This window comes from Pleurodeles waltl, chromosome 8 (genome assembly GCF_031143425.1).
Source record: "Pleurodeles waltl isolate 20211129_DDA chromosome 8, aPleWal1.hap1.20221129, whole genome shotgun sequence".
Taxonomy (NCBI): Eukaryota; Metazoa; Chordata; class Amphibia; order Caudata; family Salamandridae; genus Pleurodeles; species Pleurodeles waltl.
The window spans coordinates 259,328,662-260,465,989 of record NC_090447.1 but is presented as its reverse complement, the minus strand read 5'-3'; the positions used below and the strand labels follow the sequence as shown (position 1 = coordinate 260,465,989).

The window sequence follows — 1,137,328 nt, the reverse complement described above, 5'->3', positions numbered from 1 at the left end:
GTAGTCTACCGCCAGGGTCAGAATGACCCCCTGTGTGTCTTTGTTTCTCCTTGTTGAATTTGCATCTAAGTGTGAGGCCCCAGAAAGCTCCCAGGGAGGACACTCAAACAAAAGGAAGCTTGATGGCCCCTTAACTTAGGCCTTTATTTTGGACCCAGCTAGAATTTAAAATAACAAAGCCTCCTCCCCACACCTGCACATTGCTGCTGGTAAAAAAAGCAGAGAATGTGCATATACTGCTGAATGTGTCCCATTGTCTGCAAATTTCACCAGGATGAGTTCAGGATATTTCAATGGGGCCCAACTTATTGGCAGGGTGTACGGCGGCCACCCTGCAAAAATAGTCGGTGGATGTTGTCTGCCCGCGTTTACCCCCGACTTGTGCCCTGGGTTGATGTGGTTCACCTTCCAAATGTCCTTTCCAGGCCGCTTCCCAGACACAGCTGCTGTGTAGTGATACATATCACAGCAAGATAGTCTCTAGCCTGGGACATCCACAACAAAAGAATAAAGAGATGTGAGGTTTTGCATCTGACTAACATCAGCCCAACTGAAAGTGTGATCAAGTAGAACAAAAGCTTGAGCCTCACCTAAGGGGTCAACTTCACCTTGGCCAATAGAATATGCATTTCCACCCCTTACCTCTATTACATAGCGAAGGGTAATGCCTAAGGAAGTCTAATTAGCAGCCCATTGCTAACAAAGTCTTCATTGAATTTCAGTGTCTGGAGTTGCCCCCTCTCCCACAGGAATGCAGGCAATATGCTTCCACTAGCAAAAAAATAAATACAAAAAACCAAGGGGTTTTGGGTAATGATGGCACTGCTGGACTCCACCCACCAAGTTCACAAAGCCTTAGAAAAACAACTCCAGTGCCAACATTTCATGAACTACTGTAATAATAAATGTTACAAATTTGTGGAGATTTCAAAAAAGAAAAACATGATAACACTTTTGAATTAAACAACAATTAAAATTTATTGTGTGAAAATATCAATAGGAGAATAATTTCATTACTTGTTCATTTTCATTATACAAGTTTGTATATTTACATACGTAACTTTTCTCCCTAAACTGTGTTGCAATTTTATTGATATAGCACAGCCAAACAATTTCAACTTTCAGTAGACACTTTCCACTCATATCAAGTGCAATAATTGCTTTCTTTAATGTTCTACAGCCAACACATGCTTCGCAGCTTAAAGTGAACTACTGCTTCTTCAGGGCTTGATCAAGTCTTCTCACAAGCAAATATGTCAGGAATATCCTTCCAAAATCTGCAAAAGTTCTCTTTTAGTGCCACATCACATTAATCCTTCCTAAAGAAGACAATTATAAAAATACTCTTTATTCAACTTAAGAGAATCCATTGCTTTTTAAAAGCTTTATTCACCAATGATCTTAAAGATCCAGAAGTCACCAATTCATGATCCTGAATTTCAATATCAGGTTAAATGCCCTCCTCTCTTTATTAACTAATAATTAATTCTATTGATTCTCCCAATCTCCACGACATGTTCATCATCCTGTCAGTCACTCGTGGTCACACATTCGCAATTTCTTTTCTATGCCTTATTGAATAGGGGCTTTCAGGCAATTCTGTTGGAGTTACTTATAAGTATAAGTTATACCACAACAATAACAATTTCCCAACTTTTTCCCTTAATTACTACTGCTGTACCTCATTTCCATACACCTGATGAGACCTTAGTTTCCTATTTAAGGACTGAAACACTCTCAAGTACCAAACAAAGAAGGAACATTTGAAATTACAACATGAAATAATTTGAGAACCCCATGTGGTTGTTCATTACCATACATCAGCCAGAACTTACGTATTGATTTTTGTATTGTCCATGTTATGGCTATGGCAGTGGGTACACGTTGCACTGTTTCACCTTGTATCTGTCTCTTTATGTGTACCCTGTTGAAATTTGCAAATATAAATATTTTTCACCAATAATTACAGTGGTATGTTGTGATGATATGTCATCTATTGCACAATCATACTTAGCTTCATACTCGTATATATTTTTAAGCAAATGATACCAATGAGAATCATTGTTGCCTAAAGATTGCTCCATACCGTGGTTCCCATTGGTGTAGGTGTTGCTGTTTTAGCTTGATAAGACTGGAATAAAGGCCAAGCGCTGGCAAAGCCAATAGGTCTCGACAATGCAAGAACTATTGGCTTTGTCAAAGTCAATGTGTTTTTGTCTTGCATAGCAGCATGGCTGCTGTTTAGCATGGCTGAAAGTGAAAGAAAAAGTGATATGGTGCAGCCAGCACTGGCCGAATTATTGCACTTTTTTGCCTGGCAGGTGGGACGGGGCAAGCAAAATAACACCAGGACTGGGCAAGCAACACAACACAGGCTGGTGGTTAGAAGGTAAATAAAAGCTATGATGTGGCCGGCAATGACAGTGCCATAGCAATTTGTTTTGTTATGTTGGGTGGGGGGCAAATGCTGCAAAATGAGTGCGGAACAACACAGAAAATTGGTGGGATTGAAGAAGTCAACACAACAGGAAGGAAGAATCAGACAGGGGAGAAATAGAGCCACCTTTCAGATATAACCACCACAATCCTTGTATACTAGTAGCCAAGTGTTCTGTGTAGTATTGTCACCGCACTAACATTTTCACATATATACCCATTTATCACAGAAATCACAATGATACAGAGCTGGAAGGGGTGGGGGCAGGTACATGTGGGCACAAAGCAGACCATATTTCCACAAAAGAAGACATCCCATTGAGAGACCAACACATTGTTTTCTTCCTAAATCAATTTCAAGCCTGCCTTCCCTTTAAGTATTGTTTGATCACCATTTAGTCTGACAGCAGAGATTTGCTTTTGCTTACAATGAAACCAAGAGGACTGCAAACGTAACTCAAATCACACAAACAGAAGTGCAAATACACATCCTGTTATTGCTGTGGTATCCTAAACACTGAAAAACATGTAGATTTAAGGGGTTCCCAAGAAGGGAACTGCCAGCAGCTGCCAGATAAAATCACACTTCCATAATCCTGTTATTGTTCTAAGTATATGTTGAAAGAAGTGACCTAGAAGAAACAGAAAAGGCAGAGGAGTGGGAGGAAAAAGCAACATGAATGGGGAGTAGATGGGAGGGAAAAGAAGAAACATGGACAGGGATGCGGGAGACAGCCTGAAAACATAAACACCCATAATGAGTGCTTGAATACAAAAAAATAGCTTCAAAATCAGGAGCAGTGAAAGGACACAAGTACTTGGTCCATGCTCCAGAGAAGGGCCAAACAAAAGAAGAGGGCATGATGGGTGCATGCCTTGACAAACAAGCATGAAGCAAATGAGAACGGTGCTGAAGCTAACCAATGGTAAGCTATGGGCGGGCTCTAAGCCCACTGTATGTAAACAAAATGTCTTAAAGGGACAGTGCATGTGCAGTTTAGCTGAGACCTAAAAAACAAGCATTTGCAATGCAATGGGTCCTACATTACGTCGAGTTAGAGCTATTAGCGTTGTAAACTCCTAACCGGACTTTTCTTGCCGCATTAAATGAAAACAAAAAATGAGAGCGATCATGCTGTGTAAAACACAGCACGATCACGCTGCGATATAACGAGAAAAAGTAGTCCAAAAACCATAAGGAAAACATGGAGCCTCAAATGTTTCCAGTAGTTTACCAGTGCTCTCGAGCAGGGCTAAACACCGGAAAAGGCATGACGTATGCATGCCTTTCATAAATTAAAACAAGCGGATTTTAAAAGGCAAACCCACAAACCAATGAAAGTGACTGACCTAACTTGGGCGTGGTTAAAATACCCCTAAAGAGAGATTAGAAGAGGGATGGAGCGCTTTGCGCTCGCCCCTAAAAAGGCATTTCCCACACTATTTACTGAAGGAAATGCTCTGACAGCAACACCCAGAATGTAAGACCTTTCAATTTCACTGTGTCAATCGAAGTCACCTGTTCCTACCATGCTTTCTTTCTAAACTTGTAAAATGTAACTTAAATATGTCATATTCATGCCGTACTCTTCACTATAAAAACACCACTAGTTTCATTTGTAGGATAGTCATGTGCAGAAGAGACCTGTCTTCCTGAAACCTAGCAAAAATAGTCTTACGTAATAAATTAAATGTATCAAGATTGTTTTTCAAAACTAATCACGCTGCATCCTTCAGACACTCTTTGATGAAAATGGTGATCGCCGACTTAGCAGTTGCTTCTCTGAAACAGTGCCTTTAACTTGAGGTTTGCGATTCTATAAAAAGTAAATATTTTTCGATGGCTTCCAGTTTGTTGTCCAGATAATGGTCCTGCCAAGATTGGACTCTTACAAAGTTCTCCTGCAGGGCATTTCCAATAATTAAGTGGCACCATTAAGGCCCTTATTACGAGTTGCCTAGTACTTTGAGCACAGTAAAACCGCAAGTGATTTTATAGTTGTCCTGCAGTAAATCCACTCAATACTGTGCAACTCCAAGATATGAATCATAAAATGGGGAATTACTGGTGGGACAGATTTTTCTAATCCTAATTTCACAGGCAGTTTACAATTACATTGGGTTTAGCACATATATTTATCACCTGCTCTGAGCAGGTGTTAAATGTATTCAGAGGGCCCCTGGGTAGGTAGTGGGTGAGGGAGGCGTGTGGATGAAGTAGGGCAGGGAAGGTGAAGGTGTTTTCTGGCAGGAAGAGTATTGCATTAGGGAGCATTGCATGATCACCTGTCAGAATAAAAACGTGGGTAGCGGCTTGGCTGCTGCTGCAGACAAAGCCTCCTGCAAATGTATTAGTGTGCAGCAAAATTAGGTCTAGTTCTTCCACACCTGAAAAAAACTGGTGTTGGATAACCTACCCACTTGAAATAAGGTGGGACAAAATTCCATGAGGTAATTCCCCTCTGCCTTACTCGTAGTTAGGTTCTAACAGTAGTCCAGCACACAGCAGCACCTTGCCTCTTAGGCCATATCACCTTGGTCCTCATTACCCTAGACTGCTTTCTAACAGAAACATGATGTACTCTAAAACAGCTTGTTTACCTTATGACTGTGTCCACCAGAAAAAAAACATACCTTGTTTTCTCAGGAGGAGTCCAAGCTTTTTATTGGAACAATGAGTTTAGATAGGAAACCCTTCCATTGAAGACATGAAATAGCTATTAGTAATGCAGCAGGTACAGGGGCGTCATAGCCAGTGGAATGAGTGGGCACACCGCGCCTCAAGTATGGCTGTCTTTTACTACCCAACCAGGAGGAAGAAGAGAGCATTTACCATACTTGCTTTAGAGCCAATGTAATCCTTGTTAGCCTACTGACTCAAGAGGCTCTGAACTGAAAGACTGTCTTTCTCAGACAGTGTGCACAAAATACAGGACTTCTCCTTGAAATGTCTTGTGTCTCTTTTCTTCCCAAACACTGAAACACTTTGAATTCTTTGCTCTTCAAGCTGTACCACAGAGGCATGATTAACACCTAGCTGCCGTCAATGTCAGACCTACCCCAGTTAAAGCAACAGTGATTTGTGCATGAGCCACAATGAAAAGCTTTTTCTCCAGCCTTGCTTTCCATTCTTTCTTGCCGAGGGCCAACCCTACCATGTTCAAGTTCATCTCCCCCTAGCTATCTGTGTATTCTTACCTTTTAATTGCTCAATTTACACCTCATACATCTTTGCCAATGAGACCTTCCTGTTATTAGGTTGAGCCTGCAGCAGCACAAGCGCTGCATGAGCTCTTGCAAGGGATATTATTTACAATAAAGGGCTTGAAGCCCACCCATTGCTCACTATTCAATGTGTTCACAGTCACTCTTCTTTGCTGCCTCCCAATTGGACAGCAAATGCCAGGCATCAATTTTTTTCTTTGAAACATGGACCAAACACAGATTAATTCAACTTACTTAGTGCCTGGCTGCTGCTCACGCTGTGATTGAGTACTATTTCTTCTTCCACTCTCACTCCTACTTGTATGTGGTTCTTCTTTCATCTCCCACCCATCCCTTCTCCATTGTGCTGCCCCCTATTGTGCTCTCTTCCCCTACAACTACACCTCCACCATTTTGCTTTATTTATATCCCCTCATCCTGCTGTCTGTTATTGCTGCTCCCTACCCCTCCTTTGTACCTATCTCGTGTTCCATTCCCCTCCTGGTGTTGATCCTGATACCCTCCTGCTCCGTACTGCCCTTGTGTTGCATTCCCCTCCTCCTGCTGTCCATTGTTGCTGCTTCTTTACTGCTTCCCCACATCTCCCTCGTGGCTTGCCCCCCAATGCTTTTTTCTATCACATTGCACAGCAGTATGTGCTGCTGTGCAACATGGCTTAAAAAAAGTGCTATGTTGTGGCCAGTGCTGTCCGTGTCATTGCACTTTTTCCTTGACTTTAGGCCATGTTGTGCAGCAGGTTGTGCTGTTGTCCATAATGTCTAAAAACATTGACAAAGCCAATAGATCTCACATCGAAATGACCCATTGACTATGCCAATGTTTGTTAGCCCAAGAGTTCATCATACCACTCCACCTTATATTCTTCTTTAGTATTCTATTGGTCTCATAATTAAAGCCTAAATGCAAGAACTCTAAACCAGATTGTATTAGACTATTACATGCCTTCTGTTCTGACTGCATGATTGAAGATATTCAGTGCACTTTTATAGTCGTCATTCAAGCACTCCCATTTGCACTCCTAACTGATTTTGAAAAAACACCTGGACAGAATTATAGAAGATTTAGCAGAAAGTTAGCTCTTCACTCATAAAGCATGCTTTCTGTGATTTGGTGTAAATCTGTTCTGCTGTTTTTGTGAAATTAAGCTTCAGAAATAGAGATATCTGAACATTTGCCTCCCCGGATTCCCGCGGATCTCCTGCTATAGTGCTAATTGAAAAATAGATCATTCTTATTGACTGAGAGGGTGTATTATTTCCAGTGACCTCTTTGGTACCTCATGGCCGGTAACAGACAGGCGGTACTGAGCAATCTGATTGGTTGGTAGCAACAGCAACAGAAAAATTTGGGCCACTATTACAGGATGGAGGACTCAGTCCCCATATTGTGAAGTTAAGAAAAAAATAGCCATATTGGGGCATGGTTAGGGATACCCTTACCCCTTTGTCCTTGTGGGGGAGGGTTTTAGCTAAAATTAAACTGAGGATAGGTTATTGCTGCCGAAAGAAGCATCATTGGTGGCTAAAATCTGAAAAGTGAGTCCAAAGGGTCTGGGAAGAAAAAGTGCATCATGAATGCCTTATCACTGAGCACACCATCCTCTAGAAATGGTAGGTCACCTCCTCCAAGAGTTTGAGGTGGATGCTTTCTTCACATGAGTATCACTAACAGGCCCTGGTAATTATTTGTAGGGTGTGGCTTTAACTTCCACAAAAATTGGCAAGCCAGATTGAGGCCCTTACAGTTTTTTCAGAGGCCTGCTCCCACATTTGAGAAATGGGAGCGCGCCCTTCCATAGTGGGCTTTCACCCTTTTGTATCCGAATGAACGGAGCATGGAAGCTGATTCTTTTTCAGTATAGTGCAAAGTCTACTGTGTAGCATTCTACCCTTCTTGCAAAAGTGAATGGGACCCTCATCAGGACTGTTAATCACTATATAAATAGAATTGCAGAACAATATAATGCCATTGGTATTGCCAAATATTTAATCCGTAAATTATAGATGTCGTTTTTCAAGTTAAGGTAACCACTAAAGGTGCAGCCTCTAGCTGGCTTGTGATCATTCATTTTTTCAAAACCAGGGCAGGAGATTTCCACCTTTGAATACCTCTGCATCAACTATACAGGTTCAGACAACTTTGTCAGGCAAGACCCACTATAGAAGGCGGCAGGGGGAAGGTAGTCCTGTTTAGCAAAATAAAACCTATTGAGACTGGGTGAACTGATCATGTTCCTCAGCACTTATGCCCCATCACCTGCAAAGTGTTTTGTCTAAAGGATGATGACACAGAGATCACAGCTTTTTGGGGAGCAAGCAAAAATTCTGTGAGATTGTGCAGCTGGGAAACGGCAAGCTTCACAAAAATTGTTGCTAATTTAGAAACACCTCCTAACAACATCCTCTGTTACCAGCAGATGCAAGATTACAAGATCTGTGATAGATATGTGGATCTGTGGTGTTTCACCCAGAGACTGGATTTGCTAAGATATGAGGGATCACAGAGGAAGTGGAAGGAGGAATTACTGAGTCCCCTGATAGCCCATTCCCACTCTGAACAACAGATTGCTGCCCCATTCACCCCTACCATCTACCATGTGGCAGTGCTGCAGGAAGGATCACATTGAATTTCTATATGAGCCTTGTATCCTTATCCTCCATTCACAGTCTAGGTCTTCTCCTTCCTGCATCTCTCCTGATACATTTCCACTCTCTTGGAAAACTTCTTCGCCCCCATCTTCTGCACAGGAAGAGACATGGGATCCCCATCAAAACAAGAAGGACGGTCACCCTCTCACTCATCAGCAGCAAACTTGACTATGGCAAAGCACTTTATTCCAGCATCACAAAAACATTTCAAACAAGACTTCAAAGAATACAGAATGCAGCAGCCAGACACATTCTGGACATCCTCACATCTTCGCCTACCTGAGAAACCGGCACTGGCTCCCCATCAACAAACGCATTACCTTCAAACTCCTGACACACGCATACAAGGCCCTGCACAACAGACCAGCCTACCTCAACCATCACCTATCATTCTATGCCCCCTCCAGACAACTCCGCTCTGCTCAACTGGCCCTCACTGCCACACCTTGAATCAGCAAGAACACAGCTGGAGGTAGATCCTTCTCCTACCTCACCACGCATACCCCGGAACAGCGCCCACTCCAACTCAGACAGTCCCTCTCATTGAATCAGTTCAAGAAGGACCTCAAGACCTGGCTCTTCGGCTGATCAGCGCCCCCTCACCAGCACTTTGAGACACCATGGGTGAGAAGTTCTGCAATACAAATAATTGATTGATGGATTGTGACATAAAAAATAGGTGTAACAAACTGAGAAACTGGGTCAATACTGCCCTCTGAATGTTTATTTACTGTAATCAACATTAACCCTATTGGTGCATGTGTTGGCCAATGGATGACACACGCACACCCTCCCTGTTGCCGGCCACGACCATTGGCCGATGACAGGAAGGAGTTTAAAAATCCTCTGGTGCTTTGCACTTGAGGATTTTTTAAAAATGTAAAACCCCTCGGGAGACAGGCAAGAGCTTACGTGTCTCCCCCCGGCAACCCACCCACCCCGCTATGACATCAGCATGCCTCGAGGCATGCTGACGTCACAGTTTGTTTTTCCCACCGGAGCAGGAACTAGCAGGTAAGGCCGCTTTCTCCTTCGGTGGGGAAAATGGGCCCAAAAGGGGCTTCCTATCATTCAGGAAGGTCTCGTTTAAAAGGGGAGATTCTCCCCTTTCAAACAAGGCTTTCCTGAAAGTGTTTCATGGCTGTGGATCGCAGCCACCACTAGACAACAGGGATATCATCTGGGGGGGGGGGTCCGTTCCTTTGAAAACCAGCAGACCGCCCCCTACCTGGGGACATTTAAAAAAAATTAAAGTTGGTTTACGTTTGGGTTGGCAACCCGGGGTTACAAACATTTTAAAAGTAAAAAAAAAAACAATGAAGTGACGGGGGGGACATTTTAGAAAATGGGCCGAGCCCGGTGGGGGCACGATCGGTTTACAAATTAAAAAAAAGAAAACCACAGTGGGTCAGTATATATTATAGAGAGAGAGACTCTAGAGGGAGAGAAATCTCTCTCACATATATAATATATATATATATATATATTTATATATATATATATATATATACTTTATATACATATCTTTGTATATATGTGTATATATGTATGTATATATATTTATTTATTATTATATATGTATAGCAGGATCACTTTTGTCAATGCATGTGTGGTTTCCCTGGGGCCTATCGCAGCCACACACACATATAAGAGGGATCTCTTTACATATACATAAGGAGAGAGAGAGAGAGAGAGGGACACTCTCTCCCTTTGTATATGTGTAGGTTTTTATATATCTTCAAAGCAATGCACATACTCCAACTGATGTGTTTCGACCATAGCTTTTAGACAGCATTAAAAATGTCAATAGAAGGAAGGTGGAAGGAAGTTTTTGGCTCCCCTCAGATTCTAGAATTTTGCATTGCTGAACTTTTTTGCCAAATTTTGAAGTTTGCAAAGGATTCAGGGTGACAGAACCTGGTGTGAGCCCCACAGATCACCCCATTCTGGATTTCCCTAGGTGTCTAGTTTAAAAATAATGTATAGGTTTTCTAGGTTTCTGAGGTGCCAGCTGAGCTAGAGGCCAAAACGTAAAGCTAGGCACTTTGAAAAAAAGCATCAGTTTTCATTGGAAAAATGCGATCTGTCCACATTGTGTTTTGGGGTGCATTTCCTGTTGCGGGCACTAGGCCTACCAACACAAGTGATGGACCATTTTTATCGGGAGCCTTGGGGGAATGCTGGGTGGAAGGAAACTTGTGGCTCCTCTCAGATTCCAGAACTTTCTGTCACCGAAATGTGAGGAGAAAGTGTTTTTTTGTGCCAAATAATGAGTTTTGCAAAAGATTCTGGGTAACAAAACCTGGTGAGAGCCCCACAAGTCACCCCATCTTGGATTCCCCTAGGTGTCTAGTTTTAGAAAATGCACAGGTTTGGTAGGTTTCCCTAGGTGCCGGCTAAGCTGGAGGCCAAAATCTACAGCTAGGCACTTTGCAAAAAGCACATCAGATTTTAATGTAAAAATGTGATGTGTCCATGTTGCGTTTCCTGTTGCAAGCATTAGGCCTACCCATGCAAGTGAGGTACCATTTGTATTGGGAGACTTGGGGGAACACAGAATCATAAAACAAGTGTTATTACCCCTTGTCTTTCTCTTCATTTTTTCCTTCAAAATGAAAGACAGTGTTTAAAAAAGATGTCTAATTGAGAAATGCCCTGTAATTCACATGCTAGTATGGGCACCCCATAATTCAGAGATGTTCAAATACCCACTGCTTCTCAACACCTTATCTTGTGCCCATTTTGGAAATACAAAGGTTTTCTTGATACCTATTTTTCACTCTTTATATTTCAGCAAATTAATTGCTGTATACCCAGTATAGAATTAAAACCCATTGCAAGGTGCAGCACATTTATTGGCTCTGGATACCCAGGGTTCTTCATGAACCTACAAGCCCTATATATCCAGCAACCAGAAGAGTCCTGCAGATGTAACAGTATATTGCTTTAAAAAATCTGACATGGCAGGAAAAAGTTACAAAGTAAAACATTGAGAAAAAGGCTGTTTTTTTCACCTCAATTTCAATACTTTTTTATTTCAGCTGTTTTCTGTAGGAAAACTTTGTATGATCTACTCAAATTACCCCTTGCTGAATTCAGATTTTGTCTACATTTTAGAAATGTTTAGGTTTCTGGGATCCAGCTTTGGTTTTACACCCATGTCTGTCCCTAAGTGGAAGGAGGCTCAAAGCACAAAAATACTAAAAATGGGGTATGTCCCAGTAAAATGCCAAAAGTGTGTTGAAAAATGGGGTTTTCTGATTCAAGTCTGCCTGTTCCTGAAAGCTGGGAAGATGGTGATTTTACACTGCAAACCCTTTGTTGATGACATTTACAGGGAAACAACCACAAGCCTACTCCTGCAGCCCGTTTTTCCAATTTGTTTGAAAAAAATGAGATTTTTGCTGTATTTTGGCTAATCCCTAGGATCCCTAGGATGTTGGAAACAAAGGACGCAAATTTGGCTTGGGTTGCTTACGTTGACAAAAAGTTATGAGGGCCTAAGCGCGAACTGGCCCAAACAGCCAAAAAAAGGTACCTGAGGGGGAAAAGGTCTGGCAGCGAAGGGGTTAAAGTATAACTAAGGCCACTTTGAGTTGGGAATGATGTTGCGTTCTTTACAAAGGAGAGTTTTATATATATATATATATATATATATATATATATATATATATATATATATATATATATATATATCTTCAACTGAAAGGTCCACAAAAAACGGCGCGCTTTGTTACATGTCAGTGCCAGCATCAGGGAAGGACCTATTCCCATTAATCTTTCTGCCAATTTAACACTCAAGTTAAGGATGCCGCACTCACAGGATTCCGTCAATCCTCTTTTATTCAGTAAGAAAAACCCCACCAACTAACACCAACGCGTTTCGACCTTCCCGGTCTTGATCACGGTAAATCATTAATCCATTCCATGCACTACTTATACTCTTCCACTAAGCCATGCCTTTATGTGGCTTTCTGGGGTATGTAGTTTTTTACACAATATATATTGTGCTAAACAACCCACCATTAACATAGATATTCCCCATAAGTGCTACTATTGTGACAAAAAGAAATTTTTATATACTAAAAATACAAATACATCAATCTGATATCTCAGGGCAGACAAACAGAGAGAATAAACAAGCTCATAACTACTACAATACCTACTATGCTCATCATTATTATTTGTAATGATGTTCCACTGTCATTGCTTTTTCAACTTTAAATTTTACATTTACTCTTGATCAAAATCTTGACCTGTCCATCCTCATTTCACCATGGGGATACTTCTCCCTATTTTTGCCAACCTCAAATTGTTACAAATTATTTTAATTCTTGATTTGTACAGTGACAGTGAAATCTTATTCCTATTTTACATTCAAAATCAGAGATGACAATATAACTCCGCATCGTAATTAATCCCATATGGCATCTTCGTTTTTAATTTGATAATATATTTAGACTCCAACCGTCTCAGTCTCTGAACCCTATCACCCCCACGTTCGTGTTTTTGTATTGTTGCAATACCATAGTATTTCATGGACAACCAATTCAAATCCGAATAAGTTTTCAAATGTTTAGTTATGGCATATGTGGTATCCTCATTTTGTACTGCCCTTATGTGTTTCTAAAATGTGCTTTTTTAGGGGGCATATGATACTACCCACACATTTGAGACCACATCGACATTCCAAGACATATACAACCAAAGAAGTTTCACATGTAACTCTCTCTTTGATCACTACTTCTCTACCTCTAAAGTCTCCTACAGACTTTGTATCAGCCAATTTTGCATGCTTCACATTTTCTACAGCAAAAGAAACCCTTATTCCCCACTGATAACCAATTTGGAGTTTTGGGCATCTCAGAATGACTTTTTACTAACATATCTTTTAGGGATGGTACTTTACGATATGTGATTGAAGGGCAAGTTGCCACCCGTTGTCCAATATCATTATCTTTTTGAATCAGGTGCCAATATTTCTTCAATATTTTTACAATTTGTTGATTTTCTTTGCTATAATGCAATATTCGGGATCAGCACATCGTCTCACTGTACCATATGAGCAGGTGATGCACGTATTTATGGGAGGCTCATAAATTATTGAATATAAAAGGGTGCACCACTAATGAAAGTGCTCGTCAATCCCAAGGAGACAAAATAGCCCAAATGAACCATTTGCAATTCCTCATATGTCATGATTAGTAATCATAAATCATAATAATGCTTGGTACGAAGTACAGTGCTTCTCCCTGGCATTCAATTGCACAACTTGGCTATCTCCCGATTAACAAAGGCTCCAAATCCGGAATCAAGAACACCAGGACCTGTAGGTGTCACAATAATTCGAATCACTTTCTAGTAGTGGCTACAAAGTGTAAGAAAGATACAGTCTTACAAGCCACACAGGATCCTATGGATAAATAGAAATTGAATCAAAGAAAACCCCACCAAATGATCACAACTCTACACACTTTATAGGTGATATTAGAACTCCCATTAAGCATAGGTGGATCAGTTTTAGAGAAATATGGAAGAAAGATAAGCTAAACGTATTCAGAGAGCTGAATCAGTCTTTGAAATCACCAGTAACACTCAAAACCAGGGGCAACCGCCAACAAGTGCAGGAACGGTTCCGAAAAATAATGTCAAAATTTTGTTTTTGCAATTAGAAAGTCTTATGAAAAAAGAAATTTCGAAAAGCTGGGAAATAATGACATTGCAAAAATATATACAAGTAGGGAGAGTCCCCAGAGGACTGAGGATCTTTATTTTACTAAATCATTCAGACATAAGTCCTGAAATGCTTGAAGAATGGGGCAGAAACACTATGGAATGTTCAAAACGTATGATGGAGATTCTAATTAAATATGCCAAACATGACATTGAAAAACTAAGACAGAATATTAAAGAACTCGAAGAACAAATAGGGGTGTCAGATCAAGAAGCGGAAAAGGAAAAATGCAAAAAAACTATGAATACTTTCCTTGACAAATATGAAAATCAAATAGACTAAGAAAACAGAAACAAGTGGATCGGAAACAGATCTGAGTGAAGGTGAAGGTACAAGTAAAAATATAAGAAAAATTACTTTTTTAGACAAAATGAAACTGGTATACCTGGATCAAACAACACTGAGGAACAGAGGAAGGGGAGGAAGAGGCAGAGGCCAGGGGTGGCGAGACCATACCGGAGGAGGAAGACGAGGAGGGGTAAAAGGAAAAGATTACATGCTACGCAGTCGGAAAGAACAATGAACTTACAATCGGCAGTTGGGCAATCTGAAAATCTGATTGTCAATCTCTCAAAGTATGAATTAAACAAAGTAGAAACAGCAGTTTTATCAAAGGGTTTAAGTTTTTGCCCGGAGAAACATCAGGACTTTGTCCAAACAAGAATTGACCTATATAAGTTTGTAAGAAAATTGAAACTGGCGAAATACTTTTCTAAACTAGGTTCTACTGTGACATCAGAAGGAGGAATATTTGGAATTTAGATCTAAATATTGAACAAAGTACCAACTTAAAAACCATTTATGACTTGACCCACAATTTAAGAGATGAAGAGCTGACTGAACCACAAATACTGGCCACATTGGGCATTGGAACAGATTTAAGCGTCAGAACGAAATGTTTACCTAAATCCAAATTTTGCCCATCTCTCTCCCCAGGAAATAAAATTGATATATTTCATGATTTGGTAGTGGGTGATCTAGAGAAATTACAATCTTCTCATAAACAAGATGAGGAGACTCTGACAAAAGATCAAAGAGAAGCGTTGAGAGGTTTGATGGATAACCAAACAATAGTGATTAAACCTGCGGACAAGGGTGGTACTATTGTAATTTGGAACAAGGATGACTACGTAGAGGAAGCACTGAGACAATTGAACAGGAATGCAAATTACTGTAAATTGATGCAAAATCCCATCAATGACCTAATATGGGATCTGAATGAAAGATTAGAAAAATGGTACTCAGAAGGATTGATCAATCATGATGAAAAACTATATATGATGAATAACAATCCAATCATGCCAACAATATGTTTCTTGCCAAAGATCCATAAAACCTTATATAAACCTCCTGGTAGGCCTATTATATCAAGTTGTGGTTCACTATATGAAGGTATTTCGAACTATATAGACTATTATTTGGCCCCAATGGTAAAAGGATTGAATTCATACATACAAGATGCTGGAGACTTTCTAAGAGCATTGGATGGTGTATGTTAGAAATGGGGTCTTTGGTTGACAGTCAGGTTACCCCCTGTTCAAGCAAGGACCCACACTCTAGTCAGGGTAAAAGAGAATCACCCTCAGCTAACCCCTGCTTACCCCCTTGGTAGCTTGGCAGAGCAGTAGGCTTAACCTCAGAGTGCTAGGTGTAAAGTATTTGTACCAACACACACAGTAACTTAATGAAAACACTACAAAATGACACAACACCAGTTTAGAAAAAATAGGAAATATTTATCTAAACAAAACAAGACCAAAACGACAAAAATCCAACATACACAAGTCAAGTTATGATTTTTTAAAGGTTTAAAATAAAAAGAGTCTTTAGGTAGTTGTAACAACACACTAGCGCTGCTAGCGTGTAAATGTACCTGGTTTGCGTCAAAAATAACCCCGCACGGGCGGTGTGCGTCGAAAGTAACCCTGCACGGCTGTGTGCGTCGAAAACAACTCGGCACGGCGGTGCGTGTTGAAAAAGCCAGCCACACGACGATCCGAAAGTCCCGCGGCGCAGGGTGCGATCTCTCAGCCTCCGTCAGCGATGCTGCGCGTCGTTTCTCCTGCCCCGGGCGTCGGTTTTTCGGTCGCGTTTCCTGCGGCGTCGTTTCTCAGCTGCGGAACCGGCGTCGCGTCGTTTTCTCAGCCGCGATCGGATTCGCGTCGATCTTTTCTCCGCACGGCGCTCGGTGTGTGTATTTTTGTCCTTAGGCTGCCAGCCTCTCCTTTCAGGGTCCCAGGAACTGGAAGGGCACCACAGAGCAGAGTAGGGGTCTCTCCAGAGACTCCAGGTGCTGGCAGGAAGAAGTCTTTGCTATCCCTGAGACTTCAACAACAGGAGGCAAGCTCTACATCAAGCCCTTGGAGATTTCTTCTTCAAGATGGAAGGCACACAAAGTCCAGTCTTTGCCCTCTTACTCTGGCAGAAGCAGCACTGCAGGAAAGCTCCACAAAGCACAGTCACAGGCAGGGCAGCACTTTTTCCTCAGCTATCAGCTCTTCTCCAGGCAGAGGTTCCTCTTGGTTCCAGAAGTGTTTCTAAAGTTTGTAAGTTTGGGTGCCCTTCGTATACCCATTTTAGTCTTTGAAGTCACCTTTCTTCAAAGGGGACTCACACCTTCTTGTGAAATCCTGCCTTGCCCAGGCAAGGCCTCAGACACACACCAGGGGGTTGGAGACAGCATTGTCAGAGGCAGACACAGTCCTTTCAGATGAGAGTGACCACTCCACCCCTCCCTCCTAGCAGAGATGGCTAATCAGGAAATGCAGATCACACCCCAGCTCCCTTTGTGTCACTGTCTGGTGTGAGGTGAAAAACAACCCAGCTGTCAAACTGACCCAGACAGGGAATCCACAAACAAGGCAGAGTCACCGAATGGTTTAAGCAAGAAAATGTTCACTTTCTAAAAGTGGCATTTCCAAACGCACAATCTCAAAATCAACTTTACTAAAAGATGTATTTTTAAATTGTGAGTTTAGGGATCCCAAACTCCACATGTCCATCTACTCTCTAGGGGAATCTACACTTTAATCATATTTAAAGGTAGCCCCCATATTATCCTATGAGAGAGAGACAGACCTTGCAACAGTGAAAACGAAATTGGCAGTATTTCACTGTCAGGACATATAAACCACATTACTATATGTCCTACCTTATCCATACACTGCACCCTGCCCTTGGGGCTACCTAGGGCCTACCTTAGGGGTGCCTTACATGTAAGGAAGGGGAAGGTTTAGGCCTGGCAAGTGGGTACACTTGCCAAGTCGAATTTACAGTGTAAAAATACACATACAGACACTGCAGTGGCAGGTCTGAGACATGATTACAGAGCTACTTATGTGGGTGGCACAACCAGTGCTGCAGGCCCACTAGTAGCATTTGATTTACAGGCCCTGGCACCTCTAGTGCACCTTACTAGGGACTTACTAGTAATTCAAATATGCCAATCATGGATAAACCACTTACATACAATTTAAACAGGAGAGCATATGCACTTTAGCACTGGTTAGCAGTGGTAAAGTGCTCAGAGTTGAAAAGCCAACAGCAACAGGTCCGAAAAAAATAGGAGGCAGGAGGCAAAAAAGACTGGGGATGACCCTGCATAAGCAAAAGTCCAACACGACCCCCTACCAGCCTAAAGCCAGGGGAGAACAATCAATACCTTGATGTACTTCCCTGATTGGGGCGATAGAACAGGGACCCAGGCCCACAACAGCAGGGGCATGTTCCAGTTCTACGCCTTCCTGACTCCAGTTGGATCCCTCTGTCCATACTCTCAGGGTCCACTAAGCTAACCCAGGGGGAACCCTTCTCCACATCTACAGACACCATCTGTGTAACACCTAACTTTACTTTGCTCACAGATGTATTGCAATGGGCAGATAGTACCACCAGGGCCAACACAGTGGTGTTGCCCACTCCACCCCCGGGGTGTGAATCTCGTCCTCCCCCCCCCAGGGGCAACTCTGTCCACCAGGACAGCAAGCCACAGTGGCCCCAGACAACTGTCAGGGATGAGAGCCCGACCTCAGGCCTCTCTAACCACTGTGACTGTGGGGAGTGGGGGGCGGTAGCCCCAGGTGCCTGGCACTCTTTGACCACTCCCTCTTCCACCAGGTCAGGGATGGCAACCTGACCCTGGTCCTCCCCTCTGGGGCTCTGTACCCTCCCTGCAGAAGCGCACCCCCAGAGTTAAAAACTGTCAGGGTGCTTGTAGAAGCAGTCCTGCACAATTCTTCCATCAGTGCAGGGATGTTAACCTGCAACTGATCCTCCAACCTGGGGTCTGTACCTTCAGGTTGGACCAGGGCCAGGGGTGAGGCTTCCCTCCCCCTGCCCTCTCTTCTGGGGTCCTGAACCACCCAACTAGGAGTGGCCCCCCCAGAAGACAACATGGTAGGGGCACTGTTAGCAGTAGCCCCTTCCTCCAGGTCAGGGGGGACACCCTTAACCTGGCCTCCCAATCCAGGGTCTGTACCCACAGACTGGATCACTGCCTGGCAAACCAGGGCTTCCTGGGGGGCATACCTACCCCCCACCAGGTCAGAGTTTACCCTCTGAACCTGGTCATCCAACCCAGGGTCACCACCCTGCGGTTGAACCACTGCCTGGCACACCAGGACTTCCAGGGGGGCACACTTACCCCCCTCAAGGGACACACTGTCCCGAAGGGCCACACAAGAGTCTGGCTGGCGCAGGTCTCCTGACCTCTGCCCATCTGACAGAGTCTGGATTCCCCCCAGCCCAGAAATGGTCTCACCAAGGTCATTCATGGGGGGCTCTGCTCTCAGAGCTGACCCCTGACCCTCCAGGTTCTCCACTGGGGTCCGCAACCCCCTCTCAACCCTCTGTCTGGACTTCTGCACCCCCTCACTAGGAGTGGTACTGCCAGACACCAGAACTGGTGGGATGCTGGCTACAGCCGCCCCCCCAAGTCCTCCTGACACTGTGGGGTCTCTCTCAACAGATGGCCCTATGGTACAGGCTAGGCTCCCCTCCTTGTGTTCCCGCAGGGAACCCTCCTGGACCTGGGACCGGATCTCGGGCACCTTGGGCCTCAACCCATCCCCATTCCCTCTCCTCTGAGACCGGACATGGGGTCCCTCACCCATCCCACTACACTGGGACCTACCTGGGACACTACAATCCTTCCCTACCTCACCTGGTTGGGAACTACCTAGACCACTCCTCTCAGGAGCACCCCCAAATGCCTCTTCAGACTCTCTGGTACTCACCCAGAAGTCTGCCTCCATTGTAAGCTCCCTGGGGTCAGAGAACTCACACTCCACCTGGTGTTGGCATAGCTCTGGAAAATAAGGACTAGACATATGCTCTCCAGCAATTACATCATTCAGCCCCTCACATGAATTAACCAAAGTACCCTTCACCCAACCATCCAGTGACTCTGCTTTGACAAAGCACCCCACATCACCCTCCTGAGACTGGTGAGACAGTACCTGACTGTCCCTGACACTCAACCCACACTCTTCTGGGATGTCTTCACACTCCATAACCAGGACTTCTACCTGGGGGGAACCCCTCTCCCTGTCACTCTCAACTAGAGTCAGTAGAGTGTCCCTCCCACCAGTAGGAATATGACTCCCCATGCCAGTTCCCCAATCCACCTCAGGGACCCTGTGCATCACTGGAGCTACCTCATACCCCTGAACCTCCTGGCGTGTGTTAACTCCCTCCTTCAAGTAGGGCACCACCTCTCTGGGCATGTGCACTTCTGCAGCATCACTGGATATACAATTGTTGCTGCCACCATTCCAGCTGGACTCAGCCCTCATGACTTCCAGCTCTTTCAATTTAAGCTCGTAAGCATAAATCATTTTTTTAATCTCTAAGTTCCTCCTCCTTTCTTCCAACTCCCAACTGAGCTTTTTCATCTCCCATTGGTACTCCCTCTCTGCCTGTCTGTCCTGTAACTCTTCAGGAGTCAGACCCTCGGGTGCCACCCTGCCATCCCTCCTGGGGACCCTCCCCCCAGGCGTAACAGGTTCCTCCACTACACCACTGTGTATCCTCTGCACTTCCCCACCCATATTCTCCTCCTCTGTGTGCCCTCCAGCCTTCTTGATTGTCACCCAAGCCCTCTGTGCCTGTTGCAGCTCCCCCTCCCTGGTGGAGCTCTCAGTGGGACAGTCAAGATCTTTAAGGAGCTGTTTCAATTGAGCAACTGGGTACTCCTTCAGTTTCTCCATTTCAAACACAGCTCCAGCTGTTGCATCTCCAGATTGAGACATGATGGTCACAAGTGCAAAGTTCCAAAGGCAGAAAAAAATAATTTCCCAATGAAGTAAAAAGAATCAGTCAAGGGATCAGCAAAATCATGGAAGTAGAATAAAAAGAGTCCTTAAGAGAAAAATCAAAAGATCACCAAACAAGTAGTATGTGGTCACGTAGTGGTCTGAGATCAAAACAGTAGTGTACACTTAATTACTGTATGTCAAGTACAAATACAAGTCCAATCCCGTCGCTGCTTCCAATGTTAGAAATGGGGTCTTTGGTTGACAGTCAGGTTACCCCCTGTTCAAGCAAGGACCCACACTCTAGTCAGGGTAAAAGAGAATCACCCTCAGCTAACCCCTGCTTACCCCCTTGGTAGCTTGGCAGAGCAGTAGGCTTAACCTCAGAGTGCTAGGTGTAAAGTATTTGTACCAACACACACAGTAACTTAATGAAAACACTACAAAATGACACAACACCAGTTTAGAAAAAATAGGAAATATTTATCTAAACAAAACAAGACCAAAACGACAAAAATCCAACATACACAAGTCAAGTTATGATTTTTTAAAGGTTTAAAATAAAAAGAGTCTTTAGGTAGTTGTAACAACACACTAGCGCTGCTAGCGTGTAAATGTACCTGGTTTGCGTCAAAAATAACCCCGCACGGGCGGTGTGCGTCGAAAGTAACCCTGCACGGCTGTGTGCGTCGAAAACAACTCGGCACGGCGGTGCGTGTTGAAAAAGCCAGCCACACGACGATCCGAAAGTCCCGCGGCGCAGGGTGCGATCTCTCAGCCTCCGTCAGCGATGCTGCGCGTCGTTTCTCCTGCCCCGGGCGTCGGTTTTTCGGTCGCGTTTCCTGCGGCGTCGTTTCTCAGCTGCGGAACCGGCGTCGCGTCGTTTTCTCAGCCGCGATCGGATTTGCGTCGATCTTTTCTCCGCACGGCGCTCGGTGCGTGTATTTTTGTCCTTAGGCTGCCAGCCTCTCCTTTCAGGGTCCCAGGAACTGGAAGGGCACCACAGAGCAGAGTAGGGGTCTCTCCAGAGACTCCAGGTGCTGGCAGGAAGAAGTCTTTGCTATCCCTGAGACTTCAACAACAGGAGGCAAGCTCTACATCAAGCCCTTGGAGATTTCTTCTTCAAGATGGAAGGCACACAAAGTCCAGTCTTTGCCCTCTTACTCTGGCAGAAGCAGCACTGCAGGAAAGCTCCACAAAGCACAGTCACAGGCAGGGCAGCACTTTTTCCTCAGCTATCAGCTCTTCTCCAGGCAGAGGTTCCTCTTGGTTCCAGAAGTGTTTCTAAAGTTTGTAAGTTTGGGTGCCCTTCTTATACCCATTTTAGTCTTTGAAGTCACCTTTCTTCAAAGGGGACTCACACCTTCTTGTGAAATCCTGCCTTGCCCAGGCAAGGCCTCAGACACACACCAGGGGGTTGGAGACAGCATTGTCAGAGGCAGGCACAGTCCTTTCAGATGAGAGTGACCACTCCACCCCTCCCTCCTAGCAGAGATGGCTAATCAGGAAATGCAGATCACACCCCAGCTCCCTTTGTGTCACTGTCTGGTGTGAGGTGAAAAACAACCCAGCTGTCAAACTGACCCAGACAGGGAATCCACAAACAAGGCAGAGTCACAGAATGGTTTAAGCAAGAAAATGTTCACTTTCTAAAAGTGGCATTTCCAAACGCACAATCTCAAAATCAACTTTACTAAAAGATGTATTTTTAAATTGTGAGTTCAGGGATCCCAAACTCCACATGTCCATCTACTCTCTAGGGGAATCTACACTTTAATCATATTTAAAGGTAGCCCCCATATTATCCTATGAGAGAGAGACAGACCTTGCAACAGTGAAAACGAAATTGGCAGTATTTCACTGTCAGGACATATAAACCACATTACTATATGTCCTACCTTATCCATACACTGCACCCTGCCCTTGGGGCTACCTAGGGCCTACCTTAGGGGTGCCTTACATGTAAGGAAGGGGAAGGTTTAGGCCTGGCAAGTGGGTACACTTGCCAAGTCGAATTTACAGTGTAAAAATACACATACAGACACTGCAGTGGCAGGTCTGAGACATGATTACAGAGCTACTTATGTGGGTGGCACAACCAGTGCTGCAGGCCCACTAGTAGCATTTGATTTACAGGCCCTGGCACCTCTAGTGCACCTTACTAGGGACTTACTAGTAATTCAAATATGCCAATCATGGATAAACCACTTACATACAATTTAAACAGGAGAGCATATGCACTTTAGCACTGGTTAGCAGTGGTAAAGTGCTCAGAGTTGAAAAGCCAACAGCAACAGGTCCGAAAAAAATAGGAGGCAGGAGGCAAAAAAGACTGGGGATGACCCTGCATAAGCAAAAGTCCAACAGTGTAGTATGGCAGTTTGATTATTTGTTGGTTACAATAGATGTTGTGTCATTGTACACCTCCATTTCACATCAGGTGGGGATAAATGCAGTGAAATTTTTCTTGTGGCAAAAAAGTATTCATTTTCTGAAACATTCTGAGATGGTATTGGAGATGATAGAACTATGGGGGTCATTCCTACCCTGGCGGTCATAGACCGCCAGTGTAGGTGACGGAGGAAGCACCGCCAACAGGCTGGCGGTGCTTCCGGGGGCATTCTGACCACGTCGGTAAAGCCGCGGTCAGAAACGGTAAACCGGCGGTGTCCCGCCGGTTTCCCGCTGCCCCAGGGAATCCTCCACGGCGGCGCTGCTTGCAGCGCCGCCATGGGGATTCCGACCCCCTTACCGCCATCCTGTTCCTGGCGGTTTTCACTGCCAGGAACAGGATGGCAGTAACGGGTGTCGTGGGGCCCCCTAACAGGGCCCCATAAAGATTTTCAGTGTCTGCTTTGCAGACACTGAAAATCGCGACGGGTGCCACTGCACCCGTCGCACCCCTTCGACTCCACCGGCTCCATTCGGAGCCGGCATCCTCGTGGAAGGGGGTTTCCCGCTGGGTGGGCGGGCGGCCTTCTGGCGGTCGCCTGCCAGCCCAGCGGGAAACTCAGAATGACCGCCGCGGTCTTTTGACCGTGGTACGGTCTTCTGGCGGTTCCCGCTTGGCGGGCGGCGACCGCCGCCCACCAATCTAGGAATCACCCCCTATGTCTCAATAACAATATTTTTTTGTTCAATCATCAGATCTACAAACAAATCTGTGGGACAGCGATGGGAATGACCTTTTCCCCGAGCTATGCGAATCTCACGATGGGGTGGTGAGAGAGATGCATAGCTTGGGGTCAAGAGAATGATAGATACATGGATAAAGTGATCATGTGGCTTCGTTACATAGATGGCTTGTTTTTGATTTGGCACGGAACTGTGAAAGAATTTAAGGAATTTTTTAGCATATTGAATAATAATGATGTAGGACTACAGTTTACACATAAACAAGTAATAGCTCGATTGAATTTTTAGATGTACAAGTGTATATTGTAGAAGGAGTATTACAAACTACACTACACAGGAAACCCACAGCAACTGATAGTATTCTACATGGCACTAGTTTTCACCCTAGATCTTTGATTAGAAGTATCCCTTATGGTGAATGTATTCGTATCAAAAAGAACTGTTCAGATGAGCAGGACACAAATGAGAAATTCAGTGAGACCAGACAGAGGTTCATGAATAGGGGATACACATTGAAATCAATCAAGCAGAGAGAAATGAAGGCAAGGGAAAAAACCTGTGATCAGGTGTTGGCTAAGAAAAGAAATGTATTAGAACAGTCAGAATGTGAAAAGAATGAGATTAGATTAATCTTGGATTATAGCAAAGAAAATCAATAAATTGTAAAAATATTGAAGAAATATTGGCACCTGATTCAAAAAGATAATGATATTGGACAACGGGTGGAAACTTGCCCCTCAATCACATATCCGAAAGTACCATCCCTAAAAGATATGTTAGTAAAAAGTAATTTTGAGATGCCCAAAACTCCAAATTGGTTATCGGTGGGGAATAAGGGTTTATTTTGCTGTAGAAAATGTAAAGCATGCAAAATTGGCTGTGATAAAAAGTCTGTAACAGACTTTAGAGGTAGAGAAGTAGTGATCAAAGAGAGAATTACATGTGAAACATCTTTCGTTGTATATGTCTTGGAAATTCAATGTGGTCTCAAATATGTGGGTAGTACCATATGCCCCCTAAAAAAGCGCATTTTAGAACACATAAGGGCAGTACAAAATGAGGATACCACATATGGCATAACTAAACATTTGAAAACTCATTCAGACTTGAATTGGTTGTCCATGAAATACTATGGTATTGCAACAATACAAAAACACGAACGTGGGGGTGATAGGGTTCAGAGACTGAGACGGTTTAATTATCAAATTAAAAAAGAAGATGCCATATGGGATTAATTACAATGAGGAGTTATATCGTCATCTCTGATTTTGAATGTAAAATAGGAATAAGATTTCATTGTCACTGTACAAATCAACAATTAAAATATTTTGTAAAAATTTGAGGTTGGCAAAAATAGGGAGAAGTATCTCTATGGTGAAATGAGGATGGACAGGTCAAGATTTTGATCAAGAGTAAATGTAAAATTTAAAGTTGAAAAAGCAATTACAGTGGAACATCTTTACAAATAATAATGATGAGCATAGTAGGTATTGTAGTAGTTATGATCTTGTTTATTCTCTCTGTTTGTCTGCACTGAAATATCAGGTTGATGTATTTGTATTTTTTAGTATATACAAAAAAAAACATTTGTCACATTAGTAGCACTTATGGGGAATATCTATGTTAATGGTGGGTTATTTAGCACGATATATTTTGTAAAAAACTACACATCCCAGAATGCCCCCATAAAGGCATGGCTTAGTGGAAGAGTATAAGTAGTGCATGGAATGGATTAATGATTTACCGTGATCAAGACCGGGAAGGTCGAAACGCGTTGGTGTTAGTTGGTGGGGTTTTTCTTACTGAATAAAAGAGGATTGACAGAATCCTGTGAGTGCGGTTTCCTTAACTTGAGTGTTAAATTAGCAGAAATATTTATATATATATATATATATAGATATAGATATAGATATAGATACATATATGTTTTATGTGTGCTGTCCTTACACAACTTGCACTTTTCACATTTTCACATTTGAAAAACCCTTGTTGCTCTTTCAACCAGGGGACCGGCCCTGTCAGGTTGCCAAAGTTAACAATATACCAGTAGATTCTTTACTGATTTGCTCTTTCTGTACTTGACCAAAGGATGTGCGATCACAAGTCTGCCTATGAGTGGGTCTGCCTGTAGTACTACTGAGAGAGCGTAGTTTAAATAATACATATATTAAAATGAAATGCTTATATCAATGCTTAACGATGCTGCATAGAAAACGACAATATTAGTGATTTTGCTTAAACGTGCATTTGAATTATGACCACGATGTGTGTGGCCACCAATGTATACGCGAACTAATAACTAATAATAATGAATAAAATTGTTCATGCTATGGTTAATCAAGTTTATATTAACGTTTAAGATATTGCATTCATATTGAAAATCTTATAGGCCTTAAGTTAGCGTGAGCTGTGGGTTTTAGCTGCCTAGCTCTCATATTAAAAGCATTTTTCAGTTTTTCAGTGTGCTGACTCGCAAAGGGCCATGACCCTGCAAATGTTCTTTTTCTTCAACTTGGAAGATATATGTATCTTTATAATTCGGTTCTCAACCGCCTATTTGGTACCTTAGTTAAAGTTTTGTATACAAAGTTCAAACAAATGTAGATTAATGTAATGTACAAGGACGTTTAGACCATGGACAATGGAACTGCTGACCCGAGAATACGTGCCAAGGTATGAAGTAGCCCCCGGATGTGCCACCTCCGAAGACGTCAATTATGAAGACCTATCAAAATGTTATAAATTAATGTGGGGTGACAATTAGAATTACCTAATGCTTAATTTGATAGGTTAAAGATAGAGGGATATAGTAAATGTCCAATAGAATTTTGGGGGAAGGTATTATGAAAAAGGGATAAAAACCCATGTCACAGAAGGGTCGTTAGAACTAGGTAGGGAATGCTATTGATTTTATCCAGAAACTCTGTCACTCTGTTTGGTGACTTTGAGACTTATTAAAACCATCTTCACCCATAGACTACCCCTTTACGCTTCTCCTCCTTACAAGGGAAGTGTCCCCTGTCCCATAGTTGAGTTTAGACTTATGGCGTTTTGACTGATGTCCTGAAGACGAAGACTGATCCTGTGTGCTGACCTAATCCTTGGAGGGTAATTAAAACAATGCAATTTGTAATTTGTCTGTTTGCTTTTCCTTTCTAGGTACCAACTGCTCATTTTGATAGAGACCATAGCTAGATGTTTTCCAAATTGGTGTTCTAAAGTCTTTTGCATGAAGCCCAACACGCTAATGCTAATCAGTGGTTAGGACAGGAGTTCACTTCGACTGACGCAAATAGACAAATGACTGACATTACGCTATGCTGAATTGACATGTATGTGACATTTGCCGTATTCTGATCTATGTTTACGCAGTGTTATGTGTCAATGTTTGTGATTCTTGCATTAATGAAATCTTACCACAGTTGCCATATCGTGACTATGCTATTATGCTTCTTGTTTTTGAGATTAACTCTTTTGCTCGTAGATTGTAATCAATAGGGAATAAAATTCATATAATTCTATTAAAGGTGTGGTTATTCATGGCTGAAAGGTCATATTTGCGTCGACAAATTGATAAATGTCTTTATCCAAAGTAAAGTGCATTGTGGTGGTAAATATTGATGAAATTATTGATATATTGCTTGACAGATTGATCAGTTATCTCGTCCTACGGTGTCTCTCCACTGGATCACAAGATTCATTGACCTAAAACGAGTCCTAATGTGTAATAAATTAACATAAAAGGACGCGTTATCAGTTCTGGTAGCAGAGCGACGGTTTTGGCCCTTGGGGGCCCTAGGACGGAGAATCATTGTTTAATTTGTTTTTCTGTGATAATGCAAATTGGAGGTATGATGGGTTTCTAAGTTCACCATGACTTTCCCGGGATCTCGGAGCCTGCCTAAGTGAGTTGGGGATGTTCTCGGAGCCCTAATGTGAAAGGTTTAGGGTTTTTGCGCTTGCTTAGCTTACGCCCTTTTTGCTGGTGATTGGGAAATTTGTGTGTATTTACGTGTATTTAGGTCAAGTAAATGTTGTTTTAGTGGGAGTGGGTGAACTCTGTAGTATGAAAGTAGGGAAGTCGGCGTACTTCATATGAGTGTGGCCCTTGGTGCTCAAAATTATCCACGTGGTTGGTTGTTTATGTACGGACCCGTCGTAGTCTAAGACTCCGGAGTATGTTGACAAGTGTAGGAGACACTTGAATTTATGTCGTAATCTGTGTGGTTTAATAGGTCAATCAGGCGTGGTTGACAAGTCAAGTTTGAGTCGAAAACGTATGTGTGAAAACTTCGATGGAGATTTGGCAAATTCTAAAGTGCACTAGGACGTGCCATTGACAAGTCGAGAGTAGAATTTGCGGGTCGAATTCTGCTTGCGTATGCGGGAGCTGATAAGGAGAAAGTAGCGGCTGAGGCTTCAAGTGTAATCTCTGTAAAGTTCTGAAGCGAATGTGCTACCCTTCCTGTAGTAAACCGGCAGATTTGTGTTGTCATTTAAGGTGCTCGCAATAATTTGCATTAGCTTGTGTGGATTCAGTGAGGAGCGGACGAGCCGCAAGACTTTGTCAGCTACAGAGTGTGTGAGTGTGATGTCAGTGGTGCCACGCTGAGATAGGTCAGTTGTCGAGAGGGGTCGCACATGGATTGGCTGCCGTCCGTGAGAGGCAATAGGTTGAGAAAGGTGGGTGAAGAGTGTCCTGGGAACTAAGTCACTTCTGATTAAAATACAAATAAGAGAAAATTGCAAAAAATGAATTTTGTCAAGGCATTTAAGAGTGCTCTGAAAGGAGACGCATACATTGTAGCAATTGATGGGGAGCCTACACCACCCGAGGGTACTCCTGCTTATATATTCATGGAGGAGAATGGTGTCGCGCCATGTTTATGGATGAAACAGTGGCGCAAATTGACAGAAAAGGAGGGATGTTTAGCATTCCCAGAACATGGGACGTTCAATACGAGGGTACTCGAAAATTTGAGGTGGATGTTAAGTGTGCAGAAACCACCTCCGAGGCCAGCTCAGTATGATGCTTTAGCGGTTTGGGATCTAATGGCTCTTAAACAGAGGCAAGAAAAGTATCAGAGAAGACTGAGAAGGGCAGAAAAATCTTATGCAGAGGCTAGATGGGATAACGAGAGTAAAATGTGGAGAAGGGGAATTGTTGAAGGAATAAAATTCTTCCCAGCGATAGCACAGGGAGAAGAAACACAGGGGAAAAAAGCCTCCTGTAAAACACATAAAGATTCGAACAAATCTAAAGAGAATAAAAGACCCTGGGAAGAGGAAGATGATTGAGACGATGAGGACAGATTATTACACGATCGCCCGCCACCTTATGCGGTGAGCGATAGCGCTCCAAGCACTAGCATGGATCCTGGGAACCAGACGCAGGAGAAGGGAGTCGCTGATACGGTACAGACTAGTGATACGACTTTGATACAGAATGGTGTCAGTGTACCCACTGCACCAGACATACCGATACAGTTGCAACCTCCACCGCAGATACAGAGAATCTACCCAAACATTCCAGTACTTGAGACTACTACAAATCTGATAGTGCCGCCAGACCCGATATATACGAAATCAAAGTTAGTGCAAATTGAGTCAACTCCGAAATTGCTGTCCCAGCAGCAGCCACAATTGATACCAGGGTACAACCCAGTAGCTGGTCCACCATTAGTGCCTGTCCCGGGTACTTTGGAACACACCTATGGAGTTACTGCTCCGCGGAGTTTGGGACCAGGTCAGACACCTGCTGCCATATCATTGCCAATTACTGTCGGTCCACCAGTGTCATTGTATGCTCAAGGCAAAACTGGTGTATGTGATAAGGGAGTAATGACCCAAGATATGATAAGAGGAGGGTCTATGGGAACACCCCAGATAATGGCCCGGGAGAACAAGCAGTTGAAAAGCCAAGGTCTTTAATAGACCTTAGCCCAGTGGGAGCACCCATAGAAGCAATGCGTCAATCAGGGCTAGGGGTTTTAACTCCACAGACGATGAGTACGAACACCTCACAATCGCCGATGATACATGCAGGGAACATCTCACTGCAGGGTTTTACAGTCCAACAGCTAAACGAATGGCTAGAAAAGACTTATACTTCACAAAAGGCTGCAGTGACTACAGTCGAACCAGAAAAGGAAAGGCAACATAAGTACATAAACTTTGTAAGGTTAGGGGCAGAAGCTGCTGAATTAGTGGAAGGTATGATGGGAGTAAATAGATTGGAGTCATACACAGAAGCAGAATTAAGATTCCTATGCCCCAAGAATACCAAAGAAGTAGGCAAGGTGCATCAGAGATTAGCGAACCTGGCAGATAAATACAATATTGATATCGGAAACACTAAACATCTGAAAAGAAGTTACAGATTAGATTTTGACTCCAAAGATTTTGAGCACATGAGGTCTGTGGGAATGAAGGCACATTGAAAAGAATTGTTGCAAAGAGCGCAAATTTGGGGTGCACTGGAAAAATGGGAAGGCAGATGGGCAAAGAAAAGATATAAGGGAAAGGGTGACAGTCCAGGGTCAAATCAAGCCAAAGCCTCACCCGATGTGGAATCAGTAAAAATATTACCCATGAGAGAAACAGCTGGTGGTGTCTTAGTTCATGTACCCTGGTCCAAGGGAGACATCCTCTCCTTTACTAATGATTATCCCAGGTTGAGGGAGAAACCGATCGAGTGGTACCAACAGACAGACAGGTTTGTGAAACTTGCAAAGTGTCTTTGGAAAGACTTGAATACCTTGTTTGAGATCATTGTTCAGCCTGATTTGTGGCTCGAATGCAAAAGAAGGGTAGATTGGCCAACGAAGGAGCCGGAAAGGGATAAGGTGACCGGGGCACCCTCTGAAGAGGTGATGAAGTACTATCATAAGGTGATTGAGTTTTTGAAACAAAAGGTGTCGCCGAAGGTGACTGATTGGCAGAAGAGTGACCGGACCTCACAAGAGGTTAAGGAATCAATACATGCTTACTATGAGAGATTGTTAAAAGCATTCAAACATTACAGTGGTACTAAGACTATTGAACCGAAGGACATGAACCATCTTGTGTTTAGGTTCGTTGAAGGGCTGAGACCAGAAGTTAGCCAGATGATTAAGAATCATTTGATTTGTTGGCAAGCGAAGCCGATTAATGAAGTGTTGCAGTATGCGAAAAACTGTAGTGATGAGATTGAGCTGAAACAGAAAAAGCTGAAAGAAAAAGTGATGGTGATGCAGATAAGGGCTGCACAGGCAGGAATACAGGGAAATGGAGTTCAACAGATGATACAGCAACAACCGCAAATTAATGGTGTGTTTCAGACACAGCCGAGAGGTCGAGGCCGAGGGTTTGTGAATCGCGGTCCAGACTTGAATACTGTTGTGGTTCAAAATGACGTACAAGGTGCGAAAAAGATGTCACCATGTCACGCGTGTGGGGGCGTGGGGCACTGGAAACGGGAGTGCCTGAATACGGTGCAGGATTGTGTTGTTCAGCAAAGCGCTAATGTTGGTACATTGCAAAATGTAAGAGGCCCAAAGCTGAGACATCAAAACCCAAATTTTCAGAACAACATGGTACAAATGCAAGGGGTACAGCCCATTCAGCAGATGTAAATGCCGTGTTTTCAGCCAGCGCAAATGCAACCAGTACAACAGCAGATTTCCATGGTACCTAGACAGCAAATGCAATTACCAATAGCTCCGATGGGAAAGCAACAGGTATTGCTTCATCAACAGGTCCCAGGCCAGGTAATGAGTCAAAATAATACAGTACAACAGTTCCCATTACGAGGTGAAAATGGCATGAATGGAGAGTGGTCAGATGATAGCTCAGACAGCGAAGAGTGCAGGCCTGCAGCATCCTTAGAGGTGGATCAGAGGGGTCCATATGTGGAAGGAAAGGTGATGGGCTACAAAGTCTCATTTCTGGTTGATACCGGAGCTACACGCTCTACAGTCAGGAGTGCAGAGGTTCCAAAATTACCACTTTCAGGGTGTACCATAAGGGTAGTCGGAGTATCAAACCAATATCTGACAAACCCGATTACAGATCCAGTACAGGTTGAGATCGGCAACTTTCAGGGGCTACATAGGTTTTTAGTCTGCGATTCAAGTCCAGTATCCCTACTGGGAAGGGACTTACTGTGCAAGACAAAATGTTTGATTACCTGTGCAATGACGGAATCGAAGTGCAGACAATAGTGACGATGAGGGAGATGAAGGTCAGTTTTCAGAGGAAGAGACAGGGACGGCTAATGAGGATTATCCTTTAATTACCCTGTTCCCGATGCTTACCATGATTGATCTACCTGTCGAGTTACAGGGTACGGTAACAGAGAAAGTGTGGGATCTGACAGGAAAAGAAGTAGGGCTAATAAAAGGTGTGGAACCAGTTAAATTCCAGGTAAAGCCGAATGCAGTGTTTCCTCAGGTGCCACAATATCATATGCACAAGATGTCCTTATCGAAGTGTCACAGATAATTACAGATTTTCTGAGACAGGGAGTCTTGAAAAAGGTTTTGAGCAGTCCGTGTAACTCTCCCATAATGGGTTTGAAGAAGCCTTGTGGAAAGGTTCGAATTGTGCAGGATTTAAGAAAAATAAACGAGATTGTGGTAAAATGTTGCCCCATAATGCCCACTCCAGCAGTAATCATGTTTCAGGTTCCATGTGATGCTGAGTGGTTCACCGTTATAGACCTGTCACAAGCTTTCTTTTCAATACCTCTTCATGAGGACAGTCAATTTTGGTTCAGTTTCAAATTCCTGGATAAGGTGTACAGTTGGTGCAGAATTCCTCAAGGGTTTTCTGAATCACCGTCCATCTTCAACCAGATATTGAAAAAGGATTTGGAGTCTTTGGTACTGCCTTTCAATTCGACTCTAGTGCAGTACATCAATGATTTGCTGATTGCATCCAAAACTAGGGACAACTGTAAATACGATACCATTGCATTACTGAATCATTTGGGAAAGAATGGGCACAAGGTGTCACCTAAGAAGCTGCAATACTGTCAGAAAGAGGTGAAATACCTAGGGCATCTAATCGAAAAAGGGTCCAGGAGAATATCAAAATAAAGGATAACAGCCATTTTGCAAATGAACCCTCCAACGACAAAAAGAGATGTCAGGATGTTTCTGGGAATGGTGGGCTACTGTCGCCAGTGGATACCCAACTTCTCGATCATCTCAAAACCTTTGATAAAACTGACAGGCAAAGAGATCAAGGATGAGCCATATACCATAGCTTTGTCCAAAGAAGAGCTTGAGTCATTTATGGAATTGAGAGAGTGCATGTGCAGGGCACCAGCATTAGGTATGCCTGATTGTACGAAGCCTTTTCTACTGTTTTGTCATGAACGTGATGCTTGTTCTTTGTCTGTGTTGACACAGGTCCATGGAGGCGCAAATCGCCCTGTAGAATATTTTTCAGCTACCTTGGACCCCGTCGCAGCAGCCTTACCGGGTTGTTTGCGCGCAGTTGCAGCAGTTGGTCAGAGCCTTATGCAGTGTGAAGGCATAGTCATGGGATATCCCCTAACAGTAATGGTTCCGCATTCAGTTGAAATTTTGTTGACTCGAACCAAAACTCAGCACATGACAAATGCTCGTCTTACCAAATATGAGACAATCATACTGGGGTCACAGAATGTCTCACTAAAACGATGTACTGTATTGAACCCAGCAACTTTACTTCCTGTTGAAAATACTGAAATTAACAATGAGGAAGAATTTGAACATTACTGTCTTGAGGTAACAGAATTGTGTACCAAACCTCGACCAGATATTCAGGATACACAGCTAAAAGAAAATGACTGTATCATGTTTGTCGATGGGTCCTGTTTAAGAGATTATGTTGGAACACTGAGAGCTGGTTATGCGGTATGTACTGTAGCCGGTATCATTGAAGCTTCCTGGCTCGAGAGAGTGTTTTCTGCACAAGTGGCAGAATTAATTGCCCTTACTAAGGCATGCCACGCAGCTGTGAATTTGAGAGTCACTATCTATACTGACAGCAGATATGGATTTGGAATTGTACATGATTTCGGCTAACTATGGTCACAGAGAGGTTTCATGACCTCTTCTGGCTCTCCGGTGAAGAATGGTGAACAAATAAAGGATTTGCTACATGCAATTCAGTTACCTCTTGAAATTGGCGTGGTGAAATGCAATGCTCATGTTAAGTCGCAAGACTTTGTGTCCATGGAAAACGGTTATGCAGATCAAGTCGCAAGGTTTTGCGCATTAAACTGTATATCGTTCAAGGAGCAGTGGGAATTGTTACCACAAACTGAAAATGACACATGTTTGAACCTTGCATTAAGGGTGGTTGATACCCTAGATGAGTTAAAAACATTACAAGGTTGTGCAAGCAACGAGGAAAAACGTTCCTGGCAGAGAATGCAATGTGTACAGAGGGCTGATGATTTGTGGGTCTCAGAGGAAGGAAAATTAGTCTTGCCAAACAGTCTTCTGTCTCAGTTTGCCAGACTGTACCACGGACAGGCTCACCTTGGGAGGGGTGCAATGATCAGGTCATTTAAAATCGACTGGTTCAACCCAAAATTCAGACATGCTGCCGAGGTTATCTGTCACAGGTGCATCATCTGTCAACAGATGAATGCTGGAAAAGGGACAGTGGTAACTTTGAGCCACATTGGGAGAGCTGGTGGTCCGTTCAGCAAAATGCAAATGGACTTCATTGAAATGCCTGTTTGTGGAGGATTGAAGTACGTGTTGGTGATTGTGTGTGTTTTCAGTCACTGGATTGAAGCCTACCCCACACGTAGAAATGACAGTCTCACAGTTGCAAAGCTGCTACTTAGGAAACTAACACCAAGGTTCGGGTTTCCGGTCTCTATAGAGTCAGATAGGGGCAGACACTTCGACAATGAGGTGATTAAACTCTTGTGTGCCGCACTTGACATCGAACAAAAGCTGCACTGTAGCTACTGCCCTGAAGCATCAGGACTAGTAGAGCAAATGAACGGTACTTTGAAATCGAGAATGGCAAAAATGTGCGCAGCTACCAATATGAAATGGCCAGATGCATTGCCCTTAGTACTGATGTCAATGAGAAACACCCCTGACAAGAAAACAGGACTATCCCCCCATGAAATCCTCATGGGAAGAGCTATGAGGTTGCCAGCAGTACCTGCAAATGCTCTAGTGAATATCACAGATGATATGGTGTTGGACTACTGCAAAGGTTTGGCTGATGTCATTCGCTCTTTCTCTCACCAGGTAGAAGCTAACACATTGCCACCAATTGGAGATCCAGGCCACACCCTACAAGCCAGTGACTGGGTGGTTGTCAAGAAGCACGTGAGAAAATCGTGTCTGGAGCCACGCTGGAAAGGGCCGTATCAAGTAATCTTGACAACTACTACTGCCATGAAGTGTGCAGGAGTTCCAAACTGGATACATGCCAGTCACACAAAAAAGGTAACATGTCCTGTTGAAGAGGAACTTGAAGTTTGCGGCACAACAGCTCCAGGAAGAGAAGTCTCAGGGCCAGAAAACAGTCAAGAAGGAACTGCCTCGTCCCTCAAACAGTGAATGAGTTCGAGAGAGGTGACAGAGTGCCTATCTCAGTAGAGGCAGCAGAAGAACTAAATCAAGGAGAGGTTCTCCCAGAAGTAGACAGATACGGGTTAGAACTTGAACCCGGTGCAGAAGAAGAAGAAGAAGAAGAAGAAGGAGAAATAGTAGAAGGAGGTCAGAGTGTGTCAGAATCTCCTGAGCCACCTGCAGGTCCATCAAGTGAAAACACCATATCACAAGAGGAGGGTGCTGTCCAGCGTCCTGAAAAGACACATCGAAAGAAGACACATAAGGGTGATAACTGGCCAGAGAAACGACTCTTAAGGATAAGAGACATACCAAATGAAACAATAACAGAGGAGACCGATACATCCCGAGTGGAAGACCTAAGTGAAGGAGAACAGCAAGGTGAACGAAGGCTGAAAAGAAAGAGAGTCGCAAACAGAAGATATACAGGTCCTGAATGGGCGTATGCTACAACATCTGAATGGCAACAAGAATTCCTAGCATTCTGTTTTGACCGAGAAGTACCAGGCCAGTACTACGGTACCTGAACTAATCCAAAGGAAAGACTTGGTTAAGATCGAAAATATGAAAACTGATAAAAGAGACTTTATAAATTACCGAATGTGACATTAAAACCGGATTGACTTTGAGAAACCTGATTATGACAAGCTGCTAACCTGATTTGACAAAAGGGGTCCTGGAGTGAGTGAAGACGCTGTAAATACACGCAAATAGCAAGAGAAAATTCTAAATCATCCTCAAGTTAATTGTCAGTCTACTATCTGATTCTATACAGACATGGCTTATAATAGAGGTAGGAACAAGGGGAGTAAGGTGTGTGGTTGGCTGGGTCTTATAATAGGTATTGTGTGTGCAATAATAATTGTGGGAATGATTGTGGGAATGCCATGGACAGAGAAAGAGACTATTAACGCTACTTCAAAACCTGAAACTACAACACTAACACCGTGGGAAAGATTTGAGCAGGATGCAAGACACTTGCTTGAGGGAACTAATTCAAAGGGGGAACTTTCTACTAATGTCTTCTATCGCTTGCTAAATGAGTATGTGGAGACCATGGATGCGAAAGACTGTTATGTGTGCACTAAGATTCCTTCATCTGTGCAAGAAGGGGTTACTTACCATAGCCTTCCTTTAACATACAGGATTAGCTGTAGTTTGCTACTAACCAGATTCTATAATCAAGAGCAGTTTTATTCAAATTTGGATGTTGTGTTTTCCTTTGTGCCTGTGATTGAATTCTTGAACAAACTAGCTAAGGAACATGATATAAAAATAGTTAGAGGATTCTTTAAGCCGACACTTACATTTGGAACTGCTTATGCACATCGCTATAATTTGACTTGCTTGCTATCACCTGTAGAGAAAAGTTTTTTAGATCACACTGATGATAGACACAAAGCATTGAAAGAGAGATTAGAAAAAGGGTTAGAGAAACGCACATATGCAAATGATTATGCTTACACTGCAATCAAAACACAAGGCAAGCTAGCTATAGATGCATTACAAGTAGGTAGGCTTTGTATATATAGGCCAAAATCCGAGCAGGACAATTTATTTGTGGGAACGAGTGAATGCAGACATATTTTTGTTTCAGAGTAAGTGGACATTTATGTTGAATGGACAGGATCCAGCGATCCCTGGGATCTATTACATCTATGGGCTTAATGCTTATTACCGTCTCCCTAAGGGATGGAATGGGACATGTTATTTGGGAATAGTTTTCCTAAAGATTTACCAGATTGATGAATTAAAACAAATACCTAAAACGACAGAATTACAACATGCTAGACAAAAACGAGAATCAGTGGCTGCTGTCATTGGTGACATATTTGGAGCTATCATCCCTTCAGTGGGGGTTATCTTGAATTCTATGAAGATTCAAAAGTTGTCTACTATCGTGGATAACATGCTGACAAATTTCACAGGGGCTATACTCCTGATGGATACTGAACTTGCTGCTGAAAGAGCTATCACTCTTCAAAATCGGCTTGCTTTAGACATTCTTTTAGCAAAGAGTGGAGGGGTCTGCAAGATGCTCAACGAGTGTCATTGTTGCTTGTTCATTCCGGATAATAGTAAAAAGATTAGAGGTATGCTTACTAACCTAACTAGAGATAGTGCAGATGTGAAGGATTTGAAGGAACCTGGAGTGTGGGAGAAATTTGGAAAAGGAATTGCGAGAGTAGGGAGCTGGTTTACCAACATTTGGAATGGGGTGCTTGCAAATATACTAATGGGTCTATTAATTGTTCTAGCCTGTCTATTAGAATTATGGGCGGCATGCAAAATCAGTGATAAAATCAAGAGAAATTGGACTAAAAGAACCAGAAGAAATGAAGAAAGTGAGAGAGAAAATGTTCAATGAAATCTGGGAAAAGTCACATAAAGGGCAAGATGTTGAAATGCGCATTATGCGCAAGGTGAAAAATTAAAATTGAAAGGTCAAAGGGAAAGGTTTGTGTGATGACGAGCGTCATCAGAAGAGGGACTGAGAGAGCGTAGTTTAAATAATACATATATTAAAATGAAATGCTTATATCAATGCTTAACGATGCTGCATAGAAAACGACAATAATAGTGATTTTGCTTAAACATGTATTTGAATTATGACCACGATGTGTGTGGCCACCAATGTATACGCGAACTAATAACTAATAATAATGAATAAAATTGTTCATGCTATGGTTAATCAAGTTTATATTAACGTTTACGATTTTGCATTTATATTGAAAATCTTATAGACCTTAAGTTAGCATGAGCTGTGGGTTTTAGCTGCCTAGCTCTCATATTAAAAGCATCTTTCTGTTTTTCAGTGTGCTGACTCGCAAAGGGCCATGACCCTGCAAATGTTCTTTTTCTTCAACTTGGAAGATGAATGTATCTTTATAATTCCGTTCTCAACCGCCTATTTGGTGCCTTAGTTAAAGTTTTGTATACAAAGTTGAAACAAATGTAGATTAATGTAATGTACAAGGACGTTTAAACCATGGACAATGGAACTGCTGACCCGAGAAGATGTGCCAAGGTATGAAGTAACCCCCGGATGTGCCACCTCCGAAGACGTCAATTATGAAGACCACTCAAAATGTTATGAATTAATGTGGGGTGACAATTAGAATTACCTAATGCTTAATTTGATAGGTTAAAGATAGTGGGGTATAGTAAATGCCCAATAGAATTTTGGGGGAAGGTATTACGAAAAAGGGATAAAAACCCATGTCACAGAAGGGTCGTTAGAACTAGGTAGGGAATGCTATTGATTTTATCCAGAAACTCTGTCACTCTGTTAGGTGACTTTGAGACTTATTAAAACCATCTTCATCCATAGACTGCCCCTTTACGCTTCTCCTCCTTACGAGGGAAGTGTCCCCTGTCCCATAGTCGAGTTTAGACTGATGGCGTTTTGACTGATGTCCTGAAGACGAAGACTGATCCTGTGTGCTGACCTAATCCTTGGAGGGTAATTATGACAATCCAATTTGTAATTTGTCTGTTTGCTTTTCCTTTCTAGGTACCAACTGCTCACTTTGATAGAGACCATAGCTAGATGTTTTCCAAATTGGTGTTCTAAACTCTTTTGCATGAAGCCCAACATGCTAATGCTAATCAGTGGTTAGGACAGGAGTTCACTTTGACTGACGCAAATAGGCAAATGACTGACATTACGCTATGCTGAATTGACATGTATGTGACATTTGCCGTATTCTGATCTATGTTTACGCCGTGTTTTGTGTTGATGTTTGTGATTCTTGCATTAATGAAATCTTACCACAGTTGCCATATCGTGACTATGCTATTATGTTTCTTGTTTTTGAGATTAACTCTTTTGCTTGTAGATTGTAATCAATAGGGAATAAAATTCATATAATTCTATTAAAGGTGTGGTTATTCATGGCTGAAAGGTCATGTTTGCGTCGACAAATTGATAAATGTCTTTATCCAAAGTAAAGTGCATTGTGTTGGTAAATATTGATGACATTATTGATATATTGCTTGACATATTGATCAGTTATCTCATCCTACGGTGTCTCTCCACTGGGTCACAAGATTAATTGGCCTAAAACGAGTCCTAATGTGTAATAAATTAACATAAAAGGACGTGTTAGCACTACCTCTGTATCAAATGCCAGTGCTTGGAAAGCATGTGTTTGATTTTGACGGATTCACAATTAAAGTTGGCAGTAAGGTGCATATCATGGGATGATTCTGTTTTTTTATCTAATAAACTTGCTCTTGTTCAACTTTCTACTTTCTCATTAGCAGACCTCAAGACTTCCTCAGGGTATCCCCTGGACCTGAATCTGGTAATCATTTTAGACTGTTATACAGCAAAATCCTGTTCTGCACTACAATAGCTTCTCACATGCAGTATTTCAACAAATGGAATGCTCCATTTCAGGTTCTTAAGGTGATGACCTTTCGCATGCAGAATGCTATTACCTGCAGTTTCTTTTCCTTATAAACTCATCAGTTTTGGATACCCCCTCGACTCTTACATGCACAGCCAAGAATTCCAATTCCCTTACATCTGCTCTAAATGTGAATTCCACACCCAAATCATTCCCCGAGATATGGTTCAAGAAATCTCCTAGTTTGCTAAAAGACTCATCCCAAATAGCAAACAAATCATCACTATATCTGGTCCACAAGACTATATGGTTAGTCAAATTCAAATTTTTGGCTGTCCAAACATGATGTGCCTCCCAGCAACCCCTGGAAATTCCAGCATAGCTGGGAGTGAAGCAGCTTCCCATGGCAGTTCCATTTATGCCATTTATCCAAGAAAAGAAAAAAGTTATTTTGAAGGCAGAAATGCAGCATTTCTAATGGCTTCATAGAGTGTTCATAAAGGTTTTTCCCTAAAGAAGTACCTGCTTGCCAGAAGACCCAACTCATGGTTGGTACACAAGTAAAGGGACACCACATAAATTGTTACCAAAATGTAACTGGACTGCCATGGGATGATCTCTAGCTGGGTGATAAAATTGGTACTGTCCCTACAATATGACAGCAGATTTAAAATATATGGGGGTAAAGAGTAGTCAAGATATTTAGAAGTATTTTCTAATAGACATCTATTTAAAGAAATAATAGGCCTCCCAAGGGTTTATTCCCTGTCATTATGTATCTTAAGCAGTAAATAGAAGGAGGGTGCCACAGGTTTATCTATGTGCAAGAATTGTTACTCCTCAGTACTGAGAAGGCCCCTCTCATGCCAGTCACCCAATAGCGTTTGGTACCTGCCAATAGTTTTCGATATATGGTGGTGGAAGACATCTCATAACTTCCTGACAGTTCTGTCTATTTGCCTCCTGTATTTATCTTTGGACAGCCCAACGGACCACATTCCCACCTTTATCAGATGGCTTTATGACAAAGGATTTATCTTTGTTCAGGAAGTTTAAGGCTTCCTTTTGGCCTGGAGTTAAATTATTTGCAAAATGATTCCTACTAGTGTGCCAAATCTTCATGAGTTCAAATACCACTACTTCATGAAAACTGTCTATGGCATCATGTGGGGTGGTAGTGTTACATTTAGATTTTGGCTTAAAGTCATTCATGCTAGGCCTATCTGTTTCCAATCCTAATTTGCACAAGAGTTCTCTTTCAGATACCCTATTGGTACCACCCTCTTTCAAATCAGTCAAGACTGCAAGGCCTTCTTTGCCTTGACTACGTAAATTGTGAAATGTGGGGTCACAATTTACAATATTCGTGATATTAAACAAAACATTGCACTTATTTGCTCACTGCTCAAACAATGTCAACAATTTAAGTTTTCATACAAATAAAAATAAATCTGTACATGTCCTTGAATAATCCAGATTAGCCACAAGGCAGAATGAGAGACCTAGTTCTAACAAGACTGTTCATCAGGGGTTGAAACATGCTGGCACAAATTAAACTGTTAAATGGTCCTCATCCATCATTTGTTTCTCCTTGTCTGCGGTGCGCTTCTTCCATGTGGCATAGTATCCTTGCTTGTTTTATCCGCTCCTGCGGATTTTCCCACTTTTTCACAGGTTTCTCGTTTTTGGTTTGGGGGGTCTTTACCAGGACCCTTGATTCACCTGTAAAAAATGGTCTTCCTCTAGGTTACTAAAATGTACAATGTTAGTATTGGATGTGCCCTGTTGTTCGTCCAGTCCGAGAAGTTGTCTGAACTCGATGCAGATGTCATTAATTCTTTTTGTCTCATTGCAGCCAGCTGTCTATTTTCCTGTTGTACTGCATCATACCTCTTTCCAAAAGTAAGAATACACCCATTAGCGTAGTCCAATTTATGTCACAAAAACTTCAGTTTCTTTTTAAGTTTAATTTTTGGCTCATATTTAGTGATTCGCTTCTCTATGTCGTGAAGAAAGGTTTTGATTCAATCTTGTGACTGAAGTTTATCAAGAAATTCCCGCAACTTTTTAATTTTCTCGCAGATTTGAGCCAACTCGAGTTTTGCATATGTGGCCAAAAGCTCCATCGTGGTTATACACATGGTCACCATTAACTGCGACCAATTATCCAGCAGTTTTGGTTGAGGGGTTCTGATACATAGGTATAATCAAAATCCTTAAACCCTGTGGGACCCTTCTCATCGCTATTTAGTTTATTAAAGACAGTACCTCCCAACATCGATTCACTTCTTTCTTGCACAATCTTTCATAAGGTGACAAGTGCTGTTTTAACGTCTTCTCCGTCTCAGCTCTGTCGCCCGATATAGCCCCCAAATTGCTTGATAATTCCCCTTGTCATTGACAGGTTTCTGTGCCACCTCAAGTTGTTTGTTAATCTTGTGTCTGTCATGTTATCACAAAAATGATATATCCCTTAGTGCAACAAAATATCATACACGTATCCCGTGCTTCCCATGCCATAATCTGTCAATGGTGTACACCCCTGCCGCTTTCCACAAACAGAGTTCAATGTCTTCAGGCAGGAGTTAGTGAGCAGCTATGTGTCCAACGATACACTGTACCCCGATGCTCGACCTGCCACTCACCTGGCTCTCTTCAGGGTATCAGCATGAAACAAGCAGCGACAGAGACTGCATTCATTTAATCCATCGCCTTTGGCAAACCACCATAACCACCCAAGCCTGCACTACATGCCTCCATTGGCTGTGCAAGGGGGGGATGCAAACACCTTCATCAAGGTTTATAGATAACGTCTTACAGTGGAAATGCAGAGAAAAAACACTTTTTGCCTACACCATGTGCAAAATATTTAAGATGATTAGCAGTTAATAGAAGGGGAGCTTCTATATGAGCACCTGCTTTGTTTATATCTGCAAATGCTTCCCATTTAGGTTTAATTTCTGTGAAATAAACATCATGCCAGAATAAAACCTGCCCTGCGTGTTCATCAAAGAAGAAGTCACCATTTTCTACAGGATGTCTACCCAACTGAAGAACCTCCAACTGGCTAATTAGTAAGTGCTACCTCTTTGGCTATATGTATAGGGCATCTCCTACACAGCAGCTGCTTAAAGGATGCTGAAGTAATGTCTCCAGTGATGTTGTGTGTCATTAACTTTGCCATTGCGATTGTTACCCAAGCGTCTTCATCAGATAATGTTACAGGGTGGAACCACATTGAAAACACACTTGGATGATCTGTGCTTTACTGAAGCAATTGCTTCTGTTTTTTTTCTGATGCAAGTTGACCGCCGGGGAGCTTCAAGGATTGTGGGGTGGGGCCAAATGACCACCTCCTCTTTAAAAGAAACATACAGTCCATGGTTCTCCCTTTTTATTGCTACTGAGTGTGCTAAGGTGCCAAATTACCTACGAGCTCTGCCCATTTGACCTCACCCCTTCCACGTTAGTAGTTTGCAATTTTCCAGGCTGATGGGCAATGTGCTTTATTTACAACTGCACATTGAAAAACGATCTGAAATTCTTGAAGAAGGTAAATGCATGGTTGATTTACTGGAGTTATTGGAGCACAATCACTTTTGTAGTAACTGTCCAAGATGAGTTGGTTCTTTCCTGTCGAATCCTGATCTGACAGCAGAGTCCACTATTCTCTCCTGTAATTGCTGCTGAGTGTGCAAAGGGGCCAAATCACATACAAGCTCTGCCAGTTTGGCCCTGCCCATTTCAGTTAGTAGTATGTAACAGGGTCACACTATTTTCCAGGCTGATGGACAGTGTGTTTTATTTACAATTACATGTTGAAAAATTATCTTTAATCCTTGATGGATGAATTGTTGATTTATTGGACCACAATCTCTTCTGTAGTGACTGTCCAAGACAACTGGGTTCTTTATGTCATCTCCTGGTCTGAGAGCAGAGGCCACAGTTCTCCCTTTTATTTGCTGCTGAGTATGCAAATTGGGGATCTCACCTACAAGTTCTGCCCACTGGGGCCTGCCCCTTCCACATTAGTAGCAAGCAACAGTGCTGACTCTGGGTGGGCTGGCCACAGGACAGGGCCATGGCCATGTCCTGTTGCCAACTCCCTGCTTTGCACAGACAAAGGCCTTGCGCAGTGTGGGGATGGCTGCCTGTAAGGGTTGTCCAAAGGGCTTGGCCACTTTGGCCGTGCATGGCGAGGGGTTGACTTTACATTTGGTAATTAAATATTGCTTTACATTAAAAACCCCTATAAATTCATTATAAAAACAAAAGTCAAAGTAACATTGTAGTTAGGTGTGATAAAAAGATGTGTTTGGTTTAAGAAAAAAACCTTAGGCATTCACTGAAAGAACCAAACGTTAAAGCAACTTTAGAGTTAAGTAACTATGTCAGTTACATGATTGAAGTTTTGAACTAAAAAACACACAGACATTCATCAGTTATATTTGTCACAGCTAACTATAACTTGCACCCACTCCATGCACTGCTTATGACTTCACATATTTCATCACTCAAAACATTTTCTATGACATCACTGGTGACATGCCAAATGTAAAAATATTAATGCTGCCACTGACATATTACCCTAACTACAAGGTTACTTTAACCTTTGGTTTTCTTAGTGAATATTGTGAGAATTTGGGTTGTTGATTGACTGGGGTGCGAGCCCTCGTCAAGCAGCAACCACAATTCTTGTCAGGGTAAGGCACAAGCAAACCCCAAATCAGCCTGTGCTCACCGTTGGATAGCTTGGCACAGAGCAGCCAGGCTTAACTTGAAGGCAATGTGTAAACTATTTGTTCAACATTTCAAACAGTAAAACAGTGAAAACACCACAAAAAAGATTGCACACCAAGTTAGAAAAACAGAACATCATGTAATAAATAAAACAAGACCAATGTGGTAAAAAAACAGTAAGTAAAACTTGAGTTGTGAATTCGTAAAAAATAAGATGTAAACCAGCGCTTCAAAACAAGAAGTATCAAACAAGGATATCTGGTTGCATCAGACAGGGACAAATTAAAAAATTCAGGCCAACCGCAATGGAGCGCAGGACAGCTGCGAGGACCTAGGCAGGCCCACCGAACCAACGTCCCTTAAATCCTGGTTGCCGAGGTTGGAGTGAATCTGAAACTAAGATGCATTGTTCAGCTGCTGTGATGCATCGGTTCTGAGATGCAGAGAGGCTGCGGTGTGAGATTGTGGTACATCGACATCAAGGATCCTGTCGACGGGACTTGTGTTGTGAAAATTGGTGTCGAGAATGCATGGCACAGTCAAGACAATGCATTAATTTGAATCCATGTAGTGGCAGCAATGTGGTGGTTCAGGATCGTCTTCAAGGCTGTCATTGATAAGGGATGTGAGGAGCTTGCACCAGGGAAAGAGTCATGCAGTGGTGGTTCCAAAGGCAATGTGTCAGTCCTAAGATGCACCAATGTGAGTTCCACCCCACGCAGTAGTGGTGATGCACCGGCTTTACTCAACCCAACAGTGATAATGCATCAGTTCTGCTCCTGTGGCAGAAGATGCATCAGTGGCAGTGGAGCAAACACCCTAGGCCCACTTCTAAAGGTCTAGGACTGCGGTGGCACTACTTGGCAGGGCAGACTCACAGATGGCAGAGTCCTGGTGCAGAAGTAGGGTGGTTGGAAGTCTTTTATGTCCCTGAGACTTCAGATCAGAAGGCCAGTCAACTAGCCCTTGGCGCGACTCTGGGTTTTGGGGTGAAAAGATGCAGGTCCAGTCCTTCTCGTTCCCAGGCAAGAGGGCAGCTGTCACAGGTCAGCACAGCAAAGCAGCAGTCCAGCAGTGTGGTAGGTATTCAGCAGCACAGTAGTCCTTCCTCCTATCAGAGTATCCAAAGTTCCAAATGTATACTGAAGTGGTGGTGTCAGAGGTCCATTATTATACCCAGTTAGGCCTTTGAATAGGGAGGGACTTCAAAGACATGCTTTGGAAGTGCCCAGAATTCCTGCCCTTCCTGCCCTGGTTCTAGACTTAGTACAGGAGGTTAAGCAGCCTTTTGGGTATGGGCAAGAAACAGCCTACTCAAGTATAAGTGAGGTTGTGCTCAGCTCCTCCCTACCATCCAGTCCAAGGTGGCCCATCAAGGCCCATCAGGTCACACTTACGCTCCCATTGTGGGTGGCTGCCCCCCAACCCACGCATGTGAGCCGAGACAGGCAACATGCACCGAATGACAAAAGTAATAAAATGCCAACTTTCTAAAAGTAGAATTTTCAGAATTGCAATTTAAAATCAGACTGTACCATACATTGTGATTTTAAACTGTGATTCCAGAGACACCAAACTTGGAAAATCTATCCCTTCCCAAGTGGAAGTTATACTTATAAAAGGTTAAAAGGCACCTTCATTAGCGAGTTAGGTATTGCAGCAGTGAAAAACAAATTTAAGGGTTTTTCACTATCAGGACACTTAAGACCTAAAAGTACATATCCAAATTTATAAATATACTGTGCCATGCCCTTGGGCTCCATAGGGTCTACAATGGCAGGCCTGAGATACTTAAGTGGGTGGCACAGTCAGTGCTGCAGGCCCCTAGTAGTAGCATTTCATTTACCAGCCCTGGGCATATGTAGAGCACTTTACTATGGGCTTATAAGTAAATTAATATGCCACTTGGGGATAAAGCAATGTTACCATGTTTTAGGGAAAGAGCATAAGCAATTTAACACTGGTTAGCAGTGAGAAAGTGTTCAGAATCCTAAAGTCAGCAAAAACTGGAGGTTTGAAAGCAACAATTTAGTGGGAAACCACATTAAGGATGCCAGATCTAACAATGTATATAACCAGTTAAGCATGTCAGTAAGACATGTTACGTACATATGTTTTTGACTACTCCTACCTGCTATTATTCTTGAGGGATAGCAGTATTTATTCTAAACATTTTTCAGCAAGACAGTTTCGTATAAATTAGAATTGGGATTATACTGTTGAATGTATTTAGAAAATAAATATTTGCTTGATATAGAAATGTCCTACCAGTACATAATAAGTGTGATCCGAAATTGACATTTCAGACAGAGGTGTCTACAGGGAGAAATGTGTATTTAGATGTGGGTGTGCACTGGAGAAGAGATGTGTTTGCACATATGTTTGTTTATAGACACAAGTATACAAACATAGGCCTTCATTATGACACCGCTGCCCGCCAACCCCATCCCGCCATCCTGCCGCCTGTGCGGCCTGAACCTCGCCGGCCCTATTATGGCTTCCCCGCTGGGCTGGCAGGCGGAAAGAGAGTTTCCACCTGCTGGCTCAGCGGGGAAAAGGGTCTAAAAATTGCAGCGGGCTCCTAATTGAACCGGCGGCAAAGTGGCAGTGCAGCAGGTACAGCAGCACCCGTCGTGCAGTCCACTGCCCCTAATTCGGGCAGTGGAATGCTCGATGGGGCTGTACATGGGGGTCCCTGCACTGCCCATGCCAAGTGCATGGGCAGTGCAGGGGCTCCCGAAGCCCCATAACGCCAGCCTTTCCATGGTGGTGTTTACCACCGTGGACAGGCTGACGGATGGGGACTCGTAATCCCCAGGGCAGCGCTACCCTGGTGGATTACAACCACCGGGACCACCAGGCTGCAGGCTGGTGGCAGCCTGGCAGTGTCGGCTGTTTGACTGTGGCGACTTCGCCATGGTCATAATGTTGCGGTCGGACCACTGTTTGGCTGCGGTCCAACCGTGACCCTGGTGGTCTAGTGACCGCCAGGGTCATAATGACCCCCATAATGTTTTAATTACTACAAAACTCGGCATGGACCTGGCTTACTCTTTGTAAAGTTTCAATTGAAATATGGGTATATAATGTAAACCGTAGGTCTACTAGTAGATAATATATGTAGTGAAGGACTGAAGATTTTAAGCCCTGGTTTCTAATAGTTTGAAATGTACATAGTGGGAGACTGAGTTGTTTATGGAGATACCTATGTGAAGAATTAAGTATATATACATGAGGTGTTATGTAGTAAGACTGAAACACATCTTTGGATTCGAATAAATAGGTTATTTGCAAACAAGCATGATTAATAACTAATATGTCAACCATTTTGAAATCACTTGTAGGAAAATACATATTAATGTAAACACATCAAATAGTGAAGATTTCTTTCGGGGTTCTCAGATAGTGCTTTCACAGTAGGCGATTTCTCCTTTTCAATACAAGATCTCAAATGTGCACATGTGAGAAAATGGGTTGTTGGTTGACTGGAGTGTGAGCCCTGGTCAAGCAATAAACAATATCCCTTGTAGGGTGAACCACAAAATGTTACTACATTACCCTGTACTGAACGCTGGGTAGCTTGGCACAAAAAGAAGTCAGCCTTAACTTAGAGGCAATGTGTGAAGTAACTATACAGCACCCAAATAGTAACACAGTGAAAACACAGCTCAATAAAGATCTATAACCAAATTATAAGAATAGAGTAAATTTTAATAAATTATTTTACACTAAAATGACAAAAATCCAATCAGTAGAACCAGAGTAATGAATTTTTAAAGTTGAATTTTCAAAATAGCACCTAAAAGAGAAAAGCGCCAAACATGGGCATCTGCTTACGGTAGACTGGGGCGATGACAATTGCAATGGAGTGAGGTTCAAGCACACAAAGTGGATTGGTGTAGGTTAGCAAAAAGTAACTGAGAAGGTAGAAGATCAGCGGGGCAAGTCTGTAAAAGTGTCCAAAAAGGGAGCATCATCGTTGGATAGCCGTGGAGAGGAGCAGCAGTGAAGATTTTTACCTTCGGGCTTAATTGTCAAGAAAGAAGATGAAAATCTCCAATAGGATGAAGCAGAATGCTGTAGCCGAAGACAATTCCAAATGGGCGGATACTCTTTTGGCAAAGGGCCGCTAAAACAGACAAACTATAAAAGGCTGGCTCTCTATGTAGTGTACAAAACTAGGCACACTGTGCAGAGTCCGGGCAACCACACGTTAGTTTACAGAGGTAAAAACTAGATCACCTAATGCTCTAATTATTATGGTAGCTTGGTGAAGCAGTTAGGCCAGTCTTGAAGACGTGCAAATCATTTGTTGTACTCACAATATTCATAAAGCAAGACTAACACTCAAAGGAATAATTCAAGACCAGTTTACACAAATACTCAAGATTTTTATAAAGATCTAAAGCCCAAGATCATCAAAATCAGGTAAATGCTTTTTAACTTATGATCTTTCAAAGTCTAGCAAAAATAGTCTTTCTGTGCGAGATTATGGAATCAATGGGAGAAAACTTTAAAAATTATATGTAAAATCAGGCAATGCATTTACCAATGTCTACTTTTGCATTTAGGTCAAGGTTGTCAAGAAGTCCTGTGGGCCAATTTGAGGAGATTGGGTGGTTCCTGGTTTTGGCAGGAAGTGCTGCTGAAAAGTTCTTGGAGCTGGTGCAGGACCACTGCGTGGGGACCACTTTGAAAAGCAATTCACAGGTGGAATTCAAGGTGAGTCTGGCGGGTCCCCTTGGAGTGTTAGAGTCACAAGGGGTGCAGGACCCTTAGAGCACAGCTGGTTCTCCACTGCTGGCTCCAGGGAGGCAGGGTGCAGAGCAGATAGATGAGCCAAGAGCTGTGTGAAAATCTTGGAAGTAGGGGGTAGGTCATTTTGAGGGTCACTTGCAGGTCAGCAAGGCCACTCTGGTGGGTGGTTCTGGTGTTTTCTGAAGTCCCTCGACTGGGGCTTCATCCTGGTCCTTTTGGAGCCCAGAGTGGACTTTCTTCTTGGTGTCTGACATTGAGTGACCAGTACTGCAGGCTATTGCACGATTCAGCCACTGGAGGTTGCAGTGCCACCATACTTTTCACACTTTCAGTATTTGTCCTTTTGGTCCATTGGGTGAAATTTGGTCCAGCTGTGGTGTACTGTTCCTTGGTCAGCTGCCGGCCAGTGAACTGGACTTCACTGGTCTTTGTTGCAAAAGTGATGCCTTCACTCTGGAGGGAGATCTTCAGAAATTTTCAGAAGAGTGGAGGTCCTCTGGTTTTTTTTAGAGTCTGTCCGATGTCCGAGCAACCCATCAGTGGCGATTGTCGAGTCCTGAGTGTAGCAGGCTGGGTTTGCCACCTTTTTTTGTAAAGCAGGAGTGCAGTTCTCAAGCCCTGGGTCTTCTTTGTTGCTGGCCTTCTTGGATCCTTGGAATCTGATCTGTAGGTTGAGGGGTGGCAACTAAACACTGCATTTAGGGGGTATTTGGGGGAGTGCCTAATAGAGACCAATGAGTCATCTACTTTAGGGGGGGTACAACCACTATGTAACCTCTACCTGTTGGCAGAGGTCACTTCTCTGTCCCTTATCGATTATTTTCCTACCATGCAAGATGGAGAAAAATGAAATGGAGAGGTCACTTCGCATGCAACACCTATGGGACAGTGCAAGCTGGGGGTGACCACTCCTCCTGTCCTTTGTGCATTTTGATGCTGTTGCTCCTGCCAAAAATAGGGGTTTGCAATGTGGGCAGCCAACTGCTGCTAGCAGCAGATGCGGGGATCGCGTTTCAAGGGTGGTAAGCCCTTTGAAGCTCTTAGGCAGGGCTGTACACTTTGCTGGGGAGGAGGTGTAACACCTCTACCCAGGAAGGTCTTTGTTCTCTGGGCCCAGAGAGCACAGGCTCTCACCCCAGTTGCCAGAATCCTGCCTGGATGTGGCAGGCTGGTTGTGACAAGCCAGCAACCATGCCAGGGTAGTTAGCTTTTGCAGGGAGCTCCTCTAAGGTGACCCCTGAGTACATTTTGCAATAAATCCAATACTGGTATCAGTTTGGATTTATCAATCTGAGTTGTTTAATAGCAAACAACCCAGGGTGCAGAGTGGCCATTATGTAGCTGTGAAACTTGTTTGACCAGTGTTCAGCACATGCTTTTAAAATGGCTGCTCTATTCACTTACTATGCCCCAGGTTTGGCAGGGATACAGTGGGGGCATATTGTCCATGCATCTATGTCCACACATGCATTATAGTGCACCCTGCCTTAGAGCTGGACGTTCTGCCAAAGGGGAGACTAACCTACACTGTATGCATTGTGTTTTGGTCAGGGCACAAAGGCTGTGTGCCATGTCAGTTTTGCTATTCAGGATTGTACCAGGACACTCAGCCTGCAATGGCAGTGCTTGGTGCACTTGGATGCATGGTCCCTGAGGTTGGCACAGTCTGTGCTCCTGCCCTCAGGAGCTTACCCTTAGTGCCTCATGCCCTAAGTATCTTAGTACCATTTACTAGAGACTTATAGGGACGCCTAAAGGTGTTTCCAATTGTGCCAATGCATTACAACTGTTTCGGGAAATAGATCTGGCCCAGGGAACCTGGCTAGCAGGGTCCCTGGGCACTAACAACTAAGAAACCACATCAAATACCAGGCAAAATGTGGGGGCTAACCATGTCAAAAGAGGCACTTTCCTACAGTCATGTGAACCAGGATACAGGCTGCAGGCACCAAATTGGACCCGAAAATGCCAACTATCTAAAAGTGGGATTTTTGGAATTGTGACATTACCATTAAAAAGGGTTTTAAATCATAACCCATTTGAGAGCAAACTTGAAATTCCTTTCCACTTTCATTAAAATGTTATCACTTATTAAATGTAATAAGGTAACCCAATGTTATCCTATGGGAGAGGTAGGCCTTGTAGTGGTGAAAATGTAGTTAAGGCTTTTTCACTACCAGGACATTTAAAAGTACTTGTCCAACCTTCTGAATACACTGCACCCTGCCCTATGGACTGTTTAGAGCATACACAAGGGTTTAAATATATTCTAAAAAGGAAGGTTTGGGCCAAAACCTTTTGCGAGATTGGTATGGCAGTTAAAATTGTACAGAGGTTGAAATCACAACCCTGAGACATAATTAAAAGTGCTACCTTAGTGAGTGGCACAATCAGTGCTGCAGGCCCACTGCTAGCATTTAATTTACAGGCCCTGGGTACACGCACTAACATTTTAAGAGGGACTTAAAATTAAATTAAATGTTCGAAATGGGGTGTATGCCAATTGTACCATGTTCAAAGCCGAGAGCACAAGCATATTAGCGCTGGTTAGCAGCTGTACAGTGCACAGCATCCTAAACCTAACAAAAATACATTTGGCAAAACAGGAGGGGTGAAGGCAAAATGTTTGGGGTGGCCCTACAGAGAAGACCAGGTCCAAACTAATGCATGCCGCTCCCTACCCACCACCCTGTTTCTCTGTCTCTGTCTCTCTCTCTCTCTCTCCCCCTCGCTGTCTCTCTGCCTTTGTCTTTCTCTCTCTCTTTCCATGTCTCGCACCCACACATTAGTCTCTTTGAGTCTTGGTAGCTTGAGGCTGCACACTGTTGCTCTCTCACCCCTCCCTTAGTCTCTTGTGTCCAAACTGCACGTTGGAGGCTGGACACAACACATATTAGAAACATGCATTGGTAAAGTGTAGGAATCTGCTTCTTTTCTGCATTTTCACCCCCATTTGTTTGGACTAATGCTGTTGGTGTGTGGACTCTGTACACTGGGACCTTGCTAACCAGGCCCAGGTCATGCACTCTAACCCCTAACAACTTGTCAAATTAGTTACAATTTCTAATTCTACTATGTGGTACCCCATGCACCCATGGCCTGTATGTTAAGTGTCACTAATGGACTGCATTACTTATTTGCCACCACAGAAGTGACCATGTAAAACATGACTCTAGGCCTGACATTTCGACCTGTCAATCTCAACCCTAAAGCCAGGCCTAAACTTGCCTTTTAAATAGTAGTAAGTAATCTCTAAAGTAGGCCTTACCAGCCATAAGGCAGGGAGAATATTGTTTAAAAGTAGGGTATATGTATTTGATGTTTCTACAGGTCCTTAGAGAACCCAAACCCCTTTTCACTGTAGCAAGGCTGGTTGTGCCATGGAAACTTTGGGTTGATGTATTGGCCTTAATAAAGGTAACTGCAGATGATTGGCACTAGCTATAAAAATACTTTAAAAACTCATTTTTATAGTTAAACAAAATCCAACTTAATGTCAAAGTCACATTTTGTCTAGCTATTTGAGAAATAATGGCTTTAAAAAGTCACTGTTTTCCTACCTCAAGCCTTTGGTAGTTTTATCAAAGTTAATCCTCAACTAACTATCTCCTTGTAGCTTGCCTGCAGCTCCCCTACAAGGAAGCGTGAATGTCTCCGGGGAAAGAGTGGAAGGTGTGACCTCCTCATAGCAGAATGATCTGGGGAGTGTGCCCACTAACTGTACAAGCTTCAAAGGGGCATCACCTGTCACAGGCAGATATAGCTGTCATCTATGCCTGCCAGCCAATTGTTCAGGTAGTCAGAATGGCAACAGCCTCAGTGGGGATTCCCCTGTTTCAGAATTGGTTTTCAAGGGGAGTTTCTTACTTCGCTAGACACATCTCATTGGTGTGCCTAGAGCTCTGCCCACAGGAAGAAGGATTCTTCCATGATGGAATTTGTTAGAGCATGGCACTGTGGAATTGTTAGAGCCAAGCCCCTAGTAAATGTCAAAGTGGGTAGAGATGCTACCAGAAACTTTTTCTCTATTGGTCACAGAATCTCCCCAACCTACACATTAATGCTAAACATAAATATGGCACACCTAAATAACTTATTCAGAACACATCTATATCTGTGGAAGGCAGAAGAAGGACTGCACCAGCTTTTGAACCTGTGGAGAGAAATCTCAAGGGCTGGCCCTGCTCACACTTGTGCCCAGGAACTAGAAGTGGACTCCAAAGGTCAGTTGGATGACCTCCTGTTCAATTACAGGGCCATAAAATCTGCAAGAAGCTTACTTTCCAGGAGCTTAGCTGATGAGTTCCAACTGGATTTGCCCTACATCCTGCTGGTGGCTTTTGGAAGACTGAGCCCTAACCCCCAAGTGGTGCCAACAAGGTCCTAGACCCTTGGCTAGTTTTAGAGTGACTTTCTAGAAGCCTAAATCCTGAAAGACTGGATACTTTTTCAGGACTTTTTCATTAGAGAACCAGTGGAGACTGGGGGTTAATGCCACAGCCACAGCAGCCAACGCCAATTCACTGGTCGAATTCAAATTGATGGTTTCCCTTTTAAAAGGATTTTGACTACTAAAAATGTTTCTAAGTCTGAAAGTAGAGAAGCACCAACAAGGCCGAAGTTACACAGCATCCAACCGCTGACAAGTCTTTCCTGATACAGATTCCAGACTTCGCCTGCTCAATGCTTTCCTACTGTTAATGATGACATCTCCAAGTTTTACCACTGGAGTCGAGGCTAACACCGAGGACCCACACTTCACCTGGCTGCGTCAGCAAGCCCTCCTTCAGATCCAGCCCGCAGCCCAACCAAAAAACAACCTGTCACAAGGTAAACTTTCCACCAGGAAACACCTGGTCCCTGTTTCTGGCCTGTTATAGCTCACAGTTGTAGTTAAGTTTTGACTTGGACCCTGTCTGGCACATCCATATATCTGCAATTGGTACTTTGTGGTACTTTGTGGTTTTAGGTGCGTTTTTACTTACAACTTTAAAAAAAATCATATCTCTGGTTCCCCAGATCAGAGTTTTGTTATTTTGATGTCTATTTGTTCATTAAATGTTACCCTGCTTTTATAAATTGGAGTGGGATTTTTATTGTTGTTTGATTTGTACTTTTGTGGGTGGGTGTTTATACCGGGCCACAATCAAGAGTTCTGAAGTTGAGGCTCAAAGATGTACAAGGGCTTTACAGTGCCTGTCAATGTGTCATATAGGCGTTTAGGTTACATACTCATCCAATCCCTGGTGCCTCTGCAGAGCACACAGAGCAATGGTGATGTGCCATTGCAATTGTGAGTATATGTGAAAGAGTGTGATGGAGGTACAAACTTGACAAAATGTTGACAGAGACAAAGTAAAAGAAAATGAAGTACTTATAGGTCAATGTGTGTGAGGAGCGGTGAAGTGAAGGAGATGTGTGTCCAAAGGGAGGCAGTGAAAAGAAGTGCGAAAGAGGAAATACATGGGTTGTGAGAAATGTTGATGGAAGATTTCAGAAAGACGTATGCCGAAAAGCGCATAAGTATTTCACAGGGAGGTAGCAGAGGATTGCAGAGGAGAACCTGAGGGATGAAGGATTTGTCTGCATTCAATAAGAGCTCACAGAAAGGCACTCAAATACAAGTCAGGGGTCACGTTGTGTGAAGGACATGATTCTAGTTTACATGTTTTAAACCAGGCTCTTTATTACATATCCCAGCCTCCTGGAAAAGGGTCATGGTTACTCTCTGTTGGCCCTGCACCTTTAGAGACTACAACTTTTTTCATCCCACTTAAATCTCCTGGTAATAGGAGAAAAACAATTTACACACTAACAAATTAAAGCAGGTTAAAGATGTGATTACTCGTCTTTGAGAATTGCTGTGTCATACTGATTGAACGTAGCTGTCAAAATGCCACGTCATGTATGATTCCTTAAATAAGTCCTGTTTTGTAGACAACTGCACTTTTTCTGAGGCCCTTAGGTTTGTGTTTCCTATTTTATGTCTGGAGAGAAACGTTCCAGCATACAAACTACTGTTAGTTCAGGGCACAAGTCGGGGGTAAACACAATTAGACTGCATCTATACACTATTTTCAGAGGGTAGACACTGTCCATGCTGCCAAGAAGTTGAGACCCACTGAAATATGCTTAACTTGTCCCGGTGTAATTTCCTGACACCAGGACATGGTCAGCAGCTGTCTGCTTTCCATTCCCAGCAGCAACATGTAGGCGGGAGGTGGATTTTTTATTTTCACCTCCAGCTGGCCCAGAGATAAAGGCTGAAGTTAAGGAGCCATCAGGCCTCCTTTCGTTCCAATCTGATACTGGCTGGGCATGGTCTGGAGCCCTACACTTAGATGCACATGCAATGGAGGAGAAACAAAGGCAAACAGCTTGTAATTATTTCACAAGTACTTAAGAGAGCCAAGCTTTTAACTTTGTTCATTCCCTCTGTATAATAAATATGCATGCACTGTGAGAATGTCAGATGTGTTGGTCTGTCCCTGTATTTCCACAAATAACAATTTAAATACCATTATTTTTTTTCTTTTATAGCCCTTCTCATCCCGATGCATGGTATCATAGCTCTATACGTAACATGCACATCATACATTGACAATGAATCACATAAGTGTGTAAATCAATGTACAAGATGTAGTAAATAAGACAGTGAGGACTACAAGGGGTATTATTATTAGTATCATTATTATTCCCCCAGATTTACAGGGCACAAAGATCTCTGAAGCAGGTGCCTCAACCCCATAATATATTTTAAAATGCGAATTTTGCAACCAATTAAGCAGAACACATCTACTGACATTTTTCTCCTTGTTGCAAATTTCTTTTTTGCAGAGTTAAAAAAAAACAACATGTATTAGTTGAAGCCCAAATTTTGAGTCTGGGTTGCGCTCCTTTTTTGCACAACCCTGTTGCAAAATCTAAATTGTTAAATCTCGTTTGGGGCTTAAATAAACCTATATTAGACCTGCTAAACATATGTAAGAAGTCTTAATATCTGATGTCACATCTTGTGATCTTACTTTTTGTGAGGTCACTTACTGTGATGCTATGTGTAACGTCATGCGCCGTGACGTCATGCACTGTGGTGTCACGCACCATAATGCATCTTGCGTACTGCCTAACTTGGTATGTCCCCCCACTTTTGGTACGTGTACCCTGTGTTAATTGAAAAGCCAGGACTGTCTGAAGCTGTCACCCACACCGTGGGGCCTCTCGACAGCAATGAGTGTTCGTATATATTTGATCATTACTTGGGATATATACTTTGATATACAGGTTAGAAAATAGCTGGTCTGACGTATACAATCTTGCTGTTAACACGAAACAATTACAAAACACAGCTGTTCACTGACTAGTGTAAAGTATGTATGTTTAAACAACATTTTCACGTAAATCTGTTGACTTCTCCGAAAAACAAAATCAGTGATATTTGCAGTAATACTAGCAGAGTTCTAGTACACTTCATCGACCTGATTGTTCTGTCACGTGCACAGGAAGGACAAAGTGCACATACTGCCCGGGGATGTTACTAAGCAACAACATTCAAGTGCAGGGAGAACAAGCTATGCCAAGACATGAGTGTATCCGTGGAAAAATCAACAAATAATACAATGTGCTGCATTGGAGTGTGATATCATTGGATTTTCTGTATAATTACGTGCTTCCTTTGCATTCCCATATATTTTTTCAACATGGAACAAACGCCGTTGTTGCTGCTGGAATTGATTTTGAAAATGCCTGTTTTAGTCATGGTGATAGAGCAGGTAGTAGTGAGCAAGAGTTACTTTTGACTCAATGTAAACGCTGAACTGGATGCCTCACTTGAGAACACACCCCTTTACAACGACGTACTTCGCAAGCAGCTTTCACACCCCCATGAGTAAGCTACATTTTTTTGCTTGGTTTCATTTTCCTTGTGGTTCTGTAAGTTTCCTTTCATGTAAATGGCAAGTACTGGGGCGTAACTGAGTGGTCTGAAGCTTAAAGACATCAATTCGGAAGTAATGTTACTGCACATACTGCAATTATTGGGAGAGTGATAAGCATCCAGGAGAGGTCTGCAGTTTTGTGGGGCAATAATCGTTAATTCGTGCTATTTATTGCATCTGATTAACTCTGAACGTTTGGTGCGATAAATAAAGCACCCTTTTCCAGGCGACAGTAATCAGGGCCTAAGTAGCACAGGCAAAGCTGTATAACGCCACATGGAGCCCGGCCACAGGAAATTATGTTACATATCACTCCCTTAAAGGGAAAGTTGTAATGAGAATAAGTCCCTTTTCCCTCAAGTTAGATGGATTTATTCAGGCAGTTACCCTGTGATAGGTGCTGCCAGACCAGCAGCAACAGCAACTGTCCCAAATAAAACACATTAGGAACAGTCGCTACTTCCATGCAGATATAACCAATGGCCATATTTTAAACTACATTGTGATGTACAATATTTACCTATAGGTTAGTTGTTGGTATATATAGGTTTAAAATTACTTCCTATCCAAATCCCAAGTGAATACAAATATACTTGATGTAAGAAATTGGGTTACTGGTTGGAAGGGGGTGAACCCCAACCACACTTCTTGTTAGGGTGAAGTCAAAAGCAAGCCCTAAATGAATCTGAGATCAACCCTCTAGTAGCTTGTATAGAGTAGTCAGGCTTAACTTAGAGGCAATGTATAAAGTATTTAGGCAGCACTTCAAACAGTAATAAAGTGAAACACAACACAAGACAAATCTCACACTAATTTAGAAAAATAGAGTAAAAGATAATAAATAATTTAACACAAACAATCCAATCAGTAGAACCGGAGATATGCAATTTTAAAGATTCAAGTGAAAATAGAGCCTAAGTGCACAAAGCACCAACTGTGGTTATCTGGTCGCACTGGACCAGGACAAAGTCGCAAATTTACACTGACCGCTATGAAGCATGGGCTGGCCATAGGGAGTTAGTTAGGTCCACTTCCCAAGAGTACCTTAAATCCTGATTGCGGAGCGTTGCACAGTCTCACTTCGAGAATGCATCATGCAGCAGCGATTTCTAGGAGCTGCAAAGCTATAATGCGAGGTCCTCCATCGTAGTTGAGGATGCTGTTGACGAGGGGCTTGTGATGCAAAGTCCTGCATCGTGCACCGGCTAGTTCCAAAGAAGCTGTGAGGCTTTATATGCAGAATCCTGTGTTATCACTGAGGATGGCATAATTGAGGGGCTTGTAATGCAAATGCCTGAGTTGGGGATGTGTTGTACAGCAGCGTTTCCAGGAAAGCTGTGAGTGGTGATGCAAATTCTCACGCAGGAGATAAACCACACAATGGTACTGATGCGTAGTTTGCAGAGATAATGTTTCTTGCAGTTGCTCTGATGGAGAGTTTCTGGTGAGCAAAGCATCATGCTACAGTTCTTATATCTTGGTTCTGCTAGGGCCACAGTTAGGCTCATAGAGCACCTTCATGTCCACTTCCAAAGGTGTAGGACTAGAGTGTCACCACTTGGGAGGACAGGAGTCACAGCTGGCAGAGTCCAGATGCTGGGTTCAAGGTGGTTCCGTCCCCGAGGCTCTGGTCAGAAGGTCAGTCAACTAGCCCTTGGAGTCACTCTGGTAGTCCTGGGTTCAGGAGTAGGTGCAGTCCTTCACTCAGGAAATAGGGTAGCAGGCAGCAGGACAGCAAGGCAGCAGAGTGGCAGTCCTCCTGAGTTTTCCCTGGGGCAAAATGTATACTGAAGAGTTTTATCTCAGGGTCCAATATTTATATCTGATGCCCACTTTGAAGTAGAGGAAGCTTCCAGAGTTTGCACCCACCTTGAATGTCAGACATCCCTTTCCTCCCTGTCCTGACCCCTGGTTCTCTGGGGTAAAAAAAAAACTACTGTAAAATATTTTCATGAGAGTGCTCATGCAGGGCCTTTGTGATGTTCATGTGTAGTAGGTGACAACTCCCCCCCCCCCCAATAACTCAGAGCGGCCAATCCTGCCAATACCTATCTTCCCTATGTCTCACTGTCTGGGAGCAATACATAAAGATAAAGTAGCAGCTACACCTAGTCATGTGACCCAGTAACCAGTCACAGACACCAAATGGTTAGGACAAGAAAATGTCAACTTTCTAAAAGTGCCATTTTTAGAACTGTGACTAAAAATAGGCCTCACAGTATTGAAAAATGAATGTAAATGTTTTCACATGTAAAACTTAAAAGTACAGATCCAACTGCACCCTCCCATATGGGCTGTTTAGGGCCTACCCTAGAGGTAACTTATATGTATTAAAAAGTAAGGTTTAGACCTGGCAAGAGGTTTACCTTACCATGCCAAAATGGTAACTTATATCTGCAAACAAAGGCTGTAATGACAGAATAGAGACATAGTGTAGGGCTACTTAAGTGGGTGTCACAATGAGTGCCACTAGAAGCACTCAATTTAAAGGCCTACAAACATGTAGTAATACTTTACTAGGGACCTACATGTAAATTAAATAGGCCAATTGGATCTAAGCCAATTTTATCATGTATAAAGGTGCCGGAGTGGGGATTCCTGAATTTGAAATCTTGGGTTTAATTATGAAATAACCCTCGCCATTGGTCATATCAACGCTTGTTAGTCGATAAGGAGAGGAGATAAGGAGCTACAATTTACATTAGTTACCAGAACAGTGAAGAACAGTGAAGACGTCCCAGGAAACAACAAGGAGAATTAAAATAAGTTTAACAGTATTTATTTAACACATGGTTCAAAGCAGATCATTAATATATTAAGTAATCACATTTTAGTACTCATTATGCAAATTCAAATCATTTAATAGTCAATATTTCAAAATAAGGTAAAATAGAACATTTGTAAGAATTACAAACAAAACACAGAATATGCAGCAAGTGTGGTCTGTAAAGGAAAATACCTAGTCTAAACTAAGGAATGTTGGACATAAATGGCCTATTTTAAGCAAAGCAGGATAAGGTGTCAGCTTCAGAAGACCAGAAGGCTTCCTGTGAGAGGATAGAAATGCATCGGCATAAAACCTTAGCACTGAGGCAATGGAAATGAGCAGAGCCTAGAAAGATAGTCTCAGATCGAAGTCAGCAAACATCTCTCAAGTCAGCCCTACCCTAATCTAGGAACACACACTAGAATAATTCAACACAACTCTGAAACATTGCATCCCATCCCTACTTTCAGGGAACCAATCATTCTCCTCCAAAGGCTGGGAGCAGGTAAATGTCTCAGTTTTCTTTGACATTCCTCTCTCCTTTGAGGTCTCCAACTTCTCACACTTGTTCCTTCACCAGACTCACTGGTTTGCATCTGTGGTGGTTCTGCAATGTCCTCCCTTTCACGTCTCAGATCTTCCTTAACTGGAAATTATTTCACTCCACTCTGTGAGATTTCAGGAATGTGGTTGGATGAAGAGCTCTGATGGATGACACCCCCTCTGGCCCTTCCTACAGGCACAGGGCACAGAAGGTTGCAGTCCTGATTCAAACCTCACTTTATCAAGTGGGAATATCACTCTCTGGTATGGGAGGGATGAATCCAGTTAGGTAGTCCACCATACTTAATGGCAGTGCTGGAGATCAGGATCACCTGGGAAGGCCTTTTCCACCTTGGCCCTAAACAAGATTTTTGGATGTGCTTTGTTTACTAAGACCCAGTCACCAGGGCTAAAGTCATGACACTGCTCTTGGCTCGGGATGGAAGTAGCAGCTCCAACCTGGGGAGAAACAGAACATACTACATGAGCCAGTCAAGAATCACGTCATCTGTGATATTTAGAATTGCATTCACAGGCACAGCAGGAAGTTGCATGGCACATCCAATGAGCGTTTTATGTGGTGGCAATCCTGTTCTTCAAAGTCCCATCAATACTAAGGGAAAAGCAAGTGGATGCACATTATTTGGCTATCCAAGATTTCATTGTCCCAATGAGTTGCTCAACTAATCTGGAAGACTGTAGTTAGCAACTACAGTGGAATCTCTACTCCACTTGCAATGCCACACACAGCATTCTAAGGATGTCTTTATTAAATTGCTTCCCCTCGGTCTGACTCCAGATAAATCGCACATCTGAACCTTGGTATGAGTTCTCACAATAGCAGTTTGGCTACAGTGAGACTGTTGTTTCCTCATAATAGGTAGGCTTCCATCTATCAAATGAAAAATGCACACTAGACCAGGATATATCGTAGCCCGTTACAGACAGGTGTCTTCATAAAATCCAATTCCATTCTGTTAAACGGTCCCCTGATCTACCTATGCGGCTCGTGGTTACAGAGGTTCTGCTCCCTACATTCATTTGCTGACAGATCGCACATATCTGGCACAATTTTTCAGCTAAAATTATAAATCAGAGATGAAACCAATTCGGCATTAGCAATCTCTCCATAGTATCCCTTCCCATGTCTGCAGGAGGACCATGAAAATGGCTTGTCATGAGGAAAAAAAGGCTATCAGGTAACATTGGTCTCTACTTAGCTGAGACCCAAATCTATTTTCTATTCTTAACACATCCACCTCTGACCCATCCTTTTGCTCTGCCTCTGACACTTCTCCCTGCAATCTTGTGACTTCTACCCAAGTATCAGCTACATACAACAGCATTGAAAAATGTGTTTACTCAGATCCATCAGATTTATTTGCATACTCTCCATTAAATATGCATGCCATAGTTGCACAATGCTGATAAACTTCATCTGTATATTTGTTTCCAATAGTTATGTAGTCATTTCCACTCCTGAGAACTATGCAGTTCACAACTGCAATTTCATGTTGCAACTGTAAAGATTCCAACAGTCTCATCACATATTCTCCATTCTGGATAGAAGATCCAAACAAAGTAATGAATCCTCTATGCACCATAACTTTACAAAGACATGGACCACATTAAAGCTATAATGACTATCAGTAGATATTGTTACCAGCAATTCGCCTGAAAGATAACAAGCCCTGGTAAGGTCAGACATTTCTGTCATTTGAACAGAGTTAACACCTCAAAGCCAGGAGTCTTCCACCACTTCCTGAAATGTATAGACAGCATAAGCTGCTCTCAGATTTCCCTCATTTTCTCCTAGACATGAGCTGTCAACTAATATTACCTGGTCAGGCTCATCAAAGGGTTCATCTTTGGTAACAGGTTTTGTCTTGGTGCATAACTCTGTGACATCAGTAAACCTCTTCCCTATCAGTTTCATTTTCAGGTTCTTACTTTTTCGCAGGAGTGAAATGGCCACAATAAAGTTCCCCACTTCCCTACCGGGCAAGCAGGCTACAATGTACAGTCCAACCTGACCCATTAGGATGAAGGGACAAGGCTTCAAGGGTGCCTACCAGACTGCCACCTGACAACTTTGAGGTTGACTGCTCAGCTTCTATGAATAAATAACACAATTTTGTGCTCCCCTCAAACATATGAGTTTTAGTGTAGCGTGACCCCTTACTTGATTACTTATTGTCCCTTTCTCCTTAATGAAATGATAGTGTCTTTCAGACTGGTAGGTTCTATATCTATAGGACAGAATGTAGAAATGTTACCTTGTTGAAGACACATTTATGTATATTGTACCATATAGGACTAGTAACCCTGTTCTTTCTTGCACCTACCAATGTGGTTACTAGTCTGATGTTCGTTAATTCCTGTACTGTACTGCAAACAACAATTCCAGTTAAACCACATAAAGAGAAGTTTTATGATTCAAATGTTTGTATGATTTAGTCAGTTATAGACTCTTATCTGATCTATGTATAAGTTCACCAAACCTTATTGAAGTAATAGTACGTATTATTTGTTTTCAGGTTAACCCACAAGTTCAAGTGAAATAAACGTCCACGCAACAGTTCCCAGATTTTCATCAGATAAGTATTTTGCTCTCTTAAGTGCAATACCCAACACAAGTAGATTGCTGCTTACGGTTTGTTCATCTTTTGTCTTGCAGGTAGTCGAGGAGTCCAGGATACACAACGTGAAGAAAGACGAGGGCTGATTGACCCAAGGCCAAAGGATGAAAACCGCTGTATTCTGGAAGGCAGAGATCCCTGAACGCCGGGGCCATGGAGAACTGGAGAACATCACCGAAGTAGATGCCAACAAGGAAATAGACAAAGAGGATGCCAACATGGACACAGACAGGTACGTAATCTAGGAGATCCTGACACGGACGCCAGCAGGTAAGTAAAAGGGGAGATGCAAATGTGGATGCAAATAGGGAACAGGAGCAACAGAGCAGGTGAGTACGTGAATGACTGTCTCAGAATGATGAGCTGCCATTCATGGTGCAGTGCATAGCCTTAAAGGCTACGCAATCTGTTTTTTTAAAGCGCAATGGGGACACTGCACATGCAGTGTGCCCAACACAAGACCCTTTGACCCCTGTCTCAAAGGAATACACATCACACCACAGGAGAGCCATTAACAGTCAAATGACCCTGCACACTGTCAGAAAATTAAATATGGTGTAGGTAGAACAAGTGGAATTTTTAGAATAGTAATTTAAAATGAAACTCGACTATTAAAGAGAATTTTAAAAGGGGATAGCGCAATTGGGACACTGCACATGCAGCGTGCCCAACACGAGACCCTTTGTCCCCTGTCTCAAAGGAATACACATCACACCACAGGAGAGCCATTAACAGTCAAATGACCCTGCAAACTGTCAGAAAATTAAATATGGTGTAGGTAGAACAAGTGGAATTTTTAGAATAGTAATTTAAAATGAAACTCTACTATTAAAGAGAATTTTAAAATACAGTTCTAATGAGTGAGAGTATTAGAGTAATAAAAAGGAAGGTTTAGGTCTGGCTAAAGGTTATTTTTCCAGGTCAAAATGGCAGTTTTAAAAATTGCACTTCTGCCTGAAATGGTAGGCCTGAGACATCTTGTTTAAGAGTCACTTTAATTGGTGGCACAATGAGTGTTGCAGCCCCCTTGTATTTAATTTAAAAGCTGTGGGTACATGTAGTACCACTTATTAAGGACTTGCAAGTTAAATAAATGGACCGATCAGGTGTATAGCAATTTTACCATGTTTAGGAGGGAGAGTACCAGCACTTTAGCACTGGTTAGCAAGAGTAAAGTATGAAGAGTCCTAAACGCCAAGTAAAAGGGGTTCAACAAAGTAAGGCAAAAACCTAGGTTGACCCTGCAGAAAGGACCTGGTGCAATATTCATATTTTGGAAGTTATGAGTTTAAATTCCAAAAAGACTGACTTAGCCTTCCGTTCTCAAGCAGTTAGCAACTTGAGTATTAAAAAGGATACAATAGTACATGTTATTTGCAATGCTTAGAAACAGCAAAACTGTGATGTATATCATTCCATAAAAAATTGAATATTCAAAGATTAATCTATGCATTTATAGGTCATCGTGTATTTATTATGCAAAATGTACGTCTGCCAGGAAATTAAGCATAAAAGAGATATGGGTATTACTTACAAAGACGTATACGCATAGCTGTTTGTATTTGGTACTCATCAAGTTGCTATCGGAATGATGTGCAAATTCAAGGGCATAATTTGTGACACATTTTTGAAAGTGACCTGATACAATACATTTGTGCCACATTATGTTTACTCAGTTCTCTTAAGTGGCCTGCTTGTGTGTGATTGCTTTATACAAATAAATATATAGATGCACTTAAAACTGTGAAAGCTTTTTTTTAATTTGAAATTTTTTGAAGGAACCAACCATACTCTCTGCTTATAAAAACGAGCAATGATTTAGAAATGACTAAAAGTGACAACGGTTACCCACATTTAAAATTTGATGTTTTTACCATAAAGATTTTGTGAACGGGCGAGCCCGATCACAATCTCCGCGCCAGCCGATATAGACGTGTTGGACCTATCCGACACGTCATTTCCGCGTTCCCACGTTGCCGTGGGAACGCCCTCGGAGGACGGCTGGCGTCCTAGTGTTGCCGCGGCAACCCAGGAGGGTTTCCGGGCCGCGGCAACAACGCGGCGGGAAGTTCCCGATTTAAAGGAACGGAAGGACGGACAAAGGAGGGAGAAGGAGAAGGAACAAGGGGGAATTCGGACGGAAGACGAGAGGGAGACCAGGCCATCGAGGAGTGAGGAGAAGACAGAGAGGATTATCCAGGACTCTACACCGAAGGAAAGCCCCAGCTCCAGCCACGACCCAGGAGGGTCGTGGCTTGCTAAGGTACGGTCCTTGTGGGACACAAAAGGGAAGATTATGGCTGAGAGGGCACTGGGGAAGGGGGCAAAGAGGGAGTGAGGAGAGGATTGGAAGGGAGTTCAGGGAGCACAAGTAAAAACACAAGAGTCACATAAAGTGCACTATAGAGAGTTTATTCACTTTGCCCTAACTCACAACCATCACCACCCCACCTGTGTTACCTCTTCCCCTTTAGTTAAAGAAACCATAAAAATATATTTAATACCCCACTTACCTTAGCGTTTTCCTTTTTCCCACGGTATCACACCATTGGAGGCCACAGACAGACAGGGAGAACACCCACCTGAAAGAAGAAGAGAGGAGAAAAATCAAGAAGAAGAATAGAAGACAACGCCATAAGAACTGAAACCATAGGAGAGAAAACTAAAAAGAGACAATTAGAGACAATCCCATAAAACTTAAATAAATCACTTACCTGACCATCACAATTACTCTCTGTGGGTTTTTTATACCGTTCGTCCTGCCACAGATTTAAAGTTATTTAAAGAGTTGTTTGATGTTAAAGTGTTCGTTTCTCCCTGCTGTCGCCATCAACTGTTAAGTGTCTGGCTGAGCATGTCAGCTGTGTTGATTGCTATGCCTAGTGAGGACAGATTTCTTTTTCTAGGTGCCAGTCTCCTGAGCGTGTACAAATCAGCAAAATTCCTATGTTCACCCTATCTATGGACTACCTTTGATCTCCGGGACCGCCAGCATACTCACCCAGGCAGTTTCTCCACATTCTTACAGGACGAACTGGACCTGGATGGTGCCTGTTTGCATAATTGTTCGGTAGATTAACTAAACCAGCCTACAGGCAACTCTGGAGTTTCACAGCAGCTATTTAATTCTCAGATCACCTCAGATCTCTTCTACATGGTCATCTTCTTACTTTTACTCCTTCATCTCCCAGGAACCAACACCATTGGAAATTGGTTTTAGAAGCAACTTTGCACTCATAACACTGTTCATGTCCCGAGGATAACCCCACAACTGTCTTAAGTTTGAAACATTGCTGACACTTTGTGGCATAAAGACTCTTAAAAAAGCAATATGGCCACCAAGGAGCTTTGCACTTTTAATTTTTTTCACAATAATCTTATATGCTTCATTCAAATAAGTTCTGTAAAACCATTGCAAGCCTGTTTATTGCTATATTTTAATCTAATCAGTCACTGCCGGGCTTTCTTCTGTTTCTTTTTCTCACCTACACTATGATCACTTACCCTATTGAACACTGAGACACTGTTTTTTTACATACTTTAGTAATTACTGTTTAAGAAAAGATTCTCCTTCTAAAGTAATTTTTATTGCACATACAGTCTCTTGGTATAATAATTGTGTATTCCTTGATTGTTGTGAGATGGGATCCATGTCTAGCTAACTTAAATTCAATTATTACCTTCATTGATAATGGTTAGCATAGTGTTGCTATAACATAGGATACCCTTGTCCTCCTTAAGTCTACAGGTCACCCCTGTGGTTACGTGTTTCAAGCATCAAAGCAAGAAAATGCTTCATTTCCACAAGATAAGCTATAAATGAGTTAATGACAGGCTTCCTTCTTCAGTAAAGAGGGTGACAGATGATCCCCTCATGTTGTGTTAGCTGTCACAAGGAATATGTTACCTGAGTGCCTGAGAGTGAAAAGTTCAGCATGGGGCCACATTACAAATATAACATAGAATATAGTGCACACATGAACAGCTTCAACCAGGAGTCTCCAATTATTAATAAAACAGCATCTTTGAGCCTTCCTCAATCTCAGGCTAAGGGAGGGGGCTTATCCTCTCTAAAATATTTGGGAAGGTTGCATCCTCCACATCTACCCTCAACTTGTGCTGTGTGCATGTCAAATTCCACCTATGTTCTGTGCTTTTTGAAGAGTTTCAGGCCTTTGCAGCTTCTCCAACTTCACCTTCAGAAGTAGCAGCTGTTGAAACACTCAAAGTCCAAGCTAGATGATGAGACTCCCAGTATACCTTCTGAAGCAGTGAAAGTTTCAGAAGCACTCTCATACATTTTGGGTCTGGAATTTGGGAAAACCATCTGGTACATCTATAATCTTCATTTTAAGTTGAGCATATTTAATTGTCAGTAATTTCATCTCAGAATAAATTCAATGTTGCACAGTGCATTTTTGCAACAGGGCAAAAGTATTACCACATTACAATTTAATGAATAAAATGATAACCTGGGGTATAAGAGTTTGCACATCTGGAGCCAGATTTACTAACATTTGACACAGCTCAATGCACTAAGACAACTGCGCTGTGCTGCATCAAATCGAGAGGACAGGAATGCAACATATCTAAAAAGATATGGCACATTTCTTCTCTCTCACTGCATTGAAGCACTATGTTCTGCCTAGCTGCAATGCAGGCACCCTTGCGTCATGGTGCAAAGGTGCCCATGTTGCAGACAGGATTTATTTTATGCAGGAAGGTGTTTCTTCCTACACAAAAACTATCCTTAAACGTGCTTTCCTATTTCTAAGTGTGCTACAGAATGCAGCACATCTAGAAGGAGGAAACAACAAGGAGAAATATAAGTATATTAGGAAGGGGTACAATTTTGACTCATTTCCAGGGTTACTACTCTTATAAGTAAGAGAATGCACCAAAAAGCATGGGTGGAGGCTAGGGAAAACTCACTGTCCACCCAACAACTTCCCTGTGCAGATTAATGCAAAGCAGTGACTTTCTCTGCCTTGTGTTGCTCCAATTACCAAACAAGGCAGGGCCACGCAAAGTGGCTTTGTATGGCTGATAAATCTGGTTTAAGGATTGCGTGACTCAAGAGTGGACCATCCTTTAGTAAATCTGTCCCCTCATGACTGCACATTTTCCTTCTTTCCTACCTATTTTCCAGTCACAAATCTCACCATGTAATATCTGATGAAATATGTATGATGAAATATATCAGAAATGTGCAAGTTATGATCAACTGAAATTTTGCTTGGATGCAAAAATAAATTTGCACCAAGTTTAACATTAACAACCAACTTGGAATGAGTTTCAAACTGTCACGTGTGGTGTGGTGGAACTGTTTGATGTAGTTTCATCTTCAGGATTTTTGGGGACCTGGCCAAGACATATTTAGAAATCCACTGTTCTGAACAATTTTGAATTTTACTACCCATTTTGTGCTAATTGAGTCTACCATTATGCCTAAATATAAAAACTATATTAAAGCTTTAGTAGCTGAATATATATCTTCCCTGGGACCCCAAAAGTATTAGGATTACAATGAAGAGGGGCATAAGTCTAGATAGAGAAATAGAGAAAGGTGATAGATAAAGAGAGAGCGAAGTTATCTTCCAAGGGGAGGTTGAGGCTTTCAAGCTGGGGGCCCTGGGCAATTGCCCACTTTCCCAAGCCCTAACACATCTCTGGTTTGATTATGCTTTACATCTGAGTGAGACTTGTATGATAGTCTGTGAGTGTTTCATCTTTCAAAGTGTTCCTGCTGGGATAGTGAGAATGTCTCAAAAAGGCTGTTGTTGTAAGACCTGGAACTCATAATTCCATCCATTTTGTGCAACCTATCTGCTTTATTCCTGTAACCTTATCAATGAAAACCAGAACAAATTGTGTTGTGCTCTAGTTGGGGTGATATGATAGACAGTGGCAGCTTGAGAATGTTGAATCTGTTTTTTTTTCATTGTAGTGTTTATTAGAAATCGACCTTTCGCTAACATACGCTTGTTTCCATTTTGAATGTGACATTGCAACACACCAGTTGGTCACTGCCCCTGTTGCTTCCCTTGCTATAATGAAGAATTGTGAGCTTTTACATTGAAAGACTAAAGCTTTCCTAGTCACACCAAATGCAATGTGCCTAACCAAGGACAGATTGGTTGCTCCAGACTGCAGTACATCCTTTGTATCAACTCATGTTACCTGAATAGACTGAGAATGTCTTATTGTAATTATATTATGAGAGAATCTTCAAATGTGTTCTGTAGTACAAAGTTTCCTCTTGCTTGTTCCTCATTAGTGTACATCTTGGGAGCCACGTCCTTGTCTAGTGAATGTATGAAATCCTTTGTCTAAAATTGGATAAAATGCCTTGCAATTTGATTGTTCTCAACAACCTATTTTCCCTACCTCAGAAGGTGAGTGTATGCTAGATTTCCTTTTGAACTTTATTGAGTTCTCTGTACTTATGGTTTCTGCATTGTTATAATACCTGATTGACGGCCCATCTTATGTATTCTGCCTTATAATTTTTAAGCAAATGTTTAAACTTTAACCAGTGTCTGTCAGTCTTATGGGGACTGCTACAGCTTTATTCTATTGTGTAAGATCTACAAAAGAAAGACAGGTCCAGTCGTGGAGCATCAAAGTTCATATAGGGACTAAACCGCACATGATCTGAGCCATTGACGTGCATTGGGCAGGTAAAAAGGTGAGAGAACTGTGCGCTGCCAAGAAGAACAATAACATTCATACTGTATAGTTGACAAGCATGTGCATGCAATGATTGGTTTTGTGAACACTTAGAACTGCAGACTGACTGTTGTTGGTGTTGCCTGCTGCCACATGCAAACACAAAGTGCAGTAGTGTAGAGTAGTGTGGAGTGTCATAGAATGATGTTAAAGGAAAATGAGATGCATTTAAAAAACAAAAATTGAAAAAAGGTTTTCTCTTCCTTTCACAAAGGGGAAGGGGTCCCTTTGGGACCCCTTCCGTTAGCACCAGTTTGAAACTGGTGCTATCTGTGATTGTTTTGCGACCGCATTCGCGGTCACAAAACAATCATAGATGGGACTGAAACTCGCAATTAGGAAGGGAACACCTCAGCTGAAGTGGTGATCTTGCCTACTGGTTCTGGAGTGGGCTCCATGCTCATTTGTCTTTGCTGGGGAGTGCAAGGTCACAGTCTTTGAAGTGGGGAGCTTGCCCAGTGGTTCTGGGGGGCTCCATGCCAATTTTTCTTTGCTGGGGAGTGCAAGGGCAGTCTTTGAAGTGGGAAATTTGTCCACTGGTTCTGGAGGGGGTTCCATGTCCATTTATATTTTCTGGGGAGTGCAAGGCAACAGTCTCTCAAGTGGGGAACTTGGTCCATTTGTCTCTGGTGGGTAGCCTACATGCCCTCTGCTGGAGGTGAGGGCTGCTGTGCCTCTGCTGATGAGGTATTAACCTGGCTGTCTCCGTTAGAGGTGAGGGCTGCTGTGCCCCTGCTGGTAGAGGTGTTACCCTGGCTGCCTCTGCTAGAGGTGAGGGCTGCTGTGCCTCCGCAGGAGGTGAGGGCTCCTTGCCCACTGCTGGTGGAGGTGTCACCATGGCTGCCTTTGCTGGAGGTGTGGGCTGCTGTGCCTCTGCTGGTGGAGGTGTTAACCTGGCTGCCTATGCTAGAGGTGAGGGCTGCTGTGCCTCTGCTAGAGTTGAGGGCTCCTTGCCCACTGCTGGTGGAGGGGGCCTGTTGCTTCTCCTTGGTGGTGGAGTGAGAACCTTCCCTTTCTTGGGTAGTGGAGTGAGATCCTTTTGTTTCTAGCCTCCAGGACTAGGAGGTGCCTCCACTGTCTCCATCTCATGCCCTTTGCTCTTCACCACACGTAGTCCTCCATTTCTGAGATGGAGGTGTACTCACAGTAGGAGTGGCAGCTGTCACACTTTGGGGCCCCTTTGTGCCAGAAGCTGTTGATCTGACGGGAGCAGTGGCAGACTGTTTGGCTGAGATGCTAGCCTGGGTCATTGGGACCTTACTCTTATGGGCAGGATGGGGGTGGAGGGAGAGGGAAGAGTTCAAGATGGACAAGGAACAGCTTCTTAGGGACGTTGGGGCGGAATGTGGGAGGAGGGATGGGAGTGGAGGTTGAGGGAGTGGTTGTCGGAGGTGTACATCTGATGAACGTGGGTGCAGGTGCATGGACAGTGTGCGTGTGTGAGGTGGATGGCTGTTGGGAATCTGAGTGTGTGCATTTGTGACTCTCAGGGGCGGGAGAGGACAATGGGGATGCATGATGGATGTGGTGGAGGTGTCTGCAAGTGACGTGTGTGTGCTGCTTGATGTAGTGATGGTGTTGGTGGCTGTTGATGCAGTGCATGCAGGTGTGAGTGCAGATGTGACTGTGAGGGTGGAGGAGGGGGAGACAGTGGAGGCAGTGGACGTGGTTGTGTGTGCAACTGTCTGTTGTTTGTGTGAGTGCTTGTGACCTGAAGTGTGCTGTTTGTGTTTGAGTGTGCTACTCTTGTCTGATGCATTGTGTGCATGCCTGTCTCTATGTGTGCATGGGAAGGGTTGGAGTTGAAGAGACTGGGAAGTGGTAGTTGGAGGAGGGACGGTAGGACTAGGGACACTGGCTGCCATCAGAGAGGAGGCCAAAGCCTGCAATGATCTCTGTAGCGCTGCCAGCCCACTGTGGATGCCCTCCAGGTATGCATTGCATTGCTTCATCTGGGATGCCATCCCCTGGATGGCATTCACAATGGTTGACTGCCCTACAGAGATGTATCACAGAAGGTCAATAGCCTCTTCACTGAGGGCAGCAGGGCTGACTGGGGCAGGGCCTGAGATACCTGGGATGAAGGAGATGCCCACCCTCCTGGGTGAGCGGGCACAGGCAACTCAGTGGAGCGGCTACAGGCAGGGCGGTGCTGGTACGGGAGTGGCGGCTGTACCTGTAGCTGGTGTGGTTCCAGAGGTGTCCGCCACCACCAGGGAGCTTTCATCGGAGGTGGAATCAGAGTCAGTGTTGTCATCCCCTGTCTCTGCCATGGTGCTCCCTCGCCCTCTGTCCCACTGGTCCCCTCGGCGTCTGTGGACTCTGCCTCCTGGGCCCTGTGGGATGCAGCTCCCTCAGTCGCCGGTGCTCCTGCTCCTCTGCCAGATGATGCTAATGCACACATGGACAGGATGACAGAAGAAAATGGGGGAGAGAGAGAAAGGGAGCACTGAGTCAATCACAGCACCATCACCACAAATGGCATACACAGTACCATCACACACAGGGATCGGGATTGAGCACTATGCATCGCACTGGCATTCAATTGGCTAGGTACCACAGCAAGATGAGCGCCAACCACCACCAACTGCATCCCTCTTGCACCCACTAAGCCCTGTCTGACATGGAATGCCACCTAGCTAGATTACAAGATTATGCTATATACCCATTTACCTTGAGCTGGACCACGCATCAAAGTCTGAGCTGGCATTAAGGGGTACCCACTAACTGAAACCCACCACCAGGATCCCATGCCAGCCAACATAAATGGTTGTCACGCTCACTGTACTCACCCCCTTGTGGCTGCTGTGCTTCCCTCAAGCGTGGATCCAACTCTGGGTAGGCCACCACCAGTATGCGGGCCATCAGGGGGTCAGGTTCCGACGGGCACCTGTCCCTCATTGGGAGGCAATCCCCACTGGGCCTCTGCGGTCCTCCGGGCCAGCGTCTCAGGTCCTCCCACCTTTTCCTGCAGTGGGTGCTCCGCCTGCTATAGATCCCCAGGGTCCATACTTCCTTGGCGATGGCACATCACAGTCCCTTCTTCTGATGGGCGCTGACCTGCAGAGGTAATACAGACAAGAGGACACCATTAACCATACAATACTGCCAGTCACACATATGGCCCAAAAATTGCATTCCCAACTCCATTAGCACATAGAGCCTGCATGTACACTACCACCAGACATACTCCACACCTTGTCACATGCATCGTCCCCATGGAGTACTCACCAGTTGGTCTGGAGGCCCTTGCAGCTGTCCATACAGGGGTAGGACCCCATCCACCAGGTGCTCTAACTCCTCCGAAGTAAAGGCAGGGGCCTTTTCCCCAGTCACACAGGCCATGGCAGGATCCAGACACAGGTCACAGCAGCACTCACAGTGTATGTGTTGTCCTGTGGAAAGTCAGGAATCAAGTGAGGTTATAGATGGAAAATGGTGGTCTCGTCCGTCACCATCGCCGGTGATCATCATTGGCTGCTGTACTCCATACAGCCCCATGTTAGCCAATGAGGAATAGGATGGCGGTGCAAGACCACCTTCCGCCATGACAACCAACGCCGGCGGAGCTACATCACTTCCACTTGTCCATACAGGACAGGCCGTTGCCATTTCATGGTGGTGGACAGCTATCAGAAATTGTAAACTGCGTCATTTCTGTGAATTGTACATACATTGCCATTTACATTGTCTGATTATATACATGCTCAGTTGAGCTGGGATGTTGGTTCCATAGTTCAGTTTGCGACACCCTTCTCACTCTTGTGTCCCTTAGATACCTATCCCTGCGGAGGAATAGGAGGAGGCAAGCCCCCGTGTACAGAGCCCTTGTGGACTTGGCTACACTGGAAGAGAGGCATATTATACTGACCTATATACTGGACAGGGCCACAATCACAGAGCTGTGTACTCAATTGGAGCCTGATCTGATATCAGCTATCCTTCATCCCACTGGGATGCCCCCTCTTGTGCAAGTTTAATCAGTGCTCCATTTCCTGGCAACTGGTTCTTTCCAAGTGACAGTGTGCTTGGCAGCAGGAATGTCACAGCCAATGTTCTCAATAGTGCTGGCAAGGGTTTTGTCTGCATTGCTCAAACACATCTGCAGCTACATCGCTTTCTCCCATGTTGAAGATTTGGCCAATGTGAAGGCTGGATTTTATGCAATGGGACATATACCAAAAAGTATTGGGGCAATTGACAGAACACATATTGCATTTGTCCCCCGCTCCCTTGGCACAATGAACAGGTGTGCAGGAACAGGAAGAGTTTCCACTCATTCAGTGTGCAAATGGTGGGCCTCCCACATCACTGATAAGTATCCTGAGTCGGTGCATGACGCCTTCGTCATGAGGAATAGCAGCATCCCAAATGTGATGGCACAACTACAGAGGCATAGGGTGTGGCTAATAGGTGAGCCTGAGTCCCCACCAAAAATATATCAGTGTATGCCTTCTGGAGTCATCCCCCATACCATTATGTAAGGCTTATGTTTGCCCCTCAATTCTTGCAGGTGCCTCTAGCTACCCAAACCTGTTGTGGCTCCTGACCATTGTGAGGAATGCCAGAACAGGGGCTGAGAATCGGTATAATGATGTACATGGGCGAACCAGGTGAATCATAGAACATACCTTCGGCCTCCAGAAGGTCAGGTTCAGATGCCTGCATCTGGCAGGTGAATCCCTGTGGTACTCCCCTAAGAAGGTCTGCCAGATAGTTGGAGTATGCTGCATGTTGCACAACCTGGCCCTCAGACGACATGTGCCTTATCTGCAGGAGGAGGAGATTGGAAATGCCCCTGTGGCAGCAGTGGACTCTGAGGACAGTGAGAATGAGGAGGCAGAGGATGAGGATGTTGACAACAGAACATCAGTAATACAACAGTACTTCCAATGACACACAGGTAAGACAGTATACTGATCACTCATATAACAATTTATGTTTTCAGTGTGGCTGTGGCAGGATGGCAGTCACTTCCTTTGCATCTCAAATGACTGTCATCTGTGCCTTGTCTATTTGCAGATGTTGGTGTTATTACAACTGTGCACAGATGTGATGACTACAGACAGCTACAGCTCATAATTTTTATACTATACCAAAGTTCATGTCAATTGCACAAGATGTAACTGTAAACATAATTGCACATTTTCATCACATAAAGCACTATAACTCAAGTTGTGTTCAAGGGTGTTTATTGTAGTGCAACTAATAGTAGTTGTAGGTAAATGGAATGGGGTGATGGTAGAAGTAAGTCCAGGGAATTGGTCCAGTCTGTATGAGTGGGACACAAGGAGGACATTCAGGAGGGTCTCATTTGCTGGTGGTGGTCTTGTTCTTGGCAAGTGTCTCTGGCAGCTTTCTGGGTTGCAGGGAATGTTTGCGGGTGGTTCACCTTCTCTAGGGGGGGTGCTGGTGGCCTATGGGTTCTGTGGCAGAGCCTCCTGTCCACTAGCTGCAGCAGATGTGGACAGCTGTCCAGTTGAGTGGCTAGTGGAAGGGGCCCGTTGGTTTGCTGTATATTCCCTCATGATGTTGGCCATATCAGCCAGCACCCCTGCTATGGAGACCATGGTGAGGTTGAGGGCCTGTAAATCTTCCCTGATCTCCTGATGGTGTTCCTCCTGCAGCCGCTAGTTCTCCTGCATGTTGTTCAGAATCTGGCCCATCTTGTCCTGGGATTGTTGGAAAGCCCCCAGGACATTAGTTAGTGCATCCTGGAGAGTCGGTTCCCTGGGCCAGTCCTCCCCCCGCGCACAGCGGTGGTCCTTTGAGTGTACCCGTCCCCCTGTGCCTGTGTCCCCTGAAGGGTGTGCCCACTGACCCCAGGACCCTAATTGTCTTTGCTGTAAGGTGTGGTCTGGGGTCCCTGTTCAGGTGGGCACACTGCTGATTGAAGTGTCCTGAGGACAGAGGTGTGGGGACGTTGGGTGGGTGCTGTGGTGTTGGATACTGAGGGGGAACTGGGAGTGGGCTGGGGTAGCCGACTGACCAGTGGTCCCTTATGGGCCAGGTTGTTTATCAAGTTCCAGAAGTCCAGCGTTACTGTGATCAGAGGGGACATCTTCTGTTGGGGGATTGGATAGTCGTGGCACCTCCTTGCCGCTGGGATTGGCTGGGCCACCTGTGGGGATGTAAGTGATGTATTATGCTTCATGTCTGTGACATATTGTACATCCTTAGGTTCCCCTGTATTGTTGCTGTTGCCCTGCCACCTTTGTATGTGTATGGTGATGTATTGTGGGATTGTTAGTTCTCCATGTTGTGCATGCTTTGGTGATGGGTGTACATGCAGGGCTGGGAGGGCTGTACATGCATTGGTCTGGCATGCAGATGATCACATGTGTAGGTGTACTGTGTGGGATGGAGTGGAGTGATGGGAGTCAGGCTGAGGGGGTGAAATGGCATGCATGTATGTGGTGTGATAAGTAGTCAATATTGACTCACCAGTGTCCAGTCCTCCAGCTACTCCAGAGAGTCTCTCAGGATGCAGTATTGCCAAGACTTGCTCCTCCCATGCAGTCAGCTGTGGGGGAGGAGGTGGGGGTCCACCGCCAGTCCTCTGGATGGCGAGCTAGTGCCTTGATGCCACAGAGCGCACCTCCCCCCGTAGGTTGTTCCACCTTTTCCTGATGTTGTCCCTTGTTCTTGGATGCTGTCCCATGGAGTTCACCCTGTCCACGATTCTCTGCCAGAGCTCCATCTTCCGGGCAATGGATATTTGCTGTACCTATGCCCCAAACAGCTGTGGCTCTATCCTGACTATTTCCTCCACCATGACTGTAACTCTTTATTTGTGAAACAGGGGTCCCTTAGTGAGGACATGTGTGTGGTGTGTGTTGTGGAGAGGGTGTTCAGTAATGTGGTGGGATGTGGGATGTGGGGTATGTGACTGATGAATGAGTGGTTGTGGTGTGTGTGTGCAGGTATGTCTGTGATGTTGATGGCTAGCTCTTGCAGTCTTTTGGTGTTGACAAAGGGTTGCGGGTAATGTGGGTGTGTGTTTTATAGTACTGTGTGTGTGTGGGTGTGGTGTGTGTATCAGTGTCAGGTGTGTGATTTTCGTTTTGGCCAAGGCTGTGTTGTTTTGTATTTGGGTGGGCATTCTGACCACGCCGGTGTGTACCGCCAGTGGTTTACAAACGTTGAATGTCCACCGTGTTGATTCATGGGTCATAATGTAGTGGCCATTGTTTTTCTGGCGTAACGGTATGAGTGTTCGTACTGACACTTTAACACTGACCTTTGGACTGGCGGATAGGTGTTTGTGGCAGTATTCTGTCTGTTTAGTAAGTGTGTGTCATAATAGGGCAAACAGATGTTCGCCTCCGCGGTGGTATGTTGGCAGCCATCACCGCGGCGGTAAGTGGGATTTACCGCCAATGTCGTAAAGAGGGCCATAGTACCTTAATCACAGCTCGATCAGCCAGTAAAACCAATTAAAGAAGAGATATAATGAAGCTAATGTATGATAAGAAACGGCCGGGCTTAAAATCTTCTCTGTGAACAATACCCCTTGCAAGCGCAGCACTAATGCTGTGCAGGTGAGACCTAAAGAAATGTGCTAAATTATTGTAAGTTGATATGGCCTAGTTGCTGGAGCAGCCGTATTTCTAATTAGGGAACCAGGGACCAGATGTACAAACGTTTGTGTTTGGGATTACCAAATAGTTACATTTTGCGATTCGCTATTTGGCAATCACAAACACATATGTATAGAAGTGTGTTTCACAAGTTTTGCGATTCCCAGTGGGTCGCAAATAAACCTCACTCATTAATATTCATTAAAGTGAATCCTTTTTTTAATTTGTCTGCCATTGTCATTTATTTTTTGCTTTTCTGTGCCTGTCCCTCCCAAGTGTTATGGCAATTGAGAAGGGTCCACTTTTTCCACACATTCGGCAGTGATATTATGATTGGTATCACAAATATGGCTGCCATTATTCACTCCTCAGGGCCATTTTGAGTCTGCCCTTTGTTTTTAATACAGTGTATATCTGAGGTATTATGTTCACCTTCTCGCTACATATGACATTTTGAACATTGGGGTTGACGGTGTCTTATTTATTTTACCATCGGCCACCATGGACTGCGTATTACTTTGCTCATTACACTTTTTACGTTTCCCATCTTAGTTAGATGGGCCGTTCAATATGGCCGCCGTTTGTTCTCTTCCCCTATTATGAACCTTGAGTCCTTCCTCACTGTTTGATGTAGTTTACGTCGTCACAGCATTTTTAAACATCATGCTGCACACAGCTTCTACATTTATCACACAAGTCTGATCCAATTCATGTCTTGCATGAGATATGTACTGTTGTACTTTATTTTGTTTTACTTTGGAAGCACCCCTTTATTTCAATGGTTACTATACGTGTACTATTATTTGATGTATTTTAGGCTTATAATGGCCATCACTACTACTTTAGATAGCGTTTCTGATTGGCGATGTGGTACCCACATATCACCGTTATCAAACACATTTTTGAGAGGGAATTTCATACGATTTCCGTTGGTTTGAAGTGAGAGCCTCTTACATGGATCTTTTTACCGCCACTTGCCATTACCCATCTCACTCCAGTTAACTGTTTTACCTTCAGGTTTAGATGCAGCATGGCCAATCTTCCCCCGAAGAAATGCTTTACCTTTGAACTACGCTTATGTGATTTCAGACAGTTTACGCATTGTCCAGGAACTCACTTACTGTCTCAATCTGTGGCTCTTTTGTGATGTCTCTGCTTTACTCTGGTGTTTTCCACATATGTGCTCTGGTTCATCTGTCATGTGCACACTGTTTTCTTGGGCCCATAGGATCACGCATCTTTTGTTTTCTGCTTGATCATTGTGCGGTATATCTCTTGATAATCTCAGGCACACATCTCATGCTGCATGTGCATACTTGCTGATGTTTCCATTGCAGTACTGCAAGGTGTTAAGATTTGGCATTACTTGGCAGTCCCTGTTTTCAAATAGTATTATTTGCATTACAGGTACAACCGGGCCAATCTTTTAATTTGGTGCTCAAATTGGCTGAATATTGTCACTACATAGGAGTAGGATGTGGTTTGGTATAATACATTTTTAGTTTTTACCTTGATAACTATGTACTTACAAGGGTTATTGTACATACATTTGCAGCCTTGAAAAAGTCCATGAGTCAAAACACATGTTGGCTGCTGCTCTATGAAGACTTTGACAACACCCATTCATACTTCTGTGAGTAAACCAACACTTCAAAGCAGGAAACATTATACACCACTTCCTGTACTGGTCTTTAGGCCGGCTTGTTTTTACACACAGTGGCAGGATGATTCGTACCCTAGAAGAACCGGACTACTATTACTATAGGACATTACAGGAATTATTTGTGATAATACTTAACATGTAAGGCTTCTGTTTGATGTGCGAGCTCTTCAGCATTGTCAGTGACTGTTTGCAGTGTGTTGTACACATTTTTTGCCTTGCACTCTCTGTCTCTGAAGGTTGTACTTGTATTGCATTTTTCTAACATTCTGTGTAAAATGTTCTATCATGTCTAGGTTTGAAGACAATACAGATACATTACTAGAAGAATTATTTAAAACCACTACTAAAACCACATCCAATGAGAGGTCAGACATGAATCAACCAATCAATCAGGGATTTGTAAAGCGCACTACTCACCAGTGAGGGTCTCAAGGCGCTGAGGAGGGGAGGGGAGAGAAGGTGAGAGGGGCTGGTGCTGCTACTGCTCGAACAGCCAGGTCTTGAGAAGGTTCCTGAAGGTAAGGAGGTCTTTGGTCTGGCGCAGGTGGAAAGAGTGTTCTATGTTTTGGCGGCGAGGTGCGAGAATGATCTACCGCTGGTTGTAGTTCTGCAGACAAGTGGGACGGTTGCGAGGGCGAGGTTGGTGGAGATGCCAGGTCGGGGTGTAGAAGGAGAGTCGCCTGTTGAGGTATTCTGGTCTGGTGTTGTGCAGTGCTTTGTGAGCATGGGTGAGGGGTTTGGAGGTGATTCTCTTGCTAACTGGGAACCAGTGCAGGTTTTTCAGGTGGTCTGTGATGTGGCAGTGGCGGGGGATGTCCAGGATGAGGCATGTGGAGGCATTCTGGATGCGTTGCAGCCTCTTCTGGAGTTTGGCTGTGGTTCCTGTGAAGAGGGCATTGCCGTAGTCCAGTTTGCTGCTTACGAGGGCTTGGGTGACTGTTCTTCTGGTTTCAGTGGGTATCTATTTGTAGATCTTTCGAAGCATGCAGAGGGTGTTTCTCTCTCATTTTCTCTCAGTGAAATCCATGTACATGATAATTCCAGTTCATGGTAATTCCTGGATAATTCATGAAATACACTCTACAGTGTTTCTAGTGTGGATTACTGTGATGTTGATTTGATGTTAGTTAATGCCAACTATCTGTTTAGTTTTTCATATTTTAAAGTGTGGTTTCATTACAGGCAAATCTGAGTCCAGACTCTTGTATCTGAATACTCCTGATTGCCTGGTTCCTGAATCCAGAACCAAAATCTAGATTCTTTGAGCCTAGCAGTGCCTAGAGTAGAGAAATCCAAATGTGCAGAAGTCCTGGTATTTCTCTTTTTTTATCTCATCCCAACCCCCTTCTCCTTGGAAACTCCTAGGGTTTAGTGTCCTTCATTGCTGCCCTGTTAGTTTTCATTGGGATTCCAGAATTATTGTTGCATCATTTGAACTACCTGGAGTTCAGGTGAGTGGCTTGCAATAACAGAAGTGGGGACTCCTTCAATACAACAGAAGCTCCTTTGACTGCCCATATCAATCCTTTTTTGTAGAATTGGAGAGATACCAGGAAGGTAAAAGATCGAATCCTATGAAACAGGATATGGGCCAAAAAGGCTAGGAGGGGGAAATCAAAGTGTAAGGGTAGAACACACAACAAGAGAAGGGTTGGGCAACCAGAAGCGATAAGAGGCAATAGGGAGAGACAGGTCACGTGTGCTCCAATGTTACTGTCAATTTGTCTAACCATGTATTGAATGAAAGTGAAATTAAAATTCTTAGCAAAGCCTTGGGTTTTTATCCCACTTCCTTACCAGACTTTGTGGGTTTACAAATTGAATTTTTTAAATGTGTCTGGAGACTGAAGCTGAAAAGATTTTTTCACAACAGAAACTCAGCACAAGCCATGTCCACTGTGGAAACACTGAAATGTGACATGACCATCAAGGATGTAAAGGACATTCCAGTATTACTGTCTTTGGAGGACATACAAGGTGACTCCCCTTCTATGGTACAAATCTTAGAGGATCTTGACATTAGTCCAAACTTGAATGCAGATAGTGGTCTGAAAACATCCTGCAGATTTACTCCTACATTACCGCCAGCCAATGCAATCAATCTATTCTACCAAGTAGTGACACAAGACCTTTATGAGTTAGAGATCTCCTATACTAAGGGATCCAAACACATACAATGACATACTATTACTAAGCAGGAGTGAATAGCACTACATGAACTTGGCAACAAACACTAATTTCATAATCTAAGGGGCCATTAAAGGCGGCAACATTGTAGTGATGAATAGAGAAATTACAACAGCGAAATAGAAACGCAACTCTGAGATAACAAGGCATATCAAAAATGTACATGTAGTCCTGTGATTGACACTACAAGATAATAGATCATAGACTTAACTATTGGAGGGACCATTGATTGATATCTGAAACAGAACACTGTTAAATTTACAATCCTAGACCAAGAATGCCTTGCATTTACATTTTGCCCAAGATTAAAAAATGGGGGAAGGTTTCCCTACAGTGGGACAATTATTTCTGGCACTGGGTCTCCGGCAGAGAGGATATCATAATACATTGATTTATTTCCGCAACCGCTGGTTTGCAAATTACCATCTTACATTTGGGGCACAAAAAAACTACTTAGCAATATCTCAGATTTTGAATGGACAGAAGGTAATAAACTATTTACACTGGCTAATAATTCGCTGTTTACTTGCATTTCCAAGGACGAAGGGATTCTAGCTATTCATCATTTCTTAGAGACATGAGAGACACAAGATGCTACTCCCTATGAATACATGGAAATGCTATTGGACCTGATCACCCTACCCCTGGACAATAATATTTGTACACATAATAGAATTTGGTATCGCCAAACACAGGAGGTGGTGATGGGGGCTACATTTTCACCTTCTTTTGCCAACCTCTGCTTGGAATGGTTTCAAAAGAGACATGTTTGGTCAGACTGCCCCATGGGACTTACAGAACACATTTTTATATTGGGGTGTTACACTGATGATGTTCTACTGTTTGGGTCTGGTAAAAGGGATGAATTGAAAACATTCGTACAGCACCTTAACAACAATCCCCATAACATCTCATTCTCATTTCAAGACAGCTCTAGCAGAGTTGATTTTTTGGACTTGGTACATAGACGGTTAAACTATTTGTTCTGAATTATTTAGAAAAACAACAGTGTGCAATGCTATTCTACATGCTACAAGTGCACACCTTAGCTCACAAATTAAGACCATACCCTATGATGAAATGACCAGGATCAGATGCAACTGTAGTGCCAACTCAAAGTTTTTGATGGAGTTACGAAATATGGAAAATAGATTCAGAACCAGAGAGTACACTGAGAGGCTATTGGTAGCTGGTAGAAATAAGATCATTAACACAAAACAACAAACTTTACTGGCTCATAAAAAGAAGAACAAGTACAAAAAGTATGATAGACTCACTCTGATCACATCACATAGTCCACTCAACTACAATCTCAATAGAATTCTGGACAGACTTTGGCATCATTTGGATGGGATTCTAAAAGGCATGATTTCTAACAAACCAACAATTACATACAACAGAGATAAAACACTTAAGGATATACTGTGTGTTACTTTTCAGCAACCTTTAACTCGTATATGGCTACCTCTACCTCCAAAGGGTTTTAAAAAATATTCTTGCTGTAGTGTCTGCCATCTGGCTATAGATAACATTTCCTGTTTTCAATACAATACTGGTAGGCACTATGAAATTTATAGATGTATCAATTGTAACACAAGGTTTGTTGTGTACTCTATCATTTGTTTATGTAATTGTATATACATTGGGAGCACCATTAGTCCCCTAAAAGAATAGATCTAAGAGCACATGCGTGCCATTAGAAAGAATGAGAAGACCTACCCTCTAGCTGTACATTTTAACACAAAACCTCATCAGTGTGAAATTATTGATATTGAGTTTCATGGAATTGACACTATGGAACCCTTGCAACGTAGAGGCAACAGGGTCCTAGCACTAAGGCAACTCGAAAGCAAATGGTAATTTGTTTACAAGTTGGTGATTTGGGTCTCAACATGGATAAAGAACTGCATGTATTCTTGTTATACTGATCAACTGAAATTGACTATTGATTGTGCTCTGCTTCCTTCCATTGTGTACAGTTGTCATCTGTACTGCATTTTTTATATCCTGGATTACCTACAGGTTGTACTACATTTGTTGATACTTGACATATTCTCTCATTATTGGTCTGTTTTGAGAGAGTGGACTGTATTCAGGATCCAGACATCCTTAAATATTATTTGTACATCTGGGTATTATTACTAACATACCTCAAATTCTGTACAATTTTGCCCCTCTTTACACTGAGTTTATTTCAATTTGAACTATGATCTAGTGTACACGTATTAATATCACACCTTCTGTGCACACAATGGGGCTTATGTGGCTCAGGATCTACATATTCCTGCCATCCTGTGCTTACCCATTAACTATGATCTGCATAACATGCTTTGACTAATTGTTATATTCTCTATGAGGTCTACGTTGGTGTTGGCTAGCCACTTTTCTATCTTCTTATGTCTCTTACTTGTAGGTATTATTCACCTGGCCTAGATGTCCCTAATCATACATTTTGAATAAGACATAATTACGGTACAGAGGATCCTTCTTTTAAGTTGGCTGAAGTTTACATTTTGTATGTGTTTTTCTGTGTCTTTCCCCCCCCGAGTGTCATGGCAATTGAGGCGGATCGACCTTTTCCACACATTGGTAAAATGTTAAGATTGATAACACAAATATGGCCTCCATTATTTACTCCTCGGGCCCATGTTGAGTCCGCCCTTTCTTTTGAATACAGTGTGCAGGTGAGGCATTCTGTTCATTTTCTTGTTACTTATGAAATTTGGAACATTGGGGTTGACGGTGTCTTATTTATTTGACTATTGGCCAGCATGGACTGAGTATTACTTTGCTCATTACACTTTTTACAATCCCCATCTTGTTTTGTTGGGCCATTTAATATGGCCCTCATTTGTTGTCTTTTCTTGTTCCATACCTTGAGTCCTTCCTCACTGTTTGATGTAGTTTACATTATCGCAACATTGTTAAACAACACGCTGCACACAGCTTCATCCATTATCACACAAGTCTGATCCAATTCTTGTACTGCATGAGGTATGTACCATCATACTTTATTTTGTTTTACTTTGGCATCACCCCCTTATTTCAGTGGTTACAATATGTCTACTATTATTCAATGTATTTTAGGCTTAAAATGGACATTGCTACTACTTTAGCATAGCTTTTCTCTTTTACAATGCAGTACCAGATATCACCGTTATCAAACACCTTTTTGAGAGGGAATTTCATATGATTTCAGCTGGTTTACGGTAAGCACCCCATACTTGCAGCTTTTATCGCCACTTGCAATTACACATCTCACATCATTTAACTGTTTTACCTTCAGGTTTAGGTCCTTCTCTCAATGATATCCGTAATCTTTGAGCTACGCTCATCTGATTTCTGTCAGCTTATGCATTGTCCAGGTACTCACCGGCCATCTCAATGTGTGGCTCTTTTGGGATGTCTCTATTTTACTCTTGAGTTTTCCACATTTGTGCTCTGGGTCACCCACTATGTGCACACTGTTTTCTATGGGCCTTAGGATTGCGCACCTTCTGTTTCCTGCTTGATCACTGTGTGGTATATCTCTTGGGTGCACGTTACAAGCTGCATTGGCATGATTCCTGATGTTTCCATTACAGTACTGCAAGGTGTTAAGGTTTGACATAACCTGGTATGTCCCTGTTTTAATGCGGTATTATTTGCATTACAACCCAGCCACACTTTTTATTTGGTGGCCTAATTGCCTGCATATTATCATTACATAGGTGTAGGATGTAGTTTGGTATAATGCATTTTTAGTATTTACTTTTGTTACATAACATTGATAACTATGTACTTACAAGGGTTATTGTACATATGTTTGCAGCCGTGGGATGAAACACATGTCGGCTGCTGCTCTATGAGAACCTTGACAACACCTCTTCAAAGTTCTGTGAATAAATAAACACTTCAAAGCAAGAAACATTATTGTATGGCTTAGGACTCATTATATACCATTTCAGTGTGCTACGGGATCTTTTGACACAAATTTTCATGAGATTGGTTGCAATTTGCGACCGATTGGGAATGGCAAAAATCACAGGCATTGTGGCCTGCTGAGGTCACCAGACCAAAGTGATTGCTTCTAAAGAAAGCATTTTTTTTTTTTTAAATGCAGCCTGTTTTCCTGAAAGGAAAACAGGATGCTTTTCAAAAATATAAATTAAAAGGTTTATTTTCTTTTTTTTAAAGTAGGCGGTGGTCCTATGGACCACTGCCTGCTCTTAAACAATTTTATTGCATCCATTCTTAAATGAGAAGGGGTTCCTTGGGGACCCATTCCGATTTGCGAGTGGGTTGCCACCTTCTTTCAAGCAGTTGGTAAAATGCAAATGTTTTGTGACCGTATTTCGGTTGCAAAACATTCACACATACCAGTGTGATTCGATATTAGAAGGGAAACCCCAAAACACGCCCCTTCCTAATAGCCAATCGCAAACTCTATTTGCGATTTGGTAATAGGTTACTGAATCATAAACAGGGCCTCTGTACAATAGAAAAAGCTTTTTTAGCTGTTGCAAACTACCTGATTCTGCGAATCAGACCATTTGCGACTGCTAAAATGTTTTGTACATCTGGCCCCAAATGAGAACTAAGGGCCTGATTTTAATCTTGATGGTGCTATCTCCAGCTCACCGAGGCATTCATCCCAAGTACTCCATAAAGCTGACTGTGTTTCACCTGCCGTATTTAGATCTATGGCTGTGCAGCTGCCAACAGCATCGACGGAGTGAACTCTGTCGCTCCAGCTGTATCCAGCATCCGATGTGCCGGACTCCAGTGCTACCAATTAGCACTCTGTCTCCGTCATGACCGCATGATTTCACCAACCATATTTAGATAACACAGTTGTGCGGGTGCTGCATCAGCGGCAGGTCCACGATAGCGGGAATCCATTGCGGAACCCTTTAAGCTTTGTATCATGGCTGTGGCTATCAGTTGAATGCTAGCAGCCCACACCTGATGTATATTGAACAATTATGAACACCTGCAAAACGAACTATAAAACACACACAATTTCAGACCCTGATCCTTTGCTAGTCCACTGCAGAGCACCATTTTCCAGAAGAAATTTCCACACAGGAGCCAGTTTTCCTGTTTTAATCTTCCTCTGTGCATTTTGTTACTATTACTTTTTTTTATTTTTCTTGAACTTTGGTTGAAGTAGCTTATTTTTTACTCATTCACTGTGGCAGGGAGGAGAAATACACATTTCACGGAGGGAGAATTGTCAGTCATGGCGGATAAAATTATTAAAGTAGGCCCACACTTGTTTGGAGCACAAGTACAAAATACTACAATTTCTTTGAAAAGGCAAATGTGGAACAGAATAGTCAGAGAGTAAATGCTTTAGCTAACAATCTGAGCACACAGGAGGACATTAGAAAGAGGGGGAATTACCTGCATTGTAGAGTCTGTTCCCTGTCTTCCAAGCATCACCTGATGGACCAGAGGACTAGTGGCTGTTCTCCCAGCCCCCGATTATAACTCTTTCCCTGGGAGAAGAAGATCTTGGAGATCCTCCATCCTGAAGGCTCGACAGGAATCCCTAGTAGAGAGGAGAGTGGCAGGTTACACCTATGTATGTCTCACTAATAACAAATTATGTCCTTGCCCTTAACTTAGCTGTTCAGGATGTTTTGAGAAACATAATAAAACATATATTTTGGAATTTCACTTTCAAAAGTATCTTGTGGTGTCTAAATTAGAAGCATTGTGGTTGTTACAAACTATTTAACAATAACCAATATGTATTGTCATATTGTGTGTTGTCCCCCATCCCTTGCATTTGCCTTGTCCTCTGCTGTATCTCTGCCTCTCTGTGCCTCTGCTTACTTCCAAACTCCATCCATCTGCACATGAAGTTATAGTGCCTGTGAGTGGTATATTAACCTAATCACTCTATACAAATATGTGTGTTTAATATTCACTATATTAATTCATATAGGTAGGTGTTACCCACTCTTTTTTACAAGTATTAATAATATTGTTTACAAATGACTACAAATACCATGATGCCCTGCTTTTGTCTCTGGAAAACAATAGTGCAATGTGATGTAGCTCAACCTCCCTTTCCATCCACACATTGTAAAAAGTCAAAGATTTAGGTAGTGGACATTCAACATTTCATATCCAGTATGTTGTCACCTTCTTGTCAGTACATTTAATTGATCTCCTTGCTTGCATAAATCATAGTTTGTCAATTGAAAGGTTTCCAACCATGTTCTGTGGCATGCTGATTATAAGTAGTATTGAGGCACGCATTTCTTTTGAGTGTTCTTATGATAACCAATGCCATTAAATAAAATAGGTTGTACCATAGTGGTCTTTTTAGGCTGCCAGACCTTGAATTGGCATAGCTCTCAATTCTCCTCTTTACTATGTTAAGGTGCATTCCTGGTACATGGAATGTACACTAGCTATTTTACATTTCAGGACATCTCTCCATCATTTGTACTGAAGTGTGCCTCTGTGTGCATTACCCTTCATGAGTTAGTAGTGAAAAATCACCCAAAGGCATCAACATCCCATTAATTAAATGTTTTCTTCTTTAGGTTGCACCAGCTATGGCTGGATACAGATTTAAGATGCAATACTGACCTTTAACGTCTTTTCATTTTGTAAATTATAAATAACACAAAGGGCCAGTGCACCACTGTCTGCGACTGAATACACCTCCACTCCAGGCGTCAAGCCTTCAGTGAGGATACCACTCCTGCATGTCTGGATGATGAGGGTATGCCTGGTCCATCTGGTCTGTCTGGGCAGACAGTCCCAGTGAGTCTCACTCAGCCCCGCCTACACCTCTCACACCAGCAGCTACAACTATGCCTCTACTTCCTATGTCCAGAGGTTCACAACTCCTATCTTCTGCACCCCAGACCTTGCTACTGGTGAGCAACCACCAGCTCCAGTTGTGCCGGGACCCAGTGGGATGGGCCACACTGCCTCAAGGGCACAGGGTAGATGGGGTAGGCATAATGGGAGGGAATCAGTGGGCCAGGAAAGTGAGGCCACAGACATCATTGTTACACAGACCACCATTTACCAAGTCTTGGGAGCAATACAGCAGCCCCAAGATGTGATGGGCTAGGTCTTAATATGGACCCGGGACCATAAGCAGGTACAGAGGGAGCACATTCAAGCGCTACAGAATCACAACTCAAATTTGTGCTCCTTGACTGGGGTGATGTTTATCATTTACCATCACATGTGCAGGGAATATCCTCTACCATCTACCCCTGTCTGTAGTCCTCCTTCATCAGGACACAATACACCTTCTACAACCATAGACCTGCCACAAAAGGAAAGTGTTCCACCCACCCCAGTCCATGCCCCTGCCCCCTCCCCCCAGGAGGAGACACTCATCCGTACCACAAGGAGAGCATGGCAGGACCTCCACCACCACTTCTAAGAGACAATTAGCCCAGTTTCCTAAAGAGTGTGTCTATCATTTACTCTTTGGACTATTCCATGGACACATTTACCTCTTCTGTGGAAGGATGTATTTTGGACATTGGACTCCAAACAATTTCTTCTCAACAAATATAGTTGCATCCAGCATGATGGATCTTTTTTCCTGTTCATCTACATTCTGGTTGTACATCTATTGCACTCATCTTTCTGTTAAAAATAAATGCACATGAAGCAACGAGAAAGACGTGTTGTATTAATGGTAGTAATTCCTTTTTAGTGTCTTCTGAACACCCTCATTTATTAAATTTGTCAAACAATATGATACTGAAACAAATACGTGATACCAACTTGGTAAAAAAAGATGGAAACTAAACAATGAAATCTGAATGTTATGGTGTCATGAATTTTTAGGTAACAAGTTTGTGACACAATCAAATATGCTTTTCACAAACCATGCAGAAGCCAAACAGTTTGTGCCATTCAGAAGTTGACATTCTAGAACCTTCACACCATGAAAGAAAGTGAATATTACAATACATCTAATTAAATTATTAAACTATTTTTGATGCATGCCTCAGCTAGAGCCAGGCATCTTGCCCTCACCATCAGAATCCTACATCAATAACACCAATAGTCTACATCATGGCAGTAACAGAATTTGAGGCCACATGACCATTACAGGACACTGTGGCAGTATCTGGTGCAGTGACACAACCACCATTCAGTGGTGTGCTAAAAAAGGTTTTTCAACTATGAGGAGACTCACCTACAGCTTCCTACATTTAACACTAATTGAAGATTTAGCCAATGTGAAGGAAGACGGGTTGACATAGACATGTAGTTAGAGAAAGTTAAGCAGCACATATTGCCTTGATGGCAATATCCCACAGTAAACAGGTCTGATACAATTTCAAGAACTTCCATTCAATCACAGTGCAACTTGTCTCAGTACAAGATTTGTCCATCCCAAGTGGATGTCTGTCCCAGGATCAACCCATGTTCCCTTTGTTGTACTTCCCAACAGCAACATATCACTGCAACTGTCACAACTTTGAAATGTCCAAATGAAGATTACATTTTGAAGGACCCTGAAACAGAAAAGCAAGGGAAAATGTATGATTTCACATTTACAACTTGACTCAAGTGATAAGTTAGGAGGACTCATATCCTTAGCACAGGCAAAGTTAATCTATGTCAGTAAACAGAGTAGTCAATGTAGGGGAACTCTGATCCACAAACATCTTTGCCGTGGACTTTCCTGAACTAACCATTCCTTCACACATTACCAATGAAGACTGATATGTTCCTTACGTCACAAGTTGTTCTGACATTGGATGTCACAATATATAAGGGTACACCTATACTCAGGTGAATAAGTGGTCAATGAAATATTGATGTGAGTCAGTTCCTTCCTCTTCACCATTGCCATCTTCACTGGGCATTTCGACATCCTCACCTGGTGGCTCTTCACTGTCTAGATCCTCTGCAATGATTGGAAAGTTCCATTGCAGGGCGATGTTGTGCAGCATGCAGCAGGCAACCATGATCTGGCACATCTTATCAGGTCAGTAGAGGAGGACTCCACCGGCCGTGTCCAGACACCTGAATCTGGCCTTCAGGAGCCCAAACTCCCACTCCATTGGCCTCTGTATTCATCCATGGCCTTCATTGAAGCGGATTTTCCCTGGCGTTGTTGGATTCCTCAGCAATCCCAACAATCATGTTTGATTAGGATTCACAGAGTCTCCAAAATGGAAGTAATAAATTGACAGATAAAAATCATATCAGGCCATTGTACAATCCTAAACTAGGATTAAAGAAAATTATTCTCAAGTCATAATGCACTTACCAACAAGCCAGGCCCTGTCAGGTCCAAGTTGTGACATTTGCAGGGCCATCGTGCTGTTCTGTAGTACAACTGAATCATGTGTTGACCCTGGAAAGTGGACACACACATCTGAGATGTATACATTCTGCAAGCAGACAGCTTGCACATTGATGGAAGGGAAGGTCTTCTGATTGTGCTAGACCTGTTCCCTGGTATGTGGTGGCACAAAAGCAATATGTGTGCCATCTATTGCTCCAACCACATGTGGTAGCCCACCCATATCATAAAACTATCCCATCACATCAGAAGGGTCCTGACCTGTTGGAAACTAGATGAAGTTGTTGATGTGCCTTATCATTGAAGCAAGGACATCTTGCAGCTTACCACTGAAAGCTGACTGTGACATGCCTCCAGATACTGCCATAGCGCATTGAAAAGGGCCAGTGGTCACAAAATAAAGTACTGCTATGAGTTTCACTATTGGTGTTATTGCTGTTGGGTTCCAATTGTGAGGCACGAGATCAGGCTCCAGCTGCTAACACAAATCCAGTATAGTTTTCCTAATCTAATCTGCTTGATTATATCTCTTCTCTCCATGGTGGGAAGGTCTGAAAAAAGTCTGAGGAGTTAGGGACGCCCTCTTCTACCCATCCCTAGGTTCATATGTCTTAATGTAAGGAAAAGTCAATACAAATTGTCACACAATACGTTCACATTCAACACACATCTCATTTCTAGGTTAGATGAGTGATCCTTTTGGGTCATATACGTTACCATAATATTTAAACATGTTTACTACTGCAAATAACATATTCTTTTAAACGTCTTCTGGCACTTTATACAAATACTGCATGAATAATACATTTGAAATGTATTATTTGCACATTATTTTTATTGTTTTTTTTATAACTGTCAATAAAAGTGTTACATACACCCCAGCACTATTGATGTTAAACACAGTAAGAGTTCACTGTGTTATGTGTCATATCTTGCCAAAAACAGTGTTGTACATATGTGAGATATACATAGAAAGTAGCCACAATTTTGAGTGCTGGTGACACACAAACAATCTGAAAATACACAGCTACATGTCCCGAAATGGTGTCTGCCTGATCTTGCCATCAGGACATCAGCTATCCGACAGCTGTCAGTGGAAGTTGGCCACATAGTGGGTGGAACACTCCACAACAGACACCGCCATAGGCCAACGTGTATGACACCTACGCACAAAAGCCAATGTCTGTATCCATCTCTGTTGCGAAGCACATACACTGTATACTTATACGATGTGTATTGAGCTCACTTGCCTCATAAGACTGCAGCCAACAAGACCTGCTCATTTTTTGCTGCCATTAGAGACTTCTGGGAGCCAGGATACAGGCAAAGCAGGTGAAAGGCCAATGCCTTCTCCCCTGAAGAGTTGGATCTCCTTACAAGGGAGGTTCCATCCCTGTACATCCAGCTGTGTGGGACCCCAGACAAACAGGTACATGTTTGAATGGAAAAGGTATTGCTAAAGTATCTTGTTCCCTCTTTGTCCACAGACTAGTTGGCCCCATTTTGTTCATGAGTGAAGTGCTGTTATTGGAGTGTGGTGAACTGAATGATTTAGATGGGTGCAGGATGTTGTTTGACCATGGTAGAAATGTATGTGCATTCAAATTAAATTTCACCTAAAAGAATTAGATGAGTTTTCAGTGCATGTTACTCACTATTCTAGGTTTAATTAGACAAACTGCAGGCTCCTTATTATTAGAAATGTAAAATCCAACTAGTACCTCTAAAGTTATGGAGTTGTCTGATGCTGGCTCAGTTACATTAATGTATAGCCCACATTTTGGAATAGGAGTATCTTTGTGTTTTATAAATGTCACAGTGCCACATATGGAGAAAGGTATTTTCTGTGCTGCCAGTCTAAATGAGCCAGGCTCTCAATCAGCCATACAAGTATGTTCTATTACAACACACACTTGTTCATACATCACCCAAACCCATACTCTCACATGGCAGGCCTTCCATACTGCCCTTAATAACTCTATGTGGTACAAACCATACTATCTGACTCTTAAAAGATTAGGCATGAAGAAAATGTAGCTGTGTGTGTGGTTATGTGCAAATAATGTACAGATGTTTAGCCTTTAGTAGCTCACAATCAGGTGGACTAATCTGGAGTGGGTCTCACTACATGACAAAATCTCCTATCACTTGCATAGAGGATGTTTGTTTCTTTGATTGGTAACATAAGAAGAAAGTGTTGTGGCTAATCCACAGATCACTGCAAATCAGTGTGTCTTTGGAACTTTGAAACCTTTGTAGGTAATCTGTACTGACTGTTCTGGGAATTCATGTGAGAGATGCAACAAAATTGTATCACTGCACTACAGACAAACAAAATCACTCAACATCTTTTGTTGTGTTTTTTTCTCATCCATACAGGTCAGAGCCCATCAGAAAGGGAAATTTTAGAAGACCACTGTGAAGAAGGTATGAATCCCGGTGTTCTTTAAGTGCCGCAACCTGCATTGTAGGAAGACTTGTTAGGACCTCTGACACTGGACCAGGAAGTCAGCAGAAGTCCAGGTTGGCAAGCCTCCAAATGAGGCAAGCATAGCCTTACCCCCCTATTGGCCCACATCCTTGCAGTGGCGTACCCGGAGTTTGATGGGCAGTTTAGGGCCCAAAAGCAGCATCAAGGGGAGGAGTTATTGCCCGTAGCTAATCTTGTTTTTTAGCCTTTTTTATTTACAGCAATGTTGTTTGTCATAAAAATGAAGGATGACACATCCATCACAGACAAGGATTTCTGGAGGTGTACGTTTTTCAGACAGTGTCTGATGATGTGTTTGGTGCATCACTAGATTCACTATCACAAGCCAGATACTGTTTTGAGCAGACGCGTGGCTGCACGCCAAAAGAGGGGTACCTGCATTTTCTCCATGTTATGAGGAACATTTAGGCCAAACATGACCCAACTGAGGATTGGGTAAAGTCTGATGCTCCATTACAAATGGGAGTAAGTAAGATAGGCCCTATTCCACCTGGTATGGCATTGTAAGCACTTATGAAACAGTTCATATTTCAGAATTACATTAGTACAATGAAAATATGATCATGAGCATCTGCACTAAAACGACTGGAAGCATGTGTTCAATTGTACCGTTCCATATCTGAAATATATTTGAAAAATGTTTCAATAGCAAAATTCATTTAATTTCATGTAGACAGTAGCAGAATGTCATGAAGCCTCAGTTCTTCTCAAATGTGTATGTAAGCCAGTCTGTCTCAACCAACATGAATTTTCATATCACAAAGTTTTGATTGAACAGACAGGAATGTGTCCACATTAATGACAGAGTTACATTTAGGTGTTCTTAGTTTTGTCCAGATGAGAAAGAAAAGATGGTGAGCAAAGTGTTACTTGAAAGGACAATTGCAGAAGGAAGGTTCCATCTCATTGATGTTTGAGTATCCCATCTTGATGAGTCAATATCAGGCCCAACACATGTCTCTTTTAGATATGTGGAAAAGTTTTTTCTCTGTACTGAACTGGTTTAGGAATGTATACCTCTGTATTTACTAATGTTATCAAAGCCATTTGTCATTCGGAGTGGATAAGAGACAAAAGACGTGCATGATGTGGGAGCTAGTATTGGGAATTTTTAGACTGTAAACAAATGGTTTGTGGAATTCTTCTCTAAAGACATGAGATTCTGATGATTAAGAAGCCAAGTATGAGTACCTTGAAGCTAGTTTAATATGTAAACTTGGCAAATGTTTTGTGAGCAAAGTTCATGTTCTAATCTATTTATCCAGAGACCCTCAAACTGTTGTATCTGTCTTTACAGCATCATCAGGGCATGGCATAGGTGAAAGCAGCGAAGAAGCTGGACACTGTGGTCCTGGTGCAGACACCACTGACACCGAAGGACTCAGTCCCACAGATGACCGTTCCCTGGTAGACGTGGACCCTACTGCTACAGTTCTACCTTCACTGTTGTCCGCCACTCATGTTTCCATCTCCTCCCTCCCTCTTGCTCCTCGCTTGGCTGTAGCTACTCCCCTAAAACGGGGCACCTCCCCTTTGCCCCAGTCTGCCAGGCTGCACTTAATGAGGAGGCTATTGATCTATTGTGGACGATTTTAGTAGACCAGATTTCACTACTACATTTCATCCAGGGACTTAGTGGTCAGATGCTAGCTTACCTGGATGGCATTCACAGTGCGATGTCTGGCCCACAGGGGTAATTCCAAGGTCTGGCCTCCTCCTTGACCACAGTCTCTCACCCATCCTAACTTCATGCCCCAGCTCCTAATCCTTCCACATCTCAAATCCCTCTTTCCAGCTCTTACCAGAGCACATGCACACCTTTACATGCACCCACACAAACACACACAAGCAGCACATCCTCACATAAACACAAACACAGTAAGAAACACAGACACACATTCACACATGCAGACACGACACACTCCACTATCACCACAACAACACCCACACATACAACATCAACTCCAACACACACATCCACACTTACCACCAGCACATCTGCAGATGCCACACCCACCTTGACACAGATATTCATACTCAACACCAACACACACACAGACACCACACCTACCACGTCACAAACATCCACACCCACCACCACCACACCCACAAATCACACCCACCATGACACACACATGCACCAGCCAATCCATGGGCACCACAGCCACACATAGCACCTCCACAGTAGACACATTCGCACACAGACACACACACATGCTATACACAAACACCTACCCTCACCCACACAAAACAAACCAAAATATACACCCCCACCATCAACAGACACATGCATAACAGACACTGCCACTCCATCTGCCTCCCAAGCCCAAATCACTCCCAAAACTGTTTCCCCAAAGAGGACATATAGTTTGCCTAGGCCCTGACTCCTTCCTCATCCCAGTCTATCCCACCCGAATGTCTACGTACACCTTCCATACCCAAACCCACGCCCTCCATACCCCAACCCACCCCTTCCACACCCCAACCAACTCCTTCTGAACCCAAACCCACCCCTTACACATTCCAAACCATCCCTTCCAAATCCAAACCTACCCGTCATAAATCCAAACCCACCCCTGTAGGAGGCTGGCTCTATATACAGTAGTGTGCAAAACCAGGCACACTGTACAGATATTCCAGGCAACCAGATGTAGGCTTACAGAGGTAGAAACTAGACCACCTAATGCTCTAATTTTTATGGCAGCTTGGTTGAGCCGTCAGGCCAATCTTGGAGAAGGCAAAGCATTTGTTGTACTCACAGTATCAATAAAGCAATAAAGCAAGACACTCACTCAAAGGAAAAACTTGAGACCAATTTACAAAAATACTTCAGGTTCTTATAAGATGTTAAAGACCAAGATCGTCAACACTGGGTAAGTACTTTTTAAGTTATTTTTCAAAGCCTAAAAAATGTAAATACTTATAAAATCAAGCAATGCGTTTACCAGTATTTCCTTTTGCATTTAGGTTAAAGTCGACAAGAAGTCCTGTGGGCCAGCCGGAGGAGTTTAGGCAGTTTTTAGCTTTGGTGGGAACAGCTGCTGAAACGTTCTTGGAGCTGGTGCAGGAACACTGGAAAAGCAATGCACAGGCAGACTTCAAGGTGAGTCTGGTAGGCCCTCTTGTAGTGTAGAGGTTACAAGGGGTGGGGGACCTTTAGAGCACAGCTAGTTCTCTGGTGCAGGGCCCAAGGAGCTTTGGTGCAGAGCAGGTAGATGAGCCAAGAGCTGTGCGCAAATTTGCCCTTGGAAGCAGGAGGTAGGCCACTTTGAGGGTCGCTTGAAGGTCAGCATGGCCACTATGGTGGGTGGTTGTGGTGGTTTCTGAAGTTCCTTGACAGGGTCTTCCATTTGGTCCTTTTGGGTTTCCAATGTTGGGGGTCCAGTGCCCCTGGATATTGCATGGTTCAGCCACTGGAGGTCACAGTGCCACCAAACTTGGCACACTTCCAAGGTTTGCCCTCTGGGTTTGTCAGGTGAAATTTGGTCTGTCTCCAACATCCGGTTCTTTGGTCAGCAGCTGGTCAGTGACCTGGATTTCCATGACCTTTGGGTCTTTTGTTGCAAAGAGTGATGCATTCACTCTGGAAGGAGATCTTCAGCAATTTTCAGAAGAGTGGAGGTCCTCTGTTTTTTTTAGGATCTGTCCAATGTCTGAGCAGCTTCTCAGCAGCAATTGCCGAGTCCTGGAAGCAGCAGGCAGGGTTTGGTGCCTTTTTCTTTGTGCAGCAGGAATGCCTTGGGTATTCTTTATTGCTGGTCTACTTGTGTCCTTGGAATATGACCTGCAGGCCTAGGGGTTCCCACTAAACATTGCACTTAGTGGGTGTTTAGGGGAATATCTAGTAGTGACCAATGGTTCATCTACCTTTTAGTTGCTACACTCACTACGTGACCACTTCCTGTGCGCCGAGGTCACTTCCTTATCCCTGAAAGGCTATTTTCCTACCATGCAGGATGGAGGAGAGTGAAATGGAGAGGTCGCCTTACATGAAACACCTGGTGCAAGCTAAGGGAGGCAACTCCTCCTGTCCTTTGTGCATTTTCCTGCCATTGCTCCCACCAAAAGTGGGGGTTTGCAATGAGGGCAGCCATCTGCTGCTAGCAGTAGGGCTAGGGTATGAGTTTCAAGGGTGATAAACTCTTTGAAGCTCATAGGCAGGGCTGTGCACATTCCTGGGAGAGGAGGTGTTACACCTCTGCCCAGGAAGGGCTTTGTTCTATAGACCCAGAGAGACTCTCACCCCAGGGTTCCAGAATATTGTCTGGCGGTGGCAGGTTGGTTGTGACCAGCCAGCAACCATGTCAGGGTAGTTAGCTTTTGCAGGGTGCACCTCTAAGGTGACCCCTGTGTACATTTTACAATTAATCCAATATAGGTACCAGTATGGATTTCTCATTCTGAGTTGTTTGATACCAAACAACCAAGGGACCAGAGTGGCCATCATATAGCTGTGAAACTCATACCGACCAGTCTCTAGTATCTGCTTGTAAAATGGCTGCTCTGTTCACATACTATGTCCCAGGTTTGGCAGGGACACAGTAGGGGAATATTGCTCATGCATCTGTGCCCACACATGCAGTATAGTGCATCCTAGCGTAGGGCTAGAAAGCCAGCCAGAGAGGTGGCTTACGTATATTGCATGCAGTGTACAGTGGATAGGGCACACAGGCTTTGTGCCATGTCAGTTTTGCAATTTAGGATTGCACCAGGACACTCAGCCTGCAGTGGCAGTGCTGGGTGTACTTGGATGCATGGTCCCTGAGGGTGGCATAAGATGTGCTGCTGCCCTCAGGGGCTTTTCCTTAGTACTTCATGCCCGGGGTACCTTAGTACCATTTACTAGGGACTTATGGGGCACCCTGAAGGTGTTTCCAATTGTGACAATGCATCACAACAGTTTTGGGAAAAAGATCTGGCCCATGGAACCTGGTTAGCAGGGGCCCTGGGCACTAACAACTTTGAAACCGCATCAAATACCCAGCAAAAGAGGCACTTTCCTACACTACACCCCAACGAAAGAGGATGAAACTACCCTTTCCATACTGAGTCTTCATCATCTAAGTGGAAGAACCTGGAATGGCCACCTGCATTAGCATGGGCAGTTCTGGGTCTGTGTTCCACTTGAAAGTCTATTCCCTGTAGGGATATAGACCACCTAAGCAACTTGGTGTTTTCGCCTTTTATTTGTTGCAACTATCTGAGAGGGCTGAGAAGCAAAACAGGTATGGCCTCAGCTTCTTCAATGCCCAGACCACAGCAAAGACTTCCATCTCCATGGCACTACATTTTTGTTTCCTAGGGAGTAGTCTTCCGTGTATAAAAGCAACAGTCTGGTCATGTCCCTCATCATTTTTCTGGCCTCAGACCACTCTGATCCTCGGTTCTAAGGCATCTGTTTTGACAGAAAACTGCCTGGAGTAGTATGGAGCTTGTAGGACTGGAGCAGAGCACATCACATTCTTCAGAGTGTCAAAGTCACTTCACAAATCCTTCACAAATCTCCTTTAATACCCAGTCGAGCCAAGGAATGCCCTAACCTGAGTCTGGGTTGTGGGAGCTATCCATGCCAGAATGGTCTGGATCTTGAGTTGGAGGGGTTGGACTTGCCCTCCACCTACCAGACAGCTCACATAAACAACTTTACCCTGCCCTACCTGGCACTTACTGGCCTTGATAGCGAGGCCTGCCTTTTGCAAACATCAAGGACCTTCCCTTGGTGTGTCTGGTGAACCTACCAGGTGGAGCTGTAGACAGTTATGTCATCGAAATAAGCTGCACTAAAGGATTCCATCCCAGCAAGAACTTGGTTCCCACAGGTGCATTCTTCAATCTAAAAGAAATAACAGTAAACTGATAATGCCCACTTGGAGTGGAAAATGCAGACCTCTATTTTGCTCCTGGGGTCAGGCCAATCTGCCAGTACCCTGATGTCAAATCAAAAGTACTCAGATATCTGGCTGCCCCTAATCTGTCAATGAGCTCATCAGCTCTTCGAATTGGGTGTGCATCTGTCTTGGTTACTGAGTTGAGGCCACTGTAATACACACAGAACCTCATTTCCTTTTTATCTCCTTCAGAGTGATGTTTGGAGACTAAAACTACAGGGCTTGGGGGCTCTCTGAAGGGACTTATAGGGGCAAATAAAGGTGTTTCCAACTGTGCCAATGCATCACAAAAGTTTTGGGAAAGTGATCTGGTCCAGGGAACCTCATTAGCAGGGTCCCTGGGCACTAACAACTTTGAAACCACATCAAATACCAGGCAAAAGGTGGGGTCTAACCATGTCAAAAGAGGCACTTTCCTACAACACCTCCCCAATCCAAACCCATACCACCCAGATTCAAACCCACCCGTCTTAAACCCAAGGACCCCCCTCCAGTAAGATCATTGAGGTGCCTACTATCTGCCCCATTGAGTCCCCTTCCAGAGGAGGTTTACTCCGGCAGTGCATATGGGAGGCACGTTAAGGGCTTGCAACCCATACTGAGGAGTCATGGCCTGGTATTTTTTATTTTTTTTCACAACATTTATTATTACATATGAGAGAGACGCGCTCAATAGTTGGCACGATGCGCGAAAGCCGGCCAAGCTTTCAATAGTTATGTAAAACATGAAATTCAGGCAGCGGACTCCGTTGAAGAGAATATTCCTACTTTATTGGTGCAGTAAACAAACAAAACAACACGTTTCGACTAAGCAGTCTTCTTCACGGTTTAAAAGTCCTTTCTTTCTGTTGTTATTTATACATTCAAGATTAGTGAGCTTTTACAATGCATTCTGGATATGCAGTACATTGTTTTTTTCAAAACACAAAACTATTCTCTTTATACCTATTCATAATAATGACATGATCTATAATATAACAGATTTCTTGTATATGCCTCAATGCATTTAACTGATAAATTCTCCACATTTTTTTACAAGAAAGGAACATCTCATTAAAATAATAAGTCTATTCTTAAATATAAATCATCAATTTACTTGAAGATGGTAAGTCAGTTTCTACAAAATTATTGTAAACTTCAATATTAAGTGTCGACATTTAATTAATTACACTGTGACCAATTTGAAAAACAACAAATTCTTTTTTATATTATTATTGTTCAATTTCAGTATTTTTGATAATCACTAAAATGACATTACACTCAACCTTGGTGTTCAAAACAATCAAAGATGTACAAAAGTTCCTCGTCATTGTTCATCCCAAACGGTATCTTGGGGCCAGATGTAGGAACAATAGGTTTTGCGACTCGGAAATTGCGACTCCGAGCGACTCGCAATTTCCGAGTCGCAAAACCTAATGCAGAAAGGTGTCTCAGACACCTTCTGCGAGTCGCTATGGGGTCGCAAAGACCCACCTCATTAATATTAATTAGCAACTATGGGCACTCAGAGGGATGGAGGCCTGCTGGGAACAGCAGACCTCCATGTCCGTGACTGCTTTTTAAATAAAGCAGTTTTTTTTTTCCCAAGTGTAGCCCGTTTTCCTTAAAGGAAAACGAGCTGCACTTAGAAAAAAACCCGAAACCTTTAGTTTCGGTATTTTTTCAGGGCAGGTAGTGGTCCCTTGGACCACTGCCTGCTCTGAAAAAATATATTTGGGTCCACTCACAAAGGGGAAGGGGTCCCATGGGGACCCCTTCCAGTTTGCGAGTGGGTTACCATCCACTTCAAGTGGATGGTAACTGCGACTCCATTTGCGACCGCGTATGCGGTCGCAAATGGAATTGCATACCACTGCGAGTCGCAAATAGGAAGGGAACACCCCTTCCTATTTGCGAGTCGGAAATGTATTTTGCGAGTCGGTTCCGACTCGCAAAATGCATTTCTGCATAGCAAACACACATTTGCGACTCGCAAACGGCGATTTTCGCTGTTTGCGACTCGCAAATGGTTTGCTACATCTGGCCCTTGGTTCTTAATTTGATAATGTACCTAGATTCTAATTGTCTAAGTTTACTGATCCTGTCACCGCCTCTTTCGTGTTCTGGAATATGGTCCAAGCAAAAATACCTTAAGGTTTTCCAGTCATTGTTTCCATTCATTTTTAGATGTTTGGTAACAGCATAAGATAAATCATTATGTTTAATGGCTCTGATATGTTCTAAAATTCTCTTTTTAAGCATGCAAATTGTACTACCCACATATTTAGCGCCACAATGGCATTCTATTACATATACAGCGAATTTAGTATTGCAGGTTATTCTATGCTTGATATGTATATCAGTGCTATTAGGCATTTTCACCAATTTCATTGACTTGCCAATTTTACAAGCTTTATAATTATTGCATTTGATGAAACCTTGTTGTTGCTTTGCTAACCAAGATTGTTGGCTTTTCAAGGATAAATGGCTTTTCACTATATGATCTTTAATTGACAGGGCCTTTTGATATGTAATCATTGGTCCTAAGCCTATCTTGGGTCCTAAATCTGGATCCCTACATATCACAAGCCAACGTTTACATAATATATTCCTTATCAATCCACTTTCCTTGCTATAGGTCATTATCATCTTTACCCTGTTTTCATCAAATGACTTCTCTTTTTTGAATTGCTGTGAAACTAACAGCTCATCTCTATTAACAGTTTTCATTCTTTCTAAATTCTTCATCAACATTTTATGGTTATACCCTCTGTTTCTGAACTTTGTTATAGTTTCCTTATATTTCAATTGTACTTCCTTCTCACTGGAACAATTTCTCCGCATTCTTAATAGTTCACCATATGGAATGCTTTAATGAAAGGTTTGGGATGAAAACTTTTCCCATGCAGTATGCTATTTGTTGCTGTTTCCTTACGAAAAACTGTTATTTCTAATTTATCATTTTCAACATAAATTGTAATATCCAAAAAATCAATCGAAGTTGTGCTCATATTACATGTGAATTGTAATCCTATGTTATTTTTATTTCAGTTTAAAAAGTGTGTCTTAAATTCCACCTGCGAGCCATGCCAAATAATGAACAAATCATCAATAAAATGTACCCATAAGGCAATTTTGTCCAAATACCTGTCATTTATCTTTCCCCATGCTAGTTCCCTCTCCCACCAGCCCATTACTAGGTTGGCATAATTCAGAGAAAGGGAAATCCCCATTGCTGTCCCACATATTTGCTGATAAATCTTATGATTAAATATAAAGATGTTATTTTTCAAACACATGTCTATCATGGACAGTAACATTTTTGAATGCTCCAGTTCAGCAATATTTCTTTGCAATATTTCTTTGCCTTAAAAAGTATTCACATGCCTTTAAACCAATGTCGTGATTAATAGATGTATACAAGGAGATTATATCAATAGTGACCAACAAATATTCATCACCCCAGTTTACATTTGTCAAACTTTTTAGCAAATCTCCTGAATCCTTTATATATGAACTCAATGTCATTACGATAGGTGGCAAATAAAAGTCTACATAATCAGATAATCTTTCATAGAGTGAGTCGCATGCAGAGACAATTGGCCTGCATGGTGGATTGGTTAACGACTTGGGAATTTTGGGTAAGAAATAAATTGCGGGTAAAGTTGGATTTTCCTTCTCTAAATACTTATATTCATCCAAATTAAGCAATTGCTGTTGATACCAGTCATCCAATTTAGAATGTAGTTGGTGAATCATCCGATTTATAGGATTATGACTGAGTTTCTTGTAGCTTGACTCATCCTTCAATTGTCTATATGCTTCCGAAATATAACTTTGTGTATTTAATATCACAATATTTCCACCCTTATCTGCTGGCTTAATTATTATTATATTATTGTTATTCATCAAGTTTTGTATTGCCAACCGCTCATTTTTTGTTACGTTCTCTCGTGATCCATGATGTCTTCTCTATTGTAATTTCTCTATGTCTCCTAATACAAGTTCCGAAAATGTGTCAATTTTATTACCAGGTGATAGAACCGGGCAAAATTTGGATCTTTCTTTGAAATGACTGAATTTATGTTTATTAATATCCACATTTAATTCCTGTAGTACTTCCATTTCTGTATAGTCTTTGTCTGATAGATTATGATATAAATCAAACATAGATTTTAAGTCAGAAATTTGATCAATTTGTAAGTCCAAATTTCTCGGTTCATTTATTGCTCGATCATCTTTATTGCAATTAATATATATAATATTTTTATTTTGCTAATACCTTTGTCCTGGCCTTACTTTTTGATTATTACTAATTGTTTGCTGATGATGTTATTTCTGCTAATGTGTATGCCATGCACTTACTCTCATTTGTGACAGTGATAAGCACAGGTTGTGCATTTTAGTTATGTTTTTTTCAATGCATACATTATTGTTGTACATTTCTGATGGACATTTTCATTTGGTGCAAGCATTCATCATGTTTGTGAGAAAGTCATCCTTTTGGACCGAATCACCCACAAATTCTTTGATTGACACTAGTGGTTACTGACTCTGACTGTGACCTGGGCACTGCTAACCAGTCCCAGGGCCAGTGCTCTGTTTAAAAGGTATATGCAAATCAGGAATGATTATAATTGGCTCTAGCAACCTGCTTATAAGTCCCTAGTATATAGGAGGGCATGTAGGTTTAGGGACCCTATTGGAGTTAGGACACCCATGGTTACATTGTCGTGATATGTTGTATCATTTTAAAGGCAGGCCTGACATGCTGGCTGTTTTTAAAATGAAATTAACCCTAAATTCCACTTTAGAAATAAAAGTGCTTCCAAAGTCTTAAACTATGTTATCGTTTACATATAAGTCACCGTTAAGGTCTGCCCTACATGCCCCAAGGGTTGGGTGCAGCATAAATATAAGCAAGGACATAATAAAAGTTGCTTTATAAGCCCTGGTGAGGGAAAACTGCCAAATTCATTTCCCCCCTTGGTACATTAGCTCCATAGACTAGCATTGGGAGACCTTATTTACAAATTCTCATTTCAGCTAGGAAAGAGCTAAATATGTTATTTTTGGTATCAAATTACTAGGTGGAATAAATCCAACAACTGGCCAATGCTGGATTTAGTATAACTAGTCCAGTGAAAGATTACAAAATCAGCCCTGTATTGCTCTTTCCTGATTGGCCAGCCAAACTACCTTATTGAGGGTTGAGGCGGCCTGGGCGAAACAAAGGAAGCATCTGGTGGGAGGAGAACTGCTGTAGCAGAAGGCAGTGCAGGAAGGGGGTAGGGTAGTCAAATTTGTTTTCAAAGGAGGGAATGCCACCTGGGACAGAAACCAGACCTCCCTCATTACCTGCTCCCCAGCCAGATGGGAGCCCTAATAATTAGATTAGGAGAGGGGCTGGAAGGGGGTGTGTTATGAATACTTATCCACACCAGTGGGTCGGCTCAGCCAGATGTAACCTCCAAGGAGAGATATTTTCCATCTTTGATTTTCAAGAAAGTGGCTTTGTGGGATTGATTTTTACCACACTTCACAGTAAGTGGTCACCCCAGATTCTGGTACCCTGCACCCCATTGGTCAGGGGTGCCCCCTGCTTACCAACCCAGGAGCAATGATACATATGGAGGAGCTGCCCAGAAACCCATATCCCTGCTGGATGAAAAGACTGAAGAAGAAGGATGCCCTGCTGAACCCTTGGTCTGCACCTAAAAGACTGCACCCACAAGGACTGCACCAGTTGCACACTGTGGGCTTCACCACAATAAGGACTTTGCCTTGCTTCTAAAGATCCAGGAGTGGGCGCTCTCTGTAGGCAACATGTATAAAGGAACTATACAGAGTCCCCTGCATGAAGTCCTGCAAGAAGAGTCAAGCTGGCCACCGTCCAGTGGCCTTTTGAGGATTCTGACCAGGTGCATTTTTAGAATTGTAGGCCCAACTCACAAGAAGCAACTTAAAACTTCTGGAACTTTGGACCAAGTTTGTGGACACTGCAAGACCCCACAAAGAACTTCTGGAAGAAGATCCAGAAGTTTGGAGACGTTTGGAGCAACTTTAAAAAAAAGCTCCATAAGGTGACAACACTTCGACGAGAGTCAAGCCGGTGACGTCGAACCACGACCTGGCCTGAATTTCAGGTTTGTCTCGCTGAAGTTCCAGAGGTTTTCCTAGATGACGAGACTTCCATAAGTTGGCTGGGACTTTGCACTGAGCCAAGCTGACAACATCACATGACAAGCCAGCCTGAAGAGGAGCTTTGATCGTTGACAAGAGAAAAAGCTCCAGAAAAAAGTCTAACGGTATAATTTTGACCAATGCGTACCACTCAGTGTATTTGACTTGGGATCCGTTGTGGTCAGGCTCAAACTTTGACTTCGCCTAGTCAAACAAGACTAGATGTCTGTGGTTGGCACTTTTTGCTTTTATGCACTAAAAAGTACATTATCACACCTAGGGCCAGATGTAGCAAAGGTTTTTACCCATTCTGTGTCTATGGGAAAAAGTGTTCGTACATATGGCCCCTAATCCTTAAAAATTCATATCCCCGGGGTCCTACCTTGGATTTCTGTCATTTTGGTGTAATTTTAAAGTTAAAAATATTTCCTTTTTTATAAATTGGTGTTGGATCTTTATTGTGTATTTTACTAATTTTCTGTTTTGTTGATAATAAATGCTTTACACACCTGTCTCTTAAGTTATGCTTAACTGCTCATGGGCCAAACTAAGAATGGTTGAGCAGAGATTAATGTACTGAGACATTGACTGAACCTAGTGTGGGATTGTGGCCTACTACTAAGTGTAGGCACCTACCTGCCCTTACTGATTATCCACTTTCCAACACTTTTGGTGAGCAGTAGTGGGATCCAGTACTTGTGTTCTACATCACACTACACTGCTTAAGTGAAGCAAATTAAAAATCCTGTTAAATTGTCCTAGTGCAAAAATTTGATTTGATTTTAAATTTGGGCTAATTTCAATTAATTAATATTTAGATTTTTCTAAATTCCTGACTCAAATTTTGCAATTTATTTTTTTGTGTGATCCAAAACTAATATCATCAGGCTTGAGCTGGCTAGCCTACCTCCTCTTAATGTAGTTCATTTTAGGAACTTGTGTAAGGACAGGGGATTACCAGCAGCTACTAATCTTAGGAAGGTCGAGCTGGTTAAGTCCTTAGAGCTTGGGCAGAAGCCCATCCGGAAGGCACAGAGGAAGCTCCAGAGGGAGAAAAGAGGGAGGATGACACTTCCAACCACACAGGGGAAGAAGAACCTGTTTACTTCAGTGATGGGGAGGGAGTGGGTTCATCCATCCACAAAGTGACGAGGACCTGGCTACAGCTGGTTGGCAGAGAGGCTCCACCTCAGGAGAAGCAAACCTGTTCCCCAGGGAGAGAGAGTTTGAGACCCAGCTAGCCTATATAGCTTTAGATGCAGAGACGTCGGCCCTGGAAAAGAAGAAGTGGGCAAGAGAAGAACAGAGAGATGCTGGCAGTGAAGTAGAGTTTGAGATAGTGGGTTTGACCTCAGACTACCCAAGGGGATTATCCCTAAGTACCAGGAGGGAGATGACATAGACAAGTGGTTGATAGCCTTTGAGAAGAGTCCTCAGTATTAGGGTTGGTTCACTTCTGTGGGAACTGATCCCAGTATTTGGGAGGGATAGGTTCCTGACCCAGGGGAGGATGAGGCAGAGTCCTATCCACATATGAGGAGATGTCTCATCATGATATTTGGTTTGACCCCAGAGCAGTATAGGATGAAGTTTAGGGACACCCAGAAAGTCAATACCCAGTCAATGGTTGACTTTGTAGATACCTCAGTTAAGGCACTAGAGGACTAGATACAGGGTAACTAAGTAAGTACTTATGAGGGGCTATACAATTCAATCATGGATAATCATGGAAGAGCACACCTTGAATAATTGTACTTTTTTATTGTGTGTTGTGTTTTACTTTTTACTGTTTTGATATTAAATGCTTCACACAACTGTCACCTAAGCTAAGCCTAACTGCTCATGGGCCAACCTACCAAGGGTTAATTTACTGAGACCTTGACTAGACCTACTGTAAGATTGTGGCCTATTATTCAGTGTAGGTACCTACCTGCCCTTACTAATAATACACTTTCCAACAATGTTACTGGACACTTACACCAAAATTATATGTGTTTCTGATACTGTGGCTGCAGAATAAAGTTTGTTTATTTTGACATGATGTGTCATTAATATGCACATATGCATCACACAAGGAACATAAAACTTTACAGTTAAATTGCATCTAATGTTTGTCATAAATTGCACAAACCAATGGGACATGTGACCTTCATACATCTCTGACATCTTTGCAGTTTAGAGATGAGATTTGTTGTACATTCTGTGTACTCCCAACTGTAGGATTTTGTAGTACAATTGCTACATTATCATGGATCTGAGTAGGTCTTAATGGGTATGCGGGTTATGTATATGATATTGTAGTTTAGGGAAAATTATTGCACATACCCATATGGACACATTTCTATTTGTGATTGCTGTTATTTATTGTGTAGGTGTCCATTGCCATGAAGGCAGTTAGCACTAGGCTAGTGGGTGTCACTGATATCTTGAGGTGTGTTTTTAACCATTTTGTAACTACAACATTACACACATATGCATTGCACATCATTGTACTATTGCTTTGGAGTATTTTTTTAAACAAGCACAAGTCAAGTGCTAATGTACCCCAACAATTCCATGGATGACATGTAATACAGTGACTTACCTTATGTTCTGGCTATGACAGGGTTGGTTTTCATCTTGACGCGGGAACAGCAGCAATGGCAGGACTTTTATGACTGGGGTCATGACAGCAGGAAATGTAAAAACTCTAAGAAAGGTGAGTTTCATCCTTTAGTCCCTCCCAACCTACCAACTCAGTTGTGGAGATTTAGCCGCCACAGTTGCATCAGCTGGAAGGCACTTCATGATTGGCTTGACAGTGAAAGTGGCTGGTGTCCTGCCGCCATCCATTTTTGACTACAGAACCTTTGATACAGGTGGAGACTCATGGCTGTGATGGTGGTTCATCAGCTGTCTTTTGTCTATGTACCCATCAAAATCTAAATAGAGTGTGCATACCATCTAGTAAGTGGATGGAAATCCAATGCAAATCGACGATGGGACCAATACTGCCAAGATCTAAATCAGGTTCTAAGCTAATGCTATATAAACGCTGAAAAAGAAGTAAAAGAAAACAATGAACCTTGAAGAGTAAACATTTGTTGCAAAAGTGACACCTAACAATTGAATTTAAATTTTTTGCATCAATAAAAATGCTTGGTCATTGGGCTTTATGTTTTTGCAAACAGAAAATTAGGAACATAGTTAAAGAACTGGTAATTCTCATAAAGAATACCACAGTTATGGACAAACAACATGACGAGGCAGCTATGGAGCAAAAGGAATGTTGGTTTGGAGAGGGGGAGGCATAACCATCAGAAAGAGGAGGCAGTGTTACTGGTGAAAACATCACTGATCAGTTTGAATTACTGAGTTTAGTTCTTGAGGCCATATTTCTGTTGCTATCTTCAAATCAGGCGTCCGCCTATGGAGTGCTGTCAATTTCTAATAAGACTAACCTGCAAAATAGTGTCCACTTTTAGGGCCACCCTTAGGGACTTGTGACGAGATCTGGAGGCTATGTGTGAAGTGTTGTGTCCAGCTCTGGGGTGCACCGCTATTGTGTGGTGTTACATTCTGGGCGACACCTCTATCACTTGACTCTGATTCGCAGCACTGTATTCATGAAAATAAATTCACCAAAATTCCAGGCTAAATGAAAGTGAAATCACAGACCTTTTGACCCCCCAGTAACATAATAGGATTGACCACTTGTCCCACATTAGCGCATCAGGAATGACCATTTTACAGCTGGTGAACAAAGGGAAGGGAAGGAGTGGAAACTACTGAAAGTAAACCATGCTCAAACAAACATGTTTACTTTCTGTACCTTCTGCTGCCTTCATTAAGCCTGATCCTTGATATAGCAACAGGAATCACAGGGGTACAAAGGAACTATCCAGGGGTAGATCATGCTACTCCTAATTGATGCCCATGACTTCATCTGGCTGTTGCAAGGCCTTCTATCACATAGGGTTTGCAGCTTGTGTATCTTCACCTGCGTGCTCTGTTCTAAAACCTAATGAGATTAGCCTCTCAATCACTTACTAGACTATGGTGCAGTCATCAAAAATAGGCTACCGTAGTGGGTGAATATGCTGGCTGAAGAGAACTTTGCATATTTATGAAATTATGGCACAGTGCAGCAAGTCATCTTGCTGCGTTGCACCATGTGGAAAGGGCAGGAATGCTTCATATTTAAGGCAATATGGTGCCTTCCTGCCTTTTCCTCTTTGCTGGTGCACTTTAGGAGGCCTAGCACTACTGCACGCACCCTTGCACCATGGTGCAAGAGTGCCTGTATTGCATGCAGGATGATTGTTTTGTGTATGAAGGGGCACCTTCCTGCATAAAAGCAATTCCAGGAGGCATATTCCTCTATCTATGGGTGCTGCACAATGCAACACACATAGAAAAGGGAGTAATGAGAAGGAAGAAAGGAAATTCTCCTTGTTATTCCTAAGGTTTTTAGCGCATTCCCAGGTTTATACGTTCTTGTAAATCTGGGAATGCATCAAAATTGATTGGGACTTGCGTGGTAACACCCACCACAACACCCCTGGAATGCATACCCAGAGCAGAGTAGCGCAATGCAGTGATTTGTTCTACTTTGCTGTACCTCAGATTTATGACTCCACGCAGAGCCAATCAAAGTGGCTTTGCAGTGTGCATGTAACACATTGTGTGGTGCAAACACGATGCAAACCTCTTATAAACATGCCCTTTTAGTTTTCTAGCCCAATTGAAGGAAAAGTAAATATAATAATGCATGTCTTTATTGTTTACGTCTAGCTTTAGACTGTTTTAGCAATGCTTATGTCATCAATAAAAGAAGAGTAGAAAGAGAGGCACCTTGGGTGATCTCCCATTCATTTGGGTCAGCCGCTTCAGCACTTTCCTGAAGAAAGAAGAAAGTGTCATTCACATTTTGGATGAGGCCAGAAGAGTATTTCAGTCACACTGTTGGCGCCTAGCTAAAAGGTGATGAGAGGAATGCTTGAAATTTGTCTAACTACTGGCAATCTCTGGGGGTAGCATTCCAGCTCATAATGCTTCTGCCCCTTATGCCTCCTCAGTTTGGATACAGCCATGTTCAAATCAGTTTTGACTTTGCTCGGGAGAGGACCTAGTCTGGTAGTTCTGGTCCATTGCCCTGACCAAGGTCCCACCCTCCCACTATGAAAATTACTACATAGACACCAGTCATTTTTAAAGCCTTTGCAGGATGCCATCTTAAGGTGGTTTGCATCAAGGTGACGGAGTGATCACTCAAAACGATCTATATTTTTAATTTTCAAAAAGAAAATCCTGCAGCGATATTTTCTTTTTGAAAATAAAAATAAAATACCCCCCTTGCCATGGGAATAATCTCCAATTGTGAGGGGGGGGTCATTGTTAGTTTTTTACTGCCCATTACTGCTAGGGTTTGTCTGGAGGTGATTGACAGTAAAAAATGACTATAAATTTGCTCATCTAAATTAGGTGGGTAGACCAATTCTTTAATAGCCCTCATTCTGCCAGGCAGTCAGAGAAACTTGCCTATGGCAGAGATGGAGTAGTCACTGCCATGACCAACTATGGTTCACTTGCATGTTAGATCAGGAGGGCAAAACATCATCTTGGCTGTAAGGATACTTTGTCACCATTGTGACACAGTATCCTTACCACCAAGATATAAATCAGGCCCTTAGTCCTTTTTACGGAGCTCAAAATCCTCCAGCAGGGCAAACCTGAAGCTTCTTCTGTTAAAGCGCTGCCAAAATTGGACACCTTTGGTGCGAGGTCCCACTTACACTCCAGAGATCTTGAAATTCTAAAAATTTCGAAGTCCCAGTTTTGCAGATATTCTTTAGCAGCTCATCCTGGTATCTTCATAAGCTCAAACGTCTTTATGATGAGAGTGTGGAGGCCAGATCTCCCTCCAGCAGAGGCCATAAGCAGGGCCCATTCCAGGTCCAGTTGCTACTATTCAGCTGGTCAATCTTGCAGATTTTTGTGTCCTTGTAGCCAAACAGGACATCAACAAACAATATCTCATTCCTGGGTATAAGTAGGAATCAGTCCAGGCCTTCAGGTCTCCACACAAGACAAAAACAACAGGTCCAGTCTTCTTCTGTTCTTCCACAAGTCCATATGTGTTCTGATGAGCTGTGTGTGTGAGATGCTACTTTTGTCTCATTCACTAGCCAGTGGATAATACTGACTCCTGGACACTCCCTAATCAATGAGAAAAATGTTCCCAGGGACAACACTTCCCGCTTTGCTGCACATTTTGTTTGCCTTACTGCAACCTATAAAACAGCGCACTAGTCAGAGTAAAATCCAACATAGAACCACAATCCTACACTTGGAGCATTTTGGAGCCCTATTCAGGGGTATGTTTAGGCAAATGGGCAGTCCCCTCCTCTTTAACTCCATCAAACTGGTTCTGGGACTAGTTACCCCTCTTACCGGGTTGATGTCAAGCTGACCACAGTTCACTCAGGGAAGAAATTATTCTGTTCCAAAGGTCTCCTTTTACATTTAGGTGTGAATAGACATGCCTCTTCCTGGTCCCTTTCAAGTTGTGAAGTTCCTAAACCTCCCCAAATTCCTATCCTGAGCTAATAGGAGTCACATACCTCACATGCTGGTCTTCCTGCTAAAAACCCAAAGCCAATGTTTCTGCTCTTGAAGCAGCTTTCACGCCTAATCAAGGGGAAGCAATGACAGGAGCTAGCTGCTGGAAGGCTAGTGCTAATTAGCCTACGGGTGGTTGAGGCAGACAAAATCTAACTTTTTAAAAGTTACTTTACTAAATATTTATCAGTTGTCCATATTCACCAGTGAAAATGTGGTTGAATTATTCTTGTAGCATATCCCAAACCCAAATTAGTAGAAATAATATTTTCTATATTTTTACTTATTATTTTTATTTATTTGTTTATATGATAATTTAGATGTTGCACCAAAACTACTTTAGCATCTAAATAAGATTTGTATGAATAAATGTTTTCTACATGAATGTGTATGGGTAAAAGTTCTCTACACTGTTACTGATGTTGCAACAATGGTGACGTGCACCTCAATATGCTGTCAACCAAAGGTAATTTTATACTGGTGCACACGTTTAACACCCATTGTGACAGCTTACTACAACATGCTCTCTTTGGCCAGAGTGATTTTGTACCCAAATATGATGCCAAATTACTGCTGACATCACACCAAGCTTGATTATTTATCTAAATATGTTTGTACACCTAATTGTGATTTTTGCTCCCAAGGCCCTCAGTACCAATGACCTGATGTTAGGACTAATATTTATCACACCTGATGAAACCTGACACCGTATAGTCGGAATTCATCGGATGCAATGAGTAGCACCCAATTATGAGTTTGTCACCGATAATAGGGTGAACATAGGGATTCCAGTGCTTTCTGCACCACAATTGGCATGCCCAGTAATTAGTGGGCATTTTTTCCCTGATACATTTCAGCAGGTTTGATCTATTGAAATGTAGCCATGAAAATTCTGGGAGTGCTACTTTATCTGGGAAACTCAGAAGTCTGTAATATGCAGTAAAAAATATCCAGGCTCTTGTAACACAGCTTAAATTGCTTTTTGCACCTCAACGTACCATCACATTCTGGTTCAATTTTGAACAGATTTGGTATCTCTACTTCTAAAAGTGCCCTTTCACCTGTGTTTATGTTGCACCAAGTGTAACATTGCAGCTAACTGTGATTTTTTGCCTACATTTTTCTTTGCATTTGAAATGTTTCCGCACTTTTGTGGATGTTGCACAACAGTCGTTTCACACCAAAATTTGAATTTGTATCTAAATGGGATTTTGCACTTAAATTTGTTTTGGGCAGAAATTAGATCTTTCCTTAGTCCTACAAGTACTGTGACTGATAACTGTGATTTTTGTACTGAATGTTTGCTATGGCATTTTGATGTTGGAGGTAATGTTGCCCTGATATGAAATACCACTGCTCTGCTTACTTTTCATCAAGGGCACCTAAAAGTGCAATTCAGTATTCTATCATTTACACTATACTGATGCACATCTTTAATATATATAAAGTGTCAACTACATGATCTGTCTGTATCTGAGGCAACCTCCACAACTTTATATTGCAGCATTTCCATAATGAATGTGCTTGTCAAGAACAATAGTCTACATGCCTTTTGTTTTTTTCTTACTATGGCCACCACACGAAAAACAATAAGACACTATTAGCAGATCAGATGCATGGATGTGTATTACAACTTCTCAGAAATCCCATCTCCACTGATATCAAAACTACTTTGAAATACCACAAATGTCAAGTCATCAGGACCAACCTGGAAACCTTAATTTGGGACTGCCATTGTCTGAGAATGGGCTATATTAAAAATGGCCTACTCTTCTTTACTGATGATATACCCTCTTTGACTGATACACAATGTTTTTTCATCTTAGTCTCAAATAACATAAAAATCAGTCGCTAAGAAAGTTGATTATCTCCTGTTACCATAATCACAAATGTGGACCACACATTAAACTATATTATGGGAAGGTCATTGTTAGACTTGCCATCCTTAGGATGGTCTTACCCCAGACTTTTTGCCTTTGACCTCCAGGTTCTGCTGTATCTTTGTGCTGGCCTTAGGACTCTGAGCACTTTACCACTGCTAACCAATGCTAAAGTGCATGTGCTTCTCCCCTAAACATGTAGCATTGGTGTATCCATAATAGGCATATTTCATTTACTTGTAAGTCCCTTGTAAACTGATATACCATATACCCAGGGACTGTAAATTAAACACCACTAGTAGGCCTGCAGGACCAATGGTGCCACCTACCTAAAAAAGCCCTGTAAACATGTCACAGGCCTGCTATTACAGACCCTGTATGAGCAGTTTCACTGCCACTTCGACTTGGCATTTAAAACCTCTTTTTCCTCAAGCCTTAAAGTTCTCTTTATTACATATATGTCATCCCAAAGGTAGGCTCTAGGTAGCCCACAGGGCAGTGTGCTATGTAAGTAAAAGGCAAGACATGTGCTTTTAAGTATTACATGTCCTAGTAAGGAAAAACTCCCAAAGCCATTTTTCATTATTGTGAGGCCTATTCCTCTCAAAGCCAGCATTGGGAATTCCTTAATCAATCAATCAATCAATCAATCACTGCATTTGTAAAGCGCGCTACATACCCGCAAGGGTCTCAAGGCGCTGAGGAGGGGGGGTGCTATTGGTCGAAGAGCCAGGTCTTGAGGAGTCTTCTGAAGGCCAGCAGGTCCTGGGTCTGTCGTAGGATGGTGGGGAGAGTGTTCCAGGTCTTGGCAGCGAGGTAGGAGAAGGATCTGCCGCTGTCGGTGGTTTTTCGGATGCGGGGGACTGTGGCAAGGGCGAGGTTGGCTGAGCGTAGGCTTCGGGTGGGGGTGTGGAAGCTGAGTCGGTTGTTGAGGTAGGTGGGTCCGGTGTTGTGCAGTGCTTTGTGTGCGTGGATCAGGAGCTTGAAGGTGATCCTTTTGTTGATGGGGAGCCAGTGCAGGCCTCTCAGGTGGAGTGTGATGTGGCTGCGGCGAGGGACATCGAGGATGAGTCGGGCCGAGGCGTTCTGGATGCGTTGGAGTCGTCTCAGGAGCTTGTTTGTAGTTCCTGAGTAGAGGGCGTTCCCGTAGTCGAGTCTGTTGGTGATGAGGGCCTGGGTAACGGTTTTTCTCGTGTCGAGGGGGATCCATTTGAAGATCCTGCGGAGCATACGGAGGGTGTTGAAGCAGGACGCGGAGACGGCGTTGACTTGCCTGGTCATGGAAAGAGTGGAGTCGAGGATGACCCCCAGGTTGCGTGCGTGGTCCGTGGGTTCCGGGGCTGTGCCTAGTGACGTGGGCCACCAAGAGTCGTCCCAGGCTGATGGGGTGGGTCCGAGAATGAGGACCTCCGTCTTGTCTGAGTTCAGCTTCAGTCTGCTGTCCTTCATCCAGTCGGCTATGGCCTTCATTCCTCGGTGGAGGTTAGCTTTGGCGGTGTCGGGATCTTTGGTGAGGGATGTGATCAGCTGGGTGTCATCGGCGTAGGGGATGATGTTGAGGTTGTGTTGTCGTGCGACGTGGGCGAGGGGGGCCATGTAGATATTGAACAGTGTCGGGCTGAGGGAGGATCCCTGTGGGACGCCGCAGATGATCTCAGTGGTTTTGGAGCGGAAGGGTGGGAGGCGGACGCTCTGGGTTCTGCCGGAGAGGAAGGATGTGGTCCAGGCCAGGGCCTTCTCTTGGATACCGGCGTCATGGAGGCGTGCTGATAGGGTGCGGTGGCAGACCATGTCAAAGGCTGCTGATAGGTCCAGGAGTATGAGGGCAGCTGTTTCTCCTTTGTCCATCAGGGTCCTGATGTCATCAGTGGCGGCGATGAGGGCGGTCTCGGTGCTGTGGTTACTGCGAAAACCAGATTGGGACGGGTCCAGGATGTTGTTGACTTCGAGGTAGCGGGTCAGCTGTTTGTTGACAATCTTCTCGGTCACTTTTGCCGGGAAAGGGAGCAGGGAGATGGGACGGAAGTTCTTGAGGTCCTTGGGGTCCGCCTTGGGCTTCTTCAGAAGGGCGTTGATCTCGGCGTGCTTCCAGCTTTCTTGGAAGGTTGCTGTCTCGAAGGAACAGTTGATTGTTTTCCGGAGGTGGGGCGCGATGGCTGCGCTGGCTTTGTTGAAGACGTGGTGAGGGCAGGGGTCCGATGGGGATCCGGAGTGGATGGAGTTCATGGTTTTGATGGTGTCTTCGTCGCTGACGCTGGACCAGACGGTCAGGCGACTGGTGCGAGTGGTAGTCGCAGGGGTGGTGGACTCGGTGGTGGGTGAGGGGGGGTCGGGGTTGAAGCTGTTGTGGATGTCGGTGATCTTGCGGTGGAAGAAGGTGGCCAGGGAGTCGCACAGGTCTTGAGATGGCGGGATGTCGTAGGTGATGGAGCTGGGGTTGGAGAGTTCTTTCACGATGCTGAAGAGCTCTTTGGTGTTGTGTGCGTTGTTGTCTAGGCGGTACTTGAAGGCGGTACTTGAAGGCGGTCTTCTTGGCGGTCCTGATGAGTTGGTGATATCTGCGGGTGGCGCTCTTGAGGGCTGTGTGGTTGTCTGGTGTTCGGTCGTGGAGCCATTTCTTCTCCAACTTCCAACAGGTTTGCTTGGAGATCCGGAGGTCCTCAGTGAACCAGGCGGCTTTCTTGTTGGTGTGGTTGGTTGTAAAGGTCTTGAGAGGGGCGAGGGTGTTGGCGCAGTCGTTGATCCACTGTGTGAGGTTGGTCGCGGCAGTGTCTGGGTCGGTGGGGTCGGTGGGTGGTCTCAGGGCGAGGGCGGTAGTCAGTTGGTCCCCGGTGACCTTGCCCCAGCAGCGGCGTGGTAGCTGTTGGGTGCGGTGGTGTGTGGTGGGTTTTCTGAAGGTGAAGTGGACGCATCTGTGGTCAGTCCAGTGTGGTTCGGTGGTGTGGTTGAAGGAGACGTGGGGGCTTGCGGAGAAGATGGGGTCAAGCGTGTGTCCAGCGGCGTGAGTGGGTGTCGTTACTAGCTGTTTGAGTCCGAGGTTGGCGAGGTTGTCGATCAGGGCGGTGGAGTTGGTGTCGTTGTTGTTCTCGAGGTGGAAGTTCAGGTCCCCGAGGAGGATGTAGTCCGTGGATGCGAGGGCGTGGGTGCTGATGAGGTCAGCGATGGTGTCACTGAACTGTGGGCGGGGTCCGGGAGGTCTGTAGATGAGAGTTCCTCTGAGGGTGGTGTTGGGGTCGGTGTGGATCTGGAAGTGCATGTGACGGCGGTGGTGAGGGTGTCATCGGTGTTCGTTGAGATTTTGATGGAGTCTTTGTGGATGATGGCGATTCCTCCTCCCACTCCGTTGGTGCGGTCTCTGCGGGAGATCTTGTAGCCCTGTGGGATGGCTATGGCAATGTCTGGTGCTGAGGTGGCGTTCAGCCAGGTCTCCGTCAGGAAGGCAACGTCAGGGGCAGTGGAGTCTAGGAGGTCCCAAAGTTCGATGGCGTGCTTGCGAGCGGAGCGGGTGTTGAGGAGGATGCAGCGGAGGTGGTTGGGTTCTCTGGCTGGTGGTGTGGAGGGTTGGATGCTGGTGAATCTGCAGTTCCGGCAGGTGAAAGGCCCCTGGGTGCGTTTCGGGGTGGCCCGGTAGCAGGGGTGGTCTCGTCTGGTGTTGAGTGCGTGGAGGGTGCTTGCGTCGTAGTGCAGTCTGGCGTTGCGGGGGGGGTGCGGGTTCCCGGGGTTCTGGTGCTGTGTGCAGTCCAGGCGCGGACGGGCGCAGACGGGCTTGCCTTAGGCGCGCCTTCGGCACGCCAGCGGCGCGCGCGCTTCGCGCCCTCCATATGAGGGCAGAGGGAGGGAGGAGCAGCTGGGAGGTGGGAGCGGGGCGGCCAATGGGAGTGAAGGGGGCGGGGCAGCAGGGGCTCAGCAGCAAGGGAAAAACCCAGGGAACAACCCAGGGGAAAAACCGGGGAAAAAACGGCGGGAAAAGACGGCGGGAGAGGGACAACAGAGCACAGGGGTACAGAAAGCAAAACACAGGGGCACAGAATGGAAAAAAGCAAGTGGCACAGAAGCTCAAGCTCAGGGGACTAGAAAAAAGGGAGCAAGTAGTCAGGCGGCAAAAGTGGCAACGGAGGTTCAACCCACAGGGGGTTGCGTGGCAGATGGGGGGAGCGACCTGCCTGGTGACAGGGTAATATGTTTTTGAGTTGCAATTCCTGATCAGAAAGGAGTGGCTATATCATGTTTTATATTAATGGAATGGTAATGATAAATCATCTTTAATGGTAAAGTCATATTTATTCTTACTATTTTAGAAATGCCACTTTTAGAAATTGGGCATTTCTTTGCTCTTGCTGCTCTATGTGACTTGCAGCCTGTCTCTACTACAAGTCTGGGGTAGGTGACAGCTACACTTTGTGCATTTTCCTCAGACGGCCACCAACACAGTAGGGATTTGCACAGGTCCCTTGCAATATTTTCATGGTGTTTTCATTGTGTTAATGTGTGTGGGTGTTTAACAAATACTTTACACATTGCCTCTTACATTAAGCCTGGCTGCTCCGTGCCAATCTACCATAGGGTGGGAACAGGTTAATTTAGGGTGTATATCTGACTTACCCTGACTAGGACTGTGGTCCCTACTTGGACAGAGTGCATGCCTCTGCCAGCTAGAGACCCAGTTTCTAACAGTCATGATCCAATCCTCAGATATCAACCTCCTTATCTCTACCACATTGTTTGATACCCTAAATGCCCTAAAAGGTTATACAGTGGCTAAAGACGTAACATGTATCCCAGGCCTACCACCCCTGACTGAGATTCCACAAGCAACATGACCAGGCAGAACAACCCTAGTATTGAAGGTAGTCTACACCATAACCTGGAGCAAAGGTACCCCTACACTGACAGAGATGTAAATATATTCAGAGATCAAAGTCACTAATCCCCTTGTAGCCAACACTGCCCATCAGAGTAGCCTTTTCCTTGGTCAACCCACCTCCCATCCTTCTCAATTACACCAAATTCACAAAACACAAATTGACTGATATGACTACATATAGACATGATTTAGATGAAATGTGTGATTCTTCCCCATAGACATCATTACATCCACTTACTACTGAGCACAATATTTTTGCTTCTCCCCAAAATCAACAGCTTGCCACCAAACTAAAGCTAGATCACCTAAATTAAAAGCTACAAAGTCTGCAAACCACACTGTTCATCTCTCTATGCCACCACACGTTTCCCCAAAGGACTATTCTTCAAAATCCCTTCTACAGACATTACATCTAATCCACTTCACACACCTGAATAGTCAGTGATCACTGATACCACAATCTTACTACCACAATCTCTGGAGCTAGACATCCTGAACAAAAATGAAGAACACTTTTCCCAAGCAATCACAAAAGAACGTTCTCCTCTAAAGCCAATGCCCCATCTTATGAACATCACATCTAGCTCTCATGCATTGTAGGTTTGAAAAATCTAATGTACCTGTTGTATCTGCCTCATACAAGACTTCACCTATGGAAAAGGGTCAGTCTGGAAAGAAAATAGACCCAGGCACCAGAATATAATTGCCGCTATTAGCATAGCAGAGAGCCAAAAATTAGCCAATTTTTGCAAATATGGTCTGTTTTGAACTTGTAAAGACACGTAGAGGTGTTTTGTGAGGCATGTGGGAAAAATGTATTTGTGCTTGCTGCAGGGAATGTTTGTGGTAATATCAGGTATCATCAACAGTAAAAACCTACCCAAAATCAAAACAAGCATTTGAAATGCAATTGGTCCTGCATTTGCCCGATTTAGAGCTATTAGTGTTGTAAACTACTATTGGGACTTTTCTTGCCACACAAACTGAAAATAAAAACAGTTGACATAAGCAAGCTGATTCAAAGCACACAAAAGGTAAAAGAAGTTTGCTCGCAGTCAAAGCTATCAGCTAACGTCTAATTATCCTTGTAACAGGGTCGGTCCCCAAGGCGGTAACAAAACCGCAATAAGGAGGGACAAACCTAAAGCAGTTACCAACGAAAAGAAAGGATTTTTGAAGGGCAAGCCCACGAACGAATGATAGTGATGGGTGTGTGGTGGACATGGTTAAAAGCCGAGATACATACCAACACATCGGAAAAGCAGCTCTTGCGCACTGCTATGCTCGACCTAAAAACTGCCCCACCCTGATGTTTTTTTAGATCAGTTCATTAGGCACTGCCTGTTTGCAGAAGAGGTCAATCCGACCCAGACTGCAAACTGAATAACTCAATAAATCCCCACTTATTCCAATGTCTCCCTGTGAAGATTACAAGCACAGCAACTCAGTCTCTGATCTCATCACCTTGTACAGCCTCCCTGGCAGCAAAATGGGATTTTTTCATTATTGTCTTGATTGTAGCACTGTTCAACTCACCTCCTCATATGAATGGATTGTTCGTGACAATTTCAATTAATCAGGGAAAACTATAAAGCCACCAACACATCCTTCATTAAATCCTGCCTATCAGACACTTTCCCTACCACAAGGTCTCCACCCTCTACATAATCTTCTTAAAGAAACATCATATGATTATTTAAAACCCCCTCAAACTGGGGAGGTCAGAACACTCCTTCATTCCTTCTCAAAAGCCTTACTTTAATAAACCCTCCTATACTAAGCAAGAAAAGGAAATGGTAAAATAAAACGACCTCAAAAATATTGCCACCAACATTAGCAAAGTAAACAGGTCTGGCTTTAACATTTTTAAGCAAGGAAGCATGGGCTTACACTAATATGCTTGGACTATTTGCAATGTGATCTATGCAACCTGCCCCTTTCTGTGCCTTCCATGGCTGCACCTTATGTTTTTTATTCTCACCTTTGTAGTGCTGCATTGCTCCACGAGCTTGTGGAATGAAAACCAGAACACAGACATGGGAAACACGAAATCACACGTCTGGTGCAGCCCAAATGCATTGCCTAACGCTGCACATGTAGTGGTCGGCGTCTCCTTTGTTACTGCGGCATTTCACAGAACGATGCGTCAATTTCAATTGTTTTATGTTCATATTTCTAGTTTTGCTCTGGCACAAAAATGTTTATAAAATATGCACTGGAGCAAAGGTGTTTGTTCCATTCAGTAACATGTACAGATCAAAAGGATGTAAGAGAGAATGTAACACGTTTTAGCAACAGTTAAAAAGAGACGCTTAAATTTGCATGTCGCTTGAACGAGTCAGAGCACCTTTCTGTAAAATTATTCTGTTGCATTGGTATGCAGGTGAGTGCCATTGTACATGAAATAGAGTTCCTTCACTGATTCATAGTCACTGAAACTAGTTTTGCCAGTTCTGAAATGCACTATGTACACGTCATGTGCCGCCTATTCTCGGAAAGCAAACAGTTTCTCATCTTACATGCTTGTGGCTGTAATTATGTGACCTTAACTTATAAACCACAGTTTATTATTGCTGAGCGAAAATATTTTCAGGAATAAACCAATATGTTGTCATGAAAAGGCATGTGGTTGATAATATCTATCTATCTATCTATCTATCTATCTATCTATCTATCTATCTATCTATCTATCTATCTATCTATCTACTAGAAGCTATGTTGCCTAGTTATTGTGATGTGGAAAGTGACGAAGGACTGTGGGTGTGCACTTTAAAGGTGAGGTGGAAGAGGTGAACAAATATCCCAATAGAAGGCGAAACGCTTCATCTGTGTTATCTATCTATCTATCTATCTATCTATCTATCTATCTATCTATCTATCTATCTATCTATCTATCTATCTATCTATCTATCTATCTCTCTATCTGTATAACTACATATATGTATTTATATATATGCTATTATTGTACCTGGTATAAGTGATATAAAAAGATATGAGCAGTAGAAAGAGAAGGCATGTATAGATTACAATGGTGTTCTGTAGACTAAAGTGGCATACAATGGAGTGACATACAGCAGACTAGTGTGGAGTGGAGTGGTGTAGAGTGAAATGTTGCACAGTGGAATGGTATAAACTGGAGTGGAGAATGCTGGAGGTTGTAGAGTGCAGTGGTGTAGAGTGGAATAGCATAAGGTGGACTGTTGAAGAGTGGAGTGGGGTAGAGTAGAGTGGTGTAGGGTGTACAGGTGTACAGTGTGATAGTGCAAAGGGCAGTGTGGTAGAGTGGAATGGTGCATAGTGGAGTGGCATGCAGTGAAACAGCATAGAGGTTAGTGGCATTCTGTGGAGTGCCACAGAGTGGGGTGTCATACAGTGAAGTAGCATACTGTGGAGTTGTTTAGAGTGGATTAATGTTGAGTGGAGTGGCATTCAGTTGGATAACATAGAGTGAAGAGGCATACGGTTGAGTGGTGTACAGTGGAATGGTATGGACTGTAGTAGCATAATGTGGAGTGGCACACAGTGGAGTAGTGGAGACTGGAATGGCAAAGAGTGGCATAGAGTGCAGTGATGTAGAGTGGAAAGTATAGAGTGGTGTGTTGCAGAGTGGAGTGGGGTAGATTGGATTGGGGTACAATGTAGGGGTATACAGTGTAATTGTGTGCAGTAGGGAGGCACAGAGTGGATTGGCATGGGGTGCAGTAGTGAAGAGTCTAGTGGTGCAGAGTGGAGTAGCAGACAGTTGAATAGTGTAGAGTGCAGTGGTGTAGAGTGGAATAGCATAGAGAGTAGTGGGTCCATTGAAGTGGTGTAGAGTGGAGTGGCATACTGTGGAATAGCATTGAATGGAGTGTCGTAGAGTGAAGTGTTGTACAGTGAAATACTGTAGAATGGAGTAGCATGAGCTAGAGTAGGGTAGATGGGAGTGGTGTAGACTGAAGTGGTGTATAGTGTAATAGCATACAGTGGAGTGCTGTATAGTGGAGTGGCGTACAGTGGAGTGAAATAGAGTGGAGTGGTGTATAGTGGAATAGCATACAATGGGGTGGCATAGACTGGAGTAGTGTGGCATAGAGCAGAATAGAATAGAGTGGAATAGTGTAGAGTGGAGTTGCATACAGTCCACTAGTGCAGAGTAGAGTAGCTAAGAGTGGAGTGGCACAGTGTAGAGTTGCATACAGTGGCATAGCTTAGAGTGGAGTGACATACAATGTAGTTGCATACTGTAGAGGGCCAAAGACTTGAGTGACGTGGAGAGGAGTGGCATACAGTGGAAAATTATACAGTGGAGTGCTGTAAAGTTGAGTAGCGTAGAATGGGGTTACCATAGAGTTGAGTGGCATTCAGTGGAGCAGTGTAGAGTAGAGTGGTGTAAAGTGGAATAGAGTTGCGTGTAGTGGCGTACAGTGGAGTGGCATAGAGTGGAGTATGTTAGAATGGAATAGCCTACAATTGAGTAGTGTAGATTGAAGTGGTGTACAGTGGAATAGCATAAAGTGGAGTGGTTTCGAGTGGAGTGGCGTGTGGTACATGGAGTGGAGTAGCATGGAACAGCAAATTGTTTAGTGGCATAGAGTAGAGTGGTATATAGTGGTGAGCCACAGAGTGGAACAACATAGAACGGAGTGGTGTGGAGTGAAGTTGCGTAGAGCAGAATGGGGTAGAGCGGAGTGGCATATAGTGGAGTGACATACAGTGGAGTTGTGCAGAGTGTAAAAGCATATAGTGTAGTGGTATAGAGTTGAGTGTAGTACTTGAAACAGACATGGTGTTAAAGTGGGTGAACTAATGTAGAAGTAATGTGGAAGGAATATAGATCATGAGGTGTGAATGGAAATTTTGGGTAGTAGTAAATAGGTTAAGTAGTGTTAAAGCTTCAAGTGTTAAATACTTGGGTATATATTGTGCCACGTATACTGTAGGAACTTAGGTGTATACTTCGTGTTCTGGGTTGGGGCTTTAGATATAGATCGGTATTAGGATGTATTGTTGTTCCCTAAAACCTTATTAAAGTGGTAATAGGTAGAGAAATGTATTTATATGTTTATACATACTTTTACAGCACTTTACTGAGAACCACATTTTTTATTTCAAAAGGTTTTAGGCAAGTTAGCTATTATAGCCCCGGGGACCCCATCCCCTGGGGCCTGCCTTAATTATGAGAGGGTGCTACAATGCCCACGCCGAGCACCCACCAGGCAGCAAATAGTAGGCCACAGTGGGAAGCCAAACAGCCTCATGACCCAATTCGGCTGCCCGCATTCTGCAGGAGGTAGCATTGCTCCCTCTCAGATTGAGCAGCTTTTGTTTAGCATGTTCCCCCTGGGTGGTAGCAATATCTGTTCCAATCAGGAGTACACATAGGGAAACAGAAGTCTGCTCCCATCCGACAGGAGCAAGTTCTGTAGGCAGAGAAGGCATGTTTGCTCCCCCAGACAGAGACTTAAAAATGCTCCCAGCAGGTGGGAGCAAACATAGGTTTCCCTGCTCACTGTAGTGTGGGAAGGGAAACTTCTCTGTCCCGAGGAGTACGAGAGGCCTTTAGAGGCTCAGGGAGAGGGTTCAGCCACAGGTGATAGGGACCCTATTAAGGAATGGGGAGTGGGCCATGTTGCCCCCTCCTTCATTTAAATATCAGCCCTGGTGTATGGTGCAAGTTCACAAATCCTTCATGAATTTGTAGCAAAATTAAAAACAAATATTTTTGGCCCAGACCCAGATGCCACCACCAGACTAAGGGGGCCAGGGTATCCCTACTCTGTCCCTTTATGTCTTTTTGGGGGTTTTTCCTTAGGGCTCAGAACAGAGTCTCAAGTTCTACCATGCCTGCTGCGACTTATTGGTTGATGTGGTGGCAGCCAATCAGATCTCAGCATGAGATTTGTCAGCTCTGTGGATCCTTTGTGACGTGATATATGTCAGTTTGTGAGCATTAATTGCTTTAAAAACTACTGAACAGATTTACACCAGATCACAAAATCACAAAAAAACTCTCTCTCTGGACCAAGATGTAGCTTTCGGCCAAGTTTGGTGTAAACCACTTGAGTGATTTGGGCTGTAGCTGTCTCTAAATTTCCAATCGATAAATGAATGGGGAAAACACATCTTTGGACCCTCCCCCCCCGCTTGATGGACCCCCCTAAAACTTTCCATGTACAAACTAGTCAAAAAGTAGCACAATTTTTAAAAGTTTTGTGGAGGAGATTCTTCAAGTGTTGCCAAAGTTATTAGCAACACAAAAAAGGCATTTCCTATGGAAACACAGTCCTAAGTATAGCTACCTAGTGACGACCACCACTGGTTAATATATGTAATACATATATGTGTGTGTGCTTGTGTGTGCGTGCATGCATGTGTCTGTGTGTGTATAGATAGCTACATATAGGTATATAAATATATGGATTTTCAGATGTCCATTTCCATCCTACAGCTAGCAGGAACCCTAACGTCACTCCAGGGATTGTGAACTCACCACTCATTTTTTGTAACTTAATTTTAACAAAATAGATAGATAGATAGATAGACAGATAGATAGATAGATAGATAGATAGATAGATAGATAGATAGATAGATAGATAGATAGATAGATAGATAGATAGATAGATAGATAGATAGATATTGTTTTATAAATGGTTACGGAAACGTTATAGTTAGGCTCACATTTTACTCAAATCCAAATCCACAAAGCCAGTGAAATTCAGCAGTTACAGTTACCTCAGCTAACTATAACTTAAGCCTCCGCAATGTACTGCATATGGCCTCACATATTACATCAGTCATGACATGGTCAGTAACATCATTAATGACATCTCAAATGGCATTACTGATGACATCATCCAGTTAGTGTGAGGGTTTTCTAAATGTTTTGAGTGTTCAGCATATATACCAGGGTACTACAAAAGTTAAAATACTATACGTTCTGTACTATTAATGAGTGATACTCTTTCTAACATATATTATGTGAGTGGGCCTGTTACTGTGTGTCTCTATGTGTGAGTGAATGTCTGAGTGCCTGTATGGCTGTGTACATAGGTGTATGAGTACCTGTATGGGTGTATAAGTAGGTATGTGAGTAGCTGTGTGGTGAGTGAGGGTCTGTGTGACTAACTATATTGGTGAGTGAGCAAGTGAGTGAGTTGGTGTGTCAGTGGATGTATGTGAGAGTGAGTGGCTGTATGGATGGGTGAGTAGGTGTGTGAGTGACTGTATGGGTTAGTGAGTGGGTATCTGAATGGCTGTATGAGTGGATGACTGGCTATGTGAGTGGCTGAATGGGTGTGTGAGTGGCTGTGTGAGTGCCTGTATTGTAGAGTAAGTGTTTGTGTGAATGGGTGAATGAGCGGATGTGTGAGTGCTGTTATGGATGTGTGAATGGGTATGTAAGTGGTTGTGTGGGTGTGTGAATAAGGTGTGATTGATTGTATGGGTGAGTGAGTGGCTGTGCTGAGAGGCTGCATGGGTGAGTGTGTGGATGTGGGAGTGGATTTATCGGTGAGACAATGGGTGCATAAGCAGCTGTATGTCTGACTGTGTGGCTTTGTGAGTGGTTTTATGGGTAAGTGGCTGGTTGTATGAGTAGCTGTATGGGTGAGTGAGTGGTTGTGGGAGTGTCTGTATGAGTGAGTGGGGGAGTGAGTATCTCTATGGATGAGTGAGCGGTTGTGTAAGTATTTGTATGGGTCTGTGAATGTGTACAGGAGTGTTCTGTGGGTGGGTGATTGTATGTATGAGAGGTTTTATAGGAGTGTGAGTGGGTGTGTCAGTGCCTCTGTGGATGATGTCATCAGTGATGTTATTTGAGACGTTATCAGCGATGTCATCAGTGATGTCACTCACCATATCATGAGTGATGTGATATTTGAGGTCATAAGCAGTGCATTGCGGGGTTATAAGCTATATTTAGCTGAAGTAACTATAACTGCTGCATTTCACTAGTTTTGTATGAGTAAAATGAAGCCTAACAATAACGACCCTGTAGCCTTTGTTTTTTCCTTTGAATTGCTACGTTTTTTAAATTCTGTTTCCTAACCATAAACTCCCTGTAACCCTTTTTTCATGGAATTTCTACGTTTTGTTTAATGTTGTTTCCTAACTATAGCATCCCTGTAACCTTTGAAGTTTTAAGTGAATTCCTACGTTTTTTTTTACTTCTTTCCTAACTGTAACCTCTGACCTTTGACAGTGACTGTGTGAGTGAGTGCATAAGTGTCTCAGTAGATCTGTGAGTGGGTGTCAGAGTGTCTGAATGGAGCTGTGAGTGAGTGCATGAGTTTTTTAGTAGGTCGGTGAGTGGGTACATGAGTCTCTGAGTGTGTTTGTGAGTGAGTGCATACATTTCTGAGTGGTTCTGTGAGTGTGTACATGAGTCTCTGAGTAGGTGTGTGAGTGGGTGCGTGAACCTGAGTGGGTCTGTGAATGGGTGCATGAATGTCTGAGAGGGTCTGTGAGTGGGTGTTAATGTCTAATTGGGTCTATGAGTGGGTGCATGAGTGTATTAGTTGGTCTGTGTTTGAGTATGAGTCTCTGAGTGGATCTGCGAGTGGGTGCATAAGTGCTTGAGTGAGAGTCTGAGCATGTCTGTGAGTGGGTGTGTAAGTGTCTATGTGGGTGTCTCAGTAGCTGCATGAGCGACTCATCCACAAAGGAACCTCACATGCCAGTCCACAGTTTTGCACAAAATGTCTACCCAACTGAAGTACTTTCTACTGGTTAGTTAGTAAGTGCTACCTCGTTGGGCAAATGCCCAGTGTGTAATCTATGCTACAGCTGCATAATGGACCACAAGGAAATGTCTCCAGTAACCTTGTGTGCATTTGGCAATGTGATTGTTCCTCATGTGTCATTCTCTAGAATTCTGTAATAGCATGAATCCTTCTATAAAGAGGCCAATGAGACTACAAAAAAGTAAATCTCCACCAAACCAGTGTCCTTCCTCTTGAAGGATGACGAAAGTGCTTCTTTGTTTGATGGGGATATCCTCATATTCCTCAGCATCAAGAATGCATCACCAACATCGGCGGGTAATGCAATGGAAGTCCCTTTAGTAACCTGTCAATCATGCTGGCAAATGGTGGGAAGACCTTTGCACACTACTAAAGTGTATGGAGGGGGCCAAGCTTTCAGCTGATTTTCACATTTGCATACTCATAGCAATTTAAAAGGAGAACCATGGTCTCTGCTTTCAACAGGAGAGGACAAGAAAGAACCCACTCATCACGGTCACATACAGATTACGCTCTAATTAATGAAAGATGCATTCACCTCCACGAAGGATTTCAGATCATTTTTCAATATAGAATCACTAAATAAACATACTTGCTTTGCCTTCACCAAGTCCAGGAGTTCGGATCATCTGTCCTTTCTAGAAGTGGAGCTTCAACTGGGGCACCTGCTACACTTACATTTGAAAGTGCTTCCTGCTGAGGTTTAATTTCTAGCAGAATGGCCAGAACGGAAGGTCATCTGCTTGATTATCTAAAAGAGTCCACCCTTTTGCACAAAATGTCACCCAACTGGAGTAGCTTCTACTGGTTAGTTGGTAAGTGATACCTTGTTGGGTAACTGGTCAGAGTCCAGGTGGGGGGCTGTGCAGCCCTCCTCCCCTGGACGATTTTGGCCCCAGGGACCCCATCCCCTGGGGCTTACTATAATTCAGTGGAGGAGGGGAGCCATGTGATCACCCTCCCTGGGCTGATTTGAGGCCCGGGGACCCCATCCCCAGGGCCACTCAGACTCTCACACACCCACTCACAGACCCACTGCTAGTCAATGGGGGAGGTGGGCCACACAGCCACCCTCCCTGGGCAGATTTCGGCCCCAGGGACCACATCCCCCAGGGCCTTGGCATATGTCATGGGTGCCCCCCCGGAGGACCCAGTATGAAATAGGACCACAAGGGGAGCCTCAAGGCTACCACAGTCCCAGCCGGCTCCCCACCTCCTCCAGGGGCCAGCATTTCTCTTGCACACAGGAAGCTGCTAAACATGCAGCTCTCTGTGTGCATGAGCAATCGTTTCATCTCTTTCCCTGCCCGTATCTCTGTCAAACAGCTCTCACTTGCAGAAAGCAGAGATCTCATCTGTCTTCCCTGCATGCAAATAAGTGTGCAGAAAAAACAGATGAAAACATTGCTCGTGCAAGCTGGGAGTTCCTATTAAAAGTAGCTCCCTGCTTGGGGGAGCAATGCCGGCTCCCACAGGATGTACAGAGCCACCTAGGACTGTGGGGGCCTTGAGGCTCCCCCATACTCCTGACACTCTCTCTCTCTCCCTCTCTTTCTTCTATCCAATAATGGGATGGGAGAGTGAGAGAGAGAGAGTTTGTCATTGCAATGGTTTCTCCATGCAATAACTTCAAGAATTAGACTAGCAAGACGTTTTGTACGAATGTTATAGTTGCCTTTAGATGCAGAGCAGAACATAGTCACTTCTGTCCTAATGGTTAAGGTCTTGTGCTGTCACTGAGTAGGCTGAAGGTTCAAATCCTAGTATCACTTGGTAGTGTGTTTGTTTATTAACTGGTGTTTTGACTGTTAAATCTTCCTAGTGATGGAACATTCACATTTGTTATCAATCACATCTGTGGGTTGGCTGTCATAGGTATGTTTAGAAGCAGTACAGTAGGGAGTCACCTATGGCCTAAAGGTTAAGGCCTTAGACATTCACACTGAAAGTTGAGGTTTCTACTCCAGGTGTGCCTGTGGCTATTTTCCTTCTTCAATTTCTTTTAAACTTCAAAGGGTTAAGGTTCATACTGATGGGTGATGTCACTCTTTTTAAGTGACAAATACATTTTTCTTTTCAATTTGTTCAGAAATATCTCATTCTAAGTATATCACTCCTGAAAGCCTAAAAAACTCTCTATCTCACTCTCTTTCAATCTCTTTTTCCCACTCACACACCCACTCAGACCCTTATGTACCCAATCACAGTTGCACTCAGACCCTCACGCACCCACTCACATTCTCGGACAGCCACTCACAGACCCACTGAAACCCTTACGCACCCACTTACAGACCCACACAGACACTGATGCACCTACTCACAGACCCACTCAGACTCTCACACACCCACTCACAGACCCACTGAAACCCTCATGTACCAACTCACAGACTCAATAAGACACTGACGCACCCACTCTGATACCCAGTCTCATACTCTCACATCCAGATACACTCTGTCCCACCTATTCTCACACCCAGGTGACAGGCCGCAGCCTACTCCTGCTACACATGGACAAAGGCCATGACCAGTGTGGGATTAGGTGATAGGGGATGTTGGCCACAGCATCTGGCCGCAAATCAGGGTCTGTGGCTAACCTTTGCTACGTACGGCCGAGGGCCATGCACAGTGCGGGGTTTCGTGGTGATAGTGGTTGGTCGCACGGCCTGGCCACAGGCCAAGCCCTGCAGCCAACCACTGCTGCACATGGCCAAAGGCCGTGCATGGTGGCGGTAGTTGGATTAACGTATAGTAATGTAAATTACTTTAAGCTAAAAAAACATAGAAATTCACAGAAAAAAACAAAGGTTACAGAGACGTTATAGTTAGAAAATAGAACTTAAAAAACCACAGAGACCACTTCCACCTCGCCATTTACTGCTAATTACAGCACACATGATAATACCATTGATAATATCAATGTAATATTTGCATTAAAGTTTTTGACGGAACGACTGTGCATGGCAGGAGCACGAGTTATAGTTACCATAGGGCACAAGTTACAGTTACTTGAGATAGCTTTAACTGTAACAGGTGAATTTCTTTGGTTTTGTAAGTTTAAAATGTGAGCCTAACTATAACTTCCCTCTAGCCTTTAGTTTTTAAAGTGAATATATATATATATATATATATATATATATATATATATATATATATATATATATATATATTTGTTCGTACACCAAGTAAACAATCCAAGGCACTTCTCATGGTGAGAATATCGTGTTCATTGCAATGGCAACACATTTCGACTTTACAGCCTTTCTCAATTGTAGGTTCTATCATCTTTAGAAAATAAGTAGTGCAACCAATCAACAACATAAAAGGGACATAATTGACAGACTATGTCGTAACGAACCAAACAATGACATTGAAGGTGTTGTAAAATGAAAATAAATTCATATTGTGGTCTGAACAAAATTACATTATACAAATGAAACCATATTGTAAACAATAATATAAACACCCCTCTTAATGTTATGAATTGACCCATTCACTGCAGTGATGCTCAACTCACCCTTTATGTTTATTTGAACACAGTGGCATGCCAGTATTTGACGAGAAAGAGCCATCTTCCTACAGCGGTATTGTGTTCTGAACAAGATTATAGTGTGCAAATAAAATCATAGTAAAACTAATCATTTAAGATTTAAGAGCGCCGCTTAATTCACTTAATTACCTCATTCACTGGTGTGATGCATGGCTAACTCTACATTTGTACGAACATATTGGCATGCTAGCAATCGCCCAGTGGGGTCCATCTTCCTACTGCGGTATGATGTACGCAGGGCCTGTCCCAGGGCATATTGTCGTACATGTGCATCACAACTGGCACAGAAGCGCTTTTATACTCAAGTGGGTAATCTGAGTATAGTGCTGTTTCTTAATAATATCACCAGGCATAATCCTGGGTGAGAGATTCCTCTACTCGATACACTGATAGTACATAGTCAAATACCGTAATTGAGCCCAAGTGGGCCATGGATTATATTGCATCGATTTCCTGATGTTGTGACATAGAAAATCGGTCGTAGAGCATGCGTCCTGTAATTATTGCGCTGCAGGTTATGGTGGCATAACAGTGTATTATAGGTGACTACAGTAAAGCCCAAATGGGCAATAGTTTCCAAATGGCAATGCCATTTAGGGCTCCACATGCATATGATGTTAGGAATTCTTACGGGCAATATGTCAAAACGTATATAAACAGTGAGTATGCAAAAAAAAACAAAAAAAAACATTTTAACAAAAAATGCAAGAATTTATTGGTAGAAGAAATCCACATAATAATGGGTTTAATAACCCATGCACATCCCTATGTGGAATATGGCACATAAGAAAAACGCTTTCAGCATATTAAAAGATATGAAACTTCATCCATGATGTCATAGAACCTGTCATGAGTGATGTCATATCTGAGGTCATAAACCTTGTGTGGAGAGAACATAAGATATAATTAGTACTGCTGTTATACCTGGCATTCTTGGCATGGTTCCCCACTGACTTCTTGGCTTCTGACCGCCTGTTTTTCTGACTTTGTTTTTGCTGGCTTTAAAATTCTTGACATTTTACTACTGCTGACCAGTGCTAAAGTGCATGTGCTCTTTCCCTAAAAAATGGCAATATTGGCCTATCCACAATTGGCCCTAGAAAAGTGCACTACATGTGCCCAGGGCCTGTAAACAAAATGCTACTAGTGGACCTGAAGCACTGGTTGTGCCACTCACATTAGTAGGCCTTTAAACATGTCTCAGGCCTACCATTGCAGAGCCTGTGTGCAGTTTTAAAACTGCCATGTCGATCTGGCAAGCTAACCCACTTGCGAGGCCCAAATCTTCCTCTTTTTTACATAAGTCAACACTGATTTAGGCCCTGGACAGCCCCAAGGGCAGGGTGCTTTGTATTTAAAAGACTGGGCGTGTACATTTAAGTTTTACATGTCCAGGAAGTGAAAACAAAAAACTTTTCACTACTGCAAGGCCTATCTCTTTCATAGGTTATAACTGGGATTGCCTCATTACAGTTAATAAGTGTCATTTCCAATTAGGGCCAGATAGATATTTTGAGTTTGGTGTGTCTGGACTTTAAAGTGCAAGTCTGAAAATGTCACTTTAACCATTATGTACCTCTGGCTGGCTCTGAATAAACGTCTGGGTGGGTGACAGCGGAGCTCTTGTGCTTTCCCTCCAGGCAGCCCCACACAAAGGGAATTTAAGTGTGCCTGATGGGCCATCCAGATGCTGATGGGCCATTATCATTTCAGTGGGTCATCCTGGGCAGGATGGGAGGGAGGAACTGACACTTCCACCTGAATAGACAGGGTCCTGGGCCCTCACAAAGGGCTGCATAAAATCCTGTAGTGTGTCTGGAGCCAGGAAAGGAAGGTCAGGGACCTTTTCTGCACTTGAAATGCTTCTCTTGAAAGTCTCTCTCACTTCAAAGGCACACCTGCGTGCATATAAGTACTGGACCCCAGACCCCACCAAGTCAGTACACTTCTGGACCTGAGGACATTCTGCCAGGAATATGGACTGCTGTGCTCCTGAACAGATTACACTCTTCTGGAACTCTGTTGGACTTTATTTGACTCCTTCTTTAGTGTGTCTGTCCTGCTGCCTGCTCCCTTCTTGCGTGGAAGTGAAAAGGACTAGACCTGCATCTCTACATCCCCAGAACCAAAGTGATTCCAAGGGTTTGCTGGCTTACCATCTGTTCTGAAGTCTCAGGAGCACCAAAGATTTCACTCAACTCTGTTACAGCTTTTTTGACCCTGCCAATTGTGAGTCCTACCATCCCAAGTGGTGCCAATTCAGTCCTGGGCCCTTAAGTTAAGCCTGCCTATTCTGTTCCACATTACCAGATGGTGAGCACAGTTTAATTTATAGTGTGTATATTACTTTGCCTGACTAGGATTGTGGTCCCTACTTGGACGGGGTGCATACTTCTGCCAACTAGAGACCCAATTTCTAACAGCTGTTAACTCTAACTGGTGAATTTCTGTGGTGCCCTAAGGTACCTATAACTCACGCCCCTGCCAGGTATAGTTTTCTCATAAATAATTTTACTGCAAATGTTGCAGTGATATTATCAATGATATCATATCAAGATGTCAAGCATGATGTAATATGTAGGGTAATTAGTGCATGGCAAGGACGTAAGTTAAAGTTACCTTACGGCAAGAGTTGTATTTCCTTCAGGTAAATATAATTTACTGCCGAATTTCAATGGTTTCGAGCATTTAAAATCTGAACCTAAATGTAATGTCTGGTAACCTGTTTTTTCTAATGAATTTCTAAGATATTTTTTAAATTCTGTATTCTAACTATAATCTCCCTGTAACCTTTAGGGTGCTTTTAAAGTTAAGTAATATTTAATTCCTTACGTAATTTCAACCCCTGCTGGGCACAGCCTTTGGCCATTCGTAGCGATCTGTTGGAAACAGACACCCAACCGCTCGCACGTGCAAAGGCCTTGCATGGGAAGGGGCTTGACCCCAAGGCCTGGCCTGTGGCCAACACCCCGCTGGCAATCAACCTCCCGCTGCATTAAGACATATTACCAAGGCGCTGCTCTGGTGCAAAATGGCACAACTCCATTTGCACAATGTACGCAACTTGTGTAATATTGATAATGCAGATGATATTTGCAACGCAGGGAATGTTTCACAAACTGACTTTCACATTATATGTTGTGTTTCCCAATGAAGGTGAAGAGTCATGCAGAAAATCGGGTAGGGGCTTCTGGTTTTTCAAATCCAGGGGTTGAAGTGTGCAGGATGGAGGGGCACAAAATGCCCCTATTTTTTTTAATTTGTTTTGAGAAACCATTCCCCTACTCTTTATAAAAAGACAACCGTCATGGGAAGGCTATTTCTGATAGTTTAAGTTTTTCAGCTGAAATGTAATTCAGTAGTCTCCTGTGCTGTGACACCAAAGTTGGGTAGACAGCTAAAACAGCATTCCTGCCAGGGTGCCTGCTTGCCTGAAAGAAATGGAGATGTGTGCTACAAGTTAATTGGCAAATGTAACGGATGCTTGGAAGCCGGTACTGGCTTTAATTTAGCAAATCACTGGAAGCTTTGTGATGACAAAGATTTATTCTTTTTGAGTGGTAGTGCAACGAGTTATCAACTGAGTTGTGAAGTGCATGCTTTTAATTGTAATTGTATTTATATAGTGCTTACTTCCCTTAAGGAAGTGTTGAAGGGACAGTTATGTAAACAAATTGCACTATGGATAGTATTACAAAAATCTATATTTTGAAAGCATAATTGTATCTAAAAACATTTTGCGCATTTTGTAGCAGTCTATCTTATATTGTGTGTGATGCACTTTTGAAATAATGACTTGCCTGCTCAGAGGTCTATGAATGAAAAGTCTCCTTGTACAGTCATTGTGAATTTTGCAGATTTCAGAATAAAGTATCTGATACTCACCAAGGTCATTCAAAAGAAGACATTCCAGCTACCTGAGAAAGTTCAGGTCCGAGTATTCTCAGACATGTCTGTAGCATCAGCACGTAGATGGAGGGAATTTATTGGACTGATGGGGCAATTTAGGGCAGCTGGAGCTCTGGACTCAATAGCTCAACAATCAAAGTTAAAAGTATTATTTAAAGGACAAAGTTTCATGTGTTCGTCTCCTGAAGAAGCCCAGGGTCTCGTAAAGCAGGTGCAGGCCTGATGAGAATCCAAAGAATGATTTGAATATTGTTGATGTAAGGAACTAATGGGCCAACCGTCTGTTGAAGGTGGTTGAGGCCTGACAAGGCAATGTTAAAAAGTATATGAATATCTTCAATGTTTATTTGGAAATGTTTTTGTAGTTTGATTAAATAACTAGGACATGCTATGCTTAGTACAGATATAAGGAATAGCAGGGGGAGGGTTTATTTGTCCTCTCCTACGGAAGCATGTCTGTGTGCTATATCAGGGCACCTGAGATAGGAATGGATGCTAGGGGGTAAGGTGGGTAATTCCCCCTTCAAATGTAGGTGGGCAGTGGGGGTAGTGATGGTGGCAATGGTGGTAGGGGGTGTTCTTGTGAGGTTAATTATTGTTGTGAATGAGCAGATATACTGCCAGGTGCTTAGCCATATAACAAGTGGGAAAGGTTTTTTTGTGTGGTGGGAATGGTGGGGTTGGGGATGCTTTCTAAGTTTTATTCATGCTGTGCTATTTGGAAGGACTAAGCTATATATAGAGTAAGTAAAATGCCTTAACTATTATGGTCGGGTACAAGATGAAGTTACCCCCTTTAAGGGATTTGTTTCACTTAACAATGGGGAAGAGATTTTAATTTTATCCAGGATCTTAAATGTAATACCTAAAAGAGAACAAAAAGCAGCAAAAGCCTAAAACTGCTTCAGCTCTTGATTCTATGAAACAAGACCTAAATCTGGTCAATCCGTGGTGCATGGACTATCCAGACCGGGCTCAAGTCACATGTTTTTCTGGTTGTTATAATACAGCCTCCTAACTAGACTTTTTTTTGAATTCACAATTTTTTAAGTGGGTTAGGGCAGGTATAATGGCTAATGCTTTTTCGGATAATTCAGTAGCATGCATTACGCTGGAGTTGGAAGGACTGAGTGCCCCAAGACTAAGGTGGTAGGTCAATAGGACTGTCTTGGCAAATGAGGTATAGCTAGACACAATGCAAAGTTTTATTCAAGAGTTTTTTAAATCAGTCAAGGTACTGCTTCATCCTTTGCGGTATGGACATTTTTTAGGGCCTCATTTTGGGGGCAAGGGATTGCATTTAAATCAGAACAGAATAGGCTTCAGAAAGCCTAAATATGTGAACTATAGGCAACATTTGATAAAGTGTAAGATGCGCTAGCCAGGGCAAGGGTAGGCACAATAACTAGGTTAAAAGAGCAGTTTGATCAGGCTGAGCAGAAATTTAAAGACTTTTTTTGTTTTGGTAGAGATCACTAATGTGAGAACTTTCCAGCAAAAACAGTATGAGGAGAGTCAGCTGGTCGGCAAGTTGTTAGCTTGGTCAACATGCCTGAAGGAAAATGCATCACGTATTATAGAAATCAAAGACCCAGGCTCAAATGTTGAGCAGACATGCGATCATAACATTGCACAGATTTTATTTTTACAGCATTAGAAGGATATTTATGAGAACATTAAGACAATTACTAGATCAAGTTTCAAATAATTTTATGGATCAATTCAGCTCCCATGCCTGACAGGATCACAGATAGAGATATTGGAGAAGGCTGCTTCTCCTTGAGAGGCTGCTCTTGCATTGCAAAAGATGCCCAATGCAAAGAATAATGGCAGTGATGGGATTCCGACGGAAGTCTATAAAATGTTTCAGAAAGAACTGCTCCCTCTTCTGGAATAATTATTTAACAAAGTAAAAGGGGGCTTGACGGTTCATCTACCTTTAAAGGTAGCTTTTTTTAAAAGGATAGATCATCTTTGGGCATGTGAGACTTTGGCAGTGCTTCTCAGGAATCAGTCACACCTAGTTAGGGACTTCACTTTTTATATTTATTTTTCTCAAGGTGTCTCAACATAAATATCAGATGAAGATGAATGCTTGTTCTTTTTTCTTCTTTCTTCTAGGTTCCAAGGAGGAGGTCTGTTTGCCGTTCCCTTGAGAGAAGCACATTAAGTAATAATGAGTATTTGGTTCTCCTTCTTAGTTTAATACCATCACCAGAAACGCCATGAATGTGCACTGAAAGCTCAAAGGGTTGGATAGGGGGAGGAAGAAAAGTTTGTTTCCCTTTTAGGTCTCGGAGGAAAAAATATATATAAATAAATGTTCATGCTGCCCCAATAGGGTAGAGTGGCTAATGCTCAGCCCTTCCCTGACATGCAATACTGAGCCCCACCTTCCAGCTCGTGATTTTTTCTCTTTGTTAGACCGTCTGGAGCAGTCGGACAGCCACCTGCATCTTCCCCATGCCCCACATTCGGCCACACCCCTGACGGAGCCACGCTCCTCCTGAATGATTGTGGGAAGATGCAGCTCGATGGCAAATGGCCTCCTGAGTCATCTCCTGGTCTGCTTCAGGTCGCTTCCCTTCCTTCATCTCCTGCTCTGGGTTACAGTGAAGGAGGCAGTTCCCACCGTCTTCTTCAGCTCCAGCCAGCCGTCAAAGACACCAGAGTGTCTGTTCCTCCTCTGGTCGCTCAGGACTGTTCTCACCTGTCTCAGCCTCTTGTTGCCACTGCGAAAACCCCATCTCCAAGTCCAGGCCCTTTTTTCTTTCTTCTTGATACTTGGGTCAGCACCCAGGAGTTATCCTCTAGCAGCTTATGCCCTTCAGAATGCAGACTTTCCTTACAGGGATGGTATTCGTCCTGCAGGTGAGAAGAGCGACGTATTGAGATCTCATTCTCACCGCGATCGGGCAGCTGCTGACAGAGCACTAAATCATATCGCCAAATCAGCCTCCTCAATGCAGATTACAGGTTATTTCCTAAGATTTGGGCATGATGCATAGTTGGGGTAGGGCAGACGTTGGTGCACAGTTATCAGAATGGGTTTCTACCAAAAAGAGAGGAATGCTGTTGACTACTCATTTCTTGGTGCAGGCAATAGATTTTTTTTCCTTGGCACCAAGAAAAAGCTACAATAGTAATGCTTGATGCCAAAAAGGCATCCAATCTCATCAACTGGGATGCCTTGTTTTTTTGCACTGGATAAGTTCCAGCTAACTTGGGGAGATGCTCAAAAAGTTCTATCTAGGGGCAGAGGCATGAATAATAATTAAGGGAAAAGTAGCCTGTACAGTACTGATTAGGCGCAGCCAATGTCACCTATACTGTTTCCATTGTTTATCCAACCATTAGCAACTAGAATACATAATGCTGATGGTATTGCCCCTCTTTTGCAAGGGATATCTAAACTTAAAATGTTTGCAGATTATATTGTCTTGTATTTAAAAGCAGATACAGCAAATATTGAGGAAGCATTAAGTATTATTCAAGATCATGCAAAGCTTGGTGGATACAAGGTTAACCAAGGTAAAACGGAGACTTTGGTGGTCATTGTGAACATAGCGGGAAACACCGTCGACCGCCGTGGCAACAATGAACAGAAGACTACCATTGATGGTGAACTGAAACCCGCCATATAATGATGCCAAAAACAGAAACCTCCAAAAATTCTGCTACCTCCAGCCACCACCAGGGCCCTTGATGGCGGAAAGGCTTCACACCCCACCCCGCCACCGCCAAGCACACAAATCCCCCACCCTCCAAATAATGATACACAAATCACTGCGGCAGATAGTGGCTGTCGAACGACCATTGGCCGTACGGACCGCCAAGGCAAGGAAGAGGACCCAACAGCAAGAAATGTACATATTGGCAAGTTTGAAACCCACACACCTGACACACATCCACAACACTATAAAACACTTACATACACACCCCACAATCCTTTGCATCACCAATAGGACAACTGAGATTGACAACACAACATGCATACATACATTGAACGCAACATCACATAAAACACACACCCAACCACACAACAGCACCTTCACCAATATTAATACAACACACCACCCACAACACACCATGGCACCCCTAAGCACCCTCGCTTCACAGATAGGGAGCTAAGAACAATGGTGGACGAAATCCTGAAGGTCGACCCACAAATCTTCGGGGTCCAGCACACACCCATCGCCAGGAAGATGGAGTTATGGCAGACTATAGTAATCAAGGTCAATGCAGTAGGAAACCATCCACGCACGAGGGACAACATCTATCTTATGGGGAATGTTAGCAAAGGCATAAAAGTCTGACTTGATAGCAGGGAGATCAGCCCTTTGGGGAAACTTTACATATGTCTGCAGGTGTTGAGCAAATGCATCCAGGAATTTGGACAGGATGAGGCTAAACATTGGCTGTGAGAACCCTGCACCCATGCCCACTGTCACCTGAAATGAGCCCATAGCAAATGAATAGAGTACAGAGAGCACTTGCACTTCAGTAGGGATGGCATGCTGATTCCAATAAGAGGGTCTCAGTACAGGATCCAGTAATGCACATAGGTCATGGATTGTTGTACAATTGAGTCTGTGGGTGAAAATGATGTGACGTTCCACCACGGTTTCCAAATCAACAAGAGGTCTGCACACAGATGAGGGCCTCCCTCACCAAATGAGTCTGTACCTATGGGGATGAGAGAACACATATGAGGGACACACATACACATGCAAAACATGTCCTTAGAATCTGATCTACAGGTCTAGGGGTGCCCACTAAATACTGCATTTAGTGGGTGTTTAGTTAAGTGCCTACTAGTGGCCAATGGGTCATCTACCTTAAGGTGGCTACACCCACTATGTGACCACTTCCTGTGGGTAGAGGTTACTTCGCTACCCCTAATAGGCTATTTTCCTACCAGGCAAGATGGAGGAAAATTAAATGGAGAGGTCACCTCCCATGCAACACCTTAAGGATGGTGCAAGCTGCAAATGACCACTCCTCCTGTCCTTTGTGCATTTTCCCACCGTTGCTGCTGCCAAAAGTGGGGGTTTGCAACAGAGGTGGCTATTTGCTGCTAGCAGTAGGGCTGGGTGGTCGGGATTCAAGGGTGGTGAGCCCTTTGAAGCTCTTAGGCAGGGCTGTGCAGATTCCTGAGGGAGGAGGTGTAACACCTATGCCCAGGAAGGGCTTTGTTCTCTGGACCCAGAGAGCACAGGCTCTCACCCCAGGGTTCCCGAATCCTGTCTGGTGGTGGCAGGCTGGTTGTGACTGGCCAGCAACCATGCCAGGGTAGTTAGATTTTGTAGGGGGCACCTCTAAGGTGACTCCTGAGTATATTTTGCAATAAATACAATACGCCTATCAGTTTGGATTTATCATTCTGATTTGTGTGATACCAAACAACCCAGGGTACAGAGTAGCCATCATGTAGTTGTGAAACCCCCACTGATCAGTGTCCTGCAGTTGCATGTGACATGACTGCTCTGTTCGCTTGCTATTTCTAAGGTTTGGCAGGGACACACTGGGGCATATTGCTCATGTATCTATGCCCACACATGCCGTATAGGACACCCTGCCTTAGGGCTGGAAGGCCTGCCAGAGGGGTGGCATATCTATATTCCATGCAGTGTGCAATGGACAGGGCACCAGGCTGTGTGCCATATCAGTTCTGCAATTTAGGATTGCATCAGGACATTCAGCCTGCAATAGCAGTGCTAGGTGCACTTTGATGCATTGTCCCTGAGGGTGGCACAAGATGTGCTGCTGGCCTCAGGGGCCTACCCTTAGCATCTCATGCCCTGGGTACCTTAGTACTATTTACTATGACTTATAGGAGCACCTAAATGGGTTTCCAGTTGTGCTAATGCATCACAACAGTTTTGGGAATAGATCTGGCCCACGAAACCTGGTTAGCAGATGCCCTGGGCACTAACAACTTTAAAACCACATCAAATTCCAGGCAAAAAGTGGGGGCTAACCATGTCAGAAGAGGCATTTTCCTACACTACACAGCTCAAATGAAAGAGGATGAGACTACCCTTTCACAGTGAGGCTTCATCATCTAACTGGAAGAAACTTGAAAGGCCATCTACATCGTTACGGGCAGTCCCAGGTCTGTGTTCCACTTGAAAGTCCATTCCCTGTAGGGAAATAGACCACTTAAGCAGCCTGAAGTTTTCACCTTACACTTATTGCAACCATCTGAGAGGCCTGTAGTTTGCTTGAACAATGAAATAAGAGGCAAACAGGTATGACCTCAGCTTCTTCAAGGCCCAGACCACAGCAAAGGCTTCACTCTCTATGCACTTCATTTTTTTTAGCTAGGGAGTATTCTTCTGCTTATAAAAGCAACAGACTGGTCACGTCCTCCATCATTTTTCTGGTCTGGGACCACTCCTACCCCCAGTTTTGAAGCATCTGTTTCGACAATAAGCTGTCTGGAGTAGTATGGAGCTTGTAGGACTGGAGCAGAACACATTGCATTCTTCAGAGTACCAAAGGAATTTTGACAACTCACTATCCAGTTTACCTTTTTGGGCCTCTTCTTGGAGGTCAGTTCTGTGACGGGACTACTATGGTGCTATAATCCGTCACAAATCTCCTATAATACTCAGTGAAGGCAAGGAATTCCCTGACCTGAGTCAGGGCCTTCCTTGGCTTGACTGGGTAGTATAGGAGCTTCCCAAGCTAGAAGGGCCTGGATCTTTGGTTGGAAGGTATGGACTTGGCCTCCACCTACCAACCAAGTGGCCAAAGTAAACAACTTTACCCTACCCTTTCTGGCACTTACTGGCTGTGATAGTGAGGCCTGCCGTTTGCAGAGCCTCAAGGACCTTTTCTAGGTGGATCCTGCCAGGTGAAGCTGTAGACAGCTATGTCATCCAAATAAGCTGTACTAAAGGATTCCAGACCATCAAGGAATTGGTTCACCATCCTTTGGAAGGTGGCATGTACATTCTTCAATCCAAAAGGCATAACAGTGAACTGATAATGCTCACTTGGAGCAGAAAATGTAGACCTCTCTTTTGCTCCTGGCGTCAGGCCAGTCTGCTAGTACCAGATGTCAAATCAAAAGTACTCAGATATCTGTCTGCCCCTAGTCGGTCACTGAGCTCATCCATCAGCTCTTGGGATTGGGTGTGCATCTGTCTTGGTTGCTGAGTTAAGGCCCCTGCAATCCACACAAAACCTTATTTCCTTTTACTTTCCTTTGGAGTGAGGTTGGGGAATAAAATTACTGGGCTATCCCGGTGGTTCTCTGGGTGTTCAATGGCATCCACATCCAACATTTTCTTGACTTCTGTGTGGATGCTCTCCCTGACATACTCTGACTGTATGTAAATGTTGTTTTTGACAGGCAAGCTGTCACCAGTGTCCATATCATGGGAACATCAATCAGTCTTTCCAGGGGTCAGGGAGAAGAACACAGCATACTGGTTGAGGACTTGCCTGAAATCAGCCTGCTGTTGTTTTGTGAGGGTGTCTGACAAGGCCACTCCATCCACATAACCATCTTGTGGGTTTCTGGAGAGGAGATCAGGGAGAGGCTCACTCTCTTCTTCCTGTCCCTCATCTGTAACCACGAACCTGGTTGCATCAGCTCTGTCATAGTAGGGTTTTAGGTGGTTGACATGAATAATTCTCTTGGGGTTGTTGCCACTGCCTAAATCAACCAAGTAGGTGACTTCCCCTTTCTTTTCAAGAACTGGATAGGGCCAGGCCACTTGCCTCGGAGAACATTTGGAGTTATAGGCGCCAACACCCAAACATTCTAGTTGGAACTCCACCATACAGTTTTTTGGTCATACTAGTGCTTTTGTAGCTCCTGGCTGGCTTGAAGGTTTTGGCTTACTTTCTCCATGTACTCTGTCATTCTTGAAAGTAGGCCAAGTACCTAGTCCACTATGTCCTGCTTGGGCTCTTTGAGAGGTTTCTTGCAGCCTTCCCTTACAAGACTCTGTGGTCCCCTAACAGAATGCCCAAACAAAAGTTCAAATGGAGAGAATCCTACTCCATTTTGTGGCATTTCCCTGTAGGCAAAAAGCAGACATGGAAGTAAGACAACCCATCTCCTAAGTTATTCGAGGAGTCCTCCAATCATGCCTTTGGGGTCTGGTTAAATCTTTCAAGGAACCCATTTGGTTGTGGATGGTATTGTGAACGTGTAAGTCACTCTACACTCATTAGTACAGACATTAAGTTTGACCCTCTATCTGATACAATGTCCTTAGGGTACCACACCCTGGTACAAATACCCAGGAGGGCTTTTGCTGCTGCAGAAGCAGTGATGGTCCAAGTGGTATAGCCTCAGGATATCTAGTGGCATGATACACTACCACTAGTATGCATCTTGGTCCTGATGCTGTTTGAGGGTCAAGGCAGACAACAATATCAACCCCTACACTTTCAATGTGTACCCCAACACAGGCAGTGGAATTAAGGGGGCCTTTAAGTGGTCATCTGCTTTGTCACTGGCTTGGCAGGTGACATAGGTTTGGCAAACGCCCCTCACTTTCTGTGACGTTCCAGGGCAGTAAAAATGGTTTACTGGTCGGCTTGAGATTAATTTTGGGCCTGATGCTCAGCTAAGGGAATGTCATGGGCTAGAGTGAGGAGAAACTCTCTGAACTGTTGAAGTACTGAGGAAGCTCAGATTTTAGTGATACAAATCTAGAGTTAATATGTACTCATTTAATAGACTAATGTGTGGTTTTAATTATTATTAATGATCATATTAACAAATCAGGTGTTTTTGGAATGGCCACCATATTTTAGGCTAACTTAAGCTAATGGAGTTATTTTTCATGATTCTGTCTATGTAAGAAAAGAGTGTGCTTCATAACCAATAAATGTGGTAACAGTGACATCTGCAGGTCTAAAGCACCCACCTGGTTGCACAAGACTTGAGTTCTCTGACCTCACTGAACAGGAGTCAATCCTCCCAATGAAGCTTTTGGGTACCACTGACACTACCCTTCTCTTCCTGTGCAGCTTGCTGCCTCAGGTCCTCAAGATGGGACAGGTTCTCTGTCCCTGGCACAGATCCACCCTAGAGGGTCCCCCTGGGCCCAAGAGTTCTGGTTGGTAAGGCCCAGGCTCTAAGACTCTGTTCCCTGTGGGAATAACATGTCATCTTCCTGGGAATGGGGGTTCTGACTTGGGATATGTTTTGAAGCTTGTTCCCCAGTCCTCCTAACTTTTCTCTTTGGGAGGTTGGTCCACTTTTTCAGGATCCATCTCTTCTTTTTCTCTCTCCCGTTTGCACTGCGCCCCATTCTTAACACAGGCCCATTCTGGGATTTCAAGCATGGCTGCATGGGTCTTCAGTTCTACTTCAGCACAGTGGGAATGCTCCAGGTCATTTCCAAGCAGACAATCTACTGGGATGGATATGGACACAACTACTTCTTTTTCACCTACTAACCCCCATGCAAATGTTACCATAGCCATGGGATGGAACTTTGTCTCATTGTCAGCATTGGTGACAGGATGGGACTTCCCTATTATGAAAAGATGGGAGTGGGTCAAGTACTGGGTCACCATGGTAACACCAGCTCCTGTGTGCCTCAGGGCTTCTACTTTTTTCCCATTAATCTAAGGGTGCTGGCTGTATTTTTTCATAGTACTTGGCCAGGCAGCACGGGATAATTCTACTACTCCCTATGTGACTATTGTTGCCTCTGTGTTTTCACAGACAAGGTCAGGCCACAACTGTGATTTCATCTGGAGATTAGCAGTTGCATTTACTGCAGGTTGACTGGAGGCATTTTTCTTGTCTTACAGCTAGGATCTCCAGTTTGGTGCCCACTATTCTTGCAATCATAGCACCAAGCCTTGTTGGGATGAAAGGTCTTTTTCCTTCATACCCACCGCCTAGTCTGTGAAGAGTCTCTGGGCCCACCTTCCTGTGAAGGTTTTTAGGGACCTTGAGAAGACTCATTATTTTTGCTTTGGCTTCCATCTTTTCCTTGGGGGGCTTTTTGGCCTCTTTCTTTTGGTCTCCCCCACTAGTGATAGTTTTGGTCACTCTAGTCCAGTCCCAATGGTCTGCCTTCTTCCCCAACTCTAGAGGAGAAAGTGAACCTAGGTCTACCAGGTAGTGATGTAGCTTCTCATTGTAACAGTTACTTAGCAGATTCCCTTTCATGAATAAGTTACAAAGCCCATCATAATCTTGTACCTTATTACCAGCTAACCAACCACCCAGCATTGTTACTGAATAGTCCACAAACTCTACCCAAGATTGGCACTGGATGTTCAAGCCTTCCTGAAATATATACGGTACTTTTCAGTTGTAAATCCAAATCCCTCAATCAGGGTACCCTTCATGAAGTCATAGGATTTAGAATCTGCCTCAATCAGTGTCATGAGCCTACCCCTGCACTTTCCTGAGTATAATTCCCACAACAGAGGTCCCCAATGTTTCTTTTCAATTTCCCAAGCAATGCAGGCTCTTTCAAAAGCAGAAAACCACTTTACTATATCATCACCTTCTGATAAGGGAGGGACAACTCCTTCTGGAAGTTTGAGGTTGAAGGGTCTTTCTTTTCACACTTGTATGCTGCCACCAGAGATGGGTCCTAGGCCCAACTTTTCTTTTTTGCTTCAAGCTCCAAAAGCCATGTCTCAAGGGCCAGTCTTTTGGTTAACCTGGCTAATCAGGTCTTCTTCCGTGGGTGCACTAATGCTCAGGGAAGACAAGCTACCCTCATTGTGATTTTCCACAGTGTTCTCTTCTCCATCAGAGACCTCATCATTTATTTCTTCTATTGAGTTAGTTTTTGTTATGCTCAGCTACCAGGAATCTAAGCTTGTCAAGCTTGCTTTCCAGTAAGAATTTTGTACAGCTTGCAGAGCTTCCAAAACTGGGCATAGTTATACACCATCTAAGGGGCCAGGTCGAGCTCCTGGCTCTGATTGTCTGCATCTGGCATGTTTATGCTACTAAAGTTGGGACCTTTTTACAAATTTGGAGCCCCTTTTTGGATAAGGTCAACTCAAGTAAAGGCTTTTACTCTAACTCTTGTTGTAGAGACCTAACCAGGGCACTAGCAGCTAGTTTAAGAATTTTGCAAAAAATCTTAGCCGTTTGAAAAATATGCAATTAATCTAAAGGCAATTTGGAGAGTTATTCAATACCAAAATGGTATCAGCAAATGCAAAGTCTTTAACCCACCAGTGAGATACCAAATGTAGGGGGCTGGCTCTCTTTGTAGTGTGCAAAACCTGGTACACTGTGCAGAGAGTCCAAGCAACCACACATTAGTTTTCAGACGTGATAACTAGACCACCTAAAGCTCTAATTTTTGTGGCAGCTTGGTTGAGCAGTTAGGCCAATCTTGGAGAAGTGCATAGCATTTGCTTTACTCATAGTATAAATAAAGCAAGACATACGCTCAAAGGAATAACTTGAGACATCAAAGTTTAGAAAATGTCTTGTTTCTGTGTGTAACTAAGCACCATAGGAATCAATGGGAGAAAACTTTAAAAATGCATATTAAATTAGGCAATGCGTTTACCAATGCCTCCTTTCACATATAGGTCGAGGTAATCAAGAAGTCCTTTGGACCAGCCGGAGCAGCTCCAGCAGTTCCTGGTTTTGGTGGGAGGAGCTGCTGTAAAGTCCTTAGAGCGTGTGAAGGACCACTGTGGGGGACTACTTGGAAAAGCAATGCACAGGTGTGCTTCAAGGTGAGTCCGGTGGGTCAATTTGGAGTACAGAGGTCGAAAGGGGTGTGGGACCCCTAGAACACAAGTGGTTCTCCAGTGCAGGGCCTAGGGAGACCGGGTGCAGAGCAGCTAAATGAGCCAAGAGCTGTGTGCAAAGGTGCCCTCGGAAGCAGGAGGTAGGTGAGTTTGAGCTTCACTTGCTAATCAGAAAGGCCACTCTGGTGAGTGGTTCTGGTGGTTTCTGAAGTCGCTCTACTGGGGCTTCCTCTTGGTCCTTTTGGAGTCTGGAGTGGACTTTCCTTCTTGGTGTCTCATGTTGAGTGTCCAGTACCTGGGGCTATTGCACGGTTCAGCCACTGGAGATCACAGTGCCACCAATCTTGGCACACTGGCAGGGTTTGTCCTCCGGGTCTATTGGGTAAAGTTTTGTCTGGCTGCATCATCTGGTTTTATGGCCAACAGCCAGATGGTGAACCAGACTTCACTGGTCTTTTGGCTTTTGTTGTAAAAGAGCGATGCCTTCACTCTGGAGTGAGATATTCGGTGAGTGTCAGAAGACAGGAGTTCCTCTGGGGATTTTTAGAGTCCGTCCAATGACCAAGAAACCTCTCAGCGGTGATTGTCAAGTACTGGGTGCAGCTAAGAAGAAAGTGCCATTTTGGCAATTTATCTCTAAATCCATCTCTTATTTTTTCCTACTGTTTTCATGCATTTATGCCCTCTTCTAATGCTATGACACTTTTATCATTGAAAACAAGTGAGTTGTAGTGTTTGCTTTTCTGTACTGGGCTTTCCTAAAGTACTTTCAAACCTATTTTCATTGCACTTAGGCATTTTGTATTAATTCGGTAACACCCCTGCTTTATATGTGCAAATATGTCCTATAGTTTCATTTATTGGCTACGTAGTTAGATTACAAGAGTACTTTCCACTGAGCTCTTTGCAGCCTCAAGTCTCTACTACGAATCCTGCCATACTTGACCATCCTTCATCGCACAAAGTCGAGAACACGGTTACTGTTATGTTGGCAAGCAGTGGATGAGATCTCCCATTCTGGGTGTTAAACTAGTTTAATTGGCAAAGTTTCATTGCATCAAACTCCAACTCAATACATGGGGCTCCTCAACTCTGCTCATTACTCATCTGCCCTCCTAAATATAAACAGGTACAGTTACTGGTTAGCCTGAAAGAGCACGTCTTAACAGCTAGTGCTGAAGAGAACCAGTATTAACTTCTACTCAATAATTTATGCAGGCTTATTATGCTGATGGGAGTATGCGATCACAGTTTCCCAAATTATTTATCTTCGATCTATATAATTGTTTTGTTAACCATACATCAATGCATAGCAGCCCCAGCCAATGTTGCCCTCTCCCTTTCGTCATTGTTTTTGTAGGCCATTTTGTGCAGAGCAGCATTTTACAGTCTTGATCATTAAAGCGCCACATGCCTTATGTAAATAAGTCTAAAAGAGGCAGCATGACCAAATGTTCTAGTCATCTAACCTATATATTAGATCGCTATTAATTCCAGGTTCTCGTTTGCTTCGTTGGGCTTTGTAGCTCGAGTCTCTAGGCACGTCGAGCGAGGGGTCCACGGCTGCCCCTCTTGCTGGAAGAGATTTAGTAGGTATTATTAAGATGAAGAATAAAGGCTTGACTAATGCTTTTAAAGCATTTTGGATGATGTGAAAAAACCTCCACCTGAATTGGATAAAAGTCTATCTTTAAAACTAACTGGGGTGTGCTTCAAATCAATGTCATGATGGCTGTCATCCAGCCCCCTTTGTGGAGCATTTTACTGCTACCTCTACAGACTGGATGGAGAGGAAGGGGTTAGTAATGCATACATTGAGTGTGAGTGGTAAGAGGTGGCAAGAAAAGAGCTGTACTCTGGGTGCTGCTCATCTAGAAATGCAGCATGTAATGGGTAGAATGATCTTCTGGATGTATGTGTATATGGGTGTGTTTGCGTGTATGTGTGTGTATATGTATTTATATACGGCTTTTAAATAATCTGCTTTTAAATTATCTATTAAGTAGACTGTTTCTGCAGTTTGGAGATGACTAAGTTTGTCTAACTGTTATTTTTATGATCCTCACTTCAGGGGCTGAACTGTCTGTCTTCGCTGTCTACTTCATCTTTGTTCCTGCTCGGCTCGGCCGCTGCCGTCTTACAGCTTTACCACTTGTGGCCTGCAGCCTTCTTTGGTTGGCAGCCTCTGCTGTCTCACGGCTGTAGTTTGCTGTTGTCCCGCAGCTACGGTTTTGCTCTCCTCTGCAGTCTTCGCTGCCCGCACCTTCCCGCGGTTTCCAGCTGCTTGTGGTCCAGCCCATCTTGCGGCACCGCGACTTCCAGGCCCGGGGGTAGTCGTGGGTCGTGCAAGAACCTGGGACAAGGATTTCTTGATACAGGGGGCCCGGCGATCGGCGGGAGAAAGGAACCGCGCCTCGCTCCACATCAGTGCCGCAGCCCCAGGCCTCTGCTTAGACCAAAAAGGAGTCGGCGGCTAGAACCAGCCAGCAAGCCAGCAATTAGAGGAGTAGAAGAAGATCCTCTCCCCCTGTAATCAGCGACTACAGTGAGAAAACACCCAGCTAAAGCCGGAAGAAAAAGCAGGGGCGCTGTCAGGAATCCCCAAGGTGCCTCCTGCGTTATCTGTCAGCATCCCCAGGGATTAGGGTTAAATCATATCTCTGTTCTTGGTTAAACCTTCATGTTTCTAAGTAAACATGATGTGCTGTGTTACACAATTGGTTTTATCAATGCTTGTTTTAACAATGCTTGTTTGCTAATGTGAGCAGGTGTAGACATGTGCTTCTAATTGGGTGTGTTGACTCATCCAATTGTGGAAACTAAACTGCTTTCCCGATTGGCTATAAATAGCAGAGTGAAGCATGCCTCCCTGCTTGACTTTGTTATGCTTCCTGATCTCAGCATCTGATTTGGCAGTCCAGCCCCGGCTGCCATCCTCGTATTCAGGACTTTGAGGGAATTATTTTCTTCGTTCCTGTACTAGCTGAGTGTACCAGCACTCTGGAAAAGACTGCAGATGTGACTAGTATTCTCCAAGGAGTTTGTTTTATGAGCGCCGCGCTTTCCTAGAAAAGCTGGTGTATTTCAGACTTTGTATTTTGGCAAACTGATTATCTTGAAGAGAAAAATGCATTTCTGAACATTCTACATTATTATTGTAGTTACATGCCTAAATGTACTTCAGGAAATCTGCTTGAGCTAAAGTACTACAAAAAGTGACAGTGCAAATTTAAAAGAGCATTTACATGACTTTTCTTTCTCTAATAGCATAACTCTTGGATTTAAATTGTGTCATTCATGCCTGTGTTTCAGATTTGAGGAATTTACTTTTGAAGGGTTTTTCACACACTCAGTGAAACCAAACCAAACTGTGCCACCATAACTGTTTAAACCCAAAGTGGAAATTTGTATTTCTTGGATTGTTTTTGTTCCTTTTAGTTTAACCCTATGCATGCAGGAAAGTTATATGTGATATAATTAATGCCCTTGTTTGTCTTTCTTGTGCATGATAAGTGCAACCACAGTTCTAATTGTAGTGTGCAACAGTGAATCTCTGTGAAGCCAGCCCTAGTGTTGCAGTACTTATTGTTATGGTACTCAGTTTGGGTTTTTGGTAATGCAGCGTTAGTAAGTGTGCCAACAGTTATTATTATCCAAGAAAAGTGCTGGAGCATCCCAGTGTTCTTCTACCACTCCCGTGCCCATCTCAGAAAGAGAGATTGAGTTTCAAGGAAGTTGAGTGCACTAATTCTACTGTCACTCTGTCAACAACGACCTACCCCCGAAGATACAGGGTGCCTGGCTGGACCGGCAAGACGTGGCAGTGTTTTGTCTCTTTCTCTTCCACTCCCCCTTTCCATTTGGGACACCTGCTGGGGTTTCTGTGTCCACCAGGAAGTGCTGAGAGGTATTCCAGGAGGTCGGGGGGACATACCATCGCCCCTGCAGACATCCTGATTTTCAGGTGAGTGGCCCCGTCTCAACATAAAGCCAAGCCACAACATACAGGGCTGCTGGGCGATGGATTCATCAATGGGTACTTTCAAAGGTTTAGCACAGGCTTTACCAGCTGATCAGGATGCTCCATCTTCATTAGGTTTAACTAGGGCCCTAGCCGGATTACAGAAGGAAGTTCTTTCCTTAAAACAAGAGAACCTGGAGTTGCACACTGAACTACAGCGGTACAAACCACAAGACACCCCCTGGGGAGGAGTCAAACAAAAACAAAGATCTCCAGTACTACAGGCCCCTTGGTTTGACCCATCTAATCATGTTCCTAGACCTGATTTAGGCCCAACGGCTTTTACCACACAACCCATGCCCTGTTCCCTTAGCTCCTTCAAAAGGGTTTTTTGGAGATGGTGCCAAGTTCAACATTTCTCTTAACCAGTGCCAGCTACAGTTTTTGTGTTGGGCAGCTGCATTCCCCAACGATGCTGCAAAGGTAGCTTTTATTATTTCTTATTTGGGAGGCAATACAGCTAATTGGTCTATTCCGTTGGTGGAGCGCAATGACCCTATACTGTATGATTTCAACCGGTTCAAGGAAGCCTTGCGGAAACTGTTCGCCAAACATCTCTTCGTGCAAGCCAATGACAATGAGTTGCTGAATTTGCGCAAGGGAAACAAGGATCTATATCACCTCTTTCAATCAGTTGGTGGCAGACACTGAGTGGCCCGAGGAGAAGAGGACTTCCCTCTTCTATCGTGGCCTTTGGGATGATCTCAGGGTTGTTCTAGCCCAAACTGTGGAACCTCCTACGGAGTGTTTCGAGTTCATTGACCTCGTGGTACGATTGGATCACAGCTTGAGAGAACACACGCTTAGTGGTGCTTAAAACTGAGAAAAAGGAGTCCACCATTCACACTCATGATACACCTGATCCCATGCAAACTAGCAGAGTGCGGGCCACTATCTAAGGAAGAGAAAGACCGTAGGAAAAAATTGAAACTGTTTTTATACTGCAGTAAGGCAGGGCACTTTGCTCGGAAATGTCCTAACAAGCCTACTGCTCCAGAGAAAGCCATCGGAACGGAAAAAGGGCCTGAATTCTCTCTTCCTGACCAAGCGGAAAACTAACTGGCTCGATAACTTCTGAGACCACTTTATCAAGCGCTTATTTCAATATGGTCTCACATCTTCTGGCTAATACCACCAGTGCAGTACCTCGATATCGAACTCTTATTGTGACGTTAGTGTTGTCCCTTCAGGTTTGTAAGGTTATTCCCGTATTGTTTGACTCTAAGGCTACCGGAAACTTTTTAGACTTGGGTTTGGCTAAAACCCTAAATATTACGACTCTCATAAAAGATGTCCCTGAACCAGTCAGAGCTGTGGATGCTTCAGAATTGTCCTCCGGGCTTATCGTTTATCAAACAACACCCTTGTCCATGCTTTGTGCAAACAACCATACAGAACAAATTCAGTTTGACCTCATGGATACCCCAGTACAGTATTTGGAGCTATTTTGGGGATACCCTGGCTTCAGTTACACAATCCCAAAATTGACTGGGCAGCAAGGACAGTGACATTAGACTCTAAACATTGCTGGCACTCCTGTTACCAAGACAAACCATTACTAGTGACACCCTTGCATTGTGGGTCCACATATAGTATGGCTATCAAGCCGGACAACCCCCAGGCCATTCCTGCACCGTATAAAGACTTCCATGATGTCTTTCGTGAACAGAAGGCCACCCATCTTCCGCCACATAGGTCATACGACTGTCGTATAGACTTGATTCCGGGGCAATGTTACCATGTAGTAGGGTGTATGCTCTTCCTGAGCCTGAGAATCGATACCTGTGAGACTACCTCGATGATCTAATGGCTAAGGGTTTAATTCGTCATTCAACGTCACCAGTATCGTCGCCTTTGTTCTTCGTGCCTGAGAAGAATCACGAGCTGCGCGCTTGTATAGGTTATCGCGCAGTAAACAAAGTGACCATAAAAAATCGGTATCCACTTCCATTGATCCCTTTACTTTTAGGTCAGGTACGTCAGTCGACCATTTATACTTAACTCGACCTCCGGGGCGCCTACCACTTGATCCAAATGATGAGAGGGGATAAGAGGAAGACGGCGTTCCGAACTAAATTCGGACTCCTCGAGTACACAGTGATGCCCTTTGGGTTGTGTAAAGCTCCTGCAGCGTTTCAATTTTTCATCAGTGAAGTGCTGCAGGAGTTTCTGGATATCTGTGAAGTGGTATACATAGACGACATTTTGATCTATTCGTCTTCCACTGAGGAACATATAGGGTATGTAAGAACGGTTTTACAACAGCTTCGTGAGCATCATCTCTTCGCCAAGCAGGAAAAATGTGTTTTTCACACTGCAACTGTAGAATTCCTGGGATATGTGATCACTCCCAAACGAATTTCCATGGATAGGTCCAAGTTCAGGCCTTCCTGGATTGGGTAGCCCCAAGATCCATCAAGGAAGTGCAACAGTTTTTGGGCTTTGCAAAATTTTATCGGAGATTTATACCCCACTTTTCTACTGTGGTATCTCCCATAACTCGTCTCCTACGAAAGGGGGGTAAATTCCTCTGGGATGCCGAAGCGGAGAAAGCCTTCCTACATCTTAAAAACACATTCACTGAAGCACCCATTCTCCATCATCCCGACCCGGCTCAGCCATTTTCATGGAAGCAGACGCTTTCCAAATGGCAGTGGGTGATGACTTATCCCAACGAGATCCTGAGTCTGGGCATTTCCATCCAGTAGCTTACTTCTCAAAGAAGTTGCTACCCGCAGAGCAAAATTACACTGTGGCGGAGCAGGAACTTCTGGCCATCAAGCTTGCCTTTCAGGAATGGCGTCACCACTTAATAAGAGCTAGACACATCGTAACTATTTACACAGATCACCGTAATTTCAGTTTTTTCAAGCAACCAAGGCCCTGGCACCTCGTCAATTACACTGGCTTCCATTCTTTAACAGGTTTGACTTCGTAATCACCTATAGGCCCGGTACTACACAACAAAAGGTGGACACGTTGTCTAGGATGGGTTTCTCCTCTGATGTTGCGCAGGTCAGAAGCATTATACCCCCAGATAAAATTGTGGCTGTGTGCACTTCCCAAGAGTTCCTTAAGAAAATACGGGTAGCCCAACACAAGGTACCCTGCTCAACTGATGTGTATGAAAAAGAGGGTTTGCTATAACATGCTGATCAGTTGTACGTCCCTACCAAAGAATTATGGGATACAGTGTTACATTGGGGGCATGATTCTGCCCTCGCAGGTCACCCAGGTGAGAAACAGATGTTAGATCTCTGTCAAAGATGGTTTTCGGGGCCCACACTTGTGCAGGATGTCAGAAGCTACGTCCAGACTTGTTCCACCTGTGTTCGGGCTAAAACCCACATACTCCAGCCACAGGACTGTTACTTCCCATGCCAATTCTGGTGGCCCAATAGCATACCATAAGTATGGATTTTATTACTGATCTCCCAGCTTCCAATGGATTCACTGTCATATGGGTGGTTGTAGATTACCTATCTTAAATGGCTCATTTTGTTCCATTAAAATGCCTCCCTATGGCTTCCAAGCTCTCTGATTTGTTTGTCCAACACATTTTACGGATTCGTGGGTTGCCCACCACAATTGTTTCCGATCGTGGCCCCAATTTATATCACGGTTTTGGCGTAGCTTCGGTTCCTCTGTCGGTATGGACGTCCGCTTGTCCTCTGCATATCATCCACAAACGGATGGGCAGATGGAACGTGGTAACTAATCCCTTGAGCAAATCCTAAGATGTTACTTTGACACATGGTCTACTGAGTGGGATAAGGCTTTACCTCTTGTTGAATTTGTATATAACAACAGTGTCCACATGGCTACAGGAGTATCCCCTTTTTACTGTCTGTTTGGTATGCACCCAAGAATGCTACCTATAACTGGGTCGCAAACATCCACAAGAGTCCCATCAGTACAGAAACACCATAAAGAGTTACAGGAGATTCAAAAACAAGTACAACACCATTTAAAACTCTACCAAGCTCAAGTAAAATAAACAAGCAGACAAAAGAAGGAGACCTGCTCCCTCTTATCAGACAGGAGATCAGGTGTGGCTCTCATCAAAAAATCGCCATCTTGCAGGCTCCAGAAAATTAAATCCTCAATTTCTAGTCCCCTTTCCTAATCCAAAATCATCAATCCTGTGGTAGTAGAACTGACATTGCCAGATGATTTCAAGGTACACCCCGTGTTTCATGTGTCATTACTCTATCCCTATTCCCCTGATACCCGCAATGCCCCACCACCTCCTCCGGTAAAAGTACACGGGCAATGGGAATTTGAAGTGGCCAAAATTCTTGACTTCAGGTGCATCAGTGGTGTTCTACACTATTTATTGGCTGGGAACCGGCGTCCACAGTTCATGCTCCACGTCTTACTGAAAAATTCCATCTCCTGCACCCTTCCAAGCCCCGCTCTTTGAGAGGGTCCTTGGTGAAGAGGACTGTCAGGAATCCCCAAGGTGCCTCCTACGTTATCTGTCAGCATCCCCAGGGATCAGGGTTAAATCATATCTCTGTTCTTGGATAAGCCTTCATGTTTCTGAGTAAACATAATGTGCTGTGTTACACAATTGGTTTTATCAATGCTTGTTTTACCAGTGCTTGTTTGCTAATGTGAGCAGGTGTAGACATGTGCTTCTAATTGGGTGTGGTGTAGACATGTGCTTCTAATTGGGTGTGGTGGCTCTTTCACATGTGGAAACTCAACTGCTTTCCTGATTGGCTATAAAGCAGAGTGAAGCATGCCTCCCTGCTTGGCTTTGTTTTGCATCCTGATCTCAGCATCTGATTTGGCAGTCCAGCCCCTGCTGTCATCCTCGTATTCAGCACTTTTGAGGCAATTCTTTTCTTCGTTCCTGTACCAGCTGACACCAGGCATTCCTCCAGCACTCTGGAAAAGACTGCAGATGTGACTAGAATTCTCCAGGGAGTTTGTTCTTTGAGATCCCCGCTTTCCTAGAACAGCTGGTGTATTTCAGACCTCGTATTTTGGCAGAGTACTTATCTCGAAGAGACAAATGCATTTCTGAACATTCTACAATATTATTGTAGTTAGTTGCCTAAATGTGCTTCAGGAAACCTGCTTGAGCTCAAGTACTACAAAAAGTGACAGTACAATTTTAAAAGAGTATTTACATGACTTTTACTTCTCTGATAGCATAACTCTTGGATTTAAATTGTGTCATTCATGCCTGTGTTTCAGGTTTGAGGAATTTGCTTTCAAAGGGGTTTTCACACACATAGTGAAACCAAACCAAACTGTGCCACCCTAACTGTTTAAACCCAGAGTGGACATTTGTATTTTTTGGATTGTATTTGTTCCTTTTAGTTTAACCCTATGCATGCAGGAAAGTTATATGTGATATAATTAATGCCCTTGTTTGTCTTTCTTGTGCATGATAAGTGCAACCACAGTTCTAACTGTAGTGTGCAACAGTGAATCTCTGTGAAGCCAGCCCTAGTGTTGCAGTACTTATTGTTATGGTACTCAGTTTGGGTTTTTGGTAATGCAGCGTTAGTAAGTGTGCCAACAGTTATTATTATCCAAGAAAAGTGCTGGAGCATCCTGGTGTTCTTCTACCACTCCCGTGCCCATCTCAGAAAGAGAGATTGAGTTTCAAGGAAGTTGAGTGCACTAATTCTACTGTCACTCTGTCAGCAGCAACCTGTCCCTCGAAGATACAGGGTGCCTGGCTGGACCTGCAAGATGTGGCAGTGTTTTGTCTCTTTCTCTTCCACTCCCCCTTTCCTTTTGAGACACCTGCCAGGGTTTCTGTGTCCACCAGGAAGTGCCGAGAGGTGTTCCAGGAGGTCGGGGGTATACCATCACCCCTGCAGACATTCTGCTTTTGAGGTGAGTGGCCCCGTCTCGACAGGCACGAGGTGTGAGCACTGGAGCCCATCCTGCAGTCGCCGACGATTGACAGCCAAAGCCCCCACTGTCAGGGAGCCCAGTGAACCCAAGGTGGGAGCACAGGAGAGGGAAGGAAAGGTCAGAGCTGAGCAGTGGTGGGGCAACGGTGATGCGGCGAGTTCGACAGTGACTTTTGAAAACCCAGAGACCAAGCCCTGCCTAACGAGATGTGGTGAGTTCCTGGCTTTCTCCATCTCCATCCTTCAGTATCCATCACCGCTTGTTACAGCACATTCCTCCCTGTTATTCACCAGTTCTTTGCCTTGCCATGCCCACCTTCCCTTTGGGTCAGGACCTGGGAAAGATCTCCGGCAAGCCCTGGGAAATTGAAGAGACTTAAACATCGACAAGCAGGTTGTCTGCCTATGAGTACAGCCTTACAAAGGCCGAACTTGTCTGTGTGGACACCCAGTCCTATGGACCCATGGACTCACGCACCAGGGGAAGGGTTCCTGCATAATCCTCCAGCCCCTGCCATCCTTGTCACCCGCAAATTCCAATCTGGCACCATTAGGATCTGCAGGCGCAGGCAAGGCCTCTAGCATCACCACCACTATTTGGGACAGCTGAAAGTCCAGCACCCGTGACCAACGTCCAACGCCAACAACCTCACCAACTCAGTGGCCGAGACTGGTTGAGACCACGGCCTTGGCCTCGATATAGGGAATAAGGCACAAAATTAGGAAAAACCACAGCCGCAAGCAGCAACGAGTAGAAGTGGGTAGCGTGCTCGTGTTCCCTCCCACTCTCCCAAAGGCGGGTGTGGTGGCGCTCAACCCACTCCAGCATACATCCAGTGCATCCCACACAGTTTGATCAAGTGGCTTCCTTTCTGGTCATGTGTCCTGCATTCCACTAGGCGCATTGCGCACTGCGGGTACTGCAGTATCAATCGGAATGAAGCACCAAGAAGGAGGGGTAAATGAAACAAGCACTATGGCAGGCCAGCAACTAGTAGACGAGAACAAAACTCCAATGGACACCAATTACTTTACAAGAGCAAGACTCGGGGCAGGTGAAGGAGATGAGGAGGGTGACTCCATCATTCTTCTGGATAACCGCGCTTCACAGGCCCCAGCTACCATGCTATGCCTGACACTGGAGCACATCACAGTGCCAAGGCTAACACAAACTGAGTACAAACGAGAATATAGACAGGAGCTGGAGCAAGAGCTGGACTCCACAAGAGGCATTACAAGCTTTGGTATGGGCTCCTCAATAAACGAAGAACTGGCTGTATTTGGCAGGATGAGTGCTGGAACAGCCTCAACTGTAAAAACAATGACAAAGACAACAACAAGAAATGTGCCCTGTGGGGGAACCAAAAGAAGCAATTTGTACCCGGTGAGTCCCGAGTACGAGCTGGAGGAATCAGGTCCAGCATCCATTAGATGGATAGTCAATTTGGAACCAGGGAAAACGATGATGGAATCTCCAAGTGGGAACAACCGAGTAATAGTGGTCGAGACTCACCAGCAGCCTCAACCACAAATCGAGGTGGTTCAAGCAAATGAATCCACAGACAAGGGACGAGCTTGCTCCACCCTGCTACATGGCTTAATGAAAGCCTCACAAAAATGGCCAACCATATTAGAGCAAGATGATTGGCCACTGCGAGAAATATCCATGGGAGCACTAAGTACTGAGGAAGGGACCAAAAAGCCCAAGGAGGAAAAGCCACTCCAGAACAACACCCACAAGGACAGGGGAGATGTGCTTAGACCAGAGTTCATCAAAGAGGCCATCAATGCCTCCCTCTTAGCCGCCGTAAAAGCTTTAACTTGGCAGTCACACACAATGGAGATCCACCTAGAGTTAACCCACATGCTAGCCTAACGCATATTAACTATAGATAGCAAACTTAACTAATTGTGTGGGAAACTAGTCAACTGGGTCCATAGCTGGAGAGGGGATAAGTGGGCCACGGGGTAACGAAATGAAGAAATAATAGATAAACTGGCGACCCTCCTAGATCGATTTAGCAGCATTGTCCAGCACTGAAAAACAGCTGTAGGAAACTGTAAAACAAATCTGGTATGGGAGCAGTGGACATCCAGCAGGAGACTGTTGCCTTCGATTTATCCTCCGAAGAATGCCCAACAGTGCCCACAAAATGGGACGAGGGAAGTGGGGTGTCGAAATCAGATAGTATGCAACATAAAGAGGAACCCCTAGAACTGCAGCCTTCTGTAGTAAACAGTATAGAAGAGCAAGTCCCTGACGTAAACCACAAATCATTGTGCGAGCATGATCTTCGGGCCAAGCAGCAACCACAATTAACAAGACGGCAGAAAAAGAAGCTGAAAATAAACAGTCGCAAAGCAAAAAAATAAAAATCACAGACACAGAGGATTTTGGGAATCCTCATCAGCCATCTGGGCAGATCGAGTCCTATACAATTTTCCGGCAGAGGCCACACTCAAATGTGACACACGAAACCTGTGTCCAGGAACAGACTGGTAGAGCAATCGACCAGGCTGGAACAGGTAAGGTAAAGTTTTACAAGGGAATAAAAAATGAATAAATGCTCTACCACAGGGCCGATTGAATACAAAGCAGCCACGGATTCAACACTCTCCAATGGCAATGAGCATGAAATAGTAATGGATAATTTAACTCTGAAAGGAGAACAAGCAGCCTCATTGACTGATGAGACAGAGGTTGAGATGGCCCTAGAACAACTGGCCACGGTGGTGGGAGGCACGGCCGTCATAGAAGGGACAGTCAACAAGAAACAGCTTCCCTCAACCAGTCAGCCAGCCCCAGTCGATAGGAGCATCACATGGGATAAGGAAACAGAAATTCCCTCATAAATTAACAATGACGCTCCCAAACAGTATGAAGCATACAATAGAAAGGTCACGATGAGTCCCGCAACTCGATACCAATTCCTGGAACCACTCACACAATGTCTCAGTAACCAACCGAATTGAATGGAACAGGAAGGGAGACAGGAGGTCATAGACAGCAAATACTCACACACACCGTCCAATCAGAACACCCCATCATAAATAATTCAGAGATAGAGCAGGTGTACCAGAGGTCTTCAAATTCAAATAGTATAAATTGGAAGGAAATCGCCTACAATAATATTCTCCCCACTATTCGCATCACAGGGCTCCTGGAATATACTAAACATGTCAAACATCCTGAGATTATTGCATCATATACCATCATTACTGATTCTCACATCAGGGGACCTCCTAACAGTAAACTTTAATGAATACCCATGGATCTGCCCAGGAGAATCTACATTAACATCACAGGCCAACCAGGCCTTGGTTGATAAAATCTTCGAATACGAGTGACTCCAGAATGGGGCATTAAAATTAGCAAACCAAGAAAGGAGCGCTATCCACAAGTGCTGACCAGTGAAATTCAAGCCATACGCCCGATTAAAAAAAACATTCAGCACCTTGAGAGGCCCTCCGGCGGTAGAACCATTGTTAATAAACAAGAAGATCTCCATACAGCCAATAAAGCACGCTGGTAAGCCCCAACTGGAGAGCGTAAGAACGGACTTTTGTATCTCGGGAAGGTCGACCTGGGATTGGCTCCCTACAGCTTTGAACATCAGTGAAAAATGTGTCTTTAACTATCTTGGTCCCCCACCAAGCAACATAGAAAATACAATTAAGGTCATCAGTTGGAATGTGGCGGGGCTAGCCTCTCTCATTGCTAGCCCCAATATTGAGGACTTCCTAAAAAACGCAGATATTCTCTGCTTCCAGGAAACCTGGATGAAAGAACCACAAACCAGTGCAGGTTTCACAACCACTCATATCCCCACAAAAAAAAAAAAAATTGTTTGGAAGACACATGGGCAGTATCGCATCATATGTCAATTTAGAACGAGCAGTGAAATCAGTCCCGTGGGAGAAATCAACCAACGAGGTCCATGTAATAACCACATAGGGCTTTGCCTTGACTAAAAAAGCAACACAAATTGGAATCATAAATGTATACATAAATCCTAACCGAGAAACTAAACAGACAAAACTTAATTCAATCCTGTCTACACCAAAGGAATATGCATATGAGTACCCCGATCATTAACTTCTAATTGCAGGTGATTTCAACATTCGACAACTTGGGCAGGCCGCAAGTCTCCCTGGAGATTCTTTGAGATCTGCCCTGGAGTCCTTTTTTACAGAACACCAACTGAGATCATCACATGTTAAGACGACGAGGCAGGGCCCATCTATTCCAACATTTAAAAATATCTCTATATTAGATGATATCTTTCCGAGTCCGGCGCTATGGCATAGATGCCTAAATTATGAAGTGATCCAAAGATCTGAGAGTGATCACAACCCTGTTACAATAGAAATCACCTTGGAAGCAACAGGTCTTCCATCCTACATAGCTAGTGGCCAGCAATCCGTAACTAACCTTTGTCCATTGACAAAGAGAATCAAATGGAGTGAGAAGGATAAGGAAAAATATGAGCTTTGGAAGAAGGCTCATGGTCCTCCAACTTTAGAAGGAGAGATTAGCAATACTGGTAAACAGTGGGCACATATGATAAAAACCTTATGTTCCTCGTTAAGCGGCCCAGCTCAACAAGGGCTCATAGACACCAACAGACAAAAGGTATGGCTGCCCAATTCAACAAGGGAATACGTTCAGAGCAAACAAAAATGCAGGCAGCTAGAAAAAAGATACAGATGGAACAAATCCCCATCAGTGGATACCCTCAGGAGACAGGCGAAGAAAGATCTTAAGGGGAAGGAATGGAAACAGAAGCAGAAGGAGATTGAAGAACACTGGATCCACCTACAAGCTTTGTTGCCCCCTAACAAAAGTAGAGAGTTCTGGAATTACATAAATGCCCTAGAACATGGGCCAGCAAGTAAGGCTAACGCAATAGCAGCCAGTGTCTGGGAAAAACACATGGGCTCCCTTTATGTAGATCCAGGACGCATTGAAATCCAGGGTACTATGAGGAGGCAACTCGATCTTGAAGGTCTAGAAAACACTATATTAACGGTCACAGCCAAGTCGACTAAAATTATCCTAAATAGTATTAGGCGGGACGGAGCTCAAGGCCCAAATGGTCTATCCGTGAGCATATTTAAGGATGACCAAAACTTTTGAGCATCCCCCTTGACCACCCTTTTTAACAACTGCCTACGTCAATCAGATGTCCCTGAACCCTGGAAATGCTCACTATTGCATCCCATTTTTAAAAAAGGTGTCTTTACCCTCCCGGAAAATTACAGGTTAATAGCCCTATTGGATGTGGACAGCAAGGCCTATGCAAGGGTCCTGCTTCGGGATTTGGAACATTGGATTACAGAAAATAACATTATACCAATGTACCAAACAGGATTTAGGCCATGCTCATCCACCCTAGACAATGTGCTGGCTCTCGACTATTTTGGCCAGAAACCAGCTACTCAACCACTGTTTGCATGCTTCATCGACTATAGTGCGGCTTTTGATGGCGTAGTATGCCACATACTCTGGAAGAAGTTGGCCTCCTGGGGGATACCAGGGAATTTACTGGCGGCAATAACAGCACTCCTCTCTGACACATGGGTGAGAGTAAAGGTTTCGAACACGCATGTGACCAAAATAATATATACTAACAAAGGCCTAAAACAAGGCTGTGTCATTGCTCACACCCTTTTCAATCTTTATACGGCCGACCTTGGTGAGGAACTACTCAGAGGAAATACATTTCCCCTGAAGCTGGAAAAGACGGTGCTTCCAATAATCCAATATGCCGATGATCTAGTCCTGCTTGCCCAGGCTCAATTGGCCTTGAAAAGGGGCTTGGCCTTCCTGCATGAATACAATGAAAAAAACGCTCTGAAGGTTCATGCAGTGAAAACCAAGGTATTAGTGTTCGGGTGCCAGTCGCAGAAATATCCAAGAGCATGGAAGCTTGGTGCTTTATGAATAGACACAGAGGAAAAATACCAGTAGCTTGTTGTATGGCTATCTAATGCCGGTAAAATGGTACACCAGGCAACAGCACTAAGGACAAAGGCAGAGAGAACCGCCTACGCTTTAGCTAAACTCTATCTCCAGCTCCAAGCCCCTATATCCAAATCAATTAGGAGAGTTATAAAAGCTAAACTTCTACCCACTATTACCTATGGCCATTTAGCATACTCTGGCAGGATAACAAAAACTCTAGAGAAATGTCAAATGAGAGCATACAAAAGGATTTTGAATTTCCCTAAATCCACCAGACATGCAGGGATACATCTAGAATTTAACATAAGTATGGATATAAATTGTAAAATGGACATAAATAAGTTGTTTCATGCTGTCTCCAGGGCCAATACCGACAGTTTGAGGGGTTTGCTGAAAGTAATCTTTGAAGACGTTTCCAGCAGCTGGGCCATCTATATGTATTGCAAGATGTAGGTATGTTACTTTTTTAAAGATCACCTACACGTCATTTAGCATTCAATAACCATAACCAAGTTTGGTGATTTGAGTCCACTCTAGTTTAAGAGAACTTTAGGTAATGGCACGATGATAGATCGCAAAGTGTAATTTTAGCTTGGTTACTGTTTTATCATATTTTCTACTATGGTGCTCCTTGCAAAGATTTTAAATAATCATCCAAATAAAGATTATTCATTCATTCATTCAACTGTTATTTTTCCCTAAGATATGACATGGGCTACTGAAATTTGACTAAACAGTGTGGTACAGAGAGACAAAATTTGCGACATGTTGTACTAGTAAGTACAGATCATGCAACATGTTCCATCCTTTGAACTCTTTCGCGTTTCTTTTTTTTAAATACATACATTCGTATAAGAGGGGAGTCACACTCTTTTAAACGTGCATGGTTTTCTAGCCCAAGAAAACTATACACGTGGGATATATGTTAAAAAATGCAATTCACTAACAGTTAACACATTTATCTTGAATGGAGGCACAGAACAGAAAACATTTGCTGCTCTGAGCAAAAAAAGAATCCTTCACGTGTACCCTTCTGTTTGGTACATCCTAGATATGTTTGAATTCAGGTTTACCCTGTATAGATGCTTCATGGTCTGTGAAAGCATCCTATTTCCGCTAAGCCCGAGAAAACAGTATAGTTGCTTTGTAATAAGCACATGCTTCACCAAGAGCAACTTAAGGATTCAAAACATTAGATGTTACTTAGGAGATGGATCCCCCTTGCGATAACTGCCATTTTGAGAAGTTGTTCGTGATGTCAATATTAATTTGTGTTAACCAAACATTTTACAGTAAAAGTCCTATCAGTGAGGCATGTTTGCAATATACTGGCAAGATGTCGCCTTTTTAAATGTATGAGTATCACCATTGAAGTTGAGAGGAGACAAATTAACTCATAATTTTGTCTGTTTGACATCTTCCTCGGTTAGAGATTTTAATACTTTTTCAAATATTTAAACTAGAAACATTTTTTATAATCTGGAAAGATTTCTGCTGTGGTGAATTATGTATGTGGCAAGTGAAGTAAATGTATTTTTGTAATGACTTTCATTTTCAAGTTCCCGTCATAAGGACCTTAAGCAAGTGTTGCAGTACACAAGTGTGTGTGTCTGTATGCGTGCGCACCCACACACACACACATGCGTGCAAAGTGAGAGTCTGAACATTCTTACCAGCAGAAAGCCCCCCTCAATATTGCCTTTTCAGGGCTATTCAGTATGGATATAAACTCTAAACCTAGATGTTACTACTCAGTATGACCCGGTCACAGTGGTATCCTACTGGCTAAAGGCCTGGTAGTTTACCATTTTCGCCAGATTGTTTTGTATTTATGTGCCCAGCCTCTACCTTCAAGATCTTTTTTCTTAAGACATACACAAGACCATATTTTGTTGCAGTAGGTGGCACGCTGGTACCCGAGGCAGTTTACATCTCCACAAGCATCCCCAAAGCCTAAATGGCAGAATTATTTGACATATTTTTACAGTCAGCAGTGGATTTTATGGACTTAAATTGGGGTACTGGCAAGGGATCTCTAATTCTCTTCTTGAAGTGCAGAGATCCTCATATGCTTTTTATCTCTATGCCTACCCACTCCTCCCTGCAGTATCACCAACCCTGTCTTCACCAAGATATGATGTGCTCACTGCCCTGCTTTTCCCCAGTATTCACTGAATGTGCCCACCTAAAATAGTGCACCTATAATGTAATGCGGCCTGCTGTTATTTACTGTGCATTTTGTGGAAAAACTGTACTTTTTCACTAGGAAAATTTATGGGTGTCTCCTTTTCTCTGGAGTCACCGTGTTATTTACCTGTTGTTAGACTTTTCATCCTTGGCGTGGTCTCCCTTAGCTTTTTGCCTCTGTTTCCCAGGTTATTGATGTGTGCAAGTGCTCCTTTACAAAAAGTGTATGTAATTGGCTTATCCATGACTGGCATATTTGATTTATTGGTAAGACCCTAGTACAGTGCACTAGAGGTACCCATGGTCTGTAAATCAAATGCTACTAGTGGGCCTGCAGCACTGGTTGTGCCACCCACATAAGCAGCTCTCTAATCATGTCTCAGACCTCCCACTGCAGTGTCTGTGTGTGCAGTTTTAACTTGAAATTTGACTTGGCACGTGTACCCACTTACATGTCAGACACCCCTAAGGTAGGCTCCAGGTAGCCCCAAGGGCAGGGTGCAGTGTATGGTTAAGGTAGGATATATAGTAATGTGTTTTATATGTCCTGACAGTGAAATATTGCTAAATTCATTTTTCACCGTTGCAAGGCCTGTCCCTCTCATAGGTTAACATGGGGGCTACCTTTAAATCTGATTAAAGTGTAAATTCTCTTTGGGAGCGGATGGACATGTGGAGTTTGGAGTCTCTGAGCTCACAATTTAAAATTCCATCTTTTAGTAAAGTTGATTTTAAGATTGTGTGTTTGAAAATGCCACTTTTAGAAAGTGAGCATTTTCTTTCTTATACCATTTCTGTGACTCTGTCTGTTTGTGGATTCCCTGTCTGGGTCAATTTGACAGTTGGGCTGGTTGCACCTCATACTAGACAGTGGCACAAAGGGAGCTGGGGTGTAGTGTACATTTCCTAATGAGCCATCTGTGTTAGGAGGGAGGGGAGAAGTGGTCACTCACACCTGGAAGGGCTGTGCTTGCCCTCACACAATGCAGTCTCCAACCCCCGGGTGATTGTCTGGGGCCTGGCCTGAGCAAGGCAGGATTTCACATTCAAGAGAGACTCTGCTTTGAAGTAGGCCTACTTCAAAGGAGAAATTGGGTATAAGAAGGGCACCCAAAACCACAGACTTTAGAACACTTCTGGAAATCAAGAGGAACCTCTGCCTGGAGAAGAGCTGAGGAAGAAGATTTTTGGAAACAGAATAGCCCTCATCTGAGTGAAATCCTAACACTTTGGTATATGGTCACTGTGAAAAATTATATGCAGCTGCGCGCTAGTGATTTGACAAATGAAATAATGCAGACTTTAGGTTTCTGCGCAGTGAAATTGAGTGCAAACACTGATGTACATGTAAATCAAGAACAAGGGAAGAAAAGAGTGCCCCTAGCTAGGATCATACACTGGATCTGGTACTTGCAAGACAGGGCTAGAGTACCACAGGTAAAAGAGTCACTAGTGAAATTGTGTGCACCATTTGAATTCGTGTCCACTGAAGATAAAATGCATGTTTGTTTTACTAATGATTCATTGACTGAAATGTTATTTTCTGGCACAGGAGAAGGAACAGCGTTGTACAATGTGTGTCAGATTTTAAAGCAAGAGCTACGTGAGATGTGTCATTTTTACACTGATTTTTGGTTCATTGCCAATGGTTTAGCTGTTTCGTTTTCCACATGGCTTGCACCTAACTGGTTCAATTCCCTTGCAGATGTTAATGAGAAAAATTCAGAGAGAGAAGTGTACACCCAGAATTATGCCTTAGTGGGGATGGCTAAGTGGGTACACCAGGAATGTGAACAGCTGGGAGAAAAAGCCACTTACAGGTGGGCAGAGATGAGAGAGATGCACATTCCCCTAGATTTGATAAAAACTGTGCAGCACACACGAGCGCAATCTGTCATGCAAGCAGTCACAGAGCAGTTGGGGAGAGGAAAGTTACTAGAACAGAAATGGCAAATTGATCAGGTTTTAGGGAGAGTGATTGCTGCAAATTACCAAGGAGAAATCGAAATTATGCTGATACCTAGAAAAGAATCTGATTCATTCATACAAATTGGAGACAGAATGGCCCAAATTTTCAAAAATGCAGTGAATGGAGGTTTGGTAAAGAATGAGTCTGCCCCAGCCCTTCTGACAGTGCAAGAAAAGGGAAGCTGTGGTGCAGCAGATAAAAACCTCAGTGCTGAGATGTGGGTTAAAGCCCTAAGTGACCCTCCAGAATCTGCAGAAATTATAATAAAGGGCCCCAAAAACGTCCTGCTGATTATAAAACAGGGAAAGAAAGAGGAAGGGTACATTTCAAATGACAAATGTTATTTGCAAGAAAAGTCATACTTTTTCCTTTTGCAGATCCTACCACGTTTCGCCACTGTCCCTGAGTGTGCTGTGTGGTCCCCCTTCGGGTGTGTGCGTGTGGGGTCGGGGAAGGGACCGAACCCCCAACCTGAACCTGGCTGAGTAAAGTGCCAGCACCATGGATCCATTTTGCACAAATGGCGCCTTCAGTTCAAGTTCAACTTGTTTGATTACATTCTTCCACTGGAACTAAGCTGTGTTTTTTCGTGTGGAACTCTGACTTTCACTTACCTTCCAGCAAACCTTTCAGGTGGACCGTGCACCTTTACATGAGTAGAACTCATGCCACATTAAATTGCTATTCTAGAAACACTGTTGAATTAGAGACACTATAATCTCATTCAGAGTATAAAAGTTTCAGTCTTTTCTGTGTAGATGTATATGGTGTGAAAGGTTATGGCATCTATATGTTAATCTACTTCCATTGCTTTACAGGGATTGCTTTGATCATTCAAATCTGACTTGCTGATAATGTTTTTTTTTTGAGCTGATGTTTTTTTTTTTTTTAAACAAGAGATATGTGAAACAAAAATTCATTGGTCAAAGGGTGGAATGTCCTGCTATTTGATTAAGTTTGACCAATGACTTTGTGTTTCACCACTGCGCATATTAGTTGCTCAATGTTCACCAGTAGCACATTATATGTTTTGTTCAGCCTAGCCGCCTATTGGCTTTGATATGGCATTAGCCATTACTTTCTGTATTCAATTTAGCCGCCTATTGGCTTTGACACTGCATTAGCCCTTACATTCTGTATTTTGCCTATTGGCTTTGACATGCTGTATTCAGTTTAGCTGCCTATGGGCTTTGACATGATATTAGACATTGCATTTTGTATTCAGCTCAGCTGTCTATTGGCTTTGACATGATATTAGACCTTACATTTTGTATTCAGCTCAGCTGCCTATTAGCTTTGACAAGACATTAGACATTGCATTTGATATTTAGGTCAGCTGCCTATTGCCTTTAACGTGGAGTTAGACATTGCAGTTGAGAATCCAAGCTGTATTTTTCCAAGCTGTGTTTTTGCACAAGATGAACCAAGCTGTTTTCTTCTCACAGTAGACTAGACCTGATAAGAGAGGGTACATTGGGTGTTTTTCCATCCTGCTCAAGCTTGGGAAGAGGAGCAGTCTAGGAGATCTGGCCAATCTCCAAAGGCTTGCGAGGTTTTCCCGAGTCTGGGAGGAGGGGGCACACCTTTGTAACGGATGTCTCAGGGCTTCGGAGAATTAGATTAGAATCTGCCTGACTTCGGACTGGAACTTGGCGCCAGTTGCCAGTATCCCGTGTGGGTAGATTATCTCTTTCTCGCAGTTGACCAGGAGTCATCGACTTGCAGACCCCAGAAAGATGAAGCTGTAAATAGTTTCTCACACGGTGAAGTATTTGTTTTGCTTTGCATTCAATATCTTATAAATATAACCTGCTGTGTATATTGCAAACTGTGATATATTTTGTTTTCATTAACGTGTGCTTGAAATCTATTAATTCGTCTCTCACGAACTTGTGGTTTTAGAAGAATTAACAACAATAAAAGTCTTCTTTGAACTCAGAAGTGCATTCTTGATATGTTCTGTAAGCTCTGAAAATGAGATAAGAAGGAAAGCAGAACATTGTGCGGCTGGATTTCCGACGCAAACACCGCTGGGTGTGTAAAAACAATGCAAGGCCTGCCCGGACCCGAGAGTGCTGACCGGATCGACGCATTGCTGTCCTGCGGAGAGAAGAAATGACGCACCCCAACCTGACGATAGGAGAAACAACGCAAGGTCTCGCTCATGAATGAAATCAACACATCACAAGCCCTTTTTGACACACTCACCCGTGCGGGGTTATTTTTGACACCCAAGGTACTTTTTCACGGTAACAGTGTTAGTGCATGTTTTAAACTACATAAAGACTCTTTTTGCTTTTTAATTGATAACTTGACTTGTGTATTGTGGATTTTTGTCAGTTTGGTCTTGTTTTGTTTAGATAAATATTCTCTATTTTTCTAAACCTGTGTTGTGTCATTTTGTAGTGTTTTCATTAAGTTACTGTGTGTGTTGGTACAAACACTTTACACCTAGCACTCTGAAGTTAAACCTACTGCCCGTGCCAAGCTACCAAGGAGGTAAGCAGTAGTTAGCTGAGGGTGATTCTCTTTTACCCTGACTAGAGTGAGGGTCCTCGCTTGAACAGGGGGTAACCTGACTGTCAACCAAAGACCCCATTTCTAACACCTGTCTTTACCAGATCTCCTTATCCCGGTTGGATGTGGGCATTGGTTCACCATATAGTGTGGGCATCATGTTGGCACACTGTGGTTGACCTAGTTCATTGGTGTATTTCTTGATTTACATTTGCGTAGTCACAAGGCCGTTCTTTGGGTTCTCCTCTTATTCTCCCTCCTTGAAGTCCAGCATATCTGAGCCCAGAGAAGGCTGTTTGTTCAAACACTTCTTCTTCTGAGGACTGTAGGCAAGCAGTAGCTGTCCACCAGAGCACTATCTAGGCTCCCTTTTTAGGGTCAAGACTGCAATACCATACATAACACGTGCGTCTCCCTTGGAAGACACTAGTTACCGAAGGGGCTTGGAGCCTGCCCATTGCTTACCATTTGTCCTACTTCAGCAGGACTCTTCTTTGCAACTGTCTTAATTGGACAGTGCAGCAGAAACGCCACTTTGGAGGCTTGCTGTGGAGCAAGGACCAAGCCCAAATTTATTTTATTTAATCAGCCCCATGTGCTGTTCCGGATGAGATTCAGGTACAATTGCCCCCTGCCCCTACTACCTCTGCCTGCTGCTCCCTCCACAGCCTTTTTTAATTCCTGTTTGTTGCTTCCCGTCACCTTCGTTCCTCTTTTTTTTCAGAGAGGCATTTGACACAGCTTTAGCGCACACAGACAATGGCTTCCACGTGCCCAGTCATTTGTGCCTTGCATAAACTTGCAACAGAGCTGTGTCAGTTTCACTTTAAAGTCCATGCTTACTCGTCAAACATGAACCAGATGTAGAATTGGTTCCACTATAGTGCTTGTTTTCTGTACAGTCTTCATGGAAGCTTGCTTTCTTAAAAGAAGAAATGCACAGAGGAGTCAACTTCTCATGTCCTGGTGAAAATCACTTTTTACAGTCTGATGAGGTAAATATTTGAAATGTTTTCTGTGATGTTTTAATTACTTACCCTACTAAAGAACCTAGAAAGGGCGAAGTGTTTGAAATCTAGCTTTCAGGGAGGGCCTTTAAGGGTCAGTTTAGCCAAGTATTTTATTTCCTGTACTTTTATTGATAAACATTTTCAGTTGTTTAGAAACTGCTGGAACCCCTTTCAGCATCCGAAGGTGCAGATAAAGATCAATAGTTGAACTGCTCTGTTATACAGGTTCAGAGTCCGTTTTCATTGTTTACCTCGGCCCAAGGTCATGCTCTTTGGTGAACGTTGAAATGCCATGCATCTGGCAGCCAGACCAGTGTGTTTCTTTTCAGGACACCTTTGCATTAGCCACAGGGTCATTAGTACCACAAACAAAACTGTCTGAGTATATGTATTTGTATTTGTTACAATGTTTAAGCAATGCATGTTGATAATAGGGCCGTATTTACAATATGTACAATGGAACCCTCAATATATTGCTGCCTCTACAACCTCTCCATCACTTTTAACTCTTGTGAGCTTTAAAGATGGGAACAGGTAATGCCTACCGTGAAAGCTCAACCCTATTTATTGGAATTTTGTAAATGTTTAAAGACATTAAATCAGATTGATCAGTACCCTTCTGCTAGCCAAATGCTGCTTGCGCTGTGATTCAGGTACCATTTCTGTGCTATGACGCGGTCAACGCTGGCCCTGTCATAGCTCTTTTTAGGTCGAGCACGCAAGCACTCTGACATTTTGTAATCCATTTGTGAGCTTTTAACCACACCTATCACTCGGTTATGAGCTTGCCTTTCAAAAATCCTTTGCTATCATTGGTAAATGCTCTACGTTTGTCGCTCCATGGGGCAGTTTTATTACCACCTCAGCCATCAATCCCGTTACATGGATAATTGCACATTTGCCGATATGTTTGACTGTCAGCAAACTTTTGTGTCTCTCCTTCACGCTCACTCTAATAGCGGCCGTGGAGCTTTGAATTGGCTCGCTAATGTCCAGTTAGGAATTTACAACACTAATAGCTCTAACTCAAGCAAACGCAAGACCCATTGTATTGCAAATGCTTGTTCTTTATGCAGTGTTTGATGTTGGCATTTTCCTTGTGCTTTTTGCTATAACGAGGCATGAACCAAGGACTGGGTGCTTGCGCCATAGTTTGGCACGATGCACAGGTTGGATTTCTCTTTGGTTCTCCGCTCACTCAATTGGGTTTGGTCCTTGCATAATACTCAAGGATTTCCCCAGTTGGTCTATTTTGGGTGTGGCCTCTCCCTCATGAGGTGTTGGGGTTGATCCTGACTTTTTGTTTGGGCGACTGTCCCACCCCATTTATTTTTAGCCTCTGGGTCTTAGGGGTTGTCTGCACAATCCCACCCCCCCTTAATTTGCATTTTCTGTCAAAAGAATTGCCTGTTTGGTCAAGGCTGGCATCCTTATCTCTTTTGCTTGTTATTTGTCCTCCAGTGGGTGGGACCCTCTTACTCCCTGTTGGATCTGGGCAATATTGTAGCTGGTTATGTAATCCTTGGTGTAGTTTCGTACCTTTCTCCCTTGATTTTGTATTGATTTTTTAGCGCTCTGTGCTTTGTGCCCAACCTTTGTTGCTCATTGTTGGGGTTCTTTGGTAGTCAACTTTGGAGCTCCTACATAGTGGTGGTTCTTCACAGGCACACCCGGGGGAAGAGTTTATTGGGGGGTTTTTAGATATTCAGCAGAGTGTCCATCTCCAGGGTATAGACACTACTCATTTTGTAAGGACTTGGACAAGAAAGTAGTCTTGGAGTTATGGAATAACCAGTAAGTAATGGAAGCATTATGCACCAAACATTAAACCTATACAGTTGCATTTACACAGGGAAGCACAACAAACCTAAATTACTTCCACATTAAATATTTTAAAACATGATACACGTCTATTGTGAAAACAGCCATACAAAATGAACTCACTGAAACATTTTAAGAATGGGGTTTCATATACATGGAGTACACAAATATCTAGATATGTCTACACAAACCCTCTCTGAACACTTTCACTGTACCTTCTATACAATCAGAAGTTACCCAAGTGGTTAATCGTTTTTTTCAGAAGCAATCTATGACGCATCAGATTCTGTTATTTACAGGTGCATATTTAGCTGGAAAACTGTATTTGGCCATCATCCAAATTTCAGGTTCCAACCTACAACGTACAAAGTCCAGTGTGTTTGTGGTTTTGGATCACAAGCATATACGGTTTTGTTGATTGGACTATGCTGTCAAACTGAAAAAATATCATGATTTATTTGTTAGCTAACATAGATAGAAGATCAACAGGAATAGGGAAGACCACAGTGGAGTTTTTCTCTGCAGCTATTGTAGAGAGCGTCTGCAAATAGCGTAGCTGCAAGGCAGCCGGAGACTCTGACATGACTACGGCTGCTTCCTTCAGTGCCCGAGAAGCATTCATCTCACCTTCTGCTGCTATAACCTAAACAGAGGCAAGAAAGCACAACAGTCAGTGAAGGTAATAAGTAGTTCTTGCTTTAGAAAAAGAACTAGACCAAATAGTTATGTAATGTGGCTAAACTATATTGCTAATCTAAACATGATCATTTTTTATTTACATGCTTACGGTTTTATATAGCACCAACGTTGTTAGAGCAATTCACAATCATTATCATCGGGTAGCAACGTCGGAAATATATGTTTTTTCCCTTAAATGCTGAGGCTTTTTCACCCCCAGTGCTGAGCCCTTTGTTAGGTCTGGCGTATGCCAAGACCTTTTGATTTTACTAAAATTATATGTATAGTATACTTACTTAAAGGGGCTTTCACCCACCTCTCTTAATCAATTGGTCTGTTGTGTGTCATTCACATTTTGCTTCTGCCCCCTACAGCACACAGCATGGGGAAAAGAGTCATCCTACTTAAGCCACTGTTTAAATTCACTTTGAGTGACTGGATTTTGCTCTTTAAGAATGAACACATGGGCACACAAGATAGTTTCCTTCAGGGCCAGTGTTTTTGTTTTTACTTTTTAATTACTTTAGTTTTGTGTATATGTTTAGAGTCTGGGATAAATGCTGGACCTTTCTACCAGATCAAAGCGCAGGTCAAATTCCACACTTTATCAGTTCCCTTCTCCTGACAATGATGTAGTAAATTACTTTAGAAGTGTTCTTTTTTATCTGTTTGCTGGTATTTCACAGCGTAACAGACTATGTCCATTTGAAACTGTTAATATTATATATGTGATTTCATAAGCAGGCAATTCTTTGGAACATGTTATTCTGGACTCAATTTCAACAATGGTTCTTTAATAAACATTGCCAAGGAGGAAAATTAGCCTTTATTGTGTTTAATTTGATGCACTTGTAACAAGTTTTAAAACATATTTCATTCCTTCTTTCCTTCTTTCTTTCTTTTGTTCTTTCTTTCAATTTCGATCCTTCTTTCTTTGTACTTCTTTCTTTCCCGCTTTTATGCGTTCTTTCATTTTTTCTTGCTTTGTTTCCTTCTTCCTTGCTTTCTATACTTCTTCTCTACCCTCTTTTTCGTTTTTCTTTCTTTCCTTCATTCTTTCACTCTCTCAATTCCTCTTTCTTTCAATCTTTCCTTCCTTCTTTCTTTCTCATCTTCCTTGCATTTTTTCATTTCTTTCTTTCTTTCGCTCATTTTTCCTTTCCTTCTTTCTTTACATATTTCATTTTTTCTTTCCAGCTTTTCTTCTTTCTTTCCTTTTTTCCTTCCTGCGTACTTACTTTCTTTTTCTTTAATTCATTGTTTCATTCTTTCTTTCTTCTTACTCTCCATCCTTCTTTCCTTCTTTCTTTGTACTTCTTGCTTTCCCTCTTTCATGCGTTCTATTATTCTTGCTTAATTACGGTTTTTTGTGTACTTTACTTCTCAACCTTCTTTTTTCTTTTTTCTTTCTTTCCCATTTTAATTCTTCTTTCTTTCTCTCTTTTGTTCTTTCTTTCCTTCCTTCTCTTGCCCTTTTTCCTTTTTTCTTTACATCTTTCATTTTTTCTTCCCATCCTTCCTTCTTCCCTTCCTTTTTCCTTCCCAACTTCTTTCTTTCTTTCTTTCTTTCTTTCTTTCTTTCTTTCTTTCTTTCTTTCTTTCTTTCTTTCTTTCTTTCTTTCTTTCTTTCTCCAATACTCTGGCATCCAGTGGCAGAATGCTTAGCTTTTTTTAGATCTGTGTTAGGCAAGACCTTTAAATGTAACTAAAATGATGTATATGGCATAGTTACATATAGGGTTTTTAAGCCACACTTCAACCATTTGTCTGTGGTTGTGCCATTAACATTTTTCTCCAGCCACCTGAAGCAGGCATCAGGGTGCAATGCACCAGCCCACTTGGAATGTGTGCCTTTTTTTAGAACAAAAAACATATTTGCCTTTAGACATTATTTTTTAGATTGATGAAAATCGAGCAACTTCTGAGACAATAACATTTTGCCATTACAAAATAAAACAAGAATTGAGAAAAAGCTAATGGACAACCCTGACCTATTGGCTTTGCCAATGCTTGTTTGATGTTTGGAGCACTTCACACATAGGCCTTCATAGCTTTTTTCCTAAAAAGGTATCCAGGCTCAATGTGCACCTTTTTTTTCAAACAGCTTTGGGATTCAAAAGTACCCAGAGTTTGTGAATTCCCCTAGCAGAAACTGAGAAAATAGTCCAAATACAACTATATATTTTTTTTTGGTGGGAGGGAGAGGAATGCTGTGCATAAAAGTATATATTTTTCTTTAAATGACATCAACAAACGGTTTGCATGCTAGGATCACAATGTTCCCAGCTTTCAGGAACAAGCAAAGTTATTTCAAAAAAACATTTTCTTTAAAACAGATGTTGTACTTTTCTAAGATGTAGTCCATGTTCCTCTTTTTGTGGTTTCAACATTCTTGCAGTTTATGGTGGAAAAAGGTGTGAAACCCATGGGTGATACCGGAAAGCTATACATTTTTGAAAACTAGACAACATGTGTTTAGATCCCCTAATGTTCTCCCGAATAAACAAATTTTTAAATAAAATAATAATGAAAATAAGTTTAAAAAAATAGCAAATCATGACAACGTTTTTCTCTATAATTTTTTTGTCACCTTATCTTATTTACAAAACAATATACCCTTACAGAAGTCAGGCTCTTATGGTCTCAAAGATGTGTTGAGTATCAGTAATAGCTGGCTGCGCAGGTCCGTGTTCAAACAAACTATTCTTAAACATCCGGTGCTCACTCCCACCATTTTGACTGCCACAAAACTCTTTTTACAATCTACCCTTGGAGGAATGCAACCAATATCACGAATTTTTTTCTTTCAAACTATTATAGGGCATTCCTTATAGCAATCACCAGTGTATGGTCAATCTGTCTTGTCCCACATATCACTGTCCATCATACTCCAAAGAAAAAGGCTGTCTGGGTATTTAAGGTGCAATCTTTATTTCCAATTCTTCACTAAAGCAGACCCAGCCAACATGCTTCATCTCTTATCAGAGACTTCTTCGGGGCCCAAAAAACTTTCAGCCAAAATGTAGATGTCCCACTTTTACATTTTTTCTATAGTTATTTTTTTTTTTTTACATTAAAACATGTTCCATGTATCATGGTGCAAGGGTGCCTGCATTGCAGAGATGATTGTTTTTGTGCAGGAAGAGACACCTCATGAGAGGTATTTTCCTTTTTCTGCATTCTGCAGCACACATTGGAAAAAGGAAAACACGAGGAGAAATAAAGGTATTCATTCTCGTTGCGTCACCTTTACTCCTCCCCTGGGGAGGAGTAGGCTTTTCACACATCCCCAGTTGTACAAAACCTTGCAAATCTGGGAATATATCAAATGCCATGGGTGTTACTTGAGAACACCCATCGTAACACCTATGGCACAGCTTCCTGTCCAGGGTGAGACAATTCAGCAACTTGCACTGCATTGCCTCAGTCCACATTTCCAAGACCTTGAAAAGGCATGCAGGGTGGCTTTACTGGGCCTTGTAAATATGACCATGGAGTGTGCACCACCGGTGACGTTTTGGCAGGTGCACTGGGGCTTGTATATAACCCCTTGAGTTTAGGAACAGTGGTTGTTTGATTCTACATATCTGAGTTTGGAGTTACGCATACTATCATGTTTCAGAGGGAATTTTGCAAAATGTGTTCTTTCGTGCACATTGGCTTACATTTGGAAGCCCAAACTGCAGAGAAATCCAATTGATAATAACAAATATTCTACTATTCTGTGATTTCACGTCTCCTAAAAACATTCTGACTACAGCAATGGATCACTGTAGATTCCTTAATATTCTCCCAGATAAAATAATTTTTGAAATAAAATAATAATGAAAATAAGCAGAAAAAAATAGTAATTCGTGATGTTTTCCTCTATCATTTTTTGTCACTTTGGCTTAGCTACAAAACAATTTACCATTATACCATTACATCAGTCAGACCCTTCTGGTCTTAAAGCTTTTTCATTGCGTTCTGACCATGCAGCAATTCATATGTTAAAATATAATGACTGAAACAAGGGTGTGAAGGAAACCAATGTATTTCTGAAATGTACACATTAGCTTACATTTGGAAGCAAAAAACGCAGAGAAATCCAATTGGCAATAACAAATGTTCTACTATCCTGTGTTTCCACAATGTCTTCTAATACAAATGGTACCCCACTTGTGTGGCTAGGCCAGTGCCTTGTAGAGAACACACCACAATCCTCGACCTGGAGGCATCACTTTCCAACCCAGCAAAATCAAATTATTGTTTTTTTGTTTGCCTTTTTTTTTACAATGTGTTGTAGTTGCAGAATTTGGCCCAAGCCCAACCGCCACCCAAATAAACCTATCAAAACCAGACATTTTTGAAACCTAAACACTCTTGGAAAATCCAGATTGGTTTGTGTTGCAGGGAGCCATGCAAACTTAAACTTCACCAAAAATCACACATTGTCTTCACATTTCTGTGATGAAAGCTTCTGGAATCTAATTAAGTATCCATGAAATTCCCTCCACCCAGCATTCCCAGACCTATCCCAATAAAAAATGCTACCCCACTTAAACGGCTGGTCGCTACAGGAATGGATCTAACAGGGAAAATCTTATTGATTACCATAGTCTGCATTAACATTTGTTCTATTGTTACGTCAGAGTGATGTGCACACTGGCTGTACATCAAAAAACAAATATATCAGATTTGGGGTGCAAAGGAAGTTTTTCCCTCGTGCCTCTACATTGATTATGAAAAAGAAAATGCTCCTGCTTTTTAAAACAGAAGTAGGGTCTTGTCAGGTAGAGAGGATGACCTATTGGCTTCTTCCACACTATGAAGGTGGTGTAGAGGATTTCAATGGGTAAAGACAAACAAGAAGGTTAAGGTACTAAGGCCCAGATTTAAGAAAAGTTAGCGCCACCTTTGCGCCATTATTTTAATGCAAAAGCGGCGATAACTCACTGCCATATTTAGATGTTGTTGCTAGAGCAGTCTAGCAAAAAAAAATCAGACTTAGGCCCTCATTACAACATTGGCGGTAAACCCCGCTTACTGCCGTGCAGAAGACCGCCAACACACCGCCGCGGCCGCGGAATTCCGCTACAGCTATTATGACCCACAGTTCTATATCCACCAAAATCTAGACACCCACACAAGTCCGCCACACCAAAGGTCAGTGATAAACTGGCGAAAACAAAACCGACACCGTCATGCCAACAGAAATACGCCCACACTATCACGACCCACGAATCCACGCAGCGGTCTTTCAACCGCGGTATTCCATTGGCGGTACACATCGCTGCACTCAAAATACACACACATTTACAAAACACTACCACATTGGACAATTCCAAATACACACACCTGATACACATACACACACCACTCCCACACACCCAATACAATATAAAACACACACCCACATCACCCACAAACCCTTACGACAACAAATCCCGAATGAAAGTCAGAGAGAGACAGCACCAGCAGGAACAACAGCATCCACAGGCACACAACACCATCACCCAGAGAACTTCCATCCACCTCACACAACACCCCAATACATATCAGCACACTTATCACCCCACACTCCACCCCACACATCACCTACACCACCCCATTGCACGGCAAAGACACCCCAGGTTCTCGGAGGAGGAGCTCAGGGTCATGGTGGAGGAAATCATCCGGGTAGAGCCACAGCTATTCGGATCACAGGTGCAGCACACCTCCATTGCAAGGAAGATGGAGCTATGGCAAAGAATAGTGGACAGGGTCAACGCAGTGGGACAGCACCCAAGAAATCGGGAGGACATCAGGAAGAGGTGGAACGACCTACGGGGGAAGGTGCGTTCCGTGGTCTCAAGACAGCACCTGGCGGTTCAGCGGACTGGCGGCAGACCCCCACCTCCTCCCCACAACTAACAACATGGGAGGAGCAGGTCTTGGCGATTCTGCATCCTGAGGGCCTCGCAGGAGTAGGTGGAGGAATGGACTCTGGTAAGACAAATCTTAACTATTACATTCCCCACCCTACCTGCATGCCAGCACATACCCCCACCCTCACCCTCACCCCAGCACTCCAACTCCTCACAAATGTCCCAACATCATTACCCACACATCCCAACACCAAGCCCTGCATGCAACAACAAAGCATGGGTACCCATCGCTAAAGCATGCCCACTGCACATACCCATACACCCCCCTAAACCATCATCACACGAGGTCCCACACAAGAATGCAAGCACTGGGGTACACGGTCACCCTCCCATTGCACACCATGACACACACAGATGTAATAACCATCCTTTTATACCCCTGCAGGACCCCTACCCAACGTCACCGGACAGGAGGGTCCACACATGTTCACACCACCAACAGAAGAGGCCCACAGTGATGACAGCACCTCTGTCCAACTGGATCTAGATGACCAGCCCGGCCCATAGGGACCCTCTGGACAGTCGGTTCCCCTGACACAGTCACAGGCCACTACAGAGCTTCCCCCCCTGGAAACACCAGCACAGCACCCACCAAGCGGGCCCATACCTCCGTCCCCAGAACACGTCAATCAGCTGTGTGTCCACCACTACAGGGAACCCAGGCTAACCCACCACCCCAACAACAACAGGGACCTGGGGGCAGTGGTAGTGGAGGCCCAGGAACACAGGGGAACTGGGAGGGCTGCTGTGCGACAGGGGGCGGACAGGCCGAGGGAATCCACTCTCCACGAGGCCCTCTCCTCCATCATGGGAGCCTACCACCACTCCCAGGAGACGATGGCAACGGTACTGGCCAAGTTTCAGGAGACCCAGCGCCTGCAGGAGGAACAGTATATGGGCTTCAGGGAGGAACTCAGAACCATCAACTCCACCCTGGGCACCATCGTAGGGGTGCTGAAGGAAGGGACACTGTGGCACTACAAGGGCCCATGACACTAGCCTGGACGATGAACTGCCCACCACCTCCGCCGGCACTAGCGGACAGGACGCCCTGCGACAGGACCACCACACCAGCACCCCACCCCCTGCAGAGGGAGAACCACCTCACAAACGGTCCCTGAGATCCAGGAACAAGACAGAGAACGATGCCAAGACCCCCGCCAAGAAATGAGACCACCCTGAATGTCATCCTACTGTCCCACTTTGTCACCCTATCCATACTTAAACTGCCCCAGCTCCACTTCCTATGCCCCATTGGACAATGCACCTGTGAGACTAATAGACTAGACTCTGCCATGGACATTCCTCCACCGTCACCCCCACACCATTTCACTACCCCCTCCAATATTGAGCACTTAAATAAACACACTTAAAACACAAAACAATCTGGAGTCGGTCTGTGATTTCGAAATAGTGTATTAGCAATTACAGTGGCAAAATGTTCATTCAAATGTAATGTCAACATACCTATGTCACACAGCTCTAGTCCATGAGGAATCAAAGCAGATGTCACACAGTGGGACCCACATCTGTGAAATCGTAAGAGAAAGTGACAACTCAGTGACCATACACTGGGTGAAAACGACAGACAGTAGAGAGGCAGTACTGTTTAAGTACATGTAGTAGGCAGGTCTGTCCTCTTACCTGTGTCTCACTGGAAATATTGCTGGATCACTGAGTCCCTGTTGTTCATGTCTTCTTCCTCCTCTTCCTCGTCTTCACTGTCCACAGGCTCCACTGCTGCCACAACACCTCCATCTGGACCATCCTCCTGCAGAAAAGGCACCTGTCGGCGCAAAGCCAAGTTGTGAAGCATACAGCAGGCCACGATGATCTGGCAGACCTTCTTTGGTGAGTAGAATAGGGATCCACCTGTCATATGGAGGCACCAGAACCTGGCCTTCAGGAGGCCGAAGGTCCACTTGATCACCCTCCTTGTTCACCCATGGGCCTCATTGTAGCGTTCCTCTGCCCTTGTCCTGGGATTTCTCACTGAGGTCAGTAGCCATGACAGGTTGGGGTAACCAGAGTCAACTGCAATTGACGAGGGACAACTGTAAGACATGCACTAACCTGTAGGGATTTCCCCAGACCCAAACAACCATTCCCACTGACTAGCTTCCAGGTGCTCACCTAATAGCCACACACGGTGCCTCTGGAGTTGACCCATCACATAAGGGATGCTGCTATTGCGCAGGATGTAGGCGTCATGCACTGAGCCAGGGAACATGGCATTCACATGGGAGATGTACTGGTCTGCCAAACATACCATCTGTATATTCATCGAATGATAACTCTTCCGGTTTCTGTACACCTGTTCACTCCTGTGGGGGGGCGACCAAAGCCACATGGGTCCCATCAATGGCACCTATGATGTTGGGGATATGTCTCAGGGCATAGAAATCACCTTTCACTGTAGGCAAATCCTCCACCTAAGGGAAAACGATGTAGCTCCGCATGTGTTTATAGAAGGGCAGACAACACTCTGGACAACACGTTGGAAAACATAGGCTAGGACATCCCTGATGCTATGGCCCCTGTTGTTTGAAATGACCCACTTGCAAGGAAATGGAGCACTGACAGCACCTGCACTTGAGGGGGGATTCCTGTGGGATGGCGGATAGCTGACATCAGGTCTGGCTCCAACTGGGTACACAGTTCCTGGATTGTGCAACGGTCAAGCCTGTATGTGATAATCACATGTCTTTCCTGCATTGTCGACAGGTCCACCAACTGTCGGTACACCGGAGGATGCCGCCATCTCCTCACATGTCCCAGCGGACGGTGCCTATGAAGGACAACAGCGAGCACAGAGTCAAACAACTCAGAGGTACTTACCCACAGTTTACACAGAAAACCATTCATACTCAAAAAGTGGCCTGTATGTGTGGTGAGTCTAGGCCTAGGTATGTGTGACGCAGTTGAAAATGAAGCCAAGTGGGCCCCTGAAATGGCGGCTGTCTGACCTGTAAAGTGGGACAATGGGATGTGAGGTAATTGCGCTGGCGTTGTAGACTGTCGCAGTAGGCGGTTGAAGACGGCGGCACAATGCTGCATTGGTTAACATTGGACCCTATGGGTCCCAGGAGCCAATGACGATGTACGCCGGCAGTGACGGTACGCACCGCCGTGGACGTGACTGCCATTTTCTGTCTGTTCAACACTCGATACCTGATCTTCGACAGGAGAGTACCTACACTGCAAGTGCTGCTGTGACTTCGGTCCGGAAGAGACAATGGCTCGAGTGTCTGGGGAAAGGGCCCCTGCCTTCCCATCGGAGGAGTTGGAGAAACTTGTGGATGGGGTCCTCCCCCAGTACACGCTACTCTATGGTCCTCCAGACAAACAGGTAAGTACACTGGGAGAATGATGTATGGGCTATGCCTGTGTGGAGAGGGCTGGATGTAAGAAGGAAGGGGGGAGAGTGTGGCGTGCATGAAACAACGGTGAATGCATGTGCCACATGGCAAGGGTAGGGATGGGGGCCAATCACTTTGACGGTGCAGTTGGTAATAACTTTCTCTTCCCCCTGTACAATTCATGTAGGTCAGCGCCCACCAGAAAAAGGATATTTGGCGTGCCATCGCCTAGGATGTCCGGACCCTGGGGGTCTACCACAGACGGAGCGCCCACTGCCAGAAAAGATGGGAGGACATTCGCCGCTGGAGCAAGACCCCCCTGATGTTCAGGATCCTGGCGGTGACCTACCCGGAGTTGGATGGGCGCTTGAGGGCATCACAGCAGCAACAAGCGGGTGAGTACACTCTCATTCTGCTGACTTTGCACGCAGTGGAGGGGTTTTGGTGGGGGAGGTGGGCTGTGGGTTTCCCTAGGCCAGGGCGAGTTCCACAGGCAAGGTTCCTCTGTAAGGCAGGCCATGTGGCACCCCACCTCTGTAGAGTGCCAAGTAAACCTAGTCATACCCCTGTGTCATCTATGTGTGCAGATGTCATCCATAGCCTTGTAGGCCATTTCACAGGAATTGAACAGTGGAGCCCAAGAGCGTGGCGTAGTGCAGGGGACTTCTGTGTCTTTCGTGTTCGCCAACGGTAGCGGTAATGCATGCACTCAACATGTCTTTCTTCTGTCGCCCCCCCCCCCCCCTTTGTGTGGTCTCCCTGTTCTTTTGTGCATTAGCATCATCAGGCGGAGGAGCAGTGGCACCGGAGCACCAGGGGGCTGCATCCCACATGGCCATGGAGGGCCACACTACGGACTCGGAGTTCACCAGTGGGACGGAGGGTCAGGGGAGCTCCACGGCGGGGACAGGAGCTGAGACCAGTGACACAGACTCGTCCTCTGATGGGAGCTCCCTTGTGGTGGCGGCAACATCTGTGCCACCCCCATCTACAGGTACAGCCCCCACCCCTCTTTCCAGCACCGCCCTCCCAGCAGCCCCTCAGCCTTCGTCCCGTGCCCGCTCACCCGGGAGGGTGGGCATCACCTTCGCCCCAGGCACCTCAGGCCCTGCCCCAGTCACCCCTGCTGCCCTCAGTGAGGAGGCCATTGACCTCCTCAGGTCCCTCACTGTTGGGCAGTCTACCATTTTGAATGCCATCCAGGGTGTAGAAAGGCAGTTGCAACAAACAAATGCATTCCTGGAGGGCATTCATTCTGGTCAGGTGGCCCTTCAGCGAGCTTTTCAGACTCTGGCCTCAGCACTGATGGCAGCCATTGTCCCTGTCTCTAGCCTCCCCCCTCCAACTTCCTCCATCCAGACCCAATCCCCTCTACCCCAGCCTATCCCAAGCACACCTACAGACCATCATGCACACACGTCAGCACACAAGGGAAGCTCAGGCAAACATAAGCACCACACATCCCACAGGCACTCACGCAAGCATCACACACATGCAGACACACCAACATCCACTACCTCCACTGTGTGCCCCTCCTCCTCATCTCCCTCCTCCCTACCTGTCTCGTCTATACTCACACCTGCATGCACTACCTCTACAGCCACTACGTCCCTCTCCAGCACACCCACCACCACACCCCGCTAACATGCGGTCACCACCCCCACTACCATTCACACATCCCCTGTGTCCTCTCCCAGTGTGTCTGTGTCGCCCCCTCCCAAGATACACAAACGCAGGCACACACCCAGCCAACAGCCATCCACCTCACGACAGCCTCCAGCGCATGCACCTTCACCCAAAGTCATCAAACGAACACCTCCTACAACCACCACCTCTTCCTCCACTCCCAAAGCCCCTCCAGCTACCCGTCCCAGTGTGTCCAAAAAACTTTTCCTGTCCAACCTTGACCTCTTTCCCACATCTCCCCCATCCCATCCGTCTCCTAGGTCCCGAACTAGCACCTCAGCCACAACATCTCCGGGACCAGTGGTGCCTGTAGTCACCGGAATCTGGAGTGCACCAGCCACCAGGGCAGCCATTGTGGTACGGAGCCACAGCACAGACAGTCCCCCACCTGTGAAGCATCAGAAGTTGGCCAGTGCCCAGCGGGAGAGGGGGAAGACTCCATCCACCAAAGCCCCTCCCAGGGGTCCCGGTGGGAGTGTGGAGTCAGCTGTGACACCTTCCAAGGTGGGGAAGGGCCACAAGAAACCTAGCAAGTCTGGGAAGAGCAGCACGGCGGAGAAGACCGCCATCATCCCCGCTGCCCAGGAGGCCACCGCCATTATACCTGCTGCCCAGGAGGCCACCTCCAGCACCAGCCCAGCTGCCCAGGACTGCCCAGCCCAGCTGCCCAGGACAGGACCGCCAGCACAAGCCCAGCTGCCCAGGAGGCCACCGCCAGCACAAGCCCAGCTGCCCAGGAGGCCACTGCCAGCACAAGCCCAGCTGCCTAGGAGGCCACCTCCAGCACAAGCCCAGCTGCCCAGGAGGCCACCACCAGCACAAGCCCAGCTGCCCAGGAGGCCACCGCCAGCGCCAGCCCAGCTGCCCAGAAGGCCACCGCCAGTACAAGCCCAGCTGCCCAGGAAGCCACTACCAGAACAAGCCGAGCTGCCCAGGAGGCCACCGCCAGCACCAGCCCAGCTGCCCAGGAGGCCACCGCCAGCACCAGCCCCGCTGGGCCATGAAGGACCGCCAGCAAAAGCCATGCTGGGCCATGAAGGACCGCCAGCATAAGCCCCGCTGGGCCATGAAGGACCGCCAGCAAAAGCCCTGCTGGGCCATGAAGGACCGCCAGCAAAAGCCCCGCTGGGCCATGAAGGACCGCCAGCAGCTGAGTCCCTGCAATGGAGACCGCCGCCTCAAGCACTGCTGAACAGGGCACCGCCGTCTCAAGCACCACTGGCCCATGAGCGGCAAGGGCACTGACGCTACTGAGTCCGTCACGGGGTGAATGAAGCACTCTGGGCACCGTGCCCCCTCCAGAACCAGTGGAGAGATCCATCCACTACCTCTGTCCTTAGCAGGATGAAGCACTCTGGGCACCATGCCCCCTCAGAACCAGTGGAGAGATCCATCCACTACCTCTGTCCTTAGCAGGATGAAGCACTCTGGGCACCATGCCCCCTCCAGAACCAGTGGAGAAAGGCATCCACTTGAGAGACTGTGGCTTTGCACTCCCCAGGATGGAACAGTGGGCAACCCACCCACTGTAGAGACTTGAGAGACTGTGGCTTTGCACTCCCCAGGATGGAACAGTGGGCAAGACACCCACTGTATAGACTTGAGAGACTGTGGCTTTGCACTCCCCAGGATGGAACAGTGGGCAAGACACCCACTGTATAGACTTGAGAGACTGTGGCTTTGCACTCCCCAGGATGTAACAGTGGGCAAGCCACCCACTGTAGAGACTTGAGAGACTGTGGCTTTGCACTCCCCAGGATGGAACAGTGGGCATGTGGCCCCATTGTGGATTTTGCGTTGTGCACTCAAACGGCTGAGGTGCACTCACTCCCCCCCCCCCCTTGAGGTGCCAGTTAAGTTGCTCTCTGATGCCCCTGCAGTGTTCTCTCCGTCATGGTCGGGGATCTTGTGTGGGCCTCGCCCATACCGTGTGGTCCCAGTGTGCCACTGACTTAATTAGAGTATTACCTGGACTACTATGCTTGGTATATATTTTGTACATGGTGTATATATATATATATATTTCTGCCTACTTGCTTTTAATATATTACAATGGTTACACTCATTTTCTATTGTCTTTGCATTCTTCCAGGTGGTTTGGGGTGTGACTGTGATGTATTGATATGCATTAGTGTGTGTGTTGTAGTGGGTGGGGTTGGGGGTGTTGCGTGCTGCGTGTGAGTGTTACTCTCTTTTCCCTCCCCCCTCCCCTGTGTCGTAGGTGCAGTACTCACCCTGGAAGACTATCGCAGGTAGAATTTGGAGTTCCGGGTCCATGGTGTCCTCATTCCTCGTGGGGTGTGTAGAGGTGAGCGTTTTCCCTTTTGGAATTCCTGTTTCCGCCGTGTTTTTATCCGCGGTGAATCCGCCCCGGAAAAGGTGGCAGATTGGCCTGTCATAATAGCGTGGGCTGTACATTGTCCTCCGCCTGTCTGTTGGCGGTGACCGCCGCGCTGTTTGTTTGTACCTCCGTGGTGGTCGGCGTGTTAAAGTGGCTGTCTTTGTTGGCGGTTTCCGCCACGGTCCTAATTGCAAATTTTTTACCGCAGGCCTGTTGGCGGTCTTACCACTGCTTTAACACCGTCCGCCTGGGTTGTAATGTCCACCTTAGTGTCACTTTTGGGAGTGCCACCTCGCCTTGCGTCGTTTTATGACAATGAAATGCAAGGTAGGTGTTCACTCCCACAAAATGACGCTAGTCCACTAGCGCCATATTTACAAGCCAATGGAGAAACGGCGCACGTATCGGTCCGGGTCTAAAAAATTACTTTAAGTCCAATTACCGTTAAAAAGAGGCCCAGCCCCTACCATGTAAGGGAAACACACAGAAGGAACATTGGCAAGGAACTGGACAACATGGACCTGTTACTGCTACAGTTTGGCACCATGAGAAGACAACAGCGACGACTGCAAGTCTCACCAGCACCAGCACCACCACCTCAACCACCACCACAGCAGCCACAAAGGCAGAGCAAAAGGTGGGAGATAATATTTCGCCTGCGTGCATCCATCCTTTGCCTCAGGGAAGAAGAGGTGATCAAACTCTACCATCTGAAGCAGGAGTCCATTGTACGCTTGCTCCACCACATTGCGCCTGACATCACAGCAATAGTGGAAAGTCACACTACCATACCACTCATGACCAGACTCCTGGCTGTCCTACACATCCTGGACAAGTGAGTGGTATTTCCCAACCATCCATTTCTGCCTTCCTTACTATGGTCCTGGATGACATCATCCACCTCACACCCCACCACATCTGGTTCCCCAACACCCAGCAACTGCAGCAGGAGGCCAAGCAAGGATTCTGTCAAATTGCTGGCTTCCTACATGTGCTGGATGCAAGGGACTGCACCCATGCCCAACTTGTCCCTCCTGCTGCAACAGAACACCTCTACATGAACTGCAAACATACTCACTCTATCAATGTACAGGCCATTGTGGACCACCATGGAATTCTCCAACATCCCAGCAAAATATCCCAGCAGCGTCCATGATGCTTACATCTTCAGGCACTCAACTATCAACCAACGAATCCAGGATGGACAATATGGCAATGGCCTACGCGTAGGTAAGCCAGCATACAAATCATAACACAGACAACACACCAAACTTGTAGGACAAACAATACATACACCACACTAAACACACATGGACAGGGAAACACAGATGTTTCGACAACAACACATATGCCACATGCCATACTACACCGCATTCAATGCACATCACCTTCACATATGCCCATATGTACAAGTTCCTGGCTCCACCTGACTGACACTTTACATTACGGAGAGATGGAGCTGTGCCCCTTTTGCATACAAAGGCTGGGCCCAAACCACTACATGTGACCACAGGTTGACAAAATTACAGATCCTTCACACATAAGCTTACCAAGGAATAGCTCAGCTATGTGAATTGCATCAGCCATGCCACTGTCAAACAATTCACATATTGGCACTGCCCCACATTTACCATGCTGTAGAAACTTCAGGTAACACCGATATCAATTGCCACCTGAGTGGTGTCATCACCATCTACATATCACCAAACATACCAGATATACTCATTGTGTTCACCTTTCCCTTGTGTGGAGCATATTTCAGCACACATTGAAATACAACATCGCCATCAATGAAAGATCATGTGCAGGACTAGATGCCTCACAGCACACCAACAATCATACCCATAAATCCCACATCTCCTCACCATGATACTAGGGTACCAACAGTGGACTGTGACAGCTGAACTACCGACAATGTACTGGGAGAGGCCAGAAATGCATATGAATGAGGAGACATGGGACTTAGCAGGGCTAGACTGGTGATGCACGGCAGTACAGAAAAGTGCATCATACCCTGTCCTGTCCCAACGGTGTCTGAAAACTCCTGCATACATCACAATACATCCCATACAACTGTGCCACACTGTGCGTATGAAACTCATGTGCATACATATGCCAGCCAGCAATTGGCAACAACACTTTGTGCAAGGAAGGTATTTCAAGGGCAAAGGGGTGGGATTCACATGCAACACACAGGGCACAACACCTGATACATGGCACACAACATACAAAATAGGCACAAATTTCAATAAAAACACTCTTTTGCAGGTCTAAAGTGAATGTTTTAAGGGCCACATGTCAGAAAAGTGGCACAGAATCTAAAGCAGTGCCACTTTATTTGCGCCCCTTAGTGCCCCTCTACTGCCACCATGTGTGCACTGTGTTCAATATACGGCACACCATGGCGCAGAGTAAATAAAATAGTGTTAAGATAATGGATGCCATTGATGGACTGTTTAGGATTAGTGTCAAAGTTTTGGTGCAAATCCTGCACAGTACATAGGGGCCCATTTAAAGCAATTGTTAGCCCCCTTCTAACGCCTGCTGTGTGCAGAAGTCAAACGTATCTACTAAAATTGACACATTGGAACCTCTTAGATTTCTCTGAGCCATTTTTGCATTCGCCCTAATGGGGGAACGCTCCCCTTGCATACATGATACCTGGCACAGGAATAATGTGGCGCAAAGGTTCACTAAGGCCCTCATTACAACCCTGGCGGTTGGTGATAAAGCAGCGGTAATACCGACAACAAGACAGCAGTAAAAAAAAAAATGAATTATGACCATGGTGGAAACCGCCAACACAGACAGCCACTTTAACACACAGACCGCCAAGGAGGTAGCAACAAGCACTGCGGTGGTAACGCCAACAGCCAGGCAGAAGACAAGGTTCAGCCCACTGTATTACAAGAGGCCTATCCGCCACCTTTTCTGTGGCTGTACCATCGACAACAAAGCACGGCAGAAACAGAACACAGAAGTCAAAGGACTCACCTCTGGAGACTCAGGGTACAACCACGACACCATGGAGCCCGAACTGCAGATCTTCCCCATGCTGGTCTAACTCCTCCTACACCAGGAATACCAATGCCAGTGACGACGACCACGGTGAGTACTGCCGCCTAGCACAAATAGGAGTGGGGAGGAAAAAGAGAGTCACACACACATGCAACACCCCCACCCCCAACACCATACACACAAACAGATGCAGTAACATTACATATTCACCCCCTACACCTCAGGAATAATGAAAGGACAAAAGGAAGTGATTAAAATGAGTGTAACAAGATTCAAATCCCGAAAAACGTCCTCTAAATTCAAAACAGTATTTACAGATATACAAATGGAGGGACACTTCCCAGTACATAATGTCCGTGGGCCACAGAGCCTCATCACATAGGCCAAGGCCCCATCTTACTCCTGCATCAACACGGAGAGAACACTGCTGGGGCATCAGGTCAAAACTACACAGGCACCTCAGGGGGAAGGGGGAATGGGGGCGCACCTCAGCCGGAAACTGGTACGATGCCACTTCTCCTGGAGGGGGCAACATGCCCACTGCTTGGTCCTGGGGAGTGCAAGGCTACAGTATCTCTAGTGGGTGGTTTGCCCACTGCTTGGTCCTGGGGAGTGCAAAGCCACAGTCTCTCTAGTGGGTGGTTTGCCCACTGCTTGGTCCTGGGGAGTGCAAAGCCACAGTCTCTCTAGTGGGTGGTTTGCCTACTGCTTGGTCCTGGGGAGTGCAAAGCCACAGTCTCTCTAGTGGGTAGTTTTCCCACTGGTTCTGGAGGGGTCCTTGTGCCCAGTGTTCTTCATCCTGGCAAGGGTGCAGTGAGTAGATGCCTTCTTCCACTGGTTCTGGAGGAGGCCTTGGGCCCAATGTGCTTCATCCTGGCAAGGAGGGGGTGAGTGGATGCCTTCTTCCACTGTTTCTGGAGGGGGCTTTGTGCCAGTGCGCTTCATCCTGGCAAGGATGCGGTGAGTGGATGCCTTCTTCCACTGGTTCTGGAGGGGGCCTTTAGCCCACTGTGCTTCATCTTGGCAAGGATGCGGTGAGTGGATGCCTTCTTCCACTGGTTCTGGAGGGGGCTGAGTGCCCAGTGTGCTTCATCCTGGCAAGGTTGCAGTGAGTGGATGCCTTCTTCCACTGGTTCTGGAGGGGGCCTTGTTCCCATTGTGCTTCATCCTGACAAGGATGCGGTGAGTGGATGCCTTCTTCCACTGGTTCTGGAGGGGGCCTTGTGCTCCGTGATGCAGATCTTTTGGAGTGCAAGGTTACAGTCTTTCACCTGGGTGTTACACCCACAGGAGTTGCAGGTGATAGGACGCACTACAGCCCATGGGGGCAGGACTACACACTGCCCGCCGGCGGTGACGGCTACTCAGTGGTGGCAGTGGCGGTGCTGGTGTCGGGGATGCCAGTGGTGGGGGAGCCTCCTGCCCGTCCCCTGCAGCCTCGGACGGCTGCCCACTGGGGCTGCTGGTGGTGCTAGCAGTGGTGGTGGGAGGCTCCTGCCCGTCCCCTGCAGCCTCGGACGGCTGCCCACTGGGGCTGCTGCTGCTGGCAGTGGTGCTGGTGGCGGTGCTGATGGTGGTGCAGGAGGTGGTGCTGATGGTGATGCAGGTGGCGGTGCTGGCAGTGGTGCTGGTGTCAGTGCAGCCAGTGGTGTGGGGAGGCTCTCACCCCTGGCGGATGAAGCGCCATGGTTGGTTTTGTGGGCTCAGATTCTGTCACAGCACCAGGCCTCCTGTCCCTCCTGCCTGCAGAGGCAGGCCCTTTACCCTTTCCCTTGCCGTGAGGTGGTGCCTCCTTGCCCTTGGCGTGTGGTGGTGCCTCCTAGCCCTTGCCTTATGGCGGTGCGTGCTTGCCCTTGCCATCTGGTGGTGCCACCTTGCCCTTCCCCTTGTAAGCTGGTGGTGCCTCCTTGCCCTTCCCCTTGTCAGCTGGTGCAGGCACACTGCCAGTGCTGATGGGTGTCTCCTTGGAGCCTCTCACACCTGCAGTAGTTGCCGAAGCTACAGTGGCCGTGGACTGGGTGGCTGAGGTGCTGGCCTGGGTTCTGCCCACCCTGGCCCGACATGAAGGATGGGTGGGGATGGGTAGGGAAGAGGTCAACGGCGGAGAGGAAAAGCTTCTTAGGTACACTGGGGTGGGAAGAGAGCAAACGTTTGGGAGTGGAGGAAGAGGGAGTGGTTGTTAGAGGTGTCTGTCTGCTGTGTTTGGGTTCAGGTGCATGAGCTGGATACTGTTGTGAGTGGATGACTGTTGGGTGTCTGAGTGTTTGCGTTTGTGTACTTTGGGAGGAGGGGGCACAGACACAGTGCAAGAGGACACAGGGGACGTGTGCATGGATTGGGGGGTGGTGACTGCCAGTGAGGGGCGTGTAGTGATAGGTGTGATGGTGATGGAGGCAGTGGGTGTGGATGTGGTGCATGCAGGTGTGAGTGGAGATGCTACTGGGAGGGAGGTGGACAACGAGGAGGAGGGGGACACAGTGGAGGCAGTGGATGTTGTTATGTCAGCATCTGGATGGCTTTTGTGTGAGTGCCTGTGGGATGATGTGTGGTGCTTGTGTTTGCCTGAGCCACTCCTGGGTGTTGTCTTGGGTGAATGCTGGTCTGATTGTGTGCTTGGGATAGGTTGGGGTTCAGGGGCCTGGGGCTGGGCAGAGGAAGTTGGAGGGGGGAGGCTAGAGACAGGAACAATGTCTGCCATCAGGGAGGAGGCCAGAGCCTGGTATGATCTCTGTTGGGCCCGCCACACCAGAGTGAAGGCCCTCCAAGAATGCATTTGTATGTTGCAAATGCCGTGCCAGGCCCTTGATGGCATTCACTATGGTTGACTGCCCAACAGAGATGGATCACAAGAGGTCAATAGCCTCCTCACTCAGGGCAGCAGGGCTAATTGGGGCAGTGCCTGAGTTGCCTGGGGAAAAGGAGATACCCACCCTCCTGGGTGAGTGGGCACGGGAAACTCGCTGAGGGGCTGCTGGGAGGGTGGTGCTGGTACAGCGGGTGGTGACTGTACCTGTATTTGGGATGGCCACAGAGCTGTCCGCCACCACTAGGGGTCTTCCATCGGAGGAGGTATCACTTTCAGAACTGTGCCCTCCTGTCTCTGCCATGGTGCTCCCCTCGGTCCCACTGGTGCCCTCACCGTCGTTGGATTTAGCCTCATTGGCCCTGTGGGATGCAGCTCCCTCCGGTGCCTCTGCTCCTCCACCAGATGATGCTAATGCACAGGACAGGGTGAAAAAACTAAAAGGGGGGGAAGAGACAGAGGATTTACTTGGTCAATGGCAGCAACAACACCACAGTTGGTGCACAAGACACACAGGGGACAGCCCTACGCACTAGGAAATGCACTACCAGTCACAATGTTAGTCACCAGACCATGTACAGTAATACCTTATGACAGTTGCAGCATACCTGAGACCCACAGAGCCCTGCCCAGTAGGGGATGCACGCTAGCTTGTTTGGAGGTGGAGTTCATCAGCCCCTGCCCAACATGGAACCTACCCTGCAATGTCCATCCTGACCTCGGGGCACCAACAGGTGCACATCCCACACCCAGAGTCCACCCCACCACATGCAAGTAGTAAATTGGGAAACGTACTCACTCCCTTGTGGCTTCTGTGATGCCCTCAAGCGCCCATCCAGCTCTGGATAGGCCACCGCCAGTATGCGGAACATCAGGGGGGTCAGGGTTCGACGGGCACCCCTTCCTCGTTTGGGAGGCCATCCCTAGCTGGGCCTCCACCATCTTCCTTGCCCAACGTCTCAGGTCCTCCCACCATTTGCGACAGTGGGTGCTCTGCCTGCCTTAGACCTCCAGGGCCTGCACGTCCTTGGCGATGGCAAGTCCTATACTCTTCTTCTAATGGGCGCTGCCCTGCAGAGAAATAAACATAGAAAAAGGCATCAGTCGTACCATCTGTCCTGTCACACTCATGTCCCACCATAGTCCTCCCATCCCCTTACGCACAGACATTGCCCACCATATAAGCAGCACGCTGCCCAGGACCCCTCAACCATGCCCCCTTACACGAGGCCGTCACATACAGCACTCCATGCATTCATGCCCTATGCATCGTGCTCATAGTTTACTCACCTGTTGGTCTGGAGGCCCATACAGCATTCGGTACTGGGGTAGGACCCCATCCAGTAGTCTCTCCAACTCCGCAGTGGTGGAGGCAGGTGCCCTTTCCCCAGACACACGAGCCATGGTCAGTTCCAGACACAGGTCACAGCAGCATTTGCAGTGTTGGTCCTCCCCTGTTGAAGGTCAGGTAGCAAGTGAGTCAACAGATAGAAAATGGCAGTCACGTCCGCAGCGGTGCGTACCATCAGCGCTGGCGTACATCACCATTGGCTACTGTAACCCATAGGGCCCAATGTTAACTAATGAGGAGTTGCACAGTGGTACTCGACTGCCTCCTGTAACGGCACACAACGTCAGCGGCATTACCTCATTTCCACCTTTCCATCCACACAGGACAGGTGGACGCCATTTAAGGGGGGGGCAGGCCATGGCAACTAACCGAGTCACAGAACACATAGGCACATTTAGGGGCTAAACATCAACATACTGTTTCTGTCACAACATGCAATGTACATTTAGGAAATGTTGAAAACTGACCTGATGCCCCCTAGATTACAACCGCTGTGGATGAATAGGAGATGGAGGCATCACTCCGTGTACAGGCTCCTGGTGGACTTGGCAACAATGGAGGACAAGCATATTATCCTCACCTACAGACTTGATAGGGCCACAATCCAAGAGCTGTGTGCCCAATTGGAGCCAGACCATCACCCCACTGGGATCCCCCCTCTTGTGCAAGTCCTATCTGTGCTCCATTTCTTGGCAACTGGCTCCTTCCCAGTGGCAGTGGGCTTTGCAGCAGGAATGTCACAGCCAATGTTCTCAAACGTGCTGACCAGAGTGTTGTCTACCCTGATGAAACACATTCGCAGCTACACCGCTTTCCCCCAGGTGGAAGATTTGGCCACAGTGAAAGCTGATTTCTATGCAATGGGACAAATCCCCAACGTAATTGGGGCAATAGATGGTACACATATTGCCTTTGTCCTCCCCGGAGAAATGAACTCTATGAATGTTCCCGATAGTGTGCCTGGCCGACCAGTACATCTCCCATGTGAATGCAAAGAATCATGGGTCTGTGCATGATGCCTTTATCCTGAGGAATAGCAGCATCCCATATGTGATGGCTCAACTCCAGAGGCACCGGGTGTGGCTAATAGGTGAGCCCATGGTCCCCACCCAGTGGATGTTGGTATATGGGTATGGCGTTGGCCCTAAGGGTTAGTGTCTGGCTAACTGGTATCCCTCAATATTTGCAGGTGGCTCTGGTTACCCCAACCTCTCTTGGCTACTTACCCCAGTGAGGAATGCCAGGACAAGGGCAGAGGAACCTTACAATGAGGCACATGGGCAAACAAGAAGATGCCATGACTTGCTCCTCCCATATTGTTGGTTGTGGGGGAGAAGGTGGGGGTCCACTGCCAGTCCTCTGTACTGCTGTCTGGTGTCTTGCTGCAATGGAACGCACATGCCCCCTTTGGTTATTCCACCTCTTCTTGATGTCATCCCTTGTTCTTGGGTGCTGTCCCACAGCGTCGACCCTGTCCACAATTCTCCACCATAGCTCCATCTTCCTAGCGATGGATGTCTGCTGCACCTGTGATCCGAATTGCTGTGGCTCTACCCAGATAATTTCCTCCACCATGACCCTGAGCTCCTCCTCTGAGAACATGGGGTGTCTTTGTGGTGCCATGGGTGTAGTGTGAGTGGTGTGTGTCAGGGTGTGTGGGGTGATGTGTTGGGGTGTGTGCTGTGAGGTGCGTGGATGGTGTATGGGTGATGGTGTTCTGTGGCTCTGGTTGTGTGGGTGGTCTTGCTATATCTCTCTCTAGTGGCAATTTTTGTTAGTTGTGAAGGGATGTGGGTAATGTGTGTGTGTGTTTTATAGTGTTGTGGGTGTGGTGTGTGTATGTGTGTCAGGTGTGTGTTATTCAAATTGACCAATGTACTGTTATCTTGTTCGGTTGTGTGACTTTTGAGCGCGGCGGTATGTACCGCCCATGGTTTACCAAGGTTGAATGTCCGCCGCAGTGATTCGTGGGTCACAGTGCTGTGGGCGTAGTTCTGTTGGCGTGACACTGTGGGTTTTGATACCACCAGTTTATCACTGACCTTTGGGCTGGTGGACTTGTGTGTGTGTCTGTATAATGACGGATTGCTATGTGTGTGTCATAATATGGGTAGCGGTATACCGCCGCAGTATGTTGGCGGCAGTCGGTATGGCAGTAAGAGGGACTTACCCCCAATGTCATAATGAGGGCCTAAGTATTGCACTGCATGCGTAGTGCCACTGTGTAAACATGGCACTGTGATTTTGGCCTTGTTGGGCCACAATAGCGTCAATCAAATTGAGGCTTATGTGGTGCTAGGTCCTCCTAAATTAGAAATACAGGGTCAAATATAGACAACACAACACAAATTTGTGATGGGTGAACTGTCAGACCAGAATTTAAATAACAATCACCAGGCAACTAGCGGCAGCACTGGACCCTTGACGAATGTGTGACTACAGGGTGGTGCTCCCACCCGGCTCTGATGTTAACATTGACTTGTGAAACTCGAATTCTGAGTGTGCTGACAAATGACAGAGTATCTTGTTGCACGAATTAACTAGCCTCCTGACAAAAGGACAGGTAGGGCTTTTTCTTATAATACAGGGACAGGGCGAAGGTCCTGACAAAGGCCGTATGACACTAGCTGGCATTAGAAACAGGCCAAAATATGTTGACCCTCTTCAAAGATTGGGGTATACAGGTTATTAACTCCTAAAACACCACCAATTATATTTTAATCCTGTCCAGGCTGTGTCAGTTTTATATGTATATTGTTTCTGTTGTTCGTCTTCAGTCCCTGTGCCATAACTGTTGGTGTTGTCTATTGTGCTTATATGTTCCCCCACCCTTACTGCTCCACTCCAAAGGGGATTCATTTGTTTGGAGTGTGTTAGCAGGGCACTATGGTGAAGCATGCCACAATTTGTGGGTGAGGGACGTTTTTTCCAAATTTTGGTTTATCTTTGAATCAGTCGGTTTTGTACTTGACTATATTCCTTATCCTTTTTGTGGGATAACGTTGGTTAAGGGTGGTCGGACAGGAATTCCCTCTCACCCCTTTTATAGCGTGATGAAGTGTCCCCAATTACCAGGCCTAATCATTCCCTTTTCCTACTTATAAGATACCCCTAAGGTATGCCCTTGGTAGCCCCATGGGCAGGGTGCAGTGTATGGTTAAGGTAGGACATATACTATAGTGTTTTATATGTCCTGACAGTGAAATACTGCCAAATTTGGTTTTCACTGTTGCAAGGCCTATATCTCTCATAGGTTAACCTGGGGGCTGCTTTTAAACATGATTAAAGCGTAGATTCCCTTTGGGAGCAGATAGACATGTGGATTTTGGGACCTCTGAACTCACAATTTAAAAATACATCTTTTAGTAAAGTTGGTATTGAGACTGTGTGTTTGAAAATGCCACTTTTAGAAAGTGGGCACTTCTTGCTTGAACCATTTTTGTGACTCTGCCTGTTTGTGGATTCTCTGTCTGGGTTAGTTTGACAGTTGGGCTGTTTGCCCCTCTCTCCAGAGAGTGACACAAAGGTGGCTGGGGTGTAGTCTGCATATTCTGACGAGCCATCTGTGCTAGGAGAGAGGGGAGGAGTGGTCACTCGCACCTGAAAGGGCTGTGCCTGCCCTCACACAATGCAGATTCCAACCCCCCTGGTGTGTGTCTGAGGCCTTGTCTGGGCAAGGCAGGATTTCACAAACAAGTGAGACTTTCCTTTTGAAGTAAGCCTACTTCAAAGGCCAAAATGGGTATAAGACGATCACCCAAAAACCACAGACTTTAGACACTTGTTGGGGTAGACACTCTACCTCACAGACACTTCTGAGGTAGACACTCTACCTGACAAGACACTTCCTGGAGAAGAAACTAGAACCAGAACCTGCATCCTGCCAAGAAGAACTGCCTGGCTGCCCAAGGACTCACCAGTCTGCTTTCTGTGATGGACTGCTGCCTTGCTGTTGCCCTGCTGCCTTGCTGCTCTCTGGCTATGGTGAAGAAGTGCTCTCCAAGGGCTTGGATAGAGCTTGCCTCCTGTTCCCTGAAGTCTCAAGACCAAAAAGACTTCATCTCTACAAGAAGGACTCCTTGTGTGGTGAAATTTGATGCACAGCCTGCCAGAAACTACGCACAGCATGCACTGCAGTGAAAATTTCACTGCACACCGAACCAGGATGACGCAGCCCAACTCCGCATTGAGAAAATCGATGCAGCACCAGCGTCGCAACAGGAAATTCAATGCACGGCACACTGGATCAACGCACAGCCGAGCCGGAACAACGCAGTCTGACTTCCAGATGGGAATCGACGCAGCGCCTGCCGTGCGGTACAAATTTTGACGCAACGCCCACCGAATCGACGCAGCTCCGGTGACTTCGCATTGTCCCCGGGGTGTCTGAAAACCCCACAACCCAAAGAGGATCCACAACCGAGTGCCGGAAATCGGCGCACAGCCGTCCCTGCATGAAAACTAAACGAAGCTTTGCCGTGTGCGGCCCGAGAAATTGACGCACACCCCTTTGTTTCCACGCATCTCCTCCTCTGCGGTTCTTGGCGGAGATTTTTCACTCAAAACAGGTACTTTGTGCTTGAAAGATACTTTGTTTGCTTTTAAAAGACTTAAGACACTTAGGGGGTCAGCCGGGGTCGGCGGGAGCACCGCCAACAGGCTGGCGGTGCCCCGCAGGGCATTCTGACCGCGGCGGTTTGGCCGCGGTCAGAACAGGAAAACCGGCGGTCTCCCGCCGGTTTTCCGCTGCCCTCAGGGATCCTCCATGGTGGCGCAGCTTGCTGCGCGGCCATGGGGATTCCGACACCCCATACCGCCATCCTGTTCCTGGCGGTTCGCCCGCCAGGAACAGGATGGTGGTATGGGGTGTCGTGGGGCCCCCGTAAGAGGGCCCCACAAAGAATTTCAGTGTCTGCTTAGCAGACACTGAAATTTGCGACGGGTGCAACTGCACCCGTCGCACCTTCCCACTCCGCCGGCTCCATTCGGAGCCGGCTTCCTCGTGGGAAGGGGTTTCCCGCTGGGCTGGCGGGCGGCCTTCTGGCAGTCGCCCGCCAGCCCAGCGGGAAAGCCAGAATGGCCTCCGCGGTCTTTCGACCGCGGAGCGGCCATATGGCGGTTCCCGCCAGGCGGGCGGCTACCGCCGCCCGCCACCCTCAGAATGAGGCCCTTAGGGCCTGATTACAACTTTGGAGGAGGTGTTAATCCGTCCCAAATGTGACGGATATACCATCAGCCGTATTACGAGTTCCACAGGTTATATTGGACTCGTAATACGGCTGGTGGTATATCCGCCACTTTTGGGACGGAGTAACACCTTCCTCCAAAGTTGTAATCAGGCCCTTTATGTCACTTTTACAGTGATATCTGAACATATACTTATTGCATTTTAATTGTTTTGACCTGCATTTATCCAGATATATATTATGTATTTTTCTAAACACTTTGTGGTGTATTTTTGTGGTGCTATATGGTGTTATTGTATGATTTATTGCACAAATACTTTACACATTGCCTTCTAAGTTAAGCCTGACTGATCAGTGCCAAGCTACCAGAGGGTGGACACAGGATAATTTGGATTGTGTGTGACTTACCCTGACTAGAGTGAGGGTCCTTGCTTGGACAGGGGGTAACCTGACTGCCAACCAAAAACCCCATTTCTAACAGGGCGGGTGGGATTTAGGATTTTTTGTTTTGTTTTGGGGGTGTTGGGGGGTTATGTATAGGGCTCTATGTTTAAATATATATATTTAAAAAAATATATATATATATATATTTGTTTAGGCAATAGGTTTAGTTGGTCTATGTGTAGCTTTAGTTCATGTTGTCCTACTCGTCTATTGTGCCCTAAGGTGGTTGGGGGTACAATATTTATTTTGTGGCATTACATGTATAAGATATGTTTAGATTAGGATAGATAGCTGTATGGACAAGTTAAGTTGAGTTAATATAGGTTAGCTTAGTGTAGGTTAGTGTCTAGTTTAGGTTTTTAGTAGGTAGTGTTTTTTAGTATTAATAAATCATGTTAGTTTTTTACAATATGGTGTCCATGATGATTAACTGTCTGGGTGTTATCGTGTCTGCACTGGCCAGGTTAGACAAATGCCTTTGGGTATGCATTCACTATTGATTTAAATGTGACTATGTGACTATGTGTATCCCCTATGACCAAGGACCTGTCTGCTTGCCAGCAGTATGATATCAGCTACTCAAAACACTTTGCAGCGCAGTTCCTGACACTCGGATTGTGTATAGATACAAATTCTTAGACAGATAATGATGCAACATCAATTGTTAGTGCTAAGGCCTGTAACAATCATTCTTGAAAAGCTTAGCATATTGCACTCCACCTCATATGGGGAATGGATACTGGCACACTTATGGCTGCCCCTCACAGTCTTACATATTACTTATTTTGTTGGTCACATCAATGTTGTACTGTTACAATCATCAGGGAAATTGCCAGACACTTGTGTTCTGAACCACAAATGCCATATGTCAACTTGCATGGATACCTGTTTAATACATGTTTGAAGACTCAAGAAAGTCGGTTGTAGTCCACAATGCTATCAGTAACCTTAATCATGTTTGAGTCCTAGTGTGTGCCTTTGTGTCTAACAGAAAGCCACACATGCCTTTTGGTTTTGTAGTCATTGGCATAGTTTCACACAATGCATACATTTGTAACAGTTGATGGATCACTAAAAAAAAGAACACATGATTATGGTGATTTATCTACATGTGCAAGTTTTGTTTCCAATGATGTACAATGTACAGTTCACTGACCCCATGAGAGATGCCAAGCCATTGAATGTCCAGTCAAAGTCCAAGGGTGAGGGGCTTGTCACGAAACATGTGTAAGAGAGGTGAGCATTAGTGAGGAGGTGTCCAAACTGACAATAGGTAGGGATTGAGACAATGATAGCCCATGCATGATAGGTCAACAGTGGTAGAGTGAAGACGGCATGTTGTCAGCTGTCACAACACTGGCATGATCTTAAGCACAGAACTAGAGAGATACTGTCCATGAGCCACAGACTGTAGCTACCGGGCGGTTTTTCATGTGAAAGATGTTCCTTCCACATCTTCATCCTCTGATTTGTGTGGTACCTCATGTGCCATTGGTGGTGCTGTTGTTGAAGTTGAGGAGGGCACACATACATCCGGGGGTAGACATGTGGAATCAAAGGTCCGGGAAATGACATTTGTGGGAATGCAAATGACATCTCTGCAGCAAAGAAGAACTAATGGTTTCGCTACATCACTGTGGTAGGCAGCCATGTTTTCACTGAGAGAGGCCAGATCCCGCTGCATGGACTCCAGGGTATTTTTTATAGCCCTTAGCCTGTTATCAATCTTGCTGCTGGCACTGTGGGAGGGCAGTTGTTCGAGCCTCTGCCTCATGACAGCAGCTAAGTCGGCCAGGGAGTGCTGGAGTCCATGAAGCAGAGAGGGTCTGCTTCTGATGGCAGCAGAGCTGTCCTTATTCTAACTGAGGCACCTCTGCATCCCCTCTAGGACACCTACCACTGTCTTCTGAAAGGTAATGTCTGGGTCCTCAGAGTCCAGGGCAGTGGCAAGACTGGTCGGTGCTGTGTGTTGGTAGTTGGGTGGTTCACGTGGAGACCCTGCAATGCTGTGTGTCATCCCTGTGACTGGAGATGGTGTCTGGAAGGAACCCAGGACATCCTGGAGAGTGTCAGTAGTGATGATCGGCAGCTGGTCATCCATATCAACTGTAAAATCCAGGACAAGCAGGTCTGCAGGAGGTAAGGCATCATCTTCTGCAATGGGATAGTGAAACGTCAATTCTTGCCTGCAGTGACTGTTGACTTGGGTCATCATTTACTTTCTACTGGTGGCTCAGTGACATGGTACTGACCACCACATCAAGGCACACATTTATTGACCCCTAATGGCACACTGTGCCACATGGGCATAATTTCTGCACAATCTGCCAGTCCACAGTTCTCAGTATGTTACACCCACCTTGATTGTTTAATCATGGTCTTCTACATATGTACCCCATTCATTGACTTGACTGTGTTACATATGCATGCTATGGGCGTTACCCCAGATTTGTGCTCACACCACAAGTGGAGATGAACAGAAAAACTTGGAATTTGGTTTTAGAGATATTTGAGTAAGTAACTGACTCCTCTGCCACCCTATGTTTGTTGTTGGAGTGATGGAAGAGAGTGAGATGTCCACATGCATCCTCCTAGCCACTTTGAGTGGTATGACCAGCATCCTGCACTGCCCATTGTGAGATTCAACCATCTCGTGTGTATGTGTGCAAACAGGATTTTCTCCCTTCTTGCAGGGCAACACTCATCTGTGCATCTCAGGTTTCCTTGTTGCACAGCTGCAAGGATGGCTGCATTGCTGGACTGAGTGTTGTTTTGCTGGAAGGTAGACCTTCTTCTTTGCACACAAACACAAGATGGTTCCTCGTTATGTTGTGTGGTGCAGGATGCAGAACACATGACTCAAAGTGGCTAGGGGGATGCATGGGAAATCCCACCCTCTTCCATCACTCTGACAACACACGTGGGGTGGGATGCAGACCTGATGCATTTTGAGGGTTGTTGATGTGTGGAAGCATCATGTTGGGACACCGCATCAGGGGTGGCATTGAAGTTGTGGTACTAAGGACTGACATTGTTGTAATCCTATTGTGGACTACTTCCAAAGTGTGTTGCAATCATTGTCAATCATTGTAAGTGGCAGACAGCATTCCTGTTAGTAGATTTAGCAGGATGCGTTCCTTCTTGCACATGTGTATTTGGACCTGCAAGAGGGACAACCCTTCATCATGCAGATTGTTTGGCGAACTTGATATTGTCCATCATATCTTTAGGCATTACCAAGGTTAGTAGAGGGATGCATTGACTCTCTGTGACAAGTACACATACCTGCACATTTGAATTGATATTGCAAGCAGAGCAAGCTGAGCTGTTGCACTGAGAGTTTCTTCAAAAATTGGTAATTATGTGCCAGTATATCCAGACGCAGACATCATAGTGCTCTACCCAAGCATATTATTTTTGTGACTTCTACTCCAGTGGTGGATACTGATAGGTCATACTGAACATGCCAAGGTGAGTCACCTTGCATACCTTATCCTGGCATATTTTCCATGTGCCCCTCTAACACCTGACACTGCATGTAGTAGCCATCCATGTGTATATTTGTCATCTTCCCATGCAACACATGTGTGACCCACCCATCTTCTGGTGCCTTTAAAAAGATATGCACATCTGGATTTGGTTAAGTGTAGTCCAAGAACTCAAGGTGGTGTGGGAGTGACAAGTGGGTGTGTGACAAGTTTGTATTTCTACATACTATAGTTGTTTATTGTGTATTGCATTGTGCATTACACATAGGGCAAACTTCCAATGTATCTGGTGCATCGATCCCACACAACCATTTTCCTTGCAGGCCCCTTGCCCCAGAAAACCAACACCATGAAAGCACATTATTTACATTACTGGTCACCATGGTGGACATTCCCGCAGTAGTCTGAGTCTTGTCATTACAGAGCTGCTTTCCTGCATTGGCACCATAAATGATGGCACTGGTGCAGCAAAGCACACAGAGGTCCATTGCTTACAATGTTGTGTCACTTTGACATCTACCTTTGGCAGGCCTCACACATGAGGTAATCAGATAGCACAGTGCAACCTTTATGGATTGTCAGCCCCATTAGTTCTTCCCTCCATGCGTAAGGGATACTTCCTTGCATACATCATATCTGGCATCGGCATATTGTGGTGGAAGGATGTACAAAGTGGATCTATGCATGCATTGTGTGACTATGTTAATGTAGCACAAGGGGAATGGGCAGCTTGAATCAACATGGGCATCAATTGGTATGATGCTAATGTTGCATTATGGTCTTGTAAAATCAGGCCCCTAGTGCAACAATGAGACCACTTGTAGCTGTTGTTATGGATGCAAGTGTGTCCCTTTGAGCACAACACCAACCATTCCCACTACATAGGCAACCTTGCTACATGGTGAAATGGAAGCTACTTGTACAGCAGCACAGATGATGATCACAGACATGCCCCATATGTTGGATATGTTCACTTTCTTGCCCATTCCCAATGGTGCATGGAGGTGTGTGGCAGTTCTTGTTGGGCCACCCTGTGCAACAAACATAATACGTTGCCCACTGAGTGTTACATATGGGTAGGTGGATCAGTGGCAACAGTGAAGGGATTGCTGTGAGGGTTAAGAAATGGTCGGTATTTAGGGGGGAAGGGGTGCAAACATTTGAAGTGTTTGGCCATTATGTGTCCCCAAGTGGCCCTTTTGCATGCATTCAGTGTGTCCTATGTGCCTTCCCCTTCTGCCATTTTTTACTTTCCAGATTGTCCCCCACTGCAACTTACTGTGCATTTGTGGTAGGTCTTGGAAGTCTGCGCTGTCCTGTTCTGAGATTCCGGTGACCAGCTCATCCAGGATGACCGCTGCCACCATCTCCTCCAGGTCCTTTCCACCTCCCTTCTGCAGTGCTGCCTTTCGCTTCCTGGCCAGTTTCTCTTGAGTTCTGCACTTGCAATTGTGCCAGCGCTTCTTACAATCAGTGACAGTCCTCTTCACTTCTGCCACACTGTTGGCTTTATCTACCATTGCCTGCCATATAGGACCTCATTACGATTTCAGCGCACGGAAAAGCCCATCTGCCGAAATCCACTGAGGTTGACGCCATTGTGTCTACCTCCTCGCCGAGCCCAGAAACTCAGTTTTCACCCACTGGCCTAGCAGGAGACGGCCTACGGCATTGTCTTCGGCTCATAATAGAGCCGGTGGAAATGTTGTAGTGCATAAGGTGCACCAGCACCCATTGCAATGTTCACTATCTGCAAAGCAGACAGTGAACATTGCAACGGTGCTGGCCAGGGTGGCCCATGTGCTGCCCATGTCAATTGCACCTCCACCAGAGAAGTGGGTCATAATCCCCAGGGCAGCGCTGTTTGCAGCACTGCCCTGCGGATTAGGACCGCCACAATTGCCAGGCCACCGGGAAAACTAATCCTGGAGGTGCTGGCAGTCCGACCGCAGCACTACTGGTCATAGTGTGACGCTCAGACTGCCGCATTGGCCGCCACCGTGAGTCTGGCAGTCAGTAGGTTGCTAGACTTGTAATGAGGCCCATAGCCTCCTTCATATCTATTGGCAACTTGGAGGTGACAAGGAGCTGGTGTTGGTGCTCCGTCACCTCTCTGACTAATATGTTATTCTCCTCCTCACTGAAACAACACTTCCTCTTTCTTTTCCCCTCCTCCTGTGATGTTGTTTGTCCATCCTGGCTTGTACTGGGCTGATTGGGGTCTCTCTGGGGTTTCTCCTGGCCTGCAGTGTCCAACTTGGGGCCTTGTGGCTTGTTTAGCCACCTCGCAGACTTTTTTTAATGCTAATGCTGCAAAAAGGGCGCTAATCCAATGCCACTTTTGCAGTGTTAGGGTCTTCCTTTACACTAACCTTTCCTTTGCATCATGGTGTGTAGATTTTTAAATACGACACACAGATGGTGGAAGGGAATGTCATTAAGCGGTGGCATTTCTTTTTTTACGCACAACTGCGCTAGCACAGTTGTGCATCATTTTTCTTAAATCTGGGCCTAAGGATACATGAACTATAAAGTATAGAAACCTCCATAGTGACAAAAATGTATGCAAAAATCCACAAATGACAATAAGTTAAATCATCTGGATATACATAAATCAGCAGTATGTAAGATCCAGGTGTCCACAGATAAATTTTAAGGAATTGCCCCATCCCCACCTTTCAAGAGCTGCCCCTAAGAAAGGAAACTTTCTGTCTCCCTCTAGCTCACCTCTGTCTGTTTCTACATCTTAGCCTCATTCTACCTACACCTACCTCTTAATCTGTCCTTTTTTGCCCAGTGTCATCTTAAGAATTTTCAGGGCTCCCGGAAAGACCTTTCAGTTGGTATTGTGCAAGCCCCATTTCAAGTTTGTTTTGCATGATGTGGGCTTCAAATAGAGACAATTGGTAATAAAAGTCAAAGCTGTTGCTAACAGGGTGGGCAAAATATTTATTGGCCAGATCCCTAAACATAATTAACAGAACGTTGTGTGTCCGGGGTACAGAATCAGATACTATGGTAGCTTAGGCCACACTTTAAAAGTGCTTTAGGGATAGAAAGAAAGTGGTGCACAAAGCTAGTGAAAGAGAGTTCCCAAAATATTTTTGCATTGCCACAGAACAATAGGTAAAATGTTTTTTTGCCTGAATGCCAGAGGCTTGAGAAGAAAGGAATATGACCTGTGAAGGAGATGATGGCCACCAAGGTGTTAAATTTTTCAGCCAGATATGTGGAGATAGCCATGTAGAGTTTTGTTAGTGATACAAGCCCTTTTATATTGTGTTCTAGTTCTACTTTTAAAGGAAAACCACTGAAGTAAAGAAAGCACCAGAGTTGTGTGGTCAGATTGTTTTATATACAGGGGGAAAAAAGCTATCATATGTGTCACACTTCTGAGCGGGTGTTATACCTGGCATCTTTTGCCATGGTTTCCCCTGAGTTTTTGCTTTCTGACCTCCTGTTCTGACTTTGTGCTAAACTTCGTTTTTTCTGGCTTTAGGACTCTGCGCACTTTACCACTGCTGTCCAGTGCTAAAGTGCATGCGCTCTGTATCTAAAACATGGTAACATTGGCTTCTCCATGATTGGCATAATTAATTTACTAGTAAGTCCCTAGTAAAGTGCACTATGCGTGCCCAACGCCTGTAGGTCAAATGCTACTAGTGGGCCTGCAGCACTAGTTGTGCCACCTGCTATGGTAGCCTTTCAAACATGTCTTCGGCCTGCCATTGCAGAGCCTGTGTGTGCAGTTTAAACTGCCATTTCAACTTGGCAAGGGTACCCACTTGCCAGGCCCAAATCTGTATTTTTATTACATGTATGTCACTCCTAAGGTAGGCCCAGGTTAGCCACAAGGGCAGGGTGCAGTGTATTTAAAAGGTTAGTGTGAGAAAGAAGCCTCTTTCTAGCCTTGTTACCCCCACTTTTGGCCTGTTTGTGAGTAAATGTCAGGGTGTTTTCACTGTCTCACTGGGATCCTGCTAGCCAGGGCCCAGTGGTCATAGTGAAAACCCTATGTTTTCAGTATGTTTGTTATGTGTCACTGGGACCCTGCTAGCCAGGACCCCAGTGCTCATAAGTTTGTGGCCTATATGTATGTGTTCCCTGTGTGATGCCTAACTATCTCACTGAGGCTCTGCTAACCAGAACATCAGTGGTTCTGCTCTCTCTTTACAAATTGTCACTAACAGGCTAGTGACCAATTTCACCAATTCACATTGGCATACTGGAACACCCTTATAATTCCCTAGTATATGGTACTAAGGTACCCAGGGTATTGGGGTTCCAGGAGATCCCTATGGGCTGCAGCATTTCTTTTGCCACCCATAGGGAGCTCTGACAATTCTTACACAGGCCTGCCACTGCAGCCTGAGTGAAATAACGTCCACGTTATTTCACAGCAATTTACCACTGCACTTAAGTAACTTATAAGTCACCTATATGTCTAACCTTCACCTGGTGAAGGTTGGGTGCTAAGTTACTTAGTGTGTGGGCACCCTGGCACTAGCCAAGGTGCCCCCACATCGTTCAGGGCAAATTCCCCGGACTTTGTGAGTGCGGGGACACCATTTCACGCGTGCACTATACATAGGCTACTACCTATGTATAGCATCACAATGGTAACTCCGAACATAGCCATGTAACATGTCTAAGATCATGGAATTGTCACCCCAATGCCATTCTGGCATTGGGGAGACAATTCCATGATCCCCCGAGTCTCTAGCACAGACCTGGGTACTGCCAAACTGCCTTTCCCGGGGTTTCACTGCAGCTGCTGCTGCTGCCAACCCCTCAGACAGGTTTCTGCCCTCCTGGGGTCCAGCCAGGCCTGGCCCAGGAAGGCAGAACAAAGGACTTCCTCATAGAGAGGGTGTTACATCCTCTCCCTTTGGAAAAAGGTGTCAGGGCTGGGGAGGAGTAGCCTCCCCCAGCCTCTGGAAATGCTTTGATGGGCACAGATGGTGCCCATCTCTGCATAAGCCAGTTTACACCGGTTCATGGATCCCCCAGCCCTGCTCTGGCGCAAAACTGGACAAAGGAAAGGGGAGTGACCACTCCCCTGACCTGCACTTCCCAGGGGAGGTGCCCAGAGCTCCTCCAGTGTGCTCCAGACCTCTGCCATCTTGGAAACAGAGGTGTTGCTGGCACACTGGACTGCTCTGAGAGGCCAGTGCCATCAGGTGACATCAGAGACTCTTTCTGATAGGCTCTTACCTGTGTTACTAGCCTATCCTCCTTCCTAGGTAGCCAAACCTCCTTTTCTGGCTATTTAGGGTCTCTGCTTTGGAGAATTCTTTAGATAACGAATGCAAGTGCTCATCCGAGTTCCTCTGCATCTCTCTCTTCACCTTCTGCCAAAGGATAGACCGCTCAGGACGCCTGCAAAACCGCAACAAAGTAGCAAAGACGACTACTGCAACCTTGTATCGCTTATCCTGCCGCCTTCTCGACTGTTTCCTGGTGATACACGCTCTGGGGGTAGCCTGCCTCCTTTCTGCACCAGGAGCTCTGAAGGAATCTCCCATGGGACGACGGAATCTTCCCCCTGCAACCGCAGGCAACAAAAGACTGCATCACCGGTCCTCTGGGTCCCCTCTCAGCACGACGAGCGTGGTCCCTGGAACTCAGCAACTCTGTCCAAGTGACTCCCACAGTCCAGTGACTCTTCAGTCCAAGTTTGGTGGATGTAAGTCCTTGCCTCCCCACGCTAGACTGCATTGCTAGGTACCGCGTGATTTGCAGCTGCTCCGGCTCCTGTGCAGTCTTCCAGGATTTCCTTTGTGCACAGCCAAGCCTGGGTCCCCGATACTGTAACCTGCAGTGCACAACCTTCTGAGTTGTCCTCCGGCGTCGTGGGACTCCCTTTTGTGGCTTCGGGTGGACTCTGGTTCACTCCTCTTCCAAGTGCCTGTTCCGGTACTTCTGCGGGTGCTTCCTGCTTCTGTCAGGGCTCCCTGACTTGCTGGGCACCCCCTCTGTCTCCTCATCCAAGTGGCCACAGCCTGGTCCCTCCTGGGCCACAGCAGCATCCAAAAACCCTAACCACGACCCTTGCAGCTAGCAAGGATTGTTTGCGGTCTTTCTGTGTGGGAACACCTCTGCAAGCTTCTTCACGACGTGGAACATCCATCCTCCAAAGGGGAAGTTTCTAGCCCTCTTCGTTCTTGCAGAATCCACAGCTTCTACCATCCGGTGGCAGCTTCTTTGCACCCTCAGCTGGCATTTCCTGGGCATCTGCCCACTCTCGACATTGTCGCGACTCTTGGACTTGGTCCCCTTGTTCCACAGGTACTCTAGTCCAGAAATCCACTTTGGGTGCTTTGCTGGTGTTGGTTTTCCTTGCAGAAACCCCCTATCACGACTTCTGTGCTCTCTGGGGGTTATAGGTGCACTTTACACCTACTTTTCAGGGTCTTGGGGTGGGCTATTTTTCTAACCCTCACTGTTTTTTTTACAGTCCCAGCGACCCTCTACAAGCTCACATAGGTTTGGGGTCCATTCCTGGTTCGCATTCCACTTTTGGAGTATATGGTTTGTGTTGCCCCTATACCTATGTGCTCCTATTGCAATCTACTGTAACTTTACATTGCTTGCATTACTTCCTTTTGCTATTACTGCATATTTTTGGTTTTGTGTACATATATCTTGTGTATATTTGGCATCCTCATACTGAGGGTACTCACTGAGATACGTTTGGCATATTGTCATCAAAATAAAGTACCTTTATTTTTAGTATATCTGTGTATTGTGTTTTCTTATGATATTGTGCATATGACACCAGTGGTATAGTAGTAGCTTTGCATGTCTCCCAGTTCAGCCTAAGCTGCTCTGCTATAGCTACCTTCTATCAGCCTAAGCTGCTAGAAACACCTCTTCTACACTAATAAGGGATAACTGGACCTGGTACAGAATGTAAGTACCCCTTGGTACCCACTACAAGCCAGGCCAGCCTCCTACATTCGTTGTGCAGCGGTGGGATAAGTACTTGTAACTACTTACCATTTTGTCATTTTGTACTTCTCATAAGAGAATAATATACAAAACAAGTTCAGTGTATGTACACCTAACCAAAAAGTTTTGCTTTTCTTCTCTTCCACTATCTGTTAAGTGCTGAAAAGTACTCCTAAACTTTCAAAAAGTTTCTAAAAAGTTGAAAACGTTTTTTTTCTGTTTCCTTAAAAAGTCCTGAAACTTTTTCTCTCTTTTATTTCTCCCTAAACCTTTTTCTATCATGTCTGATGTAGGAACTCCTCTTAATTTGGTCAATACAGCTTATGACCACCTTAACTTTAAGGGCCTAAAGAGTCTCTGCATTGATAGAGGTTTAGTGGTAGGAAAGAATCCCTCTAGAGAATTATTGTCTAACATGCTTATTGAAAATGATAAGACCTTAGCTGGCACTTCAATTGAGAAGTTAGGAGATAGCTCACATTCTGACTCAGGGGAGCCCCAAAGGGTGCCCTTCCTAATCTGCCCCTTAGCAGACCACCTAGCATAGCTGGTAGTAATGGAAGCTCCCATCACAGTAGGGATGTTTTTGTTCCTGGAGGCCAGATTGTTAGAGTGCCAACTGTTAGGGACAGGTCTCCCTCTGTTCATTCACATCATTCTTCTGTGTCAAAGCATTCCCAACCCACCCACCCTGATGACAGAATGTTAGAAAGGGAACTCAATAGATTGAGAGTGGAAGAGTCCAGGCTGAAGCTTAAACAGCAACAGCTGGCTCTACACAGGGAATCCCTAGACTTAGAAAAAGAGAGACAGAGGTTGGGGTTTGGACCCCATGGTGGCAGCAGCAGTATTCCTGATAGTAATCCTGTTAAAGAGCATGATTCTAGGAATCTGCATAAGATAGTTCCCCCTTACAAGGAGGGGGATGACATTAACAAGTGGTTTGCTGCACTTGAGAGGGCCTGTATGGTACAGGGGGACCCTCAAAGGCAGTGGGGTGCTATCCTATGGCTATCTTTCAGTGGAAAGGGTAGGGATAGGCTCCTTACTGTAAAGAAAAGTGATGCCAATAATTTTACAGTTTTAAAGAATGCACTTTTGGATGGATTTGGCTTAACCACTGAACAATACAGGATTACGTTCAGAGAAAACAGAAAAGAGTCTTCACAAGACTGGGTAGACTTTGTTGACCATTCAGTGAAGGCCTTGGAGGGGTGGTTACATGGCAGTAACGTTTCTGACTATGAAAGCCTGTATAATCTGATCCTGAGAGAGCATATTCTGAATAACTGCGTGTCTGATTTGTTACACCAATATCTAGTGGACTCAGATCTGACCTCTCCCCAAGAATTGGGAAAGAAGGCAGACAAATGGGTCAGAACAAGAGTGAACAGAAAAGTTCATACAGGGGGTGACAAGGATGGCAAGAAGAAAGATGGTGAGAAATCTCAGGATAAGCATGGGGATAAGGGTAAAACCAAAGATCCTTCTTCCAATCCTAAACACTCTTCAGGGGGTGGGGATAAAACAAATTCTTCCTCTTCTTCACAACCTACACACATTAAAAAGCCTTGGTGCTTTGTGTGTAAAAATAAAGGCCAGGGGATAAGTCCTGTCCAGGTAAACCCCCTAAGCCTACCACCACTAATACATCAAGCTCTAGTGCCCCTAGCAGTAGTGGTAATAGTGGTGGGACTGCTGGCAACAGTCAAGATAAGGGTGTAGTTGGGTTCACTTATGGGTCCATCATAGAAACTGGGGTAGTCAGTCCCAAGACAGTTTCTGTCACACCTAGTGGCATTGGCCTTGCCACACTGGCTGCTTGTCCCCTTACAATGGATAAGTACAGGCAGACAGTTTCAATAAATGGTGTTGAGGCTCAGGCCTACAGGGACACCGGTGCCAGTATCACTTTGGTGACTGAAAACCTGGTGGCCCCTGAACAACACATCATTGGACAACAGTACAAGATAATTGATGTCCATAACTCCACTAAGTTTCGTCCCTTAGCTATAGTTCAGCTTAGTTGGGGTGGAGTTACTGGCCCTAAGCAGGTGGTAGTGTCACCTAGCTTACCTGTAGACTGTCTCTTAGGTAATGACCTAGAGGCCTCAGGTTGGGCTGATGTAGAGTTTTATACCCATGCAGCCATGCTGGGTATCCCTGAGGAATTGTTCCCTCTCATTTCTACTGAAATGAAAAAGCAAAGGAGAGAAGGCCTGAAAACTCAGGATCACTCTCCAACAACAGGTAAAAAGGGTATCACAGTATCCCCTAACCACCCTGCCATTCAGGATACCATTCCTGTGTTGGGAGAAACCTCTCCTGGGGTGGCACCTGTTCCAAGGGAATCATCAGCTGGCATAGCTGTACTCCCTGAGGTGGAAGTACCTCTCTGTGGGATAACTAATATTGGTGAGAAACCCATCATTGTTGTTAACATGGAGCATCCCTCCAACCCTCCCAGAGAAACTTTAGTGCAGAAACCCTGCACTGCCTCACAACACTTAGGACAGCAACCCTGCCCTAGAGTGGAGCTCATAGGACTGCATCCCCGCACTGCTCCAAATCAAGAGAAACAGCATCCCTGTTCTCTCTTCCAGCCATATGGACAACGTTTTTGCCCAGTTATGGCTTTACTGAGACAGCATCCCTGTCTGGCATTCTCATCACTAGAAATAGGTCCAGTGGACAATTCCCACTGTTCTAAACTAAAACTTACTGATAGAAACTCTGAAAATATATCTTCACGTTGTTGCTTAGCTAAAAAACTTCAAACAGGGTGGTTTACATCCCCACAGGGAGGTAACCATATAGTGGATGATAAAGGGAGTAACCAGTCTATTGCAGAGCTACTCTCTACTTATCACCACTTAGACAATAAAGTCTCAACTGGCCAAGGTTAGCCTTATTGTCCTTCATTTGGGGGGGGTGGGGGTTGTGTGAGAAAGTAGCCTCTTTCAACCTTGTTACCCCCACTTTTGGCCTGTTTGTGAGTAAATGTCAGGGTGTTTTCACTGTCTCATTGGGATCCTGCTAGCCAGGGCCCAGTGCTCATAGTGAAAACCCTATGTTTTCAGTATGTTTGTTATGTGTCACTGGGACCCTGCTAGCCAGGACCCCAGTGCTCATAAATTTGTGGCCTATATGCATGTGTTCCCTGTGTGATGCCTAACTGTCTCACTGAGGCTCTGCTTACCAGAACCTCAGTGGTTATGCTCTCTCTTTACAAATTGTCACTAACAGGCTAGTGACCAATTTCACCAATTCACATTGACATACTGGAACACCCTTATACTTCCCTAGTATATGGTACTAAGGTACCCAGGGTATTGGGGTTCCAGGAGATCCCTATGGGCTGCAGCATTTCTTTTGCCACCCATAGGGATCTCTGACAATTCCTACACAGGCCTGCCACTGCAGCTTGAGTGAAATAACGTCCACGTTATTTCACAGCCATTTACCACTGCACTTAAGTAACTTATAAGTCACCTATATGTCTAACCTTCACCTGGTGAAGGTTGGGTGCTAAGTTACTTAGTGTGTGGGCACCCTGGCACTAGCCAAGGTGCCCCCACATCGTTCAGGGCAAATTCCCCGGACTTTGTGAGTGCGGGGACACCACTTCACGCTTGCACTATACATAGGTCACTACCTATGTATAGCGTCACAATGGTAACTCCGAACATGGCCATGTAACATGTCTAAGATCATGGAATTGTCACCCCAATGCCATTCTGGCATTGGGGAGACAATTCCATGATCCCCCGAGTCTCTAGCACAGACCCGGGAACTGCCAAACTGCCTTTCCTGGGGTTTCACTGCAACTGCTGCTGCTGCCAACCCATCAGACAGGTTTCTGCCCTTCTGGGGTCCAGCCCGGCCTGGCCCAGGAAGGCAGAACAAAGGACTTCCTCAGGGAGAGGGTATTACACCCTCTCCCTTTGGAAAAAGGTGTCAGGGCTGGGGAGGAGTAGCCTCCCCCAGCCTCTGGAAATGCTTTGATGGGCACAGGTGGTGCCCATCTCTGCATAAGCCAGTCTACACCGGTTCAGGGATCCCCCAGCCCTGCTCTGGCGCGAAACTGGACCAAGGAAAGGGGAGTGACCACTCCCCTGACCTGCACCTCCCAGGGGAGGTGTCCAGAGCTCCTCCATTGTGCTCCAGACCTCTGTCATCTTGGAAACAGAGGTGTTGCTGGCACACTGGACTGTTCTGAGTGGCCAGTGCCATCAGGTGACGTCAGAGACTCTTTCTGATAGGCTCTTACCTGTGTTACTAGCCTATCCTCCTTCCTAGGTAGCCAAACCTCCTTTTCTGGCTATTTAGGGTCTCTGCTTTGGGGAATTCTATAGATGACGAATGCAAGTGCTCATCCGAGTACCTCTGCATCTCTCTCTTCACCTTCTGCCAAAGGATCGACCGCTGACTGCTCAGGACGCCTGCAAAACCGCAACAAAGTAGCAAAGACGACTACTGCAATCTTGTACCGCTTATCCTGCCGCCTTCTCGACTGTTTCCTGGTGGTGCATGCTCTGGGGGTAGCCTGCCTCCTTTCTGCACCAGGAGCTGTGAAGAAATCTCCTGTGGGACGATGGAATCTTCCCCCTGCAACCGCAGGCAACAAAAGACTGCATCACCAGTCCTCTGGGTCCCCTCTCAGCATGATGAGCGTGGCCCCTGGAACTCAGCAACTCTGTCCAAGTGACTCCCACAGTCCAGTGACTCTTCAGTCCAAGTTTGGTGGAGGTAAGTCCTTGCCTCCCCATGCTAGACTGCATTGCTGGGTACCATGTGATTTGCAGCTGCTCCGGCTCCTGTGCACTCTTCCAGGATTTCCTTTTTGCACAGCCAAGCCTGGGTCCCCGACACTGTAACCTGCAGTGCACAACCTTCTGAGTTGTCCTCCGGCGTCGTGGGACTCCCTTTTGTGTCTTCGGGTGGACTCCGGTTCACTCCTCTTCCAAGTGCCTGTTCCGGTACTTCTGCGGGTGCTGCTTGCTTCTGTGAGGGCTCCCTGACTTGCTGGGCGCCCCCTCTGTCTGCCTCCTCCAAGTGGCGACAGCCTGGTCCTTCCTGGGCCACAGCAGCATCCAAAAACCCTAACCACGACCCTTGCAGCTAGCAAGGCTTGTTTACGATCTTTCTGCGTGAGGACACCTCTGCAAGCTTTTTCACAACGTGGGACATCAATTCTCCAAAGGGGAAGTTTCTAGCCCTCTTCGTTCTTGCAGAATCTACAGCTTCTACCATCCGGTGGCAGCTTCTTTGCACCCTCAGCTGGCATTTCCTGGGCATCTGCCCACTCTCGACATTGTCGCGACTCTTGGACTTGGTCCCCTTGTTCCACAGGTACTCTAGTCTGGAAATCCACTTTGGTTGCTTTGCTGGTAGAAACAACTCTTTCACACTAATAAGGGATAACTGGACCTGGTACAGAGTGTAAGTACCCCTTGGTACCCACTACAAGCCAGGCCAGCCTCCTACAGTTAGAACTGTACTTTTAAGTTTAACATGTTCAGGTAGTGAAAAACTCTTAATTTTATTTCACTATTGCAAGGACTTTCTCTCCCATAGGCTAACTTTGGGGTTACTGTGGAACATCTTCTAAGTGTAATTTCCGGTCGGAAAAATATAGAAAAATTAAGGTTGGTGTCTCTTGACTCACAATTTAAAAATACATCTTTTAGCAAATTTGGGTTTTAAATTGCAGGCCTGGAAATGCCACTTTTAGAAAGATGGCATTTTCTTGCTTTAACAATTCTGTGCCTTAGACTGTCTCTGAATACGTCTGGGTTTAGGTGACAGCTTCATTTGTGTATTCTCTCCAGACAGACACAAACAGGAAGGGCTGGGCATGACAGGAGATACATCTACATTTCAACTGCGTACTGATAGTCGTCCTGGACAGGGAGAGGGAAGGGAGAGGCAGTACACACATCTGAATAGGGTGTGTCCTACCCTACTGGTAGTCTGGAGCTGGGGCTGGGTTGTAAGGGTACCTTGTGCACTTCAGAGAATTCTTTAGAAGTTACCCCTACATCAAAGGCCATTTTGGGTATAAGTATTGGGCCTCTGACACCATATACTCAAAGCACTTCTGGACTGAGGACATTCTACCAGGAAGAGGGACTGCTGTGCTGCCACTTTGATGTTTGCTCTGCTGGGTTGGCCTGCTGCCTGCTACTTCTTGCCTGAGAGTGAGAGGACTGGATCTAACTTTCTACATCCTGCAATCTAAAGTTTCTCCAAGGGCTTGACCGAGCTTGCCTCTTGTTTGTGAAGTCACAGCGATATCAAAGACTTCACCTGCATTTTGCTACCAGCACCTGGACTCCTCTGCTGTGAATCCTGCTCCGGCAAGTGGTGCCAAATCCAGTCCTGGGCCCTTGTACGGGAGTGCGGTGCTGCAGCACAAGAACTGATGCAACAACACCACTGTGTCACTTGGAACCGAAGCATCCCACAGTAGAAACACCACTTTGCTGCTGCCTGCACCGAAGCCACGGACATCGCTCGATGACAGCAACAACAGCACAATGACCCCAACTCACAATCCAGCTTGGCCGACACAGCACTGGCGCATCAGAACCAGTACTCATTTCTTTGGACATTGACCCATCAACGGCGTTGCCTGATGAGGAAATGACACATGGCCTAAAGGCAGAACGCATCCCCTCCACTGGATCAACGCATCGTCACCAAGTATCAACTCAACAAAGGTACTGTCAGTGGGTCTGCAGGTCTCTCCTACCTGGCCGGCACTCCTTTGCAATCGCACTGCACTTTTGAATTTGGCCCGGTTTAGCGCAACCAGATAGTTTCGGTAGGAGCTATTGTCTTCTAAGCACTGCATTTTTATTTAATCTTTGCAAATTCGTAGTGACTTGTGCATGTTGGATTTTGTCGTTTTGGTCTTGTTTGACTCAGATAAATATTGTCTATTTTTCTAAACTGCTGTGACGTCCGTTAGTAGTGTTTTCAAAATGTAATTGTGTGTGCGCTCAAATACTTTACACCTTGCCTCTTTAGTTTAGCCTAACTGTTGTGTGCCAAGCTAAAAGAGGGTAATCACAGGTAAACTTTTAATGTGTATCTTACTTGCTTCGACTAGGATGGTGGTCCCTACTTGGCCAGAGTGCAAACATCTGCCAACTAGAGACCCAATTTCTAACAACGGGCCTAGGAGGATTCTTGATAATCCTGTGAGGAGTGGACTACAATATTCACATCTAGACAGAACAGGGGGTTGTACTAAGATCTTCTAATCTTTGCTTGAGAGATACTGTCTGATATCCCCTAGCAATTTGAATTAAAATCATCCATTTTTCGCCCTGGTGTTGATATAGGACTGGATGTTAAATATGTTGTCAAGAGTAACCTGCAGCGAATTTGCACTGACATAAATATTGGGGTTGCAGTCTGGAATGTTCCACGAATCAAGTTACAATTGTATAAGTAGAGTAAACTTTGTGAGAGAAATTAGCAATAGCTCAGCTTTCTGGGGATGTAGTTTCAGGTATTGAGCATTCATCCATTTTTAATAGCATCCAATGTCGTATAGAGGAGAAAAAAATATTTAGGAGATGAAATCATGAGATATAACTGTGTGTTGTCTTCACAATGATGGCATAAGATCCCGGAGTTGTTAAGGATGACAGCCAATGGCACCATACATAGATTAAACAGAGTGTGGGCAAAATTGAACCTTGGGGACACCTTGATGTAAAAACCAGACTAGAAGTAACATTTCCAATTTAAACTGCGTGTAACCAGTTAGATAGTTAGGAAGTTAACTAATTTAAAACTACACTTTCAATAGTCCTATGTTTTTTAAGACGTTGATCAAAACGGAGTGGTTGGCATTATCAGAGACGGTGGAAAGATCTAAGATAAATATTAAAACTAATCTGCATATCTTCATGTGAGGTACTACGTTGAACCTGAATCTAGAAGAGGTTAAGTCGAAATTAATTTAAACCGGGTCGCACTGGTAATAGTGGTTGTAATGTTTTGTATGCCTTATTGCCACTGATCAACAGTGAGCATGAATTGTATTCTGTCTCTAGGACTTTGCTTTGTTTGTTTCCACCAGCTGTGACCTAGTTGTTCTATAGAAAATTAACTATGAAATAATATTTAAGCTAAAGTGATTGAAGAATTGTTGCGAGTTTAAAATTCCACCAATGCAAACATTAAATTAAAAAGTTATGTTCCTGCCTTTTTTATAAGAGATTGTTGCAGCCCTGTGGATGTTTGAGTGGATGAATGTGAGAATGAGTCAGCATTTAGATGGATGAGTGCATGAATGGATGAACGAATGAGCACGTTCCGGTGTCCATGGATCAATAATAGGAAGATAATTATATGGGTATACATGAGTGACTGAGTCTATGGATGGATGAATGAGTGATTGCATAGGTAGACTGCTGGATGAGACGGTGAGTGAGCGCTTGGATGAATGCCCACGTCTTACAGGGTACATCCTCAAACAGCAGTAATGATAACTTCATAAAATACCCCCAATTATCACCAATATGCCACTAAAAACTAGTACGCCAATAATGGGTATCATTGTGTCAAAAGTGTCTGTAATGTGAGTTAACATCAATGCGCTAGTGCAACCACTGTGCATTAGTGTGTTAATGATGCCATTAATATGTTGTGGATTGCCACCATTTTACGTGGGCAGATGTGCTGCATTATTCAGTGACTGTTGGTGCATGTTCACCTTTGATGAGCCCTCAATGTTCTTAAATTTATGGTACGATTGCACCATCACCATGTAATGCATAGTACATGGTCATATTTGCCCCACTACTGAGCAATCCTCAGTGCATGTTCAAATTTGCCACACTCCTCAATACTCTGTGATGCAGGAGCACATCTATAGTATCACTATCATAGTATACATCATCAGATTTGAAATCTGAAGTTTGCACAATCTCTTAGATACTATAACAGCCTGACAAGATTCTCTATCAAGATGCATTATAGTACTTGCTGCATTACTCATTGATCAGAAAATGCATGTTCACATTTGCACCATCACTAAGTAACTCTCATTGAATGTTCAGGCTTGCACCACTACTCACTAATCCTCAGAACATACGCAGGTTTGGAGCATGACTCAGTAATACTGTGTGTGCTGGTATTTGCAGCATCTCTCAAATAGAACTATCACACAGTTATCTTGATCCCATGCCCCCATTTGTAATCAATCAAGGATTTATAGAGTGCACTAATCACCCGTTAGGGTCTCAAGGCGCTGGGGGGAGAGCTACTGGTCGTAGAGGCTTCCTGAATGTCAAGAGGTCTTGGGTCTGGCGTAGGTGGAGCGGTAGGGAGTTCCAGGTCTTGGCGGCTAGGTGAGAGAAGGATCTTCCTCCGGCAGTGGTGCGGCGGATGCAGGGGATGGAGGTGAGGGCGAGACTGTGGGAGCGAAGATTGCAGGTGGGGGTGTGGAAGGTGAGTCTCTCGTTGAGGTAGGCTGGGCCTGTGTCCTGGAGGGCCTTGTGTGCGTGGATGAGGAGTCTGAGGGTGATCCTCTTTGATACTGGTAGCCAGTGAAGGTCTCTAAGGTGGGGGGAAATGTGTTTGCCGCATGGGATGTCCAGAATGAGGCGGGCGGATGCGTTCTGGATTCTTTGCAGCTTTGTTAGGAGTTTGGTTGTTATTCCTGCATTTAGGGCATTTCCGTAGTCCAATCGGCTGCTGACCAGGGCGTGGGTGACAGTTTTCCTGGTTTCGACGGGAATCCACTTGAAGAGTTTGCAGAGCATACGGAGAGTGTTGTAGCAGGAAGAGGAGATGGCATTGACCTGCTGAGTCATGCTGAGTGTGGAGTCCAAGATGAAGCCTAGGTTGCATGCGTGGTGGGTGAGGGCGCGGTTCCTAGGAAGGTGGGCCACCAGGAGTCATTCCAAGTTGAGGGGTTGGTGCCAAAGATGAGGATTTCTGTCTTGTCTGTGTTTAACTTGAGGTGGCTTGATTCCATCCAGCTGGCGTTTGCGTGAAATCCGTTGTGGAGGTTGTTCTTTGCAGTTGTAGGGTTTTTTGTGAGGGAGAGGATGAGCTGAGTGTCGTCTGCGTAGGAAACCATGTTGATGTGGTGGGTTCATGCGATGTTGGCGAGGGGGGCCATGTAAACGTTGAAGAGCGTGGGGCTGAGCGAAGATCCTTGGGGAACGCCACAGATGATTCTGGAGGCTTCTGACAGGAATGGTGGGAGGCGGACTCTCTGAGTTCTGCCTGAGAGAAATGACAAGATCCAGTTGAGTGCCTTGTCGCGGATTCCAGCGTTGTGGAGGCGTGTGCGGAGAGTGTGATGACATACCGTGTCGAAAGCTGCAGAGAGTTCCAGGAGGATGAGTGCTGCTGTTTCTCCTTCATCGAGCATGGTCCTAATGTCGTCTGTAGCATCAATGAGTGCAGTCTCAGTGCTGTGGTTTGCATTGTCACTCAGTTATAATGCTCATACACTACACTCCTCAAGCATTGCTTCTCTGCCCTCCCATTCCTTGCCTTAGAAATGCTAAAATTCTTAGAAGAATCATGTTTTTACTTTTTAGGAGACATACGTCTCGTAGCTGCTGGAACAGTAGGTATAAGCTCAGAGAAAGTCATGAAGCTATCTCCTACGAGACCTAAAGAGATCTGATGAGATTCCTGATTACAGGCGTTTTGTTGTCTCATAATGCTAATCTGTCTAAATATGTTTGATTATCGTGCATAATTTTCCACAAATTGTTGGTGCTTACTATTTACATTTATTGGCTAGTGTGTAGATTTCTTGTAAAATATGTTTAGTTGAGCCCCTTCACACATGTCTAGAGTAACCCATAGATGTGTGAAGCGAGCCTAAGATGTGCTGCAGTTCTGCAGCCTCTGGAAGATTACTGTGAAGATGTCTGTGGCTAATTTTTCTTTAGTCCAGTTAACGCATGCAGGAACAGGATGGGGTGGGGTTTATGGAAGTCTTTATGACCTTGGATTGGCTCAATGGGTGCTCTTGTTGAAGTTGTGAGTTGAAGTAAGGTCTGCAGATGGGGACAGGCACAGTCCTAGATAAAATCACATGAGGTTCTCAGATCAATGTAGCAATCACACCCAGTATTTTCCTGATATTGGCTTTAAGAAGCACATTTCTCTCAATTCATAGTGGGTTGTAGGCAGTGGCCAACGATGAAACACTATTATTTGAAAAGACTGATAGGTGGTCACAATGAGAAACCTTTTGGATGAGGAAAAATCCACAAGACGCACCATGTCTGCCAGAATGGAAGCTTTATTTCATCATTTTTGGATTGCTGAAGAGTCGCAGATGGTTTTTGTTGAAAGACATTTCCTTTAAAGTTATAATATGTCTGGACTGCACATATTGCTCTCCATCAGTACTCATAACGATTGAAGAATCTCCACATTTTAATTTCAGTAGATAATAACACTAAGAGACCCACATAGTACTTCCCCTAGTGCTAACTACTGCAGATTATTTGTTGTTTGCCTCTCCCCTTCCTCAGTTTCTATTTCCAGGAAATGAGCACTGCAAGGGGATATCCACAAAAGCATTTACTTTGACTGATAAATATGCACAGAACACCTGGGCCGGCAAGGTACCATAAAGGTGTTTCTCCTCACAGGTGCTGAATATCTCCTGCAGAGAGCCTTTGTACTTTTATTTTGCTGTAGATGTGATCAGAGTATCTTTGAAGAAAGAATAGTAACTAGGCCTGTTGTATTCTCAAAGGACTCTTGGATAGGAAGTGTATTATGTAACTCCTGTTAACAACCTAGTTAGCCTTTGTTTCTAAATAACGGAAGGTCCCTTTTAACGCCTGCTCTCGAGCAGGCGTTAAAAGTGCCGTAACAAAATGGAGTAAGGAAATCTCCTGGATTTCCTTACACCATTTTTCCAGCTCCCCTGGCGCAGGCATAATGCCACTCTGTAAATCTGGCGCGGGATTTTGGTCTCTTTGGGCCACATTAACGTCAAAATAAATGATATTAATGTGGCGCAAGGTGGCGATAGGGGCCTATAAATAGGTCCCTTAGTGTAGGCACAGATGACAGAACTTTAGCTTCAATCTCTGGGACAAGAGCTCCTAACCACTTCTTTCAAGGAACACATCACCCTTGAGCTGCCATGAAAACCCTTACCAGTGAGCCAACTTTCCCAATGAACTACCTTTAAGAGAGAGCCTAACTTAAATTAACTAAAAACCAGATCAAATACAAATTCAATGACTGAAACTAAATGTAACACCCACAAAACACCATAGTAGTTCGTCATCTTGACAACTGAACTTTTAATCAACTTTTACTTTGTTTAAAAGTGTGTAATACTATGTTGAGTCCTCAGTGTAATACCACCTCTGTATAAAGAGTCAAACTTATCAGGGAATGTAGAGAATACCAGGTTCTATCTAACTGGAGATGTTGTTGGGGGAGGAATATATTTATCAAGTGTGAGTGAGTTAAAATATTGTCAATGTTTTTTTGACAAGCTGTAGGCATGTATGTATGGATGCTTGGGGATTTGTACAGGATTTATATAGCACAAACATACCTGCAAACCGACAGAGCAGTAAGAATGTGAGGGGTGTAGTGTAGAGGAAGGAGATGAGGGTTGAGATGCATGCACCATCATTCAGGGTGTTAGTTTTGGATAAACCATTGCTTGAAGGAGAGGGCAGAGGGGCATATGCTTTCTCTATCTGTTTAAATATTCATTTCGGCAACCTTATCTGATCAAGTCAAAAGAGTCAGTAAGGATCAGATGACCAAAACACGCATAGAAGGTCTTCATGGAGCCTGACTCATTTTCCCTGCTGTTCAAAAGCAGGTTTGTTAAGACTTCTTCTGTTCTTTTTACCTGTGATTCACTGCCAGAGAGGTTATAGGTTAAAGTGCACCGGCAGAGCACTTTAATGGATTCCAGTACATGATTAGACGGACAGGCGCGTGGGGACTGAGATGCATTGGCAGTGAAGCCTTATTGACTGTCCCAATGCTAGTATATCTGGAAGGATAGGAGATATTGCAGGCACGCACAGAGAAATAAGTGAGTCCCAGTATATGAATATTTGTGACGGGTCCTAGCATGATGAGGTATAGGACCTGAAAACCTGAGAAATGTTGAGTCTTAGCACTTTCTCTAGGCTGCAGTGAAGTCTTGGGCACCTCCTCCTTGTTAAGGCCTTGTAGTTGGGCTTCAGTTTATACCTGCTTGTATTTTTGCCATAAAAGCTGACTATGGCCTTTTAGTTTGCTTAATTTTATGAATAGTCACATTATGGAATGCAGCAGCTGCTGCCTCTCTCCAAATGCAGCTTGTCCTTAAAGTAAATGTTATGAATACTAAAGTAATTTAATTTAGGCTGTCTTATGGGACATCTTCAGCAAGTTCTGACTGCTTACGCAATTGCCCACGTTAAAATAAAACTGCAATTCCAAGATACCAATATGATGGCTAAAAAGCATAAGCAGCAAAGGCTGTCAAATACAGTAGGGTTTGCATTTTGCAAGCATACAGGACAGCAGGTCACCTTCCGTCTCGTAGCTTAACACTGCTAGACAGGCATCGGCCACCATTTCAGAAGTTTAAACTTTTTGCAGAGCAAGTGAATCTTATGTTGTGACCCGGGGACAGATCCTCCCACAGTTGAAAGAAGCATTTTCAATGTAACGGGTCTCACATTTGCTCGACTTAGCGCTATTAGCGTTGTAAACTCCTAATGGGACTATTCTTACCACACAAATTAAAAGAAAAGAAATGCAGCACGATCGTGCTGAAATTGAAAATGGAAAAACCAAGCGCGATCGCGCTATGTAAACCCCAGCGCCAATGCGCTGCATGAAAAATAAACAGATAAAGTAGTCCGGAAACCATGCTGAAAACATCAAGCCTTGTATGTTTTCAGTAGTTTACCGGTGCTGTGTGGGTGGGCTGAACACCAGAAAAGGCATGATGTATGTATGCCTTTCACAAATGAGAGCAAGCAGATTTTAAAAGGCAAGCCCACGAACCAATGAAAGTGACTGACGTGACATGGGCGTGGTTGGAAGCCCAAAGAGAGATTACTACAGGGGACGAAGTGCTTTGCGCTCGCCCCTAAAAAATAACTTAGCAGGAATATGATACATTGCATTATACAGGCCCACATTATTGTGAAAAAAAAGAATTAACTTAACAGGAAAGAAACCACTTATTTGAAATTCCGTCTTATCTAAATTGTGAACACTTTTCAGTCGCATGCAAAAGCAATTTGCAACACTTAATCCACACCTGACGTTTTCAGTTGTAAAGAATGGGGTAAAAGGTTCTAGAATTAAGAGGGGCGACCATACTAGGAGACAGACCTGACCTCGTATAAGTATTCTGTAAGCTTTGACACTGTTATATTTAAGGTCATACCTGACCATATTATTACACTTATGTTGGTGGTGTCTGAAAAGTATCTTATTAAATGGGCATGACAGCTCAATATATAAGCAATCTGAAAATGTAGCATTTATGTTAGGTTTTGGAGTAGAATTAATAATGTTTCTCATTTCCTAGTTTCTTGCATGTACCCTATCTCCCCTCCCCCCAGTCCCCTCGACCCCCTGTAATTGTTGATGTGCAGTTTGTGTTGGAAACAAATATATTCGAATCAGTGTGACCTCTGGCACTTTTGTTTAAAACATAGAGAGAACAACACTAAAAATAGGGTAAATAAATAATGCCTACGAAAAGGCTATCTTTGCTTTGCTTTTTATATCTTCTTAACACAAGGGTACTTGGAAAATGCAAAAAAAAATCACATTTAAACCAAAAAACACTCTAGAGCACACACAACCATTATTGCCCTAAAATATGAATTTTCCATTTCCCTCTTGAAAAGTGAAATATGAAAGCGAAATGTTCCCCTAGGCATAGAGCATCTTTCAGAGAAAAAAAATCCGGGATGTGCATCTCAAGTTGCCCATAGACCACCAAACTTCTAGAACACACACAGATTTTCTTTCTGCTCAGTGAAGAAGGGTTTCTGGAACAACGTTTGCTCTTTCTGTTGTACTTCACAGATTTCTCACCAAAATTAATATGTGAACACAGGACGTAATGCCCTCTGCTGTTAATGTGCAGTAGAAGTCAGACGGTATTTCTAATTATACTTGTCCACTATTGCCCCTATTATCCGCATATTTCTCTGGCCGAAATAAGGATTTATCCCTGTGTGAGGCAAAAAAAAAACTAAAGGCAGAAAATGTGCAGCTATTGATGGGCTAAGGGATAAAGACAGTAGTCCCTTGTTTAAGACTTTTCTGATCTTTCCTATGAGACCCTGTCAGGCTCTCTCAGATGATTCCTGCCTATCTCCACGATATCCTGGACGTCAGCATCTAAACTCAATGGTAAGAGGCATAAAGAACACGTCATTCACCTTCAGTTCTTCCAAGCATTCATTGAATGCAAACTTGATCTCTTGACGTTCCTGAATGGTTTCCATGTTGGTAAGCAGTACCAAGTGCATCCGCTGAAATTGAGAAAAGTCTTTGACATTGAGGTGTAGTTGGGCGGTACATAACATCAAGTAAGGGCTTTAATGCAGTCTTAGTTTAGAAGACTTCCTTCAGCTTCTTCTGAGTAAAGAGACTAGGGGACATATTTAAGACCCCTCTTGCGCTGCCTTAGCATCATTTCTTTTCACTAAGGTGGCCTTTTCCCAGTGTCATATTTACAAAGTGGTGCAATGCATGCATTGCATCACTTTGTAACCCCTTGCTTCAAAGAATGCCTGCGCCAGGCATAATGTATGCAAGGGGGCGTTCCGACACTAGAAGGGCTGCAAAAATGGCACAGTGAAATTTAACAGATTTCACTGTGCCATTTTTGGCGTCATTTTTATAACCTGCTCAGAGCAGACGTTAAAATGACACAACCATTGAAACCTATGGGCCTCATTGCACTATTGTGCTAACGATCGGGGTGGTGCTTCGTTATATAAATACGGCACAACCATCATGTCATTAGGTGCCGGTAGGGGGGAGCAAGAAAAGTGGTGCATCATTAATGATGCACCACTCTTTCTTGTAAATATGCCCCTAGATTTCTATGTTCACACATTAGCTGGGTTTGGCCTGGGCAATGCATCACAAAATGTTTCACAGTAACACAGAGCCTGGGAGTGTATCTTAATTCTACTGAGCTACTTACCTCTACTGTGGGGTACCATTAAATAAGTCAGTATAGTTGTTCCCCCTCTAGCGTGGGCATTTCCCTCTGGGGTAATAAACATGGCTTGCAACACAAGACGACCTCCCAGAAAAAGCCTCCTTGCACTTTACTACACTAGTGTCAAAAACATGTACGCTAGTGTAGCAAAACGCCACAATATCGTCAACAATTTTTACGCTATTGTGCTAACGACCGTCATGGTGTGCCATATTATAAATATGTCGCAACCATGCTGTCGCTTTCCTGAGAAATTATTCTGCCAACAAGGCACTCAAATGCCATTACCCTAAGAATGTGGCTGAGATTGCTTTGAAACAGTGGTTGCACTCTTCTAAGAAATAAAGCTGAAGCTTTGTCTTTACAGTCCTCGGACATTCCAAGGAACGTTTTAAAGATTTCATCCACCATTGCCGGAATGCAGTGAATATCTATGCCTTTAAGATCCCTGTAATAAGTCTTTTGCAGCACCTTGTTATTGTTCTTAGTGTTCTCCATTTAGAGCATGTTCTTAGTGTTCTATTCTCCTACACATACGGATAAAGCAACTCCCTGCCCTAGGGTGAGGAGCGAGGCAATGTTTGTTCACCCCCACCTCACCCAATAGAAGTGGGGTATTCATTTCCTACTCCTAACTTTTTGAACTGTAAATGTGATTTGTGTTTGAGCCCTGCCTTGGCCTAATGCAAGAGAGGTGTATTTTTGCACCCTACCCACTCCTGCTTTGCCCTTCGATGAGGAGTCAGAGCTGTAACTTGAGTTGTGCCTTTCACATGTTCCCAAACACCAGGAAACCCAAGTAAAAAAGAAAAGTTGCCATAACCATGCTGGTGTTTTCAGAAAAACTAAACTTTGTTAGGAACATAGGAATTTTGCAATAAAGTTTCAGTTTCTTTGCATGACCTTCTTCCTGAACAGCAGGCCCACCTTGCCTAAGAATGTGGGAGGTGTACCTCTTTATCTTTATCTCCTGCTTTGCCAAAGGCAAAGGTGGTGGGATTTTGTTTTGTAAATCACTCCGATGTTTGTCTCTAAGACAGGTCAGGAAAACATCAGCAAACATGGGATGACAATGACCTACATATCCTCTTAAACACATTGATTTTAACGGTGTTTTTTTCACTGAAAAATATCTATGATTTTTCACTTTATATGTTTAGGAACAACGTTGACAATAACTTAACACTAACGTGGATAATTTTTAAGATTTACTTTAGTACACCCTATCTGATATATGTGTATGTGTTATGTACGTTGTACATGCACAAAATATGTAATGGCCAAATACTATACTATGTATATCTTAATTCGTCAGTATGTACCATACCTCCATTCTTTGGAGTGCTGTGTCAAAGTTCTGAGATTTTGCAAGTATGTATATGTAAGGCCTGTGCTTTAAAAAAACTTTTTGTCTGTATGCGTCAGTTCTAGGGGCACTTAAACATCACAGAAATGAGACACTTGTAAAATATCATTTTCTTTCATTCTTAGCCAATTCTTCTTTCTTATATTTTTGAGCGCCAGCTTCTACATCCACTACCGCCACCTGTTGCCTCTCCCTATGTTTAAATGTTCTTCCAAAGTTTGTCTTCCCTTTGTATTCGCACTTAGGGATGGATTTCGAATTTCGCGAAGGTGGGATGTCAGCCAGAAAGTAGATGATGGACCGTCGTCCCCATTTTGAGTATATTTTTGAGTATTATACACACTATATAGCGTGGTCAGAGCATACCTGCTTTTTAAGGGCTGTCCCACACCCTCTGCAATCTAAATCAAGCCCTTTGGGCAAACACACATTTAAGCAGCTGCTTCCATGCAAAATAGAGATGTGCCACGTTCACAAAAACAGCCACCGTTAATAGAGATATTTGTTGAAAGTCTTATCGTAATGCCTAAATCACAATCCTCATGTCATTAACACATTTAGAAAATTTAAAACCTAGTTATTTGCTGTGGCTTGATCGGTGTCACTTCAGTACTGATAGTCTTCAGCGTCGGGATACTTTTTGGAGTAGCTATGTGCTCTATAAATAAGCTTATTTATTCGTTTATTCATGTGAACAATTATTAAAAACGCATTGCTTATGTTTTTATTATTATGATTTTCCAAGCTCTGTAAAATTTGCGAGTTTGTGGTATTTTTTTCAGAACCTTTTTGTCTTTCTAATTTTCTTATTTTCCTTAATGCAGTTCTTTCAAGCCTAAGTTTTCACCTTTCGCCCATGTGTTTGGTTTATAATTATTTCAACTAGGCACTCCTTGTAATAGAATAACCTGAAAACTCTCATCTTTGTTTTGAAGTGCCTCTCGTGCATCATTCTTGGTCCCTGCTAGCAGTTTCGTCTCCATTTTTTCTGTCTGCAATTTTCTTTGGCCCTTCGAAAACTTTACAAGTCGACGAAGATACAAAGCAGAGGTGTGCCTCTAAATGTTCTTGATATAACCAGTGAACCGATTACAATAATGATGATCGTGAATATTTATTTTTGGGGGTGTTGTCTTTCCCAACCTGCTTGTATCCATTTGCAATTTTAGTACAGTGTATTAACTGTAAAAAAGTACAACCCTCCTCATCAGACCGAATTTTACATAAACTAACCTTAGTTTTATTGTGTAAATGTAGTTCGTCAATATTGTTTTTTTCCCAGAAAATCTTTATTAGACCTTGTTCTATATATTGCTAACCCATATCTTTTTCTAACCACAGTAACTGGTTTTGTTGTATTATCCACCTTTATTGTAGCTATCCATCTGAAATGGCAGAACTGTTTGGCTTCCTGTGGTTGGTCCCATTACCAAAACATTTGAAACCCAGAAGTTGTCTGAGGGCAACAAAGCTACGAGATGAAAATCCTACACCATGTACCAGCTCTGCCCCTGGATCTATGCATTTATCTTGGGTGTGGGCTCACTGCGAGCTTCGTCCAGGGACTCTTCGTTTTTGGGCACACTCTGTGAGGTGGGTCCACTGAGTCCTTCCTCGATCAAATAAAAGCAGAGAAGTACTCAATCCCTACCACTGTACATTGGGCACACCTAAAAAAAGAACACACTTTATTGGTATGGGTTATTTTTACCAATGTCATTGCAATCTAAGAGTCAGTATGTAAAGTATTGGAGTGTAGAGGGGGATACATTTACTATTATCACTCCAACATAAGAGCTGCAGGAAAACTGTTGGGCTCACGAAGTGTTAGATGTACCACTTCCATTTAGTTAAAACATATTCAAAAAACAAAATTGATGCATTCTAAAGAAATAAAATTTAATGTAACTGAACAAAATAATTTAACAAATATATAACAAAATTAACGAATTTAAATGAAATACATTTCCCTCCCTACTACACAAACAAACCACCACCCAAAAAAACTTAACATAAATAATAAATAAAAAATAACTTTATCATAGTAATTAAAACAAACATGATTTTCACAAAATTATTATAATCATTTTTAAAAGTTCATTATTAAATAGTACATCAATTAAAAACAAATAATCGAAATACAATAAATAGTTGAGAGAACAAATATTCAATTAAACAAATTACCTAATTAATTACTTATTCAATAAGTAATAAACTTAAAACAATAATTTGAAAGACAAAACCAGAAATTAAATAACTTCCCACTCTAATGTTCTACAAACTCACAAAAAAAATATAAATTAGAGTTTAAACAACGGGAAATTGAAATTGCACAGTAAAAGACTAATGGAAAACACATTTACATCATTAAAATAATAATTAGGCAATGAAATTCGGTACATAATTATTTACAAATCAGATTATATATCAACGTTTTAAATAAATAAAAAATTATAATTTAAATAAAGTTCCACTCAATTCACCTACAGATCTAACAGTCCACTACTAATTTAGTAATTCAATTATAGAAAATTACAATTACACATTAAAAGTTGCAAATTACGCTTAAATAATTAAAATGATATTAAATAGTTAAAGTGATAATTAAGCAATCAAACAATTTATGTAATTAATTTCCAATTAAAATGATAGTTAAATTAAAACGATAATTTAGTAAATAAAACAATTTATTTAAATAATTTCCCATTAAGTATTTAGTTATAATCAGAAAGGAATGTATAATTTAAAAAAACACACATTTTCCATTTAAATAACTTCACACCCTTTTTGATATTATCAAAGATTTCTCTGGGTTGGTACATTTAAAATGTGACCTAACTACAATATCCCTGTAACCTTTGCTTTATTAAGTGAATTGCTAAGTATTTTAAAATTCTATTTCCTAACTATAACGTCCCTGTAACCTTTGCTTTTTTCAGGGAATTTCTATGTTCATTACTATAGGTTAATCCAATCACCACCACGCACGGCCTTTGGCCCTCTGCATTACTTTTGACTAATGTCCCGGGGAGGTGGTGATCCCTGGGGCTGCGGGGGAGGCTTGGCGGCCCCCCTGTGTTAGTTTTCATTTGTGCCCCAGGGAGATGGCAGTCCCCAGGCTGCAGAGGGACTGGGGGCCCACTGTATTAGTTTCCGTTAGTGACCTGGGGAGCTGGTGGTCCCCAGGGTAGCTGGGGCCAGGCAGCCCCCACATTAAAATGGCAATGCCCACGGGACAGGGCTTGTTTTTAAAAATTATTTTTATTTTTGACAGATCCGCTGCAACTTCCACCAAAAATTGGTTTTAAATGCTTTTTTGTCCTGGGGTCTCTCAGGGACCTAGCACCAGAGCTAAGGTCGAAGCTGAGTCCCAAGATGGCTGCCAAAAATTCCTGCCTTGAAGTGTTGGGAGCCAATCAGATTTCAACATGAGATCGGGAAGGTTCGCTGAGCGTTCGCATCCTTATATATACAAATTTGGATTTTCTTTATTTCTCAAAAAATCACTGAACAGATTTACACCAAATAATAACAAGATTGCTTTCTGGACCTAGAGCCACCTTACTGCCAAATTTGGTGTAATTCTTTTCAGTGGTTCGGGCGCTATCGCTGTTCAAATTCCCTATGGAAAAATGAATGGGGAAAAAGCTTTTTGGGACCCCCACCCCCTTTTCCTCAGCCCTCCCACTTGATGGATTACCCTGAAACTTTCCATACAGCAGCTGACATGACTGGAAAAATGTTTTAGAAAACTTTGTAAAGAATCGTCAAGGGGCACCTAAGATATAGGCAAGTAAAAAACTGCTTTTTTTATACAAACTAGGTCCTAACTATAACTACCTAGTAGATATATATATATTCATTTATATATTGATACACACATATATATATATAGTGGCTAGGTGGTTACCAAAAAGCGTTTTTTGCCTTGCCTATATCTTTGGCACTGTTGGATGAATCTTTAAGAATTTTTCCCAAAAAAGTGTGCCGGTGATTCTTGCTGCACACGGAAAGTTTCGGGATGATCCGTCAAGCGGGGGCTGAGAAAAGGGTGGGTGGGGTCAAAAAAGTTGTGTTTCCCATGGTAATTCCCATAGGACCTTAAGGCAAGACTACAGCCCGATCCACTGCACAGAATTACCCCAAATGTGGCAGAATGCTAGCTTTTGGTTTGCAGATTGTGCTTCCATTTATTTGGTGTGAATCCATCTAGTAGTTTTGGAGATATTGAAGGGAAAATACATTTGTATATCTCTGGGTGCGACGACTTCACGAATAATGATGAGCTTGTACAGGAAAATGCACAGCTCTGAGTGGCTGCCAACACTTCAAACGAGGAAGTGTTGGCAGCCATCTTGGTACTTGGCTCCAGCCGAGTCACCTAACAAAAAGTAAAATAAAACAAAAGAGGACAGGGTCGGGACACCCAGACCCCTTAGCTTTGGTGCTAGGGTCCCAGAGGAACTACCACAGAACTAAAAGCATTTCTTTTTTCATTTTCACCACAATTCACAGCGAATCTGCTGATTCGGATAACATTTTTTTTTAAAAAAACAATGCTTGGGCTCCTGCACTTTTTTATTCTGAAGCCCCCGGGTGGGCCAAGTCACGGGAGCAGTGCTAATTTAGTACGGGGGCTGACTGCACCCCCAGCAGCCCCTGGGACCACCACCTCCCCAAGGTTATGATAAAAACAATGAAGGGGGTCTGTTTCGACCCCCAAGCCCAAGGGAACACCACCCCCCAGGGCTGTGTAATGTTGGAGGGGGCCGTGCGACCCCCCCCTTGAGGAACCAATGATGGCCCCAGGGCTGGCTCTTGCTATGTCCCATGGTGCTTACCTCAGGAACATATCTGTTTGCTATTACTTGGTGGGAGCTAATAGCTCCCACCAAGTAAAAGCAAGCAAAGTCTGCTATCTGACAGCGAGAGCTGTCAAACAGCTTCCACTGTCAGAAAGTGGAGTTTTCATCCGTCTTCCCTGCATGCAAATATGTGTGCAGGGAAGGCATATGAAAACATTGCTGCCGCAAGCACGGAGCTGCTATTCAAAGTAGCTTCCAGATTCTGGGAGGAATGCCGGCTCCTGTAGGATGCAAGGAGCCGGCTAGGACCGCAGAGGCCTTCAGGCTTTCCCTGCAGTCCTGTCACTTTCTCTTTCTTCCATACCATAAGGGGATGGAAGAGAGAAAGAGGAAGATTGTTATTGCAATGGTCTCTCCATGCAACAACTTCATAGAGTAAGATCAGGAAGATGTTTGGTACAAATGTTATAGTTACATTTGGATGCAGAGTGAAACTGAGTCACTGCTGGGCTAATGGTCAAGCCCTTGTACTGTCACTCAGTAGGCTGAAGGTTCAAATCCGAATATCACTTGGCAGGGTGTTTGTTTTTTTTACTAGTGTTTTGACTGTTAATCCTTCCTTGTAACAGAACATTCAAGTTTCTTTCTCCTCTAATGTGTGGGTTGCATGTCATAGGTATGTCTGGAAACAGTCCTCTAAGGAGTCACCTGTGGCCTAATGGTTAAGGTCACAAAACCCCCACAATGACAGTTGAGGGTTCTACTCCAGGTGTGTCCTTGATCATTTCCCTCCTTTAATTTCTTTTAAATTTCAAAAGATTAAGGTTCATACTAAAAGGAGATCTCACTTTTTTAATTGACAAATACATTTTTCTTTTCAATTTCTCCAGAAATTTCTCATTCTAAGTATGTCATCCATCAAAGCCTAAAAAACTCTATATCGCTCTCCCTCTCACTCTCTTTCTCTCTCTTTCAATCTCTTTCTCCCACTCACACACCTACTCAGACCCTTACACACCCACTCGCATACCTACTCAGACACTCACACACCTACTCAGACTCTTACACACCCACTTACAGACCCACTGACACCTTCATGCACCCACTCACAGACCTGCGCAGACACTGATGCACCCACTAAGACACTGATGCATGCACTCTCACACCCAGACAGACACTCTCACAGCCACCTCAACCCCAGAAACACCATCTCACACTTATTCTCACACCCAGAGAGACAAGCTGTGGCCAACTCCCATAGCGCACGGCCCTTTGGTCATGTGCAGTGTTGTGTTGGGTGGTTAGGGGGTTGGCCAGACCTTGAGGGCAACCCCTACCACGCATGGGAAAAGGCTGTGCACCGTGCAAGGTTGGGTGCCTATAGAGGGTTGGCCTCAAGGGGATTAACGCATAGTAATGAAAACTACTGTAAGTTAAAAAATCAACAGGAATTCATTGAAAAAAACAAAGGTTACTGGGACGTTATAATTAGGAAATAGAATTTAAAAAAAACATAGCAATTCACTGAATAAACCAAAGGTTAAAGGGAGGTTATAGTTAGGCTCACATTTTAAATGTACTAAACCATAGAAATGTACCTGTTATAGTTATCTCAAGTAAGTATAATTCATGCTCGAAGGTAACTATAATTCACACCCTCACCATGCACTGCTAATTAACCCACAAATTACAGCACTGATGACATCTTTGATAACATCAAGCTCACCAAACCTGGGGTAGAAGCTTCATCCACTATTATATGCCAGTCTAAATCCTGCTTTTCATCATACTGTATACTCTCTCCTACTTTGGAGAGCATCCTCTTTATGGATGCAAAAGCCCCACCCACTTAGTAGTGGCATGCTTCATCATCAGCTAGTCCAACCCAACGGTATGAGATGATACTAGCCCTGCAGTCTCAACCTTAGCCCTAGCTAGAACCTTCTGGGGCAGGGAGATCAGAATAAAGTGTCTACTGGTCAGTAGGGCGCCAGTGTGGTAAACAGATATTAAAGTTAAAACGACCTCAACATCTATCCAATTGATTTCTTTTATTGAGGATTATTGAGGATGATGTGAGATAGGGTTAAAAAGGTCCACCCATTCTATCTGATCGAGGATCCAGGTGTCTGGTGGATCTATGATGGATCCCAACACCTCGATCTGCCAACATGTTTCTGTAGTCAAAGAGGTACCTGACAGGAATTCTTATTCTCAAAGCATTGATCCTCCGGTCTTCTTCAGGGCAAAACATCTTCTAATCCCTACTGTCTGTCACATGGCTGTTATATCTGGCATACAACTAGGTAAGACTAGTTCCTACCTTGTCCTCTATGCCGCTCATGAAAAATAGATCACAAAAGATTATCGTGGTGGGCTGGTGTATTGCAAAATGTCAGACAGTATCTATTCATGTCCACTTGACACTCAACGTGAGTCACAGGACAGTGGATGAAAAAACACTGCATAAGTGTATAACAGTAGAGTGTAACTTTTTCCTTTATTCCCGATGCCAATAGCTAACTTGTGTTTACACTGCAATCAATAAATATTTTCTTATATCTAAAATTCTTGCACTTACGCCGCAACTGTCAGGGAAGGGCCTCATCAGTCTCAAAAAGGGGGTGTTTCCCTTATTGTCACACACTAAAAAGTCAGAACATATCCCTCAATGTAGAAGTCTAATACCGAAAAAAAAAAATAGGCTGCAGCATATCATGCTTAAGATAGGTCCTGTTCCATTCATGTCTGCTCTTCTCACTTACTTGATACAGTCTATGAATGGGCATCACACATTTCTTGCTTACTCATATGCTTTTGTAAAATGCAATAGCTCTGCCTTTCTTGTTTTTTAATAGTCTTATATAGCGTGGTCCGTAGTCTTCTTTGGAAGCTGTGCTGTCTGTATGCCTCCTATAGGGGATTGAACTTGCATGATGGATGCCCTTTCACACTCTCCAACACATTCTCTGTATTCTGACTGGATGGGGTGCACAGCTTGTTTATTTGACAAATATCTGCATCACCACATGGGCAATTAGAAAACTTGCCCCATACTCACTATCATATAGCGCTGGCTGCAGTCATTTGGATGCCGCTGCTGTTTTGTATGTCCCCAATTCTGTCTCTGCATGTACACATTTATGGCCTGTTCACACTCACTATCGTGTTCTCTGCATTTTGACTAACTGAAGAGCACCACTCTTTTATTTTGCAACCATCTGCGTCATATCACGGGAGTTTTCATTTGGAAACCTGCCCCTGCACTCACTCTGTCTACTCACACAGCCATACCGTTGCGGTACAATAGAGGAACCCCATGGCTCTTGGTTTAGCTCGTGGGGTGGTTCCTAATCATTACTTTGAGATTGGTCATATGCCAATCCAGCAAATGCACCTCCACTGTACACCCCTCTACTGTATGCTATTCAACTTCACAGCTGTTAGAAATTGGGTGTCTAGTTGGCAGAGGTATGCACCTTATCCAAGTAGGGACCACAATCCCAATCAGGGTGTCTGTGCTCAACCTCTGGCAGTTTGGCACAGAGCAGGCAGGCTTAACTTATAAGACATCGAGAAAAGTGTTTGTGCAATAACTCACACAGTAACACAGTGAACATACCACAGAAAGTACTCCACACCAATTTAGAAAATAGACAGTATTTGAATGAAACAAGACCAAAATGACAAAGGTCCAAAATACACAGGTCAAGATATCACTTTTTGGAGGTTTAAGTAGGTCTTACTCAATAGTAATCAATGGATGTATTTCTTTAGCACAAAGTACCTGGACTGTGTCAAAAAGAAAGATATTGCGGGCCAAAGGGGAGGTGAGATGTCAGAAGTGTTGCATTGATTCCTGACGGCGCAGAGGAGGTGGTGCATCAATTCTTCCCATGTCGGTGAGATGATGTGTCAGTTCCTTACTGGCAAAGGAGGTGATGCATCAATTCTTCCCTCATAGGAAAGGCGATGAATCGATTTCCTGATACATAGCCTCAGTTCCTCACTGCGGTGCGGTGTCATTGAAGAACTGGCAGCCAAGGGTGATGCGTGGAAAATCCAGACACATGGTGTTGCTGGGACCGCAGTCAAACAGGCGCTGTGTCGATTCTGCAGCTACAAGGGAGGAGCTGCTTTGATTCTTCAGGTGCTGCATCGATTCTCCAGCTGCGAGGCAAGCGTTATGTCGATTTTTCTGGCATGGGGCATTGAGGTGTAGACTTTCCCTTTTAGGTGAAGTCTTTGATGGCCCTGAGACTTCTGAACAGGAAGCAAGCTGACAAGCACTTGAAGATAACTTGTGCTGGGAAGGCAACGTCCTTCCATTAGTGTCAGGGAGCAGCAGGCAATAGGGCAACAAGCAGGAGAGCAGTCCTTCCAGAAAAGTAGTCTTGATGAGTCCATTGAGCAGTACTACGGTCCTTCTGACAGAGTCCAGCTGTAGGACCAGAAGTGTCTCATTGTAGGGGGTCACATACCCAAATGTGCATTTGGAGTGGAGGAGACTTCGAAGAGTGGTTTCGAAGTGCACCAGTTCCCCTTTCAACCCAGCTCTGTCTGCCAGGAGATCTGTGGGGAGTTATTAGCCCTTTGTGTGGGGTCAAGACACTAGCCTTTGAAGTGTAAGTGAGAGCCCCTCTACCCTTCCTGCCCAGGTAGACCCAACAGTATGCAGATGAATGCAGCTGAGTGTCCTGTGTACATGGCTGTCTAGGTGGAATATACAAGGGGAGCTGTCAACCAGCACAGACCAGAGGTGGATTGGAGACAGGCTTTAAGACACAGATAGCAGCAAGTACAGAGAAATGCCTACTTTCTAAAAGTGGCATTTCTAAAATAATGATGTTAAATCTAACTTCACCAGTATGCAGGATTTCTCACTACCATTCCAACCATCCCAAACATGACAATGCCACTCCTTTCAGATCAGAAATTGCCACTTAAACAAATATAAGGGGATTTCCAATGCTGGCCTACGAAAGGTGTAGGCTTCACACTAGTGAAACATTAATTTGGGAGTTTGGCACTACCAGGACCTATAAAACTGACAAGTACATGTCCTGCCTTTTACTTATAAAGCTCCCTGCCCTATGGGCTGCCTAGAGCCTATCTGAGGGGTGACATATGTAATACAAAAGGGAGTTTAAGGCTTAGTAAGTAGTTTTAAATGGCAAGTCGAAGTGGCAGTGAAACTGCAGACACAGGCCTTGCCATGGCAGGCCTGAGACATGGTCAATAAGCTACTTCTGTGGATGGTACAATCTGTGCTGCAGGCCCACTGGTTGCATTTAATTTACAGGCCCTGGGCACAAATAGCGCACTTTACTAGGGGCCTGCTGGTAAATTAAATATTACAATTGGGATGAGCCAATGTCATCATGTTTAGGGGAGAGAGCCCAAGCACTTTGGCACTGGTCAGCAATGTTAAAGTGTGCAGAACCCTAAAACAAGCAAAACCCAGATCAGAAAAATGGAGGGAGGGAGGCAGGTGGGTCTAATAACACCTTTACACAGTACCTCACTCCATTCTATGTGAGTCTACTCTACACCACTCCACTGTATGCCACTCCACTTTATGCCACTCCACTTATCGCCACTCAAATCTAAGCTACTCTACTGTATGCCACTCCACTCTACCACACTCCACTGAATGTCAATGCAGTGTACGCTATTTCAGTATACGCCATTTCCAATGTATGCAGCTACACTACAGAACACTCCAGTTCATGGCATGCCACTGTATGCCACTACACTGTACACCAATCTAGTCTACACATAATCCACTGCTCCCAACTCCACTGTACCACACTCCACTGTATGCTATTCTACTATACACTATTCCTTACCCCACCATTCTATTGTACGCCCCTCTACTGTATCCCATTTCACTGTACACCACTCCACTCTATGCCACTCCAGTCTATGACAGTCAGCTCTATGCCACTCCAGCTTATGCAACCCTAGTGTACCTCATTCCAGTCTTCTCCACTCCACTCTAGGATATTATACTTTACGCCAGTACACTTTACAACACTAGCCTCCACTGTATTGTACTTCACTCTACTTAATGACACACCACTCAACAACAGTAAAGTATACAATTATTTTTTTAAAGTAACACAATTTTAAAAACCAATGAAATTCCATCAAAATACAAAGGTTAAGTATAAGTTACAGTTAGGAAAGCTTTATTTCTTCTTTGAATACAATCCCAACTTAAACTACACAGACATTAGAACTTTTAAAGTTATAGTAATAACTTAAGTTTTTGATTTTCCACACTACTTTCAAATCACTATGTCATAGTTATAACTCACATGCATACTTATCCACTACTTTCAAATTACTAGAAGTCACACACCTTTGTACACAGTCTTGTAACCTCACTCTCCACACAGCATTAACTAGAACTGGCCACACTACCATGCACTGTGTTTTGTCAAATCAGATGATTTCAGCTGTTACAAGTTTTGTTATCAATGCTATGACTTCCCTTTTTATAACCCATGTAATTTGCTAGGGTATAGCCAGTGCATGGAGAAGGGTCCATAAGAGAGAAGTTCTCAAGTGTCCATGTGCCAGAGAGCTCAATTTCTAAACATCAGTTCTCTGTAGGACAGTATGATCAAACGGATACAGCAAAACTCTCACTCGTATTCAGTAACAGTAGGAAAGCTAATCAAATATGGGACCAGTGAAAGGTTGTATATAAACAGATTCATTGGTGCCCTGGGATAAACCACTCAGTCCTGCCTCTCAGTCCTAACAATGTTAAAGGCTCCTTAAGAAATGGGGGAACACTGTATGTTTGTGGAGCTCCATCTTCAGAGCTCTGGCAGTGCTAGTCCCTTCTCCTGGCCTTCGTGTGCTCCCATGCAGACTGGACCTGTATTAACATATTAACTCTCCCTCCTTCTTCTACCAGAAGCTAAGCCAAAAGCCAGAGAGAAGCAGGAATGTTCATACAAAAAAGTTATTTTTAAGGGCTGCAATTCCTTTCATTCCCTCAAGGTGTTTTTTTTTTAGTTTGGTCCACTAAAATAAGTATCCAACTGTCTCCAAATAGAAGACTACTATATCTTGTCTCTGCACAGGTAACCTTTTCTCATCAGTACGTCCAAATGACGACCACAGCTTAGGACCCTTCATGGGAAGCTAGCCAGAATTTGGTGTGCACTGAAGCACCATTTGAGGAAATGTGATGTCAGAGACACCATGTCCTCTTCATAACTCAAGGGTGGAACACCCAGTATTCTGATCCTGTCAGTTCTCAGAGTACTCTTTTGATTCTCAACCTTGGATTTTATTTGGGTCAGGACTGCTACAACATTCTCTCCAAATGACCCATTCTGCTGTGCTTCTTCATGACATATTTATTGCCTGCTATCAAAACAAGTTTTCCCTGTTGTTAAATCTTCAAAGCATGCCTCTATACTCACTATTTTCTTGTCAATGCTGGTCATTGATGCACTTGATAGAGATCAAATTGTACAAATACAATAGTGGCATAGAAGTTAGCATATAGCAACCTACAAGTTTCATTTAACAGAGAAATTATGGCTGACACTGAGACCTCCATTTGTTCTGGGCATCGCGTTTTGCCATGAAAGATGTTGTGCATTTATATTCCAGTGAACTACTGGCATGAATTAATATTAAAACATTATTTTTAGTGAACTAGTAGAAATAAAGCATATTTTGTGTATTAAATGAACATGAATTAATCATATTTATATTGATTTCAATGATTTTATTAATGCAAGTTACATATGTTCAGAATGATAAATGCACATTTAAGCTGTTACTAATGTCATATGTAATGATTGCAATTAAATAATTTGGTTTGCATATTTGATTCAAAATGTAAGGTGTGCAATAGGATTTATGTGTATTAATTGCATTAATATGTATTTAGACTTTTTTTAGCTAGACTAGGCCTCAAGATTAATTTTTGCAGCAGTGGTGGAAGAAATGTGAAGTCATCATGTTTCCTTGGACCTGAATTGTTTTTTGAGGTTGCTATTGGCTTGGTGAATATCCTATTGCATTAAAGACAGAGAACATGTCTTGATAAGTAACAAATGTAACAGTATTTGTTCTAGCTGTTGAACAAGACAGGAATAATTATTGAAACTCATGAGAAATGTTAGAATCATCCTGTGCACTGTGAGAAAGTATTGTAAAGTTGCAATTGACAAATTAATGTTATATTTTATCGTATGAATTAATCGAGGTGGCTTTGCACACTTCCTGAGAAAATCTGGAGTAGTTGCAAACTTGATGTAGTCAATTATCTCCCATTTTTATCAATTTGCGCAAGATGGGTCCACACAGTCAACCAATCAGAGCTTAATGAACATTTCTAGTTAGGGAGAGACTTTTGAAATTTTGAGTCAGTCTGTGTCTCAGTCTGAAGGAGTTCTTCTTGGGTACTTGTGCTGTCACCTAATATTCCTCTCCAAGTCTTCTGCACACTCTTTAGTCTTTATGTAATGAGTTTCCCTTTAGTCTATATTGCCCATTTGCTTATGCTGTTTAGTTCTAATATGCCCAACAAATTCTGAACTGCTGACCTGAACTATGTGCAGCTCATTTGTGCATTGTCCTGATGCTGCTGTCAAGGATGTTGAGAGACTGTGGGACGCTCTGTCTAGACGAGTCCCTCCTGTCTGCCTTCCCATAAGGAGAGGTATAATCTAAATGTTGTTTCTAGTTTCCTCTTCAGCTAAGTGTATTTTTATAGTGAGTTACCCTAGTTAGATTATTACTCCAAATGGTTTTTGACTCTTCTTTTGTTTCGCCTACATGTGTTAGTCCATCCCCACACATACAAGTCCAAATTCGTATTAGTGATAAGGACGGCCCAGCCCCAATAAATAATGGTTATTAATTGAATTTTGATGATTATTGATGTCACCATCATCTGCTTTGAAATCTGATTCTTATGTGCATGTCATGGCTGGCTTTATGGGGGTGCAACTTGTGCAGCCACACTGGGCACTGACCTGAAGGCGGGGCGCTAACCTCAGGGTGGGACGCTGTGTTTAGCAACAATTTACAATTTAAAAGCACCTGATGCAGAGTTCCAAGTGAGTTTAGCTGTCAGGCAGCAAAAAAATGTCAAGATAACTCTTGTGATTGATCATCGCGACAGAGAGAGAGATTGGAGTTTTGTTCAGTGGCAGTTTTGACTCACAGATCGCAGATTTCATTACCTCTTATGTAGAGTGTTAGGTCCAAAAAATTGACCTGTGATGTACTGTGTTCCCCAGTAAAAGTGATGTTAAAGGAGTTGGTGTTGAGATGTTGTAAAAAAAGGTCAAATGTATCTAAACTGCCTGACCAAAAAAGTAAAACGTCATCAATGTATCTGCCCCAGTAAAGTATGTGTTGAGTCAAGTCCGGTGGGCACTCTCTCCATATATGTTGCCATTCATAAAAGCCCATGAACAAATTTGCAAAAGAGGGGGAATATTTGGCCCCCATTGCCACACCTTGGATCTGTTTGAACCACGTGCCTTCATGGACAAAAAAGTTGTTATCCAAAACTAGCTCTATTAGATCTAAAAGCATATTGGAGCAAATGTGGGCACTGCAATATTTGCTGCTTCATCAAAGATAAACTTACAGAGTTCCAATACAACTCACCAGTTACTTACAAAATCAATAAATTCATTAACTGCAACACCAAATTTGCAGTGTATTGCATTATCTGCACTTGCAGTCTCATCTATGTGGGTAGCACTATCCGACCTCTTAAGGAGAGATTGCAAGAACACATCAGGGCCATCCGCAACAATAATGTCAACTACCCCTTCGCGGTTCACTACAATGCCAAGCATAGACCATAAGAGATACTGGGCATCAGTGTACATGGCATTGACACAGTGAACTCACAACCCAGAGGCGGCAATAAAACGCTACGGCTTAGACAACTGGAAAGCAGTTGGATTATTAGACTCAGAGCTGTTGAGCAGGGCATTAACATTGACAAGGATCTATACACCTTTCTTTAAAACTCAGCTGTATAAAAACACTCACCTCCATATATTTCATACACTAAGATGTATTTTTTTATGTGTCCAGCTATAACTTCTGTTCTCTATATTAGTAAGTTCTCTGACTTACAAGATGAATCTGTAACCCACTCATCTTGGTCTTGTATCATGCTTACTGTTTTGTATACTTATGCATTGTTTGACGGTAGTTCATACCACCCTTTGTGTATTATGCCTTACCTTGTGACACTGGTACTTCTAACAAACTACAGTTATATTATGTTTATTATATACACTTTTGTGCATGACTCTTACGTCTGATCTCCACACCCCTCTCCTTTTCTGAATGCCTCCATTGCTCGTAGCACTAGTCTGTATATGGACTCACTCCGTTTCAAAATGGCCCCCCCCTTGGGCTGCTCAAACTGCTCGCCATCTCAATTAGAGTCCCTTTTCTATTTTGACTCTCTTTTGCCTGAACCGATCAACCTATAAAAAGAGGCTGACACACACATGGGCCAAACACTCTGCCAAAACCCCGACGCACACGGCACAGGTTTAATCGCTCCACAAATACTTGAGGTAAGGTACTGCCAGCGTTGCTGGCTTGTTTCACTACTTTCTCCCACTTACGGGGAACTCAAGGCAGCCAGACGAGGAAAGCTTTACTAATCTTTGTCGGCTAGAAAAAATAAATATGTGACAAAAGCATACCACGTTGTGTGAATAAAATAGCCTTTCAATTTCTGTAGAAGTCTGGTAGTGCGCAGCATGCTCCGATTGTGTGTCTTAACATGGCATGAAGTAAATTCATACCACAGACAGAGACTAAGTGATAAAAAGTTCTCTAGTTTTAGAATGACATTTTTTCTGATCGAGATTTTGGTTTTTATAAGCAGTTAAAGTGGCATTAGGGGGCATGGCATGGGCATAAAAAGACTAAGTAAAACGTTCCTTTAGAAGTTTTAATTGCGTTGTGAGAAAACCTTTCTAATTTGATAGGCTCCATCTTCACTTTTCGAGTTTTTCTAGAAAGTGAAAAGAATACTACACATGTAAAATCACAGCAACCATGGAAAAGCTAGTGACGGGGCAACGCTCCAGCGACAATATAGAACTTGGCATACCAGATTATTTACTCCGTATGTAGCTTTAAAATCAAGTAGCTTTCTGCATAACACCTGCTTTACATTAAATTGTATTTTTTGTTGTTTTATACCCAAGGCTTATCATGGCCATCATTTGCCTATACTATTTGATTTCTCCCAAGGACTCATGACTACCAGCAGCTTGATCTATGTACCTTTCGTGTTTACATATAATGTTTTATATACATCTAAAGGTACCTTACCCCCTTTCAATTACTTCTTACTTCTTTCTTTACTCTTTTTTCTTCACACTATTTATAGATCTTCTATCCACATCACAACACACTTCGCATCCCCCTTTGTTTCTTCACCACTAAGATTCAATGTTTTAAAAAAAAAATTTTTTAAAGCACATGTACTGTATCACACTGTGTAGACACGTTTATGACAATCTCACCTCGCATGATGTTGCCGTTTTATTCCACTCTAGACTGACTTGTTTGCCTTTTTCTTCTGAAACGTGATTCAATTGGTCACCTATAAGACCTATTGAGGCATTCACACTACATTGTGGTCGTCACATTAACGATACGCATCCCTGCACTTAATTCACACAATTCTATTGCACCTTCGCTCGGATTGTTCTCTTTACCTCTGTACAATTTTTTTTAGACGTTGTGAAGTCACCTTGTGCAATTATACTATGCCGACATGTATGTATTTTTCATCTATGTTTCCACAGCCTTGACAAAGTCTTGAAGACGAAACACGTGTTGGCTGTTCTGCTGTGTGGACTTATTGTTACATTCAAGCATCCTATTGTTACTTTGACCATTTATCACCATCTGGCTGCTCTGGACACATGGTCATTTTGTACAACGCAGTCTTTTGATTGAGATGTCTACTTTCTACCTGCACTTATAATAAATATCTACACATCATCTTCCAAGAACAAACTTTCTATTTATTCTTGAACATTATCAGGATCAGGATTCATGCTATTGGAGTGCCCTGGCCACTCTTCTTTCAATATTTAGGCAACCACCCACTCTTCAGTGTGTGGCCCTCCGACACCTGTGGTGGCAGGTGTTAGGGCTAGCCTGGCACCCAACACCATATTGTTTAAATTTTATGACTTCGCTCGGATTTTACTATTGACATACGCTTTGCAGATGTGCAAGCACTCTCTGGCATCCGCCACCTTCTTTGCCTGACTTACCCTATTGATGCTGGCTTAGCACTTTGCATTCTGATTATATCACTGTTTTATACATTTGTATTACGTATTACTTTATCTTTGTTTGCTGTATTTGCATTTAATTTCACTGACATAACATGGATACATTCAATGACAACAGGGATGCGCTTCTTGAGGACATTTTTCAAACAGGCACTGGCCCATCTACCAGCCATAACGCACCCATTAAAAAAGAGGGCTTGAGAATGAAATTTGTTAAATTTGAATGCCTCAAAAAACAAGAGCTTTCAAGATGGTGGGACTACACCATCTTACAAAAATATATCGACAACAAACAAATTCCTAGGGGCTTACGTGTGATTCTATTCCCCTCATTCGAAGACCTCAGTCCTGAACTCCTAAAGGAGTGGGAACACCTTTTGGTTACCTCTTCCTTTGGTATGATGGACATACTAATCAGGGATGCCCGGGCCAAAAGAGAGAAACTCATTGAGGAAATTCTCACCTTGGAAAAAGAAATGAAAGAAATTAAGTAACCTGAGGCCAAAGAAAAAAACGATAGAATCCTTAAGGAAATATTACTTAAACATCAAGAATACATCAAAGAGAAAAAAACACGTAAACTTAAGAGGGATGAAGGGGATTACAAGAATGGGAGGGTTTTCACCTACTCGCGTAAATTTGATAACATCAAACTAGATAGACAAGATACCTCTACACACCCACCTGACAACGGGGCCACCTCCACCTACTCTACAAGTGATACAGATCTTTCTAGCACCTCTAGTATCAGTGGAAGTGAAACTTGCATCTCCACACTACAAACTACGGTATCAACCACTCACAAATCACCTTTTTAGTGGAATTAGAGAGATACAGAAAGGGCCAAATATTCAACCGAAGGAGAGAGGACTCTCACACCATCCCATTAGGAGAGGCAAGAGAAAGGCATACAGACACAACAAGAGAGAGAGAAGGGGTTACAACGAGATCCACCACCCGCAATCAGAAATGACTGACTCTATCTCGAGTACCAATAATGAGATTTCTATTGTAAACCTGACAAACATTGAATTGAATATGCAACAAATAAATATTTTGAGCAAAGATTTGGGTTTTGTGCCATCATCTTTACCTAACTTCACTGAACTGCATATAAATCTCTTTAAATTCGTTTGTAAATGCAAACTTGCGAATTTTTTTTAAGGTAGACCAGCGCAGACTGATTTTACTGCTCCTGTTCCATGTCCCACTAGCAACATCACCATTAAAGACTTGAAAGACATTCAGACCCTTCTCTCTTTAGAATCTCTATCGGACATACCTCCATCTTTCACAGACATCACATCAGATTTAAACATTGATCCTTACACACACCTGGACAGTGGTCTCAAGACCTCCTCGAAATTTACTGCTAATCTAGGAAGTGACAATGTCATCGACATCTTTTACAGACATGTCATGGCTGACTTCTATCAACTTGAGGACTTATATCGCTCAGGACATAACACATCACACACAACATTACTATCCCTGAAAGAGAAGCCCTTCACTCCCTTGCTCAAAACAAAGATATAATCATCAAGGAGGCCGACAAAGGGGGGAACATTGTGATCATGAACAAGTCTGATTACATCAAGGAAATTGACCGGCAACTAAATGATGCCACTGCATACTCTACCTTGTCACACAACCCCTTGGCCAAAGCTAATGAACACATAATGCACACACTATCCACATGGAGAGACAAATGTCTCCTCACTGATTTGGAGTTCAAGTACATCTACAATCCAACCCCCACGTCACCATGCATCTACGTTTTACCTAAAATTCACAAACCGGGTCCATTTCTGCCCGGTAGGCCTATCATCTCAGGAATTGGCTCGCCAACAGAAAGAGTTTCTGAATACATTGACCTGTTTTTACAACCTTTGGTCGTTAATCTCCCTTCCTTTATCAGAGATACCAAGGATCTCCTCAGCAAACTTCGTGACTTTGAATGGACAGGGGGGCACATCCTAGCAACCCTAGACGTTACCTCACTATACACTTGTATACCGAGAGACAAGGGTCTACTTGCCATCCAGCACTTTCTTGATACAGGTGAAGCTTCACTCCTAGAACACTCCAATATGCTTTTAGATCTAATAGAGCTAGTTTTGGATAACAACTTTTTTGTCCATGAAGGCACGTGGTTCAAACAGATCCAAGGTGTGGCAATGGGGGCCAAATTTTCCCCTCTTTTGCAAATTTGTACATGGGCTTTTATGAATGGCAACATATATGGAGAGAGTGCCCACCGGACTTGACTCAACACATACTTTACTGGGGCAGATACATTGATGACGTTTTACTTTTTTGGTCAGGCAGTTTAGATACATTTGACCTTTTTTTACAACATCTCAACACCAACTCCTTTAACATCACTTTTACTGGGGAACACAGTACATCACAGGTCAATTTTTTGGACCTAACACTCCACATAAGAGGTAATGAAATCTGCTCTAAACTATACAGAAAACCTACAGCATGCAATGCCATCTTACATGCTAACAGTTCACACCCTGCCTCTCAAATTAAGGCCATTCCCTATGGAGAGCTCACCAGGATCAGGAGAAATTGCAGTGAAGATATCATCTCCCATGAAGAATCCAAAGTAATGAACACACGATTCGTACGGAGGGGTTACTCACCTAGCACACTATCACGAGCTAACAACAGAATACAGCATGTTAAAAGATCAGATCTGCTGGTTATTTCCACCAACAAGAATAACCCACCCAGACCTCCATCCTTCATTACCCCCTACAATGCACTCAGTTCAAACATATATAAGATTCTTCATAAACATTGGTCATTTCTCCTAGCTGATGGATTCCTTAAAACCAGCCTTCCTCCCAAACCTAACATCACATATAGCAGGGGACCCGCCCTTCGAAATCACTTGTGTCGCAGCTTTCTGCCACCTGAACAAGCAAACACTTGGTTACCAACGGCCCCACATGGATCCTACAAATGTGGGCACTGCAATATTTGCTGTTTCATCAAAGATAAACTTACCGAGTTCCAATACAACTCACCAGTTACTTACAAAATCAGTAAATTCATTAACTGCAACACCAAATTTGTAGTGTATTGCATTATCTGCACTTGCAGTCTCATCAATGTGGGTAGCACTAGCCGACCTCTTAAGGAGAGATTGCAAGAACACATCAGGGCCATCCGCAACAATAATGTCAACTACCCCTTCGCGGTTCACTACAATGCCAAGCATAGACAACAAGAGATACTGGGCATCAGTGTACATGGCATTGACACAGTGAACTCACTACCCAGAGGCGGCAATAAAACGCTACGGCTTAGACAACTGGAAAGCAGTTGGATTATTAGACTCAGAGCTGTTGAGCAGGGCATTAACATTGACAAGGATCTATACACCTTTCTTTAAAACTCAGCTGTATAAAAACACTCACCTCCATATATTTCATTCACTAAGATGTATTTTTTTATGTGTCCAGCTATAACTTCTGTTCTCTATATTAGTAAATTCTCTGACTTACAAGATGAATCTGTAACCCACTCATCTTGGTCTTGTATCATGCTTACTGTTTTGTATACTTATACATTGTTTGACGGTAGTTCATACCAACCTTTGTGTATTATGCCTTACCTTGTGACAATGGTACTTCTAACAAACTACAGTTATATTATATGTATTATATACACTTTTCTGCATGACTCTTACGTCTGATCTCCACACCCCTCTCCTTTTCTGAATGCCTCCATTGCTCGTAGCACTAGTCTCTATATGGACTCACTCCGTTTCAAAATGGCCCCCACCTTGGGCTGCTCAAACTGCTCACCGTCTCAATTAGAGTCCCTTTTCTATTTTGACTCTCTTTTGCCGGAACCGATCAACCTATAAAAAGAGGCTGACACACACATGGGCCAAACACTCTGCAAAAACCCCGACGCGCACGGCACGGGTTTTATTCGCTCCACAAATACTTGAGGTAAGGTACTGCCAGCGTTGCTGGCTTGTTTCACTACTTTCTCCCACTTACGGGGAACTCAAGGCAGCCAGGCGAGGAAAGCTTTACTAATCTTTGTCGGGTAGAAAAAAAAAATATGTGACAAAAGCATACCACGTTGTGTGAATAAAATAGCCTTTCAATTTCTGTAGAAGTCTGGTAGTGCGCAGCATGCTCCGATTGTGTGTCTTAACATGGCATTAAGTAAAGTTATACCACAGACAGAGACTAAGTGATAAAACGTTCTCTAGTTTTAGAATGACATTTTTTCTGATCGAGATTTTGGTTTTTATAAGCGGTTAAAGTGGCATTAGGGGGCATGGCATGGGCATAAAAAGACTAAGTAAAACGTTCCTTTAGAAGTTTTAATTGCGCTGTGAGAAAACCTTTCTAATTTGATAGGCTCCACCGTTGATGTTTAGTCGGCTTACTCTCTTTAGACATTTTGTTCAAGCTATGGATTTCATCTATGTTTATAATTTCACTTTGTGCATCATTTATGTTACATTAACTCTGTGATTGTAATAAAGCTTTGCAACTTTATTCAGTTTAGAATTTGATTTGCTGTCAAATTAGTAATGCTGTTTGAAATTGTTTATGTATTCTATGTTATTGGTTTAAGTTGAATGAATCCAAATACCACACCCTCCCTGAGTCCAAAGATCCTGTTGACTTCTAGTAGGTGGGATAAGTTATGGTGTCTCACCAGAGCACGTGTGGTTTCTGAACTCGAAGCAGGAAGAAGATCTCCACTGGTGCTCCAACACACTCAAGTTGTTCAGTGTGTCCACAATAAGCACTTTTTCCCGAGTTGGTTGGTCTGCCTCCGACTCCATGTCCTGTCCCTTGGTTCCTAAGATACCTTTTGACATGGGGATCGCTTGCAAAAAAAAATCTGGGTTGTCCCAGATTTTTTTGTAATCATTTACTCTCTTTGTGAGCATGTGATAACTAAGCAGGTACCACCAGGGCCCCTTAACACAAGTGCTTTGCCAGCAAGGCTATTTCCAACCCTTATCTCAGCATAGAAGTAGCATTCAAGTGCATCAACTTCCTCACCTGCAACAGACAGTGCTTCCAGCTCCCACTTCTAGTATGGGGGAAGGTGAGCGCCTGCAGCCATTTTCTGTCTTGAAATCAGTCACAGTGAGAGGCTCTTCCAGTGCCAATCCACAGAGGATACTTTGGTTCCCTGGCTCCTGGAACTTAGGAGAGATGCTCTACAAATAAACAGTGTCGAAGGGCTCCCCTACCCCATATTCGATTCGAGTCCTCACATGAGTTCTGCCTTCCTTAGGAGCTGCCCTCTGCTGATGCCTCTTTGTTCTCAGTTTTTAGGGAGAGTCTGTGTGGAAAAACTGCTTTGCTTCAAAAGTTAATATGAGTGCAGGGCCAATGGAGGGTCCAGTAGGAAGAAGGGCACAGCCTAGTCTTCCCAGGGGATTTTTCGTATCAAGGACATGGCAGGATAGGTGGGTGAGAGGGAGGGGGTGGGAAAAATAGGGCAAGGGTGCAAATGTTTGGGATGGATAGTGGGTATTGTGGGACACATCAAGGAGCAGCACTGGTTAATAAAAGATGCTGAATAATAGTGAGGGGAGCTGTGCTGGGAGTAGGAAACAGGTAAGGAAGGGGAGGGGTGGTGCACGAAGGGCATAGGGCTGACTGGTTTGTGGGAAGTTTTTACACCGGAGGGGCAGGAAGTGAGTGGTCATTGGCGATGGGTACTGTAAGCAAAGGGGAAGCTCAAATATATTGGGTGCCAGGGGACAACAGGGGGCTTGCTGGGATTTGACAAAAGGGTTTCTGCTCCCACAACCTCTGTGGGTTCAGGAATGACTGTTCGAATGTGGGGGGCGATACCGGGTTACCCACTGACTCAACTTGGCTTGTCCATCAAAGCAATGGAGGGCAGGTAGTGGCAGAGAACCGTAGGGCATTGCTGACCGAATAGGCATCTACATCGATTAAATTGGAGAAATTGCTGCCATGGCTCCTGAGGTACCTGTACCGGATAGGGGCACTGAGGTCGGAATGGGGTTTCAAAGAAGGTTTTCAGGTGGGCTAGCAAGAACCTAAAGGCAAGATATAGGCTGAAAATTTGTGGTCGGCCACAGCAGACACAAATTGGTTGAGAGGTGAATGGCAGAAAGTGATTGAGCTTGGCAGGACAGTGGCCTTTTCTGTGATTGGCTGCTGCTGGTTTTGATGAGTTCTCCATTAGGAGTGGTACTGAAGAAAGAGGCAGGTGAAGTTTGACTTATATGCCACCTGTCCTGGATTGAGGCAATTAAGGTACATGACTTTATTGTGCTGAGGTCTCAGAAATGTTACATTCCTCAGTGGATGATGCTGACAGGGTACGAGGGTGCGGCGGGGGCGTGGACTTGGCAAAAGGTGTCACTGTCTGCCTTCAGGCTGTTGCCAGTTCCACCTAGTGATTTTTCACTATTGGATATGCAGTTTCATGGGGCGATCTATGTTGACAGGTTTCTGCTCATGGTTTGTGCCATTTTGTGTGCACTCTTTGGAGTGTTTAGTGCTTTCTTGCAGTGGGTCCTGCGACGGGAAGAAGTCATTGTCTAGTGTCACATTACTTGGAATTTCTATTTGTGGGCAAATGGGGGTCTGGGCGCTGCCCCAGGGCATTGACGAAGTTTTCAAGCGTGGCGGAGGCTTTTTGGTGTGCCACTCGGCCCCTGAACACATGGGGGGCCACAGCACAGTCATGATTTTTGTGGGAATTGAGTTGACTTCACATTAGTAGCAAAGCTAACGGAGGACAAGGTGAGGTAGGTCCAGGCTTTTTCTGGATGTGGTGGTGGAGGCGAAGAGTTGGAGCTGAGGATGGGGCAACAGCTACTTGGTTTCTCGAATTTTGCGTGCAAAGTAGTGCGTGGGGAGCACATTCAACAGTGTTTGGGGATGTAATGTCAGGTGTGGTGCTGCTGAAGCACAGGTTTTGGGTTTCCGTAGGGTGAGAACCAACCTGAGAGTTTGGAAGCTTTTCTTGGAAGGTTTTCAAAGTGGTTGTCTATGCTTCAGGATGAGGACACTATCTGGCAAGTGCAGATTTTCCAGGATACAGTGGGAGCATTGGTTTGGTCTGTTTTGGGATAGGGGTGGTGTGCTGAAAGATGGACTCAGGAATGTGGTGCAGTATTACCTTTTTGGATTTTTTCTGTTACTGGTGGTGCTGGATGTGTAGGGGAGTGAACCGCAGAGCATGACAGTGTTTTTTCCACATGGACAACATGTCTGTGGATTACCTGGTAAATTGCCAGAGAGCATGGGACTTGGGGGGGATTATGGTTCTTACGCCATTTTATGCTCTTTTGTCTTAAGTCTTAAATTGAGCATTGTTTTCAAAACAAAGCATGTGCCAAGAGGAAGCAACGCTATAGAGGATGCATTATCTTGTCACAGTTGCAGCACTTTCGCAGTCTGGCCCTAGGAACATAGGAGCACAAGACACCTGTCACAGGGGATATTTGCGAGTAGGGGGCATGAAGTTGTTGGGATGATTGAGCAGTCACTATTGGAGTCCTCGAAATGGAGTTACAAACTTGGGTGGGCCGAATTTGGGTCATTTGAGGGATGTCATCAGGGTCTGGGATGTAGGGGGCATAAGTGCGTAGAGTGCTAAGTGATTCATTTTGTGATGATCTTGTTTGAAATATTTATCGTCAGCCATAATAGCAAGACAGTAAAACATTATTGGGGCATTGGCCCAGCTAACGGTGGGGAAAAGAGAGGTTAGGACCAATTACAGGCTTGAGTTGTTGTTGGACAATTTGGGTGTTTTTGCCCATGTTTTGTAGGGAAGTTTTGAGGTGGCAAATTCTAGTCTGTTGATGGGTAGGTCAGGATTTTGGTGTCTTGCATGGGAAATTAAGGATGGGAGCAAGCCAGTTGGGTATATGGCTCTAAACATCTGCAACGGATGAGCTGGAAAAGGGAAAATGGGTACAGTTGCAGCAGGGTAGGGTGGGAGGTGCATGTCCAGTGAGAGAATGGCACAGTTTTTGCGGGTGTCCTGGCTGGCGACAGGATTAACAATTTTGTGTTATGAGAATGGGGACAAGGTTACAGCTTTCCAGTCATTGTTAGTGTTAAAGAGGGATGTGAAGAACGTCGGCCGGGAGACAAGTAAGTTTGTCACTCACTAATTTTGGATATGGCAGCAACTGCGGCTGCTCATTTTTTAGGTTGGAGTTGGGCACAGATTAGATCTAAAGGTAGATGGAGACCATGCCTGTTGTGGGGAAATATGTGAAGAACTTAGATGTATGAGACTGGGGCTGGTGTGTTTAGGGGACGGTACATCTTCTCTAACTGTTTTTCCTTTCTCATAGGAATCGTGGACGGCCATGGCTGGTGGGCATTCATTCATCCATTGAGTGGCGAAATATGCCGAACACCAGATTGATGGATGGAGTCTGGGATTGCCCAGCACCAGGCATGAGGTTTTCTGGTGGGGAAAGAGCTGGGTGAGATGGGGAGATTTGCTGCCTTTTGGTTACCATGATTCCAGAGGGGATGCCAAGACATACTGGTGCTTCCTTTGGGGGACAAGGGCTGGATGCGGTTTCGGGACTCACCCTACTGCAATACATGCAGAGCAAGTTGTTACTTATTCAGCAGAAATTAGCTGGGACTACACTGATTTTGACTGAATTTGTTCTTCGCAGGGAATGGTGGAATGTGCTGAAGCACGGGGCAATTGAATGGGTATGGAAGTAGATGAATCAGGCTATGTGGGTTTTTGCTGGGGTCGTTATCCAGGATTTGGTACATGACTGTATTAAGGAAAAGGATGGGAGGGTATTTTGGGATGATGGTTCAGCTGTCCTCGATGGACAATGCCTATTACATGCTGGAGTTGCTGGGGTTGTTGTGACATGAGAAAGTGTGGGGGTAGGGAAGATTAATGAATTGTGTTGCAGTGGGTTCGAAGGTGGGCAGTAAAATGCCCGCCAGGGTTTTACTGGATGGCAGTAGTTGGAGGTGGAGCATCAGATGCGGGCCACGCCAAACCTCAGGAGGAGAGAAAATAGGGAGGATGACAAGGTGTGGAATGCATAGGACAGAGTGAGGGATCAGCAAGGAAGGATGCTATACTTGGATGGAAGACACGAGATGGGGTTGTGTTGGAAGAGGGACCGGGGGGGCAGTGGTGGCAAGGTGATTTAAACAAACAGCAACATTTTGAGACATGTTTAATAAAGTTATTGTGTTGTAATGTTAACTAAGGTTACGGTTTGCTAATTGAAACAGTGGAAGTGCAATCCTGTTCTAATAAATGGCCTTTTACACTAAAAATGGACTGTGGTGTGCTTTCATCGCGATGGAGGGTCCCGTGGAAAGCAGGGCACAGCCTAGTCTTCCAACAGGATGTTTTGCGTAAAAAAAGTGGCAGTACAGGATAGGAGGGATAGAGAGAGGGGGTGGGAAAAATAGGGGGTATAAGAAGGGGTCACAGGAAAGGGGCATTCCTCTTCCTGGGCCACCCTTGCAGAAGTAACAGGAGCAGGGAGCGCGCTACCACCCACCCTCCAAGCAAAAATAGGGGGTTTGTTGGTGCGGGTTTTGTGGGAACAGAGAATAGAGAGCTCGCCAGGATTAGGGCAAGTTTTGATAGGGGACCAGTGTGGCAGTAGTTGGGGGTGGAGAGTCAGATGCAGGCCCATTCACACCTGAGGAGGAGAGAAAATAGGACGTATTGGGGGAAGGATGACAATATGTGGGATGCATGGGACAGAGTGAGAGGTCGGGAAGGAAGGATGCTATGCTTGGAAGGAAGAAGCGAGATTAGGTTGTGTTGAAGGGGGACAATGGGAGGATGGTGGCAAGGTGCTTTAAGCAAACAGGAACATGATAAGATGTTTAATAAAGTTATTGTGTTGTAATGTTAACTAAGGTAACAGTTTGCTAATTGAAACAGTAGAAGTGCAATTCTGTCCTAATAAATGGCCTTAGTATGCATAGCTGGGTAGGGACCATAAAAACACACCTAGGGCTCCACACAAAGCGATATCTAATAAACTAGCATAACTTGGCTTTCTGTCAATTCTTAGCTCAAAATTAAACCAAATGCAAACAATGGCCAACTGCATTGCTGCATGGTGTCACCATGTGTAACGGGTAGCTTCTACCAATTTATACGCATGCTGCAATGTACCCATGCCTGATGGAGCGTATACATTTGTACTGCAGATTCTCCTTCGAGTACAAACGTAATTCAAGACATTACCAACTCACTTTTGTGCCAATGCGCAACGATTAACGTCACCCAGAATATTTTTTTTGACTGGGCTTCTACGATGTATATTTCTGCACTATCCAAAAGATTTCCCTCCACGCAATGCAGCACTGCAGATTTACACACAGCGCTGCATGAACTTTAGTATATCTGGGCCTGAGTGTACTGATTAACGGGAAGTAGTGGTCGAACTCAGTTTAGGTAGAGGTGGATGAGAAGAGTAGATTTTGTGCCAGTATCAAGGGGCACAAAAAACCTAGCAATTTCAAGAAGCGCCAGAAGAGGAGTATATCTGTGCAAGACAGTTTTTTTTACTAACCCAATGTATTACGCATTTTTTTTAATGCCTTACATTGACCTCTCTTTTCAAGTGTTTATCCTGGCAGCTGACAAAATGGATTGTAGATGTCTGTGTGATCTTCATGGCTAAATATTTACCAAAGATTTTAAACTTAAAGCTGAAGTAATACTTTTACTTGCTGAGTGGGGGAGGGGACTGCGTTTTCAGAAAAAAAAAATTGAGGGATTCGTGCTGGGGCTGAGGTTTGTAGAGGCAAAAGAAATAGTGCAGCCTCTGTCTCTGTATTTCCCTTATCTTCAGATTTAGATAAACACGTGGCAGGCATCATAAATCCATTCTGGATATCATGAACTTAAGGATGGCTTTGACAATTCCCGTGTAGTGTCTGTCTATTGCTATTTTCAATGGTTATGGAATCTGAATTTTAAATTTCTTGTCCTACGCTGGAAGAAAACTGCGTCATCTGTCACGGGGCTATATACACGGAATCTTGCAACCGCTTTAAAAAAAAACTGCCCCTATTCTCTAACTAGTCTGCTGTGACATCACTGGTCCCCTGTGATAATGTCGTTAGTGGACCAAAAGGAATGTTATCTGCAGCTTAACATACATTTTGAAATTGACATATTAAACTGCTTCACATAGGCTTTTGCAGCAAACTGCATACGGTATGATTAAATGTTTATATTTTACAACACAGATTGCACACTTATACTACAAACCTGCAGCCAGAGTGTGTGTGCCTGTGTGTAAGTGTGCATGTTTGCGAAAGAGGGACACACAGAAAGAGACAGAAAAAAAACAAGAATGATAGGACATAAAGTACTCGCCGTCATGCTTAACAAGCATTGGCATAACCAATAGGTGTCACCTTTTGGACATTATAAGCGTGGGGTTTGGGGCTGTAGAACAGGCTCTCAAAAGCAATGGCTGCGCCAGACACGGATTACTACTAGCAATGGAAGGCGGGCGCGAAAATGAAGAAAGGGAAACGGGCGAGTGCATGAAGGATTTATAGATTGGCCTGAAACTTGTCCATCCTTTCAGAAAGGAAACCAGACAATAAAACATAACACTAAAGAGGGAGCACCGGAAGTGATGTTTTAGCTGACTTAGCCAATTAAGGTTGCTGGAGTGGAGACTGACGCTGCAACACACAAATGGTAAGCATGGGAGGGCTCCAAGCTCTTTTCCATTTACAACATGGTCTCACAAGCTCGACCCTAAAAAGGATATTACAAGTCACCTCGGGTCTTATTAGGTCATAAAGGACTCGACCTTCTGCCTTGTTCTTCTATAAGGTCAAGCACTCCTGGAATATCCTTACAACCTGTGGGTAGTGGTATATTCCTCTCATGTAAAACTTGCCTGGTCTACAGCTTGCTGCTATAATTTAGCAATTTCTTAGTGTTATCAACAAGAGGTGCACTCAAAAAAGGTTTTGATGATTACCCAGCTTATCAGTCCTTCTTTTATCAACTACATAACAGGATACGAACCTGTGACTTGCAGGTAAAACAGATTATTGCAGTTGATGCATTTAACAGCGGAATCACAAAGACAAAAATTACATGTACTAGAAATTATGACAGGTAATGGCTTAAGAAACTGGTATGGATACCTATTTATTTATTTATTTATGTATTTATTAATGTATTTATTTTGTTGTTCATTACAGAGTTGTATATAACGCAGCGCACTGTATTGAGTTACTTACCTTTCATCCAAAATAATAATAATTTCACATTGCCAAACCACGGCAACGTGGAAAACACAGCTTCCTCGTGTAAATGGGCTTAAAACTATGGATTATTACTGTATCAGGTTAGACAGGAAAATACTCCCTGAACCCGTAGACCACACGCTAAAATTTAATGCGGGAGATTTCTTTGAAGTTCTGGAGTGCTCTGAAGTTGTCACAGACAGAAAGCTACCCGCCACTTCTGTTGTGGAGTCTGATATCAGTGACATGCAGTTCCATTCCGATCAGATGACTGCATGGAGACTTCCAATGCACTTTGTAATTAGCCCTTTTAAATCACGCTCTGCCCTGACTAACCCGCCTAATACTCTGGTTGTGGTTGCTGTAGATAAGAAGTGGGACTATTTATTTTCTCTTTCTTAATGCACCCAGTGCTTCGCTTGCTATTGTAACCCCGAGCTACTGGATGCTGCATAAAATAACAGCACATGTTGAGAGAAGATAAGTCTCCAAACATAACAAGGCTTGCTAAATGTGGATGGTTACATGTGAAAATGGTATATGAGCCAAAAAGAGCAAAGTAAAAAACAGCAAAGCTCTGCTTGCAGGCAAAAACAGTGGTACAAGTACAAATAGGAGCTAGCTTGTGACATTAGTATGTGAAACAAGGTATGGATAAGAGCTAATATGCAAATCCGGAGGTATATGTAGGTATAAACTAATAGGCAAAAATGACAGAGCACACTTGGGAGGGGAAATCTCTGCCTTGTCCTCACCGTCAGTAAAACTTCATCTCCATTTCCAAAGTGTTGTGAAGACCTGGCAGTTCCAAAAGACACAACCCTTCTGTCTTCGATTTCCAACCAGTCACTTGACAGATACCGCACTTCTGAGGGCCTCCTCTACGATTTGTTCAATCATTGGGAACCACGCTCATTCTCTTAGTACTCTTTTAATCGCCACAAGTCCTCTGCAACCATCATGTGTGCGGTCAATAAATTGCTCTTATAGATCCTCCAGGATGACATTTCCCTCCCTTCTCTGCAGGATTCCGCAGCGTGTTATGGCTAGCTCCTCTCTGATGTGCTTGATGGCTACTGGCTCCTTGCGGTCTACTTCTGTGTTAAATGCAGGCCTTTTGCTCTGCCACCACTTGTGCTGCCTTACTTTCTATGTTATTTCCCATAGTGTGGGACCTCTCAGCGTTGCATCGCTGATGGTAGCGGCAGACAATAATAGAGGTGAGGCTTGTTCCACCATGAAGCTGAGATATTAATTGGCAAAGACAGTCTCATCTTTGTTGGTGTTAATGAGTGATGGGGCAAGTAATCTGCCATGTTTGATACTTTCGGGGTTTGTGCTTTATGAAGTAAGTATATTCTTGTAGTTAAATTCTCCATACCTCAATTTGTGGGGGCATTTCTGCTGTGGGGTTGCCAAATATGTCACATTGGGTTTGATGAAACATCACAGTGATGAATGGCCACATAGAGTAAATGCTCCTACTCTTGTTCTTGCTCCTGGTCCGGTCAGCCATCTGCCTGAATCTAATTTACTATGTGGACAATGGCAAGTGGAGACAATTGGTGGAGAAATGAGAAAAATATTGCTGACGTCAAACAACCAAAACATGCATTTGCCTCTCTGGATTTTGCTCAAGAAACTGTGGGTTTTCCAGCGATGTAGCACACATTTAGTACTTTTCCTCATGCCACAGTGATCACCTATACGTGACAGTTTATGCATTATGTTAATCAAAATACTAATAGTTTTCATGTAAAGTGGTGCACTGAAAAACCATATTGATGTGCATTCAATCTAGGTCACTAGTTTAGGATGATGTGGTACAAGAACAAGGCTGTTAGCTTATTAATATTTAGTTATGGTTTAGAATGCTGAATGTATACTAAATGCATAATTGAATGATACTCTTAAATTCATTTGCATTAGCCTAAGTGAGGCCTACATGGCCCTGCTTCGTGACTGTGCAGAAAATGTTTAGTCATTCTTGCTAACATGAACCTTTCTTTCAGGTTTCGTTCTCATGCGAGTCCTAGCTTGACAATAGATGTTCTATTGTTTTACATATAGTAAGCCTGGGAAGGTGCCCTTGAATACAGTACATTCAGGAACTGTGAAGTGAATTCCACATATAATGTTTCAATTTGCATGGATGAGACCAGATGGAGATGTTTCCTTTACCCTGATGGTAATGAGAACTTTCTGCAAGGTTGCTGACTGTGTCGCATGATCAATTTTCACTGGATGTTACATCTTCTGCGTCATATGGAGTGATAGATTGACAAATCATTTTGCATTTTGAAATTTATTATACAGTTCCCCAATTGGACTTTGGTCAGGATTAGAATCAGAATCCTTTCCACTCTTCGCTGCATGCTGAATCTCTAGGAATCTGAGAGGTACAGTCATCTCTGGTCTTTTCCTTTGAAATGCCTTGCAGAGATTTAGAGATCTTCCTCTTGACCCTTCACCGAGCTTCTGAAATGCTGACACCGTCACTTTTTACTAATCTGTTGCCCACTTTAGTAAGCAATCTGTTATCCCAGATTTTCTTTTTCCAGTGTCTTTTTTTTCCTTTTTGTGCTCTTCTGCTTTTTGCCCACATGTGTTTAGCCCAGCACATGTTAATCCTTGATTGGCAAATTTGTATGGTTTCTTGTTCAAACTAGCTAAATGTAGGCAACTTAAATTGCCTTTATGCTTGTAAGAACTGAACAGCGCTTGTTCTCTGTACATCAGGTGATTTTTCTGATGTTCTGTATTGTTTTTTTTCTGTGTTTAGTTCTACTAATGTTAGTTTGTTTGAATCTCATTCATCGCTTTGGCCAACCCTTGGTGATTCTGTATCTTTATAACTTTGTTTGAGAATTGTCTACATTACTTTGAGTTTGAGTTTGTAATAAAGACCCTTAACTTTATTTTGGACTGGAGTTTTCCTTGTGTGGCCACATTGGTCATACTGTTGTATTTTCACTGATCTGCTGTGAAATGTAATGCATTTTCCAGCCAACACCTTTATGCTGGCCCAAAAGATTCATTGGCCCCATTTAAAGCATTATCCTGCAAAGGAAAAATGCTTTAGCATCCACATCCTACTGCTGACCGAAGACCCCCAGCATGGGAGCTTCCAAGTCATTCTGTGAGGCGCCTCAGGTAGGCAACATGGCAGGAGTTGGTGGCACTGCTAAGCCTATTTTTCCCAATTGAGAGGAATACCCTGTAACTGCATATAGCAATGTACTTTCTTGAAGTCAAAGTCTGGCTATAAAACTGGCTATAAAATGCCAAAATGTTTAACTGAACCTGCTAAACCATAGTAACCAATTCATCCTTGGTATGATCTGCAGAGGGAGTTGATGTAAGAAGTTAATATAAAGAGTTACAGCAGTTGTACTGCAGAGCAAAAGAAGAAAATACAGCTGGGCAGGCTAGGACATATCTCCCCTAAAGGGAAACTCAGAGGACATACTATTCACACACAGACTATATCTGGTGGTAATAGAATATATACCGAAAGCGAAGCTTAGCCCTTCCTTGGTAGAAAGTGCTCTAGTTATTTACCAAAAATGAGTTATTGAAACGACTAGAGAAACAAAAAATATTGATATCATTTTCATTTTATAAAGCACGACAAATGCCTGAAGACGTCTTGGCTCTGACATCAAGTCCAGGTAGGTAGCACTGAACAGACCAGTCTAAAACAGGGGTAGTGAACTGCCAGATTTTAATGTGCTTTCTAAAACTAGCTAAATTCACCGGAGTTCTAAGATCAAGGGGGAATGAGTGCCATAGCTTACTTGTGGAGTACACAAAGCTCTCATCATCACATGTGACTTTATTACAGTTAAGTATTACCAGAGTTCTAGATGCAATGGAGTGCAGGTGTCTTCTGGTTACGTACCACCTAAAACATTTCTGCTAAGGTTTAGGGCCAATCCCATATAGGAATTTATGGGCCACACAGAGTGCATTAAAGGCCACTTGTTTTTTAATCAGGAGCCAGTCAAGATCAACTAAAACTTGAGACTTAGGTAAATGCCTCTGAGGACGGGCAGCAGAGTTCTGTATGAGTTGGAGTTTGGTAAGAGTACCTAAATGAAGACTCTGATAAAGAGCATTGCAGTAGTCCTGCCGAGACAACACCAGCACAATAACAACTAATATTTTTAGTTCAAAGGGGATGAAAGGAAGAATCTTGCTTGTCATTTTCAGAATGAAAAAACAAGACAAAGTGATATTGCTAACCTTGTCTCTGAAAGTAAGGTTGGTGTCAAACACCACCCCTAAATTCTTGACTTTCAACGCTGGTCTGGGGGATTGCCCAGGGAAAAAGCCCATCAAGAAGAGTTCCAAAACGAGGTGTCCTTGCCAAAGAGAAGAATCTCAGTTTTGTCAAAATTTAGCTTAAGGCAATTAGGCCTCATCGAATGCCCACCTCACTCATGCAAGTATTGAAGTGCATTGCAGCATCCTCAACACTGTTCTGAATGTGCACAATAATTTGTGTGTCGTCTGCATAAGCAATGGTGGAAAAGCTAAAGGATTTAATCAGTTTCACTAAGGGGGTAACTATTAAACAGTATCGGGCTCATATAAGAGTCCTGGGGGGCACCGCAAGGTAATGAGAAGAACTTTGATTTAAATTCCCCAAGACAAAACGACTGTTGCTATCAGAGATAAAGGAGATTAAAAGTTCTAAGGCCAGATCACAAACCCCGAAGTGGGCAAAGCGTTTGGTGAGGTCGTCGTAACTCACCATATCGAAAGCAGCTGAAAAATCGAGCAAAATCAGTACCGCCTTCCCGTCATTCTCTATAATAGTTCTGATTACTTCAGAAGCTCCCACCCAAAGCTGTTTCGGTACTATGGTTTGATCTAAACCCACACTGAGCTTCATCTAAGAGACTGCACCTATTCAAAAATTCAGACAAAACGATGTTCAGATGCCTTTCAAGATTTTTGGCCACCATAGGAAGGTGAGAATTTTGCTCTTCGTTGGGCTCAAGGACCGTTTTTTCTCAGAAGGGGGAGTATCATAGTCCTTTTACATTCATTAGGGCCTGACCCATAGTGATCACCCTGTTCGCCTAATTAGTCAAAGTGGGATCAACAGTTTCTGCTAACTCCTGAATTAATTTTGAAGGACAGGGGTCTGAAGGTGCACCAGATTTAGTGAGGGCAATAAGTTCAGTCATCCAGTCGACAGTAAGCAATGGGAACTCATTAAGCACCTGATTTTTAGGCCTAGGAGTCTCAACACCGGGATAATTGGGATGACTACTGATGTTTATGTCGAAATCATTATAAACAACCTTAACCTTATTTCGAAAATACTCATCCAGACTGGCGCAAAAACGACTGACTTGGTAAGACAATAGAGTGGAAGGAAGGTCAGGAAAGCTTTTTAGTAGTTTTAAACAGCTCTTTAGTTGAGTTTTTAGCTGAATTAAACTTCTTTGTGAAATTCTTGGATTAATAAGCTTTTCATAGTCAAGCAATTGTTCTTTGTATTAATCCTTTTCCATTGGGTTATAGCCATTTCTCCAGTTTCTCTCTTGTCTACGACATTTTTGTTTTGGCTCTCTAAAATTAGAAGAGAACCAAGGTGCTGTAGGTTTAGCTCTGTGACTTTTTACTTGTCTCAGAGGGGCCAGGTCAGATACAGTTAAACTGATCCAGTTCTCATAATTTGTTGCGTAGATATTGGGGTCATCCTTCAAGTGGGGTTTGGTAGTGCCCAGAGTTCGCCTGAGTTAATTTATGTTCACTTTATTCTATACCATCACTTTGCTTATCTTAGTCCTAGCAGCAATGGGATGCAAAATTAGAGTTTTAAGACTAAATCCAACAGCCTTATGATCAGACCAGGATAAAGGTATTGCTGCGTCGAACTTCAGCTCGGGGTGGCTTGAGAATATGGCATTAAGAGTATGACCAGCATCATGCGTAGCAGTATTGATCAATTATTTAAGGTTAAAGCAGTTTAGATTGTCTAGTAGGTGTACAGTGTCTTTATTATCAAGATAATCCAGGTAAAAACTAAATTCACCCACAATGGTATAGTTGCAGTAATGTGCACTGGCCAGCATAAACTCATTTAAAGAGATCAAAAAGTCGGTTTAGGACCAGGTGGCTTATATATCAAGAGATCATATATAAAGTATATATGACATGTATAAAGTATATATGTCATTAAAGTCTTCTAAAATGGACTCAAGCACATACAGTATGAACTTAGAGGGAGGGAAGCCACAGCCTCTATCGGCAGTATTCGCAGTTACAAAAGCCACTCAGTATAAAACCTGATGGCCTTGAGAAGGCAAATAAAGATAAAGTTCAGCAACATACTTAACACGAAATCAGTCATCCATGAGTGTGTTATGTCCCAGCTTGGTATGCCTCTGTAGCTTACAGTGGAAACCAGTCAACTAGCTCTTGCAGTCACCCTGCTGGTCCTGGGATCAAGTGTCAGGCTGGCCTCAAGCAGCAGGGTAGTCTTCTGAGGAGCAAGGTAGACCTCATGCAGCAGGGCAGGCCTCTGGTTGCAGCAGGGCAGTCCTCTGGAGAACATGGCAGTCCTTAAGCAGTAAGGAAGTCCTCTGGGGTGCACAGCAGTCCTTCTGAAGCCTTCCACAGGTTCAGGAGTAAACTGAAGAAGTGTTCTGAGGGTCCAGTATTTATACCTGGGGCCGGCCTTTGAAGTGGGTAAATTTTCTATCAAACCCCTTGTCCGGTTCTGGAAAGTCTTTCCATTCATCTGCCAGGCTCCAAGAAGGCTCGGGTGACAAAAGACTAGTGTCAGGTAACTTTCTGTGTGCACTGGAGGTAGCCCTTTGAAGTTTAAGTGGGGCAGGGAACAGCTTTCCCCCCAGGCATCCTGGTAGGATGGCCCATTCTACCAACATCTATTCCCCTTTTGTCTCACTGTCTGGAAGGAATACACAAAGCCCAACAGTAGGGTCATGGGACCCAGGACACTGGACACACGCACAAACAGTTAGGACAAGAAATGCCAATTTCCTAAAAGCGACAATTTCAGAATTGTGACTTAAGATTCAACATTACATTTTGCTAGTTTGAGTAACAAACCACAACATTTAACCATCTAAATCTGCCTAGAGCCCACTTGAGCCCCTCATAGTGCAGGTTTAGGGCTCTATTTTTCTTAAAATCTTTTTAACATCTACTTGCATCCTCAGCAAAATGCCTGTATGATTGTTGGGCAGGTTTTTACAGCTACGATGACACTAAGTTGCACAAGGTCCTCCCACACAAAGTAGATTTACAGCCCTTGTAAATCACTTCAACGCACAGCACTATCCTATCTTAAATAAGTTACAATGTGGCTGATAAAAATGTTTTCATGCTGTCTTCTCTCAGAGCCATTACCATTCTTGCCCCTATCTGTAGAAAGTAGCATGTTCAATCCTGAATAGCTCCCTTCACATTGATGCATAAACAAATGCCTTTATTTACTGTACCCACTTCACACTAAAATGTGTGCAGAATCCGAAACACACGGAGCCTTATTACGTCCTTGGTGGAGGGGATTACTCTATCCCAAACGTGACAGATATCCTGTCTGCCGTATTAAAAGTTCCATTATATTCTATGGAACTTGTAAAAAGGCAGGCGGGATATCCGTCACGTTTGGGACAGATTAATCCCCTCAGCCAAGATCGTAATCAGGTCCATGGTCTCTGATGTCGATTTCAGAACTGTCAAGTGAGCTAGAATATACACTGTTCTGGGATAACTACTGCATCTATCTCCCCACAGTCTCCTCTCTTCTTAAGAAAATCACGCATCCAGCAGGACTTTGCAAGCCATATCATTTCTAAATCAGACTCAGTGATCATATTTGACCTTATATCAAAACTTTCCATAGGCTACTATTAAGTGACCACTGCCAATTGAAAGTTCATAGGCTCATCTACAAATCCTTTCATTCTATTACTTTCAAATTAATCTCATACCTAATATTTTCTAATAAAACAGTGGCACACTTGGGTCCAAATTTAGCAAGACTTTGCGCTTACACTAGCATGTCGCAAAATAGCACATTCTGTTTACTATTCAAAGCAAAAGGTTTTTGCCATGTGAACTTTATGCATCACAGAAACGACTTTAAGCCACTTTGTGTTGATTGGTGTCAAGAGGGCTTTTTTGGAGATTACTGTGGTGTTGCTGAGGGGCGGATCAACGCGAGCAGTCCTTAGTTTTAATGAAAATCCCAATATACGTAAGCAGCCTGACCTGGCTTCACATCAAAAACTAATGCCTACTTGAAGCTGGTGCAAACGAGGGGAATTGTGTTAATTTCTTAAAAACCTATGCATTGCATGTCTGCTGCAGTGCATTGGTCAATTTCTGAGTTTGTCTATGCATAGGAATCTGTACTGAAAGGTATGCATCCAGTACAAATACTATGCTAGACAGCACATATGTACCTCTGCACCAAGGTGAGAGATCATACATCGTGCAAGGCACCCTATTTGTGCACCAGTGCAACGGAATAACTCCAGCAAACTGCTGGTCTGTGTAGACATGGTGTTGTGTTTTCTCACTTTACTATGCACATCAACATATTTGATACTGTGCTGCTAAACATAAAACATTTGGAAACCTGGGCGTCTGTTTATTGAATATGAATCTTCTGGGCTTTCTGAGCTTTCTACTGTTGACGATGTCCTACCCTTTGGGATGTTCTTCCTCAGCACAAGAGAAACATCCCAAACTTCTATGACTGCAGAAGATACTTACTTAGAGTTTGGCCACCACACCAACCTAGTTGTTGCCCCACCACTTTTAGAATGTTTGTAATTCAAAATTTTCATCAGCAGAGCCTCAGCTGGCTATGCAGTTGCAAACCTTTGACTTGTCAACCTGTCTGCCACATGGCTGCAAGATTACAGTGGGGACAGGTCCTCCCTATTTAGAGTTTCTTATATCCCCTGCCTGGATCCACCAAACAGTGGCCCTCTTGTGCAGGAAGGAAACTCCCTGCAAGTAAAAATAGTCAAACTTATCCACTTCCTACTTATATTTCATTCTTCCAGCAGACTCAACAAGTTCCATAGAGTGGTTGGTGGTGGTCGGGATTGTTAATTCTCCATCATACACCATATACTAATCCGGATGAATTCGTAAAACTGTATGGAGAAAACATGCTAGCTTTTAATATGGTTGAAATGTCCCCTCAATATTTAACCATGTATCTGTGGATATAAATAAATTATAAGGGTCTACCCAACATCAATTTTAACTGTTTTAGGGGAGGTGTATTTTCAAGGCAGAGGGTGAATCACCATCACAATAGAGATTGGAATTGTGTTTTAACAGATAAGGTTGTACTAGCTCGTACAGGCGCGGAGGTGGTACTTCCAATAAGCCTAGAGGTAGTCTAATCTTCTTAATCCTTTCATCCATGCATTCTTACACTTGATATCACATTTTCCCTAGTTAGCACTTTTAGCTGTTAAATAAGATTGTGGAACACATTCTACAATGCCAATATTTATTCTACTGTTTGCAACCAGCTGGTACATCTGGTGGTCCCTCTAACATCTCGTTAGTTGAGAGTATTCCAAACATCTATGTGTCATGAAGATTCTCTGACAAAATCATAAAAATAATCAGAACTAAGTAATCATTCTTTGAGGAACAGGGAACTTCTTCGAAGGTTGTAAGTCAGAATATCATTAGGAAACATATCATGACAGAAATGTCTCGTCCGAAGTGAAATTTACAAAAATATCATCCCATTCACTGTAATTGTTTTCTATTATTAACTTCAGTATGACTATATTTTGTAAATTATATCTAGGATACAATGTTTCTGTCAGATGACACTTTTCTTATAATATTTTGGTACCATACCGCCTCAGCTAGGGGGCCCCCAATTCAATGAAGACCTCAGGGACGATTCCCAGCATCCTGAGTTCAAAATTGTTAGAAGTATCATTGTATATAGAAGTTTACTAGTCCAGAAGCACCCATACCCCTTTTATTAAAATATACTCACACTCCTCTAGTTTTTATTTACCACATCACTGAAACCTCTGCAAGGTTTTCAAACTCAACCAGCTGAAAATGCACAATTTTGAACCAGCATATTTATGTGATTGGAAAGCCACACATCTTTTCTGCCTAAGCTTTTATTATGCATCTTTTTGCTCAGTGAATGCAAGCAAGTAATCTTGTTTTTGTCATTTATGTAGGCACAACAATGAATGTGCTAGTGAGTTAAGCTGAGGTACTATCATACCATATCAACAATTTGACTACTTTTAGCGGTAAGATATGGTGGTGAGTGCAGTTACCTGACCAACTGTCTCCTGAGTGATGTAGTGGGATCATCTCCAATATTTTTTCATAATTGGAGCCAAAAGATTTAATTTACACCACCATTTTTCAAATATTACTGGTAAAGAACTAAAAGGTTTTATAATGCAGATCTTTGTTTACTAAAGTTTTGTGAAGGCGATTGTGGAACATAACCTGAGACAAAACACAGCATCAATTTACTAATCATTTTAAAGAGCCCAGGGAGAAACACTAAAATGCATTACATCACATGAGCACCCTTGCAACCTTTAGTAAATAAAGGACCTGGTTTGAAGAAGAAAAAATATTGAAAGATCATCTGACCTTACAATAGTGCTGGCATCTCTGATCATTCCTAACTTTGTGAATTCATACATTGTAGTAAATCACTATTATCAAAACAACCAACCATATAATACCCTATGAAAGACCCACAGACATTTTTTTATGTGAAAGCAGTCAAATTATACCACTCTAAAAACATTCAGCTCATTAAAAGGCTCAGTAATGTACCAGTCATTGCTGACAGTGTCTTAAGCAGGCTCTAATAGCCCGTTACTAAAGAAATCCCTGAAAATCTAGCAGACACAGAACCATTCTCTGACCTTCCGTCCATTGGAAAGTTTTACCTTGCAACTTTGTGCTCACCTGGAAATGTTTAAGTTTCTAATAGAAGTTAAGCCAGCCTTCTGTCCTCTTCAAGATGCAAAAATTACCCTCATTATCATAAAGAAAGAACAGCTCAATGTCACGGACCAAGGCCATGCCTGTGAATTGATAATCGGGAAATTTTATGTGGTGTCACACTTAGTGGACCACAATATGCTTCACCGCCAACTAGAGACAGCCTATATATGGAAAGACAGCACATTTTAGGCTCAGACTGTTTATAGTAAATTACACCTATGAATTGAAATTACGTTATTTTTTGCCGTGAAGATCATAGCATTCCCAGTGCCTTTTAATGCCTGCATGGCCTCACTTGTGGTTGTCCTAAGCTCTCAAAGCATTGGTTGTATTTTAAATGAAGATAGCACTCAGAGCCACATAAGAAACTTTTACGATGAAGGCACTGCTGAACAGTAAGGAACTGCCTCATCCACACTCATTAATGGATGTTTCTCAACTGACTCTGATTAAATAGATTCAAAATGCAGCTCATGTTGCTCAATGCAGAGGACTACACTTTACTTTCGTCTGAAAGGCCTATGATCATGGGCACAAGTTTCTTTCTCTCCAAAAAACCTTCCCAATTCCACATGACTCAGGGCCAGAGTTAGATCTTGGCCGTAACGGTCCTGCCATTGGTTTTCCAACTGAAAACCTGTCCATCACCTTGGCGGTCTGTCCACTAGATTTAGATGTTGACGTTCTCATAGGCGATAACTGGCCCAAGTCTCACTGACTCCGCCAAGGACTGTCATCCGCGTCAACAGTATGAGTATAACGTAGTTTACTCTCCATTAACATAGCAAACATAGGAATGGAAATCTTAAATTCAAATATACAACATACAATATATTTCAATTTAGATATTTATTATAGCTAATTAAACATTCAGTTCGCACATAATATAATCAACATAGAATCAACCAAAAAAAATTATACAACCCCCTAACCTAAAAGAAACATACATATATGAAAACATAAATAACATACCAGTAGATACGCAAAAATGAACAAAAAACACAGAACCAACAAAATCACAAAATAGTATACATACAAATTTACAACCGCCTCATACATGAGAGGATATTTAAACAGCACAATAAAGTTACTGCTTTGATGCTACAATTATGCGTTGTAATTTGGATTGTATAAAATTCAACATAATAACAGCCAATTCTAGGTTATAATTTCCTGATTCAAATTCTCGTGTTGCAGGCCTGATGGTAGCCAATCCTGGTCAGGGCTTCAAATTTGCCAATTTCAAACACTTCATGCCAATGTTCAAGACATGCCAATTTACAAGCCGACGCGCGTTTCGGTGAGTGAAGAAAAATATAAATACACCTTCATCAGGACTTTATGATTCAGTATAATTGGCATACGTACATCTTGTAATCTGCCTATCAAAGAAACATCAAAATTATTCATTACAGTTCTTTGCATAGGGGGAAAGCTCGAATCATATCAGATTTGCAACCAGACCAACTCAAGTGACTTAATTAAGAAAAAACACAGATAAAGTGCCCAAGATCAAAATCTATTAAACCAATGCTTAATAAAGGTAAATAAATCTAAAAATCCAAGGAAAGCACCATTAGTGTCCAGCAAAATGCTAGATAAAGTGCAGAAATAGAATCACCTATAGCATAAAAGTGTTGGATTACCACCGAGAGAATCTAGTCAAGAATAGTAAAAGACTAGTTTGTTTATATTAAAATAAGATAAAATACCTTAGATATGAAAGAACTTAGATATCCCTTACAGGCTGGATTAAACACTCTCCAACTTCAAATTTGTAGTCCAAAATGAAGATTCCTTAAAAAGAGCCAAGTTTTACAACCGTGAGGCCCTGTTTTCAAAACAACGATGCAAGACCAGTGACCGGCTAGCCTGTGTGATTCACCATTCTACCCTGAATAATCAAATCAGGGATATTTTTAACAAAGAATGGCACATTTTGAATTCCAATACTGAAGCGGATAAACTTGAGAAACCATTGTTCGCTTTCAGGAGGAACAAAAACCTACGGAACCATTTGGTGAAATCAGCTACCAATTTTGTATCTACTTTTGGCCAAAAGTCACTAACAGGATCTAATCCAGTTACGGGCAATTACAAATGTGGCCAATGCCACGCCTGTGACTCAGCCATTGTTGCTAAAGAGTTTACATTCAATGACAAGACTATCCCATTTATGGACATGACTAATTGTAGATCTAAAAATGTAATTTACTTGATTATTTGCCCCTGCAACCTGGGATATATAGGTGAGACCTCCAGGGAATTTAGAACTAGGCTATCAGAACATAAATCTGCGATTAGGACACAAAAGATCAACGCCCCCCTAGTTGCTCATTGGTTATCTTTAAACCACAAGGAGGTAGATATCAGGTGGATTATTCTTGAGAAAGTACTGACAAGAAACGATGTGGACCCTGAAAAACAAAGGAAAAAGAAAGAAGTGTTTTGGATTTTTTCTTTAAACACATATGAGAATGGCCTGAACGAAGATCTCCCTTGGAGCAATGCCATCTGAGTATGTATGTACAGGATTGCCTGAGGGGTCAATATTTTTCCAGGTGCCTACCACAGGGTTGCTTCGTGCTCTCCTGTGGTGGCCCTTTATCTTACTTTGAAGTGAATCCTTCACTTTATACGATAAAACTGTTTTTGGTTTATTCTTATAAAACCTTATGTTATCGATTTGTATTATATACACTATACGTATTGTATTTCACTAACCCATTTTGTGCCTACCCTTGGGACACTGAGTACCCTGTACTTTGATGTTCCAAGATGGCGCCCACTGTTTTGGGCGTGCTGGTAAGAGATGTCTACTCTTTGGTTTGATTTAGAACTGGCCATTATTTTTCATTTTTTATCTTTGGTCATTTCCTTTTGCCACTACTATATGGCTATGACTCTACAGTTTGATTGTACCTCTTATTCTCTGTAGATTTGGGCATATTTCATGCTGTTTTGATGGCTCTAAGATGGCGCATGTTTGACCATTTTCTTAGATGCCCCTACAGGCCTGTTTCTATGTTCATCACATCACCTGTAGTGATTTGGTTTAAATGGGAGGCAGCTGGGGAAGTACGGGTTATTGCTCCTCGAGAGATCATCGTTCTGGTCATATGTCCTGGATCCTGCTGATACTGGTAGGTTAGCTTTGCTGAACCTTTGTGGATTGAATTATTTTATACCGTCTGGATTGTGTCATTTCTATCTGGCTCATGACTCCCCCCTGTTTCCTTGCAGTTAGCAAGTTGTTCCCTACAAGTTGGGAATCCTTGTGGGTTTCCCCTGTGGATTACGTTTTTTAAACCATGTGAACTTGTAGGTAAGTCTGTAGTTAGCGATTGTACATATGAGCAGATTTTTTCTTTTCTATCCTGTGTACTTTCCAGCCCTGTGCAAGCTAATGATTTTCATTATGTTTGCTTTTAGAGTGAGAAAGCATAGCTTCATTTAGCTATATCCATGTGTTAGTCCTTCATTTTGGACTACAAATTTGAAGTTGGAGAGTGTTTAATCCAGCCTGTAAGGGATATCTAAGTTCTTTCATATCTAAGGTATTTTATCTTATTTTAATATAAACAAACTAGTCTTTTACTATTCTTGACTAGATTCTCTCGGTGGTAATCCAACACTTTTATGCTATAGGTGATTCTATTTCTGCACTTTATCTAGCATTTTGCTGGACACTAATGGTGCTTTCCTTGGATCTTTAGATTTATTTACCTTTATTAAGCATTGGTTTAATAGATTTTGATCTTGGGCACTTTATCGGTGTTTTTTCTTAATTAAGTCACTTGAGTTGGTCTGGTTGCAAATCTGATATGATTCGAGCCTTCCCCCTATGCAAAGAACTGTAATGAATAATTTTGATGTTTCTTTGATAGGCAGATTACAAGATGTACGTATGCCAATTATACTGAATCATAAAGTCCTGATGAAGGTGTATTTATATTTTTCTTCACTCACCGAAACGCGCGTCGGCTTGTAAATTGGCATGTCTTGAACATTGGCATGAAGTGTTTGAAATTGGCAAATTTGAAGCCCTGACCAGGATTGGCTACCATCAGGCCTGCAACACGAGAATTTGAATCAGGAAATTATAACCTAGAATTGGCTGTTATTATGTTGAATTTTATACAATCCAAACTACAACGCATAATTGTAGCATCAAAGCAGTAACTTTATTGTGCTGTTTAAATATCCTCTCATGTATGAGGCGGTTGTAAATTTGTATATATACTATTTTGTGATTTTGTTGGTTCTGTGTTTTTTGTTCATTTTTGCGTATCTACTGGTATGTTATTTATGTTTTCATAAATGTATGTTTCTTTTAGGTTAGGGGGTTGTATTATATTTTTTTGGTTGATTCTATGTTGATTATATTATGTGCGAACTGAATGTTTAATTAGCTATAATAAATATCTAAATTTAAATATATTGTATGTTGTATATTTGAATTTAAGATTTCCATTCCTATGTTTGCTATGTTAATGGAGAGTAAACTACGTTATTCTCAGAGTATTGCTTCCCTGAGTGTTACTCTCTGTATCTAGCTCAGGGACCCTGTTTAGATACGAGGTCCGCGTCAACAGTGCCATAGGAAACAGTGACTGACAGGGGGACTCCAGCCACCCTTACTGCCAGGTCAGACATTGATGGGAACACACTGGTACATCACACATAACGCACACGTACATAACTGTCATTTTGATGTCAGTATTCATTGCCAAATAAATGCAGGCACCACAATGACAGTACAGTCACCCTTGACAACTGTGTCCATGTGTGCACATTGCAAGGGGACCTGTACCTGCCATATTGTGATTCCAGTTGTAAATGTGAGTCAGTATGGGTATGTGTATGTGTAATGCAAATGGTTGGTTGGGGTGGAGGGAGCTGGAGTGGATAATGTGTGGTGCAATGTCAATAATCAGCATATGTTGTATGTGTGTATGGTGTCTCATGGATGTGCGTCAATATGTGTTTGCTACATGTACGTGTCGTGAAGGACTGGAAATGGATATGAGTGTGTATGTGGTGTGTTGTGTCATGTGTGATGCAGGTGCATAAATATGAGCAAATTGCAGTATGTGTGTGTGTGTGTGACTTACCTGTATCCTATAGCCACTGCCATTGTCCAATGTCCATTGGATCCTGCGTTGGTCTTCCTCTATCAGAAATCTGCCAGCAGTACACTGTCTGTAGGCCTTTAATATCTAAATATGGTCAGCGGGAACCAGCCTGCATAATGTCTAGGAAGAGCACTTCGTTGTGGCCATTGGCAGCTCAGCTGCAATACATCTAAATACGGCAAGCAGAACACCATCCACTTGATTGTGTTCTCAGGGCCGCAGCCATGGCGGATAGGCGGTAAGACTGCCAAGATGTAAATCAGGCTCTCAGTCTCTAATTTGTCAGTGATCTTTGCCCTAGTGCTGCTATTCATGCCTTGGATCAAAAATGTGGCAAATAATGTGTTTCTGCTATCTTCAACGTCTTTAGGAGGTCAACCTTCTTTTGATGACTCATTGCAGCCATCACAGCACTTGTCTTATCTTGGATAAGCTCAGGCAATAATATTTATGGAGGCCTCCCAAACAGAATTATAGGGCTGCTCCAAGGTTGCAAATCTAAGCATTATGGTTTGTGCTTGCAAATTGTACTGCAAATTCTACTTCAAATTCAACTGATTTCTTCACTGAAGCTGCCTTGCTCTAGTGTGAGTGCTTTATAAAAACAATGTAGAGAATAAAATCAAACTGAAAAAATGTGTTGATCTTGGCACGGTGTACAAGAGCATTCATTTTTTGCAGCAGAAACTCATGTATGTGCTCATTAGCAAATTATGTGGCACTATCTTAGAGCTGCTTTCTTAAAGGCAGGCGTGTTAGCAGACCACTGTTCTCTGGGCTACCACCCGTCTTGCCAGTCTTTATCTGTACTTGCTCACAACATTGCCTACCTTTGCTCTAGCTTCTCTTCCAGCCTCTGCTTCTGCAGCCATTGCTCTCTGTAAAGAGTCTGGGAGCTTCACGTCCTTTATTTCCACTCGTTCAACTTTTATTCCCCATTCTTTCGTTGCAATGTATAGACTATGCTGTAAAAAGGTAAATAAGTTATAAGTAACCAGATTTAATGCTGAAGGTTAGATAGTATTAGATCATTTCAGAGATGAGTTTCTTCCACATGGTTTTACTTGCCCAACACGAGTATTTCTCAGACTGTGATTTTCAAAATAGCATTCCAGTTTTGATATTAGACTAAGGCGGTCATTCTGACCGCGGCGGTCGGCGGTCGCCGCCCGCCAAGCGGTTCCCGCCGAAAGACCGCACAGCGGTTAAAAGACCGCCGCGGTCATTCCGGCTTTCCCGCTGGCCCGGCGGGCGACCGCCAGAAGACCGCCGACCGGGCCAGCGGGACAGCCCCTTCAACAATGAAGCCGGCTCGGAATGGAGCCGGCGGAGTTGAAGGGGTGCGACGGGTGCAGTGGCACCCGTCGCGATTTTCACTGTCTGCTAAGCAGACAGTGAAAATCTTTGTGGGGCCCTGTTAGGGGGCCCCTGCACTGCCCATGCCAGTGGTATGGGCAGTGCAGGGGCCCCCAGGGGCCCCACGGCACCCGTTCCCGCCATCCTGGTTCCGGCGGTGGACACCGCCAGAAACAGGCTGGCGGTAAGGGGGTCGGAATCCCCATGGCGGCGCTGCTTGCAGCGCCGTCGTGGAGGATTCCCAGGGGCAGCGGGAAACCGGCGGGACACTGCCGGTTTCCCGTTTCTGACCGCGGCGGTACAATGCCCATGGGAGCACCGCCAGCCTGTTGGCGGTGCTTCCGCCGCACTCCGCCATGGCAGTCATGGACCGCCAAGGTCAGAATGACCCCCTAAATTCAGTTCAGTGTACACAATTTGTTATTGTGATTGGGAATTTTAGCTGGTCCCACACATCACAGACAACATATTAATGATTAAGCATTCTCGTCAATATGCCAGATCCCTGATAATATAAATATTAAGCTGCACATCAGCAGTCTGCCAAGACTGTGGTGAATGTCAGACGTTTCAGATTTTCACTTAATGTTTAAGCCTGGCTTGACCGTGGAGTTGTCACCCAAATGATGTGAACAGCAGAAAAGGAGATTTAAGAAAAACGACTGAGAGAGACACTTTGGCTCTGCCTACATCTTCACAGTGGTGGTTGAACAATTTTCAAAGCGGGGGTACTGCCATCAATTGTACATCAGAGAAGTCAAAGAGATTGTGAAAATCCATGCTTCGCATAAAAACGAGTATAGTGAATGCCCCACAGTGTTGGTTGTCTGCTCTGATAAATCCTGTGTTTTTCAGAATTTGATCGGATTTTAGGTCTGGCTTGGCAGCGCAGTTGTCTTCAATGTCTTCTGCGATAACCAGTTAAAGAGCTGCAAGAAGTGGCACTAAAACAGGGGCTACATGTTGCTCTTCTCTATAAAAAATGTTGTGTTGGTTTCCCTTAGAAGTAGTCCCTTCTTCATAAGTGGCAGAATTGACAGTCATCATTATTACAAACCGAAGATAATTTGCAGCGGGAAGAGTTTTTACGTAGTTTTCATTGAACTGCTTGCAAAAACAATCATTATGAACGCTTCGTGATATACATTAGGAATGGGTTTCAGCTTGTGAACTCCTTGACAAACAACACAGGCAGGGGTTTTACATTGTGACTCCGTTGACAAATGCTGTAGGAAGGGGATTCAAATTGTGGTTTCTGACAAAAGAAATAGGAAGGCGTTTTAGGTTGTAAATTCTCTGCCAAATATAATTAATCTGGGTCTTATATAGTGAAGCTGGTGACAAACACCATATGAAGAGCTTTTCATTTTGAACAATTTCACATGTACAATAGGCATGTGTTTAACATCGTCAACCCTATGAGAAATGCAGTAAGAAAGTATTCACTAAATATAAATCCCATTTAGGTCCAGCGATAGTAATTGCTTGGTGTTTCCAGAAAGAGAGTTAATATTCATTTCAATATATGGAATAGATACATTGGGTCTGCCTAAAATGTTTGATGGGTCTGTCTAAACAGAGAACTTAGGGGAATTTTGAGATTCATGTTGAAGTCAATTGGCTTACTTTATTGCTTGTTAACTGTGGTGCTATGGCAGTAGGACTCTTATTATACATTGTAAACAACTTGACAATGCCTGTAGGCTTAACCTTTTTCACTCTCCGGACGCCTGTCTCTGGACGTATTCTGCTTACCAGGTGAAGGTAGGAAAGTCTTATATCACCTGCATTGAGGAGTAGATTTTTAGGGATCATCTCTTTGGTATGGCCCTAATGAACTGCTGTGACCTTCGTTTAGGCAGTTACCTGAGCAGAAACATGTTGGCAGGGCCACGGATGTAATACCAACACCATCCATGGTATACGTTTTTCAAAATACATAGGTTACCTATGAACAAAGGACTCCCTTTAGGTTTATCCCAATGTAGTTTTAGAACTGAATCCCTGATTTATCAAGGATGTATAACTTATTAAGAACTACCTCATAGCCCGAGGTTGAGCCCACCCTGGTAGTATTATCTTACCAGGCTGTGGTGAGAAAGCCAATGATGAAGTATGCCGCATAATGTGGGTGAGGCTTCCTCAACCAGAAACCCTGGATCCTGAATTTTGCCCTGGTGCTAAAAGCAACTGGACACATCCTTTTTGTTCTGTTTAAGCTTCTTCTCATCTCTGTATTCTGTGTGTTTATATGTTCTGTTAGAAATTGGGTCTCTGGCTGGCAGCAGTATGTACCCTTGTCTAAGTAGGGACCACAATCCTTGTCAGGATACGTCAGTTACGCGTCCTAAATTAACCTGTGCTCAATCTAAGAGGCAATGCGTAAAGTAACACAGTAACAACACCACAAAAAGAGTCCACACCAGCTTAGAAAAATAGGGAATATTTATCTGATTAAATTTAGGCCCAAATGAGGTTATCACGGTTCAAGCAAAGTATTGAAACTCACAGTGCTGAAAAAGATGCAGATGCTCATTTAAGTTATCTTTAGAGGAGTACTAGAAATGTACTTGTGAAGAAAATTCCAATGCAGTATCCCAAACAGAATGGTTTGCAGGGCATCTTGGTTTCCCTGACACCCAATATTGGAACAGAAACACACAAGAAGCAGCCCAGAGCTGCAACGTGTAGTCTTGCTGGGTATGCATACATGGTGGCTGAGTAGTCAGCCCGCTCCCCTAACTCATAGTACCTTGTCAATGTCTGGACAGCTGAGTGAAGATTTCCTCATTTGCGGTGTCTGGGCTGGTCACAGTGGGTGGTGCAGAATGTTGGGCCATGCTTGACACACTGACCTTGGTAAACAAAGAAGTGCTACATGGCACTGACTTGACAAACGAAGAAGGGCATGTCATGTGCTGAGTTTGGTCAATGAAGAAGTGCTCAATACACAATGACTTTTGTGAATGAAAAAGCCCTCGACATGCGCTGACTTTGGTGAACAAAGAGGCGCTCAACAAGTGCTGGTCAGAGGGAGCACACTGTGCACTCGAAGCAGTTAGATACACGGTTCCTCATTGAGACACACTGCTACCAGACTCACAGGCGACAGAATCCCATGGTAGTCTGTATCTTTGATGGCCCTGAGATTTCCAACTGGGTGCAAGGCAATAAGCACTTGGAGTTACTTTCCTTTGAGGTTGTTGAGCAGGAGTAGTCCTTCTCACTGCAGGAGGCAGCAGGCCACCACAGCAAAGCAAGTTGCAAATTGTCAGTCCTTCCTAGCAGCACAGCAATCAGCAGTCAGTAGGCCAACACAACAGAACAAGTAGCAGAGTGGCTGTCCCTCTTGCCAGCACAGCTCCTCTTCTTGGCAGAGTCTTCTTAGGACCCAAAAGTAAACTGATTTGGTGGGGTTTGGGTTCCAGTACTTACAGCAAAATGTGTGTTGAAATGTGGGGACTTCAAAAGAGGACTTTGAAGATCACATAGTCCCTTCCCTGGCTCCAGACACTCTACAGTGGGGTATGCAATCCTTTGTATTGGGTCCCTTTTCAGGTGTAGGTGTCATCTCCTCCCTCCCATCTAGCCCAGAAAGACCCAACAGCTAGGTGATGGCCCATCAGGATGCAAATGTCACACCTAATCTCCCTTTGTTTGTAACTGTCTAGAGGGAATGCACAAGGCCAACTGTCATTGACCCCAGACATGTATTCAGAGACAGGCAGAGGCACAGAATGGTTAAAGTAAGAAAATGGTAATTTTCTAAGAGTGGCATTTGCAGACCTAAAATTTAGAATCTGACTTCACTATAAAGTGCGATTTTAAATTGTGAGTCCAGAAACACCAAGAGTACATGTTTCTATCTCTTACCTTTTGGAAAAGACAATTAAACTATGTTTTAAGTCAATATCAATGTTAACCTAGGGGAGAGCTAGACCTTGTAGCAGTGAAAAAGGATTGAATTTAAGGGTTTTCACTACCTGGGCATGTTGAACTTAAAAGTACATGTCAAACTCTTTTAATACACTGCACCCTGGCCTTGGGGCGAACCAGGACCTACCTTAGGGGTAACATATATGTAATAAAAATGAAGGTTTGAGCCTGGCAAGTGTATACACTTGCCTGGACGAAATGGCAGTTCAAAACTGCACCCAAAGGTTTAGCAGTGGCAGGCCTGTGACAGGTTTGAAAGGCTACACTAGTGGGTTACACAACCAGTGCTGCTGGCCCACTAGTAGCATACAGGCCCTAGGCACACATAGTGCCGTTTACTAGGGACTTACTAGTAAATTAAAAAAGCCAATGGTGGAAAAGCCAATCTCACCCTTTTTAGAGTACAGAGCACCTGCACCTTAGCACTGGTTAGCAGTGGTAAAGTGCCCAGGAGCCTCAAACCCAACATAAATGAGCAGAAAAACAGGATATCAGAGGGAAAAAAGTTAGGGGAACCACGCCAAGGATGCCAGGTCTAACTGGTTCTGAATTCTGGAGTATATACAGTGAGCTGCTCTTTTCTCCCTTTATCTCTCCTTGTGGTATAACAGCTCTACAAAAGAGACAAGGGGGAAGTCAAGGCCCTTCTGGGAATGACAGTGCCAGTAAAAGGATGAGGGTGAGAATTAAAGGGACAAAGAAAAATGAGCATAAAGAGGATATTCTGCATTCAGCCAGGTTCTCCTCCCCACTGCCCTATAGAAGCGGAGGAAGTTTGCCTCATGGCCAATTCACCATTGACTTTTTAGATACTTTAAACCCACAGGGAGGGGGGGGGAGTAAGCATCTCAATTGCCAAGATACCATCAGGACTCCAAGCTACATGCTGGACCTGGTCAATTGGTTGAGTCACTAATATCCAGGGAAGGGAACCCATGGTACTTTTCTGCCAGCCCCCTCTCAGATTTACCTGAGCCACGCCTATAATCACCCTCCCAAAGCTGTCATAGTTTGGGATAATGCATGACATGTTTCCATGTAATTGCAGTTAATGCTACTAAGAAACAGACCCTGGGAACTGAGCCAAATAAAACAAATTCCTGTATGACCTCCTTAGCGAGACCAGCAGCTCACTATGACACAGAGGGTAAGGACAAATTGAGTCTTTTAATATAGAAAAAACAGTTCCTCTTTCTCTGTTAATATTTCAAGAGCCCTAATGTTAATAAAAAGGTCTATGGGTTGATGAAGTTACGGTTAGTTAACAGCTCTCACTTAATACTTCCTACTAAGGATAAGGGAAGAAAAGCCTGGGCCAATGGTAAGCAAGAAATGAGTGAGGAAGAGGTCAACAATGGGTAAAAAATGAGAACAGAGTAGGGAGTGTTCTACCGATAAAGGTACCAGTCGCTGAAGTAAAGCCCACAGCAGAATCCTTGCTGGAGAATTTGGATAAAAGAAATCAATCAAGGAGTACTTCTGATGGCCTACGTAAACTAAAGAAGCTGGAGGATTACTTAAAGGCTAGAAACAGAGAACATAAGGAAATGGTCCCTCCCGTAAGACAAAGAAAGAAAGAAGGAAAAAGGATTCTTCCTTCTTTTTATTTTATTTGCGGGGGAAATTAGTAGCAGTCAGGGCAGAGATCTTCAAATGGTTTTTATGTTTCTTGGTACAAAATAGGAAAAAAATCATATAAATTGTGACCATTAATTAGATCCAATCTTCTGTTTGTATTCCTAAATGTTTCCTCCCTGCACTCCTTAACATCAATAGAATTAAAATAAGTACCACTTATAAATAATAAGCACAGCAGAGAGGGGACAACATTGAGTTTTTATTCATCTTTGGTCATCTCGGGCACAAGAGGTAATGGTGAATGCAGGGAAATAATTACATGGGCAGGGCCTAGGATTATTTGGGCAAGTGGAACTAGAGGTAAGAGTAGTAAAAATGTTTCTTAATAATCTTGCTGGACTGAGTTAGCAGACAAGTTAATCTCTCTCTAGTTGAGGGGTTCAGGCTGGTCAAGATACACACTGTGAAAGTTAGCAGCAGTAAACTAAGAATATCTATTCCGCACAGCAGAAAATAAAAGGTAGCTCATTATTTACAATCTCTGTAGTTCCCCTTAGTAAGCTGAAGGAAGAAGGTCAGGCTGACTAAAGAGCGTGAATGTTATAGTGTGGCTTGCTTCTTAACTGGGGTGGTTAGGCACAGACGGCATCGTTGTTAATGAAGATTAATTACTAGGAGTGATCTCTGTTAACTCGGTTGGTGATTTTATGTTTTTCCTTAATATTGGCTCATGGATATTTATTGTTTAAGTAATGAGACTAGGGGCCTTATTTAGATTTCAGCAGAGGGGTTGCGCTGTCACAATAGTGGCAGATATCCTGTCTGCTGAAATCAAAATCCCGTTGTTTGCTATAGAATGTAGGTTTCGGGGGACGGTATATCCATTACCATTGTGATGGAGTAACCCCGCCACGGAAATCTATATCAGACCCTAAGACTTTTTTAACTGCACATCTTGTGTCATTTGAGTGAATACTCATTTTATTGTAGTCTATGTTTTAATTTATTGCATCTTTTACAGGCGCAGCTCCTCCATTATAGTGGTAGAGCTTCATCCCACTAACAAAATGCCCCCAGTTAAGCCCCAGAGATGAAAAACATAATGGTAATAAAGTTAATTTACTACCATTTTATTTTTCACCAACTCATCCCGAGGTGAGTGTCAGGACGGAGCGGGCCATTGCTCCTGAGTGGAAGCAGCGACCTGTGCACTCAAGTTTAAAGTGCGCATCTCTCTTTGGCCAGCTGTCTAGCTATGGCCAGCCAGACATGCACATTTGAAACCCCTCTAATTCAGTTGTTGTAGATAACTGTGTTAGAGAAAGGACAGGCCTTCAGTGCTCTTGAGAGCACTGAGAGAGGCCGCTCCCTGATGGTGAATGTGTTACAAACAGACAAAGGAACCCAAGGTTACTTAGAGATCTAGGGTAGTCCTAAAGAGATAAGGAACCAAGGTCCCTAAGCGTACACACAACAGAGTAATGCCCTAAGTGCACAATAATAATACACAGGGAAAATTCAAAATAATTAGAAATGTATTTGTATGAAATAGTTAAAATCACTTATTTTGAGGGTATGTACCCCTATGGGGTACACCAAACAAGGTATTACACAAACAAACCTGCAATGAACAAGGTTGTGACATCAAGAATTACATAGAATGAAAAGGTCACATTTCTTATTGAAACAAAACACTACTGCACCCTAAAGAGCAATTTTATAAATTCATGCAGGTCAGAGTAATTTGGTTGATGACATTTTGATCCCCTAAGCATATGGGATCATCATCAGGACAATACAATATTTGCCTGGCTACATAATTTATAACAATAAATCAATGAATACACATTAAAACCTGCAACATTTAGGGAAGGAAGGAGAAGAAGAAGAAATTAGTTCAGATTATGCATTTGAGGCTCTTAATCCAATGAACAATTGTGATTCACTCATGATGAGGACTTGCTGAAAATTCCATGTAGTGTACTGATTAGGTAATCTAGGTGGACCGTCCAAGAGGTGGAGTGGTCCCCAACAAGTAAGTGGCATGCAGAGAGGTAAAGGACACAATTTCAACATAAACATGAACGACTACAAATGTCTGCAGATATCTCAAAACACACCATGCAGTACTAGATGCTAGCATAGTTAGCATACTGTGCGTGGATTTACGCAGTCCACCAAAAGTGGGGTGGGAGAATACCTAATAAGAGATGAATTGCAGCCACTTTCATAGTCCAGGGAAAATATTAAAATAGGGCATAATTCAAACAGGGAATAACTGTCAGGCCGAAAGTTCCCCAGAATTAGACGTTCTCTGTAGAACCTGATGGTTAACAGCATGACAGCAGCATCAGGATTGGTTAGGGGAGTTGGCTGGGTCCCATGCTGGAGGCATAGCCGAGAAGAAAAAAATTGGGCCGGAGCAAGGAGGACGTTCATGCAGGAAAGTAAGTGCCTGTTGGACCTGGCCCTTTTTTCAGGGTCATCCCCAAACCTTTTGCCTCCTTTTTTTACTGACCTGTTTGTGTTGGCTCTAGGACTATGGGCACTTTACCACTGCTACCCAGTGCTAAAGTGCAAATGCTCTCTTTCTACATTGTATTGGTGATTGGCTTATCCATGATTGGCATATTTGATTTACCAGTAAGTCCCTGGTAGAGTGCACTATGGGTGCCCAAGACCTGTAAACCAAATGCTTCTAGTGGACCTGCAGCACTGATCGTGCCACCCACATGAGTAGCCCTGTAAACATATCTCAGACCTGCCATTGCAGTGTCCGTGTGTACAGCTTTACACTGCCATGTTGACCTGGCAAGTACACCCACTTGCCAGGCCCAGACCTTCCCTTTCAGTACATGTAAGAAACCCCAAAGGTAGGCCCAAGGTAGCCCCATGGGCCGGGATGCGGTGTATTCAAAAGGTAGGACATGTACTGGTGTGTTTTACATGTCCTGATCGTTTTTCAATATTGCAAAGCCTATCCCTCCCCATAGGATAACATAAGGATTGCCTTGAAATATCTTTTAAGTGTAATTTCCCTTTGGGAACAGATAGAGATGTGGAGTTTGGGTCTCTGAACTCACAATTTAAAAAATATATCTTTTATTGAAGGCAGATTTTCAATCAAACCATCAATCAATCAGGTTTTGTAGAGCGCGGCTAATCACCCTTCAGTGTCTCAAGGCGCTAGGGGGTAGTGGGAGTTCAGTCAAAGAGCCAGGGCTTGAGGTCTTTCTTGAATTGAGGTAGTAAGGGTGATTGCCTGAGGTGTAGCGTAAGAGTGTTCCAGGTCTTTACGGCGAGGTAAGAGAAGTATCTTTCTCCAGCTGAGTTCTTGCATATCCTTAGGGTTGTGGCAAGGGCCAGTTGGGCGAAACGGAGGTGTCCGGTGGGCGTGTGGAAGGTAGGTGGTTGCGGTATCTGGGTCCGATGTTGTGAAGGGCCTTGTAGGTATGTACGAGGTGCTTGAAGGTGATTCTTTTGTTGATCAGGAGCCAGTGAAGGTTTCTCAGGTGACAGGAGATGTGACTATGACTGGGGATGTCCAGCATGGATCTGGCCAAGGCGTTCTGGATTCTTTGCAGTTTCTTTTGGAGTGTTAGGGTGCTGCTGGCATAGAGTACGTTGCTGTAATCTAACTTGCTGCTCACAAGCGCCTGGGTGACTTTTCTCCTGGACTCAATTGGGATCCATTTGAAGATCTTTCAGAGCAGGCCGAGTGTGTGGAAGCATGAGGCTGAGATGTCATTGACTTGGAGGTTCATTGAGAGGGGTGTAGGATGATGCCGAGGTTGCCAGCATGGTCAGTGGAAGTGGGTGGGGTTCTGGGCATTGGGGGCCACTAGGAGTCGTCCCAGGTGGAGGAGGTGGAACCCAGGATGAGGACCTCAGTTTTGTCTGAGTTGAGTTTCAGGCAGCTATCCTTTATCCAGGAGACGACTGTCTTCATTCTGTTGTGGAAGTTGCTTTTTGCGGTTGTATGCTCATTGGTGAGGGAGAGAATCAGCTGGGTGTCATCGGTGTAGGAGATGATGTTGAGTCTGTGGGTTCTGACACTGTCAGCGAGCCGGGCCATGTAGATGTTGAAAAGGGTGGGGGTCAGACATGGGCCCTGAGGAACTCTGCAGCTGATCTCTGTCGGTTTCAAGTGGAACGGTGGGAGCCTGACTTTCTGGGTTTGGCCAGTTAGGAAGGAATGGATCCACTCTAGGGCTTTGCTGTGGATGCTGGAATCGTGGAGTCTAGGGCAGAGGGTTTGGAGTCTGGTGGGAGATGGTGTCAAAGGCAGCGGAGAGGTCCAGGAGGATGAGGGCTGCAGTTTCGCCTCGGGCAGGGAGAGTTCCGATGTCATCCGTTGCTGCGAGGAGTGTGGTCTCAGTGCTGTGGTTGCTTCTGAAATCTGACTGGGAGGGGTCCAGGGTGTGTTGGGTGTTGATGGCCTTCTCAATGACCTGGGCTGGGAAGGGGAGCAGAGAGATGGCCCTGTAGTTCTTGAGGTCCGTTGGGTCGGCCGAGAGTTCCTTCAGCAGTGGGTTGATTTCTGCATGCTTCCAGACTTCTGGAAAGGTGGCAGACTCGATGGAGCAGTTGATGGTGCAGCATAGTTCGGGGGCAATGGTGGTGCTGGCTCGGTTGAAGAGGTGGTGGGGCACGGGTCTGAAGGGGCTCCCGATTGGATCGTTCTCATGATCTATAAGGTGTTGTCAGTGGAGAGATTGGTCCAGTTGAGCAGGGTCGGCTGGGAGCTACAGTCTTTGGGTGCAATGGTTGTGGGTGGGGTGGATGGGTCTTGGGTTGCGGAGCTCTCGTAGATGTCTAAGATCTTGCGGTGGAAGAAGGTGGTGAGGTTGTTGCAGAGGTTTTGGGTGGGGGATGTCAGGGGTGTCCGTGCTGTGATTGGAGAATTTTTTGATCTTGGCGAAGAGTTCTTTGCTGTTGTGTGTGTTGGCTGAATGTCTGTCTTCTTTGTGGTTTTGATGAGATGGTGATGTGTGGTGATGGCGGTTTTGAAGGCTGTGTGGTCAGCCGGATTCTTGCTTTTCCTCCATCTTCTCTTGAGCCATCTGCAAGTGCGCTTGGAGGGCAGGGGACATCCAGCTGGCTTTCTTGGGGTGGTGCTTGTCGAAGGGTTTCCTGAGGGGGGCCAGTGTGTTGGTGCAGTCGGAGATCCATTGGTGGAAGTTGAGTGAGGATGTGTTGGCGTCCGTGTGGCCAGCGGTGGTGTTTGGCAGAGGCCGTGGCAAATTGGTCTTCATTGACCTTGTTCTAGGTTCTTCGTGGGTGGCGGTGGGCGTGGTGGTGTTCAGTGGGTTAGGTGAAGGAGAAGTGGACGAAGTGGTGATTGGTCCAGTGCAGTTCAGAGGTGTGGGAGACGGAGCTGATGGAGAAGATGGGGTTCAGCGTGTGTCCTGCTGGGTGGGTTGGCGAAGTGACCAGTTGTTTGAGTCCCAGCGTGATGAGGTTCTCTAGTAGGGAAGATGTTTTGCAGTAGTTGAGGTTTTCCAGGTGGAAATTGAGGTCACCAAGGAGGATGTAGTCCATTGAGGTGAGAGCAAGGTGTGTGATGAAGTCGGCTATGGATTTGCTGAAAGGGGGACAGTAGACGAGGGTCTGTAGACGAGGGTGCCACTGAGGGTGCTGTTCAGGTTGGTCTGGATCTGGAAGTGGAAGTGCTCCATGCTGGGAGAGTGGTCGTCGGAACTGATGGTGAGATGTAGGGTGTTTCTGTGAACAGTGGTAATGCCTCCTCCCAGTCCATTGATGCCATCCTTGTGTATGACTTTGTAGCAGTTGGCGATGTCTGGGGCTGAGGTGGGAGTCATCCAGGTTCCTATGAAGAAGGCGACATCTGGAGAGATGAAGTTGAACAGGTTCCAGATCTCCACCGCATGTTTGTTGCGGAAGTGGGTGCTGACAAGGATTTTGTTTTTTAACAACAAAACAGCCATTGTACAATATAGCAGATGGCAATAAAAGTCCCATCATTTATCCACAACCCAGAGACCAATTACAATAAATATAAAATTTCAAGGGTAAACATGTCGATCTAGCAACCCTCCTGTCAAATAGTCTGGTGCAGTCTAGTTCCAGGCCTTCCCCCCTTCACCAAGGGTCATTGCGTACCTTTGCACCCTCCCCAGATTTTCACCCTCTTCCTGGGGCATCCCCTGCTCTCATATATTACTTTTTCTGTACTGCAGCACCAGTCCAGGTCTGCCTCCCACTCATGTGGTGCTGACAAGGATTCTGCTGGGCATTTGGTTGGAGGATTCGGTTTGCAGAGGCAGGAGAAGGCCCAATTGAGGCAGGTGAACAGGACTTCAGTGTCCTCTGGCGAAGCGTGGTGGCAGGCGGTAGATCCTCCAGTGTTGAGGGAGTGGAGGGTGCCGGCGTCGCGGAGGTGAGAGGTGTGGGAACCAGGGTCCGTGGCACTGGGTGCGGTCCAGGCATGGATGGGTGCACACAGGCTTGCCTTTGGTGCACCTTCGGCGTGCCCGCTGCGCACTTCCTTGATGCAGCTGCCATTAGGAAGGACAGGGAGGTGGGAGGGGTTAGTCAGCTGGGAGGCGGGAAAGCAACGCTGAGCCGGGGGCAGGGCCGCAGGGATGGAGCAGCGGCAGAGGCTGGAAGGGAGGTGAGCGAGGGAAGTGGCAGAGAAGGAAAACAGAGAAAAACCAAGGGAACACAAAAGGAGAAAAATAGAATAAAATAGAGGAAAAGCAAAAGTAAAAAAGCTGAAGGCAGGACAAACAGAGACAGAGCTCATCACTGGACCACCTGGGATGAGACGCAGGTGGGAGCCTGTGGGTGTAGGAGGGCCTTGGACAATCAAGCACAAAAATCCAGAGCAGTGCAAGAAACAGCAGCGGGCAGGTGGTGCTGCACAGTGGGTAGCAACAGACACTGACCAAGGGTCAGTGAAGTCACTCTGACACCACACAGCGGCTGCCATTAAGAATGGCAGGGAGGGGTTGGTCAGTTGGGAGGTGGGAAAGTAGTGCTGAGAGGAGAGCGGGGCTGCAGGGATGGAGCAGTGGCAGGGACGGGAAGGGAGGGGAGCAAGGGAAGCAGCAGAGAAGGAAAACAGAGAAAACCCAAGGGAAAAAGAAAGGAGATAAATATAATAAAAATAGAGGAAAGCAAAAGTAAAACAGCAGAAGGCAGAAAAGCTGAGACAGTGCTCACCACTGGAACACCGGGATGATGCGCAGGTGGGAGACTGTGGGTCGAGAAGGGCATCGAATGTGTAAGCACACAAAAACCTGGAACAGCACAAGAGGCAGCAGCTGACAGGTGGCGCTGCATGGTGGGGAGCAACAGGTGCTGACCAAGCGTCAGTGAAGTTTTTAAATTGTGTGTTTAAAAATGCCACTTTTAGAAAGTGGGCATTTTCTTGCTTAACCATTTGGTGCCTCTGTCTGACTATTGAATATACGTCTGGGTCAGGATGGCAGATGGCCTGGTTGTGAATTCACTCTAGACAGTCACTCGAAGGTAGATGAGGTGTGTCTTACATATCCTGATGGGTCTTCCTGGGCTAGAGTGATGGGAGGAGCTGGTACTTGCACCTGAATAGGGCTTTGCCTGTCCTTACACAATACAGTCTCCAGCCCCCCAGAGTGTATCTGGGACCAGGCAGGAAGGCAGGGTCTTGGGCACTACAAAGACTTTCCTTTGAAGTTTACCTACTTCAGAGGCAGAAATGTGTATAAGTATAGGACCTAAAATCCCAGACTTTTAGAACCCTTCTGGATCAAGAGGAGACTTTCAAAGAGAAGTGCTGAAGAGCTGTGAGTAGGAGTACTGCCCCCTTGCTGTTTGTGCTTTGCTGGGTTGGCTTGCAGTTGCTGCCTCTGCTTTGGAGAGGACAAAGACTGGACTGTGCTGTGTATCCTGCTTGTGAAGTTTCTACAAGGGCTTAGACTGAGCTTGATTACTGTTAACAAGTCTCAGGGACATCAAAGACTTCACCTGACAGCCCCTGGGTTTTCTTGCTGAAGGCCCTGACTTGCGTGGTGGTGCCCACTCCAGTTTCTGGGCCTGTGGGAGTGACGTCTGGCATAAAACAAGAAGAACCAAGCACACCAACTCTAGGTGACTCCAGACCCAGTACCATGTTGTTGCCTGCACCTGAAGCCGTGGTCCCCGCTGAAGTGCGGTGACCGCAACCAACACCACAGGCCCAACGCTGCTGCAGCGCTTCAGAAGTCCCACAACACCATGAGTTCAGAGTGCTGTGTCACTGATGTCCGTGCCACCTGACTCCACCACGATGCCTGTGGCCCCGTGGTGTGACCGCAACACCGCAAAGTTGCCTCATCGCGTCTTGACCCCCTGGCCTCATGAGCCCCACCAGATCATAAGGAAAGGGCACCTTCGCTGTGGACGCCGCCTCCCCTCCACAGCCTCTTTAAGTAACCAATGCCTCACCTCTCTTGCGTAACAGTAAGGAACCAATACCTCACCTCCTGCATAGCAGTACAGAACCAATGCTGCACCAATTCCAGTGACGCCTCACCTCCCGACTCCGTGCCATATCTTTGACTCTGCCTCATTTCTAAGGTACTGTACTAGTGGTCGGTGCAACTCCGTGACCGGCCACCACTCCCCCTCGAGTGACGTCGGACTGTGAGGAACAATTCCTTCACAACACTGTGACAGCACCAGTTAGAGCTATTGTGTTTCTAAATGATTTATTGAGATTTAACCTTCAAAAATGTATATCTTTACTTGTGTATGTTGGATTTTTGTTGATTTGGTCTTGATTTACTTACATACATATTGGCTATTCTTCTAAACTGGTGTGGTGTTCATTTGTAGTGTTTTCACTTTGTTATTGTGCATGGGTACAAATACTTAACACATTGCCTCTGAGATAAGCCTGACTGCTCGTGCCAAGTTACCAAAGGGGTGAGCAGGGGTTATCTTCGGAGCATGACTCCCTTACCCTGACTAAAGTGAGGGTCCCTACTTGGACAGGGTGCAAGCTGACTGCCATCTAGAGACCCCATTTCTAACAGTGCAGATTTCTTTTCTGAATTTAGATATATATATATATATCTACACCCACACCCACACACCACACACACACAGTCACTCACCATTCCACCCATTTCTCCACTTTCTAGTCCTGCCAGCCACTACTGATCTTTTATGGCTTCATAATGAACCGAATAAAGAATTTTGAACTTTTTGAAGAAGGCCGGGCAAACCTTAGCCATATAGTTTAGGAATGGTGTACCACAGACAATCTAGCAGTCTTCTCTTAGAATGCAGATCGTTGAAGAAGGTTGTCTAATTTAGAATGCTTCAAAATGTTTTAGCAGATAATGTATTCATTTGCTTTCAGGAGAACTGATTGTCTGAGCAAAGTATATATATATTGGTAACTATAGACTTACTATTCTTAACTCACATCTACATATCTTGAAGATATATATATATATTTGTTTTCACTTTTTCACCAAAAAACCCAAAGCTTAATGGGACGATGTAGCTAGGTTCTGAAAGTACACACACAAAACCATAGAAATTCAGCTGTTGTAGTTATTTCAAGAAAATATGATTCCCGTCCCAAGGTAACTATAACTTGAGCCCCCAACACACACAAGTATTCCTACACATGATCCTCTTCTCTTTCAAATATCAGACATGATATGTTATGTTTATGGTTTGCCGTTGTTTTTTCACCTGTTGGTGTGCTGTTTCCAATATTCCTGAAACACAAGATTTCAAAATTGCTCCAAACATTTTTGGTGGCAACATTGTACCCTTGCTTAATGGTGTCCTGAAATGTTGTCTATTTGTGAACACTGTCTAATTCTGCTGTATTTCATATATTTTGGTTCTCTTTCTTTTTGGTTCTAGGAAAAGACCCAGGGGATTCACAAAAATCCCTGTACTAGTCAGAAAACTCTACCCAAGTCACAGATATCTCTAAGTACCTCATTTTCAGTAAGAGTTCTGTGTAGGGAAAAGTCACAAGAACTGTGGACAAACATGTGATTACCACATTATCCTACATTCTAAGGTTCAAAACTGGCAATGGGAATCTAATACCGCACCTGTAAATACTGCATCCAGCGATATAGGTGTTCATCTGGTGTGTAACAGCCAAGAATAAGTGAGGTATCAGAATGAGGCAGTTACACTGAATAACGTAAGACTGAATAAAATTACATGTGTGAACTAAAAAGAAAAACAATGCAAAAGCAATTCTTACCCCCATCTTTTCAGCCATCTCTTCACGATCCACAAGAATGTCTGTGAGGTTTTTGGTGCCTAGCATGTTCCTCAGAGTGGTTTGCGCTAGCAACTGTGTTGCCTGGTTGGCGTTATCAACTTTGGTCACAGCCACAGTAGGATTGAAAACACGGTAAAACACAACTGCGTCAACCAGGATGGTTACAGAGTCTTTGGTGAGAACCTGTGCATGTTGAGAAGAAGTTTAGACGTTACTTTGAGGGCTATATCTGACCTGGTGACAGCTCACATTGCAACCGAATTGGGTGATAAAATTAATCTAGTCTCTGAAACATGACAAAAATATTGCAACAAGAGTAGTTTGGGTAAAAGCAAAAATAATACAGCAGTTAATAACTGAGTAAAAATTAACATTCTAAAAATATCACAGTACATAGCAATCAATGCCAAACCACTCACAACTTGCTGGTCAGTAATAAAGTACAGACATGCAGATGTTGGGTGAAAAGTTATAGGTAAAGCTACCTATGAATGCTGCAATGTCTTACATGAGATAGATTTTCAGAATTTTCTAAATAAAAAGACATTCATAGATTAGAAAAACATCTGTATGGCTAAATCTCACCCTCTTTGCTCAGTAGGACTAAGCTATGCGCCTCACTCCTTTCAGTGCTTTAAATGAAAATCTAGAAACGCTGGCACTGACTACCTAGAGTACCTGTTTACTCTTGAGAAGTGCTGGTACTCTCCCATTGAATGCATTAAACTAGTGATGAGAATCATAGGTACTCCACCTGTAAAATGAAAGATGTGAGTGTATGCCCATTTAAGGCACTGACTCCAGCGGAAATCGATTCTTAAGCGTAGTTTGTTTTTTAAGGAATGAGTAGCAAGCAATGAAAGCAAAGCAGAAAAAAGAAAAAAGTGTGGAGCATGTGGCTACGACAGTACAAATGTAAAATGATGAATGGAAAGTTAAAAAGGCCAGGCTAGTCATGAAAATCAGCTTTTTATGTTGTTTGCACAAATGGAATATTAAGATGATACAGACGGTTTGTGGTTTGTGTAGTGTGTAGTGTACCACCTCCTGCAGCTCCGGGGTGGTCTCATAGTTTCCCACTCCTGCGTGCGGTGTTTTGGCTGTGCCCGGTGTAGCATTATGCACCAATAATAAATAGGGTGGGTTAGCTGCGCAACAGAAGTTACACATTACCACAAGACAAAATTCTCTGCGCATTTATTCCCCAGGGCCTTGCAACATGTGACAAAGGAAATCACCTCACCTAGGCAACTGAAGAGTGAAAGCCCATCACAGGCTGCCGCGCATAAGGGGACATCATGTCCACATTTCCAGCCATTGGACTGTTCATAGTTGGGCACCCTCCTCGCAAGCACCAAAGTGGAGGGACTGGGTAGAATGCCTCCAATTCTATTTTGAAGGCACTGACATTTCAGCAGAGAAATAGCAAGCACTCCTGCTACATCTGGGCATCAATGACATATACAAAATCTACAAGATACTAGTAGAAGTGACCCCTAGGACATACACAACCTTGGTTGCAGCACAAAATGCACATTTTGAACCCCTGGCAAACACTGACTCTGAACGGTTTATGTTCAAACAAGCAAGGCAGGAACTATGAGAGTCACTTGATGCAATTCATAGCCACCTTCAAGAACTCGTGAGCACATGTGGGTTCAATGATGAGCAAGAGGAGGACAGAGGACAGATCATTTAGGGGTGTTCATCAACCAAACCTCAATAAACGGTACTTCAAGAATCAGTGAAATTGCTGCAAGTAATCCTGACACTAGGGAGGGTCAAAAGAACTGTCCAAAGCGAGGGCATCTCACAAGGAAATGGCCTTCCATAGGATTATTAAGTCAGAACCCGTCAACAGCATGCAACCGTGCAACACAGCAAACACCCCTAAACGTCTGACGAAGATGGACCGCAGAGTCAAGACAGTCCTCTGGATACTGCAGAGGGCTTCCCTTCAGACCAAATGAGTGCCCTACCACAGGCAGAAAGTGCACGACGTACCATAAATATAATTGTTTCACCAACATAGTCAGCAAGCCTTCTAGGAGAAAGCTCCCGAAGGATACAGTCCGCGCTGTGACCGAGTAAGCTGGAGAAGCCATAGACATGGATGACAACATCACAGAATATGTTGTGTGCACTGTCTTTGCCATCCGGCCTGCCAAATCCACATGCAGCCCGCTCCTCCAGTGTCATATCTATTTAGTACTGCACCAAATTCTTACAATCATTACTACAGGTGCTTCCATTGACATCATGTCCTCTGACCATGCGTTAGCCCAACTTCTGCTCTGAGGTGAGGATGGAGTAAAGGTATTTGCCTATGACAATCACAGCCACTGCCCATGCTAAGGTGCTTGAAATCCCTGGAATCCACAAAGGGACCAGCATAGACACTACCATATACATAGTCGTTTCAGGCCACGGCATACTAGTCAGTGGCCAAACAGCTGAATCCCTGAATCTCATATCATTTGTGCTTGGAATACAAATGGAATAACTAGCAAACATTCTTGCAGAATTTGAAGAAATCTTCCAAGGCATCGGGTGTCTAGCAGAAAATGACTTATGACTGGACATTGATCTAACAATCCAGCCAATAGACCTGCAACCCCAACGGTTTGCATTACAACTTAGGCCAAAAGTGGAGGAAGAGCTTGCAAAATTAGAGAAAACTGGCAACATGAAAAAGGTCATCGACCCCATACCCTGCGTATCTCTGATTGTGGTGGCACAAAAACAAAAACAACCAGGCAAAGTGGGTATTTGCGTGGACATGAGGCTTCCAACTGCAGCAATGAAAAAAGAACACCACCTAACCCCCATGATTGATGATATCGTAGGAGAACTTATAGGGACCAAGTGGTTCTCCAAAGTTGACCACTGCTCAGGCTATCACCAGCTGCCTCTCCACCCTGACTCAAGATATATTACAATGTTCTCCACCTATGTATGCCTAAGAAGATATTCTGCACCAGCTTTGGAATATCCAGTACAGTGGAGGTATTCCAAAACATGATTCGAGAAATGCTCCCCGGCCTAAAGGGTGTCATCAACGTCAGCAACAACATCTTAATCTTTGCCAAAACAGTCAAAGAATACCACAAAAGCCTAAGAAAAGTCCTTGAGATGATCCGCGATTCAGGGTTGACCCACCACAAAGGAAAATGCGAGTTCATGAAGCAGTCCATCAGCTTTTTTGAATACACACTCTCCACTAAAGGAGTAGCACCAGACCCTGAGAAGGGGCATGATGTACAGGAAGCCTTTCCGCCCACCAACACCTTTCGAGATGCTAAACTCTTGTGGGCTTTTTATACCTGACCTCTCCAACCTTACCCAGCCACTCCGCAAACTCACCAAAGCAACCACTCCCTGGGTGTGGAGAACAGCACAAGAGGAGGCTTTCCAAAACACCAAACAAGCACTATCTGACGTTGAAACCCTATTCTACTTCGACCTCAGGAAGACAACCACTATTGCGATTGATGCCAGTCCAACAGGGCTAGGTGCCATCCTAACCCAACAGCAACATCATGATGATTGGACCCAGAGGCTTATGCCAGCCGATCCCTCACAGCAACAGAGCAGAGGTATTGTCAGATTGAGAAATCAAATCAAATCAAATCAAATCATTAACATTTATAAAGCGCGCTACTCACCCGTGCGGGTCTCAAGGCGCTAGGGGGGAAAGGGGGGGTTATCGCTGCTCGAACAGCCAAGTCTTTAGGAGTCTCCGGAAAGCGGAGTGGTCCTGGGTGGTCCTGAGGCTGGTGGGGAGGGAGTTCCAGGTCTTGGCCGCCAGGAAGGAGAAAGATCTCCCACCCACCGTGGAGCGGCGGGTGCGAGGGACGGCAGCAAGTGCGAGGCCAGCGGAGCGGAGGGGGCGGGTGGGGACGTAGAAGCTGAGGCGTCTGTTGAGGTATTCCGGTCCCTTGTTGTGGAGGGCTTTGTGTGCGTGGGTGAGAAGACGGAAGGTGATCCTTTTGCTGACTGGGAGCCAATGCAGGTGTCTCAGGTGTGCGGAGATGTGGCTGTTGCGGGGTACGTCGAGGATGAGGCGGGCCGAGGCGTTTTGGATGCGTTGCAGGCGGTTTTGGAGTTTGGCTGTGGTCCCGGCGTAGAGGGTGTTGCCGTAGTCCAGGCGGCTCGTGACGAGGGCGTGGGTCACGGTTTTTCTGGTGTCGGCGGGGATCCAGCGGAAGATCTTACGGAGCATGCGGAGAGTGAGGAAGCAGGCGGAGGACACGGCGTTGACTTGCTTGGTCATGGTGAGAAGAGGGTCCAAGATGAAGCCGAGGTTGCAGGCGTGGTCTGCGGGGGTCGGTGCGGTGCCGAGGGCCGTGGGCCACCAGGAGTCGTCCCAGGCGGACGGGGTGTTGCCGAGGATGAGGACTTCCGTTTTTTCAGAGTTCAGCTTTAGGCGGCTGAGCCTCATCCAATCTGCGACGTCCTTCATACCCTCTTGTAGGTTGGTCTTGGCGCTGGCGGGGTCCTTGGTGAGGGAGAGTACAAGTTGGGTGTCGTCGGCGTAGGAGGTGATGATGATGTCGTGCTTGCGTACGATGTCGGCGAGGGGGCTCATGTAGACATTGAAGAGTGTCGGGCTGAGCGATGAGCCTTGAGGTACGCCGCAGATGATCTTGGTGGGTTCTGAGCGAAACGGAGGGAGGTAAACTCTTTGGGAGCGGTTAGCGAGGAAGGAGGCGATCCAGTCCAGGGCCTGGCCTTGGATCCCGGTGGAGCGTAGGCGGGTGATTAGGGTGCGGTGACAGACGGTGTCAAAGGCAGCCGAGAGGTCGAGGAGAATGAGGGCGACTGTTTCACCGTTGTCCATCAGGGTTCTGATGTCGTCTGTGACTGAGATGAGGGCGGTTTCCGTGCTGTGGTTGGTTCGGAATCCGGTTTGTGAAGGGTCGAGCAGGTTGTTGTCTTCCAGGAAGGTGGTCAGCTGTTTGTTGACGGTCTTTTCTATTACCTTGGCTGGGAAAGGTAGAAGAGAGATGGGGCGGAAGTTTTTCAGGTCGCTTGGGTCAGCCGTAGGTTTCTTTAGTAGGGCGTTGACTTCAGCGTGCTTCCAGCATTCGGGGAAGGTAGCAGAAGAAAAAGAAGAGTTGATGACGGTCTGGAGGTGCGGGGCGATGATGTCGTCGGCTTTGTTAAAGATGAAGTGCGGGCAGGGGTCCGAAGGGGCGCCGGAGTGGATAGAGTTCATGATGGATTTGGTTTCTTCCGTGTTGATGTGGGTCCAGTTGTTGAGGGTGATGTCCGGGGAAGCGGGTTCAGTGGTGTATGGTTGGGTCTGGTGTCCGAAGCTGTCGTGGAGGTCGCTGATCTTGCGATGGAAGAAAGTGGCGAGGGATTCGCACAAATCCTGTGAGGGCGTGACGGCGTTGGCGCTGGTGCTGGGGTTGGAGAACTCTTTGACGATGCTGAAGAGTTCTCTGCTGTTGTGGCTGTTTTTGTCTAGTCTGTCGGTGAAAAAGTTCCTTTTGGCAGTGCGGATCAGGTGGTGGTGTTCGCGTGTAGCGTTCTTGAGGGCGGTCATGTTGTCAGCGGTGTGGTCCTTGCGCCAGGCCTTCTCAAGGGCACGACAAGTTTTCTTTGATTCTTTGAGGGTGTCAGAGAACCAGAGAGGTTTTTTGGTGTTGGTCTGTCGATGCGTGCGTTTGAGGGGAGCAAGGTTGTCAGCGCAGTTGGAGATCCAGTTTGTGAGGTTGAGAGCTGCGTCGTTGGGGTCGGTGGTGAGGGTGGGTTGGTTGGCGGCGAGAGCGGAGAAGAGTTGCTCTTCAGGGATCTTGTTCCACTGTCGATGAGGGATGGGTTGAGTGCGGAGGTGGGAGGTCTCGCGTCGGAATGTGAAGTGGACGCAGCTGTGGTCGGTCCAGTGTAGGGCAGAGGTGTGGCTGAAGAAGACGTGTTTGCTGGCGGAGAAGATAGGGTCGAGCTTGTGTCCGGCGATGTGGGTGGCGGTGTTCACCAGTTGTTTGAGGCCGAGGTTGGCGAGGTTGTCGAGCAGGGTGGTGGTGTTGGGGTCGTTGTTTTGTTCCAGATGGAAGTTGAGGTCGCCTAGGAGGATGTAGTCCGGTGAGGCGAGGGAGTGCGGGGAGATGAAGTCGGCGATGGCGTCGCTGAAAGAGGCGCGAGGTCTGGGAGGACGGTAGACGAGGGATCCTCTGAGGGTGGTCCTTGGGTCGGTGCGAATCTGAAAATGCAGGTGTTCAGCGGCGAGGGGGGGGTCTTCGGTGGAGGTGGTGACGCTGATGGAGTCTTTGAAGATGATGGCGACACCTCCTCCTACTTGGTTGGTGCGGTCTTTTCTGGAGATCTTGTAGCCTTCGGGGATGGCGGTAGCGATGTCTGGAGCAGAGGAGGCGTTCATCCATGTCTCCGTGATGAAGGCGACGTCCGGGGCTGTGGAGTCCAGGAGGTCCCAAAGTTCAACGGCGTGCTTGTGGACGGAACGAGCGTTGATCAGGATGCACTTGAGGTGGTTGATGGCGCGTGGGCTTGTGGTCGTGGTAGTTGCGTGGTGGAAGATGCGTTTGCAGGAGTTGCAGGCGAAGGGTCCATGGGTGCGTTTGGGGTGAGCTAGGAAGCAGGTTTTGGAGCGCCCTGGGTTGAGGGCGTGGAGGGTGGTGGGGTCGTAGCGGATCAGCGGGGCTTGGGGGAGCTGGGGACCAGGGGTCGTGGCGCTGGGCGCGGGCCGGGCGCGGGCCAGGCGCGGACGGGCGCAGACGGGCTTGCCTCTGGCGCGCCTCTGGCGCGCCCGCTGCGCAGTCGCGCAGCGGCCGCCATAAGAGGTAGGAGGGGGGGGAGGGGTCAGCTGGGGGCGAATGGGAGCTGGGGGGCGGGGGCGTACAGGAGGTCGCGGCGGGAAAGCGCGAGGGAGGGGGGGGACAGGTAGAGTGAGAGGAGCTGGGGGAGGGGGTTTAGGGTGGAGGAGGGTGAGTGTTAGGAGGTTTGGAGATTAGGGAGAGAGATAGGAGTAGGGTTGTGAAGATAGGGGAGGGGGGGTTGTAGTGGTGGGGTGAGGGAGAGAGGTAGAGTGAGAGGATAGGGAGATAGGTAGTAGAGGGGGTGGCGGGAGGGGGGGAGAGATAGAGAAATAGATAGAGAAAATAGATAGAGAAGTCGATAGATAGGGAAATAGATAGATAGACAGATAGGTAGGTAGGAGGAGGTGGAGAGTGGGGGAGTTAGATAGTGAGATAGGGAGCTAGAGAGATAGGAAGATGGGAGGAGTGAGGGAGGTAGATAGCGAACGGGTTAGCTAGGGGTGAGAGAGGGGGAGGCGAGTGAGGGAGGGGGATGAGGAAGGAGCAGGAGGGCAGGCTCGGGGGAAGAAGACGGAGGAGGTAGAAGAGCCGAAGACAGGAGAACAGAAGACAGAAGAACAGAAGACAGAAGAACAGAAGACCGGAAGAGCAGAAGAACAGAAGAACAGAAGAACAGAAGAACAGAAGACAGAAGAACAGAAGACCGAAGAACAGAAGAACAGAGAAGAACACAGAAGAACACAGAAGAACCGAGAAGAAGAACACAGAAGCACCGAGAAGAACAGAGAAGAAGAACACAGAAGACCGGAAGAACACAGAAGAACAGAAGGGAAGAACAGAAGAACAGAAGAGAAGAACAGAAGAACACAGAAGAAGATTGCAGAGGGGGGGCGAGGAGGAAGAGACAGAGAGGAGGAAAAGAAGCAGGAGCAGGAGAGAAGGTGAGTGGCGCGGGGCAGGGCGAGGGGCTGGGAGGAGGGGGGTATTTACAGTTAGGTGGGTCTCAGGAACACAGGAACTCGGGAACTTGGAGGAGCTGCAGTGGCAGGGGGAGCGACCTACCCTTGGGTCAAGGGTCGCTACCACTGTCGCGCAGCGGCCGCCATAAGAGGTAGGAGGGGGGGGAGGGGTCAGCTGGGGGCGAATGGGAGCTGGGGGGCGGGGGCGTGCAGGAGGTCGCGGCGGGAAAGCGCGAGGGAGGGGGGGGGACAGGTAGAGTGAGAGGAGCTGGGGGAGGGGGTTTAGGGTGGAGGAGGGTGAGTGTTAGGAGGTTTGGAGATTAGGGAGAGAGATAGGAGTAGGGTTGTGAAAATAGGGGAGGGGGGGTTGTAGAGGTGGGTGAGGGAGAGAGGTAGAGTGAGAGGATAGGGAGATAGGTAGTAGAGGGGGTGGCGGGAGGGGGGGAGAGATAGAGAAATAGATAGAGAAAATAGATAGAGAAGTCGATAGATAGGGAAATAGATAGATAGACAGATAGGTAGGTAGGAGGAGGTGGAGAGTGGGGGAGTTAGATAGTGAGATAGGGAGCTAGAGAGATAGGAAGATAGGAGGAGTGAGGGAGGTAGATAGCGAACGGGTTAGCTAGGGGTGAGAGAGGGGGAGGCGAGTGAGGGAGGGGGATGAGGAAGGAGCAGGAGGGCAGGCTCGGGGGAAGAAGACGGAGGAGGTAGAAGAGCCGAAGACAGGAGAACAGAAGACAGAAGAACAGAAGACAGAAGAACAGAAGACCGGAAGAGCAGAAGAACAGAAGAACAGAAGAACAGAAGACAGAAGAACAGAAGACCGAAGAACAGAAGAACAGAGAAGAACAGAGAAGAACACAGAAGAACCGAGAAGAAGAACACAGAAGCACCGAGAAGAACAGAGAAGAAGAACACAGAAGACCGGAAGAACACAGAAGAACAGAAGGGAAGAACAGAAGAACAGAAGAGAAGAACAGAAGAACACAGAAGAAGATTGCAGAGGGGGGGCGAGGAGGAAGAGACAGAGAGGAGGAAAAGAAGCAGGAGCAGGAGAGAAGGTGAGTGGCGCGGGGCAGGGCGAGGGGCTGGGAGGAGGGGGGGTACTTACAGTTAGGTGGGTCTCAGGAACACAGGAACTCGGGAACTTGGAGGAGCTGCAGCGGCAGGGGGAGCGACCTACCCTTGGGAAAGAAAGAAGATACTAATATACACTGGGCTTGTAGACACTTCAACCTGCACGTCTATGAACACCCATTTGTGGTCATCACCGACTACAAACCCTTGGTGCCCCTATTCCAGGGTTCTGCATCCAAACCACCATCACGGATTGAAAAGTTGATGCTTCAGGTACAAAAGTATGACTGCAAAGTAGGGTACAGACCTGGTGCAACTAATGCAGCCAACTATCTTTCCCATTACCCCAGGACCGCAACTCAGAAGGAGGCTGATGAAGCAGAGGAAACAGAGAAATGCATTTTTTATGTGGTGAAATACTCCTGACCTCTCCCACTGTCACTGGACGCCATTCTCTGGGTGACCCAGGCCAATGTATTTTTACAACTAGCTACTGCTGCAGTTTAGTCAGGCTGCTGGCACACCCTCAAGGACCACGTGTTGCACAGGACTCCCAGAGCTCAAAAAAGTCTTGAAGCCCTATTCAATGTACGGTACGAGATGTCAACTGACTCCACAGGGTGTCTGCTGAGAGGGCCGCAATTAGTGATTCCTCGGAGTTTGACCAATCAAACATTGAAATTAGTCCATCATGGTCACCAGGGTATTGTGAAGACTGAGAATAGGCTCAGAACAAAAGTATGGTTCCCGCATATGGATGCCATGTTGGAGTCTGAAGTGAAGTCATACCTTTGATGTCAAGTATCAGACACACCTGAAGCACTGGACACTGTGCTCACCGAACCAGGGCCCCAATACCTATGGGGTGTGCCAGACTTGACTTTGGCAACCTACCTGACGAACAGTACAGCCTTGTACTAATGGATGGCTACTCTAAATACCCTGAGGTCGGGATGGTGGGGTCTGAAGCTGCGCTCAACATTCTTCCCAAGCTGGAAAAGATGACTGCAATGCACGGAGTGATGAAGGAATTAAGGATCAATAATGGGCACCCCTGCCATGGACAAGAGTTTGCTGAAACCCTCTAGGCTTGGGGTATCCATTACCAGAAGATAACACCAAGATGGCCCCAGGCTAACTGGGAGATTGAGCATTTCATGCAGACCCTCAACAAGGTCATCTGCATCGCTCATGGAGATCAACAACCTATGAAAAGAACCATATATGGGTTCCTCTTAGAATACCTACAGACCCCACACTCCTCCAAGAGTCAAGCCAGCATGTGGCGAGTGGTAACTGGCACAGTCCCTCATCACCCTAAGTGGATGCCAGCATCTTTTAATGAAGACTGAATGGGACAGGGAAGGGAAAAGACCAACAATAGAGCCAGCACCTATCAGACAGCCCAGTCCTCCTCTATCAGCCCTGGTGATCTGGTGTTTTTAAAGGATCAGTACCCCAGTAGCAAGTTTCAAGAGTCAACCGTGGGTCATCATCTGGGGAGAGGCATGTTGATTACAGTTGGGCGAAGAGATGAGGAGTTCCCAAGAAATACTTAGTTAAAAAAGTATGAGGGCTAGCTAGAAAAGACCCCCATGACTTTCCAGGGCCCAGTGACCTTATCTTACTCGATGACGAGACACACCATTCAACCCCATGGCCCACCAAAGGGAAAGCCCTGAGAACCCCGACCAGGAAGGGCCTTCTGTATTTAGCTCTGACAGCCAGGGTGGTGACAACTCTGTAACAATATCTACCACTCTGTGCCCTGCAATCAAAGTGAGCATCCGAGGTATCACCTACTAGAAAATCATAAAATCCTGGGGGCTCTACGTGGTTAAAGAACTTCCTAGAGTGAGGGCAGTCCTGTACCTCAGCCCACATCAGAGGTGAACCTGGCCCAAGATTCAAATGGACGTGCATTGGTTTTCAGTGTATGTTTCTGATGTTATGTTTTATTTGTTTCTGTCATTCATTTAATTTTGGGGAGGGATGTAGTGTACCACCTCCTGCAACAGCACAGGAGTAGTCTCATAGTCTCCCCTGCATGTGTGCTGGGTTTTGGTTCTGCCCAGCAAAGCATTACACGCCGATAATAGATAGAGGGTACGGGCTGGGAATTGCCAGCTATGCACTAACACTAAACAATGCTGAGTCTCTGTGCATTTATTTCCCAGGGCTGCACTACATGTGACAGGTGCGCTCCCAGAACTCTATAGTTCATTGCCTGTTGTGGTTTCTTTTGAGAGTGCAGACATTTCTCAAAGGAGCTGTTGTTAGGAGGTGTCCGATGATGATGTGACAATTTCCCACAATTCCCACAATTTCCCACACTGTTTTTGCGCAGACACCCAAACTTTGTGCTGCTTCATATTGAAATTGTGTAGCACACTGTTGATGGAGGGGCCGCGGAAATGCAAATATTGCTGTGCTGACATGACACTAAGCATGATTTAGCATTGCAGCACTGTTCAAAGGTAGATCAGTCGGTATCAAATAAATGGTGTCTTGCATGAGTTTTGTACTTGAGGCGCACTTTAAAGTTTAATTCTCTTCATAGTTATGATTGCGAAAGACAACATCATGTAATGTGCAAAATCCATGAAAATAACACATATGGCACATGAAAATTTCCTTTTACTAACTGTTTGTGCTTGTTTTCATTTGGGGCATGCGTTCCACACAAAACCAGGTTGTGGTACCTTCTTACTTCTGTTAACATGCCATTTTATGTATTTCTAGCAGTGTTTGCACTTTTACTGCTCTGTTAGGTCTACTTTACATGAGTTATCAGGGTTTATGCTTGTTAGAAATGGAGTCTCTAGTTGGCAGTCAGTTGACACCCTGTCCGAGTAGGGATCCTCATTCTAGTCAGGTAAGGGAGCCACACAACTAAGAGACCCCATGCTCATCCCCTTGGTAGCTTGGCACAAGCAGCCAGGATTATCTCGGAGGCAATGTGTAAAGTATTTGTACAGACACACACAGTAACACAGTGAAAACTCCACAAATGGACTCCACACCAGTTAAGAAAAATAGCCAATATTTATCTAAATCAAACAAGACCAAAACAACAAAAATCCGACATACACAAGAGAAGGTATCCATTTTTAAAGTAAAAAGAGTCTTAATCCATAGTAATCAACGGATGGGTTGTTTTAGCACAAAGTATGTGGTATACGTCAAAAATAAGGCCACTGGGGAGGTGATGCCTCAGAAAAGCAAGTGAAGTGTTGATTCCTTACTCACAAGTGATGCCATGCATCAATCCTTTCCCCGCCGGGTAGGCAATGCGTTGATTCTTTCCCCTGCAGGCGATCGAGGAGTTGATTTCCGGACACGGAGCCTCAGGTCCTTGCTGCAATGTTGAAGATTTGATGCCTAAAATTCTGACACACCGCGTGAAGGGTCCGCATTGAGAACAGGCACTGCGTTATTTCTCCAGGTGCTGCATCTAATTTTCTGCTGCGGACCAGGCGCTCTGTTGATTTTTCTGACATGCACACATCGGTGATTTTCCTCCACAGGTTACCAGCTTCCACTTCTAAGGGCCCAGTGACTGGATTGGGCACTACTTAGCAAGTCAGGACTCAGTAGAAGAGCCTAGGCACTGGCAGATGAAGTCTCTGATGTCCCTGAGACTTCACAACAGGAGGCAATACTTAGTTCAAGCCCTTGGAGAGCCTTGGAAAGCAGGATGCAGAAAGCAAAGTCCAGTTCTTTCACTCCCAGGGCAGAAGCAGCAGGCAGAGTGGCAGGTCCTCCTGAAACATCCAGCTCTTCTCCCTGGCAGAATGTCCTCAGTCCAGAAGTGTTTTGAAGTTGTGGGGTCAGCAGTCCAATACTCATTCCTGCTGTTGAAGTAGGCAATCTTCAAAGGAAAGTATCTTTAGTGCACAAGACCCTGCCTCTCCATGTCCTGGTCCTAGGCACACTCCAGGGGTTTGGAGACTGCTTTGTGTAAGGACAGGCACAGCCCTACTCAGGTGCAAGTGTCCACTCTAGCCCAGGAAGACTTATCAGGATATGCAGCTCCCTTTGTATGACTGTCTAAAGGGAATTCATACACAGCCCAAATGTCAGTCTGTCCCAGAAGTGTATTCCACAGCCAGGCAGAGGTACAAAATGGTTAAACAAGAAAATGCCCACCTTCTAAAAGTGGCATTTTCAAACTTGCAATCTAAAAACTAACTTTACCAAAAGATGTATTTTTAGATTGTGAGTTCAAAGACATCAAACTCCAAGTGTCCATCTGCTCCCAATGCGAAACTGCACTTAAAAGATAGTCCCAGGCAGTCTCCATGTTATCTTATGTGAAAGATAAGACTGTCAATAGTAAAAAACAAATTTAGCAGTATTTCACTATCAGGACATGTAAAACACATCTGTACATGTCCTACTTTTTAAATACACTGCACCATGCCCATGGGGTTGCCTTGGGCCTACCTTAGGGGTGACATACATACAGAAAATGGGAAGATTTGGGCCTGGCAAGTGGGTACACTTGCTAGGTCGAACTTGCAGTTTAAAACTGCACACACAGACACTGCAGTGGCAGGTCTGAGACATGTTTACAGGGCTACTCATGTGGATGGCACAATGAGTGTTGCAGGTCCACTAGTCACATGTGATTTACAGGCCCTGGGCACCTCTAGTGCACTTTACTAGGGACATACTAGTAAATCAAATTTGCCAATCATGGAGGAAACCAATCACTAACCCAATTTAGACAGAGAGCACTTGAACTTTAGCACTGGTCAGCAGTGGTTCAGTGACCAGAGTCCTAAAGCCAGCAAAAATGAAGTGCAGCACAGCATCATAACAGGAGGTCAGAAGCCAAAAAGACAGCGGAAACCACGGCAAGCACTGACAGGTCTAACAGTGCTCTACATGAAACCATTTGGTTTATAACTTCACTCACACCAACTTTCGGTGACAGCATAATTATGTTGTCAAATGTTGATCAACACTAATGCTTGCATCACTTGAAAAACTGTCCACAATATTCTAGCGTCAATATAAGGATTTGCACCATCAGCCAGCATCACTGACCAGTTGTTATAGGAAGGGAGGAGACCAGCTAATAGGGTCAGATGCACAATTGCGAGTTGCAAATCAGTCACAAACGGGTTAGCTATGTACAAAACCCATTTGCTAACCCAAAATTGCGAGGCAACTAAATTGCGACTTGCAAAATATTATGTCCATTTCTAACAGTCTCCAAATAGGGAGTGGATATTAGCGAATTGCAAATACTGACTCGCTATTTAGATAAATAAAGCCGTCACAAATAGCGAACTGTCGCTATTTCACACTTTGCGCATGCAATTTGCCACCAATTCAAACCAACTGGTAAATGTGTGCAAACTATAAAAGTAGGCCCAGAATACGCCATGCCTGTCTACAATGGCTGACCTTTATGTGATAGCGAGGAGGATGTGAATACTGGTTGCTCAGCAGAGGCGCAGACGGAGACAAGACTGGATATTCAGAGTCAAGCTGACCATTTTTTACCAAACTGAGGAAGAGATATTTGACAAATACAGGCTAAGTAGCACTGTAAATTTAGATTTCATGGACCTCCTAAAGCCACGCCTACAAAGTAGTAGTCTGCCCAGTAGCTCCATTCCTGTCCAGGTCCTATGCTCGGTACACCTATTAGTCACTGGTAATTACCAGGATGTGGTAGCTGTTGCAGGTGGGGTGTCACAAAGTGCGCTCTCAGATTTAGTTCACCCTTTCCTTGATGCCATGATGCTAAACAGCCACCACCATATATACATGCCCTGGAATGAGGAGGAAATGTGTCATACAAGATTGCAATTTTACTGCATTGCTGATTTTCCCCAGGTGATAGGGTGCATAGATGGGACACATGTGGTCATATGTTCCCCATCTAACATTAAATACCTGTTTAGGAACAGGAAAAATGCACACTTCCTCAACATACAAGTGACTTGCAATGCCCACAACATAATCGCCAACATTGTATCACAATATCCAGGGAGTACACATGACTCCTACATGTTTAGGCACAGCAGACTATGCAGATGTCAGGCAAGTGGGGAGTTTGATGACGAATACTTACTAGGTACTGACATATATTGTAAGTGATGATATGTAATTGGCCAATCTGCACAAAATGTATGTTAACTCACATTTTCACATGTATCACAGGTGACAGTGCATATACCCTTCGCCCCAGGATGTTCACACCCTACTTCTTTCCAGCAACCTCAAATGAACAGTGAAATAACACCGCACATCGGTGCACCAGGACTGTGATCGAACGCACATTTGGGGTCCAAAAATCCAATTTCCGCTGACTCCATAAAAGTCGGGGAGCCCTGCAATACAGACCAGAAACTGCCTGTAAGATGGTTGCAACGTGTGCCATCTTACAAAACATTGCCAGAGGGGAGAGCTTTACACATTACAGTGTCTGGTTCGGAATCAGAGGAGGAAGAGCCTGGTCCACCTGCTCATCAGCCACCAGAGGAGAACAGAGCAGCAGAGGGGAGAAGGCGCAAGAACCTCATTGCTACACATTACTTCACAAGGTAAGACATGTCACAATACACAATATTGTTAGCAATTTGGAGCACACTTGATTGCATGCTCAAACTAAAGGTACCTTTAATTGCAGGTTTCACAAACAGTTCACAGACAAGCTATCATTGACAATAAATCATACACTATGCTGTGAGCATATTGGTTGGTTACAGCACCGACAAAATGAAGGAAATAAGCAAAGAGTTTCAACTCCCTGCATTGAGCACCACCTTTATTTCCTGGAAGTGCGTCCAGTTTGTGTAGTACTTCCTTGTTGAGGTGCAGGAGTGCGATTGGTACTGCTTCACACCACTTGTCTCTGTGGCAGGAATGCCTCTGACACTAGAGATTTCACGGTCAGGAGGCTCTGCACACAAACCTGTAACAATATGTGCTGACTGGTTTACCTCCACCGCAGCTGTGATCTGGTGAAGACCCCTGGACACATCCCCACTGAGGTGGCCATCTCCACCTGTAGCGCTGCAGTATGTATGGATAGTGTAGTGGTGGCCTGTGCAGGTCATCCAATGGCCCTGGTCATGGCATCCTTTTGTACTCCATTGCTTCTCTCCCTTCACCTTTAAGTGCTCCTGTCCTCAACACACAATTTCCATGGGGCACCTGTCAGTAGGTCCATTTTGTGTTCATGAAACCCTGATTGTCAGCCAGCTAACTGACAACTGTGCTGAACCCCAGGGTAATGGACTTCTACATGAGCTGCAATTTGTGGTTGATCATCTTATTTTGTTTGCACCATGTGGCCTTTTTAGTACATTGTAATATCCCATCCAGCTATGTCTGATTTACATGCATGTGTACACCAGGTTCAAGTCCATAAATTCTGACATATCAAGTTGACAATCATGGCTCTTCAGTTTACCCTATGTCAGCTGTCAGCAGACCCTCGTGTTTCCGGAGTTTGAGCCACTTTTCCACATAGGTCTCAGCCATTTAAAGCTTAGCTCTGTCTCTCTCGCAAGGCTGGCTCTTCTCCACACTCAGCCAACCAGCTTCTTTCCTTTTAAGCTACAACATTCTACTGTGACCTGAGTCAAAGTCTTAGTGGGAACAGCAGGTATTCCCCTGGCACAGCATTCTCTGACCAGGTGCTGTGGTGCTTCCTTCTGAAATTGAAATGAGTAGAACGTACTGGTTTCAGATGTCCAGTACTTACAGAAACAGGTGGGGGTCATATTTAGTAACCAACAACCCAATTACAAGGTATGCCACCATTGAAATTCCACTTCCTAAGAAAACATAGCAAGAAAGTACTTGCTACTTACTTCCTACACCAGGAGAGGGCAGCAGCAAATGGTAACCGACTTTTGTATTAGGAGCTTCTAGGCCCAAAATCAGGTTCAAGCAGCCCAGGCAGAACGTGGTCTTGATTTGAACATGAAGCCAACGTAGGTTTTTCCAGGTGATGTTGTTGGGGTATTGTACAAGCTGTGTTAAACATCATCTTGTAACAAAATGGATTCTCCCCACCCTCCCATATCAAGTGCAGGGTTTCCAAGTTGCAAGGTTAAAATGGTGCAAAATACAGAATGTGGTATACAAAAATTGATGTACTATGACACTAATGGCCAGATATACAACCCAAAGCTGCTGCACTGTGTTGTGTGACTGGTAGAAAGGAGGAAAGTGTCATTTTTAAAGAGATATGGCATTCTTCACCCCTCACCCTAGTGCCAGCTGACAATCAGGCTTCCAAGTGCCATGCACACAACTTTGAACCCTAGTGCAGAGGTATCTGTGTGAGTCTAGCATAGGTTTTGTACTGGAAGGGCACCTTTCCGGTACAGTATACTATGCCTAGACAAACTGTAAAACTTTTACCATGTCAGATGTGTGCTTTACAGTGCAGCACAAATGCAAAGTCAGAAAAGAAAGGAGAAATAAACGCATTTCTCCTTTTTAATGCCTGCTTCAAAGTGGAATTATTTTTTGGCTCAAAAACCCTGTCTACTATTGTTAGCAGATAGGCTTTTGCATCAAAAATCATGCTTGGTTGCACAGGAATGCCCATGTACCACTCTTGTAATGTCCCCTCTGATGCAGTCTGACACAAAGCAGGGGTTTGTACTTCTTTGTGTTACTTTTAGATAACTTTCCAGCACAAAACAACTTTTTTACTGGAAAGTAAATCCAACAAAAACAATTTTCACAGGTAGTGCGACAGGTTTACAAATATCGCCCTAAGCATTGTGCTACGACGGAAAGATGACTCAGTAGTTCCTTAACTGACTTTTGAACTTGAGGTACACACGCCAGTACACTTTTTAACATTATAACAACAGCCCAAAATCAAGCTACATAGAATATATACTTTTGCAGCACTTATATATCTTACCCAATAGGAACTTCATACAATCTTGCGCCTGGATTCATTTGACATTGCAATTTCAAGCAAAGCCAAGTCATCCTATTTTAGTTAAACTGTCTTTGGTTAAAAACCTGAAAGGATTTGCATTGGTCCTGCCTCTTGACTGCCTTTTAGTATAGATTTAGAGGGGGCTGATTCTTCACAGCATAACGAATGATTTTGGCACTGAACTCCCAACAGCTTGCAGCACCAAACATTTTTTGCATGCAAGAGCTGATCAGCATTGCAGTGTATTCCAGGAACAATATTATTTATCACACAAGCTCTCATGCCAGCATATCGGCAGTAGTTTAAATGGGCAGGTACTGGCACTAAGTCCCTGCACTTCTTCTATTTGAATGGGAGAGTACCTGCACACCTCAGCCCTACTGCAAAACATTTTACTTGGAGAGTACTGGCAATTTTCAGGATCAAACAGGTACTCTAAATAGTAAGTACCTGCACTTCTATTTCCCCTTAAAACTGTAGTTAGGGGGTAAATATATTTATATTTTGTGCTGTGTTTGTTTTGCAAAAGTGATACAAATTGATGCTAATGTTTTTTTAAATGTACTTAACAGCTCAAAATGTGTTATGCACTAGAGGTTCACTTGAAAGCAGCACCAACCAGGTCAATTCCATGGGTGGTGCCTGGATTGTCGCATGCAACCACCCATAGTTTTGAAGCAAAATCCTTTTTACTGAAAGAATAGACAGGATTTTGTATAAAAATACTACCCCTTTGAAGTAGGCACTATTGAGCATAAATGCTTGTATTTCTCCATTAATGTTCTGATTTTGCATGTGTGCTGCACTGTACAGCACAATAATAAAGTAGGAAAATTATTACAGTTAGTCTAAGCATTGTATTTTGTACTGAAAAGGTATCCTTCCAGTTCAAAACCTATACTAGACTCTGATTGCGACTGCTAGATTAAAATTTTCTTAAGTAGGTGGAGTACATTTTCGAGTGATTAAAGTGTGCTGTAGTATTAAGCAGAAACACAAGATGGCAGCACAAGCTCAAATATAATTTATGGATGCAGTTCAAAATAGTATGTGGATTTTTAGCATACTTTACCACCTGAATACAATATAGCGCATTTACTTTGCAAGTTTCATTGGTTTTACAGAAAAAAAGACAAAAAATGCAAATGTTGAGTAAACATTAGACCTAACGCACCACAATAATATGCAGTAAACCGATCGAAGCACAGTAATGAGAACTCTAAATGGTACTTTACACCCTACACACGCTGTTAGTAGCTTTTTAATAAACGTTAAACTCCAGAATCGAGGCCCAAAGATCCGCATTTGGACAAGCAGAAGGAAATTATTAAAGGGCAACACTGTTTTGCCTTTGGGGCTCCGAACCGTGTATCGGTCGCTTCAATCGTGCATGTCTTCAGCTAAATGCATAAAACGACCCCAAGGATGCTCTTTTTGCCTGGGATATAGGTGTGGGTTGCAGTTGACGTGATTGACAAGCGTGAAGCCGAAAAGGAAGGTGGTGTTAGAGGAAAGAAGACAAGGTGGAAGCTAAATTAGTCGGCCTTGGTGTTCACACTCCCAGCACTTGGCAGCACTTGGAACGGGCAACTACCAAAATTGAAGGCATTTCCATTTGAAAGATTATTGGGACCTCAGAAAGACATATTTGTTCAAAGCAAATAGGAATTACTTACACATGTTCAACTAAGCTAAGCCCTGAAGATGTCAGACCTCATTGAATTATTGTTAATTTTCAGAATCAGGGGCAAGCCAAAACAGCCAAAAGCTCAAACTGCTCGATATCCACTAGCCAAATAGTACCGTAAGAAAGCATGAACTAGCATTGCAAAGCCATTTCTTTTTGTGAACGTATCTAAATGTTTTGTCTTGAAAGAACAATGTTTGGTGTGGAACTGAGGGGCATATTTACAAGCCCCATGGCGCAGGATGGCGAAGCAACGGTCTTGCGGCCCTGCGCTGCACTGGTGCACAAATGGCTGTCATTTGTCACTGCAGAAACCCTTGCACCATGGTGCTAGGATGTCTACGTTGTAGGGTTGGTTGTTTTTGTGCAGGAAGGGACACATTCCTGCACAAAAACCATCAATGGAGGCGATTTCCTCCTTCTATGTGTGCTGCAGAAAGCAAATGCAATGGGTGTTACGTGGTAAATCGGATAATTTTCTTCTTAATTTTCATCCCACGTCTTCTGCATACTCTCCCCTTCCTATGTGAGTACTTTTTTTATCTAGACAGTGACCTAGATCTCAGGGGAGGGACAGAAAGGTAATGGAAATGCAATAATGAGAAAGAGGAATTTGAGGGAGAATGGAGGGAGAGCAAGAAATGGGGTAGACATAGAGGTACGTTACGGAGAAAAAGGTGAGGCAGCAAGGAGGATTGCTACAAAAAGGTACAAACAGCAAGAGATAGGCAGAGAAAGGGAGGTAGATGAGGTTTCAGAGTGAGGAAAAGAGGTAGGGAGAGTTATCAATAGGGACAGGAAATATAGCAAGAAGGGGAGAGTTGAGGTTCACAGGAGGAGAGACGGAGACAAACAGCAGCATTAGAGGAATCTAGAGGCAGAAGGATATAGAAATACACCGGTGGAAAGGAGCAATAGTCAGAGAAACTTAGATAGATGCAAACTAGAGAAAGAGTGGTGTCATAGTGAGAAGGGCATATTGAGATATAAAATATTCTGTAAAAAAAAGACAGGTCAGGTAAAGAGAGAAGTGAAGATGAAAGAAAGAAGGGTGAAAGGTAGAAAGAGAAATGAGTTGAACAAAGTACAGGGGTAAAGTAGAGAAACTGAGGAGAGATAGAAAAACAGGTATTTACAGAGTGTAGAGAGAGATCATGAGGTAGGGGAAGTGATGTGATAGAGGTAAGTGGTGAGGAAGAAAGATGTACATTGAGAGAAATGCAGTATGAGGTGAACGAGAGAGATTTGAAAAAGAAAGTTACAGAGATATATTGGAAAGAGGAGGCAATGCAATTGGACAAAGGAGGCAGAATGAGAGAAACATAAGTAGTTACACAAGAGTGTAGTAATGAACAAGGTGACTTAGATTGAACAGAAGTACAAAAAGAGAAAAGGTGAAGAGGGCCAGGAGTGGATGAATGGTGGGGTAAATTGAGAAGTGACGTATTGACAGCAAGAGAGTGGTGGGATAGAGAGAGATGTTTGAGCGAGTTAGATGTGAAATACAGAGAAAAATGAAGTAAATAGTGCGGTGAGGAAGAGAGTTGTAAGGAATAGAAAGGGGTAAGAGAAAGATAGAGAGGTGTAGTGTAACCAAATAAAACACATAGGAAAGTACAGTGTGGAGAGAGATGGGGAGAGGTGGAGAGGTGAAGTATATGGAGGAGAGAGCCTGGAAGTGAGATGAGAACCAATCAGTGAGTGTGAGAAAGAGGTGAGGTAGGAAGGGGAGTGAAATAGAGACTGTGGGAGAGATGTAGGGATGTGGAGGGATGAATCAAGAGTGGTAGAGAGGTGAGATCGTGAGAAATAATTAGGATAGTGTAGGATCTGTTAGAGAGTGAGAGCTAAGTTAGGCAGAGATGAGTTAGGTAGGGGTGAAATAGAGAACATGGGGTAAGTGGCTAGGGTTGAAATCAAAAGGTAGAGATAGGGAAAGAGAAGTATGATACAGAAGAGGTAAGATGAAGTGAGGATAAAGATATGAGCCATAAAGAAAGATGAGGTAGGAAAAGGAGTGAGAGGGTAATATAAAAAGGTGAAATTGAGTTAGCCAGAGGCTTCATAGCTAGTGAAGTGGCATACAGTGAGGGGTGAGTATAAGGTAATAGCTGACTTTAGGTGAAAGTTGAAGAAAACAAAACAGAGGTAGAGAGAGGTGAAATAGAGAAAGGTGTTAAAGAAACATGGGGGAGTTAGAGTGACAGGCAAGGTAGACAGAGAGAGGCTGAGTGCTTTACACCCCCCCCCCCCCACCCCCCGCTCAGCCCCAGGCCGTCTCTCCATTACTACCGGCTTATGTTCAGCAGCACTTCATTCCTCACCCTCTACCCATGGCCATTGTATGCCAGCCACCAGCACTTGCTCAGCTTCCATCTCCCCCTAGGGAAGTAGACTGAAATTTCGAGAGAGTGTTAAAGAGAGATGAGATCAATTAGTAAGAGAGAGATGAAGATCAAGAGAAAGAGGAGGACAGAAAGAATGGTAAAAAGAAAGGTCGTGTGAGAAAGAGACATGAGAGAGAGAGAGAGAGAGAGAGAGATGAACTTTATTGGGGAGAGGGCATGGAAGATGTGCCCCATGGGCAATTAACCAGTTTGCCCATGCATTAAAACATCTCTGAACCTCAGGCCCCTGCACTTATATATTTTTTCAAATTGAACACTGAGTATGTAGTAGAAATTAAGCTAACCAATATGTAGGCTTTAGAAACTCAAAACAGCACACGCCATTCAGCTGATTAATACTACAGGCACAATGGAGAGAAAGGCATTGTTCACTGCTAAGTTCATATAACAGCTGTGGAGCCTAATATTTCACTGTTAACATTTTACATGCCAACCCCCTACCTATGCAAAGAACACCAGTCCTTACAGGATAAGTATAGTCTGAACAGGTTAGTAGCACTTATGCTCACTTTGAAAGGCTTCTCTAGAGTCTGCATTGCATCATCTTACCTCATGAGCTTCAGGAGAAGACTTACAACCCACCTGTTCAGGTGCATCTATTATATGGATCAAGGACACAACTACTATACTAGCTCTCTCTCCTTATGCTAATGGAGTAAGATAAATAAATTAGTTGATTGGCACAGATCAGGGAAATCATAATTGCCATTAGATGTTTGTCGCCAGTTCAGGCAACTGACTGCAGGCATGATAAAGGGTGCCTTGGTAGAGAGGAGACAGTAATATCGGGTATATTATTACAAATACTTTGTTTTATTTCCAAAGCCTGCATTAGACTATTATGAGATTCCACAAATGGAACGGCCAATAGCATTTCGTGGTTGGAGTGTTGGTGCTGATTCCAGTTTTGAACAGTCATTTGGCCTTCTGTCAGTAGTTGAAATGACTAGGCAAAGCCCTCTCATAGGACTGGTAAATCCGTTATCAGCCAAACAAAGATTTACCAGCTAGCTTGTCGTGTACACTGTGTAAGAACATTTAGACCTCTTCTATTTTTATCATGTGCTTGTTTGCAGATTTTTTGTTTATTAAAGAGTGTTACGTTTTAGACGCGTACAGAAGGGTTAGTGTTGTGTCTGCCTCCTATTTAGGCTGACAAAGTTTCATTGTGTTTGTTATGCGTGGTGCCAAAACACCATGAATACTTACAGCAGTAGCTTAGATATTTTTATTGTTTTAGCTATAGAGGCATATTATCTATGTGTAATTTGAGATGACACATTGTTTGCCACATTTGTTTAGTCTTGTTGATGCTTCAGTGTCTGAAAGTATTCGGCGATCAGATACTATAAAATCCAGGCATCTGACCATTATTTGGAGGCGCTTCATGCTAGAACTATCAAACCAGAGGCCACACCAGTTTCCAGTGCGAACCAACCTCAGTCCGGGGCTGCTCCAGGAGCAGAGAAGTGTCCCTCAGCCTTGCACTGTTCATCCTTCCAGCAAGAGCCGTGAAAGAGTATAGCTCAACGGGTGCTTTTACTGAGGATGGATGCTGTTCAATCCATTTTAAGAAACTCAATTCATAGTCTTTCTATTTTCTGCTTCTGCTAAACGTTAGCATAGCACTTAAAAGAAGCAAAAGGGAGTTAAGATGCTAGAAACTTGCTAACCATGCAAGAAATGTTCATTTTCTTTATGTCATGCACTGTCAAATTTATATATTCCTTCTGTGTGGTTCATATTTTGTGCACTAAACGTTCTAGAAATAAACATTTTAAATTTCTTTCACCATTTCTTATTGCTATGCTGAGTGTGTTATTCATTTATAAAGGATAGTTTGCATTTCCACTCTCTCCCTGATCTCCTCTAGTGGGACTGATCGTGACCGGAAAAGACTACCTACACCATACTGCGGATTCAGACCCATTGTGTACGGGCCTGAATATACCAATCTATAATGATGCTCCAAAGTGGTAAAAATCTGTCCCTGAAAATCCACGAGGGGGCCAGATTGTGACAAGCTTGTGATGGTGCAGTATGTGTGTATATCAAACAGTCAATACATCACTGCACTAGCAACCAAAACTGTAGAGGTTGCCATTTTGTTGCCCACTTTTGCTCAACAGACTTAGGCACTTTTAGAGTTCACATTTAAGATACATTTAATTACAATAGAAACCGGTTTGATGGAAAAGGCACATCATGTTTATAACAGGTCAGACCTACAATATATTAAAAAATGTCAATCCATCCGTAAGTTGCAGTATGTTAAACAATGATATAATACGTGACAATGACTCATATCCTTAATTAAGGATAGATATTTGTTTTAAAAAGCCGCCTGATCATTTATCTTTTCATCCTCAATGATACCCAGGGAGGCACTACCTTGAGGTGGACCATTGAAGATCAGCCGGTAGATGATAAGGCTTCATTAGTGAACCTTAATTTGTTTGCTATATTGCTGCACTGTGCAGCTTGTTGTCAATTTCATGCCAGAATAGTAGTTGGAGACTCTCCCTTTGTAGTTGCAACAAAAAAAAGACATGCCATACCTGGTCATTCAGAGACCACTTATGGTCGACCAGGGCACATCTCCTTGCAACCATGATGCAATTTGCAGCATTTTCTGTGTTTGCAGGATAGCAGATGACATTAACTAGAAAGGTAGAATTGATAGAGGTGGAAAGTTCAGGCGACTGACAATAACCACCTAACCACCCATAAAACGTGGTAGAATTGCAGAGTGATATTTAAGCGATAAGGAGCATTGACAATGATACCACTAATGCAACTGGTATTTAATGTACCAGTAGAAACATTGTTGTCGAAGGGGTGATACTGAAAAGCTCACATTGTCCAGTCTAGAACTGGCATAGCTTACTTCCAAATGTAGCCATTTTTAAATTGAGATCACAGTGAAGATGCCCCTCATTTGCAAACAGCTGTATTTATACATATTTGTAACCCTCTATTTTGAAAAGTACTACAAGATCAGATTACAAAACATGGAAAGTAGCTACACAATTCCTAAATAAATGCCCCTTGCGTGAGGCCATTGTTGCTGCTGGAAATGAAGCAAAAAATTATAACAGTTTTGAGCAAGCTTTTTGTGTTTTATCAGAAAAGGGCTTTATTAGGGGCTGCAGACGATGACTCATAATGCTCTATACAAAAACTATATATTTAGCACAGGATGAAATCATGTTCTACACTTACCTCTTGAGGTGGTACAGCAAAAGAAACGGTTCTTAGATCAACTCGACAAAAATCATCGGTACAAGGAAGAATCCAAAATAATCCTAATGTGAAGTGGAGAGACAAAGGATTTTGAGAACGATAAAGACAGAAACATAGTACACAAGAAATATGATAAAAAGTAGTTTGGTGGTAATGGTTATGGTCAATAAACTGGCTGTCCAGTAAGGGTAGTTTTGTGGTGTGATGCTCCTATGGAAATGTTGAGAGCACAGATGTTACAAAGACACTCTACAGAAAAAGAAACATTGGCATCAGCAGGAGGTCTGGCTGTTTATGCAAACAAACGTAAACACAGATATTCACAAATCCTGTTTGCATGAGCTGCGTGCACAAATGCTGTTTATCAAATTGAAATCATCTTTGCCAGTCCTAGGGAAAATATAGCAAAAAGAATTGTTCTCTGCATAGACTGAACTGAGGAAGTATACACCTGAATGTGAGAAATCGTATTTTTCGAATGTAAAATAATCTCTGAAACGATTAACCAAATAGCCAATGGGATTGTCTCTGGGTGGAGACAAAGTCCACTCTATATATAGTTAAAAAATTGGTAAAAGTATATCGAGCACGAAGTTCAGCTGTCAATCTCGACCTAAAAATGTTAGCAAACTATATATATATTAATTAAACTGTTCCAATACATTAGATGTTGTCAGCCTCGGGTATATTATTCTCTGCTTTCGTTTCTGAGAACTGACATTGCTCTTCTGTCGCTTGCTTCAAAATAGCCCAAAAAAATTGCAAGCTTGCATCGTTCTGTTATTAAAAAGGAGCAGGATATTTCGGATTACCAAACACAGAATTAGAATGATGATGATCTTGCAGAAAATTACATCAGATATGTGACCCTGACTAGGTCACATGGAATTACTCTGTGGCCGCTGAGGCAGGTGGCATCACGAGAAAGGACAAAACAAAATGAGTTAATATTGAGCACTTTGGCAGACTTTACATACCAGTGAAAATTAGGAAGTGTAGGGCCTATTCTTCAATCCTCCTTGACATCTCCTGAGTGACCTGTGCCTATATAACATTATCTGTGCCAAGGATCAAAAATCAACAGAGGAAAACGCACATGGTGTGACTAACAACCCGTGTGGTTGGAAAACTGTGTTTTGTTGTTCTGCCAAAATGAAACTATTAATGCAAACGCTGAAGGCAACAACTAGATAAGAATAAGTAAGCAGTGAAAAACAAGGGCTCCAGCAGGCGTCATAAAAAAATCGAAAAAGATGGAGAAAATGGTTTTGACGAAATTGAGCCTACATTAACTAATAATCTTGTTGTACTTTTTCAAACTTTCCTGTTAGACTTACAGATATGGTAGGAGAATAAAAATGATTCCTGTATTTATTTGAATATTTTTCGGGGGGTAATTGTCCGGCAAAACTAATTACTCTTTTTGAGTGCTGCTATGCTGTAACCCTATGAATGTCTGTGTTCCTCGTCTACCGTATTATGGGGCTGATTTGGAGGGGGTTACTACATCACAAGCGTGACGGATATCCCGCCCACCGTATTACGATCCCATATAGCCTATGGAGATCATAATACGGCGGACGGGATAGCCGTCACATTTGTGGCGGAGTAACCCGTTTGCCAAACTCTAAATCAGACTCTATGTGTTGCTTTAGTAATAGGAGACAGTATTGTTTGACTGTGCACTTGTAGGTGTGGTTTGTAAGGTGTGTTGGAGCAAAGTGAAAGGCTTAAGTGAAAGAATAATTTTGCTTTCTTAATTGTTATGCTGAAAGGGTGTAGTTTAGCAAGGTAGAAAGTCAAGTAGTGCTTCACCCCATAAGGGTGGAGGAGTGTTCCCCCCCCCCCCCCCACACCAGCAGCGGCAGCTGCAAACCTTTTCCCCCCCCAAAAAATCATAAACTGTGTTTATGATAATTTTTTGGGAAAAAGGGGTGGGGCCACGGGGGTGACGAGCAAAGAGGGGCACAGCACTCCCCCTCAGTGCACATGTGTGTTTGGCCAGCCGTCTAAGGCCAGCCAAACGAACATGCGCACAGGGCTCTCTCCAGCCCAGCACAGTTGCAGGGCTGGAGAGAGTCTTCACAAGCGCTCCTAGAAAGTCCTGACGCTGCTCTAAGCAGCATCTGGATTTGCCGCAGGGCAGGCTGGGAGCCTGTGCCTGCCTGCAGCGAGACAGGAGGAGGCAGAGGAAAGGCACAAGAGCAGAGGTGTTTTTTTTTAATTGTTTTTTATTTAATTTAATCTTTCTCCCCGCGCGCCTCCCCGCCCCTTCTAAATAGCACGAGCTGCGACTGGCTCCAGAACCAGTAACCTACAGCCACTTATCATTTTTATACAGGTACTTCTAACAAAATTGTGACAGATAAAGAACTGTGCATTGGAGTTTCTGGAAAACCAAGGATTTGGCACTACGGTTCCAAGACGCATCCATCTTTTTCAAAAAGCAAGAAATCTACAGCTGGTAAGTTTGAAGTAGATTTCCAGATTTTATTTACTCACAAGAGTCATGGAAATCTACAAGAGTTCCCCTGCTGCATAATAATTAAGGATGCTGATTGTTCACTAGGTGATCAAATGCACAAATAAGTATAACGGTGCATTTTATTATATATCATTATACATTGCCTCTTTTTCAGCAGTGAACATGTTTTGCCTTGTAGAGAAGCAAGTTTATCTACAGCTTTGTTTACTATACAGGTAATCTCTTTTCTTTCTCACACTGTTTTCTACTTGCTTCGAGGGTGCTAAACCCAATGAAATACATGTAAATAAAATCAAAGATCTGACGTTGTGAGTGTTAACAGGAGTTTGCTTATCCACGGAACGAGGAGTGTGAGTTGCTGTGCAGTCCTTCATATTAGCACTGTATAGAACAATGTCTCAGTCAGGAGCGTGTATGAAAGGCACGCAAATGTATCAGATCCTGCTTCCTACTCCCTTCAAGATTTGTTCTGTGTAAGGCCAGATGGCCTCTCAATGCCAATCACTATATGCAGTACTCTGAGCAGCAGAACGGAAAATTCAACTCAGCAGCGTTCTGTTATTTTTTATTAGTGGCTAGTGTCAAACTGCTGCTAAAATAATATGGCTATCTTGTGCACTCTGTTAACTATCATCACCAAATCAAGTACTCTAGGCCGTAAGCTTTGCATAGACAATGTAAAGAGTTAATACATCTCATGATTAACACACAGTTAAGCCTGATTTGAATGTAAGATGTATGTTTTATCAGTAAAGCCTTGCCACATACGTCACTATCAGATTACCAGTGTTCAGAGTTTCACATCGGGGACTCCTAGTGACCTGTTGTAAGATATTGGGTTATAGTTTGAGGGGGTGAAACCCTTCTCAAGCAACAACCAGAAGCCTTGTTCGGGTGAACCACAAAAGTGACTAAATCATCCTGTGCTTTACATTCTGGTATCTTGGAACAAAATCAGTCAAGCTTAACTAAGAGGTACTTTGTAAATTATTTATGCTACACACAATCAATAATAAAATGTAAACCCCACACAAGAAAAAATCCAAGCCGGTTTAGAAAATCAGAGTAAATTTTAACAAATAAAATGAAGCCAAAACTACAAAAAGCCAGTTTAGTAGAACTACAGATATGTAGTTTCAAAGTTTCAAGTAGATAGTGCCTGTTAGAAATTGGGTTTCTGGTTGTCAGAGGTATGCACCCTGTGCAAGCAGGCACCACAATCCTAGACGGGGTAAGTCAGATACACAGCATAAATTAATCTGTGCTCACCCTCTGGTAGCTCAGCACGGAGCAGGCAGGCTTAACTTAGGAAGCAATGTATAAAAGTATTTATACAACACTTAAAACAGTACAAAGGTGAAAACACCACACCAGGTTAGAAAAATAGATCTTAATTTAATGAACAAAACAAAAAACAAAAAAAATCCAATACGTAGAAGTTAAGATATGAATTTTTAAAGAAAAAATGAAACTGTAGTGCTTAGAAACATAAAGCGCCACCTGGGGCCATCTTGTCAAGCTAGACTGTGTTAAATCTGAAGGTTCAGGCCGACCACGATGGAGAAATTTTGGCCCACTGAAATCATTTCTTTGGTTTGGGGTTGGGCTTGCGTCAAGGGAGGATGTGAGGAGCAATGCGAGGAACAGCTGAGTCGACACGTCCTCATCAATTCTGGCAATGTGGGTGATGCGTTAGTTCTGAACCACGCAATCGGGGATGCATTGTTGCCAAACCTCTTAGGTGTAAGCGATGCACCATCATCAAGCTGCAAGGCTGGTGATAAATGTCTCCAGCAGCGGCGATGCATCGGCATCGTAGCAGATGCAGCGGTTCCGACCGGTGCAATGATGGAGATGCATGGATTTTACAGTTGCAGCACCTTATATCCACTTCCAAGAGCCCAGGACTAGATTGACATCACTTGGCAGGACAAGACTTGCAGCAAGCAAAGTGCAGGTGCTGTTGCAGGATGGAGTGAAGTCTTTGATGTCCCTGAGACTTCAGAATAGGAGGTAAGCCAGCAAGCCCTTGGAATCACTTTGGTTCTGGGGATGTAGAGATGTAGGTCCAATACTTCTCATTCCTAGGCAAGGAGGGCAACAAGCAGCAGGGGAGGCACAGCAGAGTAGGAGTCCAGCAAAGTCCAGCAGAATCCAGAAGAATGACAGTCCCGTCAGCAGCAAAGCAGTCCTTCTTCCTGTCAAAATGTCCTCCGGTCCAGAAGAGTAGTGATTTGGTGGGGTCAGAAGTCCAGTTCTTATACCCAGTGGTGCCTTTGAAGTGGGGGAGACTTCAAAGAGAGGCATTTGAAATGCAGAGTCCCTGCACTTCCTGCCATGGCTCCAGACACACTACAGGAAGGTATGTAGCTCTTTGTGTGGAGACAGGAACAGCCCTTTCAGGTGCAAATGTCAGCTCCTCTCTCCCATTCTGCCCAGGATGACCCATAATGATGTTGATAGTCCATCAGTCACACCTAAGCTCTCCTTATGTGTGGCTGTCTTGAGGGAATGCACAAGAGCCCAGCTTCACAATTAGAGGTGCACAAGCCAACCAATAACCTCAGTTAAAGAGCCTGTGGAGGTCGCAAGCCTTCAAAGTGTTAGATTAAAATGTGGATCATGCAACAGTCATCATATAGAAACATTATAACGCCTTTTCAAAATTCAGAAAAGTGTATTCCTTGAAGTTTCACCTTAGCATATCAGATTACTTCACTACACTTAGGAACCTTTATCAAAAGGGGTATTTTTTTTTGTAAATGAACTTAGACACATTCAGGTCTTGTTCTCTGTCAACAAATCAAGAGGCAAGTCAGTAGTCGTGTGCACCCAGTATGTACCCTAGATTCGTATTTTACATGGCACAAAACTATAGTCTATTAAATAAACACACAGGGATTATTTTGTACAGCGTACCTCCTGAACTCATATTTGAAGGTGCATTTATATGTGAAAATGAAGAAAAAGGAGGTTGGGTGAAATAAAGTATTTGCATTAAAATCACACTATTTGGTGAAACAGGGAAGCTGGGATTGAGCCCTGGATCCACATTGTGCAGTTCAGCCCTAAAATGAGTATCTCTTTCTCTCACCGATTTTACATCAAAGACTACTGCTGACAGTGGCTCGCCCACCTCTCCATCACTATGGGCACTACTAGCCGACCACTGTTCGCCGAGTGTAATCAGACTATGTAAACATGTGGTTCAGAACAGGGCCAGAGAATTCAGAAGCCTGCAGGGAAGATGGTTTTTCAGTGAGGGGAAGAAAGCACAGAGAAATGCCTTAGCCCATGCTTTATGCTGGGGGGTACCATCATGCCTTGTGATAGGGTAGTAGCTTTCATAAGACCAGTAATTATGGCTCGGCTACATCAGTGACAGGTCAGACACATTATGAGTCATAGTCTTGTATGTAATAGTCTTGTATGCAACAGACTACTGGCCTTTGAGATGTGCCATCTTGTCAAAAATATAATTTCTGGCCCCATCAGACAGTACATTGGAAATGTTTCACAGCTGTATAGCGAATAGCACAAACATGATTGTCTCCTTTTTGATCAATGATAAGAGTGTCTGTAATTGAGCAAAATATTGGTACTTTTGTCAGCTCTGGGAGTTAGTAATCCTGAATTTGCATGTTTTTCAAGAAAGTACTTGTATATTAGTGCATGGGACCAATTTGTAGCTTTTATACAGTTCAGACTGTAAAGTACAAATACAAATTGTCAGACTTTAAGAACATCCCACGTTTAGGGTAAAGGAACACAATAGTCATGGATTATATTTATTTATTAAAAGTTTTTTTGTTTAGTGTTAACGATGCCATGTCAGGCATTTGTTTAGTGTGCATTAGCTCTATGTGATGAATGAACATTATTGCTCTGAAAACCACATTATTACGACTGTTTTACAACAGTCTACCAGAGATCACTTGACCAGAAATGCACCTTCTGCACACTTACGATGCAGAAACTCAAGGGGCGCTAGAGTCCACTTTCAGACAGTTATTTTACTTTCTGGTTAGAGAGTAATTCTTGGGAGTACCCACTAAGGATGTAAATATGCATCACTATTGGCTTCGGTGCAAGCAGCAATGCTAATAGTAATCAGCAGTGATTGTTCTTCAAGGACCCAGAGTGCAATTTGACCAAGGTCAAACAGTTGGATGAAGGAAGAGAACTGAGGCTGGAATAGAGTACTGTTTGCTCCCCAGAGTAATATTCCATGCATATTAGGGTCCAGTGTTCATCATTTATTTATTAGAAACCTTTAGATTGATTCTAAGTACTCCTAGCGTAGACAAAATGGGAGCAGAGAAACAAGTACAAATAAATGATAAGACCAAGAACACACAACTTAGCAAAAGGTGGAGGTCAGGATTTAAAGCCATGGCACACATTAAAACTTTCCCCAAAAAACACAATTGGAGTGTGGGTGGATCTGATGGTATGCCTGGAAATGATATCGTTGTATGTCAAAATTTTATTTCAAAAGTATTGTTCAACCAGAATATTATGGGCAAAATATCAAGGACCAAAGTCTCAAGAAGGTAAGTGCATATTGGTAACTATAGTCTTAATATTCTTTATATATATATATATATATATATATATATATATATATATATTCGAAAACAACAAAGAACGCTGCACTCCCGGAGGTCTCATCTTGTGATTATCTTTTATTGCTTTAAAGCAGCATGAAAACAGACCCCACAACGCGTTATATATATATATAAAAAAAGCCTACTGGCGGTCTTCAGTAGATAATCATAGTTAGGACCAAGTTTCTATAAGAAAAGCATTTTTTTTGCCAATACTTTGGCGCATTTTGACGGATTTTAACAACATTTTCAAAATTAGTTTGCCACTCACTTCAGCAGTTGTTTTGAAAGTTTCGGTTTGATGCATCAAGTGGGGGCCTAGGAATAGGGGAGGGGGTCCCACCAAATCATGTTTTCTCCATGCAATTTCCCATAGGGATTTTAGAGATTACTACAGTCTGAACCACTGAATCGAATTACACCAAATTTGGCAGAAAGCTAGATCTTGGCCCAGTAAGATCAGTTGTGTCATTTGGTGTAAATCCATTCAGTAGAATTGTAGGTATTAAAGAAAAAAAGATGTATGCATATATAGGAAAGCGGATCAGACAGATCTCATGGTGAGATCAGATTGGCTGCTACCACTTTAACCAGAAAGTGGTGACAGCCATCTTGGGACCTGGACTCATCTGAGTCCCAAGAAAAAGCATTAAAAAAGGACAACGGGGCAGGGAAGAAATAACTTGAACCACTAGGCCTGGTGGTGGGTCCCACAAGGACCCCACCAGGGGTAAAGATCGTTTTTTTGTTTTTTTTTTACGTCTCCCACAAATTTGCAGTGGTTTTCTGCACATGTTTTTATATGCACCCCTCCCACTTTATATCAAGACTAGGCCACAGAGGATGGGGTCCCTGGGACTTAAATTGGTCAGGGGACTGTAGCCATGTGCCCCCCCTCCTTCCTGTATTCGGCTGGCAGGCCCGAGTCTGAAATCGGCCTTGGTAGGGGGGCCACGTGTGCCCCCTTCACCATTATATATCAATCCACCCCCCAGGTCCTGGCCCACCTAGGGGGCATATACTAACTTGCATCTTTGCCAAGCACTGCAAGTCATCCCACATACTACATCAGTCGTCACATCTTCTATGACATCACTGATAATATCACTGCAACCTTGGCAGCAAAGTTATTGATGAGAAACATGTGCATGGTGGGTTCACAAGCTATAGATAACTTAGGGTAAGAGTATATAGTTTCTTGTGATAAGTATACCTATAACTACTGAATTTCTATGGTTTTGGGTGTATAAAATCTGAACCTAACTATAACGTCCATGTAACATTTGGTTTTTTAGTGAATTTCAAAGGTTTATTAATTCTATGTTCTAACTACAACATACCTGTATCCTTTGGGTTTTCAGTGCAAATATATACATATTTCATATATATAAATATATGTAAATATAAATATATATAAATAAATATATATATATATATATATATATATATTTATATATATACATACACACTTAAAAAACAAGCGTTACAGGGACGTTATAGTTAGGTACTGAATTTACTTGTACAAAATCGTAGAAATTCACCAGTTATAGGTATTTCAAATAACTATCACTCGTGCCCTTATATAGTTGTTGGCGTAATCACTTTTTGGAAATAAACAGTAAACACAGCCACTTGGGAGTGTGCTTCTCATCATCCAGATGGAAAAGGGAGCAGTGAATATATATATACATATATTATTCATTATTAGTCCACAATATTCTGATACATTTGAAATTATATTTATGTGGAATACTCAAGGGGTAAATCTTTGGTGAATACCTATTTTTTTACCATTGGTGCCTCATGGCACTATTTCATTCTAACTAAATAACAAACTTAGAGCCTGATTTAGAGTTTGGCAGAAGGGGTTACTCAGTCACAAATGTGATGGATATCCCATCTGCGGTGTTACGATCCCTTTGTAGCCTATGGAGATTGTTACATGGTGGACTGGATATCCACCACATTTGTGACAGAGTAACCCATCCGCCAAACTCTAAATCAGGCCCTTATTCTTTTCATACACTATTGTCTTCATTTGGGACATGATGCAGAAGGCACATCACTCCATGGCTGATGAAGATGGACCATGTTTCGGCAGCATATGGAGCCATCTACTGTCTCCCATTTAAGGATTTCACCCACATTTATTGCTTGAAGATTGTCTCCTTATGCTATGCAGTCATTATATTCCCTACCCCTAATTTAGTCCTCAGAAATGCACCTTACCTTTAAGTGATCTCATTAAGTTGGGAGAATTCAATGGACATACCAATGCCTCCTCGATAGCAAGGCCTTTGACTTTAACAGAGTAGGGCATAATTGCTCCATTATATAGCACTGTATTGTAGTATTTGTATAGCAGTTCATACGTCTAATGGAGCCCCCAACGAGCTTTCTGTAATGATGTATAATTGGTAGAATGTTACTTTATGGTGTATGTGCAGTATGTTTAGTGTTGTCCATGAGATGTCAAGGTGTTCTCCACTCGTAGTAGAGTCTGTGCAGGAAAGTGAAGATATACAGGATCTCAGTTTCCATATACATTTCTTTCAGTCTTATAATCTGCACCTAACTGATCATGTGTTAGGTGGCAGCTAGGTTTTATTGTTCTTGGGGTTCTAGATGTTTGTTAGTCTTTATTATGATGGAGACTAGGTGGGATTGTTAGCAGTCCCAACATGTCACTTTCAGCACCACAGTTCTCCTTAGGTGGACAGACTCAACAACTACCTGAAAGCAGCTTATTTGTGTCAGGAGAGCACAGCTGAGCATTGATTTCTGGGATGAGAAAGCTTCCCCCAATGTGGAATTTTCTGAAATTACAGAAGTAATGCAGTTAGAACCATGGTTACACTGCTGTACTGTGAATATTCCACTGTTCAAAGACTAGAAACCACAAGGGGTGACAGAGCATCTGTCAAGTAAATGTAAAGATGTTGTCTTCTTATGGACACTGAGATGTCAATGTGAATCAAAAGCACTCATTTATCAGTTAGTAGTTTTTGCGCTGCACTCGCTTTCTGAAGATGAGCTCCTGCCCACATGAGCCCAAAGGCCCCAACAATTGAAGACGAGCTCATGCCTTGATCAGCCCCTATGCCCCATCTGACAAAGGTGAGCATCCACCTACATTGGCCTTGAGGTTGCACTGCTGATAATCATGCCTGACACGCTGTTCGACACTGGTGGCCAGTGAGGTGTGAGACTGTCATCCATGGTCCCCATTCATCAGAACTTAGATTCAAGGGTCCAAAGTAGTTGACCACACCAGTTAGCATCACTGATCCACAATGTCGTTGAGCAGATAACATGGTGCTGAGCTTGCACGGACCGAGAGACCGTTCCTGATTCTTGTAAAGTTGGATCCTGATGCTATAACACCAACCTTTGTCAGTATGAACTTTGTGGGCCCAGAGGCTGTTGACCTGACCTACTAACTATCAATGGAGGTAATTGATCTGTACCTGTGCCTAATTAATGCCTAAACCATATCTTTGTCTAAGTTTCCACAGACGTACTGAACTTACATGTGGGGGGAGAGGGAACCATAGAGGGTAAAAGCACTTCACTAGAACTGATAGCTGATATGAAAGTCCTGTCACTGACTCATCTTTGGAGAGAGTAGTATTTTGTTTTCGTACTAACATGAAATTACCTTCTTTACAATTAAAGGTAAGCAGTGGAATGCTTCAACTGAGTTCTGAGCTCTTGCCCACCAATACTATCTTTCTAACAAGCCTTTGAGTTTGCACTTCATGTATGATATATTGCACTTAACACTTGAGTTGATATTTAAAAATGAACATTTTAAGTAATGCCAATCGTTGGTCATGTTCTAATAAAAAGTAGTCCTTATCTCATATGTTATTTTATTGTCCATTAGTAAATGTTTTCTGGTAAAAGGTTATATCTAAAATTAAATAAATCTTACTTGTAAGATAAAATATTATTTTAAGTACTATTTCAAATAAGTGGTCCTATTCTTATATGAAGGTAGATTAGTAGTTGTGTTAACTGGAAGAATCTGAATATTTTTTCTAAATTTTCATGATGGGACGGATTTTTTTAATTTATACCCTTACAAGAATTTATACTGTATTTTTCAGTTAAATATTAGCAACATTTGTTATAGTCGCCTTGACTTTTTTCTTATCAAAGAAGCTCTGTTAAAGTGCCTCTAATAATTGCTTAAACATGCAACAAGATGAATTTCATTATCACTAGTTTCCAAAACTGCTTGCGCCAGATTTAAACAGGCAGTATAGCATGGAAAAGTGCTGAAGCACCACAATTTCATGTGCACATACGTGGGATCTTACCAAGGGCAACAGTTTGGAAAGAAGGTTGTGCACTCAGCAGTGGTGCTCTGAGAAGAGAGCCGCATTGCATGTGTTAGACCTGACATGCCTTAGGGTGGTCACCCCTAACCTTTTGCGTGCCTCCCTCCACTTTTTGGACTCTGTGAAGTTGGATTTAATATTACTATTTTAGAAATGCCACTTTTAGAAAGTGAGCATTTCTCTGCACTTAAATCTTTCTGTGCCTTACAATCCACGTCTGGCTAGGTTTAGTTGACAGCTCCTTGTGCATTCACTCAGACACACCCCAAACACAGGGTACTCAGCCTCACTTGCATACATCTACATTTTGAATGGGTCTTCCTGGGCTGGGCGGGTGGAGAGACGGCTCTGACACAACGGACTGCCACACCCCCTACTGGGACCCTGGCAGACAGGATTGAACTGAAAGGGGACCTGGTGCACTTCTAAGCCACTCTTTGAAGTCTCCCCCACTTCAAAGGCACATTTGGGTATAAAACAGGGCCTCTGCCCTACCACCTCATACACTTGCTGGAGAAGAAACCTGAAACAGAACCTGCATCCTGCCAAGAAGAACTGCCTGGCTGCTCAAAGGACTCAAGTGACTGCTTTCTACAAAGGACTGCTGCCTTGCTGTTGGCCTGCTGCCTTGCTGAACTCTTGTCTGGCTGTAAAAGTGCTCTCCAAGGGCTTGGATAGAGCTTGCCTCCTGTTTCCCGAAGTCTCAGGATCAAAAAGACTTCTTTCTTTCAACTGGACACGTGTGCGGCGAAAAATTTGACGCACAGCTTGTTCCGCAGTGAGAAATTCACCGGACGCCGATCCGGAAAGACGCCGCTCGACGCGACGCCTACGATACAACTGGAACTTCAACACACGGCCCGCCAGGACAACGCCGCCCGGCTTCCCGAGAGGAAATCGACGCAACACCTGCCGTGAGGAAGAAAATTCCACGCACAGCCCACCGGAACGGCGCGCAGCCGGATAACAAGCCTAGGATTCCACGCACAGACCCTGGGACATCTGGTAATCCCACGACCCACAGAAGGAGTCGGCCCGCGTGCCCGAAAACGACGCACATCTTCCCCGAGTGAAAAATAACGACGCAAGTCCGTGTGTGAAGGGGTGAAACCGACACACACACCATTTTTCTTCCCGTAGAACGACGCACGTCTCCCCGCCTGAAAAATAACGACGCAAGTCTGTGTGTGAAGGGGCGAAACCAACGCACACACCACTTTTCCACGCATCTCCTCCTCTGCGGCCCTCTGCGGAGATTTTCCACTCCAAACCAGGTACTTTGTGCTTGAAAGAGACTTTGTTTGCTTTTTAAAGACTTAAGACACTTTATATCACCTTTCAGTGATATCTCTACAAATTCTTATTGCATCTTTTATTGTGTTGATCTACAAATATCCAGATAAATATTATATATTTTTCTAAACACTGTGTGGTGTATTTTTGTGGTGCTGTATTGTATTATTGTATGATTTATTGCACAAATACTTTACACATTGCCTTCTAAGTTAAGCCTGACTGCTCGTGCCAAGCTACCAGAGGGTGGGCACAGGATAATTTGGATTGTGTGTGACTTACCCCGACTAGAGTGAGGGTTCTTGCTTGGACAGAGGGTAACCTGACTGCCAACCAAAAACCCCATTTCTAACAGCATGCATTCTAATGGGTCACCTGGCACTACATGATGCAAATCTGCTGCTCCAAAGCTGCACACATTGACAAACGGTGGTAGACTGAAGGAGGAGCACCACAATAAATCCCCTTTGAACAACCTTGTTAGCAATATGAACTATGGAGCACACTAGCGGATCCTAGTAATGGTATGTACCATGCCTTTGGCAACAATTAGGGTCAACCAAAGGATAGCAGAAATTCCATGTGGGGCCCAGAACACAGACAAAAAAGAAAACGTTGCACAGTGGGCGCAGCAGTTAAATGCACTCCTAGGCTGTCTTCTGTCAGCTTGGAGCAAAATGAGATTTGAGAGGTACATTCCCCAGAAACTCTGTGCGGCTGTATAATGTGACCGCCACACAGCCAAGCTGCATTTCAGTCAGTGAGGGCTAATACAACACAAGCAGATAATCTTTGGCACCTACTATTTAAATCTTTTCAACGAGTCCACTTAAAGTGGTCAATGGAAACATGACAAAAGACAAAAATATTTCACTTGCCCTGTTTAAATAAAGTGATATCTAAAGGAAACGTGTGCATGAAAGAGCACTGGAACATTGTGTTCAGTTGGATGAGGTGCATAAGCAGGCACAAATCGGATTTTGCTGGTGGAATTGAAAGGGGTCTACACAAATTCCATGGATGGGTGGAAGCATGGTATAGTGGCAACTGGAAAACATCTTCTGTTACTGAACATGGGATGATAAGCCTAGAACATGTCTATTTTTAGCAAGGCATATATAATACCCATTGTAGCCTATTGCCAACATTACAGGAGCAGGTCCTCGTGCCAGCTGCCCTTGTGACAGTCTCCTGTCTAGCTTGCCAGCAGCCACCCTCTGCTGCCTTGGTTTGTGCTCTTCATATCCTTTTTGCCCTCTCTTCTGGTTGTTTTGTTGCTCCTTTCCCTCTTCTGCTCATTTTTCTGCTCCTTGCTCCCTCTCTTCTCCTTGTTTTTCTGCTCCTTTTTCCCCTCTCTTCTGCGCATTTTCTGCTCTTTTTTCCCTCTCTTCTGCTTGTTTTTCAGCTCCCTCTTTTCTTTCTTCTGCCCATTTTTCTCCTCCTGCTCCTCTCTTCCTGCCATTTTCCTCCTCCTGCTGTTTCACACTTCCCGTAACCCAGTGCCTAAGCCCTCACCTGAGGACCTACTTAATAGAGGCTACAGTGCGACCCTGCTGCGGTTTCGTGCAGTGGCTACGCCGCTGGTGTGCCAAAAGCGTGGCAATAGCAAGCCCATCTGTGCCCATCCACACTTGGTCTGCACCCAGGACCAGGACCTCTGGCCCTCCTGCCATCTGCCGCTGCACTGCCAAGGAGCTCCTGGCCCTAGACACCAGCCACTGGAGCAAATGCTGCCACACATCTTCCCTGCAATCAATGAAAGGACCATTCACCTGCCGCCACTGCTAATTCTCATATAACACAGGTCTGCCAGCTTGCACAGGACTCCATGCCATTTCCACCCACAAGACCACAAACAACCCGGAACCACTCTAGTGAATCCTGCTCAACACCCGATCCCTCTGCAAGCATGCCAGGGAAATCTGGCACACCACCATCTCCCCTGACTTTGCTTTCATCATCAAAACCTGTCTCAGCCCCTCCTTGAACTCCAGATGGCTACAAGATAATACACCAAGACTGCCACAACAAACTTGGTGGAGGCATCGCCATCATCTTCAAAGAAACCATCTGATGCACCGACACAGACGATGACCCAACACCTCTCCCGGAACTCTTTAGCTTCCAACTACAGACCGACGCCAAGAACATGATAAGAGGCACCCTGTATACAGACTCCAGGACTCCAATCAGCTTTCTGCAATGCCATTTCCAGCCCCATCACACCTCGAACCATTGCCTCCTACCACTACATCCTACTCAGCAACCTTCATTTCTATGTCGACGACACCAACTCCACCACCCTCCTCATGAACCTGAACAACATTGGCCTCACTCAACTTGTCACCAAACCCACGCACAAAGCCGGTCACTCTTGATGTCATCTTAACCGGCAGTGACAGAATCAAATTCAGCCACATCACAGAAGTCACCTTGACCAACCACGCCATGGTCCACTTCACGACCTCCGACGCTCAGCACACCATCTCCAACCATCAGAGCTCCTCCCACCACAGCTGGAGCAAGGTAACGAAGACACACTGGAAACAGACCCTCAGCACCTCTCAACCGGAAACATCATGAGACCTTGACCAAGCCATCCAGAACTTCTCTGCATGGATCACCAACTGTGCCGACAGAGTAGCCCTATTGAAACCAGCAAAAATCAGCAAAACCTCAAAAGACACCAGCTGGTACATCCCTGAGCTCATCAAGTACAACTGCTACAGACTCAAGAAACAATGGTGTGCCACAATGAACCACTCCAACAGAGCCACCCATAAAGAAGCCCTCAGCAACTGCCACCTTCGCATCAAGGATGCTAATAAAGCAGCCATCACAGCCTGCATTGACACGGAGGCCAAAGTACATGAAGGAGCTCTTCAAAATAGTCAAGAATTCTCTAACCCGACAGTCACAGAGAGCACCATCCACCCCTCCCAATCACTCTGCCACTCTCTCTTTGAATACTTCCACACCAAGATCACCTCAATCTACCACAATTTTGAACAACAATCCACGTCTCTCAACCTCATCCATCTCAACCAACCAACACACATCAAGCGAGTTATCACCACCTTGTCTCCGCTCACCACTCAGGCCACCACGGCCATCATGTCTTCCATCCACTCAGGTGTGTCCACTGACCCTCATTCCCACTGTATCCTCAACCTCAGAATCATCGCAATCAGCAGTAAACTCACCATGGTAGATGGAAACACACAGAGGTCAGACCCCTTCTTAAGAAACTCCCCGCCAACCCCAGCAATCTTAAAAATTATCGACAGATTTCCCTACTCCCCTACCTAGCCAAAGTACTCAAGAAAGCCATCAACCAACAACTCATCAAACACCCGGAACAAAACCACCTACTTGATACCTTGGAATCATGTTTCCACACCAACCACAGCACTGAGATCATGCTGATTGCTGCCACAGATGACATCAGATCTTTCCTTGACTATGGAGAAACTGTGGCCCTGATTCTCCTCAACCTCTTTGCTGCATTTGACACCGTCTCTCACCACACCCTCATCGACAGACTCTACAACATTGGCACACAGCTAAACGCCCTCAAGTGTATCACCTCTTTCCTTACAGGTAACACACAGAGCATCCGGCTGCCTTCCTTCACCTCCCAACCGAAGGGCATCATATGGACTCACTCCAAAGATCTTACCTCAGCACCACCCTGTTCAACACCTGCATGACCCCCCCTTGCAGACATCATCAGATCTCTTGGACACAACATAATCTCCTACGCTGACAACACAAATAATCTTATCGCTCAGCGAGGACCCCTCCAATGCCAAAACCAACATCTGCAATGCCATGACCAATGTAGCCAACTGAATGAGAGACAACTGCCTCAAATACAACTCCAACAAGACAGAAGTACTTATCTTCAGGAAGAGCACCTACGCGTGGGACCACAGCTGGTGGCCAGCAGAACTTAGACTTACACCTACAACCACAGACCATACACACAACCTAGGCTGACCATGAAACAACAATCAAAGCACTCCTCTCATCCTGCTTCCACATCGTTCACATGCGCCACAGAATCTTCAGATGGATCCCAGTTAACACCAGTAAAAAAGGTTCGCCCGGCCCTTCATCCCCAGCAAGGCTCTCTATGCAGGCATCTCCTGCCAGCATCTCAAAAGTCTCCAGACATACAGAATGCCACAGCGAGACTCATCCTGGACCTCTCCAAATGGAACCACATCACCCCCTATCTCAGAAACCTCCACTGACTGAATGCCAGTTCTAGAGCCTCATGTACACCTACAAAGCTCTAAGCAATCAAGGACCATTCAATATCAACCATCAACTGAACTTTCATCTACCCCAAGACACCTGCACTCCTCCTCTCTTGACCTCATGTATACACCCCACATTCATCATAGCCACAGAGGGGGGCGCTTCTTCTCCTACATCACTGCCAAGACCTGGAACATCCTGCCCCCTCTCACCTCTGAACAGCATCCTCCCTAGCAGACTTCAGAAAAAAACTCAAGAACTGGCTGTTCGATGGAGATGTTACACCCACAGCACCCAGATACCTGTAGGGGTGACAGTGCTGAACTTTACAAAAGCTGATTGATTGATACCAGAGATCAAGTTCATGCTTTAGAGAAGGTAGGAGGAGACAGAAACATTGCACAGGCATATGGAATAATGGTATCTGCTGCAGGAATGATGTGCAATGCAACATAAGGATTGAGAAGGTGAGCAGCACTAAGTGGAGGTATAGAAACACTGAGAGTATAAGCTGAGGTTGCACTTTAGTGAGATGGGCCAAACTGCATGTTGCAGACTAGGGATCTTTTCAACGAGCAGTAAATACAGAAAGTGGCAAAATTATCCATTCTTTCTGCCAGTGCAAAGTCACCAAAAGTGATGCAAAGTAGCAAAAAGTTTTGATAAATGATTTACTTTCCATGCACAAAACAGTTTTTGCGCTGGAAAGTAGCCCTTAATGTAAAGCAAGTAGCGTTTTGCTCTACTTTGCAGTACTTTGCATTAAGGAGACATTTTATGAGTGGTACGTGGGTGTTTCACTGCTACCACTCATGGCTTTTGATCTACTAACAATGATAGAAAGTGCTTTGCACCAAAAAATAATACCTCCTCAAGGCAGGCCCTAACAAGGAAAAATGCTTTATTTCCCCTAGCTTTTCACACATTGCATGTGTACCCCACTGTGCAGCACACATAATCTGTGAAAACACTTTTGAAGTGTGTCAAAGCATAATACCTTCCCAGTACACAACCTATGGTAGACATCATGCACGATGCAAAGGTGTTTGTTTGGCACTAGGCAGGCTAAAAGATTGCCAGCACTGGGGAAAAGGGATGCAGCCAGAACCGCTATGAGAGAAGGAATGAGGCTATTGTGGATCCTGCGTCTGCCTCTAAAAACCTATTACAACACAAATAGATACGGTTACCAATAGGGCTGGTGCAGCTGGAATCTGTAGTACTTAATCTGAAAAGATAGTCCAGCTATACTATTCTCCTAAGGCAATTCAAAGAATTGGGTACCTGATAAGATAGCATCAGGGCGGACGCAAACTCAAGTGGGACTAGCTTGAGGGAGTTCTTAGAAATATTTAATAATCTGCATAGTTATCTGGGATCCAGTTGTTAAAGTTGAAAATACCTCAGGATAAACCACAAGACTATTGTTTATTTGGTGATACCTTGGGTATGTATAAAAAGTGCTCAAAAGCGGACATTGCTGTATTTTATGGTCCCTATATAACTCTGTAGTGCCAACATGTTTCTGCCCTTTTATAAGCCTAATCAGATCTTGGGCATTCTTCAGGGATTAAATAGGATTCCCATTACATCTAATTCACTACTCTCATGGAGGTAAAGGAAAGGACCTACCTCTCCTAACCCCACACAAGGTAAAAAATTTTACCTAGTAGAGAAGAAAAGCAGAAAAGTAGTCAATTATTGGGTAAACTTTCAAAACCCTTTTGTGTTGACGCCGCTATTCTCTGCTCCACCACACTCAAAAATACATGCTGAAAGCAAATATGGCACTCGTGACTCATACATTTTCACACTTCATGCTCAAACAGGTGGGGAAAAAACATGTGTGAGTGTAAAACCATGCTGCAATGCCATGTGACTGTTATCTAATTTAATTAGACCCCGTGTCTCATGGTCTGTATGGGGGTGGGCAACTCCTGTAGTCACACTCTAAGAAAAATGTATAATCATTTATATTACAGGAGCGGCTCGCAGTGATAACCAGGGGCGGGGTGGCGCACAGGAGGAGTGTTTGGGGGGGTGAAATTAATTAAAAAAATAAAATAAACTTGCCTTCATCGTCGTTGCCGTCACCACTGTGCCTCTCCTCTAATCCTCTAATGCAGGCTGCAGGCACAGGCTCCCAGCCTGCTCTGCAGCCAATCCTGACACTGCCCAAAGCAGCACTAGGATTGGCTGGGAGCGCCCAGCCAGGGTTCTCCCAGGCAGACTGGGAGCCTGTGCATGCTCTCTCCAGCCAGGCAACTGTGTTGCTGGGCTGGAGAATGCCTACTGCACATGTGTGTTTGGCAAACAGCCGGCCAAACATACATGCGCAGTGAGGGGGAGTGCTGTGCACTCCCTCTCAGTGCTCGTCAAGCCTGTGGCCCCACCCCTTTTGTCAAAAAATGATAATAAACATAGTTTATTATCTTTTTTTGTGAAAGATTTTGCAGCTGCTGCTGCTGGCAGGGGGGTGACGGTCCTCCGCCCTAATGGAGGAGCTGCGCCTGTTATATAATCATCATACTATAAAGTACCAAACGGTTAGTAAAATACAGCTTTTTAGCATGTAATCAAGGGAATACAAATGAGAAGGGAAGGGGAACCCACTCTTAGGTCTCCCAAATCAGATATCATATGTATTACCCTTCAGTCACTTCTTTTTGCTAACAAGAAGTGGAAAATATGGAGGCCAAATCACTTACTTTGTCAAGGAGGTTCACCTCTGAAATCCTACCCTGCCCCCAGATACAGCCGGGAAAGATTCAATGGTAAAGATAGCCTATATATGCTACTGAGCATTGTTCAATTAAGGTCAAATACATTGACCCCAGTTGGAGGTGTACTTAATGGGCCACCAGCCCCACCATTGGTCAATCCATGTAGCTGCTCTGTACAGCTGCTGTGCATTTGCCTTATTTTGACTGCCATATGGGGGTTTTGTAATACACAGGGGTGTGCTAGGCAAAACCGTGCCAATGCCAAGTATGGCCGCAGTGTGCATACCTCTTTTGTTAACAACGCAGCTGCCACGTAGTGCACTGGGGCTTGCCAAGCCTGATATGCACCCCGATGTATGTACCCACACTGGCTAGGCCTAGAAGCCCTGTAATTAGATCAGATACAAGGGAACTACCCACCCTGAAAGGAAGCATCTTCTGTGGGGCGTGTTTGAACATAACCCCCACACCCAGAACACCACTACTAATACACACGAGGTGCAGTCACATGTTAGACTGTGGGACACTTGGGAATTGCAGTTCATAAATGCGGTAATTGCCGCCAGGCATGTCTATATAAATCCCATTTTTGACAGAAAGGCTAGACTGTGGGACACTTGGAAAATGCAGTCCATAAGAGAGGTCAATGTCGGCGGGCATGTGTATTTAAATCCCATTTCTCATACTTTTGACAAAAAGAGCTTCCTAAAGGGATGATTATAGTTTACATCCCAAATGTCTCTCCCTTCAAGAATTACCCATATGGGTCTTCGCATTTTGACACAGAAAGCAGAGACTTTTTTAATTTGTAAATATAATGTAACCAGTATATTCATGTTGGTATATAAACATTGTGAGGTACATAAAAAAAGAGTATTGACAACTTATCCAACATTTGATTACTTTTCTAGTTTTCTTCTCAATTAGGTAAAATATTTTACCTTGTGTGCATTTAGGAGAGGTAGGTCCTTCGCTTTACCTTCACGAGAGTAGTGAATTAGATGTAATGGGGAACCTATTTAAGCCCTAAAGTTTGTCCGAGACCTGATTAGGCTTATTAAAGGGCAGAAACATGTTGGCACTACAGAGGTACATGGGGCCATAATACCCAACAAAGTTCTCTGACTAATGCTTTTTAGCACTTTTTATCAGACAGAGGGTGCCCCCAAATAAAGAATAGTCCTGTGTTTTATCCTGATGTAGTTTTAACTTTAACAACTGGATCCCAGATAACTATCCAGATTTAATAGTTCTAAGAACTCCCTCAACATAATCCCACTTGAGGTTGAGTCCACCCAGGTAGTTATCTTACTAGGGTGGTATGAGGTGGTCTATAATGAAGCATGTCACATAACATGAGTAAGCCCATCTCATCCAATTCTTGGAACTGTCTGGAATTGCCTTTGGAGAATAGTATAGGTGGACCTTTTCAATCAGGTACTAAAGATTCAGGCAGTAACTATTGGTTACCATGTCTATTTTTGGTGTCAAAAGTGCCGCATCACTATAATGTACTAGATAAGATGCTGTCCTGTCTCCTACAAGAGCAACATTGTTTACTGTGTTGCACTTATAATTAATACATATCCCATGAGAGTGTTTAGTCTAACTGTTGTAAGAAAAAACAAAGAAGAAGAGAGAGAGAAGAAGAGACATGAGGGAAGACGAGATGAAAAGTACTGTTAGCATCAAACTTCGTAGTGGTGACATATTCCACTAATCTTCTCTACATCATATCAGTAGGATTATTCAAGAGAATACTAGAAGCAAAGAGGACTTTTCTTAGACTGTACCTCAAAACGTACACATGCACAGAAATGTATGATTTCAGAGTCACACTGATAGACACAGATACGTACCCGGTCCCTTGGCACCAGATCGGTTGACTCTGCCAAGTCTGAAAATAACAGCTCTTTCATATTCTTGAACAATCTGCATGAAAAGAAAAATGGATGAAATAGTCCTGCAATATTACAATGCAGAAACTATCACCTTTATCCAAACCAAAAGGGGCAGGTCTAGCACCATGTGCCAACCAGTTGCTCTGTGTTGTATTGTGCCATGTTGTAATGACTCATTCCATGTTGTGTCCTGTTATGAACGTTTGTGAAGCTCAAGCATACTCCACAAAATGCCCTTTCCCTAATATGCACGGCTTCAAATAAACGTTTTAAGTGTTTCTAAAAGGTGAGTAGTTTCTCCAGAAGCTGCCAGTACTACAATCTATTGCCTGCTCCGTTTTTCCTTATATTCGGATAAATCCGAATATCACGTGGCAAATGGCACATCATGCCATTTATTCAAAAACATCAAACCTGCCTTAGTTGGAAGCCCTGCTGAAACCATTCACCTCTTCTACTTGTCTGAATTTACTTTTTTCAGTCTGGGTTATTTTTGGGACATACTTCAATAAACCTCATGGCGTGACTCACAGAGGTAAACTTACAATTTTGTATGAGTTTATGACTGGTTGATATTCACAAAGACATTTCGCTACTAGTGTCTACAACTGTGGAGTCTACGCACATAAAAAGATGGGACTGTCCTATATTTTTATGTGTGGAGACTCTGCAGACCTAAAGATACTATTGGCCTACCCCTGGGAAAATACTGCTCTTAAAATAATAGTGTCCATTCCTGATGTATTATAGGTATCCATGAGATGATGGTGCCTATCTCTGCCCTAATGACGATTCTGTTTAAATGTTGTTCATTTTGACATATTGTGTGCAGAGTGATGCCTACATGTGGCATCCTGTTACCTTAACTCAGTGGTGGTCATTCTTGGAATATTATGGATCTCCATTTCGCAGTGATGGTTCTTGGAAGTATGCTGGCAATCCTTGCAATATTGTGTGCATCGATTGCACAATGTTGATGATTCTTAACGTAATTTGGGAATCCATGACACCCACGCCTACTTTAATGTCGGCCCCTGCATTATTGTGGTAATTCACAACATATTGTGGGCATACATAGCATGATAATGCCCAGCCGAGCACAATGTAATCCCTGGTTAAACGGTGGAGGACCCCTGGCATATTGTTGGATCAAAAGTATTATGGTGCCAAGGCACAAAGACAACAAATTTAAATACATTAATGCTCAAACAGACTTCTTAAAGAATAGACGAACAAGTGTTCATGAACGTATGCAACTGTAAAAAACTGGTCAACGTGTCTTTGTTCGTGGCCTGCGTTTGAGGGGGGAGGCTGGCAAGACAAACTCTACTGCACTACTAAATGTTGGCTCTCATGTGCATTAAAAGGCGCAACAAATGCAGGAAACTGGCAGTTTCAAGTAATATGTGAATAAATCATACTGAATCAAAGCACATTAAAGTGAATGATGGAGCAAACAGAAGGATGGATGTAAATTGAAAATTAAAGATGGGAAGGAAATAGGAGGGGCAGGACAATCTGCTTTGAAATGATCAGTGATTTGGGAGCATCACATTAAACCCACCACTTTTACGATAAAGCACATTTACACTGATGGTGCAAGAGACAATCAAAGTAAAACCTCAGACAATTTGGTAAAAAGAAAGCCCCCACATCACTGTGTTAATACCAAGGGGAAAATGCACGAAAAGACTCAAGCCTGCACATGTACAGGAAGGTGAAGCTGTCAAAATTGTAAACTGTAAAAGTCAGAGTAAGAAGGACTACACGATGAGGAGGTCTCTGTAAGGCAGAAGCACATCTGTACACAGTACAGAAAGTTCGGAATCTCATGACATCACAGTTAGTTCGCAAGTGATAACAAAGAAAGGAAAATTATATTCTGCTGCATCTATTACAGAGCGACACCACAGACTATTTCTATTTCACTTTATTTAATCAGACATTATCGGCCTCAGACTTTCTTGTCAAAAGTCAAACATCATACAGAACAAATTTAACAACTAGTTACAAGTTTAATTAAAAGGTGTCGACTTTGCAAATGTACTAAATTGTAAACTATATATCTCAGGCACCTAGTATATGATACGAGTGCGCAAAATGGGTCATGGAAGGCCTTAGAGGTTGGTTACATTTTGTCATTCAGTCTGACCTTTTAAAGGTGTTTCTGCAAGGTAAAAACTCTCTATTTTCCTCGATTGTTTGTTTGCAATGGCTTTTAAGATCGGGGTGATCCTGATGGGTACGAAGGGAAAGAATGGTAGAATCACAACCCAATAAAAAATTGAATGGCAAGTGGAGGTATGCAAAGTAGCACATAATGGTACACATTGGATAAAAGAATGTATTGAAATTTCAAGTAATAATATAAAGGATTAGGATGCTGTTGAGTGGTTTTTATGAATTATATAAATTCAGCGTTGGGCCCAGCAACACGCAGCGTTAGGGGTTGTCAGACCAAGGTCTATCCTCTGTAGCCCTTGTGCAGTGATTGACCTACCCTTAGGCCTCGAGGTATGTATGAATGTATGTATGTATGTATGTGTGTATGTGTGTATGTTTAAATGTGGTATTTGTAGAGCACAAACCTAGCAAAAAGGCAGCAGAGCTCTGAAAAGTGTCAAAGACAAGCACAATGTCAGTGAGTGATGGGAGAGGTGGCTAGTTTGTGGGCTATCAATGCATTGTGATGTAGTTGTATTGTAAGAGGTGCACCTTCAACACTTTCTTAAATTGGAGCAGCGTTGGAGTGTTCCTTATAGATTGTGGCTTATTGTTTCAGATCCTGGCTTTATAGATGGAAAAAGCATGCTGCCTTATTTTTAACTTTTTTTTTTAACACATCTTATGCTGCAGTCTGACGGTGTCCTGGATCTGGATCCATGCGTACCATGAACTGCCAGAGATGAACAGCTTGTCTGCACAATAAGAGGACAACTCTAAAATTGGTTGGTAGAGGTCTTTCTGAACGGTGGAGGCATTGCCCTCCACCATCGGAACAGAGTAAACTCCATCGGCCTAAACCAGGCCCTAAGTCAAAATATATATGTTAGAGTGAATACTCTGCAATATAAATGCAGATGTATAAATGCAGATGTAAAGTTAAATGGTCTGAGTGGTACAGAGTAAAGGTCAAGGCATACGTAGGTTTCTAATATGTGTGCATTAAAGTATGGTAAAGATTATGAATCTTGAAAAGAGACCCAAATAATATGGGAGTAGATGGTTTGCACTGAATATTTTTGTACAGTGTTGTGTATGGATAACGTTTTTGTAATGCTTTTTAATAATTGTAGAAACAACAACAAACAAAAAACTATTCTGGTACATTACAGGTTACGTTGATCATGTTTCTTATCATTTGCCGATTTGGTATAGATTGACAATCATTCGTAAACACTTATGTTGGGTTAAATATACCAATCAGTGGGCACACATCCCCTCCCCACAAATCAGCAGTACAGATACGCCCAGGGCCGGATTTAGAGCTGGTGGCTGTGGTTCTAAAAATTCTGGACCCATGTAATTTACTTTGCCACAGCAGTACGATTTTAGTATCAAAAGACCGATAATGACTAGTACACTAAGCATGAGCATTTTCGCTCAATTCCAGTAGCGTTTTCACCTCGAAATCGCCATTTTCGTCCTGCACTCGTGGCTCCCATTTTATACACGGCAGCCATTTTTAAAAGTTGCCCTCACATAGGCTTATAATACAGTCAGATTTGATTCCAAGGACACGTACACCTTGATTGACTTTTCTCTGACCTGGGCAAGCTGGAACCATTGCCTCAGGCCAAACCTGTTTGGTCAGTCCCTCTCCCAGTGGCCGAATCAGATAGCATCAAGGCACACCATGCCATAAAACCCTTATTATCGCTCACACACCCTGCCTAATCTTGCTCACACCTGCACCTGCTCTTTTCTTCTTCTTACTTTACGAGGGGGAGGTGCCCGTTTTTATTGGGGGTCCACACTTATTTGATGTAAAATACTAGGCCTTGCCGGGTAATTTATTATGGGTTGGATGACATGAAATATGAGGTTTCATCATGACACTGTTTTTTCCTTTGTAGTGAAAACATGTGAATGACCAACCAAAATGTCAAGAATGTTTGCCTGAAGCTTAAAAAACTGTATATAAGGAAACCTGACTTTGCATTGAAACACAGTCTCCTGAGAACATACAAACCGTGCTGTTGTACTTCTAGGACGCTTGTTACTTGGTTGCAGCCAATAAATTCGATCTTTGACTTCACCTAGAAGACTCTGAGTTTCTGTGGTCTGAATCAGGAAAGTACCCGAGGTCTTTGGGTGTACCTTGGCACCACTGGGTTACCGGATCAGTACCGGTTCTGAAAAACCCAGTACCTCATGGCACCCAGTGGGACAATCTTTTTTTGGTGCATTCCCAATGAAGTCCTCCTCGGATTCCCCCACTACCACCTGGCAAGAGTACCCCTCATCTGTCCCTATCCCCGCTCACACATACATTTCATTTGTTTTAAAGCGCTGGTAAAGGCTAGTTTTACTAATCCACTCAGCCATCCAAATAAAATCCGGATCTGTTCTTGGCAGCAGACATAATAATCCTCTATTTCACTTTATGGCGAGTCAAACCTGCTACTAGACAAAACTCTGATTTCTCTCTCTCTAGCAGGAATATTAATCACAAGACACATCATGACATTTTTATTGCTGCCTCAAAGCTGGACGCACAATGAACTCCCAGCAGATGCTTTTGAATCGTAAGTTATTGCACAACACAGCGCCCCTCTGAGGTCAGTGTCCTCCCTCCAGGTCAGTGACCAGTGCGGCCGCACCAATCACCCCGCCCTAAAGCTGCCCTGTTCATGCCAATGGATGAAGGGGGTGCAGACAATGGACATTGAGGCAGAAGAAAAATTCAAAGCAAGTACTCCATCCGCCCTGAGTGGCAAGCAGGTAAGACTTCACTGGGATCCATATAACACTAGGTCAAAATGTTGGGGGGAAGATTTCTACATAAAGGCCAAGTTGAGCATTACCAATTAAAAGTGATTCCGACTATAGCTTGAATTTGGGGGCTGTACCTCTATCTCATTTGCATGCAACCAATCTTTTGGCCAATAACAGGACAAGGGCTGCTAGATTTTTGTGTGGAGTAGAGTCTCCTCACGGAGCCCATTGCAGCGATCTTCGGATGCAACAGAACAGCACAGTTGATAGGGCTGAAGTGACCTTTCTCCAGTAAGTTTGAACAGGGTTGCATGACCATTCCAAGTGTAGGAAGTCGAACTCTGGTGCACTGAATCTAACTAAGTTTGAATTCACCCAGAGATCAAACTGACAAAGTTTCAAGGCGGTCTAGTGCTCTCTATGCAGAAATTTAAAGTGGATAAATATGGACTCTGCTGCTTGGGGACAGCAGGCCAGTCTTTATATAGCAGAACTTCCAGATCTCGTCAGACAATGGCTCCCCATGTAGATTTCTCAGCCAGATCTGGCCAAAAGAAGGGAACATCCTGTAAGGGGTTTCTAGTTTTCCCTTTATTCAGACACAATGCAGCAGAGCTTTCCAACATGTGTTCCAGTAACAAAGTCATTGTACGAGTAGATCCGTTAACAGTCATGTACACCGTCGTTTCTGCTTCAGATGAAATATTTGCTTGTAGTTTTCAACTTCCTTTGAAGAATTACAATACTGAATTGTTATGAAAGACATGTAAGGATTTTATGACCTGAAGAAAACAATAAATAAGCCATTCAACAAACACAATACGCCAAGCCGTTCTGTAATGAATTGGTGTATTGCAGTATGCTTGTCTTGTAATTGTTGAGTCTCCTTTCGTGGTCATTTGATATTGATGAAATGTGTACTGCAAAGGATACCACTAACACTCCAGTTAAAGAGTGACTGGTGTTTACTTGTTTTTGTATGTTTTAATCCTTGGTGGAAATCGATGTAAGGATCAATGTGAACGAATTTACAAGATGGATTTGCATTAAATACTCTTGCAGGGGCAATTCATGTTTTTAATTAACTTGCTTGCTTCCACTGCCATATCAAAACAATTAATGTAATCAGTCAATTAGAAGCAGATCGTGACTTGGTCATTGAACTGTGTTATTTTGCAAGGCAAGGGTGATGCCTGCAATGGCAAGAGATAGAATGTCTTTCATTATATCTAGTCCATTTAAATTCATGCATCATACTACAAAATGTCGTCCAAGTTCCTGGACAGCCCATGATTTCTCTAGCATCCTACTTTGGGCGTTGCTACAGTGGAATAATGCTACAAAATAATTTACCAAGATGAGAAGAACTTTCTCTTCTATTTATTCTGAACAACTATTAAAAGCCTTGGATTTACAAAGTTCTGCTATTTCTCTAAAGCAAGGGGCTACAGACCTTCAACTCTTAGTTGTACATTTGAACTTTGAAGTGCCAGTCACAGAAGACCACTTTTGCACAGTTGGACTTGGAACTACTTTGTCCAGAAGGAAACTTTTGTACAACTGGGAAAAAATATTGCTGCTCCCAGCCTGCAAAGCTAGGACAATGTTTGCCTCCAGTTGCACCACAGTATGAAAACAGTTCAAGTAATGACGCATTTCTACTACATTTTATTTCTTAATATGTAAAACACACAACATTGTATGCACTATGGCCCTCATTCTGACCTTGGCGGGCGGCGGAGGCCGCCCGCCAAAGTCCCGCCGTCAGGTTACCGTTCCGCGGTCGAAAGACCGCGGCGGTAATTCTGACTTTCCCGCTGGGCTGGCGGGCGGTCGCCTTCAGACCGCCAGCCAGCCCAGCGGGAAAGAGGCTTCCACGATGAAGCCGGCTCGGAATCGAGCCGGCGGAGTGGAAGCTGTGCGACGGGTGCAGTTGCACCCGTCGCGTATTTCACTGTCTGCGCAGCAGACAGTGAAATACATGTAGGGGCCCTCTTACGGGGGCCCCTGCAATGCCCATGCCAGTGGCATGAGCACTGCAGGGGCCCCCAGGGGCCCCGCGACCCCCCCTACCGCCATCCGGATCTCGGCGGTCTGACCGCCGGAATCTGGATGGCGGTAGGGGGGGTCGGAATCCCCGCGGCGGTGCAGCAAGCTGCGCCGCCGCGGAGGTTTCAATGGGGCCGCGGTACACTGGCGGGACTCCGCCAGTGGTGCCGGTCCGACCGCGGCTTTACCACCGCGGTCGGAATCCCCATTGGAGCACCGCCGGCCTGTCGGCGGTGCTCCCGCGGTCCTCCGCCCTGGCAGTCAAAGACCGCCAGGGTCAGAATGACCACCTATGTGTCCTACAAACTTAGCTCTTGAAATAGAAATCATATTTATCCTTTAAAATGTTTCTTGAAGGAGATGCTTGGTTTATGTGAGTGCTGCAGTGTTCATGCCAGTTTTGGTTTAGGAAGAATTTCGCAATCATGAATTGCTAGAAACGCCTGAGAAGACTGGAATCAAAGATCCTGAGAAGCTTCTGAGGAGATTGTTGAAGGGGGATGCATGCCTTGTATTTGCCAAGAAGACACTTTGCTTAAGCACCCACATTCATGTTACCTACTACTGGAATTTTTTGTGTTACATGGTGCACGATGAATGTGCCGGGCATTTTATGTTAAAATAATAATCTATGTGCTGATTTCATTATCTCTCTGCTGCTAGCAACAATCTCTATCTGTCACCACATTAAGGGAATAAAACAAATACTGCCCCTTGGACTTTCGAACTCAGAAAACTGCAGCGCCAAAGGACATTTGGACACAAATCAGTTGTGTGACTGAAGATCAGGAGCCGAATCTCAAAACATTTTTTACTGGTGCTATTTCATGTACTTTGTGGGAAATTAAGGCAAAGCTTGCTCCAAATACCTTTCACCGATGAAAATAGAGTTCTGGAATTGGTAATGTGTGATAAAAAGTGCGTTCCTTTCTTGTGTGTCATTTTCTTGTGGTGGTGATAAATTATGTTGTTTTTTGTGCTGCTGTGTTTTTGTGCTGCTTTATTGCAATGTGATTTTTTTGTATTGTCCAGTGGTTGTTGTTTTGCATTCTGTTTTGACTGTTTCGCTGAGCATTGCTATGTTTAAATAGCATTGTTAAGTTATTTTGTGCATGGTATAGAGCTATATTCTGTTGATCATTTTTTTTTAGATAAATCTACAAATGCTGCCAGCAAAAATCTGTGCATGCCTGTCAAGTTTCTGTGACAAGCAACAATGGCAAAGGTGGTAAAATAGCGCTGCTCCAGCTCATCAAATACTAAAGACACTGTTCAACTCAAAGATTTAAGAGATTAGAAAAAGCAGACCACTCTTTGCACATGTTCTGTTATATCACAAACTGACTGAAAACATAATGGACCCAAGTCAAAAAGGGAATTTAAAGCTACACTCATAGAATTACCATTCCATCTGGTTGCAGAGTTACCATTTTCCCTCATGCACATACGTCAACAGTGTTAGGCTTGGAAAGCTGCAAAAGACACAGGTAACTGGGAATACAATGAAGTCTATAATGTGATCTTTGTAGAGGCTACGATTTTCTCAATGCATTACTGCAGTGGTCCGAGAACCCCTGGGGTTCGGCAAGGGCTACTCAGGGGTCTGCGACTGTTTTACAAAATTAAAGAATATTAACTTTTATCAAATAACATGAATAAATTACATTCAAATAAAATCTTAAAAAATTGCAAATTAGAAAAGTTTGTCTTTATTTGGTTGTGAATTACAAAATACTTCAATAATTAAATATTTATTTGGTGTATACTTGTTTTGTACTGTTGTGTATTGTTTTGAGATCCATTTCATAGAAATTGCTCAGTGTGGGTGTCCTTGGCTTCCAATTATGACTCAGTGGGGGGTTCTTTGAGTCCAGTAATGATTCCGTGCGGGTCTACAGAAGTCAAAAGGTTAAAAACTGCTGTGCATAGTGTTCAATGATGCACTGCTGAAAGGCAGACGAAAGTGCAAACCCTTTTTTTTCTTTTTTGACTCAAAGTAAAACGATTTTCTCTAAGGAGCAGTTATTCTAACTTTTTGCTGGAGTAAAACTCGAACCATTTCCATAATACTAAGGGTCAGGTAGGAGTTTGTGAATGCTGACAAACTCACAAGTGTTTTGGCATTTACAAACTGAGAAGACAAACCACGCCTCGTTCCTCTCACTGCCTACATCTGGCGTCGGGTTAACTTTTGCTAAATGTTACATAGTAGTGGTGGAGAATTACACATTAGCATATCTGGTTAGCCATATCCAGTACATTCTTTATATAGCTGTCAGGTGTAAATGAGCACATTTACAGTCATAAATTGCTTTGTGAATCCCTACCAGTGCTATTTAATGTAGTGGTATAGAAAATGTATTTATTTATGCAATGACAAGCAGCACCAACTATGTATTATTAATATAATACTGCTCTTTGTATTTTTTTGGTTACAACTACCTATTCTCGTCTGAAAGTGATCAAATAGTTAAGAAATTTAACATACACAGCAAAAATATTGTCTGGGAGGCGAGCCCCCGGTGCCAGCTTTTAAAATAAAATGTGCTCCAGAGGAAATCATTTCCTCAAAGACTATAGCGAGCTGCACTATCCTATGCAGTTGAAAATAGTTCCACATAATTTCTCCCAGCCCTTTTTATAGACTCACTGCTGGGGTAGTGGTGGCGCTCAACATTTAGAACATTGGCAGCACTGTGGGTTATGGAGTGTGCATTCTCAAAATGCATAGGGAGGTGGTGATAATGATATCTGTTTGATGATGAACACTGGTCAAATAAAGTAGCCCAGGTGGTTAGTGCTCTCGCTATACAGGGCTTCTATTGGAAGCCTTTAGAGTGGATAACTATATAACTATATTTATACTGCGAGATAAACGGTTAACCACTTTTGTGTCATTGCCTAGGAGAAGCCCTCCTGAGACCTAAGGTAGATAGCAGAATGGAAGTTTGCGATCTCATGTTACTTCTCCTAACAGACCAAAGTGAGATAGAAGTACACGGTTGGTGCTGTTCCTGTGCCAAATGCCTTCTCCGCCATCTGCGCAGGTCTGCATGAGCCCGAACTCAGGAGAAATTAAGTTGTCCTGACAAGTGGCTCTCACACAGCAGTTGTGAGCGTTGTGACAACTCTCCACTCTCAATGTGAGAGGGAAGACTTCGGATTTCGGCTGAGAGAGGGTGGGAATGTGCAGGCGGTGATGGGGGTCGGTGGGAGGGGTCCTTTGTTTTACTCAATTTTCTTAAGGGAGTGTAGGGTAGATAGATACAGTGGGTGGTGTGGGTGGGTGTCATAAGACCAACAATTTTTCGGCTTATACAGGAGGTGGATTGGGCAGAGGTTAGTGTGGTGGATAACAGGAAAACATTTTTTTTCTACCTTTTTTAAATCCCTGTTGTTTATGTTTTATCCAATATTCCTCTGGTCCTCATACAGTATATGTTGGTGCAAGGGTATATTAATTGGGGGAAAGTACATACAACAAAAAAATACAGGTGCGTTACTGCAATTAACATGGATGATGTTCACCTTGGGGTTCTGAGGCACATCATTAACAACTTGGGCTTGATCCTCACTTATTTGATGTCACACAAAACCCCTTGGTGAATAAAAGAAGAGCGAATTCTAATTAACTAAAATTATGTGCAAAACTTAAACGTATAGAAATAACATGTAGGCCTGAAAATGAGAATTGAATGCATTTATTTTTGTGTAATTTAGCAGCTGAAAGCATGAAGTAACAATAGTTGTAGGCTTTGGTTAAAGAATGCACTATCAAGCACATATTTTACATGATTTGTCTTTACTGACATAAGTTAGAATACATTATGAATGACAATTGAAATTTAAGTTGAAACTTTAACAATGAACCATAATAAGAAAATTAAAATTTTCTTAATCTTCACAAAGTCAAAAGTTCATCTTGTGAACAAAGTTGTTAACAATATCACAAAATCTGTTTTCTTTATGAATAGAATAGATAGAAATGAGCATATGGGAAAGGATAATGGGCCAGGTATATGTAGGTTTGGCTTTGCGGTTTCCTAATAGAAAATCTTAGCAATTCACTATTAGGAACTCGCAAACTGGAATGTATGAAAGTATGTTTAACACTGTTTGCGATTCCCAATGGGGTCGCAAATTACCTACCTTATCAATATTCATGAGGTAGGTCATAATATGAGACCCTATTGGGAATGGCCTCACTCACAGCGCTGGTGGCCTGTTGGGGACAGCAGACAACCATGTCTGTGACTGCTTTTTAAATAAAGCAGTTTTTTTTAAATGCAGCCCATTTTCCTTAAAGGAAAATGGGATGCATTTCAAACAAAACAATCAAAATGTTTCCTTTCATTTTTTCAGCATAGGCAGTGGTCCATAGGACCACTACCTGCTCTGAAAAGATATTTTCACTTCCATTCACAATCCTGTTTGCAAATGGGTTACCACCAACTTGAAGTTGGTGGTAACTGCGATTGTTTTGCAACTGCATTCACTGTCGCAAAACAATCTTACATCCCCCTGTGACTCGCATGAGGAAAGGATGCCCTTGGCACACCTCTTCCTAATAGCGACTCACAAACCTATTCTGCGAGTCGGTAACAGGTTGCCGACTTGCAGAGTAGGAATGTTCCATGGGGAATAGCCTTTTCCCAGTTGCAAATGGCCCGATCGGCTGTTTGTGACCGGGAAAAGGTTTTCATACTTCAGGCCCATGATGTTTTGAAAAAATGCATTACACTAACCATGTCCTTTTTCTCTCCTATTTCATGAGTGGCTGAGAACCAGCATCCAGTAGATAGTTGAGTTTCAATGTTAGAACAAAATGAATACAAATGTTGATTAGCTGTTTTGTTAGAGATTAGTCGACAGAAACTATCCTGCTCTCGTGAATACATCACATTTGATTGGTCGAATAAGTGGTGGAGAGAAAGGCATGAATTACACACTTTTGTGAATTTAAAATGCATGCTCCTAGAGTAGTGTGGGAAGCTTTTCATAGGAGAGATTTCTTTTCAGCAAAGCCTCAGAGGGGCTCCTTCAAATTCCCTCCTCTATTTTCATACTCTGTGATTTCTCGCAGATGCTCTCTGAGTTACTACTCAAACTCACTTTGAGCAGCTTTATTTTTGATACTTAGATCCAATCTGAGACTTGCATAGAAGTTGCTTGATTTAAATTCGACTGGATTTTCAATGATTTCACATCTCCGAATTAAGAGCTTTTTTGTGTTCTTCTAGCTGGTTTCTTTGTATTAGCATCATCCTTACATTAGACTAAGGGAATTAATTTGCATGGAATGAGCTTCGTACATTGTTATGTTAATACTTGATTTATAAATCTTTTATATATGATTCTTGATTGTGTCTATAATGATGAGAAACTAAGAGATTTGAAAATAAAAATAATTAACATTTCTTAAAATTCTCATCATTGACACCCAACAGAAACCTTCTTAATATATTGAAATTGATAAATGTTTTTGATGGCAGCCTCTATTTGTCTCATGCAACGCCTCAAAGGTCAGCTGCATGTGGTCCGGTAACAAAGCAGAAAACGTGTAATTTTTTATTACATACAGCATATTTCTGCTTCATTCATAACATATCCATTATTCACTGTTACCCAACTATAATTCTATGTATTACAGTTATCTGTGTGTAATCTGCTAGCCACAGACTTGAATGATCATGAAATAGTTACAGAGTACCTGCGGCTGAGCACACCGTGGACACAGCAGATCACAAGCTAATAACACAGTAAGATTACTTTGTTGGTGTTGCAAATTCCAATTTGTGTATAATGGCTCAGCCGTATGTCTTTGCTGCTGATATCTGCATGTAATCTGCAAGGCATTTATTTGATGTTTGAAGGCTTTATCTTAATTTTTTAATCAATTCACTTTGTATTGAGTCCTGTACCCATGGTCATGTTTAGCATGATTGAGCAGATCAATATACTTATGTAAATTACATACCAACATGCATTGAAAAGGCACTATTTTTCTGCATGTGATGAACAGGATCCAACATAACTTGCTGGTCTTCAGTATTCTACAGGTATCATCACACACATTTTCTTCACATTTGCTTTGAACGGACTAACATTTAAAAACATTTATAATGCAATATGCTTGAGATTAGCTGTCAGTGATTTTACACTTATCAGCCAGAAGACACCTATGACACAAAGAGATGACAAATGTTGCATCTCGGGACAATCATTCTTGAGTGAATTAAGGGCAGAGAAGTGGAAATCCTGCAACCACCCAGCCCATCTGCAGAAAACAGGCCAGTTTGTCTCCTATGGCAGTATGTGAGTGTCCCCATTGCACTTGCGGCCGTCAGTGCCCCTTTAAGTTCAATGTCCTCAAGAGAAGGCAGGATAGTGTCAGCACGTGCTGCCAGCCGAGCCAGGCGGGCCTTTTATTCCACCTGGCATTTTCCCATTGGGTTGGTGCACTTGGAGGTCGGGTTTGAGAGCCCAGGGCTGCTCCTGGTTCTTCCATCACTTTCCCACATTCCTAGAGGTTAATTGCAGCAGTCACAAAGAGGCTTCAAGAGAGAAAGAGAGGGGGAAGGGAGAGAGAAAATGGTCAGATAGGACGAAGGGAGAAGAAGAGAGAGAGAGGATAAGTAGAGAGAGATGGTTAATGGAAAAAGAGATGGTGTGTGGAGATGAGGCTTGTTTAAACACTATTGCCAGGACTGCTTTTGATCCCCCCAGTCCACCCCTGGCTGCCAGAGCTGTTCTGGAAGAGCCACTAGTATGCTGAGGTAACATGAATATTGTGCATTTAATATCATGCTTTTAACCACTGTTATCGCATTGCCTGCACGCCACAAACTAAGCTGAGGGACCCCCCGCATAATCTGCTGAAATGAATGTTCAAAGTGGTGACCTAACCATGATTCCAGAAGATATTTAAGATATTTTCCAGTCTACTGGTACCATAAGCAATATCGGGTGTTTGCAGGGCTGCAGCAGACAGTGACCTTGTTTTCAAAAGTGCATGAGTGCTTATTTTGAATAAAGTATCAACTCACAAGTCTGCAAGGCAAAACTTTGTGTATTTGCTTCAATTGAAACATCTCTGCATGTCCCCTTTCAACCAGTACCACTAGGGCACCTGTCCCATTACTTTTTGTAAGATAATTGACATACTTCTGTGATTTTTCTGGGATTGTGTCCATATCTCTTTACAGTTGTGACTTCAAGCCAACACAAGGCACAGCAAATCTTGCATTTTGATAATTGTAAATGCCTATGGTGGTTCAACTCTTTATGCCAAGCCCCCCCTACTTTCTACCTATTTGAGCACTATTTGAAAATGTCCTCTGCTTTAAACTCCTGAGAGTGTAGTCATTTAGGTGCCACAATGTCTATATGAGATATCGCAGTAAAGCATGTCTACATCTTTTGCCTGTTTGATAACTTCACAATGGGACATTTCATCAAATTTCCGACCGGCACAAGCACATTCTTCCAGTAGGTATGCCCAACCTAGTAATCAAAGAAATCCATGGACAGAAATGAGGGCTTCAGAGATCAACTTGATTTCTAAAGTGATGTGTTTCCTTTGTTATTCTCATAGCATCTCATCGCAGGAACGGCCAAGATGTGTTTCACAACTTTCCTGTTGCTTCATCAGGGTCACTATGAATTTCAGATACAATCAAAATCTTATTAAAGAAATCTTGTGCAAAGAAAGGTGTATCTCATTGGTCATTGGATTTGAGCTGCAAAAAAGGGTAATAACTCTTAGCAGTCCTCCGTCAGTTCTACAGCTCTAGACTTCTGTCTATAGACAACTTTTTGCCTGTGTTAGCGCCAGGATATAGAACAAGGCAACATATATTTTCCAGGCAGAAAACCATTACCTTAGTAGAAAATGAGTACCCGCTATTTATAACGAGAGGACCAGTCTTTGCTTTCTAAGAGCTCGGATGCGCAGCACTCGGCTTGAATGCTGCCTAGAGGTTCAGTGCATTTAAACCTGAAATACTAGTGCATTTCAGATTGAATTGTACGTTTGCTATTTGCAGCAGACTGATATTTAAATGTTGCCTCTTTTAAAATAATGGACTCATGGATCATTTTCGTGTACATATTTTTATTGATTTATCTTAAAGTTATAACATAGTACTGGTAAAAGGGACGTCCAATACAACACAACCCTTTGATTCAGTAAAGCATTGGTGAGGGTTGAGAGATCAAGAAAAAAAATAGATGAAAAGTAGGGGTAGAGCAAAAGAAAAACAGGAAAACAGAAAAGTGAAAGAAAGAGGGGAGAGGAGACAGTTCTCTCAATTGACATACAGATAATGGTGCTGCTGTGAACATCAATGTTACAATTATGAACAGACTCATGGATCATTTAAACATATGTAGCATTTAAGTTAATTAGAAAAAGCAACTTCAAAGTCTAATTAATTCAATTTATTGTAATGCAAGTAAAGAAAATATACATTACAAACATTATCAATGATTATTACATATGTAGTTGCACGATTCGCGACAATGATGCTTCCAGGGATGTAAATTTCCTTACCTTCACGCAAGACCAAATCGACAGTGGGAACGTCACGAGAACCAAGATGAATGAGACAAATATAAGTATCCAGCCAAAAAAGCTGTTGCCTTCACTTTCTGTTTCTGCAATGTAACAGGATAGCCACCATTAGTGTGCATTCAATGACCACACCAATACAGCTTTCAAGAGCATCTTTTCTATAAGGCATCCTCGCAATTTTATAGAAGAAGAAATATTTACTGTAGTCTGCTATATAATATGATATCCCCAACTGCCGTCATTATGGTGCCGATCGCAGGGCTTTTTGAAAGTGGGTGTTTTCATTAGCAGTGCTAAGCCACAAGGCTGACAGATGAAAATTGAGAGCCATCTTTTCAGGACCTGCACAAATTTCCTTTCAGACACAAAGTACTGTGCCCAAATTAGGATTTTAACTCTATTGCTAAAGGTACATATTGTGGAGTTAAGAACAGTAAATCTTTACTTCCCTCTGTGTTCTTACATATTCAATATTTTACCCCACAATATTCCAGATATTGTGACTCATCAATATTTTGGTGTTAGACTTTTCATCCTTGCCGTGGTCTCCCTTAACTTTGTGCCTCTGTTTCCCAGGTTATTGATGTGTGCTGGACTCTGTTTTTGCTGTTTTTGTTACTCTGGGCACTTAACCACTGCTAACCAGCGCTAAAGTGCAAGTGCCCCTATACAAAATGTGTTTGTAATTGGTTCATCCATGATTGGCATATTTGATTTACTGGTAAGTCCCTAGTACAGAGCACTACAGGTGCCCAGGGCCTGTAAATCAAATGCTACTAGTAGGCCTGCAGCACTGGTTGTGCCACCCACAAGAGTAGTTCTGTAAACATGGCTCAGAGCTGCCACTGCAGTGTCTGTGTGTGCAGTTTTAAACTGCCAGTTTGACTTGGCAAGTGTATCCACTTGCCAGGCCTAAATCTTCCCTTTTCGTACATATAAGACACCCCTAAGGTAGGACCTAGGTAGCCCCATGGGCAGGGTGCAGTGTATGTTTAAGGTAGGACATATACTAGTGTCTTTTATATGTCCTGACAGTGAAATACTGCTAAATTCGGTTTTCATAGTTGTTAGGCCTATCCCTCTCATAGGTTAACATGGGGGCTGCCTTTAAATATGATTAAAGTGTAGATTCCCTTTGGTAGCGGATAGACATGTGGAGTTTGGGGTCTCTGAGCTCACAGTTTAAAAATACATCTTTTAGTAAAGTTGGTTTTAAGATTGTGTGTTTGAAAATGCCACTTTTAGAAAGTGAGCATTTTCATGCATAAACCATTTCTGTGACTTTGTCCGTTTGTGGATTCCATGTCTGTGTCAGTTTGACAGTTGGGCTGGTTGCACCTCTCAATAGACAGTGACACAAAGGGAGCTGGGGTGTAGCCTGCATATCCTGATGAGCCATCTGTGCTAGGAGTGAGGGGAGGAGTGGTCATTCACACCTGAAAGGGCTGTGCCTGCCCTCACACAATGTAGTCTCCAACCCCCAGGTGTGTGTCTGGGGCCTGGCCTGTGCAATGCGGGATTTCACAAACAAGAGAGACTTTTGTTTGAAGTAAGCCTCCTTCAAAGGACAAAATGGGTATAAGGGCACCCAAAACCACAGACTTTAGATCACTTCTGGAAACCAAGAGGAACCTCTGCCTGGAGAAGAGCTGAGGAAGACGAGCTGTGACTGTGCTTTGTGGAGCTATCCTGCAGTTGCTGATTCTGCCTGTGCAAGAACTCTCCAAGGGCTTGAATTAGAGTTTGCCTCCTGTTGTTGAAGTCTCAGGGACAGCAAAGACTTCTCTCTGCCAGCACCTGGAGCCTCTGCTGAGACTCCTACCCTGCCAGGTGGTGCCCATCCATTTCCTGGGACCCTGAAAGGATAATCTGACAGAACAAGAGTAAGAAATCCATGCACAGACCGCCCTGCGGGGAAAAGATTGAAGCAACTCCGAGACGTGGCTGAAAAATCAGCGCGCCGCCAGCTTTGCAGCTGAATTCGACGCTCGCCTGCAGTGCGGCTAGAAGATCGACGCACGTGGCTGGAGAAATGACACGCAGGATCTCTGACAGAGGATGGTGAGATCGCAACCTGCGCTGTGTGGTTTTCAGATCACCGTGCGGCAGGATTTCCGATGCAAACACTGCTGGGTGTGTAAAAACGATGCAAGGCCTGCCCGGACCCAAGAGTGCTGTTCGGATTGACGCATCCCTCTCCTGTGGAGAGAAGAAACGATGCACGCCAACCCAACTGAAGGAGAAACAACACACGGTCTCACTCGTGAGTGATATTGACGCATCGCAAGCCCATTTTGAGGCACACTTGCCCGTGCGGGTTACTTTTGACACGCCCAGGTACATTTCCACACTAACAGCATTAGCGCTGTGTTTAAAATTACGTGAAGACTCTTTTTGTTTTTTAATTGATAACTTGACTTGTGTATTGTGGATTCTTTTCTTTTTGGTCTTGTTTTTTTTAGATAAATATTTTCTATTTTTCTAAACCTGTGTTGTGTCATTTTGTAGTGTTTTCATTAAGTTACTATGTGTGTTGGTACAAATACTTTACACCTAGCACTCTGAAGTTAAGCCTGTCCGCTCATGCCAAGCTACCAAGGGAGTGGGTGGGGGTTAGCTGAGGGTGATTCTCTTTTACCCTGACTAGAGGGTCCTTATTTGAACAGTAGGTAACCTGACTGCCAACCAAAGACCCCATTTCTAATATTTGGTATCAACATTCAGTACTACAATTGTGCCTCCCTATCTTCATACACTCACGGTAAATAGTGATTCCACTAGTGCGTGCTCTAACAATTGTGTCTAGAGCATTTCTATGCATTTTTGAAGGACTTTATACTTTCTTTGAGTCCTTGAAATATATTAGATTTGCATGTGTTTTAGTACTCCCCTTTATGCCAGATTCCAGCTCATCAGACATCTGTACATACTAAAATCGCAGGCATTATGCAGCCAATGCAAGCAATATACATTTGCACATGAGCCCTACCATTCCGCCTCCCTATCTAACATATATAGGGCTTTGAAAATCGACATATTTTACAAATGTGTATCAACCCACGGCCAATTGGTTGCCAGTTTAATTCTGTAATAAGTCCATAATTTCAAAACTCGTTTATTTTCAATCCGCTTGATCTTCATACATTTCTTGACAAGAAGCTTGTAGCCAAACGCTTGTAGTTAACACGTGTTTTGAAGCTGTGGTGAGTTTACCAACGACTTCCGCAGAGCAAACACCAGTTGTCAATCATAAGTAGTCAAAATTCCAAAATCTTTATCAAATTGAACACACCAACGACAACGGCCATCTATATGCCTAATAGAGTCAATTTGTGTGTCCTGTAACTATGTCATGTGAAGTTGCTAAGGAAGAGTACTCCGTAATGTTTTCCCTGAGGAAGTCATTGGTAAACGTACCACAACGATGAAACACGTGTTGTCAACAGGATTTTGGCTACAATCATCTTGTCAAGAAATGTCTGAAGATCAAGAGGATTGACAATAAACGAATTTTAAAAATGTTGACTTATTACAGTGATTTGTACGAATTCTAAGTTGCTCGGGAGGGTGTTTGTAGTTTGATGGGGATTTGTCTCCTTATGAAGTGATTGGGGGCTCCTTCTACCCCCTTGTAGCAACTGTTGGTGATGCTTTTATTTGTTGCAGTATAGAAACGCGCTAGTTGCACCGGTCAACCGTCTAGCCACACTTGCGTTTTCTTAACACAAGTTTAATTCCGCCCACCACAAACGTCATGGCTTTCTTTTGCCTTTTGTGATGTAAAATGTTGACAGATAATGTAGGTTAAGCATGAGCAGACACAATTTCACCTTCGGAGTACTACACTTCTCAGCAGGACTGCAATCATTTTAATGGGAGTGTACTGACACTTCCGAGAAACAAAAGGGTACTCTGAGATATATAATTTACACATGATTTTTCCCTTTCAAGCACTGCCTCACACAATACAAGTGTTTGATATCCATCAAAAGGTTCTTAATGAAAACAATAAACAATTGAAGTTTAATTTTTCGGAAATGTGATTAAAATTGCAGGTACCGGTTGTCAATAGGTGGTCATTTTTAAGAAACTTGGATAGACAAAGTAAGTCCAGGGTTTATGCACCAGGGGTTTTCAATCTTAGCCAACAAGGGCCATACCCATACCAGATTATGTCAATATACACACGAGAAAAGTTTCCAAACAATCGATCTAAATGGGAACGACTTATTAAATCTCGTTTTTGTGGCCCTCGTGGGTCAATGTGTGGCATTAAAGCACTACAGTGCAATGCTAATGGTAGAAGGCGCTATACAATTGCTGATAACAAAATGATTGTTATAGCCGGAGGCCCTCATAAACGAGGTCACAGCCCTCAGTATGTTGCAGATAGATGATTTAACTAAACTCTCTTTCATGAGTCTGGCATGTACAAAACACATACATTACAAGGGCCTGAGATCTAATGGCCTACAGTGGCACTGCCTGATAGTGCAGTTGTATTAAAACGGGGGCTTGATGTAATAACAGTTGTGTGGAGCTCGCACTGTGTCTGCATTATTTTGCACTGCTCCCTCAAGCCTTTTTCATTGTAGGTAAACGGACGCAAAGTTTTGCGCCTCCCGAGAGCATTCGCAAAATATTAGTAAATGAGCACCCGGATGTGCGCGCCCAGTTGGAATAACCTGAACCCACGTGGTCGACTCACCATTGTTTCCTCATTGTTGACTTTGTGTTCCTGATTCTACATAATGCGATGCTGAAATTTTAATATGACCAGACACATGGACCAAAGAGTAGTGAAAACGTTTGTGGTTAAATGACTATAAAGAGCTATAAAAAAGACAGAGACTCTTATAACCAGCCAAAACAAATCCTGTATGCCAACAAAAGAAGCAGATGTGCGCTTACCATTGACAAAACAACACTTCAGCAAAATAAATATTCAAAAAGAGGTGACACAGTGCGAGCTGGTTGTTTTTTCAGAGGCCACGTTTCGATTTATTTTGAACCATCGTTTGAAGAAAGGGAACACATCAATGTAAATGCATGGCACTTTTAGGAATCTCACACACACTCCACTCTTTACTTTTAATCTAAAACAAATAAACACAAATTTGTAAACGCCAAGCACAGGTGCATGTTTTTACAACATAGGGCTTGGCTACGCCCAGAACAGGCTCTTGTGCCACAATCTAGTCTAGCACAATTGCACATCCAAAGCACAGTGTGCATATCAGCACCCCTGACCCCGGTGTTACTGCACCGGCTGCATTAACTTGAATCAAGTACCCTACCACGTGTTATTGACAAGCTCGTTTTGTACATTACCAGGGGGTGACTCGCGTAGACCCTCCTCTGACTGGTTCCCATTCAGGTGGTGGGGAGCTTCCATTTCAGGCTGCACTTTGCCGAGCATAGACCACGGGTAAAGGGGCGTGAGGCTTGACTGCTCTCCCTCACCGTGCATGAAACGCAAAGCTCACACCGCAGGCAGCTAAGGTGACAGCACCATCTCCAGGGCACCCCTGCAAAGGCAGAAGCAAACGTTGTTGTCCACTCTGGGAGAAGCAGCACCGACAGGCCCGCTGTCCACCCCACAACACCCTTGCGCCTGGATAGACCTGCTAAAATAAACTGCCCATCCCACCCAAAGGCGTGTGGGTGCCAACAAGTGTAACAAGATCACGGTGGCTCGTAGGTCATATATATTTTAAGCAGCATTTCAGACAAGGGCAGGGCAGAAACAGCAGCATCCCGGAACAAAAGTGCGGAGCTGAGTTTTTTTTTTTTAAACTCCACTGTAATTGTATCTCTTTTAATAATTTAGTATTTTTCAGTATTGTGTGTTGCGACATACCTTTGTTGTAGTCACAGAACCGTGCACTACAGTCATTAATAGGCAGCAGGAAGGTGCAGTGTCACATCGGGTTGTACAAAGGCCAAGATAATTACATGTTATTTCGAGGAAGGATGAAGGTAGCAGAAATGGCGCTTAATGTTTTGAAAAAATGGCATGGGTTGGAAAACTACAACTCGGTCTGGGGACAACAAGGCAACAGCAAACTTCTACACATTTCGACTAGTGTCACGCGTGCACCCTTATTTCAACTATGTGGCAGGCCTATATGACCTATGACTGTGGATATAGCTAGGGCCACTGGTATTATGTGCAGGGCACGACCAAATTATGTTGTAGTGTTGACTAAATTATGCGGCAATAAAAGCCAAATCATGAGACAGAATATGGCACATCTGTGATAGCATTACTTTATTATTTGATCATTGTTTTTACATATGTGAGCACTGTCTGGGTAAAGATTGCACTTCGTTAGTACCAGTTTAACACCCAAATAGAGCAACAAACCACTGAAAGTGAAGAATGTTTCTTTATATGTGCCTCCACGTTTTAGTAACTTTTGATCTGTTTGTGTTACACATTATTTTTTGTTATAATCTGCACAGTATGCAGCAGGTGATACATTATGTGGCAAATGTGGCAAACCCATAATGATGCGGAAAGCACAGCAAAATGACACAGTTCCAGCGGCCCGCATGTAACCTAGCACATGACTTTTCTCCCTGTATAGGAAGCGGTCTATAAAACCTATAAAATGCAGCATTGCAAAGTGTATGTTTATTATTGTTAGATATTGGTATTTATTATAGTGTGCCCATATATGATACACACACGGAATGCTTGGTGTTATTAGCATTAGTGATATACAGTTCTGCCACTAGCCGTGTAATGTATGTGCAACAAATGCTAGGCTGATACGTTCATCATATCAGGATGTGCACTACACTTTTCATGCTACTGTTCTCCCCACACTTCACTATGTTCTGTATTGGGTTACAGTATCATACACAACTGTAGTATATGAGCTATGTGACCATCTCCTGTGTATTTGGTAAGTAAGTAGAGTGGTCTCCACTGCAGCATGCAAACTAACTCGCTAGTTCTTCCAGTCACTCCTAGGACCTATCAAGTGGGAGAGGTATACCATCAAGCCATGCCCTGAAAATAACATATGACTGCGCGCCTTCCCATACTGATGGTGCCTTCTCTTCAATGATGTGCTATGCGGGGAAGTGCTGTTCCTATATATACGTTAAATAACATCATATAGGAAATGTGTACATCGATGAGCAGAGGTACAGACGGTATTAACCACGGAGCCATTGCTCAAGCCAAAAGCCGAAGTGAAGGAAACTACGAGAGGTAAGGAACAAGACACGGAAGATAAACAGAAAGGAGATCAGGGACTAGATTAGCACATCAGCAGCTCAAGGTGATTCCAGGGAAGGTTATCAATAGTAGTCCCATATTTAAGGTATACAGAATATATGCGTTGCCAATAGTGAGACACAGCTCTGCCTTGATCCCTATAAGGTCTTTACAACAAATGCATTTGGCGGCAATGTCCATCACATGAGTAGTCTTACTACAAATTCTCATGCAACTCTTCTGACCCCATGTCCCTACAATGAAGGACACCTTCCCTCCCACCCTTGACAAAGGATACACAAAAGATATCTTCTGTGCATCGGGGAGAGTGAGGAGGAAAGGCTTCCAGGGAGCAGCGCTTCAAAGAATATCTGGAAGTTTCCCAAGACAGCGCCCCATTTTCCGTCAGCGGCTTTGCCGGCCAAAGGCATTTCTCTGGTTCAACAATTACACAAACTATTGCACTTTTCATGATGACAGAACGTAGCTACTAGCAAGTAGGGCTAGGACACATAAGAAATATATTTACAAATAGAGCGAACATTTGGGTTCTTAATTCTGTATCCTTTCATAATGATACCTACTGCCAAAATAACCACGATCTTTGCTACAATTTTGCTACATTTGTTTCATACTAGATTACTGTACAGTGAACACCTATAAAGTATGAACTGTCTGTCTGGTGTGCCCGTGTAGCGCCTATAAGGTAAGGGAAGCTCACAGAATAACCTATCAGATCCCTGGCAGGACCGTTTGCCATCACAACATTTGAGCTGAATTTAGCACAACACAGAGTTTTTTAACCTTTTTACTTTTGTGGACCCCCACCTAATCATTACTTAAATCTAGACACCCCCATGAATCACTATTGAAATTTGGGGACCCCCACGGAGTCCATACTAAACGTTTCGGACTCCAGTTTATGTAATTTTGATGATTGGAAACTCAAAACAATACACACAAATTCAGAAACAAGAATTAAACAAACGAATACACAAATGATTAAATATTTTATTTAATTTGCAAACAAATGTAAAAGAAAAATCACAATTTTCAATGTAACAGGAAGGTTGGGGCTTTTCTAAATTCAACTGAAGCCACCCATTGTCCATACTTCATGCATTTGCTCTGCTTGCTTGAATCAACCTGAAGTCACCAACTTAACTTTAGGCTTCCAATTTTAAATTCCTTCACATTTACGGAATGTTTTACGATTTTCAGTTTTACATTTTGGTTCTTTACCCTTTATTAACCAGTTCATATTTGTTAGAAGTGGGGTCTCTGGTAGGCAGTCAGTTTACACTCAGTTCAAGCAAGGACCCTCATTCTAGTCAGGGTAAGGGAGACACACCTAGGATAACCCCTACTCATCCCTTTGGTAGCTTGCCACAAGCAGTCAGGCTTATCTCAGAGGCAATGTGTAAAGTATTTGTACCATTACACACAATAACACAGTGAAAACTCTGTGTTGTGACAGAGTCATTTCCAACAATCCAACCGCAATGGCGCCAGCCACGGAGTCGCACAAACCCCCAGGTACAGTACCTTTTGAAAGTGAGGAAACAAGCCTGTGCACTGATTCTGGGAGCAAAGTGTCGCTAGATCCAGTGCAACTTCGGTTCTGGTGCTATGGAGCAGTGGAGCACAGGTAGCGTTGGTGCGAGGTGCATCTGTTCCTGCCGATCTGGCGGGGGTCGATGAAGCCGGCAAGTCAAGACGTGTTGAGCGCCCTCACGGAGTCGAGGTCACTCCATGGGGCTACAGGCGCTGCGGAGGGGTCGGGTGTCACGGTTGTCGGCGACACAGCACTTCGGGACTCACAGAGTCATGGACTTCAGAGAGGCTGCGGCGGTGTTGGGCCTGCAGTGTCAGTCGGGGTCGTCGCACTCCAGCAGTGACCACGACTTTGGTTGTAGGCGGTAGCGTGGATTCAAGCAGCGGCGTGGGTCCTGGTGTCGTCCTGAGCCAATGCACTTGGTTTTCTTTGATTTTGGACCAGCTTTCACTCCCAAGTGCCCAGAAACTGGAATAGGCACCATCTGACAAGTTAGGGTCCACAGCAAGTGAACCCAGAGGCTGGTAGGTGACCTCTTAACTGTATCTGAGACTTTCTAACAGGAGGCAGGCTCAGTCCAAGCCTTAGAGAAACTTCACAAGCAGGATACACAGCAAGTCCATTCTTTGTCCTCTCTAAGGTAAAAGCAGCAACTGCAGGCCAACCCAGCAAAGCACACACAGAAAAGGGGGAGTACTCCTCCTCCAGCTCTTCAGCTCTTCTCCTTGGCAGAGGTTCCTCTTGATCCAGAAGTGTTCCCAAAAATCTGGGGTTTTGAGTCCACTACTTATACTCCTTCCTGCCTTTAAAGTAGGCAAACTTCAAAGGAAAGTCTCTGTTGTTCACAAGATCCTGCCTTGCCGAGGCCTACCCCAGACTCACACCTGGGGGTTAGAAACTACATTGTGTGAGGACAGGCACAGCCCTTTCAGGTGTAAGTGTCAGCTCCTCCCTCCGCACTCTACCCTAAAAGACTCATGCAGGTTACGCCCCAGCTTCCTTTGTGTCACTGTCTAGAGGGAATTCACAATCAGCTCAACTGTCAGTCTGACCCAGACGTGGACTCCACAGGCAGGCAGAGGCACGGAATGGTTAAGCAAGAAAATGTCCACTCTCTAAAAGTGTAATTTCCAAACTGACAATCTAAAAAACAACTTTACCAAAAGGTGTATTTTTAACTTGTGAGTTCAGAGACCACACACTCCAGATCTCTATCTGCTCCCAAATGGGAAACTGCACTTAAAAGATATTTAAAGGCAGTCCCCATGTTAACCTATGAGAGGGATAGGCCTTGCAACAGTGAAAACCGAATTTGACAGTATTTCACTGTCAGGACATGTAAAACACATCAGTACATGTCCTACCTTTAACATACACAACACCATGCCCATGGGGATACCTATGGCCTACCTTAGGGGTGCCTTATATGTACAAAAAGGGAAGGTTTGGGGCTGGCAAGTGGGTACACTTTCCAGGTCGAATTGGCAGTTTAAAACTACATACACTGAATTGGCAGGTCTGAGCCATGTTTAGAGGGCTACTCGTGTGGGTGGCACAATCAGTGCTGCAGGTCCACAAGTAGCATTTGATTTACAGGCCCTGGACACTTCTAGTGCACTTTACTAGGGACTTACTAGTAAATCAAATATACCAATCATGTAAAAGCCAATTTCACATACAGTTGACACAGAGAGCACTTGCACTTTCGCACTGGTCAGCAGTGGTAAAGCACCCAGAGTATCAGAACCAGCAGAAACTAAGCCCAACACACAGTCAAAAATACAGGAGGCAGAGGCAAAAAGACAGGAGAAACCACACCAATGATGCCCAATCTAACACATGTTCCCCACTGCTGAAAGTGGGGAGAACTACCCAACCTCATGGGAGTTCTCATCACTAAGGTGGAAGAATCTGGAGAGACCATCAGCATTGGCGTGTTCTGTACCAGGGCGGTCTTCCACCGTAAAGTCCATTCCCTGTAGGGAGATGGACTACATCAACAGTTCTGGATTTTCACCCCTCATCTGCATTAACCACCGGAGGGGTCTGTGGTCTATCTGAATCCGGAAGTGGGTCACAAACAAGCAGGGCCTCAGCTTCTTCAGTGCTTTGACCACAGCTGAAGCTTCTCACTCAATTGCATTCCACTTTCATTCCTGGGGAAGTAACCTCCTACTAATGAAGGCTACATGCTGGTCTAGGCCCTCCTCATTTAGCTGTGATAGAACTTTCCCCACACCATACTCTGAAGCATCAGTCTGCATAACAAATTCCTTGGAGAAGTCAAGTGCCTCCAGCATGGGTGCCATGCACATGTCTGCATTCAGGGCATCAAAAGCGATCTGGCAGGCTTCCGTCCCGATCACTTTCTTGGGCTGCTTTTTGAAGGTCAGCCTTGTCAAGGGACAATAATGGTGCCATACCCCTAGACAAACATCCTGTAGTAACCAGTAAGACCTAGAAAGACTTTCACCTCTGTTTTAGACTTGAGGGGCGCTCAAGCCAGAATAGTGTCAATTTGTGGTTGCCAGGGTGCCACATGGCCACTCCCCACCTGGTGTCCCAGGTAAATCACAGATCCTTGCCCTATTTGGCATTTATTAGCCTTAATAGCGAGGCCTGCCATCTGCTGGAGCTGAACACTGCAATGTCATCCAGGTAGGCTGCACTGAAATCCTCCAACCCAGCCAAAACCTTTGTCCAACTCAAAAACAACTTTTGTAGCAACAGCTGGTGCATCCCTAGATTGAGACATGCTTGAGGGTGAGGTTCAATAAAGATGCAGGCATTCCAAAAAGACAGGAATATCCCAAGGGAAAAAGAACAAAAAGGAAGCAGAAAAATCCACAGACATAAACAAGTAGTATGTGGTCACTTAATGGTCTGCACTGAAAACAGTAGTGTACACCAGTCATTGTATGTCAAATACAAATACAAGTTCTATCCCACTGCTGCCACCAATGTTAGAAATGGGGTCTCTTGTTGGCAGTCAGTTTGCAGTCTGTCCAAACAGGGACACTCAATCTAGTCAGAGTAAGGGAGATACACACCTAGGATGACCCTTGCTCACTCCCTTGGTACCTTGACCCAAGCAGTCAGGCTTATCTCAGAGGCATTGTGTAAAGTATTTGTACCATCACACACAGTAATACAGTGAAAATACCACAAAAGTACTCAACATCAGTTTAGAAAAATAGCCAATATTTATCTGATAAAACAAGACCAAAACAACAAAAATCCAATACACACAAGCAAAGCTATGAACTTTCAAAGATGAAACTTTAATATAGCACTTAGAAACAAAAATGCTTCAATTTGGTGTTATCACAGCGTCGTGACTGAGTCGTTCCCAACAATCTGACGCTAATGACGCTGCCCACAGAGTCGCATGGACCAACAGTTACAGTACCTTTTGAAAGTGAGGAAACAATCCGGTGCACGGAGCTGGGGAGCGAGGCATTGCTGGATCCTGTGTGCCATTGGTTCCGGTGCTGCAGAGCAGTGGAGCGGAGATGCTGTCGGTGCGAGTTGTCGGTTCCTGATGATCCGGTGGGTTCAATGTATATTGCGGGTCAATACGCATTGGGCAATCTCACGGGGTCATGCCACAGGGCTACAGGCGCCACAGCAGAGTCGGGTGTCACGGAAGTCGGTGACACAGCACTTCAGGACTCACAGAGTCATGGACTTCACCAAGACTGTGGCAGCATCAGGCCTGCGGTGTCGGTCGGGGTCATCGCAGTCCAGTGGTGACCACGACTTCAGTTGGAGGCGGCGGTGTGTATTCAAGCAGCGGCATCAGTCCTAGCGTCATCGGGAGTCGGTGCACTTGGTTTTCCTTGATTTTTTAAAAACTTTCACTCCCAAGGGCCCAGCAACTGGAATAGGCACCACCTAGCGAGTTAGAGTCCACAGAAAGTGAACCCAGAGGCTGGTAGGTGAAGTCTTTGCTGTCCCTGAGACTTCTTAACAGGAGGCAAGCTCAGTACAAGCTCTTGGAGAAACTTCACAAGAAGGATACACAGCAAAGTCCAGTCTTTGTCCTCTCTGAGGTAGAAACAGCAACTGCAGGCCAACCCAGCAAAGCACACACAGCAAAGGGGCAGTACTCTACTCCTCCTCCCGCTCTTCAGCTTTTCTCATTGGCAGAGGTTCCTCTCAATCCAGAAGTGTTCCCAAAAATCTGGGGTTTTGGGTCCACTAATGATACTACTTTCTGCCTTTGAAATAGGCAAACTTCAAAAGGAATGTCTCTGTTGTTCACAAGATCCTGCCTGCCCAGGCCTGGCCCCAGACACACACCAGGGGGTGGGAGACTGCATTGTGTGAGGACAGGCACAGCCCGTTCCGGTGTGTCAGCTCCTCCCTCCCTATTCTAGCACAGGAGACTCATGCAGGCTACATGCCAGCTCCCTTTGTATCACAGTCTAAAAGGAATAAACAAACAGCCCAACTGTCAGTCTGACCCAGACGTGGATTCCACAGGCAGGCAGAGGCACAGAATGGTTAAGCAAGAAAATGCCCACTTTCTAAAAGTGGCATTTTCAAACTGACAATCGAAAAAACAACTTTACCAAAGGGTGTATTTTTAAATTGTGAGTTCAAAGACCCCAAATTAAAAATCTCTATCTGCTCCCAATGGGAAGCTGAACTTAAAAGATATTTAAAGGAAGTCCCCATGTTACCCTATGGGAGGGATAGGCCTTGCAACAGTAAAAAACAAATTTGGCAGTATTTCACTGTCAGGACATGCAGAACACATCAGTGCATGTCCTACCTTTAACATACACCACACCATGCCCATGGGGCTACCTAGGGCCTACCTTAGGGGTGCCTTACATGTACTGAAAGGGAAGGTTTGGGTCTGGCAAGTGGGTACACTTGCCAGGTTGAATTGGCAGTTTAAAACTGCACACACAGACTATGCAATGGCAGGTCTCAGCCAAATTTATAGGGCTACTCATGTGGGTGGCACAATCAGTGCTGCAGGCCCACAAGTAGCACAAAGTCCAGAACAGAGTCAAAAATACAGGAAGCAGAGGCAAAAAGAGAGAGGAAACCACACGAAGGATGCCAAGTCCAACACGTGCCCCTAGCTGAAAGTGGGGAGAACTACCCAACCTGCGAGTAGGCATTGGAGACCTCCAGGGGTCCTCAAACTACAGGTTGAGGAGCACTTGTATAATTTAAGGAAGGTGTTAATGAGGCGCCGGTCTGTTTTCTCCATTCTTCATTATTATGGGTAGACTGTCATTGTCTGGGGACAAAGAGAAATCTAAGGGGTAGGATCAAAAGTCTCTTCAGCACCACTAAGTTGATGACCATTTTGTGCTAAAAAATAATACATTTCTAAGTTTGCTCAAAGTTATTATTTTTTATGTTATTTTATTTAGTTTAAATATTTAGGATCTGTTAGTGTAGTCTTATGTGAGGTAAAGTAACAAAGGCATTTTCACAAAAATGAGTGGCACCACGGCACAGCACTATATCTCATGGTGTAATAAGTATACATTTGTTTATCATTATTCTTTAGCTTAAACATGCCATTTTTCAATCATTTCAGAGAGTTTTATATGATAAAAAATATAACCGTGGAGGGCTATACATAACTGGGCACATCTGCTCCTGACCGGACAATGGTGTTGTAAATATGTTGCAATGAGATGATTGTCAATTGGTTGAACACTGTAGGGCAATATGGATGCTTGCATTGTAATGGTGCTTAGCATACTGGTTATACACAGCTGAGCAATGCGATTCCTGGAATGGTAAATGTGCTTTGAATACCAGACCAAGAGGAATTAGTCATGCATAACTGCTGGGCATTCTGCATAGAGCCCACGAAGTGGTGAGTGTCATGCAAATAGTCTCTCACCTACCAGGACAATGTAGAAATTGGCATAAATATTTCTTATTTTCTTGCTGAGGCAGTGTCGACACTAGCATCATAGCAGTACTTGTACCAAATATGTAACTTCAGTGTCTTACGCCTGAGTCTATAAAATCATTAGCCTTCGCCTCTCTTAGCAGCCTGCACATCAGGAAACATGACAGTGAGCTATCTCCTGTGACAATGTACACACAAATACGTTGTTATTCACATTGATTGCCCATGACAGACAGTCATTTTGAGAAGTATTCTGACAGGAGTGGCAGTGTGCATAATGTTCTTAACAGCATAGACCCCTTTGATGAACTATCTATGAGTGGAGACACAATGATAGGCATTATGTCTGGATGCAGAATTTACAATCCGTGTTTCCTCTCTCCGTGAAAGATTTAGGTTCCAAGTGTGACCATATTTCCAAGGTAAAACATCATGTTCTGGGGCACTTACTCTCTTAGCAGAAAAAAACAAAACGGAGTTCAGCACCAGAGGTAGCTTCTGGAAGTTTCTTTCCTGACTCCAGCGTCATCTCTTAAAATGTTTTATGGTGCTGCACCATTGCTGCAAACCGAACATGGACGTCGCGTAAAGATCAGTTTAACAGTGGTATGTGTCACAGGTAAATGAGGGTAGTACCACATGCTGTTAATATATGTCTCTCTGGCATGACAACCATTGTTTCTTTTTATGTGTTTAAATACATTATATTATGTTACTGTACTGAGTGACATTCAATGAAGACTAATTAGAGGTAAAAACACAAATGTAAAAAGGTTTATGATGGAATGCCCTAATGATTTTACCATGAGTGTACCACAAGAAATGAGATATTGTTGTAGAGCCATTTTAGTGATGTCTCTGGGCACGTTATTTTAGCAATTAGGCCTTCTGCTTGGGTCCTTTGGCCTAGTAAGATTTTATTTCATTTTATTTCACAGGGGATAATGTCCCAGGGGGGAATTCTGAAGGGCAGATTAGGGCTTATCCTGCTGCGCTCTAACATAGCTTAGGTAGGACTAATATAAACTGTGCATAGTAACAGTATGGAGAGACCTTTCCTGTGTTTCACTTCCCTTGTCATCATTTTGCTTCTAGCATATTTCATCATTCTAATTATTGCATTTCATGTTATTTTATCTAAGGCGCAGCTGATTCAATACATCGTATTGAACCGTTTCCTTCCTCTGCTTGTAGTTAGTCTTTGCATTTGTGAACCTAATGTAACTGAGAGAAAAGGATGAGATCTGAGCCACCATGATTTTCCTGAGGAGTCATAATGTCATGCGCCCAGTTGCCACAAATCGTCCCTGCTCTTGAGCAGAAATGAGGCACTGCTAGCTAGCTGGAAACAGATTAAGCCGACAGTTATCACATGGTGTAGGATTGGACTCAGTTCCCCACAATTCAGGTGATGCTGCCACCCAAATCCAGCAGCCTCATTGGTACAATGAGACCCGACGCGACATGGCGCCACCAATGTTTGGTCAACCACTGATTTTCAGATCCTCTTGAGTATCTCTTTCTTACTACATGCTGAAGGCACCTTAATACTATATACAGGGACATCCCTGGTACTGAGGATTATCTCCTCACCTAGATAGGTAGTAGCCATTCAATGCTGTAGGTTGTTCAAACTTGAACCTTAAAAGGATTGATCCCCATTTGGTGTCCCTATTTCTGAACAGGTATATCTACTATGGTGAACCCGCAACTGGTGGTAATTGTAGTAAACATTCAACCTCCCCTCACTGCTCATTTGTTAGCTAATGGCCTTACGACCCGGGGGGGTCCTGTAACATTTGTAGTTGAAGCTCATCCAGCCTATAGAATCAAAGCATTTTATTCTTGGGTCAACTTTCCAGCAGACGCTGGGAACACTAATACCTTTCATCATTAAACACCTGCTAATATACCTGCACAATACAGAGCATATGCACACTTAGAGATATCTCTGTGTTTTCAAGATCATACCAACTGGCTTGATTGCACCCTGCCCCATACAATACTACATGTTAGATTAGGTCCTCTGAGCAATGATAGTCCTAACTGGTCTTTATTGGCTACATGTACACTGCATCCTGATGCAGGCACCTTGGCGCTGGAAGTAGTATTTCCCAATATGGGATCTCAAGATAAACACAAAATTCTCACTATGTACTTGCCATTCGGGAGGGTTCCCACAGTAGATGACTGCAATACTTGGGGCACGGCATTTGCCATGCTCTGTACTACTGCACACGATACACCAGCACTTGCCAATCCTCCGGAAGTGTTAGAACAAATTCAAGATAAATACGGGGCTGCCCTGTCCCTGGATTTGGGGATGCAATTAATGGGCAATATTGCCATTGTATCCTCAATAATATTTAGTAATCTTAAAGGGGAAGCAGTACATTAGCAGTGCACAGGTGTCTCCGGGACGTTCCAGTACAGGATCAAGAATGCAAGCTGCCAAAGCTTATCTCTGAGACCTACTCTAATATTAGTCAGGATAGTCTGGGAGCCAGATCTAGTAAACCACAATTACAGAGTAAATATAATAAGGATTCTACCAAGCAAGCACATGAGGGTTCTAAATAATTCTGGGATAAACAAAAAGAAACGCCTAAAAGAGAGAGGGGAGGATCTCTGCATTCAGAGGCCCTTAAAACCACCATAATCTTAGAAATAGAGATAATATAAATATCCCTGATAGATATCAATATACTGATACACACCAATCTCGTTCCTTTCAGGACTCACCAGTTAAACGCAGTGAAAGAAGTGAGTGGTCAGAACAGTGAAGTGAGTATGTGAAACCGAGAAAGGAGACACAACGCTCGTCAGAGGTTTCTGCTAAGAAAGAAGAGAAACTTCCCTAACAAAAACCTCAATTCAAAAAGAAAAAGGTGACAATGATTTCTATACGAAATGTCACTCAGGATGAGAGCTTTACTGAAGAACAGGAATTGGGCACTGGTCCTGCTAGACAGTGCAGCAGAGATCACAATAGTTTGCCGGAATCTTCAAGAGCATCTGGAGGTGAAAGCAACTAATAACTTTTTACAAGTTGAGACTGCGGACGTGCATATCTCCACACTGGATAGGGTGTATGAACTAAAAATACAATTAGAAGGAGACTTTGAGCTCACAATTGACGCTATCTCTTGGGATCATAACTACTATTTATGATATTGTATTGGCTGAAAAAGAGTGGCCACCAGTATTTGTCTGTACTCTTTCATATGGGGAAGCAGCAATTGAACCCTCTTTCTTGCCCCTCATTCCAAGAGAGCTCAGGGAGGCTTGCGCCATTGATTGGGTGTTGGCACAGGCACCCGTGTTATATCACAACCATGTGGGGTGGATAAAGCTTCTCCCTACCATATAATGCCAATTAAATCACAATCATAACCCCAATATCCAATAAAGCATGCGGTTAAAGCACCCATGAGGGAAATTCTCACACAATTAGATACCAGGGCGTTATCGAACTCTGTGTATCACCAATGAACAATCCGTTGTTCCCCGTAGCCAAAACAGACCATTCAGATAGAATAGTCTTAGATTACAGACATTTAAATAGAAGTTGCTATTCAAAATGCACACAGTACAGCATTTATTAATAACATAGTGCGCAAAAAATACAAAACAACCTTATATATTTCCACTATTTTCTTCTGCCAAAATATAGCACCTGAAAGTATGGATTTAACAAGTTTTAGCTTTTTCGGCTCAGAGAACAAATTTTGCCAACTCTCACAGGTGTATAAAAACAGTCCTGGAATATTTTCAGTTTGTGTTACTTCAATTTTACACGACATTGACCCTGAGGCATTGTCCTACATAGATGATATCTACCTTATGGATGATGATTTAATTCAACATATAAGACAAGGGAGGCACATTGTTGTGGGATTTGCTGAATTAGGCTACAAATTAAATTTCAGAAAAACAAAAATAGCATTCCTTAGTGTCCTATTTTTGGGATACGAATGATCAGATGAAGGCAAGAGCCTAGTGCCCCAATTTTTAGAAAAATGCACACAAAAGCAAAAACAAAACACCATCAAGAAGCTACAGTCATTGTTGGCCAGCAGAACTTACATTCCAAATTATGCACAACACATTGAATATTATAAGACTTAATACGTCCCAACTTTTCAAGCAAATATTGTACAGTCAAACACACACGCATTCTCAGAGCACTGCAACAAGACATGCTTGCAGCTAAACACTTATACACAAGAGACAATAAAACACATTTGGTCATCAGAGTAGTTGCTGGTGCCATTGGTTTCACCTATGTCACGTTAAATGAGGGTGATACCATTCCTATCACATACAAATCACATCTGTATTCCACAGATGCACAATGCTTTGCACCCACAGAAACAAGTTTGACTGCTGTTCAGATGGCTGTTATTAACCAGAGACCACTGGCCCAGGGGAAATGCATTATTGTCATATCTCCGATCCGAGCCCTTGAAGCTGTCACCAAAGCCAGCATTCCTAATGCCAAGGCACTACATCCACATTGGATTCAATAGGCAACGTCTCTGATGGCCACTGATATTGATTTTTTTTTACTAGAAAATACAGTTCCAGAAAACACTTTGCCTATTGAACAATGTGAACACTGATGGCTCAGCCCAACCAACAGTAGGCACTAAACACCAATACTTTGCCTGTGCGGTTCTGATTGGCTACCGAAGGATGATGTATTCCATCCACAACACACCTATACGCAGACCTTAGGGGACTGCACTGTACAATTAGCAGAACTCAAGGCTCTGTTAATGACACTGGAACACACGGATCCAGGACAGTTAACATTAATAGTCTGTGATTTGTAATACTGTGTCCAGTCCTTCAATGAATACTTGCATTACTGGCGCCAGAATTGATTGAGAGAGCCAAAAGGCAACACCGTCAAAAACACAGACTACTGTGGGGGTAGGTAGTGGATCTGAAAGAAACACTACCCAATGTCCATGCAGTTCAAACATTGGGATACCAACATGTTGGAATATATGTTACAGGTTATACCGTGGCTGATGAAGTGGCCAAGTCAGCAGTAGCTATGGCTTATGTTGCTGTAATACGCCCACTGCAGACACCCTTCCTAACTTCCAACAAACCTCTACAGTGTGTGTACCTGGACCACTGTGGTCCCTTGACACTTGATGGTGCATACAAATATATCCTAGTCACTGTCGACTGATGCTCCAGATTCCTATGGGTATAGCCACAACTCTCAGCTGACGCTCAAACTGTAATTAAAGATTTGCAAGTATTTATTGCCACATATGCAGTTGCAGGTTTTCAGTCAGACCAGGGCCCTAATTTCACCTCCAGGGCATTCAAAGACACCATGGCTTCATTAGGGGTCCAACTGTATTATTCGTCTACGTATCATCTCAAGGGTCAGAGTGTTGGGGAGCAAAGAAACCGGGACTTAAAGCAATCCTTAACAGGTACAGAGTATTAGGCACATATTGTAGTTGGCTTAATCACCTGTATGGAGTCCAGTGAGCACTTAATAATCTGCCCAAAAGGTCCCTGGGAGGGCATACCCCATATGAATGCCTGTTTGGAACACAAATGTATGTTCCAGATCTTGATTGTCCTGGTGCAGAGGCGGCAGATACACCTTTTGGCATGAATGAACTTGTCACTGTCTTGCAGGACTTACAACACTTCCGCGACAACACATCACCTGCCAGTGCCACCTTCTTGGGAATGAGGGATTCACCAATAACACCCACCAGCTACATTTCAAACACTGGGGATCTAGTGCGTGAAAAGTTTGCTGTGAAAAAGGAGTTTGGTCCTTAGCGTGCACCGGTTCCAATCCTGGGAATACACTGTACCAGAATTGTTATTCTACCACTGCTGCCTTGTTCTAATGAAAATCGCATTGTCTCCCTCGACAATGTCAAGATGCACCATATGGCCGATTCTGCACAACAGAAGTAGAGGACTCCTAGGTAGTACCCAACTCCCTCTCACTACAGAACAGGATGTGCTTCTACAGGTTTTGAGCAGCAACGCTGACACCTCTCCGAGCTTGGGGATGATGGAAAATTAGTCCCATTAACTTCTTCTGCGACAAACAATGTCAACAATATTGAGCGATTTTACTCAAATTCAACTCAAACGGATGGAATAGTTTACTATGAACCACCAACGGAAACTTCTGCCAGTTCTTCTCTTCCAAACTCGGCTAGAGTTTTTGCACAAACTGCTTCTGCATATTTTGCCGACATCAAGACTCTTTCACTAACTCATCTGCCTCTTCTGCAACAAGACTGTGAAGACCATGTAACCTGATAAATTGGCTCAAAATTACCCATTTCATTCTTCCATAGAACTATCTGTGGCTCTAATTAACTGTACTAGCCTCCATTTCTTGGACTGAGTTCATCATAATCGTTTTCTTTTTAATATACGGTATTTACCTTCCTGAATGCTCTACAGTTGAACTGATGGATGAGGTCCTAAAACCACATTATTCCTCCCATTAGATCCGCAGACTTGTCCCTAGTGAACATTTCAGCTATACCAATTCCTGATGTGATGGTTTGGGATAAAGGGGGTCATTCTGACCCTGGCGGCCACCGAGGACCGCCAACAGGCTGGCGGTGCTCCCACGAGCATTCTGACCGCAGCGGTTCAGCCGCGGTCAGAAGCGGCAAGTCGGCGGGCTCCCGACGACTTACCGCTGCTCGGGGGAATCCTTCATGGCGGCGGAGCGCGCTCCGCCGCCATGAGGATTCTGACCCCCCCTACCGCCATCCTGTTCATGGCGGGAAAGCCGCCATGAACAGGATGGCGGTAGGGGGGGTCGCGGGGCCCCCGTAAGAGGGCCCCGCAAAGTATTTCAGTGTCTGCCTTGCAGACACTGAAATACGCGACGGGTGCCACTGCACCCGTCGCACCTTCCCACTCCGCCGGCTCGATTACGAGCCGGCATCCTCGTGGGAAGGGAGTTTTTCCATGGGCTGGCGGGCGGTCTTTTGGAGACCGCCCGCCAGCCCAGGGAAAAACTCATAATACCCTCCGCGGTCTTCTGACCGCGGAGCGGTATAATGGGGGCGGAATTCTGGCGGGCGGCCTCCGCCGCCCGCCAGAATCAGAATCACCCCCAAAGTATCTTTTGATATATATGGTCTAACTGTAGTTATTCAAATTCCATATGCATTTTAACTTTCAGCGCATTATGTAATTACACCGTTTCTGATGATTGAGATGTAAAAACAGTTGATTCTATGTTATCTGAACTCAAGTATTTAACTGTATTGAACGTGAGATATTTATCAATTGAAATAAAACTATGGAGACATGTTCTGTTACAATTATTATGGACATCATTACATTCATAGAGCAAGTACCGCAAAGACTATATTTAATGACACACAATGAAAACATTGTCCAGCTCCGCCAATGGGGAGTTTTAAAACATACTCTGAAAAGTTTGCATATTTCTCAGGGCACAATGTTAAAAATGCTGAATCATATTATTTTAAATTGCCAATAATGGAAATACACTGATAAAAAAATGATGTATTCTGATTCCTTTGTTTCCCGGTTCGCTATAAAAGGCTATGAATATTGGCTGAAAATCGATTTATTTAAAAGGTGTATGGGGAACTAAAAATTGGCAAATAAGGGAAAAGGAAGCTTTCTTTAGAGCATGCCTGATACCTATTCAAATTGTATTTTTCAATGAAACTGTGCAACAGACAAGTTGTTTAGGCTTGGCAAAAATTAAGGAATTGAATGTGCCCAGTATCCCTGCCTTGAGGTGTGGGAGCTACCCTTTTTGCACAAATGTCTCAATGGCATGAAAGAGGTCTTCCTTAGCAGCAGTGAATGCAAGACTTCTGTGAGCCATTCAATGGTTTGTGGGCAGCTGCCCTTGCACGGGATGTGTAACGCTTCAGCATCAAATTTAACTTGGTGTCTAAAGGGAGTTCCAATCCCCTTGATTAAACCAGCATTCCAGGTACTTTCTAATGGAAGCTCTCTGCTTCTTAACAGGGAGAGCTGTTGTAGAATGTGAGCCGGAATTGCTTATGTCGTTTCAGTCTACCAAATTGTCACCTGTTGCAGTAACATCCTTTTTCCCCTACACAATAGACAAAAGTAGCAGATATTTGGCCCCACATTGCTATTCAAATGTGAATTTTGACAAGTTAAGCAGACTAAAGGCTTTATTGTTTCAAAAACATGTGGCGCTGACATATGCACGTGAGACGTATGTGCTCCAAATGGCGACTTCATCTGCAGAAATACAGCCCTTTGTAAATACAAATCTTCCAAGACACTTTGGTGAACTCATGGGACTAATTTTTAACTCATCTAATACTACAGGGATTGTACATTTCTTAAAGCGGTTGGTTCTGGTTTCATTAACACCTTCTCCTCTATATTTGGCATAATACCTTCAGCCATACACTCAGTATTTTCGAGTCTATAGTAGATAGCATCTTGCTGTTGCTGTTTTTTATGCGCAATGGCTGTCCCATCGCAATAAGCAGGACTGATGGCGCTTCCACCAGCGCAACGGTATCGTGAATGCATGATTCAGCATTTTGGAGCTTCACCCCTGGAAGAACTGGAGTGCAACTGGCCTCTGTCATTCAGATCGGTTTTGTATGGTGTACAGCCTGTGTTTCGCTGCCTCTGGTGCCTTTTCAAATGTGCACTAAAAGTTTGTCTCTCTACACAGTGCTTAATTCATTGGACGCTGAGCTGTTGATGTTCTTAATGAGGGCTCATTCCCAGACATGGGTATTGAGTGTGAGTTTGCTACAGGAAGCAATCTATGAGCTTCCCTTTGCAGATTATGCAGCTCCTGATTCAACATCGGCTACAACAAGGAATGTTGCTGCCTCAACTAGAGCTCAGGCTTTAGAACATGAGTGCTCTTTTGTTTTCCTTGGCACCAATTTGGTCACATTACCCCTTGCTGAAGTGGAACATTTCCTTGCTTCAGTTTCCCCAGCTGTAATTGGAGATTTTCAAAATGACACTGACATTTAAATTCAGCTTCATTGGCAGCACTGCTAAGCTTCTAAATTGACCTTTTCCAATTTTTTATATTCACATGCTCAAGTGTGTTTTAACTTGTCACAATTGATGTCCATGTATAAATGTTTTAAAGCATTCCATTTTAGTTGGGCAGAGATGAGGAACTGCTAGTTGGCCGGAAATGGATTACGCCGACAGTTGTCACATGGTGTGGGCTTGGACTCAATTCCCCACAATTCAGGTGAAGCTGCCACCAAAATCCAGCAGCCTCATTGGTACAATGAGAGCCAATGTGACAATGTTTAGTGTGGAATTAGTACAATAATGACATTATTATGATTTGATAGGAAGTAAAATTCACATCTATTTGATTAAGATGTTTGTACAGTGCATTACATTTACAGAAATTATTTCTTGATGCTCCTAAATATTTCAGCATGTGACCATGCCGGTACAATTTGTGGCTCGATGGATAAGGTGCAGTGCAACTGGGCGCAAAACATGTCGAACTCAAAACCCTGTGTCCACTGAGCAAAGTGCCTTCGGGGCTGTTTGGACAAGGGTCATGGTATATTTCAGCAAAAGTGAAATACAGTATTGACATAAACTTTGGTTAAGAGTAACATGTGTTTTGAAAGATTATAGACATGCTTTTACAGAAGACTTCAGTTGAAGGGAGTCTATGATTCAATCATAAACCTACTGCCTAAGGAAAATTGCAATTTATGGGAAGCTGTGGAACTATACATAATCTGCTCCTCCCCATGCCATCACACATAGCGTCAAAGATGACATAATTGATAATATCACTTGTGACTTCATCTATAAGTCGCGCACCTCTAAACATAGTCTAGTTACCTCACTCGCCCACTATACTACCTATAACTCATGCCTGGGGGTGTGGCCAAGATGGCGTCTGCATCAGATGAGCTGTAATAATCTCTGACCTGGGACCATGCAACATCCTGCCGCATTCTATTGGGCCATCTGGCTTGCGGATACCGGGGATTACCTGAATCACCCTCGAAGCAGCACAGACCAGTGGTGGCACACGAAGGTGGATTCACTAACTTCGTAGGGCCCAAGAAGTGACCGGTGTACCAGACTTGAGGCAGGACTTCAACAGCACTCCCCGCTGTAACCCAGCCTGTGCAGTGCGATGGAGGCGTCTGGTGGGTGTGCGGCATGGAGCACAGAGAGATCGATCTGACAGGGAAGAGCCGCCTGATGTGCTCGAGCCCTCCATCAGATCCCTCCCTGCTTCTTTGGGTGCCCTACTGAAATGGGAGCCTAGACCTGTCGCGCCTGTGGTAAGCAGATGTCTTGCCTCCTGCAGTCTCCAAATTGGCCTACGGCATCGGTCACGAAGGCTTCCATAGCCTAGGGGATAGCTGTACTGTGCCAAGTGACCCATTGAGGCCCTGAAGCCTTATTCACCTTCCTCTCACAGACCAAGGCCATTGGGGGTGGCCCAGTTGTGGTCAGGCCTCCACTGCAGTAAAACGTACACATGCAGATCCCCCTCCAGAGCGGTGATTAATGCAGAGGATGCATTACCCTGGCACCTACACATAGGGGGTCTCTGCTGGGAGCTGAATACATGGGGCCCCTTACAATTATCAATTTCTTGCTTGTTCTGTCATTGCATGGAAGCAGTCTGCCTGGTGGAGATCGCTGGCTTGAAGGAGGGGTGCAAAGACCATGCCCTGGGCGAATACAGCCGGCTGGGTGGAACCCACAGCGCTGAGCCCCACACAGGTGGGGCTTTTCTGAAGACTACCCAGAAAAGGCCTCTTGTTGGCGGCCTCCTAACACTCCCCTCTGGCTGTGCCCCAGCATGACCCCTGGGTGGAGGAATCTCATGCAGATGGGGTGCCCAGAAATGCACACTGTAGACCCATGGTGAGTCAGGTACCCACCCCAAACCGCAAGAAACTACCTAACCTGCATTGAGACAATGAGAGAGAAGGTGGTCTCACTTAATCGCAGGGCAGATGGTGCCAAAGGGTGCTTGAGGCGCACCAACATTCATCTTCTGGACTTCCCCAAATGGTCAGAGGGACCCAGCATAGAGCTCTTCCTCGAAGTTTGGCTGTTGAACGTGGTACTGGAGAACAGAATCTCCAAATTCTTCTCAGTGAAACAAGCATGCCACATGCCTGCCTGGCAGACCACCACCTCTGGGAGCCCCACCACACCGCGTCATTGCCAGTCTCCTTAATTACAGCGACCGAGATCTGCTGCTTTAACTGTTCTGAAACAAGGGCCCCTGTCGTTATGAGAATACTGGGATCACAACCTACCCTGATTTAATGGTGGAGGTACAGTATCTCCGTAATGTGGGAGTCACAAATCGCCTCCGGGAACTGCAATACAAATACCCCCTCTTGTACCCTTCAAAGCTCAAAGTTATTGCTGGCAAGCCTCTCCACATCTTCTCATTTCCAGAGGATTTGTGGACCTGGCTTCATGCTAAAGGACTGGCACAAACTCCCACAGATGTCCTGAGGGATGGTGACTGGTTGATCCCCCGATCTTAGTGCAGGAAACGGAAGAACGTCAAAAACCACCCTACTAAGAACCAGATGGCTACAGAGCAGGCACTGCCAGTGAGGAGGTCTTGCAACACAGCACAAATGCCTTTGTGCTCCTAAGGCCCCGGCTGCACCTCAGACTCTGACATTGGGGCCTCCACAACAAGCATAAACTGTGGCCCAATGCTCATGCCTCAGACGGTGGATTTCTTACTTTGATCACTTTCGAGTGCGTATGACAATGTCCATTTAATTGTGGAACACTAGTTGGGGCACGTTTTGTGACACCAACCACCATGATAGACAGAGGCCAGATGCCAGGACAAACCTGGGGGGCCACCAAGAGAAGAACGTGAGTAGCTGATGAGTCATGCCCCACAAGCACTCCAAACAGGACACGTTTTACCCCATGTTAAGTTTTTCTGGTTGCTTCTGCTTTGTTTTGGGTGCATGGCTGAGGACTCACAGGTCACCCAGCCGGGAAGAGGGGTAAAAATATGTTACGCTACTTTTTATTTGTATTGTTAGAAGTCTATCAGATGTGCAAGGAAGTTTAGGCCCAGAAGCGCAGGGCCTAACTGGCTGTGACTGGGGAGGGTGGGCACTCCTGGCCCGGGTACTGTGTTCACAGGGTACTGGCACAACAAGATTACACGCAAGACTTACCTCACCAGCATACTCAATGAGTACACACGCACGTACCCTCACCCCATGATATAATTTAATGACATGGAACATGCATGGTATGGCCACTCATGCAAAATGCCACTGTATTCACGCCTAGCTCAAGTGCTGCCACACACAAAGATTGCACTGCTATCAGAGACAAACCAAATCTTTACAGAGCTACGCAAAGTCCACGCAAAGTGTAGGCGACAGGTGTATGCCACCTCCTTCTCAGCCTATGCCCTGAGTGTTTGGATTTGGATTGCCCATGGGGTTCCATATGTGGTGGACACCCACAACATTGATGTGGAGGGACGATATGTAATAACAGAAGGGTACCTTGATGGAGCCTGGCTCACACTAGTGAGAGTCTACGCACCCAACAGTAACCAATGAGTCTTCCTAGACACTCTAACGTCTGCACTCTTCTGAGACCCGCATTCCCCTGCCATATGCGGCAGAGATTTTAACTGCGTTTCAGATCTGAAACAAGATGGTTCCATTACTCCTCGCATAACACCACATGCATTCGGACAACACAACACTTCTATCACTGGATATCTCACAGACGACTACATGATGTGTGGCAATTATGTCACCCAAATGATTGTAAATTTTCATGTATTCCTCAGCCCATGACTTACACACCAGATTGTGCACTGAAAAACTGGGCATGCAGATTGTCTGAATGGAGTATCTAGCGTGCACCCTCTTGGACCACTGTCCTTTACAATTAATCCTGAGCTGGGGTAGAGTGCACCCCAGTATAACAACCTGAAGTCTATAGACCTCCTCAAGAGAAAAATTGCATAAGCAGCACAGAGAGTTAGAAACACACTTGGGGAGACATGACTATAAGCGGTGCATGGCCCTGCTGCATACTGAGGGGGACCAATTGGTAGGCTACTGGCATGGCTGGTGAAAGAGTACAGGCAGCACTCACCAATAGAAGACATTAGGCTGGAGGATGGCCCACTACTGACCATGCAGCCTGCCATTAATGCTGCATTCGGGACTACTACAACCCTATATAGGGCTGAGGGTGCACATCCAGTGAATCAGATCCACAAGTTACTGCTGGGACTCCAAATAACCAAATTGTCCCCACTCCAACAGGCCAAATTAGATTAACCCCTCCAACTTGAGGTATTAGGGACAGCCATTGCTCAAATTGCCTGGAATGAGACACCAGCAATGGACAGGCTACCAATTGAGTACTATGCCATATTCTGTGCACAAGTCAGGCAACACTTACTGGAGGTATTTAAGGAGGCCCAGACAACAGGCCAGCTCCCAAACTCGCTCAGTGAGGCACTGATTGAGGTCCTCCCCAAACCAGGATGAGACCCCATAGATGCCTGTTCCTGTTGCCTGCTATCCCTCCTGAACCTGGATTATAAAATATTGAGGAGAGTGCTAGTTAACCAACTGCTCCCTGTGGTCAGCACTTTGACACACGACGGACAATCGGAGTTCCTACCTGGGTGCAGTACTTTCCTCAATGTTTGCCAGTTGTTGCTTCTTATTTGGGCCACTCCTCCAAGGCCCACAGACAGGTGGCAGTGTTGCTAGACACAGAAAAGGCATTTGACATCCTTGGGTGGGTCTTCTTACTGTAGACCCCAGGGATCATGGGTTTTGGAACAGGATTCCTCAGTTGAATCCACATTAAAATCCTGACAGACTAAGGGGGTCATTATGAACCCCAGCGGTTCAGACCGCCATGCCTGCAGCGGGGGCGAAGACCGCCACCGGCATGGCGGTCTGAACTGCCATATTATGGACACAGTGAGGGCCGCCTATGGCGGCCCTTCTCCACCGCCAGGCTGCCGCCGACAGGCAGCCTAACAGTGGAGGGAATAATTTTCAGCAGCGCTGGTCGTCGGAAAATGATCCCTTTTGCCACCAGCCTTTCCCTGGAGGGTTCCCCCAGGCTGGCGTAAGGGGTTCTCCAGGGCCCCCGTGCAGTGCCCCATCGCGCAGGTCACTGCCCAATTTACGGGCAGTGATTTGCGCGACGGGTGCTGCTGCACCCGCCGCACACCAACATTGGCGGTGGCTCCATTTGGAGCCACTGTCAATGTTACGGCCCTTTTCCCCACTGGGCCGGCGGGCGGAAATACTGTTTCCATCCGCCGGCCCAGCGGGGAAAACATTATACGCCCGGCGGGAGTGGGTAGTCGCGCTTGCGGTCATCTATTGACCTCCAGGCCTAATCTAGGCTTGTTTAACCGCCGAAATCGTAATGAGAGCCTAAGTCTGGATGGGCCGGCTGATTTCAGACAGTTTCTCAATACAGATGGGCACCAGACAGGGCTGGCCCTTATCCCCGTTGAGTTTTGCTCTGGCACTGGAGCTGCTGGCTTGCCACTTACACCTACAAGCCCAACATTGGGGGATGCAGGAGCAAGATGCATGCTACATCGTCTCACTCTGTGCAGATGATGCCCTTGTTTTCTTACGGGATGTGAATGCCTCCCAGGGTTGATGCTCTGCTAGAGGAATTTGGGGCTGTATCGGGACTGAGTGTCAACTGGCACAAATTGTGCGTATTCCCACACCAGAGCCTGCCAGGGATGCTATGCCTGACACTGCCTTCAATGGTGCTACAATACGTTTAAATACCTGTGAGTCCAGATATATCACGCGGACAAGGACATTAAAGAGGGCAATGTGAAAAAAGCAATGGGGTCACTCTGTAAATCTATCTCCTTCTGGCTATCACTGCCTCTTTCCCCACTAGGCTGGGTGGCAATCTCCAAAATGGTTGTACTGGCCTGCCTTCTATACTTTTTCGCTGCACACCCACTTACACTCCCCTGGTGCTTTTTCTGAGACCTACATGACCTTCTGCTGGAATTATTATAGACCTTGGCCATTCTCCAGTGACCACTGCTTGAGAGGGGACCCAGAGCACCGCATTATGAATTGTATTATGTGGCAGCTCAACTGCAATTGCTGCTACGTTGGCTGGGCATGGCTACTTGCCCAGCGAGAGCAGCCATCTGTGCAATCCTTGCAGGAACTAGTATTTACCCATGGCTTACCCATCCAGGAACTCAACCACAACAGGAATTGCAACAGATGACCGTGGCTCTGCAGTGTTGGCAGAGATACGTAACATTGCAGGGGTCCGCACATTGCATATTCTGCATTAGTAGCAATATGACACTAGCTGGGTCTCCGGGGGTTGGCACAGAGATTCAATGTGGATCCATGGAGGGAGGCAGGACCGATCACACCTAGGATTTCACAACAGTTCCTTCATGCCCTTCCAAGGCATTATAGATACTTACAGCATAGGAGTAGGCCACTTCCTGACATACCATGCAACATAACATGCGATGCACAACACCTGAGGTTCCAGCAGAGCAGAACCAATCCTGACACTAATGCTACATACCCTTCTGGTAGAGGGCAGCACACTCCGTGCCATTTCTACACTGCACTGAACTCCAACCCACATTGCATCACTGAGGGAGCGTGGACCAGATGGAACAATGCTCGTCCGCAACCACTAATGGACAAATCTTGGTCATGTTCACTCCAGCATGTGAAAGAGGTGTCTTGTCATCCACAATTCCATTTTACACAGTTCAACTACCTACATCAGGCCTACTTGTTCCCACAATGCATCAAACGCATGTTCCCATCATCGACCCCTAAATGCCCCAGGTGCCAGATCCCTGAAGCTGGATTCTATCACATGGTCTGGGACTTTCCAGTGTTACTGATATTCTGGAGTGAGGTCACAAGTGTAACAGCTGAAATCGTGGAACACACACGCACACCCTTGCCTGAATCCTGTCTACTGGGTCTCTGCCCTAAGGCCAAAGGAGACAAACACTTACATAGATTCATACATCTTGCTTTTGTCCTCTTCAAGTGACAAATTGTGATGTCCTAGAAGGCACCCACGGCCCTTCATGTCCAACGCTGGCTGTCCACGCTGTTGAAATGGGCTCATGCAGATTCTGTCATGCTGTTAGAAACAGGGGAGGTGACAGGACAGGTGGGAGACTTACATTAAAAACATAGAGGCAAAAAACAACACCCGCCCACCCTGAATCTCATGTTGTCTCCAGCTGTTGAGGTACATCACCCCTTAGATTGGTAAGCAAGACACCCAGAAGTGGGACTAGGCTGCCACCTGGGACACATGCATCGTATTGTCAAAACACTTCCTGGGCACATCCTCCCCTTCAAACTCTGGGCTGCTGAGGCCCCAGGGGTGCCGACGGGGAGTCCTCAAGAAGATGGTACAATCTTATGATGCCATCGCCCTACCACTGGCCCTTACCCCACTTTCCTGTAACAAACAACCAGGCCGAGCTGATGGACATCCATGCTCCACATCCACAGCCTCACCTTGATATCCTTGTGACACACTCACAGCACCGCTGCAAGTCCCAAGCACCTAACACACTTCGGCAACTGCATGATGATCGTGACATTCAGATCCTTGCAGACTCCACTGTTCATGTTGTGTCCATAATCTTTTCTGTTAAATGGCACTGTATGAGATGCAAACATTTTATGTTGTCTACCACTGCTAAATTTCACTATCACTCAGCAATGTCATACCTTATGTAAAAATCAATAAAACACATATGAGGAACTATAACTCATGCCTTTTCTATACACTGCTTATATCCTTGGATACTACAGCACTTATAGCATGTGAAATTGTAGCAACCTTAACAACACACACAACTCCTTAAATGGCAATATATGTAGAGTGGTGAGTTATAGTTTGTGTTGTCTGGTTAACAAGCTGAAAAGTGTGTATAATAAGGTCTGCTACTCATAATAATTTGAAGGTGGTAGATACATTTCAAATAAAAGTTTATAACTATGACTTTAGAATAGACAATAAGGTATCCTAACTATAACTCAGCTTTAACCTTTACTTTTTGTATTGAACTCCATTAAAAATAAAATATGTTTCAAATCGCAGAGTCCAGTGCCGTAAGTGAAGAGTTATGTGGACTGCTATACGGTGCAGTGGAGGAGAGTATTGCAAAGTCTATTGTCATAGACTGGAGTATTGTAGATTGAAATTGAGTGGAGTAGAGCAGAGTGTAGTAGCACATTGTACGGTGTAGTAAAGCATTATATGGCATAGTGGAATGGTGTCTCATAAAGTGGAGTCAAGCATCGTAGACTGTCTCAGCGAGTTGGGATAGGGAATGGTGTGTTGAACAGTGAAGTAAAGTAGAGTAACATCAAGTGGAGTGTCATAGAGTACAGTGGATGAGAGTGTCATAGAGTGGAGTGCTGTGTCACATAGTGGAGTGACAGAGAGAAGTCGAGTGGGGTGTCATTGAGTGTCATACAACATAGTAAAGTGGCATAGAGTGGATAGGCATAGAGTGGAGTAGAGTGTCATAGAGTGGCATAGAGTGTAGTACAGTGTGAGAGTTGAGTTGCATACAGTGGAGTAGAGTGTCAATTAGTGGAATGGCAAAGAACAGAGTATAGTACAGTGGCTTAGAGTGGGATAAAGTGCAGCAGTCTGGAGTATATTGGAGTGGAGTACACTGGAGTGGGGTAGTGTTGAGTGGAGTAAAGTGTCATAGGGTGCAGTGGTGTGTTGTAGGCTATAGTGGCATGGAGTGCGGTAGAGTGGAGTGGCATAGCACAGAGTAGAGTAAAGTGTCATAAGATGGAGTATCATGTTGTACAAAAAAGTGTGGTGGGGTGTTGTACAGTATTGGAAAGTGAAGTAGACTAGAGTAGATTGGCATACAGTCTAATTGCCTTTTGTAGAGTGCAGTGGTGTACTGTACAGTGTGGCACACTGAATTTGCATACAGTGTCATAGTCAATCCATTGAGTGGTATAGAGTGAGAGGTGTACAGTGGATTAGTGGAGTAAAGTGGGTTGCAGTGGCATACAAAAAGTTGGGTACAGTGTAGTATAGTGGACTAGAGTATTGTAGAATAGAGTAGAGTGTTGTACAGTGGCATACGGTATAGTACAGTATTGTACGGTGGAGTGAAGGGGTATAGACATGAGTGAAGTGTCAGGGTGGCATACAGTGTAGTAGAGTGTTGTAGATTTTAGTTGCATAGAGTACAGTAGTGTGTGAAACAGTGGAGCTGCATAAAGTGGATTGTTGTATAGTAGCATAGAGTGAGGTAGTCTAATGGATTGGCGCAAAATGGTGTTGAGTAAAGTACAATAGAGTGTATTGGTGTGCCTTAGAGTACAGTGGCATGGAGTGGAGAGTACTGGTGTAGCATCAGTTGTAAACCATTATACATTGGAGTGGGGTCTTGTACAGTAGAGTAGAGTGCTGTGTCTTATAGAAAAGTGTTGTATAGTGGAATAGAGTGATGTACATTGGAGTGTACAGGCATAGTGTGAAGTATAGAATTGGACAGTGGAATGAACTGGGATAGAATGGAGTAGAATGTCACAAAGTGCCATGAAGTGTGGTAGACTCTTATAGAGTGGAGTTAAATAGAGTGGAGGAAAGTGTCATATAATGGAATAGCATAGAGTAGAGTGGTGTACACTGTAGTAAATTTAGAGTAGATTACCATAAAGTGGAGTGGCATACAGTGGAATAGTATACAGTAGAATATATACTGTACAGTGGAGAGTAGAAGAGTGGCATAGAGTTGAATAGCATAGAGTGGAGTGGTGTACAGTACAGTGGCATAGAGTAGAGTAGGGTACAGTGGATTAGCATAGAGTAGGGTGGCATAAATTGAAGTGGCATGGCATACATTATAGCGGAGTGGCGTAGAGTTGAGGAAACTGTTCTAAAATGGAGTAGCATCCCATACAATAAAGTGGAGTGCTGTGCCGTACACTGATGGAAACTGTTGTAGTAGAATTTTGTACAATAGAGTGTTCAGGCATATTTTGACAATGGAGTTTACGAGCACAGAATGGAGTAGGGTCTAGTAGAGTGGCACAGAGTGTAGTAGAGTTTGGTAGAGTGGAGTCATATAGAGTGGGGGAGAGTACATTGAAGTGCCGTAGACTGGAGTAGCATACAGTAGATTGGCATAAAATGGAGTAGAGTGTAGTAGCATAGAGTGTAATAGTCTATAGTGTATTAGCATATGGTGGAGTAGCATAAAGTATAAAGTGTAATAGCATATGGTGTAGTAGAGTACAGTGAAGTGGTTTAGACTTGAGTGGCTTGTCGTGGGGTGGGGAAGAGCTTAAAAGTAGACAGTGGAGTTGGGTACAGTGGAATACAATACAGTAGAGGGGCAAAGATTGAAGTTGCGTACAGTGCAATAGTAAACAATGGAGTGGCATACAGTGGAATAGTGTAGAGTGGAGTACAGAGGACCAGCATACAGTAGAAAAGCGTAGAGTGGAATAGTATGAAGTAGAATAGCGTAGAGTGGAGTGTGTTAGACTGCAGTAGGGTACAGTGGAGTTGGGTAGAGTGAAGTAATATATAGTAGAGTGGCACAGGGTGGAGTGGTATTCAATGGACTAGCACAAAATGGAGTGGTGTACACTGGAGTGGCGCCAAGGGGAATAGTGTATAGTAAAGTGGCATATAGTCGAATAGCGCGCAGTGGAAGTGGTGTATGTACAGAAGAGTGGCGTACACTGGAATAGTGTATAGAGAAGTAGAGTACAGTGCAGTGGCATACAGTGAAATGGTGTGTGGACTGGAGTGGTAAACACTGGAATGGGTAGAGGGTAATTGCATACAGTGCAGTGGCGAACAGTGGAGTGGCATCCAATAGAACAGCATAGAATGGAGTTGGGTGGATTGGAGTGGAATTCACTGGAGTGGCACAGAGAAGAGTAGCATACTGTGGAATAGCATACAGTGGAGTGAAATACAGTGGAATTGGGTGGAGTGGAATAGTATATACTGGAGTAGCAAATATTAGAGTAGCATTCAGTGAAGTGGTGTACACTGAAGAGGTGTAGAGTGGAGTTGTATACAACATAATAGGGTAGAGTGGAGTGACGTAGAGTGGAGTGTTGTACAGTGGAATGATGTAGAATGTAAAAGTGTATAGTGGAGTGTGGTACAGTGGTGTTGCATTTAATGGAGTGGTGTAGACTGGAGTGGCATACAGTGGCGTGGAGTAGACTCTACTGGCATACAGTGAAGTGTTGTAGAGTGAAGTGACAAACAGTGGAATGGAGTAGAGTGAAGTGGCATACAGTAGAGGGGCATAGAGTGGAATAGTGTATAGTGGAGTAGCATCCAATGGAGTGGTGTACAGTAGATTGATGTAGACTGGAGTGGTGTACAGTGGCGTTGGGTACAGTGTAATAGTGTAGAGTGGAGTCACATAGAGCAGAGTCTCATACAGTGGAGAGGCACAGACTGGAATGGCATAGAGTGAAATAGTGTATAGTAGAGTGGCTACAATGGATGACATATGAATGTATGTGAAATTTAGCAGCAATGTAGATTATGGTATCCAGAGTAACCCAAAACAGTAAACTGTGCTGCCTTGCATTTCTCCAGACTTACCAATCAACGCAGGGCCATCCATGCTGGCCTTGAGTTCCTTTGTAAATCTGACTTAAGTGTTGCATTGCCCTTGCAACGCCATGAGTAAAGCAAGGATATCACAATCCGATAATACATGTAGGTCTTAGTTATATTTTGGGCCATGGTATACCTTGATAACTGTACAGTATACTGTGGTACATGGCGATGACTAGCCAGTATATAACTGAGTAATGACTGTTTTTAGAGAATGAAAAAGGCAGCCATATTATTTTACTACACTTTGGCTGTGTTCAGTGTTAGGGTCTGAGATATAGGTAAGTAGTATGTTCCTACCTGTTACTACTATATTTAAGTGGTAATAGGTAAAGAAATGTATTTACATTTTTTATATAGTTTTAATATGATTACGGACTCGCATTAAGGGAGTTTCACAAAGCGTTGTGCAATTTTGTGAAAGTATTGCATTAACAGATATCACTAAGTTTAAGTGCCTTCTAAAATAAAATACTTATCCTATTTAACCGTGATGCCCAAAAGACATCATCTCTGCACCATAATGTATCATCCTGCCAAATTTCATGTAATCCATTCAGCCATTTTTACATTACATCACATACAATGTATTTTGGGACCCCTGTTATCTTTGTACTCCCTTAAGGATTCACCCCGAAAATTTACATCATCGCAAAATGTAGAAAATACTATAGGCCTGGAAAGTTTTGTGGGGAGTAATCAAACAGGTGGAAAGTTATAAGGGAGCAAATATCCAAGGAATTCCAATCTTTGGGAATAATGACTATAAATGCAGAGTGGAAATCAGATTTACTGTGATTTCTTTTTTTATGTATTGTATTTGTTATGTATTTGCTTATTGGTTTACGTAATTATGTGTCCATAAATGTGTCTTTTAATTTTTTATGAAGTAATTCTGAAACTTCACATATGCAGTCTAGTTTATTTTCTGGCCTTCCTTGCTACTTATAGTAGGATTTTATTACTTATGAAGCCCAAAGTTAGTGAAAGCCAAACATTGTTATAAAAAATAAGATTAATATTTGTTTCATAATGTCCACTTATCATATACTCCATATTGTAGTTTGTGTTGCTCACTGCTAGGCCACTTTACATTTTGTTGCACGGGAGTACACAAGGAATATGATTTTTGTTTGGCTTGTTGGGCAAAGTTGTATTTTTTGAACCAGGGAGCATGCAAGGAAAAGATATGTAGATTAAGATACATTCTATTTGTTATGTATGTCTTTACTTGATTTTCATTAGCATGTGACCATATATGGGTCTTTCAGTTGTTTATGTAGTAAATCTAAAAGTTTACATATGCAATATAGTTTGTTCTGTGGGCTTCCTTACTACTTTTAGTAGGATTTTGCTACATATGTAGAGCAAAGTGAATAAAAGATAACCATTCTTATTGTTATAAAAACTGAAATAATTATTTTTTTCCCTAGTAGCCAATTATCATACCCTCCAAATAGTGATTTATGTGCCTCACTGCATGGGCTATTTTTCCTTTTCTAGCACAGGGGTGCAAACGAAAAACTGTATTTTTTTTGGGCTTGTTGTGCACTGTCATTTTGTGAGCCAGAGGGCATGCAAAGAAAACATATTTAGATGTGTTCTATTTGTTATGTATTTGTGCAGAGGTTTCCATTAGCATGTGAGACTAAATGGGTCTTTAGGTTGTTCATGTAGTAGATCTGAAACTTTTCATATGCAGTCTATTTTATATTTTGGGCTTCCTTGATACTTTAGCAGACTTATGCTACATATGAAGGGTGAAGTGAATGAAGGCATCGTTGTCATTGTTATAAATTTTTTTTTTTTTTTTTTTCCCTAGTGTTCAATTAACATACCATCCAAATAGTAGTTTTTGTGGCTTACCACTAGTGAAACGTTTAATTTTTTTGCACAGGGGTTCATCAGAAAGATGGTTTTGGTTTGGCTTGTTGGGACACCTTTATTTTATGAGCCAGAGAGCATGCAAAGAAAATGCATTTAGATGTGTTCTACTTGTTATGTATTTGTGTATAGGTTTCCATTAGAATGTAAGAATAAATGGGTCTTTCGGTTGTTCATGTAGTAAATCTGAAACTTTTCATATGCAGTCTAGTTTATGTTTTGGGCCTTGCTACTTTTAGCAGGGTTTTTCTATATATGAAGGCCAATGTGAATGAAATGCAATTATTGTTATTGTTATAAAAATTTAGATTATTATTTGTTTTCCTAATGTCCAATTATCATGCCCTCTGTATAGTAGTTTGTGTAGCTCCCTGCTAGGTCACTTTTCCATTTTATTGCACAGGAGTAGACAAAGAAGATGTTTTTTGTTGCACTTGTTGGGCACAGTTGTATTTTGTGGCCCAGGGTGTATGCAAAGACAACTTATGCAGAGTAAGATGTATTCTATTTGTTATGCATTTTGTTTATGGATTTCCATTAGCATGTCACCAGAAATGGGTCTTTCAGTTGTTCATGTAGTAAGTCTGAAACTTTACATTTGCAGTCTAGTTTGCCTGTTGGGCTTCCTCACTGCATTTAATAGACTTATGCTACATATGAAGTGTGAAGTGAATGAAAGACATCACTGTCATTGTTATAAAAATTGAGATTATTATTTTTTCCCTAGTGTTCAAGAAACATGCCATCCAAATAGTAGTTTGTGTGGCTTACCACAAGAGAAACATTTCATTTTGTTGCACAGGGGTACATAAGAAAGAAGGTTTTGGTTTGGCTTGTTGGGACACTTTTATTTTGTGAGCCAGAGAGAATGCAAAGAGAAATTATGTAGATTAAGATATATTCTATTCAATATGTATTTTTATAGGATTCCATTAGCATATGACCATAATGGGTCTTTCCGTTGTTCATGTAGTAAATCTGAAATGTTACATATGCAGTATCATTTATTCTTTGTTCTCCTTGCTACGTTTAGTAGGATTGTGCTACATAGGAAGGCCAAAGTGAGGGAAAGACGATCATTGTCATTGTTATGAAAACTGAGATTATTTTTTTTTCCTATTTGCCAGTTATCATGTCCTCCAAACAGTAGTTTTTGTGGCTCACTGCTGGGTCACCTTTTCTTTTTGTTGCACAGGGGTGTTTTTGTTATTGGCTTTTTGGGTCAATTTTATATTGTCAGCCAGAAAGCATGCAAAGAAACTTTATGTAGATTCAAATGCATTCTATTTGTTATGTATTTGTTCATAGGTTTCCATTAGAATCTGACCATGAATGGGTCTTTCAGTTATTCATGTAGTAAATTTGAAACTTTACATACACAGTTTAGTTTATTTTTTGGGCTTCCTTGCTACTTTTAGTAGTATTGTGCTACAAGATATAATTACGTTGAAAAACCTTATAACTTATGGAATACTTGCTCTGCTTATCTGCCATACCAAATGAATCATCTGCTCACCCTAATATCTAATGCTGTCAAACTGCAGCAAAATCTAAATGGCCGTTTTCTCGCTACTCGAAATACAAAAGTCTATATAAAACGCATTGGATTTCGCATCTGTTTTTGGACCCCCCTCCATTTATCTTTGCAACCCTTTGACCAAACACTGCAAACCTTTCAGTACTCCAGCAATGAAAAGAAGGCAGCAGGTGTGCAAAGTTTTGAGGGCAACTGCTGAATTTCAATGGTTTTGTATGGGTAAAACGTCAAACTAACTATAACGACCCTGTAACCTCTGACTTTTTCAGTAAGTTTTTATGGTTCTTTAAAACACATGCTATTATTTGTGTCAGGCTGCGGCAAGCCATTCAGGGCCTTGCTTTTCTCTAGGATCTGAGGAGGATCCGTGGAGGATCCTCAAACCCTTGAATCAGCTGAAAAAAGGGCTATGTTTTGCCCATGAGGGGTCCCTACTCCTCCATGTGGCCTATGGGGTCGGGGTACCTGTATCCTGACCCTTATATGTTTTTACACTGTTTCTCCTCCCTCCCTCCAAGCAATGTGAGAAAGAAAACGGTGGCCACAATATTTCTGTCAGGTTGAGGGCAGCCAATCAGGGCTTTGCTTTTCCTCCGAAACTGCAGAGCATTCGAGGAGGATCCGCGTACCTATATTTACAAATGTGGTTTTCATTTCATAACTAGAAAACTACTAAATAGATTACACCAAATAACAAAAACTGCTCTTTCTGGACAAAGAGCTACATCGCTAGCTAATTTGGTGTAATTCCGTCCAGTAGTTTTGGCGCTATTGCAGTTCAAAATCCCTATGGAAAAATGAATGGGGAAAATTCATTTTCAGACCTTCCTTTTTCTCAGCCCCTGCTTGATGGATCACCCCAAAACTTTCCACACAGCAGCTGACGTGAGTGTGAAAGCTTTTTTGGAAAAGTTTGTGAAGGTTCATCAAACGGTGCCAAAGTTCTGAAAAAAACTTTTTCTGTAGAAACTAGGTCCTAATTATAACTACCTAGTGGCTACCAACACTATGTAATATATATATATATATATATATATATACATATATATATATATACATACATATATATATATATATATATATATATATATATATATATATATATATATACACATATATATATATATATATATATATATACATATATATATATATGTATATATATATATATATATATATATATATATATATATATATATATATTCACTGAAAAAAACAAAGGTTACAGGGACGTTAAAGTTAGGCTCATATTTTAAAAGTGCAATTCACCTGTTAGAGTTATTTCAAGTAACTACAACTCATGCCCTAGGGAACTATAACTCATGCCCTCGCCATGCATTGATAATTACCCCAGATATTACACCACTCATGACATCTTTTATAACAGTGTTGATAATATCAATCAATCAATCAATCAATCAGAGAACTTATTAAGCGCACTATGTACCTGTCAGGGTTTCGAGGCGCTGAGGGGGGTGGGGAAGGAGCTGCTAGCATTCGAAGAGCCAAGTCTTGAGGAGACTCCTGAAGGTGAGGAGGTCCTGGGTCTGGCGTAGCGAGGTGGGGAGAGAGTTCCAGGTCTTGGCGGCGAGGAAGGAGAAGGATCTGCCGCCAGAGGTCTTGCGCTGGATTCGGGGGACGATGGCGAGGGCGAGGTTGGCAGAGCGGAGTTGACGTGTGGGGACGTAAAAGTTGAGTCTGGTGTTGAGGTAAGTGGGTCCGGTGTCGTGTAGAGCCTTGTGAGCGTGGATGAGGAGTTTGAAGGTGATCCTTTTTTCCACGGGGAGCCAGTGGAGGTCTTTCAGGTGGGGGGAGATGTGGCATCGGCGGGGTATGTCGAGGATCAGGCGGGCGGATGCGTTCTGGATGCGCTTGAGTCGTTTGATGTCCTTTGTTGGGATGCCTGTGTAGAGTGCGTTGCCGTAGTCAAGTCTGCTACTGACGAGGGCTTGAGTTACCGTCTTTCTGGTTCCTATTGGAATCCACTTGAAGATTCTGCGGAGCATTCGGAGGGTGTTGTAACAGGAAGAGGAGACGGCGTTGACCTGTTTGGACATGGTGAGAGCGGAGTCGAGGATGAATCCGAGGTTTCTTGCGTGGTTGGCTGGGGTGGGTGGGGGTCCGAGTGCAGTGGGCCACCAGGAGTCGTTCCAGGCCGAGGGGGAATGTCCGAGGATGAGGACTTCCGTCTTGTCGGAGTTGAGCTTCAGGCGGCTGTTGTTCATCCACTCGGCGATGGATTTTAGTCCCTCGTGGAGGTTGGTTTTGGCGGTGAGAGGGTCTTTGGTCAGGGAGAGGACGAGCTGGGTGTCGTCGGCGTAGGAGATGATGCTGAGGTTGTGTTGATGGGCCACTTTTGCAAGGGGGGCCATGTAGACGTTGAACAACATTGGACTGAGAGAGGAGCCTTGGGGGACGCCGCAGATGAGGTTGGTGGCTTTGGAGCGGAAGGGGGAGAGCCGGACTCTCTGGGTTCTGTCGGAGAGGAAGGATGAGATCCAGTTGAGGGCTTTGTCTTGGATGCCGGCTTCGTGGAGACGGGCCAGTAGGGTGCGGTGGCAGACTGTGTCGAAGGCGGCTGATAGGTCGAGGAGGATGAGGGCTGAGGTTTCGCCATTGTCTATTTGTTGTCTGATGTCATCAGTGGCGGCGAGGAGTGCGGTCTCGGTACTGTGGTTTCGTCTGAATCCAGATTGAGAGGGGTCTAGGATGGAGTTGGCTTCTAGGAAGTGGGCGAGCTGTGCGTTGGCGATCTTCTCGATGACTTTCGCTGGAAAAGGGAGGAGAGAGATCGGTCGGAAGTTTTTGAGATCGTTGGGGTCAGCCTTGGGTTTCTTGAGGAGGGGTTGGATTTCTGCGTGCTTCCAGCTGTCCGGGAAGGTGGCGGTGTTGAAGGAGAGGTTGATGATCTTGCGGAGTATGGGGGCGATGGTGGCGTCAGCTTTGTTGAATGCGTGATGTGGGCATGGGTCTGTGGGAGAGCCTGAGTGGATGGAATTCATGGTTGTTAGGGTTTCGGCGTCGTCCACTTGGGTCCAGGCGGTGAGGCGGCAGGCGTGGGCGTCGTCGTCAGGGGTGGGGTCTGGCGGAGGAGCGGTGTTGAAACTGTCGTGGATGGCTGCGATTTTCTGGTGGAAGAAGGTGGAGAGGTCGTCGCAGAGTTTCTGGGAGGGTGGGACGTCGTTGATGTTGGCGTTAGGGTTGGAGAGTTCCTTCACGATGCCGAAGAGTTCTTTGCAATCGTGGGCGTTGTTGTTGAGGCGTTCAGTGAAATGGGCGCGCTTGGCGAGTCGGATCCGTTGGTGGTGATCACGGTTGGCGTCTTTGAGGGTGGCAAGGTTGTCGGGAGTGCGCTCGAGGATCCATTTCTTCTTGAGCTTCTGGCAGGTGCGTTTTGAGGTGGCCAGTTCTTCTGTGAACCAGGCTGGTTTTTTTCTTTCCTTGGTTAGTGGTGGGTTTCTTGAGTGGAGCTAAGGTGTTGGCGCAGTCGAGGATCCATTGATGGAGGTTGATGGCGGCGGCGCTCGGGTCGTTGGAGTCGGGTGGTGGGTGTTTGACGAGGGAGCTAGTTAGTTGGTCTTTGGTGACTTTTCCCCAGCGGCGGTGAGGTGGTAGAGGGATGCGGTGGTGTTCGGTGTTTTTCTTGAAGGTAAAATGGACGCAGTGATGGTCGGTCCAGTGGAGTTTGGACGTGTGGCTGAAAGAGATGTGGTTGCTTGAGGTGAAGAGGGGGTCAAGCGTGTGACCGGTGATGTGGGTGGGAGTGTTGACCAGTTGGTGGAGTCCGAAGTTGTGGAGGTTGGTGGTCAGTGAAGCGGTGTTGGCGTCGTTGTTGTTTTCAAGGTGGAAGTTTAGATCTCCCAGGAGGATGTAGTCTGGAGAGGCGAGGGCGTGGGTGCTTACGAGGTCGGAGATGGTGTCGCTGAAAGGGGCTCTTGGTCCTGGAGGGCGGTATATGAGGGTTCCTCTGAGGGTCGTGTTGGGGTCCGTGTGGATCTGGAAGTGGAGGTGTTCGGCTGTCTTGAGAGTGTCATCCGTGTGGGTGTGGATCTTGAGGGTGGATTTGTGGGTGATGGCTATTCCTCCGGCGATTCCGTTGGTTCGATCTCTTCTGGTGATCTTGTATCCGTCCGGTATGGCGATAGCGATGTCAGGGGCCGAAGAGTCGTTCCACCAGGTTTCGGTCAGGAAGGCCACGTCTGGGGCAGTGGTGTCGAGCAAGTCCTAGAGCTCGATGGCGTGTTTTCGTGCGGAGCGTGTGTTGAGGAGGATGCAGTGCAGGTGGTTAGTGTTGTTTGTTGCTGGCTTCGTTGTTCTGTTGCAGGAGAAGTTGCAGGTGCGGCAGGAAAAAGGTCCTTTGGTGTGCTTCGGGGTGGCCAGGAAGCACTCTATGGAGGGGCCAGGGTTGAGGGCAAGGAGATCGCTGGCAGAGTATCGGAAGTAGGAGTTGCGGGGGTGTGAGGACCAGGGGGGGTGGCGCTGGGCGCGGTCCAGGCGCGGACGGGCGCAGACGGTCTTGCCTCTGGTATGCCTCTGGCGCGCCAGCGGCGCGTCCGCTGCGCGGACGCGCAGCGCCAGCCATTAAGAAGGGAGGGGGGAGGGGGGAGGGAGGAGCAGCTGGGAGGCGGGAGGCGGGAGGGAGCGGCGAATGGGGGCGCAAGGGGGGCGGGGCCGCAGGGAGGCAGCGGCAGGGAGCGGAGAGCAAGGGGGAGCGCCCAAGGGGCGAAAAACAACTTAAACAAGGCACAAGAAAGTCGGGCACAAAATCGAAAAAACAGTCACAAAATACAGTATTGGCACAAACTACAATCGGGGCACAGCAATCAGAGGGGCACAACGGGGGCAGACGCGCAAGAGGCGAGGCGCAGAAGAAAACAGAAACCACTTACAGGACGGCGGAATACACGGCACAACGGCTCAAGAGAGCCTCGAACACGCTAGCAGCAGCGTGGGCGGGGGTCAGAGGCAGGAGACAGCAGGTTGGTGCTGCGGACGCGGGGGGCGAGCTCTAGATCTAAAACAGGTCAGAGGTCGCTCACTCGCGACGCGCAGCACCAGCCATTAAGAAGGGAGGGGGGAGGGAGGAGCAGCTGGGAGGCGGGAGGCGGGAGGGAGCGGCGAATGGGGGCGCGAGGGGGGCGGGCCGCAGGGAGGCAGCGGCAGGGAGCGGAGAGCAAGGGGGAGCGCCCAATGGGCGAAAAACAACTTAAACAAGGCACAAGAAAGTCGGGCACAAAATCGGAAAAACAGTCACAAAATACAGTATTGGCACAAACTACAATCGGGGCACAGCAATCAGAGGGGCACAACGGGGGCAGACGCGCAAGAGGCGAGGCGCAGAAGAAAACAGAAACCACTTACAGGACGGCGGAATACACGGCACAACGGCTCAAGAGAGCCTCGAACACGCTAGCAGCAGCGTGGGCGGGGGTCAGAGGCAGGAGACAGCAGGTTGGTGCTGCGGACGCGGGGGCGAGCTCTAGACCTAAAACAGGTCAGAGGTCGCTCACTCGCGACGCGCAGCGCCAGCCATTAAGAAGGGAGGGGGGAGGGAGGAGCAGCTGGGAGGCGGGAGGCGGGAGGCGGGAGGGAGCGGCGAATGGGGGTGCGAGGGGGGCGGGCCGCAGGGAGGCAGCGGCAGGGAGCGGAGAGCAAGGGGGAGTGCCCAAGGGCCGAAAAACAACTTAAACAAGGCACAAGAAAGTCGGGCACAAAATCGGAAAAACAGTCACAGAATACAGTATTGGCACAAACTACAATCGGGGCACAGCAATCAGAGGGGCACAACGGGGGCAGACGCGCAAGAGGCGAGGCGCAGAAGAAAACAGAAACCACTTACAGGACGGCGGAATACACGGCACAACGGCTCAAGAGAGCCTCGAACACGCTAGCAGCAGCGTGGGCGGGGGTCAGAGGCAGGAGACAGCAGGTTGGTGCTGCGGACGCGGGGGGCGAGCTCTAGACCTAAAACAGGTCAGGTCATATCACTGTAACATTTACCATTAAATTATTCATAAGAAAACTGTGCAAGGCGGGGACACGAGTTATAGTGCTCCACCATGCGGCTTCTTTAATTTGCTTGTGGTCTATCAGCTTCCCCTGGCTGAAGGCATTCCTGACTGAACGCATTTAAAGCGTGCTTTATGATAACATTTGGTTGCTTTTCCTGGTTGAAATTTGCACGCATTAAAGCATGATTTCACATAGAAATTTGTTTGCGTTGATTTCTTCTGTTTGAGCACACACCGTTTAATTAATAAATATCTGCTTTAATACGATCTACACAACACTTTAATACTAAAGATAATATGTTTCTAATGTCTCTCAAATTCATTTGCAATTACAAGTTCTTTTGCAGCACACATGAAAAATACCTTTGCTGTTTCAGCCTTTTTTTTTAACAAGGAAGAAAGGTACTTCTGTGTGCGCGCCCACATGGCCTCCTGCTGAGAGGCGGGGTCTGTCTTTACTTGTTTATGTCACCTGTTGTTGCAGTGAAAGCAGCTGTAGTAAGTGTCCCACACTTGGGTGAGTGATATGCAAACAAATTAAAAACCATGACCTTGTAGTTATCGGCTGCCAGTGAATAAATTACAAGTAATCATGGCCTTGAACACCGCACTGCATTGTAAAAATGCTGATAATTTTGTGCATCTGCTCATTCACATCAGTCATGCATGGTATTGTGTATTCAATAATTTTTTTAAAAGGGGGGGGGTGGCAATTTGCTTAAATATCTAAATAAATTGGCAAGAGATGTACTTTCAATCTTACGCCAGCCTAAATCAGTGTGCTCTATGTATACATAGCGACAAAGGGTCTCCCTTGCAGCTTTCATAAGGGACATCTATTAGTGGATTGTTGCAATTGCAGCGTCATTGAAAGGACATTTGTTGGTGAGATTTGTATTAGAGTCATGTAAAACTACTGCACCTTTTTCGCATTGTACACTGGTGACATTTTATGCCACTTTGCTGTAAATCATGGTCAAAATACGTATGGGACCAGATTTGGTCCCGACTGTTGATGCATTGCCTCACTCTGATACACGGCTGCCAAGATTTAATTTTGCTTATGTGTGGCATTTCCATGATTTCACTGCACATATGTGTGACACTTAAGAATAACACTTATTCACACAAAAAACAAACAATTAAGTCTATGGACAGTAACAACTATAAGAAATTAGGCCTTTTAGGCATTAGGAATATTTTAAAAAACACTCTAAACTGCAAAACCCCTCTTAATATTAATCCCATAGGCAAAACCTAATGCATTTAACAACGCCTGCTCTATCTTGCAATAGGGCCCTCGGCATTCATGTTATGCCACTGTGAGCAGACAGATAGCCGACAGTGTGGGCTGAGAATGACTGCAGGGGCTTTGGTATCAACAGTATACTAGGCACTGTTGCACCAGGATTAGGGGCCCACTTTACCTGCTTTACCTCAATTATAGTTTTTTTATTGCCAAACCAAGGGATGTTTGTTGTGGGGGAGGGGCTGCGTTCCTCTGACTTGCTGTAGGGCCAATGTCACCCTAGTAACCACTGATGAAGATACACGCTGAGGATGGACAATTGTCATAAACTCCCTCCCCCTGGCAGCATGGAGAAAGGAGAGAGCCCAGAGGAAATGTATAATATGCTTCACGTGGGGGTGGAGTAACACATGTTGTCTGCTCAGTTAGTTGATTTGCATGAGAATTCTGGTACCACGCGTTAATGGGAAGAAATTCCCAAAATAAGTTCGTCTAACTTGTGATGAGTGACACTTGGCAAGGTTGCTCATGTCTGCTTTCATTTATCCAGGAAAGTAATCGGATTTCATTACGGATAAATTATAGAGAAAGTCAATCTGTATTGCCAGTGATGACATGGCAAAGGGATTTCTTGACAAAAGCATACCAATAAAAGGGCGCTGTGAACACTGAGATGTTAAGTATATAGGGCCACATGTACAAAGCATTTTTCTAGTCGCAAACGTGCAGAATCAGCCCGTTTGCGACTAGAAAAATGCTTTTGGGGATGTACAAGGCCCAAATTGCGATTCGGTAACTTGTTACTGAATCACAATTTGGCTTTTGAAATTCGGTATTAGGAAGGGGCGTGTTCAGGACGTCCCTTCCGAATACTGAATCTAAATGGTATGTATGATTGTTCTGTGACTGTGAATGCGGTCGCAGAATAATTGCAGTTAGCATCAATTTCAAATTGGTGCTACCCCATTCGCAAAGGCTTTGTGAATGCATGCAAAAACGTTTTTGAAGAGCAGGCAGTGGTCCTATGGACCACTGCCAACTCTTCAAAAATGAAACTGAAACGTTTCATTTCCTTTCTTTTTAAACACAGTCAGTTTTCCTATAAGGAAAACTGGATGCGTTTAAAAAAAAAGCAATCACAGACATGGTGGTCTGATGACACCAGCAGGCCACCATCCCTGTGATTTTTGCGATTCCCGATGGGACGCAAATTTTGACCTACATCATTAATATTAATGAGGCAGGTCTATTTGCGACCCACCGTGAATCGCAAAACAAACTCAATAGAGTTTCTTACATTTAGCATTGCGATTCCCTAATTTGGATTCGCATGGAATCGCAATTCGGGAATCGCAATTCCAAATATACGTACATGTGGCCCATATTTTGGATAATATGGGCAAACCCAGAGCGCAAGAAATTTATAGGTTTTGTGTCAAATAACTTTGAAAAAGAAACACTTTTCAATAATTGTATATCCACTTTACAAATTATGTGAATAACTTGCTTCTGATCGGCTAATTGCATATGGTTAATTCTAACATTTCAATTCGATGCAAAACACTTGTAATCCGTTTTTCCTACTTAGACCTCATTTAGACATTTAGCAGCATTGGTAGAGATAGCATTTTCAAAGTCGGTATTGTCTTAAACAGCCAATAGAGGAAAGCTGAGGATGACCCTAAATAAATAGTATAAAAAACAAATAACATTTTAGAGATTACTACGCGTACTGGACTACAAATACACCTGACAGAGAAGACTCAGTCAATGCTTTAGAAGTAACAGGCAGATATATTGAGGATCAGACATGCTTCCTGAGGGATTTCACTGATGCTACTTATGCAGAAAGTCTCCTGTCATATGCTATGTACATAGTTCAGTTAGAATTAAAAAAAAGGTTGCACCCAAAAAGGAACCAGTGTGGTATTCTTCATTACTCAAATTATCATTTATCAACCCACCACTCACTTGCTGAGGTGTGGCAACCTCACAAAAGATGTGGATAATTCCTCAATCTGAGTCAATATCTCTCTGGTCTCTGTTGAGTCTGGAGTTGTGGATTAACCTTTGGCAAATCAGATTCCTTCTTTTGCTCCCTGTAGGGCTTGCGGCTCGAGGTGGTAGAACCTGATCAATTCAGCTTTATCTTTTTATGTTCTGTAGGCATGGATGATGGAACGCTAATTAATAGCCCTTGTTTTCCTAAGTGTGTTGCAACGCCAAGCTAGGAATTTATGAATTAATTCTTGGTCACGTTGGTTCCCTCTTATGGCCTCTGCCTGGGCTTGATCTTGAGGTTTTTGAACTTCCTTACTTTTGGCTTACTTAAACACTTTCTGTTGGGCATGGAAGATATATTGTGGGTTACAGTCATCCCTGCTTCCTTGAGTACTTCCATGTGAGCCTAGAATAATTCATTAATCCTCCTTGTATCAAGTTCCTTCTTATGCCACTGCTAGGTTTAAGCTCTCAGTTGGAGCTAGCTTACTTTAAGCACATGGAAGATTAAGGGGGTCATTCTGACCCTGGAGGTAATTACCGCCATGGCGGAGGTTGGCGGTAGCACCGCCAACAGGCTGGCGGTTCTCCGCCGGGCATTCTGACCGCGGCGGTACAGCCGCGGCCAGAAGCGGAAAGCCGGCGGTGTACCGCCGACTTTCCGCTGCCCATGGGAATCTGCCATGGCGGCGCAGCTTGCTGCGCCGCCATGGGGATTCTGACAGCCCATACCGCCATCCTGTTCCTGGCGGTTCACCCGCCAGGAACAGGATGGCGGTATGGGGTGTCGTGGGGCCCCTGGGGGCCCCTGCAGTGCCCATGCCAATGGCATGGGCACTGCAGGGGCCCCCGTAAGAGGGCCCCACAAAGAATTTCAGTGTCTGCTTTGCAGACACTGAAATTCGCGACGGGTCCAACTGCACCCGTCGCACCTTCCCACTCCGCCGGCTCCATTCTGAGCCGGCTTCCTCGTGGAAAGGGTGTTTCCCGCTGGGCTGGCGGGCGGACTTTCGGCGGTCGCCCGCCAGCCCAGTGGGAAAGCCAGAATGACCGCAGCGGTCTTTTGACCGCGGAGCGGTCTTTCGGCGGGAACCGCTTGGCGGGCGGCGACTGCCGTCCGCCGCGGTCAGAATCACCCCCTAAGTGTGTCTCTGGTTGCTGTCAGTCATCTCTGTTGAGTTGTGAATTTGTGGATTAATCTTTGGTACATCAGTTTCTTTCTTTTAATCCTTGCTGGGCTTGTGGAATTATTCTTGGTCAGATTGATTTTCTCTTCTGCTACGTGCGTGTCTGGGAGCTTGAAATGGCTGTACTTGGTTCTGTTGGTTTTCTCTTCATGTTGGAATTTGGATATAGGTATTCATGTCATACCCATGTTGGCTTCTGTGAGTGCTCCTAGTAGAGTTGGGAGCTTGTACTTGGTGACTTGGTGTTTTTAGTTTCCTCTTAGGCTCCTTATTGGTATGAAGCTTGAGTTATTGGAGCTTGGTTGTTTGCCTTCCTTTTGTACTCTCTGTTGGGTAGGAAGTATAAGGTGCCAGACCATGGCCAAGCTGAAGTATGAAAGCTGTCACTGCTGACTTGGGAATTGGGGTTTCAGTTGTGACCACTGAATACCCTCAAGTGTTTTTTTAAAGAAATACACTCTATTCAATTCTGAAGAGACTTTAAAAAATATTTTTAATGCATATCTACTGCTTGAATTCTAGGCTGAATATTTTCAAGGCTCAGCTTCTGCACAGGCTCCTAGAGCCAAGCCAGAACCCTTTGCCCATCTCTGGTTTGGATCCCCTTGTTCAATTTGATACTTTATTGTTTCAGATAGTTAAAACCACAACAATATTCTCCTCTTCAGAAAAACATAATTAACATATTATATATTATATATATCATATATTATAAATATGATAGCATAAAATTGTGGTCAAAATATTGCTAAGCACTTAAATACTGGCGCTGTTATGTAATTTAAAACAGAAGAAACATCGCAGACCGCTTATTGTGTGCTATTAATTCAGTATTATTTGAACGTCAGAGATCACTATAGAACTTATTTAAAAGCTGCCCAAATATAAACACGATTTTGCCATGAAGTTTGAAACTACAGAATTCCTGCCAATGTTTTGGCTCCATGCAAGAAGACCCCTCATTAGAGTTTTTACAGATTAAGTTCAGGTAGCCTGTAATATTGGTATTATCTGCCAGCAGATACTTCACTCATGACATGGTCACATACGATCAAATACTTCATCAGTTTACAATTGATCTAAGGGTCTGATTGATGGACAGCGTTAAGTACAGCCGTTCTACAGGGTCTAATGCCTCCAATGTTAAAAAGCTCTTTCAGTAGCGCAATCCATAGATGCTTTAATAGTGGCCATATACAGACCAAATGAATGATGTCCTCCATGCTGGCTCCACAGAGCTTGCATGACTTTTAGCCAGGGTGTTTCATTGATGGCAGGTCGGCCAGAGATGGTAGAATGCCAAGACGACTTGGCAGCAGTTTTCTTTTTAAGTGTATTGAAAAAGTCATGCTTAGATTTCCTGCCAGCTGCAGGTTCTTGTAAGATTGCAAGACCATTCAGGTATGAGTGTGAGCTGCAAGTACTTGCTTATCAGTTAGAAGAGAATGCGTTTTTGAAGCTTTATTTAATGCTTGACAGAATGCTGGGTGAGATAAATTCAAATTCCATAAGGCTATTATGCTTGTTGCTGCCAGTGAGGAGTGAGGAAATGCCACATATGATGATTTAGGACCCATTTCCGTTGACTGCCATAGAACAGTCATTAATACACAATATTGATTTACTCTTATCTCATGCCATGCTTTTATGGTGGAGTATATTCTCCCCAAGATTTGGTTCATGAGGCCAAATTCCAATCACACCTGTGCAGGGGAGACACTCTCAGGGAGACCAAACTCAGGCTTGTATGCCCTGATTTGAAGTTTGTCCAAGAGTGAGGCATCCTTTCCAAGCATAACCACACTAGTGTATGTAATTGATGGCATGAGCTTCACTAAAATGACAGCCATAAGAGGCTTAAATGAAGGGCCAGACAGCCTTTTAGCTAGAGCACAACAAAAATATATATATATGTGTGTTCCCTTTCTTTGCAATGTACTGTTCATGGGCATTAAAAGTTAACTTCTTGTCTTGGTGCAGTCTTAAATGCTTATAACTGCTAACTTCCTCTAAGATGGTGTCACTGAGCTTGATTCTAAGGGATGAGCCGGGGTTGCTCCAGATAGACATAGTTTTAGTTTTTTCCAATTTGTTAAGCTTGGCATATTCTGCAAGTTCTGCGCATAGTCTTTGCAGACCCACTCTTGTATGACGAAGTAAAAGTATGTTATCTGTATAAGAGAGGTGGGACAAGCTTAAGGGGCCCAGTCGTGGTGGATGGGAATTTGCCCGGTCAAGCTTAGGAGACAGGTCAGCTACAAACAGGTTAAATAGATGCGGGGCTAACACCCACCCTCACTTTAGGCCAACTTCTGTTGGAATTTTCCTCAACAGCTTAGTACCGTTGGCCAGTCTTACTTGGATCCAGGTGCATTAGCATAACTGCTCAATAGCACATAGGGTTTTGGATGGGAGCCCCAACATTCTAAGTTTTGCCATATGAGGCTTTGATCCACCCGGTCAAAGGCTGCTTTGAAATTGATATAACATAGCTGCTGCTTGTTCTTTGATCGCGTGCACTTGCCACGTTTGTAGTGGTTCCAAAGTCTTTGTGAAATCCAGTTTGGTTGACAGGGATTAGATCTTTTGTGCTTGATCATTCTACCAGTAAATCCAAAATTAGAGAGGCGTATTATTTTGCCTCCGCATCGATAAGTGCAATAAATCTGTAGTTGGCCGGGTTTGAGTGGTCTCCGCCTTTAAAGATCAGGATTAGTATTGACCCTCTCCAGCTGCTAGGTATTGAATCCTTTGACGCCACTTCGTCATAAAGAGCTGATAAATGAAGGGTCCAGTATTCAGGATCATGTTTGTAAATGGTCTGCGGAATGCCCTTTGGATCTGGCGCAGCATCCCTTCGACCAACTTTTACTACCTTTACTACTGTATAAAAGTTAATTGCCGTGTTGGGCTGGCTATCGGCAGTACAGGCATGGGTAGATGAATCCGTAGTTTGAGTGATGACAATGCCTTTAGCCTCTCCTTTTTGAGCGGTGCACCTCCATACTTTTTTGTGAATAACCAGCTGCAAACTGCTGGAGAATGATTTAATCGGATCGGCTACCCTGGCTTCCTCGGATATACTTGAGGAGTTTATTGTCACAACATCTTTGTTGGTGTCTTTAACTGTTGCCCAGAATGCCCTGGAGTTTGGTTCTTTGGGGTCGAATAGTAGCTTCACCCAAAAGGCGCTGTTCTTTGTTTTTTGGTTAGCCCAGAGTTGCTATATTGCTTCCTCAGATCTTTTAATTTACCCCATGTGTGGGTTGAGGCTGAAGATTTACTTGCCTGCCTAACTGCTCTTCTTAGCTCCTTTTTTAAGGCCCAGCACTTAGGTGTTATTCCGCCTGGCTGCTTGACCGATTGCCTGTTGATGAACCTTAAGAGGGAGGGAGCGGATACCAAGCATGATTAAAAGAATGTCCAGGCTGCAATTTTTGTGCTGTGCAGAGTACAGCTTGCCTCCATTATTTCCTTTGCTTTATCTGCAAGTTTCAGGATTGAGTGGTTTCTCCATCTTAGTTGCTTCAGGTTGGTGGTACACAAGGAGCCAACTTCAAGTGGTGCAGACTTATGTCTGGGTGGATGTAAACTTAGTTCCAGAAGCAGGTGCATGTGATCACTATGTATGGTGTATTTAACAGTGTACTTCTTTACATGCTTTAGCAAAGGTACCTAAAGAATGGTATCATGAACCAGGGCCTCAATCGTGATTAAATAACTGGCTGCTCTGTATTCATTGTTACGCTAGTTTATCTAGTTAATGCTTCTATGTTTGGGATAGGGTCCTGGGCAAGGCAAGCTGCTGTTATGTATGTTCTTTGTGGAGAGAGTGGGCTTGGTAGCCCTACCATTATTAGCAGTAGTTTAATAAATAGCTTGCGTTTTGTAGGAGGCTGGCTCAGTTTATGGTGTTCACCTATGGTGCGTCACACTATACTGAGTCCAGGCAACACTTAGTGATAGTGAATAGGTGTCCAGATAGCAGAAGCTCTCTATGGGTAGCTGAGGCGAGGAGCTTGTCCAGGAGAAATAGAAAGCACTTGCAATACCACAGTAGCAACACAATAACTTAGCCACAAGAAAGAACCACACAAGTGTTGCAAAAATAAAGGTTACTTTATTATAACACTACTACTAAATTGACATTGGTATATCTCCCTTTTGGAGATATTACATACAATATACGCATAAAGATAACCAGCACAAATAGCACAGAAATATACAGGGTCCTATGGGCGGGCCGAACCATATACTAAAAAAGAGGAATGTGAAAGTGGGATTTCAACCAAGGTAAGTGTGGTGGTTAGTTGGGGGCAGTCCGGAACACCAGAGGTAAGTACTGTATATAACCCCAGCAATCAAGAGTAAATTAGTTACCCACCCAGTTGTTCCCTAAGTTAGCACAGAGGAAAGTGGTTGGAGTTTCTGGAGTTCAGGACTCTTCCCCGCAGACCCCAAGGAAGCCAGCAGGCAAGCGAATGGATGGATGGAGATTTCACCTACCCCAAGATACCTAGAAGACAGGCGTACCTACACTAGGCACCTGGATGCAGAGAGGAGAAGGGACTCTCTCTGAAGACTGTGGATGCCTCGGATTATCCAGCTGCTGTTGCAGTCTGTGGACCAGGCCGGTGGAACCCAGGGCCAAATTCCAAACGTGGAGGACCTGCAAAGGAAAAGGACACAGTCCAGCACCCAAGGAGGTACCCAGGTGGTGCGAGTGGCAAGGCCCACCCTCCTGAAGATGAAGTTCTTGCAAGTCGGTGGAAGAAGAAATTCAGCTGTGGGGTTCAGGAGCTGATGAAGATCTCAGGAGTCACCTATGAGCTGTCCCTCGCCGGTCGTCGGATTGCAGGAGGGTCAGTCACCAGCCAGGCCACCAACCAGCACTTACAAGTGCACATAGGAGCAGAAGAGAAGTTTGCAAAGCTGTGGGGACCAGTAAGGTCCTGGAGACTCTACCCAGGAGGAGTTGGAGCTGTTCCTCAGCACACAGGAATGCCAACAGAAGTCGATGGAGCCCCCACGAGTGACCCACGGGTGCCAGACACAGGGATTCACAAGCACAGCAAAATAGAAGTCCCACGTTGCAGGAGCTGCAGGACAAGTGCTGATTTTCCCTTCTTGGAGCCTAAAGAGCTCCCTGAGGAAGAGTCAACAAGCCTTGGCAAATGCAACAGTTGTGGTGGACAGGAGTGCCAGTCCAGTGACAGGGGCAGGAGCCTACAGTCGCCCAACTTGGACAGAAGACAAACAGGACCCAGAGGAGGCCACAGACTCACCATCTGTGAAGCAGAATCTTCAGATGTCCAGGGACAGCAGACCCCACCAACCGGTCGACCTGCCTTGAGGTGCCTGCGGTTGCAGGGGAGTGACTCCTTCACTCCAAGGGATTCCTTCATGTTTCCAGGTGCAAACAGAGTCCTTGTGACCCTGGAGGATGCACAGCCTTGGATGTTGCAGAATTCTTGCAAGATCCAGAGAAACAATGTTGCATTGGGAGCCTTCCCACCAGAAGCAGACTTATTTGGTTCCACGCGAAGACCAGGAGCAGTTCCAGAGGCCAGGGGCAGAAGATGTCTTGCAGAGAGTTCCTTGTAGAGTCTTGCTCGATGAATTTGAGCACCCAACTGCGAGGGAGCCCTTAAATAACTCTAAAAGGGGGTTGGTCACTCTATGCAGTAACCCACCTATCAGAAGGGATTAGGGTAGCCTCCTACCTGGCCTAACTAACCTGATGCTCCCAGGGGCCTCTGCACATCCTATTTTCAAGATGTCAGAATCAAGTGGCCACCTGGCAGAGCTCTGGGCACCTCCCTATTGGAGGAGCTGGACATGGGGGTGGCCATTCCCTTGTCTCTTGTGTAGTTTCACGCCAGAACGGGAATCAGGACTTCCTGAACTGGTGCAAGCCAGTTTATGCAAGGAGTGCACCAAATGTGCCCTTCAAAGCAGTCTGGTGGCGCTAAGAGGTCACCCCACCCCAGCCCTTAGACATCTTATACACCAGGAGAGGAGGTCACATCTCTAACCTTCCAGGAAATCTTCTTCTGCTACTCCGGCCTGGCTCATCAGCAGGAGAGCAAAACAGTGGCTGGGGTCCGTAGCAGCGTGGGCTGGCAGCTGGATCCGTAAGGCTGCACAGGCAGAAGTGGGGGATCCCCTAGGGAACCTAATACATGGTATAATGTAACTAACACTGGAATCAATGTAGTTGCATGATTCCAACATGTTTAATACCAAACATGACTAGGTTCAAAGTAGCCATTATGTAGGTGGACCACTCATGGTGACCAGTGTCCACTACATAACTTATGATGGCTTCCTCGCACTTACAAAGTCCAGGAATTGGCCTTGGGTCTGTGAGGGGTACCCTGCTCATGCAGGGGTACCCTCACACTTAGAGATATGCATCCTGCCTTATGGCTGCAGGGCATACCAGAGGGGTGATTTATTGTGTCTAAGTGTAGTGGTAAGGTTTGGTAGTGAAAGAGTGCTTGCACCCTTCCACGCAGGGTTGCAATGGCAGGCCTGCAGTTACAGTTTGCATGGGCTCCTTGGGTGGCATAATACATGTTGCAGCCCATAGGGGACCCCTGGTGCACCAATGCCCTGGGTACGTACGTACCATATACTAGGGACTTACAGGGGTGCACCAGTATGCCAATTGTGGGTGTAAAATGTAACACACAACTGAATTTAGGGGAGAGAGCACTGTCTCTGGGGTCCTGGTTAGCTTAATCCCAGTGAATTACAGTCCAAACACATTGACATCAGGGAAAAGTGGGGGTAACTATGCCAGAAAGATTGCACTTTCCTACACGATGGATCCTGAATTTGCTAGCAGGAGCTAATGTTACAAATTTACTAAGCAACGTTTGAGTCAGAGAGGTCAGAGGGCTGGTCTGTGCTAGGAATATTGTCTCCATACTGCCAAGCACACATTTAGGATTTCATTTTCTTGAAATCTTTTTCTGATTCCAAGTCCTATGTGCAGGCTGCTGTCTAGTTTTGCCTGATCTCATTATCCATTACTTGTGGATACTTTAGCACTTCGATCTGCTTCACAGATGCGCTAGATCTAAGCTTAAAGCCTTCTTTTGCAGGAGGCCACACAGAAGCTGTATTGAGATGGCTGTGACAATTCGGTCTGATGCCGGTATTGGTCTCTTGTGCGCCGTCGCACACCTCCTGCAACTTTGCTTAAAGGCTGTATGTAGTAATGTACCCCTACAAAGCTATCACTTCTAAGAGGTGGGTATGAGCATGCATGCTACCATGATATGCATAGACCAACTGCCTGTTATCAGTTGAGAATTAGTGGGCTAGCCGTGCCGGGCCTCGGCTAGGAGAGCTCTCTAGGTGTTGCTCTCCCAACCGACCTCCACCACTAGCCACTGATGTAGGCCATCTCCCCAAGCCCTAGCCCAGGGCCAGGGACTGGGATCATCAACAACTTTGATCTGAGGCTCTGGGGCTTGGCAGTTGGGTGGAAAACAGTGCTAGCCAGTGGTGGTGCAGGAATTAAAAAGCTGGATGGCTGAAAGACAAGATCACTGCAGGAGCTGGTACAGTGGGATGCAGTGTGCAGTATGACATGAGGGCTGGGCGGAGCACGGGAGCACAAGAGTGGCAAGCTGCACCAGGGGCCTAGCCCAGCCATCTCCACACCACTCTGGCTGTACCGTAAGGGTGCAGTGCTCACTCACAGCCTGGCTCACCTTGTGGTCTGCTCGTCCTTCGCCTCTAGCACCTCCTCAGATGGACACTGCCTCTGAACCTCCACATCCGCAGGTGCTGATGCCCTCTGCGCCTCGCTGAGGTTGCGGCTAAGGCTCTGGCGTGGGGGTGCGCTGCTGCATTTCTGCCAGGGCTAGGTAGGAGATGTAGGTGTGATGAGGCAAGATTTTCCCAACTTTCGCTGGTAGTGTTCGGTCTTCTACAGCCTTCTTAGTTTTACAATGGTGGCGAGGAGAGCCGTGAGTGGTGAATAGTGAGAACGTGTCTTGAGGATGAGCAAGTCTGCGATCAATAACCTTAAATTTCCCTTTCTGGTCCTTGGGCTTTGTGTGATTGGGTCCTGGTCAGATTGGCTGCTTATGGAGTCAGTCTTTGTGATTTGTCTACATGAAGGATTAGAGATTGTACTTTTAGGGCTCCTACATCTCCCTGTGCAACCATGGATCTTGCCAGTTAGATTTAAGTTTCAAGATCATGATTTTCACCATTAACCCTCCCACTTTCATCTTGTTGTCCTGATACACTCATATGATTTTGCCTTTTATCAGTTTTTAAGAGTGTTATCTATGGTATTTTATTCCAGAACTTAGCAATTAGCTTCTAATGTGTAGTGAGGTTCATGGGTTGTTTGTTTTCATCATAGAGTTCTGCTCCCACTTTTGAAATTGTCTTGTTTCTTTATTCCTCTTAAAGGTTCACTTGAGCAAAGTGATGGCGACCACTGTTGTATTCAGGTTGGTCATATATGCTTTCAGGCAATAGGAGGGTTTGACTGGTTGGCTCATACATCTCTTGCCTAGTTCCATCTTCCTAGGGATGATCCACTGCTAGGCTGTGAGATTATTCCCTTTGTGGGGCTTTGGCTCCTTGACCAATATTCTCTTCTCCGTCTTTAAGATTTGCATTCTATTACTGGAGATTTCAGCCTTTTTGGATATGATCTTGGATGTCCATGGTTATATTAGGTATCTATGGCTATGGAACTGGGTGAAAAGTCTAGAATCTTCCTTACAATAGTTATTCTTGACCCATGCAGAGCCTCATCTCAGTTCCAGGACCCGGACTGCTTTTTCTTGGTTCACTTTTTCCATTTTGGATTTTGGGACTAGTGGCTCGCTGGTTTGTCCCAACTGGGTGAGTTTTCTTTGTAGATATTAGTGATCCATCAGTCGTTCAGAGACCTGCCACTATTGGGTCCCTCCCAATATCACCTTTGGCAATTATGTTTCTGAAAATAATAATCATGTTAATAATTGGGTTGTGAGATTAATGCTATGGTATATTGTCAATTAGTAAGTACTTAGAAAAGCAAGAGGCCACCCTCCCTTCCATGGTCACCACCTCGATCCTTAATACTTCAGATTACTGGTAGATTAGGAAATTTTAGCCCACTTTGTGGCCCTCATTAAAGGAGGGACCATAAGGGAGGAGTGGACAGAGAGTAGAAAGAGACCAGTTTTCAAGTTTGATAGCTCACGTAGCGTCTGGGAGGAAGAGGAGGACATACCTAAATTGGAAAGTAGTAGAGCAAAGAAGGATTGAGGAGGTGATGAGGTTCAGCTTACAACGCTGTAGTTTCTAAAGCATCTAAATATGGAACCGAACGGAGCTGTCCGCAGTAAATATAAAGCCAGTTTGCAGTATAACACTCCTGATAGTTTACAAAACAAATGACTGGTGGTTTGTGTGTGGTTTTTATCATTACACACCTGCTTTTGTATTGACAAGTTAAAAGGTCATGCCAATTTAGCCCCAGAGACAAGGGGAGTGACAGTCTCTATCTTGTTGTCAACTCATCAAAGTGCCAGTTTGGGTAAAAGCTGGTGAAGAGTGGTCTGGGGGCTCAATTTAATCCCCAAAGGGTCTGTGACACTCTTTTCTGTCAGACACTAAAGCATCCACCTCTGTGGAAGAGCGGATCTGACCACCCATTAGTAGTGTTAGAGCCACTGTTGCCCTGGGAGTTAGTTGGAGCAGTAAGGGGGTGTGAGATAACCTGAAAAATGAGAGGCCACACTGAACTAAATAAATAAATAAAGGCCCACTACATGGAACAATGGCAGAGAGCCGATGTAGAGGTGAAGCAATTTTCATAGACATTTGTGACAGTTTATGAGGAAGATTATATGGATGATGCTAATCCAGCAAAGTATTTGCTGATAGGCCAGACAAAATCAGTTGTACAGCATGTAGGCACATCAGGAGAAACTTATATGAGCTACATGGTGGAACAATTTTGAGGTTGCAACATGCTGTGCATACATGTGACAATGTTTACATATGGGACCAATTTGTCATAAGGATACTTACACTTTTCAGCTTTTGGAGTATTTGGTTATAATACTCTTATTTCTATGAGGTATATGTAAGTCAAATTCTTCACCAATATACAAAGTTTATTGACGAATGTGTCAGATATGGTAGTAGAGGATAATTATGATAAGAACAGTGGAATGCTGATAGCTACATGGAAGACTTTGAAGTGCTTTGGGACTAATAATGGCTGTTGTAGGCCTTCTGCTACAAAATTACAATGTTTGTCTCTGTGTTTCTTCCTTTTTCTAATTTAAAACATTGTGCCCTCAGTGGACAGGATGTTCTAATAGTTTAACTTTTCTGTCTCAGGCTATACCAGTTGTTAAAGACCCTCTCGATCATTATAGGCCCTCACGTATGGCTCTGGTTTATAACTTGGGTTCAGGGCCTTTAATAACTGGTATAGCCCTAAGCAGAGGGTTAAAAGGCTATTTCCCATATGTCTATGGCTTTGGACAGAATCCCTTTTGGAGGGGAATGGTTATGTTAAGAGTCTCTGGATTGGAGTATTAGGAAGGAGAATACTGTGAAAGTGTTTTTATAAATTAGAAAATAATGTTTATCATGTGTGTTTAAGCTAACCTAGCTAGAACTCAAATATAAATTAACGAGCCTTAGTTTGCTTGTACTGGCATCTTTTATGTAGTTGCTGAAGAAAATGTGGGTTTTAAAATTGCATGAACAAGTTTCCTATGAGCATGCTTCTTACTGTTCTTTTCCTTGTAATTAAATAGACAAAATGGGACGTCTTGTACTGAGTAACATGTATATACTTGTGTGCCTTAGGAGGAAGCCATGTTGGAATATTCTTGTATGTTGCAATATTCAAGGCCTGTTGCTGAGGTCTGTTCAATACTTTATTTACTTTGGAAGTTAATTAACGGTAAGTGTTGCAAACTTATTTGCTTGTTATTGTGTATGCAAAACAGGTATCTTGAATGTTATTCCAGGTATCATATTTTTATGAAGTTATTGGTTGCTGTCAATATTGCTTTATTTCACACCATGTGAGGGTGTGGTTTTTCACTGTCTAAAATCTATCAAATGTGCCTTTTCTGAGATGCATGCCAGATTTCCCTGTCTTTCATACTGAGTATTCTTTACTCAGACTGTTATCTTACTTTATAATTAGATTTCTCTTCGCTTCTAACCTGAGCAGTCTCCACCTTAGACTATCTGCTGATTTATATTTTGACCTTTTGGCTCTTTTCTAAGAGGCAGACTTCATGTCAGTTTTCTTGCTGATTAATTTTTAGACTCACCCTTGGCTTATGAACTAAATAGATTTATGCTAGATCTTTGGTGAAGTATATTTGGTTCTGGCTAATGTCCTTATGTTACAACATCTCGCAGTTGGGTTTATTTTTATGCATTCTTGGTGCTGATCTGAATCTGTCTTTCGAACTACCTTTTTGCCTTCTATGAAGAGTCTTAAAATTTGAATAAACCTTTATGTTTTTGACTTGAATTGTGTCCTAAAAAGCTTTCTAATTTAATTCTAAGGGCCATTCACATGGGCATGCACATCAGCTTGGTACATTTATTAGTGATAGCGCAGGCAATATAATGGGTCACTTTTATCTGGAAAAGCTATTGCATGTACAGCAGTCTTCCCCATGTTCAAGCTACATCAATTTATTATCTTTTTGCAACAGAAATAAACAATACTTAAGTATGTTGGGAGGCATTTCCAAATGAAGGTGATCAGATAATATTTGTCAAATGTGTAATATTGGTTATGCCATTTTCCTTGATCTCCTGCTCCCCTATGCCTATTACCTGATTCTCCATCTGCTTACTCTGATTGTTTGTTACTGGAGAATACTTTCTTTTTAAAAAAAAAAAATGTTTTGTAATAACTGAATAGATTAAGACATTGGGTTACTGGTTAGGGGAATAAAGCCCTAGTTAAGCAGCAACCAAAATTCATATCAGTGTGAAGTCACAAGAAAACTTGTTAGCTTGGCACAAAAGTAGTCAGGCTTGACTTAGAGGCACTATGTATAGTATTTAGGCAAAACTTTAAATACTAATAAAGTGAAAACACACGACAAGAAAAATGTGACACAAATTTAGAAAAATAGAATCAAATTTAAATCCATTCAGTAGAACCAGAGATATGCAATTTGTAAAGATATAAGTAAAAATAGTGCCTAGAAGAACAAAGTACCAACTGTGGTTATCTGGTCGGGGCAGAACGGGACAAAGTCACAAGTTCTGGCCGCGATGATGGAATGCGGGACGGACATAGGGACCCAGTTAGGCCCGCTGAACACAGTACCTTAAATCCAGGTTGCGAATTGTTGCAAGGTCTGAGGAGTTGTAGGTCTGTGGTGCAAGGTCCTGTGTTGAAGAGGCATCACACACTTGCGATTCTGAAGAGCTACAGGGTCATGTGTCTGGGATGCCTCATGCAGTGCTAGTTCATATGAAGAGCAGAGAGACGATGCGCTGCATTAGTTTTGCTTATACCACAGCCGGGCTGGCAGAGCACCTTCAGCCTCACTTCCAAGGGTCCAGGGTAGGGAACAAGACTTACAGCGGATATATTCCAGGAGCTAGGCTAAAGTTGGTTCAGTGCCTTTTCTGTCCCTGAGGCTCTGATCAAGACCAGGCAACTAGTCCTTGGAGTCACTTTGGTGGTCCTGGGTTCAAGATGCAGGTCCAGTCCTTTTCATTCAGGCAGCACAGCAGCAGGGTAGCAGGGCAATGGCAAATCAGTCCTTCTGAATCTTCCCCAAGTCCAGAGGTGCATTGAAGTGCTTGTTCTAAGGGTTGATTATTTGTACCTGATGCCAGCTTTAAAGTAGGAGAATGCTCTGGAGATTTCAACCCACAGAGGTGTTTGGAACTTCCTGCCTCCCTGCCCTGGACTCAGCTTGTATGGGTGTACAAAAGACTAACGTCAAACTTTTTGCAAGTGTGCTAAGGCAGAAGCTTTGTGATGTGCAGGTGTGGTAGGTGATAGCCCCCCCTCATCGAGACAGAGTTGGCCCATCCTGCCAACACTTATTCCCCTTTTGTCTCACTGTCTTTAAGTAATACACAAAGACCAACTGCCACCTATACCTAGTCATATGACCTACGATACAGGCTCAGGCACAAAAGTATTGGGGCAAGAACATGCCAACTTTTTTAAAGTGGCATTTTCAGAATTGCAACTTAAAATCTGACTTCACCATTAAAGAGGGGTTTAAATTACAATTCTTTAGACATCATACTCTATATTCCTATCTACTCCCAATTGAAAGTTTTCACTTATTAAACGTAATAAGGAAACCGAATGTTATCCAATGGGGGAAGTAGGAGTCGCAGTGAAAATCTAATTTAAGAGTTTTTCACTACTAGGACAAGTGAAAGTTAAAAGTACATGCCCATCTTTTTAAATACACTGCACCCTGCCTTATGGGCTGTTTAGGGCCTACCCTAGGGGTAACATATGTATTAAAGGAAAAAGGTTTATTTTGCAAGTCCATTTAAAACTGTACACACAGGCTGCAATGTCAGGCCTGAGGCATGTTGAAAGGCTACTTCAGTGGGTGTCACAATCAGTGCTGCAGGCACACAATATCATTTAATATGTAGGTGCTGAGCACAGGTACTACCAATTTACTAGGGACTTACAAGTAAGTTAAATGTGCTAATTAGGTGTAGGCCAAAATTATCATATGTAATGGAGAGAGCACATGCACTTCAGCACTGGTTAGCTGTGGTAAACTGCACAACGTTGTAAGGCTAGCAAAAACAAAGTCAGTATAAACAGGAGAAATGAAGGCAAAACATTGGGGAAAAGCACGTCAAGGATGTCAGGTACAACAAATACAGTGTTACTGGACTATTGTAGGCCACTGAGAACCATACAATGCTCAGTGTGCCAGCCTGAATGACAAGCTGGTATATGTGGCTGGGTTGAGTAAACACCACTGAGTTAGTAGGGGTCCCTGAGTGTTTTTTTTTTTTAGAGGTAGCTACAATATGGTTTAGTGGTATTTTACATTCTACCTGTTCTGGCTAGTACCATGGGATAGCTTTAATGGTGGCACACAAGGCAAGAGTGGTGATAACTGAGGGACCCAATCCACCTGGATTAGGGGCAAGTAAAAGATAAATTCTTAACTACTTTGTTTTTTTTTTAATTGCCACATGTCATTTTCCAGAGTCTCTTCTATATATGTTTCCTCATATCTGAAGGAAGAATCAAGTTCAGAGTCTTGGTCATGTAGAACACTCTGGGCATAAAATTCATTTCATAGAGTTTATTCCACATAGTCATGATAATTCATTCTTGTCCCACCTATAAAGGTCATTGTGAAGTGTGTCCAATAACAGTAAGACATTGTATTCATGGGTCCTGTGAATTCTAGGTGTGAGGGTGGTACTCCCTGAAATATTCAATGGCCATGGGGAACCCATTCAAACCCATTTCAGTGGTTCCCAACCTTTTGACATATGTGGAGCCCCACTTTATCTTTACTGGAACTCGGGGACCCCCACTGAATCATAATTGGAACTCAGGGAACCCCTACTGAGTCATTACTGAAAGCTGGGGACCTAATCTGTTAACAATATTTAATTTTCTAAGCAGTCGCGGACCACCTGAGGAGGCTTTGCGGACCCCCAGGGGTCGCCAGACCACAGGTTGGGAACCACTGCATTAGATGATTTCCTTACTATCTCCAATGTGTGGACCAACCCCCAATGCCTTTACATTTTGATGTTTGATTTTTTAATTGGAACATTTCAGACTGAAAAACTGCTCTGTAAATCTGGCCCTTATTTCCGGTCAGATTCAGCTCCAAACAGGGTGTAAAAGATGGATTTATGGATCATGGCATCTGATGTTCCTCGCAGCAATTAGAAGCTTTCTTCTTGATGTCAACACTGTTTAAAGGGACCTTCGTTCTGTGATTAGCTCAGACACTGTGGCATCTTGGGGGTTGAAGTTCTTTACATTGCTGGTAGGGTTGTTAACTTGGTGGATTTCTACCAGCATGACAGGAATTTTAATGTCCTGGCCAGTAGAAAAATTAGAAAAATCACGAAAACCAATATTTAACCCCTTTTCAGTACACAATTCAAACAGCAAATATAAGACAAAAGCACTTCAAATGTGCTCTAGATCTTCTGCAATGACCCCTGACTGATAAGTAAACTAAACAAAAATAGAAAGGTCAGGTTACAAATGATTTTATAAGATGGTCTCTCCAAGTGTCATGTCCATGCTTTTGCAGACTCTTAAAACATGAACAAATGGCTGGCATTAGTCACTTGGAAAGATGGCAGTCCTAATTGTTGATACTGTAGTCTTTCTCAACATTGCCAAGTTTCCAAGATCCCTGCATGATGTGCTGTGTCTGTCCAGGCATTCTTCGTTGAATTCTGGAACTTGTAGTACTGTTTGTTTCATTATAAAAAAGGACTATGCTGCAGCGCTTTAACCCTGGTCTTTAATCTTAAAACCTACAGATAAAGTAACGTGGAAGTGGTATTAATCACCTAAGTAATTTTTTGCTCCACAACTGGCCTTGGTTAAAATGTAAATTAAATATCAAATAACATTTCAGAATCAAATGTATAGCACATTACGTAGATTGTTGTTCCAGATGTTCCTCTCAAGTTTGGTGTCTAAAGAATTGTTATTTAAATCCCTCTTTAATGTTAAAGTCAGATTTTAATTCTCAATTCTTAAAATGCCACTTTTAGACAGTTAGCATTTTCTTGTACTAAACATATGTTGCCTCCAGCCTGTCCGTGGGTCACATGACTAAATGTAGCTGGCAGGTGGTCTTCGTGTATTGCTCACAGACAGTGAGACAAAGTGGATGCTAGGTGTTTGCAGGATGGGCAACTTTGAGTTAACGAGGGGGAGGAGCTGTCACCTACCACACTTACACATTTCATGGTTGATTTATTTAAGATAACAAATTATTCATATATGAAGAACTAACTAGAGATACAGTTTCAAAAGGAACATCAAAATTCGAAAGGTACGTTTAAAATTCTATCAGAAAAACAAGTTTATAAACAAAGAACAGGATAAAGCATCAGAAAGGAGGATGAGATGAAATGGCACACAGTCAATGTCAGAAGCAAGTAAAAAGATGCAAATATAACAATCTTGATCTTACAGAAGTTTTGAAAATTCATCTACTATCCTATATTTAACATTTTCACTATGTTCCCTAGTGCATTATCTCTATGCAGTACTTATTATCTAATTCCATTCCATGATTTCCTAAAGTCAGATTAGATTTTAATTTAGGCATGTCCAACTGAAGTGCTCTATTCCACTAATAAATCATTTACAAAGAAAGTTGTTTTGGCCTATTCAAGTGGTACAGCCAATATGTCAGGTCAATTATGTAACATACACACATGATCAAAACATCACGCCTCAGTCTACCCATCATGATCAAAATACCCATCCTCATTATCTGAATCTGAAATTGGGAAATTTCAGGGTTCAGGATACTGCACCTGTAGGTCGTAATGTTTCCATCCTCTAGAACTATTTACTTACATTAGGTCAGTTGTCTATTTTTCATGTGCTGAGTTTGGATATGAGTTAGAAATATTTCAACTGAGTTGAGGGGCCATCACAATAAGAGCATAAACCAAAACCCTCATCTCACTCGGCTGTATACTAATGCTCACAGAAGCAACAGATCATAGATATCTGAGAGGTGCCACCTACAAGATCCAAACTGGCTGCAGTGTAAACCAATGGTGATTCATCTTCTCTGTGGAGCTATGCCAGCATAGACAACTGGCACCCATCACATTCCTGACAAATGAGGAAGAAATCCTTGTTATAGCCGGGCATACCTAGGGCTGATGCGCCATGCAATTGTTTCTGTTCTCTAAAAAAGGCACTCATGCATTCTTCATCACAGGGTACCGGATCACTCACATTATGGTGAGTAAGCCTCTGTAGAGGCGTTTCCACCAGGGAAAAGTTTGGAATCTTTTTAATGTGGTGTCTTAAATAGAGGACTATCTTCTGGCACTACTAGGGCTTGCTTGGAAATACCTTGTGCCCATTCTCTCATAGATGATTTAGCAGGGGAATTGTGTCTAGTTTGCCATTCTCTTTCTTTTAGATGCCACCAATAGGTCATTTGTATAATTAATTAGCACTGACCTACAGGGCTACTGTAAAGTCTCCAGATTTGTTCTCAATATTTGGTTCAAAATTGACGGCCTTTCTATATAACCCGGTGGAACCCTACAGCAAACTGTGGTTTTATTTTTAAAAAATGTAATGTGAAAAGAAACTGATGATCTATGACCATGAACCATTATGCCTCTGATGAAACCTGGAAAAGAATTAGTGCAGGATTCTGTACCACAGGACAATATGGGATCACAATGTGTTTAACCTTTCTCAGGTTCTGCACTTCCCCCAATTTTTATTTGCTTTATAAAGACCCAGAAAAAGGGGAGTTATAGCGGCTGCTTATTACTTCTTTTAAAATACCCTGGTCTACCTTCTGCTCAATTACGGTAGCCCTGCAACTATCTCTGCAGTAAGTTTGCTCTGGAATGTTTGGGGATACACGGCATCTGATTTTTTTTTTCACAACAAATTCCATTGTATTTTATCACAGCATCTGATTTTAATCTTTCTCTACTCCCATTAGTAGTCATTGTGCAAACCTGTAAAATTCCAAACTTCCTCCTTCACTGTGTGTTTTAAATCAGGAGGTAAGTCTTTTTTGTCAAAACGGGGAACAAGCAGACATCTGTCACTTGTGATTTTATCTTAAAATCGTCATCCTCATCTTGGATCTGAATGGCCACTCCATCTAGTGTACAAGAGATTGTGCAATTAATTTTATACAAAAGGTCACTTCCTAGTAAATTAACAGGACTAATGTCACAGAGTATCTTAAATAGGGGCTGAAATTTGACTTGCAATCGAACAGTTGGAAATGCCAGCAACTTGAATTTGTCTTTCTTAGAGAGGTAGGTTAGGAACCTAAATCTGAAAAACCTTGGAGCAAGTAGCACTGGTACTGATCAAAAATGATACTGGGTGGCTATTCATGTGATCTTCTACATTTGAGCCACTTTGGTCAACATCTAATATTGCACTAAGTATTTAATCCTCCTGCCTCTTGCACCATCATTGTGAATGATTAGGGCCAAATTCAATGGGACTCTCAGTAGCTACGAAAAACTGGGTGCATCTCTTATCAATTATCAAAGAGTTCTGCTGAAATCTGGGATTTTGTTGAAAATTAACTCCATTGTTCTGCATGTTTTTACGTCATTGGGATTTGTGACAATTTTGCATGATTTGATCGCTTGTTTTGCAAGCTCTGCACAAAAGTCAGCTGGGCAGGGTCTACTGACTGCATCACCCCATTCTCAGACATCACGTTCATGATCTGATGATTCACCTGAGCATCATTTTGAACTTTGTTAGGATTCAGTCTACAGTGTTGATTCCAATGCCCAACTTTGTTGCAGATACGGCATGCTGTGTTCTTTTTCAAAGCGTTAATGCTAAGATTCAGATTTGCATTTTCAACAAAACCTCTTCCTCCTTGAGGACAAATATTCCTTGCAGGCGTTTAGTGAGCACTGCCATGAAAACCAACTCCTTGCACGCCCATGTGCATATTTGAAACAGACTATGAACACAAGTCTACCATGAGAACTCTTCTACTCTATGCCAACTTTGTCTGTGCCACAATATACCTCTCCTTAATCTTTCTCTGCTTGGCTTCATTGTAATACTTTTCAGTCTTCAATATGTCATCCACAGACTTCATTTGCCAGCATATCACCTTTTGCTGTATTTGTGAGCTAAGCTCTAGGTGCAACACAAATACAAAAGCCGAAATAAAACCACTAAGGCCTTCACAGGCTTGGTCTTCTATTCCGCTGCTCGTTCTGTAAATTTGAATTAGCCTCTCATAATAAGCATGCACTGATTTGCTGCCCTAATAATTGTGAACCAGTTTGCCTCTTTCTGTGAAACCTTCAGTTTCAAATGATCAATTACTTCTGTATATTTGGTCACAACATCAGGAGATGGACTATTATGGGTTATTCTAGGTTGCTCATGTGTGCCAATTCACAACTCCTTGCACTCCATGCACAAACCCCAAGAAACCACAATCTCAAACAATGTGTCCAGATCTTCTCAAAGCACCTTTGACACAGTCATAATCTTCTCTAACTCGTTGTATGATTTCTATGGTTCCTTCCTCGGTTTGGGAAGTTCTTTGTGAATGAAAGAAGATCAGATTGGCTCCAATGCAAATGCACAGAAGCGCCTCCATGCACTTTTCTCAAAGGGTACTCAGCAGTCACTCTAGCCTCAGTCGCACACCTGCACTAGCTCTACCCACTGTGTTTTACTTTTTTTACTCTAGCCTCTTCCTTCTTTGACCACTTGCCCTTGAACCTCTTTCATTCTTCCCATTATATTGTGTATTTGATTAATTCTTTATTGTGCACCTTTAAAAACGTAGTACCCTCATAGAACCATCATATCTTTTATCTCTAACAGTTGTGACCATTTTGAAATGTATTTACTTGTGTTTCTTCTCATTTAGAATACAATTTTATTCCTCTGCCAATTGTTACACTGTCGTTTGTGCCTAGTGGGCCTGCATAACAGCTTCTTTGTTCAGATATCTCAACTCTGCCTCATTGTCAGTGTTCAATCTCTCTGGATCAATTGTACCCTTCACGATCTGTTCGATTTCAACCCTTAAAATGAATACATAATTTTCTTTGGGCACTGGTTCTCAGTGGTGAGGCTGTGATTTTATGGCTGCAACAGTAACTTTTGGTGTGACAGCTGCACTGGTAGATGCACCTGATACAAAGGGAGATGTTTCTTCTGAAGGAGCACTTGGGGCAGTGCATATACTTGGAAACTCTCTTGCACCAGCCCTTGATCGTTTAGTAACCGGCCCCTGAGGTGCTAACGCCAAAGGAGGGTGCACAACCAAATACGTAGGTGGTCTTGAAGTTAATAAATCCTCTAATAATCCTTCATCTTCATCGTCTCCTGATTCTGTGCCTCTTTATTTCTGCCTTTCTTTGGTCTGGCTCTCTTTCATGTCCGTTCCCTCCCTTTCATTTTCTCTCATGACAGTAGGGTAAAACACCACCTCTATCAATCATGCCTTCAATCCATGCTCGCTGATTTGATTTCCACTTTGCATTTAGGCAATTAATCACGGACTGCCTAAACAGAGTCTTCATCCTGTTGTGCTCCTTCTCATGAGTGGCATGCTCCCATGCATTCAATGCTTTAAACTGAGTGAGTCTATGTTACAGTTTTTATATCATGCATCCCATGTCTCAAGTGCTCAAGCTTTCTCACCTTAAAGAGACCATTCAGGGGAACTTGCATGTTCTTGTCATCAGAGGAGATCTTATTCAATTCTTTCAGGGTCTTAACTAGCGGTAACCTACTTCTGGTTAATGTATTTACTCCTGTACAGTAAGGAATAAACAACACCAACCTTAATAATATACATTCACAATTAGACTTTTAGTAAATCCTTATTATGTTGTGAATGTCGTGCCTCGCAATTGACATCTCCTTTTAGCAGGCAAGTACCAACAACAATTTATAATTTGAGATCTTTGAATTTCTATGAAATCTATTAACCAAACCTTAAAACTTAGCAGTTAGCGCACGAATAGCAATAATTGCAGGCAAAAACAAGTCTGCATACTCAAAATTTCATGATCAACGCAAAGCTCTCTTGGACACAGTGTACAGGCAAAAAAATCAATTTAGCAATTTTGAACAATTGACACATTAATCATAGTATGAACGTTCAATAAGCATGAGTAAACATCTAAAAGCTCACAGCACTTGCACAGCTTTCACCCCCAAACATGATTTGGACACCACTAACACAGCTCAAAAATCTAAGTGCCCACAACATGCATACATCTTGCATTTACAGTGAAACCCTAACATAACCCACAATGCTCTGCCTTAAAGGTGAACTACAATGCTTTCAAACATATACTTTACCATCATGCATATACTCCTCCTTATACTAATTTTTCCTCAATTTGTGGATTAATTTCAAGGACACCGGAACTCTGCATTTAATCCAAATGAGACCACTGAAGTTCAGGATGTCGAGGACTCAGGGACAATTTAGTTTTGGAAGTTAAATTGCTAAACCATAAAGGTCCTTTCAAATCCAATGAACCTATACCAATGAAGACGTACCCATCCAAGTCCACTCTGTAACAATCCTCTGCTAATGGATAATTTATATAGCACATATAGCTCTGGTCTTCAAACGTAAGTGATACTGATGAACCAGGAGCAGTGTTAATCCTCTAATTTTTTTGTTGCTCCACAACTGGACCTGATCCACATGAAAATTAAATACCAAATAACAATTCAGAATACAATGTAAAGCAAATTAGGATTCACAATAACGTCTGACAGGTATTATAATGAAAAATATGAAGATTTATTAAAGGTTTAAAGGTGTTACAAAAATCAAAATCAAGGGGAAAGAGCCAGTCAGTTAATCATGTGTCATATAAAAGTATTAAGTTCAGAATATTATACAAATAATGAAATAGCTGAACCTAGTATAATGCAGCTTAGTAAACAGTTCATTGATCAGAGATCAGTCTGACAGTGTTGCCTGTTATACAGCAGGGAAAGAGACCTCATATCTTCTGGCTCATTTTGTGGAACAAAATGCAATAATAGCTCTACGCATTTAGTGTAGATATGCAAAGTCCCAAGTATACTACCTAGTTATATTAAAGAAAGAATGATACAGTTTGAAATCTGATATGTCAGCACTATCCCATAGGCTTTTGCAACACAGTTCCCATTCCTGGTGATCCTGAGATACCTCATGGTTAGTACAAATGCTTCTACAAATTTACAAGGTCAACTTCTGATGAGGATCGTTTGAGGTCCTGATTGCTTATCAAGGTCTCAGCTGTCACTTGCTAACACAGCATGAGAATGAAGCTTTAGAACGAAGCATCAGTTGTAAATGAAGGACAGTTGTTAATACAGTTGTGCATTTTCATTAAAACCGCTACACCAACTACAAGTCTCAGAATTCACAGAAAAAAAACCTTTACTGGTGCAGCACATCACACATGGACTTGGAAAACTAAAGAGCTATGCTTTCTTAGTCTACCATGCTCAACGTTTTTTGTTTGGGACTTGATATGGCTGCTGCAAATAAACTGCAAGCAAGGGAATTTGTTGTAATGAAATTGAAAATTATTGTTAAATACTCCTAACGCATTTTCAATTTTCTTTTTTTAATTGTCTAAGTAGTAATAAGGAACACGGGTATGCCTGAATAGTAATACTCCTCTAGGAAGATGTTGGGAATTGATCTTTGTATAAATGAAGCATAATTGTTTGTGCGATTTAAACCTTTAATGATGACATAGATTGCTAAAAACACACGCTTTCGCTCTCTCCTTTACATACAGAAGTTTCAGAGCTTCAAATGGCAATTATTCTCAGGTGCTGAGCACCTGTATTTTTTTCATTTGAAAGGAAGAGTACATGCGCTTCTCGTCGCTGCAGCCACATAATTAAGGTGAGAATACCGGCAATTCTCAGAATCAAACGCGTGCTCTAAATAGAGAGTACCTGCACTTCTATATTTCCATTTAATGCACTTCATAAAGTAGGATGCTTGAAAAAGGCCGGTGGCGTAACCAATGCTTGGGGGGGGGGGGGGTTCTAGAGCGTTTCGGGGTCGAGCTCCAAGGGTCGAGCACAGCACCCTGGCCTGAGAGCTCCTGAATGAGTCCAGAGAGGCCCGTCCATGTTCTTTGCAGGGGGCCTCCTCCAGTTTCGTTTACGCTACTGAATAAACCACACACTTCATAGGCAGAGTATGTTATATGAGACGCCGTAAATCAAACAGCTCGTATTTGAGTACCGTTATCTGCATGATTGCTACTTTTTTTCGTCATCTTTTACATTGTTATCACTGCAGCGCTTCACTGAAACTCTGTATCTTTTTCTCTCTCGGTATTCTTGAGCTACTTGTCTTTCGTCGCTTTCAATGGTGCTTGCATCTCGTCGCGTCCAGTTCTATTCCCAGTCCTTCCTTTATGGCAGCGTCGCGGCAACCGCACTCGGTGATAACCGGTGGCCTGATTACTTGTCCCTGCAGGTGTCACGGTCACCTCCGCAAGAGCTGTTTCACGGCTAGGTGACAGCTTGAGACCCGCGAAGGCGCCCAGGAATGTGTTTCACTATGAGCAGCCAACAGGAAGAAGCAGACAGGACCATATTTGTGGGAAACTTAGACAATAAAGTAAAGGAGGAAACGCTGTTCGAGCTCTTTCTGCAGGTTCAGTAGTATTTTGAAAGATTTTTTTAAAAGGGGTCGTGGGCATTGAAATCTTAAGTATTTTATGATGTACGCAAGTATTTTACCCTCCCCTACGTTCTTGCTGTCTTTTACCTGTAGTTCTTTTTTAGCACTACAAATACCAAGATGCAATAGAAAAACTCAGGGTGGCTGAAGATCAATTTGAGGTCGGTGATGTATATATTGCTCTCACAAGTTCTACCTATCGCCGCCTACAGTTGGTTCAATTAATTAAATGTTATCAGTCTTACATATCCTTTTCTCCTCCCCACCCATACTGTCCCCTAAAATTATCTACCTGTTTTAAGTAAAAACTTAATCTTTTCGAAGGTTGCACCTGTACTGGTTAGCAGCGAACCATTAATGTCTGTAGTTAAAATTGCATAAACATTCACAATGGCCCAGTACTCCTTATAGGGGGGGTAGCACATGGGCAACAAATTAAGGTCCAAACATGTCTCATAGTTGGGGTGGGAGCATATGGGTAACAAGTTAAGGTCCAGACACGTCGCATAGTTTGGGTGGGTGCACATGGGCAACAAGTTAAGGTCGAAACATGTCTCATAGTTGCAGTTCAATAAAGGGGGACTACTAGTGCTGGGAATGGGCTATCACCTAAGCACATTCCTTTGGGCTTCCAGACGTTTAGGGGTCCTTTTTTAGAAAGGGGTTATATAGATGCTCACCAATCGGTACTTGGGGCCTGGGTTAGAGGATTATGAACCAATCGTAACTTCAAGTGATATCTCTAGAACTACAAGGGCTAGAGAATTTTTTCAGGTGATTCTGAAATGAAGGGGCATGGCTTTAGTTAAAAAGAGGCACCTTAAAGTCAAGGTCTAAGAAAGAAAACATGCTTGCCGTTCTATGGCTAGAAAATTAAAGACACCAGACCCCTCAAAGGCAGGGATCGTTCCAGTAGGGTGATGATTATACACTTATGGATTATTTGTGCACATATCTTCAGACTCTGTTGTGCAGACTCTTGCAGGTAAGTTCTGGCTTGTTAGGGCTGTAATGTCTTTTTGTCTCTAGCGGAGTTTTCTGTCGCAAGATGAACTTCATTCATCCTTTAGGTAGTTGGGCTCTTTGGTTTCTGGTTCAGTGACCTTGTTCCTTCTCTAGTGTAGGCATAAGCAACTTGTCTTGACTATATTCCCTGGCCTCTTGTAGGCAGTAATACAAATCCAGGATAGCCCTTTCTCCAGTAAACACTTTACTGAGCTGTTGCAGAGATTATTTCTGAAGTCCTAATGAATTTCGTCTGCTAGTTTGATTGGAACACGTTTCTGTATTTTGTGGGCACTTGCAGGTATTAGGTCCAACCAAATCACATTCTTGTTTTTAATTTTAATCACTTTTCCAAGGAGGAAAGAGTCCATCATCCTGATCTTTCCAAAAGGTAGAGGAATGACAATTGTACCCAGATCATACCATTCAAGGCTTTTTGGTTGGAAGGTGATGTCCGAAACAATAACGTGGCTGTGAGAATTTTCAGGTACTACTCAGGAAGTAACTGACTGGGATGTGTATTTAGATTTCCCCCCACCACACCAGACATAGGTAGTGTCTCTGCGGTTGATGGCCAGTACAAGATCTTGCAGGTTAGCCTGTCCACAGGGAAGAATAACTACAACCTGGAAGGGAATTACCATTTTCTGCATGGTCTTTCTTTGTCTTCGGTAGCACATAATTCACTCTGCACATGGTTTCCCTTTCAAATAAAACCAGGGGTACATGAACTATACTCGGTCATGTTCGGATAGGAGTGAGGACCAACGGGTATGGTACACTATATGGATTTTCAAGGACTGCAGGCCTGTTTCATAGCCTGTAATTTTCTGCCATATGTCTCAGTTAAGTTGATCATAGCCACCCTCCACTGTGGATAGATTTGAGATCCTTGATCATTAACCAACAAGTTACAAAACCAGCATTAGTTTAATCCATTTTCAGTGGGAAAACATAGGCTTACCCCTGGCAGCTGGGGCACAAAGCAGGAGCTTTTTTTCTCAGAGAAAAAGCCAGTAAAGTACTTAATCAGCACAAAACTGCATTCAAGTAAGGAAACCAGTACAATTTCCAAAGCAATATAGGGGGAGAAGAAATATTTATTAAGTACAATTATACAAATTATCACAGTTTAAAGGAACTGTAAATATTCATTTTAAAAATTTGAATGTCAAAAAGTACCAATGTAAGTCAGTGTCTGCTGGTAACCTAGTCCTAGCAGCATTCTTTAGACTGACTGTATTGAAATTCAGGCAGGATAGTCTAGTTGGATACTTCTATCTGCAATTTTACCTACTGTCTTAGAGGAAATTATGGAAATCACAGTATTGCAGTGGTGCAAGGCAGGATGGTTGGCCAGCAAGGTTCCAATGAATTTAGATAAAATGAATGTGGGGTCCAGTTTAAGTGATGAGTTTTGGTGCCTTAAGCTGTGGAGCAGGACAAACGTGAAAAATAATTCGGAGGTCGCTTCACCAGTGGATTCATTTTGCTGCCTTTTCCCAATCTCGAGTTTTACCTTCATCAGGCCCATTTGTGTTCTGAGGAGCTGGTGGTTGGAAGTTTTTTTTTTTTTTTTTTTTTAAATATAGTTGCTGTCAGGTTACACATTGAAAGCACCCTGCCCCCCCCCCCCACTTCTGATTTCTTTATGTAAATCTATCCAGGAAAACATCCTCAAGAAGCCTTTCAAGATGGGGGGTACCAGGGCTTTTCTGAAGCTGTATTCCCACCTAGTGGCATTGTACTACCATGAGGAAACTCCCTTTGAAGACCAAAACAATCTGGTTCTGAGTGCAGGAATCCTCATGTGGTGATGGAAGACAACTTGTCTGGGAGCAGGCAACCATACTAGGTGAGCCCCACGCCAGGACTATCTTGTTTATAGTAAACATGATAGCCTGAAAGTACCTGACTGCCCTTTTGTGAATCCCATCTGCTGTCCCTGTCCTTCCTCTCTTCTCATATTCCAGAACAACTGGGAGTGGATGCTCTGTAATTAACCTCCACCTGGATTCCTTTTGGAGGTATTCTAAAGGTCACATCCCTTTATTCTTCCAATATATATGTTAATTAATTTGAAGTTTAAATATTACTGAGGTGCACAGTTTTTTTTTGCTACTCCAGGGGAGTGCGACTTTTGCTCCCAAACAGGCTTTTAGAGTATGGGCAATCTGCTGCCGCTTGTGTTGTCAAATTGAGGTTTTGTATCCTGCAATTGCAGGGATGTATCTAAACCAAATGTTTGGCATGTCTCACCTATACATATCTCACATCTAGGTTTTGCAGACATCAATGCATTGTCTATAAGTGACTTTTGAACATGTTAAAAATAGTTTACTTTGACAGGTGCTGGTGGCACAGTGTTTTTGGATATAGTCATTCATGGCTGAAGCAGTAGCCCTGAACCTCAGCTTTAAAAGTCGCTAGTGTGTGGTCTAAAGCCACACTGCAGCCCATGCATAACTTATGAATGTTATGCCACTCATGCATTTTCTGCACCATTGTACTGTGGTCTTACTACAAGGTTGTGTAGAAGGTTGTGTATGCTATTGAGAATTATCCATTCTTTACTATTCTTAGGGATCGAAATATATGCAAAGGGTGGTGTTTAGCAGTATTCCAGCATCCAGTATGCTAGTACATACAGTTTGAAAAATTATGGGGATGATGCAAAAAGATATACGTTCTTACCCTGTGAAATAGATTTAGGATTACCCCTGGCCTCACGACCATGGACTCTGGTGTTGAACTTGAGATAAATTCATATACACCACTCAAAGTTTGAATGCGTACACTGGTGCGAAGATGCAGGAATTTTGAATTAAATGACGGGGCAGAGTTGCATAGATATCCCAAATTTGCAAGGTGATTTGTTCCTATAGCACTGATTTGTTCCTTGTATTCCCCCTTCCCCTTTGTCCTCCTGGTCCCACAAAACCACTCTTGCAACCAGAAGCCACTATTGTCTGGTTCCTATGGCTGTGACCCCTGAATCCTTCACAACAGTGTCTTAAAGGAGGTTTCTCCACACCTTTTTCCTTGGCTCTTGTTTTTTTCTTCCTGGACAATGTACCGGTCAGTGCTGCTTGTTGGCACCATCTCGCTCCCTCTACTCTTCCCTCATGCCTTCAACTGCCTACTTCCGCAATCCCTTTTCCGGTAGCCTCCAGTTAACTGCTGGCTTCTTATGGCCATCATTCCTTAACCTTAAGCAAATGGTTTAAAATGATTTAGAACATTTTCCCCTCCTAAACTCCACAGCTTTTGGTAGTCTTCTGCTTCACGTAGGCATCTATTTGCTCCTTCTCCTCTTCTCTCCTTCAGTACCATTCCACTCTCACAATCCCCCGCCCACCATCCATTGGGCAGAGACTTACAGTTAGCTGCAGTGACCACCATCTTCAAAGCTGCACTCTCTAGGCAGGACTGCTAAGGCATGCTCATATGGACAAATGAATAAAAAGTGCCAGCTCTCGGAAAACTGTAATCCTGCTTGTAGGATCTGGGAATGGAACCCTACATTAATCTTTATTAAACTAATCTTTATCAAGCCTATCCTCCTCATGTTCATGTCTCCAAAGATCCTCCTTCAGCATCACACATATAGAGAAGCAGTACCAACAGAATTAGGGTTACTGAAGATCAAGAGAGCAGGTTGGCAGCCCTGTCATAAATGGTGGTTCTGTCTATCAGTGTTTTTTGTCTTGGTTATATTAGGTCACTTTAATACAGTAACAAATGCAGGGGTAGGCAGACAAGCTAATTGCAAGATATCTCACTAACTTTTATTACACCATTTTCGAAGCCCCAAGCAGTGATAGTTTGAAAAAAGGGGCCCTTCAATTCAAACCTAAGAACAAAGGCAAACATGGAAAACCCAGAATGAGGGGAACGTAAGATACAGTGGTCTTAGGTATTTAACTCACAACTTGACCAGTGTCCTTGATTGACATAAGCAGCCTTAAAAGCCAAAGGTAAGGTTTTGACTCTTGGCAGGAGCGTCCAAGATAGTTAGAGTAGAAGAGGCATAGCCTCAGCCGCCCCCTCCCCCCTAAGTTTCGAAAGTCCTCCTTCGATCTCAGATTGACGTTAGAGCATTCACAAGGATAGAACCCTATACATTAGAGGACGGATGCTAAATCAGTACAACATAGATTAAAGCACACATTTCCCCTTATGATACTCCTATGAGGAAACCACCTGATTTAATTCCACATTGCACCGCACCATTGCTCCACGTAGTTTTACATGCCATGCCATGCCCAAATTATAGCACATTATCCCATACCACACTAATTAAAACCTTTCTCTCAGCCTTCTGTTGTGGCATGGTGGCTAGAAAAATAGAGTGACTGGAATACAGCCTAATTTAACTGCCCAGTCACAGTCTGAAAGTTGGTGTGACCATGCAGACATGGCTTGTTCTACGATGCCATTAATTTATTATCACGTAGATTACTGGTCACACTTTCCATGTTTGGCTGCCATCTTCCTAAATTTCAGTAAATTTAACAAGAGACAGTTTATATAGTAACCACCTTTCCTGAACACCTAATCCACCATGTAGATCAGAGATCCAGCAACTGCACTCCTAAAAGAGCCCAAAACCACAGCAGCACCCTGTCATGGCACAATTCAGTCTCTGGTTGTACTCCTTACCTCACTACCCATGGCTGACTGGTTACCTTCATGGTGTCTGTGTGTCCCCATAAGTCAGTGGACCCTGCTCCATGGTTGCACATTACAGAAATAGTCCCAAGTACAAGGGAACCCTCTCCTTCATTGCCTCCAGCAAATTCACCCTTTACTGTCCACCAGAGGGGTTTATCAGCAAGCCAGTCTGTCCTTCCTCTTCTGTGATCCACACTTACCACAAAGTCTCTACCCTATGCAGGCATTTAAAAGTGATGGAGGAGAGCTCTAGAAGCTGGGTGTCCTTCCAGAGTCCAGACATGCACTGTAACCTTTCCACTCCTAACTGACAGTTCTTGGGAGCAGCCCACTATTTCGTAAGCCTTCTGGGACTTTCAGGATGGCATTTTCATGTGATGGTCCAAAAGACCTATTCCATTAGCCTAGCTGTGTCCTAATCTGACACCGCAAAACTTTCTTCTCACGGTAATTCAGAGAGAACCCCAGTTGTGGATGGTGCCATATTCCACCTGTTCACCTTTTCCCACTGAGCTAATGACATGCACAGGCTTGCCATTGAGTGTGCAGACTCCACCCTGGCTGCCTTTTCACAAATGGATCCATTGTCCAGAGAGAGGCTCTGAGCTACAGTTGGCCATCACATTAATTAGCGTGGCCCAGCAAAGTAGCTCAAAACCCGAAACTTATTTAAGGCTGGCCAAGGAAAATAGCTCAAAAGTCAAAGTATGTAAATTAATCTTTAAAGGTGAAAATTTATATTTTCTGTGTGTCCGGTATCCATGCAAACATAGAAGTCCCTTCAGTAGCTTTTCTAATTTGATCTAATTTAAAATTGTTTTATATTCAAACCTTTTCATATATTATGTATAAAATATTGGCATATATAAACAGTAGTATTGCACTCCCTTTGCATGAATTCTTCATAGTTTGAGAATTAATGATAGCTGGCAACAAATAATGTTTTTGGTATTGGCCATTTCTGATACATTCATTTTGAGTGATACATGTATGTCACTTATATGTACATTAAACTAAGTGGTGTTGCATTGTAGAATTGTTGGAGCATTGAATATCTTGGTTGATAAATATGCAACAGATTGGAACAAAAAGAAAAACTTACTATGCACTGAGCCATTTGTGAATAATTGCATATGTTGTCCAGTGAGTCCAACAAAAAAAATTAATAGCTATTCATTTTGTTGTTGGGCTCACTGGACAGCATGTCTACCATCCACGATCCCCACCTTTCTTAAACATTTGATTTCCCTCCTTGTTATGTTACTTTCCCCTTAATCTTTCAATTAACCAATGAAGGGGATAGTAACATAACAAGGAGGGAAATCAAATGTGTAAGAAAGGTGGGGAGCGTGGATGGTAGACATGTTGCAAGATAGGTTGGTAGTTTCCAGTAGTATTGCTTTGTGCTCTCATATGAAGCGAGTGGCATGATTTGTGATGGTTTGCTTTTTATATATGTAAAACCTATTCCATAGTGGACTGGATTTCTGTTTATTTCTTGTGGTAATTAATGAGGGGTTGTCTGCAAGAAGTGAATCCAAACCACACTAGTGTAGAAATATATATATGTTGTACAAGTATTCCCAATGTAATTGTGGTGAAATGAGATCAGAAGATTTTATATATTGAAGATTTTGTTTGTGTAGGTTAATTTATTTCCACAGAGTGGGCACTATACTATTTTGCAGTGATATAATGTGGTAAGTCATCTAGGGAGTGTGGACAATTTAAGCATTTGTCCTCTGGGTTGAACAGTAGGATCTTCAGAGGGCTAAGTATCTCCACTGTGACTAAGCATGCACAAGGTTTTTAATGATAGGGGACTTACGTATTCAAGAGCATGCTTCCTGGGAGTGGATGTCTTTTAGTTGTTCTTAGGTTGTTGATCCATTTGCTTTGTAGTAGGAGCAGGCAATTGAAGTGTGTCTTGAAGTGAGCTGTGCATGTTAGAAGCCAAGTAACCTGGTTTGCGCTATTAGCGTAGAACATTTGTGAGATCTGTGGGTTAAGTATTCCAAATTTGGTGATGGTTGTGCTTCTCTCGGGGCCAAGCAGAATATAATGGGCTGTGGTTACAAAATACAAATATGGCTCATGGCATCCAACGTGTGGGATGCATATCTCAGTAGTTTTAGGAACCACACTTGCCAGTAGCTACTAATGATGAGAATTCTGTTGCAATATTGGTTTCCACCCCCAGTTCAGGTAGAAGTTCCATAATAGACTGTAGTGTGTGTTAAGCACTTGACTTACAAAATTAGCTCCTTGCTGAACTTTAGATCGTAGCATGAATCTTCTTTCTTTTTTTTTTATATATTTATTTGGCAGGGTATACAACAAAACATAACCACAACATCTATAAAACCACCAGTGTAATTCATTATGTACAAAGAAAAGAGGAAAAAAAATAGGAAAGACAGCAATGAGAACCACACAGCTTTGATATATTCACCTCGTGTAAAGTGCAGATATTAAACTAGGCTCTCCTGAAGCGCCCCCTCTCACTTAAGTGACTAAAATGCCTAACAATATTTAAAGCATTTCTTCCATATCAGCTTTATGATCATTGCCTCAACATCAGTGTAACTATCTGTGCAAAAAACAATTAATTGGGTAGTAAGTGGCTGCCCCTCCCAAAAAGATACTCACAAGCTGATTATTTGTAAGCTCATAAGTAAGAACCTCCATAAAATACAAGCAGGCATGAATTTATCCAGCGTTTCAAAATTGTTCGTCATCTGTAAAGTGCCTATATGTAGTTCCTTAATCCAGCCCATAAGTGCATTGATTCCGATGTCTAGTAATTGTATATGAGGATCGCCAGGTTCCCACTCCGCTCCCTTGTTTTAAGAAACCTCAAGGTTACTCCCACTCTTTTTGCATATGCCTCTGAGTATTTTAGTTCTATGCATCTTTTCACGCCATTGTATAATAGTGGGAACATTCAGTGTTTTCCATAATTGAAGTATCACGAAACGCTCCACTGCAATTGCTATTGCAACAAACCACTGGGAAAATGTCTTACAATTCTGGACTGCGAGGAAGAACCAAAAAGAGCCAGAGTGACCTTGGGTGAAATAGGTTAATGAATTACATTACTAATCTCCAAAGAAACTGCTTCCCAGAAGACCTGCAGTTTTGGGCAACTGAAAAAAGTGTCCTCAGTCTCCATAACCTTACCTCAGTCTCCATAACCTTAAGTCTTACGTCGAAAACATTGATTCAGATTTGAAGGGTACATCCTATTAATCCTTGAAGGGGTATAATACGCCAGCCATCTTGCAAGGAATGCCATCCTTTTGTAATTTGCCGCTCTAAGTGACTTATACCCCATCACACTAATGTACTGCCATTCTGTTTGTGAAATCTTGCACCCAGTTTCCCTGGTTACTTTTTCTAGAAACACAGGCCCCACTGTTTGGGCAATATCCTTTCTCAGAAATCTATACCAGTTACCCAGCCCTAATAATTTATTCTAAAAAAATAGTTGAATCAGTAGAGACTATTGAGTCTGCGTTTCCCTATAGTTACTCTTTAAGGAGCGTTTTATCTGTCCAAAACGTAACTGTAGTGCGAGAGTGCCATTCCCAAAGGACTGGGTAACTTGATCACATGATATTACAGTTGAGCCTACAAAAAAATCATCCAATTTCCTAAAGCCTTTCTCCTCCCACCGGGATAGCATAGATCGCGGGACCGTCATCCTCCACATTTGTGTATCAATGAGTCGAGTATAGGCATGGCATGAAGGAACATCCTGTTGCTTAAAAACAGCGCGCAAACATTGAGCCACTTGATCTAGAGTCTTATATCTCGTTTTTTAGGTAGTTTAGCAGCTTTAAGAAAGGCCGGGAGTTAGACCGTTCTTTCCTTCAACGTAAGATTCAGAAAAAAATGATCAAACCCCGAATCCCTGATAGAGATCCCAATAATATTATCGAACAGAGCTGCCTGATAGTAAGTCCTCATATGGGGAAGCACCAACCCCCCTCGCTCTGCTTCCAATTCTAAAATTGGCATCTTAACCCTAGGATTCCTATTTTGCCATCTACTTTAGTGTATTCTGTAATTGCGTCTTTTAGCTGCTGAATGTTCTCTCTCTCCCTCTTCAGGTATAATATCACATCATCCGCAAATAATTTTATCCTAGACATGCCTTCCAGCGAGGGGTTATTAAATTGTCCCTCCGAATTTTAATAGCCAAGGCTTTGATTAAAAAATGTGAACATAGTTGGAGACAGGGGGCATCCTTGCCTGGTACCTCGCTTTATCCTGACTCTGCCTGCCTTTTTGGCATTAACAGTCACCCTCGTCTCTGCACCAGAGTATAAGTTCCTCAACATTGCTAGAAATTGTGCCGGGAAACCAAATCTATCTAAGCTGAGAAACAAAAGCTTTTTCAGAGGCTAACATTAAAAGTGCCACTTTCTGCTGATTATTCGACAAAATACTCCACAGCTTGGACTAAAAACTGAGTACTAGAAGCTAATGTTCTTTGCGGTAAAAACCCAACTGATCTTGATGAATAACAACTTGGGCCCCAAGTACCACTCGGTTAGCCCATATTCGCATTAGCAATTTATAATCTGCATTTAATAGACTAATAGGGAGATACGAATTAGCATCTGAAGCGCATTTATCTTTTTTCAGAAAACTCATTATGACCGCTTCCTTAAAAGAATGAGGGACCACTACTCCTTCTTTAATTTAATTAAACAGCCTTGTCAAGAATGGAAGAGGCTCTTGAGTAAACAAGGATGTGGAATTCCTATTTCCCGATGCCCAGGACATCTTGTTTGGGGTCAAGGGCAACAGGTTTTCATGTTTATTTTGTCCTTGGGACAAGTAGGCCCAACCCCATGCTGCACAAACCCTTTGGCTGCCAGTTTACAGAGAAGGGAAATGTCTGCAGTTGAGGTAATATGTTTGTCCATATAAATGGAGACACATATTATATATAAATGCCTGACACAGCAGCCAGCCGTCGTGTTGAAGCCTCCACCTTACAATGCAGTAAGATCAACTAGTTAAATGAAGACAACATATAAGCTAAAAACACTCTGTGTCCCATCGTCCCCAGAGAGCTTCTAGGCTTGCACCTCGCTAACAATTTATTGTCTCCTTTTTTTTTTTAGACAAATAATTATATGGTCCACTTATTATCTAGAGCCTGACCAGTCAAGAGTTTGCCAATCTTGCCAGAAAAGCTTGAGCTTCTACTACTTGAAATATATGGAAGCGACCCCCAGCAAGTACTTTAAGTTTTGCCAGCTGAAACAATGAGGCTTGTACCACTAATACCTTGAAATCTTCAGCCAGATCCACAAATATCTTTCTGCGTTGAGCTTCTGACGCTGCAAGATCTGAAAATGCTCTCATGTGGGTACCATCTATTAATGGGAAAGATTTCTTATTAATCACCACTCTCTGGATCTGCTCTTTGATCTGATAATCTGAAAAGTTCACTAGAATAGGCAGAGGAAACGTTGCATTCATTGATTGGACTGCAGGGACTCTATGCACCCTTATGATAGTCAAGTCTGCAGGTGCATCTGGCCATACATGTTGTCTAATAAGGGAATCAATTAACTGCAGTACAGTCTGTCCCGCGTCATGAGACTCGTGGCCTTCAGGAACTCCAATAAACCAAAGGTTGGAGCGCCTTGAGTGAATCTCCATCTCTTCAACTTTATTTTCTAAATAGCAAAGGCGTTTTTGCTTCCCCCAGACCTGCTCATTGAGAAAACTCATTTTGTCCTCTAAGTCCGAAATTCTTTGTTTCGCTTCCTGCATACTTTGTCAATTGTTCAAATATCATGAATTTCTGCTCAATACTAGACAGCCTTTGTTGTAATTTTCCAATGTCCTAGTCTTGATGCTGCCCTAGCCCTCTTATTTCAGACAAAATCAGTTTCACCAATACTTTCATTGACTAAGAACACTCAGATTGTGTTGATAAATAGACCTTTATGACATTGCAGGCGCTACTGGCACTGTCCTGAGCTGTTGGTTGCTGCTCTACACGAGGTGGCATGCTGTCTCCTGTATTATCGGTGCCAACCTCCGACTGCTGCTGCACTACCACCAAATCCACTGACTGCGGAGGTGACTGTGAAGGTGAACTGGAGACTGAACCCCTGATGCAAGCCCCAGATCTAGCGGTCTTCTCAGCAGCATTGTTCAAGGTCCCTCTGAGGTCCAGCGGCTCAGCAGCACTGTTCAGCACTCCACAGCTTTTGCCCTTATCCTTATCCCCCATAGCTATGATTGTCCTCTGAAATAAAGGATATTCTTTGGTACTTGTTGCAGGGCACTGCCTCGTGGAGAGGGGAGTCAGAGCTTGGTTGGCCTTCGTACTTCCATTGCTGTTCTGAGACTCCTTGTTGTAAAGTCCCACTTGATCCACCCCTAAATGATCACCTTGTTAAGCGGATTCCATCAAAACCGCTGAGTGGGCCTGCAACAAATGCACCACCTGCACGTTAGTCCCAGAGGTACGCACTGATGCTACACCTCTGTCTCTAAAAGTCTCTTTCTTCTTGGCCTTATGAGACACTTCTGAACATACTTGTCTCACCTGCCTCTTCCCCTTCTGGGCAGATGAATTTGCTAGGAAGTTCACCATAAGTTTCCTAATTGCCACACTCCACACACTTTCAGCTGAGGTTCAGGAGCCCACCCAGGATCCACACCCGACCGCACCCAGCCACCGCAACTCCTCGCAGTAATGGACACTTAACTTTGCCTGGAGCCTTCAGCCTGGGAACCTGCAAGCCTGTACACAGCCTGCTGTCCAGCTGCCTGCCATATTCTCAGTATTGTTGTAATCTGTGACTCTCCAACGTTTACATGTTGCGGTCTACGCCCCTGCAGCCTTTCCCTGTTCACTGCTGCCTTTCGCACCTATCTGCCGCCGCACCTGAACCAGTCAGCAGCCAGACCCATATCCAACTACATGGTAATGCGCGGGACACACTCTCTCCCGCTGTACACCAGAGCAGCCACCATCTTCACAGGGGGAGGGGCCACCTCACACAAACGTTAGCAGCGTGGCATGTGGGTCCCACCTGCCGCCACTCTCATTAGTCTATATTAAAATTGCAGATGAAACTGTACTAAAAAGGCAAATCTTTAGGTACTGGACACTTTGCCACATATACGCCTACTCCATTTCCTGCATGGTATTTACTTTATAATGGCTGGAAGGTCCATTCCATCATTAGACATCAAGAACATTCATTTTAGCCTAATTGATTATACGCGAGAGCGACAATGCTAGGAGAGAAGCAAATACAAGTGCAGATCCCACAAATGGGAGCTCTTTTTTTTTACAGGAAATGTTGAGAATAAAACAAGGAAATCGACAACAAAGAAGAAAAACAACAGGAAAACCAGGAGGGGACACAGAGGTAGGAAACTTCATAGAGAGGAGAGGGATAAAAATGAGATCTTGGGACAGATAAGTACAAGGCCCATAACAGGGCAGCTAATAAATGTGATTAACTTGTCGGATAAAAACCTAACGACAGACATGATCTCCTTGCTTAGCAAAGGATTAGGGTTTTGCCCAAATACCAAGGGAGATTTCTATAAACAGCAAATTGATTTTATTAAATATGTAAGACGTTTGAAACTCAAGAGATTTTTTGAAATTAGGAAACAATTGGGACAGAACACTGATTCTATTAGAAAGGAGATGAAATATAGTGAACTGACAATACAAGATATTCATGATACAGCAATCATAATGTCCATTACGGACTATGAAGAAGTACCTACCATCATCCCAAAATTATTGAATGACTTGAATTTCTTTTCAGATTTACATGAAACTAATGGTTTAAAGAAAAACTCTAATTGGACACCGAGAATGGGTAATGATAGTAACATTGAAGTGTTCTATAAATTAGTAAGCAGGGATTATAGAGAACATATGTTTAGAACAAAGAATAGAAGAACGAGGACTAATCTTACCAGGAAGGAATGGCAAGCCCTGAAATCATTACAAGAAGATGAGGACATAATAATTAGACAAGCCGACAAAGGTGGCAACATTATTGTTATGAACAAGAGAGATTATGAGGAGGAGATTTATAATCAGTTAAATGATGAAGATTGCTGTGAAGCTGTCCCCTCTAATCCGATACATAGTCTCACTAATTTAATTAATAATTTATTAGGGACTTGGCATCAGCAAGGGTTATTGGATGAAGAAGAGTATGTGTACTTGAAAGTAGATCAACCTAGATAGCCTTGCTTCTACACTCTACTGAAAATACATAAGAATCTCCCATTTCCCCCTGGGAGACCAATCATTTCAGGAATTGGGGGACCCATGGAGAAAATCTGAGAATTTGTAGATATCTTCGTACAACAGTTGGTAGTTAACTTACTATCCTACATTAGGGATACTAAACATATCTTAGGATTGCTGGGGGACATACAGTGGGAGACAGACATGATGTTAAAAACATTGGATGTGGTAGCATTATACATGAGTATCAAGAATGAAGTAGGTCTTGACGCATTGAGATATATGTTAAATCGTAGATCAGTAAGTTTGCTTAAACAGACAGAAATTATTCTGAATATGGTAGATTTAATTTTGAATCATAATGTATTTCTTTTCAATAACGAATGGTATAGACAAAAACAAGGAGTGGCGATGGGAGCCAGATTCTCCCCTTCTTATGCTAATCTCTTTATGGGATGGCTTGAGGAGAGGTGGGCCTGGGGACCTGGTGCCAGAAATTGGCAAGACTATATACTATACTGGAGACAATTCATTGATGATTGTTTCCTGATATGGACAGGCAATACAGAACAACTCATTGAATTTTGTGAATATCTAAATAATAATGATGTGAATATACGATTCACCTACCAATACAGCAAACACAAAATCGAATTTCTAGATGTAGAATTGTTTATCAGTGAGGATCAAATTCACAGCAGATCGTTCAGAAAACCCACCTCGTGCAATGCAATATTACATTCCTCTAGTACGCACCTAAAGCACCAGATACAAGCAATTCCATTTGGGGAGCTAGTGAGGGCGAAACACAACTTTAGTAGGGATATAGATTTTGAAAAATGTACACAAGATATGATATTACGTTTTGAACAAAGAGGATACAATCGGAATATTATTAAGAATGCACAAGAAAGGATCAAGAGAATCAGGAGAACAGAGACTTTATTACCACATATGAAATCTCAAGAGGAAGATACTAATAAGATACTACTGATCTGCCCATATCATGAGGAAGATAATGAAACGACACTGAAATATTCTTAAACAGGGCAATATTTTGAATACCTTTACCTCGTCAGGTCCGCTAATCACATATAGAAGAGGAAGATCACTAAAGAACGTGTTGTGTTGTACCTACCCAAGACCACAGATACAGGAAAATTGGCTCACAGAAAAGAATCTAGGCTTTATAAATGTGGTCTTTGTGGATTATGTAAATGGGCTTGTCATGGTATGAAAGAATATGTTGATTTTAGCGGTAATATCCATCAGTTAAGATCACATCTGACTTGTGGTACAAATATGTAATATATATTATCAAATGTAAATGTGAACGCATATATGTTGGCAGTACGATATGTCCCTTGAGAGTAAGAATTGTTGAACACTTGAGAGCATTGAAACAAATGGATGAGAGATATCCAATTGTACAACATATACAGTCATGCACTAAGCGAAATACCTATGAAAACATCAAATTCTTTGGTTTAGAATACATTCCTGTTGACCCCAGGGGGGGTAATAGGTAATTACAGCTGAGATGTAGGGAATCATTATGGATCATGAAACTACAAGCGGTGGTGTTAGGTCTAAACACAGACCATGAGTTGGAATATTTTTTGGGAATATGAATGTATAGGTATAACAACATCTAATGTGCTAGGGGAGTTGTAAGTGAGGTTATCGGTTATCAAATAATGAGAATAAATTATCTTTGGTGGTACATGCACACACAGGTTTAATTATAGTAAGGTTTGTAGTTTGACTAATTAGTACATATGCAAACATAATAGCTCTGGATTAAGTCAAAAACTACAATTACTTATAGGTCCTAGCTAATATAGGAGTAGATATATTAAGCAGGAACAACACTACAAACATCTGTTTTGAGATTTATGCACTCAAGTTTCGGTTACACCAACAATTCTTAAACATGCTATTGATTATGTAGCAGATTAAATATGCACATCAATTACAGGAGGAATTTAAACAGATAGGAATACATACATTAAGTTATAGTGTTTACAGCTGTGAGACTTCTTCAGTAATTTCATCTGTGGCAGCAGATTAGTTTAATCTGCTATTTATTTCAGGGGGGATTAAGTAGATGAATTGACACACGAGACATATAGACACTTAACAGCGCACTCCAAGAAGAACAGAGATTTAGTCCGCTTTCTGCTGTTATGTTCGGAGGGATGATAAAACTAAAGTAGGACTAATTGGAGCGGGGATGCTGGTTTACGCGCATGGCACATAGAGACAGCTATTCAACTGCCTAGTGCTCACCGTGATCGTTTAATGAGCGTATTTGCATCGTATGGAGCAAAACTAAAGGGAATGACTGATACAAATAGGTAAGCGTTTGGAGAGAACTAACCTACTGGGTGCCATTAGGATAATTTTAGCAAAATAATTTCTTGAATCAATTCGCAATTATATTTAGGGGCTAAAACAATCACACCTTTCAATTTGGGCACCTGAAGCGGCATTAAAAATGTATTTGCGACAGCATGGATAGAAATATTTAAAAATCTCACTTGCCTTGTGATTAATTCAGATGGCGACTGGAAAGAATATTTAAATGTTAGTTAATTCATTACGATTTTGTATAAAATAATTTTAGACAATAAATAACACGAGAGTCACATTGACTATTCATGTTCGAGATAAATGGAGAACAAATAAAGACAAGCTATTGTCGCATAGGCTCTCATTATTCTAATGAGACTACTGGATTTTGAGCAACAGAATCGTCTGCAGTGTGGGAGACTGAGCCTGACCCACTGCGGGTGACACCTGTCGCTCTAATCCGGGTTTTGCTCCGGCTGACTAGCAGTGCCTCATCTCTACTAAAGGATAGGGATGATATTGCAGCCGAGCACATGACATACTAGGCTTCTCAGGGAAGTTGTGGTCACTCAGGTCGCATCCAGTTCTCTCATTTGCAATTCAGTCTCATATATAAACGACAAACAAAGGCAGTATATGTTTCAATAATGAGTTTAATAAAAACAACTGCATCTTAGATAGCAAAGCGTGAGCTGCAATAACCAGGACGACACAACATGATAATATTAAAATTGTGACGAGAAGAGTGAAGCATAAAAACAACGCTATCATATTGTCACTATGATTGATGGACTATTTCCTATCTAAGTTATAATTTGAGCACAGCATGTTAAGCTCTAGTTCTGCCTTTCAGGTTCCCTGGGAAGACATCAACCCCCATACCTGAGCAAAGGCCTGTGGTCTGCATTAGCATCTGTGGCGAAGCATTCAGCAATCAGCATACAGTCGTGGTTTGCTGGCTGGAATCTCCCTCTAACGTGTAAGGGACAAGGAAGTGTTTATATAATAACACAGCTGATGTTCTGAGAAAATGTCCCTACGTAAGGATGTGTATTTTCTACGAATGTTGGAGACTAAACTTCTACCATGTTCACCGGCAATGTACCGAACTGAAACCTTGAATAAAGCACAGAGTGATCAAGAATGTCTTGTTTGAGAACAGAGTGCTAGCGTAGGCAAAAACAGTTAGATAGATGTAAATAAAACAAGACCGTAAAAATGGTTATTGTAATAATAATAATAATGCGAAGCTGAATAAAATATATCTAGGTTAAAGTGCACAGTGGCCTAGTGCGTTAAAATAACATGCATGGAGCTATTACTAAAATGGCTACATAACACCCTCCCCTTGTCCGTTGAAAGTGGTTCAAAGCCAAAGCTAAAGTTTTATTGCAAAAAGCTCAGCCTAAGATATATATAAAAGCAAAGTCAATTCGGACAAGTTAAAGGGACACAAAAGCATCCTATGTGACAATTTAAAACATGAGCATGTGGCATAAAACCGAATTTGAAGGGCATGTCAATTTAGAAAAGTTCCAATCTAGGTACGAGTCATGGAGAATAGGAGATCTTCCACTTCGGCCGATGTTAAAATCGGAAAGTCCTCGTCAAGAAGGATCAAGGAGCAGGTGTGTTCCGTAGCCCCAGTGTCAACCAAGGCGGCATCCCATTATCCACAACAGCTAATGCCTTCTTTAAATTTTCCTGATCTATTTGCCTCAACCGGACAGCAGCATCTTGCTGGGAAAGTTTCCAAATTTCGTTATATACTGCATATACGAAATGCTTCCTACGTGGTGTTCTGGGGCCTAACAGGAAGTCTTGTAAATCAGTGGTGTTAGACAGGAGACTGATGTGTTCTCTAACCGCATTTAGTGAGGATGATTTTAACTATTGTCAGCACAATTTTCCCACACTATATGTTGTGACTATACCCACATGTTCTGATGATATATAGCGATGGTCTGACCTACTCGTCCTAAAGCCCCCGAGGAGTTAATAAAACGTTGATGACACCCTATCTATCTATCGTATCTATTGGCCACAATAACCACCCGCCAAGACGTGTTAGTGATGCATTAAACGTACCATTCTGGACCCATTCATTGAGCTGATTTTCAGTTGCATTTGTATATATTTGCCATTTATAAAACTTTGCGGGGCAGGTATACTGGGCATGTTTAATTCCTTAATTTTTCGCTAAGCCCAAACAACCTGTCTGTTGTACTGTTTCATTTAAAAAGATAATTTGCACAGGAATAAGGCATGCTCTAAACAAAGCTTCCTTTGCCTTAATTCGCCCATTTCTTGTTCCCCACACACTTTTCAGATCAATCGTTTTCAGCCAATATTCATAGCCTTCTATCGATAACCGGGAAACAAAGGATTCCGAATATATACATTTCGTATTGGTCATTAATATATGTATATCCTTAGTAGGTGGTACTTTGAAATAATATGACTCAGCATTTTTCACATTGTGCCCAGAAAAATATGCAAACTTTTCTGAGTATGTTTTGGAACTCCCCTGTGGTGGAGTCGGGCAATGTTCCCATTGCGTATAATTAAAAACAGTTCTGGGGCTTCTCGCTCTATGTATGAAATGGTGCCCATAATAATTATAGCAAAACATATCACCATAATTTTCTTTAAATTGGTAAACATCTTAGTTTTCAAAGACAGTATAATATTGCAATTCAGTCATCATAGAATCAACTGTTTTCACATCCCAATCATCAGAAACAATGCCTGGTATTACTATATCATTCATTGATAGTTTGAACACATACGGTATTTCAATAACTTCCGTGGGACCATATATATCAAACATTACTCTGTCCCAAACAATCACATCAGGAATTGGTACTGCAGAAATGTTCACAAAGGATAAGTCTCTTCAGACTTTATGTGATGAAAAATGTGGCTTTAAAACCTCCTCCACCAGTTCAACTGCTGATCTTTCAGGAAGAAAGTGACCATATATTAATAAGAAAAAGGTGATGACAAAACCAATCCAAAGTAGAAAGGATAAGACAGTCAAAGAGAGCCATAGATAGTTCCATGGAAAGATAAAATAAGTTTCTTTAAGCCAGTTTTTTAGTTTACGTGGACTTGACAAGTCAGCTGTCGAAGAGGCAAATGAGTTTGAGAAGTCATAGTTGAAGTCGGCAAAATATCCAGAGGCAGTTTGTGCAAATGGCGGAGCTGTTGTCAGTGGTGGAGTTGGTGTTTCCTGTGGTGGCACACTATAGATAGCACCATCCGTCTGTGTTGGAGTTGAGTCAACTTGGTCATATATTTTTTAAATTATTTGACGTTAGTGGAACTAATGCAAGATCATCTTCCACCCTCCCCAAGCTCGTAGAGGTGTCGGTGTTGGTATATACAACTTGTAGAGGAACTTCTTCGCCAGTAGTGAGAGGGATTCTGGAACTACTGGATGTTCCTCTTGGTTGGCTGTGCAGGATTGGCCACATGGTGTAGTTTAACGTTGTCGATTGAGACAAAACGATTTTCTTTGGCACCTGCCAACGGTGGTAGAATTACAGTTCTGGTACAGTGTATCCCTAGTACTGGGACTGGTGCTCGATAAGAAGGGCCAAATTCATTTTTCACAGTGACTTTCACGCTTACAAGATCCCCAACTTTGGGAATCCAGCCGGTAGATGTTACAGGCACATCTTTGATTCCTGTGGAGGCAGCACTGTTAGAAGAATTATCATCACGGAACTGTTGCACTTCCTGTAAGACAGCAACACTTTCATTTATATCAAAAGGTGTTTCTGCTGCCTCCACGCCAGGACCATCAAGATCTGGAACATACATTTGAGTTCCAAACAGGCACTCATATGAAGTTCAACCTCCCATGGACCTTCTAGGCAGAGTATTTAGTGCTCTATGGACTCCATATAGGTGATTAAGCCAACTAAGACCCGTACCTAAGAATCTGGCTGTTAAGGATTGCTTTAAATCACGGTTTAATCGCTCCACAACACTATTTCCCTCGGGCTGAAATGAAGATGAGTACTGGAGTTGGACCTCCAACTAAGCCATGGCGTCCCTGAATGCCCTTGAGGCAAAAGCAGGGCCCTGGTCCGAATGGAAGGCCGCAACCTCATATGTACCAATAAAGACTAGCAAATCTTTAATAACAGTCCGAGCATCAGCCGAGCGTTGTGGCCACACCCATATAAATCTGGAGCATGAATCAACAGCTACTAAAATATATTTGTATGCACTATCAGGTGCTAGGGGACTACAATGGTCCAAGTACACACATTGTAATGGTTTGTTAGAAATTTAGAGGGGTGTCTCCGGCGGGCGCTTGGCAGTGGAAACTTTAATTTGTTGACAAATGTCACAACAAAGGACATACTGCTTGGTCTCTTTGTAAAGACCTGGCCACCAATAACAGGCCTGCAGGATCGAAATTGTAGCTGCCACGCCCGCATGGGCAGATGCCACCCCCTCATCTGCTGCTTTAATCAACCCTGGTCTTATGTATTTGTTGGGAATGTCCCTTACGCCTACACCTGGTATTTTAAATTCAGCGTTCAGGCGATCTCCCATTCGGTACGAATATCTATTAGGAAATCCTTTAGGATAGGGCTTGCCATCAGCCGTAGCTGTCACGGCAGCCCAAATGTCTGCGTCCGGCTTTGGAACTCAAATGAGTCACTGCAGCTACAGCGGCCACTGCCACTGCTAACTTTGCGGCTTCATCAGCCAATGTATTTCCAGCAACGTGTATCCTAACGCGCTGGTGTCCAAGTGTATGTATGACGTGGACATTTGGTAGCGTCTCTTTCAGATCTGCTACTTTGCCCCACAGAAGTCTGTGTTTAATGGTGTTGCTTTTGGAATTTCTGAACTCATTCTGGCACCAATAATGCAGGTATTCATTAAAGGACTGGACACAATAATATGAATCACAAACAATCAGCATAATGTGCGCAGGATCCGTGTGTTCCAGTGCCATCAGCATAGCTTTTAGTTCTGCCAATTGTGCTGTGCAATCCCCTAGGGTTTGCGTAAAGGAATGTAGTGGACAAAATGCATTGCCCTCCTTGTAGCCACTTACGACTGCGCAAGCAGCAGAATATTGGTGTTTAGTTCCAATTGCAGGTTGTGCTGAGCCATTGGTGTACATGACTCTATGATATTGTTCAATAGGCAATGTATTTGCTGGAACTGGGTATTCCTTTTCATATTGTAAAAATTCTTGAGTTTGTAACTTTGGGTCAAAAATGTAGTCTACATCAATGGCTGTCCGAGACGTAGCCCATTGTATCCAATGTGGATGTAATGCTTTTGCGTTTGGAATGCTGGCTTTTGTAACAGCCTCTAGGGCTGGGATCAGAGAAACGTCAGTAATGCATTTTCCTTCGGCAAGAGGTCTTTCTTTAATGACAGCCATCTGCACAGCAGTGTGAATTTTCTCAGTGGGAGCAAAGCGTTGTTCTGCCGCTGAATATAAGTGTGATTTGTATGCAATCCGGACTGTCTTGCCTTCATTGAATGTCACATAGATGAAACCGATGGCCCCAGCTATTACTCTGATGACCAAATGTATTTTGGTGTCCCTCGTGTGTAAGTGTTGTGCTGCAAGCATATCTGTTTGCAACTCTCGAAGAATGCGTGTATGTTCAGTTGTCCAGAATTTACTTGAAAAATCGGGACGTATTAGATCAGATAAAGGTTTTTATGCGTGTAGAAAAATCTGGAATGTAAGTTCTGCCAAAATTTAGGAAACCCAATAGAGATTGGAGTTTTTTAATTGTATTTGGTGGTTGTAACTGTGCGCGTTTCTCTAAGAATTGTGGCGCTAGGCTCTTTCCTTCAATTGAAAGCTCATATCCCAGGAACAGGATGCTAAGGAAGGCAATCTTTTTTTTTTTTTTTTTAAAGTTTAATTTGTAACCAAATTCAGCAAATCCGACAGCAATGCGGGCTACCCGTCTTAAATGTTGTAGCAATTCATCATCCGTAAGATAGATATCATCAACATAGGAGAATGCTTAAGGGTCAATCTCGTGTAAAATTGCAGTTTCACAAGCTGCAAACAGTCCTGGGCTGTTCTTATACCCCTGAGGTAAACAAAATATTTTTTTCTGGGAGCCTAGTGCACTGAAACTTGTTAAGTCTCTACTCTCAGGCTCTATATTCTGGCAGAAAAAAACCATTGGAAATGTCCAGTGTTGTTTTGTATTTTTTACGCACTATGTTGTTCATTAGTGCTGTGCTATGCGAGTTTTGGATAGCATAAGTGCGTGTATGACTGCTTAAATGTCTGTAGTCTATGACTATTCTATATGAATGGTCTGGCTTAGCTACTGGGAATAATGGATTATTCATTGGCGAGACACAGGGTTCAATTATGGCCTGGTACTCTAATTGCGTGAGTATTTCTCTCACCAGTGCTTATGCTTCATGTTTTATAGGATACTGCGGTTTCGGTTGAGGGTCACTTTTAATTGGAATTACATGGTAGGGGGATTCTTTATCCCATCCTACGTGATTTCTGTATAATGCGGGTGCTTGTGCCAAAGCCCATTCAGTGAAATAGGATTTGGTGAGTTCAGCTGGAACGAGAGGCGAGAAATAAGGCTTAATGACTTCTTCTCCATATGGGCAGGTACGGACAAATTCAGGTGGCCATTCTTGTTTGGCCAACAAGACATCATAAATGTTTACTACGCATTCCCAAAAGATTGCGTCTATTATGCTTTCAATGTCTCCTTCTAACTGTAGCGTTACTTTATACACCCTATCAGGCGTGGAGACACGCATGTCTGCAGTCTCTACTTTTTTTAAAGAAATCAGTTGCTTTCACCTCCAGATGCTCTAGAAGCTTCTGGCGAACTATTGTGACCTCTGTCGTGCTGTCTAGCAGTGCTAGAGCCCATTTCTTGTTCTTCAAGAGTAACCTCTTCCTGAGTGGCATGTCGGACTGTGACTGCGGCCACTTTTTTCTTTTTGAATTGTGGTTTTTGTTGGGCGGTTTTCTCTTCCTTTTTAACAGAAACCTCTGAAGAGCTTTGTGATTCCTGTCTCGGTTTCATGTACTCTGTCCTTCGCTCTGATCGCCCACCTCTCTCATTTTGTTTTTCGATGAGTCCTGAAAGGAACGAGATTGGTGTGTATCAGCATATTGATATCTATCAGGTGTTTTTATATTGTCTCTCTTTCTAAGATTATATCTATTCTGCGGGGTCTCCATACACCGAGATTCTCCCCTCTCTTTTTTAGGAGTTTGTTGCTTTTCATCCCAGCATTTCTTATTAACTTCAGGTGCTTGCTTAGGGGAATCTTTACTCGATTTACCCTGAAATTGTGGTTTTTGTGGTCTGGCCTCTGGACTATCTCTAACAATAGTGGAATAGGTCTCTGCGATTATTTTAGGCAGCTCTCGTTCCTGATCCTGTTGTGGGACATTACGGAGCCGCATGCGCACTGCAAGCGCCACTGCTTCCCCTTTAAGATTACTTAAAATGATTGAGGATACCGTGGCAAAATTGCCCATCAATTGCATCCCTAAATCTAGGGCCGGGGCAGCCCCGTATTCATCTTGAATTTGTTTCAACACCTCCGGTAAATTGACAAATGTCGGTTTTCCATGTGCGGTTATATAGAGCACGGCAAACACCATGCTCCAGGTATTACAGTTATCTACTGTAGGGACCATCCCAAAGGGCAAGCACATTGCTAATTTTCTATGTTTATCCTGAGGTTCCGTATGGGGAAATACTGCCTCCAGCGCATTAATCTTTTGTGCTAACCAAAACGGTGTTTCCTCTCGTTTGGCAGGTACTTTACCCATAATCGAATGTACAGTCGCCGATATATACCTGGCGTTCCTGCATGTGGTTGTGCTGGAGCAGCACGTGCTGGGTTTGTATTTAATGTTTGAATTACAAGTTGTACTAATCGTCTATATATCGTTGTTAGTTCAGTTTATAAACGACGAACCTCAGCTACCACTAAATTTGCAACTGCAGGGTGGGGTGTATAAGTGGCTAATAAAGGCCAGGTAGGACCGTCATTACTTAGAGGACCTAACCTTACTGGTAATATTGTGTGGGGTAGGGCGCCATCAAGCCAATTATTATGTTCTTGATAAGATAGAGGTATTTTTAAATATGCATATGCTCTGTATTGTCCAGGCGCATTTGCAGGTGTATATTGGTGAAATGTATTTGTGTTCCCATCAACTGCTGGAAATGTGACCCAAGAATAGAAGAGTTCTGTTCTATAAGCTGCATGGGCATCCACCACAAATGAGACTGGACCCCCCTGGGCCGTTAGGCCATTTGCTAATAAATGTGTAGTTAGAGGTTGTCTCATATTAACCTCTATTTGTACCTGCTGTGGATTCACCATTGTAGTGACACTATAAGTTCAGAGAAGGCACACCAAATAGGGCTTTCCTTTTAAGGTTCAAGCTTAAACAACCTCCAGCTGCAAATAGGATAGCCTACGCAGCTGGGGTGAAAATCCTCAGTACCACGGACGTCTCCGCATACGGTATTGAGGTGTCATTATATATAATGAGACCGAGATACCCCAGAGGAGACGAAAATTAGAGCCTGACCAAACGTTGGTGGCGCCATGTCACGTAGGCTCTCATTATTCTAATGAGACTACTGGATTTTGAGCAGCAGAATCGTCCACAGTATGGGAGACTGAGTCTAACCCACTGCAGGTGACACCTGTCGCTCTAATCCGGGTTTTGCTCGGCTAACTAGCAGTGCCTCATCTCTACCAAAGGATAGTGATGATTGGGCAGCCAAGAGGATGACATACTAGGCTTCTCATGGAAGTCGTGGTCACTCAGGTCACATCCGGTTCTCTCATTTACAATTCAGTCTCATATATAAACAACAAACAGAGTCAGTATATGTTTCAGTAATGAGTTTAATAAAACGACTGCATCTTAGATAGCAAAGCATGAGCTGCAATAACCAGGACGACACAACATGATAATATTAAAATTGTGACGAGAAGAGTGAAGCATAAAAACAACGCTGTCATATTGTCACTATGATTGATGGACTATTTCCCCTCTAAGTTATAATTTGAGCACAGCATGTTAAGCTCTAGTTCTGCCTTTCAGGTTCCTCGGGAAGACATAAACCCCCATACCTGAGCAAAGGCCTGTGGTCTGCGTTAGCATCTGTAGCAAAGCATTCAGAAATCAGCATACAGTCGTGGTTCCCTGGCTGGAATCTCCCCCTAACGTGTAAGGGACAAGGAAGTGTTTATATAATAACACAGCTGATGTTCTGAGAAAATGTCCCTACGAAGGATGTGTATTTTCTACGAATGTTGGAGACTATACTTCTACCATGTTCACCGGCAATGTACCGAACTGCAGCCTTGAATAAAGCACAGAGTGATCAAGAATGTCTTGTTTGAGAGCAGAGTGCTAGCCTAGGCAAGATAGTTAGATAGATGAAAATAAAACAAGACCATAAAAATGGTTATTGCAATAATAATAATGCAAAGCTGAATAAAATATATCTAGGTTAAAGTGCACAGCGGCCTAGTGCGTTAAAATAACATGCATGGAGCTATAACTAAAATGGCTACACAACACTATGGTGGCTAACTTTATATGAAGAAGGAGTTCATGACAAAACAACGATTATAGTCTGGGAATAAGTGATCTATTATTAAGTGAAGGTCAGTCTCTATGGCAAATATGGAAATGTTCACGTGTGCATGTACACAGGGTGATCAATATTTGGGAACAGGGCAAATATTTTATATGAAAATTAACATATTATCTATACGATAAAACTAGTAATATATGAATGAAACCACTTTAGTATATATAATTTCATAGCTTACTATAGAGCGTACGCTGAGAGAATATTACACAATTATCAATCACACTATTCACAATTTGATAAGAATATTGGAGTTATTTCATTGCCATACACCGAACACAGCAGGGTGGGTTAAATGTAGTAACATTATGAACTTGATACATTAAGATTTTCATGTTATATATTACTACAGCCCTGATGAAGTCTAGTGGGAGATTTCCCTGACAAAACTCGTGCGGGCTGATGTAATGTGGATGCCTAAAATAAAGTTCATATAGGATTTTATTTTGGATGGATACCTAAAGGATTTATGTTGGACCTTGAAAAGCTACAGGGCTTGTTGTGGATGCCGTATAGGCATATGTGTGGAATTTGAGAAACTACAACAAGAACTATACTACAAAAATTGGGGTTATTGGTGACATCATAAGGCTAGACATTTACATTAAGTAGTTATAATATGTACTGATTTAGAGAATTTATTAGGAATTAATGAAGGTCAATAAGAAATACTGGTTACATATTGCAAAACATATCAATTGTGAATTACTAGCTGGATGAGTGCCTGAAAATAACTAATTGTAACTTATCAGTAACCTGGTTGCTGATTACAGTTTTTTTTCTGGGGTATTCACCCTGTTCAGTGCATCTTCTGGGCTAGAAATTAAGTGAATCAAGGTCAGGAAGCACCAATATACTCTTTGAAAATGTCCCAAGTTATATTAACGATTTACTAAAGTACATGTTCATATCACTGTGCAGAAAATGGTAAAATGTTGTGGGGTTATGTTTTTTCCTCCTCCAATGAAGGCTTCTAATTATCCTCTTTGGCTGAAAATGAACATGCTTCTTGTTAAGATGAGTACTCTTTTGTCAATTTGAGCACAAGAAGTAGTTCCTTTATCTTGTACAGCAGAATCCTTTGACTTTCAAACAGTATGTTCTGCAGCAGAAAGACAGGTTTTTGAACACTCTTTTTCCGACTGTCTTTACTGATCTCATCTGTGCTGTGTTTCATGCTTAGAGAGCAACTGGTATTGCATATGTTTCAAAACAATTCACGGTGGACTACTGACTTGCTATAAAACTGTATTTGGAACTATACATACATTAATGGATTCACTGTTTTCAAATGTATTCAGTTGTATTTCAACAATTTTACTTCTTTAATCTTCATATGTGTGATTTTCCTCACAATACAATACAAGATGATGTGGTGAACATGCTGCATGCATCTCAGTAACACTGTTGGCTTGCTGTAGCTTTCTACAACGGAGTAGTTTTGTTCTCCATCAGGTGTGAGCAATGGACTTTGAGCTTTCACAACCTTATGACACCTACAGTAAGACATCTCTTTTAAGGGCTGAGTCTCGTATCACATTGTTGTCTCAAAATATGTTGTCTAGAACAACTACCTTTAATTCCAATGAATCATTGGGTGCTAATTTAACCATCAGTATTACATCATTGATATGGTGATGCTATGAAGCTGCCCAACATCCAACCTTCTTCGTATGGATCACCATTGATATGTTGTCACATAATCTACAGTCATATGCTGCAGCTCCATTTTCTCTATAATCAAGTATTTCTAGTTCTCTAGCACATACTTTTCCTATTGTGGCGTCTGCAACACCAATGTTGATTTCACTTTTTAGTCATCTATTTACATCTTCAGTGACAATTTCTGTGCATCCAGCTCCTTCTGTAAATATGGCTTCTTCAAACATTAGTGTGGGTACTCATCCTCTTGGCTAACGCAATCTGCATTCAAGCTCTGATTAAATTAACTCTGTTAAACAAGAGAAAAGTTGTTGGTTGCTGCTGCTGGGCTTTGTATAGATGTCTTTTAGAGCTTATGCCTTTTTAACTGCCTTTGGATTTGATTTATTTTTATTGTTTTCAACATGCCTCATACTTAAATTGGGCATAAGGAAGTTCTGTCTTGATTATTTATCAATACACATTGATATACATTGCAGCTGTAGTATGAATATAGATGTTCACTTTAATTGCTCTGCTACGGTTCCAGGAGTGTTGTATGTTTTGCCTTATTTTTGCATCTGAGTCTGCTTATAACTCATCGTTTCCGAAGACGCCACAGACATTCTACAGTCTATGACTACTGTTCGCTATTTTATATATTTGTGTTTACAGCATTTTTTTTCAACCAGTACTTGTCTTAAGGAGAATCTCCTGGACTGTGGTTAAAGGTAACTTGTAAAACATATCAGGCCCATCACCATTTGTAGTGTGGGAGATCATATTCCACAGTGAAATTGTTCCATGTATGTGTAGTGAAAGTTGTTTACAAAACTCATTGATTTGGTCTGTATTAATGTAGAAGAGAATTGGATGAGCAACATGTCAGAGTGAACTCCTGCTGCGAGTCCCACTCCATCACTATTGCAAGTGTTGTGATGACCACATAAGAGGCCCATCCCCTCCCATTCCTTAATCGTAACTTGTTTAAACTCAGGAGTGTTACATAACTACAAGAGAAAACTATATGCTCATTACGTGTAGTACTAAGTGAGTGTAACAAATTGATTGTGGGGCTGGAAACCTCACTTAAGCAACAACCACAGTCATCGTCATGGTGAACCACTATAATAACCTGTGCTTAACTTTCTGACAGCTTGGCACAAAGCAGTCAAGCTTAGCTTGGTGGCAATATGTAAAGTATACAGCACACAATAAGTAATAAAGTAAAAATACCACACAAGAAGAATACCAAACCAATTGAGAAAAAGAGTAAATTTGAATAAATAAAATAACAGAATGACAGAAATCCAACCAGTAGAAACAGTGATATTCAATTTGAACGTTTTTAGTTATAATGGCACCTAAAAGCACAATGTGCCACTCGTGGTCACTGCTTGTGCTAGGCCAGAGGAAAGTCATAAGTTCATGCCGACTGCAGTGGAGCGCGGGTCGATGTAGGGACCAAGTTTGTCTGGCTAAAGAGTTACCTTATGATTGTGGCCGACAGGTAAATGTAGTCTCCTCTTCGTGCTGGCACACCCTCCACCAACTATGCAAAATCTTCAAGTGGATCCCAGACGACTGCCGCAAGATAGTCACCCACACCCTTGTCACAAGCAAACTTGACTACTGCAACGCACTCTACGCTTGCACCACGACAAAGAACATCAAGAAACTACAACTCATCCAAAATGCCACTGCCAGACTCGTCCTGAACCTCCCCCACCAGTAACAAAACTGTAGCTTAGAAAAATATAAAAACTATTTCTTTTTTTTTTCTTTTTAACAACCCTACTTGTTCCTGAAAGCTGGTAAGATGGTGACTATTAGCCATTTTTATTAGGGGAAACACACTTTCCTGTACAGCATATCATTATGGTTTAAATCTGTTTATTTCAATTATAACAATATTCAACACGTAGACCAAGAAGTCAAGCCCAAAGGCAGGAGATTAAAATGAGGGATTAACTAATGGTGGGAGAGCAGGGAAGGAATGAACAGAAAAGTTCAACTGAACCTCACCTACCCCACTTCCGTGTATTTCTCATTGCTTCTCATGGGCAAAAGTGGATGTGACCCTCTTGGAATAAAAAAGGGGAGATTGCATACAGCATCTTCTGTAAGTGGTTTATGTGACATCATGTGTTGTACCAGCCATACGTGAATGTGCCTCCGGAAGCAGGCATAGAACCCTCAGATATTTGATTCAAGTGAGTTCATTGAACTCTATGGAGAGGAGAGAAATAATGGAGCCCCAGAGATCCTAATATTCTTCCTGGCCATGATCCTCAAGCAGAGTTGGTGTCTCCATACCAAGGATCCACCACAATCTATGAAGCCATAAGGTATGTGTTGGTACTGTGTCAGTGCCCCAGTGTGAGAGAATCGCCTGATGCGCTGCCCTCTGAGCTAGTTCAATTTGATGTCCCTGTTTGGGTTTTAATAGGTAGGTAAAGTGTTTAGGAAGGCCCAGACTTATATAAGCTGGAAAGCAAGGCAGTTGCAGGTTCATGGACATCAATGTTAGCTAGGACATCCTCCCAGTACCGGACTAACTTTGGGCAGGACCATAGAAAGGGTATCAATGTACCCGGGGCACCACAGCCTCGCCAGTATGTCCTCCTGTGGCTTGGGTTTACTCTATGAAGTCTGGCATAGTTGAGGTATCAGTAAGTGATGATCCTGGTGGCTGTTTCTGTGCTGCCTGCATTAGGTGCCTTGTGATTTGCCTGACAGTAGATCTTACTAATTCTTTCGGTATCGGAGGATGTCCCAGTACTTACTTCCAGAGCTGCTGGACAGGGGTCTTCTCTCCCAGGTGGCCCTCTGAGAGAAGGATGTAAAGTTCCATTATGAGGCACCTATCTCCCTCCGTCAGGATGAGCTATTTCTCCAAGGGGTAAGAATGCTCCCATGGTCCTTGGCAGATGGAGAGTGGTATAATGCAGTAACAGATTTATAGGTATGGAGGTGCTCAGATTCCGGGAGACCATAGTCCTCCTTTAGGCGATCAAATCGGATTATTGCGTCCTCATCAAAGTGCAGTCCTACCGACCTGCAACCCTCCTGTTCCCGGGTGGCAAAGGCTAAGGAATAGAGACCCGGGCGGGATGAAGCCAGGGTTATCCAGGATAGGGGTCATTGGCAAGGAAAAAGTGGTGAGCCCCCCCCCGTAGCACCACCAAGCCCTAGCATATCGGCCAGGTGCGTGAGGGGGACCGCTTGAAACATATACAGGTACCTAGGGAGTACTGCAATTTTTAGGGCTGGAATGAGACGAGCCAGGAGAGGTAAAATTGTTTCCATCGGCCTAGGTCCTTTTAGACCCTGTGATGCAGGGCACAGTGGTTAATCGAGGCAGTGTCCTCAATTGTGGGAGCTATTTGCATCCCAGATAGGAGATGTCAGACTGTGACCAGGTTAGCGGATATCAGTTAGCCAATTGTGCCTGGTGGGGTGGTGAGACTGAGCATGAGTGCATGGGATTTTTGCAGGTCTATTTTAAAGCCAGAGGCCAGCCCAAAAAGCTGATGCTCATTGAGGAAAGTGGGAAGGGAATGCAGGGAGACCAGAACATCATTTGCATACAAGCCAATGGTGTGCATGTCTGCTCCAAACCAGACTCCCATAATTCTTGGGTCATCGTGCACTCTCTGTAACATCAGTTCCTGGTAGAGGATGAATAAAAAGGGGGACAGCAGGCACCCCTGTTGTGTCCCTCTGCTATTGGGAAAGTACTACGACTGGGCTCCACGATGCTGAAAAGAAGTTGGTAATAGTCCTCTCATTCACAGGCCTCCAACACAGTAATTGAGGCCACAGCTGCCAACTTAAGGGCCACACCTCACAGCCCAATCCTCGCAACATCAGCTTGAGGCCATTGGAAACATTCTTCTCATTAAAACTGTAGCATCTCTATTGAGGGGTCTTGGTTTTGCCTAATTCAAATTAAGAACGCCTTGATGAGGAACATGTCCACTCAACGTGTTTCGGGATTTCTAAGGGAAATACATCCAGATCCAATTAGTAAAATGACCGTGGAATTAGTTTCTAAATAAATTAAATAAATTAAATAAAACAAAGAAGTACAATTCTAATAGAAAGTTAATTATTTACTTGAAAAGAAACCGCATTTCTTTCAATGACTTTTTCACTTTTGAGAATGAGCGAGACTGCCCCAAATCGGGAACCGGATAGCTTTAGCAACACTAAAATTCACAAACCACATAAAAAGTGAGTGCCATATAAATGAAGGAGGTTTGTTGCCACTCTCCAGTGCAAGGTGCAGCAGTAAATATGAACAGTGATGGTTCTGCCCAGTTCAGAGTTGCTTTCCAAAGCCAATTATAGCAGATATAGGAGGAGGAGGTATCTTCTCCATATTCTTCTAGTGTTCACTTTTGGGCCTGCCAGCCTTAGGATGGACATCCCCCAACTTTGTGCATGCCTTCCTTCCATTTTTCTGACCCTGCTTTCTCTGGTTTTAGATCTCTGCACACTTTACCACTAAGGACCAGTGATAAACTGCATGTTCTCTCTCCCCTAAACATGGTAACATTGGTTCCTACCCAATTTGCATAGTTAATTTACTTGTTAGGCCCTAGTAAAGTCCACTAGAGGTGCCCTGTGCCTACAAATTAAATGATACTAGTGGGCCTGCAGCATTGGTTTTGCAACTCACATAAGTAGCCCCTTAACCACATCTCAGGCCTTCCATTGCAAGGCCTGTGTCTGCAGTTTCACTGCCACTTCGACTTGGTATTTAAAACTACTTGCCAAGCCTTAAAATCCCCTTTTTCTACATGTACATCATCCCTAAGGTAGGCCCTATGTGGCCTATTGGGCAGGGTGCTATGATAGTAAAAGAGCACGACTCATACTTGGGTGTTTTACATGTCTTAGGAGGGGAAAATTCACAAATTCATTTTCTACTCCTGTGAGCTCTGCTCCTCTAAAAGGCCAGCATTATATACTTTTAAGTGGTAGATTCTCTCCTGAAAGAAGTAGCCCTGTCATGTTTACTATGGCCAGAATGGTAATAGTAAATTCTGCTTACTGGTGAAGTTGGAATTAATATTACAATTTTAGAAATTCCACTTTTAAAAATTGGGCATTTTTCTGGACTTACTGCCATCTGTGCTGTGCAGCCTGTATCCAGTTCACATCTGGTCTGTGCTGTTTGACAGCTCCTCTTGTGCAATTCACCCAGAAAGCCCTAAACCTGGGACACTCCATCAAATCTGCATTCATCTGCGTACTGAACGGGTCTCCCTGGGCAGGAAGGGTTGAGGGGGCTCTCTCTTACACTTCAAAGGCCAGTGGCCTGCCCTCACACAAAGAACTGATAACACCCCACAGGGATCCTGGCAGACAGGACTGGCCTGAAAGGGGAACTTGTGTACTTCAAAACCACTGTTTGAAATTTCTCCCACTTCAAAGGCAATTTGGGTGTGTATATATACTGGGTCTCTGACCTCACCAAATCAGGCACTTATGGATCTGCAACTGTACTCTGTCAGAGAGACTGCCTGGCCGCCCAAAGGACTCATCTGAACTGCTTTGCTGAAGGACTGCTTTCCTGCTTGTTGCTCTGCTGCCTGCTGCTCCTGACGGAAGGACTTTGCCTCCTCCTAAAGTGCTCTCCAATGGCTTAGATTGAGCTTGCCTCCTGTTTCTGAAGTCTCAGTGCCAACAAAGACTTAACTTCTTCCAGGAAATCCTTGTGCATCGAAAAAATCGATGCACCGCCTGCAGAAATCGATGCATCACCTACATCGCGGCTGGAAAATCGCCACACCGCCAACTGGAACGACGCAATGCTAGCCCTGTGGCTGGAAATCTGAACCAGCGCCTCCCTCGCATTGTGGAAAAATCACTGCATCATCTACCAGATCGATGCAGCACCTGCTCCATCTGCCAGCACAACAAGGATTTTCAACACATTATCCCTGGGCATCAAAATAAACCCCATATCGCAGTGAGGAACCAAGGCTCCTGGAACTCGACACATCACCTTGCAGCATGGAAAGAAACAATGCACTGTCTGTGCTGTGCCCGAAAATCGGAATCACACCTTATTTTTTCAGTGTATATCCTAGGCGGCTCTCGTGCGTCATTATTTTTTTTATGCATCCCAGGTACTGTATTACAAGGATATAACCACTGATTTTCAAGGATTGAGATTCATTTAAGCCTTTAGAAAGTGATATCTCGACTTGTGCATATTGAATTTTTTTCATTTTGATCCTATTTTATTCAGATAAATACTATCTATTTTTCTAAACTGGTGTGGAGTACTTTTTGTAGTATATTCACTTGTTACTGTGAGAGTTATTGCACAATTACTTTACACATTGCCTTCTAAAATAAGCCTGCCTGCTCTGTTCCAAGCCTTCAGAGGGTGAGTACAGGAAAATTTGGGTTGGGTTTGACTTATCCTGGCTAGGATTGTGGTCCCTACTTGGACAGGGTGCATACCTGTGCCAACTAGAGACCTCAATTTCTAACATTCACCGTATCTCAATACAAATGTAATATCGGGTTCAAGTCCTATGGTTATGTGTTTAATGCGTTGCCATATTTTCTGAAATCTTGACACTTAGTGTGGGGGTCCGGGCTTTTCCCACCTCAATGCTGTGTGGTGATGTCTTTCTACTCTGTGCGGGAGATGGGATAGGCGTTGTGTGAAGACCCTGTGGACGCACAGTAAAGCTCGAGCACCAGAGTAAGAGGACTCGCGCTCTGAGATAAATCCTGCACCTGACAGTCTCAGGCGAGGCTCTCCTGATACAAATCAGCCTAGAACACTACCTGCTTAAGGGTGCAGACATATTAAATAAGGCAGATTCTTCTGGAAAAGAATACTGGTGCAGAAGTGTGTTTTCATATCATAATAATGCTTAATTTAGGTTTGCTGTACTTAATATGGCCAGGCCGCGTTAAGGTTGCATTGTAACGGAGCGCACGTTGATTTTCCTGCGCACAAGTCACGCACACTCATGTTTTCATTCTCTTTAAGAGAGCTCATTGGTATTGAAGTGCAAGTTATGACCTCTTAGCTGAGTTGGTTAAATATCAATGTTCTAACATCGTAGCTCAAGTAAGAAATTAAAACAGTGCAAAGTTGCTGTGAATGTGTAGAAGCAGCTCAACGTGCAAAGTTTCATTTCTTGTTTATTTCCTTTCTATAGCTAAATCATGCAGGCATTTAACCAATCATAATCGTTTGAAAGTAGGCAATGGTTAGGATGTTATGAAATCTAATAGTCTGATTGGTTGCTAAGCAAAGTAACATTTTAGTACAGTCCATTTACGTAATATAATGCTACGACTTTGAGAATTTCTATTGTGTTAAAATGCTGTAAAAAGATGGTCTGTTTGGGCGACAGACCATAGCCAAGCGTTTGTTGGAGTTCCTAGCAGGGCAGATCATTCTCTTCATTCGCTATGTTCCTTATGATTTCGGATTATGCTAGAACCCTTAATTTAACTAACTTGTGTTTTCTGTAATGATTAATTTGACTAGTGAATGCATCTTTAAACTACGTTAGTGTCTCATGCCGTTTCTTAATGTTAATTAATAATTTACTATTAATTCATATGTGAGAACCCTCCTTTTCCCGCAATTTGACCCCCCTTCCGGGATTAATTATTCTGTGTGAGTCAACACTGGCGTATTCTGACTACTATGTGGCAGCTCAGAAACCATGCGACCATGCGAACTGCCACAAATGTCAGTGTTGCCCTAAATTCTGCGTATACTGCTATTACAAAGTTGAATCATGCTGTGGCTGTCTAATGATAACAAACCAATTGCTAAATGTGTGACGGATACATCCAGGACTGGTTCCTACAGCTATCGGTGCCCTCAGTCTGAGTTGTTCCTGACTTGCTATCTCTAGGGGATCCTCCATCATTCATTCTGAGTGATATGAACAACTTGCATCTAAAATTTTACCAGTGGATTAAAGAGTTTGAAAGTCTACACTGGCACTCTGGGCCTTGAAAGCAAGAAGTGTCTCATCTGTCTTTTAACGCACTCCATTGGAAAGGATGATGTGATCTTCCAGTTTGAAGAGGCTGCAGGGTTTCTTATAATGGCATGAAGCTCAGTCTGGCGTATTTTCTCCTTAAAGCAAATGTTGAATATGAACACTACCTGCTTCACTCTAAGTTGTGAAAACAGTAATGCAACAACAGTGTGGTCGGAATGCTCAGGGAATGTTTTCAACACTGAGATTTTGACAACTAGATCTGCGCACCTGTCTCAAATCATTGCTGATTGTAAGCCGCCTGCTTTTCGCCAGAAGCTGCTGCGAAAAAATCCAGAAAATTAGATCATTGTTGTCATGCCCAGGGCATCTTGCACTTCTGAATGTCAAGGAAAGGTCTTGAATTACCACAAACTCAAACATGTTGATGAAACTGTCAACTTTTTCAAACGTTTGTACCTTGCTGGAAATTACTACAGGCAGTCATCTCTCGCTGTGGTTTTTGCCTTCTGCACTCCGTGTCTTGCCCAGGTTTCCACAGTGCCTGCACAACTATAGTAAAATAGGTCGGTTTCAAAATGTCTGCAGACGTTGCAGAAGATGGAAGTCATTGGTGAGTGACACCTTCCCTACTAAAGCTATTTTTTTCTGCACAGCAAATCAAAACACACAACTCACCCTTTCCAAAGAGCAAGAAGTGTCTGTGTGCCCCAGTTTGCCATTGTCATCCGAATTATCATCGCTGTACTTGGAACAAGCAGGACAGCTAGCCTTCTTAATCAGGAGGACTGGCCTGACAGAAGACAATGATGATGAACTTTTGGAACGTGTGCTTAGAACTGATGTCACTGAAATTTTGATTCCTGTTCTGGTAGACACAGGTGCCACCAACATTATGACTGACCATGATATTGCCAACCTACTCGCATAATATTGTTCTTCTACTAACTGACTTGCATATTTATGCTTGTGGCTCCAGGAAACCCTTCTGGTGCCTCTGTGTCTTCTGCCCTCAACTTGTGTGTGACTCGCACTCCTTGGACATTGACATGTGTAGTTCAAGCTGCTACTTTAACTGAGTGTTGATGAGCTTCAAGTTTGTAATCAAACATAGTCATGGTGTTGGCTGTAGAATTTTTAACAGTTTTTCCAGAGCAACGGTAAACTCAACAAAAGACAAATCTGGTTACACTTACATGACATTTTCAAATTTGTGGCTCAACACTTTAGTAGTTTCCTTATAGCATTCATAAGCACATTGAGGAACAGATATGTGACCTTCTCAAGCAAAATGTAATCTAACCTGCTGAAGGGGCAATTTCATGGGTCTCATCTATTGTTACTGTACCCAAACGACAAGTTGAAAGCAAGATAGATTCACCTTTGTGTGGGTATGTGCCAATCAAACCTAGCCATTCAGCACAAAGTACACATGGCACCAAAACTCCATGATGTGACAATTGAACAGAGCCGACATGTTCTTGCATTTGGATTTAAAAGAATAGTATCCCCAAGTTGAACTAGAGGAAGATCAGGTGCACAGCCTTTGCTACCACTGCAGTCTGTTTTGATACAGGTACCTCAGATTCTGCATCACGTCTGCTCATGAGGTAGGGATGTTACCAAAGAAGTACCCAGCTGCCTAAACTACATTAGCAAAATCTTAGCCTTTGGCATGCTAAATGAAGAAGACATTAAAAAACATATTGAAAGTATGCCAAGCTCTTCACAAAAACTATCTCAAACATAACAAGGCAAAATGCCACTTTTTGTCAACCTCACTGAAATTCTAAGTCCATATATTTTTACAAACAAAGCATGCACCCTGACCCAAACAAGTTCTCTACCTTAGCACTGCCCCCTCTTCCCGATAACATCCCTCTCCTTCCTTCATTTTTGTCAGTAGCCAGTTCCTGCTCATGGTGCAAAGAAGATTTTGTATCAGGCAGAGCACTATTGCGAGATCTGCCAAAAAAGGTGTGTGTTTTTAAATTGCCCCAGAAATGCCAACTATATTTGAAAGCCTTTGTGCTGAAATCTCAGAAGCTGAGAATTTTGCATATTTTGAAATTTCTCTTCCCACTGAATTGGTGATTGACACTAACTGTACTGATCAAGGAGCCATTCAGACTCGGACAATGGACCTAAAGCTCCATGACTGATAGTTGCCTAAGCCAGTGATGGTCTTATGAACCTGGAACAGGTCTACTCACAAGCAGAAAAGGAAAGACTTGTTGTAGTAGAGCCCTGTGAGCACTAGCATCTGCTCTTGTGTGGGAAATCCTTCACTGTCATCACAAATCACCAGATGTTACTCATTGTATTTAGGAACTCCACAATTAAAATGCCACTCAGGATGGAGAGATAAGACTTTGTCAACAAAACTAAAAGTTAAGACCTCATGATTTCCTTAGTAAGTACAAAAAATCTCCTGACTTTGTTTCCAGGTTTCCCCTTGCCACTTCTGCCAGACCATCGGTGGGTGAGGAATACATCTGCAGTCAAAACCAAGTTCATTTAGGGAACGAGACATAATCCAGGCCTCACTGACTAATCCTATACTGTGTGCAGTAGACCACCTTCTTGAAACACCGAGGTGGTGGATTCCAGGAAGCACATACAGATCACATTGATGAATCTATCTTGAAGACCTCAATGCACTTCTGCATGTTAGGAATGCATTTGCTTAACATTGCAGCAGACTAATACTGAGATTGGCGTGCTTGACCTTCCTTACTCGCTACAAGATCACATGGTTGATCTGACACTCTAAGTAATTGAGGGATGGGAGCCAATAAGACAATGTTATGAGAAAGTGTAGTTTCCTTTTCTCAATGAATTGGTGGAAAAGGAAGTAGGAGAATGTTACGTATTCCAGGGTCTAGGCAAAGGCTACTCTGCGGAACCTGTACAAATGTTGCAAATTTTAACTAACGTGAAAGGAAGTTGCATTCAATTTCTTTGAGCTGGTTGCAACAGAACAATGTCTTCTGTAGCTACCGAATAGTTCTCATGATTTTCTGAAGTACTGGTGTCACAAGCACCATGTCTGATGTGGGCATACTAACACTTAACAGTATTTTCTCTACATTTGGCATTCCATCAGTAGTGACCAAGTCAGACAACAGTCTCATCTTTTGGGAAGTAGAGCTTAAGTAGTTTGCGCTGCTAGACTGAATATTAAACACTGGAAAAAACACTACTTTAGACTGAAGCCAATCATTTAGTTAACGATTTAAAGGGTATCTTCAAAACAGTGCTTCAAGTAGCCATGGTCACGGATTAGTTAATATATTCAGCTTTCTTTCAGACTCTACATGATTACAGTGACAGTTCTTATGGAATGATAAAGGTTTTCCTACCTGAGCTCATATTTGGAAGACCAATTGGTATAAAAATGCCACCATTTGTAACCTGATCCTTGGATAACACTGAAAGTGGGACTCAACTCAAAAAGAGAAGAGGGTTCTATATGCTAACAGGCTGTCTGCCTCTCCCTTCAAATCTTCCCCAAGGAAGAAACTTGTCAAATTTAAAGGCATCCACAAAGGTGACTTCAGCTACGATGCCCACCCTCCCCCAACTGATTTAGTTAAGACTGTTGCGCCATCACTCTTACAGGGTGACATGATTCTGCTCTGGGCATAAGAGGAGAAATGTGGCAGAAAGGCCCATAAGATGGGGCATTAGACCTCAGAGGTCGCTGCTGTTAGTACTCTGAAATGAATCCTGCACCTGCCAATCTCTAGCAGGACTCTCCTGACATAGGTTGACCTAGAATAGTGACACTGAGGTGGTCCCCGGACTGCCAAGCTAGCTGTGGCGGTCACACCGCCGCGAGGCCAGGGGAGAAGACCGCCATATCATGACCATGGCAGTTATGTAAATGGAACACAGCCAAACCACCGCCAGTACTGCCAGTGTGGTCAGACAGCTGCAGCTGGCGGTAGGCATCTCCAGGCCAGCGGAGACCGTGTTTCCGCCGAGCATATTACGAGGTTGCACACCGCTAGGATTTACGGGGTGGTTGCACAGCCGCGAATAGCCTGGCGGAAACAAAGAATATAAAAGGAGACTCTCACCTTCAGGAATAGAGGAGATGCAGGGAGATGCCTGGGTGGATGTGAGTGTCTGTTGGGGTGGCGCCTACAGGTAAGGTAGATGTTCTGCATGTGGGGGTGTTGGTAGTTTTGGTGAGTGCACATGGGGTGTATGGGGTGGATGTATGCGGGTCTGCTATTGTAGTGATGGTGGATATGAGGGGACTTGTTGCTGGATCTGTGTTGATGTTGTGATAGCAGGTTTGAGTGGTGAAGTGTTTGTGATGGAGAAGGTGGTGGGGGACACTGTGTAGGGAGTGGATGTTGTGACTGCATGTGTGTGTGGTCTGTGTGCATGGCTATGGTGGGTCTTGTGGTGCCTTTGTTTGTCTCTGCAAACCATGCTTGTTGAGGTGGATGAATGGTGGTCTGACTGTGTGCTCTGGATGGGTGTGGGGAGAGAGGTGTGGGATCAGGCACAGGTAGCTGGAGGAGGGGGGTGACACTGGCTGCCATAAACAAGGAGGCCAGAGCCTGAAAGTATATCTGCAGGGCAGCCAGGGCACTGTGAATGCCTTCCAGGTAGGCATTGGTCTGCTGCATCTGTGATGGCAGTCCCTGGATGGCATTCACAATGGTTGACTGTCCCACAGAGATGGACCTCAGGAGGTCAATAGCTTCCTCATTGAGGGCAGCAGGGCTGACTGGGGCAGAGGTGCCTGTGATGAAGGAGATGCCCACCCTCCTGGGTGAGCGGCCACGGGCAACAGGGACATGAACTACAGGGAGGGCAGTGCTGTTAAGGGGGGTGGTGGACAAGGATGGTGCTGAGCTTGTCCCAGAAGTGTCTGCCACCACCATGGAGCATCTATCTGAGGAGGAATTCAAAGAGGATGTTGAAAATCTGGTCTCCCCCGTGGCACTCTTCTTGCCCTTCATCCCACTGGTCCCCTCGGCACCCCTTATGTCAGTTTCCTGGGTCCTGTGGGCTGCAGCTTCCCCACTCACCGGTACCCCTTCTCCTATGCCTGATGATGCTGATGCACACAAAAACAGAAGAGGAGAGGGAGGGAGGGTGGGAATGAAAGAAAGGGTGGTATGGGTCAATACTTACCCATCATTCACACAGAGTAACAACTTATTATTCTGCTGGTATGCCATGGTAGGGCATGCCTTTACATTGACATACATAACTGTGGAAAATCATAGGGAAAACAAAAGCTGTGCTGAAAAAAAACTAACGTGGGAACATTGGCACTCATTGACTTTATAAGTTGTCTAACAATGCACAGTTGCTTAGTACGTACCACGTTCCCATGGTCAATTCAATTGACATATCCTGTACTTTTACCCAACAGAATCCTTCATGGTAAGGTAGCATGTCCACAAATCCATGATCACTGCGGTCAGTAAATTCTTGGCCCCATACAGCCATCTACACATTCAGTAAAAGGCAGCTGATTGAGAACTCACCAATTACAATTGTTATTGTGGCAGAGTAATACTGATGGCAGTGCCTTAACACCTCAGGTATACTGATGCTGATGGAAGGAGCTGGTCTCTCAAAATATGTGAAGGGTGTCCAAACATTGAATTAGTTCCCTCATAAGTCACTGTCTGCATGGTATTGGCACACATACTCAATACAAATCCTGCCATGGTGGCTGATACCCATAGTCCATGTGCATCAAAAACATGATCTACACTACATCTTATCACCAGTAGGCTACCCAAACCCATGCAAGCCTAACTTGAGGGTAGGCCACTTCCAAAATGTGGGCCATTGGGGGGGGGAGGGGGCCAGGGTCCGATGAGCACCCCTCCTTCATTGGGAGGATGTCCCCAGCTGGGCCTTTGCGGTCTTACGGGCCAGCGCCTCTGGTCCTCCCACTAATCTGGCCCTGAGACATCACCCGCTTTCTGCAGTGGGTGCTTTGCCGGCTATGGACCCACAGGGTCCGCACTTGATTGCCGATGGCACGCCAAATCCCCTTCTGATGAACGCTGACGTTCATGGGTGACACCGACAGAAGGAAAAAGTCGTGTAGAGTGGCAACACAGCAACAGCAGGGAACTTCGCACATCAGACAAATCTCATGCCCACACTAATAAGTCTTAACGGCCCAAAAGCACCATATCCATTGCCAACAGCATGCATCCACTCTGTGTGCATCGTCACAATGCATTTCAGCCTCACACACACCACTATCAGACAGGACAGTAGCACTGAACTCACCTGCTGCTCTGGTGCCCCATTCAACTGTCGATACAGGGATAGGACCCCATCCACTAGCATCTCCAGCTCCTTCTGGGTGAAGGCAGGGGCCCTATCTCCTACATGACATGGTATTATGGCTCCCAGAGACAGTACACAGCATCTTACACAGTGGAGGTCTTGCCTGCATGAGTGTCAGGAGTCAAGTGAGCTATGCAACAGAAAATGGCGGTCCTTTGTGTGTGGCAAGCGGTTTGTATGCAGCTGCAACAGTAATCTAGGATGGCATACATGTTCAGTCTGTATACCCAAATGGATTGTGTATACTTCAGCGTTATGTCCACATTACTATTGTGTGCTACAAGTATACAGTTGGGTGGCATATGAACTGTCGACATCAACCTGTGGCTTTTCCTCTCTCCTATTCCTATCTCCTGTGCAATGGTGAGAATGAGACATGCACCTGTGTATTGACCCCTAGTCGACCTTGCTACCCTAGAAGAGAGATACATCATCCAGACCTATCGTCTGAATGGTCAGACCATCATGGAACTGTGTACCCCGTTGGAGCCGGATCTCTTGCCTGCCATAAGTAATCCCTATGCCATCCCTCCCAGATTACAGGGTTTATCAGTGCTACACTTCCTTGCCTCAGGTTTGTTCCAGATTAGAGTGGGCTTGGCAGCAGGGATGTCACAGCCAATGTTCAGTCTTGTGTTGAAGGATGTACTGTGTGCTTTACTCAAACACCTGGACAGCTACATCAGGTCCCCCCCAACGTGTAGATTTGCCCACTATTAAAGCTGACTTCTATGATATGGGACATGTCCGTAATGTGATAGGGGCCATAGATGGCACCCACATTGCTTTGGTTCCTCGTGGGGGCAATGAACAAGTGTACAGGAACAGGAAAAACGTTTACCCCATAATTGCCCTGCTGGTGTGTCTCACTGACCAGTATATCTCCCAAGTGACGGCCAAGTTTCCTTGATCTGTGCATGACTCATATATTCTGAGGAACAGCAATGTCCCACACATGTTGGCACAACTACAGAGGGAGAGAGCCTGGCTCATTGGTATGCGTCCAATAGTATGTGTGCAACTCCAATATCAACTCTCATCACATTCTATCCTGTGTCCCTACCAGTATTGTGATAGGTCCAACCTTTGTGCAGACAGGTGGCTCTGGCTAGCCTAACCTTCCATGGCTACTGACACCAGTGAGATACCCAACAACAGATGGTGAAAATGGTATCAATGAGGCCCACGGCAGGATGAGGCGTGTCCTTGAGAGGACATTTGCACTACTGAAGGCCAGATTCCGGTGTCTACATGTCTCAGGAGGTGCCCTGCTCTACACATCACTAAAGGTCTGCCAGATCGTTGTTGCCTGCTGCATGCTACATAATCTGGCCCTGAGACATCACATACTATTACTGAATGTTGAGGAGGTTGCAGCTGGACCAGTAGCTGATGATGGTGACATAGAAAGTGATGAAAAGGCAGATGACGAGGATGCAGCTGACTCTAGAACAGAGTTGATCCACCAATACTTCCAATGAAATTCAGGTATGTGTTAACTGTTTTGTATGTAAACTGTGCTCCTGTCTGCCTTGTGACATTGCTCCTCCTGGGTGTCATCAGGGTACGTGTTGCTGTTCAAATGTCAGAGCTATGTTTACCATGCTGTTGGCTAGCATCACATCTGCAAAGGATTGGGCATGTTGTATGTACCCAGTAATGCTATATCAACTGCAAAAGCACTGCCAACCAAAGTAGTATTATCAGTATAGCTACTTATCACTGTAAACAATGGACGTATATACAACATAACCTATACTGACAGTGGAACTTGGCTTTAGCTGTGTTATGTCAGCTGTGAGGGATTGACAATTGGGAATACATGTTTTGCAAATGTGGATCTCCCATGGTAATTTGTGTTAACATTTCACTTGCCAATTCGCACTAGTGGGGGCAACATTGTACTGCATTTGTGTTGAGTGGGCAACATTGACTCCTATTGGGATGGTTGCCCCTGTCTTGGTATGTTTGCAGGTCACTTAGGTGGTGCTACTCTGGTTCCTGGCTAGACTGGTGGCTCCCTTGTCACAAAATGTTAGAATATGTCTGTTCTACTATCAAACTTGCTGCACATTGCTTCCTCTTCTGTCCATCTTACAGACTTGTCTTGCTCAATGGGTTAACTGACATGACATGTTGTACTATAGAAATTCTTACTTGTTACAATAAAGACATGTAAGCAGTAACTGTGCTCAATGGTGTTTAATGTGATTCTCAAGTGCAATGGGTGAAGAGTGGGTTCATGGTGGATTAAGTCATCAGAGCAGGTGGCCCAGCTGCAAGTAGTACAGACCCAGTGTCCAAGGGCCATGGGAAAATGGAAACATGACAGTGGACAGTCAACAGGGTTTGTCAGTGGCACACAAGGGAGCATTTTCAGGAGAGGCTCACTACCTGGTAGTGGTGTAGGTCTTGGTATCAGGCCCTGCAGGATGTCTGGATGGACGACCTGGTTTGCATGTGTGTTCCTCAGCTACAGAGGAAGGGGTGCTAGTGGACTGTGGGTCCTCTGGCAGAGCCTCCATTCCACTAGCTGCAGCAGAAGTGAATGGATCAGTTGGTATGTGGCTGGTGACGAGGGCCTGCTAGTGGGTGGAGGACGCATGCAGGATGGTAGTAAGTTCTTTGAGCACCCCTGCAATGGAGGCCATGTTGGCATTGTGAGCCTGTCACTGCTGCATGGCTTCCTGGCGGTATTCCCTCTGCAGCCTCTGGTTCTCATGCAAGGTGGAGAGTATCTAGCCCATCTTGTCCTGGGATTGCTGGTATGCTTCCAGGACTTGTGAGATGGCAATGATAAATGCGCACTGCAGACATTGTTTGTGGGTGAATAATTGTGACATTGTTCCATTGAGGGTTCTGGATAGTGGATAGCATTGCTGTTTTTCCCACGTAGCAGTACGCAGTCGAAGCATCCAGTTGGTGTAGCTGGTGCAATGATTTTATGTGCAGGTGTTCCGCTGTGAAGTGGTAGTAGCAGCTTTTCATGTGTAGGGAGTAATGCATTGTGGGAGTTGTAGTGCTTGCCATTGTGAGTGCTATCTATGCACTAGGGATGGACTGTGTGGGGGATGGGGTGTTGTGGCATGCAGGGGAGGGGCATTAGGTGATTGGGTGGGGGGAGTAAGTGTATGATGGGGTGAATTGGGGAGTGATAGGGTGGTATGTGCAGGTGTTGTTGGTGCCAGGGGAGTATTAGTGACGTACCAGAGTCCAGTCCTCTGCTTATTCCAGTCAGGCCCTCCGGATGCAGGATGGCCAAGACCTTCTCCTCCCATGATGTGAACCCTGGGGGAGGAGGTGGAGGCCCACCGCCAGTCTTGTTCATGGAAATCTGGTGTTGTGATGTCATGGAACGCACCTTCCCCCTAAGGTCGTTCCAACTCTTTCTGATGTACTCCCTTGTGCGTGGATGGTTGCCCATGTGTTTACCCTGTCGACGATCATCCTTCATAACTCCATTTTCCTGGTTATGGATGTTTGCTGGACCTGTGCTCCCATTAGCTGTGGCTCTACCCTGACGATTTCATCGACCGTGACCCTCAACTCTTCGTCTGTGAATCGTGGGTGCTTTTGAGGGGACATGGTGGTAGTGGAGTGGTTTCGGGGGGGTGTTGTGTGCAAGGGTGGAGTGTTTGGTGCTTGATGGGGTGTTTGGGATGCTTAGGTTTGTGTGCAGTTGTGATGTGTGATTAGTGTTTATGGTGCAGTTGTATGGTGTGTGCTGAGTGTGCAGTGTATATGTGCCTATGGTGTAATGGTGCTAATTAATCGATTTGTGGGTCCTCTGTGGTTGTAGTTGCAAAAGATTGTGGGTTGTATGGTGATGTATTTTATAGTGGTGTGTGTGGGCATGTGTAATGTGTGTATATGTCTCAGGTGTGGAGTGTTTGTTCTGTCCAATGTGGTGTGGTGTTCAGGCTGAGGTGTGTTTTTGAACGCAGTGGTTCGCCCACCAAAGGTTTTCTGCCGTGCAATGACCGGTGAGCTGATTTGTGGTTCCTAATAAGGACGACGGAATGTTGTCGGCGTGGCAGTGCTGGTGGTGGGACTGCCTCTTTCCCGCCCTCGATCGGCCTGGCGGTCTCAAATTGTGGCTGTTTTTGGGCAGTCTTTAGTATGTGGCTCTAGATATGGCAGTCGAGATACTGCCAACACAAGCAGTCTTTTGGCAGCCGCCACCATGGCGGTCTTCGAAAAAGACAGCCAAACTCTTAATAAGGGCCTACATGTTTGACACTACAGAACTATTAAATACAGAGATTCTTTTGGTAATGAAGAATAGCTTTTTGACTACCACTGTATCCCAGCAGCAAATTCCATTGTAAAATAGCCGGATCTACTGTTGTTTTAATGTTTGCCCGTGCATACCCAATTGATATATCCCATGTACTTTTTCTAAATTACATCAATCCAATTTCTAACCTATGAAACAGTGCCCTCTTGGGACAGTATCGAGAGCTAAATTTTGAGGGTTATTTTCACCTCATCCTTTGTATATATCTATCTGCCTCTGTGTCATACTGTGTTGTTTGTCAGTTGCAAGAAGGGACTTGGGAGAAGGAGAATTTCGTGGGGACTTTTTGACTCAAGATTGGCTCTGAACTAAAAAGTCTATTTGTTGTTTAGCTGTGAGGAAGTGCTTATTGTGAAATGTATGTTTACTGGAAGATAACATATCCTATTAGGCGAGAGATGTAGCTTACCTGTAATTACCTTTTTATTTTTAAAAAAGTTCATTGAAAAATAACTTTACCTTTGAACTTCTTTCAGGCTGGACCTTTAACCAAAGTAAGAATATGTAAGGATAAGGAGGGGAAACCCAAGTCGTTTGGATTTGTCTGCTTTAAGCACACAGACTCTGTGCCATATGCTATAGCCCTGCTCAATGACATCCGTTTGTATGGACGACCCATTAATCTTCAATACCGATTTGGTAAGCTGTAATTATCACTGAAAGAAATTTGTATGCAAGATGTAAGGTCCTATGCACTTCTGAAAACGTGATGAGGCATCAATTACATATTTATGCACTTTGTGGGTGTATGCACTTTCAATAATGTCACATTGGGCTTTGGAAAATAGTAATACAACTTTGTAAATGTTTAAATATTTTTAACAGAATTTAATTACAAGACATTGAGTGGGGCATCTGCCATTCAAATGGACACCCTCATCTCTTAAGTACCTAGGTATCTTCTAAAACGGGAGGCTTAGAATGTATGGTTAGAGACACTATCATACTACTAATGTTCAAGATAACCACATAATTTGCCGCCAGTTGGCCCAAGCTGGGCTGTATTTTACAAATAATTGAAAAAAACATAACTTCTACACACCATTTTTGTATTTAGAATGATTTCTGTACCCGTAGATCTGTTACGGTAGATTCAAAATAGCATTGAAACATTCTTATGGAAAGGGAGACTAACGAGGTTGAATACTATAACGTTGCACAGGGCTGTCACAGCTGGCGGACTGTAGCTCGCACATATTGAATCACAGGTGCTGGCTCACCGTTTGACTAGTGCTATATAGGTCTTAATACACACAGGAAAACTCTGACATGAGTAAATACGGAGCAACTTATTTTAAAATATAAAGGTGCCCTAACTTGCTTATGTACAAAACAAATGCTAACACAGACAGACCATACCCCAATATTACATTGCTCCCACTACTCCTGGAATAAGCCACCCAAAAACAATAGCAGTCTAACAGAATGCCCTGTTCTCAGATATATTTATACATTTTATAGAGACAATGCTAAAGCATTATTATATGAATGGTGGAAAATAAGGTAAGCAAACGACAGAGGAAGCTGTTTGGGAGCTAGAATGGAGAAACACAACACATACCTCCGTGAGGCAAGGCTAACGTTTAGCTTCTTTAAAGCGCACCAGTTTTGGTTACCAACCAGATTGTTCAAGGCACATGGGTCGCCAAACTTCGAGTGCTAGAACTGTGAAACCCTGAGCTGAGAATCCAAGACTCTTCCTACTTAGTGAACTGCTGTTTGGAACACGATGACAATGGACATTAAGGTTAAGGAAGCGTTGCGGCAAAAACTTTAACTACTACACAATATGTCATATAGCCCTGCATCAATCCACTATGTGAAACAGTGGTTTTCCACTGCTTCAGCAATAGCTAGGGATGGTGTACTTCAGCACTGGGAGACCAGAAAGATGTCATCCCACAAAAAATGGTTTGTGGACCTGTATAGGATAGCCACGTAAAATCACATATAAAGTAACAGTTGTCTCGAATTTTGAAAAAAAATGGAGACCCTGAATGATTCCTTACGGGCTGAAAGTAGGTGAAGAAAACGGGACACAAGATCATCACCATACTTTACAATACACATATTGAACATATGTTACATTCTGATTCAATTGTGTAATATATATGGTGATATTAATTTGAATAAAAGTGAAATGTCTAAGGGTTGTAATTTGTAGAAGTGTTAAGGAGAAGTGATATGTTACTTGTAAGAACAAATGACAGCGTAATAAAAACTGAGAGGAAATCATTAGACCTGGTTCACAGAGTAAGTTGAGAAGAGATTGTTAATAGCCGACAGTGGGAAAGCAATGGAAATTCAATAGTGTTATTGGATTATGAAAAAGGGGGAACAACGTTTATTCTCTTCTTTTTCTTTCATTTTTAGTTTGAGTCTAGACAGCGAGCATGCGCTGTCTGCAACATCTGTTATATGGAGTATAGGACTTTGCTCCCGCCTGCCACTGCCTGCTGCTTACCATAGGTTGAAGGCAGTGTCGCTCTTGTTTTGCTGCCTCCTAACTAGTTCGGCAGCTGATAAAGTCACTTCCTGTACTTGGCTGAGAAGCACTGTCCACGTACAGTTTAATTAAGCATTGAATGTTTTTCTGTTGCTAGACGCACTATTTTTCTTTGTTTCCTGTCTCTCGTGTTTGTCAGTAAGCACTCGTGCTCATGTGCAGTTACATGAATTACAAGTAGTTGTGGCGTGCATGTGTTTTGTAAATTTTTTGCGGCTTTATATAGCATGAAGTTGACCCAGGAATGAATCCTCAACAGCCGCTCTTTCCGCACTGCGGGAGAGCAGATACTACAATATTTACTGCACTCAGGGAAACTCACCCCATAATATTTTGCAGGCATTCATTTTACAACACATTTTTGCCCATAACTCAGCCTGTGGTGGCCCTACGGCAATGGGACCATCACCAAATCATTCAGAACAATTTGCTCTTTATGTTCACACCATCTTGTGGGTCACACTAGGTTAGAGGGGCCCCAAAAATCATAACCTCTTCAACCATTCAATGCATATTTAACCTCTCATATAGCTGGAACATTTGTTTTTACAGCTGAGAGGAATTTGTGTTCTAAGGGCCTTGTTTATAATAATATTCTGATAGCCTTATTCAGCCTGCAAATGTGTAATGCACTATGCTCTCCAAGGTCTGAAGGATGCTAATTGCCCCACAGCACTACTAACGGACTTGGCTCCACAGGGACATCTAGCCACGACCAGTGATATTGCACCTTCTGCTAATGCACAAACACAGTTTATTTCAGATAAAGGATTAATGTATGCACAAACTGTTTATTTCTGATAAAGACTTAATGTACAGCATGGCTAAATATTCCGGCCATTTCACTGAGAACCTGGTACTTCTCCAGCCGTTTCTGGGTTTGGGGGACATTCTGAGATTCGGATGTCAGTAGAAGTTCTGGCAATGTTCTGTGACACTGTACTCTTGAGTGTTTTTGGCTCTACAGGGACATCTAGCCACAACCAGTGGTACTGCACCTTCTGCTATTGACTTTACAGGGACATCTAGTAACGACCTGCGGCACTGCACCCTTATGCCGCTGACTCCACAGTTAAATATTTGAAAGGCCAGCTATGTTTGAACTAGTATAATATACTATGCCTTCAATGGGCTCATTATTTGGTTATACTGCAATGTTCTTCGGCATTATTTTTTCATGAGATTATGACCTCTAGGAGCTGGCTATCTGGTTACATTACCATTTTCGTTCTGAATGCTATTTTTAATGTGGTGCTCTGTAGGAGCCGTTCAGACCATTACCGTCTAATGCCAAGTGTATGAAGGAATGCACAAACACAGTTTATTTCTGATGAATGTTTAATGCGTGTCATGGCTAGATATTTCAGCCATTTCTCTGAGGACCTAGTACTTCTCCAGGCATTTCCTTGTTTGGGTGCCATGCTGAGCTTCTAACTTCCAAAGAAGTTCTGGCAGCGTTCTGTGACACTGCACTCTGAGTGATTTTGGCTCCACAGGGACATCTAGCCATAACTAGTGCTACTGCACCTTCTGCTGTTGAGTCTTCAGGGACATCTAGTAATGGTCTGAGGCACAGCACCCTTGTGCCATTGACTCCACAGTTAAATGATATTTAAAAGGCCTGCTAGGCCCTCAAGGGGCTGATTTTATGTTCTGCAATGTTCTTCATCATTTTGTTTTATCTGATTATGCCCTTTAGGGACTGAATATGTGGTTACATGACCACGTTTCTTCCAAATGCTATATTTAAGGTGGTTCTCTGTAGGGTCTGAATAGACCAAGTGTATAAAGGAATGCACAAATACAGTTTATTTGTTATAAAGTTTTAAACCCTTGGGAGCTCTGGACATAACAATTATGTCCTCGGCTGCAGCCCTCCTGTGCCGAGGACGTAACCCTTACGTCTTGCCCACAGGGGGAGCGGTAGTGTTCCCTCCATGGGCCTCCCCTGGGCAGGGATTGAAGGGTAATCGCTTCCCCCTTCCGCCCCTGACATCAGCGCGCAATGACCTTGTCAGAGGTCGCCCCCATTCCAGCATGATCAGAAAAGAAATGCTTTCATTTCTTTTCCGATCGGGCTGGGGGAGATCGGCGAGGCATGAAAGGAAAGGAAAGGAAAGGAAAGGCTTTTCCTTTCATGTCTGTCTGAACTTTTCTGCAGCACGATTGCATAGCGATCATGCTGGTGAAATGCCCAATAAACTCCAGGGAGTTTGTATTTTTTTGTTGTTTATTGATAAGGGGAGTGACCCCTTAGGCAAGGGTCGCTCCACAGGGGGGCAATTTATTTTAGGGCCATTTCTACCCACCTTGGGGGCAGATCGGCCTATTTTAACTAGGCCGAACACAAGACACCAGGGATTTAAATTTATTTTAGGCCATTTCTTCCCCTCCCGGCTCCCCACCTCTTGGTGGCAGATCGGCCTATTTTTATTAGGCCAATGTGCCCCCAAGGGGGCAGAAACCACTAGACAACAGGGAGTCTTTTTTCTCTCTAATTTCATAAGGGGAGTGATCCCTTAGGCAAGGGTCACTCCCCTGGGAAGCAGTTTTATTTTAGGCTATTTCTGCACACCTTGGGGGCAGATCGGCTTATTTTCATAGGCCAATCCCACTAGACACGAGGGATTTGTTTTTTTTTGCCAGTTTCACGCCAGGCGAGCCACCTCTTAGGCAAGAGTTGCTCCCCTGTGGGGCAATTGTATTTTAGGCCATTTCTGCCATCGACCTACTTTTATTAGGCCAATCTGCCTCCAAAGGGGGAGGGGGGGGTAAAAACCACTAGACACCAGTTTTTTGTTTTGTGTTTTTTTTTTTTTTTTTACTTAACTTTTTTTTCAGTTTCACTCAAGGGGAGCGACCTCTTAGACAAGAGTCACTCCCCTGTGACAAATTTTATTTTAGGCCATATCTGGCCCCATTGGGTGCAGATCAGCCTATTTCTATAAGTCCCATCTACCCCCAAGGGGGGCGGAAACCACGTAGGCTCCAGGGATTGGTGTGTGTGTTTTGTTTGGGGGAGGCAGCCCCTTTAGCAAGGGTCGCTTCCCCTGGGGGCACATTACTGTTGGCCATTTCTGCCCCCCAAAGGGGCAGATTAGCCTATTTTTCTAAGGCCCATCTGACCCCCCAAGGGGGGGCAGAAAGCCCACTAGACACCAGGGAAGAATTATTTTAAAGATAGAGAGTGAGGGTATGGCCATACCCCCACCTCAAATAAATGGCCACTGATGGGCATATGGGGCAATTACCCCAATGGCAAGCAAGAGGACATTTGAATATTTGGGGTTTTGATTTTACATTTGGGCCATGAGAGCTTGGCTAACTCTCAAAATTGTCCGACTTGGAATGGTGAGGGCTGCACTTTTTGGACTTTGGGACGCTGCCATCTAGACAAATCTATGAGACCTATACACATCAGCCTGATGCTTTGGTTATTGAGGTTGCCACCCAGTGTCCCAGCTATGTTAGCCTAAAGTGGTTCCTTTCGGTAAAATGAAAACTTTCCATGCATAACTCTCACTTCTTCATTCTTGTGGAGAAGAGAAGGAAGAGAGCTTTTCCCAGTGGACTATCTGTTCTCTATTGTACAAAGCTTTTATCTAACATGGCAGAAAGAAAATACGGATTGAGCTTTCACTGACTCAGGCACTAGGGCAGGGTCATATTCCCATCTATACAGAAAAATTGGTAATAATGGTCAAGTAGATTCCAAGTAAGCTATAGCAGTATGTCTGTCAGCTCGTTATGCCTGTGTGTGAAAGTCCGGCCCACATCGCCTACCGACTGATGGACCATCAGCTGTTCAAACCTTGCCCTGTTACCACCCCACAAAAAGCCTCACCTTCTCTTCTATGCGTCTAAAAATGTGGCAGAGGATTTGGTCCGAGAGCACCTGTGCCTCGTAAAAAAAAATTTAAACCCATTGTCCAAAACCTGGAAACATCTGGGCAATGCCTTTTATAAAGGACCTTAAGGAGGATAGACTATAGACCCATATCATTGAAACTATAAATATCTTCTTCCTGGATAGATAATTACTAGGGTATCAAGTAGGGCCGGCTGACCAATATAGGCCCAGTTATCTAAATAGTCTGAATCAAGCTTGTTCATCAACCTGCAGGCCCATGCTCACTGATTTGCTAAGGATAACTGTAATGCCAGGTATACATTTGAAAATGTATCTAGTAAATGTAACAAGAAGGTATAGATTTTTCCAACCGTGTAAGTGTAAGGAATCAAAGGATATTGGTCGCAAACATTATAGCCTTATGATAGCCTGATTTAATTTTAAGTCTAATCTTTGATTCAAGCCATACAAAGTTTGCCTGTAAAAAGAAAACGCTTGAAATTTGGTCCAAGACATTTTTTGTCCAAGACTATCCGATCAAAGGCCTTGCCGTCATCGAGGGAGAGGAAAACCAAAGGAATCTTCTTGAAATTCCTAACTTCCAGTGAAGCTGACGCCATCTGTAAGTTGTAACCTGTCACAGTGGGCATCTTGGCCACTAGAATTTAATAGTTAATTAGAGTAATATGTAAGAGCTGCACTACCTTAGGTCCTTCAGTGTCTTTAAGAGCTGTGTCCATGTTGACTCCATCATTATTGCTATGACTGATTTAGATATCAAGAAAGTAGTTAAACACTATAGTGAGCAGGATTGCCAACGTCTTGTAGAAAGAGGCAGTTAATATGTCTGGTACTGCTCTGATCATCCCCCACCTTTTACATGTTTATATCTTCCTTCAGAGTCTCTGATTTGGCGGTGTATAGGTGAGGGAAGGAAACATCTGTTTGGAATGCATCCTCTTCATCAGTGGGCACTGCTGTGAGCCTTACAAGGATACACATTATTATGTAAAAATTCTGAAAATCTCCTCATGGTTAGAATAGGTATCTCCATCCAAGTATTTTATTTGCCAGATGTAATTTATACGGTCTTCCTAACCTTGTAGGCCAGGACTATATTGGCCTTTTTGCCCTTGTCCTATTAGGAATGATGCATATGTACATCAATTTATGTGCTGCCTTTTTCATTAGTAGAGCCCCCTATTCACCCGTTGCCATCTGCAAAACCCTAAACAATATGCAGGAATAATCATTCTTATGTTGAGCCTCCAGTTCTGAGATTTATCTCTCTCAGTCATCCCTTGCCTCACTTTGCAGCAGAAGTGGTATAGACAGTCAGTTCAGCCCTTGTTGCTGCCTTTGCGGAATCCCAAACCACATCCACGTCCCAAGTTCCCTCACGTTCTGCATTCTCTTTGGCTTATTATTGCATGGCCTTAGCAACTTTGGCCCACAAGCCTATATCCCAGAACACCACTTAATTCATTAATCCTGGCTGATGCCCTAAGTGAGTACGATGGGTACAAGTCAAGCCTAGACTTGTTGGGCATGGTCATAGAGAATTTGAGAAATTATCTCCACAACCACTATGTTTGTGGCAGATGTCCTTTGCAAAAAATAGATTCTAAAGTCCAATACAAGTGCATTTGAAAAAAGTGGAGCCTCACTCCCCAGCCCCCATTGCAGCTCCCTTCACACATCAAACATCCAAATCACAAAGCCCTGCTTGCAAACCCACAGGGGGAGCTCATTAATGCGGAGTTGCATCTCTGTTCATTAATAGAGCCTAAATTAAGGAGGTTTTTAGTCAAAAGGGTCATTAGTATTTATGCCTGTTGATACAGCTACATCAGCCTATTTACTGCAGGCTCTGGCAGTAATTGCACTACCAACTGTGTCCATGTCCAAGAGTTGCGGAGTCAGAGCTCTTGAATCATGCAGTAGCAGCAATCATGTGGTATGTCTTCATATTCCTTTAAAGACTTAACACTCCAGACAAGGTGAAGGTAAGAAAGAGGAAAATGAAAGAATAAAGCTATGAACCCACCAAGATATCTCACTTAACATTGTGAGTAATATCAGCGAAGAGACAGGCACAAAGGGGGAGATGACAACCAGGACAATAGCCTATCTGTAGCCCTCCCAACTAAAAATAAACCGTAATAAGCGAGGAGTCGGGGAGCATCCGTTATCTAAACTCTAACACCTGTATGTGAGCAAACAAAGTATTAACCCAAATGTGTGCGCTAGATTGAAAAGGAGGATATTGCATTTCTCTGAAAAGCACTGGCATCCCTCTTAACATACAAACCCAGACAATCAGAATATGATATCCCCACCCACCAACACCAACTCGTACAAATCAAGGATAAATTGGATAAGAAAGCAGTGTCCATCATTCCTCCTCAGATGAGATCTCCTGTTGGTTCTTGGGCAATTTTCCTGGCCTTTCCAAGCCATTCATCTATGCCTGCCCAATGTCTGTAGTTTCTGACCACACTGCCCCTCTTGCTGCAGTGACATCTCACCTGCCGATTCAAGGTGGTTTAGGTCCAGAACTCTCTCAGCCTCTGCTATTTAGCCCATTTACTTTTCTTCATCCTTATATATGAACAGCGGCCTGAACAGGTTGCCCCTCCTGTAAATCACCTTTTTGGAATGTAAGAACCGAGTAGCAGGTCTCATTTTGTGTCTTCTGCCCAAGGTGTCAGCCAGGAGGAAGAAAAAGTGATGAATGGATGGATGGCTTTAATTGATCCCCGAATATTACTCTGGTTCACAATCCAATTCATCAGTTGTTTGTTTGTTTTTTGCCTGCCATGCCACAAAAGACAGGAATCAGCCGTTTGCAAATCAGCCTTGGTCCTGATCGAGCCTGAACGGTCAGAACTAGTCTTCTATGAACAGAAGCACAAGAAGCCCTTGACTGTTTTTGAACTACTTGGGCCTTGACAATAGAAGGTAGCTGGAGTCCTATGGCACAGTGAGCACGGGACACACATCTGGGCATACTGATTCACTTACGGCGTCATGCTGAAAAGAAAAGAAAAAATGGTGGCTGGATTGCTTCAAATATTCTTAACCACTGGTAACTACTCGGAGCCACAATCCAGTGCTTGTTTTTTGCTTCACATGCCACCTAAGACAGCATCCAGCCATATGCAAATCAGCCTTTATCCTGGTCTAATAGAAACAGTCCAGTGCAGACTGCTGGGCTTGGCTTCTTTAGGACTGCTAGGCTTCTTTAGGACTGCTAGGCTTCTTTAGGATTGGCTTGATAGGAAAAAGGCCTAGGTAATTTTGTTGGCTGCTACGGATTCATGAATGATTTCTCCGGCCAAAATGGCATCAGGATTGGTGTCTAAGATGCTCTTGCATACTTACAGTGGGCATGGTTTTGTTATAGAGACAACATGCCAAGGTCCTTGATGATGAGTTGCTTCAAATCTGTGACAGGCACTTCATCGAAGCTGTCCTGGATATAGTGAAGTTTCATTTGACACTTCTTTGTGACTCTGGATTGAGTCAGGAGGGTGTGGTGTCCAGAACATTTGGGCAAGAGACTCTACCTTCCTCTGATCAAGTTGCTTCTTCAGGAGGATCTACTTCTGCAGAATCAGAGTGGGATCCTGCATCCAGGCCACTGCACCTCCCATGTGTGAATCTTGTGTTGCGGCAACCTGTCTGTTTTGATTTTCCTTTGAAAATTGTTGATGTGATTCTAGCAGCAAATTAAGTCAGCACTTAGGTGCCACCTACCAGCATGGAGGACTACTGCTTTTTGAGTTTTACTTTCCAGTCTTACACCTGAAGAAGTATTCACAAGGTACAGAATCTGCAGTTAGAGTATCAACCACTAAGAGCACTGCAGAAGGTAAGTCCCTTGTTCTTTATTTATGTATTTATTTTTTGTAGTGCTACAAATAGGTTTTTCTTGGACAACTGGTTGAGCATTGTCAATTTATTCATGCATCATGTTACTGCCACAAGTGTGGCCCTGAAGCTCTGTTACCTTGCCCACAAAACATGCAGGTGCATGCTTGTGTGAATGAAAAGGATGTTGGTTGGTACAATCTAGATGTTTTATTTGGAGAGTACTGGAGAGGTGCTTGGAGTTTATAGTTAAAATAGCTCAACAGAATTGGCTATGAGTGTTCATGTATTCGGCAGGTGATCATCAATCAATCTGGATTAATAAATCGCAGCTAATCACCCAGTAGGATATTTAGTTAGATGTAGGTTTCAGTGGCTCATTCGAACAGCCAGGTCTTGAATACCCTATGGAACTCCAGATGCAAGGTGATGGTCCAGAGTTGTGTGGGGAGTCTCTTCCTGGTCTTTTCTGCAATGTGAGAGATGGATTGTCCTCCGCTTTTGCTTTGGTGGATGCAAAGATAATGGGCAAGTGATAGGAAGCCAAGTGAATCAGGAGTGATGCAGCATTCCGAGGAGAGCTGGACCTGGGACCAACCTCACTTAAACCCGAATAGGTTGTGTCCTGTCCTCACACAAAGGGCTGCATAACTCCCTGTTGTGAGTCTGGAGTGAGGGCAAGAAAGGCAGGACGTCTGTGCACTTCAAATGCCAGATTTGAAGTCTCCCCCACTTCAAAGGCCCAACTTTGTTTAATTACTGGACCTCTGACACCACCAACTCAGTACGCATCTATATCTGTGAATACTCTGCCAGAAAAAAGGACTGTTGTGCTGCTGAAGGACTGCCATTCTGCTGGACTCATGCTTTTCTTTTTGTTGGGCTGACTGTTGTTCCCCTGGTGGATGAGAAGGACTGGACCTGCATCACTTGAACCCAGAGTTACTCTAAGGGCAAGACAGCTGGTCTCCTCATCTGAATTCTCAAGGACATAACATAATTCCAACCACCCTGCTCCTGCACCTGGGCTCTCCCATCCATGAGTCTGTCCTCCATGTGGTCCCACCCCAGTCCTGGACCCTTGGAAGTGGACCTAGGGTGCCTGCTCCAGCAGAACTGATGCATCCTGTGCTGTGTGGTCAGAAACTAAGCATCTCTACCATTGTGTAAGCAGAACCGATGCATCGCCGCTGTTGCGTGGAACAGAACTGGTGCATCGCCTTTGGAACTGACACTGCAGCACTTTCTTTGTTGCAAGGTCCCCGCATCTCTTGCGATGACAGCCTTAATGACTATACCCTGCATCGCAGCCTTTGCACTCTTTGGACCTGATGCATTGCCTCAACATTGATGCAGCCGGAACCTGCCCCGAACTCCACTACATCACAGCACTGAATCAATCACCGTTGCTGCGTGGGGAGCATCAACGCATCTCCTCTGATGTGGTTGAGGACCAACGCAAAACTCTGTAACCAGGATCTAAGGTACTTTTGTTCAATGGCCCTAACTGGGTCCTTGTAGCCAACCCGTGCTCCATCACCGTTAGCCTGAACTTTTGACCTAGTCCGGCACAAACTGATATCCTTGCTTGTCGCTTCTTGATTCTAAGCGCTATTTTACAATTCATTAAATCTTAATCTATTTTTGTAAACAAGTGTGGATTTATTTTGTGTGGTGTTTCTGCTGTTTTACTGTATGGAGTGTTGCACAAATACTTTACACACTGGCTCTAAGTTAAGCCTGACTGTTTTGTGCCAAGGTACCAGACGGTGAGCGAAGGTTAAATTAGGGTTTGCCTGACCCTTACCCTGACATGGATTGTGGTTGATGTTTGTCTAAGGTTTACACCCCAGTCAACCAACAACCTAATTTCAGTATGTCATTCCTCTTGCTTTAAACAAGTACACAAATTTAACCCCAGAGCTGTAAAAAAAAATATATCCTTGTATAGAAGAATAACATGATCCCTAAAACGCTGCATCTATGGTCTCACACTAATTTTTTCAGAGGAGTTGATTGAGAATAGACCATCATCCCCAGCAACTTTTTACTGTAGTGACACCTGGTGGCACCGCTGGACTGTAGAGCAAGGTATTTTTTACGGTTCCCTTCCATAAAAGCTAAATCCAGTTTAGTGTATGCTAGATAGGAGTAAGAGAAGCAGGTGTAGCACTCTGAGAGTAAAACTGAAAATGAGGTATGTGCCCCCCAAAGGGGATGAGTGTTCATCTGCCTTCTTCCTCGAGCAACCAGTCTCTTCTTGAACCCTGTTAAAGTGCAAAGAATGGATGTAAGAAACAGTTAACATCGGGACAGCTTCCAAAAAATATAAGGGTTTCCGCCTACTGGTTTGTGTCGAGGATCACTTAAAGATGTAAGAATAATCTGCTAAGTGTGCTGTCATGCTTTGGAATTCCGTCATGCAAACCAAACCATTCACAAGGAATTGGGTCAATAGCTCCCTAGGTCGTAAAGACATGTATTTTGAGGTCCAAAGAAACTCCAAAGGAAATTTACTCATGGTGCCCCATCAGAAGAAAGTAGCTCTTTTGCCCTAAGCCTACCACCATGCTAATGAGCATTTTGAGTTGCAAATCTTTGTCTTTGTGAAATCATTAATCTCCAAGAGGAATTTGTCTGAATAACAAGTAAGCTGAAATGAGAATAATTGAATGGTTATCTAAGAGCTCACTCAAGACTGAAGGGTGTTGTACCCAAAAGAATAGAATAGAAGCCAGCATTGATCATTGAGGGACACTGCTTGCTTTCTAGGTGGGTTCCAGAACAGCTTCATTTCAGAGTCCTTACCAGTTGAATTGCTGTGCCCGAAGAGAACAGTGTATTAAGTCTTCCTGCAGGTCATTCATATCTTCTACCCTTCCACTTGCTGCTGGTCGCTGTAGGATCCTCCCCAGCCGGGTTCCTGCCAATGACTATGCCATACACAGACCTGTAAATCGCACTGTATTCCTCTACGTGTACCTGTGAACTCCAGCTTTCTAAACCAATCTTTTGTTCCATTCTATTCTAGCAATTACGCCACAATAATACAGAGTCCGTTTGGAGCCAAAAAGATTCTGTCTTAAAACATACAAGCCACTACATCTCCCCCTCTCTTAAATGAAAAATGAAAATGTTTATAAAATCAGTAGACTTACATTTACATATAAAGATGTACACCTATATCTCTTCAATCAGTCTTCTTGGCGCTTTGATCATACTACCCAATTTGGTTACTGAAAGCTGTAAGTTGTCATCTTCAGTGTCAGAGATTGCCAATGATACTATAGAGGTATCAGTAGTCACTGAGTGTTCATGGTCAGTCTTTCTTTCACCATTTCAAGTTGAAGACTGATGAAAGTAAGGCTTAAAGTGGGAAGAGTCTCTGGTAACAGACGTCCTCGGGAGCTGAGTAGTACCCATTTGTCCCTTGGTAGACAGCACTTGAAAAGGTTCAGCATCATAGGAGGCATCAGATTTTCTCTTACAAATCGGTTGGGGGAACACCACATCTCCTTTGCTAAACAAGATGTTATTTGCATGTTGCCTCTTGTCTGCATATGCTTTCATTTTCTGCTTTTTAACCAAGTCCTTTGTACGAATCATGTTTTCACTGTTACCTCTCTGGTACTCCATTGCAGTAACTTTGTTGTTATTGCTCTTCCGAACATCAGGCTAGCAGGACTTTGACCTGTGGTTGAGTGGGGTGTTGAATGATCATCTCTTAGAGAAGAGTTTAGTACTGTTTTCAAACTGAGCTTCTCAAGAGTTGCATGCTGAACTGCTTTCTTTAACGTACCCGTAAAACTCGCATCAAGTCCATTGGCCATAAAGTATTACTTTTTGATGCTTTATGTTCAGATGCTTCAGAAACTTTTTGAACCCTTTACTGTTAAAGGGTAGGCCATTATCCAATTTCACATGGCTGGAATGATCCATGTTGCCAAGATGCTATCAACCTTTTCAATTACTTGTTCATGTGTCGTAGACAAGACATCTTTAACCAACAGGAAATGTGAATAACCATCTGCAGTAACCAGTAGGTGATGTCCATTATTAAGTGGACCTAAAAAGTCAATGGATATTCTCTTCCATGCATGTTCAGGGGGTTCTGATAGGTTGAGAGTATGTTGAGTAACATTGGTAGAAAGGCAGTTGTATATATGACATGCCTTGAGTGCCTTTTCAGTTCGTTCATCTAAGTATGGAAACCAAACTGTCTCGCAGATCTCTTTTTGTGGCAACGATACCACAATGTACTTCATGGGCTACTTCAATTACTTTCTGTCACAGGCTCTCTGAAATCAGGATTCTTCACCCTTTCAGTATAACTCTTTCCTGAGTTATGGACAACTCATCTTTGACATATTTGTATTTTTGATATTCACCATCATTTGTGGGAGTTGAAGCGTGTTCGCTCCATGACTGATGTGTAATTATATCTTTTAACTGCAAGATGTTGCTGTCATGGCTCATGGCAATGATGATTTGGGCGAACGAGAAATCAGCTGGTGTACTTGACTTGACAATGAAATTAATGTAGACTTCCGCCATTTTGGATTGAATAAGTGTCCTTGTATAGGCAGTATTGAATAGTAGTCAGCAGGATTCTGATCTTTCCTGGATGATGCACTGTTGTATAATTGTACTCCTGCAATCGTAGCCCACACCATTCAATGCAAGATGGCACCTTGGCTTTTGTTTTTCCATAAATGGTCAATAAAGTTTGATGATCAGTTATCAGTGTAAAAGGCTTTCCATACAGGAATAAATGAAAATGTTCACAAGCCCATACCACAGCCAAATTTTCTTCGGGAGTAAGCACATTCTGTTTGGGACAAACTTCTGCTCGCATAGGCCACAATATGCCATTAAGCATTTGGGTGTCCACTATGCCGTGCAAGGATTGCGCATAGCCTGATTGGGCTAGCATCGACTGAAGCTCTGGATTGAAGCATAACATTTCAGTAGCATTTTCAATGGTATGTTTGATTCTCTTTAAGCTTCTCTCACATTTTTGTGACCTTTTGAAAGGGAACATTTTTCTTCATCCTTTCTCATAAAGGGGAACTTGCAGTAGCAAAGTCTTATATGTATCTTGAATGGTTATTGGCTATGCTAAGGAAAGAATGCACCATTGCAAAATCTTGTCGGGGATCAGACAGAGCTTGTATTTTTACAGGATCAGGTGTCATATCCCCATTGGAAAAGATACGGCCAAAGAATCTTAGTTTTGTCTTGTTGAACTCACTCTTGTCTGAATTCAGAGTCGATCCTGCATCACTGAGTAAATGACATACTTGTGTGAGAGCTCTATCGTGCTCCTTCGGTGTAGCTCTGAAAACGAATATGTCATCGCTATAATTGAATGCATTTAAAATAGATGGTATGATATGTCAAATTACATCTTGAAAACATTATGCATCCGAAGATACACCAAAACTAAATCTTTTGTACAAAAACAAATCAACATGTGTAGAAAATGTTGTAATGTACCTGCAACTTTCTTAAAGTTTCAACCGGTGATAGCCTATATTTAAATCAAGGCAAGAAAATATTTTTGCACCATTCAGTTGCATTATCATGTCAGCAATGTGTGGACATGGATGTCATTCTTGTTCAGTTGCCTTGTTTGCCTGATGCATGTCAACGCAGATGCGTAAAGCTCTTTCACTGTCCTTTTTGGGCACTACCACTGTGGGAGAAACCCAAGGTGTTGGACCAGTGGAATGCTCAATAATATCATACTTAACTAATGATTCAAGTTCTTTTTCAACAGATTCTTGCAAATGCAATTTGTCTGCCTCCGAGCAATAGGACTGTCTGGCATTCTCATTAAAATACAGTTTACTTTGATAGTCTTAAGATTTCCTAAACCAACAAAGGGAATTAACTTACTATTTTATGATTCACATTCCTTTTGTAATTCGCAGAAATCAGTCCCAAATTAGCAGCTGTGTTGAAACTGATTGAACAGGCACTTGATTCCATACTTTGAAACGCATGGATTGGTGCTTGTTTCTTTGTTTTTCTTATGCTTCTCTGTTGCTACAGTCTTGCTCCAGACTAAGTTTCCCTCAGCATTCATTGTCTTAATAAATCTGACAAGCATCAATCAATAACTCTGATGCACAGCTTCTTCATCGTTAAATTCATTGTACTTAGTGTTTGTTAAGTGTATTCAGTCTTTGCGCAAATTCATCAATAGTTTGACCAACTCTTTAATGTTCTTGTCTGAAAATGTATCATTTGTAAATCCCATTTTGCACCAGATTGAACTGGAGCTTCAAAGCATTTTTAATCTGCTGGTATGTGATTTCTTCATTAGTTCTCAGCATTTTCTTTGACTTCTTTCACACCATCACTAACATGATTTTTGAGATACTTGATCATCTTTCTGTTATCAGTCTCTTCAAGTGCATCAGTGAAATCTTCAAATGTGTCTATCCACGTAGTCCAGCTATCACCAATATTTTCTTTTTGATGGCATTGAAAGCTGATGGTTTTAGAAAGGTAACAGCATTGTACACTAGTGTGGACCTTACTGATGTATAGAGTGTTTACTGACTCTGTTTGGTGATCGTGTTTATGCAAACGTTCTCCAAAGTCTTTTGACGTGTGAGCCTCAGGATCATCTTTAACATTAATTGGAATGTCATCTTCTCTCTCAGCTGCCATCATCACATTACACAAAACCAACAGCTGCCTTTGAGTCTTTTATTTCTTTGAAGACCTATGAAGTTGTTTTGAACTCCACTCAGCAGTTGGTGAGCAGCTGCTTCAGGTATTGACAGCTCTATAAGCACAATCTTTAGCACCTCTCCTTGAACCACTCTGTTAAACGTTGTGACACAATGGTTCTTTTTAGCAGGCTCGTAAGTAATCTATTTCTTACATTTTATAGGTCAGTTTGCATTTTCTGATACCTGGTTGATCTCTGTCAATGTATTTTGTAAACCTGGTAGTATCCACCTTCAGCATTAATGCTCCGTGCTCTGTATATCTTTATTTGACGTGGCAGCACAGTACCTTTCAATATGATCTTGATCATATTTTGTTGACCAATGATATGTAGGCGTCAGTGAAGCTTTCTTTGTATTCAAACACTTCACATCGGCTGGAGATGCGCTTTGACTCCACATACACCAACTGTTGATTCATAACTTCAGTGAAGGCACACGTGGCATGCACATGCACTTTGCTTGGACGACAGCAATCTGTTGAGGAGAGCACTGTTCTTCTTTGGGTTACTTATCCCCTATCTTATCACCAATTGTAGCATCCCCCCAGCCTGGTACCTGCCAATGTGTATGCCACACACGGAGCTGTAAATCACATGTCTTTATTTCTCTGCGAATACCTGTGAACTCCAACATTCTAAACCAAGCTTTTCATTACATTCTATTCTGGCGATTACATCACTCTAATACAGAGTCCGTTTGGAGCCAAAAAGGTTGCATCCTAAAACATGCAAGACACTACAGTTACCACTCAACAAACAGCATCCACCACTTTCAACAAAGTGAGCTGGAAAAATGAAAACAGTTCCCAAACAAATCAATGAGCACACATATTTTTTATGTTTGTGAATATTTGGAAAAAACACTAGATGGATTCACCAGATAAAAAAAAAAAAAAGCTTACCAAAGATTTTGTCCTCAGTATGTCAAGTTCAGTGGCAGTCTGTGCAGTTGTTTCTAGGGTACTGTTCAGGAAAACTGTCCTGGCAATTTGAGTGGGTAACTAAAATTGTGAGACCCACATAACGTTTACTCTACATCAAACATTCCCTGATGAAACTTCCACTCAAGCAGGTAAATATATTTGGGGAAATTTATTGCTGATTCTTCAAAAGGCCAAAGGTTTGATTAACTAATCAGGCAAACTATGGACAGTGTTTCCACCTCCTATTTTGTATGATATATGGACTGTTTACATGTTGGGCGGCAGCGAGTGTTTTTAAATGCCATTTTGTGATTCATGTTAGTACTCTTTCTCATCATTATAGTAGAATACTTTACATAATCAAAAATGAAAAGTGAAGACTGGCTCTAACAATATTTGTTTCTTTTTGTTTGCAGGAAGCTCCCACTTGACAGAGCTGAATAGCCATTACCAGGGCAGAGGGAATAGTACAAGTCAAGACCCTTCTATCTACAGGTATGTGTTAGTGAAGACGCAATCATTTTTACACAATTCAGCAAAAACTAATTGTAGGAACCAAACTATCAAATTACCACCCAAAAAAGTTCTAATGACTTTACTTTACAATTGAATAACACTTGTTAGGGTTTTTTTTCATATTGATTGCATTCTGGTCACTCATTCATAGATATTTCACATATACAAACATAAGTATTTAATATCGACAGATTTGAAACTATCACATATTTGAGGACTGAAAATAACTGTGGAAAGGGATGATGTGCAGTTAGCGATAAGTTTTGATATTTTAGTTCTGTATGGGCTCCTAAGTTAAGTTCACTTTTCTAGTAGGTAGGTTGACAGAGAAGACAGCTACTTGTGCAAATTTGATTTTTCAACCATGCATCAAAAAGAGCTCACTGTGAGGGTGAAGCAGATAACATTTTTAGGAGGTAGTTGGGGAGAAAATCAGACTGATCATAACCTGCCTCCACATTTCCTCTTTCTATAACTTGCATTCTGATGACCATTGTGTCTAAGAATGAGTGTCCTGGTAAAGTATTTGTGGGTGAACTCCTGGAGTCCTGCAAGCATTTTTAGTTTTTTCAGCACTGCTTATTTCTCAAAAGACTGAATTAAACACCGAACGAGCTTACAATATGTTTTCATGGCTGGGTCCTGTAAAAACTGGGTCCTCAAAAAACTGCCTTATTACTTACTTGCGTTTGATTACCCCAGACTGGCATAGTACTGCACCATCTGCAGCTCCCTTAAGAATTGGCTCCAGCAAATAAGACACCTTTTCATATTTACAATGTGATTCTGAACTCCATAACTTTGAAAAGGGAGACCTGTGTAAGGACATGGGGCATCTAGTCCTGTACTCCTGTAAGCAAACACTAGTTGTCTGAAGAAACAAAACTAAAACACCTTGCATATTTTTGCTATGTGACTGTCTCTGCAGGGTATTTGTGTCCTAAGGACGTAGCTTCAGGTGAAAGTGGGGGGTGTTTGGGGTGTGACATCTCCCCAACCATGTTTGCCTTGGTAGTTGGGTCCAAAGACCCTGAGTCAAATCTGCTATGTCTCTGTCGACTTTTCTTCCCATCCTCATTTCACGAAGAGATTTTAACATGTTGAATTTTTGGATGAGGGACTCAAATATATTTTGGTTTGCCAAAAAAGTACCAAATCTGCACCCATTGTAGAACTCCTTGAATAGATCCAATTTACTACTTTTTAAGATATACCAACATTGGCAGTAGTGGGCTTGGAAAATAAAGACAGTCTAAGGTTCCTAGGCATATTACTAGTAATCAAGCACCCAAAATGTGATGGGACGATTGATTGAAAATAGTCAAACCATTGATAATCTCTGTGTATATCATTCCAAACCATTGTTTTTTTGCTCACAGTACTGCTCTAGATAAAGAGCCTGATGTAGGATTTAGCAGATGGGATAAAAGCAAACAGGTTGGTGGAGGAATTTGTTGCCTTTGCTCCGCCCACAAAATTTACAGATGTACGTCAACCCAGTAGAAATCTCAGTACATTCAGTTCCGATCAATGTAGGAAACATTTGATGGAAAGTTCCGCGAAACATGACATCTGGCTGTAAAATTTTTCCAAAACTTTTTATTTTTCAAAAACAAACTCTTAAAGGTGTAGTTTGTTTTTAAACCCTTGGGTGCCCCAGACAAGCTGGTCTCGTCCAGACACACGGTGCTTGTGTGCCCTGGATGAGACCAGCTCATCCTGCTATGGGCCCCCAGGGGGAGCGCTAGCGCTCCCCCAGATGGTGGAGCACCCCCTCCCCTGGGCAGAGATGGAAGGGGAATCGCTTCTGCTTACATCCCGCCCCCCCATGGCGTCTAATGACATCAGCGAGCTTTTATTTTTTGTTTTTTTCATTTTTGTATGTTTGGGGAGCGACCCCTTGGGCAAGGGTCACTTGGGGGACGAGGAATTATAATTAGGCCATTTCTGCCCCCCGCCTACCCCGCCCCCCAAGGGCAGATCGGCCATGCGATCTGACCCCAGGAGGGGCAGAAACCACTAGACACCAGGGATTATTTTTCCGTACTTGCACATAAGTGGAGCGGCCCCTTGGGCAAGGGCCGCTACCCAGGGGGTGTAATGATTATTAGGCCGATCTGCCCCGGGGGCGGGGCAGAAAACCACTAGACACCAGGGATAATTTTTTTTGGTTTACTTTTCTGTTTTTGTGTTTGGGGAGCGACCCCTTAGGCAAGGGTCGCTCCCGGGGGGGGGGGGGAGGGGCACATTATTATTAGGCCATTTCCTCTAGACACCATGGATTGGTGTGTGTGTGTTTTGTTTGGAGGGGGCAGCCCCTTGGGCAAGGGTCACTCCCCATGGGGGCACATTACTGTTGGCCATAACTGCCTCCCTTGGCTGCAGATTGGCCTATTTTTGGAAGGCCCATCTGCCCCCAAGGGGAGCAGAGAGCCCACCAGAGACCAGGGAAGATTTTTTTTTTTTTAAGTAAAAGGTTGGAGGTATGGCCATACCACCCCCCCCCTCAAATAAATGGGGCCAAAGTAGTTCTGCCCAAATAGTGGGGTGGTGGCTACCAACCAGTATGGGCCTGGTTATGCCCCTACCCGAACTGAAGGGGCTAACAGTCTTACAGCTTTCCCTAGCACACTAAAACATCTTATCCCATGGCAAGCAAGAGGACATTTGATTATGTTTGGTTTTTGTTTTACATTTGGGTCATGAGAGCTTGGTAACTCTCAAAATCGTCCCACATGGAATGGTGAGGGCTGCACTTTTGTTTACTTTAGGACGCTGCCAAGTAGAAAAATCCACAAGACTTAGACACATCTGAAAACTAAACATCTAGTTGATTCCAGGGTAGTGTGCTTCACATGCACCCCGCACCATTTCCTTACCCACAATGCCCTGCAAATCTGCAACTTTGCTGGAAAGCACACATTTTTCCCACACATTTTTCCCACATTTTTGTGATGGAACCTTCCGGAATCAGCAGGAATCCACAAAATTCCTACCATCCAGCATTGTCTCATCTATACTGATAACATTTCTGCTGCACTTGTCAGCCTAAAAATGTTTTTTTTCAAACTGCCCTTTTGGGCCCACTTTGGTTCCCCCTCAATTTCGACGTGTTTTTGGTTATTCCCTTTCGCAAACATTTGGCCCACCTACACAAGTGAGGTATCGTTTTTATCGGGAGACCTGGGGGAACGCTAGGTGGAAGGAAATTTGTGACTCCTCTCACATTCCAGAACTCTCTGTCACCGAAATGTGAGGAAAAAGTGTTTTTTTTTTTAGCCAAATTTTGAGGTTTGCAAGGGATTCTGGGTAACAGAACCTGGTGAGAGCCCCACAAGTCACCCAGTCTTGGATTCCCCTAGGTCTCTAGTTTAAAAAAATGCATGGGTTTGGTAGTTTCCCTAGGTGCTGGCTGAGTTAGAGGCCAAAATCCACAGGTAGGCACCTATGTTTTCTTTGAGAAAATGTGATGTGTCCACTTTGTGTTATTGCCCCTTGTCTTTCTCTAAATTGTTTCCTTCCAAATATAAGACAGTGTGTAAAAAAGATATCTATTTGAGAATGCTCTGTAATTCACATGCTAGTATGGGCACCCCAGAATTCAGAGATGTGCAAATAACCACTGCTCCTCAACACCTTATCTTGTGCCCATTTTGGAAATACAAATGTTTTCTTAATACCTATTTTTCACTCTTAATATTTCAGAAAATGAATTGCTGTATACCCGGTACAGAATGAAAATCCACTGCAAGGTGCAGCTCATTTATTGGCTCTGGGCACCTAGGGTTCTTGATAAACCTATAAGTCCTATATGTCCCCACAACCAAGAGAGTCCAGCAGACGTAACAGTATATTTCTTTAAAAAATCTGACATTGCAGGAGAAAGTTACAGAGTAAAACGTAGAGAAAAATGGCTGTTGTTTTCACCTCAATTTCAATATTTTTTTATTTCAGTTGTTATTTTCTGTAGGAAACCCTTGTAGGATCTACACGAATTACCCATTGCTGAATTCAGAATTTTGTCTACTTTTACGAAATGTTTAGGTTTCTGGGATATCCAGCATTGGTTTCACACCAATTTCTGTCACTGACTGGAAGGAGGCTGAAAGCACAAAAAATCATAAGAATGGGGTATGTCCCAGTAAAATGCCGAAATTGTGTTGAAAAATTGGGTTTTCTGATTCACGTCTGCCTGTTCCTGAAAGCTGGGAAGCTGGGGAAATTTCAGCACTGCAAACCCTTTGTTGATGCCAATTTCAGGGAAAAAACCACAAGCCTTCTTCTGCAGCCCTTTTTTCCCATTTGTTTTAAAACAACGAAAGCTTCATTGTATTTTGGCTAATTTCTTGGTTTCCTTCAGGGGAACCCACAAAGTCTGGGTACCTCTAGAATCTCTAGGATGTTCGATAAGGGTTCATTTTTCTTTTTTCGCCGTCCCTCACTGCCAGGATATATCTGGCCATGAGGGACAGCAAATAAAAAAGCCATATGACCATCCCTACATATTAGAGTGGACTGTCAGCTGGCATACTTCAAATGGCCCCTATTCTGTTTGGCAATTTGAGGAAGATTTACATTGATGAAGTACATTTTACACTGTCATCATAGAGCTTATGGCCCCTCCCCCACTCAAAATTTAGCAGACAGACTTTGAGTTTGTCAGACAGGCTGCTCCAACGCCATTACAATGGACTACCGGTCTGCTGAACTCTAAATTAGCCCCAGAGGTCCACCTAATGCAAATCAGTACTTACCCTACTGCTCGTGGGAAATGCTGTCTCAAACATTGGTCATCTCACACATTCATCCTGCATGCCATTGCTTTTTTAGTTGGGAAATTTGAGATTCACACCCCTTGATTCTCATTGACCTACTACCCTGCCTCCCCTAATGTGGGACTGCATCCTTTTGAGATTATACTGCATAGATGAAAGTTATTTCTATTGGCGCACCACACAAACTGTTCACTTCAGATCCTTTTTTGTACTGTTTGCAATTTAGGATTCCAGATAAGGGTGTGTAGTTGCAATATTTATTTTCTATTTGAAAGTTAGAAGTGAAATGATTTTGATGAGGGAGTAAAAGTGCAATTTTCAATGAGTATTGTTAAACGAGTAAAAAATTAAAATAGTACTAGTTTTGAACCATGTGTATTGTTTGAATTAACCAATACTTTTCTTGTTGATAGACATTCATATACATCTAATGATGAGTGTGTAACTTAAACCACCTTTATCCCTGCCCTTCCTTTGTTCATGCTACAGCTTTAGTTGCTGATTAGTACACTCTATCTGGATAGATTTATTTGTAATTTTTGCCATTACTCCGTATGTTAGTTTTTAGGAGTACTTCAATTACAAGAAGTAAAACAGGATAGCATGCTGCTTCTCTGCTGGGTTTCTACAAGGAATATCTTCTAGTACAAATTAAAAACATTGAAACCAGTAACAACAAAAGGTTAGCTGTGCTATGATGACCATCTTCCCAGCTTTTAGGAACAAGCAGCGTTAGAAAAAGATAAATGTCTTTACCAGAGTTTTTGCATTTTTCTAAATCTTGTTCCTATTTTTTGTGGTTTTTCGCATTGTGGTGTTAAACCAATGGATGAACCTGTTTAACTATGCATGTCTGAAAAGTAGAAAACACTTACAGTTCAGCAAGGGTTAGCTTGTGCAGATTGCTCATGGATTTATATATATCCGCCACTTTAGGAAGAGTGTGGTGGTGCCTACTGGCCCCACTATTGTAAAGATTCTTTAATGTAGTGCCCAGAATCCATGCTGTGAGATATATATAGTTTCAGGGTGATCTGTCAAGTGGAAGGGGGGAGCGGTTAGTTGAAGGGGGGGAGGGAGTCCAAAAACACTTTTTCCCAATGCATTTTTCCATAGTGATTTTGAACAGGAATAGCAGCAGAACCACTGGGCGGGTTTACACTAAATTTGACAGCAAGGTAGCTCTTAGTCCAGAAGGTTCCTCGTTTGTTATTTGGTGTAAATCTGTTCTGTAGTTTTTGAGAAAAAAAACAATTATATATAGAGAGATGTGAAGGCTCCACAAACCCTCCCGATCTTGTGCTATGATCTGATTGGCTGCCAACACGACAACAAGGAAGCGTTGGCAGCCATCTTGGACTCCTCTTCAGCCGAGATGATAGAAAAAGAAAGAAAAGGGACAGGGTAGGGACACTCTGACCCCTTAGCTCTGGTGCTGGGGTCCCAAAGTGAGCCGCCTTCCCCAAGCAAAAAAGCATTTTATTTGTAAAAAAAAATATTTGCCCCGAGTCGCAGCAGATCTGCCGATTTGGTAAAAATGTTTTTAAAAAAAGAAAAAAAAAAGCATGGCCTCCCGCGCTTGTTTTGTAAACAGACCCTGGGTGGGCCAGGTTCAGAGGGCATTGAAAAAGGAGGGGGGCACATGTGGCCCCCCTCCTAGGGCTTAGATTAGCCCCAGGGACTACCACTTCCCCGTGGCTACTGTATAGTAATGTGTGTGTGTGTGTTGGGGAAAAGGGGGGGCAGGTCCACTTCCCTGGGGCAAAGTGTTAATATAAAATGGGGGAGGTCTGTATGGCCGCCTCCAAATCCCCGAGGACCGCAACCCCCCTTGGCTAAATATGGATTAATGCAGGGGGCCCACATGGCCCCACTGCAGCCCCGGGGAGCACTACCTCGCTGAGGCTAAATCAATCATTACACGGGGGCTGCGTGGCCACCCTTGAGGAGCCAATAATGGCCCTGGGGACCTGCCACCACCTCAAGGCCACTCCTAGGGCATAGTTGTTTGTTGTGACTTGGCAGTAACTTTGACACCTCCCGCCAAGTTACAGAAAACACTTTGGTTCCAGCAAGCGAGAGCTGTCAAACAGTTCTCACTTGCTGGAAGCGGAGGTTTCCTCTGTTTTCCTGCCCACAAAGATGCAGGCAGGGAAAAGGAGGAAACTATTTCTTTTGCAGACAGGGAGCTGCATGTTTAGCAGCTCCCTGTCTGAAAAAGCAGTACTGGCCCCCGCAGGAGGCGGGGAGCCGGGTGGCACCATAGGGGCCTTCAGGTGGTCCCCAACGGTGGTGATTGGAGGGCACCCAGGTGACATGGCCAGGCCCCGGGAATGGGGTCCCCAGTGCTGAAATTGGCCAGTGGAGGGAAGACACCCAGACCTCCCCTTCCACCTCCCAAAAAAGTAATGAAAGATTAGGGCTTGGGGACCCCAGGGCTAAAACCAGCCAGTGGGGGGAAGCTGCGTGGCCCCATTCCCCCCAAAAAAGAATAAAGGGCTAAGCCTCAGGAATTGGGTCCCCGGGGCTGAAATCGGCCGGGGGAGGGAAGCCGCGTGGCCCCCATCCACCACAATGAACATTAACCCAATGTGGTAGCACTTACTACCTAACCAGTAGAAAGTGCTCCAGTTGGGTAGACATTTGTGCAAAGCTGTGGATAAACAAGCAGATGAGCTTCCGTTCTGGCCATGATGCTCATTTCACAGAAATTAAACCTCAACAGGAAGCACTTACAAATATAAATACAGCAGGTATCTCAATTAAAGCTCCACTTATGGAAAGGACAAATGATCTAAACTCCTGGGCTTGGCAAAGGCAAAGCATGTGTGCTTACTCAGCATTTCCAAACTGAAAAACGATCTAAAATCCTTTGTGGAGGTGAACGCATCTTTCCTCTATTGGAGAGAAATCAGACACTCTCACACCCACATAGACCTTCTCACATCCACACTCACAGGCACTCTCACACCCAGAGACACCTTCTCACACCTGTTCTCACACGCAGAGTGACAGGCCCTGTGGCCAACTCCTGCTGCCCATGGCAATGCCCAGTGTGGGGTTGGGTGGCTAGCGTGGTTGGTAGCAGGGACTGACTGCAGGCAAGGACCTGTGGGTTCTGCCCGCAGTGCACGGCAGTGGTTGGATTACTGTATAGTAATGAAAATTAATTTATTTTTAAAAAAACGTAGAAATTCACTGGAAAAAAATAAAAGGTATAGGGACGCTATAGTTAGGAAATGGAATTTAAAAAAACGCATAGAAATTCAGTTAAAAAACCAAAGGTTACAGAGACATTATAGTTAGGTTCTGAATTTACTCGCACAATTCCATAGAAATTCAGCAGTTATAGTTAGTTATTTCAAGAAACTATAACTCGCGGCCTAAGGTAACTAACTCGTGCCCTCACCATGCACTGTTAATTAGCTCAGATATTACTGCAGTCATGACAACTTCTATAACATCAATGAAACATTAGAAGTAAAATTATTGAAGAAAAGCCTGTGCATGGTGGGGCTCGAGTTATATTTACCTGTTGTTTTAAGTGAATATATATATATATATATATATATATATATATGTGTGTGAGTGTTGGCATGGTGCCATATTAATTGAGAGTGTATGCTTGAACAGTCAAGTAGAATCCATTGTGAATGCCCCCAGTGCAACATAGCACAAAATGGAACTTGTTGTGTAGTATCCTCAGACAAAGAAGTGTATTGCTGACATTCCTAGGCTGGAAGGAACAGCCATAATCTCATGTGTGGGAGTATGGAGGCAGGGCTGTTTAGGAAATGGAGCAGTAACCAGTTGGGGACAGTTCTGCCAGAGAGGTCTCTCTTCGAGCACTGCCATGAGGACTTATAGTGGGTAGGTGGAGGTGCTCATTATTTTCAGGTGTAAATCGAATCTTTGAGGCAGAGCCTTCCCTTTTGTTGTCTCCCAAAAGAGCTGTTGACACCCATACATAAAGCTTCACACTTGGTTTGCTGCTATTGGGGGTGCTTCAGTTGGAGACACTCCGTTGAGCAACCTGATGGGGAGAGGCACACTGTAGACAAAGACAATTACTTCTCTATACACTTTAAAGTCACAAAGAGGAGGACTGCCCCAAACCACATTTTGGCCTTTGCCAGTGACATCCACATTCACGATCTGCAAAATAACCAATAAAGTGTGAACCAAACCTTGCCACTGGGTTCCTCTGGCTTTGTGACCTAAGGAGGTGTACTCTGCAGAGTACTTGAAGAAATCCTGAGACCTAGGGCATGAGTCTTACACAGTCTGCTTTCCAGAGGTTAGGGGCAACACCTGAAGCCTGTAAGATTGCTGTGAGGAGCTGGGTATCTGCCTGTGACCACTGGAGCTGCTGGCCTACAGAGAGAGGGGAAGGATTGCCTGTCCACTGCAGAGACAACCGACAGGAAGAAACCCAGACGCTGTGACCAAGAGCACTGGGACAGTTGCAGAGATCACAAACTGCTAAGTGTAGTGTAATCGATGCCAACCTGAGTTTGGAGGCAATTGCCTGGGCTTCCAAAACCTACGCTCAGATCACTGATTCATCCTGCAAGTTGTGCAATTGCTATTGTGATGATCCACCTGAGTGATATGAAGCTCCAAGCGACCATGACCTGGGGTTCCCTGCAGTTTGAGAAAATTAACTTACCCATCTACATGCCTTAATGTATGTATTTAGTATGAAAATGCTTAAGCTGTTGTGTGTCATAACGTGCTGTTGCATTTTATTATTTGCTATGTCATTTTGATATCAGTTTGAAGACTACTAAAATCATAGGGGCTTATTTACAAGCCCTGTGCGCCCCCAGAACATAATTTTTAATGATGGTCCAGTGGAACACACACTGCAAAGCCATATCTACAAGGCCACGTAAAGCCACCCGGCGTCGCATTTCATGGCCCTGTAGCTGTGGAGTGAGGCAATGTAGAGCAAGTCTCTGAGTTGCCTTAAACTGCGATAGAGAGGCATGCCATAGGCTTTACAGAGAGTTTCCCTACGCATCACCGATAGCATTCAACACATTTCCCGATTTACAATATGCTGTCAAACTGGGAATGTGTCAAAAGCCTACAGCTTCCCCGGGGAGTTATAAGGGAGGAGCAACGAGGAGAAGTAACATTATTTCTCTTCAAGTTTCCTCTTTCTATGTGTGCTGCATTCTGCAGCACACATAGTACAAATAAATAACCTCTATTGATTTGTTTTTTTGCAGGAAGGTGCCCCTTCCTGCACAAAAACAATAATTTCTACAATGTAGACACCCTTGCACCATGGTGCAAGGGGGCCTGCTTTGGTGCATGGCTGCCAATTGTGTACCAGTGCTGTGGAAGAGGACAGGAATGTACTGTATCTTATAGATACAGTGCATTCCTGCCCTTTCCTTTTGACCCAGGGCAGCACAGCAAGAAGACTTGCAGCACTGCCCTGTGCCAAAACATTGTAAATGAGATCCCATGTAGTCTTGTACTTTTACATACATTTTAAGTGTGCTGTGGGCATATAACACCATATTGTATATTGCACTTTTACTGAACTTTTATTAAAGCTTAAGTTCATTCTGAGGGTGGCACAATGAAGCAAGGCTATTAAAAACTACTGAAGTCAACTCCTCTACTTACTTGCATCACCCTGCTGAGGACTTCCACAAGAAGACCCTGGTACCTTGTCTTTAGTCGTTATTATTGAGTTTCTGTTTTATCACTTGAACTCCCGTTTATTCCTTTGCATTGAGAGAAAATGCGTAAAAAGTGTAAAAATTGTAAATTTTATCATTACATGCTCCAGTTGATCAAAGGTGTGAGAAAACAGGGCTGATTGCAGAGGCCCCCTAACTTTTTGCCCCCATTTTCCACTTTTTGCTGGTGTTTTCCTGACTCTGAGGGTGCCCTGGGTACTGCTGACCAGTCCCAGGGCCTGTGCTCAGTGTAAAATGGATATGCAAATTAGGCTAATTATAATTGGCTAAGTTAACCTACCTATAAGTCCCTAGTGAATGGTAGGGCATGTAGGTTTAGGGACCACAGCATAGGTAGTGCACCCATAGGTGCACTGCTGAGGTGCCCAGTGTAATTTTAAAGGCAGGCCTGCCTTGCTGGCTGCTTTTAAATTAAAGTTATATGCAAATTCGACTTTGGAATTAAAAGTAGTTCCAAAGTCTTAAACTACCTTATTTTTACATATATGTCACCCCTAAGGTGTGCCCTATGTCCCCCTAGGGCTCGGTGCCATGTAACTATAAGCAGGGACTTTATAAAAATAGTTTTATAAGCCCTGGTGAGGTAAAAACAGCCACATTCATTTTCCCCTCATTGTAGTAAATAGCCTCCATAGGCTAGAATGGAGAGACTTTATTTTAATTTTTTAAGTCTCCTTAAATGATGCATACCAAAGAATTTGGTATCAAATTAATTGTTGTAATAAATCGCACAACTTCCAGTTGTTGGATTTAATATAACTTGTTCAGGTAAAGAGTTTTAAACTTTACCTGAAAAGTTGCCAGTTTCAGCCCTGCATTGTTTTTGCTGCTGTGCTTTGATTGGCCAGCCTCTAGCAGCTTGGCCAAGCTGCCTTGATGAGGTGTGAAGTGGCCTGGCTTCACACAAAGGAATGTGCCTGTCGGAAGGAATCTCCCCTCAGCAGATGGTGAGACAGGAAGGGGGGAGGACTGCCAATCTGGTCTTCAAAGGCAGAGAAGGACATTTGGAGCAACCAGCAACACCCCCACATCCTGCAACCCCAGACAACTAGGTGCCCCCTTGATTAGATTAGGAGAGGGGTGTGTTTATGATTTTTAGCCACATCAGTGGGTGGGCTCAGCCAGATGTAACCTCCAAAAATCAGATTTAGCCATGATGGATTTTTAGAGAATGTTGCCTCCTGCGATTGATTTTTGCCACACTTCCCAGGAAGTGGTCATCACGGGGGAAGGACCCTGCACCTGATTGGAGAACCAGGAACCCCCCTGCTTTTCACCCAGGAGCAAGGATAAAACTGGCAGACCTGCACCCACACCTCAGTTCCCTACCACATCCAACAAGGAAGAACAACAGAAGAAGAAGGACTGCCCTGCTGGACCCCTGGCCTGCACCTGGAACCTGTACTCAGAAGGACTGCACCAGCTGCACACTTGGGCTTTACCACAAGAAGGACTTTGCCTTGCTTCAACTGGTTCAAGGAGGGACTCCATGTTTGCTACAGGTGAAAAATTGCTATCCAGAGTCCTCTGCACCAACTCCTGAAGAAAGTGACCAGCTGACCACTGTCCAGTGGCCAAAAAGAAGTTTGCACCAGGTGCATTCTGGGAGTTGTAGTCTGCACCCCCCAAGGACCATCTCAGAACTTCTGGACCCTTGGGGTGAGCTGTGGACCCCAAAAGAACCTCAAAAGGACATCTGGGAGAAGCCCCAGAAGTTTGGAGAAGTTTGGACAACTTTTGTAAAAAAAAAAAGCTCCATAGAGGGACCGACCTGCCGCGGCAACTCTAGCTGGCTTGCCTCAACCGCGACCCGGCCTGATTTGCTGGTTCATCCCGGTGAAGAAAATCTCTGAAAGAGAGACTAAGTCCGAACGTAAAAAGTTGACCGGGACCTCCCAGCCAGCGTATCCGAGGAGGGCTCCATGGACGTCTGATCAAGATCCAGGTTTACCCCAGTCGAAGGATTTTCACCTCGAAAAAACTACTAAGTCCGAAGGTAAAAATCTCCACCGAGGATTACAGCATCGCGAATCTGGAGAAGGGCTCCAGGAGGTCGGATTGGACTGCATTTTCGTCCCACTGAAGAAAGTCTTCGAAAAAGAGACTAAGTGTGAAGGTAAACTTTTAACCGAGGCCTCCCGTGGCCTGTAGCCAAGCAGGGCTCCATCGCGGTCAGCCTGAAACTTTGACTTTGCCCCGGTCGAGGTGCAACCAGATGACCCGATTGGCGCTTTTTGTTTCTAGGTGCTAAAAAAAAAAATATATATAAAAAAAATCATATCTCCGGTTCCCCTTATCTGATTTTATTCGTTTTGGTGTCATTTTAAAGATAAAAATATTTTCTAAATTGGTTTTGGATTTTTAAACTGTTACCTGTGGTTTATTTAATTACTGTTTTGTGATATTTGAATGCTTTTCTGTCTCCTAAGTTAAGCCTTGACGCTCGTTGCCAAGCTACCAAGGGTTGAGCTGGGTTTAATTTACTGAGACCTAACTGGACCTTAGTGGAGGTTAGTGGCCTATACCTACCTGCCCTTACCAATAACCCATTTTCCAACAAAGGGAGAAACGCTGGCTCATTGTACAGTTTCCCTTCATGATTTATGAGTGCTCTATAGCAATTTTGTTTTATGCATATTAGGCTTTAATGGCTAGCCTGATTGTTGTGTTTTCTTTTGAAAGCTACAGACAACTGTAGCCTGTGATACTTAGTTATGAGGGCCTGCTTCGATCCCTCAAAATATGTCACCCTTAGGTGTCAGTGCTTCGTAGTGACTGCCAAATAAGATGTTTTCCACATGATGCCCTCAAACCAGCGGAGACCCACGGTAGATCAAAGGCACCTGCAGTGCAGCACAGTGACTTACTGAGAGAATCCAAAAAAGTTGAGCGAGCCCCTGCAGCCATCTGAAGTGCTCTAGATATGGGCTCATTGCATCTGCACATCAAATTCCAAGTGAAGCCGGTAACTGTTGAACTCTCACCAGTGCCTCATGCATTGAAATGAAATGGAATGGGACAAAGTCATACATTTAAAGAGACAGTTCTGTGGCATTTATAAAGACTGACATATGGTCCACAGAACCATGGAAACTGCTTGTGCATTCCATAGTAAGCCTACACCTGAGCTGTTTAACCTGATATGCTTCTGTTTAGACATTTAGACATTGTAAACATGTAGAATGTCAGTTCTCTTTGTGTGTGCCTCCAAACAACCTTGGCATGCATGAGTAACAATGCGAAAGGGGTAAGGACTGTTTCAGTGGCTTCCCAGGGGAGTCAAAGTGTCATGTTCAGGTTGACCTAATCACCATCTTCTCGGGTGAGGTACTGTGAGATAGCCAGGAGTCAGGCCTACAGTCACTCATGGTGTGGATAGACCTAAGTAGGAATCGCATAACAACATCCGTCCATCACCCAGTTCTGTACCAGCCCATAAACCAGCCATCACCAATTGAACAGGCATGGAATAACTAAAAAGGTCTGCTACATAGCGCTGGCTAATTGGAGTATTCTAATTTAGTCCACGATTTCAGGTCCCAACTAACTATATACTGTGACCACTTAATTTACATCTCCCAAATACATTCAAACCTGTGATGATGGAAACAAGTCCATCCCAGCTGTTCTTCCCACCATTTCTCTGTCCAACAATAAATGATCAGGACCTTAAACCTTTAAATAAAATATCAGACCCCTAGGGTAGATTCCAGCTAAATGGACTAGGATTATAAAAACATTCTCTAAAGGAATCTGCAGAGCTGCCCAAAGCTGTACGCTTACTGAAAACCATAAACTGTGTGTCTTTCTCTCACACCTCTTCAGCCACACTACTGCTAAGTGCTGCATCCCAGAGCATGATTATTGCACCTCAGGAGTCTTCACACATGACAAGGAAACACTCCCCACATAGGATCAGGAACAAAGACAACACCCTTCCAACCCCATACTCTACAGTGTATAAAATGCTGTACATGTAGGCAACCATTTCACTATCCCACATAGAGGTAAAAAGCTCTAAATAAATGTTGCAATACCATATACTCTCATTATATATGTTTCACAGTTTTACAAATCTTCAGATGTGTGCGGCTTATAGGCTGCTACATTTTGTGATGCAATATGGCACTAACATCAAGCATGGCCCAATTTACTGTGGACCAGTTCTTATATTGTGGACAGTTATTACTCCCAACATAAAACTATTTATGTAATTTGTCCTGTTTCCTGAAATGCAGCATAATATTTGAATTACCAAATTACATACGCAAAATGCCAACCTAGTCCAGCTGTTTTTTGTAGTATCTTTCTAGATTGCCCTTATGATCATTACTCTGGCACAAATGGGAATTTCCTCATGAATCGTGAGATAAAATACAGAAGGAGTAATTTTCCCTTTTTACATTTCAACAGAAAAGCATAGCGAACGTGAATGAGATAACTGTTCCTGGAAATCTGTGCACATGTTCCTCATTCTGAGTAGAAAATCTCTAAATGTGGTGGTCGTACTGCAATGGGAAAATATTGCATCCTGTGTCATCTGTATTTACCCGGTGCCCTCAATATTAGTTGTCCAGTTAAAGAGATACATTTTCGCCAGCCCCAGACTTACCAATCTAGGGGTACTGGTAACAATGGCAGTGGGAAAAATACAGCCTTTTAGAAATTTGTCCCTGTAGGTTTACTAAGAAATGAAGAACTACTGATGGAAACAGTTATTCCAGGTCTGTTGTCAGCAGCCACAATTTCTGAGTGTACGTATAGAAATCTGACGTTCCTGTAGATGGCACCATTCTGAATAGGCTGGTTTCTACTGTTTGCTGTTGGTGTGCGATGTTCATTGGTTTGCCACAGAATTGATGTGTAAAGCTTACTTATTAGCAGTTGGATGTCTTCATAGGCCTGTGTTTCCAATACTGCAACCCCTTGGCAGGAGCACGTTTTCTCAGTTAATCATATGTAAATTGTTTCGAACTGGCCCATTTTGCAGGGTTAGCGCTGAACATTTTGCCTTCTTCCACTTGCCAGGACCAACCCTTCCCTTTTACTACATGTAGGTCATCCCTAAACTAGGCCCAAGGCAGCCCCATCGGCAGGTATGCAGTTTATTTAAAAGGTAGGAAATGTACTGGTGTGGTTTACATGATTTGATAGTGAAATGCTGCTAAACTCGTGTTTCACTATTGCAATGTCTCTCTCTCCCATATGGTAACATGGAGATTACCTTGATATCTTTTACGTGTAATTTCCCATTGGGAACAGATAGCGATTTGAAGTTTGGGGTCTCTAAATTCATAATTTAAAAATACATCTTTTGGTGAGAATGGTTTTTGAATTGTTGTTTTGAAAGTGACACTTTTAGAAAGTAGGCATTTTCTTGCTTAACCATTCTGTGCCTCTTCCGGTCTGTGGAATACACAACTGGGTCAATATGACAGTTTCGGTATTTGTGTATTCACTCTAGACAGTCACACAAAGGGAGCTGAGGTGTGCCCTGCATATCCTGATGGTCTTCCTGAGCTAAAGCGGGGGAGGAGCTGACACTTGCACCTGAATAGGGCTGTGCCTGTCTTTACACAAGGCAGTCTCCAACCCACTAGAGTGTGTCTGGGGCAAGGGCATGAAAAGGCAGGGTCTTGTTTCTCTGCAGAGACTTCTCTTTGAAGTTTGCCTACTTTAAACACAGAAATGTGTATAAGTACTGGACCTCTGACCTCACATAGTTAGAACTCTTCTTGATTGAGGACATTCTGCCAGGAAGAAGAGCTAGATGCTGTAGAAGGGACTGCCACTCCGCCTGTTGCTTTGTTGTGCTGGCCTGCTTTTTGCTGCTTCTGTCCTGGGAGTGAAAGGACTGAGCTTTCTACATCCTGCTTTCCAAGGTTCTCCAAGCTCTTGAAATGAGCTTGCCTCCTGTTAAGAAGACTCAGGGCCATCAAAGACTTCACCTACCAGCACCTGGGCTCTTTTGCTGAGAGTCCTGGCTTGCAAGTGGTGCCAAATTCAGTTCCTGGGCCCTTCAAAGTGAGCTTTGGCGCAACTAAGAAGAAACTAAGCACATCGACTCCAGGTCAACTTTGGAACCAGTGCCACTCACTGACGACACCCCGCCTCCTGCACCAGAGCCATGGTCCCTGCTCAGTGCAACGACCGTGACCTACAACACAGGCCACATACTGCTGCAGTGCCTGTGAAGTCCCGCCACAGCGTCAGTCCCGAGTGTTGTGTCCCTGACATCCAGGACACCTGACTCCACCGCAGCACCTGTGGCCCCGTGGTGTGATCGCAACACCACAAAGTCAACACCTGGCATCTTGACTTGCTGGATTCATTGACGCCACCAGGTCGTTACGAACTGACGTCTCACCACCAATGCCGCGTCACCTCCTTTGCAACTGTAAGGAACTGCCCCCAACCTCTCCTGCCTAGCAGTAAGGAACAAACACCTCACCTCCCTAGTAGCAGTAAGGAACTGATGCCACACTGGCTCCAGTGACGCCTCACCTTCCTGACTCTGTGGAGTATTTTTGCTTCCTCATCGTTTTCCAAAGTACTGTACCTGGGGTCCGTGTGACTCCATGAACAACACACACTTCTTCACAAGTGGCAGCACTGTTGGGAACAACTTCGTCAAGACGCCATGACAGCTTCAGTTGGAGCTAACGTGTTTCTAAGCGCTTTACTAAGATTTAATCTTTGAAAATTCATGTCTTTACTTGTGTATGCTGGAGTAAATATTGGCTATTGCGCTTGGTCAGGGTGCATACCACTGCCAACTAGAGACCCCATTTCCAACATAAATCAAACAAAGTATGTTGCCAATTGCCACCTGGAGAGAGTCTAGTGCACTACAGTTAGATGAAAGTTAGCACCTTTTTTATTTATTTATTTGCAATTTTATATAGTGCAGACATGGCCCGAAGACATCAGAGGGTTTTACAACACACAGAATATTGAGTTACATCAGGTAGCATTAATAATAATTATACGCCAACGTTTACGTCAATGTAAGTATACAGGAATTACAACAGGAGACAGAGACAGCAATAGAGTGGAGGACATCAACAGCTTATCAGCTGTAGGAGACGTAGTTAAAAACATAAATCTTATTTTGTTTTTGTCTGTTTTGCCGAGTTAATGGATAGAGCATTCTGTTTTAGGGATAAGACTTATTTATATGTACAAAGACAATATTATTTATATTTTCTGACAAAACTTTAAAAGAATATTTTGCATGTTTCTTGCTTCCTTAGTAATGAATGGCCGTCTGTCAATTTGGCGTTTCCACCTTTCCATGGATCATCACAGGAAGCTGCTTCTTTCTACCCACCCCCTTTCTTTTTCCAAGGAGCGGTAAGTCTGTTCTCATTGCAAATTTTACATTTCTAAGCTGTGCACACATGACATATGCTGCTGAGAACAAAACATTTTGCATCTACATACTATTGCTAAGACATGCTGGGTTGAACATGAACGTGGGCCTATTGTCAGCACCCAAAGAGCCTGATTCACAAAGATAACTTACACTTTTGAGTAAGTTTACATTTTTGAGTAAGTTTATGCTATGTCTTATGTGCTGTAGTGCAGCTTGCTCATGGCATCTAAGGCTCATGATGCCTCCGCTCTGATCTGCTTGTGCCTACCGTTGGTGAAATGTTGAGTATGGGTGGAGAGGCAGTTGGAGGTGAGCTCCTGATGTCGCGGGCCACTGGGCATTACATATTTATACTTAATTACGGGTGATTTATGGCAGCATTCCCAGCACCCCACAAATATGTTCTCTGCTGAAGAAGGGACTAACCCAGAAACACATGTGTCCAGAGATGCACAGTAAAGGCTGTACCTACTTAAAGGTGAAATATTTAAAAATTAATGGAGTTCGTTTTTTGAAGATACTACATCTACCATGATGCAATGGGGCAGATTAATTGCTGGGATGTCAGGCAGGTGCGCTCCTAACTGTTTGTGACATATTTATACTTAACTTGACAAAAACACTTCTGTACATCAAGGAACAGTGCCAGTGTCCTATCTCCCCACAACAGTTTACTAGTATTTGGTATTCACAAACTGAACTTTTGTAGTAACTTACACTTTTGTAACAACTTACAATTGTATAGCAAGTCAAGCACTACATATGGCCAATCACTGGTGCTGCAACACCCTTCCAAACAAAATATGGGGCTAGGGACTTAAAACCCCATAGGAAATAATGTTAAGTTAAATTATTTGGAAATATAAATAAACATAAGTTAATGTTAAAGTATATAAAAATAGTACATATTTATTAATTATAAAATATTTAAACTATTTTGAATTTAAAAAATGTAGCAATAACTGTTTACACTTAACAATATTACATTTATTGTTCAATTGTATTTTACATTCAAAATAGGTTATTAAATATTTCATAATTATCATCATCATCGATACTTTATTTGATTGAATTTAACAATCATAAAAGCCGTTGTACATAAAAACAATATTCAAAAAAAGCAAATACAAATTATGTATAAATATAAATATAAATACGACGAGGTAAAAGAATAAAAAAGTTAAAAGGGATCAATAAACAGTTCAGTTAAAACAGGAAGGATACTCAATATAAGGCTTAAGAAATCTCACTGATTTGCCTCAAGGTGTAATCTGGTCTTAACCCCTTAGCTGCTGGGCCTTTCCCCCCCCAGTGCTGAGCCCTTTTTTGGCTATTTGGGGTAGTTCGCGCTTAGGGCTTCATAACTTTTTGTCCACATAAGCTAACCACGCCAAATTTGCGTCCTTTTTTTCCAACATCCTAGGGATTCTAATGGTACCCAGAGTTGGTGGTTTCCCCTGGAGGAGACCAAGAAAATAGCCAAAATACAGTGAAAAGTTAGTTTTTTCCAAAAAAATGGGAAAAAAGGGCTGCCGAAGAAGGCTTGTGGTTTTTTCCCTGAAAATGCCATCAACAAAGGGTTTCTGGTGCTGAAATCACTATCTTCCCACCTTTCAGGAACGGGCAGACTTGAATCAGAAAACCAAATTTTTCAACACAAATTTGGCATTTTACTGGGACATACCCCATTTCTACTATATTTGGTGCTTTCAGCCTCCTTCCAGTTAGTGACAGGAATGGGTGTGAAACCAATGCTGGATCCCGGAATGCTAAACATTTCTGAAAACTAGACAAAATTCTGAATTCAGCAAGGGGTAATTTGTGTAGATCCTACAAGGTTTTCCTACAGAAAATAACAGCTGAAATAAAAAAATATTGAAATTGAGCTGAAAACAACAGCCATTTTTCTTTATGTTTTACTCTGTAACTTTTTCCTGCGATGTCAGATTTCTGAAAGCAATATACCGTTTTGTCTGCTGGACTCTTCTGGTTGCGGGGATATAAAGGGCTTGTAGGTTCATCAAGAACCCTAGGTACCCAGAGCCAATAAATGAGCTGCACCCTGCAGTTGGTTTTCATTCTATACTGGGTATACAGCAATTCATTTGCTGAAATATGAAGAGTGAAAAAGAGGTATCAAGAAAACCTTTGCATTTCCAAAATGGGATCAAGATAAGGTTTTGAGGAGCAGTGGTTATTTGCACATCGCTGAATTCCGAGGTGCCCATACTAGCATGTGAATTGCAGGGCATTTCTCAAATAGACGTCTTTTTTACACACTCTCTTATATTTGGAAGGAAAAAATGTAGAGAAAGATAAGGGGCAATAACACTTGTTTTGCTATTCTGTGTTCCCCCAAGTCTCCCGATAAAAATGATACCTCACTTGTGTGGGTAGGCCTAGTGCCCGCGACAGGAAATGCCCCAAAACACAACATGGACACATCCTATTTTTTTTATAGAAAACACAGCTGTTTTTTCCAAAGTGCCTACCTGTAGATTTTGGCCTCTAGCTCAGCCGGCACATAGGGAAACCTACCAAACCTGTGCATTTCTGAAAACTAGAGACCTAGGGGAATCCAAGGAGGGGTGACTTGCGGGGCTCGGACCAGGTTCTGTTACCCAGAATCCTTTGCAAACCTCAAAAAGTGGCTAAAAAAACAAGTTTTCCTCACATTTGGTGACAGAAAGTTCTGGAATCTGAGAGGAGCCACAAATTTCCTTCCACCTGGCGTTCCCCCAAGTCTCCCAATAAAAATGATACCTCACTTGTGTGGGTAGGCCTAGCGCCCGCGACAGGAAACGCCCCAAAGCGCAACGTGGACACATCAAAATTTTTGGAAGAAAACAGAGGTGTTTTTTGAGAAGTGCCTACCTGTAGATTTTGGCCTCTAGCTCAGCCGGCACCTAGGGAAACCTACCAAACCTGTGCATTTCTGAAAACTAGAGACCTAGCGCAATCCAAGGAGGGGTGACTCGCGGGGCTCGGACCAGGTTCTGTTACCCAGAATCCTTTGCAAACCTCAAAAAGTGGCTAAAAAACAAGTTTTCCTCACATTTCGGTGACAGAAAGTTCTGGAATCTGAGAGGAGCCACAAATCTCCTTCCACCCGGCGTTCCCCCAAGTCTCCCGATAAAAATGATACCTCACTTGTGTGGGTAGGCCTAGCGCCCGCGACAGGAAACGCCCCAAAGCACAAGGTGGACACATCATATTTTTTTTATAGAAAACACAGCTGTTTTTTCCAAAGTGCCTACCTGTAGATTTTGGCCTCTAGCTCAGCCGGCACATAGGGAAACCTACCAAACCTGTGCATTTCTGAAAACTAGAGACCTAGGGGAATCCAAGGAGGGGTGACTTGCGGGGCTCGGACCAGGTTCTGTTACCCAGAATCCTTTGCAAACCTCAAAAAGTGGCTAAAAAAACAAGTTTTCCTCACATTTCGGTGACAGAAAGTTCTGGAATCTGAGAGGAGCCACAAATTTCCTTCCACCCGGCGTTCCCCTAAGTCTCCCGATAAAAATGATACCTCACTTGTGTGGGTAGGCCTAGCGCCCGCGACAGGAAATGCCCCAAAACAGAACGTGGACACATCACATTTTTTCATAGAAAACAGTGCCTACCTGTGGATTTTGGCCTCTAGCTCAGCCGGCACCTGGGGAAACCTAGCAAACCAGCACATTTTTGAAAACTAGAAACCCAGGGGAATCCAAGATGAGGTGACTTGTGGGGCTCGGACCAGGTTCTGTTACACAGAATCCTTTGCAAACCTCAAAATGTGGCTAAAATACCACGTTTTCCACACATTTCGGTGACAGAAAGTTCTGGAATCTGAGGGGAGCCACAAATTTCCTTCCACCCAGCGTTCCCCCAAGTCTCCCGATAAATATGATACCTCACTTGTGTGGTTAGGCCTGGTGCCTGCGACAGGAATAGATCACACAACGGTCAATGTTGGTCCTTACGTGAGGCACCTGTTGACCCTGGGGGGATCCATTCCTGACACAGGCACTAGGTGTAGGCACTCAAGTGGGGTAGTGTTTTTATCAGGACAGGTGAGGAGTCACTGGGTGGTAGGAATGTTGTGGATCCCAGCATATTCCTGTAGTTTGTGTGACAGAAATGCGAGAAAAATAGAGGTTTTTTTCAACATTTCAGCTTTGCAGGGTATTCTGGGTAAGAAAACTTTGGGGAATCCACACAAGTCACACCTCTGTGGACTCCCCCGAATGTCTAGTTTCCAGAAATGTTTGGGTTTAGTGTGTTTCTCTATATGGCCGCCGAATCCAGGACCAAAAACACAGGTGCCTGCCTTACAAAACCAGTTTGTTTTGCCATAGACAATTTTGATGTCTCCACAATATGATTTGGGTGGTGGAATTTGGGGCTGAACTAAATTGGTGAGCTCCCAAGAGAGCACTCTCTCTCTGCTTGCCGCCGCATTCACCTGCTCTCTGGGTTGGCCTAACCCACTATTACCCAGTTGCACGAACAGCTTGCGAAGGGACAGCAGGACTGTCCTCATCACCTCCCTCATAATGTACTGGAAGAGGAGTTTTCGAATGGGACTCCTCTGACTGAAAAATCACTCCCAGAGTCTGCGCCATTGTCCTATCCCTCAGATGCTGTCTCAGTATCTGATGTCTCAGTCTCTGATCCTATGTCAGAGCGGTCCTCTATAACCCGAGTGCAGGCAGCAGTCATCCATCAAGATGCCATCTCTGCTATTGGCTAAACTGTTGCTCTAAAACACTAGCCTACGTAGACAGTCACAAAATAGATGGTGTGTGTGAGATACGTGCAACAGTAGAGGCCACCTTACCTGCGCTTTTTCCCTCAATCAGCACGTACTTTCAAGACACTCAAAAAACACCTTGTCACATACCATTCGTCACAGTCTTTAGCACCTCCTGCGCCCAGTCCAACAATCATTATTGGTGCTCCCACTCCCTCCTCCTCGGATTCCCTCATTACCACCCAGCAAAAGTGCCCTTCATCTCTCCATAGACTTTACTAATGTACTCAGCTATTTACATAAAATACAGATGTGCTCTTTGCAGTAGGCATATAAACCTTCTGCGCTTCTTTATGGCACTAAAACTGCCACTAGACAAGTCGGACCCTTTTCCCCCCAGGGAAACCACACACATATTGACAAAAGTGATGTATATATGACAGCCAACCACCTGAAACTCAACTCAAGCAAAACCGAAATAATCCTCTTTGGCCCTCACCAAAAAAACCTGGGACCCCCCATGGTGGCCCACCACGCTAGGCCCTGCACCCACCCCCGCCAACTACGCACGCAACCTCAGCATCATCCTAGACTCCTCCCTCTCTATGACCCAACAAATCAACGCTCTTACCTCCTCATGCTTCAACAAACTCCGTATACTGAAAAACATTCAAATGGATCCCCACAGAGACCAGAAAAACTGTCACTCACGCACTCATCAGCAGCAGGCTTGATTACAGAAACGCCCTCTACGCCGGCACCACTCTAAAACTCAAGTGCAAACTACACGCATCCAGAACTCAGCAGCACGACTCATCCTCGACCTCCACCGACACGAACACATCTCTCCACACCTCAAATCCCTCCACTGGCTCCCCATTGACAAAAGGATCACCTTCAAGATCCTCATCCTCACACACAAATCACTCCACAACACAGGCCCTGCCTACCTCAACGAGAGTCACCTTCCACACCCCCACACGAAACGTCCGTTCAGCTGACCTCTCTCTCGCCTCTGACCCCCGCATCAAACACACCACCACCGGGGGCAGATCCTTCTCCTACATTGCACCCAAAACATGGAACGCACTCACAACCCACATTCGCAAGACCCAAAACCTACTTCTTTTCAGGAAGGGCCTCAAAACCTGGCTTTTTGAACAGTGAACCTCCTAGCCCCTTTCCCTCCCCCCCGTCCCCCCCCAGCGCCTTCAGACCCTCACAGGTGAGTAGCGCGCTTTATAAATCTCTTTGATACAGATCTACCTATATATATATATATATAAATATATATCTACATAGATATATCTATAGATATATCCATGTACCTAGATATATCTATCTACATAGATATATATATATAGATATATACATATATATTTTTTTAGTTGTTGTATGGTTTCCTTGGGGGCCAAAATGGCCCCCAGGGAAACCCTACAACATCTAAAAAAAATAATTGCCCCCACAGGGGGTCACCCTGCCCACGGGCGACCCCCTGTCATTTCATTTTTTCTTTTTTTTTTGAAAAAAAATAAAATCCCCTGGGGGGGGGAGCGATCGCGCCCCCCCCCCCCCCCCCAGGGGGCAACTACCTTTTTTTTTTTTTTAAGAAAATTATGCCGGGGGGGGCGGCCCGTTTTCCGGGGGGGGCCGCCCCCAAAAGTGAAATCCCTGGTGTCTAGTGGGGTTTCCTGGCCCCCGATCGCAGCTGTGCTGCGATCGGGGGCCAGGAAACCGTTTCAGAAGGCCTCATAAGAAAGGGGAGACTCTCCCCTTTCTTACGAGGCCTTTTCAAAATGTTTCCTGACCCCCCCCGATCGCAGCTGTGCTGCGATCGGGGGAGCCAGGAAACCTGAAAGTGTTTCCTGGCCCCCGATCGCAGCACAGCTGCGACCGGGGGCCAGGAAACACTTTCAGGAAGGCCTCGTAAGAAAGGGGAGTGTCTCCCCTTTCTTACGAGGCCTTCCCGAACGTGTAAAAGGCCGTTTTCCCCATGAAAGCAGGAAGCAGCTGCAAGGCTGCTTCCTGCTTTCATGGGGAAAACACCTTTGCAACGTCAGCGCGCCTTGCGGCGCGCTGACTTCACAAAGGGGCGGGTGGGGGGCGGGGGGAGACACGGTAGCTTCCGTGTCTCCCGGGGAGGGGGAAAAAATAAATAAAAAATCCTCGGGTGCGACGCACCCGAGGATTTATTAATGCCCTTCCTGGTGTCGGCCACTGGTCGTGACCCGCACCAGGGAGGGTGTGTGGGCGTCGGCCAGTGGCCGACGCCCGCACTTAAGAGGTTAATCACTGAGCACAGGTATAAAGCTAGTCCATTACAAACCATGATAGATGGGAGGGACAGAAGATACAGGAAAGCTGGGTGACATTGTTTAAAATTCATTGATTTTAAAAATGGTATCCCAAACGTTTTCCTCGAGGTTGAATAAAATTTACAAAAAAGAAGTGTATGCATTGTGTTTTGGTCAGAGACTGTGTCACAAGGGCATTTTTCTAATTGTGGAGACCAATCATTAATCAGGGGAAAACTAACAAGGCGATGAAAGGACTCTAATCTTAAACGCGTAAGGACAAACCGGTGTCTTGGGTTCAAAACGTTACATCGGTATGGTTCCATACCATTTGTTTGCTGTATCATACGATTTCTCCTAACACTATATTTATTTGCCTCTATATCCCATCTCGATTCGGCCAGGTGGGTGAGGCAAGTATTTTTCAAGTCTTTCCTGGAGATTGTTTTCATTTTGTCTGGGGTAAAATACAGCTCAGGGTGACCCAGCTCGACAAAAAAATTCTTTATGTAGTTTAACCATGGGATTTTAAGCGAGTAAGTGAGTGCTAGAGCATCTGCTATAATGGCCCTGTTCAACCTCGCAGGATCAGAGGTCCATACTTTATGCCAAAGTAAAATTGGTTGGACACGAATAAGATCTGTGAGATATGTTACTCCCATTTCTGAGTGGCATACTAATGTTGAGGTTGATTTCGGGACGCTTAGGACTGTCTTCAAGAGAGCGTTTTCAGCTAGCTGTAAGGTGTTGCAGTCCCGATAGCCCCAAAGTCCTGCCCCGTACAATGTAACTGGAATGCATTTCACATTGTAGAGAGTCATCATATCTTTAAGATTTACTCACCCAACCTTTTTAGAGAAGTTTTTTATCGCCATGACAGTTTTTGTAAATAGCAGTTTCCTCGCTTTCATGGCTTGTACCCATGTGCCTTTGTTGTCGAACGTGATACCTAGGTACAAGAATGTCCCTGTATCGGCTAATTTCGCGTCTTTTAACACGATGTGACAATTCTTTGTGCAACTTCTGCAGTATGTCATTGAAAAAGTTTTAGTGTGATTAATTCTAAGACCCAGGGCATCCATACAATTATCAAAAGTTGTTAATAATCGTTGCAAGGCCACTGGGGTACGGGCCATCAGAACAGCGTCGTCCGAATGCAGAAGCGCTGGGATCTTTCGAGGGCCTACTTGTGGGAGATCGCTGCAGGCATCGGATAGGGCCCCCTCTAACCTATTAATATATAAGTCGAACAATAAAGGAGCTAGCACACAGCCTTGACGCACCCCTTGTTCAATAGGGAAGTGCATTCCCCCTGGAGCCCGTAACGAACCCTGACATTTGCTCCGGCGTACAGTTCCCTAATGAAGTGAACTATGGTAGTATCAACCCCCATGTCCAGTAAAATAGACCACAATTTTGAATGCACCACGCAGTCAAATGCAGGGGTCAGGTCGACAAACACGAGATATAGGGCTCCGGCCTTGGCCCTTGTGCATTTACCAAGTATGATCTCTAAGTTAAGAGTCTGTTCCGTCGTCCCTATCCCAGCCCTAAACCCATATTGTAAATCAGAGAGGATATGATTTTCCTCTGTCCAGTCTTGCAGTCTATTTAGAACAATACGTCCCACAATCTTTGCAAGTGTATCGAGCAAAGAAATTGGGCGATAGCATGCAGGATTTTGGCGACCTCCCTTTTTGTAGATTGGAATAATTATAGACTCAGCCCAGGTCGAGATGAAAGCTGTAGAACAACAGGCGTGTAGCACCTGCGTCAATAGTGGGCCCCAGACTGACACGTTAGTTTTATAGATATCAACTGGGACTCCATCTGGGCCTGGGGCTTTTCCGCTTTTGCTTGCATTAATGGCTTCAATAACATCTTTTAAGCTAAATGGTGAGATGGTAGCATGAGAGTCTAATCTAGGGAGATTTGATTCCAATGCCAGATTTTCTGAGGAATATATGGCAGAGAAGAAAGCAGCCCAATCCCTTTCCGTGATGCCAATTTCAATTTTTGGTGACTTTCCATCACATAGGAGGGGGGAATTCACAATTTTCCAGAACTTAACATTATCATTCTGGAGGCTTGCATCATAAAGGGATTGCCATGCCTCATTTTTTAAGTTCTGTTTTCTTTTCTTTATGGCGTTTTTGTACTCCTTCCTCTTTAAGCTTATTTTGCGTTTATCCGGGTTTTGTAGATGTAAATATCGTTTTAAGTTCTTGCAGGCTTGTGTGCATTCAGCGTCAAACCAACCTTTCTCCTCCTGCCGTCTCGGTTTGCTAAGGCTTACTTTAAGGGACTGTTTTATTCCAGCGGTAATTACGGTAAAGGCTTTAATACAATCTCGTGGGCTCGTGTTGTCTGAGAGGCAGATATTAAATTCTTTAGAATAATTACTCATTAGTCGTTTCATAAAACCTATAGGTTCAATCTCTGACCACCGGATTGTATAGCCGTTTCTTGGTCCCAATTCAATGTTTTCTACTACCTCTTCCAGTTCCCTATATTTGGGAGTATGTTGAGGAAGTATGAGGCCTAAGATTTGAGGATTATGGTCACTGAGAATAGTATCTTGAATATTATAATCAGATACATGAGAAAGAAGGTTGTTAGAAAGTAAGATAAAATCAATTATCGTATTGGCATGCCTACCATTAAAAGTGGGTTTCAATTGTAGTCTACCATGGGTCAGACTATTGCACAGGATGAGGTAAAAACTAAATAAGGCTTCATTCAACAAATTGCCTGAGTTATTGTGTGTGAAGTGTAGTAGATCATCGTCTCTGCCAGGCGCGTGAGGGCAGAGACCCTCAATCGTTCGAGGACACAGATGTGTATTAAAATCGCCACCCCACACGATATAAGACTGTTTATTTGAAGAGTTGCAAGCTCGATCTAGATCGTCCTGTAAGAGGTTAAGTACTGATCGGAAGTCTTGATGAGGTACGTTATTATAGAAATGAATGACCACCACTTGTGCAGTATTTTTTAAATCACATGTAATCCCTTGATAGAACGTATTAGAAGTTAAAGCAATGTCCTTGATTATATCACACTTGTTAGAAATGAAGGTGCATAAGCCACCCTTAGCCCTGCCCCGTACAGAAGGAACAGCAGGAGTATGTAATGTCCTGTAGCCATTTATGTGAATCGGATTCACAGTTCAGGTCTCTTGAAGACATACCCAGGGAAAACGCTCAATATATTCTGACCAAACCTCATTCTCCACTTTAGATCGAAGGCCTGCCACGTTCCAAAATAAAAATGAAAAATGCTCTCTATGCAGTTTTGTGGCCTGCCCCACAGGGAGCTTGTCGGTTGCCTGGATTCTCCCTGGAAAGGTGTTGCTTTCTTTACGTGCGAAAGAAGTCAATACACAGGTGGGTGATTTTTTTGACAGGGTACTTGAAAGCGATTCGTCTTTGGCAAATTGTCTAAAGGAAGAGTCCATATCCAGCCATTCTTCTCCGGGATATGCTGCCAGGCTGTCAACACCCAGTTGGACGGGGGCTAATGCTTCTGTAGGATGCATGGACCTGAGAAGTTCCTTGTCAGATGATAGTCAATCTGTGTCTACCAGGCTGAGTCCCCGGAATCTATTCACAGTGGGGATCATGTATTGGGTCTCAGGCCTCCTTATCTGTTCCCCAAAATGAAGGCCAGAACCATCATGGCCTATGGTACTCGTGTAAAAGAAACCCAAAGGAAGCAGGGCAATACATTGATCAGTAATCTGCTGTGGGCTTAAATTTCTTAGGATATCTTCGACCAGTGTACGGGTTTTGAATGAGAGAACTACACAATCACCCCTAAATATTTTATGGTTTCTACCCACCCATTTCACCCCTCTAACCATCTTAATGTCTTCAAAGAGTTTATTTCTCAAGCCAGGTATCGAATGGGTTGCAATCCAATTCAGGGACTTGTTCCTCAAGGCTGCCCATGATTCCTTCTGTACTCCAGGTAGGGTGGGGACGTTGGCAAGGACTACCACATAGGGGTTGCCGCAGGCGGGAGATCAAGTGGGCCTCTCCCTATTGGAGAAGTGCCCTGGTAAGGTTTAGCAATGTTTACATGTTCCCCACTATTTAGCGCCATTTTATGAGGTTGGGAATTATTAATTCTATTGGGTAAGACGCGAGAATCAGCTTGTCTTTGGGTTATCTGGGGAATAGGTGGTAGGATCTGATGCGTCAGAGGGGAACTAGCGTTAGGGTCAGTGTCGCCAGAATACTGGATAGTTGAAACCAGTGGATTTATAGATTGTGTCTTCAATGATTTGAGCAGATAATCCATTTTTCCTTCCAATTGAGTTAGGCGTTTTATTACCTGGTCAAAGCATGAGCTAACTAATTTTTCTAAGGCAGTCGTCGACTTTGCAGCACTAGTTTTTCCTTTCGCCGTATGAAATTTATTCTTATGATCAGGTTTTACATTTTGGAAGCCGGTTTGTGCGTTTTGCGTAGGTGCGTTAGATTGGGCTACCAGAGAGCCAGGTCTGATATTAGCAAGTGGCTCTTGTCTAGATACTTTGCCCTTCTTTGCTAATTGGGGTTTCCTTTTGCATTTTGGTGAAGGTGGATGCTCATCAGCATCTGAGATAGAATCAGTTGTGTCTTGAATGCAGCCATTTAAACTTCTAATCTGGGTTCCACTTTCCACAGGCTTTGCCGGGTTATCAGGAGTTATTGCTAGTGAGGGGGAATTGGGGGGAACTAGTGACCTATTCTGGGTAAGTATTTTTCCTTCAACATTAGTAATCTGTTTTTCTATTTCCCGCATGGCTCCTGAAATAAATTTCAATATTGACGTATGATTTTTTTGGAAGGAAATATCATTTACGCTAGATTGCTTCCTTTTTACCATTGTTACTGACTGCTTTGGGCAGAAGAGTTCTATGGTGATTACCTACGGGGTAAGAGATCGGGGGTCTGCAGTGCTTAGAAGACAATAGCTCCAACCGGAGCTATCTGAGCGTGCCGGGAAAAATATAAAAAGTGCTATCCGACCATGATGGAGGAGTGGGCCAGGTACAAGAGTCATGCAGACCTTCTGACAATACCTTTGTTGCATTGTTGCTTACTGACGGTGCGTTGATCCAGAGGAGGGGATGTGTCGCACTTGCAGGCGATGCGTTGTTTCCTTATTGGGAAATGTTGTTGAGGCTTCGATGTCCAGAAGCAGTGGTTACTGGTTCTGATGTGCCGGTGCTGCATTGGCCAGGCTGGGGCTGCGTTGTAAGAGGGGTCATTGTATCACGCAGTCAGCAAGCAGTGTTTGCAGCTTCAGTTCAGGCAGCGGCAAAGCGGCATTTCAGCAGCAAGATGCAACAGTTCCAAGTGACGTTCCAGTGTTGTTGCATCAGTTTTTGTGTTGCAACACCACACTCACCTCCAAGGGCACAGAACTGGATTTGTCACCACTTGCAGAGCAGGACTCACAGCAGAGGAACCCCAAGTGTTGGTAGCAAGATGCAGGTCAAGCCTTTGATATTCCTGAGACTTCAGAAGCACGAGACAAGCTCAGTCAGGCCCTTGGAGAAACATTAGGTTGCAAGATGTAGAGAGTTAGATCCAGTCCTCTCACTCCCAGACAAGAAGTAGCAGGCAGCAGGCCAACAAAGCAGAGCAAACAGCAAAGTGCCAGTCCCTCCTAACAAAACAGCAGTCCTTCTTCTTGGTAGATTGGCATCGGCCCAGAAGTGTTCTGAGTATATGGTGTCTGAGGCTCAGTACTTATGCCCAAAAGCGCCTTTGATGTAGGGGTAACTTCAAAAGATTTCTCTGAAGTGTACAATGATCCCTTTCAACCTAGTCCCGTCTCCAGACTACCAGTTGGGGGTAATCAGCCCTTTGTGTGAGGGCAGGACACAGCCTGTTCAGATTTGAGTGTGAACTGCCTCCCTCTCTCCCTGCCCAGGACGACTATCAGTAAGCAGATGAATGCAGGTGTATCTCCTATTACATCCAGCACTTCCTGTTTGTGACTGTCTGGAGAGATTGCACAAATGTAGCTGTCACATGAATCCTGACGTGTATTCAGAGACAGGCTTAGGCACAGAATGGTTAAAGTAGGAAAATGCCATCTTTCTAAAAGTGTAATTTCAGACTTGCAATTTAAAAAACTTTACCAAAAGATGTATTTTTAAATTGCTAGTCCAGAGACATCAAACTCTATTTTTTCTACCTTTTCACAATTGGAAATAACACTTAACTTAAGGTAACCCTAATGTTGGCCTATTGGAGAGATAGTCGTTGCAATAGTGAAAAAAGAATTTGAGTTTTTCACTACCTGGACGTGTTAAACTTAAAAGTATATGTCCAACTTTTTAAATACACTGCACCATTCACTTGGGGATAATCAGGGCCTACCTTAGGGCTGACTTACATGTAATAAAAAGGAAGGTTTGGGCCTGGCAAGTGGGTACACTTGCCAGGTTGAAATGGCAGTTTAAACTGCACACACAGGCTTTGCAGCGGCAGGCCTGAGACACGTTTGAAAGGCTACTGTAGTGGTTGGCACAATCACGGCTGCAGGCCTACTAATAACATTTGAATTAAAGGCCCTGTGCAGACAAAGTGCACTCTACTAGGAACACACCAGTAAATCAAATATGCCAATCATGGGGACACCAATATGACCATGTTTTAGACACAAAGCACATGCAGTTTAGCATTGGATAGCAGTGGCAAAGTGCCCAAATTCCAAAGACCAATAAAACAGGGCCAGAAAAGGAGGAGAAGAAAGGCAACAATTCTGGGGATGACATTGCAGAAAGGGCCATTTCCAACATAGGTCAACAGCAATGAGCATTGAACAATGTCCAAGCCAACTTGCTCATTTCTTCAGATGCTCCATTTTCTTGGTTATATGTTAGGCAAGGTCTATGGATCTTTGCAACCAGCTGGGAGTAGAACAAGCTAAACACCAAAATCTCAACAACAATTCCAATTTACAGTGTGACCCATATAGGCACACAAGGAAAATTCCAGGCGGAATAAAGTTGAAAAGTTTTATTACAAGGAGGCTCAAGATTATATAAATGAGCTTCAAGACAAAACCATAAAAGTACAGAATCACCATGGGTTGACCAAAACAGCAGATAAAGTTTAGGTGAGTCAACACTAAACAAACAAAACATTCAATAGTGACCATACAAAATATTAGCAATATGATTTGAGGGTTGAATGACAAAGGTTGCATTAAGAAAATTATAAAGTTACTTAAGCTTACTAACTTGGCAAAGGAAAACCCTACCAATTGGAAAAAGGACGTGCTGAGCTACAAGACATATGGACAAAAAGTGAAAAGCAAGTACAGGACAAAAAGAAATTGAAAAAACGTCATCTGGAGCAAAAGAAACTCAACCACAATTGGTAACATTAGGTAAAAAGGAAAGGCGTCAGCTTGTAAGAAGCTCGATAAAGAGTCATCGTCTTTGGGTATGAAGAAAAACCCTAATGTAAGCAAAGCATGAGAAAATCCAGCAAAAGTAGAGAGCCCAGTACCTCTCAGAGTCCAAAAAAGGATCAGCTCCTCATGAAAAGAGCAAGAGAAGTCAGGGGGCAAAGTACAAGGGGAAAAGAAGACAGGGTGACTACTCCAGGGGAAACCAAAGTGGGGCTGTCCGGGGGAAGCCAGGATGATACTGCTTCAGGAGAAGGGTCAAGCAGGACAGTCCCTGATCCAAAAGAGGAAGGGTATATCAAAATCGGAAGAGCAAGATGATTTGCCAGTTCATCGCTCCACACAACTCGAAAGATGAAATTGTCCAATCAGCATCTATCATATGACAGAGAACTGCAACATAGGGATATTTTCCCAAATCCAGGATGAGAACGGCATGCATCTTAGCTCACCCACATACATTGTTAAAACAAATGTAGATATTTTACTGACACAGTTTCTGAATTGTACTGGACTCAGGGTTAGTTTATCAGGCCCATTATGTGTGAAGCAAAAGGACATCTAGTACCACGCTAATATCTCATGGTGACATTACCTAAAAGAAAACGTTCATGATAGTAAGAATGACTAGACATTTTCAACAGTCAAGAAACAGGGCCTTCCAGGCTTCACTTAGGTTAAGCATAAGGAAAATATGAGGCTCAATTACATCAATGGAGGCACATAAAACATTCAAAATCATAAGCTCACCAATATTAATATTGTCTGTTCATGTTACTGTTAGTGTTTAAAACGAAGCTAAATAAACATTATTAATATATTCCATTGAATGTGGTGCAGAACTGCATTTTCCAACATTTGCATGTAGCTTTAAATCATTTGTCTTTGAGAAACTATTATCATTTAATGAAAACTATTAATCAACAACTTAAAGACATGATTAGAATCAAAACAATGAATGCCCATTGGCATAGGCTGTCAGTACACCACTTTATAACTACATTTCTAGAACTTTCAATGGCAAATGGCAATGGTAAAATGCAAACTCTGTCCCGTTCAGGTGATTACTGTGATATCAAAGTACCTTTTGACATTTCTGCAATATCACTTCCATTTTCCATATTGCCTCTTTGAGGGTGATTCATGTTGGCTGTAGTCTGTCAGTGCTTCTTCATTAACTGATGTTTTTGCGTACCCGTCTGGTTAAATGACAGCCTCCTTCTACTTATGTAACATTTTCCAGTATGCATGATAACCATGTTTATACTGATTTTTTTTTTTTTTTCCCTTTTGTATTTTCCCAAAATTCTCCACTATTACAATCAGTTTAAGAAAGTATTATTCTGCTTTTCCTACTACAAAGTTGGAGGGTATTTAAAAAATATTGTATACTGTTTTTCGTACTTTACACAATTTTGAGAGCAGTCCCCAGTATCACTTTAGGAAGCATGCTATGAAACATCAACCAAACTCCTTTTTTTACTGGAACCAGGAAAACCACCTATGGAATTGAGATTCTGGATTTGTTCCTTCAGTAATTTTTTAACTTACAGTAATTGTCATAGCTTAAAGTTTCATTCTGAAGAAAAAAATACCTAGTGGTACATCACTTGGGGTTTAAGGAGCAAGCGGGATATCAGCATTTACCCCCACCCCCTTCCTCAGACTCAACAAGAAACCGAGGAAGCGTCAAGAGATTAAAGAGTTGATGAGTTCCAGAATGCTATCAAACACCTTGACCTACTGTTCATTCAAGCTTAGTGGTGGAATAACACAAATCTTTTGAGTCATATTTTCCTGCACTTCACCGTCTTGATGCATCCTGTGAATTTGACATTTTTTGTGACTAACTCATAAAAGACCAGCTAACTAATTGGTGTAATTATGAGTACTGGAAGAATTTTTAGGCCTCAATAATCCATGGTTGTCTGAGGCTGTTTGTTGGGTTGGCCAAAAGTGTTGTTTACTAAAACCTCTGCTAAAGAATTACACTCTGGCATTGAATTATCATACTGCAGTAACAGTGTGAATGTTGACAAGCAACAGAAGTACAATCAAAGTCCTATAGCAAATACCGACAAAATCGAAAGAAATAATTTGTTACAGATACAGATGTACTTATTTGGCGAACTTTAAAAAAAAAAGCCCAATCTTAAAAGCTTATATAAAAAAAAATGTGGTCACAGAGGAAACTTTGCTTGTGTTTGGAAGGCCACTAGGAACATTACTGTGAATGTAATTGCTGATGATAATGATGAGCAGACGGCTTTATCTGACCACATTGACACCTCAGTTTTATCCTTCACAGACACGCATAGAGGAGAATATAATAAGTTGATTCCCCTTAATGGTGGCATTGATGTTACTTATCTAGATGATGATGATACAGCTATTAATGTGTCCATTGATGGTGTTCAGTTGAATCTTTCTAGATTCTGGTTTCAAAAGTATAATAATGTCACCACCTTTTTTGGTAAGTGGCCTATATATTGGGATCAGTTTATTCCCTAGAGAGGTACATCCTAGTGGATGCCGGGTTCGGGCTCCTAATATGCTGGGGTACCTTGTTACAGAACTTTTATTACAGAATGAAAGGACTGGAGGCAAAGTAAATGTTACTGAAAAGCGAATTGATATTTTAGAATGACTATACCTTGGAAAAAATAAATTTTATTCGTGGTGCACAGTAGCATTTCTTAGCTATCTTAGAAACAGGGTATAGATTAGCCTGTTACTAGTGAGAAAGAACTACATGTCCGTAACCCCAGACTTCTGAATGAAAGTTGTAATATTTTGGATATTTTTCATTAAGCCTTTTCTATTAAGGTGGGTATTGGTAAGGGGCACCCATACTGTTAAGGAAAAGGATAACTGTATTTCATTAAAACATCATCTGGGAAATGTACCTCTAGATGTTACAAAGGATTTGTCCTCTTCCTTGTAATATTTGGTTAAGGATGATCAAATTGAGCCCAGCCCTTCGATTCATCATTGTGGTAGTGCAAAAAGAAAAGAGAAATGGGGGGGTTGAGAGTATGCATTAATCTTAAATCAGTTAATCAAGCTATTAGATTGATAACTTCTCATTTTCGTAGAGGGAAGATTTGTGGCACAAGTTGACCACTTTTTCATACTTGACAAGCGATCTGCATATCATCAGTTCACGCTTCCCAAAGAATATTGCCACTGTACTCTTTTTGTTACTTCGGATGGTCTATATCAATATTGTCACATGCCGTTCTGTTTTGCCTCCGGGACAGCAGTTTTTCAAATGTTAGTTTCTAACCTATTTAAGAATCTAGCTGATGTGGTCACATTTCAGTTTAATCTACTTGGCCTAGGTTAAGGTGTCATATATCTACATCCTTGAGAAGGCATTGATAATTCAGAACAAGACTGGAGCGGCCCGTAGCAAGGATACATGTTACTTTGTAAAGAAGAAATTGATTACATAGCTATTAAAAGGAGTTCACCTCTGGCAGTCAATTTGAGCCAGTTGTGTCAATACCAAGGAAGGTATCCACAGTCATAGAAAGAGAGATAGTAGCATTTAAGTGGGCTGTTAAAAAATGTTGCTTCTTTGTGTGGGACAGTGGATTTTTGCTATCTACTGATTGTCACCAACTAGTTAATCTTTTGAATATAAAAGCTTGGGGTTTAAACCACAGATAGAATTACTAGGTTGAGTACATAATTATTTAAATATCATTTCAATGGTAAAGACATTCCTGGCACCAAAAAGGCCATGCCAGACACTTTTTGTCTCTCTTAATCTCTGTGTAAATGTGAAGATTTTGATGATGAAATTGCGTGGTTTTTTTTGTTTTTTTTGCGATGTTCCTCTGTGATACCAGGTAACAAGCATTAACTCTTTCACCTTCTGAATAGTTGGAGGTGTTAAATATTGATGAGATGTTGAAGATTTGTTTTGAAGTGCTGGGTGGAAGGATGGCTGTTAGAAATTGGCTTTCTGGCTGACACAGGTATGCATCTTGATCAACCAGGAACCACATTTCTAGTCAGGATAAGTCACAAACATACCCTAAATTAAACCTGTGATCACTTCCTGGTAGCTTGGCACAGAGCAGTCCGCCTTAAAGTAAGAGGCAATTTGTACAGTATTTGTGAAATGCTTCTAACAGTAAAAGAGCGCAAACACCACATAAAAAGATACCACCCCTGGTTAGAAAAATATAACTTAATTTACCAAATAAAACAACACCAACATGACAAAAATCCAGTAAGTAGAACTTGAGTGATAAATGTGTAAAGAATAAACTGTAAGATGGCTCTTAGAAGCAAAAAGCGCCAGCTGGGGATATCTGGTCGTGCCAGACCGGGATAAAGATAAAAGTTCAGGCTGACCGTGATTGACCGTGGTCTGGCTACAGGAACCTGGCTACAGGTCTTGGGTGCAAGTGCCAGCCGCGTCAGCATCTAGCCGATGCACTTATTCTGATGAGCCCAGTGACTGTGATGCTGAGTTCGTCATTGAGGTTGTTGACGGTGATGCAGTGACCTTGCACCGAAGGAAAGGCCGCAGTGCTGGTTCCGAAAGTGATGGGCTGGTTTTATCCACGGAATCTGAGATGCACAGCTTTGGTCCATGCAACAGCAGAGATGCTGTTGTTCTGGTGGAGCAGCACCCAAAGATCTACTCCGAATGGCCCAGGATTGGGGTGGCACCACTTGCAGGTCAGACTCACAGCTGGCAGAATCCAGTTGTAGTGTTGAGTTGGTTGGAAGTCTTTTTTTTTTTTGTTCCTGAGACTTCAGATCAGGACACCAGTGGCAGGCTGTTGGAGTCACTCTGGGTTGGAGAGATGCATGTCCAGTCCTTCTCACCCAGGTAAGGATGGCAGAAGGTCAGCACAGCCAGACCACAGTTATTCTATAGCAGCAGACCAGCAGAGTGGCAGTCCTTGTAGAAGCACAGCAGTCCTTCTTACTGACAGGGTACCCACAGGGCCAGAAGTATACTGAATTGGTAGTGTAGGAGGTCCAGTCCTTATACCCACTCATGCCTTTGAAGTGGGAGAGACTTGAAAGAAGCCTTTGAAGTCCACAGAGGTCCTGTCCTTGCTCCAGACTCACTACAGGGGCTATGCAGCTTTTTGTGTTGGTCAGGACACAGTCTATTCAGCTGTAAATGTGAGGCTGTGGCCAGCTCCTCCCTCCCATCTTGTTAAGTTGGCCCATCAGGGCCCATCAAATCGCACCTTAACTCCCATTGTATGTGGCTGTCTAAAGGGAATACAAAAAGCCTAACTGTCACCCCAGACAAGTGATCAGAGAGAGGCTGCAGGCACACAAGGTTAAGAGCAGGAAAATGCCATTTTCACAATTGTGAAAATAAATCTGACCTTACCATTAAATATGATTTATCATGACAATTCCATAAGTACTAAACATGACCGAAATACCTCCTCTCAGAAAGGAATTACAGCTGACTAAATTAAATAAGGAATCCCCAGGGTTATCCTATGGGAGTGTTAGACCCCACAGTAGTGAAAAACGAATTCAAGAGATTTTCACTACCAGGATATGTAAAACTTAAAAGTGCATGTCCATCCTTTTTAAATACAGTGCACCCTGCCCTTGGGGCTGTCTAGGGCCTAACTTAGGGGTGACATGTTTAAAAATAGGGAGGCTTAGGCCTGGCAAAAGGGGAACTTTTTCAGGTCAACATGACAGTTTAAAATGCATGCACTGGCTCTGCAATGGGAGGCCTGAGACAGGTTTTAAATGGCTAATTAAAGGGTTGGGAGAATCAGTGCTGTGGGCTTACTAGTAGCATTTATTTTACCCGCCTAGGGTACACGTAGTGCACTTTACTAGGGAAGTAAATGCAATATGTCATTTGGGTGTATGCCAATCAAACCATATTTTAGGGAGAGAGCACAAGCATTTTAGCACTGGTTAGCAGTGGTAAAGTGCACAGAGTCCTAAGGCCAACAAAACTATTTCAGCAAAATTGGAGGCAAGCAGGCCAAACGTTTGGGGGAAGACCAATCAAAGGCTGTCAGGGCTAACAGTAGCCCAAAGACAAGAAATTACTTGGCCCTTTAGTAAGTGATAAGCAGTACAAAACAACACTTTCACCATTGTTACAAGTAGATGTTCCAGTTAAACCTTGGTGTAAATTAACCATATAACTTTTGGGACTCATTTAGAGCACTAGCCAAACAGTAGAATGTATGCTTTAGTTTTAGAAGACTATTCTCTCAAATAGGTGAAAGTATAATTTATTGCCATACCAATACCAATGTAGTTATTCACTTTATTTCTAATGGTTTTAGCATAGAAGGTTTCCCGTCAAAATTAGATTCAGATACTGGTAAATAATTCACTTTTGGTAAAATGTCTTCATTTTTGACAGGTACTGGGGTCAAACATAGGACATCTATCTATCACCCACAATCTATTGTGCTGGTCAGGAGAGTCAGTCTGTTAATTTTAAATGTATTTAGTGGATAGTTTTGCTCAGAAAGCATTTGCTGAAATACATCACATCCATGTTATAGCTGTACTGAAAACACTAGCTATTGTGTCACTGGCTACATTCTTAAAATTCAGACTTATGTCCAGTGTGGATTAGAGACTACAAAATGAGACAATGTGACTTGTGGAGAGTATATGAGAATGTTTATGAGCATCAAGAGAGCTGGATTAACAAGTTTTTTTGTCAATCACCATGCCAAAAGTGTCAGCAAATTCAAAGTATGAGATTATCAGAATGTAAAAAAAAAAAAAAAAACTTGAAACATACAAATCTGCTTTTAGGAGCATAATTAACCTCTTAGCTGCTGGGCCTTTCCCCCCCAAGTGCTGAGCCCTTTTTTGGCTATTTGGGGTAGTTCACGCTTAGGCCTTCAAAACGTTTTGTCCACATAAGCTATCCTCGCCAAATTTGCGTCCTTTTTTTCCAACATCCTAGGGATTCTAATGGTACCCGGAGTTTGTGGTTTCCCCTGGAGGAGACCAAGAAATTAGCCAAAATACAGTAAAAATTTAGTTTTTTTCAAAAAAATGGGAAAAAAGGGCTGCCGAAGAAGGCTTGTGTTTTTTTTCCCTGAAACTGGCATCAACAAAGGGTTTCTGGTGCTAAAATCACCATCTTCCCACCTTTCAGGAACGGGCAGACTTGAATCAGAAAACCACATTTTTCAACACAATTTTGGCATTTTACTGGGACATACCCCATTTTTACTATTTTTGGTGCTTTCAGCCTCCTTCCAGTTAGTGACAGGAATGGGTGTGAAACCAATGCTGGATCCCAGAAAGCTAAACATTTCTGAAAAGTAGACAACATTCTGAATTCAGCAAGGGGTCATTTGTGTAGATCCTACAAGGTTTTCCTACAGAAAATAACAGCTGAAATAACAAAATATTGAAAGTGAGCTAAAAAAACAGCCATTTTTCTCCACGTTTTACTCTGTAACTTTTTCCTGCAATGTCAGATGTTTTAAAGCAATATACCGTTACGTGTGCTGGACTCTCCCAGTTGCGAGGATATATAGGGCTTGTAGGTTCATCAAGATCCCTAGGTACCCAGACCCAATAAATGAACTGCACCTTTCAATGGGTTTTCATTCTATACCGGGTATACAGCAATTCATTTTCTGAAATATTAAGAGTGAAAAATAGGTATCAAGAAAACCTTTGTATTTCCAAAATGGGCACAAGATAAGGTGTTGAGGAGCAGTGGTTATTTGCACATCTCTGAATTCTGGGGTGCCCATACTAGCATGTGAATTACAGGGCATTTCTCAAATAGATATCTGTTTTACACACTGTCTTATATTTGGAAGGAAAAAATGTAGATAAAGACAAGGGGCAATAACACAAAGGGTACATAGAGCTAGCCAGTGGCTGTGTACTAAGATGGTGTGCACTTCCAAAAAATGTTCTTCTTTGCTGGTATTAAAATCTAAAAAAGTACATATTATTGACAGTTAGACGTATATAATATACGGAGTGCCAGAGTGGCTCCACACCCAGCCACAAGGTGTGTAGATTGTGATCCCGAAGGTCCACAATGAGTGAATTAAGTTGAAAGAACCACAGCACATCAAAGCATTCCAAATCTAAGTCCTTTATTCTTCTTGGGTATTCAATGAAAACAGCAAACGTTGTACCAATCCATGTATATACAGCCGACATGTGTTTTGTCGTGAAAATGACTTTTTCAAGGCTCATTAAAGACTGTAAGTTATTTGATCTGTGTCACAATATGGTCGTCTTGTAATATTCGGTGTAGAAGTTGCTTATCACATGTGTGGATATATCAATATATATTTGACGGTACACCTTGGTAATGAATCAAGGTTTGTACCAGGACCATGATATGTCCAACAGTCGTGTGTTCGATCCCGTTTCTTGTTTGTAGTGGTCAGACCAAGAAGAATAATGGACTTACATTTGGAATGCTTGGAAACACAAAGGGGATACATCACATTTTCTCAAAGAAAACATAGGTGTTTTTTTGCAAAGTGCCTACCTGGCCATTTCTCAAATAGACATCTTTTTTACACACTGTCTTACATTTGGAAGGAAAAAATGTAGAGAAAGACAAGGAGCAATAACACTTGTTTTGCTATTCAGTGTTCCCCCAAGTCTCCCGATAAAAATTGTACCTCACTTGCGTGGGTAGGCCTAATGCTCGCGACAGGAAACGCAACATGGACACATGACATTTTTACATTGAAATCTGACGTGTTTTTTGCAGAGTGCCTACCTGTAGATTTTGGCCTTTAGCTCAGCCGGCACCTAGGGAAACCTACCAAACCTTGGCATTTTTTAAAACTAGAGACCTAGGGGAATCCACTATGGGGTGACTTGTGGGGCTCTGACCAAGTTCTGTTACCCAGAATCCTTTGCAAACCTCAAAATTTGGCTATAAAAACAAATTTTCCTCACATTTCGGTGACACAAAGTTCTGGAATCTGAGAGGAGGCACAAATTTCCTTCCACCCAGCATTCCCCCAAGTCTCCCGATAAAAATGGTACCTCACTTGTGTGGGTAGGCCTAGCGCCCACAAATGGAAATGGCCCAAAACACAACGTGGACACATCACATTTTTTCACAGAAAACAGAGGTGTTTTTTACAAAGTGCCTACCTGTGGATTTTGGCCTCTAGCTCAGCCGGCACCTGGGGAAACCGAGCAAACCAGCGCATTTTTGAAAACTAGAGACCTAGGGGAATCCAAGATGGGGTGACTTGTGGGTCTCTGACCAGGTTCTGTTACACAGAATCCTTTGCAAAGCTCAAAATTTGGCTAAAACAAAAACCTCACATTTCTGTGACAGAAAGTTCTGGAATCTGAGAGGAGGCACAAATTTCCTTCCACCCAGCGTTCCCCCAAGTCTCCCGATAAAAATGGTACCTCACTTGTGTGGGTAGGCCTAGTGCCCGCGACAGGAATAGATCACACAACGGTCAATGTTGGTCCTTACATGAGGCAGCTGTTGATCCTGGCGTGATCCATTCCTGACGCAGGCACTAGGTGTAGGCACTCAAGTGGGGTAGTGTTTTTCTCAGGACAGGTGAAGAATCACTGGGTGGTAGGAATTTTGTGGATCCCAGCATATTCCTGTAGTTTGTGTGACAGAAATGCGAGAACAATAGAATTTTTATTCAACATTTCAGCTTTGCAGGGTATTCTGGGTAAGAAAACTTTGGGGAATCCACACAAGTCACACCTCTGTGGACTCCACCGAATGTCTAGTTATCAGAACTGTTTGGGTTTAGTGTGTTTCTCTATATGGCCGCCGAACCCAGGACCAAAAACACAGGTGCCTGCCATACAAAACCAGTTTGTTTTGCGATAGATAATTTTGATGTCTCCACAATACGATTTGGGCGGTGGAATTTGGGGCTGAACTAAGTTGGGGAGCTCCCAAGAGAGCACTCTCTCTCTCTGCTTGCCGCCGCATTCAGCTGCTCTCTGGGTTGGGCTAACCCACTATTACCCCGTTGCACAGACTACCTGCGAAGGAACAGCAGGACTGTCCTCATCACCTCCCTCATAATTTACTGGACAAGGAGTTATTGAATGGGACTCCTCCGACTGAAAAATCACTCCCATAGTCTGCGCCATTGTCCTATCCCTCAGATGCTGTCTCAGTATCTGATGTCTCAGTCTCTGATCCTATGTCAGAGCTGTCCTCTATAACCTGAGTGATCGCAGCAGTCATCCATCAAGATGCCATCTCAGCTATTGGCTAAACTGTTGCTCTAAAACACTAGCCTACGTAGACAGTCACAAAATCGATGGTGTGTGTGAGATACGTGCAACAGTAGAGGCTACCTTACCTGCGCTTCTTCCCTCAATGAGCACGTTCTTTCAAGACACTCAAAACACACCTTGTCACATACCATTCGTCACAGTCTTTAGCACCTCCTGCGCCTAGTCCAACAATCATTATTGGTGCTTCCACTCCCTCCTCCTAGGATTCCCTCATTACCACCCAGCAAAAGTGCCCTTCATCTCTCCATAGCCACCCTCCACCCCGCACATACATTTCATTTGTATTATAGCGCAGGTAATGGCTGACTTTACTAATGTACTTAGCTATTTACATAAAATACAGATGTGCTCTTTGCAGTAGGCATATAAACCTTCTGCGCTTCTTTATGGCACTAAAACTGCGCCACTAGACAAGTCTGACCCTTTTGTAGCAGAAACATAATCACAATACTTACTTGACTTTTTTATTGCTGCCTAAAAGCTACAGTTGAAAAGCGTCAGTTGAAGTATGTGCATTGCTTTGAAGACGCATGCTGCAACTGCAAGACAACTGGTGGCAAATCTATATATATATCATTTTTTTATGTGGGTCTGGTGTTCCTGGGGGCCGATCGCAGCCCCCAGGGAAACCACACACGTATTGACAAAAGTGATATATATATATAGATATATATATATATATATATATATATATATATATATATAGATATAGATATAGATCTATCTCTCTATATATATCTATATATATCTATATATATATATACATATATCTATAGATCTATCTATAGAAATATACATGTAGATAGATATATCTACATAGATATATCTATATATATATAGATCTATATATATATAGATCTATATTTTTTTTTAGTTGTTGTATGGTTTCCTTGGGGGCCAAAATGGCCCCCAGGGAAACCCTACAACAACTAAAAAATATATTGCCCCACAGGGGGTCGCCCTGCCCACGGGCAACCCCCTGTCCATTTCTTTTTCGTTTTTTTTTGTTTGTTTTTAAATAAAATTTAGCCCCAGGGGGCACCTACCTTTTTTTAAAAAACAAATATGCCCCCGGGGGGTGGGGGGGCTGGCCCGTTTTCCGAGGGGGCCGACCCCCCCAAGTGAAATCCCTGGTGTCTAGTGGTGTTTCCTGGCCCCCGATCGCAGCTGTGCTGTGATCGGGGGCCAAGAAACACTTTCAGGATGGCCTCGTAAGAAAGGGGAGAGTCTCCCCTTTCTTACGAGGCCTTCCTGAACGTGGGGAAGGCCGTTTGTGGCCGTTTTCCCCATTGGAGAAGGAAGCGGCCGCAAGGCCGCTTCCTGCTCCGATGGGGAAATCCACTAAGTGACGTCAGCGCGCCTCACGGCGCGCTGACGTCACAAAGGGGCAGGTGGGGGGAAGAGCTTCTGTGTCTCCCGGGGAACAAAAAATAAATAAATAAATCCTCGGGTGCGACGCACCCGAGGATTTATTAACCCCCTCCCTGGTGTCAGCCACTGGTCGTGACCAGGGAGGTAGTACGGGCGTCGGCCAGTGGCTGACACCCCCATTCAAGGGGTTAAGGATGCTGGTGAAAGATTGGCTAATGTGCGAGTAAAGCAGTGGGATACTACTGAAGTAGCTGTAGCTTCTTTGTAGATATGAGAACCAGTGCAACACAAAGGATGAATACAACAGTTATATGTATATCTTGTTTTGTGATTTGCTGTAGTCTTATGTATTCTCCCTCTGTAATTTAAGATGTTGTTTGTTAAGGGTAAGGAAGTAGATATGTTAATTGTGCCATTTATACTATGACCCTCCACCACACAAAACGAGCCAGCGTTAGAATGTTGACCACACGGACCTGCTGAGGATAGGTGGCTTGTGCTGAATGGTGATAGGAAGAGAAATGACCTAGCGATCTCCGTGGCAGTATTGAGAGGACTGCTGTCAGAACAGGAATAATGTTTACCTGTGAATCGAACCTTGTTCTTGTATTAGTTTTTTGGAAATTACCACCATTTCTTTCCCAGATTTTAGCTGTTTTTGCTGAGCCAGTATTTGCTGGCCATACCATGATGCACACTTTACTCTTTTTTAAACAGTGGCAAAGCGCTTATGCTCTCCTCTTTAAACCTTTTGAATTGGCATAGCCCTAATTGGCACACCTAATTTACTTGTGCATCCCAGGCATTTGGTATTACATGTCCCCACTGCCTGTAATTTAAATGCTTCTGGTACTAGGCATAAAAGTGCCATCTCCAGAACAATCCTGGACCTGTGAAGAATAGGGAAAGGACTGCATTGCTGCCTGAAGAACCTAAAAAAAAGACTGGACCTGCTTGCCTTGAACTCAGGACCCCTGAAGCAAGTCCAAAGGTCAGCTGGCAAACTTCCTGTTTGAGCTACAGGGGCACAGCAAGCTTCCAAAGGCCCCTATCTATGAAATAGTCTAGCGGAATAGTTCGAACTGGCTGCCCTGGACCCTGCTAGTGGCCTCTGTTAGAGTGAGTCCTAATCCCCAAGTGTTGCCCCCAGGTCCTGGACACTTAGCTGTGTTAGAGTGTGTACTGCTCTTGTCCCAAACTGTAAGAAGTGGGACTTAGGAATTTTCTGCCAACTTTCTGCATGGAGAACCAATAGAAACAAAGATTATCATTGAAGCCGCAGCCGTTGATACCAAATCACCGGCTGGCTTCAGCTTGCTAGTTTGCCTCACTAAGGAAGATCTGACATTTATAAATGTTAGTAAGCCCGAAGGTGGAATGTTTCATCAGGACCAATGCTAAGCAGTATCTGACCGCTGTTGAGGCCCTTCCAGACACAGGCTTCGTCTACTCTGAGCTTTCCCATCTTTTGTGACGACAGCACCAGGACCACACTTTTCAGCAGCCTGCCAGCATTGAGCCACGCTTCAGATCCAACTTTCATCTTGCGAGTTCGAAGTCTCATCGATAGCCACTTTTTCTCCATAAATGTTTGAGTCTGAAGGTGAACCTTCCACCGGAATGTACCTTGTCCTCGTATCTGAATAGCTATTCATTACAGTCTTCCTTAACTCATGACTTTGACCTGGTCTAGTATGACCAGATGACTGCTGATAGTGCTTTGTGCTTTTTGGTGCTGTTTTCAGTTCAAAGTTTAAAAAATCATATCTCTGGTTCTACTTATTGGAATGTTGTTGTTTTGGTGACATTTTATATATCAAATTATTTTATTTTTCTAAATTGGTTTAAGGTTTTTCTTGTGTTGTGTTTTCACTTTATTACTGTTTGAGTACTGCATAAAAACTTTACACTTTGCCTCTAGGTTAAGCATGCATGCTTTATGCTATGCTATTAGTATTGTTCTGTTTGTTCTGTTTCCATTTAGAAGCAGTTGTTTTGTTGAAAAGAGCAAATTACGTAGCAGATAGTGGAGTATGTGGCAAGTATATTAAATCCATAACTATACAGAAAACACTGCTGATGCAGAATTTTAGCGTCTCTGTTCCTGGTTCATCAACCCACCTATAATTTTAGTGACCTTGCCTGCCCACACCCTCCATCGCTTTGTTCTACCTACATTTATCATTTAGGCTGAACAAAGGTTAATGCACTGAGTTCTGGGTTCTCAGACCACAATCCGTCAGACAGCTTCAGCTATTGCTCTTTTAAATTTTGTTTTATGGCAGTAAGCTTGATCACATGTTCACATCCACCTGAAAAGAAGGGCAGATCAGTGCCATGCCTGGTGGGACAGTGCTTTATTTTACAAGGCAATCTCCGCACACATTGTTACGTAAACATTTTACTACAAACAACCCTAAATGTAAAATTGCCCCTTTGTATGTCACTTTGAAAATAGCAAAAACATTTAATGTGCGTCTACTATATATTCTGATTGTCAACATGCACCACTTTATATATATGCCCCTCTTTCCACATCAATAGCAGAAAATGCAATTGTCCCTCTTAAAATTAAAAGCAAGCGCTTTTTGCTTTGTCTATGTTTTCGTGCAGCTTAGTTCCAGGTGTTTGCTATACTTTAGGTATTGCAGTATTTGCAACTCTATGTTTAAATTCTTCACACAGTATGTTGTACTGTTACATACTGAACAATGTTGCAAATTCCCATTTTAAATGTCAATGATGTAATGCAGAAAGTGATAGAGATATTGTTTTTCTTCATTGTCGGCGTTCATTGTGGTCCTTTAACGTTGATTTCAGCTACAACAGTTCTGATTGTTTTATGTTTTCTAGGAGAAAAATGTGTTTACTCATCATTACGGGACAGTGGCCCAGCAGCCTTATAGCCAGATGGTACCCCAGCTGCCTGTCAGTTGGCCAACGACCCCTTACACAAATGCTGCTCAGGATGTTGTACCTGAGCCTCCCTCTGCAGTGTATCAAACCCAGAGAGGACATGAATTCCAATCCCTTGCTCATAGCAATCGCAAAAGGAAAAGGAAGCTGCAAGTCAGTGAAGACGAAAGTGACAGCAGTGTGGAGAAGAAAAGGCGCGAGAATACAGGAACCTATGAGCAAAAGTATAGGAAGTTTAAAGGAAGGAAACGCTAAGGAAAGTTATTTCATTCGATTTGGTTTATAGTTTTCTTGTATTGCACTATTTTTCCCAAGAAATAACCTCCCTTTCTCTCTCTTTGCAACTCTGCTGTGTCATTGAGTTAGATAAATGTTTAGTTTGTGTTTCCACATTAATGTTCAGTATTGTAATTATTTATATATGTATTGTTTCCCAAATAAAGAATGGATTAAGCACCACTCATCGTTATTTTTCAAATATTGTAATTTAATTTGAAGAATTGTTGACCATAGTAAACTCTTCTACATTAAATAGCCTACGTTTCACAGTTTGTTTTGCTTTTATGCTAATTAATGTGTCAACTTTTGCATAAAGCTTTTTTTCTTCATGTCGGAGCTGAAGGCAGTGACGGCACACTGTAAATATGACTTCTGGTGGGTGTAGGAGTGTGGTAATCTGCAACAATAGAGGCCCAAAAGAAAGGCGACCCCCGGGATATTGAAGGTCAGCTGGGACCATGGGCACTTTACAGTGACTGCCTTTTTGATCGACATGCTCATGAAATACGTGGACTTACGCCATAAGGTTTGAAACTTCGGCTGATACCTGGAAGGACTGAATTCTCTTTGATATACACTATTCATCCATCTCATACACGTGTTGTTCCGCACCCTCCGGGTTTAATTCAATATACTTTTCCCCACACTAAAAAATAGCTCATTTATTCTCATTTGATGGACACTCGTGCTGATTTACTTACTTGAACATAAACCTGGTGCGAGACTGGATCTGAAAGGGTCCCCAGCGGATTTTCGTGTTTTTGTTTTTTTACACTCCTTGTCCTTAATTGTGGGGGACACCTTTTGCTTTCAAATGTGCTTAACATTTCAACAACCCCAAACTTGACTGTCTTTGGTACAAGAGTATATCTCAGGATACCTAATCCTGCAGCCTCTGTGAGCAGATGAATCCCAAAGCCATCAGTGATTAACAAAAAAAAGTAATAATTGTGAGTGTCCACTTTTATAGTGAAATTCAAAACTGTATAAAAATCGCCTTCCAAAGCATGGGTAGAGAATGCTCCCAAACACACTTTAGGATCTGCCCCCCTCCTTATAGTCAGCACCACAAAAATCATAGGAGAGTGCACCATTCTCCTTCGACTTCTTCAGAAAGAAACATAGAAGCTCTTAGAATCTTAGGATCCCCCTCCTCTCTTAAAGTATTAGTACTACTCCCAAAGGTAAATGTATTTTAAAAGAGGGGCACCAGAAAAACATTGTAAACCCTTTCAAAATGTATGCTTTCAAACTCTCACTCTTTAAGTGGTAAGGATCTTTCATAGTCCCACCAGTATCTTTGGTTGAAACTCTGTGGACTTCGGTGCCAGCCTCGGAAGTCATAATGACTCCTTCAAAGCAAACACAGATGCCACAGTCAAGGTTGAGTGACCCTTTGATAGAAAGTAACCTCTGGCTTCCTTCTTCCATAGTAGGGAAAATGATGCGTGAGGCAGCTTCTCAACTTTGGAACATGCTCTTTTGACATCTTCCTTGAAATAGAAACATTGCTGAGAGTTTAGTGTTTGGGGTAATTTTCTCAGTTGCATAGAAGAACTTCAATGACCCTGTCGGGTTCTGACTCCATTGCTGTGCAATTCCGAAATCACGAACGAGATGATGGGGTGGTAGTCTCTTCCAAAGAGAATATATTAGTCCCACATCAGTGGAACAAACAACTTGAATACAGAGTAATCTGTGTCATCTCTCTTCATAGAGCCTATTACAGATACACATGTGGGAGGCACTTTCTTGACCCTTAACTATCCTCTATAGGAATATCCGTGAAGTACTTGGAATAAGCCCCATTCTGCTCCTGTCATTATGCCCAGGTAGACCTACAAGAAGTACTGACAAGCCCCTGCAGACTTGTATTCCCACTTTACTCCAGAAAATGTAATAGTTCCGGTACCAATAAGCAAATCTCCACTCTGCTAAATACATGATTTAGGGAAAACGAATTACCAGCTCAATTGCAAGAGTGGCATCAAGTAACACAAGAGACTTGTTTGGTTATTGTTTTATGCAGTGAAAAGCACTTTCAGAAATGTAGAACCAAATATATAAATTCTATATTCCAGTGAAAATAGGGATCATAATATAGAATTACAAAAGCTGATTTTGTTTCAGTATAAAAGTAAATTCTCCTCTTAAGGTAGTTAAATTTAGATCAGGTTTGTGGTCTATACGCAGAAGTCTGAAAAATATGCTGAGAGTTGTTCTTAGATCTGAATTAAAACGATGGGGTATTCCTGTAAAGTATTGCTTTTGCGAATATAGTACCCCATGGATGAGTCCCCCTTCTTGGAAGGGGGCTACATTGCATTCATTTTAAACATGTACCTCCAAGTAACTATCAATAGATGGACATTCTGGACGCAGAAGGGAAGTTATTCACAATTAGGTTAATGGGTAAACTGTTGCTTTGGGCTACTATAAGACATTTTTGGAATAAGCTTGCAAGTTGTTCCACTCATTTTTTGTGTTTTGCAGTAAGTTAACTAATAGAAGGTAGCGAACCAGCCACCAGAGGAAAGAGAATGTTGGTGATGTTTGCGGACTTGATCTGGGCCAGTTTAGAATAACAGCTATGAGTCCCTCTTGATGGAACATACAAGTCACTTGAACTAGAGCGTGAAGACTACTCAAGGCTGTCAATTGTGAAAGAAAGGCATCTTTTGGCTAACTGAATCTCTTTGTCAACTACTCCCTCAGCTCACTCTAAGAAGCCATTCAGTGGGGGAGTTGTTCGTTTTATTGGATTTGGATAAGCACATTTTATGCTTGCCCCTGATTTATATTTATTCTTTAACTGGTAAGTGAAGGATATGAGCTAACATGTTAATAAAAGAAAAGAAAATTTGGCTCAAGTCTGTGATCCAACATTGGTGTCAAACAGGTCAGGTTGCAGGGCATTCTTAGGGTAGATAAACACATACAATATAATCACAAACTGTGGTGTCTAGCCCTACCTTACCAGGTAGCAGGAACGCAATTGATAAAAAATGGGGCGAAGAGCAACAAGTGGGGATCCGGCCTCATCCGGCCGATGACCGATGCATTCTTCCCCCTTGAGGTTTGTACATTTGTTAAACTTCCCTTGTGTCATATGCAGCTCTTGATGTTTTAGGTCTTCAACATATATTTTAGATTATCATGTTTATTTTACTCTGGGTCTATTTCCATGAATTTATATATAATGGTGAGGCTGCTGCTGTGTTTTTATGATTATTCTTTTTAATGATTGAATAAAGCTTATATTGATGGAATTAGGTTTTTATAAATGGTGTTTTACAGCGGACAATATTCTGCCTGATCAATATTAATGTTAAAGGCAAGAAGGGGGGAGTGCATTAGCCTTCATGGTATGCCCTTTTGTAGTACCTCTTGTGCTGTAGTGCCTAGCTCCCATAAGGCTTTGGTTATTTTCTTGACTTGCCCCACCACTGAGGGTGGTGTTCTGAGCTCATTTGGGCCCTAAGATATTTTCCAAGTATTAGTGATTTTATGTCTGTTCCCTTCCCATTTCACTGAACAGGTTACCAGACCTAGCAGCTACAAACAGCCTCAAACCTAATAAGCCTCAAACAATGTCCATGATACTTTGCGATCCTGTAAGGTCAATTGGCCATTTTGGATGCGGTCATACTTATACTGTACCTGTGCCCAAGAGCTTGTCCAAAAGCTTGGCTTTCTTCTTTACTAGAAGAAGGAAGTTCATCTTACCTGCTCCAGTTCCCTGACCCAGGATATTTACTTTGGGTTTTCACCCAAAGTGGTTGCATCTTGGAACTTCTGAATATGAGGATAAGATCTTGACAAGGAATCTTAGCCTGGACACCTGTTAAGAATGAAAAACAGAGGGACAAAAGATAAACACAGATTACAGTCACACCTGCATGTGTAGTGCATAGTCAAAAGGCCAACTAGTAAACCGTGCTTCAGGAATTCTAGGAATTGTGTTTATTGGTACATGGACATTTTCCTCACAATTATTCAAGTTCTGATGTAACAACTCAACAGTATGAAACTTGCAAAGAACAACTTGTTCTCCTTATCATGAAAACAAGTAACAAAAATGCAAGGTATTGTGTTGTGATAAAACAACAAATGATCAGTGTTAGAAATTGGGTCCCTAGTTGGCAGAGGTATGCACCCTGTCCAAGTCAAGACCACAATGCTAGCCAGAGTAAGTCAGATATGCCACCTAAATTAACCTGTACTCACCCTCCGGTAGCTTGGCACAGAGCAGTCAGGCTTAAACCAAGAGGCAATGTGTAAAGTATTTGTGCCACACTTAAATTACAGTAACACTGTTTAAATACCTCAAAAGGCTCCACACCAGTTTGGAAAAATCAGGAATATATTCTGAGTAAAACAAGACCAAGACAACAAAAAAACTATCTTTAGAATTTGAGATAATCATTTCTAAAGAATAAAACCAAAATAGTGGTTAAGAAAAGAAGGTGAGAAGGTTACTTGAGGTCTTGAGGGACTGGTTCAAATCCAAAGTTCACGCCGACCGCGATGGAGGGTAGGTGTGCTACAGGACCCACATAGGTCCAGCTAGAAGAGTACCTTGTATTTAAACTTGCTTTAAGTTTCGACATTGAAGACTCGATGCGAGGAGGTGGCGCACAGTCTTTGATCCCGTGGAAGGAGGTGAAGCACCGCCTCTGATCCACGCAGTCGATTAAGGTTTCGGAATCAAACCCTTTGACGAAGCAGGTGCTACGGCAATGTTGAATCACACTATCTGTTGCCGTCAAGTCTCACAGTCTATTGAAGTGATGTTGTCGAGCAGCTACTGCGTTGGTGTCTGAGGCTGAAGCATCGGCTCTATCGGTGCAAAGTCCCTGATGGGTTGATGCTTCACTGAGAGGGAAAAAGCTTCAGAGACCCACTTCTGATTCCCAGGACTGGTGAGGGGAACCTCAGTTAAGGGTGGGTCTCACAGATAGCAGAGTCTAGCAGCACCAGGAGAGTTGCAGACAGTCTTTGATGTCCCTGAGACTGCAGGAGAATAGGAAGCAAGCCAACAAGCCCTTGGAGAATCTTGGGTTCAAGGATGTAGAGAACAGGTCAAGTCCTTTTTACCTCTAGCCAAGAAGCAGCAGGCAGCAAGCCAACACAGCAAAGCAAATAGCAAAGTGTCAGTCCCTCCTACAGCCCAGCACACAGCAAGCAGTGGGCCAACACAGCAATGCAGTTAGCAGAGCAGTAGTTCCTCCATGCAGCACAGCAGTCCTTCCTAGCTGAATGTCCTTGGTTCCATTAGAGTTTTGATTTGGTGGCGTTTGAAGTCCAGTACTTATATCCAAATGTGCCTCTGCAGTGTGGGAGACTTTAAAAAGGCCTTTGAAGATTACAAGGTCCCTGCCCTTTTTTCCCTGGCTCCAGACACTCTACAGGGGGGTATGCAGCACTTTGTGTGAGGACAGGCACAGCCTTGTTCAGGTGTGTCAGCTTCTCCCTCCCACTTAGCCCAAGAAGATCTGTCAGCCTGGTAATGGGCCATTGTGATGCAATGTCACACCCCAGCTTTCTTTGTGTGTGACTGTCTAAAGGGAATGCACAGAGCCCAGCTGTCATCCACTACATCTGTATTCAGAGACAGGCAGAGGCACAAAATGGTTAAAGTAAGAAAATGGCAACTTTCTAAAAGTGGCATTTTCAGACTTATAATTGAAAATCCGACTTCATCATAGGTTTTGATTTTACAATGTGAGTTCAGAGTCACCAAACTCCATATTTCTAACTTTTCCCAATTGGAAATTACTCTTAAAAGGTGTTTTAAGGTAACCTCAATTTTATCCTATGGGAGAGAGTTTTTCACTACCTGGACATGTTAAACATGTCCAACGTTTTAAATACACTGCACCCTGTCCTTAGGGCAAACAGGTACCTAACGTAGGGGTGACTTACATGTAATAAACAAGAAGAGTTGGACCTGGCAAGTGGGTACACTTGCCAGATCAAAATGGCAGTTTAAAAATGCCCACACAGGCTCTGCAGTGGCAGGCCTTAGGCATGTTTACAAGGCTACTGTAGTGGGTGGCACAATCAGTGCTACAGGCCCACTAGTGGCATTTAATTTACAGACCCAGAGCACATATAGTGCACTTCACTAGGGACTTACTAGTAAACTAAATATGCTAATTGTAGATAAGACAATTTTACCATGTTTAGAGTAGAGAGCATCTGCACTGGTCAGCAGTGGTAACATGCACCTAATCCTAAAGCCAGCACAAATGAGGTCAGAAAACCAGGGGGTCAGAAGGCAAAAAGTCATGGAAAACCACACCAAGGACGCCAGGTCTAAAAATCAGGAATTGCAGTATAGGGATCTTGACAAAAATTGACTTCCCTGCAAGTGCGCTAAATTGAAAAAAGCCAGGTGTTTGGCCATGTGGCTATGGCATGCATACCTCTGTTCTTTCCAGCAAGTTGTTTGAGCTTTGCAGGATCAGGATTGCCTGGTATCCCTTGACCTTCAGGATGCCTATTTTCAGTTCACAATATCATAGCAGCAAAGAATACTCCTGAGGTTTGTAGTCAGTTAGGGTTTAGTACTGCCAATTCTGTCCTGTCCAGTTCTGTCATATCCTTCAGTTTGGCTTCTGCACCAAGGGTGTTTACAAAACGTATGGCGGTAGTATTGACCTACCTTCATTGCCAAGATAATTATTTTTACCCCTGGTGGTATCTGAAAACTCAAAATCCAACATCATCAAGATAGCAATTTTAAGTACAGACACTTTTGCCCAAAATTGGACTTCTCTATCACCAAGATGAAATTAAGCTTGTCTCAATGCCAGCACAGTTGGCCTTCTCCATCAATAAAAACAAATCTAGCTTCTCTCCATGTAGCATATTAAGCTTATAGGTGCCATAATGGATACTGTACTGCTTCTCAGTATGTCTCTTGGCAAAAACATGAGTCTTGATCTGATGATGTACACATTCAAAGAGCAACCATGCCAGTCACCCAGGGCAATTCTGTCTGTTTTAGTCTTGGGACTTTATGTAACTCTCCAATTCCTTACACTCTGTTGAAGAAGTATCTTCTACGGGGAAACATCCTTTACCACGTAGTCAATCACTACCGTAACTGTGATGTTACCTCACATTACTTTACCACACAGACTTGCTTTAGGGGGTGTGTTGTTGGAATCGTGTTGGATTTTTAGGTCCAACACCTTCCCTACTGTTGCGTAGACTGGAGCTAGAATAGTAACTTATACTATTCCAAAGTACAGCGCCCCGTAAGGCAAGTCATTATAACGACTTGGTGGTAAAGTAATGCGTGGTAACGTCGCAGTCATGGTTCTGCATTGTAAAAGCATGCGGGGTAAATGGAGGGTTTCATCCAACAACCTTTATACAGTATTGCCTCAAGAAGCACTGGAACTGTTTATTTTGACATGTGTAGGATGGTGTTTACATTCGAATTCATAACTTTAAGTCTTTGGTTTAAATGCCCATCTCTAACATTTGTTCTCCCATTCCAAACTACTTGGTTGATGATTGTCGATGATGCCTCCTGGTTGGATGAGGGATCATGTGGACGAATTATTGTTCAGTGTCAATTTGTGTCCATGGCAATTACATTACATATCAGCATAATGGAGCTGAAAACCACACAAATGACATTTAGGGCATTCTTTCCTTAGGTCTGAGATGTATGAGTGTAGATATTAACAGACAACACAATAGCAATGTTCTTTCTATACAAGGAAGGGGCAGAGTGCTTTATATATCTGTGCATTGAAGCCCTAGTGACTTGGGATTGGTCTAGTAACAGGTGATGTGGTCCATCAGCTACTTTTCTTGCAGGGAAGGATAACTCAAGGACAGATTTTCTCATCAGACTGTCGTCTAGCAATCTTCAGTGGGAGGTGCTCCAAGCTATTCTTGATATCATTTTTCGCACATGGTGCACTCTAGATATATATTGCCCTCCACATGAGCAAACAGAAAATATAACTTCTCCTGCTGTGTAGAATTTTCCATGGACATATTGCCAAGAGATGCTCTCATGATGCCATGGACTTTCGCACTTGATAGTGTTTCTTCCTTTTCTTCTCCTGCAAAGATTGATTCACAAAATAAAACTGCCAAAATTCATGTTATTTTAATTTCTCAAGAGAAAGCAAAATGACCCTGCTTTCCGGACTTTTCGCAACACAGCTGCACACATCTAATTCATGTGCTATTGCTGAAAACGTCTTGCACAGTGTAAGGGCCAAGCACCATACGAGAATCGTCCAACTCTTCAGCATAGGCATGCACTGATTTCTTAAAACCTTCATGGTTTACTGGCTGCTAGAAGACATTCTAAAAAGTAGTCTGTTCGAGGTGGTCAATGTTTTCCATATAATGCATTTTGTGGATTGATCAACCTCTTAGCAGCTCAGACTATGCAAGCTTCCTAATTCATTAGATCTTTAGCTGAAAGTTCCCTCAACGTAGCTACTGTTAACTCTTATCTGGCAGCCATTTCAGTGAGTGCTTTCTCGCCAGCTTGAGGTATTTAAGTTGCCGGTTGTTGAATGATTTACAGGGCAAGTTTGTTCTGCTTCCGTTCTGCGTTAACTTCTGAGAACTAAATTCAGTATTAACATTTCTGATGGAATCACCTCTTGAGCCTCTTTAATGCAGAATAGCAAATTCTCTTCTTGAAAAGTCTTATTCTTGTTGGCTGCATCTTCGGCCATCAGTGTTGGAAAACTTTAAGCTCATGCAGTCTCTCCACCATTTACCACCTCTTCACAATGTCCATCACTTTGAGACTCTAGTCCTCTTTTGTACCCGAAGATGGGTCTGAAATGTCATGTCAATCAAGTCATTTCATATAACTCCTTGTTTCCTCCTCTTCACCCATCTAACTAGGAGGGCATTTGTCACATATTGGATCCAAGAAGGGGCCTAAGCACTTCGTTCACAAAACTCAGCTGTCTAGAGTAGAAGAAATTATTTATAGGCCATAAGGGAAATAAGTTAGGGTAAGTTGTTCATAAACTGACTGTTTCCCCTTGAATAGCTCTGACAGTCAAGAACTATTATGAACTGGCTAATAACATGTCTTCTAAAAGCATTAGAGCCCCCTCTACCAGATTGGTAGCAGTTACCTCAGCTTTGTTGTGAGGTGTCACTGTGTATTTGATCTGCAAAGCTGCCAATTGGTCTTCTGCGCATTATTTCACAAAACATTCCTGCATTGATTTTAATAACAGAACAAGCTTGATTCTGTAGGTACGTTCTTCACTAATTCTTATGGAAATAGTGTGGTATCCTCCACCTGGGAGATTGTTTTGGTAGTGGCTCAAGTAAAGAATCTGCAGAAGTGACAAACAATTAGAACACGTTACTTACCTCCAATAAGTTTCTTCTGGTGGATTTCAGCCTCCCGACATCTGGATAAATGGTGATAATTGTTTTTATTTTTGGATTTCATTTTTTTGCATTTGGCTTCATTCTATGTGTCCTCTGCATCCAGTTGTTTGCAATTATTAAGGCATAATTGTAGGTGTTACCGGCAATTCCTTACATACAATGTTGACTCATTTTCTCTGCCAACATTCCCTTTCGTGATGTCGATGGTCACCAGTGATATTCTGTGAGAGAGAAAATTTGTAGATCCATTCTCTCAACTGAGAATGGTTTAGGTAAGGCATTGGCAGGATCTTGTGCATCCATTAGAAAGAATATTACTGAAGGTAAGAAACAATTTCTTACATAAAGTAATATATTGATTTTGAAGTGCCTCTGTGTGTGTCTGAAACCCCAGGAATTTTCTTTATCTGTGTAAAGAGGTGTGCAGCATCACTAATTAAATCTTTTGTTGAATATATGTTACAGTACTCTTGGAATTCAGACCAGTGTACCAAGTAAGTAATCCACACCTCAAGCAAACCCTAGTACATCATTACTTTTGTTTTTGCAGAGTATACAGGGGACGCCTGGTGCCTAAATGCCAGTGTTAGATTTTACTCCTGTGAGCACAAACAAATCCTAGATTCTCTCTTGGGGGTGGGAATGAAAGAAGAGGGACTGTCCGTCCACTCTAATTCAGAGTAGTGTAGAAGGCATAGTCAGGAGTATCAAAACAATATTGTGTTTGTCATTTTACAGTGTATGTTACATCCTTACCCAATAAAAAAAAAAAATGATGAGCAACGGCCTAGGAATAATTGTACTATTGTTCCTCTTAGAGGGATATAGGGCCTTGTCTTATCTCAGAGTATCGAATTGTGTCCTTGGGGCTACTTTTCCTACTCTGCAGCCAGTCTTATCAATTCTGGGGCCATAGGTATGGTTGTGTTTCATTTGACCTGTGTGGAAGAGGGTGCCTAGCTTCTCATACATAATAAGTGTATCCCTAATTGTGGAGTTGAGGCTCCATTGCTTAGACATTCCACACTTTAGTCCACCCCATACCTGTGGTTGGCAGGAGTCTCACAATCTCTGACGGATCATCAGCTGACTCACTAATAATAATGGGTCAACAATTTGTAGCAGAAGAGCGACGACAGAGCACCTCCTTGCCAATCAAACCCATCAAGATGGCCTGGGGTGTCATTGCTATTGCATCACTGGTGATCTCTTTCATGGTCCTTAATCGCTGTATCCAAAAGGGGTGTATCTGGTCAGCCCCACCACATGTATTTGTAAGTCCCTCTCAACACAAACACACACACACACAAAAAGAAACAACACACACACACACACACTTTCTCTTCTCTTCTCTGCTTCTTCTCTTCCAGGCGCCTGAGCTGGCATTATTCACTGTTAGGCAGCCCACTGTCATATACCACCTCGGTATAACTTTGAAGGCCTTTTTGTACATTTGGCTGAGGCACAGTGTGTCTCTCACTCAAGATATGTATCCCGTCTTTTGTGCCTGATGTGAAGTCAGGATTGCCAATTAGCGTTGTGAGGGGAGCGGGGTAGTTTATCATTCCCGCCAAATATCACTTGTCCAAAGGAAGGATAATCACCCCCAAATACTCAACACCAGTGGGGGCCAACTGGAACTCATGGCCAACAGCCACTGACTCGCTGTCTTCTAGATTGTTTCCCACACAATACTTTGGATTTCCAATGGTTAAATTCGTACCATAAACTGAAATCATTTTAATGCAATCACAATGCTGGGAGAGAGCTAGAGGGGCTGTTTAGGAAACAGAAAACATCATCTGCGAAAAGGTCCAGTCCTTCTTTTGTGTGTGTAATCTCTGGGTTAGCCATCACCTGTTGGAATACTGGCATCACCATTAGGGCAAAAACTGAAGATGAGAAGGGCAACACTGTCTTGTACCCAGAGTTAATTGAATGGGTTCTGAAAGGCTAGAGCATATCTGGACTTGAGTAGTTGGGCCCACATAGTTTGCCAGAGTAAAAGATTTCATGTGGGGACCCTGATTTGTCTTGTCAAGGATTTCAGTTAGGAATGTCGAGCCGACTTGCTTGAATTCTTTTTCTGCATCCAGAGAGAGAATAAGGAGCTGGGTTCTTGTAACAGAAGCTTTGTCGCCTACATTGAGAGCCAATGAAATATCTGCTTATCTGCTAAAGCCCAGCTGATAAGAAGACACCAAGCCTGGCCAGACTCCCTTCAGCCTGACATTCTTTGTGAAGATCTTCACATTGCTATCTAAAATTGCACTCAGGTGGTAGGAGCCACATGCTGGTGGGGGGCGGAGTGGGGTGGGTCTTTGCCCGGCTTTACTATTAGGGTAAGGAGAAAATCCATTATCATTGGCATGACCTCCTGGTGTTGAGAAAAGAATTATAAACCTTAGTCAAGTAGAGAGCCAACAGTGCTGAAAATGCCTTATGGAATGAGTGAATGAGTTAGGGCATCCGTCAGGTCCTGGGGATTTGTTATTTGGAAGCATTTTAATAGCCTGTAGTACCTCCTCCACTGTTATTAGTAGTTCAAACTCTTTTCATATCAGTGTCTATCTCGGGGAAGGGAATTTACATAAGATATGTATCCTGTTCTTGTGCTTTGCAATAGTCACATAATTAGTGGTAAACTAAATCTCAAAATGTTTCCTGGTCCATCGTAGCAATAACGTATATCCTTATCAACTATTGAGTTATATTATTCATTGTTCTGTTTGCTCACATCCTAGGGGCTATTGCCATAGGCTTTCAACCTTATACCTCCTCTTGTTATACAGTTGCTTCATGCTTAATAGTTTGTGGGCTGTGTCTTCAGTCAAAACTGCCTTTAATTCACCTCTGCACAGAGGTCAGTGCTCTATTTTGGTACTCTCCACCTCAAGCTTTAGCACTGTGCAGTAGTTTGCAATAAGGCACACAGGACATGTTATAAAAGAGGGAGATTTTCCCCACAGGAACTTTTGACACATACGCTAGGGAGTATCTAGGAGGCACCACTACCCCCTTGCTAGGGCTTTCTTCAAAAGTGTCCCCCCCTTTTTTCTGTAACGCATATGGATATGTGGATCAACAAAAGAGGACTCAGCCTGATCTCTCTGACCTTTATGGAAACCTTAAGGACTGGAACTGCTCTTTCTTGTACCCAGACAAAGAGGTATTCTCTCCAAGGGTCAGGTTAGCTGACCTCCCATGTGGCTGTATTGACACAACAAGTTACAAGATGTCTTTTTGTTGGATTGACCAGCTGACTTGTAGCAACTGGCCCTGGACCGGAACGTTCTGGCAGCCCACCGATCTTGGAACTACACCCACCCCAACCGACCACGCTAGGAACCTAGGCCTCAACCTGGACACCAACCTCATCCTGAAGTCCAAGGTAGATGCTGTCACCTTCTCTTGCTTCCACATCCTCCATATGTTAAGTAAAATCTTCAATTGGCTCCCACTGGACTCCAGATGTACCATGATGCAGAATTGGACTGTGGCAACACACTCTACAACGCCATCCCAACCCATTTCCTTCAGACTTCAAACCATCCAAATGCTGCTGCCAGTCTTGTCCTGGACCTCCTGTGCCAAACCCACACCACACCATTCCTCAGAGAGCTCCACAGTCTCTCCATCCAGAACTGCTGTCAGTTCAAACTTCTAAACCTCAGATTCCAATAACTAAACATGGTTCCTGCACACCTCAATCACCAGCTTCGCTCCCACCAATCAACTTTGCTTAGCATCACTTACTTGCGCACGCACACCTTCCTCTTCTCCACAGAAGCAGAATGGGAGTGTGACGGGCTGGACCCTGCTCGCCCGCACTCTGCGCTTGCTTGTACTGACGCTGCCCCTGGTGCTCCGAGGCTCCCTGCCCGTGGACGGATCAGCAGTGGCGGGGCGTTGGAGGTTCAAAAGTACCACAGCAGACTTCTACGGCGTTCAGAGCTTTGGAGGAAGAGACAGGAGACCAGGGAAGAGCTGTGAACACTTCTGTGATGGAAGAGAAGCCCAGCAAAAGAGCGTTGAATGTGGAGATCCCGGAGCGGAACCCGCCATTGAGTCGGAGACAGCGGACCTGTAGAAAGTTGGCTCTGTATGTGCTATTTCAAAGTAAGGAATAGCATCCACAGAGTCCAAGGGTTCCCCTTAGAGGTAAGATAGTGGCAAAAAGAGATAATACCAATGCTCTATTTTTTGGTAGTGTGGTCGAGCAGTAGGCTTATCAAAGGAGTAGTGTTAAGCATTTGTTGTACATACACCCAGGCAATAAATGAGGAACACGCACTCAGAGACAATTCCAGCCAATAGGTTTTTGTATAGAAAAATATATTTTCTTAGTTTAATTTAAGAACCACAGGTTCAAATTCTACATGTAATATCTCATTTGAAAGGTATTGCATGTAAGTACTTTAGGAACTTTGAATAATCACAATAGCATATATACTTTTTACATAAAACACATATAGCTATTTTAAAACTGGACACAGTGCAATTTTCACAGTTCCTGGGGGAGGTAAAGTATTGTTAGTTCTTGCAGGTAAGTAAACCACCTACGGGGTTCAGATTTGGGTCCAAGGTAGCCCACCGTTGGGGGTTCAGAGCAACCCCAAAGTTACCACACCAGCAGCTCAGGGCCGGTCAGGTGCAGAGGTCAAAGAGGTGCCCAAAACACATAGGCTTCAATGGAGAAGGGGGTGCCCCGGTTCCAGTCTGCCAGCAGGTAAGTACCCGCGTCTTCGGAGGGCAGACCAGGGGGGTTTTGTAGGGCACTGGGGGGGACACAAGTCAGCACAAAAAGTACACCCTCAGCAGCGCGGGGGCGGCCGGGTGCAGTGTGCAAACACGCGTCGGGTTTCCAATCAATTTCAATGAGAGACCAAGGGGTCTCTTCGGCGGTGCAGGCATGCAAGGGGGGGGCTCCTCGGGGTAGCCACCACCTGGGCAAGGGAGAGGGCCTCCTGGGGGTCACTCCTGCACTGGAGTTCCGATCCTTTAGGTCCTGGGGGCTGCGGGTGCAGGGTCTTTTCCAGGCGTCGGGATTTCAGAGTCAGGCAGTCGCGGTCAGGGGGAGCCTCAGGATTCCCTCTGCAGGCGTAGCTGTTGGGGCTCAGGGAGGGACAACTTTGGTTACTCACAGTCTCGGAGTTGCCGGAGGGTCCTCCCTGTAGCGTTGTTTCTTCACCAGTCGAGTCAGGGTCGCCGGGTGCAGTGTTGCAAGTCTCACGCTTCTTGCGGGGATTGCAGGGGTCTTTAAATCTGCTCCTCTGAAACAAAGTTGCAGTCTTTGTGGAACAGGGCCGCTGTCCTCTGGAGTTTCTTGGTCTCTTGGAAGCAGGGCAGTCCTCTGAGGATTCAGAGGTCGCTGGTCCTGGGGAAAGCGTCGCTGGAGCAGTTTTCTTCTGAAGGCAGGAGACAGGCCAGTAGGACTGGGGCCAAAGCAGTTGGTGTCTTCTTTCTTCTTCTGCAGGGGTTTTTCAGCTCAGCAGTCCTCTTCTTCTGTAAGTTGCAGGAATCTAAATTCTTAGGTTCAGGGGATCCCTTAAATACTAAATTTAAGGGCGTGTTTAGGTATGGGGGGATAGTAGCCAATGGCTACTAGCCCTGAGGGTGGGTACACCCTCTTTGTGCCTCCTCCCAAGGGGAGGGGGTCACATTCCTATCCCTATTGGGGGAATTCTCCATCTGCAATATGGAGGATTTCTAAAAGTTAGGGTCACTTCAGCTCAGGACACCGTAGGGGCTGTCCTGACTGGCCAGTGACTCCTCCTTGTTATTCTCATTATTTCCGCCGGCCTTGCCGCCAAAAGTGGGGGCTGTGGCCGGAGGGGGCGGGCAACTCCACTAGCTGGAGTGTCCTGCGGTGCTGGAACAAAGGGGGTGAGCCTTTGAGGCTCACCGCCAGGTGTTACAGCTCCTGCCTGGGGGAGGTGATAGCATCTCCACCCAGTGCAGGCTTTGTTACTGGCCAAAGAGTGACAAAGGCACTCTCCCCATGTGGCCAGCAACATGTCTTGGGGTGGCAGGCTGCTGGAACCAGTCAGCCTACACAGATAGTCGGATACAGTTTCAGGGGGCACCTCTAAGGTGCCCTCTGGGGTGTATTTTACAATAAAATGTACACTGGCATCAGTGTACATTTATTGTGCTGAGAAGTTTGATACCAAACTTCCCAGTTTTCAGTGTAGCCATTATGGTGCTGTGGAGTTCGTGTTTGACAGACTCCCAGACCATATACTCTTATGGCTACCCTGCACTTACAATGTCTAAGGTTTGGCTTAGACACTGTAGGGGCACAGTGCTCATGCACTGGTGCCCTCACCTATGGTATAGGGCACCCTGCCTTAGGGCTGTAAGGCCTGCTAGAGGGGGTGACTTACCTATACTGCATAGGCAGTGAGAGGCTGGCATGGCACCCTGAGGGGAGTGCCATGTCGACTTACTCATTTTGTTCTCACTAGCACACACAAGCTGGCAAGCAGTGTGTCTGTGCTGAGTGAGTGGTCCCCAGGGTGGCATATGACATGCTGCAGCCCTTAGAGACCTTCCATGGCATCAGGGCACTTGGTACCAGGGGTACCAGTTACAAGGGACTTATCTGGATGCCAGGGTGTGGCAATTGTGGATACAAAAGTACAGGTTAGGGAAAGAACACTGGTGCTGGGGCCTGGTTAGCAGGCCTCAGCACACTTTCAATTCAAAACATAGCATCAGCAAAGGCAAAAAGTCAGGGGGTAACCATGCCAAGGAGGCATTTCCTTACACAACCCCCCCCCCCCAAACGAAAGAGGATGAGACTAACCTTTCCCAAGAGAGTCTTCATTTTCTAAGTGGAAGAACCTGGAAAGGCCATCTGCATTAGCATGGGCAGTCCCAGGTCTGTGTTCCACTATAAAGTCCATTTCCTGTAGGGAGATGGACCACCTCAACAGTTTTGGATTTTCACCTTTCATTTGCATCAGCCATCTGAGAGGTCTGTGGTCAGTTTGAACTACAAAGTGAGTACCAAAGAGGTATGGTCTCAGCTTCTTCAGGGACCAAAACACAGCAAAGGCCTCCCTCTCAATGGCACTCCAACGCTGCTCCCTGGGGAGTAACCTCCTGCTAATGAAAGCAACAGGCTGGTCAAGGCCATCATCATTTGTTTGGGACAAAACTGCCCCTATCCCATGTTCAGAGGCATCTGTCTGCACAATGAACTGCTTGGAGTAATCTGGAGCTTTTAGAACTGGTGCTGTGCACATTGCTTGTTTCAGGGTGTCAAAGGCCTGTTGGCATTCTACAGTCCAGTTTACCTTCTTGGGCATTTTCTTGGAGGTAAGGTCTGTGAGGGCTGTCACTATGGATCCATATCCCTTCACAAACCTCCTATAGTACCCAGTCAAGCCAAGGAATGCCCTGACTTGAGTCTGGGTTTTTGGAGCTGCCCAGTCCAGAATAGTCTGGATCTTAGGCTGGAGTGGCTGAACTTGGCCTCCACCTACAAGGTGTCCCAAGTAAACCACAGTTCCCTGCCCTATCTGGCACTTGGATGCCTTGATAGAGAGGCCTGCAGATTGCAGAGCCTTCAAAACCTTCTTCAGGTGGACCAGGTGATCCTGCCAGGTGGAGCTAAAGACAGCAATATCATCAAGATAAGCTGCACTAAAGGATTCCAACCCAGCAAGGACTTGATTCACCAACCTTTGGAAGGTGGCAGGGGCATTCTTTAACCCAAAGGGCATAACAGTGAACTGATAATGCCCATCAGGTGTGGAGAATGCTGTCTTTTCTTTTGCTCCAGGTGCCATTTTGATTTGCCAGTACCCTGCTGTTAAGTCAAAGGTACTTAAGAATTTGGCAGCACCTAACTTATCAATCAGTTCATCAGCTCTAGGAATGGGATGGGCATCTGTCTTGGTGACAGAATTAAGTCCTCTGTAGTCCACACAAAACCTCATCTCTCTTTTTCCATCTTTGGTGTGAGGTTTGGGGACTAAGACCACTGGGCTAGCCCAGGGGCTATCAGAGTGATCAATTACTCCCAATTCCAGCATCTTGTGGACTTCCACCTTGATGCTTTCCTTAACTTGGTCAGACTGTCTGAATATTTTGTTTTTGACAGGCATGCTGTCTCCTGTGTCCACATCATGGGTACACAGGTGTGTCTGACCAGGGGTTAGGGAAAAGAGCTCAGCAAACTGCTGCAGGACCTTCCTACAGTCAGATTGCTGTTGGCTAGAGAGGGTGTCTGAATAGATCACTCCATCCACTGAGCCATCTTTAGGGTTTGATGAGAGGAGATCAGGTAGAGGTTCACTCTCAGCTTCCTGGTCCTCATCTGTTACCATCAACAGATTTACATCAGGCCTGTCATGGAAGAGCTTTAGGCGGTTCACATGGATCACCCTCTTAGGGCTCCTGCTAGTGCCTAGGTCCACCAGGTAGGTGACCTGACTCTTATTCTCTAGCACTGGGTAAGGGCCACTCCATCTGTCCTGAAGTGCCCTGGGAGCCACAGGCTCCAAAACCCAGACTTTCTGCCCTGGTTGAAATTCAACCATTGCAGCCTTTTGGTCATACCAAAACTTCTGGAGCTGTTGGCTGGTCTCAAGGTTTTTACTTGCCTTTTCCATGTACTCTGCCATCCTTGAGCGAAGGCCAAGTACACAGTCCACTATGTCTTGTTTAGGCTCATGAAGAGGTCTCTCCCAGCCTTCTTTAACAAGAGCAAGTGGTCCCCTTACAGGGTGGCCAAACAGAAGTTCAAAGGGTGAGAACCCTACTCCCTTCTGAGGCACCTCTCTGTAAGCGAAAAGCAGACATGGCAAGAGGACATCCCATCTCCTTTTGAATTTTTCTGGGAGCCCCATGATCATGCCCTTTAATGTCTTGTTGAATCTCTCAACAAGGCCATTAGTTTGTGGATGATAGGGTGTAGTGAATTTATAAGTCACTCCACACTCATTCCACATGTGTTTCAGGTATGCTGACATGAAGTTGGTACCTCTGTCAGACACCACCTCCTTAGGGAAGCCCACTCTGGTAAAGATACCAATGAGGGTCTTAGCTACTGCATGGGCAGTAGTTGACCTAAGGGGAATAGCTTCAGGATACCTAGTAGCATGATCCACTACTACTAGGATGTACATATTTGCTGAGGCTGTGGGGGGTTAAAGTGGACCCACTATGTCCACACCCACTCTTTCAAAGGGGACCCCCACCACTGGAAGTGGAATGAGGGGGGCCTTTGGGTGTCCACCTGTCTTGCCACTGGCTTGACAGGTGGTACAGGAGACACAAAACTCCTTAACTTTCTGGGACATGTTGGGCCAGTAGAAGTGGTTGACTAACCTCTCCCACGTCTTGGTTTGTCCCAAATGCCCAGCAAGGGGAATATCATGGGCTAAGGTCAGAATAAACTCTCTGAACTCCTGAGGCACTACCACTCTCCTAGTGGCACCAGGTTTGGGATCTCTAGCCTCAGTGTACAGGAGTCCATCTTCCCAATAGACCCTATGTGTTCCAGTTTTCTTGCCATTGGACTCTTCAGCAGCTTGCTGCCTAAGGCCTTCAAGAGAGGGATAGGTTTCTTGCCCCTTACACAACTCCTCCCTTGAGGGTCCCCCTGGGCCTAAGAGCTCAACCTGATAAGGTTCCAACTCCATAGGCTCAGTTCCCTCAGAGGGCAGAACTTCTTCCTGAGAAGAGAGGTTCTCGTTTTCTTGTTGTGTTGCAGCTGGTTTCTCAGCTGTCTTTCCTTTCCTCTTGGTAGGCTGGGCCCTTTTTCCAGACTCCAGCTCTACTTTTTCACCCTGTGCCTTGCACTGTGCCCTTGTCTTGACACACACCAGTTCAGGGATACCCAGCATGGCTGCATGAGTTTTCAGTTCTACCTCAGCCCATGCTGAGGACTCCAGGTCATTTCCAAGCAAACAGTCTACTGGGATATTTGAGGAGACCACCACCTGTTTCAGGCCATTGACCCCTCCCCACTCTAAAGTTACCATTGCCATGGATGTACTTTAGTCTGATTGTCAGCATTGGTGACTGGATAAGTTTGTCCAGCCAGGTATTGACCAGGGGAAACCAGTTTCTCTGTCACCATAGTGACACTGGCACCTGTATCCCTCAGGCCTTCTACACTTGTCCCATTGATTAAGAGCTGCTGCCTGTATTTTTGCATGTTAGGGGGCCAGGCAGCCAGTGTGGCTAAATCCACCCCTCCCTCAGAGACTAATGTAGCTTCAGTGTGACACCTGATTTGCTCTGGGCACACTGTTGATCCCACTTGGAGACTAGCCATTCCAGTGTTAGCTGGAGTGGAGTTAGAAGTGGTATTTTTCTTGGGACACGCCTTGTCTCCAGTTTGGTGTCCAGGCTGACTACAGCTACGACACCATGCCTTTTTGGGATCAAAGTTTTTACCCTTGTACCCAAAATTGGTTTGTGAAGAGGCTCTGGGCCCACCCTCCTGTGCAGGTTTTTGGGGGCCTGTAGAAGACTCTTTACTATTTTTGTTTTTGGATGTCTCACCACCCTTCCCCTGGGGAGGCTTTGTGACCCCTTTCATTTGGTCACCCCCTGTGGAAGTCTTGGACACCCTAGTCTTGACCCAATGGTCCACCTTCTTTCCCAATTCTTGGGGAGAAATTGGTCCTAGGTCTACCAGATGCTGATGCAGTTTATCATTGAAACAATTACTTAATAGGTGTTCTTTCACAAATAAATTGTACAGCCCATCATAATTATTTACACCACTGCCTTGAATCCAACCATCTAGTGTTTTTACTGAGTAGTCTACAAAATCAACCCAGGTCTGGCTCGAGGATTTTTGAGCCCCCCGAATCTAATCCTATACTCCTCAGTGGAGAATCCAAAGCCCTCAATCAGGGTTCCCTTCATGAGGTCATAGGATTCTGCATCTTTTCCAGAGAGTGTGAGGAGTCTATCCCTACACTTTCCAGTGAACATTTCCCAAAGGAGAGCACCCCAGTGAGATTTGTTCACTTTTCTGGTTACACAAGCCCTCTCAAAAGCTGTGAACCATTTGGTGATTTCATCACCATCTTCATATTTAGTTACAATCCCTTTGGGGATTTTCAACATGTCAGGAGAATCTCTGACCCTAGTTATGTTGCTGCCACCATTGATGGGTCCTAGGCCCATCTCTTGTCTTTCCCTTTCTATGGCTAGGATTTGTCTTTCCAAAGCCAATCTTTTGGCCATCCTGGCTAACTGGATATCCTCTTCACTGGAGTTATCCTCAGTGATTTCAGAGCTGTTGGTCCCTCCTGTGAGGGAAGCAGCATCTCTGACTAGTATATTTGGAGACAGGGCTGGAGTAGCCCTGTTCTCCCTAATTAGGACTGGTAGGTGGGAATTTTCCTCCAAGTCACTATCTTCATCCTCTGTGTTGCCATCCTCAGTGGGGTTGGCCTTTTCAAACTCTACCAAAAGCTCCTGGAGCTGTGGTTTGGAAGGTCTGGGGCCCATTGCTATTTTCTTTATTTTGCAGAGTGACCTTAGCTCCCTCATCTTAAGATGGAGGTAAGGTGTGAGGTCGAGTTCCTCCACATTCATCTCTGCACTAGACATTATATTTCTAAAAGTTGGAATACTTTTTAAGAATCTAAAACTAGTTCTAGAGTCTAATTCAAACTTTTACAAAACTTTTAAACTCTAAAAGAAATGCTAAACAGGGACTAGCACAAGGCCCTAGCAGGACTTTTAAGAATTTAGAAAAATAATTCAAATTGCAAAAATCAATTTCTAATGACAATTTTTTGAATTTGTCGTGTGATCAGGTATTGGCTGAGTAGTCCAGCAAATGCAAAGTCTTGTATCCCACCGCTGCCACCAATGTAGGAAGTTGGCTCTGTATGTGCTATTTCAAAGTAAGGAATAGCATGCACAGAGTCCAAGGGTTCCCCTTAGAGGTAAGATAGTGGCAAAAAGAGATAATACTAATGCTCTATTTTGTGGTAGTGTGGTCGAGCAGTAGGCTTATCAAAGGAGTAGTGTTAAGCATTTGTTGTACATACACCCAGGCAATAAATGAGGAACACACACTCAGAGACAATTCCAGCCAATAGGTTTTTGTATAGAAAAATATATTTTCTTAGTATATTTTAAGAACCACAGGTTCAAATTCTACATGTAATATCTCATTTGAAAGGTATTGCAGGTAAGTACTTCAGGAACTTTGAATAATCACAATAACATATATACTTTTTACATAAAACACATATAGCTATTTTAAAAGTGGACACAGTGCAATTTTCACAGTTCCTGGGGGAGGTAAAGTATTGTTAGTTCTTGCAGGTAAGTAAACCACCTACGGGGTTCAGATTTGGGTCCAAGGTAGCCCACCGTTGGGGGTTCAGAGCAACCCCAAAGTTACCACACCAGCAGCTCAGGGCCGGTCAGGTGCAGAGGTCAAAGAGGTGCCCAAAACACATAGGCTTCAATGGAGAAGGGGGTGCCCCGGTTCCAGTCTACCAGCAGGTAAGTACGCGTGTCTTCAGAGGGCAGACCAGGGGGGTTTTGTAGGGCACCGGGGGGGGGGGACAAGTCAGCACAAAAAGTACACCCTCAGCAGCGCGGGGGCGGCCGGGTGCAGTGTGCAAACACACGTCGGGTTTCCAATGGATTTCAATGAAAGACCAAGGGGTCTCTTCAGCAGTGCAGGCAGGCAAGGGGGGGGCTCCTCGGGGTAGCCACCACCCGGGCAAGGGAGAGGGCCTCCTGGGGGTCACTCCTGCACTGGAGTTCCGATCCTTTAGGTCCTGGGGGCTGCGGGTGCAGGGTCTTTTCCAGGCGTCGGGATTTCAGAGTCAGGCAGTCGCGGTCAGGGGGAGTCTCGGGATTCCCTCTGCAGGTGTCGCTGTGGGGGCTCAGGGGGGACAACTTTGGTTACTCACAGTCTCGAAGTCGCCGGAGGGTCCTCCCTGTAGCGTTGTTTCTTCACCAGTCGAGTCGGGGTCGCTGGGTGCAGTGTTGCAAGTCTCACGCTTCTTGCGGGGATTGCAGGGGTCTTTAAATCTGCTCCTCTGAAACAAAGTTGCAGTCTTTGTGGAACAGGGCCGCTGTCCTCGGGAGTTTCTTGGGCTCTTGGAAGCAGGGCAGTCCTCTGAGGATTCAGAGGTCGCTGGTCCTGGGGAAAGCGTCGCTGGAGCAGTTTTCTTCTGAAGGCAGGAGACAGGCCGGTAGGACTGGGGCCAAAGCAGTTGGTGTCTTCTTTCTTCTTCTGCAGGGGTTCTTCAGCTCAGCAGTCCTCTTCTTCTGTAAGTTGCAGGAATCTAAATTCTTAGGTTCAGGGGAGCCCTTAAATACTAAATTTAAGGGCGTGTTTAGGTCTGGGGGGTTAGTAGCCAATGGCTACTAGCCCTGAAGGTGGGTACACCCTCTTTGTGCCTCCTCCCAAGGGGAGGGGGTCACATTCCTATCCCTATTGGGGGAATCCTCCATCTGCAAGATGGAGGATTTCTAAAAGTTAGAGTCACTTCAGCTCAGGACACCTTAGGGGCTGTCCTGACTGGCCAGTGACTCCTCCTTGTTATTCTCATTATTTCCTCCGGCCTTGTCGCCAAAAGTGGGGGCCGTGGCCGGAGGGGGCGGGCAACTCCACTAGCTGGAGTGTCCTGCGGTGCTGGAACAAAGGGGGTGAGCCTTTGAGGCTCACCGCCAGGTGTTACAGCTCCTGCCTGGGGGAGGTGATAGCATCTCCACCCAGTGCAGGCTTTGTTACTGGCCACAGAGTGACAAAGGCACTCTCCCCATGTGGCCAGCAACATGTCTCAGGGGTGGCAGGCTGCTGGAACCAGTCAGCCTACACAGATAGTCGGATACAGTTTCAGGGGGCACCTCTAAGGTGCCCTCTGGGGTGTATTTTACAATAAAATGTACACTGGCATCAGTGTGCATTTATTGTGCTGAGAAGTTTGATACCAAACTTCCCAGTTTTCAGTGTAGCCATTATGGTGCTGTGGAGTTCGTGTTTGACAGACTCCCAGATCATATACTCTTATGGCTACCCTGCACTTACAATGTCTAAGGTTTGGCTTAGACACTGTAGGGGCACAGTGCTCATGCACTGGTGCCCTCACCTATGGTATAGTGCACCCTGCCTTAGGGCTGTAAGGCCTGCTAGAGGGGTGACTTACCTATACTGCATAGGCAGTGAGAGGCTGGCATGGCACCCTGAGGGGAGTGCCATGTCGACTTACTCATTTTGTTCTCACTAGCACACACAAGCTGGCAAGCAGTGTGTCTGTGCTGAGTGAGGGGTCCCCAGGGTGGCATAAGACATGCTGCAGCCCTTAGAGACCTTCCCTGGCATCAGGGCCCTTGGTACCAGGGGTACCAGTTACAAGGGACTTATCTGGATGCCATGGTGTGGCAATTGTGGATACAAAAGTACAGGTTAGGGAAAGAACACTGGTGCTGGGGCCTGGTTAGCAGGCCTCAGCACACTTTCAATTCAAAACATAGCATCAGCAAAGGCAAAAGGTCAGGGGGTAACCATGCCAAGGAGGCATTTCCTTACAGGACCCATCCGAGCACAGGAGCTGAAGAAGGAAGACGAGCGTCAGGAGACCCTGTTCCAGGCAACCGGGAAGATGAGTGGCTGCATCCCGCCGCACTTCTGGAGAAGCATGGCCATTCAGGTGCATGGGACTACGTCCCAGAATGAGAGTAACAGTGAGAGACAACAAGCGGAGGAGGGCGGGGGTCGGAAGGCACAGAAAGGCGGGAGGGGGCAGAGGGAAAAAAAACAAGGATTCACTACGAGCATGAGCACTGGGGAGGGGGTTGAAAAAAGGAAACAACGGACAAGTACAAGAGGAGAATTGGAACGAAAGGGGGGGGAGGTGAATAAAATACTCACCACCAGTCACTATAAAGCACCGTTAACTATAGTAGAACCGCCAAACCACGCACAGGCCAGGTTGCGCCCTGAAGGAAGAGACAAGACAGAAAAGACAGGAGTTACAGCACCAAGAGAAAAAAGGATACAACACCTACTAATCGTAAACTACCGAAATACAGCAATCTTAAGAAGACTAGTGAGTCAGGGAAGATAAAGAGCTCATATAGAGACTAAGTAGAGATTGGTAGCAAGTACACTTCCTGCTCTATTCTCCTCTCTCCACATGCACTTCCCGGGAACCGACATGTGAACCAGGGAGACAGAAAAGAAGAAGTGAAGACCAAACCACAAGATTATCCCACCACCTTCCAGACCAATAAACAAAGTTTGAATGATACTCACCAGTTTTCTGCTACATCTTCTATCCTCAATAAAAGACATTTTTATTCAGACTACTGCGGTGTAGAGTACTTTATCCACACCTGCCCGCTTACAGGGAGGTTGATCATTCTCCTACCAAACTACCAAATCCTGGCACAACCTTCACCAACACATTAGGGCCTCCTTCTCACTTCTTGAATTCTGCAAGAAGCAGAATATCTGGCTGTTAATGTAGCCTTCTTGGGGGACCATTGAGACTGCCTGTATTCAGGTCAAGGATCACGGCACTCTACACTCACCTACTAAGCGCCTGGATACCTTCAAGGGTGACGAGCTCCGTTCTATAAATCCACCTTTCATTACATTATCCAAGTAGGTCCATTCAGTGCTGATCACATCCAATCAGAACCATCAGCTCTACTACCAGATCTGTCCGTATGCAAATCTGACTTTCATTTGTTTACCCAAAGCATGCCAACTACTTGGACCAGGAGCGGTGTAGTTCCTGTATGGACTTTGTTGCTCCCCGACTTGTCTTATCTCTAGCTTATTAGGTGTCTCACCTTAGTAAACCTGTGACATATTCATACACAGGCCAAAGTTTTAAAGTTTGCTTAAAGAATATAGAACAGAAATACAGAGGCTGACTTGTCAATCAGTTGAGCATATAAATCATAAGTACAAAGAATCTGGAAAGGTTCGGTAGAAAATCAAGGATAGATTCCACTTCTAAAGTGGGGTAAAGTGGAGCTCCCAACAGTGAAAATGCAAGTCCTATTGTAGGATTTTAGACAAAGGATTTCATACATTCATTACACAAGAACATGGGTACCAGGATGTGCACCAACAAGAAACAAGAAGAAATATGTTACAACAGAATGCATTCGAAGATTCTCTCATAATGCTACTGTATTAGAACCAGAGGTTCTCAGAGCCATTCAGGTAAAGTGAATTGATACACAATATGTAATGTGGACTGGGACAGCCACGTTTTCCTTGAGTAATTATATCACGTTAAGTACGACTGGGAAACCCTCATTCTTCAGTGCAAATATTGTAGTAGACAAAACAGCAGGGGGAATGATCAAGTAGTATATCATGCAAGATTTACATTAAACACTGAGATTTTTTTTTTTTACTCTCCCGCAACACATATATTTATAGATATAGTGAGCAAGGGTGGGAAAAACAGCGCTGACCTTATTCAGTGTGCAACAATGTAAACGCTTTAAAGGCACACTGGGTAAATAAATCCAGCTCTGAAATCTGCTGCTTCTGTCTGCCCGTGCAAGGGAGGAGTTTGCTTTCTGAAGACGGCTAAAGTGCAGGATTATACTACACTGCAGTGGGATTCGGAATATTACACAACACCATGCTGTAGCCGGCTGCCACGTGGTTGGGTTACTCTGCTGTCCATCTTGCATGGGGCGTGAGGCGTGCGAAGGGGGAGGGATAAACCAGGTGACAGCGGCTCTAGGAAGCAGCACTGTGACACCTGAACACAGAGGGTAACTACTGGTTCTGGTCTGGATGTCTCAAAACCGGTTCCCCTCCCAGATGTCATGTGTCCCTGCGCTCTCTCCAGCCGCATCTGAGTGGTCTCTGCGAGCTAGCACCGCATCAGGTTTCTGCCATTTGTGAAACGAGTTAAGGACTCCAAAGATGCTGAACGCTGTGTTTGGAAAGGGGCGCTTCTCCTACGAAAGGGTGCAGGCACAGGAAAAGGTAGGAACCGAACTATTGTACAATGTATTTGTGCACGTTTCTGGGAGGGGAAATCTTCATGAAAGTAGCTGGGTGCTCCCAAAGCATCGTGTAACAGTATCCGCCTCTTTGCAGCTGCCTGCAATGGGGATGTTTTAAGTCAGTCTTGTCCAGAACCAATCCTGTTTCTTTAAAACGCCTCCCCCGTGTTGTTGTTGTCTTTGCATTGTTCCCGAACAGATTAGGAAGATGCTACCAGCAGTTCTGGGAGATGCAGCTGCTTTCTAGTTGGGAAACTCTTATAACCACCGGCAGCCTCGCTGTGATGCTGACATTTGTTTACACATGTGACTGAGGGGAGGCGCTGTCTCGTCATTCTCTTCTCAGCTCTCACAGTTTTAATGTGCATTTTAAATCGCGCTAATGAAGCATCCCGAAATTGGCAGACCAGGCCGGTTTCGGGGCAGCTAAATGACCAGTCCGTACTAGGCGCTCGGTGTTTGTCTTCCAAAGGGGTCGCATGCTGAGACGTAGAGTGGGGTCTCGAGGTCGACGAGGGAAGGAGTCAGATATAATGAGCTTGAACCAAAGGGTAGTGTCGATGTCTAATAAACTTAAAGGAGCAAAGAGGCTGACAAAACAGTTTACTCCAGTCTGCGATACTCCAAAGTTTACCCCACCCACCACTGACTGCAACAAGTGAGACTTTGTATGGTTGACGTCCGTAATTTAATCCAAGGTTATTTTGTGGCTGCGTCATTCTATTTTTGATTTTCACAAAAATAGAACAATAGTGTTTCAATCAAAGCATGGTAACTATGGCCCATATTTATACTTTTTGACGCTAAACTGCGCTAACGCAGTTTAGCGTCAAAATATTTTGCGCCGTCTAACGCCATTCTGAAGCGCCATGCGGGCGCCGTATTTATGGAATGGCGTTAGCCGGCGCAAGCAGACCGGCGCTGCCTGGTTTGCGTGGAAAAAAACCACGTAGACCAGGCAGCGCCGGCGTTGGGAAAAAATGACGTTAGGGCGTCTTAAAATGGGGCAAGTCAGGTTGAGGCAAAAAAATCGCCTCAACCCGATTTGCGCCATTTTTTTACGACGCCCAGACGCCATTTCATGACTCCTGTCTTAGTAAAGACAGGAGTCATGCCCCCTTGCCCAATGGCCATGCCCAGGGGACTTGTGTCCCCTGGGCATGGTCATTGGGCATAGTGGCATGTAGGGGGGCACAAATAAGGCCCCCCTATGCCACCCAAAAAAAAGTAAAAAAATATAAAAAATAATACTTACCTGAATGTCCCTGGGGTGGGTCCCTCCATCCTTGGGTGTCCTCCTGGGGTGGGCAGGGGTGGCAGGGGTGGTCCCTGGGGGCTGGGGAGGGCACCTGTGGGCTCATTTTGAGCCCACAGGCCCCTTAACGCCTACCCTGACCCAGGCGTTAAATAGTGGCGCAAATGCGGGGTTTTTTGACCCGCCAACTCCCGGGCGTGATTTTTGCCCGGGAGTATAAATACGACGCATTTGCGTCGCCGTAATTTTTTTAGACGGGAACGCCTTCCTTGCATCTCATTAACGCAAGGAAGGCGTTCACGCAAAAAAATGACGCTATTTGCCAATACTTTGGCGCTAGACGCGTCTAACGCCAAAGTATAAATATGGCGTTAGTTTTGCGCCGAATTTGCGTCGAAAAAAACGACGCAAATTCGGCGCAAACGGAGTATAAATACGGGCCTATGTTTTTATATGTTGTCATGTCTACCAGAGCAAACTCTCTGTCAAGTTTTGAGCACATTAGTACCTTGGAGGGGAAAGAATAACCTAGTCCACATACCTGACTGCAAGCCTTCTGTTCAAAATTGCCACATAACACAGCACTGACAAAGCTGTGGTGAACTTTGAACATTAATTATCCAGATATGTTTCAGCAGGTGTAGGTTGCAGTGGTGGCTGCCGCTAATCAAGAGTGGTGGGGTGGGGTTAAAAATGAATTAAAAAAAAAAAAAATACCTGCCTGCCACTCCCGGATGCCTCCGTTGCTCCTCTCTTTCGGGCAGTAACTGAGGCACAGGCTCCCAATCCAGAAGCTGCTCTCATGCTATACCACGCATGAGTGCTGTGCCGGGATTCGTCTGAGCGGGCTGGTTTAACGCTTTCTCAGCCATAGGAAGCCTGTGCTATTTCTCCAACCCGCTGTATAACACAGCAGGTTTGGAGAAATGTAAGTGCACATGTCAGTTTGACCAGCCAAAGACCTCCCGCCCTACCAGCATGCGTACTTTACAGTGCCCACCGCTCCTCCTTCCTGCCACGGCCCGTCCCTAGACTCGAATGATGGCTCAGTCAGACAGTGACAAAATGATAATAAAATTATTTTATTAGCAGTTTGTCACTGCCTGACTGAACAGGAGGGTGATGCTATTACGGATGACCTGCCCTATTAGGTTTGGACCATCGAATCCTAGATATCAATGGGACAGACTACAGTTTGCAACAATATAGATGGACAGAATTTTCTGTACCTAACTCTACATATGGGTACATTGTTAATATATATATTTAAGGTGCATAAATCCTTACATCTCATCTGTGCACTTACCTTTCAGTAGTTTGTACCTCAATATTGTGGTAACGATATTCTGTTCCATCAATATTTGGGATTCAGTATTCCTTACTACAAACTGTTCAGCTTACCTCTGAAGTGCATTGGACCAGTTGCATGGTTTGAAGGGGAACCAAGGAAGTAAAGGTGTTCAAATGAGCTGGTACGATGATCCAGCAGGCTCCCCTCACCTTGGGGTGCAAATTGGTGTTACACAAAGTGTTCTTAATGACACCTATTGCACATAGGATGAAAGGATCTAGATGTGTTACATGGTCTTTGTTGGAAATGGCCCTTCTTGCACAGTCATCCCAAGTCTTTTTGCCTCCTGCCTCCTATTTGTTCTGACCTGTTGCTCTTGTCTTTTGAACTCTGAGCACTTTACCACTGCTAACCAGTGCTAAAGTGCATTTGCTCTCTGTGTAAATTGTATTGTTGATTGGATTTTCAGGATTGACATATGTGATTTACTGGTAAGTCCCTAGTACAGTGCACTAGAGGTGCCCAGGGCCTGTAAATCAAATGCTACTAGTGGGCCTGCAGCACTGGTTGTGCCACCACCATAGTAGCTCTGTAAACATGGCTCAGACCTGCCACTGCAGTGTCTTTGTGTGCAGTTTTAAACTGAAAATTCGACTTGGCAAGTGTACCCACTTGCTAGGCCTAAACCTTCCCTTTTTTTTACATGTAAGGCACCCCTAAGTTAGGCCCTAGGTAGCCCCATGGGCAGGGTGCAGTGTATGTTTAAGGTAGGACATATACTAATGTGTGTTATATGTCCTAACAGTGAAATACTGCTAGATTCGTTTTTCACTGTTGCAAGGCCTATCCCTCTCATAGGTTAACATGGGGGCTGCCTTTAAACATGATTAGGGTGTAACTTCCCTTTGGGAGCAGATAGACATGTGGAGTTTGGGGTCTCTGAGCTCACAATGTAAAAATACATCTTTTAGTAAAGTTGATTTTAAGATTGTGTGTTTAAAAATGACACTTTTAGAAAGTGAGCATTTTCTTACTTATACTATTTCTGTGACTCTGCCTGTTTGTGGTTTCCCTGCCTGGGTCAGTTTGACAGTTGGGCTAGTTACACCTCTCACTAGACAGTGACACAAAGGGAGATGGGGTGTAGCCTGCATATCCTGATGAGCCATCTGTGCTAGGAGGGAGGTGAGGAGTGATCACTCACACCTGAAAGGGCTGTGCCTGCCCTCACACAATGCAGTCTCCAACCCCTGGTGTGTGTGTGGGGCCTGGCCTGGGCAAGGCAGGATTTCACAAACAAGAGAGACTTTTCTTTGAAGTAAGCCTACTTCAAAGGGCAAAATGGGTATAAGGAGGGCACCCAAAACCACAGACTTTAGAACACTTCTGGAAACCAAGAGGAACCTCTACCTGGAGAAGAGCTGAAGAGCTGAGGAAGAAGAGCTACCCTGCCTGTGACTGTGCTTTATGGAGCTATCCTGCCGTTGCTGCTTCTGCCTGTGCAAGAGGAGAAAGACTGGACTTTGTGTGCCTTCCTGCTTGTGAAGAACTCTCCAAGGGCTTGAACTAGAGCTTGCCTCCTGTTGTTGAATTCTCAGGGACAACAAAGACTTCTCTCTGCCAGCACCTGGAGCCTGTGCTGAGACCCCTACTCTGCCAAGTGGTGCCCATCCAGTTCCTGCGACCCTGAAAGGAGAAGCTTGCAGAACAGAGTAAGAAGTCCAAGCTCAGACCGCCATTCGGGGAAAAGATCGACGCAACTCCGAGACGCGGCTAAAAAATCGACACACCGCCGGCTTTGCGGCTGAAATCGACACTCGCCTGCAGCATGGCTGGAAGATCGACGCATGCGGCTGGAGAAATGACACACAGCATCGCTGATGGAGGCTGGTGAGATCCCAACCCACGCTGCGTGGTTTCGAATCATCGTACAGCAGGATTTCCGATGCAAACATCACTGGCCATGTAAAAACGACACAAGGCCTGCCCGGACCTGAGAGTGCTGTTCGAATCGATGCATCGCTCTCCTGTTGAGAGAAGAAATGATGCATGCAGACCTGACTGAAGGAGAAATGACGCACTGTCTCGCTCGTGAGTGATATCAACGCATCGCAAGCCCCTTTTGACGCACACTCACCCGTGCGGGGTTATTTTTGACACACTAAGGTACATTTCCACGCTAACAGCATTAGCGTTGTGTTCAAAATTACATGAAGACTCTTTTTGGTTTTTAATTGATAACTTGACTAGTGTATTGTGGATTTTTGTTGTTTTGGTCTTATTTTGTTCAGATAAATATTTTCTATTTTTCTAAACCTGTGTTTTGTCATTTTGTAGTGTTTTCATTAAGTTACTGTGTGTGTTGGTACAAATACTTTACACCTAACACTCTGAAGTTAAGTCTACTGCTCGTACCAAGCTACCAAGGGGGCGAACGGGGGTCAACTGAGGGTGATTCTCTTTTACCCTGACTAGAGTGAGGGTCCTTGCTTGGACAGGGGGTAACCTGACTGCCAACCAAAGACCCCGTTTCTAACAGTCTTCATATAGGAAAAAGCCCCCACCCCCTTCAATACCCGAGTTTATTTTGACATTCAGATGGCACAAAAGTGGCCTTTCATTAGTAGTGAATGTAGGGGGTAGGAGTAGAGTTTGGGTTTCAGGGAGTCACAGTTTCTTTGCTTCTTCACTGAGTGTTTTCACATAACTGAAAGGCAGTGCTTATTGGTTTACAAAAACGCTGAATACAATCACATTTAGCACTAAGGTCGCAGCATATTTATTTTCTAGGAATTGAATTGATCAGTACAGCATGCATCTTAACACAAATGCAACTCCCAAGAACTCAACCCTTTTGCCCTTCATTCTTCACTGAAACCCTTATCTCTTATTAAGCTGATTTATCATCAGCTGTGCTTTGAGTGACACTGTGGCCTTATTTTTGATGGAGTAAGGTAAGAAATGCCATTTGCTCCCCGTCCTCTGTTTTGGTAGTAAAAAACAGCCACTAAGTAGGATACAGAGGGCCCCTCACACATCTCTGGCCCTGGTGCCACTGCACCTGCTACACTATTAACATCTACACCGCTGTGGTGCCTCTTTGCTCATGGTCCCTAGCGTAGTTGGGACCAGTTCCGGTGCTTGCCTTAGCTTGGCTGACGTGTTTAACCCAGAGCTGCCATGCACTGTAACATCACAGAAGGGGTTCCAAACATGATGCCTTGCTCATACTTTTTGAGGGGCAATCTGTTGATGGAACAGCTGATGGGTGACAATAAAGGACATCTCATATATGTGTTGTAATAGTTTATTGGTCACTTAAACAGTGGGAAGCACATTTCCTTCCTTCTTGACTTAAGTTCTTTTTGTGCACCCACTACACTCATGTGGTACCAGTGGCAGTTGCGTGAGAGGATACAGCACAAGCAACAACAACTTATAGTATGAAAAATGCTGCTTTAATGAAGCAGATGCACATTAGCATGTGCTGAATGTTTCAGTTTATAATCAGCAGCAATAACTTATCTACCCTCTTTTTTGTGCAGCTGTTTCACCATGGACATCCACACACAAACCGTCCCAAAGGAACCTTATTAAAGAGAGATGGATGGGTAGGCTGAAAGAATGCCCTCCTGCCTTTTGTTGAGCAACCAGCCACCATGTCATCTAAAGAAAGTTTATGGCTGATTGCCCAATGTAGCCCCCTTAAAACCTGCCAACTGCCCCTCCCTAACAGTTGTAACTCAAGATGTGTACAGTTCTCTTGGACTGTGCCCCCTCACCCACTTAGCCCTGGAAGACAAACCTCCCATGTCAACTACCCCACCAAACCCCTGCTGGGCTAGTAGAGAGTACAGCACAGACGCTGACAACTTGTAGAATGAAAAGGCCGCTTTAATGAAGCAGGTGCACATTATAAACTTTGCCATCTAAAACTAGAAACCTCACTATACATCAAAAGTCACCTATCATTTTCCTACCCCCACCCCTAACAGGCCCCCTGTTGCTCCCCCCAACTCGACTATGTCACGATATGTACTCTACAACCTGACCCAACCTTACTTGTTGTTTTGCTTTCACTAATGACCAAGCTGACAAAAATCTCTGGAATGCACTTCTTAGTTTAAAGAAGACATTTATTATTATTCCACCACAAGGTTCCTAAAAACTGAAGGAGATTAGTAGGTTGAAGGCACACGTTTAAAAATAGTCACAGCAATGAAAGGAAAATATATCAAAGTGATTCTCAACTGCAATGTACACAGCAAATATATGTGATTATATTATAGCATACTTGCAAAACAAAGGATAAAGTCAAAATTCATCCCCCTAGGGCATGCCAAGCTCTTCATCTTTCTTATGCCAGAAAGTTGATGACCCCTGTTCAACTGCAAGAAAGAGATATCCACCCTCACGGGACAAGTGTCTGTGTCAGGCATTTGACGTCCAATCCTGACCGAGGTCTTGGAAATTCCCCTCGCTACTGAGCAGGGCAACTTCTTTTATAGCTTAAACAATCATGGAAAAAGCCTTCTGAAAGGCCCTCCCCTCTCAGATGGATATTCAAACATTCTGGCTACTGTAGGTCAGAGTTGGAAGAAAAATGTTGAAAATTGGCCGACTTTACAAGGCTCCCCTTCCAAGGCCCACTTGTTCCCTGCACTGAAGAAAAACAAAAAATATGTGCTTCCTTATCATGCTATCGTGTTCAGTAAGAGAAAATACGAAAAACACAAGCTTAGTTTACCATGTGGAAAAACACAGCTCATCTGCAATGTCTCAACTGCAATGTCTAACGCCACAATAAAGCCAGAAGGCAGCTAAACGGAATACAAAATGTAATCTGCAACTAGTGAACATTGAACAGCTAATATGCACAGTGGTGAAATAGTGGTCAAACCTACCTATTTTCACTACACTTGTCCAGATGTAAACCTTAACAACTATTTCTGATTAATTTGTGTTTCATTGCTGAACACTCAGTACATCTTCTAAAGCTTCATGCAGCTGCAAGAAATAGAGGTCCACCCCATTACTGATTAATGCACTCCATTGCTTCAAAAAAAGTTATTCAACCTCAAACTTAATATCAGGGTGGACCATTCACCCAACACCTTCTCCCCTGCAAAGCCTTCACCGCTCCCAGTTCACCTTCTTCCTTGCCTTGTCTATGGCCCCAGGTCAACTGCAGCCTTCCTCACTCTCATCTGTATAAGTTCCATCCACAATGTGAATGTTCCAGACCAAAAAACGTTTAATATCCAGTACCTCTGTCTACATCACTTTTAACAGTGCCAAGCTATTCTCACATACCAAATCATTCTCACATAAGTGTATGTCTCTGGCTGACTGTCTGGTAACTCTGTGAACCACCATCATGTTATCCACATTAAATAGTACTCTCTTGTTAACAAAGTCGTCATCCCATAAGTTTAGTGCCACCACTAATGGAAAGAATTCCAAAAAGGCTATGTTCCGTCCTCCATACCTCTGGCCACAGCTCTCCGCACCAACATCCCCTCTGATAAAGTGCAAATACTAGGACCCTGCAGCATCTGAAAACTTTTGTATCTCCTATGTGGCGTCTTCCCCCACCCTACCAGTTTGATTCCGTTGAGATGCTACAAAAACGAAAGCCACATTCTTAGGTCCTCTTTTACCCCTAACTTCATTCTCAATCTATGCACTGTGCTTCTAGCTAAGACAAATGATGAATTCATTTAAACTGTCCCTTTTCAGCCCTTGACACTATCAAACTCTCTAGTGGTCAGTCATCAAATGGACCCACCAACCTGCTCTCCCTCACTTTTCCTTTTCCAATTTGTCCTGTACTGCCTGTTTTATCAACTTGAGGTTCTCCACCCATTGTCTGTTACGAGAGCTATTGTACCCTAGGTGAAACCCATGCTTAAACCCCTCCAAAAGCAGATTAGCATCCTGATGTTTCTCGTACCTCTTAACCCACAATCATAGTGTGTGTACCCTAACTCGTGTAAGAGCCTTTACCTGCATGTCCTTGCAATCCTCTGTGCCCATTACACTGTCCCTGCAGCTGCCACGCCACCCCTTGCATTCCTGGATAATGGCTAACCGGGTGACATGTGTCACGTTTTGAGCACTCGTGTCTAAATTTACAGTACTCCTGTTTACAAAATCCTTTGTTAAACTCCCAGTATGCTCCCCCTCTGTCCTAGCTGTCCTCATCTTGTTGCTCCAACCCTCCCTAGGTGGGATGCATCCGAAAGGCTTTGCATATTACTGGCAACCTAATGGCCATTAAGACCATGAGTGCCAGTCTCGGTGGTCCCATGGTGCGTAGCCGCAAAGCATTATCATTATCCAACTCCCCCATTTCCCCTTCAGCATCCTCTTCCAGTTGTGCTTTGAACTCCTCATAACACCTTACTTATGCATAGCCTCCAAACATTGTGTGTCTTCCATATGATGCTCATGTTTTTAAAAAGTCCCACACATCTCTCTGAAAATCTCTAGCTATAGGCACTGGTGTAAATTGAAAACGCCACAGTCCAATTCTCAATTATCACACATTTGCTAATTCATCTTCTTCTTCTTTCTATACTTTTTCCGCCCTCACCTGTCAGTGGAGAACTTTAAAAACTTTCTTGAAATCCCCTTTTCAGATTATCGCCTCAGTAGATCCCATGAGATGTGCTCCCCAGAGGATTTGTTACCACGTGTAAGGCCATTTTATAACCTTTAATTCCTTGCTTTCTTTTTTGTCCTTGTCCTCTGATGCTTTTTTACCTGATTCCCTTTTGCTTGACTGGTACTCCTTTTTGTCCCTCTTAGCATTCCTCTCTGGGTCCTTCCTGATCCCTTTATCAATAACATATGTCCCTTTTTGTAACCAAACCTCAGCCCTTTCACCTGAGGCTGCATCCTCACCCCCACCACACTAGTTGAAACCATCAACAGCCGCCCTGCCTCCATCGTCATCTTACCTGGCTTCACACCCACACTGAACCATGTCAACCCGCCAGTCTACTGTCATCTATACCCTTCCCTTGGGCCTTCTCTGCTACATTCCCACATGCCACATCCTGCAACACACTAGTAGATGCCTCATTATTGTGGCCCGCTTCTTCCCCAATGCCTTCCGTCCCCATCCAGCCATTCAACCAAAACACCTTCTTCCAATTCATCTTCTTCATTATCCAACACCAAAATATGCAGGTGTCTCACCAATAGTGGTTTTCTTGACACTCTGTAGTTCTTTGAGAGGCCACCCTAGACCTTCCCAGTGCTGAAATCGAGGAGGCCCCACCAGACCTTTCTCCACATTACCACGTCACAGTTCACATCTTCCCTAAAGCTGACGCGTTCTCCCCAGCTCTGCTCTTTGTGTCCTTTCTCACCTGCTCCCCACCCATGCTGTCCCTTTCTCATCACTCCAATCTAACATTGCCGGTACACTGGCTGAAGCATGCCCTTTCTGGGAGGCCTCCACTCGACCTGCCTGATCTCCTGCCACTCCCCCCTCCTCCTCTCCCCTGCACCTTGGGGTCACACCTGGTCCCTTCTTTCCCCTCCCTGAGACTACCTGCTGAAGCCCTGCAGCCTGGCCCTTCATATAACCCCCTTCCACTTGTAATCCCAAAGTGGGCATTGTCTGATAAGGCAACACTTTCCTTTCACTCCTCCCACCAGCTCCTGGCTCCTCTCCTGTGCTCATTTGCGCCCGATTGCCGCTAATCCCCTGGCCGCACAGGCATCATGTGGTTTTAATCCCTCAGCTGTAGGGATCCAAACTTCCCTCGCCTCACCTGTCTCCCTGCTTCCACTCACTGTGTTGTTTATATTTGTTGCATAGCAGTGAGTAAGCTAGCAGCTCCATCACCACTTATTCAGATACGTGGTGCATAGGCCAGATTGCAGTCATCAGCACTTAGCAAAACGTAAACTACATGGGCTATTGTTGAACAAAAATGGGCACTTAAACATTTTGCACATAATACTCCTAACATTTGTTATTCATAAAGGTGTAAATTAGATGGAAAAATAAACGCTATACCAGTCACAAACGTTTTTATTTTGTACAGCAAGGATCTTGTCAAACAGGTTAATCATAACTTTTGTTTGACATCTGCAGAACATCACTTTAAAAATGCCTTATGGCCCAGCTCATTTACACAAATGCTGCAACACTGTTTATCAGTGGTGGACACTGCAACTCTCAAGTGGGGGAAGGGGGATTGGGGAAGAAATAAAAGAAAAAAAGAAAACCTTTACCTGTCCTGCCGCCGACGCTGTCAGCCACCTCGCTCCTCTTCACTCCTGCTCTTGATGGTGCCCCAGTAGTCCCTGGGACACTAGTGCAGGCTCCCCACACAATCCTGGTGCTGCTTTCATGTCTATGTAGCATGGGAGCAGCACCAGGATTGTTCTGAGGGGCTTGGGAGTCTGTGCTGTTTCTCCAACCTGGCTGTGCAACACAGCTGGGTTAGAGAAATCTAGGTGCGCATGTCTGTTTGACTGGCCTAAGATGGCTGGCCAAACGGACATGCGCACTTTGAAGTGCACTCCAGTGACTCCACACCCCCTCCCACCTCCCATGGCCCACCCCTCCCCCTTTCCCTGCACATGCAGCAGCTGAAAAACCATAATAAAATATTGTTTTATTTTTCAGCTGTTGACTCTGAGCCAATGGGGCAACACTCCTCCAACATTGCTGTTTATTTATTTTTATTTCCTTTAAGGACCACATTGTTTCCATTGATAGCGCCTTAGAATCCAGTAGTGCTTCCAGTTCACCTGAGCAGTTCAGATGTGTTTCAGGAGCTTACAGAAATTTCTAATTGATTTCAGCTGCCCAATTCAAGATTCTATTATTTATGTAATAAAAGTGTAAAAATCAGTATCTCCTACTAACCCTTGTCCTGCTTGCATCTAACAACTAATAGGCCCTTTTGTGGCACCTGTGATTTGTAACTTGGGCAAGAAGTCCTTGCCAAATCTCTTATTTCACCACAAAAAATATATTGCTAGATTTGTTTGAAGCAGGGTTCAGACCTTTTTTATGGTCTGACTTGACAGTGCAGTTTTCACAAACAATTATGTAAGCTTCCCTAGACGGGGACTTGGTTCCACCCACATGATGGGAGGCAGAAGTACATGTTTTGATTGGGCCGAAGTTGTGTGTGTCCAACAAAATGCATTCCCTCCATGCACCTAGGATTGTTGTTTTTATTTATCCAGCTAGCTGATCTTGAACTTTTAGGTGTACACACATGACAATGTAATGCTGTAAAGGTCTCTTAGATAACTAGATCATTTAGGGTGTTTGTCTTTCTCTTGCAGCAGCAGAGATGGGGGGAGGGCAATCATGAACCTATGTGGAATTTTAGGTCTAGCTTGACAGTGCAACTGTCAGCTGACCTTTTAACCTACACCAACATTAGTCTACTGTTCTTTACTTGCACCCAAATACTTCCCAGTATATTTACTTTTAGTGGTCCACATTACTATACAACATCCCTTTAAAGCCAGACCTATTGGTATTGCCAATGCTTGAATTGAATTAAGGTTGCCTGGTGGTAGGTGTGATCAATGATTCTTCTCAATCTCTTTCAACATTTGATGCAATGTCCCAGGTTGTGCTTATATATAGGCTACATGCGGCTGGTTTTAGAAGAAGAGTGGTGAGCTGGATTTTATCATTTCTTTCATATTAAAGTCAGATGATCATAATTTCTCTTTTTCACTGTTCCTCTATAGCAGTGCTCTTCAAACTTTTTAATGCTGTTCCCCTCCCCCCAGTAAAAACAAAAAATGTGGGCCCCCCCTTGGAGGAAAGTAGCCTCTTTCATGGTTACCCCCATTTTTGGCCTGTTTGTCAGTGTGTTTTGACTGTGTCACTGGGATTCTGCTAGTCAGGACCCCAGTGATTATGGTTTGTGGCCTACTTGTCAGTATGTTTCACTGTTTTTGTCAGTATGCGTAACTGTTTCACTGGAGCCCTGCTAACCAGAACTCCAGTGCTTATGCGCTCTCTAGTTCCAAATTTCTCCTTGCATACTGGTAACCCAGTATTTCATCCCAAATTGGCATACTGGACTTCCCTTATAAGTCACTAGTATATGGTATGTAGGTACCCAGGGAATTGGGATTCCAGGGGATCCCTATGGACTGCAGCATTTCTTTTGCCACCCATAAAGAACCCATGCAAAGGCTTCTAGAGGGATACCATTACAGCCTGCTTGAAATAGTGCATGCACTATTTCAAAGCCATTTTCAATGCACCAGGTCCCTTGTAAGTCACCGATATGTCAGGCCTTCAGACCATGAAGGCTGGGTGCAAAGTACCTGTGTGTGGGGTCACCGCTGCACTAGCAAAGGTGCCCCCATGTCATCCAGGCCAACTTTCCAGGGACTGCGTGAGTGCGGGGGAAACCATTTTACATGCAAACTAGTCATAGGTCAATACCTATACCTAGCTTCACAATGGTAACTCCGAATATGGCCATGTAAGGTGTCTAACAACTCAGAATTGTACCCCAATACTTATTCTAGTATTGGTTGCACAATTCCATGCACTCTATGGGCTCCACTGTGGACCCCCAGTACTGCCATACCAGCCTTCTAAGGTTTTCCAGATGGCCCCAGCCACTTTAACCTCACAGTCAGGTTTCAGCCCTCCTGGTGCTTGAGCATCTCAAACCCAGGAAGGCAGATCAAAGGATTTCCTTTGGGAGGGGGTGTTACACCCTTTCCCTTTGGAAATAGGTGTTACAGGCATGGGAGGGGTATCCTCCCAGAGCCTCTGGAAATGCTTCGAAAGGCACAGGTGGTGCCCTCCTCGCATAATCCATTCTACACCGGTTTAGGGACCCCCAGTCTCTGTACTGGCGCGAAACTGAACAAAGGAAAGGGGAGTGACCACTCCCCTGTCCATCACCACCCATCAATGGTGCCCACCCAGAGCTCCTCCAGAGTGTCCCTGGGTTCTTCCATCTTGTTGTCAGGATGGTGCTAGCGCGTCGCACCTTAATAAGTAAACTTACTAGGGGATGCAAATAGGTCGATGAACCTTTTGACTCGTTTAAGATGTTATTACCATAGCTCCAGTGCATAATCAATTCACAATAATCGATAAACATTAGTAATCAACAAACTCAGTAATCAATGGAGTCAGTAAATGTCATGCACCATGACCTTTCAGCCATAAATATCCACACCTTTAGTAAAATGTTAGTACTTTTATTCCCCTTAAATTAGCAATACTAAAGTCATGTAGATAAATCTCAAAATCAAATGAAACACATATGAGAACAACACTGGTTGTCCAAAGCTGCGAGAGAAACACAATCTAATCAAAGCTTGAATCACAACACATTCTAAAGTTACGGTGCACATCAATAAACAGAGTCAGTTGCAATGAGCTAATAACATACATAGAATTCAGCAAGATAACTCATCAATCATTGATCCCTTTTAATTAGTCAGTCTATTTGAGTGCCCTATACTAATCATCAGATTAGCATCAGCATGTTGGGCTTCATGCAAAACAATTTTTAAAACACAAATTTATAAAAACATCTAGCTAAGGATCTAACGTAACAGCACAGTTGGTACCTAGAAAGAAAAGGCATGAATGTCACATTTCATCATATCTACCTATCCACGGTATGGGTCAGCAAGCAGAATCAGTCTTCGTCCTCAGGTCATCAAACGATCAGCAAAACATCAGGCTCTCAGTCAGAGAGTATGAGCCCAATGACAGAATGAATCTCGAATCTCAGAATCTGGTCTCTAGTCTTGAATTCTCAATCCGAAGTCTGAATAATTTTCCTCTGTCGCGTTATTATATCAAAGTCACCTAAACTATCCACTAATTCCCCATTGGTCAGTTAATCGTACATTTATACTCTATCCAATAATAATTCTATACCAAATCTATGAGTTCTAATATTTCTCTCTTCTCATAAAGTTGATTGGTTCACTTTACGATGTCCTCATCATCCGGCTCGTCAGGTGACAATATTGTTGCATCTTCAGCTTCAATCAGTGTCTTCAATGTTCTCAACCTGGGAAAGAACATCCCACACACATTACACACAAATTGTTACTCTAGCAGGAACATCATCTCCTGTTAGTCGGTTGTCATGAAAGCTTCTATTAAGCACTTTTAACAAGACAATGGACATTTCACAGTTTAGTTCACCCGGTCAGCAATTTTTATTAACCGCTAAAAAATACAGCTTTTGCATGAGGCCTGGCAACTAGGCCAAGACACTCGCTAAGTTAAGGCCTACAATTAATAAACTAAAGCATACTTCATAACCCTAAATATTACATATTACTCCATTAATCCAATACATTTTCAATATTTCATAAGTATTAATCATCAATTAGTACATTTCGTGAACATTAGTGGCCATTCTCCGAGGTCACATTTTCAAATGTGTGCATTGTTTTTCTCTACGTTATTTAATTTCTACATAATTCATTATTCAAAATACATAAACATTAATGAATAATTTCTAGTTCACACGTCTGCTTTAGCAATGGGCAGGGAACTCTGGGAGCATCTGAGTGGCCAGTGCCAGCAGGTGACGTCAGAGACCCCTCCTGATAGGTTCTTACCTGCTTAGGTGACCAATCCCCCTCTCAGGGCTGTTTAGGGTTTCTCCTCTGGGTGTTTCTTCAGATTCTGAATGCAAGTCTCCAGCAGGAATCCTCTGCATCCTTCACTTCATCTTCTACCGACGGATCAACTGCCCAAGAACTCTACAAAACTGCAACACAGAAGCAAAGGCTACTTCTGCAACCTTGTAACTTCAGCTCCTGCCAGCAGCTATAACAGTTTCCAGGTTGTGCCCGCTCCGAGGACTGCCTGTCTTCAGCCTGCACCAGAAGAACCGACGGAGTCACTTCCCTGCTTCAGAAGGCACCTCTCTGCAGCGATGCCCGGTGGCTTGGGTCCCTTCTCCAGACAACAGGCGTGAATCCTGCAACATGGATGGTGGACTAAAGTGACTGAGACAGTCCCAAAGTCCAGCTGTCCAACTTTGGTGGAGGTAAGAGCTTGCCTCCATGCACCTCGTGACTTACAGCTACTACGGCTTGTGTGTGACCTTCCAAGAAGTTCTTCGCGCACAGCACAGCTTAGGCGGCCAGCACTCCATCCTGCAATGCACAGCTTCCTGACTGGTTCTACGGCGGCGTGGGAATCCTTTGTGTCGTGTTGAGTGTGCCTCCATTTGCACCTTCTTTGTCTCCATGCTGTGGGACTCCTGTGCGCGCTGCCAGGTCTTCTGAGGGCTCTCTGAGTTGCTGATAGCCCCATATGTCTCCCCCTCCTGGGTAGAGTCGACCTGGTCCTTCCTGGGCCTGGGCAGCACCATTTTCTGCAAACCAAAGTGCTTTCATCCATCCGGTGTGGGACATCTTCTGCACCAACCAGGAACCTGCATCTCTCTTCTTTGGTGGAATACTGACTTTGTCTTCTCATCGGTGGTTCTTCTTTTGCACCTTCATCCAGTTTAGCAGGGGCTCCTGTTCTCCCTGGACTCTTCAGTGCTTCTTGGACTTGGTCCCCGACTTCCACAAGTCTTCAGGTCCAGGAATCCATCATTGGTGTCTTGCAGTCCCTTTTGGTTCTTGCATAATCTTCTATCACGTCTTCTAGTGTGTTTGCTATGTTTTACTCCTGCTTTCCTGGGCTGTGGGGTGGGGTCTATTACTTACCTTTGGTGTTTTCTTACACTCCAAGCACCCCTCTACACACTACACTTGCATAGGTGGGAAACCGACTTTCGCATTCCACTATTTTAGTATACGGTTTGTGTTCCCCCTAGGCCCATTGCAACCTATTGTGATTTTTTGTGTTTGCACTGTTTTCTGACTATTTACTTATCTGTTTTTGGTCACTAGTGTATATATTGTGTAATGCACTTACCTTCTAAGGGAGTATAGTCTCCAAAGTATTTTTGGCATTGTGTCACTAAAATAAAGTGCATTTATTTTTGTAACACTGATTATTATCTTTCATGTGTGTGAGTACTGTGTGACTACAGTGGTAATGCAAGAGATTTGCATGTCTCCTAGTTCAGCCTTGGTTACTCTGCCTACAGCTACCTCTAGACAGCCTGGCTTCTAGACACTGACTACATTTCACTAATAAGGGATAACAGGACCTGGTATAAGGTGTACGTATTAGTGGTACCCACTACAAACCAGTCCAGCCTCCTACATTGGTGGTGTAGCGGTGGGATAAGTACTTGCAATTACCTTATCACTCTGTCGGTGCTTTCCACAGGAAAATGTACTCTATACCTGGAGCTCTACAAAAGTATACCTAGTCTTTCTCACTTGCTTTCTAAAAAGCTAAAAGTTAAATAAAGTAGATCTTTTTCTTTCCTTTCACTAACTTTCTATCACTATGTCTTCCTCTTAGCGACCCCTAGAGTTATCAAAACCACTTATGAGAACCTAACTTTTAAAATTTTAAAGGGGCTTTGCTCAGAGGGAAGCCTAGAGACAGGGAAGACCCTAACAAGGATTTCCTTTTAAATCTCCTTCTCCAGTATGACCAGGAACCATCTGGTAACCAGGTAGAGGAGCGAGAGGGGGGATTCTAACTCACTAGAACCAGGAGTGGGTCCTAAGGACGCAGGGGAGGGTCCTTCACAAAATCTTCCCCCTGGCAAACCATCTAGTGTAGCTGGCAGTGGGAGGGGGGTCACACACAAGTAGAGATCCCTTCACACCTAGAGGCCAGGTTACACAAGCCAGGGAAAGATCTGCCTCTGCTCATTTCCATGTCACTCCAGTCTCTGAAGTGTTCCACATAACCAATCCTGAGGATAACACCCTAGACAGGGAACTCAGAAAGCTGAGATTGGAGGAGGGTAGACTGAGGCTGCAACAGCAACAGTTGGCCCTAGATAGGAAAGCCTTAGCTGTGGGAAGTGAAAGACAGGTGTTGGGGTTAGTTCCCCATGGTGGCAGCAACAATAGTGGTTTCAGAAGTTATGGGGTCAGAGAGGACACCATTGACTCAAGAAACCTACACAAAATTGTTCCCCCATACAAGGTGGGGGATGACAACCAAAAGTGGTTTGCTGCACTTGAGAGGGCCTGTAAAGTTCAGAGGGTCACTCATAGGCAGTGGACTGCTATTCTTTGGTTGTCCTTCTCTGATAAAGGGAGGAACAGACTCCTCACCATTAGGAAGGAGGATTCAGACAACTATGACATTCTTAAAAATGCACCCATTGATGGTTTTGGGCTCACCACAGAGCAATACAGAATTAAGTTCAGGGAAACCAAGAAATAATCTTCACCAGAGTGGGTTGACTTTGTGGACTGCTATTTCAAAGCTTTAGAAAGTTGGTTACATGCCAGCAAAGTGTCTGACTATGAGGGTCAGTATTTGGTAGACTCAGGTCTGACCTCTCCTCACGAATTGGGAAAGAAGGCAGACAAATGGGTCAAAATAAGGGTGAGCAGAAAAGTTCATACAGGGGGTTGACAAAGAAAAGAAGAAAGAGGGTGAAAAATCTCAGGACAAGCATGGGACAAACATAAACATAAAGATTCCTCTTCAGCTCCACAAGGGAATCTAAGAGTACGCACTTGCACTGTTCTCTAGCTAAAAATCTCCAAACAGGGCGGTTCACCTCCCCACAGGGAAGGAACCATACAGTGGATGATAAAGGAAGTGACCACTCTATTGCAGAGCTACTTTCCACTTATCACCACTTAGACAATAAAGTCTCAACTGACCAAGGTTAGCCTTATTGTCCTTTGTTTGTGAGGGGATATGTAGGAAAGTAGCCTCTTTCTAGCATGGTTCCCCCCATTTTTGGCCTGTTCGTCAGTGTGTTTTGACTGTGTCACTGGTATCCTGCTAGTCAGAACCCCAGTGCTTTTATTATATGGTTTGTGTTCCCCGTAGGCCCATTGCAACCTATTGTGATTGTCACTGTTTGCACTGTTTTCTGACTATTTACTTACCTGTTTTTGGTTACAAGTGTTTTTGTTGTGTAATGTACTTACCTCCTAAGGGAGTATAGACTCCAAAGTATTTTTGGCATTGTGTCACTAAAATAAAGTGCCTTTATTTTTGTAACACTGAGCATTGTCTTTCATGTGTGTGAGTACTGTGTGACTACAGTGGTATTGCAAGAGCTTTGTATGTCTCCTAGTTCAGCCTTGGCTGATCTGCCTACAGCTATCTCCAGACAGCCTGGCTTCTAGACACTGACTACATTTCACTAATAAGGGATAACTGAACCTGGTATAAGGTGTAAGTGCCTGTGGTACCCACTACAACCCAGGCCAGCGTCCTACATCCCTCTACATTTTTCACAATTATTCTTTTAAATTGGCAATGTTTAAATGTGTCAAGACTTTTTTTTAAAGATTGCAGTTAAGTTTTGTTCCTGTTTTAGAAATGCAATCAAATACATAATGCTAAACATACTACTCTGGTCAGGCAGGTCTTACTGACGTATAAACGTATCCAAAGAGTGATTATTAGAAGTGGGGGTGGGGGTTTTGAAGAGCATTTGGAATCCCTTCCCTTTTGACACATACTCCCAGCTTGGATATAAATGACCAAACATGTTGGTGTTGGCTCATTATAGGGCGGTTTACTACTGCACATATTTCAGTTTAAAACAAAGCCCTATTACAGCATAATGCTTCTGTTGGCCAGAGCCTGGTATCCTCCCCCCACCACGGGGGTTCTTTTGAGGCCCCCCCAGTTCGAAGACCCCTGCTCTATGAGGAATGCTGCATGGCTCTTTGTTAAACCCATACTGTTTAGTATTATTTTCATTGCTCCATAGACAGACTTATAAATGCCTTCTAGGTATTTTGCATGTGCTGTGCTGATTGCACACAGCATATACTCAGGGTGGAGGGAAATAATCAGCTGGCATGTAATAACATTATGGCTGCTGCTGACTTAATGAATTGCTTGAAACCTAACTCCAAGAAAACCGAGGCAGTGGTGCTCGGAGGACCTTCTGCAGTCTGGTTCCTGGTGGCTGGATACTCTTGGCCATAGCCCTGTCCCCCTTGAACAGCAAAAAACATGTTAGTTCACATCAAAGAAAAATTATCGTTTAATCTCAGGTGACCATGGTTTCTGCCACATGCTGTCTCTCACCTGAAGGTTTCAAATAGTATTCTTCCTTTTGTGCATGACCATCTTCATCATGTTTATGTCTATATTCTTCACCTGTTGTTGGCTTGTGACATGGTTATGCTGTTGCCCTTTAGTTACGGATAATTGGTGCAACAGCTCCCCCTGTTAGAGTGATCCAAAACATGAGAGCTCAACTTCTGCTTAAACTATTATCTCTGAATGCCTTATTTGCTGCTGATTCTCAAATGTTTTGATTAACAGAGAGTTGGACATATCTGCTGCATACTTGAACTGTAGATTTCCCACCTCCACAATATTCCCCCATTTTTAGACTGGATCGGGAAGCATTTTCAGCCTTGTGCCTGTGTGCCGGTAGGTGGTGCTGTGCACCTCAGCACTGGTCCTGTATCAACCTGGAAAGATCAGAGTAGAGCCACATATAAGTGCCACCCCTGTGAGCTGACATCATTTCCATTCTGTACGTGCCTCGAGAAGCATATCTGGAGCTCTGCAAATGCACACTCATGCACCCAAAGACAATCTAGGACTGAGAAGCACATGTGTGCATCACCAAACGCAAGAAGTCGTCATTGGCCCCTCTTCAGTCCTGCTCCCTCTCCAAGTCAAGGCACAGAATTGCTTTTGCTTCCAATATCAGTCCTATGAGAGGTCAACTGTGTGGTCGAAGTCCTCCACTAAGTAAGAGTTTAAATATAAACAGAAGAAAGCGGAGCTAGACTTGACCCCATTCCGCCAATCTCTATCCAAGGGGGAGGTATAATGGCATCACATTATCAGTTGGTCTCTCTCCAGACCTTCAGTTTCAGAGCCGATTCTGGAGTTGGTCCCAGTAAACCCTGAATTTCCAAGCCATGGGCGGCCTCACAGCAGATGGAAACCTTTAAGTAGGCCATGTTGCAGATATTCAGGACTGAAAAAAATAAAAACAACTTCAATAGTGAAGGATTCTACTCACACTTAAATGGCAATTTTTACTCCAGACCTGAGTCATGGAGATAACTTCAGAATACCAAGCACAGTTAAGATCATATTTTATTACCTTTTCAGATACCTCTTCAGACTCAACAACAGAACAGGACCTAGGTGAAGGCTCTTCCTTTTCAAATTACAACAGACAACAAAACCCAAAACCTTTTTAAGGAGAATCTAATAGAAATGGAAAGGATGATGCAAACAAAACAAACAGCTCTGATAAGTGGAAATCAGGTGACACATATCCAATGATAAGATAGAAGTTCTATCTAAAGGACTCTCATTTGACCCATTCTCTCGCACTGATTTTATAAGACTAAAAAGAGAAACCCTTGAGTTGTTTTGGAAAATCAGGTTAAAAGTTTCCTTACATGATAAGAAGTCCATTATGACAGAGAAAACTTTGGGACCTCGGACAAACACTCTCCTACAAAGGAGATGCCCAGCAAGGTCATATGCTTTGAAAAATGGTTCTCCCAATAACTAACCACCTCAAAAGAAAAACAGAGCACGATAGCTAAACCTCTCTCACTCCCAACAAATTCAATGACAGTACTCAAAAGTGAAAAAACAATTGCAATAAAAATAGCAGGCAAAGAAAGTGCTGTAGTCATCCAAGATTAAGGCAACTATCTATAAAAAGGGCATCGACAACTGAATGACCAAAAATACTATTGAAAATTGTCTGGCAATTCAATCTCTGAAGTTAAGGAGAATCTATTTAGGGTACTTGGGGAATGATTTGCCCAAGGTTGGATTGGTCCAAAGAGCTACAATTTCTAAAGAACAACTCTACCAGGAGCCCAGTACTGTATTTCCTTCCAAAGATCCAGAAAGATATCCAAACCCCACCAGTAAGATATATAGTTTCTAGTTGTGAAGCGCTAATTAAAGCAATATCTAAATACATGGACACATTTCTTCTGCCTTTTGTTCTATACGTTCATTCATACATTCAAAACACCACGGATTTAATCAAGAAAGTGGAAAGGCTACCCTTCGACAACCCTACACAACAGTTATTAACACTAGACAAAGTTTCATTACACACTAACATACCACAAGACAAAGCATCAGTGCTTATAGAACTAGATCTTAAAAAAACAAACACTAAAGAGGACATCATGTCTACAGACTTCTGGCACTGACCATAACTACACTAAAAAAATATGTATTTTTCTTTTTGAAAAATAATTCTCCCTGAAAATAAGACTGCCATGGGATGTTCCTTTGCCCCTGTGGCAGCTATTCTATAAATGGCCTACTTTGGCCAAAATTTATTTTCACACACAATCCATTTATAAACAATATCCACATGGCTGTATTAATGATATCTTGTATATGTGGACAGGCACTTGCACAAATCTGTTATGTCAGTTAAATCACCAGTTTAGGAAAATCCGAAGGTACCCTAGGAGGCCGACATAGGCACCCGTCTCCCCAGCTTCTTCTGTAATCACCCCAGACCTATCAAGTCTACGGACGTGGATCTGGCAGGCTCCGTGCAGGTCATCAAAGGCATCAGTCCTCCCAGTCCCCTTCCCCTTTGGCAGCAGCCATCACACCACTTTACCTTGCCATTAGTGGCACACAATTGTCCTTTGGGGGCGCAATCCATCAATTTCTTTCAGGGTGGCGCTCCATCACATCTGACAGATGGGTCCTCAAAATCATTCAGCATGGCTATGTTGTACCCTGTCTTTTTGCCCTACTGAACCTCCCCTCACATCAGAGTGACTCTCAGAGAGCACTTGTCCATTCTTTTTCTCAAAGATTGAGCCCAACTCTCCAAAGGCACTGTTGAGAAGGTCCTACACTCGGAAAACGTGGAGCGTTGTTAATCTCTCTATTTTGTTGTGCCGAAGAAGGTTGGTGGCCTTTAGCCCATCTTAGAGCTTCACCCTCTGATGCCTTCCTGCAGAAAAACAGAGCCTGACCTGAACTTGGCATTGACATTTTTCATGTCTACACCCTTTGAATTGATACACAGTTGCTTGCTGCATCTTGAATGCCTTATTGAAATTACTTAAACTCATTGCATAAGTGATCTTCAGGCGCTATTGGTGCAATTGACCTACACCACTTCATAACCTAGTGCTAAGGACTCAGGCAGACTTCTTTCCAAAATTCTGGACTACTTTTCACATTAGGTAGCCATCACGCTCCCAGGGTTCTTTGCCCTGTCTGCTCCTTGATGGACGAGAAGAGACTCCTTTGGTTGGAAATGTTTCAATCAATTGCACCAAGGACCACTTAGCAGATGATTAGCTTTTTGTGGGTTTTTCTGGGGTGAAGAAATGGAAAGCTGTGCAGAAGAGTACTTTGTTGAGGTGGATAGTCCTCTGCTTTAAGATCTGCTACACACTGGTATAAAATTGGACCTCAATAAGGAATAAGAGCCCATTTCACAAGGGGAAAGGTTGCTACCAGTGCATTGCCAAGCTGAGTGCTTGTCCTTGACATCTGCCAGGCTGCAGTGGAAGTATCGGTGCACGTTCACTAAGCACTACTGCCTTGACAAACAATTCCAACGGGAAGGGCGTTTCACCTGTTTGCTCCTGCCAGTTTTGGTCTGAGTCCACTCCACTGTCCCTCCTCCTTTGGGAGGTACTGCTTTTGGTACTTATTCTAAAGGTGAGAAATCTGCGGTTAGAAGTATCTATCAGAAGGGCATGTTACTTACCTTCAATAACGTTTCTGGTACATTCTTTATCTAACAGCAGATTCCTAACTGCCCACCCACCTCCCTGTTCTGTGGACAGGCCCCTTTTTAACATCTAACAAACATTGGCAATGCCAATAGGTCTGGATTTATAGATCAATTCTGTTTATTGAAAGTCACGCATGAATAACATCAGTACACGGCCAGTTTTCTACAACCCCACTGGGCCGGGAGCACAGCAAAAAGACAGTATAAATGTACACAGCTCTTTGCCCACAACCCGGAAGCCAGAAGCAACACCAGCATTCTGTTTTATTCACTGAATAGCAAAACAACAACAAACACCCACCCACCTTCTTTCTGAACATGTGTGTAAGCTTTACTGTTGAGGAGTTAGTCGGCTCCGTAACTTGTGTGCTTAACACATGAAGGCACCTGGGGAATTATACTAATGTAGCAGGAGTGTGGCAGTCCGAGGAGGGTAGCAACCGTAGCAGTTTCAGATAAATAGGGCATATCAGCTTGATAAATTCCGTAGATTTTCAGAGCAAGTGCCATATGACAACTTCTACATGAGTGCAGGGGGTACGTCTGAGGGTTAGGGAGTCTGAACAAGGTATAAGCTGGAAATCAGGGGATTGAAGTCCTGAAGGCCTTATCTATATCGCCGAGCACTTGTCCCCAGAAACATGACAGTTTAGGGCTGTGCCATAACAGGTGGATCAGTGTGCCTGTCGCCCCATTTACCCTCCCGCCTTCTTTGGTGCACCCAGGAAGCCAACTTCCTACTCTAGCTGGGGTTTAGTACCAGTAAGTTACAATCTTATAGGCTGTCTCAGTGCTATAGATATTGTGTGCTGTGTGTCTGGCTCTGTGGTAAATGTCTTACCATTCTGCATCAGATAGAGATCTGTCAAGCTCCTCCTTTCATTGCCTCTGACCGGGTGTGCGAGCACCAATCTCTCCCTTGGTAAGGATAGCATACAGTTCGGTAATAAAGCACTTGTCATTGCGTTTAAGGATTAGCCATCTCTCGAAATGTGTCAGGGGCCTTTCGGCCTGCTGTCGTACAGAGGGGTGCAGTACACAGTGGCGCACTTGGAGGCATTGGGCTCGGTCTGCCTGCCTCAGGCTATGGTCCGCTTTAAGCTGCTCAAAGAGGCTCTCGAGCGATGTCCCAGGAGTTTCCCGCATCTATTGCCCCCCAGGTCAAATTTATGTTTGAATCAGAGCAGTGCTTACTCAGCTCTGTCCAAGTCTAGGCGCTTCGGGAGCATGTGCGTACGTTCAAGCTCTCTCCTAATCCGTGTCACCCCTGTGCGTTTATGAATCGTCTCGAGTTCCGAGACTGTCTGCTCTAGGATCTTCTGTTTTTCTTCGCGGAGGTGATTTTCGGAAGATGATATGGCAATAAATTCTCCCTTTGCTACCACCTTCAGGGCTTCACATAGGGACGACATAGCAACTTGACCTGTATCATTATTCTGCAGGTATTCAATTATCGTCTGCTGGACAGCTGACAATGTTACGGGGGACTGGAGTAGTGAGTCTCTGAGGCACCAGTGTGGCATAGCTGGACAGGTGCCAGCGAGGCACATAGTTAGTGTCAAGGTAACATGATCCGATACTGATCGCTGAGCTATGTCCATAAACAAGAGTCATGATGGCAGGAGTAGCCAGGAAATAATCTATCCAGGCATGTTTTGTATGCTGATGAATAGTGGGTATAGTCTCTAGAGGTGGGATTCTGTGTGTGCCATATATCAGACAGTCTGCAGCCCAGGCCCTTAGGGGACATTGCTCCAGTTTGGTCAAAGCGGTGAGCCGATCGGTCAAGATCATTGTCCATAACAAGGTTGAGATCGCCCCCAATCAATATAGCTGCCTCCGGGGATTTTAATCAGAGATTAAGGGCGTTAGTGATGAATGATTCCTGTCGTCATTTGAACATATATGTTAGCTATGGTAAATGTAACCTATATGCAAGAAAATGACCCTGTATTTCAGTCACTTTCGAGATTACATCACCTTTAAACCGGGAAGAAAATAAAATAGCCACCCCACCCGCTTCGTTGCATTTGTGGAACATAGTTGACTTGGAAACCACCTGCAAGGCATGTAATGTATATTTTTAGAGAGGAGGTGGGTCTCTTGGAGCAAGCAGATATAGCTCCCCGAGCATTGAAGGAAGGAGAGGACCAATTCCCCCTTAGTGGGACTGTTTGGGCCTTGGACATTGAGGATGAATACTTTAATCTCCAAAGCCTTCTGCTCTCGGGAGTCAAGAGTCTTGTGGGGTACTGATAGGAAAGTGGAAGAGTTTGCAGTGGCATGTGGAGTCTAAGGGCCAAGTACTGAGTCGACCTAGGCATCTATCATTACCCATGAGTAAGAGGAAGGAAAGACAGCCCCAGTAACAATAAAAATACAAATAATTGTAAACTTTTAACTCAACATGAACAAGTCCATCTTCTGTGGTAGTCAACATAGGCAGGTAGGCCAAGTGGTATACAATACCAGACAGTGGTTAGTGTCTGTCTGAATGTGTTGCCGTCCGGGGTACCAGGCTCCCTGGCTTCACCCTAAAAATTCCATCCTGCCACAAATGGCTTATAAGCCCGTGCTGGGCCTCTACATTATTAGTGCACCCCAGGTCCTCTGTCACCCCCAGAAAACGTCTGGAACAATGACTGTTGTTCTTTAGTCATGGTAGCAGTTTCTGGGTGAGCCTTGGTGGAAGAGTTCTTGGCTCGTGCCATTGGATTTTCTTAAGGTGTTTATCGTTAGGCGACTCTTCTCGACTAGTTTAGGCATCAGGATCCGTGATGCCCAATATGCTACATGCTTCTCGTAGTGACCTCAGCTGAAGCAGTTTTCCACTGTGATGAAAGATGATCCTAAATGGATGGCCCCAGGAGTAGGAGATTCCAGCTTTCTGTAAGTGGTCGGTAACGAGGCAAAACTTGCGTTGTTTTTTAGGTGTTATTGCAGACAACTCTTGGTATAAAGGAGTTCGGTCCCTGAATTGTATCAGGTGATTCTTTCTGGCTTTGCGTAGTAAATGTTCTTAAGCTGGAAATCATGAACGCAAGTCAGTATGTCTGCTGGTGGGGTCTAGACAGCCCCATCCGATGGACTTGGTCTAGTTTTAACTCCATGCCATCAGTAGCTCCTAGGATATGTCGGAAGAGGGTCGTCAAGTACTCACCACAGTCTGTTCCCTTCACCTTTGTTGGTACCCCACTGATGCAGAGGTTGTTACTCTGGGAATAGTTCTAGAGGTCTTTTGCATGAATCTGGTGTTCAATATGTTGTTCTTGTAAGCATAGAACTTTTTGTTGCAACCATTCGACCTCATCATCCCTCCCCCTTTTCGCAGTCCGCCACTGCAGAGACCCTTTCACCAATTTCGTCCAGATTACGAAGGACCTTCTTCAGGTCCCTTTTTACCACTTGCAAGTCCTCCTTGAGGGTGGCGCATTGATACTGTTACTGGTGGTTAGTATTCAGTCTGCGCCTGGGCCTAGCAGCTGCACTCATCGTTGTTTGTAAGCGGCTTGCAGCTCTGGTCCTGCAGAGGCGTTGTTCTGATTCCTTGCAGGGGTCCTAAAAGAGACACTTGTGTTACTTTAAGTTTAATGGGCATGCCAGTGTGCTTGGAAGGCACTGTGTATTATGGTCGATTAGGGAGAGGGCACAGTTGATTGGTTTCCACAGTGCCCCTGCAGGCCGACCATCGATTGCTTCTACGTGGCCCGCACTGATTTGCATCAGCACAGCCAGGTCCTGGCAGGGCTGCACCGGGCTTATCTGTTGCTTTGTAAGTCGTCAGGCACTGCCTAGCCCCTCTCAGTAGTCCTCCAGGGCGATCGGAAGAGAGGGGAGCGCCAACAGGCCCTTATCCAAGGGCAGCGGCTACCCCCCAGTCTACTCTCGCACTCACCGCCTCCTTCAACACAGGTCACGGCCTGGCTCTCCTCCCCTTCTTGAGGCGCAATATTGAGCTTCTGCCTTTGGGGCAAAACTGTAAACTGTAAACTTCGCACTTGTACAGCGCACTACTCACCCGTTAAGGTCTCAAAGTGCTGTACGCATATCGCTTTGGAACCCCTCCTGGCTTTTCCCTGTGAGGTGCCCACTCCTGGACGGCCCCAGGGTGAAGCCAGGCATCCAAGCGCTGTGAGGGTTGTTGTGGAGATTAAGCAAGCTATTGCCCAGAGTTACAGAGTGGGACCCATTAATTAGATTAGGCGAGAATTATCTGGTCGAAGGGAATTGACCCCAAGACCCACTGAGGTGGGAATTGAACCCTGGTCCCAGGCCAGATCTCTGCATCAGGGTCTGCCGCTCTAGCCATTGTGCCACACTTCTCCACTGTGTTGGGTCTCCTGACCGGCCCACCCGTGGTACAGGCAGGCAGGGAAGGGTGTGCATGTCATTCCTGCAGGTCTCAAGACCCCTGACTGGGCCACCACTCAGCCCCTGTCTTCATTCTCCGGCACCTTGCTGGAGCCCCGCAAGTGACGGTTACTCAAAACAGCAGGGTGCTTCTAGAAAAAAGCAACACAAATTATTTATTTATCTAAGACATTTCAATAGCAATGCAATACCATATGTGTACCCCTGAAAGTTTAAGTTCAGGCAGCTGGAAATAGACAAAATAATCACAGCTGTGTGGGCAGCAAGTACTTTTTTGTGAAAACACACAACCTCTGCCCAATCAAAACATGTACTCCTGGATCCCAACATGTGGGTGGAACCTAGACTCCTTTTAAGTGATTCTATAAAATTATCCAGTGAAAGCTGCACTGTCAAGCAAGACCACAAAAAGGTCTGAAATTAGAGATATGCACACTGGTCCCTACAATTTTGTTATTCTCCTTGTCTAAGTACATAGAGTGTCAAGCAAGAAACTGACCTATGCAGCTCCCCGCTATCATTTTCAGAGCCACACCGAGCCAGTGTGGAGCCTCACGGCACCACCTATCATTGTGCTACATACAGTATTGCTGAAAAAGCTTCTGGATCCAGTTTGGTGCCTGGGGACTATTCTAAGGCTGAGGAATCTGCATGTATAGTATTGACTAGAAAGAGAGTTACTGAAGGCAACTAACTTGTCCTTCAGAGCTGACAAAGGCATGTAAGAGTACATAAAAGAGTACTTCTGTAGAGCTACTTTGCCTGCTTCTGAAATATTTTCCTTAGAATGTTCCCAGACATGGGTAGCCAGATGGCAATGTGGTGACCACTCACAAACCTACAACTTTGTCAGTCTTCAAAGTCATTCTCAGTGATTTATTACACAGTTATTTCATACACACCTATGAAGAGTGACATTGTTGAAAAGTAATCCACATGTGAAAAGTATTTTGTTCCATCTAGAGGAAAAAGGAACGAAATTTAATTTGAAAAATTATTTTTACTCCTGTTGATTTTCTTACCAGATGATAAAATATGAAGCAGCAATGAAGGACTGATAGTGGCTGTGTAAAAGAAATGTGCAACTTTTATAGGTGACCCAACAAAGATATATGGATTTTACGAATCTTTTAAAAACGGACATACTTTCAAATTATAGGATTGGTCTATGATGGTAAGATTTACCATTTTTAAAGATGTTCGTGAATTTGGACTCTTTATTTTGTGTGCCTGGTGTTGTATGCAAACCTTCATTACAGAATGCATGCAAAATATTGTCAAATTTATTTGAAATAGCAATTTAACACGTTGTTAAAGTGTGCAAAATGTCCGAAGTATCTGTATCTCCCTCATGAAAATACCAATGTTGCTATAGTCATAACAAACACTTAATTTCCCTGTCATTTAGTATACATATTTAGCATTTGTAATAGGCATTCAACACCAGGAAATGTTACATGACACACAGCCTTTCTTCGGGGCAGTTTTGCAGGTGAGCACCAGAATATCCTTAAACGCATCAAAAGTGGTCCCATTACTGGGGTAGGAATTTGGCAAAATGAGACTGTTTCTTAGGTGGAAGAAAGTAATTGCCTTAGCAGTGGCTTTTTAAAAATAAATTATTCACCTGGTGTTAGCGACCAGGCGGTTGTTACCAACAAATAACATCTCACGCTGACAAGCTCCTTTGTTAGGCATTATTTGACAAGGCGAACACACCGTGCTAATGGCTAGCGGGAAAATACAGGGCATGTGTCACACATACCAGTTTATTATGACACGCTGCAGTTAAACATTGCTGGCCCCGTGTCACTAACAAAAAATCACTCCTGTAGGTTTATTCCTATGTTTGGAGTAAATTTACATAGTTTGTGTGATCGTCTCACAGTTTGAGGGGTACACCTGTGAAGGTTCCACCGTTGCAACTTTACAGAACTACACAACGCTGGTGTTATTTTATGTGTGAAACATTTCTCAGGTGTGTTTACGGGACTGCCGGTGGCTGGGTTAGCCAGCTCTCCACCCCGTACCAGCGCTGCCCTCCTCCCTCTATGAGGGCAGACTCGGGCACACCCTGTCCTTGCTGATCATTCTCTCATAGAAACTTTAAACCACCCCAAGCCGCCTGGAGCCGAGTTTCTCGCGGCTTCTGGTGCCGCTCAGGCGTGTCCCTCCCGTTTGGCAGCTCCTGTGAATCGAGGCTGGTGGAGGGTAAAGGAGTTGGGCTTTTTTGGGAGAGGCCACTTCTCGTAGTAGAGAGTGTACGTACGGCTCAGGGCCGCACTGAAACACTGCGCGTTAAGGGCAGTAGGATTGTTGAGAGGGAGGTAAAGGGCAAATGGGCAGGAGAGTCAAAAGGGCGAAAGCGAGGGAGAGATAAATGGAATAGGTGAGGGATGAGACGTACTGTGATAGAAATAAAGATCACCTGTGTAATTGGAGGACGAAGAAAATGATCGGGGAGAGAAGAGGGAGACAGGGTAGAAAAAGAGAAAAAAGTAGTACGAGACGAGAGAGGTGAGCACAGAGAAAGGCAAAAGAGAGAAGGAAGAGGCGGTCAGTAAGAGGTGAGAAACGGAGAAGCGAGACACAGGAAAGGAAAGATAAAAGGGTCAGATTAGAACAAGGGAGAGGTGGAAGATGGGAGAGAACAGAGGGAAGCTAGAGGGGCGATGAAAGGATAGATACCCTGATAGAGAAAAATGGACTTGTCGTTCACAGCCTTTCTGGAGGCGGATGCATGCACCCGGGCAGAAGTCATTTACGAGTGGACAAGAGATCCTGCACAGTCTGTGGTGGCGGCCGAAGATGGCTCTCGCTTGAACCAACATGACCTCCTCGGGCAAACAGTTGCATCAGGAATTGTCCAGTCCAGTGCTGGCGAATATGTGGTCATGACTACCCACTTCCATTTAAAAAGGAAGATAGGCTACTTCGTCATTCAGACATCTGTTCCTGCAAGAACTGTATTTGGAGTTACAACGGTTCTCACAATGACGACACTGAGCATCAGCGCAAGAAGTTCTCTCCCCAAGGTAGCCTAGCCACCGCCATGGACTGGTTTATAGCAGTGTGCTAGCCTTTGGATTTTCAGCTCTGAGTGAGTTTGCCACAGTGAATTACTTTACAAAGCGAGGCTATGCCTGGGATGGCAAAAGTGTTGTTCCTGAAAAGCCAAAGAAAGTGAAGGACCCTCTTATGAAAAGAAACAATACATATGCAGCTGCCACTTAGAGCTACAACCCTAACATTGCCAGAGATCAAGGTTTAGCGAGTAAAAGTGCAGCTATTGAGCCGGCCCTCGAACCGAAGCCAAACCTAGCGGAACCGACGAAAACCTTCATCAGCGGCAGCAAAATTGATCGACTGTCCTAATAACCTTCCCTTTGCTTTTTGGCACTTTCAACTTGGTCTACTGGGCAACATACTTGAGTCGAGATCCGGGCATCAAAGCCATAGCTCCTCCTCAATAGACCGTTCCTCTCGGACATTTTGTTTCTGTTCCATGGCGCTGGGAATCGCTTTCAATTCCCGACCGAGTACTCCCCGTTTTGCAGCATTGCCTCTGTCTTAAACAAAAATGATGGTTTCCTGTTCCAAACAGAATTTGAAGAAAATCATAGAAATGTTGTCTTCATTTGCAGTTGCCACTGTGTTATCTTTCGTTGTGTGCACGGGAACCCTGATTCTTAAACAGAGAAAGACAGTGCTTCTAAAGTAGAAACTGAGTACTTAAAATGCTTACTTGCATCCACTACGATTGTGGAATGGCCGAACATTAAAATGTGAGTTACTATAGATGTACAACAGCGCAGGCATGGAGCAACAATCTACGCTTGCTCCTCATGAAGCAGAATTTCTTTCTAAGAATGTTTGTCTTTCCAGTTACAGGAAACGAAGTGTGATATTGATGCTTCCCCCTGCGCCCATTGTCACTAATGTGTGGGCACCAGGGCCCTCAGTCCAGCGATATACTGGTGGCATTTAACTTTTAAGAGTGTAGATATGCGAACGAATAACGGAACATGTAGATTACAAACGAGTCTGGAATTTCCGGTAGACTTTGTGAATAGTTATTTTGTAAATCCATATTAAGCAAAATAATGCATTACTAGGTAGTTGTGTGAGAAATTAGCACCAGGAAGGGTGTGCGCCTATTTGGCCTGTTTGCAGAAAGGGTTTCAAGAGAGTGGTGCAAATGTTCAAAATCTGTGCATCTTTCGCCGAAAATATTGCAAAAACCTATATCTCCCTCAAAAATATGTCCGGATTGTATAATTTCCTACAGAATTGCCTCAGATGTTTGCAGTTTCATTGGAGAGCATGAAACACCATCATGAAAAAATGTCATCTATTTTTTTACCGAAAACTCTTAGCACTTTCATATGTTGCCGAAATCGTGTCGCTTCCAATCATTGATGTGTCAAAATGCTTTAGAATCTTGCAGATTTAATTTCATTATGCACATTTCTTTTGTAAAGACACGGAATGGTTGGAAAATGTATACGATTCCCTTAACCGAAGCACTTGTTAGAGTTCAATCACCATTAATGATCCCTTTGCTGTGGGTGAGCTGTATAACAACCCAATCGAATATGTTTGGAAGCACATATAGGATTTTTCTATCTTATCTTTTAATGCAAAGGATTTACAGCGCTTTGAAAAAGACTGAAAGCCCAGCGTTTAGATCTGTAGACCTTATTGCAACTTTTTGCATGCATCAAATGCGTTTTGCTTTCCTAGATTAACCCTGTGGGATTTAATCAACGTAGTATTATACGTAGAAACAGGAGAACAAAGTAAAATGAATACAGTTAACACCATAGACAAATGTGTAGTTACCCTGAAACGGAGATCAGTTAACCCCTATTTTGGATTACAGATTCAGTCTGCCTCTGGTCTCTTGTGGTGCACTGCCATTAATCACTGCACCCAGTCAGTAGGTGCTCACAGTTACCCAGTGACAAGATGTGCCCTTCACCAAAACCAAAGAATAGTATTGCATAAGGAAACAAGGGCAATGCTTCTTGCATGGACTTCAGACAGGGCAGCCAAGGGTCACATCTGTTACCTCTGGCTTGTCCTTTGCCACCCACGGTATCAGGGTTTATGAAGAGAACAAATTGGCCAGAAAGCAAGTAGGTATTTTTAAGATCCATGTTGGCCTTCCATAGCTTCCACTCCTCTCCCTTACCTTACCCCCTCAGCAGCCAAGTGGTGGTTTTTGAGGGGGGAAGTGTAGGAGATGGGACAACCATTGGATGTCATCACCATTCAAAGAGTGTTTGATTTCACTTTCTAGCATTTTAGTGAATTGAAGTTCTTGAAGTCCTGGGACAGAAAAAGTGGTCATATTTCGTGACACCCCCTCCCATCCAGCCCCCAAGCAGAGTTTGCAGCACAGGAAGCCGAGTGTGTGGAAGCAGGCAGTCTTCCAGAGGTCTACAAATTTCATATGTCTAATCCGGTCCGTTTCACAAGTACTTAAGCACATACAACAACATTGTACTCAAAATAAAATCCCCGTTTAACTTGGAAAAAAAAAAAAGAAACACTGCGCATTGTGTTGTTGGTGTATATTTTTACAGGGAAACACTGAATGCAAATCTCATGGTGGGCTTTTCTGAGTCGACATCAGATGCTGACAGTGAAGACACCTAAAAAAATATTCCGGTGATCTCTTGATGCAGCGGGCAGTTAAAATTACAGACAAGGCTGTTCAAGGCATTTCACAGATGTAGCTTTAGAATTTCCTTTTATCAAGAAAGAAAAAAAAATCTGAAGCTTTTTACTTCTATCCCCAGGGAGTTCACAGCGTGATAGAGCTAGCTGAACCTTTATAGTGCGCATGTAATTGAGAACCCGAACAACATGTGAACCTCTTCCTTAACATTAAGGAACTTCCAGGGCAAGGAGAGATGAGAGAAAGACAGGGAGAAACAGAGAACAGAAGGGAAGAAAGAGAAACATCAACAGAAAGAAAAATATAGGAAAATAGACAAAGTCAGAGAAAGAGATGAGGAGAGAGAGGTCAGGGAGAGACAAAGGGGGATAAGGCACAGAAAGGTACAGTCCGGGAAAGTCACGGAGAGAGAGCTAAAGAAAGAGGCAGAGAAAGAAAAGTAGAGAGAGAGAGAGAAACACAGGGAAAGCCCAAGAAATGGCAATAGACAGAAGTCACACGGAAAGCCATACAAAGGGAGAGAGACTGGGAAAAAGAAAGACAGAAATAGGGAGCGATAGGACAGAGGGTGACTGAGAAAGACCGGGAGAGAAGTCAAAGGTAGGGATTGGTATTGAAAAACAGACAAAGAAACATAGAGAGAGAAAAATACATGTAAAGACTGAGACAGTTCGGGAGCTTGAGGTGGGGGAAAAGCAGGAAAAGGAGTAAGATTGGCAAAGAAAGATGGGGAAAGGTTTGAAGAGAGAGGGAATGGGTGAGACCAACCACGTGTTCTAAAAAGAGAAGTTGGGGGGGGGTAACTAATCAAGTGAGCAGTATGCAAGTGACATCATGGTGCATGACATCACAGCTCATGACATCATGCGTGGCAAAACAGGTAGTGACCATGCAGGAAGTGAAATCATAAGAAGTACCGTCAGATATTAAGACCTTGCACAAATGTTTAGCAGGTCTATCATGAGTAAATTAAGGTGCATTACAAGATTTAACAAATTAATCAGGGTTTTGCAGAAAAAGGTGGCGCAAAATCTGGGCCTCAACTAATACATTTAGGGGGTTATTCCAACTTTGGAGGAAGTGGTAATCCGTCCCAAAAGTGACGGTAAAGTGACGGATATACCACATCCCGTATTACGAGTCCATTATATACTATGGAACTCGTAATACGGCTGGTGGTAAATCCGTCACATTTGGGACGGATTACCACCTCCTCCAAAGTTGGAATAACCCCCTTATTTTTTTACACCTGCTGCAGAGATCCTTATGTGCCCAGTGAATCTCAGGGAATAACAATAATGGTAAGCAAATTCAGGAGGTCAACCTTTTTGCTGGAGAGATCTTTTGTTTTGTCTACTCCCAGATTTGAATCATAGTAGTAGAGAAAGTTAGTGTATCTCCTGCAAAGCACATCATGCAAGATGCAGATGTCAGGTGGATTACTGATTTTAACACAGAGATCCTCATGTTACTTACTGTTCATAATTTATAATCTTCCTAATATAGCACAGTGAGCTATGAAGGACATGTGGCTCCTACACCTTGTAACCCTCACCATCTTATACAACATCTTGTATCTCGATATACACACTTACATGATTTATTGTTAATGTATAATAATGTGTATTTTATACGCTTTTGCACCATGCATTGCGATGAGTAGCCCTATAAAAGAAATAAAATAATGGTATTTAAATAGGTATTTGTGTAAATACTGGGACAGACCCCCACATTTGAAATTCTTACAGTGCGTTCATATCCCTTGTATATAGGAACTGAAGAAAGGTAAACTCATGCCTCTCTTAATTACCTGTGAAGTGATAACAAGCTGTGTTCCTTTGTTTCTACTCCATTGTATTTGCATCTAAGTGTAAGGCTCCAGATCGAGACCAGCCAGGATCATACTGGAACAAAAGGAGGCCTGTTGTTCTGTGATCTTCGGTCTTTATATGTGGCCCAGGTGGAGGTGAAAATAAAAAAAAAACCTCCCTGCCTTAACGTCCCTGCTGGGAAAGGAAATCAGACAAGGTTCAGGTACTGCTGAACTTGTCTCAGTGTCTGAAAATTACACTGGGACAAGTTCAGGAGATTTTAGTGTGGCCCAGCTTCTAGACATGATGGGCATCACCTGCCTTGTGAAAATAGTGGATAGACGTCATCTACCCTTGCTTACCCCAACGTCTGCCCTGGTAGATACTGATAGAAACACAGATAGAGACAGAAAGACATGGAGAGAAAGATCAAGTGAAAGATGACTGATAATAAATGTTTGTAACAGAGAGAGAAGAAAGAGGCAGAGAAAGAGTATCAAGGAGAGATAAAGACACTGACAAAATCAGAGACAAAGTTGGAGAGAGAGAGGAAACAAGGAGTGACAGAAAGAGACGGGTGATAGAGACCCTTAAAAAGGCAATTAGCAAGAAAGGGAAGGACAGACACTGAACTGAATCAAGCTACCTTTTCTTCTATTAATCTATCTACATCTAGCCATCTATCATTTCGTCTGTGTACCTTGATGTCTCCCTCTGTCTATTCCTCCATGTATGTGTGCATTGATCCATCTATCACTGCTTCATCTTTCTCTGTCCATCCATCTAGCTCTTTACCCATCTATATTTTGTCAATTTATATTTTTAGCTTCTACATCCACAGATTTGTATCTCTATATACATCTACCTCTTTGTAAATCTTACCTACGTTTCTATCCTTCTATATTCGCCTGCCTGACTCTGTCTTCTATCTCTGTGCCTATCTCTTTCTGTCTCTCTCTCGACCCCTGTCTCTCTCGGTTTCTTTCTCTGTCCGTGCGTGTCTCTCTGCCCCCCCTTCTTTGACCTCTTGCTCCACCTCTCTAGATCCAACTCATTTTAAATAAGAATTTGCCCTGCATCTGCAGGGACAGGAGTCCGTCCTGGGCCCAAACTAACTCTGCTTCTTCTGGGACGGAGATGGCACAAACTGATTCCCACATCTTCGGGCAACAACAGCCTTGGACTTTCTGAAAAGACCAGCGTGCACTGTTGTCTCTTTGCACCTGTCAGGCATGGAGTTGTCTAACACAGACACATACAGAGCAAAAACATGAATGCACATTTTTCTAGTTAACCAAGTGGTTAAAAGGACAGAGCGCATCTTATTCTTGAGCCTTACTTGGTGTGCATGTTTGCAGAGTCATCAGGGGTGACTCCTCCGCTATGACAGAGGAGCATTGTTCCCCCGCCAACAGCGGCAGCTGCAAAACCTTTACAAGAAAACGTGAAAATTGTGTGAAACGTGAAACTGTTTATTATCATTTTCTTCTAAAGGGGTAGGGCCACGGGGGTCATGAGCAGTGAGGGTGTGTGCTATGCACTCCCCCTCAGTGCGCATGTATGTTTGGTCTGCTGTCTCGGGCCGGCCAGACGCACATTTGCAGTAGGCTTTCTCCAGCCCAGCAACACACTTGCTGGGCTGGAGAGAGGGTGCACAGAGTCCCAGTCTTCCTGGGAGCTCCCTGGTGGGTGCTCCCAGCCAATCCTAATGCTGCTCTGAGAAGCATCAGGATTGGCTGCAGGGCAGGTTGGGAGCCTGTGCCTGCAGACTGCAGCGGAGGAGATAGAGGAGCAGAGCGATGCGGCAGCGTGCAGTTTAGGGGGTTTAAACATTTTTTTTATTCATTTAATTTTTATTCCATCCTCCACGCGCTGCCCACCCCTTCTGCGCCCCATGAGCCGCAACTGAGAGTCACGTGGCAAAGGGGGTGTGGGCCATGAGGTTCATGAATCCAAAGAAGAGACGTGGTTTAACTGACACACTTCCCTCGCTTAGTTTGCAGGCTTCAGGGGCTGAGAAAGGGGCTACAAAGCCAGTGGGACTTCAGGAGTCTGTATATACTCCCATGCAGCATTGGAAATTGAGTAACATTTTTTTATTGGTTTCCAGCAAGAGGCCACAGAACAGTTACAGCATTGTCTTTTTTTTTTTTTTTTTTTAAATAAAACCACATTATTCATTGTTTTCCCAAACGGGATGAAAGCATCCTGCCAGAGCTGTGATGAACAGTGGACATTAATAACGGGCCACTGGACCACCACAGCACAGCTTTCAAATGCATCAAAACAACTTTGTATTTAGATGGAGCGGGGCTGGGGACAAAGTCTGTACGAGAAACGCAATGAGTGTGAAACAAAAATGGAACAAAGATTTAACTGCCTGAGATAAATTAGATTTAAAAAACCTCTCTAAGTCTTGTAGTCTTAAATTAGTGGCCTAGCAAGATTGCAATGGGTCCTAGTGAAGCAAGGAAATGGCCTTCTTGACTGCTGTACTGGTAGCAAATTAGAGCAATAGTCGGGGTTAAATGGGCATCTAAGGCCTTTTTGCCCCGTGCCACTGTACCTGCTGCACCATTAATAGCTATGCCCTTTTCTTAAATGCTTATTTGAGAGAATGGAAAACTCTAAAGTGGCAACCTGCGCATGACCAGCCTGACGTTCATTTCTTTAATCAAACTCTGGCCTCAGGCGTAGCTTCAAAAGGGAGTGTTTGGGGTGTGACACCTTCCAGATAAATACATTCTTGTCTTGGTAGTTGGCTCTGGGGGCCCTAGTCTGGTCTGATATGACCGTGTTGGCTTTTCTTTTCATTCTCACTTCAGTAAGAGGGTTTAACTTGTTGATTTTTTTGGATCAGGGACCTAAATATGTTTAGGTCCATATTTACAAAGAATTTCACTTAGGCTTGCGTCACTTTTTTGGCGTAGCACAACACAAAATACTTTTTGGTGTTTACAAAGCAGTGCAAATGTCGATATGAGGATCTTTGTTAAAAAGAAAAAAAAAGTAACACACCACAGTGCATTGCTCTGCCTTGTGTTACTTTGCATCAGGTAGGCTTTCCATGAGTGGTGTATGGGTGTGCACACGCATCCACCAATGGATTTTGATGCAAGCCCATATTTATAGAGTAGTAAACATGGATTTGCTCTAAAATGGTGCCCCTGTCTGAGGCTGTCGTTATTTCCCTTTTGCATGTGTGCTGCATTCTGTAGCACTCATACATTGATTAAAAAGCCTCCAAATGAGTTTTTTGCAGCTATTTACCTTCCTGTACAAAACGTATCCTGACCATAACATAGACACTGTTGCACTACAGTGCAAGGTTGCCTGCCTTGTTGATATACAGCCTGCATACCAGCACATGAAGAGAGAAGAACTGCACATTTTCCTTCAAAATATGACGCACATCTGCTCTTTTTGAGTGATTCAGTGCAGCACAGCAACTTTGCTTGCTGTGCTGTATCCTTTTTTTTATAAATGTCCCTTAGTGTCTAGCTTACCTAAAAAGTGGCAAATCTGCACCCATAGAAGTATTCCTTGAATGCGTGCATATGTACTGCTTTTTAGAATTAACAAACATTGGCAGTAGAAGGCTTGGAAAGCTATGTCAGTCTCAGGTTTCCAGACAAACTACTGACATTCAAAAACACAGAAGGCGATGGGCAGAACACTTGCAAATAGCTAACTACTTGCAATCCCTTTGGTTAGCATTCCAAGCCAATTGTTTTTCACTCACTGTGCCACTCTAGACAGAGGGCCTGATTTAGGATTTAGCAGACTGTGCAAAGGCAGACATGGTGAGGGAGGACTTTACTGCCTTTACTTCTCCTGTCAGATTTAGAGATGTCCGTCAGCCCAGCAGACATCTCTACACATTGAGAGCAGCCTCCATCATGGAGTTTCCTGTCAATGTAGGAAAAGTTTAATAAATTACTCCCTTAAACATGACCGCTGGCCCTCAAACTCTTCCAAATATTTTTATTTTTCAAAACAAATTCCAAAAGCAGGAATCTGTTTTGAAAAATAAAATAAAACAACAAAAAAAGAATAACACCGTCAAAGGTTTTCTCCCTTGGTGTGGGGGTGATACATGGCAGGATATACTTGCAGGTGACAGACAGTATGTAAGGAAATGCCTCCTTGGCATGGTTACCCCCTGACTTTTTGCCTTTGCTGATGCTATGTTTTGAATTGAAAGTGTGCTGAGGCCTGCTAACCGTGCCCCAGCACAAGTGTTCTTTCCCTAACCTGTACTTTTGATTCCACAATTGGCACACCCTGGCATCCAGGTAATTCCCTTGTAACTGGTACCTCTGGTACCAAGGGCCCTGATGCCAGGGAAGGTTTCTAAGGGCTGCAGCATATCTTATGCCACCCTAGGGATCCCTCACTCAGCACAGACACACTGCTTGCCAGCTTGTGTGTGCTGATGAGAACAAAACGAGTAAGTCGACATGGCACTCCCCTCAGGGTGCCATGCCAACCTCACACTGCCTATGCAGTATAGATAAGTCACCCCTCTAGTAGGCCTTACAGCCCTAAGGCAGGGTGCACTATAGCATAGGTGAGGGCACCAGTGCATGAGCACTGTGCCCCTACAGTGTCTAAGCCAAACCTTAGACATTGTAAGTGCAGGGTAGCCATAAGAGTATATGGTCTGGGAGTCTGTCAAACACGGACTCCACAGCACCATAATGGCTACACTGAAAACTGGGAAGTTTGGTATCAAACTTCTCAGCACAATAAATGCACACTGATGCCAGTGTACATTTTATTGTAAAATACACCCCAGAGGGCACTTTAGAGGTGCCCCCTGAAACCTAATCCAACTACCCTTGTAGGCTGACTGGTTCTAGCAGCCTGCCACACTCAAGACATGTTGCTGGCCACATGGGGAGAGTGCCTTTGTCACTCTGTGGCCTGTAACAAAGCCTGCACTGGGTGGAGATGCTATCACCTCCCCCAGGCAGGAGCTGTAACACCTGGCGGTGAGCCTCAAAGGCTTACCCCCTTTGTTCCAGCACCGCAGGGCACTCCAGCTAGTGGAGTTGCCCGCCCCCTCCGGCCCCGGCCCCACTTTTGGCGGCAAGGCCGGAGGAGATAATGAGAATAACAAGGAGGAGTCACTGGCCAGTCAGGACAGCCCCTAAGGTGTCCTGAGCTGAAGTGACTCTAACTTTTAGAAATCGATTCCCCCAATAGGGATAGGAAGGTGACCCCCTCCCTTTGGGAGGAGGCACAAAGAGGGTGTACCCACCCTCAGGGCTAGTAGCCATTGGCTACTAACCCCCCAGACCTAAACACGCCCTTAAATTTAGTATTTAAGGGCTCCCCTGAACCTAAGAATTCAGATTCCTGCAACTTACCGAAGAAGAAGACTGCTGACCGGAAAACCCCTGCAGAAGAAGAAAGAAGACACCAACTGCTTTGGCCCCAGTCCTACCGGCCTGTCTCCTGCCTTCTAAAGAAACCTGCTCCAGCGACGCTTTCTCCAGGACCAGCGACCTCTGAATCCTCAGAGGACTGCCCTGCTTCCAAGAGACCAAGAAACTCCCGAGAACAGGGGCCCTGTTCAACAAAGACTGCAACTTTGTATCCAGAGGAGCAGATTTAAAGACCCCTGCAATCCCCGCAAGAAGCGTGAGACTTGCAACACTGCACCCAGCGACCCCGACTCGACTGGTGGAGAAACAACACCTCAGGGAGGACCCTCCGGGGACTCCGAGACTGTGAGTAACCAAAGTTGTCCCCCCTGAGCCCCTACAGCGACGCCTGCAGGGGGAATCCCGAGGCTCCCCCTGACCGCGACTGCCTGACTCTAAAATCCCGACGGCTGGAAAAGACCCTGCACCAGCAGCCCCCAACACCTGAAGGATCGGAACTTCAGTGCAGGAGTGACCCCCAGGAGGCCCTCTCCCTTGCCCAGGTGGTGGCTACCCCGAGGAGCCCCCCCTTGCCTGCCTGCACCGCTGAAGAGACCCCTTGGTCTCCCATTGAAATCCATTGGAAACCCGACGTGTGTTTGCACACTGCACCCGGCCGCCCCAGTGCCGCTGAGGGTGTACTTTTTGTGTGAGCTTGTGTCCCCCCCCCGGTGCCCTACAAAACCCCCCTGGTCTGCCCTCCGAAGACGCGGGTACTTACCTGCTGGCAGACTGGAACCGGGGCACCCCCTTCTCTCCATTGAAGCCTATGCGTTTTGGGCACCACTTTGAACTCTGCAGCTGACCGGCCCTGAGCTGCTGGTGTGGTAACTTTGGGGTTGCTCTGAACCCCCAACGGTGGGCTACCTTGGACCCCAATCTTAACCCCGTAGGTGGTTTACTTACCTGCAAGAACTAACATTACTTTACCTCCCCTAGGAACTGTGAAAATTGCACTGTGTCCACTTTTAAAACAGCTAAATGTGTTTTATGTAAAAAGTATATATGCTATTGTGATTATTCAAAGTTCTTAAAGTACTTACCTGCAATACCTTTCAAATGAGATATTACATGTAGAATTTGAACCTGTGGTTCTTAAAATAAACTAAGAAAATATATTTTTCTATAACAAAACCTATTGGCTTGGAATTGTCTCTGAGTGTGTGCTCCTCATTTATTGCCTGTGTGTATGTACAACAAATGCTTAACACTACTCCTTTGATGAGCCTACTGCTTGACCACACTACCACAAAATAGAGCATTAGTATTATCTCTTTTTGCCACTATCTTACCTTTAAGGGGAACCCTTGGACTCTGTGCATACTATTCCTTACTTTGAAATAGTGCATACAGAGCCAACTTCCTACATTGGTGGATCAGCGGTGGGGTACAAGACTTTGCATTTGCTGGACTACTCAGCCAATACCTGATCACACGACAAATTCCAAAGATTTTCATTAGAAATTGATTTTTGCAATTTGAGCTATTTTTTTAAATTCTTAAAAGTCTTCCTAGGGCCTTGTGTTAGTCCCTGTTTAGCATTTCCTTTTATAGTTTAAAGGTTTTGTGAAAGTTTGAATTAGAACCTAGAACTAGTTTTAGATTCTTAAAAAGTATTCCAACTTTTAGAAGCATAATGTCTAGTACAGAGATGAATGTGGTGGAACTCGACACCACCCCTTACCTCCATCTTAAGATGAGGGAGCTAAGGTCACTCTGTAAAATAAAGAAAATAACAATGGGCCCCAGACCTTCCAAACTACAGCTCCAGGAGCTTTTGGCAGAGTTTGAAAAGGCCAACCCCTCTGAGGATGGCAACACAGAGGATGAAGATAGTGACTTGGAGGAAAATTCCCCCCTACCAGTCCTAACTAGGGAGAACAGGGCCTCTCAAGCACTGTCTCCAAACATAATAGTCAGAGATGCTGGTTCCCTCACAGGAGGGACCAACCTCTCTGAAATCACTGAGGATAACTCCAGTGAAGAGGACATCCAGCTAGCCAGGATGGCCAAAAGATTGGCTTTGGAAAGACAGATCCTAGCCATAGAAAGGGAAAGACAAGAGATGGGCCTAGGACCCATCAATGGTGGCAGCAACATAACTAGGGTCAGAGATTCTCCTGACATGTTGAAAATCCCTAAAGGGATTGTAACTAAATATGAAGATGGTGATGACATCACCAAATGGTTCATAGCTTTTGAGAGGGCTTGTGTAACCAGAAAAGTGAACAAATCTCACTGGGGTTCTCTCCTTTGGGAAATGTTCACTGGAAAGTGTAGGGATAGACTCCTCACACTCTCTGGAAAAGATGCAGAATCTTATGACCTCATGAAGGGAACCCTGTTGAGGGCTTTGGATTCTCCACTGAGGAGTATAGGATTAGATTCAGGGGGGCTCAAAAATCCTCGAGCTAGACCTGGGTTGATTTTGTAGACTACTCAGTGAAAACACTGGATGGTTGGATTCAAGGCAGTGGTATAAATAATTATGATGGGCTGTATAATTTATTTGTGAAAGAACACCTGTTAAGTAATTGTTTCAATGATAAACTGCATCAGCATCTGGTAGACCTAGGACCAATTTCTCCCCAAGAATTGGGAAAGAAGGCGGACCATTGGGTCAAGACTAGGGTGACCAAGACTTCCACAGGGGGTGACCAAAAGAAAGGGGTCACAAAGCCTCCCCAGGGGAAGAGTGTTGAGACATCCAAAAACAAAAATAGTAAAGAGTCTTCTACAGGCCCCCAAAAACCTACACAGGAGGGTGGGCCCAGAGCCTCTTCACAAACCAATTTTGGGTACAAGGGTAAAAACTTTGATCCCAAAAAGGCCTGGTGTCGTAGCTGTAATCAGCCTGGACACCAAACTGGAGACAAGGCCTGTCCCAAGAACAGTACCACTTCTAACTTCACTCCAGCTAAAACTGGAATGGCCAGTCTCCAAGTGGGATCAACAGTGTGCCCAGAGCAAATCAGGTGTCACACTGAAGCTACATTAGTCTCTGAGGGTCGGGTGGATTTAGCCACACTGGCTGCCTGGCCTCCTAAAATGCAAAAATACAGGCAGCAGCTCTTAATTAATGGGACAAGTGTAGAAGGCCTGAGGGATACAGGTGCCAGTGTCACCATGGTGACAGAGAAACTGGTTTCCCCTGGTCAATACCTGGCTGGACAAACTTATCCAGTCACCAACGCTGACAATCAGACTAAAGTACATCCCATGGCTATGGTAACTTTAGAGTGGGGAGGGGTCAATGGCCTGAAACAGGTGGTGGTCTCCTCAAATATCCCAGTAGACTGTTTGCTTGGAAATGACCTGGAGTCCTCAGCATGGGCTGAGGTAGAACTGAAAACCCATGCAGCCATGCTGGGTATCCCTGAACTGGTGTGTGTCAAGACAAGGCACAGTGCAAGGCTCAGGGTGAAAAAGTAGAGCTGGAGCCTGGAAAAAGGGCCCAACCTACCAAGAGAAAAGGAAAGTCAGCTGGGAAACCAGATGCAACACAACAACAAAAAGAGAACCTCTCTTCTCAGGAAGAAGTTCTGCCCTCTGAGGGAACTGAGCCTATGGAGTTAGAACCTTATCAGGTTGAGCTCTTAGGCCCAGGGGGACCCTCAAGGGAGCAGTTGTGTAAGGGGCAAGAAACCTGTCCCTCTCTTGAAGGCCTTAGGCAGCAAGCTGCTGAAGAGTCCAATGGCAAGAAAACTGGAACACATAGGGTCTATTGGGAAGATGGGCTCCTGTACACTGAAGCAAGAGATCCCAAACCTGGTGCCACTAGGAGAGTGGTAGTGCCTCAGGTGTTCAGAGAGTTCATACTGACCTTAGCCCATGATATTCCCCTTGCGGGGCATTTGGGACAAACCAAGACGTGGGAGAGACTAGTCAACCACTTCTACTGGCCCAATATGTCCCAGAAAGTTAAGGAGTTTTGTGTCTCCTGTACCACCTGTCAATCCAGTGGTAAGACAGGTGGACATCCAAAGGCCCCCCTCATTCCACTTCCAGTGGTGGGGGTCCCCTTTGAAAGAGTGGGTGTGGACATAGTGGGTCCACTTGAACCTCCCACAGCCTCAGGAAATATGTACATCCTAGTAGTAGTGGATCATGCTACTAGGTATCCTGAAGCTATTCCCCTTAGGTCGACTACTGCCCCTGCAGTAGCCAAGGCCCTCATTGGTATCTTTACCAGAGTGGGCTTCCCTAAGGAGGTGGTGTCTGACAGAGGTACCAACTTCATGTCAGCATACCTGAAACACATGTGGAATGAGTGTGGAGTGACTTATAAATTCACTACACCCTATCATCCACAAACTAATGGCCTTGTTGAGAGATTCAACAAGACATTAAAGGGCATGATCATGGGGCTCCCAGAAAAACTCAAAAGGAGATGGGATGTCCTCCTGCCACGTCTGCTCTTCGCTTACAGAGAGGTGCCTCAGAAGGGAGTAGGATTCTCACCCTTTGAACTTCTGTTTGGCCACCCTGTAAGGGGACCACTAGCTCTTGTGAAAGAAGGCTGGGAGAGACCTCTTCATGAGCCTAAACAAGACATAGTGGACTATGTACTTGGCCTTCGCTCAAGGATTGGAGAGTACATGGAAAAGGCAAGTAAAAACCGTGAGGCCAGCCAACAGCTCCAGAAGTTTTGGTATGACCAAACGGCTGCACTGGTTGAATTTCAACCAGGGAAGAAAGTCTGGGTTCTGGAGCCTGTGGCTCCCAGGGCACTTCAGGACAAATGGAGTGGCCCTTACCCAGTGCTAGAGAGGAAGAGTCAGGTCACCTACCTGGTGGACCTGGGCACAAGCAGGAGCCCCAAGAGGGTGATCCATGTGAACCGCCTTAAGCTCTTCCATGACAGGGCTGATGTGAATCTGTTAATGGTAACAGATGAGGATCAGGAAGCTGAGAGTGAGCCTCTCCCTGATCTTCTGTCATCAGACCCTAATGATGGCTCAGTAGATGGAGTGATCTATTCAGACACCCTCTCTGGCCAACAGCAATCTGACTGTAGGAAGGTCCTGCAACAGTTTGCTGAGCTCTTTTCCCTAACCCCTGGTCAGACACACCTGTGTACCCATGATGTGGACACAGGAGACAGCATGCCTGTCAAAAACAAAATATTCAGACAGTCTGATCAAGTTAAGGAAAGCATCAAGGTGGAAGTCCACAAGATGCTGGAATTGGGAGTAATTGAGCACTCTGACAGCCCCTGGGCTAGCCCAGTGGTCTTAGTCCCCAAACCTCACACCAAAGATGGAAAGAGAGAGATGAGGTTTTGTGTGGTCTACAGAGGACTTAATTCTGTCACCAAGACAGATGCCCATCCCATTCCTAGAGCTGATGAACTGATAGACAAATTAGGTGCTGCCAAATTCTTAAGTACCTTTGACTTAACAGCAGGGTACTGGCAAATCAAAATGGCACCTGGAGCAAAAGAAAAGACAGCATTCTCCACACCTGATGGGCATTATCAGTTCACTGTTATGCCCTTTGGTTTAAAGAATGCCCCTGCCACCTTCCAAAGGTTGGTGAATCAAGTCCTTGCTGGCTTGGAGTCCTTTAGTGCAGCTTATCTTGACGATATTGCTGTCTTTAGCTCCAACTGGCAGGATCACCTGGTCCACCTGAAGAATGTTTTGAAGGCTCTGCAATCGGCAGGCCTCTCTATCAAGGCATCCAAATGCCAGATAGGGCAGGGAACTGTGGTTTACTTGGGACATCTTGTAGGTGGAGGCCAAGTTCAGCCACTCCAGCCTAAGATCCAGACTATTCTGGACTGGGCAGCTCCAAAAACCCAGACTCAAGTCAGGGCATTCCTTGGCTTGACTGGGTACTATAGGAGGTTTGTGAAGGGATATGGATCCATAGTGACAGCCCTCACAGAACTCACCTCCAAGAAAATGCCCAAGAAGGTAAACTGGACTGTAGAATGCCAACAGGCCTTTGACACCCTGAAACAAGCAATGTGCACAGCACCAGTTCTAAAAGCTCCAGATTACTCCAAGCAGTTCATTGTGCAGACAGATGCCTCTGAACATGGGATAGGGGCAGTTTTGTCCCAAACAAATGATGATGGCCTTGACCAGCCTGTTGCTTTCATTAGCAGGAGGTTACTCCCCAGGGAGCAGCGTTGGAGTGCCATTGAGAGGGAAGCCTTTGCTGTGGTTTGGTCCCTGAAGAAGCTGAGACCATACCTCTTTGGTACTCACTTCCTAGTTCAAATTGAACACAGACCTCTCAGATGGCTGATGCAAATGAAAGGTGAAAATCCAAAACTGTTGAGGTGGTCCATCTCCCTACAGGGAATGGACTTTATAGTGGAACACAGACCTGGGACTGCCCATGCCAATGCAGATGGCCTTTCCAGGTTCTTCCACTTAGAAAATGAAGACTCTCTTGGGAAAGGTTAGTCTCATCCTCTTTCGTTTGGGGGGGGGGGGGGGTTGTGTAAGGAAATGCCTCCTTGGCATGGTTACCCTCTGACTTTTTGCCTTTGCTGATGCTATGTTTTGAATTGAAAGTGTGCTGAGGCCTGCTAACCAGGCCCCAGCACCAGTGTTCTTTCCCTAACCTGTACTTTTGATTCCACAATTGGCACACCCTGGCATCCAGGTAAGTCCCTTGTAACTGGTACCTCTGGTACCAAGGGCCCTGATGCCAGGGAAGGTTTCTAAGGGCTGCAGCATATCTTATGCCACCCTAGGGATCCCTCACTCAGCACAGACACACTGCTTGCCAGCTTGTGTGTGCTGATGAGAACAAAACGAGTAAGTCGACATGGCACTCCCCTCAGGGTGCCATGCCAACCTCACACTGCCTATGCAGTATAGATAAGTCACCCCTCTAGTAGGCCTTACAGCCCTAAGGCAGGGTGCACTATAGCATAGGTGAGGGCACCAGTGCATGAGCACTGTGCCCCTACAATGTCTAAGCCAAACCTTAGACATTGTAAGTGCAGGGTAGCCATAAGAGTATATGGTCTGGGAGTCTGTCAAACACGGACTCCACAGCACCATAATGGCTACACTGAAAACTGGGAAGTTTGGTATCAAACTTCTCAGCACAATAAATGCACACGGATGCCAGTGTACATTTTATTGTAAAATACATCCCAGAGGGCACCTTAGAGGTGCCCCCTGAAACCTAATCCAACTACCCGTGTAGGCTGACTGGTTCTAGCAGCCTGCCACACTCGAGACATGTTGCTGGCCACATGGGGAGAGTGCCTTTGTCACTCTGTGGCCTGTAACAAAGCCTGCACTGGGTGGAGATGCTATCACCTCCCCCAGGCAGGAGCTGTAACACCTGGCGGTGAGCCTCAAAGGCTTACCCCCTTTGTTCCAGCACCGCAGGGCACTCCAGCTAGTGGAGTTGCCCGCCCCCTCCGGCCACGGCCCCACTTTTGGCGGCAAGGCCGGAGGAGATAATGAGAATAACAAGGAGGAGTCACTGGCCAGTCAGGACAGCCCCTAAGGTGTCCTGAGCTGAAGTGACTCTAACTTTTAGAAATCCTCCATCTTGCAGATGGAGGATTCCCCCAATAGGGATAGGAAGGTGACCCCCTCCCCTTGGGAGGAGGCACAAAGAGGGTGTATCCACCCTCAGGGCTAGTAGCCATTGGCTACTAACCCCCCAGACCTAAACACGCCCTTAAATTTAGTATTTAAGGGCTCCCCTGAACCTAAGAATTCAGATTCCTGCAACTTACCGAAGAAGAAGACTGCTGAGCTGAAAACCCCTGCAGAAGAAGAAAGAAGACACCAACTGCTTTGGCCCCAGTCCTACCGGCCTGTCTCCTGCCTTCTAAAGAAACCTGCTCCAGCGACGCTTTCTCCAGGACCAGCGACCTCTGAATCCTCAGAGGACTGCCCTGCTTCCAAGAGACCAAGAAACTCCCAAGAACAGCGGCCCTGTTCAACAAAGACTTCAACTTTGTATCCAGAGGAGCAGATTTAAAGACCCCTGCAATCCCCGCAAGAAGCGTGAGACTTGCAACACTGCACCCGGTGACCCCGACTCGACTGGTGGAGAAACAACACCTCAGGAAGGACCCTCCAGCGACTCCGAGACTGTGAGTAACCAAAGTTGTCCCCCCTGAGCCCCTACAGCGACGCCTGCAGAGGAAATCCCGAGGCTCCCCCTGACCCCGACTGCCTGACTCTAAAATCCTGACGGCTGGAAAAGACCCTGCACCCGCAGCCCCCAACACCTGAAGGATCAGAATTTCAGTGCAGGAGTGACCCCCAGGAGGCCCTCTCCCTTGCCCAGGTGGTGGCTACCCCAAGGAGCCCCCCCCTTGCCTGCCTGCACAGCTGAAGAGACCCCTTGGTCTCCCATTGAAATGCATTGGAAACCCGACGTGTGTTTGCACACTGCACCCGGCCGCCCCAGTGCCGCTGAGGGTGTACTTTTTGTGTGAGCTTGTGTCCCCCCCGGTGCCCTACAAAACCCCCCGGGTCTGCCCTCCGAAGACACGGGTACTTACCTGCTGGCAGACTGGAACCGGGGCACCCCCTTCTCTCCATTGAAGCCTATGCGTTTTGGGCACCACTTTGAACTCTGCACCTGACCGGCCCTGAGCTGCTGGTGTGGTAACTTTGGGGTTGCTCTGAACCCCTAACGGTGGGCTACATTGGACCCCAATCTTAATCCCGTAGGTGGTTTACTTACCTGCAAGACCTAACATTACTTTACCTCCCCTAGGAACTGTGAAAATTGCAGTGTCCACTTTTAAAACAGCTAAATGTGTTTTATGTAAAAAGTATATATGCTATTGTGATTATTCAAAGTTCCTAAAGTACTTACCTGCAATACCTTTCAAATGAGATATTACATGTAGAATTTGAACCTGTGGTTCTTAAAATAAACTAAGAAAATATATTTTTCTATAACAAAACCTATTGGCTTGGAATTGTCTCTGAGTGTGTGCTCCTCATTTATTGCCTGTGTGTATGTACAACAAATGCTTAACACTACTCCTTTGATAAGCCTACTGCTCGACCACACTACCACAAAATAGAGCATTAGTATTATCTCTTTTTGCCACTATCTTACCTCAAGGGGAACCCTTGGACTCTGTGCATACTATTCCTTACTTTGAAATAGTGCATACAGAGCCAACTTCCTACACAGTATTAAAACGCAAAAGGCCATCCGATCATCCACTCTAAATAGGGTGGAGAGACGAATGGCATTCTTTGGTGACAGCCAGTTCGCCGTGCTGTTGTAGGAAGTTTTACACATACAAGGTAAATTCGATTTGGTTGACATAAAGCTTGCAGTCTGCCAGACTCCAAATTGGACTGGCAGACAAGGTACCCTGTTGCTATTGTACCAGAGTACCAATCTGCCAAACTCTAAATCAGCCTCTGAGGCCCACCTGATGCAAATCACTACTGACTCTTCTCCTCATGGGAACAGTCCTTCTCAGACCTTGACCACTTCACACATACACCCTGTGTCCCGCTACTTTTTTTAGTTAGGACAATTGAGATTTAAGCACCCACTATCTCACTGACTAAGCTATGCCCTTGCCTGGCCTTATGCCAACTTGAAACAGGACATGTTCTTTATTTGTTTAATTTCTTTTAATGCATTCTATACTGCCACAGCGTCACCTTGTTGGTGCTTCAGGGTGCATTTTTCTGTCATATAAACAGTCTTCCAGTGATTTGATTACCTGGTGCAAATCAAATAAGAGACACAATAATCAGCAGTGGAGGCATTAATGCATGCATAGAAAGTGAGTTCCTAGGGCTTCTCTAGTGTAAATTCTGCAATGAGGGAGATAGTCTTATGTAAGTGCTGTGCATGGAGGGGAGACTAAATCTCAAGTAAGTGATTGGCACAGGGCAGTGGGTGACTACATCTGTTTACAGACTATTGTTGGAGTCCAGGCAGTCCACCTTTACTCCCTGAGCTCTTTATTTGATCTAGGTCTTTTGATGAAAAGTAAGAGGTGTACTTGGGTATGACCTATCAAATGAAAGCAGACTTATTATCAAGCATCAGAGACAGTGATGTGCAGTGCTTTCAGTGGAAATATACAAGTGCTGGTACTCTCCATCCACAGTACCTGCTTGCTCCTGAGAAGTGCAGATACGTTTCCATTAAAGATAATGCAGCAGTTCTGAAAAGTGCAGGTACTTTTTCTTTCGTCTTAAAGAAGTGCAGGTACTCAGCATCGGACAGTTCCTGTCCATTTAAAGCGCAGATGATGTGTGGTGATCAGGTGGCTGATGAACCTACATTGAGTCCCATGAAACTTCTGCTCTGTCTTCCAACAATGTGGCCAGGTCTGAAGCTTTTAGGGGCCAAATGGTGCTCCTTGCTCATGTTGCTGTGTTTTAACTCAGATCTGCCATCTACATTCTAAGGGCATGCACTCAATAGGAGATCTTCTCTGTGATCACTAATGGGTATCCTGAACATATTAGGTATGCATGTTCAACACATTCATAATGGGGTGCAGTGCCCCTTCTCTCCTGTAAGTTCTGAAGTTCCTGTGAAAGTAGTAGGTCCATGCGGTGAACGGATGCAGATTTAATTCTTTTGGTTTGCAGTTGTTAATTTGTCATCAGCCACTGCTATGTCATAAATTCTGGAGTAATTTGAAGGTAATCAGCAAAAATGGACTCCTCCTTAAAGTGAAACCTTCAAATTCAGAAAAACGAGATTACCTGAATAGAGTAAATGGAACAACCTTTATTTCTATATGGAACACAAGCCTCTAGCTACAGTTTTTTTAAAATTTATCGTAATCTGCACAGCAAAAGAGAACGCTCATTTTTAGGTCTTGTCTTTGAGGCAGCTAAAGCTGTCCTTCCGGACTACTGTTATTCCGAAAAGCCACGCAAAAGATACATATAAAGAGGAGCTTTTGTTTGGTTAGTTTCATCCATTGGTTTGTTAAATTGTAAATTACATTTTGCTTCCACACAGCACAGCATAGGGCATGGGGCAGTGATCAGTGAACTTTACCCATTAGTTCTGTGAATTTTGATGGACTGCACAAAGCCTGTGCACATTGTTCTCCTCCACCCAAAATAGTTCTTTTCAGTGATAAAGCAAATTCAAATTGCACTTTTTTACAATTAAGGTTTTTGTGAGAAAGCACCCCTTTTGTGTGGTAAAGCCATCAAATCAAATAAAATAAAATCATTAACATTTATAAAGCGCGCTACTCACCCGTGCGGGTCTCAAGGCGCTAGGGGAAAAAGGGGGGGGTTATCGCTGTTTGAACAGCCAGGTCTTTAGGAGTCTCCAGAAAGCGGAGTGGTCCTGGGTGGTCCTGAGGCTGGTGGGGAGGTAGTTCCATGTCTTGGCCGCCAGGAAGGAGAAAGATCTCCCACCCGCCGTGGAGCGGCGGATGCGAGGGACAGCAGCGAGTGCGAGGCCAGAGGAGCGGAGGAGGCGGGTGGGGACGTAGAAGCTGAGGCGTCTGTTGAGGTATTCCGGTCCCTTGTCTTAGAGGGCTTTGTGTGCGTGGGTGAGAAGTCGGAAGGTGATCCTTTTGCTGACAGGGAGCCAATGCAGGTGTCTCAGGTGTGCGGAGATGTGGCTGCTGCGGGGTATGTCGAGGATGAGGCGGGCCGAGGCGTTTTGAATGCGTTGCAGGCGATTTTGGAGTTTGGCTGTGGTCCCGGCGTAGAGGGTGTTGCCGTAGTCCAGGCGGCTCGTGACGAGGGCGTGGGTCACGGTTTTTCTGGTGTCGGCGGGGATCCAACGGAAGATCTTGCGGAGCATGCGGAGGGTGAGGAAGCAGGCAGAGGACACGGCGTTGACTTGCTTGGTCATGGTGAGAAGAGGGTCCAAGATGAAGCCGAGGTTGCGGGCGTGGTCTGTGGGGGTCGGTGCGGTGCCGAGGGCCGTGGGCCACCAGGAGTCGTCCCAGGCGGACGGGGTGTTGCCGAGGATGAGGACTTCCGTTTTTTCAGAGTTCAGCTTTAGGCGGCTGAGCCTCATCCAATCTGCGACGTCCATCATACCCTCTTGTAGGTTGGTCTTGGCGCTGGCGGGGTCCTTGGTGAGGGAGAGTATAAGTTTTGCCATGGAAAGTAAATACGGAATACTGCACAAAAACGATAGATATAATCTTTTCATTTCTACATTTGCTGTAAAAAAAATACAGACATTCTTAACTCTAATTTAGATCCCGGGATCAGTTGTAGGTTTCTAATGCTGATAACAAGTGCCCTTCCACTGAGCACAATTATGTGTGCATGGGAAAAGCTGTCCCTTAAAGAAGATATTTGTGAGCTTTGTAGTAATGGTGTGCAACATTTAGATCATGTAATTTTTGTCCATACTGCTCTGTATTCTATGCAAAGACCATTCCTGTAATCACATTTTTATAAATGTGACATATGTACAGTGCAAAAGGCTGAACATTTTATTATGTCCCCACAGAACGAAATGATACGTTTTAAGATTTTTACATTTTTTAAAAGGTGTTTTACTGTTATACTGAACAGTTTTAGTGATTGTAATTCATGTTATTCTACATCTCTTTTCTATTATTTGTGAATCTATGAGCAGTTCCAAGTAAAATTTACTAAACTAAATCTTTGTCAACCTTATTGTTTGTAGACTGGTGCTGCTGGTGTCCTAAACTTTGCACACTGGGGTACTGTTGTCCAACCCCCAATGCATGCAGTCTGACTCCTAAAACATGGTTACATCTACTAATCTCCAATTGGCCTATTCAACTTTCAAGTAAGGCAACAATATACGGTGAAATAAAATTCACTAATGGCATAGAAACATAAAAGTGTCTCATGGGCTGCAGCCCCTATTGCACCATTCACAAAGCTGAAAAGGAAAACTTGGCTTTGGTCTACATGAGTAGGCTGACTCCAGGTGGTTCAAACTTAAGCCTTTCTGTTCTCTGCCTTAGCTACCAGGGGTAGAGCCCGGCTTTAAATTATACAAACTATGGTGGTCATTACAACCTCGGCGGTCTTTATACAAGACCGTCGAGGGACCGCCGTGCGGAAGACTGCCAGTGGTGGAGGTTTGCCGCTCTGCGTATTATGACAGTTGGCAGCTCTCCGTCCTTTTTCGGACGGAGAGCCGCCAACAGCCATACTGGCGGGCGGCGGGGAAGTGGAGGTTGCTCCAGCTCCACCACCACGCCAACAGAACACTGCCCACGGAATCACATCCTGTGATTCGGCGTGGCGGTGTTTTGTTGGCGGTGTGGTGTCGGCGGAGCAGCCCCCATGGATCCCGTCCCCTCCTGGAGGATCGACGGACAAGGTAAGTCGATTGTCCTTTAGGGGAGGGGGTGGGAGGGTTTTGTGTGTTGTGTGCGTGCATGGGGGTGTGCGTGTGTGTATGTAGTGGGGGTGTGTGAGTGCGTGTATGCTTGCGGGGGTGTTGTGAGGTTGGGGATGAGTGCGTGTATGTCTGTAGGTATGTCGGCATGGTTGTGTGAGTGTATGTTTGAATGTGGGTGTGCGTGTCTGACTGTGTGTGTGGATGTAGGCATGTATGTCGGTGTGTGTGTGTGTATGTGTGTTGGTGGTGCCTGCGTGCATGTCGTGTGGGTATGGGTGATGTGATGTTGGGGGTCGGGGTGGGGAGGGGGTCCTGCCACTTTTGGGGGGTGGCGGGGTGGTGGGGGGTGTAGGAGAGGGAGTCGATGTGGGGGTGTGGGGGTTGGAGACCCCTATCAGTGCCAGGGAAGGAATTCCCTGGCACTGATAGTGCTTACCGCCATGGATTTCATGGCGGTTCCAAACCGCATGAAATCCATGGCGGTGAGCCAGGTCAAAATACCCCTGGCGGTATAGTGACGACCGCCGAGCGGAACAGAGAAGCGGCAGATGACCATGGCGGTAACCGCCATGGTTATAATTCCCAAAAAAAGACCGCCAGCCTGTTGGCGGTCTTACCGCCGCTTCTCCGCCTTCCGCCAGGGTCGTAATGACCCCCTATGTGTTTGACATTAGAGGATTTTTTGACTTATTACTTGGGTAGGACTTATATCCTCCTCAACTAATAATCGACTTTCTTACAGTTTTATATTTAGATGGTGTTTAGTTATTTGTGTACTCCTTAAAGTTACCTTGTTTAAGTGACACTGTAACATTATAATTGCTTGCGATTTGAGTGCTTGTTTGCATAGCGGTTGCTCCATGTCTCCTTTACAAGTAACATAATGCATGGCAGTACTGAAAGGATTGCTTTAAACATATCACTAGTAAAATGGCAACTAAGTGAATGATTCTCAAGTTCATAATATGTATTGCAAGCATATGGTGTCCCTGTTTAAATGGCAGCAGGTTTTCTTTTTACTTTTTATGGCACATATTGCAATAAAAACTGAAAGAAAAAAAACTCATTGCACTTCTTTGCCAAGGCCAGACTTGATGGCTTTGCCAGTGCTTTCTGATAATTACATAATTACTGAACAATTGTATATTTGTTGCTTTTGTCCAGAAAATGACCCCAAAAATCAGAAGCTGCATGTCGACCAAGACATTTCTGGAGAGGATTTACTTAACTTGCTCAAGTGCTCTAGGACATAAATTTTAAATATAGCACTGAAGTAGCGAAAATTTAGACTCCCTCCTTTACATGTCATTGTTGCGCAAATACACATTTATATTTGACCATTATATTTACTATGTGCTTTAATATTATTAACATGTGTGCATATCTTGACACATTAATGAACTGTAACCAATGAAAGCCTGAAGCTTTATAAAGGTGCACACTAATATTAATTTAAATGCTCTCATGTATTCATTATGTATTCATTATTCACGTTTTACATTTACAATTTGTTACATTTGTTGAAGTAATATGTATTATCTTCTTGTTTGCATTTATTATGAAACTTTGAAAGTGCACATGTATAACCACATATTTAAAAAAAAAAAATGCATATTAAATGTTTAGCTAATGTTAGTGTGACTAAAGGCCTTAATTCTGAAGTGTGTTCTTTGGTTAGCGTATTCTTTCTTTGCAGGTGTGTTTCAAGGCTTCCATAGCTAGAGGAACGCAGTATAACATGGGTATTAGTTTCACTAATAGTAAGGCCGAAGAAGAGAAAATCTTGGCATAATGTGAAGATTTAATGAGCAGCTGAAGTCTCCTATTCATCGTGTACCAGGAATGTGAGATGTTTCAAGGTTGCAGACACTGTTCAAGTTCCTTGGGATGTGAAACCTGGGCAATATTACAATTTACAAGACGGACTCGAAGATCATTGCACCTGGAGGGGAGTGGAGAGGAGGGAAAGATAACATTCATGTTGAATGTTCTGTTTGTTTTAATTAATGCTTACACTGTAGAACTTAAGGCAGATTCCATTAGACTTTGATGGGTCCTTATTCTTGAAAGTCAAGCTTTACGCTAAATACTTATTCCTTTTTTGGACGACTTCTACCAAAGTCTCCACTATGATGATGAGAGAGCGTATCATATATAATCTATATTAACCTGAAATGTTTATGAACTAATGTATAATAATGCTGCATAGAAAAATGTATTAATATGTTTTGCTAAAACGTGAGCTTGAAATGTGCCCACGGGGAGTGTCCGTCAACGTATACGGGGACTAATGAAAATAACTAATAATGCTAAAATGATATATTAAAGGATGGTTTTATACAAATTATTAATGATTATGCTATTAAAGTTTTGCTAATAAATCTTGTAGGCCTTAGTTAGCATGAGTAGAGGCCTACCTGCCTGGCTCTCATATTAAATGTCTTTTTCTAAACGTGTGCTGACATGCAAAAGGACATGAACTCTTTTTTTTTTTTTCTTCAAACTAGAAGCTGAATGTAACTATAGTAGATCCGTTCTCATGAAAATTCATATTGCTTGTAGAAACGTACTGGCTAAAAGCAACAGTGTAGACTAATATTAAATAAAAGGTCGACCAAACCGGTACAGACAATGGAGCTACTGACCGAAGATGCGCAAAGAATTACAAAAGGATGAAATCATACCGGACATTCTACTTTTGTAGACGTCAATCATATGGGCCAATAAACTGCTTGAGAACTAATGCGGGGTGAAAGGTTTAATGACCTAATGTGTTTTTAATTGGTTAAAGATAGTGGGGTGCAACTTTAGTCCAACCAAATTTTAGGGGAATGTACAACGAAAGGGGATAAAAAACCCCTGTCACCAGGAAGTGAATTAGAACTAGGGAGTAGGAGACTAGGAGAGGGGGAAATGCTGATGCCATATTTTATGATCCAGAAACGTTTTCACTTTTATTAGTGACCGGCTGTGTTTCTAGAACCATACTTGCCCATAGATTGCCCATTTACACTTTACCTCCTTATGAGGGAAGTGCCCCTTACTTGCCAGAGCCGAGTTCCTGACTGATGGCAAATCAACTGATGTCCTGAAGACGAAGACCGAACCTGAGTGCTAACCCAAATTTGGAGGGTAACTATGACAATGGAATTGTGATTTGTCTGTTTGCTTTTCCTTTCTAGGTACCAACTGCTTACTTTTGACAGAGACCATAGCTAGATGTTTTCCAAATTGGTGTTACTAAATTGTTTTGCATGAAGCCCAACATGCCAATGCTAATTAGAGGATAGTTGAGAGGGGTTGACTAAAACTGACGCAAATAGGCAAACGACTGAATCAATGCTTTGTTGACGATACTCTGCTAAAGATAGTTTATGTTCATGCCGTGCTATGTTCTGATGTTTGTGATTCTTGCATTGATGAAATCTTATCAGAGTTGCCATATTGTGACTATGCTATTGTGTTTCTTGATTTTGAGATTAATAAATCTGCTAGTAGTATTTTAACTAATAGGGAATAAAATTACAAAATTCATACTAAACTGGTGTGGTTATTCATGATTGAAAGGTCATGGCGTTGTCTTGATTTAATTAAATCTCATTGACTAAAGTGAAATGCATTGTTGTGATAAATATTGATGACATTATTGACGTATTAATTGACATGTTGATTAGCTATCTCGTCCTAAGGTGTCTCTCAACTGGGTCAAAAGATTCATTGGCCTAAAACGAGTCCAAATGTGTAAAAATTAATCATAAAGGGACGTGTTAACAGTTCTGGTAGCAGAGCGACGGTTTGGCCCTTTGCGGCCCCAGGACGGAGAATTACTGTTTAGACTGTTTTTCTGAGATAATGCAAAAGGGAGATATGATGTGTTTCTAAATTCCCCATGACTTTCCCGGGATCTCGGAGCCTGCCTAAGTGAGTTGGGAATGTTCTCTGCGTTTTAGCATGTGTGGTGTAGAATTTGCACTTGCTCAGCTTATGCATATTGCAGATGTTTTGTGAAGTTTGTGTGTGTTTTTAGGCGAGGTAATGTTGTTTTATCAGGAGTGGGCGTACTCAGCAGTATGAGAGTAGGGAAGTCGGCGTACTTCATATGAGTGTGGCGCTTTGTGCAAAAAAAAAACGTATCCACATGGTTGGTTGGTAATGTACAGACCCGTCGTGGTCTAAGACTCCGGAGTATATTGAACAAGTGTAGGAGACACTTGGGTTTATGTTGTAATTTGTACGGTTTAATAGGTCTATTGGGCGTGGTTGACAAGTCGAGTTTGAGTCAAGTTGTGTGTATGAAACCTTCGATGGAGATTTGGCAAGTTCTATAGTGCACTAGGACGAACCATTGACAAGTCGAGAGTAGGATTTGCAGGTCGAATTTGGGTGCTCGCAGTAATATTGCATTCGTTTGGTGTGAATCCAGTGTGAGGAGGACAAGCCGCAAGACTTTGTCAGCTGCAGTGTGTGAGTGTGACGTCAGTGGTACCGCAATGGGATAGGTCAGTTTCCGAGAGGGGTTGCGCCCGGATTGGCAGCCGTCCGTGAGAGGTAATAGTTTGAGAAAGGTGGGTGAAGAGTGTCCTGGGAATTAAAGTCACCTTCTGATTAGTTTAAAACAAAACAAAAGACGCAAAAAAGAATTTTCGTAAAGCTTTTAGGAGCGCTCTGAAAGGAGACGCATACATTATGGCAAGTGAGGGGGAGCCTACACCGCCTGAGGGTACTCCAGCTTATATAGTAATGGAGGAAAAGGGAGTCGCGCCTTGCTTATAGATGAAACAGTGGCGCAAATTAACAGAGAAGGAGGGATGTTTAGCATTTCCGGAGCACGGAACGTTCAATACGAGAATTTTAGATTAGATTAGTTTAAAATAAAACAAAAGAGGCAAAAATTAATTTTCTTAAAGCTTTTAGGAACGCTCTGAAAGGAGACGCATACATTATGGCGAGTGAGGGGGAGCCTACACCGCCTGAGGGTACTCCAGCTTTTATAGTATTGGAGGAAAAGGGAGTCGCACCTTGCTTATGGTTGAAACAGTGGCGCAAATTAACAGAGAAGGAGGGATGTTTAGCGTTTCCGGAGCACGGAACGTTCAATACGAGAATTTTAGAGAATTTGAGGTGGATGTTAAGTGTACAAAAGCCACCTCCGAGACCAGCTCAGTATGAGGCATTAGCAGTCTGGAATTTAATGGCCATACGACAAAGACAGCAGAAATTTGAGAGGAGAATGAAAAGGGCAGAAAAGACTTTAGCTGAGGCTAGATGGGACAATGAGAGCAAAATGTGGAGAAGGGGAATAGTTGACGGACTCAAATAGTTTCCAGCAATAACACAAGAATACGAGACACAGGGAAAGAAAGCCACTTGTAAGACAGATAAGGGCTGTAGTAAGCCAAAAGAGACTAAGAGGTCTTGGATAGAGGAAGACGACTCAGATGATGAAGAGTTTCTTAACCAGTTGTTGCATGATCGCCCGCCACCTTATGCAGTAGATGACAATGCCCGAGCACTAGTGCGGGTCCTGGGAACCAGACGCATGGTAAAGAAGTTACAAATACAGAGCAGACTTGTAATATGGGTTTGATACAGAATGGTGTCAGTGTACCCACTGCGCCAGACATGCAGATACAGTTGCAACCTCCACCGCAGATACAGAGGATTTATCCAGACGTCCCAGTACTAGAGACTACTACGATTCTGATGGTGCCGCCTGATCCGATATACACAAAATCGAGGTTAGTGCAGACTGAGCCAACTCCGCAATTGCTGCCCCAGCCGCAGCAACAGCTGATTCCAGGTTATAGTCCAGCGGCAGGACCTCCGTTTGTACCTGCACCGGCCACAGTGAACCAAGCTTTGGGAGCTACTGCTCCACGGGGTTTGGGACCAGGTCAGACACCAGCTGCCATATCATTACCAATTACGGTTGGTCCCCCGGTACCATTGTATGCGCAGGGTAAGCCTGGTATGTGTGATCAGGGAGTGATGACCCAAGAGGCAATAAGAGGAGGGTCCATAGGAACTCCCCAACTAATGGCACCAAGAGAGCAATCAGCCGAAGGACCCAGGTCTTTGTTAGATCTTAGTCCGATTGAAACACCTTTAGAGGCAATGAGGCAAGCAGGGTTGGGTGTGCTAACCCCACAGACAAAAAGTATAAATACCTCACAGTCGCCAACAATGCATGCAGGGAATGTTTCACTGCAAGGGTTTACTGTGCAACCGTTGAATGAGTGGTTAGAAAAGACTTATGCTTCACAACATACTGCGGTGACTGCAGAGAAGCCAGAAAGGGATGAATATCTGAACTTTGTGAGATTGGGTGTGGAAGCTGCCGAAGTAGTGGAAGGGACAATAGGTGTAAACAGATTAGAGTCATACACAGAGGCAGAATTAAGGTATCTGTGCCCCAAAATCACTAAGGAAGTGGGCAAGGTGCATCAGAGGTTGGCGAACCTGGCAGATAAATATAACATTGACATTGACATTGGGAATACTAAACATATGAAAAGAAGCTACGGATTAGACTTTGATTCTAAAGACTTTGATCACATGAGATCTACCGGAATGAAAGCGCATCTTAAAGAAATACTACAAAGTGTGCAAATCTAGGGAGCCTTAGAAAAGTGGGAAGGCAGATGGCCAAAGAAAAGAGACAAGGAGAAAAATGACAGTCCGGAATCAACCAGACTAAAGCTTCACCGGACACTGGGACGGTAAAGATGTTACTGATGAGACAAAAAGCAGGAGGGGTTCTAGTCCATGTACCGTGGTCTAGGGGAGACATTCTGTCATTCACAAATGATTATCCAAGGTTGAGGGAGAAACCGATAGAGTGGTATCAGCAGACAGACAGGTTTGTGAAGCTTGCGAAGTGTCTCTGGGAGGACTTGAATACCTTGTTTGAGATCATTGTTCCACCTGACTTATGGCTTGAGTGCAAGAGAGGTGTGGACTGGCCGACGCAGGAACTGGCAAGGGATAAGGTGACTGGAGCACCATCAGAGGAGGTGATGAAGTACTATCATAAAGTGATTGAGTTTTTTAAGCAGAAAGTGTTGCCGAAAGTGACTGTTTGGCAGAAAATCGACCGAACCTCACATGAGGTTAAAGAGTCAATCCATGCTTATTATGAGAGATTGTTTAAAGCGTTCAAGCATTACAGTGGCACTGAGACTACTGAGCCGAAAGACATGAATCATCTGGTGTTCAGATTTGTTGAAGGGCTAAGACCAGAGTTTAGCCAGATGATTAAGAATTATTTGATTTGTTGGCAAGCGAAACCGATTGATGAGGTGTTACAGTATGCAAAATACTGCAGTGATGAGATTAAGTTGATGCAGAGAAAGTTGAAGGAGAAAGTGATGGTGATGCAGATTAAGGCAGCGCAGGCAGGAATGCAGGAAAATGGAATCCAGCAGATAGTACAACAGTAACCGCAAGGGAATGGCATGTTTCAGACACAGCCGAGAGGCCGAGGTCGAGGTTTTGTGAATCGCAGTCCACACTTGAATAATGTTGTGGTTCAAAATGATGTACAGGGGATGAAAAAGATGTCACCATGTCACGCGTGCGGGGCATGGGGCATTGGAAGCGGGAATGCCCAAATGTGGTGCATGATGGTGTCGTTCAACAAAGCACTGATGTTGGTACATTTCAAAATATGAGGGGTCAAAAATCGAGAGGTCAGAATCAGAACCTCCAGAATAACATGGTTCAGATGCAGGGGTTACAGCCCATGCAGCAAATACAAATGCCGCGTATTTAACCGGCACAAATGCAGCAGGTATAACAGCAGGTTCCCATGGTACCTAGACAGCAAATGCAATTACCATTAGCTCCAATGGGACAGCAACAGGTGATGCTTCCTCAGCAGGTCACAGGTCAAATGATGAGTCAAAATAACACAGTGCAGCAGTTCCCATTGCGTGGTGAGGATGGAATAAGCGATGAATGGTCGGATGATAGTTCAGACAGTGAGGAGTGCAGGCTTGCAGCGTCCCTAGAAGTAGATCAGAGGGGTCCCTATGTAGAAGGAAAGGTGATGGGTCACAAGGTTTTCTTCCTGGTTGATACAGGAGCTACACGCTCTACAGTCAGAAGGGCAGAGGTTCCGAAATTGCCACTTTCAGGACATACCATAAGGGTAGTAGGAGTAGCAAATCAGTATTTGACAAACCCGATAACAGACCCGGTTCAGGTTGAGATTGGAAACTTCCAGGGACTGCATATGTTTGTAGTCTGCGATTCTAGTCCAGTGTCCATACTGGGAAGAGACTTACTGTGCAAGACAAATGAGTTGCAGGGAACAGTGACAGAGAAAGTGTGGGACCTGACAGGAAAGGAAGTGGGACTGATAAAAGGAGTAGAACCGGTTAAAGTACAGGTAAAGCCAAATGCAGTGTTTCCCCAGGTACCGCAATACCACATGGCACAAGATGTCCTTATTCAGATGTCACAGATAGTTGCAGACTTTGTGAAACAAGGCGTTCTGAAAGAAGTGATGAGCAGCCCATGTAATTCACCAATAATGGGTTTGAAAAAGCCTTGTGGGAAGGTTCCAATTGTGCAGGATTTGAGGAAAGTAAACAAGATTGTGGTAAAATGTTGCCCCATAGTGCCAAATCCAGCAGTAATCATGTTTCAGGTTCCATGTGATGCAGAATGGTTCACAGTTGTGGATCTGTCACAAGAATTCTTTTCAGTGCCTCTTCATGAGGACAGCCAATTTCTCTTCAGTTTCAAATTCCTGGACAAGGTGTACAGTTGGTGCAGAATTCCTCAAGGGTTTTCTGAGTCACCTTCCATCTTCAATCAGATATTGAAGAAGGACTTAGAGTCGTTAGAACTGCCTTTCAGTTCGACTCTGGTACAGTATATTGATGACTTGCTGATTGCGTCCCGAGCAAAAGACGACTGTAGGTATGACACAATTGCCTTACTGAATCATTTGGGAAAGAACGGACATAAAGTGTCCCCAAAGAAGCATTGTCAGAAAGAGGTAAAGTACTTAGGGCACTTGATTGAGAAGGGGTCCAGGAGAATATCAAAAGAGAGGGTGATGGCCATACTGCAGATGAACCCTCCGACAACCAAGAGAGATGTCAGGATGTTTTTGGGAATGGTGGGCTACTGTCGTCAGTGGATTCCCAACTTTTCAATCATCTCTAAGCCATTGATAAAACTGACAGGCAAGGAAGTTAAGGATGACCAGAATACCATAATCTTATCCGAGGAAGAGCTTGAGGCATTCATGGAATTGAGAGAGTGCATGTGTAGGGCGCCAGCTTTAGGTATGCCTGATTACACAAAGCCTTTCCTACTGTTTTGTCATGAACGTGATGCTTGTTCTTTGTCTGTCTTAACACAGGTCCATGGAGGTGCAAACCACACAGTAGCATATTTTTCAGCTACTAAGGACCCAGTCGCAGCAGCCTTACCGGATTGTTTGCACGTAGTTGCAGCAGTTGGCCAGAGCCTCACACAGTGTGAAGGCATAGTGATGGGACATCCCTTAACAGTAATGGTTCCACATCCAGTTGAAATTCTGCTAACTCGAACTAAAACTCAGCATATGACAAATGCCCGACTTACCCGATATGAGACAATTATTTTGGGATCACCCAATGTTTCCTTGAAAAGATGTACAATATTAAACCCGGCAGCTCTGCTTCCTGTTGAAAATGCCAAGATTAGTAATACAGAGGAAGTGGAACATGACTGTCTTGAGGCAACAGAACTATGCAACAAGCCCAGAACTGACATCAAAGATACACAGTTAGAAGAAAATGATTACATTATGTTTGTTGATGGATCATGCTTGAGAGACTCAGTCGGAATACTGAGAGCTGGGTATGCCGTGTGTACAATCACTGGTATTTTAGAAGCTTCCTGGCTCGAAAGAGTGTACTCTGCACAAGTGGCTGAATTAATTGCCCTTACTAAGGCATGCCACGCAGCCGAAAACCTGAAAGTCACTATCTATACTGACAGCAGATACGGATTTGGAACCGTACATGATTTTGGTCAATTATAGTCACAGAGGGGTTTTATGACCTCTTCTGGCTCACCAGTGAAAAATGGCGAACAGATTAAGGATTTGTTGCATGCGATTCAGTTACCTCTTGAAATTGCCGTAGTGAAATGCAATGCTCAGGTTAAGTCACAAGACTTTGTGTCAATGGGAAACAGCTATGCAGATCAAGTCGCAAGATTCTGCACATTGAACTGTATATCATTCAAGGATCAGTGGGAATTGTTACCGCAAACTGAAAATGAAACATATTTGAACTTTGCATTAAGAGTGGTTGATACATTAGATGAGTTAAAATCACTGCAGGGCCGTGCTAGCAGAGAGGAAAAACACTCCTGGCAGAGAATGCAATTTGTACAAAGAGCTGACGACTTGTGGGTTTCAGAGGAGGGGAAGCTGGTTTTACCAAACAGTCTTTTGTCACAGTTTGCAAGGCTTTACCATGGTCAGGCACACCTTGGAAGAGACGCAATGATCAGCTTATTCAAAATTGACTGGTTCAATCCGAAATTCAGACAAGCCGGAGAGGTTACCTGTCACAGATGCATCATCTGTCAACAGATGAATGCAGGGAAAGGGACTGTGGTGACCTTGAGCCACATAGGGAGAGCTGAATGTCCGTTTAGCAAGATGCAAATGGATTTCATTGAGATTCTCGTGTGTGGAGGCTTGAGGTACGTGTTGGTGATTGTTTGTGTTTTCAGTCACTGGATTGAAGCTTACCCTACACGCAGGAATGACAGTCTCACAGTAGCAAAACTGTTGCTTAGAGAGTTAATACCACGGTTCGGATTCCCGGTCTCTTTAGAATCAGATAGGGGCGACACTTCGACAATGAGGTGATAAAGCTCTTGTGTGCTGCATTAGACATTGAACAGAAGCTGCATTGTAGCTACCGCCCTGAAGCATCAAGATTAGTGGAACAGATGAATGGTACCTTGAAGTCTAGAATGGCAAAAATGTGCGCAGCTACCAATATGAAGTGGACAGATGCATTGCCCTTAGTGCTGATGTCAATGAGAAACACACCTGATAAGAAGACAGGACTATCCTCCCATGCGATACTCATGGGCAGAGCTATGAGGTTGCCTGCAGTACCTGCAAATGCTCTTGTGAATATCACGGATGATATGGTGTTGGACTACTGCAAGGTCTGGCTGATGTGGTCCACTTTTTTTTCTCACCGGTGGAGGCTAACACATTGCCACCGATCAGTGATTCAGGTCACACCCTGCAAGCTGGTGACTGGGTGGTTGTCAAGAAACACGTGAGGAAGTCGTGTTTGGAGCCGCGCTGGAAGGGGCCATATCAAGTAATACTGATGACAACCGCTGCTGTGAAATGTGCAGGCGTTCCAAACTGGATACATGCCAGTCACACAAAGAAGGTGACATGTCCAACTGATGAGGAACTTGAAGAGTTTGAAACAACGACTCCAGAGAAGGAAGTCTCAGTGCCGGAGAGTATTCAAAGGGGAACTGAGACTGAAGGAGAGCCCACTGAGGACGGCTTAGTCCCTCAAGCAGTAAACGAGTTCGAGAGAGGTGACAATGAGCCTATCTCAGTAGAGGCAGCAGGAGAACTAAGTCAAGGAGAGGTTCTCCCAGAAGTAGACGGATATGGGTAAGAACTTGAACCCATTTCAGACCCTGAAGACGAGTGGGAAAGAGCAGAGGGAGGTCAAAGCACACCAACTCCCCCTGAGCCACTTGCAGGTCCGTCAAGAGAAAACACCATAGCACAAGAGGAGGGTGCTGTTCAGCGTCCTGAAAGGCCAAGCAGGACAAAAACGCATAAAGGTGATAATTGGCCAAAGAAACAAGCTGCAAGAGAAAAGGTCGTTCCAGGTGAAACAATAGAGGAGGAAATTGATACAACCAGAAGGGAAGATCTTAGTGAAGAAGAGTTGCAAAGCGAACGCAGACTGAAAAGAAAGAGAGTCGCAAATAGAAGGTACGCAGGTCCTGAATGGGCATATGCAACGACATCTGAATGGCAACAAGAATTCTTAGCGTTCTGTTTTGATCGAGAGGTACCAGGCCAATATTATGGCACCTGAAATCAATCTGAGAAAGAGGCTGTGTTAAATAGTAAAATTGAGATTGAAAGCTGAAAAGCTGAGAAAAGAGACTGATAAATTGCCGGATGTGACATTCAAAACCAGAATTGACTCTGAAAACCGATTATGACAAGCTGCTAACCTGATTTGACAAAAGGGGTCCTGGGGTGAGTGAAACGCTGTAAATACACACAGAGAGAAAGAGAAACGTTGCTCTAGAGAAAAAAAAAAAAAAAGAGAGAGAGCTTTTAAATCGTCCTCAAGTTGATTGTTTGTTTTGAATTATTCTGCTATCTGATTCTTTACAGATTATGGCTTACACTAGAGGTAGTAGCAAAAAGGGTAAAATGTGTGGTTGGTTAAGCGTTATCCTAGGTATTGTGTGTGCAATACAAAAATCGAGAGGTCAGAATCAGAACCTCCAGAATAACATGGTTCAGATGCAGGGGTTACAGCCCATGCAGCAAATACAAATGCCGCGTATTTAACCGGCACAAATGCAGCAGGTACAACAGCAGGTTCCCATGGTACCTAGACAGCAAATGCAATTACCATTAGCTCCAATGGGACAGCAACAGGTGATGCTTCCTCAGCAGGTCACAGGTCAAATGATGAGTCAAAATAACACAGTGCAGCAGTTCCCATTGCGTGGTGAGGATGGAATAAGCGATGAATGGTCGGATGATAGTTCAGACAGTGAGGAGTGCAGGCTTGCAGCGTCCCTAGAAGTAGATCAGAGGGGTCCCTATGTAGAAGGAAAGGTGATGGGTCACAAGGTTTCCTTCCTGGTTGATACAGGAGCTACACGCTCTACAGTCAGAAGGGCAGAGGTTCCGAAATTGCCACTTTCAGGACATACCATAAGGGTAGTAGGAGTAGCAAATCAGTATTTGACAAACCCGATAACAGACCCGGTTCAGGTTGAGATTGGAAACTTCCAGGGACTGCATATGTTTGTAGTCTGCGATTCTAGTCCAGTGTCCATACTGGGAAGAGACTTACTGTGCAAGACAAATGAGTTGCAGGGAACAGTGACAGAGAAAGTGTGGGACCTGACAGGAAAGGAAGTGGGACTGATAAAAGGAGTAGAACCGGTTAAAGTACAGGTAAAGCCAAATGAAGTGTTTCCCCAGGTACCGCAATACCACATGGCACAAGATGTCCTTATTCAGATGTCACAGATAGTTGCAGACTTTGTGAAACAAGGCGTTCTGAAAGAAGTGATGAGCAGCCCATGTAATTCACCAATAATGGGTTTGAAAAAGCCTTGTGGGAAGGTTCCAATTGTGCAGGATTTGAGGAAAGTAAACAAGATTGTGGTAAAATGTTGCCCCATAGTGCCAAATCCAGCAGTAATCATGTTTCAGGTTCCATGTGATGCAGAATGGTTCACAGTTGTGGATCTGTCACAAGCATTCTTTTCAGTGCCTCTTCATGAGGACAGCCAATTTCTCTTCAGTTTCAAATTCCTGGACAAGGTGTACAGTTGGTGCAGAATTCCTCAAGGGTTTTCTGAGTCACCTTCCATCTTCAATCAGATATTGAAGAAGGACTTAGAGTCGTTAGAACTGCCTTTCAGTTCGACTCTGGTACAGTATATTGATGACTTGCTGATTGCGTCCCGAGCAAAAGACGACTGTAGGTATGACACAATTGCCTTACTGAATCATTTGGGAAAGAACGGACATAAAGGCCCTCATTCTGACCCTGGCGGTCGGCGGAGAGACGGCGGTCGGACCGCGAACAGACCGGCGGTATTAAAAATGGCATTCTGACCGCGGCGGTCCCCGCCGCGACCGACCGCTACTTCTCCACTCCGACCGCCACGGCGGTCATGACCGCGGGGCTGGAGTTTGCGCCCTCCGGCCCGGCGGTCGTCCCAAGACCGCCAAGGGTATTATGACCCTGCCTACCGCCGCGGTTTCTTGCGGGCGGGAACCGCCGTGCGAACCATGGCGGTAAGCACTATCGGGGCCAGGGAATTCCTTCCCTGGCACTGATAGGGGTCTCCCCCACCCCCCACTACCCACCCGAGTCCTCCCCCCACACCCTCCACCCCGCTGCCACCCCCCAGAGGTGGTACGAACCCCCTCCCCACCCCCACCCCGACATGCACATACATGTACCCCGACATGCACACACCCCCAACATGCACATATACACACCCCCTACACACACATACACAACGGGGACACATACCCGCACACATACATGCCGACATGCGCACCTGCCGAACAGCACACATTACCCATAGACACAGCAGCACCCCCGCCCGCATACACGCACTCACACACTCCCTCTACACACTCACACGCACACCCCCATGCACGCCCACATCACACAACACCCCCCCACCCCCTCCCCTCACGGACGATCAACTTACCTTGTGCGTTGGTCCTCCGGGAGGCGACGGGAGCCATAGGGACGTGACCGCCAACAGAAGACCGCCAACAGAAGACCGCCACACAGAAATGTGGGTCGTAATTCTGTGGGCGGTGTTCTGCTGGCGTGGCGGTGGAGGTTGACCAGTCTCCACTTTCCCGCCGACCGCCAGTGTGGCTGCTGGCGGTTTTCCGGCGGAACGCTCCCAGCGGTCAGAATGCGCACAGCGGCACACCGCCGCGGTCGGCGGTCTTCACCGCGGCGGTAACTCAGCGGTCTTGCGAAAAGACCGCCAAGGTCAGAATGAGGGCCAAAGTGTCCCCAAAGAAGCATTGTCAGAAAGAGGTAAAGTACTTAGGGCACTTGATTGAGAAGGGGTCCAGGAGAATATCAAAAGAGAGGGTGATGGCCATACTGCAGATGAACCCTCCGACAACCAAGAGAGATGTCAGGATGTTTTTGGGAATGGTGGGCTACTGTCGTCAGTGGATTCCCAACTTTTCAATCATCTCTAAGCCATTGATAAAACTGACAGGCAAGGAAGTTAAGGATGACCAGAATACCATAATCTTATCCGAGGAAGAGCTTGAGGCATTCATGGAATTGAGAGAGTGCATGTGTAGGGCGCCAGCTTTAGGTATGCCTGATTACACAAAGCCTTTCCTACTGTTTTGTCATGAACGTGATGCTTGTTCTTTGTCTGTCTTAACACAGGTCCATGGAGGTGCAAACCACACAGTAGCATATTTTTCAGCTACTAAGGACCCAGTCGCAGCAGCCTTACCGGATTGTTTGCACGTAGTTGCAGCAGTTGGCCAGAGCCTCACACAGTGTGAAGGCATAGTGATGGGACATCCCTTAACAGTAATGGTTCCACATCCAGTTGAAATTCTGCTAACTCGAACTAAAACTCAGCATATGACAAATGCCCGACTTACCCGATATGAGACAATTATTTTGGGATCACCCAATGTTTCCTTGAAAAGATGTACAATATTAAACCCGGCAGCTCTGCTTCCTGTTGAAAATGCCAAGATTAGTAATACAGAGGAAGTGGAACATGACTGTCTTGAGGCAACAGAACTATGCAACAAGCCCAGAACTGACATCAAAGATAAACAGTTAGAAGAAAATGATTACATTATGTTTGTTGATGGATCATGCTTGAGAGACTCAGTCGGAATACTGAGAGCTGGGTATGCCGTGTGTACAATCACTGGTATTTTAGAAGCTTCCTGGCTCGAAAGAGTGTACTCTGCACAAGTGGCTGAATTAATTGCCCTTACTAAGGCATGCCACGCAGCCGAAAACCTGAAAGTCACTATCTATACTGACAGCAGATACGGATTTGGAACCGTACATGATTTTGGTCAATTATAGTCACAGAGGTGTTTTATGACCTCTTCTGGCTCACCAGTGAAAAATGGCGAACAGATTAAGGATTTGTTGCATGCGATTCAGTTACCTCTTGAAATTGCTGTAGTGAAATGCAATGCTCAGGTTAAGTCACAAGACTTTGTGTCAATGGGAAACGGCTATGCAGATCAAGTCGCAAGATTCTGCACATTGAACTGTATATCATTCAAGGATCAGTGGGAATTGTTACCGCAAACTGAAAATGAAACATATTTGAACTTTGCATTAAGAGTGGTTGATACATTAGATGAGTTAAAATCACTGCAGGGCCGTGCTAGCAGAGAGGAAAAACACTCCTGGCAGAGAATGCAATTTGTACAAAGAGCTGACGACTTGTGGGTTTCAGAGGAGGGGAAGCTGGTTTTACCAAACAGTCTTTTGTCACAGTTTGCAAGGCTTTACCATGGTCAGGCACACCTTGGAAGAGACGCAATGATCAGCTTATTCAAAATTGACTGGTTCAATCCGAAATTCAGACAAGCCGGAGAGGTTACCTGTCACAGATGCATCATCTGTCAACAGATGAATGCAGGGAAAGGGACTGTGGTGACCTTGAGCCACATAGGGAGAGCTGAATGTCCGTTTAGCAAGATGCAAATGGATTTCATTGAGATGCTCGTGTGTGGAGGCTTGAGGTACGTGTTGGTGATTGTTTGTGTTTTCAGTCACTGGATTGAAGCTTACCCTACACGCAGGAATGACAGTCTCACAGTAGCAAAACTGTTGCTTAGAGAGTTAATACCACGGTTCGGATTCCCGGTCTCTTTAGAATCAGATAGGGGCGACACTTCGACAATGAGGTGATAAAGCTCTTGTGTGCTGCATTAGACATTGAACAGAAGCTGCATTGTAGCTACCGCCCTGAAGCATCAAGATTAGTGGAACAGATGAATGGTACCTTGAAGTCTAGAATGGCAAAAATGTGCGCAGCTACCAATATGAAGTGGACAGATGCATTGCCCTTAGTGCTGATGTCAATGAGAAACACACCTGATAAGAAGACAGGACTATCCTCCCATGCGATACTCATGGGCAGAGCTATGAGGTTGCCTGCAGTACCTGCAAATGCTCTTGTGAATATCACGGATGATATGGTGTTGGACTACTGCAAGGTCTGGCTGATGTGGTCCACTTTTTTTTCTCACCAGGTGGAGGCTAACACATTGCCACCGATCAGTGATTCAGGTCACACCCTGCAAGCTGGTGACTGGGTGGTTGTCAAGAAACACGTGAGGAAGTCGTGTTTGGAGCCGCGCTGGAAGGGGCCATATCAAGTAATACTGACGACAACCGCTGCTGTGAAATGTGCAGGCGTTCCAAACTGGATACATGCCAGTCACACAAAGAAGGTGACATGTCCAACTGATGAGGAACTTGAAGAGTTTGAAACAACGACTCCAGAGAAGGAAGTCTCAGTGCCGGAGAGTATTCAAAGGGGAACTGAGACTGAAGGAGAGCCCACTGAGGACGGCTTAGTCCCTGAAGCAGTAAACGAGTTCGAGAGAGGTGACAATGAGCCTATCTCAGTAGAGGCAGCAGGAGAACTAAGTCAAGGAGAGGTTCTCCCAGAAGTAGACGGATATGGGTAAGAACTTGAACCCATTACAGACCCTGAAGACGAGTGGGAAAGAGCAGAGGGAGGTCAAAGCACACCAACTCCCCCTGAGCCACTTGCAGGTCCGTCAAGAGAAAACACCATAGCACAAGAGGAGGGTGCTGTTCAGCGTCCTGAAAGGCCAAGCAGGACAAAAACGCATAAAGGTGATAATTGGCCAAAGAAACAAGCTGCAAGAGAAAAGGTCGTTCCAGGTGAAACAATAGAGGAGGAAATTGATACAACCAGAAGGGAAGATCTTAGTGAAGAAGAGTTGCAAAGCGAACGCAGACTGAAAAGAAAGAGAGTCGCAAATAGAAGGTACGCAGGTCCTGAATGGGCATATGCAACGACATCTGAATGGCAACAAGAATTCTTAGCGTTCTGTTTTGATCGAGAGGTACCAGGCCAATATTATGGCACCTGAAATCAATCTGAGAAAGAGGCTGTGTTAAATAGTAAAATTGAGATTGAAAGCTGAAAAGCTGAGAAAAGAGACTGATAAATTGCCGGATGTGACATTCAAAACCAGAATTGACTCTGAAAACCGATTATGACAAGCTGCTAACCTGATTTGACAAAAGGGGTCCTGGGGTGAGTGAAACGCTGTAAATACACACAGAGAGAAAGAGAAACGTTGCTCTAGAGAAAAAGAAAAAAAAAAGAGAGAGAGCTTTTAAATCGTCCTCAAGTTGATTGTTTGTTTTGAATTATTCTGCTATCTGATTCTTTACAGATTATGGCTTACACTAGAGGTAGTAGCAAAAAGGGTAAAATGTGTGGTTGGTTAAGCGTTATCCTAGGTATTGTGTGTGCAATAATAATTGTAGGTGTGATTGTGGGAATGCCATGGTTGGATAAGAAAGTGACTAACAATGCTTCAAAACCTGAAACTGCTACACTAATACCGTGGGAAAAGTTTGAGCAGGATACAAAATACTTGCATGAGGGAACTAATTCAAAAGGGGAACTTTCTACTAATGTCTTCTATTGCTTGCTGAATGAGTATGTTGATACAATGGATGCAAAGAACTGTTATGTGTGTACAAAGATCCCTACGTCAGTACAAGAAGGGGTCACTTACCATAGCTTGCCACTAACCTATGGGATAATTTGTGGTTTGCTGCTAACAAGATTCTGTGATCATGAACATGTGCAATATTTTTATTCTAATTTAGATGTAGTGTTTTTCTTTGTGCCTGTGATTGAGTTTCTGAACAAATTAGCTAAGGAACATAGGGGGTTATTACAACTTTGGAGGAGGTGCTAATCCGTCCGAAAAGTGACGGTAAATTGACGGATATACCACCAGCCGTATTACGAGTCCATTATATCCTATGGAACTCGTAATACGGCTGGTGGTATATCCGTCACTTTACCGTCACTTTTGGGACAGATTAACACCTCCTCCAAAGTTGTAATAACCCCCTTAGTGTAAAATTAGTTAGAGGTTTCTTTGAGCCGACACTAACCTTTGGAACAGCTTATGCGCACCGCAACAATCTGACCTGCTTATTAATGCCTGTATAGAAAAGCTTTTTAGATCACACTGATGATAGACGCAAAGCACTGAAAGAAAGGCTAGAGAAAGGATTAGAAAAGCGCACATATGCAAATGATTATGCTTACACCGCAATAAAGACGCAAGGCAAATTAGCTATAGATGCACTACATGTAGGTAGGCTTTGTATATAGGCCGAAATCTGAGCATGACACTTTATTTGTGGGAACGTGTGAGTGCAGGCATGTGTTTCTGTTTCAGAGTAAGTGGACATTCATGTTAAATGGACAGGATCCAGCGATCCCTGGGATCTGTTATATCTGTGGACACAATGCTTAATACCGTCTCCCTAAGGGGTGGTATAGGACATGTTATTTGCAAATAGTTTTCCCAAAGATTTACCAGATTGATGACTTAAAGCAAATACCTAAAATGTCTGAATTACAACATACAAGACAAAAGAGAGAGACAGCGGCTGCTGTCATTGGTGACATATTTGGAGCCATAATTCCTTCAGTAGGGGTTATCTTAAACTCCATAAAAATGTGAAAGTTTTCTACTATTGTGGATAACATGCTGACAAACTTCGCAGGGGCTATACTCCTGATGGATACTGAACTTGCTGCAGAAAGAGCTGTGACTCTTCAAAATCGGCTTGCTTTAGACATTCTTTTAGCAAAGAGCGGCGGAGTCTGTAAGATGTTTAACGAGCGTCATTGCTGCTCGTTTATTCCTGATAATAGTAATAAGATTAGAGGTATGCTTACTAACCTAACAAGAGATAGTGCAGATTTGAAGGAACTGAAGGAACCTGGAGTTTGGGAGAAAGTTGGAAAGGGAATTGTCAGAGTAGGGAGCTGGTTTAGTCATATTTGGAACGGGGTACTTGCAAAAATATTAGGGGGTCTACTAATTGTTCTGATTTGTTTATTAGGTTAATGGGGAGCATGCAAAATTAATGAAAGAGTTAAAAGAAATTGGACAAAACGAAGCAAAAGAAATGAAGAAAATGAAAGGGAGAAAATGTTCAATGAAATTTGGGAAAGTTCACACAAAGGTCAAGATGTTGAAATGTGCATTATGCGCAAGGTGTAAAATTGAAGGTGAAAGGTTGAAAGGGAAAGGTTTGTGTGATGACTAGGGTCATCAGAGGAGGGACTGAGAGAGTGTAGCATATATAATCTATATTAACCTGAAATGTTTATGAACTAATGTATAATAATGCTGCATAGAAAAATGTATTAATATGTTTTGCTAAAACGTGAGCTTGAAATGTGCCCACGGGGAGTGGCTGCCAACGTATACGGGGACTAATGAAAATAACTAATAATGTTAAAATGATATATTTATGGATGGTTTTATACTAATTATTAATGATTATGCTATTAAAGTTTTGCTAATAAATCTTGTAGGCCTTAGTTAGCATGAGTCGAGGCCTAGCTTTCTGGCTCTCATATTAAATGTGTTTTTCTAAATGTGCAGTGTTCTGACTCGCAAAAGGACATGAACTCTTGTTTTTTTTTTTTCTTCAAACTAGAAGCTGAATGTAACTATAGTAGATCCGTTCTTATGAAAATTCATATTGCTTGTAGAAATGTACTGGCTAAATGCAACAGTGTAGACTAATATTAAATACAAGGTCGACCAAACTGGTACAGACAATGGAGCTACTGACTGAATATGCGCAAAGAATTACAAAAGGATTAAATCATACCGGACATTCTACTTCTGAAGACGTCAATCATATGGACCAATAAACTTCTTGAGAACTAATGCGGGGTGAAAGGTTTAATGACCTAATTTTTTTTTTAATGGTTAAAGATAGTGGGGTGCAACTTTTGTCCAACCAAATTTTAGGGGAATGTACAACGAAAAGGGGATAAAAACCCCTGTCACCAGGAAGTGAATTAGAACTAGGGAGTAGGAGACTAGGAGAGGGGGAAATGCTGATGCTATATTTTATGATCCAGAAACTTTGTCACTTTTATTAGTGACTGTCTGACTTATCTAGAACCATACTTGCCCATAGATTGCCCATTTACACTTTACCTCCTTATGAGGGAAGCGCCCCTTACTTGCCAGAGCCGAGTTCCTGACTGATGGCGAATCAACTGATGTCCTGAAGACGAAGACCGAACCTGAGTGCTGACCCTAATTTGGAGGGTAACTATGACAATTAAATTGTGATTTGTCTGTTTGCTTTTCCTTTCTAGGTACCAACTGCTTACTTTTGACAGAGACCATAGCTAGATGTTTTCCAAATTGGTGTTACTAAATTGTTTTGCATGAAGCCCAACATGCCAATGCTAATTAGAGGATAGTTGAGAGGGGTTCACTAAAACTGACGCAAATAGACAAACAACTGAATCAATGCTTTGTTGACGATACTCTGCTAAAGATAGTTTATGTTCACGCCGTGCTATGTTCTGATGTTTTTGATTCTTGCTTTGATGAAATCTTATCAGAGTTGCCATATCGTGACTATGCTATTGTGTTTCTTGATTTTGAGATTAATAAATCTGCTAGTAGTATTTTAACTAATAGGGAATAAAATTACAAAATTCATACTAAACTGGTGTGGTTATTCATGACTGAAAGGTCATCGTGTTTTGACAGAGACCATAGCTAGATGTTTTCCAAATTGGTGTTACTAAATTGTTTTGCATGAAGCCCAACATGCCAATGCTAATTAGAGGATAGTTGAGAGGGGTTCACTAAAACTGACGCAAATAGACAAACAACTGAATCAATGCTTTGTTGACGATACTCTGCTAAAGATAGTTTATGTTCACGCCGTGCTATGTTCTGATGTTTTTGATTCTTGCTTTGATGAAATCTTATCAGAGTTGCCATATCGTGACTATGCTATTGTGTTTCTTGATTTTGAGATTAATAAATCTGCTAGTAGTATTTTAACTAATAGGGAATAAAATTACAAAATTCATACTAAACTGGTGTGGTTATTCATGACTGAAAGGTCATCGTGTTGTCTTGATTTAATTAAATGTCATTGACTAAAGTGAAATGCATTGTTGTGATAAATAATGATGACATTATTGACGTATTAATTGACATGTTGATTAGCTATCTCATCCTAAGGTGTCTCTCAACTGGGTCAAAAAATTCATTGGCCTAAAACAAGTCCCAATGTGTAAAAATTCATTATAAAGGGACGCGTAAACAATGACACCTCCTCTCATTCCCAAATTGCCTTAAGCCTTTATTCTAATCATTTTAAGATCTATTTCCGAACCATTCTCATTCCATACTTAGAACTTTGACTAGATGACTTTAGAATGATTTCATGTTTAAGAGAGAGAACAGGAGTTTCTTTATGAAACATCTATTTCTAATTCTCAGCTTCTATATTGCTGTGATTGTATTGCTCTGTATATTAATCCATTGAGACTGAATCAATTGCGGTATTTCAGCTTGTGAGCTGCAATTCTGTATGTTTCAATATTTTAATGATGTATATATATTTAATTTGTTAGTGATTGGGATTAAATCAACTTAATATAAATTTCCAATTCCTGGTTCTTATTGTGGGGCCAAATGGGCTTCACTGAAAACTAAATTGTTTGTTATTGTAACTCACTTGTTTATCTCAACCAAAGTAAAAAGGTCCATTGGATGAGAGTGTAAAATGACTTTCCTGTGTGCTCTACCCACCTTCAGAAAAGACAGTTACAATTTTACTGCTAATTCTGTGTACATGATGTAGTGTGAACCTGTCTCAAGACAGCAGTGAAGCATTGTTCAGGGGGGAAATTTGAAGTAGGAACAAGAGGTGCTTTACATATACAAGTATGGGGTGTGGGCTCTTTTTGAGACAAACAGGAAACCTGGATGTGACTGGGATATGGGCCTGAAATTGTAAGTTTGTCAATAATAGCATTATATGCAGTTTATTTGTACAAATGATTTTCTATGTACACTTTACATATTTAGAGTTTTAACCTTGGAAAGCCAAAGCAAATAGCTCAGGACCACACAGTTTTTGAACAAGTGCCGAACACAAGTTTATAATCCAGTTTCTAAGGTCTGGAATTGAACCTCCACAACACATCACCTTAGTCCAGACTCCCTTCATGGTGATGTCAGAAAGTTTTTTGAAGTATTTGCATACACTTATCACCTACTGTAGCAGCAAATGCATCTACGAGGCCTTTTTTGTGAGGTCTGCAAAATACAGAACTAGTCAACCAAAAACAACGATGTGAAAGTTATAAACACTTATTTACGAGAGCCCAGAGGAAGGTTTGAAAATTTGATAAAACTCCAACGTTAGTTAAAAAAAAAACTTGAAGCATACTGACTCACCAACCTTGAAGTAAATAAAACATGTCTAATTGACTCTGAAAGTATGTGACACACTCTATTCCTTTGGCTCGACTTAAATCGAATAGTTAATTTAGCATTTTCCAGCTGTAATGTTTTAATGAGACAAGTTTTAAAGGAATTAAGGCATTAAAAAAGGTGGAAAACATTACAAATGTGAATTTTTCAAATACATTTGTTGTATTCTTCTAGCCAAAGAAGCCAAAGAAGATTCAATGTATCTGGTTCACAAAGATTTTCATATGAGTTGGTGTGCCCCACTCTTGTAGTACCCTTTTCTTATTCCTGGAATCTAGGAGTAAGCCAGTAATACTACATCAGTTGGGCCGGATGTACAAAGAGAAAATTAGTATATTGCTCATCGACATTTTGGAAATCATTTCTGATTTTGCAATTAGACCCATGTACTGATATGTTCATTTGAAAATTACCATCTGGAGTGGTATGCAATTCAATCTATCTAATCAATATTCATGAGGTAGGTCACAAATTTCGACTCACTCTGATTGGATGCCATCACGAGGAAGGTTGCCTGCTTGGATCAGCAGACCACCATGTATGTGATCCTGTTTATGGATCAATTCTGTTTATTCGTTAATATATAATACAACTGATTTCCTACAACCTGTCGGGCCGGCAGTGATTTATAGTGGGTAGCATCGAATTAACACAGCTGTATGCCTTCAACCTGGGGGGTGGCAGCATCGCAAGAAGATATAGTAAAGGAAAATTAGAAAATTTAGAAAAAACATTATGCCCCCCCCCTAAGCAAACCCCCCCCATCTCCTCCTCAAATACAAATAGGAAATCTAAAGAGAGTCACATGAGTGTGGAAGCCTGATGAGAGGCTGCAATCCACATCACATTTGTGTGGTGGGACTACCTATATGTTGTGTCCAGTGGAGGTTAGAAGCATAACACTTTCAAATATATGGGACAAATAAGCTCACTAAATTCAGAAGAGAGGATTTGGATAAAGGGCACCTATGTTGTGGGGTAATCATAGCCTCGGTGGTCTGCTGCCAAGGACTGTTTCTCCATCCCCTGTAAGAACCAAATTTGGTGGAGCCATTGGGTATCTTTTCTGTAACCCGGAGTGACAGGATTACTTGGTGCGCGGCAACCAGGGCAAGGGCCACCTGTTTCCCCTTTTGGGAGTGAAGTGGGAAGATTATCATGTTTGGGAGGCCCAGGATCGTATATGCTGGGAACCGGGGGTGTTCAGTGTTAAAAGTAATTTAGAGCCCAAAACTGTTGTAGTTTGGGGCAGTGCCACATGAGGTGTAGCAACACGCCCGTATTTCTGTAGCCCCTTCAGCACTCCTTAGCTCTGGACAGATTCCAAGATTGGATCTGAGCTGGTGTTGTATACCAGTAAGAGGTTAATCTGTAAGTGGTTTGGATGCTGGCTATACTGTGGGAGGAGTGATTGGCCTTGCAGAAGACGTCAGCCCATATTGTGTCTGTCAGTTCTATGTCCAACTCTGCCTCCAATCTATATTGGCCTGGTGTCTTAGGAAGGTGGTCCTGAACACCCAGAAGTGTATAAATCTAAGATATTAAGCACTTGGCGTCCTTCTTGAGGAACACCCATTTCTTAAACAGAGTGAGAGGTCTGTGTGCAAGAGGTTGGATGGTGGGCTGCAGCACCCAGTGGCAGACCTACAGGTATTGCAGTCTATCAGTGTCCGCTTGACCGTAAACGGTATGCTCTCCTGTGGGTTAAAGATTCAAACCACTGTTTTGCAGCCCCCCTCCTGCCAATGACGAAATCGGTCAGGGCACATGCCTAGTGTGAAATCAGGATTGGCCCATATGGGTGTCATAGGAGAGGGAAAGGAGGTCAGCCAGGCTTTGATCGCAACTGCATCCCAAACTCAAAACACAGAGCGGGTGACAGGGGAGGGATAAAGACCCAATGCTGAATGTTTACAGGGGAGCCAGGGTTCCTTCCGGATGTGGGACCCAGCAACTGCTTGGTCCATGAAGCACAGTGTTTCTCTGAGAGCGGAGAGCACCACTCTACTAGGAAACGTAGCTGAGCCGGTTGTCCCTCTAAGCAAGGCACTGCAGGCCATCCTCCCATTTCGGGTGGTACATCAAGTGCTTGGATAGACATGGAGGTTTCCCATTCCAGACAAATTTAAAAATCGCAGTTTGGAGAGACTGCAAAGTGTTCCTTGGTGGGTTTACGGGGAGTGTCTGAATGACCTATAGGATGCGGGGAAGAATGATCATTTTAATCGCTGCAATTCGGGTCAGCCAGGAAAGGTGATGGCACCGCCACATTTCTAAATCAGCGAGAACAAGAGCTGTAAGGGAAGAGTAATTGACAGTTATAGTTTGAGATATAGTGCAGGCCAAATTAATCCCTAGGTAGGGTGAGGTGACTGGATGTTCATAGAAATGGGAATTGGGAATTGGGAGCGGAGGCTGGCTTCATGGGACTGGTGTACAGTGAGATGAAGGATCTAGGATTTTTGTGTGTTCACCTTAAAGCCCACTATTGGTCCAAATCTCTGAAGTTCATTGACTAGGGCAGGGAGAAAGATCATCGGGTCCGAAATAGGGAAGATTACGTAATCTGCATATAAGACGATGAGATGATGATCTCCACCAAACCTTATTCCAGTGACATAAGGGTTGGCCTTTTGAGCCAGTGGTTCCATTTACAGGGCGAAGAGGAGGTGAGACAGGAGGCAACCCGTATTGGGAAATGCTGTGAGGACACCCCATTCACCCACACTGAAGCTCTTGGTGAGCTATAAGTGCTCTTGATCCACCTCCTGAATTTATTCCCAAAGCCAAAATGGGAAAGTGCAGTGAAGAGGTAGGGCCAATGGACCCTCTCAAATGCTTTCTCAGCATCGATCGATAACCGGAGTGCTTCTTTTTTAGATCTGTGGACCTTGTTAACTAGGTGTAGGAGGCACTTAGTACTGGCACCCGCATTGACTGGTGGGAACAAAGCATGCTTGGGCCGGGCCAACTAAACGAGGCATGAGGGGATTCAAGTGATAGGCCAGAATGCTGGTGAAAAGTTTGGTATCGATATTGAGAAGCGATATAGGTCGGTACGACCTACATGAGGTTGGTTCTTTGCCAGGGTTTGGGAGCACAGTGATGGTGGCATCTAGCATGATATCAGTGAGAGAACCTGTATTGGCAGAGGAGTTGAAAAGGAGGTTCAAGTTCAGGGCAAAATGTTTTGTAAAAAAATGGGGGAAGCCATCAGGCTGGGAGATTTGCCAGGTTTTATCGAGACATGGTTGAGATTACTTCCTCTATAAGGATAGGTTTGTCTAGGGCCTCTGCCTCAGAGTGTGGAAGGGGAGTGAGTTTTCACTCATCAAGATAGGTGGTGAACTCTGTGGTATTATCAGTCTCTGCTGTATGTAGGGCTTGGTAGAAACCCTGAGAGGCAGCGGCTATCTGGAGGTCAGTGTGTACTTAATCTGTCCACAAGGCCCGGATCACGGCGATGAAGGCAGCATGTGTGCGGCTGCGCAGTCTGTGTGCCAGCAGGCAACCACAACGATCGCTCTCCAGATAGAACTTTTGTTTTAGATGGGCCGTGGCATACTCAGTCCTGTGGAGATCAAGTTGTTTGAGTTGCAAGCATGCTTTCTCTAATTCCTTCCAGACACTAGGAGCCCCTGTGTGTTTGTTTATCTCTTCATTGTAAGACTATGCATTCCAGGAGTTGTCTTTTCTTTGCGTGCTCTGTTCTCTGCCATGGAGATTGCAATCAGTTCACCCCTCACAAGATTTGGTGCTTCCCATAAGGCAGAGAGTGATGTCAGGTCATTGTTGTTGAGATAGTCCATAATGACACGGCGTACCGCCTCTATGCTACTGGGCGTGTGGAGAAGTGTCTCTCAGTCTCCAGCAGGAGGTACGATAGTGAGAAGATTCTATGTGTGCTATGAGTGTTAAGGGTGAATGGTTAGTTAATGACCAGGGTTTGATCAAGGTGTCGCAGGTGCACTGGGAAAAAACAGGGGAGGCCAGGAAAGAGTCTATGTGTACCTAAGTTTTCTTAGCCGTGGAATAGAAAGTATAATCTTGTGCATGAGGGTGAATCAGATGTCAGCTAGACCACAATCCTTCAGCCATTGAAGACCTGCATTTGAGAAGGCTACTGTCTGGTCTGATCTCTGCCGAGACCTGTCCAGGTCGTTGTTCATAACTAAGTTCAAGTCGCTCCCTATGAGGATTGCAGTATCTGAGGTACGTATAACCGATTAAGCTGTGATTTCATTTTCATCAAAGTGGGTGAACGTACATATTACTGATGATAATCGTTGACTTGGTATTTAGTATAGGGTGATTTAATTCCAGTTTGGTTAAAAGAAAGTCACCAGGGCACATTTAGAGTGATGTTATATTTGCTCACAATTCTTTACTTATATCAGTGGCCACACCACCCGAAGGTTGCCTCTCTTTTGTTAGGAGTGAATCCTGCCACCAGCTATCTGTTGTCTGCCAAGTCTCCTGTATGCAAATTATATCATTTTTATATAAATCCTTCATTTCTTCTGGTCTAGTGAGCATGTTGCTGAGGCCTCTGATATTACCAGAACACACAAGAGGCCTGAGGCCACTTTGAGTTTCAGTTATTGAGGATGCCCTAGGGCCTTGATTTTAGGGATAACTGTTTTTTTCTGGCTTCTAAACATGCTTGAAATATTTCATTGGCGAGACTTCAAGAGATCGAAATCCCAAGAAAGTGATTACCTATGAGCTCTGCTTGTCTGGCATTTTTTAAGAACCAACCTTTTCTTTAACAAGCATTCAGTTACCAAATTATTCTCTGATTTCCTTTGAACCATTTGGGAAAACCCTTTAGGATATTTTATGAGCAGATGATCAAGAGTCTGGAATGCCCCACTCCTCTAGGGTTACTATGTGTGACAGTATTTTTTATCTAATTTCTCTGCTCTGAAGGATTATCCTTGTCTGTTTGTTCACTTCTTGATTTTGGCCTGGTCTAAAATGCAACTGAATCTATGTCAGCTGTAGAAATCTTCTTCAATTCTGGGAGCGTTGAAAGGAGCCTTAACAGATTTCCACTGGGTAATATATCAACACAGCCTCTTGAAATGTATTCTGGGTAAACAAATAAGAGGCCTGATATTCATCAGCAAACAAAGAGTTTGATATGCTTTGCAATTTGAAATCTGTTACTGGACCCGCTCTGAATAAATCACTGTGTATATTTCATGCTGTTTCAACCGCAGTTGTGTTTCATTTGGATTGAGCATTGGAATATTGAAAATTAGAGCCTGTTTGCTCTAACGTTTGGTAAAAGGTTTTGGTAAAATTGAGCTTTTGGTTACATTTTTGCAGGATCTGTATTATCCAATAGGGTGATGGGGCTCAATCTTTTGAAAGAACTTAAATTCTTGGCAACCTGCTTAACGTTACTTATGTGATTGATGGTCCTTTCTGCTCCCTCAATTTGTGTGGCTTCAGAGACTCTTGGTAGACAACTGTCCAGTTCTTACGCATTGGCTTTTGTGTCCTCTGTCAGCCCTTGAGTGCAACTTGAAATTGTTGTAATTGTGGTAGTCCTAGTATTTTCAAGCTTCTTTTCTTTTATAATAGTTGGATTTGATCTCTCTCTTTAGTCAGTACTACTGCCTTCCACTTCATGATATGTTAATTTTGAACATAAAATAGAATCTTTGTGTTGAAGGTGGCAGAATTTTTGTTTTCTTATTCATTTTTTTTTAGATTTATTTAAATGTTTCCTTGATAGTGTAGAAACTGATGGTGTTCTCACTGCTGTATCGTTTTTACTTGACTGATCTGGTACCTCTGCCAGCTTCTTAGGTGATTCCTTAGGTATCTTATTCGCAATCTTGTTCTCAGTCGGCTCCGTATGTTGAGCAAGGTTGGGCAATGGGACTAGATCCTGGTTTTGTTTTGCTTGTTAGTTTGAGAAGGATAATGGATCCATCACTATACTTTTTAGGTCCTGTGTTAAATATTTCATTATCTCTTGCAGGGTGGTTAGCTTTTCCATTAAGCAAAGACAGTAACAAAGCATTTCAGTTTGCTTGACCGCTAGTTGAGCTTTTGATATTAGATGGTTCAACTTATCTAATTTAGAAACTATGGGGCATATTTATACTATGTTTGTGCCAAATTTGTGTCACTTTTTTGACGCAAACTTAACTCCATATTTATATTTTGACGCTAGACACAAAATATTGGAGTTAGCACCATTTTTTGGATGTGTGCACCTACCTTACATCAATGAGATGCAAGGTAGAGGTTCCCATCTAAAAAATGGTGCTAACCCCATAGCCCCATATTTATCCCCCATGCTAAAATGACGGCAGGTTGGGAGGAGGGGCTCAATAATGGTGCAAAGCTTGTTTTGCACCATTATTTGATGCCTGGGTCAAACCAGGTGTTAGTGGGCCTGTGGACCCATTTCCATGGTCAAACACTATGGAATGGGCTCACAGGTGCCCACCCCAAGCCCCAGGAACATCCCACCCGCACCAGAGGGAAACCAGAGGATGGGGGACCCCATCCCAGGTAAGTAGGGTAAGTATAGGTAAGTATTTAAAAAACAAAAATTAAGTGCCATTGGGGGCCCTGACATGGGCTCCCCTGCATGGCAGTAGGTGCAATGGCCATGCCCAGGGGACCCTGGTCCCCTGTGCTGGCTGTTGAGGTGGTGGGTATGACTCCTGTCTTTTCTAAGACTGGAGTCATGTGGTATGGATGTTATGCATCAGGAAATGATGCTAGGCTGGTTAGAGGCATTTTTTTCCCTCTAACTAGCCTAGTGACATTTTTTTAAGCAAAACCCCCTTTCCCCATACCGCCACCCCCACCCAGCTAACGTAATTGTTTCTGACGCTAGCCCACCCTGAGTGCCGGCTTGCAGGATTCCATAAATTTGGCACCCGGCTAGCACTTTGAAATGAATCAAGTTGGTGCTATACTTTTTGCCGCAAAACTGTGTTTGCACAGTTTTGCGGAAAAAGTATAAATATGCCCATACGTCCATTGTGTGAGTTGCTAGTTCTTTCAGCACTGACATTTGAACATCTAGCTTGTCTGCATGCATCATGGCAGCTTTCTCATTCACCAGCATCACCTTTTCAATTAATTCCCACCACAATGGCAGGGGATTGTCTTGGTTGGTGATCTGTTTTGAAATTTCAGGGACAATGTCAGATCCACTGGAGCTGTGGGGGTCGCATTTTCAGCACACTCTGTTCCCACTTAAGCAATGAAGGATTTTTTTATTTTTCCTGAGTTTGTAGTATTTTGGGAAGTCAGAGAAAATACATTGTTTGTTTCCAAATTGTTCTCATTGTTTCCCATCCTTCCTGCTTTTGCAGGACTTGTCTTGAACTTTACAACTGAGGACAATGGGTATTGTGGAGTTACTATTTGTCCATCTGTAGTTAGGTCTAGATTATTATTTGACCTGGATTCTACTTGCTGTTGAACCAAATGATCTTCAGCCACTTGGGCCTCATCCCCTTCTTGAACTATTACCTCAGCCCATGCAATGTTGTGAAAGGAGTCATCCAATCCCTCACAATTTGTTATGTCCAATGCTTTAAGAGAATATGAGGTTGCTATTATTTTGTCATCCGTAAATTAGTTTCAAATATCCTCTGATTGACTTGGAATTGAAGTGCTTAGTTGCTCTGGAGTTCTTTGCATGTTGCTGAAGCGTGGCACATTTAAAGTGTCACTGCTCCTAGAGACTTTTGCCGCTAATAGTGCCCTGTTACATTACTAACACTGCTGGCATTCACTTTCTTTGTATTCTTTTTCGAGGTTTTAATTGTATTTTTTCTTGAGAGGGCCTGCAACAGGAGAGAACTGCAAGTTCTAATGGTTCCTCCTATAAATGTTCACAAGTGCTTAATGAAGCTTTACTATGTGATTAGTTTACGTACTTCTAAGTTTACTTGGCAATTTAGACTTCAGTCACTGGTCCCAGTGATAAACGGGGTCTCCGAGCTCGTCGGCTCTTGTAGTCCGCGATTCAAGCCTAGACCAGACCCATTCTGCCCTTGCTGCCAGGAGGATTCAGACCCAGGAAAGGACCCCCTATGGCTGGCTGAAGCCCGATGCCCAGAGTCACCAGCACCCGCCAACAATCGCCGAACTGATCAATGTGTGTGTATGCACAAGGACATGTGTTCGACTAGTACAGTGATTACGCTTGCTTCGTTTTATCCTTTTTATATCCTTTTTATATTATATTTGTGGCTAGTGCTGAGTGATCATGATAGACCACCGATGTATATCCTTTCTAGTTCAGGGAGTTTCATAGGTGGTTTTGGAGCCGTTGGAACCCCTGTGTCAGACAGACACCACTTGGCGAGTCAGAGTTTTTTTGTTTTTTTTTGCTGCAAGTCTAAGCTGTAAAGATAAGAATGCAAAGCTGTGCAGGGGAAGTGGGCATGGAGAGGCGGGGGAGCTCACAGAGTGGTGCAAGCTCCACAGGGACCTAGTCCTTTGGATGGAATGCCCTAGACTGTTACTCAGAAGTAAGGTTGCAGCTACCTCAGAATAAAGCCCTAAATGAATATGTTAATAGGTAAATATTCAAACGATCCAAAGAATAGCATTGATAGGTCCTGGAGGACCTGTTAATACAAGTGTTGGATCTGTCAGGATTCTGGATATGGCACTGTCAGAAAATACCATGGTACCCCCATTGAGACTTTGATACTTTCAGGTTGGGCACAAGGAGCAGCATATGTGCTTGGAATTGCTAACCATGCTGTATCAGTCCAGACGTTGTGCTGTGAACTACTACTGATTGATCTGAAGCTAGATGAACTGCCTTTGCTCAAAGCCAGACCAGCAGCTGACAGTTTTTTTTTCAGCAAATAATTCATCAAGGATTTTGGGAAAAGCGTAATGAATTGGTTTGGTTCAAGGCCAGTCCAGTGGCTGATAGCTTTTTCTTTTGGCAAATCGTTGGTCAAGGACTTCAGTACATTTAGACAATCTTTTGCTGTGCTATTTTCAGCTCTAGGGTTTTTGGCAAGACTGTATTGCAAGAGGGAGCTCAACCAGCCCTCATTGCCACCAAGGCTCACAAAGAGAGAACCGGGGATGATAAATGCTTCACTTTTCTTTTTCCCCTGACTTGCCAGATCAAAGTGAAGCAGAGGTAATGGGTAAATATCCCCTATGAAATGCTTGACTAACGTCAGCACAATGTGCTTTATCCTCCTCAGGGTGGACATTTTGTTGGTACAATACATCTACCATTTGGACAGCATGGGGTCCAAGACATTGGTGAATCTATAAAAAAAAACGTTGACATTATTACCTCCAACACCAGATACTGGTGACTGCCGAGAATCTCCCTGTGAAATCTAAGGTGGCAGCGAACCGGACCTCATGGTCCCTTCTGGAGCTATTTGAAAATTTGCCCCAGACTTTCTTATGTAAACTATCAAACTATTGGGGCTAGTGTGGCTAGAATATTCTTGCCTCCCAAATGAATAGATAAATAAGCCTGTTTTACAGTTGAAGCTTAATCTGGACTTCTGTAACTTATAATGCCCACTTGTCCTCCTCATTGCAACATTTCTGCTTCCATTCACTAACCACTGTGGCAATTTGAATGAATGCAGTTGCTGAAATTAATTATTGCCATCTCCAATGTACAACAATGGCTTTAGGAGGTGGACATAGACTTGTAATATTGAAAACCTCTTTAATGAGGTTTGAGTTATAAAACAATGGTTTGGTGTGCTGCAGTGTGGACTATCCAAGTTCCTGCCTCTCTGGCACCTCCCCTTTTGCTGGTCCTTTTATCTTTAGGATGGTGGTTTTGAAAGGTCACCCTGTATCCAAACAAGACAGGACATGTGGACTTATTTACATATTGGTTTCTTATACCAAGCAATCCCATTATATTACTTGACTATGGACTCTCAGACAAAGTACATGCATAATTATACAAAATGTCAATTACCCGTGCTCCCCTTGCCATAGAGTGTGTGTGTTGAACTTTATAAATGCTACAGTTATCTGAATTAACTTTCTGATATTAATAGCAATATGAATCTTACCCTCCCTGTAAGAAACTGTGGTACTGGTTGGGGGGAGTCCTACTCAAACAGTAACCACAATCCTTGTCAGGGCGAGGTCACAAGCAAACCCTAAATTAACCTCTGCTCAACCCTCGGGTAGCTTCGCTCAGAGCAGTCAGGATTAACCCAGAGGCAATGTCTAAAGTATTTCTGCAACACTTCAAACAGTAACACAATGAAAACACACCACAAAAGGATCCCTTGTCAGAAAACAATGAGTAATTTGTATTGAATAAAACTACACCAAAACAACAATCAGTGAAAATAGCACCAGAAAGCACAAAGTGACAACTGTGGCTATCTGTTCATGCTGGACCCGGACCAAGTCCAAAGTTTAGGCCGGCCACAATGGAGTGTGTGCCACTACAGGAACCCAGTTAGGCCAGCTGAACACAAGTACCTTAATTTCTGTTTGCATAGTGTTGTGAGGTCATGCACCAAGGATGCATAGTGCAGCTGACGCAATGCAGCGGTTCCAAGGGGCTGATAATTGCTATGTGAGGTCCTACATTGCTGTTGAGGATCAGTTGACGAGTGCTTGAGTTGCAAATTCTGATGTCTAGGATGCTTCGCACAGTTGAGGTGATGCGTTGGTTATAAGGAGCTATGAGGCTGCAATGTGAGAACCTCTGTCGCTATCGACAAGAGATTTGCGATGCAGAGGCCTGTGTCAGAAAAGCTACGCACAGTCAGCATTTCAGATGCAGACTGTGATGTCAATGTAGAGTCCTTATTTCAATAGAACCCTCACACCAGAGGTGATGTGTTGGTTCTGCTCAGGATTGTGCCGCATAGCAGAGGAGGTGCTTTGTTCTGTTGGGTCCACATATGGGTTGGCAGAGCACTTTTAGGCCCACTTCCAAGGGTCCAGGACTGAGGTGGCACCACTTGGCACGGTAGGTCTCATAGAGGAAGAGCCCATGTGCTGGCTTCAAGGTGGTTGGAGCCTTCTGTCCTTGAGGCCAAGCTGCAAACCAACTAGCCCTTGGAGTTGCTCTGGGGTCCTGGATTTCACAGATGCAGGTCCAGTCCTTCTGTCACGACTCACGTGCTGCTTGCGCCTGGAGTTTGCAGATCTTGAGGCGTGGATCTTGAGGGTTCGACTTTGGCCCAAAAAGGGGCGACTCTTTCTGGTAGCCACGGAGCTGTAGGCGAGGAAACGCCAAGGACAGACCGAGACCGTGAGAAAGTAGCGCCAGAGGGAAAAAAAACCTTCAGAAGAAGAGGAAAAAACCTCCCAGAAGATTCGCAAGGGATTCCTGGAACAAGAACAGAGGAACAGGAATCAAAGGAACTGACGTAACACAGAAATGGCGAAATCCAGAGCCAAGGGCTAGGAAATCAGGAGCGAGGACACTAACTGAAACAGAGAGTGATGCAGCGCAAAGAGGAAAAGAAAAACCACCTTTAAATACCATAAAACAGGAAGTGACCCACAGGAAGAAAAAGGACACCATCTTGAATAGGGAAAAGTAGATAGAATAGACTGGAGCAGAAACCATAGAGAATAGGGAAGGAGGAATGCTGGGAAGACAGAGGTAACCTGGGAAGGGGAAAAGACATAAAGGACAGAGGAGAAAACAGACCCAAAAAGGAAGAAAGACAGAAAAGAAGAAAAAGGAGCCCCAAACAGGTAAGAGGGGTCAGGAGACCCCAACAAGACGGAGGGAGAGCGCAGCGCGAGGCCCCTAGTAAGTCCTGGGGCCTCGCAGGGTGCAAGAAAGGCTCGGGGCGCGCCGCGTCTTAGAGACGCGAAGCGCGGCCCGAGCCGAACGCGCGGCTTGTGCCGAACGCTCGGCTCGCGCCGCGCGGTGCGGCGCGACAGTAGGCCCCCCTCCCGAAGGCCCTGGTTTGAAAGGAAATAAACGGTGAAAGCGCTGAGTCAGAAGAGGAGCATGAACAGAAGATGCATCTTCCCAAGAACACTCACTGAGAGGATAACCCTTCCAATGAATCAGATACTGCAGACGGGTGTGAAAAAGACGAGAGTCACAAATCTCCTGAACCTCATATTCAGGAACATCATCCACTAAGACAGGAGGAGGACAGGAAAACTGACGGGAATACGGATCTGGTACATAAGGTTTGAGTTGGGAGACATGGAAGACTGGATGAATCTTCCATGTGTGAGGCAAGTGAAGACGGACAGTGACAGGATTAAGCAACTGGAGAATACGGAAAGGCCCGTAATAGCGAGGTGTGAATTTGTTCTGAGAAAGACGTGAGGGTAAGAATTTAGAAGAAAGCCAAACTTTATCCTGTGGATGGTAGTCCGGAGTGGCCCTACGTTTCTTGTCTGCTACTTTCTTCATATATCTCTTGGTGTGTAAGAGATTAGAACGAATCAGTCTATGGATTTGTAAAAGACGTTTGGAAAAATGAGTAATAGCGGGTAAGGGAGTGGGAGACAGAGAAGAAGTAGGAAAAGAGGTAGGATGAAAACCATAAGAACAGAAAAAAGGAGTGGTCTTGGAGGCACTATGGACTGAGTTATTATAAGAGAATTCAGCGATAGGGAGATAAGTGTTCCAGTTGCTTTGAGTTGAGTTGCAAAAACAACAAAGGTATTGTTCTAAGCCTTGGTTCAGACGCTCGGTCTGTCCATTGGTCTGAGGATGGAAGCCCGATGACAGAGTTCTATCGATGTTTAGTGTCTTACAAAAATACCTCCAAAACCGGGAAATGTACTGAGGTCCTCTATCAGATATAAGAGTATGAGGAAGTCCATGAAGACGGAAGATATGTTCAATGAATATCTGGCTTAATTCTTGGGATGTAGGTAGCTTTTTCAAGGCAGTGAAGTGAGCCATCTTAGTAAAAGAGTCCACAGTGACCATGATTACCCGGTTTCCTGCTGAGAGTGGTAACGAACACATGAAATCGGTGGAGATGGTGTGCCATGGAGTTGGCGGAACCGGCAAGGGCTGGAGTAAACCCGCAGGTCTGGTTCGGGGAATCTTGACTTGAGCGCATGTGGGACAAGCCTGAACGTATGTTTCAATATCCTTTTTCCAAGTAGGCCACCAGAAAAATCGTGATAACAGTTCTTGTGTGGCCTTGATGCCTCTATGACCAGCAACCGGTGAATCATGACACATTTGTAATGCCTTTTCTCTCACTCTGTTAGTGGGGATGAATAACAGATCGTGATAATAATAGTATCCTTGTCTCTTATGTAAAAGAGGCCTTAAGTTCTCTATTTCATCATCAGATAGATTGGGGTACTCCAGTTGTACCTCCTCCAGAAAAGACTGGGCTACCCCAATGATCTTACTAGGTTCCAGTAGGGGTTGAGCTGGGACAGGAGTACAATCTGGATAACGACGCGATAGAGCATCAGCCAGAATGTTTTGGGAGCCAGGAATATATGTAATGTAGAAATCATACTGGCTGAAGAAGAAGGCCCAACGAGCTTGACGACTATTTTGGCATACGAAATTTCGTAAACATTGTAAGTTTCGATGGTCTGTTCTCACTTCAAAAGGTTCCTTGGAACCCATCAGAAACTGCCTCCATTCAATACAAGCTGTTTTCAGAGCCAACAATTCTCTTTCCAATACTGAGTAATGTTGTTCTGCAATAGAGAGTATATGAGACAAAAAGAAAACAGGATGTTCAAGACCATCGTCCTCTTGTTGTTGGAGTAGAACGGCACCAATGGCTTTTTCAGAAGCATCGGTGACGACAATAAATCGTTTGTTGGTATCTGGATGTCTTAAGATGGGAGCTTGTGTAAATGCCTTCTTTAATTCCTGAAAAGCTGTTTCAGCAGTTTTAGTCCAGACAAACCCTTTAATAAGATTTTCCTTCTTTAAAGTGTGAGTTATATGGCTAGTTTGTTTAGCAAAGTCTGCGATGAATTGTCGATAGAAGTTCGCCAATCCTAGAAAGCATTGTGTTTCTTTAATGGAAGATGGAGAAGGCCAATCTAGGATAGCTTGTACCTTTTCTTGATCCATGGCTACTCCGGTGGTACTTAAATGATATCCTAGATATTTGACTTCCGTCTGGTCAAACTCACACTTTTCGGGTTTGCAAAATAGTTGATGTGCCCGGAGTCGTTGAAGGACTTGTTTAACATGGGAAGAATGGAGTTCGGGATTTCTGGAATAAATAAGAATATCATCAAGGTAGATTACAACTGTCTGATTCAGGAGATCCGAGAATACTGAGTCCATAAATCTCTGAAAAATTGCCGGGGCATTAGTAAGACCGAAAGGCATTACCCTGTATTCAAAGTGACCAAATGGAGTCCTAAAGGCCGTTTTCCACTCATCTCCTTCTTTAATGCGTAAGAGGTGATAGGCTCCCCGTAGATCTAGTTTGGTAAACCGTTGGGCCCCTCTGACTGCCTCTAAAATGTCCCTTATAAGAGGCAAAGGATAACGATCTTTAATAGTTATTTTATTCAGGCCTCGAAAATCCAGGCAAGGGCGAAGGTCCTTTGTCTTCTTGGGTACGAAAAAGAGAGGAGCCCCGGCCGGAGAAGACGATGGAACAATAAGACCACTTTGAATATTTTCATCCAAATACTCCTTTAGTACTTCCTTTTCAGTTTCCGTGAGGGAATACATCCTGCCAAAAGGAACGATAGTGCCAGGTTCCAAGGGAATAGCACAATCGTAATCTCGATGTGGAGGTAACACAGGTTTGGAAGGTTTTTGGAAGACATCTTGAAAATCCAAATAGTGTTCAGGAACTCCTTGGACTGTATTTATGGTCGAACCGGTGGTACCCTCCGTGATTATTGACCTCTTAGGCGACCAATACTTGTCTGAAGCAAAACAGTGCTCGTGACAGAACTGTGAAGACAAGGAAACCGTCCGGGTAGCCCAGTTCACATATGGATTATGTCTGATGAACCACGGGATTCCAAGAATGATGGTATGGTTGGGGGAAGTTATAAGATCAAAGGAAATGTGTTCCTGATGGTTACTGATCTGTAGATTCAGCATCAGGGTAGTTGTATCTACTGGACCCGATGATATCAAAGATCCATCCACCGTGTGAACTTGTTCTGGAACCTCCTTAGGTTGTATAGGAACTTGTTGAGTGGTGGCCCACTTCTTATCCATATAAATGCCACTAGCTCCACAATCTAGTAGTGCCATCGTCTTCTCTTGACGGCCATCAGGTAATTGTAACATTACTGGTAAAATGAACAAGGATGTGGTATTGTTGTTGAAAGAACTGATGGAAGGTATAGCTGCTAATCCCGTCCCCTCCCTTCTTACAGAGGACGGGAAGCGGCGTTTCCCGATGGCCTTGATGGACGTACTGGACAGGTATGCAGTATGTGGCCGGCCGATCCGCAGTATAAACACAAACCCTTCTTTCGTCTATCTTCTCGTTCGCTAGGGGAGAGAGGGCCTCGAGTTGTATCCACCTGCATGGGTTCTCCTTCGGTGTCTCTGACAGGAGGGCGAGGTTCCTCAGAACGATGCGGAAAAACTCGTGAGGTGCTTGGTTGAAAAGACCCTCTGCTCTTTCTCTTCTCTGCTCTCCGTTCCTGAAGGCGATACTCGATGGAGAGGGCTTGATCCATCAGGCCACGAAGATCTTCCACTCTGGTGGAATGTACTAGTTCGTCTTTGATTTCTTCTTTGAGTCCTCCAAGAAACAAAGTCACCAAAGTACGTTCCACCCAGGTGGTCTCTGCCGCTAGTTGACGAAAGCGTGTAATGTATTGAAGGACATCTTGTGAACCTTGATGAATATCGCATAAGGCCTCTTCTGCTGAAGCCTCCAATCCCGGACGACTAAACATCAGCTTGAAGCGGTTCATAAAGGCGGAATAATCCGACAATACCGGATCGTTAGATGATACCATCGGGGTTGCCCAGGCCAAGGCAGGACCAGATAAGGCACTGATGAGATAACCCACCTTTGTTCTGTCATGGGAGAATTGGGTGGGTCGGAAGGCAAAGTACACTGTCAAGGAGTCAAGGAACTCTCGCAGCTTGGTTGGTTCACCCGAAAAACGATGGGTAGAGGCGGAGAGCGTCGGGACATCACCACTGCGGAAAGCCAAGGCCTGTCGCAGCGCAGCATTCTCACTGCGTAGTTGCTGTAATTCTTGAGCTTGTTGCTGAATTGTAGTTAGCAGAGCTTGATCCGGATCCGCAGCAGCTACCACAGTGTCTTCCATGGTGTTAGAAGACGTCGGGATGGTTTGGCGCTGCAATCTGTCACGACTCACGTGCTGCTTGCGCCTGGAGTTTGCAGATCTTGAGTCGTGGATCTTGAGGGTTCGACTTTGGCCCAAAAAGGGGCGACTCTTTCTGGTAGCCACGGTGCTGTAGGCGAGGAAACGCCAAGGACAGACCGTGACCGTGAGAAAGTAGCGCCAGAGGGAAAAAAACCCTTCAGAAGAAGAGGAAAAAACCTCCCAGAAGATTTGCAAGGGATTCCTGGAACAAGAACAGAGGAACAGGAATCAAAGGAACTGACGTAACACAGAAATGGCGAAATCCAGAGCCAAGGGCTAGGAAATCAGGAGCGAGGACACTAACTGAAACAGAGAGTGATGCAGCGCAAAGAGGAAAAGAAAAACCACCTTTAAATACCATAAAACAGGAAGTGACCCACAGGAAGAAAAAGGACACCATCTTGAATAGGGAAAAGTAGATAGAATAGACTGGAGCAGAAACCATAGAGAATAGGGAAGGAGGAATGCTGGGAAGACAGAGGTAACCTGGGAAGGGGAAAAGACATAAAGGACAGAGGAGAAAACAGACCCAAAAAGGAAGAAAGACAGAAAAGAAGAAAAAGGAGCCCCAAACAGGTAAGAGGGGTCAGGAGACCCCAACAAGAAGGAGGGAGAGCGCAGCGCGAGGCCCCTAGTAAGTCCTGGGGCCTCGCAGGGTGCAAGAAAGGCTCGGGGCGCGCTGCGTCTTAGAGACGCGAAGCGCGGCCTGAGCCGAACGCTCGGCTCGCGCCGCGCGGTGCGGCGCGACACCTTCTCACCCAAGCGAGAGGGCGGCAGGCAGTAGTCCTTCAGAGCAGCAACCCAGCAGAGTGGCAGTCCTTTCAGCAGCACAGCAGCTCTTTTTGCTAGCAGAGTTTTCAAAGGTTCAGAAGTGTACTCAAGAGTTGGTGTCTGGTGTCCAATATTTATAACTCAGCCTTCCTTTGAAGTGTCAGAAGCTTCTACAGGTTTCCCTTTGAAGTCCACAGGCATCCTGCCATCCCTGTCATGGTGCTAGACTAACCTCAGGGGGAATCCAGCCCTTTGCGTGCAGGCAGGACACAGCCTACTCAAGTGTAAGTCAGACTGCGCCCAGCTCTGCCCTTCCATCCTGCCAGTGATGGCCCGTCGAGGCACACCTAAGCTCTCTATTGTGTGTGGCTGTCTAGGAGGAATAACCAAAGCTTAGCTGTCAATTATGCCCAGTCATGTGACTCAGAGACAGGCTGCAGGCACTAAGGGCCAGATGTATCATCACGGCCCTTTGCGAGTCGGAAATAGTGATTTTTAAGAAATCGCTATTTCCGACTCGCAAAGTGCCATGTATCACATTTGCGATTCGGTAATAGCGATTTCTTAAAAATCGCAAATGCTATTACCGAATCACAAATTGCGATACCGGCCCCATTCGCAGCTATGGGCCTGTTGGCCCATATCTGCGAATTTTTTGCATTTCCAAAATTGCGATTTCTAAACCAGAAATCGCAATTTTGGAAATGCAAAATCCCAGGGTGCTGGGGGCCTAAGGCCCCCTCTGCTGCACCCCAAAAATGTTTTGGGGGACATATAAGGTGCACATATGCCAAAAGGGCACATGTGCTTTACATGTTCAATTTAAAAATGTATTTTAAATGCATTTTTAAATTTTGCACCAGGTTACCACCTGGTTTCTTTTCATGGTATTTTGCCTGTGCAAAATTCCATTCTGCGAAAAATTGCAATTTGCGATTTTTTTGCTGCATCTCCTTTCGATGTGGATTTTGCAAATCGCAAATTGCGACTCGCAAAACCAGGTCGCAAAGCAAAAAATCGAAATTTTTGCGATTTCTTGCTTTTGGTCTCCGAATGCCTTTCATGCATCACAGACCACTTTTTTGCACTCGCAAACGGACGAATTTTGCGATTCGCCCCGTTTACGAGTGTAAAAATAATTCATACATCTGGCCCTATATGGCTTATGCAGAAAAATGCCAATTCTGTAAAAGTGGTGTTTTCAAAATTGTAATTTAAAAAGCGACTTCACCATCATTACAGTTTTAAAGACACCAAACATGACCTGGTTCCTCCTCCCATTCGGAAATAGTCACTTATTAAATGTAATAAGGTAACTCCAATGTTATCCTATGGGAGACGTAGGCCTTGCAGTAGTGAAAAAAGGAATTTAAGAATTTTTCAATACCAGGACATGTAAACTAAAAAGTAAATGCCCACCTTCTTAAATGTACTGCATCCTGCACTCTGGGGAGTCCACGACCTACTGTTGAGGTGACCTATATGTATTAAAAAAAAGGTTTGGGGCTGGCAAGACATTTATTTTGCCACATCAGGATGTCAGTTTGGAACTACACAGACTGCAGTGTCAGACCTGAGGTATGTTTAAAGGGCTATCTAAGTGGGTGGCACAATCAGTGATACAGGCCGACTACTAGCATTTAATTTACAGGCCCTGGGCACAGGTAGTTGTACCTTACTGGGGACTTGTGAGCAAATTAAATAAGCAGCAAAACAGGAGGGTTGAAGGGTTGTGTGCATGTGGATATATGTATGTGATTCTGTCTGCAAAAAATAGGAGCCAAGTGTAAAGCTGATTTTCACCCTTTAGCTTGTGGTAGACCTGTTTGGATCTCATGGATCCTGACTTTGGAGACGCTTCATAGCTTTCTTCCTGATTGAGGGAAAACCCTAAAAGGAGACTGTCTTTGTCAGCCTGCATCCTGGCTTGGATTTTATAAAGGAGAGAGCACTCCTTTTACATGGTCTGAATCCAGAAATCGCTCAAGTGACTGGGGTAAAACTAGTTGGCATTAGTTCAAAAGACGTCCCCTTGTGAAGGACTAGGCCAGGGGCATCTGAAGAATCCGTGTACACTGCGAGTAGTAAGATTTTTCACCAAGTGGATCTGCAAACAAGAATTCTGCATTCAAAGGCTGTTTTTTCCCCAAGAACTCTGAGTTTATTTTATACTTGCGTTGGACTTGAAGTAATCCCTTTCCAAGGCTAGTCAAGCATATTAAGGTAGGGTTTGGAGAAAGCAAATTAATTTAGTAGAACAGTCAAGCAGCCCTGCAGGTAAAAACTTTGGTAATTTCATGCTAAATCTGGTTAGAGATGAAAGATTTTTGGTTGTTTGAAACCCCATAAATCTGTGAGTAAGACTCTGTGAGGAAAGACACCTTGTTGTTTTTTATTTACTCCAAAAATACAACTGATTTACATCTCTGTAGCTTGTGCGAGTACAAGGGTTACGCTAAGACCGTATTTGCTTGAACTCTGGAGCTTGTACCGATTTTCTCAGTGAGTGTTTGCACTCGGAGTCACTTCTGTACCCGACCTCTGTAGCATGGAACATCCGGATCCATCCACTTCCATCAGCCATTGTGACTACAGCAGCATCACCCGCCTTTATCCATGACAACCTCCTTGGACCAAACATCATACTCTGCAGCTGTTCCGGTCATGTCTTAGCTATGCGCCGTCGTAGACCACAAGTTACCCTAAAGCACTCAAGAACTCAAAAGAATCAGCTGTCAGGGAAGAATGTTATCCCACCCAAGGTGAGTAGGCAAGCACTGTCTACTAAAGGGATACATCCGATTGATTTATGTGGCGCAAGCATCGACTGCCGTAACGGTTTGCCTTAGTGCTTAATTTGTGCTTGTTGTTTCCGGTGCTGAGCTCCGGCACTTATTTTTGAGGGCTGGGGCTTATTCTTCTGCCTCAAGCATTTGCTGCGAGCAAAAGACACATATGGGAAAGAAGGATGAAGGGAACAACGAAAAAGCGTCACAAAGGGAGAAAGATTAAAGCTGCAACAGTGAGCTGGAGAGGCAGGGAGTGGCTTTATATGGATTAAAGAGGCCCGATATGGCTCCAGGATTATGCTGCCTCAGTATTCCATGTTCACACATTTAATTGCAGCAACCGCGTGTTTAAGAGGAGGGCTTTGAGCACAAATTAAACACTGGGTTGCCTCTCCTTGGCTCTAGGTGTCCTGCTTACAGCAAAGTCCATTTTACCGGCTACACCGTCTGAATGCCATTTTGTAAAACAGATTGGACACTCTTACCGATTTAGTTATGCACTTTAATCCGCACACCTAGAGAGAGAGAAAGAGAGGTGGTGGGGGTAGAGGAGGTTCCATTTACTGGCGAAAACCCGGACTTTAGCAAAACTGCCTAGTACAGTTCTGTAGATGAGCATGCCCTCTTTTGTTATTCCAATTACTGGCAGTGGTCCACAACCAGCCGTGGCGACAGCATCAGATATAGTGACATCATATCACACTTATTATCTCGCTAATGCCTAAATATGTATTGCCTGTGCATGCTGTAGTTGTGTGCACATTATAATAAGCGAAATACGAATAATGTTATAGTATTAGAAACCAAAAGTGTACGCAAGTTAAGACATGTAATTTTAAATGCCATAGGCTATGAAGGCCATCGTCGTTACGTTCAGAGCTTAATTTGAGCAGGTGTTTTCCACTGCTTGGCACGACCACGAAATTCTCACCACCAGCACTTATGGGTCCACCACCTAGTGGCGCTGTTTGACTAATTTTAAGGTGACACAACATCAGTGTGTTGAATAATTCAAAAGACATTAAAAGTGAATAATACCTTCCACCCAGGCTATCCCTGTAGCTTTAGGTGGCCTGGAAGAGTCCGAATTGTCACCCTTCTATGTGTGTGGTGGTTAGTAGCCGTGTTGTTACTGGCACTAACAGCACTGGCATGGGCAGTGAGTGGTGCAAGCTGTAGTGGCCTCTTGGGAAGTGTCTTGGCACGCACTTTACACATTAAGCACTGGATAGTTAGGTATAAGTGACCTAGTTATAAAAGTAATTGCATTTGATCCAAAATCAGTATTTGAAAAATAACACAGATTCTGTGACCGTGAAGTAAGCCCTACTTGACAACTGACCGAAAGATGCGTATGATCCACTCCCTGTTGAATAAACCGCAAGTGATTCCATGATCACGCCTACCCAATACTGATTAACAGTTTGACGGGCTGGAAGATTGTATTTTACCAACATGCTGCGTAGCTTAAGAACATTAGATTAATAGTTTTTCGGAGCTATGTTGTGTAATGGAATATACTGACATTGCAAAATATGTTTCTCATAAATTCCATTAGCGGTCAGGGGCCATGTCTTCTATGGTTCAAGAGTGTCCACTTTTACATTTGTGGAAGTACCTTAAGGTATATACCAACTTTTAAAGCATGAAATGTCAATCTTAAGGTCATATGGGTGCATAAACAAAATCGCTGGAAATTGCAATGAAAACTTTACCTAGACACGCGTTTTCTGAAATGTCACAGGACGAGCACACTGAAAGCAAATGTCACACCAAGGAAGCAGGGGAGATAATTATAGTCTTCGACTGCAGAGTATGAACCGTTCTTTGAAGCACGACAACGAGTGAAACTGGAGGACGCAATCGAGAATCCAGAAATGGGTAGATAAAAACTATGTGCTCCACATAAACCCACTTAATTCCTTAGAGTTCCAAAATATAAATGGCATAAAAAAGGCCCAGAACCCCCAAAAAGCCACTTGTTGGCTAACAAGAGAGTTTATTACGCGTAAAATACACATCGAATGTAATAATATAAGGAGCAACAAACACCGAAAACAAAGGAACACACAATCCAGGCAGGAAGCATAGGCCCTACCTGCATGAACTCTTATATTACAACCATCGCTAATTTAGCACAACTGTATGCTTCCCCATGCAAACTCGAAGAAACTATAGACATCCGCATGGCCTACCCTACTCAAATGCTCCTACGAAAGGAAATGCATGGATCACACAGATGATGAAAATTTAGAAGAAGATATACTTCATAGGGCACGTGCTGCTGCAAGATCACCTGAAAAAAGGTTCATGCATTGTGTAGCCCTTCATGATTGCACCCACAGAGAATGTCCTCGACGAAGAAGATTGCAAGGGCTTCATCAACAGCCTGTTACACCGTACATGCCCCCTGGAAGTGGGATGCACCATTACAAGTTTTATATGCCTCTGCTATGCTAAATCAGGGATACTTCCGCAGTCACCAATGACACTATTGGCATATCTAACCATATGCCTTCAAGGCAATACGACCAGTCAGTGATTCTCTCAAACCCTTTGTCACATGCCTTGTTACTTTCCAAGGACACAGCTGCAGATGCAACAGAGGCAGGCTTTGATAACGTGTGATTTCCACTTTCCATGAAGGCTACAGATAGTTCATACTATACCATCAAAAAGCAGTGTCAATACCACCATAACATAGTTTGTATGTGATGTTGGATTGCACTTCACTGCTTATTTCAAACACTTCCTGGGTTCCTGTCATAGCACGACAGCCCTAGACCCCAGTGGAGTCTTGGCACAGATGTAGAAAAATATTCAGATATAGCAAATTCCTACTATTAGGTGAGCATCACACACAAGAGTGCAGGACATAAAACTTGAAACCACCACTCAAATCACTCATGGCTCCACACTTCCCTCAGCAGTTGAAAGCAACTACCTTTTGATTACATGGCTGGTAGCAATCTACTGCAACTGAACCACCAGTAAGCAAGGGAAGCACAAGACAGTACATGCCCAATCTACATGCAGCACAATTGAATGTGCCATCGGAGTGCTCAAGCAGATGAATGTGCTTTACTAGGGAATCTGGTGGAGAAAATTCCACCTACTAAGGGTAGGTGACATGATGTAGGTGTGCCTCATGCTCCACTACACGGCTGTCAACAGTCGACTAACTGTCCTGAACAATGAAGAACAACAGCTGGTGGGGCTAGCACCACAACTTCTTCAGCCTGGTGTGTTCAGGTAACCACGTTGTAGCACAGCCTTTTGTCTGAGTTAAGGTCATAAACAGGTAAACACTACGCAGTCCCCTGAGATATTTTAAGGAAGTATTCAAAACCCTTTGGATTCTCCCAGCTGCTTTCAACAGATGCACAGCCTCAGCTGCACTATTTCTCAGAGTTCCTAGGTTATATAGCCAAACTATTAGATCCATACATGATGTATTCGATCAATGCACATTCCTGCAACTCTTATATGAATGCCACTGTGGACAGAGCATGGGACATTGCACTGTTCAGAACACTAGGAACAGACTGTCACAGATACTGTGATGTGAGGGGTGGCAGAAGCAGCCAGCACACTCTACACATTGAGTTTCATCAAATCACCAGGAAGTCTCACTCCAACATTGTCAAAGATAGATAGGAAACCCTACCAACAAACTGGATATTACTTATGTCTCACTATTAATGTTAAGTGGACCCATCCCCCAAGGAATATTGACACCTATATTAGCTTCTACCACTTATGTTCTTGGTCTGGATTCCTATGGATACATACTGCTAAAATTCCCTTCAACATACCCAAACATCAATGCTGTACTGCCAAAATCGTATCCATTACTCACACATCTGTATAAACTGCGTGGTACTATTATGAACTGACATGTGGGTCATACAGATTTCACCTTCAATTGCACAATGAGTCATGCAGTGCTTTCAATTACCCTGCCTCATTTGGTTCCCTACCAGCTCATTCCTGTCGGATAGGGAATCTTGCCTGTTTGAAACCGCAATCAGTGCCCTCTGTATCTGTGATATCACAGTCAACCTTTGCCTGCCATACTTACTCTTCTCTCATGACCTGTTTTTCTACCATCACTGTGTCAGCCCCATAGGGCTCATTCACTGTGCCCATCTCATACATGTTATCGTCATGCAGCCATTACCTTTCAAGTTTCCTCATTAAGAATCTAATTGTTAGCATGATCCTGCTCTTTGGATCTCTATCTGTCCTCATCCCATTGACGATCCTATGTCTTGTGATCCATTGGACACGGCCTGTTCTTGAACAGATTACTGACTCTTTTTAGGTAGGTAGCATACATGGGGAAAAATTGAAAGCTCTAAGACACCATTTTATTAGGTCAGAAGCAAAGGGTTCCCCTTGCCAAAGTTATGAGGTGGAATATGCTGGGGCATGATTTGCAAAGCCAGTGTGTGGTGGAGGCATGAGCCGAGCTCTCCTGGCTCCCCGCTCTTAACATCAGCGTTTTATCCATCCATTATACTGGAGCTGGACGGGGGCCTACAGCTTCGGCCTGCCATAGTCCCAATTAGATGGGGTGACAGTTGACACTGCTATCCCTTCCCAGGAGTCAGCCAGACCTGGAGGCATCTAGGAGATCTCATGTTGGATGGGTGAGTCCCTTCCCCTGCAGGGGACACAAGTGCCTGTACCTGGGGATATGTCAAAGGATCTGTAGCTCCTCTCCTTGAGGTCCACCTTTCTGCACGGTCAGCTTGGTGGGAGTCAACCCGAAGGCCAGGAGCTGGCCTGCAGCCACTAGAGAATTGCTTCCCTGGCCTGTGTTGATCCCCCAAAGCTGTGGCTACCTGCACAGCGAGTCTGGTCCCAGGATAGACTAGAGTAGCTTTGTGATGGATAGTGGAGTGCTCCCTGGAGGGTTTTGATGCTCCTATCGAGACCCCAGTAAGGAGGCTTGCAGGAATGGGGACTACGGTCACTGGAGTTGGGCTCATATGATGCCTGTGGCCTGAGGCTATGGGGCACAGGACTGTGAAGACACCCTAATCTGGGAATCCCTAGCAAGTTAGGAACCATACCTGGTTAGGGGAACGTTGCTGCTTTGTTGGCTCTGCATATCGTGGACATCGAGGGGATTTCAGACTCCTCTATAGATGTGGGCTCCTTAATCCTCCTTCTTGACCAGAGCCTTATGAATGGTGGGATTCCTATGCTTGGGATACAGAGCCCTATGTGCAAGTTGAGCTGTCACCTAAGGCCAGGGGGGGGGGGGTGTGGGGAGCTGCCCATGCTGTGCGGCTCAAAAGCTGAGGAATGTTTACATTGGCTGCTGCAAGCAGGCTTGAGCACCCACCCAACCTTTTCTGTCTTCTTACCCAGCAATCTCCAAAACAGGGCACACCAAGGCTGTGCCAAAGCTGAGACTTCATCACCTCCTAGGACTGCTGCATCTCCTGCCCGGATGCAAAGTGTGTTACCCCATCAAAGAAGTCAGTGGCTGGCCTACAACCTAGCACCTCTGACCGCCACAATCAACTCTTGGACTTAAATGACCTAGTTCACACTCTTGAGAACAGGGCAGAAGACATGGAGGCCAGTCCTGCCACAACAATATATGCATTCTGGGTCTTTTGGAGGGGAGTGAAGATGGAAACATGATGGACTATCTTGAGATATGGATTAGGGAACTATTACCCATGCAGGGCGTTGAGACAGCCCATTGGGTACAGGCTTTCCTTCCTTTTGGCCAAAATCCATAAAAGGGCAAGACAACTGGACCCTATCCTGATAGGCAACCACTAGATTTGGATTATCCCCGACTGCGCAGTGGCAGTCCAGAATCAGCAAGCCTCCTTTTTAAGTGTCAAAAGAAAATTCTTTGAAATAGGGGTTAGTTGTACACTCCTGTTCACTGCAATGCTTAAAGTGAAGGTGGACCAGAAACTCCACTTTTTCTTGGATTCAACAGAGGCTTGGGGTTGGGTGGAGAGCTTACTGCACCTTCACAGCCGGAAGAAGCCCAGGGCTTGCAGTGCCACCCACCGGGACAATGCTGTTGACACTTCAGGGGCCAAGAGGTGAGAGCTCTGTCTCATCTGCGGCTCCATCCCAGGAGCAGGACCATGGCCATAGACATTTTGCCATGATGAGGACAGCTCCATTCTGAAAACCCTCAATGGACCCACCCAGTTTCTTCTCTGAAGCCTCTGACGATGGTGGCAACTCTTCATGCCTGCTGCAGCACACTGGATCACCCCTCCAAGTAACTCCTCAAACGGCCAATGACCTCCTTTAACTTATGTATCACTGCGAGTTTCCTCCTGGGATCTCCTGTTACTTATATGGGGCTCTCCAATGAAGTTCTTCTCTCCTAGGGCTACTCATCAGAGGGTATAGTCTTCTCCTGTACAGAGTTGATTCCAAAGGCTTTGGTTATCCAGGTTCACCCCCTACCCACAATCCCTCAGTGATTTCCTAATTGTATCACCCTTTTCTATCAGTGGCTTGCCCAGGCCTTCACTTGAGGCGCCCCCTGCGGAGTAACCTAGAGGCAGACCTAGGTTTCCTCTTTGAGCCACTGTTATAGGCATTCACCCCAGGTCATATTTTCAGTTTTATATTTATCCCTCGTACTCAATAGTTTTGCCACACCGCCCTCCTAATCTGCTTCCCCATGAGTTCCATGCCTCTATGAAACACCTCTTTCTTTGGTTTAGACAGCTGGCTCTTAGCCTCCTGCCCTTAAAATTCAGATTTGAACATTTCATATTGCTTATTTTTGTCACAGTCCTGGTTCCTTGTGAGTTGACAACTCACTCAGCTCTAAGAACCCTGGTTTCCCTGGGGCCAAACTGGTCATTGGACCTCTCTTCCCACATGGGGACTGGTGGGACTGACAAAGGCCAGGTACACAAACATATCAGAAGCAGGGGTATGCATACTCCACCTAAATGATAAAAAGTCTGTTTACTCCTTACCAGAAAAGTGATCCATGTAGCCTAAGTGCAGGAATTCCAGGTCATTCAAACCAAAGGATATAGGCTCCAGAGAAGAGGGGCAGGTTTATACCACTAATTACTCTGATTCCACCAGAGGAACCCAACACTGATTAGGATTAGAGCAGGGAGCCCTCTATCTTATTGAAAGAAATTGTTCCAGAGGGTAGGTTGTTTCTACTGGAAACCAGATTGGCTGTATGTGGCCTTCAAAATAGGTAGCATCTATGCTCCCTAATTCAGACAGCCCAGCGTACTGCAGTGCCTCATCTCCTATTTAGCAAAAGAAGGACATATCCCTTGGGTCTTAAGTAGTGACTTCAACTGTGTCATGGACACCTTACTGGACTCTTCACACCCTCCACTTCCCAGGGCTCCCATTGTCTCCAATGCTCAAAGCCTTGTCTCATGACTCTCTCAATGGTCCTTCCAAGACTCGTGGCACCACCTTAATCATGGAATTAAGCTTTACTTATTGTATTCCCCTGTCTCTGGCTTATATGTCTGTATGGATAGAACTGAATGCTCAACTTCCTTTTGACCCTTTATTTCTTCCCCCTGGAATCTGGGCATGCTTATATCAGATCACAGTCACTTATCAAAACACCCTCTCCCATTTCCACCTAATGCCTCCGTTCCTCAACACTAGAAGATCCAGCCTTTACGGCACACTGCCAGACCACATAGCTGAATACAGGTCTTACTCCTCTCCTGCTACAGAATGGGAGGCCTTTAAAGTGGTTATCACAGAAATGTGTATCCATACTACCTTAGGTGAGTGATGACTTTTAAATAGTGAACTGGCCAAGGTGGAAAAAAGTTGCCTTGACATTTAAAGGAAAGAGGATTAGACGCTCAGGCCCCATCTTCACCAGCTACATGAGGATGAGGACGTGCTGTTGAACCAGTTGTTCTCTAGATTACACAGCGCATGTTGCCCATACTCCCTCAAAGGGTGACAATTCAGGATTTCTACTATTGTGGCAGGTTTACGGGAGGTCAGACAACCTCCTGTTATGGCCCTTTGTCTCTCGGATGGCACCCTGCTTAATAGAAGCTGATCATCCATGAGGCACTTATTGATTACTATAGGTGTCTCTACCATACCGGCCCTGAGGCCCCACAAAATGACATCTGGGTCTTTCTTGAAGCAGCCCCTCTCCCTAGTCTGCCTCTGGAGGAACATGAGAAGATAGACACAGTTGTAATTACTGAATTGGCAGAGGGCAAGACTCCGGAGACCAATGGCCCCCGGTAGAATTTTATGAGACCTTGCAAAGCTCCTTGACACTGAAATTGGTTAAACGCTATAAAGCCACTCTTCGCTCAGGGCACCTCCCAGCCACTCTTTGTGAGGCTCTGTTAGTCTCACCATTTAAACCACGAAACAACCCCACAAACCTTGCATCCTACTACTCTATAGCTATTTTAAATACAGACTACAGAATCTGTGCAGGATTTTAGCCAACCATAACCTGCAGGTGCTCCCCTTTCTAAATTCTCATAAATCAGAATGGTTTCGTCCCTGGTCAAAACACCTCTCCGAACATCGAAAAGCTTTATGGAATTTGAAACCCACAAAGATATGCTGGATGCATGCCAAAACCAGAATTTTAGATTTACAGAAGGCATTTCATTTCCTGGGCTGGGACTACTTGTTCTGAATCATGGCCCAGTTTTGGTTTTGGATCGCATACTATTAAATTAGTCTTGCTACTACATTTGGACCCTACCGGTTCGCGGGACTTACACCAGATGCAATGATAGTAAGCAGACAGACCAGGCAGGGATGCCCCCTAGCACCTTTTTATTTACATTAATAATGGAACCCCTAGTAGCTCACATGAATACTGAATAGGACCCACACTATTTCACTTTGTGCACATGATGTGCTCTTCTACATCAAAGATCTCTGTGATGAGCTTTCTAGTATTTCAGAACTCTTAACTACCTTTAGATTTATTTCAGGCTTGCGGGTGAGTTGAAGTAAGTCGTGTCTCTTCCCCTTACCCCCTGAAATGGCTCCTGTGTGCTTGGATCTGGAGGAGGGCCTGGTGAGGTGGGAGGCCATGTCCTTCCGGTAATTGGGGATTTGAATATTTCACACGGCTTAGAACCTCATTGATTATAATCTTACAGTGGCAGTAATGTCCCTCCAATCCCAAGTTACCCTTTGCTGGTTACACTTTCTGTTTATGTTGTGGCACATCACTGTCTCAAAGATGGTGATGCTTCCTTTTCTTCTTCACCACTATGCAGATCTCCCAGTAATTCTCTCCCAGACGCTCTCCCAGGATCTTGACTAACTGCTCAGTGAGCTTGTTTGGCATAACTCCTGTCATTGGGTGGTGCTTTCAAAGATGCAATTTCTTCCTGACTATGGGGCCTGGGAGCTTCCAACTTAGAGTTCTCTATACATAGCAACTCAACTACAATGGCTAGCCCGCCAGTTATCTGAGCACTTCCTAGAAGACACAAGCACCCTTGGTCCTCCTCTGGACCGGGCTGCAGTTTTGGTCTTGATGGCTCAGGAAACATGCTGCCAAATGGACCTCCCCCGCATTCTACAGGTTGCCCTAAACTGTCTGGCCATGGAGGTGTGGACCACTAGGTTTCTCCACTCATCCTCCTGCATTACCTCTTCTTGGTCTCCCCACATGACATGGCACCTAATTAAATTAAGCATGAGTTGCAGTTCTGGAGTCAAGTGGAAAACACCACCTTAGGGCACCACCTTCAGGACAGTTGCTCCTGTTTTTTGCAGCTCTAATTGACTAATTAAGACTCCAGGAAGGGCAGTTTTTCACATATGGTCTTATTCAGCCCATCCTCGGTTACACTGTGGCGCCGGGAGTCTCTGAACCTGCTACCAACTAGCTCATCAGTACTCCTCACACAATGGGCAATAGGTGGAGGCTTGTCATTTGGCTGTCCAGGGCCCCTCACCACCCATCTCACTAAACTCTCTTATGAAGTGCATTGTTACCATGAAGTGGAAAACCGAGAGCCCCCGGCTGGAGAGCTGAAGCAGTAGCCTTGCATAGGGAAAATGCAGTGGGCCTTCATCGCCCTCCGATAACCCTCAACTGGGAAAGTGTTATTTCTAAATTGTCAAAATCTCACAGTGGGTCCACCTCCTCCTCATATCCACCCTTGTGTACCCCTCCCTCCCGTCTCCGCTTAATGCCGTAAGTCCAGTGGTGCAAGGATGAAGACCAGCGACCAGCTCATTCATACTCCAAATCAACTCCGGTGGGGGGAGGGAGGATGCCCTCCAGTCTCCTCTGGAATCCCTCAGGCCCTACTCTCCTGCTTAGTAAGGGGCCTTTTCCCTCTTTCATCAGTCCCCACGTTTTCTTTGCCTTGTCATACAGTTCACTGGTCTGCCTCCTTTATCTGGTACCCCTGGATTCTTTGTTCCTACATGTAGGAAAGTGGAGTATTATGCAGTGATGCTGGTTAGGCTTCACTATGTATTACTCTCACAATACCCCAAAGATGGTCCTTTGATTAACACTAATAAATCCTTAGCTCAATCCTGCTAGAGTGGCAAAGAACTCTTTACTAGAGGAACATGTGTTAATCATTTCAGAGTACCAACATGTATGATAAGTAATTAACATGACTTGAAAGATATCTGACATCAATTTATAAAAATAGAGCAGATATTTATATTAATTTAGACACCAAAATATAGTACATCAAATACATATAACAGAAGTTACGGATTTTCATGTGAAAAATAATTCAATACAGTTCAAGCTGTCAAACTTCTACTATTGTGGTCAATAGGGAAATCACTTGTGACACTTTGGCACCTGTAGGGTGAGTTCAGGGGAACCCACTTGAGGTTAAGCTGATGCGGGTCCCAGGACTAAACTGCGACATTCAGACCAATCTTACGTAGCTTGTGGGGCCCAGGTGCAGATGTGTTCCGACTGTTCTTGGTGCTGAACACGGGAGCTGCGGGTGCTGAAAAAGTACACTTGTGACACTCAGTCACTTGCAGGTCAAGTTCAGGGGAGCCTTCTGGGGGTTAGGCTTGTGTAAGCCCCTAACCAGGAGACACCAGGCAGAACAACTCCACCTAGCTCAGACAACTTGGGTGCAGAAGTGAGCCTGGCTATCGGTGGTGCTGAACAGGAGCTGCGGTTGCTGCTTTTACCACTGGGTTGGTGCAGGCGAGGAAGCAGATGCAAAAATTCAACAACGGAGTCACAGGTGACTCCGGATGAAGGTGCTGTGGTGTGGCCCAGATTTGTAGCATCAAATAAAGGTGGTGATGACTGAACACCAACAAGCCTTGGAAGTGATAAGGTGGAGGAGAAGCTATCTTCCCTTCCAGAGGTCCTGCAGATAATGGTAGCCAGCTGTAACTTGGCAGAGAGCTGGACTACACTTCCCACAATGTACTGTATCACCTACGTTTGGGTGTTCCCTCAGAGGGCCCGATGGCCAGCGCATCTTTGATTCTGGTTGGTGCTTTTTACCTTTGGTGTGCAGGAGACTAGTGCCACTAGGACCAGACCCCCTTGCCTTTGGCTCATGAAGGCTTCCCTCTTGCTGGGGAAATCTGTCTTTGGTCAACGATTAGCCACACTTGAGCAGTTCACGCCTTTAGTTTGTAAAGGTTCCTGTTGTCGTCAGTGCGGGTCTCATTTTGTCCTTTCTTCATAAGTTGTTGCAGATCTGAGGATCTGGTGCTAAATCTATATTTAGGGGCATTAGAGATGTGTGTGCCAGTATCCAACAGGCTACTAACCACAGCGTCTAATCTGCCCCTTAGGTGACCACATCCAGTGGGTTGTGACACCTTTTCTACCCAGGACCCTCTATTTTGACACTTTTCAAGATGGCAGAAGTCTTCCTCGGCTGTACAGACCAGGTAGCCCACGAAGGGATGTGGCTAGTCTTCTGGGGGTTTACGTCTCCTGACTAATTTTCCCGCCTGCTAGGGTGCAAATGTGTCCTGGGGCACGTGGACAGCTTTGGCCTCCACGGGGGGACAGCCTGCTTGCAAATCTGATACAGTGTGCCCTTTGAAGCTCACTGCCTTGATGTGCCACATCACTAGCCTTCCTGGGAGGGAGGGAGGTAGGTGTGACCTCCTTCCTGTTCAGGCCTTTGTTTAGACTCCTGGGGTTGTCCATGCTTCTGCCCAGGGGGTCGGAACCATGTCTTGGTAGCAGCAGCTGCAAGCTGGCTGCCAGAGCAGAGGAAAACTGTGGCAACCTCTAAGGGTGCCACCTGGCTGCATGCCACATCACCCTTGAGACGAGATTCTTGTCAGGGGAGAGAAAGCATGTCATTTGATACCAAACATTATCCATTGCAGCAGTACCATAATGGAGCTGGTGACCTCAGGTTTGCTCGGGTGCCAGCCCATGTTATCCTATAGACCGCCTTTCACTTATAGTAGCCTTTACTGGAAAAGGCCACTATAGGGAGATGTAAGCTTGCACTTAACTGTTCACACCTTTAATATACTGCACCCTGCCTTCTGGGCTCAGGAGACCTTCCTTGGGGGTGACTGGCATTTCTTAAAGATAGTGCTTTAGCTGTGCCACATATGGTGTGGGCACAGCCGAGTTCGAGCAGTTTACAGAACTCATGCAGTCTGAAGTGACAGACGTCCTGTCAGTAGTTTATTTGGGTCACTCAGGGTTGCACAAACAGTGTTTTAAGCCCTGGTGACCCCTTTCACACCCATGCCCTGTGTACTACTGGTACCATGTTCTAGGATCTTTTGAGGGAATTAAAGTTCTTGCCAATTAGGGTTACCAATTCACATTAACCAATTTATGAAGAGTGCACTGGCACTGGGTCTTGGTTAGCAGGCTGCAGTGCACCTTCAAAGTCATAACTAATAACTCCTCTAAAGCAAAAAATATGTGGGGTGACCATCCATTAAGGGCACTTTCATGCATGACCCCCCCCAGACAAAAGGGGATGAGCAACTAACCTCCCTCTTGGTAGATCTCATTGTGTAAGTGGAAATACCATAGGATTTGTAAAGCACAACTAATCACATTCAAGGATATCCAGGCACTTGCAGGTCTCAGTGACTCCTTCAAATAGCCAGATAGTGAGGGCTCTACGGAATTCTGGGCAAGAGGTTATGGTCCACAGATGTGGGAGAAGACATGTCCTCCACTTCTGCTTTAGTCGATGCACAGAGTGTGGGTAAGCGAGAAGGAGGCAGTCTTCTTGATTGTTGGTGGAAGTTCAGGCAATGGTTAAAGTAGGCGGGTCCTTGGTTATGTAGAGCTTTTTGTGCATGCTCAGCAGCATGAATATGCACCTCTTAAGCACAGGGAGCCAGTGGAGCTGCCTGAGGTGTGGTGTGATGTTGGATCATTGGGGAAGGCCAAGGACGACTCAGTCTGCGATGTTCTGTTTGTTCTGAAGTCTTTGTAGGAATTGCAAGGCGATCCCTATGTAGAAGGCTTTGCCATAGTCTAGCCGACTGGTGATGAGGGCCTGTGTCACTTTGCATCTCGTGTGCGGGGGTAGCCACTTGAAGATGTTACGTACCATGCTTAGAGTGAAGAAGCAGGTGGAGGAGACAGTGTTAATCTGTGATTCCATGGTGAGCCTGTTGTCAATGATGATTCTGAGGTTTCTGGCATGTTCGGAGGAAGTGGGTGCGGATCCTAATTCTGAAGGCCACCAGGAGTCGTTCCATGTGTTCCTGCTCTTGCCAAAGATCAGAACTTCAGTCTTGTCTGTGTTTAGCTGCAGGTAGTTTTCTTTCATCCAGTGAGCGACACTTGTCATGGGGGACCCCGCAGGTTAGGTCTTTTGGTTCGGAGATGAAAGGATGTGGGTGGATCCTTTGGCTTCTTCTGGTGAGGAAGTAGGGGATCCATCTGAGTCCGTTTCCTTGGATGCCGATGTGGTGAAGGCTTTTGATCAGCGTGTGGTGGGTTACATTATTGAAAGCTGTCGAGAAGCTGAGGAGTATCAGGGCCACTTCTCCTCAGTCAAGGAGAGTACAGATGTCATCCTTCGCTGCGATCAGGATGGTCTCTGCATTGTGGTTGCTTTGAAAGCTGGATTGGGAGGTGTCAAGTAGATGGTTCTGCTCCAGGTAGGTCATGAGTTGCTTGTTGATTTTTGTTCCAGTACTTTAGCGGGGAAAGGGAGCAGGGAAATTGGCTTGTAGTTTTTGAGTACACTGGGGTTTGTGGTGGTTTTTTTGAGTACTGGTTTGACTTTAGCGAGTTTCCAAGCAGCGGGGGAAGATTTCGGTGGTGCTGGATGTATTGAGTAAAGTGGTGAGTTCCTGGCCATTCCTTTGGTTTCTGAGATTAAAGATGTGGTGTGGGCCGGAGACTGTGGGGGCTCCCAAGTGGATGGATTTCATGGTGGAGGTGGTCTCCTTGGTGGAGACAAGGATCCAGGTAGTTATTCTGTCGTTGGTTGTGGTGGTGGCTACTCTGTCTATGAAGTCTGTAGGTGTGGGTTGAGGTTTGAGGTTCGAAGTTCCTGCATGTGGTTGCAATCTTGTTGTGAAAGAAATCAGCAAGATTGTCACACAGCTCTTGTGAGGGTGTGATGTTGTTTTCACTAGCTGCCGAGTTGGAGAATTCCTTAATGATGTTCAAGAGTTCATTGGTGTTTTTGCTGCTGGTTTCGATACATGTGGCTAGTGCTGGAGTCTTTGTTGCTCTCTGTAGGCAGTGGTAGAGGTTGAGGGAGGTCTTGAAAGCTACCCTGTTGGAGGTGTCTTCCTGACTCACCACTTCCTGTTGGGCTGTTTGATTTGTCTTTGAGCTGTTTTAAATTCAGGTTTGGACCAGCTGGCCTATTTGGAGGGGTTTCTCCGGATGCTGCTTTTGACAGGAGCAATGCTGTCAGTGCAGTTGGTGATCCAGGCATTGAAGTTATTTACTCCTTATTTGAGGCCAGTGGTGGGGCTTGAGGTATTGAGGTCATCAGTCCAGTTGGTTTCTGGAACTTTGTTCCATGCCCGGTGGAGGGCGCTGGATGTATTAATGGTGTCTGTGCAGGTGCTGGAGATCTTGAAGTAGACAACAGAGTGGTCAGTCCACATGAGTTTGGTGACGTGGCTGTATGTGATGCAGCCGCTGCAATTGAAGATAGGGTCCAGCGTGTGACCTGTGGTGTGTGTAGGATTGTGGATGTTCTAAATTAATCTGAGGCAACTCATACTGTGGAAGTGTGAGGTGTTGTTGTTTGTGTTGTCAATGTGGAAGTTAAGGTCGCAGAGGAAGATGTAGTCCTTGGATTCTAAGGCTAGGGGTGCAATGAATTCTGCGATGGTGTTGTAAAAGCTGGTGCGTGAGCCTGGGGTTTGGTATGCTAGGGTACCTCTGATGGTAGTCTTGTCATCCATGCGGAACTTGAAGTTGAGGTGCTCCATGGGGATGGTAGTGTTGTCAGTGGAGGTGGTGCACTGTATGATTACTTTGTGGACTATGACTGTTCATCCTCCTGGCTTTGTTGTGCGTCTTCGTGACTGATTTTATATCCAATGGGAATTGCTGTGGCAATGTCTGGGGTGCACATAGGTTTGAGCCAGGTTTGGGTGAGGAAGAGGGTCTCTGGTGTCAGGGCAGTGATGAGGTCCCACAGTTCAGTGGAGTGCTAACACTCGCGAAACATGTTGACCCACGATTAGAGGTACTATAACAGTCTTAGTCCTCTCGTGTTTTTGTATTCTTGTTGAGATTAATTGAGCATTATCACTCAATATTTTACTTTCACTTTGGTTTTAATCTTGGTCTCCATCTCATTTATACTGATTACATTTATGATGTGTTTTCGAGCTGGATAACCAATTTTACCCTTTTTATGTTCTCTCTGATTTGCTCTGGTGCCTGGAATAGGGTATCCCTTCTATATAATCTGAACCTACAAGCTACTACAAGAGCAGTACGGTTAAGAGCCCCCTTTGGGGAGCCCATCAGGCATTGCAGTGCCGGCCTGGCGAGGAGTGTTCCCGATGATGAAGCCCGTCATCCATTGTGATGCGTGAGGGCTCTTGCTCCTGTAGCACTTGGTCCCCTGGAATTCCTTTCATATATTGGAACAGTATACCCTTTTACCGTTTATGATTACCAGTGGAGTGCTTGCACATGGAGCATGTGTCGAGGAGCAAGCAGTGGAGTTGGTGTGTTACTTTTGGCATGTTGTGGTGAGAGTTCGGCCTGGTGCTGTGCAGCGTGATGATGGTCGTGCAGGAGAAGATGAATCTGGCGCAAGAGGATGGTCCTACCGTTGATCGCGGTGTGGCGTGGCAGCATCTTTGCTAAGTCATCTGGTGTTTAGGACACAGAGGGTGCTGTTGTCATAACTGTGGGTGGGCCGGGCACTAGGGTTCCTGGTGCTGGGCGTGGTTAAGGTGCAGACAAGTGCAGATGGGTTTGCGAGTTGTTGTCAAGGCATGTCTTGTAGTGGTCTCTTTTGGCGGTGCGTATGAGTTGGTGATGGGTGCGAATGGTGGCTTTGAGGGTGGAGAAGTTGGTTGGAGAGGGTTCTTGTCGCCATTTTTTCTCCGCTTGGCGGCATTTGCGCTTGGAGTCTTGGAGTTCGGGGGTGGACCATGGGGTGTTCTTGATGTTGCGGGTGGCGATGTGTTTTCTGAGGGGGGCTAGTGTGTCTGCGCAGGTGGTGATCCATTTTGAGAGGTTGTGGGCTCCTGTTTTGGGGTTGTTGGTGTGGGTGGGGTTGTGAACCAGTTGGGAGTTCAGGCGTTCTGTGGGGATCCTCCAGGGAGAATAGATCAAGCTCATCCTCAAGGGATCCTACCACCTTACCAATAGGGTGTCTGCTAGAGTGACTTCTGTCACTTCCCACTGGAGAAGGGGGTCTGGGAAAGGGTGGAGAGTTTTGGCACCTTCTCCAGCTGTATCAGTTTGGGCTTGAGCATCATCCTCCCCTTCCCCAAGGTCATCTTCTGAGGTATGGGCCTCCTACTCTAGTCTCTCTTCTTCATAGAAGCTTAGGAGTCTTTCAAGTTCCTCCTTTTTTAGCTGTAGCTCTATAGCTAATGCCTTGTGCTTTGCACAAGATCCTCAGATCACTGATTTTCAAGGCAGGGATTACTGATAAGTCAATTGTTTGACCAGCCTCCATTGTCCACTAAACAAAAAAAAATTAAACTTTTGTCTTACTTTTGAAAAACGTTTTGGATTTTTAGAATGCTTTTGGAATGGGAGTCCACAGAGGGTCCTAACAATTCCAATTAAACGTATTTTTTAAAAATCTGAAAAATTACTTTGAGTCCAAATTCAGTTGAGGATTTCTCAAGTGCTAAAAAGAGTATAATGCAGTCATGCTTGGTAGGCTTCTTTATCTAATACTCTCAGAATACCCCAAAAGTGGTCCTTGGATTCACACTAAGAGCTCCCTACCTCAATCCTGGTAGAGTGTCTAAGAGCAGTCAGGTTTTACTAGAGGAACACGTGTTAAGCATTTCAGAGTACTAACATGGATGATAAGTAATTAACACAACTCGAAAGAAATCCAACACCCAATTACAAAAATAGAGCAGATTTCTATATCAATATAGACACCAAAATCAAGTACATCAAATACGTATGGTGGGAGTTATGGATTTTCATGTGAAAAATGAATCAATACAGTTCAAGTTGTCAATCTTTTGTCATTGTGGTCACTGCTGGTTAGGCTTCACTATGTATTACTCTCACAATACCCCAAAGATGGTCCTTTGATTAACACTAATAAATCCTTAGCTCAATCCTGCTAGAGTGGCAAAGAACTCTTTACTAGAGGAACATGTGTTAATCATTTCAGAGTACCAACATGTATGATAAGTAATTAACATGACTTGAAAGATATCTGACATCAATTTATAAAAATAGAGCAGATATTTATATTAATTTAGACACCAAAATATAGTACATCAAATACATATAACAGAAGTTACGGATTTTCATGTGAAAAATAATTCAATACAGTTCAAGCTGTCAAACTTCTACTATTGTGGTCAATAGGGAAATCACCAGTGACACTCGGTCACTTGTAGGGTGAGTTCAGGGGAACCCACTTGAGGTTAAGCTGATGCGGTTCCCAGGACCAAGCTGCAACTATCAGAACAGTTTTACCTGGCTTGTGGGGCCCGGATGCAGAGGTGTCCTGGCTGTCCTTGGTGCTGAACATGGGAGTCACAGGTGTTTAAAAAGAACAATTGTGACACTCGGTCACTTGCAGGTTTGGGGGGCCCCCACTGGGTGATAAGCTTGTGTGGGCCCCTGAACCAGGAGACACCAAGCAGAACAACTCTACCTAGCTTGGACAGCTTCGGTGCAGAAGTGAGCCTGGCTATCCAGGGTGCTGGATGGGAGCTGCAGTTGCTGCTTTTTCCACTGGAACGGTGCAGGCAAGGAAGCAGGTGCAAAAATTTGATAACGGAGCCATAGGTGAAGTCGAATGAAGATGTTGTGGTATGCCCTCAAGTTGCAGCATCGAATAAAGGTGGTGATGACCAGACTGGTGACCAGAAGCCTTGGTATTAGTAAGACGGTATCCGTCTATAACTTGGCAGATAGCTGGACTACACTTCCCACATAGCACTGGACCACCTGTTTCTGAGTGATTCCTCGGAGGGCCAGTGCCTCTTTGGTTCCAGTAGGTGCATATTACCCTCGGTGTGCAGGGGACTAGTGCCACCAGTCCAAGGGAGTCTGGTCTTGCCTTTGGCTCATGGAGGATTCCCTCTTCCTGGGGGAATCGATCTTTGGTCCAGAATAAGCCGCAATCGATCAGTTACAGGTTCAAGGTATTTGCTGCCGTTCGCCAGAGTTGTTATTCTGGGTTTCGCGAATAGTGACCAGAATATGAACTTATACAGATGAGCGGTTGAAGTGTAGACGGTTACCTAAGTAGAGCAGATCATCTGTGGAAATATGGAAATATTAATCTAGCAGAATCGGAATTGTGCAGTATTATTATAATTCAAGTATGAGTGTGGTGTTTTGGCTAAGATGTACTTAATATCAAGAACAAGCCTTGAGGAAGTCCTGTAATGGGACGAAACTCTTGTCGGCTTCATTGGCTGAAAACCCCAAAGCCGAATAGCCTGAATTCTTTAATTATTGCTTATCATAATATGAACATTTGTAAAGAGTAATAATAAGTTATTGTTTTATGAACATATTAAACAAAGGGAACAAAATGGTTTGAACCCTTATGTCTAATAACTGACATTGTCTATGATATTTACTTGTGATTTTGGTTTACTTATTTGGATAATCTCTATGGTTATATAAAAAATAATAGTCTAACCACTTAACCCACAGTGATTGATTTTTAGTGTGCTCCACTATTGTTTTCATTTTTTTTACGCAGGATCAAGGTATCACTCCTTTTGGTTTGTACAAAGTCCTGTTTACGTCGGTGCGGGTCTTCTCTTGTCCTTTCTTCGAAAGTTGTTGCAGATCTGAGGTTCTGGCTCCAGGAGTGCTCCTTAAATCCTACATTTAGAGGTGTTAGGGGTGTGGTTACCAGCAGCCTATTGGCTACATGCCCCAGTGGCTAATATGCCCCTGAGTTGACCACATGCTGTGGGTTGGGGCACCATTTCTACCCAGAACCCTCTATCTTGCCACTGTTCAAGATGGCTGAAGTCTTCCTCAGCTGTACAGACCAAATAGCCTAACCAAGAGGTGTGGCTAGACTTCTTGAGGTGTACACATCCTGACTAACTAATTTTCCCACCTTCCCGGGTGCAGATGTGCCTGGGGGCAGGGGGATGACTTTGTCCTCCACTGGGGATTAGCCTGCATGAAATGTGCCCTTTGAAGCTCACCACCTTGATGTGCCTCTTCACTAGCTTTCCTGGCACGTGTTCTGACTTCTGGGAGTGTTCACACTTCTGTCCAGGGGGTCAGTATCCTGTCTTTATGGTGGCAGCTGCAAGCTGGCAACCAGAGCACAGGAAAACTGGGGTAACTGTGGGCACCATCTAAAGTTGCTTCCTGAGTGCATACCACATCGCCCTCCACACAAGATTCATGTCAGGGGTAAGTAGGCATTATGTTTGATACCAAACATGAGCCATTTTGGTGCTACAGTAATGGAGCTGGTGACGTCCGGTTTGCCTGGGTGCCAGCCTATGTTATCCTATAGACCGCCTTTCACCTACAGTAGCCTTTAATGGAAATTTCCACTCTGGGGACTTATAAGCTTGCACTTATATGTCCACACCTTTTACATACCGCACCTCCCTTCTGGGCTCAGGAGGCCTTCCTTACGAGTGACTGACATATATTAAAAATAGTGCTTTGACTGTGCCACGCATGATGTGGGCACAGTCAAGCTCGAGCAGTTTACGCCACTCCTGCAGACCGCAATGGCAGGCCTGCTGTCAGTAGTTTACTTGGGTCACTCATGGTGGCACAAACACAGCTTCAGGCCCTCGTGACCCCTTAAACACCCATTCCCCGGGTACCACTGGTACCATATCCTAGAAACTTATGAGGGGATAACATTCTTGCCAATTGGGGGTGCCAAGTCACATTTACCAATTTAGGGGGAGAGCACAGGCACTGGGCCTGGTTAGGAGACATAACCAGGAGCATCTAGAGCAAAATGTGTGGGGGTGACCATCCAAAATGGCACTTTCCTACACTACCTAACTTACCAGGGTGCCCCCCTTACATAGGCTTATAATCATAGATATATTTGAAGGCTTATGGCTTAGATGCTTATTTGTTATGTCTGCTGTGCATTCTCTTCTCTCATGAAAGTTTATAAAGTTTATACATCCATTCATTCTCATTACCTCGTATGTTGTGTGAACTAAAAATTCAATAAAAATGATTATTAAAAAAATGAGATGCAATGTGCTAAGCACAATCACTGTATTGAGCAAACAAGTAATACAAGACACTTCTCATGGGGCACCATGGAAATCGGGGACATAGATGCATATCAATGTACAGCACAGCACCCAGCTCGTGCAAGGATGTAGACATCATGCGGAAAGCTTATATGTTTTGGTACCACACCAAAGGATTCCGTCATGGCTGGTACCAGTTTGTGGGGTTGACATAACCAGTGGCAAGGTAGGGGTGATAGAATCTTCCTTTCTGTAATGCATCTCCAATCCAAGCAATGTGTTCTGTTGTGAGTGTAAAAGCCATGACATTTTCCATTTTCCTTCTTATGAACGGATATCTCTGTTAAGGTTCCATTGACCAGGTGCTGAGTGTGGCCATGATATTCTGGGCATCTCCTGACAGGTAGGTTCAATTGTCATTATTTAATGTTCAGCTGTGCCATCATGCCAGTGTGTTTGTGATGGAGCAAAGGCTTCTTGTCGATGGCTCACTAAAAGGGTTTTTGTGGGATTTATGATTTTCAATGAAAATCTAAGGCACCGTCACACAACACCCACCCTCTGATCAAAGATGAGTATTTTGTCTTTGAAGATGAACCCACTGTCTGTCTTACATCTTTCAAGTTCTTTTGGGCTGTGTGTTTTCATTCACCGGTTAGTCAAAGCTTTTGCTGGTATGTTCTGTTGTAGTTGTGACCACCAGTTATATTCCTAGGCATGTGTGGCAGATAGACCTGGTTTGCCATGCAAGTGAAGGTTCTCAGAGAGAACATTAACAGAGCAGGATATGGGCATATATGGAGTCACTGCTTGTTCCTGGGATCGCAGTTTGAACTGGAGATCCTCATATGCTGAAGGTGTTAACATATTTTTTGAGGGTGCTTCAATTGGCTGTCAGTGGCACAAGTGGACTTTGATGTACACATTCTGGCAAGCGATCCTCTTATTATGGTACTATCATTGTCTTGTAATACCTGACCGTGCTGATTCTCCTAGGGAGGATGTGGATTGACTGTGTCCGGCCTATTGTGTTTATTCCCTTTTTGTAGCTTTCCTATGTGATTGACAATCTGCCTAGGCTGAAGAGGACAATGACAGGTCGGAGGAAGCAAGTCTGAAATAAGGCTGATCAGAGCTAATGTCTGTTGCTGGTTATTTAAAAAAAACTTTAAAAAAAGGCTATTCTAGAAGTTGCCTTTCTGTATCGTTGATATTTTAGTATTTTGCTAATTGCTATGAATGGGGCTGGTGGCCATGTTTTTCCGGTTTTCATTGTATTTTTTTTCTCTACTTTTTTTCTGTTCTGATTATGTAACATTAGTTTGGGCATTAGATTTCTGGGTACTTCTCCTAATGATCTTGCAGGGAATATAATGGTTGATGACCACTATAATGATCTGTTTAGTGATGCAATTGGTGACTTCTTGGTTCTGTTCAGGAATGACCATCTTAATGTTTTAATTTTATCCGCATCTCAATGTAAAGCCGCTTATAAGTGACGTGTATGTGACTGTGGCGTACATTTAAAGCAAATCTAGAAAGCTCTAAAACACAAGGGCAGACTTTGCTTTGTGCGTAGACTTTTGCTTACTAGCATAAACGTGAGTTGATGTTCTTTTTTTCTTTCCCTTTTTTAACAGAAATCCAACCCAGAGAAGAATATTTCATTTTTCAACAAAGTAACATATTCGTGGTACAGCAGGTACGATTCTCCAAGCTTTTTTTATTTGTAACTCGAATTTACTGTATTTTTGTTGGCCAGTATGAGCAGAAATGTGGTTGCTAATTTGTAATTGTAATCTGTAAAATGAGAAACTGAAACATAACATTTTATCATTTTATTTATTTAAAAACACTTGTTTTGCATTGTACGGTATAAATCATGGAATAAGTTAAGGGAGAACCTGAAATATAATATGAGGGAGACGTTTTCATTCGTTTTCCCCCGGCATAAAATGCTCAGGTAAGAATATCACTCTTAGTGTTGTATTGTTGGAACTTCACATTAGGTCCCAGGTTCCTGGTTTAAACCTATATCAAGGACTCATGTGTTCCAAGAGTAGGGAAATTGAATTAAATTATCTTGACGGTTCATGGGCCCTGAGCGAAATCTATATTAGCTCTTATGAAAGCTGAGACACGGATACAGCTGACGAGGCCGTGTGGTACATTACAAACAAGGTACTGGATCTGAATAACCACTTGCATGTGAACCGGTGAAATTGAGTCTGTGGAAGATGACTGGAGTGCATATAAGTGTATTTGTGTTCGTATGTGGTATTTATATAGCGCTAAACAAGCCAAAAAGCAGCATAGCTGTTGGTGGGACTTAAATTATAAACCTGGAAAGACTTTGGACCAAAGTCGTGGACTGTTCGAGAAGAAAAAGTACTCAGATTAACAACACGGCCATGGAGCAAAACATTCCTGTTGCTAGACAACGAATAAAAAATGTGCATACACTAAGACTAGAAACAGGGACAGACTTTTGTATTTAAGACACATTAATGCAATCCTATGTGCAAGGCAGCACTCACAGCAGTGAGAAACCAAATAGGCTGTTTGTCACTACCAGGACAAGCCACACAACCAGGCACATGTCCTGGCATTCACATACATAGCACCCTGCCCATAGGGATAGCTGGGGGCTACTTTAGGGGTGACATGTGTAGTTAAAGGGGAGTTCCAGGCCTGGCAAGTAAAGTTAGATGCCAGGTCCCTGTGGCAGTAAACTGTGACAAGTTTGAAAGGCTACTTCTGTGGGTGGCACAGGCATCACTGCAGCCCCTGTAGTAGCATTTAATTTACAGACCCTGGGTATATAGATACCACTGTACAGGGGACTTACAGGTAAATTAAGTGTGCCAAGTAGGTGTAAGCCAGTCATACCAACTTTAAAACGGAGAGCACCTGCACTTTAACTCTGATCAGTATTGATAAAGTACTCAGAGTTCTAGAGCCAACAACAAAAGGTCAGAAAAAATAGGAGGAGGAAGGCAACAAGTTGTGGGATGGCCCTGGAAAAAGGGCCAGGTCCAACAACTCCCAAAGCCAAAGTGCCTCAGGGAAGTGGTAAGGTAGAGGCAATGTACTCTATCAAATGCCTTTTCAGTGTTAACAGCTAACATTATCTCCAGACAGGAGCGTCTAGCCTTATCAACCAAGTGTAGGATTCTCTTGGTATTGTCCCTGCATTATCTGTGAGGGATAAATCCTGTTTGGTCTGGGTTCACTAGGAACAGAAGGTAATTAATTTGAGCTGTTAGAATACATCTGAAGAGTTTAGTGCTAATATTGATCAGTCAGATGGGGCAATAGGAACTACACTGTAGCCCTTCTTTCCCAGGTTTCGTGATTACTGTTATGAATGCCTCAAGTATGAAGAGTGGAAGGGCTTCCATGACCGCAAAGGATTTGAACAGCCTGGTAAGTAATGGGGCTAAAACCGGACAGAAGATTTTGTAGAGCAGGGCGGGTAAGCCATCTAGGCTTTGGGAATGGCTGAAATAACCTCTAATTTGCAGACCGGCTAGTCTAGAGATTCTGCCTGTTGTGGATTTTGTCACATAGTGGGTGCATACTGACAGTAAGTGAGGCTGCCGGCCTCACTGAGGTCCTGGGTGCTGTAAAAAGTTTCGTAAAAGTCCCCAAAGCAGGCCACTATGTCAGAGTCTCCCGCCGCCTCTGTACCTGTCTTGTCTCCGAAGGGCCTTGATGCTCTTGGCCTGTCATTTGGCGCTTAGCCTGTGGGTAAGTACTCTGCTGCATCTGTTCCCCCTGTGTAAAATTTGTGTTGGAGCCATTATCGGGCATATTCTGCATTGTCCATGTCAAGTTGAGGCAGTTGCAACTGTGCAGCCTCCAGCTGTCCAAGGCTGAATCGTTTCTAATTCTTTGACCTGTCCTTCTAATTGTGTTCTCTTTGCCTTGAAGATTTTATTGTTGGCTGCAGAGTTAGTGATGAGTTCTCATCTCATCACCACCTTCAGTGTCTCCCATAGTGTAGCCACAGGCACATCCCGTGCACTGAGGTTCATAGGTTCATGAAATCTGTTAAGGAGCGCTTCAGTTTTAGGACTGTGTTGGGGTGGTGGAGGAGAGTGTCCCACAGCCTCCATGGGCCTGTGAGACTCATATTAACCCTGGTGTGGAGGGTGAGGGCCAGCAGGGCATGATCTAATAGCGCCCTGGGTTCAATGGAAATCTCTTGGACTATTGACTATATTGTCAGGGAGCCGGGAAAATGGTCCACACGGGCGTAAGTTTTATGGGCGGAGGAATAGTATGTGTAGTTCCTGGTGTTTGGTTGTGCCTGTATCCAGAGGTCACCTAGCCCTACCTTTTGTAGCCAGTCTCTTCCCTCTTTTGCGAGAGCACTTGGGTGACCAAAAGCTGTCCCAATCAGTCTAGACCATTATTCATGTTTAAGTTAAGGTCTCGTCCAATGAGGATACCTTGGTCTGGTGATTCAGTGATGGCTTGGGCTGCTTACTTAATAAATCGTTCCGGGGCTGTATTATACATAGTGCCCTGGAGGCGAACAAAGTGGATGCACATGGCTATTGCTCCTCCCAGAGCACAACAGTATTACAGAAGGGGCCCAAGATGCTTGTGTGTCCCCTGCTGTAATAGTGATACTGCTGGCACACATGTAGCACCAGCGCTATCATGAGAGGGTATTCCCTCATTTGAATAGGGCGTGGCCCCTTGCAAATGAGGAAATCCCTTTGCCTATGCACCAGCGCTCTGTTACTGACGTGGGTGAAGAGGCAAACTTGCCTTGCACCACAAAAAGGTGGTGCACTTTCAGTCTGCCTCCTAAAGGAAGCCCTCTGGTGGGCTGAAAGGGGGTCCCGTGGACCCCCCCAGGCACACCTCTGCAGGCAGGTGCAGTCATTCAATGCACCCACCTGCAAGGGGATCTCTATTCCCCCTTGGAAGTGTAGGTGGTTTTTCATGTGCTTTGTTAAACATGGAGCAGATTTTACACAGCTACTCTATATTTCACTTGAATGTGCTGCTGCCCCCAGAGCAGCACAAACTCGCAGGTGCCCTGGGGGCTACATTCTTTGTAACATGGCGCTCTTTCCTTGTTTGCACCTAGTGCACCTTTTGAAAGATGCGCTATGGCACAAACAGGGAAAGGGGGCTGTATTGATAATACTGCCTCTGTTGTAGTTTGGTGCATATATAGTAGCGATCATGAATGGAAACACCCCAACTTGGGCACGGAGGGCCAGTAGTCTACCCTGATTTTCAGCCACTTAGATCAAGATCGTCACCCTAAAGGAGCTTTAAAACAGGATAGACCCCCCCCCCCTTTCTTGCTTGGGCCAGAGGAGAAGTGTTGCTGTGGGAAATAGCGAGATCCCATCCTATTCCAGCCTTAGGGAATCAGATGGATTTCTTGAAGGAGGCTGATCATTTTAATGATCATGGGTGTGTGGGGATGGGAGTGCGAGTGTTAGTGCATCCCATTGTAGTGAGGGTTCTGGCCATCCTGCTGGTATGTGAAGGGCTATTGCCTGGAGTGTGTGGTGCACTGAGGGCTAGTCTAAATAGCTTAGTCGATAAAGTGAGTACATTACCACCTCTCCCTTGAAATAAAACATGAATTGTTGGAAATGGTCTCTATGCATGGTCACCAACAAACATTTTTCCTTCCTCCTTTTCTTTTTCTGATCTAATTTTTGCTGGCTTTAGGACTTGGGACACTTAGCCACTGCTAACCAGTGCTAAAGTGCAGGTGCTCTCTCCCTAAAACAAGGTAACATTGGCTCATACCCAATTGGCGTATTTGATTTACTTGTAAGTCCCTAGTAAAGTGCACCACATGTGCCCAGGGCCTGTAGATTAAACACTACTAGTGGGCCTGCAGCACTGTTATGCCACCCACATAAGTAGCCCCTTAAACATGTCTCAGGCCTGCCTTGGCGAGGACTGTGTGTGCAGTTTCACTGCCACTTCGACTTAGAATTTAAACGTACTTGCCAATCCCTAAACTCCCCTTTTTCTACATATAAGTCACCCCTAAGGTAGGCCCTAGGTAACCCATAGGGCAGGGTGCTATGTAGTTAAAAGGCAGGACATGTACATGTGTGGTGTATATGTTCTGGTAGTGGAAAACTCCTAAATTGGTTTTCCACTACCATGAGGCCAGCTCCTTTCACAGGATAACATTAGGGCTAACTTCATATACTGTTTGAGTGGTAGATTCTGATCACAAAGGGGTAACCAGGTCATATTTAGTATGTCCAGAGTTGTAATACAAAATCCTGCTCATTGGTGAGGCTGGATTTTATATTACTATTTTAGAAATGACACTTTTAGAAAGTGAGCATTTCTCTGCACTTAAAATCCATCTGTGCCTTACAGCCTGTCTCCAATCCACGTATGGCTGGGTTGGTTGACAACTCCCTTGTGCATTTCACCCAGACAACTACAAACACAGGACACTCAGACACACCTGCACTTATCTGCATACTGAATGGGTCTTCCTGGGCTGGGAGGGTGGAGGGCCTGACTCTTACATTTTAAAGGACAGTGGCCTGCCCTCACACAGGTGACTGCCTAACCCCTTACTGGGACCCTGGCAGACAGACCTCTACTGAAAGGGTACCTTGTGCTCTTTGAATTCTCCCCCACTTTAAAGGCATCTTTGGGTATATAAACAGGATCTCTGACCCCACCGACTCAGACACTTCTGGATCTGAAACTGCAACCTGTCAAGAGGAACTGTGTGGCTGCCCAAAGGACTCCTCAGGACTGCCTTGCTGTGAAGTACTGCTGCCGTGCTGTTGCCCCGCTGCCCTCTGACTTTGTTGAGAAGTGTTCTTCAAGAGCTTGGATTGAGCTTGCCTCCTGTTTTGTGAAGGTTCAGGACCAAGTAACTCCTTGTTCACCAAACAACGACGCACAGCCTGCCGGAAACAATGCACAGCCTGCCCTGCAATGAGAAAATCTCCACACAGCCGAACCGTAATGACTCAGCACGACTTCCGGAGTGAAGATCGACGCAGCGACTGCATTGCGACTAGAAATACGCACACAGTCCTACCGGATCAATGCACAGCTGAGCCGGAACAACTCAGCCCAACTTGCTGAGTGAAGAATCGACAGAGTGCCTGCCGTGCGACAGAAACTCCGACGCCTTACCTACCGGATCAACTCACTGCCTGTGATTTCGTCCCACACACCCAGGATTTCCAATGCATTGTCCCTGGGCATCAAAGAGAAACCCGCATCACAGTGAGGAACCAAGACTGCGTGCCGGAAATCGTCGCAAAACCCCTTGCAGCGTGGAAAGAAATTACGTACTGTCTGTGCCACGCCGGAAATCCCAACGCACACCCTATTTTTACACACATCTCCTCCTCTGTGGTCTCTGTGCATGTAATTTGTGACACAAACCAGGTACTTTGTGTTAATATGAGACAACTGTTGATTTCTAAGATTTACAACACTTTTTAATATTGTAAAAGTGATATCTCAACTTGTGTTTATTGAATCTTTATCATTTTTTACCTTAATTTAACTAGATAAATATCCTAATTTTTTTTTAAACCTGTGTGGCATATTTTTGTGGTGTTTTCACTGTATTACTGTATGTTTTATTGCACAAATACTTTACACAGTGCCTTCTATGTTAAGCTTGACTGCTCAGTGCCAAGCTACTAGAGGGTGGGCACAGGATAATTTGGATTGTGTGTGACTTACCCTGACTAGGATTGTGGTCCTTACTTGGACAAGGATGTATACCTCTGCCAACTAGAGACACCATTTCTAACATGAACACATAACAACTTTGAAAACCAAAAATCAGTGGCGATAAGGGGAAATGTCCAGATAGTAAGTCAGGGCTTGCAGGCTAGTCTGTCCACATCTGGAGTAGTGTCCAAGATCCCTTGCTCCCCCAGCCCCGCCAGAGGCTTGACGGGTCAGGGAGTGGCTGGATGGAAGTGAAATACCTTTCTCATGGTCTGGGTAAGATCAGTCTGCCCCAGTTTGGTCCGAATCTCCTGTTAGCCTGGCGATGATGGCATATCGCTCTAGAGGTCTGATTGTGGGGTCCGGGCCCAAGCCTCTTGAGTGTTTCCGGTTTGGCACACCTCTCCTCTAGCCCTCCAGCATATCCTTGAACTTTCCTGGCCCCCAACTTGGGGTGTTCTTTGGAAGGTTCAGGAGACATCACTCCTCCTAAGTGTCTGGACTTGGTGGAGTTTCACAACAGAAAATGACGTAAAACAGGTGGCCCCCAACTGAATAGCATGGCAGTGCTTCTGATAAATTCTGTAACTGGTCGGAAACCCCAGTGCTTCTGAAACGTTAGAGCCAAAAGGACCTGGTAAAGTGTCCGTTTGTGCCCATTGAAGTGAACCGGGAGAACGTTTCTCTCCAGATATAGGATCTGTTCTTTAAGCTGGAAGTCAAGGATGCATGTTAAAATATATGCAGGCATTCCTTCTCTGATTGCATGGCCAACTCTGTGCATGCAATCAAGTTTTAAGGGGTTCACATAGCCTGATATGTCCGTGCCTTTGGCTCCTGTGTTAGCTCCTCTAATGTAGATATTATTTTTGTGGGAACACATCTCCAGGGCTTCTACATGGGTACAAAGAGTAGTCTGCTGCTCCTGGAGGCAGAGGACCTCCTGCTGCAAGTGTTCGAATTCTTCCCATTGGCCTGTGGCATTGTCCCCCAGCATGGAGCTCCTATCCTCCATCACCTCCAGCTCTTGGCTGACCTCCCAGATGTGTTGCAATATGTGTGGTTTTATGAGGTTCACTAAAAGGGAGGAAAAGAGGGAATCCATAAATGACAGCATACCATTTCGCTGACTCTGCCAGTTTGTGGATTCCCTATCTGGATTTCCTGATGAGCCATCTGTGCTAAGAGGGAGAGGAGGAGTGGTCACTCACACCTGAAAGGGCTGTGCCTGCCCTCACACAATGCAGTCTACAAACCCCTGGTGAGTGTCTGGGGCCTGGCCTGGGCAAGGTAGGATTTCACAATAAAGAGAGACTTTGCTTTGAAGGAGGCCTACTTCAAAGGAGAAAATGGGTATAAGAAGGGCACCCAAAACCACAGACTTTAGAACACTTCTGGAAAACAAGAGGAACTTCTGCCTGGAGAAGAGCTGAAGATCTGAGGAAGAAGAGCTGCCCTGCCTGTGACTGTGCTTTGTGGAGCTATCCTGTAGTTGCTGCTTCTACCAGAGTAAGAGGACAAAGACTGGACTTTGTGTTGCCTTCCTTCTTGTGAAGAACTCTCCAAGGGCTTGATTTAGAGCTTGCCTCCTGTTGTTTGAAGTCTCAGGGACAGCAAAGACTTCTTTCTGCCAGCACCTGGAGTCCCTGGAGAGACTCCTACTCTGCCAAGTGGTGCCCATCTAGTTCCTGGGGCCCTGAAAGGACAAGCTGGCAGCCTAAGAGTCAGAAATCCACGCACCGTCTGCCGTGCGGGGAAAAGATCGATGCAACTTCAATCTGCGGCTGAAATATCACTGCACCGGTGGCTTCGCAGCTGAAAATCAACGCTTGCTTGCAACGCTACCTGAAGATCGATGCCCGGGACTGGACAAATGATGCACAGAATCGCTGACGGAGACTGGTGAGATCGCAACCCGCGCTGCGTGGTTTTCGGATCATCGTGCAGTTGGATTTCCAATGCAAACACCACTGGGCGTGTAAAAACGACGCAAGGCCGTCCAGAGCCGAGAGTGCTGACCGGATCGACGCATCGCTGTCCTGCGGAGAGAAGAAACAATGCCCGCCGACCCAACTAAAGGAGAAATGATGCAAGGTCTTGCTCGTGAGTGAAATTGATGCATCGCAAGCCCTTTTCAATGCACAATCACCTGTGCTGGGTTATTTTTGACGCACCCAAGGTACATTTTCACGCTTACAGCGTTAATGTGTGTTTAAAATTACATGAAGGAGGAATCCAAGATGGCGGCCGGATTTCCCGGCTGATCGCCACTACCGCTCTAGCCCACCTCAAGATCACACGCGGCTCCCATTCACCCGCGAAAGCCGCGGATGCCGCGGACGCTGTGCGCCTGCAGCACGGACCGCTGCGGGCGCTTCACGGCTTTCTGGCGGCCCCTGCTAGGATCGGGGCCGCGTCGGCAAGCACCGGAGGGCCCCGCAAGAAGATTTGAGCGCAGCGCTCGCCCTAGACCCGCGCTCCTGTTCCTCTCGACCGAGCGCAACCCCGACGTTTCTTGGCAACATTGGCTGGCTTGTGGGGTGTGTGGGATGCCCTGATGGCACCGAAGTTAAGCAGGACCCCTCGCTCCTTACGGGCACGGCAGAACCAAGATCCAGGAGGAACCAGAAAGGACAAAAAGCTACCGGTCCCCGGATTGAAGGAGCACAGCAATCCTCAAGTGAAAGGGGGCCTGCATAAAACAACCGACATGGAAAAAGACACCAGGTACTCTGTTCCAACAATGTTTACTAGCGTGATGCGGCTTAAGCAAATGTCCACGGAAAAGGCTGTATGTGATTTGCAATCTAACGTGCCAGGAGTCAATGATGAGCAGGTACCTGTTGCATCTACATCTCTTGAAGTACTCACTCCTATATGCAATGCAGGGGGGAGGGAGCCACCCAGTCGAGAGACAGATAGTACAAGTCCAGGAAAGAGCGGGGAGGTGGTGGCCCCCCCCAATGGGGTGTGAGAAATTATCTGAGCAGGAACTCAAAGACTCAAATCAGGGGCCTCAGGAATCTAATTCAGGGAAATGTGAAAAACAACCTTGTACGTTAAGCTGCACGTTAAACTCGCAACAAGCTGAGGGTATGGCCAAGTCTACAACGACAAATGAGACTACCCCCCCAGCTCCAGTCCAGAGGGGGAAAGAGGCGAAACCAGCAAACATTGATCAGGGACCATTAGATACAGCAGAAAACTTTTTCTCTCTCTCCGATCAGTCTAGAGACTCAGACTTAGACGAAGAAATCCCTTTAACAGACTCAGATATTGAGAGTAGCTCTGCAGCAAGTATCTGGGTATCCAATTACTCAACATGTAGAAGAAAATCAGTTGAGCAAACTGATGTTAGGAGTAGTTTAGGGGCCAAGCTTAGGAGTGACCCGCTTAAGCCTCAAGAGGAGGATGGTGAAATGCAGTGGGACTATACGGCCACCCGACAGGCTTTTTCGAAAAGTGATTCGGCCTGTAGTACTCTAGTGCCCCCTTCCATGGGTGGCCCTGCAGAGCCTCCCTCGTTGGATCTTATCTACAGGACAATGGTCCAGAATCATGAACAGGCACAGAGGGAGAGCAGGAAAATGAAAGCAGCAAACAGACAGTTACAATTATCCATTAAAAAAGTGGGCAAATCTTGCCAGGACATTGGTGCACGCATCGCCACCATGGAGACTCGAACTGAGGAGCTGGAAATCGAACTGAAAGCAGCAACAGCACAGACGACGACACAAGGACAGCAGATCTCGGATATTCAATGGAAACTGGAAGATGCGGAAAACCGCCAGCGGCGGAATAACTTGAGGATTTTGGGTATAGCAGAGGACCTTGAGGGGCAGGATACTAGGGCCTACATAGCTTTACTTTTTAAGAAAGCATTTCCAGACCTGATTGGGTGGGATTGGGAAAAGGAGATTCAGAGAGCACACCGTTTTCCGCTAATGAGGAAAAAACAAGCCTTGACCTCTGCCAGTAGAGACCAGAGCTTTCCACGGGCTATTTTAGTGTATTTTGGTAATTTTTTACTGAGACAGGCTGTGTTTGAAAAAGCTCGCCCCAATTCAAAGGTGATGGTGGAGGGTGTATCATTCTTTAGTAGGCCAGACTTTGCACATGCCACTGTAGAGAGACGGTGGCGACTCAGGCAGATGATTGCTCAATTCCAAGAGTTGGGGGCGGAAGCCTACTTGTTAAGCCCTGCACGTCTAAAAGTTGTCTATAAAACAACTATAAGATTTTTTCTCTCAGAAGTTAAAGCAGGAGAATATGTACAGCAACTGAAAACTGGTCAAGGGCAGGGGGTACGGGAGAAGGGGGGGGAGGGTTTGCCATAAATAGCCGTTTATATATAAATGTATGTAAATGTATGTGATACTGATTGGGGGTAGGTAAACTCCCCCCGCACTCCGCTCTCTACTCTCCCATATATATATATTTTTTTCATGTATCTCTTTTTGGCCTTTTCTTTTCTTTTTCTCTTTGAATTGTTTATTGGTCAAGGGTTTCGATCGGGAGGGTGAAGAAGAGGGGCCGCGGATAAGGATTGGTAATAGATGTGTGAAGGTTTCTTTTAACGTATGGGTGGGCTAACGGGAGCGGGACTGGCAAATACCATCTTACAGGCTCAGGAGCCTGGCGATTCCATTTGTAGGGGTAAGGGTTGGGGGGTGGGTTAAAGGAGGGTGGGGGGGTCACAGGGACAAAAAGGATAATGGGACACACAGCAGGGGGAGTGGGGATAGCTCTCATCAGTGGAAAAAGGGACAGGGTGTGAAAGCAGCAAATTTGAATGGGGCATACAGGGGAGCCAGAAGGACCAACATCCATGAAAATAGGACAGTTAAGTGAAATACGTATTGCCACAGTGAATGTTTGTGGGCTCAATAATAACAAAAAACGGCAGCTTGTAGGAGAGGTTTTCAAGTCATGGAATGTCGATATTATTTGTATGCAGGAAACACATATCCCAGTTACACAAAAGCAATTAATGGAGTTTTATGGCTGGAAGCTAGCGGTTTTTACACGACAACACACAACCACTAGAGGGGCTGCGATATTAACTCAGATCAGTACTTTGGTATACATAGACAATTCGCTGATAAACTCGGCAGGCTGGTTCTGTTGGAATGTTCGGCTAAGGGGCTAAGGTTCACTCTATGTTCTATTTATGGATCCAACACAGATGATCCAGAGATACTGGATTGGCTTAATTTAGAACTTGCGACCTGGGCAACACCTATCAGAATGTGTGGAGATTTCAATATACATTTAGATAATAAAGAACCCATTCAGGAAAAAACACTCTACCTGGGTAGAAAGAATAAAGTTTTTAGGGCACTTCAACCATTGGCCATTAATCATGGCTTGATCGACGTCTGGCAGCTGTGTTGCCCGCAGGACTCAGGGTTCACCTTTTTCTCTGCCCCGCATAAGAAATTAGTCTGTCACGACTCACGTGCTGCTTGCGCCTGGAGTTAGCAGATCTTGAGGCGTGGATCTTGAGGGTTCGACTTTGGCCCAAAAAGGGGCGACTCTTTCTGGTAGCCACGGTGCTGTAGGCGAGGAATCGCCAAGGACAGACCGTGACCATGAGAAAGTAGCGCCAGAGGGAAAAAACCCCTTCAGAAGAAGAGGAAAAAACCTCCCAGAAGATTCGCAAGGGATTCCTGGAACAAGAACAGAGGAACAGGAATCAAAGGAACTGACGTAACACAGAAATGGCGAAATCCAGAGCCAAGGGCTAGGAAATCAGGAGCGAGGACACTAACTGAAACAGAGAGTGTTGCAGCGCAAAGAGGAAAAGAAAAACCACCTTTAAATACCATAAAACAGGAAGTGACCCACAGGAAGAAAAAGGACACCATCTTGAATAGGGAAAAGTAGATAGAATAGACTGGAGCAGAAACCATAGAGAATAGGGAAGGAGGAATGCTGGGAAGACAGAGGTAACCTGGGAAGGGGAAAAGACATAAAGGACAGAGGAGAAAACAGACCCAAAAAGGAAGAAAGACAGAAAAGAAGAAAAAGGAGCCCCAACAGGTAAGAGGGGTCAGGAGACCCCAACAAGACGGAGGGAGAGCGCAGCGCGAGGCCCCTAGTAAGTCCTGGGGCCTCGCAGGGTGCAAGAAAGGCTCGGGGCGTGCCGCGTCTTAGAGACGCGAAGCGCGGCCCGAGCCGAACGCGCGGCTTGTGCCGAACGCTCGGCTCACGCCGCGCGGTGCGGCGCGACAGTAGGCCCCCCTCCCGAAGGCCCTGGTTTGAAAGGAAATAAACGGTGAAAGCGCTGAGTCAGAAGAGGAGCATGAACAGAAGATGCATCTTCCCAAGAACACTCACTGAGAGGATAACCCTTCCAATGAATCAGATACTGCAGACGGGTGTGAAAAAGACGAGAGTCACAAATCTCCTGAACCTCATATTCAGGAACATCATCCACTAAGACAGGAGGAGGACAGGAAAACTGACGGGAATACGGATCTGGTACATAAGGTTTGAGTTGGGAGACATGGAAGACTGGATGAATCTTCCATGTGTGAGGCAAGTGAAGACGGACAGTGACAGGATTAAGCAACTGGAGAATACGGAAAGGCCCGTAATAGCGAGGTGTGAATTTGTTCTGAGAAAGACGTGAGGGTAAGAATTTAGAAGAAAGCCAAACTTTATCCTGTGGATGGTAGTCCGGAGTGGCCCTACGTTTCTTGTCTGCTACTTTCTTCATATATCTCTTGGTGTGTAAGAGATTAGAACGAATCAGTCTATGGATTTGTAAAAGACGTTTGGAAAAATGAGTAATAGCGGGTAAGGGAGTGGGAGACAGAGAAGAAGTAGGAAAAGAGGTAGGATGAAAACCATAAGAACAGAAAAAAGGAGTGGTCTTGGAGGCACTATGGACTGAGTTATTATAAGAGAATTCAGCGATAGGGAGATAAGTGTTCCAGTTGCTTTGAGTTGAGTTGCAAAAACAACAAAGGTATTGTTCTAAGCCTTGGTTCAGACGCTCGGTCTGTCCATTGGTCTGAGGATGGAAGCCCGATGACAGAGTTCTATCGATGTTTAGTGTCTTACAAAAATACCTCCAAAACCGGGAAATGTACTGAGGTCCTCTATCAGATATAAGAGTATGAGGAAGTCCATGAAGACGGAAGATATGTTCAATGAATATCTGGCTTAATTCTTGGGATGTAGGTAGCTTTTTCAAGGCAGTGAAGTGAGCCATCTTAGTAAAAGAGTCCACAGTGACCATGATTACCCGGTTTCCTGCTGAGAGTGGTAACGAACACATGAAATCGGTGGAGATGGTGTGCCATGGAGTTGGCGGAACCGGCAAGGGCTGGAGTAAACCCGCAGGTCTGGTTCGGGGAATCTTGACTTGAGCGCATGTGGGACAAGCCTGAACGTATGTTTCAATATCCTTTTTCCAAGTAGGCCACCAGAAAAATCGTGATAACAGTTCTTGTGTGGCCTTGATGCCTCTATGACCAGCAACCGGTGAATCATGACACATTTGTAATGCCTTTTCTCTCACTCTGTTAGTGGGGATGAATAACAGATCGTGATAATAATAGTATCCTTGTCTCTTATGTAAAAGAGGCCTTAAGTTCTCTATTTCATCATCAGATAGATTGGGGTACTCCAGTTGTACCTCCTCCAGAAAAGACTGGGCTACCCCAATGATCTTACTAGGTTCCAGTAGGGGTTGAGCTGGGACAGGAGTACAATCTGGATAACGACGCGATAGAGCATCAGCCAGAATGTTTTGGGAGCCAGGAATATATGTAATGTAGAAATCATACTGGCTGAAGAAGAAGGCCCAACGAGCTTGACGACTATTTTGGCATACAAAATTTCGTAAACATTGTAAGTTTCGATGGTCTGTTCTCACTTCAAAAGGTTCCTTGGAACCCATCAGAAACTGCCTCCATTCAATACAAGCTGTTTTCAGAGCCAACAATTCTCTTTCCAATACTGAGTAATGTTGTTCTGCAATAGAGAGTATATGAGACAAATAGAAAACAGGATGTTCAAGACCATCGTCCTCTTGTTGTTGGAGTAGAACGGCACCAATGGCTTTTTCAGAAGCATCGGTGACGACAATAAATCGTTTGTTGGTATCTGGATGTCTTAAGATGGGAGCTTGTGTAAATGCCTTCTTTAATTCCTGAAAAGCTGTTTCAGCAGTTTTAGTCCAGACAAACCCTTTAATAAGTTTTTCCTTCTTTAAAGTGTGAGTTATATGGCTAGTTTGTTTAGCAAAGTCTGCGATGAATTGTCGATAGAAGTTCGCCAATCCTAGAAAGCATTGTGTTTCTTTAATGGAAGATGGAGAAGGCCAATCTAGGATAGCTTGTACCTTTTCTTGATCCATGGCTACTCCGGTGGTACTTAAATGATATCCTAGATATTTGACTTCCGTCTGGTCAAACTCACACTTTTCGGGTTTGCAAAATAGTTGATGTGCCCGGAGTCGTTGAAGGACTTGTTTAACATGGGAAGAATGGAGTTCGGGATTTCTGGAATAAATAAGAATATCATCAAGGTAGATTACAACTGTCTGATTCAGGAGATCCGAGAATACTGAGTCCATAAATCTCTGAAAAATTGCCGGGGCATTAGTAAGACCGAAAGGCATTACCCTGTATTCAAAGTGACCAAATGGAGTCCTAAAGGCCGTTTTCCACTCATCTCCTTCTTTAATGCGTAAGAGGTGATAGGCTCCCCGTAGATCTAGTTTGGTAAACCGTTGGGCCCCTCTGACTGCCTCTAAAATGTCCCCTATGAGAGGCAAAGGATAACGATCTTTAATAGTTATTTTATTCAGGCCTCGAAAATCCAGGCAAGGGCGAAGGTCCTTTGTCTTCTTGGGTACAAAAAAGAGAGGAGCCCCGGCCGGAGAAGACGATGGAACAATAAGACCACTTTGAATATTTTCATCCAAATACTCCTTTAGTACTTCCTTTTCAGTTTCCGTGAGGGAATACATCCTGCCAAAAGGAACGATAGTGCCAGGTTCCAAGGGAATAGCACAATCGTAATCTCGATGTGGAGGTAACACAGGTTTGGAAGGTTTTTGGAAGACATCTTGAAAATCCAAATAGTGTTCAGGAACTCCTTGGACTGTATTTATGGTCGAACCGGTGGTACCCTCCGTGATTATTGACCTCTTAGGCGACCAATACTTGTCTGAAGCAAAACAGTGCTCGTGACAGAACTGTGAAGACAAGGAAACCGTCCGGGTAGCCCAGTTCACATATGGATTATGTCTGATGAACCACGGGATTCCAAGAATGATGGTATGGTTGGGGGAAGTTATAAGATCAAAGGAAATGTGTTCCTGATGGTTACTGATCTGTAGATTCAGCATCAGGGTAGTTGTATCTACTGGACCCGATGATATCAAAGATCCATCCACCGTGTGAACTTGTTCTGGAACCTCCTTAGGTTGTATAGGAACTTGTTGAGTGGTGGCCCACTTCTTATCCATATAAATGCCACTAGCTCCACAATCTAGTAGTGCCATCGTCTTCTCTTGACGGCCATCAGGTAATTGTAACATTACTGGTAAAATGAACAAGGATGTGGTATTGTCGTTGAAAGAACTGATGGAAGGTATAGCTGCTAATCCCGTCCCCTCCCTTCTTACAGAGGACGGGAAGCGGCATTTCCCGATGGCCTTGATGGACGTACTGGACAGGTACGCAGTATGTGGCCGGCCGATCCGCAGTATAAACACAAACCCTTCTTTCGTCTATCTTCTCGTTCGCTAGGGGAGAGAGGGCCTCGAGTTGTATCCACCTGCATGGGTTCTCCTTCGGTGTCTCTGACAGGAGGGCGAGGTTCCTCAGAACGATGCGGAAAAACTCGTGAGGTGCTTGGTTGAAAAGACCCTCTGCTCTTTCTCTTCTCTGCTCTCCGTTCCTGAAGGCGATACTCGATGGAGAGGGCTTGATCCATCAGGCCACGAAGATCTTCCACTCTGGTGGAATGTACTAGTTCGTCTTTGATTTCTTCTTTGAGTCCTCTACGAAACAAAGTCACCAAAGTACGTTCCACCCAGGTGGTCTCTGCCGCTAGTTGACGAAAGCGTGTAATGTATTGAAGGACATCTTGTGAACCTTGATGAATATCGCATAAGGCCTCTTCTGCTGAAGCCTCCAATCCCGGACGACTAAACATCAGCTTGAAGCGGTTCACAAAGGCGGAATAATCCGACAATACCGGATCGTTAGATGATACCATCGGGGTTGCCCAGGCCAAGGCAGGACCAGATAAGGCACTGATGAGATAACCCACCTTTGTTCTGTCATGGGAGAATTGGGTGGGTCGGAAGGCAAAGTACACTGTCAAGGAGTCAAGGAACTCTCGCAGCTTGGTTGGTTCACCCGAAAAACGTTGGGTAGAGGCGGAGAGCGTCGGGACATCACCACTGCGGAAAGCCAAGGCCTGTCGCAGCGCAGCATTCTCACTGCGTAGTTGCTGTAATTCTTGAGCTTGTTGCTGAATTGTAGTTAGCAGAGCTTGATCCGGATCCGCAGCAGCTACCACAGTGTCTTCCATGGTGTTAGAAGACGTCGGGATGGTTTGGCGCTGCAATCTGTCACGACTCACGTGCTGCTTGCGCCTGGAGTTAGCAGATCTTGAGGCGTGGATCTTGAGGGTTCGACTTTGGCCCAAAAAGGGGCGACTCTTTCTGGTAGCCACGGTGCTGTAGGCGAGGAAACGCCAAGGACAGACCGTGACCGTGAGAAAGTAGCGCCAGAGGGAAAAAAACCCTTCAGAAGAAGAGGAAAAAACCTCCCAGAAGATTCGCAAGGGATTCCTGGAACAAGAACAGAGGAACAGGAATCAAAGGAACTGACGTAACACAGAAATGGCGAAATCCAGAGCCAAGGGCTAGGAAATCAGGAGCGAGGACACTAACTGAAACAGAGAGTGTTGCAGCGCAAAGAGGAAAAGAAAAACCACCTTTAAATACCATAAAACAGGAAGTGACCCACAGGAAGAAAAAGGACACCATCTTGAATAGGGAAAAGTAGATAGAATAGACTGGAGCAGAAACCATAGAGAATAGGGAAGGAGGAATGCTGGGAAGACAGAGGTAACCTGGGAAGGGGAAAAGACATGAAGGACAGAGGAGAAAACAGACCCAAAAAGGAAGAAAGACAGAAAAGAAGAAAAAGGAGCCCCAACAGGTAAGAGGGGTCAGGAGACCCCAACAAGACGGAGGGAGAGCGCAGCGCGAGGCCCCTAGTAAGTCCTGGGGCCTCGCAGGGTGCAAGAAAGGCTCGGGGCGCGCCGCGTCTTAGAGACGCGAAGCGCGGCCCGAGCCGAACGCGCGGCTTGTGCCGAACGCTCGGCTCGCGCCGCGCGGTGCGGCGCGACATAGTCAGGTTAGACTACTTTTTTGTGACAGCCTTTCTACAAAACCAAATAAGGATCAACAGACTTCCTAGAATCATATCAGACCACAACCCATTGGTTTTGGCTTTAGAGATTGGGAGAAAGGGCCCGCAGCCTAGATCTTGGACATTTGATAGGGCACTATTAGCCGATCCAGGGTATATCCAAAAAATGAAGGAATGGATCCCGGAATTCTTTAAGATAAATCAGGACTCCGCTTCTTGCCAGACAGTTTGGGATACATTCAAAGCTGCTGTCAGAGGAGAAACCCTGAGCTATGGGTTAAGAAAGGAGAAAATACGCATGGATCAGTTAAAATTAGTTCAGACAAAGCTGGTTAAAGCAGAGCAGCGACTAGGGGAAGCGATCCGCAGCGGAGTAGAGATCGCAGACATTCTGTGTGAGGGGAATATCATTAAGGCAGAAGCCACTAAGATTTTTATGGATAAGGCTGCTGCAAAATTTTTAGTATATCGCCAAAAATGCTATGAGTATAGCGGGAAAGTGGGCCAACAGCTGGCCTTAAGAATAAGACAAAAGCAGGTATTTGGGAACATTAAAAGTTTAGTGAATGAAGAGGGGCGGATGGTACACAACGGTCCAGAGATTATGGAAGTTTTTAGACGATTCTATCAAAAATTATATACCCAGGAAGAACAGCCCCAAGAAGAGGAAGGGATCAATGCTATGGGCAATGAGATATCAGATCAGTTAAGAGAGGAAGATAAGGCAGCTTTAGAAGTACCTATGACATTGGAAGAATTGGGGATAGCAACTCGCGCCTTGGCAAGCGGGAAGGCGGCAGGGAGGGATTTAATTCCATTGGAATTCTACAAAGTTTTTTTTGTGGAGATATGTAAACAGTTGCTTAATTTATTTATTGAAGTACAAGCAGGGGCTCCTCAACCGGCCTCCTGGGGGGAGGCTAAGATAGTAGCCTTTTTGAAAAAGGATAAGGAACCCACGCAGCCTGGTTCATATCGCCCAATTTCTCTAATTAACAGTGATGCCAAAATTTATGCTAAAATACTCGCCAGTCGCCTGAGTTTGGTAATCTCAGGTTTAGTATCTCCATGGCAGCATGGCTTCATCCCGGGGAAGAGCACGGCTGACCATATAAGACGAGTCATCACACTACTTGATGTTAGTGCAACAGCCAAGCTTCCTATGGCAGTAATCTTGCTAGATGCGGAAAAAGCTTTTGATCGGGTTCACTGGCCCTTTTTATGGTCTGTCTTGCGTAAAAACAACATCGGTCCCGGGTTTGTTAAAGCAGTTCAACAACTTTATCACAAACCAACGGCTACGATACAAGTTGCCGGGCTAAAGTCGACCTCAAACAGTATCCAGAGAGGTACGCGACAAGGGTGCCCGTGTTCACCACTGCTTTTTGCGCTATATATTGACCCCTTGATCAGGAGAATGATCAGGAATGATCGGATCATTCCAGTCTCATTGAAAGGAGGGTGTACTAAGATTTTAGCATATGCAGATGATATTGCGGTGGTGACCACTGACCCTAGGACTGCTATATTGGAAATAGAGCAGGAAGCCCTGCAGTTTGGGAAAAGATCTGGCTACTTGCTGAACAAAAGTAAATGCCAAATGTTGGTGAACGACTCAATAGATTTTAAGGATGAGCGGGTGCTGACACAGGTACAATATTTAGGTGTTAAACTTACAGTAAACCTTGACGAAGTTGTGAAAATAAACATGGGCCCGATTTTAACAAAGACTAGGAAAGATCTTGCTCGCATTAATAATCTACATTTGTCACTTATGGGACGTTGCAACGTGATAAAAATGGTCTTTCTACCCAAAATACTCTATCTCTTTAGAACAATCCCCCTAGAGATTGGGCAAGACTGGTTCAAACTAATAGAGGGATTGGTTAATAGCTTTATTTGGTCCTATACAAAGCCGCGCCAGGCTTTTCACTATATGACTCTTCCTAGAGAGAAAGGGGGGTGGGCACTTCCCAACTTTAAACTTTATTATCTGGCAGCAGTGCTTCAGTATGCACAGACACTTTATGTCACAGATAGATCCGGGCAAGATGCTCTCCCTTCGATATATACCCTGATTTTGGGCAAAGAAGCAGATGCAGTCTTTCTGCGGATTCTGGAACCCAGCTACTACAAAAAGGTTACATTTAAGGTAATCTATGCTGCATTTAAGGCATGGACCCAGGTTAAGCGCAAGATAGGTATAGGACGAATCTGCTACTACACTCCCTTGTGGAATACACCCACGTTTCTGGCGATATTTAAAGACCACTATTGTTTGAGGTGGAGTAACCGGGGTATTCATAAAGTCGGGGACCTTTTTCATTCTGGCAGCCACTTCAAATCATTTGAGGAACTGAGTGTGGAATTTGCGCTGGAAAAAACAGACTTTTTAATTTTTTTACAGATTAGAGCTTTTTTACTAACTAGTATGACCCAAGGTTGGCACATAGACAAGATTAAACTAATGGAAGTTTCACGACACCCCACTAGCTGCGGCATTAAAAACCTGTATCCGCTGCTTTTAAATGCTATATTGGACGATCAGGTTTTACTTGTTAAAAAATGGGAAGGACGGGTTGGAGCTAAAGAGATAGAGGTTTGTGAATCTATGGAAATGGCACGGACTGTTTTATTGTCTGCGAGCCCGCAAGCTCAACATTTTATGGTATTGTATAATTTATATTATACACCTGCTAAGATTGCGAGCTGGGGTAAAACGATGGGAATCATGTGTCCACGATGTGGTTGCCCGAATGCAGATCTCTGCCATATGTTTTTTCAATGTGTAAAACTGGAAAGTCTGATTACCGGGATATCCGATATATTGAAGAAAATCTTGAAACAGACTATCTATCTGACACCTCAAATGGTTTTGCTGGGAGTTGATCATGCAGTCTGTAATAGTCGAGATAGATATTTTCTGTTCATAGCAATGTCGGTATTTCGCAGCTGCATAGCATCTCTGTGGCGTGATGTAGACCCCCCACGATTTAATCAATGGTTTTCACTACTTTTATCTATGTATCACTTGGAGAATAGCCTGTATGAACTAAAAGGAGCAGCGGCCGGTAAAAGACTCACTAGAGTTTGGGCACCCCTTTCTGCATGGCTCTCGGGGCCTCGAGAATATGTTAATTAAATAAGTAATCTTATATGAGATCTTTAAAAGCAGAAACTATGACTATTGATTTAGAATAGAATGCATGTTTCCCCTGTATGACAACATTGATGTACTTACGACTTTTATTTTTATTTTTGTTTCTCTTCTTTTATGTTGCAAACATGTAACCCGCTGTGTGTTCTAAATAAAAAAAATTTAAAAAAATTACATGAAGACTCTTTGTGCATTTTAAGTGATAACTTGACTTGTGTATTGTGGATTTTTGTTGTTTTGGTCTTGTTTTGTTTAGATAAATATTCTATATTTTTCTAAGCCTGTGTTGTCATTTTGTAGTGTTTTCATTAATTTACTGTGTGTGTTGCTACAAATACTTTGCACCTAGCACTCTGAAGTTAAGCCTACTGCTCGTGCCAAGCTACCAAGGGGGTAAACATGGGTTAGCTGAGGGTGATTCTCTATTACCCTGACTAGAGGGAGGGTCCTTGCTTGGACAGGGGATAACCTGACTGCCAACCAAGGACCCCATTTCTAACAAAGCTAAAGCCACAGTTGTCCCTCATCTGAAGGCCGTCAGAGGAGGGTGCCGCTCTGTGATGGGCTGTTGCGTAACCCCGGTTCTGCTGCTGGACAAAGCTGGTCATGGCAGGTCAGCGGAGAAGCAAGGAAGGCATCCTACACTGCTGCCATCTTTGTCACGCCAACACAGCAAGTGTTTATTAAACCCAGAGGCTCCCCTCTCACTCCCTCCCCTCTATTTATTTTCCCTTTGTCTCTCTCATTCACTCTCCCTTCCTCTACTTCGAGCTGGGAATGTACTTTGAATGCCTCATCCTGCTGGAAAGCTCAGTAGAGGACTGATCTCTGACACAGATGAAAAGATCTGAGCAGGACATACTTCTGACGGAGGACAACTGCAGATTTGCTGAGGCTGGCTGTCCAGAGAAACTACATTTTTTTGGTGAAAATATTTTTTCATTTGGTAGTGAAGGTCTTTGCTGGGCAATAAATCCTTCCACTGTTTTACACTTAGAAACTTATTCACATTTTTTCTGGACAAAGGCTTTGTAACCGAGATGCCAATTCACAAAGGCATTTATTAGTATATGATATAGTACTCTTCTAGTACTTCTTAACATATTCTTAAATGGTTTTGTGATAGTCCACATCTAAAATGGGAATACAACTGGAACATTTATATACATTTAGTACAAATAGAAAATGTTTTTTAGTTGGACGTGTAAGGAGCCGATTAACAAAGGCATGTACTGCACGTACTCCTGACCACCTTTGTGACTCACCCCTCATTATTTTCCAATATTGATTTTAGAAGTTGAATGAATGTGCGAATATGTCGTGAATAATGGACTTGTAGTTGGCTGTGGAGACCCATTGCCCTTGTCCATCCGGCAGTTGTAATTGTCAAAATGTAACGAGAGCTTTGTTTATTACCATTTTTATTTCTTGACAGAATAATCACTCTTGGTTACAAAAAACCACTGGAAAGAGAGGACCTGTTTGAACTTGATGAAAATGATTCCTCCTACACTGTATGTCCCAACTTCGAAAAGCACTGGAGAAAAGAAGTACTTAAGGAGCCGGAGTCGTCAAAGGTGAAATGTGAATTACTTTTTCTAATCTGGTTCTCCCACACCATTTTTATGGAAGATAATCCAAAAAACAGAAACCCATTGAATGTCTAACATAGTAATGTTTGTTTACTTGTAAAGACTACACGTTAATGTCCATCAAAAATATTCTTTATTTTCATGTTAAAATATCATAAACTATCACACACAGAAGTACATTTAAAAGTACAAACGGTGTTCCCCACACTGGCTCAAGAAGAACTAGATAGCAATTCGAAAAAATCTTTCTCTACTTTTGTAGAGATTAAATTGTCGGATTTGTAAAGTGAATTAGGAGAGATGCAGAGTGAGATAAGTAAGGGATGCTGCAGCTTACTTGAATGTGAAAATTAGTTGTATGATGTGGCTGAACAATGATATACTTTGCTCAGAAAAGAATGGTTAGATACAAACAATTGATAATGAGGTATTCTTTATGTGCGGAGTAGCATGCAAACAGCAGAACTACATGCGTTCTCGATAGCTACTGTGAAAAGCATAGCTGAGTTGTGGTAGGAAGGTTTAATACTAGAATATTGAGTTGTACAAACATATTGGCAACCAAGCTATATTATGCATAGGTACAGATAGGTTTTCTATCTTTAACTCCACATATTGCACCGTATCTTCAAGACACATGGATGTGGAATTAAAAATAGTAAATCTGTGCATACCTACATATGGTTATCGTGCCATATTTTGCTCTTCAATATTTCTATTACAATATTTTTGTGGCAAAGGTTCTGGTGGTGGGATACTTCCACTAAAAGGCCGAGCTGTCAAAATTTCGTTAACCGGGAAACAATACAATGCAAATGCACAAAGAACGTATTTATATTGTTTCTCGTACTTGAACCCATGATAGCAAGAGTCTAAGGATGATAAGACGTTGAATTTTAACTGTGCAAAATGTGTAAGAGTTAGATCACTTCAACAAACCATCTTCAATTTTGCTTCACAAAACACAGCAATGTCAGAAGTAGGCGGAAATAGACCGGAAAGAGCTGAGAAAAAATTGAAAACCTGCTTAGACATAAAATTTGGCATGCAAATGTGTCCATGCTTCAAATTCAGTGGAAAGACAAACGCCCTGCTGTAACCGTTCTGATATTATTTCAATCTCTCTAACAATAGAATTGTGCTGCCCAGAAGGGGTTTTTGGTTTAAGGCAATGGTTCCAAACCTGTGGTCCGGGAGCCCCTGGGGGTCCGCAGTTCCTTAGAAAATTAACTAATATTAACAGATTAATAAAATGTATATAAATAAAGTGGCTCAATGTACAATTGAAAATTTTAAAACATACTGTAAAGTCAAAAAAATTAAATTGGAGGCAAAAAATTAAATTAGTATGCTTAAATTGATTTGTGGGAGCAGTGCAGGAGCATCAAACAGAATATCCTATGGACTATGTATGGCTTCAATAGAACATTGAAAAGCTCCAGCCTTCCTATTACATTTAAAATTAGATTTTTCTTTATTTGTTTGCAAATGGAATGCTTGTTTCTGTACTTTTTGTGTATTATTTTGCGGTTCATATCATCAACAATGTATAGGCCATGTCCCCATCTTCCATTAATGACTCAGTGGGGGTCCCAGAATTCCAATAATGATTCAGTGGGGGGGTTCCCCGGTTCCAGTAATGATAAAGTGGGGTTCCACAGAAGTCAAAAGGTTGAGAACCACTGGTCTATGGTTTTATGTTTAGTTATTTGAAGAGCAACCAGTGTCACAAACGGCACCATGGCACTGACAGTCATCAAATCATAGCATATACCACATTATTCATCATGAACTGTGGGGAAAAATGTCGATTTTGCATGAATGAAAGATGAGTTTCAATCGCACAGATATGGAGATAAGAGGTGAGTCTCATCCTCTATTTTAAAAACTCTGGTGGGTATGTTAGAAAGAAGCATGTGCACAAAGGATCCTTGTGGAGATCTGGCATTTCAGTTTCTTGCAGAAGGGTCAAGCCCATATATTACCATTCTTCAATGAAGAGATAGGTGAATGTGATTTCCTGTTGAGCTGGTGGATAATCAAAAGCTCTGAGAATAAATGGATATGTGCTCTCTGCTTCTCCAGCAGAGTACTAAGTTTGCAGTAGCATTCTGCATCTCCCGGATTTGAAGGAACAGTGTTTCTGAATAGGTCAGCAATATAATAGAACAATTTACGCACTGCACTAGAGAGTTGAAGAACATGGAAGAGAGATGTCTATTGAGATGCACTCCCAGTTCTTTGTCTGTTTCAGTCTATAAATCTTTATTATAAATGTTCACAATCACAGTTGTTTCACTAAACACTGCAATTACTTGTACCATGCAAGTTATCAAGGCATGTGACATTTGTTTTGTAGATAGAAAAGGTATAGCAGAACAGGATGCACAACATTTATTGATTATGGCAAGCTCCATCAGTAGTGCGATATCCTTGATTGAATCCTCCTTGGTCAATGTTTAATTGTTCTTTCTTAATTCCTGGTCATTAGCTTAGGCATTTTCAATCAGTTGTCCCTTATCTCTTCAAACATATTAGGACAGCTCTATTTTTTAGCATAACTTTCTAAAATTCCAAGCATATGTCTATTGTCCATTCCTGCTTAGGGTTTGTTTTAATTGAAGATATCCTTTCTGCCCACTACATTTCCAAATCTTTGTTTCCCACTAACTGTGTTAGGGCCATCATATCTTCAGTAGATGTGGTTACCAACTCTCTTCCCTTCATTTGCTGCATAGAAAAACATAGGCGGTCATTCTGACCCTGGCGGTCAAAGACCGCCAGGGCGGAGGACCGCGGGAGCACCGCCGACAGGCCGGCGGTGCTCCAATGGGGATTCCGACCGTGGCGGTAAAGCCGCGGTCGGACCGGCACCACTGGCGGGCTCCCGCCAGTGTACCGCCGCCCCATTGAATCCTCCACGGCGGCGCAGCTTGCTGCGCCGCCGAGGGGATTCCGACCCCCCCTACCGCCATCCAGATCCCGGCGGTCCGACCGCCGGGATCCGGATGGCGGTAGGGGGGGTCGCGGGGCCCCTGGGGGCCCCTGCAGTGCCCATGCCACTGGCATGGGCATTGCAGGGGCCCCCGTAAGAGGGCCCCTAAATGTATTTCACTGTCTGCTGCGCAGACAGTGAAATACGCGACGGGTGCAACTGCACCCGTCGCACAGCTTCCACTCCGCCGGCTCGATTCCGAGCCGGCTTCATCGTGGAAGCCTCTTTCCCGCTGGGCTGGCGGGCGGCCTGAAGGCGACCGCCCGCCCTGAAGGCGACCGCCCGCCAGCCCAGCGGGAAAGTCAGAATTACCGCCGCGGTCTTTCGACCGCGGAACGGTAAGCTGACGGCGGGACTTTGGCGGGCGGCCTCCGCCGCCCGCCAAGGTCAGAATGAGGGCCATAGTGTCCATTTTGACTTCTCACACCAACACCCTGGAATGATTGTCTAAAATCAGCATTCAGAATCCCTGTATATGTGAGCAGGGCCGGGTTGTGTGACAGATATTGTCCTGTTGTCCTATGGCACCTATAATATTTGTCTCTTTCTAAAGTAATAGATTGCATGTTCATATTAATTGGAAGAACCCAAGATTGGGTGTTAATATCACCTTTCAAGAGAACATCCAGGACTGGGCGCAGTCCTCTTTGTCAAGTCGTCCAAGTCTTCCCACCAGTAGGAAAGTGAATTACTTTTTGGGGTGGATGATAGTCTACCACAAGTAATAAAGTCACTAACCTGTCAAAGGTTTCAGTAATATAAACCTGAAGTCAGCTTTATGGCACAATGCAGACAGCCTTAACTTACAGAAAACATGTAAGACATTTAAAAGTACCAAAACAGCTCAAAAGTAAAGACATAAAAATCAAAATCTCATTCCAGTTCATAAAAAGAGAGAAAAAGGAGAGAAAAAATGAATAAGCAAAATGACACAAAAACTACAAAAATCCAATAAAGGTAACTGGAGATATGAATTTGTAAAGATTTAAGTGGAAAAAACTGCAAGAAAAGTATAGCTCCCGATGTAATTAATGGTCATGGTAGACTAGGGCTAAGGTGTGATTTGAGACCAACCGCGATGGAGCTTGGGTTAGATACACCAAGTGATTTTGTCCCAGTGACAGTCTGGAAGTCAACAAGTCATAAAATGGACTTTGCCACCTCATTGGAAGAAAAGTATTGAAATTTCTACTACGTCACAATGCAGAAAAGGAATTTGTCACATTTTGAGAAGAACATCCAGGACTGGGTTTAGTCCTCCTTATCAAGTCCTCCCCACGTTGGTCAGTGATGAAACTGTAGCTGCTGCTGTTTAACTGAAGGCCGGACACCTGAGGCAGGTTAGTCCTGATGGTGCTTTGGAAATTTCTTGCTGAAAAATTTCTAAGTCCTAATTCAGAATGGAACTTAATTGTTTTTCAGAAGTGCAGGGATCTCTGAGTGGGACAAAGCTGAAAGTCAGCCCAATACTTCCAGTGGGTGCCTGTAGAGGAAAAGTTTTACAAAAGTTCCAAACTTTCTTTTGATTCTCAGACAGCCAGGTATACTTGTATGACCCCAAGGACCTCAAAGAAAGGCCCAAAGGACCATTTGTATGAAAATTGTAATTTGTGATTTCTAAATAGCAAAACATAAGAAATCTCTATTTGGGATGTGGGATTGGAATGTACAAAAATTTCGATTTTCTGATAGCTATTCCTACGGAGTCACAATCGCTATTGGGAAATCGAAATTCAGCAAATCACTAAATTTTCATTTCCTAATAGGAAAACGAACAACATACACATATGGGCCTAACTGTCGCAAATACCTGTGAACGGGGCAGTTAATTTGTTATTGTGCCTTCCACCTTGTTTTACATGCATGGCAGATGAAAGAAAATAAACCAGCATTTTGGGGAATTGAGCCATTATTAACTTTTACCTACCACACAATTAAAAAAAACTTTGCCCAACCCATGTCATGTGTTAGCTCTATAGGTAAATCCACCTCTGATTTGTAAAGCCAGGGAGGAAGCGACCTGGGTTATGCACTTCCCATGAAAAAGATCTGTTATGTACAACCTCTGTCTGAGCTGATAGAACAAGGAATGCGAGGCCACAGTGTCCTAGCCACCCGATGGGCAACACTGACGCCTTACCACAATCATAGGGTTCTTTTTCTTGGACCTTGTCCCATTATAAGGACGGTGTATGGCTCTCCTAATCCGGTACCCCTATCATAGAATTCAGAGATTCTGCAATGCAGTTGCATTAATACATCCCTTTCGCAAAAACTTTTTTTTTAAATGGCTTAAAAAAATATGGTGCTTTGTTGTAAGTAGATGAGTGCAATTTCAACATTAACTAGTTACTCAGTTATAGTTTGACTATACTGATCAAAATACAACACGCAGGGTGGTGTCGCAGGCCGAATGAGTTCGCTGAACAGAAAATGCTGGACAGCCGGTTATTTCCTTAATCCTGTGGCATATTGGTTCCGTGAGACACATTCCCACGCACTGCATATTATGAATACTCTATTTCTTTAACCCAGCCTTGGACCCTTGTAAACATATTTGAGGCCTGTCAACGCAAGCTTGACTATGCATAATGTTATTGTGCCAGGCAGAATTGGTGGAAAATTATATAAAGTGCATAGCGAGAAGCCAACAATTATTCCCAAAGTAGAATTCAAATGCCCCAACAATCCACTTTCTCTGTGCCTCAGTGCTCTGTAGATAGAGACAGCGATACTCTCAGGGGTCCAGCTTCCCATCATCAGCCTCGTGCTCTGCTAGGGGACTGCTTGTTTAGATACCACAGCGCCCCCTACACCAGAGGAATGACATAACCTTTTCCCACAATATATGCCTACATAGCAGCAGTTCTGGCGTGTATGGCACTTCAGACCCGAGGCCTTTGTTGAGTTTGCACATTTCCATCAGATAGGATTCAGTTGTAATTGCATTTCCTAATTGGCCATTTCACAATTAGGAAATGCGATGTACAAACGGATTGGAAATCGCAAATAGTAATTCCCTATTTGCAATTTCCTATTTTGTGAATTAGAAAATGAGATTTCTACTGGGTTTAAAATCGCATTTTGCGACATACTGAAAAGCTGTTTTGCTTTTCCTAATGCCCTGAAATAGCTATTCAGACTATTATGAAATACAAAATCGTTCATATGAGCCTCAGAAACGTTAAGGGTGTCAGTCAGAGCTAATAGCAAAGTTCAATCAGTTCAGGTTTCTTCTCAATAGCTGGCCACTTCGGGAAAAGGCCTTTTGCAGCTGGTTGGGTTCCTGTAGTCACACATGATGTCTGTCAATTGTCCACTTCTTAGTCCTGGGTGCGAGTGGGAGCTGGTCCAGCTCTTCCGGTCCCATCACAGGCTTCAAACCAGGTGCACTCCTGCTGTTCTTCCACAGGTCCAGAGAGTGTTCTAAGAATGGCACCTTAGGTGCCACATTTATCCCTGGCTCTAGCTAGTGGGTAGGGGGTAGAACTCCTAACCAATTGTGTAAGTGCTCCCAGTGGCAATCCTACCCACGTATGCAGCAGTTCTGCTTGCCCTACTGCAAACAATCCCACAGTGCACCTTCTTCACAAAATCCAAAATTGAGAATCCCTTCCTCTCTTCCACAGTGCCTTTGTGTCCACCCCGATGTGAGGCCAGGCTAATTAGCAGTCCCCTCTTCTGTGGTCACTCACAACCGGTTCTCAGGTTAGCTTTCTTTCCACTGGGTTTGCTGCTAGTCTGATTTTGGGTCAAATGCTGATGCCTTTCTAGGTGTCTTCTGACTTTTGCTTGTGATAGGGCATGTCCCTTTGAAATTATTTAAGTACTTTAGTCTACCCCATCTGGTCTTCCTACTAGGGAAAGAAAACCCCTGCTTACTCACAGGCCACTGTCTCTGTAGTGGGAGCGGTTTTCACACCTCATTAAGGTTAACCAGTTAATTGACAGCACCTAGAGAGTTAATATAAATTATCGAGTTTCAGGCAGTGAAGAGGGTAACTTTCTAAATCCACTTTTCTAAATATTTATTAAAAATCCAACTCGCCATTTAATTAGGCTTTTAATAAGTATTAAAAATGTTGGTTGAATTATTTCTGTAGCGGATCCCAACCCCAAGATACATAATTCATATTTTAAAATAGCTTTTCGGGGCTTGTCACTGTAGGGCCATGGTAGTATTAAAGTTCTCCAGGCACTATTAAATACCATGCAAACTACCTTGTGGGCTACAAGGCCTATATGTGGTGATTTATTAATATTTTGAGGAAGATTTAAAGTGCAGTGAGGTTACAATGGTAGACCATAACAGTGCTGGAATGGGGGTCAAGGTGTGACTGGGGGGTGGAGTCATAAGGAATGGAGTGCAAAAAGCAGATTCTGGCAGTTAATATATACATTTATTTAAACAAAATCTGCTGCAAAGAAATTGACGACAGAGATATATGTGATATTAAATCTGTTGTAGTTTGCTTAATTGGCCACAAAAATTTAAATTTATTTACAGGGTTAAGACATCTGCTGCAGAGATCTTTGTGTGCCCAGCATTTTGAGGGGATTATAAAAGAGGTGACATAGCTCTAGTGCTTAACACATTTCTGAGAGAGTTCCGTGTTTTGCCAGATACAGTTTTGACGCATAAAGTAGCATTCAAGCTAATGTACCTGCTGCAAAGCACATCATATAATTTACAGATCACAGATTTGGTAAGTGGGCTATTGCTTTTCACACTGAGATCATTTTGTTACTTCCAGTTCATAAGTTGCAGTCCTTCTAATGTAGCACAGTGATCTATTTACTGGCATCAAATGAGCTGCATGTGAACTGTAATTCAATGGGTTTAGATCCTTATTTTATTTTTTCTCAACCTGTTGTTATTTTAAGATTACAGATAAAGTCTTGTTAGGACAAGCAACCACTCTCATTGAGTTATGTTCTATATCCAAACTTTGTGTTTCACCCGACCTTGACCTTTACCGGCATTGTCTGATGTAACATTTTCTGTACACTGATTTACACACATATACATCAGACACTAGATGTAAAGCTGTGTGACGTCCTTCATTAGGATGAGTTCCGCTGTAAAAGGATTACATTAAGAAAATTAGTTGGTGCCCCTTAAATAATTATTTGTATTATTACTCATACACACAGATAGATCTTGCATCCTTACATTGCATGCACGTCGCTTACGTAGGGGATAGAACATAGTAAAAAACCTGCTTCTAATTCACAGTTCCTCTATAGTACTTGTGAAGTGATAAGCTGTGTATATTTGTTTTTTCCATTGCACTGGCATCTAGGTAATAGGCTTCAGACAGCACCCAGCCAGGATGATACTTGAAGAAAAGAAGGGCTGATGGTCCTTCAAATCAAGCCTTTGTTTTGGGCTGGGTACAAGTCAAAATATAAGCGCCCCATTGCTGCCTGCAGGAATACAGACAGTGTACAGGCACTTCTGAATAATGTTCTGTTGTCAGAAGGCGGCACCAGGAAAAACTCAGCATGCTTACTTTAATCAGTCATATCCCAGATGTGGCCCAAAGATAGCGCGGGAAGTGGGATCTAGTGCCATATTTTCCTTCTTCCAACAAGGATCCAGTGTGATCCCCCTAATATTCAGCACGGGGCATAAAGCCATGTTTTCCTTGTTCTACTAGTGTATAGCACAATAAGTGATGCAGTCCACTGATGACATTTAACTTTCAGTGCAATGGGTATGGTTTCTACACCATAAGCTATTGCCTTATAAAAGTTAATTATACCATTCATGTATTAGCCAGTTTCTACATGCTTTAGGGGTCAGAGCACATGCACTGGGCACTTGACAACAGTGCCCTAATGTGCAGAATCTGAAAAAAGCAATAGCGTTCAGGAACAAAATGGGGACAGGGGAAATCACACAAAAAAAAAGCATTTTCTCACACCAAACCCTTTGTTTTTTAGCTTCTACAAACTTTTGCCAGCTAATGCCATTATAGTTCTGTATGTTGTTAATACAGAAATTCTTGTGATTGGGAAAAACAGTAGAGCGTGTTTTTGATAAAGGCCTCCTTTTATTGGCTATTAAAATGTTATTTCATTTTTGTATTTATGTGGAATAGTATTGTACAGTATATTTTCCACTTTCAATTAACCTATCTGATCAATCGTCTTTGTTAGGTCTACTAGCTTACGAGTCCATCTTACCTTCCATTTATCACTCTCCTTTAGTTTTACAAGTCCAGAAATAATCCTGCCCCTTCAAATGATACTCGAAGTGGATTTTTGGCATTCCTTACTGGCAAGCCACAGCATTTTATCTAATCTGCTGTTTGGTCATCCGAATAGCCCTACTGTTTTACAAATATATTATATTTCAGTTTAACCCATATACAATACAGCCCTGAATTATTTTGACGTATAATTGTTTGGTTATCTGTTGAAGATAACTCCCTTTCATTGGCTATCAGTGGCTAAGATACCCAATAATAATTCTGTATATTCAGCACACAAGGCAGTCAGTCTCATCGACCTCATGTCACTAAATGGCAGGTTTTTCATCCTCAATTATTGAGTGTTTCCCCTACTCTTAAAGGAGGGCAATAAGAGTGTCCTGCCACAGTCCAATCCATTCGACTGTAGTCTCTGATTTGAAAGAGACATCCTCTTGAAGGTCTTTTTTTGAACTCAAAAGAAAGATTTTCCCTGCTCCTTTTGTAATAACCCAAAACAAAATGTCCTTGCTATAATTTAAGGGTTTGATTTGAACTGCTGATAATGTGTCAAACGTCATCTTTCTTTAATGGTACAAGCCTATACGTGTTGGGAATGCTGTGAATGAAAAGATGAGGTTGTACTCCAAAAATACATACAGCATCATTCTTTATTTAGAAAATTGAAAAATAGGAGCTTGTTAAAAGACAGAGAGCGTCCAGTTAGACGCTGCTCAGGGACTGTTTCCACACCAGAAAGCAATCCCCACCCAACAGTGTGCCAAAAATCCTGCTACTTCAAGCTATTCTTTTTTAAATCTAAATCATCATTATACCCCCAGAAATTATTCTACATGCATGTACAGACATACACACACACAAGCACACACACACAAACACACACACACACATATACACACACACACATATACACACATTGGGCTATTGGTTAAGAGGGGTATAAGCCAAACTCAGGCAACAACTACAATCCTTGTCAGGGTGAACCACAAACGTCACTAAATTAACCTGTGCTGAACCCCCTGGTAGCTTAGCACAAAAGCAGTCAAGCTTAACTAAGAGGCAAGTTGGAACATATTTATACAGCATACCAACAGTAATAAAGTGAAAACACAACACAAGAAAAATCCCACACCAACTAGAAAAATAAAGTACATTTTAATAAATATAGTGACACAAAGCAAATTAAATCCAATCAGAACCGTATGAATGTTTTAAGTTTTTAGTGAAAAATAGTGATTAAAAGATTAAAGTGACAACCACGGGTATCTTTTTAGGCTTCTGTTGGTTATTAAAGCACCTTTTGATGAAATATTTTTAAAGTGCCAGGCTATTGAAGAAGGACAACCATCACCACTACCAAGGGTCCAGGACCTGGAACCCCACTAGGGAGGTTAGGACTCACTCCTGCAGAGGCCACCAGTAGGGTTCAAGACCTTAGGAACTTGGTATATCCCTCTTGCTCACACAGGAGGCCAAACCACTAACTCTTGGAGTCACTTCTGGTAGTCAAGGAGACAGTGCTGTTCTCCGTCATGCAGCATGACATTCCTTCAAGCAGTAGGGCAGTATTCTGGTAGCATCAGTGCAGTCCTCTGGTGATAGGGCAGTCCTTCTGAAGTCTCCCACAGGTCCAGGAGTGTACTGAAGAGATGTTCTGAGGGTACAATATTTATACCTGGTACCAGCCTTTGTGTGTGTGCGGGGGCCCTGTTCTCTTCTTACATCTAGTTCTGGAAGGTTCTTCCCTTCCCCTGGTAAGGCTCCAAGAAGTCTGAGGTGACAAAAACTGGTGTCAGGGTTCCTTTGTGTGTGCTGGAGTTAAATCTTTTGAACTGCTTGTGGGTCAGGGAACAGCTTAGCCCACAGCCATCCTGACATGATGACCAGTCCTGCCCACACCTAATCCCCTTTGTGTCATTGTCTGGGAGAAATACATAAAGTCCAACAGCAGGGCCATTCACATTCATTTGACCCAGTACACTTGTTGAAAGCATAAATGGTTAGGACAAGAAAATGCCAACTTTCTAAAATTGGCATTTCCAGGATTGTGACTTAAAATCCAAATTTGCCATTAAAAAGGATTCCAAATTGTAATTTATTTGAGTCTAAACAGCATAACCCCACCTCCTCACAATCCAAAGTTGGCACTTATTAAATGTAGTAAAGAAGCTAGTCTTAGTCAATGGGAGAGATAGGCTTTACAGTAGTGATAAACACATTTAGAAGTTTTTCACTACCAGGACATTTAAAACTTAAACCCATGTCTCACTTTTTAATTATAATACACCCACCCCTATGACCTTTTACAGCCTACCTTAGGGGTGACATATGTATTAGAAAGGTTTAGGCCTGATAAAAGGTTTATTTTGTCAGGTCGAATTGGTAGTTTTAACTGGCACTACAGGCTGTAGTGGCAGGCCTGAGACTAGTGTAAAGTGCTAATTTAGTGGGTAGCACATGGAATGCTGCAGGCCCATAGTAGGATTTATGTTACAGGCCCTGGGTACATATAGTACCAGTTACTGGGGACTTACAAGTACATTAAATGTACCTTTCAGGTGTAGGTCAATTTTACAATGTTTTACGGCAAGAGCACAAGCACGTTATTACTGGTTTGCAGTGGGAAAGTGCACAGGGTCCTAATGCCAACAAAACAAAATTCAGATAAAATAGGAGTGCTGCAGGCAAAATGTTTGAGGGTGACTCTGCAAAGAGGACAAGATCCAACACTCACATGCACACACTCTAACTCTTTCTCTGTCAAACTCCCCTCATGTGATGATTTTTTCAAAATAAATCTGGGTTTGTGAACCTTGACTGAACTTTGGGCCATATGTACAAAATTCTGGATTTGCAATTTCCAAATCGTGAATCCATAGAAATAGCTACTAGGGATTTGCAAAATGATATATATGTAACCCCTGATTCCACTAATGTCGATTCTTATGGATTTGCATTTACAATTAGGAAATCGCAATTTTTGAAATCGCAAAATTGAGATTTCCTATTCGGGAACTGCAAATTAGGAAAAGTTGCATTCTTGATACAGAATTATGATTTCAGGAAATTAACAAATACAGGATGCGGCCACAACCCACAGGCCTAGGAAGGTGCTGGAAGGGAAGAGTGCACCTTTCTGACTATTGGCAAGGGAATAGATGTGACTCCACTGCACCATGCCCAAAGAAGATCGGGGCGAGGAATTCGGGAGCATGAAGCAGAAGGTGAAATTCTCTGAAAGGTAGTTGGAGCTCATGACAGAGTAATATGTAGCCCATATGGACCAGCTATTCTGGAAGGCCTCTCTCTCATGAGAGCCAGTAGACCAAGTCTGTTTTTTTCATAAAAATAGCACAAATGAACGGTTTGCTGTGCTGAAGTCACCATCGTCCCAGCTTCCAGGAACATGCAGAAATGAATCAAAATACAACCTAATTTATTACCACAATTCTGGCATTTTTCAAAGAGGTGGCCCATTTATCCTATTTTTTTGTACTTTCATTGTGCTTCCAATCTGTGGTGGGTAATCTAGGAAAGCTAAATATTTCTGAAAAGTAGCCAAAATATCAAATCCAATTGGTAATAACAAATATCTTACTATTCTATGCTCTCAATTGTCTCCTGATGAAAATGCTACTCAATTTGTGTGGGTAGGCCTAGTGCCTCCTACAAGAAACTGCCCAAAACACAACATGAATACATCACATTTTTCCACTCAAAACGGACATGTTTTTTGCAAAGTGAGTAGATATGGATTTTGGGCCCTAACTCAAAGGGTTTCTAGGCAAATCTTGCAAACATGCACATGTTTGAAAACTGGACTGGGGAATCAAGGGGGGGTGGTTACTTGTGTGGCTCTCACCAAGTTGTTTTACTCAGAATCCTGTGCAAACTTCTAATTTTGACTATAAAACACATTTTCCTCACATTTCTGTGAAGGAAACTTCCAGAATCTGAAGGAATCCACAAAATTCCTACGACCCAGCATTGCCCCACTTGTGCCGATAAAAACGCTGTGCCACTTGTGTGGCTGGGCCAGGTGCCCGCGACAGGAACGGACAAAACAAGGTCAATGAGAGTTCTCTCAATGGACTCCTATAGACCTTGGTTTGATCTTTTCATTGTGGGTAAGACAATGTTGTGGGATCCAAGTGAAGGACACCCCAATGGACCCCCCCGGGTGTCTAGTTTTTAGAACATTATGGGTCTAGTAGGTTACCCAGCCTACCCTAGCCCAAAATGTGCAGCCATTCACCATTGCAAGTGGGACGATATTGAGAGTTAGTCACACTCGCCTGGCCCATATGTAAAAACAACATCCACAATAACTGGTTAGTCTTCTTTTGGGGTATGGGTGTGACTAATGCCAGATTGCATCACCCATACCACTTTATTTTGTCCCAAAGCGAAAATCTCCGGTATCAAGTGGACTTTCTACACTGTGAGGTAGATTTTGAGCCTTCTCCCCAATTTTGACAAACCTCCTATCTACCACCGGGCGTTTAGAAAGCCCCTATTGCCCCTTCTGGGGTAGGGTATGGCTCAATGCCAGGGTAGGCCACTCTCTCCTTTTATTTGTTTGGCTCTGTTTTTAAATCTCTGGTGTTTAGTGGGCTTTCTGCGTCCTCTGGGGAACAATTGGAGGTGAATATCGCTATCTATCCCCTCGGGGGGCAAAATGTCTACTGGGCCATGGAGTGGGGAAGAGTCCATGCCCAGGAGGGCTGCTCCCACCAAAAAAAGCACTGAATACATATAGTCCCTGGTGTCTAGTGGGCTTTTTCCCCCCCCGGAGAAGCATAGTGGGGCTATATACCGCCATCGACCCCCCAGGGGGCAGAAAGATTGTCTGTGCCCTTCTAGGGTGAAGGTATAGCCCTGCCCATGGTGGGAAGCACCCCCTGTACATGTTTTGTTACAAGATTTCTCTGGTGTCTAGTGGGCCTCCACCCCTATTTTTCCTTTTTTACATTTTCCATGGTGCCTAGTGACCTTTTACCCCCCCCCCCCCGGAGGGCCATGTCAGGGATACAAAGGCTGTTGGCATATTTTTGGGTTGGCCCATTAACATACTCATGGTGGCCAGCCCCCACCCCTGTACATTGTGATTCCTAATTTTGTTCTGTGGTTGGGGTGGGGGGTTGGGGAAAGCAGTTTGGGGGTAGTCACCTCCTGATTCAACCTTTTTTGGGGTGGGGGAATGGCCACACTATGCCATTTGTTTTAAAAAAAATTCTGTGATGTCTAATGGGCGTTCTGCTCCCTGTGAGGGCATATTGAGGGTAATCACTCAGCTCTGCCCCCCAGGGGGCAGAAAGACTGATGTAACCTTCTTTGGGGACGGGGACATGCCATACCCAGGGTGGGGTGCCCCATCCCTGAACAATTTATTTCTCAAAAAATGTCCCTGGTGTCTAGTGGGCTTTCTACCTCCCCCTACCCCTGTGGGGGGGTTGTCCCCCCTCTTCACTACTCCTGTGGAGGGGGGCAGAAAGACTGCTGATGCTTTATTTAGGGATGGGGCATGGCCATGACCATGCTGGGCAGCCCCCACACCTACCATCTATTTTTCTTTTGCATCCCTTGGGTCTAATGGGCTTCCTGTCCCCTAGTGGCAGATTGGGTGTACTCACAGCCTTTCCTCCCCCTAGGGAGAACAGAAACACTAAAAGTTTCCCTTTGGTGGGAGGAGCACAGGCCCTTGTGTAGGGGCCACTCCGCCATGTCCCTGGGGCCTAGTGGGTGGATCTCTGCTGGAGGATCTCACTCCTGTAGCGATTCCTAAGCAGAGATCCACTGGGCAGAGGTTCCATTGGAAAAGGAGATTCTCTGCTTTACAATGATACCTCTCCCAAAGCAATCAGTGCAAGGGGGACTGAAAAATGCCCCCAAGCATGGATGCAGTTAAAGTAAAACAAGCCAGTCGGCACGTTTTACTTTAACTTTTCTATAATGACATCAGTGCACCATGAGGGTCCTTTATTTACCTCCCTAGTGTCAGCCAGTGATCGACAGCCTTACTGAGGAGGTAGCATGTCAGGAACCAGGAAAAGGTGTTAGTTGTTTGGCAAATACCGAAGAGAAGGAGGTGAAGGATGGTGGTGTAGTTTTATGTTTGGAAGGAAGGTCATCTAGAATGAAAGGAAAGGATTGCCCAGGTTCAATGTCACTATGAATAGGGGAATGGCTGAACGTGATGGAGGATTTATGTCTTTGGTACACCATTATGGAGAAGCCATTGTTTAATAGGCCAGGGAGGAAATATGTTTATTGTGGCACTCATCAGGGAACTTATTGTGGTAGCAACATTGATTTGGAAGCCTTCATTGGGTGAGACGTGTGCTTTAAAGTTAGAAGCACATGGGAGAAAGTGTATGTGGCTGTAAAAGTTGAACTGATTGTGGACTGGACACCTCAGGAAGACCCTGATAAGAGGTGGGACCCAACAAAGGACTCTCCAATGTATATTGCCGGTGATGAAGATGGGATGATTTTCATGTCAGAGTGTATGAGGAGCTGGAAAATGAATTTGGTGGTGTAGTTCATGGTCAGTTTGGGAAACAGAAAATATTCAAACACAAGATTATTTTAAAGGAGACTGCATCCTGTGAGTAAAGGGTTTAGAAATGTACCATTTATTTATAGTCCTACTTTGAAGAAACTTTCAAAAGACTTATGTTCCAAAGACAAATCAACTGACTGAGATTTCAGAATGGCTATCCCCCATATTCCTTTCTTTGAAGATCTCAGGGGAATCAAGACATTACATTGACTCACAATACCTCTGTGAAGTGGTTCACGTGGATAGATTTCCACTTCCCAGTTTTCAATAATTACTAGCATCAACATTTGAGCCACAATCTTTTCCACAAGAAACTTTTTCAGTGCCTATCACCAATTCAGATTGGGGATGATTCTAGGCACATAAGAGTCTTTATCACCAGAAGAAGTACTTTAGCTAGCAAGTGTGGTGGTTATGTTCCAAAGATTCATGTCTAGATTTTTGGATGAGTTACAGGGTGCAAGTCTTCCAGGACAGTATATTGGTGTTTGGAAAGAAAGTAGAAGAAAATAACAGGAATTTGAAGAACGTGCTATGGGCATTGCAAAAAGTCAGTCTATCCAAGGGAATCCAATGTAAATTTATGAAAAAAGAAGTGGAGTAACTTGGGCAGAAGATTTTGATGGACAGCTCACAACCCAAGGGAAACAATGTGAAAGCGTTTATAACAATGTCTTTACCTGTGTGTAGAGAACAACTATTATTCCTTGATGCACCAAGTTATTTTCTAGGTTTATTAAAAATTATTCAGATAGGATTAAACCTTTGCAGAGATTAATTAATACTATTAAAAATAGTAAGTTCTTGCAGGCGTCTGAGCAAAATCAATATTTTAAAAACAAGAAATGTGAAATTGTTGTGTCTTCATGTCTGCCATGTTTCGTTGCAGGTAACAAGTGTATTTTGGTAGTGGATGCATCTTGTTATGGTTTGGGAGCAGTGCTCAGACAAAATGATGATTCAGAGGAATGGGTGGTAGTATTTGGTTTGCATTCTTTATGATCAGCAGCGAACAATTATTCTGTGAATGAATGATGACTCTTGGCCTGGGTGTGGGCTGTGGAACATATGCATACCGATCATAAGCGCTTTCTCAATTTATTGGCATCTGGTGATTTGATGATGTTGACACCTAGATTGATGCTTAGGTTAATAAATTGGTTGTTCAAATTGCCTTTGAGTTCAAGATATGTCTTAGATGTGAAAGATGAATGGAAAGTTGTAGAATGCATAATATGATGTACTAGAAGAATTCAGAGAGCAAGATAATTTTGGCTGATGGAGCTGAAGAATGGTGGGATAACATAATAAATATTGTGAAGGGATATTTGCAGAGTGAACGATGTTAGAAAATATATTTACAAAGTGATTATTGTCAATCGTGGTAAAGTAAAGGAAGAGTTAATGGTGAACAATGATGCTGTGAGAGCTGACAAAGTGGCACCACCAAGGCTGCTACAAGAAGAAATCATTAAGCTATGTCTTCAAGAGCATTGTGGCATATCCATCATAAAAGGAAAGGTGAAAGAATACTATTGCCAAGTTAATACCATTGACAATTTTAATTGTATTAGTGATGTTTGAGTTATGATGAAAAATTGAATTTTTGAGGGTACAGCTGTAGTAGTGAATGTGGAATGTAAGGTGATTGGGTTTTAAATTTTGATATTCACAACATTATAGTTGAAAGATGTTTCATATATATCTACTATATTTTTTCCAAGTAATAATAAAGTATTTGTGATTAAAAAAAATCTGTTTGAGCCATAACATTATAGAAGGATATCAATTTTCTTGGCTGCCAATGTTTTTTGCTTTACTAGCTAATGTTTCCCTGTCCTAGGAGCCATTATTCATAGCAGGGGGTCCGTTTATCAAACAGCATTTCACTTGTAGGGCTTTTGAAGAAAGCCCAGGAACAGGTCTGAATGTTCGGAAGACATTTTGTTAGATAGGAGGATGAAATGTTGTATAGTGAGCCAGTGAATCCAGAGGCAGGAGCCTCAGGATTCCCCAAGTACACAGGAATTTCATGTTGTCTCAGACCTGTGAGGTGCATGTAGCAGGGCACTTAGGCATTAAAAAAAACCCTAGTACGATGAACCATTTGCTCTATTGGCCTGGGAAGTGTAGAGACACAGGTTTTGTAGAACCTAACCACTTTGCCAATTACGTGGTAAGTCAGGTGGCTAGACCAAAGTATCATTAGAGTCACTGCCAGTAGTGGTTGTTCCATTTGAGCAGGTCGGCATTTATATTTTGGACAGTTTATCCATCCCCCATTCAGCATCACATACCAACATATCTTGGTTGTGGTGGATCATACCTCCAGGTATTTAGAGGTGGTACCTCTGAGGAGCACAACTGCTAAGGTAGTAGGTATGGCACTCCTAGGGTTCTTTTCAAGGGTCGTATTTCCTAAGATACTGATTTCTAACCATGGGACAGTCTTTATCTCATGTTACATTAGAGAAGTGTGGGGGCAAGCTGGTGTGACCTAACACTTCTCCTTTGCATATGACCTGCAAGCTAATAGATTGGTGGAAAGGTTTAACAAGACACTTGAGAGCAAGTTGGGAACTCAGCTAGAGAACCTCTGAGAGCAGTGGGGTCTTCTCCTGCCTTGACTCTTGTTTGCTGTTGTAGAAATTCAACAGAAAGGAGTTGTGTTCAGTTCCTTCAAACTTCTTTTTGGGCATTCAGTGCATGGCCTACTCACTTTAGATAGAGATGGGTGGGAAGGAGTCATCTCAAAAGGATGTGGTGGGCTATGCAATTGGCTCAGAACGTTTATGGCTGTTTTGCTTCACTAATGACAGAGCTGAAACAATCATGCACTGACATAAATCTCTGGAATGCACTTCTTAGTCCAAAGAAGACATTTATTATTTAATGTTGCAACATTCATAAAAGGAGATTAGAATTGCTGAAAGTACACGTTTAAAAATGATCACAGCAATGAAATGAAAACATGTACAATTGATTATCCACTGCCATATACACAGCAAATATCTGTATCTATATTATAACGCAAAGTAAATAATGAATTAAAAAATATGCATCACCATGAGGCAAGGGCTCAGACTGCTTCATCTCCCTCCTATTCAGCATCAGATCGCCAGATCCCAGAATTGATCAAGGAGAGAGATATCAACTATCCTCACAGGAAGGATGTGCCTGAGATCTGCAAACACTCTCAGTCCCCGGTCCATCTGGTTTCGGCCTCTTATACTTTGAACAAACGAGAGAGGAAAATTCCCTCTCACTGCAGAAGTTTATTTATTCAAAAAATGCTGATTGCTTTAGGCCAGCTTTGAAAATAACACGTCGGGACTTGGCCACAATCCCAAGGTGCCAATTCAAAACGAGACCGTTTCCTTCTGTCTTAGTACATTCTTATCAGTCTAGGCCCTTGGAGGGAAAGAACACGAAAAATAAAAACATGTGCACATTGTACAATGTGGAAAACTACTTGCAGCTTTTAACGTGGCAGTGGCTAATGGTAAAATAAAGTCAAAAGGCAAAATTAAGCTGGTGGTCACTAATGTAACGGTGTGCTGCTAGGCTAAGTGCAACATGGAGTCAGTAGTCAAAACATAAATATCATAACAATGGCATGATACATCAGTTACCTGAGGGCAAAGCATCGAGAAAGTTAAGCTAATAAAAGATTGGTATGACCAGAAATCAGTGCTCCTGACTGTATCAGGAGCATCTGAAGGGGATGGTACTGAGACCCATTTGACCAAGGCCTAGTGCTACCTGCTGTGAGAGCCACTGCCTTGCACAAAGGCTGTGTCTGAGGAACTGTCAGAATATCACATCTAAAGCCATTCTGAGATGTTCAACAATGGATCCCCAACTCCTGCATGGAAAACAAATATGTAAATGTGAGATGCAACTTCTCTTGCCCCCTCCCCCCCATGCTCCAAATTTGTTCCAGTTCCAAGTTCTTCTTGGCCAAGGAAGGGAATGAACCACAGAGTCCCAAAGGACTTTTGTGTGACCAGGACTGGTGTCTGTGTGATAACCTGTCTCCCATAGGTGATGGAACATCACTTGTGACCAGTGTGCACTTTCTGCTGGAGGAGCTGAGGGTCTGTCTAGTGCCTGGAAGCATTTCTGCCTGCTGAGAGATAAAAGGAGATTGCTTGGCTGTCAGAGGTTCCACCAGTCTCTCTGAGCAGTCCTTGTGTACTGTACCAAGACTTTGCAAGAATGAGTGCCCCCTCTAAACTAGCAGGCTGGCATGTGTCTGATGCCAGAGAAGAGGAGCTGCATTATTGCTGAAGCAGAGCCCAATCAACCTGGAAGGTAACAACTGCTGATGACAGATCACTGCTGACGAATAGGCACAAACGTTGCAGCTGCTGTGTCTGGCTACATATCTGCACTTAGCCGAGAGGGCAATGATTACCAAAGATATCATTCCTCTGCACAGGACCTGCTACACTGACGACTCCATTCAGCGATTCTGGTTCCGTATGGAGGTCGTTGCTGAACCCCCCAGAATGAAAAGCTATGGTTGCAAAGAATGGGAACGTGAATTGCACCTGCCACAACACTAGATCTGCAACAGCCATCAAGCAGGGCTTAGCCTGCAACAGGAACAGGGGGCTAAATGTGCTGGAAGATTCAGGTGAGGACTTAAGACTTCTGGGATGAGAAACGTTGAAGTGAGTTGTACATTTAACCAGTGAGGTGCATAGAAGTAATCTGCACCTGTGCATAATTGATGCCTATACTCCAATTAACCTTGGGTACAGTAGACATTAGAGATCTCCTAAGTTAGAGTGAGGGTACAGAGAAGGGGTTGTAGCACCTTACTGACGATAGTAACTAAGATTGAAGCTGAGTAATTGCAGTTCTATTTTAATGCGTAATATTTGTTTTGTTGTGAGATTAAAGTGCTTACTTTTTCTAAAACGTTAAGCACTGGGCTGGGCAGTACATTATTGTGCCTATTGGTTGACTATTGATTATTGAGCTCTTGTCCCCCTCATTACCTCTATGGAAAATCTTTAACTGCTCACCCTCTGAACCCTGAGAGTCAAATTTGGCAACTAATAGTAAGACATCAGCAGTAAATGAGGGGGCATGGCCTGCTGAGGGAAGATGGCATGACGCATAAGACAATCGCTCTGCTCCGACCCTGCCATCTATAGAACTTAATCCTCCTATACCAGCCACAAAGACGGCCTTTTTTGGTCCACTGCAGCTCAGACACCTTGCTGGGTGGAGGGGGCTGGGCTGCAAAGGCAAGTGGAGGTGCTGGGCGGGTCTTCGAGATCGGTGCTGGGTGTGCCGGATGTCTGGGCCACCGCTCCTGGGACACAAGGCCCACAGCAGAGTCCAGCAGGACAGCGGGTGTCACCACACAGCTCTGAGACAAAGCTTAATTCCCTGCGGGGGCGCAGATTTCTGGTGAGGCTGGGAAGATGCAGTCCTTGTGCAATAGCTCCTGCACTGGCTTGCAATGCCACCTTTTCTGTAGGGCTGAGAAGGCAGACCTGTGAAATGGGGCCCAGCCTGGTAGTTCTGCAGAAGGGGCAACCAGAGAGGTGTATGCCCAACAGACACTGTTGAGGGCCCATTTTGATTGCACACAGGCATAAAGCCTCCCTGGTGTTTTCGTTGGGTTGCAGCCCGGCACCCTGAGAATCAGTTAAGGCCACCACAGGACATATGGCGTAGAGGTAGACCAGGCCACATTAGGCCAGGTTGCCCCGGGGGGGCCCTGAAGGACTGGCCTCTGTGTGGCTTAGCCTGGGGGCATCCAGTGGCTCCCCTTTCCATATGCCAGAGGGGGCAGGCCAGACATCAGCAGTCTATTCTTTCTGAGTTCAGCGTGGCCCTGGAGGCCCGGACCAGAAGCTGGAAGGACTGGAGCATGAGTGGAATGCAAAGCAGACACCTGTGATTCTGCCTGGTCTTGCCCCTGAGCACTGGAGGCCCATTGATGAGCTGTCAGGGTGGGCCTAGAGCATGACCTGATGTACAGCAACAATTGGGTTAGTGCAGCCTATTGCCCACTTTTGTCACCTTGAAACGAGTCGCAACAGGCATTTCATGGGGACGCTCTGATACCAGAAGACTAGGTGGCTGGCCTGTGATGGGCAGAATCCAGCAGATTTGAGGATCAGCTTCGGACTCCTTGGGCGGGCAATGAAGTACTATTGCCTCAGGAGGCCATGGGCGGAGTGTTCAGTGCTGGGCAAAACCAAGTTGATAGACACTGGTAGGACCAAAGGGTTGCAGAGGGATGCAGAGGGTGCCCGCAACAGAGGGACTGCCATCTGGGAGCAATGCAAAGCAGATGTCCCCTGCGCTGCAAAAGACTCTGGACAAAATTCTAGCTGCCATCGCGGACTCCAAATACTCTACAGATGCAGATATGCGTGTCAGTGGAGCTGGGTCATCTGTAGGGGGGGCATCGCAAGCTTCCAGGCACCGCCAAGGAGACAGAGGTGATAGTTGGAGAACTACAACCGGCACAATAGTCCATGCTGCAGCAAATGGCAGATATTATCGAACAGGTGAAGATCCTGAAGAGCAGAAGATGCTGAGGGTCATAGCAGGAGTAACAATGTGAAGGTCCTCGGGTTACCCAAGGGAGCAGAGGGTAATGACATGATTGCATACTTGGAAAACTGGATAAAAACTCCAGTGGCCCCTCCTGACCTTACCTCCTTCTTTGCCCTTGACTATATGTACTGGGTTCCTGTAAGGCCTCCAGCCCCGGGACGGCTGCCAAGGCCAGTAGTGGCCAGGCTGTTCCACTACCAGGATCATGACATCTTGCTCCTTTCTGAGCGGATAATGCAGGAGTGACCATGCTCCCTTACTTCACTGTATCAGGGCAGGCTAAAAGGGCTTCTTTCTTGAAGGTTAAGTGAGAATTGAGGGAAGTTGGCCTCAGATACTCTTTCTTACTTCCTGCTCAGCTAGGGGTTTTGCTGGATGGAACTGCGCACATCCTCCTGAATCCTGCCAACGCCTGGGACTGGCTGAACCGGTATCAGGTGGAGGGTATGAACGGCAGTGCTCTGGAGAAGCAATCTTGCCTGTGACAAGTATTATGGAAGCGATGTCGAGATCAGACCAGCATGGACTGTGTCAGGGTCCGACGAAGGCCCAATTAGATAAGGGCAAAGCGCCAGCTCTGCTGATGGCAATGGGCCTTACCTGCGACAGGAATACAGATTCAGATGCAGGGATTCATTCTGATAGACATTCTGTGGACTTTACCTCAGATGACACTTTGAGCATGCCTCATGTGACACACCTCAGAAAGCAGAAGACTTGCTTTGCATTTGTGACCGCATGTTGGTAAAGCAGACACACAGGAGGGGATTGTGCATGCTAGGTTACTTGATACCCTTTCCCCACTGGGGATTTAGGACACAACTGAGTGATTGGGAGGATAAACTCCTGGCTGGGAGTCAATCACCTCTGATGCCCTATATTATTGATACTATTATTATCATTATTATCATTATTATTAATAATAATATTGTTTGCCAGAGGGGACCTTGTCTTACATTGATAGGGTACCTAGACGGATGGTCAGAGGATGGCTGTGGAGGGGCTTCGTTTGCTCCCTTCACCCTTTTCCTGGCATGTGTGAGATGTGACTGGCCAGATGTCAAGGTGTTGGGTTGGGCCGGATGTTGGCACCCCCTGCTTCCAAGGCTCACTCACCCCCACACACCCATATCCACTGACCAGAGGATAACGGTTTCATTATATTTTCATTTTTCATCATGCCTAAATTTGGACGGCTGGCTGTTGCCAGACTGCCATGGAGTTGGGGAGTTGGGGGAGTTGGGGGAGTTGGGGGAGCTGGTGCACCAGAGCTGGTGCAGTCATTCCCTGGGAGATCTGGAGTATGGGGAGGAAGGGGGGCCTGAATCAGTTTATATTGCATGCCTATGGCAACAATGCACATTGAGTTTAAACTTGTGACCTAGAACATTAGAGGCATGAGGACGGCAGCCCGAAGGCACAAGATATATATGTTTCTAAGCACACTGCAGTGCATATAGCTCTTTTGCAGGAGACACACCTCACCACTGCAGAAGCACAGTGACTCCAGAGACATTGAAAGGGACAAGTGTATACCGCAGGGTACTCTGCCTATGCTTGGGGCACCTTGATCTAGGTTCGGGTGGGCGTTCCATTTGAGCCTGTGTAGGTTTGAGTGGACAGAGATGGCAGATATGTTTTAGTGGAAGGGAGGCTAAATGGTAAACCTCTGACACTTGGATCTGTGTACGCCCCTATCCAGGACCAGCTACAGTTTTTGACCCACCTATCAGTGCTGCTGGGTTTACTTCATTAGTGGGACATGATAATTGGGGGGACTTTAACTGTGTGGAAGACACTACCCATAACCGCTGTAATCTATCACTCCCAGCAGCACCAGCACATTAGATTGAAAAGTGGTTTCAAGACTTGGTGACCAGTGAGTGTCTGAGGATGTCTGGAGAGCACAACACAGTGGGGAGAGGGATTACTCCTTTTACTCTGGTCTCTACACCTTTCATGTCCATCTAGATACGGTCCTGTGTTCTGCAGCCATTTGCAAATTTGTTCATCATTCTGAAAACTTGGTCACACTATCTCGGATCACAACCTGCTCATGATGGGACTATGTTTGGGGGTGCCTAGGCCATCGATCCCCATGTGGTGACTTGGACAATGATGCCTATCGATAGGACCAACGGGAGGCCATCTCTGAATAGTCTGCCCATAATATGGGCACAGCCTCTGATTGCCTTGTTGAGTGGGAGGCCTTTAAAATTGTTGTCCGAGGGCACTGCATGGGTGCAATGCTGGGTGTCCTGAGGGATCTCGACTTGGTGTTGTTGGATGGGAATATACATGGTCTGGGCAACCGTGCAGACACCGACCCTATCTCAGGAATGTGACTGGTGGAAGCCAAGGAACACTACATTGTCATCCTGGAGAGGCTTTGATGCCGTAACTATAAAGATTATATTGTTAGGTTGCATGATAGTGAGGGTAAGCATGCAGACTGCTGGCCTGACTGGTGTGTCCTGAGATACACGTGACCCTGATTACATGCTTGACCTGGCCAGATGGGAGGTGAATGTACTCCCAAGTGGAGGTGATGCTTATCAGGCGTGCTATACTGGACTCTGTGGGAGACAATCTGAGGGTTCAAGAGAGTGTGTGGAGGCCTTCTTGCCCCTCCGGCACTGTGAGGCCTAGTTCCAATTGCCAAGTCAGAGCAGGGGGGTCCATTATACCTAAAAAAAATCATGGGGTACAATTAAGGAAACCGGGACCTGATGGCCTGCCAGTGAAATTGTATTCCACATTCACTGGATAGCTGGCCAGCGACTGGCTGACATATAAAAAAGCACTGGAAAAGCTGGAGCTGCTGGCTACCACCAGGGATTTTTTGGTTATTCCCCTCCTAAAGATGATCCCACAGGTGGTACCCACCACTGCATATCGGCTGATGTCAATATTGATTTTGGATTTTAAGATCTTAAGCAAGAAATTTGTTATGCCCATTCTCATACACATGCAAGTCTTGGTCCATCCCAATCAGTGTGGGTTCATCCCACAACGTAACACCTCCTTTCATCTGTGCTGCTTATATTCCGTACTGTTTGCTCCCCTGCAAGAGTGGGGAGTACTAGACGGGCCTGATAGTTGTGGGCCTAGAAAAGGCATTTGACACTGTCAACTGGGCCTATCTGGAAGCAGTATTGGGCCGGATGCGGCTGGTGGCCTCATGTGTAGCATGGGTCCATCTGCTGTATACCAAACCTACTGCCCAGGTCTGACCAGGCCAGATTATGAAAGACTCCTATGACGTATGTCGGGGTAGCAGACAGGGGTGCCCACTGTCCCCGCTCTTGTTCGCCCTTGCTATTGAGCCATTGGTGGAACTGTGTAGGTTGCAGTTAAGGGCTATTCTGGTCGCTGGTTCTGAATATTTGATATCGCTGTATGCTGATGATCTGTTGCTGTAAGTGTGTGACATGGACAATGATGTCCCATGGTGTAGCTCATACACAAATTCGGAGAGATATCTGGGCTTTGGGTGAACCTGATAAAGATGTGTGTTTTCCCATTGATATCCAGATCGGACCGACCGCAGACCTTGATGTTAGAGATCAGCTGGGCAACCTCAGCGTTCCTGTTCCTGGGGACTGAAATTTACCATACCCTAGAGAATTTACTGGAGGGAAACCTGGGGGTGGTGTTACGCTCTCTGAAGTGATGTGTAGCATTTTTGCGCTTGCTCAGACTCCCTATTATGGCGTGGATTGCCTCAGCTAAGATGATTATGCTGCCCCATTTGTTTTATTATTTTACCTATCTGCCAGTCTGGGTACCTAATCCATGTTATCAACAATTAGACTCATTTTGAAGTTAGCTTATGTGGGATGGGGGAGGTGACACAGGATGTCCCTGGGCATGTTTGGGAAGCCTTTCTTGTAGGGAGGCTTGGGACACCAGACTTTGAGTTATGCTATCTGGCTGTCCAACTACAATGGATTATGCTCTGGTGCTGGTGGCGCAGTGTGTGGTGGACGTCGTGGTGCCCGTTCTACACCCCTTCCCTTTCACTGGTGGGGTTACTGCATGGGGACCCTCCAGCTGGTGGCCTTGCCAGAGGTGCGACTGGAAAGAGTTGGCGACTGTTATGAGGCCTCTACATTGATGCCCCTGAAGGTCCTTGTTGAGGCGCACAACTTACCCCCGGGTCAATTCCATACATATGAGGCGTTAGTCTGGACCTTTACAGCCCTTTGGGATGCAGGGATGGATGAACCCCGGATACATAACATTTTACATTTTCTGCTGTCCGTAGGAAAAAGTAGACACCTTGTTAAATGGTTGTATGGTTCCATTATTGGGATGGTGCAGAAAACTGATCACCTGCAGGCGAAAATGGGATGGCATTTTGGGCAGGGAGGTTGTGGATCAGGAATGGGCAAAGATGGACAGAAAGTCTCCTGAGTGCTCTTTTTAAAGTTATCCAATTGAACTACCTCTATCAGGTTTATCCCACCCTGAAGAAGCTGACTACAGAATATGGAGGAGAGGCTAAATGTTGTCCCCACAGCACACCAGTGGAGGTGTCATAACCTGGCCCTGTGCTCCTGTAAGGGTGTTTTGGACTTTGGTAGTGCAGAGACTGAGCTCGTGTGCCATGTACCTTGGAGGTTTGCTTGCTGGGATCATTTCTTCACCTGATATCCAAGAAGTTGGGGAACGTCCTTGTTTTGGCCTGCATATTGGGCAAGATACAGATTTCCATGACGTAGAAGTCGGCGGTAGGCCTAGTGATAGCCAGGAGGAAGGCAGGTGTCAGGGAATGGGCTTTGGTGGAGGACCAGGCACTCCGCAGAGAAGAGGCACAGGGAGTAAGGAGAAGGCTGAAAGTACCTCTATGGATAGAAGTGCTGGATGCAACTGAGAACCCTGGCAGCTGTAGTCACTCACCATTGGAGAGCACAGGATCCTGGAATGAGAGTGGAATAACTGACAAGGAGCACACATGGGGATATGCCTGAAGCTCTGCAGGAAGGAGACGACATAGTGGTTGGTTGCCTGTATGGAGAACCACACATGAGGTGTGCTGCTGTTAGATACAGCGAGCATGCATGAGTCCTGTTTTCTGTGACTGAGTTTTAGATAGCGAGGGGACCCGCAAACCTGTATCCGTTGACCACTCTCCTGTTAGAGGTGCTGGATGATAGCCCACTTAGAACCCACTGTTCGAATTGTTGGTTACACTGGTTCTTTCAATGTTTTTGTATTAATATATGTACACTGCAAGTTTGGATGCTGCACATTATGGTTATAAACATCCTACTGTTGGAAGGGAAGGATATCGGAAGCAGTGGTATTGTGATCAATATAAATGCATGTAATCTGAAATCAGACAGTTGACTTCTCAAGACTCCAATCCATAGGGGGGCATGTTGAAAAAGGACATAATGATGTGATGTTATGATCAGTAAATATGCATTGCTATAAAATATACTAATTAAAATACCTCTAAAAAGATTGTTGGCAAATGATGTCCCAGCATGGTCAGGGTCTAGTAGCCACTACATCTACCATGTGGCCCCCGAATGGGATTTTGCACCAGTCTCTTGTTTTGTAAGGTTATTCGCAACACTGTGACAGAAAGTCTTTGTTAAAAATTGGGTCTTTGGTTGGCAGTCAGGTTACCCCCTGTCCAAGCAAGGACCCTCACTCTAGTCAGGGTAAGTCACACAATCCAAATTATCCTGTGCCCACTCTCTGGTAGGTTGGCACGGAGCAGTCAGTCTTAACTTAGAAGGCAATGTGTAAAGTATTTGTGCAATAAATCATGCACTAACACAATATAGCACCACAAAAATACACCACACAGTGTTTAGAAAAATATATGTTGAGATATCACTGAAAAGTGATATAAAGTGTCTTAAGTCTTTTAAAAGCAAACAAAGTCTCTTTCAAGCACAAAGTACTTGGTTCGCGTGAAAAATCTCCGCAAAGAACCACAGAGGAGGAGAAGCGTGGAAACAAAGGGATGTGCGTTGATTTCTCAGGCCTCACACAGCGATGCGTCGTTTAGTTTTCACGCAGGGACGGCTGTGCATCGATTTCCGGTGCTCAGTCGTGGATCCTCTTCGGGTTGCGGGGTTTTCAGATGCCCCGTGGACGATGCGTGGATTTCCAGCACTGGCAGGATGAAGTCACAGGAGCTGCGTTGATCCGGTGGGCATTGTGTCGAATTTTCTACCGCTCGGCAGGCGCTGCGTCGATTCTTCTCTGGAAGTCGGGCTGCGTCATTCCGGCTCGGCTGTGCGTCGATCCGGTAGGGCCGTGCATTGAAGTTCCGGTCGCTACGCTGGCGCTGCGTTGATCTTCTCGTTGTGAAGTCAGGCTGTGTTGTTCTGGTTCGGCATACAGTGAACTTTTCTCCGCGGTGCAGGCTGTGCGTCGTTCCTGGCAGGCTGTGCATCGAATTTTGCTGCACAAGGAGTCCTTCTTGTAGAGATGAAGTCTTTTTGGACCTGAGACTTCAGGGAACAGGAGGCAAGCTCTATCGAAGCCCTTGGAGAGCACTTCTTTGCCACAACCAGAGGCAGCAGGGCAACAGCAAGGCAGCAGTCCTTCACAGAAAGCAGACAGGTGAGTCCTTTGAGCAGCCAGGCAGGACTTCTTGGCAGGATGCAGGTTCTGGTTCAGGTTCTCTTCTCCAGGAAGTGTCTGAGTTGGTAGGGGCAGAGGCCCTGTTTAAATACCCAAATGTGCCTCTGAAGTGGGGGAGACTTCAAAGAGTGGCTTAGAAGTGCACAAGATCCCCTTTCAGTTCAGTCCTGTCTGCCAGGGTCCCAGTAGGGGTGTGGCAGTCCTTTGTGTGAGGGCAGGCTAGTGTCCTTTGACATGCAAGTGTCAGGCCCTCCACCCTCCCAGCCCAGGAAGACCCATTCAAAATGCAGATGTATGCAAGTGAGGCTGAGTATCCTGTGTTTGGGGTGTGTCTGAGTGAATGCACAAGGGAGCTGTCAACTAAGCCCAGGCAGAAGTGGATTGTAAGGCACAGAAGGATTTAAGTGCAGAGAAATGCTCACTTTCTAAAAATGGCATTTCTGAAATAGTAATATTAAATCCAACTTCACCAGTCAGCAGGATTTTGTATCACCATTCTAGCCATACTAAATATAACCTTCGTACTCCTTTCAGATCAACAGCTACCAATCAAACAATGTATGAGGGCAGCCCCAATGTTAGCCTCTGAAGGAAGCAGGCCTCACAACAGTGTAAAAACAGATTTAGGAGTTTTACACTACCAGGACATGTAAACTACACAGGTACATGTCCTGCCTATTGTCTACACAGCACCCTGCCCTATGGGTTACCTGGGACACACTTTAGGGGTGTCTTATGTGTAGAAAAAGGGGAGTTTAAGGCTTGGCAAGTACTTTTAAATGCCAAGTCGAAGTGGCAGTGTAACTGCACACACACGCCTTGCAGTGGCAGGCCTGAGGCATGGTTAAGGGACTACTTATGTGGGTGGCACAATCAGTGCTGCAGGCCCACTAGTAGCATTTAATCTACAGGCCCTGGCACACATAGTGCTCTTTACTGGGGACTTATAAGTAGATTGAATAAGCCAATTGGGTTTGAACCAATGTTAACATGTTTGAAGGGAGAGAGCATATGTACTTTAGCACTGGTTAGCAGTGGTAAAGTGTGCAGAGTCCTAAAACCATCAAAAACAGTGTCCAAAAGTGGAGGGAGGCAGGCAAAAAGGTAGGGGTGACCACCCTAAGGCTGCCAGGTCTAACAGTCTTCTTCTGAATTAACAGATGGAAACCAACCACGAAGTTCATACTATAGTGGCTGATAATAAGGGAAAGGGGGCAAAGGGGAATTTTAAGAGAATGAGGATATAACATATAGATTTAAGAATTACCAGGAGAAGATTGAAAATTGCTTGAACTGGAGGTGTGGCACTGCTTGTTGTAAGTGGCTGGAGAAAGAGATAGGAAGTATGGCGTGGACCAACAAACCTGGTGTGGTTAGCAAAGGAATGATGTGCTGGTTAGTTTCGTACAGGATAGTATGACTATTGAAGTCAGCTGCGTGCGCCAAAATCGATAGACTTTGGATTATGAAGAGACTATCTTTGACTCATAACGACATTTATAGGTGGTGCTGATGGAAATGTGGATAAACAAAGTAATGTATGTTTGGATATTTGAGTGCAGGAAGTCGATTGTATTTTAGACTCAGAGCTCTCTGAATTGCTCAGTCCTTCTTGACTTGAGAAAAGTTCCTGAGAGAGCAAGAAGTGCCAGGATAATTTAAAGGTTTTATTATGGGTTGATGGTGTGTACGTGTGTCAGGAGATGTGTGGAATGTGTTTGTGTGTTAGTATTCCAATCCTTGATTTAAAACATCACCCTACCATTTACATTTCACATTCTACATTTACACAGTCACTTTCTCACCTACCATTCAACATTCCATACTCACATTGTACCATACACACACACAGACACATACCACAGACACATACCACATCAGCACAATGTCATAGAGTGTGTGGACTGTCACCATCATTACTGAACTTATCATTGATAAATGGTTACTTTTTAAACATTGTCTTAGCTTCTCAATAGATGTCTGTTCATTTAAAACACTTTTTGTGGTTGTATGTGCTTGCTGTCCCTGCGAAGCAGTTCCAAGCCTCTCATCCAAATGCCTCCAGTGACGGTGGAATTCATGCTGTTTAACCAAAATAAATTACAGGTATTCATTTTTGACATACAATGCCATGCAGAATGGAGTAGAGTTGTGTCAAGGGTAATCAGCCCTGTAGGTAAAGTGGTGGTGATAAAGCCCTTACAATCAGAAACAGAATCCTTGTTTTATTTCAAGTTCTTTCATGAGATGTACAAGCTCATTCAGACAGAGACTTCTAGCCAAAGATTCTTTGGAATATTCCCCAGGTGCATGGACGTCATTTAGGGGTCATCAGGGGTCGAAGGTGCGATCCCTAACTGGCCCTTTGCGACCTCTGGCACTGCCTTTGTGATCCCTTGCCTCAAGGTGGCAACACCAGTGCCAAGAACACATGTGAGGTTCTACGTTCCTTGTTTTCAGCTCGTTTGGTTTTCTTTGTACTAATAGTGAATAATGTATTATTATTCACTACTAGTGTAACAAAAAGGAGCACACTTAGTTGGAACGGGACCTTTGGTGGCAGCTGGGGTAAGAACACATGTCTTTAAATGTATGTTGTGTGCATGCTTGCGTATGAGAGTGTGTTTCTGTGAGACAGCATGTGCATGTGTGCACCATATGTACTAACATATGGTGCATTATTTTTCTACCTGTGCGCTGGTGCACTTTTGACAGCCTCACACCAAAGAACACACCCTTGAGCCATACTGCAGCGGTGTTAGTGTTCTTTGAAGCATAGGTTTTGTACTGGAAGGATTTTCTTCCACCATAAAAACTATACTTTAAGGCTTATTCCGTTTTGTATGTGTGCTGTACAATTCAGCACATGTGCATAGATGGAAAACAAGAAGAAATGAAAAATGTCTCCTCATTATACCTGTCTCGAGGAGTCGTGAGATTTTGCCACAAATTCCTCTCTACCAATGTCTATGGATAGGGATTTGCGTTAGTGACAGAACCCATTTACTACCCATGGAAAGCCCACGTGACACAAAATAACACTTAACAGTGTATAGTGAAGTGCTATCCAACGCAAATCAGGATTTGCGTTGGATACAAAATCCTTCCTTAACACAAAAGTGTGATGTTTAGCTCATATGAAACTCCTTCCTTGAAAAAATTAGGATTAAGGGTCATATGATGTCACTTCCTATGATGTCATTAAGGCCAAAGGGTATGTGATGTTACTTCCGTTACCCCTGGCATTTTCGCCTATGCCCAGGTGTCAGACTGGATCCAGAAATCCGTCAGCTGTACCACTACACCTTCATAGGTAATGCCCTGCGGCTCAGCACTGATGCCATTCCACCCAGTAATGATGTGCAAAGCATATATAGGCATCACATTTACACGCTGACATCAGTTCATTTCTGTCTCTGCCCCTGGACGTGGATCGGGAGCTTTCGCTCAACATTTTACCTTATTTTGTTTACAGTACTGTGCAGTGTACATGGGATGTCCCCCCCTTAAAAGGACAGAATTGAAGCCCTTTAGGACTTCCCAAGTAAGCAAATGTCTTTGATAGATTCCCATCATTTATGCCTGTGGCATCTGGGATCGAGACACAATTCCAAGGCCTGCGGTTACTGCATGTTGGTGAACCTGAAGGCTGTCCCGGACAATGAGGCAAACTGTACATCGCTAATCTTAAAAAGAGTCCACGGCAAGAATAATCTAAGTTGCTGTCCAAGCCTAAGGTTTGGTTGTGGTCCCGTTCCTGCTCTCGGAATTGCTGAAGCTGCCTGCGAGGCTGGTCTTCATCGTGATCCAGATAGTCTGGTAAGCCAAAAATATATAAGAAATCTAAGCAGTACTCAGCCCCCTCTCATCTCTCGCATTTGTCTGAGCAGGTGTGCAGGTGGTTCCATGGATCGCTATCTATCTTCTTGCGCCGACCTTCTTCAGATCCAGTCTTGAAACTGGCTCCAGCACAACCTGAGTTTCCAGGGGTGTCTGCCACTCCTCAGCAGATCGAAAAGTTCTGCACAGCCATGGTCTAGCTGTTCATATCCTTGCCAACTCCCTCTAGCTCACCTTTGTGTCTCAATGAGCCAAAAAGCTTTCTACCTAGTGTACCACCGGTGGGTGCCAGTTGGACACTCCAGGCCTGCTAATGACACCTCTGGCTCCAGTCTGAAACCGGCCTTTGCACCACAGCCCACGTTGGTCCTTGGGATTTTGACACCGGTACTGAATCTTTTGCAGCCGGAAGAAAAGCTACCCATTGTACTGGCCAACTCAGGAGTTTTTACGTAGCTTCACACAGTAATAAAGTGTAAACACAAGAAAAGTCCCACACCAATTAAAAAAAATAGAATAAAATGTAATAAAGTAAAATGTAATGAAGTATTTAACTTTGGTTATCTGGTTGCACCGGACCAGGACAATGTCAAATGTTCAGGTGACCGCAATGGAGCTCGGGCTAGATACAGGGACCAAGTTAGGCTCGCTGAATAAAGGACCTTAAATCCTGGTTCCAGAGCTTTGCAAGATCCAGTGTCGAGGATGCATTGTTCAATGGAGGTTCCGAGAAGCTGAAGGCTACAATGCAAAATCCTGCATCGGAGATGTGCCATGCAGTGGTGGGTCCGATGAAGCCATAGATGGGTCTTGAGATACAAAGTCCTGCTTCATCATCAAGGATAATGTTGGCATACGCTTGTGATGTGAAGTCCTGCTTCTGGGTTGTGTTACACAGTGCCATTTCAGAGGCGCTACAATGCGAGGTCCTGCTTCGGGGATACATCACCCAGCACCGGTTGCGATGCAAAGCTGCAAGGAGATGGACCGGTTCTGCCCAGTCGAACCACAGCTGGGCTGGCAGAACACATTCAGGCCAATTTCCCAGGGACCAGGACTGGGGTGTCACCACTTTGAAGGCAAGACTTACTACAGATAGAGTCCAGGTACTAGGTTCAAGGTGGTTGGATCATTTTCTGTCCCGAGGTTCTGAACAGGAGGCCCACCAACTAGCCCCTGGAGTCACTCTGTAGGCCCTGATGTGGAAACTTTTTTTTTTTATGTGGAATCCATTTTGGCTTGTTCACATTTGTGATATTTAATTATGACACAGCCTGAAAAATATGTGCAGAAGTATGATGACCTTAGGTAAACTAGTGTACTCAGATGAATAGCTTGTAACGCAAGGCTTTCTGAAAAGAGACATCTGATGTGACATGTATTGTTTAGTTCGTCCAGCAACAGCCAAATATCAGGATGTCCACATAGATCTAAGGCCGTGAGCCTGCATTTGATTGGACATGGTTTGTCAAGAAATTAGTTTGTTGAAGCATTGGAAAGTCCCAGCCGTTGGGCACGTGGTCATCACACCCAATGGATCCTGTTTCACGTTCCTAACACATTTGTAACACAAACCGTTATTCAACTATGATTGGCTAGATACTTAATGTTTGTGTAATTCTTGCATCTTCTGATCACTATCTCGCCATGTATTTGTTCATAACAATGAATAAAATGACCTTCATCTGTATCATGATTAGATTATGGTGGTCATTACAAACCTGGCAGACGGTGTTAAAGCGGCGGTAAGACCGCCAAGAGGTCGGCGGAAAAGAAAATTGAATTACGACTGGGGCCACTTTAACACTCCCACCGCCACGGCGGTACAAACAAACAGCATGGCGGTCACCGCCAACAGACAGGCGGAGGACAATGTACTGCCCACAGTATCACAACCTACCAACCCGCCACCTTTTCCGGGGCGGATTCACTGCGAACAAAAACACAGCGGAAACAGGACTTCGAAGGGAAAACGCTCACCTCTGCACACCCCACGAGGAACCAGGACGCCATGGAACCGGAGCTGCACATTTTCCCTGCCCTTATCTTCCTGCTCCTCTACCAGGAGCACGAACGCCGGCAGCAAAGACCACGGTGAGTACTGCACCTACGACACAGCCGAGGCGGGAGGGAAAAAACAGGGACACACACACGCAACATGCAACACCCCCACCCTAACCCACTACAACACACACACTAATACAGCATGATACATTACAGTTATACCCCCCAAGCACCCCGGAAGAATGCAAAGACAAAAGGAAATGAGTGTAACCATTGTAATATATTAAAATCCAGTACGCAAAAATATATATACACTATTAACAAATATATACACCAAGAATAGTAGTCCATGTATTGCTCCATTGAAGTCCGTGGAACACTGGGCCCACACGGCAAGGGCGAGGCCCACACGGCATGGGCGAGGCCCACACTCAATACCCGAACATGACGGAGAGAACACTGCAGGGGAATCAGATAGCAATAAAACAGGCACCTCAGGGGGAAGGGAATGGGGGGGCACCTCAGCCGGTTGAGTGCACAACGCCAAATACATGAGGGGGCCACATGCCCACTGTTCAATCCTGGAGAGTGCAAAGCCACAGTCTCTCAAGTCTATACAGTGGGTGGTTTGCCCACTGTTCAATCCTGGGGAGTGCAAAGCCACAGTCTCTCAAGTCTATACAGTGGGTGGTTTGCCCACTGTTCAATCCTGGGGAGTGCAAAGCCACAGTCTCTCAAGTCTCTACAGTGGGTGGTTTGCCCACTGTTCAATCCTGGGAGTGCAAAGCCACAGTCTCTCAAGTCTCTACAGTGGGTGGTTTGCCCACTGTTCAATCCTGGGGAGTGCAAAGCCACAGTCTCTCAAGTGGATAACAGTCTCCACTGGTTCTGGAGGGGGCTTTGTGCCCAGAGTGCTTCATCCTGCCAAGGACAGAGGTAGTGGATGCCTTTCTCCACTGGTTCTGGAGGGGGCTTTGTGCCCAGAGTGCTTCATCCTGCCCGTGGCGGACACAGTAGTGTCAGTGCCCTTGGTGCTCATGGGCCAGCGGTGCTTGTGGCGGTGGTGTCCTTGGCAGCGGTGCTTGTGGCGGCGGTGTCCTGTTCAGCGGTGCTTGTGGCGGCGGTGTCCTGTTCAGCGGTGCTTGTTGCGGCGGGGTCCTTGGCAGCAAATCAGCTGCTGGCGGTCCTGTCTGGCCCAGCGGGGCTGGTGCTGGCAGTCCTGTCTGTCCCAGCGGGGCTGGTGGTCCTGTCTGGCCCAGCGGGGATGGTGCTGGCGGTCCTGTCTGGCCCAGCCGGGCTGGTACTGGCGGTCCTTTCTGGCCCAGCGGGGCTGATGGCGGTCGTCTCCTGGGCAGCGGGGATGATGGCGGTGGCCTCCTGGGCAGCGGGGATGATGGCGGTGGCCTCCTGGGCAGCGGGGATGCTAGCGGTGGCCTCCTGGGCAGCGGGGATGATAACGGTTGCCTCCTGGGCAGCGGGGCTGATGTCGGTCTTCTGCGCCGTGCTGCTCTTCCCAGACTTGATGAGTTTCTTGTGCCCCTTCCCCACCTTGGAAGGTGTTGCAGCTAACTCCAGACTCCAACGTGTACCCCTGGGAGTGGCTTTGGTGGCTGGAGTCTTCCCCCTCTCCCACCCGGCACTGGCCAGCTTTTGATGCTTGACAGGTGGGGGACTGTCCGTGCTGTGGCTCCTTGCCACACTGGTTGCCCTGCTGCCTGGTGCACTCCAGAATCCAGTGACTACTGGCACCACTGGTCCCGGAGATGTTGTGGCTGAGGTGCTAGGTTGGGACCTGGAGAGTCGGGCCCAAGGAGACTGGCGGGGTGGGGGAGGTGAGGGAAAGAGGTCAAGGGTGGACAGGAAAGGTTTCTTGGGAACACTGGGACGGGTAGCTGGAGGGGGTTTGGGAGTGGAAGAAGAGGTTGTGGTTGTAGGAGGTGTTCGTTTGGTGACTTTGGGTGAAGGTGCATGCACTGGAGGCTGTCGTGAGGTGAATGGCTGTTGGGTGGGTGTGTGCCTGCGTCTGTGTATCTTGGGAGGTGGCGTCACAGACACACTGGGAGAGGACACAGGGGACGTGTGAATGGTAGTGGGGGTGGTGACTGCATGTGAGCGGGGTGTGGTGGTGTGTGTGCTGGTGATGGAAGTAGTGGCTGTAGATGTAGTGCATGCAGGTGTGAGTGGAGATGACACTGGGAGGTAGGAGGGAGATGAGGAGGAGGGGGTCACAGTGGAGGCAGTGGATGTTGGTGTGTCTGCATATGTGTGATGCTTGCGTGAGTGCCTGTGGGATGTGTGGTGCTTATGTTTGCCAGAGCTTCCCTTGTGTGTTGACGTGTGTGCATGCTGGTCTGATGGTGTGCTTGGGGTAGGCTGAGGTACAGGGGTGTGGGTCTTGGTGGAGGAAGTTGGAGGGGGGAGGCTAGAGACAGGGACAATAGCTGCCATCAGTGCTGAGGCCAGAGTCTGAAAAGCTCGCTAAAGGTCTGCCAGACCAGAATGAATGCCCTCCAGGAATGCATTTGTTTGTTGCAACTGCCTCTCTACACCCTAGATGGCATTCAAAATGGTAGACTGCCCAACATTAAGGGACCTGAAGAGGTCAATGGCCTCCTCACTGAGGGCAGCAGGGGTGACTAGGGCAGGGCCTGAGGTGCCTGAGGCGAAGGTGATGCCCACCCTCCTGGGTGAGCGGGCACGGGGCAAAGGCTGAGGGGCTGCTGGGAGGGCGGTGCTGGTAGGGGGGGTGGTGGCTGTACCTGTAGATGCGGGGGCACAGATGTGGCCGCCACCACAAGGGAGCTCCCATCAGAGGAGGAGTCCATATCACTGGCCTCAGCTCCTGTCCCCGACGTGGAGCTTACCTCGCCCTCCGTCCGATACAGCATGCTCCCAGTGTATTTACCTGTTTTTCTGGAGGACCGTAGAGTAGCGTGTACTGGGGAAGGACCCCATCCACGAGTTTCTCCAACTCCTCCGATGTGAAGGCAGGGGCCCTTTCCCCAGACGCACGAGCCATTGTCTCTTCCAGACCGAGGTCACAGCAGCACTTGCAGTGTAGGTCCTCTCCTGTCGAAGATCAGGTATTGAGTAATTGAACAGATAGAAAATGGCGGTCACGTCCACGGCGGTGCGTACCGTCACCGCCGGCGTACATCGTCATTGGCTCTTGGGACCCATAGGGTCCAATGTAAACCAATGCAGAATTGCGCTGCAGTCTTCGACCGCCTACCGCGACGGTGTACAACGCCAGCGCAGTTACCTCACATCCCATTGTCCAACTTTACAGGTCAGGCAGCCGCCATTTCAGGGGCCCACATGGCTTAATTTTTAACTGCGACACACATACCTAGGCCTTGCCTCAACACTCATACATGCAAATTTCAGATTATGAATCAAAGGGATGTGCGTTGATTTCTCAGGCCTCACACAGCGATGCGTCGTTTAGTTTTCACGCAGGGACGGCTGTGCATCGATTTCCGGTGCTCAGTCGTGGATCCTCTTCGGGTTGCGGGGTTTTCAGATGCCCCGTGGACGATGCGTGGATTTCCAGCACTGGCAGGATGAAGTCACAGGAGCTGCGTTGATCCGGTGGGCATTGTGTCGAATTTTCTACCGCTCGGCAGGCGCTGCGTCGATTCCTCTCTGGAAGTCGGGCTGCGTCATTCCGGCTCGGCTGTGCGTCGATCCGGTAGGGCCGTGCGTTGAAGTTCCGGTCGCTACGCTGGCGCTGCGTTGATCTTCTCGTTGTGAAGTCAGGCTGTGTTGTTCTGGTTCGGCATACGGTGAAATTTTCTCCGCGGTGCAGGCTGTGCGTCGTTCCTGGCAGGCTGTGCATCGAATTTTGCTGCACAAGGAGTCCTTCTTGTAGAGATGAAGTCTTTTTGGTCCTGAGACTTCAGGGAACAGGAGGCAAGCTCTATCGAAGCCCTTGGAGAGCACTTCTTTGCCACAACCAGAGGCAGCAGGGCAACAGCAAGGCAGCAGTCCTTCACAGAAAGCAGACAGGTGAGTCCTTTGAGCAGCCAGGCAGGACTTCTTGGCAGGATGCAGGTTCTGGTTCAGGTTCTCTTCTCCAGGAAGTGTCTGAGTTGGTAGGGGCAGAGGCCCTGTTTAAATACCCAAATGTGCCTCTGAAGTGGGGGAGACTTCAAAGAGTGGCTTAGAAGTGCACAAGATCCCCTTTCAGTTCAGTCCTGTCTGCCAGGGTCCCAGTAGGGGTGTGGCAGTCCTTTGTGTGAGGGCAGGCTAGTGTCCTTTGACATGCAAGTGTCAGGCCCTCCACCCTCCCAGCCCAGGAAGACCCATTCAAAATGCAGATGTATGCAAGTGAGGCTGAGTATCCTGTGTTTGGGGTGTGTCTGAGTGAATGCACAAGGGAGCTGTCAACTAAGCCCAGGCAGAAGTGGATTGTAAGGCACAGAAGGATTTAAGTGCAGAGAAATGCTCACTTTCTAAAAGTGGCATTTCTGAAATAGTAATATTTAATCCAACTTCACCAGTCAGCAGGATTTTGTATCACCATTCTAGCCATACTAAATATAACCTTCGTACTCCTTTCAGATCAACAGCTACCAATCAAACAATGTATGAGGGCAGCCCCAATGTTAGCCTCTGAAGGAAGCAGGCCTCACAACAGTGTAAAAACAGATTTAGGAGTTTTACACTACCAGGACATGTAAACTACACAGGTACATGTCCTGCCTATTGTCTACACAGCACCCTGCCCTATGGGTTACCTGGGACACACTTTAGGGGTGTCTTATGTGTAGAAAAAGGGGAGTTTAAGGCTTGGCAAGTACTTTTAAATGCCAAGTCGAAGTGGCAGTGTAACTGCACACACACGCCTTGCAGTGGCAGGCCTGAGGCATGGTTAAGGGACTACTTATGTGGGTGGCACAATCAGTGCTGCAGGCCTACTAGTAGCATTTAATCTACAGGCCCTGGCACACATAGTGCTCTTTACTGGGGACTTATAAGTAGATTGAATAAGCCAATTGGGTTTGAACCAATGTTAACATGTTTGAAGGGAGAGAGCATATGTACTTTAGCACTGGTTAGCAGTGGTAAAGTGCGCAGAGTCCTAAAACCAGGAAAAACAGTGTCCAAAAGTGGAGGGAGGCAGGCAAAAAGGTAGGGGTGACCACCCTAAGGCTGCCAGGTCTAACAGTCTTCTTCTGAATTAACAGATGGAAACCAACCACGAAGTTCATACTATAGTGGCTGATAATAAGGGAAAGGGGGCAAAGGGGAATTTTAAGAGAATGAGGATATAACATATAGATTTAAGAATTACCAGGAGAAGATTAAAATTGCTTGAACTGGAGGTGTGGCACTGCTTGTTGTAAGTGGCTGGAGAAAGAGATAGGAAGTATGGCGTGGACCAACAAACCTGGTGTGGTTAGCAAAGGAATGATGTGCTGGTTAGTTTCGTACAGGATAGTATGACTATTGAAGTCAGCTGCGTGCGCCAAAATCGATAGACTTTGGATTATGAAGAGACTATCTTTGACTCATAACGACATTTATAGGTGGTGCTGATGGAAATGTGGATAAACAAAGTAATGTATGTTTGGATATTTGAGTGCAGGAAGTCGATTGTATTTTAGACTCAGAGCTCTCTGAATTGCTCAGTCCTTCTTGACTTGAGAAAAGTTCCTGAGAGAGCAAGAAGTACCAGGATAATTTAAAGGTTTTATTATGGGTTGATGGTGTGTACGTGTGTCAGGAGATGTGTGGAATGTGTTTGTGTGTTAGTATTCCAATCCTTGATTTAAAACATCACCATACCATTTACATTTCACATTCTACATTTACACAGTCACTTTCTCACCTACCATTCAACATTCCATACTCACATTGTACCATACACACACACAGACACATACCACAGACACATACCACATCAGCACAATGTCATAGAGTGTGTGGACTGTCACCATCATTACTGAACTTATCATTGATAAATGGTTACTTTTTAAACATTGTCTTAGCTTCTCAATAGATGTCTGTTCATTTAAAACACTTTTTGTGGTTGTATGTGCTTGCTGTCCCTGCGAAGCAGTTCCAAGCCTCTCATCCAAATGCCTCCAGTGACGGTGGAATTCATGCTGTTTAACCAAAATAAATTACAGGTATTCATTTTTTACTACAATGCCATGCAGAATGGAGTAGAGTTGTGTCAAGGGTAATCAGCCCTGTAGGTAAAGTGGTGGTGATAAAGCCCTTACAATCAGAAACAGAATCCTTGTTTTATTTCAAGTTCTTTCATGAGATGTACAAGCTCATTCAGACAGAGACTTCTAGCCAAAGATTCTTTGGAATATTCCCCAGGTGCATGGACGTCATTTAGGGGTCATCAGGGGTCGAAGGTGCGATCCCTAACTGGCCCTTTGCGACCTCTGGCACTGCCTTTGTGATCCCTTGCCTCAAGGTGGCAACACCAGTGCCAAGAACACATGTGTGGTTCTACGTTCCTTGTTTTCAGCTCGTTTGGTTTTCTTTGTACTAATAGTGAATAATGTATTATTATTCACTACTAGTGTAACAAAAAGGAGCACACTTAGTTGGAACAGGACCTTCGGTGGCAGCTGGGATAAGAACACATGTTTTTAAATGTATGTTGTGTGCATGCTTGCGTATGAGAGTGTGTTTCTGTGAGACAGCATGTGCATATGTGCACCATATGTACTAACATATGGTGCATTATTTTTCTACCTGTGCGCTGGTGCACTTTTGACAGCCTCACACCAAAGAACACACCCTTGAGCCATACTGCAGCGGTGTTAGTGTTCTTTGAAGCATAGGTTTTGTACTGGAAGGATTTTCTTCCACCATAAAAACTATACTTTAAGGCTTATTCCGTTTTGTATGTGTGCTGTACAATTCAGCACATGTGCATAGATGGAAAACAAGAAGAAATGAAAAATGTCTCCTCATTATACCTGTCTCGAGGAGTCGTGAGATTTTGCCACAAATTCCTCTCTACCAATGTCTATGGATAGGGATTTGCGTTAGTGACAGAACCCATTTACTACCCATGGAAAGCCCACGTGACACAAAATAACACTTAACAGTGTATAGTGAAGTGCTATCCAACGCAAATCAGGATTTGCGTTGGATACAAAATCCTTCCTTAACACAAAAGTGTGATGTTTAGCTCATATGAAACTCCTTCCTTGAAAAAATTAGGATTAAGGGTCATATGATGTCACTTCCTATGATGTCATTAAGGCCAAAGGGTATGTGATGTTACTTCCGTTACCCCTGGCATTTTCGCCTATGCCCAGGTGTCAGACTGGATCCAGAAATCCGTCAGCTGTACCACTACACCTTCATAGGTAATGCCCTGCGGCTCAGCACTGATGCCATTCCACCCAGTAATGATGTGCAAAGCATATATAGGCATCACATTTACACGCTGACATCAGTTCATTTCTGTCTCTGCCCCTGGACGTGGATCGGGAGCTTTCGCTCAACATTTTACCTTATTTTGTTTACAGTACTGTGCAGTGTACATGGGATGTCCCCCCCTTAAAAGGACAGAATTGAAGCCCTTTAGGACTTCCCAAGTAAGCAAATGTCTTTGATAGATTCCCATCATTTATGCCTGTGGCATCTGGGATCGAGACACAATTCCAAGGCCTGCGGTTACTGCATGTTGGTGAACCTGAAGGCTGTCCCGGACAATGAGGCAAACTGTACATCGCTAATCTTAAAAAGAGTCCACGGCAAGAATAATCTAAGTTGCTGTCCAAGCCTAAGGTTTGGTTGTGGTCCCGTTCCTGCTCTCGGAATTGCTGAAGCTGCCTGCGAGGCTGGTCTTCATCGTGATCCAGATAGTCTGGTAAGCCAAAAATATATAAGAAATCTAAGCAGTACTCAGCCCCCTCTCATCTCTCGCATTTGTCTGAGCAGGTGTGCAGGTGGTTCCATGGATCGCTATCTATCTTCTTGCGCCGACCTTCTTCAGATCCAGTCTTGAAACTGGCTCCAGCACAACCTGAGTTTCCAGGGGTGTCTGCCACTCCTCAGCAGATCGAAAAGTTCTGCACAGCCATGGTCTAGCTGTTCATATCCTTGCCAACTCCCTCTAGCTCACCTTTGTGTCTCAATGAGCCAAAAAGCTTTCTACCTAGTGTACCACCGGTGGGTGCCAGTTGGACACTCCAGGCCTGCTAATGACACCTCTGGCTCCAGTCTGAAACCGGCCTTTGCACCACAGCCCACGTTGGTCCTTGGGATTTTGACACCGGTACTGAATCTTTTGCAGCCGGAAGAAAAGCTACCCATTGTACTGGCCAACTCAGGAGTTTTTACGTAGCTTCACACAGTAATAAAGTGTAAACACAAGAAAAGTCCCACACCAATAAAAAAAATAGAATAAAATGTAATAAAGTAAAATGTAATGAAGTATTTAACTTTGGTTATCTGGTTGCACCGGACCAGGACAATGTCAAATGTTCAGGTGACCGCAATGGAGCTCGGGCTAGATACAGGGACCAAGTTAGGCTCGCTGAATAAAGGACCTTAAATCCTGGTTCCAGAGCTTTGCAAGATCCAGTGTCGAGGATGCATTGTTCAATGGAGGTTCCGAGAAGCTGAAGGCTACAATGCAAAATCCTGCATCGGAGATGTGCCATGCAGTGGTGGGTCCGATGAAGCCATAGATGGGTCTTGAGATACAAAGTCCTGCTTCATCATCAAGGATAATGTTGGCATACGCTTGTGATGTGAAGTCCTGCTTCTGGGTTGTGTTACACAGTGCCAGTTCAGAGGCGCTACAATGTGAGGTCCTGCTTCGGGGATACATCACCCAGCACCGGTTGCGATGCAAAGCTGCAAGGAGATGGACCGGTTCTGCCCAGTCGAACCACAGCTGGGCTGGCAGAACACATTCAGGCCAATTTCCCAGGGACCAGGACTGGGGTGTCACCACTTTGAAGGCAAGACTTACTACAGATAGAGTCCAGGTACTAGGTTCAAGGTGGTTGGATCATTTTCTGTCCCGAGGTTCTGAACAGGAGGCCCACCAACTAGCCCCTGGAGTCACTCTGTAGGCCCTGATGTGGAAACTTTTTTTTTTTATGTGGAATCCATTTTGGCTTGTTCACATTTGTGATATTTAATTATGACACAGCCTGAAAAATATGTGCAGAAGTAGGATGACCTTAGGTAAACTAGTGTACTCAGATGAATAGCTTGTAACGCAAGGCTTTCTGAAAAGAGACATCTGATGTGACATGTATTGTTTAGTTCGTCCAGCAACAGCCAAATATCAGGATGTCCACATAGATCTAAGGCCGTGAGCCTGCATTTGATTGGACATGGTTTGTCAAGAAATTAGTTTGTTGAAGCATTGGAAAGTCCCAGCCGTTGGGCACGTGGTCATCACACCCAATGGCATCCTGTTTCACGTTCCTAACACATTTGTAACACAAACCGTTATTCAACTATGATTGGCTAGATACTTAATGTTTGTGTAATTCTTGCATCTTCTGATCACTATCTCGCCATGTATTTGTTCATAACAATGAATAAAATGACCTTCATCTGTATCATGATTAGATTATGGTGGTCATTACAAACCTGGCAGACGGTGTTAAAGCGGCGGTAAGACCGCCAAGAGGTCGGCGGAAAAGAAAATTGAATTACGACTGGGGCCACTTTAACACTCCGACCGCCACGGCGGTACAAACAAACAGCATGGCGGTCACCGCCAACAGACAGGCGGAGGACAATGTACTGCCCACAGTATCACAACCTACCAACCCGCCACCTTTTCCGGGGCAGATTCACTGCGAACAAAAACACAGCGGAAACAGGACTTCGAAGGGAAAACGCTCACCTCTGCACACCCCACGAGGAACCAGGACGCCATGGAACCGGAGCTGCACATTTTCCCTGCCCTTATCTTCCTGCTCCTCTACCAGGAGCACGAACGCCGGCAGCAAAGACCACGGTGAGTACTGCACCTACGACACAGCCGAGGCGGGAGGGAAAAAACAGGGACACACACACGCAACATGCAACACCCCCACCCTAACCCACTACAACACACACACTAATACAGCATGATACATTACAGTTATACCCCCCAAGCACCCCGGAAGAATGCAAAGACAAAAGGAAATGAGTGTAACCATTGTAATATATTAAAATCCAGTACGCAAAAATATATATACACTATTAACAAATATATACACCAAGAATAGTAGTCCATGTATTGCTCCATTGAAGTCCGTGGAACACTGGGCCCACACGGCATGGGCGAGGCCCACACGGTATGGGCGAGGCCCACACTCAATACCCGAACATGACGGAGAGAACACTGCAGGGGAATCAGATAGCAATAAAACAGGCACCTCAGGGGGGAGGGAAAGGGGGGGCACCTCAGCCGGTTGAGTGCACAACGCCAAATACATGAGGGGGCCACATGCCCACTGTTCAATCCTGGGGAGTGCAAAGCCACAGTCTCTCAAGTCTATACAGTGGGTGGTTTGCCCACTGTTCAGTCCTGGGGAGTGCAAAGCCACAGTCTCTCAAGTCTATACAGTGGGTGGTTTGCCCACTGTTCAATCCTGGGGAGTGCAAAGCCACAGTCTCTCAAGTCTCTACAGTGGGTGGTTTGCCCACTGTTCAATCCTGGGAGTGCAAAGCCACAGTCTCTCAAGTCTCTACAGTGGGTGGTTTGCCCACTGTTCAATCCTGGGGAGTGCAAAGCCACAGTCTCTCAAGTGGATAACAGTCTCCACTGGTTCTGGAGGGGGCTTTGTGCCCAGAGTGCTTCATCCTGCCAAGGACAGAGGTAGTGGATGCCTTTCTCCACTGGTTCTGGAGGGGGCTTTGTGCCCAGAGTGCTTCATCCTGCCCGTGGCGGACACAGTAGTGTCAGTGCCCTTGGTGCTCATGGGCCAGCGGTGCTTGTGGCGGTGGTGTCCTTGGCAGCGGTGCTTGTGGCGGCGGTGTCCTGTTCAGCGGTGCTTGTGGCGGCGGTGTCCTGTTCAGCGGTGCTTGTTGCGGCGGGGTCCTTGGCAGCAAATCAGCTGCTGGCGGTCCTGTCTGGCCCAGCGGGGCTGGTGCTGGCAGTCCTGTCTGGCCCAGCGGGCTGGTGCTGGCGGTCCTGTCTGGCCCAGCGGGGATGGTGCTGGCGGTCCTGTCTGGCCCAGCCGGGCTGGTACTGGCGGTCCTTTCTGGCCCAGCGGGGCTGATGGCGGTCGTCTCCTGGGCAGCGGGGATGATGGCGGTGGCCTCCTGGGCAGCGGGGATGATGGCGGTGGCCTCCTGGGCAGCGGGGATGTTAGCGGTGGCCTCCTGGGCAGCGGGGATGATAACGGTTGCCTCCTGGGCAGCGGGGCTGATGTCGGTCTTCTGCGCCGTGCTGCTCTTCCCAGACTTGATGAGTTTCTTGTGCCCCTTCCCCACCTTGGAAGGTGTTGCAGCTAACTCCAGACTCCAACGTGTACCCCTGGGAGTGGCTTTGGTGGCTGGAGTCTTCCCCCTCTCCCACCCGGCACTGGCCAGCTTTTGATGCTTGACAGGTGGGGGACTGTCCGTGCTGTGGCTCCTTGCCACACTGGTTGCCCTGCTGCCTGGTGCACTCCAGAATCCAGTGACTACTGGCACCACTGGTCCCGGAGATGTTGTGGCTGAGGTGCTAGGTTGGGACCTGGAGAGTCGGGCCCAAGGAGACTGGCGGGGTGGGGGAGGTGAGGGAAAGAGGTCAAGGGTGGACAGGAAAGGTTTCTTGGGAACACTGGGACGGGTAGCTGGAGGGGGTTTGGGAGTGGAAGAAGAGGTTGTGGTTGTAGGAGGTGTTCGTTTGGTGACTTTGGGTGAAGGTGCATGCGCTGGAGGCTGTCGTGAGGTGAATGGCTGTTGGGTGGGTGTGTGCCTGCGTCTGTGTATCTTGGGAGGTGGCGTCACAGACACACTGGGAGAGGACACAGGGGACGTGTGAATGGTAGTGGGGGTGGTGACTGCATGTGAGCGGGGTGTGATGGTGTGTGTGCTGGTGATGGAAGTAGTGGCTGTAGATGTAGTGCATGCAGGTGTGAGTGGAGATGACACTGGGAGGTAGGAGGGAGACGAGGAGGAGGGGGACACAGTGGAGGCAGTGGATGTTGGTGTGTCTGCATATGTGTGATGCTTGCGTGAGTGCCTGTGGGATGTGTGGTGCTTATGTTTGCCAGAGCTTCCCTTGTGTGTTGACGTGTGTGCATGCTGGTCTGATGGTGTGCTTGGGGTAGGCTGAGGTACAGGGGTGTGGGTCTGGGTGGAGGAAGTTGGAGGGGGGAGGCTAGAGACAGGGACAATAGCTGCCATCAGTGCTGAGGCCAGAGTCTGAAAAGCTCGCTAAAGGTCTGCCAGACCAGAATGAATGCCCTCCAGGAATGCATTTGTTTGTTGCAACTGCCTCTCTACACCCTAGATGGCATTCAAAATGGTAGACTGCCCAACATTAAGGGACCTGAGGAGGTCAATGGCCTCCTCACTGAGGGCAGCAGGGGTGACTGGGGCAGGGCCTGAGGTGCCTGAGGTGAAGGTGATGCCCACCCTCCTGGGTGAGCGGGCACGGGGCAAAGGCTGAGGGGCTGCTGGGAGGGCGGTGCTGGTAGGGGGGGTGGTGGCTGTACCTGTAGATGCGGGGGCACAGATGTGGCCGCCACCACAAGGGCGCTCCCATCAGAGGAGGAGTCCATATCACTGGCCTCAGCTCCTGTCCCCGACGTGGAGCTTACCTCGCCCTCCGTCCGATACAGCATGCTCCCAGTGTATTTACCTGTTTTTCTGGAGCACCGTAGAGTAGCGTGTACTGGGGAAGGACCCCATCCACGAGTTTCTCCAACTCCTCCGATGTGAAGGCAGGGGCCCTTTCCCCAGACGCACGAGCCATTGTCTCTTCCAGACCGAGGTCACAGCAGCACTTGCAGTGTAGGTCCTCTCCTGTCGAAGATCAGGTATTGAGTGATTGAACAGATAGAAAATGGCGGTCACGTCCACGGCGGTGCGTACCGTCACCGCCGGCGTACATCGTCATTGGCTCTTGGGACCCATAGGGTCCAATGTTAACCAATGCAGAATTGCGCTGCAGTCTTCGACTGCCTACCGCGACGGTGTACAACGCCAGCGCAGTTACCTCACATCCCATTGTCCAACTTTACAGGTCAGGCAGCCGCCATTTCAGGGGCCCACATGGCTTAATTTTTAACTGCGTCACACATACCTAGGCCTTGCCTCAACACTCATACATGCAAATTTCAGATTATGAATCGTGTTCTGTGTAAGCTGTGGGTATGTACCTCTGAGTTGGTTGACTGTGTGCTCGCTGTTGTCCTTCATAGGCACCGTCCGCTGGGACATGTGAGGAGATGGCAGCTTCCTCCGGTGTACAGACCGCTGGCGGACCTGTAAACAATGGGGGAAAGACATGTGATCATCACCTACAGGCTTGATCGTGCCACAATCCTGGAACTGTGTGCCCAGTTGGAGCCAGACCTGATATCAGCTATTCGCCATCCCACAGGAATCCCCCCTCTAGTGCAGGTGCTGTCAGTACTCCATTTCCTTGCAAGTGGGTCATTTCAAACAACAGTGGCCATAGCATCAGGGATGTCCCAGCCTATGTTTTCCAACGTGTTGTCCAGAGTGTTGTCTGCCCTGCTGAAACACATGCGGAGCTACATCGTTTTCCCTCAGGTGGAGGATTTGCCTACAGTGAAAGGTTATTTCTATGCCCTGGGACATATCCCCAACATCATAGGTGCCATTGGTGGGACACATGTGGCTTTGGTACCCCCCGCAGGAGTGAACAAGTATACAGAAACCGGAAGAGTTATCATTCGATGAATGTGCAGATGGTGTGTTTGACCGACCAGTACATCTCCCATGTTAATGCCAAATTCCCTGGCTCAGTGCATGATGCTTTCATCCTGCGGAATAGCAGCATCCCTTATGTGATGGGGCAACTAGAGGCACTGTGTGTGGCTATTAGGTGAGCACCTGGAAGCAAGTCAGTGGGAATGGTTGTCTGGGTATATCCCTACAGATTAGTGTGTGTCTAACAGTTGTCCCTCGCCATGTGACTCTGGTTACCCCAACCTGTCATGGCTACTTACCCCAGTGAGGAATCCCAGAACAAGGGCAGAGGAACGCTACAATGAGGCCCATAGGCGAACTAGGAGGATTATAGAGCGGACCTTCGGCCTCCTGAAGGCCAGGTTCAGGTGCCTCCATATGACAGGTGGATCCCTATTCTACTCACCAAAGAAGGTGTGCCAGATGATCGTGGCCTGCTGTATGCTTCACAACTTAGCTTTGCGACGACAGGTGCCTTTTCTGTAGGAGGATGGTCCAGATGAAGGTGTTGTGGCAGCTGTGGAGCCAGTGGACAGTGAAGACGAGGAAGCAGAAGAAGAGGACATCGACAACAGGAACTCGGTGATCCTGCAATACTTCCAGTGAGACACAGGTAAGAATGCAAACCTGCCTACTACATGTACTTCAACACTACTACCTCTCTACTGTCTGTCATTTTCACCCAGTGTATGGTCACTGAGTTGTCACTTTCCCTTACGATTTCCCAGATGTGGGTCCCACTGTGTGACATCTGCTTTGTTTCCTCATGGACTAGAGCTGTGTGACATAGGTATGTTGGCATTACATTTGAAAGAGCATTTTGACACTGTAATTGCTAATACCCCATTTTGAAATCACAGACAGACTCCAGATTGCTTTGTGCTTTAAGGGTGTTTATTTAAGTGCTCAATATTGGAGGGTGCTGTAAAATGGTGAGGGGTGATGGTGGAGGAATGTTCATGGCAGAGTCCAGTCTATTAGTCTCACAGGTGCATTGCCCAAATGGGCATAGGAAGTGAAGCTGGGGCAGTTTGAGGATGGACAGGGTGACAAGGTGGGACAGAAGGATGACAATCAGGGTGGTCTCATTTCTTGGCAGGGGTCTTGCCATCGTTCTCTGTCTTTGTCCTGGATCTCAGGGACCGTTTGTGGGGTGGTTCTCCCTCTGCAGGGGGTGGGGTGCTGGTGTGGTGGTCCTGTGGCGGTGCCTCCTGTCCACTAGCGCCGGCAGAGGTGGTGGCAGTTCATCGTCCAGGCTAGTGTCAGGGGCTCCTTGTTGTGCCAATTGTCCCTCCTGGTGTTGAGGACTTCCTTCAGCACCGCTACGATGGTGCCCAGGGTGGAATTGATGGATCTGAGTTCCTCCCTGAAGCCCAAATACTGTTCCTCCTGCAGCCGCTGGGTCTCCTGAAACTTGGCCAGTACCGTTGCCATCGTCTCCTGGGAATGGTGGTAGGCTCCCATGATGTTGGAGAGGGCCTCGTGGAGAGTGGGTTCCCTGGGCCTGTCCTCCCCCTGTCACACAGCAGCCCTCCCAGTTCCCCTGTGTTCCTGGGCTTCTGTCCCCTGGCCCTGGACCGTGTGCCCACTGCCACTGCCCCCAGGTCCCTGTTGTTGTTGGGGTGGTGGGTTAGCCTGGGTTCCCTGTAGTGGTGGACACACTGCTGATTGACGTGTCCTGGGGACAGAGGTATGGGCCCGCTGAGTGGGTGCTGTGCTGGTGTTTCCAGAGGTGGAAGCTCTGTGGTGGCCTGTGCCAGTGTGAGGGGAACTGACTGTCCTGAGGTCCCAGATGGGCTGGGCTGGTCATCTAGATCCAGTTGGACAGAGCTGCTGTCATCACTGTGGCCCTCTTCTGTTGGTGGTGTGGACATGTGTGGACCCTCCTGTCCAGTGACGTTGGGTAGGGGGTCTTGCAGGGGTATAAAAGGATGTTTATTGCATCTGTGTATGCCATGGTGTGCAATGGGTGGGTGACCGTGTACCCCAGTGCTTGCATTCCTGTGTGGGACCTTGTGTGATGGTGGTTTAGGGGGGTGCATGGGTATGGGTATGTGCAGTGGCCATGCTTTGGTGATGGGTGTCCATGCTTTGTTGTTGCATGCAGGGCTTGGTGTTGGGATGTGTGGTTTGTGATATTGGGACATTTGTGAGGAGTTGGAGTGATGGGGGTGAGGGCGAGGGTGAGGGTGGGTGTATGTGATGGCATGCAGGTAGGGTGGGGGATATAGTAGTAACGCATTGCCTTACCAGAGTCCATTCCTCCAGCTACTCCTGCGAGGCCCTCAGGATGCAGAATCGCCAAGACTTGCTCCTCCCATGTTGTTAGTTGTGGGGGAGGAGGTGGGGGTCTGTCGCCAGTCCGCTGAACCGCAAGGTGGTGTCTTGAGACCACTGAACGCACCTTCCCCCGTAGGTTGTTCCACCTCTTCCTGATGTCATCCCTATTTCTTGGGTGCTGTCCCACTGCGTTAACCCTGTCCACTATTCTTCGCCATAGCTCCATCTTCCTAGCTAAGGAGGTGTGCTGCACCTGTGATCCGAATAGCTGTGGCTCTACCCGGAAGATTTCCTCCACCATGACCCTGAGCTCCTCCTCAGAGAACCTGGAGTGTCTTTGGCGTGCCATGGGGTGGTGTGGGTGATGTGTGGGGTGGGGTGTGTAGTGATAAGTGGGGTGATATTTAGTGGTGTGTTGTGTGAGGTGCGTGGAAGTTATGTGGGTGATAGTATTGTGTCCCTGTGGATGCTTGGTAGTAGTTTGTAGTGTCTCTCTCTGGCCTTCTTTCAGGATTTTGGTCGTAGGGGTTTGTGGGTGATGTGGGTGTGAGTTTTATATTGTAATGGGTGTGTGGGAGTGGTGTGTGTATGTGTATCAGGTGTGTGTATTTTGAATTGTCCAATGTGGCTGTGTTTTGTAAGAGTGTGTGTATTTTGAGCATGGCGGTGTGTACCGCCAATGGAATACCGCGGTTGAAAGACCGCCGCGTGGATTCGTGGGTCGTGATAGTGTGGGTGTATTTCTGTTGGCGTGGCGGTGGAGGTTTGGACAGGTTGGTCCCGCAAATTGTTTGTAAAGTCTATGCCCTCCCCTTCCTTTCTGCTCAGCCACACCTTCCACTCTTGTCCCCTGATGGGGAACCATTTTTCTTTCGGTCAAAGGGGCTATCAAGAGAATCCATTAGCCACAAGTATCCCTTTATCCTACTTTAGACCTTCACCCTTTGAATGCCATCCTCCAGAAGGAAAAACTCAAAATTCTCACCAGTACCTAGGTCTTGTCTGCCATAGATCCTGGAGACTAGATAATAGCATTAGACATGCAGGGCACCTATTTTCATATACCTATCTTGCTGGCCCATTGGTGGTACCTACAGTTTGTGGTAGGACAGGAGCATTTTCAGTTTTCTGTGCTCCCTTGTGGTCTCACCAGCCTCTCTGATGTTCACAAAAGTGATGGTGGTGATGGCAGCACATCTTTGGAGGTCAGGGGTGGCAGTCTTCCCCTACGTCAGTGACTGGCTATTGAAGGGGGTGATCACCTCCAGCAGTCGTCAGCCACCTCCAGACTATGGCAAACATCCTGTCATCTTTGGGTTTCACTATCTATATGCAGAAGTCACACCTGACACTTTCTCAGACACTCCCCTTCATCAGAGCCATTCATGACATTGTTTGGTTTCATGCCTTTCCTCCAGGAAAGAGAGTCCAGGATGTTCAGGCTATGATCCAAATCTTTCAGTCTTAGTCCTGGTTTTCAGTGTGATTGACTCTGAGGCTTCTGGGACTGGTTGCTTCCTGCATCCTGCTCGCCAGGCACACTAGATGGTACATGCAAGCCCTGCAGTGAGATCTGACCTCTCAGTAGGCCCAACATCAAGGGGACCTCTGTGATCATGCTCATATTTCAGAGGGAGGCTTAAAAAGATCTGCAGTCATGGCTACTGGTGTGTGATTGAGTCTGTGGCAAACCCCTCTCCTTTCCCCACCCAGAGCTTACAGGCCAATACATCAATTCTGGGTTGGGGTAGCCATCTGGGAGAACTGGAGATCAGAGGCCTCTGATCTCCAGCTGAGTCCGGGCTCCACATCCACCTTCTGGAGCTGAGCACCACCTGCTGGAGTTGAAAGCCTTCCTTGCATCCATCAAATGGCGGCTGGTTCAGGTTCTCATTGACAACACCACCGCAATGTGGTACTACAACAAATGGTAGCATGGCATTACGGACCCTGTGTTAGGAGGCCCTGTACCTCTGAAAATGGCTGGACCACTAAGGAAGTTTTCTGGTGGTGAACCACCTGGCAGGATCATTGAATGCCAGGGCGGATGAGCTCAACCATCGGTGCCTAATGGATCGCAAGTGGCAGTTACATCTGGAGGGGGCCCAATGTATTTTCCACAAATGAGGGGAGCCTTGGCTCTATCTGTCTGCTACAGCTGAGAATGTGCAATGTCAGCACTTTTACGCATTGAAGTTTTAAATTCTTCTGTCGCTCTGGGACATGTTCTGCCTCAAGGTGAACTCAGGACTCCTGTGTGTGTTTATGCTGATACTACTATTGCTCCCAGTTCTCAAGACTGACCAGGCCCAAGTCATCCTAGTGGCCCTAATTAGGCACGGATAGTATGGTATCCAGAACTCCTAGGCTTAATCATTTGTCCTCCAATCAGGATACCCCTACAGTAGCACCTGCTATTGCCATGTCCACCTTCATAAATAGAGATCGAGCTGCAACAACTGAACACCTTTGACCTTCTTTCATATGTGGTTGATGTCATTGTGGTAACAAGGGGTCCTCAACTAAAACAGTTATACCTGTTGTTTTGTTATGTTATGCAGATCTGTAGAGTGCATTATCATCAGAGAGGGTAAACGATGATCTAGTCTGTGTGTACAGTCACTTGAAAATTAGTGCATTTTAGTGTCAGAGCTGGTTGGCCAGTCCTTTAGTTTTCAATCTTATCCTTTTGTAGTGTCCCTTTCATTTCATTGCTTCTCTTCTTTTCATTTGAAGGTTTCTTAAGAGGATAATACTGCTCTCCAAGCAGTGCTAACATGTTGCTTGTTTGCCACTCATTCCCTCTGTAGTACGTCACATGGCCTGTCATCTAAAGTAAGAGACATTTAAGGAATGCTGTTGTCCATAGTGTATTATTTTTTTGCCACTTCAAGATAACCAACTAGTCGGTTCGAAGTGTGGCTGCCATGCTCGCACTTTAAAACAACTATAGACTATTAACAATACTTTTGCAATAGAGACAACTAGAGCATTTTTTTTGTTTTGTTATTGCAAGCATATGCCCACCGTGTTTAGACAGCAGAATGTTTTGTTTTTTGTACTTACATTCTTTTAATTTATATGTTGTTGAGTTTGTGTGAATTTTATTAGCTGTGTCAGAGGGTGAATGCAAGAATTAATCAGTGGATTAATGAACACATGCATCCGTGCAAAGATGACTGAAAGAGTGCATGTATGATGACTAAGTGCCTGGACCCATCAATGACAGAAAAGGCACTTTCATAAGCCAGACCCATTGCCATTGCTGGTGCTTGTTCAAGAATGCTGAGAGAGTTGCCGCTGATCATAATTTTCCTGAATTGTAGAACCGCAATGCCTAGCAGAGGAATATTCAACATCACTATTATTTCCAGATCTCTAGCAGAGCAGGCACTGCTAGTGGAGTGGGCTATGCAGTGTCCTGAATATGTGACAGCAGCAATAATCAGCTGAAGGTAAATCTGCCAAACACAGCATTCCAACCTTAGGCAATATTTGTCCTTGTAGAAGCGGTACAGCAAAATATTGATCCATCTTTTTGGCTCATTGAGTGCTCCTTACTCAACATGATTCATTCAAAAGAGTGTTCTTTGCTTACAACTTTGCAAGTAAAATTGTTCTTCAGTAGAATGCTTCCTTAGTTGTTTATTAGTCCTATAGCATTAAAGCCTGCTATAGAGGACAATACTGGTCATTAAGGGATCTCTCTTTTGTTATAGGCTAGTACCTCTTGCTGAGACCTCAAGCTTGAGTAGAGAGTCTTTAACGATGGCGTAGCCCTAAGCATAAAGGCTGTTATGTTACTACAACATTCTCCCCACTGAGAGTAGAATTTTCTAGATAAAACAGAAACAGAAAAATAAACAATCATTGAAACCCCTGCTACTACATTCTGCCTCCACATTTTCTACAGTGGAGATTACAACATTTCAAAGTTCTTATTACAGTTAAAAGCTCATCTGGTCTGACAGGACCACCCTTGATAGCTGGTTGATGTCTTTTGGCCTTATTCCTCTTTCCTATATCCACCATTGAACTGGTGGTGTTCTTCAGGAACAGCGACTGTGCAGAGATTGTTTAACCCTTTGGCTTAATGATATAATGACAATCTTTCCCTTGACCACATATACAAGAGGACAATCTGCTATGACCTTAGAGTGGCACAGAAAACTGTCCGCTGTTATTTTTTACTCTAGGCCTGGCTATGAGAAGCAAAAGCGTAGATGTAGTCAAGAAAAGCAGCAAATTAGGATGTGTTTGTGTGTGTCAGTGTGTGTGTGTGCGCACACAGAAAAGAGCAACCCCAGCTACAACACATTCATAGTGGGTGTAAAGCAGCTGCAGTTGGCATTTTTCAAACCAACAATATCTCTGTTTATGTGCCCAGTACTCTGTCACTTCATCCTATATGTTAGACAGAAAACCAGCTTAATGAAAATATTAAGTTGAAACCACATTGCATCAAAAAATAAAATGACTTGATAAGAAATGCATGTCATCAAAATTAGTAGGTGTGAGATTGGTTTCCAACTGGGGTTAGGAACAAGGTTCAGTATGAAAGTTAATGTAAAGCTTACACACAAAGATAAGCATACCGTAAGGATCAAGGCCACAATAGGGATACAATTCGAGTTCCAGTAAGAGTAAAGATTAAGGTTTGAGTGAGATTCAGTTTAGTTTTAGAATAAAGGTTATGGTTTGGTAATGCTATATGTATTTACCACCGACTTGATCTTGACCATTGACTCAGTTTTGTGCCCTGCTTCAGTTGCCGTCATGGCAGCGCAGGGTTTTTTCACACACAACTTGTTTTCCACACCAAGTGTTTTTTTGCCTTTCTCACCAGAACAGGGTCATATCGTGCTGGCACATATACGAGATAGGAGGGCACAAGGCTGAGAATGTTTTCATCAGAGGAAGGTACAGCTCTGTCTCCGGAATGCGCATTGGGGCCTGGTCAGTTCTTTTGCGTGTTTTTGAAGCAGACCAAGTACAGCCAGCGTTTGACTTCATAAAAGAGGGGAGGGTATTCTAGAATACTCTCCCAGCTTATTTAAGGTATAATGGATGGGGAGACTTGGTGCTAAGACAGGAACTGACCTGTGGAGTAGACGCGCTGCCCAGGATATTTTGTTCCCATGTGTAGTCTCCTGCCTTGGCCGTTTGAGGGTTCCCCAGTCGTGGTGCTGGTGACGATATATATATATATATATATGTATATATATATATATACATATATATATATATATATATCCACAAAGAAAGGTTGTCCCAAGACGGAGGCGCACTCTCAACCGGTTTCATTTATGTTTATTTTCAGATCCAGCAAAGCCGATAACAGACGTGGAATTCATTCTCTCCAGGCCAGACGCGTTTCGGGCATCCTTGCCCTTGTTCACAGGCCAAATGCGAGGCAAATCATTAAGTCAATTGCAGGCACATGATTAACCATTAAATACCTCCCCTATACTGGGCCTCCAGTGAGTCACAGCCAGTGCATGTTGGTATACGTGGTCCTGCAAGTTCGTTTTTTCCAAGTAGGTGTAATTTTCACAAGCCTCATGTTTAAATACAGTACATTACCCTCCAGTGGGCTGAATTCAAAGTCGAGTTAGCAGATTTGCTTGTATTTCCTAACCTGTTGAACTATACGTGACTTTAAGTGAGGTCACGCAGCCCTGCTCCTTCTGCAGTGGTGCTCCCTCCACGGCTGGACAGGCCGTCATAAATCCACAAAGAAAGGTTGTCCCAAGTCGGAGGCGCACTCTCAACCGGTTTCATTTATGTTTATTTTCAGATCCAGCAAAGCCGATAACAGACATGGAATTCATTCTCTCCAGGCCAGACGCGTTTCGGGCATCCTTGCCCTTGTTCACAGGCCAAATGCGAGGCAAATCATTAAGTCAATTGCAGGCACATGATTAACCATTAAATACCTCCCCTATACTGGGCCTCCAATGAGTCACAGCCAGTGCATGTTGGTATACGTGGTCCTGCAAGTTCGTTTTTTCCAAGTAGGTGTAATTTTCACAAGCCTCATGTTTAAATACAGTACATTACCCTCCAGTGGGCTGAATTCAAAGTCGAGTTAGCAGATTTGCTTGTATTTCCTAACCTGTTGAACTATACGTGACTTTAAGTGAGGTCACGCAGCCCTGCTCCTTCTGCAGTGGTGCTCCCTCCACGCCTGGACAGGCCGTCATAAATCCACAAAGAAAGGTTGTCCCAAGACGGAGGCGCACTCTCAACCGGTTTCATTTATGTTTATTTTCAGATCCAGCAAAGCCGATAACAGACATGGAATTCATTCTCTCCAGGCCAGACGCGTTTCGGGCATCCTTGCCCTTGTTCACAGGCCAAATGCGAGGCAAATCATTAAGTCAATTGCAGGCACATGATTAACCATTAAATACCTCCCCTATACTGGGCCTCCAGTGAGTCACAGCCAGTGCATGTTGGTATACGTGGTCCTGCAAGTTCGTTTTTTCCAAGTAGGTGTAATTTTCACAAGCCTCATGTTTAAATACAGTACATTACCCTCCAGTGGGCTGAATTCAAAGTCGAGTTAGCAGATTTGCTTGTATTTCCTAACCTGTTGAACTATACGTGACTTTAAGTGAGGTCACGCAGCCCTGCTCCTTCTGCAGTGGTGCTCCCTCCACGGCTGGACAGGCCGTCATAAATCCACAAAGAAAGATTGTCCCAAGACGGAGGCGCACTCTCAACCGGTTTCATTTATGTTTATTTTCAGATCCAGCAAAGCCGATAACAGACATGGAATTCATTCTCTCCAGGCCAGGCGCGTTTCGGGCATCCTTGCCCTTGTTCACAGGCCAAATGCGAGGCAAATCATTAAGTCAATTGCAGGCACATGATTAACCATTAAATACCTCCCCTATACTGGGCCTCCAGTGAGTCACAGCCAGTGCATGTTGGTATACGTGGTCCTGCAAGTTCGTTTTTTCCAAGTAGGTGTAATTTTCACAAGCCTCATGTTTAAATACAGTACATTACCCTCCAGTGGGCTGAATTCAAAGTCGAGTTAGCAGATTTGCTTGTATTTCCTAACCTGTTGAACTATACGTGACTTTAAGTGAGGTCACGCAGCCCTGCTCCTTCTGCAGTGGTGCTCCCTCCACGGCTGGACAGGCCGTCATAAATCGACAAAGAAAGGTTGTCCCAAGACGGAGGCGCACTCTCAACCGGTTTCATTTATGTTTATTTTCAGATCCAGCAAAGCCGATAACAGACATGGAATTCATTCTCTCCAGGCCAGACGCGTTTCGGGCATCCTTGCCCTTGTTCACAGGCCAAATGCGAGGCAAATCATTAAGTCAATTGCAGGCACATGATTAACCATTAAATACCTCCCCTATACTGGGCCTCCAGTGAGTCACAGCCAGTGCATGTTGGTATACGTGGTCCTGCAAGTTCGTTTTTTCCAATATATATATTCACTGTTGATGTTTTGCACGTTTCTGTCTGTGATTATATAACTGCTATGATTATTATTGCGTATACACATGCACATGTACACATGCTTATTTTCATATATTCGTGTCCTTTTATATGATATCTAGGAAGTGCCTTAATAAATTCATTACTCATTAAGGTTCAGAAGACTCAAAATTTTAGTTTTATTGGGTATCAAGTTATTGTTAAAGGGTGTCTGTGAAGTTTAGTAGTAGATTAAAGGATAAGATCAGGGTTGGGTTACTGTATGGGCCAGTGTAAGATCAGAGGCAAAGTTAGGTTTATGGTTGCATACCTGTTAAGAACAAGATTTGGATGTGGTTAGAGTAAGGTGAGGCTTATGGTTAGGAATGCGTTTTCAGTGAGGTGATGCTTGGTGATGTTGGTTTTGAGTTTTGATTTGGGTTAGCAACAAATAATTGGGTTAGTGATAGTTAGTCCTTTTGATTTATTTTGAGTTTTCTAAAGTGCTACATAATCCCAAAAGTATCATAGCTCTGTAAGATCAAATAACACAACAGAAGGAATGACAGTTGTGAAAGGCCTAAGAACTATCAATAAGGGCTATCTATAAATGGAGATCCTAAAGCACATATAAATAATAAATAAACTGCAAGCACAGCCCAAAATTCAAAAGCTATTGATATTAGGAAATGAAACTAGTCGTTATCACTTTTTATAGAATTATCAAGGAATCATCCAATTTTAAAGTCACTGGCAGAGAATTTCAGCATTGTAGCCATACCTCTTAATAGTTAATTTTAGATAATTTATATCTTGAAGCCTCCAACCTCAAAATATCACCATTTCTCATTCTCCAAGTTGCTTCTGAATTTTACACACATTCTGCCAGATGTCTCAGAGTTGGTAGGTGAATCACTCTGAAGGCAAGATCGGATTTCTTAAAGTTCACATTTATGGTTGAGGTATTCCTTGAATGTTGTAGGGTCAGTGAGGTATCTTTCAAAATTCACACCCATGTGTGTAGAGCGCATAATGCAAAGCTAACCACATCTTTGTGAGAAATTAGAGCCTTATTTAGAGTCTGGAGGATAGGATGCCCAATCAAAATGTGATGGATATCTCATCTGCTGAAAGTGCCATAGGGTATAATGTACATGTATACAGCGAGTTGGATGTCTGCCACATTTGTGACAGAGCATCCTATCCACCAAACTCTAAATATGGCTCCCAGTTCTCATATGGCTTCATTCTACGACATCAACAAAGTTTTGCCATTCTTTCTCATTGTTTCTAGATCGAATTCTATTATACTGACAGGATCTTGAATTTCCACCTTGCCTCTAATAGGTGACTATGTAGAATAAGACCTATAGCCGTAATATGACTGGACTAGCCAGTTGGTGTGTTAAACTGCATTGCTGTGGCATACAACACTAAGACTAAAGGTCTTACAGAGACCAACTAGGTTAGTACTAGTTGAGTGCAGCTGGGAGATACACACACCAGCTTAGTACTAGCTGAATGCAGCTGGGAGATACACACAGTTTGCACCATTGTCCTAAAGACTGCTGCTAGAACAAAGTGACAGACTTTCCATGCAAGAAACAGCTGAAAGTTGGCTGACGTTATATGAATTTCTAGTTTAGCCCAGGATCAAGGATAAAAACCAGCAATTACACGTTTCGAGTGCACCGGTGGCACTCTTCCATCCGTTATTTAAAAGGCAGATTACTCACTTTGTCCAGAACAATAGGAGTCAGTGTTTTTCTTCCAGTCTGTGTCAGTACTGTGACTTTTTACTGTCAGTACTAGCAGCCATTGCTTTAGGTTCTTGGTGTTCTAAACAGATAACAAACATAAATATAATTTTGTATCATCAGGTCATTTTAGGAAAATATCTAAAGCCAGGTTTCCAAAATTAACAATTAAGACATTTTGTAATCAAATATTATTTATTGAAATCCCAAATTCAAAGCAAGATATAGCAAAATGTAACTTACTTGAAACGGTTTCAAGTAGAAAAGTGTTTTTTAAATTGTATGCCTTTAAAATCTACTGAAACAAAAAGGCATAGATCTGTCTGTCCACGCCAGTGCTTAATTTGTGCTTGTTGTTTCCGATGCGGAGCACCGGCACTTGTTTTTGAGGGCCGGCGCTTAGTTTTGTGTCTCAAGCATTTACTGCGAGCAAAAGACACGTGGGAAAGACGGAGGAAGAGGAAAATGAAAAAGCGTCAGAAAGGGGAAAAGCAGAAAGATGCAAGAGTGAGCTGAAGGGGCAGAGAGTAACTGTAAATGAATTGAAGAGGCCCGAGGTGGCTTCAGGATTATGCTTCCTCAGTATTATGTGCTCGCACTTTTAATTGCAGCAGCCCCGTGTTTAAGAGGAGAGCTTTGAACACCGGCACCTTTTTATTTACAAATTAAGCACTGGTCCACGCCAAACGATTTGCACAATTCAACGCTGGGTAAGAAAGGGAGGCTAGAAATCACATGCAGATGGTCAGTGATGAGAGAGAAGGATACTGCGGAAGGCAAAAGATGATCTAGTGGCGGGTGGAGAAGCAGAGAGATCATTTCAGGACAGGTGAAATAATATCCTGTGGGATGGATCTGGAAGGGTTGGAAGATCCACTTAAAGACTAATGCTATGTGTTTTCTTAAAGAGATGCAAATGGAAAGCAGTAATAATTCAATTAATCACTTTATGCCTATGTTCTACCAGATTTTCACAGAGGATTATAGGGCTTCCCAAGTAAGTTTGAACTTTTCATGGTAATCTGTTCCTCTATGTTTTCACAGGCTTCAAGAAGAGAACATGGACTATTCAGATTCTTCCAATCCAATAAACCATCTCTGCTAATCGCTTTATGGCAAACCTTTAAGGTTCTGTTGATCGAAGTTGCATTGATGAAAGTTGCAGCAGATGTTTTAGCATTCATGAGCCCTCAAATACTTAAGTAGGTCTTATTCTGTTCCTTTAACATATTGATGTGTCAAATATAATTTTACAACTGATAATGATTGCTTCTTTCTACAGTAGTACTGAAACCCACTCTGTCCAATAAAATGTTTTCACTTTTTTGCCAGCGACAATTGCACACCACCTGTCCACAGTAATCATTTGATGTGTTAGCTGCAATTTGAGCACATTGTTACATGTACAAATGTGTATTTGTATGGAAATAGGAAGTATTTAAGCAGCAATGCTGATCGTACTAGCATGTTAGTATGGGATAAGATTGCCAATTGGCTGGGTCTATGTAGGGACAGTGATGATACCTAATTGCTGAAAAAGAGGTAAGACACAGATGGTAAATGCAGTCAATTTATATATGTATATTTAGAAACAGAGCTGTTCAGGGCCACCGTTATTCACTGGTTGAGAGGCATGAGTAGGGCCGTTGTTAACTGTGTGTCTGTTTGATTCCTAAGTTGGGGCTTTTGGGAGCGTATTTGAACACTAGAATGGATGTAGCGACTCACAGTTGCCTGGAAATTAAATAAAGTTGGAGGAGGAAAGGCTATTATGATTTCTGTCTGAAGCTTTTTCACTGACTAAGCATCCTTAGGGGAAGTGGGCTTCGTTTAGAGGTCATTTAGAGGCCTAATGGGTTGTATTTATTTGAATGCTTGGATGAGTAGTCTTGTTTTTTGCCTTGAGCCTGGCTCTGAGCTTTGCAGCCTGTTGCAGTGTGTGTTGAATGGTTGAGTGGTATTCTTGTGGCAAGGTTTAGAACATTACCTATAGGGTCAATGAATGCAGCGGTAGTCCTACTCTAGACCTGCTTACACATGTCCCTGTATACATGATGATGTTTCAGCCTGGGCAGAGAAGATTAAGTGATTTTCTTAATCTTTAATAGATCCAGTCTGATAGCAGGCAGTGGAAGTTATCAGGGTCATAGCTTGGTCAGTAGGATGGGGGGGTGAGCTTCAGACTCAGCGACCGCAAATCTCAAGAGGAGGGGTGGGCAGGGGGAGCAATAGGGAGGGATAAAAAAAACTTACCTTTTGCTGTTGCCACCGCCTCCTGCCGCTTTGATGCTCTCCCCTTGATGTGGTGTCCCAGCATTCACTAGGACACCAGCACAGGCTCCCAAGCAATCATGGTTCTGCTTTCATGCTATAGCTAGCATGAAAGCAGTGTCAGGGTTGGTGTGAGCGGCTTGGAATGCCCCTCAGTTACAACTCTGGGGTCTGTGCAGTTTCCCCAGCCGGGCTGCTCAACCAGTCAGTCTGGCGAAACCAAAGTGTGCATGTGTGTTTGGCCAGCCTGAGACGGCCAGCCAAACACACACGCGCACTTAGGTTCACTTTCTCCTGCTCCCCCCACCTTCCGTGGCCTAGCCTACCCCTCCTGTGACATGCTGCTGGCTGAGCCAGCAGCTGAAAGATAAAACGATAATGAATTATAGTCAAGATATGAATTTTCAAAAGAATAAGAGCTTTACTCCATAGAAAACAATGGAAATGTTGATTTTATACAAAGTACCTGGTTTGGGTAAAAAATAAAGCTGCACGGGTGAGCGTGCATCGGAAAAGTCAGCAATGCGTAAATTTCTTACTCACAAGTGAGGTAATGTGCCGTTTCTTCTACAGTCAGGTAGGCAATGCATTGTTTTTCTCCCTCGCAAGAAAGCCATGCATTAATTTCTGAACTGGGCACCTCAGATCCGGGCAGGTTCACAATGACTTTGACGCCCAGGGACGATGCGTGAGAAATCCAGTCGCACAGTGTTAGAAAACTGCAGTGTGTGGGGTTTACGTCGTTATCAGCAGCTGCAAGTGGGTGTTGCATCGTTTCTCCAGCCGCAATGCATCAATCTCCAAGCCGCGATGCAGGTGAAGCGTTGATTTCAGCCACGAAGTGGGTGGAGCGTCATTTATCGGCCACGTTGCAGATGGTGCGTAAAAAATTCCCCTGCACGGCATTCTGTGCATGGATTTCAGCTCTTGTTCTGCCAACTTCACCTTTCAAGGGCCCAGAGACTGGATAGGGCACCACTTGGCAGGCAGGTGTCTCAGCAGAGAGTCCAGGTGTTTGCAGAGGAAGTCTTTGATGGCCTTGAGACTTCAAAACAGGATGCAAGCTCAGTTCAAGGCTTTGGAGATTCTTCTTCAAGCAGGATAGCCCAACAAAGCACAGTCACATGCAGGGGCAGCACTTCTCATCAGCTCTTCTCCTTGGCAGAGGTTCCTCTTGGTTCCAGAAGTGATCTAAAGTTTGGGGTTTTGGGTCCACTACTTATACCCCTTTCTGCCTTTGAAGTAGGCAAACTTCAAAGGAAAGTCTCTGTTGTTCACAAGATCCTGCCTTGGCCAGGACCCAGACACACACCAGGGGGTTTGAGACTGCATTGTGTGAGGGCAGGCACAGCCCATTCAGGTGTAAGTGACCACTCCTCCCTCCACTCTAGGTCAGATGGCTCATCAGGATATACAGGCTACACCCCAGCTCCCTTTGTGTCACTGTTTAGAGGAGATTTGCAAACAGCCCAACTGTCAGTCTGACCCAGACAGGGAATCCACAAAGAAGCAGAGTCAAAGAATGGTTAAAGAAAGAAAATGCCTACTTCCTAAAAGTGACATTTTCAAACTAATAATCTAAAAAAACAACTTTACTAAAAGATGTATTTTCAAATTGTGAGTTCAGAGACACCAAACTCCACATTTCTATCCGCTCTCAAAGATAATCTTCACTTTAAGAATATTTAAAGGCAGCCCCCATGATAACCTATAAGAGAGATAGGCCTTACAAAGTGAAAACCGAATTTGGCAGTATTTCACTGTTAGGACATGTAAAACAGATAAGTACCTGTCCCACTTTTAACATACACTGTACCCAGCCCATGGGGCTACCCAGGGCCCACCTTAGGGGTGCCTTACATGTATAAAAAGGGAAAGTTTAGGCCTGGCAAGTGGGTACACTTGCCAAGCCGAATCGGCAGTTTAAAACTGCACGCACAGACATGCAGTGGCAGCTCTAAGCCATGTCTACAGGGCTACTAAAGTGGGTGGCATAACCAGTGCTGCAGGCTCACTAGTAGCATTTGATTTACAGGCCCAGGGGACGTCTAGTGCACTTTACTAGGGACTTACTAGTAAATCAAATATGCCAATCAGGGAAAAGCCATTTACACATACACTTTACACAGGAGAACTTGCACTTTAGCACTGGTCAGCAGTGGTAAAGTGCCAAGAGTACCAAAAACAGAAAAAAACAGAGTCCAGCACACAGTCAACACATGGGAAGTGGAGGCAAAAAAGACAGGGGACACCACACCAAGGATGCCAAGTTTAAAAGGTGGTTAGAATGGCTTTAATGGGTCATGGAAGCAGAGCGTACGTTTCAGTTTTTGAGGAGTTGATCAAAAAGGTGCAGGAGCTGTACATTTCCTAACCGGATACAATGCAGAATTCCATTTAGATCAGTTGGTGTCACCATTGGTGTGGTTTAAAGGGATAGTAAAGCTGAGTCACAGAAGGTGTTTAAGTAGACCAGGTGTAGCATAGAATGAGAATTTCAAAACATGTTAAAAAATAGCAACCAAATTGCCACTGCAACTCGCTTAGTAGTTAGTATATGTGTTTTTTTCTTCTGCATACTCAACAGGAATTTTCTTATGTTAGCAGATAATTGCACTAAACAAAACTACAGTTACTGAAATGAACTCTGAACCGAGGATCGAAGTACTTAACATCAACATGTACTTCTGACAAACTAGCTTACTTAAACCCTTTGTTGGAGGCAGATGTTAAAAAACAAGCATTCGCAATGTCTAGGTCTGGCTTTAAAGGAATGTTGTATGGTAAAGTGAAGCATTACAAGCACATGCATGGGAATAGTTATTTATTTGTGTGAAGGCAAAGAACTAAAGGTTAATATTGGTGTGAGTTACAAAGTCAAACTCCAAACTGTTTGGAGCAAACAACCACCTAGGTTAAAAAGTAGCATGTCATTTAAAAAATATAAAGATTTTTTTTTTTCATTAGGAGACACATAGGTACTTTTAGTGCCATATCAATAGTAAATACCATCACATAGAATATACATAAAATGAACCCAAGTAAAAGATATAACAGCTGTAACACTTGACTGGAACACTTTTGTTACATACAAGAAAAAAACAGACCAAGTCAATAATTTGTCTTGAGAATCTCCCAAAGTACAGTGCTTACGAGTCACATGAGAACTGGAAAATGTTTCATAGACGCATTAAGCTTGCCGCTACAGCCAGCATGGGCTTCGTCTCAATGACTTCTTCAGGGCCATCAAGACGAAGTGGAACCATAAATCTAGAGCAGAGTCTAGTACATTGTCAAGCTGGAAAAATGTATGCAATCCAGTAACACATCTACAACACATCAGCTCACCAAATTACAAGTAAAAAAATGCCAATCTGAAATAAGATACAGATTCAGTGACTGAAGCCCCAAAAAGTCTTTTATGTGAAGAAATTGGTGGCACCGTGTAGTGCTTTCCTCTTATTTAGTTTCTAAGCACTAACATAACACAACAGAAATGCACTTCTGAGGTCAAAGAAGACTTTTATTGTTGTTATATGAATGACGAATTAGTAGCTTTCAAGTCCGCGTTAATCAAACAAAATATATCAGTTTGCAATATACACAGCAGGTTATATTTATAAGATATTGAATGCAAAGCAAAACAAATACTTCACCGTGTAGGAACTATTTACAGCTACATCTTTCTAAGGTCTGCAAGCTGATGACCCCTGTCAGCCGCGAGAAAGAGTGTCATCTACCCACACGGGATGCTGGCAGCTGGCGCCAAGCTCCAGCACGAGGTCCGGCAGATTCGAATCTGACTCTCTGCAGCCTGTTACATTCGTTACAAAGGTGTGCCCCCTCCTCTCAGACCTGGGAAACTGAGCAAGCCTTTTGGAGACTGGCCAGGTCTCCAAGACTACTCCTGTTCCCAAGCTCAAGGGAAGAGAAACGACGCCCATGTACTCTCTCTTATCAGGTCTAGTCTACTGTGAGAGCAAAACATCTTGGTTCTCTGGTGCAAAAACACAGCTTGGAAAAATACAGCTTAGATTCTCAACTGCCATGTCTAACTCCACGTTAAAGGCAATGGGCAGCTAACCTAAATATCAAATGCAATGTCATGTTAAAGGCAATAGGCAGCTAACCTAAATATCAAATGCAATGTCTAGTGTCATGTCAAAGCCAATAGGCATCTAAGCTGAATACAAAATGCAATATCTTATATCATGTCAAAGCCCATAGGCAGCTGAGCTGAATATAAAATGCAATGTATAATATCATGTCAAAGCCAATAGGCAGCGGAGCTGAATACAAAATGCAATGTATAATATCATGTCAAAGCCAATAGGCAGCGGAGCTGATCATGTCAAAGCCAATAGGCAGAATATCTAATAGCATGTCAAAGTCAATAGGCAGAATACAGAATGTAATGGCTAATGCAATGTCAAAGCCCATAGACGGCTAAACTGAATACAGAAAGTAATGGCTAATGCCATGTCAAAGCCAATAGGCAGAATACAGAATGTAATGACTAATGCAATGTCAAAGCCCATAGGCGGCTCAACTGAATACAGAAAGTAATGGCTAATGCCATGTCAAAGCCAATAGACAGAATACAGAATGTAATGACTAATGCAATGTCAAAGCCCATAGGCGGCTCAACTGAACAAAACATACCATGTGCTACTGGTGAACATTGAGCAACTAATATGCGCAGTGGTGAAACACAAAGTCATTGGTCAAAACAAAACTTTATCAAATGGCAGGACATTCCGCCCTTTGACCAATGAATTTTTGTTTCACATATCTCATATTTCAAACAAAAAAAAAAACATCAGCACACAAAAAAAAAACATTATGATCAAAGCAATCCCTGTAAAGCAATAGAAGTGAATTAACACATTGATCTCCTAACCTTTCACATCAGCTACATCTACATAGAGAAGACTGGGCACATTTTTTTTTTTTTTTTTCTCTAAATGAGTCTCTAATTCAACAGTGTTAGCAATTTGATGTGGCATGAGTTCTACTCATGTAAAGGTGCACGGTCCACCTGAAAGGTTTGCTGGAAGATAAGCAAAAGTCAGAGTTCCATACGAGAGGGAAAAAAAAAAAAAAAACACAGCAAACAAGTTGAACTTGAACTGAAGGCGCAGTTTGCGCAAAATGGATCCATGGTGCTGGCACTTTACTCAGCCAGGTTCAGGTTGGGGATTCGGTCCCTTCCCCGACCCCACACGCACACACCGGAAGGGGGACCACACAGCGCACTCAGGGACAGTGGCGAAACGTGGTAGGATCTGCAAAAGAAACAAGTATGACTTTTCTTGCAAATAACATTTTTCATTTAAACTGCACCCTTTCTCTTTCTTTCCCTGTTTTATTATCAGGACGTTTTTGGGGCCCTTTGTTATATTTTCTGCAGGTTCTGGAGGATCACTTGGGGCGTCAGCCCACACATCAGCACTGAGGTTTTTATCTGCTGCACCACAGCTTCCCTTTTCTTGCACTGTCAGAAGGGCTGGGGCAGACTCCTTCTTTACCAAACCTCCATTCACTGCATTTTTGTCAAGTTGGGCCATTCTGTCTCCAATTTGTATGAATGAATCAGATTCTTTTCTAGGTATCAGCATAATTTCGATTTTTCCTTGGTAATTTGCAGCAATCACTTTCCCTAAAACCTGATCAATTTGCCATTTCTGTTCTGGTAACTTTCCTCTCCCCAACTGCTCTGTGACTGCTTGCATGACAGATTGCTTTTGTGCGTGCTGCACAGTTTTTATCAAATCTAGGGGAATGTGCATCTCTCTCATCTCTGCCCACCTGTAAGTGGCCTTTTCACATTTCTGGGGCACCCACATAGCCATCCCCACTAAGGCAGAATTCTGGGTGAACACTTCTCTCTCTGCATTTTTCTCATTAACATCTGCAAGGTAATTGAACCAGTTAGGTGCTAAAACATTATCAAAGAACCAAAAATCAGCGTAAAAATGACACATCTCACGTAGCTCTTGCTTTAAAATCTGACACACATTATACAACGCTGTTCCTTCTACTGTGCCAGAAAGCAACATTTCAGTCAATGGATCATTAGTAAAACAAACATGCTTTTTATCTTCAGTAGACACGAATTCAAATGGTGCACACAACTTCATTGATAATTCTTTTATCTGTGGTACTCTAGCCCTGTCTTGCAAGTACCAGATCCATTGTATGATTCTAGCTAGGGGCACTATTTTCTTTCCTTGTTCTTGATTTACATGTACATAAGTATTTCCTTCTTGCACTGCGCAGAAACCTAAAGTCTGCATTATTTCATTTGCCAAATCACAAGCGCGCAGCTGCATATTATTTTTCACAGTGACCATGTACAAAAGTGTTAGGATTTCTCTCAAATGAGGGCTATTCTTTTTCCAAAAATCAAACAAGCTAATGAAACTCGGGGTGTCTTGCTCTAAAATCCTTCGTTTTACTTGTGCATTTTGCAACGGTAACTCGTAAATCACATTCTGAGCACTCTCTACGTCCATGTTATCAGTTAAGGAATGCATTTTGGCTGCCAAAAACCTTGGCTCACACGGAAACTCAGTGCAGCTCGGAGCTGTCTTAACCCCCTCATTACTGGAATGGGACAAGAAAGATTCTTCAAAAACAGCAGTTTTATAACTTTCAGTCGGGCTAATTTGCTCACGTAAATTCCTATTTTCATGTTCCAACTTCCTACATTTCTCCTGCATTTCTCTGTAAGCAGATAAAGGTATCCAGACCTTTCTGTCATCATTACTTCCAAAACACACTTTTTCTACATATATACAACGGGAATTATTTCTCAAAACATTATCAGGCCTTTTAGCTACACATGCATTTTCTTCTGTAATTCCCCAAACAGAAAACAATTCACAGTTTTTCTTAGCACCATCAGGCAGTTCATCAACACATGTATTCTCAGACATGGTCTGCCGTGCTACTGTGATTCTCCAAACAGAAAACAATTTCTGTAATTCTCCAAACAACAAAAAAACAATTACACTTTTAAAGTGTGCACTTAGAAATCTACTAACTCGTCAAACCCCTTTTAATCACCTCTTAATGACCGGCCCCACTTCTGGTACCAATTGTAGTGCTTTCCTCTTATTTAGTTTCTAAGCACTAACATAACACAACAGAAATGCACTTCTGAGGTCAAAGAAGACTTTTATTGTTGTTATATGAATGACGAATTAGTAGCTTTCAAGTCCGCGTTAATCAAACAAAATATATCAGTTTGCAATATACACAGCAGGTTATATTTATAAGATATTGAATGCAAAGCAAAACAAATACTTCACCGTGTAGGAACTATTTACAGCTACATCTTTCTAAGGTCTGCAAGCTGATGACCCCTGTCAGCCGCGAGAAAGAGTGTCATCTACCCACACGGGATGCTGCCAGCTGGCGCCAAGCTCCAGCACGAGGTCCGGCAGATTCGAATCTGACTCTCTGCAGCCTGTTACATTCGTTACAAAGGTGTGCCCCCTCCTCTCAGACCTGGGAAACTGAGCAAGCCTTTTGGAGACTGGCCAGGTCTCCAAGACTACTCCTGTTCCCAAGCTCAAGGGAAGAGAAACGACGCCCATGTACTCTCTCTTATCAGGTCTAGTCTACTGTGAGAGCAAAACATCTTGGTTCTCTGGTGCAAAAACACAGCTTGGAAAAATACAGCTTAGATTCTCAACTGCCATGTCTAACTCCACGTTAAAGGCAATGGGCAGCTAACCTAAATATCAAATGCAATGTCATGTTAAAGGCAATAGGCAGCTAACCTAAATATCAAATGCAATGTCTAGTGTCATGTCAAAGCCAATAGGCATCTAAGCTGAATACAAAATGCAATATCTTATATCATGTCAAAGCCCATAGGCAGCTGAGCTGAATATAAAATGCAATGTATAATATCATGTCAAAGCCAATAGGCAGCGGAGCTGAATACAAAATGCAATGTATAATATCATGTCAAAGCCAATAGGCAGCGGAGCTGATCATGTCAAAGCCAATAGGCAGAATATCTAATAGCATGTCAAAGTCAATAGGCAGAATACAGAATGTAATGGCTAATGCAATGTCAAAGCCCATAGACGGCTAAACTGAATACAGAAAGTAATGGCTAATGCCATGTCAAAGCCAATAGGCAGAATACAGAATGTAATGACTAATGCAATGTCAAAGCCCATAGGCGGCTCAACTGAATACAGAAAGTAATGGCTAATGCCATGTCAAAGCCAATAGGCAGAATACAGAATGTAATGACTAATGCGATGTCAAAGCCCATAGGCGGCTCAACTGAACAAAACATACCATGTGCTACTGGTGAACATTGAGCAACTAATATGCGCAGTGGTGAAACACAAAGTCATTGGTCAAAACAAAACTTTATCAAATGGCAGAACACACCGAAATTCCATGCCGCCAAGCTGAGTACTATGTTGCAACTGTAGTAAAAGGTCAGGTGATGGTTGCACTGCCAAGCAAGACCTAAAAATCCATGTAAGTTAATGACTACACCCTACCATCTGCGCTACTGCCAGAGAAAAACAACATAAATGATCTAGTTATCTAAGACACTTTAATAGCATATCAGCGTCATGTGTGTGAACCTGAAAGTTCAAGGTTATGCAGCTGGATAAATAAACAAAATGATTACAGCTGTTTGGAGGACAAGTACTTTTTTGTGGAGATGCACAAGTTCTGCCTAATCAAAACGTGTACTCCTGGTTCTCAGCATAAGGGTAGAGCCAAAGCACCTCCCTAGTGATACTTAGGGGTGAGTGGAACTCGCTGAGATTCGCTCCCTGGAATTCCACAGATTTACATAAAACTCTGCGTGATTCCGTGAAGTTCCATAAGATGTCAGAATTTGGGTATGATGCGCTGCTCGAGCTGATTTTTAATGCCAGAAGCATGTTCTGCGCAATAAAATCAGCATGCACAACACCACACAGTGCACCAGCGGGCACTGCTTCTTTCTGCTACTCGAGTAGATTTTCAACTCGAAAAGCAGCTTTCTCAACTCAAACGGTTGCGATCTACTGTGATTGTCAGCATTGAGCAATATCACCAGGAGGTGCCTTGCACTTGAAAATCATACTAGAGGATGCAGATTCTTGCTCACTCTGGCTACCTTAATGCTGGTGAGCGGCACACAAGAAAAAACTCAGTCACACGGTGGTCGGCAAAGTATTGCCATAACTCTGCGCTCCAAGCGGAATGTGGAGTGGGCAAACTCAGTGACCTCTGCTGGCGGATCGGAATTTTTCGCCCACCGCTAGTGACGGTCACATAATTGTCTGGTGACAGCTACACTGTCAAGACAGACCATAACAAATCTTTTGTTCAATCCAAGCAAGGAAATATCACCTTCATCCAATTTTGTATGTGTTGCAGGAAATATTTTGCATTCTTTTAAAGAAGATAAAGACAGGCTTTAAATTTTTACATGATCTCAAAATTGATGATTTAGAATGAATTAAAAAGTCTGGGCACAGACAAAGAGTAGGTTCTTTCTCCCGTTCGAACTGTTGAAGTGCCCTTTTAAGGCCAAGTTCAGTTGCTTACACTTGACCCTCTTCCGAATGGGAAGGGAGTGCAGTTTCCTCAATTGTGATCCCATTTCTTAAACCCTCATAGCAATGACACCAAGTTATTTTGGAGATTTTAACTTCCATTTATAGATACTGTTGCCATAGTCGATCTTTGATTGTATTTAGACATTGACCACGGTCATTGGTAGATAAGAATCATTGTAAGGCAGAAATGTTGCATATAACTTGTAATGAGGACAGTGGAAGCAGAGATTTGCATGCAACTTGTTCACTGCGTCAATTCCCACAGCAAATAGGGGACCAAGGTTCTTTTACTGCTGGCCATACAGCCATTGGGAAATTCTGGAAAATTGCATGCCCCAGAACAACATGCACAGGAAACGTTGAAGGTAGTTCTGGACAAGCTTTACATTTCTTTGCCTGATGTTCTGGCTTCTGTCCTTATACACTCAATTAAAAATGTTTGGGTTCTTTAGAGAAATCGACTTGAACAATCTTCAGACATTATGGGTGACTCTCTTGCTGATAGTTGCCAGAAAAAAAATAGAGTCTGAGGGAAGTCCAGCCCTGCCTTCAGTGGCTGGCTGAATACAAATGGAGTGAGACTGCATGAACACACAGCGATAGACATAGGCTGAGTCAGATTGGTCTCTAGTGCAAATATGCAGAGCCCGAAGGGCTGATCTGGCAGGTCAGTGTATCGGCAGTCACCCATATTTTGAAAAACACCCATACAGTGAGTCTTTACAAGTTGGAAACTGACCCAGTTCGTAAGTGACGGGCATTCTTTTAGCTATCTGGTTTGCTAATGGGGGCCTATTGTCTCCCTAGTCTAAATCTGGACATATGGAGAGTTTGCCGTCTGAAGTTTCATAAATTATAAGGACCCTGACTAGCAGTACTTCGTAATAGAATAATTCTTGAATTTTGGGTGAGTGCTTTATCCCGGGGATACTGATATATAGATGGAACGTTTGATATAAGATTGAGGTGAAGAGAGGGAGCAGTGTGACATATGAATCAGTTTCGCATTGTTCACATGCTGGTATTTGTTTGGCGAGAGTGTCTAATGTTCCTTTATGTTGATTGTTTTTATTTTATTTTATTTTTTTATATAAAATGTCAAAGATATATTTTATAGAAAAAAAGTAAGCATTCATGGACAGGAAATTCTTCTAGAGATGACTTAATGAGACACTTGGATCGGATTAGAGGTGAGCTGGGGACCAAGTCTATAAGAACATACGCTCTGTATGGATCTTTCATTTTTAATGTAGTCCGACTGGTTTTGCTCGCTTGCCTGATGGAGAGTAAATGCAATAGCATAGAAAAAGTCGCTATGTTACTGTCGTTTTTAGTCTGAAATTCATTTTTGCGTACTCACGCACTCTTGCAGAAAAGGCCACGTGCACTGTTAGGCTTTCTTGCTCATAAGTGTAAATTCAAATCTTGTTCTTACTTTGCCTGGTAGATTACACCATATTTTCTTAAATCTTTATGGCTGCCTCAGAAAATTAGACATTTGCAGATTATTTTGAGCACTTTGAATGGCATAAGCCATGTCAGATCAGTGATACTTATAAGTCTTGTGTATAGTTAGGACTGGGCTTCCAGTTTGAAAATATCAAATGCTAACCCCTAGCATCTCTAATTGTGTGGCATCTCTAATATTATTTACAGGTACTTGATTACATTTTGTGAAAACCGGTCAGCAGGTGTTGGGAAAGGCTATGTCTTTGCCACCTCTCTCCTCGTCGTGGCTGTTTTGCAGACCTTGGTCCATCAGGTGTACCAGCGTGTTAACATGCTGACTGCTGCCAAAATTAAAACTGCTGTCAGTGGAACAATATACCAGAAGGTAAGAACATCACACTGCCTCTACTTTCCTGAGCACTGTCAGTGTTTATGAGGAAAACAGTCCAAATGGAGAAAGAAATTTGTAAATGGAATATGGACATGGGTAGCCAAGGTTTAGCCTGGTAGGGTTTGTCAGGACTCCTTTCAGAGGGACACGGAGCATGATCGTCAATTCATTAAAATGCCAGGGGTAGCGGAAGTGACATCACATCACACATCATTTACCCTTTTTTTAATTTGTGCATGTATGCTTACACACACACACGCATTCACACGCATTCACACATATACTCTGACTTTAACACACGCTCACCTTAATCACACACGCAACATATATTGAAATAGCATTTTTACATTAGACTTCTTACAGGCTAATTGAAATCAATTCTTTATTAAAATAATAATGAAAAGTAAAACATTATTCAATATTACTGTAATACAAAAATGACAGAAAACAAGGTAAGTGGAGCCACAGCCGACTTCTATAAGAACGAGTTGCCCTTGCATTCCTGGCGCTGATTTTGCCACCTCTGATGCCTTGGGCCACATGAGGCAAGCCAGAGGTTGCAGCTGCGACACCTGGCAACCCCTAAATGATGTCCATGACACAGGGCAAGCAGGAGTTATGGAAGCCAGCCATGGGGGCTGAGGCTTTTGTTCCTGATGACCCGGGCTCGACTTACAATAGATCCTGAGCAACTGGGCCAAGTACCCCTTCAGCACTTGTCTGTCAGTAGTAGCGTGGTTCAAGCAGTCCAAGCCTCCCTCAGAGGGGAAAGTAGAAACTGAGGGTGAATACAGGCTCACAACTCAAGATACATGCAGTAGTAGCAACAAATTACTGTCCAGCCAACTACTAATTTTTATGAAAAAAAGAGAAGTATTTTTATTTTACAGCTATTAACACAAAGGGAGATATGATATTCACAAAGAGCTACACAGTACCCTGAGGCTAGGGTTCTAGGCAGTTCCCTCCTCACTCTAGCAATAGTGGTTATTCCCCATTCACAATAGGCAATATCCAGGGTAAGCCCCACTAGTAGTCTGAGTCTTAAGAGTCCATTACGACTGTGTACTAAAGTCAAAAGTGTTCCATTGGCAAAGTGCTATCTAACAAGTAAGATCCCCTGAGGCTGGTTGGCTCAAAATCAGTCTTACACGCACGTGTAGGGTCGGAGCAACAGGAGTTTCTGAGCAAGCCACCCCCTTCTGTGGGCGCTGGAACAGCAGTAGCTGGTTCAGTGGCGTTCACTGCACATAGCTGAGGTGGGCTGCACTCGGTGCTCCTCAGGTTCCTCATACATAGTTGTGCAGCTGCAACAACCAGAAGTTCTTCGGCGCACCTCCTGGCAGGGCAGAATTGTCCATGGCTCACTTCGGGGCAGCCCTCCTCTGGCATACAAGGGTCACTAACTTTTTCCTGCAGCCGGGCAGTGACCCAATCAGTGAAGCAGCCATCTCCTCCCTCCTTGCATTGGGAGTCCACTCAACAGGATTCCCCACTGGATCTCGTTCCCTCAAATACTTTTCTCTACCTCTCTGGACATGCAATTCTAGGCAGGCAGGCAAGGGCTAGTGCTCCAGGATAGGTGGTCTTGGATTTCCAGGGGGATGCCCCCCCACCCTGCTGGGAGAATAACAGTCTTAGTCCCCAAGTCCTGGTCACAGGCAGATGTCTTGCAGAGCTTCTCCTCCTGGCACAGCCCGACCAGCAGCTTGACAGTTGACAATGTTTGGGGTTTCAAGCTCCCCTTCTTCTAATCCATTTCCAGACACCTAATGTGAATCAGAGGTCTTGTCTTTGACATTTATATTGGGGGCTGGCTTCTTTTTGAAGTGCCCCCTCCTCTACCCTCTCTTCCTCAGTCTGTTACAGCAGGAGTGACTCCAAAGCTGGTATCCCTACAGGTCATGGGGATTCACCCCTGGATGTCAGCGACAGTGATATATGTATCAAAAGTTTAGCCCAGGGCCTCAGCCCTTCTCTTTATGATTCTCCTATGTACCCCATCTCCTTCCTGAGATGTGCCAAGGCCCCTTCCTTGTGGCCTCTCTCTGAATTAGAGGGCACCCTTTCAAGTGTACTGGGGGAGCTTGGCTCTCACTTCTCCAGTGTGTCCCACTCACGTTACAGGAATGCGGTAATGCTCAAATCTGTCTGCAGGAATTCCTCTACCTTCTCATGTTTCACCATGCAGCGCTAGGTCTCCCAAAATGGAAATAACAGTCCTCCATGTATTGTACCCTTTCCAGGCACAAATACACCCAGCACATGTTTTCAACATACATGCAGTGCACAGCACTGTATCCTTTATGTAGTGCACCCCTCACAGGCACAAATACACCCAGCATATGTTTTCAACAAACTCGTACTGCACAGCACTACACAATTTCTACCACTTAGAGGCACACAAACACCCAGCACATGCCTTGAACGTACATGCACAGCTCAGCCCTGCACTATCCCTGTACTTTATCCTTCCCAGGCACACATACACGCAGCGCAGATGAACTATTCACAGACAGCACAGTACTCCACACCAAACTGACATAGGCCAAGGGTTGAGTTAAGCACACAGTGGAGGAAACTTAAATGTGGCCTCACTCCGGTAACCATAGCCAAAAAGAACCTCTTCACTCCTACTGATCACTACATGAAATGCTGCCACCACCACAGTCATGCTGTTTAACTCCTGGTAAAGTAAGTAGCCCTTCACCACTATGATGGTACCACTTTGGGCGCCTCTCCCAGTCCTACAACACTACAATCCGCATGCCAGGCCAATGGCATGGTGCACACGGATGGTCTGTGTTTGCCTATGACAACAAAAATCAGCATAACTGTTAGAAATGGGGCCTATAGTTGGCAGAGGCATACACCCTTGTCCAAGTAGGGACCACAATCCTAGTAAGGGTAAGTCACACACAATCCAATTATTCTGTACTCACCCTCTGGTAGCTTGGCACTGAGCAGTCAGGCTTAACTTGGAAGGCAATGTGCAAAGTATTTGTACAATAAATCATACAGTGACACAGTGAAAACACAACAAAAATACACTACACAGGTATAGAAATATAGTTAATATTTATCTGAATAAAATAAGGTAAAAATGACAAAGATCAAATAAGCACAAGTCTCAATCTTTAGAAATCAATAGTTGCTTCTTTGTAACACATAGTACCTGGTATGTGTAAAACATAATGACACATAGACCGCAGAGGAGGAGATGCATGGAAAAATAAGGTATTGCGTTGGATTTTGTGGTGTGGCACAGATGATGCGTTGTTTCTTTCCACGCTGCAAGGGTTTGCGTCATTTTTCAGGTGCGCAGTCTTGGTTCCTTACTGCTCTGCGGGGATATTTTGATGGCAAGATATGATGCATTGAAAGTCCTTGGAGCTGGTAGAAGGAGCAGGCACTGCGTCTATCCAGTAGGCAGTTCATCTAATTTTCAATCACAAGGCAGGTGCTGCATCCAATTCTCTGTCGGGTAATCGGTGTTGCGTCATTCCAGTCATCGTGCGGTGATTTTCCAGCTGCAATGCAGTCTTTGCATCGATTTCTGCAGGTGTTGCATCGATTTTCTACGCACCAGGAGTTTAACCCCTTCACTGCTAGGTCTTTTCCCCTCCTGTGCCGAGCCTTTTTTTGGCTATTTGGGTCAGTACGCACTTAGGCCCTCTTAAAAAAAATTCTCCACATAAGCTACCCATGCCAAATTTGTGTCCGTTTTTTCCAACATATAGGGATTCTAGAGGTACCCAGACTTTGTGGGTTCCCCTGAAGGAGATCAAGAAATTAGCCAAAATACAGCAAACATTTAGTTTAAAAAAAAAAAAAAAAAAAGAGGAAAAAGGGCTGCATAAGAAGCCTTGTGTTTTTTTTCCCTGAAAATGGCATCAACAAAGGGTTTGCGGAGCTAAAATCACCATCTTCCCAGCTTTCAGGAGCAGGCAGACTTGAATCAGAAAACCCAATTTTTCAACAGAATCTTGACATTTTACTGGGACATAGCCCATTTTTACTATTTTTTGTACTTTCAGCCTCCTTCCAGTTAGTGACAGAAATGGGTGTGAAACCAATGCTGGATCCCAGAACGCTAAATATTTCTGCAAAGTAGACAACATTCTGAATTCAGCACGGGGTCATTTGTGTAGATCCTACAAGGGTTTCCTACAGAAAATAACAGCTGAAATAAAAGAATATTGAAATTTAGGTGAAAAAAACAGCCCTTTTTCTCCACGTTTTACTCTGTAACATTTTCCTGCGATGTCAGATTTTTGTAAGAAATATACCGTTACGTCTGCTGGACTCTTCTGGTTGCGCGGATATATAGGGCTTGTAGGTTCATCAAGAACCCTAGGTACCCAGAGCCAATAAATGAGCTGCACCTTGCAATGGGTTTTCATTCTATATCGGGTATACAGCAATTAATTTGCTGAAATATAAAAAGTGTAAAATAGGTATCAAGAAAATCTTTGTATTTCCAAAATGGGCACAAGATAAGGTGTTGAGGAGCAGTGGTTATTTCCAGATCTCTGAATTCCGGGGTGCCCATACTAGTATGTGAATTACAGGGCATTTCTCAAATAGACGTCTTTTTTACACACTGTCTTACACTTGGAAGGAAAAAATTTAGAGAAAAACAAGGGGCAATAACACTTGTTTTGCTATTCTGTGTTCCCCCAAGTCTCCCGATACAAATGGTACCTCACTTGCGTGGGTACGCCTAATGCTCGCGACAGGAAACACAACATGGACACATCACATTTTTACATTGAAATCTGACATGTTTTTTGCAAAGTGCCTAACTGTAGATTTTGGTCTCTAGCTCAGCCGGCACCTAGGGAAACCTAGTAAACCTGCACATTTTTTAAAACTAGACACCCAGGGGAATCCAAGATAGGGTGACTTGTGGGGCTCTGACCAGGCTCTGTTACTCAGAATCCTCTCATTTCCGTGAGAGAAAGTTCTGGAATATGAGAGGAGCCACAAATTTCCTTCCACCCAGCGTTCCTCTAAGTCTCCCGATAAAAATGGTACCTCAGTTGTATGGGTAGGCCTAGGGCCGACGACTTGAAATGCCCCAAAACACAACGTGGACATATCACATTTTCACAAAGAAAACAGAGCTGTTTTTTGCAAAGTGCCTAGCTGTGGATTTTGGCCTCTAGCTCAGCTAGCTCTAGGGAAGCCTAGCACATCTGAGCATTTTTGAAACATAGACACCTAGGGGAATCCAAGATGGGGTGACTTGTGGGGCTCTGACTAGGTTCTGTTACCCAGGATCCTTTGCAAACCTCAAACTTTGCCCCAAAAAACTCTTTTTCCTCTCATTTCGGTGACAAAAAGTTCTGGAATCTGAGAAGAGCCACAAATGTCCTTCCACCCAACGTTCCTCCAAGTCTCCCGATAAAAATGGTACCGCACTTGTGTGGGTAGGCCTAGCGCCCGCGACAGGAAATGCCCCAAAACACAACATAGACACTTCACATTTTCACAAAGAAAACAGAGCTGTTTTTTGCAAAGTGTCTAGCTGTGGATTTTGTCCTCTAGCTCGACCAGCACCTAGGGAAACATAGCAAACCTGCGCATTTTTTAAAACTAGACACCCAGGGGAATCCATGGTGGGGAGACTTGTGGGGCTCTGACTAGGTTCTGTTACCCAGAATCCTTTGCAAACCTCAAAATTTGACCAAAAAATCTCTTTTTCCTCTCATTTCGGTGACAGAAAGTTCTGGAATCTGAGGGGAGCCACAAATTTCCTTCCACCCAGTGTTCTCCCCAACTCTCCCGATAAAAATGGTACCTCACTTGTGTAGGTAGGCCTAGCGCCCGCGACAGGAAATTCCCCAAAACACAACGTGGACACATCACATTTTCTCAAAGAAAACAGAGCTGTTTTTTGCAAAGTGTCTAGCTGTGGATTGTGGCCCCTAGCTCAGCCAGAACTTGGAGAAACTTAGCAAACCTGCGCATTTTTAAAAACTAGACACCTAGGGGAATCCAAGATGGGGTTTCTTGTGGGGCAGAATCCTTTGCACACCTCAAAATGTGGCCAAACAAACACTTTTTCCTCTCATTTCGGTGACAGAAAGTTCTGGAATCTGAGAGGAGCCACAAATTTCCTTCCACACAACGTTCCCCCAAGTCTCCCGATAAAAATGATACCTCACTTGTGTGCGTGGCCCAGGTGCCTGCAACAGAAAATTGCCAAAAACCTGTAGAGATTGAGGGGATAGCACAGCGAGTTGATAAGCACATATTTTTCTTTTATACATCTTTTAGGCCGACTCTGCTTTGGTGACCCATACAAGTGAGGTATCATTTTACTTGGGAGACTGAGGGGAATGCTGGGTGGAAGGAAATGTGTGCCTCAGTGTTGATCCTACAAAGAAAAGTGAGGAAAATATGCTTTTTAAAGCAAATTTTGAGGTTTGCAGAGGAGTCTGGGTAAGAAAATGTTGGGGAATCCAGGCAAGCCACACCTCCATGGACTCCTTGGGGTGTCTATTTTTAAAACATGTCTGGGTTTGGTAGGTTTCCCTAGATGAAGGCCGCACCCGGGACCAAAAACATAGGTGCCACCCCACCCCCCAAACAGGTAGTTTTGCAATAGATCATTTTGATGTGCCCACGTACTAATGTGATGTTCCAAACACTAAAATTGTAAAAAGAAACACACTTAGGTTATGTTAAAAAGACCCCTCACCCACCAACCAAGTTGGTGGCATGCTTCATCATCGGGGTTCCACCCGAGACACCTAGCATGTCACAGGTGTGCTGCGATGCCTGATTACAGCGGAGCAGGTTTTGTCATTTTTACCACAAATACTGGTTGGATTTGGCATGAGGGTTAGTGATGGTTCAGTGGATCAAATTTTATTAACAAGAGATTTCACAAAAATTAAATGCACTGTTAATAACTGGAAGGCCAAAAAACTGAACCAATGACTCTCAGCTTGTGAGCTGTAAAGCCACGACAAGGCACCAACCGCTTTGCAGTCCATTCACACACCTTTTATACATGACATGCAAAAGATCATTCACACCGCCATCCCTAGGCCCAGCGCATTACAACACTTGCATCGACAGACAGCGCCACTCAAGGGCCCATCACTTACATACGCCCACATGCCTGATACAGCAATCACCAGCTGATGGGAGTGTGTGGGCTGGCGTTTGTCTGGCAGTGTGTTGCAGTAGCCAACAGCAAGTCAATATCTACACTGCCAGCCAAGCGCCACTCCACACAGAAAGATATCACTTTTTATTTATTTATTTTAAACAAAGAAACCGCTAATTAATTAGCAATAATTACAAAACCACAAACACAAAAGCTCCAACTAAGTACATGACAAAAATGCCAACCATGAAACTAAACACATGAAAATATAAAACAGGCATTTTACACTCATGGTAGTTCCGAGTAATTCTTCTGGGTGTGGAAATTCCTGAAACAACAACCCACACACAGCCCAGGCTTTGAAGGACAATCTGGGCAGTACATTCGAGTCTCCCTCTGGATACCTCTTCGAGCACAGACTCTGGATTTCTTAGCTGGAAAGTCTTTTTTGGGCGTGGGAGGAAAGTGCTCAGCAAAGTGTTGATCTTTCAATCTAGCCACATCCTCCAACACTGCCTCTCTAGGAACTCTTGCCTGTTCCACCACAATAAGGCTCTCTATCACTGACTCCTGAAATTTCACAAATGTCATCTTTGACTCTGGAGACCTATCCTTGAACACAATAAAAGCAATAAAAGTTGCCAAGTGGAAGAGGTGAATTGCTAACGTCTTATACCAAGCGTAAGACTTAAGATAACAGTATAAGGTTCCAACCTCTGATCAACTCTATCTACACCTCCCATGTGCTTATTATAATCTAAAATGCACACAGGTTTGCGCACTTCAGCACCCTGGCCCCAAACAGTCACGGGGAAAGTACTCATGATGGATGGTACTTAGCATGTAGACATCCCTCCTGTCCGAAAATTTCAAAGCCAGCAGCTCATCATTCCGCAAGGCACTGCACTGTCCCCTCTCAAGTTTTTTACAGACAAGCTCCCTTGGATAGCCTTTCCGGTTACAACGAATTGTGCAACAAGCAACAGTGTCCACTCTAAACAATTCCTTGCACAACTGCACTCCAGTGTAGAAGTTGTCTACATACAAATGGTGACCTTTTTTAAAACAGTTGTCTACCAAGTTCCCACACAATTTTCTGAGTAACTCCAAAAGTGGGAGGACAACCAGGGGAGTCAATACTGGAATCCCTACCAGTGTAGACTAAGAAATTATACACATATCCTGTACTACTTTCAGACAGCATATACAATTTAATTCCATATTGTGCCCTCTTGCTAGGAATGTACTGCCTAAAAACCAAAGGACCCTTGAAGAGGACAAAAGACTCATCCACAGCTATTTCTTTGCCTGGAACATAGATCTCTGAAAACTGATCTACAAAATGATCAAGGACAGGCCTAATCTTAAAAAGATGGTCAGAATCAGGGTGATCTCGTGGCAAGGCTAAAGCATTGTCAACAAAATGCAGCATCTGAAGAAGAAGCAAATACAGATTACGACTCATGGATGCAGGAAATATAGCGGTTGCCATCAAGGGACTAGTAGACCAATAAGAAGCCAGTGGCGGCTTCCTTATCAATCTCATCAAAAGAGTCAAACCCCAAAACCTTTTCATCTCCTTCAAATTTGTGGTACTCCACTGGGTAGCTCTAGAGTGTGGCCTAAGTCTAGCAGCGTTGTCCCTCAAATACTGCTCCGCATACAAATTAGTCTGATCAACAATATCTTCCAAAAACATATCATCCATAAATAACTCAAAGAAATTGACAGGTAAAAAGTTCTCTGTATTGACTCTACTCCCCAGGAGACCAGTAAAGGCAGGCAACTCTTGCTGCTCCATGTCTGGAGCAACCCAGAGTTCAGGTCTTCTAACGGAAAACCTTTCAGCCCCAGGTTGCTGCACTAATGGCACATCAGTGTCCTCCTCTAAAACAGGCCCTTCATCTGCACTGAGAGTGGCTTCCTCTTCAGAAGATTCCTCTACGACAGAAACTTCACTGCCAGATGCTCTCACTTCCTCCTCTGCCTCAGATGCTGAGTCAATCTCATAATCATGATCAGAAAATGACTCAAAAAGTATACCAACAACCTGCTGTGCGGTCATCCTGAGGCTAGCCATGATCCTTCCTACGAAAAGTAACTGGACAAATGCACCACCAACAACCTGCACTTTGTAAGATAAGTAATAAACAAAGTGTGGCTTTATACAAAGAGTTATGAACTGAAAAATACTACCGCTCACTTGCCGGAAAAAAATGCTCACCAGCAACTACTCTGTACAGACACAGCAATCACTAATGATATCCCACTAAAAAGAAAGAAAGAAAAGCAAATTAGAAATAAGACAACACAAATATAATTGTGCACAAATCTAAGGACAATTTCACAAACAATCCTGTATTTAGTACACCACCTACAAACTTGTCATTCATGCATGGCAACAATACTCCTTTGGAGTAAATTGTTTTTACTTACGTAAAACATGCAACAATGCAAACCGCAGGTCAACCACTGCCAAAACCGCAAGGAGCCACAGCAAAGAAAGCAAATGCTTTGAACTCGAACAAGTAAGGATAATTGTTTTTACCACAAATGCAAATACTTCGCCAGTTGACAAACACCCCACCATCAAGCATTTAGAAATTGGTGCCTAAGTGGATTCTGCCCCCCATAGGGACAGATGGGCCTACCAAAAAATAGGCCTATCTGCCCCAAGGGGGGCAGAAAATACCTTTAGTAGTGTGTCCCCATGGGGAGTGGCCCTTGCCCAGTGGGCCACCCCCAAAACAAACAAAAAATAAAAAACACACACACACTATCCCTGGTGCCTAAGTGGCTTCTGCCCCCCTTGGGGGCAATGGGCCTAAAAAGAAAATAGGCCAATATGCCCCCAAGGGGGGCAGAAATGGGCAACAGTTCTATTCCCCCCTTGGGGGGGCGACCCTTGTTCAATGGGGTGCCCCCCACAGAAATACACAAATAAAAAAAATCCCTGGTGTTCCAGTGGTTTCTGCCTCCCTTGGAGGCAGATCAGCCTAACAATAATAGGCTGAGGGGGGCAGAAATGGACATAAATAATATGCCCCCCTAAGGGGAGCGACCCTTGCCCAAGGGGCCGCCCCATCCTATAACCACACATATTATCTCTGGTGCCTAAGTGGATTCTGCCCTGCAGATGGGCCTAAAAAAAATAGATCGAGCTGCCCCCAAGGGGGGCAGAAATGGCCAACAGTTCTATGCCCCCCACAGAAATAAACAAATAAAAAACATCCCTGGCGTTCAAGTGGTTTCTGCCCCCCTTGGTGGCAAAACAGCCTAAAAATAATAGGACCATCTGCCCCCAAGGGGGGCAGAAATGGCCATGAAACAAATGCCCTCCAAATGGGAGTGACCCTTGCCTAAGGGGCCGCACCCCGACACACAAACAGCACATAAAAACAAAAAAAAGAAAATCTCTGGCGTCCAGTGGGCATTCCTCCTGCCCGATCGCGATGCCATCGGGCAGCAGGAATGCTCAAAGAGACATTGGGGGAAAGGAAAACCCCTTCCTTTCCCACGATGCCTCTTTGTGTGAAACCCCCCGCCAGCTGGAGGAGAAACGTACCTGTTTCTCCGTGATCGCGCTGGAAGCAAATGGCTTCCAGCGGGACCCGCACCCTCTAATGATGTCAGCGTGCGATCGCACGCGGACGTCATTAAGGGGTAGGGGATCGAGGTTGGAAGGGGAAGGGCTTCCCCTTCCATCCCTGCCTTGAGAGGGGTGGGAGGGAAACCCACGGAGGGAGCGCTAGCGCTCCCTCCGAGCTCCTGTACCAGGACATAATGGTTACGTCCTCAGCACAGCAGCACTGTGCCGGCGGACGTAACCATTACGTCCCCGGCACAGAAGGGGTTAAGAGGTGAAATCTTTGTTGTCCCTGAGACTTCAGAAACAGGAGGCAAGCTCAATTCAAGCCCTTGGAGAGCACTTCAGGAGGAGGCAGATTCCTTCCAGCAGAGTCAGAGTCCAGCAGGGCAACAAGCAGGGCACCATTCCTTCACAGCCAGCAAAGCAGTCCAGATGCGCCATTTGAGCAGCCAGGCAGTTCTCTAGCAGAGTGCAGGTGGGGTCAGAGACCCAGTTTATACCAGAACTTCCTTTGAAGTGGGGGGACACTTCAAATAGTGGTTTTGAAGTGCATCAGTTCCCCTTTCAGCCCAGTCCTATCTGCCAGGATCCCTGTGGGGGGGGTGGAGGGGTTATGAGACCTTTATGTGAGGGCAGGATACTGGCCTTTGAAATGTAAGTGTGACCCCCTCCACCCTTCCTGCCCAGGAAGACTCATTCAGTATGCAGATGAATGAAGATGTGACTGTGTGTCCTGTGTTTATGGTTGTCTGGGTGGAATGCACAAGGGGAAGTGTCAACCATCACAAATCAGACGTAGATAGGAGACAGGCTGTAAGGCAAGGCACAGATGGCAGTAAGTCAATAGAAATGCCTACTGTCTAGAAGTGGCATTTCTAAAATAGTTATATTAAATCCAACTTCACCAGTAAGCAGGATTTTCTATTACCAGTCTGGCAGTAACAAACAAGACATGGATACTCCTTCCAGGTCAGAATCTACCACTTAAGAGTATATGAGGGCAGTTCTAATGCTAGACTATGAAAGGAGCAGGCCTCACAGTAGTGGAAAACTAATTTAGGTGTTTTTCACTACCAGGACATGTAAAACACATATGTACATGTCCTGCCTTCTACCTACATAACACCCTGCCCTATGGGTTAACTAGGGCCTACCTTAGGGGTGACTTATATGTAAGGAAAATGGAGTTTAAGGCTTGGCAAGTAGTTTTAAATGCCAAGTCGAAGTGGCAGTGAAACTGCACACACAGGCCTTGCAATGGCAAGCCTGAGACATGGGTAAGGGGCTACTTATGTGGGTGGCCCAATCAGTTATGCAGGCCCACTATTAGCATTTAATTCACAGGTCGTGGACACAGGTAGTGCACTTTTCTAAGGACTTACAGGTAAATTAAATATGCCAATTGGTTAGGGACCAATTTTACCATGTTTAGGGGAGAGAGCATATGCACTTTAGCTCTGGACAGCAGTGGTAAAGTATGCAGAGTCCTAAAACCAGCAAAAACAGTGTCAGAAAAGTGGAGGGAGGTAGGCAAAAGGTGGGGGGATGATCAACCTAAGGCTGGCACGTCTAACAATAAGGGATCTAGACATCAGTACAGCTGGGTCATTCAGGGCAGGTGTGCACGTCTATTACCATGCGTAGGATGGAAGCCAACACTAGTGTAGCATGTGCAGTGCACCAGGGCCCAGAGCAATTCTCATTAGTGTCACAGGCTTGAAAAAGAGAAACTTGCCCGCAACTGCTGCTCTCTGAGAGAGGCAATTTCAAGTTAAAGAAAGTACCCATCTACTTATATTATACAGATAATACAAGTCATTTCCTCTACCTCTGAGCACACTGTGCACCTTCCTTTAAAGTAGTTTTTCTGTTTTTGCTTTAAAAGCTGTGGAATAGAATGCATATTGGTGTGTGGACCTGAAGATGATTTTGAATGTTACTGATTTGTAACCAGAAAATGGGACATTTTACTCTCCATTGGGGATTGCTATGCCCTTCAAACGGCTTGGTGAGCTCCCTCTTCCTCCAGATAGCCCCACACAACATTTTCCCACAACAAGTTTAGCAGCCCTGATGGAAGCACCAAAACATGCCATGTGAACTAAAATGATTTGTTCTTTATTGTCAGTCTCATCCAGAGTTCAGATCTGAATTATGAAGTTGATGTCTGCAGATTTCTTACCTAAAATGTCTTCTATTCTCTTTCCAATTTGTATGTTAATCTGTTTAGCATGAGATTCTGTAGGGCTGGCAGAAATGTCCTCTTAGGAGTTTGAATGGAAACATTGTTCTTTGGTACCAACACATAACCCTGGCATATAACTGTCTTTTGCAGTTTGTGAACCCCATTTTGCAAAAATTGTTTGGCAACCTATTATGTTAAAAGAATTATACTTTGTTCCTTATGTGTTAATTGAGGTTTCTACCTTTTAACATACGCCATTCTCTTTAAAGTAAACAAACTCCTGTTTTCAGCAATACTGCCTTTAGTTCTATTTGTAATTTTATTTATTTAGCACTTGCCACCCCTGATGAGTCATTGAAGCGCTTTTTGGTGAGTAGTATGCTACTGGAACCCAAATTGCATTAGTGTTGGAATCAGGTTTGGAAAGAGCCAAAGGAGATATAAAAGAGGGAAGAGTCCAGAAAGGGTTCTTAGGAAGATCATAATAGTACATTGAGGTTTGGGATACGTCAGAGAGTGGAGGTAGAAATTATATTAAAAGAGGTATAGGATGAGCATAGAGTAGTGAATAAGAGAGAGTTGTAGTTTTTTTAAAGACAATACCTAGTTTGTATATATACACAAATACTATTGTATTATACACTGAAAACTTCTGTATTATTTATTGTGATACTCGTATTGTTTACCAGCATGTGTGTGCGTGCATCTCCCGAATCTCAAGCAAAATATTGGGTTGGAAGCTGCCTAACCATGTTGTGGATGTCCCCAAGTTTCTTTTGGTAGAGCCGCTACTGGCTACTTTCTAAAAAGCAGCTCTACCTTTTCTGTGGCAATACCTACTACTAGTTATTATTCTTTCCTAGGGAAAGCCATATCAGTTGCCTAATTATATGTTTCCTAATTAAAGTAACTATGCATTAAAAGTGTGCAACTTATTCTGCATCAAAATATTTATAAAACTGTGATTGTTTGATTTTCTGACTATTTTGCATTCCTGTCCTAGGTTATTAGTCAGCCTTTCCAAAGTTTTCATTCTGTATATGATGGAGATAAACAGTTTTCTTATAATACAGAATGCAGTGACAACAGTTACAATAAGGAATTGCTGTAGCTGATAATAGGAAGTATCTTTTGCTTCAAACTTATCCTATTATTTTACTGCTCTAGCTCGGTTGAGTGGTTTCCTGATACTTCTAAATGAGTATCTAGAAAATTGTCAGTGTTTCTGAGAGGACTGGGGCATACTCTTGAGCTTTCTACAAACCAAGTGAGCAAGTAACTTCTGTCTTCAAATGATTTTCTTTCCTCGTGGGACTGTGAGAATATCCACTCTTTTTATCTGACTGAAAGGCATTTACATTTTCTGGTACAAAGCAAACGGACATATGTCTTTCTGAGGGGGGTGTCATTCTTTGGGGGTGGTGGGTGTTGTAGTGAGCCACTCAGTCCTCCTTGATAACCCATACATGGGTCCAGGTGACTTCTATGCTAGGCAAACTACAGACCAATCTCTCTGCCCTTTGATACAGAAGTAAATAATTGTCCACCTAGCATACTTCTTTGTGCTTCTGAAGTTATTCTCCATTTCTAGAAAGATACATTGGCATAACTCTTCCTGTTGAACAAGTCCTTGTGAGTGGTGGCTTTGGTGAGTTGAGCATATCTTGAGAATATTGATTGTCTCACATTGCTTGGATGAAAAATCACACTGTGAACCCATAAATTGGAGGTCAAGGTGTGACAGCACAAAGACTTGGCAGAAGAAGGACCTTTAGGTTGACATCAAGACCACTTTTATGACAATAATTGTATCAGGCTTGTTCCCTTTAGCTCAGCATGGTGATTCTGATTCATTCTATCCTCTCCTATTGACATGAAACCTTAACATTGGCTCTATCTTGGGGAAAATAGCAGGTGGTTGAGGCTACATAAGAAAGCAGATTGGCAAACAGTAGTTTCCAACTTAAGTCCAATGTGAAAGGACTGGTTCTGGTCGAAGTGCATACGGGGGGTATGTACAGGATTCCTCAAGCTGCAGTATGGGTTTGTGTAGGTGATTGTGCCTTATCTGAAAAACCTTAGTGGGAGATTAGACAGACGCTGTGATCTGTTCCGCACTCAGGAATTCAAGAGAAATGATATACTGTAGTCCTGGCCTGTGTGCATTAACATGAGCAATACGTGTCACTGTGAATGCTACCAAACAATGTAATATAACTGAGCATTGTTTTATTTCCTTCATCTGATGAAATGGTGTAAAGAGGAACCAACTGTAAACCCACAGTCCCTTTAGGACTCATTAAAATAAACTTTGTCAATAGGTGGGCCTGTTGGTGCGCATGTTTGGGGACTTGAAACTGACTGGTGCTATTGGTGTTTAAATCTATAAAGGTGGAGCTAACAAGGGATTTAGGGCTTGAGGTCCCTCCAGTGAGCAGGTTTGATAATTGGTGGGCTTGCACAGTGTTTGGAGATGGCATCTACACTAGCATGAGCCCCAAACCCAAGCAAACTGTCAGCTAATAGAGTAAGGGGTCAAGGATGGGATGTACATACTTTCTCCACTTGGATATCAGTTTGGTTCTGCTGGTTGATGGCAGGCAACCAAAATGGCAGCCATGCTTCAGTGGACCCTCCAAATAAAGTATAGTTCTGAGAAACAGTTCACTAAAGCCATTAGGGTATCTCTCCGGGCTGGGTGGGTGGGGGGAAATGTACTCCTTTCTGAACCCTCCCTGCAGCAGAGGAAGTTAAAATGGAGGGCTTTAAAACTTACTGAAAGTAAGCAACCAGATGCAAATCTGATGGGTATTGTGCATGGATTGCATATAGCATTGACTAGCTGTAGAACGAGGATGGCTCCTAGCTTCTGGTGATAAAGTAGAGCCTGTGGCAGAGAATCAATTTTAGCCTTCCAAAGCTCTTGTCATATATTGTGACAGGAGCATGAGCCAGGCCTCTAGGAGTACAAAATGAGCAGACAGTAGAATAACTTCTTACTCTAGAGAATTCCTTTGAAGTGCAGTGCAACCCTTAGGTTGGATCGGTTGAAGGGTTCCGTGTGCCGTCCAATAACCAGCGTGATTGCCAGCAATGGCAGCCAATCCTCTGGACCACAGAGCTGCTTAATCTTCTGACCTGGCCTGCACACTTGAAAGAATGTTATGAAGTCCACTGTTGATGTCAAGTTAGTACCCTTACTCTGAGAACTAAGTCTACAAGGTCGCATTTCTTATTCTGTCTTTCAGGAAGTTGTAACATGCTGATCTGGGCGTGCTCTAGACTGGTGCCTAAATTAGCAGAGATGCCGACCCAGGTTGCTACTAACTCCATGATGCCATGCTTTGTGGATTTTTGGAAGGCAGCCAGAATGACAACAGAGCACTAGTGACCCATCTCTAACAGTGCTTTGGCTGGAACAGGGCCACTCAGGGCATGCGCTGTACTTGCAGGACACAGGGTATAAAAAGAGACACACGAGATGAACCTGTAGGTGCACTCAGCTCCCACCCACACACATTTCATAAGCATTCTAATATATACAGCTCAGATTCTTAACTAGTACTTAACTGAAATTAGGAGTGTGGTTGTGGAGTTAGTTGAGTATAGACTCTTTCAACAAAGGTATGCCAGTCATTCATAATGCCTTGGAACATATAACCTACGTGTAAGGCATCTGGTCGCAAACAGACTGCAATTTAAAATATCTTATGGAGTTATGTTGATGAGATATTTGCATGACCAGCATTTCTCTATCGGTAGTAATAACAGTAAGAAATCTCTGGTGGTTAATGCACTTGCTGGTGAGATCTGTTTTGTGTAGTCACAGTTTTGACACATTGAGGGTGATATGCAGACTTTGTGCCACTTTTTTACTGCAGATGGACGTTTACCCACCTGTACTGCAGATACGAATTAAATAGTTCTGCCGTTGGAGGTGATGAAATGCCTGCGGGCAGAGTGGGGAGGAAAGCAGGTGGAAGAGGGCCACATCCCATAAACAAACAGAAATCACCACATGGTAATTCTCCAGCGTCAACAATGTGTTGGTGTTTGTCCCACGGTGAAATGCCCACAAATTATACTGAGTTAATGTGCCTGCTGCAAAGCAAACCTTCTAACATGCAGATCACAGGCTTGTATTTTATGTCTGTAGCTCAGTAGGTTACTGCTATAGTCACTGAGATTGTTTTGTTACTCGCGGTTCACAACAATCCTAATACAGCACAGTAAACTATGAACTGGCTTCAAGGAGTCTCCTGCAAACTGCAAAGCATAAACTAAAAGCTTATGTTTTTTCTCAATCGTTCACCATTCTAAGGTTGTTAAAAATCAGTTACTTTCATTAGTTTTATTAAGGCAGACAAAACCAGCCACTGTCTTGCATTTTAGATCCTTTGTGTTTCCCCGCGTAATCCTCATTTTCTAAATTACTATTTCCTGTACTTACACACTTGTATGATTCATTGTCTCTGTATCATTTATATGTGTGAGATAAAGCACTATAACACCCTACATAAGGATGAGTAGTTCTATAAAAGCATTTAAATGCAAAATAAATTACCAAATGCTAATTACATTGTCATAAGTGTAATTACTCATGCAGACAGATGTATCGGACATTCTGATAGTTCATATACATCTCTTACATTTAAGGGATGAACAAAGTAAAAAAACCTGTCTCCATTTCTTAGTTTGTCTTAAGCAGTTGTGAAGAGATAACAAGCTGAGTGCTTTTGTTTGCCTCCATTGCATTGGCATCTATGTGTAAGGCTCCAGATAGCTCCCAGTCAGAGTAAGATTCCAGAAAAGGAGGGCTAATGACCCCCCAAGTGGGGCTATTTTGAGAGGCCCAGCTGGAACTGAAAATAAGAAACCACCTCATTTCCTGCAGGTTACTGCTCCAATTGGAAAGCAGACAATGTGCCGGCGCTGTTTAAAGTGTCAGAAAAATGCATTCGGTCAGAGCAATATAGGCAGTGAGGATTCTTAAACACTTAGCTGTTCAAGAAGTGCAGTCTCTTCTCCTGGCACTTGCAATCTCCAGTACTTTCTCAGTCAGATATGACAGGAATCACTTTCTCCTGCCAGGAGCTGTTTTTGAATCTATTTTGTTTCACAAAAGGCTAGATTTGATGAAACAACTTTGAACTTAATGTGATAGAAGTCCCAGCATCAGTGACCTGAGTTCCAAGAATTCCTCAAAATCTGATGATCTCTTTTTCTAATAGGCTATATTGCCCCCACCAAACAAGGCCTCTTGGGGCTTAGCTTGTACATTGATCCTGACCTTTTCAGAATATCCAAATGAACATTTAGAAAAATGTATCAGCACTTCTTTGCACCCTTTAAACAGGCATCATAATAAACACTTTATAAAGCCACTAAATCCCCAGGTATGAACACCTTTTATTTGGATTAGAAAGACCTAAAATAAAATAAGGGCACATTTCATCTCTTTTTAAGTCATCGGGTTCCTTCTTGAAATGACACTGATACAGTGCATTCAAAAGGAGCTAGTGTGACTGAGAACATTACATGTTGTGCTGTCTTTCCATTTCCATTTTAGTTAGGCCAATGAAATGTATGAAAACTGTACAAAACTTTATATTTAGAGTAAACCAACAGCATGTTAAATAGTGTTTGCATACTTTGCAGACTCTGATACAAAAGAATGAGATATACTTAGCTCTATTATCCCACGTTCCCCCTGCAATCAGTTTTCAATTTTTTTAGGTAGTGTGTTTCTACTATTTTTCTACTTGTATGAGAGTTTATGTTATTTTCCTCCTCAGTATTTTGTATTTTGTTTGTTGTTGCTTACATAGTTCCACACCACTAGTCTGTAGAGCCATGAACTTCGCCACACTGCCTAAATGGAGGACCAATAATACCTCGGAGTGTCTTGGTTCACTTCTGTGAGTGGGTTACAAATCCCACAGTGTTTTGTAAGACGTATAGAATGTATAACACTCTGCATCCTGCTTATACTTATCTTGTAAGTTCTTCACACTAGTAATAAGTGCTTTGATTATATGGAGTACAACTTTGCTTTGCTGACTGTGAAAAACGTAAAGTTCAGATAAAAAGAGCTACATTCATTTTTTTAAAGAAAAATTAATTAATATCACCTCTTTGCCAATGATGAAGGTTATAGCAGTTAGAGTGCTAAGCAAGGAAATCGGCCTCCATGTGGTTTAAAACAAAAAAGCAGAGTTGTAAAAATACATTGCAGTCATGGAGAAGGCTAGGACTGAGCAACCTTATAACAGCATCTAGTTATCCAAGTTTCATCCAAGACCGACTTTTTGGCCTATTGCAGATCCTACAGTAATTTGTGGCATTTAAGAATATCTAAAGATTGCCTTAGAAGAAACTGCTGATGGTGGACAAGACGTTAAAGACTGTGGAAGTCTCCCTCAGTGGATTTAGTGTGTCATAGAGGAACCTGGTTGTTGTCTCCAATTTTTGCTGGATACTTTTTTGTTGGTCTTAGGACTTTGTGTGCTTTACCACTGCTAACCAGTGCTAAAGTGCTTGTGCTCTCTCCCTAAAACATGGTTTGTTTGGCATATACCCAATTGGCATATATAATTCACTTATAAGTCTCTAGTAAAGTGCACTACATGTGCCCAGGGCCTGTATCACTGATTGTGCCGCTCACTTAAGTGGCCCTTTAAACATATCTCAGGACTGCCACTGCTGAGCCTTGTGTGCAGTTTAAACTGCCATGTCAACTTGGACTTTAGAACCCCTTGCCAAACCTTAAACTTGCCTTTTATTACATATATGTCATCCCTAAGGTAGCCCCTAGGTGGCCCATAGGCAAGGTTCTATATAATTAAAAGGTAGTACATGTGCCTTTCGGCTTTACATGTCCTAGTAGTGAAAAACTGCCAAGTTCATTTTTCACTACTGTGAGGCCTACCCCTCTAATAGGATAACATTGGGGATCTCTTATTACATTTACTAAGCTGTAATTCCTGATTGAGGGGAGGTAGATCTGTCATGTTTAGTACCTATGGAATTGTAATGATGAATCCTCTTTCATAGCAAAGTCAGATTTATTGTTACAATTTTGAAAAGGCCACTTTTAGAAAGTTGGCATTTTCCTGATCTTAGCCCTATGTGCCTGCAGCCTGTCTCTGATCACTTGTCTGAGGTGGATGGCAGCTGAGCTATGTGTATTCCCTCTAGACAGCCACTCACAATGGAAGCTTAAATGAGACTTGATGGGCCCTAATGGGCCATCCTGACCGGATGGGCGGGAGGAGCTGGCTACAGCTGCACATGTACAACTGAATTGTCTATGTCCTGTCCCCACACAAAGGGCTGCTTACCTGTAATGAGTCTGGAGCCAGGGAAGGAAAGGAGGACCTCTCTGCACTTCATAGATGTGTTTGAAGTCTCCCCACTTCAAAGGCACCACTGGTTGTAAGAAATGGATCTCAGACTCTACCACTTCAGTACACTTCTGGGCCTTTGGATACCCTGCCATGGAGAAGGAATGTTGTGCTGCTACAAGGACTGCCACTCTGCCGGACTGCTGCTCTGGAAGACCATTTGCTTGGCTGTGCTGACGTACTGATTGCGGCTCTCCTTACCTGGGTGAGGACTGGACCTGCAATTCTCACCCCATAACTCAGAGTGACTCCAAGGGCCAGCTGACTGGTCTCCTGATTTGAAGTCTCAGGGACTTAAAATACTTCCAACCAAGCAAACAGTGCAACTGGACTCTCCCATCTGTCAGTCTAACCTGCCAAGTGGGGCCATCCCAGTTCTGGGCACTTGGAAGTAGATAAGTAGATCTTCAGGTGCTGCTCCAGCACAATTGTGAGGACAGAACTGGTACATTTCTGCTGTTCTGTGGATAAAACAGGCGCATCATTTTCAGAACCAGAACTGCAAGATTTCCTTTGGTCTAAGGACCCTGCATCCCCATGAAAGTAAGCCTTAACAAATACACCGAACTCCACATCAGAGGCCCTGCACTCATCGTAATTAGCTCATTGCCTCAACGTTGATGCGGCTGGTACCGGCACCCAAACTCCATCGCATCTCGGCTCTGACCCATTGCCTCTGTTGCTTGGGGAACTTTGACATATCTCCTCGACAGCATTGGGAAAATCGATATATCTCCTTGATGGCATGGTTAGGAACTAGTGCAACCCTCCTGCACTAGAATCTTAAGATACTTTGGTTTGGAAGGCCCAAAAAGAACCCTGTAGCCAGCCAGTGATCCATTGCGGTCATCTTGGACTTTTGACTTTTTCCCTGTCCAGTGCAACCAGATGGCCTCACTTTGTGCTTTTTGCTTCTAAGTGCTTTTTTTTTTACAGTTTATTCTGTAGAAATGTATAACTCAAATTCTTCTTATTGGATTTTTGTTGTTATGGCTTTGTTTTATTTCATAAATTAAGTTCTGTTTTTCTAGCCATCTGTGATATCTTTTTGTGTGGTGTTTTCAATGTTTTACTGTTTTAAGTGTTGCACACATTGCCTCTTACTTTAAGCCTGACTGCTCTTTTCCAAGCAACCAGAGGGTGAGCACAGATTAATTTAGAATGTGTTTGTGACTTACCCTGACTAGGGGTGTGGTTCATGCTTGATCAGGGTGCATACCTTTGTCAACCAGAAACCCAATTTCTCAAACAGGTGGAATTGATTGTATTAATCTCTGAAACCTACCTGTGTGAGAGAACACACAAAGGAAGAGCACTGCATCGCACTAGTCCCAAGAACTGTTTCAACAATGACCAGACCATTTTTGAGTCAGAGCTATAGAAGAGGACAGTATACAACTATTTGAAAAAGTTGCCATTGTGACAGTTCAGAAAGCCCCAAGCATTGTACTTTAGAACTTTGTGCAGCCCATCCAGAAACCTCAGAAGTGCTGAGAGACATTTGTTTAGCTTTGCAGATATGCTAATACCTAGTTTAAATGTCTTAAGGTTTTCACCTATGGATGATTATATAATTTAGGTTGTTAGTGAACACGTTCTGATTGATTGGATTCCTGACCTACTTATTCACTAACCCCCATATTACAAGATAATTGGTAGCACCATGGTATCATTTAGCTGCTGCAACTGGCCAACAAGATTGTTTTTGCTGGTCATTCTGGAGTATCAAAAAGACAGACTGTCAAGTCATTTTTGGTGAGTCCAAAAGGGAGTAAAAAAACAAGGAATCCTGCAGATACTGTTTGAAATGTCAAGAAAATGGTAAGCCATAACGCCTGGCCAAGAGACCCCTTGTGTTATTGTGAGTGATAGAGATACAATTTTGGGGTATATGTTGGATGGATAATGTCAGCTTCCTGCACTCTAATTCTCGCTCTTCTAACATGTTTTTATCATAGTTGTTGTGGACCATGCAGCACTCACCCAAAGACAGCAGTAATAAGCAGCAGTACCAGGAGCTCTACAAAGAGGCTGGGTTTGTGATGGTCTGCATCATGACAATGTCTGATGATTGTGGGTAGCCCTATAGGTTTTCAGGAGCAGACTTTAGTACCTTTGAGGTTCTGTTTGAACACCCTGTGAGAGATCCCTAAGTTTTGTTCAAGTAGGAGAAAATATACATTATGATATAAAAGATGGAGGCTAGTACAACCGTAAGGCAGTTGTGTTGGACAACTGGGTGCGTGAGCTCTCTCAAATTCCCACGTTGATTTTGACTTCAAGACAGATCCCCATCCCATACCTCAACTTGGTGAGGTTTATGACAGGATAGGGGCTGGCAATTTCTGCAACCACCTAATATTTTACATAAAATGATGACATCAAGCTGGATGTCGTGAGGGGAGTTTCTTAGTTGGGAAAATCGTTGGGCCACAGCTCTCCATGGAATGTCTATGAAATTAATAGGATTTCATTAGACACTTACACCATGGCTTTAGCAATATCTTAACATCTTCCAATGGCTATACATCTTTGCTGTTTGTTGTTCATAGTACACCCTCCCCTTAACCCATTGGGTGCCATGGACGTACTGGTTAAATCCGTGGCTGCGTTGCTCAGGCACCACGGACGTAACCATTACATCCTAGTACTGGCCCTCGGGGGAAGCGCTAGTGCTCCCCCAAGGGCCGCTTCCCCACCCCCCCCCCCCCCATGGCAGGGCTGGAAGGGGAATCGCTTCTCCTTCCACACCTGACCCCATTCCGAGCACCCCCAGTGACGTCTGCTGACGTCAACACGCGATCGCGTGTGGCCTCATCAGAGGTCACCTCCCAATCGCGCTGGAAGCATGCTCAGCTTTTCTCTTCCTTTTGGGAGGAAGAGGCAGGCAGAGACATGAAAGGAAAGGAAAGGCCCTTCCTTTCCTTTCATGTCTCTGCAAGCATTTCTGCTGCCCGATCGCGATGCGATCGGGCAGTAGAAATGCCCACTATACACCAGGGAATGTTTTTTTTTTTTTTATACTTATGCATAAGGGGAGCGGCTTTTGGGCAAGGGCCGGTCCCCAGAGGGCCAAAAATATTTTTGGCCTTTTCTGCCCCCCCTGGGGGCAGAGCGACCTATAATAATTAGGCCAATCTGCCCCTAGGTGGGCGCAGAAACCCCTAGACAACAGGGATATATATAATTTTTTGTTTACTTTATGTTTTTATGTATGGGGAGCGACCCCTTAGGCAAGGGTCGCTTCCCTGGGGGGGAAATTGTATTTAGGCCATTTCTGCCCCCTTGGAGGCAGATCGGCCTATTTTTATTAGGCCAATTTGCCACCATGAGGGGCAAAAAACCCTAGACACCAGGAATATATATTTTTTTTGTTTACTTTCTTTTTTTATATCTGGGGAGCGATGCCTTAGGCACGGGTCGCTCCCCTGGGGGCCAAATTGTATTTAGGCCATTTTTGCCCCCCTTGGGAGCAGATCGGCCTATTTTTTTTAGGTCAATCTGCCCTCAAGGGGGGCAGAAACCACTAGACACCAGGGATTTTTATTTTCTTCTGTCAATTTCACTCAAGGGGAGCAACACATTAGACAAGGGTCGTTCCCCTGGGGGCAGATTTATTTTAGGCCATTTCTGCCCTCTTTGGGGGCAGATTGACCTACTTTTATTAGGCCGATCTGCCCCCCTTGGGGGCAAAAACCACTAGGCACCAGGGATTTTTTTTTTGCTCCAATTTCACGCAAGGGGAGCGACCCCTTAGGCAAGGGTAGCTCCCCTGCGGGTGAGGGGGGATTTATTTTAGGCCGTTTCTGCTATGTCTATTAGGCCGATCTGCCAGCGGGGGCAGAAACCACTCCAGCACCAGGGATTGGTGTGTGTATGTGTGTGTTTTGTTTATGGGGCCAGCCCCTTGGCCAATGGTCGCTCCCCATGGGGGCACATTACTGTTGGCCATATGTGCCCCTCATCCCCTTTTGGGGGCAGATAGTCCTATTTTTGAAAGGCCCATCTGCCCTCAAGGGGGGCAGAAAGCCCACAAGAGACCAGGGAAGTTTTTTTTTTTTTCCAAATAAGAGGGTGGGGGTATGGCCATACCCTCACCCCAAATAAATGGGGCCAAAGTTGTTCTGCTCACCAGTGGGCAGATGGGGCAACTACCCCCGATCCACACCCGGGGGGGCTGAAAGTCTACTAGATGCCAGGGAATTAAGAAAACAAATTTAAAAAATAGTGTGGTGGTGACTACCAACCATTATGGGCATGGTTATGCCCCCACCCCAGCTGAAGGGTATAACAGTCTTTCAGCTCTCCCCCACACACTAAAACATCTTATCCCACGACAAGCAAGAGGACATTTGATTATTTGGGGTTTTGGTTTCACATTTGGGCCATGAGAGCTTGGCTAACTCTCAAAATCGTCCCACTTGGAATGGTGAGGGTTGCACCTTTTGGACTTTGGGATGCTGCCGTGTAGAAAAATCCACAAGACCTAGGCACATCTGAAAACTAAACATCTGGGTGAGTCCAGGGTGGTGTGCTTCACATGCACCCTGCACCATTTTCTAACCCCCACTGTCCAGCAAACCTCCAACTTTGCTGGAAATCACACATGTTTCCACATTTCTGTGATGGAACCTTCCGGAATCTGCAGGAATCCACAAAATTCCTACCACTCAGCATTGTCCCATCTATACCGATAAAAATTTTGCCCCACTTGTCAGCCTTGTTCTTCAGACTGCACTTTTGGACCCGCTTTGGTTCCCCCTCAATTTAGACATGTTTTCGGCTCTTCCCTGTCATAGGCACTTGGCCCGCCTACACAAGTGAGGTATCATTTTTACTTGGAGACTGAGGGTAATGTTGGGTGGTAGGACATTTGTCCCGGTGCTGTGATCCCACACAGAAATGTGGAAAAAATTAGATTTTTTACCTAAATTTGAGGTTTGCTGCGGATTGTGGGTAAGAAACAAATTGGGGGATCCACGCAAGTCACACCTCCCTGGATTCCCTCGGATGTCTAGTTTTCAGGAATGTTTGGGTTTGGTAGGTTTCCCTATATGGCTGCTGAGCCCAGGACCAAAAACGCAGCCCCCACAAAAAAGGTTGTTTAGTATTTGATAATTTTGATGTGTCCAACATAGTGTTTTGGGGCATTTCCTTGTGCGGGCACTAGGCCTACTCACACAAGGGTTGCAAAGGATTCTGGATAACAGAACCTGGTGAGAGCCCCACAAGTCACCCCATCTTGGATTCCCCTAGGTGTCTAGTTTTCAAAAATGCAGAGCTTTGGTAGGTTTCCCTAGGTGTTGGCTGAGCTAGAGGCTAAAATCCACAGCTTGGCACTTTGCTAGAAAAAGCTCTGTTTTCTTTAAGAAAATGTGATATGTCCACGTTGTTTTTTGGGGCATTTCCTGTCACGGGCGCTAGGCCTACCCACACAAGTGAAGTACCATTTTTATTGGGAGACGTGAGGGAACGCTGGGTGGAAGGACATTTGTGCCTCCTCTCAGATTCCAGAACTTGCTGTCACCGAAATGTGAGGAAAAACTGTTTTTTGGCCAAATTTTGAGGTTTGCAAAGGATTCTGGATAACATAACCTGGTGAGATCCCCCACAAGTTACCCCATCTTGGATTCCCCTAGGTGTCTAGTTTTCAAAACTGCGCAGGTTTGGTAGGTTTCCCTAGGTGCCGGCTGAGCTAGTGGCCAAAATCCACAGCTAGGCACTTTGCAAAAAACAGCTCTGTGTTCTTTGGAAAAATGTGATGTGTCCATGTTGTGTTTTGGGCCATTTCCTGTCACGGGTGTTAAGCCTACCCACACAAGTGAGGTACCATTTTTATCAGCAGACTTGGGGGAAGGCTGTGTGGAAGGAAATTCCTCTCAGATTACAGAACTTTCTGTCACCGAAATTTGAGGACAAAGTGTGTTTTTGAACACATTTTGAGGTTTATAAAGAATTCTGGGTAACAGAACCTGTTGCGAGCCCCACAAGTTACCCTATCTTGGATTCCCCTAGGTGTCTAGTTTTTAAAAATGCACAGGTTTGGTAGGTTTCCCTGGGTGCCGGCTGTGCTAGAGGCCAAAATTTACAGCTAGGCACTTTGCAAAAAACACGTCAGATTTCAATGTAAAAATGGGATGTGTCCATGTTAAATTTCCTGTCGCGAGCATTAGGCCTACCCACGCAAGTGAGGGACCATTTTTATCGGGAGACTTGGGGGAACACAGAATAGCAAAACAAGTGTTATTGCCCCTTGTCTTTCTTTACATTTTTTCCTTCCAAAGGTAAGACTTTGTAAAAAAGACGTCTATTTGAGAAATTCCCTGTAATTCACATGCTAGTATGGGCACCCCGGAATTTTGAGATGTGCAAATAACCACTGCTTCTCAACACCTTATCTTGTGCCCATTTGGGAAATACAAAGGTTTTCTTTATACCTATTTTTCACTCTTTATATTTCAGCAAATGAATTGCTGTATACTCTGTATAGAATGAAAACCCATTACAAGGTGCAGCTCATTTATTGGCTCTGGGTACCTCGGGTTCTTGATGAGCCTACAAGGCCTATATATCCCTGCAACCAGAGGAATCCAGAAGACATAACGGTATTTTGCATTAAAAAATCTGACATCACAGGAAAAAGTTACAGAGTACAACGTTGAGAAAAATTGCAGTCCCAGTAAAATGCCAAAATTGTGTTGAAAAATTGGGTTTTCTGATTCAAGTCTACCTGTTCCTGAAAGCTGTGAAGCTGGTGATTTTAGCACCACAAACCCTTTGTTGATGCCATTTTCAGCGACAAAAACACAAGTCTTCTTCTGCAACCCTTTTGTCCAATTTTTCTTTTAAAAAACAAAATGTTTGCTGTATTTTGGCTAATTTCTTGGTCTCCTTCAGGGGAACCAACAAGCTCTGGGTACCTCCAGAATCCCTAGAATGTTGGAAAAAAAGGTCCCAAATTTGGCGTGGGTAGCTTATGTGGACAAAAAGTTATTAGGGCCTAAGCGCAAACGGCTCCAAATAGCCCAAAAAAAAGCTGGCACCTGAGGGGGAAAAGTTCCAATATTGGCCTCACAGTCTTATGAGCTCATCAGTTCCATATTGATTTCACAGCCATTGTGTGCTCATCAGTTCCAATATTGGCCTCACAGTCTTATGTGCTCATCAGTTCCATATTGATTTCACAGCCAACACGTGTTTCGTCTACCGACTTCAACATGGCTGGGAATCCGTGTCATGAAACAGAGTGAAATGCCACTATCTGTATCAGTTAATTGCGGGAAACCATAATCCTCTCCAGGCGAGATATATACTGGGGTTTTCCCACCGTATCGGTCCAAAGAAACGTCAGAAGTGGTTGCGAGTACGTCAACTGATGAGCACACAATGGCTGTGAAATCAATATGGAACTGATGAGCACATAAGACTGTGAGGCCAATATTGGAACTGATGAGCACACAATTATTGGCTAGGAGGCCAATGGAAATCGGAGAGGCACATGCTTGAAATATGAAATCTTTGGATGTTTTGTTGGAATTTACTTTGATGGTATTTATGTGATGAGAGTACGGAATATGAACAAGGGACAAAGACATTAAAATCCCATGAAAAGTTGCATTGAATCATAAGACTGTAACACGCCTCCTCTGTGTTGGATTAATTCCTAACGTACTCGTAGGATGGAACACTGTATCTATGAAATATATTTTTGGGAGTTATTTACTAGTGCTTATAACTAGCACATAGGTATCTCATGTGTGTAGTAATAATAATGGTGCCTCTCAGTGGTAAATGATTTATACTGATTGGCTTACCAATCGGTTTAGGGGGTTGGAGGGTGTAATCCCCAAAAGAGTGCACCTTTTAGAGTTAATTTGGTAAATTGTGATATAACTCATTACCTGGAGCGCCGCTTCTTCCTTAATCAAACAACCCCATTTTGAAGTGATCCCTGAGGGGGAAAAGGCCTGGCAGGGAAGGGGTTAATAGGGCTCTATAAATATTATAAATATTCACTCTGTTTCATCCTAAAGTGATTTCCGTATTCCGTATTTTGAGTTTGCAAAATGTGTTTGTGAGAAATCCACCTTTTTTTAGGTTTTCTTTTTTTTTAATGGACTAAAGTAGATGGCGTTTTGGAATGGGGAAAGAGAAAGGGTGTTAAATCCCTTTCCTTGTGTATGCCTTTTCTCATAAAGCATGGCAACTAATTGGCAAACACCAACGGGCGTCTTCGACATTTTGGTAAGCCCCAGGTAACTATGCAGAACTTTCCAGGTACGAGATTGCTGAATTTGTGAGAGCACGCCACGGCTCATGGAAAGTCTGTGTTCTCCCTCCCTCTCTCTCTGTCCCTCTCCTAGTTATAAATCCGGCTTTCTACAATGTTGATATAAGAAATTTACTTTAAGGTAATTAGTCTGCAGATATTTTAAGACATGGTTGAGCTGCTTCAGTTTGCACTCGTGCAGTTCTATGCTCACATAAAAGGTACATAAAATAACTCCTCTGTTACGTACAGTTCACAGTCTGCGTTTTCCCTGTAGCATTACTCAGATTTTTATGTAGATTTATCGGATTAAAGCCCTCACATCGTAACATCAGGAACCCCTCCTATACACCGGTGGGAGGGGGAATATATAATATATTGAGTCATTATAAAAGTTCCATTCTGTGTTCAAAGTGCTAGAACCGAGGGAGAAGCATTGGTCATCTTATTTGTCTGGCAGAAAGCTACTTGTACAGCTCTAAAATTTAATTCATGCTTGACAAACCTAAATCCATCTTTTCTCTGACCAAGAGATGTTTTCTTTGCAGTCTTTGAACTTGGCAAATTCTTCAAGACGGCAGTACACCACAGGGGAGCTTGTGAACCTGATGTCATCCGATGCTCAGCAACTCATGGACCTGACTGTGAACCTCAACCTCCTCTGGTCCGCACCATTTCAGATTCTAATGGCTATTGGGTTTCTCTGGCAGGAGCTCGGCGCCTCGGTGCTAGCCGGTGTTGCCGTGCTTGTTCTGGTCATTCCTGTCAATGCATTTGTGGCATCCAGAGTAAAGCTACTCAAAGTAAGACACTGTTCGTTAAACCTTAATATACTAATTTGATAAATTTAAGTGCATGAAAACAAGGCATGTTATCCTCTTTCAGATGACCATGTCCACTGTGCTGTGGAGAAGGGGAGGAAGTAGGCGGTGAGGCGGGAGAATACAAAGTAAAGGGCCAAACACAGGCAACTTTTAAAAGTCCTGAATTATAAGAGTGATACTACGTGTAATGCCGCCGTTAACTGCAGTGTTTGTTGTGGGTAGGGCTGAGGAGCTGTGTAGGGGTATGCTGCTTGCCATTATGTTTTGGCAGTACACAAGGCTTGTCTGATTTAATGGATACCGTGGGGACCTTCAACCAGATTAGATGCCAAGGCTGACGGCGGAGGCCGGCGCTTTTCAGAAATTGTAGCTGTAATTAGTTAAGTTAATAGGTGCGTATACATGGTTCGTTTGGGTGTGATCCGACAACCCAGTAAACCATAGTGTAGCTTTGGGAGGACTTTGCGAATCACTGCATTACATTTTAACCATTATACTGCAAAACTCTGTTTTCAGACTCAAAAATACGAAATTACCATTCACTAAACCTTTGACTTCCTCTGTTGAATCCTAGGGAAAGCTCATCGACTGGTTTGCTGTCAGTGGAGTAAACTTGAGGGGGTCCCCCCTGCAAGGTATCTGGGGGTTGGGGGCTCCCCCCTGGACCCAGTCGGGCCTCCCGCCCGCCCACAGTGCACTGTGCTGAAGTGGGGCCCTGGAGCTCGAGGGCCTTTGTTACGCCACTGTAGCAAAACTGTTTTTCTGTTTTACAAGATTGAAGATAAATAGTAAATCCATTCCCACGTGAAATTAGACCATGATGGCTTCTTAAACATGGATATCAGAAGATGTTTGACGACATATTTGTGCAGCTGTTGTATAGCGGAAGGAGTGCATATGGCTAGGGTTATAAGACCGTTGTTAATTAGCTGTGGTTGTCTTGTGAGTCATTCTCCTGTGATGTGTGCCTGATCAGAAGAGGTTAGTCGACTGGCCAGAATGATGAAACTTCCTGGATGTTTACAATGTTTGTGGAAGTTGATATTTGTAGAGAGAAAGAGAGGAACTTGCATTTTAGAAGATTTGAAATGGAGCTCCGGTGAATATGGGAGTTCGGACCGAAATCAAGTCCTTGCCGATTCCAACTGGAACCAGTGTGAAAAAACTTACAAACTGCCAATGGGAGCCAGTGTACTGAACTGGCACTGCTGGGCAACCTGACGACATAGCGCCGTGCTGGTAGAGTGTAGAGCTCACAACTGGTGGGTAGTGTGAGAAGCCAGCAATGAGGGGATGGGACTGGTGAACACCGTAGAGAGCTGCCACCGTTGTGCAGTGTGAGGCTCTTGGGATAGTGTCCAGTGTAATAATCTGAAACTCATCACCATTGGTTGAAGAGTCCCCACTGGCCTGATTTAATGCCCTGTTGCTCTAGAGACACCTGCCACAAATACAAAATAAACTGTTAATGTTTTGCAAATTATGTATTGCACAACACTTGAAGGCTGGGGGCGTTCAGGGATCTTGAATTGGAGAAAGGTCAATACATTGATCTCCTTGTGATAAGCCATCGGTGTTGCTCAGTGGAAGAACAAGAAGCCAAGGCTTTGTGTATTTTATATTTTTACATTCCAAATACGGTTTAAGTTTACAGATAATAATTGAGAAGACCTATCGACATATGCAAATATTTTTTTACTAAAAGTTTATTAATGCTACAAGTATGCCAGAACAAAACTTTCTTTTTCAGGCGTTGTTTTACACGATAAATTACTACTAGGCATTGCTAACTTCAAGGTGCGCAGTGAAAGTGTCCTTTCAACAGAAGGATATGTGGGTCTTTCTTTCATTGCTTGACGTGTGTTTTTTCTCTTCTTGCTGTTAATGCCATAGATTTTGCTAGGGGCACTAACGTGCCACTGGATTGTGACTGACTGTTAAGCGTGCAGTATGGTGATAATAGCGCAGCATCCCTCAGGAAGCCATAATGAAGTAATGCAGTTGTAGCTAGCTAGCAGAGCACAAATACGTGTTAGTAGAGATGAAATGCAGAGAAGGCCTTGGCAAGGAAGGACAGACTATAAAGTGAATTCCCATAGGCCACTAAAACACAGTAAGCATGCATGCAGAAGGCTCTGTCTCGACATTGTACTCACAGTGGCGTAGCCAGTGTGTCACGGGCCCTAGCGCAAGGAAGGAAAATGGGCTCTGGCTGCTGTGTGAAATGTGAAATGCAGCAATATTCAGGGCCCAGTGGCCCCCTCACGCCTCTGGTGCCACTGGGCCTGATGAATCAATTGAAGCTATGCCCCTGTGTACTCAGTGGATTATCCACCCTCACCCGCTGTATGAGTTTACCAAACTTCTTTAGATGGTTACCACCATGTCCACCATTTTAAGATAGGTACTACGCTATCCCCCACGTTAAATATGTAATCCTTTCAGTGGCCAGGAGAGGCACTGGCGATGACCCTCTGGCTTCAGTTTTCTGTCTGCTCTTCAGTGGTTGATCTCCCTCTTTTCCGGTCTCCGTTTCTCCACTTTATAGGTCTGTGCCCTCTTAACATGCTTACCTTTGTCCACTTATGACATCGGTCACATAACACAGAGGTTTGCAGTTCATGGTCAATCTAGCGTCAACATTGTGAGACAGGTGAGAATATTTGAACACTTGTACGCGAGCCGTAAATAACTGGATGCATTTAAATAAGCTCAAACTGATTCCATCGAAGCCAGAGACCCTTTTTGTCTACTATTATTGCATCTTCTGATTTTTTTTTTTCCTAGCAAGATTGAAACTAGTAGTAGTCTTCGGTCAAGAAATCAGCATAGAATGCCGTATTTCAACAGTGATCACACTAGGTTTACTTTTTCCTTTAGTCAGTAACAAAACTTTGCCTACACATCGCTTATTTTCGAGATTCAGCCTTAGTTATTTCGCATTAGGAAGAGGCTGAAAAAACTGCTTTCCCACCTGAAGAGGTTGAAGAGTTAAGTACCTAGTCTCCTGGTGGACTTGGTTTGCACAACCAATACATGCGTGTTGCAGTCAGTCCATGGTCTAGTCCCGGGCACATTCACACTTTGGGGCTCCCTATTTCAAACATTTACACTTAGTGGCCCAGATGTACTATTGGCTGGATCACATCGCAGGACTATGTTTGCACAGCGTATGCCAGTGCGACCACGCCGTAAGTATGCACCATGATGACACAAAGCACAGGATTCACGGATATCATGCCTCATTATTTTTGGTTAGGCTAGGTTTCTCCTGTGATTTTACCTATGAATCAGTGTGGCAAAGGCTGTAAACATTCATCTCTGCTAATGCAACGTTCAGTTATTACATCCCCTGTGCTTTAAAAAGATAGGTGGTGCAATCAGTGAACTTAAAATAAGTGGGGCATATATATGTATCACTAATTGCCATGGTCTCTTGAGTGAAGCGTTTGAGCCCAAATCTGATTAGGATAGATCTGGGGTAATAACCCCCTGTCCCCCACGCACAAAATTCAAAGCACAATTTTTCCTTAAATTTAGTAAAGATCCATAATTTCAGAAATAGTACTAATGAAAGCTTCCATGATTAATAGATTACTCTCCCGAAGGGGGTTAATCCTCCGCACCCCTGACCACCAATAAATAATTTTGAAAAAATTGAAGCAAAACCAAGCATTTTTCATTATAATTTTCCAAATGATTGGCTTAAGGGCTATGTGTGGTAGAGGTAGTTTTTCATTTTCATGAAGAAGAATATTATTTTGATCCCCAAAGATACTGATATAGATAATTCTTATAAAGCACATGAATACCAAGAGGCTTCTTGGCTGAGTCTGCAGACACAGAGAGGAGAAGAATAAAAACACAGAGTATCACCAATTAGACTTATGTCAGATCCTATCGCATGGAAAAATAGCCATGTTTTGAGAAGCTTCCTAAAACTAAGGTGATTAGTCTGGCTTCCAATTTGGTAGGGTAACTTATTCCACATTTGAGAAATAATGTGGGTAAAACTCCTGCCTCCCCAGCACCTTCTTCCGAATTTGGAGACATTGATTGTCCTAGATTGTGGTGAACGCAAGGTTCTTCTGGGAATGTACCAGGAAAGATGTCTTTCCAGGTATGCTGGACCTTTGCCATGCAAGGTTTTGTGTGCCACACATAAGGCTTTAAAAGCTATTCTTTTCCTCACACGGAGCCAACAAAGATTATGTAATGCCTCAGTCTCTGACTCAAATTTAGGGATTTTCTTTAGCAATCAAGCCGCTGCATTTTGCAAGGTCTGAAGTTTTACTAAGGAGTGTTGCTGAATGCCTAAGTATAAGGCATTATAATAGTGCAATTCATATGGAATAAAAGGAAGAACTTTTTTTAGAACGTGAAGCAAAAAGTACCAGGAGGAGTACGTTTATTGACCTGTGTGTTAAAAGAAAGGCTGGAGTCAAAGCTTAAACCCAAGTTTCTGACCAAGGATACCAGAGTGGGAAGAGGGCCGAGCAACTGAGGCCACGAAGATTGGTTCCGGAATGTTGTGTCTTTGCCGAAAAGCAAACCTTCAGTTTTGACCAACTGCAGCATGAGACTGTTGTTGTTCATCCATCCTTCAATAGCGCCTACAATGTTGTTATAACAGTATGCACTCTCATCCACATTAGAAATTGACACAAGACATCGTGTGTCATCAGTATAGGCCACAGAAGCAAGGCCAAAGGAGTGGGTCAGTTTATCCAAAGGAGTCACATAAATATTAAAAAAGTGTGGGGCTTAACGAAGAACCCTGGGGAACACCACACAGCAGTGAAATGGGCTTAGATGTAAAATCTCCCAGGGTGGCTGATTGCTCTCTGTCCTGGAGAAATGAGTGAAATAGTTCAAGGGCTGGGCCACCAATACCAATTTCCCTGAGGCGATCCAGCAAAGTTGCATGGTTCATGGTATCGAAGGCCGCCGATAGATCCAACAGGATCGTCGCCTCCTTCCTGCCTTTAACAGGGATGTTTCTAAGCTCATCTGTTGTTACTTCCAGCGCCGACCAAGTACTGTGAATAGGTCAAAACCCAAATTGAATTTAAAATGTCCTTTCCTTTAGGTATTTGGAAAGTGAACTATTCATAAGTTTCTACAAAATCTTTTCAGGAAAAGATAGACGCAATATAGGCCTATAGTTCTTTACCTCTTTAGGGTCTAGAGTAGGCTTTTTCAGTTATGGAGGCCTTCTTCCATTCCATAGGATATTCACTGGAGTCAATAATTGAATTCAGTAGCACATTTAAGGGAGGAACAACTGTTCCTACAATATCCATAACAATGTTTGGAAAACAAGGATCAGATGGTGCTGCTGACTTTGTTTCGGCTACAAGCTCCATAACTTTATCGCCTGCAAGCAGAGGAAGTTCCCTGAAGGAATAGTCACCATTTGCTGTGTCAGTGTCCGAAACCGGAGAGCAGAACCTGCCACTCTCACTCTGTTTACTTTACGACTTAGGTATTCTTCTTTATTTTATAGAACTCTGCTACCTTGTTCCAGAACACTTGACAAGGAGGAGCTATGCAACTTGATGAAAAGGAGGACAAGACCTGGACAGTTTAAAAAAGTTATCTTGTTGAATTCTTTGCTACTAGGATTTTCTCTGAGAAATATTTAGTTTTCTCTGTAACAATCCTCTCTAAAATATCACTCAAGTCTGCTTTATTGATTTTGCTCCAGGCTTGAATATTTAGTTTTCTCCATAATAATCTGCTTTTTTATATCCGCAAATTCGAGAATTAGTGCCCTGCTCTATGGGGAAAATGAAGCGTGAGGGGCAAGTTGTATGTCATGGAATATCCGCAAATATAACACAAACCACACCAACAGCTGAGCAGTTCTTCCAGAATCCTACCCTGCGGATCACAGAAAAACCCAGAGATAAGGAGGAAGAGTTTGCACATCCATTTTGAATAGCACAGTCCTCAGGAGGAGGACAGAGGGATGAACACAAACGGGGGATAGAATGAATGGGAGGAGGATACCAAGATATTTATCTGGAGAATAGTATGATAAATGTATGAAGTCTGATTTCGCCATATCAGTGACTTTGTGAATGATGCAATGTAATTGAACTTGATGAATGTCAATGACAGTCCAGGAGGGTCAGGGTGACATAGTTGTAAGTACATTGGCTGATGTTGAGGTGGGCATGAGCTTCGAGGTTGTCCTTCGGGGAGAATGAGAGTAGAGTCCGAATGTAGAGTGTTGCTTCTGGCAGTGTGCAAGAGGACAATAACTTGCATTGTGGATCAAAATATGTGATTTGAGAGGAAATGCTTGAAGCAGCTTAGGAAGCTGGTATGTATCAGTCTAAGGTTTTCCTTTGTGTGCTACTTGTAAGAAACGCAAGTCTAGATGAATAATTTGACGAACTCTATGTTAACAAGCCCATCTTTAATGTGAGGAGTTTAGCTTGCCTCAGTTTTATTTTTCCCTTTCCTTCACTGCATAAAGCAGCGGGGTGACGCTCCTCGGCCTTAGCGGAGGAGCCGCTGCTGGTATAGTGTCCCACTCCGAAGGTTCTCCGAATGCTCCAACCATACGAACATGCGTCTAGGAAATGCCTCATTTGTTCTGGTGTACTAGATGTAACTTTTCTTTCATTGCTGTTCCTCCACGCTACATCTGTTTTTGCTACTTTCCATATACATTTTTGTCACTTGAAGTAAATACCATATAGCTTCGTTTTATCAAATTTAACTTGGATTGTTTTTTTCTTTTCACATAGAAACGCCATTTGAAGAGTAAAGACCAACGTGTGAAACTTCTTAATGAAATCTTCCATGGAATTAAGGTAGGAAGTATGTAAAAACGTTACTGTGAACTGTCTACACATCAACATTTGACACCCCCGCAAAAGCAGGCATGACTGATACACTGCAATACTGGAAGACAGCATGTGAAATACTATATTACAGTCACAAATCTTTGGCAGTGATGTATAAGTTTGTTGATGCTTTTCAAAGCTTGTCCATCCATGGAAAATGCCAGTTCAAAATAGAAATTAAAATCTATGGGGCTCAGATGAAACTCTCCTGTTTGAAGACCTCAGTCCTAGTGTTGGTGGGGACAGAAAAGGGCAACAAGACTGTATACTATACATTCTTTGCTATCACATTTGATGGCACTGATCAAATCAACAACATCCACATGTTGTATGTCCTGAAATGAGCCTCTTGCAATAGATCCTTCATTAAAATGACACAGAGCTTCCTCGCTGGTGAGATCCCAGTGTGGAGTCAGGTTCCTGGATCATAGTTTGATAGGATTACAGATGGTCAACCAGGGGCCACGTTGCACACGTCGTGCTCCAGCGGCACAACAGGCATGTTTGCATGTTTTCTTCCCCCTCAGGTCAATTAGTATCATAGAAGGGCTACCAACACTTGTGCATCCCATTCTGTAATACTGATTACACCAGCACACATAAAGCACTGGTATTATCTTAAGAGGGCATTTCCTTATTAGCGTAGGGGTGTGGCCCCATGCAAATGAGGAAACATTTTGCCTTTATGCCTGCACCATAATATGGTAGCAGGTGCAAAGACAAAGAGGCAGTCAGGAGGTGCACTGACAGTACACCACAAGAAGGTGGCACACAGTCAGGCCAGCTCAGAGGTGGCCCTCTGGTGAGGCGAAAGGAGGTCCAATGGACCCCTAAGACATGCTTCTGCAGGTGGGGTAAGTCACTTACTGCACCCACCTGCAGGGGGATCTCTCTTTCTCTTTTGATTTGCAGGCCAGTGCCACCAGCACTGTTAAAGATGGAGTGGCTGCCTCGAGCAACCGCTTCTCCTTTCACTAATGCGCTGCCTCCAGTGCATGCATCACTTCACTGTTGTGCAGGGAGCAGTGTATTGATTGTAACAGGGTGCACTCTCTCTGTTTGTGCCAGGCCCACCTGTCTAAAGGTATGCCATGGTGCAAACAGGAACAGTGTGTCCTTTACATAATATGGCACAATAGGTTCAAAAGTGACTGTGTCTAGGGACACAGTAATAGCTTAACAAAGAAATCCACTAGAGAGGAAAACAGCCTTAAGGGAGACCTCCACAAAGATACGTGTGACTCTGAAGGGTTAAACAGCGTTGATTTTCCCCAACAACACTCAGCAAAAAGAGCTTATTGCACACAGGACAGAGGTGTTTCTTTGGCATTTAACGTGACAAAAAGTAAAGTACAATGGGAAACAACATATCCTTACACAAGTTAAGGTGGCTGCAGTGTTTATGGACTGGAGGCAGACAGAGACTGCTACAGACCATAAAATCTGAAAATACTCCTTTGTTGTAATTTTTTTTATCTTTTCTGCCCATTAATATTAGGCAAAGTAGTTTCATCAATTCCTAGGGCAGCTGTGAACTACGGACAATAGGGTTAAGTGAATGTTTTGAGTAACATTTTCTTTCTTCATTGATTCACCCGTTCTCTCCAGTCTTTCCGATACCTCCTTCGTGGTTGTACGTTTTTAATTTTCTTCATCTAGTGGGGCTGATCATTGTTTCTATGTGATCATATTCGAATATTTATACAGGATGATGAGTGTTTTGTATACATTGACCCCTGAAAGAAATCTACTCATACGATCCAGTCACAAAAACCGTATGGGCCCTCTTCTCTCATTTATTTTATCTGTTTATTTAGGACATAGGGCTTCTCCTCAACTTGCAACTACAATTAAAGTTCTTTCATAGTCATGTGGCTTTCCCCTGCCCTATCAGTGCTTCATACAACCTCTAGCCACCCAGTTAAAGCCAACAAGTTAGACCGTCAGTAAGGATTTGGAGACGTGGCACAGTGTCCATGTAACAACCTGCTCCTCATTCCTCAGAAGCAGGCTGCATGTTTTCTTTGGCAGGAGTGTGCATGTTAGTGCTGAGATCATGAAAGGCCACATATATTTGGATATGCCTCCCCATCTCCTGCATGTCCCCACTTGCGTTGTTCCCGTTGTTGGCCGTTCCAAATGTAAGTAAAGCCAGAGGTAACTGCATGGCTTGAATTTGCATGCAAGAGGAAGGAGTGGGAACCATCTTTTGTTCCCCACTGGGTTTTGATTGACCATGTTTGAGCAGGGCATCCTGTGGCCCAACAAGAGCAAACCCGATCTATGAAGTGACTGAAGGCATGGTCAAGGCTGCACCCATTTTTCAATAGTGGTATTCTACCTGCCTAAAGTCCCCAACCTTTGTTTTGATCTTCTACAGAGAGAAGACCCCAACATGAGCACCTGCCCTGAGATTTTTCTGAATGTCAATACACAAATGACAATGGCAACCCCTGTATCTGGTTGCCAATTCGCTCTGGCACACCTGAAAAAAATTATTTTTTCTGGATTGGTTCTCCCTTAGGTTTGGGAATATCTTTGAATCTAAGTGACAAGCTGGATTTAGGCTCCAAAACTATATATGCACTGAGCGGTGTTGCCCGGTCAGTGTTTAGGTTTTAGCATGGAGAAGCCCTGTGCACCTCTCTATAGAAAGACTTGTAAGAAATGCAGAATCTTAGGCCACCTCACGTGGCCTGGTAAGAATTATACCCCTATGACTGTGGACAACGTATCTGCTGTTGAGCTCTGCTAAAAAATGTAGTTAAATGCCAGGAGCCCCCAGAACATGCCTTTGCAAATCAAGAGCCTGAGAACAAGCCATACCCTATGCTGCTGTGAGCTGTTAAGTCTGACCACGACCAGAGCCTCAGCATGCCTGCCCAGCCCAACACAAAGACGCTGATTCTCTTGAGTGGTGCACTTCAGAACAAATGTTAATGTAAATGCTGCACTGGTTGTATGATTTTCAGCTTCATTGTCCTTTGGTGACCTTCACCTTATGTGAATCCTTACATCCCGATTCCACAACCTTGAATTTGCACTCAACAGAGCCATTCACATTTCAACCAACACCAGCATGAGTATTACCCAATCACTTAACCCAGCAGTGGTCTGTTACCCGCTGAAAGCCACTGCAGCTGAGAAGAGGTGGCTAGTTGCACCCCTTCTACTTCCTGCAGAGCCCCTGAAGTTGTCTAAATAGGCCAGAAACCCCATGACTATCACTGAGTCTGTGCTGCAGCTGGAAACTGTGTCCAGTACCTATAGACCATTAGCAACTGTTCCCAAGCAGCATGAGGGAGTGCTTGCACCAACTATAAAAGGTCACCTGACATTCCATGTCTCTGCTGCCACCAGACTAGAACCATGAAGTGTATTTACACTGCCTCCTCGTGTATTAGACTAACAAGTGACACAGGATGAGAAGTGGTGGATACAAATGGGGACCACGATCGCTCCACAGAGAGCAAATTTAACGGTACCAACGCGCACTTAGTCACATGTCTCTATTCTAATCATTTTCTTTTATGTGTGCAAGTGGGTATGAGATCTACTAAACAAGATACCATCATCATTCCTGCTAAATCTCAGGTCTAGATAAAAAGTGTGCGGATGTGTGAAATATCCTGCTCAATGTTTAAAAGCGCCACAAAATCTGATGAGTAATACTCAACAAAGGCGCCCACGTCTGCTTTACTGATTTAATCACCCGCTTTTGTGATATCTCGATCCATGCAGAGTTTGTTGTTGCCAATGAAAATTCACTGCTCGCTTAAGAAATAAACAACAAATCAGAGTCCCGTGTCTATATTTATGTTTCTGTCACCCACATTTATAATATGTCAGATAAATCTATGCAGAGTTAGGTTTTGGCTAAATGCATCCATTGGTTATCTAAACATGATATATGGCCTCCCCCGTCTTGATAAAACCCACCAAAAACGAAATGGAACATATCAAAATCATATCACTGTTATGCAATTAGGTATCAAATCAGTGAACCTTAATAATACAGAAGATAGAAAATGGGTCAGCCACAATGTCCCAACAGGGGATGTTTAAGAGATTTTCCTGCAATGATCCAAACAGAGCGTATGCAGTGCTTAATTTGCGCTTGTTGTTTCCGGTGCTGTGCACCGGCCCTTATTTTTAAGGGCCGGTGCTTAGTCTTCTGCCTCAAGCATTTGCAGCGAACAAAAGACACGTTTGGGATAGAGGGAGGAAGGGAAAATCGAAAGAGTCACAATGGGAGAAAGCAGAAAGCTGAAAGTGTAAGATGAAGGGGCAGAAAGTGGTTTTAAATGGATTAAAGAGGCCCGAGATGGCTTCGGGATTAAGCTGCCTCAGTATTACCTGTTCGCACATTTCATTGCAGCAACCGAGTGTTTAAGAGAAGGGGTTTGAGCACCGGCACCTTTTTATTTACAAATTAAGCACTGAGCGCATGCATTGTACAGGCCAATATTTTGAGCTTTTTAAATTTAATTGATTGCCAGTGCAGAATTATGCTCCATAAAGGCTGTTTGGATTGTGCGTCCACATAATGACTTCCAAATATTTTTACAAAACATTGTACCATTCAGAATGCTTCAGTCAGTAAATGGAGTAATTTTCCCAGGGAGTAATGGTCCCTCCTTCACATTTTAAATGCAAGGGAAAGAGGAGATTCTGTACTGGTGGTTCAAAAGTCTGGAATAGTCTGCCTACTCATATAATAAAAGCAAACTAGCTTATTCCCTTTAGAAGAGTGCTAAAACCACGTTTTAAAATTTGCCATTATCATTCATGTGAGTGAATCATATAACTGTATATTATTTTAGTGTTTTCCTGATTGATATTATATTTGCCTGTTAGTTGCATTTTATCAAACATCTTAACTACCTGAAACTTCTGATGAAATCTACTGAACTATTTTTAATCTCTTTGCTTTATTGTTAGTTACCTGTTTTCCTGTGGCCCGGCACTTATGAGTATTTAGGTTTAATATGTGCAAAACACATGAACTGTAAAGACCTCACATTTAGCATCCTATAAAATTTTACCAGGTGTAACCGTCTGACCCTGTTTACTGGAAGAACTTTAAATTAAGATTTTATATTACTTGAAACAAATATGCTTTGTTTAATTTCTACATACATTTATTTTGAAAGCATCTACTTAATTAGTGGCTTTCTTCCTCTCACTATCTATCTCCGCCACAAGTAATTAATCCTGCAAATAGACTGTATTAAATAAATAGATAGGTATTTAAAGGCTTGTATGGTGTATATTTTAATATTACATAGAACTGGTGTGCTATAACTCTCCGTTTAGGAATTTGTTTCTTCTTCTCACATAGTACAGTTTCAATAAACAAATGGATCAACTTTTTTATTTAGATTCTGAAACTTTATGCCTGGGAACCTTCATACCAGAAGCGGGTTACGCAAATCAGAGAGAGTGAAATGGATGTGTTAAAACTTTCTGGTTACCTCACAACGTTCTCTATGCTGACATTGACCTGTATACCTTTCATGGTAAGCACCATTCTTCACTATTCTTCAGCAAATCAAAACCTTTTTCAAATTTGGTATTATGGTGGCCAATATTATAACTGTTCTAAAACAAATAGCCCTTTTTAATTCTCTGTGAAACTAAGTGTGACATGTAACCTTGGAAAACATAATCTAAACTATTTAGGATTAATAAAATAGCAAAAAAATCTGAAACCACTTCTTTCTAATTTTACTTCACATGCTATACTGAATTCTATCTACGGATTTCTGTTGACAGTTGGAGGGCCGTAGAATCAAAACATAGATCACTGTTTGTTCTTTATCTGAGATAATGTAAAATGTCTGCAGTAGAAAGCATGTGTTTTTGTAGACCATAAAATTTGCAGATGTTGCACTGCCACTCTGTAACTCATTGGAACAGCTTCAACTAGAGTAACAGGTCATTTTGCAAATTATCTAAAAGGATAAAAGCTAGAGACAGTCTTTGGAAGACATATGGAGACAGTGCTAATTCTGTTTTACAAGATCTCATCATTTTTAGTAAGAAAATGCATAAATAAAGTGAACATTGCAATCCTATTCCAGAGGAGGTATGGATTTAGAACAGAGGAACTGTAGATACACATGCTTTAGTTTTGGGCTCGGAGTGTTAAAAGTTGCTTTTTGTTCAGAGGAGGTTTTCGAGTCACAAGATCAAGTGACTCCTCCTCTCAGTGATAGTGCACATGGACACTGAGTCCTTTGTTAGATTGTTTTCTTTCCGCCATCGGGTTCAGACGTGTATCCTCTCGCTCCGGTGGATCTTCGGTTTGGCATTTCTGAACTTTTTTCTAACTTTCTATAATATTGTTAGTATTGTTTGGATCGTGTTTTCCATCTATACTCGATCCGATTTACACAGTCGGGGTCGAATTCTCGCCATTAAAAGGGCCTCGCCCTTTTAGGGCCTACTTCAATGTCGGGCTGATAGAACGAACTCCATTTCGATTCTGTCCTCGGTGTCACGCTAAATTCCCATACATCAATCAAAATTCCATGTGCAAGCTCTGTTTATCATCGAGAAGAAACTTGTGACGCTTGCAGATCATTTAGATCTAAAAAGACTCTCTGGGACCATAGAGCTCACCGTCTCAAAATGGCGTCCAAATCTACAGAAGACACACCTGATATCTTCACTGAAGAAAACTCACAGGAAGAAGTTTGACAAGGGGCAACATTTTCCATCCAAGACTCTGACTCCGATCAGCTCTTGGATGGTGATAGCCACTACATACCTCCAGCACAGTACGTGAGTACAACTGCCCCATCGTACCACACAAAAATATTTAAAAAGACTCCAGCACTAGTCATCGGTCCTCACTGCTTTCGGGCTATGGCAGGACCCGAAAAGTGAGTCCGAGTGACTAACCTTCGGGTTTGGCACCGAGATTAAAGACTAAAGTGCATTCGGCATCGACCAAACAGACTCCGACAAGAGTCTTGGAATCAAGCCAAAAATCAGAAGGGACAGCTTCGGAGCCAAAAAAAGTATACCACCTTCGAAGCCGATGTCTTCCGTTTGAGTAAAGCACTCTACACATAAACCTTCAGAGTCGAAAAACACAGGTAGCAAGCAAACTACTTCTACTCATGAATCCTTGTACATACAACTTATGTTAGAGGTGATGGACGCTGAACAGCGAAAACTACACATTCTGAAGGGCACAGGAAGAATAATTGCTTCCCCTCCAAAGACCATTAAGAGGAAATTGACTTTTAAAGACACTTTAAAGGATGCACCTCCATCATTAAAGGTCTCCAAGGATAAAGAGCAGGAAGAGGCTACAAAACACAAGCATCCTTTACCACCACATTCTCCTGCCCTTCCTTTCACACCACCAACACCATCACCACAACCCACATTTCAAGCACAGTTGTCACCACACGCATCCTCACTTTCACCACACAGGGATTACTTTAGTGATGACCAGCAGGACAAAGATCCATGGGATACATATGATCCTGATCCCATTCTGCCAAATGATCCAGACTTATATCCTGCTAGACCTTCACCACCAGAAGACACTACTGCATACATTCAAATAGTAGCCAGAGCTGCCACCTGTCATAATGTGCAGATGCATACAGATCAGATAGAACAAGATTTTTCTTTTCGACACACTAGCGTCTACACATTAACAATATCAATGTCTTCCAATGCTTCCAGGAATCCTCAGACATACTTCTGATATTTTCCAGGAACCCGAAAAGCTAGAATTATCACTCCGAGACTAGATAAAAAAAAATAAACCTGCACCCTCAGACCCAGTGTTTATAAAAACTCAATTATCACCTGACTCAATGGTAGTTAGCGCAGCAAGAAAAAGGGCCAACAGTCAGTCCACAGGAGATGCTCCTCCTCCAGACAAGGAAAGTAAGAAAATAGATGCAGCAGGTAAAAGAGTAGCTTCACAAGCTGCAAATCATTGGGGGATAGCAAATTCACAGGCTAGGTATGATAGTGCCCACTGAGATGAGATGGAAGAACTCTTGCAGTACCGTCCTCCAGAACACCAGAAGAGGGGCCAACAGATAGTAACTGAAGGGCAAGAAATATCTAATGCTATTAGATCCACTATGGATGCAGCTGATACAGCAGCCAGATCAATTAACACAAGTGTGCTTATTAGAAGACATGCCTGGTTAAGATGTTCAGGGTTCAAACCTGAAATACAACAGGCTATGTTAAATATGCTCTTCAACAAACAACAGTTATTTGGCACAGAAGTCGACTCAACCATAGACAAACTTAAAAAAGATTCTGAAACAGCCAAAGCAATGGGTGCATTATTTACCACACCCAGAAGAGGTACTTTTCGTAGAACGCAGTTTAGAGGGGGTTTCAAACCATCAGCCTCAGAAACAGCAACTTCCCAACAAAAACATTCCTCACAATTCTACACAAAAGGATCGTTTAGAGGCTCCTATAGAGGAATGGAGGAAGAGGTAAAACATCCACCTCCAGAGGTTCCTCTCAATCAAATAAACAGTGACTTTCTCACCATCGCCACAGAGCACACATCTCCTGTGGGAGGAAGACTGGTAAAATTCTATCTACAGTGGTACATCATTGAACTCATTTCCATGCCACCAAACATTCCTCCTCGTTCACAGAGGCTTACTCAGGAGCATCTCACTCTCTTAAAACAAGAGGTACAATCACTACTGCTCAAAGGAGCCATAGATACAGTATCTATATCCCAACAAGGATCCAGAGTATACTCACTGTATTTCCTCATACCCAAGAAAAATTGTACACTCAGACCAATCTTATATCTCAGGTCCCTAAATCTATACATACTGTCAGAACACTTCCTTATGGTCACTCTACAGGACGTCATTCCCCTATTACAAAAACAGGATTACATGACAACATTAGACCTCAAGGATGCTTATTTCCACATTCCCATACATCCAGCACATCGAAAGTATCTAGCAGGAAAGCACTACCGGTTCAAAGTGCTAACATTCAGGGTAACAACAGCACCAAGGGTGTTCACCAAATGCATAGCGGTGTTGCAGCATTCCTCAGGAAACAACACATACATGTCTTCCCATATCTCGACGACTGGCTTATAAAAGCCAGTACACTTCAAATTTGTCAACAACATACTCAATACACCATAAACATCCTACACAATCTAGGATTCACCATCAATTACCAAAAATCTCACCTGCAACCATCACAGATACAGTACAAACGTATTTAGGAGCAATTCTAAACACTCAATCAGCATTGGCATACCCAAACCCAGTCAGGATTCAAGCATTTCACAATCTCATATTGCAACTATAATACAACCACACTGGTGATGAAACTATTAGGGATGATGGCTTCATGCATGGCAATAGCACCGAATGCCAGACTCCACATGAGACCATTACAGCAATGAATCTCTCAACAATGGTCACAGGCACACGGTCAAATGTAGGATCTAGTGTTGTTGGACGGCCAGGCTTGCCACTCTGTGAAATGGTGGATTTCCACCAACCTATCAAAAGGGTGGCTCGTTCAGAACCCTCTGCCTCAGACCATAATCACAACAGATGCATCAATGGTAGGTTGGGGGGCTCATCTCAACAACCTCACTATACAGGGAGAATGGGACTCAATCCAACAAATTTATCACATAAACCACTTGGAATTACTAGCAGACACAAATCACACACAAGATAGTATTAATGAGGACAGACAATATGACCACACTGTATTATCCGCAAAAACAGGGGGGACACATTCATCACAATTGTCTCTTCTAGCACAGACAATTTGGAAATGGGAAATTCACAACTGCATTCAATTAGTGGCAGAGTATATCCCAGGGATACACAATCAACTAGCCGACCTCTTAAGCAGGACACAACAACAAGTACACAAATGGGAGATTCACCCACAGGTGATTCAACAATACTTCCAAATGTGGGAAATGCCAGAAATAGACCTTTTCACCACAAAAGAAAACACAAAATGCCAGAGCTTCGCATCAAGGTACCCACACCCTCAAGCCAATGGCAATGCTCTATGGATGAATTGGTCAGGGATATTTGCTTACATTTTTCCACCTCTCCCACTAATTCCATTTCTGATCAAAAAGATGAAACATACCTCACTAACCATGATACTCATAGCTATCACGTGGGTACGTCAATATTGGTACACAACACTATTGGACCTGTCTGTAGTACCACATCGCAAACTACCAAACAGACCAGATTTGTTGACTCAAAGGAGAGGTCAAATCAGACATCCTAATCCCAGCATACTCAACCTGGCAATTTGGCTCCTGAACTCATAGAGTTTGGCTACTTACAACTTCCACCAGAATGTATGGATATTGTAAAGAAAGCACGCAAACCCACAACTAGACAATGTTATGCAGCTAAATGGAAGCGGTTTGTCTACTATTGTCAGCCTAAAAACATTGACCCTCTTAAATAATCAGTACAGGATACTGTTTGCTATTTGCTACACTTACAAAAAGCAAACCTCACATATTCCTCTATTAGAGTCCATTTATAAGCAATAGCTGCTTAACTTCAAAACAGACAACATACTTCCCTGTTTAGGATTACTGTAATAAAGGTTTTTATGGAGGGTCTTAAAAGGGTTATTCCACCTAGAGCTCCACCAGCCCCTGTGTGGAATCTTAATATTGTACTCACCAGACCAGGCTCATGGGTCCACCTTTTGAACCCATGCATTCTTGCCCTCTTCAGGTTTTATCATGGAAAGTTGCTTTTGTAGTAGCAATCACTTTAAGGAGAGTTAGTGAAATTCAAGTGTTCACTTTAGAGAAAACTTTCTTTCAAATTTACAAAAACAAAATAGTTCTTAGGACAAACCCAAAATTCCTACCAAAGTTGGTTTCACCTTTTCATATCAATCAGTCATTGGAATTGCCAGTCTTCTTTCCACAGCCAGATTCAGTTGCTGGAAGAGCTCTTCACACCCTTGATGTTAAAATAGCTCTCATGTACTATATACACAGAACAAAAGATTTCAGAAAATCCAAGCAACTCTTTGTGGCATTTCAACAACCTCACAAAAGTAATCCCATTTCCAAAAAAAGGTTTGGCACGATGGATTGTCAAATGTATACAAACTTGCTATCTTACAGCTAAAAGAGAGTTTACCAGTAACTCCTAAAGCTCATTCCACTAGGAAAAAAGGGGCTTCAATGGCATTCTTAGGAAATATACCAATGGCAGACATATGTAAAGCAGCCACATGGTCTACACCACACACATTTACTAAACACTACTGTGTGGATGTGTTATCTTGCCAACAAGCAAATGTTAGACAGGCAGTGCTTAGAACACTATTTCAATCTACTCCAACTCCTACAGGCTAGCCACCGCTTATTTTTGGGAAGGGACTGCTTTACAGTCTATGCAAAGCATGTGTATCTACAACTAAACATGCCATTGAACAAAATTATTTACTTATCCAGTAGACATTTGTTTGTGGAATGTAGTGCTGTAGATTCAAATGCGCCCTCCCTACCCCCGGAAGCCTGTGGCCGTTGTAGTATTATATATTGTAAATATGTATATACATTGCATGGACATCTCATTTCTTTACTATATGTACATATACACTTGTACACTCTTTACGTCACTCTCCTGCGGCAAAACAATCTAACAGAGGACTCAATGCCCATGCGCATTATTACCGAGAGGAGGAGTCACTCGATCTCGTGACTCGAAAACCTTCTCCGAACAACTTGTAACACTCCGAGCCCAATACTAGATGGCAGACTTATGCAAAGCATGTGAATCTACAGCACTACATCCCACGAACAGATGGCCACTGGGTAAGTAACATTTTCCATATCAATCAGACACCAAAGTTCGCCAATGCTCCTGACCTCAGTATGGCAGCCCAGGCATGGGTCCGCAGCCCATATAATATCAATGCACAGTGTCCGATGTTTACAGATTCGCTGGACCCAGCAACAGAAGGAGACCTATCCCTTACAGAGGGCACCCTAACAGCTTGGCTAACAGAAACATCATTTCTACTGTGATGAGAATGAATGCTCTTGCTATGATGTGAGACAACACTATCTGTATGGTGTGACTCAACATCAGTACCAACTATGCTAGACTGTCTAGTAATGGGCAGGCTTGGAAGTTTCTTTCCTGAATCTTTTCCTGGGGGAGTCCCTGGATCAGATTGGGAACCATTAGCTACTTTTTCAACAGATGGGGCACTTTTAGCCTTATCTTGTTCTCTAAGCATGTTAAGTAACAATTCCAAGGACGGATTCTTCCCTACACTCAAACCTCTCTCTATGCAGAGACTCCTTGCTCCTTTCCAGCTAAGGTGATCATATGCAAGTTTGGACAGATCAACATTTTGGCCTGTGCCAGACATTTTTAGAGAGAGTTAAAGTGATAGAAAAAGAGAAAAACGTTTGTCAGAGCTTTTAGAAAGACAGGGAAAAAAACTTTTAAAACTTTTTAGAACTTTTTAGAAAGTTAGAAGTACTTTTCAGCACTTAGAAAAGAGTGAAAAGAGGAAATGCAAAACTTTTTGGTTATGTGTATATACACTGAACTTGTTTTGTATATTTTTCTCTTATGAAAAGTACAATGACAAGAGTGGTAAGTAGTCTCAAAGCACTTATCCCACCGCTGCACAACCAATGTAGGAGGCTGGACTGGCTTGTAGTGAGTACCTAGGGGTACTTGCACCTTGCACCAGGCCCAGTTATCCCTTATTAGTGTATAGGGTGTCTAGCAGCATAGGCTGATAGATAATGGTAGCTTAGCAGAGCAGCTTAGGCTGAACTAGGAGACGAGTGAAGCTCCTACAGTACCACTTAGTGTCATATGCACAATATCATAAGAAAACACAATACACAGTTATACTCAAAATAAAGGTACTTTATTTTTATGACAATATGCCAAAGTATCTCAGAGTGTACCCTCAGTATGAGGATAGCAAATATACACAAGATATATATACACAATACCAAAATATGCAGTAATAGTCTTAGAAAACAGTGCAAACAATGTATAGTTACAATAGGATGCAATGGAGACACATAGGGAAAGGGGCAACACAAACCATATACTACAAAAGTGGAATGCGAACCACGAATGGACCCCAAACCTATGTGACCTTGTAGAGGGTCGCTGGGACTATTAGAAAATAGTAAGGGTTAGAAAAATAGCCCACCCCAAGACCCTGAAAAGTGAGTGCAAAGTGCACTAAAGTTCCCCAAAGGACATAGAAGTCGTGATAGGGGAATTCTGCAGGAAAGACACAAACCAGCAATGCAACAACGATGGATTTCCAGTCGAGGGTACCTGTGGAACAAGGGGACCAAGTCCAAAAGTCACAAGCAAGTCGGAGATGGGCAGATGCCCAGGAAATGCCAGCTGCGGGTGCAAAGAAGCTGCTACTGGACTGTAGAACCTTAGGTTTCTGCAGGAACGACAAGGGCTAGAGACTTCCCCTTTGGAGGACGGATCCCTCACGCCGTGGAGAGTCGCGCAGAAGTGTTTTCCCGCCGAAAGACCGCCAACAAGCCTTGCTAGCTGCAAATCGTGCGGTAAGGGTTTTTGGACACTGCTGTGGCCCAGGAGGGACCAGGATGTCGCAAATTGCGTCAGGAGACAGAGGGGACGTCGAGCAAGACAAGGAGCCCTGTCAGCAGCAGGTAGCACCCGGAGAAGTGCCAGAAACAGGCACTACGAGGATGCGTGAAACGGTGCTCACCCGAAGTCACACAAAGGAGTCCCACGTCGCCGGAGAACAACTTAGGAGGTCGTGCAATGCAGGTTAGAGTGCCGTGGACCCAGGCTGGACTGTGCACAAAGGATTTCCGCCGGAAGTGCACGGAGGCCGGAGTAGCTGCAAAAGTCGCGGTTGCCAGCAATGCAGTCTGGCGTGGGGAGGCAAGGACTTACCTCCACCAAACTTGGACTGAAGAGTCACTGGACTGTGGGAATCTCTTGGACAGAGTTGCTGGATTCAAGGGACCTCCTCACCGGTGATGTAGTTCTTTGGTGCCTGTGGTTGCAGGGGGACGATTCCGTCGACCCACAGGAGATTTCTTCGGAGCTTCTAGTGCAGAGAGGAGGCAGACTACCCCCACAGCATGCACCACCAGGAAAACAGTCGAGAAGGCGGCAGGATCAGCGTTACAGAGTTGCAGTAGTCGTCTTTGGTACTATGTTGCAGTTTTGCAGGCTTCCAGTGCGGTCAGCAGTCGATTCCTTGGCAGAAGGTGAAGAGAGAGATGCAGAGGAACTCGGATGAGCTCTTGCATTCGTTATCTAAAGTTTCCCCAGAGACAGAGACCCTAAATAGCCAGAAAAGAGGGTTTGGCTACCTAGGAGAGAGGATAGGCTAGCAACACCTGAAGGAGCCTATCAGAAGGAGTATCTGACGTCACCTGGTGGCACTGGCCACTCAGAGCAGTCCAGTGTGCCAGCAGCACCTCTGTTTCCAAGATGGCAGAGGTCTGGAGCACACTGGAGTAGCTCTGGACACCTCCCAGGGGAGGTGCAGGGGAGTGGTCACTCCCCTTTCCTTTGTCCAGTTTCGCGCCAGAGCAGGGCTAAGGGGTCCCTGAACCGGTGTAGACTGGCTTATGCAGAAATGGGCACCAAATGTGCCCATGAAAGCATTTCCAGAGGCTGGGGGAGGCTACTCCTCCCCTGCCTTCACACCATTTTCCAAAGGGAGAGGGTATAACACCCTCTCTCAGAGGAAGTCCTTTGTTCTGCCATCCTGGGCCAGGCCTGGCTGGACCCCAGGAGGGCAGAAGCCTGTCTGAGGGGTTGGCAGCAGCAGCAGCTGCAGTGAAACCCCAGGAAAGGCAGTTTGGCAGTACCAGGGTCTGTGCTACAGACCACGGGGATCATGGGATTGTGCCAACTATGCCAGGATGGTATAGAGGGGGCAATTCCATGATCATAGACATGTTACATGGCCATATTCGGAGTTACCATTGTGAAGCTACATATAGGTAGTGACCTATATGTAGTGCACGCGTGTAATGGTGTCCCCGCACTCACAAAGTCTGGGGAATTGGCCCTGAACAATGTGGGGGCACCTTGGCTAGTGCCAGGGTGTCCACACACTAAGTAACTTAGCACCCAACCTTTACCAGGTAAAGGTTAGACATATAGGTGACTTATAAGTTACTTAAGTGCAGTGTAAAATGGCTGTGAAATAACGTGGACGTTATTTCACTCAGGCTGCAGTGGCAGGCCTGTGTAAGAATTGTCGGAGCTCCCTATGGGTGGCAAAAGAAATGCTGCAGCCCATAGGGATCTCCTGGAACCCCAATACCCTGGTACCTCAGTACCATATACTAGGGAATTATAAGGGTGTTCCAGTAAGCCAATATAAATTGGTAAAATTGGTCACTAGCCTGTTAGTGACAATTTGAAAGAAATGAGAGAGCATAACCACTGAGGTTCTGGTTAGCAGAGCCTCAGTGAGACAGTTAGGCACTACACAGGGAACACATACATATAGGCCACAAACTTTTGAGCACTGGGGTCCTGACTAGCAGGGTCCCAGTGACACATAACAAACATACTGAAAACATAGGGTTTTCACTATGAGCACTGGGCCCTGGCTAGCAGGATCCCAGTGAGACAGTGAAAACACCCTGACATACACTCACAAACAGGCCAAAAGTGGGGGTAACAAGGCTAGAAAGAGGCTACTTTCTCACAGTTGCTCACAAGGGCTTTAATGGAGGCTTCTCCCCAATGCGTTTCGGCCTAGCTGGACCTTGATCACGGGTAAAATGGCGATTCGCCTGCCTCAACATACATACGTGAATAACATAGTTGAGGGACAAACAGAAAAAGTGCTCATGAACATCGAAGATGGACAAGATAAATTCATCACTTGAAAAAAATACAAAGACGGTGCCATCTTAACGTGTCTGTGCACAGTAAAATACTGTTATTGAATGTTTAAAACGTGTCATCTCCAACACCTAATGCATATCAAAATAAATCATAGCATTGTAAAACAATATATCAAACCTAAATAATGAACGGGTAGCACAAACAAGGCAACAGCCTGCGTGAACAGTAATAAACTTGTCAAGTTGGCAAATTATTTACAACTCATATGTGGTTATTCATCAATACAGTATTCACAGATGACATAAACAAAATACAGGATGTATAATCAAGCCCAACAGGGTAGCAGAAGATGCATAGAATAACATGATTAAAGTCATGCCTATAATAAAAGGAAAATGTAAACTAACATACTTCTTAAATGACAAGCATGTGGCCCCAGCCTCATATAGCTCCATTCATAAATTGCATTAAGTGAAGTATTTCCGATATGGCTAATTTGCAAGACCATAGACACTTAAGTGAACACGCCGACCTAATCTATAAAAATCAAGCAATATGCATCACACTAAGACAATTACCATACCACACTGTGCATCCCTATTGGATTAGCATGCATGCCCCATCACCTCGTGGAGACCTGTAAAACAAGGTGAACAAAAAACAAAATGAACATATATGTCATCTAAAACACTGCTAAAAACCATTCAAAACATTCATCTTCAGCAAAACGGAAAATGTTATTGTGGTAGACTACTTCAAATGGAGGCCAATTCTTCATCATAGCTCAGCCCCCGTTGGGATACAGTATCGAAGTCCAGGATATACTGGGGCTCCAATTTCCTTAGGGATTTCTTTCTGTTACCACCCTGTGCTTTGGGAAAGATGGCTTCAATTACAAAGAATCTCATGCACCCAATGTTATGTAGTGTATGTTGAGCTATTAAGATCTAAGAAGAATTGCAGTACAGCAGGGGCCTTCATCCTTGAAAAGGAAATTATGGTTTAGAGATTTGAGGACAGAGGCTACCCCAAAGAGATTATAAAAAGAGCAATTGACAGGGTTGACTTAGGCTCCAGACGGAGCCTGTTATATGGGCAGAGACCTGAACAGGAAGATAGTGATGAAGGAGTTCGATTTTTTAACCACATACACTGCACAAGCAAGGAGGGTCAAAACCATTCTCAAGAAGTCTATAGCAAACCTCCATCTTTTTAAGCCTTGCCCTCTGTGCCAGAAGGTATTTCTTTTTTGTTGTGTCTCATTTGGGAAGTCATGGGAGACATATATGTTGAGATCTAAAAGCACAAATGCCCCTTTATGTTTTGCTTCTTGGAGCAGCTGCCGTCCCTTTGGGTGCTGAAGGAACCATATTATTATTTTTCTCAAGGTATTCAATTTACCACCATTCGATGCTCAGACTCCTCTGTACATACTTTGGAATTCTAGCGGTCGGTCAAACAATAGCCACGTAGCTTCTGGAGGAAAGCTCTTCAGAAAGGCCATCATGTCATCCTTTCCCATCATTTCTCATATTCCCAAGAAGCAAACATTGTTTCTCCAATTTCTGTCTTCTAGTTCTGTTAACTTTACTTTCATTTGCTAGTGGTACTGTTCCCAGTCTACACCCACAGAAATCGTGTGTTTGACTTTCACTTGCCTCTCCTACATCATATGGGTGTTAAATGTGGCTATATCATTTCTTAGAGACGACAGCTCAGAAGAGGTCTCCATTGTGCTTTCTTCAGTAGTCAATAAAGATACTTTGAGCACAGTGAGCACCTTCAGGAGCATGTCTAGATCTGACTCGTTCGACATGGCATCCACTAGTGTTGTATGTTTTGTGCTTCTACCTGTGATTGCTTACATAAAGAGTGATTGTCGGGCAGGTTTTGACATTGGGGGTGTTTGTTGTTGGTAAGGCCTCTGATGTTAGTCCTCTGAGGGTGCATAAAATGTTCTTTGTGGCAGCTGGACATTTTGTCTCAGTGTGTTTTTAGGGGAAAGGGACTGTGCTGTGGTGTTAGTCTGTGGGAGTAAAGTTGGAACTGGCATGCCCGATCATGCCAAGAGGATATTGCCGAAGTTTGAAGGGGCTCTGTCTTTATCTCTCGAAGCATCTGAGGCATCTAGAGGAGTATGGACTTGCGACTCCACATACCACCTTTCTGCATTTATCACAATCCCGATATAATTGTTCATGACAATTCTATGCCATTACATAAATGATGTCCCCTCTAGAGGAAAAATATGAGTTTGCTTTCTTCTCTCTGATGCTTAATGTGGTGTGATTTGTCTGATGTAAATGGATAGAGGAAAACTGGCTGATGAAATTTTAAACTTCATGAGTGGCTTAATTAGAACTTGTCGCACAATTCATCACAGAATTCGTGAGCAGTTTAATTTGGACCTGCCACTTCATTCGTTAAAGACCTCCTCCCTACTTGGGAAAGACTTCCTGAGAGATTAGCCAGAGCCAGAGTGCGGCGCACACCTGCCCTGTTCATTCCCCTTTGCTAGGGGTGGACCCTTCTTACTGCGAGGATCCTCCTGGGAGCACCACGCATCACCACCCGACTAGGTTGGCCTGGCCTCGAGAACCACATCGACCTGCTGAGTGTGTCTTTTCTGTCAGAGGTGCCCCGCCCGATTACCAAGGCAACAGGTACGAGCTGTATGCGCCTGCACCTCTCTGGAGTTACGAGCTGCGCTCTAGCCCGACTCTGCTTTCCAGTGCGGCACTATCACTAACCAGATATTTCCTTTTGTCTCGGCCCACGGCCGCAGCTGTGCAATGTCTGGCTCAGCTTGGAACCGAACAGTCTTGAGGATTTCACTGCGCTCCTCACAGACGGGGACAAGTTCCCTTTTTATTTGGTCTGACTACCCCACCCGGACCCAAACGGTTCTGACATTTCTTCACTGCGCTCCTCGCAGTGGGATAAACCAGTTCTTCCAAATACCGGAAAGGCTTTAAAACTAGCCCCACATAAAGCAGTACTTTGATGTACTCTGAAGTGAATGCCTCTTGATATTTTTGATTTTTGTCTGTTTTGTACTGTTTTAATGAGATAAACCTCATCTATTTTCCTAAACCTGTATGGAGTCTTTTTATGGTGTGTCGATTGTGTTAGTGGGGGAAGGGGTTGCACAAATACTTTACACATTGCTTCTTAAGTTAAGCCTGCCTGCTTTGTGCAAACTTCCAGAGGGTGAGCACAGGTTACTTTAATTTGTGAATCCAGCGTACCCTAGCATTGTGGTCCCTACTGGGACAGGGTGCAAATCTCTGCCAACTAGAGACCCAATTTCTAACATTCATGAAATCAAAGACACTACACTGTGGAGTACCAGGACCTTGATTATCCACCAGCTGTTTCTGCCTCACTCTCCCCCCTTACCACTAGCAGTCAGCTGCAAGTGAGTCCAGTTAGAAATTATTAGGAGATAGTCTCTGCTTTACTCTGTGTGTGATAGTTTCAGAGCTATGCCTGCTTAGCCTTCAGATTGGTGATGTTGAAGGTGGTGCATTGATATGGAGCCAGTTGGAGCAATGAGGTGGAAGTTTCTGCATACACTACTTTTGCCACCTTGCATTGCAGTGTTGTTGCCTGCTGAGTTACTCCGTTACACAGAACTGGGCCACACGTAGGCTGGGGTGATGAGGAGCTCTGGAAGACTGTGCCATATTTCCTCAGTATCCATAGCCTTGTTACATTTATAAAATTAGGTCCAATTGACATGAGTCAGTGTTAAATTGCATTGTCGAATGATGAGCCAAGATTAATGCCAGAGATATTTGTACAGATTTCCATAATTTTAGTTTGAATAAATTCCTACTGGTCCAGGTCGGTGATTTTGCATATTACCTTGTTTATTCTGTTTGTGAATGTTTTTAAATCAGTTTATCATTAACGAGATGGGGAGCTATAAAGCACAATACAGCATTACTTCTTCTTTAGGAAGGCTGAAGCTATTGTTATGTCCCATGATCAGTGCAGTCAAATTATGCAGGATCTGCCTTAGTTTAGGTATACAGTTCTTTCCAATTGAATGTGTAGAGCACTGTAAGAAAAATTGCTCCAACGTTGGCTATTCCTGTTAAGAGACCCCCGGGACAAGCAATATGCAGGTGTTTGTGGCAGGCCCGAGTCTCCCACAAACCAGCCTGCTAGTTTTGATTAGGCTGAAATGAAGTTACACATTTTGTAAGCTCAAAGTTTTGTTTTATATTACAGTGTGTGCTGAGACAAAGGACTGTATCTTCTCTAACTGTGTCATATTTAGTTTCAAATGCCAACAAAACAGTATAACAGAGCAAGATTATGGAATGAATGGGAATACCGCGAACAATCATTGTGTATAAATGCATGTAGGATAATTAGTGTGGCAGGTGAAACAGTACGAGCTCAAATAGAATCTGTGGACACTTGTACATTTGAGTATATAACATTATATGCTGATAGTAATCAGGTATCCTATGGTAAGAAAAAAAGAGCTTTAACTGCTTCTGTTCTAGAAGCAGAGGAGGCATCGAAGCAAATAATAAAGTTATTAAGTCAAAGTGAACTTACAATTACAGTTTTAAGTGGAACTGTATGCTGAAAAGACTAAAGGAGCAGTTCACAGTAAGTAGTACGAAAATTAATATTACCGGTAAACAGTTCTTCCACAAACTTTAAGGCAGATGAAACGTATATTGGTTTCAAATAACTGTATAACTATGTTGGACAGCTATTGCCTGATAGTTTTTATTAACATTCATAACAATATAGCTTCAAACCAGTTACCAAAGATAATTGAGGATGTAAACCCATATTTGGTTCAAGATTATTTATTATTCATTTATAATGAGTTGTGATATAAAATCTAATATCTGACGAAGATTGCAGATTATGTATAACTGCAGTCAAATGGATATTGGAAGAGGGGGGGCTTAGGGGCTCATCCCATTACAGGGTTCAGTCTGGCTGATGGTAACCTGTGCAAGCAGCCCTGCATCTCCCAACCAGGTGACGGCATATCTGTCCCCTGGTTTTTCCACTATAGTGAAGGCAAATCAGTTTCTCTACTGCCTGACTATCTGTTAAAACCTGGTAGCCAATCGGTGACTTCACTACTCTCTCCCTCCCTTTAAGTCACAAAAAGGTAGAGTACAAGGGAGGAGCAGGCATGGCCATAAGAAACCACAAATGGAAAGAAACACAAAATACTGGACGTTAAATGGACCAGGGCTGTCAGAATGACATGCAGGAACAATTATCAGCTCTTGTGCGGGTACTTCAAACGGAGCAGGGCACTACATTCCAATCGCAGATTATATCTGGACTGCCGAATGGAGTGCCTTGAGACAGGGTATTCAGTCCACCTACGCCAATCTAAGTATTACAGTCACTCAGGACATTCAGCCTAAGATGTAATTTGTGAGGCGTTTATCTCCCACTCAATACATCCCACCTTTGAGCAGTGTTAGGAGAATATCTAAAGGGGGCAGGTTTACCAAGATAGTGAGCATCTACCAGCCACATTCTTAGTAGGTAGTCTAGGAAGAAGGTTTGATTTGTTTTCCGCAGCCACCTAAAAATAAACCCCCAGGGCAGAGGGAGGGTGTCATTCATACAATCAGGACACTGAAAGGGGCTGGTTGAGAGTGGAGCAAACAGCGTCCGTGATGGTTACCGCTGGTGTGATAATATGATCCATTCTCTCTGTGCAGCTGATGGCTGTGGGCTGGGGGGGGGGGGCTCTTTTTACTGCATGACCTGACCTGAGAAAGGGATATTGGATGGGTGGATAAATCATCCAGTGCAAAGTAGGCCTGACTGGAGGGCAAGAGGGAGAGGGTCATGGCAGCAGAAACTGTGTCCGTGACATTAGACTTGAAGGTCCAAGTGGAGGAAGGATGGCTGTTCCAAATGGACGTGGTGGCAAGCATTCAAGAAGACTTTCATGGTAAGTGCCCCGCGGCATTGCTGGGCCTTGAGGTTAGGGTGGAAGAGTTGTAAAAAAAAGCCCAAATGGTGGCTAACAGTAGAGGGCTGGGGCTCCCAACTGCACCCTCTGGTAGCACAGATAGAAGCAGTGATATCATTTTTGCAGAACGGGCTAGTGCTGGAAGGTGTAGGTCGGCAGACTTAATAAGACGTGCCGCAGGACTGCTGTTGAAAGCCACCAGGGCCTAGGTTATGACTGGTTGAGTTAGCATTATTATGACCTTCTCTAATCCCGCACTGTGCAAAACAATAGTCAAGAAGGATTTGAAATAATCAGGATTTGGGGAGAGGCAGCAAGAAGATGGTTTTGCATGAACTGTGCCGGCCAGGTGGGAGATCTAAAAGAGGTCAGGAAGGGCCTAAAACATCATCAGACATAAAATGTATCTCCATGTTCCTCCTGTCAATTATACTTCCAATCTATATTTCAATGAGCAATCACAACCTGAACTGTCATGTTCAATATTCCTTCTAGTCCATTTGTGAATTGTTCAAGTACCAAATGACCTTGGTCATACTGATACCATGGAAGAAAACATTATTCAAAGTACAATTTTAGAGGCAACGCATTCCTATTGTGTTGCCTAAATAGGAATAATAAATAGCTTGTAACAATTACTAGATGCAATTTCTTCTCCTGTTATATAGAGAAGATGTATGTCACAATATCTTGTTTGAAACATCTACCTCCAAAATCAGTTTTGACTACCAACTTATCACTGGGGTAGGTATATATTAAGAAGTACAGATGGTCTCTTTTTAAGTACAAATCTACTTACCTTGATGAAATGTTGGTGGTCCATATCGTTGATGCAATATTTTTGCAGGTCGATATTTCTACCATGATATATAGTGGTATAAAACTACAACATGGGGAACCACAGTTCACCGCCTTTACACGTTATTTACAACAAATCACTTACCTGTTTCTAATCAGGCATTCATGTGCATTACATCAGCAAGACTACACGTACCACAATGCCCTTCATCACTAGACAAACAATGCATTTTGAGACATGGAGCCAATCCTGGATACAAACACAAACTCATGTTAAAGTGCTACTTGAAAGTTTCGAATTTTAGAATCAACCAATCGTGTACAACTCAAGCTAGACTACATGTGCCAGACGGACGAGAATGTCCTTCTGCACCAAACAATGCAGCTTGAAATATGGAGCCAAAACTGAATACACTGACCACAGTGCTTATTTAAAAAAAATCCCAGTTTTGCCTTCTGCCTCCCCGCCTAACAGTCAACATTTCTCAGATGCCCTTTTCTCTCATGAAGAGGAGCAATTTCCATCAATTTCTGGAATCTTGATGTAGATCGTAAAGAAGGACTTTATCACAACAAGAGACACTAGCCATGTTGAGACTACATCACAACAAACGAAATGTTCCAGATGACCTCACCCTCATTTAAAATCATCCGCTATTTCCAGCATTTTCCAGAACCTCGCTGTAAAAATAAAGGAAGGACTGCAACGTCCTGCACTTTAAAGAGCAGCAGGAAAGCTTATTCTCAGCACCACTCATTCTCTGCGGCTCCTGTAAGGAGATACCTGTTAAATTCTTAGATGTGGGCAGGCAGCGAACCATACAGGAATCATCCCTAAAAGCACTCCCCATTCAACCCCTCCTCCCCAAAGCAAGTGCAATTTCTAAGAGTCACATCGCATGAAAGTGAACTAATTAACAGCTCTTGATTGTTTTTTTGGCTCCACGCAATTTAATCAAAGCAATTGGATGAGCATTCATGTTTGATTACATGTAGGATTTGGGTTGAGGAGCATGCATGCATCGCACCAACTAGTTTTACTGCTTTTACTCACAGCACACATGTTCTCGACTCATGCCGAGTATGCACGTAATCCTCCAAATGAAACCAGACAATGGCAACAGTAAACCCATGTACACTATTGATTATTGTATTTGTGTGGTATACAGTATCTGCATTTACAAAGGGTAACACCTGGCGACGACTTCTATAAAATGATTATGTCTATGTGAAGGGGGTCAAAATGCATCAGCAGCAGATACAAAGATTCAAGGAGTGTGTTCGATACAGGACATTTATCCAATATTTATAGTGAAGACGCATTACTTATATGAACTCTCTTAGGGACCATTAGAGCGCAACCCCCCTCCATGGGAGTTATTTGTTGAAAATAAGAACTGAAAAACTCTGTGTGCTAGCTAATGGGACACCATGATCTCATGTTGGCACTTACTTAAATCTTTCTGATTCATTTTGTGTCTCATTTTTGCATGTCATACATTTATTCATATTAATGTTTACATTTCGTGGAGTGCTTAGTAATTAATTCATTTATGAAATAACAAAGTAATTTTGAAAAAACATTGTTTTGCTATCTTATATATTAATCAAAACTTGATTTGTGTCAATTAGGGTGCTTTCTTTTCTGTGTTTGGTCTTTTTTTGTCATCGTCAGCCATGTGACCTGGAGACATATTTAAATCTTATTTATGAGCCAGGATGCTTCTTTCTGGTTCAGGGAGGACTTTGGCAGTTCAGACTGGACTGTTCCCATGAGGAACAGGGTCAAGACTGATTTGCATACGGCTGAGTACAAACTTGGGTGGCGTGTTGGGCAATATAACGATAGAATAAACACAGATCTTTGTGATCAAGGTTAATGTTTGCATTGTTCAGCATTCCATCCATCATCTGTTCTCCTTGGTTTTGTTGCCCTATGTGGGAAGGGTATGCCCAGACGTGGGTCCGGTGCTCATTGCGACAGTGGATTCTAGTTAGCCTGACTAATGAAGGGTGCAGCTCTGAAACTGGACCCAGGATACTTGTTTCCAGTCCTGGGAGGACCTGGCTTGGCAGTTGGGCCTGGAATCTTTCCATGGGGAACTGGGTTAAGACTGATTTGCATACAGCCGGATCCAAACTAAGATGTCATGGTGGGCAAAAAAACAATGGCTTAAATGCAGATCTTTGTGACTGGGGTGAATGTTTTGCATTGATCAGGATTCCATCCATTATCTGTTCTTTATGCTTTTGATTCCCTCCACATTGCTATACTCACTTTCTCTAAAGATTTTCAACCTCCCTCCACCGTCACCCTTTGAAAATCGATCCCTCCTCATTCTGTTTATTTGTATTATTTTGTTTGTTAAACATAATTGCTTTCGTTAGAGCCAACAGATGCATAGTTACCCGCCTGTCCCACCCCCCCCCCCACACAACATCTTGGCTCTCCCCAAAAAGGCTTCCTACCTCCTTCTCAACCATACCTCCTCCCTATACCACCTTCTACACCTTTTGAATTATTTATTTTAATGCCAATGTTTATTTTTCCTTCAACCATCTATGGGAGTGCATGTCTCCTCTCCTCGCTCTCTTTCTGTCTGCTTTTTCTCCCTATGAACCCCACCCTGCCCTTCCTGTTCTCATCGCCAACTCATCCTTTGCTCCCCTGCAAGCTCCGTGTTTTTTTTAATTTATTACAATTTTTCCAGAAGGATTTCACCCATTCCTTATCTGCTGTATTCTACCTACACCGTATTATCTGTTGCTCCCTGTCTTCTCACTTACTGTTATTTTATTATTTGTACTTCTTTTCCAAATTCATGGCAATTGGAAAATGCTTCAGTGCTGCTGAAAATGCCTGTGCATAATCATGCATGTGCACTCTTTGTCAATCTTGGAACTATTTTACTAAAAAATCCTGCTCGATGGCAAAGACATTCTATTTACTTTGTTCACTGGGGGTCTGTGCCACCTGTGTTCCACGGGCCTCTAAACAATATACCAAAATACCCCAGAGCACTCTTGCAAATACATCATCCTCCTCTCGCTGAAGCCCAGCACATGCATGTAAAGCCCACCCTCTTCCACAGACTGCTTAAGCTTTGCTTGCTTGCTTCAATGCTTCTCACTCATTGGCGTCCTCTTCCATGTACTTGATGGGATGGCCCAAGCTTTCCCAGCAAAATAAGTGCTTAATGCAGGTATAGCCCTGCACCATTCCTCTCTAACAGGCCTAAATCTATCACGTAAATTTGGGGAGAAGCCACTCACAGCTGAAAAACAACCCATTACAAAAAATCTGTGGGAGCCAGAAGTAGGTTTGCGACTATTTGCACCCATTCACGCTTAGCGACCCCATCCAGTTTCCTTTCACTTGCATTTAATCCCCACACAGTTGTTTGATTAGGGATTCCTAATCCGAAGGTATATCTCAACAGGGTTGCACAGAATGATTCTCAAAACTTCCCCTTAAAAGTCTGCCTCCCCAACACCCTACACATCACTCATTGCTTTTCTCTTCTGTGCCCTTAAAGCAGCTGCGGATGGGCATAGCATCCGAATTCTACTTAAAACCATGACAGTGGAAGGCTGCTGTTGGAGGTGACTGAACCAGATCAAAAATAGCACGGATGATGGAATAAGCACGGTACAGTTACATTGACAGAAAGTTCTAACATAGTGGTGTGCATCACATCTCTCAGCACAGACATCCTCCCCCTAAATTGGACGTCAGTAGGCAGAAAATCTGCTTTACAGATTTACCTACTCTAGTGAGCAGGCTGTCCTTATTGATACCTGCGTGAATTTAAATGTGACTCGGGGAAGAACCTGAATTTATGGTCGCTATTGCAACAGCTATTTTATATTTTATGTGAAAAATTGTGCTGTACTTCACTGTATTTCTGTCACCCTGAATTGTGATGAATTACACATGCACACATAATAAACAGTGCGTCTTTTGCTTCAAGAATTGATGATATCCTGCTTTCAAGTAAGAGAGGCTAAGTTGGATTTACAGTTCTTTTCTCATAACTCTTTTTGCTTTTTAGGTGTCCTTGGCAACTTTTGGAGTCTATTTTTTTCTCGATAATGGCAATATTTTAACTGCATCAAAGGTCTTTACGACTATTTCTTTATTCAACATTTTGCGGCTTCCTCTGTTTGACTTACCAACAGTGATTTCTGCTGTGGTCCAGGTAACGATGTACTTATCTTTCATCGAGATAACATGCCAAAGCATTAATATTTTTGAAACACTGTAAACCAAATGTGAAAATCCATATGAATTTTAATCACTTGTCCTGGATTAATGTTTTCCAGTAAATAAGCAGTTTACAAACATTAGCGCCCAGGTCCTTTCTTAAATCGATATCTCGCAATAAGAAAATGAGGTTTCGAAAGTAAAACTCAATTAGTATTAAAGATAAGAGTCTACCAAGTGTGAGCCTGTTGTGGAAACTCGACCATTGGTGTTCAATGGGCTTCATTAGCATGATTTGTTTATTAGCAGCCTGTTAACCTCCAGAACGTTGTAAAAGTGCAACAGTTATATTATTAACTAATAGAGCTGAAATAATACAAGGTACGTAAAGAAAAGCTTTAATCTTGAACGAATAAATGAATGAATAAAATGTATAGAGTGCACAGCTGCTTCATTGGAAGCGTCCCCGTGCTGCAGTAAGTGATTATTCACAAGCCAGTGTCTACCAAGAAAGGAAGATGTTTTTTAAGTAATTTCCTTCCCGTCTGGCTCGGCGAATTTTGAGTATAGTCAGTAAACCCTGGTCAGCTGAGTGAGGTGATCTGGAGGGTACATACCCCAGATATCTACCTCTTATGTAAACCTGGCCCTTATTATAAACTGCGCTTTTAGTGATCCTTAAGGCTTTAAATGTAATGAATCCTTTTGTCCACTGGAAGCCAGGGAAGTTGCTTCAGGTATACATTTCCATCTAGGCAGGTTAAGGATCAGCCTTGTAGGTGCATTCTGAACTCTGCAGCGTGCGGGTGAGAGCCACTGGAACAACCACCACGCCGCCGATGGGGCAAAGTCACCGAACTTCAACTAATCAACGCCCTAGCCCATAAACCGCCCATCAACCCCACCGACCCTGACATCGCGGCACACAACCTCAAGCTATGGAACACCGAGTGCGCTTACCGCCTTGCCCCACTCAGAAATTCCTCCAACAACCACATCAACAAAAAAGCCACCTGGTTCACCGACGACCTCCAAGCCTCCAAACGCCACTGCCGAAAACTCAAGCAAATATGGCTACTCGAACGCACTCCAGACAACCACACGGCCCTCAAGGATGCCACACGCAAATACCACCAACTCATCAGGCTAGCAAAAAGATCCTCCTTCAAAACCCGCCTAGAAAACAACGCCCACGACTGCAAAGAACTTTTCAGCATCGTAAAAGAACTCTCCAACCCAAACGCCACCGTTAACGACATCACCCCCTCCCAAGAACTTTGCGACGCCCTAGCAACCTCCTTCCACTGAAAAATCACGGACATCCATGGCAGCTTCGACTCCCCTCACACTCCAGATGCTCCTTCCCCACCCACCACGAACTCCACCCGCTCCAACCGACTGACCTCCTGGACCAACATCAGCGACGACGAAACCCGCAAGACCATGAACTCCATCCACTCTGGATCACCATCAGATCCCTGCCCACACCACATCTTCAACAAAGCAGACACGGCCACTGCACCACACCTATGGAAAACCATCAACATCTCCTTCGAAACTGCAAGATTCCCAGACAGCTGGAAACACGCTGAAATCAACGCCCTTCTCAAGAAGCTAAAGGCGGACCCCAAGGACCTGAAAAACCTCCGGCCCATCTCTCTGCTCCCGTTCCCAGCAAAGGTCATCGAGAAAATCGTCAACACTCAGCTCACTCGGTACCTCGAAGACAACAACATCCTCGACCCCTCCCAGTCCGGCTTCAGACGCAACCACAGCACCGAAACCGCCCTCCTTGCCGCCACAGACGACATCAGAAGCCACCTCGACAATGGAGAAACATCAGCCCTCATCCTCCTAGACCTATCAGCCGCCTTTGACACCGTATGTCACCACACCCTAAGATCCCGCCTCCACGCAGCAGGAATCCAGGACCAGGCCCTCGAATGGACCGCATCCTTCCTCACCGGCAGAACCCAAAGAGTCCGCCTCCCCCGTACCAATCTGAAGCCTTCAACATCATCTGCACTGTACCCCAGGGCTCATCCCTCAGCCTGACGCTGTTCAACATCTACATGGCCCCCCTCGCACAAGTGGCCCGTCAGCACAACCTCAACATCATCTCCTACGCCGACGACACCCAACTCATTCTGTCCCTCACCAAGGACCCACACACCGCCGAAACTAACCTCCATGAGGGACTAAAAGCCATCGCCGACTGGATGAGAGACAGCCGGCTAAAACTGAACTCGGACAAAACAGAAGTCCTCATCCTTGGGCACACCCCCTCCGCCTGGGACAACTCATGGTGGCCGTCCACACTGGGTCCCCCACCGACGCCCACCGACAGCGCACTAAACTTCGGCTTCACCATCGACTCCTCACTCTCCATGTCAAAGCAGGTCAGCGCCATCTCCTCCTCCTGCTACAACACCCTCCGCATGCTTCGCAGAATTTACAAATGGATCCCAACAGAAACAAGAAAAACAGTAACCCAGGCCCTCGTCAGCAACAGACTCGACTACGGCAACGCCCTCTACACCGGTATCTCATCCAAACTCCTCCAACGCCTCCAACGCATCCAAAACGCCTCCTCCCGACTCATCCTCAACATCCCTCGCCACTGCCACATCACCCGCCACCTAAGAGACCTTCACCTGCTCCCAGTCAACAAGAGGATCACCTTCAAGCTCCTCACCCACGCACACATGGCACTCCACAACACCGGACCATCATACCTGAACAACAGACTCAGCTTCTACCCCCCACCCGGCATCTCTGCTCCGCTAACCTCGCCCTCGCCTCCGTCCCCCGCATCCGACGCAAATCTTCCGGCGGCAGATCATTCTCGTACCTCGCCGCCAAGACCTGGAACACCCTCCCACCGGATCTACGACAGACCCAGGACCTTCTTTCCTTCAGAAAACTACTGAAGACTTGGCTCTTTTAGCAGTAGCAGCACCCCCCCACCCAGCGCCTTGAAACCCTCACGGGTATGTAGCGCGCTTTACAAATTAACTGATTGATTGATTGATAGGTAAAGGGTATTCGCTTTGTCCAACCTTGAAGTGACAAAAGAGTGTACTATCATTTTGCAATTAGAAGCTAGGAGCACTTTGGGTATCTTTCTTAAAGATCTTAATAGTGCAAAGCAGGAGGCAATAGTAACTTGAATGTAAGGTTTGAAAGAGAGCCCTCGATCAAATTTGACCCTCAAATTTCTGATATAGTGGGCGGGGAAGGGTGTTCCCAAATCAATCGAAGGTTTAAATTGAAGAAATGCAAAATGCTGCAGGGAAAATTAATATTTACTTGGAAGATGTTTCTTTTCACTCTGGATAATGGGAATTCAGAGGGGATGATGCGATGCAAAAACACATAGAGTGAGGAAAATGTGAAAGCGAAAAAAGGATTCTGCTACAGTTAAAATAGATATAACAAAACTGTGTAAATGCTCACAATACCAGGCTCTAATGTGAAATAGAGCTTATAGCCTCCTCTCTTAATGCTTGCACATAAGGTATTTTTGCCAGTACACTGTTGATGGAAGGAAACCTTGAGGCTGAGTGAGGGACTGCTTTCTGTGCTAGACATCGTGAAGGAGCAGTATAGAATCTTCTTAAAATAATACAAGTGATGCTCTTAACAAATAATGCTCCAGTTTTTATTGCCAGAACCCGATTGATTGGAATTTCAGGAATTTTACTCCAAAACTCATTTTAAAACTCATGGCTTTGTAACCAATATAGTTGAAAAATTGTGCCTTACGATTAATAGCTTGACCCTCAACAAAAAAATGAAACTCATACATATTATTGGGTGACAAAATTGCTCAAAGTTCAGTGCAGAGGGTCTGACTCCTGGGCAATAGAACCTTGCTCAGCCCCATATGAGAATTGGATTAAACTCTTTTCCAGCGATACATGTAGCATCCAGCCCAGGCGTGCTTACTTTCTTCTCAAAGCAGCTTCTTCTAGTCTACTTCCATCCTGTTAGGCTCTTACCCTACAAAGCTCCAGATGCACTCACAATCATTGCGTCGACGAGGCCAAAGTGATTCATACGTTTGTTCCGCTGCTCACCATGACCTTAGCCAAGATACGTATAGATAGGTAAGTTAATCCTCTGGTAAAATGGCACAGAGCAATCAGGCTTAACTTAGAGGCAACGTGTCAAGTATTTAGGCAGCAATTCAAACCATAATAAAGTGAAAACACAACACAAGAAAAATCCCACACCAATTTAGAAAAATATAGGAAAATGTAACAAATCACCATAAGCTGTAATGCGGTAGCAAGAAGTCCAGATCTCTCATTGCCGGGCGTCATTGGCGCGAAGATTCCGGTTCACCAAACCTTCATGTTGGTGGGTGGCACGGGCAGCAATATCTTGGTGCGAACGGGCCTGTTCACATTTTAGAAGAGCCCTTGAAGAGAGGGCTGAACTGATGCCACAGTAAGGGGCATATTTATACTTTTTGATGCAAAACTGCACTAAGGCAGTTTTGCATCAAAAAGATTGGCACCGGCTTGTGCCATTCCTGAGTGCCAGCCGGGCGCCATATTGATAGAATGGCGCAAGCCGGTGCAAAGGGTGGACTAGCGGAAAATAAATGACGTTAGCTGGGTGGGGGTGGTGGTATGGGAGAAGGGGGTTTTGCACCAAAAAATGAAGTTAGGCTGGTTAGAGGCCAAAAAGAATGCCTCTTACCAGCCTAGCGTCATTTTCTGATGCAAAACCATCCATACCACATGACGCCTGCCTTAGAAAAGACAGGAGTCATGCCCACCACCCCAATGGCCAGCGCAGAGGACCAGTGTCCCCTGGGCATGTCCATTGCACCCTGTGCCATGCAAGGGGCCCCAAGTTGGGCCTCCGATGGCACTTTAGTGAAAAAAAAAAAAAGTACCTATACTTATCCTACTTACCTGGTATAAGGTCCCCCATCCTCCGGTGTCCCTCTGGTGTGTATGGGGGTGCTCCTGGGGCTTGAGGAGGGCACCTGTGGACCCATACCATGGTGTTTAACCATGGAAAAGGGTCCACAGGTCCCCTAACGCCTGGTCTGACCCAGGCGTTAAATAATGGCGCAAAGCAAGCTTTGCACCATTATTTAGCCCTTCCTTCCTTCCGTGCATCATTTTAGCACAGGGGATAAATATGAGGCTATGGGAGTTAGCACCATTTGTTAGATGGGAACGCTTACCTTGCATCTCATTGACGCAAGGTAAGTTCACACATCTAAAAAATGGTGCAAACTCCAGTATTTTGACGTTAGACAGGTCTAAAGTCAAACTATAAATATGGAGTTAGTTTTGCACCAAATTTGCATGAAAAAAATGAAGAAAATTCGGTGCAGATGGGTTATAAATATGCCCCTAAGTGTCCAGGATATGAGGGGCACCTCAGGAACTCAGGCCAGTAGTGCTCAGGTAGTTCCAGATGCAGGTCTAGGCAGCAGGCCAGCTGGGCAGTAGCAGGGAGCCTCAGGAGCTTGTTATGTCCCTTTAGCTCAGAAAAGGAAGTCAGCTAGCAAACCCTTGAAATCACTTCAGGCTGGGGTGAAGGGTGAAGATCCAGTCTTACTTCTCGGTAAACAGATAAGCATGCAGCATAGTAGCAGGGCTGGGGAGTGGCAGTCTTTCTGGCACCAAAGCAGCACAGTAGTCCCTCTTCTGCAATTTCCACAGGTCCAGGTCCAAGAGTGTACTGAAGAGTGGGTCTGAGGGTCCTATTTTTATACCTGATGCCCTCCTTGAAGTAGGTGAAGTTTCTAGAGAATTGCCTTTGAAGTCCTTGAAGTTTCCTGCCTTCCCTGTGCTTGCTGCAAGCTGGCTGCATGAACAATGCAGTGGTTACAAGTTCTTTGTCTGAAGGAGGGGCACAGCCGATTCAGTTGTAAGTAGGGCTGTGCCCAGCTCAGCCCCCTCCTCCTGCCAGTTGATGGCCCACCGAGTCACACCTAATCCCTCTATTGTCTAGCTGTGTGGGAGGACCATACAAAATCCAGCTGCCAATTACACCTAGTGATATGTCCCAGGAACAGGCTGCAGGCACCAAATGTTTTGAACAAGAAAATGCCAAATTTCTAAAAGTGTCATTTTCAGAATTGTGACTTAAAATCCAACTTTACCATTAAAGAAGGCTTTAAATTACTATTCTTTAGACACCCGACTCGATGTTCCTACCTCCTCCCAATTGAAACGTATTACTTATTAAATGTAATAAGGTAACTCAATGTAATCCTATGAAAGAGGTAGGCCTGCAGTAGTGAAAACTGAATTTAAGAGTTTTTCTCTACCAGGACATGCAAAATTAAAAACTACAATCTCAAATTTTTAAATACACTGCACCTTGCCCTGTAGGCTATTTATGGCCTTCACTGGGGGTGACATACGCATTAAAAATGAAGTTTTAGGCCTGGCAAAAGGTTGAAATAAAGTTTACAAACGTGTACACAGGCTGCAATGAGATGCATGTTTAAAATACTACTTAGGTTGGTGGCACAATCAGTGCTGCAGGCCTACAAGTAGCATTTAACATTCAGGCCCGGTTACATGCAGTACCACTTTACTGGGGATTTACAAGTAAATTACATGTGCCAATTGGGAGTAAGCTAATTTTACCATGTTTAAAAGAGAGAGCACAATCACTTCAGCACTGGATAACAGTGGTAAAGTGTGCAGAGTCATAAAAGCCAACAAAACTAGGTTCAGAAAACAGGAGGGTGAAGGCAAAAGGTTTGGGAATGACCCTGCAGAAAGGGCCAATTCCACCATATATATACCTAGGTACGAAGAAGTGGAGTAATGAATAGTAAATCTATACTTACCTATATGGACTTACTTTATCAGTGGTTTGGTCTTGATATTTTGCCCATGATATTCTAGTCGCATGGTATTATTGGGATTATATTCTGACATACAGCCCGCCTCCCAGTAGCCAAGGTGCCACTAAACAGTACCAATGAAAGGTGTTGAATGTCTCCTTAAAAGAGTGCCAATTAGGAAGAAAAGGACATCATGACTGAAAAAACACCTTTACAATGTTGTAGTTTTTGATTGAAGAGGGTTTAGGCAGAAATATGCAATTCACCCAAACTGGACAGACCATGATCTGGAAAAGGACCATTCACAAGGTTTGCCCTTTTTCCAGTGCATGGTGTCAACTAAGCACAGGAAACAAAGCCACGTTTGACTACTCTATCTCATGCCTGTTTCAGCACCTCAGCCATTGCCTTTCCCCACAGAAGCTCTATGTGACTCCCAGGGTACCCCTCTGGGTAACCACAGAAACACCAACAGTGACACATCAGGTATGCTCCTGGCATTTATGTAACCCAGATTCTCCTTGAATCTGGGGAGGAGGTACTGTGTAGTTTGACACTCAATACAGTATTACACAGTTATTCCAAACTGATGAGATGGAATGCCCAGCAGAAGTTGTTACTTAATTAAATAAACAACACCTTAATAACACTTTAAAAATAAAGACACAATAAAATGTAAAACAGTAAGAAAACCTGAATGCCCAAGTTATACTAATGTTCACAATTATTAGACAGTCACTGCCTTGCTCACATCAGAGGTTCACAAACTCTAAGGATATCTTCCTGTCATCCCGACATCTTTCTAGATTAATGTTACCAGTGGAAGGGGGTTTGACTATTGATCTTTTTACCTTAAAATATTAATCCCACTTTGGTATTTGCATTCAACCTGGTGATCACAAAACACTATTCACAACATGAAGGTTGTCATCCATTCATAGAAAACAATTGGCTAATATTGTCCTGTGTGAAGATTTGATTACTGATCTGCATGCCAAAACAGATGTCCCCTTACATTTTCTGTTCATGATCAATAATTGATCAATATTAAGACAGTAACACCCTAATTGTTGTAACTTGTGGAAGAAACTCAATAAAATGTTTCAGGTGTCTGTGTTCATGTAACAGATTTTACTGCAGAATTGTCGTAAGAGAGATCTTCTTGGAGAGATCTCGGGACTACTTGTCAATTGAGGCAAATCCAAACTGTTCCTGCTGGGCACTTTGGGTGAGACCCCACAGCACCAGCTTCCACAGCTGGGGCTCATCTGGGAGGCCATCAGTGTGAGATATGTTGGAGTATGGACCACAAGGGAGGCAGGGACATTTGAGTCTTTGAAAAGAGATAGGGTCCTGGAAGGCCTTCTGCACTCAGTCTTATTCTGGAACACTCTCCACTTATATCTGATGGGGAAGATGGCACTCGTGAAAATAATTGTACTGTCTCTACCTTTTTTCACCAAGGTCAGATTAGGTATCTAGACCCCAAGCAACTTAGTCTAGTGATCTGGCACCTGAGGTCCTAGAATTCAGTTACTTACATCTCCCTCAAGAATGCATGGAAAACTTGCATAGACCACCAAGCATGTTTCGCAGCCAAATGTAAGATATTTGTCTACTATTGCATTCTTAAACACCTGGGCCCTCTAAAACCTGCTGTCCAGGATATCATAAGCTAGTTGCTCCATCTCTAGAAGTCAGGTTTAGCCTACATTGCCATTTCATTTTTTTAAACAAATTGTATTGGGTTTATCATTTTCCAACAAAGCCAAACAAAGTGAGTAAACATGTTCAGCGTATATTAAGTAACACCCAGTCAAATTCAAAGCATTATAATCCTGTTTTTGGACCAGTTCAATCTAAAGAGTGTGGTGGGGGTCTACCATTGGCTGCTGTCAGTTTCACAGAAATCTAGGCCCCTCTTGCAGAGAAATCTGTCCACTTGTTGGTATGGGTGTTGACAAATCTTAAGCAAGCATAATATGAGAGTAAAACAGAATGATAAAAAAGAGAGAAAAACAATTTGCCTTTCCCCTCCCCTTTCCCAACTCCCTGGGGTGTCCACATCTTAAAAAGTGGGCTATGAATGAAGTACCCTACGAGTCTTCACTTAGCTACAATAGCAGCTTGCATACAAAATAGGGAGTATTCACCCTCTTCTGCATACCAGTGCTTAAGGCCTTTATGGAGGGTCTCAAAACAATCATCTTCCCTCCTGGAAAGTTGCTTTTCTGATGGCAATAACCTTTCTATGATGCATTAGTGATTTGCAAGCACTCACATTATAGGAATCTTTCATTCAGGTGCAAAGTGCCCTAAGTTCCTGCCCAAGGTGGTCCCCCCTTTTCACCTTTACCAAACAACTTAACTTCCAGTTTTCTTTCTGACTCGGTAGCAGAGAGAGCACTATAGACTCTACAGGGAGTGCAGAATTATTAGGCAAATGAGTATTTTGACCACATCATCCTCTTTATGCATGTTGTCTTACTCCAAGCTGTATAGGCTCGAAAGCCTACTACCAATTAAGCATATTAGGTGATGTGCATCTCTGTAATGAGAAGGGGTGTGGTCTAATGACATCAACACCCTATATCAGGTGTGCATAATTATTAGGCAACTTCCTTTCCTTTGGCAAAATGGGTCAAAAGAAGGACTTGACAGGCTCAGAAAAGTCAAAAATAGTGAGATATCTTGCAGAGGGATGCAGCACTCTTAAAATTGCAAAGCTTCTGAAGCGTGATCATCGAACAATCAAGCGTTTCATTCAAAATAGTCAACAGGGTCGCAAGAAGCGTGTGGAAAAACCAAGGCGCAAAATAACTGCCCATGAACTGAGAAAAGTCAAGCGTGCAGCTGCCACGATGCCACTTGCCACCAGTTTGGCCATATTTCAGAGCTGCAACATCATTGGAGTGCCCAAAAGCACAAGGTGTGCAATACTCAGAGACATGGCCAAGGTAAGAAAGGCTGAAAGACGACCACCACTGAACAAGACACACAAGCTGAAACGTCAAGACTGGGCCAAGAAATATCTCAAGACTGATTTTTCTAAGGTTTTATGGACTGATGAAATGAGTGAGTCTTGATGGGCCAGATGGATGGGCCCGTGGCTGGATTGGTAAAGGGCAGAGAGCTCCAGTCCGACTCAGACGCCAGCAAGGTGGAGGTGGAGTACTGGTTTGGGCTGGTATCATCAAAGATGAGCTTGTGGGGCCTTTTCGGGTTGAGGATGGAGTCAAGCTCAACTCCCAGTCCTACTGCCAGTTCCTGGAAGACACCTTCTTCAAGCAGTGGTACAGGAAGAAGTCTGCATCCTTCAAGAAAAACATGGTTTTCATGCAGGACAGTGCTCCATCACACGCGTCCAAGTACTCCACAGCGTGGCTGGCAAGAAAGGGTATAAAAGAAGGAAATCTAATGACATGGCCTCCTTGTTCACCTGATCTGAACCCCATTGAGAACCTGTGGTCCATCATCAAATGTGAGATTTACAAGGAGGGAAAACAGTACACCTCTCTGAACAGTGTCTGGGAGGCTGTAATTGCTGCTGCACGCAATGTTGATGGTGAACAGATCAAAACACTGACAGAATCCATGGATGGCAGGCTTTTGAGTGACCTTGCAAAGAAAGGTGGCTATATTGGTCACTGATTTGTTTTTGTTTTGTTTTTGAATGTCAGAAATGTATATTTGTGAATGTTGAGATGTTATATTGGTTTCACTGGTAATAATAAATAATTGAAATGGGTATATATTTTTTTTTGTTAAGTTGCCTAATAATTATGCACAGTAATAGTCACCTGCACACACAGATATCCCCCTAACATAGCTAAAACTAAAAACAAACTAAAAACTACTTCCAAAAATATTCAGCTTTGATATTAATGAGTTTTTTGGGTTCATTGAGAACATGGTTGTTGTTCAATAATAAAATTAATCCTCAAAAATACAACTTGCCTAATAATTCTGCACTCCCTGTATATGTGAAATTAGCTCTTATGTGTCACTCTGACAAGACTATCTCTTTCTGTAGTCAGACCACCTCTTTGTTCCTCCACAAACCCTCACAAGGGTCAGCCTATATCCAAAGCAGTTATTGCTGGATGGATAGTTAAATGCATTCGGACCTGCTATCACAAAACCAAAAGAGCCCTTCCTTTTACACCCAGGGCACACTTTACACAAAAGAAGGCTGCAAACAGTGCTTAATTTATGTCGATGTTTGCTGGAGCTTCGGACCGACACAGTTTTCAATGCACTGAAAGCGTGTCTATTCACCACATAGTGGCGGTGTGTGCCCATTTTTATAGCACACTACCTCTGTAGTGATTTCATGTACTTTAAAAAAACTAGCATGTAGGTACTGCAGTCACTGGCATTTGACAGCAGTGGCAGGAGTTGGGAGCAGCACCATCTTGAGTGGTCTCCCGAGAAATACTTTGGGCCCTGACACTTAATTTGTTTTTTAAATTAAGGATTATCTGTGACTATAGCCTTCCTATGGAATATTTGCCATGCTGACACATGAAAAGCAGCCACCTGGTCAACACCACACATATTTACCAAACACTTCTGTGTGGACATCCTTGCTAGACAACAGTCTATGGTTGGCCAGACAGTCCAAAGGACCTTATTTCAGACATCTGTATCATCCACGCTCTAGCCACCACTTAGGGTAGTGTTGGAAAATGGGTTATTGGTAAGGGCAGGTAGGTACCTACACTTGGCAATAGACCACTAACCTCCACTAAGGTCCAGTTAGGTCTCAGTAAATTAAACCCAGCTCAACCCTTGGTAGCTTGGCAATGAGCGTCAAGGCTTAACTTAGGAGACAGAGTGTAAAGCATTCAATTATCACAAAACAGTAATTCAATAAAACACAGGAAACAGTTTAAAAATCCAAAACCAATTTTATAAAAATAGTTTATATTTTTATCTTTAAAATGACACAAAAACGAATAAAATCGGATAAGGGGAACCAGAGATATGAATTTTTAAAGAATTATTGTTTTTTTAGCGCCTAGAAACAAAAAAGCGCCAATTGGGTCATCTGGTTGCACCTCGACCGGGGTAAAGTCAAAGTTTCAAGCTGACCGCAATCAAGCCCTGCTCGGCTACAGGCCGCGGGAGGCCTCGGTTAAAAGTTTACCTTCACACTTAGTCTCTTTTTCGAAGATTTTCTTCAGCGGGACGAACCTGCCAGTCCAATCCGACCTCCTGGAGCCCTTCTCCGGATACGCGTCCCGGGAATCCTCGGTGGAGATTTTTACCTTCGGACTTAGTTGTTTTTTCGAGGTGAAAATCCTTCGACCGGGGTAAACCTGGATCTTGATCCGACGTCCCTGGAGCCCTCCTCTGATACGCTGGCTGGGAGGTCCCGGTCAACTTTTTACCTTCGGACTTAGTCTCTTTTTCAGAGATTTTCTTTACCGGGATGAACCAGCAAATCAAGCCGGGTCACGGTTGTGGCAAGCCGGCTAGAGTTGCTGCGGCGGGTCGGTCCCTCTATGGAGCTTTTTTTCAAAAGTTCTCCAAACTTCTGGGGCTTCTCCCAGATGTCCTTTTAAGGTTCTTTTGAGGTCCACAGCTCACCCCAAGGGTCCAGAAGTTCTGAGATGGTCCTTTGTTGGTGCGGACTACAACTCCCAGAATGCACCTGACACAAACTCCTTTTTGGCCACTGGGCAGTGGCCAGCTGGTTGATTTCTTCAGGAGTTGGTGCAGGGGACTCTGGTTAGCAATTTTTCACCTGTAGCAAACAGGTAGTCCCTCCTTGAACCACTTGAAGCCAGGCAAAGTCCTTCTTGTGGTGAAGCCCAAGTGTGCAGCTGGTGCAGTCCTTCTGAGTGAAGGTTCCAGGTGCAGGCCAGGGGTCCAGCAGGGCAGTCCTTCTTCTCCTTTGGTTCTTCCTTGTTGGAATCTGATGAGGATCTGAGGTGTGGGTGCAGGTCTGCCAGTTTTATCCTTGCACCTGGGTGAAAAGCAGGGGGGTCCTGGTTCTCCAATCAGGTGCAGGGTCCTTCCCCCTGTGATGACCACTTCCTGGGAAGTGTGGCAAAAAGAAATCCCAGGAGGCAATACTCTCCAAAAATCCATCATGGCTGAATCTGATTTTTGGAGGTTACATCTGGCTGAGCCCACCCACTGGTGTGGCTAACAATCATATACACACACCCCTCTCCTGCCCTCTCCTAATCTAATCAAGGAGGCACCTAGTTGTCTGGGGTTGCAGGATGTGGGGGTGTTGCTGGTTGCTCCAAATGTCCTTCTCTGCCTTTGAATACCAGTTTGGCAGCCTCCCCCTTCCCGCCCCACCATCTGCTGAGGGGGGATTCCCTCCCACAGGCACATTCCTTTGTGTGAAGCCAGGCCACTTCACACCTCATCAAGGCAGCCTGCCCAGGCTGCTAGAGGCTGGCCATTCAGAGCACAGCAGCAAAAACAATGCAGGGCTGAAATTGGCAACGTTTCAGGTAAAGTTTAAAACTCTTTACCTGAACAAGTTATATTAATTGTGGGATTTATTATAACAATTAATTTGATACCAAACTCTTGTCATCCATCATTTAAGGGGACTTTAAAAATTACAATAAAGTCTCCCCATTCTAGCCTATGAAGGCCATTTACTACAATGAGGGAAACCCAAATGTGGCAGTTTTTACCTCACCAGGGCTTATAAAACTATTTTTATAAGGTCCCTGCTTATAGTTACATGGCACCCAGCCCTAGGGGCACATAGTGCACACCTTAGGGGTGACTTATATGTAAAAATAAGGTAGTTAAAGACTTTGGAACTACTTTTAATTCCAAAGTCAAATTTGCATATAACTTTAATTTAAAAGCAGCCAGCAAGGCAGGCCTGCCTTTAAAATGACACTGGGCACCTCAGCAGTGCACCTATGGGTGCACTACCTATGCTGTGGTCCCTAAACCTACATGCCCTACCATATGCTAGGGACTTATAGGTAGGTTAACTTAGCCAATTATAATTAGCCTAATTTGCATATCCATTTTACACAGAGCACTGGCCCTGGGACTGGTAAGCAGTACGCAGGGCACAGCCAAGAGTCAGTAACCACCAGTACCTGTCCTAAAAGTGTGGGGGTGACCAGGGCAAAAAGGAGGACTTTCCTACAGGTAGGGTATTGCTTTACATATGCAGAGCATGTGTAACTTCACAGTACAATCTACGAACAGAAAATATTACTTACCATTTAAGCATCTGTTCATAACGTGTAGTGTTGAAGATTGTCATATGCCCACCCTCTTCCACGGAAACATGTTGGAATGACCACAGATCTCTTTACTTCTTAGGTTCCTTGTGCAATATTGCGTGTGCACCACGGTCTTTCTGCCCACGACTTCATCATAGTTTTGCCAACTGTGTGAAAAACAATCAAATATGGACTCAGTACCCATGCACATTGGCAGCTAAGGGAGAAGTCACTATTTCATTCGTAACTCCAAAGACGTCTATGAAAAACCACAACCTGCAAGCATCCAAGCCCAAAACTAGATGGCAGGGGCATGCACAGCATGTGAACCCACAGCACAACACATTACAAACAGATGTTTTCAAAGTAAGCAACATTTTCCATACAAGCATTTACTTGACCTTTTCCTACATTGCAAATGGCTGGAAACTTTCCTCTAGTTAGGGCACGAGTTAACCACTCTGCATGGTGGAAATGGACATGAATCAAATTGAACAATGGTGAAGGGCCTGAGTTTCTTCAGTGTAAAAATTTTTCTTGTGGAGAGAAAAGAAGAACAGAAACATTTTAAATTGCTCACATGGGAAAGGAATTTCATGTTTACTGGACTACACCATACACAATTACACATACGAAAATATCTCTCCACGGGCTTGTGTCTTAATTCACAAATGTTTTCCCGCAGCAGATTTCCTGCTGAAGAGCTCTGTGCGTTATGCCACAAGTAACCAGCAGGGGGTAGAACAGGACTGTTCCAGCACGCCGTGAATTGGCATATCTGTTCAGTTGCTGCTGTCTGCGATGTCTCTGCGGCTTCATGCTTCAGCTGCCAAGGTCAGCAGGGTAATATCTGTGACATTTGGGCGCATCTTAATTGAAAATGTGCACTTGTAATTAATCAGTTCCAATATTAATAGGCATGGCAACACTTTATGAAACTGAGCAGGACGGCTTCTATAAATACACCGAGCCAGTTCTTCTCAGGAGCTGACATTTGGTGTATCTGTCTGCAAGGGAACCCACACTTTTCGCAAACAGCAAACTGCAGACCCAAATTACTCATTTGATTTAGCCATTTAATATCATTTTCGATGAAGGTGGATATACCACATACTTTTAATTGTACTCATTTGGGCTCGATCAAGGCCTGGCCAGCCGTACTAGGTATAAGGGGGAGAGGGGCCTTTTGTTACTGGGGGCGGGGGTGGGGGCGTCTGTTTTGTAGTAGTGCAGCAGTTTTAAAAGCTCTACAGAGTTCCCTGTATGTCCAACAGTTTTCAATCAGCAATAAAAGTGTCACGATAATTCTGCTGACTAATGTACCTGCTGGCGCAGATCAGATTTTGTTTAGTGGCGCTTGTGCTCATCTAAGATAGCACAGAGGGTTAACATGCCTGCTGCAAAGAAAGTGCATTAAGCGATCACAGAACAGTATTTTCTGTGCAGTGCTCATCAGGATACTGCGTTTGTCAGAGAGATCCTTTTGCTACTGTGCAGTTCATAAATTATAATCATAATCTAGCACAGTGAGCTATGAACTTCTGTCAAAGAGAAATTTATGTTTTTCCCCAGTCTTTGATGATCCTAATTTTGCTAAAACGGTTTGTTTGGGTAGACATAAATTGTTATTAATAAAGTCAACCCTAACCACTGTTACATTCTGAATACTGAGTTTATGCTTCCCCAGACCAAGCACTATTAAAACAAGCATTTTGCACTGCAATGGGTCTCGCATTTGTTCAGAGCTATTAGCATTGTAAAGTCCTAACCGGACTTTTATTGCCACATAAAATGAAAATGAAACGTAATACAGTTTTACAAAAGTGAGCTGATATAAAGCTCCACACCAAGAGCGTGAAGGAGCACACAAAATGAAAAAGAAGTTCGCTCGCAGTCAAACGTTTTGGCAAATGTGCAGTGAGATTGCGCTACGTAGGAAATACAAAAAAAAAGTTGCACAGAACCATGCTGAAAACATGGAGCCTCGTATGTTTTCAGTAGTTGGTCGCTGCGCTCGAGAAGGGCTAAACACCGGAAAAGGCATGACGTATTCATGCCTTTCACAAATAGAATCAAGCGATTTTTAAAAGGCAAGCCTACAAACCAACAGAACTGATGGGCATGCGGTGGGCGTGGTTAAAAGCCCACAGAGAGATTACAGCAGCCTAGAGTGCTTGTGCGCTCGACCCTTAAAATGCCTACCAGTATGGATGACATGTGAATCGTACTCCTTGTAGTCCCCTTTGCCTTATGTAACATTTTCTATACACTGATGTACACATGTATGATTCATTGTCTCTGTATGTGTGTCATGTAAAGTCCTCCAACACCCTACTCTAGTAAGAGAGGCACTATAAAACAAATGAAGTACATGTCAGAGAGTGGCTGTGGAGAGATGAGAGGCACATTTGGACAGTAATGGTGAGGAAATCATTGAAGATTGCTGTATCTTGGTGCACTGTAAGATCATCATTTACTATGCTTTAAAAACTATTACAAATGAATATATAATGAAAAATGTGTTATAAAATGCAACATTTTTCTCCTAATTTCTTGGCGAACAAACCCCTCCCCCCCAGTCCCATTGTAGTAGTCAGGCTTGCTCGCCATGTGCCCTATCGAGACTGGTCTGATAAAAGTTGCCTGGGTTGCTTTGGGTTCCAGTCCGACCCTGGGCTTGAGCTATAAAATATTTTATTTTCTGTCAGTAGTTGTGCCTTATTCGACGTGGGAGTGTAGCGTCTTCCCCAGCTTGAGTACCGACCAATGACTACGCCACACAGGGAGCTGGGTATTACACATCTTTATTCTTCTGTGTGTAAGCACAGACTCAACATTCTAAACCTGCATTCACTTCACCACACTCTAACACTTACATCACAGTTCTACGGAGTCCATCAGGAGCCAAAAGGGTTCTGTCAATAACATAACACTACATTTCCCCCTCTGTTAAATAAGAAGTTTTAATTTTTTACAAATATATACAATCATCGTTCCTCGATGAGCCATTGTGCTGCTTTGATTACTCATCCCGATCGTATCAGCAGTCAGAGGTTTTTCAATTGTCCTTTCAGACCCAGTCTCTCTGTTGACATCATTATCTGACTAGTGGTGAGCTACATGTCAGAAAGGTCAGGAATCTTACATAATAGCCTTCCCAGGATGTTGGGCAGTCACCATGTATCCTTTGCTGGTTACGACATGGGATGGCTCAACATTGAATGGAGCATCAGACTTAAATTGTCTCTACTGACAGACAAGCACTCAATCTCCTCTAGTGAAAAGAATGTCTTTTGCATGTCATGGCTTGTCTGCATATCCCTTCATTTTCGTTTTTTTCAATCCAAGTCTTTAGTACAAGTTTCTTCTTCAATTTCTTCTGTTGGTCCACTGATGTAACCTGGTGGTCATGGCTCTCCTGAACATCAGGGTTGCAGGGCTTTCACCTGTGGTTGAGTGAGGGTATAAGGGTAAGCTTGCAGGGTAGAATTGAAGACAGTTTTTCCAGTATAGCACACTGAACAGCTTTCTTCAATATACTCATGAAATGTTCGACAAGGTCATTGGCCTGTGGCCAAAGAGGTGTGCTCTTCTGATGCTTTACATTAAGATGACTGAGAAAGTCTCTGAATTCTCGACTGTTGAAAGGTGGGTCATCGTCAGATTTTAGGATCGCAGGAACACGGCATGTTGCAAAGTGTTAGAAATTGAGTCTTTGGTTGGCAGTCAGGTTACCCCCTGTCCAAGCAAGGACCCTCACTCTAGTCAGGGTAAGTCACACACAGTCCAAATTATCCTGTGCCCACCCTCTTGTAGCTTGGCACTGAGCAGTCAGGCTTAACTTAGAAGGCAATGTGTAAAGTATTTGTGCAATAAATCATACAATAACACAATATAGCACCACAAAAATACACCACAGTGTTTAGAAAAATATATAATATTTACCTGGATATTTGCAGGTCAAAACGATAAAAGATGCAATAAGAAATTGTAAAGATATCACTGAAAAGTGATATAAAGGGGGTTATTCTAACTTTGGAGGAGTGTTAATCCGTCCCAAAAGTGACGGTAAAGTGACGGATATACCACCAGCCGTATTACGAGTTCCATAGGATATAATGGACTCGTAATACGGCTGGTGGTAAATCCGTCACTTTTCCGTCACTTTTGGGACGGATTAACACCTCCTCCAAAGTTAGAATAACCCCCAAAGTGTCTTAAGTCTTTAAAAAGTAAACAAAGTCTCTTTCAAGCACAAAGTACCTGGTTGGAGTGAAAAATCTCCGCAAAGGGCCGCAGAGGAGGAGATGTGTGGAAAAATGGTGTGTGCGTCGGTTTCGCCCCTTCACACACGGACTTGCGTCGTTATTTTCCACGGGGGGAAGACGTTGCGTCGATTTCCGGCGCGCGGACGGGTCTCCTCTTCGTGTTGCAGGGTTTTCAGACGCCCCGGGTCTGTGCGTGGAATCCTGGGCTTGTTGACCGGCTGCGCGTCGTTCCGGTGGGCGATGCGTGGAATTTTCTCCCTCATGGCAGGCGCTGCGTCGATTTCCCTTCTGGAAGTCGGCCAGCGTTGTCCAGGCGTGCTGTGCGTCGAAGTTCCGGTCGCACCCCAGGCGTCGCGTCGATCTTTTCCTCGCGAAGTCGAGCGGCGTCTTTCCGGTTCGGCGTGCAGTGAATTTTTCAGCGCGGAACAAGCTGTGTGTCGAATTTGTCGCCGCACAAGGAGTCCAGTTGCAAGAGAGAAGTCTTTTTGGTCCTGAGACTTCAGGGAACAGGAGGCAAGCTCTATCCAAGCCCTTGGAGAGCACTTATGCAGCAAAGCAAGGGAGCAGAAGACAGCAGGGCAACAGCAAGGCAGCAGTCCTTTGTAGAAAGCAGTCAGGTGAGTCCTTTAGGCAGCCAGGCAGTTCTTCTTGTCAGGGTGCAGGTTCTGGTTCAGGTTTCTTCTCCAGGAAGTGTATGAGGTGGTAGGGCAGAGGCCCTGTTTTATACCCAAATGTGCCTTTGAAGTGGGGTAGACTTCAAAGAGTGGCTTAGAAGTGCACCAGGTCCCCTTTCAGTTCAATCCTGTCTGCCAGGGTCCCAGTAGGGGGTGTGGCACTCCTTTGTGTGAGAGCAGGCCCTCCACCCTCCCAGCCCAGGAAGACCCATTCAAAATGCAGATGTATGCAAGTGAGGCTGAATACCCTGTGTTTGGGGTTTGTCTGAGTGAATGCACAAGGAGCTGTCAACTAAACCCAGCCAGACGTGGATTGTAAGGCACAGAAAGATTTCAGTGCAGAGAAATGCTCACTTTCTAAAAGTGGCATTTCTAAAATAGTAATATTAAATCCAACTTCACCATTCAGCAGGATTTTGTATTACCATTCTGGCCATACTAAATATGACCTTCCTACTCCTTTCAGATCAGCAGCTACCTCTTCAACAATGTATGAGGGCAGCCCCAATGTTAGCCAATGAAGGGAGCAGGCCTCACAGTAGTATAAAAACAAATTTAGGAGTTTTACACTACCAGGACATGTAAACTACACAGGTACATGTCCTGCCTTTTACCCGCACAGAACCCTGCTCTAGGGGTTACCTAGGGCATACATTAGAGGTGACTTATATGTAGAGAAAGGGGAGGTTTAGGCTTGGCAAGTACTTTTAAATGCCAAGTCGAGGTGACAGTGAAACTGCACACACAGGCCTTGCAATGGCAGGCCTGAGACAAGGTAAAGGGGCTACTAAAGTGGGTGGCACAATCAGTGCTGCAGGCCCACTAGTAGCATTTAATCTACAGGCCCTGGGCACATATAGTGCACTCTACTAGGGTCTTACAAGTAAATCAAATAGTCCAATTTGGTGTGATCCAAGGTTACCATGTTTAAAGTGAGAGAGCATATGCACTTTAGCACTGGTTATCAGTGGTAAAGTGCGCAGAGTCTAAAAACCAGCCAAAACAGTGTCCAAAAAGTGGAGGGAGGCAGGCAAAAAGTTAGGGGTGACCACCCTAAGGCTGTCAGGTCTAACACAAAGATTCCATCTAATTTCTTTATGAGTCTCTCTTGAGTGTTAGATAAGAGCTTGTCTATCAATGGAAAACAGGAGTCTTCATCAACAATCACCATCCGGTGATGTCCACTGTCAAGAGGACCGAAAAAGTCAATAGTAATTCATGCTTTGGTAACTCTGACATGCTTAAGGTGTGTTGAGTGGTTTTCGATGACAGGCAGTTGCATAGATGACAGGCTTTCAACTCTCTTTCAACTCTCTCATCGAGATAAGGAAACCAGACTTGGAGCCTGATTTACATCCCGGTGGAGGGGTTACTCCATCACAATAGTGTCAGATATCCTGTCCGCCAAAATCTAAAGCCATGTGAAACAATATTATTTAGATTTTGGGATATGGGATATCCATCACCTTTACAACAGTGTAACCCCTCGGCCAAGATCTAAATCAGGCCCTTGGTCTTAGAGAGATCATTTTGGCAATGATTCTATGATGTCCTTCATGGGCCACTTCATTTATCTGTTGTCGCAGACTCTCCATAATAGCAATTCTTGAACCCCTCTGGATAATGCCTTATTGAGGCACAGGCAGTTTATCTTTGGCATTGTTAAACTTCTGGGAATGTATTATACAAAATGCCCAGAGGGCGCAACAGGCTTGTGCGCCCGCTTTTGCGCCCCGGGGCACTTTGGTATTACTGAAAGTGTCGCACACGATTGTGCAGACCTTTCTGTAATACAGATATGGCTAGTGCACATGTAGCGCCAGCACTTTCACCAGAGGGTGTTCCCTCATTTGCAAAGGAGAGCAGCCCCATGCAAATGAGGGAATCCCTTTGCCTCTGCGTCCGCACTGTATTATAGACATGTTGCAGAGGCAAAGAAACCGTCAGGAGGTGCACTGACAGAACACCACTTAAAAGGGGGTACCCTGTCAGTGTGTCCCCTGATGGCAGCCCTCTGGGGGAAGAAAGAGGGTCCTGTTAACCCTCCAGACATGCCCTTGCAGGCAGGTGCAGTCACTCTCTGCATCCCTCTACAAGGAGCTCTCTATTCCCCCTTAAAAGTGCAGGTGGGGTTTCACCTGTACAGAGAAACACTGGGGGGCTGCTTCAAAGCCCCTGTTTTTCACTTGAATACACTGCCTACAGGGCAGCACAAGTTTGCAGCTGTACTGGGAGTAGTGCATTAAATGTAATAGGGCTCACGTTCTCTGTTTGCAACTGCCACACCTGTTTTAATGTGCTCTATGGGTCAAACAGAAAATGTTTTCCCTATGTGTAATAGGGCCCCTGGTATTCACTGTCACTGCGAAGAGGTTGAGGGTGCTGGTTCCAAGATTGAAGTGTAATAATGTCTTTGAGATTTAACATATCACTGTCTTGTCTTATGGCAGTGACAATTTGCTCCAACAGAATGGTAGCTAGTTGATTTGATTTCACAATGAAATTTATGTAGGCTTCAGCTGTCTTATAAGAGCTACCATGTAGTAGTCAGCAGGTTTTTGATCTTTCCCTTGGAAGGTGCACAAGTCTGAAGTTGTATTCTTGTAATTGTAGACCCCAATGTTCAACGCGAGGAGGCATCTTAACCTTTGAATTGCCAAAGATGGTCAACAATGTGTGATGATCTGTCACAAGCGTAAAAGGCTTTCTGTATAAGAACATGAGGAAATGTTCACAAGCCCACACCACTGCTAAACTTTCTTTCTCAGGCATAGGCATGTTAAGTTTGGGACACTTTTGCTTGCATATGCCATAGTATGTCTTTGAGCTTTTGGGTGTCTGCTGCGCTGTGCAAGGATTGCACCTAACCTGACTGGGCTAGCGTCAACAGCAACTTCTGTATAAAGCTTTGGATTAAAACGTGCTATTTCAGTAGCAAACTGAATAGCTTGTTTTAAACTCTCAAAGCTTTGCTCGCATTCATGTCACCAACAAAATTAAACATCCTTTTTCCTCACGTCTGTCAATGGTGCACTCATGGGCATCATTTAGGGGTCACCAAGAGTCACAGCAGCAACCCCTGGCTTTCTCGTTGCTGCACCTGACACTGCCTTTGTGACCCCTGGCCTCACAGGTGGCAAATTCAGTGCCAGGAACACAGCGGCAACTCATCCTTATGGATGTCAGTTGGGGCTACACTCTGTTTTCTGTCAATTTTTTATTACACTAACAGTGAATAACAATATGTTATTCACTATTAGTGTAATAAAAATGGAGTACAGTTAGCTGGAATATGCCCTTCCATGGCACCTGAGGTAAGTAAAAAAATGATTGTAAATGTATGTTGTCTGCGTTTGAGTGAGAGTGTTTATGTGAGAGAGTATATGTGTATATAAGTGTGAATTTGAATGTATGTAAAAGTATGTGTGTGTGAGTGAAAGTGGAGGTGAAAAGGCATGTGTGTTTCACTTTTGCTACTCCTGGCATTTCGGTAAATTGATGTCCATGGGTGCTGTCATGGTGGCAAAGTCTTGTATGTATCAGTAAATGACCATGCCAAGGAATCAGCATAATATGGAAACATCTTGTGAGGGACTGGCATTTGGAAACGCTTACACTTTGGCTGAATCGGGTGTCATACCCCCATCAGAATAATATATGGCTGAAAAAAACTTTTCACATTTCTCAGCATTCAAAGTTAAACCTGCATCAACAAGTAAACAACACACTTGCTTGAGAGCTTTATCGTGCTCCTTCTGTGTAGGTCTGAAAACGAATATGTCATCACTATACTTGAAAGCATTCATGACAGGCTCTATGATACGTCAAATGACATCTTGAAAAAGCTCTGCAGCTGATTGCACACTGAAACCTTTATATTGAAATAGACCAATATGTGTAGAAAAGGTTGTAATGTACCTGTAATTCTTCTTGAGTTCCAACAGATGATATCCTTTGTTTAAATCAAGGTGAGAGAGGACATTCGCACCATTCAATTGTGTTATCATGTCAGCAATGTGCGGATCTGGATGTCATTCTTTTTCAATTGCCTTGTTCACTTGACGCCTATCCACACATGCGTTTAGCTCCTGCACTATCCTTTTTGGGTATTACCACTCTGGTAGAAACCCATGGCATTGGACCAGTAGAACGCTCAATGATATCATGTTTAAGTAATGATTTGAGTTCTTTTTCAACAGTTTCTTGTAAATGAAATGCAACTTGTGTGTGTCTTTGAGCAAGATGGATGCTTTAATTAATATACAATTGTACTTTCATAGTCTTGAATTTTCCTAAACCATGAAACAAAGATGGGAACTGACTTACTATTTTGTGATGAGCATTCATGTTGTAGTTCCCTGAGATCAGTCCCATATCAGTAGCTGTACTGAAACTGAGAAACAGGCACTTGATGCCGTACCCTGAAGCACATGAATGGGCGCTTGCACGTTTGTCTTGTGTTGCATCGTCACTACGAATGCAATGGTGACAATTCATTATATTTCTCATCAGTCACAATGTTTATTGATGCACCACTGTTGATAATGAAAGGTATTGAACAACCGTTTGCTTTCAGTGTTTTCTTCGGACAATGTTTGAATGCCTTTGGTGCCTTTTCATGTTGACTTTTCTTTGACTGGTATTTTTCCTTACACGCGGCCACTTCAACATGCACACATTTTTCTGAGGTAAACATCGACATTGCACAACCAACTTCTTCACTTTCACTTGATAATGATACTGATTTAGATGACCATCAACTTCCTTTAGTGTCGATTTGTTTTAACTGGTGTTGTTGCTTGGCCTTGTGGGCCTTGTGGGCATGCATCAAATGTCACTTCTGGAGCCTTTGGGTGCCCATTTTGTCTACTCACCATGACACACTTCTTTTCTTCACCTTGCAAACTGTTACAAAATGGTTCTCCTTCCCCTAGCCTTTGCATATCTATCCGATGGCAGGACATCAGCCCTCGTGTGAAATGAAAATTTACACCTAAAACACAACGTCTTTTTCTGTGGAGACATGATTTTGTGTCCTTCAGCCTTCTGCTTCTGCTTCCTTTTCATGTTCATGACTGATGCACTTTGGGCACCTCTGGCTTCAATTTCAGCAGCTTGCCATTTGGCATGTTCCTCAGCTCTGGTAGCCATGAGTACTGGCTCCAGACTAAGAGTTTTGCTCAGCATTCATCATCTCAAAGAGTCTGACAGGCATCCATCAATAACTCTGAGATGTATTGCTTCCTCATTATTAAATTTATTGAACTTACAGTGTTTGATGAGCATATCCAGTCTCTCAACAAATTTTTCTATGGTTTCACCAATTCTCTTTCGTTCTTGAAAATGTACCTTTTGTAATCTATGTTTGGCATTCGATTGAAGTTAAGATTCAAGGCTTCTTTAATTTGTCAGTATGTAATGTTGTCAGGTTGCAGAATTTTCTTTATTATTTCTATTACACCATCACCAGCAAGATTCTTAAGGTATTTTATAATCTTCTTGTTATCTGTTTCTTCTAGTACATCAATGAGATCATCAAATGTCTCTATACAAGCAGTCCATCTATCGCCAATATTCTGCTTTTTGACTGTATCGAATGGTGGTGGTGGTTCTGGAAGGCTGACGAATTATAGCTATGGAACTCACTGATGTAGAAAATAGCGTTCTCTCTGATGCTGCTTGGTGGTCTTTGTGAACTTGTTTATGCAAACCATCTCCGAGGCCTTGTGACATGCTGGCCTCTGGGTCATTTTTTAAAGCTGCGGAAAACTTGATCTCTTTCTTGGTCTCCATAAAAAAAAACAGCCTTTCACTATTCTGGCTGCCACTCTCTGCCTTCAGTCTTTGAGGACCTGTGGAGTTGTTCCGAACCCTTCTCAGCAGCTTTGGTGGTGTGCTGCTTTGGGTGTGAACGGCTCCGTAAGCATAACCCAGAGCACTTCTCCTTAGGGAACTTCACCCAGTGCTGTGGTATAATGACTCTCCTTAATCAGTTCTGGTAAGCAGATGACCATTTCTTTTATCTGAATTGCTTTGTTTTCAGGTGTCCTTTTGTGCTATTTGACATCTGGTTGCTCTCTCCCTCGCAGCGCTTCTGATTACAGCGTTAGCTTGCAGTTTGCTGTTGCTGCACTTTCAAAACCATGTTTATCCTCCTTCAGCATTATCACTCTGTATCATGTATAGCTTTTTGTTGTTTAGTAGCTGGGTGCCTCTCTTTACAGCCTTGCCAGCAGGTTCTTGGCCAACGATGTTTAGACTTCTCAGTGAAGCTTTCGTTATTTGCAAGTGCTTCACACAAGCCGGAGTTGAGATTTGACTCCACATATGCCAAGAATCGATTCTGCACTTTTATGAAGGCACATGTGGCACGCATGAGCAGTTTGCTTCCACCACTGCAAACTCTCTGGGAGAGCACTGTCGATATTCGGCCTGGGTACCTGAAAATGACTATGCCACACACGGAGATGGGTATTACACGTCTTTATTCTTCTGCTTGTAACTGTGTCCTCAACATTCTAAACCTGCATTAATTTCACCCCACTCTAACACTTACGTCACAGTTCTATGAAGTCACCCAGGAGCCAAAAGAGTTCCGTCATTAAAAAAATCACATGACACTAGAGGTAGTAACATACTCAATGCTCAGTTTGAGTCGGTGGTTGCAGGTGAGGCCCACCAGCATTGTTTTTCAGGACCAGCACTTATTTTTCTTTATTAGACTTTGGCCCGGAGTAAGAAAAACACAAAACGGGAAAGATGGAAAAAAGAGAAAGATGGAAAAACACAGTAACAAAGGGAGAAAGCAGGGATACAAAAGAGCCTACAACAGTGAGATAAGCGATGGGCAGTGTCTGGTGGAGGATTTAAGGGGCTTGAGGTGGAATCAAGACTACGCATCCTTAGTATTCAGCACCTCAACCTTCGATAGCACAGACAGAGATCACCTGAGCAAAACCTTGGGCCCAGCACTTATTTTGCTACAGAAAAGGCACTGAACATACTCCTAAACTGAAAGAAGTAAAATGGTCTATTTATGTAAAAAAATCTTTGTGTGTCTGGTCAATGGTTATTGTAGCAAAATGTCCCTTTGTAAGAACGTACTAATTAGAAATGCCAATCTATGTAACATAACATGATTTAAAAAGCAGTTTCCTACTTACCAGAGAGAAAATCGATATAGACTTTTCTGTGGTTCAGACTTTTTGGAGTTGTTGATTTGTAATGTGATATCTGTGGGACCATTCTGTCAAGATAATGTATTTAATAACAACGATGAGTGCATTGTATCGAATACTCAGGTTGGCTTGGCCAACCAGAATGACGGCATTCTAGATTCAGTGGCAGGTGCATGAAGCAGGCAGTCATCATATTTGCCTCTGCGTGGCAAGATTAAATGCATGGGTACTATTAGTCTTATAGCCCACAGCCTCTCTGTGTTAAAAGCTGTGAATGAAACTCCTGATCATTATGCTGAGAGCAATAACGCATTTTTATAATTAATTTTATTGATATAGGCAGTAGTACTAATTTATTTTTGTTTTCATAATCACTCCAGATTATGATTATGATCTAGTGACAATGGCATTTTTGATCATTATTATTATAAATACTATTCATTTTCATAAAAAGATAGTAATAGAGTTATATTATATTTATTGTGATTATTTTTTAGAATTTTAACTTTTTTGCTTACACACATTGTTTTTGATGTAAAGGTGTGTTGTGTACCATTTCATAGGCCGTAAGCTAAGAAAACATTCTGTTTTTCAGACGAAGGTGTCTTTGGCCCGGCTAGAATCTTTTCTTTGTGGAGAAGAACTTGATGCTAAAAACATTCAGACGGTCTACAGTGGAAGTAAGGATACACAACATAGTTGGTTCCACTACATGAGAAACATTGCACTGTCTATTAACCTGTACAATGCCTAAACCTTAATGACCTGCTGTTTCATAAAAGGCTTTACACCTTCAATTGCATGCATTTTTAACATTGTTACTGGATAGAAATTAGACGTTGATTATTAGGTGGCATAAAATTCCTTTGTGTCATCTCAGGCCATTTTCTTTTTAGATCTCTCCTAACAGACAGCACATGCATTGTCTGTTGCAAGACATATCGTTAGCTTACATTGGGCCTAGAGCCCACCCTTTGTTTGCCATTTGTTGGTTTTATTGTCATTGTCACGTTTGCTTCTTATTCATCAGCATGTGTTGGGTTTCCTTCTTCTACTTGTCTTTGAGAGCATGGACACATTACTTCTGTACTTTCACTATTTGCTTTCCAAGCACTATTTTTTGTTTATGTACTTCACAAAAGTGCCTGTGTTTTCTAAGTGTCTCCGTCGTGTACTTCTTCCCCCATCCACTGCGCTCTGTGTTCCTCTCTCTTACCCATTTGGTTTTCCCCACAGCTCCATGTTGCTTTGGGAGTACCCTCCACATGTGCCAGACACTTACATTTCTGGTCTGAACACAAAAATTTTAATTTCTTTGCAAGTTTGATGAAAGTCTTTTTCCCTTCTAAAATTGATAAAATAAGTAGTAATCTCAGCTGGCACAAATATTACCTAATTTTTATTGCCAGCAGCAGGGTGCAGTATTATCAGTGATTTACCTTCTGTCACAGTTATGGAAATATCCTCAGGCTCATAAAAAGCGAGCAGGTAATTGTAGGGATAAGCATGCACCTTCAGCTAGTAATAATACCACAATCACTAATAAGGTCCAATCAACTCTCAATAAATTAATCCATGCTCAACCCTGGGTAGCTTGGCAATGAGCAGTCAGGCTTTATTTAGAAGACAGGTAACTGTAACGTATTCAAAATCTCCAAAACAATAAATAAGTAAGAGACACAACACAATAAAAGTCCAACACCAAGTTGTAAAAATAGGAAATATGTTTATCTTTAAAATTACACCAATACAACAAAAATCCAATGTAGGGAACCTAAGATATTAATTTTTAAATAATAAACTGTTGTGTAGTGCCTCAAAGCATAAAGCACCAACCGCAGCTATCTGGTCACGCTGGACTGAGTCAAATCTAAAAGTTCAAGTCAACCGCAATGGAGCGTGGGTCAGATACGGTCCCAGATTAGTCCCGCTGAAGTTTTACCTTCTCAAGTTTTATGTGAAGAGTCCCATTCACAGGGTAAGAGTTCACCGAGAGCAGGGAGAGTGTCACTGGTGATGGTTGGCGGGCATGAAGAGCTGGCTGGGTGCCGTGGATGAGCAGGCTCAAGATTTGCAATGTGGATCCACACCAATAAGCAATGTTTGCTGGGTGAAGAGACAAACTTGTAGCAGCTCGTGCTGATTCTTTGTGCAAGCGGCATGTTTGCGATACGAACGGGCCCGTTTGCAGTGGCGAAGAGCCAAAAAGCTTAAATTAAAGAGCTTTGGATCCACTCCAATGGCCCACGCCCTGAGAGGCACCTCTTGGGGTGACAGGAACTAGTTGCAGTCAGGTCTGGGAGCTGTAGTCGTCCATTAGCTTCTTGGTTCATTTGGGGAGAAAAGGTGTCCTTTAGTGTGGGCCAAGGGTTCAGCAGCTCAGATTTGCCACTTGGGTGATAGGATTCAGTCTCCCAGAATGCACCAGCACAGTCCAGGCAAAATCCAGTTACCAATGGTCAACTGGGATGATCCTCTCTTGAGGCTTGCAGGTGATTCTTTCCAGCACTATTGTACCTGTTGCTGCTCAGATAGTCAACTACTTTTCCTTTTAAGACAGGCACAGTCCTTCTTGTGTGGAGCCTTGTGAGTGCAGCAGGTGCAGTCTTTCTGAATGCAAGCCTTCTGTGGTGCGGTCCAAGGGCCCACCAGGAAGTGATCTGAAGAGCTTCTGGCCATTTTTATACCACATTTTGGGCTGGCAAAGGGGGGGAGGCAGGGGCTCCCCAACCAATAGGATCCAAGTTGCCACCCTCTGGTATGACCACTTCCTGCGGAACTGTAGCCTATTTTTGTCCCAGAATGTGCAATTCTCTAAAAATTAAATTGGAGAAATTCTCTTCTTGGAGTAGATGTTTAATAATCCAACCCACAGGTGTGGCTAACGTTTCCCTGTACTCTCCTCCCAGCCCCTTTCCTAATCTAATTAAGGGGCTCCCATCTGGCTGGGTATCAAGGAAGTAGTGGCTGGCCTGGGTTTTGTGACCTCTGTGGTTGTACCTTTTGAAGTACAGTTTATCTCAACAGCCCCCTTCCTGTTACGGCTTCTCCAGGACACATATCATCTTCCACCAGATGGCTGTATTGTTTCAACCCCAGGCCTCTTCACACTTACACAGGGAGCAGCTTGGCTCTGGCTGTTAAAATGCTGACCAACCAGAAGAGGCTGCTACAGGATTGTTTTAGGGAACTTCAGGATAGTAAGTTCTAAGACTACTTTTCTGTATTAGTTATAATAAATCTGACCTTGGTAAACTGTTATGGTTTTCGGGAAGGAAGTGCATGGGCCTGTCTACTCTTAAACCCACCTGGGGTGGGGGAGGCCTAGAACTACCATACATAGAATTATTGTATTGCCCAGCCCAGCTACTGCATGTGGTTCATTGGCTTGATGATGGAGATTTGGGGAACTCAGTTGTTGAAGGGAACCTGCAGGGACGCTACCCTTCCCGAGCTGTTGATGATGGGTGTGAGGGTCTTGCCCGCTGTGCCGGCTGTAGTTAAGCAACTCTGCAGAACGTGGGAGAAAATGGTCAGAGCCCCATTTGCCCCTGATATGTCTGTGTGGGCACTCCGTCCTTTTTCAATGATCGCACGCTCGATGCCTATAAATAAATGGTATGAAGGGAGCTGTGAGAACATGAGAGACCTAAATCCAGACAACTATTGTCCTCTAACGCCCGGTTTGAACTGATACAATTTAATGTTATACATCTAGTGTACCTGACCCTGATCACCCTACATTCCATTTACCCTGCTAGGTCCTCTTCCTGCCCCAGATGCAAACATATAAATGCAGACTTAACACTCATGATTTGGGGATGCCCATGCCTCAATGATTATTGGGATAAAGTTATTCCACCCCTGAACACAGCCACAGGTTGGACCACCCCAAGAGAGATAGTGCAGTGTCTACTTGGTCAGATTCCAGTTAAAAGGAAAAGGAAGATAAGCGGAAAATTCCTCCTTCTTGTGCTCACATTGGCTACATGTAGAATTGCCATCCGCTGGCTATCCCCGACGGCCCAGAAGTATGCTGAGTGGTTGAGAGAAATGACTGAATGGGCGAATGCTGAGGAATGCCACATGCGAAAATCACATAGAGACGACAAACAAACGGATGACCTGCAGGCCTGGGCTGCGATGCTCGCCAAATTGCTAGATCCACCAGGTGCCCATCCTCCATGAACTGTGATATGAAGAGGGTAGGATTCCTAGTGGGTCGGGGGGAAGCAGGGTCACACCTAGCATTTGGGGAGGGGGTCTTTGTGGTGATTGAACTTGTTTTATGCAAATTATATGTTCAATTTCGCTTTCTTGTTATTAACAAGCTGAGGAAATGAAGGGGTGGTCTTAAGTGATTGTCGTTATACTCCATTAAATGTCATGTTGATTTGTCACTGATGCATCTTGGTGTTGTACAAATGCCAATAAAAACCTAACCTTATTAAAACAAGGCTCTCTACCATTGGGGCACCTAGGTCAGACTTTAGGGGTGACTTACATGTAATGAAAAGATAGTTTTAGACTTTTGAGGTATTATTTATTCCAAAGTTGAATTTGGAATTAGTTTTATTTTAAAACTAGCCTGCAAGGCAGATCTGGAATTACAATGACCCTAGACACCATATCAGTGTACACATAAGAGCATTAAGTCCACTGGGTTCTCTAAACCTCCCTGCCCTGACATAGACTAGGGACTTACAGTAGGGTGCCTTGTCCAAATATAACTATACCAAACACCATATACTTTTAAGGACAGAGCACTGGCACTGTGCCTGGCTAAGAAAGCCCAGGGCACTTTTTGAGTTAGAAACCACCAGTATCAGTAAAAAAGTGGGGATGATTAAGGCAAAAAGTATGACTTTTCTACAGTAATTAAAAATTGGTATTGCCCTGCACCAAGAAATATGTACCTATTGGCAGCTACCCTCCCCTCACTTCCACTGATCAGAAAAAAATTAAGGGAATTTAGTTCAGGGAAAATTGTCTGACCTGACACGTAATGGTTCAAAAATACATTTTGTACCCTCCCTTTCTGTGCATGGGCACATGGACACACTGCATAGCCCTACTACCTTTTTGAGAACCTTATTGACAGTTGCCAAAACTAGCTGATGTTGTCAGAGGTAAGTATGCACCAGCACTGCCAGCCTACAATGATAGGACAAATAGCAGATAGTGAAGAGAAATCTACTAAATCCGGAAATATTAAAAAAAGAAGGGCGTGGGAGAAAGAGGACGAGTGGGAAATATACAAATGGGTACTGCTCACAAAGGACACATTTAGAAAACCTGTCCAGATCGCAGTACTCTATTCTGTATGCTAATGTAATGTAAAACATTGTAAAAGTACCAACATCATCCTAGTTAACAAATATACTGAAATAAGTGTGAGACTTCAAGCAGGATTTCACAGAGATTTTTGTAGGGTTGAAGACCTACAATGTCTTAGGTCCCCTTTCCACTCCCGTAGCAATGCATTCTTCAAAGCCATTCAGCAACCCCATACCACACTGCCAACAAAGTCCTCTGACATTAGCCCTCTCCACTTCCACTCTATTTCCGAAACCTGTCTGTGTATAGCACTTGGTTCAGTAATCTGCTGTGTACTTCACACTTTACAGGAAACCACCTAATTTGTTCTAAACAGTGGCCATTCCTAATGCTGCAACCACTTTCTTATTTTTGAGCAGCACCTCAATATCCTAATTAAAAAAGCCCTAGTATTTACTCCCCATTCCCACTCTTTCTGTTCTTTTAAACAGTCTGCTGCATGTTTCCTGGATAGCACACACTGAAAAGTGAAGCATCTCTAAACACACAAACCCATTCAAATCCAAGTGTACTGGTTCGGAAGTGTGCAGCCTCTTTCACCTCTTCACTGAAGTGACCTTCTCGTAATGATTGATGCCTGCCGAAAGTGTTCTTTAAAGTTGGGTCTCTTTTGGAAATTCACAGAATAGCTAAAATGGTGATACTGCCTTTTTTATGGTCTAGCTTGACCTTGCATCTGTCGCAAGACAATTATTTGAGAATCACCAGGAGAGGGGCTTTAGCTCCTCCCACATGTTTAGAGCCCAGAGTACATGTTTTAATTGCGCAGAATTAGTGTGTTTCCACGCAACTATGATCACTTTGTTTATTTATCCAGCTGTCTGAGCTTGTACTTTCATGGGCACACAAATGACATTGTTATGCTGTTCTAGTGTCTTCGATAACTAGGTAAACTATGGTGTGTTTCTCTGGCAGCAGCCCAGATGGAAAGTGGGCAGTCGTTAACCTACATGGATTTTAAGGTCTAGCTTCAAAGTGCAACTGTTAATGACCTCATGTGGTCATCCCAACAAAGCTTTCAGAGTCCTATTGTGAGAGGGACGTAGGTCCCACACACATGTTGGTCTCCCTGAGAAAATAATTTGAATGTGCCAAATTTATGTGCTTCCACTAAACAAACTGAATGCATTGCACTTTTTGGCTTGTGACAATGTTTATACTCGATGCAGCAGGTCTGAGCTAGTTACCCCAGCAAGTCAGTGATCACAGTTATAAGGCCTGGGCTCCTTATTATGAAATTTTGTGATAAAAGCACCAGGCATGCCATATTTAATGTGAAAAACATATATTAAAGTTGATTAAGATGTGGATTGTTATTACTCTATATTAAAGACTACAGATAGATATTTTGTTGCATGCAATTGTGTAGATTACCATAGTAGGCAAGGGTTTTGACATTGGCCACCCAACTCTGACAAACCCAGGGGTGGTATCACTGTGATGATTCTTGTTAAGCCCTGTTAAGAAAGGTTGTTTATTGTTTTACAAGCTGTATTTTTCTACATATTTGTAATTTTATAACTGTATACAAGATGGCATAATGGTTGCCGGTTTATGTGCACATGAATAATCCAGTTTTGGTTAAAGTGTACAGACAATGTTGAAGGGTAAAGGCATCTTTATTTAATTGGTAAAAGCGTGCCAAATTTCAGAGGTTTGAGCCATTTATTATGAAACATTATGACAAAGCTAGTAGGCCTAACCTACTTATTGTGAAAAGCATGTGTTAAAGACAAGAGACATTTAAGGATCTTTTGTTATTACACTGTGCTAAAGTCTGTAAGCAGGAACCTTGTTACATAGAATTTCACGTAATATTGTAGTAGGCAAAGATTTTAGTGTTGGTGATCTACTCGAGCAAACTCTGGGGATGGAAGATATGCAGTACGATAATCTTTAATGAGCTGATTTACGATAGATACATCTGTACTTTTATCACTGTATTCTTTATAGTTGCCTGGTGGAAGATTACAAAAAGTACAATGGGCTTAAGTTAGTTATGGTGAAAAGCCAGCGATAAAGGCTGTGTGACTGATTGGTTATTAATAAAAGTTCTGATAAAAGCATTAGGCTTGACATATTGATTGTGAAAAGCATATCTTGAAGTCAATGGGCCTCTAAGGGTGGATTGGTATTATTCTGAATTATAGCCTAAGATAGATTTGTTTTACGTGGAATCTCTTGGAATACCTTTGTAGGCAAGGATTTTGGTGTTGGTTACACCTCTGACAAATCATGAGTATAGAAGACTTGCACTTAAAAAATCTTGGTTAAGCCCTGTTCAAAGAGATACTCTTTTGCTTTGCCAACTGTAATTTTTTTATACATTTGCAATTTTATGACTGTATGCCTGATGGTTGTCTTGAAGGAAGGTTTATGCTGAATTGGCTATCGTGACAAGCCAATAACAGTTGAAGGCTTGATTGGTTGCAGGGTAATGTTATGCCCAATGGCATAGGTCTGGACTGTTTAATATGAAACGTTATTACAAAGGCAGTAGACCTGGCTTATTTGTTGTGAAAAGCATATGGTAAAGTCAGTCGGCCTCTAACAGAGGACTGTTGTCACATTATATTACAGGCTATAGAAAGGTATTTGGTTACTTGTAACTTCACTGATTATCATCGTAGGTAAGGATTGATCACCCACTCTGACAAACCCCTGGGGGTAGAACTTCACTGTGATGATGCTTGTTAGGCCCTGTTGAGAGGGAGGGACTGTATATTGTTTTGCTCACTGTTATTTTGTACATTTTCATAATTTTATAAATGTATACCTGATGGTTGCAAGCTTCTGTGCACTTCTATGGGACTTAGTTGTACATAGTGTCAAGCCATTGGGAAAGGGTAGCAGCTTTATAATTTCAGGAAAAAGTATGTCAGATTTCTTAAGTGTGCTATGTTTATAATTAAAGGTTATGACAAAGCAAGTAGTTCTTATCTACTTGTTTTTGAAAGTATGTATTAAAGTTTTTACACTGTGCTAAAGCCTGTAGGCAGGTCTTTTTTTACTTGGAATCTCACAGATTACTGTACTAGACAAGGTTTAGGTGTTGATGGCCTACCTGGACAAACCAAGGGGATAGACTACTTGCACTATGGTTATAATTAGTAGGCTCTATTAGTAGGTATTATTGTATTTTTTCAACAACTGTATTTGTACATATTTGTCATTTTATTACAGAATACCTGATAGATGTCTTGTGGAAAGGCTTATGAACTAACACAGAGGTACTGAGTTCTCTATGGTGACAAGGTAATTGTTAGGATTTGGGATACTCTTTGACTAGGTGTGAGCCCTGATCAAGCAGCCACCACAATCATAGTCAGAGTAGGACAGAAGCAAACCCCAAATTAACCTGTGCTCACCTCCTGGTAGCTTCACACAGAGCAAGAAGGCCTAATTTAGTGGCAATGTGTAAAGTATTTGTGCAACGCTTCAACAGTAACACAATAAAAACACTACAGAAAAAGTATCCTACACAAGGTTGGAAAAATAGTGCAAACGTTAGCAAATATAACAAGACCAAATTTAAAAAAATCCAATCAGTAGAACCAGAGTTATGAGTATTTAAAGAATAAACTGTAAATAGGGCCTAGAAGCAGAAAGCACCAACAGCGGCTATCTGGTCGTGCCGAACTGGGTCAAAGTCAAAAGTTAAGGCTGACTGCGACAGAGCACAGGTCGGATACAGCCCCAGATTAGTCCTGCTGAAAGTTTGCCTTTTCAAGTTTTGTGCCAAGATCCCCATTTGCGTTGGAGAGTGTCACAGGTGGTTGTTGGCATGGCACGAGAAGCAGGCCGGTGTCACAGATGGACGGCCTGGTGCTTCACACTAGCATCCTCCAGGTGTCGTTGATGCTCCTGTGTGAAGTGTTGGGCTGACGGCGGCTCGCATTGAATTTTGGAGTGAGCGGTGTGATTCTGGTGCAAACAGGTCCATTCACTGTAGCAAAGAGTCCAAAAGCTTGATTTCAAGAGCTCGAGAGCCACACCAAGGGTCCAGGACCTGAGAGTTGCCACTTGGGGGTCAGGAACTCACTGAAGACGGGTCCAGGAGCTGTGGGGAGCCTTTGATGTCCCTGAGACTCAGATCAAGAGGCCATCAGACTAGCCCTTTGAGTCACTCAAAGTTGAAGTCGCAGGTCCAAGATGAAGTTGGAGGTTCAGTTGTTCTTCCCCAGTCAAGAGGGCAGCAGGTCAGTACAGCAGAGCAGCAGTTTGTTCAGAGCAGCAGCCCAGCAGAGTGGCAGTCCTTGTAGCAGAACCGCAGTCCTTCTTCCTGGCAGAGTTCAGCCCAACCCCATCCATCCTAATGCCAAAGGAGACTAATCAATACCTTGACTGTCTTCCCTGCTGAGGTGATAGAGGGTGGAAAATAGCCCCTCATCTGTGCAACACCTAACCTTGACTTGCTCACAGATGCATCCCAGTAGTAGACAGTACCACCATGGCCAACAAAATGATGTGGCACATTCAATCCCTTGGGTTAGACTTCTGTTCCTACCCCAAGAAAAACTCTGTCTATAAGGACAACAACCAACAAAGGCCACTGACAGGTGAGGGTGTCAAGCGCGGCAGGTCCTAGGCAATCCAAGGCTCTCTGAGGTTTGTCAGAGTGGGGACCAGTAACCCTGGGTGTCTAGCACTCTGCTTCCACTCCACCTCCCACCAGTTCAGGGGTTGTATCCTGAGGCTGGTCACACAGACTAGGGTATTTATCCTGATAGAAGTGGTCAAGGATGGGCCATCCTTCACCCTGTCCCCCCCACCTGGGCTCCCGTACTCTCCCCTTGGGAATGGTACCCCTTGAAAACTGAACTGTCAGGGCACCTAGGGCAGCCACACCTCCAAGTTTTTAGGACACCAGTGGCAACTCATTCCCCAGAAAGCAGTCTATGGGCATCTCAGGATCAACTATGACCCTCCTCTAGGTCACTTCCCCGTCCCACTCCAGAGACACCAGGGCCATAGGTCAGAAAATATTGTGGACATGGGTCTGAGTCACTCTACTAGGAAAAATAGCCTTTCTACTATCATGTTCTGGCTAGCCCTGGTGTACCTCAGAGCAGTGGCAGGGATCCCATTCACTTTCACCTGGTGGAAGTGATGACTCCCACCTTCACCCTCTGAGTCCACCTCCCAGATAAGGGAGATCATGGCATTGTCTTTGGCCTGCCCCTGGGGACTACTTACCCCCTAAGGCCTTATTGGCCACCAGTGGGACTTTTTTTAGGACATAGTACCCCTGCTGGTTTCCTAGCTGAGAACAGTCAAAACAGTGGGGTATGAAATTGGGCACCCTCGGCGGCCGACCACCAGAACCTCATCACTGTTTGTCAGAGGGGGCATGAAAAACCTTTCCTCCCCTCTTACTCTGGGACATGTCTGTGTCGCCATTGATCTCCCCCACACAATGCTGGAGGGAACCTGTACCACAGTTCTTGGGGTCACTCCCAGGTACCTTCTTTAGACCCCGGTGCTGATCCCATGATTAACCTTCTTAGCAAGCTCCCTGGGATCAGGATCAGTGAACTGACTATCAATAAGGGGTTGGCGCAGATCTGGAAAACAAAGACTCAACATGTGCTCTCTTGCAACGGAAATTTACAGCCCCGATAATTCTTTACTTCACTGCCCTTCCTCCAACCATCCAGTACCATGCAAAAGGAATCCACACAATCCATCCAGGTCTGTTGAGGCAGCTACTGACTGTCCCCAAACTTCTTTCTGTACTGTTCTAGGGTCTGACCATACTTCCTGACGAGGGCTTCCTTCAAAGAAGGATACCTCATCCTGTCTCCTTTTCTAGGGTCATTATGGTGTCCCTCCCTTCACTAGAGATATGTTGTCACAGACTATTCCCCCCAGTCTTCCTCAGGGGTCTTGTACACCTGTAAGGCAACCTCATAAGCCTCAAACCACTTGTCAATATTGTCCCACACAACAAAGTCAGGCACCAGACCTTTCGGAATATGAACCCTCTTGGCTCCAGAGGGTACTGTAGAAATGCTGCCACCATAACTGCTGGACTCTGCCTGTCTGGCCTTGATGTCCAACTCCTTAAGGCTCCTCTCATGAGCCAAATGCTCCAAATTAATGTTCTCCTACATGGCCATCTTCCTCTCCTCCGTGGCCAGTTTCCTCACTCTTCTATTTTCAACTGAGCCATCTGTAGAATAAACTCTCTCTCCTCCCACCTTTCTGCTGGCTTCTCTGGGGCCAAGTTGCAAGAGGGCACACTGTTCCCTGCAGGGGAGGGAATTTTCAATCCTGGGAGTACGTTACCCCCCTCCCAAACAGGCTGCATTCCTAGACCCTCCTATGGGTTCTGCTCTGATCTTTCCTTATCCTCCTGGTCATCTATGGTGACTGGCAACTGGTGGGCCTCTGCCCATTCTTTTAAGGCCTTTTGGAGCTCCACTTTCTTGGTACTTCCCTTGGAGGGCAACCCCCTTTCCTTGCAAAATTCCTTGAGCTCAGCCACAGTGTAGCCTGCCAGCATGGCAAGCTCAAACTCCATCTTCTCAGGTGAAGCTGCAGACACAGTCAGTCTGGTAGGGTAGGGGTGAATTGACAGAAGAAGCTTAAAGGCAAATCGGGGAGAATTTAAAACTCAAATTGATCTTAGATATGGGATGGTGCTGTACACCAGATCAATGTATGGCACTGCACAAACACAAGTCCTATCCTCAGCACTGATCACTAATGTTAGAAATTAGGTTACTGGTTGAGTAGGGTGTGAGCCCTGGTCAAGCAGCAACCACTTGCCTACTCAAAGTAAGGTGCAAGCAAACCCCAGAATAACCTGTGCTCACCCCCTAGTTTGGCACAGAGCAGTCAGACGTAACTTAGAGGCAATGTGTAGAATATTTGTGCAACACTTCAGTAAAACAGTAAAAACACCACAGAAAAAGTATCCCACACCAGGTTTTTAAAAAGAGCAAAAATTAATAAATAAAACAAGACCAAAACAACAAAAATGCCATTAGTAGAACCAGAGATATGAATTTAAAAAAAAACTGTAAAATAGTTCCTAGAAACAAAGCGCCAACCATGCTGCTCTGGTCATGCTGGACCAGGTCAAAGTCAGACGTTCAGGCTGACAACAATGGAGCGTGAGTCGGGTACAGTCTCAAATGAGTCCAGCTGAAGGTTTACCTTTTCAAGTTTTGTGCCAAGAGTCCCATACTCATTGGAGAGGGACGTGAGAAGCAAGGAGAGCGTCGCTGGCGGTGGTCATTGTGGTGCAAGGAGCAGACCGGGTGTGGTAGATGAGCAGGCTGGTGCCTTACACTATCAGTCCCCCACGAGCTGCTGTGTGAAGAGTTGGGCTGGCAGTGGCTCACCCTGGAGTTTGGTGCGAGCAGTGTAGTTTTGGTGCAAACAGGCCCATTTGTGGTCATGAAGAGCCCAAAAGCTTGATCACAGGAGCTCAAGAGCCACACCAAGGGTCCAGGATCTGAAAGACACCACTTGAGGGTCTGGAACTCGCTGAGGACGATTCCAAGAGTTGTGGGAAGCCTTTAATGTCCCTGTAGCTTAAATCAGAAGGCCAGCAGACTCGTCCTTTGAGTTATTCTGGGTTCAAGATGAAGTTGCAGGTCCAGTTCTTCTTTCCCAGGCAAGAGGGCAGCCGGTCAGCACAGAAGGACAATAGTTCATTCAGACCATTAGTCCAGCAGAGTGGTAGTCCTTGTAGCAGCACAGCAGTCCTTCCTGGCAGAGTATCCACAGGTCGAGAAGTGTACTGAAGTGGTGATGTCAGAGGTTCTTCTTTTATACACAATTGTGCCTTTGAAGTTAGGAGAAGCTTCTAAAGGCCTGCCTTTGAAGTGCACTGATGCTCTGCATTCCTGTACCTGGTTCCAGATTCACTATAGGGGGGTATGCAACCCCTTGTGTGGTGGCAGACACAGCCTATTCAAGTGCAAGTGAGGCTGAGACCAACTCCTCCCTCCAATCCTGCAAGTGGTGGGCCATCCAGTCACACCTAAGCTCCCATTGTGTGTGGCTGACTAAGAGGAATGCACAAAGCCCGCCTGCCAGCTACACCCAGTCATTTGAACAGACACAGACTTCAGGCACCAAATTGTTGAGGCAAGAAAATGTCAACTTTCTAAAAGTTTCATTTTCAAAATTGGAATTTAAAATCCGACTTCACCATAAGTTAGGATTTGAAATTGTGATTTCAGAGACACCAAACATAAACTAGTCATCTCTATCCATGTGGAATTTACACTTATAAAAACTAATAAGGTAACTTCAATGTTATCCCATGGATGAGATAGGCCTTCCAGTAGTGAGAAAGGAAGTCAAGATTATTTCACTACCACAACATGTAAAACTTAAAGGTACATGTCCTACATTTTAAATATGCTGCACCCTGCCCTCTGGGCTGTTCAGGGCCTATACTAAGGGTGACTTATAGCTATAAAAATTGAAAGTTTGAGCCTGGCAAAAGGTTTATTTTGCCAGGTCAACATTGCAGTTTAAACAGTACACACAGGCTCTGCAATGGAAAGCCATAGACATGTTTAAAGGGCTACTTATGTGGGTGACACTATCAGTGCTGCAGGCCTACTAGTAGCATTTAATTTACAGGACCTGTGTACATGTAGAACCACTTTATTTGGGACTTACAAGTAAATTAAATATGCCAATTGCGTGTAAGCCAATCTAATATGTTTTAGGGAGAGAGAACAAGCAATTTGGTGCTGGTCAGCAGTGGTAAAGTAGAGAGAGTCCTAAGGCCAACAAAAAACAAATTGAGCAAACATAGGAGAAGGAAGGTAAAAAGTTTGGGGATGACCCTGTAGAAAGGGCCATGTCAAACACTAATGATAAAGGTTATAAGTAGGGTCTTTTGGAATTATTATTTGATTGTGCAGCCTCGTGGCTTTTTGCATAGTTATAGGTTTCCTACATTTGCCACATAATCCATCATCTGACACAAAGGGCCTGATTAGGAGTTCAGCGGATGGTTTAGGCCCTCCACCGAACTTCTGACGGGGAGGTTGCCGCCATAGTGGCTAGGACCCCCCAGGCCCATTAAGAGGTTCCTGCTAGGTCGGCGGGCAGAAACGTGAGTTTCCACCCTCTGGCCTAGCTGAAAGCATCCTACAGCATTGTCTCAGGCTCATAATCGAGCCGGCGGCAATGCTGTACGTAGGATGCAGGGTTCACCAGCACCCTCGCAATGTTCACTGTCTGCAAAGCGAGGGTGCTCGCCAGGGTGATCCCTGCACTGCCCATTCCAAGTGAAAGGGCAGTGCAGGGGCCCCCTGGCGCCCCCTGCCCCCATTCCCTGCCAGCCTAACACCGCCATGAAATCGCTGGCAGAGAACGAGGTTGTTATCCCCAGGGAAGCATTGCTTGCAGCCAGACAGATATAGGGGGTCATTACGACCCTGGCGGATGGCGAAGAAGCGGCGGTAAGACCGCCAACAGGCTGGCGGTCTAATTTTTGCAATTATGACCATGGCGGTTACCGCCATGGTCATCCGCCGCTTCTCTGTTCCACCCGCCAGGGCGGAGACGACCGCCGGGCTGGAGACCTGGGTCTCCAGCCCGGCGGTCGTCACTATACCGCCGGCGGTATTTGGACCCGGCTGACCGCCATGGATTTCATGCGGTTTGGGACCGCCATGAAATCCATGGCGGTAAGCACTATCAGTGCCAGGGATTTCTTTCCCTGGCACTGATAGGGGTCTCCCCCACCCCCCACACCCACCCCGACTCCCTCCCCTACACCCCCCTTTCCACCCCTCAAAGGTGGCAGGACCCCCCTCCCCACCCCGACCTCCAACATCACATCACTCATTCACACACGACACGCACGCAGGCACCACCAACACACATACACGCACACACACCGACATACATGCCAACATCCACACACAGAGTCAGACACGCACACCCACATTCAAACATACACGCACACATCCATACAGACATACCTACAGACATAGACGCACTCATTCCCAAACACACAACACCCCCGCAAGCATACACGCACTCACACACCCCCTCTACATACACACACGCACACCTCCATGCTCGCACACAACACCCCCCGCCCCCCTCCCCTAACGGACGATCGACTTACCTGGTCCGTCGATCCTCCGGGAGGGGACGGGATCCATGGGGGCTGCTCCGCCGACACCACACTGTCAACAGAACACCACCATGCCAAATCACAGGACGTGATTCGGGGGCGGTGTTCTGTTGACGTGGCGGTGGAGCAACCTCCACTTCCCCGCCAACCGCAAGTATGGCTGTTGGCGGCTCTCCGTCCGAAAAAGGAGAGCTGCCAACCGTCATAATACGCCGAGCGGAAAACCGCCACCACTGGCGGTCTTCAGCACGGCGGTCCCTCGGCGGTCTTGACAAAAGACCGCCGAGGTCAAAATGACCCCCATAATGTCAGATGTATAGCAGATGCCAATTATATAGTATGCTGTGAAAAACGCCGACCTTGATAAGTTGTGAATGTCCATTAGTTAAGCTTGTGCAAAGAAAATTTAATAAGCAGTTTATTAAATTTTCTTTGCACAAGCTTAACTAACGGACATTCATGGCGTTTTTCACAGCATACTATATAATTGGCATCTGCTATACATCTGACAATATATCTGTCTGGAAGATAGGAAACTTATACAGGACATATATTGACGGGGCTCAGAAAATGATAACTTGGCCTTGAGAAAGTCTCATGGACGAAACACGTGTCGGCTGTAATTTCTTTTGAATGGTGTTCTTATCGGAGATATACGAAAACGAACATATTAAATCTTCTTGATGGACCACATTACTGTGCTTTAGGTTTCTGCTTGAATACACGAAGGACTATACCTTACGGCCTTTTTGGAGTGCCATGGTACATTGGTGTTATGAACCCTCGGTTGTTTTACAACCTACATTTGTGCACCTGAAGTGGTTGGGTGTGGTACCGTTTGGCACCCTGATGACATTGCAGCACAGCATATGACAAATTGTGCCACTGAAGGAAGTGCAAACCATACAGCACAGCCACTTCTGTTTGTTTAATATAAAAGCGCTGCCTGCAGTGCTGCCCTGGTGGATCTGGATCGCCACAACCACCAGACCTCTGGGATCTCTGATCTCTGGTCATAATGTGGCGCTCAGACTGCTGCATTGACAGTGGTCCGACTGCCACTGCGAGTCTGGCTGTCAAGTGACCGCCAGCCAGACTGGTAATGACCACCATAATCTGCAGATTTGAACAAATAACATTTCTTGCTCAAACAGTTCAAAGGTTACTAAAAATGCATTGACACGTGTTGCTGCTTGTTGGGAGGCCCTTTGCAATGCTGGACTACTCATCTTTCTGTGACACTTATTGCTGTATATGGGTGTTAAATTGGTACTAAAGAGGTGCAACCAATTCCCATATAGTGTTTACCAAGATTGAAAATTAGGAAATAAGGAAGTAGTACTATTGCAAAATGTGCTGCATTATGATGCATAATTTGCCTTTCTTGACGCATAATTTACTCAGATCTGCCTCATAATTTTCCCCTCTCCTGTCGCATAATTTCAGTGGCCCTGGATATAGGTTTGATTGTTTATAATGAAAAGTTATGATAAAAGTAGTATCCCTGACATATTGATTAAGAAAATCGTATGTAAATAGGCATTTAAGGGTAGGTTGTTATTACTTTGTATTAAAGGTATTAAAACCTTCACATAGGTATTTTGTTACATGGAATCTTGCAGCTCACCATAGTAGACAAGCATTTTGGTTCTGGTTACCCCCTCAGAGAAATCGTTGGTGTAGAAGATTTGGACTGTCAGAATCCTTTTTATGTCCTTTAGGAGAGATAGTATTTTACTTTGCCCTCTGTAATTTTCATACCATGTAAATTTATGACAGTATGCATGCAGTTTGTCTTGTGGGAAAGCTGTGCTTGGTACAAGAAACCCCAGTTGTTTATGGTGTAATAACAGCTACAGGTCTCATTGATTCACTAGAAAAAAATATTTTGCCATAGGTCTGCATTTTAGAGTGGACTGGTATTTTTCTGTATTAAAGCCTATATATAGGTTTTTTGTTATACAGAATGTCAAATTATCTTCGTGATTTCGGTGTTGGGGACTGCCTCTGAGAAACCCTAGGAGGAGAAGATATGCACTGTAATTATTCTTGCCAGAATCACTTCTGCCAGCTGCCTGCCAGAATCTTTTAACAAAAAAATAAATAAACCATATATATATATATATATATATATATATATATCGATGTTGTCACAGAAGTTATGACTAGTACTGTAGAAAGAAAAATGAGAACACATTTTAAGTGAGTTCTAAAATATCTTCCTGTTGTACTTCCAACAGGAGGAGCCTGTCAGTTGATTCCCTTGTGTTTTACTGCAGTCTTACTTATGACGAAAGTGTAGCACACTTGAAGACATCTTGATTGAATCAAACTAGTAAACCATAAAACATTTAATTTAGAAAGGAGCAAAATGAGGGGTTTCATTTTGACATAGAAATTATTTTTAGTGCTGTGGAAAGAAAAATTAGGACATGTTTTAAGTGAGTTCTCAAATATATTCCTCCTATATTTCATTAACATATCCTGGCTTGTAGACTGAAACATGCACTTTTAACACCAGCAGCAGACTCCCAGGTAAGTCACTGATGATCATCAGTTTACTACAGTGTTCTAATGAGCAACTAGAGTGCAGTCTTTCTGAATTTATGCTAAAAGCTTGGCACATCTGACTGCCATCTTGATGGAATCAAGGTGGAAAACTGAAAGCATTTTTTACTGAGGAGGCTGCTGTAAATGAGGAGATTGGGGATCTTCATAACAAATACGTCTCTCAAGTTGGCCACCAGATATAAAAGAGTCCAAGTGTAGCCCAAGTATAGCCCAGTGACAGAAATGTGCAAAACACTGAATTTTTGTGGTGTTTTTTGCAGTTTTATATAGCGCAGACTTGACCCGAAGGTATTGGAGTTCTTTACATGAGCATCAAACCAACCATACAGGACAGGCAAGAGAGGCTGTGGCAATATAACAGACCACTGAGGGCAAAAGGAAGAGGCAGTGGCAGTACAACCTTATATGCCAATTCAGGCAGGAGACTCCCAATGTTTTTAAGCTGAAAAGGGCTTTATTTTGTCTGTCTCCTTACTAAAATCTCCTCTTTTTTCAATGTAAGTCAATGGAGAAAATAATTTCCCCCATTTTTCTTTTTAAATCTCCCTTTTACCAAGTTCAAAATGTTGACAATATGGTACAGTGGATCACAAAGGGCTGAAAGAATGAGGTGGGCAGGGGCACAAAACTGACCTTACAGGGCAGGCGTCAGGAATTCCAGCAGCACAATACACCACACAGGGCAAGTGGGACGGCAGTGCAGCACAACAGACCACTGAAAGCAATAGAGCATAGGGAAAAGAGGCAAGGGCAGCAAGCTAACCATACCGGACAGACAGGAGGGACATTTGCAGCACATTGGACCATGAAGTGCAGGAGAGAGTGGCCCGGGGCATGACAATGGACCAGGGAAGGCAGGAGGGAGAAGATAGGGGCCTGCAAATGGAAAATAGAGGGCAGGGGGAAAGGGGCCAGGGCTGGAACAGTAAACTGACCATGGAGAGCACGTGGGATGGGCACTGGAAGCACATCACACCATGGAGGCCAACAGTGAGGCTATAGTGGCATACACACAGACAATGGCGGGAAGGTGGGATGGGATCATGGGCAGTAAGCTAACCACATGGCAGGTGGGAGGGGCTGTGGCAGCACAGAAGACCATGCATGGCAAGCAGGAAGATTAGTGGCAGCACAAATCCCATTGTGGGCTAGAGGGAGGGGGCATAGGCATGCACAAAGGACCATGGGGGTCAGAAGGCATGGGTAGGGGCTGGACACTGACAAGAGAGGGCAAGGGAAGAGGCTTCACAACAGACCGCATGGGGTAGGCCTGAGGAGCAGTTGCAGCACAACAGAGCATGGAGAGTGGAGAGAGTGGCATCAAAATGGACCATGGAGGACAGAAGGTAGGGAGTAGGGGCCTAGAACTCAGAGAGGCAGGGTGGAGGTGGCAGGGCCAGACGCCTTTTATCTGACCATGCTAGGTATGTGGCAGGGGCAGTGGCAGCTCAACAGAACACTCAGAATAGATAGGAGGGGCAGTGGCAGGTCCATGGAACATGGTAGGCAAAACGGAGGGAGCAGAGGCAAGGACACAGACATTGGAGGGCGGGCAAAGGCGGATGGGGCAGCAAGCTGAGCACAGAGGCAAAGCATGGAACAGGCATGGAATTGGGCAACGGAGGGCAAGAGGAGTGGGCAGGGACATTAATCAAAATGGAGGGCAATGGCAGCACATCAGACTATGCAGGACAGGAGGGAGGGGGCTGGTGCATGGATTTGGACAACAGAGGGTAGGTAGAAGGTGGACGGTGCAGCAAGCTAATTGTTCAGGGCAGGTGGGAAGGGCAGTGGGAGAACAACTGCCACACAGGGCTGTAATGAAGGGAGCAGGGGCATGGACTTGGACAATTGATGGCGGGGAGGCAGGACCAGCAAGCTTGGGTGGGGGCAGCACAATGTCAGGCCAGGCCCTAAGTCGACCTCCCACACCCCCACTGGGATGTTATAGTTAGGAAATAGAATTTTAAAAAACATGCACCGCTAATTACCCCTGATATTACATCACTCGTGGCATCTTCTATAACATCATTGATAATATCGCTGTAACATTTGCAGTACAATTATTGATGAGAAAACTGTGCATGGCAGGGGCGCAAGTTATAGTTACCTTAGGGCACCAGTTATAGTTACTTGAAATAACTCTAACTATAACAGCATTTCTGTGGTTTTGTATGTTTAAAATGAATGTGAGCCTACCTATATTGTCCCTCTAACCTTTGTTTTTTAAGTGAATTTCTGTTTGTTTTTTTATTCTATTATCTATCTATAAAGTCCCTGTAACCTTTCGTATTTTCAGTGAACATATATGTCACCAGTAGGTAGTTATAGTTAGAACTTGGCAGACAGGTGACTGATGTCCCGTCTGCCAAAATCTAAATCCCATTATATCCAATGGGACTTAGATTTCAGCAGATGGGACTTCCGTCACCATTGTTACACAGTAACCCATCTGCAAAGTTCTTAATCAGGCCCCTAGAATCTGGGTTTTTTGACTTGGCTATATATTTGGTGCCATTTGACAAATCGTCATGACATTTTCCAGAAAAAGTGTCCTCTAGGGTTTTGTTGTATATGGAAAGTTGGGGGTGATTCCTCATGCTTGAGTGAGTTTCCCATGTTATTCCCACAGAGATTTTAGACACAACTACAGCCTGAACCGCTGGACAGAATTACACCAGATTTGGATGAAAGAAAGCTCTTGTTCCAGAAAGTACATGTTTGTTATTTAGTATAAATTCATTCAGTGGATTTGAGACATTAAAGGAAATCCAAATTTGTATATCTAGGGATGCAGAGGCTCTGCGGATTCCAGAGATCTCAAGCTGAGATCTGATTGGCTGCCAACACTTCATTCATTCAGGAAGTGCTGGCACCCAGACCCACCCCAGCAACCACCAACACGACAGACTCACCTCCGACCAACCTCCTGCTCTCCTGGACCCCCGTCAACGACAACAACACCATTGAAATCATGAACACCATCCACTCCAGCTCTCCATCTGACCCCTGCCCTCACCACATCCTCAACAAAGCAAGCTCTATCATCGCACCCCAACTACGGAAGATCATCAACAGCTCCTTCGAGTGCGCCACCTTCCCAGAGAGCTGGAAACACGCCGACATCAATGCCCTCCTCAAAAAACCCAAGGCAGAACCAAAGGACCTCTAGAACTTCCGGCCTATCTCCCTGCTCCCCTTCCCTGCAAAAGTAATCTAAAAGGCTGTCAACGGACAACTAACCTCCTTCCTCAAAGAGAACAGCACCCTGGACCCTTCCCAATCCAGATTCCACAGCAACCACAGTATTGAAACTGCCCTCATCGCCACCACCGATGACATCAGAACCATACTGGACAACAGCAAAACCGTGGCCCTCCTCCTCCTGGACCTCTCGGCCAAGTTCGACACCGTCTGCCACCACACCTTACGCTCATGCCTCAGCAGTGCAGGAGTCCGCGACAGAGCCCTGGACTGGGTCACCTCCTTTCTCACCGGCAGAACCGAGAAAGTCTGCCTCACCCCATTCCCCTCGGAGGCCACCAAAATCATCTGTGGCGTACTCCAGAGTTCGCCCCTCAGCCCGACCCTCTTCAATGTCTACATGACCCCGCTCGCTAACATCGCCCGATCCCACAACCTTAACATCATCTCAACTCCGACGACACACAGCTGATCCTCTCCCTCACCAAGGACTCCACCAAGACCAACCTCCACGAAAGAATGAAGGCCATCGCTGAATGGATGAAGAACAGCTGCCTCAAACTCAATTCCAACAAGACGGAAGTCCTCATCTTCGGCACCACCTCCTCTGCATGGGATGACTCCTGGTGGCCTGCCACTCTCGGAGCCACTCCAACTCTCACCGACCACACACGTATCCTAGGATTCATCTTGGACTCCTCATTATTCATGTCCCAGCAAGTCAATGTCGTCTCCTCCTCCTGCTTCCACACCCTCCACATGCTCCGAAAGATCTACAAATTGATCCCCACCGAAACCAGAAGTACAGTCATCCAAGCCCTCAAAAGCAGCAAACTGGACTACAGCAATGCCCTCTGCGCAGGAACCACAGCCAAACTCCAGAAGAGGGTGCAACGCATCCAGAATGCCTCTGTACGCCTCATCCTGGACATCCTCTGCCACTGCCACATCACAAGCCATCTGAGAGACCTGCACCTGCTCCCAGTCAACAAGAGAATCACCTTCAAACTCCTCACCCACGCTCACAAAGCACTGCACAACACCAGACCAGAATATCTCAACAGATGGCTCTCCTTCTACACCCCGACCCGGCATCTCCGCTCCACCGACCTTGCCCTTGCGACCGTCCCACGCATCCGCAGAACTACAACCGGCAGCAGCTCATTCTTGCATCTCTCTGCCAAGACGTGGAACACTCTTCCCACCCACCTGCTTCAGACCAAAGACTTCCTTACCTTCAGGAGACTTCTCAAGACCTGGCTGTTCGAGCAGTAGCAGCACCTCCTCTCCCTCCCCCCTCAGCACCTTGAGACCCTCATGGGTGAGTAGTGTTCTTTACAAATTCCTGATTGATTGATTGGCTGCCTGAAGCCGAGTCCCAAAAGAAAGCGTAAAAAAAGAAAAGGTGGCAGGGTAGGAATCCCCTAATCCCCTAACCTTGGTGCTGTGGTCCCCCTGAGACCCTGCCAAGGTAAAAAAGCATTTCTTAAAATTTTTCGGAAAAATCCACAGATCTGCCAAAATAAAAAATAAAAAAACAGTTTGGTCTCCTGCGGGTTTTCTTCATTTAGCCCCCAGGCATGCCAAATATTAACATGCGGACCCACCCCAGAGACCACCACCTCCCCAGTACTTTTTTCAACTAAGTGGGGGGCACACCAACCCCCCGTCTCCCCGAGGCTTACAGCAGCCCTGGGTACTACCACCTCCCTAGGGCATAATGAATGTAAAGGAGGAGCCCACCCAGAACCCCTGCCCACGGGACCACCACCTCTCAGGGGCCAATCACAAATTTTAAAATAGGGAGGGGGCCATGCGGCTCCCCACCCGGGCCATATATGGCCACAGGGATCACCACCTCCCTTGACCGGCCCTTGCTGAAGAAAGTAGGGGGGCTGTGCTGCCCCCCTCCTTGGGTCATTCAAGGCTCTAGGGACTACCACCCCTCCAGGGCTTTTTTCAAATAAGGAGGGGAGTGCACTGACTCCTCTCCTGAGGCTTACAGAAGCTCCGGAGACCACACCTCCCCGGGGCTATAATGAATGTAAAGGAGGGGGCCCACACAGAACCCCTGGTCAGGGGACCTCCACCTCCTAGGAGCCAATTACAATTTTTTAAATAGGGAGAGGGGCCTTGTGGATCACCACTTCCCTAGGGCGGCCCTTGCTAAAGAAAGAAGGGGGCTGTGCTGCACCCCTCCTAGATCCATTTAAGGCCCTGGGGACCACAACCCCCCAGGGCCAGCTCGTGCTGTCTCCTGAGGTGCCCAGTGCCCACCCTTCAGAGATAGCTGTTTGTTTTTGCTTGGCAGGAGCTGTGACCCTAGATCATGAGTGATAGCTACTTAAGATAACCATAACTATAACTGCTGAATTTGTCTGTTTTTTTGCATGTAATTTCAGAACCTAACTATACCATCTCTGTAACCTTTGGCTTTTTAAGTGAACTTCTAATTTTTTTTAAATTCCTTTTCCTAACTATAATGTCCCTGTAACCGTTGTTTTTTTTCAGAGATATATATATATGTATAAATATATATATATATATATATATATATATATATATATATATATATATAGAGAGAGAGAGAGAGAGAGAGAGAGAGACACAGAGGGCCTTTGCCTCCCCTCTGTTCTACTGTTGGTCTTTCTGAGTGTGATACTTACAATCTGCTTCAATCCATGACAGTGCACTGCATGGGGTAATGCTTCCGACGTCATCAGTCATTGTGTATTTGCTCCGTGAATAATGGCATTTTCTGGTCATGTGTACATCCATCTGAGTGCACTTCACTATCAGGGCTGGTTTGCCAATCCTTTCATTTAGAATTTTCACCTTTTATAGTCCTGCTTGTCTTTCTTTGCTTCTTGTCTTTTTATTTTAAGGTTTATTTAAAGGGGATATTACAGCTTTTCAGTGCTAATGGTTTGCTTACTTGCAGCTAATTTCATCAGAAGTGCACCTCATTCCCTACCTACCAACTTACAAATGAATTTTACTGTGTGAGGAGGAGGAGCGGGCCTTGGAGGAGGCCTTGTGCTGAGAGCTACCTAAGTGGCACTCTGCTCCTCACCAAGCCTGCAGCCCCCCCCTAAAATAAAAAAAAAACAAAGGGTCATTAAGGCTGATGTCCTGGGTGTTTTTAAACCTCTTGGTCGAAATTGTCTCCTTACTGCCTCTGAAAAGGAGCTGGAAATCCACTGTTTACAGTTGTTTTCAGCTCCTTTTACCTGCCACTATGTGATTTCAGCTCCTCGCTAGGTGAGCCGAAATTGTGTGACACACAGAGGGCACCGTATGAGTTGGTAGGTCTGCATTTCACATAGCCACTTCCTTTGAGCCAGGAGATAATTCTGGAATTGTATTGTCATTGTTTTACCATTCGAAGATGGCCACACTAAATGTGGAGGCAATGCATGAACTTTAAAACAATGATAGAGTACAAAACCTTTGTAGGACAGATAAAAGCTGCTGTGTTTAGTTTTGTTATTGTAAGCATATGGCCACCTTGTTTAAAAGGCACCATGTTTTCTTTTTTTTACTTGAATTATTTTAATTTACCGTGCATATGGTGTTGAGTTTATGTGATTGTGTCAGAGAGTGAATGGAAAGATGAATCATTGGGTTGACAAATGGATGCAGGAGTGCAAAGAAGAGTAACAGAGCATATGATGACATTGAGAGTCTATACCTATCAGTGACATAAAAGCCAGTCTCATTCACAAGCCACACCTATTGGTATTGCCAATGCTTCTTTATTTATATGATTGGTTCACTTGTAATATTTAAGTTTATGAAGCCCACAGCAACTCGACTCGTGAATTCACAGTATTTCAGAAGAGGAACCTCTATATTTAAGGAGCAAACGTTTGTTTAGCCAACATCAATTCATTGTGTGTTATTTGTATATTAGCTCATAACCAGCGTGTAAAAGTGTGTCCATGAATTTTTTTACCTGACTGTAGTTGATGTATAATACATATGCTCCGCGGGTCCATTGCGTGCTATTAGTAAAGTGTGGGTTGTCTTTGTGTAGCAGATTGTATCTCCTATTCACTCTTCCATAGACGAATCTGCTAATTTCTCGAAAATGGCATTCACCTTTTATTATCAAGAGTAGATGTCTGGGAAGAAAAGATGAAGACGTATGTTACCTAAATTGGTTCTTCAATTCTTCATATTGAATGCTGAGTATTCTGTTGTTTCTTCAAAACTGAACAGATGCAGTCATTTTCAACTACCGTGTCCCACCAAAAAGGGTCAGTTTGCAACTACTTTAAAGCTCTAATCTGCAGCCTGTAATCTAATCCTTGCTGTATAAAGCAGTGTAAGGTCCCACGTATGGGCCCAGAGCTGACGTTTGCAGCATGTATGTATTTCCTGTCTCGTCCTATAGTACACACTGCAAGATCGCACTGGGAATGGCGAGTCTTATTAAGATAAGACCCGGGGTATAATATTCGTAAAGAGAGAAATACATGAAGATATGGTTTTGCTATCAAAGTGAGGAATATTGATTACTGTAATTCACGTCTTTTATTTTTCTAATAGGTCATGCCATAGGATTTTCTGGTGCATCTTTCCGCTGGGATGACATTGGATCCTCTGTGATAAAAGAGTAAGCAGATATTTTCTTCTTATTACAGAAGTGAGTCCTTCAAAAGTGGTTTCTTTTGTGTGACATGGACATAACGGATGGCCTGTCAACAAGCTGATGTATTTTCAAAGAGGAGGAGATGTGTAGATTTTGAAAAGAATGTGGCAGCTACATATACAATCTGGCGGAGCTGGAACATCAACGGATGTCTATGAAGTTTGCAAACAATAGCCATTAATGAATCAGTGGGGCATCGCTGTTTCAACTCTATGATGTAAATTGAATAAGAACAACCTCAGGGAAAATAATTTGTTTCTGTGCTGGTGCAACTGTTTACAGGTTATGTTAAAAACACACTCAGTTAAAATGGTCATAGTTGAAATTACCCACAGATGATAGCTAAAATGCTTCTGTGCTTAAACCAACCCTACGAGATTACACACGATGTTGGTCATGGTCTTTAGAGTGTTGCGTTGTGAATGGTTACTGGTTTTGCCTGTGATGGGACGTGGAGGGTTGCCATGCTGCACAAAATACATGACCTGTAGACCAACTACAAGGCATGTACCCAATGGGTCCTGCTAAGTCACAGTTTTCCTGCAGCTGGACATTTTTACTTGCTGTAGGAAGTTGGCTCTGTATATACTATTTCAAAGTAAGAAATAGTGTGCACAGAGTCCAAGGGTTCCCCTTAGAGGTAAGATAGTGGCAAAAAGAGATAATTCTAATGCTCTATTTTGTGGTAGTGTGGTTGAGCAGTAGGCTTATCAGAGGGTAGTGTTAAGCATTTGTTGTACACACACAGGCAATAAATGAGGAACACACACTCAAAGACAATTCCAGGCCAATGGGTTTTTTATATAGAAAAATAGCTTTTCTTAGTTTATTTTAAGAACCACAGGTTCAAGATTTACAAACAATACTTTAAATTAAAGTAATTTCACTCAGGTCTCTTAGGAACTTTGAATCATCACAATAGCATGTACAGTTTTGGCAAAAATGGCAATAAGCTATTTTAAAAGTGGACACTGTGCAAAAATCAACAGTTCCTGAGGGAGGTAATTAATTGTTAAATTCACAGGTAAGTAAAACACTTACAGAGTTCAAAGTTGGGTCCAAGGTAGCCCACCGTTGTGGGTTCAAGGCAACCACAAAGTTAGCACACCAGCAGCTCAGGGCCGGTCGGGTGCAGAGGTCAAAGTGGTGCCCAAAACACATAGGCTTCAATGGAAATAGGGGTGCCCCTGTTCCAGTCTGCCAGCAGGTAAGTACCCGCGACTTCGGAGGGCAGACCAGGGGGGTTTTGTAGGGCACTGGGGGGGACACAAGCAGGCACAGAAAGTACACCCTCAGCGGCACAGGGGCGGCCGGGTGCAGAGTGCAAACAGGCGTCGGGTTTTCAATAGGATTCAATGGGGAGACCCGGGGTCTCTTCAGCGATGCAGGCACGGGGGGCTCCTCGGGGTAGCCACCACCTGGGATAGGAAGAGGGTTGTCTGGGGGTCACTCCTGCACTGGTGTTCGGTTCCTTCAGGTCCTGGGGGCTGCGGGTGCAGTGTGTCTTCCAGGCGTCGGGTTCCTTGAAGCAGGCAGTCGCGGTCAGGGGGAGCCTCTGGATTCCCTCTGCAGGCGTCGCTGTGGGGGGTCAACTCTGGCTACTCACGGGCTCGCAGTCGCCGGGGAGTCCTCCTTGAAGAGTTAGTTTTGTGCAGGTCGAGCCGGGGGCGTCGGGTGCAGATTGGAAAGTCTCACGCTTACGGCGGGAAATGTGTGGTCTTTAAAAGTTGCTTCTTTGTTGCAAAGTTGCAGTTCTTGTGAACAGGGCCGCTGTCCTCTGGAGTTTCTTGGTCCTTTTAGATGCAGGGTAGTCCTCCGAGGCTCCAGAGGTCGCTGGACCCTGGGGGGCGCGTCGCTGTTGCAGTTTTTCTTGAAGTGGGGAGACAGGCCGGTAGGGCTGGGGCCAAAGCAGTTGGTGTCTCCGTCTTCTCTGCAGGGCTTCAGGTCAGCAGTCCTTCTTCGTCTTCAGGTTGCAGGAATCTAGTTTCCTAGGTTCTGGGGAGCCCCTAAATACTGAATTTAGGGGTGTGTTTAGGTCAGGGAGGGCAGTAGCCAATGGCTACAGTCCTTGAGGGTGGCTACACCCTCTTTGTGCCTCCCCCCTGAGGGGAGGGGGCACATCCCTATTTCTATTGGGGGAATCCTCCAAAATCAAGATGGAGGATTTCTAAAGGCAGGGATCACCTCAGCTCAGGACAACTTAGAGGCTGTCCTGACTGGTGGGTGACTCCTTGTTTTTCTCATTATCTCCCCCGGACTTGCCACCAAAAGTGGGGGCTGTGTCCAGGGGGCGGGCATCTCTACTAGCTGGAGTGCCCTGGGGCATTGTAACATGAAGCCTGAGCCTTTAAGGCTCACTGCTAGGTGTTACAGTTCCTGCACGGGGGAGGTGTGAAGCACCTCCACCCAGAGCAGGCTTTGTTTCTGGCCTCAGAGGGCACAAAGGCCCTCACCACATGGGGTCAGAAACTCGGCTCTCAGCAGCAGGCTGGCACAGACCAGTCAGTCCTGCACTGAACAATTGGATAAAATATGGGGGGCATCTCTAAGATGCCCTCTGTGTGCACTTTTTAATAAATCCAACACTGGCATCAGTGTGGGTTTATTATTCAGAGAAGTTTGATACCAAACTTCCCAATATTCAGTGTAGCCATTATGGAGCTGTGGAGTTCCTTTTTGACAAACTCCCAGACCATATACTTAATATGGCCACAACTGTACTTACAATGTCTAAGAATAGACTTAGACACTGTAGGGGCATATTGCTCATGCAGCTATGCCCTCACCTGTGGTATAGTGCACCCTGCCTTAGGGCTGTAAGGCCTGCTAGAGGGGTGACTTACCTATGCCACAGGCAGTATTTTGTGTGCATGGCATCCTGAGGGGGATGCCATGTCGACTTTGCCTTTTTATCCCCACCAACACACACAATCTGCAATGGCAGTGTGCAGGTATTTAGGTGAAGGGTCCCTTAGGGTGGCACAACATATGCTGCAGCCCTTAGGGACCTTCCCTGGTCACAGGGCCCTTGGTACCACTGGTACCTTTTACAAGGGACTTATCTGTGTGCCAGGGGTGTGCCAATTGTGGAAACAATGGTGCCTTTTAGGTGAGAGTACACTGGTGCTGGGGCCTGGTTAGCAGGGTCCCAACACACTTCTCAGTCAAGTCAGCATCAGTATCAGGCAAAAAGAGGGGGTTAACTGCAACAGGGAGCCATTTCCTTACACTTGCCAAACAACCTTCATTCACATATTCATTGTAAATAAGTGATCTTAAAAATCGAGAGTTATATTTTGATACTGAATGCATACCTTTTTTGGGAAGGTGTTTGGCTCCTCGATCATGGTGGGCTGTCTGACCTAAATCCTGAGCTGCATTCCTACAAAACAATTGATTACCTCATTTGTGTCTATTATATATGACACCAGTCATATTTTGGAGTGAAACATCCTCCTTTACAGACAGAAAATGTTGATAATGATTAATATTTTTTCTATCGTCAAATTCCCCTCACTTCATTGCGAGTGAATTTATAAATAAAACAACCTGTCTTTCTACTGTAAAATCACTTTGGGGGCTATTTCCAGATATTTGCTTGTAGGGATTGTTTGTGGCTGGCTTTCAGATTGAGCATGAAGCCGTCACTTCTATTTCCTAAAAAAAAGTATGATATGCTTTAGTTCTTTATCAAGATGCCCTCCTCCAATTGGATAAGGCGGCATATTGTAAATTAATGCTATTTTTCAATGAATTAGCCATCTCAAAATTCTATATACATACCATGTTTTATCTAAGTGATGCCTTTCGCAGACTATTGATATTTTCAGGCAGGAGTTATGGAAAAACTATCTTCAGCAGTTGCGTTTAATAGCCACCAAAGGGAGACCTGTACACTTGGAAATCCAAGATTTGGAAAGGAATACACTCTGAAACCGTCTTTCAGTAGAAGCTCCCTCCACATTGTAAACTTGCACCCATCATGGTATTTGCCTTTGCAAAACAAGTGTGGTTACGGTTAAGTTTTTGAGAGCAGGTTAAAGGACGGCCACTGCATTTAGATGGCGAATTCAGAATATCTGGGGTTAAATAGGAAACATGTACCGCCATGTATACTGGAGTAGGGCTAATATCACCAGGTAAACTGTTTAGAATGCCTCCATTACTGCGATTGTTTCCACAAATAAATATTTATATATGGAATTCGGAAATGATCATAAAACGGTAATCATCCTGTGAGTGACCTTGGGCTGGAGCCACGTGTACTGGGTGAGTGACTATGAAAACACTAAGACCCAACTGCACACATTCTGTTCTCGGGACTTGTGTTTTTGCATTTCTTTCATGTAAATAGAAATGCAAGTCATCGAGCTTGGGATCTTTGTTGTCTAAGGATGAAGACTAGTGAAGTTCCTTCAATGTGGCTGTCACCGCATAAAACTCACTCAAGCCTTTTTACAGTTTGTGTAGCTGCTTGGAGTTGGTGTGCTGGGCCTAACTAATGTAACAGCTCACGTTTACCTAGCCTTGTCTGCACTCAACACAGTCTGTGTGGAGTTAAATGAGCATGGAATTAATGAAAAACGATGCAAGGGAAAATGAAATATAGAATGCCTCCTTGTCAAATTAAAGGAACAAGGTGAACCTGACTCACAGTCATTATCTACAATCCATATTACAGATATCAATTAAACATAACCTTCTGAGATCTGATCCTCAATGTCATTATGTCAAATTGGATTTATAGGTACTGGCTTCAGCTTGTCAGTATCAGAAATTAAATTCAGTATTTAACATCCTAAAGATTGTGAGGCTTTTTCCATATCCTTTTGCATTATGAGGGGGGTCCATATTTCATTCATTAATCTATATATATTGGCAGCAGATTAGGACTGCAGCGCCTGAATTCTCGATTAAAATTTGGATGACTGATGAAGCTCGAAGGCTCCACTTAGCCTTCAGATCTGTGCCTTTTTCTCATGAGTAAATACTTTCCAGAAAATACACTCCTATGACCAATCCACTCAATACACGTATCATTATAGCCTTATAACCCGCTGTTATGGGCTATACTGGCCATTAAAAGCCCGAGCTGCACTTCCAAGCACTTTAATCAGCACCCAAAGCCTTGGAGGCTGGATGGATTCAGCCATTCAAAAAACAGACTAGCCCATTCGAACCTCAGTCTTTGATTTGGGGTTTCAGTTCTAATGCCTACAAAAAAGACAGCTTTTCTTTGTATTTCACCATCTATCATACTCACAAAAACTGTGCTGCACCTGAAGATTTTGTATAATGAAGGTCCTAAGAATGGTGCACTCCTATTTTGCAAGGGTGTAGCAGGAATGCACAGTTTAGTGGTGAGCATCTTCGTTTGAAGATTTCAGTGCCTCACAGTCTTGTGAACATAGTGTTGGACCTGACATACTTGGCATGGGTTTCCCCCAATGTTTTGCCTTCCATCCTTCTGTTTTTGCTGACTTTGTTTTTACTGGCTTTAGGACTCTTTGCACTTTGCCACTGCTAACCAGTGCTAAAGTGTCGTCTCTCCCCCCCCTAAATATGGTAATATTGGCTTACACCCAATGGCCACTTTTAATTTATTTGTACATCCGTAGTAAAGTGGTACTACATGCAACCAGTGCCTGTAAATTAAATGCTACTAGTAGGCCTGCATCACTAATTGTGCCACTCACCTAAGTAGCCTTTAAAATATGTCACAGGCCTGCTATTTCAGTGTGTTTGTACAGTTTTAAGCTACCAAGGCCAGGCCTTGCGGCCCACCCCTATATCTACGCAACCCAGAACAATTAGGGCCCGGAGTCTTTATTCCCTGGGGTCTGTCCAATTAATGAAAAGGGAGGGGGCCGTGTCCCCCTTCTCCCCGGACTGATTTTGGACCTGGAGACCCAACCCATGGGGCCCAGCCAATTAGTAAAAGGAGAGGGGGGCTGTATGGCCCCCTTTCCCAGCCCAGTTTCAGCCCGGGGACCCCATCCCCTGGGTCCTGGCCAATTAGTAAAAGGGGAGGGCGGCCGCCTGGATGAACAGATGAAATGTCTGCTCCCAGTGGGTGGGAGCAGTTTTCCTGCTCCTGTCCACTGGGAGCTCACTTACTGTTTGCTCTTACTTGGCAGCTCCCGCCAAGCAAAAGCTAACAATTGTGGCCCAAGGGTGGGCACCTCGGGACATAGGGAGCCGGCCCTGGGGCTGGTAGACTCCAGGGCCATTAATGCCTCCAGGAGGTGGGCCACGCAGACCCCCTCCTTTGTTTTTGCAGTGCTTGCCCAAAGGAGGTGCTGGCCCCTGGGGCTGAAAAAGGCCTGGGATTAGACTTCAAGGCCCCCCTCCCCACTCAGCATTTGGGGAGGTGGGGGTCCACAGGCCCCTAATGGGCCCAGGAGGGGGTTCCGCACAGCCCCTCATATACACTGGTCTAGCCCTGACAAGATTGCAGTCCACAGGGCCGTAAACAGGCTTAGTCCCAACATAATTATCAGTATTTGCTCAAGGACCTGGCCCACCTTGGGCCGAGGTTTGAACAAGTACGGGTGACCCTGCTTGTCTTTTTTTACATTTTTTTGTCAGGATTTGCGTATCCTCCAAGATTTTCATGGCAAAACTTTTTTAAAAAATGATTTTTGGCCCAGGAGGGTTCCTGGGGGAGTCAACCAACAGGCCTAGAGGGGTTAGAATGTTCCTATCCTGCCCCATTCTCTTTTTCCTTGTAGTTTTTTTTGGTACTTGGCTGAGTCCAAGTCCTAAAATGGCTGCCAACACTTCCTGGTTGAAGTGTAAGCGGGCAATTAGATCTCAGAAGAGCATCTGTTGGATCTGCGGAGGATCCGCATCACAGAGATATACAAATTAGTTTTTTCTTCAATAACACGAAAACAACTGAATAGATTTACACCAAATCAGAAAAAGGGCTCTTTCTGGACCAAGAGCTAACTTTTAGCCAAATTTGGTGTAATTCCGTCAAGTAGTTCAGGCTGTAGTTGTGTCTAAAATCCCTATGGGCAATTGCATGGGGAAAATGCATTTTGGGACCCCCCTTTTTCTCAGCCCCCACTTGACGAATCACCACAAAACTTTCAACACAGTAGCTGAACTCAGATGCCTGCTAGTTTTGTCCGTGCACCTTCTCCCCGACATAATTATCAGCCCCCTCCCCAACATATTTATCAGTTTTGCCCCCGGGGACTTCGCTAACCCTGGAGCCAAAGTTTAAACAAACACAGGAGAAAACAATTTGCTGGGATTTGCGGATCCTCCACGATTTTCGCTGCAAAAAAATTAACAAAATGCTTTGTTTGGCTGGGGCAGGGTCCTTGGGGACCCCACCAACAGGACTGGGGAAGCCAAAGTATTCCAACCCTGCCCCCTGCTCTTTTGTTTTGGGACTCGGCTGAGTCTGAATCCCAAAATGGCTGCCAACACTTTCTGGTTGAAGGGTTAGCAGCAAATCGGATCTCAGCAGGAGATCTGTTGGATCTGCAGAGGATCAGCGTCCTTAGATACACAAATTCGCTTTTTCTTTAATAACTTAAAAAATCGTGAATGGATTTACACCAATACTGCCAATTTTGGTGGAATTCCGTCCAGTGGTTCAGGCTGTAGTTGTGTCTAAAATCTCCATGGGAAACTGCATGGGAAAAACACATTTTTGGGACCATAACCCCCTCCCCTCAAACCCTCTTCCCTCCCTTTTTTCTTACCCCCTGCTTGGTGAATCACCTTGAAACTTTCAACACAGCAGCTGAACTCAGGTGCGTATTTTTGAAAATTTAGTGAAGGTTCATCAAATGGCACCAAAGTTATTGTCAAAACAAAAAAAGCTTTTCCTACTAAATCTTGGCCCTAACTATAACTACATACTAGCAACTGCCAGTAGGTAATAGTAGCTGGGGGATGGAGACCATGACACAGATTTGAGGGAATATGGAGACTTGGCTACCTTTATAAATTCAATAAGGACCTTGCTAGCCGAGGGCTGCTGATTAGCTTTTCGTAAGCACTGACCATTGGTAGATAGTAGACGTGACGTGTTGGACTGCAGGCACAGAAAAAGGGAGGGTCCAAAAGCAGTGATTTCTCATGTTGATTGCCATAGAAAATTTTAGGAAGTGATACAGAAGAAATGGCTAAATTAAATTACGCTAAATTTTGTGAAAAGTTAGAACTTCACTCGGAAAGCATGCTTATCATTCTTTGGTGTAAATCCATTAAACATTTCCAAAACAGATGCATTTAAATATGTGCTTAGGGCAAACATGAAGGGGTTAAAAGTTAGGTATAGCTGGACTCTGGGTGTCCATAAAGGACACTAGTGAGCCTAATTGGCTGGTCACAGCCTGAACAATATGTTGTGGGCGTCATTACAGGACTCAAGGACACTGTCCCTACATCCAAAAAAAGAATTAAAAAATATATAGGGGGGGGGGCAAGATGAGCACACACTGACTCCAAGTGACTTGTTTGGGGGGGGGGCTTGAATGCCTGGTTACAAAATGTACAACATGTTGTGGCTTCCATTACAGGACAAGCGGACATGGCCCCAATTGAAATGCATGTAATGAAAGCCTGCTTAAGAGGATGACAAAAAGGGGCACATTTAAAGGGTGAAAACGATTTTAGTCACAATATAAATCATTTGTTGTTGATACCACACTCATTTTAGGAATTGTGGTATGTTCTAAGTTGATTGTATCCTGTGAAAAATGCTAATCCTCTGCTGGGATTTGATGAACCATGTTATAGAGAAGACTGGTTCTCGCATGATTTTCTCTCAGAGTTTATGGAAGGTGCTCCAGAAGCTAAATGCTCCAGATGCTAAAATGAAAACCTATTTTCTGTAACATCACACTATCTTTCTCAGCCATGTTATAAAGCCTGGTATTGTAAGTACAATATGTACTTTCAAGACCATCAGCAGTCTGCCAATTAACTCCCTAATAATCAACTACAGTTTTCCATAGTGTTCTAATAAATTGCTAGAGTGCTAACATTCTGTATTTATGATAAACGAGTGGCACACGTGAAGCCATCTTGATGGATTCAAACCTGTAAATCTTAACGCATTTCCTTCAGAAATGAACAAAATGAAAATGAGAGGATTCTTTTCATCACAGAAAATCTGGTTAGTGCCCTAGAACAGTGGTTCTTAACCTGTGGTCTGGGGACCCCTTTGGGTTCACAAAGCACTCTCAGAGGGTATGTGACTGCTTATAAACTTAAATAATATTAACAGAATAACAAATTGTATATAAATAGTGAAGCAAAATTGTAAAATGTAAAACACTATGCCAATGTGAAATTGGAGGCTGAAAATTAAGCTAGTGTTCTCAGAATTATTCGATGGAGATGTGCTAGTGTATCAAACTATAGTACGGATGATGAGTGGCCTTAATTGAAATTAGAAAAGCTCCAACCTTCCTATAAAAAAATGTTTATTTTTTAATATTTGTTTGTAAATTAATCTAAATATTTCAGCATTTGTGTATTTGTTTGATGAACGTGTGTTTCATTTGTATTGTTTTCAAGTTCAAATGATTGGAAATGATTAGGCCAGGGCCCACAGCTTACAGTAATGACCCAGTATGGGTGCCTGGATTACAGTGTTTCAGTGTGGGTGCCAATATTAATTTAGTGGGAGTCCACAGAAGAGAAACTATTAAGAACAACTGTCCTAGAAGGCTAAAATAGCGACAAATTTTCTGAGTTCTCAGATATCTTCCTCATCCAGTTCAGTAAAACATTCGTACATGTAGACTACAACGTGTACTTTCAACACCAGAAGCAGTTAACTCACTAGTGATCACCTGCAGCTGTTACTTGAGTGAAAAAGACATAGATAGATAGACAGTGGTGTAACAATGGCCCCGTAGCCCCCGCTGAAGGGGACCCCACTCAGCACACTACACTGTGCACGGGCGGCAGGCAGTCCAGGGGGGGGGGCCCCTCCAGGTACATTGAAGGGGGCCCCTTCAAGTTTCATTACACCACTGTAGATAGGTAGATAGATACCTAAACCATAATGGAAAATCCTGGGCAAACTCTTTTGGAGGTGCTAATAGTCTTTCCTGGTACCTCAGAACATACCTGAGAAATCTCTTTTGATGCACTTACTGTCATCCCAGTTCCCTCCTACTCCCCGACTCGAGTTGCCCCTATGTTTTTGAGCCACAAGCCTCCAGTGAAGCAGGTGAACAGGTGTTCCTGGTATTCACCCTTTTTCTTGCCTGCACCCAAATCCTGCTGTCTTTTACCGAGTGTAATGGGAACTGGGAGTATTTATGATGTGGAGAAGCAGGGGGCCTACTTTATTTTTTGTGAATGAATGATATGTTATAAAGAGATACATTTAGGAAAATATTGTTCCGTTTTCCAGGGCATAAACTCACTTGAGCATTAGAGATTTTACAGTGAAATATTGTTTTATTAAGGCGTTTCCACTTGTTGATCGCATTCATATAATAATTGTATCCATGTTTTACCTGGGACTTGTAGGCTCATTTACCTGAATGATATATATACAGGGTTTAATCGGAGTTTGCTTTGTCTAAATTCACACAGTTTGAACCTGAAGATCGCAGAAGGCTCATTAGTTGCTGTTGTGGGACAAGTTGGAGCTGGAAAGTCATCTCTGCTGTCAGCTATTCTTGGTGAAATGAATAAGCTGGAAGGGACTGTTCAAAGAAGGGTAATGGTCATTTTGTTTTTAATTACACTGCTGCACAGGGGCCCACATCCTGGCATAAATGCTGCCTGTTTCTCAAACTAGAATTGATGCAATGATCTTCTGGTAGTTTTCAAATTAAATACCTTACGAAACAGCTGTGCATTTTCATCGTAATTATTTGTTGACAGCTAATTATATTTCAACCAATTACACTTAAGTGGGTAAAATTATTAATCTAATTTTATTAGATTGCTAATGACTTTTCGAATTGCGCCTTAAAACATCAAGGTCAAGCAACGAGATATTTTGATGTGAATGAGGCAAGCTGACATTTACCTTTCTGCTCTTTGAAACTATGCAAAATGTGAAGGAAGTGTTAGCATTCAGTCCGCAGTCTGAGAAACTCCTACTGGACAAAATTAATAAGTGTTCTTTCCTCTTAAATCGATCAATGTTTTTGAGAGAAATTGCTTTCAGATTGACATTCGCAATCAAACGCAGTTGCACAGACAGTACTTAGCAGGGAAGCCAAGTCCTGGAAGATAGAGAAATTTTATCGCAATCGTGGAAAGACAAGACATTATCTCCGGAAAGCTCCAGACGGTTGGTTGAACCCGAATGTTATTAGAACAGATATTTTTTATTTTGCAATTTTATATAGCAAACTCGAACGGAAGATTTTGGAGCGCACTACAGTTACATTATATAAGGTCACGTTCATTTTTGTAGGCCGAGGGAGAATTAAAGACCTGATTTAGACCTCGGTGGATGGAATACTCAGTTTTATTATAATCCCAATAGGATATAATTGCATCGTAATACGGCGGACGGGATATCCGTCACGTTTGCGACGAAGTATTCCTCTCCGCCAAGATCTAAATCAGGCTCTAAGCGATTTGCCCAGAATCACAGGATGCTGAGCCAACGCTGAGGCTCGAACCTGGTTGCCCCGTTCCAAAGCCAGCAGCTTTATATAAATATATATAAATTTAACAGCATTGTTGCAGAAGAGTCCAGTCTTTATGCTAGACAAGTACATTAATTTGAGGAAATACCCAATGTTACTCATCAGGGAAGCAGAAATTGTAAGGGTATATATACAAGCATTAAAAATGCAAAGTTTATTACTGGAACAGCAGAATGGATCGGTAATTTGGAAGTGTATAGTGAGGTAGGTAAAGTAGACTTGAAAGTGAGGTAAGAAAAATAAATAAAACACAGAGCAAGGAAATTATAATGGTAGCTAAAGGAGGAGGCAATTAAACTAAGGTTTGATGCTGAATGGATATTAAAGAAAATTGAGAAAGTGGCCTTAATAATACAAAATGTTGACACACTTAGACATACACAAACAAAGGAGTGAGGGGGAATGTAAACAAGACCTGTCTACTACAATTCGTATCAATATATGCAAGATATTATGATGTGAGACTGTCTACAATAAATAGGTATGATAAAGTTTGGTCCAACTGACTAGCTTTACAGGATTAGTTCACTAAAAGAACAGAAACCCTTGCCCACTGTTGTGGCAGGCTTCATCATTAAGTTTTTGCTTCTCGCGATAAATCTGGGAGGTGTGTGAGGGACCTCCATCTCACTGGGCGTTCCTAGCATGCTCTTATTGTGAAAGCACCGTGCATGAAATAGTAATGGCTAATGAACTGTGGTTTTGATTGGACCCATGAGTTGAAAATTGTATTGAGGTAGTATCATAACCTATTTATTGGTGTCTCTCTTCTGCAGAGTTAAAACAAGAGGGCTATATATGGCCCATAATGTTTACTCTGTTGGCATGCTTCTTGCCCCTTAACTGCCCGTCCATGGTTCAACAGCACTGCGTCGCTACTCCCTATCAAATACACCCTCATACACTACCTTCTTTGAATGTGAGTAGGAAGGCTGCTATTCTACAGATGATAGTTCAGATAAATATATTACTTATGGGTGCTCCAGTGGACGTCATTCACACTGAAACTAAGTACATGTCTGTGAAAAGAGTATCGTAGGACAGACCACAGTTTATCAGTTTTCATTTTCACACCTCTTTTTTCATTAGTGTAAATGTCACACACTATTATTGTGTCTTGAAGCCTACACAGGACTTCAAGCAGGTTTTTATTCACGTCTGCATATTTTAACCCTTAAGGCAGGGTGCACACTATGAACCTTGTAGTGAACAGTGGGAGTTTTGACCACTGTTCTGTTACTTAACTGCGGAGGCATGTCCAGTACCCAATTTAGGCCACTGGCTGAAGTGGACAGGGAGTGGCAGTATTAGTGCAGAACTGCTTAACAGGTACCTATTTTATTGTCCTTGCTAAGCAATTGCTTTCTTACCTTACTGCAAATTAGGTAATGACAGCTAGCGTGGTCCAGTCATCTCTGCAACCTATGTCAGGCAAGAGGAAGATGATCCCACTGCTTTTTCTTATAGACCGTATTTGGCCAGGTGGAATCTGGCGTGTGGGAAGATGGAACTCATGCATCACCCGACGTATGCACCACACAGCATCCTTGCCCAATATCATGTTGAATGCATGTTCTCAAAACAGTCTTTACTTTACAATTGTGTTATTAAAATGTGAATATTTCTGTTTGATCAACAGTGCACTTTTATTTACTTTCTTTTATTTTCACTGCTTTCAACTCTAACCTAGCAGGTGTTGCGTTTGTTTAATAATGGATGAAAATACAAGCACATGATACCAGTCAGACATATTATAATGGTATAATTGCGTCCTCAGGTCATCTGTCAAAAAACAGTTGCAAGTGGCATGCAGTGATAATTCTGTTTATAAAGTGGACGCTGTGCTAGCCTGCATTTTTTTAGTATTTATTAGTAAAAGAAAAGAGGCACCCTAGGAGTTGTCACAGGGATTACAAAATCTGCTTTAATGCCACATGATTTCTTTGTTTAGGCCTGTAGTATTTGACTGTAATTTGGAAATCCATGTTGCTCTTTTTGAAGTAAGATACTCTCTCATGTTGCAGAGTGGTGTATTTTCTCAATCAGAATCCATTTTAGATCATTCTCTATGTGGTTCAATGCAGTGTAGTTTATTGCCATTTTTGTGGTGCTATGTTTGCATCAAATGTTGCTGCAGTGTTCTGCAAGCCAGGGGTAGTTATTACAACATATTTAAAACTCAACAGGCAGGTAATCAGATGGATGACATACACACTGTTGCAGTTTTTTATGTGACTGTTGGTCTTAATATTATCACCACATCTTGAAACAGTTTTTCAAGGGATTCTCAGAGGTATAAATTCCATGTGTTTGGCACCAGTGTACACACAGATTTTCTAGGCTTGGAAGAGAGGAAAAACTGGGGAAAACAATTACAACCATGATTTCGTTGGGCTCCATCCCACATAACAAGGTATCAATATATCTCATATATCTTTCTCCCTGAACTGCCTCCCCATTCATGGCAGAAATATATGTGTTTTTAAAGAAACATAATCACTGCCACGTCTTACTACTTGCCCAAAACATCGATAATTTCATGTGGATTTACCTATGTGACTGAAATCTCCATAAGACCCCTATCTGTAATAAAATATGTACTTCGGTATAATGTTTCCAAAGCCTGGAAATCCCTGACCTCTTCTATCACAATATAGATCCTTGCCCTCATTTCAGAAATGAGCTGAAACATTGCCTTCTGACGTGTAATTTTCTTCCCACCTCTTTTCAGCTACCTAGCATCACCTGCACACTTCTAGCATACTTTTCAAATTGCTGTCACATGCTGTGCTTCAAGAAAAGATTTAATGTGCCTGGATAAACTATCTTCTGTTTGGGCTGACTATTTTGCCATACATGTCTCTCCGAATGTGGAAAGCACAGGGGTCACTGCAACAATTGATGATCCTGATCATGGTCTTGGTCCCCTGTAGAGATACTTCTTGCCTGATATGTGGCTTAGGTTCATGTGTTTTGTTAAAAACTACCATATATTTGTACTTAAAATACTGAATAAATGAGCAAAAATGTAGCACTTCAAGGCTTCCCTTTTTAAGATCTTTAACATTCTAGTATTTTCAATCATTTTAATTTATTTTAATAAGTTCTTACAGATCTCTGGCACACATGGAACTGCTTCCATGTTTCATGCTATAAAACCCCATCTATTCAACATTTTACATTCAAGTCTATTCCTAGCGTCATCTACTGTAAGGTGGTTTCTGTAGGTGACGTCTAGCAAGCTGCTTACAGTTGGCTACTGAGCGCTACTGAAGTTTGTGTGGCAGAAGTTGCCCTTTTTTAGGTCAAGCATAACAGCGTGCAAGCGCTGCTTTTCCGATGTGTTGTTATCCATTTGGTCTTTTAACAATGCCCATCACTATCACTCGTTCATGGGCTTGCCCTTCAAAAATCCTTTGTTGTCATTGGTAAATGCTTTACGTTTGTCCCTCCTTGCGCCGGTTTGGTTACGCCTTGGACATCGACCCTGTTACATGAATAATTGCACTTTTGCTGATACATTTGACTGCGGGCGAACTTCTTTTTCCTTTTGTGTGTCTCCTTCACGCTGATGCTCATTGCAGCCATGGCGCTTTAAATCGTCTTGCTTATGTGAAACTGTTGTGCATTTCAATTTCAATTCATGTGGCAAGAAAAGTCTGGTTAGGAGTTTACAATGCTAACAGCTCTAACTGGAGCAAATGTGAGACCCATTGCATTGCAAATGCTTGTTCTAGATAAGCCTTCACAGCATAACATTCAAATTGAACAGGCTCTGTTGTCTTAATATAAAGGATGTGGTATCCAAGCAGTAACATTGTTTACAGACAATAAATTGTGTGGTGTTAACAGCATCTAGGCTGACCTGTCTTTCCATTCAGCTATCCAAATGAAATTATTAAAAACTACTTTTGTTTTTGTAGGGCTCAGTGGCATATGTTTCGCAGCAGGCCTGGATTCAGAATGCAGTTTTGCAGCAGAATATTCTTTTTGGCTCATCTCTGAATAAACAATTTTATGAAAGGGTATTGGAAGCCTGTGCTTTAGTACCAGATCTGGAGCAATTACCAAACGGAGATCAAACTGAAATAGGAGAACGGGTGAGATAAATATAATGTTTGTAGAATGACAATGTAATCAACTTTTTGTGTACAAGGGAAATTGTGCATTTCAAATGTATTTGGTTCCAAAAGCAATTCAAGTGGTGTGTTTTGTATGGTAAATTGATTAAGATTGGGTACTTCTGAATCTGTATACTTTTGATCCTTTTGATCCTCATGGCTTTGCGTTATGTGCCTATGCAACAAGCTTGTTTTCTGCATGTGCGTAAATACCTTGTTTTACAATACTTGCATACGCTGTGAGAGCAAGCAGCTTGAACAGATGTGCAAACTGGGATACAGTGCTGATTGGAGCACCGCTCCACTGTGGAAAGTAGCCTCCAAAGCCCTTGCCTACTGGGAAATGATCCTCCGTTCCAGAAGGTACGTCAATCAGTGCTTCTGAGAACACTTGAGGCGTGCCAACTCCCACCCATAGATAGAGACCAACAGAGCCTTTCTCCCAAGAAAAAACCTACACTCACCAGCACAAATTATCGACTGGAACAAGAAGGCTCAAATCAATCCTGAATGAAAATGACTTAAGAGAGATTGGATCATGGCCAATTTAACTCCACAACCTGCCATATGGTTCAATTTGTAGTTGCACATTTTTTAGGCTAGGCAGGAAATTATGTCCAAGGTTAATAACAAAAAAACAGCATCTATCATGAACTGGGGGGTATGACTATAGTAGCTTTTGCACCATAACTATACTTTCTCCTGTTTATCTTCGTGTTTATGGTATATTCTTTTCCAGATCCTGAATCATTTTCAACATTCATTTTTGACTTTGCATGAACCTTTGCTCTATCATTACTTTTAAGCGTGATGTGCATTTGTTTAGCAAAACTATTTTGTAAAACCAATCACTGGTTTGTACATCATTCTTTACTGATTACTTACTGTTAAGTTGTTGGTCAACTGAATTTCTGAATGACCTTGTTTTTGCTTATGAAAAAGGTTTATATTGAGAACATTTCTGAAAATGTGTCAGAAGTAAAAGTCAAGGGCGGCTCCTCCGTTAGGGAAGAGGAATGTCGTGCCACCCCCCCCACCACCACCACCATCAGCAGCAGCTGCAAAAGCTTTTCAAGAAAACAATAATAAACTGTGTTTATTATCATTTTCTTGAAAAGGGCCAGGGCATTTGCGGTGACGAGCACTTAAGAAGAGTGCACAGAGCACTCCCCTCAGAGCGCATGTGTGTTTGGCCGGCTGTCTCGGGCTGGCCAAACACACATGCACAGTGGGCTCTCTGCAGCTCTGCAACACAGTTGCCGGGCTGGAGAGAGCCTGCACAGGCTCCAAGTCTGCCCGGGAGTGCCCTGGCTGGGTGCTCCCTGCCAATCCTGATGCTGCTTTGAGCAGCGTCAGGATTGGCCGCACGGAAGGCTGGGAGCCTGTGCCAGCAGCCTTGACCTACGAGGGACAGAGGAGCGGCGCAGCGGAGGAGGTGTTTTTGTTTTTATTATTTAATTTTTATTCCCTCCCCCCATCCTCCCACCCCCAGTTGCGGCCCCACCCCTTCTGGTTGTCGCGAGCCGCGACTGGTTAAGGTACAGTGAAGGTTCTATTGCTCTTCACTGGAATCCTTTCTTTCAAGAAATATTTTAAAACAAATACTGTTTTCTTTCTTCAAAGGGTGTGAATTTAAGTGGGGGGCAGAAGCAACGAGTAAGTCTAGCAAGAGCCGTTTACAGTGATGCCGACATCTATTTACTGGATGACCCGCTGTCAGCTGTGGATGTCCATGTCGGGAAACACCTTTTTGAGAAACTGATTGGCCAAACAGGACTTTTAAGAAATAAGGTATGGTTAATTGACCCCCCCTTTCCCACTTCACAGGAAACAATAACTTTTTGAACCAAAATCAACAACATCAGGCCAGATCAAGCCATTTTGAGTGAAGTGTTTAGTCTTTTTTGGTCTGGTTTGCTAACCTAAAGCCTCAGAACAGAAACTGTATTTTGAGACACAGTAAACCTAATGGCTAAAGAAATGTGACTTTTTGTCTGAAAGAGGATATTATTAGAATCCAGCTTAGAAGAAGCAGGGCTGTTTTGTATTAATTAGAAGAATTTATTTTATGCTTTTGACCACTAATCATTCAGAGCAAGGGATTAAAGATGAGTGTTACTGAAATGCAAGATACTCTAGTCATGTTTTTTTTGCCTTGTGACACATTTTAGACTCGTATTCTGGTAACACACAGCCTAACAGTCCTACCTGAAACAGATCTTATTATTGTGATGGAGGAGGGCAGAATAGCAATGATGGGGACGTATGACGACCTGCTTTCCATGAAGAAAAACTTTGCAGAATTGATTCAAACCTACAGTAAGGAAAAAGGAAGCGAGCACACGTCTGAAACGAAAGGTAAGAGAAGCAGAGCTATAGTGATTAGATATATACAGCGGGATGAAAACCTAAACAAAGTTTATTGGAGTGACTGTAGATGGACAGGGATTGAGATGGTTTGGGACTAGAAAAACACAGGCCTCGATTCACTATGATTTTTCCTAGGAGTTGCATCACGTTTATGGTGCTTTGAGTGGCTTTATGTGATTTAGTAAACACAGAGCTTTGTACTCCCTTGCATTACTTTGCATTGGGTAGGCATTACATGGATGGAGCGTGGACATTGCCATGAATTCAACCATTTATTTTGATGCAAACCCAGATTTACAAAGACTTGTAAATCTGGGTTTGCTCCTAAATGGTGTGCGTGCCGACAGAGGCGTAACAAGGAGAAATATATTAATTTCTCCTTGATACTTCCTCTTTCTATGTGTGCTGCATTATGCTTTATATACTTTCATTGGTATTTGAGGTCAGTAAGAGTGTAGTACATGATGTACTGCTAGGTCGCAATATACTCATACAGGTCACATGCAAAACATTCACTGGTTTTAATCAGTAACTAACAGTATCTTCCCAAGGACTTGCATTTACATCATTCTGATGGATTACAGTGCTAGCAATGTAAGCCTCTGGGTAAGCACACTATGGCGTGTTGAGCCCCATCTTTTTTTTTTAGGCTTCTCATTTCTGCCCATGTGTAATCTTCGCTCGTTGCATTCGATGTAGGATGAGTTGAACCATTAGTCATTGACACCTTATTAAGCAAGTAACTTGGTAAAACAGTGAACTATTGACAAACAGAAACTTATACCAAAATACTAACACAAATATAACAAAAGATGGGTTCTCTTGGATGGTATGAGTGCGATCATAGTGACATGTAGTAATAATAGGGTGGGGGCAAGCATATAGCATATGGGTTCTCGGCCTTCAAGTGACACCCAGGTGTTCCTTGTGTGTTTATGAGAGTAACAACCCATCGGTGGGATGAAACTCACGCTAGTATCACTTTAGTAAATTCCCAGTGCCAGCATCTGTCACATTTGGGTTTTAGCAAGATCCTCACACAGTGGGATCAGGCCTTGTGTGTCGTATCACACCCCTATTTGGTTCATCTCTCTATTCACTTGCCTCCTCTCCGCCATCAGTGTTATTCCATTGTATCTCCCTTCCACCTGGAATATTTCCGCCAGTGGGTCGATGTATAGAGGCTACAGCGGGCACCCTGCCACGTACCTCTAAATACCTTGTAGGTATTAGAGATGGTGTTACCAGTTTTGACCCACACAGTCGTTCCCTAGCAAAGGAGAGAGACCCACCTAATTCATTGCTCCCCCATTCCCATCTTGCACATTACCTTCATCGTGAAGTCCCACTACACTGAGTAAAATGCTTTTTCAAGGTCTCCCGACATAAACTTCAAATCTGGAGAGCCTTTGACCTCAGGGTGGTACGGAATCTGGTAAAGCCTCCTGAGGTTAAGTGAGATGCAGCGGAGCTGACTTGCTAGAAACACCTCACCCAACTCAAGAAGGAAAGGTGACTTGTGATAGACTACTGCATGACACTCTAGTAACCACTCAGGGAAGTCACTGTGAACAGTTCTCACCCCTTTCTCTCATTAGCAAAAGGTTTCATACACACACAGGCACTAAAGAGATGCAGGGTATTTTCAGTATATTTATTGAAAAGACTGCAATCTATACTATAATATTTTATCTGCAATTATTAGGATTAAGAGGCATAACAAAATCAGGATTGTGACGGTTAGTAAAAAAAAGATGAACAATCCCAACATTACAATGAAAATGTATTTAGAATTTCTACCTAACAACTAGCATCTAGCTTCTAGCAAGAGTACAGGGGCGATAGCCCAATCTGTCCATACTCAGTACATGCGAGGATCACCCACCCCCATTACCTTCGGATGAAGGTCTGCCCTTCATCTGCCTAGCTGGCTTGCAGAGACAAGGCTGATGACTTGCTGAAAACGGAATGCAGCACAAATGGATATTCTGGTCAGAATTACCCCTCTCAACCCCCACTTGGCCTACATGGTGTTATATAGAAAAAAAAAAATTGGTCTGCGAAATAGGCCTTACATAGGCATGTGCCTAAGCGTTAGACCTTGTGTGTTCTCTTGTGGTAGCAATTCCAAACATTATCTTGTGTTGGTCCTGTACTGTTCCTTGTCAACCTTGGGTCAGGAACATGATGAGTAATGTTGTGTATAATAACACCAGTGTTCTTGCGGAATAGCAGCTGATTAGGACAAATAGCACATCCCCACTGAAAGCAACCTTTTCTAAAAATGAATAAAATGAATAAAGGAGACTAAGGGGGTTATTACAACTTTGGAGGAGGTGTTAATCCATCTCAAAAGTGACGGTAAAGTGACGGATATACCACCAGCCATATTACGAGTCCATTATATCCTATGGAACTCGTAATACGGCTGGTGGTATATCCGTCACTTTACCGTCACTTTTGGGACGGATTAATACCTCCTCCAAAGTTGTAATAACCCCCTAAATGCCAAAGGTAAGCTAAAATATATGTGTCCGACCAAGGTACTAAAATGAACCCACGACAAACTTGTGATAACCAACACAGTGAGTCATGGACAAAGTTCCACTAGACTACCAGGAGGGGTCAAGTGGGAGGGTGCTGGCAATTATTGAGCAGAATGCACAGATCCACTCTGGCCTTGGAATGGCAGATTCGCTGGGGAGCTGCCTGAGGTCATCACGTGGGTAAACCGGGTAAATGTGAGGACTCACTTCACCCTGCCCACAGCTCCAGTTCCAGGCAACCTCTGTACACAGTCCGCCAGAAAGTCCTGCAAGAGTACAGGGTGCCCACAATGTTATATACCTTGCCAGTGTCCAGGGATCTACAGGCACTCAGAATGCGATTGGTGGCAGATCCTCAGGCCAACGTTCTTTCTCTTAGTCAGGGTGGCTAGCTCAGCCCAGAGTTAAGCAATGGCACTGGCTGTTTGTGGGGTCAGTTCTGGCATGTGTCCTCTGGCCAGAGCTGAGTGGTCTGATTTGGTGTCCACAGGTTGCCCATCAGTGGCCTGCTCCTGCTCCAACTCTGAGCTAGTTTGTGTCGCTAGGCTCACTGCTGCCTGCGGTGCCTCTGATTGTTCCTGTTCTGTTTCTTTCCTGGTTGGCTTTTAGGTGATGATCTTATTCCTACCTCCTCAGGGACATTTCCTGGAGCTACTTTTAGCTTCCCCTTTTTTTTGTCCAGCCAGTTCCATACTGCCTGTGGGTCTTTGCAGAAGTGGGTTTTCCCAATGAGCATTATTTTTAGTTTTGTTGGAAACATCAGAGAGTATTGTAGTCTCTTTTCTCTTAGTGTGGTCTTCACTGCCACATAGAAGGCTCTCTTAGTCGTATAGTCAGGGTACATTAACACACGACCATTATATATAATGTATGAGCCCATTGCCCTCACCGCTTGTAGTAGTGCATCTCTGTCTTTGAAATGAAGTAGTTTGGTTAGGGGTGGTCGTCCAGGAACTGGGGCCTAGCAGGGACTCTGTGGGCACGTTCAATAGCGAAAAAGGGCATTAGGCTGGTTGGAACAACATCTGTCTTCATTCCTTTTTGAAAATATATATTACTATAGAATCACCTTCTGCACCTTCTGGGAGGCCCACAGTATGGACATTGTTTCGGCAACTGCGGCCCTCAGTGTCTTCAGCAAAGCTGTCTAACGTGCACACCTTGTCCGACAGGGCCTTGATCTGCCACTTTAAGTCTAGCTGCATCGGCCGCAGCTCCTCGAGCCCTGACTCTGTGCTTTTCACCCTCTCTGCAAGCTTATGATGCTCCGCCTTCAGCAGTCCCAGACCCACCGAGACCTCTCCTGTATCCTGTTGAAGAGCATTCTGTGTGCCAGCAATAGCGGCCAGTATTTTATCAAATTGCTGCTGCATTGGGAAGGCCGTTCCCTCAAGATTTGTAGGCCCTCTTTTTTCAGGTGAAGGGCCTTCTGCTGTCTCAGGAGGGGTTCCCATCTGTTTGGCTCTGGGCTTCCCCATGTCCCTTCTGTTGTGTGTCATTTAGGGAGGAACAGGATTCCCTCTCCAAGAATGTGTAGGATGGGGGTAAGGTTAGTGTTGTGACCTGGGATTGTGTCCATAAGCCTCCACTACTTCAGTCTAGCTGGTACTCTGGGTGAGGAGAGGGTGCCAGTCCGGTGCCCCTGGGTCCCCTCAATCCCAGGATCTTTGCGCTAAGTGGGCTGTGGTGTCAGGGCCCCCAACTATTTATCGTGGGATGCCAGTGTCTCCCTCAGTGTTAGACTGTGTGGTCTCCAGATGTGTGCCTGCACCTGGCCAAACCAAGCCCTTACTTGCATGTCCCCACACACAGCTGGACTGCTGCCATTGTTTGTAGTGTCAGGCTGGGCCAGACCTGTTAGGGGCTGATCAACTATGGGCCCTGGAATTCTCACGGCCGCAGTCCAGCGACCTGTGCAAAGGTGGCAGTATCACTACTCCCCTTGTTGGACCAAATGAGGCAGCAAGGTGTTTTAATGGGGGGCCTTTATTCTCATTCTGTGCCATGAGTGGGGGCCTGCTGCCTACCAGCCAAAGCTCTGAGCAGGTGGAGAGGGGGTGGCTCCTGATGTTTTATTCTACTCACCCCCTTCCATATGAACTGCGCAGCTCTCCGAGACAAGGTCCCCATGCGGACGGCCAGGCTGCAGCATGCACCTGAAGTCCTGGGCGCCCATGCTTCAGCCTCACCTCCCCATCGCGATGCTGATGTAGTCCAGGGCCCAAGTCCACAGCGGTGAGCAGGCACTTCGGCCAATGGGGACTGCCTCTGGGTGCTGCTGGGTAGGAAGGCCAGCAGTATCTGGCAAGTTGCACCTACACGAAGGGCCGCCATTTCGGGATCAGCCAGCCACTCTCCTTCGCACCCCGCTCTGTTGGACTTTGCCTCTAGTGTATACCAGTATCTTCAAGGTCGGGCCAGACCAGTCCGCCTGGGGCTACTTTCTCGCCCCCACTCTTCTGTTGGTCCTGCAGGTGCAATCTCCTCCCCCCGCAGCAAGTCCCCAGACTGGCCTAGGCTGCCATGGCAGCCCAGCCCTCTGTCTCTTGCAGGGGTCTGTTAGTCACTCCCAAGGCCAATCCGTCACAACGGGCCAGCAGCCCCCAGCAGCAGCTATCATCTGCAGGCTCTGTCAGGGTTGATGTGCCCCAACAGTCGTGAGTGGTCAGGAAAAAAGCCTAAGCAGGAGCGGAGCACCGCATTCATGCGTCCCCCATCTTGTCCAGCTAGCCACGCCCCAATCAGACCCTTAGTGTTTATAGAAATTGTCACTATTCTGTGGACAGGAAAGGTTTATCTGGCTACATAAGATGTTCCAAACATTTCCTGTATGTAACAACTGAGCACATGTAGGCACATATTAACCTCTAGGGTAAGTGTTTTTTATACCCACAAAACACACCTACATACCATTCAGTGGCAGAAACAAAATGTCAAATATTGCCTATGCAAGACCTGCTGTGTTACATTACTCCAGCACGATGGTCAAGCTGTAATCCAAACAGTGCAATCTAATTCACCACAAAAGCCCATGAGCTTCACACCTGCTGCCATTTGTAGTAGGGATCTTTGCAGGGTAGGACTGACTGCGGCTGGGGGAGTGAAGTATAGTGGAGCCTCCTCAAAGCCTTACTTAACTGAGAGGGACAAGGAACACTCTCAGTCGAGGATGGTTCTCAGCCCAAAGTCCAAAGACCATCTGAATGCAAAGCCCTCAACATGTGCACTTGATTTACAATGGATCTCTGGCTCTGTGAAGAGTAGACTTCTCTCAGGCCAGTGCTATGAATTACATGCACAGCTCTTTGCACTAAGGCCTTCCTCTGCAGTACAGGTTGTATGGAAAGCATACCAAGAGACCTGCAACACTGTGTCTCTGTTGAGTAGAGGGGTTATTATTAGTGAGTGAGATCATTGTTAGCATTGAGCTGACTAGAGGGTAGCAAGAAGTAGAGTGCTAAAGCGAAAAGGGAAGCCATGTAAAAAGCATTGATCATAAATTTGGAGTGAGCTGGGCAGTTTGCTGGAAAGAGAATACCAAGATGCTTTGTAGGGTGGAATGTATGAATTAAGACAGGAAGGCATTTGTAAGATTTGTAAGAGGACAGCTTGACAGTAATGTCTACATGTAAGAAAGAAGCAATGCTGTCCAAAGTGCATTGTGTTATAAATAAAATTATTTCCAACAAGACCTGCCTGCTTGTTTTTCTGACAGGCTTGTCCCTGTAAGTTGAGATGAGATGATTGTGGATCAGTAAAAATCTGACAGCATACAGGATCCAAGCTTATACTTTGCTAGTAGGTCAGTGCCAAATTGATCTGCATTCACACCGAAATTATGGTAACGGGCTGAAGGGACACAATAAGATATTCATGTTTAAATGACCTCTTTCAGTATTTTGTTGAAATAAAAAGCTTGAGCTTTGTTAAGGCTTTTAATTGGCAGAACAGCGAAAATATCTATATCAGGTGAAGTGCTTTTAGTAAGAGTGATGTTTTCATTTGAGAATTCAGTTTATAGTTTTGATGATTAATACATAATACACAAGTGCATTTCAGAGAGCATTATTTGAATGGTTTTGTGTCAGAATATCAAGTACAAATATATTGTGCTATCAAAGTATTGTAGCCTAAATATCAACTACAATAATATCCAAATGTACGTATGTGAGTAAGTATTGATCTACTATTTCTAACTACACCTATGCATACTTAAAAAGTATACATATCATAAAGGTAGATTTTTTGGGGGTTACAATGAGTAAATCCATACTTACATTTAGATAGTAAATTCACAGTATTTTGGTATTCAGTAATTTTGGCAGCACATTATTTAAAACCTAACACTAAGGTGCCATATTGTTTGGCATTTGCATTCTCATTGAAATATTGTGAGTGCCACAGCCAGTTAACTTCCTCAGAAGGCTTGTATTGGGTAGTAGCTATGAAACTCCTTAGTAGGTATAGCCTGGCTAGGAGCTGACCTAAATGCAGCATTTTGGTGCATACAACTGTCAGGTTTAAAATAGTTCAGTTAATCTTTATTCGATTATACAAATACAACCATAAAACACATTCAAATACAATAATTTTTTTTTAAATTGCACAAAACTCATATAACAAGAATAAAATTAGGCAGAAGAAATTCTAAAATTGGCGCAATTACGCCACCTTATAGCACATTTAGGAAAAGACCAAACTCCATTGCAGACTAATTCATCAGGTACCATGTGGAGGTACACATAAACTGGGTGACATTGTAAAAACCTCTTGCTCTTCAATATACGCAATAAAAACCTCTGTCTAAAAGGAGCTTAAAACTCGCAAAAGAAAGTAAAATGAAGGAGGTCTGTGGAGAAGCACCATCATACAGACAAATAAGAATACTCTTTGGGTCGTACTGTCCAAGTGGGAAACACAAATTACATCTAATTGAACCAAAGCAGAATCGAGTAATAAGCGCCCTTTCTCACACATTTTGAACCGCTGAAAGATAAAACTCAGGCCCCGGATACATCTTCATTAAGAAGTCCTGCAGAGATAGTTTGCTTAATTCAATGTATTCCCTTTTTCACGCCATATGTTTCTTAAATTCCTCCTTGACCCAATGCTTATCAGATTATCGTAACCACTGCAGCAAGTTAAAAATCTCCAGACGACACAAAAGCAAGGCAGTACATTTAATATTGCGTAACCAAGGGATGGCCTGACCAAAATCACAGGGCAAACTATCACAAATCACCTCCCTATTTAGGGAAACACGCCCATTTGTCCAAACAGAAATCCACAGCGGAGCCATCTTGATACTCTCTTCTACAAATCCCAAATCCAATTCCTCATGCAGAATAAACCCACGGGTATTGGGCCCAACTCCTAGTAACCTTCTCCTGAAAGGGTTCTCTTCTTTTTGAGGCACCATGCTGCAGAGATACCCCAAAATCGAGCCTCCGTACGGTAAAACTGAAATGCATTTACACTTATACACCTCGAGTAGGGGTAGCATAGGCTTGTTCCCAGCCCCGGCTGAGAAGTCAAAAGTGGCACCCACCGCAGCATTAAAACGTGAACATCGCCTAGAAATGTAGGGGACCCAAAGGCCTTTATCATCAAAGGTCATCCCAAGATATATTAGTATCAGTATAGAGCTTTCGCAAAAGCTCTGCATTTGAGCTCGACAACCCCATCTTAGATAACAAACCCCAAAGCCTACAATGATTTACCCTGTTGAGGGCACAGCTGAGGTCCGCGAATGCCAGGAAAAGAGTTCCTTTTTTAGCAATCGGATATTTACCAATCAGCAATAACAGATTTAAACACTGTTCCTTGTTCCCCAGCCCTTCCCTGAACCCATACAGCACTGACTCATAAGGTCTTGTTCCTCCACTCAAGTCTCAATGCCCCGCAAAACAATGCAGACCAGAATTTTCACCCAAAAATCCAAAAGTGAAATAGGGTGATAACACTTGGTGCGCTACAATTCCCTTTTTTAAACACCAGCACTATGCAGGCAGATTTCCACAAAGAGGGGATCCCGGAAATCATGGCAGAATTTAATACATTTACAATAATAGGAGCCCGCATCTGACTATTTCCTTTAAATAAATCCAATGAGATAGCATCAGACCCAGGAGCTTTATATACTGGACTCTCCTGTAGGCGGCAACCACCTCATCCAAGATAAACCTAATTGACAAACTCTGACCAGGGTCACCGAGTCCACCACAGCTTATGTAGGAGACTCAGGAGAATGCTGCGGAAATTACTTACCCAAATATCGGGTGAAATATAGAATCCCAACCCCTCAGAAGTTCTATTGCGAGTCCCCCCCTCTTAACAATCTTACAAAATAGACCTGTGTTCTTTGTACGGCAAGCATGCACTAAATCACTCCACATCTGTTCTTTCAGTTGCAACTTCCTTGTCTTCAGTGCAATCTTATACTGAGCTCTACCCCTACTAACATATACTCTATTTCTAGGCCAAGTTTTCAGTTCCTTGAGCAGGGTTTTCCTAGCAGCATGGCATGTATCATCAAACCAACGACTCTGGGACTTGCAAGGAAGCCCTGTGCTGGAATTCACAATAGATCTAATGGAGCCGTTTAGTCTTTCCAGAGCATCAATCACCTCTATAGCTGAGTGGATTTCTGACAGGAAAATCTCTACAGTCATATTAAGATTACTTTTCACCATGATTGCTAAAACCTGGGGAATATGAACCTTTCGCTAACACACACTACAGCCTTAATCCTTAGCTTCCATTCCTGTAGGACCTATAACAGCCGGTAACAACCTCTTGGATGGGAGGTCAAAAGTCAACACAAGAGGATTATGATCGCTAAGATCCTGCATTTGGACCCCACCTTGCTGGAAAAGTTTACTCACTGAAGCGGACACAAAAACATAATAAATCGTAGTTCCCACCCACGTACCAACAAAAGTGGAGGCCTTGGTCCCCGAATTAAAAAACAATTTGGAAGTATTGATCAGCCTCATCTTTGGCAAAGCATTAATTAGCGTCACACCTCTCCTATCCCAGGATGCCTCACTAGTAGTAAAACACTCCTACCGATCAAAGTGACTGCCTATGGTAGGATAGCTAGTAATCTTAGCATTAAAATCCCCTGTCAAAAGTACAAAAAATTGTTCAAAATATATTCCATCCTCAATTTTAGTGTGTGTGTAGGGCAGAGAAAGTGGAGTAATTTGACATCCTGACTCCCATACGGCATTATACAAATTAACAAGCAAGACATTGTACTTGTTAGGAAAAATCACCCAGACAATTAAAATGCCCTGATGATTACATCTAATGTGGTATGCTCTATGAATTTTAGACATGTGGACAAGGGTCACTAGTCCCTCCCTTGATTGGTGGCCAGTCAAACGAGCAGCTGGAACAACAAACCTCTGAAAACCATCCCATTCAGCTTCACTCTTCGACCATGTCACTTGAAGCAGAATAAAATCAAATGAAGATATATACACCTCCCATAGCAGATCCTGGAGCTTGGTATCTGGAGCAGCAATATTCCAAGAAATTGGTGATGACCGGCACAACAAATCCTCATCGGAGACCACCTCAGGGATTGAAAAAAGCTTAGGTCCCTTCATACCACCATAGAGACATTCATCTTGAACAGGGCAGCTAGCCAGGCCTACGGGTCAGTCATTGCATTCTAGGCCTGACAAAACTGAAAATCTATTGTTCAGCCTAAGTAAAGGCTGAGCACAACACAAGCTGGGCACCCCTCGAGGACAAGAAAAGTCTTGATAAAGTGTGTGCCTGTAAAAAAACACAAACTAACCCAATTGTGTCACAAGAGGTGGGGTCTATTGAACAAAAAGAAATCATGCAGCAGGCCAATCCTGGGTATCTGCAATTAACTATAATGCAATCCCCTTTCCCAATCTTAACTGACTGGTTAACCTACCCAATCCACCAAACAAGATATCCTCTAAAATTGAAATAACAATTTTTACCCAGCCAGTGTCCACCCTTATTTTTCAGCTGCGCTGTAGATTCCAGTGACTCAAATGATAAAAAAGGTACTTTAGTGAGGATTACAACATAGGGAGCACAATCCAGAGGTAGCTCCAAAAGAGAACAAGGAGCTAGATTGGCATTAGCACCCCCCACATCCCTCATTGCAGGAAAATTTCCCTGGATATGCCAGGTGATAATACAGTTTGTAGAATTATCTCTAACTCTGCCCCCAGCAGGCCCAGTAGGGTTAGCAGCCGCTTGACAGTGGGAGTGGATGACAAAATTTCCCGAGTTGATATGGGGCAGCTGAGTAATATGACTGCTTAATATCTCCTGGGAAGCTGGAGCAACTAGCAGAGGTGCTTGCTTTTCTGAGAGAGAGCCCGCAAAACCATTAGATCAAAGCGCAATAAAATTGTGTGGTTGGTTCAGCCGGGCCCCCAACCTAGAACACTGCAAAGAAACAGCTGATTCTAGAGACTGTAGTATATCCTTCAGCGGTGCCAAGCAGGCTTCCACTAGCTCCTTAATTGGGCCCAAAAATGTGTCTACACAAAAAACTTGGCCCTGCCCTGAGCAGAGACCCCCTGGAAACAAGGAGGGGAAACCGGAACAGTAGAGACCGGGTCAACAGGGTTTTTCCCAGCTCTTTTCATTGGTCTTTTCTTTTTAGTCAGTGGACTACTGCAACTAGGAAGCATGGCCAAAAAGTCAGGGGCACTCATTGTCGTTCACTCAGTTGAGTGGAACAGACCGGCTCTTTGCTACCTCCTGGGAGGGCTTTACCGCAAAGGGCCCTTTTCTTCCCTATCACAATCAGCCCACGAAAGCACCGAAATAGCTGCAGAAAACCAGCCCCTGTAACCTGACCAGGACAGGCTTAGTCAAACTCCAAAGTCTAAATAAAAAGGCCATCAGTCACCCCACAAGCCAGATCACACAGCGAGCAGCTTCGAGGGGGGCCCAGCCCAACCTCATCCAGTCGCGGATGGGTGCCGACGGGCCCGGTTTTGGCCCGGTCTTTGCCCAGGCGTGTCCCACGCCGTGGTTCTCAGGGTCTAAGTTTATGCATCCCCGGCCTCTAGACCGGGATGCTGGGAAATGTAGTGCGGAGATTGACTCAAGACCACCCCTGCTCTGTACTGCTGTCAGCACGTGTGCAATGCTAGTTATTGTCCTTTAAACTCCTCGTGTGCCATTTCCCAAAGTTTGGGCCTATATGTCCTATATGTCAGGCAAGTAGACCAGACGCTAGCTCCATTAATACTGCATAGCACAGTATAGTATGTACGTTTAGTAGATTGGTACAGGAAACGTCCGAGGTTGTACTTAACTCAGTAGACCAGAATCTAATAAAATCTCTTTTAAGAAGAGAACTTCCTGCTCATTAAGAGGAAACTCTCTGTCCATATATTCCATGCTTCTTTGCAAGTACACATAGAAAAGGATCACTGTGTTCTTAATAAGTGCCGACATAGAAGATTCTCCAGATTCACGATTCATGTACCTGTCAATAATTAAGCGCAGCTACCAACAATCGGGTGTCTCAAGTGTAACCAGTAGGCTGCTGAGAGAAGTAGTTTTGTTTCTGAAGTATCATGAGAAGTATTGCAGTTAATTAATTTTGATATAACCGTCATATCTGTGGATTGAAAAATAGATTTCAGCCAATATTTGTGCTTTGCCTCACCCTGCTCCCCACTTCTGCTGGGGCAACACACTGTATTAGAGAGTGTATCTCTTGGGTAGTTGATGTTAATCACAATAGAGGTTCTTTCTCATTTCTTACACTTATCATGTTCTTTATTGTCCAAATAAAGTACCAAACTGCAATTAAAACATATTTAATGCACATGTATATTTTATTTTTAACACATTTAACACACCAATGCCCATAATGTGTTCTACTTTTCATACAGCAGGTGGTCTGAAAGAAGTCCAGAAAATCGCAAGCCCCTCAAAGCAAAACGAAGATCCTGTGCTCGTGATACATGGGCAAGTACCAACCGCAATACACAGATCCTTAAAGAAATGTTGTTGGTCGTGCTGTTTTGGTGCCATACAACACCACACTGTATCACACCAAGAATACAAAAATATACTTAATCATGAAGTCAGTAATTTGATGGGGACCAGTGAGCATAGTGTATGTGCTTGTTCTTTAAATATTTTTAGGAGTCTGCGTCATCTGATGGTAAAGAAAGAGCAGGTGACATGATATTGGCCTTACTGGGATGTACTCTCAGTACACCCGGCTACAAAACACCAGCAACTTAGATTTCAAAACGGACTTTTCACAAACTACATATTTCTGTTCCAAAGCGCACTGCTGCTCCGATGAGCCCAAGAGAAGGGAATGGAAAATGGAGAGGAAAAAACAAGGCAAAAACAATATTTAATGTAGCATAACCATCATTACTCTCCTCTCTCTGGGGGGACTTCACCCACTCTCCACCAACTAGTCCTTAAACTCAGTATTTATCCTATCTCTGCAAGAAGCCTCTACAAGTATCACAAGATGTGTAAACATATTTCTTCGCTAATACTCCACATGGAGTAGAATTGAACAGCTTATAGATGTGAAAAGCCTACACGTCACAATTTTCCACAGCCTGAAGATCTTTCGCTCTTGCCAGAATGCCTGCACTTGAGTCCATGTGTATGTCTTTCCATTCAAAGATGTAGGTCAACATCTGCTAAAGCCAGATCAACAGGACACATGTTGAGTTTGGAACTCGAGATAGCTAATCTTGATTTTGGGGAATGGCCTCAATAGATTTACTCTGAATGCTATTGAGGCAATGTTATTTTGGTTTTGTTGCCTTCAACTGGCCTCGCTTCTTTTCCTTTCTGATTATTATGTTAAAAAACAGCCTATGGCAGCAGCACAAACAAAACCCATTGTGCTCCATCTTTCGCCTTAGGCAGGCAGGGCAGCATAGCAAGAAGATTGCAGACTCAATCTAGATCATATAACAAGGGCAAAGTAAGACCTCTATGGCACCACAAATCATTGATTCTGGTTCCCACACTGCCACTCACAATTGCCCATGTTCATCAAGGGTCTGAGATCTGCGTTTAAGAAATGATAACCCCATTGCAAAGTCCCTTTGTGAATATATCGAACGTTTCTCAAGGGTCTGACATCTGAGCTCAAGAAACTATAACTCATGTGCGAAGTCCCTTTGTCAATATATCCACCGTTCCTTAACAGTCTGACATCTGCCCTTAAACTTTAACCCTAGTGCAAAGTCACTTTGTGAATATATCCTGGGTTCCTCAACTGTCTGATATCTTAGTTCAAGAAACAATAACGCTAGTGCAGAGTTCCTTTGTGAATACCAAGGTTCCTCAATGATCTGACATCCCAGCTCAAGAAACTACTCTAGTGCACAGTGCCTTTGTGAATATATCCAACGTTCCTCAAGGGTCTGGCATCTGTGCTTAAGAAACTATGGCCCATATGTACTAAAGCTTTTTCCCATTGACCCAAAATGAGTAAAACCCATTGATACATCTGGCCGTATATCCGTAGTGCAAAGTCCTTTTGTAAATATATCCAGTGCTCCTCAATGTTCTGATATCTGAGCTCAAGAAACTATAATACTAGTGCAGAGGTTCTTTCGTGAATAATCCTGCTTTGAAGAGTCCGACATCAGTGCATAAGAAACGATAACCCTATTGCAGAATCCCTTAATGAATATATCCATGGTTCCTCAAGGGTCTGACTTCTGAGCTCTAGTGCAGAATTGCTTAATGAATATTTCCAAGGTTCCTCAAGGGTATAACCGCTGAGCTCAAGAAACTATGACTCGAGTACAGAGTCCCTTTTGTGAGCAGCCCATAGCATTCATAGCGAATGTCCCTAAATCAGCAACGGAATCATTTTACCAAGTAACAATTGTGTGACTTGTTGATTATTTAAAGGAAGTAAGTTGGTTATTTTACTTTGCAGAAGGGCTTTTTTGTCTCTGGGTTTGTTAAGTTGCCGTCCTTTAAGGCACAGTCAAGATAAATTGTGAAAAAGATATGTAGAGACCAGAGGCCTCATACAAAAAAAAGACTTTGCCCCTCATTTAATGCTGCTTATTGTTTAGGACAATATTTGTTGGAACTGATAAACTCCGACTCCATTGGGTCAGAATTCATCCAGATTGATAAATATGAGTCAGCTATGAGTTTGAAAAAAGATTGTTAGATGCTGGTTTTGCTTAACACACCAAAATCTGCATGTTGGATAATTATTCGGCATTTTTCACCCAATAAATTTCGGCAGGTTTGACCTGTCGAAATTTATTGGGGGTGAAACTGTGGTTCATTTGTAAAACAGTGAGTGCCGGTGCCCAAACCTGTACTCAGAAGTCCGCTTCAGTGCTATTAAACGTCCGAGCACCGAATACCTCTTAATCGGCACCTCTTTAGCCCCTTACCAGACACTCCCTCCCCCACTAACTCACTCTGTCAGGGTTCCCTTTGTGACTGCTTTTCCGAACTTCACTTCCTCCGTACCTCCCCTTTGTGTGATTTCCCTCTCTTGATCTCTGTAAATGTCTAATGAAGGAAAAATAAGTTCCAGTTACCGGCTCAAATTAAGCACTACTACCTCCTACCTGAGATTCGTGCAACAACAGTAGTTACTGCACCTACTTCAAATAATCGAGCTACTTGTAATGAAAACCTTTCTTTTAGCAAGGTGGTGAAACTGACTTTACAAATGCAGATTCTCATTTTGCTATTTTGTGCATGATATTTGATTCGTAATGGCCAGAAGGAACGTTAATGAGTCATTGAAGTTCCTTGTGCATCACAAGAGAAAGGGGACAGTGCGTTCCTCCTCCCATTGAAATTCGTAATGGAATGCACAAATGGGGCCTTTTTGTGGTCACAAAGCATGCAATGGTTAACGCTTAGGGAATGCAGGAAGTTGCCACTTGCGTGATAAAGCTATAGAAATTTGACACACTGTGTTTGTAAAGACTGCATACATCGGTAGGTGCAGGCAGTGTCCCACAGTACACAGCATGCACCCCTGATGTCTCTTCCAGAAAGAGCCGCAGTTGTGGTACTGGGGTCGCAAAGCAGCGCGAGTGCAAGTGCTGGAATGGAGGTCTGCAGTCTCACGCAGGTCAACAGTTCAGCTTTCGCTACTTGTCACAAGCAATTGTGTCTGGATTGCCACTTCATTAATATTTTTCTCGTGGCCGACTTCCATTTTTGTGTGAAAATATGCATCGTGGTGCAAGAGCTTCAAGAATCCCTATACCACAAAGAGCGAGACTGGTTGCAGTGCACTGCACAAATTACACTGTAACGAGGCTTTTTTGTGCATGAGGCTCCCAGTATTCGCCGCTTTGCATAGGCACTCACATTAAATATCACTGCTGTGCAACAACTAATTTATTTGCACTTAGTAGGTTCTAAATTGAAACTGTGTTGTCAGATGCATTAATTACCACTATGTACCAGCAGCGAATTACATGAAGGATGCTCTTTTGTATTTATAGTGCGCCACTAAGCCAAGCAAAACAGCCAACAATGAAAAAAGAAATAATTGCAACTGGAAATGTAAGTAGTAAAGTTATAGTTGTTCATTTCAGCATGTTTTTAACACGCATAGATTTTTGTGTTACTCCATGAAGTAATGGCACTGTGCACCTCAGATTGTGAGCTATTGATTGAGATTGAATCTGTGTAGCAGTTAAAATTTCAAAGGGACTTCAGTGCGCTGTGAATGTCAGCTACAAGAAATACACCTAAAACATGGAGCCATATTCCAGAACATCCTGCTAGTTCTTTATATATTTTACTGAGTTCCTTCTGAACAAGCTCAGACCATAATAACCTATGGGGTTTGTAATCCTGATTGTGCTTCCCTACAAAATTAGGTCTTCACTCAAATGACATTTTACATAAATGGACTTATTGCTAGAGATGGGCCTTAAATATTATATCCTTGGGTGGACATGGATACAAGCACGCACCTTAAACACATGGGACTCTGCCTATGTAAAGATGAGTGTACCAGAATCAGCACCTTAAAGTTGTTGTATCATTTGAGCTATGACAAATAGAGTGCTCTGTAATTAGGCTTGATGTGGCCCCCCTCCATAGCCATTCTTCTTCCGTAGATCAGTGTGCACCAGAATAAGAACTCTTAAGGTTAATGCATCATTGGACTTCTGACAATTAAAGTACTCTTTGATCAGACCTGACATGTGCCCTCCACGGTTATTCCAAGTGTAGTCTTGCAGCATTTGTCTCTTTCTGGAGTTTGCATGCATACGTCTGTTAGCGCGTCAGACCTTAATAAGTAAACTTACTAGGGGATGCAAATAGGTTGATGAACCTTTTGACTTGCAATTAAGATGATCCCATCATAACTCCACTGCATGCAGATCAATAATCAATAACCAATACGCAATATCAATAATCCACAATAATCAATGTCATTAATAATCAATAGAGTCAGAATTTTTTTGTCACCATGACCTTTCAGTCATGAATAACCACACTTTTTAGTAAAAGTTAAAATATTTATTTCCCTATATTAACAATGCTAAAGTCATGTAAATTAACTTCAAAATCAAATCTTACACATACAGAAACATTACTTGCTGTCCAAAGTGGCGGAAAAAACGTAATCTTACCAAAGATTGAACTAGGACACATTCTAAGGTTACAGTACAAATTAATAGCAGGGACAATTGCATCAATGTGATCACAAACATCTAAGTTCAGCAGAGAAATTCATCGAGCATTATTCTCTATTATCAGAATTTAATTAGTGAGGATCCTTAACTAACATCAGATTAGCATGTTCGGCTCCATGCAGAACAATTTAGTAACATGAATTTGGAAAAACATCTAACCATGGCCCTATCAAAACAGTGCGGTTGATACATACAAAGGAAAAAACAAAAATGCATAACAGACAAATAGTTATGAGTTATACCTCTACTCAGTTGGATCGGCAATACAAGATAGTCTTCGTCATCAGGCCATCAGTCAATCAGCAAGGCATCAGGATTCAGCAACAAAGTTCAGAAAACAAAGTCTTTAAGCATTAAAGTTCAGCACGTCTCTCTGTCAAGACGCACAAGAACATAACAACATTTTGGTCATCAAGAATATGGGCAATGACGCTGTCTTCTCCTGGTGCAGTCTCGTTAAATTAAATTCACTAAAACTATTTCTCAAATTCCTATTGGTCAAGGGATCATATGTTCACACATTATCCAATAAAACTAAAACTTCAAATCTATGAATTCTGCTATTACTTCATTCACATGTCGCTGATTGGCTGTCCTGCAATGTCCTCATTATCTGGCTCGTAAGTTAACAATATTGTTGCAGCTTCTACTCCAGTCAGTGTTTCCATTCTTCTCCTCCTGAGAAAGTCAGTCTTGCAAACATTACATACACAATGTTACATTTAGCAAGAACAGCATCTTCTAGCAGTCGGTTCTCATGAGAAAAGATTCTCAGCTGTGAGCACATTTACTCAGTACAATGGAAAATCACAGTTTAACTCTCTAGGACAGCCATTTATTAAATGTTAAGAAATACAGCTTGTCGTGAGACCTGGCAACTAGGCCAAGACCTTCGCTAAGTTAAGGCCTACAACTAATAAAGCTAATACATAACTCTTAATATGACATATTATTACATTAGTCAAATATATGCTCAACATTTCATAGTATGAGAATATTAATAAGTACACTTCGTGAACGCTGACGGCCACTCATCGTAATTACATTTTCAAATGCGTGCATTATCTTTCTATCTTATTATATTTGCTACACAAACCCATTACTTAGAATACATGAACACTCATTAATAGTTTTTATTAGAACACCTGCGCTAGCACTTCCATGCTGCATTTGAAAAGCCTAGGATTGCAGTAGTCTGTTGTGGACATAATGGGCGCACTTACTGTTGCTTGATCAGCCCTGGACCCTGCAGCAGTTGTTTGTATGAGGATGAGAGTAGGCAACATGTTTGCCTTAAATATAAATAGGCAGTGGTGCAACTGTCATAATGCCCATACCCTCAACTTGTTTAAATGGTTATGAACACACGCCCACCACACTAAGGCATCGATTCGAACCAGAATGAGTTGTTGATTAAATCATATACTCTTTTTTTTAAACTGTGGCTTAACTTAATAAATTGGTCCTCATCCACAGGTGCAGTTCATCAACATAGGGAGAAAACCTGCATCTCTTTTCTATCCTTACAGTGTCAGAAAATATATCTTGGTATCTGCCTATATTTAAATAATGAAATTCTGTGGTGCCTCTAAATAGCAGTATGGAAGACAGATGGCCATTCAAAATACAGGGAAATTAAGAGTGTAAGGGAACACTGCAGTTTATGGATTTAGCAGGTAAAAAAAATCCACATAGCCTTACATTTGGAGTTGGATCAGTAAGTAAGATCTCTAACCATTCATGTTACTGCATGGTCCCACAACACAAAAAATTCTAAAGAAGATAAATTATGAGAAGTGTCTGAATGAACAAGGTTCAAGCTCCTCCTGCTCTAAAATATATAGGCCCTCATTATGAGAGGCGGCGTGGCACGGCGGTGTTGGACTGCCAGATTATGACCACGGAGGTGAACTGGCTACAAAGCAGCCACTTCACCGCCTCTATAGCCAGGGCGGTCGGACCGCTAGGGCAAAGGTGGACCACATTTGTCCCGTCAGTCTACCATAGACCGCTGACGGTATTTGGAATCTCCTTTTCGCCAGGGATTTCCTGGCAACAACCCCGCCAGGAAATCCCTGGTGGAAAGGATACTGGCGACAGGAATTTACATTCCTGTCGCCAGTATGTGACTCCCCCAGCCCCCCCCCCACAGCCACGATCCCCCTAAGCCTGTAGGGACCCCCGACCCCTGTAGAGACCCTCCCACCCCATCCAAGCATGCACGCACCCACATACATGCAATCACGCATTCACGCACTCATACAGACACACATACACTCGCACCCCACCCACCCCGCTTCCATTCACGCACTCACACACTCACAAACACACACATACACGCACACAAACACCACCCCCCTCCAATCACGCAAAGGCACAGTCCTGTGCACACACACACCACTCATCACCCCCCTCCCCTATCGGACGGGCACTTACCTATTCTCAGTGGTCGTCCGGTGGAGGATGGGATCCTTGGGGCCTGCTCCATCACTGGCGCCATCTCTCCACAACATTGGTACGCCTATTACCAACTCGTAATAGGCGTGGCGGTGTTGTGATGATGTGGCGGTGCCAGCAGAGCAGCCTCCACTGCTCCGCCGACCACTAGTATGGCTGCTGGCGGCTCTCCGCCCAAATTCTGGCAGAGAGCCACCAGCAGTTATAATATGGCGGTTTGAAGACTGCCATCCATGGCGATCTTGTGGCTGGCGGGAATTCAGAGGTCTACGTTATAGACCGCCGAAGTCATAATGAGGCCCACAGAAACAAATTACGACTTGATCTATTGCATATTTCGTAGTCTTCAGGGCACAACAGTCCTAAAAAAAAGAAGTTAGGGGATTAACCACGCAAGGCAATATGCAATTCACATTAAGGCGAGTTACATTGCTCATAACATCACAGGAAGGGCATCGCGACCCATGACCTCACAGGAAGTGACATCCTAAGAATTAATTTCAGATCTTAAGACCTTGCACATATCTTTAGCAGGTCTATCATGAGTATATTATAGCACTTTACGAGATGTAACTAATGAAAACTGTTTGTTACTTAAGTCTGTTACTTGAGTTCCCTGTCTAAAGGAATTAACAGGCCAAACGGGGATGAAGTTTGGTGTCTCACTAACTACAGTAGCTAAACCACTAAATGTTTCAAGTTAGGCACACACACTCTCTTCAAAAGGTTGCCACCCACATTTAGCAGCTGATATTTATCCTGTATTTTTGGTATAACTATATCTAAACCGACCTCACATCCACTAGCCCAACCGAAGGATAGCTGTCCTTGGAATCTGTGCTACCGGAATACCCAGAAGCATTCCATCCATCACTTTTTCTTATACTTCGTGTAGTCTCTTTAGTGCCATTATCAGCATGTGGGGAGCTCTCAATATTTCTAACTTCATGTTTTCAAACTATTACTGTTAAGAACTACATTGATCTAATCTAATCTGAATTAAAATTCACTTTTTTAAAATTCTGAGGCAACTTTATCATATTTTTATATAGCTTTATTTTCATGGCTCTGCTCATGCTGGGCACCTGGAGCCAAGCTAGACCCTTTGCTCAGCTATCCCTGTTAATATAATGGTTCACCTATCAATACTCACTCTGCAGTGATTTGAGGTCACTGTGCATCCCACATCTTAAAGTGCATGCATATGCACAGCAATTGAACAGAATCAAAAGCTTGCCTCCAAATCGTAGCTTCTTTTAAGTACTTGTGAAAAGATAACCTGTGCCTTTTGTTTCCTGTACACTGCATTGGCACCTATGTGTGAGGCTCCAAACGCTCCTGGCCAGGATCACTCTGAAGCAACAGGAAAGCTGATGGCCCATGAAATTCCATCTTTGTTTTGGGCCTACCTGGAATGTTAAACATGAACGCGCCCCTCGCGGCATGCACATTGCTGCTGTTAAGAGAAAACAGATAACATGCAGACGCAGCTGTGTGTCCCAGTGTCCACAGATTACACTGGGTCAATTTTGTCATATTTTACAGGGGGCCAACTTCTTAATAGGTGGGGCGGTGTCCACCCTGTGAAAATAGTGGGTGGATGCCATCCACCCACGTGTACTCTCGACTTGTGTCCTGGTAGTCTTCCCAGACTTTCTTTGATCCTGCTTTGATAGCCTGGAAATGTGCTCTGAACAGATGCTACCGAAGTTGATTTCTAATTTTCATCTTTTGGAAAGTTGCCAGAAGAGGCAGTTTCAAATAGGGGGTAGAATATGCACTTAGGCAAGACTGTTCTAAAGTGACAAAAAATGTATATCAGTAGAGTCAAACCCACATTTACAAAATAATTGTAGACGCTATACATATCCATTTAGCAATTGTTTAAACAACACATACTAGATGCCCACAAATTGGCTTGTTCCTTCACAAAAGTAACCTAAAAGATTGCTATGGTGGCAGAACAGATGAAAGTAAGAGTTTGACTTTACTTTGTTGCAGGTTTCTAATTGTGCTTATAGGATTCAGCCTGGATCGGTGCTATCTGCTGTAGGAAAGTGGATTATTATTTTGGATGGACCAGTGTCGTTATCAAAGGATAAGGACACCACCTGCTAGATGTCACACAAATAAATAAAATAAACCTGTTCTTAATCTTTGGCAGAAATGTGACAGGAAGCAGCCAGGCTTAAATCAAAGGCAATATGTAAATTATTGAAACAGTGCACACCAGTAGAAAAAGTCTCACAAAATACTTTAAAACTCCACAACCCACCTTAAAATAAAAAGAAACATTTAATGAGTAAAATAAGAGCAAACCAACAGAGATACAAGAAGGGACCTAGAAATATGATTTTTTAAAAGATTTAAGTGGCAATAGCACCAAAAAAGTACAAAGTCCCATGATAGTATTCAGAAGCGGTAGACCGGGACCTAGGTGTGATTTGAGGCTGACCGACGAAGCTCAGGCCACGTGCTATAGCAGAATTGGTCAAAAATGTTCTAAGTCCCAGCACAGAAAAACACTTTGTCACTTTTTTTAAAAGAAAAATTCTCCCTGAGGGCACCACCACTAATTTTTGGTTGCCACCGTGGAACTAGAGGCCAGATACTTGAAGCATGTTTATACTGCTAGAGTTTTCGTGGTTTTTAGATTTCTTGCTGAAAACCTCTCTAGGTCCCAAGGCAGAATGGGATTTAGTCATTTATTTGGAGGTGATCGGAGCCATGAGTGGAACGAAACTGAAATTCATTCCTGTGCCATGGAACTGTCAGTCAGATACCTGTCTCTGCACGCCCCCCTGAAGCTCTAGCAATCTGCAGGAAAGGTTTATACACGTTTCCAAACTTTCCTCTGGTGCCCAGAAAAATAGAGAAGTACACTTCTAAGTGTCCAATGGCATTAGAGGATGGTACTTAGGGACTTTCAGGGTGTCAAGAAGTGGCCAACAGCAAAGTCCAGTGCACGTCCTGCTGCCACTGGTCAGCTGGGCATTCCCAGGAAAAAGCTTCTTGCAGCTTGTGTGCCTGCAGGTGTATAGAAGGCCAGTCAACCAATCCCTGGAGTCCACTTCTTTGTCCACGGCACAAGAGGAAGCAGGTCCAGTTCTTCAGGGCTCCTTTCAGGTCACACACAGTAGGTCCAGGCTTCTTCTGATCTTTAGCAGGACCTGTAAATGTTCTGATGAGGTACATTGGAGTGGCACATTAATTCCTGGCGCCAGCTAGTGGGTGAGGATGGCCCCTGGGCTTTCCTTAACCAAAGTTGTAAAAGTTCCTAGGGGCAATCATACCCACTTTATCAGTAGTTCTTGTGTGTCCTATTGCAAGCAATCCTAATGTGTCCCTTACTCAAAAACCAAGATGGTGAAGCCTTTCTCCCCTTCTGCAGAGCCATTGTGCCCACCCAAAGGTGTGGCCACGGAAACAAGCTCTTCATTACTCTGTTTTCACTGTAAACTGGTTCTGTAAGTAGCTTTACTTCCACTAGGTTTGGTGTCCAGCCTGACTAAGGGGAAAAGGCTGCAGCCTTTTCAATTGTCACCTACCATTTACTTGTGTCAGGGAAGGTCCCTTTGAAGTTAATGAAGTTCCTGGGAACTCCCCAATGAGTCTTCCTAGCAGGGGAAGAAAACACCTGTCTACTGCCAGGCCATTGTCTGTGCTCTGAGAGCAGTTTTTACATCTCTAACTTCTAATTTAGGCCAAACGCCGCCTGGGAAGTTGCTGGACTTCTAATGCAAATTACCCTCTAGGAGCTTCGGACAGGTTAAAGATAACTTTCTAAAAGTTACATCTCCAATATACTTAATACAAAATCCAACCTCAACATTGAATTGAATTTTTATTAATTATAAAAATAAGCCTTTGAATGAAGTTTGTAGCTGGTATAGGTGAAAAGTTATAAACTAAAGTGCGTAATCTATACGGTGATGTTTCCTATGTGCCAGCTAAAGGCTGAGCAATGACAATGTCGTTTTGGGCCTAGTCACTGGGGAAGATGCAATTTTTAATGTTGCACATATTCCACTCCTAAATATTATGCACCCTACCTTGTGGGCAGCAAAGTGCGTTTAGGGATTACTTATTTAATTGCTAAAATCAGGTTTTTCTACCTGTCAAAAGGATCTGTGCATCACGGTTCACACTGCTAATGGCAGGCTACACATGCTAGGCTGAAGCAATGTTCTCACTGCCAATGTAGTGGCTGGCACAATAGGTGCTGCAGTCCACAAGTGACATTTTCCTTTCCATGCAGTAGGTATATTTCTGCACCATCTATTTCCACATGTTTTAGGGGTAAGGGCATTCACACTGGGCACTGGATAGAAATGTCCCAATGTAAGAGTTTAAGATTACCAGCAAGTGAGTCTCATACAAAATGAAAAATGGGGAGTGGCCACCAACAAAATGGCCACTTTTGAACATCTGTGAAGTGATGGACCTAAAGAAATGATTTGCGAAATCTAACTCTCTCGACAATGTTTTTGAATCATTTTATATTGAATTTCTGCCTATTGTCAGCAACTAGGCCCTCATAGAAGGGTTAAGTGTTTTATTCCAGCTTTTCTGTCCTTGTGACAGAGTTTTCAGGGACAGTTTGCATTTTCTTACTTTTCTGTTGGTTTTATGGGGCCCTCCAGGCAGAGTACAGTAAAGTAGTGCCATTAAATACAGGATTTTAGATTTGTAGAGAACGATTTTCTTTTACAATTAGGCACACTACCTTCTCTGTTCCTTGCTTAGCCTTTAGGACAATTCCCGCTCCATGCCTAACAAGTGAGTAGGCAATTGATGTACTTTTTGGATGCCAGTTGTGAACTAACCGCAGCCTCTAATTTTTGCACTTGTTGCTGTGTGTCATACATAAGTTAGCTGGGAAGACCTAATCTCTATTATAGTTGTGTTTTTGTAATGATTTAATTAAAACTGTTTCCCTTAAGCAACTGGATTGATGAAGTTGCACATATTTGTGAGGCAAAATACTGCAGGCCTATGGGGTGCATTTGCAGCTCAAGGCCCTGAAGCAGCCCACCGTAGCGTGTCAAGGGAATCCGTAAAGGTAAGAGAAACCTTCACTGCAACAGATGAGTGTAGCTCACAGACTCCTTGAGACTGACACGCACCCGAGCCGCTCACTTAGACTTGGGACTGTGGTTCTGTTTTATAACACCACAGTGAGATCCAGAGTTGAAACTACCTGTGAGAAAAGATTTCAGAATCCTATTGTGCAAAACTTGGACAGAAACCTCCCTAATGTTTAAAAAATTATGCACGAGTATCCTAGGGAGTATGCAAAAAATAAAAAGGGTGAAGAAAATGAGGTAGATAAAAATGAAGCAGTTGATCAACGTAGAAGACACTTGTTCATATGTTCAAGAACACAGAGTTACTTCTGGAAGTGTTGGACTTGAGACAGGTGACTAGCAAAAAATGAAGATGAGATTTGACAATGACGTGAATAGGCTGTGACATGAGTCAAATCAATCAATCAAGGATTTGTAAGGCGCGGCTAATCACCCGTGGGGCCTCAAGGTGCTGAATGTAGGAGTGCTGCTTAGTCAGAGAGCCAGGTCTTGAGGTCCTTCCTGAACTGCTTCAGTGATGCGGTCTGCCTGAGCTTGAGGGAAAGTGTGTTTCATGTCCGGGCTGCTAGGTAGGAGAAGGATCTTCCTCCTGCTGTACTTTTAGGGATCTTGGGGACAGCGGCAAGGGTGAACTGGGAGGAACGGAGACGTCTGTTTGGTATGTAGACGGTGAAGCAGTGGTTGAGGTATGCTTACTGCTGTATTATGGACTCGTTGTAGCCTTGATTGAAGTTTCTTGGTAATGCCGACATATAGTGAGTTGACGTAGTCCAGTTTGCTGGTGATGAGTCCTTGTGTCGGTGGGAATCCATTTGGAAATCATCCGCAGAAGACGGAGGGTGTGGGAGCTTGATGAGGAGACGGCGTTAAATTGAAAGTCAAAGAAAGAAACTCCCATATTTTGTACAGGAGACTTTATGCACACACAAATATTGATATTTGAGAAGTATGTTGTTATTTATTATACAGTATTTGTCTATGTAACAAGTGTATAAGGATGCTTGTGATTATTAGAAATAACTTAGCATATAATATGCATATAATGGCAAAGGTTAAGAAGTCCTGATTCATATTTCATCACACATCACTTACATTATTAGTCTATTTCCTACCAAACATATCTATAGTGGTTTCAGCCAATCTAAACAGCTGTATAAGTTCAGTGTCAATTATGCCAACCCATGGAAAATGTCCCTGCATACCATATGTTGTCATTGCGTTAGCAGTAGGAATTCAGTCCTTCACCATTTCCCCTCAGCAACCTATCCGTGTGTCCAGCCCTACCCCCAAATTGATACTTCATATACCTTTATTGCTAATGGTGTCATATGGAGTGAGGAGGGTCACCTTAGGTCAGTGCTTTTTTTTCTACAGAAAATGCTACATAACGTGCAAACAGTGCCCTTCTACAGAAGCATAAAAACCTACAGAAGCTCATGCTACTTTTGCTTCGTCTTTACAAGATGTAACTCTGCATGACCATCTTCCAGTGCAGCCACAAATACATGCTTGTATGAGAGTAGTGAAAAGTTTTCCCTCTTTGCCTTGTTAGTTTGAATGGTAAGGGTTAAACTGAAAACATGGCGATCGAATACACATTTGTTAGCATTGACATCAAATAAGTTGCTGGTTTTTCTAGGTCTTGAGCCCATACACATAGGGCCTGATTTAGATATTGGCAGATTGTTTCTCCATCACATCAGTAACGGATATCTCATCTGCCGAAATCTAAACCCACAGGAAATAATGGGACTTACATTTCAGCTGACAAGATATCCGTCATCGTTGTTACGGAGTAACCCATCTGCTAATATCTAAATCAGGCCCATAGTCTTGAGTCTTAAGTGTAGTTATGTTTTCATGGAGTCAGGTCTGTTTTGCATGTAACACACATTATTAGCATTCAAGAACCCTGCCACACATGACACAGACAGTAAACTCTTGAATTAGCAAAAATTCATGAGCACACGGCGATCGTTATGTCATCTGAAATGGGTACCATTTTCCCCAAATAACACATTTTTGTGAATTCATAGTTTGTCTTTATGGTAAAATACTGACTGTACATCAATGTATTTATCATTTTGTGAATTATTGAATTCTGTGTTTCTAACCTCACATCACATCACTGAATACGCCTTTGACTCTTCTGTGGCGCTATCCTGAGGTTTTAGTACTTAAAAGGTGAATTTGGTGATCAGTTTTAGGACTTCATAATAGCACATCACCAGGAAGAGATAAATGAACGCAAAGGGTGCGTAGTAACCTCTGTTTGCTCTGTGCCACTTGAACAAGTTCCATCAGTTTAGCAATGGTATTTAATAGATTGGGCACTATAGTCATATTCCAAGCAGATATTATTTAACCATGTTTCCTGTAGCTACCCACTTACATGAATAGCATGTTAATAGGAAGGATTACAATTTGTGAGCCCAGGTACTATGGTGGTCTGTAAGGGTGTTATGGTGTAATGTTCTGCTCTACTTGAAGTAACACGTGTCACCTGCATAAAGTATACTTGTAATTGTAGTATGGATTATCACTGGCTTCTTATAGCCCGGTTTAAAGATTGTTATTTCCCCTCCTCAAGCATTTGGGGGTATAAAACTTAAGTTATTTTTATTACAATATGCTGATGTTCAAAGACACCACCTGCCAGAAATGAACATGCATGTTGGTGATGTACATAAAAACATTTAGTGAATGGAGTCCAGGACCTTTCCCCTTAGTTCTACTTTGCCCAGACTTCCATGTGTCCCCAAGGGCGCTCTCAATCTGTCCACCTCAGATGAGATCTCCTCAATGAAGATATGCAGACAAGCACACTACTATAACTAAAATCACTAAATTCAAATGTATGTATTGACTCAGCTAAAATGCCAAACAATAATCACATCAATCTCTGAATAAATTTGTTTACAAAAGGATAAATACATGAAGAGCCTGATTCACAAAGTTAAATATATACATGTTTATCTACGCAAAATTAAATGCATACATGTTTATTTACTCATATATGTGTTTACTGCTGAACCTAGACATAACCCTCATCTTTTATTTCTAGACGCCATTTCTGAATGGAGGTTTACACTTATCAGGTGTAACCTTTAACTGTTTGCCATTAACTGTTTTCAAGTGGATATTTACACCTAGGTGTAGACTTATTTCCACCCCCTCCAATGTGGGGATGGAGCCTCAAACAATTGTATTTTGGACCGTAAAGTTAATGCAAGTAACTTTACAGCCATATTTTTGTGTTCTGCCTAATGGTTGTCAGGAACCAAAAGTACTTCCCCTAGGTAATTATGTGTGCTCCTAACAGACACACAAACATACATAAACTCATATGGTACATGACATTTATGTCAATTTATTGTTTTTTTTTCAAAAACAAAAATCAATCTAATGAACAAAAATACATAAAATGATATAACATCATTTATCATTCCTAACTAGGAAGGAATTTCAAAATCAAGTTCATTTATTACCTTTCAAAATGCATATCCGTTGATTCATGTCACTGCAAATATGAATTCATTTTTCATGTACAATTGATCGCTGCTAATGGATTATGCAAAAATTCTATATCGACGTGTTTCAGTGGTATAAAACCACCTTTCTCAGGACTTATTGGATTAATATTCTTCCAAGACTGACAAATGTGATCATGTATTTGTACATCAAGTGAAGCATATCATATCTGATAGAGGCATCTAGTCACAGATTCCTTACCTTAGAATTTCCCCTAGGCGTCACTCTGAATCTGGAGATTTTTGTCAAGCAGTGCCCCTGAGCACCGTTATGTGGTGTCGATCAACTCCGTGTCCGTCGTCGGTGTTGTGTGTGCCAGTTATGACGTTGTGGGTCCTATATAGACACCACCCCTGTGCGCTGATGTCAGTTCTTTTCTTTCTGTGCCAGCTAGCACTGATCCAAAGAAGGAGCTACCCCTCAGTCACTTTTTGACTGGTCTTTGGTCAAAGCTCTTTTGAGTATTCTACTCGTGGTTTACCGAGGGAAGTCCTCACATAAGACTGGGTCAAGTCTTGCGGATCCTGCCATCAAGTGATGTCCCTGACAGACCTCGTGGACCATGAATCCAAAGGCTTTGAGGGGATGGTCCCTAAAGCTTATGGCACTCGGCTCTGCATAAGTTTTGGTCTTGATCGAAAGGAACATCTTAGGACTGGTGGAGAGCACCCCCCAATCTTGTTCATCCAGTTCCATGTCCTTGGGAAGTTTGGATAAGCATAAGAAGAAGCTGAAGAAGGCAAAACGTTCTTCGACTTCAACTCGTCTGTCGGACTACGAGACACAGGTGCATCATAGATTGAGGCCTCCATCTACAGAGCCTGTGTCTGGGCCAATTTTGCACTTCGCCAAGACTCCGGGAGTGGAGAGACCGCGGCCAAGCTTAAAGAGTTTTAGGAGGCCATGCACCTCATTTTTGTGCAGTCCAACTTGGCTGGCACGCTTTCGGTTCCCGCAGAGTTGGAAGGAGCCCTTTTGGGTTCTGCGCCAGCAGCTTTGGCTCTGAGGGTCACCCAGATATCCATTCACGGATCCGAATCAGTGCCAGTCATACCACTTTGACCTTCCCCGGTGCCAAGTCTGACATTGACGCTCCCGGCGCCGCCCGTACCCCATGGAGGTGCTACCCCATCCTCATTGCCGACTCCAACACAGAGCCCGATGGGCGTCATACGATGCTGACTCTGGTGCCGGCAGGGGCCTTGTCCCCTAAGTCAGATTGTGAGCCTTATTATTATGGTCTAGGTTATGGTGTGGAAGGGGGAGGGTCGCTGGTCCCTTTAGAAAATCAGCCCCAAGATACCATGGACTGCTGTTTGGACCTGGGGAAAGCCTGTTGCCTCAATACTTCCCCACATACTGGCATGCTCTCTCCCCTTTCTGTGGGTACAGAAGAGGGAGCTTCATACTTATTGGTGATGCAAAGACCAGTCCAGGTCCTGGACCTTGAGCTGACTTGGGTGGCAGTCAGGACTACCCTTCTGACAGAAGTGCTTCAGCCTGGGGCTTCATCCTCTGAACCCCTGCTCCCCTTTAATAAAGCCCTTACAAACGTCCTTCTAAGTGCTTGGTCCAAACCCAGCATAGGGGCTCCTGTGAACAGGTCTATTGCCCACCACCATCGGCCTGCACCGGGTAACCCAGGTTTCCTGATGCAACACCCCACCCCTGAGAGCTTGGTTTTCCAAGCCTCCACATCCCCGAGTGTGTTCCCTTCTTTACCCACAGATAGGGAATCCAAGAGGTTGGATGCACTTGGGAAGAAGATGTTTTCATCCACCCGCCTGGCAGTGCGGTCCGTGAACACCGCATGCTTTTTGGGCTGTTATTCGCACACACTGTGGGATATGATTGTGCAAGTGCTGCTATACGTCCTGGAGGAGGCTCGGGCCTTACTTTCCCAACCAGGTGCTGATGGGAGAGACGCAACAAAGTTCACAATCCGATGAAGGACTGGACATGACCGACACACTAAGCCGAGCGGTTGCTTCTACAGTGGCCTTGAGGTGCCACGCCTGGTTGAGGATGTCGGGCTTTTGAGGGAATGTCCAAGCTAATCTTATGGACATGCCCTTTGATGGCACGTGTCCCTTCAGAGAGAAAGCAGACTCTGTGCTCTAGAGATTCAAGGATTCTCATGCTACAGCCAGGTACTTGGGACTCGCGCCAGCCCCTCCTCCCCCTCAGTCTGCTTTTCGCCCCTTTCGTAGCTATGGAATGGGCACCCAGCCATGTTCGTTCCCATTCAGCCTCTGTGCTGTGCATGCTGCCCAGCCTCTGCGTGGCTGGGGACATGGGATTCACTGTCCTTGTGGATCAGGGAGCCAGCGGTCTGGCTTGTCTACCCCCCTCTGACCCCTCAAGAACTGCCTCCAAACCTTCCTAGCTTGACGATTCCCCACCAGGGACCAGTCAGAGTTAGGTTCCACTATTGCCTTCTCCTTTGGCAGCCCATCACATCAGAATGGGCTACTCCCTTCCCTTAGAGACTACCCCCCCATCCATGCAACCATCCCAAGATTGGATGACAGAGGATCACTTGGCACTTCTCCAGGAGGAAGTTACAGCTCTCTTGGCCTAGGGAGTCATAGAAAGGGTCCCTTTGCCGGAAGTAGGTTGTGGCTTTTATTCCCACTACTTTCTGGTGCCCGAAAAGGACAGCAGCCTTCGCCCTATCCTAGACTATTGGTCCCTCAATCTCTTTCTCAAGAAGGAGTTCAGAATGCTCACTCTAGCTCAGGTTTTATCTGCCCAGGAGCCTGGATGGTAACTTTGGACTTGCAGGACCCATATTTCCATATCCCCACCCTGCGTGCCCACAGACGTTATTAGCCGTTCACAGAAGGCCACAAGCACTTTCAGTTCACCATGCTTTCTTTTGGCTTTACCAGCTCCCCTCGGGTGTGCACCAAGGTGATGGTGGTGATGGTCTCAGATTATCTGCGCAGATCAGGGGTTTCATTCTTCTCCTATTTCGACGACTGGTTGTTGAAGGCGGGTTCACCAAGGCTGTCGTCTCCCACCTCCAGACTATTGTGAATCTCCTGCATTTATTAGGGTTCACTATAAACATGTCGAAGTCACACCTGACTCCCTCTCAGATGCTCCCTTTCATCGTAACTGTTCTGGACACAGTGCAGTTTCATGCTTATCCTCCCGAGCGGCGAGTCCACGATATTCAGGCTATGATACCGATGTTTGAGCCTCTATCCTGGATTTCAGTAGGAATGACTCTGAGGCTGCTGGGCCTCATGGCCTTCTGCATACTGCTGGTGACACATGCCAGGTGGCATATGCAGGATCTGTAGAGGGACCTGAAGTTGCAGTGGGTGCGGCATCAGGGAAATCTCTCTGACATGGTCCAGATCTCAGAGGGACCTGCACAAGATCTGCAGTGGTGATTAACGAACCGCAGTTGAGTCAGAAGCAGATCCCTCCCCCAGCCAGATCTCACAGTAGTAACAGATGCGTCACTCCTGGGATGGGGCGGTTATCTGGGAGAGGTGGAGATCAGAGGCATCCAGTCTCCACTGGAGTCCGGACTCCACATCAACCTGTTGCAGCTCCGGGCGATCAGACTAGCACTGAAAGCATTCCTTCCCTCTCTCAAAGGGAAGGTAGTGCAGCTGTTCACGGACAACACCACCACCTTGTGGTACTGCAACTATCAGGGTGGGGTGGGGTCGTGCACCCTTTGTCAAGAGGCTCTGTGCCTCTAGACATCGCTGAAACAACAGGGCATTTCCCCATTGGTTCAACATCTGACGGACTCTCTAAACGTCAGATCAGACAAATTCAGGCGACAATTTTTAGTTGAGCATGGATGGAGTCTCCATCCAGAGGTGGCACAAGGTCACTTTCAGCAGTGGAAAGAGCCTTGGTTAGATCTGTTTGCCTCGGCATGAGAACACGCAATATCAACAGTATTGCGCGGTGGAGTTTTGAGGCAATGATCACTCAGCAACGCTTTTCATCTAAAGTGGAACTCAGGCCTCCTGAATGCCTTTCCTCCCATACCACTTCTCAAGAAGATCAAGAATAGCCGGATCCAAGTAACCCTTGTGGCTCCAGACAGGGACAAAGAGTCTGGTGTACCAAGCCATTGAGCATGACCATCAATCCTACGATCAGAATACCCCTTCAGGAGAATTTTCTGTCATAGCAGCAGGGGAGGGTTTTCTACCCAAACCTGTCCAGTGTCCACCTTCTTGCATAGATCTGGGTAGTCAGGCGTCCCTCCACAAAAACATATATGCCTGTCGGAAGAAATTTATGGCATGGTGCACAGACAAGTTTGATGAGCCCCTTTCTGCACCTCTTTCTGTGATTTTGTTGTTTATCCTTTCTCTGGCCAAAGAGGGCTTTACAATAGCAGATGTTATCTGTCTGCCATTTCTGTTTTTTTGTGGTTTACCTGAAAAACCTTCCTTGTTAAATTGACCTATTGTAAATAGGTTTGGAAAGGCCTTACTCATATGTTTCTTCCATCTACATTCACTAAGCCCCAATGGGATTTAAATTTAGCTTTGACATTTCTTATGTGCATTCCTTTCGAGCCTCCCACAGGTGTCCTCTCAGGATTCTCACTTTGAAGACAGCCTTCCTTATAGCTATTACATATGCCTGCAAGGTAAGTGAGCTGCAGGTATTTTCATCTACGCCATCCTACCTTTCCATCTATCCTGAGAGAGTGGCCTCCTTTCTACCTAAAGTGGTTGCACCCTTCCATGTAGGCCAATTCATCACCTTGCCAGCTTCTGAAGCAACCCCGCATCCTTCTAAGGAAGATGAGAGACTCCACTGCCTGGACCCAGAAAGAGCATGGGCATTCCATCTTGATTGTATCAAACAGTTCCGAGTGGATTGTCAATTCTCTGTTGGTTATGTGGGTGCGAAGAAAGGTCGGGTAGTGCAGAAGACAACCATCTCTAGTTGGGTCGTACTCTGCATTAGAATGTGCTATGCACTGGCTAAAAAGCAACCCCCTGAGGGTTTGCATGCTCATTCCACCAGAGCTAAAGATGCAACCACTGCGTTAGCACGCGTAGTTCCAGTCCTTGACATCTGTCAGGGGGCAACGTGGGCATCTCTGCACACGTTTCCCAAACACTACTGCCTGGACAGTCAGGTCTATAAAGACAGGCACTTTGCCCGTTCAGGCCTGGAGGACTTTCTAGTATGATCTTAGTTCGTAGACCCACCTTCAGGGATGGTATTGCTTGGGTATCTATTCTAACGTAATGAAACTGCAATTAGATGTCTTTATGAGATGGACAAGTTACTTACCTTCAGTAACGCCTTATCTGGTAGAGACAATATCTAGTTGCAGATGCCTTACCAACCCACCCATCCTCCCTGCTTTGCAAACTGATTTCTAGGGACAGGGACTCCCTTTCAGGGCCCTAACTTTGATGGACCAGTGGCCAGTGTTCTTCATGGCTCGGTCACTTCTGGTATGGGTTTATAAAATGAATCGGATGTCAGCGCGCCAGGGTGGTGCCAATATAGGACCCACAACATCATATCAGGAGGCGGACGTGGAGCTTATTGATGCCACCTAACGGTGCGCAAGGAAAATCTCCGAATCCAGACTGACGCCTGGGTGAAATACTAAGGTAAGGAATCTGCGACTAGATATTGTCTCTACCTGATAAGGCTTTACCAAAGGTAAGTAACTTGTCCATTAAGAAGCCTCCAATGGCATACTCATATTAAAAACCACTGTGGGTAACCAAAGTACTGCTTGTGGCTGATCTTTTTCTGATCACTTAGACGACAATAGAAGTCACCTCATTCCAAATCTCTAGTCTCTTCAAAGTAGTTTCACCTTTTTTTTCAACCATCAGAGCAGGAGCTCCTAATGTGGAGCCTTTATTTTTCTCCTCCTAGTTTTTCCTAGTATACTCTTAATTTCAGTTATGTCCTTAGCATAACTTCACTGTGCAGGTCACGTCACCATTTCGCTACTGTCTCAAATGAAAAAGCCTATTGGTTGGACTTGTCTGCCAATGAATGAAAAGCTTCACCATAGAGATGGAGATCTCCCTACAGAAAAGTATAGCGAAATTTGATACATTTTATTATTTAAAAATATATATATTTTACTATATAGTATAAATATAAATGAATATGAAATATGTATTATTAACCTGGAAATAATAGCATACATGGTTACAGTACACGAATTCCTGGAATTAAATGTAAATGTCCATAAAATAATAATAAAGTTAAATATATTAAAATTATAAATATTAATTTTTAAACAATAATTTTAAAAAAGTGCTCCCCATCACTAAAATGTTTTATTTGATCTATTATTTAGTAAACATGGTTCAGTGTTATATATTTAACTAAATTACACAATTTTATTTTTTTAGCAAGTGCAAAAGTTTAATGTATCCTTTAAAAAATAAGTTTCATGTTAACTTTAACAATTATGATAATTATGGCTATTTTATTCAATTAAACATTTAAATTATGAGGGAGAGTGAAATGGATTTCATTAATTATTTTTTTTTAACATTAAGTCCTAGGGGGTATTATTTTAATTAGTTGCCTACATTGAGTATTATGTGAATGTGTTACAGTACAAATGGTTGATCAAGTGTAGTTCTTGACTTGCTGGCTGCACACCTCTTTTGACTCCTTTAAGAAGACTATTTTGTAAATTACAATTTTCTTTCTTGTTTTGGGGTGTGTATTGTGTCCTGGCATATCCCCCAAAAGCCCTACTCAAATTTCTATAGTACCTTCACAGTTAATAGTAAAAATGTCCTCTTTTCTAGTCACTCCCTCTTGCCTCTCCAAATCTACCAAAAACATATACATACGTGTGCAGAACTCTCTGCACACTTGACAGAGACCTCCACACAGAAAAGAGAGGAGAGGCAGAAGTCTGGAGACATAGATTTGTGAATTGTGTTTTAAGTGATACAATAAACTAAAATATAAAATGCAGTTTGTGAATCAGGCCTATAGAGTTTTTCAATAAAACATAAGTGCTTACAGGAGGAGAGGAGATTGTTAAGCAGTGGGAGCAGTCTTAATGTGCACTGATCCTGAAAACTCGTAAAGACAAAATAATCAGATTCCTATTAAATCAAGTAGTTTTTTATAGGAATACTAGGCTCACCCTTAGCACCTTGGCACACGCAACAAGGCCTGCCTAAAGAAATGTGTGTGATACTTTTGTGAAAGCATGAAAACAACATTACAGTTAAGAAATAAATGAGTCACCATCACCAGACCAATTTACTGAATAGAATGACCTACATGCCTTATTTGACTTGATTAACAATGGCACACAGTCAGATACAAGTTGGTCATCCACCAAAGTTATGGAGAACTCAAATTTAGGGACACTATGTGACAAACATGCATTTTTTAGATAAGAGTTGGTGGTTCATTATGTTCAAACATTTTACCTTCAAACTTACAACATATTCATAAATCGAAAATCTTTAGGAAGTCCAAAGTGGAAGGCTTTTAGAATTTTAGACCCAAGATTTAATTTGTAATAAGGCACCTCACAACAGCAGTTCAGTTCTACAACAAAAATATCCGGTTACAACTGGTTCTGGAATTCCTTTTGTAGAAGCCCTAATTTCCCTGGGTCTCCAGAGCCTTCTTCACTTCTTTTACACAGAGGAGATCTTTCATATGGTCAGATGGAACATCTCTGCTGGTTCTGTTCCTGATAGACACACCTTAATGCATCTCTAGGACCTTCTGTAACTCTCCAGCTTTTTAGGATCACGTGCCCAGGTAGAAATGTTGGCTGAGCCCATTACTCATTCAGAAATGCATTTCTGTGTCATCAGCTTACATTTGGAAGTTTATGCGGTAACGCTCGAGGAACGATAGATGTTGAAAGGAAGGCACAATCCATGAGGAGTATCAAAGAGATTTTGCATGTGTTGGATTCCAATGATACAATCTAGACACTCTTGGTTATTATTAGAAAGAAAGAAATCGACCCATTGCAGTGCAAACCCAGTTATGATGTGAACCTGGATACAAGGCTGCTGTGATGTATGTCAAAATCCTGTTTGGTCTGTGTTACAAGGATGTTTCAATCCGGTACAAATAAAGAAGTGAAATAACGAATGATGCACACTGCACTGTTTCTGTTATGCAAACTGGTCAACTGTGGTGAGTTCCCAAGGACGCCTGAATCCTTAATATTCTTTGTGCTTGCTTCATACAGAAAGTTGCACAGTTTTCATGAATGTGAGATTGTTTAAAACGTATTCTGTCAGAAAGGTTTTTGATGTAGTATGTCCAGTTTTGGTTGTTTGTGGCTGTGCTGAGCCACTAACATTGTAGGTGTGCACTTTCATGTTTATGTCTCTGTATCCTAGTTTGTCTTGGCCTGTTGGGTGTGTGTTCCCTGATGTTCTGGGTGTGGGGGTGGGGGTTCATTTCTGCCTTAGTGATCTACATTTGGCAGTGGCCACCTATTAGATGCTGTAGCTCTGCCTGTTTCTGCTGTTCAATCTTGCCTATCACCAACATAAATGGTTACCACTCTTTGACTTACTAGTTTAGAATCTAAATATGGACTACATTTTCTGCTGTACATTATCCATACTGCTTTGATACATGCCCACACATTTAAAGCTGTGTTTAAGTATTGCTGTTCTTTATCATGGTTGTGATAAGTAATTATTTTTAACTCTTGTTCTTCAACAAGATGAAATCTTCTATCATCATGAATTATCTTCAAGCTTTTGGTTGGATGTGGGTTGGTCTCACTGTAGCAGCCTACGTGGGGCAAAATGCTGTAGCTATTGGACAAAACCTCTGGCTTAGCACATGGGCCACAGAAGCAAAGCAAATGAAAGACTCTGCAGAATGGCCTCGTTTAAGGGACAGCAGGCTTGGTGTTTATGGTCTTCTGGGATGTCTGCAAGGTAAGCAACCATGTACATTGTTATACTCTACTTCCTTTGTACATTACAGCCTTTAAGTTAAGGGAGCAGAGATCTGGTTATTATTTTATGCTTTTTCTCCTCTGTGCAGTTCATTATTTTGTATTGTGTATCATGTGGTCGATTTCAACAGGCATGTTGTTCATGAAGTAAAATATATATAACTGAAAAATATAATTACTGAAGACAACCAAGTTATTGCACTTTCCAAGTTCCTGCTCAGGTCTGTGTGGTTATTATTTTGAACCTGGAAAGGGCCGGTGACAGCCTTCTACCATTCTATTCTGAAACAAATAGTGTAGTAAAGTCCTACATAAGTGATGCCTCCTCTCCAGCATTGGATCCAATATTTATACATTGCACGTTGTGTCTTGCGCTCCCAAAAGTAAGCAAGTTCAAATTTGTCGTGCAGTTGGAGAAGAGCCACCTCTCATGTAGTGGTCAAATGTTTCTGAATGGGAAACATGCCTGTTTTGATGTGGTACTGAACCGCATCAACCATTATCAGCAAACTCACCCTTAATGGTTACCCAATCACATGTGATCCACACCTTTTGTCAGAGACCTCATCATCATGCACATATCCCGCTCCAGTTCACCATATTCAATACTCCTCTCATTTCTTATAAATATCTCTCTATCCATCAAAAACATTTAATTAGAGTATTCCCCTGTTAGCTATATGGTATGTTCTCCTTCATAATTCTGTAATAGAATGTTTATGTTCAAGGAAGCTATGATCTGTCAGTTGCGAAAGCTATTGCCTTGCTGTGGCTGAAATTTATTTTCTTCCTGTAATAAAATTTCAAGTTTGGATATTTCTGTGCCTTCCTTTGTCCCCATTTAATGGGAACTTCACAGTGGTGACGAGCGGCACATTGTCCACGCCAGACGAAACTCTAACACTACACTCCTTCATTTACAAACAGAATGATACAGCATTTCTACCTGCATATTGCTGAACTAATTATCAAGGTAACCATTTCTTCCTTGAAATTTATATTGCACTATATAAGCAATGCCCTAAGATCAGACTTTGACAAGTGATTTTTTTTGGGCACATTAACGTTTTGCAGACTTTATTGGCGCTTGGTATGTGCTGCAATGTCTTTGGCTCGTGCAAAAACATTTTGAGCACTTTCTTACGTGTGCACAGCACTGCAATCCCCAAGCATAATTACCTAGCAACATCACAGAGTCCCTGTCTCTACGGTCCCCTGAACTATCCTCAATTGGCCAGTGTGTTCCCTCCAGCGAGCTCATAATAGCGTTCTACGGTCTCCCTGAAGCAGTATACCTCATCTTTTTTCGAATACTGGCTAGCAACCAAAATAGCAATGCATGCTGTTTTTCACTAGTCATGCTGCCGTCCAACCTTTCCCTTGTCCAGACTGCTGCTTCAACCTGTTGTTTCACAAACTGCATGTGACATAATTTCCTGCACATACCCCACCTCACCTCAACTGCAAAAAATGACTCAGGGCCTGATTAAGACCTTGGCAGAGGGGATTACTCCGCCCCAAACGTGACAGATATCCTGTCCACTGTATTACAAGTTCCATTATATCCTATCGCCCCTGCAATAGGGCGGACAGCTATCCGTCATCTTTGGGATGGAGTATTCCCTCCTCCAAGGTTGTAATCAGGCCCTTAGTCTCCCTCAACAGTCCATCAACATTGAAAATTGAATCATGACTTTCTCTTCCTTCACTTTAATCTACAGAGAATCTCATCGATTTAATAAACATTTTTTAAGAGGATTTTTGGGTACAGTGCATGTACTGGAGAAACCTATAATTGTTTATTTATTCTTCTTTGTCATGCCAATAATCTACTTCTTTTGTGTGCTCTTTTCTTCTCTTTGGTGATCACTTATAGTTTTATTACCTTTTCTTAGTGTGATTTTATTTCTTCTTTTCATTTTCATTATTTATTTATTTATTTTTCTTATTTCCCCTTATTTTCACCCATTTCACCATGCAACATATTGCTCCACGTCCTTTCTTTCTATCCATCCCTGGTGATCCACCTCTCATCTGCTCCAAATGGAAAAGAGGTATTTAAAAATTATCTTAAGGTGTGTGGTCCCAACATTTCACCTGAAGGAAAAACATCCATTCTTATTCACTGTTTAGGTGCTGAGGGTCAGGACACATATGAAAAATGACCAGATTTAATTGTAAAAGGGGAGGGTGATAATTTAATTGAATTTGAATCAGCCATAAAAAAAAAACGTGAATTACATTTTCTTCCCAAAGTGTCTGTTACTCTACAAAGATTTTACTTTGGGAAAAGCAAACAGGAGGAAGATGAAACTGTGGAAGAATTTGTAACTAACTCAAGAAAATTAGCTGCTTTATGTAATTTTTGGGTAAATACGGAGAAAAGCATATGTGACCAATTTATGTTGGAATGCAAAAATGACAAAGTGGGGGAAGAACTGTGGTCTAAGAATGACCCATCATTAGCAGAGGTGTTAACCATAGCAAAACAAATTTAGCATTCCCTTCAATGCATACATGATTTGAAAACATCTAAAGGCAGTGTGTCTTCAGTACAAATAAGCACTCAGAAAAAAACCCAAGAAATTTCACCAGAACTAAAACAGTCTGTTTTAGATGTGGAAATCCCAATCACTGTGCCAACACAGTAAATATTGGCCTGCATTGAGAGTTGTACGTAGAGCATAAAGGAGAAATGGGCACTTTGCAAAGTGCTGGGAGGGTATACTTTGCAAAGAGAAAATCAATGAGTTTGATACAGAAGAAATTGAATATGTGCTACTGGTTGTCAGCGATGTAAAATATGCCACAAGTGTAACATTAGACTGTCCTGTTGATGTGGTGAGCCTCAATGACATTGATATTTCCATGATGATGGATTTAGTGCTAAATTATCCCTCTTATCTGTTTATGATTTCTCAAAATGTTTTGAGGGGAACGTTGAACTCCTTGACGTCACTCCATATAGTTATAGGGGGAAACCCATAGATTTGGTTGGGATATTTCATGGTTGATTTTGATGTTAAAAGGAACCATGTCATGGGGAAAGAATATGTCCCAGTGAAAAGTGACACCATATTGAGCTGTCACATCAAAAACTCTTAGGAATATTTAGTGATCTTAATCTAGATCCTTTGGTACAATTTAGGAAGGTTGATGCTATGTGTAATTTGTTTTCCTAAGAATTTCCTAGTGTTTTCAGACAATGTTGGGTGCATCAAAGGTTACTTGCACTGCATCATACTTAAAGATAATGCTATTCCTATTGCTTGCAAGGAAATAAATATTCCTCTGAGTTTACAAGATGTTGCAGTGTCAGAGCTAAAAAGGCTAAAAAGGAGGGCATAATTGAACCTGTGGAAGCAGCTCAGTGGGTGGCTCCAGTTGTAGTAACAACCAAACCTTTGGTGATATACATCTATGCATTGACCTCAGAATCTTTATAAGGGAGTAATGGAAGACCGATTTCTGTTACCCAGCATAGAAATGACCACAATGATAGGCAGTGCCATGTTTTTTTACCACCCTGTACTTGACAGCTGCCTATCATCAGGTTTGTTTGACAGATGATTCTAAGTCCCTTACAGTCTTCATCACACCCTTTGGGGTTTACAGGTTCAATAGAATGACATTTGCGCTTTGGTCTGCAGCCTCAGTGTTCCAAAGGCTCATGTCAGATTTACGCATAGCTGTCAGAAATGGCAAGCTTTTTGAAGATGATGTTTTAATATTTAGTGAAAATTTGGAAGAACACAAAAATAAAGTCAGGGAAATGTTGAGTATTTTTTAACAGAAAGGTATCATGCTAAAACTCAGTAAATGTCAGTTTTGTCTTTCAAAAATAACCTATTTGGGTCATGAGAAGGTGTGAGTTCCAGAGAGGACATAGTCCAAACTGATTAGCACTTCTGCTGTGTTCAAATGTATTACAGAAGTATTTAGCAGGGAAGGAAGTACGAAAAACATACTTATGGACCATGGGCTGCAATTCATTTATAGGGAAATGGAACGATTCTTGTGTGACAGAGGAATAAAGAATAAAAAGTGTTCTCTCTGCCATCCCAAGAGTAATGAAATGGTGGAAAGATTTAATAGAACACTAAAGAAGACTATTCATATTGTCAAATCCAATAGTCATCATTGGGTGCACGCAGTGAAAAAGAGGGGGTAATAGTATAGGTTCACTCCTCATAACGTTACTGGTGCTAGTCAGACTTTCGTGTTTAAAAAACAGATTTTGAATACCCTTGTGAATCTCCCTTGGGTAATAAATTACAAAAATGATATGATTGGGGGACGCGGGTTGCGCTGCTGGTTTGTTCTGACTCTCCTCACCTGGGGGCTGACATCGGAGCACCGGAGCTAAAGGGCAGGAGCCCTTTAAAGTCTTCCATTGCGCTCCCGCTCGCGGGGACGCGGGTTGCGCTGCTGGTTTGTTCTGACTCTCCTCACCTGGGGGCTGACATCGGAGCACCGGAGCTAAAGGGCAGGAGCCCTTTAAATTCTTCCATTGTGCTCCCGCTCGCGGGGCGCGCCCGGGCGAAGCCCGGGCCAAGGGTGGGCCCGTCCGTGCCCGTCAGAGGCTGAAGGAGGCCGGGCTGGGCCACCCCTCTTGGTCCTAAGGCACGGCAATTGCCCCTTCTGCATAGGGAAGTACCCCAATCTCTCCTCTATATTGTGACATAGTACCATTCGCCAATGGGGAAGCGTAAGGCCAAAGACAGCCCGACTTTATGCTCTGGCAAATCCAAAATACTCAAAATCAATAAGACTATGTTACCCCACACTAGCCATGTTGCCAAGGAAATAGACGATTTAATAGAAGAGGTAGAACAGATTCTAAACAACAAGGAGAAGCCTAGTCGAAAGGGCTCAAAATCTGGCACGCTTATTCCATTTCTAACACCTAGTTCACACACTGTTGTTAACTCACATTCTGTCGCCTCATCTCACCAACCACTCCAACAGTCGTTGCCTTGTCAAGACCCCATTGCCCTCCCTACACCCTATTCTGAATTAGATGCTCCTAGAGCTTGCACACCACACCCTTCAATTTTATGCTCTAATCGTTTTTCTCCGCTGGCATCCATTGATTCGGACAATCAGCAACCAGCCGTCCCAACTCTGCCATGTACAGTGAGTCCTCCTCTACAAAATGATCTGTTCACATTGGTGTGTAGCCTTAAGACTGAAGTTGGCGAGTTGAGAGCATTATTGCTTGAAATCACCACCCTTCTTAAAAACAAATATTCTTCCCCTATTAGCGAGCCTAACTCAAACCTTTTGCCTACCAAGCATCCACCTGCAAAAGGCGTCTTATCAAACGGGCCTCTTCTGCCACTAGCTTGTGCTGCAGGTCCCATAGACGATCAGGGTCCTGCAAAACAGCTTACCCCCTCTTTTGGAAGAACTACTCCTCTCCTTCTTAATGCTCCCTTCAAATGGGATATTACCAAAGCTTCATACCACAATCATAAATCAATTAGCAACAACTACATATACATGTGCAATGTTCCACCTTTGCCTCCAAACGTGAGAGAAGACAAAGCCTCACTAACAAACAAGGTCTTGCACTGGGTGAGACATACCAGGGGTTGTGGTTCAATCATCCATGATGACATTGTATCTGTCGAACGATCTAATGGTTCCCCTGGTCTCTCTGGTCCTAGTGACTTTATAACACTTAGGCCCTCATTCTGACCCTGGCGGTCGGCGGAGAGACGGCGGTCGGACCGCGAACAGACCGGCGGTATTAAAAATGGCATTCTGACCGCGGCGGTCCCCGCCGCGACCGACCGCTACTTCTCCACTCCGACCGCCACGGCGGTCATGACCGCGGGGCTGGAGTTTGCGCACTCCGGCCCGGCGGTCGTCCCAAGACCGCCAAGGGTATTATGACCCTGCCTACCGCCGCGGTTTCTTGCGGGCGGGAACCGCCGTGCGAACCATGGCGGTAAGCACTATCGGGGCCAGGGAATTCCTTCCCTGGCACTGATAGGGGTCTCCCCCACCCCCCACTACCCACCCGAGTCCTCCCCCCACACCCTCCACCCCCCTGCCACCCCCCAGAGGTGGTACGAACCCCCTCCCCACCCCCACCCCGACATGCACATACATGTACCCCGACATGCACACACCCCCAACATGCACATATACACACCCCCTACACACACATACACAACGGGGACACATACCCGCACACATACATGCCGACATGCGCACCTGCCGAACAGCACACATTACCCATAGACACAGCAGCACCCCCCGCCCGCATACACGCACTCACACACCCCCTCTACACACTCACACGCACACCCCCATGCACGCCCACATCACACAACACCTTACCTTGTGCGTTGGTCCTCCGGGAGGCGACGGGAGCCATAGGGACGTGACCGCCAACAGAAGACCGCCAACAGAAGACCGCCACACGGAAATGTGGGTCGTAATTCTGTGGGCGGTGTTCTGCTGGCGTGGCGGTGGAGGTTGACCAGTCTCCACTTTCCCGCCGACCGCCAGTGTGGCTGCTGGCGGTTTTCCGGCGGAACGCTCCCAGCGGTCAGAATGCGCACAGCGGCACACCGCCGCGGTCGGCGGTCTTCACCGCGGCGGTAACTCAGCGGTCTTGCGAAAAGACCGCCAAGGTCAGAATGAGGGCCTTAGTCTTAAAAGCCCACATTTGGTAGCAGGCCTCATGGAAATGGAAGCACGGTCTATAAGCAGGAAGTCCTCAGCAATTACTCTTTCAGCTAGCTGTCCTATTTCTAGCTACAGGTGTGTGAATCCTTCCACTAGATCAGCCAATTTGGTCCCGAACTATTCTACAACTACTCAAGATACAAGACCAACAGGCCATCAGGTCCAGAGAGATCCACTCCCTGATCTGGCCCCTAAGTCCTGTTTTGGCCCTGTTTCAAGGGCCCAACTAACCCATGATCCTGGGGCTACCTCGGATATTGACTGACTATGTCTCACCAACCTTTGCACAGCTACAGCAGCCATGAACTTTCCATCTAACTCACCTTGCCCAGGCTCTCTTCTTTTATCGGACCCACAACCTGAAACTATTAATAATACCACAAGTTCATTTAAGGCGAACCCCGTTGCCAGTTACGTCCAAGTTGATACTACCACGAACTCAAACATCTCTTGTGCCCAGCACACAGCAAAACTTTTGTCCTGGAATGTGGCTGGCATTAACAGCAAACTTGTTGACACTGAGTGGGGGGCATTCGTCGGAAATTTTAACGTCTGCATGTTCCAGGAAACATGGGCAACGCATTGTACATACAAACAAGGGTATAGCTCTTTTTTCAAGCCTGCTAAGCCATCTTTAGCTGGCAGGGCGGCAGGGGGTTTAATCACATGGGTAAAATCTACAGAGGGGAGTGGTACAAAGGAGATATATGTGGATTCCCATGATATTCTGGCCGTTGCCATCTACCCAGCCTCAGGCTCTCCTGTCCTTTGTCTAAATATTTATAGCAGACCGGGACCCTCAAATCACCGATCTCCCACTATCGAGCTATTGAATATCTTAATCTCAGACCTTTGCCTCAAATATCATATCATAATAGCTGGTGACTTTAACGTTCTACTTGAACTTAATGCAGATCACATAGAGGTCATGCAGTCTGAAGATAGTGTATGGAATATCCCTCCTCCTGTGACTTCTCATTCTACCCAGCAAAATTCATATAAACCATGCGTTAGGGCCTCACAGATAGTGGATCTCATGATATCCCATGGCCTTCGTTTGGGTAATGGCCGCTTTCCAGCGGACATTCCGGCCAGACCAACCTTCTTCAGGGGCTCATATAGCAACAAATTGGATTATATCCTCTTTGACTTAAGACTATGGCACCATATTCTAGACCTAGAGGTGGGCTTTCCCCATGCTAGTGATCATGCTCCCCTCCAGATCACATACAAGAGACCTCTCCTAGTAGGGGTCGCATTTCCCCCTGTCTCCTCTACTGCTATGGAGCTGTCTAGTAATAGGCGTACAGTCAGGTGGGACTCCTTTGTGCAATCAAACAAGCTTCAAGGAAATTTGCGTGCCCTAACCTCTTCTCATCAGTTATTTGATACCAACCTTATTTTGGCTCCATTAGAAATATTGCCTCTCCATCTGGACCTTTTTGCCACTTTGAAAGAGCTGTTTACTAAACGTCCTAGGCCACTGACTATCTCCTGTATTCGACCACATACTAAATGGTTCAACAAGAGGTGTAGGGAGGCCAAAAATACTTTGGCCATCGCGCTAAGGACCAAGGACAGATCAGGCATCATCAATGCTAGACGCCATTATGCTTCTACTTGCAATAAAAGTAAACTCGAGTACGAAGAGGGGCTATGGAGCAATCTACTTGAGGCAGCTACCGTCCATGATTCCAAACGGTTCTGGCTTCTAGTTTCCTGTGGTGATCAGAACCGCGCATCTCACCTGGAGTCTTATATCCCTCCTGACATCTGGCTCTCCTACTTTAAGGAATTGTATGGACCATTGCTGGCAAGTCATATTCCTGACATAATTTCGGAGGAGCTAACAACTTTTGACGAGCCCATGTCTTTCTTGGCCCCTTTTACACTGAACGAAACTGTGTCGGCCATTGCAGCCCAGAAAGCAGCAAAAGCCCCTGGGATGAACGGGATCCCCTCTGATATGTTTAAAGTGGACCAGAATACCTGGGGCCCATATATTAACAGACTTTCTAATGCCATCTTGATTAGCAGAATTTATCCTGACTCATGGAAAGAGGTGATCATAGTGCCCATCCATAAGAAAGGAGAGAGGAACAACCCGGGTAATTATAGACCTATCAGCCTCCTCAACAACCTTCAAAAAAATTTCTGTTATCAGTTGTTGAGCAGGCTGAACAAGTGGCTAGTTGAAAATCAAATCTTAAATCATCTTCAAGCGGGCTTCAGAGAAAAAATTAGCACATTAGATCAGATATTTCGTTTTACTTCTATTAAATGGAAAGTTGTCGATGTTGACTTAGGCCACCTATATGTAGCATTTGTAGACCTAAAATCGGCCTTTGATCTAGTACCCCGCCACAAACTGTGGGAAGTTCTGTCTAAAATAGGAGTCCTGTGCTCTATTTTAAATATTATCAGGGATCTTTACACTGGCAACTATGGTAGAATTAGATGGGGCCCACAAGGTGAATTAACAGAAAAATTCCTTACTGCCCGAGGTGTAAGACAAGGTTGTGTTCTTGCCCCTACCTTATTCCTTCTCTTCATAAACGCATGCATCCCTTATCTTATGGAGTGCTCTAACGACTCGCCTAAAATAGGAGGGCAGAAGATCCCCTGCCTTCTTTTTGCCGATGACACCCTGCTGGTATCTCAAACAGCCACAGGCCTTTCAACCCTGCTTTCAAGATTCATTGACTATTGCAATGATTATGGGCTTGAAATTAACCGATTAAAAACCAAGTGCATGGTGTTTGGCGATAGGAAAGGCAGAATGAGACGACCTATTTATTTAGAGGGTGCCGCGCTGGAAAGAGTCAGCAACTTTGATTATTTAGGCCTGAAATTAGAAGACTCGCACAAGTGGCAGCGCCACATCCAGAAGGCAACTTTACGATTGCAACAGCGAGCGAGTGGCATTGCAAGATTTGCAGCTAGATCTCCTAGCTTTGCCATGACGCCCGCAGTAGAAATTTATAAACTACAAGCAAGAGGGGGAGCAATTTATGGAGCTGAACTGTTGGGCCACTGTTGCCTAGATGATTTGATAAAAGTGGAGAACTCTTTTTTAAGGTCACTGCTAAGAGTTCCTCCCAGCACCCCACTGCTCCCAATACGCATGGACCTAAATCTCCCTTCTATCAGCCAGATTGTTGCACTCAAGCCCCTGTTGTACTGGATTCGCTTATGGTCAACAGATTCTCTCGTCCATTATAGATGTGCGCTAGTTAACTTGATGGCCAACAACACTAGCTCCAAAATCAAGTGGTGTGCATATGTAGAAAGGACCCTCTCGCTTCTTGGTTTGGGGTCCTATTGGAAGGAACCATTATCTATCCCTAAGAACGCAACCCAGACACTAAAGGATGCTTTCTGGCTCCACGCTCAACTTTCCCAATTGTCCGTTGTCTCGCCATCATCCATGACGGGAAACTTTCTATATTTTAAATGCCATTATGAATTTGCCCAATATATGGATATAGTATCTTCTCCGTTTGCTCGTTCATTATACATCAGATTCAGGGTGGGCTCCCTTCCTTTGCGTTCCCTCACATATAAATGGTCTAATTTTAGTTGTTCTTCTAAGATGTGTCCGATGGGCTGTGCCAGAGAAGAATCAGTAACTCATATTCTCTTCCAATGCCCCGCATACTCCAAACAAAGAGCCCGTTGGATTATTCCTCTGTGCAGAAGTAAGGGTTTTAAAAACTGCTCGCTAGCTTTGAGAATTTTTTAATCTGATTCATCGGTTTTAGTGGTTTGTTGTTTGTCAAAATATTTAGATTCAATCTGGCGTATCAGACTGAACACGCTTAAAAAAGCAGAGGGAAATTTAACAATGAATGTGGCAAGCAACAATTGATGGACTTATCATTGTATGCACATATTACTTTTATTGGTTCAGACGTATTCCCCACCTGCTGTTTTTATCTCGTTTTGTTCTTAGATACTCTTTAAATAGAAACGTCCTTTTTATCTGATATGGTTTGCCAGGCTTGTATTTTATTCTTTTACCCACAATGTGTTTTTACGTATAACTATAAGGTGCGATTTTCCAGTAGGGAACTGCTTATGTGTAAATATTTCTCTCTTCTTTTTTCTCTCTTTTTTAATCTTTTATGACTTAAATTGTTTATCATGTAGCTTGCCGTTCCTTTTTTATGTGATGTGCTTTTATGGTATTTATATTTACCGAAATAAAGCTAATGATGATGATGATGATGATATGGAGCGTGGGTGCAATCAGGAGCGATCATCATTGAAGGAAAGGGAGGAACATATATAGATGCGTAGAAAGCAAAATTATAATTAGTGGAAAGTTGTCAAACCTAAAAAAGACAAGGTGGCGGAATGTGTTAGGATTAAATTACCAGGAAATGGGCAAGCTGTTTCACATTTCAGTGCTCCTTATCGTGTGACTTTAATTGAATTGTGGTGATTGGATCATCAGAACAAGTCTAAGAGTGTAATGCCGACCTGTATTGGGAAGGGAGGTATGTGGTCCTTTTTACATGCTCATGTATTTGTTATTTTGTATTGGTTTATTCATTTTAAGTATAGTGTTCCCCTGTTAGCTATATGTTATACTCTCCTTCATAATTCTGTAATAGAATGTTTATGTTCAAGGAAGCTATGATTTGTCATTTGTGACAGCTATTATAGTGCTGTGGCTGGAGTTTCTTTTGTTCCTGTAATAAAACTCCAAGTTTGAATATTTTTGGGCCTTCCCTTATTCCCAGTTAATGAGAACTTCTCCTCCCATTTCTTTTCAATTTCTCTGCACCTAACAAGAAATCCTACTGACTTACACTTTCACTTTTCACCCATTCGCCTCATTACAACATGCACTTTCCAAATCTTATTAAAGTCTGATTCGCCATTTACATAATCAGTACTAACAGCATCATGACACACTCCTTCGAGGACATCTGGTCTCTTAATCTCACTGTAGTGTCTTGCATGACTTAGAACAGAACCTTTTTGGCTCCCCGAGTATTCCGTATTAATGTGTGAGGTAATCGATAGAATGTACGAAAGCTTGGTTTAGAGTGTTGTGGTTAACAGGTACAACAGGAAGAAAAAAGATGTGTGATTTATAGCTGTGTGTGTGGCCTAGTTATTTAGTGGGTACCAGGCTGGGGAAGACGCTACAACTGGTGACAAGATAAGGGGTAAGTAACCCAAAGAAGAAAGTGCTGTCCTGGAGAGTTTGCCGTGGTCCAAGCAAACTCCTCACGCATGCCACATGTGCCTTTGTCAAAGTTCCTAGTTGACAGTTGGATATGTGGAGTCAAAGCGCAACTGTAGCTGATGTGAACAGTGTGAATGGATAGAGAGCGTCACAGAAAAAACTATGCATAGTTGGTCAAGAAACTATGACCAAGATCTTACAAAAAGGTCCTGTGCTGCCACGCAAAACAAAGTTATACATACTACGGAGTGTTAACACTGAAGGCGGATTCAACCAGGTTTACAAAGCACAGTTAAAGACAGTTATCAGATATTAAATAGCGCTACAAGGCAGAAATCAACCAGGTGTGAGACAATTCAAACTTAAGTATAAAAAGAATAAAGTAAATAACTTACTGAGCCTGATAGACAGGACTCACATACCCCAGTTGACGGAGGACCCAAGAGAAGTGCCCGGGGTTGGCTAAAGGAGCAGTCCACATTCCCACGTTCAGAAACTTGACAGACAGCTATTCTGCTAAAGAGCCCATCAAGGCTGACCCCGAGACTGGCCTATCGCAGTGCTAGGACCAGGGCACGAATCAAACTGATCCTGAATTCCAGGCAGAGAGGCCAGGGATAACACTACTCTCAATGTCAGTAAATTCCTCACTGATTTACAATGTTGCTGCTTTCCTCAAACTACCACCACCATTCAACACTGCCAAAAAGCTAAATATTGGCGATAGATAGACTACATGGATAGAGACAATTGAAGATTTCATTGATGCACTTGAAGAGACTGATAACATTAAGATTATCAAATATCTCAAAAATCTTACTGGTGATGGTGCGAAAGAAGTCATGAAGGAAATGCTGAAGAACTGACAAAGAGGACACATACTGTCAGATTAAGAATGCATTGAATATCAAGTTCCATTCCCAAACATCAATTATGGACAGTATGTTTTTAATCAAGAATATCAAAGAGTTGACAAAACGATTGATGAATTTGTGGAAAAACTCAATACACTCATCAAACACTGTATTGTCAATGAATGTAATGATAAAGAAGCCATGTGGCTTAGAGCGATCAATGGATGCTTGTCAATCAGACATGGAATGCTAAGAGAAACTCTTAGTCCGGAGCAAGTGTTGATGCCTGCCAGAGCTGACGAACATGCTGAGAGACAAGCTGCGGACATGAAGGCTGGTGGGGCCCAGAGCGAGTCAGTCATGAGTGTGAAAAGTTATTCAAAGCAAAAGGCTGAAGGACACAAAGTGATGTCTACATGAAAAAAGAAGTTGTGCTTCAGGTGTGGATTTGCATTTCCACACAAAGGAATGTGTCCTGCTATTGGTCTGATATGCAAAGGCTGTGGTAAAGAAAATTATTTTGTGACGATGTGCTAAGCAAAGGAAAAAGTAATTGGGTCACAGCGCAAAGACAAAATAGCTGTCAGAACGTCCCAGAAGTTCTACGCATGCCTACAGGGACGACATCAGTAGAGGCAAATAGATACGAAACGAAGTTGATCATCATCTAAATCATTGTCAAACAGTTCTTCAGCCTCAATTATAAGTGAAAGTGAAGAAAGTGATTGTGTCATGCCAATGCTTACCTCAGAAAAACCTGCACATGTCAAACTGGTTGCTTGTTAGGAGAAAAGTCACTCAAGGAAAAGTCGACATGTCAAAGTAACAAAATCATAAAAACACTGTTCAAAGATTACATTGAAAATAAATAGATGTTCAATACCTTTCATTATCGATAGTGGTGCTTCAATAAATATAATGCCTGAAGAAAAGTACAATGAACTGCCTCCGTTACCCTAGCTGATGCTGTCAAAGACCACAGTGTACACTTGGGCTACATCGACACCCAAGAAAAGTAAAGGTTTGTTTATGGCGACAGTGAAACATAAGAAAACAAAAGTACCAGCACCAATCCATGTGCCCCAAGATACGGCGACAGATGCCTGCTTGCTCAGTTTTAAAACCTCTGCTGACATAGGACTGATTTCAGTGAATTATAGCATGAATGCTCATCACAAAATATTAATTACATTCCCTTAATTGTTTCATTGATTAGGAAAGTTAAAAACTATGAAAGTAAAACTGCATATTAATGAAGATGTCTGTCCTGTCACTCAGAGACATAGACAAGTTGCTTTTCATTTACAAGAAAAAACTTGAATTGTTCCTTAAGCATGACATTATTGAACGTTCCACTAGGCCAATGCCATGGGTTTCTCCAATAGTAGTGGTGCCTTAAAAGGACCATGAAGGAGTTGTGTGCATATGCGTTGACATGCGCCAGGTGAACAAGATGACTGAAAGAGAGCGACATCCAAGGCTGCACATTGCTAACATGATCACACAATTGAATGGTGGCAAAATCTTTTCTCTACTTGATTGAAATAAAGGTTATCATCAATTAGAATTAGAAGCAAGCTGCAGATATATACCAACCTTTTCTACACATGTTGTATTGTTTAGATACAAGAGACTGGGGCATATTTCTAACAAATTGGTGTAAGGCAGCACCGCAAGTATTTTTTCTGTGATGCCAATTTGAAAGGGTAGAAATGCACTGTATTTACAAGATATAGTGCATTTCTGTTCTTTCCTCCTGCGCTGGTGCACAATTTGCTACCTAGTGCCAACGCAGGTGTTGCATGCAGGATTGTTCTTATGCAGGAAGGGGCACCTTTCTGCATAAAAACAGCCCTCGGAGGTGTTTTCATCTTGCCCTGCAACACACATAGAAAGAGGAATAAAACAAGGAGAAATAAAGATATTTCTCCTTGTTGTGCCAGCCCTGAGGAGGTGTAAGATTTTGATGCATTCCCAGGTTTGCAGATCCTTGTAAGCCTGGGAATAAGTCAGAACCCATGGGTGTTGTGTGTGAGAGCTTACCGCAACGCCCATGTAATGCCCCTCTGACGCAGTGTAAGGCAACGCAGTGATTTGCACTGCGTTGCCTTATCGATGAGACAGTGAAAAGACACACAAAGTGGCTTTGTGTGACCTCATAAATATGAGTCTGCACTATGCTCCACCAGAGCCTCCAAAAAGTGAGGCACTGGTGGTGCAAAGGTCTTATAAAAATGCCCCCTCAGTTTTGGTGTTTCATCGGCTATGAAACGTTTCCAAGGCATCATACTTCACATTGTACAACCTGTTGTGAATGCATTTAACTATAGCGATGACATACTGTTTTTTTGAGCTACACAGAAGGAGCACAATAGAGCCCTTGCACACATATGTCAATTACTCAATGATGCAGGTTTGACTCTGAATGCAGACAAGTATGAGTTCAATAAGACAAAATTGAAATTATTTGGCCACATCTTTTCTGACAGAGGCATGATGCCTGATCCTGCAAAAGTTCAAGCCTTGATAAATGCTGAAATGTTTCAGTGGTACGTTCCTTTTTTTGGAATGGTCAGCTACTGGACTTTGCCACTGAAAGTGCTCCATTACGAGAGTAGACAAAGAAAAGTGTTCCTTTTAAATGGTCAAGAGAATGTGAAAAGTGTCTCAAGAATATCAAACACACCATCCAAAATGCTACTGAAATGGCATACTTTAATCCAAAGCTACACACCGAGATTGTGGTTGACTCTACCCCCTTTGGTTTAGGCACTATACTTGCACAGCATTGTCGACGCTTAAATGCAAGACGACATATTGTGGCCTATGCTGGTAGACGTTTATCTCAAACAGAACATGTTTACTCAGCCTGAAAAGAAAGGCTTGGCTGTATTATGGGCTCGTGAACATTTCCATGTATTTCTGTACGGTCATCCTTTTATGCCTGTGACTGATCATCAAGCTTTGCTGACCATCTTCTTGAATTGAATGAATGGTTACTAATTTGCATGAGTACGATCAAAGGATCAAAATCTCACTGACTTCTTTTCAAGAGTGCCTATTCAAGGTCCTGGTACTCCATCCTAAATGACTGAGGCCTACATCAATTTAATTGTTAAGTCAAGTACACCAGCTGCTGTATCATTAGCCTAGATTGTCACTGCTACGAGTCATGATAGTGACCTGCCAAAGTTAAAAGACATAATTACACATCAGTCGTGGAACAATCACATTCTAACTGTCAGTAATGATGGTGAATAACAAAAATACAAAAATGTCAAAGATGAATTGTCCGTAAGTCAAGAATGAGTTATGTTGCAAGGATCAATAGTCCTGATTCCAGAGAGTCTATGACAAAAGGGGATAGAAGTAGCTCACGAAGGATATTATGGTATTGTTGCTACAAACAGAGCTCTCTGAGACCGAGTTTAGCTTCCATACTTTGATGAAAGAGTTGAAAAGGAACTCAGAGGCTGTCGCATATGCAACTGTCTGTCAAACAAAGTCACTCAACATTCTCTGAATATGTCAGTACTCACTAAACATGTCTGAGACAGAATAGCCATTGATGTATGTGGTCCACTTGACAATGGACATAATTTAATGGTGATTATAGATGACTATTTATGTTTTTCTTTGGTTGAAAATCTCTCATCCACGAGCAATAAAAAAACTTGACGGCATCTTTGCAACATGGGGCTTATTAGCCATTGTGATGTCTGACAATGGTCATCCCTTCAACAGCAAAGAATATGAAGAATCTCTGGATCATTTGAACATAAAGCATCAAATGATCACCCCCCTATTGGCGTAGGCCAGTGGACTTGTTGAGCGGTTTATGAGTACGCTAAAGAAAGCAATGCAGTGTGCAACTCTTGAGAAGCTCAGTCTAAAAACAATTCTGAACTCTTCTCTACAAGCTTATTTTTTGACACCACAGTAGACCTCAGGTGAAAGTCCTGTGACTTTGAGGTTCAGGAGAGCAATGGCAACCAAGATACCACAGTGGACCACAGAAAGAAACACGAATGAAAACCTGATTCGTACGAGGGACTTAGTTCGAAAACAGAAAATTAAAAAGTATGCAGACAAGAGGTGAGATGCGAAAGACCTCTCTTTCCGAAATGGAGATTTGGTGATCACTCGACAGTTACGGAAAGGAAAATCTGATGCTCCTTACAGTGCTGAACCTTCTAAAGTAGTGTCTACCAAAAGGAACGTGGGACTGCCAAACAACTTACCAGAGACTATTCTCACTTCAGGCCTGTGTTCCATTGGTCTTCCACTCAAGATAGTGAAAGAAAGACTGATTCTGAAAACTCAATGACTGTTACTGATTCCCTACCACCATTGGCAATCTCTGACATTGAAGACGACTATTTACAGCTTCCAGTAACCAGATCAGGTCGACAGCACAAAGCACCAAGAAGATAAATTGCAGAGATATAATTGTATGTTTCTCAATATATGTAGTTATTTGTGTCTGCCTCATGATTTTCTAAAGATTTGCAACTTTTCATTTAACAGAGGGGGAGATTTAGTGTCCTGCACGATTTTGAACGGAACCTTTCTGGCTTCCCAAGAACTCTGTATCAGTGTGTGATGTAATCAGTAGAATAGAATGTACAAGAGTTTGGTATAGAATGTTGGAGTTAACACGTACATGCAGAGGAGTAAAGACATGTGGTTTACAGTTATTCTGTGATTACCAAGCTGGGGAAGACGATACATTAATGTCACACAGAGGCCTTTTCTTCCTAGTCTACCAGCAGGTTTTAATGGGATTCACTAGGAATTATTTGTATGAATGTATGAACTTAGAGGTTTTCGTAAGGCATACAGTAAAGGGTCAGCAGATACCGTCACATAGTGTCACATAGTTCCTGTCCATTTTTTGCACCCATGTTCAATACAATGCCTTTCTGGCTACTTGACCTTCTGTGGGACTATTTTTTCTAGCGTTAAAAAGAGGTAGCACAGCTCAACTCCAAATACATTTTAGATATCTTTGAATATGGACTTTTTTCAAGTACTGGACAAATATTATAGATGTTTGATTTTCAGCTCACTTTTTGCACACATCCTGAAACTATGTAACTCATAAAAGGTTGTATAATCTGTGAATTTGCTGACAGCATACATATTGATCTGTTCTAAAATTGTGTCTTTTTCAGGTCTCCTGGTGTGCTATGGGGCTTACGTGCTGACCAGAGGAACAATATGTGCCTCCAGAGCATTACATCATCAGATGTTAGACAGTGTCTTGCACCTTCCGCTACAGTTTTTTGAAACTACTCCCATGGGCCAAGTACTTAACCGCTTTACCAAGGTATCACAATGAAATACAGCTGTGAAAATGCCTGCGCATAAACCAAGTTCTCTTCTTTGAGGTTTATACAAAAACACTCTAAAATTGGCCGACTCCATCTATATCTGAAAAGCATACAGTAATGAAGACTGGGATGGATCTTAAACTTGAATTCGTACCTATAAAAATAATCTAGTGCGACTTTTGAAATACTCTCAGCATGATACAATTCTGAAATCTGCCGATAAAAAGGTTTTCTCCAGTGAACTGTGTGCATGGCATTGGCCGCATGGATTGTGAATAGAAAATCTCGATCTTGAAGTTGAGTGAAAGTGGAAATCCAAAGTATATTAAATTTAGCAAGGAAAATGTGTGCTGATCTACAAAACGATGGATTTAGGCCCAGATCTCTGTACTAGGGGTGAATGTTTGACATTGTTCAGCAATCCGTCCATCACTTGTTGCTTTTGCATTTGTCGCCCCAAGTGGGAAGGGTATGCCCAGACGTGGGTCCCGGGCTCCCCATGCCACTGGAATCAGGCTAGCCTGGCTGATGAAGGGTGATACCCTGAAACCGGTCCTAGGATGCTTGTTTCCAGTCCAGGGAGGACCTGCCTTGGCAGTTCGGGCTGGACTGTTCCCATTGGGAACAGGGTCAAGACTGATTTGCATATAGCTGGGTCCAAACTGGAACTGCATGGGTGGCAAAAAAAATTATGGATTTAGGCCCAGATCTCTGTACTGGGGGTGAATGTTTGACATTGTTCAGCATTCCGTCCATCACTTGTTGTTTTTGCATTTGTCGCCCCAAGTGGGAAGGGTATGCCCTGACGTGGGTCCAGTGTTCCCCATGCACTGGAATCAAGCTAGCCTGGCTGATGAAGGGTGATACCCTGAAACCGGTCCTAGGATGCTTGTTTTCAGTCCAGGGAGGACCTGGCTTGGCAGTTCAGGCTGGACTGTTCCCATTGGGAACAGGGTCAAGACTGATTTGCATATAGCTGGGTCCAAACTGGAACGGCATGGGTGACAAAAAAGCAATGAATTTAGGCCCAGATCTCTGTACTGGGGGTGAATGTTTGACATTGTTCAGCATTCCATCCATCACTTGTTGTTTTTGCATTTGTCTCCCCAAGTGGGAAGGGTATGCCCAGACGTGGGTCCCGTGCTCCCCATGCCACTGGAATCAAAGCTAGCCTGGCTGATGAAGGATGATACCCTGAAACCGGTCCTAGGATGCTTGTTTCCAGTCCAGGGAGGACCTGGCTTGGCAGTTCGGGCTGGACTGTTCCCATTGGGAACAGGGTCAAGACTGATTTGCATATAGCTGGGTCCAAACTGGAACGGCATGGGTGGCAAAAAAAAACGATGGAGTTAGGCCCAGATCTCTGTACTGGGGGTGAATGTTTGACATTGTTCAGCATTCCGTCCATCACTTGTTGTTTTTGCACTGATTTTATAGTCAACTGTGGGGAAAGTCCTAAGTTTTTAACTAGAAATGTGTAAATCCATGTGTGTCTCATATATGCATATATGAGCATACAGATGATTACAGCACACTCTCGGAAAGTAACAGCCATGGACACAGTACAAGGCTGCACCACCAGCGCTGGTTTTAGTTTGTAGGGCACTGGCAGTAAAATATAGATAGAGGAGCAGGCCCCCACTTGTGTGACGTTAGCATGCATTTTGTTGTCTCATGTGGTGAAAGTACCAAAGATGACAATGTGGTAACTCCTACCCAGGAGTAGGGTGTGCTCATGGTACTTTCTCCATTTATCCCTTTATTTCCCTTTCTTTGTCTTTTCCTTTTCTTTTTTCTATTTGTTTTTCCATTCCCTTTCTGTTCGTCTTGCCTCTCTAGGCTTCCTTCTGGTGTCATTTGGCCAAAATAAGTTTATTAGGTTACACTATCTATAGATTAGATTGATCAGTGAGGCATATTTTTGGTCTCTTGGCTGCTGGGGATATCAAAGTCCTCCCAGAACTATAAAGTCTGTTCTCCCCAGATTCTTTAGTATTTGTTGTATTATTTTGGGGGAATAACGCGGCTTCTGTAACTGGGTTCTCAATCGAGATACTTGTTGAATTACTCAAATCAGGTGCATGTTTTTGCTCTATGCTGAGTGCAAATACACCAAGCACAGACTAGGTGAGTTATGGGAAAATAGTGCACTCTCCATAGCACAATTGTGAATTCCCGAATGCACACTTCTATTGTGATGAGCACAACAGACACAGTCAGCCACAGAAAGATGTGATTTATAACTGCACCTCCGTTATACACCGCTAGCGGAACAAGACGGGGGCAGAAAAGTGTCCCCACTCAGGCTTGTACTAAGCATGACTTCACCCGCCCTCGTAGGAATTGATTTGGGGCGGGGAAGGCGGTCTTTGAATCTTCTGCGTTTAATAACATAGGGAGTACTCAGTGGTGTACTGACTGTCCATAAGTTCCTCTGTGGTGCACTGCCCTTGCACCTCCTGGCAGTATGTTTGCCCCTGTGCCCGTTTTGTAAGCTGGCTTGCGGACAGAGGCAAAGGCTTTCCTTCTTTAGTGGGGGGGCTCACTACATTGAGAACGCTTGCATGTAAACTGTGTGATGCAGGATCTGTAATAGAGTGCTCAGCAGAAGCATCTGCGACCCCTTCTAAAACACTAGTCACCTTTGGGCACGAAGAATAGTCTCAAACCACCTTTGTCCCCTGAGTATTCATGTAATATGGATCCTAGCCCTTTTGGAAGGAGGACGAGGCACATGTGCTTTGTGGCTCATGTGAGTGTTGGAGGCAGCTCATACAGGGACATCCTGAATGTCTGATAGATGTTGCTTTGAAATTAGTTCATAATCTTTCATCTCTCTTTCATAGGCCTTTCAGGAATCAAGGGCAAGTGAAACTGTACTTTCGTCCTGATCATGGTATTTACCAGACAACCAACACGGTCAATTATGTAGGACTTTATTGTTAAGTCCATTTTTTCAAATAATTACTCTGCTTTTGTTTTCAGGACATATATGTGATTGATGAGCGTTTTCATTACTACCTGCGCACCTGGTTAAACTGCATGCTGGATGTGATTGGGACTATCCTGGTGATTGTGTGTGCTACACCACTCTTCATCGTGGCAGTGGTTCCCTTGGCAATCTTTTATCTAACCATCCAAGTAAGTGACTATTTAATATTGTAAAACTAGGGCATGAGTAGGTGGGTGGGGTTAAATACTCTGACAAAGACAGATGAGAAACCTGTTTGAAAATAAGAGCAGGCTTCAATTCAATTCTATTAAATTTTTATTTTGGCCAAAATCAGACCATAAAAGACACAAGCCGATACATAACATTATAAATGATTGAAAAATAATAATAAAGAATTAATAACACTCATGATAAAAACAGGATCATCAGCACCGATACTATTCCAAATTTCCATCCCACACCACTGTATTGCAATTTCATCCGGCGATATAAAAGCCAAAGTTGGTGTGGGCAGGTAATGTGCTTTATAAAAGTGCACAATGGAAGTAAAATTTAAAATACAGTATTTGAACAAGAGAAAATCACCAAAAAAGGTAAAAATCACACTAAATTCATATTACAAAAAGGTTAAACCAAGCAACATTGAATTACCCCTCCATTGTTCTTCTTCTTTGTACTGCGGCCTTAAGAAAAGAGCACACACTAAAACAAATAACCGGTGTGTTAAAAAAATGCAAGTGAAGCAAAGCCTCTCTACACCTACGATGCCCCAGTGAATTTAAGACAGGTTTAAGAAAAAGTCGACGTATGTGGCTATAGTGCTCGGAGAAAAACATATTGGGGTTAATTACGACCCAGTGGTGGTCAGACTGCCACATTACGACCGTGGAAGTTGTGCCACGGTTGGTCAACCAGCACCGCCAGTTTACCTCCATAGGTGGGACAGTGGTGCTGGTGGTCCCAATGCACCAGGGCAGTGCTGCACAGAGCGCGCCCTGGGGATAACGACCCCCCTCTCCGCCAGCTTTTAAATGTTCTGGAGAAGTAACTTAAGCAGGGAATACCGCAACCTCTCTCCAGACTCAAACAGTCCATTATAACATTTCTGCATAACAATGTTTGGAGGTTGGTCCAGATACTAATACAGAGCAACGGCGGAGCCAGATGCATCTTATCTTATATGTATTGTTGTCTTAACTCAGTGTGGATAATGTACCGAGAAGCTGAAGGGGGGAGCTGAAGTAACTTCCTTCAAATACGTTTTTCTGCTGAGTGGAGGGTGTTACTATTATAGTGTCCCCAGATCCCTGCCCCATACAATGCTGCCGGAACACATTCTGTGTTATATATTTTAAGCAGAGATGCTAAGGTCCCATTTCCTCTTGCCCTTCAAAGATTGAGGATAGCTCCAGCTGACCTACTCAACTTAGGACACGAGCTGGATAATGGGCTTCCAAGAGTCCATTGAATTAAAAACTATGCACAGGTAGCTAAAAAAATATTACACTACGCAAGGACTTGGCTTGAATAATAAGCCTTCGACTGTGAGCACTACTTGGGCCACAAGCAGCCATCATCTGTCATTTACTGTAATTTGTTGTCAAATCTAGTCTACTCATAAACTGGACGAAGCAGGCCACTAGCGTGCACAGAGCGTTGGGGGTCCGCGCTAACAGAACTGCATCATCGGCATACAGTAACGCGGGTATCTGTTCGCAACTCTGGGGTGTCCACAGGGCTGGCAGATAGACACAAACAAACATCATTAATATAAAAAATAAATAATAAATAAGCCAGGATACAACCTTGATGCACTCCACACTTAAGGCAGATTTCTTCCGACTATTCCACATTAGGGCTCAAGCTCATCTTGGCAAATTAAACAACAAATTCACCACAGGTACATTGATGCCCGTATCCAACAGCTTCAGCCACAACTTGGACCTGTTACCTGAATCAAAGGCTGTTCAAAGATCCAAGAAGGCCAAGTACAGATGGCAGCGCCTAGCCTGGGTAAACTTGTCCACTATTAAGCTCAGTTAAAGACACTGCTCTACTGTGCCCAGCCCGAGTCAGAACCCAAACCGAAATGGGGAAATTATTTGTCACTCTTATGCCCATTCGGCTAATCAATTGTAAATCACCCTACCGATAATTGTAACTGTCCTATCCAATCAGGAAATTGGTCTGTAACAGTTAGGGGGCATACAATTGGCTTTTTAAAAAAATGGGCACAATGGCCAAAAGTTTCCCAGAACTAAGTATTTGCATATTAAGGGAACTATTAAAAATGTTGGTAATCAGGGGACACCAAGCGGCGATCTTTCACTTTATTAAATCGATTGGGATCACATCGGGACCTGCGCCTTACCCCCTGTGCTTTGGCTTATTGCCAGTTCAGCTTGTAACAGGAGTACCAGGACTGGTGATGCATTAATTAACCTTCTGCACAAGGTGTTAACCTGCTCGGTATTCTCTTTGAGATGGTAGATTGCTGAAAAATGCGCCTCCCAGACAAAGCCCAAGATTTTACATTGAAGTAAAAAAGCTTCCTCTTAACCTTAACTATATTGTAAAATGATTTACTATTGCCACCCACTGCTGCAGATTCCACATTTCCCAATCATGCTTATATATTGTCTCCTTCCTCATTATTAGTGCAGACTTGTATACCTGTGAGGCAGCTCTAACCTCTACCATTATTCTTGGAGAAACAACAAGTGCTCACCTTAGGCACCGATTGGCTGCTAAACAGACCCCTTCAAACCACCGTGGGTCTTCCCTATTTGTCCACACAGGTTTAAGAAAAATTGTTTGATAGACTGACTTAAAATTTCAAAGTGGGTTGATAGAACATTACCGCTGGTGGCATACAAAGGAGTTTGGGATAGTTCGTGCTTAGGCCCCATACCTTTTTGTCCACATAAGCTTTCCAGGCCAAATTTACATAATTTTTTTCCAACATCCTGAGGACTCTAAAGATACTCAGGGTTTGTGGATTCCCCTGGGTAGGACTGAGAAATTAGCCAAAATACAGGTAAAATTTGTGGGTTTTAGGAAGAATGGGAAAAAGTGCTGAAGAAGCCAGCATCCATTTTTTCTCCTGCAAATGGCATCAACAAAAGGTTGTGGTGCTAAAATCACCTTCTTCACAGCTTTCAGTAACAGGCAGACTAGAATCAGAAAACCACATTTTTCAACACAGTTTTGGCCTTTTGCTGGGACATACCCCATTTTCCAATTTTTTTGCTTTCCACCTTCTTCCAGTTAGTGACAGAAATGGGTGTGAAACAAATGGTGAATCCTGGAAGGCTATACATTTCTAGAAAGTAGACAGAATTCTGAATTCAGCAAGGTGTACTTTGTGCAGGTCCTTCAAGGTTGTCCCCATAGAAAGTAACAGTTGAAATAAAACAATATTGAAATTGAGTTTCATCTGTAATATTTTCCAGCTATGGCAGATTTTCAAAAGCAATATACTGTAATGTCTGCTGGACTCTTCTGCTTGCGAGAATATATAGGGCTTGAACGTTTACCAAGAACCCCAGGTACCCAGAGTCAGTAAATGAGCTGCATCTTGCAATGGGTTTTCATTGTGTACCGGGTATACAGCAATTATTATGGTAAAATGTAAAGAGTGAAAAGTAGGTATCAAGGAAACCTATCAATTCCCGAAATGAGCACCGGATGTGGAGTTTAGAAGCAGTGACTATTTGCAAATCTCTGAATTTGTGAGTACACATACTAACATTTGAATTAGAGGGCATTTCTCAAAATGACTTCTTTCTTACACACTGTCTTACATTTGGAAGGCGCACGTGCAGAGAAAGACAATTTGGTAATAAGACTTCATCTGCTATTCTGTGTTCCCCTAAGTCTCTGGATAAAAATGGTACCTCACTTGTGTGGGTAGGCCTACTGAAAGGAAACGTCCCAAAACAAAACGTGGACACATCACATTTTTCCACTAAAACTGATGTATTTTTTGCAGGGTGCCTAGCTGTGGTAGTTGAGCTCTAGCTCAGTCGGCACCTAGAGAAACCTGTAAATTTTTTAAAACTAAGGGGCATATTTATACTTGTTTTGCGCCGAATTTGCGTCACGGTGCAATTCGATGCAAAACTAACTCCATATTCATACTTCGGCGTTAGACCCCTTCTAGCGCCAAAGTTATGGAGTTAAATTCATTTTTTGGATGTGGAAACCTACCTTGCATCAATGAGATGCAAGGTAGGCGTTCCCGTGCAAAAAATTACTCTATGGCCTTAGCGGCATATTTATCCCCGTGCTGAAATCATGCATGGGGGGAGGAGGGGTCATATAATGGTGCAAAGCTTGCTTTAACACCTGGGTCAGGGCAGGCGTTAGGCTACCTGTGGGCCTATTTCCATTGTGGAACACCATGGAATAAGCCCACAGGTGCCCTCCCCGGGTCCCAGGGTCTAGTCACCCACACTAGAGGGACAGCGGAGGATGGGGGACCCCGTTCCTGGTATGTATAGGTAAGTACAGGTAGGTATATATATATTTTTTTTAAGTGCCATTGGGGGCCCTGAAATGGGTCCCCCTACATGGCACTGGGTTCAGTGGCCATGCACAGGGGAACCTGGTCCCCTGTGCTGGCCATTGGGGTGGTGGGCATGACTCCTGTCTTTTCTAAGACAGGAGTCATGTGGTATGGATGGTTTTGCGTCAGAAATTGTCGCTAGGCTGGTTTGAGTCTTTTTTTAAAACTCTTACCTGCCTAACGTCATTTTTTGGTGCAAAATCCCCTTCTCCCATTCCAGCTATCCTACCCAGCTAACGTAATTTTATTTTACGCTAGCCTACCCTTTGCGCCGGCTTGCACCATTCGATAAATATGGTGCCCGCCTGCGCTCAAGAATGGTGCAAGCTGGTGCAAAACTTTTTGATGCAAAACTGCGTTTGTGCAGTTTTGCACCAAAAAGTATAAATATGCCCCCAGATACGTTGTTGAATCCAGTATGGAGTTACTTCTGGGGCTCCCACCAGGTTCTGTTACCCAGAATCCTTTCCAAAGCCCAAAATGTGTCACATTTTCATCACAATTTGGTGTTGCAAATTTCTGCAGTCTGAGGGCAGCCACGAACTTCCTTACACCAAGCAATCTCCCAAGCTCCTGATAAATATGGAACCTCACTTGTTTGGGAAAGCTGGTGCCCGTGTCAGGAAATGCCCCAAGAACGCAACGTGGACACATCACATTTTTCCACTGAAAACTGATGTGTTTTTTTGCAAAGTGCCTAGCTGTGGATTTTGGGCTGTAGCTCAGCCGGCACCTAGGGAAATCTAGCAAACCGGTAATTTTTTAAAAACTACACACATAGGGGAATTCAGGAAGGGGTAACATGTGGGGCTCTCACCGGGTTCTGGCACCAAGACTCCTTTGCAAACCTCAAAATGTATCTAAAAAAAATATTTTCCTCACATTTCGGTGATGCAAAGTTCTGCAGTCTGAAGGGAGCCACAAACTTCCTTCCACCCAGCTTTCCCCCATGTCTACCAATAACAATGGTACCTAGCTTGTGGGGTTAGACCTAGTGCATGCAACAGGAAACGCCCCAAACTACAACTTGGACACATCACATTTTTCACTTGTGGATTTAGGGCTCTAGCTCAGCTGGCACCTAGAGAAGCCTAGCAAACCTGTAAATTTTTTAAAACAAGATACCTACGGGAATCCAGGATGAGGTGACTTGGGAGGCACTCACCAGGTTCTGTCACCCAGAATCCTTTGCAAACCTCCAAATCTGTCTAAAAACATATTTTCCTTATATTTCAGAGATAACAATGATACCTCACTTGTGTGGGTGCCCAAAGGAGCCTAAAACTGGAGTAAAATAAAATACGCTTATGAACACGCTTTGGTGCCGCCTCAATCTCTATACGTTTTTAGGTCTTCCCTGTCGCTGGCACTTGGCCCACCCACACAAGTGAGGTATACTTTTTATCGGGAGACCGAGGTGAACACTGGGTGGTAGGAAATTTGTGCTGGCGTGGTGATCCCACATAGAAATGTGAGGAAAATATGATTTTTAGCGAAATTTAAGGTTTTCAGGGCTTTCTGGGAAAGAAATAATTGGGGGATCCACGGAAGCCACGCCTCCTTGGACTCCCCCAGGTATATAGTTTTAAGAAGTGTCTGGGTTTGGTAGGTTTCCCATTATGGTTGCCGAGCCAGGACCAAAATCCCAGGTGCCCTCTTGCAAAAACAGGTTGTTTCGTGATAGATGACTTTGATGTGTCCACGTTGTGTTTAGGTCACTTGCCACACTCACATAAGTGAAGTAGCATTTTTGTTGAGAGACCGAGGGGAACGCTGGGTGGTAGAAAATGTCTGGTTTATTTCTGTTTTTGGAAGAATATGGCACAGAAATGCAAAGATGTGTGTAATTTTGCTCACAATTTAAGGTTTGCAGGGCCAATAGGTTTTTATATAGAAAAATATTATTTTCTTAGTTTATTTTAGAACCAGAAGATTCAGAATTTAGGTAAATTCATAAATTGTAAGGAACTTCACACAGGCAAGTATGGAACTTTGAATTACAACAGTAAGGCAGACCCTGATGCAGAAATCTAGCCCGGGACCAAGGTTCAATTCCTGCTTCGGCGGCTCTTGGGCTCAATTTCCCTGGACAGGAGATTTCTCGCCTCGGTGCCTAATCTAATTCATGGGTCTCACTCTGCAACTCTGGGCAATAGCTTGCTTAATCTCCACAACGGCCCCAACAGCGCTGGGATTCCTGGCTTCACCTTGTGGGTTGTCCAAGAGTGGGCACCTTACAGGGAAAATCCAGGAGGGGTTCCACAGCGGTATGCGTTCAGCGCCTTGATACCTCAGGGTCGGAGTGCGCTTTACAAGTACGAATTTACATTTTACATTACATTACAATGTACACAGTTTTGGCAAAAATGGCAATAAGTGGACACTGTACAAAAATCAACAGTTCTGGGGGGGGGTAAGTATTGGTTAGTTTCTCAGGCAAGTAAAGCACTTACAAGGTCAGTCTCCTGGGCATAGACAGCCCACCATTTGGGGTTCAAGTCAACCCCAAACACCCACCACCAGCAACACAGGGCCAGTCAGGTGCAGAGGTCAAAGTAGGGCCCAAATAGCATAGACGCCTATGGAGAACAGGTGTGCTCCGGTTCCAGTCTGCTAGCAGGTAAGTACCAGCGTCCTCGGGGAGCAGACCGGTGGGGGGGGGAGGGGGAGGTTTGTTTGTAGAGCACTGGGGCGGGCCTCAAAGAGTCACACAAAATACACCCTCAGTGGCCCAGTGGCGGCCGGGTGGAGTGTGCAAAGTAGGTGTCGGTTTTTAGATAGGAATCAATGGAGAGACCCGGGGGTAATTTTGGCGATGCAGGCAGGGCACAGGGAGGCTTCTCGGGCCAGACACTGACTGGGCTAGGATCAGGGCCGCCTGCTGGTCACTCACGCACCGGTAGTTGGTTCCTCTTGGGCCTGGGGGCTGCGGGTGCAGTGCTTTTTCCAGGCGTCTGGTTCCTTTGTTACCGGGCAATCGTGGTCAGGGGGAGCCTCTGGAGCCTCTATGCAGGCGTCGCTGTGCGGGTGCAGGGAGGTCGACTCAGGGTGTCCATGTCGTTGGAGTCACCTGGCGGTCCTCTATGCAGTGTTGGTTCTTCTGGACAAGAGCCGGGGGCGTTGGGTACAGAGTGTGAAGGCTCACGCTTCCTGAGTGAGGCTGGAGCTTCTTTGAAGATTTTTTTTTGTTGCAGTTTTGGACAGAGCCACTGCCCACAGGAGTTTCTTGGTTCTTTGGTTGCAGGTCAGTCCTCTAAGTCCTCGGAGGTTACTGGTCACGCTGGATGTGCCGCTGTGCAGGTTCTCAGAGTCTGGAGACAGGCAGGTTGGGCTGGGACTGAGTCAGTGGTCGTCTCCGTCGTCTCCTTTGGGCTTTCAGGTCAGCAGTCCTTCTTCTTATGTCAGGTTGCAGGAATCTGTCTTTTTGGGTTCAGGGTCACCCCTAAATACTCGATTTAGGGGTGTGTTTAGGTCTGGGGGCAGTAGCCAATGACTACTGTCCTGGAGGGTGGCTACATCCTCTTTGTGCCTCCTCCCTGTGGGGAGGGGGCACATCCCTAATCCCATTGGGAGGAATCCTCCAAAACAAGATGGAGGATTTCTTAAGGCAGGGGTCACCTCAGCTCAGGACACCTTAGGGGCTGTCCTGACTGGAGGGTGACTCCTCTTTGTTTTTCTCATTATCTCCTCCCGACTTGCGGCCAAAAGTGGGGGCTGTTCCGGGAGGGGCGGCCATCTCCACTAGCTGGAGTGCCCTGGGGCGCTGTAACACCAGGCTGGAGCCTTTGAGGCTCACCGCCAGGTGTTGCAGTTCCTGCAGAGGGAGGCGTGAAGCACTGCCACCCAGTACAGGCTTTGTTCCTGGCCACAGAGTGACAAAGGCACTCACCCCATGTGGTCAGAAACCCTTCTGAATGTGCAGACTGGCAGAAACTGGTCAGCCTTGCACTAGTAGTTGGGCTGGTATACAGGGGGCATTTCTAAGATGCCCACTGTGTGAATTTTTCAATATATCCCACACTGGCATCAGTGTAGAATTATTGTGCTGAGAAGTTTGATACCAAACTTCCCAGTATTCAGTGTAGCCATTATGGAACTGTGGAGTTTGTGTTTGACAAACTCCCAGACCATATAATCTTTATGGCTACCCTGCACTTACAATGTCTAAGAATTGGCTTCGACACTGTAGGGGCATAGTGCTCATGCCACTATGTCCTCACCTGTGGTATAGTGCGCCCTGCCTTAGGGCTGTAAGGCCTGCTAGAGGGGTGACTTACCTATGCCACAGGCAGTGTGTTGTGGGCATGGCACTCTGAGGGGAGTGCCATGTCGACTTAGTCATTTTCTCCCCACCAGCACACACAAGCTGAGAGGCAGTGTGCATGTGCAGAGTGAGGAGTACCCAGGGTGGCATAATACATGCTGCAGCCCTTAGAGACCTTCCCTGGCCACAGGGCTCTTGGTACCAGGGGTACCATCTACAAGAGACGTATCTGTGTGCCAGGGCTGTGCCAATTGTGGAGACAAAGGTACAGTTTAGGGAAAGAACACTGGTGCTGGGGCCTGGTTAGCAAGGTCCCAGCACACTTTAAATCATAACTAGCATCAACAAAAGGCTAAACGTTACGGGGTAATTGTGCCATCAGAGGCATTTTCCTACAGTAGATTTTCCCTAGACAAGAAGCAAGCATGCTACCAAGTCTCTTACTTCTGTGTTGTCCCAAACACTAAAATTGTGAAAAAACACCCTTCACCCACCAGCCTTGTTGGTGGCATGCTTTGGGGTCCCATCGAGTCACCTAGTCTGTTAGGGGTCTGCATCGACACCTGATTACATCATACCGGGTTTTTTCGTGAATGGGTGCTCCATTCAAGGGCCCATCACTTTTATATGCCCACATGCCTGACAAAGCAATCACACCAGCTGACGGAGTGTGTGGTTTGACGTTCGGCTAGCAGTCTGTGTAGCGACCCACATGCCTGACACAGCAATCACACCGGCTGACGGAATGTGTTGTTTGACATTTGGCTAGCAGTGTGTGTTGTGACCAGCAGCAAGTCACTACTCACACACTGCCATCCAAGCACCAGCTCACACACATCGCCAGACCACGCACACAACCAGCTAAACACCAGTCTACGCACACCATCATCACAATTTTTTAACAAAAAACAAGACGCAAACCAAATGTAAGTGAATACAAAACTACAAACACAACAGCTGTAACTAAATACATCACACTAATGCCAATCGTGAAACTGGACAGAAAAAAGAAAACTATACAGACTAAACAGTTCACTGGAGTCTCCTTCCACATTGCTCTTTGCATACAGACTCTACATCTCCTACTGGGAAAGTATTTTTTAGGCGTGGGAGGAATATGATCGCCAAAGTGGTGATCTTTCAATCTAGCCACCTCCTCCACCACTCCAATGGTAGTAATATGTGCCTGTCCCACTACAACAAGACTCCTGAAACTGAACAAATGTCATCTGTGACTCCGGAGAACAATCCTTGAACAGCACAAAAGCATTAAAGCTTGCTAATTGAAAAAGATGGATAGCCAACTTCTTATACCAAATGTAAGCCTTATGAACAGCAGTGTAAGGTTCCAGCCCCTCATCTATTCTATCAACACCACCCATGTGCTTATAGTAGTCTTACAGTATGCGCGGTTCAGCAGCCTGACAGAGGTGAAGTACTTTCATCATGGATGGTAGTCAGCATACAGACATCTCTCCTCCCTGCAAATTTCCCAGCTAGAAGCTCATCACTATGCAAAGCACTGCACTATCTCTTCTCAAGGTTTTTACAAAGAAGACTCCTTGGGTATCCTTTACGGTTAGAGTGGATTGTACCAGAAACACAAGTGTCCACTTTGACCAATTCCATGAACAATTGCACACCACTTGAAGTTATCTACATACAAATGGTGACCTTTGTTAAAAAGTCCTCTACCATGTTCCCAAACAATTTTCTCACTAACTCCAAAATTGGACGGACAATCAGGTGGGTCAATACTGGAATTCCTACCAGTGTACAACACGAAGTTATAGACATTCCTAGTCCTACTCTTAGACAGCATATACATCCTAATTCCATAACGTGCCCTCTTGCTAGGAATGTGTTGCTTAAAAACCAAATGGCCCTTGAACAGGACCAAAGACTCGTCCACAGCTATATCTTCTGTTCCCTGGAACATAGATCTCTGAAAACGGATCTACAAAGTGATCAAGGACAGGCTGAATCTTAAAAAGATGGTCACAATCAGGGTGATCTCATGGCAACGCTGAAGCATTATCAACAACGTGCAGCATTCAAAGCAGAAGCAAATACCGATCACGACTCATGGTTGCAGGAAATATAGCTTTTGCCATCAAGGAACTAGTAGGCCAATATGAAGATAGCAATGGTTTCCTTATCAAGCCCTTCAAAAAAGCTGAACCTAAGAACTTCTTCAACTCATCCAGATTTGTGGAAGTCCACTGGCTAGCTCTAGAGTGGGGCTTAAGTCTGGCACTGTTGTCCCTCAAATACTGTTCAGCATACAAATTATTCTGCTCAACAATCTCATCAAAAATACATCGTCCATAAACAACTGAAATAAATTCATAGGCTGAAAGATTTCAGTATTCACTCTACACCCTGCAACACAAGTAAAGTCAGGCATCACCGGCTGCGCCAAGTTTGAGGCAACCCAGAGTTCAGCTGTTCCATTGGGAAGTCTTGCAGCCCCAGATGCCTCCTGCTAGACTATGGATAATTCAGTATTCTCCTCTAAAAGAGGCACTTCCTCTGCACTGAGGGCCTCATTCACAAGGCCTTTGTGCCACTGTTGTCATTTTTTCTTACGCCATGATGGCGCAAGCAGGGCTTTATGCTTCTCCCCAGTTACAAACGGACACAGTGGGCCCAATGTCTTAGTCTGTAAAGCCTTGCTTCACATTATACCTGCACCAGGTATGATGTATCCACGGGAAGAGCCACTCCGGGAAGAGCCACACAGAACTGATACAGAGAAATATACAACATTTCACTGTGTCATTCTGTGACTTCACTGCATCAGAATTTTACCACCTGCTCAGAGCACGCTTAATACTGATGCAGGGCTTTTTTCTATGGAAGCCTTCCTTGCATTGCTGGAGCAGCATAATTTTTTTGATGCTAGTCCAGCAATACGTAAGTTAAGCGCCACAGTTGCTTCAGAATTACTGACGCATCAGTGAAAGTGTGCACCATGGAGCTCTGTATTGTAAATACAGCGCATCCAAGGCGTCAAAACTGATCGTAGGGCAGCACATAAATTCTGACGCAACAAAGCCAATGTGTCAGATTCTTGTAAATGAAGCCCTGAGAGTAGCTTCATCATCAGACAGAAAATTCACTGCCAAAACCTTGCACTTCCTCCTCTACCTCAGATGCGCTCAGTCTCATAATCATGGTCAGAGAAAGATTCAAAAAGCATACTAACAACCTTCTGAGCTGCAATCCTGCAGCTAGCCAAATTCCTTACTAATGAAAGCAACTTGACAAATAGGTCAACAATAACCAACACAGTGTAAAATAAGTAATACACAAAGTGTGGCTTTATCACAAAGGCCTAATTACTCAAAAACAATACCACTCACTTGCCAGAGACAGGTAGACTCATTAGCGCTTAGTATGCACAGACACAGCAAGCACCAACGATATCCCACTAGAAAGGAAAAACAAACAAAATTACACACAAGACAACACATCGGGCACAAAAACAGCCAGTCTACACCCTCGGTGACCGAAACATGGATCAATAATTGTCCCTCCCCTAAAAAACAGAATACAGAAAAATATCCATAGTGGTCCAGTGGGTTTTGACCCCCCTTGGGGGAGGGCAGATCAGCCCAAAGAAATGACCAATCTACTCCCAAGGGGGCCGAAACTTGGATCAATAATTTCCCCCAAGAGAGCGACCCTTGCCTAAGAGGTCGCTTCCCTAAAAAACATAATGCAGACAAAAATCCCTAGTGGTTAGTGGGTTTCGACCCCACCAAGGGGCAGATCTGCCAAAAAAAGGCCGATCTACACTGTGGAGGAGTGGGGGGCGAAACTTGGTTCAGTAATTGCACCCAGGGAATTGACCCTTGCCTAAGGGGTTGCTCCCATAAAATATTACACGTAACACAATTCCTGGTGATCTAGTGGGTTTCGGCCCTCCTGGAGGACAGATCAGCTGATCTGCCCCCCAGGAGGGCCGAAACATGGATATCACTATGGGCCCCCTAGGGAAGACACTCTTGTTCACGCCCAGTAGTGAATTCCTGCTCCACGACTGTGGCCCGTACCGCAATCGTGGAGGAGGAATCCACACATGGGGAAAGGAATAACTCTTTACTCGCCCCCAGAGTCTGTTCCCCTTATCAACCATCCCCCAGACAAGAACTTACCCAAAAGACGTCAACTCCCAAAGACGCGCTGGAAGCAAATTGCTTCCAGTGGTTCCCGGCTGTATTTGATGGGCTTGGCACACTTTGCCATCAGATTGCTGATGGGGGGTTGGGGGTGGCATCCTCTGTGTGAGGGGGATGAAATGGGCAGCCCACAAGGGGTGCTCCAGCACTTTCCCCATGGGCGGTTCGAGGACAAAATGGTTCTTCCTTAGCACACACCCACCGCAGCTGAGGACGGAACCATTCCATCTTCAGCATGCAAGGGGTTAGGTTATGTCCTTGAAGCAGCTATTTGTAACTGTTGAACGACTACTGATTGATGGTGCTGGCACCAATAAAAATTTTGTTCTTGAGGAATACACCATCCAAATGACTGATGTTAGAAAAAGTTCAAAGCAAATCAGTTTTTTTTAAAACAAAGAAAAACAAACGTGCCTCCAAAGGTGTTGAAACATGCAGAAATATTCTAGCTTTTCTCAGTCTAAGGAGTGCAAAATATAAACATATTCTCACTGCTTGTCATTGGAAGCTATTAAATGGATCAAAATAGAGCATAAGAAAGTAAAGCAATGTTCAGTTTTAGTTGCTTTAAACAGATGCTTTAATTATGCTCTGTGATCTGACCTGCCTTTCACCTCAGCTGCTAGCTCTGGCATCAGGCATTGTGACCTCAGAACCCAACTGTAATAACTTAAAATAGTCGAGTTCTGACGTCTTTTCTTTATAATCGGCGACTGAGTGTGTTTCAAGTCTCGGATTATAAAGATATCATTTATTATTAGATTATCCTCTAAGTGTGTGATACATATGATTTGTAATAGGTAAAAATGATTTCAGTGGATGGGTATACACTGATGATATCTTAGCATCAGTCATCCCAAGAACATTGTGGTTCATGCTGTAGTTTGTGCTCACAACTAAAATCATGTGTCATCAAATATCAGAGCAGCTGGTGTGGTCCCATGCAACACCCATAGATTTTGACACATTTCCAGATTTACCAGAAGTGGTAGACCTGGGAATGTGCCAAAAACCTACGCCTCCCTAGGTGAGGCGTAACAAGAAAAATATCTTTATTTCTCCTCATGTTTTCCTCTTTGTACTTGTGGTGCATTCTGTTGCACACATAGAAAGAGGAAAAAATCTAAAAATTATGTTTGTGCATAAATCTTACATGCAACGGAGGTACCTGCGTTGGCGCTAGGGAGCCCATTGTGTGCCAGCACTGGGAAAAGAAAAGGAATGCACCGTATTGGGTTTAATACGGTATTTTCCTACTCTTTCCGTGTGACGCAGTGGAGCAAGGTGACTTGCTGCGCTGCATCACTTGGTCATGAATAAGGCCCTAAATGTCTATCATCTAGAGAGTGCCCTGATAGCGACACGTTAGCGTTTGTGCATCACTAAATGAATGTCTACAAAACATGTTCTAAATTGATAACAACTCAACTAGGGTAAACAGCAGATGAAAATTAAGTAATTACACCTGATGGCATATTCAAGATGTCATGCATCATTATTAAATTTTGTAAAAAGAATGCTTCATTATTCAAGGATATTAAAAATGGTGCACTACTCTATATGACATGGTCACAAACAAACAAATGGTTAGGTTTATTCATGCACAGCAATGTAGCCAAAACCTGTGATAAGTACCATGTAAAGACATCAGCTTTGGCTATCAAACAGAATTAATTATTAGAAAACCTGCCTTTGGTTAATAACTGAGGTTGCACCACAACCACAAAAAAAACCCTGCAAAGTTTCTCATGGAAACAAAACTGAAAGAAAGAGGAATATTTGCATACAAGTCAGAAAGTCCATAATGGTCGTGCCACTTTGACAGGGCAAATGATATTGAGTAGAAAATTGAATTATCCAAGTTTATACTACACCATTGGGGACTCTAAACTACATGTATATGAAATACAAGTAAGAATTGTAAATGTTTTTCCTAATATATATAATGTTATGATTATACCTAGATCTGTTTGGGATAAGTTGTTCTATAAGTGTTTACTTGTAATTAAGCACTTAGGAACCCTTGACATAGAAGTGGTCATGGGTCTCAGGTTGGTGCTACCACTAATTCTCACAAAATCCATGGCAATACTGGTTAGTACGGCAGTGGCAACCTGGACTGGACAATTCCATCATCTAAAATTTGCTAAGAATCGGTTACAATTATGCAAAACTCTGAATCAAGTCTAATACTTGGAAGAAATTTGCACTTTTGTTTCTGTCACATTACTGGTATTACATTGACTACTATTACGTGCTTAAGTGATCTTTAAATCTGGCATGCAAAATCCACCACAAAAAGGCCATAAAATCTCTTCAGCAAAACAGAAGACAGTATTCTATCTGATCTTCTGATACAATAAGCACATTACCCTCTATGTTGAGCTCTATTTCATGTTGAGCTGGGGCCTGCATAGTCAACATGGGTGGGTGATGTAAGTCGCCTTGAAAATACTGATAACGTGTCCTACTATCAGGCATCTCACTGAGCAATGATTAACAAATGTATTTTTGATGATTAGGCCCTTCACAGCATTTTGAAGTGACAGGACAATGTGACCTGATGGATTTCCTTATCTGGGGTAGGTCTACCACATAAAGTGCCTCATGCCTCCAAAACAGTATTTAAAATATGGAGTGACTCCCTCTTGGAAATTTGGGGAAAGACGAAATTGACACAACACACTCTGATGTGGTCAGGAAGATTTCTACCACAAATGTCTGCTTTAGAGGAATTAGCAGCACAGGTCACTGTAAGGATCACAAAATTGGGGGATGGTTACCACAAACATTGAACTCAAATTATTGTAACTTCCTCAGAAAGACTTAAGTTTGCTGAAGACTCAGTTCTTCTGCCAGCTACAGCTCAGACATACATTGACACCATAGCTGGTTCATCTTCAAAGTCTCCCAGAATTCATCCCACTAGAGGCACAAATTTACAATGTTACTGCTCCCTGACAAAAAGTGTAGATCTATAGAACATTGTTCCTACACATGCCAAACAAATTCCCAGAACTTAAAAGAAATGTTGCCTCATTTAGAGTTTGGAGGAGAGGGTACTCTGCCACAACAGCAATGGAGTACCGTCTCCAGCAAACTGAAGTTCCCTCCACCTCATTTAAGTCGGGCAGAACATGAGTATGTCAGCAGCAGACACTACTCAGTCTCTTCTGCTGACATACTTCTCCAAATCAGTTTAATGACCCCTACACCACGGCAGGATTTCCCATAGTGAGGGGATCATTGCTTTGTTGCTTTCAAAAAGAAAATCCAGCTTTGGGGTTTCGAAAATAAAAAAGATGTTAAAAGCATGCCATACTGCATCGTCATATTGATGCAGCCACACAGTTCACACACTGGGAGGAACTGCTGTGACCGCAGTCTGTGTCAGTGTAAGAAATGTCCGCTGGGCCATGGATATCTCTAAATCTGTAGTAGAATTACTCCTTCAGGTTGATAGAGTATTTTACTCCATCACCCTCACAGAGTAAAATCTGTAGTGTGAGATAAATCAGCCCATAAGCCTGGCAGACTGCATTAATGGTCCATATGCAAATAAGAATTTAATCATAATAAAGGTAAATACAGTTCAAATATCTACATCACATGGACTATAATCAAGAAAATGTATGGTGCATTACCAAAAGAAACATCCCCTAATTGCCTCAGATTTGAGGAGGGAAGAGGAAGTTGTAGGGTTTTTCAGAGGTACTGAGGAGCAGTGACAAGGACTCTGTCTTATGTCATTTGGCACACTGTTACCCTTAACCTATGTATAGCACTTCCAAGTATAGTATTACAAAATGAGCTTAATTTGGATAAATACAAGGAACCATTTTTGGCCTGGGTTTAGTAATAGCTAAATATGATACATCACAAACGTGGATGGCAACCAAGGCCCAGAGTGTGGCTAAATGGAGAGCAGACCTCAATCACTGCGAAATAATGGAGAAACAGATCTGTCATCTCAGAGGTTGTCTTCATAAACATGAATGCCTTTGAGGGTTGTGGATGGAGCAAAATTAACTTTGAATAAATAATCTACTCCAGAGTTTTAAGCCTGCATTCCAAAGGTAATGGTAAATGTGTTATGTTTATAAGAATAGCAGACATCTACCGCTATGTTTCATTGATGTTCTTTATAACGCAAAAAGCCAATACAATGGTTTATTAAAAAAAACATAAAGAGGCACCTTATTTCTTCTAACTCTCCCCACCTCCATAGCCTGCCAAAGCTACATCGACAGGGAATCTCTAGCACTGACTTAGCTCGATTCATTCATTTAATTCATTCTTTTTTAAATAAGTTTTTGTGATATTGGGAGATAATTATCACATAATTATGAAAAGATGACCATTCTATGATTCCATCCTGTGAAGAGAACCAAGCACCTCTAAAATTAAGTGTTTTGATGTTTTTCTATATCTTATTTGTCATGGTGATACAAATAGTATTTGTTTCACTGAGTGCTGTTTGTAAAGACCACACTTCGGCCAACTGGCATTTGAAGCATTAGAATATACAAACTACAGTGTCTCAATGCCTTAAATGACACGAATAAGTGAATACATGCAATCTTCAAAAAGATCTTAAGGTCTTAGTTCTGGAGTTCTGGGGAAATGGCTATTAGTGCAAAAAAAGAGACAAGACTTAAAAGTCAATTCACAAAAACATGGAAAAGAGAACGCGTCCTCTGGGGATTGAATTAACTGGATGAATATTTCATGATACAAGTGGAATTACCCCTTTACCAAAGTGGAGTGAATAACCTATGATCTAAGTGACTCATTGGCATTGTGATTTTATAATGAAATTATTCAACCACTGCTATACAAAAGAAATGAAAGTCAGCAAAGCAGCCCCATTCCAACTACTTTGCTTTTCTGTGGAATTGTTTGCAAGTTGCTGTTACCAAAACCTTACTGAATGAGTATCTTGACCTATTTCTAGGATGCTCAGGCTCCTGGCAAAGGTCCCCCTGGTGCATTGGAGTCTTTTTGGGCCACAACAGGAATTGTTTCCAAAGGGTATGGCTTGGTTGTCTCTTTAAAGTTGTAGCCGTGTTTTTCATCACCAGGTTCTGCTTCTTCTTAACCAAGCTGCATACTTTAGGATTTTAGAGTAGGACTATCAGTATCACCTGGTCGCTTCGCTTCTGACTGGTTGCAGAGATGCCAAAGGCCCTCAAACTGTGTTGCAACAGGGCATTGTAAACAAGTTGGTTTTGATGCCTTGTTGACCAAATTTGAATGGACAGCTTTTACTAGCAGCTCTGTTTAAGAAGAGTCAAAGCTTGTCAGTCTTATTTGGAGCCCCGATTTTCCTGCTTCCAAACTTCTTCTCAACTCCATTATTTCATTTTTTGTAAACTCCTGACCACCTTACCACAGTTTGCAGTTCAGGTCAAGGTGTTTAACCTTTCAAGAATTTCCTTGAAGCATTCATTCCAGCTCCACTCGTGCTATAATCGGAGGCCATGGACAGACCATTATCAGAAAGGACTGCCACCTTGCCTGTGGACCTACGAGATCCCCCCTGCCCTGGAATACAATTAACTGCTGGTTGCTTATAGCACACGAGGTGGGGGACGTCATTCATGTCACTTTCAGGGGGTTTCTTGTACTACTCATTTTATTTCCTCCATAACTGCCAGTCTATTCAGGTACTTATTTACTGATTTTAGACAAGCCTTCAATGTTACCTCAGTTCCCTCTAACACATTTCCAGTATCACTTGTAAAGAGATGGTCTGCACGTAAGAGTCTGCACTTGTGTGTACCTACACATTTGACCACTTATATCACCTTCCTTGATTTTTCAGTTCTCTTTGCAACAGTCCACGTTGGCCTGTATCTCTCCCGTAGCAAATGTATTGTTTGTTTTGTAGTTCACATCCATAAAACTTTCAATCACTGTGGCCTTGCCATGCCTAGTCAGGCTCATAAAGCTAGCTACCTTCCAGTAAGCATTTTGCAAACATGTCTGGAATGTGATTCCTGATAGTTCTCCAAAGCAGCTAGGTACCAATCACCCTTGTACCAATCTCCCTAGTAAGGTGTTACTGGGTCACATGACTTAAAAGTTGGATGGGAATCCCTTCATTTGATCATGGGTCATTTAAATTCAATTTGTATTTTGTTCTAGAGGTATGTGGAAAAATACTAATCAATATTAACAGTAGACCAAAATGCCTTAAATTTCGTCTTTTTAAATTGTTATTCAGAGTATTATTCAGTACTTTTTCAAAGTTATTTTATTACTTTGTTTTTATTAGCGATATTATATTGCTAGTTCACGACAAATCCGACGACTAGATGGAGCATCTCGGTCCCCTGTAATTTCTCACTTCAGTGAATCTCTACTAGGAGCATCAACTATCCGAGCATACGGCCATCGGGAGAGATTTATCAATCAAAACAAAGATGTTGTCAATGAAAACCTGGTGTGCTACTACAACAATGTCATATCCAACAGGTACATCTTTACTTTATGGCTATTGAACCTGCTGTGCTAATTCTACTCAGAGGGCCAGCTTTAGGACGGTGGGACCGATGCGCCCACACTGGGTGCTGATCTGGAGGGCAGGTGCTGACCTCTGGGGCAAGAGGGGGTAACCTGTGTTTAGTAATAATTTACAAAACTTGCCATTTAAAACTGCCTGCTGAAAAGTTCCTTGTGCGTCCAGCCTTCAGAAAGCAATTAACATGTCAAGATAACTCTTGTGATTATTGTTCCTGCTAGAAGAGAGAGATGTGCGTTTTGTCCAGTGGCAGTTGTGACTCACCATAATGTAGTGCAGAGGGTTAATATGGCTGCAGTAAAGAGCATATCTATATTTTAAGTGGATAGATGAGTGGATTTGTAAAGCCAGCCTTTACAAGCATTTTTAAGCAAATTAAATGTAGGTGAAGAGGGGGGCTATGGATATGAGGGCCACTTTTGCCGGTAGTAGTGAGGGAATCCAAGGAGGTGGTCATGGGGTGGGCGGTACCAAACCAGGTGCCATCAGCGCTAAAGCCGGCTCTGTCTACTCATATACTATAATCATGTGTTATGAACTTGTCACATTGAAAGAGCTAGGCCTCTTTGAACATATGCATTCTGCACAAAAGAGCTCATTATGGATTGTGTGAATTAGGCAATTATAGGTTATATCGTATTTTGTTAAACTCTGAGCAGCTGGGCAGAAGAAACAAAAAAGAATATGGGCATTCTAGAGTTTATCTACGTGCCCTTAAAATTAAAGGGGCCAATACACAAAGACATTTATGATATGTGAACCAGAAGTCATCAAGTTCTACTTCATGCTTTTGTACCTTGGTCCCAAAACATCAACAATGAAGTATTCAGGGAATATGTATTTACAGTTAGTACAAAGAGAAAGGTTTGTGCCCGATTTGAAGTTTTACTAATAAGGAGTTGCTCATTGAAGTACCAACATTGTGAAGCATAACTCTCTCTGTTTTTTATAAATGTAGGATTTAGGTACAGAAAACTGAAATATCACTTCTAGACACAGAGAGGCAGTTTTGTGGAATGCTCCATAGTAACTCTGCCCGGTCTGAGATTAACTTAAAAAATGATGATTGGATTCCAGCAGCGACTTGGAGTCAATACTCACAGTTTTTATACTCATGTTTTCAAAATGGTGCATATAGGGCTGGAAGTAATCTTTGTGAGGATAAGTGGACATTGAGGCTCAGATATAGAACTTGTGTGGCAAATTCACTAGGTGGTCAGAGTTTCCACAGTAGTGTATTTAGAAAAAGGTGTGGAATAGATGAGAGGGTAGCTAATGGAAATGGTTTGAATTTGCTGCAAGTGAGAACTATGAGAACATTTACACACATTTGCAGCACTGGTACCCTAACTTAATATGGAAAACTACTAAAAAAATGTTGGGTATAAGTGTACATTTTTGGAAGGGTAAGGGAGCACTATTTGAGGGCCATTGGTGTAGTGAACTACCCGGCCACTACAATACAATGTAAGGCACACGCTTTCCGAGGGCTGGCGTGGCCTGAGGTTATAAATAAAAGGGTCTGCACCTCTCAAGGGGCAGTTGCACACACACACTACCCACTGTGTCCAGTGTTGTCCCTTACAGCCAACAAAGTGGATTTTATCTGGTACAAGTGCTTGCAAGACGATCTCCAGGTGTTCCCTTCGAAAGTGGAAGCCATCAGAACCACTGCCATACCAAGAAGTCAATCAGAGGTGTGCAGCTTCCTCGGCATGGTGAACTATTGTACAAGATTCATACCAAATCTGGCCACGCACCCTGACCTTCTTCAAAGCCTCACTAGGAAAGATGTGCAATGGGAATGGTCCACAACAGTGGCGAAAACGTTTAATCAGGTAAGGAAGGCTTTGTTCCACAACGCCACAGTAACATACTTCATTCCCACATGTTCCATAGAACTGATCGTTGACGCCAGCCCGGTGGGTACCCATTGCATATGCGAGTAGAGCGCTCACGGCAGTGGAGGCTCGCCACACCCAGATAGAGAGAGAGGCCTTAGCAATCAGGTGGGCATGCAAGCACTTTCACCTGTACCTTTGTGGACAGAAGTTTGAGTGGTAACCGACCACTGACCATTTATGCCCCCTATTCATCGGGACAGCACAACAAGGATGCCCAAGGATTGAAAGGTGGGCTGTTCAGCTATAACCCTACTCTTTTGAGGTGGTGTATCAACCAGGAGTGACCAACTCGGCAGACTACCTCTCACGTCACGCGATGGCTATGGACCCACAAGAGGAAGGGGACAGTGAAGCAGGAACAGAAGGGTTTGTGAGAATGGTAACAGAAATTACCTGTCCCAAAACATTGGCGAAGGAAGAAATCGCAGAGGCCACTAACATGGACACATGTCTGGAAAGAGACAAGTAAGCCTTACAAGACAAGCAGTGGAAAGATTTTCTAGATGGTCTGAGAGTACTGACAGAAATCGAGAGGAAGTCCAGAACACTGCTGTGGAGATGTTGAGATGAACTAAGTGAAAGCGAGAAGGGACTCGTCTTGAGAGGACACCAAATAGTCATACTGCATCACTTATGGAACTGCACCTTGGAGCTGCTTCATCAGGGTAACCAGGACGTAGCTAAAACCAAAGCCCATCTTCAATCCAAAGTATGGTTCACAGGGATGGATCGAATGGTAGAAGACCCAGTGGCCAGCTGCCGTTCTTGTGGGCTCACAAGTGCTGAACCCTCGGTAGCACCCATCATCATGCAGGGGGCAGTAAGGAATCCATGGTCATTTGTCAGCAAGAACTTTTGGAGTTTCCCTGCTAGCCGAGTCACCCTCGTAATTATGGACAGTCATTCCAAGTTCCCAGTAGTAGAAGTAGTGTGGTCCACGGCCTTTGAGTGAGTGAAAATTGTGCTGGAAAAATTCCTTGCACTACTCGGCCTACCAGACGAGGTTAAAACAGACAATAGACCTCCTTTTCATGGGCAAGAATTTTGGGAGTACCTCCGCCAGTTGAATGTGCACCTTTGAAAAATCACACCTCAATGGCTGCAGGCCATTGGGGAAGTTGAATGGTTAATGACGACCCTCAGTGGTGCACTCCTGATAGGGGTTGAGAAGGGAGATAGCTTGGAGTGCTGCTGGCATCAATTCCTGAGGGCATACCGCTCACCCCCCACAGTGGACTCCAGCTGAGATGGACATAGCAGGGGCTCAGGAAAGGAGGAGAGTGAACAATCAGAGAACCAGGCATGAGAGGAGGGCGTTCAAGCTAAAAGTCCAGGTAAATGACTATGTAATCATCAAAGATCGGCACCCTGGCTGGAAATTTCGCACATCCTCTGAGAAGGAGGTTTGGAAAGTAGTGCAGATACGAGGAACCATGGTCACCACCAAGAAGGGCAACATGGAAGTTTCCCATAATATATCAACCCCACTACCCAGGAGCAGGGACCATGCTGCTGGAGAAAAAAAGGAGCAGTCGGCAACAGCATCTGATGTTGTAGTCCCATGTCCCAGTGAACAACAGATGGCCCCCATCAGGGAACGCGAGGGTGGAGGCCACCCCTATCAGCTGTGAAGAAACTCCTGCCCGAGCCAGAGACTGAGAGACTTTGGGGCATATTTATACTCTGTTTGCGCCGGAATTGCGTTGTTTTTTTTTACGCAAATCCGACGCAAAACTAACTCCATATTTATACTTTGGCGTTAGACCCGTCGAGCGCCAAAGATCTTGGAGTTTGCGTCATTTTTTAGCGTGGACACCTACCTTGCGTTAATGATATGCAAGGTAGGCGTTCCCATCTAAAAAATGACTCCGAGGCATGTGCGCCGTATTTACACTCCCGGGCAAAAATGACGCCCGGGAGTGGGCGGGTCAAAAAAAATGACGTCCAGCCGTTTTAGCGTAATTTTTTAACGCCTGGTCAGGGCAGGCGTTAAGGGACCTGTGGGCTCGGAAGGAGCCCAGAGGTGCCCTCCCATGCCCCCAGGGACACCCCCTGCCACCCTTGCCCACCCCAGGAGGACACCCAAGGATGGAGGGACCCATCCCAGGGAACTTAAGGTAGGTAAGTTCAGGTAAGTATTTTTTTTTAAAAAAATTGTGGCATAGGGGGGCCTGATTTGTGCCCCCCTACATGCCACTATGCCCAATGACCGTGCCCAGGGGGCAGAAGTCCCCTGGGCATGGCCATTGGGCAAGGGGGCATGACTCCTGTCTTTGCTAAGACAGGAGTAATTTCAATGGGGGTTGGGAGTAAAAAAAAATGGCGCTAATCGGGTTGAGGCAAAAATTTTGCCTCAGCCTGACTTGCCCCATTTTTTGGCGCCCAAGCTCCATTTTCCCCTACGCCGGCGCTGCCTGGTGTAAGTCATTTTTTTTTTACGCACACCAGGCAGCTCCGCCGGCTAACGTCATTCCATAAATACCGCGCCCGCATGGTGCTTTGGAATGGCGTTAGCCGGCGTTACATTTTTTGACGCACAACTGCGTTGGCGCAGTTGTGCGCCAAAAAGTATAAATACGGCCCTTTGTGTGCTGTGGCAGAGGGCTGTGGGATGGATGCCATTGTCACAAAGTGGAGCTGCAAAAGCCTTGCCGGTGGAGAATTCAGTTGTTTGGGGGGTGTGGTGTTTTCTATTGTGTTTTTGTTCTGCTCTGTTTGTTTTTTTCTTTTGCAAAAGTTGCGAAAGGGATGTAGTGAGCCACCCAACCGCTACAATACAATATAAGGCACATGCATTTCGAGGGCTGGGGGTTGCCCACGGTTATCAATAAAAATACCTGCGCCGCTCAGGGACGGGGGGGGGCAGTTGCACACACACACACACTGCTCACTGTGTCAGTATCTGCCCCGGTGAGGCCTCCAACATTATATCACCCTTCCACAATAATGATAGTATTCTAGGTGAAGGCAGCTTTAAGAAAGATGATGCGGGTATATGGCTGTATGGAAAATAATCTAAACTGAGAGATGGCACACATGTTTTGGGGGAGATAAGATGTCATTTGGTTTGTGAGCAGACAATACCAGAAAGATTATACAGATATATTATATGTGCAAGATGCCGAACAGGCGAGGCAGTTGATAGATTTTAATGTGAGCTTGAGGAAATTGTATAAGGGCCTGTTGATGTCCTAAACAGGTATGCCTGATGTCTGTTTGTGAAGGTAAAGTCGTGTCTAGGAAAGTTGAATGTTTGGTAAATAACTCTACAGTATGATAGAAAACACACTAATGGAAGTCTAGAATACTCTTGCAGGGGTGTGGCTTTAATTCAAGTCTTTGCGTAGAGAACTGCGAGTTTTGGATGGAGTTTGCAAAGGTGCAATTTAACAAAAATGAGGTTTATCGATCACATTTTGCAGTGAAAACAAAAGCCAAGGGTTGGCTTTGAGTGCAAGAGATAAGGGGAAATGGATGATCTTATTTCTGTTGTTACACATGCACGCAGAGTTGAACTCATCACATTCTACATTGTGTTCTTTTAAAGGAAGCCTCAGCTCTGGAAGTAGGAGGGGCAGTGGGGATCCCCTCAAGGCTATTTAGCAATACCTTACAACAATGACACAAAAGAACAGTTTTTAAACTACAGACTGGGGATACTGCCTGTACTGAGGTGCTTCAGTAATATCAGTTTTGGGAATCAGTCCCGTTTGTGGGCAATATCAATAACAACAATAACAGAAACAACATTATCCATCTACGTTTCCATATACTGCCAGCATTCCACTCAACCTTCCACCACCTGACCTCCCAGTTTCTCTCGGTTCCCTCTATCATAAGCCTGATCTTAACTCAGGTAGGGCAGGTGGTATGGGGGGATGGATGGAATGTACCTACCTAGGAGTATGTATGATGTATGAAAGGGGCCCACATCGCCGGCGAATTTTGTTGGGCTTGTTTGGTGCATATTTGCCTCTCATACGTAGCTGGCCTAAACATTTCTGTTAACCTTTCCTGGTACAGGGGTATGTTTAGGGTGAGCAAGTGACGGAGTATAAACATTTTAGGCACCATAGGAGCAGTAGACATCCATTTCCTCCAGTCAAGTGTAGTATCCTCTGTGTCTTATGTGTTATGCAAAAGGGATAATTTAGCCTATTCTACAAATTGACATACTAGTGTCATGGAGCATTCATTCTACATCTCTCCTGTATGGGTCTAGGCACATGCATGACCCTATAATGAACAAGGTCACAGTCAGGTTCTGCTCAACTCCAGCATTTATTGTTCCGGGCTAACCTGGAGTTTTGGAGCATACATGGGGAGTAGTACCAGTTATGAACCATCCTTGAAGTACAAAAACGTCATTCTGGCTTCCTGCAAAGTGCAGTCATAATGCTCCATGACAGCCGACCAGTCTTCCTCTGTGTAGTCTGTCACTAGCCTCGCTTGCCAGTGTTTTTACTTACGGATCTCGTAGAAGACGAGTTCAGTGCATAGATTAGGACCTGAAATATGTTTGAGACTGTGCCTTGAGAGATCTACGGGTTACTGTATATTTGTGTATCAGTGATTCAGGTAATTGGTGGGGTCTGGCCCAAAATGACCTCTCAAGTAGTGTTTTATTTGGCAGTATTTCTAGTGGTAGGAGAATGGAATCCCATGTTCTGCACAATGTGTGTCCAATGGTTTAAGATCGCTTATGCTTTACATTTCGCCACCTTTCCACTTTGCACAATTGACCATATCCCGCCCAACCTTGACATTCATGGTGGACCATATATTTTCTAAAGAGCTCCTAATAGATAAGGGTATATCAAAGTTGAACTATAGTGTAAAGATATTGTCACTGTCATTCAAATTGTTTATACTTTCCTGAGCGTTCTGATGAAAGGTAATGCTGGTTACATTACGCCATCTGAAAGTAACATTAGATTTTTAGTTATGCATTGATAACTGATGCTTCAAAGTTTCTTAAATCAGAAAGTCAAGGGGGTAAAAACAGCCAAAAATAAATGAAGAGAATTGTTTTGGAAACATTGAGAATTCTTATGAATAAGGTAAACAATCCAACTTGGCTCATCCAATATTTGTTTACGTTTTTTTTCTTTTCATTTGTACGTGTATTCCATTCTCTTTTGTAGACCACGCAGTACCGTTCTTTGCTATAACTATACAACAATAGTTGTAGGGCACCAGTGTATTAAACTGTGATTAGAACACTGGAATATTGGGCTCTCCATTGAAGACAATGGAGAAGCTCCGGGCTTCTAATGGCTTGTAAAAGCCCGAAGCATCAACATTCCAATGTTTGTCGTTTATAGCAAAAGCTATGAAGAAGAATCTCATGGAGCCCGAGGATATTTCAGCTCCCTTGGGCTCTGTGAGGTCTTTATTTGACCAATTGGAGCATTTTTCCTTGATGGGGCTGAATGTCCTAGTAGCTTTATATCCCGCCGTAGCTGGGCTATACCTGACATTTAAGGCCCGCTCCCTTATTAGAGGCCCTAGCCTTCTGCTCTGACCTTTAACACTGGAGCAGGTCTTTAATCATTGGTATAGCCCGCTACAGCGGGCTATAAAGCTATAGTGAATGACCCAGTTAATTTTAGTAAATTCCATTGTTCAAATAGACCGTATGAAACGTTCAATCAAGTTAGTTAGTGTGATGTACGGTTTGGATGTAAAAATAGTTCATGCAAATGTTCAATTTGAGTTCCTTCTTGTGTGCTTCATAAATTACAAAAAGATAACGTTTCAGTTTGTTATGTCTCTTTCTCTTTTGTGTTGTATTGTATTATTGCAGATGGCTGGCAGTCAGGCTGGAGTTTCTTGGAAACTTGATGGTGTTCTTTGCTGCTCTGTTTGCAGTTCTGACTAGAGACAAAATTACTTCCAGCATAGTTGGTTTATCAGTATCATATGCCTTGAACGTAAGTATGTAATGAGTTGACTACTAATAAACAGGTTGCATGAATGAAGTGAGAAAGTTGTACTGTTTATTGCCAGTCCTGTAATTTTACTAGACGCTTCAGTAGTGGCCTAAAAGAATATGGTTTTCAAGCACCCCTCCTGGTGACAGCTCTTAATGCTTTCCAGCCTTCTCTCAACATATGTGACTGAATTTGCTGTGCCAAAGGAAACAAGCTGTACTTCTCTGATGAGGCTGGACAAGGCTGAAACATGTATAGGGTTGCTTGTGTTCTTGTTCTGTCGGAATATTTTCCATGTGATTGCTAGTGGCTTAGAATTATGCAAGCATTCCACCTATCACTTTCAGTTTTTGTAATATGCATGCTATCTTACATTTAAGTAATTTGCTTCAGAACAAATAAGGTGTTTACAGCATGCATTTGTTTTGTATTGTCACATAATTGTTACCCATTTTCTTTACAGATCACTCAAACATTAAATTTTTGGGTTCGAAAAGCTTGTGAAATTGAAACGAATGGTGTTGCTATTGAGAGAGTATGCGAGTATGCAGAAATGGAGAAGGAGGTAAGTATTTTTGAAAGGATAATGCCACTTTTCAGTTTTATGCAGACACTTGCCTCCACTAACACACTTTAAACCTAGCAACAGTTAGTGCCGTGTTTGTAGCTTAAATAATAAATAGCTGCTGCAATGAAATGTGGTGTGCAATCAAATGCACACTGCAACATCAGTTGCCACTGGGTATTTATAGCAGTTGTCACTATTATCTAATCAAATGCTACTCATTTTGACTTTGTGAAGAACAAAAAGGCTGACTCAACCCGCTAACATTTAAATCAACATAGTTTAGGATACACACACACACACACATATCAATTGTAGATTCATTTATTAACTGTACTATCTTATTAACTTGTGTTACTGAATGTTTATTTAATTAAATTTTACTTTGAATATTTATAAAGTGTAGGCTTCACTAAAGAGCAACCTTGACACTTTCCATTGTAAAATGGAGATATGTGTTAGGCTGATGTGGTTAACCTAGTCAGTTCAGGGGCAGTTTTAGAGTTAAGCGGTATACATAATTCAGGAAGTTTCAGGCAAAGGTGATCATATGTAAGTGTATTCCACATGTCAACATGTAGGTTGTTACGGATAGGCCGTTATTCAGTTGGTAGGAAAAACATGTTAAAGAGGTGGGTGCTTAGTTCTTTCTTTCTTTTGTAAGTTGTTCCAGTGAAGAGAAAACTCTCATACACAAAGGAGGTCCATTCCAGAATTTTGTTACATAATACGGTTATATCCTTATCCTTTCTACATGAAACATTTAAATACTGAACATTGCTAGAGAAGTCCTACATTTTGTCTTAAGACAATCAGGTATGTGCACTTTGTCTGTGAGGTTGTCTCTGACTTTGAAGATTATTTGGTAGGGCTTGAGTTTATACACACACCATTATGGGGACACCAGTGTAACTGTTTTAAATAGTGTGATATCATTACATTTACATAGGCTGGTGATGAAGGGGTGTTGTCTATAACAAGCTTACAAGCATTAGGGATGGGTGAAATGATGTTTTTAGTTTATGAAAAGTGTCCATGTTGTTTGTTATTTGGTCTGCTGCTTGTACTCCATGGGCTGAGGGAATGTTGATGAGCATGAAGAGAACAGTGTGCAGTGAATGCCTGTAAGGTAGGTGAAGAGCTGCAACATCATATGAGCCGGTTTTTCATCACCACATGGTCTACACTTGTATTGGTCTTCACATCTGGATCATAGTGACCAATGATCCCAGAGGGTTAGGATTTATTCACCCTCAGTCTTTGACCCATAGCAATAGAGAGAGAGAAAGACAGAAAATGGAGAAAGAAGGAAGCAGAGAAAGACAGTAAAACAGTGACAAAAGGAGAAACCTGGGATAAAAACAATGTGCAATGAGGTAAAGAGTCAGGACGTGATAGAAAGAGGTACCCCTGGCATCTGTAAAAGCCACCCATAGTTGGCTCCTAGAAATAACTTTGGGCTTCTCCACTTTATTTTATTAGGTTTTTTTTGCAAATTAGTCTCTAGAGATGGAGAGGCTAACGATTCAAATAATTGTATGCAAAGTGCATGATTTCCTGGCAAAGGACCCTAGATTCAAATTGATCACAGACTTCAACATTGCTGTTCTTACAGGAAATTCCTACGTACATTATCGCTCAGCGTAAACATAATGGACATTTATCTCATGCAATGTATTTCTTTTTGGGATGACGTGTTGTTTCAGTTTGTATGATTTTGTAGCCACACTTTCGTGGCAAAAGAAAGATATTTTTACAAAATCTTGCATGCTTTTTAATTGTAACCTCCATCAACTGAAACGTTATTCTCTCTGACGTAGGCTCCCTGGATTACATCAAGAAGGCCCCCTAAATCATGGCCGGATAAAGGAATTATACAGTTCACAAATTATCAGACTCGCTACAGAAGAGATCTTGATCTTGCTCTAAGGGATATCACCTTTGAACTGGATTCTAAGGAAAAGGTACTGTATGGTTAAGGGTGTCAGTCAATACAATGTTTGCTGCAGGCAAGTCCGCCTGTCTTCCAGGTGATCCTGACATATGACTCTAGCACTGTCAAGTTACTCACTCTCATTCGTAACACCATCAGAGATTTCATGTTTTTTTGTGGAACCACTCTGACTTCTGGGAACACGTAATGTTACTTTATTCAGTACACTAGTCTGCTTCACAGGCTCAGCACTGTGCGGTTGGTTAATAAATCAGGACTGGTAGTGAGATCACACTTGAAGGGGACCACTTAACAGATATGTGACTAGCTCGTCTCTGGGGCTACCAGCCTTTCAAAGGCAAGTTTGGGCGTGACAGCCAGACAGGCAAATAAAATATAAATTATGTGAATTTAAATCAAAAGATAACATTGCGTATTGATTTTTTTCTTTCATCCATGTGCTGAGTTAGTTCCTTATCACGACATGAAAACACGAACACAAAGAAGAGCTCAGAATCAGTCCTTGATCGCTGGCATTTAAAAGCTACTGGCGACAAGTTCAAAGGATACTGTTAACTGCAAAGTAATTTGTTTGCCTCCTTTAAGTAGGTCAACAGGTCGTCCTGCAGTTAACAGTCAACCTTCATTGTCAATATCCACGCATAACATTTGTAGCTATCATTGTATAATATGAACATGCAAAGATCTTGGCCCCCTGGCTAAATGAATCTTTACAGAAATTACTTTAGTATTCCTGAATAAATGCAGCACCCTCCATATTGACCGTGGAGAAAATAGGTTCTTAGATACTTTGAGAATCTACTAGGACTTTGGCTGTCATTCCATAGTGTAAGTGAAATCGAAACAAATGGAACTTACTATTATGAGGTATTGCCAGGTAGCTCTGGAAATCATAGGCGTGCTCTTTTTAAATAGAATTGTCTGACAATTGTGCAGTTAGCAAACTTATACATGAGAATATCAAGGTGATGGGGCTACATGAGTGCCTAAAAGGATGTATCAATTCCATGTATCGCATAGGAGAGAAGACGAAGTACCCCACATTTTAAAGCATGCCTGCTATGTGATTTGTGTTCACAATTGTTTCTTATATTTCACAGTAAACTGTTTGGTATCAGTACCTTTGCCAATGGAAAATGCTTCCACAACCATTACCTTTGTATGAACCTGTAAACATTGATCAATTGTAAGAGAATATAAGTTAAACACAGTATATTTTGAGATCTCCTTAAGTATAATGGTACAATCGATTTGAAATATCGGTAAAATACTTATGAATGTGATTTGACTTAAAGTTGGAGGTAACACGTATGCTAGGATTTGTTGATTTCCCTTTCTGTTTACACATTTAAGTAAGGTTAATGTTAAACAAAAGTTTTTTAATTTGCCAAAGCAAATCACCTGGGTAGTCCTCCTGGATTTGTTGATCTCAGACCTAAGGCGAATATTGTTTATGAATTCCAGGTGCCATACCTGTGCTTTAGATACCAAGATCACTATAGAGCTGATGGATTTATGTAAATATCACCGGTATAAAGCTGCGTGCTCCGGACATATTTGCTTCTCTTTAAAAAGACAGTCATAATCTTTAATTGATCTGAAACACATATCCTCCTGGTAGAAAATGCAAACAGGGTGACACTTTTTGCATATTTGTCAATCAATATCTAGTCTTAGCCCTCAGATCAACATCATTATACTATGGAGGGACTTGGCCACGCAGGCGACCAAGATGGCAGCGCAGCTGTGAAACTCCACCACTGAATGCCCTCAATCGCCGCTGCGAACCGAATTATATCACTGCAATGCCACTCTCTCCATGGCTAGAGTGAGCCCCTGATTCCTTAGCTGCCTTTGGGCAAACGGCGACAGTGCAGCGACCTGTGGTTGAACCCCGCCAGCTGCATGCACAGCCTGCGGCCTGGCCCACCTCGTAGACCCTGCGGTGACAGGGGGCGCAGGTGAGCCTGAGGCTGCAAGGCTATCGAGCTTCCTGCTGGGCTGCCTAGACATTGGCGCCATGAACCGGGACCTGCCTGCCCGTCAGCTGAATTTGGATATGCTGAGGGGAAATCACAGAGCCCAGGATGATGGCGTGTGCCACCGCGTAGTGCGAATGACCTGGCTGAGAGGAACCGCGTGCTGGAGAATCATTGGCTGAGCGGCTGCCCTCCCTTGTATCAGAGTGACCAGATTTTGAGGAGCAAAAACCGGGACAGGTCAGACATAAAAGAAGGAATAAATACATAACTCTCACTTTTATGTGGCCTGTCCCATTTTTTTGCGTAGCTTTGTGAATGTGTGCCTATATATATGTGTGTGTGTGCATGTACAATTATAGATCTCTATATATCTATATATTTATTTTTATATATATATATATATATATACACACACACACACACACACACACACACATATACATATATATATATATACACACTTACATGACTATATATATAAAATTAGCTATGGCTTGACCTCCCACTCTGCACTCCCAACCCGCTCCCACCCACCTCTTTCAGCTCCCCACTCCGTCTCGCTGCTGGGAACAGACAGGGGACTGTGTTGCCTGACAGTAACAGATAAAATAGTTTAATTATTTTATACTTTGTAGGCCTCTTTAACTTATGCTTCCCTAGATCATCTGACCTTTGTCCCAAAAACCAGGACATTTATTTAATAATCTGACCTTTGTCCAAAAAAACTGGACATTTATTTAAAATTAAGAGAAGCGTTGGGACACCGGGACAGTCCTTTAAAAACCGTGACTGTCCGGGCAAATCCGGGATGTCTGGTCACCCTACCTTGTATGCCATCCTGAAGTGCTTGCACTTGCTTCTGTGCTGACGCCTACTTACCAGGGTCTGTGGTGTCTGCAGTGCACCACCCATCGAAGCTGCTGCAGAGACCACAGGGCACAGAACACAACCTGGCATTTTCTACGGCAGCTGAGGTACCTGATGCAGATTCGCTAGTGGGGTGCGGACCTGCAGGTTTAGTGCGGCCCTGGTGACCCGCCTGTTTTGGGGGTACATAGATACGCTATTGGCACTGCTGTTTAGTCGCATTACTGGCCCATGTAAAGATGCTGGACGTTCGGCCTCTCCCCTCTACCCGAGACAAGCGTGTGGACTGGGACACACTGCTTGAAAACTTTCACCGGTCACAAACCTGAACTACTGCTTTACGCTTGCCTCCATGAACATTACCTCTTTTTTTGGTTGACTTTAGGCTTGGCTTTTTTTTTTCCCTTTAGAGTTGAGTGGGCACGCACCCAGCAGCATTGCATTGCTAATATCGATTGCCACAGTTACCAACAGAATGCCAGAACACTCTGTTCCCATCATCCTGTGCGGCCCAATCATGCTGGATCTTGCATCACTTTGCGCATTACCAGACTATCCGCCTCCTTGGGGCAGGCTGTTTCCTGCCTGCATACCTCATTTATCTAATCCCGCCACTTAACCATGGGTCAGGGGGACCCCAAACAACTCAAGCTGCCGTTTGAGCACTCAAGAGTCTCTGAACGCAAAGACCCCACAGAGTGCGCATGGAATGGTGCGGCGGACCCACCTGGAGGCGACTCCTCTTCGGATGTGATCACCATTATAACCGAGCTATGTGCGGGCTTCTGGGCCATTGATGCCCATTTCGACACCCTAACAACCCGAATAGATCACATGCGGGAATGACTAGACCACCAAAAACAGTGACTGGATGAGGCTGAAGACCGCATTCCATCCTTTGAGGATAACAACGCTGTAGGCATACGGAAGCAGTTGAAAAAAGTGGAAAAGATCTTAAAAACTGTGGCAATAAAAAACAAAGACCTCAAGGCACAATCTCGATGGAACAACCTACACATTATTGGCCTCTCGAAAACCACCAACACAGGTTGCATGGATCACTTTATCGAACCTCCTCCTCGATCTATTTGGGTAAGACAAATTTTCTCCCACTTTCCCCGTGGAGCGGGTGCATAGTTCCCTGGGCCGTAGACCACCTCCTGGCACCCCACCACGGCCTGCTGTAGCACGATTACTTAACTACCGCGACCGTGATACAACCCTGAGGTTGGCGCGTGAGGCAGGAACAGTTACTTTTCAGGGTATGCTTATTTAGTTCTTCCATGACTTCTCAATTTCAGTACAAGGTGCCTGCTGCAAATTCAACGATGCTAAGGCTGTGCTGCGCAAACTGAGGCGCACATTTGCTATGTTATATCCGCCTCAGCTGCGGGTGCAGGTGGATGGCAGGGCTCGCTTTTTCGAGAATCCGGAGGATGTGCTGGCCTTCTGTAAACTGTACAGGAACAATAATTCTCTGAACCGGGACAGGGTCCCATTGTCGCCCACCACATCACAACAAATGTCCCAGGAGTCTGAACAAGCTGCATCGGACTGATCACCTTGGCATTGTTTTGACACCTGAATGCCAGTTCATTCCTGGCATCATTGACCTGGCCTTATGGCAGACTACTGACCTCCTTGCCATCCTGCTTGATTTTCGCAGCAATACAAATACTTCTGATTCCTCCGTACAAAGGGCGCGGTGTTCGTAGTGATGCTATCCCTCCAGCGGGTATTGCTCTTGTGCTAATTGAATTATTGTGTTGTTCTGTTTTTGTTTAAGTGGATGTTGTTTTCAGGTCTTATTGGAATTCGCATGGCACAGTTGGATTCGGTGTGGGTGACGGGGGGCATTAAGGCCCTCATTCCTACTCCGCCAGGCGGGAACCGCCATATAGCCGCTCCGCGGTCAAAAGACCGCTGGGGCCATTCCGACCTTCCCGCTGGGCCGGCGGCCTACAACACTGAAGCCGGCTCCGAATGGAGCCGGCGGTGTTGCAGGTGTGTGACGGGTGCAGTTGCACCAGTTGCGCTTTTCACTGTCTGCTAAGCAGACAGTGAAAAGCATGCTGGGGCCCTGTTAGGGGGCCCCTGCACTGCCCATGCCAGTGGCATGGCCCCCAGGGGCCCCAGGACACCCGTTCCCGCCATCCTTCATAGTTCAGAGTTCATAGACAACGCCGGTACTAGGCTCACTGACAATAAAGAGATTCTGCAGAAACTGCTCCGCTATTATACTGCATTATATAACACACTGGGATATTGTGATGAGGCAGCTTTTGCTGATTATCTATCCGAGATTGCAATGGTCTGGCTGTCTCGCCATCAACAACAGTTGTTCAGCGAAGCAGTTGATGCCCTGGCAGGTTCCAAAGCCCCGGTACTGGATGGCCTCATTGGCTCTTTTTTATAAAATGTATAAATACTTGCCCCATAACTCCTAGAGATGTATGCGGGATCCTTAGAAGACTGGCAGTCTTCCCTATCCCTGCGCAAAGCTCACATAATGTTGCTTCTTAAACCTGGTAAGGACCCTCTACACTGCACGTCCTATCGCCCGCTCGCCTTCATCAATTTCAGCACAAAGATATTGGTGAAAATATTGGCCACATGCTTGTCCCTACTGCTTGACCAAATTGTATCTCCACTGCAATCAGGCTTTGTACCCAGGCGCTCCACTTCTCATAATTTACGTACCATCTTCACGGTGCTCCACAGAATCTCACCTGAGATGCCTGCGGCAGTCATACTTCTTGATGCCGAAAAAGCATTTGTTTCCAGTGAGTGGCCCTTTCTGCTGGCCACTCTGTGTAAGTTCAACATCCCCTGCAGTTTTTAATGTTTGAAACAACTTTTGTATACATGGCTGCAGGCACACATTCGGGCCAATCGTTCATTCACTGCCTCATTCGATATTACTAGAGGGACTAGACAGGGTGGTTCCCTATCACCAATTCTTTTTATCATGGTTATTAACCCTTTGATCCGCCACCTCAATGAAAAACATCTACAACGCGGACTGCAGTTCTTCACTGGTCCCCTTCTCCTCTTCCTGTATGCGGCTTACATGTTGGTCTTCATCCGACACCCCAAAGAAAATATTGACTTCCTCATACAGAAGGTCACCAGATTTGGTGAGTTCTCAGGGCTTTGCATTAACCGGGGGAAAAGCTGAATTGTTACCCCTCAAAAGATTCGCAAGACAATTTCCATGCTCTCATTCACTGCAGTGGAACGCAGGCCCTATTCGCCATTAGGGTATTTGCTTAACTAGGGAAAAGAAACAAATAGTTCGGTTGAATTATGGCCCTACGATCGACCTTCTTAACCACCCAAATTGATTGATGGTGTCGTCTCCAGCTATCTATGGCGGGATGTATTGCCATCTTTTATGTGGTGGTCGTCCCTTGTTTTTTGTAACTGTTTCAGAACATTCCGATCCCTCAAACTATTGTCTTTTTTGCAACCATCAAAGCGTTACTACTTCGATTGATATGGGAGGGCTGTCGGCCCAGGGTGGGTTGGGAGACATTGGTGCTGCCCTATGACATGGGTGGATTTGGAGGGTCCCCCATTTTCAGCTTCACTATCTAGCTTCACAGTGTCAGTACTCGCACCACTGGTTTCATCCAGACACCTGCCTTCCCTGCGCCATCCCTGAGGCGTCCCCTGTGCCTAGCTTCCATACTCCCGCTGGCTATCCCGATGGATCCTGTAGATATACAACCCATGTCCACCACCTGCTGAGCGTTGCAGCAACTCCTCCGATTACTTGGGGATTACCTCCTCTATTCTTTAGCACTTCCACTGGTTAACAACCAGTGGCTATCTCCCTCACAGGATAAATTGGTACAACGTACTCTCTTACATCACAAGCTTCATACATCCGGTGACTTATTTACAGAGGGACATGCCCTGTCACATTGTGATGATATTCGATTTGCGAATGCTACATTGCTTGATCATTTCACCTTGCGCTGCATAAACAGTGCTTTGCGTGCCCGGATTCCCACCTACTCCCTCGCCCCAGACGTTTTCTCTCCTTTGACTTTGGTAATCGATAATCTTGAGGGAAGACCACTATTGTCAAAATTATATCATACATCTATCAGGTTGCTACCTGCAAACGACTCCTAGCTGAGGGAAAGGTGGGAACAGAATTTAGGGCTTCAACTGTCAGAGAAGATATGGAACTTTTGCTGCGCTCAAACATAGCTGATCTCCCCCAACCTCAAACATAAATTGATACTTTACAAATTCTTCAGATGCACCTACCTCTCACCCAGCACTCAGGCCAAGTGCGATTCATCTCAACCCTCTCTTTGCCCGAGGTGTGCAGCCCCCGATGCTGACTTACATGACATGGAACTGTGGGCACATTGGCACGTACTGGAGAGCTGTGTTTGCACAACTATCCACAATGGTTGACACAATTGCGCCTGTCCATCTAATAGCCCTGCTGGGCTACGTAGCTGAGATTCCCCCCGGAATCAGCAGATTCGTAGCAATAGTGTTTTTATTTGCTAGGAGGAAGATTGCCTTGCATTGGGGTAGCAAATGCTGCCCAACCACAACTGACTGGATTCATATTTTAATATACTGAGACACAACCAGTGAGATTTATGCATCCCTTTTACTTCCTCCTTCCAGGCCATGTAACAAATGGCAACTCTCAGAAATTATCTGGCGCTGAACGAACATTCTGATGATGACTGAAGCTAACAGTTCACGACATCATGGTCTCGCATATATTTCTCCCTGTCCTCCTACAGACCAAATTGTTAGCACTACATCACTCATATTCTATCCCCTGTAGCCTCTGATGTTGCAATTCTGTACACATTGTTCCCTACTTTAATTTTCATTATAATAATTATTGTACCTGACTGTGCACTAACAGGCTGTTTTGATCTGATGTTACAGTTACACATATGTTTCCACACATGGATAGTAGTGATGATCTGTTTTTGTGTTAATTGCAAAATGATAAATAGAGATAAAAAAAAAACATCATCATACTAAGAGCTTACAGTTCCAGCTTTTGGTGCTCAGAGGAGTCCTGACTTTGTTACAGTTGCGCCAATAGTTGAAGCTGATGTGACCTTTATTTTGCGTAACCTGGGTTAGCGTAATGGTACATACTCTGGCTCTCCCAAAATGTGTATTTAATTAATCCAAAAAAGAAGATTCAAGACTTATCTTGAATCCTGAAAAAGATAGAGCTCAAAATACACCACTAGCTCCTAGGTACAAGGAGCCTGTAACAAAATCATCTGCACTCCATACAAAGTCATCTGTCCTAAATCAGACACAGGTTGGGTGACAGGAGGAATGCTTTCACTAACCACTAGCAATTGCTCGGGGTAGGATTTCAACATTGTTCTTTTGCCCATCCTAACACACAGATTTGACCAAGCCATGTGCAAACTAGTCTGGTCTTGATCTGGGAGTAACAGTCCATCCATGTTAGACCTGTCAGCCTTAAGGTGATCTTCCCCCAAACATTTTGCCTTCCTCCTCTATTTTTCCTGATCTCGTTTTTGCTGGAATCTGGAATTTTTGTTAGGAATCTGCACACTTTACCATTGCTAACCAGTGCTCAAGTGCTTGTGCTGTCTCCTAAAAACATTGTAATATCGGCTTATCCCCAGTTGACTTATTTAATTTACTTATAAGTCCCTAGTAAAGTGGTACTACATGTGCCCAGGGCCTGTAAATTAAATGCTAAAAGTGGGCCTGTACCACCCGCTTAAGTAGCACTTTAAACATGTCTCAGGTCTGTCCTTGCAGAGCGTGTGTGTTCAGTTTTAAGCTGCCCTTTCGACCTGGAAAATAAACATTTCGCCAGGCCCAAAGCTTCCTTTTTAATACACCCCTGGGGCGGCCCTGATCAGCTTGGAGGGCAGGGTGGAATGTATTTAAAAAGTAGGACATGTACGTTTAAGATTTACATGTCCTGGTAGTAAACAAAACCTCAAATTCATTTTTCGCTGCTGCAAGGCTTATCTCTCCCATAGCATAACATTGGAGTTGCCTTATTACATTTTAAAAATGTTGTTTCCAAATCGTAATAGATGTGCAGTTCAAGTTTGGTGTCTCTGGAATCACTATTCAAAGTCCTGATTTAATAATGAAGTTGGATTTTAAATTGCCATACTAAAACTGCCACTTTTAGAAAGTTGGCATTTCTCTGTCTTATCCATTTAGTGCATGTTGCCTGCCTCTGGTCACATGACTGGGTGTAGCTGATATTTGGGCTTTGTGTATTCCTCCTAGACAGCCACATATGATAGAAAACCTAAATGTTCCTGGATGGGCCATCACTGACAGGATGAGAGGTAGGAGCTGGGCACAGCCCCACTTACACCTGAATAGGCTGTGTCCTGCCTCCACACAAAGGGCTACATACCCCAGGTAGTTAGTCTGGATGCAGGACAGGGAAGGCAGGGTGCCTAGGAACGTCAAAGAAAAACCTCCAGAAGCTTCTCCCCCACTCCAAAAGCACAACTAAGTATAAATACTGGACCCCAGACACCATCACTTCAGTACACTTCTGGACCTGTGGATACTCTGCCAGGAAGGCTGCCGAAGGGCTGCCACTCTGCTGGACATCATTCTTCTAGACTCCTGCTTTGCTGTGCTGACCTGCATCCTGCTTCCCTTTTGCCTGGGTGAGAAGGACTGGACCTGCATCTCTTGAACCCAGAACCCAGAGTGATCCTAAAGGCTAGTTGGCTGGCCTCCTGATCTGAGGCCTCAGGGGCATAACAGGCTTTTAACAACCTTGCATCTTCACCTAGACTCTGCCATCTGTGAATCTACCCTGGCAAATGGTGCCACACCAATCCTGGACCCCTGGAAGTGAGCTTAAGGTGTTTTGCCAGCCTCTGTGGATCCAGCAGAACTGACGCATCTCTTCTGCTGTATGGCTCAACCCTGAGCAGAATCAACAGATCTCTGCTGCTGTATGGATTGGACCCATTGCAAAGACCTGCATTGCCACCACAGTCACCATCAGCGTCGTAACCGCCACTGCGTGACACATCCTCAGTGCAGGTCCTCGCATCTTTTGTCAACGGCTGCCTCGACAACTACTCCATACTCCGCACTGCAGTTCCACAACTCCTTAAAACTGATGCATTGTCCCGACTAGGCAATGCATCCCCGACTCTGGACTTCACATCGCATGTTTTGTCGATGGGATCCTCGATGTGGACGCAACATGAACTTGTACTGCAGCCTTGCCACATCTCGGAACCGACGAATCGCTTTGGCTGCAAGACACATCTTCAGTGCTGATCCACGCAACACTCAACTAATGATATTTAAGGTACTTTGTGAATGGGACCCTGGAGGCAGCCTGTGTTTCATTGCGGTCCACCTGAACTTGTGACTTTGTCCCTGTCCGGTGCAGCCAGACATCCATAGTTGCCACTTTACTTGTTTTGGTGCTATTTTCCCTAAAAAAAATAAAAAATCATTATCCCCGGTTTTACTCATTGAATTTTTGTCTCTTGGGTCTTCTTGTTTTTATTAAAAATTACTCTATTTTTCTAATACTATTGTGGGCACCTTTTATGGTATTTTTTCACAGAGTTAATGTTTGAAGTGTTGCACAAATACTTTACACATTGCCACTTAGTTAAGCCTCATTGCTCTGTGCCAAGCTACCCAAGGTTGTGCACGGGTTAATTTAGAGTTTGCTTGTGACTTCACTCTGAGAAGAACTGTAGTTGCTGCTTGAGAAGGGTTTCACGCCCCTCAACCAGGAACCCACTTTCTTACAATCCCCAGAAGCCAAGCCAGGGCTTCTCTGAACCAAAACACACACAACCCAAGACCAGTTTCAGCATAATTGGGCCTCTTCAGTTGGGTGTAGCTTGGTTTCAGTGGAAGAGTGAGCAATGGACCCCTGTCTGGGCATACCCTTTGTTAATTAGGGGTTTACATCAAACACAGGTAAGGTGATGAGAGTAATGCTTGCAATAAGTCTAACCACTGACAAATGCCCGGGGTAGCTTTCCAACCTTTCATTCATTTGCCCACCATGCCACCTCAGTTTAGACCCAACGATATTCAAATCAATCATGTTCTCACTCCAATAGGAGCAGTTCAGCCCAACCTGCCAAGCCCAGTCCTCTCTAAACCAGAGTGCTGGGATTTGGTTGTGGGATGGACTATTCCCACTTGAGACAGGATCAATGCTGATTTGCATAAGGCAGGTCTTCGTCTAGAGTGATGGAGTGGGTGAAAAGCAATAGGTTAGAATGGTATTCAGAGTAATCGCCAGTGGTTAGATTGTTTATAAGAGTTTCTCTCATCACCTTTTGTGTGAGTGACATCTTTCCATAATGCCATCAAATTCTCCCCTAATATATTCTATACTACATACTTATATAATCTGATTTCTGTTGTTCACTGTGCTAAAGACAACTATACAATATTTCTATAAATGTATCCGGAATATCACCAAACCCTCCATTACCTATGGCATGGCCATAGCTACTAACACAATGTGCAATGGTAGACTATAAAGTTATGAAAACGACTCAAGGGAGTATGTCAGCACAAGAGTTGGTTAATTAAGAGTATCAGTGGCATAGTGAAATATAGAATTATTTAATTACACATTGCCTGTTAGTAGTGTAGCATAAGTGTTCCTTTTAGCACACTTTTTGTACACTTGTTCACGCCAGAAGCATAAAGGGATTATTATATTTTGTAACACTGCTGAAAGTGAACTGTTTAAGAATCCTTTGAGAATATGTGTTTTTAAGGCAGATTATTTAAATAGTACTATGAATTTAATCTTTTTTTTCAATTGATTTCAATATTGTAGGTGGGCATTGTAGGAAGAACTGGAGCTGGAAAATCAACACTCACAAATTGCCTATTCAGAATTGTTGAGCGAACAGGAGGCAAAATTGTTATTGATGGGATTGACATAGCAACAATCGGACTGCATGATCTCCGCAGTAGACTGAACATTATTCCCCAGGTGAGGTTAGAAACTAAGAGGCATTTTTGACAGATGTGTATTGTACTGAAAATGAGACCTTCATTAGCTGAAGGGCTAAGAAGGCATTACATTTTATGTGGTTACAGCATTGATCCAGAAACCCTTATTTTAAAATAAAATCCCTATCACTGACATTTGGGAAGCTAAAAGTGTTTTTCTTAAATATTGTTTCCCAGTTTTTCACTCTGGGCACTCGCATATGAAAGTGAACAGATATAAAAATACCCTCCCATGGGAGAGGATCACCTAAATAGCTTTGGACAGGGTGGAGTCAGAGGGCCTGAGGCAAAGACGTGGTCCATTTTCCTTCCTGGTCAATAACAATTGCAGAGTGCCCTCCCCTTGGATAACATTGCCATTGTAAATCAGTGTAGCAAGCTGGGTTCTGGTTGCAGTACCCCCCACATTCTTTTTGCCTGGTTTTCGATGCAACTTAGACTGAAGTGCACTGGGTTCCTGCTAGCCAGGTCCCTAGTGCCAGTGTTTCTTCCCCTAAAAACAAGACCCCTGGTCCCTTGATCCCCAAATGATCAGCCCTGAAGCATCCTTTGTACATCCCTAGTAAATGGTGCTGCTGGTACTTAGGGCATAGGGACTGCATAGGGTCCCTGAGAGCTCCGTCACAGTTTGTGCCACTTTAAGGAACCCAGCACCAACCTCATGCAGACTGCCATTGTAGGCTGTTTGACAACGTGCTCCCAAAAGTGGAAACAGGACATGGCACACAGCCTGTGTTCCACGTCCCCTAAATACTGCATGTAACATTTGTAAGTCACCCCTACAGCAGATCTTACAGCCCTAAGGCAGGGTGCATTGTATTACATGTTTGGGCATATCTGCAAGAGCAGACATGCTCCTTCTATGGCTTTGTCGGTTCTTAGACATAGTAAGTGAACCCCAGTGATGGAGTCCTTAATACATACACCCAGAGGGCACCTTAGAGGTGCCCCCTAAAAACCTGCTAACTGCTGGTGGGCTCACTGACTAGTTTAAGCCAGCCTACCTTCAACAGATGACTTTCTGATCCCAAAGGGTGAGAGCCTTTTCCCCCTGGAGGTCAGGTACAAAAGTCTGCTCTGGCAGGGGTTTTGGACACCCCTCCCAACAGGGTAACCTGCATATCTGTATCTCAAGGCAGGAGGCTTCAAAGTAGCCCACCACCTTTGGTATGCCGATCTGTCCTTCCTCAGAGGGAGACCCACCTGCTCAAGGCCTATTTGGCATCTGGGCAGGCGGGAAAATTAGCTATGCAGGAGGCATGTTGCATTTCCAGGCTGGACACACCTTCAGGGTGACCAGCCTGAAGTGAACACAGCCTTAGGAATTCCGCCAACTTGTGTGTGGTGAAATTAGTTATTCTAGGACAGGGTGATGTCCACTCCCCAGAGGAAGTGATTATCTAGGGGGTTTAGTGACCCCAAGGGTAAGCAGCCCATTGGCTACTACCCTTCACTCCCCTTAATGCTCCTTAAATTGAGTATTTAGGGCACCCCCTTATACCAGGATCTCATATTTTCATTGGACACAAAAGAAGGAGTGGACAAGAAAGCTGCTGACCCGAGAACCGAGGAGCACAATGGACTTGATGCCAACTCTGACAACCTGCCTGCTGCACCTGATCCTTGAGGATCAACTGACCTGTCCTGCCACCGCAGCATCCTAGAAACTGGGAGAGCTGCTAGTGCTTCACAAATCGGCAAAAAGAACTTCCTTGGAGCAGAGGAGCTGCTTCCCTATCTCTGCAGGCAACCCAAGAAAGAACTGTGAGGGCCGGGACTGGCAAATACCCACTGCCGGACATCACCACTGCATCCAAGCTGCCTAGTCTGAGCTGAAGTGAGCCAACGGTGTCAGTGTGGTTCCCATACCCTCCAGCGACGAAGCTCACCTTGAGTTCGCCCACTGTGGACTTCCTGACAGCATCTGCAGTGTCTTTCTGCAGACCCTCTTCACCGCGATCGTCGTTGGTGACGGAGACACAATGGTCCTCTGCACCTGGACGCCCGACCGAGGAGAAGAGGATCACTGTGGTCCCTACAGCCCCGAGCATCACAAGAACTGAACCCCCTTGGTGGTTCACCTGGACTGACCTCAGTCCACCCCTGCAGCATTTTATAGACTTACACTGGGCACCCAGCGCTGAACTGCACCACTGCACCTAGCTGCCCGCCTCAGTGCCACCCGAAGTGACCTGTTGATGAGGCATAGGACCCTGCCCCGTACTCACCTTAAGTCTGGTAGATTGTTGCTGTGAAGTACCTGTTTGCTGTGAATGTTTTCTCTCCTGTACAGTAACATTGCAGCTACAGAACAATGCACTGTTGATTTTTGAAATCTCAAAAAATCTATATCTTGAAAAGTTCTCACCTGATTCTGGTGATCTTGGTATCTACATTGATATAAAATTATATGTTATTGTTATAAATTGGTATTGGACTTCTAATCATAATCATAATCATAAATATTTATAAAGCGCGCTACTCACCTGTGCGGGTCTCAAGGCGCTAGGGGGAAGGGGTTACTGCTGCTCGAAGAGCCAGGTCTTGAGTAGTCTCCGGAAAGCGGAGTGGTCCTGGGTGGTCCTGAGGATGGTGGGGAGGGAGTTCCATGTCTTGGCCGCCAGGTAGGAGAAGGACCTCCCACCCGCCGTGGTGCGGTGGATGCGAGGGACGGCAGCGAGAGCGAGGTTGGCGGAGCGAAGAGGACGGGTGGGAGTGTAGAAGCTGAGGCGGCGGTTGAGGAGTTCGGGTCCCTTGTTGTGGAGGGCTTTGTGTGCGTGGGTGAGGAGTCGGAAGGTGATCCTTTTGTTGACGGGAAGCCAGTGCAGGTGTCTCAGGTGGGCGGAGATGTGGCTGTTGCGGGGTATGTTGAGGATGAGGCGGGCGGAGGCGTTTTGAATTCGTTGCAGACGTTTCTGGAGTTTACCGGTGGTTCATGCGTATAGTGTGTTGTCCTAGTCCAGGCGGCTCGTGACAAGGGCGTGGGTCACGGTCTTTCTGGTGTCGGCGGGGATCCAACGGAAGATCTTTCGGAGCATGCGGAGGGTGAGGAAGCAGGAGGATGATACGGCGTTGACTTATTTGGTCATGGTGAGAAGTGGGTCCAGGATGAAACCGAGGTTGCGTGCGTGGTCTGAGGGGGTCGGTGCGGTGCCAAGAGCCGTGGGCCACCAGGAGTCATCCCAGGCGGTCGGGGTGTTTCCGAGGATGAGGACTTCTGTTTTGTCTGAGTTCAGTTTCAGACGGCTGAGTTTCATCCAATGTGCAACGTCTTTCATTCCATCTTGCAGGTTGGTCTTGGTGCTGGTGGGGTCCTTGGTGAGAGAAAGTATCAGTTGAGTGTCGTCGGCGTAGGAGGTGATGATGATGCTGTGTTTGCGTACGATGTCGGCGAGGGGGCTCATGTAGACATTGAAGAGTGTCGGGCTGAGCGAGGAGCCTTGTGGGACGCCGCAGATGATCTCGGTGGGGTCTGAGCGAAGAGGTGGGAGGTAGACTCTTTGGGAGCGGTTGGAGAGGAAGGAGGTGATCCAGTCCAGGGCCTGTCCTTGGATCCCGGTTGAGCAGAGGCAGGATATTAGGGTTCGGTGGCAGACGGTGTCGAAGGCAGCCGAGAGGTCAAGGAGGATGAGGGCGACTGTTTCTCCGTTGTCCATCAGGGTTCTGATGTCGTCTGTGACTGAGATAAGGGCGGTTTCTGTGCTGTGATTGGCTCGGAATCCGGACTGAGAGGGGTCGAGTAGGCTGTTGTCTTCAAGGAAGTTGGTAAGTTGCTTGTTGACAGTCTTCTCTATGACTTTGGCGGGGAATGGGAGGAGCGAGATGGGGCGGAAGTTCTTCAGGTCGCTTGGGTCTGCCGTAGGTTTTTTCAGTAGGGCGTTGACTTCAGCGTGTTTCCTGCTCTCGGGGAAGGTAGCAGACGAAAACGAGCTGTTGATGATGGTCTGGAGGTGCGGGCGATGATGTTGTTGGCTTTGTTGAAGATGAAGTGTGGGCAGGGGTCCGAGGGGGCACCGGAGTGGATGGAGTTCATGGTGGCTTTGGTCTCTTCCGTGTTGATGTGAGTCCAGGCGTTGAGGGTGATGGCTGGGGTTGTAGGTTCTGTGGTGGTTGGCTGGGTCTGGTGTCCGAAGCTGTCGTGTAGGACGGTGATCTTACGATGGAAGAAGGTGGCGAGGGAGTTTCAGAGGTCTTGTGATGGCGTTGGCGTTGGCGTTAGGGTTGGAGAGCTCTTTGACAATGTTGAAGAGTTCTCTGCTGTTGTGGCTGTTTTTGTCCAGTCTTTCTGTGAAGAAATTTCTTTTGGCGGCGCGGATCAGTTGGTGGTGTTCGCGGGTAGCGTTCTTGAGGGCAGTCATGTTGTCTGCGGTGTGGTCCTTGCGCCAGGCTTTCTCAAGGGTGCGGCAGGTTTTCTTTGATTCCTTAAGGGTGTCGGTGAACCAGAGAGGTTTTTTGGTGTTGGTCTGTCTTGGGAGGCGTCTGAGGGGAGCGAGGTTGTCTGCGCAGTTGGTGATCCAATTTGTGAGGCTGAGGGCTGCGTCGTTGGGGTCGGAGGAGAAAGTGGGTTGGTTGTCTTTGAGAGTGGAGAGAAGCTGTTCCTCAGGGATTTGTTCCACTGTCGACGTGGGATGGGTTGTGTGCGGAGGTGGCGAGTCTCTCGTCGGAAGGTGAAGTGGACAGATCTGTGGTCTGTCCAGTGTATAGCCGATATTCGGTGTGTGTCTCACTGCCTATGTGTGTACCTTACATGCTTAGCGCTACCCTCTGAGGTGCCTAACTGCTCACCCACACTACCACAAAAGAGAGCATTTGGGTTGTCATTTGAGCCTTGTGATAACTTTGGGGTTTGCACAGTGTACCTATTTTTGGTCCACTATATAATGAGCCAGCTTCCTAATATCAGTCGCTTAAATTTGTAGTTAAAACAACAGTGTTTCTTACATGGTTCATTTTTCAAAGAACATTTTGGGTGGAAGATTAGAAAAAACTTCCCTGTATTTTTTATTTTGTAATAAGGCTCTGCCATTTTTGCTGAATTGAAGTGCACTGCAGTGAATGTCTGGTTTTTGGGGCTTCTAAAAGTATCATATAGAATAGCTGATAAAACATTTTAATCACAAAATATCTAATTTATTGGCGTGTCAAACTACTGATCCCCTGTTGAGATTAAACGAACACTCATGATAGGAAACCATTTTTTTCTGCATGGATCTTCTCTGAAAGTATGACTAGTGATCCACAAGCTAAAACGAGGGTGTATCTTCCAGAAATTCACACATATTTTCCACTTCCAAATATTCTGACATGTATAGCAAAATATGTATTTCCAATAGTAACTTCAGTTTGTTAGCTGGTTCCCCATTGTACTTCTAGCTTCACCACAACGTTCTAGTAAACATCTAGGGACATATTTATACTTTTTGACGCAAAACTGCGCTAACGCAGTTTTGCGCCAAAAAAATTAGCGAAGGCTAACGCCATTCTGAAGCGCCATGCGGGCGCCGTATTTATTGAATGGCGTTAGCCGGCGTTAGCCGACCGGCGCTGCCTGGTGTGCGTGAAAAAAAAACACGTACACCAGGCAGCGCCGGCGTAGGGAAAAATGGCGTTTGGGCGTCCAAAAATGGGGCAAGTCAGGCTTGCGCCATTTCTTTTGGGCGCCCAGACGCCATTAACATGACTCCTGTCTTAGCAAAGACAGGAGTCATGCCCCCTTGCCCAATGGCCATGCCCAGGGGACTTCTGTCCCCTGGGCATGGTCATTGGGCATAGTGGCATGTAGGGGGGCACAAATCAGGCCCCCCTATGCCACAAAAAAAATAAAAAAAAATACTTACCACAACTTACCTTTTCTTCCCTCGGATGGGTCCCTCCATCCTTGGGTGTCCTCCTGGGGTGAGCAAGGGTAGCAGGGGGTGTCCCTGGGGGCAGGGGAGGGCACCTCTAGGCTCATTCTGAGCCCACAGGTCCCTTAACGCCTGCCCTGACCCAGGCGTTAAAAAGAGGCGCAAATGCGGGGTTTTTTGCCCCGCCCACTCCCGGGCGTCATTTTTGCCCGGGAGTATAAATACCACGCACATGCCTGGGAGTCATTTTTTAAGACGGTAACGCCTACCTTGCATCTCATTAACGCAAGGAAGGTGTTCACGCCAAAAAATGACGCTAACTCCATGAACTTTGGCGCTAGACGCGTCTAACGCCAAAGTATAAATATGGAGTTCGTTTTGCAGCGAATTTGCGTCGAAAAAAACGACGCAAATTCGACGCAAACGGAGTATAAATATGCCCCCTAGTGTGCTACCGTTGTATGCTTGTATAACAAAAGTGTGGCACACCTAAACGCTGATGCTGGAATAGGAACTGTAGAAGTGAATGCATTTCCTATGGTGGAGACTGCAGTAAATAAACACAATAATGCATCTAATTTTGTTGTGGACTTAACTTATGGTTAATGCTCCAGAAAATTCACCTGTGAGGAAAAAAAGCTGCATTGTTCAGCAAACAATTATGTGCATTTAGGACATTGAACAAGAATATCATAGAGAAAATAATAATTCACAATGTAGCACAAAAAGAACACCTATATAAATCACAAAGTTATTACATTTACAATAATACTTTTGCATTCCGGTGTAATAATACACCCATCTATGCCCTTGATAGAATTAAACCTTTTCGGTGTGAAAGCTGGGAAATCTTTCCTTTTATGGTATGACTGAAGGTAATTATTATGCTAATTCAACACATGGTGATTACCATAGAGGCCATGCCTGGAATATGTGTAAAATAAAACGTTTTAAAAATTTTGACCAATCAGCTGAAAGCCAGTGCTCTATACGTACACTTAGGTGGTAAGGCTTTGTCATCATTGTTCCTCTCATGGTTTGTGCACCAAATATTTTGATATTAATTCTGTATTCTCATATAATTCACATTATGCACCAGTTTGGAGAGGCTGTATGGACTGGGACATTTGGCTTGACATGAAACATCAACAGTTGCCATGCTCCTCTTGGGCTACATTCTCTACTTTTCATACTCTTACCACACAAAACAGGATGGCTCAGAAAGATGGTGTAAGAGATTTGATCTAGTAGACATTCTGGCTTATCTTGCCATCTGTGTCTATCACTTTAACATCTGAAACCCCTTGACAAGATAAAAGACAAAGCAATTAAAAGTCAATTTAGCTGTGTGTCATGCAGTGGTTTGCAGCACAACCCGTGGCTCACTCAGCTGCCTCCCTGGTGTCACGTGTTGCACAGTGGGATGCCTTAAACACTTACCTGCAGTTTGGGGTGTTCTGCAGAGGGCCATTGAGGGTCCTTCTTCTCCTTGCTTGTTGTGTGTGCTTGAGCATTCCTTTCATTGTGGGCCATTTTCTTGCTCTCTGTAGCTTCTCCTCCCAGAATTCCTAGGGAAGGGTTTTTTACTTACCCAATCCATCATGGAGGCTCTATCATGCATTCCTGCCAGCATTTCCCAACCATCATGGCAGCCTTGCTTCTTCTTCAAGGTGCATAATGTGAATTATATGAGAATACAGAATTGTCCTCAAGGTCACTTCTTGTTTTTGGGTATTTAAGGAGCAGAATTGTCTTTCTCCTTGTGTTGCAACACTCCTCGCTCCTGCTGATGTGTTCTCGCTCCTGCTGGTGTGTCCACGCTCTTGTTGGTGTGCCCTTGCTCCTGCTGGTGTATCCTTGCACCTGCTGGTGTCTCCTTGCTCCTGCTGGTGATTCTTGCTCCTGTTGCTTCTCTTATTGAACCTTTCGATTCTCCTTTTCCTTGGCATATCCACTTCCGCCTTATCTGCACCTTCTGTGCCCTGCTGCAGTCCTGGTCTTCAGCTTTCAGTACCAGTCCTCATCAGCCTCCTCAAAAGCTCCACTCACCATCAGAGGTTTATACCCTTTGGGGTTGTACCTCTTGGGTGCTACTTCTGAAGGACACTATCTGCTTACACCTTCCATTGTCAGCAGCATTGTGCCTACCAGAAGGGGTCATCCAGACCTTTGGCAGACAAGGTCAGTCAAAACCTGGACTCGCAAATTTCCCTATCGCTCCAAGGCTGCAAATAGAAGTCCGTCCACTGAGGAACCTGACTCTCTGAACTGTTTACATGAAAAGTTCTCCATTGGCATGCCAGCTATCCAAAGATCTGAGGACTAAGTTGGCATCCCATAGGGAAGCATACCTACATTCTGATGGTAATACAAAATCTACTTAATTTAAAAGGTTTCTGCATTACCCAATTGGTAACATTTTGCAACTCTGTCAGAATGTATTTAAGCCAATCATTGTTTCTCTAAATATGAATGAAAGTTGACTACATTTACAACATCTCTCCCCCACAGGATACAAGTGTTGTTGCAGGCACCAGTTAACCTCTCTGGATCAAACTGATCAATAATGTTGTTGTGTCCCTGGTGCCCAGGATTTGTGGATATTGATGGCAGCTAACTGCAAAAGTCGCCAGAGCGTACAGTCTTCTTCGAAGATCCACAGTATCATCAGGTGAAACAGTTCTCACCTTCTTAGAGGATGAAACCGTCCCTGCTGAATCTCACAGATTGTGAGGAACTTAGCAGTTTTATACCTCAGACAAAATAGATAACTCTAGAAGAACTAGGAAATCAGATATGTGCCGTTCACAGGCGTGTCACAAGAATGATCATACCTCTGTATGACAGACCTTCCCAGAGGTCTGAAGCTTTACTTCCTGAAGGGAGTGTTACTGGAGAGGTCCCATAAAAATCACCCAAGTGAAAGATCAAAGTAGACCCAACAGCATTGTTAACTGACTCAGGGAGATCTTGTTGCCTTTGAGCAACTTACAAATCTCTTTCTTGATAGCCTGAATCTTCTTGTTTAGCAAATGTACACCTACTGACTCTGAGGCTATCTTGAATCTCAGGAAATAAAACACTTTCTGTGGTCAAAGTTCTGTTATTGGGATGTTGATCAGAAAGCCCAAATTCTAAAGAGTGTCTAGGGGCAGAGACACCTGAAAGAGTAGAGACTGACGATCCTCATCCATACATATTGTGTTTTCCATTTAAATTATTAATCACATTCCCATAACCTGGTGAAGCATCACTGGGCTGAGGTTAGTCTGAAGGGGAGAGGGGTGAAATTATAGGTTTGCTGATCCCAGATAAATGGAGGAAACCTGCAATGGGGTTGAAATATTGAAATTGTGAGGCACACTCCGTGAGGCCCAGTCATCTTGGCTAAGGATATCCAAGTAGAGCCCTTTCATTTTGAAATGAAGGTACAGGATCCAGGAATTCAGTTCTTCCAGCATTATTACCATTCTAAACCCTTAGTTTTTCTTTGTGATTAAAAGTATATTGCTCAAAAACCTGTATGTGTGTTGGGGGGAGGTGGGACTGGTGGAAGAAGGGTGTGGGGTGAGGGGGTCAGTCTTTTTGCCAATTAATCAATGAGGAAATCCAGGGGTTACAAAGCAATAGTTAAAGCTTTATCCAGAGCATTGTAAACACTGTCATCAATCACTTGGTATATATTCCCCCCAGCACTATCATTGTGACAGCCTAAACCACGTGCCTTGCATTCGTTGCAAGCAGACTTGAAAAGGCAAAGCCTAATACACACCCTTCATGGTCTTCTGTACTCCACAAATTTTCACGTGGGGCCACTATCAGCTGCCTGAGTAAACGGTCAAGCTTAACTTGCACTGGGAAACTGCCCAACTGAGAAGGACTCATCGAATAGAAAACAATTGAAGTTCAGGCCTATAATGAATATGTTGGGCTGCCTAGCTGTTTTCCCGTTGTAATTCAATACCACAAATGATAGTTTACAAACCCTTTGTATAAAATGTACTGCTTCAGGGCAGAGATATTTTTTGCTGGCAGCATATATGGGGGTGAAGCTGCGGAGACCACAATATGGACGTCACTGACTGAAGAGGACTGTAGCTTGTTATGGTGCCTGCTAATGAGCCCTGAGCCAACAGCACCTTAAGTGTGGAAAGTTCTGGAAGTTAGGCAGGCTCTACCCAATCCTAGGGTGCCAGACAATCAACGCACCCCTGCCCAAACCCTCCTACACAGCATTCTGCAACATTTAAACATGGCAACTTTAAATTGTCTATTAAAAGACCTTTACTGGGAGCCTCAGCTCAGTCCCAATTTGACACAGCTGCCTGATCCCTTCCCATCAAACTTCAGAGGTGAGCCCCACCTGTGTTTAATTCCAGAGACCTGGACTTCTTCTGTTGTTTCTATATGCTTGGCCTTAACTAGACCAGGAGCATTGTAAAGAGTTAATTAGCACATGCAGATTTCCTCCCAACCCTGTAACTGGGCCAAGCACTAGAAAATTGCTTTATTGTGTGGAGATACTTGATCCCTCTGTGGGCCAACAGAGTAACTTACTTGGCCAACTAGTGGGGACAACGTCCTGGATTCTGATTATTGCTGAACCAGTAAAATATGACAGTTCTCAAAGTGCCATAAGGAGTACAATTATCACAAATGTATAAGCGTATCTACACTTGCTGTACATGTTTATGCTAAAATTGATACCTGACCAATATCTCTAGGCCTAATATGGTGAAACCTGTGCGGTGGCAATGCAGTGAATACACAGCCTTTCTAGTAAATCACCACAGTCCTACACTATGAACATCCACTCACATTATAAGTCCAACACCATGTCAGCACCAATCCCTGAATTGTCCTTTCTGCAACAGGATATCTGTGCCGATACTGTGATGAGCTAGATGGTAGTCTCACAGGCCGTGCACATACGTATGTGCTCACATGTTTGTGTGTAACCTACCCATTGCCTCTAAACCCAGCTTCACAGCAGTGGTCTTAACCAAAAAGGCGGACACTGGGGTTTGGTACTCAGTCTATTTCACTGAACTTACAGTGAGTGAGACTCCGTTGGTGAGACTTATTCACAGTAAAATTTCAAAACCAGGTATTCAGAAAGCAAACATTTAGGGTGAACAAAAAGGACAGAATCCACTTCCTACACTGGAGTAGATCCTTTTCACGACAGATATTATATTTCCGATAGTATTATTGTGTAGGAAAATGCATGCTTTAAAATCTGATCTACTGAGCAGATCTTACTTAGGAGACTCACAACCCACCTTGTGCTTCTGCAGTGATCCTTGTAACCAAGTCACATATTTTGACTGTATCTTGTGGTCATTAGCCAATTAGTGTTCATGCTGTGTATCTGTTAGAAATTAGGTTATTAATATGAGTGGGATGACCCCTACCAACCTATTAAACACAATCTGTTTAAGTCAAAATACAGTTCCAAGAGAATCTCTGCTCAATCCCTGGTAGGTATGGTACATGCAGCTGGCAAATTCCAGAGAGGTGCATGTTAAGTTCAAGCAGTATCAACAATTTTGAATTCAGGAAAACAATAGAATAAAATTCCCAAACCAATGTGGAATAATATAGAAAAACGTATTGAGGAAAAAGCCACCAAGGTCATTAAAATAGGTTATGGGAAATGTTGAACTTCTAAGACAGAAGCACCTAGAAAAAGTAAAGTGCCATTGAAAAACAACAGTTTGTTGTGGATTGATGCCTGAGTGCAATTTCAGGCTGACAGCAGTGGAGTGGACGTCAAATACACTAATTGAGTCATCCAGGACAGAGGCTTTACCTTTCATGTTAGTCCACTGAGAAAGTTCCTTCTGGTGAGTCCTGCAGGCCCTGCTCTTTAGGTCACACGTCTGGGAACCAGATCCCCTGGAGGGTTTAGTTCTCTGTGGTGAGCTGTGCCCTCATGGAGACAACTGTCCTGATTTTTTGTGTCTCTGATGTAGATGAACAGGAGGCCAACCACTTGACCCTTGGAGAGCGATTCCAGTCCCTGTATGCCTACAGCAGCTCTTGAGTGAGTGCTACTCTTTTACTAGTAGTCTTCTTTCTTCAAGCATGACCTTCTTCTTCTATTGAATCTTCCTGGTCAAGGAATGTTGTTTAGAGCTTGTAGTTGAGGTGCCAGGTTTATTCTGTGTACCAGCCAAAGAAGGTAAGCCTCCCCCAATTCCTCCTATTTTCTCACAGTGCCCCCACCTTCTTTTGCAGAGCATCCTCTTAACCTTACTATAAAATTACCCTATAACCACTTTTTCAATAGGCAGCACCATTTTACATCCCTGAAGGCATGGCCTCAGCTCCTTAGACACACCCCTATTTAAATGATCCTCCGCCTCATGTCTAGGAGGGCCATGAGAAAGAATAGGAGAGACCTTCCCTGGATCTCTCAGTCAAACTAAAGTTGACCTTTCTCTGCCAAATGTTCCAGTCTACTCTTAGTTAACACCTCTTCTTAATGGTCAGCGGTTAACACACATTTGCTCTTTCTGGCCTCAAAGGTAGCCTCTCTGGTTGACCTCTGAGTCAGGGCCTTAAATCTCCCAGCCAGTGATATGTACTCTTGATCTGGTGGGCTGAGTGGCAAAACTGGATTTAGGCCACGGATGACTCATGGATCACAGCATACATTTTTACATAGTTACAGTTCCCCCTAAGTTATGAAATAATAATTTCACCATTAAATCAGGTTTTGAAAATTAAGTAGAAAATTACTTTGACATATGTTTCTAGTATTTTTTAGGCAGAGATTGAAAAAAAGATTTAATCTCATAGGCCTGTTCTGGAAAATATCTAGCAAAGCCTACAGAGTTAAATATTTTTTGAGTTCTTTTTCACTGTGGAAGCACACTAACCTTACCATACAGTTTGCTCTATTTTGATAGATTAGCACCCTCCCCTCTTAGGTAAAAAGGCACACTTTGTGGGTGACTTAGGATTATATAAAATAGGTTTTTCCTACATGGAGGTTGCATGTTTCCCCACCAGTCGTTACTGTAGTATGTTCAACCTGCAGCCTAGCCAGAGCAAAGTGGTGCTCCTGGCAGATATATAGTTTTGCCATATGTGTGGGAACTGTGTAGCATTTAACTCTTCATGCCATGTGTACATTTTAGGCAACATTTACAATGGACTTCTAGGAATAGGCCAAACAAGGAGTTCCAATATACAGCACATTTTAGGGGAGAAGCACAGACACTTTACTACTGCTTAGCAGTGGTAAAGCATACAAAGTCCCAAAGTCAGTAAATCAGCTAGGCAAAAATGAAGGGACCACAACCAAAATGGGGTAATTTCCACCAGTATGGCCTGTTAGTTTCTTTATTTATGTACATAAACAAGTGGTCATGTTGTGTAGATTTCTTTTCCTAACTCTAAATCTTTAGCCAATATACTTTTTCAAATGTGGTTTGGGAGCATATATATTGTGACTTTGAAGTTTATCTAATGCTTGTGATATCTTTTGTGACCAGAAGGCATGTATGTGGTGAGCCCGACTACAAATTCCAATGTCTCTGATCACCTTTATTTCTGGTCATTCCCTGTCATTTTTCTTTGTCCTGGAAGTTCATCTGTATTTTGTGGCATGCCTTAGGTGCCCCCTAATCACATGGGACTCTCTAAACCACAGATCTAGTTCTGTTTAAGGGCATTCTTGGAATGCCCTAATATGAGGGACACCCTCAATCAATCTTCCCGTGCTGTAGTTCCAAGGGGTTGCCCACTATCTGTCCCTTTGAACACATCTCCTGGGTGGTTGCAACATTTATTCGTTTTTGGCATTATAATACTCCACCCAGCAATGAATACTGACATTCATGAACATTATGAGCACTTGTTTTTGGAATAATAATCATGAACATAGGAATGAGTGCAGGTAAAAGATTGACAGTTCTCATTTTGCGTGCAGCTATTAGGGTTATCCTCGTATGATTGCAAATATCTGCTCAGTATGAAATACTGAGCCCTAGATATATGATGAGAATTGCTGGCACATAAACAAAGGCTGCATAATCCTCCACTACTTTTTTGTTTACCTCTAGGTCCTGTCTCCTCTCTGAGAATACTACACATGGCTGCCCACCAGAGTAGATCTTCTGGAGATTTTAGCTGGCTAATGTAATCTCGCAGATCATTTTTGGATAATTACAAGGGCTACTGTTCATTCAAGCCTATCTGAAGCAGGAAGCTCTCCCTTAACATGGGTAGTTATAAGTATCCTGCTTGAGAATGCATTGATGGGCAATAGGCTGCTACCCAACTACAGGTGCCTGGAAATATAGGCTTGACCTCCATTGTAACTCAGGGAAGATCATCTATTAAGTTGTGTAATTATGTATAGAGCGCATTGTTACCTTTAAGGCATCCTGCTGCTGAGTTAAAGGCTAACATACACAGCACAAAAAAAATGTTAAAATGAAGCCAGGTCTATGAAGCTTTCCTAAAATGAAATAATTCAAGTATCTTGTGCAAGGAGAAGATAAAGAGTTCCAAAGAAGTTCTGCATTAACAGAGATTGGCCTGCTACCTTGTCTAATTCAGTTGTATATGGGTACAACTACTAAAGACACATCGGAAGAATGCAATCTACATACCGATATGTAAGACTCATATGTTTGCTTAAGATGAAGTGGACCCTTTCCATTAAAAACCCTGAATACTCAGCACAAGGACCTGAATCTTATTATTTTTGCATTAAGCAGGCAATTGAGAACTTTACGAGCAGCAGAGAAAGAATTGGTCTATTGTAAGGCCATCCTAGTGGAAGCTTTCTAGATTCACTACAACTTCTTTAGCAGTCCAGCTGGTGAACCAAGAAACTAAGAATTACTATAAACCTAGTGATTGAGGATTGTCGATCGACAACCAACTGGGTAAAAAAAGATAACAAAGAAAGAATTTTCCATTAACACGTCAAAAAAATGAAGCAAGTGAAGGGTAAATGATTGACCTGAGTCTACAAAATTAATTTACTATCAAAATAAAAACCTGGATTCCAAGCCACTCCAGAGCAGCCAGAAGTCCTATGTGAGAGGGCCAAAAATTAGTATAAATGCTCACTGATGGAGAGTCATTAGAACAGAACAAGGTTTCAATCTTATTGGCATTACATTTCAAACAGTTCTGAGATAGTTATCAGGCTACTGCTGGCATACACTATTGAAATCCAGTGCAGCACACTGTGTTATCAAAAGAAATGAGCAGTGAGTGCCATCCACATAATTCATTAAAGGAACCCCAAAGGATGGTATTAGCTGTCAGAGGACAAATGTGCATATTACAAATTATAGGGCTCAATGCAGAGGCTTGAGGAACACTCTACCATGTGGCCTTAAATGCAGAGAGGGAAGGTGGAAGGACAGCCTCAGTCCATTGGTGGAAGGACAGCCTCAGTCCATTGGGGTGCTGGGTCCCTACCTTTGCAAACCTTAATAGGAGTATCTCATGCCACACTATATTGAATGCAACAATAGATGAAGGAGCGCCAAGGCTACTGCCTGGCCATTGTCAACCGTTATTTAAAGATCATCCAAGACAGGTGCCATGGTGATCATTGTCCCATGTGCCAGGTGAAAGCCATATTGTAATGTGTCTAGACTGGTATAGTTTTCCACAAACCTGGAAATCTGCCTAATATTATATTCCTGTGGAATCTTCACAGGAAAAGAAAACAACAATAGAGTGAAAGTTACTCAGAATAGAAGAGTTGTGAATGTCAGAAGCTCAACTAAACGTTAAGCAGTATTGTTCTATGAGAGCAAAGCTTTATTCGGCTAATTGACATGAAGCTCCTTAAGCTCCAGCAAATTGTCTAACAAAAAACTCTAAGCACAGGTCGTTATACCCTCATCAGGCAATCAAAAAATACTCAACAGCTCAGTTCCCAGGCATGGAAAAGAGAGATGCATTCATTATACATATTATAACTTCTTCATGGTATATTGATAACATTAGTTAAATAGTGCACTATTCCTATTACAGCTACAACCTTGAGAGATACTTCCAAGTGCCAGAACTAGACCACCATATTTCACTCCCTTGTCTTCCCATGCCATCCGGAGTTTAATGCTGCAAAACACACTTAACTGTTAGTTGTTGATGCTCATGTGTGTATTAGTGCAATAGCGATGCATTCATGTTACACAAGCAAGACGCAGTCAGTTTAGTTTTTACATTTGTGGCCCAGGCACCCAGAGTCATTATTGGCCTTCTTCAACAGTGATACAATAAGGGCCATTTTGCACTCCACTGGCACTATAGCTTCAGAAACGGATTTGCTATAAATGTTTAGACATGTCTGGACCCTGTGGTGGGGCTCTTAGTTTCTTCAAGGTTAAGACTAAACTAGTGCTTTGCTAGTCTGCAATGCTGCTGATGACCTTGCCTGTTTGGAATCTTCCAGCCACCAAGGATCCCAGAAAAAGAGAAACAGAGCACTAAGAATCCTTCTTTATTGTTCACCAGATATGGGAAGAGGAATGACAAAGAAACTGCCATCTGCAAGTGCAGTCAAGCTGAGCAGTGACTCTCTGTGCCAACATTTGCATTTTGCCTTTGCTCACTGTTGGGACAGAAATTACCCCTGCACGATGTATGGTCATGTCCCCTGCACTGTGTGCCTAAACTGAATGTACCTGTGATCCTGATTTTTTATTTTTAGTCATGCAACACAGTAATCTTGTGTGCTCCTGTTGACCTATGCCGGGTTTTTGATGATGCTAGGTTCTGGCCAGTGTCTCATAGTGAAAGAGGGCTTCCATTCCAGTTGTAGGTTTCTTGCATGGCGTGTGGTAGTGGGACAATGCCGTGGTTGGAGAATTAAGGTGACAGGCCTTCTTACCTGTGAGACATGAATATTTGCACAAAGTCCCTTTGCTGATGGTAACCCAGAATCCTGAACGCAGACATCCTTTGATTTTTACATGTGCATATGTGCTAGGATTAATAGTATGCCATGCACCAGTGATGCAGGCCTGCAGGTTCCATTTTGGAAACCCACAGCCAAGTTTAGAATACAATATGGAGAAGAGGTTGCTCTCCCCAGACAGCATATGTGTATTGCTGGCTGTTCCTATATGGTATGAGGGAACACCAGGGGCCATAGTTAGAAGTGCAAGGATCCTTACTGATACTCTGGGCTGTAAAATGGTTCTGACTGCAGCTGCTGTTAGATAGGTGGCTTTTGATGCAGAGTTAGGTCTGCAGTATATTTTGTTAGCAAAAGAAGACCTTTGAAGGGGAACAGATTATTTTCTCTCTTCCTGAGCTCTGTGAGGGGATGTCATAAATAGATGAGTACAGCCTGCTCACATCTCTTTGTACTTCAGTCATGGGCACACCATCTGGAGACTGAGCTGCTAGGCAAAGCATCATTGCAGACAAAGGCCAGGTTTGGAAGGTGGCATTGCTAGGACAAACTAAATATCAGCCAACCCAGACCGGTTCAGAGGAAACAGACCTGGAACACATATCCTCCATTGGTGTGGTCTCTTCTGCAACAGAGGGGGTGCTCAGGGAATTCAAGGCAGCCACAGGTTAGTGTTGCATTGACAGATACTCCCCCGAGGTGAAAAAAACATTGCCTGAAGTATGATCTGAAGGAGGAATACCGGAGTATCCTGGATGCCAACACCTCTTGTCTGTCAGCAATGGAAGTAAGTGCTACTGACTCTTATGTATGGGAGGGCTGGACTACACCTTCCAGGCTGGCTTACACAATTGTTTGTCTGCTTGCTTGTTGGTGTAGGGCGTGGAGATGGGAACGCTATAAAGTGTGCTTTGTTCTCATGGAGCACTGGTTTCTACTGGCTCGTTACTATTTGGGAGGACTAAACAACACCTCTTAGTCTGCCTGGCCCCGTTGTTTGATTGCCTGCTTGTTAGAGGAGGAGAATGAGGAAGCACTTTAAAGCGTGCTTAGTGCTCCGCAGCAGACACACCTAGGCCAAGACTAGGCCAAGTCTGGCATATCTGTATCCGTAAGAGGCCAAAAGAAGAGGAACAAGGCCATCTTCTTGGTTCTACATTCTGAAAAGCTCTCCTCTAGTGATTATGGGTATGAGAAAAGCATCTAATGCCCACCTGAACACATAAACGATCGCTTTCCTGTTCAGTTGATTCCTATTTAGCCCATTCATTTGGGGCCCTAAACACAAATATCACTGAAACTGAAAAGTGTCTAGAAAGCGGTTCACATAGTCCACATATTTCTTTGGTTATTTCAACTGTCTGTTGTATGCCAAAAGGATCTGGCATCCTTTGTTCTATGTTATCCCCAAATCCCAGTCTAATGTCTCTCTTAGTATTGAAATGGAGGAAAATGCTGTTGATGATTCTGGTTGTCTTCCACCATGAAACTCACAGTTACGGCTCCATTAAGTACCTCTGCTGCTGATTCTGGTCCCATAGTCAAAGATATTTCTTTTACAGTTATCCAGGACGTTTATATCACATGTTCTTACTGCTTTCACTTGCACCGGTAGTGATAGAAGAAAAGGCTGACAACATAAAAAAACTGTAAACTTGATGAGATCAGTGTTTGCTCCAGTGCAGGATGATCCTCATTGTGACTCTTTTGAGCCGGCTGCTGTTATCTTTTTTCAGAGTACACAAGGCAATGTGAACAAAGTTCTAATCAGAGCTGTTTATTCTGACTGTGCCCCTAGCCCCATTTCAAGACATGTAGTGTCATCATTTTACAACTACCACAAAAAGCAAGTGTGAACGTTATTTTGAGCCAACCATCTTTGGCCACACCCTTCTTTATGGTTTTAACCAATGTACCTGGTCGTGAAGCTGGGAAAAAAGAATCATTCCCGCTACTTAAAAATAAAACTTTGCACTGGTTATTCAAACAGCCTAGTGGGGGTTCACACTCAGCTGACAATTTTGTTTATATTAGGTTAGTTCTTTGGTTAAGGAACTCTGCGAAATCCTGTTTTGGGGCAATGTGGTGATCAATTTCACTTATTATTCTAGGTATTAGATTCTGGGCGTTTAACAGAAAGCAATGTTAAAGCCATCCCTCTTGGCTTCTTTTGTAGGCTCCCCTATTCTCCTTGTACACCTCTGTTACCACTGCCTAGATCTATCCATTTGGTTAACAGACATCCATTTTTGATACTTGTTCCTAATTATTTTCCTCCTTTAGAATCCTTGGACGCCAACAATTGACTTGGCAATGCAGATTAGACTATGCCTATATATTCGTTTGATCCTTTGTGAATTGTTGCCCTAACTCCTGATGATAACAATTTGAGCAAGAGCCATTTCTTATCGCCCATTCCAACTATCTTAAACCAGGAGTTCTAGGAGTTAGAACTAAATTTTAGGGTTGCCTTAAAAACCAGTGCTGTTTTTGACAAAGCAATCAATCTATCCCCATTTACTTTGAGTAATTTGAATATTCTTTAATGGAATATTGCTGGTCTGAATGCTAATAAATTCTAGGTTAGTTTTTATTAAACTATTTGACGTCACCTTGCTTCTAGAAACCTCTTCAACCAACCACCTTCCTTTATTTAGCTGGTTATGATACCTTTTTTGTGCCTCTGTTTCAGGAAAAGCGAAAGGTAGTCTTTTGGCTTGCATTGCAACATCAGTTAAATGCCAAGTCAAGTGTTTAGTTATGAATTATACTAATATTAAAGGCCTAATAGGAAAAAGGGACAAATGTGTTAACCTTGTATTATTCAATTTTTACAATACCTTTGATATAACTAATGTTGACAATTTGGTCACTTTTCAGTTTTCTAGACACTTGCAATACTTCTTTTGTTGGCAGGGGCAGCCCCATGACTATTGGCTATATTACTATTACTAGTCACCTGGCTATCAATATTTAATCTTCTTTTGTTGGACCATAGAGTTTTGGTGATCGTAGTCCTCTACTTCTATCTTTCACATTTATCTGGCTCAAATGATGTTCTAATGATATGGTGCATTAAGATGAGGGCATTATGGAAGTTGGGTGGAGGCTAAATTGGGATTAGGAACCTTATGTTTAGTAATTTTAGTGACATCTATAATTGTTGGAACTCAATTGACAATATGGATCTTTAGGTTCTTGTCTCTTTTAATTGTATTTGGGATTCAGTTAACAACTCACTGTCAAGAGACACTGGTCCTCTTTTGGCCAAACATGATAGGTGGTTCAATAGTTCATGTACTTGGGCTAATAGGAGACTGACACAGCCGCTGACTAGGAAGCCAAGAAACAAGAATCAAGTAGCTGTGTGTAGATTACAGTACAAAGAGGCGGTTAGACTCAGAAAAAAATGAATTAAAGGATAAGGCATTGGATGACGTTCTTTACTAGCTTTGACAGAGACAAATACCTTTTGAAAACATATAAGTTTATATTTTTTAATCCTAACGAAGAATTCAATTTTAGATGTGTCTATTTCAGTAGATACTTGAGTCAAACATTTTACTATCATATAAAGTGAAGCCTGTAGATCCAATCTTGACCAGTGTGATCACATGACTTTCACTGCAAAATAAGGGAGGCTGTAACCTGCAGCCAAGCCATGAAAGCAGCTGGTCCAGATTGCATTCCAATATACCTCTTATAAAAGCAATGTAGAGCTATGGACCCCCAATTATTATTAGGGTTCTAAACATTGCCAGTGAAACTACGATCTGGGACTCTTAGTCCCAATCAATAATTTTTCAAGAAAAGTAACAGAGAAGATCCACATTGCTACTGCCCTATCTCTTTGAGGTACTTAGTGGTAAAAATAACAGGCAGAATGATCACAAAAAGGATTTTGATCTGGGCTGAAGATAAGTGTATTTTTTCTGATTTACAATATGGCTTTAGGTGTGACTTGAGCACCACTGAACAATGCCTCAACCTTTATCTCCTTATTGAGAAGCACATTATTATTAAAAAGGTTACAATGCCTTTGACTTTCTTTGACCTGAGCTGACTTTTGCTTAATGAATAGGTCAAACCTTTGGTCTCTTTTAGCTACTATGGTTTTGATTTAGGTATTTTGTAATTACTATGGTTTTGCTTTAGGTATTTTGTAAATTTTTACAACATCTCATAACAATTTATCTACACAGGTTCATTATAGTTCCAAGAGTTATTGTACAGAGACTTTTAAGCTGGCAAGGGGAGTTCAGCAAGGTTGTGTGTTAGCCCCATCATACTTATTTTATATACTAGTGACCTAGAATCCTGTCTGACATCTGGGTTAAGGAGGTAATGCATGTAGTAAACAAATTACTCCCCAATTTACTTTATGTGGATGATGCCATACTAATGGCCAGGACAACAAATGCCTTAAAAATGGTTCCTGAGGGTTTTGTGTCCTTTATGTATGATTGGAATCTTATCATAAATTTTATGAAGACATTTGCAATGATTGCTGGTTTAAAAAATGTTAAATGCAGCACTTTTTCCATTGAGGGTCATCACCTTGAGAATGGTGAGTTTTTTTTGTGTTTGAACATAAATGTTGATAGCACATCATGCTAGAATGACCGTCTTAATTTTAGACGGATGTCTTTTATACATTTTTTCATGTGTGTAAGATCGGCAGGACATTTTTCACATAGGACTACCTTACATAATGCCAAGTTTATTCCTGCTGTCTGTTATGGAGCTGAGGTCTGGGAGTATTTTAACCCCTCCTCTCTAGGGCTGTACAAGTTGAAGAGAACAAATATTGTACCAACTTTTAACTGTGCCCGAAGGTTGTCCCTACTTTTCTTGTCACAAAGAACTTGAAATTTTCTATTTGATAGATAGAATCCAGCTTTCCCTGCTCCTGCTGTGGGATCACTATCTGGATCAATCCTAGCACCATTCTCGACAGATTATCATTTAAGACCTTTAGCACTGGAGCTCAGTAGTAAATTAAGGTGGTTATCTTACATTAAATTACTTTGAACAGAATTGGGCAGACCAGAAAGTTTTGACTGTCCAGAAATTTTAACAAAAAAGAATAAGTTCTGGGCTACGTCTGTTTTCATATTACTGTAGGAAACATAACAGAGTTTTTAGAGTTATCCAAAATGTCTGTCAAATCATTTATTTTGGTTGAAACAACACATTCATTGGAATCTTATCTTTATAAAGTAAGTGAAAAGGGGGGATTATTAGCTATTAACTCGATTCGGGATGGGCCGTATTTATTATTTCTTGTAATTCCCTAAGAGTAGGAAGACACATGACAGCATTTTTTCTTGGCGCCGTGATATGTCTTTGCAGTGTACTATGCATTTCACGTTCTTCTGCAAATTGTATTTAATATCCTTGTTGCAAACTGGATGTTTTGTGTACCTATTCCTAAACAATTGATTTGTGTACAATCTAGGCCAGCTATTCTGTTTTTGACATCTGCTTAATATCCTACTGGCAGGTATTGCTGTCAGTTGTTTTTTCTTTTTATCTGCTGCTGTTACAATTCCTATGAGGATAGATTTGTAAAAATTTGTTTTATTTTTCTTTGAAGTACAGTCTTTACTATTGTATTGACCAAGACAGTCATTCTACACATATCATAAATACATAGATAAACATTCAAATATATAAATATTTAAGATGCTATGTAGAAAAAAAAAAAAGAAACAGCTATCGACCTCCAACAGACATATTCAGCCCTAAACAATGTATCAACCCTCACAATCCCTCTGAGTCCCTCATTTTCACATCCAGAGATCTCCAAATATTGCCAAATACCTTTACATTGCCAGACCTCTCCGTGAAACATCCTCTCTCTCTTTCTCTGACCGTATTCATTTTTTACAACCAGTCCGCAAAACAGGGTGCAAGCTTTGATTGATATCTCTGCAAAATTAATGACCAAGCCACCAATATAGCAATATATACTAGCTTCTGAATTCTTATTGGTGTGTCTGGCATTGGGCATATGCCCACAAGAGCCAAATCATGGTTTTGTGGTAATTGGATCCCCAGCAGATTTTCTATAAATGTCCTCACAAAAATTGCTGCGCTTAGCACAAAACCATACCAGGTGAGCCCACCCTATACTATCTAACATGTGTCACCTGAAACACTAGTTAGTGCAGCTCTGATTTAATTTATGGAAAAACTGCAGAGTCTTATAAACCAGCCATTTTGTAAAGTACTGCCTTTTTGCAGAAGTTGGACTCCTCAAGGTTGAGAAGTTAAAGTCATTAATTCTTGACCAAACATCCTTAGATAGCGTCACATTCTGTTTGCCAACATTTGCTCTTATAAATCTACTTTCTCACAGGACAGCAAGCCTCAAATCCATAGACCTATTTTCCTGACGTTTGAATTGTCCACCAAATGCATATCCGGGAACGCGGCCCCTGGGTAGGTGCTGCTGTGTACACTGTCGACCACGGAAATTTTCTGTGAACCGGGCGATAGGCCAGCGTGACCCCATGGAGCGTATTCTTTAGTGGAGATGGGCGACTGATAGGAAAGGAAAACCAGTCCGGTTTAGTCCTAGTAAGTGACTGATGACGCCCTGACTGTGAGCGTTAGTCAGCAGGAGTGTAGGTATATTGTTTATTTTTTTTTAGAAACTTTATGATTTAGTAGGTCCTGAAGAAGCATCACGGGATCCTGTTGGACCAAAAGAGACGCGAAACATGTCGACCGCATACTAAGGAGTGTTGGATCATTTCCATCCTCTTCTATTTTGATTGTTTCTGTGTGAGTGTCCGAGCAGTGTCTCTAATTTCACTCCCTTTATTTCTTTTAATCTTGACCATTTCCCAACAGCAAGTAATAAAATTATTGAGTGAGGGATCTGGGCCAATTTTATTTTTTTCTATATATTTTTTCCTCTCTCGGACCCATATTTGGCTCCGCGGCATCATCGAGTATATAAAAAAGATCTCCGGCAAAGAGCCCCCCCTCGGGGGGTGCCCGTCAGACATTGCAGCGCCGGTCTGACGAGGAGCTGTCCGATGATGAAGCATGACACCAAATATGGTGTGTGAGAGCTATTGCTCCTGATTATCAGGACTCCTTCTCTTTCCTCTTTTCTAAATTTCGGAACAGTGTACCATATTATATTATTACACCAAATTCAACACCAGCCTCTTTTTGCTTTACAAAACTTTGGAATTAACATTTCGTAACACCCTAAGCATGGTTCTTTAGACCACTGCAGCCATACTTTCTTGTAAGTTATCAGCGGCTCTATCTCAAACCATATCTATTGTTCTGGAAGAAATCATCACATTTAAAAACTCCATTCATTCACCATCTAGCCCCTACTGCTGGATCCAAACTGACCCCTCTCTCTAACTCTAGCTGACTCAGTAGAGCTTCAGAATTCACATAGGAAATGCCAAAAACCTTATAGAACTGTGCTCTTTTCTTGAGGAACCCTTGTAATGTCTTATATGGGTCTTTGGGGGTATTTAATATGTCTTGAAAGGTCTCTAATTTGATTTTCTTCCAGTATCTTATCAACTGATTCATTTTGAAGGTGGCTATATGAAGCGCATGGCTTATTAAGCCTGTGCATATGCTGTGCAAAATGTGCAAAATAATAAGTCCTGAAGCAAGGAAGGGCTAGCCCCCCTTTCTCCGTGTGCTTACATAAAGTATGTACAATTCTTGGGCTGGCTTTATTCCATAAAAAGGAAAACATTGAATTCATTCAGCAAAAAAATTAGATCTAATAGTATAAGGAGCAGACGCAAATAAAAAGTTAAGTAAAGGACAAACAGCCATTTTTTTAAGGCAACCTACCCCAGCAATGTAAGAGGAAGCAGCACCCATCTAGTTAACACATTTTTAACCTTAATCAGTATCGATCTACAATTCAAGTCATATAAATCATTCATGTCCTCAGTAAAATTTACCCTCCAAATAGCGCTTAGGGCGAGTATGAACACAACCTCTAATCTCCAGAATTAAATCCTCAACTGTGAAGTTACTCAGAATAATATAGTTTTTTGTGCTTTTCACCTTATATCCTCCTAATGATTGGAAAACTTTGGAAATGCTGAGCACTCTTCCCTGCACTTCTTTCCTAGGCACCAACAGAAGCATGATGTTGTTAGCGTACAGCTCAATTTTGGACATTGAAGGTACAAGCACTTCAATTATTGAATCAATTCGAATTGCCATTGCCAGGGGCTCAATAAAAACTGGCGAGTGTGGGCAACCCTACCCTGCGCCACACTGAACCCTAATGGAGGTTACCTCACTATACTTTTAAATTAATTTAACTTCTGTGCTCATACACATCCTTTTAATAAAAACCTAGAGTCTGGGGAGAGAACTTGAATTTTCCAAGTATAGAGAAAAGAGTCTTCCAGACCACCAGGTCAAATGCCTTTGTGCGTCCGTCAAAAATAAATCGCCCCTGGGGTCTGATTAATCTTGAACATCCTAAGCCTCTATTAAATAATTAGTGTTAGTACTCACTTCCCACACAGCTATAAAACCATTCAGATCCTTATGTATTACACAAGGGGCAACTTTATTAATCCTATTTGCCACCAGTTTAATTATAAATGTATAATCTGTGTTTAAAAGAGTAATCGGACAATGGGAATTATAATCAACTGGGCCCTTGCCCTTTTTAAGGAAGCTGATGACTTTCCCTAGCTTAAAGGATGGAAGGGGCAAGCCCCTTTAAAAATAAAAGTAACACCCTACAATAGCCTGCAAAGATCTTTTAAAATTGCACAGGAAATCCATAAGCACCGAGGACTTTACCCCCAGGTAAGCGCTGTATTACCTCCTTTAGCTCAGCTAAGGAAAAGGGACTATCAGTTAATTTTCTATTTGTATAAAAAAGAACCAGTCTTGGGAGAGAATCTAAAAAGGAATTCAGTTCAGACAAATTAACATTGGGTGAGGTATTATATGTATTGCTAAAATGTTCTACAAAGACAGAATTTATATCATCATCTGTAGAGCAATATCTCCCCATTATGGGACACTTTACTGCTTCAATTATATTTCCACGGAGTCCGCATCCGTGCCTGCCAGGCCAACAGCTTCCTTGCAAAGTTTGAAGCTGCATGAATCTTTTGACAATAAGTTGAGTTTTTCACATAGTTTTTACATACTAATAATCTCAAAGGTCCTCCTTTGATTCCCCCAATGACTTCCAGTTAGTATCTGAGCTGTCCTGGAGAAACCTTCTATGCTCACGAATGACTCGGTTCTCCAATCGGATTTCTTACTCCCTCAAAAGTTTAAACCAAGCTATATCCTTAAACATTACAAAAGCATCCAGGGACACTTTCATGGCATCCGAGACCATACCAATTGAAGTAGGGCCATTATTCTATTAAAACATATTCTCTCTCAATTTTACATAACCAAACCTAATTCTCATCTTCTAAAAAGCATCTACTGGACACTCATCTCCATTTCTAGGGCTTGATTCCTTAGAAACAATTTCTAACTCCAGGCAGAATGATGCGAAAAACCATTAGGCAGCATATTCAAACATTTAAACACACTGAGGATCAAATTAAAAACAGTAATTTAAGCTTGCTGCTGTTTTATGTCTGGCTGAGAGACAAGTGTATTCTCTTTTGAAATTTTCTGGTGTTCCCCCAGGTTTGGGCTTCAGTTGGATCATCCTACTGGAGGAAGAATCAAGGCCTGGCAGTTGTAGAAGTTAAAACTTTTCTCCAATAATCAGTCCTCCCTCGACACCTACTAATGATAAAAATAGTTTGTTAAAAGGGTCATCCTCAGCTTAAGCATACACATTAACCAGTGTTACCCGTGATTGATTAATTGTGCAGTTAACCCAGCACAACCATTGTTCTGTATCCGACTGCCACCTGTGGACCCTTAACTGAACATGCTTATCAATGCTTACTAATCAAGATAGCTACTCCTCTGTGGGCAGCACCCACAGAAGAGAAACATTTAAAACCAGCCCACGTTCTGAACCTGCCAAACTTGGATATTCTACTAAGATGGATTTGAGTTGTCTGAAAAAAATCACTGCAGGTTTATGACATTTTATCAAAATTTCCACTGATTTTTAGCATTATGACAACACCTTCACCACTGCTGCTCACTCAAAAACAAAAATGCAAAACCTGACATATCTCCTCACAAATACACTCCCCACTATGTTATTGACAAGGTTTGCATGCCTTAGATAATGGGGTTACCTTCCATCATACCCAAAAGTGCAAAAGTATAAAGCGCAAAGTGCAAACTACAAGGTTATTCAACTCCCCAGCAACTTTATCGCATGCATAAAAAGCATGTAGTATCCGAATGAGAAAGTTCATTAAAACACATTCGATATTAAAGTGCATTACTAATTCCATATTAAAGTGCCTTAAAGTGAATAACCTATTCCAGATTATAAGACTCTGACTGGCATCTCTTCAGCCTCTGGCCAGCCTGACCAGCCCTGTCTACCTGCAAACCACCACAAATGCATCCTCTTTGATGTATTATAGAAAAATCTACAAAAACCTTGACACTGAACCTCCTTTTTCTTAATGCACCCCTACCCTCCTACACACCCCAATGTATCCATCCCCTCACCCCTTCACCTCCCCTAGCCACATCGGACGTTCCGCCCTTCTTTCCCCTCCCCAGTTCACCCTCCCTAGCCTGAACGTAGCCAGCACCATGACACAGTGTTGCTCCTTCCGAACCAAACCCACTCACCCGCCTCTCTACCACCCCTGTCCAGCTAATATTAATAACTTTAAAAGACATAGAAACAGAAACTATTGCAGACAGAGAAGTTCCCTTACTCCATCAGAGTCAATCCACTACCTCACCTCACCCCACATTCCCCCCCAGCTGATCTCTGCTAGAAATTATTGTGCTTCATTTGTCTGGGAAAAAACATAAAGGTGACCCTTAAACAACATTTTGGCCCATATTTATACTTTTCGACGCTAAACTGCGCTAACGCAGTTTAGCGTCAAAAAGTTTTGCGCCGTCTAACGCCATTCTGAAGCGCCAAGCGGGCGCCGTATTTATGGAATGGCGTTAGACGGCGCAATCAGACCGGCGCTGCCTGGTTTGCGTGGGAAAAAACCACGTAGACCAGACAGCGGCGGCGTAGGGGGAAAATGGCGCATGGGCGTCTTAAAATGGGGCAAGTCAGGTTACGTCGAAAAAATCGTCTTAACCCGACTTGCGCCATTTTTTAACGACGCCCATCCCCCATCAACATGACTCCTATCATTGTAAAGATAGGAGTCATGCCCCCTTGCCCAATGGCCATGCCCAGGGGACTTCTGTCCCCTGGGCATGGTCATTGGGCATAGTGGCATGTAGGGGGGCACAAATAAGGCCCCCCTATGCCACCAAAAAAAAATATAAAAAATAAAAAATTATACTTACCTGAACTTACCTGAATGTCCCTGGGGTGGGTCCCTCCATCCTTGGGGGTCCTCCTGGGGTGGGCAAGGGTGGCAGGGGGGGTCCCTGGGGGCATGGGAGGGCACCTGTGGGCTCATTTTGAGCCCACAGGCCCCTTAACGCCTGCCCTGAGCAGGCGTTAAAAAGTGGCGCAAATGCGCCGTTTTTAGCCACGCCAACTCCCGGGCGTCTCTTTTGCCCGGGAGTATAAATACCACGTAAAGTCCTGGGAGTCATTTTTTAGACGGGAACGCCTCCCTTGCATATCATTAACGCAAGGAAGGGGTTCACGCTAAAAAATGACGCACATTCCGGGAACTTTGGCGCTATTCGCCTCTAACGCCATAGTATAAATATGGCGTTAGTTGGCGTTAGTTTTGCGTCGAAATTGCGTCAAAAAAAACGACGCAATTTCGGCACAAACGGAGTATAAATATGGCCCTTTATGTTTAATCATTTGTATCATATCACGGATGCCTAGGTGGCTGCAGGTTAAAATGATGCAATCATATTCTTAAACTCTCTACGAATCTCAGCAGTGTAGATCATCATGTCTGGAAAAACTCCTAAAGGTAAATTCATTTGCACCGAAAAAGTCCTTCCCTTTATAGCGTTATCCAGACCTTTCTCTTTCACCCTATAATCAGAACAATTACCCAGGATGGTACAAGAATACTTAGGGTTCTATGGGGCCAAGAACTTACTCTCTAAGCCTGCATTACTCATGTCTTGTGAGGCCTCAAGTAGGGCATGAGATCATATGAGTCTACCAATGCCACCATACCCCCACTGTCCTCTCTCCCTTCAGACACCCAGAGTCTCAAATGATCGCCTTGAATGATTTTCAAGTATGCCTGCCTTTTGTGCAAAGACCTAATCTCTTGATCCAATCTTGCATTCAATGAGGAAGTAATTTAAAATTTGTCCTCACAGTTTGAGACCCGCTGCTTGAGTTCCTCAGCTGATCCTCAAACTTTGCCAAATGCTGCTTCATCTCATTTGCAAAGTCAAGTTGCTGAAACCTCAAACCCTTGACTTCCCCCAGACATTCTTTAAGCAACAGAAGAGGCATCCACCTCTGATCCCTGATTAACCACGGTTTGTAAGGTGGACTTCAGAGCTTGTCTATTGTCCAAACTGGATGTCCCAAAAATTGAAGTCATGTGGCTAGCCAATGTGCCTTCCTCAAATGCACAAGCTTCCCCCAGTCTCCTTGCTGCATTTGTCAGGAGGTCGGCATCAGCCTCACATCCCACAGTAGTCATAGGAAACAAGCTTCCCCTCTCTGGGGTTCCAGCCTGATCCTGGATAGCGTCTGCCTAAATTATGGTTGACTCTTCTACTGCCACTGAGTCTGAGACTGGCTCAATTGCTCTTGACACCTGAGTGTTTAAGCCCCCATTACTTGGGTAAGGATCCTTATAGTTCTTGCTACTCTCAACGCTATAAACTACCCTTCTGCTTTGGTCGAGCCGGGAGCACCTAGACCTATTCTTTACAGGGCCCTGCAAGCTGTCAGTCACCTCTGTCTCCAGAACAGGCAGGTTAACACCAATCTCCTCTATGTCTTCGTCTCCCACCTCTGCACTGGGGATGCCCTTATCACCTTAATACTTATTATATGCATCGCGGGAACTATCTTTCTTGATGTTCATTGGTGGCTGTGGAGCCAAATTTGAACTTAGTCAAGCAGCACGAATGTTTAATGGAGGACCGGCTGTCTCCATGCTCTCCCGCTTCTGAGTTGAAAAGAAGCTTGAGGTGGACATTGGGGAGGCCGCCTGAAGCTGTTTCCCATTCTTCATACTTCTAATTTTGATTTTTAATGCCTTTGGTGGCATAAGCAAACCAGAGCCTCTCCTAGGAGTTGCAGGGTCAAGTGATGACCTCATAGATTTTCGGCCACCGGAAGCTTTAATTAAGTCTCACTGTGCTTGTTTAACACTAGTTTAGTGTTGACTTTATGAGTTTATAAGTTGAGGTTTTAGCATCTTAAGATCTCTCTCTCTGTGGGGGCTTGATAATTAAAATCACTCACGGAGGCTACACAGCTGGTGACAATATTCCCCTTCCTCTGCAGCTCCCACAGTACCACAGCCACTAATTAAAAACTTGAATCACCTGAGTAATTCACTGTTATATGGGCTCACCCTCTGAGTCGCCTCACAGTGTTTTACCCTCTTTTGTGATGGGGGAAAGCAGGCAGGCTCTGCCGGCATACCAGAGGCTACCTCTGGATATTAAACCAAATTGAAGCATCATCCCAAGAGGAGCTGATAATGGAAGGGACTTGACTGTGGCGCAGGGTCCACCTGACTCACTAAGCAGCTGTCCTGATGGAATCTCTCTACTGCCGGACCAGTCAGTGCGATCTTCAAGATTTATCCCAATCAGAGCTACCAGAGCACCTAGATTTGTGTGCCTGAGCGGTAGGCCTAATCAAGATGCTAGTTTCCGGTGTGCCCCACAAGTGGAATGTTTGACCGCGGCAGGGGCAAAGTGTACTGTTGGGTCCTATTGTCTATGTTATCTGAGGTGCCCCTGCGGTGCCTTGTGAAGAATCAAGGGTATCGCCTCAAGGCACTTTGTTTCAAAGAAAGCACTTGGTGACTTCTGCACTGAAGAACAATCACCTGTGGGCATCTTGTCTCGCTCAAGAAGTGCCAGGAACTCACCGGATTGCTAGGGTGAGCCACATGGTGAGCAGAGATTTACTTCCAGCTGCCTGGAAAAGGGCCACCAACAGAAGCCTCCACTCCTGCTGCCACACCCTGAGTGATGCACCGCAAGGCCAGCTGCTTCCCAGCTCCACAGCAGACTTGTGTGTGGCACACACCAGATTTTTACCTTGATGCTCCCTGCTACCAGTGAGGGCCACCTGCTGCTGGAGGGATGAACATGCGAATTGGGTGAGAGACAAAAAATGCCTAGACCTGCAAGTGATTGCTAACCCCATGGGAAAGGATGAGCTGTAGTACCATGAAATTTGAACGGAGGGGGGAGGAATGGAGTATTTGGGGGAGTTAATTGACAGAAAGGGAGAGACACATAAGAGGGACTGGTGGAGGAGTAGCAAGGTAGCCAGAAAAGACCCCTGGAAGACTAAAGATTCACACCTGTAAATCAGGTATCTTTGCATTACTCTATGTGTTGTAGAACTTTATGTTTTCTGTCTAATAGTGCAAGTACTTATCATTTATACAAAAAGAACCACTGGGCTCGATATTGATCTCATTGCACTGCAGGTGTGGGTGTTAATTACAGAGCCTGACTTCCCCCTCACTAACTTCCCTTAGAAGTCTTTTCACTGTTTGCCCTTGTTGCTACTGAGAGTCAAGTGTAGACATGGTTGTACTCAGTTTTCAGAACCATAGCAGAGTGATAGCAGTGGTAAAAAGCCTTAACCTCCCTATGGTGTGGCTCACTAGCACCGGCCTGCCCCATGGCCTGACAGATTCTGTACCCCTGTCTGACAATTACCTTTCTGGTACCCCGTTCAGCTCTTCCCCGGTACCAGGTAGCCCCAACTACTTTGGTGTACACAGAGGGGTCTGGGTTCCAGAGCAAATATTGCTGAGCAACAACTGGGGGATCTCTGACAGTGTCTTGCCGTGCTGGTTGGATTCTGTGCCACAATAGCTTGAATAGTTTGTGTGTGATCTTGCTGTCTGCCCTTGAGCCTTTTGATTCTCCCACTGTTTTCTCTTGTGGATCAGACAGGAGTCTGCACTCCATCTGTACTGGGATCTGCCCCACACAACTTTGGAACTAATATCTGGAGGAAAGTACCATCTTTCTTGGCATGTTACCCACAAGTTCTGCCTGTTTGTCAGTATGTTTTGACAGTCTCACTGGGATCCTGCTAGTCAGGACCCCACTGCTCAAAGTTTGTGGCCTAGTGTGTATGTTGTCAGTAGTGCTTAACTGTGTCACTGACGTTCTGCTAACCAAAACTCCAGTGCTTATGCTCCCTCTACTTCCAAATTAGTCACTATAGTTTAGTGACTTCATATTCCAATTCCTATCGGCACACTGGACCCCCCTTATAAGTCCCTAGTGTATGGTACCTAGGTACCCCAGGGCATTGGGGTTACAGGAGATCCTTATGGGCTGCAGCATTTCTTTTGCCACCCATAAGGAGCTCAGGCAAACCTTTCTTCAGGACTGCCATTGCAGCCTGAGTGAAATAGTGCCCACACTATTTGTAGATTCACAATAGTAACTCCGAATATGGCCATGTGAGGTGTCTAAGATCATGGAATTGTCCCCCCATTCCAAATCTGGCTCCACCATGGACCCCCAGAACTGCCAAACCAGTTCTCTGAGGCTTGCACTGCAGCTACAGCTGCTGCCACCTCAAATACAGGTCTCTGCCCTCCTGGGGTCTGAGCAGCTTAGTCCCAGGAAGGCAGAACAATGCATTTCCTTTGGGAGGAGGGTGTTACACCCTCTCCCTTTGGAAATAGGTGTTACAGGCTTGGGAGGGGTAGCCTCCCTGAGCCTCTGGAAATGCTTTGAAGGGCACAGTTAGTGCCCTCCTTGCATAAGCCAGTCTACATCAGTTCAGGGGCCCCCAGTCCCTGCTTGGGCGCGAAACAGGACAAAGGAAAGGGGAGTGACCACTTCCCTGTCCATCACCACCCCACGGGTGGTGCTCAGAGCTCCTCCCATGTGTCCCTGGTGTTAGCCATCTTGTTTTCCAAGGTATGGGGACACTCTGGAGATCTCTGAGTGGCCAGTGCCAGCAGGTGACATCAGAAACCCTTCCTGATAGGTGCATACCTGTGTAAGTAGCGAATCCCCCTCTCAGGGCTATTTAGGGTCTCTCCTGTGGATGTCTCTTCAGATTCAGCTTGCAAGACTCCTCCAGGAATCCTCTGCATCCTCTGCTTCAGCTTCTGACCGTCGGATCAACTGCAGACTCCTCCAGGAACCGCTGTAACTGCAACAAAATATCCAGGACGACTCCTGGACCTGCAACTTCAGCTCCAGCCAGCATTTGCAACAGTTTCCAAGGTGTGCATGCTCTGAGGTCTCCCTGTATTCACCCTGCACCAGAAGAACCAAAGGAATCTCCCGTGGAGTGACAGAGTCACTTCCCTGCTTTTGCAGGCACCTTCTGCAATGACGACCGGTTCTCTGGGACGCTTCTCCTGATGATGAGCGTGCTCCCTGGAACACAAGTGGTGGACCAACCTGACCCAGACTGTCCTAAGGTCCAGCTGTCCAAGTGGAGGTAAGAGCTTGCCTTCCCGGTTTGCCACTGTACCCCTGTGCACCGCGTCATTTCCAGCTCCTTGGGCTTCTGTGCACCTCTTCCAAGAATCCTTCATGCACAATGTAGCCCAGGTCCCCAGCACTCTATCCTGTGACGTACAACTTGCTGAGTTGTTCTCCGGCGGCGTGGGACCTTCTTTTGCTACACCAACTGCACTTTGCATCTTCTTTGTCCCCGTGTCCTGGGACTCCCGTGGGTGCTTCCTGGTCATCTGTGGACTCTCTCCAGTGTTGGGAGCCCCCTCTGCCTCCTCAGTCCTAGTTGAGGCTCCCAGGTCCCTCCTGGGTCCAGGCAGCGCCATTTTGACACAAACTGCGACCTTGCTTGAACCAACAGCTTGCATCCAACATCTCGACATGAGACATCTCCTGCACCACGCAGGAACCCGCAGCCATCATCTTTGGTGCTCTTCTGCAGATTTCTTCTAACCGGAGAATCCTTTTTTTGCACCATCTTCTAGGTTGGCAGGGGCTCCTGTCCTTCCTGGAATCTTCTCTGACTTCTGGACTTGGTCTCCTCTCTTCACAGGTCTTCAGGTCCAGGAATCTACCATTTGTTTCTTGCAGTCTTGCTTGGTTCTTGGAATAACTCTAATCACGACTTGTAGTGTGTCCTGAGGAAACTTGAAGTACTTTACTCCTACTTTCCTGGGCTCTGGAGTGGGGTATTTTACTTACCTTTGGCCCTCCAGGACCTAGAGCCCTCTTCAGCGACGCCGTCTCCAACCTCGCAAGCACGCACGCCCTCGCCTCTTCAGACTACATCCTCCTGGGAGATCTAAACTTCCACCTGGGAAACAAGAATGACGTCAATACCGCATCACTGACCACCAACCTCTCCAACCTCGGACTCCGTCAGCTGGTCAACACTCCCACCCACATCGCCGGCCACACCCTTGACCCACTTTTCACTTCAAGCAATCACATCTCTTTCAGCCACACCTCCGAACTCCACTGGACCGACCATCACTGCGTCCAATTCTCCTTCCAGAAAAACACCGAACACCACCACACTCCTCTACCGCCGCACCGCCGCTGGGGAAAAGTCACTGAAGATCAACTTACCAACACCCTCGCCAAAAACCCACCACCCGACCCCACCGACCCGGACTCCGCCGCCACCAACCTCCAACAATGGATCCTCGACTGCGCCAACATCCTAGCCCCACTAAAGAGACCCACCGCCAACCAAGAATAGAAAAAAACAGCCTGGTTCACAGACGAACTGACCACCTCCAAACGCACCTGCCAGAAACTCAAGAAAAAATGGATCCTCGAGCGCACACCCGAGAACCTTGCTACCCTCAAAGAAGCCAACCGTGAACACCACCAACGGATCCGACTCGCGAAGCGCTCCCACTTCACAGAACGCCTCAACAACAACGCTCACGACTGCAAGGAACTCTTCGGCATCGTGAAGGAACTCGCCAACCCCAACGCCATTGTCAACGACATCCCTCCATCCCAGAAACTCTGCAACGATCTCTCCACCTTCTTCTACCAGAAAATTGCAGCCATCCACGACAGCTTCAACACCTCACCTCCACCAGACCCCACCCCCAACAACTCCTCCCACGCCGACCACATCACCACCTGGACCCAAGTAGATGACGCCAAAACCCTAAAGACCATGAACTCCATCCACTCAGGATCTCCCTCTGACCCCTGCCCACATCACGTGTTCAACAAAGCCGACGCCACCATCGCCCCCGCACTCCGAAAGATCATCAACCTTTCCTTCAACCCCGCTACCTTCCCGGACAGCTGGAACCACGCAGAAATCCAACCCCTCCTCAAGAAACCTAAGGCTGACCTCAACGATCTCAAAAACTTCCGACCAATCTCCCTCCTCCCTTTCCCAGCGAAAGTCATCGAGAAGATCGTCAACGCACAGCTCGCCCACTACCTAGAAGACAACTCCATCCTTGACCCCTCCCAATCTGGCTTCAGACGAAACCACAGCACAGAGACTGCACTCCTCGCTGCCACAGATGACATCAGACTACAAATGGACAACGGCGAAACCTCAGCCCTGATCCTCCTAGACCTATCAGCCGCCTTCGATACAGTCTACCACCGCACCCTACTAACCCACTTACACGAAGCCGGCATCCAAGAAAAGGCCCTCAAATGGATCTCCTCCTTTCTCTCCGGCAGAACCCAGAGGGTCCGACTCTCACCTTTCCGCTCCAATGCCAACAACCTCATCTGCGGCGTACCCCAAGGCTCCTCACTAAGCCCAACGCTGTTCAACGTCTAAAGGCCCCCCTCGCACAACTGGCCCGCCAGCACAACCTCAGCATCCTCACCTATGCCGACGACACCCAACTCGTCCTCTCCCTGACCAAAGATCCTCTCACCGCCAAAGCCAACCTCCACGAGGGACTGAAATCCATCGCCGAGTGGATGAACAACAGCCGCCTGAAACTCAACTCCGACAAGACGGAAGTCCTCATCCTCGGGCGCACCCCCTCGGCCTGGAACGACTTGTGGTGGCCCTCCGCCCTGGGACCCCCAACCACCCCAGCCAGCCATGCACGAAATCTCGGCTTCATCCTCGACTCCACCCTCACCATGTCCAAACAGGTCAACGCAGTCTCATCCTCCTGTTTTAACACCCTCCGAATGCTCCGCAGGATCTTCAAGTGGATTCCAACAGGAACCAGAAAGACAGTGACCCAAGCCCTCGTCAGTAGCAGACTCGACTACGGCAACGCACTCAACACAGGCATCCCAACAAAAGACATCAAACGACTCCAACGCATCCAGAACGCATCTGCCCGCCTGATCCTCGACATACCCCGCAGATGTCACATCTCCCCTCACCTGAAGGACCTCCACTGGCTCCCCGTGGACAAGAGGATCACCTTTAAACTCCTCACCCACGCACACAAGGCTCTACACGACACCGGACCCGCCTACCTGAACACCAAACTCAACTTCTACGTTCCCTCACGACAACTACGCTCTGCCAACCTTGCCCTCGCCATCGTCCCCCGAATCCAGCGCAAGACCTCTGGCGGCAGATCCTTCTCCTGCCTCGCCGCCAAAACCTGGAACTCACTCCCGACCTCACTGCGCCAGACCCAGGACCTCCTCACCTTCAGGAGACTCCTCAAGACATGGCTCTTCGAACGATAGCAGCACCCCCCGCCCCCCTAGCGCCTCGAAACCCTAACGGGTACATAGCGCGCTTTATAAATTATTGATTGATTGATTGATTGATTTTCTTACACTCCCAGCGCCTCTCTACACACTACACTTGCCTTGGGGGGAATTTGTGATACGCATTCCACTTTCTTAGTATATGGTTTGTGTTGCCCCTAGGCCTATTGCACTCTATTGTATTTTCTACTGTTTTCACTATTCTGTGACTATTTACTTACCTGGTTTTGGTCTCTAGTGTACATATTGTGTATAATACTTACCTCCAGAAGGAGTATTGTCTCAAAGATATTTTTGGCCTTGTGACACTAAAATAAAGTACCTTTATTTTTGGAAACACTGAGGCCCATATTTATATACAATTGTATTTTGTAAGTTTGCGCCGCTTTTGCATAAAAAAGCGGCGCAAATGCGGCACTAAAAAAGTATAAATATTGGCATAAGTATTGTCTTTTATTGTGTATAAGTACTGTGTAACTATAGTGGTATTGTAGGAGCTTTGCATGTCTCCTAGTTCAGCCTAAGCTGTTCTGCTACAGCTACCTCAAGACAGCCTAAGCTTCTATAACACTGCCTACATTTCACTAATAAGGGATAACTGGACCTGGTATATGGTGTAAGTACCTTAGGTACCCACTACAAACCAGGCCAGCCTCCTACAATATCTTGTAGCGAGGACTCCCATGTCATGAGATTTGAAAGGACCAGCAGAAGCTAATCTTACATTTTGGAATAAGTCTATCTTCCTTGTTTTGTAAATGAAACTTCAACATGATTCTGCTGTTGTAGGATGAAATGTCTTCCTTTAAAGGATGAACTGTCTATATTGTGTTTTTCTATGAAATTTTTGGTTCGGACTTGAAAAGGGTTTACCGAGTAATTTTGACTTTTTTTTAATAGCTTTCCAGTGTTCTTCTAAGTTGTTCATGAATAACTCTGTGCTTGCAAAATTATCTTGTGAGCTTTTTGGTAGCCCAGTGTTGAACATGAGTGTAATTGTGTAATTTTGATGCTTATTAAATGTGTGCAATTTTCAATTTGTGTTTCTGCTTGTATATTTACGTTTTGAGATAGTTTTCTTTGATGTAACATGATAATCATTAGAGTGATATTTTTTTTAAATAAAATTAAAATCATAGTTGGACATTTTGATCTTTACTGCAACTTTGATATTTGTGTTTCACTGTACCCTCAATCAGTCTTTGCCGCACCACCTTCGGGCAAGGCCTTAATTGCACAAGTAGCTTACTTGGAAAGTCAAAGCATCTTTAGAGGCCATCTTTCCATCACAGTTGAGTAGCTAGTATAAGTAGCTAGCGTCTTGGGTGGGGATGGGCTGTATTTTCATCTCTCGTGTTGCTAGATTGTCCCAGCAACTGCAAGGATCGCAGAAAAAAAGCCTGGGATCAGCCATGTTATCTTTTCTGTTGCAATTGTTTATCACTCCTAATGCCATCACCATACTGTTACATCAAAAAGGATGATTTACACTTGCATGCCAAAAGGGACAAGGTTGTGACATCAACAAGAAAAAATATATTTCCCACTTGCCTCATAAATCGTTCTTCAAAGAATCAAAGCATGCCCACTTATCGGAGAGACCTTTTTCAACTTGCGATGACGTACTTCATTTAATCTGAATTCTGGAGTTTGGTCCTCCGTTTCATCATTTTCCCCTCTCTAGGTGCAGGCTGCCCAGAGTGGAAGGTGGGGTCTGTGACTTTTGAGGGATTCCTTTGGGGTGCTGGAGCAGGTAATGGAGGACTCGGCTCTTGAAGATTCTTTTAATAGGTTGCCACGAGGCGATCAAAGGACCTTTGGGGAGCCTAAGAGGTGAAACTTATGATCTGGTTCCCCTATCAGAAATAAAATGATTGAAGCACCCCATTGGGAGCTAAAAAAATATATCCTGGGGGCAACTGGAGCAGGATACGGAGGATCTAGCTCCGGAATTCAAAGTAAATAAAGTATTTCGCCCCAAGTTGAAAAAGATCCCTCAGATACAGAGAAAGTGTGGAAGAGAAAACTCGAATATGACCAAAGAGTTTTGGTTAAATATGAAAGTGTAGGATTGGTAACCTCTCGAGTCCCTGAGGAGTTTGGGGAATCTATGATATCTAATGATAAGTTTCTGTTTTTAATGATATGTCCTGATGAAGGTGATGTGAACCATACCCGATCCCACCGAAATGCAGCATCAACATATTTTTTATGAGTGAATTATTTTGAATATGAAATTATAAATATATGTGAAATCTATGTGCATGTAATATATGGTTTTATTAATCTATTGTGTTTTTAACATAACCAAGTGCTGTGTTTTTAAATTGTGAATAAAAAATATTATTGTTTTTTGACAGTAGCGGGACAGAGAATAATTTCATATTGATGTTGAATGTTTAATATGCCTAACAAGTGGGTATGCTTTGATTTTTTGCACAACGATTTACGAGGCAAGCAGAGAACAAGAGGGAAATATATTTTTTCTTGTCAGCATACTATTATACTTTAAGTAGAGCTTTGGTATAAATTGGTATGTCTTCGTGACTCTTTGTGCTATTGTTGTCTTTTGGACTACTTTTGTTTAGTGATGTTCCTTATTGATTGATGCTGGCTTGCCCCCAGAAGACATACATTGGTCAGTAAAATGGTCATGGTCACGAACATCCATTCCTCTTCATTTGAAAGTATTTTTTTATGGAGAGTGTGTGGGGAAAGGTTGTTCAAGATGTTTTCTATTCACTGGAAAGGAACTGCATACATACAGAGAACTGTCACTGTTGGAAATTCCTAGAAAGGCACTGCACATTATGTCTGCACTGAGGCTGCAAATATCCACTGCTTGCCACCTTTGGCTATATATTTTCCATTTGTAAGACACTAGGAGAGAGAAACGTTCTTATATTCTCAAATTGATATGCACCACTCTTGTGAATCCCAATAGGTGCTAGCCTGTTAATGTAGAGGCATGTATGTCTTGTTGTTGGGATGTGTTGAATTCTTGGTAGTCACTTTGGGCCAGATGTATCAAGGTTTTTTGCATTCGCAAACAGTACGAATGCCCATTTGCGAATGCAAAAAGCCCTTTCAGAATGTATGAAAGACATTCTGAAAGCAATTTTAAGGAATCGCAAAAATAGCGATTCCTTAAAATTCCGACCCTGTTTAGAGAGTCGCAAATTGTGACTCTCTAAATTAGAACTCGCAAATAAGGATTCCTTATTTGTGATTCCTTAGCACATGTATGAAGCAATTCCTAAATGCGATTTAGGCATTTAGGAATCGCTATTTACCAGCAAGTTCCACTTGGTGGTAACCATGTGCAAAATTAAAAAATGCATTTAAAATGCATTTTTAAATTGTACATGTTAAGCACACATGCCCTTTTGGCATGTGTGCACCTTACATGTCCGAAAAACATTTTTCGGGGTGCAGCAGAAGGGGCCTTAGGCCCCCAGCAACCCGGGGTTTTGCATTTCCAAAATTGCGATTTCTGGTTCAGAAATCACAATTTTGGAAATGCAAAAAATTTGCAGCTATGGGCCAACAGGCCCATAGGTGCGAATGGGGCCGGTATCGCAATTTGCGATTCGCTAATAGCATTTGCGATTTTTAAGAAATCGCTATTACCGATTCGCAAATGTGATACATGGCATTTTGCTAGTCGGAAATAGCAATTTCTTAAAAATCGCTATTTCCGAATCGCAAAAGGCCTTGATGATACATCTGGCCATTTATGAGTATTATTAGTGCTTCAGTAAGCAAATAACACCCTACTCTTCAACTTCAAACACATTTTATGCCGTTCTCAAAAGACTCCCCACCCTAAGTTTAGATTCATTATACTTGCTGTCTTCTCTTGTGACTCGTGGTCACTTGAATGTATGTGTGTGTAGTCCTTAAACATCTACAGAAAATGGTGAAAATTTGAAGATAATATTACTTGAAACTTCATGATAATAATTTTCTTTCTTTGGCTAGGACCCAGTTTTGTTTTCGGGAACCCTACAACTGAACCTGGATCCACTTGGAAAGCATTCTGATGCAGAACTCTGGGAAGCTTTGCAAATGTGTCACTTAAACACCTTTGTTCAGTCACTCCCATTAAGACTCAACCATGAAATTTCAGAAGGAGGTGAAAATCTCAGGTAAAACTTTGTTCAAAGGAATGGATAGAATTTGTATGTATCATAATGAATTACTTCTGGCAATCGGTGAATCTTGTGGAAGATGACACCAGAATAGATAATCAATGGTGGACTTGTAAAAGATAAATTAGAGGTTCATAAACTGGCAACACAGACTTTACAGGATCCATGGATCGGATCATGAATACAGCACATTGCTGAGCTGACTATTGTGAAAACTAAAGACACTAGAGCACAGATTTACCAAAGGAATGCATTGCCCTTCATCACACAGGGTAATGGAAGGGCAAAACAATCTGTTAGTCAGATTTACCAAGGCACTCAAAGCCGCCTTGGGTGGCACTGCGTGGCTTGGTAAATCTGGATTAATGCAAGGCAGAGCAAGTCACTGCCTTCCATTACTCTGTACCCAGAAGCCGTAACATGGTTGGAGAGTGGGTTTCCCACGGATCCACCTATTTATTTTGGCTCATTCCCGAATTGCCCAAGACAAGTAAACCTGGGAATGTGGTAAAATTGTATGTTTTCCCCATAGAGGCCCAATTAGGGAAAGTATCTTTATTTCTCATCGTTCTTTCTTCATTGTAAGTGGGCTGTAGTCTGAAGCACACTTAGAAGAGGGAAATGCCTCTAAGGATTGTTTTAGTGCACTTGGGTGTCCCTTGCAGCATGGTGCAAGGGTGCCTGCATTGGCACTAGGCAGCACAGAGTACGCCAGAGAAGATACAGAAAGCAGGAATACTCCATATGTTAGTAAACAGCCAGAGATACACCACTAAATTCTGTTACTAAGCTAACATAAATTACATATTTTACATCACAGTAATATTATTCTGATTACACTGATTGTGACTCAGATCTAAGCATTAATGCCAACACCTGCACAAAATAGTTGTGAATTATGCCAGCTGTTCTTATAGGAGGTGGGAGCACATAACAATGGGTTGTAATAACCAATGTTGCATTCTGTGTAAGAGAAATGAAGCTATCAGCACATCCTCTTCATTTGTAGCATATTTGCACATGCCCACCTGGGCTCCTCCCTTTGATTCTGCTGAGAGTGAAGCCCAATCAACAAGAGAAAAAGTAGAAAAAATTTGCTTAAATGTGTAAACAGCTTGGTTTTAAAGAGTCTGAGGGAGCACTGCAGAGGAATGGGGCAATCCTTTCCATTTGCAACCTTTTCCTTCTTCAAAACCATGTCAAGCCAACGTGCACCACCTGAAAGCTGCTTGAAAAGCAGAAAACAATTCAATATCGGAGGAAAGCACTGCTGTTCATACCAAGAAAGTAGTGCTGATGCACCTCTTAATTATGAGGAAACAGAGAAAGCCTACTTGGAGAGGGTGGTGGGGGCACTTGGAATACCAGAGGTGCAAAAACAGTATAGGGATCCTCTTATCTGAGTCCTCTGCGATCAAGAACCAGCAATCTGATCGATAGGAGACACTAGGGCAAGGGACAAAAAGTACACTCAGTCAGTCAGTCAAAAGAACTTTATTTTGGCTACAAGAGCCACAAAAGCACAGCAACAATAAATAATTACACAGAATTAAATAAAATATATACAGTACGTGTGATTAGATAAAATAATAAAATGAAATAAAATTAAATACACTCCCAGAGTAAGTTTATACATTCTTGATAAAACCATTATACAGATAGAAGTTTCCCTCTGACAGTCCAACTTGCCCCAAGGAATTTGGCAACAGCAATCACTAGCATAGGGCGAGTGATCTAAGAATTCAGAGAGCTAAGTCCGACCTGTGAACTCCCAGCAGTCTACAAGCCAGGGCCAGCCATTTCCTGCGTGAGGCAGTGTATGCAGGGCAGACAAATAGGACGTGAGGGAGGTTTTCAGTGGGTGCTTTACAAGCTGGGCAGATGGTTGTTTCGTCATGTGACCAGCAACTAGTAAATAGTCTTAATGGCAGGGTGCCAATACGGACTGGAAGTACAACATCCTTTTTCTTGGCCCCGTGATTATGTCCCAGAAAGCCTCATATTTGCACGTCTCTTTTAGGTTGGTGAAGTCACATGATAGTGTAGAGTGAAGAACAACCCTCATGTCTTCAGAGTCTACCATATGCCAGTGCAATTTTTGAAGATCACTTTTTGAAGGGAAGGAAGTAGTGGTTGGGGAATCCCAAAGTTCTCTAAGCCCAAGAGAGTAAAGTAGCCCCTTGATGTGTCTGAACCAGGGGAAAACTATGAGAGTGGTCAGCTTCTAAGATGACCTTCAGGGCTATAGTAAAGGAGGCAAGCTCCGAGGTGGTCCAAAGCGCCACCAATACAAGAGGGGACGTAGGCCGGCTTTGTGGTCAATGCGTTTTATGCCTAGGTCTTTAAAAAGGGGAAACAATGGAGTACTTGGCGGGAGGGACACTAGATTTCTTAAGAAATTATTTTTAGAAACCTTTATTTCTTGGGCTTTGGCATAGCCCCAAAGTTCAGCCTCGGTTTCATAGATCTGAATTGTGGGGCATATTGGTTTAGTTTGTGAGAGGTTAAAGTCCTCTATTAAGACCCCCGTTGTTTGCTTCAACTTCAGTGCTTGCTTTGCAATATGTGATTTCCAAGACATTTTTTCAGTTAACATTATGCCCAGGTAACTAAAAGTGCCAACCTTTTCAAGTGGAGTTCCCTCGAGAGTGAACTTTCCTCTAAATTATCTGTATGGATTAAATGTCATCAATTTCGTTTTCGAGGCATTGATTTCAAGTCCCCATATGGAGCAAAATTCCTCAAAACACACGAGGAGTTTACGTAATCAACTTGGGGTCTTGGATATCAGGAGTGTATCGTCTGCAAAGAGCAGGACCGGAATGTTCTGTGTGCCTAGCGATGATGCGTCAGCCTTCAGTCTGAGTAAAGAGGGGACGGTATCATTTATGTACAGGGAGAACAGGGTGAGGGCAAGGACACACCCTTGCCGCACACCCATTGACACCTGAATTCTGTCAGTTAGCTGCCCCCTATCGTCCCACCTTACACGTGCATAGTTACCCTCATGGAGCCGAGTTAGTAATATAAGAATGTGCTCGGGGATTCCCATTAGGGAAAGAACGTCCCACAGCTTGTTACGGGGTACTAAATCGAATGCGGATTTCAAGTCCACAAAAGCAACATACAGGTTCCCTTTACCAATAAAAACTGTTTTCCAGTATAAGAGCAGAAACCTAAGGGCTTGCTCAATGGTAGATATTTTTTTGCGAAAACCTGCCTGGAGGGGGCTAAGGATGTTGCATTCCGTCATCCAGTCTTGAATCCTGCCCAGAAGGCAATGACAGAACACTTTCTGCACACAGTCTATTAAGCTAATTGGCCTATAATTACTGGGGAGGCTTCTGTTGCCCTTTTTGAAAATTGGGACAACAACGGCCCCCTTCCAAGACTCAGGGATTGGCGCCCCAGATGCTATTGCATTCGCTATGATGGTGACATATCTTTACCAGATTGCTATATCGGTTAAAAATAGGTCTGCTGGAACACCATCCGCACCAGGTGCCCCACCATGCTTTAGAGAGCCTAAAGAGTATGCTATGTCCGCTTGGGAAAATAGTTGCAACACTGGAGGGGTGGGTGTTATGGTAATATTTGGGCAAGTGTCCTTATGTCCAGATGTAGAACTATCATGGTTGTAAGAATACAACCCACTAAAGTGGTCTACCCAGTCCTTTGGTGCAATATTTGTTGTAATGTTCAATTCGCTGTTTGCCGGGCCGCGCGCTGCTAGGGACCAGAATGTGCTGCATTTCCTCTCTTGTGCAGCGTCACTAAGTGCAGCCCAGCACTTGTCGTCTTGTTCAAGTTTAGCTTTGTCGATAGCTGATTTGTAAGACTCTCTGGCTGAGCTAATTGCATTTACATCCCTAGAATTGATAGCTTGGATTAAATGCTTGCTTGAGGAGCAGCACTCTTTGTTAAACCAGCGATGCCTAACCTTGAGTCTCTTACTATCAGAGGCTATGTCAGCCGAGAAGAGGACCGCAATATCCTTGAAACATGAGGTGTGGGTTAAGCTTGTTTCCTCGTTGGGGATTGCGTATCCCACCTCCAAGCCCTTCAATGTGGTCCTCAAGGTGTTGTTAGCAGCGTCGATGAGTGTAGGTAGAGCCAGAACCTGGTTCCTCTTTAGGTGGCATTTGTCATTAACCAGACTGATTCCCTTTGGTGCTTTAACTGAGGTGTTGATCATGGACAGGTGGTTGATCAAAGCTGACAAGTGGACTGAGAGAGGATTATGGTCACTTTCAGATCTCTCAATAACCATCATGTCAATGACTAAAGGCCATAATCTTATGTCCACTAGTCAAAAATCAATTCTACTGGTGTGGTTAACTTTGTTATACGTGTGACAACCCTTTACGTCTGATTTGGTCCTGCCATTGAGTGCCCTAAGTCCAAATTCCATACTCACTGACTTTTCTTGAACAGCAACTTGTGACCACCTTTTAATGGGCGGGATATCCAGGGCAGGGTTAGACCATACCTGATCCTCCTGGTGGGTGGACCCAAGATCATCCCAGTCAAGAGGTTCAAATGTGACGTTAAAGTCACCTGCCACAATAATTTTGTAATGCCGGGGACAGTTTTGCAAAAATGCCTCCAAGAATGCAAAGAGGTTTGGAAACCCAACCCCACCAACCCGTCTGGCATAGATGTTAAAAATAATCACACTGCATCAGCCCCAAATGATAGGCGAAGACCTAGCAGGTCGGGGGAATCACTGGATAGCTGTGATATACAGCAGTTTAGTGATGTTCTATTCCAAATGGCTAGACCCCCAGAGTGCCTGCCCCTGGTACTGGGCAGAGCAGGAATGTAAAAGTTGGAATAGCCAGTTTGAAAGAGTGGAACGGTCGACCATGTCTCTTGAAGAAGACATATGTCGTGTTCCTCAATAAAGGAGGTGAAGGACGGGAGGGGGAGGATAGATCTCAGACCTGCCACATTCCATGAGACAAGTCGTACCCCTGTGGTTGAATGGATAGCCCTGTCCACTGACATATTTGAGAGTTTGGTTACCAGAGGGTGGTTTAACAGGTGAGGTTGCTTGGTAGGAGAGGGGTTGTCATCACTATTGTCCAGCGAATCCTGTATTGATTAATGCTAACTATCTGGGGGACCTGACCTGGTCCTAGGTACGGTATTCTCATGCTTTGCTATCTGTAATAAGTGAGAATCATGGGGGAAAGAATGTACAATATTATCACGGCTATGCAATGGATCACAGGTGGTCTGGTGGGATCTGTAAGGAGAAGACACGTGAGTGCTTGCGGAGGCAATATTGGGGGCTACAGCCAGACCAGAGACAGTTGTTTCATGTAAGTCAGGGGGAAGTTCAACATGTATTTCAGATGATGCTTTAAGTCAATCATTCTCGCTAAGGGCAGATGGATTACCCGTTGGGCAGTGGATGGGGCGAGCCCTACAGTATACAGGTGGACTAGGATATTTGAACTGGATACAGGATTGCCCTGGAGCACTTTTCCTTGCATCTAGGGCCACCAAGTTGTCCACCATACTCCTATCCCTAAATGTCAACTGTAGAATGTCAAAGTGTGTGCCTACGTCAGGCCTTCTTACTGCATCAATTATATCCTCACATATTACAGAGTAATAGCCTCTTACGTGGCGAATCCAATTAATTGCCTTATTTCTAATGCCATCTCCCCCTTCTCTTTGTGCCAGTGGGTGTAGCTTAGGAACATTGACCATTAGAACAGCCCTTGTAGATTGGGGTCGGTCAATGATGGGTTGTGCAGTGTATTTAGGGACAGTATTGCTCGTGGATTGTGTAGTTTGATAGCAGGCATCAAATGCCTTCCCTGCGCTTAAGCTATTGGGTGGGTGGGGTTCTGATCGGATTTCTTGATCTTAGCATCAGCTAGAGATTAGTCAGCACAACTATTTGCTAGCGTTGTCGGCAATTTCGTCATGGTACCTGAATGGTTTGGCATTGGATTGCGGTAATGATTTATGGAAGTCGTTGTGTCTGGAGAAATTAGCTGCTTGACTAATGCAATTAAGGAATTAACTATACACTTAAGTTCTGACACCTCCCTCTTTAAATCTTGTATGCATAACATATGCTGTGCATTTGACTGGGCTGAGTGCTCATTTACATCTACATCTACTGTCCCACCCACCCTGATGCATGGGTCAGGGTTGTCCTGTGAGTCTGAGATATTTATTAAAGGAGTAAAGTGGTTGATACACTGAATAGGGTTGCTGGGATCCGTTGGAGGCTTATCCGCTGATAATGGGGGAGCGTGGGTGATGACATCCCTACCCTCCCCTTCCCTGTGGAGGCTATAGCCTGTTGGCTGCGTTTTACAAATATGTAAGCAATTTTCTTGTGACCAGCACTCTTCTTGACAGGGGAGCACTCTCCCCCAGTTCCGTTGGGCCGCTGTCCGGAGAGGAAGTTAAGATTCCTTCACATTTGTCAAGAAGGTTGTCAATTCTGTCCATAACACAATTATTGGCTACATGCTTATGTCTCTTCCGCTTTTTAACACCGCCCCTGCCCCACCCTCTATTGCTGTCCTTTTCCTCATTGAACTATAACTGATGGATAAGTGTTTTATAAAAAGTTACTTCAATGATACACCTACAAGAAGATACAATAGTGCCAAGAGTCAACGGTGCCTGCTTGGAAAAAATATTAGGGGGGTGGCCCAGCCCACCCTCCTCCGGGCTACTACGGATGTGGATGGGCCTTCCCTTGGCCCGGGCGCGGCCCGGGCGCGGCCCTTGCGCGTCCTGCACCGGTAAGTGCCTCCACGCGCTATATAGCGCTTGTTGGTCTGGTCAAGTGGATGCAGGTGCTGGTAAGATGGCCGCCTCCTGGGGCCACAAAGCAGTCTGGGATATGTAGCACCTGTCAAAGTTCCAGGCGCGTCCTGCGAAGTGCCCCCACACACTATATAGCGCTCGTTGGTCTGGTCAAGTGGATGCAGGTGCTACTAAGATGGCTGCCTTTTGGGGCCACAAAGCAGTCTGGGATATGTAGTCTCTTTCAAAGTTCCAGGCGCATCCTGTCGAAAGCACACTCAAGCCATCACCCTTTGACGATCGGTCTCGAAAGCAGTCTCCACTCAAGGCCTAGCACTGCTGCCAGGAGTGTGATATCAAGTCACAAGACTAGTCTGAAAAAGAATTGACCTTCGGCTTTCGAATATGAGCATGGTTGGAGCCTAGAGTACCGACTCCAGAGAAGCCTTGACCCAAGAGTTTTGAACTTTGGCATTAGCCGAGTCGACCCAGAGCTACAGATCACCCACCGTTGGAACCCTAGTTGGACTTGAAGCTAATTCCAAAATCCCTCCCCAAAAATCCATCCCCAAAGAGTCTTGACATCAGGGGCATATGTTATCAAACTTTAACTCAGCACAACACAGAAAGCCACCTTGCTGCCCTGCACTGCATGAAAGGGCAGTAATGCACCATATTTAACATTATACTGTGCATTCCTGTCCTTTCCTTGCACAGGTGCACTTTTGACTGCCTACACCAGTACAGGCACCCTGCATCATGACGCAAAGGTGCCTGCATTGCAGGCAGGAATGTTTTTATCCAGGAAGGGACACCCTCCTGCACAAAAACATTCCTCAGATGCATTTTCATCTTTCTATGTGTGCTGCACAGTCATTTTTCACTATTTTGAGGTCTACTCCCTCATAGGTTAACAGTGGGGATTCCTTATTACATTTAATACGCTCTAATTCCTGTAATTAAAAAGGAGTAAGCATGTCATGTTTAATACTTATGGAATTGTAATGACAAATGCTTTTTAAAGTGAAAGTCAGATTTATTGTTACAATTCTGAAAATACCACTTTTAGAAAGTTGGCATTTTCCTGCTCTTAGCCATGTGTGCCTGCAGTCTGTCTCCAACACACATAAGGGGTGGCGTGACAGCTATTTTCCTGCATTCCTTCTCTTTAGCCTCACACAAAGGGAGGGTAGGTGTGACTGAGTGGCCATCTGCATACCGATGGGTCATCCTGGGCAGGGTTGGAGGAAGAAGCTGACACAGCTGGGCAGTGTCCTACTCCCACACAAAGGAACATGTAACCCCCTGTAGTGAGTCTGGAGCCATGGGAGGAAGAAAGGACCTCTGTGCATGTCAAAGGCCATTCTCTGAATCACCCCTACTTCAAAGGCACAACTAGATATAAGTACTAACCTCTCACCCTACCAAATCAGTACACTTCTGGACCTGTGAAAAACTCTGCCAGAAAGAAGGACTGCTGTGTTGCTACAAGGAATGAGGCTCTGGAAGAACTGCTGCTCTGCCCTGCTGCCCTCTGCCCTGCTGAGGAAGCACTAGACCAATCGCACATGAACACAGAGCCCAAGGGCTTGCTGGCTTGCCTCCGGTTCCGAAGTCTGAAAGACATCAAAGACTTCATTCACCCCTGCTACAGCCTTTGGACTCTGCCAACTGTGAGTCCTGCCCTGCCAAGTGGTCCCAATCCAGTCCTGGGCCCTTGGAAGTGGGTTCTGCAGCCATTCCCACAGAAATCCATGCATCGCTGCCACTGTGCCAATCGGAACCGTCATATCTCTCCTCAACGCCGACGCATCACTGCTGCCACTAATGACAGAGATATCGCAACACCAACTGCATGGCTCGGGATAGATGCATCATCCTCAGCCCTGACACATCACCTTTGCATCACCGGCTGCACGGCTCTACAACAATGCATCACCTCCATCTCAAAGGGTTTGATGCTGCACCGATGCTCGAGGACATTGAATCGGCGACTGTGTAGTTAGACAGTGATGCCTCCCTGACTGTAAGGATCATAACCGACGCCTCATCTTCGCTGCTCATCGCATCAGATCTTCAATGTCGACGCAACCCTCCACACAAGGTACTGTTTCAGAGGGACAAGTCTGGTCCCTGTAGCCAGCTCACACACCATAGCTGTCAGCCTTATCATTTGGATTTACATTGGTCTAGTGTGACCAGATAGCCCCAGTTGAAGCTTTAAGCTTCTTAGCACTACATTTGCAGATATTATTTAAAAATTCATATCTCGATTTCACCTTAGTGGAGTTTTGCCATTTTGGTTTTGTTTAAATCATAACAATATAACTTATTTGTCTAACTTTGTGTGGGGTCTTTTTATAGTGCTTTCACTGTGTTACCCGTACGTTTTACATGTCCTGGTAGTGAAAAACTCCCCAAGTCGTTTTTCACTACTGTGAAGCCTGCTCCCCCCTTAGGCCAGCACACGAAATTCTCTTATATACTTCAAAGTGGTAATTTTGTATATGAAAGGAGTGGCATTGTCATGTTTGGTATGGTTGGAATGGTAGTGAGAAATCTTGCCTAATGGTGAAGTTGGATTTAACATTACTATTTTAGAGCTATCACTTTTAGCAAGTAGGCATTTTTCTGTACTTACAGCTCTGTGTGCCTTACAGCCTGTCTCCAATCCACATCTGGTCTGTGCTGGTTGACAGCTCCCCTTGTGCATTCCACCCAGAAAGCCATAAACACAGGGCACTCAGCTGCATCTGCATTAATCTGCATACTGATGGGTCTTCCTGGGCAGGAAGGGTGGAGGGGCTCTCACACTTCAAAGGCTTGTGGCCTGACCGCACACAAAGGACTGATAACCCCCCACAGATCTCCTGGCAGACAGGACTGGGTTAAAAGGGGAACTGGTGCATTTCAAAACCACTTTTTGAAAATTTCCCCACTTTAAAGGCACATTTGGGTATATATATACTGGGTCTGTGACCTCAAGTCAGACACTTCTGGATCTACAACTGGACTCTGTTAGAGGGACTGTTGTGTTGCCCAAAGGACTCATGTGGACAGCTTTTCCGGAAGGATTGCTCTCTTGCTTGTTGCCCTGCTGCCTGATGGCCCCTGACTCTGCTGGAAGGACTCTGCATTCCCCCACAAGTGCTCTCCAAGGGCTTGGACTGAGCTTGTCCCCTGTTCTGAAGTCTCAGGACCATCAAAGACTTCATCTGGAGAAGAAAATCTACAGCACCGGAAAAACTGCCTGCAATATTCAACGCAAGGCCTGCAGAATCGACGCAGCGCCTGTCTCTAGGCTGAAAAATCACTGCCTTGCCTGCAGGATCGATGCAGTGCCTGTTGCCTCTTCACAATGTGTTTTGGATTTTCCACATATCGTCTCTGGGCATCAAAATATCCCCACATCACAGTGAGGAACCAAGGCTGCACTCCCAGAAATCAACGCATCACCTTGCCTTGTGGAAAGAAACATCGCATCACCCCTGCTGCGCCAGAAAAAACAATGCACCGCTTTACTTTCCAACGCATCTCCTCCTCTGCGGCCCTCTGCGTCATTATTTTTTACACAACCCAGGTACTGTGTATTAAAAGGATACAACCACTGATTCTTAGTGATTGGGACTCATCTAAACCTTTAAAAAGGCATAAATTGACTTGTGCATATTGGATTTTTGTTGTTATGGTCTTATTTAATTCAGATAAATATCTATTTTTCTAAACTGGTGTGGAGTACTTTTTGTGGCATTTCCACTGTGTTACTGTATGAGTTCTTGCACAAATACTTTACACATTGCCTTCTAAGTTAAGCCTGCTTGCTCTGTGCCAAGCTACCAGAGGGTGTGCACAGGATAATTTAGGTTGTGTAGAGACTTACCCTGATTAGGATCGTGGTCCTTACTTGGACAGAGTGCATACCTCTGCCAACTAGATACCCAATTTCTAACAAAGAGGAAGCTGATTTTTGAGGAGGGGCTGTCAGAAGTGATGCAGTTTTACTCTACACCTAGAAAGAGTAGGAATCAGGGCACCTGTCCTCTGTACCTTAAACCTCTACATTCTCCCCAACCTTCACCTCCACCTCTCATACCACTTCCATCACACCAGGAGCCTGTCCATTCTTATCACTCTAACTCAGGCATCAGCTAGGGTGTGAACTGACCTAAGATAGGACTATGATGTCGACCAACAAGACCGTGGGAGCATGCAGTCATATCCAGCCAGGGCATCACATCAAGACTGTACAATGACGTACCACCCCATAATACAGAGGACGTTAGGCCACCACAATGTAAAACTGGTGGAAGAATAGAATGATATTCTCACAAAACATTTTCTAATACCAAGACGTCAGTGCAATATCTGTCATGCTTAAAAGCATAACCAAGTGTGACACAGACAACTTCAAATCACCTGTAATGCTTCCAAGGGTTTAGCAGAAGCACAAGCCTGCTTCAAAAGAGCCTTTAAACATGAGAGGTCATGTGTCAGCTGTCAGAAGATGGCAAGTGCCCAAACTTCTAGAGATGCCTCACCTCCTGAAAAGGAAAGCTAAAAAAACATTGCACCTGGTAAGCTGATTGCTGTAGGGTCAGCATCCTAGTGAAGGACTGCTAACCTTGTCAGGCTCCTTTCTGTCTAGGATTGCTACCACTGGGAGGAAATGGAAATGCTAATGAAATGCTCTCATAGGTGTACTAAAATAGAAGGAGAAAATTGGTACACAGGAAAGCAAAATCAAATATACAAGTTAAATTTATTAGCATAGTTAATATCTTGTAACAAGATCAAATATAAAGCTAACAATCAATGTGACCTGGATGCAGCTCACACATCATCTAGAGAGGTAAATACATATTGTCATCCTCCAATGGAATGCATGGCTTCAATATGGAATTTGATGCTGAACATCTTTTCAAGCCCCAGGTGGACAGTATCTTAAAGAAGATAAAGAAAGACAACAACACCGCTAAAGCCATTGGGGTCCTACAGACTTAGTCTCCCAAAACAGGGTTTCGGAAACAGGCAAGAGGAGGGGTTAAGGCTGTGACTACAACCCAACAATCAGGATTTCAGCAGCACCAGCAATCCTTTCAGGAGCGCCAATGTTCAAGACCTGCTGTCAAGGAGAGAGAAAGGTTGTGGCACCTCTCAAAAGGGCGTCTTTCCCTCAAAACAATGATGACCTCCACCCCCCGATTACACATCTGTCTGGTGGTAATTCAGCTTAACCCTTCCACACTGGGAGGAATAACCTCAGACAAGTGGGTCCAGTTTGTCGTTCTTCAGGCATACTGCATAAATTGTCATAGCGCGCCATCCATATATTGCTTTAAAGAAGCAGAGTCAGTCATGAAGATCAGCAGCTGTTGTGCGAAGAAGTATAAGCATCTAACCAAGGGTGCCATCAAAACAATGCCCCCGCATCCGGGGGGTACAAACAGTGCACTCCCTCTACTTTCTCATTCCCAAAATGGATGGTATACTGCGGCCCATCCCCGACAGAAGATCACTAAATCGATACATCCTGTCGGAGCTCTTCAAGGCGTCAACGCTGAAGGATGTCATCTTCTACTCTGCACATCACATGGCAACACTTTTGTTCAAGGACTCCCACTTCATTATCCCCATACATCCAGCCCATCACCACAAACTCTGCTTTGTGGAAAATGTGTAGCACTACCAATTCAAAATTCTTCATTTCAAAGTCACAACAGCCCCAAGATTGTGTTCCAAATGTGTAGCAGTGCCTATGCACCAAAAGGCCATTCATGTATTCACATACCGGGACTAATGACTGATAAAGAGCTGCAGCCACCAACAATGCCTAACACATTCTCAAGAGGAGTCTCACTGTTACGCAGGGTAAGATTTGCAGTCAATTCAAAGCCTATCGAAACCAAGAGAGGGTGCTGAAATTACAAAGGCTGCAACTTATTTTTCATATACCACATCCATTACCTGTGAGGACATTGAGGAAGTTAGTGGGAATGATGGCTTCATGTATAGCTATAGTGCCGCATGCAAGACTGCTCATGAGCCTGTTGCAACAGATTGGCAATGCTCACAAATGGAGGTTCAATGGGACTATCTAGAGTTGGTGAAGCCCACAGTACAGCAGAGCCTCAAATAGAGGCGCACCCAGAACTGCACACTGGGCAGAGACCATTTCTGGGCACTCAAACACAAGTGACCACTAATATGGATACCTCACTCTGGAGGATTCAAACAAACTTCAACCACATACCTATACATGGTACCTGGACACAAGAACAAAGGGACTCTTACATCTGTTACCTGGTGCTGGTTGCAATTTTTTTGGCACTCAGAGCATTTTCCACACTTATTTGTGGAAAAAAGTCTTAGCGAAGATGAACATTACGATCACCTTATATACAGAAACAGGGGGAACTCATGCATTCCAGCTGTCAATCCTAGTACAAACAATATAGCATTGGGTCATTTGCAATCAGTTTCAGCACTTAACAGATCACCTACCTGTGGTGGAGAACAATTTCAGGACCTGCTAAGCAGAACTCTTCAACAAGTACACAAATGGGAGAGGAATCTCCATGTACTTCAGAGGTATTTCCAAATATAGGGAACACCCAAGTCAACCCTTTCACCAGTGCAAAAAACACATAGGGGGTGATTCTAACTTCGGCGGGCGGCGGAGGCCGCCCGCCAAAGTTCCCCCACCAAAATACCGCTCCGCGGTCGAAAGACCGCTGAGGGTATTTTGGGATTTGCCCTGGGCTGGCGGGCGGCCGCCAAAAGGCCGCCCGCCAGCCCAGGGCAAATCAACCTTCCCACGAGGACGCCGGCTCAGAATTGAATCTTCAATTAGGCTACATTTGCATTCATTTACATTTCGCTGTGGCAGCTTACATGTAAAATAGATTTCACGCTTCTTTGTTCAAGATACTAGTCATTAAATCCTTCATATAAGTCCCTACTTGGAATGTGAATGTGCTACTCACACAGCTTATGGGACCTCCTTTTGTATCACTACACTTGTGTGCCATTCAATTTCTAACATGGAAGGTAGCATTCCTCATTATAATAGCATTACTAAGGAATGTTAGTGAATTATAAGTGCCAACAATAAACAAACACGTTGTTCTGGTTCACAGGCATAGAAGTATTCTTTCTGAGTACACCCTCAAACAGTAGCAGAAAGAGCTTTACACACATTAAATATTAAGAGACTACTAAAATACTACAGTGACAGGACAAAATCCATCCACAATACAAAGCAGGTGCATGTTGCTTTTCTTAAAGACCACATAGGGAATCTTATTTACAAGGCTGGGGTCACACTATGTATAAATTAGGTACATACAAACATACTAAGCGCACACTACCATCAGTTCGTTTGAAAGAAGGGAACAATATGGCCTTCTTAGGAAACATACCAGTAGCAGACATCTGCGTAGCTGCTTCATGGTTGGCACCACATACATTCAACAAACATTACTGTGTGGATATGTAAAGTCACCAGGAAGCTTTTCGTTGGTCACACTGTGCTAAAAACCTTCTTCCAGATATCTACATCATCTGCTCGCTAGCTACTAATTCATGGGAGAATTCTGTTTAAACAGAAAATGTTACACACCTAGTAACCACCTGTTTGTAGCCAGCATATTCACAAGGACCCTCCCACCTCCCTGTGTGCAAGCAATGATTGGCCAAGATGGTCTTTTACAGCTAATAGATAGATAGTTACAATGCACAATACATCCTTTCTTCACCTACTTATTAACACACCAATTACATGACTCCCCTATTGGGGGAGGGGAAACAATCTGACATGAAGTCTTTAGTCTTGTGCATTGTGGGCTAAGGGAGGAATCACAAGATATCTCAAGACTGAAGACTTCTCCAAAGAAAAACAACTTGCATACATCCGTGCCTAACACTAGATGGCAGGGGCAGGCAGAGCAAGTGAATCCACAGTACAGCAAGCTACAATCCCAGAGTTACAGGCTAAGTAACATTTTCCTTTGAATATTGTTTCCAAAGTATAAAGTTCCTTTGTTGTTTAGGGTTCTAGGTCTGTTTGAAGACCCAGTATGGTAGGATAGCTCTACAGATTGCTAAATTCCCTTACCCATTCATCCATCAATCTATCCTTTCACCCCTTAATACTTTCACACTTCTATCTGTCACCCTTCTATCCATTCTCCCATCCTCCATGTATGTACCCTTTCACTATTCCTTATTCCTTTTTTAAGTTATAATACTCTTTTTTATTGACTTTCTTTTAAATAAAAAATCTTGCTGACAGACACCATTGCCACATATTCTATCTAAATGTAATTTAGATGCAGTTGTATGTATATACTTAAATTCTTCAGTAGCAAGCCACAATCAACACAAAAAACTCTTACCTTGTGAACGGATGAAAGTTATCCCACAAGTTCTTGCGATTGTTCAGGCATCCAGTGGATTGGTAAATTGGTTCTTCTACTTTTGAGCACCAGGCCATTACCCCTTATCCACATTTCATGTGCCTGGGTGATATCCAAATCCCGGTATCTAGTAATCCTATCAAGAAGTGTGCCTATACCCATCATTATCTGTTCCCACCTCAAGCCCCCAATCCCTTCCATGATCCCCAGTAGTATCATCTTGGGTGAGGAGGTCTCCCTACTACAATGGATAGCTTAAGAATAATTTTGTGCCTCTATGCTTCAGTTATTGGACATGTTCATGTAGCCCACTCCCACCCAGCGTCTTGTGCAATTTGGGGATTGTATCTTCTCTGTTCTTCAAAGTCAGGGCTAAAATAATCCCTCTGTAAATATTTCAGTAAATGTTTCAATTTAGCTGATATAGCAAAATTTCAGATTGCAATCAGCGCTTTCTCCAATCAGCTTTATTTAATTTAAGAGGCCTAGGTCCTTCTCCCATCGTGAAATCTGGGCTGACGAGTTGTTCAGGAAGTTGGAGATAAGGAAGCACTATAATGTCTAATCTCCAGCCTTACTCAAGCTTTCCATTGTTCTATGGGAATGTCAACAACTGTGGGTGGTAAGACTCAAGTGCGTGCTTTCATTTGCAGTATCTATAAAACTGGGTTTTGTGGACTTCATATTTGGCCTGTAGCGAACCATAAGTTGTAGGATCATTTTATATAAGGCAATCCTACTCCAAACAGTGATGGGTAACCTTTTTCCAGCTCTATCTATCTCTTTGAATCGATTCCCATAAGGATGTCACGTAATCTTCCTTTCTCTCTCCCATCTACCCATCCTTTCACTCTTCCATCCATTCATGTGTTCACCATTTTTTCCTTTCATCCTTTAATCCTGCCTTTCACATTTTCTTTCTCCTTTCCTTTTGATGTTTTCTTCATAGGTTTCACCCTTTCTACTTCCTCTCAGTATTTAATTCTTCTTCGCATTTGCCCATCTTTTTCTCTCATCCTTACTTTGTCTCAATTACTTTTGTTTCTAATGCTTCTTTTTTTATTTGTCCCTGCCTCAGTGTCTTCCTCTATTTCATTAGTTCTTTTCCTTTGTTACATTCATTGTGCATGTCAGCTCATGGCCCACACACCTCTGTCATTGTATTCAGTAGCTTGCCAACAGAGTTGCAAGAGCGCTTCATTTCAGCCATGTACATTGTTTTTAGTAATAATGTACTAATGTATTGGATATGATTATAGCTTATGCAGATATGATTATATAACACAATTATATAGAAATATTATTTGTATATGTTATTATAGTAATGTGGTGTTTAGGTAAGAGACTGGCTGTGGACCACTCATCCCTATACGGCACTGTGGAGCATGTGGTAGTCATAGGCATGTCATCTTGTGAGGAATACGACACAATGGAACATGTAAGGAGAGGTGGCTAAATGTTTGCACTGCTTCCAACAACAATAGTTGTTTTTTTCAAGGAAGGGTGGTTGTACTCAGACCTATATTGACAAAACCATGCAAGGAACATCCACATTGTGCTAAGTAGGACAAATGTGTGAAGCTCTGTGAGCCTCTTTCAGGGGTAGCTTGGCTGAGTGTTTCTTTCCTGCAAAGATATTTAGTAAATAGGTTTGAAAATACTGCAAGAAGCTACTGCACCTATAAGTAAACTACGGCGTGGCTTTGAGTCTCAGTATGTCTATGTGCCTCACGTAATAGTGCATCACTATTTAGATACAGAAAGGATTATTCCTGTCTATGTACACTACTTAATGCAGTGCTTAATTAGTGTAAAGATAAGTGCACAGTTGCCTTTTTCCATTTAGAGATGTTATATTCAAAACAACTTCTATGTATGCACTTTAATGCTAGCTTAGACCTCTAATTTTGTTAGCACACGCTCTTCAGTTTCTCAAGCCTGTTCTTTTTTTGTGGTAAATATCTTCTTTTGTTCCTGGGATTTGAAAATATCCTTGTTATTCCAGCTGAAGTATTCTTTCTTTCTTCTAGTTAGAGGGGCTAAGGGAGTTGTAGTCTTCGCATGTTCTGTCCAAAAAGACCTACAAGTGTGGAGACGCTGCACCAGTAAGATGGAGAGACAGATAGGTATTCAGTCTGACAGAAAGATTCATCTGAGGCTGTTTGTTACAGGTTTTTTAAGGGCACTACCTATTTTGTGTTATTGTGTATTAAGTCACCAGTTGTGCCTACACAATCAGGCACTAGGGTAACCAACAGTCATTTAACTCAACCCTTATACACCCAAGTGAAAGGCTATTACATAATCCGACACTACCCCAAGTGACACGATCAAGGGTAAAAATTCACAGAAGAGACATATTGAAGTGTGTCCAGGCTCCATAAATTATACTTGTGCAGCTGAAGGAATGCAACAAATTCTCTTGGCATTCCCTCTAAACACTTTGTGAGAGGAGAGTCCTAACCATTTATTTAATGTGTTTCTGATGCTCATTAGCACGAGTGGAAGTGCATCTCCCAATTTTAGTAATGTCAAGGCATACACTTTTGCTAATGTGCATTTCCGTGGTCCAGTGATCTTTCCTACAACTCCTGGCCTGCAATTACAATAGAATGTCTGCTCAATTTGTAACACTGTGCACAGCAGCTTCATCACTTCACTCTTGAAGTGTGCACCTTTATCTGATTGTAAAGAAGTCAGCAAAACAAATCTAGGGAATGGTTTCCTCATTAATAGTTTGACTAATGCCATGCTGTTGCTTCACCTCATTTTGTAGTTTTAGATACAACTGAAAAGACACTCAATTACTATAATGTATCTAATATTATTGCAAGCAGGCATCTCAATGAACTTTAACTTAATTCTAGTAAATGGGCCTTCAGACTTGCCTATGTGACTCATCCTCACCAATGTTCTTTTCCCTGCATTTATCCTTTGGCAGGTAAAGCAGAGCTGATTAAAACATTCAGCTACAGGTCTATACAGAGGGTTGTATTAATATTTATTAAAGAGCCTAACCACTGAATCTCCACCAGAACAAACTTTACCATGAATCAACCTGGAGATTGTAAATAATCTGAATTGAGCAGAATACATTGTTTTTCAGCTGTTAGCCAAACCTCATTGTAATATTTTGCACTTCCTGTGGCTTCCCATTTTCTTAAGGTTGACATTTATTTTCAGTTTTACATTACTCTTCTTCTTTTGAATGGTTTGTACCAGATTCAAAGCATAGTAGATTCAAGGGCATAATACTTTGCAACGCCATCAGCATCCTGGTCCCCAACATTATCACATTGTTCCCAGTTTTATGCACATTTGACCACTAAATGCTTATTAGTTTGCTGTGATACTACTAACAGAGTCAACATATATCTCTTGTTGAGGTTTGGGGTACTAGAAGATATCTTAAACCCCTTTGAGACCAACATTTTACAGAATTGTGGACCACACCAAAATCATGTGGCTGTCAATGTAAACATTAGCCCTTAAACCATCAGATAAGTGCATGCTCTTGCTAGTGCAGTTAATTCTGCTACTTGTGCTAAAGTTACATCACACATGATATTTGATATGGCGCAGACTGAATATGCTGCTCTCAATGTCCATGATGGTCTCTCAGGCAAGAACCATCCACAAATAGTGTCAAATCAACCAGTTATAGTGGTACAACTTGTATGTCTGGTATTGGTTTGGTACACAATTCTGTCTTATCAATACAATTGTGATCATAGTCCTCACCATCACTATTCTATCCCTGCCTGCAATTGAAAAGCATTGCGGGATTCAGAATATTGCATCTTCTGATTGAAATATTATCAGCCACTAGGATTCTCTGCTCATAACGTGTTAAACGGCTGTTTGTCATACGCTGAGCTCATCTACGAGTCAGCAAATCTCAGCTCAATAGGGGACTAACACAATAAGTGGGTAACCCATCACAATCAATTTGCTTTCTTAAATTGCCAGATGGACTACTGCTACAGACTTTAAACAGCCAGAAAGTGTGGCAGTCATTGGATCCAATGTGGTAGAAAAATGAGCTACAGGCCATTTTATTTCAGTATGTTGGTGTGTAAGTACTGATAATACTCACCCCTCTTTCTTATGACAGAATAAGTAAAAATCTTTCTCAGAATTTGGCATTTCTAGAGCTGCTGCACTGCAGAGTTTGTCTCTCAGCTTGAGGAAGGCACTCATGCCTTCATCGTCAAATGACACCGGATCATTTTCATTGCTGTGACTAAGCCTCATTAAAGGCTTTGCAATTGGGTAAAAGTCTCTAGTAGCCAACCATTCCTAAAACATTCCTCACTTCTCTTTGCATGTTTTTATGGATTTATTCTCCGAACTGCCGAAACATGTCCTTACCTACTTTTCTCATCCCTTTTTAAATATGATGATCAAAGTAGATAAGTCATTTAATACAGGACATTTTTCTGGGAGATACAATATGCCCATTGCCAGGAAGATGGTTTAAGAATGCAATTGTATCCAACTAGCAATCTCCTTTATTTTCCATGTGACCATCAGGTCAGTAAGGTGTACTGCACCAGCACTGAATTATAGAGCAGCTGCAGGTTTTCCAAATAATTATTTAGAATTTGGCTAAAGGTTGAGGGGCTTAATGTATACCTTTGTGCAATAGACACCAAATGAGAGCTTGAATTAAAATCTGAACATGAAAATATATTGATTATCATCATGAAGAGGAATGGAGAAAAATGCTTGGCATAGGTTTTGTGACTGTGTAAAATTATGTATCCACAGGAATCTGTAATACAATTATAGCAGGATACGATACCATAGGACAACACAAGACTACAATTTTATACATTTTATTAATTGTACGAAGATCTTGGAACATCCCCTAACTTCACACTCAGTATATTTAAGACCAATATAGGCGAACTGCAGGGACACCCTAGCACTCCTTTTAAAATTCCCTTCTCAAACATCCTCTCAATCGCAGGTTTCATCCCTTCCTCTGCTTCTCGATTGAGGAGTTTGAGGTAAAACTGCATTTGATTTTACTGTAACGTTTACTGGCTCAGCACTTTTAATCAGCCCAAATATTTTGCCTCTAAGATCCCACACCTCCTGTTGCACTGTGTTCCATAAACCAAAACTTTTTTTTTATAGGAACTGGAAATAAATGGTCTTTTGACTCTTGTAATTATACTTTAAATTCATCCTGCATTTGAATTGCCTCATCATCGGGTATGTAATAGATCACACAGTCCATCTTACACATTAAATCCCTACCTAATACATTTACTGGACTAGTGTCACATAGTATAAACTCATGATCATTCTCCAACAGATCTATATTTGCAGGACGTTTTGCTAAAACCTGATTAGTCATCTCTTTATTGCTGATACCTACACCTTGAACTTGTGTTCTTGAGAGTGGGAGGTTGGTTACCTCCATGGGACGAACTGTCAAACTGTGGCCATTCATATCACCTTCTACATATGAGCCACTCTGGTCTACCTCCACACCAAGCATGCAGTTCTCCTCCCTCTTAGGCACCATATTTGCAACTAACTCTGTCCAGTAGGAATTCCAAACATTTTTGAAATCTAGGGAAGATCATTGTTGATCATTAAAAGATTTTGTTGGAAACCAGGATTCTGTTGAAAATGAGGCATTTTATTTTGCATGTTTTGTGCATTGTCTTTGACTTTACATAGAGAACAGTGGGGCTAGGACAGTTGACTGTACAATTCCATTTTGTGCTATCTGGTTTAAAATCTGCTGCATTTGGGGAACAAAATAATTTTGAATGTGATCCAGATTCTGTCTGTATTTCCCCTTCCAGTGTTGAAGGCAACCAAAATAATGACAAGGAGTGCTTTCTTCGACATTTTAATATTCACATTCATCCCATTCCAGTTATTCACAAAACCTCTACCTCTACCGTGAGGAACAACATTTGATGCACTATTTTCCTGTACACTTATTTCTTGCATGTTCAAATTTGCATAATCAGCATAACCAGAATCAAAACCTAAATCCATCACCTGATTCTTACCATTTCTCTGGAAATGCTTTGTTTGCGCTATCTGTAATATTTCCTTTAACTTCCTCTGCTTTGCATTGAAGCAGCCACTACAGTACTCTGCATATTGCAGAATGTCATTGATACTATTAGTCTGCCAACACATGACACTTGGCTGTGTATGCAAAGCTCCGAACGTAAACCCACACAAGCGATACAATCTGCTAATGCATTCTTTTGTCTGACCTTTGACTCCCCTATAATTTTGGTAAAACTGCATAAACCTCTCATACTAAGCATGCTCTGATTCTTTTGCCTCCTAAGTAGCCCTTAAGATCTTTGGTTAATTCACCTCTTTCTCTGAAACGCTCTGCTTCAAATGCTTAACATTTCTCTGCAAGGGGAGTAGCTAGGAAATTAAAATATCCCCCACTTTGAACCAAAGCTCTTATGTCATCTAGCAAGCAAAGCTAGTCACCGCAACGCTCCCCAGAAGAGATTGTTTGTTTCTTACATCCAAGCATCTATCCATTCATCCTTTCATCCTTCCCTCCACCTGCTGATATCCACCATTTCATCTTTATGTTCTTTCATCCATCGCTCAGTCTGCCATCATTCCACCCAGTCTGTCTTCCCATCCATATCCAAACCTATCCATCATCTTCAAACCTATCCACCAAACCTATCCATCCATCCTTTCAATTATCCACCTAACCTTTTGCTTATCCATCCACTTTTTCACTCCATTCATCCACCCTTTCATTCATCCATCCTCCCTTTCACCCATCCTTCCATCCACCCTTTCACTTAGTCATCCATCCTTTCACTTATCCATCCACCCTTTAACCATTGCATCCATTCACTCATCCATCCGTCCACTTACCTTTCAGTAACCCATCCATCCACTCACTAATCAATCCACCCTTCCGCTCATTCACTCATCCATCCATTCAACCTTTCACTCATTCATTTGTCTACACTTTCATCCAGCCATCCATCTACCATCCATTTCACTCATCCATCCATCTTTTCGCCAATTCATCCATCCACACTTTCACCCCATCCATCCATTATTCCATACATCCATCTATCCATTTACTCTCTCATCAATCTGTCCACTCTTTCTCTCATCCACCCATTTACTCTTTCACTCATCCATCCATCCCTCCCTGCTCCCACCCTTTCGCTGATCCATCCATAAATTAATCCTTTCACTCATTCATCCATCAATCTATCCTTCCAGCATTTCACTCACTCACCTTCCAACACTTTTACAATTATGAGCCTTTGTCTGCCAAGCTGCAGACAGAAGTCTGTTGCTGCTAAAGTGGGGGGTTGACAACACCCCTGCTTCCTTCTACCTTTCCATAACAACAGGAGCTGGACCATTATAAGAAGGCACTCTTTGAGGTCCCTCAGTTGGCCATGTCAAAGCCACTTTTCACTCAGCCCACAAATCCTCTGGGCCAATAATTTCAAACAACATATTCAAATCTATCCAAAACACTTTGGAAATCCTCACTAGTATCTCTACTTCTTTATTCCATTGATCGAGATCCTCCTTATGCTTTGGAAAGTTTGTTGTAAATGCAAGGAGACCAGATGTCTGCCAAGGAACATGCCCATATACACCTCCATGCACTCCTTGCAAAGGAGATCCACACAACCATTCCCAAAATAGACTCACATGTACTCGCCTTCACTTCTTTTTCTGTTTCTTTTTTGCCTTGCCACACCCTTTCTTATTGCACTTTCCTTGTATTTTCTTACATATGACCAATCTTTTATGCTGTTAATCATTTTTTATATGTGTCCCTATGGTCATTAAACCCATTTCATTCAAAACCCATTCTGAGATTTCTGCGCCACTCTTTCTTTTTATAAAAGTGGATGCTATATTCGCCCCCAAAATCATCAAACCTAGCATATGCTTTACATGTACATCTGGCTGCTTCTTTGCTTAGATATCTCAAGTCATCTTCAGTATATGTAGTCAGTCTTTCTATACCAAGTGTACCCTGCAAGATTTGTGCAAATTCAACTTTTAATTGGAGAATATTAATTTATCTTCTTTTCAGTTCACTGAATTGCAGTGTAGATACAGTAATACCAGTACTAATAACAGAAGTAGCTGTATTAACAGTAGGTGTAATCACATTGGTAGTAGAAATTCCACTAGAACCTGCTTCATTTTGTGGCAGTGGAGTTGGCAATACCAAATATGTACCTGTACTTCACTTGCATGCCCCTATATCTCAAGGCGGTCTGAATCTTTGTGAAACATTATATGAAGGAGGCCATTAGTCTAATAAATCACCCAAAAACCTGACTTCCTCATCTGAATCATTCTGTATGTTTCTCTTTTTCTTTTTCACTTTCATTTTTGATGTAATCATTTCCATTGTCCTATTTCTCATTGTTTTATTAACCATTGCAGGAAATACACCCACTCTGAGCATTGTATCCCCTCTCCAGGCTCTTTTCAGCATTCTCCATCTAGTATCTAGCCATTGACTCAGCATGTTTAACTTGGCTTTTCTCTTTCTTGTGTTCCTACTTAAATGCTACGCAATCCTAATCATTCAGTGATTCAAATTACAAGGTCTAAGATGTGGCTTTCTTTCATGCATCATGTACCTCAAATACTCAAGCTTTATCACATTAAAATAACCTATAAAGGAAATTGCATGTTCTTTCAATCAGATGTGATTGTATTCAAGTCTCCAGTCTTTTAACCACAAACAGAGTGGAAAGCCTGAATTTAACAACATTTCATTAGCTGAAGAATACCCTGAAGGAATTTTCTCTCACTCAGTCACAGGAGCTTTAAATATTTTCAATGCAGCACTCATTTTCACTCAATCCATACTATACAGTACACACATGATATAAACAATGATAATCAAACACCCACAGCACAGGTATGATGAAGACCATCCAATTGCGGCCCGACCCACACCAACCTGTTACTGCACAACTCACCGCAACAGTTCACCAACTGAGGAGTGGTTCATGATGACGCACTGCCATGCTCTCGAAACCAAGAGCAGACAAACAAACAAACAATTCAAACAAACCTTCATGTCTGCTTTAACACACATTAAGAAAAGGAAAAAGACAATCTATATTCAGAAGAGAATAATACCGTAGCGGGTACTATCATTCACACTACAATAAGTTTCCGACCAACGACAATCTATCCTTGATCAACATGTTTATTCCTATGCACCAAAGAACAAACAAACACTAATTGAGATTAGAACATAGGCAATTTAGACCTTTTAGTAATTGAAGATAGTTCCTGATGTTGTCTGAATGTGGCCCCTCACAAACAAACTTCCCCTTGGCAGGCAAATTCAGCAAAATTAATATGTCTCAAGATCTTGGATTTCAACAAATCTGTTTACTAGTCCAAAGAAAATTCCCAACATGAAATCAGTATAAATAAATAATATCAGCTCATTCAACCTCTGCAATCCCAACACATTTGACAACAATTTCTAAACTAATGAAATAGTAAGCTCTAACAAAAATCATCAAAATACCAATAATTAGGACTTCTAGTAACCTGCATAGCCAAAAATGTCACATGCACCATAATTCATAACATCAAACTACACGCACCTCAATGCACTTGGCCCAAGCCACAAGCCATTGCAATGCAATTGCCCTACTGATACTCACACTCCTTTGCTCAAGAGCAGATTCTGTAACACTGCAAAAACTCCAATAATGGGAGACCTTAGGAACCAAGAATGGAAATTGTATCTCTAGATCTTATCTGTCTGTATTTTAATTCATAGAAAAACAATTTCATGGAATACCATTACTGAGAAACCATGTCATCTAAATTGTTTAATGGAAATTTTCAGAGTGAATGGCATTTACCTTTTCATAGAAACCAATTCATAGAATGTCTTTTGATCAAAATTTACTTTTGAATACTTGTTATGTTAAGGGTGAATGCAATGGTTGTAGGGGACATTATTTCATATTTAGATCTTTCACATTGTCAGACAATTACTTTGAATGTTTGTAATTCACTGACCCATCACCTCCAGTAAACAGCATCCATCATTGACCTCCACAACCCCTAAATGCGATCAATGCCTGACCCGTATGACCCCTCACCAAACCTAAACTATGCTCATCTCTGAAGCATAAAAGCCCTGCCTACCACAGAAATCTACCATCCCTGAACCATATATTCAGTCACTACTCCTAACTCCAGCCATTCCTGAACCCTAAAAGCACCTTTCTACCCCTTCTTACCCCTAAACCTCACCAATCCTATACCCCATTCCTGAACCCAAAAAAAAACTCACCGCCCTTAAACACCAGCCATCTATCCCTGAACCCCAGAAAAACCCTCACCGTCCTTAAACACCAACCACACATGACCCATAAAAACTCCTCATCACCCTAAATTACTCATCCTTGAAGTCTAAAAAACCCTTACCTCATCTAATCTCCACCCATGCCTGAATTCTTAAAAAACTTCACCACCCTACACTCCATCCCGTCTTGGCTCTTAAAAACTCTTCACCACCCCAGCTGCTACCCATATTTGAACCTTAAAAACCCTCAACACCCTTACACCACACATCCCTGAAACCTAAAAACACTCCACACACCTAAACACCACTCACTCGTGAACCCTAAAAAAATCCTCACCACCTCTACATTCCACCCACCTCTGAATCCTAAAAACTGTTTCTGTGCTGGAACACCAATTATCCCTGACTCCTAAAAACCTCTCATTACTCTATAAGTTACCCCTCACTGAACCCAAAAACCCCACAGTAGTCCTAATATCGTTCGTTTAAAAGGTTTCCTTTAATTTTCGATTTTTTTGTATGTCTTTAAAATTGGTTTTCCATGATTTGGTTTCCTCCAATGTGGTTTCTCAGTTTTCGTTTTCCATTAATCCACACACACATCATCCTATCTAGTCTGATATATTGCGTCGCCACATTCTTCTTCAAAACTGTTAAAGGTATTTTATCTGATAATCTTAGTAAAGAGTCAGAGGATTGCGGGTGGAAAATATGAGGCAATATGCTCCTAAAGAGATTAGATAGACATCAGATCAATTAGAAACTCATTAAAAGTTCGAAACCATTAAGGTTTATTAAATAGTTTAAAGTTCAGTACAGAGTGCAAAAATAGTGGTTAGTCAAAATGCCTATTAAATCAACTATGGGGAATTAGCTAAATGTTCAGTCAATTGCAGCAAAATGTATGACATAAGAGTCAAACCTCAGAGTAAAAATATTTTAAGACTGTAGCTAACAGGCAGACTGACAAATGTATGCACTTTAAAGAGTCAGAAACAATTTGTGGCTTACCTCTCAATTAGACTCTTTCTTGTCATAAAATACAAAGTAAAAGTCACTTCGTCAGCATGAAATAAACTAAGGCCCATATTTATACTTTTTGACGCAAAACTGCGCTAACGCAGTTTTGCGTAAAAAAATTAGTGCCGGCTAACGCCATTCTGAAGCACCATGCGGGCGCCGTATTTATTGAATGACGTTAGCCGGCGTTAGCCGCCGGCACCGTCTGGTGTGCGTTAAAAAAAACGACGTACACCAGGCAGCGCCGGCGTAGGGGGAAATGGGGCTTGGGCGTCAAGAAATGGGGCATGTCAGGTTGAGGCAATTTTTTCGCCTCAACCCGATTTGCGCCATTTTTTTTTCACTCCCACCCCCCATAGAAATGACTCCTGTCTTAGCAAAGACAGGAGTCATGCCCCCTTGCCCAAAGCCATGCCCAGGGGACTTTTGTCCCCTGGGCATGGTCATTGGGTATAGTGGCATGTAGGGGGGCACAAATCAGGCCCCCCTATGCCACAAAAGTCCTCTTCAGCTAAGTGGAAAAATCTGGAAAGGCCATCTGCATTGGCAGGGGCACTCCCAGGTCTATGTTCCACTGTGAAGTCCATCCCTGTAGAGAAATGGACCACCTTAACAGTTTTGGGTTCTCCTCCTCATTTCCATTAGCCATCTGAGAGGTCTGTGGTCAGTTTGAACACGAAAGTGAGTGCCAAACAGGTATGGCCTCAACCTCTTCAGGGACCAGACCACAGCAAAGGCCTCCCTCTCAATGACACTCCCATCTCTTCTCTCTAGGGAGTAGTCGCCTGCTGATGAAGGCAACTGGCTGATCCTGGCCCACTTAATTAACTTGTGCTAACACTGCCCCAATCCCTTCCTCTGAAGCATCTATTTACACTGTAAACTCTTTTCTATAGTCAGGGGCCAGTAACACTGATGCTGAGCACATAGCCTGTTTCAGAGTGTCAAATACTTTTTGACACTCCGGATCCAAATTACTTTCTTGGACTGTTTCTTTGAGGCGAGTTCTGTCAGGGGGGCCACTATGGTCTGATCATTTTGAACAAACCTCCTGTAGTACCCAGTCAGGCCAAGAAAGGCCCTGACCTTAGTATGGGTTTTAGGAGCCCCCCAATCCAGGACAGTCTGGATCTTGGGATGGAGAGACTGTACATGGCCTCCACCAACAAGGTAGCCCAGGTACACCACTGAACTCTGCCCTATCTGGCACTTGCTTGCTTTAATAGTCAGGCCTGCTTGGAGCAGGGCCTGAAGCACTTCATTCAGGTGGAGCTGGTGATCCTCCCAGGTGGAACTGAATACAGCTATATCATCCAGATAAGCTGCACTGAAAGATTCCAACCCAGACAAGACTCTGTTCACTAACCGTTGGAAGGCGGCAGGAGCATTTTTCAGGCCAAAGGGCATCACTTTGAACTGAAAGTGGCCCTCTGGAGTGGAAAATGCTGACATCTCCTTAGCTCTTAGACTTAAGGCAATCTGTCAGTATCCTGAGGTCAGATCAAATGTACTCAGGAAATTAGCAGCCCGCAACCTATCAATGAGCTAATCAGCTCTAGGTATGGGGTGAGCATCAGTCTTGGTGACTTCATTTAGACCCCTGTAGTCTACACAGAATCTTAATTCCTTTTTCCCACCTTGGGGATTACCAAGACCACTGGACTGGCCCAAGTAATATCAGAAGGCTCAATTACCTTGAGTTCCAGCATCTTAGCCACCTCAGCTTTGATTTTGGCTTTGACCTGGTCAGATAGCCTGTACAGCTTGTTCTTGACTGGTAAGCTGTCACCAGTGTCCATATCATGGACACACCAATTGGTGAGTCCAGGGATCAAGGAAAACAGACCAGCAAACTGCTCCAAAACGGGTCTGCAGTCTTTCTTCTCTAAGGGACATGTTCTCTCCTTCTGAAGGGACCCCCTTCCCCCAACTAGCTTTGGGTATGACCCTGGTAACTGTGTGCAGTGAGGACCGGTCTTCCTCATCCTCACTAAGGCTCATATGCCCTCCCTCCCCTGAGTGGTTGGAGCTGGCATCCTCCCCTACATCTTCCTCCCCTGAGCTTCCGCTGTGCCTACTTCTTGGGCCTCAGCCCAGGCTGTCAGGGATTTAAACAAACATTTTTCCTGAGGTTAGTGGCTTCAGGTAACCCCCTCTCAGTACACAACCCCCTAAGCTGGAACACCTGTCATTGTGGGTAGGCTAGCCAGATCAATCTCCATAGTTCCCCAGTTTTGTGTCATCAAAAACGTTTTGCAAAAATCGGAATGAAGAATTTAGAAAAATCACAAAAATGCAATAATTGAAATTAGTCCAAATTAAAAATCAAAAACAATTTTTGCACTAGGACAATGTAAAGGATTTTTAATTTGCTTTACTTAAAACTGTAGTGTGATACTGAACACAAGTACAGGATACCACCAGAAATGTTGGAAAGTGGATTATTGGTAAGGGCAGGTAAGTACCTACACCTAGCAATAGGCCACTAACCCGCACTTAGGTCCAGTTAGGTCTCAATAAATTAAACCCAGCTCAACCTTTCATAGTTTGGCAATGAGCGACAAGGCTTAACTTAGGAGACAAGTGTGTAAAGCATTTAAAAATCACAAAACAGTAAATAAGTAAAACGCAAAACACATCAAAAATCCGACACCAATTTATAAAAATAGGTTATATTTTTATCTTTAAAATTACACCAAAATGATTAAGAGCAGACAAGGGGAACCGGAGATATGAATTTTGAAAGAATTAATGTTTTCTACTGCATAGAAGCAACTAGCGCTCAAAGTGTTAAACAAAAAAAAGGTCCCACTGGACAGGGACAAAGTCCAGAGTTCAGGCAACCCACATGGTAACACTGTTACACTTACTTTCAGAAGTGTTTCTTGATTCAGGAAGGTGGTCCACAGCACCAGACAAGAGTTCAGAGGCTCTGGTTTGCTCTTGTGGTCTGGGACTACAGCTCCCACAATTCACCTCTTCAACTTATGGAGTTGTTCCAAATGTCTCCAAACCTTTGGATCTTCTTCAGAGGTCCTTTTTAGGTCCTTTAAGTGTCCACAAGTTGATCCAAAGTTCCAGAAGCTCTGAATTGCTCCTTGGGAGTTGGGACTACAATTCCCAGAATGCACCTGTTCAGAATCCTCAAATGGCCACTGGCCCCTAGTCAGCTGGGCTCTTCTTGCAAGTCGTGATACAGAGGACTGTGGGCAGTTCCTTTGTACCTGTAGCAAACAGAGAGTCCCTTCTTGAAGCAGTAGAAGACAAGCTAAGTCCTTTTAGTGGTGAAGCCCAGGTGTGCAGCTGGTGCAGTCCTTCAGAGTGCAATATCCAGGTGCAAGTCAGGGGTCCAGCAGGGCAGTCCTTCTTCTTCTTTGTCTTGTTCCTTGTAGGGATCTGAGGTGTGGGTGCCATATTTATCCTTGCTCCTGGTGTGGGAAGCAGGGGGGGCTGACTTTCCAATCACAGGCAAGCTCCTTCCCCCTTTGATGGCCACTTCCTGCGAAGTGTGGCAAAAATCAATCCCAGGGAGCAACATTCTTCAAAAATCCAACATGGCTGAAACAGATTTTTGGAGGTTAGATCTAGCTGAGCCCACCCCCAGGTGTGGCTAAAAATTATAAACACACCTCTCTCATGCCCTCTCCTAATCTAATAAATAGGGCTCCCAATTGTCTGGGGTTGCAGGAAATCTGGGATGTCCTGAGCTGCTCCAAATGTCCTCCCCTGCCTTAGAAGACCAGTTTGGCTGTTCTCCCCCATCCTGCTTCACCATCTGCTGAGGCATATCTCCTCCCCCAGGCACATCCTTTGTGTTCAGCCCAGGCCACTTCACACCTCATCAGGGCAACCTGCCCAGGCTACCAGAAGCTGGCCAAACAGAGAAGGGCTCTACAGAGCTGAAGTGGCAACCTTCAGGTAGAGTTTTAAAACTCTTTATGTGAACAAGTTATATTAAATCCAACAATGGCAAGTTGTGGGATTTATTATAACAATTAATTTGATACCAAACTCAAGGTATCTGGCACTTGTGGGAACTTTGTTAATTAAAATGAAGTCTCCCCTTTTTATCCTATGGAGGCCGTTTACTATAGTGAGGGAAACACACATTTGGCTAATTTACCTTACCAGGGTTTATAAAAACATTTTTATAAGGGCCCTGATTATAGTTACAATGCACCCAACCATAGGGTCACATAGGGCACACCTTAGGGGTGACCTATATGTAAAAATAAGATAGTTTAAGACTTTTGAAGTACTTTTTATTCCAAAGTCGAATTTGCATATAACTTTAGTTTAAAAGCAGCCAGCAAGGCGGGCCTGTCCTTAAAATGACACTGGGCACCTCAGCAGTGCACCTCTGGGTGTAATACAAATGGTGGGGTCCCTAAACCTACATGCCCTACCATATACTAGGGACTTATAGGTAGGTTGATACTGCCAATTATAATTAGCCTAATTTGCATATTCACTTTACACAGAGCACTGGCCCTGAGACTGGTAAGCAGTACCCAGGGCAGAGCCAAGAGTCAGTAACCACCAGCACCTGTCCAAAACGTTTGGGTGTGACCAGGGCAAAAAGAAGGACTTTCCTACAGCCTTCAATTTCAGTGTGACTCACCTTTTAATGCAAAAACGTATGGTAAACAGTGTTGAGTCCTAATAAGAGTTAAGGAAGGAGTATCTCTAGATAGTTAGCGTCTGCTGTGTTCTTGAGGTCACCCATGACCACAATTAGCTCTATTTTGTCCCTCTTCCAGGGTGGGAACTGGCCTGTTTGTCAAAGAGGGCTTTTTTTTTTTTTTACGAAAGGCAAGCTTTGATTGAAATTTGCACTTATGTTCACCAAATTGAGGCATTCTATTTTCTTGCCAGCTCAAAGAGGCTCTTGCAGACTAAACTAGAGGGAACAGGTAAACAGTACAATGGTTTTCTCAACTAGCTCCTAGAACTTGCTTTGTATCTGCATGTTCACATCCAGGCTTTGTACATATCTATTTTCAACTAACTGTGGCATGTTTGAAAGCACTCACACGTGCACTAACATTCAAAAATGTAAGTATGCTTACTCAGTATTCTAACATTGTGACGATGCACTACATAAGAATAAATGTACTTGACAGTAATATTCCACTATCTAGCTTCACAAATCCCTTTTTTCGTTGTTAGTCCTTTGCTGTCTGTGGTGCAAAGGGAATGTGTGAAAGTATGTGAAGAAAAGTATCAAACACTTCTGGTAGGCGTATTTGTCTGGTAGTTTTCGAGAGATTGTTAAATATTTGCAGTACCATTATGGCATTGTTTTGCTTGGTAAATGATTGAGAGTACCGCCACCATTTTTGGTACATAAAGGGCTGAGTGGTCAATCTCATCTTCACTTTTACAGTGTTTTTTTCTGCAAATCTTCTCTTTTACAGTGTTGGGCAGAGGCAGCTTGTCTGTCTGGCTCGTGCGTGGCTACGGAAAACAAAAATTCTAATCCTGGATGAAGCAACAGCATCCATAGATATGGAGACCGATAACTTGGTACAGTCCACAATCCGAAAGGAGTTCGAGGATTGTACAGTACTAACCATAGCTCACAGGTTACATACCATCATGGATTCTGAAAGGTATGTTTTGGTGCTCACTTTAGCAATATAATTATGTGCAGATTTATTTAGTAAAAGGTGTTTCTGATATGGTTCTTTGGTTACACTGTCCTGTCACTGCATTTCAGTTTATTCTTTACTCAGTTCACTTGTAAATTATAAAAGCCAAAACCTTGAAAATGGTTCCTTCATATGATTGTCTTAATTTCCCACTTTTACAAGATTGTTGCTGTACGTGTCAGCATCACGTTTGACAATCCTTAAGGGTCTTGCCTCTATTTTCATCTTCTCTCAATAGTGCGTGAAGCCATGCTCATTCACCCAATGGCACGCAGTGCCCTGTACACGCCACTACTGCTAAGTCTTTAACTCAAAGAACTTTTTACCTTTGAAGGCCCAAAACATGCAATATTAGTGGTGGCAAAAAGAGCTGAACTCCCTTGTATCCACAGTGCACAAAGTCCTGCTGACGCAAAAACCAAACTCCCTAATCAAAGGATGCAGATGGCGATGTGCTATTAAAAATTAATTGAAAGGGATGCACAAAAAACCTTGATACAAACATTCCGTAAAAATACCAATAAGTATGTAGTTTAGTATGAAGGCTGTTGTGTTATGAGTCTATGTGCAATGAGACCCTTGCAGTTCTGTGCGGACTCAACAGAGGAATTCCGTAACTTGCTGAGAGGTGTTAAGGTGTAGTTATTATGATTATGATGTAATCAGAGTGCAGTGTGTGATCATGTGATGAGGAATAAGGATGCCTGTTACAGAGGCTCCCTGGCTGAAGAGGATGCTGCAGCTGGTGACGAGTAGGGGAAACATGCCCCAACAAAATGAGACTGCTCTCCCTGAGAGTTTGCAATGATACAGCAAACTGCTTGTGTGTGTGACATGTGCCCAAATCAAGTAGAAGCAGTTCGAATTTGGCATGTGTGAAGTTTACACGCCACTCCAGCCCATATATACAGCCCTCGAGGATTGCAGTCGAAAAGCCCACCAAAATTCATTGGTATGGCAGAAAGAAGAAATACTGCGTCGCATTATAGCACAGAGCATCATCGATACAAAGAGAAACGCAAAAGGCAGTGACAACCAGGTTTGATGCAAAAAGCTAAATGCAACAATGATCAAGTGCCAAAAACGGAACTGTTGCCCACTGTTAAGGAAGAAGATGTCGATCTACAACTTCAGATCAGGCGTGATGACCCAAGTGCGAGCACACGGCCAGTGCTTAATGAAGGTACAGGTCCAAGTGAACAGCGGCAGCCATCTGAACAGCAGATGCTCTCAACTGTAGGAGAAAAGAGTGCAAAGTACCATGCAGCTGTGTTTCTGAAACCAACACTGCTACTGGAAAAACCTGGAACTCCCTCCCCACCAACCTACGCAAGACCCAGGACCTCCTAACCTTCAGAAACCACCTCAAAACATGGCTTTTCGAGCAGTAACCCCCGCCAGCGCCTTGAGACCCTACCGGGTGAGTAGTGTGCTTAAGAAATGTATTTGATTGATTGATTCATTCATTGACATGGTCAAGAAACTAAATACTGGCGCCAGGTTAGCTGTGTGGCTCAAGATGTTTGATGACCCCATAGACACCTTAGAAGAAGTAGATGATAAGAAAATCATTAAGTATTTAAGGAACCTTGCCGGTGACAGACTAAAAGAAATGCAGGAGACATTCTTGCAGACTAATGCAATACTGTACAGTCAGATCAAAGAAACATTGGATACCAAGTTCAATGCGATACCGAATGTTGACTAGGAAAGGTACATTTTCAATCAAGTGAGACAGCAAGCTGCTGAAACGATGGATGAGTTTGTTGAAAGACTTGACGTGCTTATTAAACACTGTAAGTTTAGTGAATTTAATGATGAAGAAGCCAAATGACTCAGATACATCAATGGTTGTCTTTCAAACACTTTCAGAAGCCTCATGTTGAGAGAGATGCTCAGTTTAGAGAAACTACTTATGGGTGCAAGAGCCAATGAAAGTGCAGATCAACAAGCGGCTGATATGAAAGCCTGAACAGTGAAAAAAGTATGAGGTAGATGCACTCAAGTTGACGTCTTTAAGGAAGAAAAAGTTGTGTTTCCGATGTGGTTTTTCATTTCCTGATGTAGGGAAATGTCAAACCATATGACACATGCGCAAAGGTTCCGGGAAAGAAAACAACTTTATAATGGTTTGCAAAGCAAAAAAGAAACCAAATACATCAGAGTAAGAAGAGAAAATGAACTCCTGAAAGATCCAGAAGCATTCTCGTCACACCCACAAGGCTAAAAAGCAACATCAGTTACAGCAAGAAGAAACTAGACAAAGTCAAGTCGTCATCAAGTTCATCCTATAAAGGCTCTTCAAGGTCATCAAGCGCCAGTGAAGAAGATGGATATGATACAATGGTATAGACCAAGGAACGACAAGTGCATGTCAGTTTGGCTGCTGGCAAGGAAGAACAAAAGACAAAGGTAAACCATCAAATGAAACAACCAAATTCATGTGGTCACTGCCCCAAGATTACAATAAAGATAAATGGTTGGCCCATAACCTATATCATATACAGTGGTGCGCTGATAAACATCATGCCATTCGAGAAGTTCAATACCCTATCTCCTGTACCGCACCTCAACCCTTCATACATGTGGGCTGCTTCTAAACCATTGCAGATTCAAGGATCATTCAAAGCAAAGATTTAACATAAAGAAGGATCAGTGTGAGCACCAATTCATGCTCTTCAAGGAACTTCACCCAGTGCATGCTTACTGAGTTTTGCCACTGCTGCTGACATGGGACTGATATCTCTCAATTACAAACTGCACACTCAACCTGAAATTGTGATCCAGTTTGCATCGTTGCTTCATGGTTTAGGAAGACTCAAGACAATAAAAGCCTGACTTCACATTAGGACATTTGCCCTGTTGCCCAGCAGCACTGCAGAGACGCTTTTCACTTGCAAGAAGCCATTGAGAAAGAACTAGAAATACTGTTGAAGCATGACCTCATTGAGTGGTCCAACGGTCATACGCCATGGGTTTCGCCCATAGTGGTGATACCAAAAAAGGATAGTAGAGGTACATGGTGCATCTGTGTTACTAATGCACCAGGCCAAAAATTATTGCAAGAGATAGACATCCTGGTCCACACATAGCAGACATGATCATGCAACTGAACAGTGCCAAAGTCTTCTCCCGTCTTGATATGAACAAAGGATACCATCAGCTCTAGTTGGAAGAGAACTGTAGATACATCACTACTATTTTGCCTCATGTTGGTTTATTCAGATACAAAAGATTGAGTTTTGGAGTGTTGTCAGCTGCAGAAATATTTCAGGATGTTACACGTCATATTCAACCTGTCACACATGCTTTTGTTTACAGTGATGACATACTGGTATTTCAAACAACACAAGAGGAGAATGACAAAGCTCTTACACAAGTGAACCAGTTATTTGCTGATGCAGGTTTCACTCTGAACACAGCAACGTGTGAGTTTCACAAGACCAAACTTAAAGTCTTTGGGCACATATTCTCCGATGGAGGAATGAATCCTGACCCAGATAAATAAAGTGCAAGCACTGTCAACTACTTGCACCCACTGTAGCAATGTCACAAATGTACCTTGAGCAATAACTGGCCATGCATACGAAGGATCGCACATGGTGGCATCTTGTGGGGGCAAGTAGTTGACAGTGCTTGCACTTTATTGTGCAAGCCATACACACCATGTGCGATCCTTCTTATGCATGGCCAGTTATTGCTCAAGGTACATTTGTGACATTGGTACAGTGGGTGCCCCTTTGAGAGACTTGACAAAACGAAATGTCCCTGTAGAGTGGTCTGCTGAATGTCCTCAAAGCTTCAAAATAATAAAAACATGTGATTGCGAATGCAACTGAGAAGGCCTATTTTGACCCCAAGTTACATACTGAGATCACAGTAGATGTGAGCTCGGTGGGGCTGGGGGCAATCCTTGCTCAACATAATGGTCATCCGAATTCTCAGAGACACATTGTGGCCTATGCCGGTCGAATCCTGTCTGATACAGAACATGCCTATTGTCAGCCAGAGGAGGAGAGTCTGGGTCTGGCTGTAGTGTGGTCCTCAGAACATTTTCATGTGTTTCTATATGGCAAACGTATGACTATCAATATAGTCCACCAAATGCTGCTCACTATTTTTAGAAACCCCCTCGCATTGAGAGGTGGTGGTTGCAACTGCAAGATTATGGCTATGTACACAAGTCAGGTAAAGATCAGAACCATGCTGATTACTTTTCACGAGTAGCACTCCATTGTCACAGTGTGACATCCAGAACATCTGAGGAGTACATTAACTTCATTGTAAGATCCAGCACACCAGCAGCCCTATACATTGAAACAGATTATTGCTGCTACTAATGCAAAGAAGAACATACATATCCTCAAAGACATCATTTTAACTTAAACTTGGAAGAAGAGCACTCAACCTTTTGCCGGCAATGTTGAATTTCAAAAATTATGAAATGCACAGGATGAACTGTCGAAGACAAAAGAAGGTGTTGTATTAAGAGGCTCAAGAATCATCATACTCGAGAGCCTAAGACAGCAAGTCATTGAACTAGCCCATAAAGGAAATCATGGCATTGTAGCCACCTAAAGAGCCCTAAGAGATCGGATGCCGTTGACGCGCCTAGACAAGCGAGTTGAGAGGGAACTAAAACACACAACATCCATTGACAACGTCTCACAGTCCTAAACAGGCTTGTGGAAGAGTTGAAGTTGATTTCTTTGGGACCCTTAGGAAACAGACATCTCAGGGTAGTCATTGATGAGTATTTATGCTAGAGTGGAGTGACATATTGTAGAGTGGTGTGTGGTGATGGGTAGAGTGGAGTGGTCGGTCATAGAGTGGAGTTGCATGTCATGCAGTGTAGTGGAGTGGCGTATCATAGAGTGTCGTAGACTGGAGTGGAGTGGCGCACAAATGAGGCCCATAGAGTTGAATAGAGTCTTCTAGAGTGGACTTGGTGTAGAGTGGAGTGGATTGGAGTGGCGTGTGGTAGGGTAGAGTGCAGTGATGAGTAATAAAGTGGCTTGTCATAGAGAGTATTAGAGTGGTAAGGAGTAGAGTGGAGTGGCATACAGTGCAGTGGTGTGTCGTAAAACAGAGTGGCATGTTGTTGGTGTGCAGTGGAGAGGAGTGTCACAGAGTGGAGTGCTGTAGAGTGTTGTGTTGAGTCTCATGATGTGGAGTCTTGTGGCATAGAGTTTTATGGCATGCAGTGGAAAGGCATAGAGGGGAGTGGCACTGATTTGAGCGGTGTAGAGTAGAGTGGAGTAGTGTAGAGTGTAATGTAGTGGTGTGTCATATAGTAGAGTGAAGTTGCATGTTATAGAATGTCATGTTGTAGAGGGCCTTAGAGTGGAGGGGCGTAAAGTGGAGTGCCATAGAGTGGAATGACAGAGTTCAGTGGAGTGTCATAGATTGTGTTAGAGTAGTGTAGAATAGGCTCATAGAGTGCAGTGGCATAGGGTGGTATTGAGTAGAGTTCTCAAAAACAGCAGAGTAGTGTGTCATAGAGTAAAGTGGAATTCATAGAGGGAGTTGCGTAGAGTGCCATACAGTGGGGTAGAGTGTCACAGAGTAGAGTAGAGTAGAGTGTTGTAGAGAGTAATGCCATAGAGAGCAGTAGAATGGAGTGGAGGGGCATAGAGTGTTGTAAAGTGGAGTGGCATGGTGTTTTTTGTTTTTGTTTCCATAAATACCACAATACTACTATGATAGTTTCGAGGTAGTACCTCGTTACTCCATAGGCTGGCTCATTTTTGAGTGGGTGGATGTCCCTCCCAATACCCTTCACTAGCCCTCCCTTAGCTCCCCCTTACCTCTCCCTAAATCCTTCCTCCCCTTTAGTCCTAAATAATCCCCATTTTCCAGCTTCTCTTCCCTGTCCCTCCTACATTTACTACAAAAAGGTATACATATGTGCGCAGAGACTCAGCAGTCGTGGTGGAGATATCTTCACAGAAAAGGGTAGGACAGGTGGACGCAGAGGCCTTCGCATGCAGTTTGTGAGTAGCATTTTGTAGTACCTTTGTAGTACTCTTATAGTACCATAAACATTTTACATAATGTAGTTTGTGAACAGACCCCTTTAGTGTTTGAGGGACTTCAGATGTATGTGTCAAACGCAGCTTTTAAATCTAAAAATATGAGGAGTAAAATACAGCCCTTTTTGGAATTTCTGATGAGATAATCAGTCACCATTAGAGTGAAGTATTAGGGGGCATATTTATACTCCGTTTGCGCCGAATTTGCGTCGTTTTTTTCGACGCAAATTCAACGCAAAACTAACTCCATATTTATACTTTGGCGTTAGACGCGTCTAGCGCCAAAGTTCATGGAGTTAGCGTCATTTTTTGGCGTGAACACCTTCCTTGCGTTAATGAGATGCAAGGTAGGCGTTCCCGTCTTAAAAAATGACTCCCAGGCACGTGCGTGGTATTTATACTCCCGGGCAAAAATGACGCCCGGGAGTGGGCGGGGCAAAAAACCCCGCATTTGCGCCTCTTTTTAGCGCCTGGGTCAGGGCAGGCGTTAAGGGACCTGTGGGCTCAGAATGAGCCCAGAGGTGCCCTCCCCTGCCCCCAGGGACACCCCCTGCCACCCTTGCTCACCCCAGGAGGACACCCAAGGATGGAGGGACCCATCCCAGGGAAGAAAAGGTAAGTTGTGGTAAGTATTTTTTTTTAAACAAAATGGTGGCATAGGGGGGCCTGATTTGTGCCCCCCAACATGCCACTATGCCCAATGACCATGCCCAGAGGACAGACGTCCCCTGGGCATGGCCATTGGGCAAGGGGGCATGACTCCTGTCTTTGCTAAGACAGGAGTCATGTTAATGGCATCTGGGCGCCCAAAAAAAATGGCGCAAATCGGGTTAAGACGATTTTTTTGCCTCAGCCTGACTTGCCCCATTTTTGGATGCCCAAACGCCATTTTTCCCTACGCCGGCGCTGCCTGGTGTACGTGGTTTTTTTTCACGCACACCAGGCAGCGCCGGTCGGCTAACGCCATTCAATAAATACGGCGCCCGCATGGCGCTTCAGAATGGCGTTAGCCGGCGCTAATTTTTTTGCCGCAAAACTGCGTTAGCGCAGTTTTGCGTCAAAAAGTATAAATATGGCCCTAGGTGTTATGTCCCAGTCTAAAACCCAGATGTGTGTGCCCACTAGTTTGGATCTGTAAATGTGTTTCTTCAGCTGTGGAGCGACAGATTTTTCAATTAGATTGGACAGAAAGGGGAGAGATTTAAGGGAGCCATAGTTTTCAGTGAGAGTGTGGCTTATGTTCTTTCATAGTTGCATATCACCAATTTTGAGACATTCAGGTAATGATGTGGTATACAGAAAGGTATTTGTGATAGTGATTCTGTTGGGGGCACAGAGTTTTCCAAAGATGTTTTGCATTGGAGAAAAGGCATACATCATTTTCATAGATTGATCGATCAATTCGTGGTTAGCACAGCACCCGTCAGTTCTGTTTCTGAGGTGGGTGTGAAGGTGTTCCATGGGGTGAATTTCTTACTCGAATTGCTTAGCAAGTATGTGTCAGAATTAGCAGCTTTAAAATCTAATCTGAGTTTCACTATTTTGTCAAGAAAAAATGAAAGACTAGCATTACTCATTACATCTTGCATTTTGTAAGACAGTCCAGTGCAGATATTGTTTATAGATTATATCAAAGGGTTTCTAATCTTTTTCTTTTTTTTTTACAATACCAGCGTTTTGGCATTATGTTTTTGGGTGGAACAACATTATTTTGTTGTGTTTCGTCTTTTCTTTTAGATTTTTGAGGGAGACAAAGTGACTTGGTTTTCCTTACTTTTTATTCAGTTTTCCTCTGATTAGGACTCTCATGTCGAAGATTGAGGAAAGCCATTTAATCAAATTATTTTTGTACAGGACTGTCCTAGTGAGAGGAATAGTAGAATAGTATTCCTTCTATATATAAGGGTAAGGCTGCAGCTCTGAAAAAAAAGACACTGGTGGCATTGTGGGTACATTAATTTATCATAGCTGCAGAGATTATAGAGATTAGTTCCTCTTTATCTAGTCTCTCTTCCATATAAAATCAGTTTGAGGTTGAGAGAGTATTTTAGGGTAAGGGATGGAATGTGAATGGAATCAGAGTGTGGTGAGTAAAATTGTTCTAGCTGATGCATCAAAAATATTCAATTCTATTAAGCACAGGGAGGCAAACATTATGCTTCTCTCACCTTACTGCTGAAAAACACAGCAGCCAATCAAATCAAACAATATATTAAACTTCATTTCTCATGAATCAACACAATATCAGAAGTGCACAACCACCAGAAAGAATCCTTACAGCTCTTCAAGAGTTGCTGAGACCACAGTCCTTCCCCTTTCTTTGTTTCTCTTAAAACATAACTATAGCAACATCATCTTTAAACACCCTGCATCCAATGTGGTCCATGTGGAATTCCATCTGAGCTCTCATTCATAGGCGTACCTTGATGTGCCCTCCCACATGATCCAGATGAGCAGATGGACAAGTAAGTCTGAACTGGAACCTAGGCTAAAACTGCAGCTACTTTTGGGGCAATCAGTTCTGCTTGTTATTAGAGCCTGTCAGTGAGAAAAACACAGCTGTAACACCCTATAAAACATAGCTACAACAAATAAACAGGGTGGGCATAATTAGATCTATATTAGTTGTGACCAGTAACACAATAACATTTATCTCAAGTATAAAATAGCAGAAATGATAGTGGGATACTCCTTACCTACATGTCCTTGATAGAACTGAAACTTCTTGACACGTCAGCTAGTACATTTTTTATTCTCTGTCAGGACCAGTGGCTCAAATTATACTTGTTCTAAGATGCACCACAACTAAATAAGCCACATCTACAATTGGTTTATGGTAGAATACTTTAAACATAGAATCAGACAACCAGTCTGCTGCCACCATAATATTCTCTAAACAAGAACCAAGAGAATATGATTTAGATGCCATAGCGGCTCTGATTTAATGGGCTCCAAATAAGGACATATCTATCTCTGCTTCTGCCAGTAGCCATCTTACCCACCAGGGTAGGGTGGCTGATGTCACTAGACTGTTGAAGCACAATGAGTACCTGTCCCCCTGTGCACCAACACAACTCTCTTGTGAAATCCTCATAGGCCTTTAAACAACTCACCACACAAAACATTTGCTTGTTCTGAAAGGCTGGAAAACTCACACAGTGCAAATTTGTCCTAGTTTGGTTAGAGATCCTAAAAGTTACCCGAGAAGGTAAAAGAACTGTACCTGCTTAGTCCAGGGCCTTCACATCTGACACTCTCCTGCATGAAATGAGAAAAAGGAGCACAGACACCTTTTCCTACACAGATCTTCATTTATGGCCCAAGCTCTTAAGAATCTGAGCACTACATCCACATCCCATAGAACTGTGTATCTACAATTGTATTTTGTAAGTTTGCGCCGCTTTTGCATCAAAAAGTGGCGCAAATGCGGCGCTAAAAAAGTATAAATATGGGCCTAAGTGTTTTTGGCCCTGAGACTTCACAAAACAGGAGGCAAGCTCAATCCAAGCCCTTGAAGAGCACTTTTGGGGAAGGCAGGGTCCTTCTCAGCAAAGTCAGAGGCCAGCAGGGCAGCAGTCCTTCTCAGCAAAGCAGTCCAGATGAGTCCTTTGGGCAGCCAGCCAGGTCCTCTTGACAGGATGCATTTGTATGTCCAGAAGTGTCGGAGTTGGTGGGGTCAGAGACCCAGTTTATATACCTAAAAATGCCTTTGAAGTTGGGGAGACTTCAAAGAGTGGTTTTGAAGGCACAAGTTCCCCTTTCAGTTCAGTCCTGTCTGCTAGGGTCCTAGTAGGCGGTTTATCAGTCCATTGTGTGAGGGCAGGCCACTGTCCTTTGAAATGCAAGTGTCAGGCCCTCCACCCTTCCAGCCCAGGAAAACCCATTCAGTATGCAGATAAATGCAGATGTGACTGAGTGTCTTGTGTTTGTGGTTGTCAGGGTGAAATGCACAAAGGAGCTGTCAACCAGTACAGACCAGACGTTGATTGGAGACAGACTGTAAGGCACAGATGGTTTTAAGTGCAGAGAAATGCTCACTTTGTAAAAGTGGCATTTCTAAAGTAGTAATATAAATCCAACCTCACCAATAAGCAGGATTTTCTATTACCATTCTGGCCATACTAAATATGACCTGGGTACCCCTTTCAGATCAGAATCTATCACTCGAAAAGTATGTGAGGGCAGTTCTAATGCTAGTCTATGAAAGGAGCAGGACTCACAACAGTGGAAAACGAATTTAGGAGTTTTTCTCTACCAGGACATATAAAACACATATATGCATGCCCTGCCTTTTACCTACATAGCACCCTGCCCTAGGGGTTACGTAGTGCCTTCCTTATGGTGACTTATATGTAGAAAAAGGGGAGTTTAAGGCTTGGCAAGTACTTGTAAATGCCAAGTCGAAGTGGCAGTGTAACTGCACACACAGGCCTTGCGATTACCAAAAAAGGATAGTAGAGGTACATGGTGCATCTGTGTTACTAATGCACCAGGCCAAAAATTATTGCAAGAGATAGACATCCTGGTCCACACATAGCAGACATGATCATGCAACTGAACAGTTCCAAAGTCTTCTCCCGTCTTGATATGAACAAAGGATACCATCAGCTCTAGTTGGAAGAGAACTGTAGATACATCACTACTATTTTGCCTCATGTTGGTTTATTCAGATACAAAAGGTTGAGTTTTGGAGTGTTGTCAGCTGCAGAAATATTTCAGGATGTTACACGTCATATTCAACCTGTCACACATGCTTTTGTTTACAGTGATGACATACTGGTATTTCAAACAACACAAGAGGAGAATGACAAAGCTCTTACACAAGTGAACCAGTTATTTGCTGATGCAGGTTTCACTCTGAACACAGCAACGTGTGAGTTTCACAAGACCAAACTTAAAGTCTTTGGGCACCTATTCTCCGATGGAGGAATGAATCCTGACCCAGATAAATAAAGTGCAAGCACTGCCAACTACTTGCACCCACTGTAGCAATGTCACAAATGTACCTTGCGCAATAACTGGCCATGCATACGAAGGATCGCACATGGTGGCATCTTGTGGGGGCAAGTAGTTGACAGTGCTTGCACTTTATTGTGCAAGCCATACACACCATGTGCGATCCTTCTTATGCATGGCCAGTTATTGCTCAAGGTACATTTGTGACATTGGTACAGTGGGTGCCCCTTTGAGAGACTTGACAAAACGAAATGTCCCTGTAGAGTGGTCTGCTGAATGTCCTCAAAGCTTCAAAATAATAAAAACATGTGATTGCGAATGCAACTGAGAAGGCCTATTTTGACCCCAAGTTACATACTGAGATCACAGTAGATGTGAGCTCGGTGGGGCTGGGGGCAATCCTTGCTCAACATAATGGTCATCCGAATTCTCAGAGACACATTGTGGCCTATGCCGGTCGAATCCTGTCTGATACAGAACATGCCTATTCTCAGCCAGAGGAGGAGAGTCTGGGTCTGGCTGTAGTGGGGTCCTCAGAACATTTTCATGTGTTTCTATATGGCAAACGTATGACTATCAATATAGTCCACCAAATGCTGCTCACTATTTTTAGAAACCCCCTCGCATTGAGAGGTGGTGGTTGCAACTGCAAGATTATGGCTATGTACACAAGTCAGGTAAAGATCAGAACCATGCTGATTACTTTTCACGAGTAGCACTCCATTGTCACAGTGTGACATCCAGAACATCTGAGGAGTACATTAACTTCATTGTAAGATCCAGCACACCAGCAGCCCTATACATTGAAACAGATTATTGCTGCTACTAATGCAAAGAAGAACATACATATCCTCAAAGACATCATTTTAACTTAAACTTGGAAGAAGAGCACTCAACCTTTTGCCGGCAATGTTGAATTTCAAAAATTCTGAAATGCACAGGATGAACTGTCAAAGACAAAAGAAGGTGTTGTATTAAGAGGCTCAAGAATCATCATACTCGAGAGCCTAAGACAGCAAGTCATTGAACTAGCCCATAAAGGAAATCATGGCATTGTAGCCACCTAAAGAGCCCTAAGAGACCGGATGCCGTTGACGCGCCTAGACAAGCGAGTTGAGAGGGAACTAAAAGACACAACATCCATTGACAACGTCTCACAGTCCTAAACAGGCTTGTGGAAGAGTTGAAGTTGATTTCTTTGGGACCCTTAGGAAACAGACATCTCAGGGTAGTCATTGATGAGTATTTATGCTAGAGTGGAGTGACATATTGTAGAGTGGTGTGTGGTGATGGGTAGAGTGGAGTGGTCGGTCATAGAGTGGAGTTGCATGTCATGCAGTGTAGTGGAGTGGCGTATCATAGAGTGTCGTAGACTGGAGTGGAGTGGCGCACAAATGAGGCCCATAGAGTTGAATAGAGTCTTCTAGAGTGGACTTGGTGTAGAGTGGAGTGGATTGGAGTGGCGTGTGGTAGGGTAGAGTGCAGTGATGAGTAATAAAGTGGCTTGTCATAGAGAGTATTAGAGTGGTAAGGAGTAGAGTGGAGTGGCATACAGTGCAGTGGTGTGTCGTAAAACAGAGTGGCATGTTGTTGGTGTGCAGTGGAGAGGAGTGTCACAGAGTGGAGTGCTGTAGAGTGTTGTGTTGAGTCTCATGATGTGGAGTCTTGTGGCATAGAGTTTTATGGCATGCAGTGGAAAGGCATAGAGGGGAGTGGCACTGATTTGAGCGGTGTAGAGTAGAGTGGAGTAGTGTAGAGTGTAATGTAGTGGTGTGTCATATAGTAGAGTGAAGTTGCATGTTATAGAATGTCATGTTGTAGAGGGCCTTAGAGTGGAGGGGCGTAAAGTGGAGTGCCATAGAGTGGAATGACAGAGTTCAGTGGAGTGTCATAGATTGTGTTAGAGTAGTGTAGAATAGGCTCATAGAGTGCAGTGGCATAGGGTGGTATTGAGTGGAGTTCTCAAAAACAGCAGAGTAGTGTGTCATAGAGTAAAGTGGAGTTCATAGAGGGAGTTGCGTAGAGTGCCATACAGTGGAGTAGAGTGTCACAGAGTAGAGTAGAGTAGAGTGTTGTAGAGAGTAATGCCATAGAGAGCAGTAGAATGGAGTGGAGGGGCATAGAGTGTTGTAAAGTGGAGTGGCATGGTGTTTTTTTTTTATTTCCATAAATACCACAATACTACTATGATAGTTTCGAGGTAGTACCTCGTTACTCCATAGGCTGGCTCATTTTTGAGTGGGTGGATGTCCCTCCCAATACCCTTCACTAGCCCTCCCTTAGCTCCCCCTTACCTCTCCCTAAATCCTTCCTCCCCTTTAGTCCCAAATAATCCCCATTTTCCAGCTTCTCTTCCCTGTCCCTCCTACATTTACTACAAAAAGGTATACATATGTGCGCAGAGACTCAGCAGTCGTGGTGGAGATATCTTCACAGAAAAGGGTAGGACAGGTGGACGCAGAGGCCTTCGCATGCAGTTTGTGAGTAGCATTTTGTAGTACCTTTGTAGTACTCTTATAGTACCATAAACATTTTACATAATGTAGTTTGTGAACAGACCCCTTTAGTGTTTGAGGGACTTCAGATGTATGTGTCAAACGCAGCTTTTAAATCTAAAAATATGAGGAGTAAAATACAGCCCTTTTTGGAATTTCTGATGAGATAATCAGTCACCATTAGAGTGAAGTATTAGGGGGCATATTTATACTCCGTTTGCGCCGAATTTGCGTCTTTTTTTTCGACGCAAAACTAACTCCATATTTATACTTTGGCGTTAGACGCGTCTAGCGCCAAAGTTCATGGAGTTAGCGTCATTTTTTGGCGTGAACACCTTCCTTGCGTTCCCGTCTTAAAAAATGACTCCCAGGCATGTGCGTGGTATTTATACTCCCGGGCAAAAATGACGCCCGGGAGTGGGCGGGGCAAAAAACCCCGCATTTGCGCCTCTTTTTAGCGCCTGGGTCAGGGCAGGCGTTAAGGGACCTGTGGGCTCAGAATGAGCCCAGAGGTGCCCTCCCCTGCCCCCAGGGACACCCCCTGCCACCCTTGCTCACCCCAGGAGGACACCCAAGGATGGAGGGACCCATCCCAGGGAAGAAAAGGTAAGTTGTGGTAAGTATTTTTTTTTTTTTTAAATTGTGGCATAGGGGGGCCTGATTTGTGCCCCCCAACATGCCACTATGCCCAATGACCATGCCCAGAGGACAGACGTCCCCTGGGCATGGCCATTGGGCAAGGGGGCATGACTCCTGTCTTTGCTAAGACAGGAGTCATGTTAATGGCATCTGGGCGCCCAAAAAAAATGGCGCAAATCGGGTTAAGACGATTTTTTTGCCTCAGCCTGACTTGCCCCATTTTTGGATGCCCAAACGCCATTTTTCCCTATGCCGGCGCTGCCTGGTGTACGTGTTTTTTTTTCACGCACACCAGGCAGCGCCGGTCGGCTAACGCCATTCAATAAATACGGCGCCCGCATGGCGCTTCAGAATGGCGTTAGCCGGCGCTAATTTTTTTGCCGCAAAACTGCGTTAGCGCAGTTTTGCGTCAAAAAGTATAAATATGGCCCTAGGTGTTATGTCCCAGTCTAAAACCCAGATGTGTGTGCCCACTAGTTTGGATCTGTAAATGTGTTTCTTCAGCTGTGGAGCGACAGATTTTTCAATTAGATTGGACAGAAAGGGGAGAGATTTAAGGGAGCCATAGTTTTCAGTGAGAGTGTGGCTTATGTTCTTTCATAGTTGCATATCACCAATTTTGAGACATTCAGGTAATGATGTGGTATACAGAAAGGTATTTGTGATAGTGATTCTGTTGGGGGCACAGAGTTTTCCAAAGATGTTTTGCATTGGAGAAAAGGCATACATCATTTTCATAGATTGATCGATCAATTCGTGGTTAGCACAGCACCCGTCAGTTCTGTTTCTGAGGTGGGTGTGAAGGTGTTCCATGGGGTGAATTCCTTACTCGAATTGCTTAGCAAGTATGTGTCAGAATTAGCAGCTTTAAAATCTAATCTGAGTTTCACTATTTTGTCAAGAAAAAATGAAAGACTAGCATTACTCATTACATCTTGCATTTTGTAAGACAGTCCAGTGCAGATATTGTTTATAGATTATATCAAAGGGTTTCTAATCTTTTTCTTTTTTTTTACAATACCAGCGTTTTGGCATTATGTTTTTGGGTGGAACAACATTATTTTGTTGTGTTTCGTCTTTTCTTTTAGATTTTTGAGGGAGACAAAGTGACTTGGTTTTCCTTACTTTTTATTCAGTTTTCCTCTGATTAGGACTCTCATGTCGAAGATTGAGGAAAGCCATTTAATCAAATTATTTTTGTACAGGACTGTCCTAGTGAGAGGAATAGTAGAATAGTATTCCTTCTATATATAAGGGTAAGGCTGCAGCTCTGAAAAAAAAGACACTGGTGGCATTGTGGGTACATTAATTTATCATAGCTGCAGAGATTATAGAGATTAGTTCCTCTTTATCTAGTCTCTCTTCCATATAAAATCAGTTTGAGGTTGAGAGAGTATTTTAGGGTAAGGGATGGAATGTGAATGGAATCAGAGTGTGGTGAGTAAAATTGTTCTAGCTGATGCATCAAAAATATTCAATTCTATTAAGCACAGGGAGGCAAACATTATGCTTCTCTCACCTTACTGCTGAAAAACACAGCAGCCAATCAAATCAAACAATATATTAAACTTCATTTCTCATGAATCAACACAATATCAGAAGTGCACAACCACCAGAAAGAATCCTTACAGCTCTTCAAGAGTTGCTGAGACCACAGTCCTTCCCCTTTCTTTGTTTCTCTTAAAACATAACTATAGCAACATCATCTTTAAACACCCTGCATCCAATGTGGTCCATGTGGAATTCCATCTGAGCTCTCATTCATAGGCGTACCTTGATGTGCCCTCCCACATGATCCAGATGAGCAGATGGACAAGTAAGTCTGAACTGGAACCTAGGCTAAAACTGCAGCTACTTTTGGGGCAATCAGTTCTGCTTGTTATTAGAGCCTGTCAGTGAGAAAAACACAGCTGTAACACCCTATAAAACATAGCTACAACAAATAAACAGGGTGGGCATAATTAGATCTATATTAGTTGTGACCAGTAACACAATAACATTTATCTCAAGTATAAAATAGCAGAAATGATAGTGAGATACTCCTTACCTACATGTCCTTGATAGAACTGAAACTTCTTGACACGTCAGCTAGTACATTTTTTATTCTCTGTCAGGACCAGTGGCTCAAATTATACTTGTTCTAAGATGCACCACAACTAAATAAGCCACATCTACAATTGGTTTATGGTAGAATACTTTAAACATAGAATCAGACAACCAGTCTGCTGCCACCATAATATTCTCTAAACAAGAACCAAGAGAATATGATTTAGATGCCATAGCGGCTCTGATTTAATGGGCTCCAAATAAGGACATATCTATCTCTGCTTCTGCCAGTAGCCATCTTACCCACCAGGGTAGGGTGGCTGATGTCACTAGACTGTTGAAGCACAATGAGTACCTGTCCCCCTGTGCACCAACACAACTCTCTTGTGAAATCCTCATAGGCCTTTAAACAACTCACCACACAAAACATTTGCTTGTTCTTAAAGGCTGGAAAACTCACACAGTGCAAATTTGTCCTAGTTTGGTTAGAGATCCTAAAAGTTACCCGAGAAGGTAAAAGAACTGTACCTGCTTAGTCCAGGGCCTTCACATCTGACACTCTCCTGCATGAAATGAGAAAAAGGAGCACAGACACCTTTTCCTACACAGATCTTCATTTATGGCCCAAGCTCTTAAGAATCTGAGCACTACATCCACATCCCATAGAACTGTGTATCTACAATTGTATTTTGTAAGTTTGCGCCGCTTTTGCGTCAAAAAGTGGCGCAAATGCGGCGCTAAAAAAGTATAAATATGGGCCTAAGTGTTTTTGGCCCTGAGACTTCACAACACAGGAGGCAAGCTCAATCCAAGCCCTTGAAGAGCACTTTTGGGGAAGGCAGGGTCCTTCTCAGCAAAGTCAGAGGCCAGCAGGGCAGCAGTCCTTCTCAGCAAAGCAGTCCAGATGAGTCCTTTGGGCAGCCAGCCAGGTCCTCTTGACAGGATGCATTTGTATGTCCAGAAGTGTCTCAGTTGGTGGGGTCAGAGACCCAGTTTATATACCTAAAAATGCCTTTGAAGTTGGGGAGACTTCAAAGAGTGGTTTTGAAGGCACAAGTTCCCCTTTCAGTTCAGTCCTGTCTGCTAGGGTCCTAGTAGGTGGTTTATCAGTCCATTGTGTGAGGGCAGGCCACTGTCCTTTGAAATGCAAGTGTCAGGCCCTCCACCCTTCCAGCCCAGGAAAACCCATTCAGTATGCAGATAAAGGCAGATGTGACTGAGTGTCTTGTGTTTGTGGTTGTCTGGGTGAAATGCACAAAGGAGCTGTCAACCAGTACAGACCAGACGTTGATTGGAGACAGACTGTAAGGCACAGATGGTTTTAAGTGCAGAGAAATGCTCACTTTGTAAAAGTGGCATTTCTAAAGTAGTAATATAAATCCAACCTCACCAATAAGCAGGATTTTCTATTACCATTCTGGCCATACTAAATATGACCTGGGTACCCCTTTCAGATCAGAATCTATCACTCGAAAAGTATGTGAGGGCAGTTCTAATGCTAGTCTATGAAAGGAGCAGGACTCACAACAGTGGAAAACGAATTTAGGAGTTTTTCTCTACCAGGACATATAAAACACATATATGCATGTCCTGCCTTTTACCTACATAGCACCCTGCCCTAGGGGTTACGTAGTGCCTTCCTTATGGTGACTTATATGTAGAAAAAGGGGAGTTTAAGGCTTGGCAAGTACTTGTAAATGCCAAGTCGAAGTGGCAGTGTAACTGCACACACAGGCCTTGCGATTGCAGGCCTGAGACATAGTTAAGGGGACAGTTATATGGGTGGCACAATCAGTGCTGCAGGCCCATTAGTAGCATTTAATCTTCAGGCCCTGGGCACATGTAGTGCACTTTACTAGGGACTTGTAAGTAAATTAAATATGCCAATTGGGTATTAGCCAATGTTACCATGTTTTTAGGGAGAGAGCACATGCAATTTAGCACTGGTTAGCAGTGGTAAAGTGCCCAGAGTCCAAAAGCCAGCAAAAATGAGGTCAGGAAAAGAACAGGAGGAAGGCAAAAAGTTTGGGGTGAACCTTCAGAGGCATTTTCCAACACCCTCCTCTTGAGGTGATGGTAGACCATCCATGCATTAAATTGTTTAAGGTTCAGTACCAACCCGTAACCACCACCTTTCTTCTGCACCAAGAAAATGTTGTTGAGGAAACCTCTGGAGTGAGGCTGAGAGGGAACAATTGCTTCTTAGTGTAGTAGTTCCTGTATTTCAACTTCTATTAATTGACTTTCTTGTTGGAAAAATGGAGAGAAGAGAGCTGGATATCCTGCTTAGGAGACCCATAAAACTCTAGCTTGTATCCCTTCACTGTCTCCAAAAAAAAAAGAATCGTGAATGATTTTCGGTCAGTTGCAAAGGAAGTGACGTACCATGCCCCCAGAGTTATCAGACATTTGAATGATGTTTACCTGAGTAGGAAGTGTTAGTGGCTCCTGTAGTTACAACGCAGTAGTTATTCTTCTGTAAGCTGCCTTGAACAACCTTCAGCTCTGGAGAGGAAGAATCTATTACTTCTTTTGTTGTTCTGCCAACCTCCTTGTCCTCTGGAGTAGAAGCTTCTGGGGATGGTCTGGAAGTAGTTGTACCCTGGCGCCTGACCTGGAAAGCACCCCATCCTTTTGAAAAGGTCAGTGTAGAAAACCTTTTAAAGCAAGGTTTGACCTTTGTAGAGAGCAGAGGTTGAGAAAATTTTCCTGAGGTAATTTACAAAGTTTTCAACAAAAAAGGACCTGCTTCAGAGGGGGCCAGTTCTGCCAGTTTGGCTTCAGTTCACATCAGGACGGAGTGGCACCTTTGCAGGGAAATTACACTATTAGCTTTGCCCAGTTGCATGTTGGGTCCGCAGCAAGAGAATATCTGGATCCATACGAGATCATGTCTCTTTGGCCTGGAGTGCCATTTCTAGAATCATGGTAAGGGGACGCAAATAGGTTGAGGGCTTTGTCTTGACAGTCACACCATAAGCGGTCAGTTCCTTTTTTGGGATCCTTCGAAATTTTCCGCATGAAGACTGCCATACATGGATCAATCTCTGGCATGTTGGTGACCTTACCGATCAAAGAACAATGGGAGCATTCAACTTCAGCTTAGCCTGAACCTTTTTCTCAAAGCCCTTACACAATAGCATCTGGACATAATCAGCTACATCTAGGTAAGGGAACCATTTCGCTGATCTCTGGTGGACGATTACTTCAGGATCATAGTCCAATAATTGGCCTTGGACATCAAAAGAAGGATCATTACTGGCATGGTGGGTTTTATGTTTATGGTTTGCCACAGAGGGCTGGAGCTCCTCTTGGGAGAAGTCAGATTAGATTTTTAGCTGGGTGGTAAAGTGAAATGAGTCTCAACTTAGATGACAGTGAAGCAGTAACTTCAATCTGCAGTAGTTCAAATGTTGAGCGGGAATAATGGAGCATGGAATGCCTGTTCAGTATATTAATCAATCAAACATTTAAAGAGTACGGCAAATCTCCTGTGAAGGTCTCAAAGCGCTGGAGCTGTATTCCTGCTGCATGGAGGAATGATCATTCGAACATCCAGGTCTTTAGTTCTCTTCTGAATAGCTGGATTTATGGTACGGTCTTGAGGTACAGGGGGAGGTTATTCTAAGCCTTGGTTGCCAGGTGCAAGAAGGAGCATCCTCTGCTGTTGGCTTGACTGATCCGTGGAGTGTCTGCGGGGGAAGCTGATCAGATGTGTCTGGTCAGTTGGTAGAAGGTCAGGCATCTGTTGATGTATGCTGGCCCTTCATTGTGCAGGGCCTTGTTGGCATGGGTCAGCATCTTGAACTGGCATTTTTCTGAATTGGGAGCTAGTGTAGTTTTCTGAGAAGAGGTATGATGTGTGTCCTTGTGGGGAGGTCAAGTACGAGTCTTGATGCTGAGCTCTGTGTTGTCTGGAGCCTCTTCAGGAGGCGTGCTGTGATTCCTATGTAGATCGTATTTCTGTAGTCCAGTCTGCTGGTGATGAGGGCCTTGTGACGGTCCTTCTGGTGTCAGCTAAAAGCCCCCTGAAGATCTTGCAGAGCATGAGAAGGGTATGGAAGCAGGCGGATGAGACTGCATCGGCTTGTTTCTTCATAGATAGCTTGCTATCCAGGATGATGCACATGTTGCGGGTGCGGTCTGTTGGGGCAGGAGGTCTGCCGAGCTACGCTGGTCACAATGTGTCAGTCCATGGCAATGTGTTGTTCTCAAAGATGAGGACTTCCATTTCTTCAGTGTTGAGATTGAGACAGTTGTCCTTCATCCAGTCCGCTATGTTCATCATGTGTCTGTGGAAGTCAGCTTTTGTGGTGAAGGGATCTTCAGACAGTGGGAAAATTAGCTGTGTGTCATCGGCATAGGAGATGATGTTAAGTCCGTGTGATCCAACAGTGACAGCCAGGTGTGTCATGTAGGTGTTGAAGAGGTTCCAGCTGAGGCACGATCCTTGGGGACTCCACAGATGATCTTCTTGAGCTTTGAGGTGAACGGTGAGAGACTGACCCATTAGGTTCTTCCAGTGAGGTATGAGGTGATCCATTTGAGGGCATTTCCTTGAATCCTGATGTGGTGAAGTCTGTTGATCAGGATGTGGTGGGAGACTGTGTCAAACGTGGCAGACAGGTCTAGGAGGATGAAGGCTGCTGTTTCCCCACGGTCCAGAAGGGCTCTGATGTCATCTATTACCGCAATCACGGCTGTCTCAGTGCTGTGGTTAGCTCGCAATCCAGATTGAGAATGGTCCAAGGAGGTTGTGGTCTTTAAGGTGTTGGGTGAGTTGCTGGTTCATTGTTTTTTCAAGGACTTTTACTGGATAGAGGAGCAGAGATATGGGCCTGTAATTCTTCAATTTGGCTGGGTCAGCAGATGTCTTTTCAAGAAGGAGTCTCACTTCAGAGTGTTTCCAGACCTCTTGGAAGGAGGCCGCAGTGATGGAGGTATTGAGGACCTCCCTGAGCTCGTCGCCAATTGTCTCGCATCCAAGGTTGAAGACGTGGTTGCGGCATGGGTCCATGAGTGCTCCCAAGTGTACGGAGTTCATGAGGGAGATAGTGTCTTGCATAGTGAGGAGTTCCCAGTGGGTGAGAAGGTGTAACATCTATACCACCCCCTCAGTTGTTCTGCCAGCATTGCATGATAATAGAGTATTGCTTGATACAAGTATGTAAAAAAAAGTTTGGTAAGCATAGTTATGCCAGGTTTCTGCTATAATGAGGAAGACCAGGTCCAGATCTCTGATGGTAACATATGTCAGCAAAGTTTGAGAATGAAGAGCTACAAACGTCACACTTTAGTGGCTTGGGGCCAGATGTATGAAGCTATTTTGTGGTTGCAAAGTGTGAAATTCGCCTTTTGCAACCACAAAATGGCCTTGTTGCATGTACTATCCCTATTTTGCAAGTCAGTGTCCTGTTACCGACTCGCAAAATAGGGATTGCGACTCGCAATTAGGAAAGGGCGTGCCAAGGGCATCCCTTCTTAACTGCAGCTTGCAGGCCCATGTATGTTTGTTATGCGATTCTGAATGTGGTCGCAAAACAATCGGTTACCACCAATTTCCAATTGGTGGGAACCCATTCGCAAATGGAAAGGGGTCCACAAGGGGCCCTTACCCTTTGTGAATCTGGACATCAACATTTTTTTAGAGCATCCAGAGGTCCCACAGACCACCGTCTACTCTGAAAAAATGAAAAGGTAACTTTCCATTTTTGTTTTTTAAATGCATCCCATTTTCCTTTAAGGAAAACAGGATGCTTCTTAAACAAAAATTCCTTTATTGACAAAACAATCACTGACATGGTGGTCTGCTGACCCCAGCAGGCCATCATAACTGTGATTGTTGCCATTCACAAATGGGTCGCAAATTGCGACCTGCATCATGAATTTTCATGAGTCAGGTCACTTGCAACCCGTTTGCGAATCGCAAACAGTGTGGTTCACACTGTTGTACATTTTGTTTTCCTACTTGCAATTTGCGATTTGCAAACAATTGCAAATTGGGAGTTGCAAAACAAAATGGTCATACATCTGGCCCTTGGTGTTTAGTGATCAGTGGATGGGCTAATACATTACATGGGTTGGTCATTTTAGAACGGTTTTGGGATTTGAAATGTTTGAGCAGATTTCAAGGTAAGTGAGGGTTTCATAACAGTCATGTCCATGATGGGGTGAATTTGGATATGAGCTTTAGAGGAATTTGGGCCATGGGGAGACATTACTGAAACTGTGGAGTTGGATTCTGCATTACTTAGATTTAGACGGCCGTTTGAAGTTAAGTGTGTTGAACTGATGTAGACAGGACTGAATGTTGGTTATTTCATACACTCGGATAAGAGTTTACTTCTCAGTAACTTTAGGATTGTTAAGAGAACCATCTGGGGTTGGATACTTGCAGAGAGTAATTCCTACTGCTATGATTCTAATTTACAATTTGGAGCACTAATGGTAAGAAGGAAATTCATAATCTGGCTGTTGTTATGGAGAGTACCTGATTTGGGGATAGATCTTGGACAGTGTTTAGTACAATGTGTGGAGAAGTTGTGGTCATGGAGCAGGAACGTTTGATTGTGTGAATTCAGAAACGCATTACATACCTTCTTTTACCCATTAAAAGAAGAAGCACCTCACTTAATGGCCTGACAGACATCGTCTATAGCTATTCTAACATCACCTTTCTGTGTGGCAGCCTTTCTGGTCAAAAGCCACAATTGTTCAACCACATGACCCCAAAGCTAGAAGATCGAGAGTGTCTTCTTAGGCACCCATCATATTCAAGATCTAATGTATCATCAAGTACGCATCACTAAGGAAGCCAAATTCCTAAATTAACCTGTCATCTTAGGCTGTAGCTGCTGTACCATGTGCACCAGAAATGTCAGAAGGAAAACAATATATAAAGCAACATCGTCAGTGTGTGGTCCTAGATATTGGAATGAACTATCCCTGACTGTCAGATTCGAACCCTCCCTACCACAGTTTAGGGTTGAATTGAAAACCTACCAGGTAGTTTCTTCCTCAGCACATCTGAACCTACCTTACACAAAGTAATGTTTCATGTAAGGTAATGTGTGGACGTCAGTTTACATGCATAAATAAATGTGTATGCTTAGCTATGCAATGATTTAACATTTTCTTGTAGTCTTTCTCTAATCTTGTGTATTTAGTCCAAAGTGTTACATAGACACTTATGCCGTCGGGTCCATGCTCTAAATATACCACACAAAAATAACATTTAATATCAAGTTGAACATAAGTAGGCGTGTGTATAGAATTCTGCTCCGCTGGTGGAGTTCGCAGAGTTTTCCCCACTCCTCGTGGAGTGCGGCGTTCCAAAAAACACCGCAAATTGACGCGGAGCAGTGTTTTTTCTCTCACTCACCAATGTTAAGCTGGTGAGTGCGAGTGAGAGAAATCACTAATTTGGCGAGCATGAGTGAGATTTCTGGCCCACCTTGACCGCTCGCGATGAGAAAGCTGCCGCTTGCTTTGAGGAAGCTGCCTCTCAAGTAGAAAATCTACTTGAGCGACAAAAAAAGTTAGCGCCCTCTGGTGCTCCATAGCAGAACTCTGCGAACTCCGTCCAGGCCTACACCTAAGATGCATATGCAGTACATGATTCCTAACCGGCTGAAAACATTCTTTGAACTTCTTTTTAAAAAAACAAAAATTGAATAAGAAATCCCTAAGATATTTGTCTACAAAAAAAAAAACACAGGACTACTGTTGATAAAATATTTTTTGTAAAACAGTATACAAGAATTAATTATTTACCAAAAATTGTGAATGCAGGATAAATGTTTTTTGAAGCAAGGACTACTGTACCCTTGTCGTGTTTATCTTTACAGGGTACTCGTTTTGGATTCAGGAAGGATTGTTGAGTTTGATACACCGCAAAGGTTATGCCAGCGTAAAGGTGTTTTTTTCAACATGGTATCGGAAGCTGGAATAAGACAAGATGCAGCCATAACGATTGATTAATTGAAAATTCCCTTATTTGCATAAAAAGAAGCACTGAGTTTAAACTATATATATTTCAAAGTGTATATTTGGTAAAGTATGTAATTGCTAAGAAGAAAAAAAACACTCCAGTGAGGTGACAGATATTTTCTGCGTTCGTCAACTAAGGGCAATGCACAAATGTACGAAATGCCGCCAAATACCTCTTGTCTTAATAGGCTAGGAAACGTCCTGGTTGAAAAAAGTGCACAGTTTTTAGAAATGTCTATTTTTTTGACACTCCGGAGAGTAATAAAGATCAAATAACATACTTTGGAGTTTGTGTGATGTGTTATATGTACAAAAGAATCTTAATATATTTAAGTCATGTCCAAAATGGTGGGGTCATCATGCAAAATATTTTGGTGCTGATTTTGCGACTGTGATAATGTGGTAAACAAAATGTGGGCGGTTAAGGTATTCCCTCTAACATATATATTTTCATACTGTTTCGTTACTTAATGCATATATAGCTAAGTTACACATAGGGCTAAAATCATTTGAGGTGCATTTCACCTCCTACTTTGATTATCTCTAGGAACCTGGGCGGGTCACCATTTTGTCATTTTTCATTCCATTGTGTTATTATCACTTCAGTTTTACTTCTCTTTTCTGGCAGTTTTCTTGTCTTGTTTTTGGAGGTACCCATGTTTAAGCTGCAGTTACTAGCTCTGTTATTTTATTGAAAAGGTGTGTAACTGGCACATTTGTGACGGTGTTTGATGATTGCTCACAAGACACTTCTTAAACAGTAATGCAATAACGACGCCACTCCTGGAACTGAAATAGAGTCTTTACAATCTGTACATCAGCAACACTACACTTACACTACATTTGTCAGAAAACATGGCTTTACTTCCCACAGTAGGGCAACATCATAATCGGTACCATTGAGCCCCCCACTCCTCCCGAGATTCCCTGATCTGAAAATATACCTTATTATCAATGTTTCGGGCTTGTTGTGTGTGTCATGGTCCCTGTGTTTAAATAAAAGTGGAAGTCTAACCTACTTCTACTATCTAGTACCCTGAGGAAGAACTGGCAATTAGATTCCCCCCCATGGGGTGTGCCTTTAGCACACTGATTCCTCCCCCCAAGGGAACTGCAGAAGCACACACTAAATCCCTGCCCAAAATCAAAAGGGAGAAAACAACAACTTGAAATGCTGAGTCTTTCTATGTCAACCTAATGTTGGTTTTGTTGGCATCATTGCCCTTGTACTGTTTGAATATTCAAGTGTAAATTCTAAAACGGGGCTGTGTGTTCAAGCATGGCAAATTATGTCAGATGTATTCTCATAGAGCCTGGAGAATACCCACATCATGCCATGTTTGCACAGTTCCACAAGGTTTGTTCAGGGGTTTAGCGCCAAGTAGTGAAACTGTTGGCACCAGCGCCCAGCAGGGTGGGTGTGCACAGCCAGCACCTGCTCACATTTTTTTTACATGCTGTGTCTTATTTCTCAGCCGGGCTCGCACACTGTTTATATGGGGGCAAGGGTGTAATTGAGGAGGTAGAAGTGTTTAAACGGGCTAAAGACTGGGTGTTTGCGCTGCAACCTGAAGCTACTTACTGGCCACTCCCTCAACTCAGCAGGTGGGGCCCTTTATTTCGGGTCCCACCAGTGACTACGTCATATTCACAGTGCTAAAGGAATGGCAGAGTTGGCATGTGAAACGAGAGATGGGGTGGCCCTGGAACATATCGCAGTAATGGGTATTGTGCTTGGTCCAAGCATCCATTTCAACCGGAAGCTATATACGTATTTCCCAGCATCCATCTGTACAGGAATGGACATAACTGCTTTTCCCAGCATTGACCTCTACAGGAAGGGACATCATTGGTTTCCGTCCTCATCCCCTACTTCAATCAACTCTCCTGGGTGTCCTCAGCTAAGGGCATTATATATCTGTTTGAACCTGGAATGACCTAGGGCAAAAACTAACTTCATCATGTGCCCCTCAAATATTGACCCACTTACACCAAAACCACACAAAGACATTCATCCCAATTGCATATCTGCTACCTCCAACCTCATCTGCATACCACTCACTAGAACACATATCCGTCGTACAACACACTCCAATGATGTTCATCAATGCACACTTCGCAGTCATACATGCTCCACTCATCACCAACATCATCACCCAACAGAACCTAAATTTCCTCTCATCACTGAAGCCTGGCTTACACCCTCTTCTTCACATAGCTTGGGCATACTCATCCTCATGAGTATGGTGTTCTACCCCGAGACTGCACATTCAAAACAGGAGAAGGACTTGGAGCCATACACATACACATATCCTGGCTCTGCAATCATAACAAATCTACCACCCCTAAGTCTTCTGACCACCTCTCCTGCTATTTCCCTCTTTCACCCCACAAAATAGCCATTCATCTGATCTGTAGACTATACAAACAAAAGCATTTCCTAGAAGAAAGCTCTGGCCTTATCAACTCTGCTTTTTCCAACACACCCACCAAACATTCTCAGAGACTAAGGGGCATATTTATACTCTGTTTGCGCCGGAATTGCGTCGTGGGGGCATGACTCCTGTCTGTGCTAAGACAGGAGTCATTTCAATGGGGGTTAGGAGTCAAAATAAATGGCGCAAATCGGGTTGAGGCCAATATTTTGCCTCAGCCCTGACTTGCCCCATTTTTTGACGCCCAAGCTCCATTTTCCCCTACTCCGGCGCTGCCTGGTGTAGGTCATTTTTTTTTACGCACACCAGTCAGCTGCGCCGACTAACGTCATTCCATAAATAAGGCGCCCGCATGGCGCTTTGGAATGGCGTTAGCCGGCGTTAACTTTTTTGACGCACAACTGCGTTGTGCGTCGAAATGTATTAATATGCCCCTAAAATCTCTCCGGGAACTCCAACATGAAACAATGAGAAGACTTCTTTTCCTCAACACACTGGAATTAGAACAACTTATTAATGACTGAACCCACTCTAAAAGCAACACACTGGACCTCATTCTATCCGCTTCCCTAATCATCGCATCACTATCCCATATACTGTGCCTCAGCATAAAGGACAACTGCATAAAGGAAAAATAACCTTCTGCTCCATCGAAGTTCTCTATCTAGAAAAAAAACTGAAAAATACGGCAGACTGCTTCCAGCCCTCCACAGATTTCAATATTCTCCTTATCATCTGCAACACCAGTACAAGAATTAATGTTGATATGAAGAAGATATAAAAACTCCTGGACGTTAAAGCCTCTTACTGCAAGACCGCCATCAGTAAGGCAACCAACAGAATCAAACACTGCAACAGCCCTCTGGCAGAACCCAAAGTCCCTACTTTAGTCAACAAATATTGACAAAATCCGAATCCATCATCATTACCACTTCCACAACCCCCTCACTTCATTACCAAATGAACCTCCTTCAGTCCAGTCTATCAGATGGATCTTTCCAATATCCTAAACTCTCTCAAGGCTTTCTCTTTTGAAGCAAACTCCCCTCCTTCTTCCTTTATTAAGTCACTTAAATGAAGGCATTCACGCCGCTTATTCACATTGTCAACACTTTTCTTAGCCAAGGAACATCCCTACTTGTCCTTTAAAGAGGCCATTTTTTTTCCTTAGTTAAGAAACCATCCCTAGACCCAGTGACCTTCATGAAATTCCATCTCTTTACCCATCTTCAATCCACAGGGAAAATCACCAAGAAAGGAGTCACCGCTAAGCTGCAAGAGCACACCAGCAAGAGTAATTTTTCACAATACTGCAAATTGGGCTTCAGGCCACACTGCAACAGTGAGACAGGCACACTCGAAGCCGTTGACAAAACCCTCTTCCTCAAGGTCAGGAAAAACCCCTGCCTGTCTCCACCAAATGTACTGATGATCTGTGGAATTGTTATCAATATTATAAATGGCAGCTAGTATGTGTTGGTGGCTCAACTCTCCTCATGGTCTGTACAAATAACATAAAAATTACATTTGTACAATACATGCAAAGCACAATGTATGAGCAAATATCAGTGCGTAGGGGATCAACTTGTAATATCTGCAAAACAAAGGCATATATTATTTCTTATGTTTTAAAATATTTATATTTCTTACCTGCTGACTCCTACATACAGATAGCTCATTTGAATGTTCAAATATAAATGCATGATGACAATCACATTAAGCTGGAAGAAGGCAAGTAATGTACTTTCTTTTTTTTTGCAAAAATCACAATTGAGGCACACCCATTTCCCAATGCTCTGACTAGCTAGGAAGAAATAACTGCAATAGTAAAAGAAAAATGAAGATGGTGAAATAAGCAGGATGCATCATCCTCTACTTTTATGCCATATTTATTGAGATTTTATGGCATCAAAATAAAAATGACACATTTTGCCTGTACACTTTCTCATACTGTACATCACATAGTCTCCAATTAAAGCAAGCGTCATGCATCGAAATTCTACTCAGGATGGAGATGACATAACATTTAAGAAAACAACAATAGACAACTTTGTATTGATATCCCTTATGTGCGCCTATGAACATGACAAGAAGAATTTAAAGCATTAGTAGGGAGCACTCCTGCTCTGTGCCCCTGGTAAGACCCAATCTCACCGAAGGAATCTAAGGTTACGGTGGTTAGGTATCACCATTTGGGTCAGTGCGAAGTGCATAAATAAGTTCTTCCCTTGCAGCCGTTGTGGGGCGCTTACACAAACCACACAGTTCTTCCTGTTGCAATGCCATAGATTCCACCTTTGCCCATTTAATCATTTCAGCCTGCCAGTGTGTGATCCCTCGGAGTAATACAACCTTCCAGAACATGGCAATCACACGTCTACCCAATACAAAAGACAGCTTAATGAATCAAATGGTTGCTCCCATGCCCGATGCAGCTTTTGGAGATCCAAGATGCAACTGTCTACGGTATTTAGGCCTTGTCAACCCGTCAACCCATGCAAACTGCGTCCCAAAAGTCTTTCACCAAGGAACAGTCCCAAAACGTGTGAAAAATGTCAGCTTGGGGAGCTGAGCACTGGAGACAGATAGCCAACGATGCAGGGTAGACTCTGTGCAGTCTCTGTGGCATCAGATAGGCTCTGTGGAGGGTGAGGTTTTGAATATATTGAAATCAGGTGTTGCAAGAGACCTTCCATGGATGCATAAGCTCTCTTTGCTACTCTTTGGGAGGCAACAGATGTCCCAAATCCTGCTCCCACTTTCTCCGCAAGTCAGCGAGAGGGCTGATGATCCTATTTGGGATGGCCCTTGTTATCTAGGATATAATCCTCCTTCCACTGCCTATTAAGAAAAATGTTTGAGTTAGTGGGTGTGTAGGGGGTTCACTTGCTGATACTCCCCAGAGGCGTCAGCTCTGATAACACAATAAAGGGGATTAGGTTGCCTTGAAATAAATTTTATATGGTGGCCAGCCCCAGAAATTCCCACATCTCCGCTCCTTCCCAGACTGCTGCTAATCAGAACTCCACCAATGTATGCAAGTGGATCTCCGGCGTGTAAGGCATTACCCCCGGCGGGACTCGCAGTATTCACCGATAGCTAGTGTATGCCACTCTAAGGAGAGCGTTTAGAGTTGCGGGCATTGATGCTATGGGAAGGAAGAGTTCCTGTATTCTGTTCAGAGTGTTCCAGCCAGACACAGCCACCACTTCTATCAGGTTGAGTCCTGCTAGCCACCGACCAACCCATTGGAGTTGGGCTACGAGATCGTAGCTTGGAAAGAGCCACCCTGTGCTGGCCGGCACTCCGTATTAAATCCCCTAGCATTCCATCTAATAGTTGGAAAACTTTGCAAGGGATGAAGATGGGTAGATTTGCAAAATGGTAGCGCAATTTCTAGAGCATCGCCATCTTGGACAGTGCTACCCGACTGAACTGCGAGTGGTAACGACCTCCAAAATGCAATTTGTAGGCTGAGGGCAGCAACAGACCTCATGAAGTTCCCCTCAAGAAGGTCAGAAGTCAAGTGGTGCATATTAATACCCAAATACCTAACTGAGAGAGCTGGGCAACCCTGACGCAGTGGAAAGAGGAAAGTCTTCAGATAACTCTGAGGTAAACTTAAAGTTACTCAGATCTTGCTATATGGTGTCTACTCCAACTCTTATATCCCTGGCATATATAAGGATGTCATTGCATACAGGGACACCGCCTGCATCTCACCCCAGAGTGAAATACCCCAGGTTGTTCCAGAGTGGAGCAGAAACAGAGCCAAAGGTTCCATGGCCAGGGCAAAGAGCAACAGTGACAGTGGACAGCCCTGGCACGTTCCCCGGCCCACCGGGTATGGGGCAGATATTATGGGGCATATTTATACTCCGTTTGCGCCGAATTAGCGTCGTTTTTTTCGACGCAAATTCGGCGCAAAACTAACGCCATATTTATACTTTGGCGTTAGACGCGTCTAGCGCCAAAGTATGAGGAAAGAGCGTCATTTTTTTGCGTGAACGCCTTCCTTGCGTTAATGAGATGCAAGGTAGGCGTTCCCGTCTAAAAAAATGACTGCGCCGCAAATGCGTCGTATTTATACTCCCAGGCAAAAATGACGCCCGGGAGTGGGCGGGGCAAAAAACCCCGCATTTGCGCCGGATTTTAGCGCCTGGGTCAGGGCAGGCGTTAAGGGACCTGTGGGCTAAAAATGAGCCCACAGCTGCCCTCCCATGCCCCCAGGGACCCCCCCTGCCACCCTTGCCCACCCCAGGAGGACACCCAAGGATGGAGGGACCCACCCCAGGGACATTCAGGTAAGTTCAGGTAAGTATAATTTTTTTTTATTTTTATATATTTGTTTGGCATAGGGGGGCCTGATTTGTGCCCCCCTACATGCCTCAATGCCCAATGACCATGCCCAGGGGACATGGCCATTGGGCAAGGGGGCATGACTCCTGTCTTTACTAAGACAGGAGTCATGTAAATGGCGTCTGGGCGTCGTTAAAAATGGCGCAAATCGGGTGGAGGCGATTTTTTGCGTCAACCTGACTTGCACCATTTTTAAGACGCCCTAGCGCCATTTTTCCCAACGCCGGCGCTGCCTGGTGTACGTGGTTTTTTTCCACGCACACCAGGCAGCGCCGGTCTGCTTGCGCCGGCTAACGCCATTCAATAAATACGGCGCCCGCATGGCGCTTCAGAATGGCGTTAGCCGGCGCAAAACTTTTTGACGCTAAACTGCATTAGCGCAGTTTAGCGTCAAAAAGTATAAATACGGGCCTATATGACCAGTCTTCACTCTTCCCACTGACTCCGTGTAGAGCAGTTTAATCAGGTGCATCATCCTGTCTCCCATACGCCTATGACAGAGGACTGTGAACATGTAGTCCCAATCAAGCATACTGAATGCTTTTTTGAGATCTAAAACTAGGCAGGCGGATTATGACCATTCAGGCCTCTTCAATAATCCAATGCAGGCACTGCAGTTTAAGGGAGGTAGATCTACCCAGAATGAACCTGTTCTAGTCAACATGGAACAAATGCGGCATGCACTTTGATAAACAGGTTGCAAGAATTTGACTAAGTATCTTATAATGACACGTATCATGGCCAGGGGCTGAAATGACACTGCTTCTAAAGGGTCTCTACCTTGCTTGGGGACTTCACACATAGAATCCAGTAAAATACCCGCTTGCAGTGCTGAAGCATATAGCTCAGTCAATTTGGGAATCAGTAAGCCTGCATATACCTTGTAGATCTTGATGGGCAGGCCATCTAGCCCTGGAGTCTTACACATAGGGGAATATTGGATGGCACAGCTTATCTTCTGTTTGGTGATTGAGGCATTCAAGGCCATGTCTTGCTCTGCCGTCACAGATGGGTGTTCCGTATTAGACAGATAACGCTCGGGCCCTGGGCAGAGCAGGTCACATCTTGGGCTATAAAGGAATTGGTAATGGTTGACAAATGCAATATGGATATCCGCTTGTGATTATAACACTGCAGAGGGGCCCATATGTATGGCAGTCGCTGGCATGTGTGCATTTTCTCTTCGGAGGAGTCAAGCGAGTAGCTTGCCTGTCTTATCGCCCTCCGTATGAGTTTTTGCATGATATGTTTTATAGTCCAGACAAGTAAGGACTTGAGTAATCGAGTGTGATGTTCCCACCCCTCCAGTAGTTTGGCTCGAGCTGTAGCATCCACAATGACCTTATCTTCTAGTCCATGGGGCTCTCCCGAGTTGGTCTGGTTCCTGACTTATTGTTCCCCTTGCACAAATGAGCGCATCCATATAATGCCCTCTGACCACCATTTGCATTGCATCAGATTCCACTGCACGTGTAGACGCTGTGTTTGCATTTTCAGTGACATAAGTTGCAAGTGCTTTGTGTGTGGTAGTGCGCAACACTTGATCCTCCAATGCTGTGGGCTGAAGACACCAAGAGGTCACTGGGGATATGTATCCACCCCCAACTGAGCCGCAAGAGGAGAGGGTTATGATCAGAGAGAATCTTACTCAGGTATTCAGAATCAGACACTAGGAATTGTGTAGCCAGGTGTCACAGGAAACAAGTTAGGCAAACATGTAAATCACAGAGTGGAATAGAAGTAGCATTCTCTAAAAGCCTGGGTGCATCATTCTCCAGCTACTGACCATTGAGCAGCTCACTGTGTTAGATACATAGCATTGGTAACTCTCTTTCTCTCAAACTGCAGATTCCTCACTGACCTAGCATATAATACGGTCCCAATTTAGAGATTAGCACACTGGTGCAAACAGTTGTACACTTCAACTTCTGAAGTTGTGGAAAGGGAAATAAAAAACTGATGTCAGCGTGCCGAGGTGGCTCATATCCTGCTCCACTCTGACACTTATGGGGCTGTTTCAGAGAACATGGGGAACCACATGGTGCCACATACCGACACGCGGGAGCCCTGTGGAAAAAAAGTTGCCGGAACCAGTCTGGTGCCTGAGGAGTATTCTAAGGTGAGGAATCTGTCGTTTGATAGAGTATCCCCCAAAAAGAGCACTACCAAAGGTAAGTAATGTGTTCTTTGATACCCTTAAGAAGAGAAAGGGGGTTTCCCTAAAAGTCATCTGGGATGAAAGTACTGGGAATGAAGGAAGGTGTGAACTGTACACCACATGTGCCCAGTGTCTAAACCTGAATATTTTCATCTATAAATGTGCTCTGGTACCAAAGGCGGAGCTGAAGTACAAAAAGTGCAGTACATAGCACAATCAGATGGATCAATACTGAAGAAAAGATGTAGATTCATGAATTAACAAGTTTAGGATTCAATATCTGTGTTGCAATGCAAAGTAGACATAATGAATTGTGAAATACTTAGAAAGCATTCCAACTTTTCAGTAGCAAGTAAGAGAAGGCCTGGCCACTGCAGGGAGTGTGCATAATATGAGGATCAGATAGCAATTCTTCCGCCCTTTGTACGAACTTGGCAAAGGAGGTGCTGTCATCCGTATCAAGGCCTGGAGACTAAACTAATCCAGTGTCTGGAGAGGTAACCAGACCACTGGCATTCTGGCGGTCATCATACCAATTATCCTCACCTAGCATCATATCCACCATTGTCAGAATCTGTGCTAAACTATTTGTGGAGGGCATGCCCTGTTCCGGAGGGCTAGGGCACCGTGTTGAAATCAGAAGGGTGACTATATGGCTGTATCTCTGTTAAGGCAGTGCACAGCCTTAGTCAAAGTGGTGCTGACGGACAGCATTATGGGTTGGCCATCATTCAGTCAATGACATCTGTGTTGATGTCAGAGAAGGAATGCGCTCCAAGATCGTTCCGGAGCAAAGAATGAAACTGGAGGGGCCATCTGACATTGTGGGTGGAACCGCTGGCAGAAGCCCAGTAGGGAGACTGATGCCAGTCAGTAAGTAACATGCAAAAATGCTTCACAGTATCCCTCAGTCTGCTGCTGTATCACGGACGGCCCTGGAAATTCACGTTGCAGCGGGACAAGGGTTGGAATTAGCTCTGAAGTGGAACAACTTCAGGATACCTGGAGGCATGATAATGCCCTTGTGCCTTCTCAGGAGATCATGGGTGGTGGGACAGGGCCGAGTCCCGCTTGGACTGGATATGTTTTCTTTACCTCACTCAAGTATTTTGACTGCAGCGCCGATCTGTTGTGGAAACGACCTCAAGAGTGGGACGCAACTTGCCTTTCGACCTTGAACAGCCACGATGTGGAGTCTTGCAGTGTTTTGCTTTGAACAGCCTTGCTTCCTGGATGGCCTTGTGATGCATCAAGGTGCAGTCAATGCAGGACTTGGAGCGGTGGCCCTGCCCCAAAAACCAAAAGCAAACCATGTGTGGGTCATTCACAGATATCTGTTTGCAACATTCACAAAGCTTGAACTGTGTAGATTTGGGAGGTGACATTATCTCTTGAATACTGTAAAATTGTTTAAAAAGTCAGAGACAGTCTAAAAGAGACAAAGGGTAGCTCTGGATCAGAGTCTGTTGCAATGGAAAGAAAAGAATTGAGGACAACGTGCATGGGTGGCACCCATATAGGGTCCTATGCATCACTTCCTGAGTGCAGCTATGTCAGTGTGGATCCATGTGTTGCCAACTGATGGCACACAGGGAAAATGCTTAAGGTTTTCCAGATCTAGTCTAAGGCCTTGAGGAATCTGTGGTTAGAACATTGTATCTGGAAAGGTGCTTTCCCATTTTCCATTATGGGCACAATGAGACCATGAATCAGCATTTTAAGAGGAGGATATTTGAAAGCTTAAGGCCCGTATTTATACTCCGTTTGCGCCGAATTAGCGTCGTTTTTTTCGACGCAAATTCGGCGCAAAACTAACGCCATATTTATACTTTGGCGTTAGACGCGTCTAGCGCCAAAGTATGGGCAAATAGTGTCATTTTTTTGCGTGAACGCCTTCCTTGCGTTAATGAGATGCAAGGAAGGCGTTCCCGTCTAAAAAAATGACGGCGACGCAAATGCGTCGTATGTATACTCCCGGGCAAAAGTCACGCCCGGGAGGTGGCGGGTCAAAAAACCCCGCATTTGCGCCACTATTTAACGCCTGGGTCAGGGTAGGCGTTAAGGGGCCTGTGGGCTCAAAATGAGCCCACAGGTGCCCTCCCCTGCCCCCAGGGACCCCCCCTGCCACCTCTGCCCACCCCAGGAGGACACCCAAGGATGGAGGGACCCACCCCAGGGACATTCAGGTAAGTTCAGGTAAGTATAATTTTTTATATTTTTTAATTTTTTTTGGGTGGCATAGGGGGGCCTTATTTGTGCCCCCCTACATGCCACTATGCCCAATGACCATGCCCAGGGGACATAAGTCCCCTGGGCATGGCCATTGGGCAAGGGGGCATGACTCCTGTCTTTACTAAGACAGGAGTCATTTAAATGGCGTCTGGGCGTCGAAAATAATGGCGCAAATCGGGTTGAGGCGATTTTTTTGCCTCAACCTAACTTGCCCCATTTTAAGACGCCCTAACGCCATTTTCCCCCTACGCCGGCGCTGCCTGGTCTACGTGGTTTTTTTCCACGCACACCAGGCAGCGCCGGTCTGCTAGCGCCGGCTAACGCCATTCCATAAATACGGCGCCCGCATGGCGCTTCAGAATGGCGTTAGACGGCGCTAAATTTTTTGACGCTAAACTGCGCTAACGCAGTTTAGCGTCAAAAAGTATAAATATGGGCCTAAGCATCTATACAATACCAAAACAGGTGGGTGCCAATTTGCACACTCGTTGAGACATAGACAGATAGTGACAGTCCAATGCTGAAGAAGACAGCTTAGCTTTGACTTAGCTCCTGAAATACTAGAATCCTGTTCCAATCCCTCTGGGGAAGGTGGAAGTCTCTGAGCGATGGCATGGCCAGTACTATCTCCATGAATAGGAGGCCTGGCAAAGGTTACAGGTGCAACTTGGGGTGAGTGATGGAAAAGCACAAGTCAGACAGCAGAGATGCTCTGACGTACAGTTGGCCTGATCCCAGCTGCAGTGAGCTCATTAGAGCCCCCCATCATCCAGGTATGGGGGAAAAAGAGATGCTCGACCTACGCTGAAGTGCTGCAATCACACCTGTCACCTTGGTGACCACCCTGGGTGCACATGTTAACCCAAACAGGAGGAGTTCGAACTGATAGTAGGTGGAGCCTAACATGAAATGCAGGTACCTCCTGTGTGACTGCACGATCTGAAGGTGGATATGAGCATCCTGCAAGTTGAGGGACACCATTTTGTCTTCCCGTTCCAGTGCTAGAAGCACCTGATTTAGGAAGAGAATCCTGATCTATTCCTTGCAACGGAAGAAATTCAAGAGGCTGAGATCCAGGATTGAAAGCAAACCTCCGTCCTTCTTGGGAATTATGAAATATGGCAAGTAACATCCCTGATCGACTTCCTGCTTTGGCGCCAACTCCATTCCGCAGAAGGAGAACTCTGAGAGGTTGGCATAACCACTTTCTACATTTTGTAAGACTCACTGTTTCATTGTAATTGTCTACCAGACCTGTAGATGGAACACCCTGTTCCTACACAGTTTGTAGGTGTTTTGTCAATGAAAACGAAAACTGCTTTCCAAGTGGTAATGGGTAGAGGAGGAGAAAGATGGCTGCTGGGCCTATTTGCCACTGGGTTTGCCACAGCATCTGTGCTGGCTAGGAAAGCTGGCACTTGTTGGCAAAAGAGCAGCCCTTTTGAGTAGCCTCTAACCTTACTGTACCTTTTATAGAAGTCTTGGGCAGGTGACATAAAGCCAAAGGATCAAGCTGCATTGCCCAGCCTTGCTTAAACTTTTGTAGTGCCCAGATTGCTTTTTCCCCAGAAAGACAAGCTCAGCCAAAGGGCATGTCCAGTAGACTGGCTTACACATTCCCTGAAAATCCTGTCATGAGGAGCCAAAAATGACTTCTAACTGAGATGCAGACTCCATGGCTCTAGCTGCCAAATCCATTTTCTGTAGGCCTGCTCAAAGGACCTGGTTTGCAGGACTCCTGACCATCCTTGAATACCTCTGCAAAATGGGCTTTGAGGTGGTCAGTAGACTTTGTACTACCATCTGCGCCATCTCCCACGGTGCATGTGTGTACCTAATCAGGAAGCATTTGGCAATCTTGGATTTGAGAGTCAAGCTCCCTTAGAATAACATTTAATTGTCCTTGGCCTCCAGTTTTTTTGGACTCTTGATCTGGAAGCACTTTGGGAAATTAGGATTTTGTTTGGAACAAAATGGCTGTACAAAAAGGCTTTCTAGTGAAGGGTGGGAAAGTAATAAAGACAGATCTTCCAGTGCTAGTTAATATCGGTGAGCAGTCTGCCATGTCTCTGATGGTGTGGGTGTAGGCTTAACTCAAGCTGCCTTAAAGGATTCATTTAAAGCTTAATTAAATGGAGCAGAGACTCTGAAATGGCAAGAAAGTACTGGATAATATGTTAAAAGTTTTGCCTTGATTTCCTCTATAAACCGAGGCAAAACTAGTAGTTCTGAAGCCTACTTAATAACTGCAGTAAAAGATGTGTAGTGGATCCTATTTAGTTTTAATGGGAATCAGGAGTTTAGTATAGCCTTCTGACTTGCAGGCCTCTGCCCCTGTCACCTAGTGACTTTTAACTTACTTAGCTTGCTATGTTACAGCACATTTATTAAATTAATTCTTCCAAGATGGCTGCCATGTTTATAGTTAGGAAGATGTTTTAGTTTCACGTTATCAGTGCCATTCTGTAAAGGCGTCACTATCAGCGTCAAAGATAAATGAGATACATAGGTATTCACATTATGTACTTTCCCACTTTCGTGTGACAGTAACGTAATGTACCTTTTCAGCGAATTGTTTATATAATTGCCGCCCCAAGCATGCCTTATCAATTGTTTGGCAACATACCTGCATCAGGGGTCTTACAAGATCTGTAAAAATACATCTCACGCAGACAAGATAATCAGAGGGATTCCTACCAGATGCCATCAACGTTATCTATGCTTCACGTCGCTTTGATGCGGACCCGGTCTTCGTGTCACCACAGAGTGTGATCTAGAGACCTCATTTCAAGGTAAAAAGGGTTGCGAGGGCTGTTCTCATGGGCATTGCAGATTAAGTTTAACACACCTAGCTCTCTTCAGGTTAGAGATTAGGGGCCATATTTATACTTTTTGACGCAAAACTGCGCTAACGCAGTTTTGCGCCAAAAAAATTAGCGCCGGCTAACGCCATTCTGAAGCGCCATGCGGGCGCCGTATTTATTGAATGGCGTTAGCCGGCGTTAGCTGACCGGCGCTGCCTGGTGTGCGTGAAAAAAAATCACGTACACCAGGCAGCGCCGGCGTAGGTAAAAATGGCGTTTGGGCGTCCAAAAATGGGGCAAGTCAGGCTGAGGCAAAAAAATCGTCTTAACCCGATTTGCGCCATTTTCTTTTGGCGCCCAGACGCCATTAACATGACTCCTGTCTTAGCAAAGACAGGAGTCATGCCCCCTTGCCCAATGGCCATGCCCAGGGGAGTTCTGTCCCCTGGGCATGGTCATTGGGCATAGTGGCATGTTGGGGGGCACAAATCAGGCCCCCCTATGCCACACATTTTTTTAAAAAAAAATACTTACCACAACTTACCTTTTCTTCCCTGGGATGGGTCACTCCATCCTTGGGTGTCCTCCTGGGGTGAGCAAGGGTGGCAGGGGGTATCCCTGGGGGCAGGGGAGGGCACCTCTGGGCTCATTCTGAGCCCACAGGTCCCTTAACGCCTGCCCTGACCCAGGTGTTAAAAAGAGGCGCAAATGCGGGGTTTTTTCCCCGCCCACTCCCGGGCGTCATTTTTGCCCGGGAGTATAAATACCACGCACATGCCTGGGAGTCATTTTTTAAGACGGGAACGCCTACCTTGCATCACATTAACGCAAGGAAGGTGTTCACACCAAAAAATGACGCTAACTCCATGAACTTTGGCGCTAGACGCATCTAACGCCAAAGTATAAATATGGAGTTCGTTTTGCGTCTAATTTGCGTCGGAAAAAACGACGCAAATTCGGCACAAACGGAGTATAAATATGGGCCTAGGTTCATCAAGAAAGGGTGTTAGGGGCTACTTTACATCTACTTCATATTATATCTGATTGCAGGATGGTGGGGGTCTTTGTATTCATGATTCTCGTCTTTACTATTCTGTTTCTTGCATTGTTCATTATCCTAATCATTGCAGCCCATGCAATTTACAGTAGATTGCAGTCTTGTTAGTAAAACCTAGTAAAAACTTTACTGCATCTCCTTCATTGTCTGTGTATGACTGAGACATGTTTCTCATGTGAGAAAAGGGTAATCTCCGTTTAACCACGACCTCCCTAAGATGTAGCACTTTTGAGCCCATGCGTAAAGGCCACCACAAATCACCTTTTACTGTTTGGGTTTTTGGTGAGGTACTGCTTGTGAGCCGGGTGGGTTGGGCCAACAGTCACGACTTGTTGTAGGAGTGGCCTAGTCACCGACAAACAAAAGTGCTGTCATCTGTAAACCAACAGTCTTGCCTAAAGTCAAACTACGACAGATGCAACATCTGCAGAGTGTGGCCTCAATAGGCACTCTAAGGCCCATATTTATACTTTTTGACGCTAAACTGCGCTAACGCAGTTTAGCGTCAAAAAATTTTGCGCCGTCTAACGCCATTCAGAAGCGCCATGCGGGCACCGTATTTATGGAATGGCGTTAGCCGGCGCTAGCAGACCGGCGCTGCCTGGTGTGCGTGGAAAAAAACCACGTAGACCAGGCAGCGCCGGCGTAGGGGGAAAATGGCGTTAGGGCGTCTTAAAATGGGGCAAGTCAGGTTGAGGCAAAAAAATCGCCTCAACCCGATTTGCGCCATTATTTTCGCCGCCCAGACGCCATTTAAATGACTCCTGTCTTAGTAAAGACAGGAGTCATGCCCCCTTGCCCAATGGCCATGCCCAGGGGACTTATGTCCCCTGGGCATGGTCATTGGGCATAGTGGCATGTAGGGGGGCACAAATAAGGCCCCCCTATGCCACCCCAAAAAAATTAAAAAATATAAAAAATTATACTTACCTGAACTTACCTGAATGTCCCTGGGGTGGGTCCCTCCATCCTTGGGTGTCCTCCTGGGGTGGGCAGGGGTGGCAGGGGGGGTCCCTGGGGGCAGGGGAGGGCACCTGTGGGCTCATTTTGAGCCCACAGGCCCCTTAACGCCTACCCTGACCCAGGCGTTAAATAGTGGCGCAAATGCGGGGTTTTTTGACCCGCCACCTCCCGGGCGTGACTTTTGCCCGGGAGTATAAATACGACGCATTTGCGTCGCCGTCATTTTTTTAGACGGGAACGCCTTCCTTGCATCTCATTAACGCAAGGAAGGCGTTCACGCAAAAAAATGACGCTATTTGCCCATACTTTGGCGCTAGACACGTCTAACGCCAAAGTATAAATATGGCGTTAGTTTTGCGCCGAATTTGCGTCGAAAAAAACGACGCTAATTCGGCGCAAACGGAGTATAAATACGGGCCTAAGGCCCATATTTATACTTTTTGACGCTAAACTGCGCTAACGCAGTTTAGCGTCAAAAAATTTAGCGCCGTCTAACGCCATTCTGAAGCGCCATGCGGGCGCCGTATTTATGGAATGGCGTTAGCCGGCGCTAGCAGACCGGCGCTGCCTGGTGTGCGTGGAAATAAACCACGTAGACCAGGCAGCGCCGGCGTAGGGGGAAAATGGCGTTAGGGCGTCTTAAAATGGGGCAAGTCAGGTTGAGGCAAAAAAATCGCCTCAACCCGATTTGCGCCATTATTTTCGCCGCCCAGACGCCATTTAAATGACTCCTGTCTTAGTAAAGACAGGAGTCATGCCCCCTTGCCCAATGGCCATGCCCAGGGGACTTATGTCCCCTGGGCATGGTCATTGGGCATAGTGGCATGTAGGGGGGCACAAATAAGGCCCCCCTATGCCACCCCAAAAAAATTAAAAAATATAAAAAATTATACTTACCTGAACTTACCTGAATGTCCCTGGGGTGGGTCCCTCCATCCTTGGGTGTCCTCCTGGGGTGGGCAGGGGTGGCAGGGGGGGTCCCTGGGGGCAGGGGAGGGCACCTGTGGGCTCATTTTGAGCCCACAGGCCCCTTAACGCCTACCCTGAACCAGGCGTTAAATAGTGGCGCAAATGCCGGGTTTTTTGACCCGCCACCTCCCGGGCGTGACTTTTGCCCGGGAGTATAAATACGACGCATTTGCGTCGCCGTCATTTTTTTAGACGGGAACGCCTTCCTTGCATCTCATTAACGCAAGGAAGGCGTTCACGCAAAAAAATGACGCTATTTGCCCATACTTTGGCGCTAGACGCGTCTAACGCCAAAGTATAAATATGGCGTTAGTTTTGCGCCGAATTTGCGTCGAAAAAAACGACGCTAATTCGGCACAAACGGAGTATAAATACGGGCCTAAGTCCCCTTCTGCAGCATTCTGCATGGCCAAGTAATCTCCTGTGTCTGAGGTGGTAGAGGCCAGCAAATTGTCTGTTTCGCTGATGTCATCATTGTCACGGGGTACTACAGGGGGCATTTAGATGTGGTCCAAATCTGTCGCAAGTATGCCATCCATTCAAACTTATCCGGACAAAGATCTGGTTTGAGAGTCTACTCTATAGAAAGCCTCCTCCACCAGTCTCTGTGCTCGTCTCCCTCAGTGTAATAATATGGCCTTTGCCTTAGGTCCAGGATTTGGAATCAGTTGGCGTTGGAGTCAGTGCAACCAGTTGGAGTCTTGGCACTTAAAATGACTCCAGCTGCAGCTGGAGGACTGCCCCCAAGAGGATCTCTCTAGGATCAGCTGGCACTGGGGAGGTGGGGGGTGAGTGGGGGGAGGAGTGTGGGGGGGGGAAAGAGTACCCATTGGCAGTATGCCTGTTGGAGCCCATGTCTGTTTCACGGGATCGAGGGTGCAAAAGTGGAAACTTACGAGCCACATAAGAGCACCGGCATGGCCTGTGTAAAGGTGATTACCTGCACCAGAATTTCTGGATAGGCTGGTAGAAAAATTGTTGCCCGAGTCTGCATCTGCATAGGTCCTTATGTTGATGTCCATCACCTCTGACTCGTCCGACAAAGATCCACTCGAGGAGGGGAATGGCATTTCTGGGTGGAGTCCTCCTGCCTGTGTGGTTTCGGCTTCTGTCGTTTGCTGACTTTGAGGAGGGAGACTACTCCATCTTGGACCTTGACCTAGAATGCAATAATGCCATGCCTGGAGTTCATCACGAGCCCCATGAACAGCTTTGCCTTCGGCCCCTCTATGGCATAGGAGTGCATAACGCTGCACTACTCACATGAGTTGGACCTGTGCTTGGGCCCTAAGCGCCACAAGCAAACCTTATGGAGGTCTGAAATGGACATTTATTTTTAAATAGTGACATCCTGCCGAGCAACGCAATAAATAAATAAAGGGGAATATAGAAAAATGTTCTACAGAGAGCTGATCAAGTTCTGCGTCGAGAAATGGGGACAGGTGTGCAGAAGAGGCACTGAATAGTTGCTGGGATGTCCTGTGCCAGTGGTAACCAACACCGAGATAGTCAGCACCGCCTATTGGTACAGGAGACCTATTGCAACATTTTCTGATCCAGTCTGATATCTCGGAATATTCAAAAAGGTGGCGAAACTGGAGGAAGAATTATTAATTTAAAATGTTTCTTCTCTTAAAATTAGTCTGGTAAAATGGGTTGACTTTTCGCTAGTCTGGAGGACTGGCATTATGCATATGGCTAGGACAAAAATGTTAAAACAGATAACAAGTATAAGCTTTAGGACAGTATGAAAAGCAGAAACAAATTCTAACTTTTAATGTAATCACACATTTTAAGTACATTAGTTAGATGCATCTCAAATTGGTATGAAGTAATATTTTAAAATGTGTGAGGACTCACTCATCTTTGCAGCAATGGGCGTGTGGCATGCAGTGCCACTTCTGCCCAAGCTAGCAACAATATACCTTGTATTCAGGTTCACACAAAACACGTACAAGGTTAGAATATTTTCTAATCCCAGATTATGACCTGACTGCTGTCTCCTGGATGCTATTCCTGGCACAGGCCCTCTCTGACCACTCACCAGTGAAGCTTATATAGGGCATCCCAAACTACAAGCAGAGAGAGAAATTAACTTCTGGGAGACTTCCAAAGCCTTCTTCAGGGTCAGAGCCATCAATTACATAGAGAGACATGATAAGCCACAGTGGGATGAGGAGACCAGATTAGAAACTGTCCTTCTCAGATGAGAATCCCAAAACACTAAGGCCCATATTTATACTTTTTGACGCAAAAATGCGCTAACGCAGTTTTGCGTCAAAAAAATAAGCGCCGGCTAATGCCATTCTGAAGCGCCATGCGGGCACCGTATTTATTGAATGACGTTAGCCGGCGTTAGCTGCCGGCGCCTTCTGGTGTGCGTTAAAAAAAACGACGTACACCAGGCAGCGCCGGCGTAGGGGGAAATGGGGCTTGGGCGTCAAGAAATGGGGCAAGTCAGGTTGAGGCAATTTTTTCGCCTCAACCCGATTTGCGCCATTTTTTTTTCACTCCCAACCCCCATAGAAATGACTCCTGTCTTAGCAAAGACAGGAGTCATGCCCCCTTGCCCAATGGCCATGCCCAGGGGACTTCTGTCCCCTGGGCATGGTCATTGGGCATAGTGGCATGTAGGGGGGCACAAATCAGGCCCCCCTATGCCACAATTTTTTTTTTTTTAAAACACTTACCTGAACTTACCTTAATGTCCCTGGGATAGGTCCCTCCAGCCTTGGGTGTCCTCCTGGGGTGGGCAAGGGTGCCAGGGGGGGTCCCTGGGGGCATGGGAGGGCACCTCTGGGCTCCTTCAGAGCCCACAGGTCCCTTAACGCCTTCCTTTTGCAGGCGCAAAAAAAACGGCGCAAAAGCGGCCGTACGTCATTTTTTTTGACCCGCCCACTCCCGGGCGTGATTTTTGCCCGGGAGTATAAATCCGACGCACATGCCACGGAGTAAATTTTATATACGGGAACGCCTACCTTGCATATCATTAACGCAAAGTAGGTGTCCACGCTAAAAAATGACGCTAACTCCATGGACTTTGGCGCTAGACGCGTCTAACGCCAAAGTATAAATGTGGAGTTAGTTTTGCGTCGAAATTGCGTAAAAAAAAACGATGCAATTCCGGCGCAAACGGAGTATAAATATGCCCCTAAGGGGCATATTTATACTTTTCACGCAAAACTGCGCTAATGCAATTTTGTGTGAAAAAGTATACCACCGGCTAGCGCCATTCCAAAATGCCGGCCGGGTGTCATATTTAAGGAATGACAGTAGCTGGCGGTAAGGCACGGCAAGTGTCATAAAAAAAGGTTGCTAGCCTGGTGGGGGAGGCGTAGGGGAAGCGGGAGGTTGGGTGTGAAAGGATGAAGGCCCCCTATGGCACTTTAAAAAAAATATACTTACCTGTACTTACCTTACTCGCCAGAGGATGGGGTCCCTCTGGTGTGGGTGGGGGTGTCCCTTGGGCTAAGGAAGGGCACCTGTGGGCCCATTACATGGTCTCTGACCATGGAAATAGGTTCACAGGTCCCCTAATGGCTGCCCTGACCTACGTGTTAAATAATGGCGCTAAGCGAGCTTAGCACCATTATTTAAGGCCCCCTTCCACCGTGCTTGATTTTAGTATTGGGGGGGGGATAGATGTGGCGCTAAGGCGAGATCGTCAGTTTTTGCCTGGGAATGCCTACCTTGCATCTCATTGACGCAAGGTTGTTTGTCCCTAGGAAAAAATGACCTTTACTCCAAAACTTTGGCGCTAGACGGGTCTAGCACCAAAGTATAAATTTGGAGTTAGCTTTGCGCCGAATTTGCATCAAAAATAATTATGCAAATTCGGTGCAAAGCTAGTATAAATAGGGGTCAATCTACAGACTCTGCATTACTTAGGAACATAAATCACAGCAAGACTAAATCGGCACAAATCCTTAGCTTCATATATCAAATGGGAACATAACGTCAGGCGATTACTACACTGGCTGTGTCAACGTAAAGATAGCAAAGCATATTGACCATTTACAACAATCAGAGAATAATGCTGTTATCCGGGATCCCATGAATGTTCAGGAATTTGTTAAGTATCTCTAGAATTTATATACCAAAAGGGACCCCAACAGATTCAATCGCAAATGTTCTTAAAGGTTATCTCAAAGCAATGTCTATCGGTGGAGGAAATTGACGGCTTTTAGGAGGAGAAAAGTGAGAATTATTTGTCAGCAGCTTTCAGTGAAACTTCAAAGTGGGAAGATTTCCTGTCCCAGTGGCTTTTGTGCTGACATTTTTCAAATTGCATACATTACCATATCCCCCTCAAAGGCAATGCTAGAGGAAGCAGTGATGGTTAATAATCTTCCAGCTAACTTGCACACAACAGATATAGGCCCTGATTACGACCCTGGCAGTCGGTGATAAAGTGGCGGTAATACTGCCAACAGGCTGGCGGTAACTACCGCCGAATTATGACCATGGAGGAAATATCTCCGAAAGACAGCCAATGTACCACACCAACCGCAAGGGCGGAAACAACAGGCACCAAGGCAGTAGCCGCCTGCAGCCAGGCAGAAGACAAAGTTCCGCCCACCATAATTTGACCCTTCAATTCGCCACCTTTTCCAGGGCGGTATCAACGCCATCAGAAGCCTGGTGGAAACACTGCACAGAAGTGAAAGGACTCACCACTGGAGACACAGGGAAGAACCACACTACCATGGAACCAGACTTGCAAATTTTTCAGATGATAGTCTGTTATGCTCCACCACGAACACCAACGCCGGTACACACAAGGGAGGGTGGGAGTTAAACGACATTGACACATACACACACCACACACACCCACACACACACCATACACACAACCAGCTGAACAAGAAAACAATTTATCCCCGTAAATCGGCTGAATAATGCAAGGACAACAGGAATTGACTAAAGTGATTGTAATAAGATCAATACAATACTAATGATAATTTTGCCAATGCAACAGATATGTACAAATGTACAAAAAAGGGTTACTGCCCAGTCCTCAGTTCACAGGGGCCACATGGCCAAGTCCATGGCCCCACTCGTTACCTGCATCAATACGGAGAGAACACTGAACGGCATCAGTTGGCAAATAGGCAGGCACCTCAGGGGGAGGGGAAGCACCTCAGCCGGAGGCGGAAACAAGACCACTGGATCTTGAGGAGGCAACATGCCCATTGCTTGGTCCTGGGGAGTGATAGGCCACAGTCTCTCGAGTCGGTGTCTTCCCCACTGGTTCTAGAGGGGGCAACATGCCTGTGCTTTGTCCTGGGGAGTGATAGGCCACAGTCTCTGGAGTGGGTGACTACCCCACTGGTTCTGGAGGGGGAAACATGCCCATTGTTTGGTCCTGGGGAGTGATAGGCCACAGTCTCTGTAGTGGGTGAATACCCCAATGGTTCCAGAGGGGAGGGGGGGAGTCAACATGCTCTGTGCTTGGTCCTGGGGAGTGATAGGCCACAGTCTTTCAGGTAGGTGACTACTCCACTGGTTCTGGAGTGGACAGGCTGCACAGCAGCCCATGGAGGCAGGGTCACATTGCGTCTGCCAGCGGTGACAGCTGCACTGTGGTGGTGGTGGTGGTGGTGGTAGTGGGAGGCTCCTGCTCAGCCCCTGCACCCTGTGATGGCTTCACTGTGGTGGTAGTGGAAGTGGGGGGCTCCTGCTCAGCCCCTACACTAACTGATGGCTGCACAACCATGGTTGGTGGTGGGGGCTCTGTAACAGCTGCTGGGCGAGGCTCCTTTCCCTTCTTGCTTGATGGTGCAGGCTCCTTCCCCTTCTTGCTTGCTGGTGCAGGCTCCTTCCCCTTCTTGCTTGCTGGTGCAGGCTCCTTCCCCTTCCTGCTGGCTGGTGCAGGCTCCATCCCCTTTCTGCTGGCTGGTGCAGGCTCCTTCCCCTTCAGTATTTGAGGCCTGGAGTCCTTTCCACCACGAGTAGGTGCGGATGGAACTGGGCCCGTGAACTTTGTGGCTGAGGGGCTTGGCTGGGGTCTTGATACCCTGGCCATACGTTCAGGACAGGGGGGGAGGGGTAGGGAAGAGATCAATGGTGGAAAGGAAAAGCTATTTAGGGACATTGGGGCGGGGAGAGGGCGAAGTAATGGGAGTGGAGAATGAGGGAGTGGTTGTTGGAGGCGTTTGTCTGCTGGATTTGGGTGCAGGTGCTTGGGCTGTATGCTGTTGTGAGGTAGATGGCTGTTGGGTGTCTGAGTGCTTGCGTTTGTGTAGCTTTGAAGGGGGAGGACAGACACGGTGGGAGAGGACACAGGGGACGAGTGCATGGATGTTGTGGATGTGTCTGCCAGTGAGGTGTGTGTGTCGTATCTGCTTGGTGTGGTGATGATGATGTAGTGCCTGCAGATGTTAGTGTAGACGTAACTGGGTGGGAGGTGGAGGAAGAGGGGGAGACAGTGAAAACAGTGGATGTTGTTGTGTCTGCAACTGGATGGTGTTTGTGTGAGTATCTGTGGGATGAAGTGTGGGGCTTGTGTTTGCCTGTGACACTCTTGGGTGTTGTCCTATGTGCATGCCCATCTGGCTGTGTGCTTGGGATGGATTGGGGTTGAGGAGAATGGAACTGGGAAGTAGAAGTTGGAGAGGGGATGGTAGAAACAGGGACAATGGCTGCCATCAGAGAGGAGGCCAGAGCCTGGATCGATCTCTGTTGGGTCGCCAATCCAGTGTGAATGCCCTCCATGAATGCATTAGATTGTTTCATCTGGGCTGCTAGCCCCTGGATGGCATTCACAATGGATGACTGCCCTACAGAGATGGATCTCAGGAGGTCAATAGCCTCCTCACTCAGGGCAGCAGGGCTCACTGGGGCAGGGCCTGAGGTGCCTGGGGCGAAGGAGATGCCCACCCTCCTGAATGAGCAGGCAAGGGAAACTTGCTGAGGGGCTGCTGGGAGGGGGGTGCTGTTATGGGGTGTGGCGACTGTACCTGTAGCTGGGGTAGTCACAGAAGTGTCCGCCGCCACCAGGGAGCTCCCATCGGAGGAGGTATCAGAGTATGTATTGTCCACTCCAGTTGCCGCCGTGGTGCTCCCCTCGACCTCCGTCCTACTGGTGCCCTCAGCATCGGTGGACTCTGCATCCAGGGTCCTGTGGCATGCAGCTCCCTTCATCACCTGTGCCTCTGCTTCTCTGCCAGATGATGCTAATGCACATAAGGACAGGATGACAAAACAAGAAAGGGGGGGGAGAGACAAAGGATACACTGGGTCAGTGACTGCGCCAACCCATAGAGCAGTCCGTATTGGGGTAGGACCCCATCAACCAGTCTCTCCAACTCCTCCAGAGTGAAGGCTGGGGCCTTTTCCCCAGTCACACGGGCCATGGTAGGTTCCACACACAGGTTACAGCAGCACATGCAGTGTAGGTCCTCTCCTATGAAAGATCAGGTAACAAGTGAGGAATCAGATAGAAAATGGAGATCACATCTGCGGCGGTGCATTCCGTCACTGCCGGCGTAGACCCCAATGGCCACTGTACCCCATAGGGCTCAATATTAACCAATGAGGAATTGCACGGCAGTTCCCGACCGCCTCCTGCCACGGCACACAACATCAGCAGAACTACCTCACTTCCACCTGTCCCTCTGCACAGGACAGGTGGATGCCATTTCAGGGGGGGGGCAGCCCTATGGAATAATGCTACATCACAGGAGAAATAGGCACATACTGGACAAATCACACTGACCCATTACATGTTTACAGAATGCAAACTACTGTTGTGGCTCCATTGTTCAGTTTTTGACAGGCTCCACATTCTTTTATCTCATAGATTCCAACCGAGGCAGATGAATAGGAGATAGAGACATACCCCCGTGTACAGACCCTTGGTGGGCTTGGCTACACTGGAGGACAGGCATATAATACTCACCTATAGACTTGAGAGGGCCACAATCAAAGAGCTGTGTGCCCAATTGAAATCTGACCTGATCTCTGCTATCCGTCACCCCACTGGGATCCCCCCTCTTGTGCAAGTGCTATCAGCACTCCATTTCCTGTCAACTGGTTCTTTCCAAGTGACAGTGGGCTTGGCAGCAGGAATGTCTCAGCCAATGTTCTCTAAAGTGCTGACAAGAGTGTTGTCTTCCCTGATAAAACACATGTGCATCTACATTGCTTTCACCAGGTTGAGGATTTGGCCACTGTGAAGGACAAGTTTTATGCAATGGGACATATCCCCAATATAATTGGGGCAATTGATGGAACACATATTGCATTTGTACCCCCTGCCAGAATGAACAGGTGTTCAGGAATCGTAAGAGTTTCCAATCCATGAATGTGCAGATGCTGGGCTTGGTGGACCAGTACATCTCCCACGTCAATGGTAAGTATCCTGGGTTGGTGCATGATGCCTTTGTCGTGAGGAATAGCAGCATCCCAAATGTCATGTCCCAACAACAGAGGCACAGGGTGTGGCTAATAGGTGAGCCCTGGTTCCCACCCAGTATATGTTGTTGTATGGGTATGGTTGTCGTAGTTTGGACTCTTGCTTTAGGCAAGACTGCTGGTTAAAGGATGACAGTACTTTTGCTTGTAGGCGACTATGCCTATCCTACAAGTCGCAACTGTTGTCCCAACCTTACCGGCTCACTAGCAGCACTTCACCAGAAACACAATAGTAAAAGGTGATTTGTGGCAGCCTTTACGCATGGACTCGAGAATAAGACATCTCAGGGAGTGTCGTGGTTAAACAGAGATTACCCCTTTCTCCCAGATATATCATGTCTCATACAAACACAGCCAATGACAAAGATGCAGTAAAGTTTCAATAGTTTTTATTTAACCCAACTGCAGTTTGTGATATGTTGCATGGGCTGCAATGATTAGGATAATGAATAATGCAAGAAACAGAATTGTGAAGACGAGAGTTATTATTACAAAGACCCCCACCATCTTGCAATGCATAAAAAAGACATACGAGATGGAATATGCCCTAATACCCTAATGTGAGAGGCCTAACCTCTTACCTAAAGGAGAGCTGGGTTTGCTAAACCTAATCTGCTAATGCCATATCCATGAGAGGAGCCCCCAACCCTCGTTGCCTTGGAAAGAGGTCTCTATCTCAGACTTCGTAGGGACAGGAAGACTGGGTCAGCGTCAAGATGAGGTGCAGCATCGATATCAGCGATGCCCTCTGGTCGGAATCCCTCTGATTATCTGTCTAATGAGCGATGTATTTATACAGATCTACCAGGACCCCTGACGTAGGTGTGTTCCCAAACAATAGATAACAGACATGCTTGGGACGGCAATTAATATAAACAATCCCTCGAAAGTATAGAGAGGGAAAATCCCTAAGTGTGAACACCTACTGTTTGTTTGTCTTTGTTGCTTGATTTTGATGCCTTAGTGCGGTGGCACTGATAATGCAAAGCATAACAAGTGGCCTAACTATAAACAAGGCAGCCATCTTAGAAGAGTTAAATAATTAAATAGGCTACGACAGAGCAAGCTAAGTAGGTTAAAAGTCACTAGGTGACGGGGGTACGAGTCTGCAAGCCTGAGGCTAAGCTAACTCCTGTTATCCCATTAAAACAGACTAGGATTCACTAGATGGTGTGGGACATATCAGATAGTGTGTGGCTAAATGTTGTCCCTCAATAATTGCAGGTGACTCTGGTTACCCAAACCTATCATGGATGCTGACCCCTGTGAGGTATGCCAGGACAAGGGCAGAAGAACGTTATAATGAGGCACATGGGCGAACCAGAAGGATCATTGAAAGGACCTTTGGCCTCCTGAAGGCCAGGTTGTGGTGCCTCCACCTAACAGGTGGATCCCTGTGCTACTCACCCAAGAAGGTCTGCCAGATAGTAGTGGCATGCTGCATGTTGCACGACCTGGTCCTCAGACGCCATGTCCCTTTTCTGCAGGAGGAGAAGACTGGAGATGCCCCTGTGGAAGCAGTTGACCCTGTGGGCAGTGAGGATGAAGAGGCAGAGGATGAGGATGTGGACAACAGAACATTAGTGATCTGTCAGTACTTCCAATGACACACAGGCAAGACAGTGTAACTTTCCATTTCAATGACTTTGGTTGTATTCTGTGTGGCATTGGCATGTTGGTAATTTTAATGCCGTCTTACTGTTCCCTCTGGCTATTCATTCTACATATGTTGGTGATATGACAAATACGCCTGGTGTGATCACTACAGCCAGCTACAGGCCATTAATCTATGCTCATTATGTGTACAGTTCAATTGCAATGGTTGTACCTGCTTCAAACAATACATATTTGATATACAAGACATACTCAAAATCGTTTTTTTCAAAGGGTGTTTATTGAAGTGCTAACATATAGGAGAAAGTGCAATGGAATGGGGTGATGATGGAGGAAAGTCCAGGGTACTGTTCCAGTTTGTTTGTATCACAGGTGCATTGTCCAAGGGGACATATGAAGGGGAGCAATGGCAGTTCAAGGTGGACAGGTTGACTGAGTGGGACCAAAGGGGACAATCTGGAGAGTCTCATTTACTGGCGGGGGTCTTGGCAAGTGTCTCTGGCTTCTCTCTGGATTGCAGGGAACGTTTGCGGGGTGGTTCACCTGCAGGGGGAGGGATGCTGGTGACCTGTGAGTCCTGTGGCGGGGCCTCCTGGCCACTAGCGGCAGCAGATGTGGAAAGCTGTTCAGATGACTAGCTAGTGGCTGGTGCGAAACTGCCTCCTTCATAATGTTGGCCATGTCTGCCAGCACCCCTGCTATGGAGATCAGGGTGTTGCAGATGGCCTGCAAGTCCTCCCTGATCCCCTAGTACTGTCACTCCTGCAGCCGTCTGTTTTCTTGCACGTTGTAGGCTCCCAGGATCTCAGAGAATGCCTCCTGGAGAGTCGGTTCCCTGGACCTGTCCTCCCCCTGGTGCACAGCAGTCCTCCCAGAGTCCCTGGTTGCCTGTGCCTCTGTCTCCTGAACCGTGTGCCCTCTGCCACTGACCCCAGGTCCATGATGGTCTTGTGTATGAGGTGTGGCCTGGGGTCCCAGTACAGGTGGACACACTGCTGATTGAAGTGTCCTGGGGAAAGAGGTGTGGGTATGCTGGGTGGGTGCTGTGGTGGTGTTTCCTGATGGGGGAGGCTCTGTCGTGGTCTGTGACTGGGCTTGGGTAACCGGCTCTCCAGTGGTCCCTGATGGGCCAGGTAGATCGTCCAGATCCTGAAGACCAGAGTTACTGTCATCACTGTGGGCCTCTTCAGTTGGGGGACTGGATAGTGCTGGCACCTCCTCTCCGGTGACATTGGCTGGGGTACCTGTGGGGATGTAAATGATGTATTATTCTTAATGTGTATGACATATTGTACATCCCTGGCTTCCCCTCTATGGTTGGTGTTGCCCTGCCAGCTTTTACTTGTGTATGTTGGTGTATGGTGGGATTGTTAGTTCTCTATGCTGTGCATGCTTTAGTGAAGAGTGTCCATGCAGGGCTGGGAGGAGTGTCCATGCATTGGAACAGCATGCAGGGCTTGGCATTGGGTTAGTGAGGTGTGGGATGTAGTGGAGTGAGGGTGAGGGTATGTGATGGCATGCAGGTAGGGGGGTGATAATAGTAGAGACGTGACTTACCAGAGTCCAGTCCTCCTCTGACTCTGGCCCTCATGTCTTCAGGTGCGTGTCTTTGGTATTGTCCAATGTAGTATTGTTTTATATGTGGGTGTCCATTGTGAGAGCGGTGGTATGTACCGCAAATGGTTTACCGCCGTTGATGGTCCGCCATGGTGATTCGTGGGTCATAATGTGGTGGGCGTTGTTCTGTTGGCATCACGGTGTGGGTTTTGATACCGCCAGTTTATCACTGACCTTTAGTCTGGCGGATTTGTGTATGTGGCTGAATTCTGTCAGATTGGTGTGCGTGTGTGTGTGTGTGTGTGTGTGTGTGTCATAATATGGTGAACGGATATCTGCCACTGCGGCGGTAAGTTGGCAGCAAGCGGCATTTACCGCCAATGTCATAATGAGGGCCATAGTCCCAACACCCAAACCTGATCGACCACAAGAACTATGCTCATACATACGCCTGATCTCACTCATCAACACTGAAGCCAAGTTAGTGACTATTTTCGTGTTGAAGGTCACTGAACCCATACTACATCCAGACAAGTGTGGCTTTATGAGCCAGGGGTGAACGTAACATATACTGCACTTCCAGAATGCCCTTGGGTTTACAGTGTGCCTAAATAGTCCACTATAAATAGCTTACTTTGAAAAGATGACTTAATCTGTTGGATGGGAGTATCTATTTGTATTAGTTGGGGGAAAAAAAAATCTGCGTCCCAGATTCAAGGCTTCCATATGACTATTATGTACCAATGTAGTTGGAGAAGTACTCTCAGCTGCCTTTCCAATAACGAGGGGACCTGGCAAGAATGT

At 44.1% G+C, this 1,137,328-nt stretch overlaps 3 protein-coding genes and 1 pseudogene across 5 annotated transcripts; 3 read left to right on the top strand and 1 right to left on the bottom strand.

Moving 5' to 3' along the window:
- Window positions 1–171,800: 171,800 nt before the first annotated feature.
- LOC138249904 (stomatin-like) lies at window positions 171,801–356,673 on the bottom strand. Its single transcript, XM_069204122.1, has 8 exons — window positions 356,367–356,673; window positions 351,015–351,118; window positions 335,435–335,507; window positions 313,841–313,923; window positions 288,759–288,962; window positions 272,497–272,631; window positions 243,556–243,706; window positions 171,801–171,959 (listed from the first exon to the last, which is right to left on the bottom strand). The coding sequence occupies exons 1-8, from the start codon at window positions 356,503–356,505 to the stop codon at window positions 171,940–171,942; spliced, it is 909 nt and encodes a 302-aa protein (XP_069060223.1). The 5' UTR covers window positions 356,506–356,673; the 3' UTR covers window positions 171,801–171,939.
- Window positions 356,674–423,435: 66,762 nt separating this feature from the next.
- RBM11 (RNA binding motif protein 11) lies at window positions 423,436–535,708 on the top strand. Of its 2 annotated transcripts, XM_069203125.1 has the most exons (6): window positions 423,436–423,667; window positions 470,392–470,554; window positions 488,226–488,304; window positions 506,071–506,170; window positions 534,241–534,287; window positions 535,110–535,246. In XM_069203125.1, exons 1-5 carry the CDS (start codon window positions 423,560–423,562, stop codon window positions 534,256–534,258), a joined length of 468 nt encoding a protein of 155 aa, XP_069059226.1. In that variant the 5' UTR covers window positions 423,436–423,559; the 3' UTR covers window positions 534,259–534,287; window positions 535,110–535,246. The 2 variants fall into 2 exon arrangements, with proteins under 2 accessions (XP_069059226.1, XP_069059225.1); XM_069203124.1 differs by lacking the exon at window positions 534,241–534,287 and having other exon boundaries at window positions 535,110–535,708.
- A 25,672-nt stretch (window positions 535,709–561,380) lies between these two features.
- On the top strand, window positions 561,381–1,108,241 carry LOC138249903 (ATP-binding cassette sub-family C member 2-like). Of its 2 annotated transcripts, XM_069204121.1 has the most exons (29): window positions 561,381–561,810; window positions 590,592–590,740; window positions 681,428–681,489; window positions 703,492–703,633; window positions 764,831–764,988; window positions 777,301–777,478; window positions 806,599–806,853; window positions 813,633–813,698; window positions 819,113–819,250; window positions 840,431–840,577; window positions 867,338–867,422; window positions 892,523–892,589; window positions 903,201–903,327; window positions 908,197–908,373; window positions 910,018–910,185; window positions 910,566–910,752; window positions 923,216–923,291; window positions 926,801–926,861; window positions 947,774–947,993; window positions 965,938–966,092; window positions 969,082–969,237; window positions 988,342–988,541; window positions 996,298–996,424; window positions 996,888–996,989; window positions 998,810–998,953; window positions 1,010,635–1,010,793; window positions 1,051,434–1,051,600; window positions 1,083,571–1,083,765; window positions 1,107,820–1,108,241. In XM_069204121.1, exons 2-29 carry the CDS (start codon window positions 590,735–590,737, stop codon window positions 1,107,950–1,107,952), a joined length of 3,858 nt encoding a protein of 1,285 aa, XP_069060222.1. In that variant the 5' UTR covers window positions 561,381–561,810; window positions 590,592–590,734; the 3' UTR covers window positions 1,107,953–1,108,241. The 2 variants fall into 2 exon arrangements, with proteins under 2 accessions (XP_069060222.1, XP_069060221.1); XM_069204120.1 differs by lacking the exon at window positions 590,592–590,740.
- Window positions 592,269–593,142, top strand: LOC138248985 (gamma-aminobutyric acid receptor subunit alpha-1 pseudogene; annotated as a pseudogene).
- Window positions 1,108,242–1,137,328: the final 29,087 nt, after the last annotated feature.

Coding starts and splice junctions, on each gene's coding strand:
- LOC138249904 (XM_069204122.1), bottom strand. CDS start 356,505: ATGCACGGTGAGGGAGAGCAGTCAAGCCTCACGCCCCTTTACCCGTGG. Junction 288,963..313,840: donor TTGCTGTACCACCTCAAGAG/GTAAGTGTAGAA, acceptor CAACATGCACAG/GTTCTCACCAAAGACTCTGT. Junction 243,707..272,496: donor GAAGAGAAGCTAGAGCAAAG/GTAGGCAATGTT, acceptor TCTTTTTCCAAG/GTGAGAATTTCCTCAATGAG.
- LOC138249903 (XM_069204120.1), top strand. CDS start 561,748: ATGCTGAACGCTGTGTTTGGAAAGGGGCGCTTCTCCTACGAAAGGGTG. Junction 777,479..806,598: donor GTGGAACAATATACCAGAAG/GTAAGAACATCA, acceptor TTTTCTTTGCAG/TCTTTGAACTTGGCAAATTC. Junction 819,251..840,430: donor TGACCTGTATACCTTTCATG/GTAAGCACCATT, acceptor TTTGCTTTTTAG/GTGTCCTTGGCAACTTTTGG.
- RBM11 (XM_069203124.1), top strand. CDS start 423,560: ATGTGTTTCACTATGAGCAGCCAACAGGAAGAAGCAGACAGGACCATA. Junction 423,668..470,391: donor TGTTCGAGCTCTTTCTGCAG/GTTCAGTAGTAT, acceptor AACTTCTTTCAG/GCTGGACCTTTAACCAAAGT. Junction 506,171..535,109: donor CTTTCTTTTTCCAAGGAGCG/GTAAGTCTGTTC, acceptor TATGTTTTCTAG/GAGAAAAATGTGTTTACTCA.